Source organism: Neofelis nebulosa, chromosome 11 (assembly GCF_028018385.1).
Source record: "Neofelis nebulosa isolate mNeoNeb1 chromosome 11, mNeoNeb1.pri, whole genome shotgun sequence".
NCBI classification, from domain to species: domain Eukaryota; kingdom Metazoa; phylum Chordata; class Mammalia; order Carnivora; family Felidae; genus Neofelis; species Neofelis nebulosa.
In genome coordinates, this window is record NC_080792.1 from 63,036,942 (window position 1) to 64,190,374 (window position 1,153,433).

General features: G+C 40.2%; 7 protein-coding genes and 3 long non-coding RNA genes across 36 annotated transcripts; 5 read left to right on the forward strand and 5 right to left on the reverse strand.

Moving 5' to 3' along the window:
* Positions 1–20,503: 20,503 nt before the first annotated feature.
* On the forward strand, positions 20,504–473,147 carry LDLRAD4 (low density lipoprotein receptor class A domain containing 4). 17 transcript variants are annotated; one of them, XM_058692803.1, is made up of 7 exons: positions 20,504–20,521; positions 78,481–78,570; positions 214,144–214,615; positions 271,713–271,853; positions 443,950–444,104; positions 464,251–464,304; positions 465,805–473,147. In XM_058692803.1, the coding sequence occupies exons 3-7, from the start codon at positions 214,576–214,578 to the stop codon at positions 466,333–466,335; spliced, it is 921 nt and encodes a 306-aa protein (XP_058548786.1). In that variant the 5' UTR covers positions 20,504–20,521; positions 78,481–78,570; positions 214,144–214,575; the 3' UTR covers positions 466,336–473,147. The 17 variants fall into 17 exon arrangements, with proteins under 17 accessions (XP_058548786.1, XP_058548781.1, XP_058548793.1 ...); XM_058692798.1 differs by lacking the exon at positions 20,504–20,521 and adding an exon at positions 20,894–21,178; XM_058692810.1 differs by lacking the exon at positions 20,504–20,521 and adding an exon at positions 20,894–21,178 and having other exon boundaries at positions 214,144–214,261.
* On the reverse strand, positions 327,327–332,433 carry LOC131490444 (uncharacterized). The gene is made up of 3 exons (XR_009251099.1): positions 332,330–332,433; positions 330,399–330,584; positions 327,327–328,988 (listed from the first exon to the last, which is right to left on the reverse strand). It is a non-coding gene; the product is annotated as an uncharacterized LOC131490444 (long non-coding RNA).
* Positions 430,183–432,510, reverse strand: LOC131490446 (uncharacterized). The gene is made up of 3 exons (XR_009251100.1): positions 432,481–432,510; positions 431,379–431,441; positions 430,183–430,424 (listed from the first exon to the last, which is right to left on the reverse strand). It is a non-coding gene; the product is annotated as an uncharacterized LOC131490446 (long non-coding RNA).
* An 11,737-nt stretch (positions 473,148–484,884) lies between the features above and the next one.
* Positions 484,885–514,103, reverse strand: FAM210A (family with sequence similarity 210 member A). Of its 6 annotated transcripts, XM_058692821.1 has the most exons (6): positions 513,839–514,029; positions 511,622–511,781; positions 509,860–509,935; positions 496,596–497,082; positions 491,128–491,239; positions 484,885–487,105 (listed from the first exon to the last, which is right to left on the reverse strand). In XM_058692821.1, the coding sequence occupies exons 4-6, from the start codon at positions 497,048–497,050 to the stop codon at positions 486,872–486,874; spliced, it is 801 nt and encodes a 266-aa protein (XP_058548804.1). In that variant the 5' UTR covers positions 497,051–497,082; positions 509,860–509,935; positions 511,622–511,781; positions 513,839–514,029; the 3' UTR covers positions 484,885–486,871. The 6 variants fall into 6 exon arrangements, with proteins under 6 accessions (XP_058548804.1, XP_058548805.1, XP_058548803.1 ...); XM_058692822.1 differs by lacking the exon at positions 511,622–511,781; XM_058692820.1 differs by lacking the exon at positions 509,860–509,935.
* Positions 514,104–514,156: 53 nt separating this feature from the next.
* Positions 514,157–560,783, forward strand: RNMT (RNA guanine-7 methyltransferase). 3 transcript variants are annotated; one of them, XM_058692816.1, is made up of 11 exons: positions 514,157–514,252; positions 516,826–517,280; positions 518,919–519,054; positions 522,048–522,173; positions 524,940–525,055; positions 526,990–527,171; positions 527,724–527,888; positions 531,026–531,143; positions 540,472–540,573; positions 541,939–541,972; positions 560,573–560,782. In XM_058692816.1, exons 2-11 carry the CDS (start codon positions 516,864–516,866, stop codon positions 560,653–560,655), a joined length of 1,479 nt encoding a protein of 492 aa, XP_058548799.1. In that variant the 5' UTR covers positions 514,157–514,252; positions 516,826–516,863; the 3' UTR covers positions 560,656–560,782. The 3 variants fall into 3 exon arrangements, with proteins under 3 accessions (XP_058548799.1, XP_058548801.1, XP_058548800.1); XM_058692818.1 differs by lacking the exon at positions 560,573–560,782 and adding an exon at positions 545,586–550,188 and having other exon boundaries at positions 514,159–514,252; XM_058692817.1 differs by lacking the exon at positions 514,157–514,252 and adding an exon at positions 514,293–514,846 and having other exon boundaries at positions 560,573–560,783.
* A 10,690-nt stretch (positions 560,784–571,473) lies between these two features.
* On the forward strand, positions 571,474–611,037 carry MC5R (melanocortin 5 receptor). Of its 4 annotated transcripts, XR_009251102.1 has the most exons (4): positions 571,474–572,492; positions 578,452–578,549; positions 609,899–610,245; positions 610,770–611,037. XR_009251102.1 is itself a non-coding variant. In XM_058692825.1 (3 exons), the coding sequence occupies exon 3, from the start codon at positions 598,091–598,093 to the stop codon at positions 599,066–599,068; it is 978 nt and encodes a 325-aa protein (XP_058548808.1). In that variant the 5' UTR covers positions 571,474–572,492; positions 578,452–578,549; positions 598,065–598,090; the 3' UTR covers positions 599,069–601,035. The 4 variants fall into 4 exon arrangements, 2 of the variants coding, with proteins under 2 accessions (XP_058548808.1, XP_058548809.1); XM_058692825.1 differs by lacking the exons at positions 609,899–610,245; positions 610,770–611,037 and adding an exon at positions 598,065–601,035; XR_009251101.1 differs by lacking the exons at positions 578,452–578,549; positions 609,899–610,245; positions 610,770–611,037 and adding an exon at positions 573,312–574,304.
* Positions 611,038–680,004: 68,967 nt separating this feature from the next.
* On the reverse strand, positions 680,005–681,057 carry MC2R (melanocortin 2 receptor). Its single transcript, XM_058691710.1, has one exon. It carries the CDS (start codon positions 681,037–681,039, stop codon positions 680,146–680,148), a length of 894 nt encoding a protein of 297 aa, XP_058547693.1. The 5' UTR covers positions 681,040–681,057; the 3' UTR covers positions 680,005–680,145.
* A 321,770-nt stretch (positions 681,058–1,002,827) lies between these two features.
* On the forward strand, positions 1,002,828–1,019,997 carry LOC131489605 (ankyrin repeat domain-containing protein 26-like). The gene is made up of 6 exons (XM_058691614.1): positions 1,002,828–1,002,968; positions 1,003,303–1,003,731; positions 1,015,566–1,015,754; positions 1,016,288–1,016,505; positions 1,017,990–1,018,218; positions 1,019,778–1,019,997. Exons 1-6 carry the CDS (start codon positions 1,002,828–1,002,830, stop codon positions 1,019,784–1,019,786), a joined length of 1,215 nt encoding a protein of 404 aa, XP_058547597.1. The 3' UTR covers positions 1,019,787–1,019,997.
* A 75,816-nt stretch (positions 1,019,998–1,095,813) lies between these two features.
* On the reverse strand, positions 1,095,814–1,134,464 carry LOC131489606 (patched domain-containing protein 3-like). The gene is given in 7 exon segments (XM_058691615.1): positions 1,095,814–1,097,052; positions 1,099,878–1,100,023; positions 1,113,533–1,113,654; positions 1,114,543–1,114,592; positions 1,114,595–1,114,788; positions 1,114,790–1,115,304; positions 1,134,345–1,134,464. Coding segments are annotated over 7 exon segments (2,361 nt in total). The 3' UTR covers positions 1,095,814–1,095,838.
* Positions 1,117,047–1,133,047, forward strand: LOC131490454 (uncharacterized). Its single transcript, XR_009251104.1, has 2 exons — positions 1,117,047–1,120,805; positions 1,132,515–1,133,047. It is a non-coding gene; the product is annotated as an uncharacterized LOC131490454 (long non-coding RNA).
* Positions 1,134,465–1,153,433: the final 18,969 nt, after the last annotated feature.

Sequence of the window (1,153,433 nt, forward strand, 5' to 3'; positions counted from 1 at the left end):
AGGCCTACGCCAGCCAACTCCATCTTGTTCTGTGTCCTTCATACTCCCCTTGAGTAACCTCCCGCTCACCCGTTCAGACTTCCCGATCAAAACACGCCCTGGCCACCTGCGTAACAGGACTCCGACCCTTCCCCAGCCAATCGGCTGAGGCCATGGCCATTACCTCACCAACTGCCCCTAGACCCCAATAAAACCTTTGTGCTTTTGAAAGTCGCTCTCTCTCCCCGGTATCTCACCACTGTGTTGGTGCAGGTAGGGGATTGAGCTCGAGCTAGCTCAAATAAAGGCTCTTTGCTTTTGCATCAGACTTGGCTCCCTGGTGGTCTTTGGGGATCACGAATTCTGGGCATAACAGGTGTTGTACATTCTGTGGGCTTTTACAAATGTATAATGACATGTATCAACCATTACAATGTCTATTCACATAGAATAGTTTCACTGCCCTAAAAATCCCCCATACTCTACCTATCCATCCCTCTCTCCCCAGAGCACTGACTTTTTTACTTTTTTTGCTTTTTCCAGAATGTCAGATAGTTGGAATCATATCGTATATAGCCTTTTCAGATTTGCTTCTTTTAGTTAACAATATGCATTTGGGGTTCTTCCATGTCTTTTCATGACTTGGTAGGTCTTTTTATTAATTATTAAATAATGTTCCATTGTTTGGATGTACCATAGTTCATTTATTTATTCACCTACTGAGGGACATCTTGGTTTCTTCCAAGTTTGGGCACTTATAAATAAAGCTGCTATAAATATGTATGTGTACTGGGTAAATACAAAAGAGCATAATTACTAGAGTTCAGTTTTCAAAATTGTTTATAAAAGTTTCATTTAGATACCATTTTGTATACTTGTGCTTGCCTTCGTTTTTGGATAACTGCATCCCTACATTGCCAACATGTAATTAATTCAGTTTACCTTAAGATTAAGAAAGGACATAAACAATGGTTATTTTTTTTTCCAACGTTTTTTTTTTTTTTTTAATTTATTTTTGGGACAGAGAGAGACAGAGCATGAACGGGGGAGGGGCAGAGAGAGAGGGAGACACAGAATCGGAAACAGGCTCCAGGCTCCGAGCCATCAGCCCAGAGCCCGACGCGGGGCTCGAACTCACGGACCGCGAGATCGTGACCTGGCTGAAGTCGGACGCTTAACCGACTGCGCCACCCAGGCGCCCCAACAATGGTTATTTTTTAAGTTTACTGTAATCATACCTTTATATTCTTTAAACTATTTTTTAAGCTTATTTATTTACTTTGAGAGAGAGAGAGAGAGTGATCAAGGGAGGGGCAGAGAGAAAGAGGGAGAGAGAGAATTGCAAGCAGGCTCCACAACAGCATGAAGCCCAAGGTGGGGCTCAAACTCATGAACTGCGAGATCATGACCTGAGCTGAAACCAAGAATCAGATCCTTAACCAACTGAGCCACCCAGGCACCCTATATTCTTTCTTAAAAAAGGAATCTCTACCCCCAACATGGGGCTTGAATCCATGACCCTGAGATCAAGGGTTGCATGCTCTATGGACTGAGCTGCCCAGGTGCCCCTATATTCTTGAATATGATTTAAGATTGCCAACTTAGGTGATCAGAATTTGAGTATATGTCTCACACAAATCTCATGGCTTTTCACAGCCTTAACATGCTTCAGTTAACTATAATGGGTACTTTCTTTTTGAAAAAGCAATGCAGTATGGTCAGTGTGGGTTCTTTGTTTTATTTAGCAATATCTCAAAACAGTTTAGAAAACATTCTCTGGCAAGTGTCTTGGGCCCATCTTGATTTTTGCCACGCTTAACACAAATTTAATGATCTTTCAAGGATTTTTGAGCCTTATTTGTGGGGAAGGTAATACAGACAAAGATGTAGGCCTTGGGGCTTATAGGCTGTAAACTGCGATTACGCCCTGGGGGGTGGGGCTGCCCAGTTACACTGTTAGTGATAGAATTAGAATCCCTTTAAAATACATGAGTTCTCAGTTTTTAACAGTCTCTTATGCTTTGGCTCTCTCCCACTCTAACCTCTTTTTTTTTTTTTTCCCTTCCCCTCCCCCATGGGTTTCTGTTACGTTTCTCAGGATCCACATAAGAGTGAAACCATATGTTATCTGTCTTTCTCTGTATGGCTTATTTCACTTAGCATCACACTCTCCAGTTCCATCCACGTTGCTACAAAAGGCCATATTTCATTTTTTCTCATTGCCACGTAGTATTCCATTGTGTATATAAACCACAATTTCTTTATCCATTCATCAGTTGATGGACATTTAGGCTCTTTCCATAATTTGGCTATTGTTGAGAGTGCTGCTATAAACATTGGGGTACAAGTGCCCCTATGCATCAGTACTCCTGTATCCCTTGGATAAATTCCTAGCAGTGCTATTGCTGGGTCATAGGTTAGGTCTATTTTTAATTTTCTGAGGAACCTCCACACTGCTTTCCAGAGCGGCTGCACCAATTTGCATTCCCACCAACAGTGCAAGAGGGTTCCCGTCTCTCCACATCCTCTCCAGCATCTATAGTCTCCTGATTTCTTCATTTTGGCCACTCTGACTGGCGTGAGAACAAACTGAGGGTTGATGGGGGGTGGGAGGGAGGGCAGGGTGGGTGATGGGTATTGAGGAGGGCACCTTTTGGGATGAGCACTGGGTGTTGTATGGAAACCAATTTGACAGTAAATTTCATATATTAAAAAATAAATAAATAAATAAATAAATAAAAATAAATAAAATAAAAAACATGAGTTCATGCTGATGTTTCTCATTCAACTCTAACTTTCCCAAGCCAGTCTTTATTTTGTTCTAATGTTAAGATATTTTTAAATTAAATTTTCTCTTTTTCAAACATACACAGATTTTTTTTTTAATTGCCTCCACCAAAATAAATTTAGAGGAGCTTCGTGTCAGTTAAATATCTTTTAGCACCTCTTAGAAGGTGCCTTTTTCCAAGCTAGCATCCATTTCCAAGACCTTCACCCCTCAAAGTCAATTTTTAAAGCTCAATTAATTACAACACATTTACACAAATCACACAGCTTTAAGTCACAGCTCATTGGCAGAAAGTACTCTTGTCTGAAAAAGCAGAGGTTTTAACTCACACATACTAAAACAGAATTACTCATAGTCAATAGTGATAATATTCAAACAGAGTGCCCATTAAAACAAAATTTTCCTGTAATTGGTCTCCCTTTTGTGGTCTATGGGAAGGATTTAATCTCTGAAAATATGAAGCTTTTTTCTTCTTCTCTTTCTCTCTCCTCCTCCTTAATTGAGGAGGACTCTCTCAGTTATTTTATACTGTAAACAAGTCCTTAGTTACCAGAATCCTGGCTTCACTGGTGGTGGTGGGGCGGGGGGGGGAGGTAATTTGCCTGTACCTGTGGCGCCTTCTGTGTTTAATCTTTCATGGTAGCCATGTGTCTGGACTCTAGCCGTTTACTTCACTCCCAAGCCTGCTTTGTGAGCCAATGCTTTACTTTCATTTTTAATCTCTTTCTATATCTAGGGCAACAAATCCTCAGGACTGTGTGAAAGAATATCCTTCTAGTTCCACTGTGCTAAATTTTCTAGAAGGCCCTAGAATTCCCATGCAGCCAGATATCAACGTCTCCATTAGGCTGTCCTGACAGCTGGGAGGCTTCATTCTCCCTGCTTTTATACCACTTTCCAAATCCCGTAATGCTGCCCCTGCCATTAAGCTGCAGTGGTCATATAAAGGTTTTGAACTGATTTCTGTCAAAAAAAAGTGATGCCCTCAGATTTTAAAGAAAGCCAGTCTTCACTTTATTAAAGGACACCGTTGTATCGATGAGTCAGTCAGTTGCTTCTTGGAGCCCTCTTGTCCTACCCTGAGTTCAACAGCCTGTAGGTAGTAGGGTTACTAGGTGTGGAGAGTCCCTTTGGTTAGTGTTCCTCATCTTTTGCTGCCAGGTGCTGCTTGATACAGAAAAAAGAGGCTACCAGCCCAAATCCAGAGCATCTAACTCCTCTGTTAGCAATGGATTCTCATGTCCTTTGTACTAAACAGATAGATCTCAGAGCAACTGTAGAAAGTCCATCTTCTGGCATCTTTATATCTTGTACTTCCCACACAATGTCTGATGTCTAAATGCAAATTCACAGCCTTCCCTCCAGCCTGATAGCTCCTGGTGACTCTTCTGGATGAATGCAACCGTCTTCCATGTGGCTGTCCAAATCAGAGGACTGGAGGGCATTCTGAGGCCCATTACCACTGTTGTCCTGGAGAGCTTCCAGATAGTGCTTCTTGTTCCATGTCCACCACACTACCTTGGCCACATCCCCATGATCTTGCCTTTAGCCTCACAAGACAGCCCTGCTGTGGACCATTTCTCAGCCACTCTCTCCACAGCAGTTGCCGTGCACACCCATGTGCTGTGTCTGTGTTGGGTTCTGTGGCACAGCAGTAGACTCTTAGTGCAGATTTTGCCAAGGGCAGAGACTGATATCAAACAGACATTCTGTTAGTAATGTGTGAAGAATGAAACAGAACAGAGAGGTGGAGCAATGGTGAAGGACAGGAGTGATATGGGATCCTGTTCAATCTCAGTTGGCAGGGGAATGAAGCAACAGAAGCAGACAGCCAGGGTTGGGAAGTTGTCGGGCAGCTGAACTCTAGGACAAGAAGATAGCAAGACTGGAACAGTGCATGCAAAGGTGAATGGTAGGAGGAGAGCATTTGGCTTGCTGGAAAGCTACAGGGAGGCCAGAATGTGCCAGGAGCACAGGAGAAGGTGAGAGGAGAGGCCAGAGAGGTGAGCAGAGGCTATGTAGACTCTGGGAAAGACTTTGGGTTGGATTCCAAGTTAGATGGGAGCCATTGGAGGTTTTGAGTACATTCTCATCAGGTACCATTCAGGTTGCCTGTGAGAAGAGACCACAGAACAGGGAAGTTAGGGGGCTGTTATAATTGTCTAGGTGGGAGAGATTGGTGGCTTATACTAAGAAGGTGGTGGGGTGCCGAGAAGCAATCAGATTCTGGGTGCATCCACCTGAGTGTCTATCCAAACTAAGTCCATCATCCAGCCAGGGTAAACTTTTTAAAATTGAATTATGCCATATCACTCCCCCTTCAAATCTGAGCAGGAGAGTGAGTGAGGACGCCTGCCCACACCACCCACAAGATACTGCTGTCAACTCCAGGTTACCTGGTGGGGATGCAGGGCTGAAGAGCTAGGCCTTCTCATTTTCCAGGAGAGGCAGAAATGTAAATTTTTTTGTGTGAAATCCTCCAAATCATACCTTTTAAAGTAATGAAGTTCAAATGAGACATGTCATTGAAGTTTTGACTTCAATTCATAGGAGGTAGTTGCCAAGTTTGCTGGATGGAAAAAGTGATAGAATGAGTGGGCATTAAAAATATGAAACATTTATACAGTTTAGGCACTTTTTAAAAAGGTTTATTTATTTTTGAGGCGGTGGGGGGGGGGCAGAGAGAAGGGGACAGAGGATCCGAAGCAGGCTCTGTGCTGACAGTAGTGAGTCAGGTGTGGGGCTTGAATTCATGAACCGTGAGATCATGACCTGAGCCAAAGTCAGACCTTAACCAACTGAGCCACCCAAGTGCCCCAAGTTTAGGTATTTTTTTTTATTTAAAAAAAACATTTTTAAAAAATCTTTACCCATTGTTGAGAGAGAGACAGTGTGAGCAGGGGAGGAGCAGAGAGAGAGGGAGACACAGAATCCAAAGCAGGCTCCAGGCACTGAGCTGTCAGCACAGAGCCCAATGCAGGGCCCGAACTCACTGACTGTGAGATCATGACCTGAGCCGAAGTCGGGCGCTCAACCAACTGAGCCACCCAGGCGCCCCCAAGTGTAGGTACTTTTTTTTTTTAATTTTTTTAAACATTTATTTATTTTTGAGACAGAGAGAGACAGAGCATGAAGAGGGGAGGGTCAGAGAGAGGGAGACACAGAATCTGAAACAGGCTCCAGGCTCTGAGCTGTCAGCACAGAGCCCGACGCAGGGCTCGAACTCACGGACCATGAGATCATGACCTGAGCCGAAGTCGGACGCTTAACCGACCGAGCCACCCAGGCGCCCCAAGTGTAGGTATTTTTAATATCACTGTTAGTCTTCAAACTTTTCCCCTGACACAGCTGAGGAAAAGTGTGAAACAGTGGTAGCGATTGTGACAGGAGGGGGGTAAGGGGAAGAAGGTGGAGGGCAAGCTTCCAGGGAAAGTAGGATATGTCAGGCTTTCTGAAAGGGGTGGGATTGAAGGAAGCCTAATGACAGCAACGTCCTCACATGGTTATGATCACCAGGCACTGTCCATGTCCACCACTAGGTATAAGGACAAAGACAGGGAGGGCAAATAACTCTAAAAGAGGACTGGATTTGCAGCCTTAACTTCACATGATGTTGTTCAGAGGAAGATGCTCTTGTTGCCATCAATGATCAAGAGTTAGACACTTTACTCATTATGAATGACCAATATTAAAGCATCTATAGTGGTTTCATTATAATTTCACTACAGTGGTTTCATTAATTTAAAGCAATTTTATTAGCTTCAACTATTTTTTTCATTTAATAACGTTATACTACATTAGTAGGAGGACATGTGTGTTCTCATGTGATATTTTAATGTTAGAGAGGCCAGGACAGGTAACCACTGTGGGCAGCCAATTTCAAGATGTGGAGATGTGGCAGGAAGATGTGGGCCTGGGATTCAGATGCTGGATGCAGTGGTTGTATGATGTGCGCACATCATTTAATATACGTGAGACCGAAGGTTTACTTTTAAGGATGAAATAAATATGTAACTTCTTAGCATGGTGCCTGTGTGCTCATATGTGCTCAATAAACAGTAACTGGCACAGAATTATTTTAACATAATTGGTCTATTTCTTCCTCTGGTACAACAAAGATTATTATCAGAATTTCTAATGCTTAATGTCCTGTCGATACTTTGATATACTATACATAATACACTGTTGGGCATTGACACATCACCCACTCAGCCTACAATTCACTGGGTCCTTGAGCATATATAAGACTAAGATGAGTTTTTTTTTAAATTTTTTCTTAACATTTATTTGTTATTGAGAGACAGAGAGAGATAGAGCATGAGCAGGGGAGAGGCAGAGAGAGGAGGAGACACAGAATCCGAAGCAGGCTTCAGGCTCTGAGCTGTCAGCACAGAGCCCAATGCGGGGCTCGAACTCACAAACCGTGAGATCATGACCTTAGCCTAAGTCAGACGCCCAAACGACTGAGCCACCCAGGCACCCCCAGGACTAAGATGAGTTTTAAGACTGGTTTGGAAAGGCAGCTGCTTACTCTGTGTGATTACAGGGACATAAGGAGGTTTATCCAAGAATATTTCCAATCAGCTTACTGATGTCTGAAAGGTCATAATGAGGAATTAATTTATTTAACTTCATTTCATGTTAATTAGTCTCCCTGGATTAAACCTTACAGCCATTTAGTGTGAATGATGTTGTTAGTGCTTTTTCTAGAAAGGGCATGGATGGGGAAATGGGTGAGGCATGTAGGGAGAGTGACACAGGGGACAAGACTGTGATGCTGGGGTGGCTGATGCAAACTTTGCCAACTACAAGAAATCCCTGAGAAATTCAAGAAATCCCCAGCTCACGGCCCCCCAGATTTAATCTGGACATGGCTAGCCACTTTCTTCAGGCATATAATTTACAGAAAGTTTCAGTCTCTGAGCTAACCAAGACCTTATTTATACATTGTGGTTTGTTTTCAGGTTAAAGTTACCACTTACTACTGTCCCCATATGTATATAAATTGGTATAATCTTTCTGGAAAACAATTTGGTAATATGCATCAAGAATAACTTTGAAATACTCTTTGACACATTTATTCAATTTCTAAGAACACCTTCTAGAGAAATAATCAGGAATTATGAAAAAAGGTGTAAAAAATGTTCATATTGGTGTATATTATTTATAGGCACACACACACAAAGAAAGAAAGAAACATGATTCTCTAACAATAGAGGAATAGTTAGACAAATTATGGTACATCCATGAAATAGTAACCAGTGTCTTAAAATATGTCATAAAGAAGTCTTAATAACTTGAGGAAATGCTTACACTATAATGTTAAGTGAAACAAAGAAGGTTACAAAACAGCATACAGTATCACCTATGTTGAGAGGGCTGTTACTGCTCTGCACAGGCACTGAGCTTGGTGCTGATTCCATGCCTGGGACAGGTGCGGGGTGGGGGGCAAGGTTTGAATGTGGCTGACATGGCTAGAGTGAATGTTTACTGGCTTTTTTTGAGAGAGAGAGAGAGACAGAGTGCATGAGCAAGTGGGGAAGGGGCAGAGAGAGGGAGAGAGAATCCTAAGCAGGCTCCACGCCCAGCGCAGAGCCCAACTTGGGGCTTGATCTCACAGACTGTGAGAACATGACCTGAGCCAATAACAAGAGTCAGACGCTTAACCTACTGAGCCACCCAGGCTATTTATTGTTCTTGACTAAGCAGTGCTCCTTCTGTCTTCATTTGGTCTTAGAAACACTCTTTTCTCTGTGGAGCCCATTACACAAGGGTGAATACAAAACTTAGCCCTGACCAATTAGTGCACCCCATTTTCCTGCTTTGGTAATTTGATCTTGGGTGAACATGTGGTCAGCCAGGCTAGAGTTCTCCTAGGATCTTGGGATAGATGTAGTTTTTCACTGGGGCTGTGAAACTGCTGACAGGATGGTATGCTGCAGCAACTGGGGGCCACTGCTACACTATGGGGAGGCTTTAACTGAGAATCAGACCCAACTGAAGCAGTAGAAAGGGAGTGTGGCATGGAGAGAGACAGACGGAACCATGACATTTTCCTTGAAGACCTGGCTTCAGACCTGCCTAAAACTTCATCTGACACTTGAAATTCACAGATAAAGTGAGCCCAAAATTCCATTTTCAGTGTCACTTTCCTTTTTCAAATGTCTTATCATTTGCCATCAAAAGAACCCTGTTGAAAAAGAACTTTGAGGTTTTAGATGCTTAGTTGTAGGCTATTTTCAATTGGTGGCTAAAATGAATTCACGGATATCAGTTTGCACTAACCAGACTACCATATCCAAGAAGGTGACCAACCTGACCTAACTGGTGAAAGCCAGACATGACATTGGGCTGGGTTTTGGGCACCAGACTGCAGGAGGGAGCTGATCAGCCAGGAATGTCTGGAGAAGAGTGGCCAGGGTGATGAGGAAACCCAAGGCCACAGCACACAAGAGATGATTGGAAGAACCACTGCTGCCTGGAGAAGGAAAGCATGGCAGGCAGGAAAGAGAGGATGTCCTCTTGCTTGGGCACAAAGAGCCAGGGAAATGGGAAGAAGCCTGCTTGGACCCTGATCTCAGCTCAATGCAAGACCCAGCTTTCCAAAGCTCAGCATGGGCCACAGGGTTGCCCAAGAAAGCAGTGAGTTTGAGGACAGTTTGAAAACCACTTGGCAAGAATGTAGTTGAGAGATTTCTGAGACTGGTTTACCTTCAGGGCACTTCCCCAGGGATTTTAACATTTTATAAAAATGTCAAGCTATTGGCTCCTTCTTTAATTGAGATTAGTTGGCAGCTAGCTGAGAACAAGTTGCCTGCTTAACGTTTTTGGCCTAATCAAGGGTTGGCCTTGATTCTAAATGTTTTTTAATCACTCCTTCAGTGGCCAAGTGAACTGAAGGGAGGTTCTTGCCCAAAACAGCTGAAACAGAATGAGTTGAGTTTCTACCATTCCTCACAGTCCTTGCTTTTCCAAATCACACTTACCCATTTTGGCTTTCCAGTGTTTTTGGTGGATGAAGCCACCATGGCCGTGGTGGGGTGGGCCTGACCTGAGATTTCACCTGGAAAAGACAGGATGAAGATAGTGAGAGCTGGAGCAGCCTAAAACACCCAGGTTTTTTTTTTTTTGTTTGTTTTGTTTTGTTTTTTTAAATAGGAGCTCTCTTTTTCCTGAGCTGTCAAATACTCCTATGGGAAATTTGAGTCCAGTGAATGGACTTCGATTCATAGCTGCAGTCCCAGTGCCTGGCTCAGGGCCTGGCACATAGGAGGACCTCAACCAATATTTGTTGAATGAAAGCGTGAAAGGTCTTAAGGGACCTCTGAGATCATCTAGTCTGAGTCTCTCATTTTCTAAAAGAAGCATTGTAGCTTAGAGAGGTAAAGTAACTTGCTCACATCTGCACAGCTAGCCAATGGCAGAGCTGGGTTTCCTGATGATGTTTTCTCCTTTTTATAAGGGTCTTAAATGGAATGATGAGATTTTTTTTTCTTTTTTAAATTTACATCCAGTTAGCATATAGTGCAACAATGATTTCAGGAGTAGATTCCTTAATGCCTCTTACCCATTTGGCTCATCCCCCCTCCCACAACCCCTCCAGTAACCCTCTGTTTGTTCTTCATATTTAAGAGTCTCTTATGTTTTGTCCCCCTCCCTGTTTTTATATTATTTTTGCTTCCCTTCCCTTATGTTCTCTGTTTTGTCTCTTAAAGTCCTCATACGAGTGAAGTCATATGATACTTGTCTTTCTCTGACTAATTTCACTTAGCATAATACCCTCCAGTTCCATCCACGTAGTTGCAAATGGCAAGATTTCATTCTTTTTGATTCTGAGTAATACTCCATTGTATATATATACCACATCTTTTCCATTCATCCATTGATGGACATTTGGGCTCTTTCCATACTTCGGCTATAGTTGATAGTGCTGCTATAAACGTTGGGGTGCATGTGTCCCTTTAAAACAGCATACCTGTATCCCTTGGATAAATACCTAGTAGTGCAATTGCTGGGTCAGAGGGTAGTTCTATTTTTAGTTTTTTGAGGAACCTCCATACTGTTTTCCAGAGTGGCTGCACCAGTTTGCATGGAATGATGATATTTTTATTTATTTTTCATTTCTTCTAACATTTTAAAAATAATGTTTATTTAATTATTTGGTGGGGGGGGTGAGGGGCAGAGAGCAAAGGAGAGAGAGAGAATTCCAAGCAGGCTCTGCTGCACTGTCAGTGCAGAGCCCAACTTGGTGCTCGATCTCATGAACCACAAGATCATGACCTGAGCCGAAATCAAAAGTCGGTCACTTAACTGACTAAACCACCACTGTGCCCCCATTTTTGCTTTATTTAAGTAAGCTCTATGCCCAATGTAGGGCTTGAACTTATGACCCTGAGATCAAGAGTCCAATGCTCTACCAACAGAGCCAGCCAGGTACCCCTGAAATGGTGAGATTTTATTTTATTCATGTATTTATTATTAAAATTTTTTTCTGTTTATTTATTTTTGAGAGAGAGCAAGAGACAGAGCATGAGTGGGGAGGGGCAGAGAGAGAGGAAGACACAGAATCCGAAGCAGGCTCCAGGCTCCAAGCTGTTGGCACAGAGCCCGATGTGGGACTCAAACTCCCGAACTGTGAGTTCATTACGTGAGCCGAAGTCGGACACTTAACTGACTGAGCTATCCAGGTGCCCTGAAATGGTGAGATTTTAAAATATTGCTTTCTGCATCAGTCCTTGGCTTGTCCTTACATCTGAATCTGGCTCTGATTTCTGACCCAGAAATGTATTGGGTCTTTGGGAGTTAGCCAGAGCTGTTCCAGAAGCTCGTTTAGTGTCCATAAGAGCTTGGTGTCTGGTAGCTACATACTCAGCCCCTTCAACCATCCTTCTTTTCCATTTGAGAAATGATTGTTAACAGGGGGTAGGACCACGCAGGACAAAACACATTTGATTGGACAATGTTTTTGTATTTTAACTTACTATATTAGTTTTAAGTTGCCAAGTAACAAATTAACCACAAATTTAGTGACTTAAAACAATACCCACTGATAAGCTTGCGGGTCAGAATTCCAGACCCGGTGCAGCTGGTTTTCCACTCAGGGTCTCATCTGAGGCAATTAAGGTATTAGCTGGGTGGGGTTCTTATCTGAGACTTGAGAACCTCTTCCACGCTCACATGATTAAGGCAGAATTCCCTTCCTGTGGCTGTAGGATCCATATCCTGGCTGGCTATCAGCAGGGGCTTCACTCAGTTCCCAGAGGTCTCCCACACCCCTTACCATGTGGCCCCCTCCATCTTCAAAGGTGGCACTGGAGATGCTTCTCACTTGGAATAGCTCGCAATGCTTTTTTTTTTTGAATGTTTATTTATTTTGAGAGAGAGAGAGAGAGAGAGAGAGAGAGTACGCACACATGAATGGGCGAGAGGCAGAGGGAGAGGGAGAGAGAGAATCCCAAGCAGGCTCTGTGCTGCGAGTGCAGAGTTTGATGTGGGGCTCCATCCCATGAATACTGAGATCATGACTGGAGCCCAAGTCAAGAGTTGGCTGCTTAACCACTTGAGCCATCCAGGCGAGCCATGGAATAGCTCTCAATGCTTTGAATCTCTGCCTTCCTTTTCTGCCTCCAGCCAGAGGAAGCTGTTTTTCAAGGGCTCATGTGATTAGGTTGGGTACCCCTGGACAACTTCCCTATCTGAAAGTATAAAGTAACCCAATACCAAAGGCATCACATCTTTCTATTCAAAGGTTCCACCAAGGCACAGAGGAACATTGTGTGTGTGTGGGGGGGAGGGTTGTTCTGTCCCCCACACCTTTAATAAACATGTTCCCCTATTTTCTTCTTTCCTTTCTCCTCCATTCAAGCAAGTAACTTGCCTTGTACTTCAATGGATTAGCAAGACAGGTGGTAGGTTGAAAACGGAATAGCCTGGGTTTTCCTGGCTTCTGATTTTCAAAAATCCTAGGCTTCTAGTAGAGTTCAGGGGATGCCTAGGGAGGTAAAAAGGAGAAGGATTTGTGGATGAAGACAAAGTGCTTCTAGGATCAAATCAAAGAACTTCTAGAAGCAAATGGAATTGTAGGCAGGAGCAAGAAAGCTGTCTGTGTCCAAGGGACAGGAGTGGTAAGCTGCTGCATCTCAGGTGGCCACACAAATGGCAACAATGGATGGCACAATGGAAATATTTGTGCCCCCCGCCCCCAGTCCCACCATTCCCAAATACCCAAGCGTGGTGCCAAAATTCGGAGAGAGGGTGGCTCCAAGGACTGGGGTTAAGTTTCCCACCAGCTCTGTAGAATGGACTCTTAGGGTCAGAAATTATATGGAGTAGTAGAAAATAAAATTACATTGTTGCACATCTGGGTTTGTGGACTGGGATTCGTACTTCATACATAAGAAAAAAGATGGGATGGCACTTCAGGAAAAATGTGCTAAAGAGAGTATATAGACGTGTAGATTCAGAATGTGTGTATGTATGTGTGTTATGGATATGGATGCAATAATAGCAATATTTATATACACATGCACATATATCAGAATGTAAATGCACATATATACCAGCTGTGTTGACATATATCCACATATATATATATTTTTATGTAGCACTTTATTTTTTTTACTTTTAATATTTCATGAAATCATTGCTATGTAACGGACAGCCAATTTATGATTTAAGCTGAAATTAAATGGAATGCCTAGTTCTTGAATCTGATGGATTGAATTGGTTGGAGCAGAGAACCCCCTGAGAATGGGGTCCATAATCCAGACCTCAAGTCCTGTGATATGTTCCCAACTCTCCAGGTAGAACAGGTTATAAAAGAACATTATAGAAGCTTCCATGGGGCATTGCCTTATTGATGGAAACATGCTATCAGATACAGGCTCTTGCCTTCATGCCCATGTTAACATGTCTTATGGGTGAATGAGCCTCATGTTTTCTTCAGCACCAGCTAGACATTCAGTCAGGAGAAATGAGTCGAGACCTTCTGTATGGCAGGGGGAAGGTCTGTGAGGTGTTTGTGGGGATAGTAGAGTGGGTATAGTTCCTCTCTGATGCTCCCCCATCTGAGAAAGGTGGTCTTGCTACTGAGTCACCCACCTGACAAAAGGCCTCCTACATCCAATAAATCCCCCCTTTTCAAAACTTTCCATTATAGTGCATAACACATATATAAAATACACTGATTTTAACTGCACAGCTAATGAATTTTTATACATGCATACACCCTTGCAACCATACCCAGATCTACCCCTCACCCTCCAGAAGGTTCTATTTTGGATCTTCCCACTTAATACCACCCACAGGTAACCACTATCCTAACTTCTATCACTGTCATTTAGCTTCTCCTGTTTGGGAGCTTCACATAAATAAAATCATACATTAGCATTCTTTTGTACTTACCTTCTGTCACTCAAATAAGTTTCTGTGACACTCATCCATGTTGTGTGCCAGCAGGTTAAAATTTTTGAAACTGCTGTGTGATCTCCCATTATATGAGCGTACCACAATTCATTTATTCTTTATACACTGATGGACATTTGGATTGTTTCGAGTTCTTTTCTTTTTAATATTAATGAATAAACTGGTATGAATATTCTTGTACTTACCTTTTGGTGGACATCCACACACATTTTTGCTGTGCTCTTCAGGGAGTGGAATTGTGGGCTATGTAAGCGAGTTCTAGTTGTGCTATGTCCTTGCAAACTTTTAAAATTGTCAATCTTTTTAATTTTTGCCATTCCAGGGGGTGTGCTATTTCATTATGGTTTTAATTAATATTTCCCTAATGAGTTGAGTACATCGTTACAGGTTTATTGGTTATTTAGTATCTTTTTTGATAAAATATCTTCTCAAGTGGTTTGCCTGTTGGGGGGGGGAACATCTTTCCTTAAAAAAAGCTAAATAGAGGAGGTTATGTTCTTTGCAAACAACCGAATACTAGCTAAGATAGGGAGATACATAGGTGTCTGATTCTTAGTCAGGTTAGATCATAAGACTCTTTGTAAGTGATACAGAATCAGGGCTTCCATGAGAAGCACATGGAAGGCCATTGAATCTGGGGCTGGCAGGCCTGGCAGGTAAGCAGGAAAGCCGACCATGAAGTGGGCAAGAGGAACTGACTGGTACATACAGGGACAACCTGAAGCCCATGAAGGCGAACAAATCATGTCTGTCTTTTGTCCCTTCAACTTCAACATCACAGGCAACCTGTAGAAGAGGCTACCAAAGGGCTATGCACACTGCCATCTGACACAGGACCAGGGTAAGGGGACAAAGAGAGAGCAGGTCAGGGATATGAATGGGCTTCACAGTGCGTTATGCCCCATGCTACCCTGTTGCGTGGGTGCAAGGGTGTATGCATGTATAAAAATTCATTAGCTGTGCAGCTGGGCAGGGGTACCAGCCACTGCTTCACTTCCTCTGACAGCATCCCTAACCTGTATTTTAAAAAAAGATAAAAGAAGACAATCTAGATGGTACAAATAAACTTCAACATTTCATGAAATGGACAGTTTCCTTTTGAAGAACTGCAAAATGGGGCAAAGGCAAGAAGCTTTTATAGGATTAATTATAAAGAAAAAAGAAGAGACAAATGGGAAATATTGATGGGCTTGTTTGGGATGAGAAGGCCCAGTGTTGGCTTGGCATTTGGGGACTGGCTGACTGGACATACTGCATTTTGGATCAAATGCTGCATTTACAGGGACACGAAAGTTATTTAAGCTTTTCGTTTGCTGATGAGGCACCCAAAGCAGGAGTGGCTCCATCTTGGGCCTGGAAATTTATTTCAACACCTAGAACCCCATAGGAGGGGAATTCTGGGAAGTATGGTTCCAGCATGGCTAAATTGTCAGGGTATAAAGTCACCAGAGAGCCTGTCTTTGCTGGCAAGAAAAAGGACTAAAGGAAGCTAATATTTATGGAGTACATTTTGGGCCAGGTACTGTGCTAAGCGTTGAACTTGACAATGAAGACCCTAGTAGAGAGCTGCCTAGACCATATGTCAGGAAAGCAATGGAATAGGGTGGGGCCACAGTGGCCACTTTACACCCAGCTTTTGATCATACATCACATCCTGAAGGCTGTTGAGATGCCCTGCCCTGGTGTGGGTTACTTGAGACAACCTGGGCACCAGAAGAGGCAGAAGCTGCGAACTGCTATAGCCTTTTCATACTAAGGAGATTTTACTATACTTTAATCATTGTAAGTGGTTTGAAAATACACATGTCATTGCCCAGGAATTGTTCCATCATTTTTTAAAAAAGATTTTATTTTATTTTTTTAAGTACTCTCTACATGCAGTGTTGGGCTCGAATTTAACAACTCCAAGATCAAGAGTCACATACTCCACTGACTGAGCCAACCAGGTGCCCCATTTTCCCATTATTTTTGTTAACTGATGTATAGATACCATACATGAACATGTCTGGATGGAGCATCTGTGAAGTAATCATTTACATTTTTTTCCCTTGCTGTATTTTTCCTTTTCCTCTACCTACCCCCCTCTCTTCAAGGAGAAAGGACAGATACTGTTTTTGTTTTTCCCAGGAAGAGTATTGCAGCAAGGCTGAAAGCAGAAGTTGTCTGCAAAACGTTTTCCTTTCTGTCTTTTGTGATTTTAAACAGAAGGGGAGTAGAATATACTACCCCAAGATATGCTTCTTTGGCATAAAGAATTATTTTAGACTGATTATTTTTTTAAGGCAACAGACAAGAGAGAGGCTCTGAAAACCAGGCAGTTACCCTTTTGTAAGAGACATTTACATGTATAAGGCAAATCTCTATTTGTTAGGGTGTCTCCTCTCTGTACTAGGAAGAGAAGGGTGACTCTGAATCTCTAGAAACTGTTCTCAATGGAGATGGCAAGGACTTAAATATACATAACAATCCTACATTTGTTTACTCTGCTTTTCCAAGTCTCATCCCATAACTGGTCTCCCCCTACCAACATCTTTTGTCTTTAGCTGGAGATGTTATTTAAGGTCAGGGCTTGGGCTTTTAGAGAGTTACTCAGTTTTCCTGGGTCTCTCCCATGTATGGGGTCGGGGCAGGGGGTTTGGTACGTTACTAAATTTTTTTTTTCCTCCGGTTAATCGGTCTTTTTATTACAGAAGTATCTTAGCCAAGAGCCTAGAAGGGTAGAGGGAAAATAATTTTTCCTCCTCCATAAAACCTCCACCCATAGAAGAGTAATATTTGTAGGTCCGGAAGCAGTGGGGACAGCAGGATCCCAAAGAGAATAATATGTATGTACATAGGGATGTAGCCAACCTCACAACAGACCCTATGAGGTAGGACTTACTATCTCTGGTTTACAGACTGAACTCTGACACAGTTTGATGGTGCAGAGTAGTAACATGATGAAACGTGCCTATGCCATCATTGAGAAGTATGAGACTAATCCTTGTCTCCTGGAGCTGAGCTCATCCACAGATTTTGGGTCTAAGTATTTAGCTAGACTGGGACTCTCACTTCCCTAGAAGAACCTGCAATGCAAGCTTCTCTTTCTCACTTCCTCCTCTCCATTTCTTATTTAAATTAAAAAGTACAAAGAGAAGGAAGGAGGGGCGCCTGGGTGGCGCAGTCGGTTAAGCATCCGACTTCAGCCAGGTCACGATCTCGCGGTCCGTGAGTTCGAGCCCCGCGTCGGGCTCTGGGCTGATGGCTCGGAGCCTGGAGCTCTGGGCTGATGGCTCGGAGCCTGGAGCCTGGAGCCTGTTTCCGATTCTGTGTCTCCCTCTCTCTGCCCCTCCCCCATTCATGCTCTGTCTGTCTCTCTCTGTCCCAAAAATAAATTAAAAAACGTTGAAAAAAAAAAATTAAAAAAAAAAAAAAAGAGAAGGAAGGATCATTTTGAATAGTTTAAGTTTCATCTAAATGTTATGCATGAGATCCAAATAACAAAATTATATTCTCTGATTCATATGTATTTTGTGGTCAGTTGGGGCCCTCAGAATCTCTTTTTTCAACATTTGCTCATTGTGGTGTCTAAATGTGGTGTCTCTCCTGATCCGATGGGGTCCCCGATTGGGTGGAAAGAATTCACCTGAGGCAAAACAAAGCAGATAGAAATTTATTGAATACACTGCAAGGGAAGGAGTGTGGGGGAACTGGACTGCAGAGGAGAGGCTGTATGCAAGGAGGCAGTGGGTGGAGGGTTGTTTTAAAAGGGGGAAGATGAGGAGGTATGGCGATGTATGGAATTTTCCCTTTTTTGGTAACTGTGCCTGGTTGTATGTACCCCATTGGTTAGTTAGGGCTTATGAATATTTTGCGGTGGGTCCCTGATGGACCTGTCTGTATGCAGTCAGGTGGTCGGTGTGGGCCCTTTCTATATCCCATGGCTCTTTGCCTAAAAGTGGCCTCTACACTCATGTTTGCCCTTTCTATCTTTGTCTCCTTAGATAATTGACCTTCTATGGAATAAATATTGTTGGTATATAATCGACACCAGGTAAACTGTAATGGATTTATACTGAGAAAGAATTTTTCTCACATCCCATTACTTGAAACCAATTTCAGTTGATTTCTGCCCAAGTAAAAAGTGATATTTTACTTCAATATTATTTACTTTTTTATCCCAATACTAGGCTCCATTCATTCCCCAAATAGCTCTTGAATCCTTAGTGAGGGTCAGGCATAGTTCTGTGTGTTGGGAATACACAAAATCCACTATTCTGAGCAAAACAAAGTCCTGGTATCCTGTGCTTCAGTCTGGGTCCTTGGAGGGAATGTGATGGATTATTAATGGGCAGGGTAAAGCTAACATAATTGTGTTGAATTTTACAGAGAGCAAACATATATCTAAAGGCCTCTAACTCTCTCATTGCCATAATGTGTGTGAGTGTGTGTGTGTGTGTGTGTGTGTGTGTGTGCGCGCGTATGTGTGTATGTGTGTAGGGGTATGAGAAGGAACAGCTGAAATGGAAAACAAATACAGGGAGGACTGAGTGGAAAATGCAGGGACAGTTTCCTGTCATGGCTATTTTCTAGAAATAGAAATAGAGCCCTGCAGTTTCTAGTTATAAATTAAAGAAGACAAGAAAAGGCAATGCAAGATGAGCTAAGATTCATCATAAATGATAAAACTGAGGTTAAGATTTTAAAACTCAGCTCTCAATTTAAAAAGGTTAAATTATACACAAGGAAATCATGCACAAGTGAAATAGAAGAACAAATTGTTCATGGTCTTAGAAAAAAACATTTTCTTCTTCATTGTCCCTGGGCAGTTTCTCATTTAGAAGGAAAAAGTTATTTTTCTTTCTACTCCAGGAGGGCAAGAATAGTTTCTCCAACACCACAGCCTCTGAGCTGCTATGAGTGTGGTATGCATTCATGTACATGAAATATAAACTAATAAGTATATACTTGCCAGATTTGGATAACCTGTATTAAATATTTAGTTCACTGCTCATTTAATGAAAGTTTACCCTAGCAGCCAGATTTAAAGTTGTCCTTGTAGTCTAAATGCTCCTCTGTCAGCCTAGGACCTGGGCATTCTCTACAGGCGCCAGCACAGTTCCTGGCCTAGAATAGATCCTGTCCCTTGTGGCTGGGCTGAGCTTAACTGAACTGGATGTCAAAGCTACTGTAGGTAGGTGGCAGTATGGTTCAACTCCCGGCTTTTTGTGTAACCAGCCAGTTAGGAATTTTAAACCCATCTCTTTGTGGTCCAGGAACAAGTGACCGAAATCTTTTATAGCCTCAACTTTCTTGTCTGCAAAATGGGAAAGTATTGGCTGTCTCAGTTATTGTGAATACTAAATAAGACAATCTACTTAGTGTGGGACTTGGTACAATTAATGGTAGCTACTATATTACATATGAGGAATGACCAAATTCTACATAGCAATTACTGTTAGTTGAGGAGAGCAGAGGGCTCTTTAAAGAAAGCTGAATTAAGCTCCTGCTTCACTAACCAAAATATTACTGACAAATTATTCATAGTTTTCAAAAGATTCTCTTCTCTGACATTACAGGAAATTGAAAATTAATTTAATTAGCTGCACCTCTATTAGATCCTGCCTGAAATCCCAGGTTAGTATATTTTGGTATGTCTGCAGGGGTTTAATTTGGGCAGAGGGGAATTATCTAATTTTGGCGACTCTAATAAAATTGGGTTAAAATGCCCTATGCTAAGGCAGTACCCAAACTGCTTGGCTGTCAATTCTACTACTGCTGGAGGACAAAATACATTTTGTATGCACTCAGGTAGAGTTCAAGTCCTGAACGGCTTTCAGAGGAGGAGAGCTGTAGGTCCTTTAAGGAGAAAGGGTCGTAGCAGGAAGAATCCGGATGACCTTCCATTTTGGAGCTATTGCCCTTTATAAAGGGTGGAGAATCCTTAAGAGGGTGACTACGTGGGGTCAGGAGGAGCCCGGGCCGGGCTGGCTCAGCTAGGATTCATCGGTTTCACTACGTGTCCTGCAGCCCTACTGTATGTCTCGGGACTGGTGTCCAAAGACCCGCTGCCTATGGGGCACTGATAGCCCGCGAGGTAACTGGCGCAGGGAACAAGTCGGCCTGCTCTTCCCAGACCGTCCTTAGCCCGCCCCGGCGAGCCGGCTCCTCCTGGTGCGCCAGCCAGCCTTCTCTCTGCACTTGGAGTTCCCCGGCCGGCCGGCGGTGGGCGCGCGCCCCACGAGGCCCAAGCCCGCTGCCGTGTGTTCTGCCTGCCGGCCCGGCTGAGCCTTGGGGTCCCGCGGCCTCGGCGCCCACACGCCCCCAGCTCCTTGCACGCAGCCTGCAGAGGTTGGTGCGGCCCGTGAGCGCGGGGTCGAAGCCGGCCCACCAGCCGCCAGCACCGGGGCCCCCGCCACCCCCGCGGCCTGGCCGCACGCCGGGTCCCCGCCGCGGAGGGGGATGGGGAGGGAGGAGAGACTGGAGGAGTTGGAGACAGACACAGCCTCGGCGAGCACAGTTACGGCTGGAGACAGACGGCGGCGGGAGGCGGAACACTTCCCTCCCTCCGGCGACGGGAAGCGGGACACCTCCCTCGGCGGCCGCAGCACGGTCTCCCTCTCCTCCCCCCTCCCAGAGGCTGCGGGCCAGGCCCGGCGGGACAGGCAGGCGAGTGCGGCTGGCCCTGCCTGCCCCGCGCGCCGCCGCAGCCGGCCGGGGATCCCCTGCGAGTCGGGGAGGAGCCGCCGCCGCAGCCGCCGCCAGACAGGCTGCGAGTCCCTGGGAAAGTGAAAGGGGGGCGGGGAGCGCGGGGGAGGCCCGGGGGTAAGGTCCCTGGCTCTTAAAGAGACCTGGCGCACCGCGCCGCGCTCCCCGCCGGCCGGCTGCGCGTCCCCCGCCGCGGCGGCCCCGCATCCCGCGCCCCTCCCCCGCGGCCCGCAGGGCCGGTGGCCGGGCGAGCCGCACTGCAGGCGGTCCCCCGCCACGGCTCCGGAGGGGCGGCCGCAGGTGAGTGCAGACCCGAGGTGGCTGCTGTGGTCTCGGCGTCTGGCCCAAGTTCAGCGCGGCGCGGAGGCGGGGTGGTGGTAATGTTGGTTGGGGAGGGCAGGGGGCGGAGGACGCGGGGACAGGACGCTCAGGGAACGGGACGTCCGCGAGCCTGCGCCGTCGACGGGGGCCAGAGGGAGCTGCCCAGCCCCGCGGGTCCTCCCCACCCGGACGAGTCCCACAGAGACGAGTGCGCGAGGTCTGAGGCAGTGTAGCCGGTGGGCACAGCGGCGTCCCGGCGCGCTCGCCCGGGCCGGGTGTGGGGAGGGCAACCTCGCACTCCCGAACGGAGGCCGGACCGCCTCTGCTTGTGTGCTCCGTTGGAGGAACGTTGCCGACCTAAATCTCAGTGCCCGGCGCGGGGTGTCCTGCGGTTGCATGATTTAATTCTGCACCCCCGGGAGGCTGGGGTCAGCGCCGAGGTAACTGCCCAAACTAGGGTCTCGGTTCCCTTGGGCCTGTCAGCGAACCACTGCAGGCGGGGGGACTGGAGGTCGGCGGGAAGCGGGAAGATTGTGCAGGACCTTCCTGGGGAGTTTGCGGGAAGAAAAAGGGGCGGGAGCGGGCCTTACCCTGAACCCTGCATCCCGCTGCCGGACACCCAGCAGCCCGCGGCTCCGTGCCCCAGCACCCCGCATCTCGCGCCCCGCGCCCCTGGGGCCCGCCTCACCCGGCGTCTGCTCGGGTCCCCCCGCGCACGTTGACGTCGGTCGCGGGGCCGCCCGGAGCTCCCGGCATTGGCTGGGAAGTCGATTGTCTGGGGCGGCTGCTATTACACTTAGGCTGGGTCTCCGAGCCCTGGAGGAAGCAGGCGTGTGTTGAATTTCTCTTTGACCCTCACGGTGGAATAAACAGGAAGCGACGAGCACCCAGCCCGGGCTCGGCACTTGCCTTTGTTGTGGGGTCCGCTTTGCTCAGTAGCGAGGAGGCTTCCCCGCGACCCCTACCGGGTGCGCCGCCCGGGGTGGCGTTGGGGGCGCGCCCCGTAAGTACGCGACTGGAAGACAGTGGGTTCTGTTCAGGTTAATTCAGTGTGGTGACGGAGAGGGCATTTGCTTGTTTCAAAACTTTTTTTTTTTTTTTTAACTGGAGAAGGAAGAGGCTTCCCTTTGAGGCAGAGATTTTCGGGAGGACGACGTGGACGCGTGGTGGGTGGGTGGCACCTGGAGAAGGCGCGCCAGTGCCCTGGTTCTGGGTTTAGCTGGCGGGGCACTGTGTCGCCGGTCAGAACAGCGAGGAACTCTTTAAAGTAAGCAGGGCTTCCTTGCTCCTAACCGGGCATAGGAATGATTGCTGAGTGGCATTGGCCACGTAAGCTAGCTTAATTTTTGTTTTCCCCAAAGAGTCTTTTAATTAGCTAGAACTGGATAATTTTGATTTGCTTCTTTTCTTTTTCTCTATGTCCCAACTATTCTCTTGCCTTTCTCGCTTTGCAATTACTTTGGCAACTTATCCCCAGACCCCACTTATGATTCAGTGCTGCTTTCTAAATGTTAATTAAGATTATGGTGGGTATTCATTGATGACCTACTATGTGCTAGGCATTGTGGGCTGTGAGGTGAGATGAGCTGTTACAGAATGTTGATTCCGAGAGCTACTATTAGTAAGTTTCTTGCAGTGGAGGTGGGTAGAGATGATGAGCAGCCTTGGTCCTTAAAAATATGTGGGTCCTGTGGCTGATGTGGAGGTTGGTGCCTTCCCTCATGGCTACTACTAGGACACTTCCCTTTAAAATGGCCCTTTCCACTTGTTTGGCTAGCCAAGAAAGCTTTTCTTCCATTTGTATCTCTCCTAGAGCTTCTGGATTGAGCTCGGAATTAACAGGGAAGGTTCTGTAGAGTCTGCTCTGAGAAACTGCCATTGCATCAAGATATGTTCTGCATTTTGTATAAAACTATTTAGTCCTTTCTAATATTTATATTGAGTTTATGGTCATCTGTACGTCTGCCTTTGTACTCTACACAGTTTTCTCTTGCAACATATTCTTTATGTTCAGTGAAGAATCATAATGTCAAACTTGAGTCATTATGGAGACAAATGAGATCTGAATATTACCCATGCACATATATTCAGTTATAATATTTGGTTTCCTATCGACCTTGGAATGCCATTTGATGGCCCTTGCAAAGCAGTGCTTTTTAAAACATAGGGGTAAATTCCTCATGATCTTTGGAAGCTTAATTCTTTTAAGAGCTTCATTTTGCTGTTGACATTGAACACACTGTTAGGAATTAGGGCCAAGACTGTAAATGCTGGTAAGGATTTGCTGTAATGGAGTTAGTTGTAGCTACCTTCCTCCCTTGTTTTGAAAGACCCTTCTAATTTCTTAATGTTCTTTTATTGCCCCGGGAAGAGTTTGTTGTCACTGGCCATGGTTCTAGTTCATGTAGGTTTGTATTTACTATGGAGAAGACCTTTCCCAGCAGGGTTTTAGGGCTGTCTCTTGGATCCTTCTGGTTTGCATGACCACGGTCCTGCAGAGGAACCCAGCCAGTGCCACCTGCTTATTAAGGGATTTTGTGCCAATTTGTTGGCACATAATTTGAGAATCAAAGTCCCTCCCCCGCCTTGTCCCCCGCCAGAGTATATACATACATAGACAGATATTTCCCCCTAACTGCTGACGGTGTTCTAAGAATAGTTTTCTTGCCTGGCGCTCTGAGAGCAAGGACCCATCTGCAGAGGTGTTTACAATTTGGGACTGTGCTGTAGTCTTGGTTGACTTAGCAGCCTGGCAGAACAGCCTTGTAGCTCATGGGACACTGCCTGTTTTTCATCTGGGCTGCTGGAGGGGCAATTCCCAGCTGGACAGGGGAACATAGGTGAGAATGACTTTTGCTCTATGAGGGTAGTTTCTGTCCTGATGTCAAGTGGAGACCCCTAGGCTCTGTCTAGATCCCTTCACTGTAGCCTAGCTAGCAGTCACCCTGTGGTCTAGGCTTGAGATGACTGCTCTATGTCATCATGTAAAACCCAAGTACTCTCAGGGCTGGGGCAGTGACACGTGCTGTTGTGGCTGGTCAGATCTTTCTGGTAGTCCTTGCCATATTTCTTTTCACCTTTCATCATCTAGGCTTGTGGAGTTTCTATGATGTGTCTGTCCTTTTGGGTAAGAGTTAGTAGAGAAGAAAGAAAACTCAAGGAGCAATAGCTGTAAGAAAGATCATTCCATATTAACCTGGAAAGTTTTTAGAAACATTAAACATACTTGATGTAGACACATGGGTATTAAATGTAAACAGAAGCAAAATCTCTATGTAGTCCCATCTTGCCCTTTTCTCCCTTCTTCCTTCTCCCCTTCTTCCTCATTCTATCCTTGCTCCCTTCTTCCCTTCCTGCCTTCCTGTCTCAGAAAACTCTTCTGGAAGCCATTATTTTTTGGTGTCAAAGTGACTTTCTGCCTACATGGGATTTGTTAGTCTAGAATTACACCTTGACCTATATTATGGGTGTGCATGGAATGTAAATCTTAAGTTTTAAAATAGGAATGTAAAGCTTCTTCCTACTATTTGGAAATTTAGGCCACAAGACCTGCCTACATTTTAGGGAGATTTTTTTGTGTGTGGCATTATTCACTTTACTGTTATGCAACTAAAGCAAACAGTCCCAAGCACCTGTACTATTAATTGCTACAGAAATATTGGATTCATATTCCCAGTGACTATTGTTTTTTTCCCTCTATCATAGGAGGAATTGAAATTAGTGTTTGTGTTGTCTCTTATCCATGTGATTTAAGTATGGATTGTTTTTCTCTGAATTTCCACTAAAAATGGCACTTTGGCCTTTTAAGCTGTTTTTGTGAGGACTTTTCTTTCCACCAGGCTTGTTTTCCAGATAGGTCTTGGAAATTACGAAGAACATAGCTATAATTTCTCTCTTGATTGGCAGCTGAGAGCTTTCCCGGACAAAAATAAGGCTACACTGTGCCAAATGGTTGACTTTTCTAGAATAAAAACTCTAAAGGGTATGCAAAAAGTCCTCTGGTTAATATATTGGCATTCCCAGAACCCACTAAAACTCCGGCAGCCTTCCAGACACCACTTAATGAGGATGCAGAATGTCTGGCTCAAATCCCCATGAGCAGAAGGGGGTGGGGAGCTGATGTCCACACCCTTTATTAATTTTTAATGACTGTACTTTTGTTTTGCAGATTTTGCTCCGTACCCCCCTCATGACTGACCCCCACCATGCCACCCCCCTCCCCCATCCATTTATTTACTCATTTACTTGGCATTGGAAAAATGTTGAGACTTTCAAGGTTAAGAATCCTGCTGAGGGATCATTTCTGTTTGCATAGGTTCTTTTGTTGTTGCTTTTCTTTTTCTCCCCTCCTCCCTCTTTTTTAGAAGAGGAAGAGAGAAAAGGAACAGAAAAAGAGATGACAACTTTTTTTTTTATGATGCTTTATTGTCTGCTGGAGGAGAACCATTTACGAAACTTTAAGTTTGTCAGACAGTTTATATGACAGTGCAAGTTGGTGCTTGCCAAGCTCCAGACAGATTGCTAATGTTACATGACAGGGATAAATAAATTACCGCTGTCTGCAACACGCTTGCACTGCAAACGCACTCTGCAGCCGGCGGTCGGGCGCTGCGCACCCAGGGAGCCTGTTGGATGTGCAGCTGGGAGGAAGGCCTCTGCCTATTGCCTAGAATTCTGTGACTTGGTTCGGAAATGAAAAGGGTGTGTCTCTCGCTTTTATTTTTGGCAGTGCTGCAGGGCAGCAGAATGCACGTAGCAGCTGTGTGTCCTTCGTTTTGCTAGGCAGCTCTGCCCCCTTGCCTTGCCCTTCCCCTTCCTCCTCTCACCCCAGCACATTCTTCCATGTGCACCACGGGGCATGGCACCTAGTCTTCCTCCCAGGGACCTGCTGTGGAAGTAACTAAACTTTGTTCTCAGCTGCTTAGGCCCTATGTTTTCTCAATGCCAAGTTTCAAGCTGTTTACGGTTGCGTTCTTTCTGCAGGTGCAGACACTGAGAACAAATTGTCTGAGATAAGTGTATGTGTGCTGCCCTGGGAGGGGGCTGGGTGGCACTCCTTGGGCATAATGTACTTTCATCTCTGGCAATTTGGATAGTCAGCTGGCAGAGTGACAGGTGTAATGAACTTAATGGTCTTGCTCTAGTTGTTAGCGGACACACTGCTCATATTACAAAGCCACCTCCTAAGTTGGGCCCCTGCCAAATGACTTACTCTTCCCTTTGCAGACAAGATTCAGGGCTTGGACTACTCCAGCGACGTTAAGGTCAGGAATTGGGTAGGTGTGAGCAACATCTGTGTGTCCTCATCCACATGGTCCCTTTCTCTGCAAAGTAGAGCCATTGCATCCATTTTGCAAAAAGAATCCATCCCCTCTGCCCCTGGCTAGTCATCTCTCCTTGAGAGGTGTGGCAAGCATCCTCTGTGTAGGTGTGTGGACTTCTTGCCCCTGGCATTCACAGAATGGCAGGTTTCCTGCTGTGCCTAGTCAGTTCCTGTGCACAGCCACAATTCTGCAGAAGTGGGCTTGGGCCTATGGCTGGTGGAGGCTCAACCAGGCATTGTTTTCATTGTCTGTGGCCCCACAGGCCTGCAACATCTGCATAGAGTTGGGGAGGGGATTTCCATAGTAAAATCTCGCTGCTTCCGGAAGGAAGGCAAGAGTGGAGAGCCCACGGCAGGAGGCCAGGCTGCTTTTGGAAGGGCTCCTGGACCTCTGGCGGGCCCTCCTCCACCAGGGTACTTGGTCACAGAATAGTAGCAACAGTTCCAAACACTTGCATAGCACTGACTATGTGCCAGGCTGCTCTTAGTGTTGCACACATATGAACTAATTTAGTCCTTAGTGCAGCCCTCCTGTGACATCTGTACTGCTACCATCCCCAGCTTTCAGGAAGGCAATAGGAAGCCCGGAAATTGCCCAGTCACACCTCTTGTAAATAAAGGGTGGAGTCAGTAGGAGGAAGCCCTTGCATTCTCTCTTTTGGGGTCTGGGCTTTGACTCCAGGCTGCCTGAGGCTGGGCCCAAGTCAGAAGTTCATCAGACATCATTCATTTACCAGCTGGGAGGGGGAGGATAGTACCCTTTCTGTCCCTTTCTTCTTCCTTCCTGCCTTCATCTGTAACTGATTATACCCCCCCTCACCTCCAGTCCCCATTCTTATTTCTAGCTTCTGCTTTCTGTGCCTGTCTTGCTCGTGACAAGAGCCTGAGTTTTGAGAATTAGGCCATTGGTGGCTTTGTTTTGTCCACATTGAACCTTGAGTCCCTTGAAAGACAGATGAAGTAAAATCAGCAGCAGTTTTATTGCCTGAGGTATTCTGTGCCATTCCTTAAAAACCTCTTCTGTTTGTCTTGTCTGGGTATAGATTGTGGGAGCATTAGGACCTATTTTCTGGAGGGTGAACTGAGGCCATTGGAGGCCCTCTGTCTGCTGTGAGTCTGGGGATGAGGCTGGATGAGGTCCTACTTAGTTGTTTGTTCACTCAGAAGGATCCAGCTCACCCCAGTTTGTGGAATGCTACGGTTTTAGTTTTGTTCCCCAAATGTGCTTCCCACATTTGGGGGAAAAATGAAAAAATAATCGTATCTTTAAGATTTTCTATTTTGCTCCATGAGGGCATAGATTAATCATCCATGCACATCACTGTGTACTTTTCATGAAATATAGTCCGTCTTGGACAAACCTACCTGAGATTATGGAACCTAAAGTGAGTTCAGTTTGCAGGAGATCCAGATTTACTTGGGTCTGACAGGATAGTTCTTCAGCTCTTTGCAAACCTTCCCATGGCAGTGGGGCAGGGAATGGAACCCATCACAGCCCCTGAATTAAGCCAGGTGACTGGGGTGGTGCTGTCCCCTATATGATATATTATGGTGCCCACACAATGTGAGGTACTTGATCCCAGCAGTCACCTGGATGGGTTTGGACAAGTGCTGTTCTCCTGGGGGTTGAGGCAGTGCAGGCCTCTGGAAGCTCCTGTTCTGGTCTGTGCTCTGTCCCCCCCATCTCCACAGTGTTGAGCAGCCATGTTTTCATGTGGCGTGTCCCAGAGTGCATCATAGTCATCAACCCCCAGGATGCGCCCGTCACTGCCTGTGTGGCAGGTGTGAGCACCACCTGTCAAGGACAGACGTGGAGGCCTGGGTACACTGGCCACCAGTCCAGCTCTGCCCACTCTAGTTGAACCTAGACTTTTTATTCTACAGAGTCTTTTAGGCTTGCTGAACACATCATCATAGATCTAGGCTCTGAAATTCTTTTTTTCCTGATTATATTCTCACTGAAGATAGTTTGGAAAATGAAATGAAGAAAAAAGAAACAAAGAAGAAAATAAAAATGACTAAAATTACCTTTGATTCTACTACCTTTAGAAGACCACTGTTAATAGTTTAGTAAATTCTTTCTAGGCTTATTTACTGATTAAGTATAAAATCATGTATAGAATTTGTATATGTTTTCAGACTTAGCATTTAATCCTGAACGTTTTTTCATGTAATTTAAATATTCTCCAAGAGTACCACTGCTGGTAACTATAACATTCTACTGTATGGTCATATTATTATTTTTTAAAAATTTGTTTTGGGACGCTATTACCAGTTTTCTCTATTATAAATGATACTGCGTTGAACATTTTGATTACATCCTTTGGATAGATTCCTAAAAGGGAAGTTCATGGGTACAAGAACTTTTAGAGGGTCCTCCAAAAGTTATCACCAGCTTGCTTTTCAGAAAGCATGAGGCATTTTGCATTCCCACAGATATGAGGGTGGCTCACCCTTGCCAGTATCAAATATTATTACAAAACTGTGCAAATTTGGCAGTAAATGTTATGATGTTTAAATTTTCCTTTCCATTTTTTGTTACAAGAATCTAGGTCTATATCATCTGGATCACAAGTGAAGAGAGTTCTGCTGTTTGCCAGAGTTTTGTTATGGGCAAGTACGGTGATGTTTGTGGATGATCTCCTCAGGGACGGAGAAGACCTTTGTGCTAGTTTACTTTTATTTTTTATTTTTTTAAAGTTTATTTATTTATTTTGAGAGAGAGTGTGTGTGTCAACACACATAGACACACTTATGCACAAGTGGGGGAGGGGCAGAGAGAGGGAGAGAGAAAGAATATTAGCAGGGTCCACGCCCAGTTCAGAGCCCGAGGTGGGGCTCAATCCCAAGAACCGTGAGATCATGACCTGAGCAGAAACCAAGAGTTGGCTGCTCAACCAGCTGAGCTGCCCGGGCGCCCCAGCCTTTGTGCTATTTTAAATTGGAGATCCATTCTACTTAGGTAGGTTAAGGACACTAAACAATCTACTATATTTTAAAATAAAATTAGAGGATTTTATGGCCAAGAACTGCACCTGGTTTTCCCACCATCTGCACCCTACCCGCTGAGGGTAACTTGGACTCAGAGGGAAGAAGTGGGGACCAGGAGAGAAAGTGGATTCAGTAGCCAGCTGCTGGAAGATGGTGTGCCATCTTGTTCAGTCACTTCTCTCTGTTTGAATGACTACTTTCTGAGACCACACTCTTCCCTAGCTTTGTCCCCTAGGATGCTGACATAAAATTCTCTTAGGTTTTACCTGATGGCTGATGCTCAACACTTGACGTGGGTGCCTCTGCAGAGGGCACTCACTTCCTCCGTTCCATAGATCTGGCAGAGTCTTCTGCTTCCAGCAGAGGTCTGTGCCCTTTCAGAGTCACATGCTACTATTAACAGTGTCTGGCCTCCTAAGCTGATTGCTCCTGAAGCTTGAGAGAAAAGAAAAATCATTTTAGGAGGTTTTTGATTAACTAAAGGCAAATCAGTTTTGTATTCTTTGAAAGGCAGCCTTTTCAGCTGAGAGGCTGGGACGGGCTGGCTGGAGGGGAGCCCATTCACAGGGCTGGTTGGAGGAAGCAAGATGTAATACCCGCATCTTGGGGGCTAGTCCCATTTTGCTTGTTATGTTCACATGCACCTTCATGCATCCATTTGTTCAGCAGCTGTGAGTGCTTACTGTGCTCTGGGGTGCATGCTGGGAGTGTGCCTCATCTGTGGCATGGCCTAGTGAGCAGTGTGCGAGATCCATGGGGCCCAGGTGGGCACTGTCCTCTCCTCTGTGCCGAGGTGAGTTGATCCCTGGCACCACAGGCATGGATGGTGCCAGGCTCTGCGTGGGCATTTGTCTCTTGGCCTGCATCACTCCCTTGCTGGCCATGCCGTCAACCCCATGCTGCATTCTAGGTACAAACCCACTCTTGTCATGGCTGGCAGTGTGGACGGTGCCAAGACCTTGGAGATGGAGTATGCAGAAAACTGCCAGTGGGTGGCAGGGCTGGTTGGTGGCTGCTCTTTAGGGGAGCAGCTTGTGCTGGTCCCTTTCTGCAATTGGGAGGGAGGCTCCCAGACAGTTGCGTGCTAGTGATGTTATTGAATAGTTTGCTGGAACATTTACTCAGGGCATTTTGGGTGACTGAAAAATACACCTTGTGTACTTTCCCCCTGTTTGCTGTTGGCTGGTGTGTGCGGGTCTGACAGACTTTTGTTTAATTTGACCTTCCTGCATTTGGCTTGTTCCTTCAGCAGAATGAGAAAATGCCAGACTGTTTTTTCTAGGAGGGATAGAGGGCCTTTTTGGATGTAATGCATGCGTTATTTTAAAGGTAGAGGTAATGTTTACAGTTGGATGGCTTGGGTGAATGTTTTTCTGCTACTTCAGCTATTAAGATAAATATTGTACCCTTACAGAACTTAGCTTTCATCCTATTCATATTTAAATGTGAGATTCAGAATCTTTATTTCTAAACTAGAGGTAGGTCCTGGGACTTAATTTTTTTTTTTATCTGAAGAGTAATGTAAAAATAATAAATATTATATATATACACACATATATATACAGTCATAACTACATAATTATTAGTAAATTTAATCCAGAAAAATCATATTTGTTTTCTGGTAAATACAGTGGGACATTAAATGGAGTTGGAATTATTTAATGGAACTCTTAGTGCATTACTTCGCAATGTGAATGCATCCTTTTTTTTTAATTTTTTTTTTAACATTTATTTATTTTTGAGACAGAGAGAGACCATGAACGGGGGAGGGTCAGAGAGAGGGAGACACAGAATCTGAAACAGACTCCAGGTTCTGAGCTGTCAGCACAGAGCCTGACGCGGGGCTCGAACTCACAGACTGAGAGATCATGACCTGAGCCGAAGTCGGACGCTTAATCGACTGAGCCACCCAGGCGCCCCTGTGAATGCATCCTTTTATTGTTATAACATGGTTTATATATTGGGTTTTAAAAATTGGGGCACATCTGTGTGCCTAAGGGGATGGCTCCCACTCTGGCATCTGCCATGTAGCAGGTCTTCCACTTGGCCCACCTGAGGAAGCAATGTCAGGGCAAAAACGTGGGCCTGAGCATACTGTCTGCAGCACTCTGCTGTCCACACTCTGCTGTCCAGTGTGTGTGGAAGTATCTGAGTAGATGTGTTATGAGGGGGGTGCTATATCTTCTGAGGTCTCGTCTGACTGAACCCTTGGGAGGCTGCATGACCTTGGGAAGATCAGTTTGCTCTTCTCTAAAACAACTATTTGCCCACCTCTTAGGTTTTGAAGAGGATTAAGTAAGATAATGCTTATGCAAACCAGTTGGGAGAGGCTCAGTGAACTACCATGGTGAGTGCCCAGTAAATGGCAGCTGTCATTAAGTCAGATAAGGATTTGTGAGGCATCTGCCCAGCCTGGTATGGAGACCCAGCTCCTGCCTCTGTAGACTATGTGTACAGGAAGCAGCCAGCAAATAAGAGCAGGCAGTTTATAATCAGGCCTCAAGTTAAGAGTTGGGAAGCCCCAGGGGTGCTTGGGTAACTCAGTTGGTTAAGTGTCCGCCTTCTGCTCAGGTTGTGATCTCACAGTTCGTGGGCTCAAGTCCTGCATTGGGCTCTGTGCTGACAGCTAAGAGCCTGGAGCTTACTTCAGATTCTGTGTCTCCATCGCTCTCTGCCCTTATCCCACTTGCGATCTGTCTCTCTCTGTCTCTCAAAAATGAATAAACATTAAAAAAAAAAAAAGAATTGGGAAACCCCATTTAAGCCCCAAGTCAGGAAAATCTTTGTACATGGAGAGAGTGAGATGGCTGGGTATGAAGGGCAGTAAGCTCTGCCAGCTTGCTTCTGTTACCCCTTGCTCTGCTCTACATTCTTGTGGAGCACTGTGATGCCCAGGCACTGGCTCTATCCCCATACTGCTGGAAGGCAGGTACCCAAATGGTTACTGCACTGGGTGGTGGCCTCGCCAGGGTACTGGCAGCACGAGGAGGTATAAAGATCCCAGAGGAGCAAGGAGGACATCTAGGTCTACTCTGGTCAGTCAAGGAGGACTTCAGGAAGAAGCTGACTTTGGGCTGAGACTTGGTGAAAGAACACAGTTTTGCCAGGTGGACAAGCAGGAAGAGAGTGTTCACTGTCAGTGGCTTCGAGAAAGCTATGTGCACTGGGGTCTGGAAGGCAAATACCAGAGCTTCAAACTTCGGTGTATAAGTGTGTGTGTCAATTTATAGATAAATATACATGACCCATGTGTGTGCTCGTACATTTTTGCTCATAGGAGTATGTTCTTAAAATTGGGGGACTGGGACACCTGGATGGCTTAGTCGGTGGAACATGTGACTCTTGATCTTGGGGTTGTAAGTTCAAGCCCCATGTTGGGTGTGGAGCTTACTTAAAAATAAAAAATCTTTTAAGAAAATTGGGGGACCACTGGTGAGCAGTGGGAACAGGTGTGCAGAACAGGGATGAGAGAGAGTAGCTGTAAGGGTAAGCAAGGGGCTGGTTATTTCACAGGTTAATAGTGATGCATATAGTTCTTGAAATTTAGAACTCTAACTGCACTTACCCCATGAAGGGGTGAGCCTGGTGAAGAAAATCCTAAATTATTTGTTAGTGTTTAAGTGCCACCAGCTTAAAATCCATGTGTCATATTTTGCCACTTTGCTGCCCTCACTTTTGCAGGCACCTTTTCCTGAGTTTATGACTATTGGAGTATGGCGAGGGGTGGGAGTTTGGTGCTCTGGTTTAGGTAATATGAAATGCTAATATAAATGCTTTGTTGACCCAGAGAAATAATTGTCAAGAAATTGAGATTGTTTATTCATGCTCTGAGTGGGGGTAACAGTTTTAGAGGCCACGTGCATCTATGAAAATGGTCAAGTTCAATTAATATGTCAAGGGGGTTGTGGGGGCTGCAAGGGATAAGTAAAGACTGGTTCTTTTCCTGCCTGCCTTCAGAGACTGTACATCATGGCCAGAGTTTTGTGTGTCAGACACACGTTGGTGTTAGTCGGTGAGGCAGCATGCAGGTAGGAGGGAACTCCGTGCTGATGGTGTTGGTGGAAGAGGCTCTCGTCGGGGACGGATGGAAGGGCAAAAGGGCTCAGGACAGATTTTGTGGGGAAAAAAATGGCAGTTGATATGTGCCTCTGAGATGGGCAATGACAGGAAGAAAACAGCTTGCTGGAAGGGTGTGGATCAACGCAGGGGAACACAGAGGGTATTTGGTGAACACCAGTTTGTTGGAAGCTCTGTCCTTATTGGAGCTGATAAACGTTAGCTGTTGTCATCATCATTTTTGTTCTTGTTGTGTCAAGGCGCTGGATTAAGGTAGGCAAGACCAGTTCTGCTGTGGAGTGTTTCATCCCATCTTTGCTGAACACTGAGTCAACAGCCAGTAACGGTGAAGAAAAAACAAGCCTGTTGGGAGACCTACTTTCTATTTATTTCCTTAATCTGTTTGTTTGCACTGGATACTCTGTCTTGACTGTAGTTCTGTAATACTCAATATTTGTTCACATTTCACAGAATGCTTACATTTCATCCTCCATGCAGTTCACACCAGGAAGCCAGGTTTATTCCTTTCATATGGTAATTACAATGCCTTCTATTTGCAAAACATTTGTAACTTTTTAAAGCTTTTCATAGACAATATCTAATTTCAGGTTCCTTGGCTTTAAGGAACATAATTAATGAAATGTACATAGAAGTGTAATTAATGGATTCGTTCCTTACTCTTCTCTAATGTGGCCGTTAGCTGAATGTGGAATTCGGATTGGAGTTTATTTTAATGTGCAAAACGTAACGGGAAAGAGATGTCCTGTCGTTGTCCAAGCCACATAATGAGGTATTTCTGAAGTTGCTGGGACCAAGGCTTTTGCCCCTTGCTTCCTGGGCAGGCACTCAGTCGACATTATTTTAAGAGGTTGGGGTAAAGCACTCAAGATCCAATTCAAAAGTACAGCCGAACACCCATGCAATCCTTCCTCAGGTGGACTGTGCAGACCAGAGACCTCACTGAATTGAAGTGTATGGGCAGCCTGGGTGGATGTGGAAGCTTCCTCTCATTTCTTGTCCTTTGTTAAAGGGAGGCTTACCGGTGAGCTCCTTGTGGCACTTAAAAAGCTATAGAAGGTTCTGGCAAATCTAAGTGTCCAGCCATTGTTAACAGCAGAACAGGCGCACACCCTCTTGTGTGCTGTGGGTCCAGGGCACTTGGGATCTCTGTCCTCAGCCTGCGCTCCTTTTTTTTCAAGGTGGTTTTGGCTTCTGCCATGGTATCAGTTTGTTCAGCTGTGCAGGCAAGTCGCTGTCAGTTCTGTCTCTCTCCTTTTAGCAAAATAGTTTTCATTCCGAGTTGGGGCCCTTTGTCCGGGTTACATAAGACTGTTCTGTGGCCTCAGCCCTTGGCCAGCACCTGGCCACCTCCGCCCAGCTCTTGCCTCTCTCTACCTCTAGCGGCCCCTTTTCTCCGCTCAGCTATTTACTGTTGTGTGTGGCTCTGCTTCTTCCTCTGTGGTTGCCAAGTATTCTGATCCCCTTCTTGTATTCCAAGTGGAAGCCATTCACACCGCCGTTCACACTTGCTTTGCAGTTTTCTGCTCTCTCTCCTCCACAGACCTCAGAAGTGCTGTGTCTAACTCTCGCTCCCTGAGGCCGTGTGTGGAGACTGCCTACCTAGTCCAAGCACTCAAAGCCTGCTTCAGCAGTCCTAGGCCTGTAATAGAGACACAGGCTGGAGTGTCTGCTGGCTTTTCCCAGTTTGGACACCCCCTGACAGTGGTGTAGATATGGTTCAATGGTTTTGGTGGCAAATGAAGTGCTTTCTGGTCTCCTTGGGTATTTAGTTTGTGTGATCAATAAGGACTGAGGCTCAGTTGGTAGCTGCACATGGTGAGTTATGTGGACAGGTTGTAATGAAATAGCCCTACCTCTGCAGAAAATGGGTGCCCTGAAGGGTGGTACTGATGGGATATGCTCTTTCCGTTGCTTAGAAAGTGAACTTGTCTCCTATACCATTTGAATATATTCTCTGCTGTTGGAAAATAGAGTGGTTACGTGATTCATTGGCTTGTTCACTGATTGAGAGAGGATGGCAAGATGTCAGTGGGCTCTCCTGGCTTGCTCTCAGAGTTGACAGGGGTATGGCAGGCAGAACCCAGCAAAGAATAGAAGAGCTGCTCTTGCAAGCTGGCCGAAGAACCGAGTGCCCTCTTGTTTGATATACACCTTTCTGTCACTTATTTGCCACTGTCTCTGGTGCTGTTTTATTGACAGCCTTCTCCAAATGTGTCTGAGCACCTGGTCACCCTACCTCTATGATGAGGCCTGCCAAGCAAAGCTGCTGAGGACGGTCGTTCTCAGAGGTGTTCATTGGTGTCTCTCCCTCATCTGTCAGTGGAGGTTTCCAAACCTAGAACCTTATACCCACATCTGGGAAGCTTAGAGGCAGAATTCTTTTGCCTGTATTGAAATTCATTATGCAGTTTGAACAACATGGGCTTGAACTGCACAGGTCCACTTACACGTGTTTATTTATTTATTTTTATAAATACCATACAGTACTATAAATTAAATATATTTTCTTTGTGATGTTCTTTTTTTTTAAAAAACATATTTGTTTATTTAAGTAATCTCTGCACCCAATGTGAGACTCAAACTCATTACCCCAAGATTGAGAGTCCCACGTTCTACTGACTGAGCCAGCCAGGCGCCCCCTTGTGATTTTCTTTCTTTCTTTTTCTTTAAAGTTTATTTATTTATTTGGAGAGAGAGAGAGAGAGAAAGAGAGAGAGAGAGAATGTGCACATGCATGCAAGGGAGGGGCAGAGAGAGAGAAAATCCCAAGCAGACTCTGCACTGTCAGCACAGAGCTTGATGAGGGGCTTGAACTCATGAACTGTGAGATCATGACCTGATCCAAAATCAAGAGTCAGATGCCAACTGACTGAGCCACCCAGGTGCCCCCCCATTGTGATTTTCTTAATAACATTTTCTTTTCTCTAGCTTAAGTTATTTTAGTAATACAGTGTATTGTACATATGACATACAGAATATGTGTTAATCAGTGGTTTATGTTGGTCAGGCTTCTGGTCACCAGTAGGCTTCTGGTGAACAGTAGTTAAGTTTTGAGGAGTCAACTTACAGGTGGATTTTTGACTGTGCAGGGTTAAGTACCCCTCCCCACTGCCTTGTTCAAGGGTCAACTATATATAGAGGATCTCACCCCTAAACTCTGAAGTGCAAACTCATATCTGTCAGATGTCTCTATTGTCCGATGGGCATCTCTAAAGCCCATGTCTAACAATGATGTCCTGATTCCCAGCACACCCATCCACCTTGTCCCTTTGGTTTCCCCCATCTGCCCTTCACTGTCCCATCTCAGTGACAGTATATTCCAGTCTGCCTAGTGATTCAGGTCACACATCTTGGAGTCCTCCTTGACTTTTTTTTTTTTTTTTCCACAGCTCACCTCAATCCATCAATAGATCGTGTTTGTTCTGTCTTCTAATTCTGCCTCAAACCTGCTCACTTGTCAGCAGCATGGCTGCTAGCAGCTCAGTGTGTCCCTTCCCCACTCAGGTTAGAGTCTCCTGACTGCAACCCCTCCAACTTTGGAGTCTAGTCTCAGCCTAGCAGACTGTGAGCCAGGTGAGTAGCTCCTCTGCTGGGGGCTCTGGGGTCTGGCAGCCTTCCCTCTGCGGTGCCTCCTCACAGGCCTTTGTGGTTGCTCTGCTGAAACTCCCCCTTGGTGGCCATACATCTGTCCCTCGCTTCATTCAGGCCTCAGTCTGGTGACCCTCATCAGGAGGCTGTGCCTTACCTTGGGCCCTGCCCGGACGCTGTTCCAGTTTTCTCTGTCTGTTCACTGGTGCTGGTTGTTACCCCCCACACGGGAAAGTAAGTGCGGGAGGGTGGATGTGTTGCCTTGCTCCTTGTTCTGGGAGGTGCCCAGCAGCAGCCCCGGGACTGCAGTGCATGACCGCAGGTGAACTCAGGCAGGGCACAGGCCAGCAGGGGGACACAGTGCCGCCGGGTGAGTTGTCCACTCCCTCCTGGGTGGGGCAACTTGTGGGTGCTGGGTGTCTCCCCTCGGTTACCATGGGTCAGGTCAGACCTCAGTGCAAACAGAAAGTTCTGCCAGAAGGGCTGAAGTACAGCTGCAGGAGTGAAAGGGGTGCACATGAGGCTGGTACATCCCAGGTGACATCATTGTGGTCACCCCTTCCACCCCTTGTCTCCTATGGTTTTTCTACTCACCTGCATTAACACTTTGTTTTGCTATTTCTCCCTGAAGTCAACTACCTGCTGGAGGCAGGAGAAGCAATTGTTTTCTAGGCAGGCTCTTGCCTTCCTTCTCTCCTTCTCCATTTGACTTGCTAGCTGTATAAATTATGTATGAAGTAGATACTATTTATATGTTTCAAGACAATTGATAAACCTGTAAAAGATCATCAGATTTATTAATTTTAGTAAAATCATTGTAGGTACACATTTTCTCTTCAGACAATGTGTCTCTATTATAAGCTTGGTTCCCCTCAGCTTGGTTCCTTGGTTTTCTTCTGTTCTTGGGATCATGAAGAGTTCAAAATAGAGAAAATTGTGGTCTGTGAATCTTTTTTCCATCTTTTCACAGAAGACTAAGTGGTTGACAGGTACCTGGAAGTCTGACTCATCTTCCAGACATCTGACTGTGCTTTTATTCTGGTATTAGATATGTGTTCTTGAGTTTTATTTTCTTGCTTGGATTCAAAATCAACAAGGATGTGAAAACTAAGTACCTAGTGGAACAAGGCAAAAAACCCAAATAAGACAAATTCCAAATAGTGGTGAGTAGTATAGCATTTTATTTTTGTGTGATATATGGTCACATGCTAGCCTGGCCTGCAGATGAGAAGGGCAGCCATGGACAGGTCAGTCTTTCCTTTGCAGGTTCTCCCATCCCATCCAGACCACACATCTACAGTCCTGCCTGAGCAGTGATGGCACATGTCCGGCCCAAGGTTGGGTGGCTTTTTTTGAGGTCAAGCTTCAGTCTTACCTCCATCAGAAATCTGATTTGAATGACATAGGCACCTCCATCCAGAAAACCAACCAGAAGGAAATGTACCAGAACATTAAAAATAGATACCTTCCAGCATAGTGCTATGCATGATTTTAAAAATTCTGTCTTTTTACCTTTTCCATATTTCCTACAATGAGCATTTATATAACAAGAAAATTCCCAGTGAACTTGATTTACTCAGGGCGTGGAATAAAAAGTCAGTTTCTGAAAAATTGCGGAAAACAATTTGATGTGTGTCTTTTTAAGCATTTTGGAAGCACGGGTGGAGTTGCTATGGGGATGGTAAGGTTTACTCTCTACAGAGAGTGGTTCCATCTGGCACCACATGCTCCCTGAGCCAAGCTGGGCAGTCCTACGCACAGCAGAGTTTCTCATTAGATGTGGAAACAATTACACATAGAATCACGATTCCATCTTCTCCGCACCCCCCCCCCCCATCACCATTTAGCTTTGATCTAATAGCAGGACACAATGCTAAACTGCTTTCCACAGCCTCTGACCTCTGTGCCTGTCGTCACCTCTGAGATGGGTGCATTGCTGACAGTCTGAAGGGGTTCTGTCTTTGCTGGTGGAGCAGGGATGTTTCCTGAACAGGGTATACAGCATCATACCTTTATCACAGTTGGAATTAATTTTCTTTTGCATAAATGCTGACATCTCTTTGAGAGGCATTGTTTTCATTTCCCTTTGCTGTGCCCCTTGAAACCATGGCCTCCTTTCCCTTCCTGCACTTGCTTAGAACCAATATGGTCCCATCTCAGTTAGAGATGAGGTTTTAACATTCTGTACTGGGTCATGGTGGGGACATGATGCATGCAAATAAAGTTCAGTTTTACATTTTATGGAGGATGAAACAAAGTGATTAAGAAAAGTAGTAGGTTTTCTCTTTGTCTTTGGGTCTTCAGTTATCACTGGAGGACTCATGGAGCTAACATAGTGGTGGAGACGCTGGCTTAGGGATGGTTGGCAGCCAGCGGTTGGAATTGGTGGTGTTCTCAGAACTCTGGTAGGGGCCCTGGACTAGATGTCTGGGGACTCCATGTTGTTGCTGCTCTTGGTCTCCTTATAGGGGTGTGCTCTTCGGCCAGTCTAAGTTTTGGTTCCCTCATCTGGAAAATGGCATTGGCGATGCTTATTTTCTCATAAGGTTATTATGATGATCAGATAAGACGGTGCAAGGGTCTGCTTTGAAAAGCAGAGAACTGAATTCTTCAAAGGTGTGTTGCCCCCACAGCCTGACCACTGGCTGAGTCACTGCATGTCCTGTTGTGTCCTGTCCACTTCCTTTGATGATATGATAGGACATGGCTCTATGATGCCATCATGGATGGCCTGTAAGCACCTCAGCTTCTAGCTTAGATGCTTGTGATGATGGACCTGTAGACAATGGCTGGCTAGTGTGCTATTTCATTCTTGCCTTGGAGACAAAGGTGATAATTTCACTCAGCCCCAGGACCAAATGGAACTAGGGTGGTTCTACTTAATGGAAAAAGCAGTTGGAAGACATTCAGGAAACATGGATTCTTGTTCCCAGTTCTGCCCCCAAGCAGCATTGTCTGTGAGCAACTCAGGATCTAGTCTTTCAGTGGTAGGATTGCTTGACTGCCTTGGGTCAGGTACTATGGACACTCAAGACCTATGGCCTCAGTGCCCCCATTGAGAACCCCCTTCATGTCAGCATGGCTGTCTAGCACTTCCTGTGCGTTAATTCATTTGACCCATTTAATTCATTTGTGGGGTTGGGTGGTATTCCAATCATACATGCTGTTAAGATCTTGTCTCCAAATGGTGGCTGGTATGGAGCCTGGTGGCTCTCTGGGCCCCTCGTGGCTCAAGAGTCCAAGGACTCTACTTCCTCAGGAGTCACAACTCTTGGGCTGATTGTGGAGGACATGGACAGTGGCATGGGGCTGTTCCCATTCTGTCCTTACCCATTGAACATGAGCTCTGAAAACCCACCTAAAACCCCAGGAACTACTGGCACACAGATACTTAAAATAACAACACCCAGAATATCTGCCTTTCTTTAGCTGTAGGGGTATTTGCCACCCAAGCACCAAACCAGATCTAGGATTTTTCTTTGTTAGTTTCCAGGGTAGGAACTGGAGGTGGAATTCTAAGGACTGGCCATGATTGATGGTAGAATGAGGTGGAAGCACCTTGTCTTTGCTCTCAAAAACACACTCCTGTCTGTCGTGTGCCCTTCAGGTGTCAACTCCTGTTGGAATTCCTTTGCTCACCTGGAAGGATATTGGAATTGCCTATGCTGTGCAATCTTTTATTATTTTTAAATGTTCTCAAAGCCCTTTGGATGGAACTGAAGCTTTCTTTATTTGGGTTGCTAATTTTCACACCAAAGGAAGACTTCTATATCTTACACTGTATGCTGAGTTTCTGTGATAAGTTGGATTATTTCAGAGAGTTCCTGGTTAGTTGAGGAAAGGATGAGCAAGAGAGATGTGCCAATCAGGGAATTTACATACACAAAACCAAGAGGCAGCCTGGTGCAGGGTGGGGGATGTGGGCTGTGGAGTCCCACCAACGTGGGTTCCAATCTCTGCTGAAATATGTACCAGTCAATGGTGTGTTACTTTTTAGAATCCTGGAGAGACTAAACGAGATGCCTGGGGTGGGGCTTGCACAAGGCAGGTGCTACGGAAGTGGTGGCTGCCTGTGTTTAGAGTGTGGAAATACACATTTATAGAGCCTGGATTCAGGCTGCTTGCGAAGGCCAGTCTTGCCCACAACCCACTGGCCCCAGCCCCTTCTCCAGCAGATCCACATGAGTGGCAGTTTCTGCACAGAGTGTAGAAAGTTCCTGTTTGCTTGTAACCGTGGGTTTGATAGAGTATTTGTGTCCTCGGACCCAGCTTGCTGGTGGGGGTGCCTAGTGGAAGGGGAGAGGGTACTGGAAATGTTAATGCAGCTAATCCAATGAGATTAGCCTCCTGAGCTGAGGGATTTGAGGGAACAAAGGGTATTGAAGGGACCACTTAGAAGTTTAAACAGACTCCGTTCTCCCTTTTCACCTACGTCTTGTATAAGGATTTCAATAGCTCCTAAATGAGCTGGCCTGAATGGCAATAGCGCCCTTTTAAATTCTAATTAGCTGGTGAATTAACTAGTATGAATTTTGATTAGTTAGGATGAATTACAGGTATTAATGATTGTACAGTCTTAGAGCAAATGAAAGTAGCGGTTATCCAAAGGGGGCTTTGGCCAGCCATCCGGCCGGAGGACTTTAAATAGTCTCAGAAAGGCTGTGCTCTCTCTTTTTTTTTTTTTTTTTTTTTACACTGCATTCTTCACCCTTTAAAGCCCAGACTGGAGCAGCGTGGAGTGGGGACAAGATGCAGGTCCTCCCTCTCTCCTTGGTGGCCCTGGAAGGAGCGGAGCCCGCATCCATAGCTGGCGGGCCTCCAGACGCCCTTTGCAGTGTGCCCCGCCACGCGGCTGCACCAGCTTCTTTACTGGAAAGCCCGTGGCTGTAGCGGTTCCCTCCCAGGGCCGGCCTTGACCTGTTCTGGAGCAGCAGTGTTTATATTTGCTTCGGCTGGCGCTGCAAGCCCTCCTTGTGCCAGTGTGGGGTGGGGGGCTGCTCCTGTTTGGCCAAGGAAGGGAATTCGCAAGTGTATTGATCTTTCTTTGGCTTTGCTGTGTTTCAGACAGCCTTGCACATGGAGACTCATTGCTCAGTAGTTAAATAGGCGAGTGTTTAAAAATATCCAACTCAGACCCATTTCAGTGATGGAGACATGTCACACGCATGGTCAATGTGCTCTGGAAAGAGTCACGGGCTCATGTACAAAAGGCCTCGCGTACAAAAGGCATCGCATAGTCTAGATTGCTGAATGACCAGTTCCTGGTCGGCAGGTGCTGTGAGCTGGAGGTTGAGCACCCTCACCCCTGCCCTTCTCCAGGCTCGCACTCCCTGCCCTCTGTCCTTCCTCTGGGTCTTCTGACTGGGAGGCCTGGGAGGCGCTGCTTCACCTTCCCTCTTCCCCTTAGGCACTCTAAGGCCACGTCTGCACCCTGGACTGGCAGTTCCCTTCCCTCCCCTGTGCTTCCTCAGACTTTGGTCATAGTTGTGTGCGCCTATGTTAGTGTGCATATGTGTTTATGCATGTGTATACATTGTGTGTGCGTGGATGTCCATGTGTGCTCACACCATTGTTTCCTAATATACTGTGCTCACGCCTGCCTTCCCCATGGACCGTAAACTCTGAGTCTGTACTGTGTGCTCTTACATTTAAAGGCCCAGCATAGGGCCTAGTGCATGTAGGTCTTCAGTGATCAATGGGAGAATGCGTACATGAGACACAGCAGCTTTGGGGGCTGATGGCAGATTGTGGCCTACTCTCACACTTTTTGTCTAAGAGAGAATTGGCTTTTTTTAAAGCAGACTTGGTGCCCTACTCCTTTGTTTTGTGTCCTGTTGGGCACCTCATATGACACAGTGCTAGCTTATGAGGACCCAAAGACATGTGAAGTTCAACGCTGGATGTAGTGTGATTTCCCATCACTGTTGATTCACGAGTTCGGCCAGAATGTTCTTCAGCGGTGACCCACACACTCTTCAGCAATTCTTACATGCATCATCGCTATGAAAAGCAAAGTTTTGATACTTTGAGAATTGAGATGGTGGAGGTCCCACCTGAAAAGAGTGAGAAAAACCTTGGCTAAATCGATTTTACCATGGTTGGTCTTTGGACATATCTGAGGGACAAACATTTGTGCAGAGGGAGTAGCAGGTGAATTCAGGCCCAAGGTTTTCTTGCCAAAAAGCTGCTGTCTGTGGGCCTTGATGGTCAGCCAGCCTCACAGCTTCTTAACCCTCACTGACCAGCTGGCTGTTGCAGGCATGACACTCCAAACTTTGGTGTTTCCCCGCTGAAGTTGGTGCTGTGCAGTGCTCTTCTTCAAAAGCAAAATATCCATTACTCTCCCTCCGCCCCAGCCCTCCCCCCACCCCAGTTCATCTCATGATGAGGCCTTCTGGAGGTTGGTTTTTGGGACATTCCTAGACACATCCTACATCATAACCACTCCTGCTGGAGGCCAAGGTTGTAAAGATGACTACCCCACTGTCTGCTGTATCTCCATATTTTACTGTAATAAATAAATGACTGAGAGACTCTCATGTACCACAGAGTAGGCTAGATTTCCAGAGAATGGATGAATTACATCCATACCTTCTGCCACCTGCATGAGACAGGATGACCTTGTTAGGCTGTCTGGAATGGTTTGTGTTGCCTATGCTGGCCACCCTCTGCTGTGGGAAGAAGGCTCAGGCCCCAGAGTCTAGTTTTGTCATGATTGAGAGTAACTCAGACTGAGGTCTCCATCAGAGAACAGATCCCGTAGGAGGGTTTGGTATGTGTTCCCCTGCCTGTATTGCTTGCATTCTGTTTATTTCTTTCTGCATGCTCAGCTTTCTTCCAGAACTGATTTAAAGACAGCTTATAAAATACATATAATGTTAAAATAATAATAAAAGATTGAGGGTTTTAGGAAAAAGAAAATGCATGTTTAACAGTTTTATTAAACAAAGAAGTGCTTCAGACATGTTGACTTACTAGAATCCTTTATTTAAAAGTGTCCAGGAAATTCCATCAAAATAATTTTGTTTAGAATTCTGGTATTTCAAGTTGTACCAAAGAGAAGGAAATTTCAAGTGGCCCCAATACCAGTTCACATTTCTTTTACAGATAAGGGGTTAAGGTTTTTAGGACTCGCTCTCTAAATAGGCTGTTTAATTCCTACTGGTGTTTTGGTTTCAGGCCTGGAGCTGTGTTTGGGTGATTAGTGACATCTAATTACGTATGGGAGGGCAGGCAAAAGCTTTATAGCCTTGAGTCAGATATAGAGAACTACCTTCAAGCACTTACTAATGGTTTTTGTCAAGAAATGGATTTTTCAGAACAATAATACAGAGATTGATAATATTTTATGTTGTAAGATATGGTAATCATGGAATATTATGCAGTCTTTGAAGTATGTAGAATAAGAAATAAGAATTAAGTGCTAAAGGTATATTGTTTTATTCACTCTACTAAAAGTAATTTCCAAGTAGTTTATTTTAATATCATCTAACAGTTTTGTGTGCCCTTGCTCTCAGCTCTGACCCCACTTGTCCCAACTTAATTTCAGCTGTTAAACACTTAGAGCCCCCGTTAGGTCCAAATTAGCACTGTCATCTGACTTATCTGGAGCAGCAGTGCTGGCTGCTGGTTTGCCTGCTCTCCATTTTGCTGGGAGCATCTAGTCTGCTTGTCTGTAGAGGCTCAGCAATCCTGGTACTTGCTCCGCCTTTGTGCCTTTGTTCCCGTATTCCTCAGTTCTGCATCCCCTATTTGAGTGTCTCTGAGCTCTTTTATGCTGGAAACACTTGGAGCCTTTGTGTCTGATCCCAGCTGATCTTAATTTCCCAACCAGGACTTGATTTCTTTGAGAGCCACCTTGCCCTGGGCCAGTCTGCTGGAACTGTGCCTCGCCCCTGCCACTTCCGGCTCTTAACCTTGGGCATGTTATGAACTTATGTGAGTGAGCATAACACCTCTCATACTGTGAGGAAGAAAAGTGAGACAAAATATGGGGACAGCACTCAAACTTTACATCAGCACCCCATCCCTCCATCCGCCTAACTTCACTTACCTATCATTTAGTAAACTTAATTGCCAAACATAAATTAAATTAATATTATAGTAAGGGCTCCCAATTTTCTCTATTACCTACCTGTGCCTCTCTTTTTGCTATTAACCTTTGAAATCTTTACAAATTATTTATTGATCTATATCGGGTGTATTGTGGTTAATATAATCATTTAAATCTACGCTTGCAAATGTTGCCATCAAAAGTTTATTTTAATTTTTTAATTTTTTAATTAATTAATTAATTAATTAATTTTTAAATATATGAAATTTACTGCCAACTTACTGTTGGTTTCCATACAACACCCAGTGCTCATCCCAACAGGTGTCCTCCTCAATACCCATCACCCATCCTCCCCTCCCTCCCACCCCCCATCAGCCCTCAGTTTGTTCTCAGTTTTTAAGAGTCTCTTATGCTTTGGCTCTCTCCTACTCTAACCTCTTTTTTTTTTTCCTTCCCCTCCCGCATGGGTTCCTGTTAAGTTTCTCAGGATCCACATAAGAGTGAAAACATATGGTATCTGTCTTTCTCTGTATGGCTTATTTCACTTAGCATCACACTCTCCAGTTCCATCCACGTTGCTACAAAGGGCCAGATTTCATTCTTTCTCATTGCCACATAGTACTCCATTGTGTATATAAACCACAATTTCTTTATCCATTCATCAGTTGATGGACATTTAGGTTCTTTCCATAATTTGGCTATTGTTGAGAGTGCTGCTATAAACATTGGGGTACAAGTGCCCCTATGCATCAGTACTCCTGTATCCCTTGGGTAAATTCCTAGCAGTGCTATTGCTGGGTCATAGGGTAGGTCTATTTTTAATTTTTTGAGGAACCTCCACACTGTTTTCCAGATCGGCTGCACCAGTTTGCATTCCTACCAACAGTGCAAGAGGGTTCCCGTTTCTCCACATCCTCTCCAGCATCTATAGTCTCCTGATTTGTTCATTCTGGCCACTCGGACTGGCGTGAGGTGATATCTGAGTGTGGTTTTGATTTGTATTTCCCTGGCCATCAAAAGTTTAGATCCCTCTTCCTACCTTCCCCTGAAAGACACACATACATAGACTGATGTACACTCATATATGTTCAGATACACACAAAGGTACAGGCACATATATAGACATACATACAGTCTTCTGTACTTTCAGACACACACAAACTCGCTGATACACATTCAGACACGTGCATGCATATGCACACACACTGCACACAACTTACATTTGACTGTTCCTGTGTGCAGTTTGAGCTTCTAGCAGAGCTTATGGATTGACCCTGTGGTTGAGATTTTCTGTGTTTAGGGATAGGTGGGAATACTCATTTTAAAATTAAATTTAATAAATATTTAGAAAGCATGTATTATATGCCTCATTAGCAATTTTGTTAGATGCTCTGGAAGAAACAAAAGCACATGTATTATCTGTGTCCCATGGACACAGATTTTTTGGGGTTGTTACTTTTTTAATCTTCACTTATTTTTGAGAGAGAGAGGGAGAGAGAGAGAGAGAATGAGAGAGAGAGAAAGAGAGAGAGGACAGAGAGAGAGGGAGATACACAATCTGAGGCAGGCTCCAGGCTCTGAGGTGTCAGCGCAGAGCCCAATGCAGGGCTCGAACTCACGAACTGTGAGATCATGACCTGAGCCGAATCAGATGTTTAACCCACCCAGATGCCTCACAGTGGGGTCATTACTTTTTATGCACATGAGATGCTTGGCGAATATTATCATTTGTCTCATTTCGCTGGACCTGCACACACTCCATTTAGTGGAGGTGATGGGTTCCCGAAAGTCGAGCTGTGCCATAGTCAGTGCCATAAGGGGAAATGTCAAAAAATGCTTTCAAGGGTTGAGTGGTTTGCATGAAGTGTATACACAGGAATAACCCTGACTTTTAGGGACCACGTGTCCCTGGATTTGGAAGAACACCATGTGTGTCACCCAGCAGGTTCTGAACCTTGTGGAGGGCTGACTATGGGAGGCATGCTTAATTCCACCCTGGCCCCACTGTTAGTGAGTTCTCATTTAGTACCAGAGATAATGGGGCAGGTGAGACAGGCAGGTGAGGGGAGACTTTTTTATTCATGCATTGGGTTTAAGCAATATCAGTTTGGGGAGCTGCCTAAAGTTTTTGCTGAGTTTATTCTAGCAGGAAATGCTACTACTCCTAATTAATATTCACATAAGCCTTTGCCAAATGCTTACTGTACAGATATTATTGTCATCCTCACTTTCCAAATGTGGAAACTGAGAGGTTGAGTGATGTGCCCAAGTTAATCTGGGTAGGAAGGTGTGGGCTGTGTCCCTTAAACCCACATCTTGGGCCCTGGCTCTCTACTTGTTCCTAAGGACCATGGATAGCAGAGTTTTTCCATGTGGGATGAAAGCAAGCAGCATGATTGTTTCTGCTTCAAGAGGAGCAAGAGAAGTGATATGGTCTCCCAGATCACCTGCACAGACTGCAGCTCCTGGCTCTCAAATGTGAGCATGAGCCTGCTCTTTCCCTCTCTTCTCCTGGGCTTCCACATTTACTTGTCTGCAGCGCAGTAGGATTACTAAGGGAACAAGGCTTGCAGAGGGCGGAGGGTGTGTCTATCATGTAGTGGGGTTCAGGGGCTCAGAACACTGTAGCTGCCATTACTCTTTTCTGCAGAGTGGGTCTCTGCTTGGAATTACAAGGCAGGCACTGACAGATGTATAAGTAGATGCTCAAGAGCAAATTAAAAATGCATTGTTAAAAATGGATTCAATGTGTGAACAAAGATTGGCATGAAGGTTGGGTCCCTGTATTTTTAGAGGCTAATTAAAGTGCATGAACAATGATAAATTCAGATAACCCATATCGTGTAAAATCACCATAAAGCATTCACTAAAGAGCTAATTGCATAGGATGCTGTGCTGGCAGGCTGAGAGGTCCAAGTGCTCTGCGGCCTGCACTGCCATCAAGTTCTGTCTGCTTTGTCTGTATAGAGATCAAACTGTGCCTATCGGTCCTGGCCCTGAGGACCTCAGCTGTCTGGCACCTGGTGATGTGCATTCACTATGTTTCTGCAGCCCTGAGTTTGGGACACGTGTGGAATTTTCCTGGGCCACTTGTCTAAATCACTCACAGAAATCTGTGGTCAGGTTTCTGTAAAGTGCTTCATTGGTGATGGGGAGAGGAGGAGAGAGATTTATTATTGATGCATGTTCACACACCAAGGCTATGTGCAGTTTGCTTCCCTTTGTGTGGCCCCTGCCATAATGTAAAATGTAGATACTGCAGCCCCCTCCCCCACCCCCCGGGTGCCTGGACTGCAGTTTATTGGCTTGAGTGGGCAGGGTTCTGCATGATCCATGGTGATAGAATTCCCCATGTTTATCTGTCTTGGAAAACTGGCCTCCAGAGATGAACTGTAGAGTGAGCTGTGTCAGAGCCTGTCTGCTGCCATTGCAACATTTACCTGGTTTACTTGGAGGGCTTGGTGGTCTGTACTCCTGATGTTCTGTTAGTCACATGTAGAAATAAGAGAACATGTGCACTTAGTAATCTCAGGGTTAAATAGTCTTGCAGGTAGATCACAAGATCTGTAACTCAAGAATTTAAAAAATTAGGTTGATTTTGTTCCCAAAAGTCTGTGATACCTTTTTATCTACAAGCACTTTAAAAAATGTTTCCTAATTTTTATAAGCAAATGTATATTTATCCTACACAGATACAGTAATGGCATGCTAAGGACAAAAAGACCAGGGTAAACTCAAGACCTTTAAACATCATAATTTGGAACACATCCGTTCTCACCAGGCAGTCTGTTAAATTCCAACCTGGCTAGCTTTTAAATGCCAGGAAGTAGTTGGTATTATGGGTTACATTTTCAGGGTGGCTGCAGGATTTTAACATGCATATCCCTCCCCTTTCTATCACTAAGCGATTGCTTTTTTTTTTTTTTAACTTTCCATCAATTACTTTGCAATAATTGTTGATTTATGGAAGAGTTGCAAAGAAGGTGCAGGGAGTTCCTATATACTCTTCACCTAGCTTCCCCTAATATTTACATTTTGCATAACCACTGCATACTTATCACATTAACATTGTGATAATTTGATCATGTATCAAATTAACATTGGTACAGAACTGCTAACTAATACCACAGACTTGATATGGATTTCACTAGCTTTTCTACTAAAGTCCTTTTTCTGTTCTTGGATCCAATCCAATATGCCACATTACATTTAGCCACTGCTCTTTTTTATTCTTTAAACAATTTTTATTTTTAACTTTTTATTATGATAAAATTTCAAACTCTAAAAGTAGAGAACAAGAAAGTGTGTCTGAGTTGGTCATTACCCATTCTCAGCCATGATCAGCATATGGCTAATCACACTCTGTCACCACCAAATCTTATTTCCTGTTAAGTAAGTTGGCCTTAAATGGGTTATTGTGATCCCTGGCAGTGCCCTTCCCACGTGTGTACCCATGACCTGTAGAGTCTTGCCTGGCATGGTCATGTGGTCTCTTCTTAATGTTCTAGAATTGCTACTGCATGCACCTTTAAATGCAGACTTGGCTTGATCTTTTTCCTGCTTTTTCCCACAATTTCCAAGAAGAATGCTTCACATGCAAGGAACATGGGGAAAGAATTGTTGGAAAAATCTCTCTGGAGCCTTTATTTGTCACTTCCAGTTTGTGCTTGTTATTCGTTGTGACCCAGCATGACCTCAAGAAAAGGTCCATTTTTCTTGAGATGTGTGACTAAGAGCCAGGCTAAAGGGCAAGCTCTCACAGGAGAACAATGGCCTTACTTCCATATTACACCTTCCCCAGATGCGCTGGATCCTTACGTCACCCTCTTGGATGCTGATGGGTTGAAGAGTTACATGCTGCAGATGTACTCCTCCTTTCTGCTGGCAGAGCTGTCTTTCTTGTGCTTTCCCCCAGTTATTGGCTGGTCCTGGGCACAGTCATTATCCTCATTAGGTGTTATCTGGTAATTGTTTGTTGAATGAATGAGTGACCACCAGATTACTAATAAATAGGTTTATGGGTTTCACTGCTAAACTACTTCACACCAAGGTGTTAATAGCTGTTAGTGTTTTCAGAATTGACCCTTTGGGATTATTTACATTTTAAGGAGATGATGTCTTGAGGAACAATTGCTTAATCCAAATGTGGCATTCCTGACCTTTGGCCTTCAATGGAGGAGGCTAGGATGCCTTTCTTAACTGGTCTTTAAAACAAGTGTATGGCTTCTATGAAAACTCAACTCTGGTGACTAACTGATGCAAATTGAAAAGAATGTTATGTTTGTGGTTGCATAGAAACAATTATTCCAAGGGAACTTGGGTCTTCCAGTGAGAGACAGTATGTTTTGGAAGTCTCCTCGTATCGGAGACTGTAAATAAAGTTTTAATGAAAGGTGGACATTATTGCTGAAGCTCAAATGCAAATATACGTTCATTCCTTCAACAGTTGTTTACTGTGTGCGTTCTGCCCCATGCAGCCAGATACTGGCGACCCAAGGGGGCCACAGCCCTGATCTGACCTGGTGACTGACCTCAGGTTGTCTTTGATGCACATGAGGCATACTTCCAGTAGTCATTGCTAAGATTATTACAGTTATGAATAGAAAACCAAGACCGATGATGGGGTTGTCACTGTAGTTACTCGATTGGGAGTTGGTGGGTGTCCCGGGCAGTGTTAAGCAAGCACTGAGACTGCTGTAGATGTGGGTGACAGGGTCCAGCTTCTGTACTTAGTCATCTCAAGAATTAGGAATTCATTACACGTAGAGAGTGAAGCATTTTTCATGTACCTGTGACATAAAACTGTGATATTGTGTCTGTGGTGTCACAGTGTCCTCACGTGAATTAGTCCACACTTACCAGAGTGCCATCTCAGAGATGACGTGTGTGGCAGATATCTGAATATATGTGTAAAGGCTGTTGAAAAATGTGGAGAAGCCAGTGTGAGAAACTAGATGCCATTGGCTGATATTACAAGTAAGGCTTACATGAAACATTTAGAAGCAGCCTCGTTTGCCCTTTCCTTTCACATCCACAGTCATGTCTACAGAGGAATATTGGAACCTGGGCCCTGTTCTAGTTTAGTATCCGTATAGCCTTGTTAGGTTTATCTTCTATTTTGTATCTGGGTGTTCTGCTTGTTTTCCAAACCACTGCCTGCACCACAGGGCCTCAGAGAACAGATGGCACGAGACAAACATGTGCTCATGTAGAAATTGGGGCAGCCAGAGGGTCCAGGGTCCATGCCTGCCTACTGCTGGCACACCACCACTCCCACCCCCACTCCCAAGTCTGAGTGATTTCTGGCTGGCCTGGCTCCTGATACAGGATCAGACTGCTGGCTGTCCCAGGGGAGGCCTGAGTGGCCAGTGTTGGTTGCCTTCAGTCTTGATGCATTGTCAGTGCAGAGAGGCGCCACAGGAGAAAAGTGGAGGGAGCTGCTGAGGACATGGGAAATGCGCAGCAGGAGACAGAGCCTCTAGGTGACCAGAGACAGTTGTTGTGAGTGGGGCCCGATGCTTTTTTGTATGCTGCCATTCTTAGCATGAATATGCTGAGGCAGTTTACTGAAGTGTGTTATTTGTTCCGTTTTTTTTTTTTTAGAGAGATGTGAGAATCCAGGAAGAGTAATATTTTGAAAATCCTTTTTTTCTTCTCTTCTCCCCCTGCTATTTGATGACATTTCTAAGCCTGCAGGTAAACTAGCGTTAGATTGGCTAATAAGTCTTTCTAATGACTGATTTAATACCAGCAGGCAAGGTTCCTTTTGGGATTGATTATGGCACATGATGCTAATGGGGGTTAATTTGTAAAGGGAGGTACAGTGTGTGTTACCTTGTGAATTGTGCACATAAGAGAGGGAAAGAAAGAATGAAGGAAGGAATGTATTCAATGGAGACAGAAAAAGCTGGAATTCAGAATAGTCTTTTTTAAGTTCTAATGATCAGGGTCTATGATATTTCATTTCTTCTCTGTGAAAATGGACACAGGCTCTCTTGATTGAGCACAGAGCATGTGACCCTTTACACTCAGGTGTCGCTGATCGTGAGACCTTTGCGTGAATTTCTGACAACCTTTTCACGGACTCAGCGAGTTCAGCCTGATCTCACAGAGCTGCTGGTAAAGTGGGAAGAATGCAGGGATCAAGCAGTCCTGTGGATAGATGTAGACTTGCCTCTGGGAGAGCTAACGAGGGCAAACATAAACACGAGAGAGAAAGAGAGAGAGAGGTTCCCTGGTTTCCAGGGGTGGATGAGGATTTCTGGAGGTGAGAGAAGAGCCAGCCCAGAACATGGGCTTACACCAGAGGCCGGGGAACAGACTCAGCAACTGGGAATGGAAAGTAGCATGGGCAGGGAGTGAGTCAGGCCAGGATAGGGGTTTCCACAGGAGGCCTGAGGGTTTCCTCTACTGAGACTGTGGGATGGTGTAGGCTTTGGGAAGTCAGTGGAGTGCTTGAAGCTGAAGGATGACAGGCTCTAGGTAAACAGGTTGCAGTGTGGAGAGTGGACAGGGGTATGGAGGGTCTCCCCTTGCACTGTCTGGGAAGACTGGGTGCAGACAGAGCAAGGGCTGCTTTGAGGCCGCTCAGCTGATCTGGAGGTATAGCTGGGCCTAAAAATATAAATAAAGTGCTTGCCCTTACACATACATCCAATATTGTATTCCTGTAAAACTCCGCTGTTTACAAAAGTGGGGTTCTGAGTATAGGGGTCCGGGAAGGCTTTAGCAGTTAGGTGACATTTGAGGAGGGACCCAAGGGAGTGGCCCATGTGGGTATTTAGAATGATTTCTAGGCAGAGAGAACTCTGTACAAAGGCCTTGAGCAAGGCCTCAATGTAACTGAAGAGGAGCAAGGGGGGCAGGGGGGAGAGTGAGAGGAGGGAGGCCAGATGTGCATGTGTGTGCATGGTCCTGGAGGGCCCTGGAGGGTTATGGTGAAAGGGTGCCATTCCAGGCGTGGAGCAGAGTAGTTTCTTGGCTTAGGTTCATGAGGATCTCTTCGGAGTGAAGTGGGTGATGGAACAGGAGGCTGTTGCAGTATCAGGTCTCTGGAGATGATGGTTTCCCAGGCCAGGGTGGTCCAGGTGAGAGGATGAATCAGGACTTGGAAGGGTGGAGTTTTGAGGATTTGCTGAGGGCTGAGAAAGACAAGCGTTCATTAGAGCTTTTGGTTGAGCAACTGGAGTTGTATTTTATCAGAACGGGGAAGATTAGGGAAGGAGCTACTTTGTTGTTTTTTATAAGAAGACAATTTTTTTTTTATAATGAAAAGTGATAATAATTACTAGTAGTGGTATTTTGACTTTTATTGCTATGGCTTGTTTTCTTTTTGTTTCTGCTTAATCTTTGTTCTCAACAACCTTTTATTTATTTTTATTTTTTAAACTATTTTATTTTTTTTACAGAGAGAGTGTGTGCGTGTGCACATGAGTGGAGGAGGGGCAGAGAGAGGGAGAGAGAAAATCTTTAAAAAAATTTTTTTTTGAATCTTCATTTATTTTTGAGAAAGAGAGAGATATAGAGCGTGAGCAGGAGAGGAACAGAGAGAGAGAGAAGGAGACACAGAATCCGAAGCAGGCTTCAGGCTCCGAGCTGTCAGCACAGAGCCCAATGTGGGGCTTGAACCCACGAACTGCAAGATCATGACCTGAGCTGGACGCTCAACCGACTGAGCCACCCAGGGGCCCCAGAGAGAAAAAATCTTATGCCCAGATATGTGCTCGATGTCACAACCCTGAGATCATGACTTGAGCCAAAATCACGAGTCAGATGCTGAATTGACTGAGCCACCCAGGTGTTCTTCAATAACCTTTTAGAAAACAGTGTGCTGCTTATTTAGGACATTATGAGTGTTAATCGTTGTCCAGAAATCAAATGGAATTTCTTTGCAAGATTCAATTTAAGGCACTTGGATTCCCCAGGGAAGGGGTGCTGTACACACACAAGGTTTTAATGCTCTATCAATAATCAGAACAGTGATTGTATATGCTGACAGGACTGAGATCCATGAACTGCCCTGAATCAGTTGGTGGGAACTTTGGGTGAATATAAATCAGTTTGCTTCCTTTAAAAACATCCTCCTGTATCTGAGATAGGTCCTAGCTATGTTGGGAGTAGATATCACTCATCTTTTAAGTTAGAGTCACTTTCCTGGCCCTGTTATCTGAGTTACCCCCTGTGATCTTGGTTAGAAATGCAGGCTCTCAGCCCCACCCCTGACCTGCAAATCAGAACCCACCTTTTTACAAGGTCTCTGGGGGGATTCGGGCACCTTACAGTTTGAGAAGCACTGAGTGAGAACAATTGTATGTGTTTCTGAATCCTTCTGGCTTTCGGGGTCAGCATTTCATCCGGTCTGCTGGGTTTCAATCCAGAGCTGGTATGAACAGGGTCGAGTTACAGAACACCCCCAACAGCATTTCCAGCAGTCTGGCGCCGTGTGGATGCTTTCTTAGACTTTTGCAAATGAGCCCCCTGGTAAGCTGGTGTGCGTTCTAGCATGCAATAGAGAGCCTTCTCTTTTCTAGGGAGAGGGTCAAAGTTGGTGGGGTTGAGTGAGTGGAAGGGGGAAGTCCAGGTGTCTGGGCATCCAGTGCTGCAGGTGCACTTGGTGGGGTGAAAGGAAATTCATATTGCTGAAATGAAATAGCTGTTTGCTGCACTTATTTGGAAAACATTGCCCATAGATCTCAGAACTGTTTGTTGCATTTTCCTTAAACATTTCTCTTGTCAGAATGATGAGAAAATTGCCTGTGTGGGAACTCTGAGAAGTGCAAATTTGTTAATACATCCTTTGACAATGGTTTGTATTCAGAGCTGTTTATGAGCTGTCACAAATAATTTCCAGTTAAAAATGTGCTGCCTCGAAATCAAGTAGCGGTGGAAGAGTCTGGGAGGATATATGCACGGCCTCATGGCCCCAGCTCAAGAAGGGCCCAAGCATGTATACTGTGAGTCTGGTTTTTAAATTGGTGAATTGGATTGTAGAGAGTGAAAATGGCCTGGTTCCTGTGGAAAAGCTGTGTTTTGAAAATTGTCTCTGTTTTAATGATCTTCAGAAGCCTAATATTAAGGCATGAGTTTGAGATATAGCCATTGTCTCAATGGGGAGGATACAGAGGTATCCAGTGCCTCAGCTTTTGTTCCTGTATGATAGTGTTTGTCAGACTCAGGGGTGGTGCTGTGCTCCGTGTTCTCATCACTGTTAGGATATGGCATGCAGATGCTTTCCCCCGATTACGGTGCATTTGTCCTGACCTATCTGTCCTACCCCATCCACCTTGTGCTCATGGCAGACATTTGCAAGATGGTTGTCTGGGGTTCAGAGTGTAGCCTGTGGGCTCAAATTGTGAGAAACTAAATGATCTGGTGGGGTATTTTATTGTGGGTCTGGATGCTTTACAGCAGTTCTCAACTGGAGGCAATTTTGTCCAGGGGACATTTGAAATTGTCTGGATACATTTGGTCATCATAACTGGGAGGCAGGAGGTGCTACTGGCATCCAGTGTGTAGAGACAAGAGATCCTGGAAATGTCCTACCATGCACCCAACAGCTCCCCCAACAAAGAATCATCCAGCCCCAGTTGTCAATGGTGCTGAGGTCGAGAAACCCTGCTTTAGAGCGAGTGTTAGTTTTGACAGGTAGAAAATGGTGGGTAAAGATTAGAACATATCTGTTGGCCAGATAGTGGTTGAAAAGATGTCAGATGTCTTATGTCAGCTTCTAATCCTTTTTCATTTGTTTACTTAACATTCAGAAAAGAAATTTCATTGTCATTGTCCCAAATCTATTTTTTCTAACAAGGACAGATGGTTGCAAAATGCTGAGGTCTAGATGGCAGACCCCTTTATCAGAAGTGGCCCTACTTCTCTTCTGTGCTTCCAGAACATTTTGCTTGACAATGAAGAGGCACGTCTCTAAAGACATAGGAAGGGTTTTCTTTTTTAAACTCTGTTTTAATCAGTGAATTCTATGAAATTCTTTCTTGTTAGCATTAAAATGGAATCTGCTAGTAAGATAGCCATTGGGACAATAGTGAAAACACTAGAAATGTGATACATTTTCTTAAAGACTTTATGGTCACTGAATTTGGATATGTACTTAACATTTTGCTTTCATGACTTCACAATTCAAGTCTCTTTAAACAAGTGTGTACAGATGACTAGAGGAAAGTCCAGGGGATGGAATAACCTGTCACCTGTGCACTGAAGGTCTAGTCTCTTTTCATAATTGCCCTTCCTTCTTTTACCAGGTCCCTTAAAAGCTTTTGTGATCTGATTACATCTTATAGAAATTTGCAATTAATAAATATGTTGTTTATTAATTCAGTATTCAGGCCAATAGTATTTCTTTCTAGCTTGTTACTAAGGCCGTGGTTCAGTCTCTCATGGTACAGATTTCCTCTTTCCCTGGCTAGATTACCAGTAATGGTCAAGCGAGGCAGAGAAAGGATTACGCCCTAACAAGTGGACTTTTAACCTCTTTAAAACGAAGTCTTCCCTGAAAATGCTCTCTACTGGGGACTCATAATTTTAATCCAGAATTGACTGGGCTGCTGCCATACATAACTGGATCCAATGCCATGGCACACCAGTGAGTCCTGGGGCAGGTTATAGCTTATCATCTTATGCTCATATCAGGATGACAGCATGTTCCTGAAACAAACTTTGTTTTTAGAGACTGCTGTTTTCTTGTAGCACTTATGCAACTTCACGTGTTTGAAATGAAAGGTTAATTTGCATAGTTTGTGGCTACCTCCTAATTTCTAACTGACTTTTGGGTAGAGTGAGTTTTAAATGCTAAAACATCCCACAGTCGTGGCTCTTGGAGAGGTACTAAAATACTAAATAAACGACAAGCCTAGAATGTTCTGTCATATAGATTGTTAGATGATTTTGATTCATTTTTTTCCAATTGTTTCTTTAGCTTGTTTTCTGAGTTTATCTGACTTTTTGTATTTCTATCATCTATCCCTATATATTTCTATCATCTTTATCAACTGTATCTGTCCACCTACCTGCCTTGTCTATCATATTATTTATCTTTATTATCTGTCTATCCATCCATTTGTCTGTATATCTGTCTGCCTATCTATCATCTACATCTCTTTCTACCTATCATCCCTATATATCAACCATCAATCTATCATGTATATTATTTATCTATCATATCTATCTATCTATCTATCTATCTATCTATCTATCTATCTATCTATCTATGTATCCATGCATGCATGCATGCATCCATCCATCCATCCTGCTAACAAAATTCAAGGAGCATGCATTCTACCTCCCTCTTAAAGAGAAAAGGCTATACTTTATTTTCAAATAATTTCCTAAGAGCACATACTGCCTTTTATCGAAGGTCATTGCTTTGACCTACTGATTTTCATGTACAAGCTCTTGTGCTGCAGCTTTAGAAATACACACTTTGCTGCCTTGAGCTTCTTTCTGGCCAAGACTGCAAACATTCTCTCATAACAGATAGCTCCCTTGACATAGAACCTTCTCTGGCTTTCCAGCAACCCTTTTGGGAGTTCTGAAGCCGTTCTTTGCCTTAGGAACCTAACTGGAGAAGATTGTCTTTTATATAGTGTCATGAACAATTAAAATGTAAGAGGGCATTTTGCAAATCTTTCTCTAATCTGTTTTGACAATAGCTGAGTAGTATTGGTTTTACATGAACTTGGCCAAATTTGTTCATGTTTGGTGTGTGAATGGGGGCATAATACAATTAGTGGGGAATGGTGAGATTCTAAAGTATAGCATTTCTGTGACTCAACCACTTATTTCCTTTTTCATATTGTGTTATTTGTTGTTGCTATTCTTTCTCCCACTATTTCCTTGCCTCCTTGCAGATGTCTTTTTTTTCTAGGACTTTTTTCTAGGACTTGTCTTTTTTGACTTTCTGTCTCATAGACATTATAGTCACCTACACCCATCCAACTTTGAATTCCCTCTGCTATGTTGCTTGATTAAAGGAGCCATCCTTGGTTTGAACCTTTCTGGGGACAGGAAGTTCATCACCACTGAATGCAGCCCATTTTGAGGATGGTACAGCAGCTGGAACACTGCTAGACTGGATTGAAATGTGTCTCCTCCTGGCCTCCTCTGTCCTATGATTCAGAGCAGAGTTTGCCTTTCATCCATGTTGGCAGATATTTGAAGACACTTCTGATGCCGTCTCTGATCTCCCTCTCTTCCAGGTTGGATGGCTTCACTTGCTTTCACCATTCCTTCTCTGGCATACTGACCATCCCTCTGTGTTCTTCCTCTAGGCAAGGGCATGCTCACCAAATGGTGGTAGAGATGCTTTCCAGAGTCCAGCTACAATGCACTGTGTCCTAGTGTGGTAGGCTTGGCGAGGTGAGCAGAGCACTGGCCAGGAGGAGATGCTGGGGGCATCTAGTCCTGGCACCAGTGAATAGCAAAACTCTGTCCCAACATTCCATTTACTGGTAGAAAAACAGACCAGTGGGTTCTTGCTGTTCTGCTTACTAGATGATAGATTTTTCTTTATATTGTTTATCAAGAAAGAATGTGGTTTTGCAGCCAAGGACTTGGATTCCTGGTTCCTGGTGAATGATTGTTAGAGCACTCTGAGTCTCTTCATTTATAGAAAGATAATTTCAAGAAAATGCTCTGCCTGCGACAGGGTAGATTTTAGCAAGTATTTGTAAAAATCCCAGTTCATTTCAAGCTGTGGGCTAAGAATCCTTGCTGTTGGTTTCAACCTCTGACTTTTGGAACTTTTGGGGGTTGTTTTGGCAGCTGTTTCCCAAAGACAATCCTGATAAGGTCCACAGAGCTAGTGAGAAGCCCACCTGGGAAATGAAACTGCGGGTAAGAACTTAGGCAGTGTTGTTAGAAAGTACAGTATTTCTGTCCTACTTTTGAATTTCAGAAACGAGCTTCAAGATTTTTAAAGACCTCATTGGTACTGAAGGCTGACAAGACTTATGGCTTAGTAGGCTAGTGGGATCATTCCAGGCCTAAATGCACAGCCTGTGCTGTCCGTTAGGAAGGGAATGATGGCGGGGGCTGTGGAGGCAGGAGTGCACGTAAAGCCAGGCCTGGGAGTGAGTAAAGCAGAAGTAAGGAAATGGGGGTGACGCCACGGGGATGGTGTGGTTCCCAGTGAGTTTTGTACACGGGAACTGAAGTTTGAACAGTGCCCGTGCTGTGTACTCCTGAGCCCCATGAGCCAGCCTTCCATCTCTGATCTCACGGATCTCACAGCAGCCTGGCAAGGCCAGCAAGGGCACCAGGCGAAGGACTCGGCTCATGGAGGCAGGAGCTGGCCAGGAGACAGGTGGTGACACATGGTGATACCTCACCCCACTTGCCGGTTCAAATCCCAGCTCTGCCCAGTCCTAACTGTGTGATCTTGCATGAGTCAGTCAAACTGCCAGTGCCTCATTTTCCTGTCTATAAGAGGAGGATGTTGGTAATAGCATTACCCACCTCATAGAGTTCTTATAAAGATTTCAAGAGTTAATAATGTAAAGTGCTTAAAACATGCCTGGCCTATCCTAAGTGTTAATGGTTATAAGTGAGGACACAGGTCCACCTGACTGCATTAGCTCTTTTTCTGTCTGAAGGTCATTACTGAGTTGTAGCTAAACTTTAGCTTCTCCAACTCTGGAGTAAGTCTGTAAGGCGGTTGTTGCATGCAGGATACCCCAGCGAGCAGTCTGTAGGGTGCTATGATGGCGTCAGGGAAGGGCATGTGACCTTGTCTCTCCTGCGATAGATCAGACCCTGTTCCTCCCTTTCCAGACTCGCTGCTGTTGCTTGGTTGGATGCCATTTCAAAGAGCAGTGGTGGGAGGCGGACAAATGTGGCTGTCAGTGGCCCTGTACAACCAAGGACATAGGACCTGACAGTCGTGTCAGATGACTGCTTTGTGTTAAGTGGCCAAAGGAAGGCCAGGACCTAGAGATGTAGACTTTGGATAGCTTCCCAGCTCCCTGGAGTCACATCTTCAGAGTGGGCCTTGTTGCTGTTTTAAAAGGAAATATCCAGAACATGAGACACACCCGTATTTAACGATGAGTGTAAAAACATTTTATAAAGCCAAAAATTATTTTTGAAGCATTTGCCATTGTTCAATTACACAGCATCCCTTATGAGTATGGCTAATTAAGAATGGACTTTTTTTCCCCCATAAATATCTTGAGCCTAATAACTTAAGGTAAATAGCATTCTTGGGCAGAGAAGCCTTTACCATGTGTTTTGTATTAGACAATGTTCTGTGTTTTCTTTCTGTTCAAAATCATGAGCATTAAGCAGTGTTTCATACTTTTCTCTGCAAATGGCTGTACTTTGGATTGTGTGAAGTAATTTCTCTATAGCCTTCCCCTTCTTCCAAGACTTTGAATCTGGATTGAGCTTTGTTTATAAAGCTTTCCAAGATGCATTACTGAAAAATATAGTTGAAGAATGTATCTGAAGAAAGCACATGGGTGCATTTCACAACTGTGCTGTTTTATAAAAGCATTTATTTATTTATTTATTTATTTATTTATTTTTAATTTTTTTTCAACGTTTTTTATTTATTTTTGGGACAGAGAGAGACAGAGCATGAACAGGGGAGGTGCAGAGAGAGGGAGACACAGAATCGGAAACAGGCTCCAGGCTCCGAGCCATCAGCCCAGAGCCTGACGCGGGGCTCAAACTCACGGACCGCGAGATCGTGACCTGGCTGAAGTCGGACGCTTAACCGACTGCGCCACCCAGGCGCCCCTATAAAAGCATTTAAATACAATCTTCCTGAATCTGGAAGACTCCAAGCTGGCTTATAAACAGAGGTGAGTGTTTCAAGGTTGAGGCAGACATTGGCACATATATCTGTACAATGATATAAAAGATCTCTTTCACCTGATTTAAAGCTGGTTACCCAGGCCAGAAACCTGGACTTGTTCTGGCTCCCCACATTTCTCTCTGCACATCCAACCTCTGTATCACCAAGTCCTGTGATTTTACTTCTATGTATTTTTTCACATGGCTTTTCCCCTTCCTACATGTAGTTACTGCCTTAGATTCTTCGTGCTTCCTGTGTAGACTTCTGCAGCAGCCTCTGGACAGATTGCTCCACCTTTGACTACTGGTTTTCTCTCCCCTCTTCCTGTGTTCTTCCCTGCGCTTTAGAACAAGGGTCTCAGACGAGGGCTCCTTAAAATGCAGTTTCTGATTGGTAGGAGTGGAGCCTGAGACTTTGCATTTCTCACATGTTCCCAGGGGATGCAGATGCTCCTGATCTGGCACCCCCTCTGAGAATCACCACTGTAGTTAACCTGGCCTGCACAACTGACAAGAGTCACTGCCTTGCTTCCAAGGGCAAAGTGGCCACTGGGTCACAGTGACCTGATCTGGTCTCTGACTCCAGGCGCCTCTCCCACTGCTGCCTGTTTCATCCCATTTCTCTAGACACCTCGTAGACCTTCTTCCTGTCTCCTTTGCCTGGAATGCCGCCTCCTCTGTTATGCAGCATGGATGTCAGCAGGAGAGGTGAACACTTTTTTTGGGCTCCTTTTAATTTGTTAAGATGCAGAACAGGACTGAATTGTTCCGTGACACTCAGAATCAAGGCATGCTACATCTCTATTTTTCTAGAGCAATTAGATCTCATTTGAGCCCTGACTCCCCAAGAAAGGTAAGATGGCTTCTGTCAGTCATTTGGTGGTGGGGTGTGCACCCCAGGACTTGTCACTTAACCACCCCCCCACCCCCCCGCCACCTGCTCCGTTGGTGGTGGGTCCTGTTTGCCTGGCATTCAGGCACATTGAGCCACCCCAGGTAGGGGGTGCCCTGGAGCTGGGCCTGGCAGGCCTGCTCCTCCTGTCTCCATCCCTTCCACCTCTGGTCCCTTAGCCTCCTCTCCTACACACATCAGTTTAATTTGGGTTTAGACCTGTTTTTCAAATGTCGGTATGTTTGAGAATTTGGTGGGGGGTGGGGGGAAATGCATTAAAAATACAGATTCCCGTGGCTCTGTCCCAAGAAATTATGACTCAGAAAGAGAGGTGGTGCCCAGGATTGTGTGTTGTAATAAGAATGTCAGGCCCTTTTGTAGTTGTTCTGAGTGGCAATTGCCCTGGTCCCTCCTGCCTTCCTCCGTTAGATCCAGAAACACAGAAGGCCATTTTACTGCAAATTGTTGGATCAGTTGGCCACCCAGCTTGAGACTCAGTACTGGACTATGGACTCCTTGAGGTCAGGGCAGATGCTGTACTCCTCCTGCACGAAGCCCCCTGCCTCAGACTCCAGGTTGATGTAGACAGGCATAGTCTTGGAGACAAGTACACACCACAGACGGAGGGAGGCACCAAACTCAGGGGTTTGCTTTTTGCTTTTTTTTTTTTTTTTCCTGGTATGATGCTCCCATGTCCAGAGGCGGGAAGGATTCTTAGGGTCTCCAGTGGTTGTCTTCTCCAGTTCTGGGCATGGCTGAGAATGAGTTGCTTTTTAATTGGCAAAATGATCATCTCAGATCAAAGGAAAGCAGCTGAAGTGGCGTTCGTGTTGAGATGGCAGCAGGTGAAAGCTTTTAGTGGAAGGAAGGGAGCTGCTTTAAAGGAAGCCCAGCTCTGAAGTCCTGGCTGGCCTCCTGCTCACATCCCTGGAGCCTTGTCCCCACCCCACCCCTCGGAGTTGCCTTCAGGGTGTTAGCTACAGTTTTCATCACAACCTCAGAGGGTGGTGAGTCACTGATTTGGTGTAGAACTGAAATGAACAACAGAATTCTGAGTAAGAGCAATTCTAAAAGTTGCAATTTTTACATTCCAGAGAGTTTGAAAATCTGTGTTAACTGAACGATAGATCTGTGTTCACATGGAATCTCTTCCCATAATAACATCATTGTCTGAGTTCTGCTCTAGCTCTTGGTTAGATTCAACAGGGGATCTTTGGCAAGGCCTGGGTGAGGAGAGGCTGGTAAAAATATTGTCAGACGGCAATTCTGCATTATGAAGATGTCTGAAGTCACTGTGTACCAGTCTTCAGTTATATGTGTATTTGAAAAATGTACTTTTACTTGGAAGGCCCAAATAATTAACTGAATTAGAAACATTCGCTGCATGTGATAGTGTAGAGTCATGCACTTTTATTTATTTTTTATTTTAATTTTTGTGTAATGTTTATTTTTGAGAGAGAGAGAGAGTGAACCGGGTAGGGGCAGAGAGGGGGAGGGAGACACAGAATGTGAAGCAGGCTCCAGGCTCTGAACTGTCAGCACAGAGCCCGTTGGCTGGGCTCAAACTCACGAACTGTGAGATCATGAACCGAACTGACGTCGGATGCTCAACTGACTGAGCCACCCAGGAGCCACTAGAGTCATGCACTTGAAAATTATCAGAGAGGGGCACCTGGGTGGCGCAGTCGGTTGGGCGTCCGACTTCAGCCAGGTCACGATCTCGCGGTCCGTGGGTTCGAGCCCCGCGTCAGGCTCTGGGTTGATGGCTCAGAGCCTGGAGCCTGTTTCCGATTCTGTGTCTCCCTCTCTCTCTGCCCCTCCCCTGTTCATGCTCTGTCTCTCTCTGTCCCAAAAAAATAAATAAATGTTGAAAAAAAAAAAAATTAAAAAAAAAAAAAAAAAGAAAATTATCAGAGAAATGTTTGGTACTTTTGAAGACTCATACTTGAAGTGACTGTGTGTGTGTGTGTGTGTGTGTGTGTGTGTGTGTGTGTGTTGTTTTTGGTGCGTGTACACAGGCCTGCAACATTAAAAATTACCAGAAGAATGGTCTGTCTTACTTATTTTGAAATCAGCAGCACCAGTTCCACCTGTCACATGTCGTAGTGGGGATCTGAGAAGAATGAGGACAGGACCATGAAGTTTTGCAGGGGAATAGCCTGTGCATGATCATTCACTTTCTAAAGTAACCTGTTCAGAGACCGCATGCTTGAGACAAGCCGTTTTCACTCAGATCCAGCTCCTACACCACACAGCTTGAGATGAATTAGACTTGCTTCAGATGCATTGTGCAGCTCAGCCACTTGTTCATCCTCCCGTTTGCTTCCTTGGGAGTTTGAAGCAGAGGTAGTGGAACCTCACTCAGGTTGGTGGAGGCCAGTGGTGGCCCCCACCCCCGCCCCTGGTAAGCACTGCCCAGCCTTGTCTGGAGGCTTCCCTGGGGCCTGTGGTAGCAGGGAACAGGTTGCCTTGCCAGGAGGACTAATGCAGACTGTGAGTCCTTAACTGTCCTTCCTGAGCTTTGATTTAAGTAGTGTGCAGACCAGTGCATTCCTTCATCAAACTTTAATTCTTATACTTCTCAAGAGGTGCGTGCAGAGAGATTTTTCTAAAGCTAAGACCACAGTGTTGTACTGGCTTCTTTTGTTTTCATACCACATGGCAGAATATTTTGTTATTTCTGTTGATGGGTTGCAGACAGTGCTGACCCTGCCTTTTCTCTGAGTCCCTTCTCTTTCCGGTGCCTCAGTTTCCTCCGTCACCCTCCTCTCCCATTTGGGCCTTTTACTCTAGCTTTCTCCTCTTGACCCTGACCCTTCACCTTTTCCCTCTGCCTCCTGTCTGGCAAGCCATTGTAATTGGGAAGTTGGCCAGTCGCATTGTGTGTTAAGTTCTTGTGGTTGTAATTATTTTCCTTTTCACAAAAATTCCAGTTTTGGATTTCCCAGCTGTTTCGATTCTGGCTAAGTGGGACTTACTTCACCTAAGAATCTGAAAACATGGTGCCAATTGGTCTTTACATGCATACCTGAGTTTGCTGTTCAAGACACCAAGGAAGGGGGAGATATTTTCATAAGTCAGCAGATGCAAAATGGGATGCTTTTGAAATCTGTCTTCTGTCTAGTACTTAGCAGCTAGAGCCTACGGCATGCATTGCATCCTGCCTTTGGCTTGATTTTCCCGTCGTACAACGTTGCTACACCAAAGTTACTTCATGCTTTTTCCTTTTAAGTGTCCCTTTGTCTTTCCTATATCACCAACTTTAGATTATACTGCTTTCTTAAAGGCGGAAGTAGTGCACAGAGTAAAACCCTAACATTTTTAGAAGCTATACAGCATTATATTGTAAACGTGTAAAAATTCTTAACAAAGTTAGTGGTTTGGAAGGATTTCCATGAGAACTCGTTCGGCTAAAAGGTAGTAAATTCCTTAAAATAACTGAACTTTGGCTTATAACAAGGTCATTGTTTGGCAATGTCCACATTTGAAAAACTTTCCAGAGCTAAGAGGAGGAAACGATTCTGAGACAATGTACCGATTTAAAAAATAAAGACAAGAAATTAACGTTTGCATTATTTGCCAATTACTGCTTTCCTTTCTTCCAACTTTTTACCTCAATTCTGAATAAATTGGACCATGTGAAGAATTAGATTAACTTTCCCTTTTTTTTTTTTTTTTTTTTGATTGAAATTGGTTTTGCAGAAGTGGAAATTTGGCAGCAGGTATGGAAAGTAGCAAATCAGTTTACAGTGTTCTGTGCTTCTTAGTTTAATGAAACCCACAAGAATGAGGAAAGGCTGCATGGCTTCAAATAAGAGAAGGCTCTAGGTAAAAAGTGTAGGTTTTGCCTTTTCTGGAATTTTATTTTTACCCTTATTAGTTCAGTAACATGTAGAACAGCATGTCCAGACTTTAGTTGGGTAATAGTGACCTCCAAATGGGTGGAATTTCAATTCCCAATAGTTATTTTTTGATGATTTGATGGAGAAAAGGCTGGGAAATATTTTCTAAGAATTGTGTAAAATGAAGAGGAATATGGTAATTTAAAAACAACAGCAGGGGTGCCTGGCTGGTTTAGTCAGTAGAGCATATGATCCTTGATCTTGGGGTTGTGAGTTTGAGCCCCACACTGGGTGTAGAAATTACTTAAAAATAAAATCTTAAAAAACAAAATAAAAACAACAACTGTGACCTACTGGAATATAAGCAATTGGCTGATGTTCTAAACTTGACCTCTAATGATGTAGTAGAACCATGTATCTAATTTCAGTTAAAAGGACCAATTAACTTGGGAATATCTGGAACATCTGTGTTCCTTTCAAATAAAATATGGTAGGTGGACATTTTTTTTTGAATGATGGTTTTCATCATCAATATATGTTTTTCAGCCAGCTGGAGCTCTAGCAAGCCTGTTAGACATAGCATGGCTAACCTTTAGTGTATCCAAGTTGGTATTATATGGGTTACTTCCAAATAAATGTTATCTTTTCATCTGTGAATCGTCATAGGTTTCTGTAGGTGGCCCGGTCCTGCTTTCCAAGCCGATTTCCTCTCTGTGTTTCTTTAACTCCCTCACTTCATTCTTCCCTGTGGCCCTTTCTATTACCACCATTGATGGGTTGCCATCACCTGAAGCCCACATTAAAATGCTTGTGGATATCACCTAAACATCCACCTTCGCAGCAGGTGCTGTCTGCTGGGGGGGTTTGCTGTATTTGATGTATTTTTAAAAGTATTTTTATTTATTTATTTATTTGTTTTTAATGTTTATTATTCATCTTTGAGAGAGAGAGAGAGAGAGAGAGCGCGAGCGCACACAAGCGGGAGAGGGACAGAAAAAGACAGGGAGACACAGAATCTGAAGCAGGCTCCAGGCTTTGAGCTGTCAGCTCAGAGCCCAACATGGGGCTTGAACTTACAAATCTTGAGATCATGATCTGAGCCAAAGTCAGATGCTTAACTGACTGAGCCACCCAGGCACCTCTGATGTATTTGTTTATTTATCTATTCAGAGAGAGAGAGAGTGAGAGCAGGGAGGGGCAGAGAGGGAGAGAGAATTCCAAATAGGCTGTGCACTGTAAGTGCAGAGCCTGATGCCAGGGCTCCATCTCATGAGCCATGACGTAATGACCTGAACCAAAATCAAGAGTCAAATGCTTAACTGTTGAGCCACCCAAGAGCCCTGTGCTATGTGTTTGAACATATATTATTAGGGGGGCTAAGGAGGGCTACCTAGATCTGTAAATGACCCAGTGCTTTTCAGTGGTATGTTACTGGACCACCGTATTGGCATCCCCTGGGAGCTTGTTGGAAATGAAGAATCTTGGGGCTCACTACAGACCTTCTGAGTCTGAATCTGTCCTACACTGGAATGCAGAGTGGTGCTTATACTGGTCCCATTTGATTTATTAAAAAAAATTTTTAATGTTCATTCATTTTTGAGATACAGAGTGTGAGTGGGGGAGGGGCAGAGAGAGAGGGAGACACAGAATCTGAAGCAGGATTCAGGCTCTGAGCTGTCAGCACAGAGCCCCATGTGGGGCTCGAATTCACTGACTGTGAAATCATGACCTGAGCTGAAGTCAGACGCTTAACCGCCTGAACCACTTAGGCAACCTTATACTGGTCCTATTTTTTTTTTAATTTTTTTTTTTTGAGTTTATTTATTTTTGACAGAGACAGAGTGCCAGCATGAGCTGGGGAGGGGCAGAGAGAGAGGGAGACACAGAATCCGAAGCAGACTCTAGGCTCCAGGCTGTCAGCACAGAGCCTGGCGTGGGGCTCAAACTCACGAACTGTGAGATCATGAGCTGGGCTGAAGTTGGACGCTCAACCAACTGAGCCACCCAGGCGCCCCAATACTGGTCCTATTTTAATGACCATTTACAAGTTTATCAAAGCACTGGAAGCCAAAGAAAAAAATCCTTTAGCAATAGAATGTGTTTTCATTAAGTTATTTCAGAATACTGGAGACTTTATTTGATAAGTTCATGCACATATAGTGCAAATACATTTTCTATTTGCCTCCAGCAGAGAACAGTTAGCTCCTTTCTGCTTTCTGGTTAGTCATGAGTCTTGCAGGACTGTGCTGTGAAGGATCATCCTTTAGGACACTCTAAAGTTTTACTAGTAGACTAGAGTTTGGTCTTCTCTGCAGGTTCTGAGGGTAGGTGGACAAAATAGGGGACAGGTGATGTGACAAATGTGAGGTAATTAATTAATTAATAGTTTTTAATCAGTTCAGTGCCTTAACTACTTAAGTGCTTAGACTAGTGTTTTAGCACCGCAACTCATTGGCAGGTCATGAAATCCTTTCAGTAGGTCACACCAGCATTTGAAAAGTGATGTGCAAAAGAAGAGAAGATAGAATGTAGTTCATGTAATAAGTCTAAGTAGTGGTTTTAGAAACTTAAAAAAAAGTTATACATGTGTTTATATACATTTGTATATAAAGATATTTAATATCACAACTCAGTGTATGTATATACATATATGCATTTTCATATATATGCATGTGTATAGATGTATGTATATATACACAAATAAATGTATTAAAGTGTTTGAAAGTACAAAATGACTAGTATCACAGGTGAGTTACAGAGGAAGTATTAAGAAGATGTAATCTATATAGTTTAATAGAGGAGAAAGACCAAACAGAGGTTTATCATTGGCCTACTTTACCAAAATTACAAATAAATATCTAGCTATCAATGAAGAGTAAACATTCTGCCATTTAGAAATATTGGGAAATATAGGGTGTTATGTTGTTTAAACCATTGTAGATATAGAGCTATCATAATACCACCAATAGATTTAAGTATTTAGAATCTAATGAGGTAAAGTCAAGACTAAAATGATTTTGGACTTCATTTGATCTTCACTGCTGATTTATACAACTTTCAGATCTTCTGTATTTTTGGTGTTCTCATGGTAAATGCTCAGGACCTGTATACGTGTAAAGGATGGAGAGGCATCCTTTGAGCCCACTGAATGCTCATTTCCAGGTTCCAGGCATGTACTCTTGGTTACTTAGTGTACTGAAGAAGACCTTAGCTACCACTGAAGGTTGAGGAGTCTAGTTTTTGCCTCTTCTCAACCTTCTTTCTGTTCCTATGTCTTTAGCATCTGGCACAGGGCTTGGCATGTTTAACATCCGGTAAGTCCTTGTTGAATGAATGCATGACTCACTAGATGTTCATTTTTCTTGAGTAAATGCCAAGTCCTTACAATTGCCTGCAAGCTCTTGTGACCCCCCACTGCCTCTCTGACCTCATCTCCTGATGCTTTTGCCCTCATTCACTCCATCCAGCCATGCTGCTTCTTTGTTCCTGGACCCCTTTCTGAAATGTTGTTTCTCAAACATCCATGTGCCAGACCCCCTTACCCCTTTCTAGCCTTGCTCAGATATCACCTTCTCAGGGAGCATTCTCTGGCACTGTTTTCTTCTGGCTGTACTGGCTGTCCTCTGTTCTGCTCTGCCCTTGCCTTTCTACATGGCCCTTACCATTTCTGAGCAAGTTGCTTAATTTACCTGTTGAGTAGGTTTATCATTCAACTCTCCACCCTTGTTTTGCTCACTGATATGCCCAAGTGCCTGGAATCGTGTCTGGCACTTGGTGGGTGCTCATACAGCCTGCCAGTGGAGTGCACGGTTAATGAGTTTGAGTGTGGAGTTTGACATACTTGGGTCTCTTCTTTCCACCTCACATGACATGGTGACTTCTCTGGTCTCTTCCTGGAATTTAGCATTGCTCCCTCATAGTACTAGGGATTTAGTGCATAAAACAGCTTTCTACAGAGAATTAGGTCTATATTTAATGTTAAATATTAATAGAGGTCAGTAAAATATTGAGAACAATTTTTATCTTTGGCATATGAAACCAGTCTTGACATTTTATGATAACAGCACAGACTTATTTATGTTTGTCCTGTTTTCCATACTAAATTTTAGAATTTCAGAGAAATAACAATGTGGGTCCTTTTTATTTTTTGATGGTATGTGGTAGAAAAGTTGAGACATAATGGGTCTCCAAAAATATTGCTGCCTCACCAGCCTGGGACTGAGTCTGTTGTGGCTCCTGAGAAGTCCTCGCTGTGCCCTCCCATTGTGCCAGTCTTTGGGGTTCAGGACTCTCATCTGCCAGTGTGGTTCCACAGTATTCACATTTGTTTCTGCCTGTGGAGTGTTCACAGGAAGTGACCAAAAGGGTCTGAAAGAAGTGTGCTTATTGGTGAATGACTTGTTGCTGTTTCCAAACAGAATCATAAAGTCTGAGTTTGAAGAGAATATTACAACAAAAATACACCTTAGTTTTCAAAGGAATTCCCAAGAACAAAGCATATTCTTTTTTTGATACCTTATTGTGCTTTATTTCTTACTATAACCATTTGTTTTGATTTCTCTGTGGATCTGCTAGTAGGATGGAATAGGGCTCAACTCCTGGCTTTGCCTCTTGATAGCTGTATGACCCTGGACAAATCACCTAATTCTCTAGACTCTGGTTGTCTCATCTGTCAACTGGAGATACTAATAACATCCATACAGGGTTGCTGTGAGGATTAAATGAGATAACATACATAGCGTGCCACATGGTGGGAGGCACTGAGCAAAGGTTAAATGAATGTTAGCTTTATGGTTATTGTTACTATTATTACCTAGAAATGAATGACCGAGATGCCTAAGTATCTTTATCTGTTTAATTTTTTCTTGTTATAACTAATTAAGTATCCAAACAGGAGGTCAAAAAGGGCAGAGAACAGAACACTTGGGCCAGAACTCAGAATCCTGAGTATGCAGAGCTGTTTCTTGAAGCAGGCCTGCCTTGCTGTCAGGCATGTTGAAGCCTCAGGGCCCAGTGCTGTGTGGTAGGATATGTGGGTCATTTGGACATTTATCTTTATAATGTCAGTGGCAATTTTTCTTTCTTATGAGGTAGGCTCTGTAATAAGCAGATGCCAATGGCATGGTGGGAGAAGCAAGAGGCCCAGGTCTTTGCCCCTGGGACTTGACTGATCTGTGTGACTTGGTCAGCATGCTTCACCTCCTCTGCTCCTTGGTTTCTTTCTCACTCACACAAAGGGACAGGGCTTGAGGCATCAAGTGTGAGAGCTTGTAAGATGTGAAAGGTGGGAGTTTACGTCAAGTCTTCCTCTGAGGCTGCTATTCTGGGGAATGCCAGCTATGGAGATACACGTATGGTTGGGCATTGCACGATGGGTGGGTGGGTTGAGGGGTACAAGGAAGGAAGTGAATTGTATTAAAAACCCAGAAAATGTGAGACTTGTTTTTAAGAGTTGGTATTCTCGTGGAGGAGTCCTGAGTAAACATGAGGAAGGGTATATGCAGACAGCCCAGAACACTGAAAACTGAGTGAGGAGGACTGTGGAGGGTGAGGTAAACCAGGGGGACTTTTGGATAGAGGTACTTCTGTTATGAGTCATATGTATTAGCATCCAGTTTCCTCTGTTCAGAAGCAATGCTGCTCTATCATTTGACTATATTAATACTTATGATCAAATACTAAGGCCCTTACAGTCTCTCTAACACTGTGCCCTGACCTGCAAGGTAGATAACCTTATCTTTATTTGTTAGCTGTTGTGTCTCAGAGATGACGTGATTTGCCCTGGTGTTGCAAGCAGTAAGTGGTGGATCTGGATTTGAACTCAGGGCAGGCTGTGCCTGTGGCTCTTTTACTCTCCCAGTCCACATGCTCATGGAGTTCCTGCGATAGTGACTTGAGTGTTTGATTCCTGTTTTGGCTTGTAACGGATATGGTAACATCTCCATTTGGATGTTCACTAGTATGCTTTAAAGGGTATAATTTGACCCTGAGAACTCCTTCCAGGATGCTTGAGAAATGAGACAGTACTTCATTGCTTAAGAAGCAAAAGAGGATCTTGATGTCTCCCAGTCATTATTGTTAGGGTCAGGCGTAAGGCAGGGTAAAGATAGGAGTCAGAGGCTAACAAATTTTATCAGTCGAAGGCTTTATTTGGGAACTAAGGTCTCAGGCGAGGTCCCGTGACTCAGGGAGGGAGGGAGGGAGGGAGAGAGAGAGAGAGAGAGAAAGAGAGAGAGAGAGAGAGAGAGAGAGAGAGAGAGAGAGAGAGAGAGAAGTCAGGGAAGTCGCCCCCAGGTGTGGTGTGGTGGGGATTTTAAGCTGCCCCGGTTCCGGGTTTAGGTCCGGGTGGGTCTTTTTCGTGTCTGGTCGTGCTGTCGCTCGGTGATTGGTTGACCTCCAATTCATTCTGGCACGCTGCTAGGGGGCTTTTCATTGAGTTGCTCTGGCAAGATGGCCGTCCCCTCTACTGTGGTTCCAAGGACATCCTAACAATTATCAAGTTTTTCATTACTTTAAAGTATTTTGTGATCTTTTGTGGAGGTGTCAGCCTTTGTCTTTTCCCCCTCCAGTTTGGAAATATGTAGGAAACTTCATTGTTGGATTTGAATGTCACTTAAAAGAAATCATCCCCTTTGTTATAGTTTCTTGAAGGGGCTCATGCTAGCGTTGTTAAAAACTTTTTTCACCTTTTGTGCTTTGGAACATTTAGTTCTGCCTTTACGGGTCCTGAAGCATTCCATCTTAAGATTTTCCAAGCGTACTCAGCGCGTGCCTGCGCGCGTGCCTACTACTGTGCGTGCGCGCTCATGTGCATCTGTGCGCGCGTGAATGCGTCGGTCACCTTACCCGGCAGGAGCCTGGGATGCCATGTTGGCTTTGATGCTGTCTTGCTGTGCAGGGTTGCCCAAGGGTGGCTTTGTCCTAGTTTCCTTGTAGGTAGTTCAGGCCTTTATAAAGCTTAGCTGTGGGAGCTTCAGAACTTTTGCAGCCTGAAGAGCTCAAGCCAAAACAGCAGGGAAGATAGGAAAACCTACCTGTTTAGCCATAGGCAGATGGACTGTTTTTGCTTTGATTGAAAGATTTTCCTTGGTTGAAGGGTGAGGCAGGGCAGGGAAGCCTGTGAAGGTCCGTTGGCCACTCCACTGCCCTGTGAGTGCAGCCCTAGAAGTTGTTCCTGTCCTTCGCTGGCTGGGAGGAAGTGTGAGTGTGGGAGCCCCCCCCTGCACTGCCTTACTCCAGTGTTCGCACCCCGTGAGGGTCTTTGGGGGGCAGGTCTTTGAGAAGGCTAGCCACTTCAGCTATACCCCAGGAAAGGTCCCCTTGTACGGTCCTCTGTGCTCCAAAAGATGACTTTTGGGTGTGGCTATCGCCGTGCTTTATTTCTTCCTGGCAAGCAAAGTGGGACTGTTTCTTTGTTGCATCTGCTTTAAAGAGGTCCTTCGTTTCTATTTTGGGAACAGAATCTCTGTTAGAAGTAAGCTAGACAGCCGACAGAAGGCGGCTGGCTTTGGGATCCCTCTCGATAGTCCTGGTCCTGGCTGGCTTCGTTGTTGGCTGGGAGTTGCCCAAAGCCGCCCTCAAGTGCATTCCTGGATTTTGAAAGGCAGGGATGAAATGGTCGGTGATGCTTTGTTAAGATGCAATTTGTCAAACTCTTAGTTCTGGCCCTGAGGCTGGAGCCTGTATTCATTAGCTTTGCATTTCACCCTGGGCTCTGCCGGGAGGCTGCTGGCGGTGCTCCCTGACGGCCTGACCCTTCCCCAGGGCAGAGTCAGCTAGTGAGAGATCCTTGTGCTTGGTACTTGGGCTGCAAAAACATACCTCTGGCCCAGTACTTCTTGGCATCAGTTTATTCTGAACTCAGTCCCCCAGAGAAAGACACCAACTGTATGGCAGTTATGGGTTGAATAAATGCACACGTGCCTTTTATGCCCTCAAGACATGCCTGATAAAAATTTTTATGCATCTGTGGTAGAAGTGTAGTTCCATCCTTAAGGAACGTCTCAACATTTCTGAAAACTGATGTACAGCAAGTACAGTTTTGGGAAGGAGACCTCTGTTTTCTGTTTTTCTTGATCTGTTTCCGTAGCACCAAATAAGTATATTAACTACTACTTTGTGTTTTTTCCTCTCCCAACTTATAATTTACACAAAATGGCTCTCTTGTCTCCAGGCATCATTGTGTTTTAAATGACTCCAGTTCCTAGCTGGAGCCAGACCTGTTTTAGAGAAAGAAAGCATGCAACTAGATTTCTCTCTTAACCTTTGTCTGCAACAAATGTCTTCCTTTATTTTAAAGCGAGTGAGAATGCTGTGAAGGTTAAGAAGAAATGCGCCTCTCTTCCCTTATGATTTTTCAGTCTACTGCCACTTATGTATCTCCTTGGGGCAAGGGAGGTGACCTCCTTGCTTCATATTACTTTCCAGGAATATCTGCAACTCTGCCTCTTGCGCTGCCTCTCACTAGCTCATGGTTTTCAAACTGTGGCCACTCAACCTACAGTACTAGGTAAACTTCTGGAAACGTGTCAGGAACATGGCACTCAGAAGAAGATGGTTTGAGGCTAGTGAGATCATCATCCCCACAGGACCATACTTTATCACTTAGGAATATCACTTAATATTCCTCAAATATTTAGAGCAGCATGGTATGGTACATGTGTGAAGAACTCTTCCAGCATCTTCTCTGAGGGTCTATGTTCATTAATTCTTTTTAGGGTCTTTCTCTTGGGTGACCCATTCTTCTGAAGGCTTAATTTCCTTTGTGGGGGCATAATATTAACGCCCAGTCTTCTTATTTTGAAGCACTGGAGTTTGTGTTGAGCTGTATTTGTGAGATTATGGAAAAGGCATGCACTTATTAGAGCTGAGGGTGGAGGGAACAGGGTGGGGACTATAAACTGGGTCTGTTTCTTTCTTTGCACAGGGAGGGGTCAGCTCAGTGACCCCTTCAGTTCCCTGTAGTGGGTCATTGATTATTTTCACACAGAAGAGTTGGGCCCAAGAGAGTTAAAATTATGCTGAGAAGAAGAGGTGAATTTATTGAAATTCTCTGCCTCCTATGTCATGGAACTGGTGTTTTTCATTTTTCTTGGCTTGAGTGAGAGAAATCTGCTGCCTGAGAGGCTCAGCACCAGGGAGTAAACCCTGGAGATAATGTTAAGGTTTACTGAGTGATTTATGGGGGAGTTGGAATATATAATACAATCATGCATATAGATTTCAGGAGAGTAGTGAATGAAGTTTTTATTTTGTGGTCTTTTAAGTAATTTAACTGATTTGAATGTTTTAAAAATCACTCTTTTATTAAGCTAGTCCTTTCAAAATCTAAAATAAAGCTTTAGTCACAGTCTTCTTTATAATAAAAAAAACAGTAATTTATCTCTTAAGGAGAGCAGAAACAATAGATTTACATATGCAACTTTTATTTTAAACAGGGCTTAAGGGGTACATGGGTGGCTCAATCAGTTAAGTGTCCGACTCTTGGTTTCAGCTTAGGTCATGATCTCAAAGTTCGGTGAGTTTGAGCCCTGCATCAGCCCTGCTCCTGCACTGACAGTGCAGAGCCTGCTTGAGATTCTCTGTCTCCCTGTCTCTGCCCCTCTCCTGCTCACACACTTGCTCTCAAAACAAACAAACAAACAAACAAACAAACAAACAAACACAAACCAAAAAATACCCACTAAAAAAATAAATTGGGCTTAAGTAAAATCTTGCTTAAAAGAATTAAAAAGCATCAGTTTAAAAAAAATCGTGGGGTGCCTGGGTGGCTTAGTTGGTTAAGTGTCCAACTTTGGCTCAGGTTATGATATTGGGGTTCACAGGTTCGAGCCCTGTGTTGGGTTCTGTGCTGACAACGCAGAGCCTGGAGCCTGCTTCAGATTCCGTGTCGCCCTCTCTCTCTGCTCCTCTCCAGCTCACACTCTGTCTATCTCTCAAAACTAATAAAAAAAACCATTAAAAAATTAAAAATAAAAAAATGTTAAAGCCCTTTTGTCAGGAAGTTGGATTAGCATTTTGTTTCATAATTAGAGTTGGGTTTTTTGACTTACACAGGTTTTTCCATTTTGGTTGGGAGTGAATGATTGATATGAATGGAAAACTAAGAGTGAGTCACAAATTCTTACTTTGGAAAATTTCTTAGGGATTTGTTGTTGTGGTTGTTGTTTTTAACCTTTAGCTAAATGCCAGAAAAGTGGCAGCGGTATTTGGCAAAAGTAGTGACTACTGAGAAACATTTGTAAGCATTGACTCAGGTTCACAGGTACAGTGAATTAACCTGTACTGGAGTAATTGTGGATTCATCATTTGGGGATAGAGCATGAGGCTGTGTCTTCCACCTATTTTGTAATTAATTTAGGGGCACCTAGGTGGCTCAGTCGGTTGAGCGTCCGACTTTGGCTCAGGTCATGATCTTGAGGTTTGTGAGTTCAAGCCCTGTGTTGGGCTCTGTGCTGACAGCTCAGAGCCCGGAGTCTGTTTCAGATTCTGTGTTTCCCTCTCTCTCTGCCCCTCCCCAACTTGCGCTCTCTCTCTCTCTCTCTTTCTCTTCCTCTCAAAAATAAATAAAAACATAAAAAAATTAATTTAGAGGCTCTGAGCTCTGCTTTGAAGGATTGTATAAATTCTATTGCTTTGGCTTTATTGCAGTAAACCCAGAGATCGACAAATCATAACTCTTTTAATTTGGTTTATTGAAAAAAAATGTTAAGGCCCTCCCAGGTGTCACATACTCTAAGGGGATGCCAGGATGATGATGATGTGGTTCTTGTCCACCAGGAGCTCATTGTCAAGAAGGAGAAATAAATTTTCACTTATGGCTGGATGAGGCAGGTAGGAAGTGTTGTTCAGTTGTACCAGTTACGGATGCATGTAATATATATGTATTTAAGTATATCCCTATACTTAATTATGAAGTTAAATTCATTTTCTATTGCTGCATAACAAATTGCCATAAAAATGTCTTAAACCAGCACCCATAAATTATCTCATAGTTTCCATGGGTCAGGAGTTTGGGCATGGCTTAAATGGTTCTTTGCTCAGGATCTCAGAAGTCTGCAGTCAAGGTGTGGGCCTCGAGGTATGAGTGGGAAGAATCCACTTCTAAGATCATTTAAATTGTTGACAGAATTCATTTCCTTGTAGCTATCGGACTGATGCTCCTTTTTCTTTGCTGGATATCTCTCTCTCAGCTCCTGGAGGTCTCTGCAGTTCCTTGCCATGTGGCCTTTTCACAGGCCCTGTCACGATATAGCAGCTTCTTCAGAGCTAGAAAGGAAGTCTGTCACTCTTTAGTCTGCTGAGATGGAGTCTTATATAGCATTGCCTGATCAAGGGAATGACATGTCATTACTTTTGCCATATTTTGTTGGTTAGAAGCAAGTCACAGGTTTGCCTGCACTCAAGAGTAATTTTGCCCACCAAGGTACATTTCTGGTTATTTGACCAACTTCTTTTCCCAATTAATCTGAACATTTGAATCCTAGGAAGACTGATGATAGCAGTCCCAGTTGGGGAATAAAAACTACTGTTTGGAAAACCAGAAGTGGATTGTTTCTTCTCTTAGCAGATAGAAAACAGGAGGAGAAAGTAATGTCTGTGGGTTCACAGTATTGATAGTAAGGGGTTACATAAAAACAGCGACCTGTTTGGCTCATGTGTTCAGGATGGACCTCCATAGGAATCTCTCAGGATCCTCTGGCTAGACGTAGTTATTTTTTATCCGGATGTCTTAGCATTGGCTGATCACCCAGGAGTGACATATGGCAGGAACACACTTTGAGGGACAAGTCTCCTGGAGGGTACACTATAGCACACAAACTAGACAGATGGTAGCTTATTCAACCTTGGACAGGAGTGTAATCCTACACATTGGCAGGCTGGGTGCTGAGAGGTGCTTGTGGTATCTGAGGCAGAGCTGACTGAGTTTACCTGAAACTGCTTTGTAAGGCACAAGGCAGTCACCTTATATGACCTGGAGTGTGTGATGTACACAGAGCATACTCATCGAGTTGGGGTGAGGATGATCGTGATAGATTGTGTGAACTGGAACTGGACAAAGTCTAGAGCTCCAGACTGGAGGATGTTCTACCTGCAAGGTGAAGGGCAGGTGGAAAGACAAGTCTTTCAGACAGAACCATGGATGTTCACCCTAGGGTCTTCACTAAGCAGGGGTCAGTGTTGCTTCCGCAAAATTAAACATATTGCATGGGAGGAAAAAGGTGCCACTGGGCCTGCCTCTCTTTACAGTTAAGGATTGTGTGGATCCATGTGCTTACAAGATGATTTGGACTGTTAAGAAAGAAAGTGGGCTTTACAGAGCCATACTTAGTACGTCTATGATTAGAACCCCCCCCCCCCTCCAAATCCAATAAGGACATTGTTCATAATTTGTTCTTGGTCCTTCATTGAAGAAAAGGTCTGTGTGTTTGGAGAATGAATCATATCTCTTTTGTTTGGAAGATAAGAACAGGGGCCCCTTGTGGATGCTAGAGAACTGATAGGGGGATTTTGTCCCTAGCTCAGTCATGTCCCTTATCTGAGATTTTTTTGCTGTAATTCTCTCTTCATTATTTGATGCTTATTTTTGTGTTCTTCTTTTATTCATTTTAGTAATTGTGGCTCAACTGTTTTTTGGAACTTGGGGAAAGGGATAGTCTGTTAAGAGAAACCATGAAATGGCTCACTGAAATTCTTTATTTTTCCTTTTAGCAGTTCAAGCTCTATATTTGTAACATCACACTGCTATCTCCTGATTGGACCATTTTCAAGAACTCACATCTTTTTCATACAGCTTAAAAGGTGAGTAGAACTTAAGACTCTTCTCTTTGATGTTTGTGAAGCAAAGCTTGTCACAGTGCTAACTGTTCTGAGATGGTGTACCTCTTAAGAAAGTTGTGTAATTTCTAGGCACAAAAACTATTTACTAATTTAGTTTTTTCTGGTATGAGGAAAGTTGCATGATATCAGATTGAATGTGGCTTTTCTTTTTTGTTTATAATTCACTTTGGGCTGTGAATGTATATAAAATATGTATTTCTAGATTTACTGAAAAAATAGTCTTACTGTTCAACTTGTATTTGTTGCTGAGCCTGAGCATTTAAAGCCCAGATACTTAAAAACATTTAAGGTCAGTGGGAAATGGGATTCTTTCTTTCTCATTCTAAATTCTTTGTTTTGTTTGATTTCCTACTTCATAAAATGAGGATAACAGTGGGATTGCCATGAGAAATAAATGAGCCATCATACTTAATACAGCATCTGGCATATAGCATACACTAAATAAATACTAGTTCCTTTCTCTTTCTTAGCTATTGTGACATCAGGTGGGTAGGTTTTTCTTTCCCTGTATTGATAGCATGTATGGTTTATACTGTGAAGTGGGGGGGCGGGGGTGACCTAATTTGCTGCATTTGGTCTTACATTTGTGTGCCTGTGTGTTTCTGTTTTGGAGAGTGGGTGAGCATTGGGTTATCTGGAAGCTTAGGTGATCCCTATGTATTTTGGTCATCTCTGGACATCCTCAGATCCAAAGATCAATTCAAAGACTGCCCTTGTTGGGGGAAAGTCAGTGAAGGTGCTGGGAGGGTGCCAGGAGCATCCTACCCTGCCTCAGCTTGCCTGCTCTGAGCTTTTCACTTTAGGTGTACCTCTTTAGCTCTTGGTGCCTCTGTTTTGTCAACTCTTAATTGATTTTACTGATTCTTGTTCTGCCTAATTGCTAGGCTGTAGGGAACATTAAATGAAAAAATACATGAGAGTTTTCAGGAAAGTAAGAAACTCTGTAAAATATAAGGTGCAACTTTTTCCTAAAATGTAATATGCCAGGTATGACTCATTGTTTATTCCAAGTTTCTTACTAGAATGTAAGCTTTAAAAGGGCAAGAATCTCCCTCCTTTCCTTCTACTGCCTAAAGCAGTGCCTGGTACAAAGGAGCTCAGTAAAACTTTTGTCAAATGAAATGAATTGATAAAGACACTCCCCTCCCCCACTGGAGCATATCCAAGCTTTTTTATTTGTGGTTGCATTTGGAAATAGATGAGGCAATCTATTAATGTGCTCCCTTCACTGAGGCACACAGACCCTTGAATTTAAATGGACTTTTCATGGTGTGGACCCTTCCTAAAACTAAGTGCTATGAAGCCCGCGGTATGTAACAACCCACACTCTCTGAGTCCATGTTGGGTGCATTTCCTTTCTGTTGTTGAGTGGGTGCAATTTGTATGTGTTTCTTTCCTGAGTGGATTTTACTATTAAGTATCTGAAATATACTTTACTTTCAGATATTTTATTCAGATACTTTATTTTAAGATATTCTACTATCAGGTATTTCAAGCCCATTTGATATGCTATTCCAGGGTAGGTGGTAAGCTTTCATGGGGAGTATTCCAGCTATGTGCCTTAAAGATATATTCGGTGACTGACGAAATATTTCTTATTCATGTGATTCTTTATTGCCTCATAGGGCAGCATTTTGAGAATCCCTTACCTTCCCTTACTTGGTGAGTGTTGATGAATTGTGCTATTTTTCTTCCATAATTTGGCATACCCACCACCACCTTAAGGTGGGAGGCAGCAACTCAGCTCTACCAGGGCCGAAGAGAGTGCAGGCATAACTTAGTTTCTTTTCCATCATCTCAGATACAGTTCTCTTTAACTTCACTTACCGAAAACTAAAACCATCTTCACTTAGAATTTTACTGGGTAACCAGAGCTACCACTGGACTATGCTCCTAAGGACAGTGCAGCTTTATTTATAAAATTTTGACAAATGTAGACATATACTTGCAAATTACATAAAAACCCGATTTCCCCCCATATATGGAGTTACCTCATTCTGTCAGCTATTTTAAGCAACTTTCAAAATTGGTAATGGAAAACTTTTTCTTGACTACATTCCTCTATATGGATTTTAAATGAAATACAAAGCTTTGTTGCTCCTTATGAACATTAGAATAGTTGAAGAACAGACCCCTGTCTGCAGAACTGCATGTTGCTTTGTGTATCTCGGGTCACTTTCAAGCACATACTTAGATTCTGAGGTGTTGCAAGAACTTTCACACCTCTAAAATAGGTTCTTACAGCTGACTGTCCTGGAATTTATATTTGCTTTGTTACTTGTAAAATTCTGTCTCTCAAAGCTCACAGCTGGACCGTGAGACATTCCTAAGTGCTGATAAGATGGACAGGTGGCATTACCACTGTGCTTCAATTACTTGGCTGGATTTTTGCATTAACTGCAGAATGTGCTTGTCTTACTGAACAGTGGGTTTTTTGGACTTGGTTCTAAAATGGAGTTGGGTCCCCATGTTTAGGTTGTTATTAAATGTATTTCAGAATTTTAACCTCTCCGATAAATTTGAAGACAGATGCCTCTTCGGTGTGTCACATTTGTAAAGTGTAGTTGGAAACACGGCCTTTGGCTCAAATTCTGTCCTTGCCACTTTCATTCACGTTTTTACTCTGACAAGTCCTAAGCCTCTCTGAGTCTGAGCTTTTCTCATCTTTAAATGGAATAATATTTATCTTGTGGGATTTTTGTGAAGATGCCTCATTCGGCATTCATGCATAGTGGGAGTTCAATAAAATGCCAGTTATTTGCCATCCAAATACTAGCTCTTACTCAAGCACCATGTGCTGGCAGGATCAGAGGAGGAGAAGGAGCAGAGGCGCAGACCTCTCTGTCCTCTCTCAGGGTGAAGGAGGTTTGCTGAGGAATTTCCTGAGGCATCTTCTTGCTGGAGCCAGGTGTGGTGGATTGCTGGTGCTGGTGACTTGACTGAGCACAGTGCCTCTGGGATATAGGTGAAGAAATCCCTAATTCAAGCTTTTTGCACCATTTCCTGTCTTTGTCATGAAAGAAGAAATCTCAGACTTAGATCTGGTTGGCTCTCAGCACAGATGAAAAAGGTTCAGATGGGGAAAATCCCACCTCTCTTTTGGTTTCCTTTAAGGTCCTTAAAGGACCTGAAGTAGCTGGTGAGGAATTGGGAGCCTTGTGAAAGTCTTCCTGCATAAGACCTGTGGTCCCAGTGGGGAGATACTCCAGCATTAAAACATCACCTCAGATACCAGCCTGGCATTCCTGACTTCTTGGCTTTGTGTTAAATTTAAACTTTTAAAGTTTAAAAACCAAAGAGGATCAATAGTGCTGGGAGAAGCAACACCTTTGAGTGTAGGTCCCTGCTTTCTACACTGGTAAATAAAGCAATGCCTATTTTCTCCAGATGTTTCCTTGGCATGTACAGTAAAATAGATTAAACTGTGAAAATGTGATCAAACAAAAACATTTGGAGCTGTGGTATAAATGACCATACTGTGCTGGAGGTTCCCTAACTTGAAGGAAAATTTAAACTCTGCTTTACAATTAGGTTAGGATCATTCAAAGGCTGCACTGAAACTTCCTGTCTGTGTGAGAAGCCAGACAGTGGTGGACCGGTGCCTCTCTGGCCTTCTAGTTTGTCATTAGAGAAGTGACACCAAAGTTCCCAGTGGGAGGGGTCCTGGGAGGGATCCCAGGTTGACTAGTTCCGGGTTGCCCCTGGGCTTCTGAAAGAGTTTTTGGGTTCTCGAGGCCTCATTCAGGCCCTCCTGCTTCCCACTTCCTTTCCCTTCTCTCTCCTCTGTGTCAGGGGCCTCAGGTCTGAAGTCCATCTCACTGCTTTCCCCTCATTCTTTAGATTTAAGTTTAAGAGTGGCAAAAGAAAAATCGAAACTCAGCAAGAGCATCAGGGATGCTTTGTGCCATGTTTGAATTAGGAAGAGCCAGCAATGTGAAGAGGAAGTCCAACAAGCAGGAGCACCACTTTTAGAGACAGGGAAGAGAAACTTGTTATCTCGGTCATTTTTGTCTGTGGTCTGGGAACTTGGGGAATTTTCTTTTCCTAATTTGTTGGATTCTGTCCTCCTATTATTGGACTATATTATTTTCTTAAAGTAGACTCATTCAGGGCTGGATCAGAAAAATACCTTTTCATTTTGCTTTAAAATCAAAAGGAGTGTGCTAACAGCTTCGTCAGCCCATGCCTAGCACAGTTGTGTCAAACTGCTAAAAAGCTAGCAAATTTTCCACCTAAAATTTTTGTGGGGGAAGTAAGAGTAGGGGGCGTGGGGAAGAGTATAAAAATAAACCTTTCAGAGATTCTGGGTTGCTTGGTGGCATGTGTATTTTTCCATGGTGAGGGAGGTTAGAAATAGCATTGCTTTTTATGGGAGTCTCAGCAGCAGCTTAGAAGTTTGGCTTTGTGGGCTCAGTCTCTCTGTGTGGGTGAGGCAGCTTCTGCAGCCTGTGGGGTGGGGGGCCATGCCTGGCAGCATGCTCTGGCACTGTCACTGTCACTGTGTGTCTTCCTGCCTCCCCAACCCCCGCTTGGTGTCACCCGGATGAACAGCACTCAAGTGTAAAATGTGCTTACCAAGGTCAGGTTCTTGTGATGACTTGCCTGTGGCAACTGATGCCAATTGTAACAGACTGAGTCTCAGCGGTCCCCACAAAGTCACATTGGTACCTGTGTGAGGGCAGTCACAGGGAGCAGGTATCATAATCTGGGAGGGAGTCATCCTTCAGGGCTGCTGTGTGTCAGACTGGCTGAACCTCTTGAGCTTATGTGATCTCCCTTAGAGTCTTGATATCAGTGGGGTGGATGGGCCACCCTATCAAAAGGAGTCCTTATGGATTTTTGAAATTTGTTAGTTACATAATTCTCACAGATGGAGGTAGGTTGCCAAATGTTTCTCAAACTCAACATAGAATGGAAATGGAAGGAAGCAGCCACTGGGACAGAGGTTTTTAACCTCCAGGGGACCCAGGACATATGTGAATTCCTTGAAATTGTGCCTGTTCCTGCAGAGAAAGCCAAGGCTTTGATGGGATTCTCAGTAAGATTTTGACCTCCAAAAAGGTTAAGAGCATTCGCAGTAGAGCATGAGACGTGAAGTTCATTTAACTCGGAAAAACCATTTTGGAAATGTAATGAGTGTGGGCAGAGAGAGATGTCGACAGGCAGAGGGAGGAGAGGGATCCAGTTATAAATTGTGTAACCTAACAAAAAAGGGGACTATTGGAGGTTTCCACTGGGGTTTTGTTTTGTAGGCTTTCTTCTTGAACTTCATGTAATATTTGTTTTTGTGTTGGAGATGGTTCCTGCTGAAGGCTGCTCGGTTAACTTTGCCAGCTCAAGAAGAGAGGTGTCTGCTGCTTTTAGGATGTCTGGGGTCTGTGTGGATTCAGCCTGACATCTGGGATCTATTGGGATCTTCCTGGGATCTACTTTTCATGGTTCTCCACATTTTCCTACACCTGGAGATTACAGTAGGGAAGTTGGGGGACATACTTGTCTGGAGATGGTGGAGGAAACATCAGGCAAGAAGAGTGCTTCATCTTGGCTTCCACAACTTGCTGTGGGTGTTGGGGATGCTCAGCAGTGCTCTGCTTCAGAACCTTCAGTCTAACTGGGACCATCGTATTTGGGGGACAAGACTGCTGAATAAGGGTACAGGTAATTTACAAATACAAAGCATGACAGCGGCTAAATGATCATGTAGGAGAGAGTGCCTAGGACAGGTCAGCAGTGGTACTTACACCCCCTGGGCTGCATGTTCCACTGAGGAACAGAAGTTGTTCTATTGAGTTCACAGAGCTACAGGATCAGGGGGACCATGGTATTGTTGGGCTTGTGAGTTACAATGGTCACTTCTCTGTCTTCCACAGCAACGCTTTGGAAATGGGGCATTTGGGCAGGGAGTACTCATCCTAAGCACTCTCTGACCTGAGTCTGCATTAATTTTTTAAAAGTTTCTAAGTTGCTACCTGTTATGTAGGTTCTGTTCTGTTCTAAAATTTTTCCTGTGCTGTTACATTCCAAGAATATAATGCTTTGGCTTTTTTACTTCTAGACTTGGGTTGAGCTGCATTTACCCAGTACAGTGACTGGGCAGGGAGTTCTACTTCCTCTGGTGTTTAGTCTGGCAACTGCCGCATGTCCCATTACCACACTCATCGCTGTGTACCCCCAGTGATCTCATAAAAATAAGAAGATGCCATCATTTGAGAAAGAGTTGTTTCTTGGGTCCAAGTAGGTTTGTGAAGTGTTTTTTATTGCTTTGCAAGACATAATGGTACTTTTGAGTTATTATTAAAAGAAATTATTACTATTTAGGTTAGTTATCTGATTTTTGATTTTTTTTTTTTTCCAACGTTTTTTTAAAATTTATTTTTGGGACAGAGAGAGACAGAGCATGAACGGGGGAGGGGCAGAGAGAGAGGGAGACACAGAATCGGAAACAGGCTCCAGGCTCTGAGCCATCAGCCCAGAGCCTGACGCGGGGCTCGAACTCACGGACTGCGAGATCGTGACCTGGCTGAAGTCGGATGCTTAACCGACTGCGCCACCCAGGCGCCCCTCAGTTTTTTGATTTTAATGTTTATTCATTTTTGAGAGACAGAGACAGAGCACAGGTAGGGGAGGGGCAGAGAGAGAGGGAGACAGAATCCACAAAGCAGGCTCCGGGCTGTCAACACAGAACCCAATGTGGGGCTTGAAATCATGAACCATGAGATCATGATCTGAGCCAAAGTTAGACGCTTAACCAACCAACTGAGACACCCAGGCGCCCCTAAAAAAAGAGTATAAATGTTCTGTACTTTTTTTTTTTCAACTTTTTTTTTAATTTATTTATTTTTGGGACAGAGAGAGACAGAGCATGAACGGGGGAGGGGCAGAGAGAGAGGGAGACACAGAATCGGAAACAGGCTCCAGGCTCCGAGCCATCAGCCCAGAGCCTGACGCGGGGCTCGAACTCACGGACTGCGAGATCGTGACCTGGCTGAAGTCGGACGCTTAACCGACTGCGCCACCCAGGCGCCCCAGATTTTTGATCTTTAATTAGTTCCTAAATCTTCTATTCCTCCACATTGTAGCATGTGTCAGCATTTTCTTCCCCTCTTAAGGCTGTTAATATTACATTGTATGGATATACTACATTTTGTTTATCCATTCGTTCATTGTTGGACACTTGGCTTGCTTCTAACTTTTGACTATTGTGAATAATGCTGCTATGAACATGGGTGTCCATATATCTCTTTGAATCCCTGCTTTCAGTTTTTTTGGGTATCCTCATTTAAAAAAAATTAAAACTCCCAAAACTTATTTTTTAAAGCACACTCCCAAGTAGATTCTGTTAGGAATTCAAAAGAAAGGTATATTGAAGTGTGGAGGGAATCTACTTGAAACTACAAGATTTATAAATATAAACTAATTAAGGGGAAATAAAAGAGTAAAGTTGAGAACTGTATTATAGAGGTAATAAATATTATCAGCGGCCAATAAGCCTCTAACACATGTTTCTGAGTGAGGCATTCTTCTTTTTTTTTTATTTTTTTATTTTTTTTTATTTTTTATTTAAAAAAAATTTTTTTTTTTTAACGTTTATTTATTTTTGAGACAGAGAGAGACAGAGCATGAACAGGGGAGGGGCAGAGAGAGAGGGAGACACAGAATCTGAAACAGGCTCCAGGCTCTGAGCTGTCAGCACAGAGCCCAACGTGGGGCTCGAACTCACGGACTGTGAGATCATGACCTGAGCCGAAGTTGGACGCTTAACCGACTGAGCCACCCAGGCGCCCCATTATTCTTTTTTTTAATGTTTATTTATTTTTGAGAGAGAGAGACAGAGTGTGAGCAGGGGAGGGGCAGAGAGAGACAGAGACACAGAATCTGAAGCAGGCTCCAGGCTCTGAGCTGTCAGCACAGAGCCCAACTTGGGGCTAGAATTCACAAACCGTGAGATCATGACCTGAGCTGAAGTCAGATGCTCAACCGACTGAGCCACCCAGGTGCTCTGAGGCATTATTCTTTAGACAGGACTCCAAATAGAGCCAGATGCCAACTTCCAGGAACAACCCACTTAGCCTACAAGTGGCTTTTGTTTTGTCAGGGCTGCTAATAAGGGGCATCGTCAGGAAATGTGAAGAAATACAGAAATGGGAAAATTTCTGGTCAGATTCTTGTATTTCCTGAATATTGGAAAAATAATAAATTGTGACCTTTTCAGGATAATAATACATGATTTTGTAATAAGAATTCCTCATAAGTTTTTACTAGAGCGACTTCTAACAATCATGTAGTAGGAAGGTTTTCATGTTAAGTTTACAGTATCAGTTCATTGCAGTGCCTTCTGTGTGGTACGGCAGCTTGTAAGGCTAGACTCACCCTTAGGAGCCTACCTACTTACTATGCTTCCGTTCTCTGTAGTGTGTGAAATGCCTCCATCAAATTGAGAAATAAAACTAATATGTGAGAAGATAGAGAATCTCGTCTTAATCTGGGCAGACTTTGGCTTTCAAAAGTACATGAAGATGTTTGTAATCACCAAGAAAATAAGTTGTTGGAAGAAGAGCTATGGGAAAATAAGGATCACAAACAGCTGTTTGGATATACTTTATCTTTAACACACATTTATAGAGCTGGTCACTCTGAAAAGAACAAGGGCACAAAGATGAATGGGAAGCAGTTCCTGCCTTACAGTGGGATGCATGATATGATGGAAGAGACCCACAATATGTCCTTAGTTCTAGTCCCTGGTGACGTGTGCTCAGCACGGTGTCCAAGGGGACCCCGGGCAGAGATATATGTGTAGATCTGTCTAGGAAGCTTTGTTGGTTCACTCAAGAGGTGGTGACATTTAAAGTGGGTCTTAAACTGTAAAACTGTAGTTTTCCAGGTGGACAAAAGTAAGGAGAGAGCATTCTGAACACTGGGAAAGTCTCACACAAATGTGTGGGTGTGGGAAAACTAACAGTGTGTTAGAATAGAAATGGGTGGGGTGCTTGAGAAGGAAGACAAGAGATAGAGATAAGGTTGGAAAAGAAAGCTGGGACCAGACCATAAAGTATTTGAATGCTCTGCATAGATTATCCTGTAGTGTGGGGAACACCATTTTGCATTTTTCAGGGGAAATGACATTAGATATGTGTTTAGGGAAGGCGAGTCTGGTGGCCATGGGTAGGAGTACATGGAGGGGAGAGACAGAAGCTAAGCAGACCAGCCAGAAAGAATAACATAGCATGGAGGCTCTTCCAGGGAAGTGGTGAGAAGGCCTGAACTGGGTAGTAGTGACAGAGAAGAGGGCCTGAAACCGAGAGGCTTTGGGTGTGCCCACTAAGCAAATGTGGATTCCAAAATAACTTTTAGGCGTCATCCTTGGGAAAATGAGAAGATGGTATGAGTAGAGACAGGCAACTTAGGAGGTGGAGCTCACCCAGGATGAGATTTCTTGACTGGCATGCCTGTAGGACATCATGGGGAGATGGCTAGAGGTTAAACAGCTTGCGGTCTGAGGCTAGGAGAGATCATGATGACAAGATGGAGATTTGGGGGTCATCAGCATGATCATCACAAAAGTGTAAAACAAATAAGAGAGCGGGACTTCTGAAAAGGCCATGTAGGCCACAAATATATAACTTGTCTTATACATGATGATCATCCATTCTGTTAAGTTTTTGTCTGTCTCTTGAGTTGTCAGAAAACAGTTGTTAAACTTTAACATTTAGTACTGTGTATCCTTTTACCTCATTAGTACAGCCATAGAGATTTTCCTCTTGGTCTACCCATTATCCAAAGCATTTCTTGTCTATGCCTGGATGCCTTGAGGCCTGTTGCAACTCACACTCACTCTTGTTTATATCATCTGAAAAAAAGTAACCCTAAAGCATGCATTATTATAGTTAACCTTCAATTTGGGTGATTTTGTTCAGTGAACTCCTGGTTTCAAAATCCCCTAACCTAATATCTTATCTTCTTCCTATAACTACCTAGAAGTACTTTTAAGAATTTTACCCCTTTTGTCAGTTATACCTCAATAAAGCTGGAAAAAAAGGAATTTCACCCCATCTCTAAATGCGATTGGAAAATTTCCTTGTTGATATTCTGCCATTAGAATTGGGAACACTCAAGAGCTTTGTAATCAGTCTTCTTTCACAAATGCATTTTAATGAATATTAGGTAACCAAAAGTAAGGATAAAATGGATTTTGTGTTCTGTATCTCCTGGGTTGGATCTGAAATAGGGATGTGAGAAATGAGCTCTTGCTTTACTTTGGAAGATGGGTGATGGGGTGGTGACATCTTTTGGATAAATAATCTATTCTTGGCCTGTACATACTCATTTACATTCTTGTCTCACGCCCTGGCTGTGATGATTTGACTCTGTTGAGTGGGCTTATACATTTTCTCCACCATCTGTTCTCACATTATGGAGGGGGTGCCCAAATTCTTATTACTATTACTATTCTGATTTCATGTGGAACTTAGTATGGGTGAGTGGAGAGAGAAACACTTATTATGAGGAATGGACTTAGTCTAAATTAAAATCAGATAATTAAATATTTCAGAGAAAATGGTAGTAACTAATATAAAATTCCTAAAATTATTAATAGAAGATCAATTAAAGAATCACTGATGACATTGGTTCAATACAGAGAAAAATGTTAAAAACTTTATATCAAAGGAGGCAAAGAGATTAAAGCAAAATGTACCTGTAAAGCTAGTTTTAGTATAATTATCTAAGTTTCTAGAGTTTTTAGAAAATCTAATAGAGACCTAGAAACTACCAGATAAATGACCAGAAACTATTATCATTATATCCAAAATGATTACTGTATTCCATGAAGAAGGTGGGATGGGAATAATTTATCAATTTATATTCCTCTCACATTTGGAAGAAAAGAGTTACTTATGTGACAATTTTAATGTGTTCTGTGGGTTTGTTTTTAATTGATAAAACATAGTGGTTTTATTATTCCTTAACTAAATGTAAGTAGACTATAACCCAGAATTATACAACTTTGGCTATTTCATACTAAAATATTGTTAACATAATGCAATTTTAACAAAATAATATTTTATTTAACATAATTTTATTTAATAATTAACAATTAATAAACAGTTAATATTTAATTTAATATTAATTTTATTTTAATTAATTAAATCAATCAGTTTATTAAAATTAATTAATTTAATGTTAATAAATAATTAATGCTTATTTAACATAACAATTTAAACAAAAGGATCCATAAAGTAATTTGCACAATATTGTGACTACAAATGAAAAATGCTTTTGAAACCACTGCTATAAAGTGAATCAAGGGCCATAATAAACAGTTCTTACCAACTTCGGCAATAGACCATACCTCCTGTATTTTGGTGACACTAACAAAGCACTTAAGACTTGCCGATACAATAGCCTACTCAGAATCATTTAAAACACTACCCAGAGGGGCGCCTGGGTGGCTCTGTCGGTTGGGTGTCTGACGCTTGATATCAGCTTGGGTTGGGTCTTATGGTTTGTGGGATCGAGCTCTTTGTGGGGCTCTGCACTGATAGTGCAAAGCCTGTTGGGGATTCTCTCTCTCTCCCTCTCTCTCTGCTCCTCCCCAGAATGCACACATGCTGTCTCTCAGTCTCAAAATAAATAAACTTAAAAAAACAAAACAAAACACTACCTAGAAAAAAATAAGTATGGAGCTTTGACAAAAGAACTAAAACACTGTGGAAGCAGCATTATGCGGGCCTTTGGGCATTTTGGCAGTTGAGGGCTGTTATAAGCACCAGTTGACCTCATAAGGAACTTAGGCTGTGTTCTGCTTTGCAGAAACTGAGAATGCTCCACTGGTATTTTCCACATAACTGTAAGGATCCCAACACTACACCTGTTGTTTTGAATATGCTCTGAGCTTGTATTGTATTATTCTGTTGAGTTCTAATGGATTACTTCTTAGGGACTTAAATCACATTATGGTTTTTTTCTCAGTTGTACCTATCACATAGATGAATAAACTGAGGGAATGAGAAATTACAGGAGGCATATAATAGGATTTCTGATGACTGTTACAATGTCAGAAGGAATTAATAGAGTATTGTAGATTGCAGTACATTGACTGGTTTAAGGATTTATAAATGTGTAAATGTGAGACTTAATACTATTAGATGACTAATTGTCTAATCACTTCAAACCTTCTTGAGAAGTGTCATCTGTCTTTAATGTAAAATTGAATAAAAAACATTGACTCCATCTTTTGGGAACTTTTTAAAAAAATTTATTTATTTTATCTTATTTTTTTAAAGTTTATTTTTGAGAGAGGGAGGGAAAGAGAGATAGTGCATGCATGTGGTAGTGGTGGGGGGTGTGCAGAGAGAGAGAGAGAGACAGAGAATCCCACTGTCAGCACAGAGCCTGATACAGGGCTCAAACTCAGGAACACTGAGATCATGACCTGAGCCAAGATCATGACCTGAGCCGAAATCAAGAGTTGGATGCTTAACTGACTCAGCCACCCAGGTGCCTTTATTTTATTTCTTCAAGTAGACTCCATGCCCACTGTGGGGCTTGAACTCATGACTCTGAGATCAAGAGTTGGACGCTCTACCGACTGAGCTAGCCAGGCACCTTGGGAACTTTAATTTTTAGTGGAGAAAGCATAAATAGGGACTGTGATTAAGAATTGCTAGTTGTCCATTGTAGTACTTTGCAAAGTAAAGATAGATTGGTAAAATCATCTGGGGTCCATCTGTCTCTGTTCTAGAGGGCTCTGCTCACCTGCAGACCCAGCTGTGTCCAGTCCTGAGCTGTGGGGACTGCCATGGAGAGAGAGTTATGAAGAGAAGAGCTGTACTGCAGACCAACAGATGTAAACTCTTATTTGTTGAAGTTTGGTACTTGAACTTGCAGTTTTGGGGGTGAAGAATCAATCATGCTAAAATATAGGCTTCCTCCTACCTAAGGAAGAACCATATTCTATCTTAGTCTTTCATATGAACATTGGGGGATCATATGAGAGGTGCAACAACTTCTGGGGAAATTACTGGAACATTCTGTATTTTTAGTTTGGGACAACAAGACTGATTCTCAGCCCTGGGTATATAACTTTCCCATATCCAGTGTGTGGTTTTTATGCATTGGTAGATGTGGTGGGTTCAGAAACTGGGTGGGGTGATAATCCTGTAGAAGACTTCAGTACTCCTGAGTGTGGCTGAACAGTTGATGCCTCCTGTTTGTTGACGGGAGCATCCATTCCTTCCTCTTTATCATTAGACTGGATGACTTTGTTTCTCCATGATTCTCAGGGATCTTAGTTCCATAATTCTTGAAGAGAAATTGGAGCTGGGGATTCCTTTCTGTTCATGGTTCTTCACAGAAAGGTGTTAGTACTTTGGGTGTCTTAAATGTTTATCTTGTAGTCAGTATGATGGTTAATTCTGTGTGTCAACTTGATTGGGTCAGGGTGCCTAGATTAAACATTTCTGGGTGTGTCTGTGAGGGTGTTGCCAGATGAGGTTAGCATCTGAGTTGGTGGACACAGTAGATTGCCCTCCCCATTGTGGGTAGACACCATCCAATCTGTTGAAGGCCTGCATAGAACAGAAGGTGAAGGAAGGATGAATTTTCCCCTTTTGCTTCCTGCCTGCCTTCTTCAGCTGCAACATTGGTCTTCCCTACCCTTTGACTGGGATTTACACTGTTGGCTTTCTGGTTCTTGGGCTTTTAGACTCAGACTGGAATTATGTTACTGGCTTACGTGTATATGCAATTTGCAGACAGCAGATCCTGGGACTTCTCAGCCTCTCTAATTGTGCGACCTGTTCTTCATAATCAGTTTCCTTTCTTTTTCTCTCTGTCTCTCTCTCTTATGTGCGCATGCACGTGTATTATCCTATTGCTTTTGTTTCTCTGGAGAACCTGTGACTAATACAGTCAGTTTAAGAGTTTGTAGAGCTGCCTCTTCACTGATCTGATTTTGTTTATGTCCTAAGCATTCTCCTACTATTTCAACATTTCCCTTTTTGCATATCTAACTTACTTAGATGAAACAATCCTGAAGTCATGAGAACACTATACAAGTTTTGCTTGGCCAGCTATTAAAGATTCCATTTTTTCAGTTTTCTCTTTTTCTTTATTCATTCCTCAGACATATATTCTTAAAAAAAAAGATTTGAGTTTGTTTTTGGCATCTTTTTGGGCCTTATTTCTGTACTAATATGTGCATAATTTCCTTCTTGATAAGAAGCAGATCAGGGTATCCTGAAAGTTTTGTCATCCATCATCAGTTGTGTGACCTACTCCTTATTGGTGGGTAGCAGTGAAACACTTAGTGAAATATGAAACTAATTAGAGATCAAGCTCTGGGTATATTCTAAGAAGTTAGAGTATACCAGAAAAATGAAAAAGTCTTATTTCTCATTTTAAACCATAGCTGATTTATACCAAACCTTTGCCTCTAGGGTAGGCCTATAAAAATATAAGAGGGTACAGTCTATATAAGGACTGTCATTGCCAGCACCAGGGCACATATCTGGAGACCTTGCTCTGTACCACAGCTTTCTGAGAGAAAGTTAGCCCATGTAGAGGCCAGATCTGGATCTGTTATGACACACGCAGATTTTAATTTCTGGAGGCTAACTAAACTCTAAGTATTTTCTTAGTTTATAAGCAGTAAAAACCTAAATAAAACTAAAATGGACTGTCAAGATTGGGTGGAGTTTGGGCCTCTGAATCACAGCAAAATAGCCCCTGAAGAGAGTCTGAGTAGTGGCATATATATCCACCGCTCCTCCACTTGTCCTGTCAGTCTGTGTTCACTAACATCTTTACATCTTTCTGGCTGAGGCCCAGTCTGTAGTGCTCCAGAAAACAAAATGATAAATGATAATAATGAACATCAAAGCCTTCTTTGCCACATAGAGGGGCATCTGAAAGCAAAATAAGTTGTTAGTTTTTGCATTCATTTTATATATTCACTCATTTAGTAAATAATTACTGAATACTTGTTGATTGAAACCATAAAATATTTGTCCTGTTAAAAACCTTTTCCCAGTTGAATTGTGTAGTTGGAGAAATTAAGGCTCTGACAGCTATAATGATTTGCATGTGGTTACAGAGCATGTAAATGGAGCAGCAAGGTCCTGGCTCAGGCCTCCAGGTCCCTCATGCAACTTTTACCTCCTCACAGGCTCAGCCCTTCTTACTCTCACAGCAAACTCTGCAGACTGGCCTGGTCTGAATTGCAACTGATTTATTGGCAACTAAGATCTTAAGATTCTTTGGAACAGTAGGGTCACATTCAATATAAATGTGATTTATCTTTAAGAACTCCTGAATTTTAACAAAGGAGTGTTTCTGAGGGAAAAAAATGTGCCATCTCACAACCAATGTAGTTTTCTCCTGCATTCTTAAGCTTACAATTCTTTCTTCTTTTTTTTTCCTAAATAGCCAGTGAACCAGACTATCTGCTTGCTTGCTTTTTTTTTTTTTTTTAGTTTTTATTTATTTATTTTGAGAGAGAGAGAGAGAGGGGAAGGGGCAGAGAGAGAAGGAGAGAGAGAGAGAGAGAGAGAGAGAGAGAGAGAGAATATCCTATGAAGGCTCCACACTGACATGGGCCTTGAACTCATGAATGGTAAGATCATGACCCAAGCCAAAATCACTAAGATGCTTAACTGACTGAGCCACCCAGGCACCCCTACAATTCTTTTTTTGAAAATTGTGCTTTTTATACTTAAGATTAGAACTGAGTCGCAAGCAGTGGCAATAGCATAGGAGTTTTGTGTTTACCAGAGGAGTATTGCCCCCAAATATGTTGGGCTAGCTGATTATTAGGTTACTTTTGACCAATCAGGTGAAATTTTGGAAAATGTCCCAGTGAAACAAGATTCTCCCTTCTAGGCTACCAGTAAGAAGTGTTAGATGTTGGGTACTTTTAGTATAGTGAGTCTTCATGCCTTTGTTGTGTGTCATCCAGGGGCTCAGCAGTGACAAGGAAGCGCTATGGGATTCAGAAGTTTCATGTCCTCAAGGAGCTATTTGCTGTTTGGATGGTTGAGTGGATGGAGGTAATGATAAAGCATTTCTGAAGGCCTAATGTTTTTCTGGATTCATTGTCTTAGGTGCTTCAAAAGCATATGGCAAACAGTAACAACAGTGTTGAGTGCCTCTTCATGTGAACATAGATTATCTATAGGTTGGCTTACTGATATCATTCTTAGATGTGTTCAGTGCATATTTGTGATTCTGTGAGCCATGCTCTACTGTGTTGTTTCTCCAGCTAATTCATATGACTGTGTGACTTGAGATGACTAAAGGTCAGGGAAACCTGAATTATAAAATCTCTTTAGCATCTAGAAATATCTCAATATTCTTCACTCTTTACCTTCGCAATATCACATGAAATAAAATATCTCTAGTACATTTTGAGAAAGGAGAGAGGCTCTTGGAGTAGGTTTTCTCATATCCAGTTCTCCAAATTTTATAATGGAAATGTTAAAACTTTTAAAAATCATGCCTCGAGGTGAAGAAAATGAAGCAGAAGAGAGCCACATGATTGGTTGAATATCCTGGAGCATGGAGGGTAGAGAGTTCTTGGTTTCTGCTTTCTCCACCTGATTTAGCAGCACATTATTTTCTGGTTATTATATGGAGGATTTATTTTACAGTAAATGAGGCAGCAATAAGCTGCCTTATACTTTGTGAGAGATCAACAGTCCTGATATAAGTTTTTTTTATTTGCTATCCTTTTTTGTTCCTTGATAATTCTGGAGAACAAAGGCCACTGGAGAGAGATCTGGGATCTTTCCAATCCAGGAGACACTTGGAAATGGGATGATGACCAAGGCAGTGGTTACTCCAGGAGATCAATTCTGGGTGTTGGTAAGGATGCTCCTGAAGCAGGGGGGCTTTGTTTCTGGGGCGTGGCTACCCTGTCAAATGAATACTGTGAGACTGTATTGTTGACCTTTTAACTTTTAAGGTAGACATATGAAATAAATAAACCTGAAGTCAATAGTTTAGGTCTTGACAGGGTTACACATAGTTTGATGACCTTTGAAGCATTGAGCATGGGTTGGCATTCCTTATAATTCAATTTTATATCCTTTCTGTGGCCTCTGTGGAATTAAATCACTTTTCTTTTTTTGGAAAACTGATCTTTCTGTGGACATATTAATTTAGTGGAAGAGACCTTATTTTTAGGTTGCTGCTGTGAAGCTTTTGCCATATAGACTAACTAGCTAATCTCATGTGTTGGTGTGTGTAGAGAAAGTCAGCAGTAGCTGGACTATGGTTATTTTTTGGCTTCTGTTTCCCCTCTACCATCTCTGAACAGATACTGAAATTATTTAATTAAATTTAGATGCATGAAGAGAACACCTACTTGTGTAGAAGTTATGCAAAGGTATGCAAATCATGCACAAATGAGTTGGCTTGGCTGGACTGGGAATATTCATTGCCATCACAGAAGAGGAAATACAGGAAGACAGTTGTCTTATTGTTCACTTTTGGATTGAATCATAACTTCAAGATGCTTTTTTAAAAAAAAGTTTGACTGCCTCATTAAATAGAAGTCTTGGATGAATGTCACCTTCCTTCTTCGTTTTTTTCACAGTGCCTGTGAATTTTTAGGTGTCAGTATTAACTCATTAGTCATTGTCACCTCTTCTGATCACCCTCTGAAGGTACTTTTAAAGTTTACCTTTAAACTTTTTTTTTTTTTTAATATTGCATTGTACCTTGCTTTAAGTTACAGAAAATCGTATGTTAATGGCACTGTCTGAAGCTAGTCCTATCCTCTTTAGGGATCTTTCAGGAGTCAGGCTCACAGACTTGTGGGGGCTGGAGGAGTTCTTTAGTACAAGTTTAGTGGTAGCTATCTCTAAATTTATGGTAAATTATTGGTGAGGTTGGAATGACAGATTTGTCCTAGTGGTTCTCCTATTAACCTCTAGCTATTTAAGTTTAATTCTATAAAGTAAGCTGAGAAATGTACATGTTAAATGCTAGTTACTGCCCATGATGAAAGGGCTGATGATGGTCAAGGTGACTGTCACTTTGAGGCTGTAGGCTGGGAGCATATCAGAAGGACCTGACTAGAAATGGTTTAAATAAGAGATAATTATGATAAATAGCCTTTTCTTAAAAAGGCTTAATCATTCAATCTGAATATATAGCAAGAGATTTTTGTCATCAAAAGGATGAGGTCTGTGGTAGTTCAAAGCTGTTATTAACAAAAGAACAAGTGATATCTTTTTCTTCAGAATTGAAAGGGACCAAAGCTATCAGAGATATTCAAAAACCTCAACTACAAGCTAGGAAATACAAGTCAGAGAGGTTAAATGACATGCCCAAGGTCAGACCCTGAGTAAATGGTGGATTGAGCCTTTACGTGAAAGCCTATGCCCCTTTCAGACCTCATTCTACACTGCAGGGTGTGGATGGAGGGTATTGTAAGCTGAGTTGAAAATGATAATTTTAATGGTTGCTAGGAAAATTCTGGTTGTACACTTTTTACATAGAAATTGATGTTAGTGAAGCTTGCCTACTTGTTTGAATACCAGCCTGTTGTGTAGACTAGTAAAAAATGTTTATCTTTTTCATTTGGTCTTATATGGAATAGCTGAGAGATTGTTAGAAGAGGTGAGAAATTGTGAGTATTCTCAATGGATATAAAAGTGAATTCTCTCAGAATTGTTCACCAGAATTTGTTCATTGGTTATTAGAAAATGCTCAGCAATGAAGAACATATTGGGGAATGGCTAGTCAGATTTTGGGGACATAGGTAAAAAAATTTGTAGTAGTCAAGTACAATGGAAATTAAGCATTTGATTTGTAGATAAACGCTTCTTGCCCTGGAAGAAGTAAATAAGTTGTGGAGTCTTTGTTTGCAACTGAGGAATTAAACCAACAGCTTTTCTAAGAAAAGTTCCTTAAACAAAGATATCAACAGTAGTGAGGGCCCTTGTTGACATCTGGACTTTGTAGAAACTCGAGATATTTACTCTACTCTTTTGCTTGGAATTTCCTGTCATACAATGGCTTGTTCTTGCCATACCAAGATGAATAACCTTGTGTAATGTGCCCAACATTTGGAAAGCTATGATGGACCTGTCATAGGGAAAACCTTGGAAGTTGATTCTTCTGTAGAGTACCTATTACAGAATCATTACCCTATCAAGCCATGCATGTGGAGATCACACAGTGCCTGAACCTGAAGGGAAAACCAGTGGCTCCTACATTTGGAAGCCCAGTGTGGGTACAGGGCTCCCTCAGCATCTCCCCACATGTCAGCCTATGGTTGTGCTGCCACCCAGGACTATTTGGAACATTAAACATAACTTTACATATCCAAATGTCTTGTATACAAGCTTAAACCTGTGGAAGAAGTAGAATGAGTTTTAAAGGGTCATCTGGCACCTTGAAATGTTTAGCATTATTATACTCAGGAGTTACAATGGTCATGGTCTGGTGACTTCCAAGTGGGAAGAGAACCTTTATGATGTTATTTCAGCTAATACATGCTCTTGAATACCTGGAGCAAATGGCATAGCCACTGTTAGTTAAATATGCATATCCTATCAGATGTTAAGACCTTCCCAATAAAGTATCATGTGTATTTTCATGTGTGTGCTTTTAATGATTATACGATTTTTTTATTGTTTGTGTGTGAAAGTTAACACTGTGCATGAATAAAGGCAGAAATCATAAAGTCAGTTTTAGAACTCCAAGTAACTGTAGAGCTCACTGATTCCATTTTTTGTATTATACAAAGAGGAAAACCTGAAGCCTAGAGAGGTGAAGTGGCTTGTGTGGGACCGTGTAGTCAGCCTGCTGTAGACACAGGAGCAAAGCCAGTGCGGCTGCCTACCAGTCTAGAGCTCCTTGTGTTCTGTTAGGCTGTCCCTGCTGCTGTCCCTTCAGTTCAGTCCCACAAGGTGATCTGCGGCATTATGCCAAGGAAAGGAGGCGTGACCTCCTGTATTCCCGTATTGTAGCAGGAATAGAATGTAGTAGATTACATCTACTTAGCAAGAGGCCATTTCAAATGGAAACTTTTGGAATTCTTAAATATAAGCTAGCGTAAAGTAGGGAAAGGGAACTCTGGAAAGTCTTGTTGCAGCAGTTTCAGGATCTAGCCCAGAAATGATCAAGACCAATCACATAGCCCCCCTCTGACCATGCAAGGACAGGGGTCCTTGCCTTTCATGTGCCCTTCAGTGAATAGCACTTGATAACTGACAGGCCCCATTTTGTTTTCTTAAGAAATTGTAATAGAACTAATGGAAAGTACTTGTTCACTGATATACATGCATTTTTGATTTATAACTAGCATTTTATTACTTAATTTAAAACATTTTTAAATAAGGGGCACCTGGATGGCTCAGTTGGTTAAGCGTCTGACTTTGGCTCAGGTCATGATCTCGCTGTTCGTGAGTTTGAGCCCTGCATCAGGCTCTGTGCTGACAGCTTGGAGCTTGAAGCCTGCTTCAGATTCTGTGTACCCCTCTCTGCCCCTGCCCTGTTTGTTCTCTCTCTCTCAAAAATAAATAAAAAACATTAAAAAAATTAAAAATTTTTAAACAATAAAAGCAAGAAAATTTAGAAACAAAGAAAAAGGCAAAAGTCACCCATGGTTTCATGATTTTCATACAACTATTTTTCTTCCTGTGTATTTGTCTTTTAATATTTAAAAAAATATTTCTATTATTTTTTTTGAATTTAGAGAGAGAAAGCATGGGGGAGAGGGGCAGAGAAAGAGAGCATTTCAAGCAGGCTCCACGCTCAGCACAGGGCCTGACGTGGGGTTCAATCCCACGATCCTGAGATCATGACCTCAGTCGGACACTCAACCAGCTGAGCCACACAGGCACCCATGTCTTTTAATATTTACAAAATTTAAAACATTTAAAAAATATGTGCTTTCTACAAGGTGATAGTCATGTGGCTGTGTGAAAAGTTCATGATCTTTGGAGGCAGACAGACCTGGGTTTGATTTCTGGGCCTACCAATTACTAGTTATGTGACCTTGGGCAAGTTCCTTCACTTCTGTGCATTTCAGAAACTTAAGTTCAGTTTCTTAAGAGTTCTTAGTTCAGCTCATTTCTGTAAAATGAGCTAATGCCTTAAACTCACATAGCTTTCTTTTTTTTTTTTTCTTTTTAACGTTTATTTATTTTTGAGACAGAGAGAGACAGAGTGTGAACAGGGGAGGGGCAGAGAGAGGGGGAGACACAGAATCTGAAACAGGCTCCAGGCTCTGAGCTGCCAGCACAGAGCCTGATGCGGGGCTCGAACTCACAGACCGTGAGATCATGACCTGAGCCGAAGTCGGAGGCTTAAGCAACTGAGCCACCCAGGCGCCCCGCACATAGCTTTCTTATAGGGTTGAGGGAGATACTGTACATGAAGTACCTGGCCTTTTGTGGTACACCATTCACTGCTTAATGTTCTCTCCCTGGCATTTGTTTTCATTTTGCTGCATGGTCTGAAAGGAAATTATTGCATTCTTTGATAAGAGAAGTCCCCAGATCCCCATGACTGGCTATGGGAGAATGTTCATAGGAGAGGGCGTTGAGACTGAGTGACTTTGGGGCCCTGAGGATCTCTGCATCTTGGAGGGTACTTTGCTTTGCTGACCTGAGGGTGGAGGGGAAGGGAGAGGAATGGCACTGTGCTCTTTGGTGTTTTCTGGCCCAGTAGAGGTCACACAGCCCTTTTCCTAGTATCCTATAGAGGGCTAAGACAATTCAACCCTCTTTACTGGAGCCTGGTAACATAAGGACCAGACTGAAGGCAAGTACCACTTCTAGTTATTAAAACATCATTTTTTGAATGCCAGAGCCATGATATTGGTGTACAGATTTCAAGTCTAACTTAAAGTCTCTACCAGGCCTGTCTGTTATATCTAAGACAATGGGTAGGGCTTTCTTTGATTGTTTAGACAAGAAGGCATATGGAGTTGGGCTAGGATTTGGACTAAACCTGGAACTAGAGTGGGACCTCTCCTATTTGCAGGAACTGACTAAGAGGGCCCCCTGGAACAGGTGTGTAGGGGGCCATTCAGGGGCACTGCAGTAAGAGAGGCACAGCATAGCCATGGGGGAGCCAGGTGATTATGGAGGAGCAGACTCCCTGCCCCTGTTCAGGGGCAGAGCTCTGGTCCCAAGATGAGATAGTACATGAGTGAGGGGGTGGTTAGCTTTTATTGATTTTAAAGATTTTATTTTTAAGTAATCTCTACACCCAACGTGGGGCTTGAACTCACAACCCTGAGATCAAGCATTGCATGCTCAACCTACTGAGCCAGCCAGGTGCTCCAGTGGTTAGTTTTTAAAGACAGAAGAGCCACCCAGCATTTATCAACAGGAAACTGGAATTCTGTAGAATCCGGTAGAAATTCACTGGCCTGTGGGGCCTGGGGCCAAGGGGTTTGGATAAAAAATGCACTTTCATCAGAACACCTCTAGGGCACAGCTCTTGGGGTTAGGTTGTATCTGGGGTGCAGTATTCTAGTGCTGCTTCAACTTGGGATTGTTCTGAGGTCTGGATAAGTAGGAATATCAGTGGACCTTGTTGTCACATTCTGGGAGAGGAAAAGTCAGTAAGTCATGTGTAGTGTGTAGTTTGAGCATGTAGGCTTGTTCAAAATTACTCCCATTTTTGAAATTTTGGGGGCAACATCCATGGGATGCCTTTCTTCATCAATCCCTCTGAAGTTCAAGGATGGAATGCTTAGAGTGAGGCTTTTATGTAGCATGTAGGTAGCCTTCTTATATGACATTTGTAGTTAATAAAAGAAGGTGTTGATTTCCTTTGAAAAATGAAGGCCATTTACAATGCCCAAGTTAGTATACGAACATTAGAGCAACCTTCACAATCAGCTGTACCTGCTGCTATGGACAGTGCATATGTGTGAGTGGCTATGGAAGATTAATGCTGGGCCAGGCTTTTTCTGGACATTAACAAATTTTAATAGCTGTGGTAGACCTTTTAAAGTTTATGGTGTGCCTATTTGAGATCTCAAAGTAAAAATCTTTCTTTAGAGTTTTGTTTTAGGAAGACCTGCCTCTTCCTCACAAAGTCAAGTGGGTAACACACTCCAACCCCTTCAACCTCCCTCCTTCAGTGGAAGAGAAAAGCCCAAGTAATTGATGACATGGGCCAGAACTGTGTGGAACCAGGACTATAGCACTATTGAGTCAGTCCTGGATTCAAGATTAAAGCCCTCTGTGATGCAACTTAGTTTTTAGTGGGGAGACATGAAAATTACAGGTGAATTTCAGGATGGCAGTTGGTGATGTCTGCATTGGTGGTGAGGTTTTAGGGTCCTCTTGTACGGGGAATGAAACAAGGGGGAGTCCATTGCACCTGGGCTCCTAGAGGATAAATGAGGATGTTGTTCCCCTGAAAATAGGGGGTGGATTGAAAGGTTGCCTATCTGTGTTCACTTGATGCCTGCACAGATCGGTAAAGTTGCTGGCTCTGTCTGGAGAGAAAATGCCTGCATTCAGGAGAATCTACTGGAGATAGGAACAGCTGGTCACAGCCCATCTGGCTCTATCCAGTGCCTGACAAGTTTTGGCTCCTGAGGAATTCCACCCTCCCCAGCTGCAGCTTCTGGTCCTTGCTTGTCTCTGGAGAGGCATGGTTATAAAGCCCAGCCAGTGCTTTCTTACAGGTGGGGCTTGTCCAGGGCACAGAGAAGATTGTGGCTTCTCTTCCCGTGTCCAACTCACCCCCTTGTCTGTCCAACCTCTCAAGGCAGAATGAATGGTTGTGGTGGGAACCCAAACCTTTGTTGGCGGGCTCTGGGAGCAAGAGGGGCACCCTCTGCTCTGATGGTGTTCTGTACTAAGGACATGGCCAAGGGAGGGCCGTATGCAGGGACCAGTGCCTGTACTTGCGCAGTGTGCTGTCTCCAATGGGCAGCTTTACTACTAAGCATGTCATTAAGTGGAGATGCCTAGAACCATGTCAGCTTATTTTTTTGGATGGGTATGTGAAAATTGGCCATGAGATGAAAGCTTGAGTACTCAACAGCAGGATGAGGGTATTTGGTATGTTTATTTCATCTTTATATTATCAGCCACCATACTCAAGAATTCCTTGGGTATATTAACACTAAACAGTATGAAGTGGGCAAAGGGGATGCATAATGTTCTATTTTAATGAAGGATTTAGACTTCTCTATGGAGATCTTCATCTGCTCTTATGTTTCTAAAGCTGAACACCTCTTATGATCAGAGATGGGGTGTGGTAAGGAAGGAAGTGTGGTGAACAGGGAGCTGGCAACTAGTTCAAGTTCTGAAACCGGTTGCTAACTAGCTGCATGACTTTGAGCAGTTCACCTTGCAGAGTTTCCAAATCCTCAGCCATGAGTGCCTGGAGGAGTATGTGTCTTTTCCATGTTTATATCCCTGATATCCAGCATGTGCCTGGCAGGAGTAGGTGCTCAGCAAATGTTTGCCTATCAGTTGGAAGGAGAAGGTGGGCCAGAGGCTAGCCCAGCGTGTCTTCAGGGTAGCTTTAGGAGGTGGGCAAAAGAAAAGATCTTCTAGTCAACTGAATTTATAAATGCTGCCTATTAAATCCCTTTCTTGGAGATTCTTAATGTACCATTGGCTTATTAGACACTGTGAGAAGTCCTGCAATAAAGAAAACCTCAGTGATGTTTAACCCAGCATTTCCTAAACTTATTAGACCCAAGAACACCCTTTGCCTACAGCGTCATGAAGCCTGGAGGAACTTTTGCTGGACCAGATTACCTTGCTGGAACATTCTGGAATTTGAGAGTAGGGGTGGGAGGATGGGACATATTTAGCAGGGTAATAAGGTGATACAAGGTTGAGGGTTGGGGTGGGGGATAGGGTGGGCTCAGTCTTTCAATAGGGCTCAGACTCCAGATTCTGAAAGTAAACATTGTAGGGCATGAATTGGAGCCTTGGACGAGTTATTTATCTCTTAAGATGGTCTCACACAGGCATGGAGAGATGCTCATCTTGTCCTTATCCCTAAGGATAAGTGAACAAAATGACCATGTTTCTCTCATATTCATGCACTTTTTCTTGTTTTTCTTTTTAGCAGATTTTATCTTGAAACCAGGAGGATTCTAATAAAAACTCTGTAAAACTCTCCTGGGCACTGTTGCTGGTCATTCACGTACCGTGGAAAACAAGAGGAAAGTGCTAAAAGACACCGTGTAGACACTTGGTTTCCTCTGTCCCCTTCCTTTCTCTGTAGGGTGTGAGATGGGTGCCACTTAACAAACAGGGCAAGCAAGAAGGTGTTGTGTTTTCCCCTTTTCCTTTGTGTCAGCTACACTGGGTGGGTTTGGTGATGCCGGTGACATGCCCAGTAGCACTGCTGTCTCTGGGGACCCATGCCCCAGCCCCCAGAGTTTCTCTCCATCCACTCCCCCTGCTAGAGAAGTACATATAAATGTGATTATGTTTAGAAGCTGAAGCATTTGAATAAATCAGATGCTTTTGCCCAACCCTAGAATAAAGGCTGTAGTTATTTTAACAACAACAACAACAACAACAACAACAACAACAACAACAACAAAAATCCTGCAGTCTTCAGCTATTTCTGGATGTAGACTGGTAATTAGCATGCCATTTGTAATTCATTGCTGTCTCCGGCTGTTTGTTTCCTTGTTCCAATGCAGTCCAGTTTGGGAGACTGGGGTTTATTTCATTTGGAAATGTGATTTTGTGGAGACCTCTAAAATGCCATCATAAGATTAATGGTTTTCTGTAGCCAAAGTTTGCCAAAGCTGGTGTTTGCAGCTCAATTATTAGTTTTAAGCAGCTCTGTAGAGGGGAGGAACAGCTTGCTATAGTATTTAGTTTCCAAGAAAACTGTTAAAAAGCAACTGCTTCAAGAAGGATTTGATGCTACCTAAGGTAAGTGATACTTAAGGAGAACAGGTAGTTTTGGGATAGGTTAAGGAGGCTTGCATTGTTTTACCTGTTTCAGTGTTACTCATGGGAGATAGTTCACATTTTTAGTTTATGTATTAACTGATGTGCATGAAGGCCAAATGCAGAGGAGTGCCCTTTGGGAATTTATACTGCTGGAATGAAAGGAAAATGTTTGCAATTGTTCCTGTAACTGGGCCGCTGGTGAGAAAGCTCCTGGAGACCCCTGTGGTCTCTCCCTCAGGACTTCATGCTTACTCCCCAGCTGCAGAGGGAAAAGAGGAAAATATGTAGTTACTGTTTCTGTTTTGGAATGCTGGGACCTGCTGCTGGTTGTAAAATGAGAACTTGGCCATGGTCCAAAAGGAAAGCTTTTGGTTCCTTCTTTTTAGAAAGATTTATTGGGGGGTAGTCTTTAATGAATAGACTGATTCTCTAGATTTCTCCAGCAGTGTAAGGCTGTTTGACTCTGGCTGATCAGTTGACCCTATAGTTGCCAACAATAAAGGCAGGAGGTGGGCAGGAGTGTAGCATAAGGAGAGTCATGTGTTAGACTGTACACCGTACGTGGTCTCGATGCCTGGCTGGCCATCTTGGGGTTACCCATGTATCTTCTCATATCCACTAAAGGGGAAATAGATTAACTTTGCCCTCTGATGAATGAAAAAAGGAGTTATTTTATATGTGAGCTAAATCTTTCAAAACTAACTTTCTTGCCCCTCACTGTCCAAGATGATACAAAAAAGGAAGGAAGCTAAAACAAAACAAAACAAAACAAAACAAAGCACTCTTGTGAATTAAAGCACAAGTGTTGTTCTATGGATCTCTTGATAAAAGGTTTAGATAGAGGAGCACTGGGTTCTAATAGAAAAGAATTAATGTGGTCCTAATTGCTCTGTAAGATACAATGATAAGAAAGAACTAGTTTAATTGTACAGAGGCCAAGGAGTCATGCAAAAACTGGCCTAAAGTTTTAGAGAATGCAGTTTGTCACCAGGGAAAATCATTTCTGGAAATTTTTAGGATGTAAAGGTAAACAGCTAGAAAAATTTGAGTATAATTCTGGATCCAGGTACCTCCATCCAAGTGGGTTATCTTGGACTCCAGCACAGTCTTTCATGGCAGGAGCTGTGGGTGGCTTGGAGGCTTCCATGCTCAGATCCAGTTTTGTTTGATGTTGTCGAAGGCATCAAACCTTAGATACATCTGGAGGTGTGGCACAGGGCAGGGTGTGGGTCAGAACACCTGGAAAAGTACTGGGGGAGAGACTAGGGAAGGTGGTTGTCTTTCAGACTCATCCCTGTGCAACAGTATCAGCCAGCTGTCCTCAAACCAAGAGGTTTCAGCTCTTTCAGGTTTGCCGCGTACAGGTTTAGGAAAATGGATTCCATGTGTTTGGTTTCAAACTATGAGATTTAAGAATAATTTCTTTTTTTCTGAAACTCCTTGTGTAGAAACAGATTTGAAGATAGAGGATTGGTAAACTAAGTACTGTGAGTGAATATTAAGGATCCCCTGAGGATGGGGAGGGGTAAACGATGTTGGAGACAAAAGGATCATCTGAGCAAAGTGGATTCATAATCTTCTTACACTTTAGCTTGCTGAGACGGAATCTAGTATGAAAGACAACTGTAATGTCATGTTTAAAAAGCTATTATTATTATTATTTTATTTTTTTAATTAGGTAGTATAATTACATGGTTCAAAAATAAAATAAATTATTAAAAGGTATTCATTGAGAAGTCTACTTCTGTTCACTCTGTCCCTGTCCCTGTTTCTATAGCCACTGTTATTAGTTTCTTATGTATCTTTCTAGGATTTACTTATACATTTATAACTAAATTTGAAAATATATTAATCATCACCACCCTCTGTCTATCCAAAAGGTCTCCTACCCATTTTCCTGCACCTCGCTTTTTATGCTTAACATGTCTTGGAGATCCTTCCACATCAGCATGTAGGAAAAGCTTCCTTCCTCACCTGTCCTCTCCCCCTTCCTCCCCTCCCCTCCAGATGTCTGGTGTCCCATTTATATTTTATTTTATTTTATTTTATTTTATTTTATTTTATTTTATTTTATTTTATTTTATATTTTCTTAAGAGAGAGCAGGGGAAGGGAGAGAGAGAGAGAGAGAGAGAGAGAGAGAGAGAGACAGAGACAGAGACTCCCAAGCAGGTTCCATGCTATCAGCACCAGAACCCAGTGAGGGGCTTGATCTCATGAATTCTGAGATCATGACCTGAGCTGAAATCAGGAGTCGGTCTCTTAACCAACTGAGCCACCCAGGCACTCCCTAAATGTAGTTTTAATGTACCTTTCTATTATTATGAGTGAGGTTGTACATCTTTGATGTGATTATAAGAGCCTTTTCTATATGTGGATTGTGATACTTTTTTTTTCTCATGTCTTTCTAGAAGCATTTTATATATTAGGGAATTAGATTTTGTGATAAAACTTGCAAATATTGTTTCCAAGTTTTTGTCATTTGTATTTTAACTGATTTTTGCCAGACTGGAATTTTTGATGTTTATGTATTTATCATTCTTTTGTGGCTTCTGGATTTTGAGTCATAGTTAGGAAGCAATTTCCAACTTGGCTGTAGAACCACAGGGTTGTTTAAGATCAACTGGTTTTAGAAATTCTGTTGGCTTCTCTTTCTAAAACCTAAAAATAACACAGATTATTCAAATTATGTTTGCTTTTTGTTTACATAATTTGCTTTTGTCCTTTCTTCTTGACTTTATTTTATTAATTTTTTTTTTCATTTTATTTATTTTATAGAGAGAGAATGAGTGGGGGAGGAGGTAGAGAGGTAGAGAAGAAGAAAGAAAGAAAGAAAGAAAGAAAGAAAGAAAGAAAGAAAGAAAGAAAGAAAGAAAGAAGGAAAGAAAGAATGAATCTCAAGCAGGCTCCACACTCAGTGCACAGTCCAACATGAGGCTTGATCCCACGACCCTAGGATCATGACCTGAGCTGAAATCAAGAGTTGGACACCTAGGCGCCCCTATTCTTGATCTACTTAGTACATTTTTCCATTTCCCGTAACTGGAAAGAGATTATAATTGCCACCCCAAATGGAAAATGAAGGACATATTCTCAGTGGGGCAGATTAGATTTATAGAGGGCTATATGTGGCCCTGGGGCCTGTGAGTGATTCTGCCTGGTGGGACCATGCGTTGTCACGGAAGGGAACATTCAGCTTTGCTGGTAAGTAGGGTGTGGCTCTGGATATCAGTCTAGAGTGCCTTAGAATGTTGGTGTAACAGACACCCATCAAGTTGCCTTGGGAATTCTTGAGTTGGACAAGGGTGATTTGGCCAATGAAAAAATAACTACAAATGTGTCATTTTCTATTCATTCTGGTTCCAGTTTCTTTTGCAAGCAATTATTAGATGTGCCAGGCCTGTTACATTTATTACCTACAATTCTATTTTTCTTTGTGTGAATTTACTGAGGATTTGGGGGTTGGTTAATGGGGAGGATTTTGATAAGATATAGAACCCCATTTCCTATAGGCTTGATAGTACTCTTAATAATCATGTGGTAAAGACGTTAAAAAAACAAATTAGGGTCAGTGGGATAACTTAGACCTTTGTGGTGCGATTTATAAGAAATATATTTTTGGTTATTCAGGTGACCAAAATGTATTTCTTATATATATTTGGTCCTTGTTCATAGTTACTGGTTTATAGCTTCTAAAACTCTTGGAATTTTCTAAGCATTGAGAGTGATAAAAGGTGTCATTTGTTATATAGATGAGGAAACTTTTTTTTTTAAGTTTATCTTTTATTTATTTAGAGAGAGAGAGAGCAAGCAAGCAGGGGAGGGACAGAGAGAGAGAGAGACAGAATCCCAAGCAGGCTCTGCACTGTCAGTGTAGAGCCCAGTGTGGGGCTTGGACTCATGGACCATGAGATTATGACCTTAGCTGAAGTCAAGAGTTGGATGCTTAACCCATCAGCCACCCAGGTGCCCACGAGGAAACTTTTGAAAAGCACTGAAGGATGGGGGTGCTGGTTGGCAATGGAGCCAACCCTGTGATTAGAGGGTTGGAACTTTTAGTCCTAAGGGAGGGAGGAGGGCCTGGAAGTTGACACAGTTGCCAATGGTCAATGAATTAATCAATGTGATGTATGTAATGAAGACTCTGTAAAAACTCTGAAGGACAGTGTTTGGAAAGCTTCCAGGTTAGTGAATACCCAGGGATTGGGGAGAGCATAGCACCTGGAGAGAGATTGAAAGCTCTGAGCCGTCTCCACACCTTGCCCCATGCATCTCTTCCATCTGGCTGTTTCTGAGTTACATCCTTTTGTAATGAAACAGTTATCTGATCTGTGAGCCACTGTAGCAAATTAATTGTACCTGAGGAGGAGGTCCTGGGAATCTCTGATTTTATAGTTAGTTGGTCAGAAATAACAGGTAACAACCTGGATTTGTGACCAGCATCTGAAGTCCAAGGAGGAGGTTGTGTGAACCTCTCATGTGTAGCAGGTCAGGAGGACAGGTGACAACCTGGGCCTGCAATTGACCCGTGAAGGAATTGACCTTCCTGCTAAGGAAGAACAGTGTTACAGGACTGAGCCCTTAAACTATGGGATCTTTGTTATCTGTGGGTATATAGTGTCAGAACTGAGTTGAATTCTCCTTAGACACCCTGTTGGTGTCTGAGAATTGCTTGGTTGTTTGTGTGGGGCCCCAACACTGCACCCACGCATTGGAATTGGTCTCAGAACACCAATTTGACCTTGATCACTTAGGATAAGATCTTATATATAATCCATCGTTGTGGAGTAAGCATTTTCTGCGACCTGGAAGATGGGCTGAGAGTGGGATCTGAGGGACACTGGGTGTGATAACAGGAGAGATTGGAGAGAGAGACTTTGGGATGACTATATTTAAGACTGAAAAATACCAGCTAGTATGGTGCCTACCTCTCTGAAAAATGATTTGTTGGGGATTCTGCCTGTCCTTGCTGGAGCTGTTATCAGCTTATACTGGGTATTATATTTGTCAACTGTGGTAAGTCTGTCTTGTTGTACTTGTCTGTTAACAGGCAGCTGTTTTAACTGTATGTCATTTTAAGCAAATGAAGGTGACTTTTCAGCATTAGGCCTTGAATTCCTGCCATTGGACAGCCTCAACTAAATTGTATATACAGTTGAGTCTTGGCTGTGTGGTTGCCAGTTTTATAGGTGTAGTTGAGCAAGCCTGTGGTTTATCCTTGTCTCCTTCCTCCTCTCACTCCCTTCTTCCTATTGTCCTTCATTTAGTATTTCTCCACTGGTAAGCAAATTTAGGTAAAGTCAGTAGGATTCAGGATGGATGATTTTCTGAGGACAGCATGCTGGGCAGTAGCAAATTTTCAGGGCTCAGTGTAGGAAGAGATGCCTGCAAGGGTGTCAGAGATGATCGATGGTCAGAGAGAGACTAGGACATTGGTGTCCTAATAACTGTGGAGGGTAACAGGCAGGTGCTGTCAGAGCATTGGATGCTACTGAGAGGTCATATAAGACGGGGACTGAATGATGCTCATTGAATTTGGAAATTATGAGAACATTGGGAAGTTTTGCCAGAGCACTTTCAGAAGCCTAGCTATGTGATGAAAAGTGAACATCCTGCTTGGTTTCATGAGTTCCTTCCTCACAGACACTCTTGAACAAAAAGGCTGGCCCATGGGAGACCATTGTTCATCAAAGAGCATCTATGCTATATGAACTATTTCATAAATTGTCACAAAATTGGCATTGTTAGAGCTGCTGGTGTGATATAAAATTCCCATGTGACTTAACTTCCAAATTATTGCCAAACATCAAGTTTTTTAAAAAAAGTTTTATTTAAATTCCAGTTTTTTAACAGTGTAATATTAGTTTCAGGTGTATAATACAGTGATTCAACACTTGTATACATCACCAGGTGCTCATCACAACAAGTGCACTCCTTAATTCCCATCACTTATTTAACCCATCTCCCCAACCCACCTCCCCTCTGGCAACCATCAGTTTGTTCTCCATAGTTAAGAGTCTGGTTTCTTGGTTTGCTTCTCCCTGCCCTGGCCTTTGCTTATTTGCTTTGTTTCCTAAATTCCACATATGAGTGGACTCACGGTATTTGTCTTTCTCTGACTTATTTCACTTAGCATAATACTCTCTAGTTCCATTCCTCTTGTCATTGCAAATGGCAAGATTTCATTCTTTTTTGATGGCCAAGTAATATTCCATTGTATTCCATTGTATGTATATATAACATCTTCTTTATCTATTCACCAGTCAATGGATACGTGGGCTGTAGCCATAATGTGGCTATTGCAGATAATGCCGTTATAAACATTGGAGTACAGTCATTCCTTTGAATTAGTATTTTTGTATTCTTTGGGTAAATACCTACTAGTGTGATTGCTGGATTATAGAGTAGTTTTATTTTTAACTTATTGAGGAATCTCCATAGTGTTTTCCACAGAGGCTGCAGGAGTTTGTATATCCACCAGCAGTGCAAGAGGGTCCCCCTATCTCCACATCCTTGCCAACACTCATTGTTTCTTGTGTTGTTGATTTTAGCCGTTCTGACAGGTATGAGGTGATATCACACTGTAGTTTTAACTTGCATTTTCCTGATGATAAGTGATACTGAGAATCTTTTATGGTAGCCATCTGTATGTCTTCTTTGGAAGAATATCTGTTCATGTCTTCTGCCCATTCTTTAACTGGATTATTTATTTTTTGAGTGCTGAGTTTTAGAAATTCTTTATATATTTGCATACTAACCCTTTATCAGATATGGCATTTTGAAATATCTTCTCCCATTCTTTAGGCTGCCTTTTAATTTTGTCGATTGTTTCCTTCACTGTGCAGAAGCTTTTTATTTTGATGTAGTCCAATAGTTTATTTTGCTTTTGTTTCCCTTGTCTCAGGAGACATATTTAGAAAGAAGTTGCTACAGCCGATTTAAAAGAAATTATTGTCCTATGTTCTCTTTTGGCATTTTTGTAGTTTCAGTTCTCACATTTAGGTCTTTAATGCATTATGTATTTATTTTGTGTGTGATGTAAGAAAATGATCCAATTTCATTCTTTTGTGTGTTGCCGTCCAGTTTTCCCAATACCATTTGTTGAAGAGATAGTCTTTTTCCCATTGGATATTCTTTCTTGCTTTGTTGAAGATTAATTGACCATATAATTGTGGGTTAATTTTTGGGTTTTCTATTCTGTTCCATTTATCTATGTCTCTGTTTTTGTGCCAGTACCATACTGGCCAAATATGAAATTAAAAAAATAGTTTCTATTTATGATTTATCAGGATACCCAGAAGTGAATTTGGTGTGTGAGGGGGGAAATTATTGCCTTTCTTTGTGACTTGAATCCACATGGCCTTCAATCCACAGGGTCCACCTTCTCCAAAGAATCCTTTCAGTGAACTTAAACTATTGATAGAATGACAGTGTGATCACTTAACATCACATCAGGACAAATATAGAGCTAGATAAATGGTCAAGATGGTAGTGCTTGTGATTGGCAGATGGCATTACCCACTTCTTTCAAATCAAGACTAAGAGAGGAGATGCTGGTAGGTCTGCTCAGGCTTGCAGTCAGAGGAAAGAAAAGAACAGGACTGTGTTTGCTCTAATAACCAAAAGAAAGCCTTACCCTTTCCATTGCCAGGGAGCATTTCAGGTTTTTTGTTTTTTATTGTCATTATATTTGATTTGCTTACAGAGTTTGCCATTCATTTGTTCATTCATTAATTCAACATTAATCCAACTAACATTTTTGAATCTTTGTGATATGTGCAGTGTGGTGAGAGATGTCAATGGTAGAAAAAATATATATAGGTGGAAGTCACAGTCCTTGTTGTCAGAGATTTTATAGTCTAATGTGATCAGAGAGGCCATCAGCCCTGGAGTGGAATGACCAGTAAATTCCCTCTGAGGGAGGGTTGGAGGAGGCAGCCTCAGCTGGCCCTGAGCCTTTCTGTCACCTAGACTCCTCTTCTATATGCGGTCCTGGCTTGAGTTCCTCTCTCTGGGTCTGAGGTTTGCAGGTTTCTTTTGCTGTTTCCATCTGGAATAACACCTTCCAGATGGGTTTTGATCTTCAGTTGTGTGTTTTGGCATGTTTTGGTTTATGTTATTTACAGTAGACAGTTTGAGAAATACTATTTTTTTAATCCTGAAAATAACATATTTACTTTTGCTTATTGTTTTATTTTACTTGGGAAACTTTGCAGAGTTAAACTTTCCTTAAGAAGGTGATTTGATGTGTTGGAAAGGTACAGGTTTTGCAACCAGAGAGATAGAAGTTCAAATTCCTGTTCTGCCCTTAGCATTAATTACTATGGTCTTAAACTGTTTAACTCACTGAAGCTCTGTTCCCTGTTCTACAAAATGAAGAGAACACTGTCTACCTGGAGGGCTGTTATAAAGATAACAACATATTAAAAGCTTTGACTGTTAAGTGTGGAAGGGAGAAGATCCATATGACTTTCCTATCTTATATTTCAAATTCATTCATTCATTCATTCATTCATTCATTCATCCGCCCATTTTACTGTTGAGTCAGTTTATTGGGTGCTTCCTATATGCCAGGACTTGTGGTAGGTGGGACACAAATACAAATGAGATTCCATCCCACCCTTAAATAGCTACTCAGGGGGCTTACTTTCAGTCTTTTTGGGGGGGGCAGCAGAGGCCACTCAGGGCCTTCTGATATTATGCCTACAGATCCATCCTTATGTGAGAGAGTGCTCATTTTCCTGAGAGCAGTGCTGGGCGGTTATTGCTGATGGTGGTGGTGTAAACAAGAAGCTCTGATGTCCGTCAAGTCTCTTTGATGCCAGCAGCTATCTTCCATCAGACTCTCAGGGACTATTATTCTTCCTGGCCATTGGTAGCACCACTTGCATTGAACAGCAGAGGTGACTTTTACTCCAGTGTCATCCTCAGGGATGCAAACCACAGTGAATGATGTTTTCAGTGGGTTATTACTGTGCACAGGGGAGACTAAAAATAACCTTTATGGAGGTCTTCAGAAACTGAATATGTTAGGGGTGGTGACAGCTGGCAATGTCTTCTGGTTTCCTTGTCATCCTGCTTAGGAAAGATGGTAGATTAGCCTGGAGGTAGAGGAAATGCTCCCAGGTCTGACCAAAAGGAGTCCTACAATTTCAGGTTGCTTTGGAAAAAATCTTCTGAGTCATCCAGGCTGCCCTTGGCTAATTTGGAAAATAAAAATCCAGGGGAAGCTATATACTTTTTTTTTTTTTTTTTTTTTAATTTTTTTTTCAACGTTTTTTATTTATTTTTGGGACAGAGAGAGACAGAGCATGAACGGGGAAGGGGCAGAGAGAGAGGGAGACACACAGAATTGGAAACAGGCTCCAGGCTCCGAGCCATCAGCCCAGAGCCTGACGCGGGGCTCGAACTCACAGACCGCGAGATCGTGACCTGGCTGAAGTCGGATGCTTAACCGACTGCGCCACCCAGGCGCCCCAGGGGAAGCTATATACTTAAAGGAACTATAGGAAAGCACTGTTAAAAAAAATGAGTTCACAGTTAAACTACTGCATAATTTTCCTCTTAAGGTTATATGAATGAGATACCTTAAATAATTACAATGATAAAACCAGTGGGGAAAACTTCCTAAGCCTCAAGTGCATTATATGTCTTATGTTTTTTGGCTGTTTAAGCCTATAGCTTAAAAGAGATGGTAATAAAATAATGTAAAAGGAACACAAGGTTCTATTTGTATGTGGGATTTTCCATTTTTTTTTCTTTACCTTTGAGCTTTTTACTGATTGTTAACAATAGGAGGGGTTGGTCTGCTTTGTGTTCACCTGTGGGGCTTGATCTACATACGTAAGGATTTTTGTTGATGAAATGCTAAAGAGATTCTAGTGCTTCATAGAATTAGGGGTTACTAGAGAGGCTCTGTTATTTTGTCCACCCATCCTCCCACCTGGCCCCATCTCTGTTCTTTGGAAGACAGAACAAGCTTGCAAACCTTTTTGTGTCCTTAATTTCACAGAGACCTGTGTTGATCAGCAGATGATGTATGGCCAACCTGTTTGGGTAAGGATGCTAGCCTCATCCAGCCTCACATTGGAGGCTGGAGTCAGTTATACCCCAGCTGTGTGCCACAAACAGTTAGTTAGTGGGCAGCCCCTTGCCTTAGCAATGTGGTAATAAGGGAGTGGTTATAGGCTGCAAGTACCATTCACATGTGCCCTTGAACATTTTCTTCACATGGCAAAAGTGCAAATTCGGGTTGTTTTTATTCTGTGGTGAACCTGACTTCCTCATGGTAAACAGTTGTTTAAAGGACTGTTCCCCGTCCCCCCCCCCCCCCCAGTCTACCCTGCAATGGGAACACAAAGTTAGTCTCCTTGGCACTCATGTGTGCATTTCATTTGAACAAGAACATTTTGCACCTGTTGATGTACTGCTTTTTAATTGTTCACAGCTGTTTTCTTTCTTTCTTTTTTTTTCTCTTCTAAATTGTAAGGATTTTCAGGACAATGATGGTTTCTGCCTATTTTTGCCTTTGCTATCTTTACCTCATGTTAGTCTGCATGGCCATGTTCTTAAACCAACCCTGTGCAGGGGTGGCCTGATCTTCTCCTCCCCTGACTGATATTTTAGTGCTTGGGTTGAGGACAATAATTTCTTTTTGTAGTTTTTTATGTTTTGGAAGTCAGAAACAGAGGGAAGCAGGAGAAATCATTATTATTTTATTGTGAATTTAGGTGCATCCAAAAAATGTCTTTTCACTGATTTGAGCCCACGATTTAGTAATATCTTCTGAAGAAATTTAGCACAAAGTCCATGTTTTCAAATTGTCAGTATCAGGTGAAGAAGCAATATCTTCATGTCATCCTGGTAATGAATTTGAGAATCAGTGGGGCTCAAGGGGAAATATCTTGGTATGATCTATAGTGGTTTTGGCATATTTCCTAGCAGACTGGGATTTCTCAGTCATCAAGTAGTAGATGAGAAAGGACACTTTAAAAGACTATTTAAAAAAATTTTAAAACTCCAGTATAATTAACATACAGTGTTATTAGTTTTAGGTGTACAATGTAGTGATTCAGCAATTCTATACATCACTCGGTGCTCATCATGATAAGTGTACTCTTAATTCCCTTCACCTGTTTCATCCATCCCCTCAGCCATCTCCTCTCAGACAACCACTAGTTTGTTCTTTGTATTCAAGAGTATGGTTTTTTGTTTGTAAAAGACACTATTTTTCACCTGACTCAGTGTAATATTTTATGAATTAGAGGTAGCAAGAGGTTATGAGCTAAGGGCTCTGGGAAAAAATGGTAATTGTTTTTATATTTTTAAACTATGTCAGATAATTTATTTAGAAAGTGTTCTCTTATTATTTTTTTATTTATGAAATTTATCGTCAAACTGGTTTTTTTTTTAAATGAAATTTATTGTCAAATTGGTTTCCATACAATGCCCAGTGCTCATCCCCCAAAATGCCCTCTTCAATACCCATCACCCACCCTCCCCTCCCTCCCACCCCCCATCAACCCTCAGTTTGTTCTCAGTTTTTAAGAGTCTCTTATGCTTTGGCTGTCTCCCACTCTAACCTCTTTTTTTTCCTTCCCCTCCCCCATGGGTTTCTGTTAAGTTTCTCAGGATCCACATAAGAGTGAACACATATGGTATCTGTCTTTCTCTGTATGGCTTATTTCACTTAGCATCACACTCTCCAGTTCCATCCACGTTGCTACAAAGGGCCAGATTTCATTCTTTCTCATTGCCATGTAGTACTTCATTGTGTATATAAACCACAATTTCTTTATCCATTCATCAGCTGATGGACATTTAGGCTCTTTCCATAATTTGGCTATTGTTAAGAGTGCTTCTATAAACATTGGGGTACAAGTGCCCCTATGCATCAGTACTCCTGTATCCCTTGGGTAAATTCCTAGCAGTGCTACTGCTGGGTCATAGGGTAGGTCTATTTTTAATTTTTTGAGGAACCTCCACACTGTTTTCCAGAGTGGCTGCACCAGTTTGCATTCCCACCAACAGTGCAAGAGGGTTCCCGTTTCTCCACATCCTCTCCAGCATCTATAGTCTCCTGATTTGTTCATTTTGGCCATTCTGACTGGCGTGAGGTGATATCTGAGTGTGGTTTTGATTTGTATTTCCCTGATGAGGGGTGACGTTGAGCATCTTTTCGTGTACCTCTTGGCCATGTGGATGTCTTCTTTAGAAAGGTATCTATTCATGTCTTCTGCCCATTTCTTCACTGGATTATTTGTTTTTTGGGTGTGGGGTTTGGTAAGTTCTTTATAGATTTTGGATACTAGCCCTTTGTCTGATGTGTCATTTGCAAATATCTTTTCCCATTCAGTCGGTTGCCTTTTATTCAGTTTTGTTGATTGTTTCCTTTGCAGTGTAGAAGCTTTTTATCTTGATGTGGTCCCAATAGTTCATTTTTGCTTTTAATTCTCTTGCCTTTGGAGATGTGTCAAGTAAGAAATTGCTGTGGCTGAGGTCAGAGAGGTTTTTTTTTCCCTGCTATCTCCTCTAGGGTTTTGATGGTTTCCTGTCTCACATTCAGGTCCTTTATCCATTTTGAGTTTATTTTTGTGTATGGTGTAAGAAAGTGGTCTAGTTTCATTCTTCTGCATGTTGCTGTCCAGTTCTCCCAGCACCATTTGTTAAAGAGACTGTCTTTTTTCCATTGGATACTCTTTACTGCTTTGTCAAAGATTAGTTGGTCATACATTTGTGGGTCCAATTCTGGGGTTTCTATTCTATTCAATTGGTCTATGTGTCTGTTTTTGTGACAATACCATGATGTCTTGATGATTACAGCTTTGTAGTAGAGGCTAAAGTCTGGGATGGTGATGCCTCCCACTTTGGTTTTCTTCTGGAATATTACTTTGGTTCTTCGGGGTCATTTCTGGTTCCATACAAATTTTAGGATTGCTTGTTCCAGCTTTGAGAAGAGTGCTGGTGCAATTTTGATTGGGATTGCATGGAATGTGTAGATTGCTTTGGGTAGTATTGACATTTTAATAGTATTTTTTCTTCCAATCCATGAGCACAGAATGCTTTACCATTTCTTTGTATCTTCTTCAATTTCCTTCATAAGCTTTCTATAGTTTTCAGGATACAGATCTTTTACATCTATGGTTATGTTTATTCCTAGGTATTTTATGATTCTTGGTACAATTGTGAATGGGATCAGTTTCTTTATTTGTCTTTCTGTTGCTTCATTATTAGTGTATAAGAATGCAACTGATTTCTGTACATTGATTTTGTATCCTGAGACTTTGCTGAATTCATGTGTCATTTCTAGCAGCCTTTTGTTGGAGTCTGTCGGGTTTTCCATGTATAGTATCATGTCATCTGCAAAAAGTGAAAGCTTGACTTCATCTTTGCCAATTTTGATGCCTTTGATTTCCTTTTGTTCTCTGATTGCTGATGCTAGCACTTCCAACACTATGTTAAACAACAGTGGTGAGAGTGGACATCCCTGTCGTGTTCCTGATCTCAAGGGGAAAACTCTCAGTTTTTCCCCATTGAGGATGATACTAGCTGTAGGCTTTTCATAAATGGCTTTTATCATGTTTAAGTATGTTCCTTCTATCCCAACTTTCGCAGGGTTTGTTTTTTTTTTTGACAAAGGATGCTGAATTTTGTCAAATGCTTTTTCTGCATTGATTGACAGGATCATATAGTTCTTATCTTTTCTTTTATTAATGTGATGTATCACATTGATTGATTTGCGAATATTGAACCAGCCCTGCAGCCCAGGAATGAATCACTTGATCATGGTGAATAATTCTTTTTGTATGCTGTTGAATTTGATTTGCTAGTACCTTGTTGAGAATTTGTGCATCCATATTCATCAGGGATATTGGCCTGCAGTTCTCTTTTTTTTGCTGGGTCTATGTCTGGTTTGGGAATCAAAGTAATGCTGGCTTCATAGAATGAGTCTGGAAGTTTTCCTTCCCTTTCTATTTTTTGGAATAGCTTGAGAAGGATAGGTATTATCTCTGCTTTAAATGTCTGGTAGAATTCCCCAGGGAAGCCATCTGGTCCTGGACTCTTATTTGTTGGGAGAATTTTGATAACTGATTCAATTCCTTCACTGGGTATGGGTCTTTTCAAGTTTTCTATTTTTTCCTGTTTGTTTTTGGAAGTGTGTGGGTGTTTAGGAATTTGTCCATTTCTTCCAGGTTGTCCAGTTTCTTGGCATATTATTTTTCATAGTATTCCCTAATAATTGCTTGTATTTCTGAGAGATTGGTTGTAATACTTGCATTTTCATTCATGATTTTATCTATTTGGGTCATCTCCCTTTTCTTTTTGAGCAGCCTGGCTAGAGGTTTATCAATTTTGTTTATTTTTTGAAAAAACCAAGTCTTGGTTTCATTGATCTGCTCTACTGTTTTTTTAGATTCTATGTTGTTTATTTCTGCTCTGATCTTTATTATTTCTCTTCTTCTGCGGGTTTGGGGTTCTGCTTCTATTTCCTTTAGGTGTGCTGTTAGATTTTGTATTTGGGATTTTTCTTGTTTCTTGAGATAGGCCTGGATTGCAATGTATTTTCCTCTCACGACTGACTTCGCTGCATCCCAAAGCGTTTGGATTGATGTATTTTAATTTTCATTTGTTTCCATATTTTTTTACTTTTTTTTCTATTTGCCTGGTTGACCCACTCATTCTTTAGTAGGGTGTTCTTTAACCTCCATGCTTTTGGAAGTTTTCCAGACTTTTTCCTGTGGTTGATTTCAAGTTTCATAGCATTGTGGTCTGAAAGTGTGCATGGTATGATCTCAGTTCTTTTATACTTATGAAGGGCTGTTTTGTGACCCAGTATGTGATCTATCTTGGTGAATGTTCCACGTGCTCTCGAGAAGAACATATATTCTCTTGCTTTGGGATGCAGAGTTCTAAACATACCTTTCAAGTCCATCTGATCCAATATATCATTCAGGGCCCTTGTTTCTTTATTTAGTCTCTCTCTAGATGTTCTATACATTGCTGTGAATGGAGTATTAAAGTCTCCTGCAATTACCATATTCTTATCAATAAGGTTGCTTATGTTTGTGATTCTTTTATATATTTCGGGACTTCCGAATTTGATGCATAGACATATATAATTGTTAGCTCTTCCTGATGGATAGAGCCTGTAGTTATTATATAATGCCCTTCTCCCTCTCATGTTACAGCTTTTAATTTAAAGTCTTTTGTGTGATATGAGTATGGCTACTTCAGCTTTCTTTTGACTTCCAATAGCATGATAGATAGTTCTCCATCCCCTCACTTTCAATCTGAAGGTGTCCTCAAGTCTAAAATGAGTCTCTTGTAGACAGCAAATAGATGGGTCTTATTTTTTATCCATTCTGACACCCTATGTCTTTTGATTGTAGCATTTAGTCCATTTACATTCGGTGTTATTATTGAAAGATATGGGTGTAGAGTCATTGTGATGTCTGTAGGTTTCATGTTGTAGTGGTGTCTCTGGTACTTTGTGGTCCTTGCAACATTTCACTCACAGAGTCCCCCTTAGGATCTCTTGAAGGGCTGGTTTATTGGTAATTAATTCCTTCAGTTTTTGTTTGTTTGGGAAAACCTTTATCTCTCCTTCTATTCTGAATGACAGACTTGCTGGGTAAAGGATTCTTGGCTGCATATTTTTTCTGTTCATCACATTGAAGATTTCATGTCATTCCTTTCTGGCCTGCCAAGTTTCAGTAGATAGGTCTGCTACTACTCATATGGGTCTATCTTTGTATGTTAAAGCCCGTTTATCCCTAGCTGCTTTCAGAATTCTCTCTTTATCCTTGTATTTTGCTAGTTTCACTATGATATGTCCTGCAGAAGATTGATTCAAGTTATGTCTGAAGGGAGTTCTCTGTGCCTTTTGGATTTTAATGCTTGTTTCCTTTCCAGATCAGGGCAGTTCTCAGCTATGATTTGTTCTAGTACACCTTCAGCCCCTTTCTCTCTCTCTTCTTCTGGAATTCCTGTGATACGGATATTGTTCCATTTGATTGCATCACTTAGTTCTCTAATTCTCCCCTCGTACTCCTGGATTTTTTTCATGTCTCTTTTTCTCAGCTTCCTCATTTTCCATAATTTTATCTTCTAATTCACTTATTCTCTCTTCTGCCTCTTCAATCTGTGCTGTGGCCCCCTCCAGTTTATTTTGCACCTCATTTATAGCATTTTTTAACTCATCATGAGTATTTTTTAGTCCCTTGATCTCTGTAGCAATAGATTCTCTGCTGTCTTGTATGCTCTTTTCAAGCCCCACGATTAATTTTATGACTATTATTCTAAATTCTTGTTCCGTTTTATTGCTTAAATCGGTTTTGGTCTATTCATTAGGTGCCGCTACTTCCTGGAATTTCTTTTGAGGAGAATTCTTCCGTTTCATCATTTTGGCTAGTTTTCTGTCCCTTGTGTGTTTTAAAAGCTTGTTGTGTGCTCTCCACCTGCGAGCACGGCTATATTAAAGGAGGGTCATACACTGTCCAGGGCCTGGCCATTCAGGAGGTGTTTTTTCAGGGATTGTTACTTGCTGTCTGTTGTTGTGACTTTGGTTAGTTTGTTACCCTACTCATAGTGATAATTTGGACCCTCCACCAGGTGTGCTTTGATTTGTTCCTTGCAGTAGCCCTGTAAAGGAAAACAGACAAACAGGAGACAAAAACATGCAAACGCACAAACAAATAAATAAAAACAAAAACCTAAGGACCCAAAACAAAAGACCCTAAAACACCTACTACAAGTAAAAAAGAGGGTTGAGGCGGTGCTGTTGGAAGAGCACATACAAAGAGAGAAATGACAAGAGTGGGGGTGGGGGAGGAAAAATAAACATTGATTAGGCAGAAAGACTAAAAGGCTTAATCCAGAGAGAGAGAAAGGAAAATAAAGAAGCAGTTAGGGAAAACAAAACGAAAATAAAGTTACCCAGACAGAGAAACTACATGGCTTGAATATTCCAGAGAGAGAGAGAGAGAAAGAGAAAGGAGTGTAAAGAAGCAAGTGTAAAACGTGTATCAAGACAATGGATTAAGTATGTCTGTTTAGACAGACCAATAACCAGAGTAACCAGCCTAGGGGAGGGAAGAGATAAGGAGGAGAAATGGTGTGTGTGTGGGGGAGTATATCTAAATATCCAGAATTGACCTAGAGTTAATCCAGGCAGTGCTGCATCACTTGTCGGGAGTAGGTGTCTGCAGAGTCCGTGCCACTCAGGTGGATATGCAGTTACCCAGTGCTGAGGGGCGTGGCTTGGCATAATCTGGACCCACCTCCACTATGGACCCCAGGACTGGTCCCTGAGGCAGGCTTGGTGGTGGTGGTGGTGGTGGTGGTGGTGGTGGTGGTGGTGGTGGTAGTGGTGGGGGAATGGTGATTCCCCCAGTCTCTTTGCCACGGAGCCGGACCTGGTGGACTCAGTTTGAGTCGTCCTCACTGTGCCACGGGTGCAGACGGGGTGGTCCTTCTCTCACCGCCAACTCCCCTGACCCTGCCCTTGGTTAGGATTCAAAGTCCCGCTCCGTGCACTCTGGCACTGGGGAAGCACCTCTCAGTGAGGGGATATGTGGTCCCGGCTGGCTTTGTCTGTGTCCCTGCACTTCAGGGAGGTCCGCCTTCTCCTGCGGACTGAGCCATTGCCCTCAGCCGCCGCCAGCCCCCGGGGTGGTGGATGCAGGCAGCGTTTGTCTTTTCCCACAGCACACCAGGGAAACGGCGGCCTTTTTCCTCCTGCAGACTGTGCCCTCGGCCCAACCACTGCACCCGGGGGTGGCAGATGCAGGCAGGTTCTGTACTATTGTGCAGCCCTCTAGGGAGGGAACCACTTTCTCCAACTGTGGACTGAGACCCTGACCTACCACCGCACCCAGGTCTGGCTCCCCTCCCCAGGTGCACCAACAGGGAGTCGACTCCAGTCTGAAGAAAGCCCTGCAGTTAGAGATCGGATCCCCCTCAGTCTCAGTCCGAGGTCTTTCTCTTATCCAGATATGGTCGTGCACTTCCCTAGCGGCGCTTTCTCTTCCCTTTGTCTCTCAGCAGAAGGGGGTCCTTCCCCTCTGTGCCCACGTGGCCCTTTTTTATCTCCCCCAGTTCGCAGTTACCCACCTATCTTTTTAACAGCTTTCCCATTTTCTTCCTAGTAGATTCAGTCTCCTTTCCTCCCAGGCTCTGGTGTTCAAAGTCCTTTGGCTTGTATACTTCTTTGTTTGAGGGACACGGGAAGTATGGATTTCCCCTACTTCTCAACCATGTTAGCCCCTCTCCTGAAAGTGTTCTCTTAATGTTAACACTTTTTGTGATGTGGCCGTTACTATTTTAATAATATGTACCTGTATGAGGAATAAAAATAACTTATGTGTATTTTGGATGGCAGCATTAAAAAGCACACATTTGTTGAAAAAGTGTCATCAACTAGAATTAAATAGTGGTCCCTATTGACCCAGTGCATTTTAAAACTTTCTAGTGATAGTTAAGCATGACACGTGAGTGTTACATGTTTTAGAGGTAACCATGAAACCAGTTGTTTAACTTCCTGTCAGAAGGTTGACCTGTGTATCTAAGCAGGTGTCCATTTCTTGGGTGGTGTATGTAGACTGACTTTGTGTAAACCATCAGAGCGGCTCCCCCTCCCAGGTGTGCTCAGAGGGTCTCAGATCATTGGCTTAAAGGAAGAAAGCTCTACCTATTTTCTCTTGGGTAGTTCCATCAGGCCATAAGAGTTCTTTAAAAAAAATTTTTTTAATGTTTATTTTTGAGAGAGAGAGAGAGAGAGACAGAGCGTGAGCAAGGGAGGGAGGCAGAGAGAGAGAGAGGGAGACATAGAATCTGAAACAGGCTCCAGGCTCTGCGCTGTCAGCACAGAGCCCAACGTGGGGCTCGAACTCAAAAACTGTGAGACCATGACCCAAACTGAAGTTGGATGTGAAACTGATTGAGCCACCCACGTGCCCCTGGCCATAAGAGTTCTTAATGAGGCTTTAAGGCTTCCAAACCCCAGATTGCAGACTCTGCGAATAATGGATGATGGGGTTCTGTGCTCTGAAGTCCATGGGAAGGAAGCTTTGCTTGAAAGGGTGTAAACCAGAAAACCCCACCTCCTTCACCATTTCATATATATGAACCAGGTTGCCTCCATCCGTGAAGTTCTTCTTAGAAAGCCCTGGGTAACCTGGATAACTGACCACTTCAGTGCCCCACTTCTTCCTTCCTGTTCCCTAATTCACACAGTTATGTCTTATATTTACCAGTAAAGAGTGAGCCCATGAAACCCTAACCCCCACCCTCAGACCCTAATAAAGGCAGAGCCCCAGATCTGTGGGCCCTCCATCTCTCTCTACCTTTGACTTTTGCTCTATGGCCCTCAGGCCTGCCATGTACCCTCCAGGTCCTTTGAGTAATAAATCTCATTTCTCAGGGTTCCCAGGACCTTTGAGTAATAAATCTCATTTTTCAGGGTTCCCTGATTGTTTTTTTGCTAAGGTGCATCTTGCAGTCATAATAAGAACCACAAAGCTTTCTTGGCCACATTGACTTTGGGTAAATGTCTGGGTGGGGAGGCTTGCCACAAGTAGTATGTGGTCCAGGTGAGTGTCTCAGGCATTCCTACCCACAGCATTTCTTTTAAGTTTCCTACAGTCATTTCCAAACTGTGTGTGTGTGTGTGTGTGTGTGTGTGTGTGTGTGTGTGTGTGAGTGTGAGAGAGAGAGAGAGAGAGAGAGAGAGAGAGAGAGAGAGAGATTGAGAGAGTATGTACTTACGTATGTGTAGTTGTCGCTAGCAGCAGGGTGTCTGAGAATTCAGCTCAATTTTGACACTATCTACCTGGAGATAGCATCAGATTCCACAGGCTAAGGGTTCAGTCCTACAAGACTGCATCCTTGTCCCCCTTCAGATGCCAGGCTTTTTGTTACCTGTGCTTCTGACCAGCTGGCTACAGATTGGAGGATCCAAGGACCTCCTCCTTAGGTTCAAATAATTTGCTAGGTGGCTTATAGAAAGAACTCAGGGAAACACTTCTGTTTACCAGTTTGTTAAAGGATATAATAAAGGATATAATCAATAGCCAGAAAAAGAGATACAAGGGCAAGGTCCCAAACAAAAGGAGTTTCTATTCTTGTGGAGCTTGAGACTGCTTCAGTGGCATGTGGAAGTGTTCTGGTTTCCCATCCATGGAAGGTCTGTGAAAAAATGACAAAAAGGCTGTCCTCTTGAGTTTTTATGGAAGCTTCATTACATACTCATGATTGACTGAATCATGGCCACTGGCTGACTCAATCTTCAGCCCCTCTCTCTCCCTGGAAGGGAGTCCCTACCCTTGGGTGGGTTTCAGAAGTCACCTTTATTAATAATAAGACATCTTTTTCACCTTCATGACTCTGAAGCATTTTTGGGAACTATGGGTGAAGACCAAATATATCTGAGAAATATATTTTGGTTATGTGAATGATCAAATATTGCTTATAAATCATTGTATTGCATATCACTTCAATAGGCTAAGACCAACACAACAGAGCTTAAATACCTGGTCTTTCTCCCCTGAAAGTGAAGACCTGCTTAATGTCAGAGTTCATAGCTCGGACTTGAGAAAAGGGAGGTGGGTCTCAAAACTTGGAATATAAACATTGGATGGTGCTTGACTTGGGTTGAGAGTATGGGCAGATTTGTTGAGAAAGGTGGAGTTGAGTCTTATGTTTGGGTCTCATTATGTGGTGTAGTGACTAGGAATATGGAGCTTGTGGGTCCAAAAGGAAGACTCTCCCATAAGATAAAATGGGTTGAACCAGATGTAAGTATGTTGGATCATATGTAGAGGAGAACCCAGCACTGAGAGTTGGCAAATGCAAGTTTGTCAACCCCCAGGAAATGGTCAGAGTTGTAACCAGAGCAAGGCAGTGTATGTAGTAGGCCTGGGTAGGGTTCTGATGGATATTTGAAATAATTGGATGCTGCTTATCTAGACTTTTTTTTTTTTAATCAGCAGCGATTTAACTATGGGGCTTTTAGAGCAGCTTCAAAAAGAAGAAAGAAGCATATCTGGATAGGACAGAGCTCCAAAAATTAAAGCAGTAGTTCATTTCTGCTTTTAGTGAAAGTGAAGTAGCTTATAGGTCAACTTTACTACACAGCTATCTAGAAAAGCTGGAGAAAGTACAAAAAAAGTGGGCAGGACTTGAGAGACTAAGGTCCTGAAGAAAAGGGAGGCATACTGATCAAGCTAACATTCTGTGATGCTTTTCTACTTGAGGTATTTGCTGATTCTTAAGGGCCGTGGGGATAGACAAGCAAAGAAATCAAACAGAAAGTGGTTTCCAAGAAGCTGGGAGCATTAATGGATCTGTTAGCAGTCTTATGGTGTTGGGGAGACAAAACTTGGAGTTGAAGCCATGAAGGCTGTGCACACTTAAGAGGTTAGGAGCTAGGGGAGAAGAGAAGAATGTTAAGATGAGCCCAAGAATTTGCACTGCTCTTCTTTTCAAGGCATTTGCAGATGTGTTAACAGCTCACAGGCTAGATAGTGAAGAGAAAGTTATTCTTAAAGGCTGGGAGTCTTAACAGGCAGTGTTAGGGATCTGGGAAAACAAAAATTGGAGTTTAGGACTTGCCAAGGAAAAAGAGACCTGTTAAGTATCCTAGCCTTCCTGCTTGGGCCTGGCCTCATCCAGGAATAAGAGTAAACCTGAGAATAGGACATCCTTCACAAAAGAGTGAAATGTAGCTTTGAACCAGTTTAACTCAGAGTGAGTTACAGTGATCTGTCCCCATTCTAACTGCCTGCCAGAAAGCAAAAATAAATCCTCCCTGAAGGATAACATTAGCCAGAATCTCATATTATTAGTTTTAGATACACAGTGTCTGGCATTCAATGAAAAAGCAACAGGCATGCTGGGATATAGGGCTAAATGATTAAAAGAAAAAAAAAGTAAAAACTGATGATGAAAAGAACAACAGGTGATCCAGCTATTAAAATAATTAGATACAGATTTTAAAAGAGCTGTCATTAATATGTTCAAGAAAGTAGATGAGAATTTCACAAATAAAAGGAACGTATATAAAAAAGGGCTTAAATAGAAATGCCTGGAATGAAAAATACAGTAAAAAATGAGGAATTAAATAGATAAATTTGATAACAGATTGGACATAGGAAATTAGTGAACTCTGCGATTTAGGTCAATAGAAAATACCCAGACTGAAGCATAGAGAGAAAAAAGAGTAGAAAAATAGACCATAAGAACATATGAAATATGGTGAAATGATCCAGCATGTGTGTATGTAAAGCAAAATGCTGAGAGAAGAGACAGATTGGGGTAGAAGCAATGTTTGAAGTGATACTGGCTGAGAATTAATCCAAAACTGTCTAAACATGTTAAGTCAGAGAGTCAAGAAGTTCTATAAGCTCCAAACATGATAGATACAAAGAAAACCACACCTGACATCATAATAAAACCAAAACACAAAAAGAAAGTGTGAAAACGCAGCCAGAGGGCTTTCTAACCAGGGCCCTGCAGAATGGCTCCCACAAAGAAGGGTGACAAGAAGAAAGGGCTGTTCTGCCATCGATGACGTAGTGACCAGAGAATACACCATCAGCATTCACAAGTGCATCCATGGAGTGGGGTTCAAAAAGCTTGTCCCTTGGGTACTCAAAGATTCTGGAAATTTGCCATGAAGAATATGGGAACTCTAGATGTGTGCATTGACAACAGGTTCAACAAAGCTGTCTGGGCCAAAGGAATAAGGAATGTACCATAGTGTATCCATGTGCAGTTGTCTAGAAAACATAATGAAGATTGAAGAGTCACCAAACAAGCTCTATACATTGGTTACCTATGTATCTGTCGCCACTTTCAAAAATCTACAGTTAATGTGGATGAGAACTAACTGCTGATTATCAAATAAAAGTACAAAACTGAAAAAAAAAAGCAGTCAGAGGGGAAAAACACATTATTTTAAAGGGGCTATTGTAGGACTGGGAGCAGGCTTTTCACAAAAATAATTGAAATGAGAAGACAATGAAATGATCTTTTTTTTTTTAAGTTTATTCTCATTTATTTTGAGAGAGAGAGAGAGCAAACAGGGCAGTGCAGAGAGAGGGGGAGAGAGAGAATCCCAAGCAGGCTCTGCACTGTCAGCCCAGAGCCCAACATGGGTCTCGAACCCACAAACTGTGAGATCATGACCTGAGCTGAAATCAAGAGTCGGAGGCTTAACTGAGCCACCCAGGCGCCCAACAATGAAATTATCTTTAAATTGATGAGGAAAGTAACTGTCAATCTAATTCACTTCCCAGCGAAAATATCTTTCAAAAATGAAGGCAACCAAAGGACATTTTCAGACAAAAGCAGAGAGAATTTGTCACCAGAAGACCCATAGTAATAGAAATATTAAAGAAAATTCTTCAGGCAGAAGGAGAAATGATTCCTGATGGAAGCATGGAAGTATAGGAAGAAGTGAAGAGTAACAAAAACAATAACATGTAGATAATTTTACATGAATATGGACTATAGAGTGTCAACAAAATAGTATCTTGCATATACCTCAATTAAAAGTACCTTATTAAAATGCTAACCATTATTTGAGCTTTCAGCTACTCTAAACTTTTTGCTGGTATAGGGTCTTGCTTCGATATTGATGGCTGCTGACTTATCAGGGTGGTGGTTGCTGAAAGTTGGGGTGGCTGTGGCAATTTCTTAAATAACACAGCAATGAAGACTGCCTCACCAATTGACTCTTCCTGTTATGAATGATTTCTCTGCAGCATGGGATTGTGCTTGATAGAATTTTACCCACAATAGAACTTCTTTAAAAATTAGAGTCAGTCTGGGGAACCTGAGTGTCTCAGTTGGTTAAGTGTCTGACTCTTGATTTCAGCTTAGGTCTTAATCTCAGGGTTGTGAGTTTAAGTCCCATGTTGGGCTCTGCACTGCGTGTGAAGCCTACTAAAAAAAAAAAATTAGAGTCAGTCCTCCCAAACCTTGCCACTGCTTTATCAACTAAGTTTATGTACTATTCTAAATCCTTTATGTACTATTCTAAATCATTTCAACAGTCTTCACCAGGAGTAGATTCCATCTCAGGAAACCACTTTCTTTGCTTGTCCATAAGAAGCAACTCCCCATGTGTTCAAGTTTTGTGAGGTTGTAGCAATTCAGTCACCTCTTTAGGCTCCACTTCTAATTCTAGTTTTCTTGTTATTTCTATCATGGCTACAGTTACTTTCTGTACTGAAGTCTTGAACCCCTCAAGGTCATCTGTGAGATTTGGGATCAACTTCTTCCAAACTTGTGTTTATGTTGATATTTTGACCTCTTTTCATGAATCATGAATGTTCTTCATGGCATCTAGAATGTTGAAGCCTTTCCAGAAGGTTTCAATTTACTTTGTCCAGGTCTGTCAGAGTAATCACTATTTATGGCAGCTATAGCCTTATGAAATGTATTTCTTAAATAATAAGATTTGAAAGTTGGATTACTCCTTATTCCTTGAGCTGCAGAATGGATTTTACGTTACAGGAATGAAAACAACATTAATCTCGTTGTGTGTCTCCATTAGAGCTCTTGGGTGACCAGGTGCATTGTCTATGAACAGTCATATTTTGAAAGGAATCTTTTTTTTTTTTCTGAGCAGTGGGTTTCAGCAGAGGGTTTAAAATATTCAGTCAACCATGTTATAAACAGATGTGCTATCATTCTGGCTTTGTTGTTCCATTTATAGAGCCCTGGCGAGTAGACTTAGCATAATTCTGAAGGGCCTTGGGATTTTCAGAATGGTAAGTGAGCATTAGCTTCAACTGACAATCACCAGCTGTATCAGTCCCTAACAGGAGAGTCAGCCTCAACTTTGGAGCTTTGAAGTCAGGCATTGATTTCTCCTCTCTAGCTATGAAGGTTCAAGATAGCTTCTTCTTCTGATACAACGCTGTTTCATCTGCATTGAAAATCTGTTGTTTTGTGTAGCCTCCTTGATGAATTGCCTTAACAAGATCTGGATAACTTGCTGCAGCTTCTACATCAGCCCTTGGTGCTGCACCTTGCCCTTTTATGTTATGGAGATGGTTTCCTTAAACTCATGAACTAACCTCTGCTTGTTTCAAACTTTTCTTCTGCAGCTTTGTCACCTCTATCAGTCTTCATAGAATTGGAGAGTTAGGGCCTTGTTCTGAGTTAGGCTTTGGCTTGAGGGAATCTTGTGGCTGCTTTGATCTTTCTAGATCCTTAAAACTTTCTCCGTATCAGCAATAAGGCTGTTCTGCTTCCTTATTATCTGTGTGTCCACTGGAGTTCCACTTTTAATTTCCTTCAAGAGCTTTTCCTTTGTATTCACAACTTGACTGTGTTTTGTGCAACAGGCCTCGTTTTTGGCCTGTCTTGGCTTTTGACATGTCTTCCTCAGTAAGCCACATCATTTTCATTTTTGATTTACAGTGAGAGACCTGCAACTCTTCCTTTCTCCTGAACACCTAGAGGTCCTTGTAGGGTTATTGATTGGCCTAGATTCAATACTGTTGTGTCCCAGGAAATAAAGAGGCCCAAAGAGGGGGAGAAAATGGGGGGACAGTCAGTCAGAACAGTAAGAAAACACATTTATTAAGTTCACTTTCTTTTTTTTAAATTTTTTTAATTTTTTAAATTTTTTAATTTTAATTTTAATTTTTTTCAATATATGAAATTTATTGTCAAATTGGTTTCCATACAACACCCAGTGCTCATCCCAAAAGGTGCCCTCCTCAATACCCATCACCCACCCTCCCCTCCCTCCCACCCCCCATCAACCCTCAGTTTGTTCTCAGTTTTTAAGAGTCTCTTATGCTTTGGCTGTCTCCCACTCTAACCTCTTTTTTTTTTTTTCCCCTCCCCCATGGGTTTCTGTTAAGTTTCTCAGGATCCACATAAGAGTGAACACATATGGTATCTGTCTTTCTCTGTATGGCTTATTTCACTTAGCATCACACTCTCCAGTTCCATCCACATTGCTACAAAGGGCCAGATTACATTCTTTCTCATTGCCACATAGTACTCCATTGTGTATATAAACCACAATTTCTTCATCCATTCATCAGCTGATGGACATTTAGGCTCTTTCCATAATTTGGCTATTGTTGAGAGTGCTTCTATAAACATTGGGGTACAAGTGCCCCTATGCATCAGTACTCCTGTATCCCTTGGGTAAATTCCTAGCAGTGCTACTGCTGGGTCATAGGGTAGGTCTATTTTTAATTTTTTGAGGAACCTCCACACTGTTTTCCAGAGTGGCTGCACCAATTTGCATTCCCACCAACAGTGCAAGAGGGTTCCCGTTTCTCCACATCCTCTCCAGCATCTATAGTCTCCTGATTTGTTCATTTTGGCCATTCTGACTGGCGAGAGGTGATATCTGAGTGTGGTTTTGATTTGTATTTCCCTGATGAGGGGCGACGTTGAGCATCTTTTCATGTGCCTGTTGGCCATCCGGATGTCTTCTTTAGAGAAGTGTCTATTCATGTTTTCTGCCCATTTCTTCACTGGGTTATTTGTTTTTCGGGTGCAGAGTTTGGTGAGTTCTTTATAGATTTTGGATACTAGCCCTTTGTCCGATATGTCATTTGCAAATATCTTTTCCATTCCGTTGGTTGCCTTTTAGTTTTGTTGGTTGTTTCCCTTGCTGTGCAGAAGCTTTTTATCTTCATAAGGTCCCAGTAGTTCATTTTTGCTTTTAATTCCCTTGTCTTTGGGGATGTGTCAAGTAAGAAATTGCTACGGCTGAGGTCAGAGAGGTCTTTTCCTGCTTTCTCCTCTAGGGTTTTGATGGTTTCCTGTCTCACATTCAGGTCCTTTATCCATTTTGAGTTTGTTTTTGTGAATGGTGTGAGAAAGTGGTCTAGTTTCAATCTTCTGCATGTGGCTGTCCAGTTCTCCCAGCACCATTTGTTAAAGACAAATGTTAAAGAGACTGTCTTTTTTCCATTGGATGTTCTTTCCTGCTTTGTCAAAGATGAGTTGGCCATACGTTTGTGGGTCTAGTTCTGAAGTTTCTATTCTATTCTATTGGTCTATGTGTCTGTTTTTGTGCCAATACTATGCTGTCTTGATGATTACAGCTTTGTAGTAGAGACTAAAGTCTGGGATTGTGATGCCTCCTGCTTTGGTCTTCTTCTTCAAAATGACTTTGGCTATTTGGGGCCTGTTGTGGTTCCATGTGAATTTTAGGATTGCTTGTTCTAGTTTCGAGAAGAATGCTGGTGCGATTTTGATTGGGATTGCATTGAATGTGTAGATAGCTTTGGGTAGTATTGACATTTTGACAATATTCTTCCAATCCATGAGCACGGAATGTTTTTCCATTTCTTTATATCTTCTTCAATTTCCTTCATAAGCTTTCTATAGTTTTCAGCATACAGATCTTGTACATCTTTGGTTAGATTTATTCCTAGGTATTTTATGCTTCTTGGTGCAATTGTGAATGGGATCAGTTTCTTTATTTGTCTTTCTGTTGCTTCATTATTAGTGTATAAGAATGCAACTGATTTCTGTACATTGATTTTGTATCCTGCAACTTTGCTAAATTCATGTATCAGTTCTAGCAGACTTTTGGTGGAGTCGATCGGATTTTCCATGTATAATGTCATGTCATCTGCAAAAAGTGAAAGCTTGACTTCATCTTTGCCAATTTTGATGCCTTTGATTTTCTTTTGTTGTCTGATTGCTGATGCTAGAACTTCCAACACTATGTTAAACAACAGCGGTGAGAGTGGACATCCCTGTCATGTTACTCATCTCAGGGAAAAAAGTCTGAGTTTTTCCCCGTCGAGGATGATGTTAGCTGTGGACTTTTCATAAAGGCTTTTATGATGTTTAAGTATGTTTCTTCTATCCCGACTTTCTTGAGGGTTTTTATTGAGAAAGATGCTGAACTTTGTCAAAGGCCTTTTGTGCATCGATTGAATATTGAATCCCACTTGATCATGGTGAATAATTCTTTTTATATGCTGTTGAATTTGATTTGCTAGTATCTTATTGAGAATTTTTGCATCCATATTCATCAGGGATATTGGCCTGGAGTTCTCTTTTTTTAATGGGTCTATGTCTGGTTTGGGAATCAAAGTAATGCTGGCTTCATAGAATGAGTCTGGAAGTTTTCCTTCCCTTTCTATTTTTTGGAATAGCTTGAGAAGGATAGGTATTATGTCTGCTTTAAACGTCTGGTAGAACTCCCCTGGGAAGCCATCTGGTCCTGGACTCTTAGTTGTTGGGAGATTTTTGATGACTGATTCAATTTCTTCGCTGGTTATGGGTCTGTTCAAGCTTTCTATTTCCTCCTGATTGAGTTTTGGAAGCGTGTGGGTGTTTAGGAATTTGTCCGTTTCTTCCAGGTTGTCCAGTTTGTTGGCATATAATTTTTCATAGTATTCCCTGATAATTGCTTGTATCTCTGAGGGATTGGTTGTAATAATTCCATTTTCATTCATGATTTTATCTATTTGGGTCACCTCCCTTTTCTTTTTGAGCAGCCTGGCTAGAGGTTTGTCAATTTTGTTTATTTTTTCAAAAAACCAACTCTTGGTTTTGTTGATCTGCTCTACAGTTTTTTTTAGATTCTATATTGTTTATTTCTGCTCAGATCTTTATTATTTCTCTTCTTCTGCTGGGTTTAGGCTGTCTTTGCTGTTCTGCTTCTATTTCCTTTAGGTGTGCTGTTAGATTTTGTATTTTGGATTTTTCTTGTTTCTTGAGATAGGCCTGGATTGCAATGTGTTTTCCTCTCAGGACTGCCTTTGCTGCATCCCAAAGCATTTGGATTGTTGTATTTTCATTTTCGTTTGTTTCCATATATTTTTTAATGTCTTCTCTAATTGCCTGGTTGACCCACTCATTCGTTAGTAGGGTGTTCTTTAACCTCCATGCTTTTGGAGGTTTTCCAGACTTTTTCCTGTGGTTGATTTCAAGCTTCATAGCATTGTGGTCTGAAAGTATGTATGGTATGATTTCAATTCTTGTATACTTATGAAGCGCTGTTTTGTGACCCAGTATGTGATCTATCTTGGAGAATGTTACGTGTGCACTCGAGAAGAACGCATATTGTGTTGCTTTGGGATGCAGAGTTCTAAATATATCTGTCAAGTCCATCTGATCCAATGTATCATTCAGGGCCCTTGTTTCTTTATTGACCATGTGTCTAGAGGATCTATCCATTTCTGTAAGTGGAGTGTTAAAGTCCCCTGCAATTACCATATTCTTATCAATAAGGTTGCTTATGTTTGTGAGTAATTGTTTTCTATATTTGGGGGCTCCTGTATTCGGCACATAGACATTTATAATTGTTAGCTCTTTCTGATGGATAGACCTTCTGCATTATTATATAATGCCCTTCATCTCTTGTTACAACCTTTAATTTAACGTCTAGTTTGTCTGATATAAGTATCCCTACTCCAGCTTTCTTTTGACTTCCAATAGCATGATAGATAGTTCTCCATCCCCTCACTGTCAATCTGAAGGTGTCCTGAGGTCTAAAATGAGTCTCTTTTAGACAGCAAATAGATGGGTCTTGTTTTTTAATCCATTTTGATACCCTATGTCTTTTGGTTGGAGCATTTAGTCCATTTACATTCAGAGTTATTATAGAAAGATATGGGTTTAGAGTCATTGTGATGTCCGTAGGTTTCATGCTTGTATCAATGTCTCTGGTACTTTGTCTCACAGGATCCCCCTTAGGATCTCTTGTAGGGCTGGTTTAGTGGTGATGAATTCCTTCAGTTGTTTGTTTGGGAAGACCTTTATCTCTCATTCTATTCTAAATGACAGACTTGCTGAATAAAGGATTCTCGGCTGCATATTTTTTCTGTTCATCATATTGAAGATCTCCTGCCATTCCTTTCTGGCCTGCCAAGTTTTAGTAGAGAGATCGGTCACGAGTCTTATAGGTCTCCCTTTATATGGTAGAGCATGTTTATCCCTCGCTGCTTTCAGAATTTTCTTCTTATCCTTGTATTTTGCCAGTTTCACTATGATATGTTGTGCAGAAGATCGATTCAAGTTACGTCTGAAGGGAGTTCTCTGTGCCTCTTGGATTTCAATGCCTTTTTCCTTCCCCAGATCAGGGAAGTTCTCAGCTATTATTTCTTCAAGTACACCTTCAGCAGCTTTCCCTCTCTCTTCCTCCTCTGGAATCCCAATTTTGCATAGATTAATTCTCTTTTGTGCATCACTTAGTTCTCTAATTTTCCCCTCATACTCCTGGATTTTTTTTATCACTCTTTTTCTCAGCTTCTTCTTTTTCCATAAGTTATCTTCTAGTTCACTTATTCTTTCCTCTGCCTCTTCAATCTGAACTGTGGTTGTCTCCATTTTATTTTGCAGATCATTAATAGCATTTTTTAGCTCCTCCTGGCTGTTCCTTAGTCCCTTGATCTCTGTAGCAAGAGATTCTCTGCTGTCGTTTATACTGTTTTCAAGCCCAGCGATTGATTTTATGACTATTATTCTAAATTCACTTTCTGTTATATTGTTTAAATCGTTTTTGATCAGTTCATTAGCTGTCATTATTTCCGGGACGTTTTTTTGAGGGGAATTCTTCCATTTCGTCATTTTGGATAGTCCCTGTAGTGGTGCGGGACTGTGGGGCACTTCCCCTGTGCTGTCTTGAATAACTTGTGTTGGTGGGCGGGGCCGCAGTCAGACCTGATGTCTGCCCCCAGCCCACGGCTGGGGTCACAGTCAGACTGGTGTGTGCCTTTTCTTTCCCTCTTTTAGGGACGGGATTCACTGTGGGGTGGCGTGGCCCCTCTGGGCTACTTGCACACTGCCAGGCTGGTGCTGCTGGGGATCTGGCGTATTATCTGGGGTGGATCGGCAAGGTGCACAGGGGTGGGAGGGGCATGCTCAGCTTGCTTTTCCTTCGGAGATACGCTTCGGGAGGGAGTCAGACCCGCCGGAGGGATGGATCCACAGAAGCACACCATTCAGTGTTTGGGTGGTGCAAGCAAGTTCCCAGGCAGGAACTGGTTCCCTTTGGGAGTTTGGCTGGGGGATGGGCGAGGGAGATGGCGCTGGCGAGCGCCTTTGTTCCCTGACAAGCTGTGCCCTGTCGTCCGGGGCTCAACAATTCTCCCTCCTGTTGTCCTCCAGCCCTCCCGTTCTCCGAGCAGAGCTGTTAACTTATAACCTGCCAGATGTTAAGTCCCGCTCACTGTCTGAACATGTTCTGTCCGGCCCCTCCGCTTTTGCCAGCCAGACTTGGGGGCTCTGCTTTTCCGGCGGCCTGCCCCTCTGCCCCGGCTCCCTCCCGCCAGTCCGTGTAGCGCGTACCACCTCTCCTCCCTTCCTACCCTCTTCCATGGACCTCTGGTCTATGCTTGCCTCCGGAGAATCCATTCTGGTAGTCTTCTGGCGATTTTCTGGGTTATTTAGGCAGGTGTGGGTGGAATCTAAGGGATCCGCAGGACGCAGTGAGCTCAGCGTCCTCCTACACTGCCATCTTCCCAGAAGCCCCGGTATGTTGAATTTCTAATGGTTGGTACCTCAGAATGTGACCTTGTTTGAAAATAGAGTCTTTGCAGATGTAATTAGTTAAGATGAGGTCATAGTGAAGGATGATTGGTCCTTAATCCAGTATGACTGGTGTCTTTAGAAGAAGTGGAGAACAGACACAAAGACAGAAACACATGGGTGAGGGGCAGCGGGGGAGGTGAGGAGAATAATCCTATAGTGACAGAAGCAGAGATCCAAGTCAAGTTCACTTTCTTATACAGTAATTCAATTACAGTAATAACATCAAAGATTACTGATCATAGGGGTATCTAGATGGCTCAGTTGAGTGTCCAACTCTTGATTTTAGCTCAAGTCATAATTCCAGGGTTGTGGGATCCCGCCTTGCATCGGGCTCTGTGCTGAGCATGGAATCTGCTTAAGATTCTCTCCCTCCCTCCTCTTCCCCTCTCACTCCTCCCCCCTCCTCCTCCTCCCCCCTCCCCTCCTCCTCTCCCTCCCATTCCTCCTCCCACTCCCCTCCCCCTCCTCCTCTCCCTGCCTTTCCTCCTCCCCCTCCCCATCTCCCTCTCCTCCCTCTGCCCTTCTCCCCGACTCGCATGGTTTCTAAAAAAAAGATCACTTAAAAAAATATAATAATGATGAAAAAGTTTGAAATATTGTGAGAATTGCCAAAATGTGACTTCATGAGACTTGAAGTGAGCAAATGCTGTTGGAAAAATAGCACCCATAAATTTCCTTTATGTAAGATTGCCACAAACTTTCAATTTGAAAAAATTTCACAGCATCATAAAATGAAGTATCTCTAAATTTAGAGTGTATGTTATAAACTCTAAAGTGATCATTAAAATAATAATAATGTATAAGTTGTAGGGGATTTAAAAGGGAAATTGAAATGATGAAAAGTATTTGAGTAGTCAAAAAGAAAGTAAGAAAGGGGTGAGAGAAAACAGGTGGGACAAACAGAAAATAAACAGTAACATGGTCAGTTTCTACCTATATATATTATCACATGAAATGCAACTGGGTTAGGTACTTTATTTAACTGACAACAATTACTGCTCAGAGTATTAAAAAAAACCAATTGTGTCTTACAGTAGACATAACTTAAATAAAGGGATAGAGAAAGGTTGAAAGTAAAAGGATGGAAAAAGATAGATCATGCTAACACACCAACTAAGAGAAAGTTGTGTAGCTGTATATAATATTAGATGAGGTAGACTTAGGCAAGGAGCATTGCTAAAGGTAGAGACATTTCATAATGATAAAGTCAATTCCTAAGGAAGATAATTTATTATAAAAGCAGAATCTGTAACCATAAAGTGATAGTCCTTCAATTACCTCCGAGTGTACCCAAAGGTCTCAGGGACCATTTCAGTCAATGAAGAGTGAAGACTCCCAACATCAACTCTACACACCCCCAAGAGCAACTTGGATGGAAGATGCTTGCCTGCTTGGTTACTGAGATTTTTTTTTTTTTTTAAGAAGAAAGAGTGTTTCATGTTTGTCTGGATTCATTTTGGTGGATTTGCAAATATTTTTCACTAGGAGGCATCCCTCATTTAAAAAAAATTAACATTTGAAATTGGTCATTCTCCCATCTTTTTGTCAATTCATAGCAGTGAGGGGCCGGTTGAGTAATTGGTGGTACACCTGTGTATTTTCTGTGATGCCACTAGAAGACCTTACAATACTGTTGAATTGTAGTCATTGAACATGGGATCTGTTAAAGAAAGCAAGTTACAAAACAGTATGTACACTATGATTCTGGTTCACTTAAAAATGTGAATGTTTTGGGGCGCCTGGGTGGCGCAGTCGGTTAAGCGTCCGACTTCAGCCAGGTCACGATCTCACGGTCCGTGAGTTTGAGCCCCGCGTCAGGCTCTGGGCTGATGGCTCAGAGCCTGGAGCCTGTTTCCGATTCTGTGTCTCCCTCTCTCTGCACCTCCCCTGTTCATGCTCTGTCTCTCTCTGTCCCAAAAATAAATAAAAAACGTTGAAAAAAAATTAAAAAAAAAAATAAATAAAAATGTGAATGTTTATATTCATACAGGAAAAATCTGAGAGAATACAACAAAATAGAAATAATATTTCTGTCAATAAAAGGATTATGGGTGATTTTATTTTGTCTGTTTATCTGTACTTTTGTATTTTCTCCAGTGAATACTTATTATTTATATGGTAAAAATAAAAGTTATTTGAAGAAAAAAATTCACCATATGACACCAGTTTACTTGGCCTTTTAAAGCTTGTCCATTAGTAAGTTGATTGTTCCTGTAATGTGTCAATGTTAGGAGTATTCACTGACATAGGAGTTGGACTTCTTAGAGGTGAGGCCATGCCTTACCATTAGTCCCCACTTTATAGCACCACATGATGCTTCCCCTTCTGATTGGCATGGAGCTTGCATTAATGGTGGATCTTTAGTGTGTCCTCAGAAATTACAATAAATGCCTAACAATAGTCTAACATTTCCTGTTTTTTTCCCCCTTCATCTGAGTTTAAAATGACACTGGATGACAATGAGAACTTTAATGCTATAGCTGGTCTGTAGCTGTGGCAAAAACAGAAGAGGGCACTCAAGTGACTGAAGTTTTGGTAACTTTGAATGAAGTGACTTCTAAATGTGTGCATTTTAGGATATTGATTGACTTCTGGCTCTAAAACTTGTAAGTTTAATGCTCAAGTTAGGAGGCATTACTCAGGATCACTATGGTGAATTTTTATTATTTTTTTAAAATAATAATTTTATAATGAAAGAGTTCTTGACTTATATTCCCAAATGTAAGAAGGGGTGAAAAACAAAACCAAACCCAGTGGCTGATTCACATACCATAAAAACATTTTTGTATTGACTTAGGAACAATGTTGTCTACATTGCTGCAGAACCATACTTACTTCTTATGGTATCCTGAGATACCAACTTTCTGATGAGATAATGAACTTTATTGCATATTGCATTAGAAACTCTTCAGTAGCTTTCATTTTCAAGTCTCTTAGCTACATTTCTGAGTCTGCTCATTTTGCTTTCAAGATTGTGGTAATTTAATTAGGCAGAATATGCTATGACTTTTGTTTTTTAATTTTTAAAACTTTTTTATTTGAGAGAGAGAGAGAGAGAGAGAGAGAGAGAGAGAGAGAGAGAGCATGAGCAGAGGAGAGGGGCAGGGAGAGAGAGGGAAAGAGAGAATCCTAAGCAGGCTCCATGCCCAGTATGAAGCCCGACAAGGTTCAATCTCAGGCTTGATCTCATGGCTGTGAGATCATGACCTGAGCTGAAATCAAGAGTGAGACACTCAACTGACTCAGCCACCCAGGTACCCCATAGGAAGTCTTGTGTTGACATAATCCTGTTGCCTCTTCTTTATTTTATTTTGATATTTCATATTTTATTATAATTTATTGTCAAGTTAGCTATACAGTGTATATACAGTGTACTCTTGGTTTTTGGGGTAGATTCCCGTGATTCATCACTACATACAATACCCAGTGCTCATCCCAACGAGTGCCGTCCTCAGTGCCCATCACCCATTTCTCCCCCACCTCCCCCCGCCGCCTATCAACCCTCAGTTCTCTGTATTTAAGAGTCTCTTATGGTTAAGACTGTTCTGTCTCTCAAAAATAAACATTAAAAAAATAAAACAAATAGCCTCTTCTTTATTTTTACTTTTATGCTATATCTATCCTAGGAGGGAACCATTTATTCATTTATTTATTTATTTATTTATAGATTTTGTTTTTAGATTTTTTTTAATGTTTATTTAGTTATTTACTTATTTTTTTTTTTGAGAGAAAGAGAGAGAGAGGGAGAGCAAGCAGGAGCAGAAGAGGGGCAGAGAGAGAGGGAGACACAAGATCCAAAGCAGGTTCCAGGCTCTGAGCTTGAACTCAGGAACAGAACTTGACATCTGAACCTTGACATCATGAGCTTAACTGACTGAGCCACCCAGGCACCCAGGAAGGAACCTTTTAAATTAAAATATTTAAAATGCATCCTCTAGTTTAGGGAAAAGATCTTTTGTTGTTGCTCTTGTTTTTTAAATACATCATGTGAATGTTTCTTTCCTCCTAGAATTGTAGCAGGAACTGTTAGCAGGAACAGTATTGAATCTCTTGGTATAGTTAATTTTCTGCAGTTGAACTCTGACGAGTGGTTACCCTTGACCGTGCTTGAACTCTTTTAGTATCAGAGAATTCACCACCTAAGTAGGGAGCATAATCCTATTTCTGGACAGTTCTAATTTTGGAAACCTCTTCTTTTATGGAGGTGAAAAATCTGTTTTTGTAATTCTCATCTGATGAACAGTCAAGGCTTGAGGAATACTGCTGCCAGGTGGTAACATGGCAGGAAGGGGTAAACTAGGGTGAGAAGTAGGGTAATTCTGAGTTTGAGATGTTTCTTGACTTCAGTGTTTCCTTTGACATAGTGTGAATGCCCACAGCATCAGGTGGACTGTATTCAAATGTAAAGCTCAGCATTATATAGCTCAGTAGGAATGGTTTTGGGTCCTGTCCTGTATTGAATCCTTTAGGACTTGACCCTTCTCTGTTATCGGACCTGTGAAGCCTTGCCTGTGTCTGTGGATAAAATGATTTCTGATAAATTAGTGGGAGCAGGGAAAAGTAAATTGGAGGCAGGAGTAAACACAGTATTTTAGTGAGCCAAAATGAGCTCTGTAAGGAGAGCATAATTTGAGATACTTGATTTCGCAGCTTCTTATCGAAGCAATCTTTTGTCCCCCTTTCTCCCTGCATGTTTATAAAGTCAGCAAGCAGAAGGTAGTTAATTTTCATCCTGAGCTTCCTTTAGGGTTATGAGAGATTTAGCTCCCCATTTGTTACCTGGCCTAACAGGTAGTTCATTGAAGAGCAGGTTTATTTTCTACCCCTGAATCTCTGAGTCTGCGTGCTTAGGAACTGCTTTTCACCACAGAAATCTGTTTATTATTTGGTTCCCTCTTTAGCTTCCTTCTTTGAAAGTTACTACTTGGTGATCTCAGATGTAGTAGCAGACATTTTCAAAACCTGTTTCTATGACTGCATGATTCATAAAAGCCATAGTTTGTCTGGCTTTTAGTGGCTATTTAATTATTCTCTTTTGTACTCTATTAATTGCCCTCAAATTTTAAGTGGTTGTTTATAGCTCTGAATTAGTTTCTTTTGTCTTCTCTTTTCTAGTCTTTTCCATACAATTTTACAGCTGTTGGCTTTGGATAATTATAACAGTGACTTTATTTCCAAAAATACTCTGCGAAAAATTGCATTTTCGTATTTGAATTCTTGTTTTTTAATAAAAGGAATTTATTTCAAACCTGCTTTTGAAAAATGGCTCTTGCTTTTTGTATTTGACATTATACCTTCCAGATTGTTTTTGGATAATGTAAATGTGTGTCATGTAAAAAACAGACATATAGACCAGCGGAATAGAGAACCCAGAATTAGATGGCCAACTAATCTTTGACAAAGCAGGAAAGAAAATCCAATGGAAAAAAGACAGTCTCTTTAACAAATGGTGCTGGGAGAACTGGACAGCAGCATGCAGAAGAATGAAACTAGACCACTTTCTTACACCATTCCCAAAAATAAGCTCAAAATGGATAAAGGACCCGAATGTGAGACAGGAAACCATCAAAACCCTAGAGGAGAAAGCAGGAAAAAACCTCTCTGACCTCAGCCACAGCAATTTCTTACTTGACACATCCCCAAAGGCAAGGGAATTAAAAGCAAAAATGAACTATTGGGACCTCATCAAGATAAAAAGTTTCTGCACTGCAAAGGAGACAATCAACAAAACTAAAAGGCAGCCGACGGAATGGGAAAAGATATTTGCAAATGACATATCAGACAAAGGGCTAGTATCCAAAATCTATAAAGAACTCACCAAACCCCACACCTGAAAAACAAATAATTCAGTGAAGAAATGGGCAGAAGACATGAATAGACACTTTTCTAAAGAAGATATCCATATGGCCAAGAAGTACATGAAAAGATGCTCAATGTCACTCCTCATCAGGGAAATACAAATCAAAACCACACTGAGATATCACCTCACGCCAGAGTGGCTAAAATGAACAAATCAGGACACTATAGATACTTGAGAGGATGTGGAGAAACAGGAACCCTCTTGCACTGTTGGTGGGAATGCAAATTGGTACAGCCACTCTGGAAAACAGTGTGGAGGTTCCTCAAATAATTAAAAATAGATCTATCTTATGACCCAGCAATAGCACTGCTAGGAATTTACCCCAGGGATACAGGAGTGCTGATGCATGGGGGCACTTGTACCCCAATGTTTATAGTAGCACTTTCAACAATAGCCAAATTATGGAAAGAGCATAAATGCCCATCAACTGATGAATGGATAAAGAAACTATGGTTTATATACACAATGGAATACTACGTGGTAATGAGAAAGAATGAAATCTGGCCTTTTGTAGCAACGTGGATGGAACTGGAGAGTGTTATGCTAAGTGAAATAAGTCATACTGAGAAAGACAGATACCATATATTTTCACTCTTATGTGGATCCTGAGAAACTTAACAGAAGACCAGGGGGGAGGGGAAGGAAAAAGAAGTTAGAGAGGGAGGGAGCCAAAGCATAAGAGTCTCTTAAAAACTGAGAACAAACTGAATGTTGATGGGGGGTGGGAGGGAGGAGAAAGTGGATGATGGGCATTGAGGAGGGTACCTGTTGGGATGAGCACTGGGTATTGCATGGAAACCAATTTTACAATAAATTTCATATTAAAAAAAAGAGAGAATGTTTTTTTAAGACATATATCTCTGTGCATTTTTGTTTTTCTGACTACATGTTCTTTGTGTGTTTGCTTCTACTAGTGATGTTCCTTTTTTATTATAAGCTCCTAGAAGTGAGAACTTGTACTGTGTAAAATGGCAGGACCAGCAATTAGGAGAGGGATGGATGTCTTTAAATGGCAATTTAATGCAAAGGTACAAGGGCTATATAAGTAGATCATTTTTGTATCCTAAGCAGGAAATACAATATGTTAGTGCTCTTTGCTCTTTTTTTTCACCCCCTTAAATCATGTATCAACAGCCAGGACTAGAGTCAGGTACCAACTTTAAGAAGGTACCAAAAGTTTATTATTAGTGGTCAAGATAAAGAATATTTTAAAAAATCAAAATTATGACCAAAGCCCATGATGAACAAAATATTAAAATTTTAAATAGACACAAGGTTAGTATTGCTGTTATCCTTTTGCTTCAGGCTCCAATATGGCTTAATAATGAAACAACTTGGGGCCCCTGGGTGGCTCAGTTGGTTAAGCTTCTGACTCTGGATTTCAGTTTAGGTCATGATCTCATGGTTCATGAGATCAAGCCCTGTGTCAGGCTCTGTGCTGACAGCAGGGAACCTGCTTGGGATTCTTTCTCTCCCTCTCTTTCTGCCCCTTCCCTGTTCATGTTCTCGCCCTGTTTCTCAAAATAAGTAAACTTAAAAAACTGCTGAAACACCTTGTTTGTTGTACCAGTTTTGTTAAGCTACCTTAATCTCAATTTTTTTTGTTATTATTTTTTGGTGGATGATTTGTATGTGGATTTTAAAGGATCTGAATTGTATGCCTTTCTTTATATTTAGTTAGGAGAAATAAAAAATTGTGAGGTGCTTTTACCATGTAAGCTTTCTTGGGGTGTTTAAATACATTTCATGAAAATATCTTAATATATCACCATAAACAGAAACTTCTGGCAATGTATTATATTGTTATAAATTGTAGCATTTATACTTTCATGGATATACTGAGATGAATATTTGATTCTACTTTAGTTGTATGATTGGAATTGTTTCTTAATTGTGTATCATCAAAAAAGAGGATTCCATTTCTGATAAGATGTAAAATATTTAGCATATGGGGTCAGATTTCTTGGGAATGATGTTAAATGTATATGGGACATAGGGTTTCCAGTGACTACTTTTGAATATTTTATTAACCTCTTTGTATTGATATTGTTCCTTAGTGTCCATTTATAATAAAGAAGGAAAGACTTAGGTTCAGGTAATGATGTAATCTTTTAAAAGTTGTCAGAGCTCACATGCCATATCTTGAAAAAGAATTGTATACCTTTAGCTCCACTAACCACATTGGGCGCAGTGTATTTTTGAGGGAACAAGGTTTAGAAATGATTTACTTAGTATTTGTTGAGCACCTACAATATATAAAGAACAGTGACAGAAATTGGGGAAGATGGAAAAGGAACAGACTCGTGGGTTTCAGTGCTGGCTTCAGGTTTGAGCATTTTGATTTTGAGGTGAAGGTGGGACAACCAGGCGCATGTTACTAGGCCACTTGGAAGGGCTAGCCTGGAACCCAGCCAATGGTCTCAAACCTTGAGTCCCTATCATGCAAAGTGAGACTTGAAATAACAGGTATGGATATCTGTGGGAGGTTGATGTTAGGTCTTTGAACCAGCAAAGAGGACTGAGAGAAGACGGAGATGGAAGATCTGGAGAGTGCAGTAAGCCTACAAAATACTCTAATCAAAACACCACCCTGAGGCCCCTGGTGGTTCATTAGGTTAAGTGGGTTAAGTTTATGATTATTGATCTCTTCTCAGGTGTTGATCTCAGGGTCATTAGTTCAGGCTCTGCGTTGGCCTTTGCACTGGCCATAAAGCCTACTTAAAAACAAACAAACAAGCAAACACCCCTCCCCCCAAAAAAACCCCAACTCCACCAAACCCAGCTCAACCCAGTGGCACCCCAAATCCCAAACCAATAACTGACACAACCCCTATCCCCCCACCCTGTAGGCCAATTTGTCCTTCTGTTTGTAGTTCACCTCCTTAAAGGATGGTTAGGGCTGTCTTTATTTCCCGCATCTTGTTCACTTTTTAGTGGCTTGCAATTTAGCATCTTCCTGTGCACTTCACTGAAATCGCTTTCATGGTGACCTTCATGTTGGCAGATCATGTTGTATACTTTTTAGGCCTGTTCAGCTGGACTTACTTGTTGCATTCAACTCTGCTGAGTACTCAGTCATCTTGAAACTTCCATGTGCTTTGGAGTAAATCTCAATATCCTCATCTGTATAATGGGGATAGCAATACATACCTCAGGAGGTTATATGTGGTTAAATGAGACAATATATTAAAAAAAGCTTATCATATCTAGCAAGTGCTTCAATAATAATAGTACAGTAGACACTGTATTATCATCATCATTGTCATCATCATTATTACTGTCATTAGTGAACTACTTCTTTGATATGTGATTCTCCCTTTATCAGGGATCCTTCTTTTACCTTAAAAGTTAGCATTTTATTATGGGCCCATTGCTTTTCTGTTTGACTCTCATCTGTGGGCTGAGGACTTAGGTGTAGATCTTCATCTCCCTGAGTCTGATTGGTTATCCTCTTGTCTTCTAAATAAATGATGCTATAAGTATGCTGATAGTAACAATGATGATGGTGATTGAACCACTTTTCTAAACATTTGTGAGTATCAACCCATGAATTGTCACCCTGCTGTATGAGGTTATTGGAACAGTGTCTAGCCCTTAATTGATAACAAGTACTTGTATCAGTGAAGAATATGGTATTGCTGAAATTAAGGAAGGAACTTTTAAGAAGTGGACTGGCAACAGCATCACCATGTAGAAAGATTAAAATTGGATAAGGACTGGCTGAGAACAGGTTGTCCTCATGGCAAGAGGGGCATCATGAAGAGCAAGTTTAGTCAAGTCTTCAAAATGAAAGCCAAATTTTAAGGAAGTTGGAAGAGGAAGATGGAGAAAAAGGTTTCCTGTCTTGTGGTGCTTGCATTTGTTTTGTTTTGTTTTGTTTTGTTTTGTTTTGTTTTGTTTTTTGAGAGAGAGAGAAAGAGCATGAGCAAGAGTGGAGGGAGGGGCAGAGAGAGAGAGAGTGAGGGGGAGAGAGAGAGAGAGAGAGAGAGAGAGAGAGAGAGAGAGAGAGAGAACCCCAAGCAGGTTCCACGTTCAGTGTGGAGCCTGATGCGGGTTTGATGTCACGACCAAGAGTCAGATGCTTAACTGATTGAGCCACCCAGGCATCCTGCATTTCTTTTTTCAATTAAAGATTTTGGTGTCAAATGGAAATAGTACTAGATGGCCTAGTAGGATGAAGGAAAGTTTTTTTTTTTTTTAATAACAGTGACTAACATTGACTGCATGCTTCTTTTTTATTAAAAAAAATTTTTTTTTTTTGAGAGAGAGCGAGCAAGCGTGAGTGGGGGAGAGGCAGAGAGAGATGCAAGAGTTACAGAATCTGAAGCGTGCTCTAGCTCCAACCCAGGACTCGAACTCATGAGCTGTGAGATCGTGACCTGAGCCAAAGTTGGATGCTTAACTGACTGAGTCACCCAGGCACCCCCAGGAAAGTTTGTTTCTAAATATAGGGGGACATGAGCTCATTTTATTTATTTACTTTTTATTAAAAAGATCTTTTTTAATGTTTACTTTTGAGGAAGAAAGAGAGAGAGACACAGAGTGTGAGTGGGGGTAGGGCAGAGAGAGAGGGAGACACAGAATCCCAAAGCAGGCTCCAGGCTCTGAGCTGTTAGCACAGAGCCCAACGTGGGGCTTGAACTCTTGGACCACGAGATCATGACCTGAGCTGAAGTCAGGTCAGCTTTAACTGACTGAGACACCCAGGCACCCTGTCACTTTAATGAGAAGGAAGTGGCTAATGAATTATGAGAAACTGAAGGTGCTGGAAACTGGATCTCTGAAATGGCCCAGAGAGCCGAGGAACACAGGGTTGGAAAAAAAGAAGTGTTTTCCAACTCCTAGGCCTCACTGGGTTTCCATATGGGATGTCCAGAGTCCAACATCATTTCATGGCCCTCTTGCTTTGGTTTTGGGCTTGTCATTACTATGCTTTGTAGTATTATCCTTATCCTGCTAACAGCAGGAGAACTTAACATTTATTGAGCATCTTCTTTGTGTTAGGGACTCGTCTTTCTAATATTTTCACAGCTCTGTGGAATATATTGTGTTCACTTTTAACTTTAATTTTTTGAATATGCCTTGTAGTCAGATGGCTCAGAAGCATACAAAAACATATTTATTGAATAATTTCCTTCCCATCCTTATTCTCCATCCATCAAATTCTCCCACTTCTCAGTATTTAGCCATTTTATTTTCTTGTATACACATCCTAAAATTTTAAGCATATAAATCAAATATACAATATGCTATTATTCACCTTTTATGCCAAATTGTGGATTCTATGCACACCTTGCTTTATTTCACTTAACAGTTTATCTTGAAAATCCTCATATATCAGTTCGCAGAGAGTGGCCTCATTCTTTTTTTTTTTTTAATTAAAAAAAAGTTTTTATTTAAGTAATTTCTACATCCAGCTTGGGGCTTGAACTTAGGACCCTGACACCCAAAGATCAAGAGTTGCATGTTCTTCCAACAGAGCCAGCCACATGCCCCAGCCTCATTCTTTTTTAACAGCTTCATAGTATTGAGTGGATACACCAGAATTTATTTACTCAATGCCATATAAATAGATAAGTGTCTATTTGCATGTCATCATTTAGTATTACTACAAATGATGCTAAAATGAATAATCTTTTTTTTTTTTTTAAATTTTTTAACATTTATTTATTTTTGAGACAGAGAGAGACAGAGCATGAACGGGGGAGGGTCAGAGAGAGAGGGAGACACAGAATCTGAAACAGGCTCCAGGCTCTGAGCGGTCAGCACAGAGCCCGATGCAGGGCTCAAACTCACGGACCACGAGATCATGACCTGAGCCGAAGTCGGACACTCAACCGACTGAGCCACCCAGGCGCCCCATGAATAATCTTATATATACATATTTTCCTACATGTAAATGTACATCTCTAGGGTGTGTTCCCAGAGTGGAACTGGTTAAGATTATATTCACTTATTTTATTTTTAAAAATTTTTTTATTTGGGAGAGACAGAGAAAGAGAGAGAATCCTAAGCAGACTCCGTACTGCCACTGCAGAGCCTGATGTGGGGCTCAAACTCACAAACCATGAGATGATGACCTGAGCCAAAGTCAGACACCTAAATGATTGAGCCACCCAGGTTCCCTGAGTGTATGCATTTTAAATATTGAGTAGTTAGTACTAGTGCTTTTCCTTAGGGTTGTACCAATTTACATCATAATTAGCAATATACTAGAGTCCTGGTCATCTTTCTTAATTGATTTCTAGGGGCTCTTCATATAATAAAAGGGTTAACCTTTTTGCTGTGATATGCATTACAAATTTCCTTCCATTTTTTAATTTGTATTTTACTTTACTTACATTTTTCCCCCCCTTCCATGTGTAAATTTTTGATTTCCTGTGGTCAGATCTGTCCATCAAATCTTTCTTTTGTGACTATTGGCTTTAGAACCATAGTTAGGAGGGTCTTCTGAAGTTACAAAGGAATTTTCTCATGCATTCTTTTAATTTTAAGGCTTAAAAAAATTTATTCTTTCATCCATTTGGATATATCCTGCTGTGGTATAAATTACTGATCCATTTTTTTCCTCCAGATAGTTACCCAATTCTAATACCATTTATTGCACAGTCTACTTGTTACTGATTTGAAATTCTACCTTTATCATATGGTAAATTACCATTTGTATTTGGATCTAGTTTTGGACTTTTTATATAAATTCATTGGTCTATCTCTGTTCATTGTTCTTCATTTAATTAATCTATTAATTATTATGTCTTTATTCATGTGTTAATATCTGATAGTTTCCTAGTCCCCTCCAATTTCCTTGGTTGTATTTTTTTGTTTTTCCATCTTAACTTAAAGTTTTTTTAATGCTTATTTTTGAGAGAGAAAGAGCACAAGCAGGGGAGGGGCAGAGAGAGACACACACACACAGAATCCAAAATAGGCTCCAGGCTCTGAGCTGTCAGCACAGAGCCTGATGTGGGGCTCGAACCCACAAACCATGAGATTACGACCCAAGCCAAAGTCGTACGCTCAACCAACTGAGCCACCTGGGTGCCCCTTCCATCTTAGCTTTAGAATCAAACTTGTGTAGTTGAAAAAAAAGTGGGTATTTTTTATTGGGATCATTATAAAAGTATACATTTTTGAGAACTGACATCTTTATGGAGTTGAGTCTTTTCTAGATCATAGTATATCTTTCCATTTGTTCAGGTCTTATTTTTTGTCCATCAGTTACATTTTAAAGTTTTCTATATATAAATCTTACTGGTGTTTAATTTGGATACATATTTTTTTTTATTGCTACTGATTAAGTAAGATCTGATTATTTGTAGCAGTATTTCCCACCATTTTCTTGAATTTCCAGGTATACAGTCATTTTATTTGCAAATAGCCATTATTTACCTTCTGTTTTCCATTTTTTAACAGGGTCTTCAGTTTCTTTTCTGACAATTGTTAGATCACTTTGGCTAGTACCTCCAGTACAGTGTTAACTAAATGTATTGGTGGTAGGAGGTATCTTTGTGTTATTCCTAGCCTTGTATCTTGTGTTTCTTTATTAAGTGTGACCAATATAATTAATTATAATAATAAATGTATGATATTAAAATATGTTTTTGTTTCCTAAATAAATGACACTTGATCATATTACACTTTTTAGTTGATATTGGATAATGATTTATGATTTTTAAATTGAATGTAGTAAGTGAATAGTATACTTGTTTTGGTATCAAATGTTATATTTGCTTCTTATAAAAAATAGTTTCTATTTTCTGTCTTCTGGAGCAAATAATTGACTACTGTAGTGGAACTGGTTTGGCACTATTTAAGCAGGTAGCTTTTTGACATCTTTCTTTCTCTTTTTTTTTTTTTTATGTGGCAGTCAGTCAATTAATACATCTTTGGTATGAATTTGGTAAATGGTTATATTTTCCTAGAAACTTATTTCATTCAAAATTTCAAATATTTTCAAGGTGAGCAAAACAACCCTTTATGGGTTGAATTTTTTTTAAATAGATTAAAAAAATTTTTTTACATTTATTCATTTTTGAGAGACACAGAGAGAGCACAAGCGGGGGAGGGGCAGAAAGAGAGGGAGACACAGAATCTGAAGCAGGCTCCAGGCTCTGAGCTGTCAGCACAGAGCCTGACGCGGGGCTCGAACTCACAAACTGCGAGATCATGACCTGAGCTGAAGTCGGACGCACAACAGACTGAGCCACCCAGGTGCCCCTTAAATAGATTTTTTTAGAGCAGTTTTAAGTACACAGAAAATTGAGTGAATGTTAGAGATTTCCCATATACTTCCCGTCTCCATATAGCACAGCTCCATTATCAGGATCCCATAGTGGAGTGGAATATTCATTACAATTGATGAACCTACATCGGTGTGTGATTTTCAACAGAACTCCATGGTTTACATTATGGTCCATTTTTGGTTTTATACATTCTATGTGTTTTGACAAATGTGTAATAAAGTGTATCTACCATTATAGTATACATTTTTACTGCCCTAAAAATCCTCTGTGCTCTACCTATTCTTTCCTCCCTTCTTCAACCCTTGGTAAGCACTGATTCTGTTATTGTCTTCATAGTTTTACCTTTTCCAGAATGTCATAAAGTTGGAATCTTATAGTAAGTACCCTCTTCATGTTGGCTTTTTTTTTTTCCATTTAGTAATATGCATTGATAGTTCTTCATGTCTTTTCATGGCTTTAAGAAAATCACATTTTCTTTTAGTGATGACTAATAATCCATTATGTGGATGCACCATAGTTCATTTATATATTCATCTATTGAAGGACATCTTGGTTGCTTCCAAATTTTGGCGATGTTGGATAAAGCTGCTGCAAATATTCATGTGCTGATTTTTGTGTGAATGTAAGATTTCAATTCATTTGGGTTTATACTGAGGAGTGCAGTTGCTGGATTGTAAAGTAAGAGTATGTTTAATTTTGTAAGGACATACTAGACTGTCTTTCAAAGTGGTTATATCATTTTGCATTCATTCCAGGAATAAATGAAAATTCCTATTATTCCATATCTCTACCAATATTTGGTGTTGTCAGTGTTTGGGGCTTTGGCTATTCCAATCATCTGTAGTGATACCTCATTTTAATTTGACTTATGATATGGAGCATTCTTTGCATAGGCTTATTTGCCATCTGTGAATCTTCTTTGGTGAAGTGTCTGCTCAGGTCTTTTGCCCATTTTTTAGTCAGGTTGGTTTGTTTCTTACTGTCAAGTTTTAAGAGTTCTTTGTATATTTTGGATAACAATCCTTTATCAGACATGTCTTTCACAATATTTTCTTCCAGTGTATGACTTGTTTTCTCATCCCTTTGATATTGCCTTTCATAGAGCAGAAGTTTTAAATTTTAACGAAGTCTAGCTTATCAATTATTTCTTTGGTGGATTGTGACTTTGGTGTTATATTCAAAAGTCATCACCATACTCAAGGTCAACTAGATTTTCTCTAAATGTTACCTTCTATGAGTTTTGTAGTTTGGCATTTTACATTTAGGTTTATGGTCCAATTTGAGTTAACTTTTGTGGAAAGTATAAGGTCTATGTCTAGATTTTTTTTTTTTCAAAGTTGATTTTCAGTTTTTCCAGCATCATTTCTTGAAAATACTACTTTTTTGCCAGTGTATTGCCTTTGTTCTTCTGTCAAAGATTAGTTGACTATATTTAAATGGTCTGTCTGGGCTCTTTATTCTGTTCCTTTGATCTGTCTATCCATGCTTTCATCAGTATCATGCTAAGTCTTAAAGTCAGATAGTGTCTGTGCTCTGATTTTGTTCATCTCCTTCAGTATTGTGTTGGCTATTCTGGTTCTTTGGCCTCTCCGTGTAAACTTTAAAATCAGTTTTTTGATTTTCACAAACTAGCTTGTGATTTTAATTGAGATTTCATTGAATCCATAGATCATGTTAGGAAGAACTGACATCTTAAAACATTGAGTATGCCTATCAATGAACATGGAATATTTCTTGATTTACCTACTTCTTTAATTTCATTCACCAGAGTTTTTCTGTTATAGATCTTGTACATATTTTGTTAAATTTATACCTAATTTCATTTTTGGAGGTGTTAGTTTAAATGATACTGTTTTAAATTTCAAATTCCACTTGTTTATTATTGGTAGTAGGGTGGTGATTGACTTTTTTGTATTAACCTTGTATCTTGCAACCTTACTTTAAAGGTTTTTGGGGTTTTTTTAATGTTTATTTATTTTTTTGAGAGAGAGAGAGAGAGAGAGAGAGACAGACAGACGTAGTGCAAGCTGAGGAGGAGCAGAGAGACAGGGAGACACAGAATCCCAAGCAGGCTTCAGGCCCTGAGCTGTCATCACAGAGCCCAATGAGGGGCTCAAACTCATGAACTGTGAGATTATGACTTGAGCCGAAGTTGGATGCTCAACCGACTGAGCCACACAGGCCCCCCCTTACTTTAATCATTTGGTTTAAGAGGTTTTTTTTGTTTGTTTGTTTGTTTATATTTGTTTGGATTTGCTGTAAGGCAATTATGTTATCTGTTAAAAAAAAGGACAGTTTTACGTCTTCTTTCCCAATCATATACCTTCTATTTTATTTTCTTGTCTTACTGCATTATCTAGGACTTCAGTACGATGTTGATGAGAGGGGACATTATTGCCATGTTTCTGATCTTAATAGGAAATTTAGTTTCTCACCATTAAGTAGGATATTAGCTGTAGGTTTCTTGTAGATGTTCTGTGTCAAGTTTAAGAAGTTCCCCTCTATTTCTGTTTTGCTGAGGATGAATTGATTTTTACTTTATGACCTCATCTGAATAAGTTTTATTTGGTGAGTTAATCTTATTTAGTTTGGAGTTTAGCTTGTTGTTGACATGATAGATATGTTTGATATAAATTCTGTTACATTGTATGTTTTCTGTTTTTATAGTTTACTTTAAGTCTTCTTCATTATGTGACCTACTGTTTATGCTTACATGTTTTGTTTGAGTTCTTTCATATTATTTTATGGTTTCTGTTTTCAGAGTTTTGTAAGTCTTATTATGGGGTCTTTTTATACTTTATGTTTTATTTTTGTTATTTATAATTGTTTTTTTCTAGTAGTAATTTTTTTTATTACAGCTTTATGAAATACCTTTACTCCTCTCTTTTGTTTAAGAGAAACTTCTAAAGTGAGCAGTGCTGTTTAGCCTATATCTTTCTTCCTCTCTGACCCCTCTTTCCCTTCTGGTACTTGATATTAGTCAATCATATTGTCTAATAGTGTTTCCCTTTGTATTGTTAGATAAGCTTATACATACTACTTTTTTCATTACACTTGAATGATATCTTTTGTGTTTCAGCCACTAGGCAATCAGTGACATTACATTATATCTCACCATCTTTTACTGCTTCTTCTTTACTGCCCCAATTTTTGCTGGTTGTATCATTTTTACACTGTCATACATTATAAAATATACTTTTGGCTTATCCCTTTAATCTTTATATTTGTTTTAATCTCAGTTCTACAGTTAAATGAATTTGACAGCTCTTTTGCCCAGTTGTCTCTTGGATTCAGTGGGACAATAGTTCCTGAGTTCTGAGGTATACAAAACTATTAGTTTGTGGGCTTTGTACTTGAAGGAATACCTAGCTGGATATGAAATCCTTGGTTCATACTTTATTTGCTTATGCATTTTAAGTATTTGGAAGATTTACTCTCCTGGTTTATGAGATTGGCTATTATTGTAAAGAACTATCAGGCAAGGTTAATGCGTTTACATCTGATAGGTGACTTGGCTTTTTTCTTTTTGTCTAGCTGCCATAAAGATTTTTTTCTTATTTTGGAAGTCCAAATTTGTTATGTCCAGTTTTACTAAGTTATGCCTGATGGTTGACAATTCTGGGTCAGTTTCCTTGTGACATAGGTTGCCTTGTGTGTCCTTTCATTATATCCATTTAAGTATCTTTGTATTCAGGAAAATTTTCTTGAATCATGTCTTTAAGTATTTGTTTCATTCTATTATCTTTTAAAAATATTTTAGAGACATATGTTGAATCTCATTTGCCATTTTTCAGAATCTGCCATTTTTTCTCCCCAATTCTTCTTAAGTCTTTCTTCAGTTCAGTTTTTTTTTTCTTTCTTAAATCCCTACCCTCTGCCCCTTCCTTTATTTTCTGAGGTATCTTTTCTGTTTTGTGCTCATTTCAAATTTATTTTCATTTCTGTGATTTTTTTCTTCCCCTAAAATTTCTTTTCTGATTTCTGCCAGCCATATTTTATTTCCTTCCTCTTGATTCTTACCATATCTATCTTGAATTTTTCCGTTTGTACTTTGTAGTCTTTTTCCTTCCCCTTGGTTTTCATAGAGATGATTTCCTTGTTAAGTTTTAAAAAAATTTTGGAAAATATTTGGATACTATTTTGATCTGTGGCAACATTCTAGGGAGTATTCCTTGTCTGTTGATAAGTTTTATGGTTTTACATTTTTTCTGTAGAATACCTTTTTTATTGCTTCTCCAGTTCTTTTTTTTTTTTTTTTTACTACTCATCACTGAGTACACTGGACTTTCTGAATCCAGGTTTTTTCAAGATGTATTGTGGTATGGGGAAGCTTTCAGTATAGCTTTCCAGGCTTCACAACCCAGAGCCTCCCTCCATCTCTGCTGCAACAGAGATAGGGCTATTTCCAATAAATATGGCTCATTCATGAGATTTTTTTTTCCAGCTGTGAAATGTTTTGAATAGTCTCATCTCTTCTGATTCTTTGAACCTTTGTAAGTCCTGGAGAGCTTCTGCTACCACCTGGCTCCTACCATTTCTTGCACCCATTGTTGCAAATGTAGGATATAGCTTTTGTTCTTCAGGATGTGCTCTTCACATTTTCAAGTATGTTTTCACTTATGATGCTTGGAATCTTCTAACACTGAGTCCTTTGTAATTCTCTGTGCTTCTTTTCTTCACTTCCCCCTGTTTCTTTCTGGCCAGTCTCACCTGCTTGTGGTAGTTATTACAGATATTTTGAAGTCTGTAGATTGCACCTATCTCCTAGTTGCAAGGAAAATAATGTTTGAAAATTCCATGTAACCTTTTTTTTTTCATTGTCTTTTGTGTTTGTTTAATATCCAGAGGAGGAGAAAGTTCTGTTGTTTCCATTATTATGGATAAGGATATGGATAATAGTTTCTTGAAAGTTAAGGAACTTGAAAATTGCCACCCAGCAAAAGGCAGAGTGAGGATTCAAAATTAAGTTTAAAATTTAGCTTATGTTCTGTCACTACAACCTTATGTGTCCTCAGGTTTGGAAGTATACTCACAACAGAGAGTAGTTATATGGTCAAAGAAATCTTACTCTCATTGGATATTTGTCACAGAGGTAGGTGCCTTTAAGTAGCAAGTAATGGTCCTGGAAAATTTTTGAAGCTTAATTTACTGGAACATTAAGAACTTCATGATCTTCTACAGCTTCAAGTTTCCTCCCTCCCTTCCATTCCCCCCCCCCCATCTTTCTGTGGCCCCAAAAGGAGACTATAGATAGATAAGGCTGTCTATTTCTTCTGCTGTCTTTCTTGCAACTTCTTTGAACACGATGATGTCTTATATTACCCATCATTCTTCCTTTCTATTCTACCTTGATTATTCCTTTTTAGAAGTAGACTCACTAATATAATATGTGCTCTCCCTTTGTTTTGTTTAAGGGGACCTCCAGTCAGACATTCTTTGGAGAGAAGGGATGAGTGGGTAAACTATGATTTCTTTTTTAATCTTTCCTAGTTTCACAAGTTTAGGGTGGTTGTACTTTTTGAAACAGATCTAAAAACAGTAATTGCTGCTGTTGACTCTGACAGGATCCTCAGCCCTGAACACTGCTGTGCCCTTCTTGAATATAGCATTTGTGGATTTGTTTGTGAATGCTTCTGAGAGTGTAAAGGTTACTCTCACACATGTGTTTACTTTGTCAAGATAAGGTTCTGGTAAAAATAGAATTGAATTGCCATGTTCTCCATCTTTATATTTCTGTGAAGAACAGTTTAGTTTTCAGAGGTTATTAATGGTTGTTTCTCTCTCTCTCTCCCTCCCCTCTCTATATATGTAGGTAGATATCTATCTATCTATCTATCTATCTATCTATCTATCTATCTATCTATAGATACAGACGATATATATGTCTGTATCTAGATATCTATCTGTAGATATATCTATATATAGATATATGTCTGTATCTATAGATAGATAGATAGATAGATAGATAGATAGATAGATAGATATGCGTGTGTGTGTGTGTGTGTGTGTGTGTGTGTGTGTGTGTATTTGTGTATTTAAATGCTTAATTGCTAACTCTTAAGACATCTTAGGATCAGACTTAGTTGTTTGTGCATATGGGCCCTATACACAATTTCTGCCTTATGTGCTTTTTTTTTTGTTTTTAGCTGGGTAGGTTTGTGGGAGATTGAGGGTGGAGAGTAGACAAGGAAGATTAATTTTTTTAAATATAAGTGTTTATAGCTATAAATTTCTGTCTTAACATTGCTGCATTTCATGTTTTAGTATATTGTGTTTTCAAATGATACTTTCCATTGACTTTGTTTCTTCTGAAGAGGACATTGGTGAGTCTAGGGGATTTTTTTTTTTTTGGTCTGCTTTGGGGTTGGATAAGCAAAAGATATTCTTTCTGAAGAATTCATAAGATAGTTAAAACTTTTGTTTATGCTTAATTTATAATACCTGTGACATAGCAGCATAGTTTGGTAGGAAAGACAGAGGCATTTGATAGTTTTATTTTCCCTATTTCAGGGCCTCCTTCGCATTGCAGCTTAGGAGTATTCTGTATTCTTTTTGATGCTATTGTAAATGGGATTGTTTTGTTAATTTCCTTTTTGTATTGTTCATTCTTAGTGTATAAATTTTTACATGTTGATTTTGTATCCTGCAACTTAACCATATTCACTTATCAGTTCTAACAGGCTTTCTTTATTTGTGTTTGTGAAAAATCTTCAGGATTTTCTACATATAAGATCATTTCATTTGTGAACAGAGATCATTTTATTTTATTTTTTCCAATTTGGATGCCTTGTATTTCTTTTTCCTGCCAAATTGCTCTGGCTAGGACTTACAGTACTATACTGAATAGAAATAGTGACAGTAGGCATCCTTGTCTTGATCCCAGTTTTGGAGGAAAAGCTTTCCGTCTTTCACCATTGAGTATGATATTAGCGGTTTTTCATAAATGGATCTCAATAATGTTACAGGGTTTTCTTTCGGTTCCTAGTTTGTTGAGTGTTTTTATCATGAGCAGTGTTGAATTTTGTCATTCTTTTTTTCTCTATCAATTGAGATGATCATGTGTTTTTCATCCTTCATTTTGTTAACATAGTATATTACCTTGATATCATTTTTGATTATGCAAATAATTCTTACATTCAAGGAATAAATCCTACTGCATTATGTTGTATAATCCTTTTAATATGCTGTTGAACTTGGTTTGCTGGTAATTTGCATCAGTGTTTATAAGGGATATTGGTCTATAGTTTCCTTATAGTGTTTTTGTCTGGTGTTAGTATTAGAGTAATTCTGATCTCATAGAATGAATTAAGAAGTGTTTGCTCATATTCATTATTTTAAAAGAGTTTGAAAGGGATCAGTGTTAATTCTTTAAATGTTTGGTAGAATTCACCAGTGAAGACATCTGGTTCTGGTCTTTATGAGAGGTTTTTTTTTTGATTACTAATTCAGTTGCCTTACTTGTTATAGGTCTTTTCATATTTTTTACATTTTCATGACTCAGTCTTTGTGGGTTATGTATTTCTAGGAATCCATTTAGGTATCCAATTGGATACCATCTAGGTGTCTATTATGTGGCATGTAATTTTATTTCTGTAAAACGAGTAGTGTTTCCACATTCACTTTTGATTTTAGTATCAATCTTTTCTTTTTTTTCTTGGGTAAAGGTGTGAAAATTTGGTTGATCTTTTCAATGAATCCATTCTTGGTTTTGTTAACTTTTCTTTAACGTTTTTCTATTCTCTATTTCATTTATCTCTAATCTTTATTATTTTTTGTTCTCCTAGTTATGAGTTAATTTGTTCTGTTTTTTAGTACCTTAAGGTGTAAAGTTATATTGATGATTTTAGATCTTTCTAAAGTTTATTATTTATTTTGAGAGAGACAGAGACAGCGTGAGTAGGGGAGGGGCAGAGAGAGAGGGCTAGAGAGAGAATTCTAATGAGTCTCTGTGCTGCCAGCACAGCTGCAGGGCTTGATCTTATGAAGCTGTGAGATCATGACCTGAGATGAAACCAAGAGTCAGACACTTAACTGGCTGAGCCACCCAGGTGCTCCTAGATCTTAAAAAAAAAAAAAAATTAAGTTTCTATATTTGAGAGAGAGAGAGAGAGAGAGAGAGAGCGCAAGTGGGGGAGGGGAAGAGAGAGAGAGAGACAGACAGACAAACAGACAGACACAGAATCCAAAGCAGGCTGCAGGCTCCAAGCTGTCAGCACAGAGTCCAACATGGGGCTTGAACTCATGAACCATGAGATCATGACCCAAGCTGAAATCAGATGCTTAACCAACTGAGCCACCCAGGTACCCTGCCCCTAAATTTTTTTAAATATAAGTGTTTATAGCTATAAATTTCTGTCTTAACATTGCTGCATTTCATGTTTTAGGTATGTTGTGTTTTATTTTCATTTGTCTGAAGAACTTTTCTAATTTCTCTTATGATTTTTTCTTTGACCCAAACAAGAGCATATTATTTAGGTTCCTCAAGTTTGTGAATCTAACTTTTCCTTCTGGTATTGATTTCTATTTTTTTTTTCCATTGTGGTTGAAAAGATACTTTATATGATTTCAGTCTTTAAAAATTCATTGACTTCTTCTGTGTTCTAACAAATGTTGTATAATGAAGAATATTCCATGTGCATTTGTAAAAAGTGTATTCTGCTATTGTTGGGTGGAGTGTTTTGTGTATGTCTGCTAAGGGTGCTGTTGGTTGTAATGTTGAGTTTCTTTATTGGTCTTCTTTGTATCCATTATTGAAGGTGGGGTAATGAAATCTATTATTTTAGACCTGTCTAATTTCTCTCTTTAATTCTGTTAATATAGCTTCATGTACTTTTGAGCTTTGATGTTGTTCCATATATGTTTATAATTGTTACATCCTTTTGGTTTGTTTATTTTATCTTCTCTATTTATTGTAACAATTTTTGACTTAGTGTCTTTTTTTTGTCTCATTTGTATACCCACTCTTGCTTTCTTTTCATTAGTATTTACATGGAATATTTTTCAGCTGTGTATGTCCTTAGATCCAAAGTGAGTTTCCTATGGGGGTGCCTGGGTGGCTCAGTTAATTAAGCATCCAACTCTTGATTTCTGCTCAGGTCATGGATCTGACTTTGAGCCCCACATGGGGCTCTGTGCTTACAGTGCAGAGCCTACTTGGGATTCTCTCTCTTCCTCTCTTTCTGTCCCTCCCACATGCACTCTTTTTCTTTCTCTCTCAAAGTAAATAAATAAACTTAAAAACAAACACACACCCACACACACACCCCCCCCCACACACACACACAAAAGTGAGTCTCTTATGGACAGAATATAGTTTGATCTCTTTTTTTTTTTGAAATTCCAAACGCTGACAGTCTATGTCTTTTAATTGAAAAGCTTAATCCATTTGTGATAGGGAAGAACTTTTTATTCTGTTTTGTGTTTGTCTTATAGCATTTTTGCCTATTATTTCCTCCATTACTGTTGTTGGTTGATATTTTTGTAGTGATGTGTTTTACTTTCCTTCTCATTTACTTTTGTAAATAGTCTGTAGATTTTTTTTTGCTGTTGGTACAATGAAGGTTACATATAATATCCTAAAGTTATAACAATCTGTTTTAGGTTAGTACCAATTTAAACTCCATTGTGTATAAATATTCTACTTAAAAAAAACCAACCTCTGTTCCTAGTCTATGTTATTGATGTCATAAATGATACCTTTGTTATGTTGTGTACCTATTAACATAGATTTGTACTTATTCTTTAGACATTTTTTTAAGTCCTATTGATAAATAAAAAGGTTATAAGCCAAAATTACAATATTACTGGTTTTTATTTTTGTCCATGTGTTTACCAGAAAACTGTATATTTTTGTATAGCCATGAGTTATCTGTTGTCCTTTCATTTCTGCTTGATGTACTCCCATTAGTATTTCTTGGGAGTGGGAGGTCTAGTGGTAATGAACTCTATTATCTATTATATTAGCTTTTGTTTATCTAGGAATGTCTTAATTTCCCTTTCATTTTTAAATAACGCAGTTTGCCAGATACTGAATTCTTAATTGACACTTTTTCACCCCTTTCAGCATTTTAAATTTATCATTGCACGGTGTTCTGGCTGGCTAGATTTCTGCTGAGAAATCCACTGATAATCTTATTGAGGATCTGTTTTATGTAATAGGTTGTTTTCTTCTTGCTGCTTTCATGATTCTCTCTCTGGTTTTCTGTGGTTTGATTATAATGTGTCTTGGTGTGAGTGTCTTTGTATTTATTCTGTTTGGAGTTTGTTGAGTTACTTAGAGTTATAGGCCTATGTTTTTTTTCCCCTCAAATTTAGGAAATTTTTGGCCATTTTTCTTCAAATAATGTCTGCCTTTTCTCTCCTTACCTTCTGGGACTCCCATAGTACATATTTTGGTCCATTTGATGGTGTCATTAAGTTCTTTAGGCTCTGTTCACTTTTCTTCAATTTTTTTCTCCTTCTCTGGCTCGATAATTTCAAATGACCTATTTTTGTGTTATCTAATTCTTTCTTCTACCTGTTGGAGTTCACTATTAAATCTCTCTAGGGAATTTTTCAATTCAGTTATTGTGTTTTTCAACTTAAGAATTTCTTTTTGGTTCCATTTTATAGTATCTGGTTTTTTTTTTTTTCCATGTACTGTTTTCTTGATTCTCTTTAGATCTTTGTTCATGGTTTCCTTTGGCTCTTTGAACATATTTAAGGCACTTGTGTTAAATTCTTTATGTAGTATGTGTACTTCTTTTGTTTCTTCAGGAAAGTTTTTACCATTTAATTTTATTCCTTCAAATGAACCATGTTTTCCTGGCTTTTCCCTCTCCAGTTTTATTGAGATATAATTGACAGACATCACTGTGTAAGTTATGCTTTTTTTGCATGCCTTATTTTTATTGCATACAATAAAATAAGTAAAATAGTAAAATAAAATAAATATATATTTATATATATTATATTAATTATATATATAATATATAATATATAATATATATTATATAAATTATATATATAAATATATATTTAAATAAAATAGTAAAATAAAACTATGCATTTGGAAAAAAAAATCCCAGCCACTTCCCCTTGTCTTTTTATAGTGGCTTAATTCCTAGGGAAGACCTTCATTGATTAGTTGGACATGTTATGAATTTGGGATTACTAAGCTGTGAAGGCTTAATGCTTTTTGGGCTTTTTCTGGATATGTGTCTTGCCTGGGCCTGTGTGTATGCTTTCTTGATTTTTCCATATATACTGCTTGTAAATGTCTTTATTCTCTAAGATTCTCACTTTGATTTTTTTCTCTTGACCTTTCATTTTCTATTATATGCCTCTCTATAAATTTCTTGCCACATGCATCTATGCATCCTATAGTCTCCCTGCAGCCTTTACTGCTGCTTTCTATTTCCTAGCAATTTTCCTAGCCTTAGATCCAAGCTGTGTTGGTTTTGTGCTGTGCTGTCTGAGCTTTGAGTTAGGTGACACAGAGACTAATTCATTATTCAGTGCCCAGACAGGTTAGAACTTTGCAAAATAGGTCTCATCTGCTCCTTCTGTTTCAAGAGAGGAAATTGGGAACTGGGTTGCCACCTCTTCCAGATTAAGGCCATGCCAAGCTAGAAGGTTTTGGGACAAGGGTGAATAAAAGTGCCAGGAAATTTCTTACTTTGAATGTGGCTTCTTGATCAGTCTTTTGCTGCTTGATTGCTGTAGACTTTTGTTTTCTACAGCTTCTGTAAAATTAATGTAGCCAGTCTGAAGTTGTGTGTTTCTTGTTTCTGTGGATGAATGAGGGCCTGGAGTCTCTTAGTTTGCTGTGTTGCTGACATCACTTCTCCAGATGTTTGCCCAAGTAATACATCAATGATTTTGCTCAAATGACTATAGACATTTAGAGTTTATTTAACTACTTTTAAAAATGCAATATGAAGTTGTCAAAGTTTTACAATAAAATTTCTCATATCAAAGTTTTCATTTTGCTGATATAAGTGCAATGCCACTTCTTTTTATTCACAAAAATGAAATTTGCTCTTAGTGGTGATATGAATTTTTGTCTGATTTTGGGCAATCAGCCATAATATGGGAATCTTTTCCAACTGCTATTGGGTTTCCAGTCTTTAGTTTTCACATAGGGTACTGTCAATTAGAAATTGCATTTATTTTTGTGATGGAAAGATGTAGAGAACTAGAGGCAGTCTGAACTGATGTATACATAACCTGTTAAAGTGCAAATGGAACTGGGCCTGTGATGACTTAGATACTGTGCTTCTTGAAGGAAGGAGAATCGGTAAATGACCATTTGAGCCTTCTGATTGTGTGATTTGGAGACTATTCATCTGGTGTTCTGAACCCAGAATCTGTTAATAGATCTAAAGCAAACTTTCTTGTAAAATATACTCCAAAATCATTTTGCCGAGGATTTGCTGAAGTCTTCCTCAGTGTACAGTTTGCCTCTCAATACTGATCGAAAGGCAAGGGTGCATGTTGTTAGATACTGATAGATGTACTATAGGCCTTTAGTGAGTTCTTGGCAGTGTAGGGTGTACCTTGTTTCCAGAGGCCATCTCCAATGTCACCAATATCCACTTTTTTTTTTTTAATTTTTGTTTATTTTTGAGAGAGAAAGAGAGAGAGGCAAAACTTGAGCAGGGGAGGGGCAGAGAGAGGGAGACACAGAATCCAAAGCAGGCTCCAGGCTATGAGCTGTCAACACAGAGCCCGACGCGGGGCTTGAACTCACAGACAGTGAGATCATGACCTGAGCTGAAGTCGGACGCTCAACTGACTGAGCCACCCAGGCGCCCCACCAATATCCATCTTTATGGTTGTCTAGTCTGGAACCTGGTGTCAACACAGAGTGACTGAATTGGACCCCTGAAACTAAAATGAATGACAAGAGGTGGCTGTTTCCACCTCACTTCCATGCCTTTTTGACACATTGATAGTAATATGTTCAATATACAGATTAAAGTTGTCATACTGTCACACTGTGGCAAAGAATGTTTGACACAGGGAAACTTTTAGAGGCTGTGAGTGCTCCTCCAATTAGGTCTATGTTGTCAAGTTTTGTTTGTTTGTTTCATTTAATCAGACGTTACCTATTCATTTTATCTAAAATTGGATACTCCTAACAGTGCTTAAAACTTAGGAGCACTTGGAGACTTGATGAATCTGGAGATCTAGTGAGAAGCTGACTTGATCTTTCCATGTGGATAACCTGGATGGTTCTCCGATGCTGTTTAACAGAAGGCTCTGGTAATCAACTCACAAGAGAAATTAAGACCCTTTGCTCTTTGTCTTTCTTAAGGAGTTGATATTAGATGCCAGTTATTAGGGAGTCTTATGAGAGAGTTACTTAATCATCCACATTAAGTAGTGAAAAATGTTGAGACATGCTGATGGCATTTAGTGTTTCTAGAATGACAAAATGCTTACTCATTATGATTTGCTGAGACTTCTCATACCTATCAGTAGTTTACTTCTTTTATGCCAAAGTCACTTTGGTCATTGCATAAGTGGACTTTTCATTTTCAAGTCTTAAGTTGGTTTTCTAGAAGCAGATCCTGAGACAGCAATACAGTTGCAAATGATTTATTGAGAACATATGCTCAGAAACAGGGGGTTAGGGAGAGCAGGATTGGACAATAGGGTGAGGAGCTAAACACATAAGTAGTTTCAGCCAGAATCTACTTCGGCACCATCCTCTGGGGTCTCCTCAGCATGAAGTGCTCTTATTTTGAGGAAGGTGGTAGGGCTTTTGTACTCATTACAGTCACTCTTTGGCTACTGGCTGCCTGAGGGCTGGAAGTGCTGAGGTATGGGGGTGGACCATTGGGCACAACTTCTGAGGGTGGTGGCTCCCATTCAGCCAAGATATCTGTAAACTTTTGGGGTATCTGTAAACTGTTGGGAGACAGCGCCCACAGCCTCAGGATGGGTGCAATGCCAATAAACCAAGCATGCAACGGACTCTGATAATGTAAATGCATTGTTTCAGGCAGTTTAGCATATTTAATTGAAAAAATCCTCTAATTGTCCACTTTTATTATCTGTTTTATCATAAGTCAAGTGGAGAACATGTAGGGTTATAGAAGGAAAAAAGAAGACAGGCATTTTATTTAAAATGAAAAATAATAGTTCTTTTTTTTAATGTTTATTTTTGGGAGAGAGAGGGAGAGCATGCTTGTGAGTTGGGGAGGGGCAGAGAGAGAGGGAGACATAGAATCTGAAGCAGGCTCTGGTCTCTGAGCTGTCAGCACAGAACCCGATGCAGGGCTTGAACTCATGAACAGTGAGATCACGACCTGCGTCAAAGTTGGACGCTTAACTGACTGAGCCACCCAGGTGCACCTAAAAATACTAAAAATAATACTTCTAATTACTAATTTACTGTAAGATAAAACACAGATAAGAGAAACATATGGAACAAATTTTAGATAAGTAAATTATGCTATGGTGAATATACCTGTAACTGTCACTGACAACAAGAATAGAGCTTTGCCACCCACCCAAGAAGTCCCCATATGCACCCCTTTCCTATCTCAGTTTATTTCTCCCTTCTTCCTTCCGAAAGTAACTGCTATCTTGTCTTTTATAATAATGGCTTATTGGCATTTCTTTATGATTTTATCATACAAATTTATAATTAAATCTTTAATACTTAAAAAGAACTGGATAAGTCTTTTAAGTTTCTTTTAATTTATAAGTTCTCCCTTTATACCTTTATTTTCCTTTAAGTTTATTTGTTAAAGACCTGGGCCCTATTGACCTATAGTTTCCTTCACTCTGGATTTTGGTACTTGCATAGTCATCATGCAATTCAGCACGTTTCTCTGTCCTTTATAATTCCTGTAAATTGGTAGCTATATCCGGAAGATTCAGAATTTGGTCGAGAAGATGATTTGTGTTCTTTTATCAGGAGGCATGTAATGTCTGCTTGTCTGCTCTTTTAAGTTTTTTTAAAAATGTATATTTATTTTTGAGAGAGGGAGAGACAGAGGATGAGTCCGGGAGGGGAAGAGAGAGAGGGAGACAACAGAATCTGAAGCAGGCTCCAGGCTCTGAGCTGTTAGCACAGAGCCTGCGGCGGAGCTCGAACTCACAAACTGTGAGATCATGACCTGAACCCAAGTCGGACGCCCAACCGACTGAGCCACCCAGGTGCACCGGAAAGTTGCATTTTAAGAGCATAGTCTGAATACTAGGGATGCTCACTGATACTACGTTCTTGTTTTTAGGCCTTTTCAATGAATAGAGCTAGGCATATATACACAGCATAAGATTAAAAAGGCCTTGTGAATTTATCTTAATATGTTCAATTCAAATTTAGAATTTCAGGATTACTGGGTTTTTACCTAACCTTTTCTGTATTACATTATCTCCTTTCTTCTATACTAAAAATCCTGGTTTTCAAGGATATGAGGAATGATGGAATTAGAATATCTCATGCTTACTCCTTTGATTTATCTCATTTTATGTGTACAGCAGAGCTAGAGGAAAAATACTAACACTATAACCACCAATTATGATTACTAAAAATAGTTGTTTTCGGAGGAAGGAATATTCTTGCCCTGTCCCATTTAGAGTTTTTCAGCAATTAAAGTTTTGAACGATGGTGCTAAGGTCTGAATGTGTCCCCAAACTTCATATGCTGAAATCCTAGCCTCCAAGGTTATAGTGTTAAAAGGTGGGGCCCCTGGGAGGTAATTAGGTATGAGGGCCAAGCCTTCTGAATGGAATTATTGCTCTTAAAATGGAGACACCAGAGAGTTCGCTTGTGCCTTCTGTGTGAGGTTACAGTGAGAACATGGCTGTTTGTGAGGAAGTTCGCTCTCAGCAGACACAACACACTGAATCTGCCAGCACTGTGTTCTTGGACTTCTCAGCCTCCAGAACTGTGAGAAATACATGTTGCTTATAAGTCATCCAATTAATAGGGTTTTTGTTATAGCAGCCTAAGTAGACTAAGACAGATATTTTATATATTTTTAAAATTTTTTAAATTTTTTAAATTTACATCCAAATTAGTTAGCATATAGTGCAACAATGATTTCAGGAGTAGATTGCTTAATGCCCCTTACCCGTTTAGCCCATCCTCCCTCCCACAACCCCTCCAGTAACCCTCTGTTCTCCGTATTTAAGAGTCTCTTATGTTTTGTCCGCCTCCCTGTTTTTATATTATTTTTGCTTTCTATCTGGAAACAGTAAATATATTATAAAAGGGTCATAATTCAGAATGGCATTGATAGGCTAGAAACATTAATTAACACAAATATGATGAAATTTAATATGGGTGAAAATGCAGGTTTGAATTGTATTTTGGTTCAGAAACCGAGTTACATAATTTTAGGATGGGAAAATGAAAAGGACTAGATGGAGAAGGGGTTAGTAGTAAAACAGAACACAGCAAAACTAAAAACTATGATATATATCAAGAATATGAGGCAGCTGAAAATAAACAAAACCCCATGGATTTTCATGCTGCATTCATAGAAGACTAGTGTCTAATCAGTGCCTGTCATTTCCCCATGGAAACCCACATTGGTTAGGCCACATTTGTTTTCAGTTTTAGGTTTCATGCTAAAGTATGGATGATGATACACTAAAAAATTTGGACATGATGTCACACGAGAAGTAAACCGAGGAGCCCAAGGATGGAGAGGACTCCATATTTGTAAGACAGAGGCCTTACATAAATGGAGTGGCTCTTTGGTGAAAGAAGTGGGGTTTTAGCATTGGAATTATCATTCTAGGGCCTGTGAGTACAAGGTATAGGGAAGCAAAATTCTGCTCCATCGTTGGAAGGTTGTTTCTTTGACAGTTGAAGTTGTCCAACAGTGGGATGGACTTGTCAAGTAATGAACTTCCCTGTCTTTTTAATTTTTTTTTAAGATTTTATTTTTAGGTAATCTCTACACCCAATGTGGGGCTCGAACTCACAACCCTGAGATCAAGAGCTGCATGTTCTACTGACTGAGCCAGCCAGGTGTCCTGAGTGTACCTGTCTTTACAACTGTTTAAGTTAGTTTACAAGCAAAGTCATATTGTTACCTGTGAACTTTAATACTCTGCTTTCCATTTACTGTGTAATAATAGCAGGGAAGGCATTTTTTATGGCAGATAAACATGATTGTGAGCTCATTTTTGAGAATTTAATTATCAGAGAGTTGTCTCTCGTGGACAGATACCTAATAAGGAGACACTGCCAGTTGAGTTTGATGTTATAATCACATAGATGATGAATGATAGGAACGTTGGTACTTCATCAGAAATATTATCCCGAGGAAGGAAACTTTCTGGTGACAGCTACATTAAACACATCTTGGTGAAAACTAGACACAACAGCTGCAAAGGGTACACATTCCTCCAACCTGTTCAACCCTCACATGACACTATTCTTGAGATCGGCATGTGTGTTTCAAAGATTTCCTTTCAACCAACAGGCATATAGCTAAGACACAGTTGGAAATTGATTAATTTTTTTCTGACTGTTGTTAGCCTTTGAAATCAATGAGACTAAGGTGTTTGCACTTTCTGATGGAGCATAGAGAATGTGAGCTGTGGGTGGGCCATGGAATCAAAAGACTTAAACTTCACGCTGTAGCCAGTTTTGGAGAATGGTATCTCTCTGGAGTGATGAACAAGGTGTGGCCTCCCAAGCTCTCAGCCAGGTTCTCTTTATCCAAGACCCAGGCTTTCCACTTTCTTGATTTCTCTTGTTATCAGTGGAGAAAAAAATTGCATCTCTGAGCCACTGTGGAAGCAGGTTTATTTTAAGGTCAGACCAAAAATAAATAACCTGTAGAATTTCTCTTTCCAGAAAAGTGTGTTCTCTGCTCTCAGGAAGGTTGTAATTTAATTGAGTAGGTAGCTAGATAAATACAAGTGAAGAGATAAGCAGCATTACAGTGTACTTTGCAAGGACAGTTATCAATATTTCTCAGTGATAATTCTGTGTAGTTTTTGGTCTCCGTGTTATCATGTGTTTTGTCCTGTTAGACTTTGGGCCTCTGTTATAGATATCAGTACTAAAATAAGTAAGTATGACAAAAGATGCCTGCAGTTTTAACTCATGGAATTTTCAAGTCATACTTACAAAAATGACCATGCCTAGCCATGAAAAGAACATAAGTAAATATAATGTGGATTTTCCAATTTCTGTCTTTAAATATACTGGCCATTTAAATTTATTTACAAAGATAATTTGGCTCAAAAAATTCTCTAGTATTATTACTTGAAGGTGAAAAGGCCATTGAAAGGGTAGATGGACACCTTCTCATACAGGGCCTCTCAGGAGTGGAAATGGAGTAAAAATAGAAAGACTGACATGCACTGCTTTTTTCATAATGCAAGTAAGAGGGGATATGAAAGTGTCCGCTCATGGCCTCAGTGAGAATTTCTGATATATATACATATACATATGTATTTTTTTAAGTTTATATATTTTGAGGGAGAGAGAGAGAATGAGAACGCAAGTGGGAGAGGGGCAGAGAGAGAGGGAGAAAGAGAGAATACCAAGCAGGCTCTGTGCTGCCAGCGTGGAGCCAGATGCCAGCTTGAAGGCAAGAATTGCAAGATCATGATCTGAGCTGAAATCAAGAGTCGGTTGCTTAACCGACTGAGCCACCCAGACACCCCTCTGATATTTTTTGTCCCATCTTTTTTCTCCTTTTCTCCCCACTGAATTTGGTCTCTTTTACCCCATGAGGAGAAGGCAGATGGATGGGATATGAATATAACAACTTCACCAAATTTTGTGTTAAGAAATGCCTTTCGTGCCTCGTGACTCAGTCAGTTAAGCATCCAACTTTTGGTTTTGGCTCAGGTCATGACTTCACAGTTTGTGAGTTCGAGCTCCCCATCAGGCCCTGTGCTGACAGCGTGGAATCTGCTTGGGATTCTCTTTCTCTCCCCCTCCCAGCTTGTTCTCTCTTTCTCAAAGCAAATAAGTAAACTTAAAAAAAAAAAAAAAGAATTGCCTTTCAGAAGAAGGAAAAAAAAGGAATTGCGTTTTAGGTTTGCAAAAAATATTTGAATGTTCAGCTTGGGTGCATTGTAGTTATTGGCTTATAGAGAGAGGGAGTAGAGATAGTAGTACATGTTTCAAGTTTTGAGTACCAAGCAACCCCTGTGAAAGGAGCCTAATTGTTCATCAAGGAGATAGTAGATGTGGCCTCAGGACTTCCCTTTTGTTGTTCACTAAACATGGTGGCTCAGTCAGTTAAGGTTAAGCATCAGACTTCTTGATTTCAGCTTGGGTCATGATCTCAAGGTTTGTGAGTTCGAGCCACACATCAGGCTCTGTGCTGACAGTGCAGAGCCTGCTTGGGATTCTCTGGTCCCTCATCCATGCATGCACAATCTCTCTCTCTCCAAAATAAATAAATTAACATTTAATGGGGCTCCTGGGTGGCTCAGTCAGTTAAGCATTTGACTTCGGCTCAGGTCATGATCTCATGGCTCGTGAGTTCGAGCCCCATGTTGGTCTCTGTGCTGACAGCTCAGAGCCTGGAGCCTGCTTCGGATTCTGTGTCTCCCTCTCTCTCCGCACCTCCCCTGCTTATGTGTGCTCTCTCTCTCTCTCAAAAATAAATAAAAACATTTAAAAAGTTAAAAAAATATGCCTCTGAATCTAAGTTCTTATTCTTCTGTCATTTTAGTACACACAGCATGCCAACTCTTCTAGTGATGAATTCTAGTAGGGAAGAGATAGTGGGTTTGAGGAAGAGTGAATACTTCTTTCCTTAAATTCTAAGTGCTTCTTTTTTGCACTTTGCTTAGGGGGGTGATTCCATGGGCTCTAAGCACAATCCCTCAGACAGGAGAGCCAACATCACTATGGCCCTGAGCCAGATTTGTATTGCTTTGTATCACCTTTCTGGGCCTTTCCATGTGGGTTCTTTCATCGGTTCACATGCATGTCATCTCATGGGTTGTCTGGATGACATCATTGTTACCCTCATCCATGTCAGGTATTATCACTATAGTGAAGACTACACTGACAGAGCTGAGAAGGGCCTGTTACAACAGTTTGATGGATGAGAAATAATGAGTTGCATGTTTCTCATTAAGGGCATCTCTCTTCTAGCATGATGTCAGCTACACACTGTGTTGTCCCTCGTGAGGGTTTTGCCTCTGGTCAATGAGCACAGGGTCATGGCAGAGCCAGGCGTGCCTGATCTTATTCCTGTCAGCACCAGGCTTTGACACAGTTGGCACATGTTGACTATACAGTAATGGGTAAGGGGAACATAAACTTGTGATTGTTACCCACAGAGAAGGTGGATGGGCAAAGACATGTACTTGGAATACGGTGTTAGCAGAGGTGTTAAGAGAAAAAAGGCCATTCTTGGAATTTGCATAGTTGCTTTGCCTTGTACACTGACATTTCTGTTGAGGCTAGTTGTGTGCCGTACTAGCTTATGTAGGACTGTCTGGCAGCAGTTGTGATATTCTCACAGCTTGTACTAGAACATTTCTTGTTTTTTCTGCATGTGAGTCACCATTTTACTTTCATGTATTTATGCCAGTATAGTGTTCTGGTGACCTTATCGTTCAGAGTCTTTTGCAGTCCAAATAAACCTTCCACGTGGAACTCTGAAATATACCAATAAAGTCTGTAGGTAGGGGGAGCGGCTATTTAGGAATACCACAGAGTCCACCTGGTTTTGATGTCTGATTCTGAAATACCGCTGTGGCAGGACAGCCCAGGTGACCTTAAGATCTCAATCTACTTGCTTCAGGTATGCACCTGCATGTTTCCAGCTGGACCTGAGTAGAAATATAAACGCCTTTTAGAAGACAAACTGAATAAACCAAGTAGAAAATTCAAAAGGTAAAAGTAGCAGAAAATAGCTTGCTAGATCTAACAGTGTGGAGACCAATTTAATAGAAATGAAAAGGGGAATACAAAGATGATAAACATCATAAATTATTCTTGAGTGAGATTTAGTATTTATTTGTGTTAAGGGCAGGAAGGTTTCTTCTGGCTTCCATTATGAAAATTACATGAGAAGTCTGTGGATCACTGGATATGAGCTTGTTGAATACTTCTATGCCTTCAGAGAAGAGCTTAATTGGAAAACTACGATTTTTTTCTTTCTTTTCTTGAGATAGAGAGCTTGACTCATCTTTTGGGAAAAAACTAATCATGTTTCTAACCAATTCTGTGTGTGTAGTTACCAGGTTAATCACAAAGACGTCACCCAGCAGAAAGGCTTGAGAATAAGAAGAATGGAGAATGGGGGTGGATGGGCAGGCTGTGAGTTGCTTCCCTTAATGAAAGTCTTTAGGATTGACTGCACCAAAGGAAAATGATAGTAGAAATTAAAATGCAGATTTCTCAAGTGTGCCTGTGTGGTTTAATTATTCCAGCACCAAAAAGAGCTTTGTCTAAACAGAACAAAACCTGTTAGGCATTATGTCAGAGAGGCCTAGGAGTCAGCTCTGAGGACAGTTTTGCATTTTTAACTATCATGTTGTCTTTGAGTTAGTGTTGGCTTATGACCTAGGCTATTAGGAAGTGTTTTGACAGCTGACAATGATAATAGTAGTTCTCATTTCCACAATAAAATATGTAGTGTCAGGAACAGTACTGTAATAAAAATAAAATAAATATTGGTTGGGATCTCATAGATACCTTAAGTCTTTATAATTATAATTGAGTCTCATTTTAAAAAATGTGCAACATTTTAATTGCCAGATTAACAGCACTAGAGTGCTCTTTTAGGTGGAATAGTAATATGACTTGACACTTTACTTTTTGTGATGCCTGTCAGCATTAAAAGCCTCTAAATAATTTCATGTACTGTGCATGTTCTTTGCTGCCTCTCTTTTATTTATTTTATTTTAATTTTTTTTAATATTTATTTTTGAGAGGGGAGGGTAGGGGCAGAGAGAGATGGAGACACAGATTCTAAAGCAGGCTCCAGGCTCTGAGCTGTCAGCACAAAGCCCGATGCATGGCTCGAATTCACGAACCTCAAGATTGTGACCTAAGCCTAAGTCGGCGCTCAACTGACTGACCCACCCAGGTGCCCCTGTTGCCCCTCTTTTAGACCTAATCTTGTTATCAGCAAGGAGTGACAATGAGTTTTATTCTGAACTTTAGAAGATTGTCTTCAAATATACCGAAGTCATATAAATGTTCTGTTCCAAAGAATAATTAACATAGAATGAGTTTTAACATATATTAAATGAAAACTTTATATAATAATCTGTGGTATGACACTGTTTTTGTTAAAAAATATATATGCATATTTAACTGATATGAAGGATATACCAAGATATTAATACTGGTTAGCTTTGATGATGGGAGGTTAAGTATTAATTTTTTAAATTACTTACCTGTATTTTCCATTCTTTCCCACAGTGAACATTATTGTTTTTTGTTTTTTAGAAATGTTCTTTAATGACAGGTATTGTTTGATTTTTTTTGTGTAGAGGCATATGTTATACAAATAGCACGTCAATTTAAAAATCTTCAGTGGAGGCACTTTTTTCTCCTTTTCCTGCGTACCTAAAGACAGCGATGCTTTGAATAGTGTCATGTGTGCAAGAGTCTCTCAGTAATTCCTCACTGAATACGGGAAGGAAGGGGGCAAGTAACCCCAAAGGCAGGTAGTATTAAACTGTGTATTTGATAGAGTACCTGCTATATTTGAAGTGTGTGAAATGTTCAGAGGGAGTAGATGGGAGGAATGTAGGGCAATGTCCTTGTACCTTCAGCAGTGTGTAGTCTGATTAGGGAGACAAGGCATACCCTCAAAGCAGTCAGTGGAGGATATAGTATGTGCTGTGCTGCTAAGTTCTACAGTACAAGTAGTTAGAGAAGCTGCTCATGGTGTGTTGCAGACAGTGGGAGTGAAGCACATAGGAAGGGAAAGGTAAATGTAGATAGGAGCCACTGAGGAAACTTTGTCGTATTGTTTTGTGTGTTCTTCCCCCTGGAAGACAGGTGTCTATCCTTGGAAAGGTCTCCTGCATAGTGGTGCCCTCGGTGCGTCAGCATCTGTCCTTTGCTCTTCACCTTGATTGTTGGCTCTACAAGAGTTACTAAAATAGAAAGCTCTCTTAACTAAATCTGGGTGCTGTCTTCTTCTACATACATGGACAATTTTGTTTCCCTCACATGTCTTCATTCATGCCACCTGAGAATGGAAGCCGGGCTGTGGGAAACAAGATAGATAATTCTAGCACAGTCAGGCTGCTTTTTTAATTCTGTAGTCACTGTTACAGAAATGATAATTTTCAATATTTGTAGTACTCTGTAGAGAGTGGCAAAATTCATTAAAACCTTCTCCACTTTTTTTTTTTTTTGCTCATAAGAAAAATTCAACCGTGTTCCTTAGAAGACAGTCTGTGCATTTGAATACTCTTCACTGGCAGTTTCCTTTTCTGATAACACTCAGTTTGTATCTAGACATGGGGAAATGTCATAAGAATAAATTGATTTGATTCTGAAATATACTTCCTGTAAAAACCCATTAGACTGAAGTCATTTCACTCAAAAGGGCTGTCTGTCTCAGATCACAAAGATTCCCTGCAGGTTTTATTTATTTATTTATTTTGACTGTAAGGAAACACTGATTATTTGAAATTCAAAGTAAATATCTGTTCCTATAAGTTCTTTTTTAAAATTTTTTTTGAATGTTTATTTTTTAGAGACAGACAGAATGCAAGCAGAGGAAGGGCAGAGAGAGAGGGAGACACAGAATCTGAAGCAGGCTCCAGGCACTGAGCTGTCAGCACAGAGCCCAATGCAGGGCTTGAACTCATGAACCATGAGATCATGACCTGAGCTGAAGTCAGACACTCAACCGACTGAGCCACCCAGGTGCCCCTGTTCCTATAAGTTCTGAACTCACAGTGAATTGAGTGTTTATCTCAAAGTCTATGAGTGTTCTTCAAGAGACCCTGCTTACTTTTAAATGGAAGGAGAGAATAATCTGGAGCATAGTTTCTTTCTCACACTGTCTCCCTAAAGACAGTTAATGGAATGATTCACAGATTCTTCTGTGGAGAAATCATGCTTGTTGAATGTTCAGCTAAAATTAAATACTTGATTTTTGAACACTGGTATTTCTTTATCCTTGGATTTACCATTTTTATAAGCTCTTAGAGAGCAGGCTCTGTAATATATTTATTTGATATCATAAACTTCAACATGAGAAAAAATCCATCTGAATAAATATGAGGGTTTGATCTTTAGCATGTAAATTCTATCTTTGAAAGAAAAATAAAAAAAAATTTTATCTTTGGTTTAATCCCTCCTAAAACAAATAAACAAATAAAAAAATAAACAATAAACCTTCCTAGCTCATTGCATCTAGTAGCAAGAATGCTTGAGATTCAAGTCCCATTTTTAAGGCAGAGCTGATGAATACTGGCCTTGACTCCTGAAACTTTGTCTATAAATGGCTCCTCTGGGAGTCTGGGTAATGACTGGTCTTTATGGTAGGTATCTGAGAGAATCATTTGTTCTTTTAGGGTATGTCCTTAAGGTCGCTGTTAACAACAGGTCTGTGAGCGAAATTCAACAAGGGTTAACCCATACACAATTACTGTTTTATAAAATCATTCAGAAGTGGAAGGGCATTTCCTGGCTCTCTGATGCAATCCTATCTGATGGATGAATTCCTCTTCAACACCCTTGACATGTGGTCATTCAGCCTTTCTCCAACAGCTGCAGTGATGGGGAGCCTACTGCCTCATAAAGCAGTCCACTTCAGTTTTGCATGGTTCTAAATTACTTAAATTTATTCCCTGTCAATGAGTAGAAGCCAGTTTTTTCACTCAGTGGTCCTAGTTCTGACTATGAGAGTCATGTACAGTAATCCTATTTGCTGTCCATATGAAAGTCCTTTGGATATGTGAGGGGATGCACATTATAACCCACTCGAGCCCCACTGAATCACAGCCTGTGATAGAACTTGGAATCCTAGTTTTAAATAAACTCCCCAGATGGTTTTGATCCATGCAGAGTCTGAGAATCGCTGTGTGGGTGGGAGAGACCAGTGGCCTGTGACAGCGTGAGAAGGCTGTGTGTCAGGTGGTGTGGACAGCTGGTGGGATGTAGTAGGTCTGGCAGAGGAGGGCACATGAAGTTTAAGAAGGACTCCCCCACATACACAGGGACTGGCAGGAAGGGAAGGAATGAAAGAGGTCACAGGCTCAGACTTGGGTGTGTCATTCCTTGGGACAGGAAGGAGCCTGGTGAGTTTAGGGACAGGCAACAGACCCAGTGTGGCTGATTGTAGGACCTGGGTAGAGGACAGGCCAATAGTCTGGAGAGGTCAGACTGTAAAGGACTCTGTCAGTCACACTCAGGAATTACACATCATACCATAAGTATTGGGGAACCGCAGTCAGCTTCCATCTAGGAAAGCCCTGGAGAGAGGGATATAGAAACATAGCCATGCAGTGTGAACAGAGTGGACTGAAGGGGGTTGGTAGGCACATGGGTGGCTGAGAGTGTAAGTCAGGAACATAAAGTTTCTAGGATGACCATACCTTTTGTTTTAAGTCAGGGTGTATAAAACTAGAAGGGACAGGTTTGCTTTGGAGGTAAGGTTTGTTTTTGATGTCTTAAAATTGGGTATGTTTTGGAGATGAGCAAGTGAGACTATCTAGGGAGTGGATTGGATCTCAGGAAAAGTTTTATGAGCTGAAGTTACAGATTTGGGGTTATCAGTGATGGCTATGAAGATAAGTCTCTAGGGGGAGATGAGGGGCCTGACAATGGGACTTTGGGAACACCAACACTTAGGAGATGAGCCGAGGAGTGAGAAGCACCAAAAGAAAGAGAGGAAAAACAGACACACAAAGAGGGGACCAGGAGAGGGTGAAGACCTGGATGTCCGGTGCTACAGTGGGATGGGGAGAGTGCCCATGGCAGTTCTGGCCATCAGAAGTGGGAGTGTTATGGAACCTGGTCTGGATCACCTGACGGAAGAACCAAGTGGCACTCGGAGATCTTAGAAGGCAGGAGGTTTATTTCACACTGATGGGCTCAGAGGAGATCACTCTCCAGAGATCTTGAGTCTGAGCATAAGCAGAGGGAACAATTGATAGTCTGTTATGTCGCATTCTGCATTAGTAGTAATTTGGTGTGCACATGGCAAGCGGGGTAGGAAGAAGAACCCAGAAGGGGAGTCTTCGGCTGGGGACAGGAATTTCCCTGTCAGTCCTGTAGGCCATCTTATAACAGACTTTTCCCTATCAAGAGCTTCCCAGTTGTGGCTACTTTATGTTTAGGGAGCTACAGTTACTAATTGCCTGGCCTACTTCAGAACTTTACAAATCATATCTAAATTGGGCAAATATTAAAAACATAGATATGAAGCAGTTTTTTTCTCATAAAAAACTATGGTTTTTTTCACCTGTCATCTATCTGTTGTCCCTCTGTCCTGTTCATCTGTCTAGGTAGATGAGAGCCTGCTGTGTGCCAGGTGCTCTTCTAGATGCTTCCATGGCACTTACCTGCTTTATTTAATTTATATTATTTCTCTAGATACTTTGTATTTAGGAATGCCCTAAGTTTTAGAAGGTGTTCCTAGCCTAGGACCTGTTTGAACCTTGTAGAAAATATTGGTAAGTGGTTTAATTTGTGCTCTTCACAGATTTCTTCTTTCATACATTTTGGGGTGGAAAGGGACTCTGCTAGAGTTCTAGTTCAATCTTTCCCTTTACTTGTGAGGAACTTGAGATTAGAGACGTTATCCAAGGTCGCAGGGAGGGTGGTGGGACCCCAGGCCTCAGTGAACTAAGTCATCTTTACTCCTTACCAACCAAGCCCTATTTCCTTCCTTCCTCCTTCCTTCCTCCCTCCCTCCCTCCCTCCGTCCTATCCCTTCTTTCCTCCCTCCTATCTATCTATCTATCTATCTATCTATCTATCTATCTACCACCATTTCCCTTTTAAAACCCGAGTGTATTCATTTAACCAAGTGCTAGGGTTTTCTTTTATGGTTCTTTTCTTTCCCATTTATGTTTTTGCCCTATCTGAACTATTTTAATTGGGAAGGGTGGACTAAAAATTGATTGGCTTTCTTTGTTTTATATTATTTCTTGTTTATTATTTATTATTATAGGTGCTGGATCCAGCTGCCCAGCTTCTGGGTACACATGGTTTCATGGAGCATCTCCTAAGGGCAGGAGAGCCCCCCAACCCCCAGGCAGGGGAGGGGGCATTTTACTCTTATTCTTTTGTGGTAGGGATGTCTGAGATTGCTGCGGCCCTGGCACAAAGATGCTGGCTTTCCACTGGGAAGAGCTCCTATTAGCCAGATTTTGTTACAGTCTAACCTTGCAACCTTCAGCAAAGCCTTTGGCCTTTCTGATATTTGTCTTACCTGTCTATAAAGGAGGAATGAGTAGAATTACTTGACTGTGGGGGAAAGACCAGCCTTATAATAGATATGAAACAATATTATAGTATAAATAAATATGTACACATATCAATTTTTATTTTGAAGTATTTGAAATACCCATCAGGATTAAAAGGTGACCCCAGGGTCGTCTGTGAGATGAACTGTTTGATAGCCTGAGGGTCTGTGACTCAGGGAGTCCATGGTGAGGAGTGTTTGGAGGTAGCTGCCTGGAGCTAATCACCATGGAGGAAAGATTGGAAAGGAGTAGAGCTTCTTCCTCGCAAAGAGTGGGAAGTGTTCCCCTTCTTTCTTTTTTACTTTTCTTTTTTCTTTTCTTTATTTTTTATTTTTAACGTAATTTATTGTCAACTGGCTAACATACAGTGTGTAAAGTATGCTCTTGGTTTTGGGGTAGATTCCCGTGGTTCATCACTTACATACAACAGCCAGTCCTCATCCCAATAAGTGCCCTTTTCGATGCCCATCACCCACTTTCCCCTCTCCCCCACCCCCATCAGCCTTCAGTTTGTTCTCTGTATTTAAGAGTCTCTTAGGTTTGCTTCCCTCCCTCTCTGTTTGTAACTAATTTTTCTCCTTTGCTTCCCCCATGGTTTCTCAAGATCTTCATATGAGTGAAAACATGATATCTGTCTTTATCTGACTGACTTACTAACTTACCATAATACCTTCCAGTTCCATCCATGTTGCTGCAAATGACATGATTTCATTCTTTCTCATTGCCACGTAGTATTCCATTGTATATGTAAACCACATCTTTATCCATTCATCAGTTGATGGACATTTAGGTTCTTGCCATAATTTGGCTATTGTTGATAGTGCTGCTATAAACATTGGGTACATGTGCCCCTATGAATCACCACTCTTGTATATTCGGATAGATTCCTAGTAGTACTGTTGATGGGTCGTAGGGCAGTTCTATTTTTAATTTTTTGAGGAACCTCCACACTGGAGTGGCTGCATCAGTTTGCATTCTCACCAACAGTGCAAGAGGGTTCCCATTTCTTCACATCCTCACCAGCCAGTATCTGTTGTTTCCTGGGTTGTTAATTTTAGCCACTCTGACCAGTGTGAGGTGGTATCTCAGTGTGGTTTTGATTTGTATTTCCCTGGTGATAAGTGACATTGAGCATGTTTTCATGTGTCTGTTGGCCATCTGGATGTCTTCTTTGGAAAAGTGTCTATTCATGTCTTCTGCCCATTTATTCACTGGATTATTTGTTTTTTGGGTGTGGATTTTGGTAAGTTCTTTATAGATTTTGGATACTAACCCTTTATCTGATATGTCATTTGCAAATATCTTTTCCCATTCTGTCAGTTGCCTTTCAGTTTTGTTGATTTTTTTCCTTTGCAGTGCAGAAGCTTTTTATCTTGATGAGGTCCCAATAGTTCATTTTTGCTTTTAATTCCCTTGCCTTTGTGGAGATGTGTTGAGCAAGAAATTGCTGCAGCTGAGGTCAAAGAGGTTGTTGCCTGCTTTATCCTCTAGGGTTTTGATGGTTTTCTGTCTCACATTTAGGTCTTTCATCCATTTTGAGTTTATTTTTATGTATGGTGTAACAAAGTGTTCTAATTTCATTCTTCTGCATGTTGCTGTCCAGTTCTCCCAGCACCATTTGTTAAAAAGACTGTCTTTTTTCCATTGGATACTCTTTCCTGCTTTGTAAAAGATTAGTTGGCCATACATTTGTGGGTCCAATTCTGGGTTCTCTATTCTATTCCGTTGGTCTGTGTGTCTGTTTTTGTGTCAATACCATACTGTCTTGATGATTACAGCTTTGTAGTAGAGGCTAAAGTCTGGGATTGTGATGCCTCCCACTTTGGTTTTCTTCTGCATTATTACTTTGACTATTTGGGGTCTTTTGTGGTTCTATACAAATTTTAGGATTGTTTGTTCTAGCTTTGAGTAGAATGCTGGTGCAATTTTGATTGGGATTGCATTGAATGTGTAGATTGCTTTGGGTAGTATTGACATTTTGATAATATTTATTTTTCCAATCCATGAGCACGGAATGTTTTTCCATTTCTTTGTGTCTTCTTCGATTTCCTTCATAAGCTTTCTATAGTTTTCAGGATACAGATCTTTTACATCTTTGGTTAGGCTTATTCCTAGGTATTTCATGGTTCTTGGTGCACTTGTAAATGGGATCAGTTCCTTGATTTCTCTTTCTGTTGCTTCATTATTGGTATATAAAAATGGAACTGATTTCTATAGATTGATTTTGTACCCTGTGACTTTGCTGAATTCGTGTATCAGTTCTAGCAGACTTTTGGTGGAGTCTTTTGGGTTTTCCATGTATAGTATCATGTCATCTGCAAAAAGTGAAAGCTTGACTTCATCTTTGTCAATCTTGATGCCTTTGATTTCATTTTGTTGTCTGATTGCTAATGCTAGCACTTCCAACACTATGTTAAACAACAGTGGTGAGAGTGGACATCCCTGTCATGTTCCTGATCTCAGGGGGATAGCTCTCAGTTTTTCGCTATTGAGGATGATATTAGCTGTGGGCTTTTCATATAAGCTTTTATGATAGTTAGGTATGTTCCTTCTATCCCGACTTTCTTGAGAGTTTTTATTAAGAAAGCATACTGTATTTTGTCAAATGCTTTTTCTGCATCTATTGGCAGAATCACATGGTTCTTATCCTTTGTTTTATTAATGTGCTGTATCACATTGATTGATTTGCAAATATTGAACCAGCCTTGCAGCCCAGGAATGAATACCACTTGATCATGGTGAGTAATTTTTTTTGTATGCTGTTGAATTCGATTTGCTAGTATCTTGTTGAGAATGTTTACATCCATGTTCATTAGGGATATTGGCCTGTAATTCTCCTTTTTTTTGTGTGGGGTCTCTGTCTGGTTTGGGAATCAAGGTAATGCTGGCTTCAAAGAATGAGTCCGGAAGTTTTCCTTCCATTTCCATTTTTTGGAACAGCTTGAGAAGGATAGGTATTAACTCTGCTTTAAATGTCTGGTAGAATTCCCTTAGGAAGCCGCCTGGCCCAGGACTTATTTGTTGGGAGATTTTTGATAACTGATTCAATTTCTTCACTAGTTATGGGTCTGTTCAAATTTTCTATTTCTTCCCGTTTGAGGTTTGATAGTATGTGGGTGCTTAGAAATTTGTCCATTTCTTCCAGGTTGTCCAGTTTGTTGGCATATAATTTTTCATAGTATTTTCTGATCATTGTATTCCTGAGGGATTAGTTGTGTTAAGTCCATTTTTATTCGTGATTTTATCTATTTGGGTCCTCTCTCTTTTCTTTTTGAGAAATCTGACTAGGGGCTTATCAGGTTTGTTTATTTTTTCAAAAACCCAGCTCTTAGTTTCCTTGATCTGTTCTACTGTTTTTTTTGGATTTTATATTGTTTATTTCTGCTGTGATCTTTATTATTTCTCTTCTTCTACTGGGTTTGGGGTCTTTGCTCTAGTTCCTTTAGGTGTGCTGTTAGATTTTGTGTTTGGGGTTTTTCTTGTTTCTTAGATAGGCCCAGGTTGCAATGTATTTTCCTCCTAGGACTGCTTTTGCTGCATCCCAAATGGTTTGGAGTGTCATGTTTTCATTTTCATTTGTTTCCATATATTTTTTAATTTCTTCTTTAATTGCCTGGTTGACCCATTCATACTTTAGTAGGATGTTCTTTAACCTCCATGTTTTTGGAGGTTTTCCAAACTTCTTCCTGTGGTTGATTTCAAGTTTCATAGCACTGTATCTGAAAGTGTGCATGGTATGATCTCATTTCTTTTATATTTATTAAGAGCTGTTTTGTGACCCAGTATGTGATCTATCTTGGAAAATGTTCCATGTGCATTCAAGAAGAATGTGTATTCTGCTGCTTTAGGATGAAAAGCTCTGAATATATCTGTCAAGTCCATCTGGTCCAGTGTATCATTCAGGGCCATTGCTTCTTTATTGATTTCCTGCCTAGGTGATCTGTCCATTGTTGTAAGTGGAGTATTAAATGCTCTGCAATTACCACATTCTTACCATTAAGATTGCTTATGTTGTGATTGTCTTATATATTTAGGTTCTACTGAATTGGGTGCGTAAACATTTATAATTGTTAGCTCTTCTTGATGGATAGACCCTGAAATTATGATATAATGCCCTTCTTCATCTCTTGTTACAACCTTTAGTTTAAAATCTAGTTTGTTTGATATAAGTATGGCTACTCCAGCTTTCTTTTGACATCTAGTAGCATGATAGATGGTTGTTAATCCCCTCACTTTCTTTCTTTTTTTTAACTTGTGAATTGACCCTATTTATTTAATTAATTTATTTATTTTTGTTTATTTTTAAATTTTTGTTTATTTTTTATTTTCTTCAATATATGAAATTTATTGTAAAATTGGTTTCCATACAACACCCAGTGCTCATTCCAAAAGGTGCCCTCCTCAATACCCATCACCCACCCTCCCCGCCCTCCCAGCCCCCATCAACCCTCAGTTTGTTCTCAGTTTTTAAGAGTCTCTTATGCTTTGGCTCTCTCCCACTCTAACCTCTTTTTTTTTTTTCTTCCCCTACCCCATGGGTTTCTGTTACGTTTCTCAGGATCCACATAAGAGTGAAACCATATGGTATCTGTCTTTCTCTGTATGGCTTATTTCACTTAGCATCACACTCTCCAGTTCCATCCACGTTGCTACAAAGGGCCAGATTTCATTCTTTCTCATTGCCACGTAGTACTCCATTGTGTATATAAACCACAATTTCTTTATCCATTCATCAGTTGATGGGCATTTAGGCTCTTTCCATAATTTGGCTATTGTTGAGAGTGCTTCTATAAACATTGGGGTACAAGTGCCCCTATGCATCAGTACTCCTGTATCCCTTGGGTAAATTCCTAGCAGTGCTATTGCTGGGTCATAGGGTAGATCTATTTTTAATTTTTTGAGGAACCTCCACACTGTTTTCCAGAGTGGCTGCACCAATTTGCATTCCCACCAACAGTGCAAGAGGGTTCCCGTTTCTCCACATCCTCTCCAGCATCTATAGTCTCCTGATTTGTTCATTTTGGCCACTCTGACTGGCGTGAGGTGATATCTGAGTGTGGTTTTGATTTGTATTTCCCTAATGAGGAGCGACGTTGAGCATCTTTTCATGTGCCTGTTGGCCATCCGGATGTCTTCTTTAGAGAAGTGTCTATCCATGTTTTCTGCCCATTTCTTCACTGGGTTATTTGTTTTTCGGGTGTGGAGTTTGGTGAGCTCTTTATAGATTTTGGATACTAGCCCTTTGTCCGATATGTCATTTGCAAATATCTTTTCCCATTCCGTTGGTTGCCTTTTAGTTTTGTTGGTTGTTTCCTTTGCTGTGCAGAAGCTTTTTATCTTCATAAGGTCCCAGTAGTTCATTATTGCTTTTAATTCCCTTGCCTTTGGGGATGTGTCAAGTAAGAAATTGCTACGGCTGAGGTCAGAGAGGTCTTTTCCTGCTTTCTCCTCTAGGGTTTTGATGGTTTCCTGTCTCACATTCAGGTCCTTTATCCATTTTGAGTTTGTTTTTGTGAATGGTGTGAGAAAGTGGTCTAGCTTCAATCTTCTGCATTTGGCTGTCCAGTTCTCCCAGCACCATTTGTTGAAGAGACTGTGTTTTTTCCATTGGATGTTCTTTCCTGCTTTGTCAAAGATTAGTTGGCCATATGTTTGTGGGTCTAGTTCTGAAGTTTCTATTCTATTCCATTGGTCTATGTGTCTGTTTTTGTGCCAATACTATGCTGTCTTGATGATTACAGCTTTGTAGTGGAGGCTAAAGTCTGGGATTGTGATGCCTCCTGCTTTGGTCTTCTTCTTCAAAATGACTTTGGCTATTCGGGGCCTGTTGTGGTTCCATGTGAATTTTAGGATTGCTTGTTCTAGTTTCGAGAAGAATGCTGGTGCGATTTTGATTGGGATTGCATTGAATGTGTAGATTGCTTTGGGTAGTATTGACATTTTGACAATATTTATTCTTCCAATCCATGAGCACGGAATGTTTTTCCATTTCTTTATATCTTCTTCAATTTCCTTCATAAGCTTTCTATAGTTTTCAGCATACAGAACTTTTACATCTTTGGTTAGATTTATTCTAGGCATTTTATGCTACTTGGTGCAATTGTGAATGGGATCAGTTTCTTTATTTGTCTTTCTGTTACTTCATTGTTAGTGATAAGAATGCAACTTGGCAGACGAGAGGCCCACGGAAGAGGGTAGGAAGGGCGGCGAGGCGGTGCGCGCTCCACGGACTGGCGGGAGGGAGCCGGGGCGGAGGGGCGGCTCGCCGGCCAAGCAGAGCCCCCGAGTCGGGCTGGCAAAAGCGGAGGGGCCGGACGGACTGTGTTCCGACAGCAAGCGCGACTTAGCGTCTGGGAGGTCAGAAGTTAACAGCTCTGCTCAGAAAGCGGGAAGGCTGGAGGACAAAGGGAGGGAGAGCTGCTGAGCCCCCGGACGGCAGAGCTCAGCTTGGCGGGGAACAAAGGCGCTCGCCAGCGCCATCTCCCCCGCCCATCCCCCAGCCAAAATCCCAAAGAGAACCAGTTCCTGCCAGGGAACTTGCTCGCTCCGCGCAAACACCCAACTCTGTGCTTCTGCGGAGCCAAACCTCCGGCAGCGGATCTGACTCCCTCCCGCTGCCACAGGGCCCCTCCTGAAGTGGATCACCTAAGGAGAAGCGAGCTAAGCCTGCCCCTCCCGCCCCCGTGCACCTTGCCTACCCACCCCAGCTAATACGCCAGCTCCCCAGCACCACAAGCCTGGCAGTGTGCAAGTAGACCAGACGGGCCACACCACCCCACAGTGAATCCCGCCCCTAGGAGAGGGGAAGAGAAGGCACACACCAGTCTGACTGTGGCCCCAGCGGTGGGCTGGGGGCAGACATCAGGTCGGACTGCGGCCCCGCCCACCAACTCCAGTTATACACCACAACACGGGGGAAGTGCCCTGCGGGTCCTCACCACTCCAGGGACTGTCCAAAATGACCAAACGGAAGAATTCCCCTCAGAAGAATCTCCAGGAAATAACAACAGCTAATGAACTGATCAAAAAGGATTTAAATAATATAACAGAAAGTGAATTTAGAATAATAGTCATAAAATTAATCGCTGGGCTTGAAAACAGTATACAGGACAGCAGAGAATCTCTTGCTACAGAGATCAAGGGACTAAGGAACAGTCACGAGGAGCTGAAAAACGCTTTAAACGAAATGCAAAACAAAATGGAAACCACGACGGCTCGGATTGAAGAGGCAGAGGAGAGAATAGGTGAACTAGAAGATAAAGTTATGGAGAAAGAGGAAGCTGAAAGAAAGAGAGATAAAAAAATCCAGGAGTATAAGGGGAAAATTAGAGAACTAAGTGATACACTAAAAAGAAATAATATACGCATAATTGGTATCCCAGAGGAGGAAGAGAGAGGGAAAGGTGCTGAAGGGGTACTTGAAGAAATAATAGCTGAGAACTTCCCTGAACTGGGGAAGGAAAAAGGCATTGAAATCCAAGAGGCACAGAGAACTCCCTTCAGACGTAACTTGAATCGATCTTCTGCACGACATATCATAGTGAAACTGGCAAAATACAAGGATAAAGAGAAAATTCTGAAAGCAGCAAGGGATAAACGTGCCCTCACATATAAAGGGAGACCTATAAGACTCGTGACTGATCTCTCCTTTGAAACTTGGCAGGCCAGAAAGGCTTGGCACGATATCTTCAGTGTGCTAAACAGAAAAAATATGCAGCCGAGAATCCTTTATCCAGCAAGTCTGTCATTTAGAATAGAAGGAGAGATAAAGGTCTTCCCAAACAAACAAAAACTGAAGGAATTTGTCACCACGAAACCAGCCCTACAAGAGATCCTAAGGAGGATCCTGTGAGACAAAGTACCAGAGACATCACTACAAGCATAAAACATACAGACATCACAATGACTCTAAACCCGTATCTTTCTATAATAACACTGAATGTAAATGGATTAAATGCGCCAACCAAAAGACATAGGGTATCAGAATGGATAAAAAAACAAGACCCATCTATTTGCTGTCTACAAGAGACTCATTTTAGATCTGAGGACACCTTTAGATTGAGAGTGAGGGGATGGAGAACTATTTATCATGCTACTGGAAGCCAAAAGAAAGCTGGAGTAGCCATACTTATATCAGACAAACTAGACTTTAAATTAAAGGCTGTAACAAGAGATGAAGAAGGGCATTATATAATAATTACAGGGTTTATCCATCAGGAAGAGCTAACAATTATAAATGTCTATGCGCCAAATACCGGAGCCCCCAGATATATAAAACAGTTACTCATAAACATAAGCAACCTTATTGATAAGAATGTGGTCATTGCAGGGGACTTTAACACCCCACTTACAGAAATGGATAGATCATCTAGACACACAGTCAATAAAGAAACAAGGGCCCTGAATGATACATTGGATCAGATGGACTTGACAGATATATTTAGAACTCTGCATCCCAAAGCAACAGAATATACTTTCTTCTCGAGTGCACATGGAACATTCTCCAAGATAGATCATATACTGGGTCACAAAACAGCCCTTCATAAGTTTACAAGAATTGAAATTATACCATGCATACTTTCAGACCACAATGCTATGAAGCTTGAAATCAACCACAGGAAAAAGTCTGGAAAACCTCCAAAAGCATGGAGGTTAAAGAACACCCTACTAACGAATGAGTGGGTCAACCAGGCAATTAGAGAAGAAATTAAAAAATATATGGAAACAAACGAAAATGAAAATACAACAATCCAAACGCTTTGGGACGCAGCGAAGGCAGTCCTGAGAGGGAAATACATTGCAATCCAGGCCTATCTCAAGAAACAAGAAAAATCCCAAATACAAAATCTAACAGCACACCTAAAGGAAATAGAAGCAGAACAGCAAAGGCAGCCTAAACCCAGCAGAAGAAGAGAAATCATAAAGATCAGAGCAGAAATAAACAATATAGAATCTAAAAAAACTGTAGAGCAGATCAACGAAACCAAGAGTTGGTTTTTTGAAAAAATAAACAAAATTGACAAACCTCTAGCCAGGCTTCTCAAAAAGAAAAGGGAGATGACCCAAATAGATAAAATCATGAATGAAAATGGAATGATTACAACCAATCCCTCAGAGATACAAACAATTATCAGGGAATACTATGAAAAATTATATGCCAACAAATTGGACAACCTGGAAGAAATGGACAAATTCCTAAACACCCACACTCTTCCAAAACTCAATCAGGAGGAAATAGAAAGCTTGAACAGACCCATAACCAGCGAAGAAATTGAATCGGTTATCAAAAATCTCCCAACAAATAAGAGTCCAGGACCAGATGGCTTCCCAGGGGAGTTCTACCAGACGTTTAAAGCAGAGATAATACCTATCCTTCTCAAGCTATTCCAAGAAATAGAAAGGGAAGGAAAACTTCCAGACTCATTCTATGAAGCCAGTATTACTTTGATTCCTAAACCAGACAGAGACCCAGTAAAAAAAGAGAACTCTAGGCCAATATCCCTGATGAATATGGATGCAAAAATTCTCAATAAGATACTAGCAAATCGAATTCAACAGCATATAAAAAGAATTATTCACCATGATCAAGTGGGATTCATTCCTGGGATGCAGGGCTGGTTCAACATTCGCAAATCGATCAACGTGATACATCACATTAACAAAAAAAAAGAGAAGAACCATATGATCCTGTCAATCGATGCAGAAAAGGCCTTTGACAAAATCCAGCACCCTTTCTTAATAAAAACCCTTGAGAAAGTCGGGATAGAAGGAACATACTTAAAGATCATAAAAGCCATTTATGAAAAGCCCACAGCTAACATCATCCTCAATGGGGAAAAACTGAGAGCTTTTTCCCTGAGATCAGGAACACGACAGGGATGCCCACTCTCACCGCTGCTGTTTAATATAGTGCTGGAAGTTCTAGCATCAGCAATCAGACAACAAAAGGAAATCAAAGGCATCCAAATTGGCAAAGATGAAGTCAAGCTTTCGCTTTTTGCAGATGACATGATATTATACATGGAAAATCCGATAGACTCCACCAAAAATCTGCTAGAACTGATACATGAATTCAGCAAAGTTGCAGGATACAAAATCAATGTACAGAAATCAGTTGCATTCTTATACACTAACAATGAAGCAACAGAAAGACAAATAAAGAAACTGATCCCATTCACAATTGCACCAAGAAGCATAAAATACCTAGGAATAAATCTAACCAAAGATGTAAAAGATCTGTATGCTGAAAACTATAGAAAGCTTATGCAGGTAATTGAAGAAGATATAAAGAAATGGAAAGACATTCCCTGCTCATGGATTGGAAGAATAAATATTGTCAAAATGTCAATACTACCCAAAGCTATCTACACATTCAATGCAATCCCAATCAAAATTGCACCAGCATTCTTCTCGAAACTAGAACAAGCAATCCTAAAATTCATATGGAACCACAAAAGGCCCCGAATAGCCAAAGTAATTTTGAAGAAGAAGACCAAAGCAGGAGGCATCACAATCCCAGACTTTAGCCTCTACTACAAAGCTGTCATCATCAAGACAGCATGGTATTGGCATAAAAACAGACACATAGACCAATGGAATCGAATAGAAACCCCAGAACTAGACCCACAAACGTATGGCCAACTCATTTTTGACAAAGCAGGAAAGAACATCCAATGGAAAAAAGACAGTCTCTTTAACAAATGGTGCTGGGAGAACTGGACAGCAACATGCAGAAGGTTGAAACTAGACCACTTTCTCACACCATTCACAAAAATAAACTCAAAATGGATAAAGGACCTGAATGTGAGACAGGAAACCATCAAAACCTTAGAGGAGAAAGCAGGAAAAGACCTCTCTGACCTCAGCCGTAGCAATCTCTTACTCGGCACATCCCCAAAGGCAAGGGAATTAAAAGCAAAAGTGAATTACTGGGACCTTATGAAGATAAAAAGCTTCTGCACAGCAAAGGAAACAACCAACAAAACTAAAAGGCAACCAACGGAATGGGAAAAGATATTTGCAAATGACACATCGGACAAAGGGCTAGTATCCAAAATCTATAAAGAGCTCATCAAACTCTACACCCGAAAAACAAATAACCCAGTGAAGAAATGGGCAGAAAACATGAATAGACACTTCTCTAAAGAAGACATCCGGATGGCCAACAGGCACATGAAAAGATGTTCAACGTCGCTCCTCATCAGGGAAATACAAATCAAAACCACACTCAGATACCACCTCACGCCAGTCAGAGTGGCCAAAATGAACAAATCAGGAGACTATAGATGCTGGAGAGGATGTGGAGAAACGGGAACCCTCTTGCACTGTTGGTGGGAATGCAAATTGGTGCAGCCGCTCTGGAAAGCAGTGTGGAGGTTCCTCAGAAAATTAAAAATAGACCTACCCTATGACCCAGCAATAGCACTGCTAGGAATTTATCCAAGGGATACAGGAGTACTGATGCATAGGGGCACTTGTACCCCAATGTTTATAGCAGCACTCTCAACAATCGCCAAATTATGGAAAGAGCCTAAATGTCCATCAACTGATGAATGGATAAAGAAATTGTGGTTTATATACACAATGGAATACTACGTGGCAATGAGAAAGAATGAAATATGGCCTTTTGTAGCAACGTGGATGGAACTGGAGAGTGTGATGCTAAGTGAAATAAGCCATACAGAGAAAGACAGATACCATATGGTTTCACTCTTATGTGGATCCTGAGAAACGTAACAGAAACCCATGGGGGAGGGGAAGGGAAAAAAAAAAAAAAGAGGTTAGAGTGGGAGAGAGCCAAAGCATAAGAGACTGTTAAAAACTGAGAACAAACTGAGGGTTGATGGGGGGTGGGAGGGAGGGCAGGGTGGGTGATGGGTATTGAGGAGGGCACCTTTTGGGATGAGCACTGGGTGTTGTATGGAAACCAATTTGACAGTAAATTTCATATATTAAAAAAAAAAAAAAAAAAAAAGAATGCAACTGATTTCTGTACATTGATTTTGTATCCTGCAACTTTGCTGAATTCATGTATCAGTTCTAGCAGACTTTTGGTGGAGTCTGTCAGATTTTCCATGTATAATATCATGTCATCTGCAAAAAGCGAAAGCTTGACTTCACCTTTGCCAATTTTGATGCCTTTGATTTTCTTTTGTTGTCTTATTGCTGATGCTAGAACTTCCAACACTATGTTAAACAACAGCGATGAGAGTGGACATCCCTGTCGTGTTCCTGATCTCAGGGACAAAGCTCTCAGTTTTTCATCATTGAGGATGAATTTAGCTGTGGGCTTTTCATAAATGGCTTTTATGATGTTTAAGTATGTTCCTTCTATCCCGACTTCGAAGGTTTTTATTAAGAAAGGTTGCTGAATTTTGTCAAAGGCCTTTTCTGCATCGATTGACAGGATCATATGGTTCTTATCTTTTCTTTTATTAATGTGATGTATCACGTTGATTGATTTGCGAATGTTGAACCAGCCCTGCAGCCCAGGAATGAATCCCACTTGATCAGGGCGAATAATTCTTTTTATATGCTGTCGAATTCGATTTGCTATTATCTTATTGAGAATTTTTGCATCCATATTCATCAGGGATATTGGCCTGGAGTTCTCTTTTTTTACTGGGTCTCTGTCTGGTTTAGGAATCAAAGTAATACTGGCTTCATAGAACGAGTCTGGGAGTTTTTCTTCCCTTTCTATTTTTTGGAATAGCTTGAGAAGGATAGGTATTATCTCTGCTTTAAACGTCTGGTAGAACTCCCCTGGGAAGCCATCTGGTCCTGGACTTTTATTTGTTGGGAGATTTTTGATGACGGATTCAATTTCTTCGCTGGTTATGGGTCTGTTCAAGCTTTCTATTTCCTCCTGATTGAGTTTTGGAAGCGTGTGGCTGTTTAGGAATTTGTCCATTTCTTCCAGGTTGTCCAGTTTGTTGGCATATAATTTTTCATAGTATTCCCTGATAATTGCTTGTATCTCTGAGGGATTGGTTGTAATAATTCCATTTTCATTCATGATTTTATCTATTTGGGTCATCTCCCTTTTCTTTTTGAGCAGCCTGGCTAGAGGTTTGTCAATTTTGTTTATTTTTTCAAAAAACCAACTCTTGGTTTCATTGATCTGCTCTACAGTATTTTTTAGATTCTATATTGTTTATTTCTGCTCAGATCTTTATTATTTCTCTTCTTCTGCTGGGTTTAGGCTGTCTTTGCTGTTCTGCTTCTATTTCCTTTAGGTGTGCTGTTAGATTTTGTATTTTGGATTTTTCTTGTTTCTTGAGATAGGCCTGGATTGCAATGTATTTTCCTCTCAGGACTGCCTTCACTGCATCCCAAAGCGTTTGGATTGTTGTATTTTCATTTTCGTTTGTTTCCATATATTTTTTAATTTCTTGTCTATTTGCCTGGTTGACCCACTCATTCTTTAGTAGGGTGTTCTTTAACCTCCATGTTTTTGGAGGTTGTCCAGAGTTTTTCCTGTGGTTGATTTCAAGCTTCATAGCATTGTGGTCTGAAAGTATGCATGGTATGATTTCAATTCTTGTATACTTATGAAGGGCTGTTTTGTGACCCAGTATGTGATCTATCTTGGAGAATGTTCCTTCTCGTGTGCACTCGAGAAGAACATATATTCTGTTGCTTTGGGATGCAGAGTTCTAAATATATCTGTCAAGTCCATCTGATCCAATGTATCATTCAGGGCCCTTGTTTCTTTATTGACCGTGTGTCTAGATCATCTATCCGTTTCTGTAAGTGGAATGTTAAAGTCCCTGCAGTTACTACATTCTTATCAATAAGGTTGCTTATGTTTGTGAGTAATTGTTTTATATATTTGGGGGCTCTCATATTCGGCGCATAGACATTTATAATTGTTAGCTCTTTCTGATGGATAGACCCTGTAATTATTATATAATGCCCTTCTTCATCTCTTGTTACAGCCTTTAATTTAAAGTCTAGTTTGTCTGATATAAGTATGGCTACTCCAGCTTTCTTTTGGCTTCCAGTAGCATGATAAATAGTTCTCCATCCCCTCACTCTCAATCTAAAGGTGTCCTCAGATCTAAAATGAGTCTCTTGTAGACAGCAAATAGATGGATTTTGTTTTTTTTATCCATTCTGATACCCTATGTCTTTTGGTTGGCGCATTTAATCCATTTACATTCAGTGTTATTATAGAAAGATATGGGTTTAGAGTCATTGTGATGTCTGTATGTTTCATGCTTGTAGCGATGTCTCTGGTACTTTGTCTCACAGGATCCCCCTTAGGGTCTCTTGTAGGGCCGGTTTCGTGGTGACGAATTCCTTCAGTTGTTGTTTGTTTGGGAAGACCTTTATCTCTCCTTCTATTCTAAATGACAGACTTGCTGAATAAAGGATTCTCGGCTGCATATTTTTTTCTGTTCATCACATTGAAGATCTCCTGCCATTCCTTTCTGGCCTACCAAGTTTCAGAAGAGAGAATGGTCATGAGTCTTATAGGTCTCCCTTTATACGGTAGAGCACGTTTATCCCTCGCTGCTTTCAGAATTTTCTCTTTATCCTTGTATTTTGCCAGTTTCACTATGATATGTCATGCAGAAGATCGATTCAAGTTATGTCTGAAGGGAGTTCTCTGTGCCTCTTGGATTTCAATGCCTTTTTCTTTCCCCAGATCAGGGAAGTTCTCAGCTATTATTTCTTCAGGTACACCTTCAGCACCTTTCCCTCTCTCTTCCTCCTCTGGAATCCCAATTATGCGTAGATTATTTTTCTTTAGTGCATCACTTAGTTCTCTAATTTTTCCCTCATTCTCCTGGATTTTTTTATCTCTCTTTTTCTCAGCTTCTTCTTTTTCCATAATTTTATCTTCTAGTTCACCTATTCTCTCCTCTGCCTCTTCAATCCGAGCCATGGACATTTCCATTTTATTAGCAGCTCATTTATCGCATTTTTTAGCTCCTCCTGACTATTCCTTAGTCCCTTGATCTCTGTAGCAATAGATTCTCTGCTGTCCTCTATACTGTTTTCAAGCCCAGTGGTTAATTTTATGACTATTATTCTCAATTCACTTTCTGTTATATTGTTTAAATCCTTTTTGATCAGTTTGTTAGCTGGTGTTATTTCCCGGAGATTCTTTTGAGGGGAATTCTTCCGTTTGGCCATTTTGGATAGTTCCTGGAGTGGTGTGGAACTGCAGGGCACTTTCCCTGTGCTGTCTTGAATAACTTGCGTTGGTGGGTGGGGCCACAGTCAGACCTGATTTCTGCCCCCAGCCCACCGCTGGGGCCATAGTCAGAGTGGTGTGTGTCTTCTCTTTCCCTCTCCTAGGGGCGGGATTCACTGTGTGGTGGTGTGGCCCATCTGGGCTACTTGCACACTGCCAGGCTTGTGGTGCTGGGGATCTGGCATATTATCTGGCGTGGATAGGCAAGGTGCACACGGGCGGGAGGGGCAGGCTCAGCTTACTTCTCCTAAGGTGATCCTCTTCGGGAGGAGCCTTGCAGCACCGGGAGGGAGTCAGACCTGCTGTGCGAGGTGTGGATCCGCAGAAGCACAGCATTAGGTATTTGCGTGGTGCAAGCAAGTTCCCTGGCAGGAACTGTTTCCCTTTGGGATTTTGGCTGGGGGATGGGCGAGGGAGATGGCACTGGCAAGTGCCTTTGTTCCCCGCCAAACTGAGATCTTTTGTCCGGGGGCTCAGCAACTTTCCCTCCCGTTGTCCTCCAGCCTTCCCGCTCTCTGAGCATAGCCATTAACTTATAACCTTCCAGATGTTAGGTCCCGTTCACTGTCTGAACACACTCCGCCTGGCCCCTCTGCTTTTGCAAGCCAGACTCAGGGTCTCTGCTTGGCCGGTGGGCTGTCCCTCTGCCCCGGCTCCCTCCCACCAGCCCTGTAGCGTGCATTGCCTTGCCGCCCTTCCTACCCTCCTCTGTGGGCCTCTTGTCTGTGCTTGGCTCCGGAGACTCTGTTCTGCTAGTCTTCTGGTGGTTTTCTGTGTTATTTAGGCAGGTGTGGGTGGAATCTAAGTGATCAGCAGGACGTGGTGAGCCCAGTGTCCTCCTACGCCGCCATCTTCTCTCCTCTCAATCCATCCCCTCACTTTCAACCTGAAGGTGTCCTCAGGTCTGAAATGGGTCTCTTGTAGACAGCAAAAAGAGGAATCTTGTTTTTTTTTTTTTTTATCCATTCTGATACCCTATGTCTTTAGATTGAAGGATTTATTCCATTTACATTCTTGTCATTATTAAAAGATATGTATTTAGAGTCATTGTGTTTTCTGTAGGTTTCATGCTTGTGATGTCTCTGGTTCTTTGTGGTCTTTGCAAGATTCCACTCACAGAATCCCCCTTTGGACTCTTATAGGGTTGGTTTAGTGGTGATGAACTCCTTCATTTTTTGTTTGTGTGGGGAAACCTTTATAACCCCTTTTATTCTTAATGACAGGCTTGCTGGATAAAGGATTCCTGGCTGCATATTTTTCCTATTCAGTGCATTGAATATGTCCTGTCACTCCCTTCTGGCCTGCCAAGTTTCAGTAGATAGGTCTGCTACTACTCTTATGTGTCTACGCTTGTAGGTGAGGCCCGTTTGTCTCTACCTGCTCTCAGAATTCTCTCTTTATCTTTGTATTTTGCCAGTTTTACTATGCTATGTTGTGCAGAAGATTGATTCAAGTTATGTCTGAAGGGAGTTCTCTGTGCCTCTTAGATTTCAATGTCTGTTTCCTCCACCATATTAGGGAAGTTCTCAGCTATGTTTTGTTCAAGTATACGTTCCACCCCTTTCTCTCCCTTCTTCTTCTGGAACAACTATGATACCGATATTATTATGTTTCATTGAGTCATTTAGTTTTCTAATTCTTCCCTGGTGGTCTAGAATTTTTTTTTAATCTCTTTTTCTCAGCATCATCTTTGTCCATAATTTTATCTTCTATTTCACTTATTCTCCCCTCTGCCTCTTCAGTCCTTGCTGTCACTGCCTCTAGTTTATTTTGCCCTTCATTTACACCATTTTAAAATTCATCATGACTAGTTTTTATTTCCTTGATCTCTGCAGCAATAGATTCTCTGCTGTCTTCTATGCTTCTTTCAAGCACAGCAATTAATCTTATGACTCTTATCCTAAATTCTTGTTCAGTCATATTGTTTATATCTGTTTTGATCAATTATTTAGCTGTCATTTCTTCCTGGAATTTCTTTTGAGGAGAATTCTTCTGTTTCATCATTTGGCTACTTCTCTGTCCCTTATGCGTTTTAAAAGCTTGTTATGTGCTCTGCACCTGTGAGCACTACTATGTTAAAGAGGGGTCATATACTGCCCAGGGCCTGGCCTTTCAAGAGGTATTTTTTGGTGTGTGTTACTTGCTCTCTGTTGTTGTGACTTTGTTTGCTTTATTGCCCTACTTGTAGTGATGGTTTTGACCCTCCATTAGGTGTGCTTTTATTTGTTCATTGAAGTAGCCTACTACTGCTCTCTGTAAGTTTTCCCCTCAGTGAAATTCTCCTCTCAGCTTCTGTTTGTGTTTTTGGCTCATTCACTCATGATTACTTGATATTAGGTGATTTTGGACAAGTTAATTCTCTGCGAATTTCACTATTCTTTTTATCAAATATGGATAATGATAGTAAACACTTCATTTGGGTTCTGCTAGTATCTGTTTATTGTGGTTTGAAGTATGGTTCAGAACCAATGGCTAAGAAAGAATTCTTGACACATCTTTCATGCAAAAAGATCAGTGTTACCCTTCTCTCCTCACACTTCACTTGGAGGTACAGGGGTATGTAGATAGCAAATATGGCAGGAAGCCAAGGGTGCCATGAACAAGAGTGGGTTTGGGGACGGGCATTAAGGTTCAGGTTTGGGGCAGGGTGGAGGCTCTGAGATGCCCTTAGCCCCACTGATCATATTGCTAGTGCTGTGCAAAATGAATAGCCATGTGCCATCTTTGACGGTTCCCTCTTTTCATCTGAAACACTTAGATATTTGAAGCTGGGAGGGTTAATACAGAAAGAAGGAGATAGAATCTCCAAGGACAAATCCACTGTAGCAGTAAGCATTGTTTCCAGGTCCTAACAAGTTTACACTATTGGATTAAAAACACTAATGACTCTTTACCTGTGCCAGGGTTTTGTCAGTAGCAGCAACTAGGGCAACTCCTCTTCCTTCTTGTCTCCTTGGGTAGTAATATCCCCTTTGTACATAAGAAGAAACAGATAGGACTTCCCCTGTGGTTGTGGCCTGAGCTAAAAGGGTGGGCTTGCCCCATATGAGAAGATGAGATTTACTCTTGCTCAAAAGTGGTCCAGTTTGGAAGGCAAGGACAAGGATCCAGGCTTTCCTGTCTTTTCATCACACCCAATCCCTTCTGAAGCAGGCCCACCTTACCTACCTGCCAGTGGCTCATGCAGGTGAGTGACCTGGATTACTCATGAAGTGATGAGTTTCTGTTACCCCAGGTGGGTAGGCTTGAGCAGGCTCAGCAGTGGAGAGAATGCTTTGGGTGCTCAAGCACTGGGTGGAGTCACATTGCATTGTTACAGAGAGCTTACCAGATGCAAATGTTTTGTTTTTGTTTTTGTTTTTTCCCAGTAATGGCTTTGTCATTTGTAGTTGCTGCTGTTTCTAGTGTTTATTATAACTTTACAAGCACAGTCATCTGTTGGGTTTTGGGAGTGAACTTGTCATCTTGTTGAGATGAACCTATTATGTGTGCCTTCCCCCCACCCTGCCCAGTGCCATGTGTTAATCCATCCTAATTGATAGATGTGTTCTGTCTCTCTCCTTATCTCTGTTTCTATGTCTGTCTCCACACACATATCCTCATGTATGTACTGTGTGTAATACGTAATGCACAACATATAACATGTATATAATGTGTATATAACTATATAGTTTTCATATATCATGAAGGTATGTTTACCTGTTACTTGTAACAGTCCTTATCAGCTCAGAGTATTTACCTTGGAAGCTGTCTGTCAGCATTAAGTGTTATCTGTTCCCTTTTGTGGTCAACCTGCTGGTTAGTGTTTTGACTTTATGTCCAGGTGGGGTGGAGGGTCAGTGGAGAAGGAGGAAAATGTTATATGCCATAGTTCTTTCTGCCAGAGGAAGCTGTCAGTTGTGTGTGTCCAGCAGTAAATTGGACATCAAAATCACGAATGGAAAGGCCAAGGATGGCTATAGGACGGTGTACTTTATCCAAATGTTGATGCCAGGCTCATAAAAGTAGGGCATAGGCAAACTGAAGAGCAATGACCACTCACCATCCCTCTAAGAGTAGTTTTGTCTTTTTCCATTCAGTTAAGTATTTATGGAGCACTTCTTACCCCTGGATCCCTGTGTTTGGAGGCAAAGTGATAGGCATTTATTGCCCTCAAGAAGCCATTCAGCCTGAAAGAGACAGAAAACTGAAAAATATGCTGGGATGACAGTTCCTTTTAGAAAGGGCTGCATGTGGCAGGAGCCCCCAGAGGCAAGAAAGAGGCTCAGGTTGGTTGTATGTGTTTATGGGGGAGGTGCTGGTGAGGGCACTGCAGGCACTGGGCTGGCCGTGGCATCTTGTGGAGTTGCTCAGGATGGCTGGAACATGGGATTTGCACAGGAATTGGAGGGAGATGAATTGGGGAAAAGGAGACAGCATCTGGACCACAAAAGGCTCCAGATGCTTCAGAATTTGAACTACATCCTGCAGGCAGTGGGGAGCCACTGAAGAATAATAAGCAGGGAAGCAACCTGATCAGATTGGCATTTCAGAGAGCTACTTCAGGGTTCCCAGATCTTTGGTAAATGCTCTTACTACCTCTTAGTAAATATTGAAAAGGAACTTCATGTTCTATAGATAAATATGCTGTCCTTGAGTGTCTTTTCCTCTGATGACAGGTTTCTTAAAAATTTTTTTAATGTTTATTTACTTTTTTGAGAGAGAGAGAGAGACAGAGCTTGAGAGGGGAAGGGTCAGAGAGAGAGGGAGACACAGAATCTGAAGCAGGCTCCAGGCTCCGAGCTGTTGGAGCTCAGCTCATCAGGCACAGAGCCCAATGCAGGGCTCAAAGTCACGAACTGCAAGATCATGACCTGAGCCGAAGTTGGATGCTTAACCGACTGAGCCACCCAGGCACCCCTCTGATGACAGGTTTCTTTTAAATAAAGAGTGGGATTACACAGTTAGACCGCCTCTCTCATGTCTTCTGCCTCATCTTCAAATCAGGGATAATTGTGAAGATCATCACTTTCAGACCAGCCATGCTGGCTACCCAGAAGCAGGGCTCAGGCTTGGAACTGTGGGGGGTTCTGGGGAGATTTTGAGTTCTTGAGATTTTTTCACTAGAATATGTCTCCATTAGTATGGAGTAGTTAGTGCATGGACATTTTTAGTATTCAGCCAACACAATAATTAAATTCCTGATTACAAGTGGCCTTTCACACAGGGAGCTGTGTTGATGATCTGTGTTAGTAGCATAGTATTCCTCAGTAGGAAGTGAATGTTCCTTGAGGCCTTGTGGCCTCTGCTCATGTAACAGTGGGCACAGAGGGGAAGAGGTGAAGGGTGGATATGGAGAACTAGAATCACTGAGAATCTAGGCTGGGATTGAACATGGTCACCACTGAGCCCCATGTGAACACATTATTTGAAAACTAGTTTTATTGCTTTTATTTACTTGAGTTGACTGTGTTGACTGTCCTTAATGATTCCCATTATGATGGTGCTCAGTATAATAGTAATACTAGTAAGTGCCTGCTCTATGTCAGGCATTTTACATGGACCCTACATAGTTTAGTATTTGTATCACTCCTATAAAGCACAATAGTAAAAATGCGAAAGATGATGCTCTTTCCATTTCCTGTACTGCCAGAGTGGCTGAAAGAAACAGCTGGGGGGTGGGGGGGGAGCGCCTGGGTGGCTCAGTTGGTTGAGCATCAGACTTTGGCTTAGGTCATGATCTCATGGTTCATGGGTTCAAGGCCCGTGTTGGGCTCTGTGCTGACAGCTCAGAGCCTGGAGCCTGCTTCAGGTTCTTTGTCTTCCCCTGTCTCTGCCCCTCCCCTCACACTCTGTAACATTCTCTCTCAAAAATAAATAAACATTAAGGAAGGAAGGAAGGAAGGAAGGAAGGAAGGAAGGAAGGAAGGAAGGAAGGAAAACAGCTTGGAATGGTCCAGGGACCTGGCCATTTTCTGTGACATCAGACCTTACTTTGTTTTTAGATGTAGGTCATGTCTCCTTCATGGTTTTTGATCCTTCTACCTTTTCTTATCAGATTATGTTAACAAGATTTTCGATTGAGCTAGTGTTGTTCTTGAGACAGCAGTGGGAGGTAGAGACGGCTGCAGAAAAGACTCTCCCCTTTGGGATTAAGTGGCCATGGAAATTGCTGCCTGTGTTCATCTTTTTTTTGTTTTGTTTTGTTTTGTTTTGTTTTAAATCATCATCTATTTTTGAGAGAGAGACAGAGTGCAAGCCGGGGAGGAACAGAGAGAGAGGGAGACACAGAATCCGAAGTGGGCTCCAGGCTCTGAGCTGTCAGCACAGAGCCTGTCGCAGGGCTCGAACCATGAGATCATGACCTGAGCCGAAGTCGGACGCTCAACTGACTGAGCCACCCAGGCGCCCCTGCCTGTGTTCATCTTAATTTGATGCTTCATGGGAACAGCATATGGAGAAACTGAGATTGAGGACCCAGGTCTGTGAAACGTTGCTGAGACACGAGATGGTGTCTACTGTGCTCTAAGATTGGGGCTGTCTCCAGAGGCATGGTGTTCCATACCCTGCTCCTCCTGGATCCCAAGCCACAAATGTATATCCTCTCTGCTGTGTCACTTCCGACTGTCATAGTCTCCTGTATGAACACTGTAAGTAGTGACTGGTATGCATTCCACTAGGCAGATTGAGTCTGTGAGAACCCAGATTCAAGGAACTGCTCAATTAGGGAATAAACATCTTTTTACTAATGCATATGCTTTTATTTATGAGGAAGATTTGTTATAGGAATTTCTCTATTGTATCTAAAAGAGCCTGGGATCAATTTTATGCTCTGTTCTAGGCCCAGCTCTGCATAACTTTTGGTGATATCTGAGCCATAATTTCTGTTTATGTGGGACGAGTTGAACTGGATGATATCTAAAAGCATTTCCTATTCCCATATTCCACAGTTTTGTTCAAGTGTAAGAAATTAGCCTGGTTCACCATACAGTTCATCATACTATTGAATTTAGTAGATATTTCCATGTGTAGTGTCTGAGGACACAATTGGGTAAGGCCAGCCCTAGCCCTCAGGAAGTTCTAATGAATATGTTCACTATGTACTTGGTCTTCATAGGGTAGACCTGAAGATCGTCCTCTCTACCAGTCATATTGGTGGTAAACATAAAAGATGGTAGTGTCTTTTTCCCCCTGTTTAGCCATTTTTTACCTCCCCTTGAGAGGTGGGGAGGATTTGTTTGTCAGCAGTATCTTTTGCTGAACATTAAACTAAATTCTGAGGGAAAGTGCAAATTACAAAGTCTTGCCCTTGGGACTATTAGAATCTAGTGAAGGAAACAAGATAAATGCAATAAAGCACAAGACAAGATGCAGAGAACACAGCCACAACAAGTAATTATTGTATGTTAATTACTAGCAGCTGTACAGGGCTAAAATATAAGTGCTGGGAAATGCTAGAACATTTAGGAAGAGTCCAAGGAATTCCTTAGGGGTGACTGAAAAATGGATACAAGACAGATCCTGCAGCCTTTTTTTCTCTTCCCTTACCTAAAGCTATGGAGAGGGTGTTGAATAAGACATTTCCTTCAAACTACGGAGTTTATAGTCTAGTCCGGTGGTTTGTAAATTGTAGCTCAGGGCCACATCCTGGCTAGCACTTGTTTGTGTAAATAAAGTTTTATTGGAACATATCACACTTATTTGTTTATGTGTTTGTGGTGGCTGTTTTCATGCTGTGATGATAGAGGTGAGGAACAGGGACAGAGACTGTATGCCTCGCAAAGCCATTTACCATCTGGCCTTTTGGTGGAAGTTTGTTGGCCCAGCTCCAGTTTCTTCTTCATGTAAACACAAAGTAAACAAACACATGTACACACTAAATACCTACAACTGATTCTCTGGCTAGGGTCTCACAGACTAACAGATTTCAGTGGAGCTGTATTAGCACAACTCTGCATTTATTCCCAATTATTTTTATATTTTTTAATGGAGCATTTAACAGCTCACACCCTTTTGGCATCCTCTACTGCAGCTGTTTAATTTGTTATTTTGTGTGTGTGTGTTTGTTATCTTTGAAGCAAATGCAGAAATCCCTCATTATGACTTTATTTTCTTATCATAGCAGTTGTAGCACTCTGGCTTCATGTGCTTTGGGAACCTAAAAAGCAACTGAGTCTCAAACTAACTCATGGCTTTTTTTAAAGTTTGTGTGTGACATTATATATGCATGTATAAATAAATATATGTATATTTTTGCCTCATTGGAATGAAAATGTGTCACAGACTGTATGTGCGAAGTTTTCTTTGGCTGCCTGCAGGACTTACAGGACTCTGCAAAACGCTGAGCTCTCTTTGTTACGTGTGTGCTGACTAATCAAAGAATTGATCTTTTTCCCCATTTATATTTTTAGAATCAGAAGATTGTTTTTCAAGTAAGCTTGTAACATAATTCAATGATTTATAGTTGAATTCTTTGTTCATATTTTAATTTCCAAAGATTAATGTATGTTATGCTTTTTGAAGAAGGAGATTCAAAATGTATTTAATGAAACAAACTGAAATAGCTCCCTTTTTATACATAGGCAAAATGGAGATTTCTTAAAATAGAAAATCAGTGACTTGCTTTTGAATAACACACTGGCATTTTATGTGGTTTAAAGCTATTTTGTTGTTCAGTATAGAAATCAACATTACTTTTGTATTACTCTTCATACTTTTAGCTGAAATGTGGAGCCTAATTTTACTCTGTACATTTTCTACTAGAATAGGGATTTTAAGGCTAGCTGAGTTATTTCCTTATAATTATAGAGTTTTTCAAAATTATCTCTTATTTCTTTTAAAATAACATGTGGAGTTTCATTCTTCTTTGATAATATATTATAAGTATTTCATACATTTTTCACCACAAATTGATCCTCAGCTATGTAGAATTTGCTTTTTACCTTTAGAGAAATCTGATTCGGAGGAGACAAGCATGGTTCCCCTGAGGACTATACCTAAATTTTGACTATTTTGTTACCATTTTATCCATGTAGGATTGTCCCTGGAGGTAGTGGAAACAGAGGGATGGTAATATAAAGCATGACTCAATTCCTGTTTAGCCCCCAACACCAAGCTGTCTGTCTTAGAGGCCTTGCCTGGGTGTGGACTGATGGCTGAAGATGGGAATAAGGTGCTCCTGTGGGAATGGCTGCAGTCTCTATCTTTGGTCAGTTGAGAAGTTTCTAGAGCCAAACTCACTAGAATCTGGATTCTCACTACTCAGATGTGGTTGAAGTAGTAGAATCATCAGTATCCTCTGGGAGCTAGTTAGAAATGCAGAATCTCAGACCCTTCCCCAGACCTGCTGAATTGGAATCTGCATTTCACCATGGTCCCCACAAGATCCATGAGCACCTTAAACTTTGGGAAGTTCTGGTCTAGGTCATTGGTTTCCCAGAATGGCCAACTATTAGAATCACCTCTGGAACTGATTAAAAACTACATAATCCTGGTCCCAGCTCCTGAGATATTATTTCAGTAGGTCGGGGATGATCCCGCTGCCTAGCCAGACATGGAAACCACTAGTCTGAAATGTATTGCCTCTGGTTGGTGAAGGAATGTTTGAGAAGGTGAATCACCTGCTGAGTGGGTGTCTGGAGGTTTGCAGCTGCTATTGGTGTGAGGTTCCCTTTCTCTAGACTCCATCCCTGAGTGGAAATATCATTCTTGACAAGACCATGGAAGCCTGCAGGCCGTTGGACCAGTGTGCCAACACTGTCTGCATCTCCATCTGATGGGAATGGAGATTTGCAGGCAGTCTAGCTACCCAGCCTCCATTCTCTTCTCTTCCAGTTCCCATGGAAACAGATTGCAAGAAAACTGGGCAGGGTGCTATCTTTACCCTGTTTTTGGCGATCTGAGGTCTGTTTCCATGGGAACCAGTAAGGAAAGGATGGTAGTAGAGTAGCTAGACTGCTTTTAAATTTCAATGGCAGCCTTCGTCCTCACTATAAAACCCTCTTTTGCCCAAGTTTACCTCTAGGCCAGGGGCCCGTGTGTCTCTGAATGTTGCTGTGACTCATCTGTGGGGGGAGGTGGGTGGAGAAGGAGGAGAAAAGATGGAGCTCTTAAAATATCCTTGAAAATGCCTATCATTTCCTTTTCTTCCAAGAAGCCATTTTTAGGTGTTGGTATAAGTTATTTAAATGTCATCTTTAGCTATTATTTCTTGTATGGTTTTATTGAACATAATAACATGTTTTTATCCAAAGGAAGTGAAGAGATGAGTCACTTCAATAGGAGTGATTTCTATGATGTGGGGAATCCCTATGGTTAGTGGGTGTGCAGTAAATATTGACTAGTTCTACATGTTGGGGTAGGAATGAGGGTGTAGTAGGGTGAAGTGGGGCAGATTAATAGGGGTCATGTGAATGTTTGGGTTAGATGGGGGACTTTTCGCCTGTGGTCAGGACAAAGTGAAATGTCCCTGATGTTGACCTATTTAAGTATTCGGAAATGAGAATATTGATTTCTAATCTAACGGGCCCTAGATTTTAACTCTTTGAGAATTCAGCCACGGAGTGGAGCTGAATGGGTCCCACTGAGGCTCTCTATTTTTCTTATCCCCTACCCTGTCCTTTTTTTTTTTTAAACTCTCTTACAGTCTTGTCAACTGACCTCAACTTCGATGCATTTTCTAAGGGTCAGACAACCACAGGTAGTGTCATTCCTGCCCTTCTTCGCTGCTTCCTATTATTGCCTTAACCTTTTTTTTTGAGAGCCTGTTAGATTTTCTGGTGCCATGTACATACATTTCCTATATTTTCTCACTTAGTCATTGCCATTGCCTTACAGTTATATTAATGCCCCATTTGACAGATGAATACACTGAGTCTTACAGAGATTGTATAACTGCCCAAGTAGTGTGTAGCAGGCTACTCAGCAGAATTGTCATTCTAAGCTCCTTCTGTTAGACCCCAAAGCTGTGCTTACTTCTCTGAGCACAGCACGCCCACAGAGTGAGTGGCTGTGTCAGTGCCAAGGGGTATTGTAGAGCTCCTGACTGTAGTAGTTCATCACTTAATGGGAACCTGTCTTAGCACTCAGCCCCACCCTCTCTATCATTTCTTCCAACCAACCAGCCCAGATAAACAGGCAGCTTCATGCTTTTTGATATTAGCCTTGTGTGTTTACATTTGGGTGTTTCCTATTTTAAATTTATTTGTCAATATATTTAGCTTTTAGGTCAAAATGGACAAAATTTAGTTTTGATGATTACATGCCTCCTTTTGAATATTTGGGGGAACAGTGGTCTAGAGAGAATATTTTGGTGAGAAGCAGCAATAGGAGGAACAAAATTAAATCCTCATTCTTGCTGTTTAAAGGAACTCATTTACTCACTAGACCATGGGAAGGTGGGAGTGGGGTGATGTTGTTGTACACTGTGGAAAAGTCTCTTCCTTCCCTCCCATCTTATGTTCTCTTCCTACCTGTGCCTCCCTCCTACCCTCCTTGGGACGTGGAAGCAGGAGGTCTGGGCTTCTGTCTGAAGAAGCTTGCTGAGGGCTCCCAACTGCAGATTAGAGATTAGAATGTGCCCAGAAGGGAAGGGAATAAATAAGGGCTAGATTTCGAGAAGGAACATGGAAGAACTGAAAGAAGATGCTATTTTAAATGCGGAGAAAGTCGCCTGTCAGGCTGGCGAGGTCCATGGTGTACTTAGATCATGAAAAGCCTCACAGACACTGTGTAGCTAACTTTGGCAAGTGATGGGAACATGAATAGTGATTTCAGGTTTTGAATTTGGTAGTTAGAATTTCCTCTTTCTGCCAGAGTTCTGCAGTTTTCTTTGGTGGCAGAATTCTCTTGTCCAGATCTGATGGTGTACATATAAGACAGACAGACTGACTCAGCATCGAGGATGCTGGGTTGAGTACACTATTCAGAATGAGATAGTTTCTTTAGCTGCCAGGAAGTGCTTCTAAAGCTGAGCAAACTCAGCAAACTTGCAAGCACCTGGCCTCAGGTGCTATGGGAGACTGCTTCCTGTCACACTGGGCTTGTGGAGGGACCAGTTCTACACTGCAAGAGGGCAGGTTTCTACTGCCCTCTGGGCTGCTGGGTGGGACATGCACTACCTGTCTGTAGTGCTTTCCCCCATGAATAACACTCGTTTGCTTTTACTGTGTAAGAGCACACGCATAGGCCTTTGTTACCAAGGCAGCGGAAATTGGTCTAATGAACTCTTTCTGCTTGGCTGGAGGCCTCCAGACACACAGGGACAGGGTTTGTGTAGTCCCATTAGTTAAATACCAGGCAGCCTTTCCCCTTCAACAGCTGCTCTTCAGGACAGATGCACTTTCATGGCTCTGCCTCATCCAGCCTTCCAGGAAGACGTGAAACTCTATCAGTGTTTCCCTAATATATGTGGAGTCAGGCACTGCTTGTCAAATGGCTTGGTGTGCTGGGGCCTCTCACAGATGTAGCGTTCATTATTGTGCGTAACTGTATCACCGAGAGCTCGTTTGTCACACTCTCAGACTGGTTGCTGCCGGTGACATCAGCTCCGGGGGCCAACCTCAGACAGTACCATTTTGTGTTATGTCCTTCAGACATCTGCTGAAATGTTCATCTCCTTGAATTTCTGTGATCAGATTAAGTTGTTTCACCAACGCTAACTGACTGGGCTAAATGAGTTCTGTTTCCAGAATTTGGTATGTCTCAAATGACAGCTTTCCAGTTGAATTCCAAGCCATTCTTGAAAGGTTGCTCTCGAGATTATCTTTTCACTCTCATATGACAACATGTGTTTTCTCTAAGGTACTCAGGGAATCTATGATCTTAGTAGGATGGTGTGTGATCCAACACATATCATTTTTCTGGTTTCCTTAAATGATAGAAACAGTACTGTGTTGAGTGGAAGTTTAAGTTCTAAAAGGATATGGGATGGGTCTGTGTCTATGTCTGCTGTGATGACAATAGGAAGGAACTGTCTTCTCTTTCTGGAGGTAAGTGGGATTCCCCTAAATTTTACTGTAGTGGGCGTATTTAGGCCATAAGGAATCTTTCTGCCAGGGCACAAATTGCTCAACAGTTGTATGTGTGTGTGTGTGTGTGTGTGTGTGTGTGTGTGTGTCCATCCCACAGTTGCAACTACATTAAATTGAGCAGTGGAGTCTGCTGGCCACTAGTCAGAGTGTCGCAGTCCCCAGGTGTTGGGGAGATGCCTGTCAGGTGTTCACTATACATCCCTCTTCTCTCCTATCTGTCCCAGATGATATAGACTTTTCTTTGGAAATATCTTAAGAAAAGTATTGTCAAAGTATTTCTATCCAACACAACCCACCTCAAAATGGATATTGAGTTGTAAAAAATTATAAAGCAGAGGGGTGCCTGGCTGGCTCAGTCAGTAAAGAATGTGACTCTTGATCTTGGGGTTGTAAGTTTGAGCCCCATGCTGGGTGTAGAGATTACTTTAAAAAGATAAAATCTTTACAAAAATGATAAAACAGAAAGTTTTCTTTTTTCTAAAGGAATATATTTTTCAGAAAATGAATACAAGCAAATAAGACAAAACTATATAATGAAAGTTTCAGCATTCCCTATGTGTTTTGATTAAAGATGCAAATGTGGAGCTGGCTTGGAGCTTTGTAAACAAGGGATGTTTAGGAAACCTTTGCTAATGCAAGTGACTGAAATTATATAGATCTTTCATTTCTATAGGGAGCATTGGCTCTATTATTGATCAATTTTTATTAGCTTTTAAAGTGTTGGTGTTTCTGTTCCAAAACCTGCTGTTTCATAGAAGAGAGCTGGATTTATCAAGCTGTTGGGAGGGGTTGGTAGGATATCCTCGTGCAGAGTTTAATTCTTGGGCCTTTGGGAAGCTTAAGAAATGAACATTAAGGGCTTAAGAAGTTAGCACTTTACAAAGGGAACAAACCAAATGGGGAAAACGATGGAATAAAGTCAAATTGGAAGATTGGACCCTGCATGATTATTTTCTGGCAAAGAGATGTAAAACATTGGTTAAGTTCATTTATTATTGTCTATTGCTGTTTTTTAAATTTGATGTTCAATATGAAACATGAAAAATATTGAGTATCAAGAGGCTCTTTTTCCTTTTAAAGGCAAGTTTCTTTTTTGTCATTTTTTTCTTCTACTATTCTACCACATTTCATACCAAATATCTCACCCACACATTTTGTCTAATTTTGTATCCTTTCCCCTGATTCTTTCTGTTATTAATTTTAGCTCATATAAAATGATTTTAAGCTTAGATTTTTATCTATTGAGAACTTTAAAAAAATAAATCAAGACAAATCAATTGAGGAACTATGAGATAAAATCCATTTTTTGTCTCATTAGGTCAATTAGAAACTGGAAAAGTGGGGGGGGAATACTCTTTAAAGACATAATTTATCAATCTGCTGAGGGGAGTTATAATCACTGTAGCCACTATTACTTCTTTACCATTTATTAGAGACCAGTATTCTGTGTATGTTTCCTCATTAAATGTACAAGAATTCTATGAGGTAGGTTCCACTGTTACTTTCATTTTACAAATGAGGAAATTGAGGCTCAAAGGGGTTAAGTAACTACTGAAATCACACATAGCCTAGAATGAGGTGAACCCAAGGCAGTCTGACTCAACCTGGACTTTTGTCCTCTGGCCTGTGGGTGTATAAAGCTCTCATTTGAGTGTCTTTTACATAGTGGAGGGATTAGCACTGTCTGGGCTCCAGACTTCTAGTTGGAACTTCTCTCACAGAATGCCCTCTAGGCTTTGAGTGCCCTGTGGCTAGCAGCCTCTTTGTGTACCATGCGTCAGGACTTTGTGCAGCCGATACAGAGCAGAGGTAGTAAGAGTGACAAGGGGGTGATCAAGCTGAAGCTCATATGTGATTCAGTGCAGTATAACCTGTATTTATTGGACACCTGCTGTGTCCTAGGCCCCATGGTCAATGCTGAAGATACAAACATTAGCAAGAAAAAGTTTCCATTAGGAAACAGCTCCATAAACAGCATAGACACCATGGGGACAGGAACTTGGTTTGTTTTGTTCACTCCTGTTTCCCCATCATCTAAAATAATACCTTGCTAGAGTAATATCCACAAAGAGCTATTGAAATACTGAATGAAAGGATGCAGCTTGTACAGTATTCTGTAGGACAGAGAGCAGGGCTTGTCTTAGGCAAGGCCTAGGTGTTGTATGGAAGGCTGCTGTTAGCTGGGGCAGGGAGTGGCTTGGTGTGGGGAGTGCATATGGGCAGGACAAACACTGTTTCATACAGATAGCTCCTCAGTCCTCACTCTCTCCTACTCTTACCAAAGAACCAGAGGACAGCTCCTCCTCCTTATTGCTCACACTTGTTAGCTCCCTGTGGGAGCCCATTTTTCTTTGCCTGTCATGCCCATTGCAAGCTAATTTTATCTAAAGACAATTGGAATGGGGGAGACTGCTAAGTGTGGAGCATCTCAAGCCCAACTCCCTGGTGTGGCCAGTCTGTACCCCTTGTACCAGGCATGGAGGGGTAACCATTTCTCATGCAGCCACCTTCTGCTTGCCTGGCATTCACAGCTGAGGTGACCATGATGTGCTCAGACTGTGTCAGGTGACCTTCAGTGCACATTCTGATTCTGTACCAAGCTCCCGACCCTTCCTTGACTTTTCTTTTTAGCATATTGGTGTTGTGGTGTGGGCCTGGGAAAGTGGAAAACTTCTCAGGATTCCCTGGTCCCCATTGGTAGTGGTATAGGTGTGTACCACATCCCTTTTTCAGCTTCTTCCTTTTGGCCAGTTTGTGTGAACGGGAGAACTTGGGAGCTTGGGCCTAGACTGATACCTGGTTTCATTCCCAGCTCTGCCTTTATCATCACAGTCACTTTCAACACATTCCCTCTCCTCCATGAACCTCAGTCTCCTCCATAAAATGAAGGGGTGGGATAGACGACCTCTTGCTTCCTTTGCTCCTAGATAGCATGAGGAGATAGTTACAGACTTCCTGATTCACTAGGGACAGTATCCTATTTGCTTATTTGGGGGGGGGGGGACTTTCTCCCACCTGGTTTGAGTAGAACCTCAGACTATAGTCCTTCGGATTTATCAGGTGTCGTATTTGTCAAAGTGACATTTTAAAGGATGTTCTAATATAATTACTGCGTTTTCCAGTTTGCAGCTTGTGTGTATATTTGATTTTGCACTTGTTTCCTAAAATGCTGACCTAATTATCTGGAGCCCATCAAGCTTCCCAGAGCTAGGATGTTTTTTGTTTGTTTGTTTGTTTTTAATTTTTAAGTTTACTTATTTAGAGAGAGAGAGCATGTGTGCACACACACGAGCAGGGGAGGGTGAGAGAGAAGGAGAGACAGAATCCCAAGCAGGCTTCACACCGTCAGCACAGAGCTTGATGTGGGGCTCGAACCCATGAGCTGTGAGATCATGACCTGAGCTGAGATCAAGAGTCGGAGGCTCAACCAACTGCGCCACCCAGGTGCCCCTTTATAGCTTTTATAATACAACTTCAAATTGTTTTATAGCCCCGAATCATAGAAATTAAAAGTAGCATGAAGGATCTATAATACCCAACCCGGCCTTCCCTGGTTGCAAGCAGCTCATTTCTCTGACTTATTCTCAGACTTGGGTTTATGTGCAGATTTTCTGTATTTGGTCACTATGTTCTTTTCATACACATTTGTCCTGTCTCCCTTGACCAGAGACAGGGCCACAGCGGAATATTCAAGGGGGACTTATTCAGAAGGGACTTCAAGTTTCATGTCTTCACTTCACAAATGAGAAAGTGTGAGTTTGACAGGCTGAGGGACTTGACCAAGTTCTGTAAGTGGGCCCAGAACCAGGGGAAGGATGTCCTATCTGGTGTTGTCTGCCCCATGGCTGCCTTGAGGGCAGGGGCTGTGTTTTTTCCAAGGACATCCTTTTATGCTATTAGGAAATGTTGAGACATGGAAACTTGCCAAGGTCCAGATTATCTGTTCATGAGGTTGAGGAGCTCATGTGGGTAAGTGTGACATCTCTTTCCCAGGGTGACACCTGATTCAGACTCTGGTTAGAAACAGATCCTCAGGTTTCTTCTGTCTACTTTTTGTCACATCTGTCTCCCTGAAAGTCCATTACCCCTTTAAACTTAAGTGAACCAGCCAGTAGTTGAGTTTTTTTCCCATAAGCAGTGACTCTTCATGTATTAATTTTCATGTGTGTGTGTGTGTGTGTGTGTGTGTGTGTGTGTGTGTGTGTGTGTTGTCAAGGTTAGAGCTGTCTCTTCATTTCTCAGTGGACTTTCTTCCTAGGACTTATTTGGTGATTAGAACAGTGACAGATCATCAGACATAGGCACAGAGCCTCAACTCTCAGAGTCTTTTCGGCCTGGAGCCCATTGGGCTGCTCAGTCTAGCCATCACCTAGGTAACCGACTCTAGGCCAGTGAAGCAGTCTGTCCACAGTGAGAGGAAATAAAAAATGAAGCTGCAGTGTTTATTTCTTATGCACTACAAATTTTTTGAATGTTGCTAGATTTTTAAAAAAGTTTGTTTCGCTTTCTCTTCTGGGTTTTGGCCTTTGTGCCTAGTGTATAACCCTAATGTTTCCTGAATTGCATATGCCTATTTTTGTAGTGTAGTTTTGTGAGAGCTGTGAGCTGTTGAATGCAGTTAAGTTTTCATTCCCCAGTGATTTCTAGGAGGACTGCATTTCATGTAAGTTTTTAGGAATAAGTGGTAAGGCAAAAACATTCTACAACTTATTTGGTTAGGTTTTGTGGGTGTTCATGTTTTAAAAAAATGTCCCTTCCTGTAGGGATGTTTTTCCATTTGGTGTGCTCTATTTCCTTAGTAACTGTTGCTCTGTTGTGGGAGGGACTTAATGACATTTTTCAAGTGCAGTATTGAATTAATTTACTTCCTGGTTAGGCCTGTCCATCTTTCCAGTATAAATAGAATGTGTGTGTGTGTGTGTGTGTGTGTGTGTGTGTGTATAAAAGACAGGATGATGGTAGCCTGCTTTCTGTAGCAAGGGATCTTGAATGTGTGACTCAGGATGATTCTGTGATCTTGCTAGCTGAGCAAGTTGCCTCTCTCTCTTTACTCTTTCTTTCCTTCCTTCTTTCTTTTCTTTTCTTTTCTTTTCTTTTCTTTTCTTTTCTTTTCTTTTCTTTTCTTTTCTTTCTTTCTTTCTTTCTTTCTTTCTTTCTTTCTTTCTTTCTTTCTCTCTCTCTCTCTCTCTCTCTCTCTCTCTCTCTCTCTCTCTTTCTTTTCTTTCTTTCTATTTATTTATTTCCAGTATCCTATCCTCTACTTGATAGGACAGGACATTCTGTGAAGTGAGTAGGAATGATCACTGGTAGTCACTGCCTCATCTTGACTGGTGGGTGGTAGGAAAACCATTTCAGAGAACCCTCCCAGTTCAGAGGCTCTGAGCCAGCCGTGCAGAGTAGTCTCTCAGGAAATGCTGCCTCTGTTCACTGCTTGGGGTGGGTTTGTTTTGTAAGTGTTTGCTGAGCTCTTCTGTGTGTACCCCTCCGAACACCAATGGCCTTCATCCACTCTTCCATTCATTCAGCAGAACAGGCATCAGGCAGTATCTTAGCTGCTGAAGGGAGGTGGAAAGTCAGTCAGTCACTGTCCTTGTCCTCAATGCACTTAGAGTCCAGCAGGAGAGATGGGTGCTAAGTGATCAGGATCCCTGCATGCAGCTGTGACTATGGCAAGTGCTGGGAAGCTGGGTAGATAGGCTGGGAATTTATCCTGGGGGATGATCATGGAGGCCTCTCTGGCCAGGGTCATTTGAGCTGTGATTGGAAGGTGAGAAGGACCATGAGCAAGAGCCATAGGAGAGGGTTAGATGGGGAAAATGGGTGAGACCACCATTTGTTCTGTTTCTCTGCCTTTTTTGCTGATTCTTGGTTGGTTGTTAAGCCGTGAAAGCAGATGTGCTTTGCTTCTCCTAATTCTGGGTTCTAGTCATCCACCTCTGTTCCCCAGCCTGTTGGGTCATCTGACACTTTCTTACTGAGCGTGATTGGGTTCCTTGCCCTGTCCTGGATGCATGGGTCCCTCACTGAACAGAACAGAGTCTTCAGGTCCTGGGCACCCTTGCTACTTTCTTGTATATTTCTACAAAAGGAATATGTGTTAGTGGTTAGGAAGAAAACATTTTATGGAAGTTACAGTTTCATTTTAACTTAAAAATTGTATTTATGGACACTGAGTATATGCAGGAACTTGAAAGTTACTCATTAACGGTATAATACTGTGTTCCTCTGGTCTTTATTAGTTTACACATTGCCCTAAAAGTTCTGACCAATACCATTCCTGAGACCCCCGTTTGAGCTGTTAGACACCTGTCACCATACTTCTCTTTTAGAAGTAAAGTTAAGAATTGGTGAGCGTGGGGGTGCCTGGGTGACTCAGTTGGTTAAGCATCCAACTTCGGTTCAGGTCATGATCTCACAGCTCATGGGTTCAAGCCCCACAGCGGGCTCTGTGCTGACAGCTCAGAGCCTGGAGCCTGCTTCAGATTCTGTGTCTCCTCCTGTCTCTGCCCCTTCCTCGCTTGTACTCTCTCTCAAAAATAAATAGACATTATAAGAATTGGTGAGTATGATGAAGATGGTAAAAGGAAGAAAAGAAAAAAAATTGTTGTTTGTTCCATTTTGGTCCACATCTGCCTCAGTCTTTTCCATAGCCATTTGAAATGTGATATAGGATAGCTTGATTTTGTTTTTAAAAAGTGAGGTAGCGGGGCGCCTGGGTGGCGCAGTCGGTTAAGCGTCCGACTTCAGCCAGGTCACGATCTCGCGGTCCGTGAGTTCGAGCCCCGCGTCAGGCTCTGGGCTGATGGCTCGGAGCCTGGAGCCTGTTTCCGATTCTGTGTCTCCCTCTCTCTCTGCCCCTCCCCCGTTCATGCTCTGTCTCTCTCTGTCCCAAAAATAAATAAAAAATGTTGAAAAAAAAAATTAAAAAAAAAAAAAGTGAGGTAGCATACCTTTTGCAATGAAACAAAATAAAATAAACAGAAAGCCCACGATAAAGTAACAACAAAAACCTCATCACGCTTCGTTTGTCTCTGAGTTTAAAGAAAAAGAACAAATAAAGTCTACTGTTTCTGTGCATTGAAAGCACCATAGCAAAGGGCAAAGAAAATAGAGGTTTTATAGGGGCAGGTGGTTTTGTTTTTTTCTGGCACTTCCATTTCCTCAAATTGATAGGTATAGTGCATGTGGTTAGTTTACTTTAGAAGTTAGTGTAGGCCGTTAGGATGCTCACACTGTGTGTGTTGGTCATTTTACATGGAATGTTTCAATTCAGAGAAAAAATGTTTTGTCACATTTTCAAGCACTTCAGAACTACCATTTGCATAAATTATTTTAATTGGAATAATTTTTTCCACCTATTCATTAAATTTAAGGACTTGTGGTACACTACACCTTATTAACTGTGATTGTTACTGCAGGTACATGAAGGCAATACAGTTGAATTTATTAACATAATTACAGCACTTCATTAATACCTAAGGTCTTCCTTATAGCTAGTCTGCATTAGTGATGTTTCCTTTACTACTTTATATCTATATTTACAACAAGAGGGCTTAACAGAGTGTTCTTTTCTGTTATGTGCCATTTTCTTAAATTATTTTTCTTTCCTCTAGTTTGATGGTGAAAAACAGGAATAAGGTTATATTTTTGAAAGATCGATATGAATTGATTAGAGTGAAGTGCTGATAATGGAAAAAAGATTTTTCTCTAATACTGGAGAGTCCTATTTGGATTCTATTTTAAAAAGTCTCATCTTTGGGCTTCTAATGTTCTTGTTATTAGTGTTGCTTCTTGTATGCTATAACAACACTAAAGTATCTGAGAAATATTTTGTAAAATGCTTTTATATTATATAATGGTATGTAATAGGTAATGTAAAATTTCAGATTAAAGTTGCTTTTCCTTCTTACTCTTTAAAATATTGTTATAGGCCTTTGTTTTCCCCCTTGAGAGTCATTTTTTAAAACTCCTCAACACAAGTCATTCTAGGAGTACTGACAGCAGTGGATAGGAACCTCAGACCTCACTTCTAAGACCTCAGGAACAAGCTTGGGAAATGGGTTTCTTCTTCAGGGTACCTGTGAACTACAAGTAACTGAGGGGAAGACATTTGAATATTGTATGGCCTTTGTAGCCATTCTTAGAGAGGCTCGGAGCAGTGAATACTGTCTTCTTCTGTCTTTTTTTCTGGGGTGCAAGTAAAAGGTACCTCTGCTCCCTGCCCCTTCACAGGCACTCAGGAAAAGGTGGTGCGCCTACCGCCTCCCCAGAGCTCCTCCAGTGCCCATAAGCGTAACCATGAACACTGCTCTGGGTAGCTTTTTCTTTTTCTCCTTTTTTTGGCCTCAATGGGTCTACTAAATTTCATGTTCCTACAGGTCATCAGGAAAGTGATCTCTTTCTTTTTAATTTCAGCAAGGGGAGAGGCGAAGCACAGAGAGCAGCAGATCAGACCATACTGAGCTCCCTTAGAGCGGCTGAGACCGGTGGAGGATGCTGGCTGCCAAGTGGCTGAGGAGGGCCTCACTCTAAGGTGGGAAAGCAGGTCTCAGCGGGACAGCTTCCTCTGCTCCTGGGCTCACCATGGCCTTCACTCTCTGGCTGGACGGCTGACGTGACTGTGTGCCCCAAGTGTGCACGCTGCTGGACTGGGTGCCGTCCCAGGTACCACCTGCTCTCAGGGTCTGGGAGCAGGACAGGTGGGCATCAGATGCTACCAAAAGCCGGACGGGGCAGAGCCATGGACTCCGACAAGCTAAGATGGAAGTGACCTGAGGCCTCGCCCAGGCAGTTTTCTCTTGACAGGATAGCTTAAGAGTTGGAGCACAGGCTTGTCTGGGGACCAGTATGCAGGAAGCTGGTTTTCAGGCCACAAATGCTTTCACAGGTGAGAATTCTCCACGCTTAAAACTTTATTTGAACTTAGTTGGTAGGTAATAAAGTAACAAACAATTCTATAAAATGAGTATGCATTTATGTTTATGAACTGAAGACAATTCAGAGTCAAGGGGCTCAGGCTGCCATGGTGACTGATTTTGACAAAATAATAGTATGTTTTTCTTCTCTCTAAATAGAAATTTGAAAAAGCATTTGACATTATATGATTCTACTTTTGTCGAGTAATATGGCACACACAATATTCTGCAAGTCATTGTTCTCTAAAGGAAATATGTCACTTGCAGAGCAATGCATAGAGGATATGTTTTTCTTCACAGAAGTGGGAAGACTCTCTGAGGGAAGAAAGTTATTGATGATGAGTGACTTCTCCCTCCCCATCTTTAGTTTTCCTTCTCAGATTTATTTGTGTGCAAATGGTGGTGGGGGTGGGAATTCTGCTGAACTAACCACTCAGTTGAGATTCTTCTCATGTAAGTGAGCTTATGGAGAAGCCCCACATCACTATTTGACATTGCTTTGCCCACTGGCTGCCAGTTTGAACATTTTGCAGGGAACCACTCCGTCTGGCTGACGCCCCAGACCCATGGCCTGAAACACAGGGCCTTTTGAATTTGGGTCCTTGTTCCTTGTCAGATTCACTTAACATCCCAGGCTTCTGCCTCCTTATTTATAAAATGGGGGCGGTGAAGTTAAAGAAACTGATGGAATCAAGGAGAAACATTTTTATATAAGAAGATAGTTTTTTGGGCTTTTTTTTTTTTTTTTAAGGAAAGATGGTAGTATAATCACAAGAAATGACCACATTCTCTGGTCCTGTGAGTCTTAAAAGTTTGCAACATTTCAAATTCTGTGGAGACAGCAGGTCAGGTTGTTGTGTGCCTAGAGAGGTTGTGGCTCAGCCTGAGGGCCACACAGAGTTGGATTGGGGCTCTGCCCTCTCCCCTGATGCGAGCTCTGCTCTTGGACAGTCATTGAGCTTTTTTCTGTTTCCCTTTGCTCATTTCTAAATGAAGATGGACACGGACTCAACTGTCCTGCTCTGGGGAAGAAATGAGACTACATATGTGAGTGCTGAGTATGGAGTTCGATCCTTTCCAGACCTTGGCTCTTTCCTGACGTGGAGTTACAGGGTTGAGCCTGGCTGCCCAGTCCAGTCCTTGCGCTCTGTGCTCACACTTTGAGTGAGCTCCTTAGACTGTCACCATCTGCGTCTATAACATGGGAGCCTTCATCTTGGGGGCTCTGCTGGGGACGGTCCTCTTGGGGTGGTAACAGCCCTTTGAAAATGAATGAAACTGTATTTAAGTGTAGATTCAGAAAAGCATACAAAGTTGAGTGCTTTAGACCATCTCAGACTTCCAGTCTGGCTGATTGGAAACCCTGCCCTCCTGTCCTCCCTTAATGGGTCCACTTCAGCCGTTTCAGTCACATGAGCTGCTCCTTCATGGAATGTCACTTTCTCTATTCTGTGTGAAGGGTAGCATACAGGGCATACCTCTGTGAAGTGGCCAGGCCCTTCAAACTCTTCTTCCCCACTCCCTGGAAGACATCTGGGGAGGAGAGGCAACCAGGAGGTGTAAGGAAAGAAGCTCCTAAAGCGATTCTGAGAGGAAGAGGTAACAAAAAGAACTGGAGGAAGAGCAGCACGTGGTTCAAAATGCAGACTAGCCTCGTCTTCACGCTCCTCAGCTGTTTCAATGCCTGCCCAGGAGGTGAAAAGCTCCTGTAGTTGTTGCCTCCCCCTGCATGGCTCTTGAGACTCCTACTTTACTGCCATTGCCTTCTTGGGCAGTCAGCCTTTTAGAGGGGCCTGACCAGGGAGTGGAGGTGAGGGGGGCACCCCATTGGATTCTACACACAGTCTCTCCTGAGCCTGACATTAGTCTGCCATGGTTCACAGTTAACAGAGTTGTGTCCAGTCCTCACCAGTTTCCTCATTTTCTGAGGAAAAATGAAGACATCCCCCATCCTTGTCACGATCCCAGGCCATCTTGAGCCTGGGGCCTTGAGACAGTTGGTTCTGAATAATGGAAACCACTGGGTTCTGCCTGGAAAATCCACAGTAGTTAGGACAGTGCCTGAAACATGAAGGCCCGAGAAAATGGCAGCTGTAATTATGACTGTTACTGCCCTGGTTATGGGCACAGGACCATGGTCACCTCCTCCTACATTTGTTTTTAGCCACCCTCTCAAGGCTCCTCCCCAGTTCATATTTTCTGAACTTCTTTTAAATTATAATTTACCGAAGAACTCTATTTCCTTACAGATTTGACCTCTTCCTAGTTGCATCAGCCTACCTGAATAACAATCATATTGGTAGTAGTAGTAAAATAATATCCATGGCCAATATTTTAGAGAGCTTACCTGTGTGTGTGTGCTGGTATTGTTGATGCAGGGGCACACTCAGAGCCAGCAATTAGACCAGGCTGGTGGCCTTTTGAAATCTCTTAGCCCTGTATGCAAACTTGGCTGCACATGCGGGTCACCTGGAGAGCCTTACCACTGCCTGGGTCTCCCCCTCAGAGAGTGGGGTTTAATTGCATCAACTAGCCCTGCTAAACCAGGACCTATAGTCTAACAAGATCCCCAGGTGCTCGGTGCATTTGAAAGTCTGGGCTGTGAGAGCCAACACTGTACAAAGAGTGGTGGTTAGAGTTTAGAGGAGAGGGTGGGTTGGGAGAGTCAGTACTTGAAAAAAGGAACTGACTTGTCCCATTTCCTCAACACAGGTGATTGAATAATCTGCACATTCTCAAGGAAGCTGTTGATTGTTGGATATTAGTTATAAGAGCCAGGCGCACGAGTACCTGTAGGACAATGGTTTTAGTGCCCCACTTTTCTCTAGGGAAATAACCAGTGATGGAATAAAGGAGATAGAAGTACCCAGCCTTCTCTGGAGTGGTCCCTGTGGAGTGGGCTCATCATTTTTATTTTTTGCCTGCTCTTCTCATCTTTCTTTCCCCACCTGGTTGGTAATAGTTACTTATGATGTAGGATGAAAGGGCCGATCCTCTGTCCCTGCCCAAGCAATGCAGTAAGCTGTAGTCTTAGAGGTGAGTCGGAGGCTGGTGTCCACCCACTTAGTTGGTTTGCCGTTCTTATGTTTCTTGACTTTAGACTTTTCTTATCCCAGGACAACTAAAGGTGCTGATGTCTTAGTTTCTGGAATTGAAGATGCACTGATTTTGTGGATTTTCTAGGCCAGTGGAAAAAAGTCTTGCCTTCGATATTTGAAATGGTGAAGGGGTTAAAGCATTTGTCCTTGGCTTTAAATCTTGTCTTAGAGTGTGACAAAGTCATTATACAGTTAACCATATCTCCACTTAAAAAAATTTGTTAGTTTATATTTTAGGTTTCAATTCCCTTGGTGATGGGAGTCTGGAGGGCTCAGGATTCCTATTAAAGAAGTACTTAGGGGCCGCAGTCTGGCCAGGAGGGAAGCCTGGTGGACCAGTATGAAGCTGTGTTTGCATGGCAAGCCCACTGCTTGTTTTGCAGTGAGTGCAATTACTGTGACGGCTGGTGGGAGCTTGGAAGCCCCTTCGTCCCCATGCCATTGCTGGTTTGCCTGTGTCTTTCAAATCCCCTCTTACATTTTGTTTCCTGTGTGAATATAGGTGTACACACATGGATACATATTGCAAATTCATCCTCCTAATTATGATTTCCTATTCTTGCATATAAGAATTTACACATTATTGTAAGTTTTCTCAGCACATGTAATTTGGAAATGATTTTAATCAGTTAGGTACTATTTTATAACAAAAAAGACTTAATTTTCTCTTTTACAAGTAATACCTATTCATTGTAAGCAAATTTGGAAAGCTCAGACAAATTGCAAGAAAAATATACCCATCCTATAGCCTTGCCATATGAAGCTTTCCACTGTTAACATCTGGCTTACATCTTTTCCATCTTTTTTTCCTGTGTGCATTTCTTCCTATAAACTGTTTTTATAACATGTGTTCACTTTTATAACCTGATCATTCCCCTTTAACATTATGAGCATTTTCTTTAGAAATATGCCTTAAAATTGCTACATCATATTCTTTATGTATGTGTACTTGAATTTTTAAATTGTGCTTTTATTATTGGATATTGAAGATTTTGACAGCTTTTGCCCTTGTAGATAATGCTTTGATGAACACTGTTGTGCAAAAAGCTTTTCTATGTATTGGGCTATTTTCTTAGGTTAAGGTCCCAGAATTAGAATTATGGAGTTCAAAGATGTGAACTTTATTAAGGTTTATGACTGAATTTTTAAAAGATTTTATTGTTTTTAAATAATCTCTACACTCAACGTGGAGCTCAAACCCACAGCCCCGAGATTGAGTCACATGCTCCTCTGACTGAGCCAGCCAGGCACCCCTATGACTGAATTTTCAAAGGGATTGGTTGGTCCTAGCTTCTGAGACTGTGCTGAGCTCCGTTTCTTCCAGGTGCCTGTTCCCAGTTACTGTGGCCTGTCCCTGCCATTCAGCTGTGAGATGGAGCAGCCCTGCTTGCACTGCAGGGTGTCATGAGATTAATGCATGTTTATGGAGCTCTTTGCAGCATGATGCTGTAGAGCCTACCTGAGTGCCATCATTACGACAGTGATGCTAATGTTTCATTTTGGCAGTGAAAACTCAAGCATCCTAAGTTCATTGTTTTTGTTCTTTCAGATAGTCTCTGTCTGGCTTTAGTTCATGGAAGCAATAACGTAGATGAATAGATGCCAGCAAGATAAGACTCTTCTAAGAACACCCTCCCCCCCCCCCCCCCCCCACACACACACCAACCCCGGTGCCTCTGGGCATAGAGAAATGGGAATCCTTTCAGGCTGGGTCAGTCAGCTCTCTGTTGAAGTGTCCTAATAGTGATGGAGATTTCATCTGAGGTTTGCTGTACTTTCTCCTGACTTGGAAAGCATCCTGCCTGGGTTATCACCATTATATCCTAAAGAAGATGCCAGTGTTAGGATTCTGTTCCCTCCCCACCACTAATGACACCCTTAAATACTGTTTTGCATAATTAAATTTCTTGGGCTTCTGGAATCATTTTGTTCAGTGTTAGAAGAAACATATATCCTTGGATGACTAAATAAATGAACCAAATTCCTATAGAATTTACAAGTCTTTCTTGTGAAAAGGATGGTCAGACCTAGTTGTTAAATAAATTAAGGTTATTTCACTCATAAAGGAGAAGAATGAGAGTTGATTTAATAGTCTTCAGATATCTGAAACAGAGCTATTTTATGAATTTAGGTGATTGTGTTTTCTTAGCCACTAAGAACCAAAAAATGGAAAGAATCACTTAAATGGAGTTGCTGGGATGCTTATTTTTCCATGGAAATCTTTCACACTAGCTCGAGTGCTGGGACCCTGTGTGGGATGGACGTGGCCTTACTTGGAGGCTTGACCAGCGCTACACTATTCAAAGGGCTCTGAACAGCCCCGAAGGATCTTGAGCCACCTAGACTTTGAGCTTATTACTCACCCCTTTGAGGCTGTGCCTGTGTGCTGACCATGGATGACCTTAGCCCACACGTTCCATATCTGCCTGAAGGATGCTTGTTTAGTTGATAGTGAGAGCTGTTTACCAATTAAAGGGAGGTGGGGCTGGGGGGGGGGAGCGATTCATGGCCAAATTTTGGAGGAAGAAATTTAATTGGTTTCTTTACTGTAGAACTTTTCAAAGTGTTTAATATGAAACTTGGAATATGAAGGTCCCTAATGGGCGATAAGGGGCAGCATTTCCCAAATGACAAGACATTGAAGGCTTTTTAGAAAGCAAAACACAGAGGGACAACACATGCTGCCAGTCTGTGATGTTGCTTTCCTTCTAGCTGAGGTTTGGGTGTCACTGTCCCACGGCACTAGTGAAGCAGAGCTCTTGCCAGACGTGTGTAATGTGCTGCAGATGAAAAGAAGGTAAGGAGGCAATCTTTCTTCTGCCTCCATTCTCCCCCTTGGCTCATTCTGCCAGCATTCTTTAAAATGCAGCTTTAATTATACCTTCTCTTGTCCTCAAACTTTTCATGGTTTCTTGTTTCCTAAAAAGAGTCTAGACTCCTCAGCCTGGAGTTCAAAGTTCCCTTGTGTTTTCTTCCATCATTCTCTTGCTGTGACTGAAGTTCCAGACAAACTGGACTACTTGCTCATCCTCAAATAGTTTTTACATTTTTAAATACCTCAATGCCTTTACTAACACTTCTTCATCTCCCTTAGACTTTATCTTTCTACAGTTTTTCTGACTTCAGGGTCTGTCTCAGTTCCATGACATCTTTTGTGATGTGCGTGAGAGAAGCCCAGACGATCTTCCTACTTGTAATTTAACAGATATAGAAATGATTGATAATAATAGCTTTTTGTAAAATCTTGCATGCTCTGGCTTGAGGGAAGTTAGATTTACTAAGAGAGCTATCAGAACACACTGTGGTGTGTGTGCTTGTTTTTTACATTGCCCTATTTAGCCTGGCATCTGGTCCTCAGTTCCAAACGTAACCCTTATTTAATAACATTGTTTCTATGTGTAAATTGTTTTCTAATAAGCTCCTAAAGCATCTGCATTTTCTTTCCTGTAAACTATTCTGCACTGTTTCCAGAGTTTTCCTACTGTGACAAAGATGATCATCTTTTTTAGAGGCATTATGGTAGCCTGATGCCTGAGGAGTGTATATACCCATTTTAAATAAGGATAAGAAGTAATCTCAGTATTGCTTGAAACTGTATTTATTTTAAGGTTACTTAAATATGTACAACATAAATATAGTTATAAAATCCTTATGTTTATAGCTTTTAAATAGCTATAACATCAAAACAAATATAGGAATTATAAAGTTGAAATCATTCAAATTGCTGCTTAATCTGACATACTTTTATTTCGCTGAACCTTTCCATTTCCCAGCCTTTTAAATTCTGAGCAGAGCATCCTAAAGGGTGACTCAAAGTGATGATGGGCACTCATTGCTGGATTTTAGGATATACACACAAAAGTCAACAAGGCTGGTTTGAATGATGGTTTTAAGCAATCAGCACTGGTTTAAGATGAATTCCTTGTCCTTGAATATCCAGGGTCAAAAACTACCTACAAATCTCATTAGGGTTCTTCAAAAAATGTTGGCTTTTGACCATCATACTTCTGAAACTTGGATGTTTAAGTTACCCCTATAAAGAATGGTTTAGTTCTGGAGAAATCAAAGACTTGTACAGAAACCAGGTTACTGCTTCAACATGCGACCCCTTGAATTTCTTTCTCAGGTCCTAGATTCTTGCTGTATTGGTGGGCAGAGGGTTTGGAATCCTTTGTTTGGACTATCTTGTGCTTACCACTGCAGGATGAGCCCAGAGGCCAGAAAAGGCCTGGCTTCCAGTAGAAGTAGCCATTCCCGTGTTGAACTTCCCCCAAATTTCTACTCAGTATTGTTGACAAGTTAGCTGACTATTCTGAAGCACACCTTTTACAACACTAAAGTGGAGATAATAATAACTAGTCAGTAGGATTTTAGTAAGGATTAAATGAAGTAACATATGTAAAGTTATCAACTGTAGAGCCTAGCAGATAGATGGTGCTCAGTAAGTGGTTTTCTTCTCCTATCACCATCTTCAAGAGGTTAGCTACATGTAAAGGCCTCAGAAAGCAGGGGTTCATTTAGCAAATGTTTGATGGGAGCTCATGCCATGCCTGTGAGGGGTTCAGAGCAGATTGATATGATCCTTCCCCCTGGACATAAATGTTCAGTGCAGAGCAGATGCATCACTGCTATTGTGGACCTGGGAGCATGGTCTAGAGAGGCTGTCTTTTGCTGAGACCCCCTGGCCTCTCTGCTTATGGAAATCTTCAGCATATGGTTTCCTCTCTCCCTCATTTATATTCCACCCAATATGATTTCTGTCTCTGCACTCAAGTCACTCTACCTGCCTTACTCAGAGATGGCTCTGGGTGATGGTTTGTGGGGCAGCGACCCTGTGCAGTCATCACAGGTCGTGAGTGTGTGCCCTGATGGGTCTAAGTTGGAGTTACAGGTCTGCATGTGTTTATTTCAGGACATTATGTTCAAATGTGAAAACTCTGAAAGGGATGCAGAAATAAACATGTTTGGCATCTGTGTAGATGTTTTATGGTTCTATTTAAAAAATTTTAACCGGCAATAGTGAATATGGTAACATGGACATTTTTTCCCTCTCAGCTGACTTGGGTATTTTAGAGCATTTCCAGAGCAGTGTGAGGAAGACACCTCTTGGTTACAGATGCAGGATGACAGTGCGTGGCCCTGCATACCTGTAGGTAGCGTCTGGGCTCAGGGCTCCTCTGTATCGGTAGTAAGATGGGGAAACTATGCTGTCTTACTATTTAAATTTATTTTCTTTTGTGATAAAATTTCAGAAAATTAAGGATGTTTTCCTTGCCCTTTGGAATTGCTTATCCATGATCTCAGATACGGTATTTCACAGAGCTGACATAAGGAGTGAAGATTAATTGTCTGCTCTGCCAGGTGCTTTCACATATACAGTCTCATTCACTCCTTGGAACAGCCCTAGCAGGTATAAGTATTATGCCAGGTCTATTTGTAAGGGAACAATACAGGCCCAGAGTAAGCCTGCTTGAGGCCACATTGTCTAGCAAGCCTCAGTGCCAGAGTTGAAACACAGGTCTGTCTGTGTTGGAGCTGGATCCCAAGCATGCAGAGAGAAATAGTCCTTCTCCTTTATAAATCAATGCAAAGCAAGAGGGGCATATATATAGAGAAAGAGAGAGATGGGCATTTGAAGCTTGAAACTGAACTCACATAGTAAGTGTTTGTCAGATAGTGTTGTGTGTTTTCTAACTTAGAAAATCTTTTACATGTCTACCTCTTAACCTCACCAGTTTTTATGTCATTCTGCTTTTGGAATATTTAGGAGTGAAAGAAGAATGAACCATGGTGGTGATGGTTGTAAAACAATGTGAATGTACAGAATGCCTTAGGACTGTACACCTAAAAATGGTTAAAATGGCAAATTTTATATATATTTTTACCACAATAAAAATAAACACTTAAGAAAAAAACAAACCCGTTACACGTTCACTGATGGCTTTCTGCTGTCATCCAGGTTTGAGTAAGTATGCCATGAATGTAAGCATTCCTTATCCTTGCTTTGTTGGGGTGAGGGTTATGGAGACTGAGTAAATGATAGTAATTATTACTATGTGCCAGGTAATATTCTAAGCACTTTATACTCTTATTCGAGCCTCAAAACAATTCTACAAAATAGTTGCTGTTGTGAAGCGCTTTTGACAGATGAGGAAAAACAGGCACAGGTTAAGCGAAGGTAACACCTCTGATAAGATGAGTAGCTAAGATTAGAACCTACAACCGCCATAATCAACACAAATGACTGGACTGTGCCATGACTGGACTATGGCCAAGGTCAGCCTTTGTCAGGAAGTGTTTCCCTTCCAGCTTATCAATGTCCACAGAGATCTATGATCCAAATGCTTCTCTTGGAGAGGTGGTTTAGTTTATGGAGAGATGCATATTATAGTTGTATATTTAAGAAAACTTGGCCTATAAGGACATTTTTTTTTTTTACATAGTATGATAGAATCATAGCCTGTGTATAAACTGTGGCTTCTAGTATATGGGCTTATAGCCTTGTTTACATTCCGTAATTCTAGACTCAGACCACACAGGAGTAGGTCTTGTCACTGTGATAGTCTTTTAGGGTGTCTGCAAGTAAGCACGTGCAGAAGCCCTGGAACACCTGTGTTTCCTCTGTGTTTGCAGCCAATGCAGTACATTTAGCATTCAACTGTCTACCTGGTATGTTTTCAATACAAACCTCATTTCTCACAAAGTCTTTTTCTCCTTATGAAAACATTAAATGAACAATAAGAAAAATTCCATTTATTTGGAGATATTGGCTAATATTCTAGAATGGAAGAAAAATCTGCCTGCCTCGTGCTTCTGGTTTGCTCCTGCCCCGTGGTGTTCCATTCAATGCTTAGACATTGGATAACAGTTCAGAGTGTTTGGACCCAGAGCATGGAGAGTCTGGTGAACACCTCTTGTGAGCATATAGCACATCATCCTTCACACACAGGATGGGAGAGAGTATGGGCTTAGGCTCATAAGCTCTGAGGTTTGTTTTTAATGTTTATTTATTTTTGAGAAAGAGAGACACAGAGAGAGGGAGACATAAACTCTGAAGCAAGGCTCTGAGCTGTCAGCACAGAGCCTGATGTGGGGCTTGAACCCACAAACCGCAAGATCATGACCTGAGCCAAAGTCGGATGCTTAATCAACTGAGCTACCCAGGTGCCCCCATCATAAGATCTGAGTTTTGATGTAAGTCCTACCATTTGTTGGGGTGAGATCTGGGTAAGTTACTTAATCTGGAGCCCAGCTTTTTTCCCTCTAAATTAGTAGTTATGATCTCAGCCCATACAACTGATAGCTAAAGAGAGAACCTAAGTGACAGTGCTGGACCAAGCTGCCTGTTTCCTTCCATGGTGTCTATGCCATGATGTAAAGCTCTCCTAGCTGTGCTCTGACATCCCCTGGAGTCTGCTGAGGCCTTGATGTGGAGATAGGCCTGGCCTGCCTCAGAGACAGGTTGTTCGGAATGAGGCTTCTCCAGCTAGACCTAGGTCTCCTCTGTGCCTGCCTGTAATCTTTATTTCATATGTCGGGCACATTCACAGAGGGTGGACGTGAGCAGGGGGGCAAATTACAACTTAGCCATGTGGTCTCATGTGAGTAGTGTGGACACCATTTAGGTGGTTGAGGTGCTGGGCCCTATAGGCCAAAATGGGGCGAGGGGATTATGGATGGATTTGGCAGTTAATTTTGTCCCTATCCTGCCCTTCTGTGGGTTTGTGATGCATGAAGGGACAGTACAGGACCTAATGTGCAGTTGTTATACCTCTATTGTTTCTTCATCTAGTTTTGAGCAACTTTCCTGTTTTGGAGGTGGGGCAGTTATTTGGCCCAAACTATTTTGTAAAAAATTGTTTTAATGTTTGTTTATTTTTGAGAGAGAGAGAAACAGAGCACAAGCAGGGGAAGGGCAGAGAAAGAGGGAGACACAGAATCCGAAGCAGGCTTCAGGCTCTGAGTTGTCAGCACAGAGCCTGATGGCTCGAACTCAAGAACTGGGAGATCATGACCTGAGCTGAAGTTGGACGCTTAATCAACTGAGCCACGCAGGCGCTCCTGGCCCCAAATTTTTTCTAATGGTAAATATTAATATATTGGCCTATGACATTAGACTTAGTCAAGTAAAAACCAACACTGGGAAAACTCACCCTTGTCGTTTGTTCCCTCCCTTGTGGTCCCACAGAGGTGCCCTGATGGGAACCTCTTGTTTGTCTTGCGATGGTGCCCTCTCCCTTTCCTGTCACTTGCCAGTGCTGTTGTCTTTTACCTCCAGAAGATGGCCTCTTGGAAAGTGAGCTGAGTGGTGAGAGCACATCAGGACACACAGGAATGGTAGACATGCAAGCACTGGGTCTGGCTGGCTCTTCCACCTGGCAGCTATGCACCTTCACAGATGTTTTATTTCTCTGAACCCATCCTCATCTGTAGGATGGAAAATGTTTAAAGGCCCACATTCCTAGGTGGGGATACAGGGCCAGATTTTAAAAAGCATATGGAAAGTGCTGTGTAAGTTTTAAAATGTTGCACAAGAGTGAATAATTCAGATAATTATGTTTAGATAACTGAGAGCTCTTCTCATCAGAGGTTTGCTCTAGGTAGGGTAGCCAGGTGTCCCCATGTATGTCTGTTGTGGTGGTGCTTCCTTTCACTCTCAGAAATGTCCTGGTTTGAACGGTTAATTATATATATGAATACTTTACTTATGGCTGATGCCCTGACTAAAAGAGTGACTTTTCTGGCTCTGAATAGTGATGGGAAACCTTACTTGGATGGTCTTCACTCTCTGTACCATCGCTGCAACAGCTGCGTATGGCTTTTGTAGCAGTGGAGGTTTTCTATTGCATGAAATGTTTATAATTGGAAGATAAACTCTGCAGCAGTATGGCACGGTGGAAGAGGTATTAACCCCACAGTTGGATCAGCCCTGTCTCCCCACTGGGGAGCTATGTGGCAATGAGTATGGATGTTTACTTATGTCTCTAAGGGCATGCTACCTCCCTCACGGGGCTGTTGTGAGGGCTTGATGAGGTCTGTTGAAGTTGCCAGCAAACCACATTGCACCAACTCATGTACATGCAAGTAAATGTTTTTTGAAAGTAAAGTTTGTTGTGTTTTATTTTATTTTGTCAAAGGTAACTTTTATTATTTTTTATTACTACAAAACTGTACATGTTTACACTTGTTTGAAGTTGTGGAGTTTGTTCTCCCTTTAGTTGTGGAGTTTGCTCTATCAGTCTTCAAGTTGATTTCTGGGGTATTTAGGATGATTTGAAAGTAATCTAGTTGTGTTCATGGGATGAGATGAATCTAGGGTCCTCCTGTTCCACTGCCATCTTCTCTTCTCACCTGTTGTTTGTTTATTATTTATTATTACTATTTAAAATATTCATTTATTTTTGAGAGAGAGAGAGAGAGAGAGAGCAAGTGCAGGAGACGGGCAGAGAGAGAGGGAGACAGAGAATCCCAAGCAGGCTCTATGCTGTCAGCGCAGAGCCCAATGCAGGGCTCTAATTCACAAACCGTGAGATCATGACCTGAGCTGAAATCAAGAGTTTGGTGGACCCTTAACTGACTGAGCTACTCAAGAGCTCCTTGCCTGTTGTTTTTTTAATTTAAGATGTATAAACAAAAAGAAGTATGATGTTCCTACTGTTGACTGAACTGCTGAATTGGGTGCCCGGCCATGGAGTATAGGGGAGACATGAGGGAAGGGGACACTTCAGAAGTTTTTGTTGATGCATAATAGAAACTCATCAGAGCTTGCTTTTGCTTTTTGTTTATAAATCAGCATAGCGGCCTTGGTCTTCAGTTGCACCACGGATGAATACCTTGTCTTTCTGGCTTCACTGAAGCACCCTTAGTAAGTGTTTCTTGTTTATTTGTTGTCCATCTGTTGTTGCTCACCTACTCTTGGCCTGGAATGGAGGAGCAATGTCAATTAATTTGGTGTCTCTCCCAACCTTGGTGTCCTGTTTTATTTGGAGAGATATGTAGCACATGTGGACAGGACAGCTACCATGTGAAGCAGAAGGTTCAATGCTGAGGAATGCACCAGTGAAACTCTCTGAGAGTTCAGAAGATGCAGGCTCCTGGGGTAGCTTAGGGAATATGAGCTGAGCCCAGAGCCCAGGTAGGGAGATTTCAAGCAGAGGAAGAGGGAAATCGAGGTGGAAGCAGTGCAGACACAAGTGGCTCATGACCAGGAGTGTGAGGAAACACGGACTCAGAATGAAGATTTGGAGTTTATTTGGTACTGGGTGAAGAGCCTTTGAAGGTTCCCAGCTGGGGAGTGACTGTATCAGAGCTGCTCTGGCAGCAGAGTACGGTGTCCCAGAGAGGGTGGACACAAAGGAGGCCGGCAGAAGGAAGTTGGTGCTTGGTCATAAATAATGCTGAGCTGGGGCAGGGTGTGGGGGATGTTTTTAAATTCCCTTTCACCTTCTCCCTTGATGGACTAGACAAGGCTCACTAGCTTTTTTGTCTGTTTATCTCAAAGGCACACACTCTCCTTTTGAACACAAAGAACCTATTCCTTATTGTTCAAAGTCAGAAGTATGGTCGAGAGATTTGTGAACACCTGCCAGCCTTTGAGAGTGGTTAAGACAAAAAAATAAGAAGTTAAGATATGTACATCATAAATGTAGTTTTTACCAAGAGGTAGAATAATCTGCAGACAGCAAGTTGCATAAGTTTAGCTTATGGAATGCTATTTTCTTCTTCAAGATTGCATTGTTTTAAAAGCCATTATGTGCTTTTTTTCTGGCTGTAGAGTTCAGGTGGCTGTACGACCATGGACAACCTTGTGGGATTTGCTCAACTCAGTGTTTTGGAAAAGGTGAACGGAGTGACCAAAACCAAGTTGTGATCGATGGTCACATCTTCCCATCCTCTTCCCTTTCCCCTCTCATTTAAAATTTTTTTTAATGTTTATTTATTTTTGAGAGAGAGAGAGAGAGAGAGAGAGAGAGAGAGAGAGAGAGAGAATATGAGTGGGGTAGGGGAAGAGAGAAAGGGAGACACCGAATCTGAAGCAGGCTCCAGGCTCTGAGCTGTCAGCACAGAGCCCAATGCGGGGCTTGAACTCAACAGGCCATGAGATCATGATCTGAGTTGAAGTCAGACACCTAACCGACTGAGCCACCCAGGCGCATCTTCCCTTTCCCTTTCTTTTCCTTCTTGGCAGACCTTGTGTCTCTTCCTTATAAAGGAAATGTTTGCCAAATGAAGTTATCAAAATACTACAGCTTCTTAGCTGAAGTAGGGATTATATATTGAAGAATTAAGTGGTGTCACCTTGTTTCATCCATGTTAAATACTGCACCTAAAAATGATGGCTATATAGACCTCTGCTGATGAGACTGAGCCACTAAGTGGAAACCAAAGTCATCCATTCCATCTGCAGTAGTTGTTGAGTTTCTAGTGTGTTCTGGGCATGGTAGGAGCTGATCCCCAAGGAGCATAAAGCCTGAGAGAGGACCTGGACAAGGGGCTGAACCATTGTCATCAAGACCCATTTCCATGGCCTACGTAGTATCGTTACCTGCACTACATTATGGTATCAGAGAAAGGCTTTCAATAAGAAATGATTTAGAAACAGAGATCAGAAGTAGGACTTGGCCAAATGAGGGAGTAGAATGGAGTAGGAGGGAGTCCTAGGAAGACTTGGCAGTAGGAGCAACAGCAGCAACAGCCCAGAGATGAGTGGGAAGAGCCTGGGTGGTAGTTCCATCCAGCCAAAGTTAGAGTTTACATGGTGGTAGAGACCGCGTGATGGGTGAGCAGGCCCCAGACAGTGGCAGTGTGAAGTGAGAGACAATTCAGAGGTAAGTTCTGTTGAACAGTGATTGGCTGGGAGTAGGGTATGAGGGAGAGGAAGAGTCAAAACTGATGCTAAGATGTCTTGCTGAAGCCCCTGGAAAATGGGTGGGTGATCTCAGGCAGGTCATGTAGGAGGAGGAGTTGTGGGGAAGCCCTCAAGTGTAGTCTTGGATGTATTGAATTTGAAGTGCTTCGGGACACCATGGTGGAAAAGACAGGCAGACAGTTGGATATGAACATGCATATCCAACCATATCAAGGATGGATGCAGGGATTTGGGAATCATTTGTAGCTTAGAGCACTATGTGCCCTGCAGATACCTGCATCCCTTCCTTGCAGCCGACCTCTGCAGAAAGGAACACATTTCACAACCCTTCCTTCTCTGTGTGCACCGACACTGCCCCTCTGCCACAGCACCTCCATTTTTGTCCTGCTCCACTCTGAGCCTCCCACCCCCTCTGTCTGCCATAGTGAGAACCGCACTGCTGCCCTCCCCTAAAACATTGTGGCGGAGCTGTTCTTGCAGGGACTGAAGCCAGCTCTCCATTGCCATCTGAACCCTGCAATAATACTAACATAAGACTGTGGGTGGCCTGCTTTACCAAAGGCTGCAGATAGCCAGTAGGAGCTACAGTTTAGGGAAAAAACATTTAAAATCAAGTAAGACAATTACATAATTTGAGAGAAAAGCAAAGTTCTTCACAGATGATTTTCTCATGGGGCAGCCTACTCCTACCCTTTCTTTTCTATGGGTCTGCCCCCTCTCTTATCTCTTCAGAATGAGAGCTCCTTCCTCCTTCATGAAGCCCTTCCCTGTAAATCTCCATTTTCCTGTCTTTTAGGGAAACCCCACTTCCTACACTTCCTACCCACATGTGTTGCCCTAGGATTTACCCTCTTCCCTCACAGAGCAGGCCGCAGGACCCATGAACCCTGTATATAACATTGCTGCCTAGTCCATGGTGGATGATGCACCAGAGCATACTTCCTTTGAGGTCTGGGCCAGTGTGAGCTGAAGCTGTATTCCCTGTGTTCTCCCTGAGTCTTCACTTCTCTTGGTGACTGCTGTACAACTGTGCTCACACACAGACATCTCCCAAGGAGCCCACGTTTTATGTCCTGGAGGCAGTAAAGCCTGTCCAGAGACTTGAGTTCTATTGCTGCACTTTATTATATGCTTCCTCTTGTGTTCTGCTTCCAGACCAACCCAGAACCCACTAACATACAAGAGGCAAAGTCCATCACTAGGCCTTTCTGAAAAGGGGCCATCTACTCCATGGATACAGAGGCCTGCAGGAGCTTCAGGATTAGAAGTTGTTCTTCTTTTATCTTGGGTCTCACACAGCTTCACCATATTTCTAGTGGAAATACAGTGGAATACATGGAAGCTCCTGGGTCTACTTTTCATCATTATAACTGGGGATGGGGGGGGGGGTAAAAATTGAGGCCAAGAGACGGAAGGAACACAGTTATGGAGAGGTGGTATATAGCTTGAGAAGAGAGTATCAGGGTAGGACTTTGTGGAATTCAGTATTCAAGGACACTGCAAATGTGGAGGGCACAGCCAGAGTGAGGAGGAAGCCAATCAGGGCAGGGTGTCAGGATGTGGCCTGAGGGGTCAGGGGTGGATGTATGAATGGACAGTGAGGAAGCAGAGACAAGGAGTATAAACAACTTTGTATGAAGAAGTTTAGAGAAAGGAGAAAAGGGCTAAAGGGAGAGGTGGGTCAAGGAGGGTATAAGGAGCAAGCTGACAGAAAAGTATGTGTTAGATTAGAAAAGGTAGAGTAGTGGGAAAATGGATCCCAACTCAGTGAGATGGCTGGGCCAGTGCCACTGCTGTCTTCATGACAGAGCGAGGGGAGGCAGTGAGGCCAATGCTGTGGTCCTGATGCCCAGGAGAGTATTTGGGATCAGATAGTGTCCTCTTCCTTTCCTCCTGGGCCCAGAGGAGGATCCGCAGGGGAGCAAGAGTAACTGTGGAATGGAAATGAAGCCCGTTTCTGGGTCAGAGGGAGAGGAAAGACATGATTTAGACTTGAGAGCAGATTCTGGGAGTAACTAAAGATTCTAGAAATCTAACTGATATTATCCAACATCCAGCTGAAAATCTGGGAGCTCTTTTGGCAGACCGTAGTCAGGGCTAGAACAGAAGGAATTTGGTATGGGTGCCTTATGTATTTTGCCAGCCCAGGCTATCCTTGGCTAGACTTTAGAGTTAGCAGAAGGTTGCCTCGGCAAACTCACAAGTACATGCCTTGTTTCTGGGTCCTCCGTTTAACCTCCACACTTACTGCCTGCTTCCTTGGAGGATTCTCAGGTTCTTTTGGAAAAAGTCCAATATTACCTGGATTTGAGCTCTGAGGACCCCCAAATTCCACTCCTTGGTTTAGAACAGATAAGGAGGTTCCATGTGGCCATGCTTGCTGGAAACAGTCCATCAGCCCATCCAGGTCCAGAGAGAGGAACTGGGCTAGCTCTGCTGCTTTGCTTCTGCCCTCCTCACTGGTTCCCACTCCTCTCAGCTCCCATGGATTCCAGCTTGAAGTTGAAAGGGCCTTGCTAGGGGTGATTGTATTTTAATAGAAGATTTTGTGCTAATTGTCACTAGTGGGAATTCACTACATGGACAACATGGGGTAGGAAGTTCAGGAAGTGTGGGGGTGAGGGGAGTAGTTTGTTATTTGGTGATGTTTCCCAAAATGTTTGCATAATATTTGAAATATTTTCAAATAGTGTTTATAGAAATAAAGGCATGTGTGCATGTTGTACAGCCAGTAATTAGAAGGCAGAGACTTCTCTTGTTTCTGCTTCCTTCCCAGCATCCATGCCTTTGTGGGAGCTGTCCTGCCACTCTACTTGATTCTAGTGATCTGTCAATCATAGGATTCCAGAGATAAGCTAAGCCAAAATGATCAGGCTCTCTCTTCTAGGAGCTTTAATTGTGAGCAGGGACACACAGGACTAGGAGGTAGATAGAATGGACTCATCTGATGGCAGCTCCTAACATAGAGAACGCAGGAGTTCCCCAATATATATCACTTTAGTGCTCAAGTCCCTGGCTTTCCTAGACCTGGTTATTCAGCATGCTGTTCATCAGCCTTACAATAAATTTACCCAGCTTGCATGCTTGCTTTTATGCTTTACTTAGCAAGAGTTTGTTAAAATACTGGTGTATGTATCATCAACTTCTCATGATACATTTTTTCTCCTAATACTTTGAAGTATGTATATAGATCATTTAGTTACAAAGAGGATAATGAACTTGGAGGATGAAAAGGTCTGTGATGAAAAACATTATTGTGTTTTCAAGTATAGAAATGATGGCAAGAGAATGTGGCACAGGGTGGAGTTGTTGTTGTACCAGAAATTGTCTCTGACTTTTCCAGCACCGTCCCCAACTTGAACCTGGTCTTGGTAAAATCTCTCCATCAGTGCAGCATTGTAGATTGTGAAATAAAGGGAATTTAAGGAAGGACAAAAATAGATAAACAGTGAAAGGAATAGTTATAGGAAGAAGGAAGAGAGTAAGAAAGTGAAGGAAAATATGAGTCAGTAATGTCAAGGGTAGACTGTACCCACCTAGAAGTCAAAGTCTATACATAGGGCCAAATTATGACAGTCATAAGGGGACAGCCTCATCTGTTTCTCTTCATCACAAGCCCTTAGTGGGAAATGATATTATACACACACACACACACACACACACACACACACACACACACACAATCATGTATTTTAAATCCCCCTCATCTCTTCCCTCCCCCCACCATATGTAAAATACTTAGGAAGTCAGTTAACATCTCTGAACAATTTATTTATTGTTAAAATGAAGAAGTTGAACTAGGTGGTTTTTTTTCTTTTTATTTAAGCTAAAGAAACCGACCAACAACCAGTTCACCATTTTTCCCACCCCCCGCCCCACCGCTGACAACCACCAGTTTGTTCCTTGCATCTGTGAACTTGGTGGGGTTTTTGTCTGTTTTTGTTTTAAGATTCCACATATAAGAGAGATCATGTAGTATTTGTCTTTGTCTGACTTGTTTTCACTTAGCATAATGCCCTTGAGGTCCATTCATGTTGTTGCAAATGGCAGGATTTTACTCTTTTTTTATGGTTAATATCCCTATGTGTGTGTTACAATTTATTTATTGATTCATCCATCAGTGACACTTACATTGTTTCCATGATCTTGCCTTATAAATAATGCTGCTTTGAACATGATGGGGAGGGGGGTGGGGGAAATCTTTTCAAATTAGTGTTTTTGTTTTCTTCACATAAGTACCCAGGAGTGGAATTGCTGGGTCATAATGGTAGTTCTATTTTTAATTTTTTGAGGGACCTTCATACAATTTCCCGTAGTGACCACACCAGTTTACATTCCCACCAACAATACATAAGGGTCCCCTTTCTTCACATCTTTGCCAACAATTGTTACTTTTTATATTTTTGTTAATAGATAGCTATTCTAACAAGTGTGCGGTGATATCTCATTGGGGCTTTTATTTGCATCTCTTTGGTGATTGATGATGTAGAACATCTTTTTATGTGTGTGTTGGCCATCTGTATGTCTCTGGAGAAATGGTTTTCAGATCTTCTGCCCATTTTTAAAGTGTATTGTTTGTTCTTTTGCTGTTGAGTTGTATGAATTCTTTACATTTTTTTTTGATATTAGTCCCTTAGCAGATACATGGTTTACAAATATATTTTGTCATTCAAAATGTTTATCATGTCAAGGAGTTTTCTGCCTGTGTTTTCTTCTAGTTTTATGGTTTTATGTCATACATTCAAGTCTTTAATCCACTAATTGTAATTAATTTTTGTCTATGGTGTAAGATAGTGGTCCAGGTTCATTCTTTTGCATGCGGATGTCCATTTTCTCAACACCATTTATTATAGAGATTATCTTTGCCCCCATTGCATTTTCTTGGCTCCTTTATTGTATATTAATTGACCATATATGCTTGGGTTTATTTCTGGACTCCCTTTTCTGTCCCATTGATCTATGTGTCTGTTTTTATGCCAATACCATGCTGTATTAATTACTAAGACTTTATAATATAGTTTGAAATCAGGGTGTGTAATGCCTCTAGCTTTGTTCTTTCTCCAGTTTGCTTTCGCTGTTTAGCATTTCATAACTACTTATTAGATTGGTCCTATGAACTGTCATAAGACTAGGATGTAAAGCCCACCAATGGAGATGGCGCTAGATTTGTGACCTCCTTCCAAGGGTTCTCATACCTAGAACTTACTGTCCTCCTATGAAGGAAAGAGCTCTTTTCACTGAATTTCCAATCATAACATATACATATCCCATACATTGACACTTCCCAGAGGTGTCTAAAGCTTTTTTATCCAAATGAGTGATATTGTAAATAGCAGTCATCTTAAGATGCTATATATATTTTGTGGTGGAGATAGATAGAATTGCAGTATGCTTAAGCACATGTGGTCTGTGGTCCAGACTACCTGGGTTCAGATCCTGGCTCTGTTATAGCAGCCTTTATGGCACTGGGTGAGTAACTTAACCACTCTGTGATTCACTTTCCTCATCTATAACATGAGAATAATGGTAATAGAATATACTTAAGAGAGTTGTTGGGAAAATACATGAGTTTATGCAGGTACTACTTTATGGCAACAAGCAATTGTTAGGCATAGATTCACCTCATTTACACAACTTGGTCCCTAGAAGAATTTTTCCTGCCTCTGCAAACCTCAGCCCACCATCAGCAGGTTTATATGAGGCATCATATTTGCCCATGGGTTCTGAGGACATTTCCAGAAGAGCCATTCCAAAGGGTTTTGAATGACTGCAACAGTATTGGAATTAATGGGTTAAACTCATGTCAATATGTGCTTTTCTAGTTCATTTGTCAAACAACAATAAGAAAACAGGCTTCTGAATCTTGGATACCCTTTGTAATTTGAATTTAATATTACCATGTGACTAAGTGTTCCCCATGCATTCACTGAAGATTAATTTCCTACTAGAGTGTGAATCTTTATTACATATTTGTCATTTAAATACAATTCTTTTGCTATATGTTATAATAAGGCAGAAATGTAATTTAAACATACGTGTTGCTAAACAGTTTGAATTCTGTATCTTTTTGTTAATCTTCCTCTTGTTGTCTTGCTAGATATAAAGAACACTCTTGGGGCTGGAGACAATCAGCACTGATTGTCTTATTCACTTTTATTGAATTTTATGCTAGACTCTGGGCTAGGTGCTGGGAATATAAGGATGAAAGGACTTAGCAAACAAAAGAATGGGGTGCCTGGGTAGCTTATTTGGTTAAGCATCTGACTCTTGATTTCAGCTCAGGATGTGATCTCACAGTTGTGAGATTGAGCCTCATGTTGGGCTTTGTGCTGACAGTGTGGAGCCTGCTTGATATTCTCTCACCATCTCTCTCCACTCCTCCCCTGCTCACATGCACTGTCTTAAAATAAATAAATAAACTTAAAAAAAAGAAACAAAAGAGCATTTCATTTAATAAAAGCATGACATAGTTTACTTAGATGGCAGTCTTCGTTAGGGCAGTGTGCTCATATTTGTTTGTAGTTAATATTTAGTGTGGAAAAAAAGGGAAGCAGGCAAGATTTTGAGATTTTATTTTTGCATATCAAAAAAGTACCATAAGGGTGTTTTACATGTCTCCCTGTATCCCTTTAAGATCCTGGGGGCCTTAAGGGATTTCTGTTTCTAGCAGAAATTTGGAGTTGGGTCAAAGTCCAGAGGGGTGAGGGTAGAGCTGCACCCCTTAGGAAGCTCGGGCTTGGTACTTGGTACTCTGTGTGGAGCCCAGACTTGCTGGCACCAGGCTTGTCCCTCTATTTGTGTAGCCCAATTCACAGGTGAGCAGGCAAGACTCTTAAATATGGCAACAGAGAAGGAGACCCTCTAAGATGGTGAAAAGAGTATTTATGATGGGAGTCCATGGTTGGAAATGAACCAGGATAGTAACAAACCCGGCTCTGTTCACATGTATTTTTTATAAGTTGATCAGGATTGAGAGCATGTGTGGGAACAAATCTCTCTTCTCTCTTACATCCTCTAAAAACAGTGACCAGGAGGAGGCCTTACTTTTGCCTTAAGGATGATTGAGGAATGGATGTGGTTTATTTATGAGTCCATGACCTGAGGTCCACTTTTAGATTTATTCACTTAGCACATATTTATTGAGCACTTGCTATATAATAGGAGCCATAGTAGGTACTGGGATTACAGGGGTGAATAAGACAGAGCCCCTGCGTTCAAGGAATTTACAAGTTGGCTGGGAGACAGATAATTAGAAGTAAACAAACACATCATGTGATTTCAGATAGCTGTGAAGTCCTATAGAAAATAAAGGGGGGGGACAAAGATAAGAGAGTGACAGGGAATGCTGTTGCTGATAGGATGATCTGGGAAGGCCTCTCTAAGGAAAAGGAAGGGAGAAAGCATGTGGAGATGGAAAGAGAGTTCTGGGCAGAGGGCCCAGCAAGGACAGAGGCCTTGGGTTCACAACAAAGTTGGTGTTTGAATGGCAAGATGGTTGTTTGGATGGTCACATGCCCTGGAATAGACTGGGCAGATGGGTGATCCTTGGGCTTTTGTTTAATTTGTTTTGATTCTCATGTTCTCTCCAAAGGGGGAGAGAATCTGGGTAAGTATCTATAAATTTTAGGTAGCACTGTTTGCTATATATTTAGCACATTATGTTTTATTTTGAATCACTGCTTTTTAAAAAATTGTCTATCTTCCAAACACTGAGTCCACTAGGACAGTCCTATATTCAAGGTCAGTTCTTAGACTTCAGGTTTTTTATTTCTTGGCACTTTATAAGCACGTTGCTCAGACATTTTGATACAGTGTGAGAGAAACAACTGCAGGTGGTGGTGGAGCAAATTCTCATTGTTAGTGGCTGAGAAATGTGAAACAGAACAGCCAGTCTAGTTGGAGAGAAGATGCTCCACGTAATGAGCTTCTCAAGCCTGGGGAGAGCCTGAGAGCCTGTGCTCTCTAGTGGAGGTCGAGGAACATGAAAGACATGACAGACATTTGCATCTTAGTGCTCACAGTTTTGTCCCTCAGATGCAGGCTATAGTCATTTGGGGCCAGACATGTAGAGAATGTCTTCAGCCCTTGTTCTTTTCTTCCGTACTGGGTTCGCTTCAGCCAAGACGAAGGCTATTTCTCATTATCCATCCTTTCAGAATGCCACCCTCTAGCAGGTAATATCATCACCAGTTCATGTTGGAATTTATTTTTCTTAGATTTCTGGATTTACTTAACAGGCACAATTTCTAAGGTTCGTCCTTAAGCGGGGCAAGTATATAATAAAATAGCAATGGGAATCAGTACCAATGGCACTTTGCCAAATCACTTTTTAATCTTGCCATACTTTGTCTCTTCTCACTTAAAATGAGAACATCTGATGCACTTTTCATGATATTTTCAGCATTAAATACCGCCTTTTAAAAAGATATGCACCAAAAATATCCTTTGTCCTTCTCTTCCAACTCTTCTTTTGAGGCTTTCAGCTCTTGGTTCCTCTTTGCTTGTAACTACATGAGTTTCCTTGTTTGTTTGAAGAAGTCAGGTACAGCCTACTGTCCTTTCTTCAAAACCAAAGCTGTTGCTCTTGTTACAGGACTGTGCTACTGTGACCTGAATTCATACTTTAATTATAAACATCCCATTTTCAGAAACTCATTGCTTAGCAATGATGATAGTTGCCCAATAGCTAAATCTTGAAGTGTGAGATTTTTTTTTTTACCTCCAGTATCTTGAATAATTTTTTATAGTCCAGATAAGTTTCAAAAACATGTTTTTTGTATTGCAGTGATTTTTTTATTAAAAAGAAACTTACAAAAAAATTTAAAGTCTCTTAGATTTAAAAAAAGTGAACAACACTGTAACTTTTGGGATGCCAAATCTAGGTGTATTTTTGTCAAGAAGAGTTATAAAAGTTCTAATTTATATAAGTATTCCTAACACTTTGCAGACATTTTTAGAGCTTCTAGGTCAGTGCTGTTTATAGACAGAAGTAGGTAAACATATATTGAATGAATGAAACACCAAATATTTGTGATGATTGGGGGCTCTCCCATAATTTGAATTCCTTTTTTTTTCTAATTTGAATTCCTAATTGGTGATCCTAAAGAATGTTTATAAATGAATAAGTGTCAACCAGGTGGGAACTGTCTAATGGTTGTATCTCAAGGATTTTGTCAAGGCGATAAAAAGCATGCTTATTAAATTTGGAAATGACAGGGAGCTAGAAGGAATTGCTCAGTCCTTGGCTGACACAGTCAAAATTTAGAAAGATAGCAATATTAAAATATGATGAGGGGTGCCTGAGTGGCTCAGTTGGTTAAAATTCACTGACTTCAGCTCAGGTCAAGCAAGGTATGTGGGAAGGGGTGGAGCACCCATGCTGTCTGGGGGGCGCCACTCTCCCAGAACCTTCTTGTGTTCACCAGCCTGGAAGCTCTCTGAATCCTGTACTTTTGGGTTTTTATGGAGGCTTCATTGCATAGACATGATTGATTAAATCATTGGTCTTTGGTGATTGAATCAATCTTAACCCCCCTCTTCTCCCCAAATATTGAGAGGTAGGGCTGAAAGTTCTACCTCCTTAATCACACAGTTAGTTCCCCTGGCAATCAGTCCCCATTTTAAGGGTTTCCAAAAGTCACCTCATTAACTTATACTCAGGTGTGGTTGAAAGGGGCTTGTTATTAATAACAAAAGACATCTTTATGGTTCTCTTATCACTTAGGAAGTTCCAAGTTTTTTAGGAGCTCTGTGTCAAAAACAGGGACTAAGATCATATAATGTATTTCTTATTATAAATCACAGTATCATGATTCCCACGCCCTACCCTAATGGTAGGAAATGGACTGGGAAATGACTTTTACATCTCCTTTAAAATATATTTTACGGGGCGCCTGGGTGGCGCAGTCGGTTAAGCGTCCGACTTCAACCAGGTCACGATCTCGCGGTCCGTGAGTTCGAGCCCCGCGTCAGGCTCTGGGCTGATGGCTCGGAGCCTGGAGCCTGTTTCCGATTCTGTGTCTCCCTCTCTCTCTGCCCCTCACCCGTTCATGCTCTGTCTCTCTCTGTCCCAAAAATAAATAAAAAACGTTGAAAAAAAAAATTAAAAAAAAAAAATATATTTTACTAAGAGGCCAAATAATGTCATATTCTGCTATTTCTTGATTCACATCTTTTAGGGTTTACAGGTGCCTTGGAGACTGGAATTCTTTCTTGAGCATCTCTGATATGTGGTTTTACATCCTGAACTTGACCCCTCCATTCAGGTGTGTGTGTGCTGTGTCACAAGCCACCCTTTTCTGTGGTGGCTTTGCTGTCACATTGCTCTCTTTTCTCACTGTTTCTAGTGCCCTCTAAGCTGGTGTCCATGTGTGCACATTATACTCCCAAGTCCAGATGTCTGAAGGCAGAAAGTGCAGTGATATGTGACCTGGGCTCTAGGCTTTACCACACAGCCTGAGATTATATTAATCTTTTTGGCAACGTTCCCTCCCTGGCATGATCTACTTCCTGTGAGTATCCTCTGTGCCAGCCATTGTGCTTGTCACAGTGTGAGTTGAGAGACATGCTGAGTTACTGAACATGAAAACTCCTAATTCTTTTCATGGGGAACTGTTGCTAAGCAAGATTTTCTCCCAAAATAATATTTTTGTTGTTATTTTAAATTTGTTTTAGATTTTTAAAAAGTAATTATGCAAACTCAGGACCCATTTTAACATCCATTTCAGTTGTCTGTGATATTTCAGAAATGCATGCAAAGAACAGAAATCAGAAATCTAATATGTAGCTTATATAAGTAATGGAAAAAAATGTAGTGCGAGAGAAACCTAATGAAGATATATTGGTACAGAAGTGGATGTGCCATAGCAGCCTGAAGTGCCCCTCTTTCATGAGGACTATGCCGCTATTCCCTGATGCAGTGAGACCCCCTGGGAAATGGCTTGGTTGTCTTAACTGTAGCTTCACATTTGTTTCTTGATGAACAGATGATAATAATGACTAATGATAATATGAAATACAATATTATTAGCTGCCATTTTATTATATATGAATCATGGATCAAACACTGTGGTAAGCACTTCATGTGTAGCATCTTGTGTAATCTTCATAGCACCTTAAGAAGTAGGTATTAAACCTGTTTTATGCGTGAAAAACTGAGGCTTGAAGAGACAATGCAACACAGCTTATTGATGGCACAGTTGGAATTTGTACCCAGGCCCATTGCCTTAACTAGTATATGTGATCTTCTTAAAATACCATGTTGAGAATGGAGGCTATAAACTACCAAAGTTCGTCACCACCTCCTCAAAGACAACACTATCACAATAATTTGATCTCCACCATAGGTCTTTTTTCCTCATATGTCAGAACCATGGGCATTCATTTTTTAAATGGAAAAAATGTTGAAATGTTGATATGTGGATGTGTGAGCATTTTCGCCATTCAGAGTTTCTACTGTTGACTTGTTTGGGCCTGCGTGGTGCTCTGCCCCTCACTGAGTGGGAGCGTGTGTGATGGTGCTGGGAGTGTGAGCGAGCACCGAGGGGCTCCTGGACCCTTTCCTCTAAAGCAGGTGGTTCCTCCCTAATTTCTTTTCTTTAGACTGAGCAAAGTTTTTGTGAAGATTCTTACTATATACCTTTCAAAACATCAATTTCACAGTCTTTATGGTGACTGATACAGTCATCTCTAGTTTTGCAGCATATTTCATTCTGTGGTCTAACAGAGCTGTACGCCATGACAGCTGCCCCTCATGACAGTGGTATGCTCAGGACTTCTAGACAGATCTGCCCTGGATTCTTACTAACCAACCCTCCTGACTGATGACACCTGGCCAATCTCCAAGCCCAAGTGACCTTGGCAACTTCCAGCTGGTAAGACTCACATGTCTCAATTGGGAAAGTGATGCTGAGGTACTAAGGGCTGGATTTTGTAAGTTAGTTGGCTTCTTGAAAATGACAGTAACCTGTAAACAAGAAGCGGGGATCCATCTTTATTAAGAAGTGACATGAATGATGCTACTTAGGCATTTTTTGTTGTTGTTACAGAGAAGATGAAGGATTTGAGATCATGTAGGACTAAGAGAGGATGATATATTAAGGAGTACACTTTGTTCTCTTTGTCCCATCCACGTCATGGAGCACATGATGACTATGCTTACTGGAGAACATGCTTCCCTGTCATGCTAAACTGGTCTGCTCCAGAATTTCCATTCACGCTTAGCCATTCTTTTTTTTTGAGATAGAATATTTTTTTAAACATTTATTTATTTATTTTGAGAAAGAGGGAGAGAGCATGGTGGTGGGGCAGAGGGAGAGAGAGAGAGAGAGAGAGAGAGAGAGAGAGAGAGATCTTAAGCAGGCTTCACCCTCAGTGTGGAGCCTGACTCAGGGCTCCATCCCACCACCCTGGGATCATGACCCGAGCCAAAATCAAGAGTCAGACACTCAACCCACTGAGCTACCCAGATTCCCCTCATGCTTAATCATTTTGCTTGCCTCTGCAAGGGGAAATTGGAGTGGAGCTAGGGCAGACCCCAGGACCTGATGGAATGTAACACAGAGCCAGCTGTGTAGCGCACTATTTCTTGTGGCACTGGGGCTGACTCACACATAGCACATTGCCCCTGATTGCTTGTGGGACCTCACTATAGCAGTCCTGGCACGTGCTGGGTGAGAGGACACAGAGGGAAATAGATGGCTAGGGGTCTCCGCATGGACACATGGTGAAGTGTATGTCCTCCAGAGGCCTGCTGTCTGTGAGATGAAATACGATTGTCAGAGTGCTAAAGATTGGGTGGTGTGGCAATTGAAGGTGGATTTGAGTCCTTGACCTTTGGAGCCCAGACACTGATTCAGCAATAAAATAAAATGACTGTTTATTAATGGCAATTTAAGTCCAGGACTGTTGGCCTCTGTCCTTTCATATGTCCCATAAATTTAACATGGTCTGACATACTGTGGAACAGAATAATAAACCAGGCACATGGTGGTATGGATTTTAAGATTTTTTTCTGATTGTTTTTTTCTTTGCAGAGTGTTTTGGATAATCTGAGAATAAGTGTGTGAGAGAGAAGAACTTGGTAGATTCTTATGATTAATTTAAATGTATATTATATTGTTCTTTACTCTTTGACATCACCTGCTTAACTTGGGGTGCCTCACTCATAAAGGCAAATCTGTGATTGCACAGCTTCTCAAATTTCATTTCTTATTAGAGACATACAAATAATCTAGCTTATAGGAAAATGCCATTTCCCCCTCATTATAACAGTGCATTAATTGAGAGTGGTGTAATTATCTTGAATAATTTTGCCCTGTATTTATAGAACTACAGTAGTGAGGCATTGCATTAACACTGTGATTAGGTGTGAAGAGGAACAAGAGAAGATGTCTCCCATCCAGTTATTTTTACACATTACCTGACTCTTCCCATCTATCCCCAGATTGCCCGAGGCAGGAACTGTGCCAGTGCTCTGTGTCCAAAAGGTTTTGACCTTTGTTAGTGGAGATGGCTGTTCGGAGCTCAGAGAACTACCCCTGGGCCGAATGATAGGAATGCAGCTGGTCACTGTCCAAAAGGGTACCCTGGGTATTGGCAGGAGTAGGCTGCCTGTCTATGAGGCACACACCCCTTACCATAATTTCTAATGATATATTTATGTGATTGTTTTTACTAGTGTCTGTCTCCCCAAGTCCCTGACGCTTCTAATGTACTAATTAGTCTACTTCCAGCACTTAGCACAAAGTAGGTGCTCAATAAATATTGAGTAAATAAGTGAATGGGTGAACTTTCTTGGAGGTAATTTGGCAGTGTATATATATATCAATATATAGCCATTAAAATGATGGGGAAAGGCATTTTTAATAACATGAGAAGTATTTAAGAAACCCCAAGTAGATAGTCTAGTTGAAGCATGTTACCCCCCCCCCCCCATTGTGATATCTTCCAAACTGGGATACAGTCACATCTGAAAATTGCTTGTGTTTTCTTTTTCTTTCTTATTGACACACAAAATAGGGTCTTACAGTTACTATCCCCTTTGATTCAATTAAATGTAGTGTATTAGACATAAAGTAGGTAAACTGTGAGTCCATTTTTGTAAAAAAGAAAATACCTGCATATTAAAAAATTGTCAATAGAAGGGACACAGCAAGCTTGTTAATAGTGCTTTCTTCTGGTTTGTGAGGTTGGGATGCATTTTTTTTCTTTCTTCCTTTTTTTTTCTTTTCCTTTTTCTTTTTCCTCTTTCTCTTCCTTGTTCTTTTGTTTCTAATTTGTCTAAGTTTTCTAAATTTTGTACTATGAATATGAATTACCTTTTTGAGCAATGGAAATTAGCTTAAAATCACTTTACAGAAAGTGATGATTATTTTTGTTTTAGTGTGCAGAAAGCAAAGATGTGTGAGCACACTGAGTTCAGAGGAGTTGTGAGATTGTGTCTGTGTGTCATAGCCCCACCCTAACCCCCCAAATACGTTTGCCCTTGATGAACTCCATTCTGCTTTTTTCCAGCTTTACGTATGTTACGTGAAATAATTACATCATTTTCTCTCACCAGGGAAGTAACTGGGCCACCTTCATAATGTAGACAAGACATGCCTCCTGGTAGTGAGTGATTGAGTAGAGCCCAGGAAGGGGAAAGTTGTGTGGGGTCCCCTTGGTGATACTGTGTAAAATGCTTTTAATTGCCCTCTAGGGGATCTGTCCTTGGCTATAAGTAATTCTTTTTTTTTTTTAATTTTTTTAATGTTTATTTATTTTTGAGAGAGAGACAGTGCATGAGCAGGGGAGGGTCAGAGAGAGAGGGAGACACAGACTCTGAAGAAGGCTCCAGGCTGTCAGCACAGGGCCTGAGGCGGGGCTTGAACCCACAGACTGCGAGATCATGATCTGAGCTGAAGTCAGACACTTAACCAACTGAGCCATCTAGGCTCCCCAACTATAGGTAATTCTACACTGTACCACTTGTGGTTACCTTGGCTATGGATTATTAAATAACCTTGCATCTTACTTACTACTGGTACACATAGGAACTTGGTAGGTGAAACTATTAACCTATTATATCTTACGTGGGACTTATATTCTTAGAACTCTGTCTGCAACCTATATTTCATCCTTTAGTTCTAGAACATATGGAAGTTTTGCATTACATATTGCAATATGAGTGTCCCCTCGCTTAATTCTTGCATTAGGTGCAGTTCACAAGTATAAAAAGCATTATGCAATGGAAGGGAAGGAACAACTCTCCCTTACAGAAGAATTCCAGTTAATACATGTAGACGAAATGAAGAAAAGAGAAATTCATCATTAGCATACCATAATAATAATTGCTGTACATGAAATTGAAGGAGAAACAGCATATTTGAATAGTCTGAAAGTATCTCCCATAAGGTAAACATTTATTAATTACAAAGAGAAAAATAATAACTCTATGGTTAGAGAAAACAGGCAGACATCAAGTGCTCAAGGTCAGCATCAGCAGTAATAAACATACTCACATTTTATATCCTTGGATAGGATGCTATGAGAGGGGAAGATCACCTCTCACCTGTGGTATTCTTCCCTATATGCATAATCTTAGTCTAATCATGATAGGACACCACACAAACCCAAATCAAAGACATTTTACTGAATTGCCTGACCAATACTTTTTAAAAGTGTGAAGGCTCTGAAGGCAAGGAAAGATTGAGGACATGCCACAGATGGAGGAGACTAAAGAGATGGGACAAGTAAATGAAACCTGGGCTCCTATATTAGGTCCTGGAACATAGAAAGGACATTATTGAGAAAAATTAGTGAAATCTGGAAAATATCTTTAGTTAATGTATTATACCAATGCTAATTTCTTAGTTTTGATAAATGTCCTATAGTTGTCAGATTATAACACTAAAGGAAGTGGGGTTAAAGGTATGCAGGAACTCTGAAGTACTTTTGCATCTTTTCTGTAAGTCTAAAACTATGTCCAAGTAACAAGTTTAAGAAATTCATCATGGATATTTATACCCCTTAAATGAACATATAGCTTTGGTAATGTTGATTAGTCTTGCTTGATCATCTGCACTAAAGGATAGAAGCATAGGCTATAGGAAGTCCAAAATTACAGCTATCGGTTTACATTGGACTTTAAAATACAATGTATATAAATTTTTCCCTTCTTCAGATTTGCCTTGTGATTAACCTAACAGAATATGAGGTGAGATCAAACAGGTTGGATGCCTAGAAAAATTCATAAAACTGATAAGCCCTTTTATGGGTAACTGAAAGTTCTTTTTCTAAAGGGATAGCTTGGTTTTAGTGATGATTTTTTTGCAAGTGGGAAGCAGAGATTCAGGACAAACAAGAGGATGAATTTTGAGCACAGCAGCAGCCCTTTGCAGTTGGAGGTCTGTGAGGCACATGGCTGCCGTAGAAAGTGGCAGTTAGTTTTAAGCAAATCTACATAGATTGCTAATGAGGAGAATCATCTTTTTTAGTCCCTATATTTCATAATTTTGCCACAGTAGGTGCTCAATAAATGTTTGAACAAAATGTTTGCTACAAACTGATATGTAACTACTTTAGTAGTAACCTCCTGTAGATACAATGGCTTCATATAAAAGAATGGGTATTTCAGTTACTGTTTTAGGCCTGTGAGGAATTTTGTTGTTGTTGAAATTGCCATTATAAGACTTAACCCGGTAGTCTACACTGAGTTGGTGTTCACTCAGGGTAGCTCCCTAAGTCCTTCACAGCAATCAGGTCGGTGACACGACTTTGCCTTAGTTACTGCATTGTCTGCCTCTTCCCCGTGCACATCCTTCTGTAGAGCATGGCATGTCCTTTACCACCAGCCTCTGTTTGTTGTTTCCTGACCTTAGAGCGTACTCACCTTTCTTCTCTGTCTGAGAAATTTGTATTCATCTTTGGAACTTAGGTCAGCAAGTGTTTCTTCTGTGAACTCTACCCTGTTTGCAGAAACCCATAGTTCTCTAGTATAACGTTTACTATGGGGTTTCTATTTAAATGAATTAAATTCATTCATTCATTTACCCATTCATGAATCTGATGTTGATTTTCTGTTACAGGCTGGATACTTGAGGAACTAGAGAGATGGCAGTAAAAGGACAGACAGGATTCCTGACTTTATATACTGTTTTAGCAGGGCAGGCAGACTAAGCTAATTATGTTATTTTGGATGTGAGAAGATGATCTAAGTACCAATTTCCACGTCTAGATTATGAGTTCTTTGAGGGCATGGATTTTGTCTCCCTTATATTTATAGGCCTAGTATATAGAATAGCAGTCTGGCAGCTCGTAGGTGCTCAATAAATGTACAAATGAACTGAGCACTTAATGTGCCTATTGGTACATGATTATATGCCTGATCACTTTACTCTCAGCTGCCTTCCAAATTTTTATTTATCATCTATGAAGTGAGCTAATTCCTCTGACTTACTGGAAGGGCTGCTGCCTTCTTCTGGCATATGGTGAGAGTGGCATATGTGATAGTGCACGATGTAAGATAGAGACCAGCAGGATGGGCTCTTCTGGACCTTTCTATCTTGTACCACTAACTCCAGGTCAAGCCCAGGAGGGTGCATTAAATTCTTGAAACCAAGGTCACATGGCTGCACCCTAGCTACAGGTGAGGCTGGAACCGAAGGCTGTATTTGTTTTTGCACTTTCTGTTGTGATAGACCTGCACTTCCCATAAGACATAAAGTAAGGAATTCCCTTAAAAATTGTTTCAGTGCTGTGTAAGAAAAGAGAATTGTAAATGTATACTAGCCACTGAAATGCAGCTGCTTGATTGTTCATAAATTCCAGCTATTTTTTGTTGCTTCTGCAGGAGTTGTATCACAGTATACTGTATCACAGTATATTTTAATATTATAAACTGCATTTTTCCTTTTAACCCTGTCTCTAGTATAATCAAGTCTGTGACCAGGCGTTTGTAATTTTCCCAGAACAGTGTCTTTTACAGAAATCAGCACGGTAGAATGTGACTTGGGGGAAAGAGATAAAGTCTTTGCTTGAGTACAGAAATTACATCTTTAAAAATCAGGGAATTCTAGTCCATCAATTCTAGTCAGTCAAAAAAATTTACTGGATGTCCAGCGTCCACTGAGGTTGCTGCATAATAATTTGCATTACTTAGTAAGTTTTTCTGAGAAATTTCGTATCTTCTTTCTATGACAGAATAAAGTTGGCACATGGAAGCTCATTGGGGAAAAGAATAGTTATATGGGTTAGCATTTCTAGCCAAAAACAAGGTTTCTTTGTTTGTGGTAATTCAATAAATGGGTGATGTTTTATCTGGTGGTATTCTGGACATATAGATGAACTATATGATCAGCTACATTTTGTTCTACAAATACTTATTTGAGGCCTACCTGGTACCTAGTTTCGTGCTTGGCTAAAAAGAAATACAAAGATGAACAAGTTGGAGTGCCTGCCCTTACAAAGCAGTTCTCCTGATTGAAGGGACAAACAGGTGGGCTTTGGAGCTAAGCAGACTTAAGAAACCGTCATTCCTGCCATTTCTTGGAGTCTGTTTCATCCTTTCAGTATGGGGTTATTTATACCTGCCTCATTGGATTCAGCAGAGCAGTGCATGTACAGTGCCTGGCCTAGTTCAGTTCCTTGTACAGTCAACATCACTATTGTCATTATCACTTAGAGGTCAGAGGGCAGGCAGGAATTTGGGTTTTACAGAGGGAAATCATTTTTCAACTTCATAATTATAGGACTAATTGGAGAATATGATAACTTCCCCCATTGACACAATGAACCATTTTTTACTTACTTTTGCATTTCTAGTTGCTGCAGCCTAGCAGGAGGTCCATTAAACCAAAAGACCTCATTATCTTCTTAGGCCAGGGACAGTAAATGGGGAGGCTGGTTTTCAGATGGCCACCTTCTCTCTATTCAGCTTGAAGTGTTGGGGAGCTCAGAGTAGGAGGAAGCCCACACGACCCTAAGCCCTTTGACAGTGTAGCCCTTCTGAGGGGGGCTTCACTATTCACCATGAAGTAAAATCCCCATACACCAGGCTCAGCTTTATGCAAAAAGAGGGTACAAAAATTCTTCGTGAAGCCTGTGTAAGCAGTTCTTTGGGGATCATCCTTACTACTCTTCACCCGTGATCATGGGTAATTGAAATTCACCTATAGTTGAAACTGGAGGTAAGATATTTGATGGCACCCTTGCATGGAGGTCTCTGTACAGTGTAGGGTCCTTAGTCCCAGAAATGCTAATTTACTCCTCAGCTAAGAGGTTGTTCACATTTCTAGAACATATACAATGTCTGATGACCTGAAACACCCTATCATTTTTATTTGTTCATTAAGATGGGTAATAGCCTAGAGGAACAACCTTTCTCCAGATGATTATCCTCCCCCCAGAAGTGGGGTTTGTGTAAGTTCATCCAGCATGTGGTGTGCTTGGGTTGTTGGTAAGAGTGTGACAAAGAGCAGCAGGGGAGGTCCTGATGCTGTTCCACTGAGGATGGGGTATGGGTGCTTTCTTCATTGAGGGAGGTCTGGTTGCATGGCAGATGCCTCTCCTTCATGGTCAAGAGTATCTGAAGGAGCTGGCCATGGTCTCAGGGCTGTGAGGCATATTATGCCTTGTGAGGAAAGGCGACTTGTTTTTGAACAGCTCCTGGAGTTGATATATGAAGTGGGCAACACCCTCAGCTTACGAGAGGGGCAAACCTCACCCTGTAGGACAAGTCTTAGCAACCCGTTGGAATCCATTGTATCATCTTTCCCATGGGATTCCAGTTCTCCAAGACTGTTGTCTGGAGAGAAGGACAGCTAGTTGCCTCATCTGCTGCCCCATCAATCAGCAGGGTGGATAGGCAGGCTGGTCTGCCTAGACCCTAAGTGGGTCCTTCCTGAAGCTGCATTTTAGTTCCAGCAGAAAGCCTTCCAGGATGGAAGGTTGGGTGGCTAGGATTGTGTTTGGCTGCTGGCCTCATCTCCACAGTGCTTTGCCCACTGTGGGGATCTTTTGTTTTGGACTCTGCATCAGCTGTTAGCTGACTTGTAGGTCAGGGGATCAAAGGGGGGATGGTCAATCAGATCTTCAGTAATGACATGGGACTGGTGGGGGGTTTTGAATCTTTGTGATAATAGAAGCTGCTGGGTTGAATGAAAGATAAAAGGATTCAGAGCAGGTGGGCAGCAGCCTGAAAAGCAGGGCCATGAACTAAGACAAGGAATACCATGGTTGTCCAGTAGGACATAATTAGGAATTGATGCTGAGGGTAGTTTAAAGTTAAGTTTAAGGTTAGAAAAGTCATCAAAAATCTTCTTTTTAGGTTCCTCATTTTTTTTCAGGTATGAAAAACTAAGACCCAGAGTTCAAAATCATACAATCACCTTTTAGCAGACCTGATATTAGAAACTGGAGTCCTAATCCCTGAGTGTAAGTCTCTGCTCTGCCACACACTGGTTGTTCTGAACTGTGGCAAATCATCATCCTTGGTTTACCCTTGGGAAAGTGGGCCCAGTTATACCCAGTAATACCTCTTGTGGGTTTGTTGTGAAACTTACATGGGATAATGCCCAGGAAGCCCCTTCCCTAGTTATAAATATGAATGATCTTGAATGATTGCTGTGTTCATCATCCAGAACATGAGGCAGCCCTGGGTCTCTTCAGGTTCTTGCATTTTTTCAAGTTATGTGAATGGGATCATACCAGCACCATCACCTTTTGAAATTCTGGTTTTGTTCCCACTTTTCTTTCCAATAATAACAGTGACTTTGTCTTTAGTCGTTTGCAGTTCCACCTTCATTTATGGGTCCATTATCTTACATGATGTCTTAGGTCAGCATGGTTCATTATCACACCCTGCTGTAGAGATAAATAATGAAAACAGCCCTTATCCAAGGGCCACTGTGTCAATTATATAACAGCTGTGTGAAGTCAGTTTGTACCTCAGATGTCTGTGTTTCTTGGTATGATACTGGTGCCTGTATCTAGTGAAATAGGAATTCATTCATTCACTCACTTATTCAACAAAACTTTATTTTCTATGTGCAAAAAATATAATTGATATAGCAAAAATAGTTATAGTACATGTTATTGGTGAAAAAATGTAAACTGCACAAGATTTATAATAAAGGGTAAAGACCAAATTTATATAATAGAAGGTATCGTTAATAATCATAGCACGCACTTACATGGTGCTATGTATGTGCGTGGCTCTATGCCACACACTATTCTTGGTGCTTTCTATGTATATTACTAGAATTCTCATAGCAACCTTATGAGACAGATACTATTTCTGATTCCTTTTTATAGCTAAGTGAACTGCAGCACAGAGAGATTAAGTGACTTGTCCAAAGTTGCACAGCCAGAAAGTAGTAGAGCCATGCATCAAATCCAGGTACTCTGGCAGCAGTGTCCACTGTTAACCACTTTGCCACACTGACTCTGAAATCAACTGCTACATTAGAAAAACCAAGGTACATAATTGTGAATGAGAAATGGCTCATAGCTTGAGTTTCCATAGTTCACAGCCCAGTGTGGTAGGGAGAGGCCAGGCCAAGATCTGATCAAGATCTGGAGATCAGAAAAGTATTTTCAAGAAATGTATTTGTGAGGTGCCTGGCCGGCTCATTCAGAAGAGTGTGCGACTTTTGATCTCCAGGTTGTGAGCTTGAGCCCCACGTTGGGTGTAGAGATTACTTGAATAAGTAAATAAAAGCTTAAAAAAATAAATGCATTTGCACATAAATTGATTCCTTCTCTCTCAAGTTGACCTGCCATAATTCATAAGCTTTGTACAAAATTTCAGTGCAAAAGTAAGGGGCTAAAGACTACCAATTATTTCTACCTTGGTGTGGTGGCCTGAACACATCTCTATTTGCAAATAGTAATTTGATGGTTTGATATATTTCAAACCACATGAACTCATGCTCCTGTCACAGTGGCCTAGAGTGTGGCCTACAGATGTCAGGATTCCTTTTTGTTCAATTTATTATAGGTAATTTTTTGTGTGTTTCCTTTTATCTACCTCTTTTACTATAGGTTTTACAATATGGCACATCCCAACACCATCGGGCATCTACTGAGGAAGAGAGGCCCTGGGAAATAAAAGCTTTCCCAATTCTGTGGCTTACCTCGTGTTTTAGCATTGACATTGATAGTCTTGGAGGCTTGGCTTCTCAGATGTTCAGGAGTCTTGAGCCTGCACTGAGCCCTTGATCACCTGCTCGTTACCTGAGACCTTCAAGGCCTTGTCCTGTTCTCCCTCTGTAGCCTTTTCCTCAGTTAGTCTCTTTTCTACCTCCCAGCCCAGCCCTGGCCATGGTGGGCATTCACAGTGCTGGGGATAGGCTCCTTCATGCTCCCCCACTCTAGGCACTGAGTCTATGCTGGGACCTCCATGCCTGCTTGGACACTCATCTGGGACCTCCATGCCTACTTGGATACTCACCTTTAGGAGCCAGCTTGATGCCATTTTTATTGGGAGTCTCACCTGGTTCTATCAACTCAGTGTCCCTGTGCTCCTGTCTAACTCGCCACCTGGGACAGGGAAGCTCATGCTATTGGACCTTACCTCTGCCAGGCCTCTTTTAGATCATTCTTCCTGCCTGAGGGGATTTTAAAACCGCATCTCATATTGATGCCCTGAATCATTATATTTTCTTTGTCGTTCATCTCTTAGGGGTTCTGGGTCTTTATGATTCCATTGTGGGCACTTGTGACTATGGACAGCCCACAGGTCTAATATGGTCAGCTCTTGAATAACCTTTACTTTTGTATGTTGAGATACCTAAACTACCTTTGGTATACCAAGTTCAAAGGTTTGAGCAGCAGCTAGTGAACAAACACTTTGAGCTATGGTTGGCTGGCACTATATGCCAGGCAGTAGTTTGGTTCCAGAAACATATATTCGTGGGCCAGGCATTGTGCCAGAGAATGCTGGCTGGTCACTTGTAGCTCCCATCCTTAAGGGATTTCAGCCCAGTCCTGCCACCTTTAGACCCTGATCAGTTGGGTTTCAAAACCAGACAATAGAAATTCTGTATAAATAAAAGCAAAGATTTTTTAATTCTATGGTGGCTTGATTGTATGACATAGAAAAATGCTTTATGTACTTTTGTCACCAACAATAAAAACTTGCAGTAAATGCTTCAGTTGGAATGTATTTTATTAGCTTTATAAATTACCTTAGGGTTATATTTATAGAATCATTAAAAGTCTAAAGGGGTCCCTTAAATTTTTCAGTTATACTTTGCTGCATTTTATTGGGGGAAATTATGTGCCATAACAGTATTTGGAAATTCACATAAGTTTTGGGACAAGGGCCTCTGTGTGTATACATACATAACAGAGATTCATGTTTTTGATGTTCATTCAGTCTTTTTGTCCTTTTACAACATGTTGTACACTCCTAAGTGATGATCCATGTTGGAAAGCAGTTAGCTTGGAAATCATTAAGCCAAAGTTTTGGATCATGGTTTGGTTCAAACTTAGTTTTAGGTACAATATTATCTATCTGGGAGTCTTTTAAGTTCCTTACATGAATTACACAATTTCATCCTTAAAATATTCCCATGAGGTAGATTTGGTGGTTGTCTGTGTTTTACAAGTATGCAAACTGTGACCCAGAGAAGAGGAGTAACTTGCCCGAGATCAGCTAGGTAGTCAATGCTCACATCAGGATCTGAACTCAGGGGGTCTGATTCTAGTTCCACCATGTTATAGCTCCTCCTTTCTTTGGGACTGAAATTTCTCATCTCTAAAATAAAGGATTTGGATTTCACAATTTCTAGTATTCCTTCCAGCTTTAACGTTCTTTGTTCTCAGCTGGTAGAAGACCAGACACACACTCCTGTGCACATGTTCACATACGTGCCACATACAGAGATGTCAGCTGAATGGTCTTGTTGAAATGCCTGCATAAATATTGTGTCTGAGTGCCACGGATGAAGACAGAATCTCTGTGCCAATCTGCATGCACCTTCAGAGGAGGAAAAATTGTTGGTCTCTTGCTAATTGGCTATCACACTTGTGATTTATAATGAAAACAGTGCCACAATATTGAGAACTTTTTTAAAGAGGGAGGTTCTTAGGACACAGCAGAGCACAAAATGTCTTTTCAATATCTTAATTCTTTACAAAAATAAAGAACACGGGTCTTTGTTGAAGATAAATTTCACAAAAGCATACCTGAGCTCTGATATTTATTTTGCTGGGGATATCTGGTGAAATGTTGCTCAGGTTTCAGAGCCCAAGTGTAGAGCTTACTTGCATGGCTTATAGGACATAACAGTCCTCATTCAGCCTAGATTTAACACTTCCTGAACTTTGCAGAGGGTAATGGCTAACTATGGAATACTCCCTTTAGAATGATCTGTTGACATCCTAGAAAATATTAGTTACATTCACTCATGCTGGAAGGCACCTCAATCCTCTGTGTCCCAAATGTACAAGGAACTCAGTGCATGCAGCCTAGCAGATGCTTAATTTGGCAGGATGTTCTCATCTGAGCAAGCCGCTGAGTATGGTGATGGCATAGAGAACCTCCTTTAACTAGCCTTCCTCCACATTATACAGAGAAAAACATACCACGGCCACTGAACAAAGTAATCATTGAATATTAAAAGGAGCAGGGATTATCTTTCTGCATTTAGTACCACAGACTAACTTTTTAAAGTCTCTGTAGGAGGGGATAGCTGTGCAGGATGGAATAGTCAAGTTGCCTTTCAGGTTACTGCTGTGTGTGTGTGTGTGTGTGTGTGTGTGTGTGTGTGTGTGTTGTGGGGAGGTGTTTGTAGGCATGAATCCATGTATGAGGATATGTTTGTATGTCTTGATCATTTCTAGATCAAGGACTGGGAAAGATGGGTGGGGAAGTTATGTGGAATTTAGGAAGCCAGCCTGGGCTCTGCACCCCTCTCCTCCAGTCTGTAGATGCTGCAGCACTGCCCCCATCACTGCAGGAGATCCTCTGCCTGCTCCTCCACCTCTGACCTACGTAGACACCATAGCTCCGTGTGGGTCCCAGGGGCCCAGTGCCCAGAGCAGGAGAAAGTGAACATGCGAAGAATTGTCTTCTGGCTCTTCCCCAGGTAACCATCTACTCAGAGAAGCTTTCTGAGCATCAGCTTCCTCATCTATGATGTGCAAAAGCCCTCTAATACAGGACCTGGCATTCAGTAGTTGCTGACTAAATGCTAAGTGATTGAATAAATAACAGTGGGATGAAGAAAGTAAAAGTTAAGGGCATCTGATATTTGGTGATGGTAAGGTTGGAAAGGCAACTGCTTTAATTGTGGTTAGTCTGAGGCACTCAGGCAGAAGGTGAAGAATAAGGGAAGCTGAAACTTGTCCAAGGCTGTGGAGAAACCAGTAGAGGCCTTCATGTTCAGGGGTTGAGTGCTGCCCATTTGGGAAAGCTGAGGTGTCCGTTCCACCCAGTACAAGCCTCCTACCAATATAGAAGTCTTTAGAGTTCTGTGAGTCTCTGTTAGGCCTCTCGTCACTGAGGGCAGAGCTCTGTCCTTCGTGGAAGAAGGCATGGTACCGGCTGCTGGATGCCCCTCATCTCTGCCTCTGTGTTTTGGTAGATCTTCTGAGAGGCTGTCCCTATTCACCCCAGTCTTGCCCTGATTGCTGCTTATAGAATTAAAAGATACATTGGGCACTCTAGGGAAAGCAGAAATGTAGATCTTCACATGAGCTGGGGCAGCTGCAGGGGAAAGCACATTTTACAGAGCATAGTACAGTAGGTGTGCTCATGGGTGGGGCGGGAGGCTGTGGGCCTGACCAAGCCTGCATGGTACCTGCAGTCTCAGGTTTGTGACACTACCCCATGTTGGTGTCCTCCACACTTGGGAATGGCTTGATCTAGGGCCCAGGCAATAAGGTAACCAAATGGTTCCAACAGAATGGCTTACTTGTAGTTTCAATGCTCATTGTAGACTGAATACGTTTTAATTTCTGGTGTGATGAACAAATTATTCATCTCTAAGTACTACTGAATTAATGGCAACTTTTTGCATATGTGCATTTATATAACCCATTTGATTTTTTTATCATTCCTTTCTTCATCAAACATCCATTATTGCTGAGGAATACTTCTGTGAACTGGTCCTATAAGGCTCATACTATGGAAGATGAGAGGAGAAGAACCACAGTTAGGAAAAGGGCTTCAGCCCTTCAAGTTCCAAGATCCAAAGAAATATTGTCTCTAGCCCTATAGGGCCATATTAATTGCCACTTGCAAATAAAGCGAGACACTGCATACTGCTACAAATGTTTGTTTGTTAAAAACAACAACAAAGATAAAACTATGCTTACTGGTTTGCCTCTAGCAACATGTCTCATTTTTCCTCTTCTCCTGTCTCCTTCATAAACCACGTACCAGAAGAGTATGTTGTTAGATACAACTGTTCAGATATAACACGCCCAAATTTCCCTTTTGATTTACTTGTGCAAGACTGCAGGCTGTAGTTGCAGCTTAATCTTGGTAACGTGAGTTTCGCTGACCAGAATTAAAAGGTGATTCTGGGAAAAGAGTGTGTCTCTGGAGTTAGTAGCAGCATCTGGGGTTGCTGAGTGAGCCCCATGGTTAATCCCAGCAGTTTTCACTGGCTGGGCATAATTTAACCTCCTATTGACGATTGACAAGCAAAGGTCTGTAATATTACTGATGCCCTGGGCCTTAGTTTTATTTCATTAATATTGGTGTAATCATAGTGAGTTACCACTTTTCTTGAACTCTGATAATTTTGGGCCTTTAGGGAAGAAAGTTTCTGATTTTAAGGATACTTAGGAAAAACCCTGTTTACTACCTTTCCCATTGAGCTGTGACTTCAGCTGATTTTGAAACTGGGAGGGCTGAGTCCATGGGTGCTCACACGCATTGTTTCTGCATTTCTCACAGCTAACCCCCTGTCTTCTTTTATCTGCAGAATTCCTTGGGATTATTCCCCGTGTGTGCCCCTGAAGAATTGTAGAAAGTCCTTTTCATGTGGTTCCTTCTCACATGTCCTTTATCTCAAAGGAAACCTGTGATCATTGACATTTTATAATTTTGATCTAGAATTTGTGTATAATTTTCTCTGTGTGAAAAACATATATACTTACATTATCCTTTAGCATTTATTGGCTCTAATTTGGACATGTAGTAGAGGAGGTGAGTACAATAGTTTATATGATTTACACAGCTTTAATAGCTTAAATTAGCAAAGACAAATGGGCTTTTCTGATTCAGTATGAAACCAATGGAGTGAAGTGTCTTCTGCTTCTTTTATGTCTTTCTCTTTAGCTTGTATGTCTGTGTGGATAGTCTGTGGGGAAAGCATAGATTTTAGGTGCAAGTGAAAGAAACAAAACTGAACCCCAAAGTGTACTTCTCTTCACCTCTCCCAGTGCTTTGGATTCAATTTAAGTCCAAACAGTTACTACACTTGCTCTGCTAGATGCTGGGGATGTAAAGATGTGATGTTTTGTGGGCTGGAGAGGTCTCACCATTGGGTGAGGCAGACAAATAGACAAATAATGACAGCAACATGGGAAGCACTGTACTAGAAGGATGTGCTGGTTGCCATGGGAACATAGAGACAGAAATATTTTATTGTAGCAGGAATGTAGAGGTTGGGGAAAGCATCATAGACATGGTGCTTTTCTTTTTTCTCCTGAAAGGTCAGTAAGCATTTGTCAGGTAAGGTGTGGGAAGAACAAGTCATTCTAGGCAGAAGAGATCATGTGCACCAAGGCAAAATGATGGGAAGCCATGGTGTGCTTGAGAACATCTTTGTGTTTTGGTGGGGCTGGCTTCCAGGGTGATGTGTAGGGGAGTTGGGAAGTAAGTTCATAAAAGTGGTCAGGAGCACTTTAGGGGGAAGAGTCTTACACACCTAATTGGTATGGACTAATATTGAAGGTGATGGTATTCTTCTGAAGAATTTAAAATAGAGGAGACACATGATATTTATCATTTAGAAATAACAATTTACTTGATAGAATAAACTTTATTTCATTCAACAAAAAATTATTTTTGAGAACCTATTACATGCCAGATATTTTTCTAAGCCTCAGGGAAATAACATTAAACATTACCTTAAGGGGCATCTGTTTGGCTCTGTTGGTTGAGTGTCTGGTCTCTGTGCTGACAGCATAGAGCCCATTTCAGATCCTCTGTTCCTCTCTCTCTCTCTGCCCCACCCCTGCTTATGCTCTCTCTCTCTCTCTCTCTCTCTCTCTCTCTCTCTCTCTTTCAAAAATAAACATTAAAAAAAACTTTAATAGAGAAAAAAACATTACCTTAAAAATTTCCTACATTCATGCAAACTTAAATTCTAGTGATCAGAGGCCATAAACAAAACCAAAAGTTAATTGTAGGGCTTATTAAAGTGTTAAATGCTTTAGAAAATATAAAGCAAGGAACACAGATAGGCAATTTTGGACATGGGTCAGGAGGGTTACATTTTTAAATGGGTGCTTTGTTTTACTTGAATGTAAAGAAAAATTACTTTGGTTTGTATTTTTTTATGAATTTATTTTTGGTGTAGGTTTGAGGTCTCCGGTTCTGTCACATATTTTATTTCTGTCAATTATTATTGATATTTTATAAATTTGTGTACAGAAATAGTATTGAGAGGGGTGCCTGTGTGGCTCAGTCAGTTAAGCATCTGACTCTTGATTTTGGCTCAGGTCATGATCTCATGGGTTTGTGAGATCGAGCTCCATTTCAGGCTCTGTGCTGACAGTGCAAAGCCTGCTTGGGATTCTCTCTCTCTCTTCTTTCTCTCTGTCTCTCTTCCCCTGCCAAAATAAACAAACAAACAAACAAACAAACATTAAAAAAATTACTATTGAGAAAAATCTCCTATATTGGCTGTGAAATAGCATTAAAACTCCACTCCATGTCCATTTAGTGTATGTCCTCCTCCGGTAATGTGGATAAATATGACAAATTGGGTATTTGGAGATGAGAAAGCCAAAGAGTAACCTCAGAACCCTATTGGAGTGTGTGAATGGTTATTTAAGTGAGAGCATTTACTTCTATCTCCATTAAGGACAGAACAAGATAGAATGGGGGTTAGCTTTAGCAGGAACATTAGAGCTGAAGTGATGACATGTGAGTTTTCCATATTGAAGTGGCTGGCCTAAGGAGCTGGATGAATTGTTCTAATCATGTGCTTCCATACTTATGGAATCATTGATAGTACTGTGGTTATCAGTTCCAACTGATCTGGGCTTCGCAGCAACAACAGTAAACAAATCCATGGAGTAGGTCATAGATGGTGTTTGAGGCCCATTCTGTTTGAGGGGGTGTAGAAGGGTAGCCAGACAAAGGTTGACGGTGATTCTAGCCTATGAAGGGAGACAATTCCACGAAGGTTAGTGTGTGGAGCAGAGCAATCAGTGGGAGGACATTTGAGGACAGTTGACCAAGAGCAGCAGGATGCTCAGAGCTCCTGTGTGTTAGGTCATCAGGCATACCACACAAATGCAGTAAGCTTCCAACTGGGTGTATCTTCAGGGAAGAATTGAGCAGAATGATAGGTTAATTGCTAATTGCAAAAGGTAAGTATTTTATCAACCAGTGTTCCATTGAGGAGGATGGATTTTAAGACCTTGGTCCAGGTTATTATTTTTTTTCTTTAATATTTATTTATTTAGTTTGAGAGAGAGAAAAAGAGGGAGGGAGAGAGGGCAGAGGGGCAGAGAGAGGGGGAGAGAATCCCAAGCAGGCTCCCTGCTGGTAGCCCCGATTCGGGGCTCTATCTCATACAGCATGAGATCATGACTTGTGCTGAAATCAAGAGTCAGTCACTTAACTTACTGAACTACTCAGGTGCCCCAGTCCAGGCTATTAATCAAATTGTTTTGAAGTCTCTTAAGTCTACCAGAAATAGTCTCTTTTTGGTTATTGGGGAGATAGGCAAAGGAATCCAGGAAGTCTTATTTTGCCTATGGTACTATAAAGAAATTCTCTTTCAAAGACATGAAATGAACATGTTCAGGACAAAAAATTTCTTGTCTTTGAGGAACTTAGGATTCTCACTGGCCTCAGTTGTCAGAAGAAGGTCATTTTCTCCAATTAAGCAGTCACCATGGATGCAAGTAGAGTACAGGGCTACAGGCTTCTACATCTCTGCTGTCCAAGGCAGGATTGGCCCTGGATCAGTGGGAGCCTCCTGCTGAGAGCAAAGAGGGACTCACCCGCCCTGGTTTTTCTCCTTCTAAAGTATGGCATTTGAGGGAGGACCAGGCAATCAATGGCTTTTCACCCACATTGATCCCTGCTTTGAATTTGATTAGTTGTGGAAACCAAAGGCCCTTTTTTTAAGTATCTCAAAGATCTTCCTCTAGACATGAAAAGATAGCTCTGTCTACTGACACTGAGCATCTCTAGGACTGTATGTATTGTGAGGGAGCTTTGAGAGTTGGCTGGATATAGCACCATCATGGATAGGAGGCCATCAGTTTATCCTGGAAGACAAGCAGGGCTGAATAAGGCCTACGGTGGGAAGTTTGCTTGAGGGGACAGAGAAGAGCTTCTAAGGAACCAGTAGGGGAAATAAGACAAAACAAAATGTAGCAAACCTTGTTTGATTAGGGCAAGGTACATTCTCCTTACAGTGGAGCATCCTGTTATCCATTAAAGAAAGTATAAATATACCATCTCAAAATTCCAGTGTGGTTTGGCTAAAGGAGGCAGGGAACGCAGGAGTTTATATGGCTGTCTCCCAGCTGCTCCTTGAGGTCAGTGAGGTTGGATTTTGTGGAGGTCTCAGAAGATATAAGTTTTCGGAAGGGAAATTTCATAAAGGGTATGTGACAGTTGGAGGACTCCAGGCAGACACCCTTGTCAGGCTCAAGACAGGAAAGTAAGGCAGTTTTTACCCAAATAGGAAAAAATAACTAGCTGTGATCAACTTGAGGACAAGACTGGGTCAGTAGTACCATGAATTGATAAATACCTGCCTTATTCTCTGGCTCCTATGAGCTTGTTTGTAAATATTAAAAAATAAAACAGGTGGAGAGCTCAGTATCCACACCCAGTTCTCAGGGTGCTGGAAGCTGTCAGGGAAGGAGCTAGCTGTTTCCTGAACAAACAGTCCAGTGCTTTAGTCAGACAATGGGCTTTCTCTCCAAAACACACAGGGCTGCACTGAGAGAGAATATTGTGATTTAGGAATTAGGCCAGATGACTGGGAAGGGACAGATGGAAAAAGCCTAAATATTTATGACATTGAAGACTAGAGAGAGAATAATTCCATAAATGAAGGCCACAGGTAATTAAAAACTATTGTGGCTAATCATTTTAATTCTTTGCCTTAAAATATCTTATATAATTTGCTAGTAATATATTTGAGTTTTATCTCCTCTTTGTCTCTTTTCTACCTCATTTTCTGTATATGTATCCCTAGTGAAGATATTTGCTCAGTTAGAGAAAACTTTCTTCACTCGAATGGATACCAATTGTGTTAATTGTGTTTCCTATAAGAACCTCTGGATGAGCTTTTACTTCTGTTCTTTGATTTATTTAACAAGTATTTATTGAATGCTAATGATATACTGCTCTGTTTCAGACCCAGGGAATTCCTTAGTAAAACCAGGCAGACAGAAATCCCTACTGCCTTCATGCAGTTTGTGTTCTAGTGGAGGGAAAAGATTATGCATATATATAAGTATTACATTAGACAGAAATGAATAGTGGAGATAAAGGAAATAGGAAAGGAGGATGGGAAGGGCCAGAAGTATGGGGAGAGTGTAATGGATAAGAGGTTCCGATCTTAAACAGAGTAGTCAGAGCATACCCCACAGAGGTGTTGACATTTGGGCGAAGGCCTAATGAAAATGAGAGAGTTAGCCAAGCAGATATCCCAGGAAAGTATGTTACAGGCAAAGGAATAGCAAGTGTAGGTGAGTCTTGTGTGTTCAGGAGACAGTGAGGAGGCCACTGTCCCAGAGACAACTAAGGGATGGAGAGGGGAGGTTGGAGTTGGTGGGGGTCCAATTATGGAGGGTTGTGTAGAGTTTCTTATAAGGACTTTGGATTCCCTCTGAGTGAAATAGAAGGTATTTGAGAGTTTTGAGCAGAGAAGAGAGCTGATCTGGCTCCCATTTCAGCAGGAACATTCTGGCTGCTCTCTTGGGACTAGAATATGATGGGAAGGACAGAGAGAAGATAGGATACTAGTCAGGACACTGTTGAAGTAATCTGGTTGAGAGATGTTGGCACCTTAGACCAGGGTGACTATAGTCAGATGGTGAGAAGGGACCAGTTTCCAGATGTGTTTTGAAGTTGAAGCTAATAGAATTTTTTAATTGATTGGAGAAAAAGAAAGAGTCAAAGAGGACTCCAGTGTTTTTGCCTGAGCAATTTGAAGGATGAAGTTTTGAGATGTAGAAGGCTGTGAATGGAGCCAGTTTGCATGGGAAAACGAGGCATCCGGTTTTGGCCCTGGTAAGTTCAGATGTCTGTTACATTCTGCATGGAGATGTTGAGCACGTGATTGGAGGAATTGAGAGTCTAGGGAGAGGTGGGAAGGCCCAGTATAATTGTGGATGTTATTAGTATGGAAATACTAGACTGCTTGAGATATCAAGAGAATGAGCTGAGGGTGAGTCTGGGCACTCCAAAGTGCCCTCCAAATGAGGAGGTTTTGAGAAGGAGTGGTCCTTAAAGTAGGAGGACATGTCCCTGGATCCTTGAAGCAGTTGGTTCCAGGTGGTTGGGATTGATCAGATCTGTCAAAGGCAGTCTGGTAAGATGAGGCCTGAGGTGACCACATTGGAGCAAACAACATGGAGGTCATTGGGGATGTGGACAAGCAGTTTTGGTGCAATGATGGGAGCCAAAGCCTGACTGGAATTTTTTTAGGGGAGAATTTCAGATTAGAGGCAGTAAGTTGTGGGAACAGAGGAGTGGAGAATGGGGACAAAACCATTTTTATTTTAAAGATGGGGAAAGTTCTATCATGTTGGTATAGCTGATGTGAAGAATCCCAAAGAGGTAGTGTTGATAATCAGTATGTACCAAAATTTCCAAAATTCAGAAATTTTAAAGATCACCTGTCATTTGGATAATCAAGAGCAGGCAACAAAAGCAACAAAGGGCTAAAGTGGAATTTCATTCTTTAAAATTTCTTTCTTAAAATTTTACAGAATCATGATTGTAAGAATTGAAAGAACTTTGAGGATCTAAGACATTGGGTGGCTTTCAGAATTTTTAGCTGGGGACCTTTTTCCAGTGAAATCTCAGAGAAAAGTCTAACTGTATGCATATCTTAGTGGAACTGCCAGGATTCCTTTACTAACCCTACTCCCAACCTCATCTCTTGCAGATGATCCTGAGGACTCAAAGGGAAAACGTAGGTTGTTTAGAGGAAAGATTCAAAAGTACTGGTTTAATCCAGGCATCCCATTTACCAGTAAGGAATCTAGAGGTTAAGATTCTTGCCTCTGGGGAAACATAATATTCACTTTAAGAACTGGAGGAGAAGCCAGTTTTCTGAGTTTCAGGCCAGTGGACTGTTTACGTTTATCCTTGGTGCCTGTGGCAAACAGTGCTCCTTGCCCCAAACAGTGCAGGACTCTTGAATGAATGAATGAAGTATTGAAGAGGGAGAAATGACTTAGAGAGAAAGAGCCTGAGGCCCAGAAGTCGCAATATCCAAGGATAAATGCCTCCCTTTCACCTGTTTGGGTCCCCCGTTTGGGGCCTAGGTTTGTGCTGTAAAACACTTGTACATTCATTTATGTTAGTCTTACCAGTTGGGTGTGGTCCTCATAGGCTGTGTACCTCAAATGCATATGGAAAAATCTGTTAGTGGACAACTTAAAACTCTTGTTGAGTTTTATGGTTTATGCTGCTTATATGCGGTTTATTTGCTCAGTGGAGCAAAGTAGTAAGAGAACCATTATGCAAGGTTAGTCTTGATGAGTATATATTAAATGCTCTGTACTATCCAGTTACCATTACATTCAAATACATTTATTTAAAACCTATAGATTGAGAGCCATTAATAGTCCTCAGCAAGGCGTACAAGGTTCTTCATGACTGGATACCTGCTCCCTACCTCCTCTGCCTTATTTTCACATACAGTGACATTCTGTCAAAATGAAAGTTAGAACACCCCAAGGAATCACATTCCCAACCACCCCTTGCTTTTTCTGTTTCTTGATCAGTGCGCTGGTTATATGGATGTTCTTTTTTTCTTTCTCTTTGTATAAACCCATTGACCTGGATCTCTCTCTGTCTCTGTCTCTGTCTCTGTCTCTCTCTCTATCACCCCCACACACTTATACATACTGTACTGCAAGGAAATATTTTTTATAGTGTCAGAGTGTATCAGTCCTTATGCTTGATATTCTTTAATGCCTCAGATCTCATAGTAAAGCAGCTTTCTGTTCAGTGGCTCACAAGCCTCCACAGGCTTGGCTCCACCTCATGCAGACCTGTTTCATTTGCCACTCCCCTCAGGCAGTTACTCAAGCAGGTACTACCAACTGTATCCCTTCTGCTACTACTGTTCCACCCATGGAAGTGGTCAGCATGTACTTCATGAAATGAAATGTAACTGAAGTAGTGTTTATCCTTATGGGGTTGGAGCTGTCTCGATTTCTGTTTGGATGATGCCATGGCCAATTAGGTATTTTATTAGCGCCTTTAAAATTAGGATTGTGTGGCACCTGGGCAGCTCAGTTGGTTGAGCCTCCAACTCTTGATTTTAGCTCAGGTCATGATCTCAGGGTGGTGAGATCAAGTCCCACATTGGGCTCTGCGCTGAGTGTGGAAGCTGCTTGGGATCCTCTCTCTCTCTCTCTCTCTCTCTCTCTCTCTCTCTCTCTCTCTCTCATTCCCCCTCTGCCCCTCCTCTGCTCGTGCTCATGCTCTCTTGCTTTCTCAAAAAAATAAATAAAATTAGGATTGTGATAGATTTAGAATTCTACAAACATTTGGTTCTCACAGAGATTTTCTGCCTTAAAATAGGACTTTATATTTTTCTTGGTTATAAAATAATACTTAAAATTATCAAGGAACTTATAAATTACTAGTGACCCCAGCACCCAGAAGTAGCCACTATTTATATTTTGATCGCATACTTTCAAACTATTTTCTCATGTGCATTGCATATATTGATATGCCTTTTTTGTTCCTCAAAGTATTTTAAGGTAGTTTTTACCTGCTTGCTTTTAGTACTGTGCTAAGAAGTAAGAATACCTCCTCATATTTTATATACAGAAAAACACAGAAACAAATTCACTCATTAATTGGTTTTAAACACAAAAATGTAATAGCGCTGTTTGCCAATTCAAGTCCTAAAGGACTTTTGCTGACTTTTAAAATGCCTTATGGTGTTTTGATGCAAGTTGGGCAGTGTTTAAAGCTGCTCCAAAAGGTAATTGTAGGACTAGAAGTCTAAAGCCTGAAAGTACCTTGGAGTTTTAAGAGCACATTTTTCACTTATGGTTTTCAGATAATTTCAGACACATTAAAGTTATCTTTTCAGCACCATATTGGGAGTGATAAGCCATATCATAAACTGGATTGAGTTAAAAAACCTTTATTGCTATCTTTGATGGGAAGCTCTTCTATGTTAATCTTATTATATGGGCAGATATCCTTTTATCATGCCATATTCATCTTTTTGAAGGACAACTATGGTTTTAGTAGCACCATTTAAGATATGACTTTTATTAAATGCTTGGGGTAACTTAATTCATTATACAGAATATAAACCTTCTAATTAAATTCCCCTTTGTTCCAAATTTATAACCAGGAGAGTCAGCTCTGTCTTTGAGGGAGGGGGGAGAGCATCATTAGTGATACAGTGGTCTTTACATTTGACTTTCGGCATGCTGTGTAAATCACTATATGATATTAGGTGAGGCACATGCAACTTCTGCAGACCTCTTCCCTCAGATTTTGAGAGAGATCAGTGTGCTAATATGTAGATATTAAGTCTCTTACAGGTTACTCAAAATGTGTTCTTTGCATTGAAAAATTTTGTAGGAGAATATGCATATTATCAATCATCCTTATGCCATTCATATACTGTCAAAACCTGACATTTGAGAAGAATAGCCCTAAGGATTAGCTTTTCATTTCTGAAGATTCTCAAAGCCTTATTTTCATAATTTGCTAAATCACTACTTTATGGTGCTGTCATTCTGGCTCCAGTATTCTAACTTCACTGAAGGCTGATAAAAGCAATAACCATACAGGGAGCTCTTTTCTCCTTGTGACAAAACTGGTGTGTAAGATAGCTTCCATACTGTTGTACAGAATTCATACAACAGTATGTTGTAGTATTCCATGCTGTTTAATAAAAACAGTTATGGACGTTTTTAAGTCTTAGAAGCAGGAGAAAGTCTGTTTCTGATTAATTGGAATGCCTACCACTATCAGCTATCGACGGCTTGCCACCATGCCTCTGGTTTCCTTGTCTCTGTGGCAGCTCATTTGCTTGGACTTCATTTTAATGGCTGGTTAGTAAAGCTTTCTTAAGTCACAGAGTTGTTCTCTTTTCCCTTGCATTTTTTCATTTTTTTGGTTTGTTTTTTACTCATTGATTTTCATTTTTATTGGACTTTACCTTGTGGGGGGGTAGGCAATGTGTATACATTAATAAAAATATTGTTGTCATCTCTATACTAGGAAATGTAAAGTTACATAGGTTGTGGTAAAATTGTTTATACTGATTTTAGAAGCCTATTAATTCTTCACCTATAGGTTACTGACAGCTAAGTTTAATCTCTGTTATTCACAGTGTAAGTACATAGAGAAGGCCCCTATTATTGAGAGCAAATTCTAGATTTTAATGTCAGAAATGTTGCAGCCAGAATCACTCTCAGTTTTCCGGTTTGTGAATGATAGAAGTGTGAACTGAATGAGCCGATGTTGCTGTATGAATTTTAACTGAAATAGCTACCATAGACTACTTTGCCAGTTCACAAAAAAGGCTGATTTTACAGCTGTGATGTAATACTGTATATAGGTCCTTATTTTGTGACTGAGATTATATCCGTGAAAACTAAGGCTTTACAAAGAGTGTAGGAAAAATTGAAACCAATGTTTTGTTCCCTGTCCCCCCAGATTTATTGATAATTGACGTATAACATCACATAAGTCTAGGATACAGCGTGTTGATTTGATACACATATATTGCAAAATGATGACTGCTATAGCATGAGCTAACACCTAGGTTAGGTCACCTAATTACTATTTCCTTTGTTGTGGTGAGAACATTTAAGATCTACCCTCTTAGCAACTTTCAAGTACTTTTTATTGTCTTAACTAATAGAATGTTAACTCTACCAAGTCTATTAACTTTGGTCTCTGAGATGCAAGTTTGTTCTCTAGGGAGTAAGGATGGAGCATTTATCTTTGAATCCTGTTCAAGTTTGGGTGTAGAATATAAAATTGTTAAGCTACTGGGAGGAGGCTCCAGGCCCAATGTGGGGCTCAAACTCATGACCCCAAGATTAAGAGGCACATGCTGTACCAACTGAACCAGCCAGGCACCTCCCCAATTTTTTTTAATACAGTGTTTTTTTGTGTGTGTGTGTATAAGTTTGGAACTCACAGAATAATTCTTTTCTGTTTTCCTCTCTAACATAGTATACTCCAACTGGCTGATATTAATTTATACATAATTGGAATGACATTTAGGACAAAAAAGTTTTTCCTTCAATTTGATAGAAATTTTGGGTTTTATGTTCCATTACAGGGAATTCATTTTTTGACTTTGGGTAAGTCAGGAATTCTCTCTAGACTATTTCCTCATCTGTGACATGAGAGGTTGGACCACTGTGTCTCTAGGGCGCTCTTAACATTAGAATTTTATGAATCTATGACAATTCAAAGTCACAGAAGCTCATCAGAAGCTTTATGTAGGAACGTAGAAAAACTAAAGAAGACCCTAAATCTGGATGAAATTCTCTATTACTAAGAGTATATAAAGTGATTATCTAAAATCTGTTGCTAATTCTGGAGTTGTGTTTTTTTTTTTTTTCATAAGAAGTAGAGAGTTATGGCAGAAAGGGATGCCATTTTCTTCATTTAAAAAGTCCCAACTTTAGGGGTGCTTCAGTCGGTTGAGTGTCTGACTTTGGCTCAGGTCATGATCTCACGGTACGTGAGTTCGAGCCCCACATTGGGCTTTGTGCTGACTGCTCAGAGCTTGGAGCCTGCTTCAGATCTGTGTCTCCCTCTCTCTCTGCTCCTTCCCTGCTCACGCTCTGTCTCTGTCTCTCAAAAATAAGTAAATGTTAAAAAAATTTAAAAAGTCCCAACTTTAAAGAAGAGAAATTATTGAAGTATTACAGATTTTTAAATCATATCTATAGGTCCCAAAGGAAAAACTAAGTTACGTAGTTAGTTGTTCTTTCAGTATTACACGTCTGAAATCACCACAAATTTGGTAGCCAAAATATTTCCAATGTTTAAACAATCTTTGATACCCTTCAACTTCTGGCTTGGCAGAAATACTCAAGTTCCACAAAGAATGGATGAAATATAGTAAGAAAACATTTTTTTATTCTTCTTCTTTCTCTCACTTGAGTTTTACTTCATTGAGGACATTTTCTGTCGTTAGTGGGTCAAAATGGAGTTTGGGGTCACAACTGTGGTCACAAAGCTTCTGAAATACCCTATTGGCAGTACAGAGTTGTAGCAACTGGGCCTTATGTCCTGGAGTCATCAAAATACCTGCCTCTTTTAAGAGATACTTTTTTAGTAAATTAGCAAATACCAACTAAACATTCCAATAAAATATTATTAGCTAAAAAAAGGGGGGCTTATTAGGGCTTAATATAAGTAAGTTACCTAATTCTCACTAGGCAGTGGTTCTTCATCCTGGCTGTGCATCTGAATCATTTTAAGGATCTCTAGAAACAACCACTGCCCAGGCTGGACCTTGGGCCATTGAAAGCAGTTAGACTGGGACTCAGGCATCAGAAATGAAAGATGCCCCGGTGATTTCAGTACACAGCTGAGGTTAGAGTCTCTCATCTAGGGTTCTTAGTTTGTTTCACATACCACAATAACCTATTAGAGGACCACTGAACACTGGGATTTTGGATAGCAAAGTGTGGTGGAGATGGCCTTGCAAGGTGAGTCGGGATCAAGTTGAAAGCCTGCCTCTGTTGTCACCAGTTGTGTTACCTTAGACAGATGTTTTACTCTGCAATTTCATTCCAGCTTTAGCATTAATCTTTAACACTTAATAGCATTATAGTAATTTTCTATATGCCATCAAGAAGTCAATAGATTCAAAATTTCATTCCAGTTGTTTTGATTCACATGGCCATGTAATGGAAAGACCTTTAGTTTGATATTTAGCTAATGACTCATCATTGAGGAGATTTAGATTTTATGAATTTGAAATTCTATGGATTGCTGTTGATGTTTGCACTAAGAACTAAGAACTTTCTAAGCACATTACTAGCAAAAGCCTTATTAATGCATCCTGAATTATGTTAAGCCTACTTAAGAAAAGAAACTGTTTTGGGCTCCTGTGTGGCTCAGGGGGTTAAGCATCCGACTTAGGCTCAGGTCATGAGCTCATAGCTTGTGAGTTCAATCCCTGTGTTGGGCTCTGTGCTGACAGCTCAGAGCCTGGGGCCTGCTTCAGATTCTGTGTCTCTCTCTCTGTTCCTCCCCCACTTGCACTTTGTCTCTCTCTCTCTCAAAAATAAATAAAGATTAAAAAAAAAAGAAACTGTTTTGAGAACCTTGTTACATATGTGGACATCCTCATTACAAATGAACCTTACACATTTGTGAAAGCACACTTGGAAACTGAGAGGCAGTTCTGGAGAGAGCCTGCGACCAGAGGTAATGGATTTGGACACACATCTGAATATTGCCATTTATTAGGAGTTTAATTATGGGCAAACCACTTAATCTCTGAGTCTTAATTTCCTCATCTATGAAATGGGAATAATATCTAACTTAATTATTTCACAGGGTTTCTATGAGGCTCAGATTAGATCATTCATTTATTCAACAAATATGTGATTCATTGAGTTGCATTCACTTGTTGGGCAGCACTCTAGATATGAAGGAGATAAAGAAGGAAAATATGTCATTGGAAAGGGTTAGCAAATATATTGGTCACTTCTCATGTGATTAAAAAAATTCATGTTGTGAGCCCTTTGAAGAGGGCTTGCTCTTTCATCTCTGTGTTTCCACGTCTCAATACCTGGCACATAGCAGGGAAGGGGCTAAAGTATTGATTACATAAATGCATGAATCACATAATTCATTTCCTTGAAAACATTTTGTTCTCTGGACTGGGTCTCCCTTGAACAAGTTGAAATAAGTAAAGTGTGGGTGTGGTTTCATGTTCCTGCTGGTTTAAAGTTCCACACAAACTGGGATGTGGTAGTCTAACCTGATATCCTTTCAATCCATAGCAATGGTTAATCTTTTAGATGGAGTTTGATTCAGTTTAGGTTAGTATTCCCTTTATTCCAGTTACCATTTCAACAACATCAGCCTGTTTTTGGCTAATGTCCTTTTCATGTTTGGTATTAATCTCAACTGTAATATTTCTTTTGGAAAGTAAGATAAATTCTTTTCTTGACATCCCTTTTTTCCATTAAGTAAAAAAAAGTCACTTCATAAATGTTATTTCAAACAGCTGGATTTTAATATTTCTACCTTATGGGAAGAGCATTTGGCATCAGCAATGTTCCTACCACATGGCTTGGATCACACTCTGTGCACAAATTTTTTAACCCAGACCCTGTGGCCGCAATGAACTTGTAGATGTGCATTTGGGCTGTGTTCACATGCTGTTCTAAATTAGGTCAGGGGGTGGGCTAGTGTCTTCTATACTCTTTGAGAAAAATGTGAACAAATGGAGAATTGTAATATCCTTTTCATACTGGGCCACAGAAATATTTTGAGGATTTAAGTTCTGTCTCTTTGCAACAGGTAAAAGGGTTATTCTCTTTGCAGCCCCGTTTATTGTTAGCATAACGGGAGGAGGCCTTGGTGTGTTGATGCCCAGTCTTTTATCTGAATAATGGAATTTTAGAGTTGAAAGGACCTAGGAATTGATCCAGACCTGCCAGCAATATTCTAGACAGACAAAATTGAGGAGAAATGAAGAGGCTGTGATAGCATCAGTAGTGATCTGAGACTCTTTTCCTGAAGTTTTTTTTGTACCCAGTGATGTGGACATACTGTGCAAGTTCTGCCAGCTTTTGTGGGTGCTCCTGGGAGAAACCTCACTGTCAGAATGCAAGGTGATATTCAATGTAAGATATACATAGATGTTTATGTGCTCATGTATATATAATTGTGTAATTTCCATTATTCTTAAATGCTTACTTTGATAGTAACGGGTTAAGTTTGCAAATTTATTTTAAAGTCTTGTAAAAGTAAATTCCATTTTCACATACTGATTTGTAGAGATTTCAGGGATCCCGTGTTCAGTGTGGCCTATAGGGATTTGGGCTGGGCTCTATCATATTCCGTAAGTTACTCACATGGCCCTTGGCATTGATGTTTCTTAGCTAGCAGAGAGCACACGTTATTTTCCTATGCTTTATATTATAAAGTCAGTGCTCCCCTTCCTTGCTATTAAAATAGGTTTTACTGAGGCACAAGATAAATGAATACCAGAGAGGTTAAATATTTTGCCCAGAGCTTCACAACATCCAGTGATGAGTTGGAAATAAAATATCTGAGTCTCCTTTTGTTATGCCTGAGCTCCCAAGTTCTTCTGGACTTGTGCTGCTTCTTCTCAGGGTCCGCACATCCTTGGAGGCTTGGGAAACTGCCACAGATGTTTTCAAGCAAAATAAGAGCCTCATATCTATGACTTTTTTTTTTTTTTGCTAGGCAGGTCATGGAAAGAAGGCACCTGTATTACTTATTTTGTGGGTTAGAGACATGGGTGAGTAATGTACAGCAGGCTCCAGAGTGCCCCTGGGACACAGTCTTGTGTATTTCATAAGATCCTTACCAAGATAGCCCTTTCTGAGTTCAGTTTCTTGGGATCTACAGATAGACTGATTTCCCAAACTGTCATGGTGCACAAATGCACAAATGCGGAAAAAAAAAAATCAAGTATTGAATTCACTACTTGTATTGATTACTTTATGCTTTATATTGTACTTTTTCAGAGTGCAAATTCACCTGCACCAGCGGTAAATGCTTGTATCTTGGTTCACTGGTCTGTAATCAACAGAACGACTGTGGGGACAACAGTGATGAAGAAAATTGTCTCCTGGTGACTGAGCATCCACCTCCCGGCATCTTCAACTGTAAGTCCCTCCTACTTACTTTGGTATCATTAAATTGGATATGTTTTTGAAGTAATTAGGAGGTGAGGTCATAGGGAAATAGAAAGGATGTTGATTTTTGGTTAAGAAAAGAAATTTTATATTTTCACAAAGGGAGTGTTTTTTTCTTTCAGGATAGAAAGATGGTGTGTCTAAACTGGGAAATTCATCCTACTTTCAGAAATGGCCAGTGGCATTGTGTTTTAGAATAGGCTTTGGCTACTTACCTTAGAAACACTAACAGGATTGTAAGAAATAACATATTGATTTAATATTCATGCCAGTTTTGTAAAAAGTTTTAGAGTAATTTAAAATAATAATTTGAAAATAATTTAAAATAAGCAAAGAAAGATGTGGAGAGTTCATAATTAACCATTTAATTAAAATAATAGAATAGAAAAATTTATATGGGATGTGAAAAAAAGTTCTGATCATGTATTTTTCTGCTTGGTACTAGATAGAAAACAAATTAAGTGAGGTGTTTACGTGTCTGCATCCCAAGGCTGAGGCTTTGACCATTTCTTGTACTTGAAAAGGTGAAATCAGAGTTTGAAGTTCATTCATTTTTTGATCTCATGGTTTTTATGAAGAGGAAGGAGTAAGAAGGCAGCTTTGACACACTGCTGAACTTCTCTTAGGAAATTTGCCTTACCTTTTCCTGTGTTTTCTTGAGCTGAGTGAAGCATGTCTTTGCAATAGCACATCCAAGGGGGATGTTTGCTCCTCTTCATGGGGTCCTACTGAGATCATTTTATGAAATTCAGCTTCTCTCCCCAGTTTTACTGACATTATCTTGAGAAGTTATATTTGTTTTTATTTACAGATTTAAAATTTCTATTATGGCTATCATACTGCATAAATATTGATACTGTAATGTGAAATGGAGGAGATTTTTTAAAAGAAATGGTTTTCTGTATTCCTGCTGTATTTTTATATTGAAGGCAAGCTCAGAAAATGGCCATGCCTAGTGAGTTTTAAGACCTATTCTTATTTATGCTTGCTAAATTCGGGAGTCTAGTAGTGTAATAATTCTCTTCATGTCAGTTTGCATTTTCTTATACTGAGTGTTCTTAGAGTCCTATCTCTATACTATAAGAAGACAATTTAAGGTTAGGAGGAATGCTTTCCTGATATTTGGTCCTTGTGTCTCCTGTGGAGATTTTTTCAAAGCTTGTGCCACATCTTGGTTGGGGAGAGCAGAGTTCCTTTGACTTACCAGAAGCAATAATTGAGTAGCCCTTGTGGCCATAAGTACTGTAATTTTCATAATGCAGCTTGTTTGGACACAGGGAAGGGATCCCCATAGTGAACTGTCCTGCCTGCTCCGAGTTTGACTTTTGGGTTGGGATCCTGGCCATGGCACTCACCTAACAGTGGGGCAGCTCTTTGACTTTATCTGCACAGTGGGGCATGAGGATGGGTATTGTGAGGATTAAGCGGGATGGTCCACAGAAAGCACTTAGAATCTTGCTAGTCCTAAGCACTTGATGTAGGTCAACTAGACTCAAGCCAGGGGGTCTTAGGAGGAGAAGAACAATGTAAAGGCAATTTCTTATTTTGTTTTCTCTAGACTTGAGTAACAGCAAACATATTACATGATAGACTATGGAGAGAATATTACAACTGTGTGGTATTTTGACTGGTTTAGAGAGTTCTGTGTGAAAAGCAAGCCAACCGAAACTTTGTCCCTCTAAGCTTGGGCACTTCGCAGACTGTTTCTCTGTATCTTGAAGGTGCTTCTCCTTCTCTTTAGGATAATTCAACTGCAGTCCTCTTATTGTATTGAACCCTCTTCCCTCCACTTCCCCCTTCTCCTCCCTTTCCCTTCCCTTCTTCTTTTCCCTTCCCTTCCTCCCACCTCTCTCCCCTTCTTGTTAGCATTCTTTTCTGTTTTTTAAAATGTACTTTTCTTAAAGTTTATTATTTTTGAGAGAGAGAGAGTGAGAGCACAAGCAGGGGAGGGGCAGAGAGAGAAGGAGAGAGAGAATCCCAAGCAATCTCTGTGCTGTCACAATGGAGCCCAAGGATGTGGGACTCTGCTCATAAACTGTGAGATCATCTCCTGAGACAAAACCAAGTGTCAGATGCTTAATTGACTGACACCCAGGTACCCCTCTTTTCTGTTTTTGAAAGCCTGTTTCCAGGTAATTTATTTATTTATTTATTTATTTATTTATTTATTTATTTATTTAGAGAAGGAGAGCATGAGCAGAGGAGGGGCAGAGAAGGAGGGAGAGAGAGAGAGAATCCCAAGCAGGCTCCATGCTATTAGTGTGGAATCTGACATAGAACTTGAACTCACAAACTCTGAGACCATGACCTGAGCCAAAATTAAGAGCAACCAACCAAGAGTAATCAACTTAATCAACTGAGCCATCCAGGCACTCTTTTCATTCATTTTTTAACAATGTGAATACCTTAATTTTGCTTAAAGCAAGGTGAAGGAGTTACAGGTATAAATGTTTCAAAGTTGCCCAGGCAGCTACAAAAGTTTGTCCTAATAAGAATCTTAAGATTCTGTTGACAAGCTGTTGGTCCTTGATGTTCAGATATAACTAACATTTGTTGTGTCCTTGTAGCTAAAATAGGGCATTAAGACAAAAACCAGGAGACATAAGGACACAGAGTGAGACCATGGCTGTGACTTGGGTTCAAGTTTCAGCTCAAGGAAGTGACTAAACCACTTTGACCCTTAGTTTCCCTATCTATAAAACGGGAATTAGTTCTCAGTCATATAAGGGTGCTATGAGAATTTAAGTGAAATAATACACACAAAAAGTATAGTCTACATAATTGCATCATTACTAGCATCATCCCCTCTCATGGTGTGGCCATTTCTTGGAGAGGTGGACCACCATGGCTTTGTATCCTTTGTCTCTAATGTCAGGTTCACTCTTCATATGTTACAAAATTTTTCACGTGTCCAAAGGTTAGTTCATCTTCACAAATTCTAGATGTTTCCTACCTACTCTGTCCCCTCCTCAGCTGAGAGCAGCTTACTCTGATGTGGCCAGCAGCCCTTCTGCACTCTTTTGCCCCAGTTCTTCACAGCCACCAGAGGGAACTCAGCCCACTTGTCACATCAGGACACTTGCTCTGAGTTTGTTGTAGCTGGTGTGTTCTTTGTAGTCAGGAGTCTTTGGGAAAGGTTGTAGCTTCCCTGCTCTTTGTTGATGCTAGAAGAGGATCTAGTATTGAATCAATATATTTTCTTCCCCATACCCTATTGGGCAAGAATATAAACAAAGGATATGTTTCTTTCTGTTAATAGCTGTGTAACGAGGCTTAGAAGCTCTCCGTTTGAAAGTGGGTTTTAATAGATCTCCCAATACATTTCCTATAGCAGATGGACAGTATGCCCTTCACCGAGTACTAACTCTGATGTTGAGGCTCCCCTTCCTCTCTACCTTGAGAACTTGAAGTTTTACAGGAATTCCTGCATATAAAATATCACATTCCAGAAAAACACATAGTGCTTCCTCCTTGTTCCTGTTTAAGAACAAGATCCATTTACTTGATTTGCTTTGTTTCCACCTGTAGGAAACATTTGGTGTTCTGCTATTTGATTGTGCTTATGGTAAAGCAAATTGGAATCTTCTGGATTTCCAGATGAGCTAGAATCAGTTTTATGCCTAGGTTATTGGCTGTGGGTGTGCACCATGGCTCAGATGTCTTGGTAATCTCTGTCTCTCACTTGATATTTGCTAAAATTTACCATGAATTAAGGGTAGTAAGAAAATGTTACTGTCATTTATGAAGTTGGTAATACTGATAATCATGGAGGCCCTTATAAGAGCTGTAAGTAGTTTTTCCTGTCAAAAAATGTTGTTGGAACTTAAACTGAGTGGTTTCACCTGCTTGTCTACTTTGCTAACTATGGTTAGGCTCTCCATTGACTGAGGCTAGTTTATTTTCCTGTTAGCCTCAAAGGATTTTGCACAGATGTGGATGACTGGGCTGGTGTTGATGGCCTTGCGGAAAGAATTTTGTTGGATGCATCTTTTTATAGAGGAGGAAAAATGCTATCAGCCTAAATTGCCAGTTTTTCTTATGTCTTTTCCCTTGGCTGTTACATCAATATATTGTACTCATGGGCACTAAAAATACAAATTATATAAATAAAATGATTTATTGTATAGAAAGAATTACTTTTGTACATATTATTATATTTACAAATAAAATTATTAAGTGCCTTGTTTGATCATTGTACCAGGAATTGTGTGGGATGAAGGAAAACATAGATCCTGTTATCAAGGTGCTGATATTCAAGGAACTGAAAGATAAATAAATATGAACACAGGATAGTGAGAGCTAAGCAATTCTAATATCTTGTGGTTCAATAGTTTAGAGAGAATTATTTTTATTGGACTGGTAGTCATGGTGACTTTGTAGAGGAGACATGCTGGGTGGCATAGGACAGCGTGTCAGAGCCAAGAACAGCATGAACATGGGGAGAATCAGGGGTAGTGGGTAGCCTGAGACAGGGTTGGAAAGGTGAGTTGGGCCCCTAGAGAAAAGCCAGTAAGTCATGCTATACTTTCTGCCCATCTCTAAAAGATGGACTGCCTATGCATCTGCTGTGCATGTGCAGGGGGGAGCTGCACAGCTCACCTGTTGCCCTGAGTGATGTTGGCATTGCAACTCCCAGACATTCAGTGAACTCTTCTCTCCGTACCAGGCTGTTTCCTGTTACACTACATTTTCAAAGCCACTGTGCTTCATCTTGGTTGGGGAGAGGCAGAGTTCCTTTGACTTCCAAGAAGCAATAATTGAGTAGCCTTGGAAAGAGCTGTGTGCTTTGGAAGTGTTGGCAAGAACAGACCTTCCTTAAGCAATCACTGCTAAGGAATTCATGCCACTAGACCTTAAGAGTAAGCCCAAATTTGAAACGAAGCCAGCAGTTTAATCAGAACAACTTTCACTTTCAGCTTCAGTGGAATTTCCAATTAACTGAGGGGATCTGATTCAGGGAAAGTGGGGAGTGTAGGAGCTCCTATCCCTACTGGAGGGGGAAGTTGCTTCTTTCTCCATAGGTGGTCTCATAAAACTGAATCTCAAAATCAAATGAACTAAAGCTAATAAAGCATACCCAATTAAGCCAGGATTTTAACTACAGGACTTTGTAAGGAGGAAATTTTTTTTGGCCCAAGACCATTTAGGGTAATAACAAGCAAATAAGATAAAATTCAACATATTAAAATCTGAGCTGGGTATCTTTCTTCCCAACCAGCTCTTCTCACAGTCCTCTCCCCTCCCCGCCTCCCACCCCCCATCCTGCCAAAGGGACTGGCACCTAGGCTCAAGTCATGTTTAGGCACTGAACTATGCTACCATGTACTTCACCTTTGACTGTTAACTTCCTACTTTCCAAGTATGCTTGCTTGTTTGTTTGTTTGTTTGTTTGTTTGTTCATTCGTTCATTCATTCATTCATTCATTCATTCAGTTTTAAGACATAATTGACATACAGCACTGTGTAAGTTTAAGGTATATAGCATAATACTTGACCTTATGTGTATTGTGAAATGATTACTGCAATAAGTTTAGTTAACACCAAGTATTTTATATTTGGGACCAGACTTATAACCAGGTGGAGAACTTACCACGATCAGTCTTCACAAAGACCAGGCCTTTAATTTTTTCTGTAATTATTTCAGTAAATGTTAACCCTCACTACTGTCATCACATATCCTGTCAGAGTTCATATTTCTTCAATTGTCTTATAAATGTGTATGTTGTTTTGTTTTAAAGTCTGTTTTTAAAAAAAATATTTAAGTTTTAAGGCCCAACATGGGGCTTAAACTCATGATCCCAAGATCAAGAATCTCATGGTCTACCAACTAAGCCAGCCAGGCACCCTTGTTTTGTTCTTTTATAGTTTGTTTGAACCAGGATCCAAAGAGGCTCCAAAAATTGCTCCAAGATGGATTGATATGACCCTGAAGAATTTTTTACTTTCTTACGTCATGTAACTTTTTGGTAGAAGGGTCTGGATTGTTTGTTCTATAGGGTTTCCATACTCAGAATTTTGCTGACTGCTTTCCCATGAAGTCACTAAATGTGCTCCTCTGTGCCTTCTAATTCCTGTAATTTGATAGTTACATCTAGAGTTTGGGGAGATTTAGGTTTGAATGTTGTGTAGGTGAAGTGGCTTCATAGGTGCCATTGTCTTCCATTCTGAGGCCCACCCTGTCTTGTTGTCCCTCTATTGTATGATTATTGTTAGTCATGAGGGGTTGCAAGATAGTCATAACCTAATACTACCCTTTTTTCTTCATTTATTAGTGGGGATACTTGTATAAAGAGAAACTTCTCATCAACTATGTGATTACCATGAAGTAGATATCATGTAGGATCAGTTTTCTTAATAATGAGAAAGTTCCCTATCACCCTTCAGAGGTAACCAATGAGATTTTCTTTATGTGTCATTATGAACTGATATATTAAAACACATCTGATGTATATATGGCACCTTTTGGGAAACCCCCTCTGGTGTACTTGGGTGATCCACTTCCTAGGTCTTATCCAGAATTCTGGATCCCAGTGGCCTGTTTAAACAGGTGAAACTCCAGGAGTGGAGGGTCTGTCCAGTACCCCAATGCCCAGGAGCCTCATGAACTCATTTCCTCATGCCTGTTCTTTCACCTCACCCAGTTGACCCTTCCTTTCCCTCCCTTGCCCTCTGAACTCCCTACAGCCCTGTGCCTCTGAGCCCACCACTCTGTGTTGCATGTACTTTGTAGACCCTGGGATGTAATCTGCTCTCCAGCTCTTCCTTAGAAGGCTTCAGCTGCCAATAGGCACCACACCTTGACTGGACATGGCCTCCACTTGGACAGGGCCCTCAGCATCTGTGAGAATCCTTGCAGTTCCTTAGTTGGAGCCCTCTACTGCTTTTCTCCACACTTGTGCAGAACTTTGCTGCTTGCTTCTACCCTCCATCCATTCCTTGGCTCACCTTAAAGTGCATTTGGAAAACAGCTTGACAGCCCCTGACTGCTTCCTCTGTAACCCCTTTGTACTAACCACCACTCTCTCCTAGCTACTTTTGCTGGCTCACTTACTCATTGCCAAGTCCAGTGAACTTTTTTCCATTTCTGATTTTACTAGTCTTTTCTCTGCAGTTGACAAGGCTGATCATCTATCTCCTTTCTGAAATTCCGTTCCCTTGGGGTCACAGGATCTGCAGCTGACTGGTCTCTGGACACCTCCAGCTGTTCCTTCTCTTTGGCAGCAACTCTGTCCCCCAGGTGCTAGCCTTGGCTTATAGTTCTCATTCCTAGCCCTTGTCTGGGTAATACCAGACAGCACATGGGCATCAAAACCGTGCCCATATTCTTATCTCCAGCCCAGACCAATGTATCCAACTGCTTATTGGGCCTCTTCCAAGCCTCTTAAGCCCTGAGCATCCAAAGCTGAAGCAATGCTTTTTCCCTCCACCCTAGACCAGTTTCTCATTTGGTGGTTTTTTTAGTGTTTTGACCATCTGCCAGTTATATTGAGGTGGTGGTCACCCCTTCTAATCCCCTCCCCAAAGCCAGAGACAATTTCTCCTACTTGGAACTCTACAGCACATTGTGCCCTTCGTAAGGTGCTGTCTGTTCTGCTTGATCATTATATGTGTACAAATATAGTCCCCACTAGATGTTGAGCTCTTTGAAGGCAGGGGCTATGCTTACATCTTTGGGAGCACTGATGCTCCTAACATAGCATAGACTGTACATATATATGGACACTTGAAAAGTATTTATTGAATTAAACTGAAAACCATTTATTCTTCCTCTGCTACTTTTCAGCATCCTATAAGCATGACCTTCAGTGAACAGGGCCTATACGGGTTTCTGCTATAGCCCCTATGCCCACCAGAGTCCATGGCATATATAGCATATGGTGCATGGCATATATTTAGCATATGGTGAGTGGTATATATAGCGTATGGTGCATGGCATATATAGCATACGGTATGTGACATATATAACATATGGTAATATGGCATATATAGCATATAATACGTGGAATATATAGCATGTGGTTCACGGCCCTGTATGTGTTTGCTGAATGAATGGATGAACGTGATTATTTTTGAAAACTCAAGTCTGACCAGAGGATGCAAAAAAATTTCTGTTGGCATGGCCTAGTGCCCTGCTAGTGGAACTGAAGAGTTAAAAATATCTATACAATCCTGGCAGCCCACATGACAACACACAGAAAGAGATGAAGATAAGATCTGCCCTCCCAAATTGTCTGTCATTACAGTATATATTGGGTTACCATAAACACCCAAACTAACCAGAGTATAAGCCTGCTCTAGTGTAGTGTTTATTCTGTGATCAACAGTATGATAGACTTTTACTATGATGTATACGAAAGTATGTAAAAGTAATAGACTTTTAGTGTGATGTGCTTTACTGAGGTCAAGGTTTCCCAATACAGCAACACTTGGGAGATAAATCTTTGGCTTCTGGATACCCACATGCTTTATATGAAGGGCTGGTTCATGCCGAGCCCCGAAGAAATGTAAAACGCTTCCTTCCAGGCCCTAAAGAAGTGTGAGTGTGTGTTCCAGAGTGTGTGTGTGTGTGTGTGTGTGTGTGTGTGTGTGTGTGTGTGTAAGTATGGGAGTGCGTCTCAGTGTGGACATGTTGTGTAGCTTTAGTTACCTGATTAGTCCTATCAGGTCAGGTCCCCGTTTTATGCCAGTGTATCTTTAGCATCCCAGGTTTCTTATTGCTCCTGGAGAACATATTCTCCTGTAGTCCCATAAACTGTGATTGGGCTCCCAGACTAGCCCTACAATTTGCTTAAAATACAAAGTATAGGAGTGCCTGGGTGGCTGAGTCCAACAGCTCAGAGCCTAGAGTGTGCTTCACATTCTCTGTCTTCCTCTCTCTCTGCTCCTCCCCTGTTCCCACTCTCTCTCTCTCTTTCTCTCTCACAGAAATAAATAAACATTAAAAAAATTAAAATACAAAGTATAGTATTAGGTCCTGAGTTCCAATCCTGTAGTCACCACTCACTCACTGTAGCTTTAGGCAAGTTGCTTAACCTCTTCCTATCTTGATTTTCTCATTTATAGATGAAGATGATAATATTGGTATTTCCTTCAAAGGGTTCTTCTGAAGATTTAATAAGATAGTTTAGGTAAAGCAATTACAATAATGCTTTGTACATAGTAAATGCTCAGTAAATATTATTACATTTATACCCTGTTTATTTGCTGTCTTTTAAAATTCACTTTGAAATAATCATTAAACTTAGAATAAAGTTACAAAACTAATTCTTTTTATCATTCTGTCACTCTATATTAACATCTTAATTTTTCTGACCCAGTTTAGAGTAAGTTGCAGACATCATGTCTCTTTACCTCAAAATATTTCAATGTGTATTTCCTAAGAAAAAGAGACGCTTTCATAACCATAACATAGTTACCCAAACCCTGAAAATGTAATGTTGACACAGTTCTGTTTCCAATATACAGTTCACATTAAACTCGTGCCAGTTGCCTCATTTGGGTCCTTCATAGAATATTGTTTGTGTTTCTCAGCAAAGGCTCAGCAGGAGAACTGCTTGTGGGAGGCTGAGCTAGGACACCTGTCAGATCCCTCCCACTCTTAATCTGTTGATCATCTTGAATGTTGAAAAACAGGAGTGCACACCGGGTGCTCACTGACCCTGGTTTTTTACTCATTTCTGGTTCCCGTGTGTTTTGTCACTCTTTATTTAAAGAGGATGTATGGAAACACTGTTCCCTTTCTCTGATGACCAGTGGGTACAAAGAGTTTATCTGAAGGCCTGCAGCTTCAGGGGTAGCGATGAGGTAGGCACAGAGCTGCCATTACTGAGTGTCAGCTGTTTACATGCATCATCTCATTCACCTCAAAACCATCCTAGAAAGTTTTCATACGAAACAGTACTCCGAGAGTTTGGGTAATTTATTCAGGCTCACAGAGCTAGAACATGCTGCATTTAGGTATTGAACTTAGGCTGTGGTTTTGTTTTTGCTTCTAGGTGTTTGAGGTTTTTATAATGATTTTTTTTTGAGCAAGGTTAAGGATCTACTCAGCAGTTTTTAGAGGTTTGTAGGGTTTGGGGCTAAAGATCAGACAGACTGTTATTATGAGCACCCATAGAAGTGCGTGCTCCAAGAGAAGTTGTTTCTATGATAATTTTTAATCAATACATAGATGCTGATAATCTTGGTTTCACCCTGGATTTTAAAATAGATTACAAAAAATTAACCCTGTAGTCCTAGTGTGTCAAGGATTATTGGGTTTCCTCTACTAATTAATTAATTAATTAATTAATCCCTTCTTTAGTTCTGCCCAGGTTGTGTACTATTTAGTGACCCGGGGGAAGTCAGTTCCCCTCTCTGTCTGACTTTCCCCATCAGGAGGGTGAGTGTGATGACAGCTGCCCTGTACACATGAGAGATTGTGTGGCTCACGCTTGGTGGGATCCAGTGAGCAAAGCAAATTTCTGCCATTACCCTCCCCCTTTTACCTGCTGTGAGCACCAAGAGCCCTCCTTGGCCAGATGTGGGCTTGTGGCCCTACACCCCTACTTTCTCTTCAGATCTTGTGTGTGCACTGTGGTCTCTTCAGACCCCTTTCAGCTGTCCCAGTGGAGGGAGGGCACTGCCTATTTCCTGGGTCCTTAAGCAACCCAGTGGATTAGACCTTTGATATTGCTGACTGCAGGGAGGGTGGAACAAGGGTCTTCCAGTGTGTTGTGTTGTCCTAGAGCATGGGGGGTGGGGATTGCTTGTGCTTTGAAGGCTCCACTTGCTGAATTCTGGCTTACCTTGGTCAGGGCCAGCAGTAGAGGCTGCTTGTAGTAAATCAAGCTGTTCTACAGAGCAGTGTGTATGTATTCTTTGACAGGGCTCCCCACCCCGTTTCAATGTTAAAAAAAAAGAAAAAAAAAGAATCCATGACAAAAACCATTATTGACTTGTATGAAAATGATCCAAGATGGTATTTAAAACAAGGTAAGGAGAAGGATGTGCATCTGTTTGGCTGAGCCGGATCAGATTGCGGGTTATCACTGGCAGCATTCCACCTGGATGTGTTTTGTGGGGTGAGCCACAGAGGAGGCACTAGCAGCGTGCTCACCCTCCTTCTTCACTGCCAAAGAGGGGCCTCCTTCCCCTGCCCCCTCCTTTGGTTTTCTGCCTTTGTTTCTCCAAGACAGTTTTCCGATCAATTAAAATCTTGTAGGGTCTTGAAAGGCAATTCTGCCTTTTCAGATAAACAAAGGCAGAGAACAAATGGGAGGGAAAGTTTCAATAAACCTGAGGCATCATTTCCTCCTGCTGTGACACTAAATTTACGTGGATAAAAACAACCTCTTAGATTTACATTTTGATTCTGTTCCTGCTTTCATTTGTGCAGGGCTGTCCCACTTCAGATGAAATTTATCCACTTCTTTAAATATTTAGTAGTCTAGCGTGGATGTTAATGAAAGTCTGGCGGTGCTATTTTGAGAATTGCAACAATGATAGTAATTTTCAGTGTCAGATTCCTGCTTTGCAAAGGGAGAGAGGGATGGGAGGAGGAGGAGGGAAAAATGGTTTCAGTTCTAATAGAGTTTGCCATCCGCTGGGCCGTGCCAGACAGATGGGTCATGAATACTGTCTAGACGCTCTCTGCCTGAGCGAAGCCCTGGTCTCTAAGGACACGCAATGAGACGCCGGCTTAAGTAACCGGGGAAAGTCAGGGCAAGCTCTCCTGTAATCAGATAGAAATCAATGTGGATCCTGCTTCCTGGGGGAGGCCAATGGGTGGAAGGGGAGGTTAGATGTGGCAGGGGTGTTAAGAGAAACTGCCCTCTGTTACTGATCAATTTTAGTGCAAACTTGACTAACACTAGGCATTAGGGAGAACGTGAAAGGAGAGTTGTAGTATGATAACACTATTGATTTCAACTGTACTCTGCCACAGAATGCAGAATGATTTAATTCAGACATGGTCTTTGGAAGGCCGGAGAGCAGAAAAGGAGGATGTCTTCTTGTGTCATTAAAATAAGAACACAGACTGTTGGGTGACCTGCATTAATTGTGTATATTGATGAGCCAGATACCCCACCAGTCAAGGCTGTCCATTCTGACTGTTCATTTTCTAGGGGTTAGCCTCTTAATTAAGAAGGGTTTTAGAAACTCACCTGGCTTGATTTCTTTTCTGATGAATCTCTTGAGAACTTTCCAAAGCTGGATCTAATCACAGGCAGCTCTGCTAATGGGGCTATGGGAAATGAGATAAAAATCTCACAAGTACCCTGCCAGGCTGTGCTCTAGTACATGGCTACTTTTTGATGGTTATTTTACTCTATGTTTCCTCAATGCCAGGAATGGTGTTTACATGATATAAGTAGTGAGTTTCTGTTTATGAAAACTCACAATCTAAATGTGGCGGTGGTGTGGAAGGGGCTGTTTGCTATCAGGATGAAATTATGGGGGAAGGCAAGGGACCACCAATGAGGAGCATGACTCAACTCAAATGGAAAGGGCTTCATTATTGGGCTTGATGTGAGTAGTCATATATTTGCCTTAGAAAACTTACTCAAGGGGAGCCTGGGTGGCTCAGTCAGTTAAGTGTCCAACTTCGGCTCAGGTCGTGATCTCACAGTTTGTGGGTCCAAGCCCCGCGCTGGGCTCTGTGCTGACAGTTCGGAGACTGGAGTTTGCTTTGGATTCTGTGTCATCCTTTCTCTCTGCACCTTCTCTGCTTGTGCTCTGTCTCTTTCTCTCTTTCAAAAATAAATAGTAAAAAAATTTTTTTTAATTTAAATTAAAAAAAAAAGAAAACATTCAAAAGCATCTGTGGTAAAGCTTGAAAGGAACCATCTTTGAGTAATTGTAAAAATACAGCTAAAATACAACCACGATGTGACATGTCCTCTACTGCAGAGCTGGAGTTGACCCCCCTATTCCCCTCCACCCCAAGTGTAAGGCCCCTGAATTCACTATCTGGGCTCATAGCTTTTTTGATCATGTCTCAACAGAGAGGTGAACATAAACTTTTAATTTGGAAAAAAACCCTCCAACGACATAAATTTAGCAATAATAATTTTTTTACTCCTTCATCCATTCTTGTTATGCTCTAAGAGCAGAGGGAAAAGTAGACAGTTTTTGCTTCTTCCTTCCCAGAAAGAAAAGGAAAAACAAAGATGAAAAGTATTCTTAAAGTATATAATTCCTGGAGAGGAAAGAAAGAAATCCTGTGTTCAAGAGCTGCAGCCATAAGCAAGGAACAAGTCAGTCCTTGTTCCAAAATGTCTCTTCCCAGAAATACTGCCAAGGTAGCCTGGAAGATGTGTTGGTATTTCAGAAAGGCATCTTTCCTCCCCCAAATTTTTGCCTGTTGTCCCCATCAGACTCTTACACTTACGGCATAAACTTGCCCGCCCTTTAGATAACCTATAGAGAGTGTCCATTTGTGGCAACAAGGCATGATGTTGCGGGAGTGATGTCAGCTCATACCGGCGGCCTTGGGTGTCTGGAGGGTGAACCACAACACTTGGCAGAACCCCAACACTTTTTGGTTCTGTTCACTTACAGTCAGAGAAACAAAGCATGCATCTGCGTGTTTTAGAGACTCCAGAGATTTTGTGGGGTGACTTGTGGGCTCATGAATGTGCCTTGGCTAGGAGAATATAGTATTGTTCCCCTTCTTTGAGAAAAGGTACCTGCCCTCACGTTGGCACACACCTATAATGGAAAGGGTGCCTAGGTGTGTTGCCTCCTTATCTTTTCTCTTTATTGGGGGTTTGGGGCTTCTGTTACTTCATTTGATTCTAAAAAAGGGAAGAACAAGGAACATGAGCTAAATTTCTGATCCCTTTCTTCTTAGATCTTGGGGGGAAGGCCTAGCTGTTGTTCCTGTAAGGTACACCGGTGGGGTTTGCTCATACAGCCTCTCCCAACCAGTCTAGGTTTGAAGCAGGCAGCTGGTTGAAGTTTGATGGCAACTCTCTCTGTCATGGAGGGAGTGGCTGGGCCAGGCAAGGACAATTATTTACCTTCTGTGACTTGATTTAAATCTGTGTCTATTATTTGATGTAGTTTTCCACAGAAGGGCGACCAAGGAAAATGCACTCCTCAGAGACACCCTCCTCTTTCTGTTAGGTATACTTAGAAGATAGAAATGTCAAGTGTCGTCTGTTCCATGGGGAGAGAGCTTGTCATGACACCAAATTTTTAAATGCTAATCTGATCTTAGGAGATGGAAAGGGTCTTCACTTCCTCAGACCTATCAGTGCATCCTGTTAACCCCCACAAGGCTGTCAGGAGCCAGTAACCACTGCCTCCTCATGCTCTTGTAGTTCCATGTTTGTTCTCATGTTGAGACATTTAATCTGGAAATGATAAGAACTGATGGCCAGGGTAGTTAGCTTCTCCCAAAAAAACCCAGCATACCAGGACTGATTAATTTTTAAAAGTTGAAAGAGAATTAGTTGCTGAAAGATAATATCTGAACAGGAGGTTGGAGAGTGCTCTAGATATATTTAGGGTACTTGCAGAAAATGATATACTAAATAGAAGCAATGTACCCTTTTTTTGGAGGCATGTTTCATGGAGAATATTTTTGGGGGTTGAGTATGTAAGAGGCACAGGGCTGAGTAATAGGGTGGGTGCAGGATGTATGGAGGATGGGATGGGTGCAGGGTTGCAGAATATGATCTCTGTTTTCCAGATGTTTCCATCCAGTGCTAAAAATGATGCACTTGTCGGGGCACCTGGGTGGCTCAGTCGGTTAAGCGTTGACTTTGGCTCAGGTCATGATCTCATGGTTTGTGAGTTCGAGCCCCGCATTGGGCTCTGTGCTGTCAGCTCAGAGCCTGGAACCTGCTTCAGATTCTGTGTCTCCCTCTGTTTCTGCCCTTCCCCCACTTGCACTCTGTCTCTCTCTCTCTCTCTCTCTCTCTCTCTCAAAAATAAATAAAACATTAAAAATTTTTAAAAAAATAATGCACTTGAGAAGATCCATAAAAGCTTGGGGCAGTTTCTCTAGTGCTAGTATGTGGGACAGCAGGGAAAATCTCTTTGAGCTTGGGTGCTCAGGGCAGACCTCATCATGGGGCTGGAGAACTCTCATTTTCTTGAGCAGCAGGAGGGGCTGGAAGCACGGGGGTGGGGGGGGGCAGGGAATGGGTTCCCAGAGATGTCATGTAGGAATTGTCATGATAAACCAGCTTGCTTGGAGGTAAGGGCTGATTTTGAGAAACAATACTACAAAAGGCAGGTTGAGGCCAGATTCTGAAAAGCCTGGGATATCAGTCCAAACAGTTTTTATTCTCTATCTTGAAGGAAGTCATTGAAGGTTTTTGAGTAAGCGAATGAAGCTACGCTATAAAGCAATTATGTACAGGAAGGTCCCGAGAGATCACCTAGTTTAGTGATCCTCTTTATAGACCTGGGAACTTTAAACCCAGGGAGTGTAAATAACTCTCTCAAGGTCACAAAAATAGTCCGTGGCAGATACCCTGATATGAATGCTTTCTATCTCTTAGGCCAGTTCTCTTTCCACTGTATAATGTCAACATACTAACTTGTCCAGTTAGACAGTGACAGGGAAAGACAAAGAATAACGAGGAAGTTGCCTGGGAGAACCCTTCTCCACAGAATAGGTGGACTTCAGGTGATCTTGGTATGCACCCCATAAGGGCAGAGGCACAGAGACATAACTCAGAAGGTTATTAGAGGCAGTAGGCACCCCCCTGCCCACCCGCACATTGGCCACAAGTGGCACCTTTTCAACAGTTTTTGAGGATAGTCCTATTGCTATGATAGTTGTTAAGATCATGTAGAAAAAAGCATTTGGAGGAATCAGTGTGCAAGCCACATCAGGAACTAGATAGATAGGTAGAGTGTGCTCCAGTTTGCAGGTGTCTTAGTTTGGGTGGCCCTAGTGTGGGTCCTGCCTGTGCCTCTGCAGCCTCCCTCATGCTGTAATGTCCACTGTAATGTCTGTCCAGTACCCTCCTAGAGGCTCTGGGAAGGAAGGGGAAGGAGATGGAGGAAGGAAAAAGTCTTTGAGGGAGACAGGATCCAACCTAGTGAAGGGGAGAAGCCACGAGGTGCTGAGGTGGAGCAGCACACTGAGATGCAAATGAGGAAGAAAGATGACCTCATAGGGCAGAACTTCACAGTAATGGGGCCAGTCAGCTGGGGCTCCAGAGTCATAACTGTCAACATCTTGGTTGTGCTTAGCAACTTTCTTTAATTTTTTTTTAATTTCAGCTTTATTGAAGTATAGTTCACAAAAAAAGATTATAAAATATTTAAAGTGTACATCATGGTAATTTGATATATGTATACACTGTGAAAGGATCCCCCCATCTAGTTAATTATGTATCTATCTCACCTCATATTTTATCTTTTTTTTTTTTTGGTGAAAATATTTAAGTTCTCTTTCAGAAAATTTCATTTACACAGTGCAATATTTTCAACTAAAGCCACCTTGCTTTACATTAGATCCTCAGATCTTACTCATATTATAGTTGAAAGTTTCTTCCCCTTTACCAACTTCTCCGTTTTCCCTACTCTCTGGGGTGCATGTGAGTGAGATGTATGTGGGATTTTATTGTGTGCAAATATAACATTTGAATAAGAGCAAGAATTGTGGGGCACCTGGGTGGCTCAGTCAGCTAAGCGGCCGACTTTGGCTCAGGTCATGATCTCACGGTCCGTGAGTTCAAGCCCCGCGTCGGGCTCTGTGCTGACAGCTCAGAGCCTGGAGCCTGTTTCAGATTCTGTGTCTCCCTCTCTCTGACCCTCCCCCGTTCATGCTCTGTCTCTCTCTGTCTCAAAAATAAATAAATGTTAAAAAAAATTTTTTTTTTAAAAAGAGCAAGAATTGTATTTGAAGGAATACAGGTTCGAGCTCTTCTTCCCTTTGAAAGCAGAGGATGATGGACCGTGTTTTGCTTTGCTGCTGATGGGTTTGGTGTATGTTCATGTGTGTGCATTGTGGAGATCAGGAAATCTGTGAATTGTGATAGTGGTAGGTAGAAACTTTGGGTGTAATGTTCTCTGAAGGGCCAGGACCTTTAATGATATTTTTCTTGGAGGACCAGTGCTGAAACTTGTTTTTATCATGGATGGCGGTGGATTTGTGTTTACTTGTGTCACAGGAATGAGTTAGAATATGGAAGCAGCAGCTCTGCTACTCTCTGTAAGGACCTTGTTTCATCAGCACTTTGGGCCTGGGGTTTCTTGGTCTGCTCGCAAGTAAGGTGGTTTTTGATCCTAGAGTCCCATGTCATTCAAAACAGCATGTGAATCAGTGACTTTACTTCTGTTATTAACTTGAATGAGATGTCGGATACAGCATTTATTCAAGGGAGGTGTTTATTTGTACATAATGTAATTATTTTCAGGTTTTTGAGAGAGGTGCTCATCAGGCCAGAATATGTCTACCAGTGTCCGCTCAAATTAGAACCTCCCTCTGTGTGATCAGCACATTCGTTCATTTACAAAGTGCCAGGTGCTCCGTCTGCTTTTCCCACTGTTACCCCTTCTCATTACCTTTCAACCTCCATCCCCAATATTGCTGTGTAATCTGTTCACTGGGGACAGTAATGACGCAATGTGTGAATCCAGTGTCTGGCACCTAGTAGCACCTTGACAGAAATAGAAAGCTGTGATCTCAGCATTAAAATATGCTAACAAGCTGCAGGAACTAATGGGCACTGCTTTTATGCTGCAGATGTTCTTTCAAGTGCGGGTGCCTCTGCTGAGTGCGGGGACAGAACAGAAGGGTGTGCTGCTCATATCCCAGCATTTGGTGGTGGTTTTTGTTTATTGCAGTGTCATTCTCCAAAAGGGACCTCCTGTCTCCTTTGTAAAGTATGCTGCCTTTCTGGGGCTGTGATGATGGAAGAACCCCCCCTTTAGTGAGGACTGTTAGAGAGAGAGCACAAAACAGCAGAGATTATGTGGAAGAGAAATGTTAACAATAATGATAGAATGCAGTAGTTTGATTAAAATAAATTAGATTTTATCCTCTTGGTGGTTGATTGTTTATCTAGACAGAGATTGAGCCCTAGAAAGAGGTTCTAAATGTATTATATAAATGTGTAAAGAATTCTAGCATACCAGATTTAAAGGGATGATTTGAGTGCATTACATTAAAATTTAGCTATATAGAATTTTGAATTTGTCCTGTATTTGCTTCCTGACTCATATTAACAAATGACTCCATTCTGTTCATAATCTTTGCTCTTATTACATCTGAGACACACCCTCAGCTCCCCTCAGCCTTTATTTGTTTGCTCTCACTTTGCAGAAGTCAACTGGGTGAAAAAATGTAGTTAGACTGAGTGGACAAGATAGCCAGATGCTATCCCTGCTGTACAGGGTTGGTGGTATTTGTCCAGACTGAAGGATGACTCTCTCTGTAGGAAGGGTGCCAGGAGGACATGCTTGGCCCACAATGGGAGTTTACCTAAGCTGCAGATCCAGGCAGAGTTGAGGTGGACAGGGTGCCAGGATACTCAGGTCTTGGGCATACACACAGCAGGCCTCATCTGGAAGGTGCTGGGGAGCAGAGAAGCACTGCATTCCTATGACAGATGCTGTTATGTTGGATGTTTTGTGTTGCCTTGGATTATACACTCTGAGTCCATAGATACAGGTCATAATCATTGATATATATTCATCCTTTCATCAAGTGTCCCACTCGGATGTACACTTAGCTGTACATCCTCCAAAGCAGGAACAAGGCATAGAACCTAGTAGGTATTCAATCAGTATTTCTTGAGTGGATTCATACACACCAGCCATTGTACTGGGTAATCCAAATCATGTAAGGCTTGATGGTCCTCACTTGCAAAGGACAAAGAAGACTGATGCTGGGATACCTATATACACATATGAGCTGGGGGTCAGAAAGGAGTGAGAACTGCCAAGAAAGGGCCAGGAGAAGCCTGGCAGGGGAGCATGCATGCTGAAGCACATCCTGGCACTGGGACTGGGATTTCCCCAGTCATTCTACCCAGTGGGCAGGAGCCCAGGGTCTCCAAGCCTTTTGAGGGCCTACACAAATAATGGAAACCTGGAAAAAAAGTGTACTGCCTCTGAGATAGGAAAAGAAGACTGCAAATTGAAATGAATGCATGTAATTAAATGTCAACATAATGTAATAGCACACCAACTAGTCAATTGTGGTTTATTGTTTCATGTGGGATGTGGGTGCACTTTAGTTTAGGTTTAGGGTGCATAGGTGAGTCCCTTGCAGATGCTGATGTGACCCTGGGAAGCCTATGGTGAGAAGAGCCTGGAGCCTGCAGTGATTCCTGCTCCTGATTGGGAAGGTACAGAAATACCAGGAGCTAACTTCTCAGCATTATTCCATAGCCCAGACATCTCATTGAGGGCATGTCTTCCTCACTGTCCCATGTATCCCCACTCTTCATGGAGGAGTTGGGCTTGGTCACTTTGTGTGTGTGCTTAAGTCAGGAGCCAAAGGGCAAGTACAGGGATGTAATCCCCCTGCACCTGGGCAGAACATGTGTTCCTTCCTTTCCCCCTTCTGCATAGCTCCCAGGTAAGCTGCCCAGGAACTTTCCTTACTACCTCCCCTTCACCTGTGTTCAGCCCCACAGCAGGCAGCAGTTGAGGAAGATTGTGAGCACAGGGCACCCCTGAAAATATTAACTGAACAGTAAAAATTTATCAAGAGGGGAGCCTACTATGTGATAGCAGAATGAATAAAGCCAGAGTCCCTGCTCTTCTGGAATTTACAGTTGGGCTTAGGTGGTAAGATGCATCTTAACTGTTAAAGGACAATAGCAAAGGGAGGGTATGGTCACTGCCCATACCTTTACAGACTGCCCCAGCCCCTTAGTTGGGTGATCCCATGCTTCCCCCTCAGTTCCATCTGCACAGGAACGTTTGCTCTTGTCCTAGAATCCAGCCTGTCGGCCTAGCCCAGACACATGCCAAGATTCTCTTCTTGAGGCAGGACCCTCTTCCCACAAGACAGGGGAGAGGGCACCCCTTCACCTGAAGAACATAACAGTAGGGGAATTGCCAAGGGGGAGTTTCAAAGAGAAATGGCTCCCAATAGTCTGGTGGATGGCACTCTGTATGTGTGTGTATATGTATGTGTATATGTATGTGTGTATATATATATATATACACACATACATATACACACACACACCAGGAGCATATTCTTTTGCAATCTCTCTCTCTCTAGTACGGTTCATTGCTAATATGTCCCACCTGCAGTCCGGGTCACTAACATACAGTTGAGGAGACTATATATAAACTGCTTTGCTGTATAGTAGGAAACTCATCATAGATTCTAATTAAAACCACAGTCACCCCTTCTGCAAGCTTTTCTTAATACATTAATATAATAATTTTAGAAGGATATTTTGCTATACCATTTTTTTTTCTGCTTCCCACACAGGAGCTAAGCTTTGAAACATACGTGTTCTCTTCTCTCCCCTCATCTCTTTCCCCTTCCCTCGCTGCACCCTCACCATCTGATTCCCTCCTTCACTTCTCTTACTCTCTTCTTCTTTTTCTTTTTTTCTTAGACTGGATAATGATATCTGCTGTCTGTACTTAGGGTTGTTTCAAATGAAATGTGGAAGGAAGGTTTCAGCACAGGCGTTATGGCTCAGGGAATGAGAATGTATTTCACGGGGAGGCAGAGCTCTCCAGAGAGTGCACAGCTCTATAATGGTAGCTCCTTCACACACTAGAAGTCCACACTGGGAGTCCACCTGCCTGCAGATGTGGCCTCTCTCTTTTTGGGATCTTTTCAGACACTGTAGGCACTTGCTTGCCACACAAGTTTTTGAAGACTTTGAAGTGTACTACTGAAATGAACATGGGCACAAAGTGCAGAGTGACAAAGTATCTCTGTGACATGTGTGTGGGGGGAAGGAGGCTGTACATTTCTATAGTTTACACTTTTTATTATTTAAAAATGGTCTCCTGCCTTTCTAAATTGCAATATTGCAAGATCTCATAGGATCCTGAGATGGCTTTTTCAGGAACCAAGCCTCATTTGTAACATTCCAAGCAACCATCTCTTTCTTCTGGATGCAGCCCTGCATCATTTTGAGCAGAAGTCCCATCTTGAGTAATTCTTCTTGGATACCACTTACCAGACAGCAATGACAGGGAACCAATAGGGTCTTTCCCTCCTTTCTTAAAGACTCAACTCCACTAACCTTATATAAAATGCGCAGTCATTATCCTTGCCGTCAGTAAGAACAGGAGAATGAAACTGCCCTTTCCTACAATGGGAAATACTACCTATTAGAGGAGATGCATTGTCAACTCATTCCCACAGAGTGTAACAGGTGCAAGAAAGAGATCAAAGTAATGAATGACAAGAATTTCATCTCAACATCTCTTTGTTTGTTTGTTTCTTTTCTTCAGTCCTCTGCCTCCTCTGTGGCATAGATTTTCTGCTTGGCAATTCTGTCTTAACAAATTCTTTGTACATAATTCTTGCTTATTAATAAACTGCAGGTTTGCTATCTGTTCTAAGAATGGATATGTTGGATATGGCAAGGTCAGGTTAATGTGGCCATAGAGGAGAAGAGAACAAGGTTTGGAAGGAAGTTTATTATGTTCACAGGTCCCAGAGAGGGAGTCAGTGCATGTCATTCAGAGCCACAGGGGAGAACATCAGAGTGGAGGCAGGCGGTGGAAGTGAGGAGAGTGTGGGCCACAGCCTTTTTTGGGGTTTCTGTGGGAAAGACAAGGTAGGGCAGGGTAAATGGTTTGTTTGGTTAGTCTGAATAATTTTGGCACGCTTTGGGCTACAAGGGTGGTCCCTAGCTGCCTGGTACCTGGCCCTGGGTATGATTGAGACACAGGAATATTGCCTCCTGGGGTATACAGGCCAGAGAGAGTAGGTCTGACTCTGGATAGGTCAATTCGCATATCAAAGGCATGCTCTAGGCTGAACCCTTTGCTAGGTCCAAAAATTGGCTAGTCCTGGGAGGGTCAGTCTCTTCCCAGCTAAAAAGGTTTTTTAAGATGTCAGGGCATCTTTTGGGATGAGCACTGGGTGTTGTATGGAAACTAATTTGACAATAAATTTCGTATATTAAAGATGTCAAAACATAATATACAGAAAATAAATATATATAATACATTATCACTCTATGTAGACACACAAGTGCTGTATCAAACAAGTCACAGCTTTAAAAATATTATTTAGTGTATAAATTTGGGGCAAAATAAGCATATTTGTTAACACAAAGGTATTGATTTATCTGCATTTAAAAAAATTTTTTTAAGTTTATTTATTTTTGAGAGAGAGAGTGCAAATGGGGGAAGGGCAAAGAGAGAGGGAGAGAGAATCCCATGTAGGCTCCAAGCTGCCACTGCTAGAGCCTGATGTGGGGCTCAAACTCACAAAACCACAAGATCATGACCTGAGCCGAAACCAAGAGTCAGATGCTTAACTGATTGAGCCACCTAGACACTTCGATTTATCAGAATTTAATAAAATGCTCTTATTGCATTGATATTGGACATTTACTAATAAAGGACTAGAAAAACCAAAATCCTAATACATACAAGGATGTGTTTTGAAAAATAATTTTATTGTATCTATATAGTAAAAAGTCATTCTCAATTTCTCAAAGTGCAGTTACTGGTCCTCTTGTGAAAACTGCAATGCTTTTGGTGTTATTTTTGGTGACTTAATGTGCAGTTGACAAATATTGGTGTTGCTGAGATGAATGGATGATAATGTTATATATTTTTAAGATTATGAAGAAAGCAAAAATATTTGTGAAATAAGCCTGTTCATTAGTGTACCTTTTGTTCTGATTCCCATCAGGTGACTGTTCCATTATATGCTTCTTTTTATTTCCATGTGTATGTCTGACAGGTCTCCTCACAGGAGAACCAGTTGTCTCACAAGTGCTTTCTGTTGTTAGGAGAAACATGTTCTTGTTTGGCTCCCAGCATATGGGGAAGAATCACATATTTCACTGATGTGGTAAGAAAACATCTTCTAAGCACCAAGTGGCATCTTCTCATGGACTTCTAGGCAGGAGATGGGTCAAAAGTCCAGTATACCCTGTTATCTGGGTTGGGGTCTGAATCAGTAATTACCAAAATGACCAACCATGGTGGGGAAGTGAGAGGCTAGCCTGAGTTTTGCTTGAAAAGGGGAGACTAGATTTTGAAGATGGTAAAAACTTTTATTTCTCTCTGAATATCTTTCTCTGAGCATGCCTTTCCTGTGAGAGATTGCTGCTTCCTTAGCCGGGGTGCACTGCCTGCTTCCTTCACCACTTCCTGTACACCTCAGTCACTCTTTTGGTTAAGGTGTTCCCAGGAAGGGCAATGAAGCAGCTGTCATGGTATCTGAGCCATTTTACATTCTCAGTGAGTTGATGTCCCTTACTTTCTCTTTCTGTTGTGCTCTTTGATCACCCCGAGGAGCCCTCTAAGCCATATCGCTTTGGGTTTTAATTATTGTTTAAATATCCCTCTCTACTAGATTATGAGTAATCCCTCCAGGATACGGTCTATATTTTATGCATTTTTAGATCCTTAGTGCCCAGCACAAAGTCTACCACACTCAGTGCATGTTGATTTTGACATAACACAGACTTTTGCATATAAATGATTATGTATGCATATATTTATTATAATTTTATTTTATTTTTAAATTTTATTTTATTTTATTTTTTGAGGAGGTGGGCAGAAGGCAAGGGAGAGAGAGAATCTTAAGCAGGCTCCAAACCCAGTGCAGAGCCTGACGTGGGGCTTGATCTCACACTGTGAGATCATGACCTGAGCGAAAATCAAGAGTTGGACATTTAACTGAGCCACCCAGGCACCCCTATAACTTTATTTATTAAACCATTTGTATAAACAGAGATAAGAAAACAATATTATATTTGCAAACATAAACCAATTTGTGCTATTAATGTAGGTTTGGACCCCAATTTCAAGCTAAAGAATCTTAATTGTAGTTCAATAGGACTATGCCATGTGCTTTTCCTTAAACACACATAGTTTATTCTGAATTCTGTGGTTTACAGTGTTATCTAAAATTACTTCTGTCACTTCTTTGCCTTTTCTCTCATTTCTAAAAATTCACATCTCACCCTCCTTCATGGTCCCGCGCTATTGCCTCACCCTCCAAGCTGCCTCAGTGCTCTCTGCTGTGAGGAATTGCTCTGTCAGCTCCATTCTGTTAGCACATGAGGCCCTGACTTCTCTTTTGCAGTTTACTTACTTCAGTGCTTACCCTACCAGTCTTCCTGGTCAAAAGTTCCCTAAAGAGGGAACCATACCTTAGAGATCTTTCTGTCCCCCGTAGTACCATGAACATGACTAGTACTTAATAAATGTTAAGTGAACAAAGCCATAAATGTTTGTAGAAAACAATGTGTTATAGCACCATAATGTTGGTCACTGGTACATGTTCCGATGATTTCTTTGCTTTTTCCTAATGGTGAGAGTTGTAAATTCATTCATTTCTTGTTGACAAGTGTAGTTATAGTAAAGACTCCCAAATGGATCAAGAGCACAGCATAAAAGTCCTGGGTGGAGGGAGGGGAAGGGAAATGCTTGGTGGCTGATTCTAAGGCAGGAGCAGTGGAACAAATCTACATAGTTTTATCAACTCTACATGACAAGGGATTCAAAATACCATTCAGGCAAAAAAAAAAAAATTAGCAACTAAGAAGGAAAGCTGCACATTACTTTGAAAGTGCTATTTGTCAGCATGTGCAATGTAAGACTTAACTCTTCTTCTTTGGCTGGGGAAGGAAAATGAGTCTTTTTTTTTAAATGTTAATTTTTGGGAAAGAGGACACAGCATGTGTGTGCATGCATGCGAGTTGGGAAGGGTCAGAGAGAGGGGGACAGAGAATCTGAAGCGGGCTCTTTTCTGACAGCAGAGAGCCTGATGTGGAGCTTGAACTCCCGAACTGTGAAATGACCTGAGCTGAAGTTGGACACTTAACTGACTGAGCCACCTAGGCACCCCAAGAATGAGTCTTTCTTAGGCACATATCATTTATACAAATATCATCCTGGGCTTTCTACATGAGCAGATTTGTGGCCATGCTGGATTGTGCATGCCAGGTGAAAATTAGACCTGTCTCCATGACAGCAGTTATGCACATATGCTGAGACATTCACTGCATTATTTTGTCTTTCTGTTTAATTACAAAGGTGCAGTATATTACATAGGTAGAATCATGTCCCCCCAAAATTGTCCACGTCTTAATCCCCAGAACATGTGAATATATTACCTTCAGTGGCAAAGGGACTTTGAGTCCCTAAGGATCTTGAGTTGCAGGAGTTATCATGGACTATCCAGACAGGCCCAAATACATAGGCCTGAAAAAGGAGAGAGCCTTTCCTAACTGTGGTCAGAGGGAGATGTGACAGTGGAAGAAGGGTCAGAGAGATGTGATTTGAAAAGGAAACGGCCTGCCATCACTCACTTTGAAGATGGAGAAAGAGGCTTTGGGCCAAGGAAGGTGGGCAACTTCTAAAAAATGGAAAAAGCAAGGAAACATTGCTTCTGAGACCCTCTGGGAAAGAACGTGGGCCGGCTGACATTGTGATTTTAGCTCAGTGAGATTCAGTTTAGACTTTTGGCCTCCAGACCTGCAGGATAATAAATTTGTGTTTCAAGTCACTAAGTTTGTGGTAATTTGTTACAGCAGCAATAGGGAACCTAATATACATGGTCTTGCATACATCAAGATACTGTGTAAATAAAAAGAAGAAAAAATATTCCACTTCTACATTTTCTCAGTGTTAATACCCTGTGAGCAATATGGACATTTACATTCACTGCAAGTCAACAAATTTTAGCCCAGCCACTTCATTTTAGTAAGCATTTCCTAAGTTTCTGTCTCAGGTCACTTACACTAGCAGTGACACTAACTTTACTGAAGGACAGTGGAAGGTTCTTATAGGAAAGGAAATTATGCTGAAGAAGGAGTTTGGGGTCAACTGTTCAGTTAGTTAATGTAGTTGAGATTCATTCTACAGAAACTACAGAAAATTTTTGAGCAGTAGGCTGACATAAACCATGACAACAACAACAGCTACAGCAATAGAACACAACTAATGCTTATGTAATCCTTCACCATCCACAAAGTAGACAGATTGTCAACAGTGAACAGATAGGAAATAAGTGTGCCAAGTGTGAGATAGGTCTGAATGGGATAGTGGCAGTAAGACTAGGAAGCAATCAGTCAATGTGAATACTCTTAAAACTTAAGGGAAGGATAATCAAAGGACTATGGAGCTGGTGGGAGAGAAGCCCAGGGGAAGCTTTCAGGCGTCAAGGGAATGAAGGTGTGATTCATCAAACCATGCAGTCAGGGAGGAGGGTGCTTCTCAGGAAAAGATGCCAAGTTTGGTGTAAGATGAGCTGAATTTTAGATAGGACTGTGAGACGTTCAGTGTCCTATAACTAGTCAGATCTTGGAACTGATTTTAATGATTATAAAAAAGAAATCCGGAAGGCATGTAATTGGAATTTGTTCTCTTAATTGATGCCAAAGTCTACTATGCTCAAGCCTTGAAAAGCTCTCCAAGGAAGGGGTGTGTCAGTGCAGCAGGGAGATGGTCCAGAAGAACAGGGCAGGCTCAGTTGTGGTGGCTGTAAGGGGTAGAGCATGGACAGTAAGGACATTGCCCAGAAATGTAAAGACCCCAAGCAAAGCCTGATCCAGGAACTTTTCTATAATGTAGGAGCCAGATGGATCCAACCTTTCGGTGAACAACTTGCTGCCTAGACTGAAAAGGAGGATAATAGTTCTTGTGAAGAAGTGTTCATGTGAGATCTGGACACTTTGGGTGGGGTTGCCATGGGAGTCTTCCCTGGGCTCTTTAGGGACAGCTGATAGGCAAGTCCAGCCCTTCAGCCACAGTAACTAAGATTGGCTTGAAGGGTAGTAGAGTGTTTTTCCTACTTGCTCTTCTTACAGGCCCATGGCTGTAGAATCTTTGTGAAACAATTGGTGGTTCCCACACAGAATGTCTAGATTCTGGCATGATGTGTGTGTGTATGCAGGGGAAGGGCTGCTGTGTGGATGCTGACTTCTTCCTGGATGTGGCCACATCAATGGGCTTTGACAGGTGAGGACAGACTCTCAGGCTCCCTCCTTTTCCCCAACCTTATTTGTGTCTGAAGAGAGCTCCTTGCTCCTCCTCCTCCTTTTTGTTTTTTGTTTTTTGTTTTTTGGAAAGGAATCCTTTCTCCTCCTTTGAAAGGGTACACTGCTTGTCAGGCTCCACCTGCCAGTTGTTGTGCACCCTGTACACCCTAGCCAGGGGGTTGGAAGAGCATAGCCAGTGAGCTACCTGTGGACACATGATTGATGAAGAACAGGACACACTGCCTTTGTTGCCTGTTAGTGTTGTAGCTCTATTCTGTTATTTTAATATTTAAACAGGCTTAAAAACAGTTTCTAACACATAGTCTCATCTCTTAAATTGTCATTTTTTTGAGATAGTGACTGGACCAACATACATTGTGCCTTCTGGAGGCTCTATTTTGCATCATATAGTACACACTCCACCCACACAATTCTGATACTTAGTCCTAATTCTGAGAAATTAATTTCAGGTTACATTTCAGGCATCCCCAAATACTCTCATGGGCACTCTTGTGCGTAGGAAAGATGGCGCTGGCATGGAGACCAGTTGCAGAGCACTGCATTTTCAGACCATCTTGACAACCACCCTTCCATCTTTGGAGGAAATATAGCAGCTAAGAAATCTGTGCTGCAGAGTAAGAGAAGAGGGCCCAAGATTTCTTTTTAAAAATGTGTTTCTTGTTTTCTGGCATAATTTTTACATTTATGGATAGTACTTCTCAGCCTTTCATGAAATTTCTGCCTCTTATATGTGGAAAAAACAGAGGCTATTTTAAATTATAAAGACAGGCTTTAATCTAGTCCAAGAAACTGGGGGAAATAGACTTCTTTTCTCGCTTTCAGCCCCATTTCCTTACCTAATGTTAAATATGGCTATTTCTCTCAATTTAGAGGGTTTTCTTTGTAGAATATGAATGAGCTATTTACTGGGTAACAAAAAGACAAGCCTTTTAAGTACAAATGGAGCTTTGGAGATCTCTCAATTTGAAAGACTAATCTCTGCATAAACACAACTGTTTCTCCATATTGCTGGAACACTCCATCTAGCTGTTTGGCCACATTTTCTATTATGGTTTTTATAAAATGAAACTATGGCTAATAGCTCAGCAGAGAAATATTTGGGCACAGTAGCAATAGGGATGTGTTTACATTGCCTTAAACTATGCTGATGAACAAAGAATAGTAATTTTCTATAGAAGTTGATCTAATCTGGTAAATAAAATTAAACATTGCATATTTTCATCCCCCTACATTTTTCTGAGATCATGGCAACCAGCAATCTCATTTCAGTGTTTTGGGGGTTTTTATGAAATGTCTGATTATACGTGTTACCTCTCAGGCTCAAAATTTTACGGCAAGCCTTCCTTCTTTATGTAAGAGAATGACATAACATCAAGACTGTCTACCATAGAGAATAATTTGGAGGTCACTCTATATCTAGCACCTTCCACCAGGAAGTGCATCTGGGTATGGAAAGATAGAACCATTGCATTCAGAAATACCTTTTGGGGCTGACAGAACCTGACTGTTTCAAGTTTCACATCCCTGTAGATGGGGCTTGGGAAACCCTTCTTCCCTTCTGCCCCACCCCCAGGGTTCTAGGATAAAACTGGATTAGTGAATTCATGGCTTGATAGACTAAAGAGAAAAATGAGGCTCTGTGCTCCATATTCATGTGCATCTGCCCCTCTTGGTGACATGCTAATTGGTTGGCCTGGGCACAAGACTAGGAAGCACAGGTTTCCTGTTGCTCACACAGTGCATCCTGTCTGCTGTGATGGGAGAAAGGCGAGTGAGGTGAACACCCTTAAAGACATCGCTCATCCAACAATTGGCAGTCTCTTGGATATAAAGTCAAATGATTGTTTTCTTGAGGAAGCTCCTTATGAAATCTACATAGCTATTAATAAGTATATTGCTATTTTGTAATTGAAATTAGGTTGTGTTTAACCTGCATAATAACTGGTTTTAAAAACGTGGATATGTTTTATTTCTGTGATTTAGTTAAGTGGCATTCAGTTGTTGCTTCCATGTACACAGTCAGTTTATCAAATAGCATGCCTGCTCTTCATTCTCATGCTGCATTTTTCATTATTTTGAAGGTAGATGAATATGTTCAAGTTATTTTTTTTAATGTTTGTATATGTTGAGAGAGAGAGAGAGCACCAGCAGGGGAGAGGCAGAGAGAGAATCCCAAGCAGGCTCCATGCTGTCAGCACAGAACCCAATGCAGGGCTCGATCTCACCAACCATGAGATCATGACCTGAGCCGAAATCAAGAATCGGCTGCTTAACTGACTGAGCCACCCAGGAGCTCCTAGTTCAAGTTCTATAGCACATTGGAGTAAGCAATGAAAAGACAATGTAATATTTTATAACTTCTTAAAGAATCATACAGTATCGAGAAATTAGCCTACAGGAGTTACAGACAAATGCACAGTCATGAATATTTTCAGCTGTCAAAAAGGAATAAAAGAGATGAAAACTGGAAAGGGTGGGTATATTGAACTATTTGATTTTGGACTATTACTCGTTTATCAGTCGATGAATTCTACAACCTTGTTCTGGTTGAAGAGGCCAATATTTGCTACCATTTATGCCCTCATTGGCTCATAACACCTAAAAAACCATGTTACATTTGGCCACATGGTCAGTAGAGGACATGGAGCCAAAAGGAAATGGTATTTCCTAGTAGGGATTGTGGCTTGGCAGAGGATTTTTGTGGGAGACATTAAGTCTATTTAAACAATTTCTTCCTCTTCATTAAAAGTGTCTTTCTTTATTTCTAAAGCAATGCTCTTATGGACATGTGTGTAAACTGTAATGCTGCAAGTTAGATAGGCCTCTACGTAAAAGAGCTCTTCATATTCTCTGCCCCCTTTGTTGTTTTATTATTTTTTCTTATCACTTGCCACTAATTAACATACTGTATATGTTACTTATTGTCTGTCTGCCATCCCAGAATGTTATTCCAGGAGAGTAGATATGTCTGCTAAGTTCAACGGTGTGATATACCCTCAGTACTTAGAATAATGCCTGGGAGTGCAGTTAATATAAGTTGAAGGAAGTAATGAACTAATCTTTAAAATGCTGCTCAGAGTGTAGTTTTTATATAGTAATACATATTTGTGATTAATTATCTTTTAAAAAATATTGGAATTGTAGTTCAGCATAAGAAAGCCAACCAAAGTAATATACTACATTAATAGAATAAAGGGAAAAAAACCGTGATCACTCAGTAGACACAACTATGGCATTTGACAAAATTCAACATCCTTTCACAATAAAAACACTCACAAAAACAGGAATAGAAGGGACCTTCCTTACCAAAACAAAGGACATTTATGAAAAGCTCACAGCTAACATCTACTCAGTGGTAGGAGACCAAAAGTTTTCCCTGTAAGATCAGGAACAAGACACAAAGCCCTCTTTGACCACTGCTACTCAATATTATACTGGAAATTCTAGTCAGAGCAATTAGACAAGAAAAAGAAATACTAGGTGTCCATATTGCAAAGAAAGAAATAAAACTGTCTCTATTTGCAGATGACATTATCTTATGTATAGAAAATCCCAAAGAATCCACAAACAAGCTACTAGAGATAATTTTTAAAATTCAGCAAAATTGCAGGGAAGATTAACACAGAGAAATCCATTGTGTTTCTATACATGTGCAATGAACAATTTGAAAAGGAAATTAAGAAAGTAGTAACATGTTGGTATCTAAAAGAATAAACTACCTAGAAATTTAACCAAGTAGAAAAGACTTGTACACTGAAAACTATAAAATGTTGCCGAAAGAAATTTAAAGAAGCCCTAGTTAAATGGAAAGATACCATATATTCATGGGTAGGAGGACTTAATATTGCTAAGATGGCAATACTACCCAAAATGATCTGCAGATTCAATGCAGTCCCTATCAAAATGCCAAGAGCCTTGGGGCGCCTGGGTGGCGCAGTCGGTTAAGCGTCCGACTTCAGCCAGGTCACGATCTCGCGGTCCGGTCTGTGAGTTCGAGCCCCGCGTCAGGCTCTGGGCTGATGGCTTGGAGCCTGGAGCCTGTTTCCGATTCTGTGTCTCCCTCTCTCTGCCCCTCCCCCGTTCATGCTCTCTCTGTCCCAAAAATAAAAATAAAAAAAAGTTGAAAAAAAAATTAAAAAAAAAACAAAATGCCAAGAGCCTTTTTTTTTTTTTTTTTACAAAAATGCAAAAGCCAATCCTCAAATCACATGGAATTGTAAGGGATCATACATGGCCAAAATAATCTTGAAAAACAACAGTGTTGGAGAATTCATACTTCCCAATTTTAAAACTTAAAAAGCTACAGTAATCAAAACAGTATAGGATTGGCATAGGAATAGACATATAGACCGATAGAATAAAATTGAGAGTCTAGAAATATACACAGATTAGGAGTTGCCAGCTGCCTGGAGGGAAGAAAGGGAGCTTAGTACTTGTTCATTACAGAGTTTTTGTTTGGAGTGATGCAAAAGATGGAGACACACAGTGATGGTTGTTGCACAACACTGTGAAAGTAATTAATACCACTGAATTGTATATTTAAAATGACAAAATTTGTTATATATTTTATCACACAAAATTAAGATGGAGTTATTGAGAATGAAATTAATGTTGAGTTTTATTTTTCCTTTTCCAGAATTAGTCTTATAGTTCTGGAGATCAGAAGATATTGAATAATAGGCTTTCTGTATAATGACTGTATACGACAAGAAAGTAATATTCAGCAGATCCTTTCCATTCAGAAGGATGCACCTGAAGACTTTTGTAATATGTCTTAACTATGAGGCTGCAGAAATGTTTTAGGGCCTCCTAGCTTTCTCCAGAATCATGTTTTCATAGTGGAATAAGTACTTTCTATATATTTCTTCACCCTGAAGTTTAATGGTCATGCTTCATGAAAAAATGAAGTTTTCTGCATTTAACTGGCTCCCTCACTAGCCTAGTGGTTGGATACAGTGTCACAATCCATGACTCAAATTTGTACAAATTGCAACACAGCAAATGTCCTGGACCACTGGAGCATAAGCTTCATGAGATGTATATGAAATCATCTTGCATCCTACCTAGCATATAGTGTAAACTCGAGAAATATTTGTTGAATCAGTGGATCCATAGGTCACTTTCAAGTAGTTGAAATCACAGACGTAAATCTGTCAGTGGATATGGCTATTCTGTACAGTATTGTTTTTAAAGAATATGTTTTGAAATTTGGGATACTTTCTGAGAAATGGAATGTTTGATCTACAATAATGACACTTCCTCTTTCTCATTCTGAAGTGGGGCTTGCAGCTTGGTTCTCTCATCCTGTGGGCAGGGTTCAGGAAGACTGGGGTGCAAGGAGGTTGTTTTCTCCTTCCCTAGATTGACACCTTCCCTGTTGGCTGCACAAGCACTTAGTGGTGCTCCCTTGTGCCCTGCCCTCAACTTCCATCTCTCCCCGGTATGCTGGGTAACTAGAGCACCCCCACTGAGAGCACTCTGATGACATATGTGGACCATCAGATTTTCTCCCTTCCTCTTGCTTCTGACTGTACAACCACACTCACTTCTCTATGCCCGGACTGACCTAGTTAAAGAAGTGTGTTTGCAGACAGTGTGTTGGAATGCCATTGCTGTGGGTGACATCACACACTTGGAGATATTTTGTGAAGTCCTGTAGGTATCATTAATGATGTCATAATTAGTATGCGACACTTTTCACTATGTCCCAGTGACTGATGGCTGTTCCCTCAATTGCTCTCCATGGACTTTCTTACTGGTTTGTTCCAATGGGCCATATACTTCCCTATTAGGACTGATGTCTGTCTCAGACTGTGGACTTCCTTTTGTAGCCTCAGAGTGGCCCAGCATAAATAGGCATCTGTAAGAATCAGACTCATAACCTTGATCTGATTAAGGAAATTTGCAAATAATAATAGTGAACACCGATCAGGTTCTTTGCTCTAGTAGCCTGTCACTGTCTGCAACATAGGGACAGTGATGGTGGTGAAGAAGTGAAACACTTAGCATATGTCTCAATCATAGTAGGCATCATCATCACCATCAGAAAGGAACAAAGCACTATTTTTTCTTTTTTAATAGGGAGGAGGGAGAAAAATGTTCAGGCAGTGATTGTCCAATTTTCTGTGCATCAGATCACTCTGTCCTCTGAGATTCAGAATTCCTAGGGTGTTCTGAGAGTTTGTGTTTCCTACAAGTTTTCAGATAATGCTGCTGCTGCTGCAGCAGCATTAAAGGGACTGCATTTTGAGAACTACCAGCCTAAGAGCACTAGAGAATGTGGTGGAGTCAGGTCTTGAAGGCAGCTGGAGGAAGAAAGGAAGGCTCAAGGTAGACTCACATACCTCATAGCTGTGCCTGAGACAGCCTCCAGATCCAGAAAAACTGGGTGCCCCCCAATTTCTTGCTAATCAGTCGATGATGCTACATTGTTCTTGAACAACAGGCTTGTTGTTTCAGGCTTTTATGGAGCTTTTGGCACTACAGAAGACATTTACTAAATAATTTGTACCTTATTGTTCTAAGCGTTCTCATAAGGGAAAGTCATGAAGAGAAGGAAACTCAGATCATAAAAATATTGATATTGACTTTCTACTCAGAGAAACGGGATTTGTGGTTTTAGGCAGAGGATTCAGTGGAATTAATTTGTCATGGGCCACTGAAATTAAAGCCTCCCACCTACCACCACCCACTAGGACAGAGGGAGAAAAAGGCATGCCTATTGGATGAGGCCTCACTCTGTTTCATCCAGCCAGCACCACAGCATGGCCAGTCCACAGGCAGTGCTTTTTCCTGCAGCCTGCCATCTTGTGAAGAATGGCCTTCCAAAGGCCTACTAACCAAATCAGTTCTTTGCCCTCTGAGATGCTGTGGAGTTCATTGAAACCTGGAAATGTGACAGCACTGGCCTTCCTTGTTTTCATTCAGGCACTTGAAGGGAATGGCCAGCAAGCTGGGCAGATAAAAGGAGTCGTTTAGGCTTCAGTTTCAGATAAAAGACTTGAGGTTCATGAAATGTTCCGACATAACAGTGTAGCTTCTGTTCTGTGCCGTGAAGCACATTAGAATAAGAACAAAGGAGCAGTACCGTGGAGTCGGCAGGATCTCGACCTTGCCAAGGCTGAGAGCCAAGTCTGAGGATTTGGGCGTCCTCTGAGCTAATGAAAAATCCACCTGACAGGCTCCTTCACCCTATTCATTCTCCTACCCCCATCCTTTCTGTCTCGTTACCTTAACTTGCACCTGCCTGGCTTTAATGTTAGCAGGAAGGTCATGGAGACAAAGTTTAAGGTCAAGTGCAATAAAATGATTTTATTTATGAATCACATAGGTTCCTGGTTAGTGCACTACAGAATTTTGTATTATCTCATGAATAATCTTGCTCCACAAATCTATTCCATAATTTCAGTGGATGAAAAGGAGCAGGTTTCCTAATTCGCAGTGGGCATTTATGAACAAAAATGGATCTCTCTCCTTGGGTAATATGTAGAGAAGATTTTGTGGGTGCTTACATGTCTTTTACAAATTTCCAAAGATCTTGTTAATTTTTAATTTACTCATAGTCTCTGTATGTCACTATCATTCTCTGAACAGCATTTGTTTGTAGTCAACATTAATTAAGCTTCTCAATTGAAATAAAAATACTTTATTGGTATAGAGTGAATGCCACCAGTGCCCCCCTACCTCCAGCACATCAGATGGGCTTAAACACTTGATGGCAGAATGTAGTTCACAGAAGAACTAAACCTAATTATAGCCTAATGATCATATGCCAGGTGAGTTGTGTTTTATTCAAAATGGAGATGTTAAAATTTGTTTTCATCTTCCTCAGACAGCAGTCCTAGACAGGAAAGGAAGAGCGCGCTGCCTGTACCTCTCCTGCCATCTCTAGCTTCTCTAGTTGTTGCAGGCAACCGAGTTATTTTAAAGGCACGATAGCAATATAATCTCATTAGAAGAGATTATTTTCCCACAAGATGAAGAAGCCAAAAGCACCTTATCATGCTTGTTAGAACAAACCTTTAGTTTTTGAAGAACTGTTCTGTTTATAAATCCTGAAAACTATTACATGAGGAACTCCACTCTTTAAGAAAGTAATTCACTCTCATACCTACTGAGCTGGCTCACATCTCCTGTGAGTACATAATGCTTCTGTATGCTTCCATCCCTTTCATACCCTGCATCTGTACTCTCTCAAACATGTCTGATATCAACAGGGAAATGCTCCAGTAAGGCCTCTGCACACTCAGAGTTCTTCCTTCACTGTCTCTTTCCTTCCCTCATGCCCTGGCTGACCCTGAATCCCAGAGAACTAAGTCTGACCATACTGTAACCATAGCCTCCAAAGCTTTGGGAGTAGAGAGTAGAGTTCTCTTCCTTCCCCCAGAGACCTGTGAGTCCAAGTTTCTACTCCTAAATAAAAGGGCAAAGTCAGAGGGAAGAGGTTTAGATCACAGTAGTTAAGACATTTATGAAAAACCTCCCAGAATCTTAGAGATGTAGCAGCGGTTTCAGATGTCAGAGGGCCAGGACTTTGCCTATCTTGGTCAGCCACTGAGACTAGTATTTACAAAACACAGGCCCATATCACCAAGCATTGTTGTAGAAGATCCTTCTCCAGAAGTGTTTTAAAGGCACAGGCAGGTTCCAGGCAAAGGGATATATAACATCAGTGACTCTCAAGCTTTTCTTGCTTGAAAACTTAATGTTCAACTCCAGGTCTAAGAGGGAACCACAATTGTGGCTCTTTTTTAAATGGCTCACTTAATGTATGAGAACTATCATTACACCATCAAAGTCAAGATGTTTCTGAGTGAAGGGGCGCCTGGGTGGCGCAGTCGGTTAAGCGTCCGACTTCAGCCAGGTCACGATCTCGCGGTCCGTGAGTTCGAGCCCCGCGTCAGGCTCTGGGCTGATGGCTCGGAGCCTGGAGCCTGTTTCCGATTCTGTGTCTCCCTCTCTCTCTGCCCCTCCCCCGTTCATGCTCTGTCTCTCTCTGTCCCAAAAATAAATAAAAAATGTTGAAAAAAAAAATTAAAAAAAAAAAAAAAAAAGATGTTTCTGAGTGAATACAATATCCCAGTCAGACACATTCAAACACTTGGTGGGTGTTGGAGTCCTGAGGTCAGGCTGGATATGTTTGGCCCAAAGTTTGCTGGTGGCAGTTATAGAGGACTCAGGACAATGCCTAGGAAATGCCTAGGAATGACCTAGGAAAATGCATAGCCCTAAGATTCCAGGTAATGGGGTTGGTTCAAGATTGCTCCTAGAGTCAGTTCACTGACAAGAGTATAGGTCCTATTTGGTCTGGGGTTAAAGTGACTCATGGAACAGAGACCAGATGCCATGGTCTCCTAGGAATTACAGTTTGGGACCTGAGTTTGCCCTGGGTCTGGCTCTTTCCAGTTTCCAGAAAGCCTCCAAGTAAGGTTTAGCAGCTGAGTACTGATTTGACTCTAAAGGGAAATAGAAATAGAGTAGATGGTGAATTCAATGATGTGAGCATTGGTTTACTGTTTTCAGTTCTGTGCTTTACACTGTTTCTTTTTTTTTTAATTTTATTTTTTATTTTTTAATGTTTATTTTTGAGAGACAGAGAGAGAGAGAGAGAGAGAGAGAAATTGTAAGCAGGGGAGGGGCAGAGAGAGAAAGAGGGGAAATACAGAATCCAAAACAGGCTCCAAGCTGTCCACACAGAGCCTGGTGTGGGGCTTGAACCCACAAAACATGAGATCATGGCCTGAGCCAAAGTTGGTCGCTTAACCAGCTGAGCCACTCAGGCACCCTGCTTTACACTGCTTCTTAACTAGACCTTTTTCATTTAGGCTGGGTAGCTCTTCTCCCTCCCACTGAAGAAATGCCAAGCTAGGAGTGACTGTTCTGTTTTATTTTCATTAATGTAGTGTGTTTCGTGACTGATGTCCAACATGCCTTTATATCTTATGATATGTGTGAGCTCCTGTGACCCTGCTTAAAACATGTGGAATCTTATGAATAGTCAAAAAGACCTTGCTCCTCCTCCCCCACCCCAGCCTAAAATAATGAATACATAGGTGACAGTTGGCTCACAATAACAGCAGTGTATGACTACATGCTAAACTGTAGTGCTGATAATAAAAGATACATTCACCAGAGGCATAGAGGAACGTGGTGTGGAGAGGTAGGCTGTGATTGTACAAGATGAGTGGAAGGGAGAAGAGGGGCTATTATAGGGAAATAACATAAAATAACCTAAGCAAAGGGACAGAGATGGAGATGAAAATGGTATGTTCATGGAGATGCAGGAGATTTTTTCATTAGAAAGGAATGTTTGTAGGGAATATGCAATATAAATTGGATTGATCTGGGGAACCAGACAATGAAGCATCTTTAAACCTGTAAGAGCATTAGCACTTGATATGGAAGCAAGTGGGAGTCTTGATTGTCAACCCATGGACTGTAAGTTCCTTAGGGATAGGAGGTTGCTTTGTATGTGAGAGGTTGTAAATTGGCAGTCCTGGGTCACATCTGGTCCAGACATGTGTTTGATTTGGCATATACACTGTTGTCTTTTAGTGTCTTAGAAATTATGAATAAACTGCTAACATTCAAAAAATGAGGGGACTTCACATTAATCTGGTCAAATTTCTCTTCAAAAAAATGGGAAGGTATAGTAGCAGTTGAGACTGCATTGCTGGTGGTCCTTGGTGGGGATTGAGTACTAGTTGGTTCCCCATGGCCCTTGCTGTCCTTCACACAGAGGCAGAGAGTCTTTTGCGGTGTTGTAACTATTGTCCTCTTCTTTTCCCTCCAGCCCATTTCACTCACTGACATCACCTGCTCAGCAGCTGGCAGTGAGTGCATCTGGCCATATGTTATCATCCCCTGCAAATGTTTGCCTGGCCTAATATCTTTAAACAAGAGAATGAAGTGATGTAGAGAATATTTAAATTAAATCAGGTTATGTCTTATATCAGAAAAAGTTCTCTACTAATATTTTTTTTTGTCTTATCCTTTTTGATGTATTGAGAAAAGTTATTTTTACAAAATGGTTCCAGTTGGTCAAAATAAAATAAGTCCTGGAGATGTACCATGCAGCATGGTGACTGTAGTTAATAATATTCTATGTATATTTGAAAATTTCTAAGAGATTAGATGTTGAAAGATCTCACCACAAGAAAAAATATTTGTAACTATGTGTGGTGATGGATATTAGCTAGACTTATTATGGTGATCATTCACCATACATGCAAAGATTGAGTCATTATGTTGTACACCTGAAACTAATATGTATTATGCCAACTGTATATTGATTTTTAAAAAATGGTTACTTAAATCAGTTCTTACAAACATGTTTGAGTTTGGCCCCACAATGGACTAGGCCTTTTAAGGGACCAAAGTTACATTAATGAATATTTTAATAATTTGGTGGAATTTTTCTGAGGTAAAGAATAAAGGAATGAACAACAGGAGTAAGAAATCCTGATTGTGCCCTGATTTTCCTGAAGTGGGGAACTTCTTTTATATTTTACTTTCCCTCTGGCAAAATGGCTATGGTATTAGATAGACTTCTTTGCTCAGTCTGAATGACCAGAAGAAGTATTTGTTGCTAGGACTCATGGTCAGAGGAACAAGCTGAAAAAGATATCCACTTGCTGGGAAACTCAAACTTGCCTGAGAGAGTAGCCAACTGCAATTCCTCCATGTGCACCCATCAATCTTTATAACCAATGAAGGAAACAGAAACAATGGTGGGAACGTTTCTAGAAAAGTGCTCCCCAATCTGCTTTTATTTTGTGAACTACTTGTATCTTCTTTAAGTAGCTGCTGGAGGCCAAAAGTTGGGGTAAAGCCCAACTCTGTGCAGGTAGAGAGGCTTGGACATAAATCTTTGGGAAGAAAGACGAGAGCTATAGAAGGCTGAGGACGGAGCTCAGGTTATAGGATTATTGGAAGAGGATGATGGGCATTTTTTAGTCCAGTCCCTTCTTTTCATAGCTGAATAAAACCATGACCTAGAAAGTAAGGTGACAGACCCAAGGGATATTCACGTGTGTATGTGACCCCCAATTCATTGCTCCTTTTGATAAGCTATGTTCACATTGAGGAAGGAGAAAGAAGGTGCAGGAGAGACACATACCCATGCTGATGGGCAGTCAAGAAAAACCTTCAAATTAGGGTAGTGGAGGACCAGCACTGTAGTATAAATCCAACAAGCACATCCCATTGGCCAGGAAAAAGTTGGAAGGTTTTCCTTGGTCCCTGGCTCTGATGACCCATCTCAGGTCAACTGTAAGTGCCAAAGATACATGGTCTTCATTCATCTGTCCACTGACCCCTTTATCTCCTTCCCTCCCTGCTCTGGGCCTACTTCTGATAATTAGGTGCAGAGAAACAACAAGAATGACAAGAAAAATGCACTTGCCTCTGGAATCTGTCCTATCCTCACTGACTCTCCCTGAGCCACATTCTCTCTCTCCAAGACCCTGGTGACTCAGAGTCTGAGAACCCACAGCATTTGTATCACCTGGGGCCTTGTTATAAATTCAGAATCCTGGACTCTATCCAGACCTACTGGATTATAGTCTGCACAATTGCTAGGTTATGATTATGCACATCCAAGTTGAGATATACTGCCCTAGACACCCCCTTCCCCCCATCCAAGCATCTGTTCTCCTTCAATCCATTCTGAACATCAGACAGAGTCCTGATGTAAAACAAAATCTAGCTAGCTATGTTGGTTCCTTCCCTAAAATCTTTGCTTGGCTCCCCAGTGCTTAATGGACACAACACCCTTTGCATGCTAGCTCCCACTTGACCACCTGACAACCCTGGTCCCCTCTGTAATACCTTCTCAGTTCTTTGCCTTGAACCTCACTTCTTGAGTGGTCTTCTCCACCTCCTCAGGTGGCTCAACACCCAAGCTTGCTTTAAGGCTTTGCTCAGACTTCCTTCTGTGAAGCATCTTGTTATCTCCAGGCTCATGTGCCCAGTGCTCTGATGGTCCATCTGATGCCTGCTCTCCATGAGGTCATTAGGACATGCTGTGATCCTTACTAGCATGGTGTTGGGCATAAGTAGGTTCTTAGTGTGTATGTGCTGGATGTGAACAGTGGTAGAAGAGGGCACCAGGAGGCCTCAGCTCAATAAGAATCTTATTCTGCAGGTTAACAGGCTGCTTTGATGGTGTAATGATAGTTCTCATACATTAAGTGAGCCATTTAAAAAAGAGCCACAATTGTGGTTCCCTCTTAGACCTGGAGTTGAACATTAAGTTTTCAAGCAAGAAAAGCTTGAGAGTCACTGATGTTATATATCCCTTTGCCTGGAACCTGCCTGTGCCTTTAAAACACTTCTGGAGAAGGATCTTCTACAACAATGCTTGGTGATATGGGCCTGTGTTTTGTAAATACTAGTCTCAGTGGCTGACCAAGATAGGCAAAGTCCTGGCCCTCTGACATCTGAAACCGCTGCTACATCTCTAAGATTCTGGGAGGTTTTTCATAAATGTCTTAACTACTGTGATCTAAACCTCTTCCCTCTGACTTTGCCCTTTTATTTAGGAGTAGAAACTTGGACTCACAGGTCTCTGGGGGAAGGAAGAGAACTCTACTCTCTACTCCCAAAGCTTTGGAGGCTATGGTTACAGTATGGTCAGACTTAGTTCTCTGGGATTCAGGGTCAGCCAGGGCATGAGGGAAGGAAAGAGACAGTGAAGGAAGAACTCTGAGTGTGCAGAGGCCTTACTGGAGCATTTCCCTGTTGATATCAGACATGTTTGAGAGAGTACAGATGCAGGGTATGAAAGGGATGGAAGCATACAGAAGCATTATGTACTCACAGGAGATGTGAGCCAGCTCAGTAGGTATGAGAGTGAATTACTTTCTTAAAGAGTGGAGTTCCTCATGTAATAGTTTTCAGGATTTATAAACAGAACAGTTCTTCAAAAACTAAAGGTTTGTTCTAACAAGCATGATAAGGTGCTTTTGGCTTCTTCATCTTGTGGGAAAATAATCTCTTCTAATGAGATTATATTGCTATCGTGCCTTTAAAATAACTCGGTGAAACGTTGTTAAACCACACAAGCGCTAACTTTACTGTTGTCACTGTGTCTTCTAGGTTCAGTTGTCTTTAGTACAAGAGTGTCAACTCACACAGGGTGTTCTCTGCCAAGTGGCTACACCCGTGCTAGAGTGCCATGTTCCATGTTCTTGCTATGACTATTCATTTCTATCTTAAATGAGTCTGACATAGAACTATGTAATTATAATTTGTGAAGTCAAATTAGGCTTTCTTTTTCTTCTTAGGGAATTATTTGATTACTTTGGCAAAGGAAGGAATCATATAGTAACTTATAGGAAATAAGATAAAATTACTAAAAATATTTGAACTATACTATTGTGTAAAAGTTTAGTGTTTTCAGATTTTTCCTCTTAAAAACATCTTGAAGAGAGCTTCGTAATGTGGAAGAATGCTCTGAAAGTTAGATTTGGGCCAAGATCACATGTGTTAGAAACAAATGGCCTGAAACAGAACATAGAAAAGTCACTCCAGCCACACCTCCACCACATCCCCCACATTCAGGCTGTCCCCAATGTAAGCTGGAGAGGCACGGCCAACACAGTATCTAAGAAAGAACATGTAAGGATCACCTAAGCAAAAAAGTTAGCATTCTGGGAAAGCCGAGTCAGTCTTCCCAGCAGATCTTACCTGGAAGCTGTGAATGTGTGAGTCTTTGGACCACAGACAGACACACCAGTATAAGCTGGAGAGTGGCTTCAGTCCTCGCTGACAGCACATGTAGCCCTCCTGCTGCCTCATGCAGTCATCTGAAGATGGCAGATTCTCTGCTCTTGAGAGTGAACACACCTGCCAGGAGAGGTAGCCTGGCTGAGAAAGTGCCAACGAGGAGAGTATCTTGTTGTAGAGAGTCACCAAGGAGATGCTTCCCTCCCTCCATCCCCTGGAAGCCCTTAATTCCACGACCGCTTTCTGGGCAGACAGGGCAATTCAGGCTCAAACCTGAGGAGGCAAGGTTTCTGCAGATGGCAGCTGATGGTTTGACATTAACCATGCTATAGTAGTGGCTTGATTTCTTAGGGGACATAATATGACAAAGTTGTGCTTGTGTCCCCATCTGCTGGGAAGAGCTCCAGTGGCCCATGAGCTGTCAATTCTATCTAAGGCTTGGCTCCTATTGTCACAGTTCTATCCCACCCCCGCCCTCCCAACCCCAGTCCTGTGCACTTACCCCCACCACTCATACTTCTTCCAGGTACAGTCTTGTTCTATCCCTGGACACCATCACTTATTTATTGGTTCCCTAAATATATATATATATATATATATATATATATATATATATATATACTTATATTTATATTTATATATAAATATTTATATATATATATTTATTTAAGTACCTGACCTATGTTGGATCCTGTGCTGGATGTGTAGATTCTGCAGGGCTCAGGATAGACAAAGTTTCATCTGTCCTGTACAGCCTGCAATCTGTTGGAAGAGGTAGGCAACTAGATAAATAATTATAGGAGGGTCCTGAATAGGGGGCTTCAACTAGAGTGTCAGGAAAGTATCCCTGAGGAAATGACATTTAAGCTGGGATGTGAAAGGTAAGCAGAGTTTGTGGGCAGGAGAATGGCATGTGGAATCCTGCAGGGGAGGAGAAGGAGAGAGAGTAGGCAGAGTCTGGAGGAGGGAGGAACAGAGTGACAGAGGCTAGGCCAAGAAGGCCTGATTCTGAGGGACAAAAAGGAGAGTGAGAGGTGTCTGGGGCTGCAGGTGGAGAAGGGGTGGACATGAGCAAGCTGAGAGCAAGAGATGGGGAGCAGAACCACAGTGAGAGCTGGGGGCCTGCAGAGAAGGGCCAAAGTGGGGCATTTCTGGGAAGAGCCTGTGATGGATGGGTCCAGGCAGCTCTAATGCACCACATTATTGTTTTGTAGGGACACCAGTCTTCCACCATCCCCAAAACAGATTCCTGTTAGGAATGTGATTATAAGTAAGTTCTTTTGCTTGGCACAAACTGCCACTCTTATTGAGCAACTAGATGAGAAACTATTATAAGTACTTAAATATCTTAGCCCTCCCACCTCCCTTCAAAAATAAAAATAGAACTTGAGTAAAAAGTTACACAAAGGGGAAGGAGCACAGGGAGACTGAGTGTGGTGCTAGGCCAGTGGTGTTCTGTAGGATCTGGGGCCTGGGGTCACTGCAAGGCAGTGCCACTCTGAGGCCGGCTGATGAGCACATTGTGGGACACAAAGTGAGTGAGTTCGTGGCTCCTGAAGGTGATTGACAAAGAGGTCCACCGGGAGTTGCTCAGCATCTTGCTGGGCAGTTTGAGGTGATGAAGCGCGGAGGCAGTGATAATTAGCCTGGGTCAGGGATGCTTGTATCGACCCTCGGCTCCCGGTGGAAGTGTCCATCTGTGCCCAGTAAGCCCCAAGGGATGGGTTGCAACTCCAATTCTCAGTGGGATAGAGAGCTGAGCCCAGAAGCCGTGAGGAGTAAATACGTAGCCTAATGAGCTGGGCAATCAATTATGGAAAGAAAGGAAGGAGAGAAAGCTGGAAGACACTGAAGCAGAAATGGAAGAAGTCTCTTGGTCAGTACTTTTAAGGTTATACCAGTCTGAGGTAGTAAGCAGGGATAGAGGGTAAGCGGATATCTTTCTGTCTTCTGTGGGAGGACCTCTAGGCACTGAGATGTTTAAAAGACAGATAACTGGAATGATGGTGAATCGAGGGAAGGAAGAATTGCTTTTTATTTTAGAGGTGTTTGATTCAGAGTTATATTTCAGAAATTTATCTATCCACAAAATGCCAAATCACTTTCCCCAAGTTCTGAAACCATTTAGAGCCCTTCAAAACAATCACAACTGTTATTTCCAGTTTCAGATAAACAAACAGCCCCTCAAATAGTAAGCTTTCTGCCTTTGAAATCACTAACTGGAAATTGGTAGCAAAGTCTGCAGGTCTTCTAGGTACTTTCTGATGGTTCAGATTTTAGTTTCTTTTCATATCAGAAGAATCAGGACACTTGGCATTTCTAATAAACAATGAGTTTTGGATGCCCTTAAGTGATTTTGCATAGTTGGACCAAGCCTCTCTCATATATATTTTTTAAATTAATACATCTTTTTAAAGACTCATAGTAAAGATTAATAGTTCTTTAGTACTACTTCAAAGCTTCTTGTCTGCTTTCTGAAATAGTTGTAGGTATATCCATGTATCACAGAAAATAGTATTTGTCTTGAAAGGGCTCGCGTATTAAAGAGATGCCTCATGAAATGGGTTGATAGAGAGGTTTGGGAATGGAAAGGACCAGAGAGAGGGATGTGAGTTGTCTTTTCCATGGAGAAAGAGCTATAAACAGACTGGTGAAAAGAAAATCAATTAAATATCGGTTTTGTGGTGATGAAAAATTTTGGACTCTAGATTTTCCCCTTGAGTTGAAAGGTGGGACTGCAGAGATATCTGAAAGTTGACGCTTAATAAAATAATATGTGAGCCCTATATGGCAACTTAAGGTGAAAATGTCGTTCATTCGTTCGTCCATTCAACAAATATTGAGCACCTGCTATGTGCCAGGCACCGTGAACAAAACAGACAGTACCTGCCTTCATGGAGCTTACATTTTGGTGCAAGGAAAGAACCAATAAACTAAATCAATTAATTAAATGTATAGTAGGTGATGATTGCTTTGGAGAAAAGTAAAGGAAACAATGGGGATCAGAAAAGTCAGGGGGTTCCAATTTTAAATAGGTGGTCAGGGAAGGTCTCACTGAGGATGTGACATTTGCATGATGACCCAAAAGAGTGGAGGCAGTAAACTATGCAGACCTAGAAGGAAAAGATCGTCCAGTGTCAAGGCCCTGAGGCAGAGCATGTCTGATATAGTGTCTTGAGGGACATCAAGGAAGCAGCTTCATCATGGCTGAGTGAGGGGCCAGATCATATTGAGCTTCATGAACCATTGAAAGAAGGAGTTTCTTACTCTGAAATGAAGAGGCACTAGAGGGTTCTGAACAAAGATGCAGGATGATGTCACCTGTGTTTTAAAAGTTTCATCTGAGAATAGACTGTGTGAGGGCAAGAGTGGGAGAGGGAGATTGAAATAATATAAACAAGAAACAGTGATGGTGGTGTGGACCTACAGGGTGCTACCTGTGAAGGGGTAAAAAGTAGTGGGTATATTTTGAATACTGAGTTCACAGGATTTTCTGTGGACCAGATGGATCGTGTATGGGATATGGGAGTGATGGAAGAGATAGGAGGGCTCCAGGGTTGTTGGCCCGAGCTCATGGAAAGATGCAGTCACCATTGACTGAGATGGGGGGTGGTCTGGATTTGGACATGTTAAGTTTGTGATACCTGATGAACACCAGATAGTGACTGAGATGGACCATTGGATGGAGCACTATGTGTGTCTGGTTCCCACTGCCTGAAAGGTGAAAGGAAGTGAAGAAACTGGGTATGAGGCTGAGGGAAAGCTGGTGAAATTTTCTGCCCAACTCTGGAGTTGTTGATGATTTCTCTTGTAATAACATAAGGAGTTTTAAAGTTGTTCACAGTTTTTATCCAGAATATTCTGATTTTCTTTCATAAACCTCCCATTTGTCTTTATTTCTAGTAATACCCTTGCTTAGTGTAGTCTGGATGGAAAAGCATTTTTCCAGGACCCCAATTCATCTCTGTTCTGGGTTGTTTCCTACCCCTGCCACCCCCAATTGGAGAAGCACATAAGAAATGTCTTCCAGAAGAGAAAGGATAACCTTTTTACTTGCAAAACAGCCTTGCAGCTCTGCTAATGATTTAGCATTTGATTTGCCTACGGCATGCCTTAAACCCTTGTCCTGGGGATAGAGTAAGTCCAGAAAATGCCAGAGGTATGCTGCCTAGCATACCTAAGGAGGGCACAGGCAGAAATTGCATGAGTTACCAAAAGTCAAAATTGATTTGACTTTCTTAGATATCAGTGTTTTAGTCTGTATGTTTAATGACCCACACCCCCATCCCCTCTTTCCCCTTTCCCACCTCCACACAACTTACGCTTTTATCACGTCTGTAGCTGCTCTGCTGGAGAAACTGATCTGGTTGATAAACCTGGGAAGGCTGTTGAGCCCAGGTGGTGATCAAGTGGTTGACTAGAAAGAAATAGTAGAAAGCGAGGTAAGGAAGAGTTTAGATCGGTAACAAATCAGTCCATATCCTGGACAGTTTTTTCCTCTGTAATGTGATAACATAGGGAAGAAGGGGTCTTGGAGGGAACGTGGCCAGTTCCCTCAGTTTAAGTGAGTTTTAAGCTACTTGACCAAGTCCACACAGCTTGTCAGTAGCCCAACCTTGCTGTGATTCTGTTAGCATCTTTCCTCTGCTGCTGTCACAGTAGGTGAAAGCATAAAAGAAGAGGTATGCTGGTAGGAGAGGAAAAGAATTCTTTACATTTAAGTCACAAAGATCTGAGAACTTGGACTGGAAATTTCACCCCTCCCACAGGAGAACGAGCTGCATTTCTTCAGGGCCCATGACCTGAGACTCTCACACCTTGGAAATGCCCAACGGTGCATCAGAGTGGGGGTCTCCTCCTCCCCCTCCCTTTCTAGCTGAGGGCTCTTAAACATTTGCCCATGTTTCCACGTGGGTTCCATCCCTGGACCCAAACCTGGAGGGAATATGTTGAGCCCCAGGCTCCTGGGCTCAGTATCTATCTAACAAGAGCTGCTGTGACTCAGGGCTATAGTTACTGAGTATCTCATGTTATTTTGAAGTTCAGAGCTTTGCCTGGTGTATCAAGAATTGCATTTTCTACCCTTGAAGCTCCTTGTCCTCAAGTCCAGGCTTCCATATTTGCTGCTGAAACCTTTGAAAACACTTATCCTGCTCCTGCCTAGATGGACCCTGGACCTGTCATCACTAAACCATGTGGCTGCCAACCCCTGTGTTGAGAAGGATTCTGAATCTGCATCCACTGGAGTGGAAAGAAGTGCTGATATTGAGTGCACCTGCTATAGTGGGGGCAGAGGGCATGGACCCTGTGCCTCAAGGCCACTTTCCTGGCCCAGTAGTCTTGAAGAGGTAGATGAGGCCTGTTTGTTGACCATTTGCAAAATGCCAGGCACTGTGTCTATTGTGTCATTTAATTTTCCCAGTCTCTGTGAGGGTGGATGTTTTTATCTCCATTTTACTGATAAGGAAATGGGCTGAGACAGGAAGCTAACAGGACTGGTCATTACCTAGGTCTTGCTCTGCCATTTCTGAGGCCCTTCCCCCCAGGTTCTGGGAGGGTCTCTCTGTTCTCACCAGGGGTCTGCCCTATGTAAGGGACCCCAGACTCAGCATGTTTGCTTTGTCTCCTATTGGTTCCACTCTCACCCACAACCTGATCTGATGGGCTTAGATCTGGCCCACTCTGACCAAGCCCTCAGGATCTCCATCTAGGAAAGGAATTCTCAGCAAAAACTCTAAACTGCAGGGGCAGTGGAGTAACACAGGTCTTTGTTTTGATAGCCAAACAGTTTCTTGTTAAATTTTATATTGATTACCGCCCCCCACCCCAAGGGAAAGGGATCTACAGAGGTGTGTATGTGCTCAGCCTGGCCACATCTTTTACTCCCAGCTCAGCAGGCATTTTTTGAGTGGTCCTTCTGTGCCAGGATATCATCCAGGCTGCCCAGGCCCCCACCCAGCCTGGTTAGGGAGAGAAGGACCAGGTTCTAGTCAAATAGGAAAACATTTTGTCTGACAACAATTACAATGTGTCCAGGAGGGGAATCTGACATGTGGTGCCCTTGCCTAGCTTCTCCTTCCCCCTCCTAGTGGGTGTGAGTGGGAGATGCCAGATTCTGCAGGCATCTGAGGGGAACCGGAGATCCAGCAGTTAGGGGGATGAAAGATCAGAGTGGGCAAGATACGTATTTTTGGAGTAGTTTTAATAAGTCTTTTTTTAATGTTCATTTTTTATTTTCAAAGAGAGAGCGTGCACACATGTGAGTGGGGAAGGGGCAGAGAGAGAGACGGAGAGAGAGAGAATCCCAAGCAGTCTCCACGCTCAGCATGGAGCCTGATGTGGGGGCTCAATCTCATGGCCCTGAGATTATGACCTGAACCAAAATCAAGAGTTGGACGCTTAACTGACTGAGCCATCCAGGTTCCCCTGGAGTAGTTTTAGAAAACAGGTTTTAATAAAGCTATGATTTTTATGTTACCTTTAGAAGATACTAAAAACAAAAGATATGTTTATTTCAGGGGTGCCTGACTGGCTTAGTCTGTAGAGCATGTGACTTTTGATCTCAGGGTCATGAGTTCAAACCCCATATTGGATGTGGAGCCTAGTTAAAACAAAGCAAAACAAAAACAAAAACAAAAACAAACAACGTTCTATTTCACTGATGAGAATTCTCCAGAAAATAATTCTCCTTTATCAGACTTAAAAAGATATAAATCTCCCCCCCCCCTTCACCCCCAGAAGGACAGTCCCCAGTACACATACCCAACATAGGTGCCTATACTTATTTGGTTTTTCAAATGAGTATCAGCTAATATGGTACTGATTTGGATGCTTTGCGGTGGATTTAAATATCCTTGGTAGTTGCTTCAGCCTTGGATATAGCAGTATTACTCAGCATTTTAATGCTTATGGTAGAGATTTATTCTAAAAAATTAGAATATAACTTTATTTCTGCAGCTCCTCTGAGAACTTTAGAAAGGCATATTACCTAATGGAAGTGATCTATCATGATCTATGGTGACAGCTTCATATATGGAGGAATATTCTACAGCACATATCTAGACACTATTTACTGAACACCTATTATTTGCTAGGTATTGGGCATCTAAAGATGAAAAGACAAGCCACCATTGAAGGTCATAGGCTGGTAGGAAAAGACATGAGAACAGATAAGAAGTATCACTACAGTGGTGACATGTGCCAGCACAATGAGGCCTCAGATATTGGAATATCTGAATCTGCTTGGGAGATCAAGAGGGCTTCATGGAGGAGTACCACCTGACTGGCCTAGAAGACATCCCTCACCTCCTCCTGAATGGTCAGAACTTGGGCTCTTGTAAGAGCTTTCAGAGCTCATGTGTGTAGATCAAATGACAGACCAGGGTGGCACCTTGGGTTGGGTTTCTACTCTGGGCTTACACAGTGTCCTTTGTCTAGGAACCCCAGGGATTTGCTCACTTCTTGTTTTTCTGGCTGTGAGCACCTGCTCCTTCAGTGTCTCTGGGATCAGGGGAAACACTTTCCCATGTATTGAGAGTGGCTATCAGTGTGCCTACCCTCTCATAGCTGACTAAAACCTCCTGGGTGAGTACTTGCTTTGCTCATCCATGCTGTTCTCTGGGCATCTTGCCTTGGTGTGAGGCAGTGTAGCTCCACAGTAAAAGTATGGATTTGGAAGTCAGGAAGGCCCAAATTTGAATCTTGTCCTAGCGGTCCTGGCCAAAAAAGCTTGGCCACACAACTGACCTAGTTGTGCTTAGAGTACAGACGTGTGTGATAATGGTGGCTGCTCGTATCTGGGTGTTAACCTGGCCCAGCGCATGGCCCCAGCGTTACCTGCCCATGCTCTGGAGTCTCACTGCTGATGTGCTCAGGTGCTTCAGTTTTAATAATTCAATAATTATCCCCATTTGTCAGATAGTACTGAATCCTGCATTATATAATTTTTATATTAAGGCACCAGGATAAATAAGTAATATCACCACAAAAAATAAGAACAGAAAACACCAACTGTGGCTGAAAATACAAAATGATAAAGCCTTATTAGTTGCTTTAAAAGGGGCCTTTTCTCTTTTTTTCTCCTGGTTTATTTAGTAGTAATCTGGAAGCTGCCTCTACTAAAGAAGTGATGGATTATTGACAGTTACCCATGGTTCTGTGATGCATCAAGCACTTGGAAATACCAAGAACTAAGAAACAATCCTGGAAACTGAATTTTAGCTCCATTATCTACTCTCTAAACAGTAATCGGATGGGGCTTCAGAAATCATCTAGGGGTGCCTGGATGGCTCAATAGGTTAAGTGTCTGACTCTTGGTTTCAGCTCAGGTCACGATCTCAACTGTTTGTGAGTTTCAGCCCTGCATTGGGTTCTGCGCTGACAACACAGAGCCTGCTTTGGATTCTCTCTCTCCCTCTCTCTCTGCCCCTCCTCTGCTCATGCTCCCTCTCCCTCTCCCTCTCCCTGCCTCTCTCTCTCTCTCTCTCTCTCTCTCTCTCAAAATAAATAAACTTAAAAAAAAAAAAAGAAACCATCTAATGAGGAAATAGTTACTAAATACACACCATCATTTCTCCAAGGGCCTTGAGTGCTGTTAGCATGGTGAATGCCAAGTATGAAAGTACTTGCATGCTTTAGCCAAAGTTCCCTGGGATATGTGACACTGTACATGATTTTCACAAGCATAATAATTTTGCTACACATTTATTTTTTGGTTATTATTACTTCTTTATGACTTTTCCCCTTACTGAAGAAAACAGTTTCCTTTCTCCAAAGAGCTGGAAATGTATTGGCTTGGCTAATTGTGGAAACAAATAGCAAGGTACAATTTAAAGCCATTTGAAAAGGTTAGTGATGGGTTTTGTCACATGCATAGAAAGCCCATACACCATCCAAGAGAAGGGATCTGATGATATGTAACCAGACTGACCAAAGCTCCTTCTACCAGGTAGAAAGAAGAGACAACAAAGAGATAAAAGATAGCTAAAGAGAAAATGCTGCACACACCTTTCCTCTGTTTACTAAATACATGTTCTTTTAAGAAGTGGAAGGGAGAAAAGAGATCTCACTTTTATTTTGTCATCCATTTTTAAAATATGTATTGAATTAGTATATACATTAGGAAAGGGCATATATCAAAAACTCACTGATCCCATTAGCAATTGCACCAAGAACCATAAAACACCTAGGAATAAACCTAACCAAAGATGTAAAAAATCTGTATGCTGAAACCTATAGAAAGCTTACAAAAGAAATTGAAGAAGACACAAAGAAATGGATAAACATTCCATGCTCATGGATTGGAAGAATAAATATTGTTAAAATGTCAATACTACCCAAAGCAATCTATACATTCAGTGCAATCCCAATAAAAATTGCACCAGCATTCTTCTCAAAGCTGGAACAAGCAATCCTAAAATTTGTATATATTTTTTACACAGTAAACACACTGGTGCTAAATGCCACTGAATTGTTCACTTTAAAATGGTTAATTCTACATTAATATGAATTTCATTAAAAAAAGCAGCAGCAGGAGAATTCAACAAGCCACCTACAGAGCTCCCTTGATCTGCCTTTTTATTAGAAAAATCTGAATGAAATTGCTGGGGCCATGTCTACTCTGACCAGTGACCAGCGGAGTTATGAGAGTTCAGCTTGCTCCATGTACCTCCGCAATACTCGCTATTGTACAGCTTTTTCATACAGTTGTTTTTGGTGGGTGGGTAGTAGTATTTTATTGAAGCTTTAATTTTCATTTCCTAGATGACTAAGTGACCTTTTCATATGTTTATCAGTCATTTTGAATTTTTATAATTATGTGTTAGAGATCCTTTTTTTTTTCGTTAGTAGAATTTCTGTGAAGGTGATCATTTCTCTTTCATTCCCCAAACATAGCCCAGTTCCAGAAACAAGGAATTTGTCTTCCTCCTTTTTCTCCCCTCCCCACTATAGCAAAAGGCACACTGCCCTCAGTAGTGGCCAAGAGCCCTGTATGTCTAGGTTTACCCTTTTCTCCTCTTGTGGGATGTCTGCAGGTTGCATTTGAGCTGAAGGACTTCTCAGGCCCTTGCTGTTTGGTTGGGGATATGCTTAGAAAGAAGTACAAAGACTGGCTGGTTCAGGGAGCCTTCATGACTTCTTGACAGTGCCACATGGCAAGGACAGGGAGAGGGAGGTGGTGGAGGAAGACGGCTGGCTCCCCTGACCTGTGGAGGTGCAGTGCTGCCTGACTTGTACAGAAATGCCAAAACCCGGGCACAGAGGTAATCACAGTGTGAATGTCATTACTTGCTGCTGCTGTTGCTCTGTCTCACTGGCAGGGTTTTTAATGCCCATAAGCTGCCTGCATACATTAATTAATTAATTTGTTAATTTCTTCTTTATTTCACCCAGTAAGTATCATTGACCTCTTGCTACATCTTCAACCTTGGAGATAAAACACCAATAAAGCACCTGCCTTCTAAGAGATTTAAAAAAACAGTAAAAATATAATGCAATATCATGAAATTAGAGATACCCTGGAGAAGAATGAAGTGGGGAGCAGGGAAAGAAGGGACGGGATAGAGAATGGTGGCAGCAGATGGTGGGGGAGGTCTTTGTGAACACAACATTTGAGCAAAGAGCTGAACCAAGTGAGGGAGTATCCATGTGTCCATTTCATGGAAGAGTATCCGGGTACAAGGAACAACAATTCAGAAGCCTGAGCCAGGAATGTGCTTTCCTTGGAGGGACAGCACAGAGGCCAGTGTGGCTGGAGCATCATATGCAAGGGTCACAGAGATCAGAGGCCTGGTTAGGTCCTCATGGTCCTTGGTAAGGAATTTGGATTTTGCTTAAGTGAAAGAGGAAGGCAGTATAGGGCTTTGGGCCAGGAAAAACATGAGCTGGTTAGGGTTTTTAAAGGATAATCCTACTTGCATCATGGAAAAGAAACCATCAGACTCCTTGGCTCTGGCCACACCTGCCCCACTCCAAGCTGACCTTTTCCCCAGACCATCAGGGACTTCAAGAGACAGCTTTGCCCCCTTTGCCCCACTTACTTCTACATCTGCCAGCTTGGCCTTGTGTGTCATTGCTCCTGCTTCAACTTTCTGCTTTTGAGTCTTTGTCCTCTATATCCACGCCCTGGTGGTGGGAGTATCCCAGGGAAGAGCTGGGGGCAGGACCCACTAAAGGAGAGCTGACAACTCCTTCAGCACCCCTCTGTGCCCTCTACATCCTGCTGTCTTGGAGGGAAGAGGAGCAAGATTGAAATATGCGCTCAATGTTGTGGGGGCTTAAAATCCACCTGGTCCTTCTCCCTGCCGCCATTCCAGGTGCATTTCTGAGGTATGTTGTAGGCTGCGTGAAAGCTGCGCTAATGGTGTTTTCTGTTAACCAGCCCAGGACACTCATTGTTGAGTACCTCCTATGGACACACGAGGGGTGTGAGGCCTCTGGAGACACTGGTTTGATGTTTGCTTCTCGGCACCTTTAATTATAACAGAATCCTCCTTATTTTTCAGAACTCGTTGCTATGTTCTTGATCTGGTGTCCTGTGTCTCCTGCTCTATAGATGCACACAGCATACACACACACTCACATGTGAGCACTGACACCCTGTTACATTGATAGCAGATACACAGATGGGAAATATCGGTCAGCATTCATAAGTCAAAGTACTTCAGTTCCAAGAGCAGCAGGGTGGGGATGGAGGCCACCCCCCCCCCCCAGCCTAGCATTCCTGACACAAACAGCTGTAATTGTGTCATAGCAACAGCCTTTCCAACATGTGGGTCAGAGTCACATCTATGCTGCATTAAAATAACCCTGTGGTCTGTCCGCTTCTTTCAACATGAGTGACTTATGGGAACCTGGATTGAAGAGGAAGGTAGGGAAATGTGTGCCAAGCATGAAGGAAAATGGCTAAAAAAATGATTAAAATTATGTATATCTCTTTGCCTTCTATAAATAACTCAGATAAACCTGAATAAAATCCAGCTTCTCCACTTAGAAGAGATATGGCCAAATGAAGTGAATGCTTATCCTAAACCTCCATAAACACTTAGAAAATTGTGATTAGTTCTTCAGAGACCACAAGCCTCCTGTCTTGGATGTGCCGTCTTCCCCTAGCTCACCATTATGGGACATAAAGCTAAGGTACCCAAAGTGACCTGTGACCTGATGTGGTCTAGTGGTTATATTCCCTTCAGCTTTGTTTATAACCTTGTTACCATCCGTTATGAAATGACAGCAAGTGGGTTTCATTGAAACCAAACATTTTTTCACTTCATGTATCCTTCTGTCAGATTTTTATTTCAAAATATTATAGTCTAAGTTAAAACATTTGCATGGGTGTGTTCAGTTGCTGAAAATGTAACTTGTGATATGTGTGCTTTACATTATACCTCAATAAAAAAATTTAAAATTACAGCCCAAATCCCTTTTTTTCTTTATTTTAAAGCCCCTTACCCATTTAGTCCATACCCCCTCCCACAACCCCTCCAGCAACCCTCTGTTTGTTCTCTATATTTAAGAGTCTCTTATGTTTTGTCCCCCTCCCTGTTTTTATATTATTTTTGCTTCCCTTCCCTTATGTTCATCTGTTTTGTATCTTAAAGTCCTCATATGAGTGAAGTCATATGATATTTGTCTTTCTCTGACTAATTTCTGTCAGCATAATACCCTCTAGTTCCATCCACGTAGTTGCAAATGGCAAGATTTCATTCTTTTTTGATTGCCGAATAATACTCCATTGTATGTATACCACATCTTCTTTATCCATTCATCCATCAACGGACATTTGCAGCCCAAATCCCTTTTAAGCTTTATTTCATCTTATGGTTTACAAACTTCACGGGAAGTTTTTAAAATATTTTTTCAAAGTTTATTTATTCTGAGAGAGAGAGAAAGAGCAGGAGAGCATGCATGTATGTGCACAAGCTTGAGGAGGGTCAGAGAGAGAGGGGAGAGAATTCTAAGCAGGCTCCATGCTGTCAGCCCAGAGCTGGAGCTCAGTCTCACAAATCATGAAATCATAACCTGAGCTGAAATTGAGTCAGATGCTTAATCAACTGAGCCACCCAGGCACCCCCAGGGGAAGTTTTTTTAATGTTTTCCAGAAAGGAAAGAAAGAAATATTAAAAGCAAAAAATGACCTTTTCTCCATCCCCCTGACAAGTGTGACTTTGGTCGTGGAGGGCGTTTTGCCATCTGGGCCAGCCAGAGCAGTCAGAGCAGTGAGTGTGGGCAGTGAAGGGACTGCTCCATGCGAGGACCAGTGGGCTGCATGAAACAAGACAGGGACATGAGGTGGGACTGAGGCAGCCTTTTGAGAATTTCTTTTCTGTGATGTCGTGAATGGGAAGTGCTTCCCCTCTTTATTTTTTTTTTTCAACGTTTTTTATTTATTTTTTTTGGGGGACAGAGAGAGACAGAGCATGAACGGGGGAGGGGCAGAGAGAGAGGGAGACACAGAATCGGAAACAGGCTCCAGGCTCCGAGCCACCAGGCCAGAGCCTGACGCGGGGCTCGAACTCACGGACTGTGAGATCGTGACCTGGCTGAAGTCGGACGCTTAACCGACTGCGCCCCCACCCTCTTTAGAACTGAAATAGACTCATCTGGCAGCGCTTTTCTCCTCAGAGGATGTGACGTAGTGGGTTTTGGTTCATTATACAACCAAGGAGTTTACAAGAAGTTGGCTGTGCCAGAGATTGCAGTCTCTTGGCACAGGGCAGGGAGGTGCAGGCTGTAGGCTCCTATACTACCTCTCCCTTCAGATATTCTGCCTCCTCCCTCTAGTGACAGTGTTTTTGTGACTCCGTTGTGAAGCTTTCAGAAAATTGGCAACAGAGTGGATCCCTGGGCTGCAAGAGGGGTTTAGTTGGACATATTGGGTGGCCAGCCAGTCTCTATTCCCTTTCATGAGAAAAAGGCTCACTCTGGGGCCATCTAGACCCATTATGAAAAAGGCATATAGATGTTTGACCTGCTACATACCATGCAGGGTCCTTTGTAGTTAATGAGGAGGGGGTGAGATGTGCTATATTTCTATGGTACCGTTTTGTACATAATTTATTATAAACGTCTACGTGTAAGGCAACTGGGATAATGAAAACATCCCGAGAATTATCTTTTCTGTATGTAGCACATAACCTCTGGGACCTAAGTCTAGTGGCTGGTGGTCACTGGCTCTGTCACTGAGTATATCTACTTGTGTATGTGTGTCCAGCTTAACAGAGACTTTTGGAGAGACGCCCTGAGACAGACACATGTAAAGTTGAATGACAGTAAATTTGACCTACTGCTTTTTAAGATACTTTATATGTTTCAAGTAATTAATAGCTGGTACCATTGAATCCAACTTGTGTCTCTTTCCTTTAAAGATAGGTAGTGTTGGTAAGTGTAATTTAGTAGCCCATAGTCAACAATGCTAACATTTGATTTATAGCAAAAGAAGCACCTGAGTGTAGTAAGGATATTTGTATATAAGCAATAATAAGGTTAATGTCAGGTGGCCCATCACTGGGTTTTATACATACTTTACAGACAAAGCATAAGATCTAGAACTAGAGGCCCAGAAAATAGATCTCTTCTTTTTCCACCTATTACTTTTCCCACTAAGCCACAGTGTGAAGGTCTGTACCTTGTCATGCCCAAGTTTTGCACATGGGTGCTGTCAGATCACTGAATTTGTAGAACTCCACAGAGGCTTGCATTGATCACTAAAGGAGAAGTAAAGGTGTTTCCATCATCAGCTTATGAATGGAGATTAAACTTGCTTCATTATATCTAACACTGTAATGCTGTATTTTATAAATATAATTAACACAGATATAGATTATTTGTGTTGTTTTTATATAGTTTTTGTGCCCCTCCCAACCCAGATTCACTGCTGATCCAGAACAGAGTTGGTATAGGTAGATAGGCATCTAGGCAGGAGTTGAAAATGCTCTAAGACCCATGCCACCATTGGCCAGTCTGGCCAGAAACAGGTCATGTTTATCCCTTGAATGGTTGGGAAGGGCTTGAGACTATGAGGTGATACTCCGAGGGCTTAGAAATACAGAGGTGCACATGCGAGTGACCTGCTTGCTGTCAGGCTTCTCCACAGTCCAGTCATTCAGGAAGGTGAACCTTGGTATTTCTCCTCCATGTTCTGGACTCTTCATGGAATCATTCCTTTCTGAGAGACTTCCCTTTAGTTCCAAGTTGCCTTTGCCTGAGGTGACATCCTTTGGCTGCCTAGGATTTTGCTTATTTCTTTGACTTGCTATAAAGGTAAAAATCATGTGAAATGATTATTTTATTTAGTATAACAAAAGTAGTTATCCCTTCCCTCTGTGTCCTAGTCCCAATTTGCTCTTGTTCATTCACTCTTGTCATCTGTCAAGAAGAAGGAGTTCCTTAGCAAATGCCTCTCTTTAGGCCCAACAGGACAGTCCACCTCCCTGAAGAGGACACAGCCTGGCTAAGGGGCATTGTCTGGCCTTACCTAGCAGTGGGGTCTCCACAGACTGGGGCAGCCTTGGGGAAGGTGTCCCATGCCCTAGATCTTTTCCAGAGAGATCTTGAGTGTGATACACTGAACCTGTTCTGAGCCCCTGTGCACAGAGCCCACCAGAGCTGGGTGTATACCCAGAATCCTCATGCTGAACATGCCCTACAGGGGTCTCACTGCTCCCCCAGAAGACTGAGACTCCCTGGCTGATGCTGATGTACCTGGGCTGTCTGGGTGCCCTGTGGGAGCACCAGGTCAGGCCATAGCCCCACCCAATGCCCCCCGCCCCTGCTGCTGTTTCTGAATGTCTTTTCCCTAGCAAAATGGTATGATAGAGGAGAATCTAAGACATGACCCCTGTCTTCTAAATAGCTTGCCATGTTGCTCACAATCGATACATTCAACTGTTTCCAATAATTTTAGAGCCATTTTCTACAAGCCTACCAATGCTGGAATGTGTATGCCCTTCATTTGGAGGCTCATCCTGACAGTCTGGTCTTTTTAATTATTTGAGTCTTCCTTGTTTTGTTTTGCACAAAAGCGTAGTTCTATGTAAAATATCGTAAGTTCCTTTTTACATTTTTGTTAGACCACAGAATCAGCTTTTAGAGCTAGAAAAAATTTAAAAATTATGAGAGAAATCTGGATCTTGGAAGTATTAGTCATTAAAGATAATTTATGTAAAAACAAATAATATCGTTTTTCCTCCTTTTGCACTGTATGCCCCCTACTGCTTCTGGCTATGGTATCCCTAATGTTCTGAGAAAAAGAGGTATTATTAGTTGGGAATTGCTTTGAATACTTTGGAAATATTTTCCAATATTTGAACAGTATCCTTTCATTAAATCATAGAACACTCTGCCTGGCTCATAATATAAGAGCTTTTCTTCTTTCAGCAAGAAACAGAGGGAGGCCAAGATTCAATGTTTTTCTCTTTGCTGCACCAGGAAATCCCAGCGTAGTGCTCAGAGCAGAATGTAGTTTCTTTACTTTGTCCATCGGTGGGCCCCTCTATTTTAGACAAAAAGAATACACAGAGTAGGCCGAGGGTGGCAGAAGTAAAAGCCTCAGTCGTGCCCACCTATGCCCCTGGCCCCTGCCCCCTGTGGTCCTTAGGAAGAAGAATGCTTGTTAGCTTGGGCCTCTCCTTCAACCCCTGTTGGGCCCTTGCTTCCTCCTTACCCATGTGCTGGAGAATGCGAGAGGTCCCTGCTTCCCAAGAATGTGCTGGCAGTGCCCTGCTGTACAGAGGCAGACATGCTGATGACCCTAGACATAGTAGCTGCCATGCTATTGTCTTCAGATGTGGAGTGGCTACCTGGAGGCCATCTTCCCTGTGTTTGGAGGACAGCTGACTGCAAACTTTACCTAGCAACAAAAAGAGCTGGAGTCAGGCAGGGAGAAGAAGTGGGATGGTTGTTATTAATCATGCTGAGATGATGCATTGTGGTTTAAAAATGGAAAAGGAAGGGACAGATTAAATATTGACATTTACTGTATTCCCACTGTGGTCACTTTTGGTTTGTCTGACACGAAAACATATATTCACTGAAAGGGGAAATAAAATCTTTAACTTCTGCTCCAAGAGGCTTCAGTTAAAAAAAAGAGAAAGAGCTTAATATGATTAATTTCCAGCCTGGCCTCAGTTGAAGAGTTTGGTTATTAAAGTCTGTAAAAGCTTTTTCTTAGTGTGTCCACTGAAACAAATTCTATCTTAAGACTTCTCTCAAGTCAATGTCCGAGTTTTATAAAGCAAGTAAAATAAATCTTCTCTTACACTGCATGTTGACAGTATGCCTATACTATAGAAATATACATTAAATAAATGACATTTATAGTGGAAACTTGAAGAAAATATGTAACCTGTAAGAAGTTTGGGTGTCCCCCTACCACTGCCTCCCAGGATATAGATCTTATCAGTGAATTATTAAGTGATTGTTAAACAAGTCTTGTAAAATGTTAATTTGTAATTCAGTTGTTTTCTCTCTGTACATATTGTCCTTCAAGGCCACTTTTTCCTGTTGTTACAATAGTGAGAATGAACCTAATGGACTAATATTCACTTGGCCCTAGTATCCTTGGCCTCCTGGCACAGTGGTTAGGTGGCTTTTAAGGTCTTATTTGGCATCCATTTTCAAGTTTGCCAAGGTTTCAGTGAGTAAATCATTGTCTGACAAAATGACCTTTGAATGCAAATGTATGGGACTTTTCAGAAGGACTCAAGTGGTGGGATTCTGAGGAAAGACTATTAAATTTCCAATCTACTTCCATAAATACAGAGTTTTGTCATAGAACAGAAATTACAAATTAGAAATCTCATGGCCTCATTCTGTAAATTGGGAAACAGTTCAATTCCAGTGTCAAAATGGTGGGCATAGATGGGGGAAAGGAAATATGGAATTGAGAAAGGAATTGAACCCAAATCTCTTTTGTTCTTAGTTGACAAATCTCAGAGTCTAAAATTCTACTGACGAATGAAATTGTAAATGTGTCTCATCTGTTTCTCTAAGCCTGCCTTCAGTCAACAAATGTTTTCTATTCATCAGCCTAAGAAACAGCTTTGGTGCTGTCACTCTTAGTGAGTCCATTTATTTATCTTTTAGAGAAAATACAAGGGCATATTTTTTTCTCCTTTCCTGAAATATGGGATGGTGTTTTTGAAAGGGGGTTGTAATGTGGCTTAGTAGAAAGGAAAGAAATACATCAAAGATTCTTAAATCTTCCCTTAGCTGCCTCTCAGAATTGGGCCAATAACCTTTAGAGTGGCTGAGATAGGTCAAGAATCGGTTAATAAAATTACAAAATCTAGAACAAGAAAAGACCTCCAAGGTCATCCGGCCTAGCCTGTCTTTAGGTAATTAAGGTGTTAATTTTGTACTGAGATGACAGCTGAAACTCAAAGGGATTATATGCTCCACCTAGATCACATAGTAAAATCATAAGCACTGTTGTTTTATTAGATTAAGTGAGCTCAAAGATCTCCACTCATCTTCTAGCTTAGTGAGCTTGCCTTTGCCTTCACTGCCAGCCTCTTTGTGGAATTATTTTTCCTATTGATTCCCCCCACCCCCACCCCTGCCTTTTAAGGTCCCTCTTTTAATTCTGTAACAAACCTCAGGCTCTCCCAGCTCTTCTGGCCTCTCTGGATTCCCCTGCTTGGCTTGGAGGAGATTGGCTGTGTCTGGAGGGACAGGAAGAGTTATTATGCAGACGACAGGCACCAGCTGTTCTGCATCGGTACCAGTGAGAACACGAGAGGAAATGAGCACCAGTGGCAGCTTGGAAGATTTAGGTTAAACATAAGGAAATGAATCCTGAGTCCTGAAGACTGTCAGGAACTAGAGTAGATTGTTAAGGAAGATTGTGGAATCTGCTTCTCTGGAAAAACAACAAACACACCTTAAAAATAAGGCAGGCTTGCTGCCCAGAATTATGTTAGAGGGGTCTGCTTGAAGTTAGGGGGTAAACCGGATGACCTCCCATCCTCTCTCTTGATTCTATTAAAAGATTTGCAGGGGATGAGGTTTCCACAGTCAGTAGCACAGTCTAATGCTTAACAAGTCTTTTGTTGAAGATATTAATACCATCTTTTCATCTGACCTAAATCTTTCCTGTGGAAGTTAAGCCATGCTCCCAGTGGGGATGAAGAGCAGAGGAGATCAGAATTCAACCTTGAAAGTATCCAGTTAAATTTAGAGTGTTTAGAGTTAGGGAGACTCAAGAATCGGCACTGAACTGGGTCGCATCATTCAGTGGTTTCAGAGACGGTTATCACAGAACCTTGACTCTTGGTTTTGGTATTAGAGTCAAAGGCTCCCATAGTTGAGATTAATAAAAGGATTGGGAGGTGGGAGGAAAGGAGTGTGATTTCAAGGTTTGTGGCAATTACCACCAAACCACTGCATTAATGTAAGCCAAAATTAAAACCACATAGTATAAAATGTCATGCTCACACATTTATTTGCTGTAGCAAATCTGAAAGCGGTCAGCTCTACAACCAGCACCTCAGCGAACTTGAAGATAGACAACCAAGTAGCACAAGGATCAGAACCTCTTCATTAATCTTTCAAAATTGTGTTTTTATTAGCTTAACAAAACATAAAAAATGTGCATGTATTCAGGAAATGCAATAAGATGAATTAATGAGTTTTAAAGCTATAATGTTCAATTAATTAGTAATTTCCATTCAGCCTGTTGCCCGACTCATAATGAACATTCTCCAGTCTAAATAAAATTTAGACTGATTCGCTTTTGGGAATTTTATTTGGCTTCTTTTTATTACAGCTTTAAAAAGGGCCTTTTAGCATTTCTAAAAGGGTGACTACTGCACATTTTCAGCCTTTCTTTATTATTACCATTTTTCAAAAGCAGTTCACTAAGCCCTGTAAGAAGATACAAGTGACTTTCATGTCATAATATCAGGTCAAAGTACATTTGGGGAGCCTTAATTTTCTTGAATGTGACAAAAGTCCCCCGTTTTTGAAGACAGAAGGATGACTTCTGAAAACCAAAGCTACAGTGAGAAGAAATATTTTGTTTAGGGGAGGGAGAACAGGAAACGTCTTTTCAGCTGTCACCGTGGGAAGATGCCCAGGTGAGAATGACATTGAAGAAATCCTTCTGAGCACACACCTTCCCCAGCTGTGGAAAACCTCCATGATCCCCTTTCGTTTTCACCCCCAGTTCTCCTTTCAGTATTACTCTTGGGGCAGGCAGCTCGATGCCCACTCCCATAACAATAGAATACCTTACCACTGTCTCCACTTCCATCTCCAGTTCTCATCTACAATGAATCATCTTCCTGATTAATAGGGAATCTTGGTTTCCCATTTAGAAGCATATATATGTTGTACAAGACTTTGAAATTTGGAAATGTTTAGAATACCTTGAAACTCTTTGCTTATAGAGAGTTGTTTGATCTTTTTTTATAAGTTTATTTATTTTGAGAGAGAGAGAGTGTGCAAGCAGGAGAGGGGCAGAGAGAGGGGAAGAGAGAGAATCCCAATCAGGTTCTGCACTGGTAGTGCAAAGCCTGATGTAGGGCTCCAGCTCATGAACCATGAGATCATGACCTGAGCTGAAACCGACTGAGCCACTCAGGTGCCCTGGGTTGTATGATCTTTAAATAAAAACCATATTATGGGGCACCTGGGTGGCTCAGTTGGTTGGGCGTCTGACTTCAGCTCAGGTCATGATCTCACAGTCCGTGAGTTCAAGTCCCATGTCAGGGTCTGTGCTGTCAGTTCAGAGCCTGGAGCTTGCTTCGGATTCTGTGTCTCCCTCTCTCTCTGCCCCACCCCCACTCACACTCTGTCTCTATCAAAAAATGAATAAACGTTAAAAAAAATAAAAATAAATTTTAAAAAATCCACATTCAACTAACCTCATAGAGTCACTGTGTGTAGATGTTAGCAGTTAACTGGGTTGGGCTGGCTCTAACCAAGCACGGGAATAGCATCCTTCTGTTTATTTTCTCATCTTTGGTACATTTGAGGAGGTGTCTCCTGATTCCATTCTTCAGAGCTCCTCCTTCCCTATAAGACAATGTAGATGATGTCAGAGTGCAGAGGTGCATCTCTCTTTCCTTGCAGGATGATGTTGGGTTTCAGATGTTGTTTTTTGTTATTCACACAAAATACTGCCTTTATGGTGCCTTTTGCAGAAAGACTTTGCCTTGGCATCATGCTTTCTTGCCCCTTATGGGAATAATACCTGGGAGAGGGAAGCATTATTTTCAACTCTTTGATGAGAGGAGATAAGATTGGTGAAAGTTTGACCATCCCTCGTAGGTGGTCCTTCATGAACCCATGTAAAGTTTGACATTCAGTTGCTGACTAACAGAACACAAGTCCTGTCCTTTCAACTGAATCAAGACTGACGTCAGAGGCCTCATCCAGTAACAACAGGGAAAATTTAAATTAAAGAATCCCTGAGCATTTCAGTAAATCCTTCTATAAGATCATATGCTGTGACATAAATGTGTATTGTTGACAGTAACCACCTAGACAGATCATCAAGGGAACAAGTCATGGGACCTGTTCAGTATCAGCACCAGGGTGCCCATAATTTGTGAGGCCATAAGCAGGTCATCAAAATATAGATGGTGTAGCAAATTTGGATTTTTTTATAAGAAAGAAGAAACCATTAGCAATCTACTACATTTCCAAACATTACAATTATTCGGGTAGCTTGAAGTGGGCTTCAAGCTCCACCTACATACCACCCCCACCCTTCTCACAGACAGGATGAAATGGGGGGAAACCTGAGTACGGTTCCAGATTTACAGCCACTGGGAGAGAGAGTTTGTGCAGTCAGAGTGTGTGAAAGGGATTGCAGATCAGTGCTGTGACCATCATTGTTAGGGGAGCGGGGGTGGGGGGTGCTTACTTTATTTCCTCCTATATCTGCCAATGTGATTTCAGCAAAAAACCCTGATTTTCTGTCTTCAATCTTAAACAGGTATGATGGCTAAGTATTAATATTAATGAGCATAATAACAATAATAAAACTGGCAGCAGCATCAAATGAATGTGGTCTCCTGCAGTAGAAATATTTACCCGATGTGTCCTGCCAGTTAGAGAGATTTTGGCATTAAACCTAGACATTACCTCATCCTCCTGGGCAGACAGCCGATTTTGATGCTAAGCAAGTCTGCCGAAGTGAAGAGCTGAGTACCTGCCTAATTAGCTGAGTAGCCTCAGACCCTGGTTGGGAGTGATTTTCTTGAACAGGTCTGTCTGTCTGTCTTGTGTCTTTCTTTCTCTCTGCATAGCTCCATAGGGTTGTCATTGTTTTCAAACTGTGCTGATGTATATTTTTTTAATCTTGAAGGACACACTGTGAAAAGGTCTGCCAGCCAGGTAGGGAGATACACATAGAAATCTGAAAGGTCAGAATTTGGGGGAAAAGTGAAGTGCCTGTGTGTGTATGTGTGTATGTGCACATGTGTGCACACGTGCCCACACACACACACACACACACACATACACCCTTACACTTGCAAGCACTCGTGCTCCTCTGTAACATTCAGTCAGGGACCGGGGGACGAAACCAGTTTTTTTGTTTGTTTTAATTCATGATAAATACAAGGGACATTCCACAATGATGAAGTTTTTATTTCAGGATCTTTCACAACTAAAATAATATTTTGAAACATTGACATTGTACTAAAAATGTGTTTTTGCTACTTTCAACCTTAGAGAACATAACACTTAAAATTCTTTTATTCTATTGGCGTTAAACCACTTTAATTAGTGGTTTGACCACTAGTGGAAATTAGTGGTCCAGGACAGAGGTTCAGGGTGAGCAAAACAGACAAATATGGGGTTAGAAAGTAAAATCTTTGGGTAATATTGAAAATATTGACAAGGCTTGAATTGTCACGAAAGTACCAAATGTTCGCTCTGTAAGTTTTCCAAATAGGATATGGGAAACCACTCCACCTTCTCCCCAGATCAGCTTGCCTTATGTTTGCTTTAGCTCTTGACTCAAAGTTTCATACCATACAGGTTTGGGGTTATTACTACTAAGTGAATTAATTTTATCAATTGGTGTCACATCTTCTAAAATTCCTTCCCAGAGCTAAACAGTTTTTGTGTTGGCCCTAATTTTTAACCAGAACTTAGGACTATATTGAGGTACATTTTGTGATAAGTTTTTTCCTAAAATGCTCTTATTTGAGTTTAAGTTGTACTAATTCCTTTATACACTCACAATTGAATACTAATTATTGGCCTATGCATTACCAATTTTTTTAAGTGTGAACTTCATTCTAGCCACCAAGTCATTTAAAAAATGTAATTCTGTAAGTGCTAAGATCATATGTATACTGTTTTGCTATCTAGTAAATTCTTAGGTATTTGTCAACTCTTTACAGAAAAAATAATGTGTCGAGAAAAAGATAAAGTAGCTTCCTCCTGGTGCAGAATGAGCCAAACTCTGTAACTCTGCTTCCTATGTACTCTCAGCCAGCTTGGGCTATGACTGTCCAGAATCCATAGGGACACTGGAACAGGGACTGCCCACTGGGGAAATTGTTTGGGCCAAGCCCAGGAAGGTGATCTGCCTATGAAACAGGCTTTCTGAGTGCTTCTGCCTGGATTTTGACTTTTCCCCAGTGTCCTCAGAGAGTGCAGCCATCTGGGAATCATCAATGGACCAAGCAGCCCTATGTTTGTAGGCTGAGATCCATTCTCATCAGACAATTCACGATGGGCTATTTGGGGAAGGATTTATTTCCATGTTATAGGTGCTTTGTGTCCAGACAGTTGTAGGTCAGTGGATGCAGCAAATATCTGTGGTAATGGAAGGAATTGGGGGTAAGAAACTTTGGAGAATGAAGGGTGACAGCAGGGTTTGTTGTAGAAATCAGGATTATATATTTGTATTAAAATGAACATAAGGTACTGATGGCATTACATGGAGTTTTAAGTTTTGACTGTGCATGAGTGGTATCTCTTACGGTTTATTTATGGCCACAATCAACTGATGATATGTGATAAAAATGTTTATAATTTATATCCTGAAAGTGGAGATTGATACTAAGAGTATTTTTTTTTCTTTTTTTTTTTTCAACATTTTTTAAATTTATTTTTGGGACAGAGAGAGACAGAGCATGAACGGGGGAGGGGCAGAGAGAGAGGGAGACACAGAATCGGAAACAGGCTCCAGGCTCCGAGCCATCAGCCCAGAGCCTGACGCGGGGCTCGAACTCACGGACCGCGAGATCGTGACCTGGCTGAAGTCGGACGCTTAACCGACTGCGCCACCCAGGCGCCCCTAAGAGTATTTTTTAAAAGTTCTGAAGCTTTGAAATTTTTTTAAGTTTTTATTTTAATTCCAGTTAGTTAACTTAGAATGTTGTGTTAGTTTCACATGTACAATAAAGTGATTCAACACTTCTATACATCACCTTGTGTTCATCAACACAAGGGTAATTTTTTCAATGTTTTTATTTTTGAGGGCGAGAGAGAGGCAAATTACAAGCAGGGGAGGGGCAGAGGGAGAGGGGGACACAGAATCTGAAGCAGGATCTAGGCTCTGAGCTGTCAGCACAGAGCCCAACACGGGGCTCAAACCTATGAACCGCGAGATCCATGACCTGAGCTGAACGAAGTCAGACGCTTATCCAACTGAGCCACCTAGGTGCCCCAAAGGGTATTTTTTTAAAGCTTATTTTACTCTATGCCTTTTTTCCCTCAGTTACATGGAAGATGGCCCTAAATACTATTATCAATGGTATCATTGAAAAATGCAGCTTTTTGTGCTCAAGTAACATTTCTATTCTGTGCAGCCTTTGAAAATCCTTTCCACAGATAGTTGGCAGTCTGCCATTGTTTCCAACAGACAACACGTTTCCTCACCACCAGGTACCAGAACAAGTACTGTGACATGTATGGGGTTCCCTGTCTTAAGTAAAAGTACCCTACATACTTTAAATGGGAATTGGGATTTTTAAAAATCTTCTTTTGCTACTTTAATATCAGATAAGGGAAACAGATAAGAAAAGGAAAGAGGAAAAAGGATCAGAAGGGAACTTCCTCACTATAAAAGAGGTCTGTATATTTTAGCAGCTCAATATAAAATAACCACAGGTATGGGAAGTGCAAGCATAGATGTGCTACAGAAGACCCAGACAAGCAAAGCATGTGTGCATTATGAACAAGGCATGTTCTGAAGTGAATTTTGTTTTATTCTGGAAGGCTGTTGTAAGCTGTACATCAGGCAGAAGTGAGAAAGGAAAGACCAAGACCATGGTTTTAAAGAAGAGTATCTATTGTCTTTAAATGAACAATTGCACACTCAAGGATAAATAAGTAATAAAGAATACAACTTTTCTCCTCTGCAAAAGGCAGGAGTGTGAGTTAAGATTGATCTGGTCATTGGTTAATAGTCCTGTGCCAACCTTCCCACAAAGATAGCCCTGTTACTTGCCATTGCTGTTTATGATGGATTCTGATGTGGGACTATCCCTCCTTTGTAAGAGATACCACCCTTCCCACCAGAGGACCTAGATGGGTTGTGGAGGGGTGGGCAGAGAAGGTGGCTTGGAGTCAGAAGAACTGGCTTGGTTCTGCCATGTGGCTTGGAGAAGTCACTTGATTCCTGTCTCACAGGGTTATCATGATGGCTTATAGTATAATCCCTGGCACACTCTGAGGACTCCCAAGATATGATGGTTGCTTCTGAATATAGAGATGTAATAATGTCTTTCACTTCCCTTAGGTTTTAGGAGCTGGTCACCCATACGCTAAGTCTCAGCTTCTACCAACATTTAAAAGGAGATTTTTTTTTTTTAAGTTAGCTGTACTAATAATCATGGGGAAAATTACAGTGACTTCTTGACCTTTAAGCATTTTTGGTCAAAACATTAAACATTCTCTTATTATCAATTATAAATGTATAAGGAAATGACAAATGGTAGTAAAACTAATATTTATCATATTATAATTTAAAACATTAGAAACATTGAGAATTAAACTGTTCTTTTAAAAAAAAATTTTTTTTTAATGTTTATATTTGAGAGAGAGAGAGAGAGAGAGCAGAGAGATTGGGGTCACAGAATCCAAAGCAGGTTCCAGGCTCTGAGCTGTCAGCACAGAGCACGATGCAGGGCTCGAACTCATGGAGTCACGAGATCATGACCTGAGCCAAAGTCAGATGCTTAACCGACTGAGCCACCCAGGTGCCCCTAAACTATTCTGTTTCTTTGTAAAATGTATTAAGAGTAGTTTGAACAGAGTCTGCTGTCTTCTTTCTGTCCTATAACTTATGATAGGAAACAAGCATTTTTCCTGTGCCCTGATGGATTGTCATACTCCTTTCTTAGTTTGGACCAGCTTCCAACATTTTACCCTTTGTGTTTTCAATGTTGTGAAATATATCTGAGGGTTCTTTTAGTGTAAATTTTTTTGGGTCCCATCATCTCTCCTGGGTCAGCTTTCTCCTTTTTGTCACAACTACTTTCTTCCTTTATATCGATAGGCTTGCCTTCACTGAGTTTTTCTAGCTGCATATAAGTCTAGAGCAGCATTGGAGGATCACTCTTCCCACATCAGCTATTTCTTCTATACCTCCAGTTATGATAGATTCAAATTTCTCAGCAGTATCACTTTGCATTTCTTTTTATCTTTGTTGGCTGCTTCTCTCTTCTGATTACCCATTTTTGTAAAATGGCATGTATGTACCCCTGGGACACAGGATACAACACAACTACAGTCTTTGCTGTTTATGTGTAAATAACAGCTGCGTGGTGACCAATCACTAGCAGATTTTGAAGGAAGTGATGTGATTGGTTACTGATCATGATGCTCACGCTGTTATTTACATAGTGATTTGTGGACTAAAGAGCTAGCTGTAGAGTTGTACTCTATGCAATTACTCATAGTCCGTATACTCTGATAATTGAAATTTGAACTGTGTTGCTTAGGGATGGTGTTATTTAAAGTATGGTAATTGACTTTTTTTTTCACATCTTAACTGTGTATAAAGCAAGGATAGCCTGTACTCACATCTTAAACAGACCTGGTAATATGTTTCATAGGAATAGGAATCGTGACTTATAGTTAAAACTAGAACAGTAAAATCTAGTAATCAGCTGGAAAACTTTTTGCATGGGTCTCAGTTTTCCCTGCTGTAAAAGCCTGGATGACTTTACAATGTCTCTTCCAGCTCTAAAATAATTTGATTGCATAGTATAGGGGCACTTTAGAAAGACTTCAAAACAAAATGATATAAAGATGGTTCAAGGTTGGAAGAGGAGACCTCTGAGGAAAGGTTATGACAACTGGGTTAGCTTTCCTGACATATAGTGACAGGTTGCAGCATCTTGTGAGGTTCGCACCCAGAGCCTGGTGAGTACCTCTCCATCTCCATAACTGAGAGTGGGAGGTGCAGCCTAAAGGATGAGGGAAATACAGCTTGAAGCGATCATAGGATTAATGTGGTCTGTATGAGGAATAAGAGGGAAAAAAACAGGGAAAATGTATAGAGGTAGTGCTGAAGGGGTCATTTCATATACTTGGGAAACAAGATTGAAGTTAGGTCCTCCAAATAAGAGCTAACACACTGAGATTAGGGAAATGGAAATAATTTCTGAGAGGAAAGGTCCTTTGAGCCTGGAATGGGTTACCCATGGAAACTGTCAGTCTTGTGTCGCTTGTGTCTTTACAAAAAGGATCTGTGAGGAATGGCCTGAGTGTAGCCCAAGGAACAAAGAGGAAAAAACTGGATAGGTTCAGAAGGCCTCTTCTCCACTGTGCTTTTTAATCCTGTTCCTGAAAAGAGAAAGCAGAATATTCTCAAAAATAATCATACAGCTAGCAGTTCACTCCAAAATGGGCATGCTTTTCAAAAATTATAGATAAGGAAAATATGTATCATGAATGCTGTGACCTCCTGAGGGGGAAGATTTTCCTAGAGAACTGACTTGGAAATTTTGAGATGGGAAAGTGGGTGACTGGTTTTGACCTGCTGATATGAAAGACTTATAGCATCAGTATAGTTGCCATAACACCATCCAACAGTATTTCTCTCTTTTTAAACATGCTGTATTAGGAAGTGTTGGCTCTCAAGAGTAAAAACACCTAACCTAAAACAAAGAAAAGACCTTAGCCTCCCTTTTATTTGCTTGACTTGACTCCCCCAAATCAGAGTATATTAGGAACTGCCCCAAATAATCTGTTTTTACTGTCATTGGCACTGGGAAAGATGTTCCAGAGACTGCATGATATAAAACATCTGGAGTGTACATTATTGTGACTGCTTATGCATTTAGTTGAAGACATTTCATGGGTGTTGAAGTTAAATTTATAACAAGGAGTACTTTCACTGCTTCTCACTAAAGTTCTTTGGATTCTCTTCTACCAGTCATTGTGTTTATCTAAGATGGTTTGGAAGGCAAACTGTAGTGTTTTGTTTTTAAATGTGATTTGCTTCTGTTTCTTTTGATGATTGTCTCTTACATTGGACTTCTAGGATGAATATAGACTTAATAAAGAAATGTGTCTATATTTTAGCTATACCACTTTTTAAAAGTTTATTTATTTTTGAGAGAGAGAGAGTGCAAGCAAGTGTCTGAGTGGGGGAGGGGCAGAGAGAGAGAGGGAGAGAGAGAATCCCAAGCAGGCTCTGCACAGTCAGCATGGGGCTTGGTCTCACAAACCATGAGATCATGACTTGACCCTAAATGGAAAGTCAGATGCTTAACTGACTGAGCCACCCAAGTATCTCTAACTATATCATTTTTTAACCCCTCAGCTGTACATCTTTTGTGGCATGAACTACCTGACTAAAATAAGGACTGTCCTCTAGAGTCACAATATAGGATTGATCTTTTTAGATCCCTGTGTACTTAATAGTTGCCTAATCATCCATGGCCTTGTTTCCTATGAATAACTTTGTAAGAAAATATTCTGAAACAGGAATGTTCTACATAGGTTTTGTAAGGCACTTACCATGAGCTTCTGGAGTAGGAAAGGTAGGGTGCTCACAATTTTGATGCTGGGTTCCTTTCAAATGTTGATGCTTTTGAATGTGTGTTATGTCCCTAATAGGATTGCTGCTTTTGTCGTTTACATGCTGGATTCATACTTCTTTAGATTCACTGACTAATTTTATGTAGTTCATAGTTACGGTGTTAAAGTGCCTTGATTAATTCTTGCTTGAACAGTCTTAGAAAACTAATGACTACGGCATTTAACTTGAGAAAATTGGAGATTGATTTTTCCTAGTATTCTGCCTCCTTCCACTTCTAGTTAGCCATAACTTCATCTTTAATTTAATTTTAAATTTTCCATCTATTTTTTGAGGGTTAATTAGGTTCAAATACTGTCCTGGGTATTATAAGTCAAATTCTCATTGACTATAATATTTTGGAGTGTCAAATTTTGCTTGAAGATAACTTTGACAACATAGAGTACTTGCCACAAATACTGAAAAATAAAATTCTTTTGACCTACATATTACCCTTGGGAAAATATCCTATCTTCTCTCACTGCATTTGGACCTCAGAGATTGTGCTCTGAGTTATCAGGTGATGAGAGAAGTGGCTCCTATTTGACTATAGACACTAGTTGCCCAGCAGCAATTCTTTAAACTAATGAGGACCTAAACTGCCCAGAGGGTCTCCTTAGCACCAGAAAAGAATCTTGTAGGGTTTGTAGGCTTGATAAATGTTTATGGTTTGATTAACAAATTATCCCAGTCTGCCCTACATTTTGTGGTTTTTCCGTATAGTCTTGCCTTGTGGTCACAGAGGTGGTCTTGAAGGGACTATGATCTCTGTGCCATTCCTGCTACCATGGTTCTATTCAGCCTGGTACTAGTTTCTGGAATGTAATTTGTAATGCTTCAGAAAGCATGTAGACAGCAGAAGAGTCATATTTTCCACATTATTACTATGAGCTAAACACAAGATCTTTTTGTGGGTGGGCAACTTTTTCCTTCATGAACTTTTTTGCAGTACAGAAATAGTTAAGAAATAAATTACATGCCTCTTTCCCTTTTTTCATTACAGAAAATTGAAACTTCAGGAGCTTCAGATGTTCCTTAGGGGCTGTGGGGGCATTGGGCCCACATTAGCTGATAGATAGCTCAGACTTTCACCTCTCAGCTTTCTGACTATCAGTTCATGACATCTCAGTTTTCTGTGAGCTTGAAGAACTTTTGCTGAGGTTTTTTTTTTGTTTTTTTTTGTTGTTTTTTTTTTGCTGAGTTTTCTTAAGGTCAAGGCCTTAAGCCTTGTTAAGCTTTGATTTTGCTAGAGTAGGTTAAAGGATATTTATAGAATACCTGTCAGACCAAGGTAACAGTGAAGGTGTATCCTAACCTGGCACACAATTAGCTTATCCTTTTAAGTTTGCAACATGTAAGAGAGTTTAGAAGTCCAGTTGATGAAGACTCTCAAAGTCAGAACTTGGAGAAATTGTAGACACATTGGGAATTCACACCAGAAAGTAATGAAGGTTTCTTCAGCTATAAGGCTCACAAGGTGTCATTATGGATAAATGCAGGCAGCTGGGTGCTGAAAAGAGGATGATTCACACAGTGTCAGAGTTATGTCTCTTACCTGCACTGGTTTCACCATTTTGTAAATGGGAAGATTGAGAGATTGTAAATTGCTATTGTATTTCATTTATACCATGTTGCATGTATTAACTTTTACATTTACTTCTAGTAAACCGTATGTAGTTATCATTCCGTAATATGGACCCACCTGTTTTCAAAGAGTCCATAATATCTTTGGAGTGCTGAAATCCTGGGTTGAATCTTGATCCCTCCATGACCAAGTATGTGACCTAGAAAGAGTTAACTTACTTTCTTTTAACCTCAGTGTCTGTATCTATACAATAAGCTAATAAATGGATTTCATTGAATTATGTGGGTATTAAATGAATGCAAATAAGTCACTGAGCTCAGTTTCTCATATATAGTAGTCAACAAATATTAATTCCATTTCCTTTCTCCTTCCCTCCCTTTATGAAGTTCAGACTTAAATATCCCATTCTTGTTTAATTAAACAGATATCTCAGTTAAGTGGGCCTAGCTGCCAGAATAACCCAGATTCTGGGGTACAAAATAGAAATGGAACAGGGCCAGTATGGCCATGGTATCCCTAATCAAGGATACATAGAATCTTGACTCCACTTTGAGTTAGTGTGTGTGTCATTATGTAAATTCATTTGAAGAAGCTATGGGTCCACTTAGTACTTTAAATTCTACTTTGAGCAGCAGTGACTCTGAGCCCATTCCAGAATCAAATTTAACCATTGCAGCTTGATGCTCTCAGTGCATGCATCAGCCCAGAGATGAAACCCAGGCCTATGTTGCTGTCACAACCTCTTCCAGTTTCCCAGTGAGCAGGTTAGTTCCAGGTTCAATCTCCCTGTTCGAATCTGCCTCATCTTGCTGTTTATAGAGGAGCGGGATAAAAAGGCTCTTCCAAGCAGCAAAGTATAACATTGCTGTGTGCTGTAATTGGAAGGCATGTTAGCCAAAACCTCGTTTTTTCCTCCCGTTACTACTATGGGCGCAGCACTGACGATGTTTTAGTGGGTGGGCAACTTTTCTTTTCATGGACATTTTTTGTGATGTTTGAATAGTTAGGAAGTGGGGCGCCTGGGTAGCTCAGTCGGTTAAGCATCAGACTTCTGCTCAGATCAGCTCATGAGTTCAAGTCCCACATCCGGCTCTGTGCTGACAGCTCAGAGCCTGGAGCCTGCTTCGGATTCTGTCTCTTGCTCCTCTCTCTGCCCCTCCCCTGCTCTCTCTCTCTCTCTCTCTCTGTCTCTCTGTCTCTGTCTCTCTCTCAAAAATAAATAAACGTTAAAAAAAATTTTAAGGGGCGTCTGGGTGGCTCAGTCGGTTAAGGGTCCGACTTCGGCTCAAGTCATGATCTCGCGGTCCGTGAGTTGGAGCCCCGCATCGGGCTCTGTGCTGACAGCTCAGAGCCTGGAGCCTGTTTCAGATTCTGTGTCTCCCTCTCTCTGACCCTCCCCCGTTCATGCTCTGTCTCTCTCTGTCTCAAAAATAAATAAACGTTAAAAAAAATTTAAAAATAGGAAGTTATTAAGTTACATGAGTGTTAAAAGGTTGACTGTTAGAGACAGAATGCAAATGGTGGAGCACAGTGTAAATAGCCTTCCCTTATGGAGATGGCTCAGAGAGCATACCTGCTTCTTGCACAACATTGGTATGTACACTTCTATTTCACCAGAGCCTGTTTCAAATAAACCCAAATCCATGGTGAGCTGCCTGTGGGTGTGAGGGAAAGCAAGATGAATAGTTCTGACTTTGCTTTTTGTAAAGCTTCCAAATATATAGCAAGGGGCCAGAGACAAACAGGGTTCTGGTCCTAGAAGTGGAGGATTGCTCTAGCATTTCCATTTGAATGTAACTATAAAAGCTAACTTTGTCTTAGAAGCCTTACAGTTATAGGACAGTAGTCTTAAAAAACAACAACAACAACAACAACAACAACAACAAAATGAAAGTATGTAAAATCCAAGATAAAGAAATAAACTTAAAATTGTCAGATAAAGGAAGCCATTGATGAGACATTTAGGCAGATTTTCTGGAAAGTACAGAAGCCTGTATTGCTAATATACAACACTGATGAAGGTCCTCTCATGTTTTACCAATCTCTTGAAGAAATCTCAGTAGATTTGCAAATTCAAATGTTTAATTCCTCTCACTTAACAATGGTTTCTGTTTTACTTTTCTTAGGACCTAAAAAAAAAAAATCAGACAATGATACAAGATCTGTAGGGCCAAAAAACATTTCTAAATTATATTTAGATCACTACTGCTTGAGGTATTTATTTGCATTTTATGGTGAATGTTTCTTAAGCAAGCTGAAATATTTTGATTCTTAAAAGTCTCCATATGTGAGAAAAAAGAATTGTGGGTCTTTGGACCTATATCAAGATTTATTTTGATCTCTTCCTTTTTCCCTGTCCCCCAAACTGAAGGTAGAAATACCGAGGGTGTTGCAAATACATGTTACCATAACAATGTTCTATTAAGATTGAATCTTTATAGCAGCCCCTTTAGCAGTAAAATCATGAATGATCTCTTTTAATTGTGTTCTGAAGATCTCATCTTTTACGGAAAGCTGTAGATCTCAGTGCCACCCTGGGCATTCCCATCTTTGTTCACTCATCACTTCAGTCTCATAAGCTAAAGAGCTACAATGCTGATCCAGTGAGTATGTCTTCTTCCTGTGAAGCTGCAGTTGAGGGTATGATTTGTGTAGCTGTCGAGGGTGTAGACAGAACTCTGTCTCTCTGTGACAGCAAGACTCTTTGCAGACACATGCTCATAAAGTTGGGCTTTTTATTGTTCAGGTAGCATTGTAAATTTCAGTTGTTCCTAAACCAACAAAGCAGTATTTCAAGTTGACACTATTTTTGATTCAGAGATCAGTGTATTTTGATCCTAAAAAATTTTCTAAACTCCGGATGAATTTATGTAAAATGGACTTAGATTTGGTTATTCTGGAATTTGGCAACTCACTGTGAGTAAAAGGCCTTGGTGATGCTTCCTGAATGCTGAATGGTGGATTTTTTTGTTTTTGTTTTTGTTTGTTTGTTTGTTTGTTTTTGAAGGAAAGCAGCTTGGCATCAGCCTGTGCTCCTCAGGCAGTTGGCATCCCTTTTTTAAAAATAGCTTCTTACAAGCACATATTTGTGCTTGTAAGCACAAGCACAAACATCACAGTGAGTGGACACTCATGTTCCCACCACTTGATGTTGAGAAACATCACAGTGGAGTGGACACTCATGTTCCCACCACTTGGTTCAAGCAGAAGAGTGTCACCTGCCTTCCCTATCTTGTGTGTGCCTACTCTGGGCTCACCCATTTCTCTCTCTTCTCAGAAGTCACCACTACTCAGAATTTGTGGTTATCATTTATTTGTTTTTCTTTATAGATTTCCTCATATACATGTGTTCCTAAACAATTTGATTTTTTAAATATGCTTTTAAACTTTATATGATGAATCATAATAGCTGTATTCTTTTCAACTTTATTTTTCAGTATGTTTCTGACATCAGTCCATATTGCTCCATGTGTGGTATTCTCCCATATAAATATGCCACAGAGTGACTATGTACATCCTCCCAGTGGTAGATATGTGATTTGCTGTAAATGTTTTGTTATTGCAAACAATGCTGGTGTAAATTTTCTCGTTCTGGTTTAATGGTGCATGTGTGCAAGGGATTCAGTATATCACTTTTGAATGAAATTGCTAGGTCATGGGATTTGTACACCTTCAATTGTACTGAAAAGCCAAATTGTTTTCCAGAGTTATGAACCAAGGTGTATTCTTCCACCAGCAGTGTCTAAGTGTTGAGTTTCTTCCTGTCTTCACCAACATTTGATATTGTGAGACTCTTCAATTTTTGTTAGGTTTTTCATTGTGTAATAATATCTCATTGGAGCTGTAGTTTTCATCTACTTGGTATGTTTATTGGCTATCCTGATTTTTCTGAGAATTACATCTTCAAGTTTTTTGTCCATTTTCTTTTAGGCTGTTTAAGTCAAGATCTGTGAAGTGTCTGAGGTTCTACCCTAGTTGCGAGCTAACAATTTAGCCTGCCAGTTTTATGGATGCCGGCAGAAGATATGAGACTCCTGGATTAGCAACAAAGGACTCTATTACTTCCAGAATAACAAGCAGCATGAGCATCAGCATATTTGCATCATTTCTCCTTGCCCCACGTCCCACTGGGGTGCCAATGGGCCCAGATGGATGCATATGCAATGGGTTGAATTAGTCCCTGAGTTTAGGGAATGCAAATCTTTTATAATGATGCATTATAAAGGAGGCATGCCCTTCCTTTAGTTTGGAGGGAAATACTCTCTTTTATTTTACTGAAGTAAACAGACTTGCCCTTGGCTCTAGAGGGAGACACTGTCTTTATCTTGCAAGGTTGATTCCTATACAGACATTCTTAAAATGATAATCCAGAACAAAGGACAGTTAGTGCCTCCACTCACCAGATGTACAGAACCACCAGACCCATGGAGAAGTATTTCCCAATAATATCCACCTGTTGTTTCTACACCTACTTGGCTTCTGGGTTTCCCCTAAGTACATCATTCTATTGATCATGACAAAGGCTGGGAACCAAATCCAGTCAATTTGTTTTGTACAGCATTTGATTAAGGTTGTTATCAACAGAACAAGACCAACATGCAGTAATGACCTCAGCTTTGACCCTCAGGATCCCAGTCCCAACAAGCTTGAAGAAATCCCATTAAACCATCAAAGTCTACCTAAGAAAGTCAGGTGACTTTTCCTTACATATCTCTGTTGACCTTTCCATGTGGCCTGAGGCATTTATCTGGGAATGACAGGGTGGATCAGTTCTTGCACAGATTGCTTTGGCCCAAGAAGCCAGGGCAAGTCTGTCAACCATTCCAATCATGCCCAGTGAGTTGAGACTGACCTGAGTGCCTTCCAGAGCCAAGAAACCATTGATCACTAAGTTCAAGGACAGATTTTATTCCACTTTTTCTAATCAGATGACTCCCTTTGTAGGATCCTCATTACCTGCAGGATGCACATAAATAATGAATCAGTTAATCCTCCAAGAGCCCCTCTGTGTAACCAAGGGTAGCTTCATTTTGGAGAGAGATCCACAGTTGCTTGAGGGCTACATGATCTACTGGTAGTATTTCCTTAAACCTTCAAATGATCTCTTATGACCACCACTGAGGTTCAAATCACTGTGTTTTGGGGAAGCTGGTGGGTGAATACCTGTCTTGCTCAGTGTGAAGCCCAACATGGGGCTCCACCCAAGACCCTGGGATCATGACCTGAGCTAAAATCAAGAGTCAGATGCTTAACTGACTGAGCCACCCAGGCACCCCCAGAGTCCTTTTTGTTTTTAGAAAAAGACCTGTTAGCAACTTGTGGAACTTGCATGTTCTGTGATCCCAGTTTGAGGGGAGACATTGTTCTAACTGATGCTCTTGTTTTCCATTTCTCATGCTGCCTGGTATTACAAATTATGAGGATATTCAAGCTTTTAGTTTTTTGGAACATGAGTACTGCAGATGAATTCTAGTGTGGGAAGAAACCTAGAGTGTGGAAGACAGTGTGCCCATCCTGCCTAGGAGCTTTCAGAGGTGCCCACACTTAAGCCAAACTTGAGATAACCACTCTCTGTTCTCCTCTGTCCTCCCCTCCAAGTATCTTTTCTTACCTGACTTCATCTGCTCTTTATAGATCCATGCTCTCCACGCAGAGCTCGGATTCTTTTCCCCATGCTCTGCATTTTAGATCCCAGTGTGTCTGTCTGCTTTACATAGCAAGTGTGTTTTCTCTGAACTTCCTAAATGGAATTGTTCTGTGTCTTAGCTATGAATACTTGTTTAGAAAATTTGGTTGGGAAGATTAATTATCTTCTTGTTAAACAAATTTACATGATTAGACTATTTTGTAATTTGCTACAGGTGTGAAAATCAGCTTGTTGTGGAAAGTATACTGTAGTCATTAAGAGCCCTTGGCTGTTCCTGTCATTAGAGATGGGACACAATAAAACAAACCAGGAGATTTCAAATTGACAGAGTGTCTTTAGTAATATCCTCTGTGAGTACCTGTGTCAGATATACTGCCAATGGCAGGAATTGGGAGGTGGCACAGACACCACAAGATCACACCCTTTGTCACTGCTCTGTTTCATAATGAGTGGTGTGTGGAGGAGCTTTGATTTGGAAATCACCCTTGTACTGGGGTCCATTCTAGTGAACACACCACTGGGAGTCATCTGAGTTTACTTCAGCCCTATTGCTTAATTGCTTTGCGTTTTGTATAAAAATATCATAAATGTGAGAGGTGCTTTAGGACAAGAATGAGAAATATGGAAAAAATTTTATTATAAAATAGTAAGAGTCATTACTGGAAATGCAATTTGAAACTTAATAGCCATCCATGTTTTCTCTAAGGGTGGTGAATAATCAGCTCCAATGGTTGGTTTTGTTTCTGTAGGCAAGTTATTGAACTTGTGTTGTCTACGTCTCCTGTCTTCAGTCTAGATAACAATATTAGTTTTTACTTTCCAGGGTTATGGTGAAGTAACTCACCTAAACTCTTACTTAATTCCTGGCTCCTAAAATGCCCCTCACAAATGTTACTTGTGATTATGTTTGCTTATATCATTTTTCCCCTAAAGGCAGTGTACTGAAACGGGAAAAAATTTCTGATCGGTTCTTTTGTATAAATGCCTCAATATTCCTGTCTAATTTACTTTTCAGCTTTGGCTGCACCAGGCTGAGTTCTTACTCCCTGGATAAGCTGTATAATTCTCTGACCAGATTGTTTAAAGGCCTTGCTGGTATGTAGAACAAAAGAGCCTTTGATCCCACTAGCCAGGCAGCCCCTTGAAATAGAACATTCTCCATAAATGACTTTAGAAAGTCTTCTACAAAGACCGAGTTTTTACATTTGTGTAGAATTATGCTGTATCCTAATCATGTAAATATGCTTAACAACATGACTTTTATATGCTTAGATAGGCCATGTCTGCAGTGGGTGGTCCTGAGGGTTTAATTCTATGTAAAAAATTACTGTGCAAACAAGATGTGTTTTCTGAAATGTGACTGACTTACTAAGCTTCATGTCATGGAACATGGCACCTACCCAAAATATCAGTCTTGATCCACATCATTCAAGTAGAAGCTTGCACACTGAAGAAAGGGACCAAAATGATGTAACATCAGCCACAAAAGTGTATCCTGAATGTTTAGATTTGTCTTTTTTATCTGGGCCGGAGGACTTTTTTATTCCTTTAAATGAGCCCAAATTCTTAAAAACCCAGCAGTGAATCCTAGAGTGATTTTGTATTGTCATTGTTTTTGGAATTTCAGTTAAGAAACTCATGATATGATCAACTTTTTTGTAAATAATATTTTATAGTGTTATCTTAATATGGATACTATATAAAAATGTGTTTAATGTATTTATTAGGTGTTTAAAGTTCAGAAAGCATAAGGAAAAAAACCAGGTGGCCTCTTGGTAAGGTATATAGTATATTTACCTTGGTATAAGGTAAATTCCTTATACAGTTATAAGTCAAGCAAGAGTCAAGGGTTAATTTAAAAACATTTTCATTATTTGTCTCCCACAGGGGTTCTTCACCCTTCCTGGTTAAGTTCAGGCATTTCCCCGACTCTTCACTTTTAGGCAATAAAAAGTACCTTGGTCAACATCACAAATGAGTAGTTAAAGCTGTAACATCCCCTACCACCACCACCTCCACCCAAGCCGGGCCCGTATCTGTAGGTAGGAGTCTAGAGAGCAGATGTGGCCATCTGTCCTTCTCCTGTCACACTTCCACCCTTCCTCCAGCATTCTAACCAAGATAAATCATACAAGGAGAGAGGGTAAGGGAAGTAGGAGTGCTGGCAAGGCCACAGGGTAGTTTGTGTTCTTTGGGTCTCCACACATGTATAGCTATCTGTTTAGAACTTTCATGGTATGTGAGGCAGAATTCTGATATGGTCCCCAATATCCCTGTCTCCAGATATACATGCCCTAGATAATTCCTTCCCCTGAGTGTGGGTGGCAGCTGTGACTGTGATTAGGTAGTCGTTCTCAGGATTATATGGCAAAGGTGAAGGGATTTGGCAGATGTAATTAAGGTCCCCAACCAGTTCATGAAAAGGGAGATTATCCAGCATGGGCCTGATCAAATCAGGTGAATCCTTAAAAGAGATGACAAATAGCAGCAGATGACTTCCTGCTGGCCTTGATGAAGGGAGCTGCCTGGTTTTCAGAGGAGTGGGCTATGCTGAAGGAAATGGGACCCCAGCCCTACAAGAGTAAGGAACTGAATTCTGCCCTCAACTTGGGTGGATGTGGAAGAGGATCCCAAGCTCCACTTGAGAGCACAGCCTCATGAGAACCTGAGCAGAGAACCCAGCCATGGCATGCTGACTTCCAACTGATAGAATTGTGAGCTAATCAGTGGTTGTTTTAAGTCACTGAGTTTGTGATTATTGGTTATGCAGCCATGGAAAACTAGTCCATGTGGGTTCTTTAGAATCACCCACTGGGAACTTTCTCTTGCACTTTCCTTGGTGTGGGTGATGCATTTTCCTCCACTAGCCACTTCCCTTGCTATTTGGATGACGCCCTGTACACAGACCCTTTCTGTTAGGATCGCTTCTTTTTTCCAGTTGGACTGTTTGTGGAAGATTTGAACTGACTTTAGTAGGCTCTCCCTCATGATCCACTTTGTTTTTGGAAGACTCTGGCAAACCCTCAGCCCCCATTCCATGCAGCAGGTGTAGCTGCTTTCCTTTACTGCCATCAGAGCAGGCAGTCTGCATCAGAGCAGGACCATCTCGTTGGTCCCTGGATTTCTTGGGTGAGAGTCAGGCAGCAGTGCACTGAGCCTCTCTGACTTGTTTGAAGCTTTTTGAATGGCCCCATGACCCTCTGTCTTCCCAGACCTGGACGAAGGGGAAAGCACCATTCACCCTGTCGTGACCCTTTTATCTTTGACTGCGAGTAAGCATTGAAGGGTCTTATAAATATCTGGTGCCAATTATTTATTTTTGCTAGGTGCTTTCATATGAAAATACACATTTTGTCCATACCCTTGCTTTGACATATTATATTTATTGCATCTTGACACTTCATTCAAAACTACCAATTTCATATCCTGTCATACCCATTTTTTTCCTAAAGAAAACTAACACATAGTTTCTTTGTGTTTAAAAAAAATGAAGTTTGTTAGATAGAGGCATATCTTTTAACTTGGGGTTTTTAGGGAAAAAAATTAAGCAGAGTGGTTACTTTATTGTCTGGCAATAGATTTTGAGGCAGTCTTATCACTAGAAAGGAAAGTTACTGTCTGTATCAGTTAGCTAGTACCTCAGTTATACTGTGTAACAAACTACTCCAAAAACTCTATGGCTAATAACAGTAACCATTTATTATTTATTGCTCACTAATGAGCTCCCACCTGTCTTTACTCTAAAACCTGCTCATTCTAGCAAAAGTCAGGGCAATCAGATCATGTGGAATGAACTGTATATATTCCAACTCCCACCAAAGCAGATGTTGCTTATTAATGCATGGTCTCTGTGGTTGAAGCTCTGCATTTTTTTTCCCAGGTCAGAACTAAGCCTATGATTTTATTCTCAGCTTCTAAAGCTTTAAGTGTGACTTGATCTTCTTGATCTTAAAAAGAATTAAGATGCCAATTAAGTTGGCTTGTGTCACTATCTATCTCACCCTATTTCTAAATTAAGACTGCCCTAGTTTAAAGGTACTTATCCTCATAGTGCCTAGTGTTAGAAGAGCTTAATTACAATCCCTGTGCTTGATTTGTGAGTATGTGTATGCCCTTGCATGGATGCATGCTTAGAAACAGGCTAGATACACTTGTATTCAGGTACTCTGGTACACTGAACTAGATTTTGGAAAATAGTGTTTGATGATAGAGTAGATTGGGAGTTGGCAGACCTGCATTTTATAAGTCCTGACTTAGTATTTTTGTGACTTTCAGCAGATGACTTAATATCCAAGAGTTTTAGTGTTCACATCTGTAAAATAGAGATACTGATATCAACTTCTTATTTTGCTGTAAGAATGAAGACTGAACAGCATCTGGCATATTCAGTGAGCATTAGTTCCCATGTGATTTGAATCTCTCATTCAGATATTATATTTAAACATTTTAAAGTGTGCCTTTCAGGACATAGAGCCACCTCTAGATCCTGGTAATTCTGGATAGCTGGGGGTACTAACCAGTCAGGATCCCCAGGAAAACATGAATATCCCTGTAAACTTGATTGATTGTACATAAATTTTACCAACACCATTGAGAGTTAACAGGCATGCTTCAGGGGGCAGAGATTCCATCTTGAGTCTACATTGTATCTGGGAAGGTCTTAAAGTCTGGTGGGATGGCCTGCTTACAAGAGACCCATCCTCATTCACCTTGAGGAGCCTCTGAAAGACAAACTTGAGTAGGGGCATTGCAGGTTCGAGGTCATCCTCAGAGAAGGGCATCAGGCATTGGGAACTGGGCCCAGCCATACCACCTGAGCCATTGGAGACCTGAGCACAGGTTGCATACCCAAACTCTACTTTAACAGGGACTGGTTCCCAGGAAGAATGATGCCCTATACATGAAAAACTGAGGGCCTGTTTTACTGAACTATGTAGAATGCTGCTGTGACAATTCTAAAGGAGTGTAACAAAAAGGAGAAACTGCCATTCTCCCTCCCTGCACTTGGGCCACTAGGAGTTTAGGCACTAGGACAGGTTTAGGGCACTGGTGATAGGATAGCAGGGCCCACGTGGCCACCAGGGTTTGGCAGAAATTCTTAAGCAAAGAGTGACTTTGTAGGGACAGGAGGTCCTATATCAGCAAGAAGGGACACAGATCCCTGGAAGTTTCTGTTAATGTGATTTCACTTGACTACTTGGTGCTCTCAGATATTTTGCAGTTCTTCCTGGGGATATTCTCCTTGTGTCCACAAATAAGTTCATTCTGTGCTGCCACTACCCCTTGCTGGGATACCCTGGGTCCTGGCCCCTAAGCTCCACAGCCTTCTACTAGCAGTACCCCCTGCCATGTGCCTGACCCAGAGCCCCACCTGAGGGCCCTCTCCACTCTGGCACTGGGCTACCTCCTATCACCTCCACCTTAATGTGGCTCAGCAAGGGAAGACCAAGATTCTGAGGCAAGATTATAACAACAGTGGTGTTTACTACAGGATCCTATATTAAATGGTGGCTGCCACATCTCACCTGTTCTTTCTCCTTATAGCACTGGTTTTCTAACTGGCAACTTGACTCTCGTGTGTGTGTGTGTGTGTGTGTGTGTGTGTGTGTGTGTTTTCTTGGTGCCTGCAAATTTTGAGCAGCTCTTTACATTTCAGAACATTTTTAAGTATTAAACATGCTTGAAACCTCATGAACTCAATTTCAATCTGGGAATCTTATTTTATTGGGGGGGTGCTCATTTCCTGTGGGATTTTTTTTTATGATACTATTATAAGCAAACACTCCCATTGGAAATGTATAAAGAATGTTCTCTGTGCATGTTCATTTCCCTTCCCAATTTAGATGAACAGTATCTCTGGAGCCTTCAGGATTTCTGTAGGAGCCTGTTAGGCCTCTTCTTGCCAATGAGCCTATAGTGACTCCTTGATCTGCACGTGGCGGGAAAAGCATTCCCAGATAAGCTGTGGCAGATCATAAAGTGTGTGGAAGGGATTTTCATAATATTGGAAAACCTATCATGCACCCTGAATAGGTTTACTTGTGTGAGAAGAGAAAAAGAAATATTCGTAATAGGGAAAATGATGTTAGCTGTAACAAAAGCTGAAAGTATGGAAGAAAAAAATAATCTGGTACATATTTTCTGTATCCTGAGGTCACTTGTACTTGAGCCATACATTTAAAATTACAGAACAAAAGTTTCTCCATTGTCTTGAGCATTAATCACTATATCTTAACTCTTTTGTGTGTGTGTGTGTTATTTCATCTTGGAGCAAAAATAAAATGTCAATTCTATGATGATATATAATGTACAAGTACTTTCCATATATTATTATTTCATCTTTACCAAAGATTTGGAGGTGTTTTCTCCATTTGCATATGAGTGAACTGAGACTCCAGGGAAGAGACTTGCTCAGGGACCTAAGGATAAGAGACACAGCTGGAACTGAACTCCTGAGTCCTGGTCCAAGGTCCCCTCCCTCCCCCTTCTCTTTCCTTCCTTCTTTCCTTCCTTCCTTCCTTTTTTCCTTCCTTCCTTCCCTTTCTCCCTTCTCATGGTCTCTTTCTTTTTTATATTACATTTCACAAGTGTGAAAGATAATCTGGATGAGTGTTTACAGTGCATGTTATTGTTAAGTTTGTGTTGTATAATGAAAGCATCTCTGCTATTTGTAGTGACCATTGGCAAAGAGAGGCAAGTCTGAAGGTGATGCTGATTGGGGTTGGAGTCTTCTATAGAACGCGGAAAATACTAGCCCTTATGACCTGATATGTTCCCTTTGTAAGACACTATTAAGTTTCATGGTGTTGACTTTACTCAGCTCAATGGAGAAAGCTCTGAGGCAGAGAAGCTAATAAATGAATGTAATGGTGCTCAAAAAGTGACAGTTCTACAGACACTTCATGACATCCTTTACAGATCAGCCTTAGAAAGCAGCGCATGGGAGATGTCTTCATATTGCTGACAGGGCTGTCATTTGGCATATTAATTTGTCCTTGAATGAGGCATATACTGTGCCTTTTATAGGCAGGCAGGCCCCCAGGCTGAAGCATGGGTTCATGTGGCCTTTCAAGCTTGCCTTCGGAAAGTTGAGCTGCTCATAGAACTGGGCTATGTGTTGAGAGAGTCTGCTGCTTTGAGAAAGCCCTCTTCTTCTCCCACCTTCTCCCAACCCCATCCAGAAATCTACTTCCAGGTTGACCAAATGTTAGCCACTCTCCAGCCTGAAGTCTCACTCCCAGTGGTCTTTCTGGCTTTTGACCTTATTCTGGCCACTACCCCTCCTAAGGAATTTGTGGTGACCTGACTGCCTGGTTGGCTACAGTGGAAGAAACAGAAGAAAGGGCATAGATGGAGAGAGAAAGAGAGGCAGAGTCACAAGAACACAAAGGACAAGTAGAATAGTGAGCAGCTCTGCTTGGTTTAGACTGGCAGGTCTAATGAGCAAGATAGGCCTCATGGGACCTGACTGAGTCCAGGACAGCACCTGTGATCTTAGAAAGGCACAGTTGGGTCTAGGGCTGGAGCATCCAGTTTCCCACACTCCTTCAGCACAGCCCGTCCCTCCTCTGTGGGCACCAGTGCCCTACAGCTTGCCTTCTGCTTTATTTTGGTTTAACATCTTCAACCAGCTGCCTCTACCCTCTGCTAGCTCGTGAGGCACAGTAGGCGATGACCATCCCTCCCAGCTTCCTTGACTGTCTCTTTTTACTCAAAGGTACAACTTCTGCATCTGGCCTTTTCACTTCATTGCCTAATATGCTGCCTTGGACAACTTACCTGTAGTAACCTGGTAGCAGATGCCTGAGATTGCTCTTTTCCACCCTGTGTCTAAAAGTACATATGGGAAAATACAAATTCATAATAGTAAATGTTTATTGGCTATTATCCACATGCCAGGTGCTGAGCTCGCTACTCTTTACCTATATCACCCAGTTTAATCCTCACAGTACCAGTATGAGTCAGGTACTATTATTAATATCTTTAAAAAAAATCAAAGAGGTTAACATAACTCAACCAAGGTCACATAGCTAGTTTATTCCATATTTAAAAGAACAGTCTGCTCAGAACTGGCTTTTGTTAGTGAATCAGATTGTGCAGTAATACATGAGGCTCCCATTGGATACCCAGCCAGCCCTTGTGTAACAGTGTTTCCCCACCTTCAGTGTACACAAATCTCCAGGGGGGGTTGTGAAGATGCAGATTCTGATTTTGAGGTCAGGGTGAAGCCTGGGATCCTGCCTTTCTAAACAAACTTCCAGGTGGATGTGCCTATTGCTAGTCTATGGACCACACTTTGAGTAGTGAGATTTAGATCCTTGCCTGTAGTTCTAGCTTTGCAGTGCTCTGGATTACAGGAGAGCCAGAGACATAGGACCCACCTGAGGTCAACTGATGGGAAATCAACATAGCATTGGCTACTTGAAACCTTTGCTTGGAAAATAGATTAAAGATGTATAGAGAAAACTGGATCAAAGACTGTACTGTCAAATTCTGAGCATACCAGGACTTGCCCAGCCTCTCCCCTTGGTAGGCAACACTGGCCCTCCAGGTGCCTGGCATGGGCCAAAGGTCTAGCAAACAGCAGTGGTGGCCTTTCAGGAATAACTAGGTGCTGGGGGAGACTTCAAGGCATTTTCTGATTTATTTCTCTCATGTTCCAAATAGTATGGTACCTCAGAAAAGCATTCTGAGGATGACCTTTGATAATACAAATGGGTGGTGATTACTGTAAGCTACCTGAAACATGGCTCCCTTAAAAAGGAAGTCATCCAGGAACTGGAGAGTGTTATGCTAAGTGAAATAAGCCACACAGAGAAAGACAGATACCATATGGTTTCACTCTTATGTGGATCCTGAGAAACCTAACAGAAACCCATGGGGGAGGAGAAGGAAAAAAAAAAAGAGGTTAGAGTGGGAGAGAGCCAAAGCATAAGAGACTCTTAAAAACTGAGAACAAACTGAGGGTTGATGGGGGGAGGGGGGGGAGGGGAGGGGAGGTGATGGGTATTGAAGAGGGCATCTTTTGGGATGAGCACTGGGTGTTGTATGGAAACCAATTTGACAATAAATTTCATATATTGAAAAAAAATAAAGTAATACATATAATTAAATGATTAAAATTATTAAACTTAAGCATATATAAAGAAAAAGGAAGTCATCCAGATGATGATAACATGCATATGGAGACTTTGGCGGCCTTCAAAGACTGTAGCAATGTAAGACTTTTAGAAAGCCCTGTAGGGAGCTGGGATACTGCAGAGTTCAGAGCATGAGGCACAAGTAAATAATACATGCTTTTATGATGATACCTATCAAGTTGCTTTGTGAGGTGTCTTTTTCGTATTCAGAGTGGACATGCCAAGAAACAGGAAGTGAGCTGCCAGCCCTTCCAGTGGGAAAAACATTAAGAAAGAAAGATTAAGCTTCACATCAACAGAGAGCCTTTCTCTGTATATTGGGCAGGGCATTTGAATATATGTGTGCACAAAAGACAGCTTGGTGTTGTGACTAACTTGTATTTTGTCCATAAATATTGTCCACCCAAATTGCATCCTGTTGCATTATGTTGTTATTGTTTGTTAGAGACACACTGTGGCATCATCCCACTGAGATGGAAGAGATTCCAATTTGAAGCTCTGTAATTCTTGGATAGTATTTTCTCTCATGAAAATGATCTGCTTATCACTTTAGTGGGAAGCTTTCTATTTTGAAATATCTCAAGTAATTCAGGGTCACTAAATTTTATTTTAGGGTGAACCTCATCCTCAAATGTGTGCTCTTAGCATCCAAGTTATAGAGAAAAACAATTACCTGATCATAAATTTCACATTTGAGTCAAAAGAATGAAATTTTCCCCTACCTGTGATTCTAGCCATGTATCTCGAAATTCTTTGAAGGATAATTTGTGAAGTCACCAAATTGCTGAAATAATAAAAAAAAACAACATAAAAATCAATATAACTATGTTGAAATGTAGTGTGTAGCTACTGACTATAAAAGTAACAAGAGGAAGAAACACATCTCTGTTTTTCTCCCAGAAGAAAAACAATCTTTGAATCTAAAATATATACTTAAAAATTTTCAACTGTATTCCATAGCCATTTAATGAACAATCTTAAATTATGAAATACCCAGTATGTTTCTAGTTAGGGAAGAACATCGTTCTAGCGGTGTTTGATATTCTTGGGCAGTGTCCTTCTAGCATAATTCCAAAAATGTCTGGCCAAAATGAATGAAATAACTAGCAACATCTACAGTATAAGCAGATTGACCCAAGAATAATTTAAACATGGTCCAGAGGAGAGAGGCAACCAGACTAAGTCTATTGGCTCATGTTTCAGGAAGTACCATAGGCTCTTGAGTTCTGGCTTGAGTCAGAACCCTTATTCCCTTGGTGTGAAAAATATAGGTTCTTAATTACAGTTTGGTAATATGTGTAATGTGCAGGGACTATGCAGATCTCTGAGTGGATCTCCAGAGAAAATTGTAAATCCTGCCCTCTGGAAGCTTATCGTTGAGTTGGGAGGAAGAAGTCAGGGTGTAAGAAATGTTAGCTGGGCACAGTATTTGGTGAGTGGCACAGATTTATAGTCCTGTGGCCTGCGGTGCTCCCAGGCAGTGAATCTTCATTCTGAAGGAACTTTATTGAAAATGCTTCCATACTCAGAGTTGGATTTAAAATAGAATTTGGCTAAAAAAAGAAAAAGAAAAAAAAGGAATAGAATTAGGCTGCCTCTTAACACAGTAATTCTGATTAACTTCATCTGCTGATCACACTGTGCTGCCTTCAGGTCTGGTCCACCAGTTCACTGCTCCTGCACTGTACAGAGCCACATGTTGCTGTTTCTTAACTGCGAGGTCTGCCTTGGGCTCCAGATCAGCCCAATCCTGGAGGCAGCAAAGTGTCTAGGAAGGGATGACACCGGTTATGAGTCGGGATCTGGCCTCATGTTTGATGTTCCTTCAACACAAAGACCATAAGTACGGAGACAGATGTGTGAGTATCCTACTTGTGGAATCTGTCTTATGGCTTAAGAATCACACTTCATGATAACAAGAGAGTGGAGAAACGTCGTATAGTGGGAAGAAAGAGTTACTCTGGCCGGCTATTGTCTGAATTAGAAGGAGGAAGAATGCCTAGTAAAACAGGTCTGTAGTTTGGGTTAGAACCTTGATGCCTCTTTTAGTATGAAAGGTGAAAGGTTTTACTCCCTCTGACCCCGGGTCATAGTCTGAAAATACAGACTGCTCTTGAGAGCAGTCTGGAGGTGTGCTGACAATCAGACAGTGTGAGGGGTTCAGAATAGGTGGAGAAAATGGAGGAACAGTACTTGTGGGGAGGCAGAAGTCATATGCAGAGATTGGCACTGAAGAGGAAGTGTGGCTGATCAAGTCTCTGCTATTGGGGTTGCTTGGAGGACTTTCATATGCTGAGCAGTGATGGTATTACTGACCCCCTCTGTTGCCTCCAATTTAGCTATAGTGCAGTAGTGTATTTTCCAGTGGTGTTGTTTTGGAGAATAAAGAATGAGGACCATGTGTCATACAGGGTGATGGTACTAGAAGGGATCAGGGCAGGGGCTGACTGGTGGAGAGCTCAGTGGAAGCGGTAAATAAGATCTGAGGACATAAATGCCTGGAGATTGTTAAATATTGAGGAGGATATGAACTTCCCACACCATATGGGATGGGAGGGCTCACATTTTTTAATTGAAATATTAAAGAGTGATTTGAGTAGTGGTGGGCACCACAGCTGCAGACTTTCTGGTTATATTATTCCTCCCTCTTTGAGATATTGTAACTTCAAATTTGAGACTGAGGCTTCTGCTGTAGTGTTCTGTCTGGGCTAGATGTGGCATTAAATTGATGACTATAAAATACATCTGTCAGTTACTATAATTTGGTGATCTGAGTTTATTTCCAAATAGGTTGGGCCAAAGTACTACTCCATGAACTGTAGTTAGGAAAAAGGAAATATTGATACAATTAGAGTTCCTGTTTTCTATATTTCTTAAAAAAAATGAAAGGGTATGGGTGGAATGGCATTGGAATAAGGTCATTTGTCTAAGGAATTATAACAATCCAGGCAACCAGTTGACCTTGGTAACTAGTCTAATCTCACCCCTAATCTTGATATTTATCGCCTTGTCTGTGGTTTTATACACATGATGAAGACTCAGCCATCATCAGACTTGGCAGAACAGAGGCATGTTCATCTATGTAATAATGTTAATAGCAGTAGTGCTTGTAAAATACTTGGATTCCTAGCCCCTAGGGCAGAAGCCCTCTTTGCTCCTTGTGCTCCTGCTACATAATGGCACACTCAGCTCTGTGCTCCAGAGGGGCTCTGGGGAACAGGGACCTCATCCTGGGCAGAGGCAGTAGTAGGAACCCTTGGCCAGGAGTTCAGAAACTCAATGTCAAGTCTGCTATCTGAAAGCAAAACAAAATTCACCAAAATAAAAGTGAGCCTTAGTTTTGGTTAATAACAGCTATTCATTCATTGTTTTCCATTAATCCATTCATCATATTTCTGAGCACCTACTGTGTGTGAAGGGTAAGGGATATATATGCCTGTGAATAAAATAGTGTCCTTGCCTCTCATAGCACTCATTGTTAGATTTATAGGCTCAAGTTTAATAGCAAGAGAGGACTCTATCAAAATAAACTTGAGCACATTAATCTGCATAGAGAGCTATTTTTCTTGCTGTATTGATTTTTCAGACTCATAATCCATTCACTTTGATATACTTCTGGTCCCCAACTGTTGTCAAACAATTGACTGTTTAACTCTCCAAACTTGCTTTGAAAGAGTGAGAAAGGGTTGATAAAGAAACTAACATTGAAATTAGTAGATCTTGTGATCGGAGAGTATCTTAAGGAGAAAAGGCTTCATGATGAAGGAAGTAGAAACAAAATTAAAGATTTACTATTAGCCTCTAATCTCAATTTTTCATATTTTTTTTTGCACAAACCAGAGCATTTTCCACTTTGCCTAGCAAGAATTTGATTTTAAATATCTAGGTTTAATTTAAATATTAATTCTATTTATGAATGGTACCCCAGTTGCCCACCATTGGTGTTTTGGAAATGATTATGCTGTGACCCTTACCATAGAGTAGTATTTTATACATCTGATTTTATATAATAAAAGTTTTTTTTTTTAGTATCTATGTCTATAGCTGTAAAGATGAATGGATGGATGGGCAGGCTTTCTTGAATTGAGTTTAATGACTCAACTCAATAGGTGAATAATGTTCTACTTTGGGAAATAAAGGGACTTCTAAGTTTCTCACTTGAATATAATCTGCCTTTCACTGAACTGTAGTCTACAGAAAAGAAACCTGCACGGCTCCTTTGACAAAAGGCAAAATGGAATGATGCTGTGAAAACTGTATGAAATGCACTAATTTAAAATACAATTTTAAAGTGCATTTAATTTGAATGAGCCATGAAGCTGTTGCCTCCCTATTTGTATTTCTGTTAAATTCCCTGGAATAACTTCAGGTGTGTCTCTTGGCTCTTCAAGCTGCCTTCCCTCTTGTGCTTCCTGTGGATTTTTAGAACCAGCCACCTCCTTCTCATTTCTATCACTGAAACTCCTGGTGGGTTTATATTTTGCTGCCTTCTTTAGATTTATAGATTATTATTTCAAGGCAGTTCTTGTCTGCACTTTCCTGTAACTCTCTTTTTCTTTGGTGTAATATCCACATGAATATATCAACACTTTAAAATTAGAGGGTAATTAGCTCACTGCACAGTCTGGGTATGTTTGGTATTTGGACTTCTTGGTGATGGTTCACATGTATCATATTTTATTTTCGAAAGCTAGTTAAACTTTTAATGTGTCCCAGAGTTAAATCTTCTTTCTTTCCTTCCTTCCTTCCTTCCTTCCTTCCTTCCTTCCTTCCTTCCTTCCTTCCTTCCTTCCTTCTTCACTGCCTCCCTCCCCTGCTTTCTTTCTTTTTCATAAAGAGGAATGTTTACATTTTTAACCCAAATAAATAAGGTTTGCTTGTATTCCTTTGTAGTTTGTAGGAACATAACTTGGAACTGGAAAAATTTCAAGAAAGAGGACTAGAAAGCTTTATAATTTCTCTTAAACAATAGCAAAAATAGTCTAGCAGCATCCTCAGATGGTTTAGCCTAGAATCTGATCCCTAGCTCTGCCCAGCTTTACACAGGTCAAAGGAGGAAACAGCCAGGCCCAGGTGTGGCCCCTTGGGATTTTATTTATTTGTTTATTTATTAATAAATATATATATTTTTTATTTTGAGAGAGTATGTGTGAGCAGGGGCTGGGGGGGTGGTGGTGAGGGGGGAGAGGGCAGAGAGAGAGGAGAGAATCCAAAACAGGCCAATGGAACCCAACACAGGGCTCTATCTTAGGAACCTTGAGATCATGACCTGAGCCAAAATCAAGAGTCGTATGCTTAACAGACCAAGCCACCCAGGTGTCTCCGCTTTGGGAATGTTTTTTTTAAAGATATTAGAATTTACTGTCTACTTATTTTTGAGAGAGAGAGACAGAGCTTGAGTGAGGGAGGGGCAGAGAGAGAGGGAGACACAGAATCGGAAGCAGGCTCGAGGCTGTCAGCACAGAGCCCGGAAGCGGCACTCAGACTCATGAACCTTGAGATCATGACCTGAGCTGAAGTCGGACGCTTAACTGACTGAGCCATCCAGGTGCTGCACGGCATTTTAATTTTGAATGTGCTCTCTTAGTGGAGGGGATGTCAGGCCTGCTGGGTTCTCATTACTTTTAGTTATATGTATGTTGACTCTTTATCAGAGAGAATAAGGTAGGTAGAGAGACAGACATAAAGTGAGTGGTGAGTATTCAAGAAGCTAACCTATCCATTGGAACACTCTGGAAGACTACCACAGAGGGTATTTATTTCCTTTGCCATTGGCCATAGAGACTGTATCTAACTGAGCAGACTGGTTTTTAACCACAGCTATCAGTGGGCCAGTCAGAACACACATATTTATGTTTGCCATCTGCCTTTGTATTTAGTTCACTCCCCTGACCTCAGGCCCTAGGCCCAGGGCACTTCTGATCTGCTTTCTGTAATTCTATTTTCCCCTTTTATAGAATATAATATAAATAGAAACATATATAGTTCTTTTTCTTTTGCTTTTTTCTTTTTTCTTTTTTTTTTTTTTTTTTAAATTTTTTTTTTAATGTTTTTTATTTATTTTTGGGACAGAGAGAGACAGAGCATGAACGGGGGAGGGGCAGAGAGAGAGGGAGACACAGAATCAGAAACAGGCTCCAGGCTCCGAGCCATCAGCCCAGAGCCTGACGCGGGGCTCGAACTCACGGACCGCGAGATCGTGACCTGGCTGAAGTCGGACGCTTAACCGACTGCGCCACCCAGGCGCCCCTTCTTTTGCTTTTTTCATTTAGTATAACATTTTTGAGGTTCATCCATGTAGGTAGTATGTATGTCTCTCTCTCTCTCTCCCTTTCTCTCTCTCTCTCTTTTAGAGAGAGAGAGAGAATGCCCAGCATGGAGCCTGATGTGGGCTAGATCTCACAACCCTGAGATCGTGACCTGAGCCAAAATTAATAGTCAGACACTGAACTGTCTGAGCCACCCAGGTGCCCCAAATATTTGTGTTTCTTTAATTCCTGAGTAATGTTGCATGGTGTGACTATACTATAATTTGTTTCAGTGTTCATCACTTAATAGATATTTGAATTGTTTCTAGTTTGGGAACAATGCTGCTGTAAATATTCACATAGAAGTTTTGTGTGGACATATATTTTCATTTCTTTTTTGTAAATACCCAAGAGTTGATTGGCCAGGTCATATGGTAAGTATATATTTAATTTAAGAGATAATGCCATACTGTTTTTCAGAGTGACTATACAGTTTTGCATTACATCAAGCAGTGAATGAGAGTTCCAGTTGCTCCACATTCTCACTCACACTTGATATTGTTAGTCTTTTTACCATTAGTCATTTGGGAAGTTATGTCATACATCTTATTGTTGTTTTAATATGCATTTCCTTGATGACTAGGCATCTGATGTTAAGCAACTCTTTATGTATGTGTTTATCGGTTATCTTTGTATTTACTTTTGTGAAGTGTCTATTAAAATCTTTTGCCCATTTTTTAATTGGATTGTCCTCTTTTTGCTTTATAAGAAACATGTATATATTCTGCATATGAACTTTTGTCAGATATTTCTCCAAGTGTGGCTTGCTTTATGTTTTCTTAGCTGTGTTTTGAAGGGCAAAATTTAATTTTTATGAAAGCCATTTTATAATATTTTCTTACATAGATTATGGTTTGTGCCCCAACGTCACAAAGATTTTCTTCTGTTTTCTTTTATAAGTTTATAAAGGTAATTTTACCTCTTATGTTTTAGTTCTATGATCCCTATCAAGTTAATTTTTGTGTATTGTGTAAGATAAAATTCAAGTTCACTTGAATCTTTAATTTTTGTTTCTACTTCCTTCACCATGAAGCCTTTTCTCCTTAAGATGCTCTCCAATCACAAGATCTACTAATTTCAATGTTAGTTTCTTTATCTACCCTTTCTCACTCTTTCAAAGCACATTTGAAGAGTTAAACAGCCAATTGTTTGACAACATTTGGGGACCAGAGGTATCTCAAAGGGAATGGATTATGAGTTTGAAAAATCTCACACTTTCGTGTATCTTTCAAGAAATTTGTTCATTTTTGTCTGAGTTGGCACAAAATTGTTCATAACATTCTTTTTATTGAGAAGGGGGAGGGACAGAGAGAGAGAGAGAATCTTAAGCAGGCTCCATGCTCAGCATGGAACCTGATGTGGAGATTGATCTCATGACCCTGGAATCATGACCTGAGCCAAAATCAGGAGTGGGATGCTTAACCAACTGAGCCACCCAGGCACCCTGTCCATAACATTCTTTATTATCTTTTTAATATTTATAGGATTTGTAGTGGTATTTTCTCTTTTACTCCTGATATTGGTAATTTGTGTCTTCTCTCTTTTTTTTCTTGACTAGTCTAGCTAGAGGTTTATCAGTTTTCTTGATCTTGTCAAATAACCAGATTTTCTCTTTGTGATTTTCTTCCATTTAGTTTCTTGGGATTGAGTTTGTCCTTTTTCTGACCTGTCAAGTCCATCTGGTCCAGTGTATCATTCAGGGCCATTGTTTCTTTACTGATTTTCTGTCTAGATGATCTGTCTGTTTTGTAAGTGGAGTATTAAAGTCCCCTGCAATTACCACATTCTTACCAATAAGATTGCTTATGTTTGTGATTAATTGTTTTATATATTTGGATGGTTCTGAATTTGGTGCATAGACATTTATAATTGTTAGCTCTTCTTGATGGATAGACCCCACAATTATGATATAATGCCCTTCTTCCTCTCTTGTTACAGCCTTTAATTTAAAGTCTAGTTTGTCTGATATAAGTATGGCTGCTTCAGCTTTCTTTTGACTTCCAGTAGCATGATAGATAGTTCTCCATCCCCTCACTTTCAATCTGAAGGTGTCCTCAGGTCTAAAATGGGTCTCTTGTAGATAGCAAATAAATGGGTCTTGTTTTTTTTTCTATTCTAATACCCTATGCCTTTTCATTGGCGCATTTAGTCCATTTACATTCAGCATTATTATTGAAAGATATAGGTTTAGAGTCATTGTGATATCTGTAGGTTTCATGGCTATAGTGATGTCTCTGATACTTTGTGGTCCTTGCAACATTTCACTCACAGGATCTCCCTTAGGTTCTCTTGTATGGCTGGTTTAGTGGTGATGAGTTCCTTCAGTTTTTGTTTGTTTGGGGAAGTCTTTATCTCTCCTTCTATTCTGAATGACAGACTTGCTGGATAAATATTCTTGGCTACATATTTCCCTGTTCAGCATTTTGAAGATTTCCTGCCATTCCTTTCTGGCCAACTTTCAGTAGATAGGTCTGCAACTACCTTTATGGGTCTATCTTTGTATGTTAAGGCCCTTTTATCCCTAGCTGCTTTCAGAATTCTCTTTATCCTTGTATTTTGCCAGTTTCACTATATGTCCTGCAGAAGATTGATTCAAGTTATGTCTGAAGGAAGTTCTCTGTGCCTCTTGGATTTCAATGCCTGTTTCCTTCCCCAGATCAGGGAAGTTCTCAGTTATGATTTGTTCAAGTACACCTTCAGCCCCTTTCTCTCTCTTCTTCTTCTTCTGGAATTCCTATGATACAGATATTGTTCCGTTTGATTGCATCACTTAGTTCTCTAATTCTCCCCTCGTACTCCTGGATTTTTTTTATCTCTCTTTTTCTCAGCTTCCTCTTTTTCCATAATTTTATCTTCTAATTCACCTATTTTCTCTTATGCTTCTTCAATCCGCACTGTAGCCACCTCCATTTTATTTTGCACCTTATTTATAACATTTTTAAATTCATGATGACTATTTTTTAGTCCCTTGATCTCTGCAGCAATAGATTCTCTGCTGTCTTCTGTGCTTTTTTCAAGCCCAGTGATTAATTTTATGACTATTATTCTAAATTCTTGTTCAGTTATGTTGCTTATATCTGTTTTGATCAATTCTTTAGCTGTCACTTCTTCCTGGAATTCCCTTTGAGGGGAATTCTTCCATTTCATCATTTTGCCTAGTTTTCTGTCTCTTATGAGTCTTAAAAGCTTGTTATGTGCTCTGCACCTGCAAGCACTGCTACATTAAAGGGGGGTTCATACACTGTCCAGGGCCGGGCCCTTCAGGAGGTGTTTTTTGGAGAGTGTTACTTGCTCTCTGTTGTTGTGACTTTGGTTATTTTTGGTGTTTTGGGCCCTCCACCAGGTGTGCTTTGATTTGTTCCTTGAAGTAACCCTGGAAAGGAAAACAAACAAACAAACAAACAAACAGGAAACAAAAATACACAAACACACAACAAATAAAACAAACAACAACAACAACAAAAACAATCCAAAAGCAAAAAACCAGAAATACCAGCTACAAGTAAAGAACAGAATGGAGGTCGTGCTGATGGAAGAGCACATACAAAGAGAAATGACAGGAGCAGGGGAAAAAAAAATAAACATTGACCAGGCAGAGAGGCAAAATGGCTTAATCCAGAGAGAGAGAAAGGAAAATAAAGAAGGAGGTGGGGGCAAAGAAGCAAAGATAAAGTTACCCAGACAGAGATATGGCTTGATTATTCCAGAGAGAGAGAAAGGAAAGTAAAGAAGGACATGTAGAACATGTGTCAAGAGAATGGATTAAATACGTCTGCTTAAACAAACCAACAACCAGAGTAACCAGCCTAGAGGAGGGAAGAGATAAGAAGGAGAAAGGGAAGGAAGAATATATCTAAATAACAAGAATTATCTGGGGTGCCTGGGTGGCTCAGTCTGTTGAGCGTCCGACTTCGGCTCAGGTCACGATCTCACGTTAGTGATCTCGAGGCCTGCGTCGGGCTCTGTGCTGACAGCTCAGGGCCTAGAGCCTGCTTCGGATTCTGTGCCTCCCTCTCTCTCTGCTCCTCCCCTGTTCACATTCTGTCTCTCTCTCAAAAATAAATAAAGATTAAAAAATTTTTTTAAATAACAAGAATTATCCTAGAACTAATCCAGGCAATGCAGCAGTGCTGGTCTGGAGGAGGGGGCCGTCTGGTTCCTCAGTGTCTATCCCACTCCAGTAGATACACAATTACTGTGCACAGAGGGGCATGATTTGGTGTAGGCAGGTCCTGCCCCCACCCTGGGCCCTGAGGACCGATCCCTGAGGCCCTGCCTTGGTTGTGGTAGGGAGAAAAGTGGTGACCACCCCCAGTCTCTTCTCCACGGACCTGGTGTCCCAAATCACTCCGTTCGAGCTGTCCTCACTGTGCCGTGGCACAGATGGGGCAGTCTTATCTCGCTCCGCGGACTCCTGCGCCCCAGCGCTTGGCTGGGATTTAAACTCCCACTCCGTGCACCCTGGCACTGGGGAAGCGCCTCTCTATGTCGCCAGATATGTGGTCCTGGCTGATTTTGCCCTGTGCTGCAGCACTTCAGGGAGGTGACCACTTTCTCCAACTATGGACTGCGCCTGTGACCTACCACGAAACCTGGGGGTGGCTCCCCTCCTCCCCAGGTACACAAACATGGCAGCTGGCCCCAGTCAGAAGAAAGCCCTGCAGTTAGAGACGGAATCACTCTCTGTCCCCATTCAAGGTTTTTTTCTTGTCCAGATAAAGTCCTACACTTCCCCAGATGCTCTCTCTCTTCCCTTTGTCTCTCCACAGAAGGGGATCCCTCCCCTCCATGCCTACGCGGTCTGTTTTATCTCCCCTGGTTTGCAATCACCCATCAGGTGGTCCCGGTGTCTCCCTGTAGACTCAGTCTCTTTTCCTTCCAGACCTTTGGGGTTAAAATTCCCTTGGCTTCAGCCCTTCTTTGAGAGACACGGGAAGTATGGATCCCCCTACTTCTCCACCATGTTGGCCCCTCTGTCCTCTGATATGTTAAAATAGAAACGCAAATCATTGATTTTATATCTTTCTTCTTTTCTAATACAAACATTTAAAGCTATACACATCACTCTAATCACCGCTTTACCTTTATCTCACAAATTTAAAAAATTTTTATTTTTACTCTTTTTTTTTCTTTTTTACTCTTCGCTCATGTTCTCTTCTCTGACCTATGTATTATTTAGAAATGGCTGGTTTCATTTCTAAATATTGGGACTTTCTTAGTTATTTTAACATTGTTAATTTCTAATTTAATTCCATTGTGATCAGTATAATGTGTATGATGATTTCATGATTTAAAATTGATTGGCACTTGTTTTAAGGTCTAGACTTGAAAAGAATGTCTGCTATGGTTAGATATGATACCTTTTATAAGTCTTGGTACTTGATAGTATTTTTCAGGTCTTTCATGTCTTTGTCAGTTTTTAAATAATGTCATTAGTTTAGGGGTCAGCAAACTTCAGTTTGTGGGCTAAATCTATTCTGCCTATTTTTATAAATAAAGTTTTATTGAAACAGAGCTATATTCATTTTTAACATATCATCGCTGACTGCTTTTGTGCTACCAGTTAGAATTCAATAGTTTTAACAGAGACTGTATGCCCCAGAAAGCCTACAATATGTGCTATCTGGCCCTTTATAGAAAAAGTGTTGATCCCCACCGCCACCCCATCACCATGACTATGTTGTTCTAACAATGACTGGGCAGAGGGGATTAAAATATTTATTTGTGATGGTTGGAATTGTCTATTTCTCCCTTTGATTCTATTTTTGCTTTATGTGTTTTGATTCTATTTTCAGGCATATACACATTTGTGATTGTTATGTCCTCCTGATGAGTTGACCCTTCATCATAGTGAAATATCCCTTTTTATCTGTGGTGATACTTTTTGTCATGAAGTCTATTGTATTTAATATTAATGTTGTCATTCTAGACTTCTTATGCTTATTATTTGTATTATGCAGTTGATCCATGAACAACATGGGTTTGAACTGTGGGAATCCACTCATACTCAGATTTTTTTCAACAATTACAGTACAGTTCTATAAATGTGTTTTATTAATAATGTTTTCTTTAACTTTATTGTAAGAATGCAGTATATAATACATATAACAAAAATGTGTTAATCTATTGTTTATGTTATCTGTAAGGTTTCTGGATGAAAGTAGGCTAATTAAGTTTGGGGGAAGTCAAAAGTTATAAGTAGTGTTGACTGCATGGAGGGTTGGTGCCCCTGATCCCTGTTTTGTTGAAGAGCCAACTATAAATTTTTCAGGCAGTTTACCTGAAGCTATTTATTTATTTCTGAAAGTTGGCTAATGCACTGGATAGGGTATAGAGGAAAGTCAAAGTCTGTAATGGAGCCTGAGAAAGTGCCTGGAAACTGAGGAAAGTCCAGGCTGGCAGTTTGGTTGGTTTGCACTTTGTACAAAGTTCATCACTGTGCCTGCTGTACCTGAGTTGCAGCAGGAAACCAGGTCTCTTGATTATTGTAATCCAGGCATGGATGAGTTTAGTTTGCATAACCCTGAGTATGGTATCAAGGATTGATTTCCTCATCAGTAAAATGGGGATAAGAATACATTTGTATTTATCTCATACCAAATTAATGTATGTGGATAGTTCTGCATATGATGAAGCACCATTAAAGAATCATTTTAAAGAGTGGGATAGTATGGTGTAAATGAGAGCAAAAATCAGCTTTCCAGGGCAGCTGGATGGACTAAGTCAGCTGAGTGTCTGACTTTGGCTCAGGTCATGATCTCACGGTTCATGACTTCAAGCCCCTCATCTGGCTCTGTGCTGACAGCTCAGAGCCTGGAGCCTGCTTCAGATTCTGTGTCTCCCTGTCTCTCTGCCCGTTCCCCACTCACACTGTCTCTCTCTCCCTCAAAATAAATAAACATTAAAAAATTTAAAAATCAGCTTTCCATTCGTAGATTTTCTTTTTTTTTTTGGATGTGAAAGGTATCATTTAAACTTTTATTTCTTCTTATGATTCTTTTACTATCACTGTGAAAAGCCTTCTTTAGGGAAGTTTGGCTCTGGTTTATGTTCAAGGGTCTGGGGCTTAGCCACCTAATGAAGGCTTTGAAGGAATGATGACTAATCTTTTTCTTACTTGTCCCTAGGAGGGAAATTGAGGCTAGTATTTTTGTGCCTCTTTGGTTCTAAATGAGAAATTCACTTTCCTTTGGTGTAACTTTTGATTTTGTCTTGAATTCTCCTCTCCTCATTACAAAAAAGGGATAGGGGGAAACACCACAAGTGGTTCCTGTCAGTTCTCTTTTTCTCAGAGTGGAGTGATTGCTCTCACAGACTTTTTTAAGTAGTGAACGCCTGTTGGGGAACCATCTTTATGCCTTACCATCGACACTGTATTCTGAGGCCTCTGGAGAGACTTGGGGTCCAGAAGTGGGTGTGGAACATCTGAGGGATGTGCAGCAGTGACCCATCCTGTGAAGCAGGGTGTGCCTGTTTAAAGACTGACTAGCTGAAGGGAGAATTTTGTAGAGTAATTTTTCAGTCACTAAATGTAGTTCAATTTCATTTTGTCTTATTGGCATAGAAATAGAGCTATTCAAGGGAAGATCCAGAACTTGAGGAAGCTTAAGTTTTGCCAATAGGAAAAACAGATACAAGCTTTTTTTTTTTACTGTGTCCTTCACTATAGAACCTCTTGTGTTTGTGCATTGCAGATAAACAACATAGATTATTTCCATCCATATATGATCTATGCTACCCTACTCCATTTCAGCCGATTTCAGTATTCATCACTGTTATAATGTTTACGTTTTCTTCTTTGCCCAAATGGGAATAACAAATGGATTAGGTATGCATCATGATGGCTGCTTCTTGTCTAGAGGAGTTACATCAGAAATTTATGGGAATAGCATAAGGATTACTTTATGCATATTTGCTCAGTTGCATCCTGGATTAAGTACATGCAACATGTAAAGAATATACTGTCTAAATATAATTCTTATTTCAAAGAGAAAATCTCCAGTGCATAAAAGGGAAGTATTACTAGTATCATAGTGGAGGAGAGGAATAGGTGCTTAGCTGGCAGACAAAAGTCTTGATATGGAGCCAGGTGGCTGTGCCCTGGGCTAGCTGTAGCCAGCCACTGGGCCCTTGAAAACCTTGGCTAGGCCTACTGGGACAGCTCTGGTGGACCTGACATCCCTGGGGGGTATGGACAGACTAAATGGTAGACACCAGTATGCTGAAGCTCCTTTTGGTCCAAGAACAAGAAAAGAAGTAAAACATACAGTTGAAAATCACATGACCAGCTTCCAGTGGAGGTTAGGTAGAACAGGGTTGTTTTTTTGGTTTTGTTTTATTTTTTAGTTTTTGCATCAAATTTTCCCAATCTATCTGTATTTGTCTTTTGACAAAAAGACAAATTAAAAAAAAAAACTGGTAAGAGACATGTGCAAACAAGTTGAGAACTCCCTAATTCTTTGTTTAGTCTCTAAGGCACAATAGATTTGTATCTAAAATTAAATGGACATTAAATAAAGTGATGTTTGCAGATGTCTGCATTTGTTAAAAGTAGAGGTAATGGAAACAGGAGGTTCTGGGACTTGTATTTTTTTTCTGGAAGGAATAGGCATTTCAGATGTGTCCTATAGAGTCCTTTTTTTTTTTCTTCAGATACATTTATAACTAACAGAGTTTCTGAAAGGTATTCAATCCTGGTTGGGAGCTGGAGATGTGTTTATGCTGTGGGTTGTTAAATATATTTACAACCTTTTCAGAGAGTTCAGTGGGGGTTCTACAATGGTTATTTATTAGTCTGCTTCAACAGCTGCTGGCTGGAATTAAAGAAAATAATCTATCCAGTGTGATTCGTAGAAATATTATAAATCACTTCAGATTATAATGAGCAGTAGGAAAGGTAATTTGAAGGAAACTCCACACATGCTGTTAGTTACAGCGTGTCAGGAGAAAGATCTGGTGTGAAATACATAGATAATCAGTGTCTGCTGAGAGCAGTTTTTAAGATGGAAGACTCTCTTGGTGTCTCAACAGCATTTTTTTCGCTACTCTTACTTTTGGGGTTGCCAGGAGTTTTGCCCACTCAGGTCCCATCAAGTCTGTTGACACTTCCACGTGGCCACTAAGAGCCAGTGCCTCACCCCCTTTCTGTGGGCACCGCCAACTCTCTGTGCTGGAAGTTTCATGTGGCCGACATGGCCCGTGTGGTCCCTTCAGAGGGCAAGGAGCTGAGACCTCTTCCCTCAACTTCAAAACCAGCCTGACCCAACAAGGCATTTTTCTACCAGGGTATAAATTGGGCTGCCATTGTTGATGGATTGAAGGAAAATGTAACAAAATATAAAATGTGCATACCTCTCTTTACTCAGCAGTTTAGACCAATGCACAAGATAGATATTGAAGGATGCCTATTGTAACAGCTAAAAATGATTCACTTTAAATTGCTCATTATAATACCAAGAACTCAAATTCACATAAGCAGTGCCAACAATGGGAACTTGGTTTAAGAAATTACAGAAAGAGAATCACCACAAACTACTGATTTGAAAAATAAAGCAGCAAGAGCCTTTTGATCTCTTAGGTAAAAGTGTAAGTGCACACTTGTGTGTGGGTGTGTTTCAGTAGGGTAACTACCGAAACATGAACCGTGACTTTCTTGGGTGGTAGGGCAACAAGGTTCCCTTTTGAGACATGAGTTTGTTGACGCTAGAAGTGGTGTTTCTTACCAAAAGATCGTACAGTGTTCAACAGTCTGTGTATGTCTAGTTAATGCTGAACATTATTAGCAATTAAGATGCCCTAGGACACTATTCCATGGTCACAATGCTTGGAAATGTTCTCCAAATCTGTGAAGTGTAGATTACCTTTGGACTTTGTCTGGTGTGAGAAATTTAGCTCACTGAATAAAATATATGAAAATAATAATTTTGAACTCAAATTCAACTTCTAATGGTAGTTAAAGCTCTATTCACGGAACTAGTGTTGTGTAATTTACATTGGAGATTCAGTTAGTGGTTTAAAAAGTTGTGTCAATTCAGAATATAAGCCAGTATATTTTGTGGAGAAGTTATTTAATATCCACTTTTGGACTAGGCCTTGCCGAGTCAGTAAATATTTGGCAATTGCATAATCCTGAAGCACGCGATCACCATCTGGCATCATTTCTCTTCCTACCTCATGTCTGATCGCTTCCTGCACACTATTTCCCAGGACTACTGGCTCTTTCATATCTGCACACCTGTTCTCACACTGTTTCTTCTACCCTGATGTATCTTTTCTATCCAAATCAGATTGGCGTTCCTGCCTTGATGAAGCAAGACCCCCTGACCCCCCAGACAGAATCTGCTAGTTGCTCCTTGCATCTCTGCACTGGCTCTGTGACAATCCTGCACACACTGCACACACTGTGTCACCCTTCTTGTTTAAGTGTCAATCTCCCCAGCCCTTCTGTTGGCTCTTGGAGGGAGGGTGGGCTTGCAGTCCTCTTCGTAGCAGCCCTTGGGAATAGTGGGACGGGAAGGGAGGTGCTGTTTCAGAAACACGGAACTTCCCCCTTCTTTTTATGTTGCTTTTTTAAGTCCCTGGTGTTTTAAAACAAATCCTCTCCCAGCCTCAGAGGCTAATTTGAGCACAGATCTGCTGACTCTCCGGGTTTATAAGGAAAAAGGCCTCTTGTGTGTCCAAGCTCCAGGGAACAGAAGGTGCTTCCCATTTGTATCTCCTCGGAGTCCTTCCTGATGTTTTCCTTTTCCATCTCCTTTTTGCCTGGTTGCCCAGGTGTTAAGGAAGAATACGATCTCTGGATAAACAAGGAAGGTGTGGTCTGCAGTTGCTGCCTTTTACAGGCAGTTCCTGGGTGTGGTTGGGCAGTGAAAGAACGGCCCTCTTCCATTCGAGGAGTGCCCCTGCTGTGTTAGCTGGATGCTTCCGGAAAGGCAATTTAGGGGTCACCCATTTCCATTTCTTAAGGATTTATTGAACATGGTTTTGCTGATTCAGTCGTGCCATTAAATCAAATCCCCACCCTCCCTTGGAAGCTTGCTTGTCAGGTGTGGGTAACAAGTTCACATGAGTCGTCAGCTTCTCATGTCCTTGTGCCTTCCTTCCTCGGATGAGCACAGTCTCTGAGTTGGGCCAGCTGAAGGTCTTAAGCTTCTGCTCCTAAATTTATCTCCATCCCATCTCTGCAGCCTTCTCCTGCCAGAATGCTCCCAGCAGCTGTGAGCCTCTTGGGTGTGGAGTGTGGAGCCATTTGAATTTTGAGACCATCTGGCTCTTTCTTGTACAGCTTTGTCCATTGTGCTCCTGAGCCCATGGAATGTTTGCGGCAGTGCTTTTGTTTACTGAATGGTGTGCTGGTGGGGGACAAGGGACATGGATTGTGTAGTTTAGGGGTCTGAAAGGTCTAAGATTCCCTGAAGGAGGTTTAACAAACTGAATTGAAGAAGACTTTTTTCAATTGGAGAAAATTCACACTGTTGCATTATTGTTAAAATTAGCATCCCATTGCTTGATAAGCATGTACAAATTATCTTTGTATGTTGACCCTCTTGATCTGTCATACATGAGGTCTCAGAGCTAAATTGGTGGAGTCACCTGGAGTTTGTTAGTGAGTGAGAGGCAGCCTATGGGGTCAGCCAGGCCTTGGTTAAAATCCAAATTCTGCCCTTTATCTGCTTTGTGCCTTTGGGGAAGTCCATTAACCTTTCTGAATCACAGTTTCTTCAGTAAGGACCTAATATTTACCCCGAACAGGGTTGCTGGGAGGGTGAATTAAGGAGATGTACATGAGGGGAACCAGCACAGGCACTAATATGGAGTGGGTGTCCAGGGACACCTAGACAAGGCCCACCCTGAACATGCACACCGCACATGTGCACACGCACACGCAGTGTGAGTCACTCACGGAACTGCACCTAGCATTTGCCAACACTTAGTCCTGACACTGTTGTCTAAATTGCTGGGCCTGCTAGGGAACCATGCTGCTTTTCAAAAATAACATTCAGGAGAGGATTGAGAAACGTTAGTGAAAATGAGATTATTGCCCTAGGCACTGCTCTGCCTCAGGGCTGTTTTCCTGGAGTGTGATTTCCTAATCAGGGTGCTGCAGTGGGCCAGGACATTTTTAGGGTGCCATGGAGTCACAACTGTTGATTTTGTTAATAGGGTAAACAAACCTTCTTGGTCACCATAAATAGTAGAAGCTATGCTTTCCTTCCCACCTCCTAAGCAGGGAAGGTATTTGAAGCTGGAAAGAATTGAGCCCTGAGCTTAATACAGTTACAGATCTGAAAAGAAAACTATGTATAAAGATGTGTTTTCAGGAGACAGAAAATTATGAAATCAGCCCAGCAGTAGGCCCAGAAATTGATTTACCTTGAGTGGCTTCTGGAAATAATTGATTGTTGTTGATAGCAGCCTGCATGAAAATGGAGTTTGTGTTTATTTGCAAAGCACCTACTGGAATCATATTGTTTTCCCATAAGGAGACAAGAAGGGATGACAGTTAGCTTACAAGTAGACCTAACCAGGGACTTTCTGATATTTAAAATAAAGTCTGAGCACACCAGCAAATTTTCAGAGGACAGAGAGAAGCCACCTTTATAATAATGATTTTTCATAGGCCAAGAGAGGTTTAGTTCACATTCCAGATGCCATCTAGGACAAAGGGTTCAACTCCCTGAAACATGTCAGTGTGTTGGAAGTAATGGGGGTGACATTTCATGTGTCTCTTCTTTACATGCTTGTCTGTATATTTCAAATTTTCTAAAATGAGCAGGTATTACTTTGGTAATTGAGGGTATTATTAGATAAAGCATAAATTAAACTTTCTTAGAATGTAAACATCCATTGTATGAAGTTAACCCTGAGTTTTTGATGGTCAGACCATTCAGGCTTATCCATCAGTGTTCCTTGGAAGGTTCTGATCTGGGAGAAGAGGGCAGAGTTAGCATTTTCTTCTTGATGGTCCTAATTATCTAGGCAGCATGGATCTTGTGGACATTGCAGACAGAGTATAGGGAAGATGGTTCTAGAACTCCAGTAGTCTGTGTGTTTCTCACCGTGCTCCTAACATTCATTGCCTATTGAGCTACCCACTGGTCCTGTATATTTAGATCAGAGGCCTGGAATCCAAGACCTCTAGTTTATAAACAGGGAAGAGAAGGGGACTCTTTGGGGCTTTGCTCCATAATATCCAAATTATATATAAGCGAATCCTTTTGGCAGAACGAAAATTCAGGCTGAACCTTTAGTTGAGGTATGGGAAAATATAAATTTAATCAAGTGTAAACTTATGCAGATTAAGACCTATTCAGGGATGCTGTCACATCCCAGTGCCCAAAAAGAGTGGTTCTGTATAATGTCACCTTGTTCCTGTTGGGATTCAGTAATGGCTTTCTCTTTTATAGAGTGATGTGTTTAGTACCAGAAGTAACCTTGGTTGTTCCTTGATGTGGTTTCCAGCAGAAGTCCACCATAAGTAATTGTATTTTTCAGCGGCAAATATGTCACAGGGGCAGGGGGGTGGGGGCTGATAAAACTGAAAGCGCAGGAAAGAGATGGGAGATGTTATGGAGGGAAGAAAGCTAATTTATTACACCAAAGCATTTAGTTAGTTGCCTGCTGTGTTCAGGTCATCGTGGGGTTGAATCATTAAGAGATGATACCCGTTAATGTTTCTTGAAAGGGGGGGAAAGCCAAACCGAACAAGACTGGGATTATGAAGAACCCAGTTGGTGACAGAGCCATTTGCTTCATTTGGGGTCATAGTACAAGAATTACTTTAAGCCCAAAGCTGAGATGGAATTATTTAGTAGCAGTATGGGAGGATGGGTTTCTGGTACAGTCACTGTAACTGTGGGATCACAAGCCCATCGCTTCCACTTTCTGGGCCTCAGTTCTCCCACCTGAGTAATAAGCAACTGTGTCAGTGCCAAGAGGCCTTTTGGGATTAGGGCTCATCGGTTGGCCTCTTCCATTCTGTGGGGGGGCCAGCTAGGAGTGGGCTTGAAAGCCAACAGCAATTGTGGCAGAGAAACAGATTTACCTACACAAATGGAGAGGGGGGTCCAGTCTTTATCTGATGATGTTCGTAGCTTTTCAGGTGGAAAACTGTGGGTTGAGGGAAAGGAAGTCCGCAAGGAAAGCTCTGCAGAGGAATATTACAGACTTTTCTCCTGCCGCTTAATTACCATGTGCTGCCTGAGAGTGATTTGTCTAATGGTAAAACAGCCCAGGAGTAAATGGCTGAAGGTGGTGTGTGTTTTTTAATACCACAAACCCCACTGCAGTTGGATGTAACTAAATAATATAAGTGGGTTTACTCAGCATCCTGGAGGAAAAGTGACAAACTGTTGTCACACCTGAAGAGGCGTTTGTTCACAGTGGTTTGTAGGTCACTTAATATGAACTAATTAGGCATGATGTTGTGGAAGGGCACCCGGTCCCCACCACACTGCTCACCTGGCTTAGCAAAAGTGCAGATGAGAGAGTGTGGCTCCTGCCTGCAGATGGGCTCACCTCAAGGGTTATGAATCAGCAGGAAAGGTTATGAAATCTCTAGGGAACAGTGAGCTCACTTAGAGGGATGGCATTACTACATTCTCTTGGTGGAGGCATCCCATTCTCTTGAATTTTTTCCAGTTAAAGAGATAACATTTAAAGTTCTGGTGGGTGAGGTAAAGCTGTGAGCTGTTGTAAATTTTTTTTTTTTTTGCCATCTTGAAATTTATGGATGCTAGATAAGATTACAACAGGCCCAGATGTTGGCATTTACATTCTCATGCCTGTGAGAATTATGCCTCTCCCTTTGTTACTCTCCTTTCTGTTACTGACTTTATTTCAGTTAAATTGTCTTGAGATAAAAAGGAAGGAAATATGTAGCATTTCCTCATTTACTGGAGTAGCATCCATTCAGAGTGCATGGTTCTTTATACTAGAAGTTGGGATTGCAGATTCTGGGCTTCTTTGAAAGCTAGAAGTATTTGAAAAATTAACTTCCCTGCACAAGCTGCTTAAGAGTAAGAACAAGGTCTTAAACTTATTGGAAAAAATTGATAATGTCTAACAATGTGGGTCCACTTTATTAAGTATTTAATAAGTATTAGATGGCATAATATAATGAATACTGATTGCTTCCATTTTACCTTCTTAAGGTGGGACTCTTAATTATTTCATGAGTTCTAGGGCAACTTCTTGAATTTCCAGCTCCCCAAAAGCAAGCAGCTATTTAACTGAATTTCACTTTTGTCATGAAATAATGCTGGTATGCACCTTACAAGCACACAATCAAATGGGGCAGAGAGGTGGGGGTGCCTGGTTGGATGTCACTATGATGTTTCAGAAAAGCTGTATAAAGATGAGAAATATTTGCATCTAGGCACAGAGGGAGGTACCATGCAAGCATCTAATTTGCTAAGCTCCCTGCTGGTAGTTTTTAACGCCCTGTTGATTTTATTAAACATTCTTAATAAGAAGTTGGAGTTTTGTTTAGGCTAAAACTATAATGAAAACAGCTGTCTTCATTTCTCAGAAACCATGACAGTCACACGGTTGAGGAATCAACACTGAGCGGGGGCACTGGTCCAGGTCACAGGCTGAGGTGCGGCTTCTAAAAGGTGCTGGGGGTACATCTGGTCAGGGAGCTCAAGGCCATGGTATTTTTATGTGTAAGGTTCAAAAAGACCAAATGGTTCTGTTAAATGTATTTTACTTACAGAGGCATTTACAATGAAGAACAGATACATAATTGTGTTTTTACATGTCTAAAGAAAGGGAACTGAACCTAAATATTTGAGCATGGGAGTGAAACATTTAAAAGGCTGTGGCTACTGAAAGAAGAGGATTTGGAACTCTGGTAGAAGACCTAAAAGAAGAAACTCCATAAGAATAAAGAGTTTTAAAAAAAGAAGAGAGAGTTAAAATTCGTCCCTGATCCTATTGTGCTCCAGACAAACAAGGCCTGGGGGCAGATAGGACTCTTGTTGAATTTAACAGCTTCCAGCTTTTGTAGCTGCAGCTTTCGTAGCTTTTCTCCTGAAGTGGACAGTAGAGTGGTCAAGAGGACAATTTTACTTTTTTAAGCAAAACTTGAAAGTTCAGACTTAGACATTATCACTTTAGTAGCCCAGGGAACTTGTTTGGTCCCTGGGGAACTGAAGTTGCTTTATTTTTCTGAACTGCATTTGTTCTATAAAATGGAGATGATATTACCTGCCTCATGGGTCATTCTGAACTACTGCTGTCATCCAACTAGCATATTTTTATTCAGCAGGACTTTTTTTTTTTTTTTTAAATGTTGGCCATGTCTGCAAAGAGACATCAGCCACAGCTGCTGTCTTCAGTGGGCTTATTATCTACTTAAGACTTGAAAACAGATTATTATAAATTAGAACAGGAGAAGCACCATTAAAAAAGGTTCCAACAAAATGTTGTAGTAGCTCTGAAGAGAGAATAAGGAATGGCTTCAAGAGGAATATAAAAAATGCAGAACCCTGAGCAGAAACTCACTTCAAATGTAACAGGAAAATGGTTTCATTCATGGCATTATTTAATTTCTGAAATTAAGAGAAAGCTAACATAAGAAAAATCTTTACCTGATTGGTGTTAGGCACATTGTGATTGATGAAAACAAAATTCTAGAACCCATAGTGAATTTGTGGAGAGACTTCATACTGGGAACTGCAAAGGGCTTAGAGTAAACTAAAGCTCACTGGTGTAGAACATGGCTGGGTTCAGTTGTGTTATGAAAGCACACTATGGTCACATGAAAGGGTATGTCCCTGATAACAGTGATAAGGAAGGTGCTGGTTGTGGTGGATTAGACTGGCTATATTGAGGCACTTGTAAAGATGGAGTACTACTGTAATAGACTAAAACCTTAGTTTGGGAGCATCATTCGTTCCGGAAACATGCTTGTCAACCAAACCACTTGTATATCAAAGCAGATTTCCCCATAAGAAATAATGGAAACTCAGGTGATTCGTTCTACAACCCAAATCTAGGGATGTTCCAGAGAATCTCATGAAGGGCAAGAACCTGGGTCACATTGAAAGTGGTGTCCAGAGTCTGTCTCCTGACCCTTGTGTCAAGTATGAGCCCTTTCCTCAGTGTCCAGCCATTGCTGATTTCCTTTTAGGCATGTCCCATTCTTTGCCTCCTTTGAGCCCTCTCTGATATGCACAGATCCTGTCACCCTGGTTTGGGACCCTCTGGCACACTACCACCATCTGCACCTTCCCTGCAGCAGTGTGCTGTATGAATACTTGTTCCTCATCCACTCCCAGAGACTTGACTCTAAATCACCAAGTAACAGAGCAGTCAGTGCTTCTTATCTTCTGGGTGCCCTGCCAGTTGATTTCTGTGTATCTCTGAATGTCACAACGACCACCAATACTACTTTCGAAAATTCTTAGGAGTACCCAGTTTTCGACTTCACTTCTAGTGGTCATGAACAAAGCAGGGTCTTTCATCACCCTGTAAGCAGTGGTGGAGCCTGTCTGATGGAATAACAGTAGGCGTCCCACATAGTCCTGGGACATAGGCACAGACCTTTCCTTCAGGGTCATCTTATAAAGATGAAGTGTTCCTGTTGGATTTCTTTCTACAAAGAAGCCATTTTATGTTCTGTCTGTGTACAGACTCATTTGTGTTATGCTTCTGGACCAGAATTACGTATTCTGGGAAACAGTGAGTCCTTCAAGGTGGCTGAAGCCTCAGCTGTCATAGAGCATATGTGATAGAGCTGAGAGCAAGGAGGTGACCCTAATACTCTGTTTGCAGGGGCAGTCCGAGTGAACCATGAAAGACAGAAGAAAGTATCTGAAACTTGGTACAGTTGGGGGAAGTGATGTTAGATGAGTGGGCAGGATAATATCACAGAGCACCTGAGAAGGGAGGGGACAGTCAAGGGCCCCTAGCCAAAGGGGAAAGCAGGGAGAATGGGAAAGAGACCACTTGCAGAATTAGGCTAAGAAGCCCCTAACCTGCAATGCATTTGGATTTGTGAAGTGGGCAGATCAACCAAGGGAGGCACAGAGACGAAGCGAGCATCCCAGTCCTGCAGCACCCAGTGATGAGATAGGGCAAGAACCCATATCTCTTCAGTTGTCTACTAGCTTTTTTCCATGACACCTCTGCTTCTTCCTTGCTGTTGGAGTGCTGGTGGATAGCTGCTGATGTAATGGAATCCCAGTGCTCTGGGGAAGGCATGTGGAAAGATGTTGCTCACATTTTGTGCACTCACTCTACACCTTGTTTTTCGCACCTTTGAAAATATCTTCAAGATTCTTTTAGTTCCTGGTTCCTTTAGGCCCTGACAAATCATGATGCTGCCCAGCCTCAGCATGTTTCCTTGATTCTGCCTCTCTCCATGGTTCTTTGCACAGTTTGGTTTGGGCCTTTGGTGGGTGGCCAGGTACTCTTTTTTCTCCCACTATTTCCTAATGATTGGGGGCTAATTTTCCCCATGGCTTCTAGGGGAGTTTTTCTCTCTACTCCCTTTCCCTATTATGTCCCAATTTTGGAAAGTGATACTCTCCTGGAAGGTATGGGGAAGGTGACAAAACCTACATTTGGCCAGTTTCCCTCTTCATTGGCTATCCTAGTAGAGAATGTGCGTGCAGTTATTTACTAAGTTTCAGTTTGGGATTACCTATAGATTTTCTTTACCTGGCTTTATTTCTCTCTTGTTAAGAAAAATTGAGGGTTGCTGTGCAAAAAGGGACCTAGAATTTAGGTTGAAATTAACTATGATCATTTTATTTGATTTGGATTTATTTATTTTCCTTATTATTTGATTAGTTAAGACTTCACCCATCCTTGATATATTCTTTTTTTTTTTTAACGTTTATTTATTTTTGAGACAGAGAGAGACAGAGCATGAACGGGGAGGGGCAGAGAGAGAGGGAGACACAGAACCGGAAGCAGGCTCCAGGCTCCGAGCTATCAGCCCAGAGCCCGATGCGGGGTTCGAACTCACAGACCGCAAGATCGTGACCTGAGCTGAAGTCGGCGCTTAACCGACTGAGCCACCCAGGCGCCCCCATCCTTGATATATTCTTAAGGAAGCATTTGAAAAATGATAATTCGTTAGTATTTAGTTATTATATATTTTTAGTAAATGTGACATTCTAGTAGAGTCTAAATATATGTAGACCTGGCACAACGTTAAAGTTGTTTATGAGTGGGAAATGGATGGAAATAAATAAAAAAGACTTATAGTTGGTGATTTGTTCAGTATCACTTAGCAACATCAATATTTTTATCCACAAATAAAGGTCTCCTGTTTGGTGCATGTTGAAAATATTTGTACACTTACGTGTTTGTGACCTTGTGTACACATTATCTAAGGCACAAGGATCGTTTTGGATGTTGCTGGGTTTACAGTACTTAATTTGGGTGTCTAGACACTGGTTATAATGACAGAAAAGCATCTGAAGATGTGACACAAGATTTTAAAGAATGGTGCTCTCAAAGTATGTCTGAAAACTGTCTCTTAACACAGAAATAAATTACAGAGTTAGCAAAATCCTAAATTAAAAAGATTTGTTTCCTCAAAAATAATTATTTGCATGATTTGAACATCAGTTTTTCCTTTTTAGAAGTTGAAACATTATGTTCCCTGAGCTGTGCCAAGAACAGGGGGTGATTCCCATTAATAACCATGGAACTTAATTAATCTTTAGTTTTTTGATACCTTTTTTATTTAAATGTTAACAACTCAGATACATCAGCAAATCTCCATTTCTACTGTTGATAATAGTGTCTGTCCTTTATATAAAAACAATAGCATTGGCCCACCACCATGTGTTGTGGTGTGTGTTTTAGTGTGTTTCCTCCTTTGGTGTTAATACAGGATGAGGAGACCAATCCTGATGGGTTTCATGAGTGTAGTTTCTGACCTGGGAGCAAGTCAGGTTGCCATTTGTACAGTGAATTATTTTTTTTAATGTTTATTTATTTTTGTGAGAGAGAGAGAGAGAGAGTGAGCGGGGGAGAGGCAAAGAGAGAGGGAGACAAAGAATGTGAAGCAGGCTCCAGGCTCTGAGCTGTCAGCACAGTGCCCAACACGGGGTGTGAACTCACGAACTGCAAGATCATGACCTGAGCTGAAGTCAGACGCTTAACCAACTGAGCCACCCAAGCACGCCTGTACAGTGAATTATTAAGTCTCATGATCCAAGGCTCTGTCTATCTAGGTGTCCACTTTAACTCTTAGTATCTTTTATTTCTTCTAATCATTCTAGTCATATAGCTTGGATTTAATCCCATTATCCCATTTGTCGTCTTTCTTGTGCCTGAAATACATAATATAATTATCTTATTTTTTTCTGCTTCCCTGATACCTGGCACACAGTAGGCATTCTACACATAAATGGCATTGAAACAATAGACTAATGAGTCATATGCAGTGCAAGCATTATTATAAATGTTTTATATTTCAGTTGTTTGAACAAAAAAACATAATTCCCCTATAAAAATATTGCAAATTATGGCCAAAATCCAAATTTAGCTGAGAGCAGTATATATAACTGAGAATGTAAAAGATAAGTTGTTTTTTAATTTTTTCCTAAGTCAGCAAGTCCATATATGTTAGGTGAAATTGTTGTATATTTTGGTAGTACTATTTTAAGCATTTAATATAACTTATGGCTTTAGAAAGGATCTTTTCTGTTAATATTTCACCTTTATATGATCAAGTCTAATGTAGGAAGGGTAACATATAGGTAGAGTGTGTAGACACCAAATCTGCACATGAATGTCTAGACTAAACTAGACAACTAAAGACTCAGGGTCCAAAGTTACTTTCAAATAGGTCTACTTAATATTTTGCTACAATGAACTATTGCCCTTTAATATTATTATTTCCTTTAGGGAAAACTGATGTTTAGGATCATAATAACAGAATTTAAATTTTAGTACCTTGACCATTAAAAATAATATTTTAGGGGTGCCTGGGTTAAGTGTCTGACTCTTGATATCAGCTCAGGTCGTGATTAAGCCCTTTGTTGGGCTCTGCACTGAGCATGGAGCCTGCTCCTTCTCTCTCTCTGCCCCCCGCCCCTCCACACACTCCCTCAAAATAAATAAATAGAAACTTTAAAAATAATTTTGGGTTAGTAATTTCCACTTGTGCATATTTTCAAAAGGTAATCAGTAATTATATACATATGTCACCCCCATAGAGGGGGAGCATAACTCCTTATTCCTTAGGTGTGGGCTGTGCATCATGACTGCCCTCGAATATATAATATAAAAAGGAGTGGAGAAAGAGTAACTTCACAGTAGAGAAACCTGATAAACACTACCAGAGCCAGGTGGTCAAGGTTAACATCCACAGTCGAGTCACATTGATAGTATGTACTCTAGTGATATGATGTAACAAAATGACACTTTGCCTTTATGGTTTTTCTCCCTCAAATCCATAACTTTAATCACGAGGGGGAAAAAATCAGACAAATCCCGTTAAGGGACATTCTATAAAATATCTGACCAGTATTCCTCAGAACTGTCATGGTCATCAAAAACAAGTGAAGTATGAGAAACAGTCACAGCTAAGAGGAGCCTAAGGAATCATAGTGACTACATGTAATGTGGTATCCTGGATGGGGTCCTGGTCAGAAAAAGGACGTTAGGTTAAAATAAATAAGGAAATATTAATAAACTATGAACTTAAGTTAATTTTTCTTTTAATTGTAACCCATAAAAGGAAAGAATAACATAGAGTCCTGTTACTTGAATGCTACCTTTCTCAGTTAATTTGGTGTACAAAATTTTAAGTTCAACTGTAGGAAGACAGCAGTAAAATTGGTCACAACTTGCCTTCTCCCTCTTTCTCATCTATCTCTTCTCTTTCTGTTTTTAGAAATTAGCTAGATTACTTCTGATGAAACCTCTTGATGTTCTCTTACTGAAAATAATCTGCATTTGAAATGGGCTAGAAGATAGCAAACTCTAAGTATCTAAATTTTGTTTTGTAGCTCTATCACATATACAGCAGATGTTACCTTAGGGTACAAAGAAAAGTAGATCAGTTGGTTTTAGAGAAGAGTTACATGGTCTATCCTAATATGTAAGCCAGGTGTGCCTCAAAGAGACTCACTGTAATTAGAGAAAGACACAGAATTATAAGTTGAAAGAAGTTTATACTGTATATAATCAAATTATTTTGTAAATGGAGTGAAACTGGGGCTTAGATGATTACTTAAAGCTTGGAAATTGTTTGGGATTTGTATTATTTTCTAAAAAGGTGGTAGGTAGTTTTGTGTGTGTGTGTGTGAATCTTTCTCTCCCATTCTGTTTTAATAGCTTTGTCAGTGTCTTCCTTGTGACTTCATGGTTATAGAGAGAATTGCAAGTCCATGTTAATCTAGGTAGATTAGATTTATTATCTACCTAGCATGAAGCAAATGATAGTTTTGGAATGCATTTCTGCCCTATCTAGCCAGTTGCTGAGATCTATAATTTGCATATTCATAAATTGAGTAAATAAAACTCATCTTCTTTAGCATTAGTGATATTGTTTTGTAGAATTCATCATGTCTGGAAACTTGATTGAAGTGTAAGTTATTTATCATCACTTTGAATTTCTGAGACTATTGTTTATTATATACAGGCAATCAGAGAACATTTTCAGTGAACAGAGCTTACCTTCTTGTGATAGGTCATGTCATTTCTACATGTTATTAGGAGGCCACAGGGCCTCACTGGAATGAGTAAGCTTGAGTTGACAGAAATTAGATAGGTATAGACTCTGCTTTTAAGAATCTTAAAATCCAATGAAGACACATGATTACCTGCAATGTATATGCCTCTTTAATCATATGAAATACACAGATGAGGGTTGAAGTAGATGCATGGTGCTTGGCACTACCTGAACCCAGAAAGCCTTTTTATAAAAAGAGGAATTATGAGTCTAGATCAAATAGCCACACAGACAAATTTGAAAGTAATCACTTCTGACTTAGAGAGCAAGGACAACTTCATGGAACAGGTAGCACATAAGCCCAGTCTTATTTGTTTTATTTTGTTATTTTTTTAAATGTTTATTTATTTTTGAGAGAGAGGGTGTGTGTGAGTGGAGTAGGAGCAGAGAGAGAGGGGGACAGAGGATCCAAAGGAGCTCTTTGCTGACAGCAGAGAGCCCAGTGTGGGGCTTGAACTCACGACTGAGAGATCATGACCTGAGCCAAAGTTGGACGCTTAACCAACCGAGCCACCCAAGTGCCCCAAGACTAGTTTTATTTCAAGTGTAAGTAGGTTTCCAGAGGTAGGGGATGGATTTGAGGAAAAAGGACTTTTACCTGGTAAAGAAAGACATACCAATGGGAGAAGTTGGAATATATTGGGAAAATTCCATGATAAGCGATTGGTTGTTGCTGATTACCTCCTAGTCTTTGTACATCTGATCTAGGGTACATATGGCCAAGACAATTTATGACTGCTGATTGGCCTTGATCACTTGGCTGAGGTAGTGTTTGTCAGGTGTCTCACTGTAAAGTGATCCTTTCCCCCCTTGTCTAAAGGGAACTCCTCTTGGAACTGAGTGGCTCAGTCAGTTGAGCGTCCAGCTTCAGCTGACGTCATGATTTCATGGTTCATGAGTTCGAGCCCCGCATTGGGCTCTGTACTGACAGCTCAGAGCCTAGAGCCTGCTTTGGATTCTGTGTCTCCATCTCTCTCTACCCCTCCCTCACTCATGCTCTGTCTCTGTCTCTCAAAAAAGAAACATTAAAAATTTAAAAAAAGATTAAGGGAACCACCCTTTAAAAGGTGGTTAATGCTGTATAAATATAGATAATTATCAGTGTATTGTTTTGTTTTGAAAATCAACCCATGAAAATCATGGATGTTCCAGACCATTCATCAGGTTTAAGAAAATAATAAGCAAATGTTAGACTTTGTCTATACTTTGAAAAAGATCCTAATCTAAATTTGATCTTCTCAAAAACTAGTACCTAAAGGTGGTTTCCTTTAGACAAAGTTTTTTATAAAGAGATCAGAAGCTGGTAAGAAATGAGTTAAGAAATGACTACCTTAGCATCTGGCATATAGAAACCACTATATAAGTTGTATATATAAGTTTTAGCCATCATTTTTGACAATGACAACATCATCATCATCATCAATCACTTTCATTGAATAGCTGAGGCACCCCGATACTAGATGCCAGTATACCCAAATTCTTAATAACCAGTCTCATTATTTTTGCTTTGAATTTGAATTAGAAATTTTTTAAAACAAAATTAAAATCTGATCATTTTCCAGGGCATAAGGAAATTTTACATATTGAAATATAATGAATGGTTTTTGCAGATTTGATTGGCACTTCAAAAGGTGTTGGAGTAGGGTGCTCTGGGAAACTGCCTATTGATTGTACTGTTGTCAGTTCCTAAGCAACCATTGCCAAATTTATCTTCACATCACACAACTTGTGTGTTTACCCAAGCTGGTTGAAATTCTTACCCTTGTACAAAAATAGACCAGGGAGAATGTTGAGTAGGACTAGAACACTGGAATGGACTGCATTTCTACATACTTTCCAGTAGGTGTCACTCTGGCAGAAGAAAATGAAATCGTGAGTTCAGAAGAGTAGGAAGACACTATTGAGAGACCAGCCCAGGGAGGGATGGGGTGGGGTATACAAAGGCCCCTGTTCTGGCCTTAGTTCTTTCATTTTCACATGAGTTTTTCTGACCAGCAGGGGCAGGTTGTCAAGGGAATGTGAAGAGGAACAATTGTGGAAGACATTTCTGAACCCAACACTTTGGCCACAGCTAACTCAGCCTACTCATAAAGCATTAAAGCAGCAATATAAAGAAAAGCTATAATTTTTGTAGGCAAAACCTGAATTATGTGCAGCACTTGATGTAGCATGGGGAGCAAATTTTTATTTCTAGTAGGGTACATACATAGAGGGCCTCCATAGTAAATGCTTATTGGCTAACCAAAAGACCCATAGGGATTTCGTATGTTTCTGGGTAATCTTTCATATTAGTGTTTGCTCAGAAATGCAAAATAATTTTGGGGCATCTGGGTGGCTCAGTCAGTTAAGTGTCTGACTCTTAATTTCAGCTCAGGTCATGATCTCCAGGTTCATGAGATAGAGCTCTGCCTCGGGCTCTGCACTGACAGTGTGGAGCCTGCTTGGGATTCTCTTTCTCCCTCTCTCACTGTCTGTCTGTCTGTCTATCTGTCTCTCTCTCTCTGAATAACTAATCTTAAAAGAAGAAATGCAAAATAATTTTGATAGGAGTTAAATACATTATAACTATGAAAAATATATAATAGCATAATACACGAATTACTAAAGAATATTTATGCCAGTGTTACTTTCTGTTAACAGGTATAGTTAAGAATAAATGTTATGGTGTAATTTGACTTAATGTAATAAATGTATACCTCTAATTCTTCCAAGAGTAACTCCTCCCATCCCTAACATGCTCGAGAGAAATCATCAATTAACCATCTCATGAGCTTGAGCAATCATGGGATTGTGAAGCACATCAGCTACCCAGTTGATACCTTTGATACCTTTCTTCTCAGAAATGCCTTGCCAATTTTCAGGAACTTATATGTTATATGGCACCCAGTGCTCATCCCAACAGGTGTCCTCCTCAGTGCCCATCACCTACTCAGTGCGTATTTGTTCTCAGTATTTAAGAGTCTCTTATGCTTTGCCTCTTTCCCTCTCTGTAACTTTCCCCCCCCGGTCTTCTGTTGAGTTTCTCAGGATCCACATATGAGTGAAAACATGTGGTGTCTGTCTTTCTCTGCCTGACTTATTTCACTTAGCATAACACTCTCCAGTCCCATCCATGTTGCTACAAATGACCAGATTTCATTCTTTTTCATTGCCAAGTAGTATTCCATTGTGTATATAAACCACATCTTCTTTATCCATTTGTCAGTTGATGGACATTTAGGCTCTTTCCATAATTTGGCTATTGTTGAAAGTGCTGCTATAAACATTGGGGTACAAGTGCCCCTATGCATCAGCACTCCTGTATCCCTTGGGTAAATTCCTGGCAGTGCTATTGCTGTGTCATAGGATAGATCTATTTTTAATTTTTTGAGGAACTTCCACATTGTTTTCCAGAGTGGCTGCATCAGTTTGTATTCCCACCAACAGTGCAAGAGGGTTCCCGTGTAAACATCTCTTTAAGGAAAGAGAAAATCCCTACTTCCATTTTCCTTAGTAAATAATTATTGACTAATAGCTAAGGAGTGCTTAAGTACTTAGCAGGTGATTAGAACAACATCTACATTGCTGCTTCATCACTGGGGTCTCTGAAGTGCTACAACTACTTCTATTACTCATTCCTCTAGCAAATGAATGGCAGAGACCTGGAAAGGTGGTACCTACCCTGAAATAGCATTCATGGAAAATGTCTAGATATGTAAGCCAAGTTGATTTTATAATTTGCTAATTACATTTACAGGCCAATCAGCTAAAAAATTATAATAGATTATTAGCCTCTATTTGTCTAGAATTAGAATTAATAAATGTATGTGTTTGTGGATATATATGTGAATATGTATGTGTACATATAATGTATTTATTATTTCCTCAAAGACTGGAGACCAAGATCACACTTCTTGAGAGTCAAGAAACTGGGTTTTGATAGCACCTCCATGAATTACTTTTTCATTGACCTTGGCTAAGTCATTTCTCTTCTCCTGGCCTCAACTTACCCATCACAGGAGTTGGCTAGAGATCTGTGAGGCCTCTTCTCCCTCAAATATTGTGTGGTTTACAAGATTGCTACAAGTGTCTGGGAAGTGCCTTAACACCCTCTAACCAGGAGACATGAGTCTTCTGTCTGTGAATTGCTGTCTGCCATTTCACAGTCTACCAGGCGGAGTGTTGAAACCCAGCAATAAAGAATCTCCTAGTTCAGTCCTTTGGTTTGATAGTTTTCAAGTATACTGGGGACTTTTTAGCTTTTAGGTTAACTATTAGCAGAAAAAGTGGAACTCCTCAGTTCCTGTTTTGCTTTTATATTTTCTTTCTAAATTTATGGGTTCAAAACAAATAGGGGAACGAGGGAATTACTTTTAGGGAGTTGAAGCCATCAGTAGTAGGTGAAGTGATTATAAGAGTGTCCCTTTGCTTTTGTGTCTATTGGCATGAGCTAGCTATACCCTGAAAATATTATAGGTGAGACTACTGAAGGAAGTTGTATGAAAACCCAAGTCACTAAGCATCTGTCTGATTGCTGAGTTTTTCTCTGTGGCTCTGAACAAATGTTGGAAAGTGATAGGTAACTTGGCACAATCTCAGAACTCTAAGGAATTCTGGTTTCCTACTTCCCAGGCTGGGACTACTGACTTTGGCCAGCTTTAGAAGAGATCTGCATCTGAAGTATCAGTCTCCATGTTTCTGGAAAGAAGTGGGGCTGACACATCATCCAAAAGGTCCCAGGGGACTTGGATTTCAGCTATGACTCAGTAGGATTCTGAGGGACTCCCTTAAAGATCTCTGGGTTACTTAGTGACAAGATTTTGAAAAACAGAAAAATTCTCCTTATCCCTATTTTTGAATTTAATTTTTTCCCACAAGAAATCAGAGTTCATCTTGTTGGTTTGTCTGTGAAAGGGTCCTAATGAGATTAAGCTTCCTCTTTAAACCTCAACCTTTTATGTTGAGAATAGTAATTAAAGAAGACTCCAATTTCAAGCGTTTTGAGTGTTCAAGAAGCAGTAGCTCTTGTTGGTGTGGCTGATAAGAATATAGGAAATAGGATGCAGAGCTATGGGGTGCCTGGGTGGCTCAATTGGTTAAGCATCTGACTCTTGGTTTTGTCTCAGGTCATGATCTCACTGTTGGTGGGTTCGAACCCTGAGTTAGGCTCTGCACCATCAGTGCAGCTTGGGGTTTCTCTCTCTCTCTGCCCCTCCCCTGCTTACATTTTCTCTCTCTCTCTCAAAATAAGTAAAACTTTAAAAGTAAAAAACAATGCAGAGCTGTGGTTGAAATTACCCATTGAAGATTCTGCAGGTGATCTGTGAGCCAGTTGGTACGCACGACTATGGCTCTCTCAACAAAAACACTTCAAGTCTGTGTGAAATAAAGGAAAACAGTGAGCCTAGTCCTGAGTTTTCTACATACACCTGTGGGACCTTGTGAAAGCATCCTAAGAGTTTTGATTTTGTCTTCTCACTTCTACAATGGCTATGATTATGTCATATAAGGGGGATATAAAACTTCTCAGTTTCCAGACCTTACTGTCTCTGGGAATATCCCAAGTATATATTAGGGACCTTCCACTGTAGCTATTCTTCAGGTTCTGTGTTTAAAACGTTTTCAGATTTTTTATCTGAAATGAACAGGTAAAATTATTTTGGGAGACAACGTGTTAATGATTAGTTTTGTTTGACCCTTTTTAAGATGGGCTTCTGTTAATGTATCATATTGTCCTTTACCCTTTTCTTTTGAGCATTACCCAGTAATTTTTCCTCAGGTCATACAATTTAGGATTTTGAATATTTCTAAATAATAAATAGATGCATGCTTTACAATTCCTTAAGATTTTGTACTTGTAATTAAATTTTTGAGTACCATTTTTACATTGGAGTAAATGAGATAATTAAGAGATTTTTCAAGAAGGAGAAATATATGAGAAAATAAATGGTTTCTGCCATGTGATTAAACACTGCAGCTGAGATACTTGATGAGCAGAGGAGTCATTTCATTTGTTGGAAGTATACTTCATCATCATGAGTGGTGTCCTGATTATAGTTCAAGAAACATGTTCAAAAAATCAGGAATGTGGGGACACCCATTCGCAAACACATACACTGCAACTTGCCTTTATTTGATGAGGGACTTACGCTGATGTTTCTTGGAACTTGAGAGGGATCAGGCATTAAAATATACATTTGTTTACCTTAGTGATACGGCACAAGGAGGATGCACTATGAATCTGAAATTAATTTTGGAAAAGCTGAACCTAAAAGCTTTTCTGATTATCAAATCCCCCTATAATCATAAATAATTGTTGTACTATTATGCTAGAGAAAACTTAAAAATCCAAAGATATTTATCTTCACCTAAGAAAGGAAAAAGGGAAAGTCCAAAATATCCAATAGGAAATATAAAGCTCCTCAGTTTTACTTACCCATCTGGCATCAAAGACTTTCTTTATCTCTGGGATTGTAGAGTGATTGAGAACTTTGGGGTTAAGTGGATTCAGGCCCCCAAATCATGGTTTCGTCACTTTTAAAGAGATGTGTTCTTGGGGAAGTTGCTAATGTCTCTAAACTTCCATTTCTGCATCTGTAAAAAAGGTGATAATCATACCTACTTTATAGGTGGATATAGGCTGTTAGGAGAGTAAATGACAACATACACTGTATTTGGTAGAGGGATTATCAGGGACATCATCATCCTTGACCCCCAAGACCCAGATTGACCACCTTGAAAATTTGTAACTCTCAGCCAGCTCTGCTGACCTAAATCAGTTAAACCTGATCTTGTCCCATTTTTCCACCCACTTAACAGGATCCATTTTTTTTTTCAGATTCATTTTCAGTGAATTTCAATTTAAAAAAATCAGGAAAGGCTATTGATAGGATATTGATGAACTTATGACACATAGGAGTTCTGAGTTGTCACCAGCCTTCCTCCCACCCCAGGAATCTCTGTACTTTTCAGACTGTGCCCTCATATGTGATCTGAAGTAGGGAAGTGACATGCTAACTTTTGGAAACATTCAGCTGCCAAGTTTCCTCTGCTGCAGACTTAAAATAGATCAGACTGAGAAAGGAAGGTAGAACTTGAACCAACTGTTACCCTCTATATTGAGACTGTTTTGCTTGATCTAGTGTATCTAATACAGTTCTTTGTTAGGAAAGGAAGAAACTTAACCCTCCATTTCCCATTTATGACTATTTGGGGACAGACCCTATGGTTTACCATCGGTATACTCCAGGTTTACGATTTCCCGTCACTTTATTTTTTTTAATAAAACTACTTTTATCATTGAGGATGACAGATATCTTTCAAAGGTTTTAGGGATAACTAATGATATTTTTTTTGATAACATGAGCATGTTCACAGCACCTAATTAATCTGTAAACCAAAATCCACAAAGCATTTTTTAGGTTGATAATTATATCCAGTTTAATTTTGAATGGGTGGTGGAATTAAAGAGATGCCTTCCAGGCACCCCAGATGAAAATCTTTCCAGCCATGCTTGTGGATGCCAGCAGGAAGAGGGGTTTGGGTTCTGGATGGTTGGACTATATCCCAACTTAAAGAGTTGCTGGTGAGTGAATATTGAGTGTCCTGACTCCCAAAATCTGTTCACAAAAGAATGGTTTTCTAGATATATGGCATAAGGGAAGAAGTAAAGGGGGATAGCTATTTCTCATTTAAGAATAGGTAAGTCTATACAAAGGACATTTTCTGTGGCTTTTCCATGTTACTCCTTTCAGCTCAACCAAAGAAATATAGGGGACAGAGCTTCCTTATAGAAGGCCTCGACAGTATTGACATGAGCAGGTCAACAGGAATAGATGGTTATAGCTTCTGGGGCTGATAAACAGAAGAACCCATAGTTCTCATACATCAAGAAGTACTTAAGTGTTTATCAAATGCCATGGGAAATAGAAAAGCCACAAAACAGATCCCTGTTCTCAAGGATCTTTAAACGGATGGCCTTTCAAGACCCCTCAATAATTGTCTGAGCTGTGGTTTAAATCCTCATAGCCAGGTCATAGATAGACTGTTTTCAAACCACCATATTTCTCCCCCTTACTATGCTTTTTGTTGGTAGTTATTAGGAATTTTATTTTCGTTTTTCCCCCTAAATGGAATAGTGTTCTAGATCAGAAAATGGCTGTTATTTCAAGAAGTCCTCTTTTGAAACAAGTGTAAGTTGTTATGTCTGAGGGTAAATCGCACATCTCTGGCTATTTTCACTCCTGTTTGTAAACCAAGGCCAGCACCGTGCTGCCCACCTCTGCTGAGTAAGCCAGTCCCTGAGGGTTGGGGTTGCTTGTCTGGTAAGACCTGCATGATCAGTGCTCTAAGAACCTTTTCCTCACCTATTCTCCTTGGTTTTTGTGTTTCTGAGAATGTAAACAGTTTATTCATGTGTTCCCATTTTCTTCAAAAAACACATACTAAAACCCAAACCTAAAACCTTCATGGGAACTAAGTCAGTATTTACCCATAGCAAGTAAAGGACACTGAGGAACCCCAGCGACCTTTCTTCTGCTCCTGCTATCTCTTCCCTCTCCTCACCACCTCCCATTTCTCCTGATTTGGCAGTTTGCCTGAAACCATTTTTCTTTCATTACTGTGGCAGCCATCCAGTCTTCCCTTGTTAACTTCCCTGTAGCTTGTGGGGTCATTAAAAAGTCCAGGTGTATATTATTCTTTAGGCTTGGCACAACTTAGGTTTAAATCTCCTCAATTATCTGAAGAAACCTTGTTTTCTGTGCCTCTGCCAACACTGTTCCCCTTTCCCCAACAAAAAGAAAAAGAAAAAGGAAAAAAAAAAGAAGAAAGGAAATGGAGACACATTAAAAGTGATGCTAAGCCAGTGGGAATTTGTAGTGAAACTTGCTCCTTGCATGTTAGTTATGCCTACAGTACTGCTTTGGAACTCTGAGTATTTCATCCAGTATACACTTGTCTGAAAAGCAAAGACAATTAAATCTCATGATTTGAACTCAAAGTATTAATGTATCTTATCATGATTTGAACTCAAAGTATTAACATAAAACAAAGCCATAGCACCAAAGAAATAGGCTTCCTGTGACTGCAGTTCCCCATAAAGTATCCCTAACTCCCAGTTAGTTATGTCCTGGAGGGCTTTTGTAATGCATTGTCTTTTAGGCCTACCAGTTGTCTATGAGAAAGAGGAAGGCAAAGGATGCCCAGGGGTTGGGCCAGAGCTGCCTTAGCTGAAGAAGTGTCTTCCGTGGTCTCTGATGGCTGCCTCTGCTGTGGCAGGGGGCCTGAGGAGCAGAAGGGAACAGAGCTATCTCCAACAACAAGCTGGAGTCAGGGCTCACCAGTGCCATTCTGAGAACAGCTGGGCAGCCCTCCAGGGTGCTGGACAGAGGGGGACTACAGATCCCCAGCCACACAGCCAGGGCCTGCTGTCTCCCAGCAGTGGGAAATAACAGTCTCTTGTAGTAATGGGGTTGTGACATTGGCATGAGCTGCCCCTCACAGCTGGGCTGTCCTGGCACCTGGTCTTGGGCCTATGGAGGGAGCCAGCCCAGCTGTACTGAAATACTCATTCTTTGCTCCCCTCTCACACTCCTACATCAACAGGAAAACAAACACAAGGGATGATATTGTGGTTCATGCAGTGAAGAGAACCTTTCTCAGTCCAGGGAAAGAAATGGTTGCACTCACTGATGGCAGAATCCAGTACCTATACCTTATTTTTGGGTGAGGAGAGGAAAATTCAGTATTTTCTATTTTCATAGCTCCTAGGACAGAGCTCATCTTTACTTGTTGGGTCACACATTTCAAGTGGAGCCTTAAAGGATTTGTGTTTGTAGCAGCGGGAAAAATTCCATCAGTGTTGATTGGATGTGGCCCTGAAAAATAGGATGACGTTATATGTAGCATTTAAAAAGCAGCCCTGGGTCTGCACTCCGACCTGTCAGTTGTCATTTCATTCATTCAGCAGATCTGACTTGTGAATATTCTCTATACAGGCACTGTCTGATCATAGGGATACAGAAATATACCTCTACGATCCCTGCTCCCAGGAGTGTGGCATCTGTAGGAAGGAGCAGGTGTCCTAGACATGGAGCTTTAATAGTCACACCCATTTGGGGAATAAGACTGAAGAACCTCAGGCAGGGACCTCCAGTCAGTGTAGAAGCAATCATAGGGAATGCCATTGAGAAAGGTGAAAAAAGGTGTTCTGTGGCTACTTTCTTCCCTGTCTCTTGGAAGGAAGTGCAGTACTAGAGTGGAACCCAACATTTGTCTCCTGCTTGGCATGATGGGCTTGAGTTGTCTTTTATTTTCGATAGTATAGTGTGCCTGGTCTGGCATGCTTGTTAGGTGTTAAATGACGACAGGTGTGTCTTGGCCCTGTGAAAATAACTGATGTAGTTTTATACTATGGTTTTATATATACTATCCTTGACACATGAGTCTCTCCCACCAAAAAAAGAAGGGAGGATTTAAAAAAATATATATATATATATAGTTTGTTTTGCTTTGTTTTATTTATAATCATCTGCCCAAAAGGTATGAAAGTGTCATGGAAAGTGAAAAGTACTTAGATTCACTGAACATTTGCTGTGTGCTAAGTACTGTGCTGGGAATTTAATCAATTCAGTATCCCTCTGAAGAATGTTACTGTATTCACTGAACTGAAGAGAGCACTGAAGCCCAGCATGGTTAAGTACCTTGCCCAAAGTCCCATGGCTAATGTGAAGGAAGTAGGCAAAATCCAAGCCCAAGCCTGGTCCATATTCCATGAGGGAAAGAACACTGCTAACACTTCTTAGGATTATTCCTAATTTGGATTCACTGACCTTTTCTTCATCTTATGTTGTTATGGTTTTTTTTGGTCAATAGTAAGCATTTTCCTCCATCATGCAGCCTCACTGTTTTAGCTGTGACATGCACTTTTGTGAGTATAGTAAGCCTTCATGGGTGCAGCTGAGATGAATACACTTAAGGAAGAAAAGTATATATCTCATATATTCCTAATTCAGAGGTATCTGAATTGCTTGAAATTCCTGGAGATAGACTAAAAGTGGAAATGAGGCCTTTTAACCTGTGGGGGCTTATTGGCTTAGAAGCCCTGGTAGCTAATTTTGCTCAACTTCCTAGTTACTCAGGAGTGGAAGAACAACGTGTGTGGCTGGCCCTACAGGGCCTGCTTGCAGAGACACTGTCTTCATCTGGCATCACAGGAGCCCTAAGGAATTTAAGCTTTTGCAAAAGATCCAACTGCGTACATAAAAATAAAAAAACTCTTGAATTGTTTACAGATTTTAAAAACCTTTTTCTCAGCATTGAAATTCTCTGAATATTTGAGACTATTAACACCAAACCAACAGTTTTATCTGGGCTCCTTTTTTCTCTTTCTCCTCAATGCAGATCAATTTTCTCTGTTGGTTTTTATTCATCTTACTGGTCATAATTGTTATGTTGGTAGAATAAAGAAAGTTCTCCCTTTAAAATAGAACTATGAGAACTTTTTTGGCCAAAAATATTAGAATATTGCTTATTTTAAAATGAGATTAACAAAATGGTAACTGCTACTTTTGAACTCTAGCTTGAAAATGTCTTGGTTTCTTGAAGATATGTAGCTATTTAATACAATTATAACACTATGGATTTGCTATTATATTGTATATAGCTATCAGGAATTGTGAGTAACAGACTGTAGTGCCTTAAAACCACAAGCATTTTTTCCCTCACATTAAAAACAATTCTGGATGAAGGTAGTAGCATGGGGCCGGTAGAGTGGTAGAGTAGCTCCACTAAGTCCTTCAGGACCCAGGATCTTTCTTTTGGCTCCACCCCCTCTGCACTTAGCTTCCAACTTTAAGATTGCTTCATGGTCTAGGATTGCTGCTGAAACACCACCCATGACATCCACATTGTGGGCTGGACCACGGAGGAAGAGCAGAAGTCTAAAATGATACCTCTTTCCTTTAAAAATCCTCTCTAGAAGCCCTATAAAACACATCTGCAAATATCTCATGACGAGGAGGTCATCATATAACCCTGACCAGAGAGGCTAGGCAGTGCACCCATCTTGCCAAAGAAGGAAGAGGAGGGAAGAATTAAAGCCAGAGAAGTTCATGCCACATCAGGACCTATGACCTTAATTACAATTATGGGTTCACAGGTTGTAGTAGACAGAGCATGTGTTTGGAGGCCAGTGAGGTCTGATTTATCTTAGTCAAGTTATTTAAATTTATGGCTTGGGTAACTTATCTATCCAATGAGCATAAGCATCCCTAGTCTGCACAGTTGTCATGAAAGGACACATGGAAAGGCTCTTGTACCCCACCTTGGTAAGTACCTCAGTCTTAAGAGATGTTAGCTCCACTCACCCTACACCCTCTGCTCAATTCTCTTCATGGGCACTCAGTTCATAAACATTTTATGAATGGATTGATTTCAGCAGATTAACAGGAGCAAATGCATAATTTGAAAAAAAAATGATCATAGGAAAGTAAGAGAAGTTGTGACAGTAATTCATTGTTAGAGGCTTTATTCCCTTGAGATGCTCATGTTAGGTAAGGTCTTTATTTAAGAAGCCTGGCACGTCATAGAAGCCAAAGTATCCTCTTCCCTCCTTGCCACTGAAATGTTCAGCTCATGCTCCTCAGCCCCAGAAGCTTCTTTCCCTGACCTCTGCCCTCTATTGGCCACCCTCTCCTCCTACAGGCACAGGGTCTCAGACTTGTGACTGAAATATTAGCTTAGCAACAGAACTAACCTTTTAAAGGAATAATTCATTGTACTCTTGTTTCCACAGAAAAAAAAATGCTTATCAGTTGCAGGATAAGTCAATTATAATTGAGTTTTGGGAACCAATCTAATCCATAAGTTGGACTCTGCTTATGTTCACCTTGTTTTAAAAGGAATCTCTTTTATGTCTTTCGAGGAAGAAATATTTTTTAAATGATTAGCAATACTTTGAGTTAATTTCTCTTTTGATGATAACTGATAATTGTGCCAAAATTTGGTTGAATTGTATTAAATTCTCCTGGAAGAATAATGTAGTATTTATTTTTATTTATTTGTTTTCTTTGTTATGCATAAATGAGTCAAGACAGCTGATCTCCATCACAGTTAAGCTGCAGGGCTTCAGAGATGCATGTTGATGGAAGTGGTGGTTGTTATTTTATTTTGCAGGTGTTTTTTTTTTCTTCTTTTCTAAAAGATCATTAGGCCCTTGAAGGGCATTTTCAGTCTAACTGAAGCAAAGATAAAAGGCTGTGATAGAAGATGACATTTTAGTTTGCTCAGCAAACTGACCCTCATAATACTTTATGTCGTACAACAAAGAATTACAGACACATGACCAAGAGGGTCTGAACAATAGGAAGTGGAAATTTGGCTCTGTGTGTGTTTGTGTCAGCCCTACCCTAAGCATTGGGTCTTGTAAAAATGCCGCTACATGGTCTAGGATATAATGACCTTGTCCTGCAGCTCATTGCTTAGACTGCTGCCAGATGGGAACCCAGACATCAGCTATCGTGGGAGCCAGGGAGAGGCAAAGACTCCAGTGAGGATGGGAGAGCTCACAGCACCCTCAGGGCTCTGCCAGGTGCCTTCCTGCCTACTGAGTGGTGGAGAATGGCAGGAATCTGGCAGCAAGGAAGTGGCGTGGCTTTGGCCAAGCAACTTCTTAACTGGGAACTTAATGAGTGAAGACATGCCACTGATCAGCATAGCTCTAGGTACATTTAAAGGGCATTTTCCTGATTTTGTACTTGGAGAGGTAAACGGGGTCTGGCAGGTCTCCTGTGCCCAGGACTGCTTTGAGGTGGGCACTACCCTGGTGACCATAAGGTACAGTCTTGGGCTGCCTTTTTGAAGTGTGGAGTTAGTAAGCATGTCTTCTCTTTCCTTCAGAAAGCTGTCAAAAGCCGAGAAGCACTAAATTGAAACAGAGCTTCCATTTCCCTGAAGCTCACAGCACTGCCAAGGACCCTATATAAAGCACATGAAGCTGAACATGACCCCATAAAGCAAGTATTATTTCTGCCACCTTCACCCGCAGTTCCCTGTGTGGGGGGATTACCAAGAAGCCATGCCTCTTCCATGCCCACTCTATGCCTACTGCTGTCTCTGGTAGCCAATGAGATGAGCACCTGAGCATAATCTTCACCAGAATCAGAGAAAATGTGTTCTTCTAAAATGATAGGTGATCATTTTGGGTAGTTCAAGGTTGCCTGACACTGCTCACATGTCAGTGTTGCTCAGAATTCTGAAAAGAGTTGAACAATGATTCATAAACTAGAATGAATTCATTAATCATTGTTAAGATGGGTGAAGAATATACAGGATTCATTCTTTAGGCTCAGCCATCATTTTAACTGTTTGGGAGTATAGTGAAATAGGCTTAAAGTTACAGTTTTTTATGATGGATTTCAAATATCAGAAGATATCAGTCCCCCATCACATCCTCCCTCTGGCTACCATCTATGCCGGCTGTCATTCTGTAGTTGTTGAAGGTTAGTTGTGAATTCCCTCAGCTCCTGCACTCTGAATGGTGATCTGAATGTAGATGACAGTGCTTGCAGACCTGGGCTTGGAACAGAAGGAGATTCTGAGAACCCTTCAGCCTTTATACTCATTTTGTGTTTGCCTTAGAAGATTTAGGTATCCTTCAGTCTTTGTCAAGAGGCTCTCTAAATCTTTTGTTGTGTTTCAGTGCACATAGAGTAAGAGACCCCAGAGGAAGGCAGAGAAGGGAACAGTCAGTGGGAGCAAAGTTGATGTGCTTGGAGTTGTTTTATGATTTCTAAGTCATGCCTCTTGCTAATGTTTCTCAATGCCCAGAGTTTACTATCTTTTACCTAAATTAGGGCCACTGAATCCTGGTAATCGGCAGGTGGTGTTTTGGGGTAGCTTGTTATTCATCCAGAAGTGATCATTTTTACATGAACTCTCATAATGGGGAGTTTTTCACTAATACCAGCTGTGAGTGTTCTATCTGAAGGCCTTGCATTTCCCTGTCCTAACAGTAGGAGAACAGAGGGTGCAACATAGCCCAAATAAAATTTGCAAATTCCCAGTGAAGTCTGGGATGCTTGTGTGATAGCTCTATGGATGGAGCTCTTCCTTCCTGTACAGGGTGCTTGTTACAGGACACTGGGAAGGGCACTGTTCAATTGTGAAGGAATTGTTGTTTTGCAAATTTTGCTCCACAGTGCTTCTCCTGTAAAGTTTTTCTCAGTTTTTTCTTGGAAATCTTAGGAATATGCTGGGCTACAGTGAGAGGTCACAAGAGTGGATGTATGTTGCTTACATACACTGTAAGCAAATGAACATTGGATTGGAATTCATTTTTTTGTTAGATTGGGGAGGAATAGTTTTTGGTGGAAGGAATACAGTCAGAGAAGCCAACTCATGGTGGAAAGACTGATGGCAGATTCAATTTCACGTGTTTAGAACTTTCTCAGGTAATGAAGGTGAGACCGCAGGTTTAGATTTCCTGGAGGGAAGAGAAGCCAGATATGTTATAGTTGACATGCTCCATGTCATATCCTCATCTCATTATTTTCTGGTCAGGAACTTCATGAAAGAGAAGCTGCATCTTTTCCAGGCCAACATCTATAACCACTTTGAGGTCTGTGGGCTTCATGTGTAGTCTGGGATGGAGACTCTTTGGCCTGTTGATGAAGACATCGAAGTAAGCTTAATTTCTTTTTTTAAATTTTTTTTTAATGTTTATTTATTTTTGAGACAGAGAGAGACAGAGCATGAGCAGGGGAGGGGCAGAGAGAGAGGGAGACACAGAATCTGAAACAGGCCCCGGGCTCCGAGCTGTCAGCACGGAGCCCGACGCGGGGCTCGAACTCACGGACCGTGAGATCATGACCTGAGCCGAAGTCGGACGCTTAACCGACTGAGCCACCCAGGCGCCCCTAATTTCTTGATCACCTAGTAGAAGTCTGTATCTTTCAGTCATTTGTAATGCTCACTTCTTGGACAATTGAGAAGGCTTTAATATGACCAGATTTGCAAAAGTCCAACTATTATCAAGTTTAATAATGGCTATTCTATCATCTTTTATGTTTACCTGTTACATGATTATTTTTGTATTATTAATAAGTATTGTAGGAAAAAAGCAGAATGTGGCTGGACTACAACTCTTGGGTGGAGCCAGCCAAGGCAGCACTTCTCCCATGTTGTCTCCAACCCCAGGTAGAGTGGCTCCTCTCCCCACTGTCCACAGTGTGCTGTTTAGAGTCTTGTCACATTGCAACCCATCCACCTGGACATCTTCCTTACCACAGCACTAGCTCCTTTGGGGAAGGAGTGACATTCTGTTCATCTTTGTTCCCCAACCCACACCTGATATCTAAGCCCTCCATAAATGTTTCCTGTACAAGGTGTTGCAGAGCTGCAGAGTATTGTGGCTCTCACTCACACTTTGCTATCTCAGGGTTCACTGTCCTTACTGCCTGAGAGTCCTGGGCATTGATGCTGATGGAGCTCTGGTACTAGGTGCAAGCACTTCCCAGATCACTGCTCTGGGTTGGCCTTCTGAAATTCCAGAACTTAGAAGGGGGTCCCAGTGTGGCAAGTGTTCTCAGAACCTCCTCACAGATTATTGTGAAGTTTTAGAAACAAAGACCTTCCCGCTTCTTTTGAATCAGATTCTACTGGATTCTGACAGTAGCTGAAAGGTAAGAATCCAGAGCTTGTGTCTTTGTTGGGAATATTTATGTTAGAGACCTCTCCCTTTTTGTTTCTTGTCCCCATACAACATCTCCTTAGAGCACAGAGCTTTTTCAGAAGAAACAGATATGATATATCATCCCATTTGTCTCTTTCCCAGCTGAGTCACTGATTATACTTTAAAATGAGAAAAACTCCCAGAAATACAAAGGAAACATTGAAAGGGAGGGCTACTATGAAGAAAGTCTCTGGAGAGGATATTTTGTCTCCTAGAAGTTATTGCAGGTGTCAAGAGAGTAGATTCCTTGCCCAATTTCTTGCCCTAGTTTATAAGCCCATCATTTAATGTTTGCCATGTCACATGTCACATTTTAATATTCTGATGTTAAACCTTTCTGATTGAAATTAAAAATTGTTTTAACTAAGCTTATAAGTTGGATGACAAATGCTGTCTAGAGTTAGGCAAATCAAATCCTCATCCTCTTTTCACTAAACAGACTAGATTATCTGCTGTATCTGTGGCACTCTCCTCGGCCCTTTGTCAGAGCTCTACAGTTTGTTGGGTGAGAGAACAAACACACATGATGAGTTAAATCATTATCCAAGGCAGAAGCAGGGGAAAATCTGGTGGCAGTGAAAGGTGGAGTGTTAAGTGAGCGATATCCACAGTGTGGTGTTGGGGTCTCAGGAGGGAGGCCTAGAGGAAGGCCATAAGCACTGCTTAGGGACACCTGCCTCCTTGCTTTCAGCAAGGACATGGTTTTGGAGGAAGAATTGACAACACTAAGCAAAACAATATGTTGTTTCCTGTGGAAAGGAATCCTTAGTATACATTTTTAAAATACTATTGGATGTCTTGACCTGACATTTAACAAATCCTGGTGGCATTTTTGTTTTGCTTTGTGGTTTAGCCTTCTTTTAAGTGTCTGAATTTACATGAGACTGGATTCCTATTTCTGCAAGTTTCAACCCGTGCAATTTGAGGCAGATGTGATAGTAAACACAAACAGGATTCTTAACAGGAAAGTAAACTCTTGGGCATGCTGTTCCATGCCTGCATTGACTGGAAAGAAATTTGATTACTTTGGGAAATGAGACTAATATTTCAGTGGTTGTGTAATGGACAAAGAAAGGCATGATCACCAGCCTTTGAGAATTGAGAGTTAGCTACTCTGCAGTTGCAGTACTGAGTCTCGGAGTGGCTTGCATTGAAATTGGTTTGCTGGCTGTGGGGGAACACCTAGAGATGTCAGTGACAAGGCTTTGCTCAGCTGAGTCCAGTCTTTTTAATGTGGTAAGTTAGAAATATGAACAGAGTGAGTTATGATTCTGTTGACTGTAATTTTAAAAAAAGAGCAATTTTTGAGAAGAATCCTAAGAGAAAACATAAGAAATGAAGATGTTCTTATTCTCTAAAATCTAAAATGTGAATTCATTCTTAATGATAGTGAAGGAAAGAGAAAAAGTGAAGGAAGAAGAAAGCTTTCGTATATAATATCTCTAGCATTATACAAATTCTCTTTAATGAGAAAATGGAACTTTAATACAGAAAACTACCGGCTGCATTATCAGTTGCAAATTGATTTGCTGTAGGCTAATTCTAATATAGTTTGACTATGTGAGGCATACCTCTTAAGGGAACAAAATCAGGTCACCTGAAAATGGACTCTTACTTTCTAGGTGAAAAAACCAGTAATGACATAGCATAGTTTTATCCTGAGATTTCTACTTACTCCTAAATCATGGATGGGCTCTTCTATTGTTATCTCTAAAGTTGAGCTACCATTTTTATCTTTAAGTAGATACTCTGCATACCTTCCACACCCAAATGAGGCTGGAATGAGAATGAGGAGGGGAAGGTCAGTGCTTTTCTGCTCCTTATTGGTGGGGCAGGAGATTGAGTGGAGGGAATCCATCTCTGATATCCAGTGGTTCTTAACCTTTGAGAATGTGACACAGGCCAACCACTCTCAATGCAGAAAAATGCAAATATACCAAGTTTCATATATAGTTATGAGGTCTGCATACTTCTAAAGCCCATCCATGGATTCTCAGTTTAAAGCACCTGCTGTATACTCATTTAGGTGCCATTTTTTAAATAAAGCAATTGGTTGTATCATCTTTTTGAGAAATGATTACCTTGCTATTATTATATTTTCTAATTTTCATACCTGTTTCTATTCCTATGGAACACCTTGAAAATGTGCCCCAAAGTAGGTAACCTAATCTGAGACCCTGCTTTTCCCAGGAGATGAGAATGACTTCCTACTCTTATCTTGTGACCTTCCAGACAGCGTATCAACACCTCCACCACCACCACCATCACCACTACCTTCTTCTTCACTGCCCTTCTCCAGATAGTGTTTTGTGTGTGTGGGTCTAGATACCAGAGAATGAACTGGAGCAGGGATGGAGGGGGTTGCTATATAGGAAAGAAGAAACACACATAAGTATTAACCTTCAAAGGAAGAGGATACAGTCCCCCCTTGGGAGAAGTGATAACGATACATAGTGTTTATGGATATGTATTGCAGACCATGAAAGCAGCTGAATAAGATGCAGATGCTGACTTATTAACTAACTGTAATCTATTTAGCTTGGAGCAACTTTTGGTTTCTAATGGGATGAAACACAAGCTGAAATTCAGTGAGGATAAATACAAGAGATCAAAATAAAACTCATGAAAATACAATGACCAGTTTAAAAGTTGTCCAAGCCTTTTTTTGAGCCGAGGATCACAGTGGACCATAAGTTGCTGTGAGTTGGTGATGTAATACTGTGTGCTTAAAATGATAGTGGTGAGTTATGAATGTGAGAAATATACAGAAAATGCATACAAAAGAAGGAATTATTAAGTTATAGTCATTTGATTTTATGTATAGTCTTCTGATTGTGTATGGAAAGTGTTTAAGTGGGCCAGTTCCTTTTTAACAGGAAATCACTTCTTCCCCACTCACTGAGCCCAGAGTGTTCCAGTCTCTCCCAGCCTGGGGGGACCTCTTGCTTCATGAATGACTGGCATGGCTGAAAGGAAGAGAATTCCTTATCTCCACATGGTGGCTGAAGGGCATTCTCTTGGCTGGTGATTGCTGTGGCTGGCAGATGCCAATATAGTTCAGCTATTCCTGGGGCATCCTGAATTTGAAGTTTAAGCTGATGGAGACATGATAACATTAGATTTGGCTTCACAGGCAAAGTCATCAAAAATTCTATGTATAATAGCGCTGAAATGCCACCTTTGCCTTTAGCATGTATTTCAGTTACATATGGATCATAGAGACTTTTGTGACATATCCTGGACACCACTCCACTGTTTGTGATATATTTTTTTCTACAGAGAAATTAGTTCCCATTTCCACATAACTTTTGTGTGTATTTTTGAATTGCAGTCTGTCTGTACATCATCTGGGGGCCATATGTACTTGGCAAGAGTTAGACTTTCCTCTCTGTGCAGAGCTGGTGCTGGACACTGTGAGCTGCAAAGTCCCATCAAGTGTTCCTTCTTAAAGCCTCTTATGACTCTCCCTTCCCTTCCTCTGGTTCACCACATGTTAGCTATAAATGAATCTAGGTTATTAATGCTGTGCCTTTCACATATTCTTTGCTTATAAATTTCTTGTTTCTACTGACACCTTTCCTCAGGATGACTTCAGGGGCCTCCTGACCAGCCTCCTTTTTCTAGCCTCTGCTGCATATGCCCCAGCCCCTGCTCCAAAACTGTCAGCATCTTTTCACTGCTGATAGGATAGAGTTCCAACTCCTGGTCCTGAGGTGCTCCACACCAGACCCCAGGCCCCTGAGCTCCCTGCTATTCCAGGAAGGCAGCCTGGCCCCCAGCATGGCTGTGTGCATAACCGCCTCCATTCCTTTGCTCAGTCTCCTTCAACTTTCCCACCCTTTCCAGCCTCTGCAGTCATCCCCGGTCCCTTAGGCTGTCCATGCCTGGGGGTGTAATAGGACCATCTCTCCAGCTGGTTGGTGGGTGAGTCCTCCAGCTCAGAGATGTGTCTCCATCTGCCGAATTCTCCAGCATCCCCCCCCAACACAACATAAGAGGGTGCTCAGTGAGTGTTGGCTGCTGCTGACAAAGATGCTCTTGGAATAAGCTTAAATGATGACAGGAACATTACTTCAGCTATTGGGAGGACTCTTCTGGAACCTGCAGATGATTAGTGCTGGAGCGGCTGCTTAACAGAGGCACAAGATGACTTTCCCCTCCCTTGATCTCTCCTGGGACTGACCACCCTTCATCTCTTCTCCTGGTTGACTGGATCATGGCCTTGTAGAGAGTCAGGGCTCTGGACCTAATAATGGTCACCAAGGATTTTATATTTTCCTGGCTTATGAAACCATTAAAATGTCTTTAACTATAGTTCTGTTTTTAAGGAAACCCTTGGCAAAGAGAAAAGCAGCATCACTCAATTATTACAAGTTCACCGTTGTTGTTGTTTTTTTTAATATAGCACATAACTTTTAGTTCTGAAATTGGTTAACTACAGGGTTACCAAGTGGTTAATACCTGGATTTGTGCTCTGTGTAATATGTTTCTGCTGATTTGTTTTTCTTGTAGTGCAGTTTTTACAGGGGCTTGTCTCTCATTTTCTGTCTCCCTAGTAAACTGTCTGGAGACAGTCTAGCATATTTCAAACAGCTGAGCTACTTGCATTCTGTCTTCTTTGGATAGACTCTTCTAAATTCTTTGGAGCCTTCTCTCTGGGAACATGAAAAAGGGACTCGTGCAGTTATAAAAAGAAACTAGAGATCATCCAGCTATAAAATTGCATCTTAGCATTAGCTTCTGTTTTGTCTACCATTCATTTTCTATTCATCCTTTTCTAAAGTTTGTCCAGCAATTTGAACCTGGTAGTTTTAGTTCTGTGGTTTCTATTGGCTCCCAAACACTTAACCGGTGTTTAAAAATAAAAATTGCAAAGCCATACTGGTGAGTGTGTGAGTAGGCAGAGGCTGAGGACTCACTGCACTACTGGCATCTGAGCACTCTGAGCCTGGCTGCCATGCTTACTAGGTCTGGTGTGCACGGGTGTGTGTGTATGCTTGTGTGCGTGTGTGTGCAAGCGTATGCATGTGTGTGAGTATGTGTGTAAAGGGCAGGTCACAGCATTTGACAGTTTAGAGCTTTTCTTAAAATGCATGTATCTTTTCATGATTTACTCCACACTGAAATGATCATGGCCTTTGAGGGTTGGAGTCACTGAGTCGCTGGCACTTGCTAGTTATGCATCTTTAGTCAGGTAACATACTGCTCAGCCTCAATATCTTCCTCTCTCGAAGTGTGCATAGTGAATCCTGGCAAAAGTAAGAGAAAAGAAAAACCAAAAAGGCATAAAGTGGTTGGCACAGTATGTGGCACAGAAGCACCTAGCAACCAGCAACCACCCTTTACCTTCGAGCTGCCTGAAGGGCGTGAAGCTACTGGGGAGAGAAGGAGAAGGGATGAGTATGTGTCCCTATCTCTTCTGTGCTGGGTACTGTGTTGAGCCCTGTGTGGGTGTTCTGAGCAGCATACTGGTAGTTGCACAATCACAGAATTACATCTAAACCTCCCTTTGAATGTGAATTAACTCAAGAGGAGCATGCTATTGCAGAGCGAATGTAATTCTTTCTCAGGTGTCCGTCCTAAGACCAGCAGTCAGGCCTAGAGGAGAGTAGCTTATATGCAGCTCTTCTACTTTGTCCACTTGGTTCCTGTGAGTGGGTGTGATGAGGCATTTGACAACATGTGGGCTTCAATACCCTGTACCCCCTGGGCTGAATGCCTGAGACAACATGGTGGGCAACAGCCATCAGCCTGGGCCCATGTTCTCACCAGCTCACCCCTGGGCTCTATCCCTAAATGGCCCACCTCTCATGTGGCCTCACTTCATTTCAACATGTGTCTAAATCAAACCTTGATACACTTACTGCTTGGGAGCTCTCTTATTTGTACTGTTATTTTTAATTACTTTACCTATACTGTAAGACTGTGAGTTGTAGTGTAGTTCATATTCTAAGGTTTAATACTACTCAGAGTGGGCTATTTGCTATCCCAAAACTAGTTTCTCTAGCTGTAATATCATCGAATCCTATAAATATATATAACTTAAGATTTCAAAGTACTTCCTTTGTATGATCTCATTTTTTCTAAAACAGCTCTGAAATAGGTAGAGGAAATGTCATTTGCCTACATTTGCTGAGGACAGTGTTAGGTACAGAAAGGATGGCAAACTCACCGAAGGACTCCCAGTTCCTGGGGCCATGGCAAGAACTGCTCTCCTGATTCCCATGTGTTTGGTGAGTGCCCTTGGATGCTGAACTGTCTGAGAAGGATGTGGCTCAGGCACTGCCTTTCAGATGCTTAGAATCTAGTTAATAGTCGTAGAAAACTGGCTTGGGAACCTAAGTAAGTTGGGAAAATGGTAAGTTTTATTAGAGTTCTAAAAAAAGAAAGCGGCTTGGCCCCTAAGGTATTTGGGGGGACATTTTATCTTTACCACCTTCAACTGAGAAATGAGATTTTAAGAGACATTGTTATTTATCCAAAGACACACAGAGTAAGAGACTAGGTGGCTTGACCACTGATGTGGTTTCTCACTCATTGACTCTCTTAACAAGTAGTTGTATGTGCCCACCATGTGCCAGGGGTGCTTGAGTCATTGTGGGTGGGCCATCTCTGCCATCACAGATGTCTGCCAGGGGTCATGCCCCGGTACAGGGTTCTGCTGCCCCATGACCTTGCTGCCAAAGTTTCATCATGGTTTTCTGGCTTTGCCTGTGGTTTTCTTTGGGGCTCCTCTCAGTTCCACAGTTTTGGTGTGTCCCTGGGTTTAATAAATATTATGCTGAGAGAGAAGAGAATTGAATTGGTAACCACTTTATGCCACACTCTGACAACCAGGAGTCCTTTTTGACACCTGCTTCTTCCTCTCCCGCCAAGTCCTATCTTCATACTTCTGTGTATTTCCATGACCACCTGCCCTCTCTTCCCACTCTACCATGGCTGATGGCTTCATCTCCTCTTCCCTGGAGTACCACTAGGCTTGTTAACCCATCACCCTGTCCTCCTCTCATCCACTTCCCACACAGCACATTCTCCACAGAACTCAGTTGACCTGAAGCCCAAACTGGATCACATAACCCCACCCTCTTCAATAGCTCCCCCACCTATAGGATCTGGAGTCTGCATCCACCTTGTTTAGCCTCTTGGTCGTAATGCCCTGGCCATGTCACATTGCTTAGAGTTGCCCCAGAAAGATCGTGCTCTTTGCCATCTCAAAGCCTTTGTTTCACGGTAGTCATTCTCTGTTGGAATCTGATCCTTTTCTCCCCTCCCTCTTTCATCTGACTAATTGTTTCTTATTTCTTAATACTCAGATTAATGGCCACCTCCTCCAGGAATCCTCCCAGCTCTCTCTTCCTCCTACCGGCTAGGTACTTCCTATCTGTTCGTACTCTGGGCTGTAATATCTGCATACACCTAGATTCTAACAATCATTTTATGCCCCCCCTGTCCCCAGCAACTCCAGGCTTCTCTAAGAACAGGAACTTGTCCATCTTATGCTCATCAGTGACTAACATCGTGCCTGGTACTCATGAGGCTTTAAGAAACGGATGGACCATTGGGTGGCTAGGAGGAGGGATGCCTGCAAAAGTGATCTCTCCTCATACCTGTTCTTTGTTAACTCTGGACCAGTGGTTACATATCTCTACTTCTTTTAGTTATGTTTAATTTAGGATAAATTGAATTTAAAAGCATGTAGTGGGGAACAAAGTGAAGAATATATCTGAGAATCATGTTGCAGCAAGTGACTTAAAATCTGTCTCCTGATTCATTATATAACCAGGATAAATCATAATTGTCCAAATCCCTCAGAGCTTTCCTTCCAAATGAAGTGATTAACTTCTGCTATAAACTTCCTCTGGTCCGGGCTTCAGGCTTTGTGCTGGGCTTGACAGCACTCAAGCTTTCCTGCCTACGTGGGCATTTAGATTGTCCTTATCCTTTGGTTCTACCGCCTGGTGAAATATTCGATAACTAGGACAGAGCTTATCTTACACACGGCTGAGCTGACAAATATGGCAGTCTTTCAGGGAAAAGGCGAATGCAGACGAGACCCCTTCCCTGGCTGGAATAAGAATGAGCCTCATGCTTGTCTGGCCCCATTGCCGATGGTCAAATGCACTCGACACGATTTCCATAGCATCCAGACAGCCTGAGTACCTAATATCTACCTGTCTAGTCGATACATCAGCTTTGCTGGAGAGAGAGCAGGAGTTTGTCACAGGGTCTCATTTCTAATGCATCAGGAGCAAATCTGTTACCAGCTTTCTTTATTCTGGCATAAATGCTGTAAGCTGCATTAATTTATTATCTTCGGTGGTAAATAACAGTGCCTTCTGGGTTTTGTTTTAAAGGGGGTCTTTTTAAAGCTTTTAATGTCAAGGTGAAGAGAAGGGAGAAGAAACGGATTGTGTCTGACCACAGGGATTAGCAGCTCACTCCAGGTGAAGGGTGTCCACACGTATTAATGCACTAATGAGCAAGAAGGTTCATTTTGATGATTAGTAATTTTGGCAACATAACTTCTGTCCCAGATTTGATTAAGCCTCTGTACAGACTTCCTCTTCCAGGAGATTATCTTTCAAATGCACATTTGGTTTCCCTCCCCCTTTAAAGCCCATTAGGAAAATTAAAACATTTAATTTTGGTGATGAATTTTACTGATGCAGACAACTGCTCTTCCAGATTCTCTCCAAATGTAAGCACAATTGCTACATCAACTAAAATATCTGTTACTTAACACAGACTGGTGTTAAATTGTGTGGAGATTGCAGATTCCTGGTAATATATTACAGAATAATAAACCCTGTGTTAGAAGAAAATATCTCAACATTGAACCAAGCCATTGCGACAGATCAACTAGAGGAGCTAAAAGTTAGCTAATACCTGTAAACTTACTTTCTGCTAAATGGAGGTTTGGTTTGATTTACCTCAGATTTACCCTGCTTCTTCCCTTAAAAAAACTTATCATAAATACTTCATACTGCACAAAGTAGCTAATACCTGAATAACTGATGAATTAAAGTGAATGAACAAGCTGATAGTGTGGCAAAATCCTTGAGGCTAAAGTTGCTGTCATTTAGGCGTTGAAAAAAGTACCTAGTAAAGAATAGAAGCCAAGAAAGGTTCTGAGTCACAGTATTTTGTCTTTTCTCTACTAGCCAAGTGAGTCAGATCATGATAGCAGTTGTCCCATTGTAAGGAAAGCCTCAGAGCCCTGAAATACACACACACACACAATCTCTCCTCCCCTCCCCTCTCCGCTTCCCTCTCCTTTTCTCCTTCCCTACCTAAATATTAAGTAGTATCTTATTCCTTGTGTTTGTTTGATTTCTTTCGTTCTTTCTTTTTTTTAAAGAGAATCACTTGAGCTCAGACAAAACAGCCAGTGCAAAGTAAAAAGAAAGGAAATAATATCATCTAAGGATAATTATTTTTCAAATTTACAATGTAGAGAAAATGCTTCTGTGTTTGATTTGAATGTTCTAAACCTAAAGATTTCAAGTAGGAAGTTTGCAGAAATGACTTCTAATAAGAAAAGTTTAATTTTTCAGAATGTTCTCAGTTGCATATTATGTATTTGTCTGCATGAGGTGGAAGCAGGGCAGGGAGTTTGTGTTATTTATCTGCTAGGGCTTAATAGATGGATGCTTTTTATATCCTTCAGATGTGACAGAATAAAGAACTATGTAACAGACACAGTCTCATGAAAATATTATGAAATGTATTAGAAAAATTACTGAAGATGAACTGGCAAGTTGCTTTAACTAAAATGCAAGTAGGAGAATTAAAGTAGAAAGCTACTTCTGTACTTCCAATGCATTATTTATCATTACCTCCTCTAGCACCTAAATGCCCTCCTGACCTTAGTTTTTCTGTGACATTTATTGTGGTTTTGAAATGATGGAAGGAACTACTTGATTCTCTTAGCCAGAGTAACATAGAGTGGGGGAGTGTGGGGGAGGGATGCAGTATGATCATAAGTAGAGTTTTCTTTTGATCATTAAGATATATTGACTCAATAGCCTCTTTGTAAATTCATTTTAATGAACATGGCTGTTAGTACTATATTCTCCATTGCAGATGAAAATGAATGCTGAGTTAAAATGGAAATTAAAGAAACTCAAAATATAGAATGGTCCACAAGTTTATCTTTGTCTCTGGAATTCTTTTTTTTTTTATGTTTAATTTTATTTTATTTAAAGAGGGGGAAAGGCAGAGGTGGGGGAGAGAGAGAATCCCAAGCAGGCTCTACCCTCAGCATGAGGCCTGATGCAGGGCTCAATCTCGTGACTGTGAGATCATGTCCTGAGCCGAAATCAAGAGTCTGATGCTTAACCGACTGAGCCACCCAGGTACCCCATCTCTGGAATTCTTGAAAAAATTAGACCTTCATATGAAATGAGCAGAAATTAGAAATGTTAGAGAGAGAACCAATTGATTCAGTCACAGTATTAATTTAAAATAGTGGATTGCTAAAAAACATTAAGTAAAACTACATAAAAAGAGGCCCTACTTAGGAAAATAGGGGAAGGCTGTCTTATGTAGGCAAGGGCTTCCCTGAGGCTGTCTGTTCCCAGACAGCAATAATTTTCTCTGTAGTCTCATTGGAAGTCAGAGAGCACATGACGAGATTGTTAATTTTACAAGAGTCCCTTTCAGGAAATTGTTTCTCATCATACAGTTTTTCAGAATAGGTCAGTTGAAGATACTGTACACTTTCTGATTCTATATTTATTTACAACACATCGACACACTCATACACACACGTCTGCTCACAAACACACTAAAATACTCAAGGATCTAACTTTCAAACAGTTCAATCTGAAACAGTCTGGGTGCCTAAAAAATTAGGGTGGATCTGTACGTGTATGTGTCCCTGAAACATTACACTGTATTTAATCAAAAAGACAAAAGGGGTTGCCAGTTGAGTTATAGTAAATGAAAGACTTAGGGAAATCTAACTGCCTAGGAAGGTGGCAATATTAAAACATTGTATCTGTTTTCATTTTCTTAGAGATTTTCTGTCTTGAAATGTCATGCCTCCCCTAGGTCAGTAGCTCCCGAACTCTAGCATGCATTACAGTCTCCTGGAGGGGTCCATAAAACTCAGATTGCTGGCCCCATGCCCAGAAATTCTGATTCAGTAAATTTGAGGTGGGCCTGAAAATTTGCATTTCTAACAAGTTCCCAGTAATGCTAATGCTAATGCTGCTGGTCCAGGAACCACACTTTTGAGAACCACTGTCCTAGGTATCCCATTCCAGAATTCTGTCTGTGGTGTCATGCTTATATATTTTGCATATATTTATTGAGCACTCACCAGGTTCCAGGCACTGTGCTAGATGCATGGAATATGAGAAACACACTGTCCTGGCCTTTGTTGAGAGCAGACAACTGTTCATCATCCTTCACAGGAAAACCCACATTCACCCTCAGCCCACCCTTCAATTACCAAGTTGAAGACCTGGTAATTCCTGGGTCCACACTTAGGTTAAGGTGGTGGAATGGTTCAAGACACAGAAGGGTAAACAATTCCAATTACTATTTCCTTTCCTTATAAAACCCTCCTTCCCATCTCCAGTAGACATGTGATGTTAGGTTTTGCAGAGTAACTTCTCTCAGATAGCTGGATCTTTGTACAGATTTGTAGGTCCTTGGATTTTTTTCTAGGGCCACTGCCCAGGTCAGGTACATAGTGGGGTTCCAATACTCAAGAACCGTTGTTTATGATCAAGCCTTTACCATTCATAATCCTGTTTACTCATATCAAATCCTTTGTCTGTTTTTTTTTTTTTAGCTTATATAGTGTCTACAAAAAAAGAACAAGGTCACTTTCAGCCTTAAACATTTAGCCCCCAGATAACTTTTGAATAATTATAGCTGACCTTGGATCTGTTTCATGTAAATTGGATGGCTGTCCTTTAAGTTACCAGTAATTTCTTTATTTTAGATTCAAGGAACACCTCATATCTGGAATTGAGAAAGCTTTTTTTGTAAGTTGCATCATTTTCTGGGTTCCTGAGGAGGACACAGTCCAACATCATTCGTCTATGAAATAATATTTTCACAAGAATAATTTACTTGTCCTCTTATCTCACTGACACTTTGAGGAACTTTATGAAAATACTGTGAAAAGACAGACTCATTCCTGCCTGAGGTTGAAACCCCTGTGACATTTACACTAGAGGTGGTGTCACTATGTTTGGGATTGCACCTGTGCCTTCTCTCTCATCCCTGGCAGATGCTTCCTTTTTATTACCCATTTGAATATCATTTTGAGTTTCTTTGAGTGAACCAGTTCGAGCTGAACATTTTTACACAGGGATTCTATAGATAAAATAATAATTTATGGGGGCTAGGAAACAAATCTGTATATTGATTTCTTTATTTTCTGAAGATTTTTGGATTATTATCACTTTTTTAAGCAGAGTATTAAATTCACAAATGGGGTTTCAATAAGGGATATATTTTCAAATATATCATCAAAATTATGCAGTATTTTTAAAATTTCAGTTACATCCCTTGCTTTAGAAGTTTTTTTAGAAAAGTATAATATATCTGGTTGTTTTACCATATCAGGTAAGGAAACAAAAGGCACGTTGTATCCCCATGGTTTAGTTTGCAACAGACTCACCTGGTGTTTTCCATAAGCAGCTCCAGTTTTAGAAGACATATTTTAGGCCTACTTCCTCTGTACTCTTAGGACTGAATTGTTCTTGTGCTATCAACATAATCCCCTCACAAAGAATCATATGATCACCACTGGTTCCTTGGAAATATCCTGACCCTATTTCAGAGGAACTGCTCCCTTAATCCCAGAGTCCAGCAACATTGATTTTATGTATTATGGTGCCCTCATTCAGCTGTTTGTGCACTCAGGAAGCTCAGCTAAATCATCCATCCCTCTGTCTTTTTTTCTTTTTTTCTTTTATTGTTAGTACCTGCCTCCAGAATGTTTTCATCTTTTTAAAATAACCTGTGGTAGGAGAAAGACAGTGAAATGATAGTTTGATGCCACCGCAGGTTGCCTTCCTCAGCTTGGGTTTTTGTCTGTGTGTGGTGGCTCATGAGATGTAGAAAAGGAGCTCAGGCCTCCGCAACACACTCAGCTTCATCCAGAGAGACTGAAGGTATTTGTTTTTGTTGGCACATTCTTGGTGGAGACCCAGAGAGAGTTTGCAGGAACTATATTTCTTCTATTTGAATCAAAGTTTTTGCTGCTCTTCCCACGGACTCTTCTGACAGCCTAGCTTGTTTTGATGTTTTTTTTGGGGGATGGATTATGGCAGCACAGCTGTGCTCACTCACATATACCCCAGAAGTCAAGAAAGAGTTGAGTCAAGGTAGCTGCAGAGGGAAGATGTCTGTCTCTGACTCCATCTCTAACAGAACCCATAGTTATGTTCCTGAGACTCTTTCATCTGCTCTAGCACTCCTTGGTCTATCTTTCCCCTGGGGTGGGGGTGGGGGGATCATTACATCCAGGGTTGCCATGACCATAAGCATCTAGCACTCCTTGGTCTATCTTTTCCCCGGGAGGGCGGGGGGGCGGGGGGGAGGTCATTACATCCAGGGTTGCCATGAGCATAAAGGACTTAGATTGCAGGGATTGATCAGACTTCACATAGTGAAAGTTAGAAAGAAATAAAAAGTCAAAAGGGAGAGTGAAATCTAAGCGATCAGCAGGACGAGGTGAGCCCAGCATCCTCCTACGCCAAAGCATAAGAGACTCTTAAAAACTGAGAATAAACTGAGGGTTGATGGGGGGTGGGAGGGAGGGGAGGGTGGGTGATGGGCATTGAGGAGGGCACCTGTTGGGATGAGCACTGGGTGTTGTATGGAAACCAATTTGACAATAAATTTCATATTAAAAAAATAATAAAATGAAAAAAAGTCAAAAGGGAGAGAAGAAGCTCAGAGGAGAAAGAGGGGTTTTGGAGAAAAGGAAAGGTGCCTTAAGAATTAAGGCCATCTTAGGTGAGGTAAATGAGGTAAAGGTGTGGTGGAAGGGAGTAAACTTAGCAAAAGGAGTGAAATCAAGTCTTGTCCACTGTTTACTCACTGTAGAATTCCATTTCTTTTCTCTTGTAACAATTTTAAAATAATGCCATATAAGTAAGAAAAAACTCTTTGGAGATTTCCTTGAGAATGTCCAAGTCAATAATTTGTCTAGATTAAAGATTTTATTATATAAATTGGTTTGGTGTCAAAGATTTTGAGTTTCACCTTTAACATTACTAGGTAAATTAGAATAGGAATGAAGAGGTTTAAGTAAATCAGCCTTAGTTTTTTGTTTCTTTCTGAAGTCAGCTGCAATATGAAGGAATGATTCCAAAAGGATGTGTGTGTGTGTGTGTGTGTGTGTGTGTGTGTGTGTGTGTGTATACATGAGTGCCTGCCAGCCTGAATATATAGAAAGAGGAAGACAGCAGACTGAATTTTTAAAATAAGGAAAATATAGCAGTAATCCAGTCTAGGACAGTATTTCTTAACCCTGGCTGCTAAAATCACCTGGGGGGCCTTAAAAATTACAGATGCCTAAGCCCACCTCTGGGGCTTCGATTTAGTCAGTTTGAGATGAGGCTTAGGTATTGGTATTTGTAAAATACCGAGGTGATAAAATCTGTAGCCAGTTAAGAGCAACTACTCTACAGAGTCCGTGCAGAGTTGAATTCAAGGATAGTGAACAATGGAGCCAATATTGAACTCAGCTATCACTTGTAAATGAGGCCAATGAGAACTCATGTGTGCTTTATAATTATATGCCACTTACATACTGCTTTATTTTTATCACACTCTTAGGGCATTTAGGGGTGAGGATGACCATTTTATAGATAAGGAAACTGAGGCTAAGGAAGGTTATATGACTAATCCAGAATTACACACAATTTGCAGGTAGTGGGTCAGATTCTAGCCCAGTGTGCACGTGTTAGTCTTCTGAATTACAACCACAAACCTCAAAAAGACCTTCAATAGTGTTTTGTTAGTATGTTCTTGATGAAGAATGGAATTTTGAGAGAGATGATTTACCCTGTTTAATTGGGGAGAAATGAAATATTTGAATAGTCAGTTACTTTTCACCCAGTGCCTTTCAAAGTTTTCAACCCTGACCTACAGTGAGAAATACATCTTCTATCAAAACCCAATGCAAACACAGGTACATACATTCAGAGCCCAAACACACCTTCTCATCATGCTTATCCTTATTATAGATAAACAAACCGTCTCACAGTGCTTACTTACCCTTGCTATGTGCACTCTGATATTTTCCATTCTATCCTATTTCTTTAAATGCTGGTTGCAGTCTACCGCCCTGACTGCCCTAATGGACTGTGACCCATGGCCTGAAAAACAGTAAATCTTCCCTTCTCTCTGATGCCAGAAAAAGGGTAACACCATTATTAGAAAAGTGAATGACCTGTCTTATACAGCTTTTATGGAAAGATCTGCTGTAGGCCAAAGAATGAATATTATTTGGTAGAGTGTATAGGAAATATTGTTACTTGCAAGCTTGGTCTCTTGATGCTATGTGGTCAACCAGGCTTTTAACCCTTTTAAGGAAATATCTTACACAATGAAGAGTGTAGGTATGATTTTTCCAAGGCAGAATTATGAGTGTTGTTATCCCTTCAGTTTTTAATGTTGCCTTTAACTCTTGGAAGTCTGAGATGAGAAATGGGGGTGTAAAAAAGTAAAACATATAATCTACAAGTATTTTAGAAGGAATTTGTAGTTTCTTGTAGAAGTCATGGTTCCTAGTTGGGGTGTAGAAGGAAGCAAAATCTTGGTGAAGTGATTCAGGTTCTAGCAATTTCTTATGAATTTGTTATCTGACTCACATTTGAAAACCTTATTAAGTGACAGTCTGCATGTAGAAGTCTTTTTAAATATATGAAATACTATTTGCAAAATAATAGTATTTAAAATTTTCTAATTGCCTTTCTGTTGTTGCTGTTGTTATTGTTGTTTTCCAGTCTTGTGTTCCCAGCAAGATTGTGAGGTTTTTGCGAGCTGACCTAGGCATGGATTTCTCTTCTTCCTCACAGGGCTTTTGCCAGAGATGGTTACATATGAGACGCTCTGTGATCATTTGCCACAGGAAGGCTCAGCCTGCATCTAGGTGTCTGGCCTGTGGCCCAAGAATAGAGGAGTATGGGGATGGGAACATTGGGCAGCCTTTTAAAATGTTTCTTTTCTTCCCAAACATTCTTATATCCTGATTTTCCATCAACATCCTCATTTAGCATTTGCATATATTCATATGTGCACACCTGTATCTCCCCTCTTCACACAAGGCTATATGCCCATGAGCTCTCCTGGTGGGAATAGAACTTAAAGGAGGTGGCTCCTGGCTCAGTCCCTCTAGAGGCCCGTCTGCCACTCAGCTAACACTGCCAGCCACCATGGTGATTCCAGTTGATACTTATTCCAGTTAATACTGTTTAACTTCTACCCACCATGAACCACTGGCTAACAAAGAAAACACTAATGTTGAAATACTAGTGAGGAGATTAAAAAATTATATTCACTCTGAAAATTTATCTCAATGTCTTGCTTAGATCTATATGGCTCATTATCCTGATAGATGTTTCTGGTTTTTTCAAAATTTAATGTTAAAGAAGAAAAATATACTGATAATTATATTTTGGTTAGGTTTATATTCATTGAGAATAAGCATCATTCACACCTAGAAAGGTGCTTACAAACAATGACACAATACAAAAATTACAAAAGCAAGCTCATTGATTATTAAAGCTGAAAATACAAAAATCATAAACTTTATGTAGTTACATTAATGATAAAACAATTTCATTTCATAGTTTTTTTTATTATTGAGATATAATTCACATACCATGTAATCCCCCCCCCACACTTAAAGTGACATTTAAGTATTTTTTAGTATATTCATAGAGTTGTGCAGTCATCACTACAATCAATGCTTTTTTGTCATTCCAGAAAGAAACCTCATACCCATCAATGGTCATCCCCATTTTCTCCCAAGCACCCAGCTCTAGACCACCGCTAATCTACTTTTTGTCTCCATACATTTGCCAATTTTAGACATTTCATATAAATGGAATGATATAATATGTGGTCTTTTGTGGCAGGCTTATTTCACTTAGCATTATGCTTTCAAGGTTCATCCATGTGGTATAGCATGTATCAGGGCTTCATTTCTTTGTATAGTTAAATATCTGTGCTGACAGCTCAGAGCCTGGAGCCTGCTTCGGATTCTGTGCCTCCCTCTCTCTCTGCCCCTCCCCTGCTCATGCTCTGTCTCTCTCTGTCCCAAAAATAAATAAAACATTAAAAAACATGTTTTTAAATATCCACACTTTGTTTAGCCATTCATTTGTTGATGAACATTTGAGTTGTTTCTACTTTTTGGCTATTATGAGTGTTACTGCTGTGAACATTTGTATAGAAGTTTTTGTGTGGACATATATTTTCATTTCTCTTGTTTATGTACCTAGAGTAGAATTGCTGGGTCATATAGTAAATGCATGATTAATGTTGAGGAACTGCCTGACTCTTGCCCACAGCAGCTACACCTTTTAACTTTCTCATCAACAATGTTTAAGGGTTTCCATTTCTCCATGTTCTCACCAATACTTGTTATTATCAATCTTTTGATTAGAGTCATCCTAGTGGGTGGGAAGTAGAATCTCACTGTGGTATTGATTTGCATTTCCCTGATGGCTAATGATGCTGAACATCTTTTTATGTGCTTGTTAGTCATTGTATATCTTTTTGGAAAATTGTCTGTATAGATCCTTTGTTCATTTTTTAATCAGATTGTCTTTTTATTATTGAGTTACAAAAATTCTTTATATACTTTAGATATATAACCAGACACATGATTTGTAAACATTTTCTCTCATTTTGTGGATTGTCTTTTCACTTTTTCTTAATGCACAAATTTTTATTTTTGTTAAAATACTTACTAGGTATCTACTTTTATTGTTTCTGCTTTTGGTGAGATAACTAAGAAGGCTTTGCCTAATTAAAGATCACAAAGATTTACTCCTATGGTTTTTTCTAAGAATTTTTTAATAGTTTTAGCTCTTAGATTTAGATCTTTCCAGGTGTATGATTACCATTTGTTGGAAAGACTCTTCTTCCCCAGCGATTGGTCATGGCACTTTTGTCAAAAATGAACTGACTATAAATGTGAGGGTTTATTTCTGGACTCTCTATTCCATTGGTAATACTTAGCCTTATGCCAGTACCACATTGTTTGATTACCACATTGTTTGCATCTTTTGAGATGATCATATGGTTTTGTCCTTTATTTCATTGATATGGTGTATTACTTTAATTGATTTTTGGATGTTAAAATAACCCTGCAGTCCTGGAATAAATCCCAGTTCAGCATATATATTGCTGGAGTTTGGTTTGATGATATCTTGTTGAGGATTTTTGCATCTGATTTTATAAGAGAAGTTTCTGTTTTTGTAATGTCTTTGTGTGATTTTGTTATCAGGGTAATATTTACCTCTTGGGATGAGTTGGGAAGGGTTCTCTGTCTTTCTGTTCTTTAGAAGAACTTGTGAAGAGTATTAATTCTTTAAATGTCTGGTAAAATTCAACAATAATGTCATTTGGGCCTGGGCTTTTCTTTGTGAGAATTTATAAAATTACTAATTCAATGTCTTTACTTGTTATAAGTACATTCAGACTTTCTATTTCTTGTTGAATCAATTTTGGTAGTAGGGGCCTTTCTAGGAATTCTTCCATTATATCTAAGTTATCTAATTTGTTGACATACAGTTGTTCATGTTATTTCAATATAATACTTTTTATGTTTGCAAGATGGGTACACTGACATTGCCTCTTTTGTTCCTAATATTAGTAATTTGAGTCTTTTTTCCCCCCTTTTTTCTTTGTCAGTTTATTAAAGGTTTGTCAATTTTGTTGATCTTTTCAATGAACCAAATTTTGGTTTTGTTGATTTTCTCTATTCTTTTTATATTTCATTATTTTCTGCTCTAATCTTTCTTATTCCCCTCCTTCTTCTTGCTTTAGGCTTAATTTGCTCCTAAATATTTCTTAATTTGTTGTATGCCCTTTGGATAGTTTTCAGAGACTTTAAATAGTTAATTTTAAATAATCTTTGTTAGTTGCTTTCCTGGGGAGTGAGAACATGGATCTCCTTACTCCCCTATTTTAGAAGTGGCTTTTCCATAGTATGTTTTAAATATGTTCAGTTTCAAACACATTATAATATATATGTGGATAAAGCATGTTTTCCTTATGTAATTGACTAAAACTAAATTTTATGGCAAACATTTCTTTTTATTTTTTATTTTTTTATTTTTTAATTTTTTAAATATTTATTTATTTTTGGGAGACAGACAGAGCGCAAGCAGGGGAGGGGCAGAGAGAGAGGGAGACACAGAATCCAAAGCAGGCTCCAGGCTCCGAGCTGTCAGCACAGAGTCTGATGCAGGGCTTGAACCGACGAAACGTGGGATCATAACCTGGGCTGAAGTTGGATGCCTAACTGACTGAGCCACTCAGGCACCCCTACAAACATTTCTTTCAAAAAAAATTTTTTTTAACATTTATTTATTGTTGAGAGACAGAGAGAAACAGAGCATGAGCATGGGAGGGGCAGAGAGAGAGGGAGACATAGAATCTGAAGCAGGCAGCAGTCTCTCAGCTGTCAGCACAGAGCCTGATGCGGGGCTCAAACTCACAAACAACGAGATCATAACCTTAGCCAAAGTCAGATGCTTAACCCACTGAGCTACCCAGGTGTCCCAAAACATTTCTTTTTAAATGGGCAATAGTAAGAAATTTTTCTTTATATTTTATAAATACTATTAAAAGATTTTATTCAAATATATGTTTACTGTAAATTTTTAATAATATACTTCACAAAAAAATCCCTAGCATATCATACGAGTGATTTCATAAGTGTTATTACTTAGAAGAGCTTAAGATTTTTTCAAATGAATTAAAGTCCAGTTAAAAGTTGCTATTAAGTAAATTATAGTACAGGTGAAATGCAGATATTTTAAGAACCCTAAAGGTGGGCCTTGAAGGACTGAAGTGTGCAGAACACTGGAATTTGATCCCAGCAGTGAAGTGAGAGAACATCTGAGGACTGAGCCTTGATATGACTTACTAATGGCAGTCTCAGGCAACAGTAGAGGTAGCACTAGAAACTGGTCTCCTGACCAGCATTAGACCCTACCAGGAGGAGCTAAGGCTGAAGTGTTCTGAGGGCAGAATGACAGCAGAGATAACCTACAGCCTAAGAGTTAGGAGCCATTTATCTGAAATCTGATCAAGGTTCTCTATATGCTATTTGTTTGAACTAAGACTCCCCAACAAGAGTATGTGTGACCAGATTGTACCCTGCAGCCAGCCTTGGCCAGGATTTCTGTCTTTAAGAGGAATAAATGGTAAATAGACAGTTTGGAAAGTTTTTCTGTTAGGCACATTACAGGGAAAAAATTGTAAAGGCATCTGCAATATTACCATTTCTGGCCCTTTAAATTGAAAAAAAATTCTGTTTTATTTGTATAACCAAGATTGAGTCTCTGCCAGAAAACCATTCATCCTGTTTGAAAATTCCAAACATTTTTATTATTGCTACTCTATTTTATTGTATTCTATTGGTTTACTAATTTTGAGTGTTTATTATTGGGAATAACAGATTTGGTTAAGGTCACTTTTTGTAAAAACAGGACCACATTTCCCCTTATCCACATAAAAGGCACTCTTGAGTGCCTACTCTCCTGACGATTTGGGTTTCTGTTTGTTTCATGGTGGTAAGATGTCCTCAAAGCCTGGTTGATCTTCATTATCTCTAGCTAATCAGAGGCCTCAAGCCCATTTCCTTGTGGTGATTTCATTGCCTTTGGAGAAAGATCCCTCATTTAAAAAAATTTTTTTTAATGTTTATTTATTTTTGAGAGAGACAGAGACAGAATGCGAGTGGGTTAGGGTCAGAGAGAGAGAGGGAGACACAGGATCGGAAGCAGGCTCCAGGCTCCAAGCTGTCAGCACAGAGCCTGACACCGGGCTCAAACTCAAGAGCCGTCAGATCATGACCTGAGCTGAAGTCAGACGCTCAACTGACTGAGCCACCCAGGCACCCCAACATCCCTCATTTTAAACAAAGAAATTTGACTGACATTATAGTGGGCTTAAAAATTGTCTTTTAGTTTCAGTAATTTTCAATTCACAAATGAATAAGATATTAAGCTGAACAATTCCTTCAGGCACATTACTATTTTCAGTATTAGAATGGGTTCCAATATGAATCTCTAAATGAAGACGACATTTTAAATTAGAAGAGAAAGGGTTATGGACATAATAAACTAGAGATAGAAAAAAAAAAGGATGGGATGCTATTTTCCTGGAAAACTCTGATTTTTATCAATACTTACATTTATTTTTATTTACCTTTTTATACTACCAGTATAGAACCAGCCACTTCATCATTTCAGAGCCCAAGAAAAGGAAAGGGATAAAAGACAATAGCCTTAACTTACCAGAGAACTGGTTTAGTTTAACCTAAAGGAATAATTACCCAAGGGTGCAATTAAGTTTGCTTCCAACAGTGTCTTCCTTGAGATGTGAAGACTTCCTTCTCAAATGGTAGAGTTAAATGGTCTCTGTGTTCTGTCAGCCCTTCCAAGAGCCTTGGTCTCAGAGAATTAATTCATTCCTCGAATCATTTAAATGGGGCTTATTGATCAAGTTCCTTCTAAAAAATAGGATTTGGCTGAGGAGTCTTCCTTGAACCAGTCACAGTTTGGGTTCTGATTAGTAGATAAAAGTAGATTCTGGAGTGAGACTTTCTGATCTAAGTCCTGGCACTGCCACTTATTAGCTGTGTGACGTTGGGCACAATGTTGGGCATGACCTCTCTGTGACTCAGTTCTCTCATCTGTAAAACTGGGATAAAAATCAGTACTCATTTCATATGGCACCTGTAAGGATTAAATGGCTTAATTAAACGAGTAAAATACTTTGGAATACTTCCTGGCACATAGTAAGTGCTATGTAAGTAGTAACTATTGTTATTACTTAGGTTAAAAACTCTTCCTTTTATAGGACCCTCATTTGTTCGTTCATTCATTCATTCATTCACCTGCTCCTTGCTGAGCACTCTGCCAGTCTCAGCACTTCACTAGCTTTTGCTCAGGATGAACTAGGGATGTCATGGACAGGACAGTTCCTGGCTTCCTTTGTATCCTGTCTCTTCACAGTGACTGGTATATAATGAGTGCTCTGCTCTGACAGAAATGAGGATTGACCTCATGTTTTCAAAGTTGATCTGATACCAGAGAGCAGTGGTTCTTGTTTTTAAAGCATATGTGTGCTAGGCTTGTCTTAAAGTGCCAAGGATGAGAACTGAGTATAGTTATATAGATCTGATGTGATTTTGGATTAACTTGGATTTTAGCCTGTGGTTTTTCTAGTGTTTGCCTTAGCATATGCTTTAAAACAGTAACTAAAACCCCAAAATGTGCTTTGACTTTTTCCCAACCTTTGGATAAATTAATGCTTTCACAAAAGCCAGGAACCTAAAGGTCTCAGAACTACCCAAACACATCCTAGAACTTATAAGCAAGACAAAGAGAAGCACCAGAGACGACAACGTGCACCTCACCTCCACATTCAGATTGTCTAAGAAATGCTTGTGATTGCACAGGGACTTCTGCCTTCGAATCTTCAAGAATAATGATCATAGCATTGTTCAGTAATTTAGCAATGACACACAGCAAGTATAGATGCCATGTACTGTGCCATATACTGTATAAGAATGCACAATGTTTGCCTGGAGTAGAGTGCTAATGAAAGTGGTATTTCCATCTCCAAGGGGCAATTAAAGTTTTTATGGGGTTAAGAACTGGGAATAGAATCGTAGTATCTAGGATCTGAGTTGTAAACATCTTGAGCTTTTTTTTTTATGGTCTTCTCAGAAATAGGATGTGTTGTGAAGGTTATTCAGCCTTCTAGCTTTTGGAAGAAATTGAGAAAAATATTTGAAAAGCAAAATTAAATATTTTTCTAAATAACCATATTGAATATTTTAAATTTTAAAATATTTGGTGTGTTTGTATATAGAATATATGCATATTTTTTGAAATGTGAAGAGGCTAGAGTAGATCATTTCTACCACACCTTTAATGGGTAACCCCCCTTGATGATGATGTGGCAGTTTTATGAAGGCACCATCAACAGGTCTTGTTGATAGGAAAACAGTTTGGGAGATGTCAGCAGGTGACCGCTGAAAGAATGCATGCAACACAGGTGGAAAGCCGGTGGGGTATGTAGGTGGCTCAGGTAGTTAAGTGTCTGACTCTTGATTTTGGCTCAGATCATATCTCACTGTTTCTTGGGTTCGAGGCCTATGTCAGGCTTTGCACTGACAACGTGGAGCTTGCTTGGGATTCTCTCTCTCCCACTCTCTGTACCCCTCCCCAACTCAGGCTCACTTGCTCTCTCTGCCCACCCCCCTTCTCTCAAAATAATAAACTTTTAAAAAATCACTAAAAAAAAAGTGGAAAGCTGTTTCTGGAACCCAAGTGCCAGGACTCTACTTTCCTGGTATCTGGCTCTCTCAGGGAACAGAGAGGCCCAGGAGGACATGAGAGTCAGGCCAAGTTCATAGGAGTGGACTGACAGCATCTTCATAATTCTGCCTTTAAGAAGAGTCTGCTCATGGCACTTGAGTTTTCCCAGAAAGCAAAATCACAATTCTTTCTTAATATATATCCAGAAGTCCTCGGGGACTGCTGAAGTTTTTATGAGGCATGCCAAATATCCTAGAAATTGTATTCCAACACCAGAGACTGTTACCATAAGCTAGTTGGCTTCACCATTATTGTGACCCCTGACAACACAGTCCACCTCTCCTGCTTTTTTCTAAGAGGTGTGGGTGGATCAGTAACAGCCCATTAGTACAGTGGGGAAGACAGCAACAAACACCTGCCCTGTGGTGCTGGGCCTTGCCTTTAGCCCAGGAGGGCAGCATCATGATTTTACACAGATGTGCATACAAATCCATGCATGTTGAGTACCATTGTTTAAAATCATTGTTGAGTAGCAATCGCTTGGGCTCTAAACGGGAGACCTAGATTCTACTCTCATTTCCTTTGTGTGGTGTGCACAAGTTATATATTCTTCAAGCCCCTGTTTGCTCATTTAATCTGAATGAGGAGTTTGAATTTGACCAAAGTTTCAGAAGAAACTTTGATGTACAGATGAATCACCTAGGGATATGGTTCAAATGCAGACTCTGGTTCAGTAAAGTCCAGGGCAGGATCCAAGATGCTGTATTTGTAACCAGCTCCCAGGTGATGCCGATGCTGCTGTTCCTTGGATGAATTTGGGGGTAAGCATTTAGATATGTCTTCTTATTCTGTCCACCTTCTACCCTATGATACAGGTATTCTTGGCCTCACTTTACAGATGAGGAAACAGGGGCTTAGCTCAAGCTGACATGGTCAGATGGCAGGACTGGATCCCAAACTTGGGTCTAACTGGTCCCAGAAGTTAGCCACCATGAAAACTTTATATTGCCTTTCTTATTTTTTTTTCCTGGGGCTTGGAAGAGTAACTGCAATTTTCAAAGGTATGTAACCTACTTGGTAGGGAGTAGTTTAGCCATTATGAAAATCTATATCACCATAAACACAAAATAATATATAATTCTTTTTTTCATTAGAAGAAAAAATATTATGGTGGCATAGATAAACTCCAAAGTCTTTTAATATAGGGAGTATTGTTGCATATTAGGAAGCTATTTTAAGGCTATTTAATTTAGACTAATTATTTAATAAGCTTTTAATCCACCTTGTCAGCTTGCTAGCTCTATTATCATGTTGCATATTTTTATATTTGCTGACATTTCTACCAGATGATGGGGGTATCAAGCACTGTGGTTGGAACATATGCAGAGCATTCATATTTCTACATAAAAACCTATGTGTTGCAATTTTTTAAACACTAAGAATACATTAGTAAATTATTCCATGCTATAGGCTAGTGTCCACAAATTTCAAACTATTACTATGTTTTGAGTCTACAGGAGTCAGCGTTATTTTAAAATCCTCATTCATGACTTTAAGTGTAGCAAACTTACTTAAAATGAACTGTTTTGTTTTCTAAAGGCCAAATTCCAGGGCTTAATTTTTATGTGGAAAACTTCACCTCAGAGCAGAATTTTACAGCATAGTCATAAACCTCAAAGAATAGGAATTTGTAATGGACAGAACCATTGATTCTTAACAGGAGTCACATTAACAGATATACAAGTCACATAAAATGGTTCCAAGAGCCTCTGGCAACATTGAGATACAGAATCTTTAACATGGATTTGCAAGTTAGTGCCTTGAAGGAATCAAGCAGTCAGGCTTTAAAAATCCGAGTATTGATCTGCTTGACATACTTTGGTTAGTTCAGGGGACTTTAGTTTGGATAATTCTAGGTTCACTGCCCATTAAGCAGAATGATAGATAGAGTGGGTAGGAGCTTCTGAGTCAAGCTTCCCAGGGTTCCGACCTGCAGCTTGCCTCTTAGCAGCCATTTGACCTTGGACAAAGTATTCACCCTCTCTGAACCTCAGCTTCTTCCCCTATAAAGTGGGAATAAGAAAACATGACATGAAGGTAAAAGATATACGGTGCCTGAAAGTGCCCAGAACGTAACAGTAGATCTTTAGAATGTTTATAAATGCTAATTTTCTGCTATATAATCATTATAAAATATTCCTAACTCTCCAAATGATATTTATCTGTGAAAATTTCTGTTGTGAGTGGGATACCCTTTGAGGGTGGGAATATGGTGACAAGAGACATCAGGGCATGACCAAGAAGCCCATGGTGATTAAATGCAAGGATTGGACCAGGCAAGATGCTAACCCAAGTTATATGTGATAGAGAAAGATTCTGGTATAGCAGAGCACCCCTTTACCACCTAGAGGTATTTTGTGAAGCTAATGACCCCCTAGTAGCCCCTGAGCTAAAACCCCTGCCCTGTGCTGCCTCTTTTGGCCACTGAGGTTGCAGATGCTCCTAGTCGCTTCAGCTTGTCACATTCGGACCTGGCTGGAAGCCAGTCCTTAGAGCTTGGTTGTTCAATTTCTTAAATAAGTAACTACCTACATACACATAGCACCTAAGACAAGTTCAGCCCTACAGTAAATGCTTGTCTGTCAGATTGCATTGAAGGTCCAGTATATTTCCTCCTAGGGTCTGTAATCACTTAGTAAATATTTGTCAGATGAATTAATGAAATGAAGAGCTTTATAGAGGAAACCTGAAGATGTTGATAGAGTGGGCTTGTGGAGACAGCAGCTCTTCAAGTCCTTGTTGCTATCAACAGACCCTGTGAAAATGTCTATCTTAGGCAAGACTTCCAAGGTCTCTGCTGTACTCAGGGAAACCACATACAGCTTTGGGACATTTTTTTTAACTGCTAGTAAAAGCAGTTAGCCCATCAGAGTACTCATTTTAGAGATCCATATTTAAAGACCAGGAGGGAAGAAAGAATTCCTGAATGCAAATGGCTTTTACACTTTCCTACTTACGTGTTTTTATTCAGCAGACTAGTCTCTTCCTACACCCTTCTGCTGTGTGTACTGCCATTTTCTCTGAATTAAGGGAAGAGAAATATTGGCACTCATCAGTTAAAAGGCCCCAGCACAGCAATCCACATCCCATCAGCTAGAATTAGGTGTTTATCAGGACATAAACCCCTGGCTTCTGGGAACCCCTGGTCTAACCTCTGTGTTTTCTTCCTGAAGCACCCTCCCAGGCCAGTGCTTAAAAGAAAATAGAACAAAATCAAGACCACCACCTGGTGATTTAGCCTTGACAACCCTGTAGTGCATGCTGACGGGTGGTGACACACTGGTGTTAATCAGGCAGCATGGCCAGCACACGTCAAACACAGCCCAGAGCGACTCTGGTAAACACCCACCTCAGCCAGCAGTGTGCCTGCTGTGCGGTTTGGGCACTGTTTTGAAAACAAACTCATCCATAAAGTCAAAAGCTTTTAAAGTGATTTTTAAATAGATTAAACATTGGGAACAATTGAACAGAATGAACAAGGAGCTTAATTAAGATTGACTCCCATGGCTCAAATGCCCAGTGATAAGGAAGCCAGCCAAACAAAGTAAGTGTGTTAAGGCTGAGTGGAATACAATACAGCCATTAAAGGTGAAAAATATGCTGGGTTTTGGGTTTTTTTTTTTTTTTTTTTTTGATACATGAAATACGCATCTCAACTAATGTTAAACCCCAAAGTGGACTATTCACAGTCATTTCAAAATGTAGGTATGTCCATTAACAAACGACAGAGCCAACTTTTATAACGTTGACCAATATTTTCATAATATTGACTAACTCCTTGATTTTCAAAAACAGACTTGCATGACAGTCATATGCAATCTTATGAATATTCCCTTTTAAGGACTTGATTTCGAGTGATCACTCGTACCGAACTGACTAGAAAGTGCCATCCCCAGATGGCAAGGACCTGAGGTTGTAGTGACAAGGGAATGTCAAAGACCAGCAGAGCTAGTCTGAAGCCATAGTGTCTAAAGCTTGATGCTTTCTGATGCTGACTCTTCTCTGAGGAGGGTCCCCTGCCCTGGTGACCACACCCCAGCCCAGTTTCCTGAGCGTCACCCTCTTCATTCACCCAGCCACGTGACTCTGAAAAAAAATTAGGGAAAAGCAGAACAAGAAAGGAGAGTTATGTTTTAAATTTGGAAATTGCTCGAGAAAAATCAGGCTGTCTTGATTGGCACATGCAAATGTACGCAACTGTTAATTTTCCTGCTGAAATTCCCATTTCTTTTATCCACAAGAAATCTCTGAAAAATCTTCTTGATGGTTCTTTTGTTCCTTTCCTGCCTCCACCACCAGTAATTAAAACATGAAATAGTGGTGTCTTCTGGCCAACCTAAGGACGTGGTGGTGACATCAAGCCCAGAACACTGCTGTTAGCCCCAGGTGACATGCTGGGGCTGACAGCAGGGACGGGCTGCTGACGTAACTGTCTTCGTTTCTAATGCTGGTAGTAACCAACAGCGTTTAGTTTTGCTTTGACAACTCCTCCTACAGCCAAAACTATTGTTATGGCCCACATGTCATTGCTATTTATCCTAAATAAGGAAAAACAAAGGCTATTCTGGGCGCAGAGCAGTGCTTGTGGCTGGGGTTATTTGCAGTATTACTATGGCACTCTGCCCTTTTCACTGTGGCCACACTGATTTTTTATGAAAAGTGCTACAGCAGACACAGGGCCTTCCCTTAAGTCTCTTCACACAGCCCCAGGGCATCAGAATGCACCGGAGATGTCTTAACGCACATATGAAAAACCGTGTAGACCTCAGGGGAGACAGAGACCGTGCTTGCACAAAATGAACCAGGAAAAAGCTCCCTCCTGAGAGATGTCTCTGCTTTACCATTTGGACTCTTTAATTTCTGAACGTTGTAAACTCAAACTGCCTAGTAGTTAAGAATGAGAGTCCTGACTTTACAGCATTCTCTGTGGTATATTTTTGCTACCATGCATTGAGAAATAGAGGGGAGAGAAGTGAAGGGCTGACAGGGAAGCGAGAGTGGGAGGGGGAGAAACTGAGTGTTTCCTGCTGTGGTTATGACTTTGCCAGTTGCTAGTGCACAGCTTAGCTGCAAGAGCCATGCGGACTGCTCCCATCAGTTAGAGAGAGACTCTGGGGAGAGGGGGACCCCAAGGATGGCCTGCAGCCTAGCTCCTGGCATGAGGGACGCTGTGGGCACTTCAAGCCAGGACGTGCTCTTAAAGCCGGATCCAGAGCAGAGAAGCTTGAGTGGGTAAGAGTCCGTGCCTGTTTGCACGCGCTGCCTCGGTAAGCTCTCTCTCCATTTCTTCAACCTTGAAAGCTTCTAGCTGAGACCAAGGGAAGAAATATTGTGTTGAGATTTGTAGATCTCCCCCTTTCTGCCTTGTCTGGTTTGATATTTGCCTGTTAAAAAGATTATTGAATGCAGTGGAACAAGATGATCTGTTTAGCTGCATTCTGCCCGTCCGTATGTGTAACATGTCCCATGTGAGGCCAAACATGAGAAATGCAGACTAATCATTGATGTATGTTGCTGAATACAACACTGGGTGTTCAGCTGCTGTCAGGATTTGAGACCCTGGACTTGTTATCTGCTCTGTGACACCACCAGCTTCCTACCACAGAGCTTCTGATTTCTGTGGATGGCAGTTGATAATTGGTAGCCACAGTCTGCGGTCAGAGCCACAGCATTTGAGTCTAGCACCTGGGCTGGGCCCTGCTGATACAGTAGAGAGAGAGAGAGAGACAGACAGAAGCGCACACACACGCACACACACACACACACACACACTCACACACACACACTCACACCCCACGCTGGCTATAACTGCAGCTCTGAGCTGCCTAAAGAGGAGATTGCCTGAAGCTGAAGGGATGCTTTGAACTGGGGGCGGGGAGGGGGGGACTGCGTCACGGTTGGACTCACCCTGGCAGAGGACTCGAGTATGTCCAGTGACCACCTGAACAACAGCACACTGAAGGAGGCCCCGTTTAAAGACCTGTTTTTGAAAAAAGGTACACTTTCAGAGGCCAGCTGTGGATGATGCCTGCTCTCTGGGGTTTGTGGTGGTTGTTCCTGAAGTTTGGTCTGAGGACAGAGTTGAGAAGAGTAGAAACTCTTTCTCAAGAAGTTTGTATCTCCTTAAGAAGGGTCTATTAGCTCTGAGAACGCTTCAGGGCTTGACTCTGTAGGAAGATGTGTTTTAGGCTTTTTCATCTTCTTTCTCTTCTGTGATCAGTTTGTTCCTGTTGGAGATGCTATACATAAATACACAGGTTTGTTGCTTTGGAGTTTTATTTTTTAAAATGTTCTGTACATGAGACTAACTCCCCCCCACCCCACCCCCAGAAATGCTATTACTTATCACTAGACTCATGGGTACTTTTTTTCACCCTGAGTCATTGAAAACAGCATTTGACAGAAAAGATGTATTTCTCAAGATGTGGGTGGTTTACTGGGTTGTTTCTCGGGTCACCAGTCTACTAACAGTAGACCTTAGGAAAGCAAACTGTGACTCTGAGAGGGAGACTGTGAGAGACAGACAGACTGCTAGCTAGGGAGCATTCAGGAGTCACTGCTCTAAAATGTGAAGAAATGGTTACTTGTGCAGCTGTATATTTTTTCTGATACATTTTCCTAAATTAATAATGTGGCGATGGGGTGGGGGTGGATTTTAAATGAATCCTATAGAGAGAATTATGGGTTTATGTATGTATTTTTTTCCATTTATAACATAGCAGAGGGATAGACTTCTAAAGGGTTTGTAATTGCTCTTACTCCTCTGCTATGTTTTCAGAAAATCCTGTCAATCATCTATGATTGGAACATAGTTAGCTAGATTTCTTTCTGAAGAGATCGTGAGACTCTAGATTCTAAAATGCATGATGAAAAGTTGTATCGGATGAATGCTTGGACCTTAGTGGATTAAAAAGATGTTATTCTAGCAGCTGGATGGGCTCGCAGTGTCTGCATTCTAGGGATTTGGTAGTCAGTCTAATGATTGCTCACTGATACTTGCCTGCCAGTGTCATCAAAGGCACCTGGCTGCGGACTAGAGTCAGGCAGATGTGGGCCACACCTTGCCCTCAGAGCGCCCCATGCCATTTGACTATACTGTGCTTTCACCTCTCCTCCTACAGAACATAGGTATCATTTCCTACATTTATATCCTGCAAAACATTTTATGTAAATATATTAATATAAATAGGATTCTTTAAACAGGTAACTTAATAGCAACCATGAGGTTCTTTTTCCGGTGACTGTTTACACTGCCTAGAATCGTTATAATTGGATAATTTTTATGAGATATGAAAACCTTTGGTAAAACTTCATCACTGAAGTCATTAGTGTTTGGTGGAATTCTGTGCTAGACATTGTTAAAAGCAGAGTAGCCAATTGGGACCCTTCCTTCCAGGGATTTCTTTAGCATTTTATCTAAAATGAACACTGACTTTGTGCCAGTCATATGATGTGCTACCTACTAAAGATACTAGAAAAGATCAAGATACTATCTCAGAGCTTACTCGAGAAAATGGGCTCTGTAAGTGATAAGTGCTATGACAGAGTGCAGCTGCATGCTAGGGAGCCCCCCCAAGGGTAGTAAGCCTGTCATCAAGTGGTCAGGAAAGAGCTTCTTAAGGAAGATAAAGCTGGGGGGGGGGGTGACAGACACCAATTTGGGGTATTTCTATGGGGTTGTTCTTCTCCCTTTCTTTTGTTCGACTTGTTATGGGATAGACTGGAGTAGCCAACCCACCCAGGGAAAAGAAAATTCAAAATATATAAGATAATAATCATTACGATTATAGCTCTTACTGTTTTACCTTCTGAACTTCAAGCTGTGAAGTTATTCATCTAACACAGGCTGAATTTCCCCCCCCCTTCGACCATGGTGTTTAATGAGTGTGAATTTTCATTCAGCCATTAAAGTCTCCAAGAGTATTTTTAAACTAACAGTTCACAAACTTGAGGCAGTTATGGTCCATGTAGATTCCAATTTCTGCCCCCACCTGTCTTCCTGCCCCCACGTCCCTGTCTCTGTAGGATTGGGGAAAGAATTTACCAGCCTTTAGGAACATTCAGCACTTTAAAAGTGTCACAGAGCCGTAAATAAAGAGCAAGGCACCCCCCACCGGGGCTGTCATCTCACCACACCCACTCTGCCCTGGAAAAGCAGATACTTGGTCGCTGTGCCTGAGCCATGGTGGGGACCTAGGAAAGCTCACTGGGAGAGAGGGGCTGCCCGGACTAAGTCTCTGTGGCAGCTAGCCAGGGTCTCAGTGCTGCCAATAGGTTGTAGCACTTGGGGGAACGAAGTGGAGTGCTGCCATTGGTTAGGTGGCAGAGGAGCCATTTGTGGTGGCGTGCAGGGATTTGTGGAAAGCATTCAGCCCTTACAGTGATGTCACAATATTCTGCATGGCACCCAAGGTATTTCCTTAGTGGGGTGAAAGGAGGGGGTTGATGAGAGGCACAGACTTTGCCCCCAACCCCCCATTTATAGGGTCTGTAAGGCATAAATCACACATCTGGAGCTTTAAACATTTAGAAAATAGGACTTCTGTGAAGTTGATATGTTAATCAAGGAAAGACTACATGGAAGATGGTGTTAGCCATCCCACAAATAGAAATAAGTGTTATATTAGGAACCTAAGGTGGTAGAACCACGCTTTCCCAGAGTTCTTTAAAAATAGTACAGACGCTCATGCTTCTAGTATGAGTCAGTTCAGCTCCTCGTTGAACCAGAGAATAGACCCACAGGCCTCACACAATTTTCTCTGTTCCTATAATTCTCCACTGCAGAGCTTGGAGTTTCTTAGGGATGTAATCATCACCATCATCACTGTCGCTGTTACAGTAATAAAGTAAGGTGCTGTGATGCCTTCCTGTAAGTTGTAGGCTGAATGTATTATAACATTTCTTGTGTTTGGATTGCAATGACTCATCCATTATAACCTTATGAACTAGAACCCCCATGAAAGGAGGGGGGAGTGTAAAAATTTGACTTTGGCCTAAAATTCTTTCCTTGCATGTATTGCTTTTTGGCATTGCTCTGTTGATGTCAGTATCTATTGGAATCAAGAAAAACTGACCAAGTGGGCTGTGTTCAGAGTCCATATTGGGCACATGAAATTTTAGAAACCCTAAAGTATCCTATTATTTTCTCAGGACTCTACTATTTCTATAGTTTTTTTTTAAATCTTTCTGTTTTTAATAGTTCTTCCAGAATTCATTCTCTCCTTAGCCTCTCCTTCCCACCCTATTCCCAAAACCAAAATCACAAGCATTTTTCCTTTCTTTGTACCCCAAGTTCTGTGCACCAATGCACATTGCCTCTCCCCCACCACAAGAAAACAGACAACATCTTGTAAGGCCAGATGTGGGCAGACCAGGGTGAGGGAGGGTGAGGCAGCAAGGCCCCAGTGTAGTATAAGGTCTCAGCTGGCATCTGCCTCACTTCTATGCACAGACTGTTGTTCCTAGGCACAGGGCTGGATACCACCTTGATTCAGAAAGCAGTAATGTGCATGCATCTGTCTGAAGAATATGCCTCTCAGGGCCTGTTTAAATTGTCTCCTATGGGGTGGGTAGTAGGCCTCACCATACCTTCTGCTGCTCTGTATCTATACCCTTTGCACCCTGGGTCTCCCAAGCTTGGAGCACGTTGAGGAGGAATCAGTGATGTGTAAGGCAGGAGGGGGTGTGTGTGCACTTGTGTATGTGCGCATGCATATGTGGGAACACGTGGCCAGGAACTGCTACCTTGAAGGGATGGTGGTTTCAGCAGGAAGTGAAGAGTGCTCAGCCTGCCTGAGCCCTGACTGTGCAGTACAGGAAATTGCTGGGTAAGGTCCCCAGAAGTCCCAAAAAGGTCTGTGGTTGAGATCTGGAGTGCAGATATCTTGAAAATGGACACCTTGAAGAACAGGTGTGCTGAATTTCACCCGATACTTGCATTCAGAAGTGAGAGGTTTTGTTTTGTTTTATTTTGTTAATATAAAGCTTCTTTTACTTGTCCTGTGAGTTATTTTCTTGAGGAGGTGTAATATCAGGCCCTTGGCAACAGAGCCACATCTGGGTACTGCAAAATACTGTGCGGGCCCAGCTGCCTCTGAGCAATCTCCATGCAGGAGTGAAGGGTTCAGGAGTGGCAAAGGAAGAGACAGGAATCACCTATCACTGTTATTACACAATGTATGCAGAGAGAGGAGGGGGACTGGGTTTCCCATCTACCATCCAAGCTGTGATATCCTATAGTGGTGTGATCTTTACTTAATTTGCCTTTTATGATGCATTTTTAGTAGAATTTTTCCTGTTTAAAGTAGAAGAGGGTGTGGGAGGACAAGTATCAGGCAAAGGTGCTCACATACCCCCTTGTGAGCTTGAAGGGGGAGTCTTGAAGGGAGAAGTTATCAGTAGCAGAGATCTCTGGAATCTGGATGTCATCATCATACTTGTCCCCAAGAACATTCTCTCTGTTCACTCTAATTTTCATTCTGAGAATTCTCTGGACCCTTTTAGCCCTTTATACTTTCTAGTTGTTAGTGTTTGAGAAAGCAGTCTTTTTTCATTGATGCATTTTGCCCAGAGTTCAAAGTGAAGGTCAGCTGCACATTTGACTGGGGCTGTGCCACTCTGCTGAGGCTCCATCCCCAGGAGCTCCACATGGCTCTCTGACTTCAGGGTTTCAAGAAACATGACAGGTGACCCTGGACTGCAAGCAGGGCCAAATCGCTGCTGCTGTGCTTACTATTGCTCCTGTGTCTGATTAGGACTTGGTTGTTAGGATGGTGGCCTTTGGGACCTGGGCCAATCTCTGCAGGAAGAGCTGCCTCTCATGCTGGCCCAGGTGCTGTAGTAGCTGAAGCTCTGATTGGGCTTCTGTCACCCAGATTGGCCACTGGACTACACTGCTGGGCTGCTTGCCTTAGTGAGTGGCACCCAGGGTGTGCCAGCCTGTGCTCTTGCCCCAGGTGAGTTCTGCATTATTCGGATGCCTGTGAACCCCTAGGGTCTCTGTGTGTACTTTGCTCCATAGACGCACCTGCTGTGGCTGTACTTGTGCATGAAAACTCAGGAGAGTGGCCCAGGAGCTGTTCTGACCACATCTCAAATCCTAGCATCAGGAGTATCTCCAAGAAATCCAGGCCGTTAGTGTTTGTACTAGAGTGCCTGCTGTCAAATCAGTCTAGACCGCCAGTTCTCCACGTGTGGCTCAAGAATCTCTGGGGATCCCTGAGACCCCAGTCCCCAGTGGTCAGTAAGACCACGTCTCCTTCATATACCTCAACCAGAACCAACATATCCCAACAGATTGAAGGTGAAGCAGGGAGAAGAATCCAGCTATCTTCTATTAAGACATATAAGAGGGGAGTCTAAGTGGCTTAGTCGGTTAAGTGTCCAACTTCAGCTCAGGTCATGATCCCACGGTTCATGGGTTCGAGCCCCACATCGGACTCTGTGCTAACAGCCCAGAGCCTGGAGCCTGCTTCAGATTCTGTGTCTCCCTCTTTCTCTCTGCCTCTCCCCAGCTTGTGCTTGTGCTTGTGCTTACTCACTCACTCTCTCTCTCTCTCTCTCCCTCCTTCTCTCTAAAATAAATAAACATTAAAAGAAATTTGAAAAAGTCATATAAGAGATGTGCAGAAGTGTAAAGAAATGCCACCCTTATAAATAAATTTGTTTTGAAAATAGCATATATAGTTGTTATATATTTTAATATATAATTTTTCTTTTTTAATAAATAAATATTTAAAATTTTCAGTATTGAATGTAAATATGGCAAACATCAATAGATGTCATCCATACAAATAAAGCTCTTTGGGGTGTAACCAGTAGCTTTTAAGAGTGTAGAGGGGTCCTGAGATGAAAGCACTGGAGAACTGTTGGTATTAAGCAAAGCAGGATCGTGGGAGGAAGTGCAGCAAGTTTGGACATTTGGTGGGGCGGGAGAAGGGGGGCGGTGCTTTCCAGCTGTTGGCACCTTAGCAGGGCCAGGGGAGGGCCCACTATACATAGCATGTTGACAAGAAAGCTGATGAAACACAACCTTAGAGCAGGTAGTCCCCTGTAAAAGAAAGATTCCATACACTTTCCACAACTAAGATCTTTCTTATTCATGCTTACGATGAACTCTTTAATGTGCTGTTAGATCAGAAGATCCATGTCCTTCAGAAGATATAAAATGTTCCATGTGCTGTCTCAGACCAAAAGAAATCAAGTCCAGAGTGAACACACATCTAAACATAAAAATGCAATCTATAAAAATCTTAGAAAAAAATATTTTTAGAATACTGGAGAAGGCCTTCTTAATCAAACAGGAAGCTTGGAAGCCATAAAAGAAAAAGTATTTCATGACATAAACATTTATATCTTTTATAGAGAAGCTCACAGCAAAGTTAGTGACAGACTAGGAGAAAATACTTGCAGCACATGTAACAAAGATTTGTAGTCATAATATGTAAAGACTGCTTACCAGTAAACAAGAAAATTACAAATAAACTGATATGAACTAACATGATTATGAAAAAGAAATTGCCAATCAGGGAAAGACCTAAAATTACTAGTAAAACAGATTAAAACAAGATATATGTTTTTGTCCATCAGATTCATGCAGATGAGAAGGGTGAGTATTCAGTGTTGATGAGCATGTGGGGCAAGAGCCTTCTCATAAGGCAGGGTCTCAGTAGCTATCAGCATTTAAAAGGATATGTCCTTGACCCAGAAATTTCAGTTTTAGGAATCTTTCCTGTAGGGATACTTAAAATGTGGGTCAACACTCACATTCACACACATACATACACATGCACATACAATCTTTTGGTCACAATAGAAAAAAAGGGGGGGGGACACCTAAATATCTATCACTTGGAAAATATAAATTCCAGTATATCAGTGTTCTGGAATAGATAGCCACCATAAAGAATGAGGTTGGCTTTTATATATTCTTGTTTTAAAATGCCATGATACATTGGGTGGAAAAAAGCCAGCAATGTGTTTGTACAATGATTCCACTCATTAAAAGAAGAAAGCCCTTATTTATTAAGCAAATGCACAGATATACACAATGGGTGAACTGTGTGAACCCCAGGATGGCATGGGGTTCGGTGGGGTCAGGGAATCCTGCAGGCCTACAAAGGACTGTTACATTGTACACTATTTCCTTCTATATTATTTAATTTAAATTGTTTAAATAAGTCTTCATTATTTTTATAATAAAAATCCTTTTAAAAATCATAGATACACCCCAAATGCCCATAGAATTATGGAAAATATAATTTGATTGCATTGCTACAGATGGTTATCTACATAGCTTTCTATATTCAGGAAAACATAACCTAGAAAGACGTCCTTCAGGTGAAGAATTAACCCATGAAGACTTTGTACAGGACCCCTCACTGTAATCATCACTTTTCCTATTTTTCCATGTCCATAAAGCAATGAAGCTTTTTTGAGAAAAGAAAACATTTGTCAATTTCAGGGCATGATTTAACCTGATGATCAGCCATTAGGCCTTGGGGTGTGTCCAGAACAATGACAGCAATGCAAGGTGGGGGTGAGGTGGAGAGCGCAGCACCTGGGCCTCACCGACAGCCAGGCTTCTCTGTCAGCCATGCCCATGAGATCCACCCTTTCACTGCCCACTAGGGCTGTACTCAGCAAGCCCACCCGGCCACAGCCACTTAGCACACTGGCATGGCAGTTCGGTTCCCCCATACTCAGCTCTCCATTCTCCAGGGTGCATATTTGGGCCAACCCCACGGTAGGTGCAGGTGTAGTCCAGCCAGGTCCAGCAAGCATGTATGTACATCTTTGTCCCTCGGGTATTTAGAGGCCGAAGGCAGGAGTGGAGGGGTAGTGTCACAGGACAGGACATGGTGGGATCCAGGAACACCCTCCATTTACTCCCATGCCAGTTCCAGCCCTTCTGTTTCCAGAGTATGGATGGTGGGGGCACATAGGTGAGATTTGGTGGGGAGGGTGTTACCCCAGTCCTTTCCTGCATCATCCCAAATGTGAGCCCATACAGTGAGAGATAACACCTCCCCACTGGCTATCAGCCTGGGTCCTGCAGCAAGAGCATGTGTGTGTGTGTGTGTGTGTGTGTGTGTGTGTGTGTGTGTATGCATATGCACGCATGTGCATATGCATGCTCTGTATGTATGTATATCCACATCTGTGTGTATTCAAACACATGCATACATGTGTGTATATGTGTACATGAATGCAACATGCCCATGTGTGTACATGTGTGTTGCTGTGCTCATGTGTATACATGCATGTGTGTATGTGTAGGGTGTATGCATGTGTGTGTTACTGGTTCCAGGCAGTAACACAATTGACAGAGCTCTCCCCTTTTTCTTGCTCTTCATTAAACCCCACATTTCCCCACCTCACAGCAAAGTTGTGTGCTGTCTTCCTCACGATCTTCAGAGCCTCTCACTCTTTAAGTTGACACCCCTACACAATCACTTCCTTTGATTGTGTGGGGAGACTCAGGAAGACAGGTGGGCAACACACAGCAAGGCAGTGCTAGAAAGCAGGAAATGTGTGTTCTAGGGTTGACCTTGAGCAATGGGACTCTGCTTCCTCCCTGCAAAACTGAAGGACTTGAATTGCCCATCTTTAATTGCCAACTCATTGCGCTGTTTTGCTAGAAGTAATTCCATAGCACTGTACTAGAATGTGAAGCGTGTGCTAATGGCAGTTAGAAAAGCCTTTGTAATGGCAGTGTCAGGAACCTGGTTTCCGACTGCTCATAAAATATGGTGTCTGCAGGATTAGAGACAGTGGAGATGTGTTTTCTAAATTACCTCCAAAGGCAAAGTAAAGGAGGCAAAGGAGTAAAGGAGGTTGGAGCTTTTTATCAATATATTATCCCTTCAGTATAATGTGTAGATTCTGTGTGGATGTGCTTTGGGAAATGTGACTCAACCATAAAGATGGGGTTAACTTTCCTGGAGAGATTACACTGGGAGGAGCAGCTTCAGTTTTGTGAGACTTTCTTACCTCCCCTGGGTGGCAGGGCCATCTGGCAGGACCAGCAATCAGATGTTGGAGAGGTGACTGCACTCCTGGACCCGCCTGCCCAGGGCAAAGGGGCAGCGTGCAGCGGCCAGCTGGTGGTCTGCACACTGGGCTAGATATTCGAGTTCCATGTGTGAATGGGGTCAGTTACAACACAGCCCCTCTAGAGGTCTTGTAGAGCCAACAGAATACGTTTTCCTAAGGCCCTACTCATTATAAAATTTGCAAAGACAAGGTTTGTCTGAGCACCATGCTTGGGCTGAACACCAGAAGCCTACTGGAAGGAGCCTCATGCCTGGGTCTCTCTTTCTTCAAATGTTATTCAACTGTTTGTGCTTGTGTGTGTGTGTGTGTGTGTCTGACAATGGTCTTGGGCAGCAGGCCTGGGGAAAAATAGTTTGTCTCTGGGAGGACCAGGTGCTTGCAAGAAGCACTTGGTGACTGGTGGGTGTGTTGTTTAGGGAACTGGGTGACTGCACAGGGGATATGTCGCTAATATGCCTTCCCTTTCCATCGCAGCGGAGCTGGAGTTTGCCCAGATCATCATCATCGTCGTGGTGGTCACGGTGATGGTTGTGGTCATTGTCTGCCTACTGAATCACTACAAAGTCTCCACACGGTCCTTCATCAACCGTCCACATCCAAGCAGGAGGCAGGAGGACGGGTCACAACCGGTAAGTGTGGCCTGAGCCTCTCGGTGCTGCCTAGGCCTCTGTTTCGGGCTCCAAATAGGCTGGGTGCCAGTAAGAGCCCCAAAGCGGGACGGCCTCTTGAACCCACCTGCTATGGTCCAAAGCATTGAAAACTCTATGGAAGGTTCTGATACTTCAAGAAAAGCATGTGCGTCATGAGAATTCTGCTCAGTGAGTCCTCACAAACTAAAGACACCTGTGTAACCACTAAGAAAAGAGATAGGACCAGCCCCCAGGAACACACTCTGGCCGTACTCCTAGGCCTGCCCCCCACAAGGTCACAACTACCTGCACAGCTGTCTGCACAGATTAGTTTTACCTGCTTCTAAACAATATGTTTAACAATAGAATCATACAGTAGGTGTTCTTTTGTGTTTGGCTTCTTTCACTAAATCACCCATGCTGTTACATGGAGACCTGTTTTGAAAACTGGCCCTGGAGGTGTCCGGTGATCCTTAATGCATTTGTGCAGCACTACCTGCATCTGTAAGACGTCACTTGTCTGAGATCAGCAGCATGGCAGGTGTGGGCAAGCTAGAAGTGGCAGGACAGCAGGGCCTCAGGGCCTCCTCAAGTGGATCAGGCTGGGCCGGGCTATGTAAGGGACTCACAGAACAGCCCACAGTAAGGCTCTACAGGTTGTTCTTTTTACAGTTTCTGGCTACTTCTTGCCCTGAGTCACTCCTCTGGAAAATAAAATACATATTCAGTTAAACCGATCTGTGCTCTGCGCTTACGAGGCAAAAGGCCACTGGCACTTTTTATTCTGAGCTGCTTTTACAATCTGTGATTTTCGTGGCCTCCAGTGAAAGGCTTGGGAATGTGAGTTTAGACAATTACAAGTTCTTGGTTTTCTGGTGGGCAAAAATGATACTGGATACTCAGCCCCTCAGGGCATGTGTCAGGACCAGGGAGGTCTGGTAACTGGCCTAGGGAGGCCATCACGGGTTCTGGCAGGTATAGGAGAGTGGCTACTGGGCTCAGGGCCCCTGGACCCCTCAGGAGGGCAGGGTCACAGTTCATCAGGGCTGCAGAGTTGCTCAGTGACCCATCTGCTCTGCTGTCCTCATGGGAGGAACTGAGGTTTGCTGGGCATTCTGTGTCTGTGGCAGGCAGGGAGAGAGGGAAGGGATGGGACTGCTGTGCACCACCCGTCAGACTCACAGAGATGAGACAGGATGCCATGGGGCTATGGGGAGCAGTCCTGAGAAAGAACCCCTTTCTCCCTCTTGCTTTCCCTTGTCCTCTGCTGTCCCCTTCCTTTGTCTCTCTGGGTCCCCAGTTGGGCCCACTAGCCTCCTCCGGCCCTATTAACATGGCTTTCCTCACAGCATGACAGTTTCCCTGTGGTCCCGGGCCCTTTGTCATCCCAGCAGTCTGGTAACTGAGGGGTCCAGACTCACTGAACGCTGGTGTCCTGATGCCTATAGATTCCCCACTGTTGTATAAGGACAGTTCAGTTACCTAAAGGAGAGAACTAACTCTTCTGAAGTTCTGAGCACAGAATATACACAACTCCCCTGAGTTTAAAGGGAGAGGACAGAGAGAAAATCATACTCACAGCAACAGTTTCAGAACTGCAAAAGGATGAGCCATCACTGCTTTGCCTAAGCCTTAATGCAAAGACTGGAAATGCTGACTCCAGCCTTGGGGGAAAGAGGAAAACTATCCATATTCATTGTCATCAATAGATAGCTCTCAAGTTTCTATGATGTACCTGCCATGAATTTACCCAAGTTCCCTGCCTTAGGCTTTCTGTTCCAATGCCTGAGGTATTTGGAGTCACTGCACACAGGGAACTCAGAATGCTTTTCTTATGCCTATCCTGGGTCCCCACCCACCTCTGTCCTCCCCACATATTTGCTTTGGGGATCATCTTGCTTCTACCTGATTCACCTTGCTTGGTGAAGTGGCTCCTTCTTCCACTCCTCAGTACATATATGGCCATTCCTGCTGTCACTGCCCCCATCCATGTATCCTCAAATTGCCCATGGGTCTGCTCCTCAGACTGGGAGCTCCATGACCCAGTCATGTGATGGGACAGGTACACACACAATTATACCCTTACCAGCAAAGAGGTTGCAGCAGGATGACAATTTTACAAAGGCAGGAAAGTGAAATTTTAAGTTTGTTTTAATCAGAACATGTCTTCTGTTTCATTTGGGAATGGCTTTGAGTGGGGCGCCTGGGTGGCTCAGTTGGGCATCCAACCCTTGATTTCGGCTCACGTCATGATCGTCATGGTTCATGGGATCAAGCCTTGCATTGGGGGTCTATGCTGGCAGCATGGAGCCTGCTTGGGATTCTTTCTGTCTCTCCTTCTCTCTGCCTCTCTTCCACACTCATGTGCGTGTGCACTCTCTCTTTCAAAATAAATAAACTTTTTTTTTTTTTAAAAAGGGAATGGGTTTGTGTCAAGGCCTCTTCCTGGGGCAGTGGCTTACCTGTGTCCACCCTGTTCCAGGACTTCTTGGGCAACATTGCCTCCATTTCTTGACATTGAAAAGATAATTAAGTGATTTTTAGATGCCCCTTCAGGGCTATACAGCAAGTGAAGATAATCAGTATCTAGTGATTGTGTCTGCAGAGGTCTTTATCACGCTCTGTGCCTAATTTTGTTAATAACGTCTGAAAGTTTTACCCCTGAGAGCTGGACCCTCGTTCTGAAATGCAGGCTGCACACAGCTTAGGGTTCAACTTCTTGTTGCTACTATACTATTTTTTCTTTTCTTTGAGTGGCCCAGCACTGACTGGCTGCTGTTGCTTCTCAAAGCTTGGATTTTCCTCCTCAATAAAATGAGAATATGGATATTGCAAAACTTAGCAATGCACTGTGTTCACCATTTCAAAAAAAATTTTTTTAACGTTTATTTATTTTTGAGACAGAGAGAGACAGAGCATGAATGTGTTCACCATTTCAAACTCAAGATGTGTTTTAACACAGTGACCAGAGACCATTCAGGCCCAGTCTGTAGCTCCATATCATGACTAGGACTATTGGCCTAATGTATAGTCCAAAGAGAGAGGAGAGAGAGTGAGAAAAAAAACCTTACTTTTCTTCTGAACACAAATACAAATGTAGACAGCACTGTGGGCCACTTACACTCTTTCTCTCTACCCAGGAATGTGCCGCCAACCAGGCTTCTTGCCTCCTACTTGTCTACCTCTCCTCCCTAATGCCTTTATAAGGCATAAGGAAGAAATGCTGCTTCCCTTAGTACAGTACTGGGAGAGCAGTTGATTAATATACACTCATGGTTCCCAATTGGAGTGATTATGCCCCCTAGGGGACATTTGACAACATTGAGAGCCATTTTTGGTTGTCATAATTAGGGGATGCTACAGGGATGCTCTAAACATCCTGGAATGCACAGGGTAGCCCCCGCAACAAGGAACTATCTGACCCTAAATGTCAGTAGTGCCGAAGTAGAGAACCTCTAATCTCACTAGTGTTGAATGCCATCCTTCCTAGAGGTGCTTTGCTGTTCAAAGAGGTTGCCTATTAACATAAGTGGATCTCTCATGGCTGGCTCTGAGGTTTCAACAGAGAGAAGAGTACACTTCCCAGAGGCTTGGCAGAAAGTGTTGGGGGTCCCTTGCATGATCAGAGGGTCCTGGTTGGAGACTCTGCCTTGGGAATAGTTTCCCCTACCCATTTCTACTTTCCTTTGTTCATTCAGTCATTCACTGGACATGAACCAGACATTGAGCAAAATAATGAAGGAACAATGTGAGGTTTCCTTGCCCCTGACCCTCCCTGCTACCATCAGCAGCATCCAGATGGCTAATTCTACTTGGCATTTTCTCAATCTTAATTGGGAGAGGCTAGGGATCTCCAGTGGCCATTTGTATATATCAAGTGGCTGTTGGCTATAGGAGGAGTCTGGGATGGGGCGTGAGGACTCAGCATGAGAAAGGAAGGCTCTGCTCTTACTGACAGAGCTCATCGCTGACAGCCTCCTGGGTTCCCAGTGGCATTGTGCATATTTGTACTCCTTGGGGGAAAGGTGACTGGTGAAGATGGATGCCTTTGTGGTTACTGCTGTCTGTGTGGTTTCATGCCTGTCACTAGAACACCTGAGGGCTACTGAAACACCTTTCCCGATGTCAGCATCTAAATCCCACTTTCCCTGGAGCCTGAATGGTGGGGCTGCAGTACCCTCTAGTTGGCAGCTTGTGGCTGTGGAATGCCCCTTCCAGCCTCACCTGGGTGAGCATCTCATGGTCTGAGCCTGTCATTGCTGACATCCCCTCACTTCTGGGAGCCTTTTAGCCCCATTTGTTCTAAAACCATGTGAGGTCTCCATGAGCATGTTAGTAAAAGGTGTATTTATTTATTTATTTATTTATTTATTTATTTATTTTTAAATATTTATTTATTTTTGGGAGAGAGAGACAGAGAGAGAGAGCAAGCTTGTGCAGGCGAGAGCAGGGAGAGACAAAGAGAGAGGAAAGAGAGAATCCCAAGCAGGTTCTGCGACATCAGCACAGAGCCCTGCGACATCAGCACAGAGCCCAATGTGGGGCTTGATCTCACAAATTGCAAGATCATGACCTGAGCCGAAATCAAGAGTCAGATGCTTAACTGACTAAATCACCCAGGTGCCCAAAAGGTATATTTATTTTAAACTTGTGAGAAGGGCTGTGCATCTAATTTATCAACTTCTATGTGATTTGGTTTAACACTTTGTTAAGTTTATTTTTATATATTTCTTCCAGAAGACTTGCTAGTCAAGATTAAAAAATAAAGGACAATAGTTGGATTTTGTTTTCAAGGAAGAGGTTGTACATGTAGATGTTCTGATTTGACTGAGGAAATTTCACTGCCAAGATGTGTGCTGCCCCTCTGCTCACTGATGATTTGCACTTCAACCAAAGGGAAAAGCAGAACTGAGGTTAATAAGATAGAATCTTAGCTGTGAATATTCCTAGTTCTCAGGGAGATTCTTCTGGAAAATGGTTGGTTGGAACAGTTCCCCCCTTGGGCCAAATGCCAGGCTCACCCTGATTCTGGGAGGTTTGCTTTGTAAAGTCAAAGACACTTTCATCCCTGACTCCACCACACACACCTTCTTCCTCATGTGACACCCCCTCTCAGGGTCTCCTCTGCCAGTTCCAAGTGTCTTTTGGAAGCACACACTTTCTGTACCAGGTCCCTCTGGCCAAGGAAGGAATGGATGGGAATCTGTATTGGCCCAGGCCAATCAGCCTTCATCACCATGGTGTCTCTGACACACCGTGCCAGGGGAGCCCAGGGACAGGACAATACTGGCCATGAATTTGTTGGTAACAGTCATTTCTGGATAAAATTGAAAAATAGCAACCTAGGCTTAAATCAAGAAAAGTAAATGTTTATCTAATGGCAAAGAGCAGTGAATGGCTTTGTAACATAAATCTCTATGTATTCTTTCTGAGGTAGCCTCAGCTTATTTTTTAGAGCCTGGGTTTATGTGATTTCAGAGCTTTGATACTGTCTAGATCTCTTTTCATTACTTTAGACTGCCAAGTAATAGGAAGACAATAAGGGGGCATAAATATTCCAGACACAGCCCTGAAAGGTATTTGCTTACATCACTGGAGCCTCTCTTACCAGAGCTGGGTGGGCGTGGGGGCATGAGCAGCCTTTTCTGACAGCCTGTAGCCCCACCCAGCAGGGCCACCTGAACCCACCTGGACAGCCCAGGGTGCAGTGGGAAGTGGGCGAGGTCAGAGTGGCCAGCCACTTACTGAGGAGCAGCAGAGGGACAGAACCTTTTTACTTAGCTGTATGAACTGTATGAAATTGTAGCGCTTCAGCCATTGGACCTATAAAAGCAGCAATTTCAATTAAAAAATTCATGGAAGGAGTCATGTCAAGCATTTCTTCCTTAGGAACCGCTACAGGGATTAAATCAGGAAAATACAGGTGCCTCAGCCTCCCTGTGGAGACAGAGCAGCGCCAAGCCAGCACTCAGCACAGTCTGTGCTGCACCAGCTCCAGGGGGAGATGCAGGTGGGATGCTGGGAAGGAGGCCGCTTGTTTTGTCCCCTGGTGTTTGGAAGGAGGACATGACTGCAGTGACCAGTACAGAAGCTGGAGTTCTTCTGATCCAAAGTGTCCCAGTATAGGGGAAGTCCACACCCAGAGACTCTCCTTACAGCTGTTGCAGACTCGGCTTAAGATGTGGCCAGTGTGTATGGTTTGCCCCACAGGGTGTTTTGACAAAACTTGATTGACAGTAACTATTGGGAGATTTCACATAAAAACTGGAGTTTACATTTTCTCTTGAAAAGTCTGCATATCAGGCCTCTATTCCTGCCTCTGGCACTCTCTAAGATGGGACCACAAAGCAGTTGCCAGGCTGAATGGGTTGGTGCTCACCTTTTGACTACGGTTCCATCTCTCTTGGGGGAACCCCCAGTTGTGGGTGCAGTGCCATTGCTACCTATTGCTTTGCACAGTGGTGGTTGTTTTTTAGAGAAAATATATCCTACACTTATGTCTTTATCACAAGGGTGAAAACAAAGATAGACTAAGAGGCCCACTGGTTTCCAGAGAAATGGGAGGGAACTTCTTTGTGGAAGTAAAGATCATTCCTGAAAGATTAGACATTCAACCAAGTATGTCTGGGCCAGCAGAGTCCAGTGTCTCCTTTGCCCAAATGGATGTGTTTGTTCTGGACCCTGCAGTTCAGTCCAGGCCCCAGAGCAAGGCAGTCTTCTCTGTGGCTGGTGTCTGTGGCCAAGAGAGTAGAGGTGACTGTGGGCTCCTCTTGTTGGCCTTGGGAGCAGGGGTGGCTTGAGAATGGGCAGTTCTGGACACCCCTAGAAGCAGCTCAGGAATCCACTGCAGTGGCTCAGAAGTCACCATGCTTGAAAAGCCCACAGGCTGTGTCCTGGGCCCAATGAAGGGTTCAGGGAGTCAGGGGAGTCACCACACACACAGTTCATTCCCACAATGACTAAAGAGCTAGACTGCTGTGTACCTGCCTTTTCTCATTTCTACTTAGGTTTAGAAAAGCATTTAGAAAAACATTTCTAAAATGATAGAAATGAACTATTTTCAGTAAGGTGCGAAAAAAAAAAAGAACTAAAGGGCTTGATGAGGCAGTTATAATAGGCATGTCTCTGACACTCCAGACTACAGAAAAGAGAGCCCCTCTGGCTTTATTTAGCATCAGATTGAGATGAAAGATGGCAGGGGATAGTTTCTCTGTGGGTGAGGGAGATTCTTGCTGCACTGTGAGACCGGGGGTATTTGTTGTCAACTTTGTCCCATAACAATTCTCCATTATTTCATGAGCCACTGAAACTACATTTCCTGATGTCACAGGGACTGCAAGAGGTAGGTGAGCACCTACTGTAAACTCCAAGCACAGATTTCCTCTTGGCAGTCAAGCCGTTTTCTCCCTGAATAAGTGAGGATGCAGTCAAGCCACCAGACTGGTCATTTAAAAGGCTTTACCCTTTGGTGTATCTGATTGAAGCATTGGAAGATAGATAATTTTAACAGCTTCAGAGTGAGAATGTCTCCCTTCAAGTAAGAGAAACAGGAGGCCAAGTTGCTAGCAAAAATTGGATCAGGTTGCTGGGCCACAGCTGTTAATATAGCAGATTCTCATCTGAACAAAAGTAGAAAGACCTTTTCAATGGCCAAGATTTGTCTTTGTAGCAATGCGAGTAGCACAGATTGTCCCTCCACTGTTGTTGCCAGTGCTCGGAACAGTTTTGGAATTACCCTCAGAGCTTGCAGGTCATTTTTGGAAATTTTTCAAAGGAAAAATATTTTTTAGTGTCTTGATGGCAAATCTTCCTTTTTCTTATTTGTTCACTGAGGATGGATTTGATTTTTGGTATCAGCCAAACTCCATTTGGAGTTAAGTCTTACAAATGATGAGACTGATCAGACTAACTGATACAATTTTGGTGCAAAACCAAGTGTGGCTCAATTAGTAAGACTGATGTTTTCTGAGCTACAAACTGATGCTGTAGAGAAAGGTCAGGAAGGACCCACAGAAAACGAATGGCTTCCTCTGGAGAGGATCTGGGATTGCAGGAGGTGGGCAAAGAGAGCCTGGTTTGTGTGTTAAAAGTTTTGTGGTTAGGGGGCTCCTGGGTGGCTCAGTTGGTTAAGCTTCTGACTTTGGCTCAGGTCATGATTTCGTGATTTGTCAGTTCAAGCCCTGCTTCGGGCTCTGTGCTGATAGCTGGGAGCCTGCTTCTGTGTCTCCCTCTGTCTATGCCCCTCCCCCGTTCATGTTCTGTCTCTCTATTTAAAAAAAATAAAATAAAATAAAAACTTTTATGGTAAGGATGTATTTGTGTATTACATTTGGAATTAAAAAAACATTCTCTGCTCACATAAACTGATGCTGAAGACAACTGCAATAATGTTCTGAGCATCTATAGACTATTAAGGTAACTGATTTGAGCTGGTTTGTGCTGTGACAAAAAGCATGCTAAAATCAGATTTTTAAGTAAAATTGATGAAAATTTTAAGAGACAAATTTTAGTCATGTTTTAGATAGACAATATAGCTTAATAATCTAATGATAAAGGTTATTTGTTTATACTTAGTCCTTAGAAATTGGTGCAAATTGTTCTGGGGAAAGAAGAGTTCTCTAAATCATTCTAATTCTGTGGCCTTTGTTGAGGATGCTCCCCGGAACTGTCAAAAGACACCAAGGGAAGTAGCTGGGTTCTGGCTCTGTATCAATCCCCTACCAGCTCTATGACCTTGGGAAAAGCATTTGCCCTGTTTCTAGTCTTACTCTCACAAAAGAGGAGGTGATTTAGCCGATGCTGAATAGCATGTAGTTCCACACTTCTCTGTTGCCCTGGGTTTTCTAATTCCCAGGCTGGTTTCTCTCCAGGTCTAATTGCTCATTCTCCCCCAGCACCAAGCCCAGGACAGGGACCTGTGTGGCTCCTTTTCTGCTTGCTCAGGACTATAGATCTCCCTGATCCATTGTATTGTTCTGGAAATATAAAGGATTCCCTTTTCTTCCCAGCAGATCTTCCTGGATGAATTGTGTTTCTCTTAAGGGATGTGCCCTAGATTGAGCAGTTGGGAAGGACATTTTAAGTCTTGAAAATAAGTCTGATGGTGGATTCCCAAGGAGGAATAGTGGGGGAAGTCCTGGGGAGAATAGTTATTGATACCCAGAGGTATCACCTTTGCATCTAAGTTGTTACTGCCATCTAGAGTGGAAAGACAGTAATACTAAATACTAAAGTATTTGGATGGTGGAGAGGCTGTGTGAGGAAAAGGAAGAAATGAGAGAAAATGTATTTTTCCAGATGGTAAAGGTGTTGCTGAATATCCAAAGATGAGTTTTACCTATGCTTTGAAGTTCTCACCCTGGGACAAGGAGAAAATATATTTCCAAATATTTGAGGGCATACAATACTTTTCATTCACTGAGCCCTTTGGTACAAGACAATATCCAGCAATGGCCTTGCTTTACCACAAACTGGCTGTCACCTCCAGTGAACAGTATAAATCTAAATCATATCTAAAATGAGGGATGACTGGCTTAGATCAGAGGCCTTCAGATGGTTTGTAACCCTGAAGAACAATAAGAAACACATTTTATATCATAATCCACGATACACAACTAAGGCAGAAATTTTGCAAAACAATACTTACAATGTACTCAGGCATTATCTATTCTGTTTCAGTTTTTTGGAATACTGGTTGTGACCCACTTAAATTGATTTTCCAGTTCTCTAAGAGGCTGCAACTCACGGTTTGAAAAACACTTTTTAAAAGGTATTTCCAGTTTCACAGAGAGCTTATTGTTTCCAGTCCCTAAATCTGATTCCTGTTGTCCTCTGTATGTGGTAAGGAAAGTTTAGCTGAAAGCATAAAACTAAGAAGGTTCATAAGGTCATAGGAGTGGCCTTACACATGGATGCAAGGCAGCAGGCTTTAGCTGCAGCTCACAGCAGAAGCCCCAGTAAGTCATGGTCACATCTGTCTCTTTTAATGCTATAAATGTTGTATCTTTTGGATGGAAAAAGATCCAAAAGATAAAGAAATGAAAAAGATTATAAAAGAGTACTATGAATAAGTTGAAATGGACAGATTCCTAGAAACATACCCTACTAAGATTGACTCATGAAGAAATAGAAAATCTGAATAGATCTGTAACTAGTAAGGAGGTTGAATCAATATTCAAAACCTCACAACAAAGAAAATAACCTGGAACAGATGCCTTCATTGTTAATTCTACCACACATTTAAAGAAGAATTAATCCAATCTTTCTCAAACTCTTCCAAAAAATTTGAATAGGAGAGAACGCTTTCTCACTGACTCTGTGAAGCCAGCATTTCCCTCAAGCCAAAGACCCAACAGTAAGAGAAAACCATAAACCTATATCCTTTATGAATATTGATACAAAAATCTTCAACAAAATACTAACAAACTGAATTCGGTAGAATACTAAAAGGATTATACACTATGACCAAATGGGGTTTATTTCTCTAATGCGAGGATGGTTCCACATATGAAAATCAATCAATCTACTGTTCATTAATAGAATGAAGGGGAAAAACTACATGATCATCCCATTGATGCAGAGAAAGTCTTTAAAAGTATTCAACACTTTTTCATGATTACAAACACTCAACAAACTAGAACACAAGGAAACTATTTCAACATAATAAATGCCATTTTTTTGAAAAGCCCACAGCTAACATACTTAATGGTAAAGGAACAAAAACTTTTCCTCTAAGATCAGTAACAAGACAAAATGCATGCTCTCACCGTTTCTATTTCAATATTGTATTTATTGGAAGTTTTAGCCAGAGAAACTCAACAGAAGAAGAGATAAAAGACACTCCAGTTAGAAAGGAAAAATTAAAATTGTCTCTGTTCAGAGATATCATGATTTTATATATAGAAAAACATAAAGATTCCAACAAACAAAAACCTGCTAGAACTAATAAACAAATTGAGCAAAGTTGCAGGATACAAAAATCAATATGGAAAAATCAGTTGCTACTTGACACTAACAATGAACAATCTGGAAAGGAAATTAAGAAATCAATTCCATTAAAAGCATCAAAAAGAATAACATACTTAGGAATAAACCTAACTAAGGAGGTGAAAGATTTGTACACTGAAAACTATACAACGTTGCTGAAAGAATTTAGACACAAATGGAAGACATCTTGTGTTCATGGATTGGAAGACTTGATATTTTTTAAATGTCAGTACTACCCAAAGCAATCTACAGATTCAGTGCAGTTCCTATCAATAATGTTTTTTTGCAGAAAAAAAAAAGTCCATCCTAAAATTCATATTCTATCTCAGGGGAGGTAGCTACACCACCCCCCCCCCCCCAACCATAGCCAAAATGATATTGAGAAAGAATAACAAAGTTGGAAGTCTCACACTTCTTGGTTTCAAAACTTATTACACAGCTAGAGTAAAAAAACAAAAACAAAAACAAACAAACAAAAAAAAACAATGTGGTACTGGCATAAAGACAGATTTATAGACCAATGGAATAGAATAGAGAGCCCAGAAATAAACTCTCCCATATATGGTCAAATGATTTTTGACAAGGGTGCCAAGACCATATTCAAGGAAAAAGGACAGTCTTTTAAAAAATGGTGTTGGAATGGGCACCTGAGTGGCTCAGTTGGTTGAGCGTCTGACTTCGGCTCAGGTGATCTTGCAGTCAGTGAGTTTGAGCCCCACATCAGGCTCTGTGCTGACAGCTCAGAGCCTGGAGCCTGCTTTGAATTCTGTGTCTCCCTCTCTCTCTGCCCCTCCCCCATTTGTGCTCTGTCTCTCTCTGTCTCTCAAAAATAAATAATTGTAAAAAAAATTTTTTTTTAATGGTGCTGGAAAAACTGGGTGTCCACATTCAAAATAATGACATTGAATACTTACCATCTTATACCATATACAAAAAAATCATCTCAGAATGTTCCAAAAACCTAAATGTAAGAGCTAAAGCCATGAAACTCTTAAAGAAAACAAGAGAAGAGGTTCCTGGGTGGCTCAGTCGGTTAAGCATCCGACTTCAGCTCAGGTCATGATCTCACAGCTTGTGGGTTTGAGCACTGCGTTGGGCTTTATGCTGACAGCTCAGAGCCTGGAGCCTGCTTTGGATTGTGTCTCCCTTTCTCTCTCTGCCCCTCCCCTGCTCACTTGCTCTCTCTCTCTCTCTCTCTCTCTCAAAAATAACAAATAAACTGGGGCGCCTGGGTGGCTCAGTCGGTTAAGCGTCCGACTTCAGCTCAGGTCACGATCTCACGGTCCGTGAGTTCGAGCCCCGCGTCGGGCTCTGGGCTGATGGCTCAGAGCCTGGAGCCTGTTTCGGATTCTGTGTCTCCCTCTCTCTCTGCCCTTCCCCCGTTCATGCTCTGTCTCTCTCTGTCTCAAAAATAAATAAACGTTAAAAAAAAATTAAAAAAAAATAACAAATAAATGTTTAAAAAAAAGAAAACAAGGGAAAATTTTCATAAAACTGGGCTTGGCAATGATTTCTTGGATATGACACCAAAAACACAGGCAACAACAAAAAAAATAGATAAATTAGAATTCAAAAATTCAGAAGTTGTTCATCAAAGGAAGTTGTTCACTGCCCAGAGAGGGAAAGGCAAGTCACAGAATGAGAAAAAATATTTGCAAATCATATAGTATCAAGAATATATAGGGGCACCTGGGTGGCTCAGTCAGTTGAGTGTCTGACTTCGGCTCAGGTCATGACCTCACAGTTTGTGAGTTCAAGCCCCGGATCAGGCCCTGTGCTGACAGCTCAAAGCCTGGAGCCTGCTTCCAATTCTGTGTCTGCCCCTCCTCTGCTCATGCTCTCAAAAATAAATAAACATTAAAAAAATTAAAAAAAAAAGAATATATAAAGAACTCCTACAATTCAACAAGAAAATAATAGACAACCCAATTTAAAAATAGGCAAAGGACTTGAATAGACATTTCTTCAGCGAAGATATCCAACAAGCACACTGAGAAGAGCTCAATATCACTAATTGTGATGATAATTTTATGTGTTGACTTGACTGGGCTAAGCAATGCCAAAATAACTAATAGAACATTACGTTTGGATGTGTCTGTGAGAGTAATTCTGGAAGAGATGAACATTTGACTCAGTTGACTGAGAAAAGAAAATCTGTCCTCCCCAGTGTGAGCAGGCATCATCCAATCCCTGGTGGGCTCGAATAGAACAAAAAGGTGGAGGAAGGGTAATTTTTCTCTCTTATTGAGCTGGGGGTTACATCTTCTGCCCTTAGACATCAGAGCTCCTGGTTCTTGGGCCTTTGGACTCTAAAACTTAACACTTGTGGCCCCCTGGCTTCTCAGAGCACCAGACTCAGACCAAACTATACTACCAGCTTTCCTTGTTCTCCATCTTGCACATGGAAGATTGTGGGGCTTCTCTGTCTCTAAAACCACATAAACCAATTCCTATAATAAATATCCTCCTTTATGTGTATATATTTATAATGATGTTTCCTACTGGTTTTGTTTCTCTGGAAAGCCTCAAGTTAATACAATAATTATACACAAATCAAAACCAAAAGAAGGCACTACATCATACCCATTGGGAAGGCTGTTATCAAAAACAACCCAGAAAATAACAAGTGTTGGTGAAGATGTGAAGAAATCGGAACGCTGTACATTGCTGCTGAGAAAGTAAAATGGTACTGCTGCTAGTAAAACAGTATGGTGGTTCTTCAAAAAATTAACCTTAGAATTACCATGTGATCCAGCAATTCCACTTGTGGTTAAACACCCAAAATAATTAAAAGCAAAGATTCAAAGAGATATTTGTACACCCCTGTTTATAGCAGCATTATTGACAATAGTCAAAAGGTAGAAACAGCCAAAATATCCATCAGTGGATGAATGGAGAAACAAAATATGACACATATCAACAATGGAAATTAGTTAGGTTTAAAAAGGAATGAAATGTGGACACATGCTACTACATAGATGAACCTTAAAGATATTATGCTAAGTGAAAATATTGTATCTGTCCACAAAAGAACAAAAGCAGGATTCCAGTTATGTGAGGTACTGAGAATAGTCAACTTCATAGAGACAGAGAGTAGAATGGTGGTTGCCAGGGGGTCAGGGAGAAAGGAATGGGAAGCTGGTGTTTAATGAGGACAGCATTTCAGTTTGAGAAGATGAATAATTTCTGGAGCTGGATGGTTGTGATAGTTGCACAACAATGAGAATGTACTTCATGCCATAGAACTGCACACTTTTAAATTATGAAGGAAGTAAATTTTATGTTATATATAAAAGAAGACAAGTTGGTCTTGATTTCTGACTCACCACCCATCCCCTAAAATATATCAAATGGTCAGATTTAAAGGGAAAAAATACAGTCGTTGTGTTCCAGATCTGCAAATAACACATCTTGATCTTTTGCATCATAAAGACAATCTTTGGAAGATAGGTGATTATTTTTTATCTTTAACGCAGATGTTTTAGTGTCAAGCAGATTCAACTTAACAGGAAATTTTTCTGTCAGTATGGCTATTCATTCACCAGTGGGAAGGAGGAAAACACAAAGCAAACTTCTCAAGTATAAAGGAGTCTAAGGGGTGCCTGGGTGACTCAGTTGGTTGAGAGTCTGCCCCTTGATCTCAGCTCAGGTCTTGATCTCAGGGTCATGAGTTCAAGCCCTGCGTTGAGCTCCATACTGAGCATGGAACCTACTTACAGAAAATAATAATAAAATAAAAGAGTCTGAAAATACATGTCTTCAAGCCTGCAAGATTTAGGGCTGTCCTATGTCCCTTTTCCATACAGTGTATATTCAGAAGCCCCCCCACTAATGACCAGCTAGTCACCCAGGGTGGTCCAGGGGGTTCAGGTTACTTTTTGTGGATCTAGGCTGAGGGGCACTGTCATGAGTGGAAGCCTCTCCCTTGGCATGTTTCTGCCATCCAAGCTCTGCCCACAGCCTTGCAGATGCAGAACAAAAATGTCACCCTACTCAGAGATGATCAAACATGAGTGAGTGCAACAAATAGCAAAGTACTCATTCACAGTAAAGATTCATTATAGCAAATAAAAGAAGATCCAAGAGAAAATAAGAGCTTATGACCAACTCTCATTCTTTCTGTGTACTGCCTCCCTGCCTTCACCTCATGACACCAGAAGGAGCAGTGTGCAGCAGAGGCAGCCTCTGCTGACGGCTGTACTCATGGTGGTTCCCTCAGAGGGCAGCAGATGCCAGCTGACCTAACGATTGAAGAGCACAGAGAGTCATCGTGCAGCTGTGGGCCTTTGTTCTGTGCAGCGCCTGGGGTTTTGCTGAAACCCAGTGGTGGGAAGTTGTGAGGAAGAACTTTCTGTGAGGGGTCTCATGGGTGATGCTGCTTTTAGGAATCAGCTTCTGACCTTATGAGAAATGTTCTGAAGAAATGTGAGATAAATGCAATTTTGCCTAAGCCTGTCTCATGTGTCCAGCCTTTCCATTCCAAATGCCACCTTTGGTGACAGAGGGTAGCTACGCCTGTGGTGAGCAGAGCCTAATGTACAGAGATGTTGATGTACACGAGATGTACATACCCCTATGCTGTATACCTGAAACTAATGTGACATTGTGTGACAGCTATGATCAAAAAATTATTTTTGAAAAATACAAAATGCCACCTTTGGAATAATCTTGTTAATAAACAAATATGGAAATTTCAATGAACTCATTATTTTAAAAGAGATAACTGAAAATTATCCTCACTTCAGTTGTATATAACAGCAAGTAGCCAATACCTGTGATGTTAAGAGCTACCATTTACTGAAAACTTACATGCAAGGCATAGAACTAAAGAATTTACATATATTGTTATATTTGAGCCTCACAACAACCTCCTTTTACAAATTGGAGACACTAAATAAGCTTACCTGAAGTCACATATTGAAGAGGGGCAGGGCCAGGATTCTGGCCTAGGGCTTTCCCAGCTCAGAGTTCACTTGCTTTTACAGGTCCATATCTCTGTTGATAGCTATGTCATCCATCTGGGTAATATTAAGTTGTCATCAGATAATCGGTCATTACCTTTCTTGTTACAGTGCCTTTGTTCTAGGAAGATAACTAGATGTAACATACATGCAACACACCACACACACACACACTGAGGGACCCAAGGCTCACTTCCTTCACCCCCAAGACTGGATGCCCTTCTTGTAAGCTTCCTGGAGCAAGTGTGACAGTCTCCCATGTGTTGTCCTGCTCAGTTTTAATGTGTGTTACAACTGGTACTGATAATAGATGCAACATGAGTGATTTGAGGGTAATATACCTTAAAAAAAATTAACTAGAATTGATTCAAAGTGATCCTTGAATATCACATTAGGTCACATTCCAGAATGCTTTCTTGAGTGGAACAAAGGGGTGAGAGTGACAGCTTAACCTCGGGTATTGTACAGACAAAACAGGTTGGGGAAACAATCCCCAACATCCATACCATGGGGAAGTGTGGCATAGTGCCTGTTGGGTTATGCACATCATCTCATGTGTTGGGAACAAGACCCCTTGTCAGGAAGTATTTGGTAGATGTATGAGGAAGTAATGAATAAATACTTCCCTTCCTTTTGGTGGGTATTCTAACAAGGAAACAGCTGTAATGGAAGGAATGTGTTTAAGCCTGTATAAAAATATTAGCAAAATTTTATTCCTATTGCTCAAATTTCTATGAACTATTTTAAGAATTATCTTATTTGACAGCTTATTCCAAGTATAGCACCATGTAAAGATACAAGCATTGGCCAAGAACATTAGAGCCTTCATTGTTGAGATAAACATTGGTTCCATAATGAAGATCCAGAAATACTGCCATTTGAGGAGATGCCAACTGTATGATGAGCCCCTTCTCCCTGAAAATGTCACCACTAGTGTTTTGGAGATGAAGAAACAGAGCAGTCCAACCAAGAGGGCCCACATCTTTGAGTTCAATTGGCCATAGCTATCTGAAAAGATAGTACAGGGCCCTTGGAAGACACTGGTCTGGGATCAGATCATAGTCCAAGAACTTCACCTCACCCTCGGGGCAAGAATCAGCAAGGCCAACAGTGTGAGAGTTAGTGCTACTGAGGACAGTCTGGCAATGGCCAGCATGAGACAGCCCGGAGGGGAGTGGCCAGAGCAACTTATGGCATGAGGCCCGAGTGAGGCAAGTTGCTAACCATCAGGTCGGCTGAGATCCAGTGGGATCCAGTCTTTCTAGAATCCTGGCCATCTTCTGGGTCTGGATTCTCCAGGTACCAGCACAGAACTGGAATGACAGCTTTCTGGGCTGTTGATCCTAACCATTTCTACCATAATAGCATCTTGTAGATCTCATAGTTTTAGTGATCTCCTGTATACCATGTGGGTCAAAGGCCTGAAAAATATGTGTCCCGTAAAAGTGAATAATCGTGGGGGCAGGGAATTGTTAGTGAATAGTTAAATAAGTCGTGTCATTATTAAAATATTAATGATGGCAACGAGGGGGGTGGACTGGGGGCCAGGGGCACGGTAAGTGCTGATAACCTCCTCAGCAGAGGAATGTGAGGTTTGGGGAGGAGCTTATGAACTCCACTTCAGACAGATCAGTGCTGGCATTCTGTGGGTATCCAGGAGACGCCCACAGTGGGGCTGGGGAGGGAGGGAGTGGCCCAGAGAGACTGCTAGAGGAGAGGGGCCCCAGACGGGGCTCTGAGGAACTCCCAACATTTTACCAAATGCAGAACTGGAGGCACCCCCAGGGATCAAGCAGTGTGGCCATAGAGGTCAGGTGCCGCAGGAAGGGAGGATGTCCCTGAAGTTAGCAAGAGAGGCCCCAGTGCTGCTAGGAGGCCCGGGGACAGGAAACCACAAAGCGCCAAGTCAAATTGATGACAAGGAGGTAGGTGTGAATTTGGTGAACAGAAGTTTGAGTGTGCACAAGGTTTGGTCTCTTCTGGACAGTTTCCCAGTTTTGCTCATTTTTAGGCAAATGAAGCCATTGAGGGTGGTTATTTCCATTTTCAGAAAATGTTCAAGCCCCTACTTCTGGATCATGTGCCTCCCGTTTCACATGGTGCCGTGGTTCTGGCCCTTATGCTGCGCACTGTGCTCTAATCTGCTGCTTTCGCTGTCGCGTGGTGCCAGTTCTCAGGATCGGGGCGGGGACCAGTGCACAGGAGCAGGACTGGCACTGAGCTCATCTAAAGGACAGGAAGAGGAGCTAGGGCAGAATTACGAGTTGTAGAAATTATCTCCGAGGATTACTTTTTATGCTGGTTTCAATATGAGAGTGACCACAACCACCCAAAGCCATACTGATTGTTTTGCTTTGATCCAGAGGAACCTGTGCTCTGAAGTGCAGTGCAAGCTGCCTGCGCCTGGTGCAGGGCCGCCTCTGGGTGTGGCTCAGCTACGTTATTAGATTCGACTTGGGGTTGTCACCTGTCGTCATGCCAGAGCCATAATGGTCCATTACATAATTTTATCGTCAGACCCTAAGCCCCAACTTCCTCTAAACACAGCTGGGCCTGATCATATTTTTGCCACTGATTCCATGATGTCCTTCGGGTATCTTAGGAACAGGTTGTATGTACTGGACAAACACACATTTAGCTGCGAAGGGAGTGTTTGAATTAGAATTCAGGCCTACAGGGGCGCCTGGGTGGCGCAGTCGGTTAAGCGTCCGACTTCAGCCAGGTCACGATCTCGCGGTCCGTGAGTTCGAGCCCCGCGTCAGGCTCTGGGCTGATGGCTCGGAGCCTGGAGCCTGTTTCCGATTCTGTGTCTCCCTCTCTCTCTGCCCCTCCCCCGTTCATGCTCTGTCTCTCTCTGTCCCAAAAATAAATAAAAAATGTTGAAAAAAAAAAAATTTAAAAAAAAAAAAAAAAAAAAAAAAAAAAGAATTCAGGCCTACAAAAGGGAGTTAGAGAGGGTTGGCCTTTGCATCTGAAGACTTAGAGATGTTTTACCTCACAGGTCTACATGTGGGCATTTTTAAGACTTCAGGAGGCTCAGTGATGGCACAGGGTCTTAAATGCATATTCCTAGGAATCCAGAAGTATAGGCATCTCCCTCCTCCACCCTCACTGCCAAGCCAAGTGTTCTTATTCTCTTTATTACAGTAATAGACCTTAAGCTAATAAATAGCCCAGGAGACACTTGCTAATAGCCAACAATTTGGGTTCAAAAGGGATAATATATCAAAATGCCTTCTAAACAAGTCTGTGGTGTTAGAAATAACCCTTAATAATATCTGTTTGCTTGTCACCTTGTCAGTCTGATCAAACATTTTTGAAAAAGATACTAAACAACTAGATGTCAAGTTAAATCTGCCTGTGTGAACATATGGGCTACAGAATAAATTCACCAGAAGACACTTGAAGGGCATTTGGGCTTTGGAAACTCAGTTTTCAGTGTGAAAGCCAACCCAGTGTGTGACTGGGTAGTGCTTTTCTTCTACTCCTGCTGCTGCTTAGGTCAAAGCTGGTTGCAGTTTTGCAACCACATGCCTTGCAGTTTCACAAGGGCATGGTCTGGTGCTTGGACCAAAGCAGTTAGTGCACATCTGCATGGGGGGTTGGCCTCCAAATAAGAGCTTAGATTCACCCAGACCCTACACAGATCCAAGTGGTGATTGAATGTGACCGTGAGGACATTTTGAATGTATTGCAAAAATACAGCTGTATAGTTTGGCACATATTTGACTTCAGAACTATTTTATTATTATTATTTGAATTTTTTGTTAATGTTTATTTATTTTTGAGAGAGAAAGACAGAGCATGAGCAGGGGAGTGGCAGAGGGAGAGGGAGACACAGAATCCAAGCAGATTCCAGGCTCTGAGCTGTCAGCACAGACCCACAAACTGTGGGCATCATGACTTGGGCCGAAGTTGGACACTTAACCAACTGAGCCACCCAGGCACCCTGACTTCAGATCTGTTTTAAAATCTATTGTGGCTAAGACCAAACCTTCTAACTTTTCCTTGTGGTCACAATTCTCTGTTTTAGATGTTAGGTGTGAAAAAGGACCAGTTCTTTAAGGGTCATTCCATATTCTAAACAGGTGTGCTGCTATCAAAAGAGGAATGTGATCCCTTGATTTTGAGTGCTGTTGTATGAAACTAATGATTTTCTTGTGATGTTTCTTGCCCACCCCCACCCCCACCCCTGCCAGGAAGGGCGCCTGTGGCCTTCAGACAGCTCCGGGCCTCGGCCAGGGGCATCAGAGGTAAGGATTTGGGGAAGGGTTGGGGGCAGGCAACAGGAGGTGGCTGCTGCACCCGTGTGTGCAGAGGGGAGGGGAGGGGAGGACAGGAATTAACCATTGCAACAAAATTGGTGGAAGGGCTAAGTGTATTACAGCACAGATTAAGAAAGAACACATTTCACTGAAGGCATATGCTGGAACCTTGGTTAAAAAGGTGGGGAGGAGTTTTTCCCTAGAATGTCCTAGGGATTATCTTTGCTCCTTATAGAAACCAAGTTGAGAATCACTGATCTTTACATGATCCCATAAGCTGCTAATAATGAGGCTTGGCAGATGTGGGTATAGTTTATAAATACATCTCCCAATTTAATAATACGACTTTTAGAGGTACCTGGCTGGCTCAGTCAGTTAAGCGTCCCGACTTCACCCCAGGTCATGATCTCGCGGTTTGTGAGTTTGAGCTCCGGGTCGGGCTTGCTACTGTCAGCACAGAGCCTGCTTTGGATCCTCTGTCTTCCCCGTCTCTGCCCTTCTCCTGCTTGCACACTCTCTCTCTCTCTCAAAAAAAATAAATAAATACACATTAGAAAAACGAATATGATTTTTAAAATAACATATTTTTTTGCCTATAAGTTAAAAATATGGTGTGAGAGAAATCAGTGGAGACATATATCTGTGTCTTTCCTCTAGAAGAAATTTGGATGGTGGAAGAAGCGTGAGGATTATGAAAGAAGTCTAGTACCTGGCTTCATTTTGGGAAAACAAATCTGTAATCATATTTACTTTGGAGTACAGAATATTTTTCATGTCAATTACTAAAAATATCAGGAAACTTTTATTCGGAATGAAACAACTAGAAAAGCCTAGAAATCAGAAAGAAAAAGAAGTCATGTGTTCTGTATTTTCTTAAGTAATTGATAGAGTAACATGCTCTATAGTATTTCATACATAGACCCAATGCCTTATACCTGCTGCAAGTACCATTGTGTGCAATTGAACTTATGCCCCACTCTTCTGAGCCACAGGTGAGAGCACGGGCGGCCCAGTCCCCCCACTCCAGGTGAAGGGGAAGGGCCTGGACCCAGTCACCTGGTGGGCAGTCCTGGAGCGCCTCCCCCCCCCCCCCCGCCCCCAACAGCGCTTTCCACTCTGTTACTGTTTACTGCACTCTGGAAATTGCTGTCATATTCTAAAGGAACCATCAGAAAATGTATACACAGCATACACAGCAACTCCCACTAAACCCAAATTCTCAGTTAACCACAGTTCTCCACAGTTAAACCATGCTAGATAAACCATAGTTTGCCCAGGTGATGTTGTAGGTCACGAGGAATAAGAAAATTACTTTTTTTTTTCCTGAAATAGTCTTTTCCTGTTGTTTCCTGTTTTGAGGACTGTTTGGAAAGTCTTCAAACTGCTGAGAACATAGATCAAGATCAAGCATGACTTTCCTTGATACCATCCCATTCGTGATCACTATTGTGTCACGAATGTCTTCAACCCTTTCCTCTTCCCTTGCAGATCATGTATGCCCCGCGGTCCAGGGACAGGTTTACTGCCCCATCCTTCATCCAGAGGGACCGGTTCAGCCGCTTCCAGCCCACCTACCCCTACGTGCAGCACGAGATCGACCTTCCTCCCACCATCTCCCTATCCGATGGGGAGGAGCCGCCTCCTTACCAGGGGCCCTGCGCCCTGCAGCTCAGGGACCCTGAACAGCAGAGGGAACTCAACCGAGAATCTGTGAGGGCCCCGCCCAACCGAACCATATTCGACAGCGATTTGATAGACATTTCTGTGTACAGTGGGGGCCCGTGTCCGCCGAGTAGCAACTCGGGCATAAGTGCCAGCACCTGCAGCAGTAACGGGAGGATGGAGGGGCCGCCCCCGACCTACAGTGAGGTGATGGGCCACTACCCTGGCGCCTCTTTCTTCCATCACCAGCACAGCAGCGCACACAGGGGGAGCAGACTGCCATTTCAGCAGGACAGCTCAGGGGGCACGGTGCTGCCCATCCAGGGCAAGGACAGGAAGCCTGGGAACCTCGTCTGACCCTCTGACGTGCACTGGAGGAGGCAGAAGCTAAGGAGGGATGAGGGCCTCATTGCCTCCGCTCCCAGGCACAGTGTTGTTCTGTTTCACGTGCTACAACGAAGTAAAACCAAATGTGCAAACGTGGTCTTTGTTTCTGATTCCTTTCAGGGGAATTGCATGCAGACTAGACTGAAATAATACAAACTTCCATCCGGTCTGACCGCAAACAGTGTTTATTTGGGGACAGGCATCAGGACGGGGGCTGGTTTTGGCAAAGGGCGGGCATGGGAACACAGAGAAAGGGATGCTTTGAAGATATCATGAAATAAAACCCACAGAGGTATTCGATTTATTTAATTATGAAAGGAGACTTTGCAGAGAAAGAGGCCAGAATGGCCTGGTTTATAATCAATTGATAAAGAAGGATGCATTATTATATATTACGGGGAAGTATTGGCCAGTTAGCTTTTTCTCCCAAGGTGTGGAACTTTTATTTTGTTTTAAAAATATGATTCAGAATTCCCGTTTTGTGTGCCAAGGTATAACATGAAGAAGTTAGATGAGTGCAAGGAGCTAATTTGTGTTGTGATGATGTGTTTTTGAAAGTTGCACTATCTAAATGTTTATATACGAGGGAACTGTTCTGTGTGGAGTTCTGTATGTTGTCTTCTCGCCTGTGGATTCTTATTAGGCCCAAGGAGCACCTGGAGTGTTCCCCATACTCACGTGAGAAAAGATGTTTGGGGTTGTAGCCTAACACATGCCAGCTTACAGAAACCAAGGCAGTGTGACAAGAGTCTGCATCATGTAGCAGTGCGTCACCGAAGCGTTTGGAGACTTTTGGATGGAAGAGAGGAAATACTAAATCCCAGCATTTCTGACGTGTTGTGTTACTCTGCTAGTCTTAGGCTGCATATTTTATTACATTTGAACCTGACACTTGCATTTATGTACCCAGTATCATGCAGTGCTGCCCCTGTCCTCCAGCAGTTTCTTCAGTAATTTAGAGGGTTTTTTTCACTGTAGCATGAAATATACTCAGACACATACATTATTTTATGCAATAAATTGTTTAAAGTGCAAGGTGGTTATTCTTAATACTGTTGAAATACGTGACTTCTCAGTGTACTCCCGTTGTCTCTCTCCTTTTCTAGATAGCAGATAGTTCAGTTCAAGCCCAGACAGCTGGTCAGTGCTCGAGAGGCAGTGGTCCCCGCGTGGCCTGCCCAGCCTCGGTGTGCCAGGGATGCCACCAGTGGCTTCTCCGTGCACAGGAAGCCCTTGGAGAGTGAATGAGAGAACACCATGGTGCAGAGCACAATAACAAGCTGTTGCATGTCACTCTCGAAGGAGCGCAGTGTTCAGGACCCACCCCAGCTCCCAGGGGAGTTTCCTTTCCCTGGGCGGTGGTGGCCAGAACTGGACAGTTACCAGATAGTGCAGGGCGGGGTCGGGGGGAGGCATGACCATAAGAGCACAGGATAAAAAGCACAACATGCAGTTAAAATGCAACTAGAAAGCTAATTTTAAATATTGTTAGTCTTAGCTTTAAAATCCTTGATATTTACAAACATTCGCTCTCATGTGGAATGGATAACTTCCTTCTGTGGAAGCTGCCATCTGGCCTGTCAGCCATAGCCTGAGAGTTGGGCCGCGCCATGCCTCAGGAGGGCTTGTCCACCGCTGCTGACCCTGGGCTGGCCAGGCCCCTTTGGCCTATGCATGTAGAACAATGAATGGACTGGAATGATGGCTTGGTGACTCTGATCTCTGCAGTTTTAATGCTGAGGCGGCACACGTGTGTTTGTGTCTGTTTGTGGGTCTCCAAGGTGGTTTCTCAGGGAGGTGACTTTGTGCTGTGGGCTGGGGGCTGGAGAATGTTCTGAACTAAAAGTCCTGTTGGCTGCTCCTTTCTGTTGCTTCTCTTGGTCAGTAAGTGGCTGGTTTTTGTTTTGTTTCCAGGATTGGAATCTCTATTAGATTCCTCCATTTCCCACAGTTAAGATCCACAGAACTAGTCAAACTCTTAAAAGGAGAGTGAGAGAAAATGTGAGCAGCAGTTGCAACTCAGGCATCAGACCTTATTTGAAAGTGTGCGTGCCGGGCGTTGCTGCAGGGATTCTGAGATCGGGCAGATCGCTGGGAGCCTGGACTTGGACCTGAAGGCTGCCTCTCCCATGCTGCATGTGCTCTCCCGCAGTTCAGCTCACTGCCTGGGTCACAGGCCTGCACTTAAGGCAGCTGGGCATCCCCTTGGCATGAAGCCTTGACTCACCCTGTAGAGGGATGGCAGCACCTATGGGGGCTCAGGGTAAATTATGGATCAGGTGTCCTGTCAGATGCAAGAGGAGGTTGGTCACCATTCTAAGCCTCACCTGCAATTTTGATAAAGGGTGAACCCCCCACCCCTATAGCTCTAGCTCAAAATGGTTTCACAATCCTTATTGTTCTACCTGCTACAAGAAATGAACTATGGTCAGAAACCGGTAAATTCCTTAGTCACTTTGCAAGTATATGAATGTTTTGCAGATGTCCACAGTATTGGCGAAGCAATTATTTAATTCAAATAACTTTAATCATCTTTCAGAAGAGGTTCTTCCCATTCTTCCACCCTGGAGAATTGCCCTTTGAGTTAAAGACACAGCCCTATCAAACCATGACTTAATGGTCCTTGAGGCTGGACCTCTGTAATGAATTAATTTAAAAGCCAAGGTCGTGAATTGAATTAATAGTCAATTTCCTTTGCCACGGGGAGAAGGTGATCCATAGCTTCTTGGAAAGTGACCGCCCTGTTTGCACAGCATTGCCCCTCACTGGCTCTGTGCAGGTCAAGGGGTGCCGTGCGGAGGCAGCTTGTACGGGGGTTAGGTTCAAGAAGATCATGTGCTTGGGGGACACACGGGTCTGGCTTGGGAACGAGATTTAGGCAATCTGTGGTAGGTTTATTTCAGTAGGGTGTTAAAAATAAAGAATTGTATCGTTCAAAGGAGCAGTGGGTGGGAAGGGGTGCTCCCGGGCATCCTGCTGTGACGTTCCCATCCATTGTCTTGGGACTTCCAGGAGCATGAAACCCAAGGCATGTTGAATCCCATTTCTAGGAACACAGTTTTCAGGAGGATATTTGCTTTTGCAGAAAGTCTACTGTTCTTGAGTCACCAAAGCAGTCCTTAGTACAAGAGATTGTGCTAAACAAATTATGTACTTAAGTAAAAGTTGCTCCATTCTTTGTGTACCTGACGAAAATTTAGTGTTAAAGGAGCTTGGCAAGCATGCCCTCTGATCTTCACCACCATATATGCATATGGACACCCAGCCCACAAGAAATTTCAAGATAGCCGAAGAGCATAGCTAATGAAACTTTACGAAGACTTGTCATGAGGACTACATTTGTATCCACTGATTGTAGCTCAAACTCTTGGGAGAGCACAGGGGCAGATGGCAGGCCTTCAGAAGCACCCACATAGGAATGTGGCACACAGATGACGGCGTCCGTCTTGGGCTTCTGAATATCTTCATTGATCTTCTTTGCCTGTACTTTGTAAGAATGGGACAGGCTCACATGCATGCGCTGCTAGAGAGCTGTTCTGACCCACAATCCGGTCAAATGGCAGCCTTCCCCTTGGAAGCAGAGTTGCCCCTGGACAAGGCTCACTTTCCATCCAGTTGCTTTTCTAAGGATTGCCTGTAGGAGGTTCCTGGGGTCGGGGCCTTGGAGGCAGGGCTGGGGGCTGTTGCCCAGCACGCTCCAGCTGTGTTTGCTGGGCTGGGGCCCCTGCTTTAGGCTTGCTGCTTAGAGCGGCAACATTAACTGCATGTCGTTTGGTATCCCTTTCATTTTTCTTCAGAGTCCCAAAGCTCAGCAGTGTGCAAAGGAAAAAAAAAAAAAAAACAACTGGGAAGGACACTTGGTTTTTGTTAACTTTTTGATTTTTGTGTGACTAAAGCAAGACATATGCCCATGCTTGGCACCAGGCAACCCCTCCCCCTCCAAGCCCACCTCCTCGCTCTGCCAGCGCTCCCAATCATCGCTGAATGGCCGTGACACAGGCTTCGTTCTGCTGACATTCACCCAGATCACCTTGGCCTTGGTGAACCTAAATAAAATGACACGACTGGGGGACGGGCTGGTGGGTGTCCCCTCCTTAGTGTGAGCAACACTGTAGGTACCAGTTGCCCATCCAAGTCACAGATGAAGAAAGTGCTTTCACCCCAGATCACAAAAGTTAGTCTCAGCAGCTTTGCTGCTCCCCTGATGCCAGCTGCCAGAGCCTGGCCAGAGGTCAGTGACGGACTGTGCGAAATACCTGCCTCACCATAGCCTACAGTTTTCAGGAACCAAGATTTCAGCTGAGGTTAGTTTACTACCCAAAGTACTGCATCTTTTGCATAGTTTAAGTTTGTAATTTACTGCCAGGGTTAGACAGTTGTTTGCTGCTGTTGCTGCTGCTGCTTCCCAGGCCGGCTGCGTCAGGAAGCTGGTGTGTGTGAGCCGAATGCCTTGCCAAGAAAGCGCTGCCTTCCTCTCATCCTCTTTCCTTCCTCTGCGTGTGCTTGTCTGTGTGCAGTGTGGTGGGGGTCCCGACGCACTACTCGCATGTCATGTCACCCATGGTGTTCCAAAGAGCTCTGCATGCCAGTCGCTTTGAAGCCCCCACGGGGTCTTGTGCTGACATCAACAGACCCAGGAACTGAACCCCCACTGCCGCACTCTGCTCCCACCTTTGTTGTGCCTCACTTACAATGGTGCTTTTTCAGTTGTCTGTCTTCTGTTTTTATTTGTAAGGTGCTGTATATAACTTGAATATATTATGCATATATCCTACCCAATGGGTAGAACAAAAAAATTGTTAATACTGTAATATAATGTATAGATACCGATTTTAACAGAAATGGCATAGAATTTGTGAATGCCTATGTGCTTTGTCCTCTTTTGTAAGGAAATTTGCAAATGGATGCATACAGATAAAAGTCTATGTAGTTTATTTTCCTATTAAATATCAATATTATAACACAAGGGAAAGAAGTCTGAACAAGCAAGCCACTGTTTATGACCAGCATATGTATAGCAATTGAGAGTTGCACCTTTGCTGTGAAAACCCTTAAAAAAAAAATCCTACAGCTTTTTGGTTGCCATTAAATGCTTCTCATTTTAATCTCTTCAGTGATGCTCAGTTGGACCAGTGTAACAGAAAAATTTTTGCAACTTGTTTTATGAAAAGATACTATGTTGTAGAATAATGAAGATGTCAAACCCCAGAGAAAAGTGCACATGTCGTTAAAATTGCAAAACTTATGTCCCGGTTAAGTAAATCAGGCTGCAGAAGAGGACTTTGTTCAGTACAGAGGCCTTGTTGGCCATCTGTGTCCCTAGTCTCTCTGTGCCTTTTTCTTTGACAAACCGAAGCTATGGAGCCAATGAACCAATGGGTTTGTAGGGAAAAAGTATCTCAGGAAAAACAAAAACACTTAGAAGACCCCACTGTTAGAAAAACTTGTTTTCTTTTGGGTTATCATTAGCAGAGAATTAGCTATCAGCCAGCCAAGTGTAGAATCTTCTATCCATTCCTGTTGGCATCTCGTGGTGATCTTGACAAACTAGGTTTTGCCAGCGGTTAGGGATTATGTTTTCAGTTGCATGTTCTGTCACACCTCTTACGCAGCATCTATCCTTCCAGCTCAGTGTTAGCCTCTGTTAGGACCTCTGCATTTATTTTCAAATATCCTGATACTAAAGAAAGAAAAAGAAAAGCCTAGCACATTTTTGCTAAAACCACTGAACCATGGGTGTGCACATCCTTTCTGGTGTTGTCCGTAAAGGCAGTCAGTGAAGTTTTGCCCATCTGATCCACAGTTCCACTCTATTCTGTCACCATAATAAATTTCATGTTTTTTATTTGCTCTGTGGTGTATGTTCTGATTTTGAAAACACAAGAGAATCATGCCCTTATCCTCCAGAAAGCAAATTATTACCGATTATCCTTAAACTGAAAACACCTCTACAATGCAACTCTTGATGCTGAAGGACTAAAGACCAGCCCTTCTCTCACTGTTCTGAAAGGGCATGACAAGATAGTTAACCTCGTGGGTGCTCTGTCCTGTCCAGCCCCCACCGTCTGCGCCCCTTGTGTGTCCTGCAGGGGCCCCTCGTGCTTCTGGTTCAGCATCAGGAGACAAGGCTCACTGCTGTCAGGAGCAACACTTCCACCCTTCCAGGTTCCATCTCTTGGGAGAACTGTTGAGCATGAGTGTCATCAGAGAATGTTCTAGACTCAGAGGTACTAGAGTGTGTTACCGCACCATTGCTTCCTTTCTACAGAACTGAGGCTTAAACTTTACTGTTAATGATACTGGTTTAATGTGTTTGTTAGTATATTGCTATTTTTCATTTCATGGCTTTCAAAAATCACATTTTCTAATTGTATTTGTCTAGTTTAAAGCTATTTTAAAACGTGTACAACACTATTCACAGCATTTAGTTCATTTAATTTTTATTATAAAGCAGCCTACTAAAAAAGTACAAACTGTATATGAACTTTTCAGTAGTTCATGTGAGCTCTGATAATCAGAAGTCATTAAAGTGTTTAACAGCTATTTGTGCTTACTTTCAGAATAATTTCCAGTTATACACAGAGAAATATTTCCAACTGTTGTGTATCTGCCTCTTTTAACTGAGCAATGGTGATGTAGTTCTTAGGCCTAAGGTCTGTAATTGCAATACTTTTAAAGATGTTGCTCTAAGTGCTGTTAGTTATGAAATCAGCTTTTTCTGCTTGTTCTTAGTGCTGTGGTCAAACCATAGCATAAAATCATTAAAAATAATCAGTGATATACATGTGTCTCCTATTTTTCTTTCTTGTAATCTTTCAAAAACAAAGCATATTATGTGGGGGGAGAAAACTACACGTGTTTTAAAACCCGGTCTCAGAGAAACATTCAGGGATTGTCCTCAAGTCTCATCATGGGAGAAGCCATTGAGAACTGCTTCACTGGAGCCCAGGTGCCTGAGGAGGGGACAGATGCCTCAGAGGTTTAGGTTCTTGGCATTGGAAGTTTTCAGTCTGTGATCATGTAGCAAAAGGACTCTAAAATTTCCTTCATTGAGAGATTATAAACTTTCCTCACGGACAAGGACAATTTCTGCACAGGAAGGAGGGGGTTGGGAGCTTGAGATGCCTACTTGATCCTGTTCACTAAACCCTGGAGTGTGCCTGTCACAGCAGAGAAACAGCTCCCTCCAACTCTCCCTCTGCCACAAGGAGTCTATACCAAGAGTCAAGTGGTAGCTGTCTCTGTGTAGGGTTCCCTGAAAGCAAAAGCTGAGCTGAGGATCTCCGTGAGGGTAACTTGAAGGGTACCCTTGTCTGGGAGCTGTTCCCAGAGGATGAAGCAGGTAATGAGAGACAAGGGAGACAAAGTGTTCATGCCCATTTCCACTGTAGGCAATTGGGGCTCAGGATGGTGCCAAGAAGCAGGGGAGGTAGGGAGACGGACCATTCTCCACTATTGAGGGTTGCCCTTTGGGGTTATCTTCCCAGCCAGTCGCCCTGGGTGAGAACAAACTGAAGACTTCTGAAGAAGCCCTAAGGCAGAAAAATCCAGACACCTGTGGTCTGGAAGCTGCCAGCAAGCACAGAAGCTGTCCCTCCTGGCTGGAGCTGTAATGACAATGGCCACAGAGCACTGGAGTGGAGTTCTCATGCCTCTGCCACAGTCACACCACATTCAAGTGGGTCCTTGGAAGAGCCAGGCACTGCTGGCTGGGGAGAGAAACACCCAGTTCTGGACCCACAGTTTTCCCAGCTAGGCCTATACTTAGCACAGGACATGAACAGAACCTAACACCTCCTCTCCATGATGATGTCTCCTTCTGCCTCAACTTCCTTGTGTCCCACCCTGGGGACCTGGGGAGTTATCTGCTGTTCTTCAGTGCTGCCAGCACGTGCCTGCCTTGGACCCCAAACCTCTCCAATCTCCCGCTTCCTTTGACCAACTTAATTCTGTACATCAGCTTGTTTGTGAAACAGTAGAGCTGCTGGCTGCTAAGCAGAGCACTGGATAATCACACTCCTCAGGCTGCCCTCTCCCTGCCCCCTTAAGGGAACATTTGGAAACACAGGGTATCCTCTTCCAGAGATCCACTCATAGTGAGCCCTGGAATAAAACACCGCATTTCTGACTCTCCATGATGATACTTGCACATAACAGTCTATAATGAGTCTGTTACTTAGAACATCATAATTAGATTGCTCATTATGCTGTTTTGCTTTGAATGGATTCTAATTTAAATGTTCATTTTAAAATAGCAGCCAAAAAGTAAAAATTTAGCATTTGCGAAGTTCTTTGTTTTAACATCATGTTTCTGTTCAGACTGTAGCTTTTACAAACCTCATTCGCCCTATTTCACATACTCTTCTAAAAAATCAGAAGTGTCAATGCTACGGCTGTAGTCACTTGAACACAGCACAGTGTGACTGAAATGCAGACTTTCAAAATGCCTTACCAGGATGTATGTATATATATTTATAGACAATTGTATACAGGAGCTCCTGTATAACTTACCTGTTTACAAAGCCATTTGCATTTAGAGTTGTGCTGTGGCTACTGTTACCATGCATCTGTAAGCATGCTTTGAAGCCGGAGTACAAAGGTCAGTCTCTAGGCTGTGGTGGGCCAGGTGACCCCAACCCCTCCTCGTCTGCTCTCTGCCCTGAGCTGCTGCAGAGTGAGGGCACTATTTGTCACTCCCATCTTTGGCATGGGCTCTATGACGATTTGGCATCTGTCCCTCCTCTGAGATTTCCTACTTACAATTAAAGGGAAACACAGGCTTTGGAGCCTACAGACCTGTAGGTTCAAATATTAGCCTTATCTCAAATTAATGTCCCTGATGGGCAGTTGCTTTTAAATGTTACCTGTCCAACAGAAATGCCCATGGGAAGCCGGGAGGATGGAGTGTGCTTGCCACGCGGGGCTCTCGATGAAAGGAGCTGCTATTATTACAACATCCATATTCTAGATTTAACTTAAAAACATTTTGCCCAATTACTATAGACCTGTAGACAGCACTTTGCCTTGGAATGCTGTCTACACCAACCACTGCAGCTTAAAATGCCAGTGAAAGAAACAAGCACCAGAGGAAATTAAAGGAGAAATTTAAAATTTTTTTGAGGGACGCCTGGGTGGCTCAGTCAAGCATCCAACTCTTGGTTTCAGCTCAGGTCATGATCTCATGGTTTGTGAGTTCAAGCCATGTGTCAGGCTCCATGCTGCTCGTGTGAGGCCTGCTTGAGATTCTCTCCCTCCCTCTCTCTCTGCCCCTCCCCTTTCTCTTGCTTTGCATTCTTACTCTCTCTCTCTCTCTCTCTCTCTCAAAGTACACTTTTTTTTAAAATAAAAGTTTCTTGAGACAATCAAAAATGGAGACAAAAAATATCAGAATCTACAGGATGCTGCAAAAGCAGTTCTAAGGACATTCATAGCAATAAACACCTACCTTAACAAGCAAGAAAGATACCAAATAAACAACTTATACCTCTAGTCTTAAGGAACTAGAAAAAGAACAAAGTGAGCCCAAAGTTAGCTGAAAGAAGGAAATAAAAATCAGAGCAGAAATAGTGAAAGAGAATAGAAAAACAACAGAAAAGCTTAACCAAACTAAGAGTTGGCTCTTAGAAGAGATAAACAAAATTGACAAACCAAGAAAAAAAAGAACAAATCAACAAAGTTACAAAATTATAAGTGAAAAGGGAAACTGATACCACAGAAATTCAATCATAACACGCTACTCTGAGCAACCATATGCCAACAACTTAGACCACCTAGAAGAAAGGAAAAATTCTTAGAAACATACAACCCACTAAGACTGAATCAGGAAGAAACAGAAAATCTGAACAGACTACTAGTAAGGAGATTGAATCAGTAATAAAAAAATGTCCCAACAAAGAAAAGCCCAGGGCCAGATGGCTTCACTGGTAAATTTTACCAAACATTGAAAGAAGTAACCCCATTCTTCTCAAACTCTTCCAAAAAACTGAAGAGGAGAGAATACTCCCAAACTCATTTTATAAGGCCAACATTACCCTGATACCAAAGCCAGATAAGGACACTAGTAGAAAATAAAACTACAAGCCAATATCCCTGATGAAGAGAGATGCAAAAATGCTCAACAAGATATTAGCAAACCAATTCAGCAGCACTAAAATGATCATTCACCGTAATCAAGTGGGATTCATCCCTGTGATGTAAGGATAACTCAACAGAGGCAAATTAACCAATGTGACACATCACATTAATAGAAGGAAAGAAAATAGTATCATCTCAGGAGATGCAGAAAAGGGATTTGACAAAATTCAAAATCTGTTCATGGGGTGCCTGGGTGGCTCAGTTGGTTAAGCATCCGACTTCGGCTCAGGTCATAATCTTGCAGTTCGTGAGTTCCAGCCCCGTGTCCGGCTCTGTGCTGACAGCTCAGCTTCGGATTCTGTGTCTCCCTCTCTCTCTGCCCCTCCCCCACTCACGCTCTGTCTCTCCCTCTCTCAAAAATAAACATCAAAAACATGTATGTAAAACAAATCTGTTCATGATAAAAACACTTAAATTAGGCACAGAAGGAACACACCTTATAATAAAGGGCATATGTGACAAGCACACAGCTAACATCATACTCAATGGTAAAAGGTTGAAAGCTTTTTGTCTGAGATTGGGAATAAGACAAAGTTGCCACTCTCACCACTCCTATTCAACACAGTACTGGGAAGTCCTAGTTAGAGCAGTCAGGCAAGAAAAAGAAAAGTTATCAGAATTGAAAAGGAAGAAATAAAATTGTCTCTATTTGCAGATGCCCTGATTTTATATACAGAAAATCCTAAAGTCACAACCAAAAAATTGTTAGAAGCAATCAACAAATTCAGTGAAGTTACAGGATATAAAATTAACACACAAAATCAGTAACATTTCTATATACTAACAATGATTTTTTTTTTCTTTTAGTTTATTTATTTTGAGAGAGAGAGACAGAGTGAGCAGGGGAGGGGCAGAGAAAGACTTTGAGGGACAAAGAGAATCCCAAGTAGGCTCCATGCTGTCAGTGCAGAGCTGGATGCAGGGCTTGAACTCAAAAACTGTGAGATCATGACCTGAGCTAAAACCAAGAGTCAGATGCTTAACCAACTGAGCCACCCAGGTGCCCCTAACGATGAACTTTCTGCTACCAATAATGAACTTTCTGAAAAAACAATGAAGAAACTGATACCATTTATAATAGCATCAAAAACAATAAAATACTTAGGAATAAATTTAACCAAGTAGGTAAAAGATCTCTACTCTGAAAACTACAAGACACTGGTAAATTTAAGAAGACACAAATAAATGGAATAGCATCCCATGTTCATGGACTGGAAGAATTATTATTAGTAAAATGTCAATACTACCAAAAGCCATCTATAGATTTAATGCAACCTTTATAAAATTTCCAATGGCATTTTTTATAGAAATAGAAAAAAACCCTCCTAAAATCTAGATGGAACCACAAAAACAAAAACAAAAACAAAAACCCAAATACCCAAAAGAAATCCTGGGAAAGAAAGAACAAAGCAGGAGGCACCACATCTCCTGATTTCAAGCCACACCATAAAGTTATAGCCATTAAAACAGTATGGTGCTGACATAAAAACAGACCAATACACCAATGGAAAAGAATCAAGAGCCCAGAAATAAACCCAAGCATATATGGTCAACTAATATTTGACAAGGGAGTCAAAGACACACAATGGAGAAAAGATAGTCTTTTCAGTAAATGGTGCTGGGAAAACTGGATATTCACATGTGAAAGGATAAAACTTGACCTCTATCTTATACCACTCACAAAAATTAATTCTAAATAGATTAAAGGCTTACAATCTAAAACCATGAAATTCTTAGAAGACACAAGATAAAAGCTCATTGGCAGAGGACTTTGTAATGATTTTTTGGAAGTCACACCTAAAATGTAAGCAACAACATAAGATACAAACAAGTGAAACTAAATCAAACCAAAAAGCTTCTGCACAGCAAAAGAAAACCATCAACAAAATGAAAAGCCAACCTACTGAATGGGAGAAAATATTTACAAACCATATAGCCGGTAAGAGGTTAATATCCAAAATATATAAAGAACTCCTACAACTCCATAACAAAACAACCCAATTAGAAAATGGGCAAAGAACTCCAACATTTCTCCAAAGAAGATATATGAAAGCTCAACAGGTACATGAAAAAATGCTCAATATCACTAGTCATTAGGGAAATGCAAATTAAAATCACAATGAGATATCATGTCACACCTGTTAGAATGGCCATCATCAAAAGGACAAGAGACAATTAGTACTGGCAAGGATGTGGAGAAAAGGGAACCCTCATGCACTGCTGGTGGAACTGTGAATTGGAACAAGCCACTATGGAAAACTGTATGGAGGATCCTCAAAAAATTTTTATTTAAAAAAATTTTTTTTAACATTTATTCATTATTGAGAGATAGAGAGAGACTGAGCATGAGCAGGGGAGGGGCACAGAGAGGGGGAGACACAGAATCCAAAGTAGGCTCCAGGCTCCGAGCTGTTAGCACAGAGCCCGATGCGGGGCTCGAACTCAAACCGTGAGATCATGACCTGAGCTGAAGTCGGACGCCCAGCCGACTGAGCCACCCAGGCACCCCTGGATCCTCAAAAAATTAAAAATAGAACTAGCATATGATCTAGTAATCCCACTTCTGGGAATATATCCAAAGGAATATATGAAAACACTAACTCAAAGATATATGCACCCCTATGATCCCAGCAGAATTATTTACAATAGGCAAGACATGGAAACGACCTAAGTGTCCATCAATGGATGAATGAATAAAGATGGTGGGGTGGTGGTGGTGCTAATGTATGCATGCACACACAGTGAATATTATTCAGCCATTAAAAAAAAAAAAAAGGAAATCCTATCACATGCAACAACATGGATGGATCTTGAAGGTATTTTGCTAATTGAAATAGGTCATAGAAAAACAAACTATATGATCTTACTTATATGTGGAATGTTAAAAAGCAACCAACCAAAAAAACCCTACCAAAGTGATAGAAAAAGAGATCAGGTTTATAGGTTACTGGTGGAGGGGGGGAGGGTAGGGTATAGGGAGGGGAATTAGAAGAAGCTCGTTCAAAAGGTACAAACTTACAGTTATTAGATAAATTAGGCACTAGGATGTACTACACAACCTGATGACTGCAGCTAACCCCGCCCTATGATAAGTTTTTAAGAGTGTTGTCTCTCATCACTTTGTTTTTTCTTTTTATTCTGTCCATATGAGATGATGAATGTTAACTAAACCTATTGTGGGGAGCATTTCACAATATATACAAATCAAACCATCATGCAGTACACCTTATAGAGTGATGCATATCAATTATTTCTCAATAAAACTGGAGAAAAATAGTCACTGATTTTAATGCTCTGGCAACTAGTACAATGTAGGTTTGAAGTATCCAATGTCAAGATAAAAACTAAATCACCAGCCCTAAAATTTCCTTCCCATAGGTTTTATGTAAAACACATGTTTCTCCCTACATTATTATAGACATATACAGATTTTCTGGTTAATGAACCACATTGCGGGGCAGGGAACAGGGTGTGTGTGTCTCTTATAGTCTTAGAAACAAAATGTGGAAACCCCAGGAGAGAATAGTTTGGTGCTCTCCATTTCTCACTCTGATGTTTCTTTCTCCATGGGCTAGTCTCTGCCTGCCAGTGTTTCAGCCAAACACAGCAACAGAGGCAGTGAGGCCAGATGTGGCAAACTGCCCAGTGCTCTGCATTCTGACAGAGGGGCTGCTGCCCATGAACAAGAGCATATCTGGTTCTCACCACCTTTGCTGTTCAGCTGTGAAGGATGCACGTGTGCTATGTGAGTGACGGAAGGACACAAGGCAAATACAGCACAGCAAGTTTTAGACTATCAGGTCCACTAATGTCTGAACACGTCTCTCTGCACAGAAAGTATATAACAAGACAACACTATGAAGAATACAGCTTTTCTCTTCAACACCATACTGCATAACCGCTCACTGGTGTATGATGTGCCAGGGTTTATATTTGGTCATTTTCCTGGGACTCAGTAAAGCCAACCTCTGTCCTTTGGTGAAACCTGTTCTTAATGAGGGATATACTGAACTTATCAGTGCTAAAAATTTCCACAAATGCCAGCTTATGATCGCTTCAGATATTCCAGTGATAGGCCCCCAAGTAAATGGAAAATTCCAATCTGAGCTGGCTCTAAGTATGCAACAGATACAGGCTCAGACATCATGACCACTAACGCAACCCTCCACACAGGAACAAAAGGAAAAAGCAAACTCCCTTTTACCAAGGGGATAATGTGGGATTTCCTAAGGTCAAATCCTCTTTGGATATATGAAATATTAAATGTGCAGATGTATAAAGACTAGATCTAATTACCAAAGTTTTGATTACTTGCTCTCCAGTATGGATTTAGGTGTTTGAAATTAGCTACTAACTGCTTTGCCAAAGTCAACCTGGATAGCAATAAGATGCCAGCATTGCCTGGCCCTGGGCAAATCTTCCTGTGTCACATGATGAGGGAAATGAAACTGGAGCACAAGAAAAGAAGCAATGTTTCTTTTCTGTAACCAAATATGAAATAATGGAATAGCTACTCTTTCCCCTTACTGCCACTTTAGAGAAGGATGAAAATAGTAGACTGAAAGAATTAAAGAAAAATTATAAAGTTAAAAGCCAAAAGAAGATGGAAGGCATCAGCAGAAGAGAGGGTAAATAATGCTAATAAATGAGCTTTAGCTTCAAAAATACAAAAAATTTCAAAAGACCCAAAGCATGGACTTGCTTTATTTTCATGCCTGGCACAAAACTAAATAAACTGAAAGTTGGGATCTGAATTCCAGACCCAGCTCCCCTGTGCCTTTCTTCAATTAAAAAATACTGGTTTCAGGGTGCCTGGGTGGCTCAGTTGGTTGGGCGGCTAACTTTGGCTCAGGTCATGATCTGACGGTCCGTGAGTCCATGGGTTTGAGCCCTGCATCGGGCTCTGTGCTGACAGCTGAGAGCCTGGAGCCTGCTTTGAGTCCTGTGTCTCCGTCTCTCTCTGCACCTCCCCCACTCGCTCTCTCTCTCAAAAATTAACATTAAAAAACTAAAAAAATACTGTTTTCAGTTCTAAAATGACCCACTAAAAGCAAAATTCTAATAAACTTCGCTGCAAGCCTTGGTTACATGACTCGAAAAACTCCTATTAATCTAAAATGCTTCCAAAATAGTGCAGTTACTTAATGATCTAGATTTCTCAATGAAAGCTGTATTAGGTTTTGTGGACAAAAGTGTTTGATGATATTTCAACTTTTTTGGGACACTATTAAACTTGTCCCTTATTTCTGAACCAAAAGAAGTAATAACTTTAATTATGACACACCATATCCTGCATCCTCTTTAACGGCCGAATAAAAAGTGCGTGTTGATGGAACACCATGGCAACCAAGCCCTGTAATTCTATCTCCAGAGGTAACTGAAGGGCAGTCAGAGCCACGGGTATTTGAAGACTTCACAGACCTCGCTTTTAGCACCCTTTGCATAAGGGAGAACAAAAGCAGCCACTATTCTTAGAAAAGTAAAAGCAATGATGACAATTAAGTCACCACATTAAGCATCCAAAGAAAATACTGACTCATATTCAATAAAACGCAAATTAAGTAAAACATGCTTCAATCAATCATTATAGAATTTCAAATCTACTACTTAGAGGTTCATAAAAAGTAATAGCTAAAATATTTGTGTACATTGAGAAAATGCTATATGATTCTTTAAAAAATGTAATTTAAGGAGCTAAAACATCTAATTGGCAAAAGGGAAGATAGAGATTTGCCATAATTTCCTATGTCACATGCTTAGAGTAACATTTAAGGAATTATCAAAATAGAGTAAAAGGCTTTCACCATGTATTTGATTAAAAAGTCAGGGAACTGGAAGTTTACTGTCCCACTCTTCCTGAAACCTGGGCCATGTGGACCTGCCCACTAGAGACAGACAGGGAAAACTGGCCTTCACCACATGGAAAATCAGGCAAGGTCATGTGCACACTCGCTGTTTCCTTTTTCACTTCAAAGAGAGTTTTCTAACATTTAAACTGATCAAAACTCAAAACATAAAAAGCTGGACAGAGGGAGAGGGAAGGAAAGAAGAAAGAAAGCTCTACGCAATCCGCACTTTCAGGAAGAATGAAGATACATTCTGGCAGCATGTGGAACATCTTTCAACAGTCCTGTAACTTCTGCTCTCATAGACCATGCTGTTCCAGAGAAAACACAATGTGAAAAGCGCTCTTTCGTCTTATTCTCCGTGAGTACTCCCATCTGTGAAGAGAAACTACATGCTCTGAGAATGACTCTTTGGCTGCCTGTGCACTTCCCCATCATGGCTGTTCAATCAGGCCATCAGAATAAAGATCAGGCTCAACATTATATTCTGCCCTGAAGGTTTCTGAAATCAAGATGCATTCTTTCTACTAAGAAGATCATACTTATCAAAATAGCCAGATAATTGCCACAAGATAATTATGATCTGTAATTATTATTGTTGGTGATTGTCAATGATGCATAGGGAAGAATACAGCTTGATTTTCAAAGCCTAACCCTGAAGAAGCATGACAATCAAAAACTTGTTTTGACTAGTTAAAATGAACCAACGTGACACAGAAGTCACAAAAGAAAAATCTCACAGAGGGAAAAATATATCCAATTGGCCTGACTCAGCTTTTCTCAAATATAAGTTACAAGTTCAAACTGTAGGAGGATCTTTCAAGAATCAAAAGGCTAGGCCAAAACTCATGGCTGAAGATAGGTTCTGGAAAGGAGTGGGACCCCTAGGCCATTCAAGTCTCTAAGGGAGAAGGATGAAGTCTGGACTCTGCTGTACCTTTAGGTACATGCGGCAGAATCTTGTGGAATCTCATTGAATGCTATCTTGATACTACATGACATACAGATGGACAATAGAGACTGGACAAAGGTCATATTTGCAGTGAATAATTAAAAGTACCCACCTCCAGTTCTATAGATTTCTGGTTCAAGTTGTTCAATTCCAAGGCAGCAGAGAGGCTCATACTCTATTTGAAAGCTCCCGTGCTACTTCAGCGCTAGGCCAATATGATTTGATGCATTTTGACTGTGACATGGATAAAGTCAATGTAGTAAGCTTTTAATACAGCAAAATATTTCAAACTAACTTTGGTAACATTTGATTAAATGTTTTACCTTAGGCCCTGTAGAGACCCAATTTTGAAAATCTCAAATAAATGAAGATTCCCATTTCAAAAGATGAACTGTAGCCAACAGAAGAAATGTGTCTACATTACCATGAAAAAAAGTATTTTTCAGAAATGTATATCTCACAAATACATTTTACAAAAATGAGATTTCAAAAATATCAGGAAAGATGCACTCGCTTTTTCTGCCTTATTTGTTAAAATCACTTCCTGTCCATTTCATCATCATCTCCATATTCTACCATACAGTGGCCTTGTTTATAATGCCTGAATGGATTAAGAAATCTTGAATCCACTGGCCTGAACCCAGTGGGAAGAAGACAGGATAAAGCTAGATGTGTCTAATACTTGCTTCTTTCCTCCCAAGACACCTTCAGCCCAAACTATTAAGATCTTTCAAATTCCTGCAATTACCTTCTAAGATCACTGAAGTAGGACAGCCTATAGTTCCATTTCATCCTGGAGCATAAAGACTACAGTGGGGTCTTTTATTTGTAAATAAATGGGGGTATATTCTGTAACAAAAAAATAAACCAAAGATTACATTTGAAGGCATAATTTTATTACATTCACTACTGGGAGAAAGGTAATCTCAATGTATGCATTCTTTCTCTACTTCGTTGAAATCTAAATAGTACACTGTTGTATGCAAAAGGTTGTTTCAGTAAAAGATATTTTTGGTACTTTAAAAGGCTGGTTTTGCTATTATTCTTGAAAAAACTAAGTCTCTTGCCTGGCCTATTTTTCATGTCCTTTGTTAATTTGCTGAGCAAACCCTTTTCATCCACTTTATATATAAAGTATGTAAGTTAAATCTCAGTCATAGCTCCCTCTTTATCCTGTCAACATTTCTTAAAGACAGATATGCATATCAGACTTGGGGTGCTGCTCTGCCTCACTGCTCACAGAAAGTAGGGGCAAATTAATCCAAAGTACAAAGTTGACTGTAAATGAAATGGAGTTTACTATATATAGCAAACTGTATACATTTACTGTGTATGTACACACACACATACACATATATATGTGTGTGTGTGTGTATATATATATATACCGGTATATATATATTGGTAATTTATTTAACTTGATGCACGTTACTATATTCTGTTAGCGTGCTATTAATATTCAAAACATTTACAAGTATCTCCTTTTAAGCTATTTGTAGCTTCCCTTAAAGACTAGGTTAGCAATATGGTAGCAACAGCATTTGATAGGATACAAATATTCCTGATGATAAATAATGACAAAAAAACTCATATTTCATATAATATTTTACTAAACAATTTCAAAGTACTCATCAGTATCTCACTTTCTATAACTGGATAAACACAATAATGAAACTGGAGGGCAACAAAAGTCAAATGGATTGAACAAAAAGTGGATAGTCAGGAAAAGCAAATCTTAGTCTCAGGATTATTGACTTCTAAGAATCCCAAATTTACCCCTATTGGAAAATATGCCCTGTGCAATGTGAAAAATAAAAGTAATTTGTTTTAGAAAAGTTTCATATAAGATTTTAAAACAAGGCATAGTCTCAAGTGGTTAAAAAAAAATAAGAAATTTGTTAATAGCATTTAATATCTTCAAAATATGATTAATTAGCAAGCTAAAACATGTAAACTGTGTTTAGATTTGAATATGTGCTGTCAATCTGAAATCATGGGTTCCATTGTGTATCAGGAGACCAAACTGTTCTGCCTGAATAAAAGTGTGTGTGGTAGCGCAACAGTGGCCCCCTCGCTGCTCCACCCTGCCTCCCCCACAAAAAAGGAAAGATTCTAAACACAGCATATTAACTTACAAAATGTTCCAATACAATGATTAGATGTATCATATGTAAGCCTTTTTTCCTTTAACTTATTCTCCAAATTTGACCAAACTAAATATTTAATACATAAATCCTGCCCCATAGCAGTGATCCGCACAGGATTGTTTCTTGTAATCCCTTTGATATTCTCTTGCCTTATCATATCACTCAAAACAATGATGGTCTAGAAAGAGGTTCTGAATATCAACTCAAGGGTTAGAGTTTAAGTAAAAGCAGTTAGAGCAAAAGGAAACAGACACACACATCCTCAAATGCACTCAATCAGGGCAACTCTCCTGACAATGGCTGAATTTCATTCCAAACAGATTAATTTAATGATAGCTTTGCTATTAAAACAATTTTCAAGTAAAATGCTCAAGCATATTTCAATATAAGGAAAAAAGGATATTTCACTAAAAGGGAAAAAGCAGTTTAAAAGCAATTTAAAAATTTACTCCACAATGAAATGAACATGAACTCTGAAACAAAGACACAGAGAGAGTGTTGGCCTGTGGAGACAAAGGCCTGCCACGTGGCAGGGGGAGTGACTCAGCTCTGGGACAACCTAATGGCACTTTCCTTCCTCCCACACCTGTATCTGCTTGAGAACCACAAACTTGAGTCATGGCTTAAGAATATTTGATTTCAACAATAAACTTAAGGTAGTATTATTTTCACTTTTCCTCTGAAAGATTAGTTGAGAGAGAACACAAATGACTCACAGTAGAGATTTATGCTCTAGGTATGTATATGGCCATATATATTTGTTTTAAAAATTTTGATTATGACAAGCTTCAGGTAAAAATCATTTTCAAAGGTTCAATTTTTCATTTACATATAACCAATACATCCTATTTACACATGTATGACTCCATTTTTATTCAACTTCTTTCATATAAAGTGTATATTTTAACTGGTGTGTAACTGTTATATACTGATTTTACAGAAACACTAAACATCCTCTTATTCACTAGCAGTTTTGATAATAGTTTTGTCTCCACATTGAGAAATGAATATAGTTAAAAGCTCAATGTATAACATAAAGATGAAAACCCAGTGTTAACATCCTGTCTAGGGCCACATCAGGTATTCAAGGAGTCAACTGCCCCAATTGCATATATTATAGTTGCAACAAAACACAAAGCAAATATGATTCTTAAGACCCTGAAAAAGAGATCTGACTTATGAGATATTAACCACTGCTTAATGGTATTGATGTTCATTCTAACCTGGGTTCATTTTTTTTTTTTCCCAAAAGAACACTGATTTTTCTAGTAATATTTAACCTTAAAAAGGTATCTTAGGTCTTTAACCCTCAGAGAACTGGTATATTTTGGTAGCTAATCAAAAAAATAATCAGGAACATGTATCTTTGCGCAGTCTCCAAAGGGTTAAAGTGCAGAAATTGTCTGTCACTTGTTATATAAGGCACCCTATTCCACTTTTTTCTTAAAAGAAACTTTTTCTTTGGTTTCCTGTAATTTTTCAGTGAGTCTATCCTTTGTTTCTTCCATTTTCTCTGTGAGAAGCTCCTTGGTCTCTTCCATCCTGTCCTGCAGATACTCCTTAACAGGAGGTGGTGTTGACATGTAGCCCCGACTACGCAAATACTTCACAGTAAAGGAGGTTCCTCCCAAAGTCACGGTATATCGGGCAGGTGTTGCGATCTGAGGAGAAAACACAGGCAGATCAACAGCCAATCATGATTATCGTCTTAAGCAAAAACAATTTGAAATTAAAATTCTTACTAATAGCCAAACAGCATAAATTACTTTATTGCTACAGCCCACATGGTTTACCCTCCTAACAAGGGATGCTTCTTCTGTAAATGCATTTCACAAATATCTGTCACTTAGGCACTGACCCAAAGATTACAGAATATTTTTTTTAATGTTTATTTTTTTAATTTTTGATAGAGTATGAGCAGGTAAGGGGCAGAGAGGGAGGGAAACACAGAATCTGAAGCAGGCTCCAGGCTCTGAGCTGTCAGCACAGAGCCTGACACAAGGCTCAAGCCCACGAACCACAAGACCATGACCTGAGTCAAAGTCAGACACTTAACCAACTGAGCCACCCAGGCGCCCCAAGGATTACAGAGTATTTACAATAGAAGCACTGGGGCCTATAACCATGTGCTAGTGAACATGGGGACATGCTCATTGGGACATGAGGAAGATGGCTCAGGATCACTACGAACAACAAACATGCAAATGCTTCTGTTCCTTAAAAACCCTGCCAATCTATAGACTGTGTATCTAGAACTAAACCAGAACCAAACTACTTCAAATGGGCGAGAGGCAAACATGAGCCAAATGTTTATTCTTTACTGAATTTAGTTTAGTTTCACTTCCAAATCCCTTTGACTTTTCCAGGCCTTATGCTACTTTCTCATTACAACCCACCCTGGGTCTGGAATCCCAACTGGGAACTTCCAGGAAGCCAAAAAAAGTAGTTGGTACATATGTTGCAGACACACACAGGTTTAACTCTGACCAGAGATTTAAGGACTAAAGCTAAAAAGCAGACAAACTGGTCAAAGAGCAACACAAAAGTGGAGAGAGTCTATATCACATTCTGAGGCTTCCGTGTCAAAATTCAGTACCAAAACTCTTTGAAGGAGCCACCTCTGTTCTCTACCTCCAACTTCCCTCTTCATTCTCTCTTGAACTTACTCTAACCGAGCGTTCACCCTCCACCTCTCATCATAGTCACTGTAGAGGCCTGTGAACCATTAGAGGCAATGGAGATAGCCCCCTGCCCCCATCTACTCCTTGGAGCATGCCCTCACCTGGCTGCCACGCCCTCACTTCCCTGGTTTCCTTCAGCTTCAGAGGCTGCCACTTTCCAGTCCTACCTGTCCATTCCTCTTCCCGTTGCCTACCTCTGAGCACTATCGGGCAGCATTCAGTCCCTGCACTCCTTTTCTCTGCCTCGCTCACTCCCTTGGCAGTCTTTTCCAGTTTCATGTCTGTAGTGCCATCTATACATTAATGATTCTTAGATTTCCAGACCGAGCCTTTTCCCTAAATTCCAGTATATACAACCTCCTACTCATTTCTGCCTGCACGTCTAATAGGATCTCAAAATATCATTTATTCAAAACTGATCTCATGATGTTCAATGGTCCCACCCCAAACCTGCTCCTCTTAAAGCTGTCTGCATCTCAGGAAATGGCAACTCTATTCTTAAGTTGCTCAAGCCAAACATCTATAAGACAGTTTCGACTCCTTTCTCTTGCATAATTTACATTCAACCATTAAAAAATTCCATCAGCTCCACCTTCAAAACATATCTAGAATCCACCTACTACTTAGTGCCTCTCCTGCTACCACCTGGGTCCTAGCCTCTATCAGCTCTTACACACACCACTGCAATAAACCCTCCTTTGCTAGGTCTCTGGGCTTCTGCACTTGCCCTGCTATATATACAGACAATACAGCAGCCAAAATGATTTTGTTAAAACACAAGTCAGATGCTCAAAATTGCCCAGTGACTTTCCATCTCCTCTGAGTAAAAGCCAGAGTGGCCTGTAAGGCCTCTGTTGCCTCTCTACTGTTCACTCATCCCAACCACACTGGCTTCCTCCCTGTTCCCTCAAATACGCAAGGTATCCTTTGCACTTGGCTTTCTCCTCCTTGAATGCTCTTCTCCCATACAGCTGCCTGATTACTCCCTCACCTTCTGGCAACCATCCCTCTGAAAAAAACAAAAACAAAACCAAAAACCAGAAACAAACCCCGAAAACAAACACATCCTCTCTTGCTGGTTTGTTCTCTCTTCTGAGCATTTACCATCATCTAAACACTGTGTGTGTGTGTGTGTTTGTGTGTGTGTGTGTGTGTGTGTGTGTGTGTGTGTGTGTGTGTGTGAACTTTACTTTCTTTGCTTAACTGCCTCCCACTATTAGAATGTAAGTTCAATGAAGGCATGTACTTTGTGCCATTTTATCGAATTAGTTATTCCCAGTACCTAGAATGGCACTTGGCACACAGTAGGGGCTCAACAAATTTTTGTCAATTCAAACAAAGGTGCATTTTCAGGACAGTGCTAGCAGGCTGAGGAGTGTGTCACAGTCAGTACCAGAAGGTCACACACAGGTTGTTTTTCTCCTCTTTGCCACACCTCTTTTTGGGGCTTTGCTTTATTGAAGCAATAAATCTCAGTCTTTGTTACTCCACCTGAGAAACTGTGGGTTACAGAAAATACCCAGGAGAATCCCCTGCACATTTCCCACCTCAGAGGGACAGTGAGAGGGAAGAAACACTGCTGATACCTAACTACACGTACAAGTTCATGTTTCAAATCCCAACCTACAAACATTTACTGAGCACTAATGTGCCGACAAAGCACAATACCAGGCATAGCGAAAACAAAGAGAAAGAAGAAATGACTCTGAATTCCCATTTTAGGCTCTTAAAATCAAATAGAGAAACCAAACATTAAAAAAACAAAAACAAAAAAACCCTAACACTAGACCAGGATATGAACACACATAATATGGGAGCACAGGATAAGGAGCTATTATAATTAAGGAAATGATAATCATACCCATTATAACTAGAAACTTGATAATTTATGAATTTAATAAGTTTCAATGTTGAAAAACTCAGCAATTAAATGTTAAACCTCTGGTCAAAATTACAAGAAAAAAGGAAATCTCCCAAGATTTCAGAGGATTTTAATGAAGATGACAGAACAAAACAATGATACTTATACTACTATAAAACCATAATTCTAAGCATTTTTATACAACAGAATTAAAGTAACATCTAGCTTCCAAATGTTTTCTACTTGTTTTCTTTCTTAGAATGAAGACATACAGAACTTCTTAACTGTCAACTGAGAAAAATTAGATTAATATGGCTAATTTCCACAATTCACAATGAATCTCCTTTTCTAAAATAAAGACCAATAGATATAGAAACTCTGTTTATAAAGATGTCATTGTCTCAAATCCAGAGAACAGGTATTAAAAACTGTAAACTTCTAAAATTAAATATATGTAATGCTACTAAGTCTAAGGTTTATCCCATAAAACAATTTGAACTAAACTTTATTATTTTACTTATTAAGAAGAACTATTATAAACTGTAAAAATAAATGCTAAATATCACTAAAAGTCAGGTGGCATGTGGATCTCTGAATAAGGAAAATTAATATACTGTAAGTGGGAGAAATGTCAAAAAGATGACTTCTGGAAATTTGTTTCACATTTGTGTGATCACAACAGGTTAGGAATGATCTACCTATTTTCAAGGCACTTCTTCCTAAACCATCATTTTATTTATACTTAAAATTTTTATTTTTAATTAAAAAAAATTTTTTTTAATCTTTATTTATTTTTGAGAGAGACAGACAGCATGTGAGCAGGAGAAGAGCAGAGAGAGAGGTAGACACAGAATCGGAAGCAGGCTCCAGACTCTGAGCTGGCAGCACAGAGCCTGACGCAGGGCTTGAACTCGTGAACTGTGAGATCATGACCTGAGCCGGTCAGACACTCAACTGACTGAGCCACCCAGGCGCCCCATACTTAAAATTTTGAAACTTAAAAAACATTTTAAACTGTAGCCATTAGACATACATGAAATTTGGTATTTTAAGTTACAAAAGAACTAATATGGAGTTTTATGAGGAACTGAGCAGGTCATTGGTTAAGTGTGAAGAGCAACTGATTTACAGCTGTACTTACCTTAAACAAGGCATATGCTGTTAGGGCATTTCCACTCTGGGAATTTTTCAGAATGTTTACTACACTGTCAGGTAACCCAATGAGTTCTAGAAAAGGAACGACATTCACTCCTCTAAGAAAGAAACAAAGTAATTTAGATATATGTACACACAAACTTAACGGGATAAATATTTTCAAAAAATTTTCTGAAAACACCAAAACCAAATTTTGTTTAAAAGTCACTTCTGCATTATCAAGCACTGTGATTTCACTCTATAAGAACATGTACAGAACATTGGTGTTGTACCGTATCTGTTTGCGGCTTCTGCTTTGCTTCTGCACATGGTCATCCCTAATTACCACATTAAAAAAAAAAATAGAAGGATCTAGCTGAGTTAAATTAATTGCTTTATGTGATCTAAAAGGAAATAAAGGACCAGAATTATTTACCTGGTCTTAGTTTCCTCAATCAAATACCACTTTCTCAGAAAGCTCCAATTCAAACTTCAAGACCTAAGCTTTTCACCTCTAAAATTTTATGTCAGGTTATACTATTATTGTAAAAGCAATACTACAGTATCACTTGTGTTATTATGCAAAGAAGAAATAATTCTATGGGTATTCTAAAAGGATGCCTCTATTCTATTAGCAGGCTTAAAAGGCAGGTGAAGAAGCAATTACCATAAATTGCAACACATTTTTGGAGGGAGGGACAGAAGGCAAAGTCTCTAATATGAACTGTTAAGCTCTAATTTATTTTTAGTTTCCCTGATTACCAACATTTCGCATACTGGTGTGTGCTCTTTCACATTCTTGCTCTATCACTGTGTGTTGTTTTACAGACATTGTGACCCTTGACTCCTAAATCAGAACAAGGTTCTTGTTCTGTGCTTTCCTACGTGCACATAATTATCACATTCAGGAAATGTAACATATAACATGAGTATATAATGATACACAATATATTATTTAATATTAAAATTTCCTGAATTGTCCCAGCATATCCTTTAAATCACTATCTTGTCATTTCTCTCTGGTCTCCTTTTCTCTAGAAGTACTCCCCAGAACTTTTTGTTGAAGAGGGCAGGATAGTTTTTGACACTGAGATTTTTGAAGCATCCAGGCCTGTTGCATGGGAGAATATCCCTCAATTTGGATTTGTCTGATTTTTTCCTCTTGATCAGGTTCAGGTTAAACATTTTTCAACAGGAAAACTGCACAGTTAATTCTGTCTGTCTCAGTGCATCATAACAGAAGCCACATGATGTCACTTTGTCCCATATCGCTGGTATTGTGACTCTTGGTTAAGGTAGGCTCCACAGTGTGTTCCACTGTATAGATATTCTTTCTTTTTGTAATTAAGAAAGGGAATTGCCTAGATCCATTATTATCATGGATAGCTGTATCCTGTATAATATATAATAGCTAGCAAAATCCTAATTTATTCTTAATATTAAAAAAATAATTTGGGGGCACCTGGATGGCTCAGTCGGTTAAGTGTCCAACTTCAGCTCAGGTCATGATCTCATGGTTTGTGGGTTTGAGCCCCGCATCGGGCTCTGTGCTGACAGCTCAGAGCCCGGAGCCTGCTTTGGATTCTGTGTCTTCCTCTCTCTCTCTGTTCCTCCCCTGCTCTCATTCTGTCTCTCTGGCTCTCAAAAATGAATAAACGTTAAAACAAATTTTTTTTAAATAATAATAATTTGGGGCGTCTGGGTGGTTCAGTTGGTTAAGCATCCAACTTTGGCTCAGGTCATGATCTTGAAGTTCATGAGTTTGAGGCCCACATCAGGCTGTCTGCTGTCCACACAGAGCCCGCTTCAGATCTTCTGTCTCCCACTTTCTCTGCCCCTTTGTTTGCACTCTCTCTCAAAAATAAATATTTAAAAAGATTAATTAATTGGGGGAAAGTTGTTATCCCTCTATGACTTCACTATAATACTACAAAATCAGGGACTACTCTCAAGAACATATGGCTGACCATCAAGGAAAATTACCTATCATGTATAAGAGGAAAGCAGATAACTGAAGGAATCTTTAAAAAGTTTTATGAAGTCGACTCTAAGTCCAATCTGGTTTCTTCTTTCTCCACCATCAGTTCCTTTTCAAATCTCTTTCTTAGATAATGACAGAATCCCATTTAAAGCAAGACTTAGTACTACAAGGACTTAGCTATTCTGTGGATCGAATCAAGTCACAATGCACCAGAATATGCTAATTATATATTCTAGAACCAATACAATTATAAAATTATTTAATCATTTCCTAGCCCAGTATGTAAAATCTCCCTATTTAATAGCAACCATGAAGGGGGAAAAAAGACAAACATTTGGCCAAAAATCAGACAAAATTGAGTGATGGAAAAAAAAAACCTATCATAGAGATCAAACAATAATTACCTCAGACACCTTGCACAAGTATCTTTTATAAAATTAAGAAGTAAATACTTGGTTCTATTTAATTCTAAAATATTGATTTGATGGTTTCATTATTTTAAGAATAAAAATAACTCTTTCTTTGGAACTGCTGTATACGAAATACTAATGAGGGACTGATTTAAACAATAATATTTACTTGTCACTTTTTACTTGGAAGTTTCCATGGTCTGACAGAAATCTGTGCTTCACAAACTGCCAGCTTTATGGATGTTTCAATTGATGAAGAAATACGCAAGAGCATAAACACATTCACAGTACAGATAAAATGCAGTAAAAATTAGGCAGGATTTTGCCTCAGAATGGATCTGTAACTTTAGAGACTTAAGGCCTAAAACACGAGGCATCTCACTATGATGCCCTACGGACAAAACCATCCTCACAAAGCTACATTTGATCAGAGAGCATTTCTGGTTGGAAGATGTAAGATCTCTGCAAGGTTTGCCAGATAGAACAGACAACAAAGCTTAAAGTAAAATCTATTAACATATACAATTTAGATCTCCCTGAAATAAAATGTTTCAGAAGTCTAAGATCTTTATCACTGAGTTAACTAAATACAGAATGGCATTTCGTTCTCTGATGTCTAGAAAAGTGGTAATAATTCTAGTTGTCAGAGTGACTAAAACAAACACTGGTCAGTAACACAGTGTGATGTCAAATGCCCATCTTCCAAGTTACAAACTATTTTTTCCCTTTCTTTTACTAGTTAAGTAGGTAATAAGCAAGTAACAGAGAATTTGCCCAGCTACAACAACAAAAAAAAATAAAGCCAATCTCTTGTCAGTTGAATTGAAAACCTATATTTAATACAATCAACTTCAATCTAGCAATAAAACCACATCGCAGTGAAAGATGCACTGCCATTAGAACATATTCTCAATCCTTATTTTGTAAGTATTACCTGTGATAAGATCGTTACTTAGAAGAAATCAACTTTCTGAAGGCATAGGATTTAATAAAAACATTAGGAACTGTTCTGGGAAGCAACACATCCTACAAAATTGAAATTAACTGTGTGATGGTAGAACAGAACTGGACCAGTGCAGTGGTGTTGGGTCTGGCAACCACAGTCCCATGCTGACAAAGAGCCAAAAGGCAAATTGTGATGGATAAAGGGACAGGACTTTAAAGTGGATATTCTTACCACCACGTTTATATACAAACCATTCTGCAGAAAAAGAGGGAGAAGGATAATGCACACACAGGGAACAACAGAATGTTACCACAACCACCTGAGTGCCAGACAACATTGAAAAAGTCTTAAGCATAATTATTCATATCACTAGGTTACTTGGGGTCTGCTTTTTCATTTATAGAACTCTTTTACTTAAGAAGGTAAGGAAAAGTAAAAGGAACAAAAGTGCTCCTTTTAACAGTCCAAATGAGACCTCATATTCAATTAATTAAAAACATAAATTGCTCCCTCCAAGGCCACCTGGCCAAATGCTTATAAAGGGCAACCTAAGGTAGACAGAACTATCACTCATATCATTTTCCAGAGCACTGCATCAGGAAACCCTCAATGGCTCAAAAAAGAACATTTGATATGTACACATTAATTGAATACAGCTAAATCCTATAATAATTTTTATTCAAAATGGTACATGATTTAAACCAAGGGCAGTTTTGAAGACTTCCATAAATATTACACATGTTCATAAAAATGTCATTAATGAGAAAGATAATTCCATTAAGTGTACATATAAGTATCTTCTATAAAGGATAATAATACATGATAAAGAAGGATATAATTGAATATTCGGAAGATAATGGAGAGAAAGATGTAAAGAGAATCAGAACAGCATCAACTACACAAGGTAAAAAACCCTTTTAGAACTTTTGTAAAGAAACACCTCTAATCCTGTGTTTTCCAAAAGTAGTCATTATCTTTTAGTTTGTAAAAAATAACTTTGTCCCCAAAATGACATATTTTATTAATACCTTAATATCAAACCATTAAATAAAACCAAATATTGAATATCAGTGGACTTTTAGAAAGAATAAAGTAATTCTAGAGCCATAGGAGATTTTACTAAAATGTCAAAGTAGTGTACAACATCGGGCCATTTCATTGCCCTCAGGATGGTGAGCTCCTTCAGCTCTTATAGCCCAGGCCACTACAAGAAAAGCCCACACAGTACGTTCAAAGAACAGGCACACACGCATCAAAACACTTTGGTTACTAGTGTTAAAAACAAACTGGAAATCATTGAGATCTGTTTCAATGTGTGCTCTTGCTCCTAAAACACCATAAATAACTTACCTTAAAAGAAAGGAAGAATATTTATATTTAACAAGAAAAGCACATTTAGAAATTTTGTGTTTTACAATACCTACAGGCTAGGCCCACCAAATTAACTGTTTTTAAAAGTTTATTTTAGTGGTGGTAAGAACACCTAACACAAGATCTACACTCTTAGTTTTAAGTATACAACAAATTAACTTCTGATTAAAACAAAAGACCTTACCTTGACATTTATCAGATGTGGGTAACACTAAAACATAAGTCTGCAATTTGTTTATTTTTGTATCTGCAACAGGTATTAGCCAGGTTTTGGCAAAAATATCATATTAACTTCCCACCAAAATCATACATAAGGCAAAATAATAGGTAATTTTTTATATTCATGAAAACTTCAAGAAATACAGAAGTATAGAACTCATGGTGCTGCCAAATTTCTGAACTCTCTTACATTGACAGATGAGCATAAGAGCACGGGCTCTGAAATAAGCCACCAAAATATTTTGGGAAAAGCTAAGTTATTTTGACTTACTATTGCTTAATTTCATTAATAAAATGGGAATAATTACACTACCTGCTTCATATAGTTATGAGAATTAAATGAGATGATACCGTTTAAAATGTTAGTATAATGCCTGTTATACACACAAAGCAAATTTAGCTATGAAAATATCAAAAACAGCTATGACAAACAGTCATCAGTTAAAGACATTAAAGCATTAAAACTATTTAAGGCTTTCATTAGTACAATTAGGAAGACTGACATTCTGATAAAACAGGGAAAGGTGCTCAACCAAGCAAAAACTTACTTTATGGCTGCATAATAAAATGTTCCAAACCAAACACCAGAAGTTATTAGATGTACTGGAATCAAAACTTTTCCATATTGTCTAAATGTTTTCTTAAATCGCTGATAAAGACTAATAGATTTGTCTTGTAAAGGATCAGGCTCTTCCTTTCTTTCCGAAGGAGTTCCTGGGGATGTGGCATTGGATGATATAACCCTCTTGGATAAAATATCTTGCTCCCACTGTCTATGGTGAAGGACCCCCGGTTGGGGTGGATGAGCAGTAAATGGCTTCTTTTCCTTTGCAACACATTGGACAGGTGATAAGTGCAGCCATTGTTTTTGAGGGCCCTGTACCAAAACTACTCTGGATTCAGCTTTATACAAAAGTAATTGTCCCTTTATGTTTTGACAGTGTGGTTCCATGCATGTCCTATGTGCCAGTCGGAATATAGACCTTGATACATTCCATTGCATTTTGAAGAACGGTGATTAGTGGATTTCGGCTTCTACAGAGACCAGATAAAAAAAAAAATTAAGACTATACATAGATTTCAATTTTAAACTAATCCACTTAAAAACAAATTAACTATTAGGAAATAAAGGACAGACACTGCTACCAAATCCACAGAAATTAATGTTAAGGTATGTAGTTCTAACATATCACAATTTTAAAACATTACTAAAATACATCATTTAAATAGGATATAGTAAACTAGTCTAGCAGACATCACAGAGGATAATGTTTTGAGGTTATCTTATTGCTACAAAAGGGATGTTTGTAGGACTTCTGTTTTTCTACAAAGAAGCTGTGTAGTATAATGGAAAAATCATAAGATCTAGAAACAAAAATCTGGGCCCTCATGTTGTGGGGACATAATTCTATACAATCGCCTTTGACATTTTAAGTCTAAATTCACTAGTAAAATGAGGATTACTTCACAGGGTTGTTATAGAAATTACATGAAATTTCTGATGTAAAACTGCTTTTGTAAGTGAACAAGCATCATGTAAGTTATTACAACTGTTAAGGTCTGATAAATAGTTGATACAAGTACCATCTATTCTATAATCCCTTTGGACTAAATTAATTGCTTTCGCCGGTGAGGAGACAGTTTCCAGATATCTAAAACTTTTTGTCAGAAAGACAGTATAATGTAATTTTAGAAGAATATAGACTTTGGAATACGATAGACACAACTGAGTTAACAGTGTTATTATTTTGAGCAAATTACTTAGCTTCTCTAGACATAGGTTCTCCCACTGGTTAAACAGAATTACAATATGCATTACTATATAGCAAATTAGTTCCCTTCCCTTAATATCAGGGAGTGTCACCTGACCACTAATCTCCACCCTGACCCCACACCAGCAATCTTACTACTTCTACTACATTGTGAATAACTGATCTTATTTTTTAAACTGTACACTAAATAAGTCAACAGTATTTGAGTTAGCACTCCAATAAATACAGATACTCCATTTCACATGAGTATCTGTTATCTGGGGTACAAAGCTGTCTATCATTATATAAAAATATCCACTAATGAATTGTCCCCATATAATCTCCTGACTCATCCCTAATTAAAAATTAACATCAGCTTCTATTAGGCTCTCGCTGATAATCCAACAACACAATGTAAATAAATTATGAAATGAAACTGCATTATCTGAAAATAGGCTCCCAGGAAACCTTTAAAGGGGATACTGAAGATTACTGCAATGAAAAGCAAAGTCAATGACAAGTAACAATCTGAAGAATCAGACCAGTTAACAACAAAAAACTACAGGGATGAAAATAGGTGCTTCAAATAATGACTTAAATATTAAATGACTAAGAAAGACCATAGAGAAAAATGATTAAGTCCTTAATTACTTTTATGAAATTGACTTGTTATTTGTTGTGAAAGTCAAGCATTAAGTAAAGGATGTTTTATTGTGCTTTCTTACAGTCCATGTCCTAAGTTGTTTTGTTTTCTATAAATCTATGCTATGCCTATTCCAAAGGTGAAAAGCATCAACTGATCATTTAGTCTAAGAATTAGCTCAGGTGGAATTATAACCTAAAATTTGTCAAATATATATATGGCTTCATTTTTCACACACAAAAAAATTCCTTTTGAATATTTTACTATGTTTTTTTGGTCTTTATTTTTGTTGGATTTGAGGATTTTCTCCAGCACCATTATCTTTGAATTATTCCTGTCTGTGGCTTTAGTGGTGTTTTCTGAACTCAAAGACTTTCTGTTTTGCTTTTAAATCTACTTCCTTTACAAGGCTGTTTTCCAGGAGTTCAAGTTCCCAGACTAACTTTCAGATAATCAGATTATTGTGTGTTTGTGAATAAAAGAAAAAAAAGATTAAAAAAAATTTTTTATAAAGTAGTTTTATTTTGTAAGTTTTATTTTATTTTATTTGAGAGAGACAGAGACAGAGTGGAGGAAGGGCAGAGAATCTCAAGCAGGCTCCATGCTGCCAGCACAGAGCCCAGTGCAGGGCTTGAACTCACGAAACCATGAGATCATGACCTGAGCCGAAACCAAGAGCCAGATGCTTAACCGACTGAGCCACTCAGGTACCCCTAAATTTTTTTTAGTGTTTATTTATTTTTGAAAGAGAGAGAGAGAGAGAGAGAGAGAGAGAGAGAGGCACGAGTGGGGGAGGAGGAGCAGAGAGAGAGGGAGACACAGAATTCGACAGGCTCCAGGCTCTGGGCTGATGGCATGGGCTGTCAGCACAGAGCCCAACGCAGGACTGGACCTACAAACTGCAAGATCATGACCTGAGACAAACTCAATGCTTAACCGACTGAGCCACCCAGGAGCCCCAAAGAAAAAAAAGATTTTTAAAAAGCCTCTTTCCAAGCTTCCAGTTTGTACCCTTTTCCCTGGTTTCCCCAACTACTCCCTCCTAAAGAAAATATTTTTTTCCCATCCCACTTTTTATTGCCCATTAAAAAAAACCACACATCTTTATTGAGATACAATTCTCATGCTCATTTAAGGTGTAGAATTCAAGAAATTTTAGTATATTCACAATTGTGAAACCATCCTCACAATCTCAGTTTAGAACATTTTCATCACCCCAAAAAGAAACCCCATACCCACGAACAGTCACTCACCATTTCCTCCCCATCCCAGCCCCTGCAACTATTAATCTATTTTCTCTCTATATTTGTGTATTCTGGAAATTTCATATAAATGGAATTATATTATGTGGTCTCTTGTGACTGGCTTCTTTCACTTAGCATCACATTTTTAAGAGTCACCCCTGTATTATTTGTTCCCTTAGAAGCCAACCTTTGGGCTAGTGGTTTCTAAAACTGGCTACATATTAGAATCATGGCAGGGTGGGGATACTGAAGGAAAGGAGAGATAATCTGAAAAAACCAGATTCCTGGTCTCCATCTAGACCTAACAAATCAGAATCTCCTACTGCCAGGTCACACCTGACAGTATGAATTTGGGGATCATTTCTCTAGGCCCAGCAAATGGCTTCAGTGACAGAGGCAACATGGTGGCAAAGGTATCATCCATTATTGTTGCCGTCATCATCATCATCATCATCATCATCATCATCATCATCATCATCAAGATATTTTTGAGCCCCTAATATGTGGTAGGAGTTTTATAAACACTTTACATGTATTAACTCAGATTATCCTCATAACAATCCTATGAAGGAGGGACTATTGTCATCTTTTCATATTTGAGGACACTAAAGCACAGAGGAAATATCATTCAACTGGTGAGTGGAGGAGCTGGGATTCAAACTTAGTCACTAAGCTATATGGCCACTTCCAGAAGAAAGAAACAGTGCCAATTTTCAGTAAACTAAGACATGTAAGACACATGATAAAAGTGCCCTAAGGAAATATAGGGCCCAAGAAATTAACCTTTTTTAAAAAGTTTACTTATTTTTGAGAGAGAGCAGGGGAGGGGCAGAGAGACAAGGGAAGAGGGAGAGAATCCCAAGTAGGGTCCTCACTGCCAGTGCAGAGCCCAAAGTGGGGCTCAAAACCACAAACTGCAAGACTAGGATCTGAACCTAAATCAAGAGTCAGACACCTAACTGACTAGGCCACCCAGGTGCCCCCCAAGAAGTTAACTTTTACCTTAAAATTAACTTTTAAATTAAAAACAAAAATTAAAATTAATTTAAATTAAATGGCAACATATGGGTAATAGCTACCATATTTGACAGTACAGCTCTATACTTCCAAAGTGATCACAATACTGACGACATACACAGTAAGACTCATTAGATTTCAAGGAACAAACCTACTTCAGATGAATGCAAGTAAAAGTAGAGGGCAAGTACAGACTGAGTAGTATCATACATATCCTGGAATGAACAGGCTTCAGGAACAATAAAACCAAAGCAAGGTAGGAGTTATCTTGTCTCACAGCAAGCACCTGTGTATAATGGCCTCAGCCCACTGGCAGTTTCCATTTCTGGATTTTATTAGTCTGTTCATCTTTTCAATTAAAGATAAAAGTTTTTGGTTATCGGTCAATGATGGAAGTGCTACTCCTCATAAACACTACTCAGATCAAATCAGTTATATCTGGACAAGTGGATGAGTGGCCTGAAGAAGCTGTGAACTAACAGGACTCTATTTCAGATACAAATGCAGAACCTGGAGTGATGAACAACTTAAATTTGAATTTCTTCCAATGAAATACAGTAATTTCAGTAATATATTTTTTAAATCATGAGACTTAGCATATAACAAAAGCTGCCTGTTATTTCCTACCCCTAGATATGAAATTCTCATATCTATAGATGAGAAAGTGTTCTAAACTGCTTATGCTTCAGTTATAGAAATAAATGATGAAATGTATTACAGGACCCAAGAAAAGTGACATGATTACACTGCTTGTTATGACTATCCTTTTCCACTTTAGAATTATGTCATAAAAGCTGTTAACACTACAAGTGAATGGCATATGATTACTGGTGCCTAATTCTCAGTATACAATCCTACCCTGTATGGTAGGGATACTGATTCTGTCATGACTTAATTTTCGTGAGCAAGCAGTAGAGTTTAACAACTGAGAGTATCCAAGAGGTCAGACTGCCCAAGTTCACATCCTGAAAACACTATAACTATAAACTATCTACTAATAAACAAGTTAATTAGCCCCCTTGTGCCCTGGTTTCCAATTTGTAACATGGGGTTAATAATAGCACCTTCTTCATAAGGTTACCAGATGAAAATAAATGTAAAAATGTTCAGAAAATGACTAGCATGTAGCAAGTGCTCATAAAATGTTACAAGTTATTATTGTAAGTAAACAAGATAGTCTGTTGCCCTTATTCACAGTGAAAACAGCCTAAGGATCAGTGCCTGAGCTGAACAGGGATTATACAGGATAAACGAAAACAGTTGCCTAGGATGGCTCTGGCACAAAACTTGAAAAACTATATGAAACTGTACTAATCAAACCAATAATATCCAGTCTCTTAGGCATAGGCCCAAGACCAGGCATGAAGCAGCAGTAATATACATGTCTGAAAGTCCAGTCTCTCATGTAGCAATTCTGAGGCAAAGAGAAGATGAAGACATAGTGGTAAAGAGTAAAGGTATAAAGCTTCCAGTTTCAGGATGAATAAATCATGGGAATAAAAGACACAGCATAAGGAATACAGTCAATGATACATTAATAGCGTTGTACGGTGACAGATGGTAGCTACACTTACGGGAGCCTAGCATATAGAATTGTCAAATCACTACCTTGTATACCTGAAACTAATGTGACATTGTATGTCAACCATACTCAAGAAAAAAAGAAAGAAAGAAAGAAAAAGAAAGAAAGAAAGAAAGAAAGAAAGAAAGAAAGAAAGAGAAAGGAGTAAAAGTATAAGGAAGCAGTGGGAACCAAAAAAAGAGAAGCCAAGTTAAAGGAATGATAGAGAAGAAAGAATGGATTGGAACAAATGCCTTTGAGAAAGCACAAATGTTAGAATGCTGTTGAAATTCTAGAGAAGCTATATCCTCAAATTCCAGTTCCATGAGGCAAATGAATTAGTTCATGAGATTCCTTTACTCCCTCTGTATCCTAACCAAACCCACACTGCTTAAGATTATATGAACATGTTTCTGTTCCTCACAACCTGGAACACTAAAACATTCAAACAGCACTAGAAATACAACTGAGTGCAAAAGGAATTAAGTATATTCCATTTTTATATACCAAATAACACGCTAACTAAAAAGACAATTGAAAAAAATTCCAATAGCAAGATTTAGTTTTCTATTGTGTGAATTCAAAAAACTCTTGTCAAACAAAATCTTACTTGGAAGTTCAATAAAAATAAATAAATCAAAGCAAAGTTGCTCAGGTTAAAGCAGGAGTGGGAGGAATAGTCTTCTGGCTTGTTTCAAGTCCTCCAGCCCACAAGGCACTGTCACAGATGCCTTATGCAAACAAAATCACAAAGTAGACAAATCCTCTATAAAGAATGGTTCTACTTTGGGGCACGTGGGTGGCTCAGTCAGTTAGGCATCCAACTTCAGCTCAGGTCATGATCTCATGGTTCACTGGTTCGAGCCCCGTATCGGGCTCTGTGCTGACAGCTGAGCCTGGATCCTGCTTTGGATTCTGTGTGTCTCTCTCTCTGCCCCTCCCCTGCTCACACTCTGTCTCTCTCTCAAAAATAAATAAACATTAAAAAAAATGGTTTACTTCTTCTAACTACCATTTTCCTGCAAGTCACAGCACAGCACTAATTCCTTCTGAAGTCCCTGAACCCCACAAACTACACAGAAAATTGCACTGAAAATGTAGATACTGGAATCTTCTTTTTCTCTGTGGACTTTAAGTTCCTGGAGACTGAGGAGTTTGTCTTGATTCCCAGTAGTGACAGGGACTAGTGCAAAACCTGGCATCCAGTGGGTGTTCAACTAATTCAATTCCATGAATGTCAACAATCTGTCAGTTTTTAAAAGACTCGATTTATCTCTAATAAATGACTTCTAAATTCAGTGTAGCATCTTCAATTTGGACAGTTTTGAGCAGTTAATAACTATAATATGTTAAGAGCTTGAATGGGAAAAGTAAACAACATACAATGTAAGCAAAGTGGAAATTCAAAGCATCAAAAGGAAATGTTACAAAACAAATACACTGTAACAGAAATGAAGAATGCCTTTAATGAATTCCTGGTGGATTTATAATCCACATACCCAAGGAAAGAATCAGTGAACCTGAAGGGATGTCAATAGAAACTTGCTAAACTGAAATGCAAAGAGGAAAAAAAAAAAAAAAATGCACCCTTTTCCCCATACCAAGACACATACAAAAATACCAGAACAAAACATCCAAGCATATGGGACAACTTCAGAAGTTGTAACATACACATGGTAGGAATGCCAGAAGAACAAAGAAAGAAGTAAAAGAAATATCTGAAGTAATAATACATGAGAATTGTCCAAAATTACTAACAAACACCAAACCACAGGTCCAGGAAGCTCTGAGAATCAAGTAGGATAAATATCTAAAATCCCTATCTGGGCATATCATATTCCAGTTGCAGAAAATCAAAGACAAAGAGAAAATCTTGAAAGAATCAGGGGTGGGGGGTGGACCTTACCTAGAGGGGAGCAGGAATAAAGTTAGAGCCAACGTCTCATCAGAAACCAGGCACAAAAGAAAGTGAATATTTAAAGTGCATTCAGAAAAATTATCAAAGTAGAATTCTGTATGCAGCAAAATTATCCATCAAAATGGAAAAGAAATAAATTATTTTATCAAATAAAAAAAAAACGGAGGGAATTCATCGCCAATACACTTGACCTTCAAAAAGGAAACAACATGGAAATTTGGATCTACATAAAAAAAAGAAAGATTGACAGAGAAGGAATCAACAAAGGCAAAATCTTTTTTATTATTAATTGATGTAGAAGATAACTGTTTAAAGTCATACTAGTAATACGTTAGGTGATTAATAGCACATAAGTGAAATGAAAGATAGCGTTGTCACAAGGAATTGAGAATACCCTATGATAACACTCCACAGTAAGGCACATGTAACTACACATGAAGTATTATAGTATCATTTGAATATGGACTTAGATGAGATAAAAATGTATTATGAACTCTAGAGGAAGAAAAATACTATGTGATCTCACTTATGTGTAGAATCTTAAAAGAAAAAAGAAGAAATCTGAACTCATATAGAGAACAAATTAGTGGTTGCCAGAGCCTGGGAAGGAAGACATATATGGCAATGGATGTTAAACAGACTTACTGTGGTGTTCATTTTGCAATATATACAAATATTGAGTCATTAAGTTGTACAACTGAAATTAATATCTTATATGCCAATTGTATGCCAATTAAAAAATAGATGTTCAACATCATTTGTCACTAGGAAGTTGCAAATTAAAACAGTAATGAGATACTACTACACACCTATTAGAATAACTAGTATTCAAAACACTAACAAACACCAAATGTTTGTGAGAATGTGGAGGGAATGTGCTGGTGGGAATGCAAAATGGCATAGGCAATTTGGAAAACAGTTTGGCAGCTTCAAAGAAAGCTAAACATAGGCTTACTGTATGATCCAGCAATAGCACTCCTAGGTACTTACCCAAATAAGTTGAGAAGTTATGTCTACAGAAAAACCTCCCACACAAACATTAATAGCAGCTTTATCAGTAATTGCCCCAAACTGGAAACAACCAAGAAGTCTTTGATTAGGTGAATGGATAAGCATGCTGAGTACCTCGAAACAACAGACTAGTATTTACTGATAAAAAGAAATGAGCTATGAAGCTGTGAAGCCATTAAACGACACGGAGGAATCATGTTGCCTAGTGAAAGAAGTCAGTCTGAAAGGCTATATACTATATGATTCCAACTCTAACACATTCTGGAAAAGACAAAACTACAGAGACAGTAAGAACAGCAGTGGTTTCAGGGGCGCCTGGGTGGCTCAGTTGGTTGAGTCCGACTCTTGGTTTCGGCTCAGGTCGAAACCCGTGTTTCGGTGCTGACAGCACAGAGCTTGCTTGGGATTCTCTCTCTCCCTCTCTCTGCCCCTCCCCCAATCACTCTCTCTGTCTCTCTCTCAAAAATAAATAAATAAAACTTAAAAGAAAATTAAACAAAAAAAGAACAGCAGTGGTTTCAGAGGCTGCACAGTGAGAGAGGAAAAAGATAATTAGGTGGAGCACAGGGCCCTTTTAGGCAGCAAAATATTCTATATGATCCCGTAGTGGTGGATAAATGTCATTATACATTTGTCAAAACTTACATTAATAATTGTACAAGACAAAGAATGAACCCTAACGCAAACTGTGGACTTCAGTTAGTACTTCAATTCTAACAAATGTGCCACACTACTACAAGATATAGGGGAAACTGTGGGGGTAGGGTTAGATAATATGGGAATTCTCTGTTATTATCTGTGTTCCATGTTTCTATAAACCTAAACTTCTCTAAAAAATAAAACCCATTAACTTTTTTTTTTTTAAAGTACACTATGTGGCCTTGCCAGATACAACTCATATTTAGTACAGCTTTAACCTGAAGAATAGGTATGAGGAAGGGATCAATTGTAGAACTCATCAAGCTGAAACATAACAAAAGGGATAGGAAAAGAATTGCCTCTAGTTATACAAACCCTCTCAATTACTATCAAACAGGAGGACACTCAAATTTGCTTCTTTCAATAGATTAATATTCTAATTTGTTCATTTCAATCTCTTGTCTTAATCACACCTTGACTGATGCTTAGAAAAAGTAAAAGCATGCAAGTTTATTTGTAGTATTTTCTGGGCTGTTACTCTCCTCCTCCTTAATGCATTTGATGCCTTCAATTTAATTTATATTATAAAATCCACCTCCTTCAACCTATTCTGCTTTTGAGCTTTCTAATACAAGAACTGAGCGACATATACAAGCTGTGGTAATGATGGAGCCATTGTTAAATTCTTAACCTTCAAGAAAAGTTAAATCATGCTGCCTAGTGAATTCCTAAAGAATTTCATTAATAATTGATTTCCAGAGCAGTCTTAAATGTGAAATGTATCATTTGTATAGAAAATCAGTGATTTTTCCAAAATTACCATGTAAATATATTCATTTACATAAAATGTTTATATCTTTATGTCTTTACAGAGGGTCTAAATTTCACAAGGCAAACCATGGTGATCTGTAATCCTAACATTGGTCCAGAATCCACATGGTTCCACTTCTACTCCCTTCTTTTCTGGGCTGGCAGGTGTTATCCCATTGCAATGGGAAAAAAGTAGGCTTTGCAATCAGAAAGATCTGAGTTCCAACTTTTCTGGCATTACTTTACTTAATTTTTTTCCTTATCCCTAAAATGGGGTTAATTACACTTTTATCATATGGTATTTATGACAATGAAATGAGATACAGTGTTAAGCATCTAGCATTTAGCATGCTGTAACAATAATTAGTTCTAGTTTTCCTTCTTTACCTTCTCATCTGTCAACCCAGCCAAATCAAGTTTGTATTCTTCCTTCATCTAAACTTTTACCATTACTCCATTTGGATGACCCATGCAAAATCCCAACTTCTTTAGCAATGCATTCCACCTTGAAATTATCTGATATTGCCCCACAACTGAAATCCTGAAACTACACTATCCCACTCTCTGCAGCCTCTACTTTGAGCCTTCACTCCCTTACCTTCTGGATTCTAGTTCCAAGGCCTTACCCCACCCTACCTCCTTTTTTCTTTCAAATGTAACAGCTCCTCCAGGTTTCACTCAGAAGTCTTTATCCAGCTTCAATTCTATAGTGCATTACTTGAATTACTACTCTGTCAATCTGTAATACCAGCCCACAAAATCTAATCTGGAACTAGTCCAACTATCTGTTCTTCCTACAACTACATTTCAATAGCTGAGCACTAACATAAATCACACAACTGAGTAGATTAGTACCAGCATACACTGAGGGTAAATTACCTGATCTCAGAGAAAGGCTCTGAATGTTATGTGACAATCCACAATGGTTCCTGATCCAATCAGCTTCCCTTTCCCTTTCCTCTCAGTGACCATTCCACACCTTTCCCAATTTCTTCAAGCCTCTTATACTTTATTTTCAGCCTCATAACATAGAAAAGATACAATCATCTCTCCTATTAAATTAAAATTCTACAATTTCTCTTACAATAAGGGCATAAGTACTTTTGCCTCACATAATCTCCTTCCTTTCCCTCTCTGAATGCATCACCCACTCTGTCTTCTCACCCTGCTCCAGCCACGATGGCCACCCTTACAGCTCTTCCAAAAAGTTAAAGAGTATTGTAGGAATTTTGCATTAGCTGTTCTTTCTGCTTGGAATAGTCTTTCTCCAGATGTCTGCATGGCTAATTCCTTCACTTCCTACAAGTCATTCTTTCTTTTTTTAACGTTTACTTATTTTTGAGAGACAAAACCTGCTTGCACACAAGCAGGGAGGGGCAAAGGGGGAGAGAGAGAGAGAGAGAGAGAGAGAGAGAGAGAGAGAATCCCAAGCAGGATCCACACTGTCAGTGCAGAGCCAGGTGCTTAAATTCACAAACTGTGAGATGATGACCTGAGTCAGATGCTTAAACAACTGGGCCACCCAGGCGCGCCAGTACAAGACTCTCTTCAAATGGTATCCACTTAATGAAGTCTAACCATCCTATTTAAAATTGCAACACCACTTCCAATCTTCCCCTCCTTCCCAACGTCCCAATCTTCCTTATCTTGCTGTTTCTTTTCTCACAGCACTTACCTTCTAACATCCTATATAATTTACTTATTTATTGTATTTACTACCTAATGGTCCCACAATAAAGACAAAACTATCCCACCTTCCCTTTAAAAACAAGCCAAAGTTATTAGGAATGAATTTTCTCAACTTCAGCCTTGCCCCTTTTAAAGTTAACTACATCAACACCCAACTCAGAATCCATTAACTTCCTCAGAAAAGGAACTATCTCAGCTCTCCACCATGTTCCAAATCTAACCTCTTCCTGTCTTTTCCAGGACTCCACTCAACCACATTTTCTTTATATTTTTTTACTGCTATTCTCCTTCCTATGTACTTCAACCGCCCTCTCCTCTGGCTTCTTTCCTTCAACATATAGATATGCCATTAAGAAAATAGGTCTCTTGGGGCGCCTGGGTGGCGCAGTCGGTTAAGCGTCCGACTTCAGCCAGGTCACGATCTCGCGGTCCGTGAGTTTGAGCCCCGCGTCAGGCTCTGGGCTGATGGCTCGGAGCCTGGAGCCTGTTTCCGATTCTGTGTCTCCTTCTCTCTCTGCCCCTCCCCCGTTCATGCTCTGTCTCTCTCTGTCCCAAAAATAAATGAAAAACGTTGAAAAAAAAAATTTAAAAAAAAAAGAAAATAGGTCTCTCAGGGCACCTGGGTGGCTCAGTCAGTTGAGCGTCCGACTTCGGCTCACGTCATGATCTCACGGTGAGTTCGAGCCCCACGTCCGGCTCTGTGCTGACAGCTCGGAGCCTGGAGCCTGGAGCCTGCTTTGGATTCTGGTCTCCCTCTCTCTCTGCCCCTCCCCTGTTCGCACGTGCGTTCTCGCTCTCTCTCAAAAATAAACATTAAAAAAAATTTAAAAGAAAGAAAATAGGTCTCTCTGTAATATCTGCCCAATTTCCAATTATCCTCACTGTATTTAAGGATCCCTAGTTCATTGGCAGCAGTTTCTGCTAGAACTCTTGACCCACAGAGAAGAGCAATCCCATAGTTCTTCATGGATGCTGGGGTTCTCCTCACCAATTTATTTCTCACTTTCATGGTGAAAGGTATCTCCTCTAGACCCTCCCAGAGCGGGTGAGTTGTTCTTACATGATTAAGACACCTTACCATTCCAATCTCCCTAGGTCTCTGGATCCATTTCTCTGTAATATAGCAAGGCAGGTCTGGTATTTTAACTTCATTTGGGGGGGGAGGGGGTCACCTTTGTCCATGCTTCAGCCAACCAACCAAACCCCTAAGGCTACAACAGTGAATCCAGAATCTTTGCTTAGTGGTCCCTATTATCAATAAATTTGGCCTTGTCCAACTTTATGTTCCTTCCACCATTATCCCCCACCTTTAATATCCATTCCCACAAAAAATCCCCCAGATTTCTACATGTATAAGTCAAAATAAATCATGTGGTTTTTAGAGTGCAGTACACCTCGTTCTGGAACACACTTTGTAGCTTCCCCTTGAGGGCCTGCGGGGACTTGGGAGTCTACTTATAGGTCTAGAAACAAAGAAGGGTGGTAGGGGTAGTTCCTGAGGAGAATCAGTTGTCTTGCAAGGCAATTACCTCAGGGAAGGTACCATTACAGGGACTTCCCACAAAGCAAGGTTAAATTCTTCAAAGAGGAGTGGAAGGACTGCTTCTACGGGCAAAGACAATGGATTAAAATTTAGGCGTTCAGTACCCCATTCCAAATTTAAGGATTACATTCCTTCTCAATCAATGCCCTCATTTTAATAGCAGATACTCTGCTATACATTGTAATTCAGCCACTTTGCAGGATGAGACTTTGGGTTTGGTTTTCAGCAATCTCAGCTCTGCAATTACAGGAGATAAGTTTCTTTAAGGCAGATATAAAAAAATTTCAGGTTATTTATGTAGAGTTTGAGCTGAGAATCTGAAGACCTGAGTTCATCCTTTTCTTTTCCCTTTCCCCAGCACAGTTAGTAGCCAGCAGTCAGCAACCAGTCTCATTATACTTGTTAATTTGACAAAAATGTTTTAAGTCATCAAATATGTGATCATCCCATCCTTATCTTGTATAAATACTTGCAAAGGATGGTGATGTTCTGGGTTTTGCATATTTCTGTTGTCACATCACACTATGGGCTATCAGTGACCTTTTCACTTATTAGTGCCTTTAAATCTAATTAGATTAGAAAGGTAATTCCAGGAACATCATAACCAATTCAGAAAACTCATCTTCAAGAATCTGCTTCTCTAGAACCACTCTCAGCACCAAAATTTGAATCAGGCAAGTTTCTCCAGAGATACAGAACCAAGAGAAAAAATTTATACATACATCTCTAGCTATCTATCTGTAGATTTATCTGTATTTAGATAGACATTTCTATTAGAAATCTATTATTATTTATCTAAATACATAAATATTTATTTTAAGATTGGCTCACAAAATTGTGGGGGCTAGCAACTCTAAAATGTGTTGGGTAGATCGGCAGGTTGGAAATTGGCAGAAATCAATGCTGTAGTCTTGAGGAAGAATTTTTTCTTCTTGAGACACTTCAGTTTAAAATTCAGGTCTTCGGGGCGCCTCGGTGGCTCAGTCGGTTAAGTGTCCGACTTCAGCTCAGGTCATGATCTCATGGTTTGTGGGTTCAGGCACCGCGTCAGGCTCTGTGCTGATAGCTTAGAGCCTGCAGCCTGCTTCAGATTCTGTGTCTCCCTCTCTCTCTGCCCCTCCCCCACTCATTTTCCCTCTCTCTCTCGCTCTCTTTCTTCTCTCAAAAATAAATAAACGTTAAAAAAAAAAGTCAGGTCTTCAATTGATTGGATGAGGCCCATCCACATTATTGAGGGTAATCTCCTTTAAAGTAAATTGATTGCAGATGTTAACCAGATCTTTAAAATGCCATCATAATAACACACAGATTAGTGCTTGATTAAATAACTAGGTGGTATAGCCTAGTTGACATAAAAAATTAACATCACACATAATAAACTTACATTTTTCAACCAAATCTTACTTTCAACTATACCAAAAATCTTTTGAACAAGAATATCTTATGTGCTCCAAAAATGCAGTAAAATTTCAACAGGAACACTTTGGCAAGTGTACTGGAGGAACAGTCCTTCCTCCAAGACTGGAGAAACAAAACTTCCATAAACAATTCTCTCCCACCTCAAAGAATACCATCATCTTTAGGAAGCTATAAGATTGTATCAACATTTACAATTTTTTTATGTTTCAAAAATGTGATCTTCAACTACACAACAGAAATCACACTTTAAAATTATACTTCTGAGAGCTGTCATTTTGGAAACTAATGACTTAAAAAGAGGGATGGTATCTACTGAATCTGTTGCTTACCTTTACTTTGACCAAAAAACTTGCAAGTTACTAGTCCGTTTCCTTTCACTGACAAAAGTATAATCCAAACCAGGAAGCAGGCTGGATGACTAATGAGCCAAATAATCAAAACAGTGCATAAAGAAATCTTATAAATGAATTGAAATAAATCTTGTATGTCCTTTAAAAAAAAAAGGATTTTTACAAAACTTTTCTTGGTAATTCACTCATTCAATCATCACCCAAGTATGCCAGGCACTGTTCAAGGCACTTAGGTTAAATCACTGAACAAAATGATGATCCTTGCCTTGTTGGGAGCTCACATTTTAGCAAGTAATGTCTTTATCGAGTTATTTTCTCTCTGAATATAATAACCCAAGCACTGGGAACAATCAAGAAATTTTCTGAAAATCCATTATGTGCCAGCCAACTTCTAGTTCTGAGCCTGGCCTTCTAGCAGGCAGGGTTTCATTGTTAGCACAGCTTCTGGTCTCTGGAACCAGCTTGCCTGGGTCCAAATCCTAGTTTATTACTTCCTAGCTTCATGACCTTGGCCAAGTTACTTAACCCTCATCTATAAATAAATAAATAAATAAATAAATCACAGCAACTACCCCACTGGATTATGTAAGAATTAAATGAGTTCAAATATGTAAGGCACTTACTCTGGCACACAGAAAATACCAAAATATTTGCTATTATTAATTCAAATTTCAGAAAATCAGACATTACTCAGGCAATAATGGGGGAAAATAACAACAATAGTAACTTTTAAAACATTTTTGTCTGGGCCATTCACTCCTTCCACTACAACTACATTCAAGCGTTCTTCCTCTATTCTCAATTTACTGACTTTCAGTTAAGTTTTATAAAATTTACAAAATGTGATCTCTATATATCTCATGCATGACATCAATTCATGGTGGAGTTTGCATGCACACATATTTAAGAGGTTTTTAATCTAATGAAAAAATTTCTTAAAAAGTCAAAATTAGATTCATTTTCCCTAAAATTACAACAGCAATTATCTCAAGAAATTTTAGCATCAGAACCAGTAAATATGGCCATATGATCGCCTAGTTTTAATGCATGGATATGTACATAGTACATTCAATCCCTAGGACCTATACCTTTGCAGTTCTCAACATTCAGGAACTGAAGTTAATTCTCAAAACAGCTCACTCCATACAATTAAAAACACAAGCACAGTCATCTGAAATTGAAGGCTCATTCTCATTTGTTAAAAATAGGCCTCATTCTTGGTCCAAAGTTTATAGAGGGTCAACAACCTCAAAAAAGGTTAATGCCCACAATTTAGAAGTGACTGGATTGGAAAGTACATGCTGCAAATGTTGCCACCCCCAATGCAAAGTCTCAATGTAACTACCTACTGACAAGGCAGGCCAGTAAAATACGTTTTCAAAGTTGCTTTTAAAGGGATCAATTTTGGTAAAGAATTCAAGATGAACTGTAAATCTAATCACGTTTTTATACCCGTAAAATGGGGGTGCTGAGGCACAACAACTAAAATGTGCACGCCATCAGTAACTTTAGTTCACAGATACAGTTTTGACCCTAAGTCCCTGGTTGAAAGACCTGAACTATGGAAATCCCAAGTTTCAGTACAGTGGGTGCCATGGGCTCTCCAGTGGAAGCGTGAGGGGATGGCCAAAGTGAGTTTTCTCCCCCAACTATCCCATACCAAAGTCCAACCAACACAGAATAATACCACAATGTTTCTCAAGAATAGGGATGGGCTGCCCCCACTCCAGAATCTGACAGATGAGAATGGCCTCCTCAGCGGGAGGTATGGCAGGTCTTCCCAAATACAGCGGTAGGGAACGACCTACCAGTCCCTAAGACGTTGCTCATTTTTAAAGTAACTCCAAGAGCGGCGGCTCCCAGGCCCCTCCCTCAGCCGTCTTCTGACGAAGGGAAGAACAGAGGGCAAAGGGTTAACAAAGCACAAAGCTGAAAAACTATCCCCAAACCGGATTTGCAGAGCCAGGGGCCTTACAGAGAAGGGCGGGGGTGATCTCTTTCGGCCGCCAGGGCTTGTGGGCAGGATAGTGTGCAGGACCCCGGCCCTGCAGGCGGTTTCCCGGCACGGCCCGAGGAGCGGTGGTCGCCGGGCTGGTGTTGGGGTCACGCCCCAGGTATTTTCCCTAACATGCACCGAATTGAAGGTGCCCTCTCGACCCCTCCCGCAGTTCCTTTCAGGTCTTGGGCCCGGGCTACCTCTTAGGACGTTGAGGCCACCGCGTTTCCCGCCGCACAGGCCGAAAGACAGCTCCTCTGACGCCACGGAGGTGTCACTCAGGAGAGTGACCTGACCAAACGTGGGTCAAGATGCCGGAACCCACCCGGGTCAGGCAGACTCTCGCCGCTCCCGCCCCGCCGCGCCCCCCCGGGGCCCGCCAGCCGCGCCCACTAACAACGTGCTCGCCACTGCCCGAGCCGCTCCGCGCGTCCCACAGCTGACCCCCGCGCGCTGCACGACGGGACTCGTAGTTCCGGCGCAAAGGTCGTACGACGCTCCACTCTCCGCGGAGAGCGACGTCACGTGATCCGTCCACTCCCCGGAAATGGCGTAGCAACAACGCGTGGCGCCGACGGTCGCTTCCGCAAACAGAATCGTGGATGGATGTGTAGGTGAGTGTGGCGGCTGGGACGTTGGCTCTTCTTTGAGTTTAGGCCCTCTGCTGCCTTCGCTATTGAAGGAGGACTCCAACTCTTGACACGCGCTCGCTTCGCGTTAGCCCTGTTCTTTCAGTACCAGTAGCGAGGGATTTATTGTGCACTCAGCCAGGAGCTAAGTGGGCAGTACTTGTAGGAGTTGGCGGGCTCTGTTGCTTCTCCAGACCGAGCGAGCCGGGATCTGGAGAAGCCAGAATTGGAGCCTCAGGCCGCACCGCAGTGGTGCCGAGAAGGCGGGTTGGGGAGGGGTTGTCAGATCCTAAGAAGCGTCTGTAATGAGCGGCGGTTTGGAAATATGGACCCGAGGTTTAGTAAGAGCTAGGCCGCGCCAATGACGGAAGAGGGTGAACTTGTCTGAAGATTTCCCTTCTCGCCTCTGTTGCGTCTTCCTAGGCCCCCGAGTTGACCCCCATCTAGCTGGCGGGTCGGGGCGGAACACTTACCTGCTTGAGGTTAAGCCGGGTGGCCCTGGCGCCCTACTTGGTCGTTCTTTGGGAAACTGAAATGACGAAGACATGGCCTGCCTCAGAGGTGTGACTGGAAAGCCAGGTCGAAATGCCTATTTGGATATTTAATAAACTTCCATCTCTATGTCAGTTTACTCAGTACCTTAAGCTCCTTCCTTGAGGATTCTGAGGGGCAGCTTTCTTTAGTTTGGAGTTTATTCATGATTGCACTTTGATGCTCAGTTTCTACTCTTACCCACCTCTGCGGTTCTTTGAAATTTTATGTTGTTTATTCTGACCTATTCGATTTTTTTTTTTTTGACATCCCTTTCGTGGTAATAGAGTTGCCTATAAAATACAATCCACTCTTACTCCTAATACTAATTTTAGGCGCTGATTGCAGCCAGCGATGTTAAATCACATTGGTTTATTGGAATTTAAACCAATTTTTGTTTCCTTAATAGGAAATAAGTGGCAGGGTGGAAAAGATAGGCATTTGATAATTTTGTGGCCAGTATTGCTACATAATGATTTTAAGTGGTTATTCTGAAAATTACATTTCTGGGTGATTTTTTTTTTTCTTTGATTCAGTTCTTCCTAGTTTGGCACGTCTTGGTATTTTGTTACCTACCCCTTGGTTATTGAAAGCTAATATCCCTTGAAACTTTTCCTGGTTTATAGTGACTTGTTTTTACTTATTCCCTTAAGCAACCTCATTTCTTACTCTATTTCTTTACTCAAAAGACCTTTTCCCCCTTCTTCATAATTTTCAGGTTCTGAATTTGCTGAATTTCATGGATTTTTTGACTGTTGCTCTCCCTTATCCATTTGGTTTGAATAATACAGCCTGACATTTTAAAAGTGGTATTTAGGCTGTAAGCTTCTTGAAGACTAACCAAATAGTGCCTTATTGAGATCCTTGTAGTAGGAGTATAGTGAAATTGTCAAATGACTTAATAAATTTCTGTTCCAGGGCGCCTGGGTGGCTCAGTCGTTAAGTGTCTGACTTTGGCTCAGGTCATGATCTCACTGCTCATGGGTTTCAGCCCCGAGTGTGGCTCTGTGCTAACAACTCAGAGCCTGGAGCCTGCTTTAGATTCTGTGTCTCTGTCTCTCTCTGCCCCTCCCCTGGTCACACTCTGTCTCTCTCTCTCTCAAAAATAAATAAACATTAAAAAAACCCTCAAAAAAATATTTCTGTCCTATAGTTCACTTATTTCTGTCCCCCTTCCATTTTACACATAGGTCTGTGAACATTTGAAACGGACTTAATAGTCATTAAGTTGCAGGCTGGGTCATGAAACTTCTTGTCCAAAGCTATTTATACTGTCTTTCCTTTCCAATTCTGACACCGATTATGAAATAAGGATTTCAGAAGTTAACTGTAGGTTCCCAGACTTTTCCTGTTCTTGGTGCCCTTAATATCTCTTGATTATTTTTCTTAGTTAACCATGAAGGATTACTAATGGGATGTATACACCTGTTAGGTACTCTCAAGTTTTGAAGTCAGATTTGACATTGCCAACTTCATTTCCTGATTCACATTGATTTCCTGTGGTACCACCACAACCTCAGCTTCACAAAGTTCTGATGTCATTGAAAGGAATGTAGTGCAGTCTATTCATTTGAAACCTCTATTTGAAGCTGTATTTGTGATATCTTCTAGATGTCAGATATCATGGTTTCCCTTAAAATTTTAAAATACCCTGCTGTACCTGTACAAGTTTGCTATAGTGTCCAGCTCACAATTTGGGAACCAAGGCTATAAAGTAAAGATCAGAGTAGAAATGAAACTAGTGCTTGTATAATACCCCCACTTCATCTGTCAGTTTCAATGGCAGTAATGACTTTTATGGATAAGATTGTATAAAGTGTTTGGGGATTATAGTTAGTACTTGCATATTAGCATATTCAGAGATTCATTTGTAATATATACTAGTTAATATTTTCAATATTCTCTCCATAATGAGATTTTTTAACTCGTAGTTGATAACTGAGATTAAATGGCTAGCTTCTGGTTAAAATTGTTTTAAAGTTTCAGCCTTGATGTTTACAAGTAATATCAAACTTTTGCCATTCCAGTGTTAGTTCATGAAGTTTTACCATCTAAGTAATCAAAAATGGAAAATTCTGTAAAAGCAGAGTGTGAAAAGATCTCTCTTGAAGAGGCAAAAGCATCAACAGATTCGGAAACAGAGTCTTCATTCAGTATTAATGAAAACACAACCACTCCTGGGACTGGGCCCTCTGAAAAGTCTCCTATCTGTGGACACGTAGACACACCAAAAAAGAGAAAAATGGAATTTGAAGATGATATTGTAAAGGAAAGTTCTAGTTGTGGGGAAGACACTCCAACCAAGAAAAGAAAACTTGATGCTGAAATTGTTCCAGAGGAAAAAGGTTCTGGTGATGATGAAGGCATTTCAAGGAAAAGAAGAATGGAAACTGATGATTTTCCAAAAGATGAACCTTCTACTGGAGATGGCACACAGAAAAAGAGAAAAATAGAACTTGAGGATGTTCCTGAAAAGCAAAAAGTATGTTGAATGTGTTTTCTTTTACTCATAATGGAATATGTCACATTGGAATGTGGAGCAGCTGTGAGAGAATACTGTTTTTTACATAATCTTAAACCTTAAGAATATAAGTTTGTAATTATTTTTTATCTATTTGTAATAGATAATGTCTTAAAAGATAGAGTAGGTTTTTAACTCTGTAATTTAGTTGCTTTTATTTAGATGAAACTTCTAATTGAGATAATTTTTGTTATTTAAGAACTCTTATTTGACTAGAAACTTGAAAACCAGTTTTTATAGTTTGCTTTTTCTCAGTGTTTTAAAAAACCAGTTGATACATTTTTTTTCCTTTTTTGTTAGGTATTCATCACTTTCTTGTGTCCTAAATAGTAGAGATTATGACTTAAGATGATAAATTTCAGTATTACACCCAGCTTTACATTCCTTTCTTTAAAAACATTTCTTTTTAATGTTTTTATTTATTTTTGAGATAGAGAGAGACAGAGCATGAGCAGGGGAGGGGGCAGAGAGAGAGGGAGACACAGAATCCGAGCAGGCTCCAGGCTCTGAGCTGTCAGCACAGAGCCCAACGCGGGGCTTGAACCCACGGATTGTGAGATCATGACCTGAGCTGAAGTTGGACGCTCAACCGACTGAGCCACCCAGGCACCCCTACATTCCTTTCTTAATGTGATTCTTTAAATGATATTGTTTCTAACTTCTCATTGGTGTAGTACATGCAATTTTAAGGCTGATATTTAGCATGGATATTCTAGAACAAGGAACAGCAAGTTATTTTCATCTGGGAATACCATATTATGAAGGAATCTGAGGCAGAATCTAGATTTGAATAGAAAGAGTACTTCAGTGAATGAGTAAAAATTCTGCCATCAGTCTTGAAAAGTAAGGTGTCAGATAGGCCAGGCATTTGTCGTTGGTGGAGTGTGAGTTCTTGTTAACAGAGGGGAGCTTGTATTATAACCACAGTTTTCAAACTTTATTAGCAGCAGAACCTTTTTTTCAAGTGGAAATCTTAAACCTGATATGTAAGATAGGTAAAAGATGAAGCACTTTGGTTGAACGGGGAAATGTGGGAATTTGAAGCCCTTTACCTACCATAGCATTTTTACAAAATGCTTAGTATCAGGTAAGGAGCACAAACTGAAACTTTGGAGTTAGATGAAGAGAAAAACAAACAAAAAAAAAAGCCACAAAAACAGAACCATTGACATGAATACAGCTTATTGAGTTCTAATTCCTTTATTATTTAATGCTTATGTGAGTTTTAGGATAATATAACTTATTCCTATTTTATTCTCTTATAGGAACCCCATCCACTGATGGACATTTATTGAATTGAATAAATCAGAACTCTGGAAGAGTACTGGTTTTATTAAGACATTGACATTGACACCAAAATTATATAGATGAAAGATCAAGATGAAAATTTTAAACCAAGAGATGTTTTTAAATACAGGAAACAGGGGAGAACAAATCTTACGTATGATTATAATTAGTAGGATTATGTGGTCAATGTCACTGCTTTTTGAAGTTTACCAATTTTATTAGTATTTTATCCTTATGTAGGTCAGATGCTCTTTTAAGGCTTATTTTTGCCATGTTCTGATCCTTAATTTTATTCCATTCTCTTATTTTCAGAACTTAGAAGAGGGACACAGTTCAGCAGTGGCTGCCCACTACAATGAACTTCAGGAAGTTGGTTTGGAGAAGCGTAGCCAAAGTCGTATTTTTTACCTCAGAAACTTTAATAATTGGATGAAAAGCGTCCTCATTGGTATATATGATTGATTTTTTATTTATAGTTTGGAATTTTTTATTTTAGCTTATGTCTTTTTTTTTTTTTTTTTTCTTTTCAAATGGTTATACATTAAACTACTTGGTCTTTCATTCCTATTCATTTAATTATCCAACCTTGACTTGGTAAAATTAGAGCAAAAATGAAAACTAGGCCTTTAAGATACATTTTTTTCATATTTACTTTTGGAGTAAATAAGATATTGCTGAGTGTTTAATTGATATTAAGTTCATAAGTTAACCAGGCTTTCAAAAGGCAGTATGCTCCTTTTATACTAAGAATTAAGGTTACCTAGTGCTATTAAGTAATTATTCTATGTTACTCTAATAGTTTTGGAGCAATGACTCATTGTTGGATTAAGCATTTAGCTTCTATTAAGTCAAGAAAATGGGCATTGTCATGATTTTTCATCTCTAGGCCTTTAATGAGTTGGTAAAGACGGTGGTATCACCACATATGTGGTAATTTTTTATTGAACTTGTACAGTGTTTGGGGAAAAGTAAAGTTTACTTTGAGGCTTGATAAAGACATCCAACTTTTTGGAGCCAGCCAGCATTTTATTTATGGAAACTCATCTTTAAAATTAGAATGTGGGGTGCCTGGGTGGCTCAGTCGGTTAAGTGTCCGACTCTTGATTTTGGCTGAGGTCGTAATCTCGAAGTTCATGGGATCCAGCTCTACACCTGCTTGGGATTCTCTCTCTCTGTCTTTCTGCCCCTCCCCTGCTCACGTGCATGCTCTCTCAAAATAAAAAAAAACATTAAAAAAAATTAAAATGCAAATCAGTGGAGAAATATGATTCAGAATATATTTATTGCTCTATATATTTAACATATTAAGTAGATTCTTAGGTGAGTTTAGAGAATTTTTAAAAGCCAGTGTGTTTTGAAGTTTTTCACAGTAAGATTTTGGTATTTTTTTTTTAATTTATTTAAAAGCCAGCCTCAGGAAAAGTGAGAATGCTTTTGTGATGACACTGGAAAGAATGAAGTGCTAATTGTGGAGACTTTTTAGTAGTTTTGATGATAATTTACTAATTTTTATTTTACTTATTTTAAAGATTTTATTGTTTTAGTAATCTCTAAATCCAATGTGGGGCTTGAACTCACACCCTTACGTCAAAAGTCACATGCTTTACTGACCGAGTCAGCAAGGCTTCCTAGTAATTTACTAATTTTTAAAGATACCTTATTCATTCTGAATAGTTATTAGGAGTGGGAACTAGGCTCATTATTTCAAACACATATTAATATTTTCTATCTCACTTTTGTTTTTCATACTCATTTTATTACAGAACTATGACTTATTTGTCTCTGCTAGTTTTCAGCTAGGGTAATTAAATGTTGCCTCCCAATTCCTACCCGCCCCACCCCCCTTTTTAAGGTTAGTATTATGGCATTTTTAGTCTATACTTCTAAGGTAATCTTTGAACCCTAATTCTCATTTCTTTTCAGTTTTTCTTTTCCATTCCTCATCATCATCAGTAACATAGATAACTTCTTCGGTATTTTTTCTGATGTGTCATTTGTTCTTGTATTTATTCATTGAATAAATATTTTTAAGTTCATCTGTATTTTTTACATCATTGTATTATTTTTATAATCAGGGAAACAGGTCATTTTCAAAAAGTCATAAGTCAGATTTAACAAATTTTTTCTCCCTGCATATTCATGCTATTCTTTCTTCCTTCAGCAACTCTCTCATTGGGTGCTTTGCTGTCTGCACCTGTCTTTCTGATTCTTTTGCCACAGTGTGGTCTGTGCCAAGTTCTGTCTTTGGCTTTTTCCTTTCTCTTTTTAAACATCCATTCTTTGTCATTCATTTATTATGCTATTTAAGTTTTCTAGGGGAAAATTAAATATAGAACACTGTGCTTCTGTCAAAGTTACTTTAACATCCTATGGACAGTGAAAGGCAGAAATATTTACACAGAGTATTTTAGCAGTCACAGTAGTACACACATGAAATAGGAACTGTTAAACTCAGAATAATAAGGACAAGAAGAGTAGATCTAGGATTCAGCATTGTATCAGGTTTTTGAATTGCTGAATACTTCAGTTTTTTAAGAATATTAATAGGCCTTTAACTGATATTTGAACCATTTGGCTATTGATACATTGGACCATACTGATACTATTTGTTGGTTATTAATGTGATTTGGTAGATTGGGATGAAAGATTTTTTAGAGTGGTTAAAAATTCTGATGATACTGGGGCACCGGGGTGGCTCAGTTGGTTAAGTGTCCGACTTCAGCTCAGGTCATCACCTCACAGTTCGTGAGTTCGAGCCCTGTGTTGGGCTCTGTGCTGACAGCTTGAAGCCTGGAGCCTGCTTCAGATTCTGTGTCTCCCTCTGTCTCTCCTCCGCTTGCACCCTGTCTCTCTCTTTCTCTCTCAAAAGTAAATTAAAACGTTTAAAAAAAATTTAAAAAAAAGAACTCTGATAGTAAAGTTAAGAGGTATGTATAGTTTTGGGACTTATATTTGTTTCTTATATTTGTTTTGGTGGTAAGCCTGACACCTTTTTTGAAAATCAAGCACTCTATGACCCCATAATTACTTTGATTTACGTAGGTATATTATAAGCTAAACATTTAGCTTTCGGAAAGAGAAAACTATAAAAATTACGAGTAGGTTTTTTCCTTATCATGAGCAAGTGTTGGATTTTCTTGTATTAATTAGAATTTAAAATGTCTGCTATTCAGTGTTGAATCAGATTCTAAGAGTAACCTTCAAAAACCTGTCTTAACTTTCTAAAATACCAGGCACATACTCTTTTATCTTTAATGCTAGAGGATGAACTTAACTCTTAGTCATATTTTGAAATGTTTACCAAAAGTTATAAATTACATAAATGAATGTTTAATAGTTTATAGTAAATGTCAGGCAGAAGTTAGTAGGTTTTTAGGGGTTGCAGTTGATGCTGTGGTAAAAATGGAGGAAAGATCATTTCTTATGACTTATTTCTTTTAGGGGAATTTTTAGAAAAGGTACGACAGAAAAAAAAACGTGATATCACTGTTTTGGACCTGGGATGTGGCAAAGGTGGAGATTTGCTCAAGTGGAAAAAGGGAAGAATTAATAAGCTAGTTTGTACAGGTAAGGTAAATAATGGTGTGGGGAAGAATAATTCGTGATCAGTCAGGTAAATGGAAAATAAGCAGGATCTCATTATCACATGATACTAAAAGATCTTATAAGAAGATATCTGAGGCTGTGTGTGAGATGGGTGTTTTTTAAAAATGAATTATGAGACTTTACTGATGGTATTATGCAGTATAGTTAATGAGCCTGGTATAACTTGTCCTCCCTAAAAGGAAGGAAGTAATCAAAGATAGAGTCATGTCTAAAACACAAACATGAAAAGACTTCCACTGGCCAAAGATAGGACAATTTCATCATCAAAAAGAATAGTGATTACAGTAGATTGAAACATCAAATAAAGGGGAACCCCCCCCCCCCCCCCCGCCGCAAACCCTCAGTATTCACCCTTCGAGGTTGCTATAGGAAACTTACTCATCATTCTGAAATCCATAAATTAAGGGGTGGGGGCTGAGTATGTATCTTCCTTACCTTATGTGAACTGTATTTCAAAGTAACCAAATGGTTGACAAAGAAAATTCCTCTTAACTAAAAACTCCTAATGAATAAATGCAGGAGGAATGATGAAAATCACTATTTTCCACCCTCAATGAAATAATAGATCTAAGCAACAATCATAGAAGTTGCTAAATCTATTAGGTGAAAAGTTGATAGGAATTTAATAACTGAATGAATCAAGCTCCTGAACCCACTGGTCAGTCTTAACACTGAAGTAGGACAAGCAGATGTTATGTTCTTCCAGTGCAATGAAGTGTACAGCACCATCTATATAAAGTTACCTATTTTGACACTTCCCAAATTTTTGGTTTTACGAGTGCCATACACCTTTATTTTTAAGATTGAGGATGAGAAAACTTTTGTGTATGTGCCTATATCTATTGATTATAGAAATTAAAACTGAGAATTTAAAGAATATTTTTCATCAATAAAAAATAAAGTTTAGTGACAAGACTAAAAATATTTTAGTCTTTAAAAATATTTTTCCAGATCCCTTTAGAATATAGAAAAATAGGAGACAACTAGATTTTCATACCTGTTTCTGCATTCAGTGTGTTTTGATGTGTTATTTTATTTGATGAATAGTTGTAGTGAAGGAGTATTTTAACACTTTTCAGATAATTGAGCATATTCATCTTTGATATTATATCAAAACTCAACAGATAGGGGCGCCTGGGTGGCTCAGCCGGTTAAGCGTCCGACTTCAGCTCAGGTCATGATCTTGCAGTCCGTGAGTTCGAGCCCTGCGTCGGGCTCTGTGCTGACAGCTCAGAGCCTGGAGCCTGTTTCAGATTCTGTGTCTCCCTCTCTCTGACCCTCCCCTGTTCATGCTCTGTCTCTCTCTGTCTCAAAAATAAATAAAAACGTTAAAAAAAAAAAATTAAAAAAAAAAACTCGAGATAGTAGTTCCTTACAGATAGTTATAATGTGGCATCTGAATCTGTATCAATGAACTTTTTATATTCTGTTACATTTAAATCCATTGGTCTGTCTTGCACTTTGAATGGATCTTTTCCCTGTAAGATTTTGTAATATTTGGAAAATAATGTTCACTGAAGTTATGCAGACCTTCTAAATGTTGACATCAAGAAATCACATTTTTTTTAATGTTACCATCAATCAGAAAAGTTTAAGTGTTGGGGGGCGCCTGGGTGGCGCAGTCGGTTAAGCGTCCGACTTCAGCCAGGTCACGATCTCGCGGTCCGTGGGTTCGAGCCCCGCGTCAGCCTCTGGGCTGATGGCTCGGAGCCTGGAGCCTGTTTCCGATTCTGTGTCTCTCTCTCTCTCTGCCCCTCCCCCGTTCATGCTCTGTCTCTCTCTGTCCCAAAAATAAATAAAAAACGTTGAAAAAAAAAAAAAAAGAAAAGTTTAAGTGTTGGGAAGATGCCCAGCCTGTGGTGGTAGATAGAAGTGTTTCAGATTGTAATTTTTCACTTGAAATCTCAAGTTTTATCATGGGTAACAAATACTGTCCTTTGTTTTCCTTGAAGTGGAGGTTCACTTTGTTCATTTTCAAAAAATGTCTGCCAAATCACCAAGTCTAAATAACCGGTTTATCTGTCACTGGTTCTTTCAAGTGAAAACAATTTTCTATGAAAAAAGTGTCCAGTACAGCTCACAACACAGTCACACTGGTCCTGTTCAAACTTTGTTAGGTAGCACAGATACTCTGTTACTTTCCATTTCATCACACAGAATATTGAAAAAGAGCTGAGCTTTATCAAGAGCATTCTTAAATGAAATTAGGTTTTGGGGTTTTTTTGTCCATGCTAGTTTGTAGTGGTGAAGAAGATATTAAGTATTACGTGTACCATTTGGTGCTGCTACCTTGTATTCATGATAAGGTGCCAGCATTTTACTTTTCATTGCTTTTGCACCATCAGTGCAAATCTCAACATGGAAAAAGCAAATAACATTCTATTAAAAAAAGCAAACGATATTTTCTGAGCTGGGCACGTAGTTTAGGTTTTAGAATTCAAATTGGAGTCTAAATTTTCTACTTTTAACTTGGAATAAGCATTTAAAAATAATGACGGGACGTTTCTGTTGTCAGTATCTATTGAGAAAGCTTTTAATCCTTTTAAAAAGTAATAGGATATTTGCATTTGAACAGAGACTTTCTTTTGTTTTGAAGAAAATAGAACCTCCTTGCTTTTACTAAGGATCAGTTTGGATTAATGTGTAGATTTGTTCCATCTTTGCATTTACATTTTATTTCTGTAGGTCTTTGCCAGTTACTAATGTCTGTCCCTTTCTGCCTTGCAGATATCGCTGATGTTTCTGTCAAACAGTGTCAGCAGCGGTATGAGGACATGAAAAATCGTTGTCGTGACAATGAATATATTTTCAACGCAGAATTTATAACTGCTGATTGTTCAAAGGTACAGAATTTTTTAAATTTGTCTATTTATGTATTTATTTAATTTATTTATTTATTTTTAGAGGTGGGGGTAGTGGCAGAGGTGGAGAGAGAGAAAGAAAGAAAGGGAAAGGAAGGAAAGAAAGAGAGAGAAGGAAAGAAAGAGAGAAAGAAAAAAAGAAAGAAAGAAAGAAAGTCAGTCCCAAGCAGGCTGCATGCTGTCAGCACAAGGCCCAGTGCAGGGCTCCATCCCGCGACCTTGTGATTATGACCTGAGCCAAAATCAAGAGTCAGATGCTCAACTAGGTACCCTTGTCAATTTATGTTTTATATTTTTCCTTTGGATAAATGATGTGTTTTAAAAATCAGTTCATTCTTTTAAAATGTGCTTTGAAACATTAAAAATCTCAAGACATGCATTTTCAGTTTCAACTGGAAATTCTATTAATGATAAATTTTCTTAAATGACCCACTGAGTATTTCTGGGAACTTTTTGCTTTTAATAATTTGAACTCTTGAAATCACTTGTTGCTTTTTCATTCAGGCAAGATTTATTTTCCGGTATTTTGAAAAAGAACTGAACTTATGTTTTGTTTACAGTATAATTTATTAGGGTAGTTTCCCAGCATATCAGAGTTTGGTGCTTTCCACCTTCCACCTGTTTCTGAATTTCTTAACAACTATGAAGTTTAAGAACTACAGTGGCACTTGAATAGTGAAAGTCTCACCTTGACCTTTAATGCTTTGTCTGACTCATTTGCTCATTAAACTATTATAGCTATCTTTAATCCTATACATTTTGTTTGCAGTTGTGAAAGTGAAATGGAAATGTGGTAGTATACTGCTAGAATGTCAGAAACCTTTAAAAACACTTCTGCATGTTTATAAAGTATCCCAAAGGCCAGCTTTATGTTTTGTTTTGTTTTTTTTCAACGTTTTTTATTTATTTTTGGGACAGAGAGAGACAGAGTATGAACGGGGGAGGGGCAGAGAGAGAGGGAGACACAGAATCCGAAACAGGCTCCAGGCTCCGAGCCATCAGCCCAGAGCCTGACGCGGGGCTCGAACTCACAGACCGCGAGATCGTGACCTGGCTGAAGTCGGACGCTTAACCGACTGCGCCACCCAGGCGCCCCTAGCTTTATGTTTTTTAAACATACTGTTAAAGTTACTGTTCAACATCATTTTACTTTAGCTTTTAAGTAAACCAGATAAAAGCATCAACTCTTTTAAATGTCATACTTGGTTGATAAGTTTTTAAACATGATTTCAGAATCCCTAGTTTTTAATTACTTTATTGAAGGAAAAGATCATTTTATTGTGGGCCTTATTATACATAATGAGAGAAAAGATAGGTGGTTGAGAGGGGCATGTCTACTTTTGTTTTAAGGACCCTAATTCTGGGATGCCAGGGTGGCTCAGTCGTTAAGCGACCAACTTCACCTCGGGTCATGATCTCATGGTTGGTGAGTTCGAGCCCCACATTGGGCTCTGGGCTGGCAGCTCAGAGCCTGGAGCCTGTTTCGGATTCTGTGTCTCCCTTCTCTCTCTGCCCCTCCCCTGCTCATGCTCTGTTTCTGTCTCAAAAATAAAAAATAAACATTAAAAAAATTAAAAAAAAAAAGGACCCCAATTCTACAAATTATGTTACTAAAAATTTTTTATGTTGCAGTTAGCTTCAAAATCTTGACCCATTGTATTTTATTTTTTAATATATATTTTTTAATGTTTATTCACTTTTTGAGAGACAGAAACAGAGTGTGAGCAGGGTAGGGGCAGGGAGAGAGAGACATAGAATCCAAAGCAGGCTCTAGGCTCTGAGCTGTCAGCACAGAGCCCAACACGGGGCTTGAACTCATGAACTGTAAGATCATGACCTGAGACGAAGTCAGATGCTTAGCCAATTGAGCCACCCAGGTGCCCTGTTGACCCGTTTTAATTTTTAATTTGTTTCAGGAACTTCTAATTGACAAATTTCGTGACCCAGAAATGTGCTTTGATATCTGCAGTTGTCAGTTTGTCTGTCACTACTCATTTGAGTCCTATGAGCAGGCTGACATGATGCTCAGAAATGCTTGTGAGAGACTGAACCCTGGAGGCTATTTTATTGGTACCACTCCCAATAGCTTTGAACTGATGTAAGTACTTTTGATCATGGCTTATAAGCTACTCAGAGTCAAGTTTTTTTTTTTTCCTTAAGTTTATTTTGAGAGAGGGGGAGAGAGAGAGAGAGAGAATGTGTGCACAAACGGGGAGGGGCAGAGAGAGAGAAGGAGAGCCCTACCAGGGGTCAATCTCATGAACTGTGATAAGGGCTGAGCACTTTGGTAATGTATTTGAGTAGATACTCAACATTTAAGGTCAAAAAATAGATATACAGATGGATCTTTAAAACATTTTTATGTATAAATTGGAGACCGATGCTATATCCAGCCAGTGGTTATAGTGCTAGACAAACTCCGGATCAGATACACAAAGACTTACCCAGGAGTCATGAGTGGTGAAACCAATTTCTAGCCTAATTTTATGAGTGTAATTGTTCATTATCTTTTACTTTATTGCTTCTTAAAAGTAGCTGAAATCCAATTAAAAATCCGGTAGTTTTTTCATATGCATAATCTGATCAAAGTAAGTCTAAGCTAATAACAACTTTAATCTTTTTATTTTGTTTTGGGGATAACCTTTAACAGAAGACGCCTTGAAGTTTCAGAAACAGAATCATTTGGAAATGAGATATATACTGTGAAATTTCAGAAGAAAGGAGATTATCCTTTATTTGGCTGCAAATATGACTTCAACTTGGAAGGTGTTGTGGATGTCCCTGAATTCTTGGTCTATTTTCCATTGCTAAATGAGTAAGAATGTCATTAATCTGTTATTCTTCTCTTTTTGCCTTAAGAGTGAAAAAAAGGGGGAAAAATCAGTCTTTCCATTCATTCCTTATTTTACATAGAACCCAAAGAAAAAGTATAGCCTTGTAAAGAAAAAGAAAAAAAAAAAAATAACGTCATATCCAGTTTTGTGCCATAGGTCTCTAATAGCCTTGCTTATTTAGTTTTCTTTCATCCTTAGAATTACTTTATCCTGTAGGTAAGAAAGGAACCTGTTGCCTTCAACTTGTGGCAGAAAATACCTTACATTGCAAATAGAGAAAGATTTTTTAAAAAAACTATTAGTAACTTTGGTAATATAAAATGATCCTCTTTTGACAAGGATAGGTATTAAAAGTTGTTTTACATTTCACTATAGCTTTGAAATTGCCTGTGTCTCACAGGCAGTGTTAATAATAATATCCTGATTCAGGAATGTATTCACTCGTGCACCTGGACCTAAGAGTCTTGGCAAACTACAGACATAGGGAAACTTGGGCTATCCAGGCTTCAAGGACTTATGAGACCCCTGGGCCTTGGAGGTTTCCCTGAGACGGAAAGTGGAAAAGTCAAATCTAAGGCCGTGTCACAGTTGACCAAACCTAAGTTGATTTCGTACTTTTAAAGACAAAAGTCTTTTATTGAAGAAAAAGCTTTATTTGCTACTTATTTTGAGTTGGTGATTACTTGAGTTGTGCCTCAGTCAGCTTATAAAACTATAGATACAAGATTTTTAGGATTCTACAATATATAAAAGTTTTATACAATAGTATGAGAAAATCAAATAGCATGGGACTGAACATGAGAAAAATGTTATGTACAATTTATATAAGCTGTAAAATTTAAAACTTTAAATCACTTTTTCCCCCCTTAACATTAGTAAACTCTTGTGAAATGTTTCTGCTCTTTCTAAAAGAAGAAATTAAATTTTTTTAGTATGTCATTTCGTATGTTTAGTATGTTAGCTTGGTGTTTTTGGTTAACAAAGTTGGTGATTTGAGTAGAACCAAAAAGATAAAGGCTATAATGAAACTTTTTTTAAATGCTAAGGAAGCACTAGCAGTCTTTTGTACTTAAATTGCTTAATGGTGATGCATGTGTAAAGTGTCAAGTCATCTCTATAATATCTAAAGTTTTAAAAAATTAATTACTAAAACAGCTATACATTCAGTGGGACAGTCTGAAAATGCACAGGATTTTGAGATGCCCTTCTGCCATTTTGTTAAGAAACTGATCAAAAATATAATTAGCTTTTTATATGGCAAACCCATTCAAATTGGTCAAACTGAGTCTCAGTTCTTTGTAATTATGGTATTTCTCAGGCATTAAGCTTGGTTTTATTTCTAAAGCCTTATTTTGTAGATTTATGAGTTTCATGAACTGCCAAAAATAGAAGAGACTCTTTTCTTTACTCATGTTGTCTTTCCAAGGAAGGCTAATTCAAATTATGGGGAGGCCTTACAGATGCCTCTTACATACAAATCCAGTGGCTCTCAAATGTTTCCATTCTCTCTGTTCCCTCAACTGTCATCTCGCAAGTCTTCTCGTGGACTCTTTCAGAATTATTTTCCCTTCATCTCCTTTATCTGCTGCCTGAGATCATATATGAATTTTGATATATATATATATATATATATATATATATATATATATATATATTTTAACAAATGCAGTGAGGAAAAAAACGAGTATAACAGGGAGACCTAATGTAATTGAGGATTTTGGAGTCCACCTGGGAAGAAGTGATGTTTAAGTCAACATCTAAAGGATGAATAGAAGTTGGCCAGTTGAAGACTGGAAGGGAGAATGTTCCAGGTATAAGTGACAATATGTATGAAGGCCCTGAAATGGGAAAGGGCTTGGCTCTTTCTAGGAGCTAAAGGAAGGCCATTGTGTGGTCATAAGGAATGAGGGCCCAAGTGGCTCAAGATAAGGAACATTTTCCTTTTTTTTTAAAGTAAGCTCTACACTCAGTATGGGGCTCGAGCTCACAACACCAAGATCAAGAGTTGTATGCTGTACCAACTGGGCCAGCCAGATGCCCTAAAGCAGCATTCCTTTATAGATGAGTGCCTTAAAGGCCATGCTGAAGCCTTTTGAATTGTGTGCTGGAGATCCAGTGAAGGGCGTAAAGGGGGAAAGTGACATGTGTGTATTTTTGAAAGCTCAATCTGGTTGCAGTTGAAATATTCATTGAGGGAGAGTAAGAATAGAAGCATGGAACCTAGCGAAGTAGTACAGCTGAGTGGTGGTGGTGGTGGTGGTTAAAGCAAGATGGTGGCCAATGAAGGGGTAAGAAGACCTATTTGAAGTATATTTTATAGGTAAACAGAGGATGTGTGTGTTGAACACAGCGGGCATTGGAGAGAAGAGGCATGGAGAACTCTGAAGTTTCTGGCATGAATCATTAGATGGATTTACTGAAATAAAGATTGGCAGAATGGTCTAGTGGGATTCAGCCTTGGATTTGGAAAGTTAGAGAATTCCTGTGATACATCCTGGATGTCTCAGTGGAGATTTCTAGGAAGCAGTGGAATAAATGAGTGACGAGAGAGCTGAACTACAGATAGCTGTTGGCATGCTGTGTAAAGTCAGGAAAGAGAAAATGAGTAAGGTTCTGGGCCAAACTCTTCAGAACATTAAAATTTACAAGTTGGGTAAAAGGCATTTGTAAAACAAACTGTGAAGAAGCAGCTACAGGTGTATTATAAAAATTAATAGTGTCTTTTGCTAGAGAATCCAAGAGATGAAAGAATATTTTAAAAAGGAATAGCAGCTGTTTTCAATGCCACTGTAAGGGATTAAGTTAAATAAATGAAATTTATAGAAAAATGTTCCTTACAGCTTTCATCCCTGTCTCACAGCCTTTCCTTTTACTTTCATGACACATTTATTACAGTAATAGAGTCACCTGTGGCCCATTGAGATTGAGAATACATGTTTTCTTAGAGATGTAATTATTGGTATGTTGCTCTTCACTCATTTTGTATCATCCTATTGTGAATTTATAATAATAGTTTTTTTAGTGATGCCCAGAAGTTGTCACTGTTGTGTGAAAGTAAACTATTGAGGAATTATAAATAATGTGGAAGTGTTTTAATTAAGTAATCTATTTTGGACAGAATGGCAAAGAAGTACAATATGAAACTAGTCTACAAAAAAACATTTCTGGAATTCTATGAAGAAAAGGTTAAGAACAGTGAAAATAAAATGCTGTTAAAACGAATGCAGGCCCTGGAGGTAAGTATTTAGAAATTCTAGGTCATGATAAACTTGTTTGACTGTTTCTGAGATTCCTTTCAAGACCATATAGATGCTCAATATTTATATAAATCACACAGATTATTCTTAACTGCTCTAGACCCTTCAGCACCCAGGACAGAGCTCATTACAGGAACTTTCCTTCATGGCTGCTCAAGAAATACTGGAATGAATAAATGAATGGCACTGTCATCAAATTCTGTTTTCTACATAGACTGTTTTAATATAGGATTTCTTAACCTCAGGATTGTTGGCATTTTGGACTGGGTAATTTCTTTGTTGTGAAGGGCTGTTCTAGTCACAGGATATTGAACATCATCTCTGGCATCTATGCACTAGATGTCAGTAGTACCCCTGCCCCCAGTTGTGAGCCAAAAATGACTCCAGATGTTACCAAATATCCCCTGGGGTGCAAGATTACATTACTTCTTCACAATAATGCCCATTGGTTACATTAGTAATTTAAAATCTTCCTGACCAGGATCTAAGATGAGCTCATACCATGCCTAGTTTTGTTCTTTGGTGACTATCTAGCAAGATTCTGGTCTTTTAGACTATATTGTTGCTGAGACCTGTTTTAACTCCTGGATTCTTCTCTGCTTTCCCAAATTGCAGCAATGGCAGCTTCTATACAAGCGTTAAATACAGTGTATAGCCATTGACTAGTTAGTTTTCATTATGTCCTTTTTCAGTATTTAATGAGATCTGAAATAGTGAACATTTTTGTTATTATCAACAGGATCATATTAATCAAATGGTTATTAAACTTCTTTAGAGAGTTCGTTTAATTTAGAATATTTTTTAAAGTACTGCAAGCATACTCACTTATTTTGCTAATTACCCCCATGAAGTAGGCAAAACAGTCCCCTTCCACAGTTTAAAATGGGCCATCTTAGGTTCAGAGAGGATACATGAGTTTTTCAAGGCCACAAAGTTGTAAACCTAAGATATTCTTTAGTTTTTATAGGTGGTTTTCAAACAAATCTCCTGCTGCAATTGCATCCATACAGCTTTCCCAATTTTGAGTGGAAAGATCCTCTTTAAATCCTAAGTTATCTTTTGAAACTACTAACCACTAAAATGGTACATTCTTCATTGGTTATATTTTCTGTATTTTAGAATTAAGAATATTTGTATTTGCTTTATGTTAGCAGGAGAGGTTTGTTTTTGTTTTGAGAGAGAAAAGAAAACTAGAAAAAGTGTGTGTACACAAATCACACACACATGCCTGTAGTTTGTCGTCCTTAACTTGGTGGTGCTTTGCATGTATGATGATCAGTTATTTATATTTTTCTCTTAGCATGTATGTAATGACTTGATATGTGTAATTTTTTCGAAATTGTATGTGGAGAGTGGGATATGGGATAGCAGGGTCCCCTTTCTTCAAGGATCTTATGGTATGTTGAGGAGATAAACATTCAAGCCAGTTATTCAGTACAATATGAGAATTGCAGTAATGAAATACTCAAAGTGCAGTGCTTATCCGAAAGGGTCTTTTGTGAAAATAGTAAACTAAGAGTGAAGGCAGAGAAGCATGAAAGAGTAGGGGATGTTTGAAGAAGTATGAAAAACTTTTCTTTAGCAAAGTGGTTCTCCAGTCTTCCTTTTCCCCCAGTGTTGCCTTTGAGGATATGACTTATCCCTCTGGGAACATACATGAATGTAATAGCATGTAATTTGAAAAAGTTCTTTGGTTTTTCCTACTTCTTCACCAAGTTACTTCTGCAAGTCTATAAAGGACTTTGAGCAGGAGACAACATGTCCCACGAGTGGGAACATGACTCAGATGGTAGTATAGAGGATGGTTTGGAGGGGTGTGAAGACCAGAGACACAGTCAGAATGCTAATTGTTTTAGTCTGTGTTAGAGTTTTAAATGGATCTGTTTTCTGATGTTTGCTATTAAAAAAAAATCTTTTCCTAAAGCCGCCAGCCTTGAGCTGACCCAGAGGTTCAGCAATAGAACCAATAACTTTGCTCTCCTAGAGCACTGTAGCAGAGGGAAGGAAGAATGAAAAGACTCAAGGCACTATGGTTATAAAATCCTGACACCTGTTTCTTTTCTTTCACCTGCTTTCAACATTTTTTTTTTTTTTTTTTTTTTAATTTATTTTTGGGACAGAGAGAGACAGAGCATGAACGGGGGAGGGGCAGAGAGAGAGGGAGACACAGAATCGGAAACAGGCTCCAGGCTCCGAGCCATCAGCCCAGAGCCTGACGCGGGGCTCGAACTCACGGACCGCGAGATCGTGACCTGGCTGAAGTCGGACGCTTAACCGACTGCGCCACCCAGGCGCCCCTCTTTCACCTGCTTTCAAAAGAATAATCAGTTTTGCAGCTTTATAGTCATATGTTGTTTGGTCTTTTAAAGTGATTGAGAGGGGAGAGAGATGTCTAGTGAGAGGCAGATAATCACATGGAGGAATCTTATACTGATACTTTGAAGAGCATATTTACAACAGAATAGTTTGCAGTCATTCACATTAAAGTTTTGAAGCTTTATAATAGGATGAAACCACAAGATGTGGGATTAAAGTTTCAAAAACACTTAAAAGTGGTGTTTCTTATATCCCTTGTATTAAGATACCATAAAAGGTAAAGTGGCTGATTATAGCAATATGGGACTCCAAAAAGCTAAGTACTTTTTAAATAGTAAACAACCAAATTTCTGATGTCTGAGCTTACTGTGGGATACATTTAAAGAAGGGAAAAAGGAAGATAGCAAAGTAGACATTCCTGGATCATTTTTTCTTTCTTTCTTTCTTTCTTTCTTTCTTTCTTCCTTCCTTCCTTCCTTCCTTCCTTCCTTCCTTCCTTCCTTCCTTCCTTTCTTTCTTTCTTTCTTTCTCTTTCTTTCTTTCTTTCTTTCTTTTTTAGTGTTTATTTAGTTTTGAGAGGGAGAGAGAGCTCATGCATGCCTTAACTGGGGAGGGGCAGAGAGAGAGAGAGACAGAGGATCTGAAGCAGGCTCTGTGCTGACGGCAGAGAGCCAGATGTGGCATTCGAATTCATGAACCTTGAGATCATGACCTGAGCCAAAGTCAGATGCTTAACTAACTGAGCCATCCAGGTGCCCCTGAAACATTTTCTTAAAAATTTACTAGGAAGATCTAGGTCTGAAGTGATTCTTTGCTGGCTGGTTTGTTGTAAAAAGACAAAGAAATTGGGGCGCCTGGGTGGCGCAGTCGGTTAAGCGTCCGACTTCAGCCAGGTCACGATCTCGCGGTCCGCGAGTTTGAGCCCCGCGTCGGGCTCTGGGCTGATGGCTCGGAGCCTGGAGCCTGTTTCCGATTCTGTGTCTCCCTCTCTCTGCCCCTCCCCCGTTCATGCTCTGTCTCTCTCTGTCCCAAAAATAAATTAAAAAAAAAAAAAAAAAAAAAAAAAACGTTGAAAAAAAAAAAAATTAAAAAAAAAAAAAGACAAAGAAATTAGAATATATAACCTTTGTAGAGTAGATGGTTGTTAAGTATTCTATGTAGTTCATTATGGTTTCATTTACATGTATTACAAAGCAGTACACTTCATAGTATAAAGGGATGTTACTTGAGATGGATTAAAAATAGCACTTGAAGTAATTTGAATAAACATTTGGCCAGCATAGCCTTAAAACAGCATTTTTGTGTATGTGTAGCCCTTCAAATTCTTAGAGAAATATGGAGACTGCCTGTATTTTGGAAGCTGGATTATTTTCCTTACCTTCTTGAACTCACAGGGCTCTCTGTTGATTCATTTTTCATATGTATTTTTAATTTTTTATTTTAATTACCTGGTGCTCATCAGGACAAGTGGACTCCTTAATCCCCATACCCTATTTCACCCATCTCACCCCCCCTCCCCCACTACCAACTGCCCTCTGGTAACCATCAGTTTGTTCCCTGTATTCAGTCTTTTTCTTGTTTTACTTCTTCCTTACCAATTTGGATGCCTTTTATTTCTTTCTGTTGTCTGATTGCTTTGGGTAGGACTTCTAGTACTATGCTTATGCTGAATAAAAATGATGAGAGTGGACATCCTATCTTGTTCCTTGGTTTTTAGGGGAAAGGCTTTCAGTTTTCCCCATTAAGAATGATGTTAACTGGGTTTTTCATATATGGCTTTTACTATGTTGAGGTATGTTCCCTCTAAACCTACTTTGTTGAGGGTTTTTATCATGCATGGATGTTATACTTTGTCAAATACTTTTCTGTGTCTGTTGAAATGATCATATGGTTTTTATCCTTTCTCTTATTGATGTGGTATATCACAATTGATTCATGAATATTGAACCACCCTTGCAACCCATTAATAAATCCTACTTGATTCTGGTGAATGATATTTTTATATGTACTGTTGGACTTGGTTTACTAGTTATTTTGTTGAGGATTTTTGCATCTATGTTCATCAGAGATATTGGCCTATAGTTCTCTTCTTTTGTGATGTCTTTATCTGATGTTGGTATCAGGGCAGTGTTGGCCTCACAGAATGAATTTCGAAGTTTTCTTTTCCATTTTTTTTTTTTTTTGGAATAGTTTGAAAAGAATAGATTTTAACTCTAAATGTCCTGCACTTTGGTTTTTTGGGAGTTTTTTGATTACTGATTCAATTTCTTTGCAGATTATCAGTCTGTTCACATATTCTGTTTCTTCCTGTTTCAGTTTTTGTAATTTATATGTTTCTGGAAATTTATCCATTTCTTCTAGGTTGTCACAATTTGTTTGCCTATAGTTTTCCATAAGATTCTCTTATATTTTATGTTTGTACTTCTGTGGTGTTGGTTGTTATTTCTCCTCTCTCATTTGTGTTTCTATTTATTTGGGTCCTTTCCCTTTTTTTCTTGTTGAGTCTGGCTAGAGATTTATCAATTTCAGTTATCAATTTTTTTCAAAGAACCAGCTCCTGGTTTAATTGATGTATTGTTTATTTTTTGTTTTTTGTTTTTTGGATTTTTTTAGTTTCTATATCATTTATTTCTGCTCTAATCTTTATTATTTCCTTCCTTCTGTTGATTTTAGGTTTCATTTGTTGTTCTTTTCCTAGGTCCTTTAGATGTAAGTTTAAGTTGTGTATTTGAGATTTTTCTTCCTTCTTGAGGTAGGCCTGTATTGCTATAAACTTCCCTGTTAGAACTGCCTTATTGCATCCCAGAAGTTTTGGATTGTTGTGTGTTAATTTTTATTTGTTTCCATGTACTGTTTAAATTTATTCTTTTATTTACTGGTTGACCCATTCATTGTTTAGTAGCATATTGTTTAACCTCCGTGTATTCATGGTCTTTCCAGATTTTTTCTTGTGTTTGACTTCTGGTTTCATAGTGTTGTGTTCAGAAAAGGTACATGGTGTGATTTCTATCTTTTTGAATTTGTTAAGCTTTGTTTTGTGGCCTAATTGTGATCTATTTTAAAAGAATATTCCATGTGTACCTGAAAAGAATGTGCATTCTGCTGTTTTAGGATGGAATGTCCTGAATATATCTGTTAAATCCATCTGGTCCAGTGTGTCATTCAAAGCCATTGTTTTCTTGTTGATTTTCTGTTTAGATGATCTGTCCATTGATGTAGGTGGGATGTTAAAGTCCCCGACTATTATTGTATTATCATCAGTTCCTTTATATTTCTTATTGTTTTATATTATTGTTTATATTTCTTACTGCTTATATTTCTTATATTTCTTATTAATATTCTTAATATTCTTATTGTTTCTTATTGTTTATATATTCTTATTGTTTTACCCAAGTACTTGGGTGCTTTCATATTGGGGCCATAAATATTTACAATCATTCTGTCTTCTTGATGGATTGTCCCTTTTATGATCTAGTGTCCTTCTTGGCCTTTTGTCACAGTTTTTGTTTTAAAGTATATTTTGTGTGTTGTAAGTATTGCTACCCAGCAGTCTTTTGACATCTATTTGCATGATGAATGTTTCTCCATCCCCTCGCTCTCAATCTTAGGTCTAAAATGAGTCTCTTATTGTTGTTTATTTTAGAGAGCACGAGCAGGGTAGGGGCAAAGGGTGAGAGAGTATCTCAAGCAGGCTCTCCACTCAGCATGGAGCCTGATGGTGAGGCTCAATCCCGTGACTTTGGGATCATGACTTGAAACAAAATCAGGAGTTGGACACTCAACTGCCTGAGCCACCCAGGCGCTCTGGGTCTTGTTTTTTATCCATTCTCTCACCCTGTGTCTTTTGATTAGAGTGTTTAGTCCATTTACAAATGGAGTGTTTAGTCCATTTACATTCAAAGTAATTATTGATAGGTATATATTTATTACCATTTTATTATTTGTTTTGTGGTTGTTTCTGGAGATTTTCCCTGATCTTTTCTTGTCTTTCTCTCTTTCATGGTTTACTGGTTTCCTTTAGTGATATATTTGGATTTCTTTGTCTTCATTCTTTGCTTATTTATTAGTGGTTTTGGATTTGTGGTTACCATTAGGTTTTTATAGAACATCTTCTGTATACAGCAGTCTGTATTAACTTGATGGTCATTTGAGTTTGAACCCATTCTTTATTCTTCTCCTCTCCACGTTTTAGGTATATAGCTTTACATCTTTTTATTTTGTGAATTCTTTGAGTTTTTATAGAAATACTCATTTTTACTGCTTTTGTGTTTCCTACCTTCATACTGTCATTTTTGGTCTTTCCACTTAGGACAGTCCTCTTCAATATCTCTTGCATAGCCAGTTTAGTGGTCACAGACTCCTTTAGTTTTTGTTTGTCTGGGACACTTTTTATCTCTCCTTCTATTCTGAATGATAGCTTTGCTGGATAGAGTATTCTTGGCTGCGTATTTTTCCCATTCAGCACTTTCACTATGTCATTCTACTCCCTTCTGGCTTGCACAGTTTCTTTTGAAAAATCTCTTGCTAGCCTTATGGGTTTTCCCTTGTAAGTTAATGACTTCTTTTGCCTTGCTGCCTTTAGTGTTTTTTCTTTATCACTATATTTTGCCATTTTAATAACAGCATGTTTTGATGTGGATCTGCTTTTGTTGATTTTCATGGGGGTTCTCTGCTTCCTGGATCTGGATATTCACTTTCTTCCTCAGAGTAGGGAAGCTTTCAGCTAATATTTCTTCAAATAAATTATCTGCCCCTTTTTCTCTTTCTTCTTCTGGGACTCCTGTAATATGAATGTTACTGCATTTGATGGAGTCACTGAGTTCCCTAAGTTTATTCTCATTTTGCATAATTCTTTTTTCTCTCTTTTGTTCAGCTTGATTACTTTCCATTACTCTGTTTTCCAGGTCATTAATTTGTTCCTCTGCTTCTTCCACCCTGCCGCTGTTCATTCCATTGGGTGTGTTTCTCATTTCATTTATTGAGCCCTTTATCTCTGCTGTGTTATTCCTTATCTGCATTAATGGCCTCACTGATGATGTCCTTCATTTTTTCCTCAAGTCCAGTGAGTATCTGTATGATCATTGCTCTAAATTCTCCATCAGGCATATACTTCTATGTATTTCACTTAGGTCTCTGATCGTGGCCTTGTAGTGTTCTTCATTTGGGACAAATTCCTCTGTCTTCTCATTTTGTCTAAGTCTCTGTGTATTAGGAAAGTCAACTATATTTCCTGTTCTTGAGCATAATGGCTTTATGAAGAACAAGTCCCATAGTACTGCGCTGTGTAGTGTTCCCTGGCCCCCAGGGCCTGGCACTTCCAGGTGTATCTCCGTTGTGTGCTGTGTATGCTCTGCTAATGTGTCCTGGTCTTTTTATCCTTCACGCCAGTCGTTTGTAGAGGTTTTTGGGTTTTTTTTGCCTGTTGTGAGCAGGGTTTGTTCCCTAACCTGAATGTGGGACATTTTACCTAGGTGTGCTGTGGTCTGCTTGTGAAATGGGACCTCTTGCCACTGCCCCTGGAACCAAGGCCCTGCAAAACACCGGCTAGGGAGATGAATTGTGGGCAGGGGGTTGGGCTGGTCTTCTGCTAAAGGGGGCCCATCTCGTTGGGACTAAGGCAAGCATGACTGGGAAGGGCGGTTCCACTAGAGTATAGGCAGGGCAAGGCTTGGTGTAAGAAGTTAGGTAGTGAGTGTTGGAGTGCATTGGTTCCTGCACATGGCTCTATGTTTATGCTGAGGGGTGGGGGAAGGAAATGGTGCCAGCCAGTTCCCTTGTTCCCTTAAGGGTCTCTTTGTGAACATAGTCTCTCTGGGACACATTTAACCTCCCTGCTGTGTGGTCCAGGCAATTTTCAGATGACTGTTTCCACACTGTATGTCTGCAGGCTGTTTGCCCTGCCTTTTCTTCAATAGTAGGTTCAATGCTCTCTGAGCTCTCCCAGAGCCAAGCATGCTGACCTTTAAAACTCCAGGCTTTAAGCCCCACTGGTTGCAGGAACTCATAAAATTCAGGCCTTCTCTATTTCCAGGCCAATGGCTATGGGGATTTGTTCTCCCTGTGCATTCCCTTATGTGTTGGTCTGTCTCTTGCCCTTTTCTGTGACTGCAGCTTTCTCCCCACCAGAGTGGCCACTATTGGTTTCTGTCCCAAACCATGTCTCTGCTCTTCTTACCTTCACTGTGACCCTTTCTCTACTTTTAAGTTGTGGAGTTTGTTTTGCCAGTCTTCAGATCAATTTCTGGAGTATTTAGGATGATTTGATACTTAGTTGTATTCATGGGACAAGGCAAGCCTAGGGGCCTATCTCCCCACCAGCATATTCCTCTCGGCATTTCAAGTTTTTCATCTGTATTCTAGTTTCTGTTCATGCTTCTGATGGCTATTATATCACCATAATGTTTAAATTAATATTTAGCTCTTTTTTTTTTTTTTTAATTTTTTTAATGTTTTTATTTATCTTTGAGACAGAGAGATAGAGCATGAGCAGGGGAGGGGCAGAGAGAGAGGGAGACACAGAATCTGAATTAGGCTCCAGGCTCTGAGCTGGCAGCACAGAGCCTGACGCGGGGCTCGAACTCATGGACCTTGAGATCATGACCCGAGCTGAAGTCGGACTATTAACCGACTGAGCCACCCAGGCGCCCCAATATTTAGCTCTTTTGATAATAACTTCCTTCAGTTTTGTGTTATAACAGAAAAACTTTCACTGGGAGTCAGGGAGATGCAAATGTTTGCTGCTAAGTGGACCAGTTTTGTCCAACTGTAAATATCCTATGATTATCATCAAAGTTGACCATAACAACTGCTTTGTTAGGAGAGGATTCTCTTCACCCATTTTTTTCACATTTCAAAAGTATGTGTAGTTTGTATTCCTGAAATAATACTTAAGGATTTTCTTAAGTATTTTATTTTTGTGATTTAGTATTTTTAATTCCGAATTGTAAGTTTCATTTAATTGCCTAACTAGGAATTTCCCTGGTTTCCCTAGCCATATCCTGCAAACGAGAATTCCAAACTTGCTTCTGAGAAGGTGGATGACTATGAACATGCAGCAGATTACATGAAAAACAGTCAAGTAAGGTTACCTTTGGTAAGTTTTCATTTGTAGCATGTTTTATAGAAAATGAAAAAAAAAAAGCATATAGTATATGGAGACTTATGAAATTATTTCACTGGTTTACAAATCAAATACCTGTTAGTCTGTTTCCCCTTTTTATAGGCATAGAATATAAAATAAAATGTATTTCAGTACTAAGAACTGAGTCCTATTTCTGAGGCAGTAAGGATGGGGAGAAAGTTGTAAGCTTGGTTGGAGAGTTCCTTGCTATATCATTGTATCTTAACCTGGGCACTGCTGACTCACTGTGTTCCGGAGGTAAAATTCAGGGGCTCATGAACTTTGATGGAGAAAAATTACATCTCCATTTTCAATGACTTCTGCATGCAAGCTCACATTTCTTTAATTAAGAATGTAACAGTACCACAGTGGTATTAGATATAGCTGTGATTGTCATCAATAGAAATTACAGATATTTTCATAACACATTTCTGCTGAAATCTTAGACTATTGTTTACATTTATCACTTCTTCAAAATCACATTAATTACTGGAATGGCTACTCTATCTTGTTAGTCTAAGGACATGGACAAAGTAGCACATATAGTACTATATCAATGTGTTTTTTAGTATTTTAGTAACTTTAAAATATAATTTATTTCTTTTGTATGATATGTATGTTGTGATTCCTTTGTAAAAACACAAAAATCTTATTTCTTCCTACAATGCTATTGGATGTTCAAGAGAGGCTTTTTAATGTTTTCATTTTCCACGTTAAAAATATAAAATTGATGCTTTTTCCAATTATACACACACACGAATACCCTCTTTACACAGATTCACCCTTTGGTTGAGAATCGGCAGTTTAGAGAATTAGGCAGGAGAGCACAATTGAGAGGATAACATTAAAGTCTCATTGACTTTTTTGATATATTTAGATCACAGTAATATTAAAAGTAAATTATGTATACAGTTGACCCTTGAACAATGTGAGGGTTGGGTTGCTGACTCCCCATGCAGTCAGAAGTAAGCCTATAACTTTTGATTCCCCAAAATGTAACTAACGATAGCCAACTGTTGACCATAAGCCTTACCAGTAACATGATCAGTTAATACGTATTTTGTATATGTATTGTATACTATATTCTTATAGTAATGTAAGCTAGAGAAAAAATGTTATTTAAAAATCATAAGGAAAACATGTTTACAGTATGGCATTTATTGAAAAAGTCCACATATAAGTATATCTGCACAGTTCAAGCTTGTGTCGTTCAAGGGTCAACTTATATTTATAGCGAACTAGGGTTGTTTGGGCACTTCTGTCCATTGTTGAAAAATACATGTTTATGTACTTCCATATTCAATCTAAAATGTTCTTTTTTTTTTTTTTTAATTTTAGGGAACCTTAAGTAAGTCAGAGTGGGAAGCCACAAGTGAGTATATCATCAGTGTAGATTTACAAAGATTGTTTCAGAGTGATTGTTAAAATTTGAAAACTTTGGAATTTTTTGATATACGTTAGTATGTGTGTGTGTTTTATGTTTACACAGAATCCCTATATGTGTCTAACTCACTTTTTCTTGCATAGCTATTTAGTGCCAAGAGAAAATATATGCAGGGCATTCCTTAACATAAACTTTCATGAGCATTCTTTTTTTTTTTAAAGTTTATTTTATTTATTATGAGAGAGACAGCATGAGTGAGGAAGGGGCAGAGAAAGAGGAGAGAGAGAATCCCAATCAGGCTGTGTGCTGAAAGCCTGGTGCAGGGCTCCAACCTGCAAAGCCATGAGATCATGACCTGACCTAAAACCAAGAGTCAGTCGCTTAACCAACTGACCACCCAGGCACCCTTAACATTCTTAAACATTTTCATTACCTAATTGTTACTACATAGGCATCTGTATTTGCTGTTTTTACCTTAGATTTCTTTGGAAATTTTGGCTTATGGAACACTTCCATGTATTTTGTTTCTAGCCACTCTGATGTTGACTACAAAGGCATAATTAATAAGTACTAGAACATTTAGTGAAGTAGCAGTGAGCAGGATATTTTAGAGGGATGTGTGATTGGGAAGGGCCTGGTACAAAGACATTCTGAAGTGAGATACCTGTCTTTGGAAGAGAAGTCAGAGGCCTGGCAAATCTGTGAAGTCCGTGGTTCTTCAGCAAATGGATGCTGAGAAAGCATCACCCAGGGCCTCCGTGTTAAGATGATAATACCCTAATGTAGCTGTCCTGAGGACATAAAAGGTAGTTCCCACTGTTCATTTAAGTATTTGTTGATTATGTTGAAGGCATAAGTGGTAATCAGAGACAACCTATTTGATAAATGTTGAGTATTAACTTACATAAAGTTCTGTGAAAGGGCTTTGGGGGATAAACAAAGTAAACAGTTGCAGTCTCTACTTCCCAGATGTTTACAATCTAATGAAAGAAACAGACACAAATAAATGCAGTGCTAGGCAAACTGTTTTAAGTGCTGAAGTTTCTATAATAGGGAAAATAGCTGTAGGAGAGCCTAAGGAAAAGTAGTAAAATCTGGGAAGTAATAATAGTTGGTATAATTGAATATTTAACATGTGCTCAGGCATGACTGGAGCCTTTTCATATGTTGTAACTTATTTAATCCTCACAACTTTAAGGGTAAACTAGTCTCACTAATATCTCCTTTTCACAGATAAGAAAGCACTTAAATAACTTACCTGAGGTCACAGAGCTAACCCAGCTGATTCATACTTGTACCCATGGCCTCATGGAAGCCTGTGTGAAGGGATTTTTCTTAGGACTTGCTGAATTGGAGAGAGAGGAAAAGAAGAAATACAAATAGAGCCAACATGTTGAGCCTGTTTGTCTCAGAATATTGGTGCCCTTAGTGGAAATGGGATTATAGGACCATCAGACTGAGAAATGTGTGCCTAAACCTGTACATTTCATTACTTTTCCCAAAGTGGAGACTTAGGTATCTTAGACATCCTGCCAGTCCTAAAGTATGATGTAAGGAAAACTTTGGTCAAATGCGATGGTGGTACTAGGTATAGTTTAGAACTGTGTTTCTGTACCTCAGTGTGGACTTTAGTGATAGCTTGCAGATGAAGAATTAGATGCCCCCAGACAGTGGAGGGAGAGATAGGTTAGAGATGTGAAAAGCAGTAGGAAAGGAGCAGTGGCCACATTGCAGCCAAACTCTAGCATGTCAGGATCAGTGTGGTCTTTCATGAATTACACTATTCTAAACTGGAGGATTTGTGGGCTGGAGTCACAGTCTGATAAGTAGAAGCTGTACTTCAAACTCCTCCTCATCTAATTAAACTCCTATTACAAGAACCTGTTGCTCCTCTAGAAGATTCTTTAAATGTGAAAATAAAGTAGAGAATTGTTGCTTAATTGCTTTTATAAGTGGTTCAGGATTTATTTCTTTAAATTCCAAGTGAAATGCCTACACAGAAGGCATTTTAGAGAGGAAAGAAAGTTATTAATTGTCGATCTGAAGTCAGACACTGCATCTGAGTGATTTTAAATGACCTTAGATTTAGGGAAGGTCAGGATTGCTGGATTGTCTGCCATAGGTACCAGTGTGTTTGGGGTGGGTAGGACTGGAGACAGATCACTTGGAGTGTGAGACAAGCTAAATAACACTGCCTGCTCCTAAGTCCTGTGATACACTTATAGATATCTTAGACTGCTTTGCTTCCTTGTCTTCTGGAGGAATCTGATGTGTTGCTATGACCCTGACTATTCTCTGTCTATCTTTATACTGTGTTGCTAGCAGTATTTAATTTCTTTCTAAGTTTATTTATTTTGAAAGAGAGAATGAGCAGAGGAGGGGCAGAGGGCAGGAGACAGAGGATCCAAAGTGGGCTCTGTGTTGATAGCCGATGTGGGGCTTGAATTCATAAGCCGTGAGATGATGACCTGCGCTGAAGTCAGATGCTTAACTGACTGAGCCACCCAGGTGCCCCAATATTTCATTTCTCCTAAAAGAAATTAGGAACTAGTAGATAAGAAACAGAGAATAGTATTGCCAAAGTAGCACGTGGAAGGACTGGTGTGGTACTCCTGGACAGCTTGAGTAAAAAGCTAGAGGATCAGGAGGTTTTTACATGGTCTGTAGTCATTCATCTGTACCCTGTTCAGAAGTTAACTCATGAAGGGAGGACACCAAGGTACATGGCCTACTTTCTTGACTTGCTGGCTGAGTGTCCTAGTGTATGCCCTGAGCATCCTTGTGATGTTTTGAGGATTTTTCTTTTTTTAGATGTTTGCTCACCATAAAATCTACTGGTATCTTAGAAGATATAACAGATTTGAACTTCACTGTGATCCAGAATGAGGAACCGTAGATGCGCTTAGGTGTCTTTGAGTAAACACGTGCCAAAGCAGGAAACCATATTTAGAGGAGAGTATTCTTGGGGCTGGAATATCACTGTTGGGCCAGATAAATATCTCTAAGCATCAGTTATCAATATCTTAATTATCAGTTATGTAGCAAAAGCTACATAGCTTTTGGCTCACTTTCCTTATCAGGCCCTACAACACAATAATTGGGTAGGTGGATGAATTTTAACATGCACGCCATGTATGTTCCTTATAGTATGTTCCTTATAATTCTTACTAGTGTTTTTTTGAATAGAAAACCTAGAGAGTCACTGCCAGAAGTCCTCGAGGTAGTGCAGCTATCCTACCCATCTCATTCCAGATAGAAAGAATTAAGTTATAAGATTTTTTAATTTTAATTTTCTTGGTTTTATACTTTTAATTTTTCTTATCTCAAACTGTTTTTAGAGGTGTTTAGAACTGTTGAATTGGTTTTCTCAAGAGCTGTAATGTCACTATTATAGTAAGTGGATATATGTTTTCAGGTAAACAGATGTAATCCCATAGCTACTTACATATGACTCAAAATAATTGAGGACCCTTAGAAATAATGGGATTTTTCCCTTCAGAAGCTTGAGAATTTTCCCCAAATTATGAACAGGACTAAAATTGTACTGTTTAGCATGACGATATGAGAAACCAAACTCAAATTTCTATTACTTTCTTTTTAGGTATTTACTTGGTCTTTGCATTTGAGAAGCAGCAGTGAGCACATATACAGTAGCCCCAGGACAGCTGTGGCCTGTCTTGTACAGATTTGCGTGATCCATCCTAGATTTGACAACTTCCTGTTTGTTTGTTTTAATTAGTCTAAATGTGCAGGATGCTGCCGGAAACTCCAGTGTATAAATTCAACATTTGCTGTCTGTGACAGATGAACTTTTGTGTGTGTATATAAGAATGAGTTGGGACGTTTGTCTTTAAAAGTCTATTTTTAAGTAATGTTCTAAGAATTCCATTTGCCTCTCTACTCTCTTAGCGCATAAAAATTATAATATGACTTGTTAAAGCTGCTGGACCCTTTCCACAGTGCTCTGATTTGTTTAATGTTTGTTTATAGTATTAAATTTATTGTAGTTGTAGAATTGATGAGGGAGCATACTGGTTTGCCGGGAGTGTGTGCTCATTTCTGTTTTGATAAATAGTGTTTTTCAAGATTAAATGGATTGTGTTCTGTACAACTGAATATGTTCAGTATACATCGCTAAAGTTACAAGTTTAAAACAAAATTGTAGATGGTCATAAAGTTATTTACCTAGAATTGTAGCCAGTTAATTACATTTCACTGTAAATACTAACTGTTTGCTAATACGATCTAATTCTGGAACTGGTTGGAACGTTTTAGATGCCAGCATAAAATTGTTTTGGACTTTAGGGGCTTTATCTTAAGAATTTCTTTCCATAACAATTAATGCTTCTTGTTATCAAGAATGTATTTAGACACATTTCCCTTTCTTCATTTAACAAAAATGCCGTAGCTGTTTTTCTCAAAATTTAATGAACCTGTCCCATGTGAACCTGTTGCACATTTTCCTCAGACTTAAGTATGAAACTGCAATAGGAGGATGTGACTAAATGGAACGGACAAGCAGACTTCAGATTAATTCTCCCTGATGTCAGAGAGGATACTGGCACTGTGTGCTGTATAGATTTGTTACTCCCCTTCAGCCCAGAGAGAAGCAGTACTGGTTCTTCTATTACAACGTTGTACTTTGCACAGTAGGGTCCAGCATCTCATCATCATTCAGAATTTGCATTTGCCGTTTCAGAACTGTTACTATTTTCAGCCCTGGCTTCTTGCTTGACTCCTCTTCCAACAGACACCTAGGTGAACTGTTGTCTTTACTTTACATCACTGTTTAAAAAACTTGCCAGTGTTTAGATGTAGTGAAAAACTTACAGAGAACAAAGCAGAGCAATTATTGCGTATTCTTTTAAAAATCATTTGTTTAATGCATAGGTCTAAAGACATTACTTTCTATAACTATCCAGAGTACTTGTTTAAAAGGTAAAGTTTCTTAATTTGTTTATATATGTAGATTATTCATGGTGTTGGAGTAACAGACCTTTTAACAAGAGAACACGGGTTACCTAATTTCTGTTCCTTGTGCAATCTGTCAACCTCCAAACTGTTACCGGTTTACAAAAATGAAGTCTTTTTGCCTTATGTGGTGGTTTGCCATAAGTTATTTGGAGAAATAAATAATAGTACTTCTGACTGTGGTGGCTGCCATTAACTAACAAAGTTTTTGTAATGGTGCTGGGGAGGTAGGGATGGTGAGCTCTTAGTGTACATATCCAGGTTCATTTTAATTCTGGGGCAGGTACCAGAAAATGTTTTGATAGTTCGATAGAGGATGTAAAGCTTCTTTATCATTTCCTATCATCATTTTCATTTAATGGTCTTAGTTAATTCTAAGCAAGTAATAAGACGTTTTTAGCCTCCTGCTCTTTAGGATCCCACTGAAGGATGGAGTGTTTGGTGGTGATACAAAGCAGAAAAGGAAGGTGGAGTCCCTGGAGCCTTCACTGAAGGGGTAGAAAGGAGCAAAGAAAACACGAGTGTATTGAGCAGATCTCTTCAGTCTGAGCAAGTAAGCTGTTGTGTGTGCAGGAGGCTTGCAGAGCCATACCAGGAGGATGCAGAGTTCTAGTGTTTCCCTTGCCCCTGAGCTTTGTTGGTCTCATGGCTGCCTCTGCTCTTCCCCCCATTCCCTGATGCGTTCCTGCTGCAGCTAAGTGTCTGGGCAGTGACTCAGGGATAACTGTTAAGAAAAGGTGGATCCTGCCCATCATCTCCCATCACCAAGGTAAAAGCTGGGAGGACTTAGCACTGCCCCCCCCCCCCCCCCCCCATACCCACAGTCTGAAAGTTTGGGGATTTTCCATTCAAGACTTGTAACTTATGAAGAGGACATGGCTCTTCACTGTCAGGTCAGTGATGTGTGAGTAGTTGTGGGAGTGACTACAGGCACTCCAATTTGTCCTCCAAGGATGAAAGAAATGATCAAACCAGCCATTTGTGAGAGGACACAACCTAAGGATTGGGAGGATTGGTCAGGGAACATGGCTGGATTTTGGCATAACAAGAATATTCAGGTTGAAGTCTTCGGGCCTAGAATACACTAAAGGAGAGGTACTGTGTAGCCACAGTGTTCAGGGAGACAAACTGACCATTTCCAGCTGCATCCAACGCGAAGGGGTCCTAACCTGTACACTATAGCCATTTGCGGGTAATGATTGCTCTTCCAGTTCCCACCAAGCCTCTGGTTCCAGTGTTACTCCCCAAAGAAATTTGACTTCTGTTAAGTAGTATGCATGATGAGTCTGAAAGGTAGATTACCAGTACAGAGTTTCCTAGCCTCCCTGGTCCCCAAACTTGGAAATTGAGGAAATGTGATTGCTATTTAAATTATGATAGCACTGATAGGCATCAGAGCAGAGGTGTACCAAGTGACGGGCTATGAGACAGGGTGCAATGTTGGTCAGCAGTGGAGATGCAGAAAAAGCATTGTCCACTATTGGAGGTCCAGATTTCCAGTCTCATTAGTTCTTCTGGGGATGTGTTCTTTGGCCTGTTTATTGCAACTAAGTTATTTTTTGGTAGATCTTCAAGTATCCTTCTACTGAAGATTTGGCTTCTTCTGTAGGTCTGCCTAAGAGGAAATGCCAGTGTGAATATTCTACCTACTGATTATTATTTTGCATTGTGATAAACTGACTTTTTGTTGTCTACCTCAGGCTTTGTATGTATTGTGAGCCAGTCACTGCCAACGCTTCTGCATCTTCAAAGTAAAGGCCAGATCCAGAACCCAGGGCCCTAAATAAAAGTTGTACTAAAATGCCTGTGGTGTTTACTGGCCCTTTAGTCAAATAGGAAGCATAGGTATATGGAATCACCACCTCCCTAGATGCTGTTGTGTCAGAACTACACACCTCATTTCTCACCCTCTGACAGAGCAACATTCCTGATTCCTTGAAGGCAGTCAGTGCAGAAGCTCCTACACTTATTTATTTATAGATATACGTGACTAGCCTGGGGGGACAGCCAGCTCTTCACGTTCTCAATTTCTCCTCTGCTCCCATGTAGCCCTGAAGCATGGGTGCCTGCTCCTCACTGCAGTACTAAGCAAGTGTGGGATGCCCAAGGAATGCCCTCCTCAGTTTGGGGAGATTTTTGGGTTAACCCCAAAGCCCTCAGCTCTAGATTCATCCCAAGCCATGCTTGGGGACAGCATACCTTGGCTAAAGCCAAGTTGACAACTAACATTTATTGGGTCAGTTATTTTTCTAAATCTTTTATATGTGTTAATTCATTTTGATTCTAATAATGATTTGAAGTAAGCGCTAATCCCTATTTTAATAATGAAACTGAGGCACAGAGAAGGTACAAATTTGCCCAAGGCAGAGCCAAGATTTGAACACCCATATTCCTCAAGTCCAGCCTGCACCCCAATCTCCAGGGGTGTTACAAAGACCCAGATGACTTCTCACCCGTGCACTACCCACAACTTGAAATGTTAACTGGTTGGTGCTCCAACATTTTGGTTCAAACCTTTGATATTTAAATGTTCCCTGAGAGGAGCATTTATCCTGAGTAAGAGGATTTGGGGCAGAGAGAGCAGAAGAGCATTTGAGTGTCCTAGGGGAGGAGGGTAAAAAGTGAATAATCAACAGGCAGGAGGGCAAAGATCAACTTGGACTTCATATTTTGGTAGACTTGCTCCTTTAGCAACCAGCCCTGTAGCAAATCTAGTTTAGTCTGCATGTTAGGGAATGGGGGATGGTTCTTTTCCCACTCTCATCATTTGGAAGTGGCAGGAGGTGGTAGCATAAGTGTGAGAGTGTAGCCAAAGGGAGAGGTCAAGAGAAGGAATCACTTCTTCAGTCTGAGTTGATTAAGCAGAGGCAAATCATTTTGTTTTAAAATTTTTAAATGAAATGTAGCATATACTAGTCGATTTTTCACAAATGGAACACAAATACAGTCATCACTTAAATCAACAAACTGTTACCACCAACCCAGATGGCCCCTCATGTTCCCTTCCAGGTACTACCTCCCCAAGCATAACCACTATCTGACTTCTAAGAACATAGAGTAGATTCGTCTGTTTTTGGACATCATATAAATGGAATCAAATAGTATGTATTCTCTTATATCTGGCTTATTTGCTCTACATTATGTTTGTAAGATTTCTGTTGCATGTATTTATATGTGGTTCCTTCTGTCTGTAATAGTACTCCATTGTGTAAATAAACCACATATTTATCCAATGGATGTTTGGTTCATTCCCAGGTTCGGAACTATTATTGATAGTACTGCCTCAAATATTCTAGTACATGAATTTTGGTACACATAGGTACTCATTTCTGCCTAGCATTGTAATTACAGGGTCCCATTATGTACATTATATTCAGTTTACTGGATACTGCCAAACAGTTTTCAAAAGTTCCAATTGCCCCACGCTTGGTAGTGTCAATCTTTGTCATTTTATTCTGACAGGCATGTGGTGGTATCTTACTGTGGCTTTAGTTTTCACTGATTATTAATCAGATTTCATTTCACTTTTCATATAATTCTTGCCTTTTGATTATCCTCTTTTTAAATATCTGTTCAGGTTCTTGCCCACTTTTCTGTTCGATGGACTATCTTTTGTATTGTCTTGTGGTTTTCAAAAATATATCAATCTCGGATACATGTCATTTGTGGAATGTATTATGTTGTGAGACTATATGAAATATACATATAATACATATGAAAATAAGCTGTTAATTTTAATACAGTATACCAGTGTTCTCTTTCATAGTTGGCATATTTTGCTTAAGAAATATTTGTCTATTCTGAGATCATGAATGTGTCCTATGTTTTCTTCAAAATCTTTTTTGTTTTACCTTTTACTTTTAAATCTGAATCATACTGATTTTTTTGTTAATAATGTGAGCTAGGGTTTAAGGTAGAAGTTTTCCTTTATGGATTTTTAGCTCTCCCAGCACCACTTCTTGATAAAAACCATCTTGTTTCCCCTATACCACTGTTTTTTTACCTTTTTGATGTATAAGGTGATCATACATGTGTGGGTTTGTTTCTGAACTCTGTTCTGTTCCATAGGTCAGCTTATTTATCCATGCACCAATACCACACTATCTTAATTATGTCTTTGTAATAGGTCTTGATATCAATAAAAGGATACAAAGGTAGTTTTAGCTTGTTAATTAAGTTGAGCAAAGTGAAGAGTGTTACATGATGAATGCATAGAGATAGGCAAGGGTGGAAAGAAACCTAGATATTCTAAAATCAGTGGAAAGCCACAAGAGGATTATATCAGCGTGACAATCTTTTAAAAGATAGCCCTGATCAATAAAGATAGAAAAGATTTAAACAACCTTATCAATGTCATCTATATTATATTATTATATATTATATTAATATAAATTAATATATATATTAATATAAATGTCATATATAAATGTCATCTATAGAACACTTAATAACAATAGACATTATTTTTAGGCATAAATGAAATATTATTCAGGGTAGACCATGGAACAAATGTCCATAAAATTAAAAGGATTAAAATCATACAAAACATTTTTCCTACCACAATAGAATTAGAAATCAAAGGCAGAAGGAAATTTGAGAAATCTACAAATACTTGGAATTAAACCAAAGGACTTTCTAAATAGCCCATGGGTCAAAAAAGAAATGACAAGGGAAATCAAAATATTTTGAGCTAAGTGAAAATAAAAACACATCAGGATGTGTGGGATGAAGCGAAAGCAGTACTTAGAGGGAAATGTATAGCTATAAAAACCTATATTGGGAAAGAAAAAATAAAAAGGAGATCTCTAGTCAATAACCTAAGATTCCACTTAAGAAACTAGAGGGGCATAGGCACTGGGGAAGAATAAGCATATTAAACCCAAAGCAAAAAGAAAGAAGGAAATAAGAATGAAAAAGAAATAGAAGACAGAAACAATAGAGAAAATCAAAATAAAAAATTGATTCTTTGAAAAGATCAACAAAATTGACCAACTGTTAGCTAGATGATGAAAAAAAGATAACTTAGCAAAATGAAGAATGAAAGACAAACTCACTATCCAAAAAAAAAAAAAAAAAAGGATTGTAAAGTAATAATACGAACAATTTTATGTTAAGGAACAATTTGTATTCAGACAAAAAGGACCCAAAATACTGAAACTGACTTAAAAAAATAGGGAATCTGAATAGTAAAAAAAAAAAAAAATCGAATAAGTACTTAAAAATCTGTCCACAAAGAAAAACTCAGGCCCAGATGGCTTTACTGGTGATTTCTGTGAAAAATATTTAAGGAAGAAACAATACCAATCCTTCATAAACTCTTCTACAAAGTAGAGAAGGAGGGAGTATTTCCCATCTCCTTCTATGAGGCTCTGATACCAAAGCCAGGAAAAGACATCACAAGTAAAGAAAACCAGTATCTCATGAATATAATTCCAAAAATCTCCAACAAAACACTAGCCAACGGAATCCAGCAGCGTATAAAAAAGATTATATACCACAATTAGGTAGGATTTATTCCAGTAATGCAAAGGTGGTTTAACATCTGAAAATAAAATTAATATCACTCACCATATTAATAAAAGGAAAAACCACATGATCACTGCAATAGACAAAGTGTTTTATAAAAATCTGACATCTCTCATGATAAAATTCAACAAACCTGAAATAGAAGGGAACCTCTTCAGCCTGATCAAAGGCATCTGCAAAAACCAACAGCTAACATCATACTTAATGAAGACAGATAAAATAAGGTATAAGACAAAGATATTCACTCTCACCACTTCTATTTAATGTTATACTGGAGGTTGTAACCAGTGTAATCAAGCAAGAAAAAGAAGCGAAAGACACCCACATTGAAAAAGAATGAGTGAGGGGCGCCTGGGTGGCGCAGTCGGTTAAGCGTCCGACTTCAGCCAGGTCACGATCTCGCGGTCCGTGGGTTCGAGCCCCGCGTCAGGCTCTGGGCTGATGGCTCGGAGCCTGGAGCCTGTTTCCGATTCTGTGTCTCCCTCTCTCTCTGCCCCTCCCCCGTTCATGCTCTGTCTCTCTCTGTCCCAAAAATAAAATAAAAAATGTTGAAAAAAAATTAAAAAAAAAAAAAAAAAAAAAAAAAAAAAAAAAAAGAAAAAGAATGAGTGAAACAGTCTTTTATTTGCAGACAACTATATATAGAAAATTCTAAAATATTCACACCCATAAAAAATTGTAAGTTCAGCAGTTACATGATACAAGATCAATATACAAAAAGTAGGTTGTCTTCCTATGTACTATCAATGAACAATTCAAAAATGGGATTAAGAAAAAATTCAGTTCACAAATAAAAAACTTAGGAATAAGTTTAGCAAACAAAAACCCTAAGGTTTGTACATTGAAAACTTCAAGATATTGCTGAGAAAAATTAAAGACCTAAGGAAAGAGGCATTTCAAGTTCATATATTGAGATACTCAATATTGTTAGGATCACAACTTACCCCCAAATGGTCTATAGATTCAATGCAATCCCCATAGAAATTTCAGTAAGCTTTCTTCGCAGAAATTGACAAACTGATCCTAAAATTTATATATTACTGCAAAGGACCCAGCAGCAAATTTTTAAAAGAACAGAGTGAGAGGACTTAACACTTCTTGATTTCAAAATTTGCTATAAATATATAGTAATTAAGACAGTGTGGCATGAGCATAGACATACAGATCAACGGGAGAGAATGTAGAGTACAAAAATAAACTCATATTTAAGTCCATTGATTTTCAAGAGAGATGCCACAATATATAGGGAAAGGATAGTCTTCTTGACAAATGGTGATGGTGCAATTTTGACCCTTATCTTACACCATATGCAAAAATTAACTCAAAATGGATTCAAGACCTAATTTAAGAACTGAAACTATAACACTTTTAGAAGAAAACCTAGGGAAAAGTCCTCATGACCCTGGGTTAGTCAAAGATTTCTTAGATATGATACCAAACTCATTCATCCATTAAAATATGATTGATAAATTGGACTTTATCAAAATTTAAAATTTTGTGCATTAAAAGACACTGGTTAAAGAAATTAATAGCCTATAGAATGGGAAAAATATTTGCAAATCATATTTGTGGCGAATGACTTGTATCCAGAATATACAAAGAACTCTTAAAACTCAATGAGGCAAACAATCCAGTTTACAAATCGGCAAAATATTTGAACAGAGGTTTACAAAAGAAGACATACAAATGGCTAAAAAGCACAGGAAAAAAATCATCATCATTAGTCATTTGGAAATCCAGTTTAAAACCATAACACAGTACCACTTTCCATCCACTAGAATGGCATAACCAAAATGAACAGACAAGTGTTGGGGAGGACATGGTGAAGAGGGAGCCCTCATATGTTGCTCCTGAGAATGCAAAACAGCATAGCCACTTTGGAAAGCAGCTTGACATTTTCTTAAAATGTTAGACATAAATTTACCATATGACCCATAAAATCTACTCCTAGGGGTCTACCCAAGAGAAATGAAAACATATGTCCACACGTAAGACTTGTATGTCAGTGTTCACAGCATTATTCATAGCAGCTCAAATGTGGAAGCAATCCACATATCTATCAACTGTGAACAGATAAACAAAATGTGGTGTATCCTTACAATGGAATATTCAGCAATAAAAAGGAATGAACTTCTTATACATGATACAATATAAATGAACCTCAAAAACTGTATGCTGAATAAAAGAGGTCAGATTCAGAAGAGTATATATTGTGTGATTCCATGCATATGAAATGGCCTTTGAAAAGGCAAGTGCATGGACAGAGGTCAGCAAAAATTTTCTGTAAAGGGCAATGCAGTAAATATTTTAGGCTTTGTCAGCCATACAGTCTCTCTTTTAACGAAGCTCTGCAGTTGTTGGGAGAAAGCTGTGGTATACTGTAATGTAAATGAATGGGCACGGTTTGTGTTTCCAAGAAGCTATTTACAAAAACAGGCCACAGGCTAGATCTGGCCCATGATAGTAGTTTGTAGACCCCTACTATGGAGGCAGGAAGTAGATTAATGTTTGTTTGGGGCTGGGAGATGAAATCTGTGAGTAACTGAAAAGGGGCAAGAGGGGTATTTGGGATAAGATAGGGATCTGCAAACTACTGTTAAAAATTTTTAAAGGAATATGCAGCACAGACCGTATGGGCCCATAAAGCCTAAAATATTTACAACAGCCTGGACAATGTGGAGTGATTGGTTGTATGACTAGATTACTCTGGAAGTAAAAGACTTGGTTCCTGTTAATAAGAAGTTTATTATGTGTACTAGAAAATGTAAAAAAAAATATGAAGGTAAAATTTCCGGAAATCTAGAAGTATACCTCTAACCACAGAGATTTGAGTGGATAAGGTTGTATATTGTTCTGACATCAAACCTAGAAGATGACCAACAAAGTCATTTTTGTGAGAGTTCTTTGCAAACACTGCTAGAACAGAAAGCACTCCTTCTCTGCCTCACCTTTACTCCAACTGCTCTATGAAAACAATCCACACAAAACTGAAGTTGCTCTTCCTGCTTGTGAGATTGAGGAAAATAAAAGTACATTTTAATGACTTTTAACAGTGATTTCCTACCACAGATTGTTGCAATTTATTTAATTATCCAGGGCTAAACTGGCATGCTAACAGGAGATATTTCCTATAACATTTACCTTTGTGTTATTAATGCAACAAATGGTCTTCGTTAGCAATTGTCTGAAGCTTTAAATTTCCTTATATTTCATCCATAAACGTTGGCAGTGAATCCCCACACTTAAAATGAACAGAAGCATTAGCAAGAGACGGAAACCCCTGCTCTTTGGGTTTCTAGTGGCTGAGATTCCTCAGCTGGGAATTCCTTCCAATTCTCCAGCAGGGTATAATCCAGACTTCTCTACACCCTATGGGTGCCCAGTAAGTAATATAGACATGTAAACTTATTGTATCCTGTGTCAGCCTTTTCCTGCGCTTCCTCCTCATCCTGCACTCCATTTACTTGTCTTCCTTCCAACAAAAAACTACTTTTGGGACATCCCTTTCAAGGAGATACAGAGAAAAATTTTGTGGTTCAGCGGATAACTATGCATTGTCTATATAGCACACTCTTCTAGGTTATTAGATCCTAACTCCATTCATTGTAACTCTATAAATGATGGTAACTGAAGGATATGCACGTTATGCCTTGTTTGGTGAAGACCACCTTTCTGCCCCTTTTCCCCCCACCTCACACATACAGTGTAAAAACCATTTTTGGTCCCTACCTGCAGATTGGATTGGATCCTGTCACCTTGTCCAAACTGTTAATCATTATCCAGTTTTTAATTCTTCCAGTTTCTGCCAGTATCTGGCTACAACCCTCCAAACAAATCATTGGTTCCAATTTTCCTCCTTCCCTCCTGACTCTGACTGCCCAGCTCCTAGGCCACCTCACAATCCTTATGCCAGGATCTGGGAGCTCCTGTGAGTTTAAGGAATGCAAAATTCTGTGACAATAGGCAGCTGAGATGAGAGGCAACAGTGAGAAGTAAACCCTGAAAGGCTGAACATACAATGGACAGCAGACCATAGATGACCACAGAACTCTGACCCACACCCTCTGCAGTAGCCAGCCCTTTAAGCCATGACCTCTACAGCCATGGCTCAGAACAGCCAGGACTTGGTCAGTGACTCTCAGCTTCCCTATCTTTGTTCCCGCCTCCATTTATGACCAACCAGAGAAAGCCAAATATGCTCCCCCAACAAATCATGATTGGCCTGCTTCCAACAGGCTGCTCCAGCTTCCCAATACCACCAACTTCCAAACTGGATTATCCTTTTTTTTTAAACTTTCTCCTTCCTCTGGCTGCTCATGAGTGTGTCCAAGGCCCGTAGTGGTGCCGACTCCCTTGCTCCAGCAAGTTCTGAGTAGATAGCTTCTACTTATTCTTGTGACGGGGGCTTTCATTTATTTCCATAGATCCCAGAGAACAACTATGAACTGGAAGGGAAGTTACTAACTTCACACATTATTTGAGATGTCTCTTGAACCATACTTGTTCAAAGGCTGAAGAAAAGATTTCAGCTCCAACGTGTGAAGAGCGTGGACCTTCCTGCTTTCCTCTTTAAGAACTTTTGTGATTATATAGAGCCCACTGGATAATAAGGATAACCTTCCCACCTCCAGATCCTTAATCACATCTGCCAAGCACCTTGCCACAGGTTCTGGAGATGAGGATGTAGACATCTTTGGGGGCAGGTGGCATTAGTTATTCTGTCCACCAGAGACATGTGACCCAATGCTGGTTGATGAAATACAGGGGAGTCTATTTAGGGGTTTCTGAGAAAGGTTTAGTCCCTGATAAAAAGTCATAAGACTGTCCCTTGTCTCTGACATTTTGGAACAAACTGATGTGATACCCATCTTGCAACCATAAGGGAACAAGCCTAAGCACAAAAACAGAAGACAAAAGGAGCCTGGATCCATGGAAACAATTTTGAGTAGCTCAGTTAACCTTGACTGGAACCAGCTACCACAGGACATCTTGTTTTATGAGTTTTCTTATGGGATGGAGACAAGATTGAAATTTTATATAGGAGTAGACACTATTAATATATATTGAGTCTTAATATACATGGAGTCAAGATATATCCCTCTTTAAATATAAAAAAGGGCAGTGAGAAAGTTTTTAAATTTGGTGTGAGGTATGAGTCAGTGAAAGAGCCTAAAATTAAGAGAGATTAAGACCCAGGGCAAGATAGAGACCTATTGAGAGGTCCATTTGCCAGACTGGATTTACAAAGGAGTTGTTCAAGAACACCAGTATGTCTCCTAATTTAACTCATGATCTGGGACCTATTAGGAACATGAAAGTTCTAGTGAAGGCTTTTTCAAAGAGCACAGCATTGTTTTTGAGAAGTGAAATGTGTGTCTTGGTTACTATTAGTAATGTCTGTAACTGAAAGGAATAAGGAGTGTCCTGGCAAAGCTTAGTATTGTGGCCTTAGTACATGTAAAGACATATGCCATTTTTATTTATAATTTTGTGTATCTGTGAGGTAAGAGATTCCCAGGGTTCTTTACCCTGAAGGGGACAACTCTTAGGTAATGATCCAGCAGTTTATAATAAATGTGAAGATGGGGACACTTGTTGGCTGGGGCATCTGGTACTAAGATGACTGCCTGAAGTTTGGTCTAGTGTGTTGTTTTGGAGTCCTGTCCTTATTATGGACATCCTGGCTGAGGGGAACGTAGCACATTCTGCTGGTGGTTAACACTGTCACTTGTATGGTTCATGAACTCCCATTGTTGTTCACTCAGTTAATCCCAAGGGATGCCCTAGGTAGCTGAGGAGTCTGGGGAATGGGTGACTCCTCTAGAAAGACACTGAGGACAGGGAAGATCACCCCTTCCTGCACATGGAATATGCCAGAGGGCCCATGTTTAGCTCCATCCTATCTTAAGGAGACCTCAGTTGCTGTGCTGTTTCCATGACCCAAAGCACAATGGGCAACAGAAAATGGAGAGTCACAGGCTCAGGGTCTATGAGAGTCCCTATTTTCAGGAAAGTCCAGTATGTAGATATTTGTAGTTTTAAGGGTAGAACATGAGGTCAAGAGGGGCAGTTTCTTGAATTAAATGCCCTTGGACAATTTTGGCCATAATAAGTGAACTTGAGACTCCAGGAGACTGGAAAAGAAGTTGCCAGAGCCTCAAGAGTGAAGGGTTTTGAGGGCACTAATAGGAGTGTCTGTTGATTTTAATTTGAAGTAAAATTTGTAAATGAGGAAGTGTTGCCACCAGAACCCCAAAGAATGAATGAATATTAGAGTTGTGCAACTGTAATGAGTGTGTCAAATGGTCTTGGAGGAGGAAGTCCTCAATGTAATGTCATACCTGTGCTCCTGGAGAAAGGCGCATGCAATGAATACCTTGTCTGCGAAGGTTGTGTGTGTGCAGTGGTGGAGACACTAAGGTGTCCCATGGGTAGAGAAAGGTGTATTGTATCCCTTCAGAGACAAAGACAAATTGCAGCTAAGAGGCTGTTGAAACAGGTATTGAACACAATATATTAACCAAATCCATAAGAGCAAAATATTGATAGGTTGTTGATTGGACAGAATCAGTAATTTTAATAATATTGGCTATTGGGAATGGGGCTTTAAGAACTGGGAACCACAGCATTCAGGTTGTAGTTGTCCCATGAAACACAATTTATTTTTTCTGTGTTTAACAATAGGCACAGGGTGCCTGGGTGGCTCAGTCAGTTAAGCCTTCAACTTTTGATTTCCACACAGGTCACGATCTCACATGATTGTGAGAAAGAGCCCTCATTGGGCTTTGTGCTGACAGCTCAGAGACTGCTTGGGTTCTCTTCCTGTCTCTATGCCCCTCCCCTTCTCATGCTTTCTCTCTCAAAATGAATAAATGAACATTTAAAACAAACCAAAAGGAAAAAAAAAAAACAACAGGCACAATTGGGCTGTCACACAGAGAAGTGGTGGAGATGATCACCCCTTTATTAATGATTAAGGATCAAGGATTAAATGTTAATATTTGAAGGCCTTGTTTTCTCAAACAATTCCTTTATGTTGGGTCATATTAACTATTTTAACTTAAGGGGAGCAGTAATCCATTCTATAAATGTGGGAAATTTAGGCAAGGCTGTTAAGTGAGGTATACCTATTTTTTCTCTATTTTGCAATGGCTACTTTCCTAAGATTATATGTGATACAAAATTTAAATTTTGTGGGATTCACAGGTGTAATTTGAGCCCCAGGATTGATTGAGTTTGTGAGGTTACGTCAACTGGTGCGCTGTAGCAAATGCTAAATTTAATTTAGAACTTATGTTGTAGAGGCACAATCAGTGCCTTTTAATCTTTTGTGTAAATTATTTTAGTATACAAATTCTAGATTTCAGTTGAGTCAAATTATGCATCTTTGTTTTAATCATTTTATTGTATTTGTATTTATATATAATTTATTTAATTCGCTCTTCCCTGCCATATTTAGGATTTGTGTGTGTGTGCGTGTGTGTGTGTTTTAGGATGTTAGCCACCTGAAGCCTCAGGTTCTGTCTGTCTCTGGCTGTCGCTAGCTGATAGGAAGAAAAGGGGTTGTCTCTAGGCAGCAGGCTCTCCCCAGGAGAGAGAGGTCCCTGTCTTAGAATAATTATTTCATTCTCTTTAGCCCTTCTCCTTCCTTCTAATCAAATCTTTTAGAATGGTTTATTCTAAGTGGTAAAAATTTTCCTTTTCTTCCCTTTATTTTTTGCCTCCTGTCTGTCCCTAAACATTTCATCTCCTTTTCTTCCTTTTTGGTGTTTATAGGATGAGCTCCTGGTGGTCCCAAGTGACCTCTTTTGTGAGCAGCAACTTCCATTTTTAGGGCATCTCACTCAACCTGGGCTTTATCCAAGACAGCAGTGGTGGTGTAAGCTTTAGCATTCAAATATTTTGTTTTGAACATGAGACCATTTGCTATTGATAAGCAGCAGCTCTCAAGAGAGCCCATTACACTGATTGAGGTGTTTTGCAATCTTTTATTAATTGGACCACCTCTCCAGGGGCTTTTTGGAGAGCTGGATCCTGATACTCTTTTCCCTTCCCCTTTCTCATTAAACATTGAGCCACTGGTCTTCACAGGTGAGACCTCTTGTATCCCACTGGATCAGGGAAGAAATCTCCATGGCAGCAGGCAAACAATAGCAGAGAAGTTTGTGACCTGAACAAACATTTGTAGGGCGTCATGAGGAGGCCTCACACTGACCCCATGGGTGTCTAAGACACATGAATGAGCATTCAGGTGAGCACTCTCCCACTATTCTGCAAATAGGTCAAATTTATGGCTCAGCAAACTCAGAGGGAAAGATGGAAGTGGTTTATTGAGTGCCCCTAGATATGTCAACATAAAATGTCTTGGATACTAGAGAGTCTCATCTGAATGACTCAGATGCCTCACTGCTCATCAGTGCCCTGTCAGCAGATCAGACTTGTCCCGTGGCACTAGGGGAGTAGTTACTCTTCATCCCCTTTAGACAAACCTATTTCAGAAATAGATGTTGCCAATTACCTTATACACACCAGATGGACCCTGAGTGCTCTACCAACATGGAGAAAAATGGAGAAATGTGTTGAGTGACCCCTCAGTACTCAGTCCCAGATACCTGACACTCCAGCTTGTGTGACAGCTAGAGGAGGATTCAACTTTTGGAACTCCTCAATTTAGGATCAGGAATTTATGGCAAATCTGAAAATAAACCCCAGTACAATGCAGTGGGTGTTTTTTCAGGTACATGAATGTTTATGAGTGTTTGTGCATGTTTTTTAACACTGGTTTTAACAAATTTGTGACGTTTTCTTGTTTCTTGTTCTTGGAGTTCATTGAGCCTCTTGTGTGTGTGAGTTTATTATCTTACCAAATTTAGAAAGCTTTCATCTATTATTTCTTCAAAAGGTTTTTCAGTCTCCCCAGTCTCATCCCCTTTGGAGGCTCAAAATATACATATGACCTGATATTGTCCTATATTTCACTGAAGTTCTGTTCATTGATTTTCACTCTTTTCTTTTTCTGCATTCCACTTTGGATAGTTTCTATAGCTATATCTTCAAGTTTACTAATTTCTATTCTGTAATGTCTAATTTGCCATTAATTTCATCTAGTACATACTTCAGCGATTCTGTGGGTTCAGATCCAGACTACTGCAATAAATAAATAGTGAATATCACAATGAAATGAGTCAAATGAATTATTTGGTTTCCCTGTATTTAAAAAATTATACATACATTGTACACTATAGTATAGTATAGTAAGTGTACGGTAGCATTATTTCTAGAAAAACAATATACATACCCCAATTAAAAAATACTTTATTGATAAAAGTGCTAACCATCATGTGAGCTTTCAGCAAGCCTAACCCTTTTGCTGCTGGAGGGTCTTGCCTCAATGTTGATGGTGGCTGACTTATCAGGGTGATGGTTGCTGAAGGTCAGGGTTGCTGTGGCAATTTCTTAAGACAACCAAGAAGATTGCCTCGTTGAGCAACTCCTTTCACAGCTGATTTCTCTGTAGCATGTAATGCTGTATGATAGCATTTTACCCACAGTAGAACTTTTTTCCAAATTGAAGTCAGTTTTCTCAAATCCCATCTATACCTTATCAACTAAGCTTATGGAATATTCTAAATCCTTTGCTGTTGTTCCAACAATCTTCACCAGGAATAGATTCCATCTCAAAAAACCACTTTGTTTGCTCATCCATAAGAAGCAACTCCTCATCTGTTCAAGTTTGATCATGGGATCACAGCAATTCAGTCATATCTTAGTCTACTTTCCTTTCCATATAAATCTGGGACCTCTTTTTCACATACTGCTATGCCACATCTCTGAGGCCTGGCCAGAATACTGATAGATACAATATTGTGACTGGGTTTTTCCCTTCCACCTGTCTCATGATGGGGTCCTGACCCACTTACCCACGGAGCTGCACATGGTTCAGAGATTTTTTTGAGAACCAAGCTGCTAGCTATTTCAGACTCATGTCTTACAAACTGATGAAATACCGTTAATACACATTTTCAAAACATGTCTTCTATTTGCTTTTCCTACAATCTAGTCTTTGGTCTTCTAGCAAAGAGCTCATGGCTCCCTCCCTCCCTCACTGGATACTCTAGCCTGAACCTGAAATGTCTTTCTTTCTTTTTTATTTTTTTTAAAGTTTGATGCTATTATATTTTAAGTTTATTTATTTATTTAGAGAGAGAGATGCTGAGAGAGGGGGAAAAGAGAGAATCTCAAGAAGGCTCTGCACCATCAGTGCAGAGCCCAATGTGGGGCTTGAACTCAACTGAGTCGTGAGATCAATACCTAAGCTGAAACCAAGAGTCAGACGCTTAATGGACTGAGCAACCCAGGAGCCCCTGAAAAGTATTTCTTAAGTGGGAAGACTTGAAAGTCAAAATTACTCCTTGATCCATGAGCTGCAGAATGGATGTGTGTTTGCAGGCATAGAAATGACATTAATCTTGTTCATCTCCATCAGAGCTCTTGAATGACCAGGTGCATTGTCAATGAGCAGTAATATTTTGAAATAAATCTTTTTTTTTTCGTGAACAGTAGGTCGCAGTAGTGGGCTCAAAATATTCAGTCAACCATGTTGTAAACAAATGTGCTGTCATTTCAGCTTTGTTTTTCCATTTATAGAGCACAGGCAGAGTAGATTTAGCATAATTCTTAAGGGCCCTAGGATTTTCAGAATGGCAAATGAGCACTGGCTTCAATTTAAAATCACCAACTGTATCAGTTCTAACATGGAAAGTCAGCCTAAACTTTGAAGTTTTGAAGTCAGGCATTGACTTCTCTCTAGCTCTGAAAGTCCAAAATGACATCTTCATCCAATAAAAGGCTCTCCTTTCATCTATACTGAAAATCTGTTGTTTTGTACAGCCATCTTCATGAATTATCTTAACTAGATTTTCTGGATAAATTGCTGCAGCATCCACATCAGCACTTGCTCCTTCACCTTTTACTTTTACGTTATGAAGATGGCTTCTTTCCTTAAACCTCACAAACCAGCCTCCGCTTATTTCAAACTTGTTTTCTGCAGCTTCTTCACCTCTCTCAGCTTCATAAAATTGAAGCGAGTAAGGGCTTTGCTCTGGATTAGATTCAGTTTGCTAATATTTTGTTTAGGATTTTTGCATCTTTGTTCATGCATGGGATTGATTTGTAATTTTCCTTTCTTATGACACCTCTCAGGTTTGGTATCAAGGTTATACTGGCCTTAAAAAGCTCACAGAGAAGTTTTCTTTCTCTTTATATTTGGTAGAAGGTTTTGTGAGAGATTGGCATTATATCTTCTTTAAATGTGTGACAGAATTTGCTGGAAGCCATCTAGGCTTGGGATGTGTGTGCGTGTGTGTGTGTGCGTGCATGCATGTGTGTGCATCTGTGTGTGTGCATGTGTGCCTGCATGTGTAAGTACATGCACATTTTGAATTGTTATATATTTTCCATGAATTGAAAATTTATAAAATAAATAACTCTAGTAATAATTTTTGCCTTAAATTATTCTTTGTTTGAAATGAAATATAGACAAGCTCTTTTAGTTTGTGTTTACATGGTATAATTTGTTTCTTTCTTTACTTTCAGCCTTCCTGTGTCCTTACATTTAGGATATGTCTCTTCTAAGCACTATATCATATTTTTAAAATCTTGTCTGACAATCTTAGCTTTTAACTGGAACATTTGCTCTATTTACATTTAACATATTTCCTGTGTAAGTCTATGTCTGATAACTCCACTACTGGATCCCATCTGACTGTGTCTATTATGTGCTGATTATTTGTGATTGAGTGCTGGACATTTTGTATGAAAATTATAGAGATAATTCAAGGCACCTGCCGATGTTACCTTCCTCCAAAGGGGATTTATTTTTACTTCTGGTAGTCGGTTTCACTAGAGGCAGTAAGTATTCAAAATCATCCTTATTTGATTAGGATTTGAGATAATTCAGGTCTGAGTTTAAGATCCTGTTGGTCTATTTCTTTCTAGTTTACCCTTATTCCTAGGATATACCTCTTCAGGATCCTAATACAAGTGGAGAGTAATTGGTTGCCTAACCCTCATTTTTGGCTAGCCCTAAACTCCAGTTTCCTCCAAGCCCTGTGACACTTTGAAAGTTCTACTCACATTTACAGCCTCTCAGTAGCCTATTCCAGAATCACCAAGTGCTCTGGGGTAAAAGCTATTCCAAATGCAGGGTTTACTTCTCAGAGTTTTCTTCTTCTCTCAGGTTTTGGGCCCATAACTTTCCTATGACTTCATAAAAAATATTTTGTCTAGCTTTTCTAGTTCTCTGTAGGCAAATTGTTCTGAATCTCAGTCTAGCATGGTATACATAGAACTCTTCCCATACATTTTATGTGAGATAACAAATCCCTTATTGTTTATATTTCTTTGGCTTGTCTGTTACTTGCTACCAAACACATCCCAGTAAGTACCAATGCCCTGTGAAGAAAGTATTTTCAGTCTAGTAAGTCTGAAAAACACCATGTAGTAAATTCTCCACTTAGAAATTCATAATATACATTACATTAAATATCAATGAAATATTACATAAAGAAAGTTTGTTTAATCTTCTGCCTAAAGACATTACATGAAGAAACAATCCTTTTAAATAAAATCACCTATTAAACCCTATGGAATTAGGATTGTCTTCTGTTGGCTTGTCAACTACCTTTTTTTTTTTTTTTCTGAGCATGAAAATTAACTCTTCTTGGGGAATTAATCTGACTTCCCATTCAGAGACTAAACTCCATCTTAGTACTCCTGAAACTACATATAATTTTTTGTGTTTGTGTTTGTGTTTTGTGTTTGTTTGTTTACTTGTTTGTCTTTCTCATTAGATTGTGTGCCCTTGAGGTAGTTGGTGGGGTGCACCTTTATTTAGTGTGACTCCAGTACCTGGCATTTTAATTTGACACTTAATAATTCTTTTTTTTTTAAGTTTATTTATTTCTTTTTAATGTTTATTTATTTTTGAGAGAGAGACAGAGTGTGAGTGGATGAGGGGCAGAGAGAGAGGGGGACAGAGGAACCAAAGCAGGGCTTTGGGGCTCAAACTCATGAACCATGAGATCATGATCTGAGCTGAAGTTGAACACTCAACCAACTGAGCCACCCAGACACTCCTAAGTCTCTTTCTTTCTTTATTTTGAGAGAGAGAGAGAGAGAGAGAGAGAGAGAGAGAGAGAGGAAGAGAGAGCACTAGAAAGGGAGGGGTAGAGAGAGAGGAAGAGAGAGAATTCAAAGCAAGCTCCATGCTTAGCATGAAGCCCCAGACAGGGCTCAATCCCACAAACTGTGGGATCATGACCTGAGCCAAAATCAAGAGTCAGGCACTTCACTGACTGAGCCACCCATAACTATTCTTATTCAATCATTTGTCAAGAATTATTAAATGTTAGAGTGCCTGGGTGGCTTAGTCAGTTAAGCACCAACTCTTGATTTTGGCTTAAGTCATGATCCCACAATTCATGGAATCGAGTCCTGCCTCAGGCTCTGCACTGACAGTTTGGGATTCTCTCTCTCTCTCTGTCCCTCCCCCCATCTCTGTCTCAAAATAAGTAAATAAACATTAAAAAAAAAAGAACAGTTATGGAACACAATAGCTCTTTGGACAGATGAACTACGAGGAAATGTTTGGGGTCAATACAAAAGAGAGGTTCTTTTTTTAAACCAGAAACAAATTTTTATTACCCAAGTGTTATCATGTAATTGAATATTTCTCTACTTTGTACACAATTATTGTTATTTTCCACAGAAAGGCTGTTTCTTAGCTTCTCATCTGATGATGGCAAGTATTAAAATCCTGATTTTAACAGAATAGTTAAATGTGGTAAAAATGCCTCAGTGATTTAAGCTGAAAGCAGTACATTGGAACACAGCTCTTGTACTCAGTTATCAGGAATGTACAAATGTCTTTTTATTTAAAAACGTGAAATAAATTATTTGTCAGCATGGACAATGACAGCCGTAGGCCATTATTTACTGTCAATTGAAACCATTAACTCATGATTATAGTGATTTTCTTAAACATCAGCCATCTTTCTCTTTAGTCATTTCCTTCAATTGACTTCTCTGAAGTTATTGTTGAGGAGCACTATCTTGAGCTTCACTACTTCATTACTAATGGCAAAGCACTATTCTAGGAATTAGAACATTCCACCTGCCATTCCACCCATTCTGCCTATTACAGAATCCTTCTCTTCAAAAGAGAGTTTCTTAACCTGTGAATCCATGGAGAAGCTTCCCCATAGTCTGTGAGCCTCCTCAAATTGCAAGCAGAATTTCTTGTGAATAGGCTAATTGGTCTGCAGGACTCTTACTCTTCCACATGGCTTTTCCTTACTTTTTTCATTCAGACTTCTATAAAGTGGAACCTACCTCCACTCTCCAGCCCCATTATCCTGCTCCTGCTTCAGCTTTTTTTCTGAGATTTATCACCATATGGCATTGATAATGGTCTTCTCACCAGCATGAGAGTTTCACAGGGATGGAAACTCCTATTTATTTTACTGCTATGCCTATAACAATGTCCTGAATGTTCTAGTGCTTAGAACAATACCTATGTGGTCAACACATTTGATGTGTATAATCATACGCTATTTTCTCCCCAAAGGAGAGGCCTGCCTGGATCTGACCTTATGCTGAATTTACTATGCAGACCTGAACAGATAGTAGAAATGAATTAGTCTGGAAAATGACAGGTGGGTGTGGGGAGAGAAGTGTGCTTTTCTATGTCAAATTTTTAACCAATTCTATGGAGACTTTTAAGCTGTATAAGTCTATTTATTTCCATTTTGAATGTAAAAAGATGTTTAGAATGTTTGAACAGAGAAGACTTGCTACACACATGTTTTTAAAGGACTTTTGGAAATTTCTGCCTACAACAGAAGAGATAAGTATTTTATATGTAGTTAAATGAAAAATAAATATGAACTATCCAGGTGTCTCTTTCCTGCCCAAGTTCTCTCTGACCTTCACGGAATACTCTAGTCAGCATGCAGCTTATTGAGTCTTTGGAGGGCAGGAAATACTCTACATATTTAAGCCATTACACATGTCCAAAAGGAGGGGAATGGGGGAATATTTACATCAGTTACTTGGATACAGTCCAATTAACTAGCAGAAACTGCATTTTGAAGCACTATTCCCTTGAAGCTGCATAAATGTGTTTTTAATAATATAGAGAGGCAAGCAGATAGTATCAGAGTTGCAGATAGGAGAATTTTAGTCTTTTTGCAGTGATTTATTTTGAAAGAGTCAGGGGACCACAAAGGACAGGGAAGATATTTCCCCACACAGGAAAGGGGGTTCTATCAGCACACAGACAATGGCCAGAGATGAGGAACCTGTCCTTTTCCAATCACAAAACACACATACTCTTATGGAAGCAGAGCTATAGTCTGGGGCCAATGAAGCAGGGGGAAAAGTGTGAGTGATACAAACCCAGGATTCTTGAGTCCACAGGGGATTCACCAAGGAGCTCTGGAAATAGACAGGCACAGCAAGGGGTCACAAAAGTATTTAGCTAAAAATGCTCTGAGAGCATTGCATCCATAAGGGGGCTCTTTGGTGGCAAAAGGTGTTTTATTCATTGGTAGCATGATTCATCTTATTTTCAGGAAGAAGAAAGTCATTTACACCAGGCTGGTAGAATACCCACCTAGCATTTTTTATTTTTCCAAATAGGTTTTAGTAGGTAAGGGTGTCAACCTTAATTCCTCAAGTCTCCTCCACCCCAAAACAATGAGCCCAAACAGACAATCTCTTGTCACTGTGCCCTCACTGCAGCAATTCATCTAGGCCACACATATCTACCTTGCTCCTACTCAGTTGCTTTCCTTTATCACCAAGGTTGTTGGATAGACCTATGCTGCATGAATAAAATAAGGGTTCTGATAATAAAGAAGAAACAAAAAGCAAGTGTGGAATTTGGCCACTTTCAGGGTCTGCCATACTTCTGTCCACTTCTCAGCCACAGCAATATGGCTTCCACCACACATGACACAGAAACTTCTCTGTCAAACCTACCAGTGCTTTCTTTGTTGCATCTCGCTTAACTTTTTTTGGGCACTGATCTATTGAGCCTTCCCTCCTCCATGGCACCTCCTTTTCCCTTGGCTATTGTGGGGCCACTTTCTCCTAATTTCTCTTTTCTGTTTCCTCCACACACACAGTAAATTTCAGCACTCCTGAGGTGCTGGCCTAAGGTTTCTGCTCTTCCTCTGGATACCTCTTCCAAGTTACTTCATCCAAGCCTTTGGCTTTAAGGGCCACCTCCTGCTGATACTCTCCCTCCATCCTTCATCTCTTTGTTCAGACCTCTATGCCCAGTGCCCTTCTGGACATCCCCACAGTAATGGCTCACAAGCACCGCAGACTTAACACATACAGAACAAGTTCCTCACTTTTTATGGTAAGCTTGCAATTCCATCTATGGTTCTTCTTTGAGAAATGGATCCATCATCTCACACATTTCCCAGGTAGGAAACCAGGGCACCATTCCTTTCACTTAACCTCACATCCACTGTAAGAGATGCTATTATGCCCACACTATGGGCCTGGCACACCTGTTAATCAGCTGCTTGCTACAGAGATTGATTGCTGGTGATCCCCACACTTTCACTCTTTTCTGGAGGACAACTCTTGGCTGAGCTGTCAACTGTAAGGTTCCTAGGGGATTACATTTCCTCACCCCTGCATGGCCTGAAGCCAATACTGACTGAGGTAGAAGGTATGGCAGCCCAGCCCTCTCACCCCTGGACAGGACAACCTCTGGTGCAACTTAACTCCACATCTACCCTGAGAGCAGGCTGAAACCAGACTTACCATGAAACCACATTTGTGCCCAGGTTCTTCTGCCCTCACTTGCTTTCCTCACTTCTGCATGGATTGTTCTGAGACTCTCCCATAAATTGATTGTGTAAGGATCCCCATCTCAGGTTCTGCCTGAGGTACCCTGGCCAAAGGTCTCAGATTCCATTTCCAGGTTCCCTACATCTGTGCACCTGTCATCTGTCTGCCACTATCTTAGTCATACTGCACTGGTTTCCACCTAGCCCAATGCCACCAATAGAAACAGAAAGCGAGCCAATGCAGCATTTAACTTTTTCTAGCAACCACATTAAAAAAGCCAGAAGAGTGGGGTGAATTTAATTTTGGAAATATATTTTATTGAAACCAGTATACCCAAATTAGTATCATTTTAACATGTAATCAATGTAAACATTAAATAAAAATTATTAATGAGGTAGTTCAAACTCTTTTATTTATCGAAGTTTTCAAAATCTAGCATGTGTTTTAGTCTTACAAGCACAATTCATATGCTAAATTTTCAAAGAAAATACTTAATCTTTAGATTTAATAAAATTCAGCTGGAAAAAGATTCACATACCCAAATTGTTTTCAAGCATATATCAGTCTTCCAATCACTGAGTTGTGTATCAATTTTAAAAACTTAAGTTAATTAAGATGACATGATATTAAGAATTCAAGTGCTAAGTAGCCAGTGGCTACTGTATGGGGCAGCACAGGCCTGGACTGTCAAACCTGCATTCCTTAACTTCCTTGCTCTGGATACCAATCTGTCTTCTACAGTCTCTGTGCTATTTTAACTATGCATCTTACAAAGGAAAGATCAGTAGCACTTATCCTGCCTTTATTCAAATATTGATAATTTATTCATGGTGTACTTTTGGCATTAATTTTGATTTTTTAAAATAGTGCATTACCATATTAAGTTATCTTGATTACAAGGGTTTGGCACTCAAATTTTGTGTCTGAGTGAATGCCTCATTTGCCTCTCTCTAGTCCTGGCCTTGCATAATGTGATTCCTGCTTATGTCCTTTCAAAGTCTCCCCATGGAGACTTTCAGGATCAAGCCCATGATGGACAAAATATCTCCTGTGGGGGCCTTCCTTCCTGCTCCCTTACAGACACTTTTCACTAATGGTGGGTGAAAACTGAACTGGAGCATGTCACCTTCCTACCTTCATTCACCCTGTTTACTTTGCTCAGAGACTCACTTTTCTGTTTTCTTTATCTAATTCCTACTCAGTCTTCAAACCTCCTCCCTGGGAGCAGGTTGGGGACTGTGTTGCAGTAAATTCCCCCACAGTCTCCACCATCTAGGCTGCACTGGGTAGTCTACACATGCCTGCCCTCACAGATCCCTCTTCCTGGAGGGACTCCTGGGAAGGAGCTGGCAGGAGTTGAGATGGGAAGAGAGAGTGGCTGCCTGGATCCCAGCTCTCTCCCTGGGTTCTGACAGAGACCACACCCAGCCCCAGCTCCTGCTGGCCTGGGTGCTTGCCTCTCCCTGGGCTCAGATCACCCTCCCCTGCCCCACAGACCCTCATGGCCTCCCCCCTGTAAGTGGTCCCTCCTGACTGTCACCCACCCTAGTCTAACCATCTTCACAGAACTCCAGATTCTGCTGGGATTTTGCTAGGACCTTAGACACATGCCTGTTTCCCCCCACCCCTCAACTCCTATAATTGTTAGTTCTTCTGATTCTCCCTGTCTTCCTCCTTTTTTTTCCCCTCCTCCTCCTTTTCCTCTCCTTCTCCTTCTTTCTTCCTTTCTTTCTTCTTCTCCTTTCTCCTTCTCGTTCTCCTCCTTCTCCTTCTTCTTTCTTCCTCCTTCTGCCTTCCCCCTTTTTCCTTCTTCCCTCTCCTTTTTTCTTCCTTCTTACATCCTGGGTTATATAATCATCACTCCAGACTTATCTCTTTCTGCTTCACTTGAGTATAACCTCCCTGAGCATGAAATGGGACTTCCTGATCCTGATGTCCCTCATGAAACCCAGCACTGAGCCATTTGGCAGGGGCTCTGGCCTTCGTGAAGAAAGGGCAAACATTGAGTTGTTTAATTCATAGATGTTTGTATTTTTAAATAGATCATCCATGAGACCAATACTCAAATTATTCTCAAAGGGGTTTTAATACGAGACAATGCTTTCTGAATATTACTTCTTTTTTCTTTTGTCTGGAAATAGCCTCTTCTTGATATATATTTTCTGAAAATAGAAATTCATGTCAAGATACTACATTACTCAACTGATCTATCATTTCATTCCACAAAAGCCTTGTAACTTCAATTGGAGATGGGCATGCCATTTGAACTCCTGTCCACATGGATTAGAACCTATTTATACATGGATATGGCTGCTGTTGCTTCTTAGAGTCATACAGTGTTTCATTTAAAAACAGATTGTTCCAGGTAACATAAAATGTAAAAATGAATGGTGAAAAGGAAAGTGTTTTTAGAGTTCCAACTCATCCCTTTTAATTTTTCTTTATTAGAAATTTGTTTTTACATAAGCCACATTGGAGTTAGACTTGTAAAATCCTAGTGCCACCACTTTCTAACTGTGTGGCCTTGAGCATATTAATCATATTGAACTTCAGCTTCAGTATCTGTAAAATGAGGATAACCCCTTCTTTGTATATGTACAAATGTATGTATATGATGCATATGCCATATACCATATACACAATATACAGTTATTCTCAAATTTTACTGTGTCTAAAATAAGGAGCTAATTAAAGCCACAGAATCCTAAGCAAGTCTCCCAGAGTTTCTGATTCAGAGGCCTGAAAGATCCTCTGAAATCTGTATTTGTAATAAGCTTCTCAGGTAAATCTAATGCAGATGGTTCATGGTCTGCACTTTAAGAAATGCTGCCATAGATCCTAAATTCCTTGGATTATAAACATATTTCTAGGAGTTTTGTACTTCCCATGACCTGCTCATGACATGTGTGCTGTAATACAGCCTTGTGACATCAAAGGTCATGCTCATCCTTTCCATGCTGCTTTGTGATCTAGCTATCTTGACATTCATGCCTCTCTGGGCTGTACAAGCATGGTTGGCAGCTGAACACTAGGACTCCAGGTCCATGTATACTCCAGTCAGATTCAAAGCCCTAGAGAGAGAATCCATTGGCCATCTTATGTCATGAGCTGACCTCCATGAAGAGAAGGAAGGTCTGGATTGCAGGTGGGAATTTCTTCTCTTTTCACTCATATAAATTTGCTTATTCTTCACATTCTCCTTTATGAAAATAAAACCTTGGGCAGTAGAGCACCAATTCCGGGAATTGGAAGGAAGGGTAGAGCCCGTGTCTCACAGGTAATGGAAACCTTAGAAAATACATTCTCAACACCTTATGTTTGGCATATTGTTACTCTCCAAATCTCCAACCCCTTTTCTTCCTTAGTTGGCCAACTTTTCTGCCCACTTCCTTCACCACATCGTATTTCTGAGGATTATTTCTTTATATATAATGTTTTTTTTTTCCATTTCCCTTCCTATACCCTAAACTAGATTTCTTTGAGTTTAGAAAGGGGTAAAAAGAAATGTCAGGGTGGTGTCTCCAGTATTTAGATTATAAAGAAGAGGAAGATTTGACTTATTGCAATTGGCAGTTGAAATTGGATACAGTTATGCCTGGTTTTCTCAAACTCTTGAGTTTTCTGAGAAAGGATTTACAGTATGGCTAAAATTTCTATGAATCATTTAAAAAATTCATTTTTTTAATGTGTGACTGAGCTGGAATATGGAGTACCCATGGCCTAGAGGGTCTCAATTGCTCAGGTACTTTCATCTAACTGCTCATCTCATACCCAAACACACATATAGAAAGAGAGAGAAAATCTTGATTATTTCTCTTCTCCCTACCAAGTGACCAGTAGGTAAGTCAATTTTGGAAAGAATGTTTTGATAGTTGTCTCTGAGGTATTGGCAACCAGGAAAGATAGTCAATTGTTAATAGACTCTTAACAAGACTTTTCTTTCTCCTCCCCGCCCCCCCCCAAGATTACACAGAATGGAATATTGAAAGAACTGACTTTGGTTTCCAGTTCAACATGCAAAACTTTAGAAGTTGTCAGTCTCGTCCTTACAACAAGAAAAAAGCTGAATAACACCAATTCATGATAAAAACTATCAGAAAACTAGGAATAGACCATGTTATGCTATCTGTTAGCTAATTAAAATTTAAATAAAAATTGAAAAAAGAGAAAACTAGGAATAGAGGGCAACTTCCTCATTTTGATAAAGAACATCTACAAAAAATTTACTGCTTATATTATATATAATGGTGAGAGACTGGATAGTTTTCTGTTAAGATTGGGAGAAAGACAAGGATATTCCTTCTCATCACTCTTATTAAACAACATACTGAAAGTCGTAGCTGATGAAATAAGACAGAAAAGGAAATATACGGTATAGAGATTGGGAAGGAAGAAATAAAACTATCCTTTTCCTCAAGTGACATGATTGTCTGTGTAGAAGATCCCAAAGATTTGACAAAAATACTCCTGGAACTGATAAACAATTGTAGTAAAATAATGTGAGGTTAATATACAAAAATAAATCACTTTCCTATATACTAGCAATGAACAACTGGAATTTGAAATGAGAAACACAACGCCATTTACATTAGCACCAGGGAAAAGCACAAATCTAACAAAATATGTATACTATGAATTGAGTTATATCTTCCCAAAATTCATGTTGAAGCCCTACCCCCTCAATGTGACTGTATTTGGAGATAGGTCTTCAGGAGCTAATTAAGGTTAAAAAAGATCATAAAGATGGGGCTCTAATGCACAAAGGATAGGACTGTGGCCTTGAAGAAGAGGAAGAGAGAAATATCTGTGTCTCACCACTGTGTAAGGACACAGCAAAAAGGTAGCTGTCTACAAGGCAAGAAGAGGATTCTCACCAGAAACTAAATCAGCCAGAACCTTGACCTTGGACTTCTAGCCTTCAGAACTTTAAGAAATAAATTTTGTGTTGTCTAAGCCACTCAGAGTATCATATTTTGTTATTGCAAACTGAGCAGACTAGGACAATGTACAAGATCTATATGAGGAAAACTACAGAACTTTGATGATGGAAGTCAAAGATGATTTAAATAAGTTAGAGAGATGTTCTATTTTCATTAATATTGTTTAGATGCCAGGTCTAACCAATTTGATCTATAGATTTAACACAATTCCAATCAACATCTTAACAACTTATTTTGTAGATCTCACCAAATTGATTCTAAAGTCTTTACAGAAAGGTAATATGCCCAGAATAGCCAAGACACTACTGAAGAAGAACAAAGTCAGAAGACTGATTTTACCTGACCTCAAAACTTAACTTTATAGTTAAGTGATCACATTGTGGTGTTGGTGAAAGAATACATGTATTTGTCAGGGTTCTCCAAAGAAACAGAACCAAGAAATAAACCTACAAAAAATATACTCAACTGATCTTTGACAACAGAGGAAAGGCAGGTCAATGGAGAAAGGATCATCTTTTCTTTAAAAAAATTTTTTTTAATGTTTTATTTATTTTTGAGACAGAGACAGAGCATGAGCAGGGGACGGTCAGAGAGAGAGGGAGACACAGGCTCCAGGCTCTGAGCTGTCAGCACAGAGCCCAATGTGGGGCTTAACTCACGAACTGTGAGATCATGACCTGAGCTGAAGTCAGATGCTTAACCGACTGAGCCACCCAGGCGCCCCAGGATCATCTTTGCAACTTTTCAAAGGATAGTGCTGGAGCAACTGGATATCCATATGCAAACAAATGAATCAAGTTTTATATATATATACATATATATATATAACTATATATATAGTTAATTATATCATATATATAGATGGTTATGTGTATATATATACAGTTATGTATTTATAATATACATAATATATATATATATATATATATATATATATATATATATGGTTTTGTTTATACAGATATAGATATTATGGAGGATGAGAAATCCCATGATCTACCATTTTCAAAGAGGTGGCTCAGGGAAGCCAGGGTGCAGTTGCAGTCCAAACCCAAGAACATGAGAACCAGGGGAGCCAAGATGTAAATCCCAAATGAGTCTGAAGGCCCAAGAACTAAGAGTGTTGATGTTCAAGGGTAGGAGGAAATTGATGTTCCAATTCATAGAAAGCAAATACACACTTCCTCTGCATTTTTTGTTCTGTTCAGGCCCTCAGTGAATGGATGATGCCCACCAGCATTGGTGAGAGCGGATTTTCTTTACTTAGTCTAGGATTCAATGCTAATCTCTTACACATCCAGAAATAGTTATACCAGCTATCTTGGCATCCCTTAAATTGACACATAAAATTAATCATCACAGTAGACAAATAGATCAATGTATTCAATGTATTCAACCACCACAGAGAAAAGGGGCCAGAAATAAACCCACACAATATATACTCAACTGATCTTTGACAACAGAGGAAAGACAATTCAATGTAGAAAGGATCATCTTTTCAACTTTTCAAAGGACATCCATATGCAAAAAAAAAAAAAAATCAAGATATTGAGTCTACACCTTTCAAAAATCAACTCTAAAAGTATAGGTCCAAAGGTAAAATGATACAACTTGTAGGAGATAATATAGGAGATGATCTAGATGACTTGGGGTTAGCAATAAGTTTATAGATATATACCAAAAGCATGACCCATGAAGGAAAAAAATTGATAAGCTTATCTTCATTAAAATTAAAAACTTCTGCTCTGCAAATGACACTGTTAAAGAATAAAAAGACAAGCCACAGGCTGGTAGGAAATATTTGCAAAACTTGTATCTGATAAAGGACTTGTATCCGAAGTATCTGAAATATACAAAGAACTTTGCATAAAAAATATACAAAGAACTCTCAAATTTCAACAGTAAAACAAACATCCCAACTACACAATGGGCAAAATGTCTGAACAGACATTTTACCAAAGAAGATATACAGATATCAAAGTATATAAAAAAGATGCTCAACATCGTATTTTATGACATATGCAATTAGGGAATTACAAATTAAAACAACAATAAGATGCTACTACATACCTATTAGAGTGACTAAAATCCAAAATACCAACAACAAATGCTGATGAGGATGCGAAGCAACAGGAGCTCTCATTTATTTCTGGTGGGAATGCAAAATAGTGCAGCCACTTTAGAAGACAGTTTGATGGTTTCTTACAAAATTAAGCATATTCTTACAATAGAATCCAGCGATAACACTCCTAGGTGTTTACCCAAATGAATGGAAAACTTATTTCCACACAAAAACCTGCACAAACCACACAAAAACAAATGGCATTTTTTATTTTTAAGTTTTTATTTAAATTCTAGTTAACATACCATGTAATATTAGTTTCAGGTGTACAATATAGTGATTCAACACTTCCATACAACACCAGATGCTCATCACAACAACGCACACAAATGTTTATAACAGCTTTATTCAGAGTTGACAAAATCTGGAAGCAACCAAGATGTCCTGCAATAGGTGAATGTATAAACAATTGTGGCATATCTATACAATGAAATATTATTTAGTGATAAAAAAGAAATGAGCTATTAAGCCATGAAGAGACATGGAGGAAACAAATGCATATTCCTAAGTGAAAGGAGCCAATCTGAAAACGCTCTGTACTGTATGATTACAACTCTATGACATTCTGGAAAAAGCAAAAGTATAGAGATAATAAAAAGATCAGTAGTTACTAGAGGTGTAGGAGTGGGGAATGAGGAATACATGGAACACAGGACATTTATAAGGCAGTAAAACTATTCTGTATGGTACTGTAATGGAGGGTAAATGGCATCTTACATTTGTCAAAACTCACGGAATGTACAACATCAAGAGTTAGGCAGTGGTGGGAGACCAATAAGTTCTCTGTTCCTCTAGTGGGCCCCTTTTAAGGCATTGACAACAAATAAGTAAATGAATTTCTGCTAGTTTTAGAGGGTGCACATCCATAATTCTGTGCTTCAAAGACACGCTTGGATGAGCAAGTCATTGACACATGAACTATCTGCCACCTGGGATTTGGATCACATAGGCCTTGGGACTTCAATTGCAATAGCAGGAACCTATCTAGGTTCAGTTCCATAATACTTAATAATGACATTTTTTTGGTCACAAACGATTAAGCGGCAGGTGTTATTAGACCAGTGTCTAGAATTTGTTAATGTGTGTTGGACATTCAATCAAAAAATGTCTGATGAGTAATATGTAGAAACAATATCTATTTGTACTTGGCACATAAAACTTGGTTCTGTCCCAACCTGAGCTCTTCTAAAAGAAATAAACTTTTTCCAATTCCTCCAATAAAAAGAACCCAAAGAAGCTCTATCTGGTACCATGTTCCTCCATTCACCAAATTGCCAGTCCCTTTATCAATTTGGTATCCCATCCATTTTCTAGCCAGGAGGACCTAAGGTCAATTGTTGGACTTTTCCTGGATTCCTGGTGTTTGAATCCTTATGCTAAATATTCAATTACTTGACATACTTTAGACAATTTCTTGTAACAAAAAGCAGCTTATCAGAGAGCATCTATGACAAACATTACACTGCACAAGGACCCAGTCAAGAAAGTAGATGGGAGTTGAAGTCAGTCTGCTTCTTAGGCTGTCCATCAGTGTTGGTAGGGGTGAGGGGCTATCTTCCTGGAAGGAGGGATGGCTTTTTCTGATTTCCACAAAGCCATTGTTCAATAACCAAGCTATGTGTCAGTGTGGCTGTCTGCCCAGAGGAGACCCCTTTTCCTAATTTGTATCACACCATCATATAAACTAGCTATGATTTAGTGACATATTTAAGGATGGGAAATTTGACATGGCACCCTGTTCAATATATTACAAAATTCTGACTCAGTATATATCTTTATTGGGTTGCACTATCTTTTCAGCTTTTGTTTGAAAATATCAGGCTATGAAGGTGCTAGCTCAGGGAAGTAAGTCTTCCCCCAAGTTCTTCAATGTGATGAAAGAGAAAGAAAACCATTATTAGAAGCTGCAATGGTTAATCTCTGAACTGAAAATGACTGACATAGATGTAGTTCTAGTAGGATTGGACCCAGGAGTGTTGTTAAGCCGTATACTAAACAGTGTACTCAGAAATTTATCCCTCTGAAGCAGTCTTGTATTTCAGAGACTTCAGAAGATTCCAGAAGTTGGAGCAGTTTCCTGAGATTTTTAATGGCTCCCACCACAGATATCTGCAGAGGGTGCTTTTTCCTAGCTTTATAGGTAAGTGCAAACTTTGAAGCACTGAACAAAAGTAACAGCCTATGGGTGCTGTGGATGCTGACTAAGATAGTGGGAATCAGCTCTTCCCAGGGGCTTTTTTGCATGGCAGCTTTTTTGTGAATGATTGTCTTTGCTCATTCACAACATAGTCATGCACTGTCACAATGGTAAAAACCATGCACATCTTGAAGAACACAGGAACATTAGCAACTTGGGAAGAGAACTATGCCATTTACAATGAATTCCACTGCAAGCCAAAGGAACCTTGGCTCAGGCTAGCTTAAGAACAAGAAATTAATGATCTCCTATACAAGTTGTCCAGTAGTGGAATGGGTTTAGAGTTGGTTGACTCAGAGGCTAATCAAATTCCCAGGTTGTTTCTGTCTCTCTCTTCTACCATACACAACGAAGACCTCACCTTCATGCTTACTAGAAGTTGCTTCAGCAGTCCCAGAGTTTCATGCACACTTGATGCTGCCTCCCAAAGAAAGAAGAACCCTGTTTTGTTTTGTTGCTGTTGTTGTTTTGTAGCTCTCTTAGAAGCCCTTCAGCGATTCTTCTCCTATTTTATTGACTAGAATTAGCAAAACCATGAGGCCCACTCCTGGGACTGGGTATGGTAGGAAGACAGCTTCCTCTGAGGAATGTGGTAGGCAGTGGGTGGGGGGAATGGATCCCTGAACACAGTCCAGAATCTATAGGGAAGGATAAAGGATGAAAACCCCCAAACTCCTAAGCAAGAAAATTTAAGTGCTGCTGTGGAAGATTCCTATACCAAAGCTAATGCATCAGTGGATTTGATTTCCATCTCATTCTCTAGTCTTTAAGAACCACACTGGAAAAGACTGGACGAAATAGTGCCTGTGAGAGCTTAAGATCTCCTAGTGTCACACATTCAGAGTTTTAAAAATAGTTCCTGAGCTTTACTTTCAGTAGAATCTGTACTTAACATTCTTACATCTGCAGATAGACTTCAAGTATTTAGATTTCAGGGTTAGGACAGAGACTATGAAATCCATATCTGATTCAATTTGTGAAATTTAACTCTTAGAACAATTATTGGGTCCTGAAAGTTGCACTTCCACTAATCCCTAAAGTTCTGAATGTACCAGTCTTAGGTGAAATAGTGATGAATAATAATTTTATTAGGGAAAATTAGACTCCCAACTTGCCAGGAATGCAACATGCTTTTTGTTCAGCTACTTTGTTACCTCCTTTGTTTAAGATAGAATAGAAGGTTCTCAGAAAATGAATGCTAGAACTCTTCTTCCTAACTTCCAGGTTTTGTCTGAATATTTGGGAGATTTAGACTTTCGTGGGGCTGCCTAAGTAGTGCCATCTGTGATCAGGAGAGGGCAGCAAAGAGTCATCTGAGTCACGCCTCTGAGGGCCAGTCTGCCAGTCTGCCCAGGAATCAATTAAGGAACCAAGGGAAAATCCCAGCCTCAGTTGATACCAGCAGAAATCAGGGAAGATTTAGAGCTAAAGCAGAGTCCAAAGCATGTGTATTGCAACAGGGTTGAGGTTAAATGGTGCTAGAATCCAGGAGGAATAATCGCATCAGGAAAGGCTTATATTTCCAAAACAAAAACTGGTGTTAGCAAAGTGAAAACTGGCAAATTTGAGTCAGATAGAAGTCAGGCCAGAGGGATTGGGTTGGATCAGAGAGTTATAAAAGGTTAATTATATTGATGGTTTGAGGTGAGATGCAACATTTTTATTTTAAAAATACTGGGGTGCCTGGATGACTCAGTGGGTTAAGGGCCTGACTCTTAAATTTGGCTCAGGTCTTGATCCCAGGGTTGTGGTTCCCAGCTCCACGTTGGGCTCTGCATTGAGCATGGAGACTGCTTAAGATTCTCTCTCTCCTCCCCTCTGCCCCATTCCCCTGCTCACACACTCACTCTCTCTCTAAAATAAAAAAATAAATAAAAATAACATTTGTAGTTTATAATTACAAATATAAAATACCTTCACTATAGAAAATCTGGAAACTAGAGAAAAAGACACAGAAGAAAATAAAACTCATTTGGAATTGTTAACTCATCAGAGGTAACAGTGCTGGTATATATTCAATCAGTTAATCATGTATTTGCCCAAATAAAATTGAGATCATGCATTTAACCATATACTATCAACATTTCTCTTTGCTATTAAATATTTTTCCAAATCATTTTAAAAACTGTCTTCATAACATTCCACCATATGGATGTGTCACGAAGCGTTTAGTATGTGCTGTCTAGTCCTCTGGAGGTCATCCTGGAACTGCTTTGCACTGATTGATGTTAAACCTCATCAGATGCTCCAGATCAGGCATGATAAAATAAATACATTCAAAGCTTGGGAAATTAAGAAAAAAAACAAATCATTGCTGAGCCCAGTACCCTAGCCCATTTTTATTTTTGTATATTTCCTCCTAGTCTTTGTCCAAATGCATAAATATTTTAACATGATTACAATCATTATGTACCTTTGAATCTTATTATATTATAAACATTTTAAAGCTGATTAATGATTTTCCAAATTTTTAATGACAGGGTAATATTTCTGTCAGTAGACACACAATGATTCAATTAGTCATTATCCTATTGCTTCTTTTTGGTATTATGAATAATTTTTCAATGAACATCTTTATGATATTGCCCTTATCTTTTATTATTTGGAACATATCCTTAAGCAAAGTCTTTCAAGGGGGTGATAGAGTCTGCTTAAACTCTAGTAGTAATGTAAAATTTCTTGACTTACACATTGAGAGTGGATCAAAAAAGGTTTCTGACAGTGGATTTGGATTGATTTTGTTACTCAATTATTTTTTAAATTGATTTCATTTTTATTCCTAGAAAACATGTCAATTGGATAGAGGCACAATTTAGAAAAGAAAAAAGCTGATTTTAAGTGAGATGAGACAGTAATTGATTTTTACAGAGGTATTTTTGAGTATATGCTCTTTTCCTTCCATATGCAGCCATAGAGACTTGAGAGGACTAAGACACACTCATAAAAAATAACTAAAAATATACTTGGCAAAGTCTTTTCACATTAGATTTTCCTTATGTGTAAATTTTTATTTTTATTTATTTTTACTTTTTAATGTTTATTTATTTTTGAGAGAGAGAGGGAGGGAGACAGAGAGAGTGGGGGAGGGCCAGAGAGAGAGACAGAGACACAGAATCCCAAGCAGGCTTCAGTCTCTGAGCTGTCAGCACAGAGCCCCACATGGGGCCTGAACCCATGAGCCGTGAGATCATGACCTGAACCAAAGTCGGACGCTTAACTGACTGAGCCACCCAGGCGCCCCTCCCTTATGTGTAAATTTTTTAATTTATGTGTAAGTTTTTTAAAGGCCAAGACCAGTTTTATGTATGTACTAGATTATGTGTGATAAATAAGGAAATTCAAGAAGTAAATGGAAAACTATGAAAACTCTTCCTTAGTTTTATATATCTCTCCTTGGACTAATTTATGTTCAGTACAGTATTTAGTAAATGATGTTTGATAGGATGGGTCCAAAAGCTAAGATCCTAACAAACCTTTTTCCATAAGAATTCCCACAAAAATGGAAAGCACAAGCCACAGAATGGATCCAGAATGCTTTTGGCTCATTGTCATTGCTCACATTATCTATTGCAATAGCAATTGTAAGAGAGTTCATGGCTAAAACATCAAATTAATAAACATAGTTTCTAAAAACTTATAAAATATATAACAACAAAAACCAACAGGTAAAATATATATATTTTTAATTTTAATTTATTTTGAGAGAGAGCATATGTGAATGGAGGAGTGGCAGAGGGAGAGGGAGAGAAAGAATCCCAAGCAGACTCCATGCCCAGTATGGAGCCCTATGTGAGATAATGACCTTAGCTGAAATCAAGAGTTTGATACCTAATTGGTTGAGCCACCCAGGTGCCCCACCAAGAAGTAAAATCTTAATAACAATGACCACCTTGCTGTAAAAACTGAGGAAAGATATTCTTAGCATCACATCCTGATTTTTCTCTCTCTTATCACTTACCTCCTCTTCACATCTTTCCATGCTCAGAGGAGGAAAGCTGATGTTAAATTTGTCCTATATTTTTAGATTTATATTAATTTTCTGTTATTTATTCCTGAAACCATTGATTTCTTAGAAATTAAACATATTTTCAAACATTATAATTCTTTCAACTGTTCTCCAGGTTACAGCCAAAGTAGTACTGCCACACGCACTGAAACTTCAATGTGTGGCTTTCAAAGGTCAAAACCTTTCCCTCCTTTTCAGATGTGACCAAAAGTGTGAATGAAACACTTCATGGCCATTGCTTAGAGTATATCCTCTTTCTGAGTACTGCATGCCCCCTCCAGTCCTAGTGGGAAGGTGTGGGGTCCTACTGCCAAGCTTGTATCAAGGGAAGACCTACCTGGCCAAGGCTGATTGGCCCATAGCTAGATCAATGATCTATGTGCTGGGCCAATCTGATAAGGTTTTGAATTTGAGTACAGAGACTTGTTATGACATTCTACATCACTGTTCAGCAAATATTTACTCCATTTCTCTTTCCCCTACATTCTGATGCTGAGCGTGACCATGCAATTTGCTTTGGCAAATGGAATATTAGCAGATGGGTTACAATCATAGGCATTAATTATGTTTGCATGTCTTGACTTGTTAATGTTTGCATGTTTTGACTTGTTTCTTACACTCTCTGGTGGTAGGAGGCCATGCCCAGGTCACCACTGTGCCTTTATCTTGACCTCAGGATGAAGTAGGGAGATACTCATGGTAGCCAGTGGAGCAAGGACTGAGCAGAACTGAAAAACCCTCTAGTCTGAAGTCTTGGAGCCTGATGTCTGGTGTAGCCTGGTGGGGCTGCAATTGAAGTGAGCATGAAAATAGGTTATTTTTATTTTAAGCCTCTGTATTTTAGTGTGCTTTATTATGTAGCACTATTGAGACAATAACTGACTCATAAACTAGGAATTATTTTATTGTGTTTCTTGGAGATGACATGTCATTCAGCCTGGGCTTGAAGTGGCCATTTTGGGACACTGTAAGCTAGTGAACAAGTAGAGAGAACTGCAGCTATCTCTTGTTCCTTTCCCCATTGGAATGTATTCCTTGTTTCTTGAGGACTGATTTTTAAGTGGTAGAGAAATAGAACTGACTCTTAGTCAAATGTATGATGTGTATTTTTCCCCAATGTCTTCTAGACATTATTTTTCCATTAGACTAGAATTTTGTAATGCAGGAGACCAGTATCTTGAGTACACTTTGTTGGTAAATGTAGGGAAGGACTATATAGTGATTTAATGGAAAGTGGCACTGGATTTAAATGTTCATAATAAATTCAAATTGGTTTCCTTTCAAAGTAGTCACAATGTAAAATGAGAACAAAGTGAAAGCTATTCAACTTGAAAGCTGTTGAAGTTGTTAAATACTCAGAGAATATTGTAAAAAATGCACTTTCCTGCTTGCAGATGTACAAAAGGACTTTCTGGAGATTCATGAAAACATAACAGTCTACATTGATCAGTGGGCTTATTGGTTAGTTGAAAACATAGTCAATGAGCTAGATGGAATCCCAGTCTTCTTGATGTGAGAAAAAGATTTTTTTCCATAAATGAGTTTGTATCGCTGTATTTATGAAACTATCAATGTACTTATACCTTTTATAAAATGTCAAAACAGAAAAATCCTTGAGTTGCTATGTAAGAATTCAGATGTTCTGTGCTACTGTAGGATAGTCAAGACAAAAGAGAGTGTGCAATAGAATTTTAAGGATGGTAGGATCCTTTTAGTTGCAAATGTAAGAAAGCCAAATCAAATTTATCTAAATAATGAAGATAATGTATTAACTCATGTAACTGAAAGTCCTGAAAATGTTGGTCTTGAAGAAGGGCTGGACCTGATCAATCAACATCAATCAGATCCTGTTTTGGCTCCTACCGTTAGGCTCAGTCCTAAGGCTGGCTGTCCTTGGGTTGGCTGTCCTATTATTTAACTATTAATAGGACTACATAGGGCTTTAAATCATACTTAGCAGGGGAGATAGAGTGCACCTTTTGTGGTAGCTACCACCAATAGAAAATAAAATTCCTTCTCAGAAGTCCCTGAGAAATGTCTGCTTTCCTCTTGTTTTCCTGAATTGGGTCGCATGGTTAGTCTCCAACGAATCCTGTGGCTAATGGTTAATCAAGGCCACACTGAGTTCACCTGAATGGGAAGAAGAAAGGGAAATGTCAGGCTAATGCTGATTATGGGGCCACGGAGGAGAGTCCTGCAACCAGGAAGTCTATAATCTACTAGGGAAGATGTCAGACAGATAATTATAATACAGGGAGATCAGAAGGGGGCAGCCACTTGCATTGTAAGGATATCTTTGCAAAGACTCTCAGCAGGAGGTACTGGCCTGGATCTAAAAGAATGAATAAGAATTTAGTGGACAAAGGAGGAGAGAAAGAAAGAATTTTGGGTAGAGGGAGCATCATGTTATAAAACAAAACAAAACAAAACAGTTTTATTGGGAAGCCTGAAGTATAGAAGAAACTTCTTGAATAAAAATTGGCAAGGTAGCCATAAGAACAGTAAGAAAAGATTTAAAAAGTGGCAGAGGCTTTCCTCTCAGATCTTGTGGCTAACTTCCTAATGATTATCTGAATGTTGACCTAAGAAATCTCTATATGCCCCTCCAGTGAGCAATACAGTATCTTACACACACATTGAGTTGTTTGTTCATTAGGATTTATATGCTTCTAAAAGGGGAGAACTTTCTCTATTCAGTTTTTTCTCTAAGATCCTTAGCTTTATACCAAATACAAAGATGGTTATTAAATCTGGTTTAAAGTTGAGACATACATAGGATTTTAAAACTTACCCTCCTCAAGGACTTACAGAGTCTTGACTTACATAGCTTGATGTGACATGGCATTACAGAGACCATGTCTTTCTGGTGGTCAGAAAAAAACAAACTTGAAAACAGTAAAAACAAACAAATAAAATTTAAAAGCCCCAAACTCCACACCAAACCCCAAACTCCATGTCCTCCCTTTCTTACCTGAGAAGGAACGTGGTAGTGTTGGTGTGATGATACGCATTGTACTGTCCAGTGTCTCTTTGTTCAGGGCCATCTTTGGTTTTCAGTCTTGGTGTGCAGGTGGGTCTACAGGATGACTTTATAATTTTGCTGCTACTGCAAAGAGTTTGGTCCAAGCAGAATCAGCCCAATCACAGGATACTGGGTGGATATAGAGACACAGCCCAGGGACCTATCTGTCTTATTGTGAGGTATTGCCACTGACTTGCAACCTTCTTCACTCTTGAGCTCCTCTGGTTCCATCTTATGACTGTATTGATCTGCTTAGGACCTTGCAAGGCTTCCTGTTGCTCTTAGAATGAGGTCCTAAGCTTTCACCACAACCTACAAAATAAGGCATGGTCTGGTTCTGCTTCCTCCCCAGCACCTCAGGCTCCAGTCACCTGGAATTCCCCCCAATCCTCAAAGAAATCAACTCCTCCAATCTCAGTGCATTCATGCCCCCTGAAGTGCTTCCTTGAACACTATGCTCCCACCTATGGCTGTCCTTACCTACCTACCTCTGCCCATTTGCCTCTAACCCACTTTGCTCAAGTCCTCCCTCTTCTCTTCTCTGGCTGGCTTCTGGAGTCCTGAATTTCCTACTCTAGCATGTGACTAAGTCACAAGATTGAAGACACTAGACTGTGTGTTAAGCATAGTTGTGGTTAAAAACTGGATTCAGGTCCTGATTTTATCATCAGTTGGAGTCAGTCACACAACTGCTCTGAGCTTCAGTTTCCTCATCTGTAAGATGGTGCTAAGTATATTGACTCCCAGGTTTCTGGGAAAATTTGCTGAGAATCTGGACATGCAGAACATGGTAGGCTTTCAATAAATGTTTCAATAAATGTAGGAAATCTTGTACATATTTAGGACTCCACTGTCTATTGTTCATACATGAACAGGGGAATGTGTGTATATGCAGGCATGAGCTTGGGAGCAAGAAGACCTGGCCTCAACAGCTGGTACCACCACTTATTAACCATGTGATGTCAGAAAATTCATTTAGCTTTTCTGAACCCCAAAGTCCCTAACTATGAAAATGGCAATAACATTAATAACTCCCAGGGTTGCTATGAGGATCAAGTGAGTTAATACAGGAAAATGTTTTATAAACCTTGAAGTTAAAAATACTGTAATCTACATTTATGCAATTATTCTTTGTTCTATCAGTGTTTAATCAGGTAAGTTTTGTCTCTGTAGCAGGACTCTAAGTCCCATTGGCTGGACCCATGATGGCATTTAACATGGACCTCAGCACAGCAATCATATACAATAAGAGTTTGCTGAAAATCTAACCCACAATGAGATATCATCTCATGCCTGTTAGGATGACTATTGCCAAAAAGACAAGAGGTAGTAAGTGTCAGCAAGGATGTGGAGAAAACGGACCCCTTGTGCACTGTTGGTGGGAATGTAAATTGGTGCAGCCCCTCTGGAAAACAGTGGGAAAAACTGTCTCCTAGTTTATTTAACAAAGCCAAGGTAACTTAAATAGCAAAATCTGATAAAGACAGGGAAAAGACAAAAAAAAAAAAACCTGCAAAGCAAATCCAATAGCATTTTAAAAGATTAAGCCTGGAGAGGGGCCAACATGGCGGAGAAGTAGGGGGATCCATACTTCTAGTGTCTCTCAAACAAAGAAGGGCTGAAGCCAAAGGACTTTGAATCTCAAGAGTCTGGGAGGAAAAGAGACAGAGTCTACCAGGGAGAAACTGGGACAACCTGATGGGCCAGAGGTGGGTGATTGTGAACTGGGGGGTGGGGGGGGGGAGAAAATGGACTGCATAGGCACAGAGGAGAGGGATCCCCTTCTGCGGAGAGACAAAGGGAAGAAAAGAGTGGCTGGGGAAGCGTAGGACCATAGCTGGACAAGAGAAAAAACCTCAGACTGGGACAGAGAGGGATCCCATCTCTTACTGCAGGGCTTTCTTTGGACTGAGGCCAGCTGCCCTATTCACACACCTGGGGATGAGGGGAGCCACCTCTGGGTTTGGTGGTAGGTCAGTGGTGCAGTCCACAGCAGAAGAAACAAGTCTCCTCCCCTGAAGTGTTTTGGCACAGAACAAAACCAGCTAGGACCACATATCCAACAGCATCAAGAGGCACTTCCCCAGTACTGGGGCGCACAGAGCAGGAGTTTAAGTCCCAGCCAACGCTGGGGCACAGGAGTCTCGTCTGCTCCCGAGGCACAGTGATGATGGCTCCAAAGGAGTGATTTGGGACACTGGGTTGTGGAGAAGAGACTGGGGGGTTGCCATTTTTCTCCCCATCACCACCAAGGCGGGGCCTCAGAGATCAGTCCGATGGACCCACAATGGAGGCGGGACCAGCCTGCATCAAACCACACCCCTCCATGCCAGTGTATCTACTGGAACAGGATAGACGCTGTGGAACCAGATGGACCCCTTCTCCAGACCAGCGCTGCTGCATTTCTGGATCAATTCTAGAACAATTCTTCTTATATAGATATATTCTCCTTTTCATTTCTCCTTCTTATCTCTTTCCTCCTCTAGGCTGGGTACTCTGGTTATTGGTTTGTTTAAACAGACACATTTAATCCATTCTCTTGATACATGTTCCACTCCTCCTTCTTTACTTTCCTTTCTCTCTCTGGAGTAATCAAGCCATACATTTTGTCTTCGTTCTTTATCTTCGTTCCCCCCTCCCCCGCCTCCTTCCTTATTTTCCTTTCTCTCTCTCTGAATTAACCCTTTTAGTCTCTCTGCCTGGTTAATGTTTATTTTTTCTTTTTCCCTGCCCCTGTCATTTCTCTCTTTGTATGTGCTCTTCCATCAGCACCACCTCCACCCTGTTCTTGTAGCTGTTGTTTCTGGTTTTTTGCTTTTGTTTTTAGTTTTTTAGTTTTTGTTTATTTGTTTGTGTGTTTGTTTGTTTATTTGTAGTGTGTTTTTGTTTCCTGTTTGTCTGTCTGTTTGTTTTCCTTTCCAGGGCTACTTCAAGGAACAAATCAAAGCATACCTTGTGAAGGGTCCAAAGCATCACTACGAGCAGGGAAATAAAAAACTAAAGTCACAACAACAGAGAGCAAGTAACACTCTCCAAAAAACACCTCCTGAAGGGCTAGGCCCTGGACAGTGTATGAACACCCTTTAATATGGCAGTACTTGCAAGTGAAGAACACATAACAAGCTTTTAAAACTCATAAGGGACAGAAAACTAGCCAAAATGATGAAACAGAAGAATTCTCCTTAAAAGAAATTCAAGGAAGAAGTGACGGCTAAAGAATTGATCAAAACAGGTATAAACAACATAACTTAACAAGAATTTAGAATAATAGCCATAAAATTAATGGCTGGGTGTTGTAGACTCTAAGTCTAAAGTTCTCTTTTGGCAGCAAAAGAGTGGACATAGGATTAAAGCAAGACATGGCTAATGTCTGGGAAAAGACAAGAGTCCCGAATAAGAGTCCTTTGCCCATATTTATTAAGATCAGAAGGCTTACAAATGTGATGAGTGTGTACAAAGAGACAAAGAAACTGGGAACATTAACTTGGGGACATGAAGGAAAAGGGGAGTTTTGAAGATGTACAGTGTTTGGGGTTTGGGTCAATGTGAAACAAAATCCTGGTGCTGGGCAGATGGGCAGATGGCTATTAATGGCAGACAGGAGGCGCTGTGTCTATTTAACTTAGCTAGCTAGGGGATGAGGCAGATAGGGGGAATAAACTTAGGGTTAACAAGACACCTTTTCTTTTGTTAACCATTTCTGCTCTGGGCTGCTTCACATCCAGCGCAGTGGTCTATAGTCCAATTCACCAGTTTATGTAACTTGGCACTTTCCTCCTGTGAGAGCAGATTTTCTGTTATAGTACTAAATTGGGGGGCGTTTTCGCCCTGCATGCCTGATCTTGCTTACCTCAATATATCCTTGTATTGGGAGCCTTTGCTCCCATTCCTATTTTGGGCCTTTGCCACTCCCTTTCTATCCTGGGGTCTCTGCAACCCCTTTATATGTTGGAGTGCCAATCAGGTTTACCCAAACTTGGGTGTAAGCATTCTATGGCTTTGTATTTCTTTATGCCTTGTTAAGCCATTGTTTTATGCCCAGGGGATTACTAAGCTTATCACCAACAGCTGGGCTTGAAAAAAGGCCTAGAAGATAGCAGAGAATCTATTGTTGTAGAGATAAAGGGACTAAAAAATCATCAAGATGAATTTAAAAATGCTATAAATGAGGTGCAAAATAAAATGGAGGCAGCAACAGCGCAGATTGAAGAGGCAGAAGGAAGAATAGGTGAATTAGAAGATAAAATTATGGAAAAACATGAAGCTGAGAAAAATAGAGATAAAAAAAATCCAGGATCACGAGGGGAGAATTAGAGAACTAAGTGATTCAATCAAACAGAACAATATCCGTATCATAGGAATTCCAGAAGAAGAAGAAGAAAAAGGGGGGTGAAGGTATACTTCATAGCTGAGAACTCCAATCTGGGAGGAAACAGACATTGAAATCCAAGAGGCACAGAGAACTCCCTTCAGACATAACTTGAATCCATCTTCTGCAAGACATATCATAGTGAAACTGGCAAAATACAAAGATAAAGAGGAAAATCTGAAAGCAGCTAGGGATAAACAGGCTCTAACTTACAAAGGTAGACACATAAGAGTAGCAGCAGACCTATCTACTGAAACTTGGCAGCCCAGAAAGGAATGACAGGAAATCTTCAATGTGATGAACAGAAAAAAAAAAATATACAGCCAAGAATCCTTTATCCAGCAAACCTGTCATTAAGAATAGAAGGAGAGATAAAGGTTTTCCCAAACAGACAAAAACTGAAGGAATTCATCACCACTAAACCAGCCCTACAAGAGATCCTAAGGGGGACCCTGTGAGTGAAATGTTTCAAGGACCACAAAGTACCAGAGACATCACTACAAGCATGAAACCTATAGATAACACAATAACTCTAAACCCGTATCTTTCCATAATAACACTGAATGTAAATGGACTAAATGCTCCAATCAAAAGACATACGGTATCAGAATGGATAAAAAAAAGAGACCCATCTATTTGCTGTCTATAAGAGATCCATTTTAGACCTGAGGACCCCTTCAGATTGAAAGGAGGGGATGGAGAAATACCTACCATGCTACTGGAAATCAAAAGAAAGCTGCAGTAGCCATACTCATATCAGACAAACTAGACTTTAAATTAAAGGCTGTAACAAGGGATGAAGAAGGGCATTATATAATAATTACAGGGTCTATGCATCAGGAAGAGCTAACATAAATGTCTATGCGCCAGATACAGGAGCCCCCAAATATATAAAACAATTAATTGCAAATATAAGCAATCTTATTGGTAAGAATGTGGTAATTGCAGGGGACTTTTATACTCCACTTACAACAATGGAAAGATCATCTAGACAGAAAATCAGTAAAGAAACAATGGCCCTGAAGGATACACTGGACCAGATGGGCTTGACAGATATTTAGAACTCTACACCCCAAAGCAGCAGAATACACTTTCTTCTCGAGTGCACATGAAACATTCTCCAAGATAGATCACATACTGGGTCACAAAACAGCCCTCAATAAATATAAAAGAATTGGGATCATACCATGCACATTTTCAGATCACAATGCTATGAAACTTGTAATTAACCACAGGAAAAATTCTGGAAAACCTCCAAAAGCATGGGGGTTAAAGAACATCCTAAAGAATGAATGGGTAAACCAAGCAATTAGAGAAGAAATTTTAAAAAAAATATGGAAACAAATGAAAATGAAAATACACTGCAATCAAGGCCTAACTCAAGAAACAAGAAAAATACCAAAAACAAAATCTAACAGCACACCTAAAGGAACTAGAAGCAGAATAGCAAAGAAACCGCAAACCCAGCAGAAGAAGAGAAATAATAAAGATCAGAGCAGAAATAAACAACACATAATCCAAACAAACAAACAAACACTAGCACAGATCAATGAAACCAAGAGTTGGTTTTTTGAAAACATAACCAAAATGTAGAAACCTCTAGCCAGGCTTCTCAAAAAGAAAAGAGAGAGGACCAAAGTAGATAAAATCATGAATGTAAATGGATTTATTACAACCAATCCCTCAGAAATATAAGCAAGGAGTAATTATCAGAATTATCAGAAATATTATCAAGGAGTACTATGAAAAATTGTATTCCAACAAACTGGATAACCTGGACGAAATGGACAAATTCCTAAACACCCACACACTACCAAAACTCAAATGGGAAGAAATAGAAAATATGAACATTCCCATAACTAATGGAGAAATTGAATCAGTTATCAAAAATCTCCCAACAATAAGAGTCCAGGACCAGATGGCTCCCCTGGGGAATTCTACCAGACACTTAAAGCAGAGTTAATGCCTATCCTTCTCAAGATGTTCCAAAAAATAGAAAGGGGAGGAAAACTTCTGGACTCATTCTATGAAGCCAGCATTACTTTGATTCCCAAACCAGACAGAGACCCAGAAAAAAAAAAAAGGGAACTACAGGCCAATATCCCTGATGAATATGGACGCAAAAATTCTCAATAAGATACTAGCGAATTGAATTCAACAGCACATAAAAGAATTATTCACCATGATCAAGTGGGATTCATTCCTGGACTGCAGGGTTGGTTCAATGTTTGCAAATCAATCAATGTGATAGATCACATTAAAAAAAGAAAAGATGAGAACCTTATAATCCTGTCAATAGATGCAGAAAAATACAACATTGACAAAATACAGCATCCTTTCTTAATAAAAACCCTCAAGAAAGTCGCGATAGAAGGAACATACTTAAACATCATAAAATCCATTTATGAAAAGCCCACAGCTAATATCATCCTCAATAGGGAAAACCTGAGAGCTTTCCTCCTGAGATCAGGAACACGACAGGGATGTCCACTCTCACCACTGTTGTTAAACATAGTGTTGGGAGTCCTAGCATCAGCAATCAGACAACAAAATGAAATAAAAGACATCAAAATTAGCAAAGATAAAGTCACACTTTCACTTTTCGCAGAGGACAGGATACTCTACATGGGAAAACTGAAAGACTCCACTGAAAGGCTGCTAGAACTGATACATGAATTCAGCAAAGTTGCAGGGTATAAAATCAATGTACAGAAATCGGGTGCATTCCTATAGACCAATAATGAAGCAACAGAAAGGGAAATGAAGAAACTGATCCTATTCACAATTGCACTAAGAACCATAAAATACTTAAGAATAAACTTAACCAAATATATAAAAGATCGGTATGCTGAAAACTATAGAAAGCTTATGAAGGAAATTGAAGAAGACACAATGAAAGGGAAAAACATCCCATGCCTATGGATTGGAAGAATAAATATTGTTAAAATGTCAATACTACCCAAAGCAATCTACACATTTAATGCAACCCAATCAAAATTGCACCAGCATTCTTCTCAAAGCTAGAATAAACAATCCTGAAATTTTTATGGAACCACAGAAAACCCAAATAGGCAAAGTAATATTGAAGATAAAAATCAAAGCAGGAGGCATCACAATCCCAGACTTTAGCCTCTACTACAAACTGTAATCATCAAGGCAGTATGGTACTGGCACAAAGACAGACACATAGACCGATGGAATAGAATAGAGACCCCAGAATTGGACCCACAAATGTATGGCCAACTAATCTTTGACAAAGCAGGAAAGAGTATCCAATGGAAAAAAAGTCTCTTTAACAAATGGTGCTGGGAGAACTGGACAGCAACATGCAGAAGAATGAAACTAGACCACTTTCTTACACCATACACAAAAATAAACTCAAAATGGATGAAGGACCTGAAGGACCTGAAGGACCTGAATATGAGACAGGAAACCATCAAAACCCTAGAGGAGAAAGCAGGCCTCAGCCACAGCAATTTCTTAGTTGACACACCTCCAAAAGCAAGGGAATTAAAAGCAAAAATGAACTATTGGGACCTCATCAAGATACAAAGCTTCTGCACTGTAAAGGAAACAATCAACAAAACTAAAAGGCAATCGACAGAATGGGGAAAGATATTTGCAAGTGACATATTGGATAAAGGACTAGTATCCAAAAATCTATAAAGAACCCACCGAACTCCACACCAGAAAAACAAATAATCCAGTGAAGAAATGGGCGGAAGACATGAATAGACACTTTTCCAAAGAAGACATCCAGATGGCCAATAGGCACATGAAAATATGCTCAGCGTCACTCATCATCAGGGAAATACAAATCAAAACCACACTCAGATACCATCTAACGCTGGTCAGAGTGGGTAACAGAATAAATCAGGAAACTATAGAGGCTGGCAAGGATGTGAAGAAACGGGAACCCTCTTGCACTGCTGGTGGGAATGCAAACTCGTGTAACCACTCTGGAAAACAGTGTGGAGTTTCCTCGAAAAATTAAAAATAGAACTACCCTATGACCCAGCAATAACACTGCTGGGAATTTACCCAAGGGATACAGGAGTGCTGATACATAGGGGCACTTGTACCCCAATGTTTATAGCAGCACTTCCAACAATGGCCAAATTATGGAAAAAGCCTAACTTTCCATCAACTGACGAATGGATAAAGAAGATGTGGTTTATACATAAATGGAATACTACTTGGTAATGAAAAAGAATGAAATCTGGCCATTTGCAGCAATGTGGATGGAAGTGGATGGTATTATGCTAATGGAAATAAGCCAGGCAGAGAAAGACAGATACCATATGTTTTCACTCACATGTGGATCTTGAGAAACTTAACAGAAGACCATGAGGGAGGGAAAGGGGGAAAAAAAGTTATAGGGAGGGAAGGTGGCAAACCATAAGAGACTCTTAAATACTCAGGACAAACTGAGGATTGGTTGGGGGTGAGGGAGAGGGGAAAGTGAATGATGGGCATGGAGGAGGGCTCTTGTTGGGATGAGCACTGGGTGTTGTATGGAAACCAATTTGACAATAAATTATATTTCAAAAAATAAAAAAATATAAAGAATAGTAGTTGAACAACACACAGAAAAACTTGTTTATAATAAAAAGTTTTTTCCACAAAAAAATAAATAAATAAAAATAAGAGATTAAGTCTGGTAATAACCGGGGTTCCTTGCACTGGGCATCAAGCTGGGGAATTGCTTGGACTCTGGACTCAGACTGCCAGGGTTCTTGCCTAACTGTGCTTCCTGCCAGTGTCAGGAACTTGAGTTTGCCATGTCACCTCTCTATGCATTGTGGAACAAGATTGGTAATAGGACCGACTTCCTGGTAAGGATTAAGGTAATTCATGTACTGAGTATCTGCGCATAGGCTTAGAGATAACATATGACCATCATCAAAGACAGCCATGCCATGTAGTCCAGACAATTATCTTTAATAGAAACCTCTAGTTTTACTATTTTGTTGGGAAACCAGGATCTTTTGAACAGCCTTCTGTGATCTAGAATATGAGGGACAAATAGAGAATGCTTGAATCTTATGTTTTGTCAGCCATTCCCTTTGTGGAAACAAGCACTACTATTCTCAGCGAAAGAAATCTCTTCACAAAATCCCATCCTATGGCTCTCAAAATGGCACTAAGACACTAGTGTCACTGGACCACTTAGTTTGTGGCCTTGTATTCCCAGTTGGAAAGGTTGTCTGATCAAGTGTGAAGCTCTAGTCACATTTCTGGTAGTAAAGCAGCCCTGAACATTTCAGCCCTGGGCTTGTCCTGGCAGTACTTGTGCATCTTTCTCTTGGGTTGTGTGATAAAGATCCTTTTGAGAGAAGAGGTCAGTGTTTTAGGTAGCAGAGGTCTTGAAACCATTGCCAAAAGCCAGGATATTTGGCCAGAGGAATGTATATTTTCTTCTTTTTCTAGTGGCAGACAGTCTTGAGCCAACAAAGGGGTGTGTAATCAGAGTCACAATTGAGGGCTTCCTAGACTCTGGTTTCTCAGTGATAAGGGAGCCTCAGGTTGGCTGAGGACAAAGTGCAAGCTAGGGCAGCCTCCTCCCACCCCCTGCTGCTAGGTGAGATGTCTGTGATATTCCTCAGGCACTCTTGGTTGCCCAAGGCCAAAGAAAGGAAAGAAAACAAATGGCAAACTGACAGAGATCACAGTCATACAGGACATGGGTCTCCATCAATTTACAAATATCTTAGTAAATTACAAGAAAAAGGCAATCTTATCAATAGCTTAATCTCCAGAGACCTATAAACTCAGTTTCCTGGAGTCCCAACATCACCCCTCCATGATATGGGGAACAAAGGCAAGAAGGAAATGACAGGTAAAATTAAGTTTCCTCATAACCTGCAGCCCATTGGTAGATACTTGAGGCTGGCAGAGTAAAAAGTTTCTCCAGGAACTCCCTACTGTCTTAATTTAATGTTTTGCTACAGGGAAAAACAACCTTAGCTTGACAATAGCTAGGACTCCAGTATCTTGTGAATCTTCCTTAGCATATGAAAATCCCATTGAAAACTTCCCCTTGACTTTACCTCCCCCAACTCCCAAATATATAACCACAGGGTCCGATGCAGCTCTTTCTGCCTGCAGGTCCTGTCCCATGCCTTAATAAAATACATTTTTGCACCAAAGATGTCTTCAAGTATTCTTTCTTGGTCCATTGGCTCCTGATCCCCCACTATCACTGCAAAAATCTCATCACCTGGGACTGGCTGTCCTGGATAGAAGGACTTAACAGGGATCGGAGAAGCTGAGCTGTCACACTTTCTGACAGCATTTGCATCAGTGCATAAGAGAAAAAGAAAAAGAAGCAATGTCAAAAAGAACAACTAGCTAGAAAATACATCCGAATGCACTTTTGGGGAAAGATTATCCACAAATAGGAGAACACCGTTCTATGCAAGTCACCAGAGCTCCAAAGGCCAATGGCCAGAGCTACCAGGAGGGGCATGCTCTGTCTCTGACCACTAGGTGGTAGCTCAGCCCCTGACTGAGAAGAGAGAAGGCACAGACTCCCATCTAGAGGCGGCGACAGAGAGGCGGGCCTGCTAGGCGGCATAAAGGCAAGGGAACTGTGACTGAGGCTCAAGCTGCCTTAGCACTTTGTTCAGAAGATCCTATCCTAGGGTGATGGCATTTAGCCTGTGGATGCCAGGTACCCAGGCTGAGCTAGCGTCTCCAGTGAAGAGCCCAAGGGCTGCTGTGCAAGAGAAGAAGCACGAGGGAGCACTGGTAAATAGCCAAACTTTCTATTAAAATTGCCTTGAAAGGAATGCAAAATCATGTCTAACCTACATGTAGGAGGCAGGTAACTGGTTATTTAAACAATCTGATATGATGTTTAACATAATAATACAATTGGTCATTATCTCTGAGATAGAATTAGACATAAATAACAAATGATTACTGTTCAATGCCTACTTTGTATCGATGATGAGAAGAGAATGCTGACAGAAATTCTCTCTCCCTAGATGTGGTCTGAGTTCGGAGGACAAAGGCATTTGTGAATATAAATCATGGGAGAGAAACTGAGCAATAAAAGAGTGAAGTATCTTGCTCTAGGATTTGGCAAATTTAAATCCCTTGTTTCTTTGTACTGTGCTTCTGGGAATTTTAAATCTGTTAATCACACTTTGTGGAATTTCAAATGCAGAAGTCAGGGAAAATATTTATAAAGTTAAAAACAGCATTCTGTGAGCTCCAATTTTAACACATGTGCAATCTAAATTTACGTATTGAAGACAGTAACTTTTTATATGTAATTATGCTCAGATTAACAGATCACAGTAGTTAGTCCTAGTTACAACTAGGGAGACTGAGTCCTACCAGGTTTTAGAAGTGTGTGAGGACAAACGTTGACAAGACACCTGTCTTTTCTCTCTTAAGAGAATGTGGGCCTGTATATCATTTAGAAATCTGTGCTCGCTTGAGAAAAATGCAGTCCATAGCCTCAGAAATGTAAAAATCAGACTGGAAGGGACTTTGTAGGTTATGAGTTTGGTACACTTTTAAGAGCAAACTTGGGTGCCAGGACAACAAGCATAAAAAGTGAAACCATTCTGGGCACACTGAGATGTCTGGTCATTCCAGTAAGAGGTATGTGAAAGAATGGAAACTCAAAGGCAGAGGAGGATGGTGAAAATTCTAAGCCTGTGTGCATGTTGGAGAGACACTATTCCAGGGTTCCAGGCAGACTGGGACACACTAGCCTCATGCTAATGTGTTGAGCCTATTCAACCTTATTCTTAGGTTGTGCTAGCTTTTGGCATGCTGTTGTACTTCTTTGGTGGACTGTTGACCTCTCAGAATCATGGACTAAAACCCGTTTTACAGGGGCACCTGTGGCTCAGTCGGTTAAGTGTCCGACTTCAGCTCAGGTCATGATCTCACAGTGAGTTGGAGCCCTGAGTCAGGCTCTGTACTGACAGTTCAGAGCCTGGAGCCTGCTTGATTCTGTGTCTCCCTCTCTGCCCCTCCCCCACTTACTCTCTGTCTCTCAAAAATGAATAAATGTTAAAAAATTAAAAAAAACCTGTTTTACAGTAAATTTGTTGCCAAGAAGAGGAGCAATGAATTCCTCATTTCACGTGCTTTTCTTGGATCTCAACCTGAATGCCACAGAAGGCAACTTTTCAGGACCAAATGTCAAGAACAAATCTTCCCCATGTGAAGAGATGGGCATCGCTGTGGAAGTGTTTCTGACTCTGGGTCTCATCAGCCTCTTGGAGAACATCTTGGTCATAGGTGCCATAGTGAAGAACAAGAACTTGCACTCCCCCATGTATTTCTTTGTGTGCAGTTTAGCAGTAGCTGACATGCTGGTGAGCATGTCTAACACCTGGGAGACCATTACCATATATTTAATAAATAATAAGCACCTGGTGATAGCAGATGCCTTTGTGCGTCACATTGACAATGTGTTTGACTCCATGATCTGCATTTCTGTGGTGGCCTCCATGTGCAGTTTGCTGGCCATTGCAGTGGATAGGTATGTCACCATCTTCTATGCTCTGCGCTACCACCACATCATGACAGTGAAGCGTTCTGGGGTAATTATTGCATGTATCTGGACCTTTTGCACAGGCTGTGGCATTGTTTTCATCATTTACTATGAATCCACTTATGTCATCATTTGCCTCATCTCCATGTTCTTTACCATGTTGTTCCTCATGGCGTCTCTATATATACACATGTTCCTCCTGGCAAGGGCTCATGTCAAGCGGATAGCAGCTCTCCGTGGATACAGCTCCGTGCAGCAAATGACCAGCATGAAAGGAGCTGTCACCCTGACCATGCTGCTGGGCATTTTTATCGTGTGCTGGGCTCCGTTCTTTCTCCATCTTATTTTGATGATTTCTTGCCCCCAGAACCTCTACTGTTCTTGCTTTATGTCTTACTTTAATATGTACCTTATACTCATCATGTGTAATTCTGTGATTGATCCTCTGATATATGCCTTCCGCAGCCAGGAGATGAGGAAGTCCTTTAAAGAGATTATTTGTTGCCATACCTTCAGAATACCCTGTAGGTTCCTTGGCAGGTATTAAACAAAAAGTTTTTCTCCCTGTGGCTCTCTTTTATCCTTCATTTACTTTATGACAAAATCAGTTGGTACAGCCAAGGAGTAAGCCAGAAAACTAGAAATCAAAAATGTGTAGAACTGTTTCTCTTTTTTTCTGTTGAATTTGTGCTTCACTTTTTCCCCCTGTGGCAGTTGTTAGGTCAGACATGCATATGTTGCTTTTAAAATTTGGGAATGGGGTGTGACAATTTTTTACTGTCCTGTTTTCCTCTTACTTTTTCTTCTGCTCCCACCCATTTCTGGTAGTCCAATCTATCCTCCATCTAGTAAGTGTGTGCTCAGGGAAGATAAAACATCCTTGGTGCAGGTCTCAGTGTGAGGAATAGCTATAACTGAAACTATAATTATAACTGAAAGAAAGGCTGTGTGATTGCTTTCTTTCCATGGAAGCAGTTTCATAATTTTGCTTGATGCTTGTGGGAGTCATGCATGCTTTTCAAGGCAGAATTTAGTGGTCAAATTCTTTGCATTTGAAATTTCCGTTTCCATTTCATTTGTTATAGGATGACTCTACAGCTCTCTTTTTCTGAACTTTTGATTTTATGGCTTATGTTCATAATTGTCCAAGAATGTAATTTCCTTACCTACACTCTGTCAATCATGTTTTTGCACTTACCTGGACATAAACCTTCATGCTACAAACCTTGCTTCATGTAATGTGGAAGTCTCTGTGACCCTTTCTTAATTGTCTTAGTCTGATTCACTCCAGGGTTTCCAAATGAGTGTTTTGGGGTCATGTCAGGGACTCTAGGTGCCCCCATCCTGCATGTAGCACATGCCCATAGCCAAGTTATCTTTGAACTTCTCAGAATCTGTCATGGAGTCTGAAACCCCCTCACCATATTCTTTCCACATTGCAATCTAACTCCAGCAGCCGGAGTTCAGGTGCCTATCTTTAACACAGGGAGTCTTGTTTTTTCCAATGTAGAATGGAGGGAGAAAATTTGAGTTCAGGTCTTAACTTTGCCACCAACCGACAATGTTACCATAATCATCTCATTTCAGATTCTACATCTGTGCTGACCTCATAGGATGGTCATGAGAACTGTATGGAAAAAATGTGAGAACACTTTGAAAACTTGTGAAGCACCATAAAGATTGATTATTTATTTTAAAGAAATGTTGCACATAGAATAAATACTAGGGAAAGATGCACCAGTCAGTGGTTGGAGGAATGGCCCAGAAACCAGGAGGCCTGCTTTGCCATAGAGCAGTTCTGTTATGTTGGGCAAGTCTCTGACCACTGGGTCGCAATGTTCTTATCTGAAGTGAAGAGCTTGGTCCTTACAGCTCTCATATTTTTGGTATTAATATCTTCTCTTTTGTTTTGGATATCCATGTCTAGACTGTTCCCAATAAAGGAAATAGTATAAATAAAGCTATGGTCCATTAGGGTCACATAATGATGAGCTGTCAACAGCTCAGGGGCAGAGGAACTTCTTGGGTATGGCTCACATAAATAACTTATAGACATGATCCCCACCCTTGACAGCTCAGAGTCTAGGAAAACAGAACAAAACAAAACAAAACAAAACAAACAGTGCTGGTACAAGCAGGAAAGTTCATAAAACATCCAATGCTTAGGAAAATGGCAAATTAGCAGGTTGTTGACAACTGAGGTGTGAAGGGACAGCTAGCTCTTCAAATGTTTCTGGTCCTTTTAACTGAACAATCTTGTGTGTATCCATTAATGTAAGTGATCAGTATGCAATTATGATGGGAAACCACAGTCCATGTTTTACATGGGACATCTCAGGAACCTAGGTTCTGTGAAAGCTGGCTCCTCAGCCTATATGCTCATCTCTGTGGTCCTGTTGTCTGCAGCAGTTTCTGGTACAGAGTAGGCACTCAGGTGATGTTTGTTATTGTTGCTAAACAAATGTGTACTTAATCTGCTGCTCAATAGCAGATTGCCTGGTAGCATTCACTGAGTGCTAACTAGGTCTCTGATCCTTGGGTATAGTCAAACTTTGGCTCTAGAGGTTTACATTGACTTCACCTGGGAACCCAGTTACTTGTTAGGCTCACTCTCTGCTCTGGTGCTTCATGGTTTCAAACAAGGTCTGACCTTTTCTATAAGGAAATGCTTTAAGGAAATGCTCAAATGTCTTAATATCTATATGAATGAGACAGAAATAACCAGTATTGAGATGTGTCTTCAGTTGGAAGGAATACATGTATATAGTGACATGGTAAATATCTGTAAACAAGCCAATCCTTAGAATCCCAACACAAAGTCCCACTGCCCCCTCCCCCCCGTCCAAAATAATCTGTGTAACTGTTGTATGGTATTATATATTAACTTTTGTTGCTTATGCAGGGACTTTATATGATGTAAAAATATGTGTTCAAAGAAATGGTTAATAAAATGGAAGGACCAGACCACTCATTTTAACTGGTCATTCTGATGTGTGATATTCAGAGTATTTTTGGTCTTCCTGCCAAATTGTCAGTAACTGCTGCAAAATGAGAAGGTACATTCATTGGTGATGAAGTGTACTTGACAGTATTTATCATCTGTAGGATGGCCAATTTCTCAGTTCCAAATGATTTAACTCCTGAAAATAAAACAAAATTGTAAACTTGACATTATATACTGTCCCCAAATCTGTTTTTTTACTAAACAAATAAGCATTTTTGGGGATATCAACTATTAGTACTCAGTATGGGGCTAAAACCAGTGGCCATTAGATAATGTCCACCTCTGCTTATGAGGCATAAATTATTTCAAAGTGTGAATATTTCAAGATACATAGAAACATTGTCCATAATTCAAGATGCTGCACATAAGTGTGAATTTATGAGGCCTTGTCTCTTCTAGGTTGTAATGGCAATTTTTGTTGGTGGAATGTGGGGTGCATATCAGAGTTTTGGGGTGCAGGAATAACTTTGAAAAGGTAAAAAGTGTCTCTGCATCAGGTCCAGATGTGGCTCCTCTTGATCTGGAGACCAATAAACCAAAAGGACAATTTATGTGATACCTTCCCTCAAGCCAGTGAATAATGGTGGAATAGGGGACCACACAGACATTCTCATTCAAGAATGAGAAGAATAGGAAACAGGCATTATACTTTCAGGGCTCACCAGCACCCTGTGGCTACTGCCACCATATTGGACAGTTCAGATCTAGACCTATTTCTTAGGTTTGTTGTATATTTCTCCTTTTGCCTCATGACTTTTTCTTTCTTTCTTTCTTTCTTTCTTTCTTTCTTTCTTTCTTTCTTTATTCTTTTTATTCATGTATTCTTTGAGTCTAACAGGCTTTGGGGGAGACTCATGCATTTAGTTTATTTTCCTTAGACATTTTGTCCAGCTAAAGTCCCTGACTCTGGATTTTCTTGAATCCTTTCTTTTTCTTTTTTCTTTTTTTTTACGTTTGTTTCTTTGTTTGTTTTTTGAGAGAGAGAGAGAGAGACAGAGACAGAGACAGAGAGAGATGAACAAGGGAGGGGCAGAGAGAGAGAGAGAATCTCCAGCATGGAGCCTGAGGTGGGGCTCGAACTCATGACCGTGAAATCATGACCTGAGTGGAAACTACCAGTTGGACACTCAACCAAGTGAGCCACCCTGGTGCTCCAAATCCTTTTTTTCCTTAATGATGGGTTCAAATGTGTCACTAAAGAATCTTATTTATTTCTAACTTTGTGATAAAATACATATAACATAAAATTTGCCATTTTAATTTTTAAGTCTACAGTTCAGTGGCATTAGTGCATTCACATTGTTGTGTTGTCTTTTTGAATCCTTTTTATTCGTGCTTGTATTCAGTCACTTCTTTCTGTAGCTCATCTCTTTCTTGTAGTATAGCATTAAATCCAGCCAACAGTAACTAGCACACACACACTACTGATGTCCTGTTTTCCAATCTTTCCCTGTATAATTATATGTTTTCCATCAGTCAAGCTCTCCTTTTTTTCCACCACATAGCATGCACTGCCATCTTTCCTTGCACTCTGTGTACCATTTTAAGTTTTGATTCAGCCACTTTTAAGTTACAATTTCTGTACTTGTCAAGATAGTCTAGGCCAGTTTTTCTCAAACTTCAATAACCATATGAAACATGAGGAAAGCTTTTTAGAATCAAATACAGATCTAGTGGGTCTTAGGTAGGAAATGAGATTTTCCATTTTGAACAAGCTCCCAGGTGCTGTTTGTCCAAAGGCCACACTTTGGGAAGCAAGGATATCCTGTAGAAACAAACAGATCCCAAGTGTCAGTGACTTAACACAGCAAAAGTTTATATTTCCATCATGTTACATGCTTAGTGCAAATTAGCAGGGAGTCTCATTGTAGTTACTCAGGGACCCAGGATGATGGAAGCCCCACCCTGACATATGAGTTTCTATTTCCACTCACATTTCCATTGTTAAAATAAGTTCCATGATCTAACATCCAAGTGAGCTGGATAAATCAATCCTACTCTGTACCTGGAAAGTACATAGACATTGGTGAATAGCACCTATCATATGCTTAGCCATAATGCCAGGAGTGTGGCCATTCAGTGTTTTTGTCCTCAAGTATCAAACAGGCCAAGGCCAATTACAATAGGCATATGTATATGAAAGTACATTCCAAGTAATTAAAAATGAACTAGTATGGCATAGTGTGATATTGTGATGTATAATAAAAGTATATATATTTGGTCTGTATCCCTATTCCTGGTACAGAGCTCCTCAAACCTTTGGAATTTCCTAAGCAATGAGAGCAATAAAGTTGTTTTTTGTTATGTCAATAATGTGGCTTTTAGAATGCCCCTAAAGGATTTGTAATCACCTAGAGCTGTCATCAGAGGAACTGACCATGTGATTAGAAGGTCAGAATATTCAGTCCCACCCCCACTATCACCCCACTCCCTGATCTCCAGGAAGTGGGGGTTGCTGGATATTGAGTTCAATTGCCACTGGTCAATGATTTTATCAGTCAGGCTTATGTAATGAAGCCTCTATAAATACCCAAAAGGATAAGCTTTGGAGAATTTCCAGGTTAATGAACATAGGGAGATTTGGGGAAAGCAGTTTGCCAAAAAAGCATGGAGGCTCCACACCCCTTTCTCTGTATGTTGTCCTGTGCATCTCTTCCAACAGGCTGTTCCTGATTTTTTATAATAAACCAATAATCTAGTAAGTAAAATGTTTTTCTGAGTTCTGTGAGCCTTTCTAGCAAATCAATCAAACTGAAGGAGGAAGTTGTGGCAATCTCTTATCTATAGCCAGTGGGTCAGAAGCACAGGTGATAACTGGACTTGCCATTGGTGTCTGAAGTGAGGTGGAGGCCGTCTTGTAGGAACTCAGCTCTTGCCTTGTACGACCTGATGCTAAGTCCAGGTTGGCAGTGTCAAAATTGAGTTGAATTGTGGGACACCCTGCTGGTGTCAGAGAATTGCTTGGAGATGTGTGAAAATATATACACATTGTAACTGGTGTCAGAATCAGAATAGTATATAACTTATTTATAGCAATGAGGAATGAGGGATATGGTGCATTCTCATATCAGTAGCACTAAAACTCACAGGTGATTGTGGGCACACAGCAGAGTTTGGGGATGGGAGTAGGGGGATAAGTTTGGAAAAGGCCCTAAGGTGATTAGAATATATTTGGCTCTTTCCTTCTTCACCAGGGAATATCACTATGTAAAATTTGAGAGAGGAAATATTAGATTTAAAATTAGTAAAATCAAGGGAGATTAATACATGAGTATGTTTATAAATCTTTGAAGGGTGGAGGAAAAGGGAACATAAGATGCAAGAAAACAACAGCTTTTACTTGAGTACTCATTAGTGGCAAAATAGTCTGACTACAGCCAAGAGCATATGTTGAGGTAAGAGTGGAAAATCCCTGATACATATTGGGAGTGATAGAAAGCCAAGGAGAAGAATCTATTTCACTTTTTTTCTTTTTCTTTTTTTAGTGGAAACTAGGGGAGCCATTGAAAATTTCTTTTTCTTTTTTTTTCTTTTAATAAACATGGCCATGATCCAGTAAAATATGTGCTTGTAAATTAGCTTGATGGAAAATGTGCATTTATGTTGGGAGAAATGGGAGAGAGGCTGTCACAATCAGGCAGGATGCAGGCCTGAGGCTTGGATCAGGTGTGCAATTGAATGTAGAGAACAGAAGTCATCTACAGGAAGGATCCCTCTGCTCAATGTCCAATTAACTACCAAGTTTTACAAAAATGTACTCAGATTCTAGTTTGCCAATTATTGCTACTGTCTTCTGACATTATGTTGGCTCCTCTCTCAGTATCCAATGAAATTATGTTTAGAGTTTTTGACCTCTATATTGAGGGTTAACTCTTATTGTCCTTTTCCTGATATCTTTCAGATCACAATTTGCTCTGTGTCTGTCCCATCCCTCTTTCTTCAACCCCCTTCCTGTTTTTTTTGTTTTTTGTTTTTTGCTTGTTTGTTTGGCATCACTACCCTTACTTGAAGAACAAATACACTTTTAAGTCAAGTTAAAAAAAAAAAAAAGACTTGACTACATGTTTTCCACATATTGGCTTTGTCCTTACCCATGATATGCATTTTAGGTAGAGAATGACATTCTTATGTGTTGATTGACGTATAAAGAAGAGAGGCTTGACCCTTCTTTGCATTACACTAGAGCATGCCTCAATCATATCAGCAGAATTGAAAGCAGGAACCTATAAAAAGACCCTTAGAAATCTCCCAACAGAAACGTGATAACTTAAGCTAGTTCTCTATTTTTGTCCTCTGCTTTTACCACTAAACTACTTTTCGTTTCTTTTTTCTTTTCTTTTTCTTTTTTAAATCTTGGGCTATTTTTTAAAATTCTTTTCTTTTTTTAAGTTTAGTTATTTATTTTGAGAGAGAGAGGGAGGGAGAGAAGGAGTGAGAGAGAATCGCAAGCAAGCTGCCTGCATGGAGCCTGATGCCGGGCTTGAACTCATGAACTGTGAGATCCTGACCTGAGCCAAAATCAAGACTGAGCCACCCAGACACCCCAGTCTACTTTTCCTTTCTATCTGAGGACTGCAGGGCCTGACAGTGTGTTGTCGGCTCACAGCACCCTGCTGAAGTACTGCTCATCAATTTCAAACACCTTTCTCAGTCTCTACCCTCTTTACCTCTTTTGCAACCTTTAAAACTATCTTCTGCTTCTTAAAGCTTCCTTCATTAGCCTCCCTAATAAATGCTCCCTGTCCTGTTCTGGGCCACTTCTTTGTGCCAGTGTCCTTACATTCTTTCTGATCTCTTCCATTTTCCACAGTTAGCCCTGCCTTAAGATTGTATCTTTAGAATTTTTTCTCCTTTTAACTTATATGTTTTTTAAGTGGTCTCATCAACTTCTGTGGTTTTGATTTTTATCTCTGAGGATATGGCCTCCAAATCCTTTATCTCTAGCCTTAACTTCTCTTCTAAATTTCTGCAAGTTTGGGGGGAAATGCACACTAGGCATCTCTACATCTGCCTCATAAGCTCCTCTTTCCACCTCTCCTCCATATTGGCAAAACCATTTCCCTGGTCCCTAAGTCCAGAGACCTTGGCATCATCTTTGGCTCCTTTCTCTCCCTTGACCTCTCTATATAGTCATTTGGAAAATCCTGTAGAATCTACTGACAAAACATCAATGCCTTAATTCCTTCTTTCCATCCCCACTGCCATAAAAAGGGGCCTATGATTTTACCTTTAAGTTTGGATTTTTGTATTAACACCTAAATTACCTCTAGTCTCTTCCTGTGCTGACCTCTCCTAAAGTGCTGTTCTGTTAGTATAATTCTTTCTATTCAGAAACCTTCAAAAACCCAATACTTACCTAATTAAGTACTCAATCCTCACCTTAACCTTCATTTAACTCCAAAATATTATCTAATCTTCCTATCATCTTACATGTTAATAAATTGAGACTACTCTGAATATGACTTGTGGCTTTCTGCTTCCAGATTTTGTTAAGGCTGCTCAATATGCTTGGAAAACCCTCTCTACATCTATGTGAGCTTTATTTAATGTGCATCTCAAATGCCTCTTCTTCAATGGATCCATTTTGATCACATACTATGGCACACATTCTGCCAGGAACTTCAGAGAGTAGGCAGGATTTATGTCCTTTACCAGAACATAAGAATCTCTGTGGGAAGGGACTTGGATCAGTTAGGGCAGCACTATCCAACAGAACTTTCCACAATGAAGGAAATGTTTTATATCTCCTCTGTCCTCTACAGTAGCCACTAGCTACATGTGGCAATTGAACATTTAAAATGTGACTGGTGTGACTGAGGACCTTAATTTTTCATTTAATTTATATTTACATTTAAAAACCACATGTGGTTAGTGACTACCATATTGGACAGTACAGAATTTAAATTTGGTTCATTGCATACAACAGAACATCTGCAAACACCAGGGACCTAGTTAAGATGAAACTTTATTTCTCCTTTACAGAAAAAAAGCCTGAGGTAAGCATTTCAAATCTACACTGGAACTCTAGGGGGCCATAAAGAATCAAGTCTGTATCATTCTCAAGGTAGATCCATGGTCTGAGATGACTGTTGGAGCTTTAGTTATCATGTTCAATTAGACATGAAGGAAAGATAATCAGGAAAGTCAGATTTCCATTACAAATGTTTTTATTCAACTCTGAGAAATTATCTTCTATTATTTCTAATTATTTTTTGTCTTTTCCTTATTTCTCTGTAACTCTTTTTGTAGCTCTTATTAGTCAGATGCTGGTCTATCTGGATTAATCCTCTATGTATCTTAATCTTTCTTTTCATATTGTCTTCCTCCTTTTGTCTTTTTGTTATGTATTCTGGAAGACTTCTTCAACTTTTTCTTTTTTCCTCCATGTCTTCTATTGAATTTTTAATTTGGCAATTGTATATTTTATTTCAATGACTTCTTATTTATCTTTTCATTGGCTTGCTTTCACAGCAAACTGTTTTTGAAGTCACGGATCCATACCTTGTCTAATCTTTATAAAGATAAATTCAATTAAAAAAATCTGTCCTCTTACTTGAATCACTTGTTTTTTTTCAGAAGTTAATGATTCTATTGATCTTGCTCCTTTCCATTTGTATGGCTCATTCCTCTCCAATGCTTTGTGAACCTACATTTTCCATTCATACATATAAGTGAAGGAGTGGGTGTGATTGGTTTAGTTCTTGGATAGGATTCCTTGATGTTTTCCTAAATGAAAAAGAGTCATTGGGTGGCTCTCTGTGTGTGGGTGGGGCACATAAATTGTCAGAAGTTACTTGAAGGGTGTGAGAGGGCAAACAGCTATGGCACATCTCCCACCCGGCTGAGCTAAAATGGGAGAGGATTGTTCTGGAATTCTGATCCCCAGTCTGAGAAACTAACTCCTCCTGGGTGACCTCCTGGATGCTTTAAGGAGTATTACTTTACATTCACTTTGAAGGCACTCTCAGTGGTGCAATTTGTATGCCATGCCATTGATCTACAGATAATTCTTATATGGATCACCTCAATTTCTTCCTTTCTCCCATCCTACCTTCCATCCTGCTGACCCTGGTGGACTCCTCTGTGGAAAAACTGGTGGGCTCCATTCCAGGTTTCTCTCCTGTGTGTCTTGGGTTATGGTACTCCTTAGTCTATCTGTCAATATGACCCATCCACCTTCCAGCTCCCTGAATTCATCACAAGTTTTAGTCCTCTGACATCTCCCATCCTGTTCTCAGTGCTCTTATGACTTCATTCCCTTTTATACTTTTTTTTTTTACTGTCATTTCTGTGGATTTGGGGGAAGAAGTAGTGATAGATACTTGAATGAGCAATTTATTTGGGCTACACTTCAGGGATAGCAGGATCTGACTTCTATGCAAAATAGAAAAGCAAGAGGTCGCCCAGAATCCAGCATCAGGTTCCAACTGTGGTTCTACTTACAAGGACATGGCCACACCAAGGACAAGAGCCTTTGCAACATTAAGGAGGCATGGGAGTCTTACCTCATGCTGGCACCTTGATCATTGTTTTATCATCTTCATTATCTTCACTCTTAATTAGAGAGTGCAAAGCAATTTGTCAAAGACCATAACCCAAGTCACAGGAGATGAGCAGAGTCCCTGAGGCATCCATTCATCTATTCAGCATTTAGTGGCCTTTCAAAGTTAATGGTCAAACTTTTTTTTCTGCCAGTAGGTGGCAGTGAACATATCTCAAATTTTTTTCTGTCTTCTATCTAACTCTCTGACTAGTCAGTTAATGAGTTAAAGTAACCCCAGGTCAGAATTCTTCCCCAAGCTTAAAAACTACTCATTTTTGAGTGTATATATATATATATATATATATATATATATATTGCAAACTGCAATGTTCTATGTATTTGGAAAGGAGTATCTCATTTACTCCTCTAACCACCATAACAAATAAATATTACCATTCTCAATTTAACCTCATTAATTTTGAGACTGAAGCTCAAAAAATTATGTTGTCTAAGATTGTACACCTAATAGGTAATTGTCTCTCAATTCAAAGTTAGAGGCTTCCAAAAAAATTACTGCATTTTTTTGTTGTAAGTCCTGGAATGTCTTTGCTTGCTTTGGGTTCCTCCTGCACTTCACATGGGCCCAGTTTGGCTCCATGCTCCTTCATGGGACTCTGCATTCCTGCACCATGCCACCCTCTGTGTGTGGGAGACAGGGTGGAACGGGGATGGGAGGTGGATAAGAGTGACTGGTAAGTTCAGATGCTGGAGGTAGCTGTAAAATTTTGGTTTAGACCCATGGTTCTGATATGGAATCAGTCAGCTCAGTTTTACATTCAAAATGGCACCTTGTGGCTAACTGTTGGGCATTGCTATGTTATGTGTTGTAGCCTAGAAGCAGCAGCATCTTATCAGCAGGGTCATATGGGAGAGTGGCACTCGGCCTACTCCAAACCCTCTTTCTGTGAGCACAGTGGCACAGGCTCCTCAAGCCCTTCACTGCCCAGATATACATAATAGGAAGACGACCCTTTGTGAACTTGTGGGGCCACTCTATCCTCCATCATGTCAAGGGTGGCTGCTGGATGCACTAGTGGCTTAAAAAGAGCACCTCTTTCAAGACTTCCTTTATAAGCCTGTGTGAAGTACACTTGAAGACTGCTAGCATCTCATCCAAATATCCTCCCAGTGTTCTTTTGGAGTGCTGGAGTTCCTGCATTAATGTCACTTCTTTTGGGTAAGTCATTGTTTCCTAAGACCCCACATTCATTCATTTATGGACTAAACAATTATCAAGCTCCCAACACTGGGAACACAATAATGAATAAGTGGCAGTTCTTTCCCTAAAGGGTCTCATGGTCTATTATGACTCTAGCAATAAATGGAATTGGGAGAGTCAAAGCCAAAAGGGAAAGGGCCAGCATGCAGGACACATCTGTCATGGCCTGAGCTCCCACCAGCCTGAACCAGATGCTGGCTGGACGGGACTGGGGAGAGCCAATAACTGGGATACCAGGACAAAAGGGGGATGGAAGGGTTTATGGTTCTGCCTAACAAACATTTTATTCTTGCTCATAAGTGTTTCTGTCTCTTCTTTATTCTCTTCCTTCTTAGAATTCGAAGCTGAGAAGGTTTATGTTTGAGTGTGTGAGAGGGCTTCAGTTGCCAAGGGTATATTGTTGTGGTCCCTCCAGAGGTACTTGGCTAGATGGTGCTTTGGGAAATTCACAACTGCCCTCTGACTTGATTTTCTCTTGTCAGACTGTGGTGTGCTGTCCTGAGATCCCAGAACCACTGAGGAGCAGGAGGAGAGTTTGGAGGCATTCTGGGATTAGACCCAGCAGACAGAGCATCTAATGTCTAATGAGAACTATGATTCTTCACCATATCCATTTGTTTCTGCCTTTCCACTAATAATGGAAGCCAGCTCCATCTCCAGTAAATTTTGCCTTCATGTCTTCAAACCACTCACTCTTGTGGCCACATACCAGCCAATTCCAAAAACCTAGTAAAGTCTGTCCAAACCTCAGCATTCCATAAATGACTGGCAATGTTCTTCACAACTTGGTTTTTGCTTATCTCTTCACCGTCATGTCTTTCCACTCTTCCCTGTGCTTTGTGTTTTTGTCACATGGCCCCACTTTTTTCTCTCAGTTGGAACTGTGTTCTCAGTTTCTTCCTTCCAGACCTTTGCCTGTCTAGAACATCTTGTGTTCCTTTTTCCTTCTCCCCTTGGCTGATTCCTGCACACCCTCAACACAATTCCCTGCAGGAGACAAGTCCCTTTGTCCAACCTCTGAGCTCCCTTATCTTGGTATTTTCCACTCAGCATTGGCACTGCTTGTTTAATTATCTTTATTGAGCAGTAGACTCTAAGCTGCATGAAGAGGAAGAGAAGTGTCCTCATTGATTTTTTTGTTCAATAAATCTTTTGAGTGGCTACAAAGCACCAGATATGGTATTAGGCACTGGGGGTACATTCATAAATATACCTATGACTTTCAAGGATGTGCCTTCATTTTGTGGCTCTGGCTTGGAACAGTTTGCAGGTAATAGATATTTGTGGATTGAATGAATCAATTTTCCCAAATGTATTTAGACCTACTTCTGATGCTTTAATGAAAAAGACAGTTCTCTATTTATCATTTATGAATTGTAACACAAGCCAAGACTTGTCAATCTTTTGCCAAGTCACAGTATCCAGCACACCCCTCAGCAAATGCATCTCACAGGTGCCAAGTGTAATGAGTCCTGGGAATATATTTTAACCAATAAGCTGACTGCAGTTCGCAATCATGGTGTAGTCTCCTGAGAAAATAGGTGCACATGTAAAAACTCACAGAAGCCTTCTCTTTAGTAACTGTCCCACCTTGGGTTCTAGGGCTGGGAAGATTATACTGTTGGGGTGTCTCTAATTCCAGTACACACACTTGTACATATGTGCATGCGTACACACACACATACACACACACACACACACAAACTCCTGACTAAAGTCACTATCAGTGGAATTATTTAAGGGTCAGGAGGCTAAGATGTCATACAAAGGCCTCAAAAGTATGAGTGCCAGGGAAAAGCAGAAGGGGCCCAGATTCTGGTCAGTGCTGCTCATGTGTATGAGTGCATCCCTCCATCATCCATAGCTATAACACATAATGACTAGAACATTTGCTGTACTCTCTGGGCTATTCAATCTAATCATATAGTTTAAAGTTTTAATTCAACTCAGTTCAACTCATTTGTAGTTATTAATACTTATACGATGGTCTCTTTCTGATTTTAATGCTAAGTTATATTTCCCCTTTTTTAAAAAATTGAAGGCACAGGTTAGCACAATACAAAATCTGTATCCCACTGGACAACCAACAATTAAGAAGCACATCTCCAGGTTGTGCAAACAGGTAACACAAATATAGTAGTACCTAAAAAAAATCCATGTGAGGTCTTGGACAGGCAAGTAGGAAAGATGTTTGGTAGTGGCTGGTTTAAAACAACTTCTGAAGGAATTTTCTCCACCCTGATCTGCTACTCTTTCCATTAGAACTAGCAGTTCTATCAAATCCACCTGCCAGAGCTGTGGGGCATATTTTATAGGCAGTAGACAGCAAAGTGTGTTCACATTCTAATGCACTGATAGGAAGTCATGATGGAAAGAAGCAGTTCACCAATGTTAGGCCTTGTGCATTCGCTGTTAAGAACAAAAACAACCAAAGCTGGTATATTGTGCATTTGAGTATAAATGTTCTGTACTTCATTTTTTTTTTCAACTTTTTTTTAAAAATTTATTTATTTTTGGGACAGAGAGAGACAGAGCATGAACGGGGGAGGGGCAGAGAGAGAGGGAGACACAGAATCGGAAACAGGCTCCAGGCTCCGAGCCATCAGCCCAGAGCCTGACGTGGGGCTGGAACTCACGGACAGCGAGATCGTGACCTGGCTGAAGTTGGACGCTTAACCGACTGCGCCACCCAGGCGCCCCATGTTCTGTACTTCAAATATAGAACTCTGCTTATTAAGAGACTGAGAACTCCAAGGCTCAATATGAGAGTGACCAGAATGGGGTAGAACACATCATAGACTAACATGAATTATTCTTAAAGATTAGAAGATGTATGATTACCTGTGATTATTCATAGCTCAGAAAACAGCACAGTATAATTGAAAAGGAGGAACCAGCAACTACCCAAATACTTTTTTATCCCAGGCACTCCTAAGGGCATCAAACCTAGGAAGCAGGATTGAGTGGTTAACACCAGGCTTGAACCATAATTTAACTACATATTATTTCTAAGTTATGTGCATGCAAACATTTATTGTGCATTTATAATTACTCCTGCCTCCAGCCATGTTCCCTAAAGGAAGACTTACTAAGACTCTTACCATGTACAAGGTACTATTCTAAGCCCCTGTCATGTAGAAACCCATTTAACCATTGTAAGAACCCTAGGAGGCAGGTACCATCATTGTCTCCATTGTAAGGATGAGAACATGGAGGCAGAGAGAAGAAAAGTAACTTGTCTGACTCACTTATCCGCTAAGTGGCAGACATGGGATTTGTGCTTCGACAGTCTAACTACAGAGTCTATGTCCCCCATTACTGTATATATATATATATATATATATAGCCTCTATGTGTCAAAATATTAATTGGCTCGGTAGAGTCCATTGAATTTTGTAGGATTATTTTCTTTTAACCTAATCTTCTTGTAGACTTCATAAAATTCGGAGTCAGGTGTCTGTCACTTCCTCTGATCCTTCATATCCTTGTAGGTGCCCATGCCTAGGGTAAGGAGGTGGAAAGAAAAGAACAAGTCAGACCCAAGAGTTCCTTCCTCTGGGGTAGACTAGGTGTTGGTAGCACTGGGCTGGTGATTCCTGCAGAAAGAAGCAGTGGGATGGGAGGTGGTGTCGCTTCCAAGCTTCAGTCTCAGAGGGCAGGTGACTGCAGTGGCACTCAGCGGATGTCACTGGTGTGTGAACATCATGGAAACTAGCAGCAGAACTCCCAGTGGCAGGGCCTAGAGTCAAGGAACCTGAGGCAGCAGGCAGGTTTGGGCAAATGTCAATGCCCACACCAGGCATGCAGGACCCTGGGACTCTAGGCAAGGCCTGCTGCCTCTCAGAGTGGCAGTTGGGTGTAAGCAGGCTGGTGTTCTCAACAGAGCCTGGCAAGAGCCAGAGAAGTACTATTTTCTGGTTATTTATGGTGATTTAAAAACTTCAGGATTCGTTTGACCTGGAAAGCACAGTTTATATGTTTGGTCACTCTCAGCTTTCAACAGTCTTGGATGAACCAGGTGGGAATTTTCTACTCTTTTGGATAAATTAAATTACAAAGTCACTATTCTGTGACTCGAGCTACCTCTGCAAGTGTTTGTTTTTCCTCTGCTCCCTTAAATTTCTTGTTTTTTTAATGATCTCTACTAGGGTTGAAAATAGAGAGGAGTTTCAAAATACTGATTTTTAAGGCAGCTCTTTGTTATTGGTTCACTGTTAGACTTTGGAATAAAAGAATTAGAAAACATTGATCAAAAAGGTTTTGAATCACCTGTCATTTTCCCTTATTTATACTATCCATGACTTTTTTTTCCCCTTAAAATAATGGAAACTTCTTCTCATACGAAATATGTGGGAAGTTGATAAATAAATCAAGTAGGGGCGCCTGGGTGGCGCAGTCGGTTAAGCGTCCAACTTCAGCCAGGTCACGATCTCGCGGTCCGTGAGTTTGAGCCCCGCGTCAGGCTCTGGGCTGATGGCTCGGAGCCTGGAGCCTGTTTCCGATTCTGTGTCTCCCTCTCTCTCTGCCCCTCCCCCGTTCATGCTCTGTCTCTCTCTGTCCAAAAATAAATAAAAAACGTTGAAAAAAAAATAAATAAATCAAGTAAAAGAGTAGTATTCATATTGAAATGGGGTAGAGCCCTGAGCACACTGAGTGGCCTCTTCTGATCTTCTCTTACTTTCCAGGGTAACTGAAACCATTTCTAAAACATGACATAGGAGGTCAAAGACTGAGGGGTTCCTGGCTGGCTCAGTCAGTAGAACATGTGACTCTTGATCTCAGGGTTATAAATTCAAGCCCCATGTTTGGTATAGAAATCACTTGAAAAAAATTTTTTAAAAAACAAGAAGGTCAAGGACTGAATATGTTCCGAAAAAAAATTAAAGCAATAATACAAAACGATCAAGGGAAAACTGGTCTCCCTGAGGTCCAAATGCTGCAGTGGGGAAACCATGGCCAGATAGTTCAAATCCCCATCCTGATGCTTGCCAGCCCTGAGACCTCAAACATGTGGCAAAATTCTCTGAGTTTGAGTTTCTCATCTAAGGTAAATTCAGGTTTCTTATACTGTTAAATATTGTTTCATCTGTCATTGTAGGTGTTAGGTATAATAAAATATGGAAGAACTTGACACAGAAAACTCTCAATTAATAGCTATTATAGCAAGGATTCATACATAATTATTCATCAGAAAACAAGCTGATCATGTCCAGGCACTTCAAATTTTTGCATTCAGGGTGCTGCAGGCATGAACAGACATGATGTGTGTTCAACTGAGAGCTGGGTAGTTTAGTTTCTCTGTTGTAAGTGATCCATTAAGATTCTGTCCAGATGATTCTCTCTCTGTGGATTCAAAGTGATGAGAAGATGGAGATGAGCTAGATGCTCATGATTGGCCTGTTTCCCACCAAGGATCAGAGCAACCTGGGGGATGGAGGGAACTGACCTGTGGTGGGCCTTATAGAGGCCAAGAATAAATCCAGCATTTGTCCTGATGAGTCACTAGAGTGGCAAAGCCATCTAAGACAAAAGGTACTGAAAACGGCATGCTCATTCCATAGCTTTTACTATACATGTCAGCTAGAAAATTATATCGAATTGAGAATGGTGGTAATAATAGCATTTTGAAGGAATGCCAAGAGATTTCATCACCAGATTTGGCTTGCCTTTTCTGGTAACAACACTTTTAAGTATGAATGGAAGTCCTTGAGACCAAGAGAAAGGTGGAGTCAAGAAGTGGGGTAGCTGGTTCACTGTGGGTATGGGAAGGTATAGCCTGGCACGTGCAGCCTGATGATTTCAGGAAAGGTGAGCACTTCCATAGGTTCCTAATGGATAAGGGAGCATATGATCATCTTCTAAGATCACTCTGTGGGGACATTATGGGAGATTACTGCTGATTTTCTCAGTGAAAGCAAAATATGTTGCAAGAAACTGAGTGGGAAACAAAATCATACATATGCATCCTGCACCCTGACAACTGAAGTCATAGTGGGAACAATGGGGACAGAGGTAATGATCAAAGATCAGAGGGACCAGAGATGTCAGTAGGTGCCAGCTAAGAGCTGTGGACAGACATTCCTTTGTCATCAGTCCCTTGACATCTTCTGGCCTTTAGATGCCACTCTGAGAGGGAATGGTGATAAGGGTGAGGTGGGGCTGAGCCATTAATCCTCAGAGTGTAAGTCTGAAATGGTGGAGAAAACAGTGAATTGATCGAATCTATCTGCAATTAACCAGATTAAATTGTTGCATCAGACATAGTAAGTATGCAATTAGAAAGTAAATTTAGTCAAAAGACAATAAAATTACAATTTTGTACACCTGAGTGGTGTGAAATGTAATTATAAAATATTGGGTCCATTAGACCGCCCATGAATTATTGGGTTCAACAAAGTGAGGAAATTATTTTTTTTTAAATTAATTTATTTTTAAGTTAGTTAACACACAGTGTAGTCTCGGCTTCAGGAGTAGAACCCAGTGATTCATCTCTTACATATGACACCCAGTGGTCATCCTGAAAAGTGCCCTCCTTAATGCCTGTCACCCATTTAACCCCATTCCTACCCCCTCCTCCAGCACTCCAGTTTGTTCTCTGTATTTAAGAGTCTCTTATGGTTTGCCTCCTCTCTGTTTTTATCTTATTTTTCCTTCCCTTCCCCTACGTTCATTTGTTGAGTTTCTCAAATTCCACATATGAGTGAAATCATATGATATCTGTCTTTCTCTGACTGACTTATTTTGTTTAACATAATACCCCCCAGTTGCATCCACACTGTTGCAAGTGGCAAGATTTCATTCTTTTTCATCGCTGAGTAGTATTTCATTGTATACATATACCACATCTTCTTTATCCATTTATCAGTTGATGGACATTTGGGCTCTTTCCATGATTTGGCTTTTGTTGATATTGTTGCTATAAACATTGAGGTGCCTGTGCCCCTTTGAATTGGCATTTTTTTATCATTTGAATAAATTTCTAGCAGTATAATTGCTGGGTCATAGGGTAGTTCCACTTTTAATTTCCGGAGGAATCTCCATACTGTTTTCCAGAGTGATTGCATCAGTTTGCATTACCACCAACAGCACAAAAACGGTTCCTCTTTCTCCACATTCTCACCAGCATCTGTGGTTTCTTGAGTTGTTAAATTTAGCCATTCTGACTTGTGTGAGGTGGTATCTCATTGTGGTTTTGATTTGTACTTCCCTGATGATGGATGATGTTGAGCATCTTTTCATATGTCTGTTAGCCATCTGGATGTCTTCTTTAGGAAAGTTTCTATTCATGTCTTCTGCCCATTTCTTCACTGGATTGTTTTTGTGTGTTGAGTTCGATAAGTTCTTTATAGATTTTTGATACTAACCTTTTATTCTGTATGTAATTTACAAGTATCTTCTCCCATTCATAGGCTGCTTTTTAGTTTTGTTGATTGTTTCCTTTGCTGTGCAGAAGCTTTTTATCTTGATGAGGTCCCAATAGTTCATTTTTGCTTTTGCTTCCCTTGCCTCCTGATACATGTCAAGTATGAAGTTGCTGCAGCCAAGGTCAAAGGGGTTGTTGCCTGTTTTCTCCAGTAGGATTTTGATGGTTTCCTGTCACACATTTAGGTTTTATATCCATTTTGAATTTATTTTTGTGTATGGTGTAATAAAGTGGTCCAGGTTCATTCTTCTGCATGTTGCTGTCCCATTCTCCCAGCATCATTTGCTAGAGACTGTTTTTCCATTAGATATTCTTTCCCACTTTGTAGAAGATTAGATGGCCATATATTTATGAGTCTATTTCTGGGTTCTCTGCTCTGTTCCACTGATCTGTCTGTCTTTGTGCCAATACCACACTGTCTTGATGGTTATAGCTTTGTAATGCAGGTTAAAGTCTGGGATTATGATGCCTCCAGCTTTGGATTTCTTTTTCAACATTACTTCTGTTATTTGGGGTCTTTTGTGGTTCCATACAAATTTTGTATTGTTTGTTCTAGCTCTGTGAAGAATGCTGGTGTTATTTTGATTAGGATTACATTGAATGTGTAGATTGCTTTCTGTAGTATTGATATTTTAACACCGATCCATGAGCATGGAATGTTTTTCCATCTCTTTGTGTCTTTTTCAATTTCTTTCATAAGCTTTCTATAGTTTTCAGTGTACAGACCTTTTATATTTTTGGTTAGGTTTATTCCTAGGTATTTTATGGCTTTTGGTGCAATTGTAAATGGGATTGATTCCTTGGTATCTCTTTCTATTGCTTCATTATTGGCATATAGAAATACAACCAATTTCTGACATTGATTTTATATCCTGCGACTTTGCTGAATTCATGTATCAGCTCTAGCAGTTTTTTGATGGAGTCTTTCAGGTTTTCCATGTAAAGTATCATGTCACTGCAAAGAGTGAAAGTTTGACTTCTTTGCCAATTTGGATGCCTTTTATTTCATTTTTGCTGTCTGATTGTTGAGACTAAGACTTCCAACACTATGTTGAACAGTGATGAGAGTGGACATCTCTGTTGCACTCTTGATATTAGGGGGATAGCTCTCAGGTTTTCCCCATTGAGGATGATATTAGCTGTGGGCCTTTCATATATGGCTTTTATGATATTAAGGTATGTTCCTTCCAGCACAACTTTCTTGAGGGTTTTTATCAAGAAATGATGCTGTATCTTGTCAAATGATTTTTCTGCATTTATTGACAAGATCATATGGTTCTTTTTTCTATTAATGTGGTGTGTCATGATGATTGATTTGCAAATATTGAGCCAGACTGGCAGCCCAGGAATGAATCCCACTTGATCATGATGAATAATTCTTTTAATGTACTGTGAATTCAATTTGCTGGTGTCTTGGTGAGAATTTTTACATCTGGGTTCATCATAGATATTTGCCTATAATTTTCCTTGTTAGTGGGGTCTTGGTCTGGTTTTGGAATCAAGGTAATGCTGATTTCACAGAATGAGTTTGGAAGCTTTCCTTGCATTTCTATTTTTTGGAACAGTTTTAGAAGAATAGGTATTAACTCTTATTTAAATGTCTAATAGAATTCCCCTGGGAAGTCATCTGGCCCAGGACTTTTATTTCTTGGGAGATTTTTGCTAACGAATTCAATTTCTTAGCTGGTTATGGTCTGTTAAAATTTTCTGTTTCTTCCTGTTTGAGTTTTGGTAGTGTGTGAATGTCTAGGAATTTTTCCATTTCTTCCAGATTGTCCATACTGGTGGCATATAATTTTTTTTATAGTATTCTCATAATTCTATGTATTTCTTTGGTGTTGGTTGTGATCTCTCCTCTTTCATTCATGATTTTATCTATTTGGGTCCTCTTTCTTTTTGAGAAGTCCAGCTAGGGGTTTATCAACTTTGTTTATTCTTTCAAAAAGCCACCTCTTAGTTTCATTGATCTCTTCTACTGCTGTTTGGATTCTATATTATTTATTTCTGCTCTCTTCTTTATTATTTCCTTCTACTGACTTTGTGCTTTATTTGCTGCTCCTGTTCTAGCTCCTTTAGGTGTAAGGTTAGGTTGTGGACTTGGGACCTTTCCTGCTTCTTGAGATAGACCTAAATTGCAGTATATTTTTCCTCTTAGGACTGCCTTTGCTGCATCCTAAAGGGTTTGGACTGTCACGTCTTCATTTTCATATGCTTCCATGTGTTTTTTTTTTTAATTTTTTTTAACGTTTATTTATTTTTGAGACAGAGAGAGACAGAGCATGAACAGGAGAGGGACAAAGAGAGAGGGAAACACAGAATCTGAAACAGGCTCCAGGCTCTGAGCGGTCAGCACAGAGCCCGATGCGGGGCTCGAACTCATGGACCTCGAGATCGTGACCTGAGCCGAAGTCGGCCGCTTAACCGGCTGAGCCACCCAGGCGCCCTTTTCCATGTGTTTTTAAATTTCTTCTTTAATTTCCTGTTTAAACCATTTATTCTTTAGTAGGATGTTCTTTAACCTCCATGTATTTGGGGTTTTCCAAATCTTTTCCTGTAGTGGATCTCAATTTTCACAATGTTGTGATCTGAATATATGCATGGTATGATCTCAATCTTTTTGTACCTGTTGAGGGCTGTTTTCTGATCCAAAATTTGATGTGTTTCAGAGAATGCTCCTTGTGTCTTCAAGAAGAATGTATATTCTGTTGCTTTAGGATGAAATATTCTGAATATATCTGTTAAGTCTATGTGGTCCATTGTGTCATTCAGAGCCATTGTTTCCTTACTGATTTTCTGCTTAGATGATCTGTCCATTGTTGTAAGTGGAATGTTAAAGTCTCCTACAATTACACTATTATTGTCCAAAAGTTTGCTTATATTTGTGATTAATTGATTTATATATGTGGGTTTTCCACATTGGGGGCATAAATATTTATAATTGTTAGCCCTTCTTGATGGATAGACCCCTTAATTATGGGATAATGACTTTCTTCATCTCTTGTTACAGTCTTTGTTTTAAAACCTAGTCTTTGTTTTAAAATCTGCATCTTTGTCTGATATAAGTATGTCTACTCTGGCTTTCTTTTGATGTCCATTAGCATGATAGATGGCTCTCCATCCACTCATTTTCAATCTTCAGGTGTCCTCTGGTCTAAAATGAGTCTCTTGTAGGCAGCATATAGATGTATTTTTTTTTTAAATCAATTCTGATACCCTATATGTTTTGATTGGGGCAGTTAGTCCATTTACATTCAGAGTGATTATTGAAAGGTATGAGTTTAGTGTCATTGTGTTTTCATTGTAGATTTAATGTTTCTTGTGATGTCTCTGGTCCTTTGTAGTCTATGCTGCTTTCCCCTCACAGAAACCCCCTTAGGATCTCTTGCAGGGCTGGTTTAGTGGTCATGAACTCCTTGAGTTTTTGTTTATCTGGGAAAGCCTTTACTTCTCCTTCTATTCTGAATGACAGTCTTGCTGGATAAAGGATTCCTGGATGCATATTTTTCCTATTCAGCACATTGACTATTTCCTGCCACTCCCTTCTGGCCTGCCAAGTTTCAGGGAACAGGTCTGCTACCAACCTTATATATCTACTCCTGTAGGTTAAAGACCACTTGCCCCTGGCTGCTTTCAGAATTTCTCTTTATCTTTGTATTTTGCAAGTTTCACTATGACATATCATGATGTTGACTTGTTTTTGTTTATTTTAAAAGGAGTTCTTGGTGCCTCTTGGACTTGGATGCCTGTTTCCTTCCCCAGCTTAGGGAAGTTCTCAGCTATAATTTGTTCCAGTAAACCTTCTCCCCTTTCTCTTGCTCTTCTTCTTTTGGAACTCCTGATACGGATATTGTTTCATTTCATGCAATCAGTTAGTTCTCCAGTTCTCCTCTTCCAATCAAGTAATTTAATTTCTCTTTTTTCAGCATCATTATTTTCCATAATTTTATCCTCTATTTCATCTCTTCTCTCCTCTGCTTCTTCCACCCTCACTGTCACTGGGTGACATTTTTTAAAATTCATTATGACTAGCTCTTAGGGCTTCAATCTCTGCAGCAAGAGATTCTCTGGTGTCTTCTATGCTGTTTTCAAGCACAGCTATATTGTTTATATTTGTTTTGAGCAATTCTCTGGCTGTGATTCCTTCCTGAATTTTCTTTTGGGGAGAATTCCTCTGTTTTATAATTTTGTCTAAGTTTCTGTGTTTTGCATGTTTTACAAGCTTGTTATGTGTCCTGCATCTGTGAATACTACTATATTAAAAAGGGGTCATACACTGTCTAGGGCCTGGCCCTTCAGGAAGTGTTTTTGGAGTATATTGTGTGCACTCTGTTGTTGAGGTTTGGCTGCTCTATCCCACTGGTCAGTCCTCTGCAAAGTTCCTCCTTGCTTGTAGTGGTGGCATGTTTGGACCTTTCACCAGGTGTGCTTTGATTTTTTTGTTGAGTAATTCTGGGGAAAAAAAAAAGGAAAGGAGGTGGACCTGATCCCATAAAAAGAGAAAAATGAAAGGGGAGAAAAAACCAAGCAGAGAATCACAAAACTCTAAAGCTAAATCCAGAGGAAGAGAAAGGGAAATAGAGAATAAATAAAAAAGGTGTAAAAGGAATACAATAAAAATGCTTGATCAAACAACAAGAATTACACACACACACACACACGAATTGACCAAAAACAAATCAGAAACTGTGAGCCTGATTCAAGAAGAAAAGAAAAAAAAAACCCAGCTGTCTGTTGGTGCCTGGGCCCAGTGGCTGTGCTGGTCTGGAGGAGAGGCTAGTTGTATTGAGCCAGTCAGTCTTGCTTCAGTAGGTAAACAGTTGCCAGGCCTAGAGGAGCAGGGTTGAGTGTAAGTGTGTCTCACCTCCACTGGAGGTGGCTATGCTGCTCTCTTGATCCTGACAAGCTGTCTCCCTCCAATGGTGGAGATCCTTCTGTCACTCCACAGATTGATTGCCTGGGTGTTCCAAGTGATCTGACCTTTATTAAAGTCAGCTATGTTTGAGGGACAAGGAAATTCCCAGTCCCCCTACTTCTCCACCATCTTAACTCCACCCCTATGAAGAAATTATCTTGAAAAGCCCAAAACAGTGTCATGAAGGGCAAGATAACTTGAGTGAGGAGAGACAAGAACAAATTTCCAGCCTAGAGTCACTGCATACTGAAGTGGGAGACTTTGGTTGTGTAGTGATGGATGAAGTTCTCGAGGATGCTCATGGATTAAACCCAGGCATGGGTTAGAGTGAGCTTCTTGTCATTGAACAAAATCTCATCAGTTTTGATTCCTGTTTAGAATTCCGTGGTCTGGTCAGTTGTGGCATCTTCCCAGAACAATGCTTAAATCTGAAGGGGTTCAGAACAAGTCCCAAAATGTGTCACTTTGGCATGTGGACTATTTCAAGCTGAAGGCAATCAAGATCCAGCAGATCCAGGAGAAAATTTTACCTCTCCCTTCAGCTATCTGAAGGAATTGAGATAGGGGACCTGGTGCAGAAAGAGTACTATAAGTACTAAAAGATAACTTTTTTATGTGAATGACCTATTTGTACAGCAGGACAAACATCTGATTCCCAAACACCTACTCTTCTTATCCTGTGAATCACCTGCCTCCCTTTTGCAACCCCAGCTCCTTTCCCATTCCTTAGCTCAAAATGTCATACAAGCCTCAATTGCCAGGCTTGCTTTGGATCTCATATTATCAGACGGCCCCATGCATTGGTAATTAAATTAATTATTCTCCTGTTAATCTGTTTTATGTTAATTTGATTATTAGACCAGTCAAAGAACCAATCAAAGTAGAAATATTTTTCCTTCCTAACAAATCTAAGCCTAGTATAGCAACAAAATGTTTCAAACCTGTTTTCTAAGAGGGCTTTAGAAAGTGAAGGGGCTTTCAAGATGAAGGGAGAAGGCTCTGCATGGTGTCTCCTTTTGCCCCCTCATCTAAAAAAAAAAGGACGATTATAATTAGCTCATAAGGTTGTTGAGAGTATCAAATTAAAACAAATGATATAGCATAAGAGAAAATGCCTGGCTTACAGCACATGGTTGACAATTGTTTTAAAAATCTAAATATTTCTGCTAGACAGATGAAAGTAGAGATAAGCTGATTGTTCATCTTAAATCTTCATTTTAAACTGCCTTTTGCTGTGAGCTGTATCTTTATATCATATGTTATATATTGTATGATGATTCTTGATGAGAACAGCATAATGTAAAAGTCCCTTCTAGAATGTAACATTGTTCCCAATGTTACAGTTGTTGGGAATCAGTTGTTGCCTGAGGATGGTCCCCCTTGCCCTGCTCCTTCCTCCCTTTCTTTGTTACCTGTTCACTCTCCATATTTGCTCTCTTTGCTCTGAAAGGGTTTGTTTTTCTTTGGGTGAGGTGCCTTGCATTTGTTTTCAAGGCTGCTCTTTCTTCACTGTCACCTGTCTCTGAAATGTTGTTTCCAGCCAACTAGGTTACTGAACAGGCTTCCTAAATTCAGAGCACAGGATTCACATCTTTTCCTTCCTTGTATTATGCTAGATATCTTGGACAGTGGGCAGTGAACACATTAGCTCCGTATTGAATTTCTAAAAATTGAGTTTATCAGGCAGCTGCAAGGCCCGTTGATTTACCTCTAAGTTTGTGTATATAAAGAAGAGTCCCTTGTGCAGATAGCCCTTGTCAGGGGGAGAAAACAAGACAATCTAATACGTGACTTCTTACTCCTTCACCTTGAGCCTTTCATTCTTTACTAGCTGTGGGGCAGGAAGCAAAATATCTGCTGTGAAGCTCCTGCCATGAAAGTATCTTTCAGCCCATCCTTTAATTCTTTAACATTTTCTTGATCTGCATATGAGCTATCCAGTCATTTACCAACATGAGGTAGTTATTCTCAGAGTAAAAATATTTCCAGAAAAAGTATTACATTACATTTTATTTATAATCTTGGGTTATAATCATTTTTGCTTAGTTTATTATGTGGCTTAGTCTTTGGTCTATTATTTCCTCTTTATTTGCACAGCTGTGAAGAGATACTTAAGGACATTCTTTTCCTCCCCAGGGATTCTTTTTTTGGGAAACCAATCTCAACTGTTCTATTCTGCATTTTTACCTTAAAGCCCCATTATTCATATGAATCAACACTCTACTTGTTCTACCAAATTTCCTGAAGTTTCAAAAATGATAGTCTAATAATTCCCTGCAACAAGATGTAATTCACTCATAAACTTATTTGAAAGCAAGTTTTTTGGTGTTTGCATAATGTTTGTGATACTTAAAATTAGTATTGAAAGTAAGTTAACAGGAAATTAATTTTTCTATGTATTTATTGTGCGACCTAACATTCAATAATGAAATCCAAAGAACAAATGGAGTGAGAAGACCACAATGCTGGAATAAAATAGATAAAATATAAAAGATATAATTGCTTCTCTTTGCAAAAACCTTCACATTTCCTAAACCAGTCTGAAGTGAATCATAGAGTTATAAGGTTTCAAATACAAAATTTGAAGGTCCTTAGGCTGAGCACTTCCTCACCTCTCATTATCATGACCTTTGATTGTTGAGCTTATTTTTGAATGTTTCTTAAAGGATGGATGAGGAAGTATCATACTTAGAGTGTAAAAGTGAGACAAATGTCATCTGTTTTCAAAATTAAGAATGCTGGTTTTCTCTGTCAAATAGCTCTCAAATTTCATCTCTTTTGACCTTTACTAATCATGATGCTCTAGGATTCATATTAATGGCAAATCAAAATCTTCAGGTTTATATAATCATAGAACCTCTATGAGATTATTTAGGAAAATGTTCTTAGTTTACAAGTAAGGAAACCTTTCATAAGCTACCAAGGTCTGCACAATGTGTAATTTAAATATGGATAATTTCCTTGTGTGATATTGTGACTTATAAGAAACATATATTTGGTCATTCAGATGACTTTGGTCATTCAGATGACTAAATATATATGACATATATCATACATATTCAATCTTAGTCCATTGTTCCTGACTCGTAGCATCCAAAATCCTTGGAGTTTCCTGAGAATAAGATCAATGAAAGCATCTTTTTTCTTTTCTTTTTTTTTTTTTAACATTTATTTATTTATTTTGAGAGAGAGAGAGAGTGCTTGAATGAGGTGGGGAGGGGCAGAGAGAGAGGGAGAGAGAGTATCTCAAGCAGGCTCTACACTGATAGTGCAACACGGGGCTTGATTTCAGGAATGGTGAGATCATGACCTGAACCAAAACCAGGATTCGGACACTTAACTGACTGAGCCACCCAGGTGCCCTAGGAGCATATTTTGTTACAACATTTGCCCTCTTGAACCATCAAGGTGAGATGGGTGTCTTGTTATTCATAATAAGCCCCTTTGCATCACAACTGCTTATGTTAATAAAATGACTTTTGGAAAGCACCTATGGGGGGGGGGCTGGTCACTAAGAAGCCAATCATGAGTAAAGGGTTGGAACTTTCAGTCCCACCCCTTGACTTCTGTGGAGGGGAGAGGGGCTGGAGATTGAATCAGTCACCAATGATTCAATGGTCAGTGATTTAATCAATAATGCCTTTGTAATGAAGTCTTCCACAAAAAAAAAAAAAAAAAAAGAAGCTTGGAAAGTTTCCAGATAGGGCAACAGAATGCTTCCACAAGCAACCATACCATACCACAGGTCCAAACTCCATGGGGACAGAAGCTTCTTTGTTCAAGACCTTGCCCTGTGTATCTTGTCATCTGGCTATTGATTCAAATATTTTTATATCCTTTGTAATATAATTCTTTTTTTAAAAAAGTTTTAATGTTTATTTTTGAGAGAGAGAGAGACAAGTGTGCAAGCAGGGGAGGGGCAGGGAGAGAGGGAAACACAGAATCTGAACCAGGCTCCAGGCTCTGAGCTGTCAGCACAGAGCCCAAAACAGGGCTTGAACTCATGAATTGTGATATCATGACCTGAGTCAAAGTCAGTTGCTCAACTGACTGAGACACCCAGCTCCCCTAAACTTCTTTTCTATATGAGTTAACATGACTAACATGCCAGATCTAAATGAAATAATGGGGGTAATTATTTAGCACAGTACCTGGTACATGGTGGTAATCAATTGATCATTATTGTTTGTAATATTTTCAAATAAACATAAAAGTATTGATTTAAAGATCTGTACAAAAGCATGCTATATTTCTTTTTGTTTATAGCATTCTGACATAGACTACAAAAATGTCTCATGAATCATTTCGGCTAGTCACATTAAACAATCATTGTAGGCATTATATTTAGAAATATTATGAGTTCCATTTACTTTGACTTTGGAAAATTAAAAAATATATTTTTGGTTTATGAACAACAGATATTTATTTCCAACAGTTCTGGGGGTTTGATGTCCAAGATCACTGTTCCAGGATGATCAGGTAAGGGTCCTCTTCTGGTTTGCAGATTTCTTGTTGTGTACTCATATGGTGTAAGAGGCAAGGGAAATCTCTTGGGACTCTTTTACAAGAACCACTAAAAGTTTTATAGACTGTAAAATATCTATATCAAATGTCAGTGATAGAAAGCTTTCATTTGAGTCTTCTTTTAGATAACATGACGGGGCGCCTGGGTGGCGCAGTCGGTTAAGCGTCCGACTTCAGCCAGGTCACGATCTCGCGGTCCGTGAGTTCGAGCCCCGCGTCAGGCTCTGGGCTGATGGCTCGGAGCCTGGAGCCTGTTTCCAATTCTGTGTCTCCCTCTCTCTCTGCCCCTCCCCCGTTCATGCTCTGTCTCTGTCTGTCCCAAAAATAAATAAAAAACATTAAAAAAAAAAACTATATAGATAACATGATATTTAATTAATTCCTCAAACATGCCTTTATCATCATTTATTTAGTCATTAAACAATTACCAAGTACCTGCAATTTATCAGCTGCCCAGATAAGTGCTGGGGACTCTAAAATAAAAAAGACAAGTTCTTGTCCTGGAGAAGTTTGTGGTCAAATGGGGGATACAGAGCTATTGGCAGGGATTCACAGGGATACAGAAGCATCAAAGAAAGGACAATGACCCTAATTGGATAGGGCTGATGATTACAGAAATCTTCCTGGAGAAGAAGATGTTTGAATGAAATATTTAAGAAAGAGCATGTGATAATGGAGGGAAGGACATTCCAGGCAGGAGTGACACATGAACAAATAGAATGAGATGAGAATCATGAAGTGGCACAAGGCAAAAGACAAACAATTTAGTAATCTGGAATGTAAACTGAAAACCAGGGAGTGCTGAGAACTGGGACAATGAGAAAGAAAAGTCTTAGAGGCCATTGTGAATCAGGATAAGGAACTTGTATATTCATTATATTAGCATGGCAAATTTTCAGGGGTTTAAAACAGAAAAATGATATGACCAGATATGCAACTATGGAAAGCACATCTCTGGCTACTTCGGGCAGAGAAGGTGCAGAGATAAGAGAGAGTTGTGTGAAAACTAATATACCAAGAACGAGGCTGCCACTGCGCTCTAATTGAAAGATGATCATGGCTGAGACAAGAGGTGGTAGTGAATATGGAGAGAAGTGACATTGAAGAGGCAAAGTCAATAGGAATTGGTGACTGATGGGTTATGGTAGGGGAGAGAGTGGTGAAGATAAGAAGAGTCTAAGATAACAAGAAGATGGTGCAAGAAGAATATTTTCACAGATAGGAGCAGAGGAGGAGAAAACTTAGGGGATTCTGGATTTGGCTTGAGGCTGAATGTGTTCATGGGACTTCAGTAAGGATGCCCATTAGGCATGTGGTTATTCAAGAATGAAACCAGTGGAGGGGCGCCTGGGTGGCTCAGTCGGTTAAGCGTCTGACTTCAGCTCAGGTCACGATCTCACGGTCCGCGAGTTCGAGCCCTGCATCAGGCTCTGGGCTGATGGCTCGGAGCCTGGAGCCTGCTTCCGATTCTGTGTCTCCCTCTCTCTCTGCCCCTCCCCCGTTCATGCTGTGTCTCTCTCTGTCTCAAAAATAAATAAACATTAAAAAAATTTAAAAAAAAAGAATGAAACCAGTGGAGGGGTGCCTGGGTGGCTTAGTTGGTTGAGTTTTCAACTCTTGATTTCAGCTCAGATTATGATCCCAGGGTCATGAGATCAAGCCCCATGTTGGGCTCCATGCTGAGCATGGAACCTGCTTGGGATTCTCTCTCTTTCTCTCTCTCTCCCTCCACCCTTTTCCCCTTGAGCTCTCTCTCTCTCAAAGGAAGAAAAAGAATAAAGCCAGTGGAAAAGTTTGGGTTGAAGATATGTAGTTGTGTGTCTCCAGCCTAAAGGTACAAATGAAATCAAAGTCTATCATGTTGCAGAAGCAAAGACAGCAGAGTTTTACAGGAAGAAGAGGGTGATTGACAATAACAAATATAACAAAAGTCATTTTATTAACATAAACAGTTGTGATGGAACGGGGCTTATTATGAATAACAAGACACCCATCTCACCTTGATGGTTCAAGAGGACAAATGTTGTAACAAAACATGCTCCTAGGGCGCCTGGATGGCTCAGTCAGTTAAGTGTCCGAATCCTGGTTTTGGCTCAGGTCATGATCTCACCATTCCTGAAATCAAGCCCTGTGTTGCACTATCAGTGCAGAGCCTGCTTAAGATACTCTGTCTCTGTCCCTCCCCAGCTCATGCACACACACACACACACACACACTCACACACACTCTTTCAAAATAAATAAATATTTTAAAAAGACACTCTTGGGGCAACTGGGTGGCTCAGTCAGTTAAGTGTCTGACTCTTGGTTTTGGCTCAGGTCATGATCTAATGGTTTCATGAGTTCAAGCCCCACATAAGGCTCTGTGCTGGCAATGTGGAGTCTGCTTGGGATTCTCTGTCTCCCTCTCCTTCTGCCTCTCCCCCATTTGCACTTTCTCTATCTCTCTCAAAAATAAATAAACTTAAAAAAATCCTTTCATTGCTCTTATTGTCAGGAAATTCCAAGGATTGGGGCTTTTGGCAGGTCATAGGTAAACAGGTAACTATATTGAGACCTCTTTTGCCCGAATGGGAGGGAGCCAGGTCATAGTGGGCTGACGAGTGACTCTGAAAAGTGGGAGCAATGCTTATAGATTTTAAAAACCTTTTTTGTTTTGGAAACATTTACATCTATAAAAGTAGACAGAACAGAGTAATGAAACTTTGTTCCCAACATCTTGCTTCAACAATAATCAACTCATGGCCATCTTGTTTCATCTGTACCTCCTTCTACTTGACCTTATTCTTTATTATTTTAAAGTAAATTTCAGACATCATATTATCTCATTCTTTAATATTTCATCAGGTCTCTAAATGTTAAGGACTCTTTAAAGCTATCATAACCACAATACCATTGTTCTAATCTATTCCCTCAACAATTTTAAATAAGGAGAAAACAGAAATCAGACAGTAGTTAGAAATGTGAAGTCAAGGGAAAATTCTTAGGATAAGTGAAATTTAACATGTTTATAGAGTGAGGAATAAAATTACTAAAGAAAAGGAGATTTATGTGTTATTAGAGAAAGAAAAACTAAATGACAAAATTGAGTCCCAGAGAAGCATGAAAATGTGGGGCCAAGAGACCAGATGGGCTTTCCAAGCCATGAAGAAGAGAAATCTTCTGCATTAGAGGGAAGAGAGGCAGTGTTAGAGTGTTTTGTAAGCAGAAGGTAAAAGAGTATGTCAGTGGTAGGAGGTTAAGATTGAACGAGGTATTGACAGAGGATAGCATAAGGTTACAAATAGATTCTTTGGGGAAAGAAGAAAAGATGAAGAATAACATGAGGCAAGAGACTACAAGGGCTTAGGGCCATAGCAGGCACAGGTGTGTTTCTCCAGTGGCACTTGGAGGTCTGACACATGAGGAAAGTGGATGGGTCTTATGGAGTGTGGAGCATCTGTACTTGAGGATGAGGTGTATGGGATGGGCTTCAGGGTGTGGTTTTCCTGAGTAACAATAGGGAAGGGGAGGGGAGAAAGGAAACAGTGTGTTTTGGTGAGCCTGTATCTTATATAATCAATGACAGTGCACTGGGTAGGCAGAAAGGAGAGACGGTAGATAGAAGAAGCAACTGAAATTCATTTTAGATTAAAGTTCTTTCTGAGATTGAAAAGCAGAAAGTGTGAGAATGAGGATGTAGAAAGTGCCTCAGTGGTTCTCAACTTTGGCTGTTCTTTAGAATCAACACAGGAGCTTAAAATATAAAATAATGTCTTTGGAAAAATGTCTATTCATGTCTTCCTCCCATCTTTTTACTTGGGTTATTTGTCTTTTGGTGTTGAGTTTTATACGTTCTTTATAGATTTTGAATACTAACCCTTTATTAGATATGTCATTTGTAAATATCTTCTATTTCATAGATTGTTTTTTAGTTTTGTTGATCGTTTCCTTCACTGTGCAGAAGCTTTTTATTTTGATAAAGTCCCAATAGTTTATTTTTGCTTTTGTTTCCCTTGCCTTGGGAGACATTCCTAGAAAGTTGTAAGAGCTGATGTCAAAGAGATTACTCCTTGTGTTCTCTAGGATTTTAATGGCTTCCTGTCTCGCATTTAGGCCATTATTCTATTTGAATTTATTTTTGTGTATGGTGTAACAAAGTGATCCAGTTTCTTTCTATTGCATGTTGCTGTCCAGTTTTCCCAACACCAGTTGTTGAAGAAACTCTTTTTCCCCTTGTATATTCTTTCCTGCTTTGTCAAATATTAATTGATCATAATTGTGGGTTCATTTCTGGGTTTTTCTATTCCATTCTATTGATCTATGTGTCTCTTTTTGTGCCAGTACCACACTGTTTTGATCACTATAGTTTGTAATATAAGTTGAAGTCTGGGATTGTGATGCCTCCAGCTTTGCTTTTGTTACTCAGTGTTGCTTTGGCCATTTAGGGTCTATTGTGGTTCCATACAAATTGTGGGATTGTTTGTTCTAGCTCTGTGAAAAATGCTGGTGGTATTTTGATAAGGATTGCATTAAATGTGTATATTACTTTGGGTAGTATAGACATTTTAACCATATTTGTTCTTCTAATTCATGATTATGGAATGTTTTTCCTTTTCTTTGTGTCATCTTCAATTTCTTTCATTAGTGTTTTATAGTTTTTAGAGTACAGGTCTTCCACTTCTTTGGTTAGGTTTATTTCTAGGTATCTTATGTTTTTTTGGGGCAATTGTAAATAGAATTGATTCCCTATTTTCTCTTTCTGGTGCTTCATCATTGGTGTATAGAACAGATGGCCAATAGACACATGAAAAGATGCTCGGGACACCTGAGTGGCTCAGATGGTTAAGCGTCTGACTCTTGGTTTCAGCTCAGGTCATGACCTCGGATATCTGTGGGATTGAGCCCCTCATCAGGCTCTGTGCTGGCAGTGGTTCTCTCTCTCTACCCCTCTCCTGCTTGTGTTTTTTTTCTCTCTTTCAATAAGTAAATAAACATTTAGAGAAAAGATGCTCAACATCACTCATCATCAGGGAAATGTAAATCAAACAATGAGATATCACCTCACACCTGTCAGAAAGACAAAACCAACTACACAAGAAACAACAGGTGTTGGCAAGGTTTTGGAGAAAGCGAAACTTTACTGCACTGCTGGTGGAAATGCAAATGGGTGCAGCCACTCTGGAAAACAGTATGGAAGTTCCTCAAAAAGTTAAAAATAGAACTACCTTAATATCCGGCAATTGCATTACTAGGTATTTACCCAAAGAATACAAAAATACTAATCCATAGGGCTACATGTACTCTAATGTTTATAGTAGCATTATCTACAATAGCCGAATTATGGAAAAAACCCAAATGGCCATGGACTAATGAATGGGATAAAGCAGATGTGATGTATATATACAGTGGAATATTAGCCATAAAAAAGAATGAAATCTTGCCATTTGCAATGATGTGGATGGAGCTAGAGAATATTGTGCTAAGTGAAATAAGTTAGAGAAAGACAAATACCATATGATTTCACTCATATGTGGAATTTAAGAAACAAACAAACAAAAGGGAAAAAAAGAGATAGGCAAATAAGAAAGAGACTCTTAACTATAGATAACAAACTGATGATTACCAGAGGGGAGATAGGTGGGGGAATGGGTTAAATAGGTGATCAGGATTAAGGAGTGCACTTGTGATGAGTACTGGCTGTTGTATGGGGATGTTGAATCACTAAATTCTACATCTGAAACTAATATTACACTGTATGTTAACTAACTGGAATTTAAATAAAAGCTTAAAAATAATATCTATTTCTGGACTCCACCCTCAGTGACTGCTCTATTTGATCTGAGTGGGTCCCAGGCATTGGTATTTGTTTTGTTTTGCTTGGTTTAGCCTGCCTAGTCTTTTTTTTAAAATATGAAATTTATTGTCAAGTTGGTTTCCACACAACACCCAGTGTTCATTCCAGAAGGTGCCCTCCTCAATACCCATCACCCACCCTCCCCTCCATCCCACCCCCATCAACCCTCAGTTTGTTTTTACTTTTTAAGAGTCTCTTATGTCTTGGTTCCCTCCCTCTCTAACCTTTTTTTTTCCTTCCCCTCCCTCATGGTCTTCTATTAAGTTTCTCAGAATCCACATATGAGTGAAAACATATGGTATCTGTCTTTCTCTCTATGACTTATTACACTTAGCATAACACTCTCCAGTTCCAACCACGTTGCTACAAAAGGCCATATTTCATTCTTTCTCATTGCCAAGTAGTATTCCATTGTGTATATAAATCACAATTTCTTTATCCATTCATCAGTTGATGGACATTTAGGCTCTTTCCATAATTTGGCTATTGTTAAAAGTGCTGCTATAAACATTGTGGTACAAGTGCCCCTATGTATCAGCACTCCTGTATCCCTTGGGTAAATTCCTAGCAGTGCTATTGCTGGGTCATAGGGTAGATCTATTTTTAATTTTTTGAGGAACCTCTACACTGTTTTCAAGAGAGGCTACACCAGTTTGCACCAACAATGCAAGAGGGTTCCCATTTCTCCACATCCTCGCCAGCACCTATAGTCTTCTGATTTGTTCATTTTAGCCACTCTGACTGGCGTGAGGTGATATCTGAGTGTGGTTTTGATTTGTATTTTCCTGATGAGGAGCGACGTTGAGCATTTTATCATGTGCCTGTTGGTCATCTGGATGTCTGCTTTAGAAAAGTGTCTATTCATGTTTTCTGCCCATTTCTTCACTGGATTATTTGTTTTTTGGGTGTGGAGTTTGGTGAGCTCTTTATAGATTTTAGATACTAGCCCTTTGTCTGATACGTCATTTGCAAATATCTTTCCCCATTCTGTCGGTTGCCTTTTAGTTTTGTTGATTGTTTCCTTTGCAGTGCAGAAGGTTTTTATCTTCACGAGGTCCCAATAGTTCATTTTTGCTTTTAATTCCCTTTCCTTTGGGGATGTGTCAAGTAAGAAATTGCTGCAGCTGAGGTCAGAGAGGTTTTTTCCTGCTTTCTCCTCTAGGGTTTTGATGGTATCCTGTCTCACATTCAGGTCCTTTATCCATTTTGAGTTTGTTTTTGTGAATGGTATAAGAAAATGGTCTAGTTTCATCCTTCTGCATGTTGCTGTCCAGTTCTCCCAGCACCATTTGTTAAAGAGACTGTCCTTTTTCCATTGGATGTTCTTTCCTGCTTTGTCAAAGATTAGTTGGCCATACGTTTGTGGGTCTAGTTCTGGGGTTTCTATTCTATTCCATTGGCCTATGTGTCTTTGTGCCAATACCATGCTGTCTTGATGATGACAGCTTTGTAGTAGAGGCTAAAGTTTGGGATTGTGATGTCTCCTGCTTTGGTCTTCTTCAAAATTACTTTGGCTATTCGGGGTCTTTTTGGTTCCATACAAATTTTAGGATTGCTTGTTCTAGCTTTGAGAAGAATGCTGGTGCAATTTTGATTGGGATTGCATTGAATGTGTAGATAGCTTTGGGTAGTATTGACATTTTGACAATATTTATTCTTCCAATTCATGAGCACGGAATGTTTTTCCATTTTTTTTAATCTCTTCTTCAATTACCTTCATAATCTTTCTATAGTTTTCAGCATACAGATCTTTTACATCCTTGGTTAGGTTTATTCCTAGGTATTTTATGCTTCTTGGTGCAATTGTTAATGGGATCAGTTTCTTTATTTGTCTTTCTGTTGCTTCCTTATTAGTGTATAAGAATGCAACTGATTTCTGTACATTGATTTTGTATCCTGCAACTTTGCTGTATTCATGTCTCAGTTCTAGCAGACTTTTGGTGGAGTCTGTTGGGCTTTCCATGTATAATATCATGTCATCTGCAAAAGGTGAAAGCTTGACATCATCATTGCCAATTTTGATGTCTTTGATTTCCTTTTGTTGTCTGATTGCTGATGCTAGCACTTCCAAACTATGTTAAACAACAGGGGTGAGAGTAGACATCCCTGTCGGGTTCCTGATCTCAGGGAGAAAGCTCTGTTTTTTCCCCATTGAGGATAATATTAGCTGTGGGTTTTTCATAAATGGCTTTTATGATGTTTAAGTATGTTCCTTCTATCCCAACTTTCTTGAGGATTTTTATTAAGAAAGGATGCTGAATTTTGTCAAATCCTTTTTCTGCATCGATAGAAAGGACCATATGGTTCTTTTCTTTTCTTAATATGATGTATCACATTGATTGATTTGTGAATGTTGAACCAGCCCTACATCCCAGGAATGAATCCCACTTGATCATGGTGTATAATTATTTTTATATGCTGTTGAATTTGATTTGCTAGTATCTTATTGAGAATTTTTGCATCCATATTCATCATGGATATTGGCCTATAGTTTTCTTTTTTTGCTGGGTCTCTGTCTGGTTTGGGAATCAAAGTAATGCTGGCTTCATAGAATGAGTCTGGAGGTTTTCTTTCCCTTTCTATTTTTTGGAACAGCTTGAGAAGGATACGTATTATCTTTGCTTTAAATGTCTGGTAGAATTCCCCTGGGAAGCCATCTGGTCCTGGACTCTTATTTGGAGATTTTTGAAAACTGATTCAATTTCTTCACTGGTTATGGGTCTCTTCAAGTTTTCTATTTCTTCCTGTTTGAGTTTTGGAAGTGCTTGGGTGCTTAGGAATTTGTCCATTTCTTCCAGGTTGTCCAGTTTGTTTGCATATAATTTTTCATCGTATTCCCTGATAATTGCTTGTATCTGAGGGATTTGTTGTAATAATTCCATTTTCATTCATGATTTTATCTGGGTCATCTCCCTTTTCTTATTGAAAAGCCTGGCTAGAGGTTTCTCAATTTTGTTTATTTTTTGAAAAAACCAACTCTTGGTTTCATTGATCTGCTCTACAGTTTTTTTAGATTCTATATTGTTTATTTCTGCTCTCATCTTTATTTTTTCTCTTCTTCTGCTGGGTTTGGGGTGTCTTTGCTGTTCTGCTTCTATTTCCTTTAGGTGTGCTGTTAGATTTTGTATTTGGGGTTTTTTTTGTTTCTAGAGATAGGCCTGGATTGCAATGTGTTTTCCTCTCAGGACTGCCTTTGCTGCATCCCAAAGCGTTTGGATTGTTGTATTTTCATTTTCATTTGTTTCCATGTATTTTTAAATTTCTTCTCTAATTGCCTGGTTGACCCACTCATTCTTTAGTAGGGTGTTCTTTAACCTCCATGCCTTTGGAGGTTTTCCAGACTTTTTCCTGTGGTGGATTTCAAGCTTCACATAGCATTGTGGTCTGAAAGTATGCATGGTATGATCTCAATTCTTGTATATTATGAAGGGCGGTTTTGTGACCCAGTATGTGATCTATTTTGGAGAATATTCCATGTGCACTCGAGAAGAAAGTATATTCTGTTGCTTTGGGATGCAGAGTTCTAAATATATCTGTCAAGTCCATCTGGTTCAATGTATCATTCAGGGTCCTTGTTTCTTTATTGATCCTGTGTCTAGATGATCTATCCATTGTTGTAAATGGAGTGTTAAAGTCCCCTGCAATTACCACATTCTTATCAATAAGGTTGCTTATGTTTGTGATTAATTGTTTTATATATTTGGGGGCTCCCGTATTTGGTGCATAGACATTTATAATTGTTAGTTCTTCCTGATGGATAGAGCCTGTAATTATTATATAATGCCCTTCTTCATCTCTTGTTACAACCTTTAATTTAAAGTCAGTTTGTTTGATAGAAGTATGGCTACTCCAGCTTTCTTTTGACTTCCAGTCAAAAGACTGGAAGATAGCATGGTAGATAGTCCTCCATCCCCTCACTTTCAATCTGAAGGTGTCCTCAGGTGTAAAATGAGTCTCTTGTAGATAGCAATAGATGGGTCTTGTTTTTTTTCTTTTCTTTTTTCCATTCTGATACTCTATGTCTTTTGGTTGGAGCATTTAGTCCATTTACATTCAGTGTTATTATAGAAAGATATGGGTTTACAGTCATTGTGATGTCTGTAGGTTTCATGGTCATAGTGATGTCTCTGGTACTTTGTGGTCCTTGCAACATTTCACTCACAGAATCCCCCTTAGGATCTCTTGTAGGGCTGGTTTAGTGGTGATTAATTCCTTCAGTTTTTGTTTGGGAAGACCTTTATCTCTCCTTCCATTCTGGATGGCAGACTTGCTGGATAGAGGATTCTCGGCTGCATATTTTTTCTGTTCATCACATTGAAGATTTCCTGCCATTCCTCTGGCCTGCCAAGTTTCAGTAGATAAATCTGTCACTAGTCTTATCAGTCTCCCTTTATATGTTGGAGCGTGTTTATCCTTAGCTGCTTTCAGGATTTTCTCTTTATCCTTGTATTTTGACAGTTTCACTATGATATGTCATGCAGAAGATCAATTCAAGTTATGTCTAAAGGGAGTTCTCTGTGCCTCTTGGATTTCAATGCCTGTCTCCTTCCCAAGATCAGGGAAGTTCTCAACTATGATTTCTTCTAGTGCACCTTCAGCCCCTTTCTCTCTCTTCTTCTTCTTCTGGAATCCTTATTATACAGATATTGTTGTGCTTGATTGCATCACTTAGTTCTCTAATTGTCCCTTCATACTCCTGGATTTTTTTTATCTCTCTTTTTCTCAGCTTCGTCTTTTTACATAATTTTATCTTCTAATTCAACTATTCTCTCCTCTGCCTCTTTAATCGGTGCTATGGCCACCTCCATTTTATTTTGCACCTCATTTATAGCATTTTTTCTTTCTTCATGACTATTTCTTAGTCCCTTGATCTCTGTAGTAATAGATTCTCTGCTGTCCTCTATGCTTTTTTCAAGCCCAGCGATTAATTTTATGACTATTATTCTAAATTCATGGTCTGTTATTTTGCTTAAATCATTTTTGATCAATTCATTAGATGTTTCTACTTCCTGGAGTTTCTTTTGAGGAGAGTTCTTCCATTTCGTCATTTTGGATAGTCCCTGGAGTGGCACTGAACTGTGGGGCACTTCCCCTGTGCTGTCTGGAGTAACTTGGGTTGGTGGGTGGAGCTGCAGTCAGACCTGATGTCTGTCCCCAACCCATAGCTGAGGCCACAATCAGACTGGTGTGTACCTTATCTTCCCCTTTCCCAGGGGTAGGACTCACTGCGGAGTGGTGTGGCCCCTGTCTGGGCTACTTGCACACTGACAGACTTGTCGTGCTGTTTTGATGGGATTTGGTGTATTAGCCAGGGTGGATCATCAGGGTGCACAGGGGCGGGAGGGGCAGGCTTAATTAGCTTTGCCGTAGGTGGTCCCCTGTGGGAGCGGCCCTGCAGCACCAGGAGGGAGGCAGAGCCAACAGAGGGATGGATACACAGATGCACAGCATTGGGTGTTTGCGCAGTGCAAGCAAGTTCGGTGACTGATTCCCTTTGGGATTTCAGCTGGGGGATGGGATAGGGAGATGGCGCTGGCTAGTGCTTTTGTTCCCCAATGAGCTGAGCTCTGTCTTGCAGGGCTCAACAACTCTCCCTCCCAGTGTCCTCTCACCCTCCCGCTCTCTGAGCAGAGCTGCTGACTTTTAACATTCCAGATGTTATGTCCCACTGGCTGTCAGAACTCATGCAGTCCGGCCCCTCTGCTTTTGCAAGTCAGACTTGGGGGCTCTGCCTTGCTTGGCGGGCTGCCCCTCCACCGCCCCAGGTCCCTCCTGCCAGTCCGTGTAGTGCGCACTGCCTCTCTGCCCTTTCTACCCTCTTCCGTGGGCCTCTTGTCTATGCTTGGCTCTGGAGAATCCATTCTGCTAGTCTTCTGGTGGTTTTTTTGGGTTATTTAGGCAGATGTAGGTGGAATCTAAGTGACCAGCAGGACGCGGTGAGCCCAGCATCCTCCTATGCCACCATCTTCTCCCCCTGCCTAGTCTTTTAATTTTTTTTTTTTTTTTAGATTTTACTTTTTGGAGCAGTTTTAGGTTCACAGCAAAAATTGGGTGAAAGTATAGATTTCCCATATGCCTACTCATCCACTGCCCAGCCTCCCCTTTTAGGGAAAAATCTGTTATATCATGTCCAACAGGACTGATAAGGGACTTTCAGTCCCTGCCTGAAGACTTCCTTCCAGATTCCTGTTCCCCACCCTGCTTGCCTCAGGTGCTAAATTACTACTGTTGGGAAAATAAGTAAAGTTCTGCACCATAAGATGGCTGATAGGACTAAAACAAGCTCTAGTTCCCAGGTTAGAGACTCCTCTTCTGGGTTCTTCCTGCCCTGTTTGCTGTGCACGCAAAAGCCACCACGAATGCAGAATGCAGAATGTAGAAGATGATGCTATAAGTTACCCTTCCCACCAGCATTCGGCACTCAGATCTCTGGAGAATGTTCTCCTCTGAGCCCACTGATGTAAAATAAACCTCCTTCCTTCCAAGATCTCTTAGTGCCACTTGGTTCTTCTGCCGGGTGATCCAGAACAGTTTCCAAAACACCTCCACTATCAACACCTGCACCAGATTGGTTCATTTGTTACAATTGTAAAGGAGGAAAACCCTTTTTACTTTATCCTTTTAAGTTCAGTCCTTGAGGACCTGCAAATCAAACTGATAAAGGATTAACAGGAGGAGAAAAAAACCCTGCAGAGTTTATTTATGTGTATAATGCACACACATGGGAGACCTCAGTGATGAGTAACTCAGAGTGGAATGTGGATTTTTAGATGCCATCTTAACAAAGAGACAAATTGTAGAGAAGTGACAAGACACAAGAAAAGGGGTTTGGGGTTCTAGGGGCAGCAAATTGTGGGGAGGTAAATATATGGGGAAACTAATGAAAGAAGATAAAGGTCATTTTCATTAGGATTGTTATCCAGACCTGAATCTTACTCAGCCTGCAGTGTGATAAGAGCATCTCTGGTGATTAGGAGTAATTCTCCTCTTCCTGATAAAAGATGCAGGAGGGGGAACATCTTCACACCTTCACAAAGGGAAATTTATACTCTGCCTTTATGCAGAGATGTGGGAGATAGATAACTTTTCCTCTGTTTCTCAACTGACGTCAGCTCAAAATAATCTTTATGCGACAATGGCATATTTGCTACCTTTCACATCTATGGGCATATATGGAACCTATACATCATTATTACCCAAAGTCCATAGTTTGCGTTAAGGGTCACTCTTGGTGTTGTACATTATATGGGTTTTGACAAAAATGTAATGATATTTATCCACATCATAACATCATACAAAATTATTTCACTGCCCTAAAAATTCTTGTGCTTTGCTTATTTATCCCTCTCCACAACCCCTGACACCTACTAATCTTTCTATAGCCTCCACAGTTGTGTTTTTTCCAGAATGGCATGTAATTGGAATCATACAGTATGTAGACTTTCCATATTGGTTTCTTTCACTTAGTGATATGCATTTAAGTTTCCTCCATGTTTTTACATGGCTTGGTAACTTATTTCTTGTTATTGCTGAATAATATTCCATTGTATGGATGTACCATTTGAGAGCTCATAGCCTGGAGCCTGCTTCAGATTCTGTGTCTCCCTCTCTTTCTCTGTTCCTCCCCTGCTTGATCGCTTGCATGCTTTCTCTCTCTCTCTCTCTCTCAAAAATAAATAAACATTTAAAAAAATTTTTTAAAAAGCATCTAGGTGATAATATGTAGTCACATTTGAGAACCCCTGAAGAAGGAAAGGAAGCTGTGTTCTGTGTTTATCTGGGAATCGAGTAGTTTTTGGGTTGGATCAGATGTGGTGTAGCTTGGGAGTATCAAACCATTGAGAAGTGGTAATAGCCATTCCAGGTTTTATTCAATTTTTAACGTTTATAGTTTAACATGTGAAGTTTAGTAAATGTTAAGTGACTTGTTTAGGTCATCTAGCAAGTCAATGACAATACAGAACATACCACAGTCTTGTTTTTTAAACAAGATATAGAAATTAAATGATCTCTTTATTTGCTTCCCTTCAGTTACCTTTCCTTCCTGTAACTTTATCCACCCTCCAAAAAAATTACCTTGAAGAAGAAACTTTAATAAAAATGTAGATATATAAAACAGGGGAAATACCAAGGTTCATGCCATGACATGTGAATGTTAGCTTCATCATGTGTGTTTGTAGTGAGGACTAACTCTAATGGTATAACTTGTACAGAAATCAGGGGGATTTCACTTATTCAGTTAAAATTTTTTTAATGTTTATTTTTGAGAGAGAGAGAGAGAGAGAGAGAGAGAGAGAGAAAGAAGACAGACAGAAGGCAAGCAGGGGAGGGGCAGAGCAGAGAGAGAGGGAGACACAGAATCTGAATCAGGCTTCAGGCTCTGAGCTTTCCAGCACAGAGCCTGATGCAGGGCTCCAGCTCATGAACAGCTATATCATGACCTGAGCTGATGTTAGACACTTAACCAACTGAGCCACTCAGGCACCCCCATGTCACTTATTCAGTTTTACACTTGCTACTGACTCCTGAAATAAAGAGAAGATATGGGAATGTTATTTAAATATGACAATATCAAATATAGCATCAGGGAAAAAAAATAAAACCCATGATACATTTCTGTATCTGCTTAAGGAAATATAATTCTGAAAACAACTATTTAACAAGCACTAATAAAGGCTTAATATGTGCCCAGAATTAAGAACATTATTTTAATCCTCCTGACAAATTCATGAATACAGATACTATCCTGACTTTACAGAGAAGAAAAAACAGGGGAAGTGAAGTCACTTGCTCAAGGTCCCAGGAGAGTAAGTCCTATGCAGAGCTGGGATCTGAATCCAGATGATCTCATAGTTTGTATGCCATGCTGAAGCAGCATAGGTCTGGAAAAGGGGTGGGGTTCTACCTTTAGACAAAAATACAGACAAAACCCTCTGTGTATACTCTGAAATGTACAAAACACATTAACAACAACAGCAGCAGCGGCAACAACAGCAACAACAAACCAAGCTGGAGATTAAGACATGGAAATTTTGGCAAAGTAAGTGTAAATTAAATAGATTGCTATGCAACCCTCATATTTGTATGTTTTCCTTAGTGGAATAGATTAGATGACATTTAGATGGAGCTTTAATGAAATATGCATAAAAGTTTTATAAAACTGATCATTTGTTACATTTATCTATTATAGAACAATGGACTTTTAGATATCAAAGGGACTTTTGATGTTATATAGTTAGACAATTTCATTTTATAGATGAAGTATCGGGGCTTAGTTTATGTGACTTTTAAAATGCAATATAGCTTCTTGAAAGTCAGATGGGAACTAGCAGAAGTTAAAGTTTCTTCATTAAACCAGTTTCTCATATAGTTGATTTACGCATGATTCTTATATTTTTTGTAATGCTGTTGTGAAATTTAATAATTTATCCCATTTTTAATACACTTATTGTTAAGCCAGAAGTTTTGGGATTTTATAAAATCTCCACAACTTGCACACAACAATGATAGTCAATATAATCATTTAAATTTATTTCTTTTTCATGAATTTTTGAGTGATGATAACCCTGTGTTTACATTTATGCATTTCTACTTTTGAGTTTTACCTCACCTATAAAGTACAGATTGTTACTTATCAAATCTTTTTTTAATTATATATTGAGGGTTAGCAGTTGCCCATAGTCAATGATATTATTAAAGAAATTATTACATAAGAAATATAACATATAATATCTTGTACCATTTTTATCTCCAACATACAGATTTAGGATAAAATAAGCAGAACCTAAACTTGATCACTGTCAGGATTTTCCCACTACTCTTGAGGTGAATGAATTAATCATGGAGAATAAAATCTTTAGAAGCTTTTTTTCTTGATGAGATCTCAAAAGTTCATTTTTTGCTTTTGATTCCCTTGCCTCAAGCAACATGTCTAGTAAGGACTCACTTCAGCCAAGGCCAAAGAGGTTGTTGCCTGTGTTCTACTCCAGGATTTTGATGGTTTCCTGTCTCACATTTAGATCTTTCATCCATTTTGAATTTATTTTTGTGTATGGTATTAGAAAGTGGTCCAGTTTCATTCTTCTGCATGTAACTCTCCAGTTTTCCCAATACCATTTGTTGAAGAGACTTTTTTCCATTGGATATTCTCTCTTGCTTTGTTGAAGATGAATTGATCATTTAGTTGTGGGTCCATTTCTGTGTCTTTGTTCTGTATAAAATTTGTGTGACTTGTCATGTATTCTACCCAGAAAGCACAAACACAATCATTGGGGACTTAGTTGGCTTGTGCTCCATATCTGGTCTTAGAATCAGAATTGGCCCTTCTGTTTCTGATACCAAGAGGGATTGAGCTTCACATTCCTTTTGGACCCAGACCAGGCTACCCTCCTGGGATGGACCCAGGAGGGAAGAGGAATAAACAAATGCCAGTATCCTAAGATTGTGAGATATGATAAGAGAAACAGAAGAGGAAAAAAAAATCTCGCTCAGGACTGCATTTAGGTAAACGTAATAACTAACCATAAATCACACACGGATGGTATATCTGTTGCCCTCGTGAGAATAGTTAGTTGGAAGCCTCACCTGAGGACTGAAACTCTGTCCAGGACCATCAGTTGGGACTCCAACTGGGCTGTTCACTGTGGGGCTTCAGTAGCCAGAGGTTGGATGTTGAGTACCTGATTTGATGTATGAACGCTTCTTTGTTCTTCTCTATACTTCTCTCCCTCTTTATGTTTACTATAATTGTTTAATTCCATATATTCCCTTTCCCTTATAATTAATAAAGCTTTCCTCCAGGAAACAGAAAGTACGGTGATTATGAATTACTATTATTCAGAACAGTCCGAAATTCTGTTCCACTGATCTATGTGTCTGTTTTTGTGTCTGTACCATACTGTTTTGATGATTAAAGCATTGTAATACAGCTAGATGTCCAGAATTGTGATGGCTATTGCTATGCTTCTCTTTTTCAACAATATGTTGGCTACTTGGAGTCCTTTCATGTTCCATACAAATTTTATTTTCTTTTATTATTAAAGTTTATTTGTTGAGAGAGAGAAGGGTGGAGGGGCAGAGAGAGAGGGATAGAGGGAGAGAGAGAATCCCAGTCAAGAGTCAGATGCTTAACTGACTGTGCCAGCCAGGAGCCCCTGGTTCCATACAAATTTTAAAATTGTTTGTTCTAGCTCTGTGAAAAGTGCTGGTGTTATTTTGATAGGGATTACATTGAATGTGTAGACTGCTTTGGGTAGTATAGACATTTTAACAATATTTGTTCTTCAAATCCATGAGCATGGAATGTTTTTCCTTTTTTTTTATGTTTTCTTCAATTTCTTTCTAAGTGTCCTATAATTTTCAGAGCACAGAACTTTTACCACTTTGGTTAGATATATTCCTAGGTATCTTACAGTTTTTGATGGAATTATAAATTGGATTGATTCTTTGATTTCTTTTTCTGCTGCTTCATTATTGTGGTATAGAAATGCAACAGATTTCTCTGTGTTGATTTTATATCCTGTGAGTTTGTTGAATGCATGTATCAGTTCCAGCAATTTTTTAGTGGAGTCTTTTTGGTTTCCATGTAGAGTATCATGTCATCTGGGAATAGTGAAAGTTTGATTTCTTTCTTGCTGATTTAGATGCTTTTTATTTCTTTTTGTTGTCTGATTGCTAAGGCCAAGACTTCCAGTACTATGTTGAATAGTAATGGTGAGAGTGAGTATGCTTGTCTTGTTCCTGACCATAGGGAAAGGCTCTCAGTTTTTGCATGAAAACATGCATTGGTGTGATCTAAATCTTTTTGTAATTGTTGAGGGCTGATGTGTGACCCAGTATTTGGTCTATAGTGGAGAATGTTTTGTGTACACTTGAAAAGAATGTGTATTCTGGAGGAGTTAAGGTGGCAGAGAAGGGGACCCTGGGTTTTCCTTGTCTCTTAATCACATCTGTATTGAGGTCACGTCACTTAGAACACCCAGGAAATCTATCTGCAGACTGGCACAAGGATCTCCATGGTGTGCTCCTGCGTGGCAAGAGCAAGGTGTGTAGAAGTGAATTGGGGGTGAGAAAAATGGTGGTGCTGTGGGGGAAGGGAACCATTCCACAGAGAGACAAAAGGAGAGAAGGAGAGAGACGTTGAGAGAATGCAGCATCGGGTTTGCACAAGAGGAGAATCTCTCTGGACCATGAACTGGGGAGAGAGAAGTACTGAGTGTTGTGGGGTTTTTTTGGGTTTGTTTTCTTTTTTTCAAAGTGTGGGACTCAAGCACTGAGGTTTGGAAATGTGTGACTTTCTCTGGAGCAGATATGTGGCACTTGTTCCTGGGGAGGAGGGAGATGACACCAGAGTGCATAGCATGTTGTAGGGATCTCTGGGGGCAAATTGGGAGAGAACATTCCTCCTCCTGGAGTACTTTTGGAAGAGGATATATTGCCTCTACAAGGAAAAAAGACCCTGTAGGTGCCAGCAAAACACCTTTAAGTGGCAGGAGACAGAGACATGCCCAGGGGGCATATAACCTTTTTGCTGCTTTTAGTGGTGTTACACCATAGATTCTATGCTCTGTACAGGGGTGAGACTCTTTTCTGGGGCAAAGAACATCAGACACAGCATAAAGAGGTTCTACTCCCTAGGAGAGGGGCAGGTTTATGCAGTTCCAGGTCCTTTAAGATTTCAAGTTTAGAATTCCAGGCATGTGCCAAAGGAAAAAAATAACAAAGGAGAGGTGTGGTACAGAGAGCGCTGACTGCCTTTGCTATTCTGTGAGACCTCCCTGAATAGTGGGGAGTGTTAGATTCCCCTGTTCAGGGACAGGAGATTGGGGTGGAACCATTTCCCCCCCCAACTCCAACACAGTAGGACTTCAGATGGCAACATAGTGGCCCCTAGTGTAGGTAGGACCCGCTTACACCAAACCTCACTCCCTGTTCCTGGTCACTGCTTAAACTAGAGTGAGACTGACTCTTAACCAATGCAGTGGGCTTCTCCTCCAGACGACAAGCATAGGCAGCACACCACATGCACTATTGTACTGAAAATCAAGCACTTCAAAATGACACCTGCATTTCTGGTGGAAATAGGACCAGACTTACTTTTTTCTTTTTTTCCTTTTTTCATCTTTTGGAATCAAGCTTATAGTTTTTTGTTTGTTTTTTCATTTGCTTTTCTCTGTATCTTTTTGGGGGGGGCAGTCTTCTTTTTTTCTTTTTTCCTTTTTTCTCTTTCTTTTTCTTTGGAATCAGCCTTATAATTTTAGATTGTCTATTTTTTGGGTTTTTTTTTGGTTTTTTTTCCCTTTCCTTTTTTGGGGGGGATCAGACTTCCCCCTCTTTTTTTTGTCCAGGCTTATTTTAACAAACAAATTAAATCACACCTAGATAAATGTCCAACATTCTCCACTACAAGGAAGAAGGAGCTCTGCAGAGAACTGACCAGTGGGAAAGAGCAGCCAAAACACAACAGCAGAATGCACACACCATACATCAGAAACACTTCCTGAGGTGCCCGGTTCTGGAGAGTGCACAACCTTTTTAAATATAACATTACTCTAAGATGTAGGAAACATTAAAGCATTCAAAACACACAAAAGACAGAAATTTAGCTCAAATGACAAGATGGGGTAATTCACCCCAAAAGAAAGGTAAAGAAGAAATCAGAGCCTGGGATATGCTCAAAATAGATATAAACAATATATATGAACAAGAATTTAGAACAACAGTGATAAGACTACTAGCTGGGCTTGATAAAAGCATTGAAGACACCAGAGTAACCCTGGCTTCAGAGATCAAAGACCTAAACACTAGTCAGGCTGAAATAAAAAATGCTATAACTGAGATGCAAAGCCGACTGGATGCAGTCACAACAAAGACTGAAGAAGCAGAGGAGATAATAGATGATATAGAATATAAAATTATGAAAAATAATTTATTAAAATAAAGAGGGAAAGAAAAGTATAAGATCACAAGGGGAGGCTTGGGGAATGCAGTTATTCCCTAAAACAAAACAATATTTGTATCATAAGAGTCCCAGAAGAAGAAGAGTGGGAAAATCGGGAAGAAGGTTTATTTGAACAAATTTTAGCTGAGAACTTCCCTAATCTGAGGAAGGAAACAGGCATTCAAGTCCAAGAGACACAGAGAACTCCTGTCAAAATCAATAAAAACAGGTCAACACCATGATATATCATGGTGAAATTTGCAAAATACAAAGATAGAAAATTCTGATGCACCTGGGACAAAAGGTCCTTAATATACAAGGGTAAACACATAAGGTTAGCAGCAGACCTGTCCACTGAAACTTGGCAGGCCAGAAAGAAGTGGCAGAAAATATTCAGTTTTCTGAATGGGAAAAGTATCCAGCAAGACTGTCATTCAGAATAGAAGGAGATATAAAGAGTTTCCCAGACAAACAAAAACTAAAGGAGTTCCTGACTGCTAAAACAGCCCTACACAAAATTTTAAGGGGGACTGAGTGGGTAGAAAAAAAAAAAGACCAAAACATCAAAGACTAGAAAGGACCAGAGAAGATCATCAGAAAATCCAACTCTAGAGAGGTTACAAAATGGCACTAAATTCATATCTTTGAATAATCAGTCTGAATGTAAATATACTAAATGATCAAATCAAAAGACATAGTGTATCAGAATGGATACAAAACCAATATTGATCTGTATGATGCCGACAAGAGACTCATTTTAGATATAAAGACACCTGCAGATTAATTGTGAGGGCATGGATGGATCATCTGTCATCCTAATGGCTGTCAAAGGAAAGCAGATTAGTTATACCTATATCAGACAAACTAGATTTTAAAACAAAGACTGTAACAAGAGATAAAGAAGGGCATTATATCATAATTAAGGTATTTTATCTATCAAGAAGATCTAACAATTGTTAATATTTATGTCTCCAAGCTGGAACACCCAGATGTATATATCAGTTAATAACAAACATACAGAAACTCATTGATAATTAATACAATAACACTAAGGGACTTCAACACCCCACTTACAACAATGAACAAGTCATCTAAGCAGAAAATCATCAGAGAAACAATGGCTTTAAATGACACACTGGACCAGATGGACTTAACAGATATATTCAGAACATTTCATCCTAAAGCAGCAGAACACATTCTCTAGTGCACATGGAGCATTCTCCAGAATATATCACATACTCTGTCACAAATCAGCCCTCAACAAGTACAAAAAGATCACGATCATTCCATGCATATTTTCAGATCAAATCTCTCTAAAACTTGAAGTTAACTACAAGATAAAATTTGGGAAGCCCACAAAGACATGAAAGTTAAAGAATATCTTACTAAAAAATGAATGGGTTAACCAGGAAATTAAAGAAGAAATTAAAAAATATATGAAAACAAATGAAAATGAAAACACAACCATCCAAACCTTTTAGGATGCAGCAAAGGCAGTCATAAGAAGAAAGCATCTTACAATTCAGGCCTATCTCAAGAAACAAAAATGGTTCCAAATACACAATGTAACCTCACACCCAAAGGAGCTAGGAACAGAACAGCAAATAAAGCCTAAAGCTACCAGAAGAAGGAAAAGAAGGAAAATAATAAATATCTGAACAAAAATAAATGATACAGAAACAAAAAACTCAGTGAAACATTTCAACAAACCTAAGAGCTGATTCTTTGAAAGAATAAACAAACAAACTTGGAAAACACCAGCCAAACTTACCAAAAATAAAAGAGAAAGGACCCAAATACAGAAAATCATGAATGAAAGAGGAGAGATCACAACCAACACCACAGAAATAGAAACAATTATAAGAGAATATTATGAAAAATTATATGCCAACAAACTGGGCAATCTGGAGGAAATGGACAAATTCCTAGATATATACAAACTACCAAAACTGAAACACGAAGACATAAAAAATTTTGAACAGACTCATAACCAGAAAAGAAAAAGAAAAAGAAAAGAAAAGAAAAGAAAAAAAGAATCAGTAATCAAAAATCTCCCAACAAACAAAAGTCCCAGGCCAGATGGCTTGCCAGGGGAATTCTACCAGACATTTAAAGATGAGTTACTATCTATTCTTCTCAAGCTGTTCCAAAAAATAGAAATGGTAGGAAAACTTCCAAACTCATTCTATGAGGGAAATATTACCTTGACTCCAAGCCCAGACAAAGACCCCACTGAAAAGGAGAATTACAGGCCAATATCCTTGATGACCTCGATGCAAAAATTTTCAACAAGGCTAGCAAATCAAATTCAACAGTACATTAAAGAATTATTCATCACAGCCAAGTGGGATTTATTCCCGGGCTGCAAGGCTGGTTCACTATTTTCAAATCAATAAGTATAATACACTATATTAATAAAAGAAAGGATAAGAACCATATGATCTTGTCAATAGATGCAGAAAAAAATTTTTTGACAAAATACAGCATCACTGTTGTTTAAAAAAATCCTCAACAAAGTAGGGATAGATAAAAAAAAATACTTCAACATAATAAAGACATATACGAAGGACCCACAGCTAATATAATCTTCAATGGGGAAAAGCTGAGAGCCTTTACCCTAACGTCAGGAGCACAACAAGGATGCCCACTCTCACTATTACCAGTACTGGAAGTCTTAGCCTCAGCAATCAGACAACATGAAGAAATAAAGGGCATATGAATTAGCAAGGATGAAGTAAAACTTACACTATTTGCAGATGACATTGTACTCTATGTAAGAAAACCTGAGAGACTTCACCAAAAAGTGCCAGAACTAATACGTGAATTCAGCAATATCACAGAATATAAAATCAATGTGCAGAAATCTGTTGCATTTCTATACACCAATAATGAAGCAGCAGAAACAGAAATCAATGAATCAATCCAATTTACAACTCTAGCCAAAACCATAAGATATCTAGAAATAAATCTAACCAAAGAGGTAAAAGACCTGTATTCTGAAAACTAAGAAGATTTACGAAAGAAATTGAAGAGGATACAAAGAAATGGAAAGCATTCAATGCTCAGGGATTGAAGAACAAACTTGTTAAAATGTCTATACTACCCAAAGAAATCTACACATATAATGCAATCCCTATGAAAATAACACTAGCATTCTTCACAGAGCTAGAAAAAACAATCCTAAAATTTGTATGGAACCACAAATGACTTCGAATAGCCAGAGCAATCCTGGAAAAGAAACAAAACTGGAGGCATCATGACTTTGGATTTCAAGCTATATTGCAAAGCTGTAGTCCTCAAGACAGTATGGTACTGGCACAAAAACAGGTACCTAGATTAATGGAAACCAGAATCAACTCACAACTCTATGGTCAACTAATCTTTGACAAAGCAGGAAAAAATATCAAATGAAAAAAGATAGTCTCTTCAACAAATTGTGTTGGGAAAACTGAATAGTAACATGCAGAAGAATGAAACTGGATGACTTTCTTACACCATACACAAAAATAAATTCAAAATGGATGAAAGACCTAAATGTGAGACAAGAAACAACAAAAATCCTAGAGGAGAGCACAGGCAGTAAAGTCTTTGATCTCAGCCATAGCAACCTCTTACTAGAACCTTCATTGAAGGCAAGGGAGACAATACCATAAATGTGCTATTAGGACTTAACCAATATAAAATTTTTTGCACAGCAAAGGAAACAATCAGCAAAACTAAAATGCAACTTATGGAATGGTAGAAGATATTGGCAAATGACATATCTGATAAAAAATTAGTATCCAAATCTATAAAGAACTTTCAAAATCAACACCCAAAAAACAAACAACCCAGTTAAGAAATGGGAAGAAGACATGAATAGACACTTTCCCAAAGAAGACATCCAGATGCCTAACAGACACATGAAAAGATGCTCAACATCACTTATCATCAGTGAGATACAAATCAAAACCATGATGAGATTCCTCCTCACAACTGTCAGAATGTCTAAAATTAACAACACAAGAAATAACAGGTGTTGGGGGGATGTGGAGAAAGGGGAACCCTCTTGCACTGCTTGTGGCCAGGAAAACTGGTGCAGCCACTCTTGAGAACAGTATGGAGATTCCTCAAAAAACTAAAAATAGAACTACCTATGATCCAGCAATTGCATTATTATGCATTTATACAAAGGACATAAAAATACAGATTCAAGGAGGTACATGCACCCCAATGTTTATAGCAGCATTACCAACAATAGTCAATCTATGTATAGAGCCCAAATGTCCATTGACTGTTGAATGGACAAAGAAGAGGTGGTATGTATCTACAATGGGAAATAACTCAGCGATAAAAAGAATGAAATCTTGTCATATGCAATGACATGGATGAAGCTAAAATGTATTATGCTAAGTAAAATATATCAATCAGAGAAAGACAAATTCTGTATGATTTCACTCATATGTGGAATTTAAGAAAGAGTGAAACAAATCACAGGAGACTCTTAATGATAGAGAACAAACTGAGGGTTGATGAAGGGAGCTGAGTGGTAAATGGGCTAGATGAGTGATGAATAGGAAGGCACTTGAGATGAGTACTGTGTGTTGTATGTAAGAGATATATCACTGAATTCTGCTTCAAAACCAATATTTCACTGCATATTAAAACTAAATAAAATATAAATAAAAAAGAAAGTATAAAATTAAAAAAACGAAAATGTGTATTCTGCTTTATGATAGAGTGTTATAAATATATCTGTTAAGTCCATCTGGTCCAATATGTCATTCAAAGCCATTTTTTTCCCTGTTGATCATCTGCTTAGATTATCTGTGCATTGTTGTAAGTAGCATGTTAAGGTTCCTTACTCATATTTTATTATTATTAATGACTTTGTGTTTGTTATTAATTGATTTATATATTTGGGTGCTTTCCAGTTGAGGCATACATATTTATAATTGTTAGATCCTCTTGATGGGTAGACCCCTTAGTTATGATATAATTCCCTTCTTTATCTCTTGTTACAGTCTTTGTTTTAAAATCTGGTTAGTCTGTTATAAGTATGGCTACTCCAGCTGTTTTGACATCCATTAGCATAGTAGTTGGCTCTCCATCTCCTCACTTTCAATCTGCAGGTGATGTTATGTCTAAAATGAGTCTCCTGGAAGCAGCATATACGTAGGTCTTGTGTTCTTTCTTATTAATCCTTTCTGATATCCTATGTCTTTTGTTTGGAGCTTTTAGCTCATTTACATTCAGAGTGATTATTGAAAGATATGAGTTTAGTGTCATTGTGTTACCTGTAAAGTTGGTGTTTCTGATGATGTTCTCTGTTCCTTTCTAGTCATTGATGCTTTTGGATTTTTTTCCCCCTCACTCCAAGAATCCCTCTTAATATTTCTTGCAGGGCTGGTTTAGTGCTCACAAACTCCTTAATTTTTGTCTGGGAAACAAAAGACTCCTTGTATTCTGAATGGCAGTCTTGCTGGATAAAGTAGTCTCAGTTTCATATTTTTCCCATTCAGCACAATGAATATATTATGCTATTCCCTGCTGGCCTACCATATTCCTCTGGAGAGATCTGCTGCAAACCTTATTATTCTTCCTTTGTAGGTTAAGCACTTTGTATTCCTTGCACATTCAGGATTCTTTCCTTACTTATGTATTTTGCAAATTTTACTACAATGTTTCTTGGTGTTGGCTGGCTTTTGTTTATTTTAATGGGAGTTGTCTTTGCCTTTTGGATTTAAATGTCTGTTTCATTCCTGAGATTATTATAGGAGGACATTTTCTCCTATAATTTTCTCAGATTAACCTCGTGCCTCTTTTTCCCTGTCTTACTCTTCTGAAACTCCTATCATATGAATTTATTAAACTTTATGGAGTCATTGAGCTCCCCATGTCTACATTTGTGATCCATTATTTTTCTTTCCTTCTTTTCAGCTTCATTATTTTCTGTAATCTTATCTTCTATATTACTGATCCATTTCTGTGCTTCTTTCATCCTCATTGTCAATACATCAAGTTGGTTTTGGATCTCGGTTATAGCATTTTAAATTTTGGTTTGACTAGCTTTTAGTTCTTTTATCTCTGCAGAAAGGGTCTCCCTAGTGTCTTCTATGCTTTTCTCAAGCCCAGATATTATCCTTATGGTTGTTGTTTTAAATTCTGGTTCAGGAATATTACTTATATCTGTTTTAATTATATCCCTGGCAATGACTTGTTCTTTCTTTTGGGATGAATTCCTCTGTCTTGGAATTTTGCCTGGATCTATGCCTTCTGTGCATTAGGAAAAACTGTTTCCTTCTCCTGAAGATAATGGCTATGTTAAGAAGAGGTCATATACTTGTTGACAGCCTGGTGCTTCAGGACTTTTTTTGGTGTATGCTGTGTGCACTTTGCTGTTGTGTTTTGGCTGCTCTTTCCTCAGATCAGTCCTCTACAGAATTTCTCCTTGCCTGCAGTGTTGAATGTTTGGACCTTGTCCAGTTTGTGGTGAGTTTTAACTAGGTGTGTTTTCATCTGCTTGTTGGAAAAGGCTAGATTCTATTTACCCTAGAGGTGAATGATCAGTAGACTTGGTGCACATGATGGGGGTGGTGTTGCGCTGGTCATTTGTGGGAGGGACCTACTGTGTTGTTTCTCAGGCCGACTTGCCCTAGTAAAGATGTTCATATAGGGTGTCATGGCCCTGGGCTTGGTGTAAGCAGCTCTAGTATCCGTTGGGGGTGCTGAGTTACTCACTAAAATGTCTGTGCTGATCAGGGGAAAATAGTGTCACCCCACTCTCTTGTCCCTAGAGAGGAGAGTTTGCACCTCTGCTGTTCAGGAAGTCCTTGTAGAAGAGTGAACAATCTCCCCTCTTGTGTTCCAGGCTTTTGTCAGATCCAGACACTGTCTATGTCTGGGCTGTGTGCCTGCCTTGCACTGCAGTATTCCTGTGTTTTATCTCAGATGCATGGCTGGGTTTCAGAACTCCAAATTTTAGGGACCTGGTGCACACAGACCCATGCTGATCCTCTGGGGTAAGATCTTGTCGCACCGTGGCTGGTGCCGATTTGTTCCAGAAAGCAGTTGAACGACCACGGAGGGGCTTGCAGTGTATGGTAAAATGCAGCCAAAAGCTGGCTTACACGCTAGATGCCTTCAGGAGGTGCTTTTGCTGCTATGCTAATTAGTGGTGCAGCTCAATGTTGCCTTTTTTTTGTCCCCTGAGAGGCAATGCCACCTCTCCTAAATGTGCTCCAAGAAGGGGAACTGTCTCCTGGTGTGACAAAGGGGATCCTCAGACCAAGCTGTGTTATCCTTTTGCCCTCCTTCCCACAAGAGCATCACTAAACCTGCCAGGCTTGACCCTGGTGTTGGTGCAGACTACCAAAACTTGAGCTCTGCTGCCTGTAAAAACTTGTGATAATCAGCCCCTCTCTTTTTCCCAGTAATGGTTTTGGGGAAGTGTTTTTCTTGTGGAATCCCCTTCAGTCTGCTCTCTCTCTCTCTCTCTCTCTCTCTCTCTTCATGATCAGGGCTCCCTTACCATCTCCATGATCAGGGCTCCCTTACCATCTATAGCACGTGCAATTCTTTTCTCCCCCAAATCAACTCTCCACAACTCCTACCTTCCACAATGTGGCAGTTTTTCTCCTTCCAGATATGCAGTTTGTTCTCTCTGTCCTGATTGATTTCTTGGGCATTCAGAATAACTTGGTATTTATCTGGCTGTGTTCAAGGGACAAGGCAAGAATTGGGTCCCCCTACCACTCTACCATCTTAACTCCTCCCCTTCAATCATTATTTCTTTAAATAATTTTTCTGCCTCTTTATCCATCTCTTCTCCTTTTGGGAACCTAATAATTCACAGATTATTTTTCTTAATTGTATCCCAAATGTTGTTCTACAGGGTTTCTCCATTCTTTTTCTTTTTTCATCATCCAAATAGATAATTTTGTTTTCTTTTTTCTTTTTTTTAAGTTTATTTTTTAAAGAGAGAGGACACAGGCAGGGGAGAGGCAGAGACAGAGGGAGACACAGAATCTGATGCAGGCTCCAGGTTCTGAGCTGTCCTTGCAGAGCCTGACATGGGGCTTAAACCCACAAGCTGTGAGATCATGACCTGAGCTGAAGTCGGGCACTTAACTGAGACACCCAGGTATCCCTGAATGGATAATTTTAAATGATCTGTTTTCAAGGTCATTGATTCTTTCTTTTCCTTGGTACAGTCTCCTGTTGAAGCTCTATTATTGAATTCCTTGCTTCAGTCATTGTATTCTTTAGCTCTGACATTTGCTTATTTTTTTTTAAAAAATCTTATCTCTTTGTTGAACTTCTTATTTTGTTCTTGTAGTTTTCTTGATTTCATTAAATGCTCTATCTTAGTTCTTTTGTAGCTCTCTGAGCATCTTTAAAAAATTTAATTATTTGTCAGCAATTCAAATATGTCTACTTCTTTGAGGTCGGTTACTGAAAGTTTACTGTGTTCCTTTGGTGATGTCATGTTTCCCTGATTTTTCATGATCCCTGCAGGCTTGTGTAGTTGTATGTGCATTTGAAGAACCTCTTCCCACATTATGGGCTGACTTTGACAAGAAAAGTCCTTCTTCTATGGGTAGTGGCATGCTAGGGCATGCTGTGACCCTGAGTCTACTGGTACTACCAAATGTACTGCATGTGGCAGCTCCTATTCCAGGAGGGTGTGTGATGCTTTGTTAGCTTAAGTTTCAGGGGCTTGCAAGATCTATAATTGTGTGATTCTTGGTGAGATCTGTGTTGGAGGAAGGACAGTTAGAGATGTCACTGGTATTACCAGGTCCATTGGCTACAAGGAACATTCATGTACTTACAGCAACAAGGTTCATGACCAACTGTTGGTGCATTGGCAGCTACAGCTCCTGGTTGTCAGTGATGACTCATGCAGCTGCAGTCTTCCCATAAGTGCATGCACAGAAGTGAAGGCTACTGACAGGAGTCAGGCTGCAGGTGCACAGTTGCAGCGGTTAGCTACAGGTGAGCCCAGCAGTACAATCCAATGAAAGGAGATGGCAATGAATCTAGGCCCACAAACAGCTGTGGGGACCTTGGCTGTCAGCATGCATTACTGTGATTTCCATTTGCTTTTGTGTAAAGCTTAGGTGGAGGAAAGTAAGTACATGAATGTGACTATTTTTTTTTTCTGACAAACAAATATGTTAGGCTCATTAGATAAGGTGTGTGATTTGCCTCATTGGACAATACCACTCAGCTAGAAATTGTGTTTACAGTCATGTATTAATTGTGTGCATGCTGATCTGTGATCTGCAGACTAAGTAGACTTTTGGTTTTCCTGCTGACCTATAATCTGCCCATATTCTGTTGGCTTCTCTGCCAGGGCCACCATAGGACAGGGAAAAGAGTCACAACCAAACCTCTCAAATTTTCAAGTCAGTGGCTTTAGGTTATTGCTGAAGCTTATATATTTCTACTGACTCTTTTTCAGGCTATCAGGCCACCCTGGTTTGCCCAGATTACTCTGGTTTTAGCATAAACATTCCATCATCCTGGGAAATCCCTCAGTCCTAGGCAAAGCTGGACAACTGCTCACCCATCTTTTATATTCCATTGCTATTGATAATGGAAGGTGGTCTATAAATTTGATTCCTGGAGGTGAATTTTGGCCTCACCTGAGTTATATACATGCTACATTCCTGACTCTTCCTCATATTCTACACTTTATATGCCATATTTTGTTTTTACACAATACCGACATATTACTTACCTGTGTTTTTAATCTTGGTAGCTGTTTATATTTCTTTAAGTGTTCACTTGTATGATTCTTTTTATTCTTATTTTTAATTTTTTTTTTTTTTTTTTTACAAATTAGGGACAGTCTGCTCTCTTATTTTTTATAGTACCACATTTGGATTGATTAATTCTTTTAGAGGAAAATTTTATGAAATATAGTTTTTTTTGTATTATTTAGGCAAAAGTTTCCTTTTGGTACTAAAATTCATCCTGGTGATATGAAGACATAGAGTTGAGAAGGACTTAAAAAGTCACTTAGACCATGAAAAACTTGTTTCTCAAGGCAAACAGATGAATGAGATAAAAAAAAACTCACTGAAATGTTATTGAACAACTGCCTCAACTTTGTATCCTTTTATTTATTTTTTAAAAATATAATTTATTTTCAAATTAGTTTCTATGCAACACCCAGTGCTTATCCCAACAAGTGCCTTCCTCCATGCCCATCACCCACTTTCCTCTCTCCCCCACATCCTACCAATCCTCAGTTTGTTCTCAGTCCTTAAGACTCTCTTATGGTTTGCCTCCCTCCCTCTCTGTAACTCCCCCCCCCCCCCCCACTATGGTCTTCTGTTAAGTTTCTCAAGATCCACATATGAGTGAAAACATATGGTGTCTGTCTTTCTCTGTATGACTTATTTCACTTAGCATAATACCCTCCAGTTGTATCCATGTTGCTACAAATGGCCAGATTTCATTCTTTTTCATTGCCAAGTAGTATTCCATTGTATATATAAACCACAACCACATCTTCTTTATCCATTCATCAGTTGATGGACATTTAGGCTTTTTCCATAATTTGGCCATTGTTGAAAGTTCTGCTATAAACACTGGGGTGCAAGTGTCCCTATGCATCAGCACTCCTGTATCCCTTGGGTAAATTCCTAGCAGTGCTATTGCTGGGTCATATGATAGTTCTATTTTTAATTTTTTTGAGGAACCTCCACACTGTTTTCCAGAGTGGCTACACCAGTTTGCATTCCCACCAGCAGTGCAAGAGGGTTCCCATTTCTCCACATCTTTGCCACCATCTATAGTCTCCTGAGTTCTTCTGTTAGCCAATCTGACCAGCATGAGGTGCTATCTCAGTGTGGTTTTGATTTGTATTTCCCTGATGATGAGTGATGTTGAGCATATTTTCATGTGTCTGTTGGCCATCTGGATGTCTTCTTTGGAAATGTGTCTATTCATGTCTTCTGCCCATTTCTTCACTGGATTTTGTGTGTGTGTGTGTGTGTGTGTGTGTGGAGTTTGGTAAGTTCTTTATAGATTTTAGATACTGGTCCTTTATCTGACATGTCATTTGCAAATATTTTTTCCCATTCTGTCAGTTCCTTTTAGTTTTGTTGATTGTTTTTTTTTTTGCAGTGCAGAAGCTTTGTATCTTGATGAGTTCCCAATAGTTCATTTTTGCTTTTAATTCCCTCGTCTTTGGAGGGATGCGTGTCAACTAAGAAATTGCTGTGGCTGATGTCAAAGAGGTTGTTGCCTGCTTTCTCCTCTAGGGTTTTGATGGTTTACTGTCTCACATTCAGGTCCTTCATCCATTTTGAGTTTATTTTTGTGTATGGTGTAAGAAAGTGGCCTGGTTTCATTTTTCTGCATGTTGCTGTCCAGTTCTCCCAGCAGCACTTGTTAAAGAGACTACCTTTTTTCCATTGGATACTTTTTTCTGCTTTGTCAAAGATGAGTTGGCCATACATTTGCAGGTCCAATCCTGAGGTCTCTATTCTATTCCATTGGTCTATGTGTCTGTTTTTGTGCCAATACCGTACTGTCTTGATGATTACAGCTTTGTAGTAGAGGCTAAAGTCTGGGATTGTGATGCCTGCTTTGGTTTTCTTCAATGTTACTTTGGCTATTCGGGGTCTTTTGTCGTTCCATACAAATTTTAGGATTGCTTGTTCTAGCTTTGAGAAGAATGTTTGTAACCTCTTTTTAAGGAAATAATTATCCTATGGTAAAGGCATGCAATGGGTGAAGAAGGTAGGTGGAGGTATATTTGGGGACAAAATTTCACTTGTTACTAGAATTTATTATGACCATCTGAAATTTTCTAATATCCTTAAATGTTCTAATATGCTTAAATAAAACTAATCACTCTTTCAAGTGTAGGTGCTCTGATATTGGTAAGTGGCAGACAGGGTGGGGCTTGAAAGTGATAGCTGACATAACACAACTGAGTGGAAATTCAGGTAAACTAGGAGTTCACAATAAAATGCCATATTTCAGCCCACTCATCTCAACAAATATTCAGACTAGTTTTGCCATGTTAATTGGTCACAAATCCTGGATCACTGGCTGATTCATTGATTAGTCAGATCTGAGTGAGTTGAGAAGCACTAGTTCACTGCCAATTCTCTCTTGGTTGATCTGAGTCAGAAAGTTTTGTGACTGTTTCTTGTTCTCTTATGTAAGGTATATAATGCTGAAGGCCTCCAAAAGGATGCTCTGATGCAGCTGTAGTGAGGCACCTAAGATGTTTTGTTAAAGGCAGTGCAGAGGAATGGCAGAAACCAAAATAAGGAGCAAAGGGCTGGAGAAGTGGGGACACTAGGAATGGAGCTGTTCATAACTCCTGTCTTCTCCCAAAGGGAAATTTGGAATCAGGAAAGCAGGATGTAGTCTGCACAAATTTGGGGAGCAGTGAGTGTTTGTTCTTTTTTTCAATGTTTATTTTTGAGGGGAGGGGAAGGGAGAGAGAGAGACAGAGAGAGAGAAAGAGAGAGAGAGAGAGAATCTGAAGCAGGCTCCAGGCTCTGAGCTGTCAGAGCTTAAACCCACAAACTGTGGGATCATGACCTGAGCTGAAGTCCGGTGCTTAACTGACTGAGCCATCGAGGCACCTGAGAGTGTTTGTTCTTATGGACATATTGGAATTAAAGTAGGTGGTGGTAAAGAAAGGAAGAGAGATGAATAAATAGGTTTTACTTTGCTTTTATAACCTTGTATTAAATTCTCTCTAGAATAAGGAGATGGGGAAACAATAGCCCACTCTAAATTAATGAATAACAAAACTTGTCCTTACACTAAAACAGGAGAAAAGACAAAGTTGTTATATAATATTCCAATCAATGTATGTGTGTTACATATATTTTCTAGAGAGTGTATAACTAAGGAATAAAATATTTTATTATTTAGCTGGAACCCAGAAGTAAGCCTTCTGAAAAATCATTACTGGTGGCTTGACTCTACCGGCTAATTGGTTTTAGTATTTTTCAGAAATAATGAAAAAATATTAGGACAGTAAACTAAACAATGAGGACAATAAGAAAAAATATATACATTATCCTCCAGCATTCACTTCTTTCCTTCTTGATCTGTCTAGATAAGTTTATTTCTTATTTTGCTAGAGGGAAAAAGGCTACTTGAAATAAATTCCTTTGATTTCCTTCTTTTCTTTCTCAAAATATTTTTAAATTATTTACTCATCCTTTTCTCATTTTTTCTTCTCAGAGGAAGAAGTGTCTTCTCTCCTTTTTATGACCCATCTGTCTTGTACTTTCCACTATCTTCTGCTTCCACACCCCATATGCCCACTTAACTTTTTACCATCAACTTCTACCCAACTTTCTAAATAGAAACTATTTACCTCTGTCTATAAATAATCTATCTTGACTTCTGCCTCTGGTTACAGTCCCCACTTCCTACTTTCCATTATACCTCAAAATCTTGCAGTATGTTTTTCCTACAGCAGACACTAAGGGGCATTTTTACTTTGCAAAATCCCTATTTGTCACTCTCTTTGGCCTCTGTTCAGTGTTCATTGCTAAGAATTCTTATTTATTGTGTCCCTGGCTTCCATGACACAAGCTCTTGGCAATCCTTCTTCAGTGCCTTTTTTTGATATCTCCCTTTTTCACTCTTATTCCTGTTATTATGGTAGCATAAGAAATTATTTCTAAACTGAGGTGCCTGGTGGCTCAGTCAGTTGAGCATCTGACTCTTGTTTTCAGCCCAGATCATGATCTCACAGTTTGTGAGATTGAGCCTCACATCGGGCTCTGCACTGAGAGTGTGGAGTCTGCTTGGAATTCTCTCTTTCCCTCTCTCTCTGCCCCTTCCTTGCTTTCTCTATCTCTCTCTCACAATAAATAAATCAACTTAAAATTAAGAAATTATCTTCAAAATTAGTAGTGTAAAACTACCATTTATTATGTTCGTGGATTCTGTGGGTCAGGAATTCAGATGAGAAATAGCAAGATTGGCTTGCCTCTGCTCAGCGATGTCTGGGCAGGCACGTAGGCTGAGCTGGAATTATCTGAAGGTTGGTTTGCCCCCATGTCTGGTGCTTTATGCTGGATTTTGGCTGAGGGCCTCATTTCCTCTTCATGTAGGCCTTCTATGTGGACTTTCAACATGGGCTAGTTGGGACTTCCTCACAGCACTGAGGCCTGGTTCCAGTGGGTTTTATCCCCATAAAGAGTAGGCCAGACAGGAGCTATTTCTTTGAAGGATTTGTCTTAGAAATGATATAGCATCATTTCTGCCATATTCTATTGGTAAGGAGTAGTCACAAGCCCAGATTCACTGGAAACATTCTTCAGTGAAAACACTGAGTACAAAAGATTGAATTTCTTTCTCCAAATTAAAGAGAATTTTATTGATTTATTTCTTTAGAAGAGTAAAATTTTGGTACTCTTTAAGCACATACAATATGAGTCTGCTGGTCAGCAGCTTTTTCACTGATTACATGCATAAAAATGTTTAAGAAGAACACAGGTCCCAATCAAAATTGCACCAGCATTCTTCTTGAAACTAGAACAAGCCATCCTAAAATTCATATGGAACCACAAAAGGCCCTGAATAGCCAAAGTAATTTTGAAGAAGAAGACCAAAGCAGGAGGCATCACAATCCCAGACTTTAGCCTCTACTACAAAGCTGTCATCATCAAGACAGCATGGTATTGGCACAAAAACAGACACATAGACCAATGGAATAGAATAGAAACCCCAGAACTAGACCCACAAACGTATGGCCAACTAATCTTTGACAAAGCAGGAAAGAACATCCAATGGAAAAAAGTCTCTTTAACAAATGGTGCTAGGAGAACTGGACAGCAACATGCAGAAGATTGAAACTAGACCACTTTCTCGCACCATTCACAAAAATAAACTCAAAATGGATAAAGGACCTGAATGTGAGACAGGAAACCATCCAAACCCTAGAGGAGAAAGCAGGAAAAGACCTCTCTGACCTCAGCCGTAGCAATCTCTTACTCGACACATCCCCAAAGGCAAGGGAATTAAAAGCAAAAATGAACTGCTGGGACCTTATGAAGATAAAAAGCTTCTGCACAGCAAAGGAAACAACCAACAAAACTAAAAGGCAACCAACGGAATGGGAAAATATATTTGCAAATGACATATCGGACAAAGGGCTAGTATCCAAAATCTATAAAGAGCTCACCAAACTCCACACCTGAAAAACAAATAACCCAGTGAAGAAATGGGCAGAAAACATGAATAGACACTTCTCTAAAGAAGACATCCGGATGGCCAACAGGCACATGAAAAGATGTTCAACGTCGCTCCTTATCAGGGAAATACAAATCAAAACCACACTCAGATACCACCTCACGCCAGTCAGAGTGGCCAAAATGAACAAATCAGGAGACCATAGATGCTGGAGAGGATGTGGAGAAACGGGAACCCTCTTGCACTGTTGGTGGGAATGCAAATTGGTGCAGCCGCTCTGGAAAGCAGTGTGGAGGTTCCTCAGAAAATTAAAAATAGACCTACCCTATGACCCAGCAATAGCACTGCTAGGAATTTACCCAAGGGATACAGGAGTACTGATGCATAGGGGCACTTGTACCCCAATGTTTATAGCAGCACTCTCAACAATAGCCAAATTATGGAAAGAGCCTAAATGTCCATCAACTGATGAATGGATAAAGAAATTGTGGTTTATATACACAATGGAATACTACGTGGCAATGAGAAAGAATGAAATATGGCTTTTTGTAGCAACGTGGATGGAACTGGAGAGTGTGATGCTAAGTGAAATAAGCCATACAGAGAAAGACAGATACCATATGGTTTCACTCTTATGTGGATCCTGAGAAACTTAACAGAAGCCCATGGGGGAGGGGAAGAAAAAAAAAAGAGGTTAGAGTAGGAGAGAGCCAAAGCATAGGAGACTGTGAAAACTGAGAACAGACTGAAGGTTGATGGGGGGTGGAAGGGAGGGGAGGGTGGGTGATGGGTATTGAGGAGGGCACCTTTTGGGATGAGCACTGGGTGTTGTATGGAAACCAATTTGACAATAAATTTCATATATTGAAAAAAAAGAAAATAAATCGAATTAGAGATGGCCAAAAAAAAAAAAAGAACACAGGTACAACTACACATTCTGCAACCTAAAATTTTCTATAAGTTAACTTCAGAAAATATTCTTATATTTATTGTCAATTGTTTAAGACGAACTCATTTCTTCTATTGAGTCACTGGGTAATTTTAAGAAAATTGATTTTCCTTTTGTTTTCCCTGAAATGAATTCTCAAAAGACAATTTTAAATTGCTCAAATTTGTTGATGATGTGGCTGAAACCCCAATTAAGGAAAATTACCAAATTTTAGAACCTTTGATCTTTAGCCAACCATTTGCTGGAAGAAATTGACTTTGGGTGATGAAAGTACATTACATTTATAACCAAAGTTGTTGCAAGGATAAATTCTGAGACTGGTCCAGAGAACCAAATACCGTCATTGCTCCAAAATGGATTATGATTGAAAACTCATCCAGATGTCCGTATGTACTTAGAAGAGTCTAGTTGATGATCTCCCTAGAGCTAAGTAACCTGGAGGCAGGTTGTGAAGCATTAAAATATTAAAGTTTAAAGTCCATTAATAGGTCAGAAAGGGAAATGAAAAGACAGAAACGAGGAAAAAGTACGGTGATACTTTCATTGTAAAGTTAAATGGCAGAAGGTCAGGAATGATGATTTTGTTTACATTATTAACTATTTTATTATTTTTTAAAAGTTTATTTATTTATCTAAGAGAGAGCAAGAGAGAGTGCGTAAGTGGTGGAGGAGTAGAGAGAGGGAGGAGAGAGAGAGAGAATCCCAAGCAGGGTCCACATCACAGAGCTTGATGCAGGGCTTGTTCCCACAACCCTGGATCATGACCTGAGCCAAAATTAAGAGTCAGATGCTTAACCGACTGAGCCATCCAGGCACCCCTGAACTACTTTATCATTTATAATACTTTGCATTCACAGGACTATGCCTACAAAGTAAGGATTTCAGTGTGCTTTGTAGATGAATACTATAATTCTTATGAGAGATCTTAGGGGAAAAAAACTATATTTGTATAAAATTGGCAAAATAAATTACAAGTCAAAGCCCTCTTAGAATTATTCACCTTATTAGTTAACAGTTGACTGTGGTTTCTGAATTCTGGGTTTCTTATTCCAGATCAAAATTCAAAACATAGAGCATGAAAGTCTCTCCAGAAAGTTCATGATTGAGAACGTTTTCCTTATATATTCTTACTTTTATTGTACCATGAGGAATTTAGTTTAAAAAACGTAGCAACCATGGTTGAGTTTTCCTGAGATGTTTCTTTTCCAAGTCTTGGTGAAAAGTAAATATAATATATTTGTATGTAGCTGGGGTTAGAAGACTATGATTGGTGACTGGTTTGAAGACCATTGGGGGATTCTGGTCAATAACCATTAGTATCTTAGTGGTCAGGGTTGAGAAGCAGATATTTGATTTTGAAAATTCAATAGAAATAAAGTTTTCTACCACAGGCTCTTTCTACATAGATCACATGAAATTGAAAATTGGGAAAAGCCCACGACTAAAACCATCATTTATATTTTTAAAGCAAAAAAAAAAAAAAGTATTTTGGTTTTGCAACTATTATATTTTTTCCAGTAGGAATTTATGTTCTCATAAACTGTGCTTTTAATTTCTCCAGCTTTGGGGGATCTTTCTTCTCTCAGAATTTAATAAGACAGCACTGATTTCCCATTCCATATCCTGTTGTAAGTCCAACACATCAAAAACTCTCAGGCTTTTCAGAGAATTTGCGAACACTTGGTGGCTACCCCTTCTGAGCTCTGGCTCTTGTGGACTTCTCAATCCTTCCTCACTAGTAGAGCTTTTCTGGATTATTTGGGCTGAGAAGTTTTACCACATGCTATAGAATAAGAAACTACTTGAAATTGTATATTAGTGATCTCTGCTTTTAAAGGCCTTGACCATCTTTGTTATAAAAGGAAATTTCTTACTGACCCCCTTTCTCCTAAGAACTTGTCTGCTATGATTTGTCAAGTTCCACTCTTACCCTCCTAATCCTGAACTTTTCCCCTTAACTACCTTTGCCCTGAACTGATCACCTCTTCCTTGGGCAGCTGCTGGAAAAATCAAAATAGTTGCTAACTTTGTTGTGAAGATCTTATTAGCTCTCTTTTGCTCAATCTTCTTCCTGCCCGAGTTTTTTTTAAAGTTAAAACAAAATTACCAACAAACAATAAAATAGACCATTATAATGATCTTCTAAGTAAATTTACTTTCTATCTGAATCTAATTATTAACCATACAGAACCAGCAGAAGCTTTGAAAGTACAGTTTTTGTTTAACACGTCCAGTTAGAGTTGCCTCAGGAGGGCTCATCTTCTAGAATAGGGGTCTCAGTGAGTGTAAGGGAAGATATAAAGTTGTTTTTCTCCTATTTTTTAAGGGTAAATTTTCCTAGTTCATATGTTGATCTATTTTGGACATGATCCTAGAAATTGTGAATATTATGTTGTAGAGACTTTGATTTTTATTATATTCTTCTAAAGGATTCTTATGGTTTTGTTTAGCATGCAGTAAACTCAGACTTAAACTGAAAATGCTTTATCACCTGTAGTGTTGGCAGTTCAAATTCCTGTTTAGTTCTTTAAACCTTATATGCAATCTGTACAGTCTTTTCTCTATATGCTTGGTTCAGGGGTCAGACCGAGGCTTGGGCAGGATTCATACTTAAAATTTAGAGGTCCGTCTTTTCTGATTTATCTCCTCTATGACACCTCCCTTCACTGGTTCCTTAGGCCAGAAAGATGGTAGACTTTACATAAGAATTTGAATCATCCTCCACTACACTGAGACTGATGTCCTTCAGATCAAAACCAAAGAAATGGGGACTCATTCATGTCAGTGTCCTCCTCCAAGGTAAAATTCCTCTCCAAAACATGCCTGCTTTTTGTTCAATTTTCATGGTCTTTAATGTATTTAAACATTGTATCCAGAGTTTATAGCGATCTGCTAGAGAGCTTGTTTTTAGGAGCCTGTTCCACTATACCTGAACTTTCTTTTAAATATTTTTTTATGATGCTTCCAGAATGTCCTCTGTAATAAATTTGGTCACAGCCCAAGATTAAGAATTAATAGCTTAACCTCAGTCTCTGTTTAATTATATGAAATGTTAGAAATAATAATAAATAACCATACTGTCATTTGTTAACTATGTACTAGTCAACATATGTGTTGTATTTTATGCTAAGTGCTTTAAAGACATTACCTCATCAAATCCTCATTATATCACTATGTAGCCATATCAAGAGGGAGTATTAACTCAGTTTTATAGATGAAAGAAATGAAGCTTCAAAGAACTTAAATAATTTTCTCAGGCTTCCCCAGATAAGAATCTAGCTCTCTCTGACACCAGAATCTGAACTTTTAAGCACTAATCAATGTGCCTGTTTGGATTGTTTTTAGGAGTAGAAACTAGTGAAACTCATAATAACATAATCTATAAATCTAGAGCTGTAGTTAAGACCTGCCATGGCAATATTTAGAAGCATGCAAGTAGTTTTCAGTAAAGCACTCAAAATTTTTAGAACTGGGTTTTTCTTTGCCAAGGTCATGCAGAAGTGGTTTTGCCATTATGCTGAAACCATGGTTTTTTAGACTTAAATTCTTGCTTATTGTTAGAATGAGTGTAGAGATGGGCTTTTAAATTAGAAGTACTTTTACATATTTGGAGTTAGAGTTTAAAAGCATGGGGAAGGTGAGCAAAGAAAAGGCTGTATATAGTGAGAGTATCAGACAAGGAAACATTAAGCTAAGCAGAGCATTTTTATGCTGTGGTTAAAAAGTTTTATCAGTAGCACCAGGTGGCTCAGTTGGTTGAGCACCTGACTCTTGATTTCAGCTCAGTTCATGGTCCCAGGGTCATGGGATTGAGCCCCACATCAGGCTCTGTGCTGAGCGTGGAGCCTGCTTAAGACACTCTCTCTGTCTGTCTCTCTCTCTCTCTCTCTCTCTCCCTATGCCCCTCTCCCCTGCTTGTGCTCTCTCTCTTAGAGACATAATTAATTAATTAATTAATTAATTAAAAAGCTTTACCTACTTGTCTCACACTGGAGGAGGAAGGAAAATAACAACAACAAAAACAACAACAACAATAATAGCAATTAACACTTATTAAGTATTTCCCATGTTGCAAGCATTGTGCTGAGCGCTGTCTTATTTATTTCTCACAAAAATCCTCTGAGGTAGGTAACATTACTGTCCCTATATAACTGGTGGAATTATGAAATCTAATTAACGTAAATATCTTGTCCAAGGTTATATAAATAGTAAACATGGATCTGGATTTGAACCCAGTAGTGTGAATTCTGAATCACTCTATCACTTGTCATGACAGTATTTTCCTATTTGAAAAAGGAAGTTCTTACCACTTCTAGGTATATTCTATGAAGTTATTGGATCAACATTTTAGCTTTATTGGTATTGGGACAGTTTTCCATGTGCCCCAGCTCTTTTCAGTTGAGTATCATCAAAGAGGCAGGCTGTTATAAATAAGCAGGGGGAAAGTTTTAGCATTCTTCAGCAAGGGCTGGGAGAGGCCATGATTAGTCCATATAATGTTCCATCCTCATTCAACAACCCCCAGATGGCTAGGCTGCTAGAAAATTGGGAAGGATAAATTAGGAACAGATAAAACAAAGAGTCTTAACATGTTATGAGCTCTTAGAATTTGTCATCTCACATGTGGCATACATTCTACCAACATAGAACTTTCTTAAAGAATTAAAATAGGTAAATTTATTAATAATCCCCCCAAATCAAGAGAAATGTACTGTTCTTGAGGGTGTACTTAGTCTTTTGTGGGTCTCCTGCCCTCTGTAATCCCTATTTTGGGCAAAGTTCTGGGAACATGGTTAAAGTCTGACCTTTAGACATTAGGAAATGTGAAGAAAGCTATACTTTCACTGCATGAGTGTACATACATATTTAAGGGCTCCTAAACACTTAATATACAACCAAAAATTTCAATTATAACACAAACTACACTTATGTCAATAAGGGAGCATGTATGTAGATTTGCAGAGAAGAATAATGATTACTTTCTCAGCAATACTTTCTGAAGAATAGTTAGATTTTAAATACGCAACACATATTGGCAAAATAAATAACAGTTGCTTGCTATTTCTTTAATGACCATATAGTAATATCCACAAGAGATTGATATCACAAATCTAGCTTCTAGCTTCACAAATCTCTTCTAGCTTCAAACTGCTTCATGTGTAGCAAACATGGATCTGCACAAAATAGATTAAAAACCATCACTAAATGTATGTAAAGAAGTAGCCAGCTAATTATTACATGTAGAATTTCTTCTTTTTCCTTCTTTTCCGTTATTTTAATGGGAATATTTATGGAAGCCACATATATTGAATTTTGGCTTGTTGGTACTGCTCCCATTTCTCACAAAATTTGTTAAAGTTTGTTCATGCAATATATATTAAATTATATCATTATAAATAATTTTGAATATATAAGTCTAATTCAAGAATAAGTCTTTGGTCAAACAACATATTTTGACTTTATAAATATGGCCATAATTGATATAATGCATGTCAAAGTTTGAAAATATAACTCAGTATTAAGCAATATATTAATGTAATATACCACATTAATAAATTAAAGGAGGAAAAATGATTATGTGATAGATGTTGAAAAAATATTATGTAAGATTCAACATTCATTAATGATAAAGATACTGTTAGGAAACCAGGCAAAAGAAGAATATCTTCAATTTGATAAAAGGTTATTTTTGAAAAATAAATATATTGGTGACATTTTAAAAAGCATTCCTAGTAAAGTTAAGAAAATATAAGTAATTGCTCAATCTTTGCTTCTTTTCACCAATTTACTGGAGGTCCTAGCCAGAGAAATAAGAGGAGAAAAGAATAAGAGCTGTATTTGCAAATTTTATCGGTGTCTACATAGAAAAATCCCAAAGAACCCAAGACAAACCAATAAAATGAGTAAGTGTCATCAGTAAGATTTCATGAAACACAAATGGTTAACAAACATGAAAATCTACTCCACCTTATTAGTCATCAGGATAGACATTTGATACCAGTCAAACTGATGAAAGTCTGAAGATACCATGAATTGATGAAGATACAGGCAAACAGGAATTTTCATACATTGCTGGTGGAATTAGAACTTGACACAATCATTTTGGAAAATAAATTTGCATTTTCCAGTTAATTTAAAGTGAGCCCACCCTGTGTGCTCCAGAAGAACTCTTACATGTTCACAAGCAGACTTACACAGCAATATTTATAGGAGCATTACTCATAATAGCGAACAATTTGAGGCAACCTAAATATAAAGCAATAGGATAATAGACAAACTATGTTTTATTCATACAATGGAATAAAATACAGCAGTGAAGTGAATGATCTATACCTACTAGTATTAATACAAGCAAAAAAAGTTACTGAAAAATATGTTTACTATGTTACTATTGATATAACATTTGTAAAAAGTGAAACAATACAAAAATATTAATGGAATAAAAGTCTGCACTGTCTTGCACAACTTCAAGAAGCACCATTCACATGACTTCATTTGCAGTGGAACTCCCATTCAATGTAACAGGAATGGTGCTCCTTGGAGTCTTGCAATGCAGAACCCCTGGTAGTTGGCTCTGGGAGAGCAGAAAAGGGCAGGGAGGAGTGAAGTGGACCCCAGCGTATCTGTAATGTTGATTAACTCCCATGTTCAGAAAGATTTGATTCTATCTCTTTTGCATTTCTGCCTCTCCCCATATCACTTGTAGAAAAAGAATTTCAAAATAGACACACCCAGAGAGAGATGTTAACTGAATTTGAATAAATATGTATAAGGGTAAGAAGATAAAAGGCTTTCTTATGGTCAAAGTGTGAAAATTAATTTAATATTAGCTTTAGTACCAAATTAGTTAAGGCAGCAGCTAGGTTATTGTTGGGATAAAATTGCACAACATATTTCAAATCAAATATGGGTGCTATTTTGAATTATCCATGTCATTGCATTTTCCCTTTGAGGTACTGGTATGAAACCATTAAATCTCAAAATACTATCTTGTCATAGGTTTCAGACATTCATAGAAGGAAGGCACTCAGTAGGAGCATTTGGCAGAATTCATCTCCTTTGAAAGGGAATTAATCACTAGCATTTTAGAAAATATTTATTTGGCAAAAAGATTAGAAGTAATTTGAGCAGTAGATATATTAGAAATTTGCTCAGTTGGGGTAGTGGTCTTTGAATTTTAAAAACTGTACTTTGAGCAGATGCAAACAGAGAGGAGCCAAAATCTCTGTGCATAAAATATCTGTTGAGATGTAAAGGAGTGACATGTCTGATGTGTCCCATTGTGGGAGGTCTGAATGGACCAGAAGAGCACCAGGTACAGAAAGAAAGGTGAGGGTGTGGACAGAGCAATGAAATGTCAGATAATCCTAATATTTCACCACTATCCTGAAGATGGGTTAATGAATAATTACAAAAATCTTACTAGAAATGCATCCAAATATTATTTGTAATGTGCCATATCTGTTATATTAAGAATGTTAGATATTAACAAATGTTGATGAAGAAATGGATGAAGAGCGCAGTGTCTGAACAAGGTGGTTTCACTAAATGCCAGTGCCTCAACTGAATGGGTAAGGTAAGAATACTTTTTACAAAATGATGCTCAAACAGGTCCATTTTGTTTGAGATATTCCATAATATTTATACAGTTTTATTTTATACATGTTTTCTTACATCTGCATGCTTACAAACACTGTTAGTAAATTAATACAAGCATCCTTCCAAGCATCCTTCCAAGATCTTAAAATTAGCTTCACCACATTCAGAATATTTTTGTGGAGCAATAAGCTAGGATGTTCTTGAATGAATTTATTAGCTAGACCATGTCAGTTACATCCCTCTGAGTCTCAGCTCAGAGACTGAGACTCAGAGACAGTGTGCTGTATTTCTTACCAAGGAATATTTAATATGCAGAAATTGGTGGTATGGGTGGTAATTTTAACCCAAAGGAATAAAATAAAAATTACTTGCTTCTGAAATTGTGACTTTCAGCTGTCTTTTCTTTTTAATAAAAGTCAGAATTAGACATGTTCTCAATGAAATTCACCTAGCTTGTCTACTGGACCAGTGTCTAGCTTATTAAATCCAGTTGGCTTGAGCCTTGTGCCAGGACACAAAATTTGTAAGTGTTTTCTCTCCAAGAGCAGTAGAGCTTTGGCTGCCTTTGTGATACAGGCCCCTAGAAAATCATGCACGATATATACAGGCATACCCTTTGGCTCCTGGGACAGCATCGTTATTTTTTAACATGAAGGGCAGCATGAAACATCGAAAGAAATGAATGAGCACATAAAAGGTATTTCCTCTACATAACCTGAGTATCTGAAAGCCTTGCTGTGCACCTGCACTGCCATGTGGAAAACTGCTGGCTGAGTCCACAGGCATGGGCACTGCCTGCAGCTCACAGCTGGGCTGCTTTGCCTTCATTTTCGCTGCTGCAGGCACTTTTTCCTCCATGAACCTCCACGAACATTTCCTTTGGTAAAGGCCTGTGCAATTTTTCTCATGTTAACTTGATACTGGAGGATTGGGAACTGTCAGGCAAAGTCTTTCTTGTGATATTACCATTTCCAAGAGCCATTAAAATATCCCTGTTTCCTGTCTATGTATGTAGACTCTGAGTTCAGCAAAGGAGCAAAATATAAGGGGTAAATGGTACTAAAGCCTAACTGCACTTGGGAAGCTTTGATTTTTCTGTCTGCTGGCTTCTAATGTCACTGTCAAGATGTATTGGATTTCTCTCTTTCTCAATATCTCATAATAAAAATCATGGTAATTATACCTAAGAATATTAAGAAAAGATTAATCAAGACCTCAAGAACTAGAGGTATCTCATATCATTCTGAATAGCAGGGATGATGAGTCTGGGTCCCTCCTGCTCAGAGCCTTGTCACTCCCTGGTCCCTGAGGGCTTGCAGAACTCCACCTGAATTTTGAAAAACCTCATAAACTCTCATTAACTGGCCTCATAAACTCTCTCATTACAGCAAGTGCAGGTAAATGAAGGAATTACCAAAAGGTATGTAGTTGCTAACTTACTATAACTAGGGCAAGAATCTAGATCTCCTGCTTCAGCCAAAGTGTATTTCCTACTGCACCACAATGTATCCTATAAAATGTAAAAGGTTTAATTTGTTGTGTTGTTGTTGTCATGGAAGAAAATGGTACTCAGTGCTCCTGTGCCTCATGAGGTTATGGGGTGGCAGTGGTGAAGCAGTGTAGTGTGCTGTATTTCTTACCAAGGAATATTTAATATGCAGAAAGCAGCATATCAGAGCTGAACCCAGAATTGGGCCTTCTATGGGGTAGGTGGGTCAGGGGATTCCTGAGAATATGGTATTTTCATTACTTTATATTCTTAAGGGCTTCTCTTTTGGTTTAAAAGAGAAGGAGGAATTTTTTTTTTCATAGGAATCTAAAAGAGGAAACTGAGGTGAGCAAAGGAAATGGAATGACACCAGCCATCCTCTCCAGCGCTGGTGGTGGGTTCTCATGGAGAGAACATGAAAGAACAGTTTGCACAACCAACCTTGTGAGACTCTGAGCATAAGAAGTAAGAGGCAGATCCCAGGAGAGGGAATCTGCTCACTCAGCAGAGACAGAAGCCTCATCAGCAGCCCTAAACACAGGCAGCTTTGGAAGCCTTTCCCTGGATCTAGCAGTTTTCCAAGTTTGGTTCCCACACCTGGCTCTCTGTATACTCCCCCCTCAATGTGCCATTCACTCACATGGCTTCCATTATCACCTACTCTGCTATTGACTCCCAAGTTAATCTTGCTTAGGCCTCCCTGTGTTCCTCACTCAAAATGCCAACTCCCTAATTGAAATCTATGCTGTTTCCTGGGCACCTCACAACACACTTCTCGTCTTCCATTCTCCATCTCTGTCTGTAATGTCCTCTCTACAGCCCAATCAAACCCAGAGCCATCTCAAGTTCCTTTATACCCCTTTCCACATCTAAGCTTTGGGCATGTCTGTCCAATCTACCTCAAGACTGAATTCCTGCACCTCCTACTCTCCATTAGTGATCCAGACCACCATCATCTCTTGCCCAAAGAACAAAAACTGTATTTAGATGATCCCTGCTTTGCGTTGTTTAATTCATGATCCACACAAGTGCCAGAGATGTTTCTAAAATGAAAACTTTTGTCATGCTACTCACTCCCTGGTTAAAATGTCTTCAGTTAGAAAATCTTTTATAATCAGTCACTCCTCGCAACCCCAGTGCAACATGGGGTCCTGTCCCCATGCTTTAATAAAATCAACTTTTTGCACCAAAGATGTCTCAAGAACTCTTTCTTAGCTGTTGGTTCTGAACCTCAACACTTCAAACCACATCACTGCTATATAGTATATTTGAAAGTTACTAAAAGAGTAAAAGAGTAAGTCCTAAAAGTTCTCATTACAAGTAAAGCAATTTTTTTTTGTAATTATATGAGGTGATGGTTGTTAACAAAACTTATTGTGGTGATCATGTTACAATATATATGTCAAATCATTCTGTTGTACCTCTTGAACTTATACAGTGTTGCACATCAACCAAATGTCAATAAAACTGAAAAAAGATGCCATATGTTTTCTTACAGAAATTTAGTTGCTTCTTTCTTTATTAAACACTTTTCTGGTTGCTGTGTTTGGTTAGATTCTAGAGTTCAGAAAATTTTATGTAGTCAGTTTTTGCTTCAGTGAAAAGACCAAATCTTGGAGCTCACTACTCCATTATTTCTGTGGTCTCACTTCTGCGTTCTCTTTAAATCGTCCAGTTGTTGCACTTTAATCTCTATAATTTGCATTTAAAAAATAATTTATATCTTTTTATTGATAGTCTGTTTTTGAAGTGACATTGCCATCATACTTTCTCTTCTTTAATCATAGTTTTCTTTAATTTTTTGAACATGTTTATAATAACTACTTTGGCATCTTTATTAGACATCTGGTTGCTCTCACAGGCAGTTTCTATTGCCAGCTTTTCTCCCCCTGGCATATGGATCACACTTTCCTGTGTTTTTTGCATGTCTTGTAATTTTTTACTGGGAACTAGACATTTTAGGTAATATAATGGAACAACTCTGGGTCCTGGTTCCCTTTCCCCCTTCTAGGGCTTGTTATTTTTAGTTGCCTATTTATTTGTTTAGTGACTGGCTGAATTATTTCACCCTGCAGTATGATGCAGTATTATGCCTCTGACATTCCCCTTGATGCGGTTTTGGAGTGGTGGTGAGAGTCCAGAACTGACGACCAAAAAAGAATTCTTGAGATGTCATTGGTGCAAAAAGGTGTTTTTATTAAAGCATCAGGACAGGTCCTGTAGATAGAAAGCGCTACACTGGGGTTGTGAGGAATGACTGATTATAGAATATGGAGTTACAGGAGGTAAAGGCAATAGGGAAGTTTCCAAAAGAACTTTCATATTCTAAAGAGGACTCATAAGATACTGGAGGCCTTGTTATTGTCAAGCTAAGGTTGGTTTTCCCTCTAGCAAAGCATTAACATTAAGACAGTAGGGAGTTCTGGAGAAATGTCAACTCTGCCTGCTTCACGTATTTGTCAATGTGCTGCAGTTTATAAAGAAATTTAATTTTATTTACATTTTCTTCTTGCCTTTGTCCCCCACATCACTATGGAAGAGGGGGGTGATATTAGGGCTCCAGGAAACTGAATCTATAGTTTTCTGGAGATTGCCTTTTTTCTTATAAATCATTAACATAGTTGCAAAGGGATGAAGACTCATTTCCTGCATGACTGTGATCTCTATAGGTTAACCATTTGTTTTTCCCTTTCCTTTGTTCTTTGACAGTCTGGAGTGCCTTAGGAATATCATACATATCCCACCCAAGGGGGGATTTGTGGGGTGTCAGCTTGCCTTATGCTCCCTCATCACCCTCAGGAGATACAGTTTTGGGTTTGCCTTGGAATGATGATGGTTTGGACAGGGCTATTTGATGGCTCTTTCCCTGGCCATATACAGCTGATAATCACCACTAATTGCTGACTCTGTTGTTTTCCACAATGTCCTGATGCATAAATTGCTCCAAAAACTAATCTAACTAAATTTGGGATCGCTTATAGGGAAAGTTCTCAAGGTCAGTGATTGAGATTTGTTCTGACCCTAAAAGGGCTCCCACTGCTGCCCCACTTCTTTCAGGAAACTTCCCAGCATATATACTCACCTATACCTTCAATGTATCTATTGTTCTCACAATTAATTTTTGCCAAACCTCTACTGTTTTCAAGAGTATGGGAACTTATCCACACTATTGAAAATGAAGTCTGCTACTTTGAAAAGATATTAGGAGCTATTTGTTTTGGAGCCTACTTCTCCCCTCAGGCAAAATCCCTGAGCCAGTATCTCTGGAGGTGGGTGGGAACAATGGGGTCCTTCTTTCTGAGTGACATCCTCACTTTAGTGTTTAAGTGCTCAGTGAGGTGGAGCAGTAAGCTCAGGTGCTCCCACCTTGCCTGTCTTGGTGTAGAATGAGACAAAGTGAACAGTCACTATGCCATGATATGGCCATTTGTTTGTGTGTGAGGCATCATAATTACAGAGCTCTGGGGCAAGTGGCAGCCTGGAAGTTGACTTTTGACTCTGCCATGCACTGTTTTGATTTGGGTAAGTATATTCATTTTCCATAGCTGCATAACAAATTGCCACAAAATTAGTTTAAAACAACACACATTTGTTATCTCCCAGTTTCCATGCCTCGTAAAACTGTACATGGCTTGGCTGGAAACTCTGCTCTGTATCTCACAAGGCTAAAATCAAGGCCTGAGCTGTGCTGCATTCTCATCTGATGCTGAAGGGCTGGTTCCAGACTCATGTGGCTGTCAGCAGCATTCAGGACTCAGAACTTCTGGTTTTTTGCCCAGCTCCCAGAGACTGCCTGTAATTCCTTACTACCTGAGGTTTTCCAAATGTCTGTTTACTCAAGCCAGCCTGTAGCAAGATGATGTTTTATATAATGTAATATAATCATGAGAGTGATGTCCCATCACATTTGCCACATTCTATGAGTTAGAAGCGAATCACAGTCCCAACTATACTCAAGGGACAGGGGTTATATGATGTGAAACACCAGGAGGCAAGGATCATGAAGATTACTTCAGAGTCTGCTGAATCAGAAGGTACTTAATATCTCAGAACCTCCGCTTATTCACGAGGAAGAAGAAGAAGAAGAAGAAGAAGAAGAAGAAGAAGAAGAAAGTGAAGGTATAATAGTACCTATTCTTAGGATTGTTGTGAGGACTAAGGCATGCAAAGCTTTTAGAATAATACCTGGTTTATTGTAATTGTTCAGTAGTACATAGGTACTGTTGTCACTGCTTTTAATTCCTAGATCTCCACACAGCCCAGGAAACATCAACTCTGACAATTGTTCATGATTTATTGATTTGACAGCTCTTAAACAGATGATCTGGGGGTGCTCTTTGGCTGCTCTCAGTCCCTTTCCATCCTCAGCCCAGTAAATGTATGGATGAAAGAATGGGGTGTTTATTGAACTATCTACTCATATCTGTCCATGACTAAATGGGTGTCTTAGTCTTTGCAGGCTGCTATAACAAAATGTCATAGGCTGTGTAGCTTATGAACAACAGAAGTTTATTGCTCACAGTTCTGGAGGCTGGAAGTCTAAGATCAGGATGCCAGCATGGTCAGACTGGTTCACAGCTGATGACTTCTCTTGCTGTGTTCTCATGTGGTGGAAAGGATGAAGGATTTCTCTGGGGTCTCTTTTATAAGGACACTAATCCCATTCATGAAGGCTTTACCTTCATGACCTAATCACTTTCCAAAGGCCCCACATCCAAATACCACCACCTTTGGGGTTTAGGTTTCAACTCTGAATTTTGAGGGAAAACAAACATTCAGACCATAACATAGTAATGGGAAAGTGAGGGAGAGGAAGAGGAAACTTCCCTCCTTTTTTAATATGTTATGGAACCAGGCTGGAACGCTGGTGGAGAAACCAAGTGGCACTTGGAGATCTTGGTGGATTGGAGATTTATTTAACACCGGCGGGCTCAGAGGAGACTGTTTCTCCAAAGTCTGAGCCTGGACTGTAAGTGGGGAGGGTAATTTATAGCTGACAGCCTCCATATCTGTGGGGGGTTTTGCACACACAACAAACAAAGGAAGAAGAAACTGGAGGAGGGGTCTCTAAGCTAGACACCAGAGTTTGTTTTAGTCCAACCAGCCATCTTTGGTGTACTTTATCCAGTTCTCCAACAACTAGAGAGGGCTCAAAAGTACTATAGGAACTTAGAGAGTAAGTAAGTGAAACAAGTCAGAAAAAGAAAGACAAATACCATATGATTTCACTTATTTGTGGAATCTAAAACAAGAAAACAAATGAACAAATAAACAAAAAACTAAACAGACTCTTAAATACAGAGAACAAACTGGTGGTTGTCAGAGGAGAGGTGGGAGGGTGAATGGACAAAATAGATAAAATAGCTTAAGAAGTCCAAACTTCCAGTTTTAAAATAAATATAAGCCACAGAGATGAAAAGTATACCATAGGGGATAGAGTCAATAATATTTTAGTAAGGTTGTATGGTGACATATGATGACCACATTTATCTTAGTGAGTGCTGAATAATGTATAGAATTGTCAAATCACTATATTGTACACCTGAAAATAATATAACATTTTATGTCAATTATACTTCTATATAAAAAACCTAAAAAATAAAAAATAACACGAACAACAAAAAGAAAGGCAAAGAGATGAAAAAAAAAAGAGGACATCAAGTCTGCTATAGTACTTCATCCTTTATCTAATCTTAGCTGTCTGGTCCAAGGCTAGATTATCAATAAAACTGTACACATGCTTATGGCATCAGCAAAACAGTTTTAAAATGTGCTATTTTGATAAAAAAAAATTGAAGTGATCATCATGGGAAAAATCTGAGCCTTGTTGATCTTCATTAACTCAGATGTGTGAGGCTTAATACTGCTTTTGTTTGAATTACATATGAAGGTACAGGTAGGGAACCACACTTTTTTCAGTAATTATTAGTATTAAAGACTTTGAACTGATTTGAATATAGCTAAGGACCTAGAATTGGAAATGTCTTTGACTTGGCACTCAGTCTTTATTTTTGCTTTATACACTATTAGAATAACTTTCTTGATTTTGTTCCTCAGATTAAATGCAACAAATGAAAGACAGTGAGAGGTGGAATTTCTAGATGATTTCCTCTGACAACAGATGTGACAACTGACAGCTTGGGAGTGATAAGGGGATGGAAACAAATACAGATTTCAACAAGCATGGCAGTTTGGGACCTTTTATGACAGGTGTTAAGTTACACTACTCACCCCTACAGCATCATAGAATAGCACAGCATCAAAGAAAGTTTACATTTTATTGAGAATACTCAATTTAATCACAGAAAAGATGTTTATACATTATTCTTCGGTGGAAATAACATTTAAAATCATTTATAAGCTGTGCTTTAGATTTTATGAAAAATAAACTTACATGTACTTAAAAACTTAAATCCATGTTAGCGTCCATTAGAATAATATTGTGCATTTGGTGAGAAGTAACCAAGGAAGGAACACAGAACACAGAAGGCAAGACATACTTTGGGTTCCATCTTCAATCTGTGATGTACACCGTGCCAGCTGCCATCTTCCCTTTAACTATGTACTTCCTGCTTTGCTTCTTAAGTTCATGTGCTTACCCCCATCTGATGTCAAACCCACTACCAGACCAGCAGTCCTGTTTGTGGCTGGCTTCTTCTCTTGGCAGCTCAAGGAAAATTCCCTTGAGGGTCAAGTATTTCCTCTTCCAGAAGACATAACCACTCTCATTGTGTTCCAAGCAGCCCTGCTCTGTGGATTAAAGACCTTACTTCTTTCCTCTCATCATTCATCCCTTTAAGTTACTCTCCAACTTAGTGAGGATTTATGGTCAGAATTTGCTTCTTTTTTAAGCTTTATCTTTAACTATTAATAATGGATGAACTTACCAATTTTTTTCTATATTGTCACTGGGGTGCCACTTTTCAATATCTAGCATCTTTCCTGTGGCTGATGGTAGGATGAAGTTTTCTAGTGACTGGATCTGCCTCTTAGACTTATCTGTGGCAGGAGGTAAAATGTTTTTCATCAGTCTCTGGCTTGGGTCTCAATAATAGGGCTGTTCTTGAAGAGGTGTTTTGTTTTTGTTTCCCCCATAGTTCCAAAGAATAGTGAACACCCACACATGCACACACACACACACACACACACACACACTCCAAAATATATATTGGGGCTTGGGGTCTCTTTTCCTTTACCCCTAATGTTCCAACAAATACACAAAGACTGGTTATACTTTCTTCAAATAGTCACAATTTTCTTCTGGCCTTTTTTTCCATATAGGAAACAAGTGGATTAAATTTTTATTTCTTCCTCTGAAATTTATGCTTCTAAAGCATGAGGAGTTTTAACGAGGAAAGGACTTTAAGGCCAGTGGTATACTACATGAGGAAAGAAGACTAACAGAGAAGGTTCCTTTATTATTGAAGACTCAAAGTTGCTTATTTGACTTCTATAATTTATACCATGCCTGTTTCCAAAAAATTTGAGATGGCATACAGTAAAGCAGGCAGGCAGGAGGGAGGGAGGGAGAAAGGGAGAGCAGGGATTCTGTGTGGTAGTGCATGATAGGCAAATTCAACTGCAGTAATTTATTGGCATCTTTGACTTACAAAGATATTGCAGCTTGTGCCCTGAGTATTTGTCCTTGTACTTTAACTTCTAGAAATTGATTACAATGGTCTCCAGGCCGGAAAGGCCACCCCAGAAACAGACTTGATAGATAGCTATAGAAGAACAAGTTTTTGCCTTAGTGCAAAGCTCTCAAATTTGTACTACTGTCTGTGCTTTGTATTCTGTACCTCTTTTTAATACATTATTTTATCTCCTTAGTTATAAAAGTTGTACTTACAAGACTTCACATAGGGTTAAGCTATTATAAACACTAGTCTGTGGGATAATCCTCATGCACATTAGGGAAGGAAAGGACAGTTGGGAAGCATTAGCATTTGTTGGTATGTCATGTTATTCTGTCCCTTGACAATATTATCTCCATGGCTCCTAAAATCAGGGACCAATAATTCTACCAGCACTTGCTACAGAGGATCATCTTTTTAAATGCATCCCTGAGCTCTTGGCTCCGGAAGGCATATATAAAGGGGTCAATGACTGCATTGCACATGATCAACATGCCATTCACCTGGAAGAGAGACATGTAGCAGGCACAGTAAGGGTTATTTGGGCAAAACGTCATTAACAGGATGTGAAGGACAAAGGGGGCCCAACAGAAGATGAATACCCCAAGTAGGATGGTCAGTGTGATGGCCCCTTTCATGTTGGCTCTGGGAAGGGTCAAGATCTTCCTGGCATGGGACCGAGCAAGCAAAAACATGTGCACATAGAGGCACAGGATAAAGACCAACATCAGAGGAAATAGCGATGTGAAGGTGATCACTGTGGGGATGTGATGGGAGAAGATCACCATGGTAATGGCGCTGCCTGTGCAGCTCACCCAGATGACCATCAGGACGACAATGGCACGGCGCATGGTCACAATGCTGTGGTACTGTAGAGCATGGAAGATTGTGAGGTAGCGGTCAACAGCTATCACAGACAGGCTGAAAATGGAGCCAAGGAGGGAGAGGATGAACAGGGAGTCGATGATGTCATCTGCTGTGGTTTCAAAATTACCACGAGGCTTGAGATAACCCATGTTTCTGAACATGATCAGGATATTTTCCAGGATCTTATATAGGCTGCCTAACATATCAGAAATGGCCAAGCTGCAAATGAAAAAGTACATGGGTGACTGGAGATTCTTATTCTTCATCACAGCCAGAAGGACCATCAGATTTTCCAAAACTCCGATGATGGATATTGTGAAAAATATCTCTTCTGGCAAAACCACATGAGGGCAGTCTGAATTATTTCTTGTTGTATCATTGGTGTTTTCATATAGATTGATAATATGCTTCATTTCTCCTGCTAGTGGTTAAGACAGGGGTGTTACTTGGACTAGACAGAAAACTTGACTGATTCTTCAGAATCTTTTCTTCTTTGTAGTACTTGTTGGAGGTACAAGGTAAAACCACCTGACCACCTAAAGAATATACAGCAACATTAGTTGCAAAATACTCTACAAGGTAAAAACTGAGTCACATTTTCTTTCAGAAAGCTCTATTGTTTCAACGAAATACGATGGTGTAGTAATTTTAAAAAAGCAATTTACTGGACCTTCATATTAACTTCTCTATGAAAAAAATCTTTAGTGGAATTTTAAACCCAGAGATAAAAATAATCATCCTTTGTCATCTGTCCTTTCCATTCCCCACCTTTCTCATGAGTCCAACTGTGTGTGAGAAAAATTAAAATAAGAAAATAAGTAAAAAAAAATGAAAGCCATGTGTAGAAACAGGAAAGCACATAACTACCCTTCTTTGATTTGGAGGTAGTGGCTGGATTCAATGAACTAATGAGATGTTTAGGTTCTTTCTATTCCACTGTTTGTCTTTCTGGGTCACTGCCTGACCCTACAACTTATGGGGTAATGGCAAGAGTATTGATGTGTCATCCCCAAAACTGACTATGAAATATGTGTTATTACTTCCGTTTCAAAGGTAGAACTCACAGGAGTGGTAGTTCTAGAGACTCCCAATATTTTCAAGGTGTTGGAATTGAATTATGACAGCAGAAGGGTTCAATTTCCCTTAATTAGAAAGGGCTGAGTAGATAGATGATAGTTGAATGATTTTGAGAAGTCTGCTTCTGGTGAGAGCTTGTGGAATTTTTACTAATTTAGTTTTCAGATAGTTGGACACAGGTAGTTTTATGAAATGTATAAAATTTGCCTTCACCGAGATGATGGTTTTAAAGGTCACAGATTCTTTATACTTTTCCCCTCAAGAAGTGGAGCTTAATTCCCCTTCACTTGAGTGTGTGGGAAGCCACCTGCCATATTGTAAGGTTGTCCTGGGGAGAGTAAATCTAGGAGTGTAGCATTTGATCAAAAATCTGCAAGGCACACATTACTATATTACAGAAGATTTCTCCTGGAAAGGAATTAATTTCCTTACAACGGACTGAAGTCATAGGTCATGTATTAAGGTGGAAGTTTATGAATTAGGTAAGTCAATGTTAAGAAAGATGTGGAGCGGCAGTTGGTAGCAACTGATAGGATTCTGCCTAGGCTGATCAATTTGTCTCTGTTTGCCTAGGGCTGAGAGGCAAGTATCAGGCTTCTCCCTTAGCCCCAGGCAAACCAACATGATTAGTCACTCTAGTTCCACCTACTTAGGTCCAGGGAAGTCTGTAAGTTGTCAGTGTGCACTCATGTGTCCACACGTGTTCAGGAGGATGGGGCGAATAATGGTTAATTTTATGTGTCAACTTGACTGGGCCCTATATTAGGTCAAACATTATTCTTGGTGTGTCTGTGAAGGTGTTTTGGGGTGAGATTTAACACTTCAATCAGTATATTGATTAAAGCAAGTTGCCTTCTCCACCAGGCCTAATTCAATCTGTTGAAGGGCTGAGTAGAATAAAAAGCCTCCAATGAGTAAGGGGGAGCTCCTTCTACCTGCTGCTGAGATGGGCATTGGTCTTTTCCCACCTCTGGACACAAACAGGAACATCAGCTCTTGGGTCTTGAGGCTGCAGCCTTCCTGATGGAATTATACCATTGGCTTTCCTGGGCCTTCAGTGTGTGGACTGAAGATCTTGAAACTTCTCAGCATTGATAATAGTGTGAGCCTATTTCTTATAACTTATCCCTTCATATCATCTATCTATCTATCTATCATCCACCTATTGTCTATCTATCTATCTCTCTATCATCTACCTATTATCTATCTAGCTATCATCATCATCATTATTATCTATTATGTATTATCTATCTATCTATCTATCTATCTATCATCTTCTGTTGGTTCTGGTTCTCTGGAGAACCAAATAATACAGGGCTCAAGACTGTCCAGCATGAACCACCTATGGAGATGCTGTCTGGAAACAGATTCCTGTCTTCTACTTGAGTTAATTAAATGTGATCAGACTTGGTGTGTGTGTGTGTGTGTGTGTGTGTGTGTATGTATTAAAGTGTTGTTGATATACAATATTATATTAGTCCCAGATGTACAACATAGTGATTCAACATTTAGATACATTCAGAGCAATTACCACAATAAATCTAGCTATTGTACAAGGTTGTTACGTATTACTGAGTATATTCCCTATGCTGTACATTGTATCCTCATGTTTTGTTTATTTTATGATTGAAAGTTTGTACCTTTTAGTCTCTTTTCCCTATTTTACCCATCTTCCTCTTCTCCTCTGTCAACCACCAAATTATTCTCTGTATCTGTTTTGTCTGTTTTTTAGATTCTACATATAAGTGAAATCATACAGCATTTGTCTTCCTTGTCTTGTTTAGCATAATGCCCTCTATGTCCATCCATTTTGTCACAGATATCAAGATTTCATTCTTTTTTATGGCTGAGCAATATTCATGTGTGTTTGTGTGTGTGCATGTGTGTGCACATGCACCACATTTTTATCCATTGATCTATTGATGGACACTTAGATTGCTTTCATATCTTGGCCATTGTAAATAATGCTGCAATGAACATATGAACGTAGGGATGCATGAATCTTTTCAAATTACTGTTTTCATTTTCTTCATATAAATACTGAGAGTGGAATTGCTTGATCATATGGTAATACTATTTTTAATTTTTTGAGGAAACTCCATAATGTTTTCCATAGTGGCTGCACCATTTTGTATTCCCATCCACAGTTCAGGAGGGTTCCTTTTTCTTCACATCCTTGCTAACATTTGTTGTTTCTTGTCTTTTTGATACGGCCATTCTGTGAGATGTGAAATGATATTTCATTGTGGTTTTGATTTGCATTTTTCTGATGATTAGTGATGTTGAACACCTTTTCATGTGTCTGTTGACCACCTGTATGTCTTCTTTGGAAAAATGTCTATTCAGGTCCTGTGCCTACTTTTTAATTGGATTGTTTGCTTTTTCATATTGAGTTATGTGAATTCTTTATACATTTTGGATACTAATGCTTTATTGGTTATATCATTTGCAAATATCTTGCAAATGGGTTGCAAATAGGTTGCCTTTTCATTTTGTTGATGATTTCCCTTGCTGTGCAAAAGCCTTTTAGTTTGATGTAGTTCCATTTATTTATTGTTGCTTTTTTGCCCTAACCTGAGGAGACAGATCCAAAAAAATATTGTTCAGACCAATATCCAAGAGCTCACTGCCTATATTTTCTTCTGATAGTTTTATGGTTTCTAGTGTTACACATAAGTCTTTAAATTATTTTTTATTTTTGTAAATGGTATAAAAAAGTGGTCTAGTTTCATTCTTTTACATGTAGCTGTCGAGTGTTCCTAACACCATTTATTAAAGAGACTATAATTTTCCCATTATATATTCTTGCCTCCTTTGTCAAAGATTAATTGACCATGTAAGTCTGTGTTTATTTCTGGACTCTGTTCTGTGTTCCATTGATCTGTGTGTCTGCTTCTGTGTCAGTACCATAGCGTTTTGATTACTATAACTTTGTAATATAGTGAAATCAGAAAGCAGGATGCTTTCAGCTTTGTTCTTTCTCCATGTTGCTTTGGCTATGTGGGGTCTTTCATATTTCCTTACAGATTTTAGGATTCTTTGTTCCAGTTCTGTGAAAACTGCCATTGGTATTTTGATAGGGATTTTATTGAGCTTGTAAATTGCTTTAAATAATATAGACATTTTCACAATATTAATTCTTCTAATCCATGAGCATGGTATATTTGGTATATTCTTTCATCAACTTTTCAAAGTTTTCAGAATATGTTTTTTATCTCCTTGGTTAAATTTATTCCTAGGTATTTTTTGATGCAATTGTGAATGATATTGTTTTCTTAATGTCTCTTTCAGATAGTTTATAAGTGTATAGAAATGCCACCGATTTATGTATACTAATTTTATACCCTGAAACATTACTGAATTAATTTATTCTATTTTTTTTTTGTGTGGAGACTTTAGTGTTTGTCATCTGCAAATATTGAAAGTTTTAGTAATTTTTTTTTCAGTTTGGATGTCTTTTATTTCTATTCTTCTCTCATTGCTGTAACTGGACTTCTCAATACTATGTTCAATAAAAGTGGCATAACTGGGCATTCTTGTCTTTTGATATCTGATCTTAGAGGAGAAACTTTCAGCTTTTTGCCGTTGAATATCACATCCACTGTGGGTTTCTCATATATGGCCTTTAATATGTTGAGGTGCATTTTCTCTCTCCTTTGTTGAGAGTTTTATCATAAATGAATATTGAATTTGATAAGATGTTTTTTATGCATCTATTGAGACGATCATACAATTTTTATCTTTCTTTTTGCTAATATGGTATATCATGTTGGCTGATTCGTGGATGTTGAGCCATCCTTGAATCCTTGGAATAAATCCCATTTGTTCATGGTGTATGATCCTTTTAATGTATAGTTTAAGTTGGTTTGCAAATATTTTGTTGAGGATTTCTGAATCAATTTCATCAGAGATATTGGCCTGTAATTTTCTTTCTTTGTGATATCTTTGGTTTTGTTATCAGGATAATTCTGGTTCTATAGAATGAGTTTGGAAGCATTCTTTCCTCTTCAATTATTTGGAATAGTTTGAGAAGAATACGTATTAATTCTACTTTAAATGTTTGGTAGAATTCATCTGTGTAAACTGTTTTGTTTTTTGGGAGGATATTTTTTTAATTACTGATTCTATTTCATCACTAGTAATCATTCTGTTCATTTTTCTATTTCTTCTTGATTCAGTTTTGGAAGACTGTATGTTTCTAGGCATATGTCCATTTCTTCTAGGTTATCTCATTTGTTGGCATATAACTATTCATAGTAGTCTCTTATGATCCTTAGCATTTTTGTGCTATCAGTTGTAATGTCTCCTTTTTTGTTTCTGGTTTTGAGTCCTCTATTTTTCCTTTATGAGTATGGCTAAAATTTATCAATTGTGTTTGTCTTTTCAAAGAACCAGAACTTAGTTTTATTATTTCCTTCCTTCTACTAACTTTGGGTTTTATTTTATTTTATTTTTCTAGTTTCCTTAGGTGTAGGGTTAGACTATTTATTTCGTATTTTTCTTGTTTCCTTTTTTAATGTTTTTATTTATTTGAGAGAGAGAGAGCAAGCAAGCAGGAGAGGGGCAGAGAGACAAGAGAGAGAGAGAGGGAGACACAGAATCTGAAGCAGACTCCAGTCTCTGAGCTGTCAACACAGGGCTTGATGTGGGGCTTGAACCCACAAGCCATGAGATCATTACCTGAGCTGAAGTCAGATGCTCAACCGACTGAGCCACCCAGGCGCCCCTTCTTGTTTCTTGATGTAGGCCTGTATTACTATAAACTTCCTTTTGCTGTATCTCCTACATTTTGGACTGCTGTGTTTCCATTTTCAACTGCCTCAAGGTATTTTTTGATTTCCTCTTTGAAATTTTCATTGACCCATTGGTTATTTAGTAGTGTGTTGTTTAGCCTCCATGTGTTTGTTTTCTTCTTGTAATTGATTTCTAGTTTCATACCATTTTGGTAAAAAACTATGCTTTATATGATTTCAAACTTCTTAAATTTACTGGGACCTGTTTTGTGGCCTAACATGTGGTCTATTCTGGAAAATGTCCTATGTGCACTTGAAAAAAAAATGTGTATTCTGCTACTTTTAGATGGAATGCTGTGTGTATATTAAGTCCACCTGGTCTAACGGGTTGTTTAAAGCCAATGTTTCCTTATTGATTTTCTGCCTGGATTATTTACCTCTTGATGTAAGCAGGGTGTTAAAGTCACCTATTATTGTATTGCTGTCAGTTTCTCCCTTTATGTCTGTTAATATTTGCTTTATTTATTTAGGTGTGCCTATGCTGAGTACATAGATATTTACAAGTATTATATCCACTTGTTGGATTGATCCCTTTATGTAAAGCCTTTCTTTGTCTCTGGTTAGAGTCTTTGGTTTAAAGTCTATTTTATCTGATATATGTACTGCTACCACAGCTTGCTTTCTGTTTCAATTTGCATAGATGTTTTCCATCCCTTCACTTTCAATCTCTGTGTGTCTTTAGATCTGGAGTGACTCTCCTGTAGGCAGTATACATAGATATTGTTTTGTTTATCCATTCAGTCACCCTATGTTTTCTGATTGGAGCATTTAGTCCATTTACATTTAAAGTAAGTATTGATAGATGTGTACTTTTTACAATATGTTGGTTGTTTCCAGGTTGTTTGTAGTTCTTCTCTGTTCTTTTCTTCTGCTCTCTTCTGTCGTGATTTGGTGACTCTCCTTAGTGTTGTTTGTATTCCTTTCTCTTTGCTTTTTATGTATCTATTATAGATATTCAGTTTGTGGTTCCCATGAGGTTCATATATAATATCCTATCTATTATCTATCTATCTATCTATCTATCTATCATATATCTATAGCAGTCTATTTTAAGTTGATGGTTGCTTAAGTTCAAGTGCATTCTAAAAGCACTACATTTTAATCCCTCCTCATTTTATGTTTTTGATGTCATATTTTACATCTTATTATTTTTCTATGCCTGACTAATTATTGTAGATCTAGATGATCGTACTACTTTTCTCCTTTAACCTACACACCAGCTATGTAGGTGGCTGATCTGCTACACTTCCTTTATGTTTACTTTTACCTGTGAAATTTTTTTCTTTTATAATTTTATTATTTCTAGTTATGGCCTTTTCTGTTTAAAAAAGTCAATTTAACATTTTTTATAAGGCTGGTTTGGTGGTGATAAAATTCTTTAGCCTTTTCTTGTCTGGAAAACTATTTATCTTTCAATTCTGAGTGATAACTTTTGTTGTAGAGTATTCTTTGTTGTAAATCTTTTCATTTCACCACTTAGAATGTATCATGTTACTTCATTCTGGTCTGCAAACTTTCTGCCTAAAAGTCAACTTATAGTCTTATGGGGACTACTTTGTATGTAACTAGGTGTTTTTCTCTTGCTGCTTTTAAGATTCTCTCTTTAACTGTTGACATTTTGATTATAATGTGTCTTCGTGTAGTTTCCTTTGGGTTCATTTTCCTTAGGAATTTCTGTCATTCCTGCACTTTGATGTCTGTTTCCATCATCAGTTTCCTTTACTTCTTTTTCTGAGGTTTTGTCTTTCCTTTCATTTGGAACATATTCCTTTCTTTCCTTATTTTGCCTAATTCTTTGTTCATTTCTATGTATCAGGTAGATCAGTTATGACTGATCAGTTATGATTCCTGGTCTTAAAGGAGTAAACTTATGCAGAAGGTGCCTTGTGGAGCTCAGTAATTCAAATCCCTCTGGTTATTTGAGCCAGTTGCTCTATAACTAACCCTTGTGTGGTCTGTGTGTACCCTCTTAATGTGGCTGGGTCACAATTGGTGCACACTCACTGGTGTGTGGGGCTGTCCCCTGGCATGGCTGCCTGCAATGTCTGGGTGTGGTTGCTACAAGCATGCTTGTAAACAGGGATGGCCTTTGGCTCTTCTGGTTTGAATGCTGTGGGTGCACTGGTGGGTCGGATAGACATCTGGTGTAGCTTGCTATGAAATGTGACTGAGACTTTTCTAGGCATTCTGGTGTTCAGTGTTTGCTTCCTTGGTTGGGGGTGCTTGAAGGAGCTCAGTTGTTCACTGAAGGTACTTGCTGGACTGGTAGGGCAGGGAACTGCTTGGAAGAAGCTCTGATGTTGTCTGAGGGCATCTGCCAAGTATGGTGGGGTTGTGAACCACGTGGAATGGGCTCTGGTGCAGGCTGAGGCTGTCTGCCAAGAGTGGCTGGGCAGTGAACCATTTGGCAGGGGCCTAGACCCAGCAGATCGGTTAGACAGGGCAAATCCACAGGGGAATTCTGGGTCAAGATGAGCAGAGCTAGTACAGCAGATGTCAGTGGTAGGGCAGCTAGAAAAAAATGAATGCCCGCCAGTGCTTCTGTCCCTGGGGAATGTTATAACAGATCCTCACTCCTGTGGCACAAGCCCTAAAATTAGTCAGTGGATCTCCATGTATGATCCAGGTGTTTTTCAAACTGCTGTCTCTGTGCTGGGTCTCAGAGCAAGTGAGATCATGGGCATGCCACTTAATAGTGAGATCTGGATATCCTACTGCTTTCTGGGTTTCTAAGAGATAAGCCCCATGTTTTCAAAGCCAGATGTTATGGAGGCTCACCTTCCCAGTTCAAGTCCCCTAAACTGTGGAGCCCAATGTGGAGTCCCAACTCCTTGCTCTTCAAGCAAAGCCTCTACAGTTCTGATATCCTTCCTGCTTGCAGACCACCATGCTGGGTGTGTGGATACTGACTGAACCATATATCTGCTCCTCCTAGCAACCTCAATGTGGCTTTTTCTTTATATCCTTAGTTGTGTATGATCTGTTCTGCTAGTCTTCAGTTTGTTCTCAGAGATAGTTGTTCTCTATATAGATTAGATTTTGGTGTGTCTGTGGGAGGAGGTGAGCACAAGATCTTCCTACTTCCCCATCTTGATCCCGCCCTCAGAGACTATTTAATCAGATTTAGTATACATTTTCAATATGGAATGAATTTGATGGTAGAACTGATAAAGAAAAAAAAAGAAATGTTGAAAGAGATTCTGGCACTTCTTAGGAAGAGGTGGTTCTGAAACTCAGCTTCAATCAATATGCTGCTGCCAATCTTATATCTGAGAAGAGTACTGAATTTGAATAGAAACCTGACTTTGAAATAGTGTAGTCCAGGGAGCCACCTTGAACAGGCCATGAATCAGCCACTGTTCCTGTGAATTCATGAATTGCTGCCAATCTGGTTGGTAGGGTCTACAAGTGGTGTGCAACCCTATTTTTTTAAAAAAAAATATTTAAATTCCAGTTAGTTCACATACAGTGTAATATTAGTTTCAGGTGTACAATATAGTGATTCAACCATTCCATACATCACCAGGATCAAATTGGCTTCCATACAACACCCAGTGTTCATCCCAACAAGTGCCCTTCTCAATGCCCATCACCCATTTTCCCCTCCACCCCACACACATCAATACTCAGTTTGTTCTCTGTATTTAAGTCTCTTATGATTTGCCTCACTCCCTTTCTGTTTGTAACTTTTTTCCCATTTCCCCTCCCCCATGGTCTTCTGTTGAGTTTTTCAAAATCCACATAAAAGTGAAAACATATGGTATCTGTCTTTCTCTGACTAACTTATTTCACTTAGCATAATACCCTCCAGTTCCATTCACATTGCTGCAAATGGCCAGATTTAATTCTTTCTCATTGCCAAGTAGTATTCCATTGTATATATAAACCACATCTTTCTTTATCCATTCGTCAGTTGATAGACATTTAGGCTCTTTACATAATTTTACTATTATTGAAAGTGCTGCTATAAACATTGGGGTACAAGTGCCCTATACGTCAGCACTCCTGTATCCCTTGGTTAAATTCCTAGCAGTGCTGTTACTAGGTCATAGGATAGTTTTATTTTTAATTTTTTGAGGAATCTCCACACTGTTTTTCAGAGCGGCTACACCAGTTTGCATTCCCACCAGCAGTACAAGAGGGCTCCTGTTTCTCCACATCTTCACCAGCATCTATAGTCTCTTGATTTCTTCTATTAACCACTGCAACTAGTGTGAGGTGCTATCTCAGCGTGGTTTTGATTTGTATTTCCCTGATGATGAGTGACATTGAACATCTTTTCATGTGTCTGTTGGCCACCTGGATGTCTTCTTTGGGAATGTGTCTATTCATGTCTTCTGCCCATTTATTCATTGGATTATTTGTTTTTCGAATGTGGATTTTGGTGAGTTCTTTATGGATTTTGGATACTAGCCCTTTATCTGATATGTGATTTGCAAATATCTTTTCCCATTCCGTTGGGTGCCTTTTAGTTTTGTTGACTGTTTTCTTTGCAGTGCAGAAGCTTTGTATCTTGATGAGTTCCCAATAGTTCATTTTTGCTTTTAATTCCCTTGCCTTTGGAGTTGTGTCGAGTAAGAAATTGCTGCAGCTGAGGTCAAAGAGGTGTTGCCTGCTTTCTCCTCTAGGGTTCTGATGCTTTCCCACCTCACATTTAGGTTTTTCATCCATTTTGAGTTTATTTTTGTGTATGGTATAAGAACGTGGTCTAGTTTCATTCTTCTGCATGTTGTTGTCTAGTTCTCCCACCACCATGTGCCAAAGAGACTGTCTTTTTTCCAGTGGATACTCTTTCCTGCTTTGTCAAAGATTAGTTGGCCATACATTTTTGGATCCAATTCTAGGTTCTCTATTCTATTCCATTAGTCTATGTGTCTGTTTTTGTGTCAATACCATACTGCCTTGATGATTACAGCTTTGTGGTAGAGGCTAAAGTCTGGGATGGTGATGCCTCCCACTTTGGTTTTATTCTGCAATATTACTTTGACTATTCAGGGTCTTTTGTGGTTCCATACAAATTTTGGGATTGCTTGTTCTAGCTTCAAGAAGAATTCTGGTGCAATTTTGATTGGGATTGCACTGAATGTGTAGATTGCTTTGGGTAGTATTGACATTTTAATAATATTTATTCTTCCAATCCATGAGCATGGAATGTTTTTCCATTTCTTTGTGTCTTCTTCAATTTCCTTCATAAGCTTTCTATAGTTTTCAGCATACATATCTTTTACATCTTTGGCTAGGTTTATTCCTAGGTATTTTATGATTCTTGGTGCAATTGTAAATGGGATCAGTTTATTGATTTCTCTTTCTGTTGCTTCATTATTGGTGTATAAAATACAACCGATTCCTGTGCATTGATTTTGTAGCCTGCGACTTTGCTGAATTCATGTATCAGTTCTAGCAATCTTTTGGTGGAGTCTTTCAGGTTTTCCATGTAGAGTATCATGTCGTCTGTGAAAAGTGAAAGTTTGACTTCTTCTTTGCCAATTTTGATGCCTTTGATTTCCTTTTGTTGTCTGATTGCTGATGCTAGGACTTCCAACACTATGTTAAACAACAATGATGCAAGTGGACATCCCTGTCGTGTTCCTGATTTCAGGAGAAAAGCTCTCAGTTTTTCCCCATTGAGGATGACATTCGCTGTGGGCTTTTCATAAATGGCTTTTATGATGTTTAAGTATGTCCCTTCTATCCCAACTTTCTTGAGCGTTTTTATTAAGAAATGATGCTGTATTTTGTCAAATGCTTTTTCTGCATCTATTGACAGGATCATATCCTTTCTTTTATTAATGTGCTGTATCACATTGATTGATTTGCAAATACTGAACCATCTCTGCAGCACAGGAATGAATCCCACTTGATCATGGTGAATAATTCTTTTTATATGTTGTTGAATTTGATTTCCTAGTATCTTGTTGAAAATTTTTGCATCCATTCATCAGGGATATTGGCCTGCAGTTTTCTTCTTTTTTTTTCTTCTTTTTTCTTTCTTTTTTTTTTTTTCTGGGTCTTTGTCTGCTTTGGGAATCAAAGTAACACTGGCTTCATAGAATGAGTCCAGAGTTTTCTTTCCATTTCTATTTTTTGGAACAGCTTGAGAAGGATAGGTATTAACTCTGCTTTAAATGCCTGGTAGAATTCCCCAGGGAGACCATCTGGTCCAGGACTCTTATTTATTGGGAAATGTTTGATAACTGATTCAATTTCTTCACTGGTTATGGGTCTGTTCAAGTTTTCTATTTCTTCCCGTTTGAGTTTTGGTAGTGTGTGGGTGTTTAGGAGTTTGTCCATTTCTTCCAGGTTGTCCAATTTGTTGGAATACATTTTTTTCATAGTATTTCTTAATAATTGCTTATATTTCTGAGGGATTGGTTGTAATAAATCCATTTTTTTTGTGATTTTATCTATTTGGGTTCTCTCTCTTTTCTTTTTGAGAAGCCTGGCTAGAGGTTTATGAATTTTGTTTATTTAAAAAAAAAAAAAACTAACCCTTAGTTTCATTTATCTGTTCTACTATTTTTCTTGGTTTCTATATTGTTTATTTCTGCTCTGATCTTTATTATTTCTCTTCTTCTGCTGTTTTTTTTTTTCTGTGCTGCTTCTATTTCCTTTAGGTGTGCTGTTAGATTTTGTGTTTGTGATTTTTCTTGTTTCTTGAGATAGGCCTGGATTGCAATGTATTTTCTTCTTAAGACTGCCTTTGCAGCATCCTAAAGGGTTTGGAGTGTTGTGTTTTAATTTTCATTTGTTTCCATATATTTTTTAATTTCTTATTTAATTGTCTTGTTGACCCATTCATTCTTTAGTACGATGTTCTTAACTTCCATGATTTGGAGGCTTTCCAAACTTTTTCCTGAGGTTGATTTCAAGTTTCATAGCATTGTGAAATGAAAGTGTGCATGGTATGATCCCAATTCTTTTATAGTTATAGAGGGCTGTTTTGTGACCTGGTATGTGATTTATCTTGGAGAATGTTCCATGTGCACTCGAAAAGAAAGTATATTCTGTTGCTTTAGTATGTAAAATTCTAAATCTACTTGTCAAGTGAATCTGGACTAGTGTATCCTTCAGGGACATTGTTTCTTTACTGATTTTCTGTCTAGATGATCTGTCCATTTCTGTAAATGGAATATTAAAGTCCCCTGAAATTACCACATTCTTACCCATAAGATTGCTTATGTCTGTGATTAATTGTTTTATATATTTGGATGTTTCTGAATTTGGCACATAGACATTTATAATTGTTAGCTCTTCCTGATGGATAGACCCTGTAATTATCATATAATGCCCTTCTTCATTTCTTGTTACAGCCTTTAACTTAAAGTCTAGTTTGTCTTATATGAGTATGGCTACTCCAACTTTCTTTTGACTTCTAGTAGCATGATAAATAGTTCTCCATCCCCTCATTTTCAATCTGAAGGTGTGTCAGTTCTGAAATGAGTCTCTTGTAGACAGCAGACAGATGGATCTTGTTTTTTATCCATTCTTATACCCCATGTCTTTTAGTTGGAGCATCTAGCCCATTTACATTCAGTGTTATTATGGAAAGATATGGGTTTAGAGTCATTGTGATGTCTGTAGGTTTCATGGCTGTAGTGATGTCTGATACTTTGTGGTCCTTGCAACATTTCACTCACAAGGTCCCCCTTAGGATCTCTTGTAGGGCTGATTTAGTGGTGATGAATTCCTTCAGTTGTTGTTTGTTTGGGAAGACCTTTATCTCTCCTTCCATTCTGAATGACAGGCTTGCTGGATAAAGGATTCTTGGCTGCATATTTTTTTCTGTTCATCACATTGAAGATTTCTTGCCACTCCTTTCTGGAATGCCAAGTTTCAGTAGATAGGTCTGCTACTGCCTGTATGCGTCTACCTTTGTATGTTAAGGCCTGTTTATCCCTAGCTGCTTTGATAATTCTCTCTTTATAGTTTCACTATGATATGTCGTGCAGAAGATTGGTTCAAGTTAGGTCTGAAAGGATTTCTCTGTGCCTCTTGGATTTCAATGTCTGTTTCCTTCCCCAGACTGGAGAAGTTCTCAGCTATGATTTGTTCAAGTACACCATCAGCCCCTTTCTCTCTCTCTTCTTCTTCTGGAATTCCTATGATATGGATATTGTTCTGTTCGATTGCATCACTTTGTTCTTTAATTATCCCCTTGTGATCCTTGATTTTTTAATATCTCTTTTTCTCAGCTTCATTTTTTTCCATATTTGTAACTTCTGATTCACCTATTCTCTCCTCTGCCTCTTCAATCTGCTCTGGCTGCCTCCATTTTATTTTGCACCTCATTTATAGCATTTTTTAATTAACTGTGACTATTTTTTAGTTCCTTGATCTCTGCAGCAATAGATTCTCTGGGCTCTTCTATGCATTTTTTTTCAAGCCCAGCGATTAATCTTATTACTATATTTTTAAATTCTTGTTCAGTTATATTGCTTATATCTGTTTTGATCCATTCTTTAGCTGTCACTTCTTCCTTCAATTTCTTTTGAGGGTAATTCTTCTGTTTCATCATTTTGGCTAGTTTTCTGTCCCTTATGAGTTTTAAAAGCTTGTTATGTGTGCTGTACCTGTGAGCACTGCTATATTAGAGTGGGATCATACACTGTCCAGGGCCTGGCACTTCAGGAGGTGTTTTTTGGAGAGTGTTACTTGCTCTCTGTTGTTGTGACTTTGGTTATTTTATTTCCCTACTCATAGTGATGTTTTGGACCCTCCATGAGGTGTGCTTTGATTTGTTCCTTGAAGTAGCCTTAGAAAGGAAAACAAACAGACATACAAACAGGAGACGAAAACATGCAAACACACAAACAAATATACCAAGAAACAAACAAAAAACAATCCAAAAGTAAAAAAAAAAAAATCAGAAACATCAGCTACAAGTAAAGAAATGGGTGGAGGTGGTGCTTATGGAAGAGAAGATACAAAGAAAGAAATGACAAGGGTGGGGTAAAAGAGAAAATAAACATTGACCAGGCAGAGAGACTAAAAGGCTTAATCCAGAGAGAGAGAAAGAAAAATAAAGAAGGAGGCTGGCAAAAAAGAAATGACAATAAAGTTACCCAGACAGAGAAAGTATAAAGCTTCATTATTCCAGAGAGAGAGAAAGGAAAGTATAGAAGGAGGTGTAGAACATGTATCAAGAGAATGGATTAAATATGTCTGCTTAAACAAACCAGCAACCAGAGGAACCAACCTAGAGGAGGTAAGAAATGATGAGAAAAGGAAGAAAGAATATATCTAAATAACAAGAATTGTCCTAGAATTAATCCAGGGAATGCAGCAGTGCTGATCTGGAGGAGGGGGCCATCTGATTCTTCAGCTCCAGTAGATACAGTTACCCAGCCTGGAGGGTCCTGGTTTGGTGTAGCTGGGTCCCACCTCCACTGTGGACCCCGAGAACCAATCCCTGAGGCTCCTCTTGGTGATGGTGGGGAGAAAAATGGCCACCCCCAGGCTCTTCTCCATGGACCGGGTGTCCCAAATCACTCTGTTCAAGCCGTCCTCACTGTGCTGTGGTCGCAGACAAGACAATCTGTTTCTCTCCGCCAACTAGTGTGCTCTGGTGCTTGGCTGAGATTCAAACTCCCAATCTGTGCACCCTGGTACTGGGAAGGCATCTCTCCATGCTGCTCAATATGTGGTCCCGGCTGTTTTTCTCCTGTCACGCAACACTCCAGGGAGAGGATCGCTTTCTCCTACTGTACGCTGTGCACCTGACCTAGCCACTGAGCCCAGGGCTGGCTCCCCTACTCCCCAGGTTAATGAACAGGGCAGCCGGCCCCAGTCCAGAGAAAGTCCCACAGTTAAGGATTGGATCCTTCCCAGTCCGAGGTTTTTCTCTTGTCCAGATACAGTTCTACACTTCCCCAGCCTCTCTTTCTCTTTCCTTTGTCTCTCTGCAGAAGGGGATCCCTCCCCTCCGTGTCTACATGGCCCATTTTATCTCCCCCAGTTTGCAATCACCCATCTATGTCCATCAGGTGGTCTTGGTGTCTCCCTGGTAGTGACTCGGTCTCTTTTCCTCCAAAACTCTTGGGATTCAAAGTCCTTTGGCTTCAGCCCTTCTTTGTTTGAGAGACATAGGAAGTTCGGATCCCCCTACTTATCTGCCATGTTGGCCCCTCCCAAGTGCACTTCTTAATAGCCATCACTTATTTAACACATCCCCCAATCCATATCCATTCTGGTAAGCATCTGTTTTCTATAGTTAAGAGTCTGTTGTTTGGTTTGCCTCTCTCTTTACTTCACTTTGCTCCTTTGTTTTCTTAAATTCCACATATGAGTGAAATCATATGGTATTTGTCTTTCTCTGACTAACTTATTTCACTTAGCATTACACTCTCTAGCTTCATCCATGTCACTGCAAATGGCAAGATTTCATTCTTTTTTATGACTAATATTACATTGTGTATATAGAACATATCTTCTTTATCCATTCACTATTCAATGGACATTTATATTGTTTCCATAATTTGACTATTGTAAATAATGCTGCCTTCAACATAGGAGTGCATGTATCCCTTTGAATTAGTGTTCTTGCATTATTTGGGTAAATACCCAGTAGTTCAATCCTGGATTGTAGGGTCGGTCTATTTTTAGTTTTTTGAAGAACCTACATACTGTTTTCCAGAGTGGTTACATCACTTTGCATTCCCACCAAGAGTGGAAGAGGGTTCTCATTTCTCCACATCCTCCTATCACCTGTTGTTTCTTATGTGGTTGGTTTTAGCCATTCTGACAGGTATGAGGTGTTGTCTTATTGAAGGTTTGGTTTATAATTCCCTGATGATAAGTGATTTTTGAGCATCTTTTCATATGTCTATTGGCCATCTATAGTCTTCTTTGGAAAAATGTTTATTCATGTTTTCTGCCCATTTTTTAAGTGTATTAGTTATGTTTTGGGTATTGAGTTTTATAAGCTCTTTACATATTTTGGGTACCAATCCTGTATTGGATATGTCATTTGCAGATATCTTCTCCCATTCCATAGGTTGCCTTTTAGTCTTGTTGATTGTTTCCTTCCCTGTGCAGAAGGTTTTTATTTTGGTAGGTTCCAATAGTTCATTTTTTATTTGTTTCCCTTTCCTCAGGAGACATATCTAAAAAGAAGTTTCTATGGACAATGTCAAAGAAGTTATTGCCTGTGTTCTCCTCTAGGGTTTTAATGATTTCCTGTCTCACATTTAGGTCATTATTCCATTTTGACTTTATTTTTGTGTAGCATGTAAGTGGTCCAGTTTCATTCTTTTGCATGTTGCTGTTCTGTTTTCCCAACACCATTTGTTGAAGAGACTGTCTTTTTACCATTGGGCATTCTTTCATGCTTTGTTGAAGCTTAGTTGACTATATAGTTGTGGGTCCATTTCTGGGTTTTCTATTCTGTTCCATTGACGTATGTGTCTCTTTTTGTGTCAGTATCATACTGTTTTGATTACTACAACTTTGCAATAGAAACGAAGTCTGTGATCTCTCCGGATTTGCTTTTCATTTTCAAGATTGATTTGGCTATTCAGAGTCCTTGTGATTCCAAACAAGTTTTAAGATTTTGTGTTCTAGTTCTATGAAAAATGTTGTTGGTATTCTCTTAATGTTATTTTGAGAGAAAGAGAGAGTGGGAGAGGGGCAGAGAAAGAGAGACAGAGAGAGAGAGAGAGAGAGAGAGAGAATCCTAACTTGCACTTTGCAGCACAGAGCCTGATGTGGGGTTTGATCCCACCAACCATGAGATTATGACATGAGCTGAAATCAAGAGCTGGATGCTTAACTGACTGAGCCACTCAGGGTCCCCAAGTTGGTATTTTGATAAGGATTGCATTAAATGTGTATATTGCTTTGGGTGGTATAAACATTTTAATAATATTTATTCTTCCAATCCATGAGCATGGAATATTTTTCCCTTTATCTGTGTCATCTTCAGTTTTTTCATTACTGTTTTATAGTTTCCAGAGTAGAGGTTTTTCATGTCTTTGGATAGATTTATTCCTAGGTATCTTATTTTTTTTTGGAGAAATGTAAATGGGATCGATTCCTTGATTTCTCTTTGTGCTGCTTCATTATTGGTGTATAGGACTTCAATGGATTTTTGCACATTGATTTTGTATCCTGTGACTTTACTGAATTTGTTCATCAGTTATAGCAGTTTGTTGGTAGTCTTTAGGATTTTCTCTATGTAACATCATGTCATCTGCAAATAGTGAAAATTTTACTTATTCCTTGCTAATTTGTATGCCTTTTATTTCTTAATGTTGTCTGATTGCTGTGACTAGGACTTCCAGTACTATGTTGAATAAAAGTGGTAAGAGTGGACATCCTTGTCTTATTCCTGATCATAGAGGAAAAGCTCTTAGGTTTTACCCATTGAGAATGATATCAGCTGTGGGTTTTTCATAGATGGCCTTTATTATTATGAGGTATGTTTCCTCTCAAACTCCTTTGTTGAGGACTTTTATCATGAATAGATGCTATAATTTGTCAAATGTTTTTTTTCTTTCTGCATCTATTGAAGTGATTGTATAGTTTTTATTTTTTCTTTAATTAATGTGGTGTATCACATTCATTGATTTGTGAATATTGTATCATGCTTGCAACCCAGGAATAAATCCCACTATATTGTGGTGAATGAATTTTTAAATGTATTATTGGATTTGAGTTGCTAGTATTTTGATGAGGATTTTTGCATCTGTGTTCATCATGGATATTAGCCTATGGTTCTTTTTCAGTGTGTCATTACCTGGTTTCAGTATCAGAGTAGTGCTGGCCTCATCGAATGAATTTGGAAGTTTTTCTTCCTTTTCTATATTTTGGGATAGTTTGAGAAGAATAGGTAAAATTTGCCTGTAAAGCCATCTGGTACTAGATTTTTGTTTGTTGGGAATTTTTGTTTACTGAGTCAATTTTTTTTGCCAGTAATTGCTATTCACATTTTCTTTTTTCCAATTTCAGCTTTGGTAGGTTATATATTTCTAGGAATTTATCCATTTATTCTAGGTTGTCCAATTTGTTGGTATATAGTTTTTCATAATATTCTCTTATAATTGCTGTATTTCTGTGGTGTTAGTTGTTATTTCTTCTCTCTAATTCGTGATTTTATTTATTTGGGTCCTTTATCTTTTCTTTTTGATAATTTTGGCTTTATCAATTTTATTGATTTTTTTCAAAGAACCCCTGGTTTCATTGATCTGTTGTATTGCTTGTTTTTAGTTTATTTATCATTTATTTCTACTGTAATATTTATTTCCTACCTTCTGTTGGCTTTAGTGTTTGTTCATTGTTCTTTTTCTAGCTCCTTGAGGTGTAAGGTTAGATTGTTTATTTGAGATTTTTCTTTCTTCTTGAATTAGGTCTGTATTGCAATACACTTCCCTCTTAGGGTGACTTTTGCTGCATTACAAATATTTTGGACCATTTTATTTTTATTTTCATTTGTTTCCATGTAATTTTTTACTTCTTTTTTTGATTTCCTGTTTGACTCATTAATTGTTTAGTAGCATATTATTTAACCTCCTTGTATTTGTATTTGTGTATTTTGAAAAGTTTAAGATTTTTTTCTTGTGGTTGATTTCTAGTTTCATAGGATGTTGGTCAGAAAAGATGCATGGTATGACTTCAATCTTCTTGAATTGTTGAGGTTTGTTTTATAGGCTAATATAATCTATTCTGGAGAAGGTACCATGTGCACTTGAAAATAATATGTATTCTGCTATTTTTGGATAGAGTGTTCTGAATATATCCGTTAAGTCCATCTGGTCCAGTGTCACTCAAAGTCATTGTTTCCTTGTTGATTTTCTGTTTAGATGATCTGTCTGTTGATGTAAGTGGGTGTTAAAGTTCCCTAATATTATTGTATTATTATCGATTAGTTCCTTTATATTTGTTATTGTTTTATGTATTTAGGTGCTCTCATTTTGGGTGAATAAATATTTATGATTGTTATATCTTCCTCCTGGCATGAATTTGTGTTGGTTTCTGGGGGAGGGTCCCACCACACTGGGATTGAGGTAAGCATAACTGAGGACAATTTCATCAGTGTGCAGGGATGTGGGGTTTAGTGTGAACAAGTTAAGCAGCCAATTTTGGCACTGCACTGCTTCCTGACGGTGGCTCTGTATTTATGCTAAGGGTCAGGGGAGGGAAATGGCTCCATCCAGATCCTTTGTTCTCAGGGAAGGGTTTCCTTGAATGCTGCCTCTCAGGGACATGGTCCAAGAAGAGCAAATATTCTTTCCACTGTGTGCCCCAGGCACTTTTCAGATCGCTGTTTCCATGCTGTCTGTCCCTCAGTTTTTTCCCTGTCTTCTTTCCAAGACCAGCACTTTGGCCCCTGGGCTCTATCATAGCCAAGACTGCTGACCTTTACACTCCAGGCTTTAAGCCTTGCTGGTTGCAAGAACTAATAAAATTCAGCCCATCTCATTTTATATGCCAGTGGTTATGGGGAAATGTTCTCCTTGTGCATTCCCCTGTGTGATCCTCTCTCTCTCTCTCTCACACACACACACACACACACACACACACACACATTCTCTGTGACCATGGCTCCTTTCCATGCACAGCAGCCAAGATCCATTTCTCCTCTAAACCAGGTCTCTATATTTCCTACCTTCTTCTATGTGGCCTCTTCTCTCCCTTTAGTTGTGGAGTTTCTTCTGTCAGTCTTCAGGTCAGTTTCTCAGCTATTTAGGATGATTTGATAGTTTTCTAGTTGTATTCATGGGAAGAGGTGGGCTTAGGGTCCTCCTATTCTGTTGCCATCTTCCTGTCTCTGGTGTGCACCCTTATTCTTGGTTGGAGGATGTGATGACACTAATAGGTATTGATGAATGCTTACTGTGTACTGGCATCATTCTAAGCATTTCACACACACTAACTCATTTAACTCTTCAACATCCCTGTAGGTAGGTGTTGTTATTATACCTACTAAAATTGAGGTAACCATCCTGAAAGTTTAAGTAACTGCCCAATGCCACACTCTGGGCAGGTGTGCACTACAGCTACCTCTTAATTGCCATGCCTGCCCTTTCTCAAATAGCAAGGCTAACAATATATGCAAGAAGCCAGACAAATAACTCCCTCACCCCAACTTAAATTTCAAAAAAACTGATATGTATTATTTGCTTATTGTTTCATTGCCCTTCTCAGAGCTCTGTAGTGGTCTTAAGTTATACTATATCCCTATTCCCCTGTTGTTCTGACTTAGGTATTGCTTGTAGAAAATATTAAGTGACAGAAGAAACAAAACCATTTCATTAAAACTTCACAGTGACCCTCTGTTAACTGACCTCAGTGATCCAAATATTTCAGGTGAAAGTATTCTTTGGCTTAAAGATTGCAGATAATACCTACTTGTGTCATCTGGCTTTCTTTAATTCAGAACCCTCTGCTGCTTCTCTCTCATCTATTATTTTGTGTCTTGATTTCTTTAAGCAACATAGTTTTAGACTATTTTTACTTCTGTCTTGAGCTTGCAGTTTGCTGAGCAGTAAGTGTCTACCTTGCAAATCCATACTGCCTCTCTGCAACCAAAATTCTGTTGAAACTTGCTTCTGGCTAAACAAAATGAGTCAGGATTCCAGCCTCTGCTATACCCCTCATCTATTCCACTATGATCTCTTTGGGCACAGAATGTTGCATTAACACAACCAACACTCATGAATTTATAACCATATTCTATATTTCAGGTTAAATAAATTATATTTTACTTGGGAACACTGTGTTTATTATTTTGTTTTATTTTAATTTGGCAGAGCCATAGACTACTAAGGAGTCTCCAAACCGCCCCAGTTTAATATTCTTTCAATATAAAAGACTTAGGTAAATTATTCATCAAAGTTGGAGAATCAAGTGTGTGTTTATTAGTTTTGACTATTTCATTTTGAAAATCAATGTGTTCAGTAAGTATGAAAAGCAAAACAACTTATTCATAGGATATTTATTAGAAAATGAAAAAGATCCTATTTGTGCTCCTTCCTACTTGACAAAATGTTATTAGTTCTAGTGTCTATGTACCAAATGTAAGGTTCTTTTACAAATTAATGAAACACATTCCTTGAAGTCATGGTTTTCTTTGCAAACACTCCTTGTTTTTTATACTTGTATGTGCAACTGCCTTTTATATCAGTGGGGATCTGGACTTCAGTATGTACTAAATAACAACTTTCTATATTACACTGCTAGATAGGACAGTTTGATAGTGTTCCACAGAATGCTTACAGTCCGTTGGAACAATTGCTAAAATGACGACTAAATAAAACATCTTAGAAAATAACACTAAGAATTATTGTCCCACAATAAATAGAGTATCAATTTATACTTAAACTGGCAGGTGTTCTGTTTTTGTTTTTGTTTTTGCTTCCTGCTGACTCTGGCCTTATCCACACAAATGAAGCATTTGATTCCCTGGCCTCAGTAGGAAGAAGAGGTTACTGATTGGCCAACTATTTGTGCACACCCTCTAAGGGAGGTCAGATTCAACTTGACTAATCCAATCTAGCTGGATTAGTCTGGATCTTGGTTTACAGAGCAATCTTTAAATTTCAGTCATTCTTACATTGTTGTTCACCTCTGAGGTTAATTCTTTGCTTCTCCAACTTGAGCTTCAGAAACCAATATCTTAGAAGGCTCCACCTCTGTGGTGTTGCCCTGGGAGTCAGAGACAAGAGGGTGAATTATGGAGAAGTGAGGGAGGTCTTTTATAGTTGTGGAATCTGTACCCAGAAACAACCTTTGCTGACTCCTTTTCCCTGAAGGGTGAGGTTAAGGTGTAAAGTCAAGAACTGGGGACATTTAAAACCATATAAGGACTATAGGGAAAAACAACACCAAATTTGTTTTGGCTGGATCTATGAATACATGAATTATCAAAGATATTGGCATCATGGGACAAATATGACTCAAAATACTGTTATGTGGCTCAACTTGACAGATGCTTCTTGCAAAAAAAAAAAAAAAGAAGAAGCATGGGCAACAGTAAAATGAGATTTTTATATTGATTATTACCTTTGACCAGAAAGTATAAACATATAATTTTTATATTTTCAAAGAACTGAAAGAAAAAAGAGAAAGATCTATTAGTTGCTAAATTCCTGTTATGTGCCAACTGGTACTATGCCATGTGCTAAACGTGGCATATATCATTTTAATCCTCTTGACAACTATATGAGGTAGTTGTAGTCTCCTTAATTTGCATCTGAGGAATTGAGGTGGATAGGCCAAACTACTTGTCTGAAATTCCATAGGCTTTAAGTTGCAGTGTTGAGATTTATTTTTATTTATTTATTTATTTTTAATATATGAAATTTATTGTCAAATTGGCTTCCATACAACACCCAGTGCTCATCCCAAAAGGTGCCCTCCTCAATACCCATCACCCACCCTCCCCTCCCTCCCACCCCCCATCAACCCTCAGTTTGTTCTCAGTTTTTAACAGTCTCTTATGCTTTGGCTCTCTCCCACTCTAACCTTTTTTTTTTCCTTCCCCTCCCCCATGGGTTTCTGTTAAGTTTCTCAGGATCCACATAAGAGTGAAACCATATGGTATCTGTCTTTCTCTGTATGGCTTATTTCACTTAGCATCACACTCTCCAGTTCCATCCACGTTGCTACAAAAGGCCATATTTCATTCTTCCTCATTGCCACGTAGTATTCCATTGTGTATATAAACCACAATTTCTTTATCCATTCATCAGTTGATGGACATTTAGGCTCTTTCCATAATTTGGCTATTGTTGAGAGTGCTGCTATAAACATTGGGGTACAAGTGCCCCTATGCATCAGTACTCCTGTATCCCTTGGATAAATTCCTAGCAGTGCTATTGCTGGGTCATAGGGTAGGTCTATTTTTAATTTTCTGAGGAACCTCCTGCAGTGTTGAGATTTAAATCAAGATCTGTTTGGCTCCAAAAATGAGAATCTTTTACAAAAAAATCTCAGTGCTTTTATAAATATTCATCTGATAGGGAAATTTTATTGACTTTAGTAGAAAATAAAAATAAAATAACTTAAAAAACCTTAAACCTGAGTATATTTGACCAATTCAGAATGTTTTTCTCAACTCTCTCTTTGAAAAGTTATTGAGGAAATTCAAAGAATAGAAAAGCCTCACAATCCCCACTTTAGGTTGAGAAAGGACATTGATGCTATGTGAGGCCTTGAGTAGAAAGGCTGTAGGCATCCTGGAAATGGTAGGCTGTGTTTTGGGAGCTCCCCTGAACCTTTCTGAAGATAAGTTAGCAACACAATGCCAGCACATTCTCTGTGCTGTTGGAGGTTTTTTGTATTGTTCTCAAGGAGAACAGCTGAGAAGGATAACATGATATATTTTTTCTACTGGGCAGATGAGTGATTTTTATTATAGGGCCTTAAGCCTTTTCCAGCAGGGAGAGTCTAATAATGTAGGCCTTGTGGAGAGCCAGCATAGTATTTGAGCCCTGGGCCTGAGGTGGTCTCTGTGAGCTGTCAGATGTGGTTGAGACTGAGCTGGGTGGATGTGTATACTTGGGGTGAAGTTCTGGATTACTACTGAGTGAATTGAGAGCTTCCAATTCCAATGTGGGAGCAATTGTCAGACATCAGCTGAATGTCCTACAATTCAACTCAATTTTGACACTATCTGAATAGCATCAGATCTCACAGGTTAAGGGCTCAGTCCTTTAAGACTGCTTTTCCCCAACATCAGATGCCTGTCACAAGTCCAGTTGTCACCTATGTTTCTGACATGACTGACTATAGATCAGAGGTGATTGATTCAACCTCAGAAGGGCTTTGGAGGCACCCAAGCTCATCTGGTGTGCTGCTAAGAATTTTTCACTATGGGATTTTTGTTTATTTGTTTGTATCTCCCACCAAACTGAAAAAGAAAGACTTTATATTAATTACATGGCTCTTTCTCCCTTCAAAGTAATGGTAATCTCAACCAGTCTCAACTGTTACTTGTGCTATCCTTAGCATTTTTATTTACTTTGGGGTTTGATATAAATGTGTGGTCTCACAGGCTAGGGAAGCCTCAATTGAATTTACTAACAAAATAGGAGATTTTGAGTCTTATACAGACCACTAAGTGGATGCCAATTTTTCTCAAATTACATTATGTAATACAAATGAAGATTGAAAAAAGTCAATCACTGAAGTGGAAACGCTGAGTCTGTAAGAAATTTAGGTCTGCTGTCTTGTTTAACTATATTCCAGAGAAATGGTGCACTTTTCTGGGAAAAGAACTGGATATGTCCATAAGAATACAGTTGACAATGCACGTGAGAGGGATTACCTAAAATACACTAAATATGATCCCTAAACACCTCATCATGATGAGATATTTGGCCTCTAGAGGACTTAATATTTTTAGTGATGATATATCGTTGCATCTCTGCTTACTTATCATTCTTTCTCTTTAAAACAATTTCTAAGATTCCTGGAAATTTTCCAATATTCCTGGAAAGGAAATCCACAGGAACAATGACTGATTGATGGCCTGTTCAACTTTGGCCAATGAGAGTTCTTTTAGTTGGCACTAGTGTCCATTGAACATACCCTCATAATTGTGGTTTTCTCAAACCATTTACTTTCTGATACTAAGAGATGTTCCAGGCTCATCTTGTTAATTTATGCCATCATCATGGAGTCAGCCATTGTTCCAAGGTCCTGATTCCTTTAATTTTAGAGAATGGTATTAGAAACCAAGATCTGAGTGCTATTGTGGTGCCATAGCTTCTAGGCCTTTTTAGGTAACAGAGTGGAAATATATATGTGTGTGCACTAAGCAATGTGTATATACAAATCTATAAATTTTTCTCTATCCATCTCTACCTACATTAAGCTAAACATGAGCTCATACTAATGTCTCCATCTCCAATCCATTACCACATGGATCCTTCTCACCTCTCCTTGTTTATTTATAACCTCCTGTTTCAACACTGAGATACATGGCTTCTGCCCTTTGCCATGCACTACTTAATTGTACAATTTTAGTATATATTTATAGTAACTTCAGAATTGTTAATCAATATCACTGTGGTTAACTTTATCAACTAGAGAACAGTGTTTTTGCCTTTGTCTTACAATCTCCATTAATTTTCAGTTACTTTAATCAGCACCTTCCTTCCCCCCATTCATTGAGATTATCTCATATCTTTATAATATAATCAGATTTTTTTGTTGCTTTTCATCCTGAGATCCGTTAACCTTGTAAATTACTTGTTAAAAATTTGCACACATAAGATTCACTCTTTATGCCATAAATTTATATAGGTTTTAACAAATGTATAGTGTCATATATTCATTATTACAGTATCACATGGAATGGTTTTACTACTCTAAAAATTCCCTCGCACTTCATCTATTCAACCCTCAATATCTCCCCAAACCACTGGTAACAGCTTATCTGTTTATAAATATGGTTTTGCCATTCCCAGAATGTCACGTAATGGAAATCATATACTACATAGCCTTTTCAGACTGGCTTGTGTCACCTAAGTGACATAATATTCATTTAAGTTTCACCTGTATCCTTTTTAGGCTCGAGTGCTAAAGGGTAATTGAAGGACATCTTGGATGCTTCCAAGTTTTGGCAATTATGAAACAGGCTGCCAAAGACATCCATGTGCAGGTTTTTGTGTGGACATTAGTTTTCAACTTATTTAGGTAAATATCAAGGAACATTTCTATTGGATCATATGGCAAGAGTCTGCTTAGTTTTTTTTTTTTTTTAATTTTTTTTTTCAACGTTTTTTATTTATTTTTGGGACAGAGAGAGACAGAGCATGAACAGGGGAGGGGCAGAGAGAGAGAGGGAGACACAGAATCGGAAACAGGCTCCAGGCTCCGAGCCATCAGCCCAGAGCCTGACGCGGGGCTCGAACTCACGGACCGCGAGATCGTGACCTGGCTGAAGTCGGACGCTTAACCGACTGCGCCACCCAGGCGCCCCTAGAGTCTGCTTAGTTTTTTAAGAAACTGCCAAAGGGACTTCCAAAGTGTCTGTACCATTTTGCATTCCCACCAGCAATGTATGAGAGTTCCTGCTGCTCTACATTTTCACCAGTATCTGGTATTGTCAGTGTTTTGGATTTTAGCCATACTAATAAATGTGTAGTGATATCTCATTTTTTTGAATATTTATTTTTGAAGAAGAGACAGAGCATGAGCAGGGGAGGGGCAGAGAGAAAGGGAGACACAGAATCCAAAGTGGGCTCCAAGCTCTGAGCTTTCAGCACAGAGCCCAATGCGGGGCTCGAATTCACAAACTGAGATCATGACCTGATCTGAAGTCAGAAGCTTAACTGACTGAGCCACTCAGGTGCCTCTCATTGTTGCTTTAATTTTCACTTCTCTAATAATGAATTATGGTTGAGTATCATTTTATATGTTTATTTACCATCTCTAAGTCTTCTTTGGTGATATGTCTATTCAGATCTTTTGTCCATTTTTAAATTTTTAAAATGTTTTGTTTTATTTATTTTTGAGAGGGAGAGACAGAGAGAGACAGAGACAGAGAGACAGAGAGAGAATGAGCGGGGGAGGGGCAGAGAAAGAGGAAGACACAGAATCCTAAGCAGGCTCCAGGCTCTGAGCTGTCAGCACAGAGTTGACGCAGGGCTCCAACTCACTAACCGTGAGATCATGACCTGAGCTGAAGTCGGATGCTTAACCGACTGAGCCACCCAGGCACCCCTCATTTTTAAATTTTATTTTTTTTTAGTTTAATAGTTCTTTGAATATTTTGGAAAAAAGTCACATTCCACTATTTGAATATTTATTTTTGAATAAATTTTGAATTTGCAAGTACTTTCTCCCAGTCTGTGGCTTGTCCTTTCATTATCTTAATGTCTATCAGAGAGCAGAAGTTTTAAATTTTAATAAAGTCAATTTATTTAGTTTTTCTTTCATTGATGATACTTTTGGTGTTATATTAAAAGCTCATCACCAAATCCAATATTATGTAGATTTTCTCCTGTTTACTTCTAGAAGTTGTATAGTTTTGTACTTTACATATGTGTTAATTTTTTTGTGAGATTTATGTCTGGATTCTTCTTTTCTGCATATAAATAATTGTTCCAGTGTTATTTGTTTAAAAGCTTATCATGTTTCCAAGGAATTGCTTTGGCACCATTGTTCAAATCAATTGGGTTTGTTTCTGGGCTCTCTATTCTGTTCTACTGATCTATATATTCTTTTGTTAATACCATATTGTCTTGATTTCTGTAGCTTTACAATAAGTCTTGAAGTTGGCTCATGTCAATCTTCTGGCCTTGTTATTTGATATTGTGATAGCTATTCTAAGCCTTTTGCTTTTTCATATAAATTCTAGGATAAGTTTATCAAAATCTATAAAACAACTTGTTGGGATTTTGATTGGGACTGTGTTGAGTCTATAGATTAAATGGTAAAGTATTTTTTTGAATGTTTGCTTTTTGTTTTCCAAGTTTTCTGAATTTGGTACTTAAAACATATTCTGCAAAATGCATGAAGGGAGCTTTGGACAGTTTGCCCTCAGCCTCCACTGAAGTAGAGTAACCTATAGCCACTGGGTGGATCTTCTTACCACTTTTCAGCACTGTGGTTTGCTTCCATGAACCAAGAGTATGCCTTAGAGTCCTTTACAAACCATCTCTGCTTCTCATCATAAGAATGGTTGCCTCAGGTCATCTCAGCCATAGCATGGGGAGATTTCTGGATAGTCCCAGATGCCCCCAACTATCTTGCATTAAACTGATGCCAGTCTGCCACTCCCATCCTGGTGCTTTTCTTTGGGTGAAAGTATCATCTCCAGAAAATGCTTTTACAGTCTTTTTTTTTTTTAATAATTTATACCTGAGGTTGACACAAGCTCACTTAATCCTATTATATGCTTTATATAAAGTGGTCAGATATCTCAGAAAGGAATATAGGCAGGTATAGTTGACTTTGATGAGAGTGTGAAGTAAGAAGACGCCAGAATTGTGTCACTGCTAGGGAAAAGAGGACTGCCACAGTATGCGGGACCAAGAATGCATGCAAATAATGGGAGCTGAGGGCCTCAGGCAGAGGTGGGGTATATCAGGGATCAACCTTAGTGACATGCAATCTCTCCTGGAACTTCACTTTTATCAAATGAAAAAAAATCCATCAAACCCTTGTTATAAGTCCCCTTAATGTGGCACCTGGGTGGCTCAGTTGGTTAAGTGTCCAGCTTCGGCTCAGGTCATAATCTCATGGTTTGTGAGTTCAAGCCCTGCATCAGGCTCTGTGCTGACAGCTCAGAACTTGGAGCCTGTTTCATATTATATGTCCTTTTTCTCTGCCCCTACCCCAATCATGCTCTTTCTCTCTCTCAAAATATAAACATTAAAAAAATAAGTTCTAGGTTTCTCACTGCACAGTTTCTTTTCTATTCCCCTTCCTGAAATAGCTCAAAATTTCTCCTCCTTTAAAAAAGAATGAAATGGTTTCTGATTCAGTCAGCTAAACATAGGCCACTAAATAAAAAAATATTAAACAATTGCTTTCCTCTTGAAGAATTTTAAACTCTCTTCATATCTTTGGATGGATTCCCTGAAGCCTTCTTTGCCTCACCTGGCTCCTCTTATCACTACCTTTAGGAAGTGGGCCGACCCCAGCCTAAGTGCACCCCAAGGTGCCATGAGAACAAGGAGCAGCTTTGGTCTTTGCATCTTGCTCTGGAGTTTTGAGAAACTAGTGGTCACTGCTTTATATTTTGTGCACTCCATAGTGTGTCTTAGTCCCAGAGGATGAGGGGGTGTTAATTGGAGGCAGTTGCTATCCAAGGGGAGTAACAAGAGTGGGTGCATGGGAGAGTAAGGAGAGAGGATAGTTTTAGGATATTTTGGCTTTAATCCAAGTAGCAAAATAAAGAATTGACATTTGTGAGTAACTTCTAGGACCCAATTTTGCGTTATATATGTTTGGGAATAAAAAAGGTAGGAAACACCATGCTTCTCAACAAAATCTAGCTGGGAAGTTGTGTCATGCAAACTTGAGAAAACAAGTAACGCTATATTGACTTGCTAATCTGAATCATGGCTTCCACATGGTGTACATGATTTGAAAGAGGATTGGCTTTACCTACAAGTGCTGTAGGTAATTCATTGTCTACTGTGTACGGCTCAAATGTGTGTTTAGCAATTTTAATTAATACTCTGATAACCACACAAACTTCCCAATACATTGGCACATTGTTAAAATTCTGTACTTTAAGGATGATTTGATGTTGCATGGCTTCTCTTACAATGGTCTCCATGTTAAAAGTCACAAACAGCGGACAGTACAAGGTATTCTTTAATGCTCCAATTAAACACAAGAGGTACTATTCTTATTCTCTGCTCTCCCACCCATTTCATAGATAAGAAAACAAGCTCAGACAGCTTAAATAACTTGCTCAAGGTCAGCCAACTACTAAATCTGCCTTGCTCCAAGGCCTATGCTCTCTCTTTTATTCTTAACAGCCTCTGGAGACTGAGCATAAATGGAAGCAGCAGAGTTCCAGACCACATGGAAGCAGCAGAGTTCCAGACCACATGGCTAGTCTGGGTAATTATCCTACTTCCTCCAAGCATTTAGGAGGTTTGTAAGTTTGGGCCTGGAGTGAGTGGTAGGAGGAGCTGGAGACTGACCCTCCTACTCTAAGGTTATTTGGGTGCTAAATAGGATAGGATAGGATAGGATAGGATAGGATAGGAGAATGGAATGGAATGGAATGGAATGGAATGGAATGGAATAGGATAGAATAGAATAGCATCATAAAAAGATTTGTGGCTGTTATTAATCAGCACTCTGTTGAAAAAAAAGGGAAGAACTCCAATGATAGATTAATTTTTAATTCACTTACTAATCCTAGGCTGTTCCACAGCCTTTGCTGGCATCAAATCACAATTATCAGGTAATGTTAACTTTCTTGATCTGACTGAATAGAAACATCCCTCACTCTAAACATTGACTATTCACATGACAGTCCTCATTAATGATAAACAATGGTTCATCTGAATCCAGTGCACTTTCTTCTTTGAAACCCATTTAGGATCAATTATAAGAGGCCATACAGTGACCTTGTATATTGGGGTATGAGGCAGCCTCATTCTTTTATTTCCCAATGCACTGTATAGGCTGGAGCACTGTCAGTGTAAGCACCCAGGTAATGGTGCCTATAGGTGGCCAGTGTATAGATATTACATTTTGCAGACCTCTGCTCTTATAGTCTGATGTCTTATTTGATATTCACAAAGAGACTGGAATTAGGCAGGAATGAAAATGCTACCACATTTTAGGACAAGGACATGAAGGTCCCAAGAAATGAAGTTTTGCCCAAGTTTACATAACTGGGGAAGGTCCCTCCATGCATAGGGTATCTCCACTCCTTTTTTTCTCCCTCTACCCTTGACCTTACACTGACTCCAGTGCTCCCCTTTTGAAGTTCTACTCCAGTGATATGTATTCCTCCAAGACCCTTCCTGCATGTCTTCATGTTGACCTTTCCCTGAAGTCGGTTGTTGTAGCCACTTCAGAAATGCTTGCTGACTTTATACTTTGACACTTGAACATGCGCTAGGTCATTTAGTCTCTATTGTTTGCATATGTTTTGTTTTCCAACCAAGTAAGCATCCATATAAGTCTTACATGTGTTGCTGGCATAGTGCATATTTTATGCATATTTTAAGTTGAGCTCTTTAAAAAGCCACCTTGTAAATTTCAATACCATGACTCCTTATAGCTACAGAAAAAAGCACAAACTTAAGATTTACACGATCTCCATATATTCTTTCTTGTCTCTCACCTTTCTGAGCCCCAAGTCCACCTGAACTCCATGTACACTAGGGCATCAGTCTCAGCTCATATATTCACATCAAGCCTATGCATATGGTATAATTTCCATGTTGTGCCCCTTCCTCATTTTTTTCATTGCCTTTTCATTTTCAACAAATTCAATTCTTTTCTCTGTGCATACTTTCCTATACTGTCTCCTGTCTCAAAGGAGGATGAAAGAGCTTACCATCCATGGTCTTATAGACCATATGTCCCAATTTTTTCAATGACATTACTCTCATTAAAACACACGGTATTTTTTTTTATCACAACCAATCCTTCAGAAATACAAGCAATTATCAGAGAATACTATGAAAAATTATACGCCAACAAACTGGAGACCCTGCAAGAAATGGACAAATTCCTAGACACACATACACTACCAAAACTCAAACAGGAAGAAACAGAAAATTTGAACAGACCCATAAGTAGGAATAAATTGAATCAGTTGTCAAAAATATACCAGCAAATAAGAGTCCTGGACCAGATGGCTTCCCAGGGGAATTCTACGAGACATTTAAAGCAGAATTAATACCTATAGTTCTCAAGGTGTTCTAAAAAATAGAAATGGAAGGAAAGTTTCTGGACTCTTTCTATGAAACCAGAATTACCTTGATTCCCAAGCCGGACAGAGACTTCACAAAAAAAAGAGAATTACAAGCCCATATCCTTGATGAACATGGATGCAAAAATTTTCAACAAGATACTAGGAAACTAAATTCAACAGTATATAAAAAGAATTACTCACTATGATCAAGTGGGATTCATTCGTGGGCTGCAAGGCTGGTTCAATATTCACAAATCAATCAATGCGATACATCACATTAATAAAAGAAAGGATAAGAACCATGTGATCCTGTCAATAAACACAGAAAAAGCATTTGACAAAGTATAGCATCCATCCTTAATAAAAACACTCAAGAAAGTCAGGTGGAAGGAGCATACTTAAACATCATAAAAGCCATTTATGAAAAGCCCACAGCTAATATCATCCTTGATGGGGAAAAACTGAGAGCTTTCTCCCTGAAATCAGGAACACGACAGGGATGTCCACTCTCACCACTGTTGCTTAACATAGTATTGGAAATTCTGGTATCAGCAGTCAGATAACAAAATGAAATAAAAAGCATCAAAATTGGCAAAGAAGAAGTCAAACTTTCACTTTTCACAGACGACATGATACTCTACATGGAAAACCTGAAAGACTCTGCCAAAAGGCTGCTAGAACTGATACATGAATTCAGCAAAGTTGCAGTGTATAAAAGCAATGTACAGAAATTAGTTGCTTTCTTATAGACCAATAATGAAGCAACAGAAAGAGAAATCAAGAAACTGATCCCATTTACAATTGTACAAAAACCATAAAATACCTAGGAATAAACCTAACTGAAGGTGTAAAAGATCTGTATGCTGAAAACTATAGAAAGCTTATGAAGGAAATTGAAGAAGATATAAAGAAATGGAAAAACATTCCATGCCCATGGATTGGAAAAATAAATATAATTAAAATGTCAATACTACCCAACGCAATCTACACGTTCAATGCAATCCCAATGAAAATTGCACCAGCATTCTTCTCAAAGCTAGAATAAACAATCCCAAAATTTGCATGGAACCACAAAAGACCTTGAATAGTCAAGGCAATATTGCAGAAGAAAACCAAAGCAGGAGGCATCACCATCCCAGACTTTAGACTCTACTACAAAGCTGTAATCATCAAGGCAGTATGGTATTGACACAAAAACCAATATGTTTCACATAGACCAATGGAACAGAATAGAGAACCCAGAATTAGACCCACAAATGTATGGCCAACTAATCTTTGACAAAGCAGAAAAGAGTATCCAATGGAAAAAAAAGACAGTCTCTTTAGCAAATGGTGCTGGAAAAACTGAACAGCAACTTGCAGAAGAATGACACTATACCACTTTCTTAAACCATACACACAAATAAATTTAAAATGGATAAAAGACCTAAATGTGAGACAAGAAATCGTCATAACCCTAGAGGGGAAGGCAGGCAACAACCTCTTTGACCTCAGCAGGAGCAATTTCTTACTTGACACATCTCCAAAGGTGAGGGAATTAAAAGCAAAAATGAACTATCGAGACCTCATCAAGATACAAAGCTTCTGCACTGCAAAGGAAACAATCAACAAAACTAAAAGGCACCTGAAAGAATGGGAAAAGATATTTGCAAATGACATAACACATAAAGGGCTAGTATCCAAAATCTATAAGGAACTCACCAAACTCCACACCTGAAAAACAAATAATCCAGTGAAGAAATGGGCAGAAGACATGAATAGACATTTTCCAAAGAAGACATCCAGATGGCCAACAGACACATGAAAAGGTGCTCAACGTCACTCTTCATCAGGGAAATACAAATCGAAACCACACAGAGATAGCACCTCACGCCGGTCAGAGTGGCTAAAATGAACAACTCAGGAAACTACAGATACCTGGCGAGGATGTAGGAATCCTCTTGCACTGTTGGTGGATATGCAAACTGGTGTAGCTGCTCTGGAAAACAGTGTGGAGATTCCTCAAAAAATTAAAAATAGCACTACTAGGAATTTATCCAAAGGATACATTTATCCAAAGGATACATCAGGAGTGCTGATTCATAGGGGCACATGTACCCCAATGTTTATAGCAGCACTTTCAACAATAGCTAAATTATGGGAAGAGCCTAAATGTCTATCAACTGTCCAATGGATAAAGAAGATGTGGTTTATATATACAATGGTATACTACCTGGCAATGAGAAAGAATGAAATCATGCCATTTGCAGCAATGTGGATGGAACTGGAGGGCATTATGCTAAGTGAAATAAGTCAGTCAGAGAAAGACACATGTTTTCACTCATATGTGGATCTTGAGAAACTTAATAGAAGGCCATGAGGGAAGGGAAGGGGGAAAAAAACAGTTACAAACAGAGAGGGAGGCAAACAATTAAAGACTCTTAAATACAGAGAAGAAACTGAGAGTTGATGGAGGTGTGGGGGAGAGGAGAAAATGGGTGATGGGCACTGAGGAGGGCACTTGTTGGGATGTGCACTGGGTGTTGTATGTAAGTGATGAACCATGGGAATGTACCCCAAAAAGAAAAGCACACTTTACACATTGTATGTCAGCCAATTTGACAATAAATTATATTAAAAAAATAAAATAAATAAAACATGCAGTCTTCCCTAATAAATGTATTCTGAGTTTTTTTAGGATAAGAACTTTCTTCACCATCTCTGTACACCAGCACCCAGCAGAGAACTTGGCCATAGCAATATTTGTACAATGAATGCAAGCTGGATTCTGTTTACACTGAGCAGAAGGATATCATTAAAGGTTAATTAGCCATTAAGTATTCAGATGGGAAACATACCTGGAAAAATTAAGAAGGTAAAGAATAGGATGACTTAATTGTGGGTTTTTTGTTTTTGTTTTTGTTTTTGTTTTTTTTCACTGAACTTCTTTATGTTGCTCTGAGGCAGTGTGAGGGTAATTGCTGCTGGAGCAAATCTCTCCCTCTGCCACAAGAGAAGCAGGGTCCCCTGAAAAGTGAAGATTGTTGCAGAGCTCTCCACTGAATACCCCAATAGGGACCTTCCTTCCCCCTCTATCCTGGGTTGGAGTTCCCAAAAGGCAGAGTTAGGCTTCCTTCTCTGTGCTCTCCTAGCTGTGTGTGTTCTTAGGTAGGAGGTAGTGTGAGGTACTGTCTAATACCTGTGTCTTTGGCCCCTAGAGTTCCTGGAGGCTCGCAGTAGGCATTCTGACTGTGGTTTGCAGCAAGGCCTGGCACCTAAGTATTAGAGGACATTTTTAATCAATACATGAATGAGTGAGCACAGCTTGTAACCATCTCTTCCATACTCCTGCTCAGGGTGCACTGAAGAGAGATCTCTGTTTCCCAGTCTTGCTCAATGCCTTACTCTTAGCACTCCTCTTTTTTTTTAAAGTGAGGTGTAGATATTTTTTTAAATGTTTATTTATTTTTGAGAGAGAGAGAGACAGAGTGCAAGCGGGGGAGGAGCAGAGAGAGGGAGACACAGAATCTGAAACAGGCTCCAGGCTCTGAGCTGTCAGCACAGAGTCCGATGCAGGGTTTGAACCCACAATTTGCTAGATCATGACCTGAGCCAAAGTCGAATGCTTAACCTACTGAGCCACCCAGGTGTCCCTTAGCACTCCTTTTGTCCCATTACTATTTCTACCCCTCTTGGACTTTGCATGTGTGTATATGTGTATGCATGTGTATGTGTATGTAAATATGTGTGTATGTGTGTACATGCATGTGTTTGTAGAGGATGAGTGGTAGAGTTATCTCATGGTAGTCTAAAGAAACAAAAACACAAAGAAAAGCTGTTTTTATAAAAAGACTGGAACCTCCACTATGGAGAGTGAATGTCCCCCATGACCAAGCCTACCAGGCAAAGAGGGAGTGTCTCAAGTCTGCAGTGACGGCTTAACTTTCCAAGTGAGAACCACTTTGGAGGAGGATGTGATAATGAATGTGTTTTAAATTCTTGTTTGTACTACATCCTGTATTGCTGCCTAGGAAGTCAGAGGACTACTAAACTTAAAGGCAGAGAGAGTGTACATTGCTTCAGAACCACAAATAATCCATATACACATGTTGATGACAGAGTTGCTTAACCACTCATGCCAGAGGCACACGTAGCCAACCACATGCCAGCATCCCTAATCATCATGGCAGCAAAACTCTTGTGCTCATAAAAACAGAAAAGCTAATCAAGTAAAAAGTGACTCTCATGAAGGAGCAAAAGAAACATGATAAACCTGGTCGTAGTCCTTGTATAGAGCTCGATGATATTTTAAACACTACAAATATAGAAAAGCTAATGAATTCATTAATAGGGAAGTCTGCTTTAGACAAACAAATAATAAATTTTATCGTGATAGTTTAATTAGAAAGATAATATACTCTCTCATGAAGTTGGAAAAACCATAATTAAAAGGATGAGCTATAAGGAGAAATTCTGAATTTAACCTTTCCCCAGATTTGTTCCTAAGTGCTCTATTTATGATCCAAAAGCACTTAAGAACCCAAGAAATAGAAAATGTACTTACCTTCAGTTCTGAAGCAGGAAGTTTCTGGCTGAGGTGACTGAGAATGAGGGAGGTTTGAAAGAAAAGCAAGCAAGTGGGCCTTGGACCAGAAGCACCGGAACATATGCATCACTTCGAGAGACAGTTAGTTTGTTATCATAACCTTGAATAAATGTCATATGAAGTGAACTGCATATTCTGGTAATGTGAAGTTAAAGAAATGGAAAGAAACAATTAGATTAGGACATAATTTCCATGTCCTCAGCAAGACAAGGTCACTTCCAATGTTTATGACCAGGTTTATGGCGGATTACAGAATTGAGATCTTTCTCTTTTTAAACACCATTTTAGAACTGCATTTATTGAGCTAAGGAATTCCATAAACTGGGGTTTTGAGGAAATTCTTTTGGAAGAATTTTTTTTTTTAATTTCCAGCAAACTTCTCATGACATCTTGCGAATATGTGCCTCATTCATCTCATTAAGCAGAAGGAAATAACCCCATTGTCTATATTTCACAATCCAAACAGTGAGACAGGGGAATTGTGTGTTCAAGGGCACCTCCTGGAGCATGAGCCAAGACAGGGAAAAAACCCTCATGTTCTGCCAATTCTTCTCTGTCATAAAACTGCACAAAAACCATCATCAATTGTTCCATCATTCAAAGCAAAATTGTTTAGTTCTAGTACAATATTATTGGTTTTCTGTTTGAAAATGCTTGCAGGCACATCAACCTGCATGTTTAAATTTGGCCTGGTGTCAAGTTTGAGATGGACCTGGGTCTTTAGGGTGGAGTCCAAACCAGTGGCCATTTCTGAAAATGTCAGTTCCAGCCCCAAGTTGAAAGTTGTTCACATGTGGGTGGCCTACAAAGGGCCAAGGGCAGAGGTCTGACTTTGATTTCCCAGGCAGGGAAATACATTTTATAAAGTGACTTTTCTCTGGCCTGTCCCTGAAGCAAAGCATGTTCAAAGTCATTCCAGGCTTAGGCTTGTTTGTAAGTAGTTGTATACCCCAGCAACATGCCCTGGGGCTCAACTGAGAGTATTTTACAGGGTTCTTTTCCACACCAGAACCACATAGTTGAGACAGGATATAAAAGCTAGGCATTGTCTCCAGAAAGCCACTGTTTGTGTTACCTGGAAAAGATGAGACACCATGTCCTCAACCCTTAGACTTACAGCATTATAGAACTTTTGTCAAAGATCTGAAAATGTGATTAGCTAGTTGGGAAAACTGGTGGCAGGATCCAGGGTGTGGGCCTCAGGCAGGCTGGCACATGGAGGAGTTGTTGAAGCATGGGGAGCTCTTGGAAGAAGGCAAGCCTCAGCAGCTGCCCTCTGTGTGCAGTCCTGGGCAGTTCAGTTAGGAGAGATGAAAGAAATTTCAAGGAGGGGCAAGGTGGCCTGAGGGTTTGGCTAAGCCCTAGGAAAGAGATTAGGTTTTGCTATTTTAGTTCTTTTTTTGCGAGGGCGGAAGGGCTCATCTCTCTCTGATTATGCAAGAAAATAGGGCAAAAATTTCGTAGGAGGAGAAGAGTAGAAATGACATGGGATTTACAGCTAGAAGTCATGGGTTAGGATTCTGACTTTGCTGGGTCTCCGGGTCTCCAGTTTCCTGATGTTAAATGGGTTGTTGCAGATATTAAATGACATTAGGTCTGTGAAACTGCTTACACAACTGTGAAAACATCCACCAATGCCTGTGGTTCTTCTTATAGCCAGATCCAAAATATGATTGAAAGAGTGATCGTTTTTTTAAGAGCTACCTTAGCTGGAGGGAAATTCATTCAGTTGGTGAACAATTACAAGCAAACTTGTGAGCTGAGATCTAGCTTAACAACTGCAATTATGTGTGCTGCAAGTGCACTCTGTGCCACACCAGCCCACAACTCTTCCTCCAAGAAGATGGAAAAGGGGATTGTAGGGAGCATGCACAGAGATCTCTCTCTTCTTGTACAACTCAGCAGCTCACTTTTCTTCTGATCTTCACAGCTTCATCCTCCTCCTCAGTGTTATGCTGCCTTTGTAGAAAAGGAAGACAGAGAGGGAGAAAGAGAGAAAGATAGAGACAGAGAGAGAGAGAGAGAGAGAGGGAGGGAGAGGGAGAAGGGATGGTGGTTAAGTCAAGAGACAGAGCCCTGGGAGGAAGATGGAATGGGGAACAAGAAGAGACAGGGACGGGGGTCTTCCCTTCACATATATGAGGCCATGCCATTTGCACAACACATAAAATGCTGCAGGTTGGAAAGTCTATAAAGAAACACACGCTCTACCTGTGTTTTGCCTTTATTCACATGCTCGCAATACTTCCAATGCCAATACTTCCAATGTGTGGGTGTTTTTCCACACATTAAGCAATTATCTGACACCAGCTGGTATCCTAAAATTCAGTTTTGACGCTATCTATCTGGAGAGAGCATTAAGTCCTATAGGATAAGGGCTCAGCTCTCATAAAGCTGCTCCCTGATGTTATTTGCAAGTCTCCGGTTGTCACTTGTGCTTCTGAACTTATAAATCTAGGTTCTTACGACCCTCTCCTTGGGTTGGGTAATTTGACAGAATGGCTCACACAACTCAGAGAAACACTTAAGTTTAGTGGTTTATTACAAAGAATATTATATTTAAAAAGCATAATATAAAGGATACAAATGAATAGCCAAATGAAAAAGTACATAGGCCAAGGTCTGGGAGATTCCTGAGTGCAAGAACTTCTGTCCCTGTGGAGTATGGGTGTACTACCTTACCAGCATGTAGATGCGTTCAAGAACTCAGAAACTTTCCAAACTCTGTACTTTTGGGGTATGTATGTAGGCTTAATCACATAGACATGATTTTAGAGTTGACTCATTAGAACAAAAGATACCCCTATTGACCAGGATGACTCAAAGGATTTAGGAACTCTGTGTCAGGAACCAAGGTCAAAGACCAAATATTAGAGCAAAAGAGGCCCCTAGTGCACTTATCACTTAGGAAGGTACAAGAATTTTATTTTTTATTTTTTTATTTTAATTTTTTTAAACATAATTTATTGTCAAATTGGTTTCCATTCAATATCCAGTGCTCATCCCAACAAGTGCCCTCCTCAATGCCCATCATCCATTTTCTCCTGCTCCCTACCCCCTATCAACCATCAGTTTGTTCTCAGTATGCAAGAGTCTCTTAATGGTTTGCCTCCCTCCCTCTCTGTAACTTTTTCTTTTTCCCCTTCCCCTCCCCCATGGTGTTCTGTTAAGTTTCTCAAGATCCACATAAAAGTGAAAACATAAAACATAAAAGTCTGTCTTTCTCTGACTGACTTATTTCACTTAGCATAATACCCTCCAGTTCCATCCACGTTGCTGCAAATGGCATGATTTCATTCTTTCTCATTGCCAGGTAGTATTCCATTGTATATATAAACCACATCTTCTTTATCCGTTGGACAGTTGCTAGACATTCAGGCTCTTTCCATAATTTAGCTATTGTTGAAAGTGCTGCTATAAACATTGGGGTACATGTGCCCCTATGCATCAACACTCCTGGAAATTACAAGGATTTTAGCCGCTCTGTGCCAGGAACTGGGGACAGAGGTCAATATATATTTATCCTATTGTTTCACAAACTCACAAACATCTTTGCTGAAATATGCCATCAAAGCAATAATAATAATTTACATAGCATTTCCTATGTGCCAGCCACTGTTATTCTAAAGTCTTACAAATGTTGACATTTGATCTTCACAACAAATGTGGGAGGTGGGCTTATTGACTCCATTTACACAGGAGGTTCAGAGAAGTGCTGTCACTAGCTAGAGGCATGATACATATTTAAGATTCTATTCTGAGAATGATGAGAAGCCACTGGGTTTTTAGACAGGAGAGTGGTATGTCATGGTTCCGTTTTAAAAGGACCCCTCTGAAAAAGTTACAGAGAGGGAAGGAGGGAAACCTTAAGAAACTCTTAAATACTGAGAATAAACTGAGGGTTGATGGGGGGGAGGGGAAAGTGGGTGACAGGCATTGAGGAGGGCACCTGTTGGGATGAGCACTGGGTGTTGTATGGAAATTAATTTGACAATAAATTTCATATAAAAATTAATATAAAAGGACCCCTCTGGCTTCTTCATGGAGAATGGATTGCAGGGGCATGAAGCGAAATGGGGAGTAGCTGTACAGATGGTGACCTATACCTAGTTGGAGTTGCTGGAGGGGGTAATGGAAAGTGAAAAAGTGAGAACAGCAAGAATGAAGTACTTTCAGAAGTTTTTATGCTAGAGGGTGCAGAGGAGGAGCCAACATGGGGTAAGGGGGGCATTCTTTTCAGGAAAGGGTCTCCTGGGCATTTGTTTGTATTGAAGGGAACATCCAGTTGGGAAGAGGCCATGGGGAGGCAGGTGACCAGAGAGACTGTGGGAAACAATCTGAGAAGGCAGGAGAGGACCATCGACAGAAGTGAGGACACTTCAGCCAGAATGACAAGATGACCTGTTGGAGGCAATGGCCTGGCTGTGGAAAGATGAGGTCTTGCTTGCTTAGTTGTTTATGTTCTCACAGAAATATGAAGCAATGTTATTTTAGTCTTATCTAACATTTGGGTGATTTCTGAGCTACCTAGTGAATTAGGGGCATGTATTTGACATATATGTATGACCAAAAGGGCTCACCAAAGTCATGCCACGCCAAATAAAGAGGGTCAACGACAGACACAAATTTAGCTTCTGCCCTTAAAACTAAAAAAAGAAACTTTCTTACAGGTTTAGATTTCCTATTCTGACCCCACTTCCATTAGTAAAGAGAACATATTGAAATCCATTTGCAGAACACCTCTACCTGCACAAAAATCCTAGCAATAACAATTGGCATAGATTTTTGTTCCATCTCCTCTCAGCCCCTTCTGTTTGTTAGCACTATCACCTACATTTTACCCTTGGATCTTCAAAACAACAGCACATACAACAAGGCAAAGATCTATCCATTCATTTGCTCATTTATGCAGCACTTCTTTAACTGTGTGCACCTCGTGCCTGGCCCCCTGTTGGGTGACAGATGTGTACAACAGTCTCTGACCTAGCAGAGATCATCTATTTGGGAAGAAGGATCACACAGGAATAAATGTGCAACACACAAAGGTTTTATGTGAAAAGTGCTATATCCTAAGTGTTTATACAATACTTGAAGAATACAGATGTCAGAATGCCTATCTCCATCAGACAAGCGTGAGGACATTTTCTCATATTGCTGAAGTTGCACTGTGAAGAGTTAATAAGATTTTCCTAAGCAGACACAGTTGGGAAGAGTGTTTCAGTTGTAAAAACGATGACAAACACATATTTTTGGGTAGGAAGGGGTATAGAGGGAATAGGAAAGGATGTGGCAAGGAGGTAGCCTATCACAGCAGTTAATATGGATTGGACCATGTAGCCAAACTGTCTGAGTATGGATCTGGATTTGCAACCTGTGTGAGCTTGAACGTGTTACATAACCTTTCCAAGGCTTTGTTTTTTAGTTTCCGTCTCTCTGAAAAGGATACTAAAATTTCCTACTTGTGGCAGGGACACTGGGCCCACCAAGCCCCATGTGTGCTCTCTCCAGTTTCTCTTAAAGTTTGGTTGGGACTGACCAGGTGTCTAGTTCTTGTCAGCAGGCTGTGTGTGAGGTGATGGATGTCAGTTCCACACTGAGACAGTGAATGTCAGTGAGCCTCCCCACTTGCTTCTTTTTTACTTCTGCAGGGTCCTCAGAGGCCATGCGTTCTATACAGTAAACCACAGGTGCCTGAGTCTCTTGAGTGGCAATGTGGAGCAGAGCCCTCTCTGACCCACCCTGTACAAATAATGAGCAACAAATCTTTGTGTGTTAAGCCACTGGTGTTTTGGGTTAATTTGTTACTACAATTTAGCTTGCCCTATATTAGCAGTTAGTGTTGTTATAAGAATCAAATGAATCAACACTTGTATGTCACTTAGAATGACACCTGACAGACAGTAGATGATATGTAAGAGTTTGCTAAACTAAATACATGGTTAGACAGTGAGAAATGGTGAGGACATTGGGGTAAGTAAAGCCAGCATGATTTAGACCATGAAAACCCTTGTATGCATATAAAAATGTGATTTTTAATTATAGGAGTATATTAAAGTAAGAATTTTGAGAGTGTGGGTAGAAAGAATAAAAAGGCAGTGACTTGCACATAGTAAATGTTTAATGATGACTGACCTTTGTATGTCATGTTATGTTCTTTGGTGGGTAGAGGAAGTTGAAGACTGTTAGAAAGATTGCATTGATTGATTTGGGGAGGAGGACATGGTGGTGGTGGCTATTTCTGTAATAAGGATTTGTACCTTATCCTCCTTGCATGCTAGGCATCACCCTTATGGCCATGGGAGGTCACAAAATAAGGAAAGTATAAGGGTAGGTCACAGAGTGGACATGATGAGAACCCATTCAGAGCTAAAAGGTACAGAAGAGTCTCTTTATCTTTGTCCAGCTCTCTTAGTTTCACAGAGGAAGAAAGTGACACCAGAAAGGCTGTCTTGCCCAAGGTCAAGTAGCTATTCTGTGCCAGATAAAAGTTGAGTCTGCATTTCCTCACCCTTGCCCACTGTTCATGTTCTCTAGGATGCCATGGTAGTGAAGACTTTCTCTTGGCTTTCTCTTCTTCAAGTAAACTTCAGTCAACCTGCATTCTTCATTTCATCCCAATGACCACTTATTTTTTCTCTTTCTGAATTTTTTTTTTTAGTATTCCCATATCCTTCCCAGATTAAGGATCTTTGTTTAAACAGTCAGGGTTCTGGAATGGATGGTCCACTGAAACTGGATTATTTGGGAAGAGTAAAAAAAAAAGGAACTATTTACAAAAATGTAGGCAGAGTATAGTTAAACCATGGGGAGAGCACAGATCCTTGGGACAGTCATGCCTGTTCTCCTGTTTGTAGTTCTGGGTCTGAGGGGAAAGCAGAGTGTGGTGACTGCACTTGAGAGGGTATATGCCTGTGGTGGCCCCACAGGGAGGAGCTGGAAGGGCATTCCATCGTTCCTCCTTATTCACTAATCTGCTGCTTAGCCTCATGGGTTTAATCCAAACAGGAGCCAGAGGGCAAGAATCTATATTGGTACGTCCCTACTGCTTAGCCTCTCAGGGCACAGAGCTGGAAGGCAGAGGGAGGGTGGAGAGCAAATGGAAGATTTTCTGCACAGATACACAAGTTCAGCAAAAGTTGACTTGGAAGGAGTTTGCAGAGGTCATCATATGTTTACCACTGGGCACATAGTCTGAGCCTCCTAGCACCACACTTGGTGTCTTAGCCCAGGTCCTAGTCACTGCCTTGTGTTATCTCTGTGCCCTTATGTGCCCGCTCCCATACTGCTCCTATTTTGCTTAGTAGTGCTGGGTTTGCATCTTGGCTTTCATTATGCAGCAAAAGAATAGTTCTGTAACAAGAATACTCTGCAACTCATAAGGCTTAAAATCATGGATAATGCCTGAGTCCTCTGTAGCTGGAGAGATGGTGTTTTATTCTCTTGAAAGACTTGTGTAGAGTTCCCATGCTTAAATTACACAATATCCAGAATGCTCCTTTTGCACTTGGTCAAATTGTCTAAAATTCTTCAAGATCTTAGTACTCTTTCTCTTCACCAGGGAGAGATGGAAATCTCCCAGAAAGCATAGACTATCTGTGCTAAGTTAAATGAAAAAAAAAATAAGGTTCCAAAAACTTGAGAATGTAAGGAACTGTTAGTAAATATTCTATTTTGAGCATGGGCATTCTGTCTATCACTTTTGATTTTGGAGTTTCTCTCAAAAAGGAAAAAGAAGGCCTTTGGCTTTGTTTCAGAGCGAGTATATGCACAGGGACAATCACTATTGCTTTTAATGAAAAACCTCTAGCAAATCCCATACTCTCAGAATTGGAAAGGCAGCCACAGGTCCTTTGATTTAAAAAGTTTGGGGCATGTGGGTGGCTCAGTTGGTTGAGCAACCAACTCTTGATTTCAGCTCAGGTCATGATCTCACAGTTTGTGAGATTGAGCTCCACATCAGGCTCTGTGCTGACAGGACATATCCTGCTTGGGATTCTCTCTCTCTCTCTCTCTCTCTCTCTCTCTCCACCCCTCTCCTGCTCACACTCATACACTCTGTCTCAAAATAAATAAATAAATAAATAAACTTAAAAAACAAAAAAATTTGATTTGCAGGTAAGGAAACTGATGCCCAGGAAGGTGAAAGGACTCAATGTTATCTTGTAAGGCTAAGTAACTGTTTTTCATACCTAACACCTGTTTCATTGGAGGCTCAAATTTTGCTTGTCTTCACTTTGTTTTTGTTTTTTGTTTTAACAATTGAATGTTTTAATTTGTTTAAAGTTTTAATTTAAATTCCAGTTAGTCAACTTACATATTAATTTTGGGTGTACAATTTAGTGATTCAACACTTCCATACACACAAGCACTCGTCATAAGTGCACTCCTCAATTCCTGTTACCTCCCACCAACCTCCCCTCTGGTAACCATCAGTTTGTTCTCTATAGTTAAGAGTCCATTTCTTGGTTTGCCTCTCTCTCTTTTTTCCCCCTTTGCCCATTTGTTTTGTTTCTTAAATTCCACATATGAGTGAAATCATATGGTATTTGTCTTTTTCTGATGGGCTTTATTTAGCCTAACATAATACTCTCTAGCTTCATCCCATGTCATTGAAAATGGCAAGATTTCCTTCTTTCTTATGTTCTTGCCTTTTCTTTGATATAAAAATTAAATTACTTGAGCTGCCATCCTGTGATACTGGAAGTCTGGCTCCCTCTCCTAATTCTTGCTGCAATTTTGTAAACAGCATATCCTTGATTGCTGCTAGCCTCAGCTTGCTCTGAGCTGCTGCCCCTGGCATCTCACAGTTGCTTTGGCCCATCTGTCATGGCCCAGGCTGGCCTTTACCACACTACTCCAAACAAGCAGAGGCTTCTTACTCTCCTACCATTAGGCTCCATTGCAGGACAGAAGACATGGTAAAGCAATATCATATATCAGAGCCTCAGCTTGTCAGCCAGACTACACTATTTGTTCACTCAAGATTTGCTGAAAGTTTACTGTGCCTGACAATGTTTTGTGTGCTGGCAATTTGGCAATTAACAAAACAGGTCATCTCCCTCATGGAGCTTTATGTTAGGGCTAGTCCACTTTATCAAAAAGGCCCTTTTCTTTCTTCTTTCCCCTGCCTGACACCACCTTGATAGGGGTCTGGTCCCTTAAAGTAGAATCTTTTATATTACAATCTTTACAGCTTCAATCCTTGACCTCCACAAATTCCCTCTATTTTCAGTGGGCCAGAAGAAAACTGAAAATCTCTTTAAACAATTTTAAAAATCTTCCCTGAAACAATGCTTCTTTACTTGATTTTGTTGAGCAGTAGTTTTTAAAGTGTGACCTTCAGATGAGCAGCCTGAATATTACCTGGAAACATGTCAGGAACTCAGCAAACCTGCTGGGTCAGAATCCTGGGGTGGAGGTGGGGGAAACCTGGCCACCTGTATCTTAAACTCTCCAGGTGATCCTGATGCCCTGAAGGTTTGAGAACCACAGTTGCAGAGCAATTTAACTCCTGTTTGTCTTCTTTCTAGGCCTGGGGCTTTTCTTTACATAACCAAGGATTCCAATAAAGTACTTTCCCAAAGAAAAGAAAGTTACTCTCAGTAAGTTTAAAGGAAAAAAATAATAGAAAAATTTTGACTTTTAGGAACACATTGTGTATTTTTGAAAATGGATAATAGGTAGATATCAAATTGTATAATATTAAATTCCCCTGGATATAATAACTGATATAATAGTTTTAAATGTCAATATTTACCATATGACAGGAATGATATCTTTTGCAGTTGCTTAAGCTTATGACAAAAAATGTTTGAAGTCCCATAAGAAATGCACATGGGAGTTCTTTATAGATTTTGGATACTAGCCCTTTATGTGATATGTCATTTGCAAATATCTTTTCCCATTCCGTTGGATGCCTTTTAGTTTTGTTGATTGTTTCCTTTGCAGTGCAGAAGCATTTTATCTTCATGAGGTCCCAATAATTCATTTTTGCTTTTAATTCCCTCACCTTTGGAGATGTGTCAAGTAAGAAATTGCTGTGGCTGAGGTCAGAGAGGTTTTTTCCTGCTTTCTCCTCTAGGGTTTCCTGTCTCACATTCAAGTCCTTCATCCATTTTGAGTTTATTTTTGTGAATGGTGTAAGAAAATGGTCTAGTTCCATTCTTCTACATGTTGATGTTCAGTTCTCCCAGCACCATTTGTTAAAGAGACTGCCTTTTCTCCATTGGATATTCTTTCCTGCTTTGTCAAAGATTAGTTGGCCATACATTGGTGGGTCCAATTCTGAAGTCTCTATTGCATTCCGTTGGTCTATGTGTCTCTTTTTTGTGCCAATACCATACTATCTTGATGATTACAGCTTTGTGGTAGAGGCTAAAGTCTGGGATTGTGATGCTTTGGTTTTCTTCTTCAATATTACTTTGGTTATTTGTGTCTTTTGTGGTTCCATACAAATTTTAGGATTGCTTGTTCTAGCTTTGAGAAGAATGCCGGTGCAATTTTGATTGGGATTGCATTGAATGTGTAGATAGCTTTGAGTAGTATTGAAATTGTAACAATATTTATTCTTCCAATCCATGAGCATGGAATATTTTTCCATTTCTTTCTATCTTCTTCAATTTCCTTCATAAGCTTTCTATAGTTTTCAGGATACACATCTTTTACATCTTTGGTTATGTTTATTCCTAGGTATTTTATGGTTTTTGTTGCAATTGTGAATGGGATCAGTTTCTTGATTTCTCTTTCTGTTGCTTCATTATTGGTGTATAAAAATGCAACTGATTTCTGTGCATTGCTTTTATACACTGTGACTTTGCTGAATTCATGTATCCGTTCTAGTAGACTTTTGGTGGAGTCTTTCGGGTTTTCCATGTATGGTATCATGTCATCTGCAAAAAGTGACGGTTGATGGAGGGTGGGGGAGAGGGGAAAGTGGGTGATGGACATTGAGGAGGGCACTTGTTGGGATGAGCACTGGGTGTTGTATGGAAACCAATTTGACAATAAATTGTCAAATTTATATATATTTAAATTGTCAAATTCATATATATATATGAATGAAATACACATGAGAGATGTAGTCTTTCCAGATCCTTTTAATGGGAACTGGAGCAAAATATTTGAAAGAAACTGATCTATAATATCAAAGCTACACTTCTTAATGTAAACACTCTTTGTGATATGGCTTCTGCTTATCTCTCCTATTTCTTGGAGGCTGGGGCTGGCACATTCACCCTATCTCCATCCACCTTGAAAAACTTGCAAAAGGGAGTTCTCCTACTGTTTACCCTTAAAAAAATGTGGCTTTGGGTCTGAGTGGTGAGCAGAAGCCTGAAGGTTCCCAAGAAAGAAAGAAAGAAAGAAAGAGAAAAAATTAGTGAGGGTTTAAAGGACAGTGAGAAAATTTTATAAGACTGAGGAAAGGGGACCCGTGTTATATGGTGGTGAAACATTTGGTGAAATCACAGGCTTCATCAGTGTGGAAGTTAGATGGATATGTACACTTGATCTTAGCCTAAAGGCCAAGAAGTGATTGAAGTTAGATGGATACCTAACGAACTCATGGTCTGACTGAGGAGATCTCAAAGCAGAATTTTGTAAAGAACAACTGGCTACTTTCGGCTGACTATAATAAAGTATAGGAGAAGCTAGATGATTTGGAGAGAAACTATCTAATTTCAAGCAGAATTTAGAAGAAATAAAAAGGAGCCAGACTTTACTGTGTTGGGGGGAAAAAAAAAGCAGTTTATCATTCTCAGCCTCTCCAGATAGCAAGGTATTTTGAAAGTAATAAATGGCCTTAAGGGAAAAGATAAAATCCAGAGCACTTTCAGCCTAACCCTTAGAGTAAGTTATCGTTAGCTCAGACAAGAAATATTTAAGGTGGTGTCTCTAAGCTATAATTTTTTTTCTAATAATATCAAGGATGTGCCTTTTACACCTGTTAACTAGACATTTGGGCTTCTAAGACTCTTAAGAATATTCTCCCATATCAGTCTCACATGGAGCTCAAGGAAGAGAAATGCCTATCTTAGAAAAAAAATGTGGTATATCTTCTGTCTAATGGAGTATGATGTGGCTTTGGTCTAATTTTATACATGAGAAATTCATAAAGGTTTTTTATTTATATTGTTTCATCTTAACTTTTTTTTTACATTTTATTTAAATCCAAGTTAGTTAACATATAGTGTAATACTGGTTTCAGGAGTATAACTTAGTGATTCATCACTTACATATAACACCCAGTGCTCATTCCAACAAGTGCCCTCCTTAATGCCCATCACCCATTTTGACCATCCTCCCACCCAACACCTTCCAGCAACCCTCAGTTTGTTCTTTGTATTTAAGAGTCTCTTATGGTTTGCTTCCCCCTCTGTTTTTATCTTATTTTTCCTTCCCTTCTCCTATGTTCATCTGTTGTGTTTCTTAAATACTACATATGAGTGAAATCATGTGATTTTTATTTTTCTCTGACTGACTTATTTTGCTTAGCATAAAATATTCTAGTTCCATATATATACACATACCACATCTTCTTTATACGTTCATCAGTCAATGGACATTTGGGCTTTTCCCATAATTTGGCTTTTGTTGATAGTGCTGCTATAAACATTAGGGTGCATGTGCCCCTTCAAATCAGCGTTCTTGTGTCCTTTGGGTAAATATCTAGTAGAGCAATTGCTGGATTGTAAGGTAGTTCTGTTTTTTAATTTTTTTGAGGAACCTCCATACTTGTTCCGAGTGGCTGTACCAGCTTTCATTTGAACCAGCAGCACAGGAAGGTTTCCCTTTCTGTACATGCTTGCCAAATGCTGTTTCCCGAGTTGTTAATATGAGCCATTCTTACAAGTGTGAGGTGTTATCTCATTGTGGTTTTGATTTGTATTTCCCTGATGATGAGTGATGTTGAGCATCTTTTCATGTGTCTGTTAGCCATCTGGATGTCTTCTCTGGAAAATGTATGTTCATGTCTTCTGCCCATTTATTCATTGGATTATTTGTTTTTTGGGGTGTTGAGTTTGATAAGTTTTTCATAAATCTTAGACACTAACCCTTTATCTGATGTGTCATTTGCAAATATCTTTTCCCATTCCATGAGCTGCCTTTTAGTTTTGCTGATTGTTTCCTTCACTGTGTAGACTCTTTATATTGATGAGGTCACAATAGTTCATTTTTGCTTTTGTTTCCCTTGCCTCCAGAGACAAGTCTAGTAAGAAACTGCTGCAGCTGAGGTCAAAGAATTTGTTGCCTGTTTTCTTCTCTAGGATTTTAAAGATTTCTGGTCTAATGTCCATCTTGGAAACTCGTAAATGTTTTGAACGAATTGTATCATATTAGACTGGAAGTCAATTTATAATAAAAAGAAGACTCTAGGCCTTCAAACTCCTATGGGGAGGAAGAAAGCTGAGAATCTTTTTAGCTACAACATAAGCCATTTCTTGTGGGAAAAGAAAAATTATTTTTTTAATTTTATTTAAAAAATTTAAATCTTTATTTATTTTTGAGAGAGAGACAGCATGTGAGCAGGTGTGGAACAGAGGGAGAGGGAGACACAATCCGAAGCAGTCTCCAGGCTCCAAGATATCAGTACAGAGCCTGACATGAGGCTCAAACTCATGAACTGTGAAATCGTGACCTGAGCTGAAGTTGTCTGCTTAACTGACTGAGCCACCCAGACGCCCCAAAAAAGAAAGATTATTCAGAGGATGAAGTCAAGAATCACAGAGAGCCACTCCCAGGTAACAGCAGTGGGCCTTAATCAACTGGTGCTTTGGGTTCAGCTGGATTTCACAATTGCTCTGAACCAGTGATGGTGTGCTTCCTCCCTCGCCCTCCCTTTGGAATGAGAGGAAAAACCTCTGCCTGTTTTACAATGGTTGTATATGAAGCTGAGAATTTGTCTCCATAGTTCATGAGTCTTCAAACTTACATAAACAACCCAAGAAGCTGCAACCAAGGAAACATAATGGAAGAAATGTATCTTGTGATTTGGATCACAAGGTCCTGAAATTTGATGTTCAAATTTGATGTTCAATTCAATCCTGAGTTGATGTTTTTATGAAAGCGGTATTTTGGGGATCTTGAGGGGGCTAGTGTTTTTGTTTGCATGTGTAGGACATGGACTGTTGTAGCTAGATGGCAGAATGAGGGAACTAACATCCAAGAATAACCTTAAAAATTCCATTTCTCCATGTATTTACACAATTCTTCTCTTATCAAGAGCTTATGTTTCTCCCCTTTGATTCTGGAGTGGGTCTATGACTGGTTTGACCAATAAAAATATGGAAGAAGTGAGTTTTAGACTTTTGAGTGAATACTTAAAGAATACCTGCAGCTTCAGCATCTTCCCTTTTGAAAAAGCTGTTATGGTGGGAGTTAGCATTATGCTAGCAGTTTTATGAAGAGGCTGACAGGAATGAAAAGTTTAGCCAAAGTTTCCACTGAACTCCCTTACATTCAACACTAATCTGCCAGCTATGTAAGTGAGCCACCTTGGAAGTGATCACCACAGCCCCCGTTGAGAAACTCTAACTGATATCAGAAGTGCAAAAAGTAAAAGTTAGTCCCCACCAAACCTGTCTATAATCCTCGAGCAAGTAAATGACTTTTTTTTAGGCCACTAATTTATAAAAAAAAAAATAGATAATCTACAGCAGAAATAATTTTCTACTCTGAGAATTTTATTTATTGCCAAAAATTCTCAACGGTGAATTTAAATGGAAAACTTGATGACTAAGAAGGGATTACAAAAAGAATCAGATTTAAAAACAACTAGAGAATGGAAGTAAGTCAAGGGTTCCTTGAGTATGTTTTTGGAAAAGAATGTTACATGCTTCGGAACTGTTAAATTTTTAATATGGAATCATAAATTCTGAATTGGATCAATTTAAGACTTCTGATCCATTTTAAAGTAAAAAATTTGGAAAAAGTGGAAAGTAATATTATTTGGGTAGGGGGCCAAGATGGTGGAACAGCATAGAGGATTTGTTTCCTCTCTCATCCCTGAAATGCAGCTAGAGCAATACCAAACCATCTCGCACACCTAGAAAACTGATATGAAGATTAACACAACAATCTGCAAACTTGAACCACAGAATTTGGCAGGTATGCACACGGACAGGTGAATTGGGGGAGAGAGAAGCTGTAGAGGGCAGGGAACTGGTTTTGCTTGTGGAGAAGGATGGAGATGGGGGGGGGAGCAAAGGTAAAGCACTCCCGCTCCCCCCTGAAAACAGCTGGAGAGAGAGAGTGGAAATAGCCACAAGGCACTGAACAAAAAAAGGAGAAAGGAGAAAGGAAAGGGTTTAAATTCCATTAGGACTCTATAAACAGGGGAATGCAGAATCTGAAACTCCACAGCTTGATACCTGGCAGAGCTCTGATGGGAAGGGAGAATCACCAGGAGCAGATAGAGACGTCTGAGAGATCCTCTGGCTACATGGGGAGAGATGATTCCCCTTCTGGGAGGACATTCAGTAGTGGATGTGCAGCTTCCCCACAGGCAAAGGTCCTAGTGGACCCCAGAGAACAGCCACATTCACTGGTGTTGGAACAAGGACATTAAGGGTGAAGCCTGGCACCAGATGTGTGTTGTGATTTACCATAATCCCTGAAACACTGCTGCTACACGATTGTGCAAACTTTTTCTGTGGCAGGCTGGCACCTGGCCAGAGTCTGTGGGCATCTGCAGCAGCATGGTCACATGAATGTTCCTAGAGGTGGGCTGGCACTTGGCCATTGCTCAGCAAGACCCTCCTGCAGAGGCTCTGAATGGGTCAAAGTCGCAGGGCCCTCAGAAGTGAGGGGTTTGGAAACATGTCACCCTCTGAGATAAAACTTGGAGGGAGGTGCTACCTAGTAGGCTGATGCCTTGGTCACAGACAGTGTAGAAGCAGGGAATGGATGGAAGCTGGAGACAAAGGAGGGGTGCTTGATTGCCGGTCAGGAAAAGCACAGAGTTCTGATACTAGAGACCGGGTAGCTGGGTGATGTCATTTTCATTCCTCCTGGCATGCACATACATGCCTACATGCACCACTGCAGTCCACCCCAGTAAGCTAAACAGAGCCATATAGTGAAGGACAGAGTCATATACCAAGCCCCGCCCACCAGGGACACCACAAATCTCTCTGCCGCCTTAGTTTACAGACTATAAAGTTCTTCATAGTTTGACTTCTAGGGGAAACTGGATGTAATTTCAATTGTATTTCATTCTGTTCACTGGTCCATCTATTCAATTTTTCCTTTTTCTTTTCTTATTCTTGAATACAGAAAGAGAAAAAAATTATTTTACATTTTTATAAAAGAGATTTTTCTTTAATTTTTTCTACTATATTTTTTACTTTTCTAAATTTTTAAAATTCTATTTCACTTTCATCATTTCATTTTATTCTCTTTTATTGTATTCACTTATTAAATTTTCAAGTATTTTCCTTTTTCCTTTTCTTTTCTTTCCCTTTTTTCTCTATTCTTTCAAGCTCTTTAAAAAATCAGACCAAAACACACCTAAGAATCTAGCAACCTTTATTTCATTTTTTGTGTTGTTTTTAATTTTTTAATCTTAATTTTTAATTTTATTAATTCTTTTTCTTCCTTCAAAATGACAAAATGAAGGAATTCAATCCCCAAAGAAATAACAGGAAGAAATGACAGCCAGGGACTTGTTCAACACAGATATAAGCAAGATGTCTGAACCAGAATTTAGAATAATGATAATAAGAATACTAGCTGAGGTTAAAAAAAAAACATAGAATCCCTTTCTGCAGAGATAAAAGAAGTAAAAATCTAGTCAGCAGAAATTAAAAATGCTATAACTGAGATGCAATTTCGAATAGATGTCATGGCAGTAAGGATGGATGAAGCAGAGCAGTGAATCAGCAATATAGAGGACAAACTTAAGGAGAATAATGAAGCAGAAAAGAGTGGGAAAGTAAGGCAGAAGAGCACGATATAAGAATTAGAGAACTCAATGACTCATTAAAAAGGAATAACTTTCTGAATCATAGGGGTTCCAGAAGATGAAGAGAGAGAAAAATGGGTAGAAGGTTTATGTGAGCAAATCATAGCAGAAAACTTTCCTAACCTAGGGAAAAACACAGTATCAAAATCCAGGAAACACAGAAAACTCTCACTAGATTTAACAAAAACTGACTATCAACAAAGCTTACAGTCAAAATCAAAAATATTTAGGCAAGGAGTTATCAAAGAAGCAAGGGGGAAAAAAAATCCTTAACCTACAAGGGAAAACAGATCAGATTTGCAGCAGACCTATCCACAGAAACTTGGCAGGTCAGAAAGGAGTGGCAGGATATAGTCAATGTACTGAGTCAGAAAAATATAAGTCAAGATTTTCTTTATCCAGCAAGGCTGTCATTCAAAATAGAAGGAGAGATAAAAATTTCCCAAACAAAAACTAAAGGAGTTTGTGACCACTAAACCATCCCTGCAAGAAATTTAAAGGAGACTCTCATAGGGGAGAAAAGACCAAACAAAACCAAAAAGACCAAAAGCAACGAAGGCTAGAAAGGACCAGAGAACACCTCCAGAAATTCCAACTCTACAGACAACATAATGGCAATAAATTCATATCTTTCAGTACTGACTCTAAATGTCAATGAACTAAATGCTCCATTTGAAAGACATACGGTAACAGAATGAATAAGAAAACAAGATACATCTATGTGCTGTTTACAAGAGACCCATTTTAGACCAAAAGACACCTTCAGATTGAAAGTAAGGGGATGGAGAACCATTTATCATGCTAATGGTCGCCAAGAAAAAGCAGGAGTATCCATACTTATATCAGGCACTCTAGATTTTAAAATAAAGACTGTAACAAGAGATGAAGAAGGGCATTACATCATAATTAAGGGGTCTATCCACCAAGATCTAACAATTGTAAACATTTATGCTCCAAACATGAAAGAACCCAAATATATAAATCAGTTAATCACAAACATAAAGAAACTCATTGATAATAATACCATAATAGTAGGGAACTTCAACACCCCACTTATAGCAATGGACAAATCATCTAAACAGAAAATCAGCAAGGAAACAATGGCTCTAAATGACACACTGGGCCGATGTACTTAACAGGTATATTCAGAACATTTCATCCTAAAACAGCAAAATATACATTCTTCTTGAGTGCACATGGAGCATTCTCCAGAATATATTACATACTGGGACACAAGTCAACTCTCAACAAGTACAAAAAAATCAAGATCATACCATGTGTATTTTCAGACAACAACACTATGAAATACAAAATCAACCACAAGAAAAAAATTTGGAAAGGCAACAAATACTTGGAGACTAAAGAACATCTTACTAATGAATGAATGGGTTAACCAAGAAGTTAAAGAGGAAATTAAAAAGTACATGAAAGCCAATGAAAATGATAACGTCACAGCCCCAAACCTCTGGAATGCAGCAAAGGCAGTAATAAGAGGAAGTATATATCAATCCAGGCCTTTCTAAGGAAGGAAGAAAGGTCTCATATACACAACCTAACCTTACACCTTAAAGAGCTGGAAAAAGAACAGCAAATAAAACTCCAAACCAGCAAAAGATGGGAAATAATAAAGATTAAAGCAGAAATCAAAACTATTGAAACAAAACAAAAAACAAAAAACAACCCCCCCCCAAAAAAAAACAGTAGAACAAATAAATGAAACCAGGAGCTGGTTCTTTGAAAGAATTAACAAAATTGATGACTTCCTAGCCAATTTGATCAAAAAGGAAAAGGAAAGGACCCAAATAAATAAAATGAAGGATGAAAGAGGAGAGATAACAACCACACTGCAGAAATACAAACAATAATAAGAGAATGTTATGAGCAATTATATGCCAATAAATTGCACAATCTGGAAAAATTGGGCAAATTCTTAGAAACATATAAACCACCAAAACTGAAACAAGAAGAAATAGAAAATTTGAAGAGACCCATAACCAGTAAAGAAATCGAATTAGTAATAAAATATCTCCCCCAAAAAAGAGTCCAGGGCCAGATGGCTTTCCAGGGGAATTCTACCAAACATTTAAAAAAGAGTTAGTACGTTATTTTGCAGCTGTTCCAAAAAAAAAAAAAATAGAAATGGAAGAAAAACTTTCAAACTCATTCTATAAAGCCAACATTACCTTGATTCCAAAACCAAAGACCCCACTAAAAGGGAAAACTACAGATCAATTTCCCTGATGAACATGTATGCAAAAAGCCTCAACAAGATATTAGGCAACCGGATCCAACAATACATTTAAAAAATTATTCACCAGGACCAAGTAGGACTTATACCTGGGATGCAGGGATGGTTCAATATCCACAAAATAATCAATGTGATACATCACATCAACAAAAGAAAGGACAAGAACCACATGATTCTCTCAATAGATGCAGAGAAAGCATTTGACAAAATACAGCACCCTTTCTTAATAAAAAAAAAACCCTCAAGAAAGTAGGGATAGAAGGATAATACCTCAAGCTCATAAAAGATCATATATGAAAGACCCACTGCTAATATCATCCTCAATGGGAAAAAACTGAGAGTTTTTCCCCTAAGGTCAGGAACATGACAATGATGCCCACTCTCACCATTGTTATTTAACATAGTACTGGAAGTCCTAGCCTCAACAATCAGACAACACAAAGAAATAAAAGGCATCCAAATAGGCAAGGAGGAAGTAAAACTTTCACTCTTCTCAGACGACATGATATTCTCTGTGGGAAACCCAAAAAAAACTCCATCAAAAAACTGCTGGAACTGATATATGATACATGATACAGGATATAAAATCAATGCACAGAAATTGGTTGCATTCCTGTCACCAATAATGAAGCAACAGAAATAAAGATCAAGGAATTGATCCCATTTACAATTGCACCAAAACCCATAAGATACCTAGGAATCAAACTAAGCAAAGAGGTGAAAAATCTATACACTGAAAACTATAGAAAGCTTATTTAAGAAATTGAAGAAGACACACACACAAAAAGGAAAAATATTCCATGCACTTGGATTGGAAGAACATATACTGTTAAAATGTCAATACTACCCAAAGCAATCTATATATTCAATGCAATCCCTATCTAAATAACACTAACATTCTTCACAGAGCTAGAACAAACTACCCTAAAATTTGTATGGAACCAGAAAAGACCCCGAATAGCCAAAGCAATCCTGAAAATAAAAACCAAAGCTGCAGACATCACAATCCTGGACTTCAAGATGTATTACAAAGCTGTAATCATCAAAACAGTATGGTATTGGCAGAAAAACCAACACTGAGATCAATGGAACAGAATAGAGAACCCAGAAGTGGACCCACAAACATGTGGCCAACTAATCTTTGACAAAGAAGGAAAGAATATTCAATGGAATAAAGACAGTCTTTTCAGCAAGTGGTGCTGGGAAAACTGAACAGCGACATGCAGAAAAATGAATCTGGACCACTTTCTTACACCACAGACAAAAATAAACTCAAAATGGATGAAAGACCTAAACATAAGACAGGAAGTCATCAAAATCCTAGAGGAGAAAGCAGGAAAAAACCTCTTTGACCATGGTCACAGCAAATTCTTATTCAACATGTCACTGTAGGGAAGGGGAACAAAAGCAAAATAAACTATTGGGACCTCATCAAAATAAAACCTTCTGCACAGTAAAGGAAACAATCAGCAAAACTAGAAGGCAACCGATGAAATGGGAGAAGGTATTTGCAAATGACATATCAGATAAAGGGTTAGTGTCCAAAATCTGTAAATAACTTATCAAATTCAAAACTCAAAAAAACAATGAATCCAGTGAAGAAATGGGCAAAAGGCATGAATAGACACTTTTACAAAGAAGACATTCAGATGGCTAACAGACACACGAAAATGCTCAACATCACTCATCATGAGGGAAATACAAATTAAAACCACAATGGGATACCACTTCACATCAGTCAGAATGGCTAACATTAACAACTCAGGCAACAACAGATATTGGTGAGGATGTGTAGAAAGAGGATCTCTTTTGCACTGCTGGTGGGAATGCAAACTGGTGCAGCCACTCTGGAAAACAGTATGGAGGTTCTTCAAAAAATTAAAAATATAAGTACCTTACCACCCAGCAACTGCACTACGAGGTATTTATCCAAGGGATACAGGCTGTTTTGAAGGGGCCCATGCACCCCAATGTTTATAGTAGCACTTTCAACAATAGCCAAATTATGGAAAGAACCTAAATGTCCAAAAACTGATGAATTGATAAAGAATATGTGGAATGTATATACAATGGAGTATTACTTGGCAATCAGAAAGAATGAAATCTTGCCATTTGCAACTATGTGGATGGAACTAGAGGGTATTATGCTAAGTGAAATTAGTCAAAGAAAGATAAATATCATATGACTTCACTCATCTGAGGACTTTAAGATACAAAAAAGATGAACATAAGGGAAGTGAAGCAAAAATAATATAAAAACAAGGAGGGGGACAAAACATAAGAGATTCTTAAATACAGAGAACAAACTGAGGGTTACTGGAGGGATTGTGGGTGGAGAGATGAGCTAAATGGGAAGGGGCATTAAGGAAGACACTTGTTGGGATGATCACTGGTTGTTACACGTAGGGTATGAATCAGTGGAATCTATTCCTGAAATCATTATTGCACTATATGCTAACTAAATTGGATGTAAATTTAAATAAATAAATAAGCAAATAAATAAATAAATGAAAATAATATTATTTGAAATAAAACACATACAAAATATAATATCCTTTTTGAGAATAAATCACAAATCCAGAGAATGTAAGAGACTGGCAAAGTTAGATTCAGAACTAAGCCTCTGGTTCTTAGCATTGAAAAAGAGCATTTGTTTTTATTTTTTTATTTTACTTTTTTTAAGTAAGCTCTGCCCTCAATGTGGGTCTTGAATTCATGACCTTGAGATCAAGTGTTGCATCCTCTACTGACTGAGCCAGCCAGATGCCCTGAAAAAGAGCATTTTTCTTATTTCAATTGCAAACAGTCTGTGCTATTTGAAAATTGCACCTTAGTGAAAAAACAGATGTTCATTTTGGTTATTTTCATAATTGATTCTGAAGCTAGCCTGAATCAATTAAGTGCTGAACTGCAGGGAAGAAAGGATCTCTACCGGTTTTACACATATACATATGACTAAAAGTTAAAAACCAACATCCCCACTAGATATGAACTGAGATTTTTGGGGATTAATTTCATCACTTCTTCACCCAGGCCAGCACCAGAAAGATATGAACATTTTCGCAGAAAACTAACATACTCATATCATTGGAGATAAGAGTGTTTTAACTTAGCAACTGGTGCCACTCCACTCTCTGCATACCTTCATAACTTCATTATAAAACACTTATTCTTGCTTTGTGAAATGAAGTTCTCCAGATGAAACTCTTAAAATAACTATAGAATAACTTTCAGAATTACCAGTTTCCTTCTTCATCTTATTCCTCCCAAATCCTGTAACTTCCTTCAGGCAATGGAAAATAATTTAGTTTCATAATTATCCCAATTTTGTGTAATTTAGAATCTTTGGAACCATTGCCTTGTGTGGATCTGATCTTTGTCCTTGATTTCACAAGCAGGTCTTCTGCCAAGTTAGAGAGGGGAGGTGGCTGGGGCTGCTGGTTCAATAGTTTGTGGGTGGACATGCACTTTCATACAGTAGCAAATTTATCTGTTTTCACTCACCTGAAATGACCTGCATCAAATGTTCTGATTAAACCTTGTCTTCCCTCCGTGGAACTGTAGTGAGGATTTAGAATGTTCATTTTGGCAGGAACAGTGCCTATTTACATATTATGTGGGCTCACAGTCATTAAATTCTCATTTTTTTAAGCAAAAGAAAGAATGAGGAATGAATATGGAATCTTTATACCTCTTAAACATCAACTGCAACCAAATGTAGGGATCATTAGCCAAAAGTTAGGGGAACTCTGGCTTCAGCTCTGGACTGATGGCAGTATCGATGAAAATTTGATAAATTATTTTTGTAAGTGGGGATGTTCCCAGGCAAGCTGAGAGTCTGGAGTCCCTGAATATGGCAACAAGAAGAGTACAACAAGTGTTATATTATGCACAGTCTTCATGGTGTCAGGTGAAAAGCATTGTTAAAGAATTATTAATTCAACAAATATTGCTATGCTTGGTTCCAAGGTACAATATTTGTCCTCAAAGGGTTCATTGTCTGGTGAGTTATAAGTACATAATTTTCTCCCAATATGCAGTAAGGATGATGTTTAAAGATATACAATACCTTTGTTTTATTTGATAAAATGAAACAAAGGCCAAGAACAAAAAAAAATTATCTGGATATTGTTTTTAGAGCTTAAGGACTGGTTATCCCATTGTTCATTAATCATCTTTTTTTCAATTTATCTCTCTCCAGCCATGTATAACAATGACTTTCTACTGAAACTTTCCATTTTCCTTGTCTCCTCTACTTATGTTATAAAATAATAGACATTCCCAAAGGTATAGCCTACATGCTTATGGGGTGACTTGGGAGGATGGTATAGAGAGAGCAGTAGCACAACATGGTGGTAAATTTTTGGAGTCTAGAGTCATAATATTTGGTTAAAAGTGTATTTGTGAAACTTGATGGTCATTATTATTTGAGCAACTTACATAGTTCTGTAAGCCTGTTTCCTCACTTGTAAATAGAAATGGTAATGACAGTACTGATCTAATGATGGTGTAAGAACCAAAGGAAATGGGCTGTATGAGGGGCCTGGAACAGCACCTGGAAACTTGTAAGAATCCAATAGATGCTTGCCTTTTTTATTTGTAAAAGAAAAACACAGAAGGCAACAGAGAGGACTTTTGGGATATAAGAAGGTTTTGGTGGAAAATTGAAATATATTTTAAAATTTATTTTTATTATTTTATTGAACTATAATTGACATACCATATCCTATTAGTTCCAGGTATACATCATAGGAATTCAATATTTTTGTACATTGCGAAGTGATTCCCACAATAAGTCTAGTTATCATCTGTCATCATACTAAGTTATTACAATATTATGGACTATATTCCCTATGCTGTACATTATATCCTCATTACTTATTTGTTGTATAACTGGAATTTTGTACGTTTTAATACCCTTCAGCTATTTCACCCTTCCCCTTCTGGTAACCAGTAATTTGTTTCATGTATCTGTAAGTCTGTTTCTGTTTGTGTTGTTTGTTCGTTTTTTAGATTCCACATATAAGAAAAATGATAACATATTTGTCTTTATCCGTCTGACTTATCTCATTTAGCACAGTACCCTCCAGGTCCATCCATGTTGTCACAAATAGCAAGATTTCATTCTTTTCATGGATGAGTAATATTTGATTGTATTTATATACTACACTTCTTTTAAATTTTTTTTTCAACATTTTTTATTTATTTTTGGGACAGAGAGAGACAGAGCATGAACGGGGGAGGGGCAGAGAGAGAGGGAGACACAGAATGGGAAACAGGCTCCAGGCTCCGAGCCATCAGCCCAGAGCCTGACGCGGGGCTCGAACTCACGGACTGCGAGATCGTGACCTGGCTGAAGTCGGACGCTTAACCGACTGCGCCACCCAGGCGCCCCTATATACTACACTTCTTTAGCCATTCATTTATCAAAGGACATATATGTTGCCTCCATATCTTGGCTATTGTAAATAACACTGCAATTAACATAGGAGTATATTTATATCTTTGAATTGATGTTTTTGTTTTCTTTGGATAAGTACCCAGAATGGAATTGCTGGGCTATCTGGTAGTTCTATTTTTAATTTTTTGAGAAACCTCTATACTATTTTGCATCATGCCTGCATCAATTTACATTCCCACCAACAGTGCACAAGCGTTCTCTTTTTCTACATCCTCGCCAACCCTTGTGATTTTTTTTTGTCTTTTTGATAATAGCCAATCTGACAAATATGAAATGATATCTCATTGTGGTTTTGATCTGTATCTCCCTGATGATAGAGATTGTTAAGCATCTTTTCATGTGCCTGATGGCCGTCTTTATGTCTTCTTTGGAAAAATGTCTATTTGAATTCTTTTAAATTGGGTTTTTAATTGGGTTAGTTTTTTATATTAAGTTGTGTAAACTTTATTTATTTATTTATAATGTTTATTTATTTTTGAGAGAGAGACAGAGTGTGAGTGGGGAGAGGCAGAGAGAGACACAGAATCCGAAAGAGGCTTCAGGCTCTGAGCTGTCAACACAGAGCCTGATGCGGGGTTTGAACCCATGAACTGTGAGATCATGACCTGAGCTGAAGTTGTATGCTTAACCAACTGAGCCACCCAGGCGCCCCAAAATTGTGTAAGTTTTAAAATATATTTTGAGTATTAACCCCTTACTGGATGTATGATATGCTAATATCTTCTTCCATTCAGGTGGTTGCCTTTTTGTTTTTTGATGTTTTCCTTTGCTGTACAAAAGCCTTTTAGTTTGATACAATTTCATTTGTCTGTTTTAGCTTTTGTTGCTGATGCCTAAGGAGACATATCCCCCGAAAATAGTGCTAAGACCAATGTCAAAGAGCAACTATGTTTTCTTTTAGGCACTGTATGACTTCAGGTCTTACATTCAAGTCTCTAAGCCATTTTGAATTAATTTTTGTATATGATGTAAAAAAGTGGTACATTTTTATTCTTTTGCACATAGCTGTCCAGTTTTGCCAACACCATTAATTGAAGAGACTGTTGTTTAATCTTCACATGTTTGTGGGTTTTCCCCCCTAGTTTTCTTCTTGAAATTTCTAGTTTCATATAGATGTTGTCAAAAAAATGCTTGATGTTATTTCAATCTTCTTGAATTTATTGAGGCTTGTCCTATGGTATAACAAGTGATCTATCTTGGAGAATGTTCCATGTACACTTGAGAAGAATGTGCATTCTGCTGTTTTGGATAAAATGTTCTGTATATGGTGGGCCTTTACACAATGCAGGGGTTGGAGCACCAAACCCGATGCAGTCAAAAATCCATGTGTAATTTTGACTCCCCTCAAACTTAACTACTAGTAACCTATTATTGACCAATAACACAAAGACACAATCAATTAAATAACACAGTCAATTAAAACATATTTTGTATATTATATATATTATATACTGTATTCTTACAATAAAATAATCTAGAGAAAAGATAATTTTATTAAGAAAATAAGGAAGAAAAATACATTTACAGCACTGTACTGTATTCTTAAAAACCTGTATATAACTAGACCTGTGAAGTTCAAACGCATGTTGTTCACAAGACAACTGTGTACATATTAAGTCCATCTCATCTGGTGTGTTATTTAAGGACAATGCTTACTTACTGATTTTCTGCCTGGATGATCTACCAATTGATGTAAGTGGGATATTAAAGTCCCTTACTATTATAATATTACTGTCAGTTTTTCCCATTATGTCTGTTCGGCAGACACAGGTAGGCTTTGTCTTTTCCCCACAGCAGTCCAGGGAGGGGGGCCGCTTTCTCCTACTGCGAACTGCGCCCTCGACACAGACGCTGAGCCTGGGGGTGGTGGACACAGGCAGGCTTTGCCCTATCATGCAGTCCTCCAGGGAGGGGACTGCTTTCTCCTAGTGTGGACTGTGCCCCTGATCTACCACCAAACCCAGGACGACTCCCCTCCTCCCCATGTGCACTAACAGGGAGCCGGCCCCAGTCTAAAGAAAGCCTCATAGTTAGAGATAGGATCCCTCTCAGTCCCAGTGTGAGGTTTTTCTCTGGTCCAGATATAGTCCTACACTTCCCCAGCCACTCTTTCTCTTCCCTTTGTCTCTCCACAGAAGGGGATCCCTCCCCTCCATACCTGTTTGGCCTGTTTTATCTCCCCCATTTCGCACTCAACCACCTATCGTTTCCCAAGTTGTCCCACTTTCTTCCTGGTAGATTCAGTCTCTTTTCCTCCCAGACTCTTAGGGTTTAAAGTCCTTTGGCTTCAGCAATTCTTTGAGAGACCCTTCAGAACTTCTTTGTTTGAGAGCACTTCTTTGTTTGAGTACAGATCCCCCTACTTCTCTGCCATGTTCGCATTCTCACCAATTTAATTATTATATGTCTTGGTGTGGTTCTCTTTGGGTTTACCTTGTTTAGAACTCTTTGTGCCTGTCAGAACTGGATGTCTCCAGGTTAGAGCAGTTTACAGACATTATTTCTTAAGTTCTGACCCTTTCTCTCTTCTCCTTCTGGAACCCCATAATGTGAATATTAGTATGCCTGATGTTGTCTCAGAAGTTTCTTAAACTATCTTCACTTTTAAAATTCTTTTTTCTTTTTGCTGTTTTGTGGGTGTTTTTCACTATTCTGTTTTCCAGTTTGCTGATTTGTTCTACATGATATGCTGTTGATTCCTTCTACTATATTTTTATTTCAGTTATTATATTCTTTGTCACCTATTGGTTCTTTCTTATATTTTCTAAATCTTAAAGTTCTCACTTTCTTCCTCCTCCCATTTTTATCCCAAGTTCAGTGATCATATTTATGGCCATTACTTCTGAATGCTTTATGAGTTAAATTACTCATGCCCATTTCATTAGGGATTTTTTTCGTAGTGTTTTATCTTGTCCTTTCATTTGAAACATATTTCTCTGTCTCCTCATTTTGTTTAACTTTCTGTGTTTGTTTCTGTGAATCAGGAGGAATATTTACCACTCCTAGTCTTAAAGGAGTGGACTCACGTAAGAATATCCCTTAGGTAGACTGCATGTACTGGCTGAAGCTAGAGTACAGCCTCAGCATGGCCTGAGGAGGTGATGGGACACACTGCATCAATGCCACCTTGGCAGAATAGTTGGAGCTGGATCAGGCATAAACTGGAGGGTCTCAGGGCATGTAATGCCAAGGCTATGTTTGTGGTATGGCTGGAGCTGGAACATGTGATAGACTTTTGCTGGGGCTGCCTTGGCAGGATGGCTCAAAGTGGAGTAGCTGTGAGTGGTGAACTTCTGGGACTTGTTTGTAGGGTCCACCTTGGCAGGACAGTAAGAAATAGTGTGGGGACACTTTTGGGGGGGTCCATGGGCACATCACCCCAGTGTTGATTTGGTTGGACAGTTTACATTAGAATGAGCATGGACCAGAGGGTTCTGAAGAACTCTGCACTGGGGCCACCCTGATAGAACAACTGGAGCTAGAGCAAGCATGGGCTGTGGGGTTTTAAACACATGTGTTGGGATTGCCCTGGTGGGATGTTTGGAACTGTAGTAGATGTGAGCCAGGGTGTCCTGAGGTTCTTACTGCTGGGGCCAATCTGGCAGAACAGCTGTATATGGACTGGGCATAGGCTGAGGGGGTCCCGGTGTGCTCTGCACTGAGGCGATTCTAATGGGATGGCTAGAGCTGGAGCAAATGCAATGAGGGTCTTGGAGTGTGCCATGTAGGACTGCCCCAGGGAGGTGCCTAGAGCAGGAGCAAGTGTAGGACAGGGGGTCCCAGGGTTTGCCATGCCAAGGATACCCTGGAGGAAGAGCTAAAGCATGATTAAGGGAAACTGAGGCATGCTGCATTGAGGCAGCCTTGAGGGGATGGCAGAACTGATGTGGGCCAAGGTCCTGGGGTACACTGATGTAGCCCTAGCAGGCCAGCTAGGGTGACTTGATTTTATCCTACCCACCAGTTGAAAAAAGAATAAAAAAATGGTGCTTGCTGCCACCTCCAACCCCAGAGAGTGTTCCAGCAGTTTCTCACTCATTTGGTGAAGGCTCTAGGGTTAGAAAATGAATTTACTTCACTTAGAGTCTAGTTACCCCTTAAACCATTATTTTTTTCACTGTGTTCCATGGCAGGTGAGTCTGCATACAAGCCCTACAATGATATTCCACTCTAATGGAGGTGGCTGCTTCAGGGGTGGAGTTCTCACCATTACTGTGTTTCTGTCTCTTCTACCCTTCTCTATGTGATTTCTCTATCATTTGCTGTGCAGAAGCAGTTCAGTAAATCCTATGTTATTCAGGATGAATTGCTCTATATAAAGATTCAATGTGTCTATGGTAGGAGGTAAGTTTAGGGTTTTCTTATGCTACCATCTTGGACCTCCTTAAAAGATAATTCAGAATAGAGATTTAGATATAGAAACTATAGAGTATTAGAACAGAACATGTCCCTAAAAATGTTAAAATTCCGTCATTTTGTTTATAAGCTTCAAAGAACTTAACGTGACAAAGCCAAGGTCATACAGCTAGATGAGGACAGAACTAGAATTATAACTCAGGTAGCTCCAAGACTATAACAAATAATATAGATATCTACCAAAATTTAGGCTGACTTTTAGGAAGCATTATCAGAGTAAAATTGTTTCCATTGGTGATTCTGTTTCCTGGAGAGCCTCAATACTATAGCAATAAGAAAACCTTGTACTTATGTAAGCAGCTCTGGTAATTATATCTCAAAAGCCCAGAAACTGGGGAATACAATATTATGAATATGATTATGTAGATACATTGGCTTACAGAACATTACCATATAATATAACCCTGTGATAATACTTAGGGGATTAAAATTCAGTGAAAGATAAACTGTGTATCGGCTATTGATTCATAACAAATCACCCCACAATTTAGTGTCTTAAAACAATAACCATTTGTTGATAAGTACTTCTCTTGATCTTGATCTTGGCTAGGCTCTATCATGAAATTGAAGTCAAGTATGGGTCAGATAGGTGGATCTGCAGATCTTGGCTGGACTCTTTTGTAAGTTGAGTGTTTGCTGGCTTTAGGCTGATCCAGGATTGCTTCAGCTGGCCTCAGCATGACTCTCCTTCACAATGTCTTTAATCTTCCAGCAGGCTAACCCAAGCTTGTTCACATGACAATAACATTGTTCTGAGATGAAGCAAAAGTATACAGGGTTTTTTAGACATAAGCTTGATGTTGGCACTTATCAGTTGCCCCACATTCTATTAACCAAAGCAAGTATTTAGACCATCCAAATTTAAGGAGTTAAGGAAAAACTCTACCTTGTGATGGGCATAGAAGAATTGCCACCATTTTTACAATAAATATATCCTAGTTTGTGTAGTGAAAACAACATATATTTTGGAGTCAGATCTATGTTTTATCACCAATTATCTGCTTACTAAGTTTATCACCTTAGATAAGTTGACCATAATTAAATCTACCTTATAAATAGCACATGCTTAATGTTAATTTTCTCCCCATAGATAGTATATACAGAATGGATCATAACATTCTTAGAATCATAATGTATAATGAACTGAACTAATTTATACATTGAAGCTCTAACCTCCAATGTAATGGAATTTGAAGATAGGGTATTTAGGGAGGTAATTCAAAAAATAACGAGGTTATAAGGATGGGGCACTACTCCTCTAGGACTGGAGTCCTTATGAAAAGAGGACACCAGAAATCTCTCTTTCCCCCCACCCACACATACAAAATATGAAGGTACTAGCTAGGAAAAGAGCTCTTACTAGAAACCAATCCTGATGGCACCTTAATCTTTGGTTTCTAGCCTCCAGACTGTAAGAAAATAAATTTTTTTGTTTGAGCAACTCAGTCTGTGATATTTTGTTATGACTTCATGAGTAGACTAATATATAATGGATATAATACATTAAAATATAAGAGAGAGAGAAGATGGCAGCAGAGTAGGAGGACCCTAGGCCCACCTTATCCCACAAATACAACTAGATAACTATCAAATTATCCTAACTACCCCAGAAATCAACCTGAAGACTGACAGAACAAACTTCACAACTAAAGGTAGAGAGAGGCCACATTGAAGAAGGTGGGAAGTTTAAAGATGGGGTTTGGGAGAGAAACAGATCATGGCCACTGTGGTGGGGAAGGAGGTGTAGTCACAGAGAAGGGTGAGAAACAGACTAGCATACAGAGAAGTGCATGGGGAAAACAAATCCCCATAGCAATTGGCTTAGAAAGTGAGATGGGTCAATTTCATGACTTCTTGCAACCAGTGGGGCTTAAAGCCTGGAGTTTTAAAGGTCAGAAGGCTTGCCTCAGATAGAGCCTGGAGGGCACCTGGGGCTGTTTTTAGAGAGAAGGCAGGGAAAATATCCCAAAGACATACAGCATGGATATAGCTATCTGAAGAGTGCCTGGGGAATATTTGCTCATTTCAGAGTATGTCCCAGAGAGATAAGGTTCACAGAGAGACCCTTCTGGGGACAAAGGAACTGGAAGGTGTAATTCCTCTTCCCTGCCCTTCAGCTTAAGTACTGGGCCACCTGCAGGAACCAGCATAGAGCAGACACTTGCTACCTAACTCACTTACACTGAACTCCAGTCTCCCACATATACTCTGATGGAACCACCCTTCCCAGTCATTTTTGCTTCAGTCCCAGCATTAAGGCCCCCATAAGAAAGCCATTCCAAAGCCCTGCCCACACCTCATCTCCCAACCCACGAGATTTGAAGGGCCTCTGTTGCAGTAGTGTTGATGACAGGTCTCATTTCACAAGACCAGAGCACCAGAGCAAATTTTAACTAGAAATTTTCCATATTCAGACCAGGGACCAACCAGGTAAAGAGAACCTTTTCAGGCTGGCCTGAAGGATAAAGAGGTGAGGACACAACAGCAGAGTGCACACAGCAAAATTTGGAGACACTGCTAGAAACACTAGGCCTTGGGGAACATGGGACACTACACAGCAGGGCACTACAGGACCTCCTCTTCATAAGGCCATTAACCTCAAAAACAGGTAAGGTAGCTAACTTTCCTAACACACAAAAGCAGGCACAGAAACTTAGACAAAATGAGAAGACAGAGGAATTTGTTCCAAATGAAAGAACATAATAAGGCCATGGTCAGAGACCTAAGTGAAACAGATATAATTAATATGTCTTATGGAGAATTTAAAGTAATGATCATAATGATACTCACTGGACTTGAGAAAAGAGTGAAAGGCATCAGTGAGATCCTTAACATATATATAAGGAATAATGGCAGAGATGAAGCGCACAATATATGAAATGAGAAACATGCTTGATGGAATGAACAGCAGGCTGGAAAAAACAAAGTAATGAATTAATGATCTAGGAGAAAGTGTAATGGCAAGTAATCAAGCTGAACAAAAGAGAGATAAAAGAATTATGCAAAACAGATTAGACTTAGGGAACTCAGTGACTCCATCAAACATTATCACATTCATATTATAGGTGTCTCAGAGGAAAAGAGAGAAAGGAGGCAGAGAATTTATTTGAAAAAATAATAGCTGAAAACTTCCCCACTCTGGGGAAGGAAACATATATCCATATCTAAGAGAGAATCTCCAACAAAATCAACAAAAGCAAATCCACACCAAGACATATTCTAATAAAATTGGCAAAATAAAGTGATAAAGAAAAAAAATTAAAACAGCAAGACAAAAGAATACCATAACGTACAAGGGAAATCCCATAAGGTGGTCAGCAGACGTTTCAACAGAAACACTGGAAGCATGAAGGAAGTGGCAAGATATATTCAGAGTGCTGAATGAGTAAAATCTGCAGCCAAGTGTACTTTATCAAGCAAGGTTATCATTCAGAACAGAAGGAGAGATAAAGAGTTCCCAGACAAACAAAAACTAAAGGAGTTTGTGACCCTGCAAGAAATATTTTTTTAAGTTATTTATTTAAATTCCAGTTAGTTAACATACAGTGTAATATTAGTTTCAGGTGTACAATATAGTAATTCAACACTTCTATACAATATCCAGTGTTCATTACAACAAGTGCACTTCTTAATCCCCATTACCTATTTAGTCTGTCCCCTTAACCACCTCCCATCTGGTAACCATCAGTTTGTTCTCTATAGTTAAGAGGCTGTTTTTGGGTTTGCCTATATTTCTCCCCATGTTCATTTGTTTTGTTTCTTAAATTTCACATATGAGTGAAATCATATGGTGCTTCTTTCTCTCTAACTCCATCCAAGTCATTGTATATGGCAAGACGTCATTCTTTTTTATTACTGAGTAATATTCCATTGTGTATATATACCACATCTTCTCTATCCATTCATTAGTTGATGGACACTTGGGCTCTCTCAATAATTTGGTTATTGTAGATAATGCTTCTATACACATCAAGGTGTGTGTATCCCTTCAAATCTGTATTTTTGTATCCTTTGGGTAAATATCTAGTACTGCACTTAATGGATTGTAGGGTAGTGGTATTTTTAACTTTTTGAGGAACCTCCATACTGTATTCCAGAGTGGCTGCACGAGTTTGCATTCCCACCAACAGTCTAGAAAGTGTTCCCTTTCTCTACATCCTTGCCAACATCCGCTCTTTTTTGTGCTGTTAATTTTAGTCATTCTGACTGGTGTGAGGTGATAATCATTGTAGTTTTTATTTGTATTGCCCTGATGATGAGTGATGTTGAACATCTTTTCATGTGACCATTGGCCACCTGTTGGATTCCCTTTTTACAAAAGTGTCTATTCATGTCATCTGCCCATTTCCTCACTGGATTATTTGTTTTTTGGGTATTGAATTTGATAAATTCTTTATCTATTTTGGATACTAACCCTTTACCCAATATGTCCTTTGCAAATATTTTCTCCCATTCTGGACGTTGCCTTTTAGTTTTATTGATTGTTTCTTTCGATGTGCAAAAGATTTTTAGTTTGAAGAAGTCCCAATAGTTTATTTTTTATTTTGTCTCCCTTGCCTTGGGAGATATATATAGTAAGAAGTGGCTATGGGAGATGTCAAAAAGGTTACTACTTGTGTTTTCCTCCAGGATTTTAAAGGTGTCTTGTTTCACATTTATGACTTTAGTCCATTTTGAATTTATTTTTATGTATGGTGTAAGAATGTGGTCTGGTTTCATTCTTTTGCATGTTGCTATCCAGTTTTCCAACAACTTTTCTTGAAGAGATGGTCTTTTCCCCATTGGATATTCCTTGCTACTTTGTCAGTTTTAGTTGACCATATAGTCGTGGGTCCATTTCTGTTTTTGTTGTTGTTGTTGTTGTTCTGTTCCATTGATCTATGTGTCTGTTTTTGTGCCAGTACCATAATCTCTTGATCACTACAGCTTTGTCATATAACTTGAAGTCCAGAATTGTGATATCTCCAGCTTTGCTTTCATTTTTCAGGATTGGTTTGTCTATTTGTGGTCTTTTGTGTTCCACACAAATTTTGGATTATTTGCTCTAGCTCTCTGAAAATTGCTATTGGTATTTTCATAAGGAGAGCACTAAATGTTTATTTTGCTTTGTAATATAGATATTTTAACAATATTCATTCTTCCAATTCATGACCATAGAATGTTTTTCTATTTCTTTGTGTCATCTTCAACTTCTTTACCAGTATTTTATAGTTTTTAGAGTACAGGTTTTATTACACTTCTTTGGCTAGGTTTATTCCTAGGCATCTTATTGGTTTGGGTAAAATTATAAATGGGATTGATTCCTTGATTTCTCTTTCTGTCACTTCATTATTGGTGTATGAAAATGCAACAGATTTCTGTACACTGGTTTTCTATACAGCCCCATAAGAAATATTAAAGGGGTCTCTTTGAGTGGAAAGGAAAGACCAAAAGTGACAGTGTGAAGATAGGAAACATAAAAGACGTAAAAATCGATATTTCCATTAAAAGTCAGTCATGGATCTCACAAAATAAAAGGATGTAAAATAAGATACCATATACCTAAAACATGTGAAGGAGAGGAATAAAGAACGGGTTCAAATTTAAATGACCTCCATCTTAATATAGACTTCTATATGCAGAAGAGGTTATATACAAACATAATGGTAACCACAAATCAAAGAGAAAGAAATCCAGACATATCACTAAAGAAAATCAGTAAAACATAAAAGAGAGATAGGCAAGAAAGGATAAAAGAAAATTATCAGAAACAATCAAAAAAGAAGCAATAATTTGGCAATAAACATACCTATCAATACTTACTTTCAATATAAATAGACTAAATACTCCAAACAAAAGATATAGGGTAAGAGAATGGATTAAAAAACGAGGCCCATATATATGTTGCCTACAAGAGACTCAATTTAGAAAAAATACACCTGCAGATTGAAAGTGAGGATAAAGACAGATGACTAACGGACACATTTAAAGATGTTGAACATCACTCTTAATCGGAAATACAAATCAAAACCATGATGAGATACCACCTCACACTTATCAGAATGGCTAAAATTAACAACACAAGAAAGAACAGTATAAGGTTTCTCAAAAAACTAAAAATAGAGCTACCCTATGATCCACCACTTGCACTTAGGTATTTACCCAAAAGATACAAAAATATAGGTTAAAAGGGGCACATGCACCCTGATGTTTATAGTAGCATCGTCAACAATAGACAAACTATGGAGAGACCCCAAATATCCATTGATTGATGAACAGATAAAGAAGATGTTGTATCTCTCTACAATGGAATATTACTCAGTCATCAAAAAGAATGAAATCTTGCCATTTACAATGATGTGGATGAAGCTATAATGTATTATGTTAAGTGAAATAAGTCAATCAGAGAGAAACAAATATGATATGATTTTACTGAGATGTGAATTTAAGAAACAAAAGAGATGAACATATGAGAAGGGGAAATAAAAAGGAAAAACATAAAAACTGCAAGACTCTTAATGAATGATACAGAACAAAGTGAAGGTTGATGGAGGGAGATGGGTAGGGGATGGGATAGATTGTTGATGGATATTAAAGAGGGCACTTGTTATGATGAACACTGGGTGTTGTATGTAAGTAATAAGTCATTGAATTCTATTCCTGAAACCAAAATTGCACTGCATGTTAACTAACTAAAATTTAAATAAAAAGTAAAAAAAAAGTGAGGGGTGAAGAAACATGTATTATGCAAATGAATGTCAAAATAAAGATGGAGTAGCAATACTTATATCAGAAAAGATTGACTTTATTTATTTATTTTTTTAATGTTTATTTATTTTTAAGAAAGAGAGAGACAGAATGCAAGTGGGTTAGGGGCAGAGAGAGGGAAACACAGAATCCGAAGCAGGCTCCATGCTCTGAGCTGTCAGCACAGAGCCTGACACGGGGCTTGAACTCACAAGCTGTGAGATCATGACCTGAGCTGAAGTCGGATGCTCAACCGACTGAGCCACCCAGGCGCCCCAGGAAAGATTGACTTTAAAACAAAGACTGTAATAAGAGACAAAGAAGGACACTATATAATAATAAAGGGGACAATCCAACAAGTATAACAATTGTAAATATTTATGCATTCAACATGGAAGCACACAAATACATTAAACGGTTAATAACAAACGTAAAGGAACTAATTGATAATAATACAGTAATGGTAGGAGATATTAACACCCCACTTTCTTCAATGGACAAATTATCTAAAGAGAAAATCAATTAGGGAAAAATGACTTTGAATGATATATTCAGGACATTCCATTTTAAAGCAACAGAATATAGATTCTTTGCAAGTTCGCATGGAACATTCTCCAGAATAGATCACATATTGGTCCACAAAAACAAGCCTCGAAAATTTAAAAAATATTTGAATCATACCATGCATCTTTTCTAATCACAACACTATTGAAACTAAAAATCAACCACAAGAAAAAACTTTGAAAGACCACAAATACATGGAAGTTAAATAACATGTTGCTAATCAATAGATGGGTCAACCAGGAAAGCAAAGAAGAAATTTTAAAAAAGTACATGGAAACAAATGAAATTGAAAACACAACAGTCTAAAACCTGTTGGCTGCAGCAAAAGTGGTTGTAAGAAAAAGCTTATAGCAATACAGGCCTACCTCAAGAAACAAGAAAAATCTCAAACAAGCAATATAACTTACACCTAAAGAGCTAGAAAAAGAACAACAAACAAAACCTAAAACTAGAAGAGGGAAAGAAATAATAAACATTAGAGCAGAAATAAGTGATATAGAAACAAACAAAAAAAGAAGACATCAATAAAACCAGGACCTGGTTCTTTGAAAAAAATCAATAAAATAAATAAACCCCTAGTCAGACTGTTTAAGAAGAAAAGAGAAAGGCCTCAAATAAATAAAATCACAAATGAGATAAAAGAAATAACGACGAACACCACAAAAATAAAATTATAATATTTTGAAAAAATATATGTGGACAAATTGGACAAACTAGAAAAATGAATAAATTCCTAGGAACATATAAATTACCAAAACTGAAACAAGAAGAAAAAGAAAATTTGAACAGATTGATAACCAACAATGAAATTGAATCAGTAATCAAAAAAACTCCCAATGAACAAAAGCCCAGGACAGATGGCTTCACAGACAAATGCTACCATTTAAAGAAGAGTTAATAACCATTATTCTTAAACTATTCCAAAAAATAGAAGGGGAAGAAAAACTTCCAAATTCATTCTATGAGACCAACATTATCCTGATACCAAAACCAGATAAAAAGATGCTGAAAAAGAGAGCTATAGGCCAATATCTCTGATGAACATAGATGCAAAAATTCTTAACAAAATACTAGCAAACTGATTCCAAAATAAATTTAAAAAATCATTCACCATGATCAAGTGGGATTTATTTCTGGACTGCAAGAGTAGTTCAATTCAATACTCACAAATTACTTGTGACACATCACATCAATATGAGAAAAGAAAAGAACCATATGATCATTTCTTTTTTTATAGTTCCTGAAATATCTACTTTTTTAAATTTTATTTTTTATTTTTTAAAATTTACATCCAAATTAGGTAGCATATAGTGCAACAATGATTTCAGGAGTAGATTCCTTACTGCCCCTTACCCATTTAGCCCAACCCCCCTCCCACAATCCCTCCAGTAACCCTCAGTTTGCTCTCCATATTTTTTTTAAATGTTTATTGATTTTTGACAGAGAGAAACAGAGCATGAGCAGGGGAGGGGCAGAGAGAGAGGGAGACACAGGATCTGAAGCAGGCTGCAGGCTCTGAGCCATCAGCACAGAGCCCAATGCGGGGCTCGAACTCACAGACCGCGAGATCGTGACCTGGGCCGAAGCCGGATGCTCAACCGACTGAGCCACCCAGGCGCCCCTGGTCTCCATATTTATGAGTCTCTTCTGTTTTGTCCCCTTCCCTGTTTTTATATTATTTTTGTTTCCCTTCCCTTATGTCCACCTGTTTTTTCTCTTAAACTCCTCATATGAGTGAAGTCATATGATTTTTGTCTTTCTCTAATTTCACTTAGCATAATACCTTCCAGTTCCATCCACGTAGTTGCAAATGGCAAGATTTCATTCTTTTTGATTGCTAAGTAATACTCCATTGTATACACACACCACATCTTCTTTATCCCTTCATCCATTGATGGACATTTGGGCTCTTTCCATACTTTGGCTATTGTTGATAGCACTTCTATAAACATGGGGGTGCATGTGTCCCTTTGAAACAGCACACCAGTATCCCGTGGATAAATGCATAGTAGTGCTGGGTCATAGGGTAGTTCTATTTTTAGTTTTTTGAGGGACCTCCATACTGTTTTCCAGAGTGGCTGCACAAGCTTTCATTCCCATCAACAATGAAAATGAGATCCTCTTTCTCTGCATCCTCTCCAACATCTGTTGTTGCCTGAGTTGTTAATATTAGCCATTCTGACAGGTGTAAGGTGGTATCTGATTGTGGTTTTGATTTGTATTTCCCTGATGACAAGTGATGTTGAGCATTTTTTAATGTTTTGGTTGGCCATCTGGATGTCTTCTTTGGAGAAGTGTCTATTCATGTCTTTTGCCCATTTCTTCACTGGATTATTTGTTTTTTGGGTGTTGAGTTTGAGACGTTCTTTGTAGATTTTGGATACTAACCCTTTATCTGATATGTCATTTGCAAATATCTTCTCCCATTCTGTTGGTTGCCTTTTAGTTTTGCTGATTGTTTTCTTCGCTGTTCAGAAGCTTTTTATTTTGGTGAGGTCCCAGTAGTTCATTTTTGCTTTTGTTTCCCTTGTGTTCGGAGACATGTTGAGTAAGAAGTTGCAGCCAAGATCAAAGAGGTTTTTGCCTGCCCTCCTCAAGGATTTTGAGGAGAAAAATCTGTCTTACATTTAGGTCTTTCATCCATTTTGAGTTTATTTTTGTGTATGGTGTAAGAAAGTGGTCCAGGTTCATTCTTCTGCAAGTCGTTGTCCAGTTTTCCCAGCACCACTTGCTGAAGAGACTGTCTTTATTCCATTGAATATTCTTTCCTGCTTTGTCAAAGATTAGTTGGCCATACATTTGTGGGTCCATGTCTGGGTTCTCTATTCTGTTCCATTGATCTGAGTGTCTGTTTTTGTGCCAGTACCATACTGTCTTGATGATTACAACTTTGTAGTATAGCTTGAAGTCTAGGATTGTGATGCCTTCTACTTTGGTTTTCTTTTTCAAGATCACTTTGGCTATTTGGAGTCTTTTCTGGTTCCATACAAATTTAGGATTATTTGTTCTAGCTCTGTGAATAATGGTGTTACTTTGATAGGGATTGCATTGAATATGCAGATTGCTTTGGGTAGTATCGTCATTTTAACAATATTTGTTCTTCCTATCCAGGAGCATGGAATCTTTTTCCATTTTTTTGTGTCTTCGTCAAATTCTTTCATAAGCTTTCTATAGTTTTCAGTGTATAGGTTTTTCACCTCTTTGGTTAGATTTATTCCTAGATATTTTATGGTTTTTGGTGCAACTGTAAATAAGATCAATTTCTTGATTTCTCTTTCTGTCGCTTCATTGTTGGTGTATAGGAATGCAACCAATTACTGTGTGTTAATTTTATATCCTGAAACTTTGCTGAATTCATGAATCAATTCTAGCAGTTTTTTGGTGGAATCTTTTGGGGTTTTCATATAGAGTATCATGTCATCTGCGAAGAGTTAAAGTTTGACCTCCTCCTGGCCAATTTGGATGCCTTTTATTTCTTTGTGTTGTCTGATTGCAGAGGCTAAGACTTCCAATACTATGTTGAATAACAGTGGTGAGAGTGGACACCCCTGTCTTGTTCCTGACCTTAGGGGGAAATATCTCAGTTTTACCCCATTGAGGATGATATTAGCGTCGGGTCATTCATATATGGCTTTTATGATCTCGAGGTGTGCTCCTTCTATCCCTACTTTCCTGAGGGTTTTTACCAAGAAATGATGCTGTATTTTGTCAAATGCTTTCTTTGCATCTACTAAGAGGATAATATGGTACTTGTCCTTTTACTGATGTGATGAAGTACGTTAATTGTTTTGTGTTTATTGAACCAGCTCTGCATCCCAGGTGTAAATCCCGCTTGGTCGTGGTGAATAATTTTTTTAATGTATTGTTTCATCTGGTTGGCTAATACCTTGTTGAGGATTTTTCATCCATGTTCATCATGGAAATTGGTCTATAGTTCTCCTTTTAGTGTGGTCTCTGTCTGGTTTTGGAAACAAGGTAATGCTGGCTTCATACAAAGAGCTTGGAAGTTTTCCTTCCATTTCTATTTTTTGGAACAGTTTCAAGAGGTTTTAACTCTGCCTTAAATGTTTGGTAGAATTCCCCTGGAAAGCCATTTGGCCCTGGACTCTTGTTTTTTTGGAAATTTTTGATTACTAATTCGATTTCCTTACTGGTTATGGGCGTGTTCAAATTTTCCATTTCTTTCTGTTTCAGTTTTGGTAGTGTATATGTTTCTAGGAATTTGTCCATTTCTTCCAGATTGCCCATTTTATTGGCATATAATTGCTCATAATATTCTCTTCTTATTGTTTTTATTTCTGCTGTGTTGGTTGTGATCTCTCCTCTTTCATTCAAGACTGTATTTTTTGAGGTCCTTTACTTTTTCTTTTTGATCAAACTGGCTAGTGGTTTATCAATTTTGTTAATTCTTTCAAAGAACCAGCTTCTGATTTCATTGATCTGTTCTACTGTTTTGTTTTTTGTTTTTGGGTTTGTTTTTTTTTTTTTTTGGTTTTGATAGCATTTCTTCTATAATCTTTATTATTTCCTGTCTTCTGCTGGTTTTGGGTTCTATTTGCTGTTGTTTTTCCAACTCTTTAAGGTGTAAGGTTAGGTTGTGTATCTGAGATCTTTCGTCCTTCTTTAGGAAGGCCTGGATTGCTATATACTTTCCTCTTATGACCGCCTTTGCTGCCTCCTAGAGGTTTGGGTTTGTGGTGTTATCATTTTCATTGACTTCCATATACTTTTTAATTTCTTCTTTAACTGCTTGGTTAGCCCAATCATTCTTTAATAAGATGTTCTTCAGTCTCCAAGTATTTGTTACTTTTCCAAATTTTTTCTTGTGGTTGATTTCGAGTTTCATAGTGTTGTGGTCTGAAAATATGCATGGTATGATCTTGATCTTTTTGTACTTAGGGCTGATTTGTGTCCCAGTATATGGTCTATTCTGGAGAACATTCCATGTGCACTGGAGAAGAATGTATATTCTGCTGCTTTAGGATGAAATGTTCTGAATAAATCTGTTAAGTCCATCTGGCCCAGTGTATCATTCAAAGCCATTGTTTCCTTGTTGATTTTTTGATTAGATGATCTGTCCATTGGTGTGAGTGGGGTGTTGAAGTCTCCTACTATTATGGTATTACTATCGATGAGTTTCTTTATGTTTGTGATTAATTGATTTATACATTTGGGTGCTTGCACATTTGGACCATAAATGTTTAAAATTGTTAGGTCTTCTTGGTTAGAAGAACCAAGAAGAACCAAGCCGGCTACTCCGGCTTTCTTTTGTTGACCATTAGCATGATAAATCGTTCTCCATCCCCTTGTTTTCAATCTGAAGGTGTCTTTAGGTCTAAAGTGGGTCTCTTGTAAACAGCATATGGATGGATCTTGTTTTCTTATCCATTCTGTGACCCTATGTCTTTTGACTGAGCATTGAGTCCATTGACATTTAGAGTGAGTACTGAAAGATATGAATTTATTGCCATTATGATGCTTATAGAGTTGGAGTTTCTGGTGGTGTTTTCTGGTCCTTTCTAATCTTTGTTGCTTTGTTGCCATATATATATATATATATTTTTTCATCTTTTCCCCCTTCAGAGAGTCCCCCTTAAAATTTCTTGCAGGGATGATTTAGTGGTCACAAACTCCTTTAATTTTTGTTTGTCTGGGAAACTTTTTATCTCTCCTTCTATTTTGAATGACAACCTTGCTGGATAAAGAATCTTGGCTGCATATTTTTCTGATCCAGCACATTGAATATATCCTGCCACTCCTTTCTGGCCTGCCAAGTTTCTGTGGATAGGTTTGCTGCAAACCTTATCTGTCTTCCCTTGTATGTTAGGGACTTTTTTTTCTCTTGCTGCTTTCACGATTCTTTCCTTGCCTGAGTATTTTGTAAATTTGACTACGATATGTCTTGCTGATGGTTGGTTTTTGTTTAATCTAATGGGGGCCCTCTGTGCTTCATGGATTTTGATGTCTGTGTCTTTCCCATGTTAGGAAAGTTTTCCACTATGATTTGCTCACATACCCCTTCTACCCCTATTTCTCTCTCTTCTTCTTCTGGGACCCCTATGATTCTGATGTCGTTACTTTTTAATGAGTCACTGATTTCTCTAATTCTTAAAACTTATTCTTTTGCCTTAATCTCCCTGTTTTTTTTCTGCTTCATTATTCTTTGTAAGTTTGTCCTCTATATCGCTGATTTTCTGTTCTGCCTCATCCATCCTTGCCGCTGCTGCATCCATCCATGATTGCAGCTCAGTTATACCATGCTGACAATTTTTTACTTCTTTTATCTCTGCAGAAAGGGATTCTAATCCATTTTCGACTCCAGCTAATATTCTTATCATGATTCTAAATTCTGGTTCAGACATCTTGCTTGTATCTGTGGGTTAAATCCTTGGCTGTCATTTTTTCGTACTCTTTCTTCTAGGGTGAATTCCTTCTTTTTGTCATTTTGAAGGGAGAAAAGGAATTAATGAGGTAGAAAATTTGAAATTAAAAAAATTAAAATTAAAAAATATTAACATTAAAAATTAAAGCCATACATACACACAAAAATCGAATAGATGATGCTAGATCCTAGGTGTGTTTTGGTCTGGGTGTTGAAAGTGGTTTGATGGATTAGAGGAAAAAAAGGAAATAGTTTGATCATTTGAAAAAATGAATACACTGAAGTAGACTAAGATGAGATTATGGGGGTAAAATAGAATTTGAAAAAATATACATAAAAGTAAAGGATGTTGTAGAAAAAAATTAAGAATATTTTCAATAAAAATTAAAAATAAATATGAATTTTTCTTTTTCTGTATTTAAGAAAACAGAAAACAAACAAAAAAGAGAAAAAAGATAATAAAAAAAGAAAAAAACAAAAGAAAGTGTTTGAAAATTTGAAAAAGTGAATACATTGTAATAGACTAAAATAAAATGATGGGAGAGGGAAGATGGCAGTGTAGGAGGACGCTGGGCTCATCGCGTCCTGCTGACCACTTAGCTTCCACCCACATCTGCCTAAATAACACAGAAAACCTCCAGAAGACTAGCAGAATGGACTCTCTGTAGCCAAGCATAGATGAGAGGCCCACGGAAAAGGGTAGGAAGGGTGGAGAGGTGCTGTGCGCTACACGGACTGGCGGGAGGGAGCAGGGGCAGTTGAGGGGCAGCCATCCCACCCAGCAATGCAGAGCCTCTGACTCTGGCTTGCAAAAGTGGAGGGGCCAGACAGAGTGTGTTCTGAAAGCCAGTGGCACTTACCATCTGGAATGTTATGTCAACAGCTCTTCTCTGAGAATGGGAGAGCTAGAGGACAGCGGGAGGGAGAGTTGTTGAGCCCCGGATGACAGAGCTCAGCTTGGCGGGGAACAAAGGCACTCTCCAGCGCCATCTCCCTTGCCCATCCCCCAGCCAAAATCCCAAGGGAACCAGTTCCCATCACGGAAGTTGCTTGTACCGTGCAAACACCCAATGCTGTGCTTCTGTAGATCCATCCCTCTGACCGGTCTGTCTCCCTCCTGGTGCTGCAGGGCCCTTCCTGAACTGGACCACCAAAAGCAAAGCTAGCTGAGTCTGCTCCTCTCACTCCTGTGCACCTTGCGGATCCACCCTGGCTAATACGCCAGATCCCATAGAAGCAGCACCACAAGCCTGGCAGTGGGCAAGTAGCTCAGACAGGGGCCATACCACTCCACAGTGAGTCCTGCCCCTGGGAGAGGGAAAGATAAGGTACACACCAGTTTGACTATGGCCCCAGCGGTGGGCTGGGGGCAGACATCAGGTCTGACTGCAGTCCCGCCCACTAACACAAGTTACTCCAGACAGTACAGGGGAAGAGCCCTGTAGTTCTGCGCCACTCCAGGGACTATCCAAAAGGATGAAACGGAAGAATTCTCCTCAAAAGAAACTCCAGGAAGTAGCGACAGCTAACGAACTGATCAAAAACGATTTAAGCAATGTAACACAACATGAATTTAAAATAATAGTCATAAAATTAATCGCTGGGCTTGAAAAAATATAGAAACAGCAGAGAATGTATTACTACAGAGATCAAGGGACTAAGAAACAGTCAGGAGGAGCTAAAAAAAAAAAAGCTATAAATGAGCTGCAAAATAAAATGGGGGTGACCACAGCTCGGATTGAAGAGGCAGAGGAGAGAATAGGTGAATTAGAAGATAAAATTATGGAAAAAGAGGAAGCTGAGAAAAAGAGAGATAAAAAATCCAGGAGTATGAGGGGAGAATTAGGGAACTAAGTGACACAATTAAACACGATAATATACGCCTAATTGGGATTCCAGAGGAGAAAGAGAGGGAAAGGTGCTGAAGGTGTACTACATGAAAACATAGCTGAGAATTTCTCCAATCTGGGGAAAGAAAAAGGCATTGAAATCCAAGAGGCACAAAGAACTCCCTTCAGACATAACTTGAATTGATCTTCTGCAAGACATATCATAGTGAAACTGGAAAAATACAAGGATAAAGAGAAAATTCTGAAAGCAGCCAGGGAAAAACAGGATCTAACTTACAAAGGTAGACACATAAGAATAGTAGCAGACCTCTCTACTGAAACTTGGCAGGCCAGAAAGGAATGGCAGGAAATCTTCAATGTGATGAACAGAAAAAAATATGCAGCCGAGAATCTACTATCCAGCAAGTCTGTCATGCAGAATAGAAGGAGAGATAGAGGTTTTCTCAAACAAACAAAAACTGAAGGAATTCATCACCAATAAACCAGACCTACAAGAGATCCTAAGGGGGATTCTGTGAGTGAAATGTTGCAAGGACCACAAAGTACTAAGGCGTCACTACAAGCATGAAACATACAGATGTCACAATGACTCTAAGCCCATATCTTTCTATAATAACACTGAATGTAAATGGACTAAATGCTCCAACCAAAAGATATAGGGTATCAGAATGGATAAAAAACAAGACCCATCTATTTGCTGTCTCCAAGGGACTCATTTTAGACCTGAGGACACCTTCAGATTGGAAGTGAGGGGATGGAGAACTATTTACCATGCTACTGGAAGTCAAAAGAAAGCTGGAGTAGCCATACTTCTATCAGACAAACTAGACTTTAAATTAAAGGCTATAACAAGAGATGAAGAAGGGCATTATATAATAATTACAGGATCTATCCACCAGGAAGAGCTAACAATTATAAATGTCTTTGTGCCAAATATGGGAGCCTCCAAATATATAAAGCAATTAATCACAAACATAAGCAACCTTATTGATAAGAATGTGATAATTGCAGGGGAATTTAATACTCCACTTACAACAATGGATAGATCATCTAGGCACATGGTCAATAAAGAAACAATGAATGATAGATTGGGTCAGATGGACTTGACAGATATATTTAGAACTCTGCATCCCAAAGTGACAGAATATACTTTCTTCTCGAGTGCACATGGAACATTCCCCAAGATAGATCATATACTGGGTCACAAAACCGCCCTTCATAAGTATACAAGAATTGAGATCATACCATGCATACTTTCAGACCACAATGCTATGAAGCTTGAAATCAACCACAGGAAAAAGTCTGGAAAACCTCCAAAGGCATGGAGGTTAAAGAACACCCTACTAAAGAATGAATGTGTCAACCAGGCAATTAGAGAAGATATTAAAAAATATATGGAAACAAACGAAAATGAAAATACAACAATCCAAATGCTTTGGGATGCAGCGAAGGCAGTCCTGAGAGGAAAATACATTGCAATCCAGGCCTATCTCAAGAAACAAGAAAAATCCCAAATACAAAACCTAACAGCACACCTAAAGGAAAGAGAAGCAGAACAGCAAAGACACCACAAACTCAGCAGAAGAAGAGAAATAATAAAGATCAGAGCAGAAATAAACAATATAGAATCTAAAAAAACTATAGAGCAGATCAATGAAACCAAGAGTTGGTTTTCTGAGAAAATAAACAAAATTGAGAAACCTCTAGCCAGGCTTCTTAAAAACAAAATGGAGATGACCCAAACAGATAAATTCATGAATGAAAATGGAATTATTACAACCAATCCCTCAGAAGTACAAGCAATTATTAGGGAATACTATGAACAATTATATGCCAACAAACTGGACAACCTGGAAGAAATGGACAAAATCCTAAACACTCACACACTTCCAAAACTCAAACAGGAAGTAATAGAAAGCTTGAACAGACCCATAACCAGCAAAGAAATTGAACCAGTTATCAAAAATCTCCCAACAAATAAGAGTCCAGGACCAGATGGTTTCCCTGGGGAATTCTAACACACATTTAAAGCAGAAATAATACCTGTCCTTCTCAAGCTATTCCAAAGAACAGAAAGGGAAGAAAAACTTCCAGACTCATTCTATGAGTCATTGATTCCTAAACCAGACAGAGACCCAGCAAGAAAAAGAGAACTACAGGCCAACATCCCTGATGGATATGGATGAAAAAATTCTCAGTAAGATACTAGCAAATCGAATTCAACAGCATATAAAAAGAATTATTCCCCGTGATCAAGTAGGATTCATTCCTGGGTTGTAGGACTGGTTCAACATTCACAAATCAAACAGTGTGATACATCACATTAATAAAAGGAAAGATAAGAACCATATGATCCTGTCAATTGAATGAGAAAAAGTATTTGACAAAATTCAGCATCCTTTCTTAATAAAAACCCTTCAGTAACTAGGGATAGAAGGAACATACTTAAACATCATAAAAACCATTTATGAAAATCCCACAGCTAATAACATTCTCAATGGGGAAAAACTGAGAGCTTTCTCCCTGAGATGAGGAACACAACAGGGATGTCAACTATCACTGCTGTTGTTTAACATAGTGTTGGAAGTTCTAGCATCAGCAATCAGACAACAAAAGGAAATCAAAGGCATCAAAATTGGCAAAGATGAAGTCAAGCTTTCACTTTTTGCAGATAACATGATATTATACGTGGAAAATCCGATAGACTCCACCAAAAGTCTGCTAGAACTGATACATGAATTCCACAAAGTTGCAGGATACAAAATCAATGTACAGAAATAAGTTGCATTCTTATACACTAATAAGGAAGCAACAGAAAGACAAATAAAGAAACTGATCCCATTCACAATTGCACCAAGAAGCATAAAATACGTAGGAATAAATCTAACCAAAGATGTAGAAGATCTGTAGGCTGAAAACTATAGAAAGCTTATGAAGGTAATTGAAGAAGATATAAAGAAATGGAAAAACATTCCGTGCTCATGAATTGGAAGAATAAATATTGTTAAAATGTCAATACTACCCAAAGCTATCTACACATTCAATGCAATCCCAATCAAAATTGCACCAGCATTCTTCTCAAAGCTAGAACAAGCAATCCTAAAATTTGTATGGAAACACAAAAGACCCTGAATAGCCAAAGTAATATTGAAGAAGGGGACCCAAGCAGGAGGCATCACAATCCCAGAGTTTAGCCTCTACTACAAAGCTGTAATCATCAAGACAGCATGGTACTGGCACAAAAACAGACACATAGACCAATGGAATAGAATAGAAACCCCAGAACTAGACCCACAAAAGCATGTCCAATTCATCTTTGACAAAGCAGGAAAGAATATCCAATGGAAAAAAGACAGTCTCTTTAACAAATGGTGCTGGAAGAACTGGACAGCAACATGCAGAAGGTTGAAACTAGACCACTTTCTTACACCATTCACAAAAACAAACTCAAAATGGATAAAGGACCTGAACGTGAGACAGGAAACCATCAAATCCCTAGAGGAGAAGGAAGGAAAAAACCTTTCTGACCTCAGCCGCAGCAAGTTCTTACTTGACACATCCCCAAAGGCAAGGGAATTAAAAGCAAAAGTGAACTATTGGGACCTCATGAAGATAAAAAGACTTCTGCACAGCAAAGGAAACAATAAAAGTAAAAGGCAACCAACGGAATGGGAAAAGCTATTTGCAAATGACATATTGGATGAAGGGCTAGTATCCAAAATATATGAAGAGCTCACCAAACTCCACACCCGAAAAATATATAATCCAGTGAAGAAATGAGCAGAAAACGTGACTAGACACTTCTCTAAAGAAGACATCCGGATGGCCAACAGGCACACGAAAAGATGCTCAAAGTCACTCTTCATCAGGGAAATACAAATCAAAACCACACTCAGATATCACCTCACGCCAGTCAGAGTGGCTAAAATGAACAAATCAGGAGACTATAGATGCTGGAGAGGATGTGGAGAAACGGGAACCCTCTTGCACTGTTGGTGGGAATGCAAACTGGTGCAGCCGCTCTGGAAAACAGTGTGGAGTTTCCTCAAAAAAATAAAAATAGACCTACCCTATGACCCAGCAATAGCACTGCTAGGAATTTACCCAAGGGATACAGGAGTGTTGATGCATAGGGGCACTTGTTCCCCAATGGTTATAGCAGCACTCTCAATAACCAAATTATGGAAAGAACCTCAATGTCCATCAACTGACGAATGGATAAAGAAATTGTGGTTTATATACACAATGGAATACTACGTGGCAATGAGAAAGAATGAAATATGGCCTTTTTTAGCAATGTGGATGGAACTGGAGAGTGTTATGCTAAGTGAAATAAGTCATACAGAGAAAGACAGATACCATATGTTTTCACTCTTATGTAGATCCTGAGAAACTTAACAGAAACCCATGGGGGAGGGGAAGGGGAAGAATAAAGAGGTTAGAGTGGGAGAGAGACAAAACATAAGAGACTCTTAAAAACTGAGAACAAACTGAGGGCTGATAGGGGGTGGGAGGGAGGAGAGGGTGGGTGATGGGTAGTGAGGAGGGCACCTTTTGGGATGAGCACTGGGTGTTGTATGGAAACCAATTTGACAATAAATTTCATATTAAAAAAAATAAAGTCATATGAGTGAAGTCATATGAAAAAAAAATGTTAATGCAGTATATATGTCTGTAAATCCAAGAACAAAGTCATTCTATAAAAAATGGAAAGTTATTTTATAACTTAGCAAGGTAAGACAATGAATGACTTTTTAATTTAATTTCTTCTTATAAAAATATTTTAAGGTTCATTTATAGAGAGAAACATTTATTGAGCAAATACTGTGCAGCAAATTGGAAATAAAACAGTGGAAAAAGAAAAAAAATAAAATAAAATGATAGAAGTAAAACAGAATTTGAAAAAATTTACATTGAAGCAAAAAATATAGTTAAAAATTTATATAAAAATATTTTAATAGAAATTGAAAGTAAAAATGAAGTTTTTGTCTTCCTGCATTCAAGAAAAAGAAAAGAAAAAAAAAGAGAAAAGAAGAAAAAGAAAGAAAAAAAGGAAATTGTTTGAAAATTTGAAAAGGTGAATACCATGAAGTAGACTAAAAGAAAATGATGGAAGTAAAATAGGATTTGGAAAAAATTACACAAAAGTAAAAAATATAGTAATAAAAATAGAAAAAATAGTTTTAATAAAAATTGAAAATAAAAATGAATTTTTTCTCTTTCTGTATTCAAGGAAAAGAAAAGAAGTGTAAAAGAGAAAAAGAAAAAAAAGAAAATTAAGTAGATCAGCCTACTAACAGATTGAAGTAGGGCTGAAATTATCTTCGTTTTCCCCTAGAAGTCAGTCCATGTAGTGCTTTATAGTCCATAAACTAAGCAGGTGGTGAGACTTGTTCTTGAAGAGTAAAGTTGGCCCAGTTGGGTGGGGCTTTGTATAACTGCTCCACTCTCCACTAGATGGAGCTGATAGCCTACTGGGGTGGATTTTTGTGGCGCCCATAGGTGCATATGAGCATGTGCAGGAGCGGTGAAAATGGCACCTCCCAGCTATCCAGTCTGTTCTCCCGGATCAGCAATTGCGCACCCATCCTCTGTCTTCAGCTTCCATCCACTCCCCACTTCTTCACTGCCCGTGACCAAGCCCCAAGCACTACTTCTCTCCCAAGTTTTGTCTCAGATGCAGCTGTTTTCCCTGGCCTCTTACGTCCAAAGGACTGCAGCTTTGACCTGTGCTGCCCCTCTGCGGGAGGGTCTCACCAAGTAATGGCTGAATGAGCAATGGCTGAATGTCGGCTGCACCCAGGAACACTTGCTGGACCCTGCTGCTGCTGGTGCCCAGAGACTGTGGCCAGATGCCAGCCCGCCCCAGAAAACGTTTGGGAGATAGTGTAGCAGCAGCGTTTCAGGGACTATGGAAAATCACAACATACATCTGGCACCAGACTTCACCCTTAAGGACCTTGCCCCAGCACCAGCAAATGTGGCTGCCTTCCAGGGTCTGCTGGGACCAGGTGGCTTCAACAGTCTCTACCAAATGTCCTTCCAGCAGTGAAACTGCTTTTCCCCATGTGGCCTGAGAACCTCCTGGACCCCACTCTGTTCCTGAGGATTAGCCCTTTCCACCAGAGCGTCACCAGATATTGAGCTGCAGAGTTGCAGCCTTTGTGCTCCCCTTGTTTACAGTCTTAATGGAATTTAAGCCCTCTCCTTTCTCCTTTCTCCCTTTTTAGTTTAGTCCCTGTGGCTGTTTCCAATTTTCCACTTTCTCTCCAGCTGCTTTTGGGGAGGGGTGCTTTTCCTGTATTCTCTGCCCCCTCCCCAGTCTCTATCCTCTCTCCTCCCACAAAAGCAGTTCCCTACCCTCTGTGGCTTCTTGCTCCCCAAATTCATCTCTCCACGCCGCATACCTGCTGAATTCTGTGGTTCAGGTTTTGCAGATTGTTGTGTTAATCCTCCAATCAGTTTTCTAGGTGTGTAGGATGGTTTAGTGTTTGTCTGGCTGTATTTCATGGACATGAGACACACAAAAAACTTCCATGCTGTTCCGCCATCTTGGCTCCTCCCTCATGATCATTTCAATAGAGACAAAAAAAGCACTTGACAAAGTACAAGATCCATCCATGACAAAAGACATGACAAAATTGGTTCCAGAAGAAGACACATGAACATAGTAAAGGCCTTATATAAAAAATGCACAGTTAATATAATTCTAAATGGGGGAAAATTGGGAGTGGTTTCTTTTTTTTAATTTTTATTTTTGTATTTTTTTTCAATGTTTATTTCTGAGAGACAGAGAGTGAGCAGGGGAAGGGCAGAGAGAGAGGGAGACACAGAATCCAAATCAGGTTCTAGGCTCTGAGCTGTCAGCATGGGGGCTCGAACTCACAGTCTGTGAGATCATGACCTGAGCTGAAGTTGGACATTTAACTGACTGAGCCACCCAGGCGCCCCTGGGAGCTTTATCTTTACAGTGAGGAACGAGACAGAGATGTCAATTTCACCACATAGTGAGGAATAAACCTACAAACCATAGATGGGTAGGCATGCAATAAGTAGATGATATCATTATAGTCTGATCTGCTGAATTACTACCCATATAAGTCTGACTTTTTTTTTTCATTTATTTTCCTCTGTTTTACACGTGTACTTAGCAAGCTTTACTCTCCTCCTCTAGTTAATGAATATAAACAGCTATTTTTTGATGGTACCACATATTGTAAGTTCTCGCTAAAATTCACCCTCTAAAATTCTCACACCTTTATTCTCTAACCCCTTCCATCTTAAGACCAGAATTCTAGTTACCATCATTCCTCAGATGCTGACTAGAACTACCTTTATATTTTCTGTCTCCAAACCACCTAGTTGCCCTCAGTTCCTAAATTCCTCAGCTTAAGGACAAGCTAAGGTTTTGTGACAGTTGGACTTCTTACTTAAGTAGTCTTCTTCCATCTAAATTTCCATAGCCATTGTTTGCACCATTCTATGAAACTTATCCCTCCTGGGGTTTGAGACCACCCTAGAGTGGTGATTGCTGCCCAATAAAAACATGAGACCATCCTAGCTGTCTACATACTTATATCCTTGGATGGAATCAATTTCAGGCTCTTCATTATACTACCCTGCATCTCTTGAGCCATGTAGTGAGGTGACATCCTTGTGCAAGAGTTCAATTTCCCAGCACTACTGCATATGTGGGTTACATGAGATAATGTGTCTAAACAATCACATCATAATATTGTGTTCTTAGCATTGACCTAAATGCTTTGCATGCCTTATGTCATTTGATACTCAAAACAACTATGTGAGGTAGTTATTATTAATATCTTTAATGTACAGATAGGAAAACTGAAGCTTTAACATGCCAAGTAAGTTCCCCAAAGTCACACAACTAGAAAGTCATAGAAATGAGATTCAGTGGGGCACCTGGGTGGCTCAATCAGTTCAACGTCCTACGTTGGCTCAGGCCATGATCTTGTGGTTTGTGAGTTTGAGCCCTGGGTCAGGCTCAGCGCTGACAGCTCAGTGTTGACAGCTGGGAACCTGGAGCCTCCTTCAGATCCTGTGTCTCCCTCTCTCTGCCCCTCCCCTGCTCACGTTCTGTCTGTCTCTCTCAAAAATAAACATTAAAAAAAATTTTAATTAAAAAAAAGAAATGAGATTCAAATTCACACCTGTCTTATTCCAGAAGTCCTAACTCTCAATCTATCTCTTTATGTATCTCTTGCAGAGTGCTGAGCATGTTGCTAAAACTCACTAAACTTTCCAGAGATGAATAGTTCTTATTTTTACCTTTCCTTCACCCCAGCCTCATGCATGTAGAAGACTGCGGCTCCTAACAAATGTATGTGATAAATCTCCTGATCCCCAACAGAATGAGGCTTGTGGGAATAAAATAACAATAATTTCAAATTTCTCAAATTTTACTTTCCTTGTTTCCAGGGAAACATTCCTGCCTTCTACCTACTGAAAAACAATGATAATGTATTCATTTTCATTTTTCTGATGTTTACCCCCCATGGTCAGATGCTAATTCCTTAACAGTGAGGAATTAGTCCCAGTGCTTGACACCTTCCCTTCCTTCTGTATTTGGATTTACATTCCTTTGGCTCATAAGGCTTCCTTCTTTCTTCATGATTTTATGCACCCTAGGTAATTATTTCCTCTCTTCTTGTCAGATATTTATATCATTAGGACTACTTGGATTTTATATTTTGATTACTTATTAAGGAAACATTTCCCTTCTTTAAAGCATTGTTATCGACTTCTTGGCATTTCACATTTTGCATTGTTTTTAATTAGCAACATTTCAGAATCTACAAACTCTGAAAGGGCCATAACTGCCACTTTTAATTCAGTTTGGGCTCCAGATATAGGTAATGTGACTAAAAGCAAATATCTGTATGCCTCAGTTTTTGCATCAGTATATGGTATATAATATACCATACACAGACAGGAAAAAGTACAAGAAAAAAGGATATGTTTCTGTTAAATTTAGTGCTTGTCTCTTTTATTTTAAAGAGGTGTGATTCTCTACTTTTTTTTTCCTCAATTTTCCTCCCAAGGGATATTTTTGTGAAATGTTCCAAGAACATCTTCCCACAGTAATCAAAGCTTAGGGCCATGTTTTACAGTACATGTGAAATGTTGGTTTAAAAAGGTGATTTTACAGGAGGCAAGCTACTTTAAGAAAGTTTACTGGTTGGAAAAGGATATAAAAAGACCAACGTCTACAAGTTAAAACTGGGGGATTAAGCCAAATAACATCGACAGATTACAAAACTGAGAACCTATTTTATGCATAGCTAGTGGTCTGGATACAGTACTAAGTCTTGGACAAGGAAAGCAAGGAGTTCGTTTGTTTGTTGTTGTTGTTGCAATTGTTCTATTTTTTACCTTTTTTTAAATTTAAATTTTAGTTAACTTACAGTGCAATATTGGTTTCAGGAGTAGAATTCAGTGATTCATAACTTACATACAACACCCATTGCTCAAGACAACATATGCCCTCCTTAGTACCCACTACCCATTTAGCCCATCTCCCACTTACCTCCTTCCATCAACCCATAGTTTGCTCTCTATCATTAAGAGTCTCTTTTGGGGCACCTGGGCAACTCAGTTGGTTAAGTGTCTGACTTCAGTTCAGGTCATGATCTCCTGGTTCATGAGTTCCAACCCTGCATTGGGCTCTGTGCTGACAACTCAGAGCCTGGAGACTGCTTTGGATTCTGTATCTCCCTCTCTCTCTGCCCCTCCCCCACTCGTGCTCTGTCTCTATCTCTCTCTCAAAAATAAACATTTAAAAAATAATAAAAAAGAGTTTTTTGTGGGTTTTTTACCTCTCTTCTCTTCCCCCCTCTGCACTCCTCTGTTTTGTTTCTTAAATTCTGCATATGAGTGACATCATATGGTATTTGTCTTTCTCTGATTATTTCTAGCTCTATCCACATCATTCCAAAAGACAAGATTACATTCTTTTTGATGGCTGAGTAATATTCCAGTGTGAGTGTGTGTGTGTGTGTGTGTGTGTGTGTGTGTGTAACACATCTTCTTTATCCATTCATCAGTCAGTGGACATTTAGGTTCTCTCTAAAGTTTGGCTATTATTGACAATGTTGCAGTAAACATTGAGGTACATGTACCGCTTTCGAATCTTTATTTTTGTATTCCTGATAATGCAATTGCTGGATCATAGGATAGTTCCAGTTTTAGTTTCTTGAGGAATATCCATACTATTCTCTAGAGTAGTTGTACCAGTTTGCATCCCCACCAACAGTGCAAGAGGGTTCCCCTTTCTCCACTTCCTCACGAATATCTGTTGTTTCTTGTTAATTTCAGCCATTATGACAAGTGTGAAGTGGTATCTCATTGTGGTTTTGATTTGTATTTCCCTGATGATAAGTAATGTTGAGCATCTTTTCATGTGTCTGTTAGCCATCTGCATGTCTTCTTTGGAAAAGTGTCTATTCTCTTGTCTTCTGACCATTTCTTAATGGGATTATTTGATTTTGGGTTTTTGAATTAGATAAGTTCTTTATAGATTTTGGATACTGTTTATCAGATATGTCATTTGCAAATCTCTTCTCCCATTCATAGGCTGCCTTTTAGTTTTGTTGTTTCCTTCACTATGCAAAAGCTTTTTATCTTGATGAAGCCTCAATAGTTCATGTTTGCTTTTGCTTCTCTTGCCTTCAGTGATGTGTCTAGTAAGAAGTGGCTATGGGTGATGTCAAAGAGGTTACTGCCTGTGTTCTTCTCTAGGATTTTGATAATTTCCTGTCTCACACTTAGGTCTTTCATCCATTTTGAATTTATTTTTGTGTATGGTATAAGAAAGTGGTCCAGTTTCATTCTTCTGCATGTTGCCATAGAGTTCTTCCAACACCATATGTTGAATAAACTCTTTTTTTCCATTGGATATTCTTTACTGCTTTGCCAGAGATTAGTTGACCATATAGTTGTGGGTCCAAAGGAATTCTTATGATAGTCCTAGAGCCACATGTATTGTGCAGTTAAAGGATTTTGAGGAGGGGCAGATCAATTCAGCATGGGGTTGTTAGGAAGGCTTGGAGAAAGGTTGGGGATAGATATGGCTTTGTTTGAAGGGTGGAAAAGAGAGAGGAGAGCATTGGAGATCTATGGAAATGTTTGGCCAAAAATACTGGGAAAAAATGTAATCAATGAATCCTCCAGGATAGAGATTTCTTACTGGTTCCCTGCGTTCTCTGTAATGGCCCCACATGGCTTTTGAGGGCTTCATGAACTATGGGAAATTGTTTGAGAAGTAGTGTACGTGTGTGTGTGTGTGTGTGTGTGTGTGTGTGTTTTCCTGAGAGAGGGTCCATAGTTTTCACCAGATTATTTGGGGATCTTTCTGTGATTCAAAAATGTTAAGAAATATTATTATAAATCTATCTGGTAATGTTCATATTGGGCAATAATACAGCTCTAATATTTATCAAGACTACTCCAGAAAGGAGTAAAAAATAAAGTTTGTTACACCCTCTTCTTTATCCTTTTGCTTTTCCTTTCCTTCTTCCTGCCCTTCTCAGCTATTATTTCCTAAAGTTTCATTTTTACTGTTCAGTTCATCTTTTTCCTGGTTCAAGGCTTCAATGATTACCTCTGTCTTGATAATTTCATACTATGTGTCTCCAGCTCCCACTCATTTCTGAGATAAAGTTGGGTGTGATGGCACTTAATAGATAATATATCCTAAACTGGAGTTAATGAGATAGTGTACTCTATGACAATATCCTTACTGATGGCAATACCATTCTTCCAATAATCACAGTGGTACATTTAGTTTTTCATAATTTTCACTCCTCTATGCAATAAATGACTGAGTTTCATCAGTTCTTCCTTCAGAATTTTGGTGTGTTTTTTTTTTACATCTGAAATGCTCATTCTGCTACTAGCAGCAGTGCTCTTAAGTTTGGATCACCGAGGTCAAAAGACACAACAGTTTTCCTCACCATCAGGCTGACTTAGCTTCAAGATAGATTACAAGACAGAAAGCATCTCAGCTCCTACCAGACCTACAGAGAAGAAGTCACAAGGCACAATTTTACACATCAGACACACTGCACATGGGATGAATGTGGCCAGGAGAGATGAGGTACAGCACATGCATGCAACCTAAGTCAGGAGGACATCACTTCTTGAGCAATTTTACCTTTACATCTGCCATGGCAAATAGTTCCCACAGGTACATGTGACTAGCTCTCATTCTTGGAGGCAGCTGCATTTCACCAATACTCACAAATTAAAAGCAATTTGACAATGAAATGCAAGTATTTGCTGTTGCAAATCATGGACAGCTCGGTTCGCAGTCAACAGCTGGGTTCTCACTTATCAAGCTTCTAACAATTTCTTGAGTTAATGTTGCAGGAGAATAGACAACTGCTCAAATCCTTAGATGTCCCTGAAGCTAACTAGTGTAATGATCTCAGAACCGGCTACACTAGTCCCCTCATATCTTTTGTTTCACTTTCCACATTTTCAGTTACCCTCAGTGAACTGCAGTCTGGAAGCAGATGATCCTCTTTCTGACGTACTGTCAGAAAATCAATAGTAGCCCAATGCTACATCACATGCTTACATCATTGACCTCACTTGATCTCATCACATAAGCATTTTATCATCTCTCAGCATTGCTAGAAGAGTGAGCATACTAATAAGATATTTTGAGAGACAGAAAATTCATATAGCTTTTATTACAGTATATTGTTTTAATTGTTCTATATAATTGTTCTATACAAGGGAGTACTCTTGGAAATAAAATTTTAAATTCAATTTTGCTCAACTTTCTCAACTGTTTTTTGCAGCTTCTGTGACAGTTTTTTTTTCCTTCATAGAATTTGAACAAGTATGAAGTGTCATGCTGAGAGAATTCTTATAAAAATTTGAAGAAAGATGACATCTTGAAATATTAACATCTTAAAAAATGTTTTTGTTGATCTTTCCCTTTCTTGGTAAGTCAGAAGCATGTCTGTCCATCTCCTTGGGGAAAATTAGAACTGTTATGGAAGGAATGTAAAGAAAAGGAAAGAGTTGAGGCACAGGTGTTTTAACCTGCATAATAGGTTGTTAAGAATCAGAAGGAAAAGCTCAGGGATAGACAGGGAAAGCATAATAGATTCAGAAGGTAACACAAGAAGAGGCAGATAACCACTCCCTGGGTCATTTCCACTCCCAGGTGACAGGATCAGACCTGGGAGAACATGTGGGGGGGCGGTCAACACAAAAAGATCTACCCTTTTTGCCTGGTGTCCCAACTGGCCAACACCGGGCAGCTTTGTGGAGTTTGAGTCAATGCTCTAAACCACCTCTACTCTTTCCATGAGCAGTGCAGTTGTCTTTGCTGAGAGTACATCTGTTTTTCAAGATTCTGTTGGCTGAGGACTCACACTTGACCTGAATCACTTTCAGAAGTTTCCTTACACCCTCATTTCTACCTATACATGAAAGTAATTTTAGACCAAGAAGGTCCTTAGGGTTGCCAAGTGGATTTTATCTTCTGTGTTGGCTCCGGCTGGTTGGTCGTGGGTACATGGTGTGTGGTGGAGAGGATTGTAAGGCCTTGTACTGGTTCTGTGGGAAACAGTATGGGAACTCTTATGTGTAGCTGTGCCTTCCCTGAGATCAAGAGCACTGAGTAGAAGTGCCATGAACTCCAAATATTTCTTGACTTAATTTGCTTATTACATGAGAATTCTATCTCATTTAGAGATAATGAGAATCTCTCATAATAATAATCTTCATAATAATAACAAGTGAAAAACTTGTTCCAAGTCACCTGGCTAGTTAGTGGCATAGCCATGATTAAAATGTCTGTCTTCAGATGCCTGTGCTGGTATCATTCTTCTCTCTTACTCCAGTTCAGAGCCAAAGTGCTTCCTTGGAACCAAGGACACGATGCCCCACCAAGGACACCATTCCAGTCCTCTCTGCATCTGCCATTTAGAGTGAGTAAGCTCTGGCATTCTTAGAAAATTGGAAATCTATTCTTTATTTTATAGAATAAATCTATATCTTTATTCTAAGATAACTAAAAAGAGCAGGTGTGTTTCACTGGCCTGTTTCCCATCAGAAAACTTCCATTCAGAGTAGTTCAGTCCTTCAGGTAGACTTCGTGTGCCTTCATATTTATTTATACTTGTACCCTCACCTACACCATTCTTCCCTTCAATTTGGCCAGTCAGAGTCCTGGACATCCTCTGAAAGCTAGCTCTGTCTTACATCCTCAATTATATCCATTCAGACCATAGTGATCTCTCCTTTTTCTGAATTTCTTTTTAACAAGCTACCATTTAACATAAATTGCCTTGCTGTTAAAAGACAGGAAGGAGAGATTCTGAGGGGAAGATGGCGGCGTAGGAGGACGCTGCGCTCACTGCGTCCTGCTGATCACTTAGATTCCACCTACGCCTACTTAAATAACCCAGAAAACCACCAGAAGACTAGCAGAACGGAGTCTCTGGAGCCAAGCACAGAGGAGAGGCCCACAGAGAGCTGGTGCGCACTACACGGACTGGCGGGAGTGAGCCGGGGTGGAAGGGCAGCCCGCCGGCAAAGCAGAGACCCCGAGTCTGGCTGGCAAAGCTGAGTGGCCAGACGGAGTGTGTTCAGGAAGCAAGCGGGACTTAACATCTGGACGGTTATAAGTTAACAGCTCTGCTCAGAGAGCAGGAAGGCTGGAGGACAACAGGAGGGAGAGTTGCTGAGCCCCGGGATGACAGAGCTCAGTTTGGTGGGGAGCAAAGGCGCTGGCCAGTGCCATCTCCCTCGCCCATTCCCCAGCCAAAATCCCAAAGGGAACCAGTTCCTGCCAGAGAACCTTCTTGTACCATGCAAACACCGAACACTGCTTCTGTGGATCCATTCCTCCGGCGGCAGGTCTGACCCCCTCCCGCTGCCACAGGGCCCATCCCGAAGCAGATCACTGAAGGAGAAGTGAGCTGAGCTTGCCCCTCCCACCCCCGTGCACCTTGCCTAACCATCCCAGCTAATACACCAGATTCTCAGCACCACATGCCTGGCAGTGTGCAAGTAGTCCAGATGGGCCATGCCACCCCACAGTGAATCCTGCCCCTAGGAGAGGGGAAGAGAAGGTACACACCAGTCTGACTGTGGCCCCAGTGGTGGGCTGGAGGCAGACATCAGGTCTGACTGTGGCCCCACCCACCAACGGAAGTTATTCAAGACAACACAGGGGAAAGCCCTGCAGGTCCGCACCACTCCAGGGACTATCCAAAATGACCAAACGGAAGAATTCCCCTCAAAAGAATCTCCAGGAAATAACAGCTAACGAACTGATCAAAAAGGATTTAAACAATATAACACAAAGTGAATTTAGAAAAATAGTCATAAAATTAATCACTGGGCTTGAAAACAGTATAGAGGACAGCAGAGAATCTATTGCTACAGAGATCAAGGGACTAAGGAATAGTCAGGAGGAGCTAAAAAATGCGATAAACGAGCTACAAAATAAAGGAAACGACCACGGCTCAGATTGAAGAGACAGAGGAGAGAATAGGTGAAGTAGGAGATAAAATTATGGAAAAAGAGGAAGCTGAGAAAAAGAGAGATAAAAAAAATCCAGGAGTATGAGGGGAAAATTAGAGAACTAAGTTATGCATGAAAGAGAAATAATCTACGAATAATTGGGATTCCAGAGGAGGAAGAGAGAGGGAAAGGTGCTGAAGGTGTACTTGAAGAAATAATAGCTGAGAACTTCCCTGATCTGAGAAAGGAAAAAGGCACTGAAATCCAAGAGGCACAGAGAACTCCCTTCAGACATAACTTAAATCCATCTTCTGCAAGACATATCATAGTGAAACTGGCAAAATACAAGGATAAAGAGAAAATTCTGAAGGCAGCTAGAATAAACGTGCTGTAACATATAAAGAGAGACCTATAAGACTCATGACAGATCTCTCTTCTGAAACTTGGCAGGCCAGAAAGGAATGGCAGGAAATCTTCAATGTGATGAACAGAAAAACTATGCAGCCGAGAATCCTTTGTCCAGCAAGTCTGTCATTTAGAATAGAAGATGAGATAAAGGTCTTCCCAAACAAACAAAAACTGAAGGAATTCGTAACCACTAAACCAGCCCTACAAGAAATCCTATGGGGGATCCTGAGAGACAAAGTCCCAGAGCGATCGCTACAAGCATAAAACATACAGACATCACAATGACTCTAAACCCATATCTTTCTATAATAACACTGAATCTAAATGGACTAAATGAGCCAACAAAAAGACATAGGGTATCAGAATGGATAAAAAAAACAAGACCCATCTATTTGCTGTCTACAAGAGACTCATTTTAGACCTGAGGACACCTTCAGATTGAGAGTGAGGGGATGGAGAACTAGTTATCATGCTACTGGACGTCAAAAGAAAGCTGGAATAGCCATAGTTATATCAGACAAACTGGACTTTAAATTAAAGACTGTAACAAGAGATGAAGAAGGGCATTATATAATAATTACAGGGTCTATCCATCAAGAAGAGCTAACAATTATAAATGTCCATGCACCGAATATGGAAGCCCCCGAATATATAAAACAATTACTCACAAACATAAGCAACCTTATTGATAAGAATGTGGTAATTGCAGGGGACTTTAACACTCCACTTACAACAATGGATAGATCATCTAGACACACGGTCAATAAAGAAACAAGGGCCCTGAATGATACATTGGATCAGATGGACTTGACAGATATATTTAGAACTCTGCATCCCAAAGCGACAGAATATACTTTCTTCTCGAGTGCACATAGAACATTCCCCAAGATAGATCACATACTGGGTCACAAAACCGCCCTTCATAAGTATACAAGAATTGAGATCATACCATGCATACTTTCAGACCACAATGCTATGAAGCTTGAAATCAACCACAGGAAAAAGTCTGGAAAACCTCCAAAGGCATGGAGGTTAAAGAACACCCTACTAAAGAATGAATGTGTCAACCAGGCAATTAGAGAAGATATTAAAAAATATATGGAAACAAACGAAAATGAAAATACAACAATCCAAATGCTTTGGGATGCAGCAAAGGCAGTCCTGAGAGGAAAATACATTGCAATCCAGGCCTATCTCAAGAAACAAGAAAAATCCCAAATACAAAACCTAACAGCACACCTAAAGGAAAGAGAAGCAGACAGCAAAGACCACACAACCTCAGCAGAAGAAAAGAAACAATAAAGATCAGAGCAGAAGTAAACAATACAGAATCTGAAAAAAAAAAAAAAAACTGTAGAGCAGATCAACGAAACCAAGAGTTGGTTTTTTGAAAAAATGAACAAAATTGATACACCTCTATCCAGGCTTCTCAAAAAGAAAAGGGAGATGACCCAAATAGATGAAATCACGAATGAAAATGGAATTATTACAACAATCCCTCAGAGATACAAGCAATTATCAGGGAATACTATGAAAAATTATATGCCAACAAACTGGACAACCTGGAAGAAATGGACAAATTCCTAAACACCCACACACTTCCAAAACTACATCAGGAGGAAATAGAAAGCTTGAACAGACCCATAACCAGTGAAGAAATTGAATCAGTTATCAAAAATCTTCCAGCAAATAAGAGTCCAGGACCAGATGGCTTCCCAGGGGAGTTCTACCAGACGTTTAAAGCAGAGATAATACCTATCCTTCTCAAGCTATTCCAAAAAATAGAAAGGGAAGGAAAACTTCCAGACTCATTCCATGAAGCCAGTATTACTTTGATTCCTAAACCAGATAGAGACCCAGTAAAAAAAGAGAACTATGGGCCAATATCCCTGATGAATATGGATGCAAAAATTCTCACTAAGATACCAGCAAATCGAATTCAACAGCATATAAAAAGAACTATTCACCATGATCAAGTGGGATTCATTCCTTGGATGCAGGGCTGGTTCAACACTCGCAAATCAATCAATGTGATACACCACATTAATAAATGAAAAGATAAGAACTATATGATCCTCTCAATTGATGCAGAAAAGGCATTTGACAAAGTTCAGCAATTTCTTAATAAAAACCCTCAAGAAAGTCGGGATAGAAGCAACATACTTAAACACCATAAAAGCCATTTATGAAAAGCCCACAGCTAACATCATCTTCGATGGGGAGAAACTGAGAGCTTTTTCCCTGAGATCAGGAACACGACAGGGATGTCCACTCTCATCGCTGTTGTTTAACATAGTGTTGGAAGTTCTAGCATCAGCAATCAGACAACAAAAGGAAATCAAAGGCATCAAAATTGGCAAAGATGAAGTCAAGCTTTCACTTTTTGCAGATGACATGATATTATACGTGGAAAATCCGATAGACTCCACCAAAAGTCTGCTAGAACTGATACATGAATTTAGCAAAGTTGCAGGATACAAAATCAATGTACAGAAATAAGTTGCATTCTTATACACTAATAAGGAAGCAACAGAAAGACAAATAAAGAAACTGATCCCATTCACAATTGCACCAAGAAGCATAAAATACCTAAGGATAAATCTAGTCAAAGATGTAAAAGATCTGTATGCTGAAAACTATAGAAAGCTTGTGAAGGAAATTGAAGAAGATATAAAGAAATGGAAAAACATTCCATGCTCATGGATTGGAAGAATAAATATTGTCAAAATGTCAATACTACCCAAAGCTATCTACACATTCAATGCAATCCCAATCAAAATTGCACCAGCATTCTTCTCGAAACTAGAACAAGCAATCCTAAAACTCATACGGAACCACAAAAGGCCCGAATTGCCAAAGTAATTTTGAAGAAGACCAAAGCAGGAGGCATCACAATCCCAGACTTTAGCCTCCACTACAAAGCTGTAACCATCAAGACAGCATGGTATTGGCACAAAAACAGACACATAGACCAATGGAATAGAATAGAAACCCCAGAACTAGACCCGCAAACATATGGCCAACTCATCTTTGACAAGCAGGAAAGAACATCCAATGGAAAAAAGACAGTCTCTTTAACAAATGGTGCTGGGAGAATTGGACAGCAACATGCAGAAGATTGAAACTAGACCACTTTCTCACACCATTCACAAAAATAAGCTCAAAATGGATAAAGGACCTGAATGTGAGACAGGAAACCATCAAAACCCTAGAGAACAAAGCTGGAAAAGACCTCTCTGACCTCAGCCTTAGCAATCTCTTACTTGACACATCCCCAAAGGCAAGGGAATTAAAAGCAAAAATGAACTACTGGGACCTTATGAAGATAAAAAGCTTCTGCACAGCAAAGGAAACAACCAACAAAACTAAAAGGCAACCAACGGAATGAGAAAAGATATTTGCAAATGACATATCAGACAAAGGGCTAGTATCCAAAATCTATAAAGAGCTCACCAAACTCCACACCCGAAAAACAAATAACCCAGTGAAGAAATGGGCAGAAAACATGACTAGACACTTCTCTAAAGAAGACATCCGGATGGCCAACAGGCACATGAAAAGATGCTCAATGTCGTTCCTCATCAGGGAAATACAAATCAAAACCACACTCAGATATCACCTCACACCAGTCAGAGTGGCCAAAATGAACCAATCAGGAGACTATAGATGCTGGAGAGGATGTGGAGAAACGGGAACCCTCTTGCACTGTTGGTGGGAATGCAAATTGGTGCAGCCACTCTGGGAAACAGTGTGGAGATTCCTCAAAAAATTAAAAATAGACCTACCCTATGACCCAACAATAGCCCTGCTAGGAATTTACCCAAGGGATACAGGAGTACTGATGCATAGGGGCACTTGTACCCCAATGTTTATAGCAGCACTCTCAACAATAGCCAAATTATGGAAAGAGCCTAAATGTCTATCAACTGATGAATGGATAAAGAAATTGTGGTTTATATACACAATGGAGGACTACGTGGCAATGAGAAAGAATGAAATCTGGCCCTTTGTAGCAACGTGGATGGAACTGGAGAGTGTGATGCTAAGTGAAATAAGCCATACAGAGAAAGACAGATACCATATGTTTTCACTCTTATGTGGATTCTGAGAAACTTGACAGAAACCCATGGGGGAGGGGAAGGAAAAAAAAAAGAGGTTAGAGTGGGAGAGAGCCAAAGCATAAGAGACTGTTAAAAACTGAGAACAAACTGAGGGTTGATGGGGGGTGGGAGGGAGGGCAGGGTGGGTGATGGGTATTGAGGAGGGCACCTTTTGGGATGAGCACTGGGTGTTGTATGGAAACCAATTTGACAGTAAATTTCATATATTAAAAAATAAATAAATTAATTAATTAATTAAAAAAAAAACTGAGAACAAACTGAGTGTTGATGGGGGCTGGGATGGAGGGGAGGGTGGGTGATTGGTATTGGGGAGGGCACCTTTTGGGATGAGCACTGGGTGTTGTATGGAAACCAATTTGACAATAAATTTCATATATTGAAAATAAAGGACAGGAAGGAAGTGAGGGGTACAGAAAAAGAGAGAGGGAAAGACAGAGACAGAGATATTTGGCATAGACAATGGTATTTGGAAATGAAATCAGACTATTTTTTTAATGTTTATTTATTTTTGAGACAGAGACAGAGCATGAATGGGGGAGGGGCAGAGAGAGAGGGAGACACGGTATTGGAAGCAGGCTCCAGAGCCTTCAGCCCAGAACCCAACGGGGGCCCGAACCCGCGGACCGCGTGATCGTGACCTGAGCTGAAGTCGGACGCTTAACCGACTGAGCCACCCAGGCGCCCCAATCATAGACTATTAATGAAGGGATCTTAGTGTTAATTTAGTCTAATCCCTTCTTTATGGGTGAGGAAATGGGCTAAGGTTCTGCATGCATGGCAGCTTCCATGAATATACACTCAAACCATTGTGGCATTGAGTGTCTACACAGCAATAGAAAAGCAGAGATTACAGTTTTTTGGTTAATTTGATTAGTGTAAAAGCCACATAGAAAACTTTCTGGACAGAAGCTTCCTGAAAACACAGTGACCAGTAGGGTGCCCAGTGACCTTGTCTGTGTGTGTCTATACTGAGACTATTACTGGGGGTAAAATTTTGGCAGCAGGGTCTAAGGTTAATGCTCTTTGAGTGCTCACCATGTGGAAGATACTATACTAAACACTTTTCATAAATATACTGATGCTTCCTTAGTCATGTACATCTGTAAACTTAATGAATTAATCCACTATATGATACTTAAGAGATCCAGGGTGTAGAAAGCCAAGTAGAAGTGCCCAACATTTTTATTGGTGTCCCCTAGAGTGGTGGCTCTCAACCTTGGATTCTGATTAGAATCACAAGGGGAATTATTTTTTAAAAATCCCAAACTACCCTTCCCCCCACTCCAATCCTCCAGAGACTGAGTCAAAATCCCTGGGAGTATCCCCTAGGAATTTGTTTGTTTGTTTAAACATTTTTTTAATGTTTGTTTATTTTTGAGAGAGAGGGAGAGAGACAGAGAGTGAGCTAGCAGGGGAGTTATATATACAGAGGGAGACACAGAATCTGAAGCAGGCTCCAGGCTCTCAGCTGTCAACACAGAGCCCAACACAGGGCTCGACCCCACAAACTGTGAGATCATGACCTGAGCTGAAGTCAGATGCTTAACTGATTGAGCTATCCAGGTGCCCCTATTTGTTTGTTTTTAAAGTTCCCCATGTGATTGTGAGGTTGAAGACTTCTGTCCTAGAGGGAAAGCAGGTGGATGGATACAATTATTTCTGAATCTTCTATCTCTTTACTGGTTCTTTCACCTCTTCTAGTTGATATAGGTCTGGGCTGGTGGTTCAGGACCATTCTAGATTTCCTATTTGAAGAGTTCTGTGGATATATCTATGAAGTCAGATGTGTTTGGTTTGGGGTCCTGGTTGAACATCTATAACTCTGAAATAAAATTAACCATTCTACTTAAATACAGACTTATCTCACACTTGCTCTTATTAGCTACCTTCATTCTGGTTTCCAATTTTCTAAGAATGCCAGAGCTTACTCACTCCAAATGGCAGGTGTAGAGATGATTGAAAATACTGAATAGTGCTCACTGCCATTTCTATACCTTCCTCACCTCTGGTGTTGCTGCTGTAGGTGAGTCCTACACAACTACCTGGAAGCATGTCCACTCAGCAGTGGTACTATTCTTGGACCATACTTTGCACTGGCTTCAGTGATACCCCACACCGCTTATCAAGGGCTCAGGTCTTTCATTTATTTATTTATTTTAAAGTTGACTTATTTATTTTGAAAGAGAGAGAGAGCAAGGGAGGCGAAGAGACAGGGGGGAGAGAGAATCCCAAGCAGACTCTGCACCATCAGCTCAGAGCCTAATGTGGGGCTCAGACTCACAAACTGTGAGATTATGAGCTGAGCTGAAATCAGGAGTCATATGCCTAACCAACTGAGACACTCAGGTGCCCCAAGGACTCAGCTCTTAATTCACAGTACATGCTAAGCCATTCTCCCTCCAGGGAAGCCACCATGTCATGCAAGCTGAGTTCCCTCAGCACCCCCATCAGACATACACTCACTACCCGACCAGCAGTCCTTACTCCCCTGAGCCCCTGATGATGAGTTCAGGTAAACAACCCTGCTGCCTCTTTCATCATTTTGAGCTCTTGGTCAGTCCACTCTGTCAAGTTTCCATGACTCTGGATCTCAAGGCCAGTGACTGGGTTTGATCCCTTCTCTCTCAAAAGACCCTCAGCCCCTTTAGTCAATTGGTTCATCCCCTTCCCAGAGCTCTTTATACCCACAAGAGAGGGAGCTTTCTCAGCTGCACACATGTGGTCCTGTTACATTCTCACACTGGGACAATAGATGCTTATAGGCTATATGTTTTAAAACACAGCAACTATGAACCAACCATATTACTTTATCATGTTGTGATAGGCAGCCTCCAAGATGGCTCCCAGTGATCTCAGCCTGATGGTATAATATTCTATGTAACTATCTCCTTTTGAGTGTAAGCAAGACATGGTGACTCACTTCTGATAGATGGAACATGGTAAGATTTATGGGATATCACTTCTAAAGTTAGGTTACAATGACCTGTTGGCTTCCATCATGGAGTCTCACTCTCTCACTCACTTGGTCTGAAATAAGGCAGCTGCTATATTGTGAGTAGCTATGGGAAGAAGCCCATGTTTAAAATAACCAATGACTTTAGACAGCAGCCTGCCAACAGTTGCATGACTCAACATGAAACTGGATTTTCCTCCAGTTGAAACTTGATAGGACCACAACTTCAGCTAACACTTTGAATGCAGCCTGTGAGAGACCTTGAGTCAGAGTTACTCAGATAGGCTGTGCCCAGGTTACTAACTTATAGAAACTATAAGATGATAAATGTGTTTTAATCTGCTATCTTTTGGAGTAATTTGTCATGTAGCAATAGATAACTAATACACTATTACTGTAGGTGTACTGGGTACTTGGAGAAGCAGCTAACAGCTTATCTTTACCCTGCCCCTACCTACTCAATTAAAGTCTGCATATCAGACATTGCTCTCAGTGTTAATAAACACCCCATTAGAACTATGTGATTGTACACAAGACACTTCTTCATCTATAAAAGCACATTTAGCACATTGGAGATCTTAAGTAAAAGGTTCTCCTTCTTTCCTCCTTCTTCTTAGTATAAGTTATGATTATGACAAATCATAGATTCTCCAGAGAATTAATTATTAACCAACCAACACATATTTCTCAAGTGTTTAACAGACTGGATGCTGAATAACTTATATATATTAAATTGAACTATATGAAATTGCCATTTTTTGTTGGTCAAATGTATTCACTGTTGTCTTCCTAGATTCTGTTACAATGCATTGCACATAGAAGGAAAGTAATTGAGTGTCTTCTTTGTATTAGATTATAAATATTAACTGTCTACTGGACATCTCATGGATATTATTCAAGATACAGTCCAAATATTGTAACTGTGAAGATTCTTTAACTGTGCATCTGTTCTCCCTTCTACTTCGTGATACTCTTCATCCATTTATCACATTGTTGCTATATGTATCAGCCTCCTTGACTGTCTTCAGTCACTCTTTTAAGACATTACCTGTTAGCTAAATTTCAGAACAATGAAAAATCTTGTCATACCCTCCTACCTCTCCCTCCATCTTCCTAGTGAGGTTGGATGACATTTTCTGGTTACTTTCATATTCAGTGTTTGCATTATAATGAATGAGTTGAATATTCGCTACTGAACCACAACGTATGCTATTATTACAGTTCCTTTCTTTTCACCATGTCTTGTTTTTCAGGAATTAATAAATCTTTCTTTTTAAAATTTGCTTTGGATTTTCAGATTCTACATTCAAATGTTCCCACAACCATCAAGGTTTTTGTAACATGTATGGCTACTGTCAATCTTATGTGCTCTGTGTTCCAGGTTGCAGGATGGGTGCTCTCCTGGGACTTCTTTCACTTACATCTGTGTAGTTCCTTTTCAGGTTGGAGCCCCTCACTACTAGATCCCATTATTCCTCTTCCACAGTGTATTCCCTTGTTTTGGTGGAGCATATCCTCCAGTAATTTTCTGAGAAAGTGTGAGGAGTAATTTTTCAAATTTTTCATATCTGGAAATATCTTTATTGTTCTCTCATACTTGGCCTATATTTATTGGGTAGAAAATTCTGGGTTAAAAAAATAATTTTCTCTCATAAATGGAAGGCATTGCTCTGCTTTCCTCTACAATTAATTGTTGCTGTTGAGAAGTCTGATCTCTTTTGATTCTTATAACTTATATGTCAAATTTTCTTTAATGTATTGTACAGTATACTTAATGAATCCTTTCTCACTAGAGATTCATTCTATAGTAATTTGGAAAATTTATTTGTTATTTGTTTGAGAACTTCCTCCTCTTGGCTTCCTCTCTTCTATCTGTGAAGCTGCTATAAGATTGATATTGAACATAGGATTCATCCTAAAGTTTGTTTTTTCACCTTCTTGAAGGTAAGACTGTAGACTTGAGGAAAGCCCTTATAGTAGTCCCACAATTGTCAATACATGATACCACATTTTCTTACCAAGAAAACTGCTTTTCAACTCTTGCCAGAAAAAAAGATATGAGTGAGGGAGCCCAAACTGGTTTGTGGGTAAATATTTGTGGACAGCAAATATTTTTATATACTGCTTGATATTTTTTCCACCATGACTAGGCTGGCAAGATCTTGAATTCAGAGTTGAGAGACTGGAACATGGATAGAGGAACAGTGATCTCTCCAGAGAGGCCTGCAAATATGTGAGATGAAATGGGAGAACTGAGGCACCTGTTTGGGGAAAGAAACGAAACAATTCCCTTTGGCTTCATACATCGTTCCCTGGTAAAAATACCTTCCCCCCTTAACCTAAGCAAAGTTTTCTTGTTTCTTTATATCATTTCTGTATGGATAAACCATGCTGAGTTTTCATGAATTATCAAGTATTTGCATATCGTATAAATCATTTCCTGAGGATGATGCATCTTGAAGATAACATGAAAGTATGGTACTCCTTAAATATATGTAATGATTTATTTTTCAATTGGCTTGAAACAAGTGATATACTCTAAGTTAAGAAACTAGATAAAGCTTTTCTCTTTGGTACATGACAACAATCTATTTCCCAATAGATAAAATATGTTCCTCAGTTGTGCCAGAGCAGGGAAAAAAGTTATGGTTACCTGGAAGGTTTAAAAGGCTCTGATTATTATCATAAATGTTTGGATTGCAATAACCCTCATGAAATTAAAAAAAAACTATTTGAGCTTTAAGCATGTGTATTAATGATAAATTAATGCTTAATTTTTATTTTTTAAAATTATAACCACATTCTCAATAGCTTTTCAGCCTTTTGACTAAGATCAAGTGTATTATAACTACATTCTCTACAGACAACCAATATTTAAAATGGAACAGAAGATTGCTAAATAATTTAACTACTGTCAATACTTAAGAATCCATGGCACTTGGGGGCGCCTGGGTGGCTTGGTCGGTTAAGCGTCCGACTTCGGCTCAGGTCATGATCTCACAGGCCTTGAGTTCAAGCCCCGCGTCGGGCTCTGTGCTGACAGCTCAGAGCCTGGAGCCTGTTTCAGATTCTGTGTCTCCCTCTCTCTCTGCCCCTCCCCTGTTCATGCTCTGTCTCTCTCTGTCTCAAAAATAAATAAACGTTTAAAAAAAAAAAAAAGAATCCATGGCACTTGAGAAGAGATGGACTCCAGGATGATACAAAATTGCAAAATGCTATTTTTTGCTGTTTTAACTTCCCTTTCCCAGCATGAACTTCTGGAAACTTACAGGTGAAAGTTTCCACCTTCGTTTTGTGATTGTTGAGGCGCATATGATTTAATCATCATTTCCCTTTATCCTTCTTTACATGGTTGCCTTTCTTTAATTTGATACAATTCAACTTAACATAGTGGTGTGGGCAAAGGGTAATGATTTAGAATGACATGAATAAGAAAGAGGAAAAGTAGCAACTTTCTAGATATGAGGAAAGGTTGATAAACAGAAGATCTTTTTTTTTAATTTTATTTTTTATTTTTTAAAATTTACATCCAAATTAGCATATAGTACAACAATGATTTCAGGAGTAGATTCCTTAAGTACTCTTTACCCATTTAGCCCATCCCCCTTCCCACAATCCCTCCAGTAACCCTCAGTTTGTTCTCCAAATTTATGAGTCTCTTCTGTTTTGTCCCCCTCCCTGTTTTTATATCATTTTTGTTTCCCTTTCCTTATGTTCATCTGTTTTGTCTCTTAAAGTCTTCATATGAGTGAAGTCATATGATTTTTGTCTTTCTCTGACTAATTTCACTTAGCATAATACCCTCCAGTTCCATCCACATAGTTGCAAATGGCAGATTTCATTCTTTTTGATTGCTGAGTAATACTCCATTGTGTATATATATGTATATATATATATATATATATATATATATATATACACACACATATACATATATATGCCACATCTTCTTTATCCATTCACCCATTGATGGACATTTGGGCTCTTTCCATACTTTGGCTATTGTTGATAGTGCTGCTATAAACATGGGGGTGCGTGTGTCCCTTTGAAACAACACACCTGTATCCCATGGATAAATGCCTAGTAGTGCAATTGCTGGGTTATAAGGGTAGTTCTATTTTTAGTTTTTTAGGAACCTCCATACTGTTTCCCAGAGTGGCTGCACCTTCTTGCACTCCCAACAGATCTTTTCATTGACATTTCACTGTCTTCAGGATTTGCGTCTCTCCAATTGGTGAAAGAGGAGAAGCTTAAATATAATATGTTTTTAATAGTTTGTACAAGATCTACCAATTTAGTATCATTGTATAGCATAGATATTTGATACAATTGCTGATTTGTGAACTTTCTGACCTTAAGGGAACTTTAATTCAGGTTTTCATTTTCATTCTAGAATCATAAAATTTTGGCACAAGAAGGGACTGTGATCATGATTGAGTCCCACCTTCCTTTTACCAACAGGTCACCTAGGTGTGGAGAGATGAAATTACTTGCTTAACATTATGCATCAAACCTGTGCAGAATCAGGCTTGGTGCCCACCTCCTCCAACTTCCAGTCCAGAACTTTCTCACTGTGTTCTGCTGCTTCCTAGAGTCATGGATTCCTGGCTGGGTGCCCAATGTAAACTTTGCTGGGGAAAGTAAATCTACTTATTATATGAGTTTATTTCATGATGTTCCATCCAAAATAGTTGGGTATATGTATGTATGATCTTTGAGTTTGATGTCTGTTGTTATAATTTTCTTTTGATGTTTTAAGTTGTTCTAAAACTTAAAAATATATGCAGATTCTCAGGTGGATTTGTCCTAATGGAGATGTACCTGGAGAGCACAGGGAAGTGGGGCTTGGTGTAACAGATCTGTTCTTCACTTGGTGATGCTGTTTAGCTCATAGAGGTCTATCACTGCTGGTAGGCTAAGGGTAAAAATGGCTTTTTCCTGCTCTCTAATCTCTGAATTCCTTTCAAATAAAATGAAGATAATAATAGGTAAAAGTAAAGGTAAGAGGCAGACAAAGAACAAGTATAAGGGAGGCAGTTGTTCTTATGTGGTGCATTCTACTTTTCTCCTCACTTCAACCATTGAGTCTCACATAGAAGCCGAACTCATTGTCATAGTCCCAGCTGGGCATATGCATAGGAAAGAAGTCAATCCCCATGAGGCATAGGTTGATATGTGCAGGAAGTGATTCTCCCAGGGAGATAAGCATAGTGCTCTCGGATGACTGCTGGAGCTAAAAGGTGATTTCACAACTCTTGCTCATTATCTATATATAGTGCTTTAGCTATTTAAAAGTTTCCATAGGCATGGGATGTTCACTGGGAAACACCTCAGCCTCTAACTTTTGGCACACTTATTCTTTTGTTCTTTTTATTTATTTTTTTATTTTATGTTTTTAGTTTATTTATTTATTTTGAGAGAGAGAAAGAGCATGACCAGGGGAGGGGCAGAGACAAAGGGAGAGAGAGAATTCCAAGCAGGCTCTGTGCTGTGAGCACAGAACCTGACGTGGTTCATGAGATCAAGATGTGAGCTGAAATCAAGAGTCAAATGCTTAACATACTGAGCCATCCAGGCGCCCCTTTCTTTTGTTCTTTAGCCAAATTAAATCTTGTGTTATCTGCTGTAGTGGTACCAATGGGGACAATCAGCTGATTTTAGTCCTTTGGTGGTCTGATTTGTCTTAATGAAGCAAATGTGATTCATTAATATTAACAACTGCGAGGAAAAGCAAAGAATCCCAAAGAAAGAACAGAGAGTATTCAGAAACATGAACAGCAAATTAGGTGATAATTGGTGAGCTTTATTCTCATAAGCTTTATTATTTTTTGTGCTTTTTTTTTTATTGAAGTATAGTTGAAACACAATGCTACACTAGTTCCAGATGTACAAAATAGTCATTTGGCAACTCTATATGTTATGTTATGATCACCAGAAGTGACTACCATCTGTCACCAGACAGCACTATTATAATGCTATTCACTATTTTTTTTATTGAGATACAATTGACATATAACATTGTGAGTTTAAACTGTATAATATGTTGATTTCATTCACTTTATTTATGATGAAAGAAAGAAATATTAAATCTATACTGAGAAAACAAATTTTTGCCTCTAAGATTGGCAAGATTTGATAACACTCTTTGCAATGCTCTGGTGAAAGAGATGCTGTCATACATTGCTGGTGAGGGCATTGATCAGTACAATTATCTGGAAGGCAATTTGGCTATAACCATAAAAATTAAGATTTATGGTGTCCCCAAAACTGATGTGGCAAATATCACATACATCAACCCTGTTCCCCACACTCAGAGCTTAAGAGCTATTTTACTCGTTGTTGCTCACGAGCTTGGTAGTTGGTAACCTGCCTGTTTTTCATTCCACTTCTGATAAGAAATACATAGAAAAGTAAGACTAATAGAGACAATGTCCTTGTCAGCAGCAAGAAGTGCCGGCTGACTGGCAAATGGTAACCTATAAAAAGTACGTTTACATAGAGTAGTTATTTAATGTTACTGATGAGTGAATGAATGAGAAAACTTTCAAAATTTATCACACAATTGATTTAAAAGCAGTTTTTGTGAAAAGCATAGGATGTTTAGTTACCTGTGTGCAGAACATGAGTCAAGAATTAGTGTTATATTAGGTTGAATAAACTGTTTTATTCATTGATGGTTTAATGATTGTAAAGGACAGATTTAACCTTATCAATCTTTGAAGAGAGTAGGTATGTATGCATAAAAAATGTATGGACACATTGGACTACTGATTCCATTTGTAGGAACTTGTCTCTGATATACTTTTACAAAATGTGTGAAATGAATTGTGTTCAAGACTTTTGTTGCAGCATTGATTGGAACAGCAAATCACTGGAAACAACTCAAGTGCCCTGCAGTAGACACACATACCTTTCTTGACCTATGATGGGGTTATAAACTGACCAAGTCATAATAATTTGAAAATATCCCAAGTTGAAAATGCATTTAATACACCTAACCTACTGAAGATAATAGCTTAGCCTAGCCTTCCTTAAACATGCTCAAAACACTTACATCAACCTACAGTTGGGCAAAACCATCTGACACCAAGCTTATGCTATATTAAAGCATTGACTATCTCATGTAATGGATTGGTAACTGCACTAAAAGTAAAATCAGAATGGTTGTGTGCGTGCAGAATGGTTGTAAGTGTACTGATTGTTTACCCTTGTGATTGTGTGGCTGACTGGGAGTTGTGGCTACTGCCACTGCCCAGCATCATAAGAGAGTATCATATTGTATATTGTTAGCCTGGAAAAATAACAAAATTCAGAGTTCAAAGTGAGGTTTTTATTACATTTGTACAGCTTTCACACCATCATAAAGCCAAAAAATTATAAGTTGAACCATCATAAATTGGGGACTGTCTGTCTGTACTTTAATAAGTTAGGTGCATCCCAGCAATGAAAGTTGTAAGAAGGAGTGAAAACAATTGTGGAAAGATCTGTAAGACAAAGATCTATATGTAAATAAAATCAAAATGTAGAAGATTATGTAAAAAATGCTACTTTTTGTATTTAAGGGGGAAATAGTAATTTAATTTTATAAAATACATACTTGCATGAAGAAAATCTCAGAAAATGTGTAAGATAAAAGTTGTCACTGTGGAAGAGGACTGGGAAGATGAGGTCAAGGTGAAATTACACTTTATTATTTCTTTTTGAAGCATGGGAATATAACTAAATTAATAAATTTTAAGAAAGATTTAAGGACTTAGGCCTTAGAAGTGATCTTAAAAGATGGGGAAATAGAGCTATAGGAAGCTTAAGTGATTTGCCAAAGGTTATTTTATTTAACAGAGAATAAGTGAATAAATTGAGACTAGGATTCAGATCTTCTGACTTTGTGTTTTTTATCCCACATGGACAATTTACTATTATTTTACATCTTGCTCTCCTGGACACTAAATAGTCATTTAACTTAGTAGATAATATTATTGATTATCTTTAGAAGTAAACAAGATCAATTTACTCCCAGAGGAATGTGATCAAATCTCTCTGATGATTTCTTATTGAAAATAACAAAACCTAAATTCTTAACCATGGTGTGTCACTCTTTTCCCTTCTCACTGGCCGTCTTTCCATACCTTGAATTGTCAATCTCAATCTTGCCTCAGGACCTTTGTACTTGCCATCCCATTTTCCTGAAACACACTTCCCTCTGATCTTTATGTGGCTGGCTCCTTATCATTCATGTCTTAGCTTCAGTGCCAACCCAAAGGCAGTTTCACTGACAACCTACATAAAAGAACCATCCTAACCTGTAACTAACTCACTTTCTTTACTCTGCTTAATTTCTTCATAACACTTATTTTGTTGAATAGATTAATAAATTGGTTTTTAACAGCTACACTTCCTTTACAAGTGATCATTTTATCTTGTGGATCTAGTCCTGTTTCAAGTAGTCTCACTAACGGCATAGTGCTGGCACCAATTCTTAATGAAAAATGCCATATCTGGGACTGTGGTTAAATTCTGGCCTAGGGTCTTAAGAATCTGTTCATAAATTACCTTACAATCTTGATAACAAGGATAAAACCAGAATAAAAGTGACCTTTGTTCACAATGATCTGATTGAACAGAATTATTTTGCCATACCCTTCCCGGAAACAATATTGTTACCTTTTCAGAGCAACTAGTGTTCTGTATGTAACTTTTATAAAAATAAAGTATTTAAATATAGTGAAAATTGTTGGAATCAGGGAAAATATTTATTTCCTTTCAGCAGTAATATTTAAATTTTAACATGCTTCAGAGTCACATGGACATCTCATTAAACATTGCTGGGCCCCATACACACAGTTTCTGACTTAGTTCATCCGTGCATTTCTAACAAATGCTCAGGTTATGGGGTTGACATTACAGAGAATTGTTGTCTGAGAGCATTCTCACAGCACTTGGTGATCAACTGCTTTGTAGTTTAAGGTGGAGACATTTCTCAAATGACATGAGTCACTGTAGAAACAAAACTAAACTAAAGCCAAAATATACTGCCAAATAAGAAGGGATGAAAATAAACATAAGCATTTTCACCTTTGGTTATAGATGGGCAAAAGAAGTTAACATATAAGAATAACCTCATTTGGTTTGCTAGCTAGGTGATAGAAAGATAATTCTTTAAAGCAAGGATTTTTATTAAAGAGAGAGAACTGAAAAATATATTCCTAGTTGGTAGTGGGAAATGGTGGAACACATTGATTATACTTTAATCAAAGTATATATTTTTCTGTTGATTCCTGCATACATACATCAAGCCAATCCATTTCAGATCATCTATACACATAAATTCTTTTTGCTAAAAATCTTTATTAAAATGTTTCCTCCACAGAATACATACTGGTGCAACCACTGTGGAAAACAGTATGGAGTTTCCAGAAAAGTTAAAAATAGAACTACCCTATGATTCAACAATTGCACTACTAGGTATTTACCCAAACAATACAAAAATACTATTTCAAAGGGATACATGCACCCCAACATCTATAGCAGCTTTATGTATAATAGCCAAATGGAAACAGCCTGTGTCCATTGACTGATGAATGGTTATATATACACCCAAAGGAATATTACTCAGCCATCAAAAAGAATGAAATCTTGGAGGTAAGATGGCAGAAACCCTAAGCTTGTCTCATCCCTTGAATACAGCTAGATATCAAATCATCCTGAGCACCAAATAAATCAACTGGAATGAACAAAAACTGCAATGCTACATATAGAAAAAGGGACCACCATTTGGAAGGTAGGAGGTACAGAGAATTTCCTGGGGGAGATATAGCTCTGGGTCTGGCCATGGTGTGGGAACCTGCTTAAGAAGGCTACCTTAAAGTAGTATAAGCAGCAGAGCACAAAATCTGAACTTTTAGCAGTCTACTAATGTAAGGGAAGTGCCTGGCTTGAAGGTGCTCAAGTGATGAAGCGGGGTAGAATCCCAAGAGTAACAGTGTGGTCTGAGGATCCCTTGGGTCACAAAAAAGATGGGTTGCACCCATCTGCTGTTCTGTTTCCAAGCATAAGAGAGATGACTCCCACTAGCTGAGGGCTGCAAGCAGAGGTGCTGGCTTTCTGCTGTTTTGACATAAACTCTAAACAGCAGTTCAGTTGTGCCACTACTTTTATTGCACAGGACAGCAAAAGCCTGGTGAAGAGGTCCCCTAGAGGAGTAGTGTGGGTCCACACCATGGGAATCCCTAATATTTGGAGTTTTGAACCTCAGTCATATGTCTGAAATAAAAAAGCTTGGACACAGGCTAGGTGAACATGGGGTTCTGACAGAAACATGGGACACAAGAGGGGCAATTAATTGCTCTTCTGTGAGGTTTCCTGGAAGAGTGGGGGGGGCGGGGGCGGGGTGGTGCAAATATTCAGCTCCAGAGCTATAGAGCAGGACTCTGCCATTTGCATTCTGCCTTCAGAGCTGAAAGCCTCAAGGGAGCAAAACAGCACCACCTAGTGGAGTCTAGAGCCTCTTACACCAAGCCCCACTCACCTGCAACCTGGATGCCTATTTCCACTGAAACAAGTCAGCCTGAGAATCAGTGAGGCAGGCCCCTCTCCCAGAAGACCAGCACAAGCAACTCCTTTGGATGAAGTCTACCCAGTATAATGCTGCAAAGCTTCAGGTCTAGTGGAAATAGGACCTAACTTCCATTTTACTTTTATTCTTATTATTTTTTCATTATTTTCTTATTTTTTAATTCCTTATTTACTTTTTACTGTTATTACTTATTTTATTTATATATACATTTTTAAATATACGATTTTTAGTATTTTATTTCATTTTTTCCTCTAAATCCTTTTAATAAGCAGACCAAACACACCCATGATCTAGTATTTTTTGTTTCTTTGTGTGTGTGGTTTCTCTTTTCTTTTCTTTTCTTTTCTTCTTTTCACTTTTATTCTTTATTTCTTTATTATTGTTTTCATTTATTTTCTTATATTTTTTTATTTCCTTTTTTATTTTTTACTATTTTTTTCTTGAACAACTTTTTACTTATTTTTTTCATTTTCCTGAAATTCATTGTCAAATTGGTTTCCATACAACACCCAGTGCTCATCCCAAAAGGTGCCCTCACCCACTTTTACCTCCCTCCCCCCACTCTATCAACCCTTAGTTTATTCTCAGTTTCTAAGAGTCTCTTATGTTTTGGCTCCCTCCATCTCTAACTTTTTTTTTCCCTTCCCCTCTTCATGGTCTTCTGTTAAGTTTCTCAGGATCCACATAAGAGTGAAAATATATGGTATCTGTCTTTCTCTGTATGACTTATTTCACTTAGCGTAACACTCTCCAGTTCCATCCACGTTGCTACAAAAGGCCATATTTCATTCTTTCTCATTGCCACATAGTATTCCATTGTGTATATAAACTATAATTTCTTTATCTATTTGTCAGTTGATGGACATTTAGGCTTTTTCCAAAATTTGGCTATTGTTGACAGTGCTGCTATAAACATTGGGGTACAAGTGCTCCTATGCATCAGCACTCCTGTATCCCTTGAGTAAATTCCTAGCAGTGCTATTGCTGGGTGATAGGGTAGATATATTTTTGATTATTTGAGGAAACTCCACACTGTTTTCCAGATGTGGTTTTGAATTGTATTTCCCTAATGAGGAGTGGTGTCAAGCAACTTTTCATGTGCCTGTTGGCCATCTGGATGTCTTCTTTAGAGAAGTGTTTATGTATGTTTTCTGCCCATTTCTTCACTGGATTATTTGTTTTTCAGGTGTGGAGTTTAGTGAGTTCCTTATAGATTTTTGATACTAGCCTTTTGTCTGATATGTCATTTGCAAATATCTTTCCCCATTCCGAGTTTTGTTGATTGTTTACTTTGCAGTGCAGAAGCTTTTTGTCTTCATGAGGTCCCAATAGTTCATTATTGCTTTTAATTCCCTTGTCTTTGGAGATGTGTCAAGTAAAATATTGCTGTGGCTGAGGTCAGAGAGGTTTTTTCCTGCTTTCTCCTCTAGGGTTTTGATGGTTTCCTGTCTCACATTCAGGTCCTTTATCCATTTTGAGTTTATTTTTGTGGATAGTGTAAGAAAGTAATCTAGTTTCATCCTTCTGCATGTTGCTGTCCAGTTCTCCCAGCACCATTTGCTAAAGAAACTGTCTTTTTTCCCATTGAATACTCTTTCCTGCTTTGTCAAAGATTAGTTGGCCATAGATTTGTGGGTCTAATTCTGGGTTCTCTATTCTATTCCATTGGTCTATGTGTCTATTTTTGTGTCAATACCGTACTGTCCTGATGATTACAGTTTGTAGCAGAGGCTAAAGTCCTGCTTTGGTCTTCTTCAATATTTCGTTGGTTATTCGGGGCCTTTTGTGGTTCCATACAAATTTTAGGATTGCTTGTTCTAGCTTTGAGAAGAATACTGGTGCAATTTTGATTGGGATTGCATTGAATGTGTAGATAGCTTTGGGTAGTATTGACATTTTAACAATATTTATTCTTCCAATCCATGAACATGGAATGTTTTTCCATTTCTTTGTATCTTCTTCAATTTCCTTCATAAGGCTTCTATAGTTTTCAGCTTATAGATCTTTTATATCTTTGGTTAGTTTATTCCTAGGTATTTTATGCTTCTTGGTGCAATTGTGAATGGGATCAGTTTCTTTATTTGTCTTTCTGTTGCTTCATTATTAGTGTATAGAATGCAACTGATGTCTGTACATTGATTTTGTATCCTGCGACTTTGCGGAATTCATGTATTAGTTCTAGCAGACTTTTGGTGGAGTCTATCGGATTTTCCACATATAATATGTCATCTGCAAAAAGTGAAAGCTTGACTTCATCTTTGCCAATTTTGATTCCTTTGATTTCCTTTTGTTGTCTGATTGCTGATGCTAGAACTTCCAACACGATGTTAAACAACAGCGGTGAGAGTGGACATCCCTGTCGTGTTCCTGATCTCAGGGAAAAAGCTCTCAGTTCTTCCCCATTGAGGATGATGTTAGCTGTGGGTTTTCATAAATGGCTTTTATGGTGTTTAAGTATATTCCTTCTATCCCGACTTTCTGAAGGGTTTTTATTAAGGAAGGGTGCTGAATTTTGTGAATGTTTTTTCTGCATCGATTGGCAGGATCATATGGTTCTTATCTTTTCTTTTATTAATGTGGTGTATCACATTGATTGATTTGTGAATGTTGAAGCAGCCCTGCATCCCAGGAATGAATCCCACTTGATCATGGTGAATAATTCTTTTTATATGCTGTTGAATTCGATTTGCTGGTATCTTAATGAGAATTTTTGCATCCATATTCATCAGGGATATTGGCCCGTAGTTCTCTTTTTTTACTGGGTCTCTGTCTGGTTTAGGAATCAAAGTAATACTGGCTTCATGGAATGAGTCTGGAAGTTTTCCTTCCCTTTCTATTTTTTGGAATAGCTTGAGAAGGATAGGTATTATCTCTGCTTTAAACGTCTGGTAGAACTCCCCTGGGAAGCCATCTGGTCCTGGACTCTTATTTGCTGGAAGATTTTTGATAACTGATTCAATTTCTTCACTGGTTATGGGTCTGTTCAAGCTTTCTATTTCCTCCTGATGTAGTTTTGGAAGTGTGTGGGTGTTTAGGAATTTGTCCATTTCTTCCAGGTTGTCCAGTTTGTTGGCATATAATTTTTCATAGTATTCCCTGATAATTGCTTGTATCTCTGAGGGATTGTTGTAATAATTCCATTTTCATTCGTGATTTCATCTATTTGGGTCATCTCCCTTTTCTTTTTGAGAAACCTGGATAGAGGTGTATCAATTTTGTTCATTTTTTCAAAAAACCAACTCTTGGTTTCGTTGATCTGCTCTACAGTTTTTTTTTTTTTCAGATTCTGTATTGTTTACTTCTGCTCTGATCTTTATTGTTTCTCTTCTTCTGCTGAGGTTGTGTGGTCTTTGCTGTCTGCTTCTCTTTCCTTTAGGTGTGCTGTTAGGTTTTGTATTTGGGATTTTTCTTGTTTCTTGAGATAGGCCTGGATTGCAATGTATTTTCCTCTCAGGACTGCCTTTGCTGCATCCCAAAGCATTTGGATTGTTGTATTTTCATTTTCGTTTGTTTCCATATATTTTTTAATATCTTCTCTAATTGCCTGGTTGACACATTCATTCTTTAGTAGGGTGTTCTTTAACCTCCATGCCTTTGGAGGTTTTCCAGACTTTTTCCTGTGGTTGATTTCAAGCTTCATAGCATTGTGGTCTGAAGGTATTCATGATATGATCTCAATTCTTGTATACTTATGAAGGGCGGTTTTGTGACCCAGTATGTGATCTATCTTGGGGAATGTTCTATGTGCACTCGAGAAGAAAGTATATTCTGTCGCTTTGGGATGCAGAGTTCTAAATATATCTGTCAAGTCCATCTGATCCAATGTATCATTCAGGGCCCTTGTTTCTTTATTGACCGCGTATCTAGATGATCTATCCATTGTTGTAAGTGGAGTGTTAAAGTCCCCTGTCTTGCAGAAGATGGATTTAAGTTATGTCTGAAGGGAGTTCTCTGTGCCTCTTGGATTTCAATGCCTTTTTCCTTTCCCAGATCAGGGAAGTTCTCAGCTATTATTTCTTCAAGTACACCTTCAGCACCTTTCCCTCTCTCTTCCTCCTCTGGAATCCCAATTATGCGTAGATTATTTCTCTTTCATGCATCACTTAGTTCTCTAATTTTCCCCTCATACTCCTGGATTTTTTTATCTCTCTTTTTCTCAGCTTCCTCTTTTTCCATAATTTTATCTCCTAGTTCACCTATTCTCTCCTCTGCCTCTTCAATCCTACCTGTGGTCATTTCCATTTTATTTTGCAGCTCGTTTATAGAATTTTTTAGCTTCTCCTGACTATTCCTTAGTCCCTTGATCTCTGTAGCAATAGATTCTCTGCTGTCCGCGCCTTTGTTCCCCGCCAAACTGAGCTCTGTCATCCCGGGGCTCAGCAACTCTCCCTCCCATTGTCCTCCAGCCTTCCCGCTCTCCCAGCAGAGCTGTTAACTTATAACCTTCCAGATGTTAAGTCCCGCTTGCTGTGCGAACACATTCCGTGCGGCCCCTCTGCTTTTGAAAGCCAGACTCAGGGTCTCTGCTTGGCCGGCGGGCTGTCCCTCCACCTCCATTCCCTCCCGCCAGTCTGTGTAGCGCGCACTGCCTCACTGCTCTTCCTACCCTCTTCCGTGGGCCTCTCCTCTGCGCTTGGCTCCAGAGACTCTGTTCTGTTAGTATTCTGGTCATTTTCTGGGTTATTTAGGCAGCTGTGGGTGGAATCTAAGTGATCAGCAGGACGCGGTGAGCCCAGCATCCTCCTACTCTGCTGTCTTCAACCTCTGGACCGCTTAAATCGTTTTTGATCAATTTTTTAGCTGTCACTACTTCCTGGAGTTTCCTTTGAGGAAAATTCTTCTGTTTCATCATTTTGGGTAGTCCCTGTGGTAGCTCCAAACTGTAGGACACTTCCCCTTTGCTGTCAAGATTATCTTGTGTTTGTGGGCGGGGCCGCAGTCAGACCTGATGTCTGCCCCCAGCCCACCCCTGGGGCCACATTCAGACTGGTGTGTACCTTATCTTCCCCTCTCCCAGAGGCAGGACTCACTGTGGAGTGGTGTGGTCCCTGTCTGGGCTACTTGCACAGTGCCAGGCTTGTGGTGCTGCTTTGGTGGGATCTGGCTAAGGGCATATTAGCTGGGGTGGATCTGCATGTGCACAGGGTGGGAGGGGCAGGCTTATGTTGCTTTGCCACCAATGGTCCCCTGCTTTGGGGCCCTTCAACACCAGGAGGGAGGCAGGCCCATCGTCAGATGGATGGTTCCACAGAAGCACAGTGTTGGGCATTTGCATAGTGCAAGCATGTTTGGTGACAGGAACTGGTTCCCTTTGGAATTTGGCTGGGGGGTTGGGAGGGAAATGGCACTGGCCTTTGGTCCCCCACTGAGCTGAGCTCCATCTTCTGGGGCTCAACAGCTCTCCTTCCCAGCATCCTCTTGCCCTACTGGCTCTCTGAGAGCAGAGCTGTTGACTTTTAACATTCCAGATGTTAAGTCCCGCTGGCTGTCAGAACTCATGGCATTCAGCCCCTCTGCTTTTGCAAGCCAGACTTTAGGGGCTCTGCTTTGCTGGGTGGGCTGCCCCTCCACCACCCAGGCTCCTTCCCGCCAGTCTGTGTAGCATGCACTGCCTCTCTGCCCTTCCTACCCTCTTCTAGGGACCTCTTGTCTATGCTTGGCTCTGGAGAGTCTGTTCTGCTAGTCTTTTGGTGGTTTTCTGGGTTGTTTAGGCAGATGTGGGTAGAATCTAAGTGATCAGCAGGATGAGGTGAGCCCAGAGTCCTATGCCACCATCTTCCATTCCCTTTGAACGACTGTACTTTTTACTATTATGATTTATTTTATTTTTATATATACATTTTAAATATACAATTTTTAGTATTTTATTTTATTTTTTGATCTAAATCCTTTTAATAAGCAGACCAAACACACTCATGATCTATTTTTTTTTTTTTGCTTTTTTGTTTGTGTGTATGGTTTCTTTTCTTTTCTTTCTTTACTCTTTTCTTTTCTTGACAAAAGGACGACATGGAAAAACTCACTGTGAAAGCAAGAACAGGCAATAGAACTCGTAGCCAGAGATTTCACCAACACAGATATAAGTAAGATATCTGAACTGGAATTTTAAAGCACAATTATAAAAATACTAGCTGGAGTCGAAAAAAGCATAAAGGACACCAGAGAATCTCTTTCTGTTTATATAAGAAAATTAAAATCTAGTCAGGCCAAAAATAAAAATGTTATGACTGAGATGCAATCCCAAATCGATGCCATGATGGCAAGGATGGATGAAGAGAGAAGTGAATCAGTGATATACAAGATAAAATTATGGAAAATAGTGAAACGGAAAAGAAGAGGGCTACAAAGGCCAAAGATCACAAGACTTAGAGAACTAGCAACTTATTAAAGATGAATAACATTCATATCATAGGAGTCCCAAAAGATGAAAAGAGAGAAAAGAAGGCAGAAGGTTTATGTTAGCAAATTATAGATGAACACTTCCATAACCTAGGAAAGGGCCAGACATCAAAATCCAAGAAGCACAGAAAACTCCCATTAAATTTAACAGAAGCTGACCATCACCAAGTCATATCATAGTCAAATTCACAAAATACCCAGACAAGGAAAGAATCCTGGAAGCAGCAAGGGAAAAAAGTTCTTAATTTATAAGGGAAGACATATCAGGTTCACAGTAGATATGTTCCCAGAATCTTTGCAGGCCAGAAAGGAGAGGCAGGATATATTTAACATGCTGAATGGGGGAAATATGCAGCCAAGAATCTTTTATCCAACAAGGCTGTCATTAAGAATGGAAGGAGAGATAAAGACATCCCCAGACAAACAAATGCTAAAGGAGTTCATTACCACTTAACCAGACCCACAGGAAATTTTAAGGGAGACTCTTTGAGTGGAGGAAAAAAAAAAGAACCAAAGCAACAGCCTAGAAAGGACCAGAGAACATCCCCCAGAAACTCCAACTCCACAGGCAACACAATGGAAATAAAGTCATATCTTTCAGTAATCATTCTGAATGTAAATTGACTAAAGGCTCCAATCAAAAGATATATGGAATCGGAGTTGAGAAAAAAAAAAAAAAGAAAGAAATCCAAGATCAATCTATATGTTGGCTACAAGAGATTCATTTTAGGTCTAAACTCACTTGCATATTGAAAATGAAGAGTTGGAGAACCATCTATCATGCTAATGGATGTCAAAAGAAAGCCAGAGTAGCCATACTTATATCAGAAAAACTAGACTTTAAAAAAGGACTGTAACAAAAGATGAAGAAGGGCATTATACCATAAGGGGTTTATCCACTGAGAAAATATAACAATTGTAAATATGCCCCCAACTGGGAGTACCCAGATATATAAATCAATTAATAATAAACATAAGGAATCTCACTGATAATAATAAAATAATAGTAGGGGACTTTATCACCACACCTTCAGCAATGGAAAGATCATCTAAGCAGAAAATCAACAACAAGGAAAAAAAATGGTTTGAATGACACACTGAACCAGATGGATGTAACAAATATATTCAGAACATTTCACCCTTAAAGCAGCAGAATGCACATTACTTTTGAGTGCACATGGAACATTCTCCAGAATAGATCACATACTGGGTCACAAATCAGCCCTCAACTAGTACAAAAAGATAGAGAGCATACCATGTATATTTTCAGATCACAATGCTATGAAACTTGAAGTCAACCACAAGGAAAAAATTGGAAAGCCCTCAAATACATGGGGTTTGAAAAACATCGTACTGAAGAATAAATGGGTTAACCAGGATATTAAAGAAAAATAAAAACATACATGGAAGCAAATAAAAATGAAAACATGGCACTCCAAACCCTTTGGGATGCAGCAAAGGCAGTCCTAAGAGGGAGCTATTGCAATTCAGGACTATCTCAAGAAGCAAGAGAGGTCCCAAATACACAACTTAATAAAGGAGCTAGAAAGGAACAGCAGATAAAGCCTAAAGACAGCAGAGGAAGGGAAATAACAAATATTAGAGAAGAAATAAGTCATATAGAAACAACAACTAAGAACTGATTCTTTGAAAAAATAAACAAAATTGACAAACCACTAACCAATTTATCAAAAAGAAAAGAGAAAGGACCAAAATGAGAAAAGCACAAATGAAAGAGGAGAGATCACAACCAACACCACAGAAATACAAATAATTATAAGAGAATACTATGAAAAATTATATGCCAACAAACAAGGAAATCTGGGAGAAATTGACAAAGTCCTAGAAATACACAAGCTGCCAAAATTAAAACAGTAATAAATAGAAAATTTGAACAGATCCATAACCAGCAAATAAATGGAATCAGTAATCAAAAATCTCCCAACAAACAAGAGTTGTGGGCCAGATGGATTCTCAGAATTCTATCAGACATTTAAAGAACAATTAACAGCTATTCTTCTCAAACTGTTCCATAAAGTGGAAATGAAAAGAAAACTTTCAAATTCATTCTATGAAGCCAGCATTATCTTGATTCTAAAACGACTGAAAAGGAGAATTATAGGCCAATATCCCTAATGAACTTGGATGCAAAAATTCTCAGCAAGACACTAGCAAATCAAATTCAACAGTGCGTTAAAATAATTATTCACCATAATCAAGTGGGATTTATTCCTGGGCTACAGGGCTGATTCAATATTCACAAATCAATCAATGTGATACACCAGATTAAAAATGAAAGAATAAGAACCACATGATTCTCTCAACAGATGCAGACAAAGCATTTGACAAAATACAACATTTCTTGATAAATCCCCTTAAGAAAGTAGGGAGAGAAGGAACAAACCTCAATGTCATAAAGGCCATATATGAAAGATCCACAGCTAATACCATACTCAATGGGGAAAAACTGAAAGCCTTTCCCCTAAGGTCAGGAACAAGACAAGAATGGCCACTCTAATAATTACTATTTAACATAGTATGGGAACTCTTAGCCACAGCAATCAGACAACTAAATAAAGGACATCCAAATTGGCAAGGAAGAAGTCAAACTTTCACTATATCCACATGACATGATACTCTATGTAGAAAACCTGAAAGACTCCACCAAAAAACTGCTAAAACTAATACATGAATCCATCAAATTCACAGGATATAAAATCGATGTGCACAAATCCTTTGCACTTCTGTACACCAATAATGAAGAAGCAGAAAAGAAATCAAGGAATCAATCCCATTGGCAGTTGTACCAAAAACAAGAAAGCTAGGAATAAACTTAACTAAAGAGGTACAATATCTGTACTCTGAAAATTATAGAACACTTATGAAAAATATTGAAGAGAACACAAAGAAATGGAAAAGCATTACATGCTTATGGATTGGAAGAACAAACATTGTTAAAATATCTATACTACCCAAAGCAATCTACACATTTAATGCCATCCTTATTAAAACACCACCAACTTTTTTCACAGAACTATAACAATCATAAAATTTTTAGGGAACCACAGAAAATCTAAAAGGGCCAAAGCAATCCTGCAAAAGAAACAGAAAACTGGAGGCATTACAATTCTGGATTTCAAACTGTATTGCAAAGCTGTAGTCCTCAAGACAGTATGGTACTGGCACAAAAACAGACACATTGATCAATGGAACAGAATAAAAAACCCAGAAACCAACCCACAACTCTATGGTCAACTAATCTTCGACAAAGCAGGAAAGAGTATCCAATGGAAAAAAGATAGGCTTTTCAACAAATGGTGTTGGGAAAATCGGATGACAACATGCAGAAGAATAAGCCTGGACCATTTTCTTATATCATACACAAAAGTAAATTCAAAATGGATGAAAGGCCCAAATGTGAGACAGGAAACCATCAAAACCCTAGGAGAACACAGGCAGCAACCTCCTTGACCTAAACCAGAGCATCTTCTTACTAGACACATCACCAAAGACAAGGGAAACTAAAGCAAACATGAACTATTGGACTTCATCAAGATAACTTTTGCACAGAGAAAGGAACAATTAAAAAAAAACCTAAACAGCAGCCTACAGAGTGGGAGAAGATTTTGCAAATGACATATCTGAAAAAGGGTTAGTATCCAAAATCTATAAAGAAATTATCAAATTCAACACCCAAAAAACAAACATGAAAAGACAATTTTCCAAAGAAGACATCCAGATGCCTAATAGACACATGAAAAGATGGTCAACATCACTTATCATCAGCGAGATACAAATCAAAACCATGATGAGATTCCTCCTCACAACTGTCAGAATGGTTAAAATTAACAACACAAAAAACAATAGGTTTTGGCGAGGATGCAGAGAAAGGGGAGCCCTCTTGTACTGTTGGCGGGACTGCAAACTGGTACAGCCACTCTGGTGAAGAGTATGGAGGAACAGGGAGTTTCCTCAAAAAACTAAAAATAGAACTACTAAGATCCAGCAATTGCACTACTAAGTATTTACCCAAAGGATACAAAAATACAGATTCAAAGGGGTAAATTACCCCAATGTTTATAGTAGCATTATCAACAATAGCCAAACTATGGAGAGAGCACAAATGTCCATTGACTGATGAATGGATACAGAAGAGGTGGTATATATCTATAATGGAATATTACTCAGCCATCAAAAATAATGAAATCTTGCCATTTGCAATGATGTGTATAGAGCTAGAATGTATTATGCTAAGTGAAATAAGTCAATTAGGGAAAGACAAATACCATATGATTCACTAATATGTGGAATTTAAGAAGCAAGACAGGTGACACATGGGAATGGGGGAAAAGAAGAGAGAGGGAAACAAACCACAAGAGACTCTAAATGATAGATAGAAAACTGAGTGTTAATGGAGGGAGTGGGTGAGGGATGAGCTAGATAGGTGATGGGTATTAAAGAGGGCACTTGTCATGAGCACTGAGTGTTGTATGCAAGTGATGAATCACTGAATTATGTTCCTGAAATCAATATTGCACTATATGTTAATTAAAATTTAAATTAAAAAAGAATTAAATCTGTCATTTGCAACAACCTAAATGGAGAGTATTATACTAAGCAAAATAAGTCAGTCAGAGAAAGACAAATACCATATAGTATCACACATAGGTGGAATTTAAGAAACAAAACAATCATATAGGAGAAATATAGAGAAAGGCAAACCAAGAAATAGACTCTTCACTATAGAAAACAAACTATTGGCTACAACAGGGCAGGTGAGTGAGGGGGTGGAATAAATAGATGATGGGGACTAAGGAGTGCACTTGTTCTGATGAGCACTGAGTGTTGTATGGAAGTGTTGAATCACTATATTGTACACCTGAAACCAATATTACGCTGTATGTTAACTAACTGGAAATTAAATAAAAATTTATAAATAAAAAAATGTCCCCTACAGTATAAAATCTAGATTCTATATTGTTTTTATTATCTTTACATGCTAATATTTTTTCCAATTACTTTTCTACACAAACTATTTTATTCCAAAAATTAACACAATTCTTTGCCTTCCTAAAATGTTCTCCTTTTTCATCAGTTCTCTAAGTTCTATTCATTCTTCAGGACTAGCTTAATCCACCACTTTCATGAAAAGTGTTTTGACAAATACAAAAAGTCTTGTGTTCACAAACAGAGTACCAAAAAGAATAATTCTATCACCCCAGATAATTTTCACATACTGCCCCTTTGTATTAAACCCCTTTTTCTTAGAAAAAAAGACCTCTGGAAATAAATACTGTTTGCTGTTTTTGTACTTTTGCCACTTTCCAAATGTCACATGTATGAAATTATATATATGGGTCAGATTTCTTTCACTTAGTATAATACATTTTCATCCATATTATGTAAATCAAAAGTTTATTCTTTTTTATTGCTGACCAGTAATCTATCAAATAAATATAATGCAATCTGTTTATTCAGTTAGCTATTGAAAGCCATTTGGGCTATTTCAGTTTTTGACAAATATGAATAAAGCTACAGAGTTTTGTGAAAACATAAGTTTTCATTTCAGTTGGGAAAATATCTAGGAGTAGGGATTGCTGGGTAGAATGGAAAGTGTATGTTTAACTTTATGGGAAACTGCCAACAGTTTTTTTTTTTTTTAATTTGAGCATAGTTGACACACAATGTTGCACTAGTTTCAGGGGTTTTCCATAGTGATAAAACAAGTTTAGACATTATGCTATGCTCACCATGATTGTAGCTACCACCTGTCACCGTACAACACTATTACAATATCTTGACTATATTCCTTATTCTGTGACTTTTTCTCCTGTGACTTACTCCTTTCAAAATGGAAGCCCCCCTTCACCCATTTAGCCCATCCCTCCAACCCCTTTCTTTTTGGCAACCCTCTATTTGTTCTCTTTATTTATAGGTCCGGTCCTATTTTTTGTTTCTTTATTCATTTTTTAAACTCCACTTATGAGTGAAATCATATGGTATTTGTATTTCTCAGCCTGATTTATTTCAATTATGGAGATTCTTCAAAAAATTTTTAAAAATACCATATGATCCAATAATTCCACTATTAGGTATTTACCCAAAGAAAACAAAAACACTAATTTGAAAAGATACATGCACCCCTATGTTTATTGCAGGATTATTTACAATAGCCAAGATGTGGAAGCAGCCTGTGTCCATCAATAGATAAATGGATATGGAAGATGTAGTATACACATACTGGACTATTACAAATCCATAAAAAAGGATGAGATCATGAAATTTTGAGATAATATCAATGATCCTAGAGGAAATTGCCACCAGTTTTCCCAAGTGCCTGTATGAGCATTCCTGCTGCCCCATATCCTAGTCAACACTTAGTAATTTCACTTTTCATGATTTTAGCCATTAAAGTAGGAGTGTAGTAGTATCTCATTGGTTTGAATTTATACCTCCCTAGTGAGTAGATAATGATGAATAATAATGTTGAGTATCGTTCTATATGCATCTTCAGTGAACTGTATGTTAAGATCCTTTGATTATTTAAAACAATTGAGTTGTTTGTTTTCTTAGTATGAGTTTTGGGAGTTATTTACATATTTTAGATACAAATACTTTAATACATATTGGATTTGCAAATACTTTCTTCCAGTGTTTGGCTTTTCTTTTCATTTGCCACAGTCAATTTTCCCTTGATGGATTATGTTTTTGGTGTCCTATCTCAATGTCTTTGCCAAACCCAAGTCACTCAGATTTTCTTCTATGTTTTATTTCAGAAACATTGTGATTTTATACTTGGATCTTTGATTAATTTTGAGTTAATTTTTGTATAAGTTGTGAAGTATATGTGAAGATGATGATGATGATGATGATGATGATTTTGCATGCAGATAACTACTTTTTCAGCACTGTGTGTTAAAGACTATTCATTCTCTGTTGAGTTGCTCTGGCATTTTCATGAAGAATTAGTTCATTATATCTGGACTCTATATGCTCCATTGATCCATATGTTTAATCCTTTGCCAATAACACACTGTCTTGATTATTGTAGCTTTATAGTGAGCCTTGAAATTGAGTAATGTGATTCTTCAATTTATTTTGTTTTGTTTCAAAATTGTTTTGGTTGTGGTAGGTCTTTTGCCCTCCCATACACATTTTATTTTTTTAATGTTTATTTATTTTGAGAGAGAGTGAGCACACATGTACGCATTTATGAGCAGGGGAGGAGCAGAGAGAGTGGGAAAGAGAGAATCCCAAGTAGGCTCCCACTGTCAGCACAAGCCTGATGTGGGGCTTGAACTCACAAACTGTGAGATCATGATCTGAACCAAAATCAAGAGTCTGATGCTTAGCCAACTGAGCCACCCAGGCACACCTCCATACACATTTTTAAATCAACTTGTAGGTATTTTTAAAATGTATGATTTTTGATTGGGATTGTATGGAATCTACAAGTAAAATTGTACAGAATTAACTAATATCTTAACAATATTGAGTTTTCCTCAATACTGTATCTCTTCATTTACTTAAATTTTCTGTGATTTTTCTCACCAGTGTTTTATCATTTTCAGTATACATATCCTGCATACATTTTTTTGTTTTGCTAGATTCATACCTAAGTATTTTATTTTTGGGTGCTATTTAAAAGGGTATTGTTTAAGAATTTTAAATTCAAATGAGGTGGTTGAGCAGTTTGGTGGTGGCAGCTTTGCTGAGGCAGAGCTTTCTGAAGACCCTGATGGGCAAAACCATCACCCTCAAGGTTGAGCCCAGTGACACCATTGAGAATGTCAAAGCCAAAATCCAAGACGAGGAGGGCATCCTCCCTGACCAGCAGCATCTGATTTTTGTGGACAAAACAGCTGGAGGATGGCTGAATTCTCTCAGACTACCATATCCAGAAAGAGTCCACCCTGCACTTGATACTTTGCCTGCAAGATGGCATCATCCAGCCTTCCCTCTGCCAGCTGGCCCAGAAATACAACTGCAACAAGATTATCTTCTGTAAGTGTTAGGCTCTCCTGTACCCATGGAGCTATCTACCCCACTGTCTACCTCTGCAAGATGTGCTGGCACTACAACAACCTGCCCCAAGAAAAAGGTCAGATAAAGCCCCTCCACCAGCTCTTCCTTTGCTGGCAGTTTGGTCTCCTGCCAGAACCTCAAAGCCCTGGGACCTCAATAAAATTTCCCTTTCAGTGACTTGGGGAATTTTTTTTTAATTCCAATTGTTTACTTGATGTTATGGAGAAATTCAATTGAGTTTTCTATATTAAGCTTGTGTCCTTAAAACTCGCTGAACTCACTAGTTCTAGTTTTTTGTATATTCTTTGGACTTTCTACAAAAATAATTAAGCCATATTTAAAACTATCTATTTTCACTATGACATTTATATATGTATGTATGTTCTTTTGCCTTGATAGAAATTCCAGTATAATGAATAGGAAAAGTGGGAGTAGAGACATTCCCTTTTCTTGATGCTAGTTGTGGGTGATGTACCCCCTTTATTAGCTTAAGAAACTTTCCTTTGATTGGTATTCAAACGTTGGAGCAGCCTTACCGTGGAATAAACCTCAGATGATCATAATCCATTATTCTTTTTATTTGTCTTTAACTTTTTTCCTCATAATATATGATGCTGGTATCATAAAATTAGTAAGGAAGTGTTCCCTTTTATGTTCTGGAAAAGATTGGCAGAATTAAGATTATTTATTGAATGTTTTGTAGAATTTACATGCAGCAGCATTTTCTTTGTTGGAAGATTCTCAACTATGAATTTAAACTCTAATAAATATAAGACTATTCAGTTTACTTATTTTTCTTTTAATTTTTCTTTATGTATTTCAAAGAACAGATCCACATCATGCAAGTTTTTCAACTTATGAGTATATAGTTGTTTGTATTGTATCATTATAATCTTTTTAATGTGTAAAGGTACCATAGTAATAACCGTCTATCCTTCTTGGTATTGGTAATTTGTGTCTTCCTTTTTTTGTCACTCTGGCTATGAGGTTATTAATTTTTTTTAATTTTTTTCTTTCAAAGAACCAGCTATACATTATATTGAATTTATCTATTATTTCTCTGTCTTCAATTTGGTTTCTAATCTCATCTTTATTGCGTTCTTCCATCTGCTTATTTTGTATTCAACTTCTCTTCTTTGGTTTCTTTTTTTTTTTTAATTTTTTTTTAACGTTTATTTATTTTTGAGACAGAGAGAGAGACACAGCATGAATGGGGGAGGGACAGATAGAGAGGGAGACACAGAATCGGAAGCAGGCTCCAGGCTCTGAGCCATCAGCCCAGAGCCCGATGCGGGGCTCGAACTTGTGGACCGAGAGATCGTGACCTGAGCTGAAGTCGGACGCTTAACCGACTGAGCCACCCAGGCGCCCCTCTTCTTTGGTTTCTTAAGGGGAAGCTCAGTCTACTGATTTTAATCTTTTAAAATAAGTATTTCCCTTAATAAATCTTCCTTCAAGCACTGCTTTAACTGCATCCCATCATTCGCTTCAAGATACTTTCTATTTATGTTGGAATTTCATCTTGGACTTATGTATTATTTACAAGTGTGCTGTATTACCAGTATGTTAATTACCAATATTTGGGGGAATATTTCAGCTTTGTGTTATTAATTTCTAATTTAATTTCATAATGCTTTGAAAACTTACCTTATATGAACTCTAGTCTTTTGAATTTGTTAAGATTTGTGTTTTGGCTTAGAATATGGTCTACCTAGGTAAATGTTTTTTATGCATTTGAAGTGAGTGTGTATCCTGATGTTTCTGTCTACTTGTTCTTTCAAGTATGGAGAAATTAGTGTTAAAATCTCCAAATATACTACTTATTTTGTTTATCTCTCTTTTCTGTTTTTTTTTTCAGTTTTTGTTTCATGCACTTTGTTTCAATTAAATTTTTATTTTAACTCCAGTTAGTTAACATACAGTGTTACTTTAGTTTCAGGTGTACAATATAGTGATTCAATAGTCCCATACGTCACCCTGCACTTATCATAACAAGTGCACTCCTTAATCCCCATCACCAGTTTAACCCATCGCTGCCGGAGGTTTGGCTCCGCAGAAGCACAGAGTTGGGTGTTTGCACGGAGCGAGCAAGTTCCCTGGCAGGAACTGGTTCTCTTTGGGATTTTGGCTGGGGGATGGGCAGGGGAGATGGCGCTGGCGAGCGCCTTTGTTCCCCACCAAACTGAGCTCTGTTGTCCGGGGGCTCAGCAGCTCTCCCTCCCTTTGTCCTCCAGCCTTCCCGCTTTCTGAGCAGAGCTGTTAACTTATGACCTCCCAGACGCTAAGTCGCGCTTGCTGTCGGAACACAGTCCATCAGGCCCCTCCGCTTTTGCCAGCCAGACTCGGGGGCTCTGCTTGGCCGGCAGGCTTCCCCTCCGCCCCGGCTCCCTCCCGCCAGTCCGTGGAGGGTGCACCGCCTCGCCGCCCTTCCTACCCTCTTCCGTGGGCCTCTCGTCTGTGCTTGGCTCCGGAGACTCCGTTCTGCTAATCCTCTGGCGGTTTTCTGGGTTCTTTAGGCAGGTGTAGGTGAAATCTAAGTGATCAGCAGGACGCGCGGTGAGCCCAGCGTCCTCCTACGCCACCATCTTCCCTCTCGACTTCTTCTGGCCATTTCTAAACTGGGTTGTTTGCTTTTTGGGTATTAAGTTTGATAAGTTCTTTATAGATTTGCAAAATAACCCTTTATCAGATATGTTATTTGCAAATATTTTCTCCCATTCAGTAGGTTACATTTTGGTTCTGATTATTGTTGCCTTTGGTATGCAGAAGTTTTTTATCTTGATGAAGCCTCAATAGTTTATTTGCTTGTTTCCCCTCCATCTGGCAACATGTCTAATAAGAAGTTGCTCTGACGATGGTTAAATAGGTTGCTGCCTGTGTTGTCCTCTAGGATTTTGACAGTTTCCTGTTTCATATTTAGGTCTTCCATCCATTTTGAATTTATTTTTGTGGATGTTATAAGAAAGTGGTCCAGTTTCATTCTTCTGCATGTTATTGTCCAATTTTCCCAACACCATTTGTTGAAGAGACTATCTTTTTTCCATTCAACATTTTTCCTGCTTTGTCAAAGATTAGTTGATCATTGACTTGTGGGTTGAATTCTGGGTTTTCTATTCTGTTCCACTGATCTGTTTATCTGTTTTTATGCCAGTATTATACTGTCTTGAGGACTACAGCTTTGCAGTATAGCTTGAAATCCAGAATCATGATACCTCCAGTTTTCTTTCTTTTTCTTTCTTTCTTTCTTTCTTTCTTTCTTTCCTTTCTTTTCCTTTCTTTTCTTTTTTTCCTTTTTTTCTTTTTTTTTGTTTTCAGGATTTCTTTGGTTATTGGGGATTTTTTGTGGCTCCATACAAATTTTAGGATTGTTTGTTCTAGCTCTGTGAAAAATGTTGGTGGTGTTTTAATAAGGATTGCATTAAATGTGTAGATTGCTTTGGGTAGTATAGACATTTTAACAATGTATGTTCTTCTCATCCATGAGCATGTAATTATTTTCCATTTCTTTGTGTGCTTTTCAATATCTTTCATAAGTCTTCTACAATTTTCAGAGTACAGATCTTTTACCTCTTTAGTTAGGATTATTCGGTATCTTATTGCTTTTGGTACAATTGCCAATGGGATTAATTCCCTGGTTTCTTTTTCTGCTACTTTGTTAGTGGTGTATAAAAATACAACTGATTTCTGTAACGTTTGTTTTATATTCTGTGACTTTTCTGGATTCATGTATTAGTTCTAAGAATTTTTTGATGGAGTTTTTCAGGTTTTCTCCATGTCATGTGAATATAGTGAAAGTCTGACCTCTTTAATTTCTTCTTGTTGGTTGATTGCTGAAGCTAAAGCTTCCCATACTATGTTAAATAGTAATGGTGAGAGTGGACATCCTTGTCTTATTCCTGACCATAGGGGAAAGGTTTTCTGTTTTTCCTCCATTTGGATGCATATTAGCTGTGGGTTTTTTGTACATGGCCTTTATAATGTTCAGATATGCTCCATCTATCCCCACTTTGTGGAGATTTTTTAAAATCAAGAATGGATATTGTATTTCGTCAAATGCCCTTTCTGCAGCTATTGATAGGATCGTATGGTTCTTATCCTTCTTTTAAATTTATGTTATATAACACATTGATTGATTGGTGAATACCAAACCAGCTCTGTAGCCCAGGAATAATTCCCACTTGATCATGGTGAATAATTATTTTAATGTACTGTTATATCCGACTTGCTAATATCTTGTTGAGAATTTTTTGCATCCAGGTTTATTAGGGATATTGGCTCTTAATTCTCCTTGTAGTAGGGTCTTGTTTGAAAGTTTTTCTTTCATTTCTATTTTATGGAGCAATTTCAGAAGAATAGATATTAACTCTTTAAATGTCTGATAGAATTTCCCTGGGAAGCCATGTTTGTTAGAAGATTTTTGATTACTGATTCAGTTTCTTTGCTGGCTATGGGTCTGTTCTAATTTTCTATTTTTTCTTGTTTTAGTTTTGGTAGTTTGTGTGTTTCTAGAACTTTGTCCATTTCTTCCAGATTGTCTAGTTTGTTGGCATATAATTTTCCATAGTATTCTCTTATAATTGTTTATGTTTCTGTAGTGTTGGTTATGATCTCTCCTCTATTACTTGTGCTTTTCTCATTTTGGTCCTTTCTTCTTTTTGATAAGTCTGGTTAGGAGTTTATTAATTTTGTTATTTCTTTCAAAAAACCATCTCTTTGGTTGATCTGTTCTACTCTGCTGTTGTTGTTTTTATATCATTTATTTCTACTATAATTTTTATTATTTCCCTTTTCCTGCTGGCTTTATTTGCTGTTCTTTTACTAGCTCCTTTAGGTTATGTATTAAAGACATTTCTTGGGGTGCCTGGGTGGCTCAGTCGGTTAAGCATCCGACTTCGGCTCAGGTCATGATCTCACGGTCCATGAGTTCGAGCCCCGCATCGGGCTCTGGGCTGATGGCCCAGAGCCTGGAGTCTGCTTCCGATTCTGTGTCTCCCTCTCTCTCTGCCCCTCCCCCGTTCATGCTCTGTCTCTCTCTCTCTCAAAAATAAATAAACATTAAAAAAATTTTTTTAAAAAAGGACATTTCTTGTCTCTTCAAATAGTCCTGAATTGCAAAATGCTCCCTCTTAGGACTGCCTTTGCTGCATCCCAAAGTCTTTGGACTGTAGTGTTTTGATTTTTATGTTTGTTATTAACTGATTTATATATTTTTTATGTTTGTTATTAACTGATTTATATATTTGGGTCTTCAAAGTTGGAGTCATAAATATTTATAATTGTTAGATCTTCCTGATGAATAAACCCCTTAATTATGATATAATGCCCAATATCATCTCTTGTTATAGTTTTTGTTTTAAAATCTAGTTTTTCTGTGGATGCCTGGGTGGCTCATTCATTTAAGCATCTAACTCCTGATTTCAGTTCAGGTCATGATCTCATGGTTCATGGGTTTGAGCCCCATGTCAGGCTCTGCACTGACAGCATGGATCCTGCTTAGGATTCTCTCTCTCCCTCTTTCTCTCTGTCCCTCCCCAAATGGTGGTCTCTCTCTCTATCTCTCTCAAAATAAATAAATGAACATTTAAAAATAAAATAAAATAAAATAAAATAAAATAAAATAAAATCTAGTTTGTCTGATATAAGTGCTATCCCAGATTTCTTTTGATGTCCCTTACCATTAAAGATGGTTCTCCATCCCCTCACTCTCAATGTAGAAGTATCTTTAGGTCTAAAATAAGTCTCTTATAGACAGCATATAGATGGATCTTGTTTTTTATGATTCTGATACCTTATGTCTTTTGATTGGTGCATTTAGTCCATTCTCATTCAAAGTGACTATTAAAAGACATGAATTTAGTGCCATTTTGTTACCTGTAGAGTTGGTGTTTCTGGTGATGTTCTCTGGTCCTTTCTAGCCTGTTGCTTTTGGTCTTTTTTTTCTTTTTGATATTTATTTATTTATTTTATTTTCATAGAGAGATGGAGAGCATGAGTTGGGGAAGGGCAGATAGGGAGAGAGAGAATTCCAAGCAGGCTCTGCACTGTCAGCACAGCACCCAACACAGAGCTTGAACCATGTACTGTGAAAGCATGACCTGAGCCAAAATCAAAAGTCAAATGCTTAACCGACTGAGTCACCCAAGTGCCCCACTTTTGGTCTTTTTCCCTCCACTCAAAGAGTCCCACTTAAAATTTCTTGTAGGGCTGTTTTATTGGTCATGAACTCATTTAGTATCTGTTTGTCGGGGAAATTTTTTTTATCTCTCCTTCCATTCTGAATTACAGCATTGCTGAGTAAAGAATTCTTGGATGCATATTTTCCCCATTCAGCATGTTGACTTGCCATTCCTTTCTGACTTGCAATGTTTCTGTGGACAGATCTGTTGTAAACCTGACCTGTCTTCTCTTCTAGGTTAAGGACCTTTTTTCTCTTGCTGTTTTCAGGATTCTTTCCGTGTCTAAGTACTTTGTAAATTTGACTATGATATGCTTTGGTGATAGCTTTTGTTTAATTTAATGAGAGTTCTCTGTGGTTTTTTTTGAATTTTTATGTCTGTGTCCTTCCCCAGATTAGGGAGCTTTTCAACTATAATTTATTCAAATAAACCTGCTTCCCATTTTCTCTCTCTTCTTCTCAGACTCCAATGATACAAATGTTATTGCATATTAAAAAGTCACCAAAATCCCTAAGTTTACCATCATGTTCCATTACCTTTATTTTCCCCTTTTTTGTACCTTCATTACTTTCCATTATTTTCTCTTCTATATCACTAATTCACTCCACTGCTTCATCCATCCTCTTTTTTTATGGCTTCCATTTGAGTTTGCATCTCAGTTATAGCATTGTTAATTTCAGTGTGATTATATCTTAGTTCTTTTATCTTTACAGAAAGGGATTCCTGGTGTCTTCTATGCATTTTTCAAGTCTTGCTAGTGTTTTAAATTCTAGTTTAGACACAATACTTATATCTGTATTGATTAAATCCCTGACCATGAGTTCCTCTTCCTGTTCTTTCTTTTGGGATCAATTTCTCAATCTTGTCATTTTGTCCAGAAAAGAGTAGAAGAAAGAACAACAGCAACAAAACAAAAACAAAAACAAAAAAACAAGGTAAAACCAACACTCTCCCCACCCCCCGACTCACACCAAAACTAGATACTGGGTGTGATTTGGTCTGCTTCTTAAAAGAACCTAGATCCTAAAATAAAATAAAATAAAATAATAAAATAAAATAAACAAAAAATATAAAATATATAAATAAATAATAATAATAGTTAATTTAAAAGGAATTAAAAATAAGAAAATAAATGAAAAATTAATAATAAAAAAGTAAAGAATAAAAGTAAAAAATAATCTTCATCCTATTTCTCCTATAGCTGAAGTTTTATAGCACTTTTTGATCAGTAACTTGGTATGAGCAGGTTATTTGGGCTGGTCTTCTCAGGGGGCACGGATTCTCAGGTTAACTTGTTTCCATGGAGATGGGCCTCCAGGGCCCTGTGTAGGGGCAGGGGTCAGTGTATGTGGCTCCAGCCTCTTCTGGTTATGCTCTTTTCTCTGTGAAGGCTCTCAGCACTGTTGCACAGGATGAATATGGCCATGCCCTGCTCTCTAGCCCCAGAGTGGAAAGACTGCACCCCCCATTCTTCAAGAAACCTTCATGGAAGAGTAATCAATCCCCCCTCTTGTGTCCTGGTTTCCATCAGAATCCTACATTCACCCTGACTGTGTCCTAGCTTTTTTATCTCAGGTGCAACTGAGTTTCAAAACCCCAAATTTTAGGGACTCCCATGATGCAGACCTGCTCGAGGAAAGTGGTCAGATAACTGATCATCAGTTCAGTTTGTGGCAAAACAGAGCAGAAAGTCAATACCCAGCTCATACCCCTCAGTTCGAGTCCCCAATCCTATGTCTGGGAATAGTGAAACACATCGGTTCCATCCTTCCTTCTTCCCACCCAGAGAATCCTCAGACCATGCAGTCACTCCTAGAATTCTGCCCCACTTTGCTACCTGAGCACGTTTATGTTTTTAATTTTACATTTATATATGTATGTATGTATGTATTTAGAGTGAGCCTGTGTGTGAATGGGGGAGGGGCAGAGAAAGAAGGAGAGAGAATGAATCCCAAGGAGGCTCTACACTGTCAGTTTGAAGCCTGGTGCAGGGCTCAAACTCATAAACTGTGAGATCATGACCTGAGCTGAAATCAAGAGTTGGGCACTTAACCTACTGAACCATCCATGTGCTCCCTGAGCACCTTTAAACCAGGCATACCCTCCATGGTGGTGGACTTCTAAAGGTTCAGATTTTGTGCTTCACTTCTTATAATACTTTGCTGTAGGCTCCATAAGGATATTGGCCTGTAATTCTCTTTTGGTAGAGTCTTTACCAGGTTTTGGTATCAGGGTGATACTTCCCTCATAGAATGAATTTGGAAGTTTTCCTTCTTCTACTTTTTGGAGTAGTTTGAGAAGAATAGTTATTAGCTATTTTGGTTTGGTGGGATTCACCTGTGAAGCCATCTGGTTGTGGATTTTTGTTTACTGGGAAATTTTTTGTTAGTGATTTAATTTCTTTGCTGTTTATTCACCTTTTCAAGTTTTCTATTTCTTCTGTTTCAGTTTTGGTGGTTTACATGTTTCTCCATCCTCTCAGTTTCAGTCTGAAGATGTTTTTAGGTCTAAAGTGGGTCTCATGTAGGCAGCATGTAAATGGGTCCTGTTGTTGCTGTTGCTGTTTTTAATCCATTCTGTCACCCTATATCTTTTGATTGTAGCATTTAGTCCATTTACATTCAAAGTAATTACTGACAGATATGTATTTTTTTAAGTTTTTTAAAGTTTATTTATATTTTGAGAGAGAGAAAGTCTGAGTGGGGGGGTGACAAAGACAGAGGGAGAGAGAAAGAATCCCAAGCAGGCTCTGAGCTATCAGCACAGAGCCTGATGCAGGGCTAAAACTCATGAACCTGAGTCAAAATAAAGAGGTGGATACTTAACTGACTGAGACAGCCAGGTGCCCCTGACAGATATGGTTTTGTGATTGTGTCTGGAGATTTTCTCTGATCCTTACTTCTTGCACTCTTCCACGGTTTGCTGATTTTTTTTAGTGCTATCCCTGCATTTCTCTTTATTCTTTGCATAATTAGTGGATTTTGAAATTTGGTTACCATTAAATTTGTATATAATCTCTTTTGCATGTAGCAGTCTATATTAACTTGATGGTCATTTAAATTTGAACCCATTATTTTGTCCCCACATTTTAGGTATATGTTTTTTTATTTTATATTTTTTGTGTGTGTCAGTTCCTTGATTGACTTCATATAGAAAAATTCATTTTTCCTGCTTTTGGGTTTTCCACCTCTATACTGTCATGTTTTCTTCCTCTTTTCTACTCAAATAATGCCTTTTATGATTTATTGCAGATCTAGTTTCATGATAACAAATTCTTTTAGTGTCTGTTTGTCTGGGAAACTCTTCATCTCCCCTTCAATTCTGCATGATAGCCTTGTTGGATAGACTATTTGCTGCTGATGTTTCCTATTTAGCACTTTGAAAATATTATGCCACTCCCTTCTGGCTTGCAATGTTTCTGTTGAAAAATTTCCTGGTATCCCTATGTGTTTTTCCTTAAGTAAGTGACTTATTTTAACTTTCTTTCTTTATCACTATATTTTGCAAAATTAAGTACAATATGTCTTGGTGTCCATCTACTTTTTTTTTTTTTTTATTATTCTGTTAGGAGCTCTCTGTGTCTCCTGGATCAGGATATCTGTTTACTTCCCCAGATTAGTGACGTTTTCATATATGATTTCTTCAAATACATTTTCTGCCCCACTTTCCCTATCTCCTTCTTTTGGGACTCCTATAATAAGAATATTATTAAGTTTGATGGAGACACTGAGTTCCCTAAGTCTATTCTCATGTTACATAATTTTTTCTCTATTTTGCTTACCTTGGTTACTTTTCATTACTCTGTCTTCTAGGTCATTAATACATTTCTCTGCTTTTCCATCCTGCTGTTTAATCCATCAAGCATGTTTATAATTTCATTTATTGTACCCTTTAACTCTGCTATGTTATTTTTTATCTCTGTGCTGTGTCTCATTCATGTCTTCCACACCTTTCTCAGGTCCAGTGAGTATTATTATAATCATTGCTTTAATTCCTCTATCAGGCATGTTACTGTCTCACTTAGATCTCTGGCTGTGGCCTTTCCTGTTCTTTCTTTTGGGATAAATTTTTCTGTCACCTCTCTGTGTCTGTTTCTCTATGTTAAGAAAGTCATCTTTGTCTTTTGCTCTTGAATGTAGTGATTTTATGAAGAGGTTCTGGAGTGCCCTGCAGTGCAGTGCCCCCTGTTCACCAGAACCTGGCATTTCAGAAGAATATCCTATGTGTGTTGCTTATGCCTTGCTGTTTTGTCTGAGTCAGTTTTCCTTTCAGTGCAGTCATCTGCATTGACTCTGTCTGTTATGGGCTGTGCTTGCTCTCCATGGTTATTAGTGGGAAACAGGCTGGCCAGCTCTAGGAGAGCATGCCCAATGGGGAACTTGAGAGCAGGGCAGTGGTGTTAGCAAAATTTATGCTTGGCCACTAGTCATGTGCCAGATCCCCTGAAGTGCTTTGGTGGCTGGGGTTTGTGCACTGAGATGGCTGGGGACACAAGGGTGGGCATGGTGCACAACAGTGCCTATGGGTGCCAGGCTGGGCAGGCTCACAATGACATCTGTGGTGTGTGGCTGAAATGTGGCATGCAACAGCAGCCAGAGGCGCACAGCTGGGTACAGCATGGTGGATGTGTAAGGTGCACGTTGGCAGCTGTGCACCTGGAAGTTTGGTGGGGCACAAGCATAGCTTTAAAAATTTTTGTCCTGAGCCCCAGGTTGAGGTCGGAAGTCTCAGAGTGAGCAAATCCTCAGGAAAACTTGTGGTTGTGTTGCACTGCTAGTGTGTTAGGTAGCAAGTATCTGTGCAGCTCCACCTCCCACAAGTGGCTCCATATTTTTGCTTAGTGGTGTGTGTGTGGGGTGGGGGGAAATGGCGACTTCTGGCTCCCTTTTTTTCAAAGTCTCACAACACACTCTAAAATCAGTATGAACAGATATACCTCCTGCTTGCACTTGGCATTGTGTAAACTGCTGTTTTTATGTTGCCTCCTCATTCAAGTTGTTGTCTCTTTAAGGGTGGTGATCCAGCCATCACTGGCCCTCTCTGGTCACCCAGTGCTGAGTTAGCTGGCTTGTAAAGCTGCAGGTTCCAAGTCCCACTGGTTATACAAACTCACAGGATTAAGCCCTTCTGGCTTTAAAGCCAAACTTCATCAGGATTAGTCTTCCCCTTGTGAGCTCCCTGGTGTAAGAGCCCATTTCTCTGACTTCTCTGTGCACACAGCTCCCTTCCTTGAGTGGGTCAGTCTCACTCTGTCTTTCTCACTTTACTTTTAATTAATTCCTTTTGAATTACTATCTGTTGTATTAGTTATCTATGCTACATAAAAAATTACCGGCATAAAACAATATCCGTTTATTAGCTCACATTTCTGTAGATCAGAAGTCTGTGCTGAAATCAAGGTGTTGTCTGGGCTGCATTCTCATTTGGATGACTTCGGGAAGAATCTCTTTCCAAGGCCATTCAGGTTGTGGGCTGAAGTTTGCTCTTTGCAGTTGTAGAAATAAGGTCACTATTTGCTTTCTGCCTGCCAGCTGAAGGCAGCTCTTTCTTTGCTCCAAGAGGCTTCCTGACTTCCTTGCCACATGTCCTCTTTTACCTTTAAAGCCACCAATAGAGAATCACCTTCATGTCAAATCTCTCTCATCCTAAGAATCTTTTCCACCAAAAAGAGGTCCATACTGTCAACCAAGGATTTCATATCCAAAAAAATTATCCTTCAGAAAAAGGGGGTAAGAGTGACAAAATAAAGGCATTTTCAATTAAACAAAATCTAAAAGAAATTGTTAAATGGAAATTTTTAACATTAAGACTTATGAACTACAGTTAAAGATTGATGTAACAAGATATGTATTAGTAAGACGTAAAGATATAAGGAGCAGATAGTACACCTAAGGCTGAGATAGATTACCCAAGGAAGAGACTCCTTCCCAACCAGAGCTGAAATCCAGCTTTCTTGTTATCTGTTGTGTCTAGCTACTTTCACTTAGTATAATGTTTTTGGAGGTTTGTTTTCCATGTCCTCCCTTTTAATGGCTAAATCACATTCTATCGTATGTATACATCACAATTAGTTTAGCCATTCAACCATTGATGGGAATTTGGGCTATTTGTCCCTTTGGCCATTGTGACTAGTGATGTTATGAACATGTATGTACATGTATTTATCTATTTTCAATTCTTTTGGGTATATACTTAGGATCTTTCACTTTTGATAGGTAATTTTACTAGGTATAGAATTCTAAGTTTGTGGGATTTTCTTCTTTCAACCTTTAAATATATCACTCCATTCTCTTCTTGCTTGCATAATTTATGATTAAAAGTCCACTGCAGGGGTGCCTGGGTGGCTCAGTCGGTTAAGCGGCCAACTTCAGCTCAGGTCATGATCTTGCGGTCCCTGAGTTCGAGCCCCACGTCGGGCTCTGGGCTGACAGCTCAGAGCCTGGAGCCTGTTTCAGATTCTGTGTCTCCCTCTGTCTGACCCTCCCCCATTCATGCTCTGTCTCTCTCTGTCTCAAAAATAAATAAACGTTAAAAAAAATTTTTTTAAAAAGTCCACTGTAGTTATTATGCTTGTTTCTCTATAGGTAAAGTTGTTTCCTTTCTCTGCCTTCTTTCAAGATTTTCCTTTTGTCTTTGGTTTTTGCAGTTTGAACATGATATCTAAATGCAGTGTTTTGAAGTAGATATAATTTTTGGTGTTTTCCTGCTTGCTGTTGTCTGAAATTGTTGTTTGTTGTTAATTTTAGAAAGTTCTTTATCATTATTTAATATTTTCAAACATATTCATTCAAATATTTCTGCTTCATGCCATTCTTCTGGTATTCTGTTATACCTTTTGAAATGAGTGTATGTTTTGTTGTTGTTGTTTATGTTTCATTTGGGGAGTTTCTACTAAAATATCTTCAAGTTCACTGATTCATTCCTCAGCTGAGTACAGTCTGCTAATGAATTAATCAAATCTGGTAAAGTGTTAGTATCCAAAAATCTATAAAGAACTTATCAAACTCAACACCTTAAAAATAAATAATTCAGTTAAGAAATGGGCAGAAGATATGAAAGGACATTCTTCATTTCTGTTCGAGCATTTTGATTTCTAGGATTTTCTTTTGATTCTTTTTTAGATTTTCCACCTCTATGTTTACATTACCCATCTGTTTTTATATAGTGTCTTGTTTTTGTCCCAGAAATATCACTGACTTTCAGTTTGTTTGGATTTTGTATTTTTCTTGTGTTGAGATGGAAATGATGACTTCTAAGGTCTTTTTGTGTTGAAACTAAATATGGAAGCCCAATTATAGATAATTTTAAAGACCTGACCACATACTTAGTAGAGTGTATTGATATCAGTATTGAAATGTCTGTCCTGTCACAATCTATGGCTTAACACTTATACCCTTATGTTCTATAAGCAAAATGGGATAAGGAAGCAATTAGTCATATACTTCATTGTTGAAAAGTGTAGTTCACTGAGTTTGATGAATGATTTAATTTTCTACACTGGAAAGAATCAACTCATTATCTACTTCTCTCATTCACAAACTAAAGATATAATTGCTGAAAGATTTCAAAAAATACAAAATAATTCATAGACATTAATATATTTTTCATTGGAGGCAGTAGAGTTTTTGTTTTTAAATGAATATCTTTTAAGACATTGAAATTTTATGGGCAAAGAATTTTAAATGGAATATTTATGAAAGAGTCAAACTCATGAATTGAAAAGAATGTGATTAGAAAAATAGTTCTAAAAAAACTTACATAATAACTACCACTCATTTGAATTTTTAAAATACTTTTTTAGCTTTATAATTCTAATGACTTCATAGTGATTTTTATTTTTATATTCTAAGAATCTCATATCAATAATTATTAGTTAATTCAGCTCTATTTTAGGTATTCAGAATACTTTTTTAAATGTTAACATTTCCTGGGATGCCTGGGGTGGCTCAGTTGGTTATGCAGGTCATGATCTCACAAACTGTGAGTTTGCACAAACAGTGCAGAGCCTGCTTAGGATTCTCTCTCTCCCTTTCTCTCTGCCTCTCTCCTGCTTGTTCTCTATATGTCTCTCTCTGAAAATAAATAAACATTCTTTAAAAAAGTCAATATTTCCTTTTATTACCATCATATAACAGGTCAATCAAATATAACCTTTGGAAAACTACATAGTAAACATGACATTTACTTCTGCGGCTAAAAATACAACATTTCAGGTAATAAAAATCAGTCAGATGCCTATTTGAGTTTGACCAAAATATCCTCCTGTCATGAAAAAAAATATCTGGATTGACAAAAATATCTATGGTTTAAAAATGATATATGACCACAGTAAAAAATTTTTAGAAGTTGGCTCTTGTAAGTCCAAGGTGGTGTACAGGATGGAAATCCTGAGCTTGTCTGGTCCCTGAATTGCAGCCATATCATCACCAAACAATTTTTAACACTTAGGAAACTGACCTGAAGATTAACACAACAATCTGCATAACTTGAGCCACAGAATTCATCAGGTATATGGTATAGAGAAAAGACACAGAGGGTAAGGAGCTGTTTTTGCAGAGAGAGGACAGAGAAAGGGAAAGAGACAGAGTGCAGCACGCCAGGATCATGCAAGAAAAGCACTCCCTCCCAAAAGTAGGTGGAGAGAAAGAGAGACAAAGAGTGAAAACATTTGCAGGGGACTGAACAAGAAAGCTATTCTCCAAAACCATTGATGGCAGGAAAGGAGAGGGTTTCAGTACCACCAGGATTCTATAAACAGTGAGGTACAGAGTCTGAAGTTTCAGAGGCAGTGGGGTCTGAGGGGTCCATGTACCACAGGGGGAGAAGCAGCTCCCCTGCTTGGAGTGCATTTGGTAAAGACCATAGAGCCTCTCCACAAGAAAGGTCCTGGCAGACCCCAGAGAGCAGCCATGTTTGCTGGTATGGGGACAAAGACATCATAGTACAGTGAAGCCTGGCGCTGGCTATGTATTGTGGTTTGCCATAATCACTAAATCTCTGCCACTGTATGATCACATGGATGTTTTCTGGGGCAAGCTAGCATTTTGCCATTGCTCATTGAGACCCTTACCCAGAAGTCAGTGTGGGTACAGGCTGCAGGGGTCTCTAAAGAGTGGGGTTTTGAAATACCACCCCATCTGAGATAAAACTCTGGAGGGAGGTGCCACTTGTCAGGTGGAAAGCTTGGACACAGACAGGATAGAGGTGGGGAGTGGATGGAGGTCTGACACAAAGGAGGAGTGCTTGATCATGGGTTGGTGACAGTGGGAAGTTCCTGTGCCAGAGACTAGGGAGCTGAGTGAAGCCATTTCCACCTCTCCCACACACCCACATGCACATGCACATGCATGCATGTCACAATGATCCACCACAGTAAGCTAAGTAGCACCACCTAGCGGAGAATGGAGCTGAAACACCAAGTCCTGGCCAACTACACACTCAAACACATCCCTTAGGAAACAAGCACAGGTCACTCCACCTGCTTAGTGTACGGACTATAGAAGCCTTCATAGCTTCACTTCTAGGGGAAACTACATGTAGCTTCTTTCAGGTTTCATTCCAGTTGCTGGTTAATTTATTTGTTCATTTTCTTTGCTTCTGTATTTACTTAAATTGCTTCCTTCTTTTCTATTTTTGTTTCTTTTCTTCCTCATTCTTGAATACAAGAAAGAAAAAATTATTTTTCTTTTTTTACTTTATTTTTTTTTAATTTTTTATTCATTTCATTTTCTTTATTTCATTTTATTCTATTTTATCATCTATATTTCTTTAATTGTTACAATTTTTAACTTTTTTCCTTTCCTTTTTTTTCTTTCCCTTTCAATCTATTCTGTCAAGGTTCTTTCAAGAAGCATGCCAAAACACACCTATGATCTTGCTTCCTTTATTTGATTTTTTTTTGTTTTGTTCTTATTTTTTAATTTAAATTTTTTACTTAATTGCTTTTTTTAAATTCCAAAATGACAAAACAAAGGAATTCACCCAAAAAGAAAGAAGAAGAAATGACTGTCAAGGGCTTAATCAACACAGATTTAAGCAAGATGCTTGAACTAGACTTTAAAACCATGATAATAAGAATAAAACGGGTTGAAAAAAGCATAGAATCCCTTTCTGTGGAGATAAAAGAAATAAAATCTAGTCAGGATGAAATTATGAATGCTATAAGCAACCTGCAATCTTGAACAGATGCAACAATGGCAAGGATGGATGAACCAGAGGAGCAAATCAATGAATTAGAAAACAAAATTATGGAGAATAATGAAGCATAATAAAAAGAGGGAAACAAAAGAAATAGAGCATGATACAAGATTTAGAGAACTCAGTGACTTATTAAAAAGGGATAACATCTGAATCATAGGAGTCACAGAAGATGAAGAGAGAGAAAAAGTGGCAGAAGGCTTATGTGAGCAAATTATAGCAGAAAATTTTCTTTATCTGGGGAAGGACACTGACATCAAAATCCAAGAAGCATAGAGAACTCCCATTAGATTCAACAAAAAACGACCATCACCAAGGCATATCATAGTCAAATGCACAAAATAAACAGATGAGGAAAGAATTATAAAAACAGAAAGGGAAAGAAAGTCCTTAACCTATAAGGGAAGACAGATCAGGTTTGCAGCAGACCTACCACAGAAACTTGGCAGGCCAGAAAGGAGTGGCAGGATATATTGTGTTGAATCAGAAAAATAAGCAGCCAAGAATTCCTTATCCAGCAAGGCTGTCATTCAAAATAGAAGGGGAAGTCAAAGAGTTTCCCAGGCAAACAAAAACTAAAGGAGTTCATGACCACTAAACCAGCCCTGCAAGAAATATTAAGTAGGACTCCGGGTGGAGAGAAAACAAAACAAAACAAAAAGATCAAATGCAACAAAGACTGGAAAAGACCAGAGAACATCACCAAAAACAACAACTCTACAAGTAAGACAATGGCACTAAATTCACACTTTTCAATAATCTCTCTAAATGTAAATGGATTAAATGCTCCAATCAAAAGACATAGGGTATTAGAATGGATAAGAAAATAAGACCCATGTATAGGCTGCTTACAAGAGACTCATTTTCAACCTAAAGACACCTTCAGTTTGAAAGTAAGGGGATGGTGAACAATCTATCATGCTGATGGTCATCAGTAGAAAGCTGGAGTAGCCATACTTAGACAAACTAGATTTTAAAATAAAGACTGTGAGAAGAGATGAAGAAAGGCATTATATGATAATCAAGGGGTCTATCCAAAAAGATCTAGCAATTGTAAATATTTATGCTCTCAACATGGAGCACCCAAATATATGTCAATTAATCACAAACATAAACTCATTGATAATAATACCATAATAGTAGGGGACCTCAACCCTGCAATTACAACATTGGACAGATCATCTAAGCAAAACAAAACAAAACAAAAACAAAAATAAAAATAAAAACAATAGGGAAAAAATTGCTTTGTATGACACACTGTACCAGATGGACTTAACAGATATATTCAGAACACTTCATCCTAAAGCAGCAGAATACACATTCTTCTCGAGTGCACATGGAACATTCTCCAGAACAGATTACATACTGAGTCACAAATCAGCCCACAACAAGTACAAAAAGATTGAGATCTACCTTGCATATTTTCAGATCACAACACTTTGAAACTCATAATAAACCACAAGAAAAAAATTGGAAAGACCATGAATACTTGGAGATTAAAGAACATCCTACTAAAGAATGAATGGGTTAACCAAGAAATTAAAGAAGTAATTAAAAAGCCCATGAAAGCAAATGAAAATTAAAACATGACAACCCAAAACCTCAAATGCAGCAAAGACAGTCATAGGAGAGAAGTATATAGCAATCCAGGCCTTCTTAAAAAAGGAAGAAAGGTATCAAATACACAACCTAACCTCACACCTAACAGAGCTGGAAAGGAGAAGCAAATAAAGCCCAAAACCAGTGGAATGAAGGGAAATAATAACAATTACAGCAGAAATCAATGATATTGAAATGAAAAACACAGAACAGATCAATGGAACCAGGAGCTTGTTCTTTGAAAGAATTAGCAAAATTGATAAACCCCTACCCAGATTGATGAAAAGGAAAAAGGAAAGGACCCATATAAATATAATTGCGAATGAGAGATCACAACCAACACTGCAGAAATATAAACAATAATAAGAGAATATTATGAGCAATTATATGCCAATAAAATTGGGCAATCTGGAAGAAATGGATAAATTCTTAGAAACATATACACTACCAATACTGAAACAGGAAGAAATAGAAAATTTGAACAGACCCAGTAAATGCATTGAACCAGTAATCAAAAATCTCCCAACCAACGTGTCCAGGGCCAGATGGCTTTCCAGGGGAATTCTACCAAATATTTAAATAAGAGTTAAAACCTATTCTTTTGAATCTATTCCAAAAAATAAAAATGGGAAACTCATTCTACTAGGCCAGCATTATCTTCATTCCAAAACCAGACAAAGACCCCACTAAAAAGGAGAACTACAGGCCAATTTCCCAGATGAACCTAGTTGCAAAAATTCTCAACAAGATACTAGCCAACCAGATCCAGAAATACATTAAAAGAATTATTCACCACGATAAAGTGGGATTTTTTTCTTAGGATGCAGGGCTTGTTCAATATCTGCAAGTCAATCAAAGTGAGACATCACCTTAATAAAAGAAAGAGTAAGAACTACATGATCCTCTCAATAGATGCAGAGAAAGCATTTGACAAAATATACCATCCTTTCTTGTTAAAAAAACCCTCAAGAAAGAAGGGATAGAAGGATCATACCTCAAGATCATAAGGCCATATATGGAAGACTTACCACTAATATTATCCTGAAGGGAGAAAAACTGAGATCTTTCCCCCTAAGGATGTCCACCTTCACCACTGTTTTTCAACATAGTGTTGTAAGTCTTAGCCTCAGCAATCAGACAACACAAAGAAATAAAAGGCATCCAAATTGGCAAGGAGGAAGTCAAACTTTCACTCTTCACAGATGACATGATACTCTATGTGGAAAATCCAAATGACTCCACCAAAAAAACTGCTAAAACTGATGCATGAATTCAGCAAAGTGACAGGATATAAAATCAATATACAGAAATTGGTTGCATTTCTATTCACCAATAATGAAGCAGCAGAGAGAGAAATCAAGGAATTGATCCCTTTTACAATTGCAAAAAAACCCATAAAATACCTAGGAACAAACCTAACCAAAGAAGTGAAAAATCTATACACTGAATGTTATAGAAAGATTATGAAATAAATCAAAGAAACACACACAAAAAAATGGAAAAATATTCCATGCTCATGGATTGGAAGAACAAATATTGTTAAGTTGTTGATACTACCCAAAGCAATCTACATATTCAATGCAATCCCTATCAAAATAACACCAGCATTATTCATAGAGCTAGAATAAACAATCCTAAAATTTCTATGGAACTAGAAAAGACCCCTAATAGCCAAAGCAATCCTGAAAAAGGAAACCAAAGTTGGAGGCATCACAATTCCAGACTTCAAGCATATTACAAAGCTGTAATCATCAAGACCATATGGTACTGGCACAAAAACAGACTTATAAATCAATGGAACAGAATAGAAAACCAAGAAATGTCCCACAAATGTATGGTCAAATAATCTTTGACAAAGAAGGAAAGAATATCCATTGAAAAAAAGACAATCTATTCAGCAAATGGTGTTGGGAAAACAGTGACATGCAGAAGACTGAACCTGGAACACTTTCTTACACCATACACAAAAATAAACTCAAAATGGATAAAAGACCTAAACATAATACAGGAAACCATCAAAGTCCTAGAGGAGAAAGCAGGCAACAACCTCTTTGACCTTGGCCACAGCAACTTCTTACTTGACATGTCTCCAGAGGCAAGGGAGACAAAAGCAAAAGTAAACTATTGGAACCTCATCAAGATAAAAAGCTTCTGCACAGTGAAGGAAATAATAAGTGAAACTAAAAGGCAACTGATGGAATGGGAGAAGATATTTGCAAATGACATACCAGGTAAAGGATTAGTACCCAAAATCAGTAAAGAATTTATCAAACTTAACCCTCCCCCCCCCCCAAAAAATAATCCAGTGAAGAAATGGGCAGAAGATATTAATAGAAACTTTTCCAAAGAAGACATCCAGATGGCTAACAGACACATGAAAAAATGCTCAACAGTATTGATTCACTGACATCCTTATGTTATCATCCTCAACAGTATTGATTAAATCCCTGTCTGTGACTTATCCTATTTTCCTTTTGAAGTGAATGCTTCCATTTTTTCGTTTTGTCCAGAAAAGAAAAAAGAAGAAGAAGAAGAAGAAGATACTTTGTGGGTTTCGCTTTGCTTGTTAAAAGAAGCTAGATCCAAAAAATTAAAAATTAAAAAATTTTTAAAAATACATCTAAAAAAAGAAAGAAAGCTAGATCCTAGGTTTCTTTTGGTCTGCATGTGAAAAGAAGTTAGATCTAAAAAATAAAAATAAATCAAAATTAATAAAAATTAAAAAAAACATTTAAAAATAAAACAAATTTAATTAAGAAATAAAAATAAATAGGAAGCTAGATCCTATTTCCCCTAGAGTTGAAGCTTTACAGTGTTGTATGATCAGTAGACTTGGTGCCTGTGAGAGGTTTTTCCTTGTCTTCTGGAGGAGGAGCTTCCAGAACCTTGTACTGGTTCTCAAGCCAACTTGTCCTTAGTGGAGATGTGACTGCCTGGTGCAGGTAGATGGGGCTTGGTGTAAGTGGCTCCAGTTTCCACTATGTTGCACTGTTTTGCTCCCTGAAGTTGGTCAGTGCTGATGGGCAGGGTGAAAATGGCGTCACTCTGCTCTCTAGTCATGGAGCTGAGAGCTTGTGCCTGCCATCCTTCAGGAAGCCCTCACAGAAGAGCCAATAATCATCTCTCCTGTGTCATCGGCCTCTGTCATATCCCTGCCTTCACCCTGCCTGTGTCTGAGCTCTCTGCTTGTCAGGTGACATAACACCGCTGTGCTTTATTTCAGGCCCCTGGAAGGGTTCCCAAGCCCCAAATTTTAGAGATCCACCCAGCAAGGTCTCAAGCTGATACCCTGGGGGAGGATTTCACTGCATTGGTGCTGTCTGTGGGTTTGTCTCAGAAATAAGCTGAGTGGCTACACAACAGCTCTGAGTTTATGGCAAAGCAGAGCAGAAAGCTGGCACCAAGGCTCGCTGCCCTGAGCTATCACCCCCATTCCTATGCTAGCAAATGGAGCCTGCTGGATTTCTCACCCCTGGAGAGGTTGCACCCCCTCTCCCAACGGTACTCAAAGCAGGGGAACTGCTTCTCCCTGGAGACTCAGGGGATCCTCAGACCACACTGTCCACTCCTGGCTGTCCACCCTCCTTCTCTACCAGTGCATTGCTCAGCCTTCCAGGTTCACCCTGGAGAGGCCATGAACCTCAAAACTTCAGACTCTGCATTCAGCTCTTTATAAAAACTTGGGGGTAGTCCGCCCGTTTTCTTTTCCCAGTTGATGGTTTGGGGAAGAGTTTTGTGCAGTTCCCCACCTGCACTTCCACTCTTTCTCTCTGTTTAAAGAAACAGATTGCTCCTTTCTGCAACCAGGTCTCTTTCCCCGTCACACTGCCTAGAACTCTTCTCTTCCCCAAATCCACTCCCCACAGTTCCTACCTTCCAAGATGTGTTGTTTTGTTTTGTTTTGCTTTTGTTGTTGTTGTTGTTGTTGTTGTTTTTCAGCTCTAGTTGTGCATTTTCAGTCCACAGATTGATTTCTTGGGGTTCAAAATGATTTGATATTTATCTAACTCTTTTGAAGAAGAAGCAAGCCTAAGGTCTCCCTACTCCACCATATTAACTCCTCCCCTGTCATTATTTCTTTTAAAATTATTCTTATTTATTGTGGTAGTTGCATGTAAACTTTTATTTGATCAAATGATGTGAATAGATTCTCCTTTTCTCTCTTCCTACTTTACCTGTGACCTCTATGGAAGTTTGCATAGAATCTGGAAGTTGATCAATTGTATTCTACACTATTTCTAAAAATAATGAAACTATTTAGCTTAGTCTTTGTTTCTATATTTACAAAATTATTAAGACTGGGGACAAGGATGGGGCTATACAGTAAGCATTTGGGTTTCACTAATGACAATTAAAATGTTTTAGTTTTATTTCATTTCCCATAAAAAGAGTTTTACTCATGACAGAATGAAGTGGGTCATAATAAAACAATTATGTTAATAGAAAGAATCAGTCTCATAAATGGGCACCCTCAAACTTTTCTACTTTTCTCAATAGAATGCTATTTTTTTCTCATGAAAGGTAATATCTGGCTAATTGCATTTTTTAAAATTTCAAAACCAGTTATAAAATTCTAAAACTCCATGTATGTTTTTGCAAATGGAAAGATTTTTTTATTATTTTTTTACGCTTGAGTTGTATTCTATTGTATATGTAGACCACATCTCCTTTATCCAGTCATCAATCAATTGTCCATTGGACTGTTTCCATAATTTGGCTCTTGTAGTAATGCTGTTATAAACAATGGGGTGCATGTATCCTTTTGAATTAGTATTTTTTATCCTTTGGTAAATACCCAGGAGTGCAGTTTCTGAATTATAGGGTAGACATATTTTTAATTTTTTGAGGAACATCTATACTATTTTCCAGAGTGGCTGCAACAATTTGTGTTTCTACCAATAGTGCAAAAGGGTTCCCCTTTCTTCACATCCTTGCCAACACATGTTGCTTCTTGTTTTGTTGATTTTAGCCATTCAGACAGGTGTGAGGTGATTTCTTATTATAGTGTTAATTTGTATTTCCCTGATGATAAGTGATGATGGGTATCTTTTCATGTGTTCACTGATCATCTGTATGTCTTCTTTTGAAAAATATTTATTCGTGTCTTCTGCCCATTTTTTAATTGGATTATTTATTTTTTGGTGTTGAGTTATATCAATTGTTTTGCTTATTTCAAGTTTTAATTTAAATCCTAATTAGATAAAATATAGGATAATATTGATTTCAGGAGTAGAATTTAGTGATTCATCACTTACATATAACACTCAGTGCTCATCACAACAAGTGCCTCCTTAATACCCATTACCTATTTAGCCCATCCCCTATCCACCTCCCTCCATCAACCCTCAGTTTGTTCTCTATAGTTAAGTATCTCTTATGGTTTGTTTCCCTCTCTCTCTTTTTTATCCCTAACCCTAATCTGGGGAAGAAAACAAACATCCAGATCCAGGAGGCACAGAGATTCTCTCAAAAAATCATCCCAATGAGGTACACACCAAAACACATAGTAATTAAAATAACAAAAAGTAGTGACCAAAAAAATCTTAAAAGGAGCAAGAGAAAAGAAAACAGTTACATAAAAAAGAAATTCTATAAGGCTGTCAGCAGTCTTTTTAGAAGAAACATGGAAGGACAGAAGGGAGTGCTATGATATAGTCAAAGTGCTGAAAGGGAAAAACCAGCAGCCAAGAATTCTCTATCCAGCAAGATTACCATTCAGAATATAAGGAGAGATAGTTTCTCAGATGAACAAAAACTAGAGGAGACTATGATCACTAATGCAGCTCTACAAGACATATTAAAGGGGCTCTTTGAGTGGAAAGGAAAAACCATAAAGTGAGAATATGAAAAGTAAAAAAAAAAAAAACCCACAAAAGCAGGAAAAATCAGTCAAGGGATTCATAAAATAAAAGGATGTATAAAATATGACACCATATACTTAAACTGTGGTGGAGGAGGAGTAAGGAATGGGTTCAAACTTAAGCGACCATCAACTTAATATAGACTGATACATGCAGAAGATTTTATACACAAACCTACTGTTAACTACAAAAACCAGCAATAAATATGCTGGTTTTTTTACAAATCAAAAAACCAGCAATAAATATGCAAAGAATAAAGAGAAAGTAATCCAAATATATCACTAAAGAAAGCCAACAAACTATCAAACTATGAAAGAGAGCAAGAGAAGAATCAGAGAAAAACTGCAAAAACAACCACAAGACAAGTAATGAAATGGCAAGAAATACATATCAATAATTATTTTGAATGTAAACGCACTAAGCACTCCAGTCAAAAGATATAGGATGATAGAGTGGGTGAAAAAATAAGACTTATCTTTTGTGGCCTACAAGAGACTCATTTCAGACATAAAGACACCTGCAGATTGAAAGTGAGGAGATGGAGAAATATTTCTCATGCAAATGGATGTCAAGCAAAGCCTGGGTAACAATACTTATATTGCACAAAATACACTTTATTTTTTTAATGTTTATTTATTTTGGGAGAGAAAGAACATGAGAAAGCAGGGGAGGAGCAGAGAGGGAGAGAGAGAATCTCAAGCTGACACTGCAGAGCCTGACACAGGGCTCAATTTCACGAACTGTGAGATCATAACCTGAGTCAAAATCAAGAGTCGAATGCTTAACTGATTGAGCCACCCAGAAGGCCCAGTCACACAAAATACACTTTAAAACAAAGACTCTGGGGGACTTGCGTGGCTCAGTCAGTTAAGTGTCTGACTTCTGCTCAGGTCGTGATCTTGTGGTGCATGAGTTCAAGCCCTGCATCAGGGCTGACAGCTCAGAGCCTAGACCCTGCTTTGGATTCTGTGTCTCCCAATCTCTGCCCCTCCCGCATTCATGCCCTGTCTCTCTGTCTCTGAAAAATAAATATTAAAATTTTTTTCTAAAATAAACATAAAACATTTTTTAATTAAAAAAATAAATAAAACAAAGACAGTAACAACAGACAAAGAAGGACACTATAATAATATAGGAGAAATTCCTACAATAAGATATAACAATTGTAAGTATTTATGCACCCAAGATAGAAGCACCCAGATACATAAAACAATTAATAATAAACATAAAGAAATTAATTTATAATCATACAGTAATAGTAGGGGACTTTAACATCCCACTTACATCAATGGACAAATCATCTAAACAGAAAATCAACAAGGAAACAATGGCTTTGAATGACACACTGGACCAGATGGACATAACATATATTCAGAACATTCTCATCCTAAAACAGCAGAATACCATTCTGTTCAAGTAAACATGGAAAATTCTACACAACAGATCACATATGAGACCACAAAACAAGCCTCAACAAATTCAAAAACATAGAAATCATACCTTGAATTTTTTCCTGAACACAATGCTATGAAATAGAAAAAAACACACACACAAAAAAATATGGAAACCTTACAAATACTTGGAGGTTACATAACATGCTACAAAACAATGGATCAACCAAGAAATCAAAGAATGAAAAAAAAATTACATGGAAACAAATGAAAATGAAAACATAACAGTCCAAAATCTTTGAGATGCAGCAAAAGTGTTCTAAGAAAAAGTTTACAGCAATACAGGCCTACATCAAAAAGCAAGAAAATTCTCAAATAAATAACATAATGTTGGACTGGGAGGAAGATAGCAGTGTAGGAGGACGCTGGGTTCACTGCATCCTGCTGATCACTTAGATTCCACCCACACTTGCCTAAATAACCCAGAAAACCACAAGAAGACTAGCAGAACGGATTCTCTGGAGCCAAGCATAGACGAGAGGCCCAGGAAGAGGGTAGGAAGGGTGGAGAGGCACTACACGGACTGGCAGGAAGGAGCCAGGGCAGAGGGGCAGCCCACCGGCAAAGCACAGCCCCCAAGTCTGGCTTGCAAAAACGGATGGAGTGTGTTCCGACAGCAAGCAGGACTTAACATCTGGAAGGTTATAAGCCAACAGCTCTGTTCAAAAATGGGAGGGCTGGAGGACAACAGGAGGGAGAGCTATTGAGCCCTGGATGACAGAGCTCAGCTTGGCAGGGGAACAAAGGCACTCGCCAGCGCCATCTCCCTCACCCATCCCCCAGCCAAAATCCCAAAGGGAACCAGTTCCTGTCAGGGAACTTGTTTGCACCACGCAAACACCCAATGCTGTGCTTCTGCAGATCCATCCCTCTGGTGGCAGGTCTGACTCCTTTCTGATGCTGTAGGGCCCCTCCTGAAGCAGATCACTGAAGGAAAAGTGAGCTGAGCCTGCCCCTCCCGCCCCGTACACCTTGTTGATCCACCCAGCTAATATGCCAGATCCCCAGCATCACAAGCCTGGCAGTGTACAAGTAGCCCAGACAGGGCCCAGGCCACCCCACAGTGAATCCCGCCCTTAGGAGAGGGGAAGAGAAGGTACACACCAGTCTGACTGTGACCCCAGCGGTGGCCTGGGGGCAGACAACAGGTCTGACTGCGGGCCCGCCCACCAACGCAAGTTATTTAAGACAGCATAGGGGAAGTGTCCTGCAGTTCCGCACCACTCCAGGGACTATCCAAAATGACCAAACGGAAGAATGCCCCTCAAAAGAATCTCCAGGAAATAGCAACAGCTAACAAATTGATCAAAAAGGATTTAAACAATATAACACAAAGTGAATTTAGAATAATTGTCATAAAATTAATCGCTGGGTTTGAAAACAGTATAGAGGACAGCAGAGAATCTATTGCTACAGAGATCAAGGGACTAAGGAACAGCCAGGAGGAGTTAAAAAATATTATAAATGAGCTGAAAAATTAAATGGAGACAAGCATAGCTTGGATTAAAGAGTCTGAGGAGAGAATAGGTGAACTAGAAGATAAAATTATGGAAAAAGAGAAAGCTGAGAAAAAGAAAGATAAAAAAATCCAGAAGTATGAGGGGAAAATTAGAGAACTAAGTGATGCATGAAAGAGAAATAATCTATGCATAATTGGGATTCCAGAGGAGGAAGAGAGAGGGAAAGGTGCTGAAGGTGTACTTGAAGAAATAATAGCTGAGAACATCCCTGATCTGGGGAAGGAAAAAGCCATTGAAATCCAAGAGGCACACAGAACTCCCTTCAGACATAACTTGAATCGATCTTCTGCATGACATATCAGTGAAACTGGCAAAATACAAGGATAAAAAGAAAATTCTGAAGGCAGCTAGGGATAAACGTGCTCTAACATATAAAGGGAGAGTGATAAGACTCATGACGGATCTCTCTACTGAAACTTGGCAGGCCAGAAAGGAATGGCAGGAACTCTTCAACGTGATGAACAGAAAAACTATGCAGCCGAGAATCCTTTATCCAGCAAGTCTGTCATTTAGAATAGAAGACGAGATAAAGGTCTTCCCAAGAAAACAAAAACTGAAGGAATTCATCACGATTAAACCAACCCTACAAGAGATCCTAAGGGGGATCCTGTGAGACAAAGTAACAGAGACATCGCTACAAGCTTGAAACCTACAGACATCACAATGACTCTAAACACATATCTTTCAATAATAATGCTGAATGTAAATGGACTAAATGCTCCAATGAAAAGGCATAGGGTATTAGAATGGATAAAAAAACAAGACCTATCTATTTGCTGTCTACAAGAGACTCATTTTAGACCTGAGGACACCTTCAGATTGAAAGTGAGGGGATGGAGAACTATTATCATGCTACTGGAAGTCAAAAGAGAGCTGGAGTAGCCATACTTCTATCAAACTTTAAATTATAAACTATACTTTAAATTAAAGGCTGTAACAAGAGATGAAGAAGGGCATTATATAATAATTACAGGGTCTATCCATCAGGAAGAGCTAACAATTATAAATGTCTATGCGCCGAATACAGGAGCCCCCAAATATATAAGACAATTACTCACAAACATAAGCTACTTTATTGATAAGAATGTGGTAATTTCAGGGGACTTTAACACCCCACTTACAACAATGGATAGATCATCTAGACACACAGTCAATAAAGAAACAAGGGACCTGAATGATACATTGGATCAGATGGACTTGACAGATATATTTAGAACTCTGCAACCCAAAGCAACAGAATATACTTTCTTCTCGAGTGCACATGGAACATTCTCCAAGATAGATCATATACTGGGTCACAAAACAGCCTTTCATAAGTATACAAGAATTGAGATCATACCATGCATACTTTCAGACCACAATGCTATGAAGCTTGAAATCAACCACAGGAAAAAGTCTGGAAAACCCCCAAAAGCATGGAGGTTAAAGAACACCCTACTAACGAATGAGTGCGTCAGCCAGGCAATTAGAGAAGAAATTAAAAAATATATGGAAACAAATGAAAATGAAAATACAACAATCCAAATGCTTTGGGATGCAGCAAAGGCAGTCCTGAGAGGACTGAAAACACATTGCAATCCAGGCCTATCTCAAGAAACAAGAAAAATCCCAAATACAAAATCTAACAACACACCTAAAGGAAATAGAAACAGAACAGCAACGAGAGCCTAAACCCAGCAGAAGAAGAGAAACAATAAAGATCAGAGCAGAAATAAACAATATAGAATCTAAAAAAACTGTAGAGCAGATCAACGAAACCAAGAGTTGGTTTTTTGAAAAAATAAACCAAATTGATAAACCTCTAGCCAGGCTTCTCAAAAAGAAAAGGGAGATGACCCAAATAGATAAAATCACGAATGAAAATGGAATTATTACAACAATCCCTCAGAGATACAAGCAACTATCAGGGAATACTATGAAAAATTATATGCCAACAAACTGGACAACCTGGAAGAAATGGACAAATTCCTAAACACCCACACACTTCCAAACTCAATCAGGAGGAAATAGAAAGCTTGAACAGACCCATAACCAGTGAAGAAATTGAATCAGTTATCAAAAATCTTCCAGCAAATAAGAGTCCAGGACCAGATGGCTTCCCAGGGGAGTTCTACCAGACGTTTAAAGCAGACATAATACCTATCCTTCTCAAGCTATTCCAAAAAATAGAAAGGGAAGGAAAACTTCTCGACTCATTCTATGATTCCAACATTATTTTGATTCCTAAACCAGACAGAGACCCAGTAAAAAAAGAGAACTACAGGCCAATATCCCTGATGAATATGGATGCAAAAATTCTCACTAAGATACCAGCAAATCGAATTCAACAGCATATAAAAAGAATTATTCACCATGATCAAGTGGGATTCATTCCTGGGATGCAGGGCTGGTTCAACATTTGCAAATCAATCAACGTGATACATCACATTAATAAAAGAAAAGATAAGAACCATACGATTCTCTCAATCGATGCAGAAAAGGCATTTGACAAAGTTCAGCAACGTTTCTTAATAAAAACCCTCGAGAAAGTTGGGATAGAAGGAACACACTTAAAGATCATAAAAGCCATTTATGAAAAGCCCACAGCTAACTTCATCCTCAATGGGAAAAAACTGAGCGCTTTTTCCCTGAGATCAGAAACACGACAGGGATGTCCATTCTCACCGCTGTGGTTTAACATAGTGTTGGAAGTTCTAGCATCAGCAATCAGACAACAAAAGGAAATCAAAGGCATCAAAATTGGCAAAACTGAAGTTAAGCTTTCACTTTTTTCAGATGACATGATATTATACATTGAAAATCTGATAGACTCCACCAAAAGTCTGCTAGAACCGATACATGAATTCAGCAAAGTCACAGGATACAAAATCAATATACAGAAATAAGTTGCATTCTTATACACTAATAATGAAGCAACATAAAGACAAATAAAGAAACTGATCCCATTCACAATTGCACCGAGAAGCATAAAATACCTAGGAAGAAATCTAACCAAAGATGTAAAAGATCTGTATGCTGAAAACTATAGAAAGCTTGTGAAGGAAATTGAAGAAGATATAAAGAAATGGAAATACATTCCATGCTCATGGGTTGGAAGAATAAATATTGTCAGAATGTCAATACTACCCAAAGCTATCTACACATTCAATGCAATCCCAATCAAAATTGCACCAGCATTCTTCTCCAAGCTAGAACAAGCAATCCTAAAGTTCATATGGAACCACAAAAGGCCCGAATAGCCAAAGTCATTTTTTTTTATTTATTTTTGGGACAGAGAGAGACAGAGCATGAACGGGGGAGGGGCAGAGAGAGAGGGAGACACAGAGTCGGAAACAGGCTCCAGGCTCCGAGCCGTCAGCCCAGAGCCCGACGCGGGGCTCGAACTCACGGACCGCGAGATCGTGACCTGGCTGAAGTCGGACGCTTAACCGACTGCGCCACCCAGGCGCCCCTGGCCAAAGTCATTTTGAAGAAGAAGACCAAAGCAGGAGGCATCACAATCCCAGACTTTAGCCTCTACTACAAAGCTGTAATCATCAAGACAGCATGGTATTGACACAAAAACAGACACAAAGACCAATGGAATAGAATAGAAACCCCAGAACTAGACCCACAAATATATGGCCAACTAATCTTTGACAAGCAGGAAAGAACATCCAATGGAAAAAAGACAGTCTCTTTAACAAATGGTGCTGGGAGAATTGGACAGCAACATGGAGAAGGTTGAAACTAGACCACTTTCTCACACCATTCACAAAAATAAACTCAAAATGGATAAAGGACCTGAATGTGAGACAGGAAACCATCAAGACGCTAGAGGAGAAAGCAGGAAAAGACCTCTCTGACCTCAGCCTTAGCAATCTCTTACTTGACACATCCCCAAAGGCAAGGGAATTAAAAGCAAAAATGAACTACTCGGACCTCATGAAGATAAAAAGCTTCTACACAGCAAAGGAAACAATCAACAAAACTAAAAGGCAACCAACAGAATGGGAAAAGCTATTTGCAAATGACATAGCGAACAAAGGGCTAGTATCCAAAATCTATAAAGAGCTCACCCAACTCCACACCCGAAAAACAAATAACCCAGTAAAGAAATGGACAAAAACATGAATAGACACTTCTCTAAAGAAGACATCCGGATGGCCAACAGGCACATGAAAAGATGCTCAATGTCGCTCCTCATCAGGGAAAAACAAATCAAAACCACACTCAGATATCACCTCACGCCAGTCAGAGTGGCCAAAATGAACAAATCAGGAGACTATAGATGCTGGAGAGGATGTGGGGAAATGGTAACCCTCTTGCACTGTTGGTGGGAATGCAAACTGGTGCAGCCACTCTGGAAAACAGTGTGGAGGTTCCTCAAAAAATTAAAAATAGATCTACCCTGTGACCCAGCAATAACACTGCTAGGAATTTACCCAAGGGATACAGGAGTACTGCTGCATAGGGGCACTTGTACCCCAATGTTTATAGCAGCACTCTCAACAATAGCCAAATTATGGAAAGAGCCTAAATGTCCATCAACTGATGAATGGATAAAGAAATTGTGGTTTATATACACAATGGAGTACTACGTGGCAATGAGAAAGAATGAAATATGGCCCTTTGTAGCAATGTGGACGGAACTGGAGAGTGTTATGCTAAGTGAAATAAGCTATACAGAGAAAGACAGATACCATATGTTTTCACTCTTATGTGGATTCTGAGAAACTTAACAGGAACCCATGGGGGAGCAGAAGGAAAAAAAAAAGAGAGAAGTTAGAGTGAGAGAGTGCCAAAGCATAAAAGACTTTTAAAAACTGAGAACAAACTGAGGGCTGATGGGGGGTGGGAGGGAGGAGAGGGTGGGTGATGGGTATTGAAGAGGGCATCTTTTGGGATGAGCCCTGGGTGTTGTATGGAAACCAATTTGACAATAAATTTCATATATTTAAAAAATAAGCAAATAAATAAATAAATAAATAAATAAATAACATAGTCTTACACCTAATGAAGCTACAAAAAGAACAATGCTCCAAACCAGCAGAAAAAAGAAAGTGATAAAGTTTAGAACAGAAATAAATGATATAGAACCTAAAACACAGCAATAGATCATTAAAACGAGGAACTGCCTCTTTGAAAAGATCGACAAAATTGACAACCTCTAACCAGACTCATCAAGAGAGAGAGATGGAGACAGAAGGAGAGGGAGAGGGACAGAGATAGAAAGAGAGAGAGAGGACCCAGATAAAATCATAAATGAAAGAGGAGAAATAACAAACAACTATAATATTTTAAGAGAATATTAAGAAAAAAATTTTACTAAAAAATGGAACAACCAGAAGGAATGGATAAATTCCTAGAAACATATAACCTACCAAAACTGAAGTAGGAAGAGACAGAAAATTTGAAAAGACAGATTACCAACAATTATATTGATTCAGTAATGCAAAAACTCCCAACAAACAAAAGTCCAGGATCAGATGGCTTCTCAGTTGAATTCTATCAAACATTCTAAAGAAGAGTTAAAACCTATTCTTCTCAAAATATTCAAAAAAAAAAAATAGAAGAGGAAGGAAAACTTCCAAATTCATTCTACATGGTCATTATTATCCTGATACCAAAAGCAGAAAAAGACACCACAAAGAGAGAGAGAATGAGAAAGACAAAATTAGAGAGAGAGAGAGAGAGAGAGAAACTTCAGGCCAATACCTCTAATGAAGATAGATGCAAAGATTCTCAAGAAAATACTAGCAAACCGAATCTAACTTACATTTAAAAAAATTATGTACCGTTATCAAGTATTTTTTTTATTCCTGGGATGCAAGTGTTTTACAGTACTCTCAAATCAGTCAACATGATATATCACATCAATAAAAGAAAGGATAAAACCATATGATTACTTCAAAAGATGCAGAAAAAGCATTTGACAAACTATAAATCCATTCATGATAAAAACCAACAGAGTAGGATTAAAGGGAACATACCTCAACACAGTAAAGGCCATCTATTAAAAACCCACAGCTAACACCATCCTCAATGTAGAAAACCTGAGAACTTTTCCCTTAAGGTCAGAAACAAGACAACGATGTCCACTCTCTCCACTTTTATTCAACATAGTACTGGAAGTCCTAGCTCCAGCAATTAGACAACAAAAAGAAATAAAAGGCATTCAAAATAGTAAGGAAGAAATAAAACTTTCACTACTTACAGGTCATGTCAAAAACCCCAAATAATACCAAAAAAAATTGCAAGAACTGATGAACGAATTCAATAAAGTTACAGGATACAAAATCAATGTACAGAAATCTGTTTCAGTCCTATACACCAATAATAAGGCAGGAGAAAGAGAAATCAGGGAATCTATGCCATTTACAATTGCACCAAAAAGCACCTAGGAATAAATAACTAAAGACCTGAAAACCAAAGACCTGTACTTTATAAAACATTGATGATACAAATTCAAGAAGATACAAAGAAATGGAAAGACTTCCATGTTCATGAGTTGGAAGAACAAATATTATTACAATGTTTATAGTACCCAAAGCAATGTACACATTTCATGTAATCCCTATCAAAATGCCAGCATCACTTTTCACAGAACTAAAACAAACTATCTCAAAATTTGTATGGAACCACAAAAGAACTCAAATAACCAAAGTTATGTCAAAAAACAAATGGGATGGGGCACCTGGGTGGCTCCGTCGGTTGAGCGTCTGACTTCAGTTCAGGTCATGATTTCACGGTCCGTGAGTTCGAGCCCCTCGTCGGGCTCTGTGCTGACAGTTCAGAGCCTGGATCCTGCTTCACATTCTGTGTCTCCCTCTCTCTCTGCACCTCCCCCCTTCATGCTCTGTCTCTCTCTGTCTCAAAAATAAATAAACATTTAAAAAAAAACAAATGGAACAAAGTTAGAGGTACCACAATTACAAACTTCAAGTTATATTACAAAGGTGTAGGAATTAAAACAGTATTGTACTGACACAAAAAGAGACACAGAGATCAATAGAACAGAATAGAAAACTCAGAAATAAACCCACTATTATATGGTCAATTAATCTTCAACAAAGGAGAAAAAAATATTCAATGAGGAAAAAGACAGTCTCTTGAACAAATGATGTTGGAAAAACTGGACAACAATGTGCAGGATAATGAAACTGGACTACTTTCTTTCACCATACACAAAAATAAACTCAAAATGGAATAAGACGTAAATGTGAGAGCTGAAACCATAAAAGTCCTGTAAGAGAACACAAGCAGTAAATTCTTTGATGCTAGCAGTAGCAACTTTTTTTCTGGATTTATCTCCTGATGCAAGGGAAATAAAAGCAAACAAACAATTGGGACTACATAAAAATAAAAAGCTTCTGCATAACAGAAGTTCATTATTTAATGAACAAATGAAAAGGCAAGCTACAGAACAGAAAATGATATTTGCAAATGACATATCCTTTAAAGTGTTAGTATCCAAAATATATAGAGAACTGATGCAGCTCCACACCAAAAAAAAAAAAAAAGTCCAATTAAAAATGGGCAGAAGACATGAAAAGACATTTCTCAAAGGAAGACACACAGGTGACCAACAGACACATGAAAAGATGCTCAACATCATTCATCATGAGGGAAATGCAAATCAAAACTACAATGAGATATTACTTCACACCTGTCAGGATAGCTAAAATCAAAAATGTAGGAAACAACAGGTGTTGGCAAGGACCTGGAGAAAGGGGAACCCTCTTCCACTGTTCGTGGGAATATAAACTAGCGCAATCACTCTGAAAAACAGGATGGGGAGTCCTCAAAAAGTTAAAAATAGAATTACTAGAATTACCCTATGATTCAGTAATTGTACTACTGGGTATTTTCCCAAAGAATAAAAAAACACTAATTCAAAGGGTTACATGCATCCCTATGTTTGTAGCAGCATTATTTACAATAGCAAAATTATGGAAGCAACCCAAGTGTCCATTGACTAATGAGTGGATAAAGATGTGGTATATATACATAACGAAATATCACTCAGCCATCAAAAGAATGAAATCTTGCCATTCACAACCACACAGATGGAGCTGGAGAGCATAATGCGAAGTGAAATAAGTCAGTCAAAGAAAGGTATATACCATATAATTTCACCCATATGTGGAATTGAAGAAACAAAACAAATGAACAAAAGGAAAAAAAGACAAACCAAGAAACAGATTCTTAACTATAGAGAACAAAGAGATGGTTACTAGAGGGGAGATGGGTGGGGAATGGGTCAAATAGGCAAAATGGATTAAGAGTACACTTAACATAATGAGCACTGAGAAATATATAGAATTGTTGAATCACTATATTATACACCTGAAACTAATATAACAGTGTATGTTAACTGCACTGGAATTAAAATAAAAAATAATAAAGTTAACATCCCCTTCCACACATTGCCCCAAAGCTACATAGACTCCCCTCAATTTAGATACAACTCAAAAATAAGACCAAAGTCTAAAGGGACAGTTAAGTTATTTACTACAAAAGAAAAAAGAGAAGTGTGTTCTTGAGCACCTTGAATCCATGGTTGGTATTTGTACAAGTTATTTTTTATTTACATCTGTATTGCTGTCATCTGTCCTTCTTTATCAATATCTGCAATATTTTGCAAAAAATGAAGAGAGAAAGGAAAAGGAAACTCACAGTAACACAAGCAAATAATAAACAGTATCAAAGTCGCGAATCTCATTTCCATATTTAATGTAAAGGAGGGCACTTGCTGTGATGAGCACTGGGTGCTGTATGTGAGTGATGAACCACTACTCCTGAAACCAGTATTGCCACTCTATGTTAACTAAGATTTAAATAAAAATTTGAGGGGCACCTGGGTGTCTCAGTTAAGCGTCTAACTCTTGATTTCAGCTCAGGTCATGATCTCACGGTTTTAAAGTCTGAGCCATGCATCAGGCTTATTTGGGATTCTCTCTCTCCCTGTCTTTCTGCCCTCCCCCATGCTGTCTCAAAAAATATAAAAATAAACATAAATAAATATTTGAAAAGAAGAAAATGTCAATTTTTTGAAGACTATCTTAAAATTTTTTATTAAGAAAAATTCCAAATATACACAAATTTAGAGAGACTAGAATATAAAACCCCTACATCATGGCTCCACTTAGTCATTAATATTTTTCTAATATTGTTTCATTCTTCTATTTCCACCTCATGGCACTTTCTAGATGGGGACAGATTGGGGTATGTTAAGGCAAATCTCAAATAATATATCATTTCTCTTGTAAATACTTCAGTCTATATGGCTAACTGATAAGGGCATTTTTTATTCTATATAACCACTATTCCATTATCAAGTCTAACAAAACTAATGATATTTCTTTAATAGCATCTAGTTCATATTCAATTTCCCTGATTGCCTCAAAAATGCCTTTTTAGAGTTCATTTTTTCAAATAATCTCCAAACTAGGTTCACAAATTGCATCGTCATGTATTTTAAATTTCTTTCTTTTTTTCCATGTCATTGATTTCTCGGAGAAATTGGATCATGGTATTATGATTTAAAACAAGAAATATATATTTGGTCTTTAACCTGTTACAGACATAGAGCTCCTAAAACCCTTGGAATTTCCTAAGTGTGGGAGCATTAGTGTGTCTTTTGTTATGTTAACAAGTGACTTTCAGAAAGTGCCTAAGGATAGGGGCTGGTAATCAGTAGACTCAACCGTGTGCTTAGAGTTGTAACTTTCTTTTTTTAAAATACAATTTACTGTCAAGTTAGCTAACAACAGTGTATACAGTGTGCTCTTGGCTTCGGGAGTAGATTCCCATGATTCATCACTTATATACAACACCCAGTGCTCATCCCAACAAGTGCCCTCCTCAATGACCATCACCCATTTTCCCCTCTGCCCACCCCCATCAACCCTCAGTTTGTTCTCTGTACTTAAGAGTCTCTTATGGTTTGCCTCCCTTTCTGTTTGAAACTATTTTTTCCCCTTTGCTTCCCCCCATGGTCTTCTGTTAAGTTTCTCAGATTCCATATATGAGTGAAAACATACGATACCTTTCTCTGACTTATTTCACTTAGCATAATGCCCTCCAGTTCCATCCATGTTGTTGGAAATCCAATCTTTTTTATCCATTCATCAGTTGATGAACATTTGGGCTGTTTCCATAATTTGGCTATTGTTGAAAGTGCTGCTATAAACATTGGGGTACATATGCCCCTGTGCATCGGAACTCCTGAATCCTTTGGATAAGTTCCTAGTAGTGTTAATTCTGGGTCATAGGGTAATTCTATTTTTAATTTTTTTGAGGAACCTCCACACTGTTTTCCAGAGTGGCTGCACCAGTTTGCATTCCCACCAACAGTACAAGAGGGCTCCCCTTTCTCCACATCCTCGCCAACATCTGTTGTTTTCTGAGTTGTTAATTTTAGCCATTCTAACCAGTATGAGGTGATATCTCAATGTGGTTTTGATTTGTATTTCCCTGATGATGAACGATGTTGAGCATCTTTTCATGTGTCTGTTGGCTGTCTGGATGTCTTCTTTGGAAAAATATCTATCGTGTCTTCTGCCCATTTCTTCACTGGGTTATTTGTTTTTTTGGGTGTTGAGTTTGACAAGTTCTTTATAGATTTTGGATACTAACCCTTTATCTGATATGTCATTTGCAAATACAGAGTTGGAACTTTCAGTCCCACTCCCCGAGCTCCAGGGAGAGGAGAAGGGCTGGAGATTGAGTTCAATCACTAATGGTCAATGATTTAATCAATCGTGTCTATGTAATGAAGCCTGCACAAAAACCCAAAAGGAATGGAATTCAAAGAGCTTTTGGGTTAGTGAACACATGGAGATGAGAGGAAAATGGTGAGTTCAAACAGGGTATGGAAACTTGTTTCCCTTCTCATATACCTTGACCTGTGTATCCCTTCCATCTGGCTGTTCCTGAGTTATATCCTTTTATTGGTAATTTAGTAATTTAGCAAATTGGTAATTTAGTAAGTAAAATGTTTCTCTGAGTTCTGTGAGCCACTCTAGAAAATTAATGGAAATAAGGAGGTTGTCATGGTAACCTCTGATCTATAGTTGGTTCGTCAAAAGCACAAGTGAAAACCTGGACTTGGAATTAGCATTTGAAGGAGGGCAGGCAGTCTTATAGGACTGAGCCCTTCACCTGCAGGATCTCCAGGCAGATAGTGTAAAGATTGAGTTGAATTATAGGATACTCAGCTGGCATGACAGAATTGCTTGGATATGTAGGGGGAGAAAACCCTAGAAATGGGGAAAAGGATCATACCTGCACTTTAGCTTCAAGATTTAGCTGTTTGTACCCCTCTGGTGTCTTTTTGAAAAATTTTCCATCTGTCCCCCATATTTTCTGTAACCTGATAGTTTGAGTATAGTAATAGTAATGAAGGCTTGATTAGGTTCTGGTATTTTGGTTTTGTTTTGTTTTGTTTTAAGAATTACATAGGTAGTGCCATGTAGTTTCCACTGTATCATAGCAAGAGGCACAGGATGTGCCTTGCTGGCAGCCTCATCTTTAGAGATGCTGAAATTTATCTGTGACTTTAAAAAATGTCATCGCAACCACTCTATTATGGCATCTTGTACCTACTTTTCACTAATGATTTAACACACATTCTTGACCATTGCCATGAAGCCATTATTTCTTTGGGGTTGCAAAATGGTTATTTTTTTAATTCTATTATTTCTTTTGTATTTATTAGCTGTATATAAAGAAGAACTTACACTTTTCCATTACCTCTCTACCCTGAATGCTAACCTTTAAAGTAAATGACATTCCCCTAGTAGGTACAATACTTGGTATTGGTAAATGAATTTCTATTTTGTCCTTCAATCTTACCCCAAAGATGGAGCATCGTTGTAAGGTTGGATAGTAAGAAGATGATGTCACTTACCAGGGATGGGTAGTCTCTGGATACTCATGAGGCTCTGAAATAACTGGGGCTCCATAGGAGAGTCTGTCTTCCATCTCTATGTCTTTCGATTGAAGCACTTTTTTTTCCATTGACATTTAGAGTCAGTACTGAAATATATTAATTTATTGCCATTGTGATGCCTGTAGAGTTGGAATTTCTGGTGTTGTTCTCTGGTCCTTTCTAGTCTTTTTTGCTTTTGGTCTTTTTGTTTTGTTTTGTCTTTTCTCCCCTCAGAGAATCTTCCTTAAAATTTCTTGCAGGGCTGCTTTAGAGGTCATAAACTCCTTTAGGTTTTGTTTGTCTGGGAAAATTTTTATCTCTCCATTTTGTTTATTTTATTGATTGATTGATTGATTGATTGATTTAAAAATTATTGTCAAATTGGTTTCCATACAACAGCCAGTGCTTATCCCAATAGGTGCCTTCCTCAAATCCCATCACCCACCCATCCCTCCCTCCCACCCCCCATCAACCTTCAGTTTGTTCTCAGTTCTTAAGAGTCTCTATGTTTTAGGGGCGCCTGGGTGGCGCAGTCGGTTAAGCGTCCGACTTCAGCCAGGTCACGATCTCACGGTCCGTGAGTTCGAGCCCCGCGTCGGGCTCTGGGCTGATGGCTCAGAGCCTGGAGCCTGTTTCCGATTCTGTGTCTCCCTCTCTCTCTGCCCCTCCCCCGTTCATGCTCTGTCTCTCTCTGTCCCCAAAATAAATAAGAGTCTCTATGTTTTGGCTCCCTCCCTCTCTAACCTTTTTTTTCTTTCCTTCCCCTCCCCCATGGTCTTCTGTTAAGTTTCTCAGGATCCACATAAGAGTGAAACCACACGGTATCTGTCTTTCTCTGTATGGCTTATTTCACTTAGCATAACACTCTCCAGTTCCAACCACATTGCTACAAAAGGCCATATTTCATTCTTTCTCATTGCCACGTAGTATTCCATTGTGTATATAAACCACAATTTCTTATCCATTCATCAGTTGATGGACATTAAGGCTCTTTCCATAATTTGGCTATTGTTGAGAGTGCTGCTATAAACATTGGGGTACAAGTGCCCCTATGCATCAGTACTCCCATATCCCATAGGTAAATTCCTAGCAGTGTTATTGCTGGGTCACAGGGTAGATCTATTTTTAATTTTTTGAGGAACCTCCACACTGTTTTCCAGAGTGGCTGCACCAGTTTGCATACCCACCAACAGTGCAAGAGGGTTCCCGTTTTTCCACATCCTCTCCAGCATCTATAGTCTCCTGATTTGTTCATTTTGGCCACTCTGACTGGAATGAGGTGGTATCTGAGTGTGGTTTTGATTTGTTTTTCCCTGATGAGGAGCGACATTGAGCATCTTTTCATGTGCCTGTTGGCCATCCGGATGTCTTCTTTAGAGATGTGTCTATTCATGTTTTCTGTCCATTTCTTCACTGGGTTATTTGTTTTTTGGGTGTTTTTCAGATTATTTGTTTTGTTTGTGGAGTTTGGTGAGTTCTTATAGATTTTGGATACTACCCTTTGTTCGCTATGTCATTTCCAAATAGTTTTTCCCATTCCGTTGGTTGCCTTTTAGTTTTGTTGATTGTTTCCTTTGCAGTACAGAAGATTTTTATCTTCATGAGGTCCCAATAGTTCATTTTGGCTTTAAATTCCCTTGCCTTTGGGGATGTGTCAAGTAACAAATTGCTGCAGCTGAGGTCAAAGAGGTTTTTTCCTGCTTTTCTCTCTAAGGTTTTGATGGTTTCCTGTCTCACATTCAGGTCCTTTATCCATTTTGAGGTTTTTTTGTGAATGGTGTGAGAAAGTGGTCTAGTTTTATCCTCCTGCATGTTCTTTTCCAGTTCTCCCAGCACCATTTGTTAAAGAGACTGTCTTTTTTCCATTGGATATTCTTTCCTGCTTTGTCAAAGATGAGTTGGCCATAATTTTGTGGGTCGAATTCTGGGGTTTCTATTCTATTCCATTGGTCTATGTGTCTGTTTTTGTGCCAATACCATACTGTCTGGATGATTACAGTCTGTAGTAGAGGTTAAAGTCTGGGATTGTGATGCCTCCTGCTTTGGTCTTCTTCTTCAATATTACTGTGGCTATTCAGGGTCTTCTGTGGTTCCATACAAATTTTAGGATTGCTTATTCTAGCTTCGAGAAGAATGCTGGTGCAATTTTGATTGGGATTGCATTGAATGTGTAGATAGCTTTGGGTAGTATTGACATTCTGACAATATTTATTCTTCCAACCCATGAGCATGGAATGTTTTTCCATTTCTTTGTATCTTCTTCAATTTTCTTCATAAGCTTCTTCAATTTCCTTCATAAGCTTCATAAAGATCAGCCTACAGATTTTTAACATCTTTTCTTAGGTTTATTCCTAGGTATTTTATGATTCTTGGTGCAAATGTCAATGGGATCAGTTTCTTATTTGTCTTTCTGTTGCTTTATTATTAGTGTATAGAATGCAAGAGATTTCTGTACACTGATTTTGTATCCTGCAACTTTGCTGAATTCATGTATCCGTTCTAGCAGACTTTTGGTGGAGTCTGTTGGGTTTTCCATGTATAATATCATGTCATTTGCAAAAAAGTGAAAGCTTGACTACATCATTGACAATTTTGATGCCTTTGATTTCCTTTGTTGTCTGATTGCTGATGCTAGAACTTCCAACACTAAAACATCGGTGAGAGTGGACATCCCTATTGTGTTCCTGATCAGGGGGAAAGCTCTCAGTTTTTCCCCATTGAGGATGATATTATCTGTGATCTTTTCACACATGGCTTTTATGATGTTTAAGTATGTTCCTTCTATCCCGACTTTCTTGAGGGTTTTAATTAAGAAAGGAAGCTGAATTTTGTCAAATGCTTCTTCTGCATCAATTGACAGGATCATATGGTTCTTATCTTTTCTTTTATTAATGTGAAGTATCACACTGAGGGATTTGCGAATGTTGAGCCAGCCCTGCAGCCCAGGAATGAATCCCACATGATCATGGTGAATAATTCTTTTTATATGCTGTTGAATTCGATTTGCTAGTATCTTTTTGAGAATTTTTGCATCCATAATCATCAGGGATATTGGCCTATAGTTCTCTTTTTTTGCTGGGTCTCTGTCTTGTCTGTGAATCAAAGTAATGCTGGCTTCCTAGAATGAGTCTGGAAGTTTTCCTTCATTTTCTATTTTTTGGAAAAACTTGAGAAGGATAGGTATTATCTCTGCTTTAAATGTCTGGTAGAATTCCCCTGGGAAGCCATCTGGTCCTGGATTCTTATTTGTTGGGAGAATTTTGATAACTGATTCAATTTCTTTGCTGGTTATGTGTCTGTTCAAGTTTTCTATTTCTTCCTGTTTGAGTTTTGCAAGTGCGTGGGTGCTTAGGAATTTGTTCATTTCTTCCAGGTTGTCCAGTTTGTTGGCATATAATTTTTCATAGTATTCCCTAATAATTGATTGTATTTCTGAGGATTGGTTGTAATAATTCCATTTTCATTCATTATTTTATCTATTTGGGTCATCTCCCTTTTCTTTTTGAGAAGCCTGGCTAGAGGTTTATCAATTTTGTTTATTTAAAAAAAAAACCCAACTCTTGGTTTCATTGATCTGCTCTACAGTTTTGGGGTTTTTTTAGATTCTATATTGTTTATTTCTGCTCTGATCTTTATTCATTCTCTTCTTCTGCTGGGTTTAGGCTGTCGTTGCTGTTCTGCTTCTATTTCTTTTACGTTTGTGTGTTGTTAGATTTTGTATTTGGGATTTTTCTTGTTTCTTGAGATAGGCCTGGATTGCAACGTATTTTCCTCTCAGGACTGCCTTCGCTGCATCCCAAGGCATTTGGATTGTTGTATTTTCATTTTCATTTGTTTCCATATATATTTTTTAATTCCTTCTCTAATTGCCTGGTTGACCCACTCATTCTTTAGTAGGGTGTTCTTTAACCTCCATGCTTTTGAAGGTTTTCCAGACTTTTTCCTGTGGTTGATTTTAAGCTTCATAGCATTGTGGTCTGAAAGTGTGCATGGTATGATCTCAATTCTTGTATACTTATGAAGGGCTGTTTTGTGACCCAGTATGTGATCTATCTTGGAGAATGTTCCATGTGCACTCTAGAAGAAAGTATATTCTGTTGCTTTGGGTTGCAGAGTTCTAAATATATCTGTCAAGTCTGTCTGATCCAATGTATCATTCAGGTCCCTTGTTTCTGTATTGATCCTGTGTCTAGATGATCTATCCATTGTTGCAAATGGGGTATTAAAGTCCCCTGCAGTTACCACATTCTTATCAATAAGGTTGCTTGTTTGTGAGTAATTGTCTTATATATTTGGGGGCTCCTGTATTCGGCGCATAGACATTTATAATTGTTAGCTCTTCCTGATGGATAGACCCTGTAATTACTATATAATGCCCTTCTTCATCTCTTGTTTCAACCTTTAATTTAAAGTCTAGTTTGTCTGATAGAAGTATGGCTACTCCAGCTCTCTTTTGACTTCCTGTAGCATGATAGATAGTTCTCCATCCCCTCACTTTCAATCTGAAGATGTCCTCAGGTCTAAAATGAGTCTCTTGTAGATAACAAATAGATGGGTCTTGTTTGTTTGTTGTTGTTGTTTTTTATCCATTCTGATACCCTATGTCTTTTGGTTGCAGCATTTAGTCCATTTACATTCAGTAATACTGAAAGATATGTGTTTAGAGTCATTGTGATGTCTGTAGGTTTCATGCTTGTAGCGATGTCTCTGGTACTTTGTCTCACAGGATCACCCTTAGGATCTCTTGTAGGGCTGGTTTAGTGCTGACGAATTCCTTCAGTTGTTGTTTGTTTGGGAAGACCTTTATCTCTCCTTCTATTCCAAATGACAGACTTGCTGGGTAAAGGATTCTCAGCTGCATATTTTTTCTGTTCATCACATTGAAGTTTTCCTGCCATTCCTTTCTGGCCTGCCAATTTTCAGTAGAGAGGTCTGCCACTAGTCTTATGGGTCTCCCTTTATAAGTTAGATCCTGTTTATCCCTAGCTGCTTTCAGTATTTCCTCTTTATCCTTGTATGTTGCCAGTTTCACTATGATATGTCATGCAGAAGATCGATTCAAGTTACGTCTGAAGGGTATTTCTGTGCCTGTAGGATTTCAATGCCTTTCTCCTCCCCCAGATCAGTGAAGTTCTCAGCTATGATTTGTACATGTACACGTTTAGCCCCTTTCTCTCTCTCTTCATCTTCTAGAATTCTTATGATACAAATATTATTCCATTTGATTGCATCACTTAGTTCTCTAATTCTCCCCTCATACTCCAGGATTTTTTTAATCTCTCTTTTTCTCAGCTTCCTCTTTTTCCATAGTTTTATCTTCTAATTCACCTATTCTCTCCTCTGCCTTTTCAATCCATGCTATGGTTGCCTCCATTTTATTTTGCACCTCATTTATAGCTTTTTTTTAGCTCCTCATGACTATTTCTTAGTTCCTTGATCTCTGTAGCAATAGATTATCTGCTGTCCTCTAATGCTTCTTTCAAGCCCAGCGATTAATTTTATGACTATTATTCTAAATTCTTATTCCATTATATGACTTAAATCGTTTTTGATAAAGTCGTTAGCTGTCACTACTTCCTGGAGTTTCTTTTGAGGAGAGTTCTTCTGTTTCATCATTTTGGGTAGTCCCTGGGGTGGCTCCAAACTGCAGGGTACTTCCCCTGTGCTGTCAGGAGTAACTTGTATTAGTGGGAGGGACCACAGTCAGACCTGATGTCTGTCCCCATCCCACCACTGGGGCCACAGTCAGACTGGTGTGTACCTTATCTTCCCCTCTCCCAGGGGCAGGACTCACTGTGGAGTGGTGTTGCCCCTGTCTGGGCTACTTGCACACTGCCAGGCTTCGGTGCTGCTTTGATGGGATCTGGCAAGGGCGTATTTGCTGGAGTGGATCGCAGCCTGCACAGTGGTGGGAGGGGCAGGCTTAGCTCACTTTCCAGTGGGTGGTCCCCTGCAGGAGGGAGCCTGCAGTACAATAAGGGAGGCAGACAGGTCACAGGGATGGATCCACAGAAGCACAACATTGGGTGTTTGTGTGGTGCAAGCAAGTTCGGTGATGGGACCTGGGTCCTTTGGGATTTTGACTGGGGGATGGGAGAGAGGGAGATGGTGTTTGCCAGCGCCTTTGTTCCCCGCCGAGCTGAGCTCTGTCTTCCAGGGCTCAACAACTCTCCCTCCTGGTGTCCTCTCACCCTCTTGCTCTCTGAGAGCAAAACTTTTGACTTTTAACATTCCAGATGTTAAGTCAGCTGGCTGTTGGAACTCATGGAGTTGGCCCCTCTGCTTTTGCAAGCCAGACTTCAGGGGCTCTGCCTTGCTGAGCAGGCTGCCCCTCCACCACCCTGGCTTCTTCCTGCCAGTCCATGTAGTGCGTACAGCCTCTCTGCCCTTCCTACCCTCTTCCATGGGCCTCTTGTCTACACTTGGCTCTGGAGAGTCCATTGTGCTAGTCTTATGGCAGTTTTCTGGGTTACTTAGGCAGATGTGGGTGGAATCTAAGTGATCGGCAGGGCGAGGTGAGCCCAGCGTCCTCATCTGCTGCCATCTTCTGTGTTCCTGGCTGTGCTTGTGGAAGCATTTTACAGACATTATGAGCTTTTGCTGTATCTCCTGGTTATATTAAAGTGTCAGCCTGAGAATCAAGCATCTAATTTAACACACACATCCAGTAGCCTCTTGGAACGCTCCCCAGGATGGAGACTGGTGGGCAACATCTTCACACTCCTCCTTTGCTGTCCTTCAGAGCATCAGTGTCCCTTTTCTTATGATGATGTGAGATGGTAAAATACCTATGTGATGAGATCAAACAAAAAAATGACGCAGGCACTGTGACTCAGCTCTAGGCGGTTTATCTCTCCATTTTGAATGACAGCCTCTCTGGATAAAGACAATCTTGACTGCATATTTTTCCAATTCTGCACATTCAATATATGCTGTCACTCCTTTCCAGCCTGCCAAGTTTCTGTGGATAGGTCTGCTGCAAAACTGATCTGTCTTCCTTTGTAGGTTAAGAACTTTTTTCCCCTGCTGCTCTCATAATTCTTTCCCTGTCTGTGTATTTTTTGAATTTGACTATGATATGCCTTGTTGACAGTCGGTTTTTATTGAAACTAATGGGAGTTGCCTGTGATTCCTGGATTTTGATATCTGTGTCTTTCCCCAGGTAAGGAAACTTTTCTGCTGTGATTTGATCACATAAACCTTTTACCTATTTTTCTCTCTCTTCATCTACCGGGACCCCTATAATTCAGAAAGTTATTCCTTTTTAATGAGTCACTGAATTCTTTATTTCTTATATCATGCTCTTCTGCCTTAATTTCCCTCCTTTTTTCTGCTTCATTATTCTCCATAAATTTGTCCTCTATATCGCTGATTTGTTGCTCTGATTCATCCATCCTTGCTGCCATGGCATCTATTCGAGATTGCATCTCAGTTACGTTTTTAATTTCATCCCAATAAGATTTTACTTCTTTTATCTCTGCTTTTTTCACCCATAAAATACCATTTTTTAAATGTTTTACTTTTATTTTTGAGAGAGAGAGAGACAAAGTGTGAGCGGGGGAGGGGAAGAGAGAGAGGGAGACACTGAATCTGAGGCAGGCCCCCGGCTCTGAGCTGTTTGCACAGAGCCCAATGCAGGGCTCAAACTTATGGACTGTGAGATCATGACCTGAGCTGAAGTTGAATGCTCAACCGACTGAGCCATCCAGGTGCCCCACAACCATAAAATACAAATTGGGTTCATCTTGTTATGTTAGTTATCTCTTGCTGCACAATAAATTACTACAAAATTTGGCAGCTTAGAACAACAGTTTCTTAGGGTCAGCAATGCAGGAGTGCTTAGCTGGGTGTGGTTTTTTTTTTTTTTTTTGGAGTCTCTCATAAAGTCACAATCCAACTCTCACCTTGGATGGCAGTCATTTCAAGGCTCAACTGGGACTGAAGCATCTGTTCCCAAACTCACTCACATGATTGCTGGCAGGCTTGACCGTTCCTCATATAAATCTCTCCATGGGGTGTTCATAACATGGCAGCTTGCCTCATGAATAGCAAGAGATCCAAGAGAAATACAAGGGTGTGAGAGAACACTCAAGACAGAAGGCATAGTATTTTATAGTATAATCTCCAAAGTGACATTCTCAATTCTGCCTTATGCTATTAGTCACTTAGACCAACATTGACACAGTGTGAAAGGAGACTACACAAGAATGCAGGTGCCATGAGGTGGGAACTGTTGGGGCCATCTTGGAAGCTACCTACCACAATTGATAAATATTTTCAAATTTAAAATAAACTCACACCAATGTTTATAGCAGCATTATCTATAATATCAAATTATGAAAACAGCCCAAGTATTCATCGACTAATAAGTGCATAGTGAATATGTGGTATATACATAAAAGGAATATTACTCAGCCATAAAAAAGAATGAAATCCTGCCATTTGGAACAGACATGGATGGAGCTAGAGAGTATTATGCTAAGTGAAATAAGTCAGACAAAGAAAGACAAATACCATATGATTTCACTCATATGTGGAATTAAAAAAAAAATGAGCAAAGAGAAAAAAAAGAGAAGCAAACCAATAAACAGACACTTAACTATAGAGAACAAACTGATGGTTACCAGAGGAGAGGTGGGAGGGGGAATGGGTTAAATAGGTGATGGGGATCAAGGAGTGCACTTGTGATGACCACTGGGTGTTATTATGTAACTGTTCAATCACTAAATTGTACACCTGAAACTAATATTAAACTGTATGTTAGCTAACTGTAATTTAAATACAAACTTTAAAAAATTGAATATATAAAAATACTTAAAATAAAAAATAAAATATATAAAAATATACTTAAATTTTTTAAAATAATCTTTTCCTTTTTAGATTACATACTACCTCTGAATAAACACCTTTGAGTGAACATTTTGTCTAATTTGTGATATCCATATTTATTCTGTGTAAAATCCCCAGGTTATTTTTTAGAAAAAAATCATATCTGATCTTTATGTTTGGCCCCTTCTATTCTTCCCCTCCTCTGTCATTAACATTATTTCTTATAACATTCAAAACATGGTGGTGGAAACCTGCTATGGGTTAAATTGTATACCAAAGTGACTGTATTTGAAGATAGCATCTTTAAAAAGATAATTAAGGAAAAAATGAGTTCACATGGGTAGACCCTAATCCAATATGACTGGTGTTCTTATAAGCAGAGAGTATTAGAACACAAACAACAGAGACTGAGAATGATTATGTGATGACACAGCAAGAAGATAGCCATCTGAGGCCAAGAAGAGAGGCCTCAAGAGAAACCAAACCTGTCAACACCTTCATCTTGCACTTTCAGCCTCCAGAACTGTGACACAATAAATTTCTGTTGTTTAAGCCACCCAGGCTGTAAAACTTTGTTATGACAGCCCTAGCAAATAAAAATAAAATCTTACTATAGTTTCTATCAGTGAAAATAATTAACATAAAGCAATGATGCTCAATGGTTGCTAGTCCTCCACCCATTTTTCCATGTTACAAAATGCTTGATCTTGTGTAAAGTATCAGACAGCTCAGGTGAAGGAAAATGTAAGCATCTTTTCATTTGAGATCACTTTTCTCTGCAGCACAACTTCTGGATGCTTTCTCTGAAATTCTGTTATTATACTATTGCTTCTTTGATGGTTTCTTGCACTTATGGTCTCTGAAAACATTTGCAAAGTCAGACGTGGCTTTATTGGACAAGAACTAACATTTTGAAAATAAACAGTGGGACCGAGGTTTCAAAAACCAAAACATTCAAAGACAAGAAAATGCATTGTTTTATGCCCTTTTATTCTATGCCCCAAACAAAAAATAACACCATTCATATACTGCTATTGTTTTATCTCTCTGCCTAGTGACATTTCTTCCACTCCTCCTCCTTCTCATCATCAGATCTTGGACAAGAAATCAATATCCCCTTTCCATTTGGAGGAGTAGATACAGAAGTTTTACCTGAAACAGACATCTGTAAAAATAATGATAAATAAAAATAAGTTGTTTGACCATTTTTATAATCTCCCTTCGGACAGAAATGTTGGCTGTAGTGACTTATAACTGTACACAACCTTACATCATTATGTTTCATAATAGCATCATCAAACAGAAAACAAGCACAGTTCTAGGATACAGCCAGGTTTCTTATGGGAACTTGGTAAGAATTACATGTCCATTGAATACAACACATGGAACTTGTCCTTGGAAAAGGCTTAACAGCTACCACACACAATTTTCTAGTTCTACTTGTTTTTAATTCTCTAAAGGAGAAAAATATTAATCATATGATGAATAGTAAAGTACTTCAAGCCTACAAAGGGAAATTTGACCAAAGGTGCTCCTAAAAGCCCATTTTTAAGAGAGTATCCATAGTCTCCTCTGGAGTTCTCCTCTCTCCATCTGCACTGCATGTGAAGTCCAGCAGGATTTCTTCTGCCACTTACTATGATGCTATAATGGGGTTTATGGAATTTCTGATTTGCATATTCTTTAGTTTATTCTAGACTTCAAGTACTTCTGTTGTCATGTCAAATATTCTACTCACACCTGGAAATTGAAAGAAGTCAAGTGATGATTAATCCAGGGTCTCAGCCTAAAGTTTAGCATATATTCTTCAATTTTATCTAGCCAGGGAGATATGAAGTGGACCTTCTGGCAATGAAGAGAACTATTTGCCACACTCTGTGGTATACCTTGTAGAGAACTTAGGAATATTAGGTTGCAATCTGATTTTAGTGTCTTGTTGAAGGCAAAGGGCTTATTGCTGGCTTTATGGGTGGAGAGGATATGGGGGACTTTTCTAATCAGGCAAACATGCTCAGAGGAAGACCTCAGGCATATCCTTAAGTTTAAATATAAGAGAACTCTATTGTTCTCATCTGTTCTGAACTTGCAGGAACTTATACATGCTTGAAGACCTTCTGGTGGTAAGGATTACAAACAACATTGGACAGAGTGAGGCAGATCTTGAGAAAGGCCACAAGCATCATTTTAAGAGCCTCCAGGATAAAGATAAGTGAATAGAACCTAAGTATTTCATTGCCAATAAATTCAGGTGTTTGCCTTTTCCTTTCTGGGCCTTAGTAGTCTTTTTCAAAGTCTCAAACTGGTTTCAGCTGTGTTATGAAGGTCACGCAAAGAATTGTATGTGCATTCTTGGGCTGAAGTGTTAACAGGGGAGAAGTAATTCCTTCCCTTTTAATCAGGAGATCTCCAAGTGTCTGGTGTGTACTTTGGAGTAGCTGTTAGGACCTCCTTACATAAATATTTTTTCTCTGTTGCTAAATGGAGCAAGGCTGGCAAATGTCCTTATGCTTCCTGGTTGAGTAAATATAAATCGCTGATTTATAAATAATTGTGAGTATCTACTACATTTTAGCTATTTGGGGGAATGTAAAGAAGCAGAAAACATATTGGTTTGTCCTCAGTTAAAACAAAGTCTAATTGGAGAAATAAAAATTAATTTTATTTACTAATAGTAGAGCAATGCTAACACAGAAGTCAAACAGATATAACTGCTCCTGATAACTTTTTTTGGTGACTAGTTCTAAATAACACTGAAATGGTACACATTTCACTTCCTACTTCCAAATGGATATTTTAAATAGAAGGTTTGGATTCTTTTCTGATCTGATTCATCAAGAAAACCAACAACATCCTTGGTACTTGAAGCTGAGCAACACTTTCTCTAGGTCATTGTCCCCTTGTGGTCCTATTGTTCCACATATGAGACCCAGGCACTTGAACTCCACAGGTACTGCTTCCTCACCACTTAACACAACAGAAATGAGAATGAGAGCAGAGATTTGGGTGGTGATAAGAAAAGTGTTATCCTGAAATGGCATTTTGTTTCACTGAAGGAATAAAATGATAACTTTGTGGGTTTTTCTCTGAAAAGTTATTTGTTTCTCCTTATAAGTCATATCTTCATGAAAGTGTTTTCATGTAAATTGCTTTGATAATTTGTTTGACATTGTGCACAATCTTGTATTTTAAAAAAGTGGCCAGTAGAAAAAAAAATTTAAGTGACCAGTGACACCACCAAGATGGCAAGAGAAAGGCCGGCAGAACCAATAGTTTGTAGAACAAAGCCAGTGGACCTGTTTGGCCAGGGAACTTGACATGAGGGTTGGCTTACATTAAGACAACAAACAGCAAAATGGGTGGCCTCACCTGACCAGGGAATTCAATGCCTCACCTGATTCAGATTCCCAATGAGCCATACTGTCACTGGGTCCCCTTCTTCAAGGTCCCATTCTTGCAAGGGCAAGGAAGCTAACTCTTAGCTCCATATACTACTGAATATAGTACCCAGTATTAGCCACCAGATAATCCAGGCAACTGTGGAGCTTATGATACAGTCTCACTTGGGTAGAGAACCAAGCCAGTAGTCCACAGTTCTCAGTCAATGGCATACCTCCCCATCCCAGATCTCAGAGCCTGTACAGATGCCTTGCTCCAAAATAGACCATAATAGTAGACCCCATCTGCCCAAGGATATTACCAGCAGATGTGCCCAGAAACCCCAAATGACCTTACTGGTAAAGATTTGTCTCTGCCAAGCAAACCTATAAAGTCTGAAAGAGAAACTTGATTACTCAAATGCATAGATACCAACATAAGCAACCAGGGACCATGAAAAACCAGATAAATATGACACCATCAAGTGTGAGTAAAAAGCTCTATTGACCTCAAAGAAATGGAGATCTATGAACTCTTAGACAAAGAATTCCAAATAATCCTCTTAAGGAAGTTTAGTGAACTATGAGAACCACAGATAAACAACTAAACAAAATTAGGAAAACAATGCATGAACAAAATAAAAAGTTTGGGAAAGCAATAGAAACCATAAACACACACACACACACACACACACAGAAATCCTAGAGTTGAAAAAAGCAATAATTGAACTGAATAATTCAATAGACAGTTTCAAAAGGGGACTTGACTATGTAGACAAAAAAAATCAGTGACCTGCAAGATAGGACATTTGAAATTATTCAATTAGAGAATCGAAAAGAAAAAAGAATGGAATATAATAAAGAAAGCCCATTAGACTTCTATGACACAATGCAAAGGAAAAATATTCACATTATGGAATTCCAAAAGGAGAAAAGAAAGAGAAATGAAATATACAGGATGCATTTTTAAGGCAATAATGCCTGAAAACCTCCTGAACGGGGAGAGAAATGGACATCCATATGCACAAGGCCCAAAGGATCCCAAATAGGGATTATACCTAAATTATTAAATTACCAAAAGTCAAAGATGAAGAAATAATTTTAAGAGCAGTAAGAAAAAAAAAGAACATACATAACATAACCCCATAAGACTATCAATAGATTTTTCAACAGAAACATTTTAGGGCAGGAGAGAACGGGATTACATAATCAAACTATTCACAGACCAAAAAAAAAAAAAAAATCTTCTCCCTGGTGGAGAAGAGGGCAGTGCTGTCCTCTCAGATTACCGTCTATGTAAACACCATTCTGTTCTCTTAGACCCCAAAATTCGTCGTCCACAATATTTGAACCCAAATATTAATATGAAAAACTATTGAAAGTTGGAGAAACTTCTATTAGTTCTATGCAAATCAGAAGAGTGCCTTTGGAAATAATAATCTTTGAGCAATATCTGCAGTGTATACAGTGGGGATCAGGTCTTGCCAAAATCCAGCTTACATGAACTTCAGAATTTCCACAGGAAATAGAAAAGGAGGTACTAACTCATATATTTCACATTAAAATGTATTAAGACTACGAATGAGGCTATTGGAAGTTTGAGAATCCAGTGTTACTGTTTTTAAAATGTTGATATAAAATAATAGATATCCTTATCAAATGTTCTTGGAAATACTGACAAATTAATTTTTAAATTAAAAGCAAAACCCACAGATCTCCTAAGGAGCACCCACTTTACAGGCTCATTATCAACACAAGATATTCAGAAATAGAAAAATAGAGGTGAAATTACAGAAATGTGAAATTTCGATATATTTAGAAATGAATGACACATACTATCCACATTTGTTTCAAAGCTATTTGGATTTAGAAATCATCTCAAGAAGTGTGAAATAATAAAACTTAAATGTAAAAGAGAAAGAAGTTTATACCTACACAAACAGAAAACTTTAATGTTTAAACAATTCCTCAGACCTCCACCCTCATGTGGTCCTGGACACGTGAAGTCCCTGGGACTGAACCCAGGGCAGTGTCTCTGCCTCCCAGGTGAACAGGGAAGAGGAATGGATAATAGGGTCTGATGGACTTGACACACGACAGTTTGGCGGTTCTCAAAATGGTTTCCATCGCCAGCACTCCGTCATCGATTAGGTAAATACCCTCTTATAATGACACTGGGGTCGAAGAGGGCACAACCCCACCACCGCCCACCGCACCACCCAGGCAGGGCCTGTACGGAGGGGTCGCGGGGCCACGCTTTCCAGATACACTTCCGGCCTTTTGACGTAACATGTTTCAACTAGTTAAGAAAACAGTTCGGCATTCAAGGTAAGCAGCCCTTACACCCTAGGCTTTTACCTTGAAGTGTCCAAAACCTTTAACTCAAAGTGGGGGGTAAGAGTCCTGCAAGGAGGGAACCAAACCACGCCTAGTAGCCTGCAGGTGGGGTGGAAGGAGGGGCTGACCCCAGCCTGCGGAGAGGGACGGGCGCTCAGGACCCGCCCCCAGAGACCTCTCCCAACCAAGCGATCAGTTTCTGGCCTATTCCCAGGCCATTGCAGGAGTAGAGGCTCTGTGTCAGAGGAATTTTCCTTTGCAGTTCAGACCTGTGCCTCTGGCCCCGCCTCCTCGCGGCCCGCTTCTAGCCAACACCCTGGGTCGCATGTCCCTGGGGACTTTGCAGTCCCCGCCCAGCCCTCCCACAGGGAGCTGGGCGCCGCCCTGAGGCCCTCCAAGCGCGTCACTCCGCTGCTGGGTTTCACGTCAGTCACCTTTTGTGGGTCTAATCGACCCAAACGGGCCCCGCCGGCCTTTCTTTGGAGCACGTGGGCATCAATGCCCTCCTCGTTTCCATGCTTAAAGCCCTTGAGCGTCTCCTCTCCCTTACCCTGCTCCTCGGAAGCCCCCATTCAGGAGGTGGCTCCTCATCCTGTGACCCTCCAGCCTCGCCCCTGGGAAGCGCTCCGGTGCTGGGTGCTTCCATGGCCCTGGGATTCTGCAGACCCCTCTCGGCTCTGTCTCTTAACTCCCTATCATCCTCCTGGGGCAGCCCTGCTGCTCTTCAGGCTTCCTTTCTTGGTCACCTCAGGAAGGCCCCTGAGCCCTAGGATGCAAAGATGACCTGCCCTTGGCTTGTGACATTCCCTGTCCCTTGGTCCCAAGTCGTATCCCACTGGCTGTCCCTGGCAGGGTGCATTTATTTTTCCCATGCCCCACAGGAAAGTGCTCTTCCTGAGCAGGGGCATTTCTGTTCCATTCCTGTGAATATGGAGATAAGGTGAGGGGATGAGGAGAAAAGAGACTGAGAGAAAGAGGGCAGAAACTGAGCAGGTAAGGGAGAGTTGGGGAGACAGGAGGCAGAATAGAGGATGGGTGATGGGGTGGGTGCAAGGGACTTAGAAATGCAGAATAAGATTGTATAGGTTCACATCCCACTAGGAACTTTACTAGGTGTAATCTGAAACCAGCCTCCTTATGCAGAGGGTGGGGAGAGAGTGGAAAAAAGAGGCAGGCCACTCTAGGTAGGCAGTGATTAGGGAAACAAAGACAAGGGAAATGTAGCTTAAATTAAATCTTTTTACAGATTGCAGCCCACTGACACCTAAAACATGCAGAGCATGATCTTCCTCAAGGAACTCATGGCTGCATTACTGCCTTAATGTTTGTTTTATTAAAGACTAAAAGTAACCTTAATTAACAGCAGCTAATCCCTCAAGGTCCTGAAAGCCTTGCTTCCAAATTCTGTAGAAACTTTATCTCTTTATAAAGAGGGATCTTTGCCCCCTTCCCTCCACAAACTTAAAAGTATATAATCAGTCACTCCTCACAATCCCACTGCAGCTCTTTCTGCACAAAGGTCCTGTCCCCATGCTATAATGAAATCACCTTTTTTTTTTTTTTTGCACCAAAAATGTCTCAAGAATTCTTTCTTAGCTCTTTGCTCACAAACCCAAAACTTCCAAATTTCATCATTTTGGTCTTTTCAGCTAGACTCTTAGCTTTAGTGAAAACTTGGTGAGTAATTAATTTCTCTTCCCTTACTCTCATTTCATTGGCTTTTCAAGGAGTATGGTCTTATTGGACCACTTTCTTGTCTATTGGTATGTCTACAATCCTCTAGCCTGTGGCTACTCTATGGGCAGGAGAAAGCCTGCCTTTTGGCTGGAAGTTAGTAACCTGGGCAGGAATGGTAACAAGACCCAAAAACTCCATGCCCTGTCTTTATTCTTATTCTTATGCAGAGTTGTCTGTCTTTGGCATGAGGCAGCCACCTAAGTCATTAGGACAGCTGCTAATCTTTAAACTCCTTTGTAAGGTTTCCTCCTCATGGGTCTAATGTGATCCCCTCTACACTTCTAATCACTTCTGGCCCCAAAACCTTTGCTCAAAGCTGGCTAAAACCAGTACCCAATTGAATTAAAACCCAACCAGGGACCATTTCTTAGGGAAGTTAGCTTTAAGTGATTTGGAAAACAAAAGCGAATGAAAATTTAAATTTCCTTACTGCCTACAGCAAGTTGACAAGTCCTTGAAGCAGGCAGAGTGGCATTCCTTTAGGATCTCAGCTGCCTCAATGATGACATTTTGCTAAGGGCAAAAGGCAATCTTAGCTTAACATTATCCTAATGCCCAGGATCCTGTAAGTATACTTTAACATATAAAAATTACTTTGGAACCTTCCTTTATCTCCACCCCCAAATATATATGTTGGCAATCATACTCCAAGCATACACCCACTGATATACATCTGAAGGGTCTCATGCCTGAGGGTTTACTAAACAGAAATAAATAACATTTTCCTAATAATAGCTAGGCCCCTGGTAAGTCTTCCTCAGGACAGGGACTTTAAGGAATATTCCCAACCAGCTGCATAGACGACTTTTGTTTCAGGGAAGTTCCCTGTCTTCTCTGGCCTGACTTAACTGCCCATTTCCACTTGGTGAAAAAAAAATCCACATCTGCTCATCTGTATAACCTGAAAGCCTTTAGGACTAGGAGAGCTCTTTTTCTACCCTCTGGGTTTTTATCTGCCTCTAGCATTCCTGGCAGCACCTCACTTCTTCTACCTTCTTCTCTCCCTCCTCCTGTTTCCATACCACCTTGGATACAACCTGCATAACTGGCTCCTATAGCATCCATTGTGCCTCCAGCACCATGGGCTCCTCCTCCTACCCTTGCTGCCAAAGAGTGAAGAGCACTCCCTTGGACTTACACCACCCACTGCAGATTTCATCACCAATGTCCCAGATAAATATTGACAATGGGGAACAAATTGATGGACTTTTAGGTGGACATAGGTGGAACATACTCAGTATTTAAACTAGTTTAGGTTTGTTGGTTTAATTAAAATAGACATGTCTTTAGAGTTATCAGCATTAAATATGAACCTTTTTATTCTACCTACATTTTCGGAAGATCAGATAAGCTAGTATTATCTCTGTTGCAATTTGTTACTGAAGGGATGACTTAAAATGATTGTTAATTTTGTCTGTCTCATAAAATTCTCATGGGTAATTGTTAAGATAACTATCAAAATCTTGGTAACCTGAAACTTTGAAGTTTTGCTAAGTTACATGATAAATTGGGTTGAATTCATTGGATATCTAAGCCTTTTCCAAATAAGATAAAATACTGGAGGCACCTGGGTGGCTCAGTCGGTTAAGCGTCTGAATTCAGCTTGGGTCATGATCTCATGGTTTGTGAGTTCAAGCCCCGCGTCTGTGCTGGCAACTCAGAGCCTGAGCCTGCTTCAGATCCTGTGTCCCTCTCTTTCTCTGCCTCTCCCCACTTGTACTCTGTCTCTCTCTATCTCTCAAAGATAAATAAATATTAAAAAAATTGTTTAAGATAAAATACTGAAACATTAATTACTAAACAGGATTATCTGCCTTTGACTTCTTATTGCAGAAAAGCTGAGGATACTTAGGTCTGTTGGTAAATACGCTATGTGGTTTACTAAAAGACTTTTTAAAACTACTATGAAGAACATGTTTTTTAAATTATAAAGTGTATTTATTAATCTTAGGTCTAAAAGAATTCTGGTGTAACAGACAGCTCACAATTGCCTATTATTTAGTATTCACTGGAGACTAAGGTTTCTAAGAGTTAAAATTCTGCTCAATGTAATTAAGACTGATTTAAGGGGGGGAGGGGGAGGGTGGGCCTTACATCAAATTCTGAATGCAAAAGAAAGTTATACAAGGTTTGTGAAGGTAAAGCTTTAGAAAAGAATTTTGTGTGTGGTCAAGACTAAGATTGAAATGGATGTATTTTAAAAGTACACTGGTATAAGATTAAAATACTGCTTTATTCTCTGTTAAAAAGACAAAGTTTTCTTGGATTGTTCCTCTGCTCTTGATAAAAAAAAAATGTAAATAAAGATTTTTTTTTCCTCTTGTGTCTGCCCAGAAAATGAAAGTTTCTATGTTTGGTCTTTATCAGGTCTTTAGTTACTTGAAAAAGGTTAGGGCCCCTGGGTAGCTCAGTCAGTTAAGCATCCAACTCTTGGTGTGGGCTCAGGTCTAGATCTCACAGTTTTGTGGCTTTGGGGCCTGCAATGGGCTCTAAGCTGGGATCATGGAGCCTGCTTGGGAGTCTCTCTCTCTTTCTCTCTCTCCCTTTCTCGCTGCCCCTTCCCCACTCGTGCTGTCTCTGTCTCTCTCAAAATAAATAAACTTAAAAATATTTTAAAAAGGTTAAAACTTTTAATATTGAAGGAGCTGAGTTTTGCTAACAAGTATATAACCCTACATATATGACTTTGAAATGTCTTATTGCCACCTTGGTTAAATAAATAATTAAGTTTTAAGTTTTGTTATGACCTGTAATCCTATTCAGGAATGTGTTTTATAAGTTTCTGAGGTTTTTTTTTTTAAACAAATTTCCCAAGATTCAAATTCTAAATGAAATCTTTTTGACTAATTGAGCTTGTTTACTTGGTATGTTAAATTACACTGTCAAAGGGGCGCCTGGGTGGCGCAGTCGGTTAAGCGTCCGACTTCAGCCAGGTCACGATCTCGCGGTCCGTGAGTTCGAGCCCCGCGTCAGGCTCTGGGCTGATGGCTCAGAGCCTGGAGCCTGTTTCCGATTCTGTGTCTCCCTCTCTCTCTGGCCCTCCCCCGTTCATGCTCTGTCTCTCTCTGTCCCAAAAAAAAAAAAAAAAAAAAAAAAAAAAAAAAAATTACACTGTCAAAGAAATTATGATAAACATCTGGGTTATATTGTACAGTAAATGCTATTTTACAAATAATGTGAGATGCCCGAAGTTTTAATATATCATGGTATAAGGTCATCACTTGAATGACTGAAATGTTATTTGTCACAGAAATAACCACATTTCCTTGTCAGCTGCATTATAATGAGTTCTCATCAGATCTTTAACCATGGCCATTTTTGAGTCTTTTGTCATTTATACTTATTGTTTTGATGTCCTTGCAAAATATCTTTTGTCTTCAAGGAGATTCATAAAAAAAAAAAAAAAGACCTTTTTTTTTTTTTTAACAAATACAGGTCTTTGATATCTTTAAAATTATAAAACTGAAATGGGTAAAAATTTCTAAAACTAGCTAAACGGCTACATTCAAGCTGAAAAAGAATTAGTAACATGGAATTAAATAAACTGAAGAAGATGATTATAGTTTTTATGACTCTTGTTTGAAAACATTGCTGTTATCTGATGTTTATTCTTCCAGAAGGAAACTGTCTTTTAAAATATCTATGACTTACAGATATGTGATAAATTTGTGAACGAATGAGGCATTTAACTTTTCTCCCTACCTGAGACCTCCAGAATTCAGAAGTTTTCAGTGAATATTCTTCCTTTCATGGCATTTATAATCATTTGCATAAGTTCAATAAGAATCTGTTCTCCTTGCTTGCAACAGGACACCACTGGGAAGGTTGGTTACTCTGCCAAAGCTTTGACTGGAATGTCATATTTGAGAGGGACATGAGTAGACTCAGGTATGCCCAGACAGCTTTAAGGGACCAAGGCTGACTTTATAGAGCCAATAAAGCCCCTTGAATACGTTGGCCTAATACCTTGCTTACAGGGTTCCCAGCAGCCTTACCAGGTGAGTAAAGAATGTCACTTCCTGGCAGACGCAGGAACCTCAAGATAGTTTGGGAACCTCGAGAAGAGTAATTTATCCAGGTCTACAGGTATTGCTGGCATGTCTAATGGCAGGTGTTTGGCTTGGCTTCTGGCCTAGACACCTACTAAAAGCTCAATGGAAATTCTTATATAAAGTTTTGGTAAAACAGATTTTAAAAGGCTTATATGAAAATCACTATTCTTGCTGAGCTTATGTAAATAACTAGGCCGAGTTTGTTAAAATTGGACTTGTTTCACAAATGAATTACTCTTGATTTGGCTATCTCTTATTAAAATGAGGGTGGTAATAGAAAGTGTTTCAATAGCATATCTTTGTAAATATTAGGTTTTAGTACTATTTTCTCAATGCTTCTGTTTTTCCTCAAATATCTGGCTATGGCTCCAAACTAAGGTTTCCAATCTTCTTCCATTCCCTTGACTTACAGTCACTAAAAGCTAAAACTGCCATTTTTCCTAAAGCCCTAAAAACCAGTGCTGGACAACTTAAGGTCAGCTTCAAAAAAATTGCCACAAAACTCATGTACAGACATCTTTGTGCCTGTTGCTCTATGAGCCATTCAAAATGATCACGAGAGGCATTTGAATTACAAATCAGAAAAACCCATCTGATTCCTGTTGCCTGTTCCCACTCCACCTGAGGATGCTTCAAGCCTGACATCTAAACATCTTCTCACTAGCAACATGCAAGACTCAGACACTGGGTTTATAATTTGCTCTAACCATTAACCTATATATTTTTTCTTTTGTTTCCATAAAAGCACCTCTTATTAATTACCCAATTGCTTAGTAAGCAAAACAGAGCCCATATGATGGCTAACACAGCCTGCTACACAATTAAGGCCTTAAATGACTCTCAAAATAGCATCATATTATTCAACACCAGAATAACTCAAATGCATAAAACAGTTCTATAAAATAGAATGGCATTAAATGTTTTAACAACTGCACAAGGTGGAACTTCTGCTATCATAAAAGCAAAATGCTGTGCATACATTCCAGAATACCACAAAAATATTTCTCAGTTTCTAACTGACACAAATACTCAAATTGGTGCTCTAAATGATCCCTCTCTTCCCTTTTATAATTGGTTAAACTCCTGGACTAAAGGAGGGTTGTTTTCAACTATCAAAAGAGTCTTATTTGGGCTTCTTTTTCTTTTTGTTATTCCAATCATGTTTTGCTCTTTTCTCCCATGTCTCTCCACCTGGTGCCAAGACTCCTTCACTGCCATAACTTCAAATGGACAGACGATCCTTTCTGCTCAAAGAGACTCCCATATGTTATCAATCCTAGATACAACTGCCTTAGCCTTTCCTAACTCCTAATTAAATTCTCAACCGACCAATCTTGACCCATAGGTAGGGACAGCTCTATATCCCTATTCAGCAGGAAGGAGCCACAGAAGATGAGACCTTCTGCCTTCAACAACCTTAAAGACTTAAGGGTCAAGTTGTTCAGGGGGTGAAATGATGAGAGAAACAAAGACAAGAGAAATGTAGCTTCAATTATATCTTTTTACAGCTTGCAGCCCACTGACAGATACCTGAAACATGCAGAACATGACCTTCCTCAAGGAACTCACGGCTGCCTTAATGCATGAATGGTTATGTTTTATTAAAGACTAAAAGTAGCCTTACCCTAATAGCAGCTAGCCCTTCAAGGTCCTTAAAGCCTTGCTTCCAAATTCCTTAGAAACCTTCTTTATCTCTATCCCCCTCTCCCTCCACAAACTTAACACTATATAGTCAGTCACTTCTCACAATCCCGGTGTAGTTCATTCTGCCCACAGGGTCCTGTGCCATGCTCTAATAAAATCACCTTTTTGCACCAAAAAATGACTCAAGAATTCTGTCTTGGCCATTTGGTCATGAACCCCACTTCAAATTTCATCAGTATGACTGTCATCAGGAAAAGTAGTAATTACTTGTAAGAAAGTCGGGGTGTGATTGTGAACTCTGTTCTGGACATGGAACATGAGTGAATTTGGTGGGCTAGAATATGGTGGTAGAATTTTGAGGCTTGGTATTCAGATGGTCCATTCCTCTGAAGGCTGAATTTGTCCACGCAGAGGAAGATCAGCTGTGTAGTCCTCAGGGAATGGGGCAGTTGGTAGACAACAGTGAAAACAGAAAGGAGGACAAAAATTCCCATATTAAGTTCTAATGTCCCCCAGGGTTTCAGAATCAAAGCCAGGCTTCTAGTGTTCAATCATTTTAACATTTTATTCTATTTTATTGGTATTCCCAGCCATTCTACATCGCATCTATATTAATTAATAACACAGAGATTACGGTAAGTTGGAAAGGTATTTGTCAAAATAACAGTGTCCACTGTTATCAATTTAACCTGTGGTTACTAAAATGAAATAAAAAACGGCATCATAATTGGCACGCCATGGTCAATATAGGAAATAATGAAGGCCAATTACCATAAAATAACATAGTATACACTTCTTTTTTTCCTGTCTGCCATGTTCCTCTCTCAGTTACCATTGGGAGCAGGACAGAAAGCACACTGAGTGCTACTTACTTGAAGGGCACAGTACGGTCCATATTAGGGAACAGCACTTTTGATCAATGACATTTTGATCATTGCAAATCTAGAATTAAAACGCATCCACTCAAAAACAAAAACCAACACATCCGCTCTATTGATAGAAGGAAAAAAAAAGAACCAACAAAGAAGTGAAACAGAAGAAAAAGAAAGAGGTGATTTTTGATAACAAATCTTACACCCAACTTCCTGCAGCTTTACCATAAACAATATGAAATCATTTTCCTTATTTATGACCAAAGTTTGTTTCTGTGACAATTTCACTAGCCAGACTACAAGTTCTGGCTTTCACTGCCCACTTGCTTGTACTCACTAACTTTTGTCTTACATTTCCCCCTAAGCTCTTCTTTCCTGCTTTCCTCTTGACTCAGGGAAATAAAACCAAAAGCCAGACCCCAGGTGATAGTGACTGCCTTGACAAGACCTCCCACCAGCCCAGACCACCAATACCTGTTGAGCTAATCCTGACTGGAGCCTACACCACTAGACCAGGGAGTGACTTCTGAATAACTTACAATTACCTTTACTCATTATAATGTGAAAATCTCCACCCAATGGGGAAGCTCAGCCTCATTTACATAACACAAAATACATGCATATATGTTTCTTTAAGGGGCATTTATAACCTTTTGCTCACCTCTACCCTCTCTAAGGTAGAGTCACAGCTTTGGAAGCCATTCCCCATGATCTCTTTATTTGCTGCAAATAAAAGTTTTCTTTGTCAGAGAACTCAAACTGGGACAGTTTCTGATTCACCAAGGAGTGAATTAATGTTGGTTTGATTACAAGAATATTAAAATAGAAACTTTCAATTCAACTGTGACTGCTACCACCATGAGTATACTTATCTTTGTCTGAATTTCAATTCCAAGAACAACACATCAGTTCAGAGGGGCCAAAATCCACAAAGTAGACAAAGCAAAGGGAGTTGAAAGAGAAATGAAGGGCAGAAATGAAAAGAAGTAGCAAAAGTCATTAGGCAAAAATTATAAGGATAGAATTTCCAGTAAATAAAATACTATTGTATTCATGAAACATAATAAAAAAAAAAACCCTTGCAAAAGCAAGAGTAGGAACAATAGGCTGGCCCATAAAAACACATACAAGCACACACATAGCACAGGATGAATCAGGTTTTCAAAGTTAGCTAGCAAAAAATGGTCTTGTAAGAAGTATGCTTTTCCAGAATAGCATGAATTCATCCAAGAAGGAAAAGAGGGGAGGAAATGCAGTCACTTTGCACATAAATGACACATTTGCATTTTGCTTTTTATGAACCCTAGACTAATTTGACCAGTTGAACTTCTAATGCTAAACAACACTGGTTCTTTCCTCCTGATGTGGAAATGTTGGGGTTCCAAGCAAATGGTCAAGAAAGAATTCTTGAGACTTCTTCAGTGAAAAAAAAGAAAAGGTGGTTTTATTAAAACAGGGGGATAGGACCCATTGGCAGAAAGAGCTACACTGGGGTTGTGACTGGTGACTGATTACATACTTTCAAGTTGGTAGGGAGTTAGGGACAGCACAAGCCTACAAGAATTTTGGAAACAAGGTTTCCAGGACCCTGAAGGGGCTAGCTATTGTTAGGAAAATGTCATTTGTAACTGTTGAGTAAATTGTCAGGCATGAGACCCTTCAGATGTATTTCAGTGGGCCTTAAGCTTGGAGGATGATTGCTAACATATATCTTGGGAGGTAGAGTTAAAGAAGTTTCTGAAGGAATTTTTGTATGTTTAAAGTAGATTCACAGGATCCTGGGGAGTCAGGATAATGTTAGGTTAAGATCGTGTTTTGCCCTGAGCAAAGTGTGGACTTCAGGGCAGCTGAACTCCAAAAGGAAGGTCACTCTGCCTGTTTCAAGAATTTGTCAGTGGGCTGTAAGTAGTAAGGAAATTTAATTTTTCTTTTGCTTTTCTTTCCCACCTCACTCTCACCTATGGATAATGAATTACATAAATCAATTAAGACACATAATTTCATCTCCCACTACTTTCCCAATTTACTCTGTCTTGGGAGCAGCAGTCAGGCTCCACCCAGACATCAGGGGCCTGAGGGCTGGAGCAGCAAAGAAAAATCTCCTACACCCTCTGCCCCAGGCTCTGCACCAGTACCAGTCCAGAACCCAAAGAAGGGAAAGGCTCTGCCCTCACTGGGTTTCCAGGTCTGTGGGTTCCATTTCTGTACTGCTTCCCTTGAGCATCCCATCTGGGCCACTCCTTCAGCCACCCCCATTGTGGGTAGATTCCCTTCATGCTGATGAGGAAACAAAAGGCAAGCTAAAGACAAAGCACCAGATAACACTCAGCAAACCCCTCCCCCAAGGGTGGAATATGTGTGACATTCCTCAGGCACTCCTGGCTGCCCAAGAAAAAAGGAAGGGGAAAACAAATGGTCAACTAATAGAGATCACAATCATACAAGACATAAATCTCCATCAGTTTGCAACTTAATGATTTACAAAAAAAAAAGCAATCTCCAGAAACATATACACTCAATTTCCTGGCACCCAAATATCACCCTCCCCTACATCAGATAGAAAGTCTTATATAATTAGTCACTCCTCACAACCCCAGTGCAGCTCCTGTCTTCGTGCTATAATAAAAAAACACCCTTTTTGCACTGAAAACATCTCAAGAATTCTTTCTTGGCCATTGGCTCCTGAACCCCACTTCAAACCACATCAATGCCATGGTTGGTCCTCCTGGCTGCCATACTGCTTCACCGCTGTGGTGGCACTGCTTCCAAAGGGTCTGCTCCAGTTATGTCGCCAGCCTGTTCAATACAGGCTACGGAAGAGCATATGTGACTGCCCACTCCCAAGACAGGCCTTCCTGCTCAATTCCCTGCAGGGAGCAAAAAAAGAGGACATTTTAATAGCAGACACTAAAATTGAGACATAATGTGTCTTTAGGACATAGAGATAGCAAACATTAATTATGAAGCAGAGACAGCTATCCGCCAAGGCTTTTCTGGCCAAGATACTTATTTTCTTAAAACAAAACAAAACAAAACATAATTTGGTATAGATGAATAAATACAGGATCTCATCTAATTAATAAAGCTACATTTTGACAATTATTTAATAATACATTGAACTATGCAAGTAATGCTTACATGATGAGTTATTACCTGATGAAGTTAGATTGATTTTTCAAATTATTAATTAATCTTATATTTCAACCTATGTTTGGTTATGGGCAAGAATAAATATAAATCAGGGAGTTGTGTTTCATCACTACAAAATATTTCATTAACTATGTTATCCTGTGTAAGTCTATTTACTCCAAAGTATTAAAGATGCACTGGGGAAATAAAGCAAATACAACAATTAAGACTAATCTCTTAAATTAATCTCTTTGCTACCTGAGATAAATATTTGAATTTGATGCTGGTGAAAGATAATGATAATGTTGATAATGATTTTAATACATAAATCATACATACAGTGTTAATTGATGTAAAACAAAGCATCATATGCTCCTATATGTTTAAAACTTCAGAAATATGATTGCAGTTCTAATAAGTAAAAATTGAATTGGGGATGCATGGGTGGCTCAGCCAGTTAAGTGTCTGGCTTTTGCTTAGGTCGTGATCTCACAGTTTCTGGGGTCAATAAAGTAAAAAACATTTACAAAATATTTTTTAATTGATTTGTCACAAACCGAAGAAACATACCTAGTTCAATATAAATGCTAGTGGCTGTAAATGAGGAGAATCCTTCTGTTTAATGGCTCCATATCATATAAGTAAAGGTGTATTGATAATGATGAGTATTCACCGTCATCACTGGGACGCTTCTCAAAAATATTCGATTGAAATTGAAAGAAGGAATACCATTTGATTAAAATGCTGAGTCATTGGATTTTGCAAAGCTATTTACCTTGCTACAAGTGATATTTTCTTAAGATTTGCAAAACTTGGACAGTAAGACCTGCTTTATTTGGACACAAGGTTCAATATGACATTTCCCCCCTACTGTCATATTAAGTCTTTTGTTTTAGTGGATATCTATTTGTTTCTAATTAAAAAAAATAATGTTTATTTTTGAGAGAGAGAGGGCGTGAGCGGGAGAGGGGCAGAGAGAGAGGAAGATACAGAATCAGAAGCAGACTCCAGGCTCTGAGCTGTCAGCACAGAACTTGACAGGGGGCTCAAACCCATTAAATGTGAGATCATGACCTGAGCTGAAGTCCGACACATAACCAACTGAGCCACCCAAGCTCCCCATGTTGTCTTAAACCTTATGAAGAGATTTTGTGATGGCAGTGTCGTTATCAAGTAGGGAAAATAGCAAATCTTTTTGAAGAAAATTGGTTGTTTTCTTTTTCTAGTAAGTTGTATTGGGGGAAGTTATAGGTGTGAAATGTTCATGACCGGCACAGCTCCTGTCTACTGTTGCTGTTTACATGGACTCTTCCCTTCCTGCCTTTGATTGGGATTCATCCTCCATAAATCCATCTCCATTTTCCCACCATCTGCCATGTTACCCAGCTAGCTTGCATGGCCCACACACTCTTGTAATTAAGTGCTTTTGCTATATATCTCTGTTGATGTATTTTTCTCCTCTCATCAGATTATAAATAAACATATTGAGATCTGGGTCTCACTTTGAAACCTCAAAATTTTTTTCTGACTTTACTTGTTAATTTTCTTTCTGTGCTTTATTTTATTTAATCAAACCCAAAGGTGATTTTGTAATAAAATTTTTTTCATAAAAAATGAATCAAAGTAAGTATAAAGAATGTTTATCTTATTTTAAACATAGTAATTGACAGTAGCTTTAGATATAATGAAAAGCATGTAGCATATTATGTTTTTCAAATGCAAAGAAATCTGAGATTAAAAACATCATTACATAGGATCTCTTCCTAGCAAGTCTGGTGATAACTCATTAAGTGAGCAATGGGAAAAGACTACTGTTCTTGGGTTCATTAAAGGCTTTCCACATTTTTTGCAAAGTCTAATAAACCCCAGACAGTGCACATCAGCTTATTGTGGGAAGGTCACAGCCTACTATGTTTTTAGGGAAGCCCCTGGAGTTTGTAGTCCTGTAATGGTTACTCATAAGTGACAAGCATGCATACTGAGAATCAGAGTTGAATAACTAAACCACAGAGAGGGAGTCCCTCCCCAAAGTTGTGTAAAACAAAGGTACTAGTTCAGTTGAAAGAGATGGCACCTATGCTGCCCTTTGGTTTCTGCAAGTGATTCATCTCTGACATATTCTTACTTCATAGTGGCTAAAACAAGCCATCTGCATGCAAACATTTTTAAAAACTCTGCTGGCTAAGATTTTTGTCCACCGCTTCAGATGCCATCTTACATTTGAAAATATGGAAATTTAAAACTTTGCATGCTGCTTTCAAGGGTAAGTTTTAGTAGACACTACCTAACTGGTATTATGAGGTCAGCAAAGAAAGAAGGAAAGAGAAGAAAGAAAGAAAGAAAGAAGAAAGAAAGAAGAAAGAAAGAAGAAAGAAAGAAAGAAAGAACAAATTAAGTAACTTATTTTTCAAAATTGAAAGAAAAAGAAAGAAAAAATATTTGTTCCAAAGCTATAGTAATAAGGACAATGTGGGAATGTTCAGGTACCAAGAAATACAGACCACTAGAGCAGAAACAGGAACAGAAGTTGCCTTGTATGAAAATGTGATGTGTCACAGGGCAAGTGTTGCAGTCCATAGGGAAAAGGTTGACTTTTCAAAAAATAGTTATTGTTTTTAAGCAGTTCATTTTCCATATTTTAAAAATCAATGTGTTTTCTTACTTCACCCAATGCATAAACAATTCCAGGTACACTGAAGATTAGAGGCAAAAGAAAAAATTATGAAATCTTAAAAGCACACAGAGTTCCTATGATATCAAGGGAATGAAGATCTTTTTAAAAAGACTCACAAAGTGGGGCTCCTGGATGGTTCAATCAGTTGAGCATCTGACTCTTGATTTTGGCTCAGGTCATGATCCCATGATCATCAGATCGAGCCCCATGTTGGGTTCTGTGCTGAGCATGGAGCCTGTTTAAGATTATCTCTCTCCCTTTCCCTCTGCTCCTCTGCTCCTCTGCTCCTCTGCCCCCTCCCCAATTCACACGTTTCCTCTCTCTCTCTCAAATAAATAAATACATAAATAGATAAATAAATAAACACACTTTAAAAATAAAATAAAATAAAATAAAATAAAATAAAATTGTAATAATAATGGCACACAAAGTAAGATTTCTTCCTGGGTGATATTCCATTGTATATATATATATATATATATATATATATACCTCATCATCTTTATTCTATTCATCTATCAGTGGATATCTGGGCTGCTTCCATATCTTGGCTATTGTAAATAATGCTGTTACAAATATAGGGGTGCATGTATCCCTTTGAATTAGTGTTTTTGTATTTTTGAGGTAAATACCCCATAGTGTGATTACTGGTTCTATTTGTAACTTTTTGAGGAACCTCCACACTGTTTTCCACAATGGCTGCATCAGTTTGAATTCCCACCAATATTGCAAGAGGGTTGTTTTTCTCCACATCCTAGCCACCACTTGCTGTTTCTTGAGTTTTGGATTTAGCCATTCTGAAAGGTGTAAGGTGATATATCTATCTCGTTGTAGTTTTGATTTACATTTCCCTGATGACGAGTGATGTTGATCATCTTTTCATGTGTATATGCGCCATCTGTTTTGTCTTTTTTGGAGAGATGTCTGTTCATATCTTCTGACCATTGTAATGCCTGAAGTTCCAAAACCTCCCACAAAAGACCACCAGAGTCGTAAGTCAAAGCCAAGCGGCAAGGGTCGTTTATTGCAGGTTCGAACCTGGTCCTCTGTGCACTCGTCGCCGGTGACACAAGAGGCCACGATTAGGGTTGGTATAGCGTTTTTATAGACAGAGACAAATAACACAGGGGAGGTTTTTACTTGTGGTGGGAGGAAGAAAGGGGGAAGGGGGTAGGTGAGGAATGTGCTAAGCAAGCAGGTTTACAGAAGTGAGAAATGCCGGTTAGTGTGTATACAATCACTCATTCCATTACATATCAGACTACATTTAGGAAGTTTTACAGCCCATTCTACAGCGGGTTACAATCAGGAAAGGTCTCACAATGCTCATAGCAAACAGCAAGCAAAACAGACTTCTCAGCAATTGTATTTCTTATCAAAGATCCATAATAAGCAGAAAAGAGAACCTAGCTTTAAACTAAGGCAGGGCTGTCATTTGGATTCAAAGCTGTTCCTTTCAACAATTTTAATTGGATTATTTGTGGTCTTTTGGGGGAGGGGTTGAGTTGAATAAGTTCTTTATATATTTTGAAATCTTGCCATTTGCAATGACATGGATGAAGGTAGAGGGTATAATGCTAAGTGAATTAAGTCAGAGAAAGACAGATACCATATGATTTCACTCAAATGTGAAATATAAGAAACAAAACAAGAACAAAGGAATAAGAGAGAGAGAAAGAAACCAACATGCAGACTCTTAACTATAGAGAACAATCTGATGGTTACCAGAGGGAGGTGGCGGGGGGGGGGGATGTTAAATAAGTAATGAAGATTAAGACATGTACTTGCTGTGATGAACACTAGGTGATATATGGAATTGTTGAATCATTATATTATACACCTGAAACTAATAACACTGTATGTTAACTATACTGGAATTAAAGCAAAAACTTAATAAATAAGAAAAGTCACACAAAGTAGAAATTATAGAGAAAAAGATTGATAAATATGATCTAATTAAAATTAAAAACTCCTACTCATCAAAAGACATCATAAAAATAAGGAAAAGAAAATCTACAAAGTAGAGTGATATGTACAAGTATAAACTTTTACAAATATTTTTTAAAAAATAGAAGATGGCAAAAAGATTTAAATAAGCATTTCATGAAAGATAAAATATAGATGTATAATGAGCATTTTAAAAGGTGCTCAATCTCATTAATAAATGAAATACAAATTAATTTCACAATGAAACACCATTTCACACCTCACAGTTGGGCAAACATTTAAGAATGGCAATAAAAAGATTAGCTCAGGAGCCATCATCCCTGATAATGGCAATATCAACTGTTTGTCATTACATTATACAGCTTGACAAGCATATACCCTAGTGTTCATTAATTCCTATCTAATTCTGTATTTCATACAGCAGATACGTGAACCATTTCCATAATACCAAAGGGCTGGAAACACTTAAATGGGTAGATTTTGGTATATTTAAAACATGGGCTATTAAAAAGCAATAAATAAATAAATAAATAAATAAATAAATAAATAAATAAAATAAACTGCATGCATCAACATGGATAAATCTCGGAAATCAATATTGAACACAAAATAAAAATCACATTACAAAGAAATAATCAATATGTGATTCTTTTTATATAAAGAGCTAAAAGGGGAAAAAACCAATGTGTGGTTTAGTAATATATATGCATGTGGAAAACTCTAATGAAAGCAAAAAGATATTCTAGTGTTGATATACACGGAGGAATTATAATATTCTATTTCTGAAGCTGGGTAGTAAGAACATGGGTATTTGTTTTACTATTGTTTTTTTAAGCTATATATTTGTATTATATATGCACTTTTCTACATATTTTTCAGTAAAAACCATGCTGCACATCAAAATAAATTCTAAATGGAATTTAAGTATGAAATTTGATACCAGAAGCTTCAAGAAGGAATATAAATATTTATATGATCTTGAGATAGGGAAGGCCTTTATAAACTATGATAGGCTGAATTGTGCCCCCCCACCCCCCAAATTCATATGTTGAAGTCCTGATCCCCAGTGTCTCAAAATATGACTGAGTATATTTGGAAACAGGGCCTTAAAGAGTTAATTAAGTTAAAATTGAATGCTTTGGGTGGGACCTAACCCAATCTGACTGGGTTCTTATAATAAGAGGAAATTTGGATATGCAAAGAGAAATCAGGGTTGCATGCACACAGAGGAAAGACTGTGTGAGGACACAAAGAAGGCTGTCAGCTAAGGAGAGAGGTCTCAGGAGAAACCAAATCTGATGACATCTTGATCTCAGACTTCTAGCTTCCAAATCTGTGAGGAAGTAAATTTCTGTTGTTAGAACCATCCAGTCTATGGTGGTTATGCAGCCCTAGGAAATGAACATGTAAACATTATTTTAAATACCAAACTACATAGAAAAACTTTAATGTATTTTACTATGCAACATCATTAAATACTTATCTGTCAAAAAATAAAAGGAGAACCACAAACTCAGAATACTATTTGTAATATATTTAACAGAAGTTTGATATTCTTAAAAAATAACTCCCACAAATATATAATAAAATCAACATCTTTGCAGAAAAATTGGCAAGATTCATAAGCTGGAAAATTTTATGTGAAGAAATAAAAATAATTGTTAGAAAATAAGAAAAAATCAATATCTCTTTACAAATTAAGACTAAGATATTATTTTTAATTCTATTTAGAGATAAAAATACTATCATAGTATCATACACAGTGACAAAGACTGTTAACTTCCATCCATTGCAGATCTATGTAATCTAAAATTCTGCCTGCATAGCTCTATCATGGCACAGATCAAAGAGCTTTAAAAATGGCTTCTGTTTGACCTAGAATTTTCAATTCTCATTTCAGGGATTTTACCTTTAATAAATAATCAGGTGCTAGAAATAATCATTCTTTAACTGTAAGACTGTTTATTTTAGAATGAGAAATAACCTTAACTGTTTAACAATAAATATTTGGTTAAACCAAGCACAGTACCTTTTTTTTTTAATATAAAGTATTTTAATTTTTTTTTTAGTTGATCACTAACACACAATGTTACATTACTTTCAGGTGTACAACATAATGACTCAACAAGTCTGTACATTATGCCATGCTTATAAGTGTAGCTACCATCTGTCACCATATAACACTATTACAATACAGTGGACTATATGTATGCTGTGTCTTTTATCCCCATGATATATATTCCATAACTAGAAGCCTGTATCTCTCGTTCCCTTTCATCCATTTTGCCCATCACACTCCACCACTCTCCCCTCTGGCAACCATCAGTTTGTTCTGTTTTTCATTTGTTATTCATGTTTTAATTTTTAGATTCCATATATAAGTGAAATCAGATGGTATTTGTCTTTATCTTTTTTCACTTAGCATAATACTTTTTAGGTCCTTTCATGTTGTCACAAATAGCGAGATCTCATTCTTTTTTATGGCTGGGTAATATTCCAGTGTGTGTGTTTGCATTTGTTTGTGTGTGTGTGTGTGTGTGTGTGTGTGTATCACTGCTTCCTTATCCACTCATCTATTGATGGACACTTGGGCTGCTTCTGTACCTTGGCTGTTGTAAATAATGCTGCCATAAATATAGGAGAGCATATCTTTTTGAATTAATGTTTTGTTTTCTTGGGGCAAATAGCCAGTAGTGGAATTACTGAATTACTGAATCACATGGCAGTTCTATTTTAATTTATTGAGCAACATCTATTCTGTTTTCCACAGTGGCAGCACTAATTTACATCCCTACCAGCAGTGCGTGAAGGTTAATTTTTCTCTACATCCTTGCCAACACTTATTTATTTTTTAAAATCATTTTATTTATTTTTCTCATCATGGTAAGTGTATTCTTTAATTCCCATCCCCTATTTCACCCATCCCCAAACTCACCTTCACTCTGTTCTCTATAGTTAGGAGTCTGTTTCTTTATGTGACTCTCTCTTTCTTTTTCTCATTTGCTTTTTTTTTGTTTCTTAAATTCCAATATAAGTTAAATCATATGGTATTTGTCTTTCTCTGCTTCATTTATTTTGCTTAATTTTATACTCTCGAGTTCTATCCATGCTGCTGCTAATGGCAAGATTTTATTCTTTTTTTATGGCTGAATAATGTTCCATTATATATAATGGAATTATATATACATTATATATGTTTAATATATAATATATAACATATTCAATATATATTAAATGTACAATATATGATATATTTATATATATTGTATAGGCACACACACCACATCTTTTTTTTTAGCTAGAATTTTTTTATTGAGTTGGCCAGATTTTGAAATTTATACATGAAATACATAATGTTAAAACTACTAGCACACTGAATCCCTTAGAAATGTCCATTTATGTTATAAAGTTTTTTTCAATTTAATTTTTTTATTTTTTAAAATTTACATCCAAATTAGCATATAGTGAAGCAATGATTTCAGGAGTAAATTCCTTAGTGCCCCTTACCCATTTAGCCTATCCCCCCTCCCACAACTCCTCCAGTAACACCCAGTTTGTTCTCCATATTTATGAGTCTCTTATGTTTTGTCTCCCTTCCCTGTTTTTATATTATTTTTGTTTCCCTTCCCTGATGTTCATCTGTTTTGTCTCTTAAAGTCCTCATATGAGTGAAGTCATATGATTTTTGTCTTTCTCTGACTAATTTCACTCAGCATCATAACCTCCAGTTCCATCCATGTAGTTGCAAATGGCAAGATTTCATTCTTTTGATTGCCCAGTAATACTCCATTGTATATATATATACCACATCTTCTTTATCCATTCATCCACCGATGGACATTTGGGCTCTTTCCATACTTTGGCTATTGTTAATAGTGTTGCTATAAACATGGTGGTGCATGTATCCCTTCAAAACAGCACACCTGTATCCCGTGGATAAATGCCTAGTAGTGCAACTGCTGGGTGGTAGGGGAGTTCTATTTTTAGTTTTTTGAGGAACCTCCATACTGTTTTCCAGAGTGGCTGCACCAGCTTACATTCCCTTTTATATAATGAAAATATTTAAAACAGAAAAAAAAATTATTGGGTTTTTATTTTAACTCCAGTATAACATACAATGCTATATTAGTTTCAGGTGTACAATATAGTGATTCAACAATTCTATACATTACTCAGTGCTCATCATGATAAGTATACTCTTAATCCCCTTCATATATTTCACCCATCCTTCTACACACCTCCCTTCAGGCAACCATCAGTTTGTTTTCTATAGTTGAGTCTGTTTCTTGGTTTGTCTCTCTCTTTCTCTCTCTTTTTTCCCCTTTTTCATTTGTTTCATTTCTTAAATTTCATGTATGTTAAATCATACGATATCTGTCTTTCTCTGACTTCTTTTGCTTAGCATTATACCCTCTAGCTCCATCCATGTCATTGCAAATGGCAACACTTTATTCTTTTTATAGCTGAATAATATTCCATTGTGTGTATATACCATATTTCTTTTTCCATTAATCTATTGATGGGCACTTGGGCTACTTCCATATCTTGGTTATTGTAAATAATACTGCAATAAACCAGGGGTGCATATATCCCTTTGAATTAGTGTTAAAACAAAAAAATATTAGAAAGGATAATCTTTAGCCCTTTCATAAAAATGGCACCAAAGACAAAGAAGGAAGCTCTTTACCCTTCCAAAGCCAAAGCCAAAGCCAAAGCAAAGGCTTTGAAGGCCAATAAAGGGGCACTGAAAGACATCCATAGTCACACACACAAAAAGAAGATCTGAACACCATCTACATTCTGATGGCCCAAGATACTGTGTCTCCAAAGGCAGGCCAAACCTCCTTGAAAGAGCACCCTCAGGAGAAATGAGGTAGACCACTATGCCATCATCAAGTTCCCCCTGACTACAGAGTCAGCTATGAAGAAAACAGAAAGCAACACACGTGTTCACTGTGGATGTCAAGGCCAAAAAGCACCAGATCAAACAGGTTCTATGTCATTGACATAGCCAAGGTTAACACCTTGATAAGGCCCAATGGAGAGAAGAAGGCATGTGTTGACTGGCTCCTGACTATGATGTTTTGGATGTTGCCAATAAAATTAGTATCATCTAAACTAAGTTAAGCTGGCTAAATCTAAATATAAATTTTTTCATGAAAAAGAAGGAGAAGAAGAAGAAGAAGAAGAAGAAATTGTTTTAATAGATAGACTTTCTGTGTTGAGGCATTACAGGCAGATTTTGATTTCTTCTTTCCTGCTTATCAGTATTTCAAAGTTTGCTATAATAAATATATTTTGGTAATAAGGAAAATTACTTTAAAATAAACATGAATGCAATGGCTGAGTTGAGTGGAGCAAGCAACAGAGAACTTGCTGCAGGCATGAAGGCCCAGGAATCAGACTTACCTAGGTTTAGATCTTGGTTAGTCACTCATTCTGTGATCTTGGCTAAGTTACTAGGAGCACCGTCTCAGTTTTGTCATCTGAAAAACAAAGAGATGATAGCGTTGCCTCACAGCCTTCCTACAAGGATTAAATAAAATCATGAAGGTAAAAGACTCAGGGAAGGTATACAGAGCCTACCTCCTGCCCACCTCCAACCACATAGAATGAAAAGTAGAATTTCAACTGGAAGTGATAAGGTAAGTTTGGATCAAATGGAATGTAACAGTAGATAGGGGCCACAAGAAATGAACCCAAAGTAAGACCCAAAAGACACTAAGAGCAATGACCTCGTGTCCATTTAGATAATTAACTAACAAATATAACTAATCATCCATTGGGATTATCGGGGACTGCTCTTTGACCCTATATGTGTGCTAATACATGCACTGTCTCATGTAATTCTCTATTCAACTCTGATATGTTAGTATTGTCATCTCTGTTTTAAAAGTAAGGAAACCAGGAGGGCCAACATGGCAGAGAAGTAGGGGGATCCAAACTTCCCTCTTTTCTCAAAGAAGTGTTGAAGCCAAAGGATTTTGCATCCTAAGAGTCCAGAAGGAAAAGAGACACTCCCATTTCCAAGGACCCACCAGGACAACCTGATGGGTCATAGGTGCATGATTGTGAACTGGGAGAGATAAAATTAATGCAGGGGAGGGATCCAGTTCTGCAGAGAGACAGAAGAGAGTGGCTGGGGGAGCATAGGACTGTATCTGGACAAGAGAAAAACCTCGCACTGGGATGGAGAAAGATCCAATCCTAACTGTGAGGCTTTCTCCAGACTGGGGCTGGCTGCCTGGATCTCACACCTGGGGAGAAGGGGAGCCAGGTCCAGGCTCAGTGGCTAGGTCAGGGTCTCAGTCTGCAGTAGGAGAAAGTGATTCCCTCCCTGGAGTGTTGTGGCTGTGTCTGCCAGCTGGGTACCACATATTGGGTGGTGTGGAGTGACACTTCCCCAGCACCAGGGTGCAGGAGCAAGAGTTTGAATTCCAGCCAGGGCACAGAAGTCAGTGGAGTGAGACAAACCACCTCGTTTGTGCCCATGGCACAGTGAGGATGGTTCTAACAGATTGCTTTGGGAGACCAGGTCTGTGTAGGAGAGACTAGGGAGTCACCATTTTTCTCCCCAACACCACCAAGGTGGGGCCTCAGGGATCGAACAGTGGGGCCCAGAGTGGAGGTGAGACCCACCTACACCAAACCATGCCCCTCTGTTTCTGGTAACTGCGTATCTACTGGAGCAGGGTAGACACTGAGGAACCAGACAGCCCCCTCCTCCAGACCTGTGCTGCTGCATTACCCAGATTAATTCTAGGACAATTCTTGTTATTTAGATATATTCTTCCTTCCTTTTCTCCTTCTTACCTCTTCCCTCCTTGGCTGGTTCCTCTAGTTGTTGGTTTGTTTAAGCAGACATATTTAATGCATTCTTTTGATACATGTTCCACACCTCCTTTTCTATTCTCCATTCTCTTTCTCTGGATTAAGCCATATAGTTTCTCTCTCTGGATAACTTTATCTTCTTTTCTTTTTCCCTGCCTCCTTCTTAATTTTCCTTTTTCTCTCTCTGAATTAAGCTGTATAGTTTCTCTGTCTCGTCAATTTTTATTTTTTCTTTTCCCCCTGCCCTTGTCATTTCTTTCTGTATATGGAATAAGTCTTCTTCCATCAGTACCACTTCCACCTTGTTGCTTACTTGTAGCTGGTGTTATGGTTTTTTGCTTTTTTTTTCTTTTTGGTTTATTTGTGTGTTTGCATGCTCTTGTTTTCTGTTTGTTTGTTTGTTTTCCTTTCCAAGGCTACTTCAAGTAACAAATCAAAGCACACCTAGTGAAGAGTTCAAAACATCACTATGAGTAGGGAGATAAATTAACCAAAGTCATAATGAGAGAGCAAGTAACACTCTCCAAAAACATCTCCTGAAGGGCAGGCCCTGGACAGCATATGACCTCCCTTTAATATACCAGTGCTCACAGGTGCAGGGCACATAACAAGCTTTTAAAACACATAAGGGACAGAAAACTAGTGAAAATGATGAAATGGAAGAATTTGCCTCAAAAGAAATTCCAAGAAAAAATGACAGCTAAAGAATTGATCAAAACAGATATAAACAATATAACTGAAGAAGACGTTGGAATAATAGTCATAAGATTAGTCTCTGGGCTTGAAAAAAGCATGGAAGACAGCAGAGAATCAATCTATTGCTGCAGAGATTGAGGAACTGAAAAATAGTAATAATGAATTAAAAATGCTATAAATGAGGGGGAAAATAAAATAGAGGCAGTCACAGTGAGGACTGAAGAGGTAGAGAAGAGAATAAGTGAACTAAAAGATAAAATTATGGAAAAAGAGGAAGCTGAGAAAAAGAGAGATTAAAAAACAATCCAGGATCAAGAGGGGAGAATTAGAGAACTAAGTGATTCAATGAAATGGAACAATATCCGTATCATAGGAGTTCCAGAAGAAGAAGAGTGAGAAAAAGGGACCAAAGGTGTACTTGAACAAATCATAACTGAGAACTTCCCCAATCTGGGTAACGAATCAAACATTGAAATCCAAGAGGCACAGAGAACTCTCTTCAGATGTAACTTGAGTCAATCTTCTGCACTACATCATAGTGAAAATGCCAAAATACAAAGATAAAGAGAGAATTCTGAAAGTATGTAGGGATAAATGGGCCTTAACATACAAGGGTAGATTCATAAGGGCAGTAGCAGACTTATCTACTTGGAAAGAAAGGAAGGAGTGGCAGGAAATCTTCAATGTGATGAACAGAAAAAAAAATACACAGCTGAGAATCCGTTATCCAGCAATTCTGTCATTCAAAATAGAAGGAGAGATAAAGGTTTTCCCAAACAAACAAAAACTGAAGGAATTCATCATCACCAAACCAGCTCTATAAGAGATCCTAAGGGGGACACTGTGAATGAAATGTTGCAAGGACCACAAAGTACCAGAGACATCACTACAAGCATGAAACCTACAGATAACAGAATGACTCTAAACCCATATCTTTCAATAATAACATTGAATGTAAATGGACTACTGCTCCATTCAAAAGACATAAGGTATCAGAATGGATAAAAAAACAAGACCCATCTATTTGCTATCTACAAGAGACCAATTTTAGACCTGAGGACACCTTCAGATTGAAAGTGAAGGGATGGAGAATTATCTATCATGCTCTGGAGGTCAAAAGAAAGCTGGAGTAGCCATACTCATATCAAACAAAATAGACTTTAAATTAAAGGCTGTTACAAGAGATGGAGATGGGCATTATATATTAATTACAGGGTCTATCCATCAAGAAGAGCTAACAATTATAAATGTCTAAGTACTGAATTCAGCAGCACCCAAATATTTAAAATAATTAATCACAAACATAAGCAATTTTATTGATAAGAATGTGATAATTGCAGGGGGCTTTAATATTCCAGTTACAGCAATGGACAGATCATCTAGACAGAAAATCAATAAAGAAACAATGGCCCTGTATGATACACTGGACCAGATGCACTTGACTGATATATTTAGAACTTTTCATCCTAAAGCAGCAGAATATACATTCTGCTAAAGTACACTTGGAATATTCTCCAAGATAGATCACATACTGGGTCACAAACAGCCTTCAATAAATATAAAAGAATTGAGATCATACCATGCATTTTCATACATTTCAGATCACACATTTTCAGACCACAATGCTATGAAACTTGAAACCAACCACAGGAAAAAGGTTGGAAGACCTCCAAATTCATGGAAGTTAAAGAACACCCTATTAAAGAATGAATGGGTCAACCAGGCAATTCAATAAGAAATTTAAAAAATATATGGCAACAAATGAAATTGAACACAACAATCCAAACCCTCTGGGATGCTGCAAAGGGAGTCCTAAGAGGAAAATACATTGCAATCCAGGCCTATCTCAAGAAACAAGAAAAATCCCAAATACAAAATCTAACAGCACATCTAAAGGAACTAGAAACAGCACAGAAAAGAAACCCCAAACCCAGAAGAAAAGAGAAATAATAAAGATCAGAGCAGAAAAAACAATATAGAATCCAAAAAAAGAATAGAACAGATTAATGAAACCAAGAGTTGGTTTTTTGAAAAAAATAAACAAAATTGATAAAACTCTAGCCAGACTTCTCAAAAAGAAAAGAGAGAGGACCCAAAAAGATAAAATCATGAATGAAAATGGATTTATTACAACCAATCCCTCAGGAATATAAGCAATTATCAGGGAATACTACGAAAAATTATATGCCAACATACTGGACAACCTGGAAGAAAAGAACAAATTCCTAGACACCCACACCCTACCAAAACTCTAACAGAAAGAAACAGAAAATTTGAACAGACCCATAATTGGTGAAGAAATTGAATCAGTTATCAAAAATCTCCCAACAAATAAGTCCTGGACCTGATGGCTTCTCTGGGGAATTCTACCAGACATTTAAAGCAGAGTTAATACATATTCTTCTTCTTCTTAGGCATTTCCAAAAAATAGAACTGGAAGGAAAACTTCTGTACCTATTCTACAAGCCAACATTACTTTGATTCCCAAACCAGACAGAGACCCAGAAAAAAAAGAGAACTACAGGCCAATATCCCTCATGAATATGGATGCAAAATTCTCAGCAAGATACTAGAAAATTGAATTCAAAAATATATAAAAATAATTATTTACCATGATCAAGTGAGATTCATTCCTGGGCTGCAGGCTGGTTCAATATTCACAAATCAATCAATGTGATACATCACATTAATAAAAGAAAGGATAATAACCATATGATCCTGTCAATAGATGAAGAAAAAGCATTTTATAAAATACAACATCATTTCTTAATAAAAACCCTTCAGAAAGTCAGGATAAAAGGAGCATACTTAAACATCATAAAAGCCATATATGAAAACCCCACAGCTAATATCATCCTCAATGGGGAAACACTGAGAGCTTTGCTCCTGAGATCAAGAACACGACAGAGATGTCCACTTTCACCACTGTTGTTTAACATAGGGTTGGAGGTCCTAGCAATCAGACAACAAAATGAAATAAAAGCATCAAAATTTGCAAAGAAGAAGTCAAACTTTCACTCTCCACAGACGACATGATACTCTACATGGAAAACCTGTAAGTGTCTCCACCAAAAGACTGCTAGAACTGATACATGAATACAGCAAAGTTTCAGAGTACAAGATCAATGTACAGAAATCAGTTGCATTTTTATACACCAATAATTCACCAATAATGAAACAACAGAAAGAGAAATAAAGAAACTGATCCCAATTACAATTGCACCAGGAACCATAAAACACCTAAGAATAAACCTAACAAAAGATGTAAAAGATCTGTATGCTGAAAACTATAGAAAGCTTATGAAGGAAGATGAAAAAGACAAAGAAATGGAAAAACATTCTGTGCTCATGGATTGGAAGAATAAATATTGTTAAAATGTCAATACTACCCAAGGCAATCTACACATTCAATGCAATCCCAATCAAAATTGCACCAGCATTCTTCTCAAAGCTAGAGCAAGCAATCCTAAAATTTGTATGGAGCCACAAAAGACTCCGAATAGCCAAAGTAATATTGAAGAAGACCAAAGCAGGAGACATCACAATCCCAGACTTTAGCCTCTACTGCAAAGCTGTAATCATCAAGACAGCATGGTATTGGCACAAAACAGACACATAGACCAATGGAGTAGAATAGAGATCCCAGAATTGGACCCACAAATGTATGGCCAACTAATCTTTGACAAGCAGGAAAGAACATCCAATGGAAAAAAGACAGTCTCTTTAACAAATGGTGCTGGGAGAATTGGACAGCAACATGCAGAAGGTTGAAACTAGACCACTTTCTCACACCATTCACAAAAATAAACTCAAAATGGATAAAGGACCTGAATGTGAGACAGGAAACCATCAAGACCCTAGAAGAGAAAGAAGGAAAAGACCTCTCTGACCTCAGCCTCAGAAATTTCTTACTGACATGACTCCAAAGGCCAGAGAATTAAAAGTGAAAATGAACTATAGGGACCTCATCAAGACAAAAAGTGTTTGCACTGCAAAGGAAACAACCAACAAAACTAAAAGGCAACCAATGGAGTAGGAAAAGATATTTACAAATGACGTATCAGATAAAGGGCTAGTATCCAAAATCTATAAAAACTCACCAAACTCCACACCTGAAAAACAAATAATCAATCCTGTGAAGAAATGGACAAAAGACATAAATAGACACTTTTCCAAAGAAGACATCCAGATGGCCAACAGACATATGAAAAGATGATCAATGTCACTCCTCATCAGGGAAATACAAATCAAAGCCACACTGAGATACCATCTCATGCTGATTAGAGTGGCTACAATGAACGAATCAGGAAACTATAGATGCTGGCCTGGATGTGGAGAAATAGGAACCCTCTTGCACTACTGGCAGGAATGCAAACTGGTATAGCCATTCTGGAAAACAGTGTGGAGGTTCCTCAAAAAATTAAAAATAGAACTACCTTATGACCCAGTAATAGCATTGCTAGGAATTTACCCAAGGGATACAGGAGTGCTGATGCATACAGGCACATGTACCACAATGTTTATAGCAGCATTTTCAACAATAGCCAAATTATGGAGTCTAAATTTCCATTAACTGCTGAATAGATAAAGAAGACGTGGTTTATATACACAATGGAATACTACTTGGCAATGCGAAGGAATAAAATCATGCCATTTGCAGCAACATGGATGGAACTGGAGGTTATTATGCTAAGTGAAATAAGTCAGTCAGAGAAAGACAGATATCATATGTTTTCATTCATATGTGGATCTTGAGAAAATTAACAGAAGACCATGGGGGAAGGGATGGAGAAAAAATAGTTACAAACAGAGATGGAGGGAGGCAAACCATAAGAGACCCTTAAATATAGAGAACAAACTGAGGGTTGATGGGGGGGAAGAGGGAAAAGAGGGTGATTGGCATTGAGGGCACTTGTTGGGATGAGCACTGGGTGTTATATGGAAACCAATTTGACAATAAATTATATTAAAATAAATAAATAAAATAAAAAATGGAATACATAAAAACAAACATAAATAAATAAATAAAAATAAAAAAATGGAATACACAAAAACAAACATAAATAAATAAATAAAAATAAAAATAAATAAATAAATAAATAAAAGTAAGGAAACCAAAGGTCAGAGAGACCAGGTGACCTGTCTAACATCACAGAAATAAGAAGTTGGGAGGCTAGGATTTTTGTTTAATTCAAAGCCAGCTTTTGTGTTTCCCATAGGCATCCCCATTCCTAAATGAATAGCCATGTCTAACACAAGCACAGTTTAATTCAGTTTGAGTAACTGGAAAATAGCAATCTATAGCATGAAGATCATGTTTTAAAATTTTTACAATAGAAATACTATATACTTTAAAAATTCCACTACTAGGTATTAGCCCAAAGAAAATGAAATCATTAATTTGAAAAGATAGATATACTGCTATGTTTATGGCTGCATTATTTACAATAGCCAAGATATGGGAGTAATCTAAGTGTCCAATGTTTGACAAATGGATAAGAAAGAAGTGAATGGAATATCACAATGGAATATTACATGGCCATTAAAAGGATGAGATCCTGCCATGTGTGACAATGTGGGTGGACTAAGAAGGTATTGTGCTAAATGAAATAAGTCAAAGAAATAAAAAAAAAAAAACATATGATTTCACTCATATATGGAATCTAGGAAACAAAACAAATGAATACACAAACAGAAAAACCAGACCCATAAATATAGAGAACAAACTGATATTTGCCAGAAGGGAGCTAGGGGTTTGAGAAAAATGGGTGAAGGGCAGTGGGAATCACTGGCTTCCAGTTATGGAATGAATAAGTTACAGCACAGAGAATATATACACATACACATATACACACATATATATATAATTACCACAAATTTATTCTCTTACAGTTCTGGAGTTAAGAAGTCCAAGATGGGTCTCATCATGCTAACATCAAAGTGTCAGCAAGGGTGTATTCCTTCTGGAGTCTTAGGGGAGAATCTGTTCCTTGCCTTTGCAGCTTCTAGAGACCACCCACATTTCTTGCCTCTTGGCTGCTCTTTCTTCTGCTTCCATTCTCCTGTCTCCTTCTCTGACTCTGGCCCTCCTGTCTCTCTCTCTCTCAAGTCTAAGGGCCCTTCTGATTACACTAACTCACATAAAAAATCCAGAAGAGTGTCCCATGTCAAGACCCTTAACTCAATCATATCTTCAAAATTCCTCTTGCCATGTGAAGTAACATATTCACAGGCTCTGAGGATTAGGATGTGGACAATATTAGGGGCCATTTTTCTGCAAACACTACCTTTCCTGTGAAACTTGAAAGAAAATTCTTTTATACTTATTAAAAAGTTTCTTCACAACAGTACAGATTGTAATTAACTACTAAACTATGAATTACAGATAATAAAACAATGGGGGCAACCAGTGTGGCTTATGATAGATTGATAGAACAATGCTTTCCTAATTTTTCACCAGCAAGAGACAAAGAGAGACCTCTACTTGGGTGTAACCCTGATAAAGCAGTTCATGGAAGAGCAGATGGGGAAGGACAGGTGGGTCTGCATAACCTGGGATGAAGCAGGAGAGGACCCAAGTGAACACAATTACAGTGTCAAGGAGAAAGACTTGCTCCAGGGTTTATGCAGGAAGAGAGTAGTACATCAGGACCAATGGGCCTGGATTAGTAGTATGTAACAAGTATACTGTATACTTATGTCTACTGTATATTAGGAATGGTAGCCTGCTATTGATTATCCACCCATAAGGCACCAATTCAGTAGTATTCAGTAGATCATTACCTACTCTCTATTTTAAAACGCACACACATGTATACACAAATGTTAATACTCCACTAGGAAGGTAACTACAAATAAGTTCAGGTCATGACAAAATGAGACCCAGGCTTGTTGAAGAGACCATGAATTTGCTAGACTTGGGAAGAAACAACATGTCTTCAGATTAGTGAGAGTGGTCAGATCACATCTCCATAAAGATCTGGGAAGCCATTCTCAAACTGCCCATGCCCTCCAGCCAAATGCCACCAAGAAGACACCTATCACCAAATAAAGTAGGGCTGTTAGTCCTTTTCATTCCAGGATTGGCCACACACCAAGGAAATAACAGGGCATCTCAGAGAGGGTAGGTGTTTGGATGTGTTGTGACTGGGTTTGGGTTTTGCTAGGTGATTGGGGGGAGGGGGTGACAAGATGATTGTGGGTACTCCCACAAAGTGGGGTCAATTCTATAAGCGGCATCTGAATAACTTTCATTAAGAAGGGGGAGAAGCAAGGGTGTCTGGGTGACTCAGTTGGTTGAGCATTCAACTCTTGATTTTGTTATGATTGTGAGTTTGAACCCTGCATCAGGCTCTGTGCTGAGAGAGTGGAGCCTGCTTGGGATTCTCTCTCTCCCTGTCTCTCTGCCCCTCCTTTGTTTGCTCTTTCTCTCTCAAAATAAATAAATAAACTTTTTAAAAAGTGGGAGAAGCAGAGTGGGGCTACAGTTGTTAAGTGGTAAAGAGGAACCAGTTGTCCCACAGCTGGGTGAGGAGGATGTTTGAAAGAATTTATGATTTGCATGTTTTCATTCTTGTCCAGATGTGATTAGGTAGTGATCTTATTTTTTATTCACTTTATCATGGCCACCTAGTGACCTTGTCTGATTTTGATGTTCTGGGAAATTATGTTCAACAGAACATCATGGCCTAACCCTTTTAACCAAGTCAGTCCCTGAATGTCACCAATCAGGGAGTTTTCTCTGTCTCAGGATATGGAATTGGAGTCCTGTGCTGGAATGTGGCAACATGGGGAGACCAGGCCTCTGGCCTATCTTGTCTCCCAAGCTCCAGCTCCATCTTGCACTGTGAGTGGTCTCATATGCATTCAGGGAACACCCCAGCTTGCACGTCTAAACTCCATCTGCACCTCCTGCTTTTATATGTCTTTTGGCCAAAAGAACAGTCCCTGCTCAGAATGACAAAGCAAGAGAACTGGCTCAAAGGCTCATGCAGGCTCTGACCACATATGTTTCAACCAACATTATTTTCTGTAACAAACATACATCATCTTCAGATGGACTTGAGGATCATGGGTTTGAAAGCAGAAAGATCTGCTCCTCATCCTGGCTTGTCCATTTTTCAAATATTAAGCAAGTTACTTAGCCTCTCTTATAAGCCTCAGCTTCTTCACATATGAGCATTTTTAGTGATGGGTTGTTCCATGAATTAAATGAAAACACACATATAAATCATTTTGTATATTTTCTAGTGTAAACTGTTTACACAATAAATAGAATTGCTATTATTTTCACTAAATGTTCTAAAAAGCATTCTAGTGACTGGTGGTGATTTTCAGAGGCCCCCAATCCAATTTAGATGTGAAAACACCCCTTTTAAGCATATGTGTTTTTCTTTTCTTCTGCTATTAAAAGAGAGTTCATTTTCCCACGTGAAAAACAATCTTCTGTTATTGTTTAGGAACATAGTTTCTGTGGCTAACAGTTGCAGCAATTCTACAAACGTTAAGTGCTGTGTAGAATTAGCAAAGGAGGATATGCAAAGATGCATATAACTCAAGGAATTTAAACTATACAGACTGGTATAATAAAAAGATACTTTTTGAGCACAAGAGGCAATCAAGGAGTGGAGGACAGAAAGGATGCATGCCAGCCAAAGGGCAGAGTTGGTAGCTACTGCTTATATCCCCTTCCCTGAGAAGCAGGTTTCTCTCCACACCAGGGATTATCTTTCTGCCACTGTCTCATCCTGTTTTTGTGGCCAAGAGACACCATTCCTTGATCCATCAGGACAGGGTGGCAGTGTATTGCTCCAGTTTTCTTTTTCTCAGTCTCTCATCCCTGGTTGTCTTACACTACTTGTTAGTATAGAATAGTGGGGGCTTGGGGAGTAGAAATAGTGACAGAAAAGGCTAACAGCTGGATGATAGAATTCTAGTCAGGTGCTGGCCCTCAACCCACGAGTAGGTTCCCAGCTCTCACACATGCTGCAGGGAATCCCAGCTCTCAGGAGGGCGCCACAGCAGCGCTGGTCAGATCTGGGATCTCTCACAGGGCTGACATCATAGCAAACTTCCAACTGTTTCATGGAGATCAGAGACTCCAAGTTCTGCTCAGCACATCACTTCTCAACTCTCAGTTCCCATTCCTGAACTTGATTTTTGCATGCCAAAATCCCACACAGCCCTGCCTTTTGCTGGTGTGCCACAGCAATACTGTATTCCCAGCAGATCAGCCCACAGGAATAGCAGGAAGTTCTCACTGTGAGCCTCTGTGTCAACTCTGTGGGCTGACCTAAACAGCAAGGACAATGGCAACAGCTAATACATTAAAGCTCAGCAGACATGGATGAAGCTCTTTTCAGCATGAGTTATTTTATCTAATATTCACAATTGTAGTTTGAAAATGGTAAACCAAGTGTTGAAAACCAAGATTCAAAGAGGTTATGTGGTTTGGCCAAGTCACACAACTGAGTCTTTAACCCAGGTCTTTGACTTCAAATCCTGCACCCATTTCCAGGAAGAATATATGTGGTTTGTGTCTGGTTTGTGGTTCCCAACAACTATTCCTTCCCCCAAAGTCTTCAGGATTATTTTATTATGAGAGGGTTGAGAAAATAAAGATTACAAAATATCCAGCCTTTCAGTATTACTGAATTAGAGCTAGCAACATAGAGGGGTGAAACACTGCCCTCTGATCAAGTCCTACCCAATCACCAGGTTAGGTCCCACCTACAAACCATGAAAGAAACTCTAGGGAGAAACAGACATTTACATCATTTTATCCTGAGCTATTCCAAATGACTTCCAAAAGTTGTTTAAGTATTGGGTTCTAAAAATAAGAATCTATCTTGTAGTTAAACATCTTCAATGAAATGCTTGTTAAAGCACATAATTCTTTCTCAAATGCTTTCCTTTCAGCATGTCAGGGCAGCCTGTTTTCTGACTTACAGAGGTTTCATCATTTTGATGTTTTTCCTTGAACACCCTTAGGGTTTCTTCTCAGAAATATGGTTGTTAGCTTTTTCAACTGAAATTTGCTCTTCATTTCAAAGGGAATCCAGCATTTGCAACATTTGTTTCCAATAAAACAGAACATTATTTTAAAGACCAGGGCTCTGCTGCTATAATTCAACTGGGAGTTATTTTCTCTCTAAAAAATGGCAAACTTTAATAGGTTTTCCATTTTAGTAACCACTCAAAGCTCCTTTTTACTCTGAAAAAAAGAGGCAAAGTTCTTCAGAGGTTCTGACCGTATACCCCAACAGACACAAACAATTCAGAAGACCATTGAGCCATCCTCCCTAAGATTTTGCCATTCTATTTTAACATGCATGTGATGTTCTAAGAGGAGCTTACCTTGTTGGATAAGACTAGGAATTCTACTTGTTTCCATTCTTTATAAGATAATATATTATGCATGCAATGCTGGATGCCAGAACAGTAGGAAAATCAGCTCTTTAGAGAATTTTCATTAATTGACTCTGATGATTCTATCATGGGACACTAGGTGGGAAAATGAAGTCACAGAAAATTAAGGATGCTCAAACTTTCCTTCCAAAATACAATGGAGGAATTTTCCCACTGCCTCATGGAAGTTTATAAGGAATGTGGTTTTTTTTTTTAACTTTTAGTAACAGTTATTTTAAATTCTCTAGTAAAAAGAAATCACTTTTTACATGCAAAAGTAAAGTTACTCAAGGGAGAAAATAATGGTGGAAGAAGAAAATGGATTTCCAAGACTTTGTAGTCATATTTATTTAGCATTTTTTACAAGAAACAAATAGTGGTCTTTCAATATTCTTCTGAGTGGTTTTAATTTTATTTTTCATTTTATTTTTTAAATATTTTTGTAATGTTTATTTAGAGAGTGTGTGTGTGTGTATTTGTGAATAGGGGAGGGGCAGAGAGTAAGGGAGAGACAGAGCATCCCAAGCAGTCTCCATGCTGTCAACATGGAACCTGACTTGGGGCTCGATCTCATGAACCATGAGATCATGACCTGAGCTGAAATCAAGAGTTGGAGCCTTAACTGACTGAACCACCCAGGTGCCCCTGAGTTCTTTGAATTTTAAACATTGTACGCTTCTCATAAGCTGAATAGCTTTATTAGAGCACTTTCTACTCCCATGGGAAAAATTATCTGCTTTTACTTGAACAGATCTGGATGTGCTAACTCTTATAAAATGAGAGACAGAATAACTATTCATTTGAATATCAGGGCTGAAAAGCCATTTCTAAAACTTATTTGTTGTCAATCTGTACATGACCCTAGATATCTGAGGCACACAACACATACATTCCTGTCACATTGTTGAAAAACATACCACTAGAAATGGGGTCCCTTCTTTTCTAAGCTAGTTGCATTTCCAACCAGCCACAAGGTGTAGGCAGTCTAGCATGGAAGGCCCAGAGCCACAGAGCCCAAGCAAGGAGAAAGGGTATCTGTGCAGCCCAGTGCTAAGTGTCAAAGCCAAGTGGAAGGCATGCACTTCAGAATTTAATGTTGACAGTAGCCCAGAGCCATGTATCAGAACCCCAGCAAGGTGTAGAGAGCACTCACGTAGGAAGCAGAAACTTGAATTGGGATGCTGAAGCCCAGATTGGGTGAGGGAGCATCTGTGAGGCAGAATGCACAGTGTCATAGCTCAAGTGTGGCAAAAAAGGTGTCCACAGGGCAATAGGAGCAATGACCACCGAAACAATGAGCACACCTAACACCCAAGTATTAGTTTTTATATATCACTTTCCACCAATTGCAACTAGGCTCCTTGGAGGAAATAGCTGGTTCTGATGCTGGGGCAAGGGATTCAAGTTAAGTCTAGAACATTGTGTAGTATAAGAAACTAAATGTGAAAGAGAAGAAAGAAAGAAAGAAAGAAAGAAAGAAAGAAAGAAAGAAAGAAAAGGAAAGAAGAGAGAGAAAGGAAGGAAGGAAAAGAAAGAAAGAAAGAGAAGGAAAGAAAGAGAAAGAAAATTATGGTGTGATGGGAACAAGTCAAAAGAACATAAAAGTCAGGTTGAAGGGGGTCCCACTATCCAAATCTGGGAATTTGAGTTTTGAACTAAATAATGATAGTAATAGATTATTACTCACTGAATAAAACAGGATTCCAAGGAGCCTATAATGTTATAAGTAAATAAGTGAATAAACAGAGGCAGACAGAATAAAGTTTTTCTTTTCAGTAGAATGCTAACAAAGGTCAAAGGAATGATGGATTAGAAAAATCACCCATTTTATAATCCAAGAAATATCAAAGAATGCTAAAACTAGTGGATGAAATTTGCTGAGGAATGACATAGTTACAGCATCCTATTATACCTCTCTGCCCTTCCTATCCATATGCATTGATTACAAAGGGGAAAAGAAAAACAAAGTGGAGTAGCCTTGCAGACACTGTCTTATTAAAGTGATCAAATGGGACAAGTCACAATTATATGCCTCCTGCTAGGATGAGGTACAAAGGATACATCACCTCTACTGTGAGATTCTCACTAAAAATGCATAGTTAAATTTAATTTTGAGGACACTTCAGACAAATCCAAATTAAGAATACTCTTCCAAATATCTGTCTGGAACTTCAAAAGTGACAAGGTCACAATTGTCAAGAGAAGGCCAACCAGGCAGGGAATTCTGTCTTGCTGTTAGCAACCTCAACTCCCAAAGCCTTCTCTTCCTTTGAGTGTTTCATTATTTCCGATCAATATGCCTGTGTCTGTTCTTTGGATTCTTTTTTTGACTGGTATATCTGTTGGTTCCCTCATAAGCTAAATAAAATATTTTAACATGGGTTCAGACATTTTTTTTAGCATGAGGGAGCAAGAGAAAGCACAGATACGAGTGGGAAAAGGGCAGAGAAAGAGGGAGAGAGAATCCCAAGTAGGCTCCACACTGTCAGTGCAGAGCCCAATGTGGGGCTCAATCTCATGAACTGTACGATTATGACCTGAGCCGAGATCAAGAGTCAGACACCTCACTGACTGAGTCATCCAGACGCCCCTACTGCCTTTTTAAAAAACTATTTTTTAACCATTTCTGAGGTCACATTGATATAAATCACATCTACCAGGACCAGGAAATTTTCCATGAAACAAAAGTGAACTACATGTGCTTAAAGCCTGAGTATGTCTTTTCATGGCTTTTCTAGGTAAATCCAAAGCACCAATAGAAATTTGTTGACCCTCATTTTTTTTTTTTATCAGCTTTCCTCTGTGCTAATTTAGAGTTTTGGCTACATTTATAGCTGATAAATCTCCATTATGCACAACAGTCATTTTGGAGTTTGTTCTTTGTTTTCTTAAATTATTTTAACTGAAATAAAATTCACCAGTTTTTGTAAATTGACATGTTGTACAATCATAATTGCTATCAAATCACTATCCAGGATACCTCCACCACTCTGAAAAGAAACCCCACACTTATCAGGTAGTGACTTCCCATTTTCCCATCTCCTGGTTTCTGGCAACCACTAATCCAGTTTCTTTCTCTACAGATTTGCCTATTGTGTCATTTTGTATAAACAAAATGACCTCTTATGTCCAGCGTTTTTCATTGGGCAATGTTTTTAAAGTTTATCCATGTTACAGCATATATCAGTACTTTATTCTTTTTCTGGCTGAAGAATATTCTATCATATGAGTATACCACATTTTGTTTCATTATCTATTGATGGACATTTGAGTTGTATCCACTTTTTGGCTATAATGAATACTGCTATGAACATTCAAATACAAATTTTTGTGTGATATATATGTTCATTTCTTTTGGGTGGAATTGCTTAGGAGCAATTAGGAATGGAATTTTTGGGCCATATAGTAAATCTATGCCAACCTTTAGAATAATTGCCAAAATGTTTTCCAAAATGTCTGCTCCATTTTACAATCCCAATACTGCCCACACTTGTTATCATTTGCCTTCTTTTTTTAAAATTTTTAAATGTTTACTCATTTTTGAGAGAGAGAGAGAGTGCAAATGGGGGAGGAGCAGAGAGAGGAAGACACAGAATCCTAAGCAGGCTCCAGGCTCTGAGCTGTCAGCACACAGACTGAGGTGGGGCTCAAACTCACAAACCATGAGATCATGACCTGAGCCAAAGATGGACACTTAACTGACTGAGCTACTCAGGCATCCCTCATTAGTCTTCTTGAATATAGCCATCCCAGGTGTGGAGGAATACATTGTTGTGTTTTTTATTTGTATTTCCTTAATGGTAAATATGTTGATTATCTTTTCATGTACTTGTTGGTTGTTTGCTAATTTGTTCCTATATCCTGATGTCTTGTAATCATTAGTAATTGAAATATTCTTTGATAGTTTTTCCAAATTAATTAATTTATTTTAAAAATTAGAGGTATGTTTTATTCAATATGATTACCTCATTTAACTTTTAATATGTTATATCATATGAGTTGAATTTTTTTATTGGCATATCCTCTAGTTTTGAAATAAGCCTTTCTCAGTCATTTTGTATGCTATATACTAATTTTCTATCCAAATTCATAACTTTTAGTGGTTTAACCTTAAAGTTTTGGTATAATGTATATAATAGCCACAAAAAATCTTTCCATGGTTTTTCTTTTTTCCCTATGATCTATAAAACATACTTGGAAGAGGAATTCCTGAACCTTAAAAATATTGGGAAAATGTCATTAAAACTGTCAGAACTTTTGATGAATGTGTCCAAAGTATTTAAAATTTATTTCTGCTTTTCTGTTTTCTAATTCTTCCTAATTCAACTTTTGTATTCTGTATTTGACAAAAATCACCGTTTCCTCCCAGTTTTCTAATTCATTAGTATAAAATCACTTATATTAATCTCTGATCTAAATTTCATTACTTACATTATATTTATTGATGAGGGAAACAAAGACAAGGGAATTGTGGCTTAAATTAAATCTCTTTACAGCTTGCATCCCACTAACAGTTACCTGGAATATGCAGAACGTGACCTTCCTCAAGGAACTTATGACAGCCTTCATGCCTTAATGTTCATGTTTCATTAAAGACTAAAAGTCAACTTGTCTTTATAGCAGCTAGCCCTCAAGGTCCTGAGAGACTTGCTTCCAAATTACTTAGAGACTTACACTATTTCTAACCTCCATTAATTAAAAGTATATAATCAGTATCTTCTCATAATCCCAGTGCAGCTTTTTCTGCCCATGTGTCCTGTCCCCTTGCTATAATAAAATCACTTTATTGCATCAAAAGCATCTCAAAAAATTTAGCTGTTCACTCATGAACCCCAAATCCCATAATTTCATCACATTATTATACAGTATACATTACTTGCATTTATCCTATATTTCTTTTTGTAAATTCTAGAGTTTGACATTTAGGATACACATTATCAGCCATCTTCTGTTCTAGTCTGAGAATTTTCAGCTATCTCATTTCCTGTAACTACTTTTGAATAAATCACAATGTACAAAATTGATATGGAGCATTTTCATTGTCTTTTAGTCTAAAAAATTCTAATTATTCATTTAGAAATATTGCTCAGGGTTTTATTTTAAAAAAACTTTTTAATTCCTTATTGTACTGTCTAAAAGATATTGTTACTTAATGGGTCACAAAATCAATTTCTTTTATTAAAATATTTTATATTTGTTAAACTTTGAGATAAAATCATTTCAATTGTTTCCTATGTGCTAAAAAATGTGACATAGAGTCTAGGTTTAATATATCCATTAGGTTAAGCTTGCTCATTGTATTATTCAAATATTTGAATCCTTAATAAATTTTATCTACTCCATCTAACAATGACCACAAAGGGTCTGTTAAAATTTTTCACTACAGTCAAAGAACTGCTCAATTTATTTTGATTCTGTAAAAATTGCTCCCTTGAATATTTCAAAGTATCAGTGCCCTCCTTAAAAACAAACAAACAAAAAAACAATAGAACTACAACACTGACACCTTGTCCTCTGAGCCTCCAGTGGATGGGCAATGGCACTTTAGATTCATCTCTCAAAATTCAGAATACAGGGTCCACTCTGATACTTCTTTCTTCTGAACAGGCTGATTGTGATCATGGCTTACTACAGAATATTCTACCTTCAAAGTGTTTCAAAAGCCAGATGGTTTTCTTTATGATTCTCTATGTATTAGCAACAAAGTGATTTCTAACTATAAATCTCTTAATATATTCATTTTGTCTCACTCACTTGCATTCTATTTCTATCTGAAAAATTTTGAAATATACCACTCTCCTATCCCAGAAAACATCACATATTTCAAATGACTAACTTCTTTCTTGAGATGTAAAGGTAAAATGGCAAAATCTGGGCATGACCCTACAGTATTTGATGCACTGTTTCGCCTCCAACTCCATCCCAGGTCACCTGCCTTCTTTCTTGATTGACCTTCACTCAGGAACTCTTCTTATACTTCTGTGCCTAGTTAAATTCTGGAGCAATTTTGATTAATTGAGTTAAAGCTACATACTTGTATTAGCTTTCCATTGTTTCCAAATCATCAGAAACCTTTCTTTTAAATGAATTCACTACTGAATAAAATGTAAGTTATGAAAGCATTTTACAAAACATTTCATTCTGCACCTGCCATTCCCAACATGATATCCATCTTATGAGGACAGAAATTTTGTGAGTTGTTCACACTCTGTATGTGACTTCTTGCAATACTCAAACCTCTACCAGGACAGAAGAAAAAAATGATAGTATTTGTTAAAAAAAAAAAAAGACAAAACCACATTAAATATAGAGGTTTCTTACAAGCTTAGGGAACTGTATATTCCTCACATAGCAGACAGAGGCAAGCACAGATATCCTGGGCTCATGAGAAAAAAGGAGCTGCCTATAAGAAAGCAGGCAGTGACTAGTACAGACCTGGTGGCCAACCACCAACTAGGATATTAAAAAGGGACAAAAGTTTGAGAACAGAGTAAAAAGTGACTTAAAGTTGTTCACTGAAACAAGAGTGCTTCCAGGGACTCTGGATTCAGGGGAGGATGTGGGGAGAGGTTGGTCCTATGAATGTGCTGTATTTTGTTGTGACTTTATTAAATTAACACTTGTTAAGTAGAGCTCTGGCAGGGTGGGGGGGAAGGGTGGATGGTGAGCCTCCCATCAACAAAAGACCACAAAGGGATTGAAATAGAGGTTTATAATTCACAAGTATCAGAGGAGGTACACAGTATGCCTTCAGAGACCACATAGGAAGGTCAAGGCAGGGAACAGCCAGACAGAGGGGTAAGACGTGTGGCACACCCCTTTATTAGGGCTCAAGGGTGGAGTACTTTGGGATTCCTGGGATAAGATCAAATTGGCCAATTTAAACCAAAAAACACTTGTGGTTTTGGTCAGTTCTATGGGGCTCTTATTTAAGGGGAACACAGGAGAAATGCCCTGGGAGCCAGGGGAGACTTGCTCAAAAGTCTGCTGGGGACATCACTATCAGGGGCTTACATTTTTGTTTGTGACTATGTGGGCTGTTATCTAGGCATGTGCTCATGGGAGGGGCTAGTGTGAGTTCAAGGCCACTGCAGGGAAGCTTGGCCACCCATGATGAATGCCAAAGCAGTAATATCATGAAGTTGCCTAGGTAAACTCTTAACATGCTGGACTAGCTATTTGTACCTACATAAGATAAAAACCCAGATCATGGGTCCCAAATACAAAACATAATAGGATGATGATGATGTTGTGTGTAGAGATCACATAGTTATGTAGTTATCACAGAAAAGTCTCCCCAGTCCTCTTTCTCTGTGATGCCTTTGCTGTTTCACTTGTCAGTCACCTACAAAGGAAAAATGGCATTTACCAGCATGTTCAGGATGGTGGGGGTCCCGCTATATTGAGGAGTTTGTAGTGTTAACTCTGACACCTGGAGCTCATAAAGCAGATTGTGGTGACCTGGACAATACATAAGAAGAGGTAATGCCAATTCACCTGTCCTTGCCCACCCTGTGAACATAGAAAAGGAGTTTGCATCCAATATTGCTGAGGAAATATTCCAATCCCAAAGCGGCTGTTGTCTGTGGGACTCCTTAACAGAGGATGACCAAGGAGCTGGCTACAGTCAGAGGCTTGAGAATCAAACCTATGGACCTTAATGTGAATCTGGTGAATAAAGGAAGCTATAATGGCAAAGAAGAAATAAATCCCCCAGGAATTCAACTGTGGTCTGAGATAAGATCATCCCTCTCACTAAATCCCTGGAGGTTGTCATTTTCCAGTGGCTCTACTCCCATTCAGAGAGGATCCTGAAGGAAACATGCATGAGGTCTGTTTTATCATGGCAGCTGAAATCCCCTATTTTCCATTTATCACAATTTCCAGCCCATATATTTTTTATTAAAACCCATTTTCCTTTCCCTAAGATTTTGTTATAAAAAGAAAAACATATCCCCACTATGAATACTATTATTAATGTTTATACATAGCTTGTATAACAATCTATGACATAAGTGCTTTATTTTTACCATTTTATAAGTGAAGAGACCTGACATCTATCCAGGAAGGCTAAATGACCTCCTCAAGTCACCTCCTTATGAAAGACAGTGTCAAAAGTTGACATTGTTAATCACTATGCTGTCTCATAATAGTTAGGTTTTTCTAAACCTCAAATGTGTTCATTTTTTTCATATCTTGTAATTTTTAAAAAGAATGGTTGTACTTTTTAAAAGAAAATTGTGATTGCAGCAATTTTTCATTTTAATCTAATTCCTTATTTTATAGCAAATATCATCTACAATGATTTGGAGATCCGAATAGAATGTAGATGCCCTGATTTGGTATAATCCTAAAAGGATAATCATATAAGATTAAGTGTAACTTACTGAATGCATGTATGGTGGATTCCATGTTGGAATTAAAAAAAGACTCGGAGTGCCTGGGTTGGTAAGTTGGTTAAGCATCAGACTCTTGATTTCAGCTCAGGTCATGATCTCACGGTTTGTGAGATTGAGCCCAGCATCTGGCTCCTTGCAGACAGCATGGAGCCTTCTTGGGATTCTCTTTCTCACCTCCTCTCTTTGCCCTCCCTCTCTAAAATAAATAAATAAACTTTAAATTTAAAAATGCATTAATAAAAAGACTTCTATCTTTTTTTTTTTTAAATTTTTTTTTTCAACGTTTTTTATTTATTTTTGGGACAGAGAGAGACAGAGCATGAACGGGGGAGGGGCAGAGAGAGAGGGAGACACAGAATCGGAAACAGGCTCCAGGCTCCGAGCCATCAGCCCAGAGCCCAACGCGGGGCTCGAACTCATGGACCACGAGATCGTGACCTGGCTGAAGTCGGACGCTTAACCGACTGCGCCACCCAGGCGCCCCAAGACTTCTATCTTAATCAAGGAATACACAATGGAATGACTACATGCTAAGACTTCTATCTTAATCAAGGAATACACAATGGAATGACTACATGCTAAGCAAGGGAAACATTAACAGGAGATAAAATAATGCAGAGGAGAAATTAAATTATCATCAATTATGGAGCATATAATTGTGTATTAATGTGGAAATATCAAATGATATTATTTCTTTTTTTAAAATTTTTTTTTCAACGTTTTTTATTTATTTTTGGGACAGAGAGAGACAGAGCATGAACGGGGGAGGGGCAGAGAGAGAGGGAGACACAGAATCGGAAGCAGGCTCCAGGCTCCGAGCCATCGGCCCAGAGCCTGACGCGGGGCTCGAACTCACGGACTGCGAGATCGTGACCTGGCTGAAGTCGGACGCTTAACCGACTGCGCCACCCAGGCGCCCCTCAAATGATATTATTTCAATGTCATAATGTTAAAGATATTAAAATACAAGTCCATCAAGCAAAAGTGAAACTAGAGGTATGTCAACTTGTTCTCTGAATACATTTTAAATAGTCCTAAGATGAGTATTGAGACTGGAAATGGCATTAGAGCATTTTTTTTCAAACTAAAGAAAATATCACAAAATAATTTGGTTCTGAAAACTACTGAAGTCCATGACATTTTCTCTAATGTAAAAACCTGAGGTTATTGAGTTACCTTTCCTTGAATGCTCTTTTAACCATGATCGATAAGGATTGCATTCAATTAAATTAGGAGCAGTTAGGGATTGGTTTGTTGTCTTAGACCTCCATTTGTTCTCCACAAGTTCAGTAATTATTCCTCCTTCCGGTGTGGCTTTGACACTAGATCAGTTTCTATCCCAGAGAATCTTACTTACTCTATCTTCTGATACACTTCATTCCCTTATAGACTCTGCATCCCAAACCTAAATATAAAATCTCACCAGACTCCTTCCTGCTTCTAGGGTGATGGGCTCGGAGTGATGATCATGATAGTCAATGAAATGTGGAAGGGAGGTGGCCAGACCTGGGATATGAGTTTGTGATCCTATGACTTCATCTCCCCACAGGACTATCTTTATCATCTCACCTACAGATGAAACAATCAAACACACCTTTGTGGAGTTGAGAATACTTTTGAAACATTTTGTCCCAGTTACCAACTACCAGGAACAATCATAACTTTCTGGGGAACATCTCCAGTGATGCTGAGTGTTTGGGGAGGCTCTTCTTTCCATGATCCCTGGAAGTAGACAAGGGCTTACATGGAAGGAACATGGAATGCTGAGGTCTGAGACATGAGGTACTAACAGTAAAACATGCATATCTTACTGGATACTGTGCTTCCCTGAGATAATGTTTGGCTGAAAATCTACTTTTCTGTTAACCTCCAAATTTTTGAGCTAATCAAACATTTAATTATGAATGAAGAAATAAGATCACACAAAGAGTTTAAGATTCCTCAACAGGTTAGAGTGCATGGAAGAAGTGAAAGTCAAATTTTGATATTAAAAATAGAAACACATTTGTGCAATTCAACACAAATTGATGTGCAAATGTGGATGATATGTCTTTTAGGAATGTATATTTTATCAACATTTACCCCAGTAGAGATAGAGATTCTAAGCTGAAACAATATACATGGAAGAAATAGACATTTTTTAGAGTTCTTTCATTTGCAAAAAAAAAAAACACCAAGTTCCTATAGTTTAAGAGGGAAATTCTACTAAGGAACTAATTGATAAACCAAGGCTACTTAAACTATTCAATCTTCCCAGTGTTTTTTTGACAGGTATAGAAGGGTGATTCATATAAGAATTCTGCCTAGATAGAGGCATATAGAAAATTACAGATAAATATGACATATAAAAATAAATGTAAAAATATTAAATATTATAAGCCACTGAGTCAACACATTAAATTTTATATTATGATCAAACACTACATCAGGAATGCAAATGTGATTGAGCATTAGGGAATCCATTAATACAGTAAGTCATGTTAATAGAATTAATGAAATGTCATGTGATTATGTTCAGAGATGCAAAAAAGATATTGTCAGAGTTCTACAGAAAATTATGATTAAAAAATCAATCAATAGGGAATTAGTGTAAAATATATCTGAAAAACATGAAAATAGATGTGTTCATATGAAAAATAATGACTCTACAGCTGTTACCGAGAAGTTAATGATCCTTTAATCGATGTATAAATTGAATTTTGCCAATATAGATACCATCTGATTGTGTTCTGGGGATAAACATTTTATTGGAAAGAAGAATAAACAAAAACACTCATAAGAAGCATGAAAATAAAAAGAGAGTGAATTCCCCTACAACATATTATTAAGCCTCAGAAATTAAACTAATGTAGTATTGATTTATGAGTAGACAGAGAGACCAGTGGAATACAAAATTCAAAAACAGAGTACAGTATATATGGACATTTAATATGCAATAAAGGCAAGAGTGATGAAAAAGAAAATATGACTTTGGGATGATTTACTGGAGATTGTGCCCATAAAAATGTAGCTGAACTTTTCTCTCCCCATTTGTTTGTTCTCTGCAGGGCTGGTGTTCCCACATGTGCAGGGGGTACATTTAACATTTGAGCTAGTACAGATTTGACTATTCCTGACAGATGAGATTCAGATGGTTCAAGACACATTGTATGTAACCTCTGCTATCAGTAAAGTTGTATCATCTGCCATTGACCCCCGTTCTGTTTGGGAATCTTGAAAACAATTACACATTGTTCCAGTAATCCCATAAATTGATGATTTGCCTTGTGTTGGACTATTTGGAGGACTCCTGCACACACCCCAGTCCCCAGGACCTCACGTGGTAAAAGTCTGTGGACAGTCCAGGAGGGACAAACTACATGGGGACAGGGGGCAGGCACTCCCAAGGTGGGATACTCAACCTACACCCCAAACTAGAACAGGCAGGCAGAAGACACCAAACTATTTTGGAAGAAAAAATCCTATTTAGAAAGAATAAACTCTGTTTACAAGCAACAGTTCATCTTCAGAAGGTATGCTAGAATGAAAACGAATAGGTGTTCTCTGCCTGGACTGAAACTTTTTCTTTGTGAGAAAATTTCCTTCCTGGAAAGGATAAAGAACTTTCTAGCTATTGTCAAGAGGCACACACCCAAGGGCTGAGGAAGTCGAGAGTACCAGTGTCCTTGGAAGCAGGTTTTGGCTGGGGTGACAAGTGCCCTAAGGGGAATGGAAGGGGAATGCTTCAGACACAGTTTGTGATCCTTGAATTTTACATATTCCCTGAGATGTGTGTCTCTTTCTCTGACTCTTCTATGATAAGAAATTTCTGTCCCAGTGCTGGCTTGCTGGATGCATGCAGTGGCACTCATCCCTGCCTTTACTCAAGTACCTGGGAGTCCTATAGTCCCAGAAGTGCTTATCTCTGGGCCTCTGGGCCTCAAACTCTTCCTTGGCCTTTCTCCTTTACTAGGTGTGCAGTCCATGCCTCAGCCTCATTTTCTTCTCTAAGACTGGGCCAGTGACTGCCATGTTACCTTCAGTTCCCCAATGTCTACTGTGAATAAAGATAACTCCATTTTAGGTCAGACTGAACTCTATCAGAGAGTGACACTGACTTTGGGTTTTACAAGAGACTTTCCAATTATTTTTCCCCATGGGACTGAGGAATTTTGGGGGGTGATGGTGGGGTTTGGAGCCAATGGCTAAGGAAGAATTCTTGAAGACTGAAAGAGCAGACCTAAGCCGGCCGACTCCATTTTGTTCTGTGTCCTCCATCTTGTTCTGTATCCTCCATCTTCAGTGACTATGTCCCCGACATGGCTGCAGAAAGAAATTCCTGCTCAAACCTCAGACCACGCCTCCTCCCCTTGAATAACTTCCCACTCACCCGTTCAAACTTCCCATTCAAACTACGCCCGGTGACCTGCATAACGGGACTCTGACCCAATCAGCTAAGGCCACGACCATTACCCCACCCACAGCCCCTGGATCCCTATAAAACCTTTGTGCTTTTGAAACTGGCTCTCTCTCTCCCGCATCTCACCACTGCATCGGTGCAGGTAGGGGATTGAGCTCGAGCTAGCTCAAATAAAGGCTCTTTGCTCTTGCATCCGACTCAGCTCTCTGGTGGTCTTTGGGGGGATCACGAATTCTGGGATCACGAATTCTGGGCATAACAAAGACATCTTTGGTGCAGGAAATGTGATTTTATTAAAGCACAGGAACAGACCCATGGGCAGAAAGAGGTGCACTGGGGTTGTGAAGAATGACTGATTATATACCCTCATGTTGGGAGGGGGTTAGGGATAGTGTAAGTCTCCTAGGAATTTTGGAAGCAAAGTTTCCAGGATCTTGAGGGACTAGCTGTTGTTAGAAAAAGGTCATTTATTACTGTCTAGTAAAACCTCAGTCATGAGACCCTTTAGATGTATATTAAGGGATCATAAGCCTGGAGTATGAGTGCCAACATATATCTTGGGGCTTAAAGATACAGATGGTTTGCAAAGGAATTTTTATATGTTAAAGTAGACTCATAGGATCCTGGAGTTTGGGATAATATTAAGCTAAGATTGCCTTTTGTCCCTAGCAAAGTGTCATCATTGAGGCAGCTGAGATCCTAGAGTAAGGTCACTGTCTATTTCAAGGACTTATCATTGGGCTGTAAGCAGTAAGGGAATTTAATTTTTCATTTGCCTTTGTTTCCCACATCACCATGGCAAGCACTTAAACCCCTTTACATCTTGAAGAGGGTGATATTAGGGCTCCAGGAAACAGAGTGTGTAGGTTTCTGGAGATTAGGCTATGGATAAGATTGCCTTTTTCTTGCAGTTTACTAAGTTATCCATAAACCGAAGGAGACTCTTGTCCTGTGTGACTGTGATCTCTATCAGTCAGTCCTTTGCTTTCTTTCCTTTCCCCTGTTCTTGGGCAGCCAGGAGTGTCCAAGGAATATCACACATATCCCAGCTGTAGGGGGTGGGGGGTGCTGTTAGCCCATACTTTGCCCTCAGCTTGCTTCATGCCCTCCCATCAGAATGAAACCATTGAACTTCTGCTTCACCCTCTTTCTGAATTTACCTTGTGAAGGGGCCTGCCTCTTTGGTAGCAGAAACTGGGTCCTCTTGCTCACAAGGCTTTCTGCTAATCCTCTTTCTAGAGCAAGTTGGCATCTGGGAAGTGTGGGAGGACCCCATTCCCACATCTATTCAATGCTTTCCCAATTTTGATCTCCTAGCAATGAAGTTGAAGTGGTAGAGTTGGGAGCTGAGGGCCAAGAAGGAATTCTTGAGACATCTTTTGTGCAAAAGGGTGGTTTTATTAAAGCACAGCGACAGGACCCATGGCCAAAAAGAGCTGAATTATTAAGTATGAGGAGTGACTGATTATATACCTGGGAGTGAGGGGAGGTAAGGACAAGGGAGGTTCCCAAAAGGACTTTCATATGCTAAAGAAGACCCACAAGATACTAGAGGGCTTGCTTCTATCAAGCTAAATTTGTTTTTCTCTCTAGCAAAGCATTAACATTAAGAAAAGACAGTTGGGAATTTTCTCTGGGGGTTAGGCTATTGATAAGATTGTCTTCTTCTTGTAAATCACTAAGATATTTGTAAACTGATGAAGACTCCTGTCTTGCATAACTGTGGTCTTCACTTTTTCCTTCTCTTAGCTGTAGGACAGCCGGGAATGCCTCAGGAATGTCACACATGCCCCAACCAAGGGGGGAAGGGGCTTGTGGGGTGTCAGCTTACCTTATGCTCCCTCATCACTAAGATTTTCACATTCACTCTCTCTCTTTGCAGTTGGGCTATGTCCTTTTCCTGGATATTTGGGACTTGAATCTTTAGGTCCTATGGCTCCAGCAACTGATAGCTGTTCCTCCCAGCCCTCATGTGGGACTCCAAATCTTTTTCCTTTGTGATGTTCTTGTTGCTTCAATTACCAGTCACATATATAGGAGAAATGTGTATTTTAAGCTCTAAGTTCCTGGGGCTGACTGTGGTACTAGAAGATACTTAAGGATGCAGATAGTACAAATAGATACACCTCTGCCCATTCTGACAATAAGTTTGTATACAAAAATTACTAAGGAAATGTTTTACCCCCAAAGCTTCCTTTGTCTGGGAGATTCCTTTGGAGAAGATGACCAGGGGCTGGCTCACATTGGGTGAATAAAATCTGTAGGCCTTAATGTGTATCCAGGGAAATAAAGATATGCTAGTCAAAAAGAAAGAAATTCTCCAGGATTCCAGCTATGATCTGAGGTAAAAATGGCTTTTTTATTCCTAAATCTCTGGAGGCCATTCTGTTAGTTCCCAGAGACTGGTATTTAAGTTCACAATCAGAGAATCCTTCATAGAAACTCGAACCTTGGGCTATACTTATCATGTCCACTGATAATAACCCACTATTCTCTACCTATCATTGTGTTCCACTTTAAAATACTTAGGGTTTTTTTTTTCTTTAAAAGTCTTTTAAGTGTTTGAATTCCTAATTTTTTAAAGTTTATTTATTTATTTTGAATAATATATTTGAAAAAGAGAGAGAAAGAGTGAGCAGGGGAGGAGCAGAAAGAGAGAGAGAATCCCAAGCAGGCTCCTTGCTGTCTGCACAGAGCCCCATGTAAACTCCATTTCACTAACTGTGAGATCATGACCTGAGCCAAAATCAGGAGTCTGATGCTTAACCAAGTGAGTCACCCAGGTGCCCCTGAATGTGTAACTTTTAAAGAGTACTTAAAATGCAAAATCAGTGATTATAAGGGAGTGTGGGGCAAGCTGAGGGCAAAGTGCAGGTTAAAACCACCCCTCCCCTAGGTAGGACATATATGATATTCCTTGGCTACCCCAAAACAGGAAAGGACAAAGCAGCAACAACAAAAAAGAACAAAAAACAAAAACAAAACAAAACAAAAGCACACCAGTTTACTAGAAAAAGGTAATCCCATCATAGCCTAAAGTCCAGGAACTCCCTACTGTCTTAATGTTAATGCTTTGCTAGAGGGAAAAACAACCTTAGCTTGAAAATAGCTAGGTATTCAATAAGTCTTTAGCATGTGAAAGTCTCTTTGGAACTTCCTCTTGACTTTATCTCCCCTGACTTCATAAAACAGTCACCCCCCACACTTGCAGTGAAGCTCTTCCTGCCCATGGGTCCTGTCCCCATGCCTTGATAAAAACCTTTTTGTGTTACAGCAAATACGTGGCACCCAGGAAGAGACAAGTGACATGCACTCAGGGAATCAGAAAAGACTATTTATTCTTCACCAGTGCCAGCCCAGCACAATCATCCCCAAAGGCTGAACCCTGAGCTCTGGCCCTGGCCTACTCTTATGCCTGGCCAGCCTCCAGGTACTTGGAAACTTTCTATTGGCTGCACAAGTGGGCAGGATTGCAGGGGTTCAAGGAAATAAGAGGGAGGAATACTTATTTGTTGTGCTATACAGGCAGTCAGCTGATGCAAGAGGCAACCAAGATTACAGAAGCCAAGAGCATGCAAGGGGAGTATCCAGTCTTAGACATCTGGCTGGCCCTTTTTATCTGCTTTTACCAGCTTTCCTTCTCATTTTCCCCATCTTGATTCTCAAGCTGCTATAGCAGACTTTGACAAAATCACTTTGGAGCCAGAGGACCCTTTTATGCCATGGGAGGAAGGGCAAAGACCATTCTGGCTTCTTCCTACTGGACAGGTACATCAAAGGGAGGAATGTGACAGCTAGAGTTCTTTGACAACCAAAGGAGAGTAGCAACAGTTACAATGTCCAACTGGAGCATCATCTGGAGTTTTATAGTTTCTAGGCCAGAGGAAACAAATCTGGTTAGCATATTAAAAATACAAGGACCAAATAGGAGGGCTATGAAAAGCATTAGGAGAGGACCAGCTAAAGGGAGGGGCCAGGATGCTGAATTCTCTAAGTTGTTCCAAGAGTTCCATGAGTCTGCTAATTTCTGCCTCCATTTGTTGATTTATTCCCTAACCCAGTGGTGTAAGATGGTTAGCATAGAGTCTAGGGCCCGCATGTGTTGCCTTAGGGTTAGATTGCCTATTTTTATTTAGATTCCCCCCTTATGCCTTTGATAATGGGGAGAGAGCACCCCTAAAGGATTTTATAAGAAGAGAACCCCATCTTCTTTAGGTTCCCATTTGCAGCTGCAGTCTGCCTTCCTGAAGGTCCTTTATCTCTCCCTGCGTAATGTTAACCCTTTCCGTTTTTATTCCTCCCCCTGGAATAGGGCCTGTGACTGCTGTTAGGGAATAGGGACAATGACCTTTCTGGCTTTTTCAAGCTGATAAGTGATTATGTGGGGATACAGCAGAGTCTAGCCAAGGGTCAGTCAAGTGGCCCACGGTATGGTTCTACAGGAAGGCTGGCAGATATGAGACAGCATAAACACTAGCAGACACAAAGAGAAAAGCATAAACTAAAGATTATATTGACCAAAAAGATGGCATCTTAAGATAATGTCCTCAGTTCCCAAACCAGCCAAACAATCCAGGAGAGACCCTGACTTTGTCCAACTATGCCTGAATGTCATCTATCATCTAAGACTCTGTGAGAATTATTGATTATATTGAAACAACATATGTCAGGGAAACTCCCATAACCCAGGTGATGGAGGAGCAGTAAGTAATCAATGGTGGCTCTATTCTCCAAGAGTTTGGCCCTAACTTTATTTAATTTTTTTTAAAGCATCTAATGCTTGTGGGGTGTTACAGTTTTGCTGAGTATAAGCAGTTTGTTTTATTTCGAGGTGTAAACTTTTCTAAGAGCTGGGAGTCCTATTAGAGAAAGAGTCAAGGCAGTCATTTACCATATCTTACAGGCTGATACTATTTGCTGAACTGTCTTTGACAAACTTTTTCAGTAAACATCCTTTGGGCCATTTGATAAGTTTTATCCCTCCTGAAATGAAGGGCCTGATGCAGTGCTTTAATGATATTTTAGCTCTGTGAGCTCCATAATAGTAATTCCCCCCCGCTCTGTTTGTAACCATCCCAAGGGCTGAAGTCAGTGTCCATTAGTTGACCCATTTATTTCCTTGGGAGAGTGGGTGGGATTGAGTATCCTTTAATAATTGACATAGTAGGTGAGTTATATTCTGAACGCTGGTATCCACAGCTTACAATATCCAATAATTCCCCAAAACTCACATGATAGTTTATCTGTCCTGGAGTTAGTAACGCTAATGTCTTTTTCTAGCAATGGAGTAAGGCTCTCTGGCATTATCAGGAAAGAATGAGAAAACATTAGGTTTCCCCATATACATCCCAGGGGCTGAGAGAAAAATTCAGTTATAAGTTTTCCAGCGATGCCTCTCGTCATGTTGGTGTTTGAATAGTTGGCTTGGAGTGGAAAGGAGACAAAAAGGTGGCTCTGGCAGGAAGTGAACTGGTATTTTAGTTACCTGAATTTTCCAGAGTTACTTGAGGCTCTGGGCTTCCACTATACAATTGGTTCCAGGGAATCACCCCAAAGAGCCCCAGGCACCATCAATCCCTTCCAGGGACACTGGTTATCTGAGTCCTCACAGATATAGGTCCCCCAGGGCATTCAGCCTTCTAGTGATTGTTTCCACACAACAGCCTGGCTTACAGGGCTTTGACTTCTGTTTTCTCTTCTGAGGGCAGTCTTGTTTCTAGTTCCCTGAATGGCCATATAAGTGGCAATTGGTGCCAGGACCTCAGGAAGTCTATTCTGACATAGTACAAGGCCACAACTAAGGCCTCAGATTTTTTTAAGTCTCCTTCCTGTTTTTTGTTTTGTTTTGTTTTGTTTTGTTTTGTTGTTTTTATCTTGGTTGTAATATACTCAATTGGCAGCTTGTAAGAACCCCTCCGGGGTCCCTTCTAGGCCAATAGCCAATTTTTGCATTTCCTCGAATATCTAGGGTTGATTGAGTGACTAATTTATCCTTTAAAGTCATCTCAGCCTTAGGGGTGTCAGGGGAGATAGCCATATATTTAATGAGAGCCTCCCTCAACCTCTCCATGAAGGCCATTGGGCTCTTATTTTGTGCTTGTAAAATAGTGGCTAATTTAGCATAATTTAAGAGCCTAATTTTAGATTTCCTTAATTTGTCCAAAACATAAGCTTAGAAGTGGCAGCAGTACCATTCATTCCCCAATGGAATGATCATAGTCCTAATTAGGATCTTGGGGTAGAACTGCCTGAGCTCCAGTAAAGATCAGGAAGTTCCCTATAGAATCTCCAGTCCCATGGTAATTAATGAAGTGCTCATCCCCATATCTCTTAGCTGCTGCCTGAACCCCACATTTTTGTCTCATTATGTGTCTGATTTAACAAAAGCATTATATCTTTCCAGGTCAACTCAAAAACATATGCAATGTTCTGAAAAGCCTCTATATACTTATTTGATCAGAAAATTTACCTAGATCTCCTTTTATGTGTCTTAAACTTGTAATGTAAATGTTTCTCCTTCTGGCATTCTAGCTTTTTATAAGGGAAATATGTCTGTTACATTACAGGGAAGGCCTAGAAAAGGTGGGCAGCAGGGAGAAGAATTGTATTTTTTAAAATATAGATTGAGGACCCAAGGAGGAGGAGATTGAGGTGGATGACTTCTCTTCCTCCTTCTTTAGATCTGCTTTGGATACAGGTAAGTGGAGCTTAATTGTTTCCCCTCCTGATTGCTTTGACTTCAGAAAGGGTTGCCATTAAATCAGGATCTACCTTGCATTGCTTACGTATATCTTGATTTTTTTCTTAAGGCCCAAAAACAATGAACATAGTGGACTTCTCTCCACTTCCCTTCACGTTTGTAAAACTAGCCCAATTGTGTTGTAGTATTATAATAGATATTCCCTCTGGTAGCTAGGTCTACTCCTATGATTTGTATTGGGGCCAAGACTTTGTGCAAAAGAAAATGAGTCATAATGCATTCCAAAGGAGTAATGACCTTTTTGGGGGAATTACCCACCTATAGGAAAAAGAAAGAAAGCCATCCCTTATCTCAATTTGCTATAGCTGGCCGGGAGAAACCTCATCTCCTGGCCTTGCGTTTGGGCTGGCTATGCAACTGGCAACTAAAGGGTCTGCCAGTCTCATGAGGGCTGGGAGTAGTTGCTCTCACCTAGGTTTGACCCTACCTCTGAGAAGTGTCCTGGTCTTCCACAATTTCTCCTACACCTCCGTTTCCCACCTACAGGACCTTGGGAGTATGGACTGTGACCAAGCAAGACTTCCCCGGTTGTTGTATGATGCACTAATTTTATTTTCGCCCAACAGTAACTTACATATTGATTACTGGCTGATGATGGGGAGGGAGGTTAAGAGCCAAAGTCAAGGTCTATTTCCCTGCCTTTTTCAACAATACCCACATAAATGTGTTCCAGCCATTTTGATATCCATTTTTTGGATACATTGGGCTAAGTTTAGTAAAATGGCTCTCATGTATCTCAGTAAAAGCTCTTCATATATCATCCATCCCTCATATGCCATAAGCATCCATTACAATGCTAAACATGAAAAACACAAATGTAGAGGATTTGGAGGCTGGAACCAAGGGTATTGCCATCATTTTCCCAGCCTTTGAATCAAGGGATGAAGAATTTTAATCTCAAACCAGCGTACTTTTAAAATCCGTTCATTTTAACCTTAGTCCTTCCTGACTACATATAAAATTTCTTTCAAAAATCTTTCCCTTCATGAACCTTCTACAAGTTTCCTTTGCATTCAGATTTTGTTCCAAGCCATTTGTCTCCAAATAACCAGCCTCATTTAGGACAAAATTACTTTCTTTTACTTTCAACAAAAATGTGTTTCCATTCCTTATATCTTTTTTACATATCTACTTTTCTACATACAGAATTGCTTTCCTTATTTCCATCAGTTTTAACTACATTTAGCAGAATTTTAACTCTTAGAAACCTTAGTCTCCAGTGAAAACTAAGTAGTAACTAACTGTGAACTCTAGGTTACATCAGAATTTTTTTAGGTGGCAAACTTATGAATCCATTAAGCATAAAGAATGTTTTCCCACAGATCCAAATATCTTAGTTTCTCTGCAATAAGTCAGAAGCACAAACATACATCTAGTAATTAGTGCTTTAGCCTGTTATCTCATTAGATATCTAACGAATTCAATCTCAATTTATCATGCAAGCAAAACTTTAACGTTTTAGGTTACCAAAGACTTTGAAAGCTTTCTTAACAATTACCTATGAAAACTGAGACAACGTTAACCATTACTTTAAGTCATCCTTTTGCTAACAAATTGGAACAGAGGATAGCATGAGCTTTTTTTGACCTTCAGCAGATCTAGGTGGAATAATTTTCTTTAACTTAATGTTGATAAACACGTATATCTCAAACCAACAAACTTAAATTAGCTTAAACACTGAATAGTTTTTACTTGGGTCCACTTAAGACAATTTGTTCCCCATGGTTAACTTTTACCTGGAACACTGGTGGGGAAATCTGAAGTGGGTGGTCTTCACCCCTCAATGTCTAGGGTGGGAGGAGGAGCTGATGGTGCCTGAGGCATTGAGATTATGCAGTTATGAAGGCTTCACTCTGGTGCAGAAACAGGAGGGTGGGGGAAGGAAAGACAAGGCGCTAGCAGAAAGCAGAGAAAGAGAATTCCCAGTTTTAAGTCTTGTCAGCTCAGATAGAGGAGCAGACTCTATGTTTTTGTTTTGTTTTGTTTTGTTTTGTTTTGTTTTCCAGTAGTGGAATTAGTCAGTCTATGTCAGTCTGGAGAAGACAGGGAATTTCCCCAAAGCAAAGGGAGTTTCGGCAGCTGCTTGGAAATATTCCTTAAAGTCCCCATTCTGAAAAATTATTTTTTTTAACGTTTATTTATTTTTGAGACAGAGAGAGACAGAGCATGAATGGGGGAGGGGCAGAGAGAGAGGGAGACACAGAATGAGAAGCAGGCTCCAGGCTCTGAGCCATCAGCCCAGAGCCGGATGCAGGGCCCGAACTCATGGACCGTGAGATTGTGACCTGAGCTGAAGTCGGATGCTTAACCGACTGAGCCACCCAGGCGCTAAAGTCCCCATTCTGAGGTAGACTGACCAGAGACAGTTGGCTCCAACAGTTGGTTTTGAGGAATTTTCCCCATCCTGGTATCCTAGATGGGTCCCTCCCAATGTACAGGAGGACAAACATGAGGGCAAACATGAGGGAAGAGGTTGTTTGGTCTGCCTGGTCATTCCCTTTGTGGGGATTTAGACACCTCAGCATTGGCAGGTCATTATAAACCCCTGACTTGGATCAGGCCTCTGTGGATGTGATTCTGCCTTGAGCCATATGAGGTCATCACAGAACCACAGGGTAGGATCCACTTAGGCTCCATAGCCAAAACCGTGGAGTACAGGCACTCATACACATATTCAGACAGATTGCAGACTTCCACTCAGGACTTCCCAGTCCTATTTGGTGACTATGTTGCCCAGGAAGTGATTAAGCTCCCCTCCCACCTCTAGGGTGGGCCTGAATTAGGTCCTGGGTCCCCAGGGACACTCACCTGATCTGGTGTCCAGTCCTGGCAGAATTTTCTGATTCCCCCGCAGGGTCCAATTAGAATTTCTGGTTCCCCGCAGGGTCCAGCAGAGCTGGACCAGGATCAGCCAGGATCAGGCCAGCCAGGATCAGGGTTCAGTGAAACCGCTGGTGGTGCACCTTCTTTCCCATTGTGGGGGCCCAAAATGGCGGTGCTCCTGCTGGTTCTTGACGACAGTAGTACAGGAGCCAACATGGCTACCAGCTTCCTGGCCAATGCACTGAAAATGTTACAGCAAATACTCAGTGCCCAGGAAGAGACAAGCAACATGTACTCAGGGAATCAGAAAATACTTTATTCTGCACCGGTGCTGGCCCAGCAGAGTCATCTCCAAAGGATGAGCCCCTAGCCCTGGCGCTGGCCTACTTTTATGCCTGGTCACCTTCCAGGTACTTGGAAACTCTATCAGCTGCACAAGTGGGTGGGATTGCAGGGGCTCAAGAAATAAAAAGCGGGGGCACTTATCAGTTGTGCTACTCAGTCGCCTGATGCAAAGAGGCAAGCAAGATTACAGAAGCAAAAAGTATACAAGGGGAGTATCCATCTGGCTGATCCTTTTTATCTGCCTTTACCAGCTTTCCTTCTCATTTGCACCAAAGATGTCTTCAATAATTCTTTCTTAGTTGTTGGCTCCAGACCCCACAAACCCCACCATCACCCCAAAACTTCATCAAGTGATATGAAGGCATGTGTTAAGTCATTTATTCTTCACAAACTTATGAGTCAAGCACTGATTTACTGTCATTGTAAAGACAAACTTTAGGCTCAGAGAGGTTGTCTAAATTCACACTCTGATTTGGAGCAGGGTATGGACCTGACCCTGGCTGGGCTAATAGTAAAGGCAGGGCACTACTGACTATAAATCAAGTGTTAGTATACTAACACTTCTAGTTAGCTGTGTTCTTCAAAAACCTATATCTATATTTAAATTATTTTATACCTTATCATTTTATTTTAGATTGGAGTATTTTATACTATAATTTTGGTTGTGACATTTTTCCATTCATGTATAAAGATTTACTCTGTAGGCCAATATCAATTGTTGATCCAACAAAATTTTAAGGGTTTTGATCACAGTTCTGATGTGGTTTTGGAGTGATAGGTGGGAGTTCAGAGCTGATGGCCAAGAAAGAATTCTCGAGATGTCTTTGGTGCAAAAAGGTGATTTTATTAAAGCACAAAGACAGGACCTGTGGATGGGAAGAGCTTCACTGGAGTTGTGAGGAGTGACTGATTATATACTATGGAGTTGGAAAGGTAAAGGTAAAAGGGAGGCTTCCAAAAGGACTTTCAAAGGAACTAGAGACCTCGTTCTTGTCCAGCTAAGGTTGCTTTCCCTCTAGCAAGGCATTGACATTAAGACAAGACAGTTGGGAGTTTATTGGGGGATGTTCTACTCTGCCTATATCAAATATTTGTCAACAGGCTGCACGCTATAAATAAATTTAATTTTATTTATGTTTCATCTTGCCTTTGTTCCCCACATCACCACTGGGGGAAGGTGGTATTAGGACTCCAAGAAATTGAGTCCTTGGGTTTCTGGAGGTTAGGCTATTGATAAGATTGTCTTTTTCTTGTAATATACTAACAGGTGCAAACTGATGGAGACTGCTGTCCTGTGTGACTATGATCTCAATCAGTTAACCATTGTTTTTGCTCTCTTTCCTTTGTTCTTGGGCAGCCAGGTGAGCCTGTGGAATGTCACACATATCCCACCTGGAGGGTGGAAGGGGTTGCTAGCTTGTGCTTTGCCCTCAGCTTGCCTTATGCTCCCTCATCAGTTCTGATATATGTGTGGTAGTGGTGGGGAGGAGGGGTTTCTTACATCACCAAGCAATTCTGCAACACCAGATGGGTTCCTACAGTCCAACTCAATTCTGACACTATCTACCTGGAGATAGTATCGGATCCCACATGTTAAAGGGTTCAGTCCCACCAGATCACCCTCAACTTCAGATACTAATCACAAGTCAAAGTTGTTACCATACTTCTGACTGACTGACTCACTGACTATAAATCAAAGGTTCACATGACCCCCTCATTGAGTTTGATCAATTTGTGAAAGCAGCTCACAGAACTCAGGAAACCCATTAACTCACTAGATTACTGATTAATTAGAAAGGATATTAAAGGAAACACATCAACAACTGAGGTGAAGGGATGCATAGGGTGAAGTCTCAAACAAAGGAAATTGTGAAGTTGGGGGCCCTGCACTGTGGAAAGTGGGTGCATTCTGGTTCCCCAACCAGGAGGCTCTCCAACCCCCTCCTTTTGAGTTTTTATGAAAGCTTCGATTTAGGTACGATTTATTAAATAATTGGCTGCTGGTGATTGATTCAACTTCCAGTCCCTCTCCTCTTCCTAAAGGTCTGAGGTAAGGGGTGGGGAATTAGGGGGGTGGGACTGGAAGTTATACCTCTCTATTCATGGTTGGCTCCCTGGTAACTGAGGTGGGAAACAAAGGCAGAATGAAATGGCAGAAAAAATAAAATCTCCTTATAACCTGCAGCCCCTCAACAACTACTTAAGGCTGGCAGAGTAAAATGCTTCTCCAGGAACTCCCTACTGTCTTAATGCTAATACTCTGATGGATGAAAAAAACAACCTTAGCTTGACAATAGCTAGGCCTCCAGTATCCTATGGATCTTATTTAGTATATGAAAATCTCATTGGAAACTTCCCCTTGACTTTACCTCCCCCAACTGCCAAGTATATAACCAGTCCCTCCACAGGATCCAGGGAAGCTCTTCCTGCCCACAGGTCCTATCCCTATGCTTTAATAAGATCACCTTTTTGTACCAAAGATGTCTTCAAGAATTTTTTCTTGGCTGTTGGCTCCAGGCCCCACAAACCCCCATTACCCCCAAAAAACTTCATCAGTAACAAGCCCCCATCCTTAGGTGCTTTCCAAAACTCACCTTATTAAAATAAACCCAGTTGTGATGAAAGAGTTGGTTATAAATTATAAGACATTCATTTCATGGGGCACCTGGGTAGCTCAGTAGGTTAAGCATCTGACTTTGGTTTAGGTCAGGATCTCATGGTTCATGAGTTCAAGCCCCACATCAGGCTTTGTGCTGTCAGCATAGAGGCTGCTTGGGATACTCTGTCTCCCTCTCTCTGCCCCTTCCCCACTCATGTTTGCTTTCTCTCTCTCTAAAAAATTAAACATTAAAAAAAGACACTCATTTATCTTTATAACTCTCTAAAAAAATAAACATTAAAAAAAAGACTCATTTTACCTTTCAGGAACTGAGGACCAGAGAGCAAATATAAAGATGCTCTCCCATTACTCTAATCACTCAAGAAACACCAAGGGTTTGGGAGATATAAGCCAGGAACCATGGATGAAAACCAAGCATATATTTCTTATAATCACAATATCATGGATTGTAATATGATGTTCCAGGAAACTACTTTATGGAAAATTTGAATTTAATGTATGCTGAAATGGCCTAAGATTAGGATGGCCCTAAAAAAAAAGAAAAAGAAAAACTCATTTTTATCTTCACAATCTTTCTTTATTCCTGGCTGCTGCAGCCAAAAAGTTCAAGCTTTGCAGTTTCAGTGGGTACAAGATTTACCCTGGACATGGGAGATACTACACCAGGACTAACAGGAAGGTTTTCCAATTTCTTAATGCAAAATGCAAGTCAACATTCCTTTTTAAGAGGAATTATCAGCAGATAAACTGGACTGTCCTCTACAGAAGAAAGCACAAAAAGGGACAGTTGGAATAAATTCAAAAGAAAAGAGCCCACCATATTCCAGAGGGCCATCACTGGTGTATCTATTGCTGATATAATGGCCAAGAGGAATCAGAAAACTGAAATTAGGAACCTTTAATGTTTTCTAATTTACAGATTTATTTTCATAGAGCTCTAACTGAATTTATATAAACTAAAATAATTATTGAGTCTTTAATTTAGACATTAATATTATATACATATTCCCCAAAATGGAGAGAATGGGATTTGTGTGGAGATGAAAGGGGAGAGAAGCCTGGGGGAATGTGAGCAAATGTGATAGACAGGATACTTGGAAATGGAAAATCAATAAGTTCTATAAAGTTCATTTCAAGAAAGACAGATAAAACAATAAACCAAGAATATGACTCTTACCTGGGAAAAAGCCATTTCTGTCTTCTCTTTCTTTTCTCAGGTAAGATCAGTATAAAACCCAACATACCTTCTTCCTAGGCCACAGTCTCCTGAACGTGGGGCAATTCAACACATTGAGAAGATCATAATCCTGTGGTAGCCACTGGGACAGGAGGAATTTAGGGACAGGGAACTCTGGCATGGAAGCCATTGGATGAGTATCTGCCCTTTCTTCAGAAGCCCTTCCCATCCTAGTGGAACCCACAGCTTACCTGGCAGCAGTAGGTCTGTGGGCTGGACTGATCCTTGCCTTCAAGTCACAGAGCCCAAATTTCTGCCAATAGCTGCTGGGAAAAAAAAATGGGCAGACCTTTTCCTTTCTCCTGGTGGTATTCCCATTCCTGGACCATTAACTTCCACAGGCATTCCATTTCCTTCTCCAAGCTCACTTCCTAGAGCCAAGTGTTTCCTCCTTGTTGGGGAGATACTTTTCTTATGAGTGTAGTTTAAAAGTTCTTGCTCTCCCCTATCCAGTAGCCCTGGGACTGTGCACTTGTACTGGGATAGGCAAGGAGGTGAGTGAAAGAGGCCAGTAGAGAATAAACAGCACTGGTTTAAGATTCCACACCATATCTCATGCTCTTGAGCAAGAGAGACTACTCTCAGTTTTAATCACATTGTTTCAAACATTTAATGCTTCTTTTCTAGAAAATCACATTAATCAAAAATATAAAATTGAGAAGACCTGATTATTGGCACTGGAAAATGTGAGTGACTTATTCATCATGAACACATGGTCTTTGTCAGAATAAAGTTCCATCTTTCAGCATCTGCAGAGAAATGACAAAGGGAACTTGAAGTGAATACATACGTAGTTGGAGACTTCAGCTCATAACCCACTATATTAACTGATCACATGAGGAAGAAGCTGTTGAATATTAGATTAACTGATTAAACTAGATTTTGAATACACACACACACACACACACACACACACACATTCAAACAAGAATATATCTAAGTGCACATTGGAATAATGTATAGTGGTTTACTAAGCACCAAAGAATATTTTCAATATATAAAATAAGACTGGAAAAGCATTGAGATCTCAATGTGAATCTGACACAACAAATTTAAAAGGGAAAGCAATTTGGAAATTTAAAAAGTATCTATACCCAAAGAGTTGAAAACTTATATTCACAAAAAAATCCGCACATGGATATTTATGGCAGCTTTATTCATCATTGCCAACTTGGAAGCAACCAAGATATCCGTCAGTAGGTGAATGCAAAAATAAACTGTGGTACATCCATACCACCAAACGTCATTCAGAACTAGAAAGAAATGAGTTATCTAGTCATAAAAAAATGGAGTAATTTCAAATGCACGTTACTAAGTAAAATAAGCCAAACTGAAAAGGCTGTATATAATATGATTCCAACTATAAGACATTCTGGAAAAGGCAAAACCAGGGTGACAATAAAAAGATAAGTGGTTGCCAAGAGTTAGAGAGAAGAGAGAAATAAATGGAGAAAAGAGGATTTTTAGGCAGTAAATCTATTCTATATGATAATATATGATACTACTATGGAAGATTCATGTCATTATATATTTGACAAATCCCACAGAAGTACTAGAGCAGGAGTGAGCCCCAATGTACATTATGGACTTAGGGTGATTGTTGTAGACTCTGCTCTAGCAAAAGAGCAGGATGTAGGATTGAAAGCAAGAGATGGCTAATGTCCGGGAAAAGACAAGAGCCCTGGATAAGGGTCTTTGCCCCATATTTATTCAGATCAGAAGGCTTACAAATGTGATGGGCGTGCACAAATAGACAAAGAAACTGTGAACGTTAACTTGGGGACGTGAGGGAAAAGGGGGGATTGGAAGATATACAGTGTTTGGGGTTTGGGCAAATATAAACCAAAATCCAGATGCCAGGCAGTTGGGAGGACACTCGTTTACAGAGGACATGAGGCAGCACCTCTGTTTATCTTAGCTAGCCTAGGGGATGAGACAGATAAGGGAAATAACCTCAGGGTTAACAAGGCACCATTTCTTTTGTTAACCTTCTCAGCTGTGGGCTGCTTTGCCTGCAGCACAGTGGTCCATAGTCCACCAATTTACTTAACCTGGCCCTATCCTCCTGTGAAAGCAGCTTTTCTGCTACAGTACTAAATTGGGGGTGCTTCCACACTGAATTTATAATCTTGTTCATTTCATATTCCTATGTATTAGGCATCTTTGTGCCCATTCCTATTTTAGGACTTTGTCTCTCCCTCTTGATTCTGGGGGCTCTGCACCCCCTCTCTATTTTGGGGTGTCTTTTCACCTCTCTATTCCTGGCACCTTTGTGCCTCCCTATTCTTGGGGTGCCAATCTGGTTTACCCAAACTCAGGTGTGAGCATTTTATGGCTTTGTATTTCTTTATGCCATGTTAACCCATTGGTGTAAACCTGGGGGATTCCTAAGCTTATCCCCCACAGGTGATAATGCTGTGTCAATGTAGGGTCATTGTAGCAAGTGTAAAACTATGGCTCAGGATGTTGTAGCAAGTGTAAAACTATGGCTCAGAGGCTATGCCTCTGTAGGAGAGGGGGCATATGGCAACACATTGCACTTTCCCCTCAATTTTGCTATTAATCTAAAACTGCTGTAAAAAACATAAAATCTATTTTTAAGAAATCATCTAATGAATTTGAGATTATTGCTCAAGGCCTGACTCCTCCTCTACTCGGTTTTCCTCCATCCCTCAGCTAATCCTTTCTGGCTCTATCACTTCCCTGTTTCGTTTCTGGGTCATTCTCTCCCCCGCCCCCTCTCTCTCTTGGAATATGATCAAAAGATATGACCATCAATTGACCCATGAGCTGGACCCAGGCAATTGGATGTTGTACGCCCCTTCCCCTGTCCTTGAAATGTGGTTCCACTTGCATTTTCAGTTTTGAGAGGCTGCGCCAAAAGCATAGCCTTCAGAGGGTGATGTGATGTTAAAAATGCCTGCACCATATAGGTGACTGAACACAGCTAGGGCCTCTTTATAAGCTTTAGAGATTTGGAGTGCAGATAAGGAGATCCATTCTTCTGGCTGCCACCCAGAACAAGCATTATATGTAAATTCCCTTTGCTATTATTAGAACTGCCAACTACGTGATGAAATTTGGAAGTTTTGGGTTTGTGAGCAGATGGCCAAGACAGAATTCTTGAGTCATTTTTTGGTGCAAAAAGGTGATTTTATTAGAGCATGGCACAGGACCCTGTGGGCAGAATGAACTACACCGGGATTGTGAGAAGTGACTGACTATATAGTGTTAAGTTTGTGGAGGGAGAGGGGGATAGAGATAAAGAAGGTTTCTAAGGAATTTGGAAGCAAGGCTTTAAGGACCTTGAAGGGCTAGCTGCTATTAGGGTAAGGCTACTTTTAGTCTTTAATAAAACATAACCATTCATGCATTAAGGCAGCCGCGAGTTCCTTGAGGAAGGTCATGTTCTGCATGTTTCAGGTATCTGTCAGTGGGCTGCAAGCTGTAAAAAGATATAATTGAAGCTACATTTCTCTTGTCTTTGTTTCTCTCATCATTTCACCCCCTGAACAACTTGACCCTTAAGTCTTTAAGGTTGTTGAAGGCAGAAGGTCTCATCTTCTGTGGCTCCTTCCTGCTGAATAGGGATATAGAGCTGTCCCTACCTATGGGTCAAGATTGGTCGGTTGAGAATTTAATTAGGAGTTAGGAAAGGCTAAGGCAGTTGTATCTAGGATTGATAACATATGGGAGTCTCTTTGAGCAGAAAGGATCGTCTGTCCATTTGAAGTTATGGCAGTGAAGGAGTCTTGGCACCAGGTGGAGAGACATGGGAGAAAAGAGCAAAACATGATTGGAATAACAAAAAGAAAAAGAAGCCCAAATAAGACTCTTTTGATAGTTGAAAACAACCCTCCTTTAGTCCAGGAGTTTAACCAATTATAAAAGGGAAGAGAGGGATCATTTAGAGCACCAATTTGAGTATTTGTGTCAGTTAGAAACTGAGAAATATTTTTGTGGTATTCTGGAATGTATGCACAGCATTTTGCTTTTATGATAGCAGAAGTTCCACCTTGTGCAGTTGTTAAAACATTTAATGCCATTCTATTTTATAGAACTGTTTTATGCATTTGAGTTATTCTGGTGTTGAATAATATGATGCTATTTTGAGAGTCATTTAAGGCCTTAATTGTGTAGCAGGCTGTGTTAGCCATCATATGGGCTCTGTTTTGCTTACTAAGCAATTGGGTAATTAATAAGAGGTGCTTTTATGGAAACAAAAGAAAAAATATATAGGTTAATGGTTAGAGCAAATTATAAACCCAGTGTCTGAGTCTTGCATGTTGCTAGTGAGAAGATGTTTAGATGTCAGGCTTGAAGCATCCTCAGGTGGAGTGGGAACAGGCAACAGGAATCAGATGGGTTTTTCTGATTTGTAATTCAAATGCCTCTCGTGATCATTTTGAATGGCTCATAGAGCAACAGGCACAAAGATGTCTGTACATGAGTTTTGTGGCAATTTTTTTGAAGCTGACCTTAAGTTGTCCAGCACTGGTTTTTAGGGCTTTAGGAAAAATGGCAGTTTTAGCTTTTAGTGACTATAAGTCAAGGGAATGGAAGAAGATTGGAAACCTTAGTTTGGAGCCATAGCCAGATATTTGAGGAAAAACAGAAGCATTGAGAAAATAGTACTAAAACCTAATATTTACAAAGATATGCTATTGAAACACTTTCTATTACCACCCTCATTTTAATAAGAGATAGCCAAATCAAGAGTAATTCATTTGTGAAACAAGTCCAATTTTAACAAACTCGGCCTAGTTATTTACATAAGCTCAGCAAGAATAGTGATTTTCATATAAGCCTTTTAAAATCTGTTTTACCAAAACTTTATATAAGAATTTCCATTGAGCTTTTAGTAGGTGTCTAGGCCAGAAGCCAAGCCAAACACCTGCCATTAGACATGCCAGCAATACCTGTAGACCTGGATAAATTACTCTTCTCGAGGTTCCCAAACTATCTTGAGGTTCCTGCGTCTGCCAGGAAGTGACATTCTTTACTCACCTGGTAAGGCTGCTGGGAACCCTGTAAGCAAGGTATTAGGCCAACGTATTCAAGGGGCTTTATTGGCTCTATAAAGTCAGCCTTGGTCCCTTAAAGCTGTCTGGGCACACCTGAGTCTACTCATGTCCCTCTCAAATATGACATTCCAGTCAAAGCTTTGGCAGAGTAACCAACCTTCCCAGTGGTGTCCTGTTGCAAGCAAGGAGAACAGATTCTTATTGCACTTATGCAAATGATTATAAATGCCGTGAAAGGAAGAATATTCACTGAAAACTTCTGAATTCTGGAGGTCTCAGGTAGGGAGAAAAGTTAAATGCCTCATTCGTTCACAAATTTATCACATATCTGTAAGTCATAGATATTTTAAAAGAAAGTTTCCTTCTGGAAGAATAAACATCAGATAACAGCAATGTTTTCAAACAAGAGTCATAAAAACTATAATCATCTTCTTCAGTTTATTTAATTCCATGTTACTAATTCTTTTTCAGCTTGAATGTAGCCGTTTAGCTAGTTTTAGAAATTTTTACCCATTTCAGTTTTATAATTTTAAAGATATCAAAGACCTGTATTTGTTATAAAAAAAAAGGTCTTTTTTTTTTATGAATCTCCTTGAAGACAAAAGATATTTTGCAAGGACATCAAAACAATAAGTATAAATGACAAAAGACTCAAAAATGGCCATGGTTAAAGATCTGATGAGAACTCATTATAATGCAGCTGACAAGGAAATGTGGTTATTTCTGTGACAAATAACATTTCAGTAATTCAAGTGATGACCTTATACCAGGATATATTAAAACTTCGGGTATCTCACATTATTTGTAAAATAGCATTTACCGTACAATATAACCCAGATGTTTATCATAATTTCTTTGACAGTGTAATTTAACATACCAAGTAAACAAGCTCAATTAGTCAAAAAGATTTCACTTAGAATTTGAATCTTGGGAAATTTGTTTAAAAAAAAAACCTCAGAAACTTATAAAACACATTCCTGAATAGGATTACAGGTCATAACAAAACTTAAAACTTAATTATTTATTTAACCAAGGTGGCAATAAGACATTTCAAAGTCATATATGTAGGGTTATATACTTGTTAGCAAAACTCAGCTCCTTCAATATTAAAAGTTTTAACCTTTTTAAAATATTTTTAAGTTTATTTATTTTGAGAGAGACAGAGACAACACGAGTGGGGAAGGGGCAGCGAGAAATGGAGAGAGAGAGAGAGAGAAAGAGAGAGAGACTCCCAACCAGGCTCCATGATCCTAGCTTAGAGCCCATTGCAGGCCCCAAAGCCACAAAACTGTGAGATCTTGACCTGAGCCCACACCAAGAGTTGGATGCTTAACTGACTGAGCCACCCAGGGGCCCTAACTTTTTTTAAGTAACCAAAGACCTGATAAAGACCAAACATAGAAACTTTCATTTTCTGGGCAGACACAAGAGAGAAAAAAAAATCTTTATTTACATTTTTTTTTTTATCAAGAGCAGAGGAACAATCCAAGAAAACTTTGTCTTTTTAACAGAGAATAAGGCATAATTTTAATCTTATACCAGTGTGCTTTTAAAATAAATCCATTTCAATGTTAGTCTTGACCACACATAAGATTCTTTTCTAAAGCTTTACCTTCACAAACCTTCTATAACTTTCTTTTGCATTCAGATTTTGATGTAAGCCCCCCCCCCCGTCAATCTTAATTACACTGAGCAGAATTTTAACTCTTAGAAACCTTAGTCTCCAGTGAATACTAAATAATAGGCAATTGTGAGCTGTCTGTTACACCAGAATTCTTTTAGACCTAAGATTAATAAATACACTTTATAATTTAAAAAACATGTTCTTCATAGTACTTTTAATAAGTCTTTTAGTAAAGCACATAGCGTATTTACCAACAGACCTAAGTATCCTCAGCTTTTCTGCAATAAGAAGTCAAAGGCAGATAATCCTGTTTAGTAATTAATGTTTCAGTAGTTTTTCTTATTGGAAACGGCTTAGATACCCAATGAATTCATCCCAATTTATCATGTAACTTAGCAAAACTTCAAAGTTTCAGGTTACCAAGGATTTTGATAGTTATCTTAACCATTACCCATGAGAACTTTATGAGACAGACAAAATTAACAATCATCTTAAGTCATCCCTTCAGTATGAGCCTAAAGACCTTGTAGGAGGAATGCTAGCATCCCCTGTTTTCCCATCACATTATAGACTGCAAAATTGGTGCTGGCATATGGGCTGAGATACCTTGCCATGCCTTGCCTTGCAGTTCTTAACCCATGGAAAATACTAAAGACATTTAACAAGAGGAAATTATCCAATTTTGTAACTGTCGTAGTCAATAGGAGGCACTGATAAAAATCAGTAAAGATAGAAACCCATCATGGTCTAAGTGACATTCCAACACATGTAGTCTTTTACAGTCAACTTCCCTGGGAAATAGTCCCTGGTTGGGTTTTAATTCAGTCTGATACTGATTTGGGTTGGTTCCCAGTGGAAGTGACTAGGCCAGAAGTGGCTAGAATAGAGGTGTGGAGGGATTCACATTAGACCAATGAGGAAGAAATCTTACCTGGGAGTCTTTGAGATTGACAGCTGTCCTAGTGACTTACATGGCTGTCCCATGACAAAGACTCTGTATAAGAATAGGTACAATTAGAGAGCATCATTTCTTGGTCTTATTACCATTCTGACCAGGGTACTCACCTCCAGCCAAAATGCAGGCTTGCTCCTCCCCATAGAGTAGCCACAGGTTAGAGGACTGCAGCCTGAGCAACTGGCAAGAAAGTGTTCCAATAAAACCATATTCCTTGAAAAGCCCCTGGAATAAAAGTAAAGGAAGAGAACAGAAGTTACTCATGAAGTTCATAACAAGACTCAGAGGTCAGATGAAAAGACTCAAAGCTCGATTTAAGGGTGCCAAAATGATGAAATTTGAAGTGGGGTTCATGAGCAAACAGCTAACAAAGAACTCCTGAGATGTTTTTGGTTCAAAAAAGTGATTTTATTATAGCAAGGGACAGGACCTCTGGGCAGAAAGAGCTACACTGGGATTGTGAGGAGTGACTGATTATATACTTTTAAATTTGTGGAGGGAGGGGAGATAAAGATACTTTAGTTTCTAAGGAATTTCTGTACACTAAAAGCAGGCTCTTACAGGACTCTGAAGATTTAGCTATAGTCAAGATAAGGTTGCTTTTAGTTTTTTATTTCAATGTAAATATTAAGGCATTAAGGCAGCCATAAAGTCCTTGAGGAATGTTATGCATTGCAGGTCTCTGGGCTGCAAGCTGTAAGGGGATTTAACTTAAACTACATTTTTCTTGGGGCACCTTGGTGGCTCTGTTGGTTAAGTTTTTGACTTCAGCTGAAGTCATGATCTCATGGTTCATAGGTTTGGGCCCCGCTTCAGGGTCTGTGCTGACAGTTGAGAGCCTGGAGGCTGCTTTGGATTCTGTGTCTCCATCTCTCTCTGCCCCTCCCCTGCTCACATGCTGTCTTTGTCTGTCTCTCAGCTACATTTTTCTTGCTTTCATATCCCTCATCAGTACCTCCTTCTGAATCTTTTATATTGACTACACTTACTATTCAATCACAGCTCAACATTTAGCCCTCTGCTGCTCCACTTTCTCCCATTGCTCCTTCTAGATTTTTTCTTCTTTCCTTCCCTCTCCATTCAGAGAGTTCAAGATGCTTCACTGAAAAGGGAACTCTCATGCACTACTGATCAGAGTGTAAATTGATGCAGCCGCTATAGAAAACAGTATGGAGATTCTTCAAAAAATTAAAAATAGAACTACAATGTGATCGAGTAATCTCACTTTTGGTGTTTATCCAAAGGAAATGAAATCACTTTCCCCTAGAGATATCTGTATCTCCATGTTTATAGCAGAATTATTTATAATAGCCAAGACATGGAAACAACCTAAGTGTCTACTGATGGATGAGTGGATAAAGAAAATGTGACACACTAATGCACAGCATTGTGACTAGTTAAAAACACAATATTAAATACTTAGAAGTTGCTAAAAGGATAAGAGTAGATCTTAAATATTCTTACCACAATAACCTAAAAATGGTAATTATGTGAGGTAAAGGATGTATTAACTAACCTTATTGTGGTAATTATTTCACAATATATACATGTATCAAATCATATTGTGCATCTTAAACTTAGAGTGTTTTGTGTCAATTATATCACAATATAGTTGGGGGAAAAAGATGCTTTACCTAATCCACTATATTTCTAGCATCTTCAACCTTCATATTTAATTTTTCTTCTCTGCCTCTTCCTCCTCAATTCTCCCCATGGAAGAAGGGAGTCTTCTTTGCATTTCTGATATGACAGCTATAGACTTAGTTTCATCTGAGGACTTGTTTTCTGTTTCCCTCTTGTCTTTCAAGAAAGCAACTCCTCTTCCAGCAAAGCCAGTGGGAGGATGAGGTCACATCATCTTCTCCTTCACCCTTCATCCACAGCCCCTTCACCCACAGTTCCTACTTGGGCTTAAGATCCCATCCCTGGAGGCTGTAGGAACCACACAAAAAAGTAGTAGGACAACGGAGCAGAGAAATATGGGGGCTGCTACTTTCAATGGGTGGTGGTGGAAGCTGTCTCTAAGAATGAGGGCATTTGAATAGAGTTTGTGAAGACAATGAAGGAATGAGACACATAAAACTGGTGAAGCATATTTCAGGGAAGCCACAGAGAGAATGGAAATGCTGTGGCAGGAAGGCATTCAGAGACTTCAAAGGATGGCAAGTAGGCCAATGTGGTTGGAGGACAAGCAAGAGGAGGAGAGGGGTGTCCAGCTTATTTTCACAAGTCCCTCCCCTCTATATTAGCCTATATAACCCTGCCTGCTTGGAAAATATCTCCTTATATTATATTATATTATATCATATTATATTAATTATACATTATAATTTATTTTATTTTATTTTATTTTATTTATTTTTAATTTAAATCCAAGTTTGTTAACATATAGTGTTGTAATGATTTCAGAAATAGGATTTAGAGATTCATCACTTGTTTATAACACCCAGTGGTCATACCAACAAGTGTCCTACTTCATACCCCTTTTGCACTTAGTTCGTCCCCCCACCCAACACCCCACCAGCAATCCTCAGTTTGTTCTCTGTACTTAAACTCTTATGGTTTGTCTCCCTCTCTGTTTTTTACATTATTTTTGATTCCCTTTTCTTATGTTCACCTGTTTTGTATATTAATTCCAGAATGAGTGAAGTCATATGATCTTTGTCTTTCTCTGACTTATTTTGCCTAGTATAATACACTCTAGTTCCATCCACGTTAATGCAAATGGAAAGATTTCATTCTTTTTGATTTTCTGAGTCATATTCCATTGTATACATATGCCATATATTCTTTATCCATTCATCAGTCGATGGACATTTATTGTTGATAATGTTGCTATAAACATTGGGGTACATGTGCCCCTTCACAACAGCACTCCTCTATCCTTTGGATAAATACCTAGTAGTGCAATTGCTGGGTTATAAGGTAGTTCTATTTTTAATATTTTTAAAGAATTTTTGAATGTTTTTATTTATTTTTGACACAGAGACAGAGCATTAGCAGGGGATGGGAAGAGAGAGAGGGAGACACAGAATCTTAAGCAGGCTCCAGGCTCTGAGCTGTCAGTGCAGAGCCCAATGTGGGGTTCGAACTCACGGACTGTGAGATCATGACCTGAGCTGAAGTCGGATGCTTAACTGACTGAGCTATCCAGGTGCCCCTCTATTTTTAATTTCTTGAGGAACCTCCATACTGTTTTCCAGAGTGGTTGCATCAGTTTGCATTCCTACCAGCAGTGCAAAAGAGATCCTCTTTCTCTGCATCCTTGCCAATATATCTTGTTGCCTTAGTTGTTAATATTAGCCATTCTGACTGATGTGAAGTGGTATCCCAATGTGGTTTTAATTTGTATTTCCCTGATGATGAGTGATGTTGAGCATTTTCATGTGTCTGTTAGCCATCTGAATGTCTTCTTTGGAAAAGTGTCTGTTCGTGCCTTTTGCCCATTTCTTCACTGAATTAATCGGTTTTTGGGGTTTTGAGTTTGATAAGTTCTTTGTAGATTTTGGATACTAACCCTTTATCTGATATGTCATTTGCAAATACCTTCTCCCATTTCACTGGTTGCCTTTTAGTTTTGCTGATTGTTTCCTTTACTGTGCAGAAGCTTTTTATTTTAATGAGGTCCCAATAGTTCATTTTGCTTTTGTCCTCCCTCCCTACAGAGACATGTTGAATAAGAAGTTGCTGTGGCCATGGTCAAGAGGTTTTTTGCCTGTTTTCTCCTCTAGGGCTTTTATGGCTTCCTGTCTTATGTTTAGGTCTTTTATCCATTTTGAGTTTATTTTTGTGTATGGTGTAAGAAAGTTGTGCAGGCTCATTCTCCTGCATGTTGCTGTCTGTCCAGTTTTACCAACACCATTTGCTGAAGAGACTTTTTTCCATTGGATATTCTTTCCTGCTTTGTCAAAGATTAGCTGGCAATACATTTGCAGGTCAATTTCTGGGCTTTTTATTCTGTTCCATTGATATATTTGTCTGTTTTTGTGCTAGTACCATACTGTCTTAATGATTACAGTTTTGTAATACAGCTTGAAGTCCGGTATTGTGATGCCTCCTGCTTTGGCTTTATTTTTCAGGATTGCTTTGGCTATTAGCGATCTTTTCTGGTTCCATACAAATTTTAGGATTGTTTGTTCTAGCTCTATGAATAATGATGGTGCTATTTTGATAGGGATTGAATTGAATATGTAGATTGCTTTGTATATTAGAGACATTTTAACAATATTTGTTCTTACAATCCATGAGCGTGGAATGTTTTTCCATTTGTGTGTGTGTGTTTGTCTTCTTCAATTTCTTTCGTAAGCTTACTATAGTTTTCAGTATATAGATTTTTCACCTCTTTGGTTAGGTTGATTCCCAGGTAATTTATGGTTTTTGATGCAAGTGTAAATGGGATCAATTCCTTGATTTCTCTTTCTGATTCTTCATTATTGGTGTATAGAAATGCAACAGATTTCTGTACATTGATTTTATATCATGCAATTTTGCTGAATTCATGTATCAGTTCCAGCAGTTTTTTGATGGAGTTTTTTGGGGGGTTTTCCACAGAGAATATCATATAGTCTGGGAAGAGTGAGAGTTTGACTTCCTCTTTGCCAGTTTGGATGACTTTTATTTCTTTGCGTTGTCTGATTGTTCAGCTAGGACTTCCAACACTATGTGAAATAACAGTGGTGTGAGAGGCCATTCTTGTCATGTTCTTGACCTTCGGGGAAAGCTCTGTTTTTTCCTCATTGAGGATGATGTTGGCAATGGGTCTTTCATTTATGCTTTTATGATCTTGAGGTATGATCCCTCTATCCCTACTTACTTGAGGGTTTTTATCAAGAAAGCATTCTGCATTTTGTCAAATGTTTTCTCTGCATCTATTGAGAGGATCATGTAGTTCTTACCCTTTCTTTTTTAATGTGATGTATCACATTGATTGATTTGTGGATATTCAGCCAGCCCTGGATCCTGGAATAAATCCCACTTGATCATGGTGAATAATTCTTTTAATATATTATTTGATTTGATTTGCTAGTATTTTGCTGAGAATTTTTGCATCCATGTTCATCAGGGAAATTAGTCTTTAGTTCTTTTTCTTAGTGGGGTCTTTGGTTTTGGAATCCATGTAATGCTGGCCTCATAAAATGAATTTGGAAGTTTCCTTCCATTTCTATTTTTTGAAATGCTTCAAAAGAATAGGTGTGAACACTTCTTTAAATGTTTGGTAGTATTCCCCTGGAAATCCATCTGGCCCTGGACTCTTGTTTGCTGGAATATTTTTGATTACTGATTCAATTTCTTTACTGGTTATGGGTCTATTCAAATTTTCTATTTCTTCCTGTTTCAATTTTGGTAGTTCATATGTTTTTAGGAATTTGTCCATTCCTTCCAGATTGCCCAATTTTTTGGCATATAAATGCTCTTTTTATTGTTTGTATTTCTGCAGTGTTGGTTGCTGATCTCTCCTCTTTCATTCATGATTTTATTTTTTTTTGGGGGGGGTCTTTCCTGTTTCTTTTTGGCCAGTCTGACCAGGAGTTTTTCAAGAATGAGATCCTAGTTTCATTGATCTGTTCTACTGTTTTTATTTTTTAATTTCAATATCATTGGTTTCTGCTCTTATCTTTATTATTTCTCCCCTTCTGCTGTTTTTGATATCTGTGTGCTGTTTCCCCCCCCCCCCCCGATCTTTTACGTGTAAGGTTAGGTTGTGTATTTGAGGCCTTTCTTCCTTCTTTAAGAAGGCCTGGATTGCTATATGCTTCTTTCTTATAACTGCCTTTGCTGTATCCCAAAGCTTTTGGGCTGTTGTGTTTTCATTTTCATTGGTTTCCATGTACTTTTCAATTTCCTCTTTAATTTCTTGGTTAACCCATTCATTATTTAGTAGGATATTCTTTAATCTCCAAGTAGTCATGGTGTTTCCATAATTTATCTTGTTGATTTTGAGTTTCATAGCATTGTGGTCTGAAAATATGCAAGGTATGATCCTAATCATTTGTACTTGTTGAGGGCTGATTTGTGATACTTATGTGATCTATTCTGGAGAATGTTCCATGTGCACTCGATAAGAATCTGTATTTTGCTGCTTTAGGATGAAATGCTCTGAACATACCTGTTAAGTCCATCTGGTCCAAGGTGTCATTCAGAGCCATTGGTTCCTTGTTGATTTTCTACTTAGATGATCTACACATTGTTGTAAGTGGGTTGTTGAAGTGCCTTATCATTATGGCATTCTTTTCAATGATTTTCTTTTTGTTTGTGACTAATGGATTTATATATTTGGGTCTTCTACATTGGGGGCATGAATATTTACAATTGTTAGATCTTCTTGGTGAATGGACCCCTTAATTATGGTATAATGCCCTTATTCATCTCTTGTTGGTCTTGATTTTAAAATCTAGTTTGTCTGATATAAGTATGACTACTATAGCTTTATTTTGTCAACCATTTTGCCTGTAGAGTTGGTGTTTCTGGTGATGTTCTCTGATCCTTTATAGTCTGTTTCTTTTGGTCTCTTGTTTTGTTTCCTATTTTCTCCACTAAAGAGTCTTTCTTAAATTTTCTTGCAGGGCTAGTTTAGTGGCCATGAACTGCTTTAGTTTTTGTCTGTCTGGTAACCTCTTTATTTCTCCTTCTATTTTGAATGAAAGTCTTGCTGGATAAAGAATTCTTGGCTTCATGGTTTTCTAATTCAACATGTTGAATATATCCTGCCACTCTTTTCTGGCCTGTCAAGTTTCTGTGGATAGGTCTGCTGCAAACCTGATCTGTATTTTCTTATTGGTTAAGGACTTTTTTTCCCTTGCTGCTTTCATGATTCTTTCCTTGTCTGTGTATTTTGTGAATTTGACTATGATATACCTTGGTGATGGCCATTTTTGTTGAATCTAATGGGAACTCTTTGTGCTTCTTGGTTTTTTATGTCTGTGTCTTTCCCCAGACTAGGAAAGTTTTCTGCTATAATTTGCTCACATAAACCTTCTGCTCCTCTTACTCTCTCTTCATCTTCTAGGACTCATATGATTTGGGTGTTATTCCTTTTTCATAAACCACTGAGTTCTCTAAGTCTTATATCGTGCTCTTTTGCTTTTGTTTCTCTCTTTTTTTCTGCCTCATTATTGTCCATAATTTTGTCTTCTATATCACTGATTTGCTGCTCTTCTGGTCCATCCTTGCTGTCATAACATCCATTTGACATTGCATCTCAGTGATAGCATTTTTAATTTTGTCCTGACTAGATTTTACTTCTTTTATCTTTGCAGAAAGGGATTCTGTGCTCTTTTCAACCCCAGCTAATATTCTTATTATCGTGGTTCTAAATTCTATTTCAGACAGCTTACTTATATCTGTGTTAATTTTTTCTCCTGGCTGTCATTTCTTCCAGTTCTTTTTTTTTGGGGGGGGTGTTAATTCCTTTGTTTTGTCACTTTGGAGGAAGAAAACAATTGATAAAGTAAAAAATAAAAATTAAAAAATTAAAAACAAAACAAAAATTGAATAAAGGAAGCTAGATCCTAGGTTTTGGTTTGTTCTGCTTCTTGAAAGAAGCTTGATAGTGTCACCTGGGTCACTCAGTCAGTTAAGCATCTGACTTCAGCCCAGGTTATGATCTCACAGTTTGTAAGTTTGAGCCCTTCATCAGGCTCTGTGCTGACAGCTTGGAGCCTGGATCCTACTTCAAATTCTGTGTCTTCCTCTCTCTGCTCTTCTCCTTCTCACACTCTGTCTCTGTTCTTCAAAAATAAATAAACATTAAAAAATTTTTAAAAATTAAAGAAGCTTGATAGAATATAGAAAAGGGGGAATAATAAAGAGAATTAAAAGACAGAAAAGAAAGATGTGAGATAAGAAGAAATTTAAAAATTAAAAAATCATATAATAAAATAGAATAAAATGAAATAAAGAAAATGAAATAGAATAAGAATTTAAAAATGAAAAGTATAGCAAAAATAATTTTTAAAAATTATAAAAAAGTTTTAAAGAATATAAAAATAATGTTTTCTCTTTCTGTATACAAGAAAAAGAAAAGAAAGGAAAGAAAACTATTTAAACAAAGACAGAAGCAAAAAAAAATACAGACTAATAAATGAGTCAACAAACAGAATGGACCTGAATGAAGTTACATCCAGTTTTCTCTAGAAGTGAAACAGTGAAGCCCTCTATAGTCCATACACAAAGCAGGTGGAGGGACTTGGGCTGTTCTTCTAGGGTATGTGTTTGGAAGGCACAGTTGGGTAGAGCTTGGTGTAAAAGCTCCAGTCTACAGTAGGTGGCACTGCTTAGCTTACTGGGGAGTATCAGTGTGGCATGTGCACATGTGCATGTGCATGTGGGTATGCAGGAGAGGTAGAAACAGCTTCACTCAGCTCCCTAGTGTTTGGCACAGGAACTTTGCCCTCTCACTGACCTGCAATCAAGCACTCCTTTGTCTCAGGCTTCTGTCAACTCCCCATCTCTGTCCTGTGCCCAAGTTTTCCACCTGACAGGTGGCACCTCCCTCCAGAGTTTTATCCCAAATAGGGTTGCGTTTAAAAACTCCACACTTCAGAGACTCCTGTGGCTTTGACCCAAGTTGATTTTCTGGGAGAGGGTCTTGCTGAGCAATGGCCAAGTGTCATCTTGCCCCAGAAAACATTTATGCCAATTGTGCAGCAGCAGAGGCTCAGCGATTGTGGCAAATAACAACACACAGTCAGCGCCAGGTTTTGCCACACTCTGGTGTCTTTGTTCCAATAGCAGCAAACATGGCTGCTCTCCAGGGTCCTCTGAGACCTTTGCCTGTAGGGAGGCAGTATGGTCTCTACCAAATGCACTCCAAGCAGGGGAATTGTTTCTTGCCATGTGGCACATGGACCCCTCATACCTCAATGCCTACTCCTGGGTATTTTCCCAAATAAAGAAATACCTCACCAGAGCACCACCAGGCTCTGAGCTCCAGAGCTTCAGACTCTGTACTCCACTGTTTATAGAATCCTAAAGATATTGAAACCAACTTCTTTCAGTGGCTTGGAAGAACATATTTCTTGTTCAGTCTCCTGTGAGAGTTTTCACTCTTTCTCTTTCTCTCCAGCTACTTTCAGGGGAGTGTTTTTCCTGCAATCTCTCAATGCACTGCACTCTCTCCCTTTCTCTGTCCTCTCTTCTCAAAAACAACTCCCTACTTGCCGTGGCATTTCTCTCTTCCAGTTCACCTCTCTGCACCATGTACCTGCCAAGTTCTATGGCTAAAGTTATACATATTGTTGTGTTGATCCTCAGATCAATTTTCTAACTGTGCAAAATGGTTTGGTGCTGATCTAGCTGCATTTTAGGGAAGAGACAAACTGAGGATCTCCATGCTGTTCCACAATTTCCCCCTCTCCTCACTTTTAAATAAGCAACTCCCATGTCCCTCCACCTGTGAAAACTGTAGAGACTTCCTTGGACTTCCTCTGATCTTTTTTTTTTTTTTTTAATTTTTTTTTTTCAACGGTTTTTATTTATTTTTTTTTGGGACAGAGAGAGACAGAGCATGAACGGGGAAGGGGCAGAGAGAGAGGGAGACACACAGAATTGGAAACAGGCTCCAAGCTCCGAGCCATCAGCCCAGAGCCTGACGCGGGGCTCGAACTCACAGACCGCGAGATCGTGACCTGGCTGAAGTCGGACGCTTAACCGACTGCGCCACCCAGGCGCCCCGGACTTCCTCTGATCTTAATTTCTGTTTCACTTTTAGACCATGAGTTTCTTAAAGAGACGGATTTTTTTTTCATTTTCTTATCTCAAGTGATCAGAATTGTCACTGCTCAATAAATATTGAATGAATGAACAAATAAATGGAGGAAATGAGTGATTGTGACATTTTCTTCTCCCTTTGCCTTGCGTCAGTGGGAACGAGGTATATTAGGAGCCCAGGGCCCCTGGTAAACAGAATCTAGAAATGATGAGTTCTGCCTTTTACCAGGTTGGAGGGTCTTAGGAATGAACCTCAGGCCACAGCTTCCTGCTGGCTCCTACAGTGAGAAGTGATTACTGGCCACCCCTCCTTCTGTCTATGCTGAGGCCAACGGGTTGACCTCTCATCTGACTTGGTGCTGTTTCTCCTTGGCTGTGTAAGAGGTTGCCTACCTGCTACAGGGAACTAAAGATCTGAAGTTACTATCTGCCTTGGGTTGGAATCCCGAGATATTGCTGATTGGTTTGTTTGCCTTATGCAAAATAAGTGTCAGCCTATTTGTATCTGTGAACAAAGGGGCTGCCTGGCTGCCCTGTTCAGCTTTGCCTCTCACACAAATTTTTTGTCATTTCAGCCTTTACTCTGCCTCATTCAGATTTCTTTCATGTCATAGACACTGTTCTTTTCCCTGACTTCAGGAAGTAGGTAACTTCTTGACACTGAGAATGCCCAAGGCAGTGAGTTATCAGGCCAGCCCTGTGTTGTGCAGGAGACTGGCCAGTACTGCTATGCAGGCAGGGTGGGCAGAGTGGGCAAAGATACTTGTGACTGGAGAAGTCATACACAGTAGGACCAGAGAACTCAGATTTCTGACAGCAGATCTTACCCAGGAGAAGGCAGAGTTTTCAAAGCAGATGGAGATGGAAGCATGAAAACTGGGTCTTGAATGTGAACAATGCAGTGAAGGCAACACAAGAAGAAAGTGAGTTAAGTGAAGAGAAGTAACACACAGAAGGGGCACAATACAAAGAATGTTGGCGTGTGTATTGAAGGAGTCATATCAGAAAAAGACTAGAAGTGGGGGGGACTAAAGTGAGAGGATCCAGAAAGCAGAGACCATGCCAGGTTCCAGTAGAGGACCTGAGAGCTTTATCCAAGGCAGCCCCAGGGTGAGGAGGGTAAGTTAGTTGTGTAGCAAGGCAGCATATAATTTATTACTCATAATTTTAATACTAAATCAACTATTCTCAAGTAATTCCCTTGTTTCTGAAAATCCCATATAAGGACTTACATTCAGTTACATGCTTTTTGTATAGAGACTTGAACATTGGCCTATGTCCCATCTGGCAATGAAATTAGAATTAAAGGCAGACCTAGGTTTGAATATCAGCTCTGCCTCATATTAGCTATGACTTATGACATGCCTCTTACCCCACCAAACCTAAACTTCCTTATTTGTAAAAGGGGGTATGGATAATAACTGACTTGAAGATTTAATAAGAAATTACCTGTGAAATTGCCTGGGGCATGGCTGGAACGTGCTGTTATCATACGTATTACCAACCTTACATTTTCAGTGTGAAGCAAACTTTTTATAAAGGGCATCCTGGTAACTAGACCGGGCTGGATGGGTTTTCTTCATCTCACTAAGATGACTCCCCAGCACCAAGCAGCTCACTTAACTTTGTTCTTCCCCATTTTGGCTGGCATTCTTGTTCCTGTCTCAATCCTCCTCCTTCCTTCTTTCCTGCCTCTGAAGTTGTCAGTGTTTTCCTCTCTGCCATGTTGAGTTCTGTCCCCAGTTATGGCCAATGGGAGATGCTCAGTGCCCATCAGTGCGCATACTTGATGAAGGTGAACCATAGTGATGCCTAGCTCTCTTATAAAAGGAAATCATTTCAGAGATCATTTCAGTGCTACTTATTCTGACTGCTGCTTGTAGTCCTGTCATCTTTCCCCGGGAGGCGTGAATTCACACTCCATTTCTTCCCAGAACCTGTGCTAAGCCTTTATTCATGTAAAAACTGAGAGCCCTCCAGCAGATCAATTTACCATTTAGCCATTTTACAGGTCTTATCTCAGATGGACTTGTGTAACTTGATGCTGTATTGCTTGGCAAAGGATTTGAATGTCTTTGTAAGGTGGATAAGCAGAAGATACAGTTATTAACTTGCAAAGAATATTATTTAGATTTTAAGCATTTAAATCTGGTGACTCAATGGCAGGATGAATAATTGAACCAAAGTTTTTTACCTTATAATTTTCTTCTGGAAGATCTCAAAATTTTTCCTTGTTGACCTTTAAGCCACGTTGTTGCCACCCTCTCTCACATAAGTGCAGAAGACCCTCCTTCTATCCATAAACTCTCTACCCATTCAACTGAGTGAGTGACATGTTTAGGTTTAACCCAGACTTACACAATAGCAGATGTTTGGCAGAATAAATCATACCCTTTCAGCCTAGATCAGAATAAAAAACTTATCTTTTTACTGCTGGTAAAGCCCTTGAGAATCTTGAACAAAGCCAGTATTGGCTATATTTCTGACTATTTCTGATCCACTTGGTGGTTCAAAGTGTTTTCTTTTGTGACTAAGTGACTATTAAATGCTTTATCAAATTTAATCTACCAAGTGCAGGATTCCCACTTTGCTTTTCTTACTATGATCAACTAATGAAAAGTTAAAACAAGTCTGCTTAATTTATTAGAGATTAATTCTGTCAGTATTTTTTCACTAAATTAAAACCATGTAACTAAAAGCAAACAAGATTCAAAATAAAACCATAGCTATTGCATCACTATTCTATTTCTATAATTTTAAAATAAATCTTGTGAACAGAGCCCCTTTTCAGCACGTGCCATAATTTGAATGTTTGTTGCCATGATGATGGGCTTTTATGACTGTTTATACCATAAGGGAAACAATTGGAGGCTAGTCTTGTAGAACACATTAAGAAACATCCAGGCTCTAAATGTCTATCAACTGATGAATGGATAAAGAAATTGTGGCTTATATACACAATAGAGTACTACGTGTCAATGAGAAAGAATGAAATATGGCCCTTTGTAGCAACGTGGATGGAACTGGAGAGTGTTATGCTAAGTGAAATAAGTCATACAGAGAAAGACAGATACCGTATGTTTTCACTCTTATGTGGATCCTGAGAAACTTAACAGAAACCCATGGGGGAGGGGTAGGAAAAAAAAAAAGGGTAGAGTGGGAGAGAGCCAAAGCATAAGAGACTCTTAAAAACTGAGAACAAACTGAGGGTTGATGGGGGATGGGAGGGAGGGGAGGGTGAGTGATGGGTATTGAGGAAGGCACCTTTTGGGATGAGCACTGGGTGTTGTATGGAAACCAATTTGACAAAAAATTTCATATATTGAAAAAAAAAAAAAAAGAAATATCCAGGCTCAAAAGAAACACCGGTTATCCTACAGGAATATTTCATCTGTTGCTGGAAATATCTAATCTCCCTTGCTGACTGGTTTTATATACCAGATGTATGGGTTTAATTTAATGTCTGCCTTCTATCAATAAATAGACTCATTTCTGTGGGCTGTAAAATTAGGTTGTTCTAAGTGTGTAGGACCATCAATCCCATGATCAATTCCAGAAGTAAATGGATACCACCTATAAGTCCACTTGGACCACAGATTGCTATGCCTGATATTTTTGGTTGAGAGTATTTGACCTTAACATGGAAAATAATGCATTATTGGAGTGATGGTCTTTAGAAAGCAACTTTGTAATTGGGGGGAATTTTAGAATATGGCAGATGTTGCATACATGAATAATGGAAGGTTGACTGCATCTAAAGCCACAAAGTTAGAAAGATGGAAACTGGGTCAAACATCATATGGCTGACAGAAGGTGGAGAAATTTCATTCATCACTCATTTCTTAATTACCATGTTTATCAGAAGTGGTTAGTAAGAGGTATGTGTTTCCTTGAAAAGAATTAAGTCATTATCACAAGAATGCAAAGAGAAGGAAATAGCCTGGTGTTCTGCTTTTCTATATTCTCAAAATAGGCTCTTTAACTCCATATCTGAAATAGTAGTTTTGAAAAGCAGTGTTTTTGCTTTGAAAAAGATGAAATGAAGAGAAGGACCTTGAAAGTAAAAATTAAAAGACCTTGGAAGAGGAGGAGCACATTGGAAGAACTTGCCCCAGCAATAAGAGGAAAGGGTAGAGAAAGACAAGGGCCACACTATTTTAGGAGAAGGAAGAAGGCTTATTCTGGCTGAAAGAGGGCTGGTCTTAGAGGGTTTGTGGGTTCAGAGATGAAGGGACAAGGCCTGGGTTTCCTGATGGGGACCAGATTCCTCATGGAGAGACAGCACCTTGCCAACAATGTGAGAGCCTCAGAAAGCCCATCCTAGGCTTTCAGACCCTTTGCTGCCAGATGAATGACCACTGCTTACCAGAGCTCCACTCCACTCTGTTCTACTTTCCATGGTTTATGGAGGTCTTGTTTAACTGCTGCCCTCATGTCTCCATTGACTGTTCAACAGAAGCAATGCCATTTTTTTTTCTCTGAGCCTCTTAGAATTCTAATTAGAAATTCCCCCTTTCAATAGCCTGGAATGTTGAAGGCATTCCAAGTCCTTTGCAGAGTCAGATACAAAATAGAAGAACGAAACAAAAAGGAATGGAAAGTTACTTTAAAGGCTCTTCTGTACTCAATGTTTTAAAAATAACTGAATCCAGTTTTAAAAGGGAAAGTCTAGAGGTGCAAATGAAGGCACAATGGTGGCTTGGGACTTATCTGAAGAACTACTCGGAAGGAGGTCCTAAGCTGCATAGTAAGGCTGGGACCTATGAATGGCAACAGGAAACAAAAGCTAGAATTGAGAGTTGCTGGGGATAGACTGGGGCTGTGCTCATGTTCTAGGCAACCATTTCCCATTTCAGTCAGCTGATGCTCAAGACTGGATAATGACTCTTGAAAGAGAGTTTGGGATTCCCACCAACAGTGCAAAAGTGTTCCCCTTTCTCCACATCCTTGCCACCATCTGTTGTTTCATGAGTTATTAATTTTAGCCATTCTGACGGATGTGAGGTGGTATATCATTGTGGTTTTGATTTGTATTTAACTGATGATTTGGGATGTTGAGCATATTTTCATGTGTCTGTTGGCCATCTGGATATCTTCTTTGGAAAAGTGTCTGTTCATGTCTTCAGCCCATTTCTTCACTGAATTATTTGTTTTTTGTGGTGTTGAGTTTGATAAGTTCCTTATAGATTTTGGATACTAACCTGTTATCTGATATATAATTTGCAAATATTTTCTCCCATTCTGTAGGTTGCCATCTGTTTTTCTTGATTGCTACCTTTGTTATGCACAGCTTCTTATCTTTTTAAAAATATTTTTTAATGTTTATTTATTTTTGAGAGAGACAGAGTACAAGCAGGGGAGTGGCAGAGAGAGAAGGAGACACAGAATCCAAAGCAGTCTCCAGGCTCTGAGCTGTCAGCACAGAGCCTGATGCAGGTCTTGAACCCACGGACTGCCAGATCATGACCTGAGATGAAGTCAGATGCTTAACTGACTGAGTCACCTAGGCACTCCATGGAGGAGTCTTCCAGGTTTTCCACATGAGTATCATGTCATCTGTGAAGAGCAAAAGTTTGAATTCTTCCTTGCTGATTTGGATGCCTTTTTGTTGTTGTGTCTGATTGCTGAGGCTAAGACTTCCAGTACTATTTTGAACAACAGTAGTGAGAAGGGTCATCCCTGTCGTGTTCCTGACCTTAGGGGTGAAACTCTTAGTTTTTCCCCACTGAGGGTGATGTTAGCTGTGAGTCTTTCATTTATGGCCTATATGATGTTGAGGTATGTTCCTTTTATCCCTACTTTGTTGATAGTTCTTATCAAGAAAGGATGGTGTATTTTGTCAAATGCTTTATCTGCATCTATTGAGAGGATCATGTGGTTCTTTTACTTTCTTTTATTAATATGATGTAGCACGTTGATTGATTTGCAAATATTGAACCAGCCCTGCATCCCAGGAATAAATCCCACTTGATTGTGGTGAATAATTCTTTTAATGTATTGTTGGATTCAATTTTCTAGTACATTGTTGAGAATTTTTGCATCCATGTTTATCAGGGAATCTGGTCTGTAATTCTCCTTTTTAGTGGGGTCATTGTGTGGTTTTGCAATCAAGGTAATTCTGGCCTTCTAGAATGAGTTTGGAAGTTTTCCTTCCACTCCTCCTCCTCCTCCTCCTCCTCTTTCTTTTCTTCTTCTTTCTTCTTCTTCTTCTTCTTCTTCTTCTTCTTCTTCTTCTTCTTCTTCTTTCCTCTTCTCCTTCTTCTGGAACAGTTTCAAAAGAATAGGTGTTAGCTCTTCTTTAAATGTCTGGTAGAATTCCCCTCAGAGGTCAACTGGCTCTGGACTTTAGTTTGTTGAGATATTTTTGATTACTGATTCAATTTCTTTACTGGTTATGGGTATGTTCAAATTTTCTATTTCTCTCTGTTTCAGTTTTGATTGTTCATATATTTCTAGAAATTGTCCATTTCTTCCAGACTGTCCAATTTGTTGGCATATAATTACTCATAATATTCTTTTTTTATTTTTTGTATTTCTGCAGTGTTGGTTGTGATCTTTCCTCTTTCATTTGTGATTTTATTTTTTGGGGTCCTTTCCTTTTTCTTTTTGGTCAGTCTGACTAGGCGTTTATTGATTCTGTTAATTCTTTCAAAGAACCAGCTCCTAGCTCCATTGATCTGTTCTGCTGGGTTTTTTTATATTGATATCACTTATTTCTGCTGTAATCTTTATTATTTCCCTTCTTCTGCTGTTTTTGGGATTTATTTGCTGTTTTTTTTTTCCAGCTCCTTTGGATGTAAGGTTAGGTTGTATATTTGAGATCTTTATTCTTCTCCAAGAAGGTCTGGATTGCTATATACTTCCCTCTATGACAGTCTTTGCTGCATCCCAAAGATTTTGGGCTATCATATTTTCATTTTCATTGACTTCGATAAACTTTTTTTTTATTTCTTCTTTAATTTCTTGGTTACTCCATTCATTCTATAGTAGGATGTTCCTTAATTTACAAGTATTTGTGGTCTTTCCAGAGTTTTTCAAGTTTCCTATAGTTGTGGTCTGAAAATATGCATGGTATGGTATCAAAATTTTTGTCCTTGTTGAGGGCTGATTTCTAACCCAGTATGTGATCTATTCTGGAGAATGTTCCATGTGCACTTGAGAAGAATGTGTATTCTTCTGCTTTAGGGTGAAATGTTCTGAATATATCTGTTAAGTCTATCTGGTCCAGTGTGTTATTCAAAGCCATTGTTTCTTTATTTTCTGCTTAGATGACCTTTCCATTACTGTAAGTGGGGTTAAAGTTTCCAGATGTTATGGTAGTATTATCAATCCGTTTTTTAATGTATGTGAGTAATTGATTTATATATTTGGGTGTTCCAAAATGGGGGCATGAATATTTACAATTGTTAGATCGTCTTGGTGAATGAATAGACCCCTTAATTATGATAGAACACCCTTCTTCATCTCTTTATACAGTCTGTTTTAAAATCTAGTTTGTCTGATATAAGTATGGCTACTCCAGCTTTCCTTTGATGGCCATTAGAATGATAGATAGTTCTCCATTCCCTTACTTTCAATCTACAGGTGTCTTTAGGTCTAAAATGAGTCTCTTGTAAGCAGCATATAGATGGGTCTTGTTTTCTTATACATTCTGATATCCAATGTCTTTTGATTGGGGCATTTAGTCCATTTACATGTAGAGTGATTATTGAAATCAGTTTAGTGCCATTGTGTTACCTGTAGAGTTGGTGTTTTGGTGATGTTCACTGGTCCTTTCTAATCTTTGTTGCATTTGATCTTTTTTGTTTTGTTTTGTTTTTCTTTCCACGCAGAGTCCTCCTTAAAATTTCTTGCAGGGCTGGTTTAATGGTCATTAACTCCTTTAGTTTTTGTTTGTTTGGGAACCTCTTTATCTCTCCTATTTTGAATAACAGGTTTGCTGTATAAAAAACTCTCAGCTGCATATTTTTTCCACTTCAGCACATTGAATATATCCTGCTGCTCCTTTTGGGCATGCCAAGTTTCTGTGGAGAGATCTGCACAGATCTGATCTGTCTTCCCTTGTAGGTTAAGGATTTTTTCCCCCTTGCTGCTTTAATGATTCTTTCCTTTTCTGTGTATTTTGTGAATATGACTATGATATGCCTTGGTGATAGTCGTTTTTTGTTGAATCTAATGGGAGTTATCTGTGCTTCTTAGCTTTTGATGTCTGTGTCCTTCCCCAGTTAAAGTTTTCTGCTATAATTTGCTTAAATTAACCTTCTGACCCTGTTTCTCTATCTTCATCTTCTGGGACTCCTATAATATGAATTTTATTCCTCTTTAATAAGTCACTGAGTTCTCTGTCTTTTATTGTGATCTTTGTTTTTCTCTTTTTTTGTTTTGCTTATTTTCCATAATTTTATCTTCTATATCACTGATATGCTGCACTGCTTCATCCATCCTTGCTATCATGGCAGGCGTTCAAGATGACATCTTGGTAATAGCATTTTTAAATTTGGCCTGACTAGATTTTAATGTATTCTTTTTATTTATTTTAACATTTGTTTATTATTGAGAGACAGAGAGACACAGAGCATGAGCAGGGGAGGGGTAGAGAGAGGGGGAGACACAGAATCTGAAGTAGGCTCCAGGCTCTGAGCTGTCAGCACAGAGCCCGACACAGGACTCAAACTCACAAACTGTGAGATCATGACCTGAGCTGTAGTCGGTCACTTAACCAACTACGGAGCCACCCAGGCGCCCCCGGCCTGACTAGATTTTAGATCTTTTATCTCTGAAGAATGGTGTCTCCTATGCTTTTCTTAAACCCCAGCTAGTATTCTTATCATCGTGGTTTTAAACTCTAGTTCAGATTCTTACTTATATCTGTTGTTTAAATCCCTGGCTGTCATTTCTTCCTGTTATTTCTTTTGGGATGAATTCCTTCTATTCTTCATTTTGGATGAAGAGAAATAATTAATAAAATAAAAAAATAAACTAAAAAATTTTAAACAAAACAAAACAAAATCAAATGAAGGGAGCTAAACCCTAGGTGTTTTTGGGTTGCTTGTTGATAGAAACTTGATAGAAAAGAGAGAAAAAGAGAAAGGGAAAAAAGTTTAAAAAATTCATTAAAAAGTTTAATAAAATAGAGTAAAGCAAAATAAATAGAATAGAAAAAAGAAATAAAAAATTGTTCTTTCTGTATCCAAGAAAGAAAAAGAAAAGAAAAAAGAAAACAACAAAAACAAAAATAGAAGCAAAGAAAACAAATGAACAAGCAAACTGAATGCAAACAGAATAAAGTTACATCCAGTTTTCCCTAGAACTGAAACTTTGCATCACACTATAGTCAGTAATTTTAACAGGTGAAAGGGATTTCTGCTTGTCTTCTAGGGAAAGTGCCAGGAGAGCACAAGTGGACCAGACTTGGTGTAAGGGCTCTGTTCTCCACCTGGTAGCGCTGCTTTTCTCACTGAGATCCATCCACGTGTGCACACTAGAGGTGAAAATGGCTTCACCAGGACCTCTAGTCTTTGGGGCTGGAATTTCGTGCCCTCACACACACAGGTATGATAAAGTACTCTTCCTTTGTCTCAGGTTTCTGTCTGTTCCCTGTCTCTGTCTGCTCCCTGCCTCCACCCTGTGTCCAAACTGTCTGCCTGCCTGGTGGTGATTCTTTCCAGAGTTTTATCTCATATGGGTCTGTGTCTCAAAATCCCACACTTCAGAGGTCTCCACAGCTTGGACCCAGTTCTCTGGGAGGATCTCACTGAACAATGGACAGATGCTGGCTTGTCCCAGAAAACATTCATACAATCGTGCAATAGCAGAGGTTCAGAGTTTATGGCAAATCACAACACACAGCTGGTACCAGGTTTCACCATACTCTGGTGTCTTTGTCCCAATAGCAGCAAATGTGGCCTCTCTCTGGGGTCCATGGGGACCTTGCCTGCAGGGAGGCCATATGACCTTTACCAAATGCACTCCAATCAGGGGAATCGCTTTTCTCCATGTGCTACATGGACTCCTCAGACTATGCTGCTTGCTCCTGGAGATACACCCTATTTCCTCACCAGAGCACTACCAAGCACTGAGCCCAAAACTTCAGACTCTGTGCTCCACAGTTTATAGAATCCTGGTGCTATTTCCTTTCTCCCCATCAATGGTTTTGGGGAACAAATTTCTTGTTCAGGCCCCTGCAAGGGTTTTCACTCTTTCTCTCTCTCTTTCTCTCCAGCTACTTTCAGGAAGAGTACTTTTCTTGCACAATGCTAATGCACTACCCTCTCCCCCTTCTCTTTCCTCTCTACATGAAAATGGATCCCTACTTTCATGGTTTTGTGGCTTTTCTCTCCCCCAATTCACCTCTCTGCACCACATACCTGCCAAGTTCTCTGGCTCAAATTATGCATATTATTGTGTTAATCCTCAGATCAATTACCTAGGTGTTCAAAATGGCTTGATGCTGATCTAGCTGCATTTCAGGGATGAGACAAGCTCAGGTTCCCAGAACTACTCTGCCATCTTAACTATTTGTCATCCTTTTATTTTCTGATCTTGGTGACAACTGGAGCTTACTTCTGCTGAGAAGTGTTTCTTTAAAAATCGAATATTGGTAGAGGGACCAGCAAAAAGATGGGATTGAGTGGAGGAAAGTTCAATCCAGCTCCGTGGCCTCAGGGGAGCCTGGCTTGTTTCCTTAACTTTGTTTCTGTGCACTTTTTACTTCAAAGCACCAGGACACATAGAAAGAAATATTTAGGATGGATTTAATGGAAAGATCAGAAAGATGTTTATTTTGGCCTTTCTTGCAGATCTTAAGGTGGAGAGAAAAAAAGGAGCCTTGTAGCTTGTTTTGCCTGGTTAAGTAGATTATTCCACTTAGACAAGTAGACAATGTTCCACAAGTAGACATTTCCTTGGAATGTGTGGTGACAACCAGTGTTTGATTCATAGACTTAAAAATTTGAGGGCCTGCCTCTTTTGAATACTGATTATTTTGTTGGAAGTAAGAGAACATGAAAAATCACTTTACACATGGTTATTGTACAGAGCTGAAGGCCAAAACATATAACTGGGCCTAATAAATGATTGAAACAAAAAACTAAACTCTTTTTATTAATCATGATTACCCTCTCCATTTCTCTGCCATAATTTCTCTGATTCAGTATTCTCTCCTGGCAGGAGCAGTAATGTAATATAACTGACTTAGTTTTACACACATGCATTTCTGTGCTATAGCAAACACCACTCATGTTTTAATTTATTCATAATCAAATTTGTTCCAAAGGGAAATTAACATGTGTCAGTTTTGTGTTTTCTTCTGTCAGAGAGCTCTTTTGACTTTGCAGTGAGGGTCAAGTATGTGACTCATGTCTCTAGTACACTGAAAGCTCTCTGAGGCCACATCAATAGTTTTGGCTTTGTATCTTCTACCATATCTGTATTAGGAGTTGACACTATGGACAAATAGGAAGATGAGGCATTTCTAGAGCCAGTTCAGTGAAGAGTTCTAAAAAATGTACCAAGTTAGGACACCTGGGTGGCTCATTCCGTTGTGTCCGACTTCGGCTCAGGTCATGATCTCGCAGTTTGTGACTTCAAGCCCTGCATCAGGCCCAGAGCCTGAAGCCTGCTTCAGAATCTGTGTCTCTCTTTTTATTCCTCCCCCACTTGTTCACTGTCTCTTCTCTTTCTCTCAAAAATAAACATTAAAAAAATTAAAAAAAATACTAAGTCAAGAGGATTAAAAAAAAAAAAAGGCACCTACAGTAGAGCTGCAGTTAAGAGCCAAGAAATTCTAGGCCATATGTCAACCTCAATCCCCAGGATTGGAGTAAATGGGGGGTGAAGATGGCATGGGAGTAGAGAAAGAGGATCAGGAGAATCAAGGTAAGAACAGTAGGGTCAGCAAGCTAAATCTCATTCCTTGGCAATCTTCATACACTTCTAGGGCAAATGGTCTGCTGAAAGGTGCCACAAGGGACCACAGTCAGTGCTGGTGAGTTCCTGACTCCTAACAAGTGATTGCCAGATGGGTAAGCTGGAAAAAGAATATTCATAATCTATACAGGACATTTTTGATAAACAGAGCCGAGGTGTCCGGGGTTTACCAGAGCAGAGTTATAAGGTATATAAATTTACTCTATTTTCTGAGCTGTTTTTAATTTACCTATACTGCTTATGATATAATCATAGCAGCTATCCAGGTTATTATTCTGTGGTAGACTACTTGATCTAATCTCAGTTCTGATTCTTTCTTGCTCTGTGATACAGGACACATTAATTTAATCTCTCAAAGTCTTGATTTCTTCAACTGTAAAATGATGATGCTATGACCTAACCCATAGGGATATAGAGAAGATCAAAGAAAATAATGGATATGAGGTATTTATCATAATGCCTGGAACATTAATTTCTCAATACATATTAACTATTATTATTGTAAATACATCTTTAGGAAAGTGTGATAGTTAATTTTTGTTTCAACTTGAGTGGACTAATGAATACCCAAATAGCTGGCAAAATATCATTTCTGGGTGTATTAGCAAGGGTGTTTATAGACAAGATTAGCATTTGACACAGCAGACTGAATAAAAAAGATTCTCCTTCACCAATGTGGGTGGGCATCATCCAATATGTTGAGAGGTCCAAATAGAACAAAAAGGCAGAGGAAGGGCAAATTCTCTCAATTCTTGAGCTGTGATATCCACCTCTCCTGCCCTAAGACACTGGAGCTCCTGCTTTTCAGGCCTTGAGATCCTGGGGCTTATACTGGAACATCGTCCACCTGGTTCTCAGGCTTTCAGCTTCGTACTGGGGGTTATAAAATGGTTCTGGTTCCCAGGCCTTGAGACTCAGACTAAATTATACCATTGTTCTTCCTGTTTCTCCAGCTTGCAGACAGCACATCATGTGACATTTAAGCTTTCATGATCCCATATGCCAATTCCCGTAAGTCTGTTTATATCTCTCTCTATATATTTTATTGGTTCTGTTTCTCTGAAGAGCCCTGACTAATTCAGGAGGTACAAAAGAGGAAATTTTGGAGACAGCCCTATGTCTTGGTTGTAAGACCACAGACAATTCCTATGAATTCCACCTTCAAATGTATGTTGTGCAGTATGTGTTGGTTTCCATCTGCTACTGGCATTCAGAATTCCCTTTCCCTGATGGTTGTCACAGCGTCTTTTTTAGATGTTCCAAATACTAATGTCCAATTCTTAATTCAATGCATGTGCAAGTATCCCCACTTATCCTCAACTTCCTATTGTTCTCCCCTACCCAGGTATTGACAATAGCTTCTGTTTTCAATTGCAGAACTTTATATACAACTACTTAATATGCATGCTGAAAAGTTTGGTTTTAATTGTCTAGGAAAGAATCTGACCATTACTTATTTGAAAGAAAGGTAGTAAGATATCTTAAATTTCTGATAATTATTGGTACTACAAAAACATAATTGTTATAATGAAGAAATTACATCTTGAAGATTTTATGTATGATAATGAGCATCTACCATAAACATGATGAGGCACAACTAGTCCCTTGACCAGTATCTATCCCCCTGTGACTCCAGACATCCAGCAATGTTTTCTTATTGTAGTTTTTCTTTCTTATTTTTATTCATTGTTTCTTTTTAAAGATTATATAATTATATATATTCATGGTAGACAATTTGCAACATATAAAATGTGTAAAGGGAAAAATAGAAGTCTTTCAATAAATATAGCCATTGTTAACACGTTAGGATTTTTCTTAGTCTTTTAAAAGAACATATGCATATGTGTACATAATATTTTTATAAAATTGTTACACAGTTTTAATTTTTACATTTTTGTATTTCATCTACCCTTTTCAACCACCACAGCAGCCAGTATCAGACTGCTTCTCCTCCATGAGGAACTCTGCCTCTTAAGGGGAAATGTGCTCAAACATGTTTGAAATAAGAAATGAGATAGGTTATCTCACGTCCTTGAAAAGGCCAAGAAAGACATTGCTACCAGTTTGAATGCCCTCTCTCAGAGAGATTTATACAGGATCTCAAGTAGCATTTCCTAATTGAACAACCATGATACTTATTGATGAGGTTTAGATACCACAACTTTTTAAGAGAGATGAACTGAAGTGAAAAACAACTGGACCACTAAAAGTCTGAGTACTTATGATTTTTCTTTGCTTTTTTTTTTTGGCAGAAAGCACAAGAAAGAATTCTGCACTGTTTATATATTTGAAAAACACATCCCTCAGCTGCTATCTTCACACTGAAATATAAAGACTTTGAAGACAATATACTCATGGAGTTGGCATCTGAAAAACAAACCACCCTTCAGTGAAAATTCTCTGTAGTTTCTGGGTCCATTTTCATTGGAGTATCCACTACAATCTGCTACAACCATAAAATATTTTATGATACTTCTGATTATCTATAGCTTGAATTGAGACTTTACAATTTGTAAGAAATAAAGAATGAGGAAAAAATCAGCTGAATTTAGAATCTGATTATTTACCTTTATATAAATGTCTTGATGAAATATTAAAATTTTACAATTTTTATGCTGAAATGGTTTATTTGAGGGTTTATTTGAGAAGTTTATTTGAGGGTTTATTTGAGAAGAAGATTAAAGAGAGAAAAGTAAACAAATTTCATGATTTTATCTAACTTAAAATTCAGAGTTTAATACGGTCTTGTGTGAAATTTCATGGCTGAAATCTGTTAAGTGGGATAAGAGGAACCAGGATGGTGAGCACAAAAAGAGAGTGAAGGTATAATGAGGGTGAAATAAAACATGAATAACATGGAAATGTGCAACAATGGTTACTTTGTCATGAGCTAACTAAAAGCTATAAATGATTATATGAGATAAAAATTTACCAGTTATTCTGCTAAAGATCATGGTGAAAAGATAATTTGTTTAATTTCTATTCTTAAACTTATTTTCTGAAATTTAAGATTATGCTAAGAAATTTGGAATATTTTGGAAATACATATCTTGCTTTTTATTACATTCCTCATCATTTTGAACTTAGATAAATCTACTTGAACTTAACTCAGTAATGTAAATATATCTCCAGTTAGCAACTTTGTCTTTGGTGTCCAAATATGCTTAAAGCAGATCTTGGGGAGTATTTGCAGCTAAACATTTTAAAATGATATTTGATCTAATAAAGAGGAAGAACATTCCCTTGTGGGTTTGCCGTGCCTTCTCTAACTGATTCATTTGGTGTTTAAAGATGTGTTTCCCATTTATTTCAGTTATATAATGGATGTAATAGGAATGCCAAGCTTTTTTTTCTTTATTACCATGAACATGGTTCTCTGGCTCTGACTCATACTATAAAATTTCTGAGAATCCCTGAAATTTTGGGTGTGCAACCATGCTGACCACTCAGCAGTATGAACACCTATCTCTTGGCATTCCAGATTGCCTGAACTTAGGAGATATCTTTCCTCTTTCCTGTCTGCCTTCCTCAAAAACTGCAATTCCTGCTAGGTATAAAGAACTCACTTGATGATGGGGATTAAGTGGCACACAGACATACACTATTTATAAATAACTGTAGGATTATAATATTGTGATTTATAAAAAGAAAAAATATATATATTTAGTATTCACCCCCAGTTCCTGACACAGAGCTCCTAAAACCCTTGCAAATTCCCAAGTGATAAGAGCACTACTATTTTGTTTTCTAATGAGGAGACTCTGGGTGGGCTCCTAGATACCTCCTGGATAGAGGATGGTCACCAGAAAACCAAGACATAATTTGAAGCTTGGAACGTTTAGTTCCATTCTCCAACCTCCAGAGAGAGGAGAGGGGCTGGAAATGGAGTTAGTAATTGATCATGCTTATGTGAGGAAGCCTCCATCAAATCTCAATAGTATGGGGTTCAGAAAGCTTCCAGGTTGGTGAATACACCCAGATACCAGGAGGGTGATGCACTCACAAGTCCGTGGGGACAGAAGCTCTTGTGCTCAGGGGGCTCTTAGACTTCGCCCTACATTTTAACTAAAAGCTATAAATGATGTTAGTTAAATCTAAAATTTCTGGCTGTTTGTTTTCTTTGTCATATCCATTATTATATAGTAAATTTTTAAACATAAGTGTTTCCACGAGTTCTGTAAGCTGCTCTGGCAAATAATGGAAACCAAGATGGGAGTAGTGGGGTTCTCTGATTTGCAGCCAAGTGGGCAGAAGTTGTGGGTAACCTGGGGACCTACTACTTTCAGTTGGCATCTGAAGTGGAGAGCAGTCTCATGAGACTGAACCCTTAACCTGTGGGATCTAAAGCTGTCTCCTGGCTGATGATTGAGTTAAATTATGAAACACCCAGCTAGTGTCACAGAGAATTGCTTGGTGGGGAAAAGTCACACACATATGGTGTTATGAGTGTTGTGAGTGTGGAGGTAGGTGAGTGGAAAAGAGACAGGGATGAGAAGGAGGAATGACTGAAGCTTTTCCCTCTTTATAAATATTTCATGAAAAAAATGTTTAAAAAAACTATGAATTTTCAGAGCACACAGAGACAGTTCCTCTGACATATTTGTTCATTTTGGTGTTAAAAAATAAGTATTTGGAAATTATCTCTAAGGTGCTCAACTTCACTCAATATAGAAACTGGCAATAAGAGTCTAATTTTAGCCCTTTCAGACATATTCACAAGGTAACTCCATTCCTCTTTTAATGGTTGCAAAAATCCCACACTTTGTAGGAAAACTCAGAACAGAAACTTCCATTACCTCTCTGTTGCATTTTTGTAACCAAATGTAAGGATAAATGTATCTAAAACATAATGTGTTCTAGATTAGGATGGCCACCTTCAGCTTGTGTGGACTCACCCTGCATGAGCCATTTTGCCTTCCAAGCACTGCCTTCCAAGCACTGCCTCAATATTAGTGAAAAAGAAGTTTTATTGGGTGTTTCAAATAGCAACAGAAAATTCATCTCCTTAGCAAGTGTGTTTCTTTGAAATATATCTTGTAAAAAATTCTACTTTCAATATTTTCTGCTGAAACAGTAAGTCATAATAAGATTTTCATAGCAATTTATACTTTTCTAGCTATGACTAATAGTTTTATAATAATAAAAATAGCTGAGATATGTCAAATATCATTTTTCTTATATGTCTATCATCCAAAAATGGGGAAAAGTGAAATAAGAAAAAACAGAAGAAAAGCCATAAATTTATCACTCAGATATAAACACTAAAACTATCTTTCCATTTATTCTATTTTCATATAAGACTACATTTACATGTTTATTAAAATAAAAATGGAACAATATATACTGTCTTAAATGCGTATTTATTATTTACAATATTGAGAACCTATTCTTCTGCAACACCATTCTAATGCATGCTATATTTTAGCATTTATTAACCAATCCCTTTGTTGTTGTTGACATGCTTTGTTTCTCATTATTCACTAGTAATATAACCACTGAGTCAATTGCAAAAGAAACTTTGTACTATTGTGGCTTTTTGTGAAAGAAAAAGATGGACTAAAAAGTTTCATGGCACAAAAGAAGTAGATTCAGTTTTAATTGGATAAATTAAATGAATGAATAAAACAAAAATTTCAGCCATTTGTCAACAGCTCTGGTGACAGTAAATAACATGCGGTTTTAATTTTGGTGCAAAAGCCTGGGATATTGTCATAATTGATTTAAGTGCTAGAGAAAATAGTTTAGGATAATAGTAGCATCATATCATTTAGTGGCATGTACTGCATGAATCACATACTATCTAATATGCATACTAATGTAATAGGTATTAATGAATATTATTTCTATAAAACCTTTTTGTATTGACAATAACCTTTATTGAAGTATAATTAACATCCAATGTTATATTAGTTTCAAGTGTACAACAGAGTGATTCAACAATTCCATACTGTTCAGTGCTCACCATAAGTGTAGTCACCATCTGTCACCATGCAATGTTATTGTAATATTATTGACTATATTTCCAATACTATCCTTTTCATCTCTGTGACTTATTTTATAACTGGATGACTGTATCTCTTATTCCCCTTTATCTATTTCACCCATCCCCCTCCACCTTCCCTCTGTCAACCACCAGTTTCTTTTTTTTTTTTTCTGTATTTGAGTTTGTAATTTTGTTGTTGTTTTGTTTGTCTCTTTGTTCATTTAGATTTTAGATTCCACATAGAGGTGAAATCACATGGTATTTGTCTTTCTCTGTGTATTGACAATCTCTGTGTTCTTCAGAATATAATATTTATGATCCTCAGAATCTAAATCTTTTAGATTAAGTCCTAAAAGATACAAACACAAAAAAGAGACATTTACTGAGCATCTACTGTGTATCAAACACACACTTGGTAGCTGATTTCCTGGAGAACTTACTATATGCCTAAATTTTACTTTGTAATGTAAATTATTATATCAAACTCCCAATGGTATCTATTTTAAAATAACACTTTTGGATGATTAAATAATTTTATTACCACAAATCAATGAAGGCAAACAAATCTATCACTATTCTATGTGAGAAGAAACAAAACATTAGCTTCTTAACTTTCCCTAGATAAGATAAAAGCATTTTGACAAATGCCAACACCAGTCACACAAACCCTTGAGCTACAGAATATATAGCAAAAGCAAGACAGGAAAGATCAAAACCTAAGGGGATAAACATAAAACAGAGTTTTCTCAAATGTTTTTTCAAAGAATGTTATTGTGCAGATGTTTTCCATAATTATTGGAGACATTTTCTTCTCTAAATGTTTAGCAATAAACTTATTTCTAATGTGGTTTCATAGTTTTATATTAACAAATCCATCATATATGCTAATAATTTCCCTAATGAGGACTTATTTGACAACTGGGATGTGAAGCATTAAGTAATGATGAAATATGTCCCTTCTTGATTATGTTTGTGTTTCAGAGTGACATGCTGAGATTCCCAGTTCCTTAATCCTACTTGGTTGAGATGAATGGTTGAAAAGAATGGCCACAATCAGGCGTTTTCTAACATTTACTGACTGTGTAACTGTCATGCTTTACTATCAGAGAAATGCTAGTTCTAATACAGGAGTGTAATCATACATTTTTGGAAATACTTTTACAGTTCAAAAAAAGCCAATTACACATATGTGAAGATGCCTGATATAATTTTATGGTCACAGAAGACAAAAACTTTGCCTTATATCTTTACAAATCTGTTTATGTAAAAATATATAAAATGGAAATCATTTTTATTTAAAAAAGCACTGAAAATGAATTCAACTAAAATAGTGCAGCATCTATTTAATGGCTTGTTTTTTAACCCATCTCCCTAGTAGCAAATGGGGACTTGACTGGAAACCTTATTTGGTACATATTTGGATGCCACAAAGAGCAAGAAGCTTAGTAAAGTTGCTTTAGGCATATTGGGAATTCTGAAAAGTGGAGGAAATGGGTTAATTCCAAACAGAGGGAATGTAGTACTGGATTTGAATTTTCAGATTCCAACTTCCCTTCTTGGGCAAAACGTAGTTCTGCTACAATAAAAAGGCAGCCAGAACTGCATCGGCCCTGTTTGGAGGTTTCAACCTCCTGATTGGGCAAGACAGCTTTTATACTCTTGATACTGTCACACATACTTTTGGCAATGGTTTCTGAAGATGGGAATGAGGAAAGGATAAAGGAATAAGTGAAAATAGCTTAGAAGATTTAGCGCTGATTCTTAACATCTTCTGGCATGAACAATCTATTGAATGATCTTTCTGTTTTCTTTGTTCTTGCTGTTTTCTTTGTCCTTTCTGTTTTCTTTGATCTTTCTGTTTTCTTTGTTCTTGCTTTCCAAAGTTTCCTTACGCTTCTTTGAATAGTCTAGAGATATGATAGTTTCAGAATTGGTTAATTCATCAGATCCACAATCTACCCTGAATGCAGGTCTTCCAAGCCCTCCTCTAGAGTGTCTACCTTCTTTGGGTGCATGTCCACAGGGCCACAGACTGCTGCTCATTCCCAACACTCCCGCCAGTGATGACAATGTCCAGAGAAAGATGAGGGGCTGTTGTTCCAAAGTCTACTTCTTAGGAACACAGACACTTTTTCAGAAGCCCCCAGCAGACTGCCACATCCCATTGATCAGAACTGGACAACCTGACCTCTATTGACTCAGATAAATTAGATTCCATCCCTGAGCTGGAAATTGAGTTTTTCCCTGAAAAGTGTTATCTCCTTGAACAAATAAGGATTCTCATAGCAAGTAAATCATTGAACAGTCAAGAGTGACCACTACAGGATGGAATTATTGGTGAAATGACACTACTCGTAAAGGTGAGGGCTGACAGAAATTGTTTGGTTAAAAAAACTTCACTGATTTGTTCTTCTCTGTCCAGTGGAGGGAAGACTTCTAAAAAATATTTCTGACTAAACCCCATTCTCTAGCGATTCTGATTCAGCATATCTGGGCTATGCTTGGAACATCACTTTTTTTTTAACAACTGTTCAGTGATCAGTGTGGTCAACGCTGAGAATCACTGTAGTAAGCTCAGGACCTTCTGCCATAGAACAAGAAGTGGCACAAATGAGACTTGCTTCTTGTTATTCAGAAAGTTACTCAAGACATGGAAAATTAAAAATTGTGGGGATGGCAAGGATTTCATGAAATACACAACTGACCACAAAACAGGGATCCTCCCTGTATCCTAAGGGTATGGATTTGGGAAAATATATCTGCTGACAGCTATGCTTCTCCTAAGACTCCTATGAACTGGGGTGCAGGTGGGAAAGTGGAGCTGCAAAAATCCAGGGCAGCTGCTGGGGCTTGGGGCTGAGATGTTTGGTATCTTGGAGAAATCAAGAAAGGAGCCCCAGAGGGAGGGCTTACTAAGAGACATGTCTTTTAATGCGGTCAACACTGAGGTGGACAGCTGTGATCTAAACACAGTTCCACAGTCAGCAGATGGTGATGGTGATGTGGGGCTCAGAGGAAGTATAAAAGACAAGGATACAGTACACATGATGCGCAGGCACCAAAGGTAGAACAGGGTGACAGGAGGGCCAGCAGAGCACATATCTAAATTTTAAAGGAAAACTGCAAAGTTTCAGATGTCATCCTCAAGAACAGTGCAGCCTTTTGATGGGAGATGCTTTCCACTGAAGTTAAGTGCAGGGTAATGGGTCTTGGGCATCTGGTATTCTGATACAGTGAACACAGAACAATTTAAAAAATTACAGTAAAAGTACTCTTTTGTCCTTTCCCATTTACTCCCTCCCTCCATGACTGATTGTTGACAATGGTTACCTTGTGAGAAACGGATTAAAAGATAGCCATGGAAACAAAAATTGGGGAATGGGGAGTAGGAGGTATATTATAAACTGTGGTATTAGGGAATTTCTTGCACCTCTTAAATTTTGTGACAGTGAAGCTGATGTCCCTTTTGAGTTGGCTGAGGTAGAAAACAAAATATCGTTGGGGCTGGTTTAATTCAATTTTAGAATTCAAGTCGCAGTTTCTGTGAAAGAATTTAGGCTGATCCTGCTGGAGGATACTCAGAACAAGAGCTCAAATGGGATGAGTACAAAATGGGATAAATATAAAATCATCATCATCATCATCATTAACATTTTTTAAATTTTATTTTACTTTGAGATATTCTGGATGTTAATCTCTCATTTTCTTAGATTTTTAATTAGCAATCTCTCTTTAATTAATTAATTAATTTTGCATATGGCAACATTATGAAAATTTTCATTATTGGGATTTTACTAGCTATATTTAATTACTTTGTGAAAACTGAATAATGGGAGGGGTTCTCTCTGGGGAGTAAGTAAATGTACTGGGAATAATTTCAAAGGAGAAGCAGAACAGGGCAAGTGGTGATAGAATTATCTTAAATAATGGCTTCCCTTGACCCATTTCTGAAGCTCCTGCAGTCCACCTATGTGATCCTGGCTAGCTCCTTGGGAGTGGTGCCATGGGTGACAAAAGCAGCAGTTCACATGTAGGGCCAGGCCTTTCCTGATCATCAGTACCTTCCCTGAAGACAGCAGGAGTGGAGCACAGTGGAGACAGTGAGCACAGACTTGACTGAGAAGCTTGCTTGGTTGACAGAATTCAAGAGAGGATATAAGCTTGTAACAGAAGGCATGTCCTTGAACTCCTTTCTCCTCTCTCTTATTTTTTATCCTTCATCTGCAAGAAGACAGTGTACTAACTTGATTGGTCTCATGCTAGGGCACTGATTTTGAGATGCTTATGGCAAGAGTTTAAGGGTGCACCTGCATCTTTCTGAGGCTCTCTTCTTTTGTTCCCTTCCTCCAGCTACACACAGAGGCTCGCGTTTTGTGGCTTCTGCATTCTGCATTTGTGTGTTCTCAGCTTTTCACTTAATGATTGGATAGAGGTGTGTTTGTGTATGGTGGGTGTGAGGTGAGGATTCCTTTAAAGCTTGGATTTAAACTATGAGCTTTAGTCTGATCATTAGAGTTCTCTGAACTGAGGTTTTAGTCATGAGGTTGGTGATACAGTGATACTAATTTTCCATTACTCCCATATCCTTATATCTCACCCAGAAACTCCCTGGGGCAAGGACAGCACCACAATGGAATGGGCACTTCTTGATCTTCTATTTAAATACCACATAGCCTTACCCTCACCCCACCCCCACATTTCCTACCTTGCACCTAATACCACCTTGCTAATTCATTCCCTCTGAATGTGCCCTCATGTGACCTATGGTTTTCTTATACTTTCCATATTTTGGAGTCTACTCAACCCCTCCTAATTTCTCATGCTTTTTTCCCCCAAGATGAAACCACTAACCTTAAAATAAAACTGATAGTTATTTTATCAACAAAATGGATTTATTCAGAAAGAAAATTGCAATTTGAGACAAGCAAGTTATGACAAAACCATAGGAAAGTCTGGAGAACAAAGTGAAGGAACACTCTTTTCTACAGGGAAAGGGGGACTTTGAAGGGGCTGTTTTAAACAAAAAGCCTACTGGAGTAAACTGGGAATTTGAAGTGTAGTGGCTTTTCATTGGCCCAGTTCTGAGTCTCTCGTTGGCTAAGCTCTTGCCAGGCAAAGAGAACGTCCTTTTTTTTTTTAATTTTTAAATGTTTATTTATTTTTGAGAGAGAGACAGAGACAGAGACAAAGACAGAGCACAAGTGGAGGAGAGGCAGAGAGGGAGGGAGACACAATCCAAAGCAGGCTCCAGGCACCAAGCTGTCAGCATACAGCCTGATGTGGGGCTTGAACCCACCAACTGTGAGATCATGACCTGAGCCAAAGTCAGATGCTCAACTGACTGAGTCACCCAGGGGCTCCAAAGAGAAAATCCTTTGTTCCCCATGCAGGGGTAGTGAAGTATAGGCTTCTTCCTGTGACAGTGCAAGGTGCATCTCTATGAATTCTGCAAAGAGCTGCAAGGAGTAGTATGGTGTGAGGGCTCCCCCTTCTGGTCTCCTAGCACCATTTTAAATGAGGTTTTATTCGGTTTCACAAAACTCATGATCAATTTTAACTGCAGTTTCATAAGCATTATATAATCCACCCCACCTCTATTTGCCTTCTGCTACATTTGTCTTACCAGTCCATTTATACACTAAAACCACGGAAAGGGGGAGAGATAGTCCTGCTGGACTGAACTGCAATAAGCCAATAACCTCAAATTCAGTGTCAACAACAGGTGTTTGTCTTTTTCATTTGTGACTTATGCCTCATTCCTTTCCTGAGATGCACTAAGCTTTACTGGGAATGGCCAACTCCTCATTAAATTGTCTACAAATTTGTGTTTTCTAGGTTCTTTAGATGGGCAGCTCAAATGTTTTTTGGAAATCTTTATGTTCCCCCTAGTGGACTGACTCCAGGGCCATGATAATCTCCACATACCTTCAGATTGCTTAATATTAGGAAATGTTTAATTTTATCATATATCATGGGGACAATGACAATTGTTATAACAAATGCAATCTAATTTAGCATCCACAGTAACATGTTTCATGAAAAAAAGGAAGAGAATTAAGTATAGTTGATTATTTCAAGGTAGTTATGTATTTTGCTTCTTCTATTTATTACCTTCTCACATGTGCCAGTGGGAAAGTAGTAGCAGACACCAAAGGTTTTACTTATTGGAGAAACCTTGGAGTCCCAAAAGTTGTGATTAACAGATGGGTGTTTTTCCACATATTATGAAGAGGCCACCATTTTTTTTTTTTTTTAGTTTTAGCAGATAAATATTTGATTCATCCCACAGAGCACTAACATTCCAAGACAACATCATCTGAGAAGAATTCTTCTGCACTGATCCTATAAAGCTGCTCCATACGTTTCTCCTGCTATCCAGGTTCCTCATCTTACACACACTCTCTCATTATCAACCTTACCTTATCAATGAGAAAATAAAGGCCAGGCTTGAATTCCTTCAACTCTGGATCCCAATTTTCATGTTTATCTATTTTTTTAATTATGTTAAATAATTAAAATACATATTGCCACATTGTCAAATGTGTTTCTCCCACTGACAGAGGTAATTGGACTCCCAAATTTTTGTTAGGCATGTATGTATCCACCCAAGATATAGGCTTTATTTTCAGCTTCCCTGACAACTGGGAGTGACCAGGTGACTAAATTCTGACCAGGAAGTTTAAGTGGAAGTGATGCATGCAACCCCTAGGAAGTTATCAGAATGAGAAGGGATTGTCTTTCACTCCATTTTTCTTCCTGTTGTCTAGAATGTAGCTATAATGGCTGGAGTGGAAGATGACATCTGGGACCATGAGGTGAAATTCAGAGTAGAGAGTATGTATGATGGAGCAACAAGATTAAAGGAATCTGATATCCCATGCCACTGAGTTCATAACAGATCTGGACTGCCTATCTAGAATGTTACATGAGAGAAAAACAAACTTTTCTGTTATTTAAGCTGCAGTCTTTTGCATTTTCTCCCTTGCATCTGAATGGTATTTCAACTACCTTCCCGCATTCAATCTTGACCTTCACATTTGGTCCCATTCTCAGAGGTAAAACTGTCAACAGTTTGGTTTGCATCTTCCTACTTCTTTCTATGAATTAGCCTCATATATGTATATATACACATATACATGATTGGGGTAATTTTTTTCTAAAATTAGTTCACATATTGTGCTCTTTTACTTTCACTTATCAAGAATGAGTTTCTCTTCTATTTCCAAGTGTGAGTCTTTCACCTGCCTGTACCCCTTCCTTTCCTAAGCCCTCTGCATTGCCTATAGCAATAGCACTTCTCCCTGGTTGGCTGAACTTTGAGTCACCTATGAATATTAGAAAATATACATTTCTGGTCTCTGCCAAGTTACATATGACTTAGAATCAGACTACATAAGTTAGGTGGAGCCAGGATGGTGGAACAGCATGGAAGTTTTTTTTGAATCTCACGTCCATGAAGTATAGCCAGATCAACACTAAACTATCCTGCACACCTAGAAAACTGATTTGAGGATTAACACAACAATCTGCACAAACTGAACCACAGAACTCAGCAGGTACGTGGTGTGGAGAGGTGAACTGGGGAAGAGAGAAGCCATGGAGATCAGGGAGTTGTTTATACTTGTGGAGAGAGGGTGGAGATGGGGGGAGAGTTTGGACAGAGAAAAGCAGCTGGACAGAGAGTGGAAAAGTGGAAATAACCACAGGGACAGAACTGAAAAGGGAGAAAGGAGAAAGGAGAGGGTTTAAATCCCATTAAGACTCTATAAAAAGGGGGAGCCAGAGTCTGAAACTCCATAGTTCAATACCTGGCAGTGCTCTGGTGGGAAGGGCAAATCCCCAGGAGCAGAGTCGGGTCCAGGAGGTTCTCAGGCCACATGCGGAGAAGCAGTTCCACTGCTGGAAGGACATTTGGTAGAGGCTTTGTGGCCACCCAGTCCCAGCAGACCCCAGAGAACAACCACATTCACTGGTGCTGGAAGAAGGTCATTAAGGGTGAAGCCTGGTGCCAAATGTGTGTTGTGATTTTCCATAATCCCCGAAACGCTGCTACTACATGATCACATGAACTTTTTCTGGGGGTGGGATGGTGCCTAGCTTCAGTCTCTGGGCATTGGCAGCAACACAGTCCCATGAACGTTCTGGGCATGGCCGGCACCCAGCCATTACTGGGTGAGACCCTGCCCCAAAGGATCTGAGCTGGTCAAAGCCGCAGTCCCTCAGAAGTGAGGGATCGGGAAACACAGTCACATTTGAGACAAAACTCAGGAGGGGGGTGCCTTCTGGCAACCTGACAGCTTGGTCACAGACAGTGTAAAGGTGGGAAGTTGGCAGAAGTGGGAGATAAAGGGCGAGTGTCCAATTATTGGTTGGGGAGAGCACAGAGTTCCGATACTAGAGACTGGGTAGAGGGTGATGCCATTTTCACCCCTCCTGCACATGCACATACACACTACAAAAGCCACAACCATCCACCCCAGTAAGCTAAGCAACGCCATCTAGTGGAGAATGGAGCCATTACACTAAGCCCCGCCCAACTGGGCCAACGTCCCTCTTCAGGAACACCACAAATCTCTCCACATGCTTAGTTTATGGACTATAACGTGCTTCATACTTTGACTTCTAGAGGAAACCGATGTAATTTTAATCGTATTTCAGTCTGTTCACTGGTCCATCTATTCAATTTTCTTTTTCATTTCTTTTCTTTTTTCTTGAATAAAGAAAGAAAAAATTATTTCTATTTTCAATTTTTAATAAAGATATTCTTTATTTTTTCTACTATATTTTTTACTTTTTTGTAAAGTTTTCAAATTGTATTTTACTTCTATCATTTCATTTTATTCTATTTCATTGTATTCATTTTCTCAAATTTTCAAATATTTTCCTCCCCCCTTTTCTCTATTAAGCTTCTTTCAATAACCAGTCCAAAACACACTTAGAATCTAGCATAATTTATTGGATTTTTATGTGTGTGTGTTGTTTTTTAATTTTAATTTTTTTACCTTATCAATTCCTTTTCTCCCTTCAAAATGACAAAACAAAGGAATTCACCCCAAAAGAAAGAAAAGCAAGAAATGACAGCCAGGGACTTAATCAACACAGATACAAGCAAGATGTCAGAACCAGAATCTAGAATCACAATAAAAGAATACTAGCTGGGGCTGAAAATAGATTAGAATCCCTCTCTGCAGAGATAAAAGAAGTAAAAACTAGTCAGGATGAAATCAAAAAATGTTATAACTGAACTGCAACCTCGAATGGATGCCATGGCGTCAAGTATGGATGAAGCAGAATAGTGAATCAGTGATATAGAGGACAAACTTGAGAATAATGAAGCAGAAAAAAGGACGGAGAGTAAGGCAAAAGAGCATGATTTAAGAATTAAAGAAATCACTCTAACCTCTTTTTTTTTTCTTCCCCTCCCCCATGGGTTTCTGTTAAGTTTCTCAGGATCCACATAAGAGTGAAACCATATGGTATCTGTCTTTCTCTGTATGGCTTATTTCACTTAGCATAACACTCTCCAGTTCCATCCACGTTGCTACAAAGGGCCACATTTCATTCTTTCTCATTGCCACGTAGTACTCCATTGTGTATATAAACCACAATTTCTTTATCCATTCATCAGTTAATGGACATTTAGGCTCTTTTCATAATTTGGTTATTGTTGAGAGTGCTGCTATGAACATTGGGGTACAAGTGCCCCTATGCATCAGTACTCCTGTATCCCTTGGAGAGCCAAAGCATAAGAGACTCTTAAAAACTGAGAACAAACTGAGGGTTGATGGGGGGGTGGGAGGGAAGGGAGGGTGGGTGATGGGTATTGAGGAGGGCACCTTTTGGGATGAACACTGGGTGTTGTATGGAAACCAATTTGACAATAAACTTCATATATTGAAAAAAAAAGAAATCAATGACTCATTAAAAAGGAACATCAGAATCATAGGGGTCCCACAAGATGAAGAGAGAGAAAAAGAGGTAGAAGGGTTATGTGAGCAAATCATAGTGGAAAACTTTCCTAACTAGGGGAAAAACACAGACATCAAAATCCAGGAAGCACAAAGGACTCCCAGTAGATTCAACAATAATTTACCATCAGCAAGTCATATCATAGTCAAATTCACAAAATATTCAGGCAAAGAAAGAATCATGAAAGCAGAAAGGGAAAAAAGTCCTTAACCTACAAGGGAAGACAGATCAGGTTTGCAGCAGACTTATCCACAGCAACTTGGCAAGCCAGAAAGGAGTGGCAGGATATATTCAATGTGCTGGATCAGAAAAAATATGCAGCCAAGATTCTTTATCCAGCAAGGCTGTCATTCAAAATATAGGGAGATATTAAAAGTTTCCCACACAAACAAAAATTAAAGGAGTTTGTGACCACCACTAAACCAGCCCTGCAAGAAATTTTAAGGGGAACACTCTGAGGGGAGAAAAGACGGAAAAAAAAATAAATAATATCTATATCTCTATCTATCTATATATATATCTCAAAATCAACACAGGTTAGAAAGGATCAGAGAACACCACCAGAAACTCCAACTCTACAAACATCATAATGGCAATAAATTCATATCTTTCAGTACTCACTCTAAATGTCAATGGACTCAATGCTCCAATCAAAAGACATAGGGTCACAGAATGGATAAGAAAACAAGATCCATCTATATGCTGTTTACAAGAGACCCACTTTAGACCTAAAGACACCTTCAGATTGAAAACAAGGGGATGGAGAACCATTTATCATGCTAATGGTCAACAAAAGAAAGCCAGAGTAGCCATACTTAGACAATCTAGACTTTAAAATAAAGACTGTATCAGGAGATGCAGAAGGGCATTATATCATAATCAAGGGGTCTATCCACCAAGAAAACCTAACAATTGTAAACATTTATGCTCCAAATGTGTAAGCACCCAAATATATAAATCAATTAATCACAAACATAAAGAAGCTCATTGATAATAATACCATAACAGTAGGGGACTTTGACACCCCACTTACAACAATGGACAGATCATCTAAACAGAAAATCAACAAGGAAACAATGGCTTTGAATGACACACTGGACCAGGTGGACTTAACAGATATATTCAGAACACTTCATCCTAGAGCAGCAGAATACACATTCTTCTCCAGTACACATGGAACGTTCCCCAGAATACACCACATACTGGGACACAAATCAGCCCCCAAAATGTACAAAAAGATAGAGAGTACATATTTCAGAACACAATGCTATGAAACTCGAAACCAACCACAAGAAAAAATTTGGAAAAGTAACAAATACTTGGAGACTAAAGAACATCCTACTAAAGAATGAATGTGCTAACCAAGAAGTTAAAGAGAAAATTCAAAAGTACATAGAAGCCAATGAAAATGATAACACTACAACCCAAAACCTCTGGGACGCAGCAAAGGCTGTCATACGAGGAAAGTATATAGCAATCTAGGCCTTCCTTAAGAAGGAAGAAAGATCTCAGATACACAACCTAACCTTACACCTTAAAGATTTGGAAAAAGATCAGCAAATAAAACCCCAAACCAGCAGAAGAAAAAAAAAATAATAAAGATTAGAGCAAAAATCAATGCTATTAAAACAAACAAACAAAAAAAAACCAAAACAAAAAAAACCCAAAACAACCCCCCCCCCAAGAAAACAGTAAAACAGATCAATGAAACCAGAAGCTGGTTCTTTGAAATAATTAACAAAATTGATAAACCACCATCCAGGTTGATCAAAAAGAAAAAGGAAAGGACCCAAATAAAATCAAGAATAAAAAAGGAGAGATCACAACCAACACAGCAAAAATAAAAACAATAATAAGAGAATATTATGAGCAATTATACACCAATAAAATAGGCAATCTGGAAGAAATGGACAAATTTCTAGAAACATATACACTACCAAAACTGAAGCAAGAAGGATAGAAATAGAAAATTTGAACAGACCCATAACCAGTAAATAAATCAAACTAGCAATCAGACAATTCTGATTGCTAACAACAACAAAACAAGAGTCCAGGGCCAGATGGCTTTCCAGGGGAATTCTACCAAACATTTAAGGCAGAGTTAACACCTATTCTCTTGAGGCTGTCCAAAAAATAGAAATGGGAGGAAAACTTTCAAACTGTCTCTACGAAGCCAGCATTACCTTGATTCCAAAACCAGACAAAGACCCCACTAAAAAGGAGAACTATAGACCAATTTCCCTGATGAACATGGATGCAAAAATCCTCAACAAAATATTAGCCAACTGGATCCAACAATGCATTAAAAAAATTACTCACCATGACCAAGTGAGATTTGTACCTGGGATGGAGGGCTGGTTCAATATCCACAAAACAATGTGATTCATCACATCAATAAAAGAAAGGACAAGAACCACACCATCCTCTCAATAGATGCAGAGAAAGCATTTGACAAAATACAGCATCTTTATCGATAAAAACCCTTGAGAAAGTAGGGATTGAAGGATCATACCTCAAGATCATAAAAAACAGATACAAAAGACTCAACGCTAATATCATCCTCAAGGGGTAAAAACTGACAGATTTCCCCCTAAGGTCAGGAACAAGACAGGGATGTCCACTCTCACCACTGTTGTTTAACATAGTGTTGGAAGCCTTAGCCTCAGCAATCAGACAACACAAAGAAATAAAAGGCATCCAAATCAGCCAGAAGGTCAAATTTTCATTCTTCACAGATGACATGATACTCTATAAGGAAAACCCAAAAGATTCTACCAAAAAAAACTGCTAGAACTGATTCATGAATTTAGCAAAGTGGCAGGATATAAAATGAATGCATAGAAATTGGTTGCATTCCTATCCACCAACAATGAAGCAACAGAAAGAGTAATCAAGGAATTGATCCCATTTACAATTGCACCAAAACCCATAAAATACCTAGGAATATATCTAACCAAAGAGGTGAAAAATCTATACCCTGAAAACTATAGAAAGCTTATGAAAGAAATTGAAGAAGACACAAAAAAATGGAAAAATATTCCATGCTCCTGGATAGGAAGAACAAATATTGTTAAAATGTCAATACTACCCAAAGCAATCTACATATTCAATGCAATACCTATCAAAATAACACCAGCACTCTTCACAGAAGAACAAAAAAATTATTTCTAAGAAATAAAAATTGCTACAGATGAAAAATCTCACTGCCCTGCAGATTGTAATTGATACTGTTATTTTTAAAAATATCTTTGCAATCTAGGGGCGCCTGGGTGGCTCAGCTGGTTAAGCGGCCGACTTCGGCTCAGGTCATGATCTCACGGTCCGTGAGTTCGAGCCCCGCGTCGGGCTCTGTGCTGACAGCTCAGAGCCTGGAGCCTGTTTCAGATTCTGTGTCTCCCTCTCTCTCTGACCCTCCCCCGTTCATGCTCTGTCTCTCTCTGTCTCAAAAATAAATAAACGTTAAAAAAAATTAAAAAAAAAAATATCTTTGCAATCCCATATCAGTTGGTTATAGACTCTCACTTGACATTCTCCCCACCAAGTAAATTGTATATACCAACAGCAATATATGTGCTAAGATTGTAATATACAATTCTATTGGGAAAAAAATAAAGTAATATTTTGACCTCAGACACAAAAAGATGAGCTGGCCTTAGGGAAAGATGGGGCCTCATCCTCTCTGCTATCCCTTGCAGGTTCTTCCAATCAAGCTAGCAAGGGACATTGGTAGATACACAGAAACTGTGAATACACTGGTGGGGATGCCCAGGAATCACTCAGGGATCATTGCTTGATGTAGATATGGGCAAAAGTATATGGATGTGGGCGTCTAGTAATTCCATAATTGAGCTGCTGTGGGGCCATCCTCCTTGGTGGATGAAGGAAGGCAGAGGAGAGGAGCAGGGGGAAAATGAGAAAAAAGAGCCTCTGGCTTTGTAGCAAAAAGGAACTAAATGATGTGAAAGAGTCAGCCTAAAAAAATGGTTTAAAAAAAGAGTAAATACTAAAATGTATGCTATGTTGTAATGAGAGTCCTGCCTTTTTTTTTTTTCAACATTTTTTATTTATTTTTGGGACAGAGAGAGACAGAGCATGAACGGGGGAGGGGCAGAGAGAGAGGGAGACACAGAATCGGAAACAGGCTCCAGGCTCCGAGCCATCAGCCCAGAGCCTGACGCGGGGCTCGAACTCACGGACCGCGAGATCGTGACCTGGCTGAAGTCGGACGCTTAACCGACTGCGCCACCCAGGCGCCCCGAGTCCTGCCTTTTTGAAGTTCTGCACAATTTCTGCTATGTTCTTGACCTCTTCCAAGACCATTTCTTTCTCCAGTATCCACATGTACTGCTACTGCATTCATCATCTTCTCTATAAGATTTTGTACTTGATTAAAGGCAAACATACAGATATTTTATTCAATCTTAGTAAAATATTATATTTATTTAACAATCATTTGACATAAAGAAAATCAAATATAGAAGATTTGAAAATAGTGACATCCTACCATTTAACAATAGTCACGATCAATTATGTGATATTTGCCTTCCTGTCTTCTTTTCCTATGTAATTTTCATGTGTCCACTGTGTCTGTGGCCATCCCAGAAGCCATCCAACAAGTGGGATAGTTCATTACAGAGAAAAGGCATGCAACTCTCTAACCCAGGTTTGCAGGGGATTTTGTTCCAAGGGGGTTGGGTATGAAGCTAATACCTATGTTGTACTCTGAGTTCTTATTTGCACTATCTCTTGAATGTGTGGTTACAGATTTGATCATTTCTAAAGCTTATGGTAATGTTATCAATACATTAAGTATCTTTTGTTATCTACTTTTGTCCATGTATAAGAAATGATTCCTGACAGTGCAATATGGGTTTCAGGAGCGGAATTAAGTGATTTCTCACTTATATACAATACCCAGTGCTCATCACAAGTACCCTCTTTAATAACCATCACCCATCTGTATTATCTCCCACCCAGCTCCCACCATCAACCCACAATTTGTTCTCTATCATTGAGTATCTGATGGTTTTCCTCCTCTTCCCATGTGTTCATGTTTTGTTTCTTATATTCCACATATGAGTGAAATCATATGGTATTTGTCTTTCACTGATTGACTTATTCACTTAGCATAATACATTCTAGCTCCATCCTTGTTTGTTGCAAATGGCAAGATTTCATTTTTTTGATGACTGAGTAATATTCCATTGTGTATATATACCACATCTTCCTTATCCATTCATCAGTCAATGGATATTTGGGCTCCCTCCAGTTTGGCTATTGTTGATAATGCTGCTATAAACATTGGGGTGCATGTACTCTGTGAATCTGTATTTTTGTATCTTTTGGGTTAATACCAAATATGGCAATTTCTGGATTGTAGGGTGGTTCTACTTTTAGTTTATGTGGAACCTTGAAACTGTTATCAAGAGTGGAGCCTCATTCATGGAGGTTAGACAGGCCCAGGAGGTCTTTTAAAGGCTTGGAACAGATGGGAACACACCTGCTCCCCCCTGAAACACAGCCTGGCTTCCACTATTACACACTTGGCATGATCCAGGGCAAAATCTCACGAGATCTTGGGTGCCCTCTGGTGGGCGCCTGGCAAGAGGTGGAACTCCCGCACCCAGCCTTGTTAATGGTGACAAAACAGTCCAGGAAGCACATTTCCAGACTCGGGACAGGTGGTGACACACCTGCTCCCCCTGAAACAGAGCCTGGCTTCCACTATTACACACCTTGCATGACCCAGGGCCAAATATCGTGATGTCTATCTAAGGCCAAATCTCATGCAACCTGAGGCTCCAACTGGTGGGCACCCAGCAAGAGCTGGAACTCCCAAGCCGAGCCTTGTTCATGGCAGCAAGAGGAGCCCAGGGGCTCTTTTCTGGACTTGGGACAGGTGGGAATAGACCTGCTCCCCCTGACACACAGCCCGGATTCCACTGTTACACACTTTGCATGACTGGGGGCCATATCTTGCAAGATCTAAGAACAAAACTCTGAGATACTGGGCACCATCAGCCAGGTGCACCACAAGAGCTGGAACAGCCCAGCCGAGCCTCACTTATGGTAGTGAGACAGGCCAGGAAAGCCTTTTTGGAAAGCAGGACAGGTGGGAATACAATTGCTCCCATGAAACAGCCTGGCTTCCACTATTACACACCACCATGACTGGGGTCCAACTCTCATGAAACCTGATGCTACATCTTACAAGATCTCAGGTGCCATATCATGGGCACATGTCAAGAACCAGAAGTTCCAACCTGAACCATGTTCATGGAGGTGATACAGGCCTGGAAGGCCTTTTCCAAACTCAAGACCAAACCGCTCCCCAGGAGACACAGCCAGCCTTACCTTTTTACACACTTCATCTGACCCAGAATGAAACTTCAGTTGATCTAAGGCCAAATCTTGCAAAATATTGGGTGCCATCTTATAGGCACCCCACAAGAGCTGAAACTCCCAAGCAGAGCCTCGTTCATGGAGGTGAGACAGGCCCTGAATTCATTTTCGGAACTCTAGACAGTGGGAACACACCTCCCACCCCTGAAACACAGCCTGGTTTCCACTCTTGCAGACCTTGCATGACCTGGGGCCTATCTTGAGAGATCTAAGGCCAAATCTCATGAGATCTCAGGCAACACCTTGTGGGTGCCAGCAGAGAGCCGGAAAACTCCAGCCCACCCTCAGTCATGAGGGCAACAGACTTGGAAGGCATTTTCACACTGGAGACAGGTGGGAACACACCTGCTCCCCCTGAAACACAGCCTGGCTTCCACTATTACACACCTTTCATGAATCGGGGTCAAATCTCTGTTAGATCTCCAGCTCCATCTCACAGGTGCCCGGCAAGAGCCAGAACTCCAGAGTCTGAGACTCTTTTATGGCAGTGGGCCAGGCTTGGATTGCCTTATCTGGACTCACACAAGTGGGAACATACATGCTCCCCCTGAAAAGTAGGCCGGCTTCCACTATTACACACCTCCCATGACCTGGAGCCAGATCTTGTGAGATCTAAGGCCAAATCTCACAAAATCTCAGGCAACATCTCGTGGGCACCCAGCAAGAAGAGTTGAGCCAGGTTCATGGAAGTGAGACAGGCCCAGGAGGCATTTTTCCGGGATCGGAACCAGTATGAACACAACTGCTCCACCTGAAAAGCAGGCCGGCTTGCCTTTTGACACACTTCGCATGACCTGGGGCCAGATCCAGTGAGATCTAAGGTGAAATCTTGAGAGAATTCAGCTGGCATCTCAGGGGTGCATGGCAGGAGTCAGAACCCCAGGACCCAGCCTCGTTCATGGAGGATACACAGGCCCAGAATTCATCCAGACTCTGGGTAAGTGGGAAAACATAGATAACTACTTAAATGGAGTTCAGATTCCATTTTGACACAACTCACCTGACCAGAGTCAAATCTCATGATGTCTAAGGCCAAATCTCGTGAGATATCGGGCACCAACTCCCCAGGTGCACAGTAAGAGCTGGAAATCCTGAGCCAATCCTCCTTCATGGCAATGACAGGTTTTGAAGGCCTAACCAGTTTGGGACAGGTGGCAACACAAGTTCATCCCCTGGAAAGCAGCCTGGCTTCCATTTTGACACCTTGAATGATCTGGGGTCAAATCTTGTGTGATCTAAAGCCAAATCTCGTGAGATTTCGGGTGCCATCTTGCCAGGCGCTCAGTGAGAGCCCAAAATCTTGAGCCAAGCCTCCTTAATGGCTGTGACAGATTAAAAAAAAAATTTTTTTTAATCTTTATTTTGGAGAGAGAGAGAGAGAGACAGAGTGCGAGCAGGGGAGGAACAGAGAGAGTGGGAGACACAGAATTCGCAGCAGGCTCCAGGCTCTGAGCTGTCAGCACAGAGCCCAACGGACGGCTCAAGCTCATGACCCGTGAGATCATGACCTGAGCTGAAGTCCGACGCTCAACCGACTGAGCCACCCAGGTGCCCCTATGGTGGTGACAGATTTTAAAAGCCTTTATGGGACTTGGGACAGGTGTCAACATAAGTTCATCCCCCAAAACGCAAGCCTGGTTTCCATTTTGACACACCTTGAGTAACCACAGGCAAATCTCGTGGGATCTGAGGCCAAATATAGTGAGATCATCAGTCACCATCTCGCTGGGTGCACAGTAAGGGCCAGAAATCCTGAGCTGATCCTCCTTCATGGTGGTGACAGGTTTCAAAGGCCTAACTAGTGCAGGACAGGTGAAAACACAAGTTCAGTCCCAGAAACACAGCCTGGCTTCCATTTTGACACCACTGAGGTCTGGGGCCAAATCTCATGATATCTAAGGCCAAATACTCACAAGATACTCGGTGCCATCTCCGTGGGCACTCAGGAAGAGCTGGAAATCTTGATCCAAGCCTTCTTCATGGTGGTGACAGGTTTAGAAAGCCTTTTTTTTTTCAATATATGAAATTTATTGTCAAATTGGTTTCCATACAACACCCAGTGCTCATCCCAAAAGGTGCCCTCCTCAATACCCATCACCCACCCTCCCCTCCCTACCACCCCCCATCAGCCCTCAGTTTGTTCTCAATTTTTAAGAGTCTCTTATGCTTTGGCTCTCTTCCACTCTAACCTCTTTTTTTTTTCCTTCCCCTCCCCCATGGGTTTCTGTTAAGTTTCTCCGGATCCACATAAGAGTGAAACCATATGGTATCTGTCTCTCTCTGTATGGCTAATGAAAGCCTTTGCAGGACTCAGGACAGGTGGCAACACAAGTTCATTCACAGAAACGCAGCTTGGCTTCCATTTTGAAACACCCCACGAGACTGGGGGCAAATGTTGCCAGGTCTAAGGCCAAATCTCATAAGATATCAGGTGCCATCTCAATGGGCACTCAGTAAGAGCCGAAAATCCTGAGCAGAACCTCCTTCATACTGGGACAGGTTTTGAAGGCCTAACCAGACTTGGGACAGTTGGCAACACAAATTCGTCCCCCAAAACACAGCCTGGCTTCCATTTGGACACCACCCATGATCTGGGGCCAACTGTCAGGCGAACTAAGGCCAAGCCTCACGAGATAGCAGGTGCCATCTCACCAGGCGCACATTAAGAACTGGAAATCCTGAGGCCAGCCTCCTTCATGGCTGTGACAGGATTTGAAGGCCTTTATTGGCCTCAGGACAGGTGGCAACATAAGTTCATCCCAGGAAACACAGCCTGCCTTCAATTTTGATACACCACACTTGACCAGGATCATATTTCATGAGATCTAAGGCCAAATCTCTTGAGATATCAGGTGCCATGTCACCAGGAGCTGAGTACAAGCAAAAACTCCTTAGCCCAGTCTCCTTCATGGCAGTGACAGGATTTGAAGGCCTTTACCAGCATCGGGACTGCTGGCAAAACAAGTTCATTCTGGGAAGCAGAGTGTGGCTTCCATTTTGTCACAACTCACATGACCAGGGGCAAATCTCATGTGATAAAATGCCAAATCTCACAAGATACCGGGTTCCATCTCACCAGGTGCTCAGTAAGAGCCAAAAATCCTGAGCCAAGCCTCCTTCACAGCAGTGACAGATTTTAAAGGCTTTTCCCAGACTCGGGACAGGGCGCAACACAAGTTCATTCCAGAAACACAGTGTGGCTTCTATTTTGACACACCTCACGAGCCCAGGGTCAAGTCTCATGAGATTGAAGGCCAAATCTCATGAGATATCAGGTGCCATCTCCCTGGGCTCTCAGTAAGAGCCAGAACTCCTGAGCCCAGCCTCCTTTAATGGCTGTGACAGGATTTTGAAGGCCTTTACCAGACTCCAGACAGGTGGCCACCCAAATTCATTCCAGAAAGCGCAGCCTGGCTTCCATCGGGGTCAAATTTTGTGAATGCCAAAGACACATCTCACCAGATATTGGGTGCCATCTCACTGGGTGTTCAGGAAGAGCTGGAACTACTAACCCAAGCTTCTTTCATGGTAGTAACAGGTTTTGAAGGAATTAACCAGACTCTGGAGAGGGGGCAACACAAGTTTATTCCTGAGACACGCAGCCTGGCTTCCATTTGGACACACCTCGCTTGGTGTGGGGACAGATCCTGTGAGATCCTAAAGCAAAATCTTGAGAGATTTCAGGTGCCATCTGAGGGGCGTCCAGCAGAAGCCAGAGCCCCAGACTCAATCCTCATTCATGGAAGATATACAGGGCCAGAATTCATTTTCCAGAATCTGGATCAGTGGGGAAACATGGGTACCCACCACAACTCAGTCTGGCTTCAATTTTGACATATCTCACGTGACTGGGGAGCAAATCTCACGAGATATCAGGTCCCATCTCTCCAGGCACTCAGTAACAGCCAGAATTCCTGAGCCAAGCCTCCTTCATCATGGTAACAGGATTTGAAGGTCTGTACCAGACTCCGGATAGGTGGCAACACAAGTTAATTCCTGGAGATGCAGCCTGCCTTCCATTTTGACATACCTCATGAGACTGGGGGAAAATCTCGTGAGACTGTAGGCCAAATCTCCTGAGATATTGGGTGCCATCTAGCCAGGCACCCAGTAGGAGCCAGAACTCCTGAGCTGGGGGTCCTACATGGCAGTGACAGGTTTTGGAAGCCTTTACTGGACTCAGGACAGGTGGCAACACAGGTTCACCACTGGAAATGCAGTCTGGATTCCATTTTGACACACAACACGTTACCTAGGGCCAGATCCTGTGAGATGTAAGGCGAAATCTCAAGAACATTTGGGTGCCATCTCAATGGCACCTGTCAAGAGCTGGAACGCCCTGGGCTGAGCCTCATTCAAGGAGGAGACACAGGTCCAAAATTCATGCTCCAGAATCTGGATCATGGGGAAACCTTCACACCCACTGAAACACACCGTTTTCCATTCTGACAATCTCACAAGAACAGGGTCGAATCTCGTGAGATTGAAGGCTGAACCTCAGAGATACCTGGTGCCATCTCTCCAGGTACTCAGTAAGAGCCAGAACTCCTGAGCCCAGCCTCCTTCATGGCCGTGACAGGATTTGAAGGCCTTTACTGGCTTCGGGACTGCTGGCAAAATAAGTTCATCCCGGGAAATGAAGCCTGTCCTCCATTTTGACACACCTCACGTGACTGTGGGCAAATCTCATGAGATCTAAGGCCAATCTCGTGAGATAATGGGTCCCATCATGCCTGGTGCTCAGTAAGTGCCAGAACTCCAGATCTGAGGCTCTTTCATGGCAGTGACAGGTTTTGAAGGCCTTTGCCGGATTCAGGACAGGTGGCCACCCAAGTTCATCCCAGAAATGCAGCCTGGCTTCCATTTTGACACACCTCACATGATCTGGGGCCCAATCTGGTGAGTTCCAAGACCAAGTACAGGGAGATATCAGGTGCCATCTCCACACATGCTCAGTAAAGAGTTGGGATTCCTGAGCCGAGCCTCCTACATGGTGGTAACAGGTTTTGAAGGCCTTCATCAGACTCAGGACAGGTAGCAACACAAGTTCATCCCCAGAAATGCAACCTGGGCTCCATTTTGACATACCTCCCTTGATACGGAGACAGATCCCATTCAATCTAAGGCATAATCTGTAGTGAATTCAGGCACCATCTCAGCTCAGCCCCCCCCCCCCCCCCCCGCCCAGGAGCCATTACATAACCTCTGGGTCTGATCCTCATACATGGAGGATAGGGATAGACAGAGCCAGAGTTTGCTCTCCAGAATCTGGATCAGTGGGGAAACACGGGTACTCACTGAAACACAGCCTGGCTTCAATTTTGACACAACTCACATGACCAGGGGGCAAGTCTCATGAGATATCAGGCCAAACTTGGGAGATGTCGGGTGCCATCTTGCGGATTGCTCAGTAAGAACTTGATCTTCTGAGCCTAGCCTCCTTCATGGTGGGGACAGGTTTTGAGGACTTTTACCAGACCTGAAACAGGTGGCAACTCTAGTTCATCCCCAGAAATGAAGCCTGACTTTCATTTTGACACACCTAAGGTGATTGGGGGCAAATCTCATGAGATCTGATGCCAAATCTCATGAGATAACAGGTGTCATGTCGCTGGGCACTCAGTAAGAGCCAGAAATCCTGAGACAAGCCTAGTTAATTGTGAAAGGTTTTGAAGGCCTTTACCAGACTTGGGACAGGTGACCACCCACGTTCATCCCCAGAAACACAGCCTGGCTTCCATTTAGACACACCTCGGGGACTCTAGGCCAGATCCCATGAGATCTAAGGAGCTATCTTGAGAGAATTTGGGCGCCATCTCAAGAGTGTCCAGCAGGAGCTGGAACCCTTGGGTCCAAGCCGCATTCATGGAGGATAGACATGCCCATAATTAATTTCCAGAATTTGGATCTTTGGGAAAACATGGGTGGGTACCCCCTGAAACACAGCCAGGCTTTCATTTTGACACACCTCTTGTGACTCTGGGGAAATTCTCATGAGATCAAAAGCCAAATATCATGAGATATCAGGAGGGAGTCATCTTGCTGAGCATTCATTAAAAGCCTGAACTCCTGATCCAGGTCTCCTTTGTGCTGGTGACAGGTTTTGAGGGTGTTTGCCATATTCAGGACAGGTGGCAATACAATTTCATTCTTTGAAATGCAGCCTGGCTTCCACTATTACACCCTTGCATGACCCAGGTCCAAATCTTGGGACATCTCTGGCTGCATCTCACCAGTGGTCAGTAAGAGCCAGAACTCCTTAGCCACCTCTCATTGCTGGCTGTGAGTCAATCTTCATTGCCTTTTCCAGATTCTGGATATTTGGGAACACATCCTCTCTCCCTGAAATGCATCCTGTTTCCGCTGTTACACACCTCATGTGAGGAGGAAAGAAATATCATGAGTATAAGGCCAAATTTCATGAGATCTCAGGCCCCACCATGTGGGTGCCAAGCAAGAGCAGGAACTCCTGATCTGAGCCTCCTTCATGGCAACAGGTTTCCAAGGCTTACACCAGACTTAGGACACGTAGGAACACACTTGCTCCCCCTGAAATACAGTTGGCTTTCACTATTAGAAAATTTTCCTCACTCCTGAATAAAATCTCATGAGATCTAAGGCCAATTCTCAGGAGATATCAAATGCCATCTCACAGGCACCCATTAAGTGTTGCCAATCCAAGTCTCTTTCCTGGGGGTGAGACAGGCCTGGAAGACCTTTTTTGGACTCTGAACGGGTGGGAACACACCTGCTTCCCCTGAAATGCAGGGGTGTTTCACGGGGAGCACTATTATACACATTGCATGATCCAGCACCCTATCTGGGGAGTTCTAATGCCAAATTTCTTAATATTTTGGACATCTGCTAGGCGCCATGGCAGAGCCAATACTCGAGGCTCATTCATTTGTGTCAGACAGACCATGATGTTTTTTTCTGGATTCAGGACAGGTGGAAACACGCATGCTCCCCCTGAAACAGAACCTGGATTCCATTATTATATACCTCCCATTCCCAGAGACAAACATATCGAGACCTGAGGCCAAAACTCATGAGGTCTCTGCTGTGATATCACGGGTGCCAGACAAGAGCAGAACTACCTAACTGAGCTACTGTCATGCTGTTGATAGACCTGGAAGGCCTACCTGTAACTCAGGACTTCTGGGAACACACTTGTTCCACCTGAAACACAGACTGTTAATCTTTCAGTGGGAATAGTTGTGTTCCCACCTTTTGTGAATCAGGAAAAGGCCTTACAGGCCTGTCTCACCTACATCAATGAGGCTTGGCTCAGGAGTTCTGGGTCTTGCCAGGCCCCGTGAGATGGCTCCTGAGAACTCACAAAACTTGGCCTTACATGTGGCAATACATGGTCCCTGGTCATGTGAATTGTGTAAAAATGGAAGCCAGACTGTATTTCATGTGGAGCAGGTGTGTTCCCACTTATCCTGAGTCTGGTAAAGTCTTTCCAATCCTGTCACTGTTATGTACACGGCTCTTCCCAGGAGTTCAGCTCTTGCCAGTTGTCCAGGAGGTGGTTTCCAAGATCCCCAGGTCAAAAAAGGTTTGTAAAAATACAAGATAGGCTGCGTTTCAGGGAGAACAGGTGTATTCCTACCTGTCATGTGCCCAGAAAAGGCCTTCCAGGCCTGTCTAACCTCCATGAAGGAGGCTAACCTCCAGAGTTCTGCATCATACCAGGCACCTACAAGAATGTGACTGAGATTCTTGTGAGATTTTGCCTGTGATTTCAAGTGATCTGGCCCAGGTGTCATACAAGTTCTCTAATAGTGGAAGCCAGGCTGTGTTTCAGGCAGAACAGGTGGGTTCCCACCTATCTTGAGTCTGGAAAATGAATCATGGCACTGTCTCACCTCCATGAATGAGGCTTGACGTGGGAATTTCAGCTCCTGACAGGCACCCCAGAGATGGTGCTTGAGATCTCACAAGATTTGTCCTTACATCTTGCGGGATCTGGCCCTGGGTCATGCAAGGAGCGTAATATTGGAAAACAGGGGGTGTTTCACGGGGAGCAGTTGTGTTCCCACCTGTACTGAGTACAGAAAATTACTTCCAAGCTCGTCGCCACCATGAACAAGGCTCTGCTCAGGACTTTCAGCTCTTGCCCAGCACCAGTGAGATGGAGTCCAATATATCATAAGATTTGGCAATATATATCATGAGTTTTGGCCCCTGTGTCCTGTGAGATGTGTTAAATTGGAAGCCAGCCTCTGTTTCTGGAATAGCAGTTGTGTTCCCACCTGTCCTGAACTGGAAAAGGTGATCCAAGCATTTCTCACTGCCATGAACGAGGCTTGGCTTGGGAGTTCAGGCTCTTGCTGGGCACCCTGGGGTATGCACCGGAGATCTCCTGAGACTGTCTTAGATCTCACTTGATTTGACCCCAAGTCATGGGAGGTGTGTAATAATGGAAGCCAGGCTGTATTTCTGGGGGATCAGGTTTTCCCACCTATCTCGATTCTGGATAAGGGATCCCAGGTCTGTCTTGAGGCCATGAAGGAGGCTCAGCTCAGGAGTTCCGGCTCTTGCCTGGAAGCAGCAAAACACCACTTGACATGTCCCAAGATTTGGCCTTAGATCTTGTGATATTTGGCCCTAGGTCACACAAGGTGTGTAACACTGAAAGCCAGGCTGTGTTTCAGGGGGAGTAGGTGTGTTCCCTCTTAAGTCCGGAAAGGGCCTTCTTGGGCCTGTCTCACTTCTATGAATGTGGATCAGCTCAGGAATTCTGGCTCCTGCCATGTGCCAGTGAGATGGCACCCAGGACCTCATGAGATTTGGCCTTAGATCTCAAGAGATCTGGCCCCAGGTCAGGGGGTGTGTAATAATGGAAGGCAGTCTATGTTTCAGGGACAGCAGGTGTTTTGCTACCCATTCCAAGTCCAGGAAAGGCCTTACAAGCCAGTTACTGCCATGAATGAGGCTTGGTTTGGGAGTTCCAGCTCTTGTCAGGCACCTTCGAGATGGCGCCCAAGATCTCACGATATTTGGCCTTAGATCCTGAAGGATTTGTCCCTGGATCAGGCGAGGTTAGTAAAAATGGAAGTCAGGCAATGTTTCCAGGGGATCAGGTGTGTTCCCTCTTGTCCTGAGTCTGGATAAGACCTTCAAGCTTGTCACTGCCTTGAGCCACGCTCAGCTCAGGAGTTCCGGCTCTTGCCAGGCCTCTGTGAAATCACTCCTGAGATTTCATGAGATTAGGACTTAGGTCTTGAGACATCTGGTCCAGCATCATGTGAGATGTGTAATAGTGGAAGCCAGGCTGTGTTTTTAGGAGAAGCAGGTGTGTTCCCACCTATCCTGAGTCCGGAAAAGGCCTTCCAAACCTTTAACAGCCATGAATGAGGCTTGGCTCAGGAGTTCCCACTCTCGCCAAGCGCCAGCGTGATGCCTCCCAAGATCTCTGGAGATTTGGCCCCGGGTCATGAGAGTTGTATATTAGTGGAAGCCAGGCTGTGTTTCAGGGAGAGCAGGTGTGCTCCCACCTGTCCTGATTCCAGAGAAGGCCTTTCAAGCCTGTCGCTGAAGGATGCTCTTCCCAGGAGTTCCAGCTCTTCCCAGGGGCCCATGTAATAGCCCCTGGGATCTCCTGGGATTTGGCCTTAGATCTTGCAATATTTGTCCCCAGTCACAGTAGGTGTGCTATAGTGGAAGCCAAACTATGTCAGGGAGAGCAGGTGTGTTCCCATCTGTCCCAAGTTCGGAAAAAGGTAATCCAAGGCTGTCTCCCTGCCATGAAGGAGGCTCGACCTGGGAATTCTGGCTCCTGCCTGGTGCCTTCAAGATTGCAGCCTTAGATCTCAGGAGATTTGGCCTTAGATCTTGTGAGATTTGCCATGGGGTCACTTGAGGTGTGTACAAATGGAAAACAGTCTTGTGTTTTAGGGGGAACAAGTGTGTTCCCACCTATCACAAACCCAGAAAAGGGATTCTGGACCTGACTTGCCTCCATGAATGTGGCTTGGCTCCGAAGTTCTGGCTCCATCTGAGTGCCCTCGAGTTGGCATCAGGTATGTGAGATTTGGCCTAAGGTATTGCATTCTGTGGTCCCGGGTCCCACAAGGTGTGTAATCATGGAAGCCAAACTGCATTTCAGGGGTAACAGGTGTGTTCCCACTATTGCAACTCTGGAAACGGCAATCCAACTCTGTCTCACTGCCATGAAGGAAGGAGGCTCAGCTTGGGAGTTCTGGCTCCTGCCCAGTGCCCACAAGATAGCGTCTCAGATCTTGTGAGATTTGGCCTTAGATCTCCCAAGATTTGACCCCAGGTCACTGGAGGTGTGTAATAGTGGAAGCCAGGCTGTGTTTCAGTAGAAGGAGGTGTGTTCCCACCCATCCCAACTCTGGAAAAGGGATTCCAGGCCTCTCCTGCCACCATGAATGAGGCTGACTGATGAATTCTGGCTCTTGCCTGGCATCTGTGAAACAGTGCCTGAGATCTCGTGACATTTGGCTTCGGTCTTGGTCTTGTGAGAATTAGATCCAGGTTATGTGAGGTGTGCAATAGTGGAAGGCAGGCTGTGTTTCAAGGCGAGTAGGTTTGTCCTCATTTGTCCTGAGTCCGGAAAATGGCTTCCAGGCCTGTGTTGCAGCCATGAAAGAGACTCAGTTTGGGAGTCCCAGCTCTGCTGGGGGACGGCCACATGATGCCATATATCTCATGAGATGTGGCCTAGATCTAGTGAGATTTGGTCCCAGGTCACTTGAGGTGTGTAATATAGGAAAGCAGGCTGCGTGTCAGGGGAAGCATGTGCAATCTTACCTGTCCCTAGTCTGGAAAAGGGACCCTTGGCTTGTCTTGCCAACGTGACAATGCTTGGGAGTTCTGACTCTTGTCTAGGCCAGCAAAATGGTGCCTGAGGCCTCAAAAGGTTTGGCCCCAGGTCACACTGTGTCAGTCAGAAGAGCACGCCATGCTTGCACTATTGATCATAGTCAGTGTTGTGAGTTCAAGCCCCATGTTGACTGTATAGAGTATGAAAAATGAATGGATGGGTGGTGACAGTTGTGTTCTGGTGTGTGTGTTTGCATTCATCAGGTGTAGAGGAGGAAGAGTGTTCCCTCTACTCCCTTTCTGAGTGGTTGGCTGAGATTCTGGTCCCAAAAAGACAGTTCAAGGAGAGAGAAACAGTTGATTGACATGTGCAGTGCAGTGCACCTCAGGTGGAAGAAACCCGAACCAGAAGAAACTGAGAACCTCAGCCTTGAATTCCCATTTCTAGTGAATATTCCACAAAGAATGATCATGTTTGTGGAGAAATGATAGGAGAAAGCAAAGAAGTTTTGGGCTTCTGAGCTCAGCCAACTGTGGGAAGGTCAATTGATGGGAGGAAACTAACAGAGTAAGGTTTTGTTTGCAGGTTCCTCTGGTGCCCACTCTGGATGGATGATGATGTCTTCTTTTCCTCCTACTCCCTGGGGAGGAAGCATGGCTTTCCTAGGGAATTTTAGTTCTTATTTTCAGGTCAGGAAGAAAAGGGAGAGACAGTGTCCTACTTAGGGCTCCTGCTTCTTCAGTACCTTGCATTCAAAATAATCCATGTGCAGAAGTGGTATATTTGGAGTCTACAAAACCTGGTCTTTCCCTAGTCTGCAAAAAGCTCAGGGGCTTCTGGCTGATTCAGTCCATAAAGCACATGCCTCTTGAGCTCAGAGTTGTGAGTGCAAGCTCCATATTGGGTGTAGAGATTACTTAAAAATGAATATATTGGGGTGGGGAACAAAAACAAAAGACCCCCAAAATACCATGGCCCCTGGCAGTATGCTTCTGTAACTCAGATCCCATGAAAAGTACTTTCTATGGTGGCAGAAGGACAGGTACAAGACCCCAACCCCAACCTCAACTCCATAGCCAGTGTCTTTGTTGACCAAAGGACCAAATGACCTGCATCTGACCTGCATCCAGAAGCAGTTTTGAAACATTCTCAGTCAAGGAATGACTTTGGTCTGCTGGTTGGGAAAAAAAAAAAGTGCCTTGCTGTTTATTTCACTCCTAGGTGAGCCGATGAATAGTAAGCAGTAGCTCTCCTCAGGGGAGGGGTCACCACAAGATCCAAGACACACAAGAGCTCTGCTGAGCATGAGATCTGTAAGGCCTGAGGGATACAGGCTGTCCTGTGACTTCTTTCCCAAGGAAAAAAGTGGCAACGCTAGCAGTTTTTGTTGGCAGATGAGGCCAAGTGTTTTTCCATGGCATCTGCTGATGATGCTGGGACTTCTGTCATCAGAGAGGGTACTCTTTTACCACCAGTTAAGCTTTTAATAAGGGAGGAAGGGGACTTAGTAGTATGTGAAAACTCATTTGATCGGTCCATTCGTCTTAATGGCTTATGGTGGGAAACAAGGGTGCCCTACAAAGGAGTAGAGCACTGATCCATGCAAATAAATGAGTGATCCCTGAAAACATGAGGCTAAGTGAAAGGAGCCAGACATCCAAAGTAACATAATACCTTGTGATTCCATGGAGAGGAAAAGGCCAGCCAGAAGAGTCCAATCTTAGTGCAAGCAGATCAGTGGGTGGGGGAAGAGAAGTAGAGAGAGAGCCAGGGTGAGGTGGGGGACTGACCGGGAAAGGGGGGAGGGGTGTTTCTTTCTTTTTGATGTGATGGAAATATTTTGGAATGAGTGGTGAGGGTTGCAAAACTTTGCGAGTAGACTGAAAAGCCCACTGAATTGTATACTTTTACATTTATTTATTTATTTATTTATTTATTTATTTAGTTTATTTTGAGAAAGAGAGAGAAGGGAAGGGGCAGAGAGAGAGAAAGAGAGAGAGGATCACAAGCAGGCCCCACACTGTTAGCACAGAGCCCAACATGGGGCTCAAACTCAAGAACACTGAGATCATGACCTGAGCTGAAACCAAGAGTTGGACACTTCAGCGAACTGAGCAACCCAGGTGCCCCCAAACTGTACACTTTTAAAAGGATGGCAATTTTGGCATTTTAATTGTATCTCCACCTTAAATATGTGTGACCAAAAAATATAGTAGATGAAGGTAGGTAGGTAGGCAAGCAGGCAGGGAGTTGACCTATTTTCCTTCCTCCATCCCTCTCTTCTTCTCTTCCTTCCTCCCTCCCTTCCTTCCTCTCTCCATCCCTCCTTCCTTCCCTTCCCTTCCCTTCAACTTTAAAGGGAAAGGAAGGGAGGGGGAGAGGGAGAGAGAGGGAGTTCATGACACTGGGCATGGGTATTATTCTGAGTGCTTTTAGTGGATCCCCAAACTAATAACCTCTGTGGAGATAAAGATTACCCCACATGAGAACAGGAATTACTTATTGACAGCAAGAAAGTGGGCGGCTACTACCACCTGAGTCTGGCAGAGCCTCAAATCAAAGGCAGGCAGAAGAGTGGGAAAGCTCCATGGTGGCAAAAGGGGAAGATACAAGGAGTGATTGTTGGGGTGGGGGAGGAGAACTGGAGCTGACTAGAAGAGGGCTGTCCTACCTAATCGGTGAGGGAGGAGCATAGCTGCCTTCCCCTCTTGGTCCCAGGTTAGGCACAAGGAATGAGGGAAGCTGTCCTTCCAGTCCTAACCCTTTCTGTTTGGGTCCCTTGACTGCAGAGATTGTGTTTTGAATTGTCCTTCTTTTGTCCTCTTTTCACCACCTTTCTCAAAAAGAGAAACATGATTTCGGTCTGTGGGTCCACCCATCTAGTTCTCTGTATCTAGCTAGATGAAGAAAAATAGCGACGAGTTTACATGTTTCCATTTGTATCCCCGTGTTAACATTCTCAAAGTTATGTGACCCACAGTTTTAGGTTTGTTGAATTTGTTTAAGGTGCTTAGAGAATAACACAGGTTAATATTTCCAAATGATCCTAAAAGATCATTCTCTCTCTCTCTCTCTCACGAAAAAAAATACTTCTAACTACAGCTATTCCTACATCCATCCACTTCTGAACTGCCTCCTCAAACTCATTCTCACCACCCCACTTCCATCCATGAAGGCCAACTCCCAACCCCTCCTTGTCCCCTCCCTGCCCCGGCTTCCCCGCCTTAGTCCTGCTCCTGCCCTGCCCCATCCTGTCTCCAGGGTCCCTCTCAGCCATCTCCCATGCACCGCTCCTACTGTCACCTCCCTCCGATTCCCAACTCTCCCTAACAATGGCTTGATCCAGCCTACCCGCCACTGGGTCAACCTCGTTGGGTGTTATAAAGTCGACCACCGGGCAAGGGACATTCGATCAAGCCGCTGTATTGTGGTTGCGTGAGGGTGTCGGTGTGTGACTAATACGCGATCACAGTGCGGCTTGTCTTTCCATCGTACCTCCTCATCCGCATGGTCAGTAGCGTTTCTGTGCTCGGGGCGGCGGAAGGCGCGCAGTCAGCCAAAGTCCTTGGGGATCTTTCTCCTACCCTCCCTGGAACAGGGACATCTGCAAAGCTAGGGGACTGGCTCCTCCTGCACATGCCTTCAGACCCAGGCTGCGCCCATTCCAGGCCCAGGCAGGGCCGACTTTGACATTTCATTGGAGGCACCCTGACACCACCAACCCCAAAGGCCCAGGACACGGAATGGTGGGAGCAGTTCCCGGTCAGATTTGGAAGTGTCCGCCGATGGAGACCCCGATCTTCCTGTGTCCTCTTCATTCAACTAGACACTGTTTGGGGATGGTCAGTGTTTTGCCACCATGCAACTTCCACCGCCACTGCTACAACAAAGAAGCATGAGTCAAGAATAGTAATAAAAACAACCAGAATGATAAAATTAGAATTGTTCACATCTTTGTTTTTTCTATAGGCACGTTCGTTTTGGATGTTGTAGGATTTGTACAGAAATCGAAGCAACCCACGAGGCCATGTTCTGTGACCCAGAAGAACACGACTCAGGGCAAGACGATGCGTGGCAAAGAGCAATAGTCAGTTGGACAAGGGATGGCCGGGGTCGGCTTGGGGATCAAGTCCTCCATCCTCAGAGGCTCGGACAGGGCTGCTGCATGATGAGGGGACCAAAACGGACTGGGGCAGAAGGGGTGGGAGGTGACTCGGTCCATGGAAGCAATGACAGGACTTGAGGAGGGAGAAGACCACGGGAACAAAGGACAGATGTGAGTTCGGGGGGGGGGGGTGTCACACCAGGGCACAGGTCACAGCTCAACATCAGACCCCAGGACTTGGGCAGCCGACCATGCCGAGGTCCAGCCTGCAGGTCGACCTCAGGCTCTTCGGGACTTAAGTGGTCAGTCGCACTGGGGTCCTGGGCAGCTGGTCATCCACAGACTCCCAGGACTTTGGGCAGCCGGTTGCCTCAGGCCCCGGGAAACCCCGTTCGCTCCTCAGCCAAGCACATACATCAAATGTCTGAACCTCCAGTTTCTCTGGTACTGAACAGGATTACCCTGGCAACAACACATCATCAGTAGGGTAAAACTAACCTGTCTCACCAGGATCTAAACCTAGCTCACGTTCCCTATTAGCAGGCAAACAATCCAAGGCTTGGTGAATTCTGCTTCACGGTGATAGGGAGAGCCTAAATCAAAGGATCAAAAAGCGAGTTGCTATAAACACTTGGCTGCCACAAGCCAATTATCCCTGTGGTAACTTTTCCGACACCTCCTGCTTAAAACCCAAAGCGTCAGAAGGATCATGAGGCTGTGCTTTCATGGTCTTTATGCGTAAAAATCAAGATCAAGTGAGCTTTTGCCCTTCTGCTCCATGGGAGGTTTCTGTCCTCCCTGAATTCCCCTTAGGACACCTGCATTACTGTTTGACAGGTGTACCACCCCAAACTCCCCACCTCATACTGTGCCCAGAGCTTGTCTTACCCAGCCATTGCGGCCAGGTACTTGGCACCAGAAGTGAGAGCCCCTTGGGGATTCCCCCCCCCCCCACCTCACCTGGTCAGTGAAAAAAATGATAAAAGTAGTGGTATTTCACCAGCAGTCCGCAAAGCTGGTGGATCCTGCCTCCCTCAAGGGGACAGGGGAATGCCAAGGGCCTCCTACTTATTCTACACCTCTCATGTCTCTTCACACAGACAGACTAGAGTCAAGCTCAACAGGGTCTTCTTTCTCCACTGATTCCACCAAGCTGGTTCCCTTGGCTGTGGTTTTACTGGAAAGTGGGTAGGGACAGTAGGAATCTTGTTCATCCATTCATGTACATCACTAATTAAATGAGGAGGCATCTGGCTACCTTAAGAGAGTCCTAGTTACTCCTTTCCTTTACCCACGCGTCATTGAATTTCTTCACTTTGATGTTCAAAGCATTGGGCAGAAATCACATTGCCTTAACACCCACCAAGGGCCTTCTCGATGCTTTCTTTTAATTAAACAGTTGGATTCCCCTGGTATCTGCCAGTTCTAAGTCTGCTGCTAGGCCGGAGGTTCAATGAGGCAGCCACACAGAACTGAGGCACAGGGGCAACAGGCAGGGTGGGCAGGCCTTGAACCCCGGGAAGAGAGGGGAGTCAGTCCCCGCCCATGCCAGGCTTCCCAGGTGAGGCAGTGGCAGTCCCTGCAGCTGGGGCGCTGGCCCCCTAGGGGCCCAGATCCATGGGCCCACTGGCACCAAGGGGAGCCCCACCCTCACCTCCACACTCCACCTGCAGAAGGGAGGGGGGAGAGAAGAGCAGAGGCAGTAATGGGCATGGGGTGGAGGAGGGTCCTGGCGGGGGTGTCCCTGATGTGTGTGGGGGTGACATTGTCTTGTCTAGCCATGCGCCTGACCAGCCCTGCTTCACACCCCAGCCCAAAAAGACCCAGCCCTTATTCCAAAGTTAAGGATCCAACTTTCCAACTTTCCAACTTCCCTTACCTACATTGTTCCAGTATGACAGAGGTTGTTCACCTTTGGGACCTGCTGCAGATATGGGTGCAGCCTGGCTTGAGATTTTACACCCTCTCCCCCAGATTTTCAAGGGCCAGTGATAGCTTATCCATGCCAGCCAGAACCGTGATGCTTTCCAAGGTCCAGGTCCTTCTGTCCAGGGAAACCCATTCCAGAGCACCCTGCACTTCACAAAGAAAAAAGAGCTCTCCCCAGGGCTCCTGCTGGCTTCTCCTGGATGGGTTGTATTACTGCACTGGTCACCTCATGACGCCCTTCTCCACCACTCTGGATTGGGGGAATCTGAACTGGACTCCGACTCCCTTTCCACTGGCTGAGGGCAAGGGATGTCATCAGCCATCGCTTCTGAATGGCACTTGCACATCTCTCAGGACCGATTGACCTACGTTCAAACTGCTGTTCACATGGAACCCTTCTCCACTTCAGCTTTCAATGTTCTCCTTTGAATATTTGCTACTATCACCAAGATCTGCACTTGTGGTGGCTCCACCTGGGGCTCCACTGGAGCTCCCTAGGCTTCAAGGCTCACCACAGCAGCCCTCCTACTTGTTGTAGCATAGCGTCCTTGGGGTGGGGGGTGGGGGAGGCATTGGCCCCCCCAAAAGGGAAACCACCACACACACACACACTGCTCCCATCCCTCTCGCATTACTGACTGCCAGCAATGGCCGGGTATGGGCCCGAGCTTCAGTGCCATTCACTTTCAAGGTTAGTTGATTGGCAGGTGAGTTGTTACACACTCCTTAGAGAATTCAGACTTCCATGGCCACTGTCCTGCTGTCTATATCAACCAACCCCTTTTCTGGGGTCTGATGCACTTCGGCACCAGTGCCTTAACCCTGAGTTTGGTTCATCCCACAGCACCAGTTCTGCTTACCAAAAGTATTCCTAGGCATTCACATTCCCTGCCCAGCTCTGCGCCAGTGAGCCAGGTTTCTTATCCATTTAATGTTTGAGAATAGGTTGAGATCCTTTCAGCCCCAAGACCTCTAATCATTCACTTTACCAGATAAAACTGTGTGGGTTCAAGTGCAAGAGTGCCAGCTATCCTGAGGGAAACTTCAGAGGGAACCAGCTACTAGATGGTTTGGTTAGTCTTTCCCCTCTATACCCAGGTTGGACAACCAATTTGCATGTCAGGACCTCTAGGGACCTCCACCAGAGTGTCCTCTGCCTTCAACCTCCCCAAGCATAGTTCATCATCTTTCAGGTACTAACACGTGCACTCTTGCTCCACCTCCTAGGCGCCACAGGTGAGATGGGCAGTGGTGTGCCTTCCACCAACAGAAAGGCCTCCAGATTCCACCTTGGCCTACAAGCAGTGCCTGCCTTCACCTTCATTTGCCAGGACAACTTTCCTATGAGCCCTTGACTTGTGCACGAGCCCCTGATTCTTGAACTCTCTTCAAAGCTCTTTGCAACTTTCTTTTGTGGTACTTGTTGACTCAGTCTCCAGCCTTAGATGCCATTTACCACCCACTTTTGGCTGCATTCCCAAGCAGTGACTCCAAGAAGACCTGGCCAGTGTGTGCCCCAGTGCTCCAGGGCCACTACCAGGCCACCTTCAGAAGAACTTGGGCCCACCACAAGCAGCAACCAAGAATGGGTCTTCAATACACATTTCCTGTCCCACCATGTGGGAATTTGGTGCTGAGTTCTTCCCTGTTCACTCCTGATTGCTGAAGGAATCCTAGTTAGTTTCTTTTCATCCCCTGACTAATACTTTTTTTGAATATTTATTTATTTACTTTTGAGAGACAGAGACAGAGTATGAGCAGGGGAGGGGCAGAGAGAGAGGGAGACACAGAATTCCAAGCAGGATCCAGGCTCCGAGCTGTCAGCACAGAGCCCCGCAAAGGGCTCGAACTCACAAACCTGGAGATCATGACCTGAGCTGAAGTTAGATGCTTAACTGACTGAGCCACCCAGGCGTCCCCCCCCAACCCCTCCACTAATATTCTTAAATTCAGCAGTCCTCACTTTTGATCTGAAGTTGTCTACTGCGTGGGAGGAGCCTGGTGAGGCGGAGAGAGACACGTGGTCTGGCAGGACCTCCAGCATGGAAAAAGGCCTTGGTGGACACACCCCAGATCTCAGCCCCCACCCAACCACCCCCACCGGAGGGAGGGAAGGGCACTTGGTAGGGAGGAAGGCAGCAGGAGGTCTGGATCAGGGGCTAGAGGCACAGGTGGGGGTGGGGGGCGGTGGGAATCAGCACACGGTGGAGGAGGAGGTGGCCACCATTGTCTGCACTTAGGAGGACTGGGGGCTTGACAGCCAAGATGACCCTCCCGGCCTGCGGAGGACCCAAGAAGGAACCCACCGCTAGGGCGGACAGCCAGTGGGCAGGGCGGGACGGGGCTCACACGCGTGGGCAGGCACCTGCAGGATGAGCCCTTTGGGGGAAGCCCCCAGCCAGGAGGGTTGAACCATTTCCATAATAGCAAAAGTTGGAAATATTCAAATATCCATTAAATTTATTGGATAAATTTGGTTATATTTAAATTACGAACTAATGAATAGTAAAAGTAAATCAATTAATATTAAGAAAGGGTGCTGGATTTTGCCAAAGGCCTTTTCTGCATCTATTGACAGGATCATATGGTTCTTATCTTTTCTTTTATTAATGTGGTGTATCACATTGATTGATTTGCGAATGTTGAACCAGCCCTGCATCCCAAGAATGAATCCCACTTGATCATGGTGAATAATTCTTTTTATATGTTGTTGAATTCCATTTGCTAGTATCTTATTGAGAATTTTTGCATCCATATTCATCAGGGATATTGGCCTGGAGTTCTCGTTTTTTACTGGGTCTCTGGTTTAGGAATCAAAGTAATACTGGCTTCATAGAATGAGTCTGGAAGTTTTCCTTCCCTTTCTATTTCTTGGAATAGCTTGAGAAGGATAGGTATTATCTCTGCTTTAAACATCTGATAGAACTCCCCTGGGAAGACATCTGGTCCTGGACTCTTATTTGTTGGGAGATTTTTGATAACCGATTCAATTTCTTCGCTGGTTATGGGTCTGTTCAAGCTTTCTATTTCCTCCTGAGTTTTGGAAGAGTGTGGGTGTTTAGGAATTTGTCCATTTCTTCCAGGTTGTCCAATTTGTTGGCATATAATTTTTCATGGTATTCCCTGATAATTGTTTATATCTCCGAGGGATTGGTTGTAATAATTCCATTTTCATTCATGATTTTATCTATTTGGGTCATCTCCCTATTCTTTTTGAGAAGCCTGGCTAGAGGTTTATCAATTTTGTTTATTTTTTCAAAAAACCAATTCTTGGTTTCGTTGATCTGCTCTACAGTTTTTTTAGATTCTATATTGTTTATTTCTGCTCTGATCTTTATTATTTCTCTTCGTAAATCAATTAATATATCAACATGGATGAATCTTTGAAACCAGTTTCTAACACAGAATAAAAATTACATCACAAAAGGGTAATTATTATATGATGCTACTTACATAAAAGGTCAAAAAAGAAAAAGCCAATATATTATTTAGGAACATGCATACATATAGAAATCTCTAATGAAAGTAAGGGAATATCATCGGATTAAGGTACACAGAAGAATTACAACGTTCTATTTATGAAATTGTGTGATGAGGACATGAATACTTGTTTTACCATTATTCTTTAAACTACTTATATAATCTAGGAACCTTTCTTTATGTAAATATTTCTCAATAAGGATGGTTCCATATATCAAAATAAATTTCAAATGACATTTAAATATAAAATTTGATGTCAAATACCTCAAAAACAAAATCTAAATATTTTCATATGATCCTGAGATGGAGAAAACGTTTATAAACTGTTATGAACTGAATTGTCCCCTCCCATTTATGTTAAATACCTGGCCCCCAATACCTCAGAATGTGACTCTATTTGCAGATAGGCCTTTAAAGAGGTGAACAAGTTAAAACGAGGCTGTTCAACTGTGTCCTAAATCCAACATGACCTATGTCTTTATAAGCAGAGGAAATTTGGACACAAAAGAAACACCAGGGATGTGTATACAGAGAAAAGAACATGTGAGGACACAGTGAGAAGGTGGCTACCTGCAGGCCAAGGAGAGAGGCCTCAGGAAAAACCAACCTGACACCCTGATCTTGGACTTCCAGCCTCTAGAACTGTGAGAAAATAAATTTTTGCTAAGCCCTCCATTCTGTGGTATTTTATTATGGCAGCTCTAGTAAAATATATAGATAGGTATTATCCTGAACACTGAAGTACATAGAGAAAGTTTAATGGATTTTACTATGCATGTTTTAAAACACTTTTTTTTTTTTTTGGAATATATGAAGTTTATTGTCAAATTGGTTTCCATACAACACCCAGTGCTCATCCCAACAGGTGCCCTCCTCAATACCCACCACCCACCCTCCCCTCCATCCCAGCCCCCATCAACCCTCAGTTTGTTCTCAGTTTTTAAGAGTCTCTTATGCTTTGGCTCTCTTCCACTCTAACCTCTTTTTTTTTTTTCCTTCCCCTCTCCCATGGGTTTCTGTTAAGTTTCTCAGGATCCACATAAGAGTGAAACCACACGGTATCTGTCTTTCTCTGTATGGCTTATTTCCCTTAGCATAACACTCTCCAGTTCCATCCATGTTGCTACAAAGGGCCATATTTCATTCTTTCTCATTGCCACGTAGTACTCCATTGTGTATATAAACTACAATTTCTTTATCCATTCATCAGTTGATGGACATTTAGGCTCTTTCCATAATTTGGCTATTGTTGAGAGTGCTGCTATGAACACTGGGGTACAAGTGCCCCTATGCATCAGCACTCCTGTATCCCCTTGGGTAAATTCCTAGCAGTGCTATTGCTGGGTCATAGGGTAGGTCTATTTTTAATTTTTTGAGGAACCTCCACACTGCTTTCCAGAGCGGCTGCACCAGTTTGCATTCCCACCAACAGTGCAAGAGGGTTCCCGTTTCTCCACATCCTCTCCAGCATCTATAGTCTCCTGATTTCTTCATTTTGGCCACTCTGACTGGCGTGAGGTGGTATCTGAGTGTGGTTTTGATTTGTATTTCCCTCATGAGGAGCGACGTTGAGCATCTTTTCATGTGCCTGTTGGCCATCCGGATGTCTTCTTTAGAGAAGTGTCTATTCATGTTTTCTGCCCATTTCTTCACTGGGTTATTTGTTTTTCAGGTGTGGAGTTTGATGAGCTCTTTATAGATTTTGGATACTAGCCCTTTGTCCGATATGTCATTTGCAAATATCTTTTCCCATTCCGTTGGTTGCCTTTTAGTTTTGTTGGTTGTTTCCTTTGCTGTGCAGAAGCTTTTTATCTTCATAAGGTCCCAGTAATTCATTTTTGCTTTTAATTCCCTTGTCTTTGGGGATGCGTCAAGTAAAAAATTGCTGCGGCTAAGGTCAGAGAGGTCTTTTCCTGCTTTCTCCTTTAGGGTTTTGATGGTTTCCTGTCTTACATTCAGGTCCTTTATCCATTTTGAGTTTATTTTTGTGAATGGTGTGAGAAAGTGGTCTAGTTTCAATCTTCTGCATGTTGCTGTCCAGTTCTCCCAGCACCATTTGTTAAAGAGACTGTCTTTTTTCCATTGGATGTTCTTTCCTGCTTTGTCAAAGATGAGTTGGCCATACGTTTGTGGGTCTAATTCTGGGGTTTCTATTCTATTCCATTGGTCTATGTGTCTGTTTTTGTGCCAATACCATGCTGTCTTGATGATGACAGCTTTGTAGTAGAGGCTAAAGTCTGGGATTGTGATGCCTCCTGCTTTGGTCTTCTTCAAAATTACTTTGGCTATTCGGGGCCTTTTGTGGTTCCATATGAATTTTAGGATTGCTTGTTCTAGTTTCGAGAAGAATGCTGGTGCAATTTTGATTGGGATCGCATTGAATGTGTAGATAGCTTTGGGTAGTATTGACATTTTGACAATATTTATTCTTCCAATTCATGAGCAGGGAATGTCTTTCCATTTCTTTATATCTTCTTCAATTACCTTCATAAGCTTTCTATAGTTTTCAGCATACAGATTTTTTACATCTTTGGTTAGATTTATTCCTAGGTATTTTATGCTTCTTGGTGCAATTGTGAATGGGATCAGTTTCTTTATTTGACTTTCTGTTGCTTCATTGTTAGTGTATAAGAATGCAACTGATTTCTGTACATTGATTTTGTATCCTGCAACTTTGCTAAATTCATGTATCAGTTCTAGCAGACTTCTGGTGGAGTCTGTTGGATTTTCCATGTATAATATCATGTCATCTGCAAAAAGTGAAAGCTTGACTTCATCTTTGCCAATTTTGATGCCTTTGATTTCCTTTTGTTGTCTGGCTGCTGATGCTAGAACTTCCAACACTATGTTAAACCACAGCGGTGAGAGTGGACATCCCTGTCGTGTTCCTGATCTCAGGGAAAAGCTCTCAGCTTTTCCCCATTGAGGATGATGTTAGCTGTGGACTTTTCATAAATGGCTTTTATGATCTTTAAGTATGTTCCTTCTATCCCGACTTTCTTGAGGGCTTTTATTAGGAAACGTTGCTGAATTTTGTCAAATGCCTTTTCTGCATCAATTGACAGGATCATATGGTTCTTATCTTTTCTTTTATTAATGTGATGTATCATGCTGATTGATTTGCGAATGTTGAACCAGCCCTGCATCCTAGGAATGAATCCCACTTGATCATGGTGAATAATTCTTATATGCTGTTGAATTCGATTTGCTAGTATCTTATTGAGAATTTTTGCATCCATATTCATCAGGGATATTGGCCTAGAGTTCTCGTTTTTAATTGGGTCTCTGTCTGGCTTAGGAATCAAAGTAATACTGGCTTCATAGAATGAGTCTGGAAGTTTTCCTTCCCTTTCTATTTTTCGGAATAGCTTGAGAAGGATAGGTATTATCTCTGCTTTAAACGTCTGGTAGAACTCCCTGGGAAGCCATCTGGTCTTGGACTCTTATTTGTTGGGAGATTTTTGATGACTGATTCAATTTCTTCACTGTTTATGTGTCTGTTCAAGCTTTCTATTTCCTCCTGATTGAGTTTTGGAAGCGTGTGGGTGTTTAGGAATTTGTCCATTTGTTCCAGGTTGTCCAGTTTGTTAGCATGTAATTTTTCATAGTATTCCCTGATAATTGCTTGTATCTCTGAGGGATTGGTTGTAATAATTCCATTTTCATTCATGATTTTATCTATTTGTACACTTTTATGTACAAAAATAAAAGAAGAACTAAAACATCAGAGTGAAAGAAATATTATATTCCTAATAAATAAGTCTTACAAATATATAATAAAATAAACATTCCAGCATAAAAATTGGCAAGTTACATAAGCTGGAAAGCTCATATAAAGAAACAAATAGTTGTAAGAAAAATGGAAAAAAAAATGCTTTGTGAGATCAAGCCCTACACAAGGCTCCTAGCTGTCAGCTCCAAGCCTGCTTCAGATCCTCTGCCACCTTTGTTCTTCCCCTCTCTGCTTATCCTCTTTCTCTCTCTCTCTCAAAAATAAACATTTTAAAAAATGAAAGATTCCTGTTACTTCATAGAAGAGAAATAATATCACAGTCTTCATTTGTACAAGCAGGTTGGTTTTTTTAATGTTTGTTTATTTATTTATTTATTTATTTATGAGAGAGAGAGAGAGAGGCAGAGCACAAGGTCTATCCATCAGAAAGAGCTAACAATTATAAATGTCTATGCGCCGAATATGAGAGCCCCCAAATATATAAAACAATTACAAACATAAGCAACCTTATTGATAAGAATGTAGTAACTGCAGGGACTTTAACACTCCACTTACAGAAATGGATAGATCATCTAGACACACGGTCAATAAAGAAACAAGGGTCCTGAATGATACATTGGATCAGATGGACTTGACAGATATATTTAGAACTCTGCATCCCAAAGCAACAGAATATGCTCATCATGATAAGTATCCTTTTATTTTTTTATTTATTTATTTATTTTTTTTGGGACAGAGAGAGACAGAGCATGAACGGGGGAGGGGCAGAGAGAGAGGGAGACACAGAATCGGAAACAGGCTCCAGGCTCCGAGCCATCAGCCCAGAGCCTGACGCGGGGCTCGAACTCATGGACCGCGAGATCGTGACCTGGCTGAAGTCGGACGCTTAACCGACTGCGCCACCCAGGCGCCCCGATAAGTATCCTTTTAATACTATTCATCTATTTCACCCATCCCTCTCCCCACTTCCCCTCTGGCAACTACTAGTTTGTCTTTGTAATTTAAGAGTCATTTTTTAAAAACATTAATTTGTTTATTTATTATTATTTTTAATGTTTATTTGTTTTTGAGACAGAGAAAGACAGAGACAGAGTGTGAGAGGTGGAGGGACAGAGAGAGACACACACAGAATCTGAAGCAGGGTCCGGGTTCCCAGCTGTCAGATCCAGACGTGGAGCTCGAACTCATAAATGATGAGATCATGACCTAAGCCAAAGTCAGATGCCCAACCAAATGAGCCACCCAAGTGCCCCTATTTATTCTTTTTAGTTTATTTATTTAATTTTGGAGAGACAGAAAGAGCATGAGCAGGCGAGGGGCAGAGAGAGAGGGAGAGAGGGAGAATCCCAAGCAGGCTCCACATGGGTCAGTGTGCAGAGCCCAACCCGGGACTCCTCAATCTCACCAATCATGAGATCATGACCTGAGCTGAGACGAAGAGTTGAATGCTCAACTCACTGAACCACCCAGGCATCCCAATAGTCTATTTTTTATGTCTCTTTTTTCTTTGTTCATTTCTTTTGTTTCTTAAATTCCACATATTAATAAAATCATGTGGTATGTGTTTTTATTTATCTTAATCTTACTTTGTGTAAAAAAAATTATAAAAGTTTAAGCATACTGGTATTGTATGGAAGTGTGGAATCACTGTATTGTATACCTGGAACTAATATAACACTGTATGTTAACTATATTGGCATTTAAAAAAGTTTAAGCATTAAATAAAATATTGCTGTCACTTTATCCTAGTATAATATGGAAGAGAAAGAGACAAAACTGAGTTGAATAAAACATATTAGTCACCATGGTTAACTTTTTTCTTCTACCAATAAGACATCATCCCTGCTCAGCTGCTGGTGAAGATAAAGATGCAAAGCCCTCAGGAAGCCCTCTAGGCATGTCCTTGTCCCAGCTGTAGATGCCCCTGGAAGCTCTTCAACAAGGTCCTGCACACACAGCTCCTTCCTGTGTTGTCCCCTGAGGCTCCTCTGCTCACAGTCCCAGCCTGTCTTCAGGGATGGGTCCTTAGCATCTGCCCATAGTTCCCCTTCTCTTCTGAGAGGAGTGGCTCAGAATTGATTTTCAGAGAAAATACATTATCAGAGTCACCCTTTTTCATTCTAATTCCTTGATACAAGGAAGTTTCACTTACCAATATTATACTAAATCTCTGCTTCAGAAAAAATGCATCTCACTACCTACATCAGTTTCCTATTGCTGATGTAACAAATTAACACATTATTTATACTCTTACAGTCCTAGAAATCAGAAGTTCCAAATGGGTGTCACCATCCTAGTATCAAAATTTTGGCAGGGCTGGGCTCCTTCTGGAAGTTCTAGTGGGAGAATCTGTTCCATGCTTTAACCAGCTTCCAGAGGCCATTGACATTCCTTGACTCATTGCCCCTTGCAGCTCTCATCTCACTCCTGCCTCTGTTTCTTTTTCTGTCCCGACATTTCCTTCTCTGACTGTGGCCCTCTGAGGACCCTTGTGATTACATTGCACCCACATAAATAATTCATGGGGAATGTTTCTCTATATCAGGATCATTAATTTAATCACATCCTTACAGTCTTTTTTTTTTCCATGTGAGATAGCATATTCACAGGTCTGAAGATTAGGAAGTAGGACTACTCTGTGGGAGTCATTATTCTGCTGAGCACACCACCCTTTCTACACAACTTGAAAATTATTTTATATGGTTAAAAAGTTTGTTTACATAAGTCCAGAATATAATCAAGAACTAAAATACAAGTTACAGATAATAAATCAATAGGGATGATGAGAGTGGATCACAATAAACGGGGCTAGTACAATGCTTTCCTAATTTTTCACCAGCAGGAAATACGGAGAGGACTCTGGTGGATAATACCTGCCCTGGCAGGAGAAAATACATTGGAAAAGGAGGTAGGGAAGGGCAGGTGGGATCTGCATAGCTTGGGAGGAGCAAGGAGAGGACCAAGTGGACACAGGTGCATTAAAGGACACCCAGTCCTGCACCAGAGTTTATTCAGGATGAAACGAAGACATTGGAATCAATGGGCCTGGTTGCTGGTATGCAGCTATGGATGTGGATTTTTCTGAGAGGCTAAGACTCCTCATTTCAGCGATTTGTACAAGTACCCTGCTCTCCTCAACATCTGCTGTCACCTTGATTTCCTGATCTAGAGTGGATTCAAAACAAAAACAAAAGGCAGCAGCAAGATGAGGACCACAGAGGGATATCCCTACCACTAGAATAAAGGAAAAGACACCAAAGGCAAGGCCTTGAGGTGAGAACTGTAAAGACTGCTTCTATTTCCAGACATGGACGCTGGGACTATGGAAGGGGAAGGGCTCTGGCCAGGGGTGAATGGCCTCTGGCAGCTGGCAGCCTGGCTGCCACCATTCTGCCACCCTCCTGCCCCAAACTGAAAACGCCTACCCTGCATCACTGAACCTGCCACTTCATCTCCCAGATTTTGGAAGTGCCACAGGCCAGCGCTTGCGTCTGGTCAGGTCTGGGATGGGGGCCCAGCGCCCAGAGTCGGGGAAGAAAGGAAGAGAAGGAAACAGGGACTCAACACTCAGGGCCCCCTCTTGCTTCCTAGCCGCAGGAGGAGCCAGGGCCAGAGGAGTTCAGTCTCCAGGGGAATCTTGGCTAGGGCTGTGCTACCTGAACTAGTCTGGGCCAGGAAGGTGACACGGAGACCCTGGAGGCTCCGCTAAGTTTGAAAGCCCCACATCCTGAGTCCTGCGGAGACTCTCCTGCGCGCGCGCGCGCACACACACACACACACACACACTCACAACCGCATGCTAGGAGCTGCCCGCCCTGTCCTCTAAAGGAGGGTGGTGAGGTCGGTGTTGGCACCACGCCCCAGCCCAGACGCTCATTTCGGGACAGACTTCTGGAGGGACAGGAGTCCCTGCCGCCGCTCACTTCAAGGCCGCGCTGCCCACCAACCTTAGCGTGCAGGCCGCCAGGTCCCAACAGCAGAGGCAGAGACCCAGCCAAATGCTCAGAAGCCGGGCAGTTCCCGGAGGCGCTGGCGGCGGAGCCTCCAAGGCGGGAAGCCTTGCAGCGAGGCCAAGAGCGGCAGGGGCAGCCCACCCTGTTCCTGGCCTCCGATGCCCCCCCTCCCCGTCCCCCTCCCCGCTCCCTCTCTCCGTGCTGCCTCTGGTGCTCCAGCCAGGATTCCAGCCCTTCCGCTGAGCTGTTACAGAGGCAGCGATGTGCCCAGGGCTCCTGTTCCCTGGGCGTCTTGAAGCTCAGAGTGAGGGGTTCCAGCCAAGTACTTGGCAGCCGGGGCCCAGGGCCCCGGCGGTGCTTACCACATGCAATTAGGGCGGTCTGTCCAGGACAGGTGGACGCAGCAACAGCCAGAGCTGCTGGGGTTCTCTGCTGGGTTGGGGGGTGTGGAGGAGCTTTCTCCTGTTTTCTTCAGGCCTGAAGCCCAAGGAAGGGAAGGCGGGGGTCGGGGGGGGGCACATTATCTACTGCACCATTGTGTTCTAGCTGTGCCCAGGACGTTTGCTGGGAAAACAAACTGGGCCACTCCCACACTAAACCCAGAGTGCCCTTTCTTTGATCCTCTGTCTCTGATGGGAAAGGGCCCAAATATCCCATACTGAGCAAAAAACATTCTTTAAACATGTTTTCTAGAAGGTAGTCTATCCTCTGCCAAATAAGATGTTCAGTAAATTTGAAGCGTCAGAGTCAACCATTCACCTTGGCTGTGATCCCCATGGGCCTGTCACAGCCCCCAACTCACTTGTATGAAGAGCACAAATCAGCTGCTACCTCCACTGGGCCATGAGCAACCAGAGAAGCTGGACTCTGTCTTGGACTACAAGCCCAGCAGGTGAGGGACAGAAAGGCAGCTTTCTGTCCCTCTGGGAACCACAGTAGGTAGCAGCGACTTGATGGATGAGAAAACCTTGCTCAGCAAGTAAATGCTGCTCAGAACTAGATGGGACAGCCTGAATGCTGCAGGACTGTGTGCACCTGGTCTGGATGCTTTCATTCGCTCCTGGTGGCTGGGAATGCCAAGGGGAGGTGGCCATGCATCAGCAGGGCAGGTAGACATCCTGGGTGAGGACCTGATCTCTCACACTTTAGTCAGCCCTTGCTAATTTGTCTTTTATTTTTCAGTATTCTTATTTTTGGGCACATGGCTAGTACAATCAATCTGTTTTGGAATAGTAGTCTCTAAGGAGGCCTGGTTTTGCTGTTGCTCTAGGGCCAAATTCTTCCTGTAGCCTGTTCTGATAGGACCTGCAAGCTAAGAATGATGTTTTATTTTAAAATGGTTGGGAAAAAATTATAAAACACTATTTTGCCACACATGAGAATTATGCTTAAATTTCAGTGTTCATGAATAAAGTTTTATTTGAATACAGCTATACTCCGACTTTTACCTTTTATCTGTGGCTACTTTCATGTTATAATAGTAGAGTGGAATGGATACAATAGAGGTCATAGGGCAAAGTGAAAGTTATTATCAGGCCATTTCTAAAAAATTTTCAATCGCGGTTCTAGACAAGTAGTATTTTTTAACACTATGTGCTGTTATACCTAATAAATAGTTAAACTTTTAGTGAATTTTGCCACTTGAAACAAACTTCTTTTCAATAAAGGTAACAGTGTTTATATTCTTCTAAGGAATTTTGGTTAAAATAAACACTAAGAATCTAAATGTGCAATTATTGCTGCACTAGGAAGGGGCATCCACTTACTTCCCTCTTTCATCTAAGAAATAATTACAAATCAGTGTAACTGAAATACAGCATGAATCTGAATTAACATCAGCTACAAAAACACAGATTTCTTGCCTCAAAGTACAGTGTCTGAAAGTATAAAATTGTTTATTTGAACTTTGTTTTGGAGGCATCCCTTTTGACTCTGGCAGTGTATTTCCCAAGTTAATTGATCATGGTTAAGTTTTATTTAATTTATTTATTTTTAATGCTAATTTAAAAAATATTTATTGAGAGAATACTATAAAGAATTAACTAGTTATAACTTATATTTTGAAGAAAGCAGACTATAAAAATGGTCATATCTATATAATAACAAATACTTAATTCACATAAGTTTACAAAACGTTTATAACAATGAAAATAACCAATAATTAGAATTATATAGTTTTTCTGTTACTAAATTCAAAAGGAATCAAGCATTTTCATGCAACTTCCAGGTATTCTTGTACCTACTATACCGTTTCTTTCTTAAAAGTGCATTATTATTATAATTTCATAATAACAAAACTTAAATACATTTTATATTTTTTTCTTATGCACTTATAAATACATTTAGTTCAACATTATCCATAGTGTATATATAGCTCATAACACAGTTTGGAAAATGCTGGCTTAAATGATAATAATGTGTTGTTTTAGTTTGCCTTGGATTATTTAATTTTTTTAATGTTTATTTTATTTTGGGGAGAGAGACAGAGTGCAAGTGGGGGAGGGGCAAAGAGAGAGGGAGACAAAGAATCTGAAGCAGGCTCCAGACTCCCAGCTGTCTGCACAGAGCCCAGTGCGGGACTTGAACTCATGAGCCATGAGATCATGAGCTGAGCTGAAGTCAGACGCTTATCCAACTAAGCCACCCAGGTGCCCCTGCTTTGGATTACTTAAAATTAACAAACTCCACAAGAACAAACTCCACAACAAAAGGGAGAGAAGAGGCCACATCAAAGAAGGTCCTTGATGCAGAAATGTCATCTAGAAGAGAAACAGATCCTGGCTGCTGCAGAGGGGAGGGAGTCGAGGCTGTGGATAAAGGTGAGAGAGAGGAACGCACAGGGAAATGCACAAAAAGAACATTTCCCCATACCCGCTGGCTTGGAAAACAAGAGGGGCTGCATTGCATGAGTTCTTGCAACCAGTAGTGCTTAAAGTCTGGAGTTTTAAAGGGCATCCGGTTTAGCTGGGTTACAGCCCTGAGGTACTACACTGCTCTTGGACAGAGGGCAAGCAAACAACGTGGAAGCATACAGCATGGATACCGTGGTCTGAAGAGTGCCTGGGGCACACAGTGGAGAAATTATTTGCTCTTCTCAGAGCACGTCCCTCAGAGGCAAAGTTCAGAGAGACCTGTCTGTAAGAACAAAGCCGCTGGCTGGCACCATCTCCTTCTCCTGCCCCTCACCACAAACATAAAGCCACCTGCAGGAAGCAATGCATTGTTATCACTGGCTACCTAACTTGCTTACACCAAGCACCACCCCCTTGCACTCTGGTGGAACTACCTTTCTCAATCACTCTTGCTTGAGTTCCAGCACAGCAGACCCCTCCCCCAGAAGACTAGGACAAATGCCTGCCCAGACACATCTCCCAACCAGAGAGTGTCTCTTGGCCTCAGTTCCAGTAGAGGTGGTGACAGGTCTCATTTCATAAGCAGACCAGAGCACACCTGGTTAAAACTCGCTACATTCAGGCCAGGGACCAAACACACACCAGACCAGGCAAGGAGAGCCTCTGCAGATGACTGGCCTGAAGGATAGCATAGCCAGAACACAACAGCAGGACACATGAAGCACACACTGGTGACACTCCCTGAAGTGCTAGACCCTGGGCATTACATGATGTCTTTTCCCTAAGTCCATTACTTTTCGGGAGCAGGTGACATAACTGGCTTCTCTAATACACAGAAGCTGGCAGATACTTAGACAAAATGAAAAACAGAGGCATTTATCCCAAATGAAAGAACAGGATAAAGCCATGGCCAGAGACCTAAATGGGACAGGTGTAAATAACATGCCTAATGGAGAATTTAAAACCATGATCATAAGCATATTCACTGGACTTGAGAAAAGAATGGGAGACATCAGAGAGACCCTTACCACAGACATAAAAGAGTTCAAGAATCAGAGATGAAGAGTGCAGTAAAAATGAATAGCAAGCTGGAAGAAGCAGAGGAACAAATTAATGACCTAGAAGACAAAGTAATGGAAAGCAGTGAAGCTGAAGAAGACAAAGAAGAATTATCCAATGCAAGAATAGACTTAGGGAACACGGTGACTCCGTCAAATGTAAAAACATTCATATGATAGGAGTCCCAGAAGAAGAAGACAGAGAAAAGGGGACAGATAATTGATTTGAAGACAAAATAACTGAAAAATTCCCTAATGTGGAGAAGAAAACAGACATTGAGATCTAGGAGACACAGAGAACTTCCATCAAAATCAACACCCAAGACATGTAATTAAAGGTGCAAAACATATTGCTAACATCTTTTTTTTTTTAGTGTTTTGTTTTTTTTTGTTTTTTTTTGTTTTTTTTTTCTGTGACAACTTGTGTCTGACAACGCAGACACAAGCAGGGGAGGGGCAGAAAGAGAGAGAGAGAGAGAGAGAGAGAGAGAGAGAGAGAGAGTATCCCAAGCATTCTCTGTGCTGTCAGTGCAGAGCCCACTGGAGGGCTTAAACCCATGAACTGCGAGGTCACGATTTGAACTAAGATCAAGTCATGCTTAACCGACTGAGCCACGCAGGCGCCCCACTGCTACAAATCTTAAAAGCAGCAAAACAAGTCATTAACTTCCAAGGAGAAACCCACAAGGCTAGCAGGAGATTTTTCAACAGAAACTTTGCAAGGCAGAACGAAATGGCATGATATATTCAAAGTGCTGAATGAGAAAAATCTGCAGCCAAATATACTGTATCCAGTAAGGTTATCATTCATAATAGAAGGAGAGATAAAGAATTTCTCAGACAAACAAAAATGGAAGGAGTTTGTGACCACTAAATCAGCCTGTAAGAAATATTATCGGGGACTCTGAGTGGAAAGGAGAGATCAAAAGTGACAGTATAAAGGCAGGAAATGTAAAAGCAGTAAAAATGTATATTTCTGTAAAAAAATCAGTCAAGGAATGCCCCAAAAAAGGATATACAATATAATAGCTTATCTAAACCATGGAGAGGAGAAAAAAAACTGAGCTCTAACTTAAGTGACCATCAACTTAATATAGACTGCTACACGCAGAAGAGGTGATATACAAATTAATGCTTATCATATACCAAAACCCACTAATAAACATGCAAAGAATAAAGAGAAAGAAATCCAAATATATCATTAAAGCAAATTAGAAAGACATCAAAGAGAGAAAAACAATAAAGGATTTGAGAAAATCTCCAGAAACAACAAAAAACAAGTAGTAAAATGGCAATAAATACATACCTGTCAATAATTACTTTGTATATAAATGGAATAAACACTCCAACCAAAAGACCTAGGGTGACAGGATGGATTAAAAAACAAGACCTATCTGTATGCTGCCTATAAAAACCTCATTTTAGACATAAAGACACCTGCAGATTGAAAGTGAGGGGATGCTTGCACTGTTGGTGGTAATGCAAACTGGTGCAGCCGCTCTGGAAAACAGTGCAGAGGTTCCTCCAAACAATTGAAAATAGTACTACCCTATGACCCCTCAATAGCACTACTGGGAATTTATGCAAAGGATACAGGAGTGCTGATTCATAGGGGCACATGTACTCCAATGTCTATAGCAGTGCTTTCAACAATAGCCAAATTGTGGAAAGAGCCTAAATGCCCATCAACTGATGAATGGATAAAGAGATGTGATTTATATATACACTGGAATACTACCTGGCAAGGAGAAAGAGTGAAATCGTGCTATCTGTTGCAATGTGGATGGAACTGGAAGGTATTATGCTACATGAAATAAGTCACAGAAAGACAAATATCATATGTTTTTGCTCATATGTGGAACTTGAGAAACTTAACAGAAGACCGTGGGGGAAGGGAAGGGGAAAAATAGTTACAAACTGAGAGGGAGAGGGGCAAACCATAGGAGACTCTTGAATGCAGAGAACAAATAGAGGGTTGATGGGGGAGGGGGGCGGTGGGTGAGAAGGGAAATTGGGTGGTGGGCATTGAGGAGGGCACTTGTTGGGATGAGCCCTGGGTGTTGTCTATAAGTGATGAACCACGGGAATCTACCCCCAAAACCAAGAGCACACTGTACGCGCTGTATGTTAGCCAAGTTTACAATAAATTCTATTAAAAAAAAAACGAAAACGAGGGGATGGAGAAAAATTTATCACGTTAAAAGAAAAAGTAGCGATACTTTTGTTAGACAAAAGAGTCCTTAAAACAAACACTGTGGGGCACCTGGGTGCCTCAGCCATTTGAGCGACCGACTAGGTCTTGGCTCAGGTCATGATCTTATGGCTGGTTGCTTTGAGCACCATGTTGGGCTCCAGGCTGACAGCATGGAGGCTGCTTGAAATTTTCTCTCTCCCTTTCTATGTCCCTCCCCAACTCTGTCTCTCTCAAAATAAATAAACTTAACCAAAAACAAAGACTGTAGCAAGAGCCAAAGTATGCTACTATACCATAGTAAAGGGTACAATCCAATAGGAAGATCTAACAATTGTAAATATTTATGCACCCACCATGAGAGCACTCAAGTACATAAAACAATAACCAAAATAAAGGAACTAATTGATAATAATACAGTAATAGGGTACTTTAACACCCCATTTACATCAATAGATCTTAACAAAAAAAATCACGAAAAAAATACATCTTAACAGAAAATCACCAAAGAAATAGTGGCTTTGAGCCATACAGAGAAAGACAGATAACATAGGTGTTCACTCTTATGTGGATCCTGAGAAACTTAACAGGAACCCATGGGGGAGGGGAAGGAAAAAAAAAAGAGGTTAGAGTGGGAGAGAGCCAAAGCATAAGACACTCTTAAAAACTGAGAATAAACTGAGGGCTGATGGGGGGTGGGAGGGAGCGGAGGGTGGGTGATGGGATTGAGGAGGGCACCTGTTGGGATGAGCACTGGGTGTTGTATGGAAACCAATTTGACAATAAATTTCATATATTTAAAAAAAGAAAAAAGAAACAATGGCTTTGAATGACAGAGCGGACCAGATTGGACTTAAGAGATTTTTTCAGAACGTTCCATCCTAAAACAGAATACATGTTGTTTTCAAGTGTACATGGAATATTCTCAAGAATGGATCACAAACAAAAAACAGGCCTTAATTATTAAAAACAATACATGCAGGTTAAATAACGTGCTACTACACTGGAATAGGTTAAGCAGGAAATACAAGAAGAAATTTAAAAAAATACGTGTATACAAATGGAAATGAAAAAACAATGGTCTGAAACCTTTGAGATGCTGCAAAAGTGGTCCTAAGAGGGAAGTACATAGCAATATAAGCCTACTTCAAGAAGCAAGAAAAATTTCAAACAACCTAACCTTACACCTAAGGGAGCTAGAAAAAGAACAACAAATGAAGCCTGAAGCCAGAAGAAGAAAGCAAGTAATAATGATCAGAGCAGGGGGCCCTTGGGTGGCTTAACTGCTTAAGTGTCTGACTCTCGATTTTGGCTCAGGTCATGATCTCACAGTTGTGAGATCGAGCCCCGTGTTAGGCTCTCTGCTGGCAGTATGGAACCTGTCTGGGATTCTCTTTCTCCCTCTCTCTCTCTCTCTCTCTCTGCCCATCCCCCACTCATGTGTGGTCTCTCTCAAAATAAAATTTAAAAAAAAGAGATTAAAGCAGAAATGAATGATAGAGAAACAAAAAACAGATAAAACTAGAACAGATCAATGAAACCTAGAGCTGGTTCTTTGTAAAAATTAATAAAACTGATAAGGCGTTAGCCAGAGTAATCAACAAGAAAATAGAAAAGACCGAAATAAATAGAACCACAAATGTGAGAGTAGAAATAAGAACCAACACCACAGAAATACAAACATTTATGAGAGAATATTGTGAAAAAATGTATGCCAACAAGTTGGACAACTTAGAAGAAATGAATAAATTCCTAGAAACATATAACTTACCAAACTAAAACAAGAAGAAATACAAAATTGGAAAAAAATCAATAGCCAGCAAGGAAACTGAATCAGGAATCAAAAAACTCTCAACAAACACAAGTCTAGGACCAGATGACTTCAGACATAAATTTTAACATGTAAAGAGCTAATACAAAAAAAAGAAAAAAAAAGAAAAAGTTTAACCTGTCCTTTTCAAATTGTTCCAGAAAAACATAACAGGAGGCAAACTTCCAAATTCATTCTATGCCAGCTTTACCCTGATACCAAAACCAGATAAAGACACCACAAAGAGAATTACAGGCCAGCATCTCTGATGAACATGCAAAAATATTCAACAAAACAAGCAAACTGAATCCAACAATACATTAAAAAATCATTCACCAGGGGCAGGGGCAGTTGGGTGACTTAGGTAAGCATCCAACTTCAGCTCAGGTTATGATCTCATGGTCCGTCAGTTTGAGCCCAGTGTCAGGCTCTGTTGACAGCTTGGACCCTGGAGCCTATTTCAGATTCTGTGTTTCCTCTCTCTCTGTCCCTCCCCTGCTTGTGCTCTTTCTCAAAAATAAACATTAAAAAAAATCATTCACTATAACCAAATGGGATTTATTCCTGGTTTGCAGGGGTGGTTCAATATTTGCAAATCAATGAATGTGATACCTCATATTAATTTTCAAAAAAGCATAAAATCATATCATTGCAATAGATGCAGAAAAAGAATTTGACAAACTATAACATCCATTCATGATACAAACCTCAACAAAGTAGGCTTAGAGGAACCATACCTCAACATAATAACGGCCATATATGGGAAATGAGCAGCTAATATGATCTTAACTGGGGAAAAACAGAGAAAAACGTCTTAGATCTTGCTTCTAGTTATCTGCTTCTTCTCATTAGCACTATTGGTTGTTAATAAATTAATCTTAACATTTATTACATCCTACTTTAATGGAGACCAACTTCTCCTATACAAGTTTATGTGTCTTATCTCTTTTTTTTTCATCCACTTTTCAATTTATCATTTTTGGTTTTTTCTTAACAAACTCCCCAAAGGTTAGATTTCTTTTGTTCACAAATATGTTAGGAAAAGTGTGGCCAGGACAGCTAGTCTCTGCCCCGCTCAGCTTCAGGTGGGGCAACTGAAAGGTTTGGGGCTAGATCCATTTGAAGATTTGTTCACTAACATCTGGTTGTTGATGCTGGCTGTTGCCTGGGACTTCAGTTCAGGAGGCAGCAGAAACACTTAAACTGACACACCTAGACCCTCTTTGTGGCCTAGACTTCCTCACTAGATGGGGAGCTAGATTCCAAGTAAGCAGCCTGAGATACAGAGCAAGGCAGAAGCTGTATCACCTTTTGTCACCTAGGCTTGGAATACACACAGGATCATAGTCACACATTCTGTTCATTAGGAGCAAGTCAGTAAGGTTGTTCCATAGTCTTTTTTTTAATTGAATTAATATTTGAAACCTATGGACACCTTTAAAAAGCAGTATAATTTACCCACTGGCCACAAATGTTTGTATTCCTCCCACCTGAAACATGCATTCACTCCCCTCCCCCTCCAATACCTCCTGCAAGTCTCAGTTATCATGGCATCAGGTTCAGGGCTTGAGTCCAAGATCTTACCATCTTAATCAGGTGCAGTGGGGATAAGCTGCCTGGGTTATGGTATCTAAAGTATAGCCCCTTGAGTGCAAGTGTTCTCAATATGAGGACTTGAGAACGAAAGAGACAGTTATTTACCACTCACAAATGCAACATTCTAGTCAACTGCTGAAGACTCTCCCATTCAGAAAAAGAAGATGGGAAGCACCCTAGTCCATAAGAGTTTTGAAATATGGCCTGATGCATGCTGTCAGTTCTTAAGTTAAGACTTAGTCCTAACCACGGGAATACTTTCTCCATGTCTCTTCCCTTTCTTTACTCTTTGAGCTCTTGGTTCCTTCCTTTTCATAAGGAATGACCTGTATTTGCAGCTGTTTTTTCATCCTGCTTCCTCCCTGTGGGACTTCTAAGACCCAAAGGCCTCTTTTCATTTTGCGCTATTTGGTCTCTTTTAGTCCAAGGTAGCAAATAGTATGTTTGCTACTATAAATCTCTTACCTTTTTTTTAGTTTCCTGTAAATATTACTGGATTTCATGCTGTGTTTTAGCAAAGCAACCCTCCCAAGTCCTTTTGAGATAAGCTTTTTGCTTCAGGTTTCCTGTGAAGCTCTTATATGACGATGCCTTTAAAATTCGTCTACTCTTGGGGCTCCTGGCTGGCTCAGTTGGTAGAGCATGTGACACTTGATCTCTGGGTGCTGAGTTTAAGCCCCATGTCGGGTGTCTAACCTACTTTAAAAAAATCTTATACTCTTAAGATCCCTAAAGAAATTGGAGGCATACCTTAAATCTTTCTGTTTTGATTTTCTTTTAACCCAAAAGCCATTTCTTTATTTTAGCATTATTTGACAGTTACACATGTAGAGAGGCTGTAAATGAGAAACAGATACTTGAACCCAGTAAGTCCTGGTTCCTTTCAGTTGCATAGTCTTTCTTTAGTTTCTCTTTCCTATCCGTTTTACTTTCAGGTATTTTGTAGCATGACTTCCCTTTCCTCCAGTGTCATTTCCTTCACTTGCTTAGAAACCCTTGCTGTCAGCCTCTTCACAGGCCATCAGGTTTTCACTAAGAGTCTCGTGGAGGCCCTTTTTGGGTCTCAGTCTTATGCTTTTCTACATCTTTCCAGGTTCCACATACCTCCTGGTTCAAAGGAAGTTTAGTTTTAGGTTTTTTTGAATAGCAGCACACCATTTTTAGTATTAGTATCTGTGGTAGTAATTTACTGCTGCATAATAAGCCACCTCAAAACCTAGTAGTTCAAAACAGCATTTACCTTGTTCACCAATCTTTAGTTTAGGCAAAGCAGTGTAGGACAACTCATTTCTTCGTCATTTGGCATCAGCTGGCATAACTGGAAGCTGGAGACTAGAATCATCTAAAGGCTTGTTCATGCACGTGTTTGGCTGTTGAGGCTGGCCTTTGTCTAGGATGTTGGCTAGTCTCAGCTGGAGTATCTACATGAAGACTCACTAGGTAGCCTGGGATTCCTCACAACGTGGTGACTGGGTTCTAAGGGTGAGCTTTCCTAGAGAAAGAAAGTCAGATGGAAGCTGTATCACATTTTCTAACCTGGCCATAAAAATCACAGCAGTACTGCATATTCTGTTCACTAGGAACCAGTTACTGAAGCCAGCATACATTTAAGGGGAGGGATTTTCACAGAAGTATCAATGAATTTATAAAACCACCACATCCACTCACCTTGTCTTACCAATCATATATAATGGATCGAAGTCCTTCCCAATTCAGCATCACTGAACTCCAGCCAGTTTTGTTGTTGTTGTTGTTGTTGTTGTTGTTGTTTAGTATGATCTCTTATTTTCTAGAAAGTAACAAAGGATTACAAGATAACAGTATTGAATTAAAAATTTGTTTTGCCTCAAAAAAATATGTGGATCATCCAATTAAAGTTTTATACTGGGAGATGTGATTTCTTAACACATCCCAAAGAATCATTTCTCCTGGGAATGCAGTTCAAATTAGCATAAAACATTTGCAGTTCATAAAAAAGCCGTGGCATTAGAGTCATTACTTATAGATTCATGAATTAGAGTCTTATTTTCAGAGTTTTATCTTGGGACGTATTTTTGGACTCGGGCATACATAAGTCAATATGATTTTGCTAAATCTTCTTTAAAAACTATGGAGTGTTAAGATGGGGGAATGGCTAAGAGACTTTCTCCTAAGGGGGGACTTATTTTATGAAAGAAAGATATGAAAAAATCATAGAAAAATAAAGGCATAGTATCAGGTGCAAATATTGTGTAGTAAAGACAACGATAGCAAAGATCTATTTCAGTAACACCTGATGGCTTTAACTTTGCTCTTGATTTTCTGAGTTGTTTAAGGTTCCACATTCTAAGACAGGTAACATTTTATTGCAAATGAGTTTATTTAAAAATTTGAGTGCCTGGCTGGCTCAGTTACTCTTGATCCTGAGATTGTGAGTTCAAGCCTCACACTGGGCTGAGAGATTACTTAAAATCTGAAAAAAAATTTTGATAGTAGTTTTGAGTTAGACTCTTTTCACTCCACTTCCAAACTATAGTGTTTTATTCTTGCAGGCTGATGTCCTTACAACAGAACTGGAAACTACATCTTCAAAATGTCTACACCTGGATGCAAAAAATCAAGTTCTTCAACAAGAGTTATTATCAATGAAAGCTTTCGGAAGAAGAACATGAAAAACTAGAGAGCAATAACAAGAAGTTACAAGAAGTAGTAAAATTGAAACAATTTATGGAAATGAATATGGTAGAACGCAGTCAAGTGGAACAGTATAAATGGGAGATTGAAGAAAGAGCACGACTGGACATAGTACAAAAATTACACGAAGTCAAACTGTTTTTACAGGTTAATTGATTGATCTGTAATGTGCTTTCATTCATTTCACTGCAAATTACATTTTGGATAGATGTATTGTATGGGTTTCCTCTATTTGCTTTATGGTAATTTGTAGATTTCTGGAGGCATTTGTTCCTCCCCTTAAAGATTTCAGTTTTCATCATTATTATCACTAAATCGAGAGGATAAGAAAAAAAGATGATTTAAACACCTAGTCTCACTATTAAGAGGAAAAGAAAAATTATGATTTAAAAATTGCACTGTACTTGGATTATTCTTAAGTTTATTGTTGACTTTTAAAATTTTGTCATTGATTCTATTATTTGAATTATCAGATTGCGTGAATACTAATACAAGAATGATTGAACTTTAATTTTATAAATCATATTTAATTCAGTTGACATTGATGATAAATAATTTACACTTGAGCTTTTTTTTCATTTAAAATTGCTCTGAATCATTGACTCAGAACTAAAGGAAACAGGTACAATTAATTATTCAGATTATAGCTATTTTAAACCTATCCCGTTAATTTGCTTTAGGCACAAGCAGCAGCTCAAGAAAACTTGGACCAGTTAAGAGAAAATGCTCATGCTTCAACGAGAAGTCAAATGGAACTTAGAATTAAAGATCTGGAATCTCAGGTCTCTACAATGAAGACGTCTCAAGAAGATTCTACTAAAACAGAGTTGGAAACCTACAGGCAACTCTACCTAGAAGAATTAAAAGTTAGAAAGTCCTTGAGAAATAAGCTGAACAGGTAAGCCAAAACAGAATCATAGACAAGAAATTTAGCTTATTAATTTACCTCTAAAGCATAATTTCTGTGGAGCCAAGTTCATGAGATGAGTAGGAAATGAAAGCCAACTAGATCCTGTAATTTTGGAAAATGATGTTTCTAAATGAACTTACCTTTGAAATGTTAGTCCAGGACAGTTTGCATCCCTCCTCTTTTTTTTTTGGTTTTACAGGACCTCTTCTCCCACCCACCCCTGCACCCCCTGCCCTGTATATTTTCCAATGATCGGATCTGCTAGTCTTTAAGTGCATTGTTTGAAGCTTTCTCATTTAGAAGCATATTATTATAAAATTGCTTGTCAGAAGTACACTAAATAGAAATGTCAATGAGTTTGTTTTTGGAAGATGACATCTTTAACCTAAAAGGTCAAGTACTACTACTACTCATCCTGGCAGCTTGGTACATTTATTCTCTTGATTGTGAACTTTGGTATTATTACTAGAGTGGGCCTTGAGACAAACTATCCTTTATGGTTTTTCTACTTTACATAATGGCATACATGTGAAATATAGAAAGACTCACACAGGGCTGAAGGGGAGTATAGTTCCCAAAGTGGCTAAAAAGAGCACCGTGGTGGGAGGGAGGTATGTGGAAGACTGAAGACAGAAAGGGCAGATTCTGCCTCCAATGCCTTGGTAACTGTTATAAGTTAATTGCCTCTGTAGCTGTTTTAATTCTTTCTGATCACACGTCTGCCATCTACTATCTCCCCTAGAGATTGTTGGTCTCACTGATTCCTCGGTGTCAAATGCTCAGTTTCTTTGAGATAGTAAGTGAAATGTACAAGAGTGGTGAAAGCAAACGCTTGAAAATGTCTTTGAGGGATGGCTTATTTTTATATCTGTAAACAGGCTTACTAAATATAAGTATGTATATATACTGGCATCCTGAAGGATCCTGTCAGTACAGCCATTCCAGAAGACAGCAAGTATTATTCGTTAAGCCATGTACATCACTGATAGCCACTTCTCTCCCTTCCCTAATTTCAATTGTTAGTTAGGGATCCCCCTGGAAACATAAGTATTTCTTTAGAACAATTTAAAAAGTATAATTTTAGATAGTAGGTGTGCTCTGTCACATGTTCAGTGTTAAAACACTGTTTAATGGCAAATGCTATTTACTATTATGGAAACTTAAAAAGATGTAAGTCATTTAGGAATGATTTAGGGAAAAAGAAAATGTATTTGTGTTTTTTAATCTTTTTTTTTTAACATTCTTTTTTTTTTAACGTTTTTATTTATTTTTGAGACAGAGAGAGACAGAGCATGAACGGGGGAGGGGCAGAGAGAGAGGGAGATACAGAATCAGAAGCAGGCTCCAGGCCATCAGCCCAGAGCCCGACGCGGGGCTCGAACTCACGGACCGCGAGATCGTGACCTGAGCTGAAGTCGGACGCTTAACCAACTGCGCCACCCAGGCGCCCCTGTGTTTTTTAATCTTCACAGGACTAATGAGAGACTGTCAGAGAGCAATACAAAACTTCTTGTGGAGAGACAGCAGCATCAAACTTTACTCAGGACTCTTACTATGAGCCCAGGCCTGGAAACACCTTATTGTGGACATTTTGAAAATAATTCAGTGCTCAATGGAAACCTTACTCCAAGAGGAAACTTAGTGATTCCTACCTTATCCCCACGGCCGTCATATGCCTACTGGGAGACTTCCTTGTGGAAGGTTAGTTATATTATCTGTTTTACTTTGGGTTTCAGATATCTGATATAATTGTTGCTTTTAATTTGGTGAAATTCTGAGTTGTTTAAGTAACTAATACATACAAAGTAAAAGTCATAATTATATGTGCTAAGAAAGAACTGAGGTAAATTATATATATATATATATATATATATATATATATATATATCTGTATGTGTATATATCTGTATGTGTATATATATGTGTGTGTGTATATATATATATATATATATATATATATATATTAGTCCCTTGATCTCTCATTTCCAAGAGATACTTATTTTTATTTTATTTTAGCAAGAGAATGAGTGAGTGCATGCAGGGGAGGGGCAAAAGGAGAGGGAGAAAGAGAATCCCAAGCAGGTTTCATGCTCAGCACAGAGCCCAATGTGGGGCTCAGTCTCAAAACCATGAGATCATGACCTGAATCAACATCAAGATTTGGACACTGAAAACAACTGAGCCACCCAGGTGCGCCACAAGAGACACCCAGTATTAACTGTATTCAATAAATATAACTAAACTGACCCATGTTAAATTTCTTGAAAAGCTTTCATTTACATTTGATTTTAGAAAGTAAATGTTATTGCCTGCTGACCACAGGTACACTTAGATGCTTGAACTTATTTTCAGTTGGCAGTGGTTCATAAACATTTGAAGGTTTTGCTATCATCCAGTTTTTGCACCCCTTGTATGTCAGTGAATGATCGTCCTCCAAACACTTAACGACATATGAATGTTTACTATTTAAAAGAATCCCAGGGGGTGCCTGGGTGGCTCAGTCATTTCAGCGTCTAACTCTTGATCTCAGCTCAGGTTTTGATCTCAGGGTCATGAGTTCAAGTCCTGCATTGGGCTCTACACTGAGCATGGAGGCTACTTTAAAAAAAAAAAAAAGAATCCACAGTAAGTCCTTTTTATGAATTAAATCAACTTGTAACACTAAAAAGGTTAATTTCTCTTTTAAATTAAATTTTTGCTATTTTCTTACATGAGAATGCATCTTTAATTGCTTTCTTACTTATGGCACTTTTTTTCCTTTTTTTTTTTGACTTATAGCACCTTTGTTTCAATTTTTATAAAATATCTTGCTGAGCAATTGTAGAGCATTTTATAAATAGCTAAATCAAGCAAATATTTGAATTTTTAACGTTTTTTTTTTTTTTTTAATTTTTATTTTTGGGACAGAGAGAGACAGAGGATGAACGGGGGAGGGGCAGAGAGAGAGGGAGACACAGAATCGGAAACAGGCTCCAGGCTCCGAGCCATCAGCCCAGAGCCTGACGCGGGGCTCGAACTCACGGACCGCGAGATCGTGACCTGGCTGAAGTCGGACGCTTAACCGACTGCGCCACCCAGGCGCCCCACAAATATTTGAATTTTTAAAATGAAGCTTTTATTTCTTCAAATGAGTTCTTTGCCCCTTTCTCTTTTCTTTTTCTGGAACCCCTTGAATGCAAGTATTATTACACTGAATATTGTCCGACAGGTCCCTTAACCTAGCCTCATTTTTAAAGTTCTTTTTTCTTTTTGTTTTTCAGCTTGGATGATTTCTACTACCCTGTCTTGCAAATTGTTGATCTGTTCTTCTGCATCTTTGTACCTGCTGTTGATTCCCTCTAGTGTATTTGTCATTTCTGTTATTTTATCCTTCAGCTCTGATTGGTTCTTTTTTATATTTTCTATCTCTTTGTTGATGTTATCACTGGATCCATTCATTCTCCTCCCAAGTTCACTGAGCATCTTTATGACCTTTACCTTGAACTCTTTATGAGGTACATAACTTATCTCTGTTTCACTTAGGTTTTTTTTCATAGGTTTTGTCATGTTCTTTCATTTGGAAGGTATTCCTCTGTGTCCTCAGTTTGTCTGACTTTCTATGTTTGTTTCTAAAATGGTTTCTTTCAACTTTTTCTCTCTTTTGAGTGGGCGTTGCTTTTGAACAATGTACATTAGTTATGAAGTCAAGGAAGAAGAGAATGTTTCTGTAAGTGTTGTCTAGTCATTTTTCTTGGTGGAGCTGTGACAGGTGACACTGGGTAGGTGACAAGTAACACTGCTCTTCTCTTTCTAAATTCAGAACACAGGAGACAGGGAGATGGAGAGAAACTTAGTAGCTTTATTACTAATACACACTAACAAATTGGAGGATATGATTTAGGTTATGTTAGCCACATTGGGCTTCCTCCCAAACTGGGCACTTCCCCACACAACTGTGTTGTAAATTGAGGAAACAAATGCTTGACACCCACCCTGGGGGCAGGGTGCTTACCACAGAGCTGAGAGCAGACCCAAATTCATGTTACTGTGGGCAGGCACATCTTTTCAAAGAGGAGATTCAGAAACACATAAGCACTGCTTAGCTCCTTCTCCCAAATTCACCCGTTAGGTAAGTCTCCCTTCCTGTCGGGAGGGAGAGAGAGATAAGTCCACATGTGAGAAGTGAAGGTTCACCTATTATTTCTGACTGGCTTTAAATTATAAATAAAGCGAATTGTGTCTTTTGTACATACCAACTAATGATGAGAGGTTAGACAGAAGCATGCTAGATGGGAAAGAGAAATCTGTGTTGGGTTTTAAATTTTGCTATAAATAACCACACCATGGGTTCACTCATTTGTTGATTGATTTTGATAAACCAAATTTTCTTTGGAAGAAATACATCATTCTTTCAGGAAGAATTTCCTCAGTTTCAGCTTGCTTGCTTCACCTAAAGATTTTCTCTCTCAAGTTCTCTGTCCTGTGGTTTAAAAAAGTTGTGCTTAAAAATTGACTGCTACTAAAAGGAGTTAACATAATTTCTGTTCCTCTATTTTATTTATTTATTTATTTATTTATTTATTTATTTTTTAATATATGAAATTTACTGTCAAATTGGTTTCCATACAACACCCAGTGCTCATCCCAAAAGGTGCCCTCCTCAATACCCATCACCCACCCTGCCCTCCCTCCCACCCCCCATCAACCCTCAGTTTGTTCTCAGTTTTTAACAGTCTCTTATGCTTTGGCTCTCTCCCACTCTAACCTCTTTTTTTTTTTTTTTTCCCTTCCCCTCCCCCATGGGTTTCTGTTATGTTTCTCAGGATCCACATAAGAGTGAAACCATATGGTATCTGTCTTTCTCTGTATGGCTTATTTCACTTAGCATCACACTCTCCAGTTCCATCCACGTTGCTACAAAAGGCCATATTTCATTCTTTCTCATTGCCACGTAGTATTCCATTGTGTAAAAAAACCACAATTTCTTTATCCATTCATTAGTTGATGGACATTTAGGCTCTTTCCATAATTTGGCGATTGTTGAGAGTGCTGCTATAAACATTGGGGTACAAGTGCCCCTATGCATCAGTACTCCTGTATCCCTTGGATAAATTCCTAGCAGTGCTATTGCTGGGTCATAGGGTAGGTCTATTTTTAATTTTCTGAGGAACCTCCACACTGCTTTCCAGAGCGGCTGCACCAATTTGCATTCCCACCAACAGTGCAAGAGGGTTCCCGTCTCTCCACATCCTCTCCAGCATCTATAGTCTCCTGATTTCTTCATTTTGGCCACTCTGACTGGTGTGAGGTGGTATCTGAGTGTGGTTTTGATTTGTATTTCCCTGATGAGGAGCGACGTTGAACATCTTTTCATGTGCCTGTTGGCCATCCGGATGTCTTCTTTAGAGAAGTGTCTATTCATGTTTTCTGCCCATTTCTTCACTGGGTTATTTGTTTTTCGGGTGTGGAGTTTGATGAGCTCTTTATAGATTTTGGATACTAGCCCTTTGTCCGATGTGTCATTTGCAAATATCTTTTCCCATTCCGTTGGTTGCCTTTTCGTTTTGTTGGTTGTTTCCTTTGCTGTGCAGAAGCTTTTTATCTTCATAAGGTCCCAGTAATTCACTTTTGCTTTTAATTCCCTTGCCTTTGGGGATGTGCCGAGTAAGAGATTGCTACGGCTGAGATCAGAGAGGTCTTTTCCTGCTTTCTCCTCTAAGGTTTTGATGGTTTCCTGTCTCACATTCAGGTCCTTTATCCATTTTGAGTTTATTTTTGTGAATGGTGTGAGAAAGTGGTCTAGTTTCAACCTTCTGCATGTTGCTGTCCAGTTCTCCCAGCACCATTTGTTAAAGAGACTGTCTTTTTTCCATTGGATGTTCTTTCCTGCTTTGTCAAAGATGAGTTGGCCATACGTTTGTGGGTCTAGTTCTGGGGTGTCTGTTTTGTCTTTGTGTCTGTTTTTGTGCCAATACCATGCTGTCTTGATGATGACAGCTTTGTAGTAGAGGCTAAAGTCTGGGATTGTGATGCCTCCTGCTTTGGTCTTCTTCTTCAAAATTACTTTGGCTATTCGGGGCCTTTTGTGGTTCCATATGAATTTTAGGATTGCTTGTTCTAGTTTCGAGAAGAATGCTGGTGCAATTTTGATTGGGATTGCATTGAATGTGTAGATAGCTTTGGGTAGTATTGACATTTTGACAATATTTATTCTTCCAATTCATGAGCAGGGAATGTCTTTCCATTTCTTTATATCTTCTTCAATTACCTGCATAAGCTTTCTATAGTTTTCAGCATACAGATCTTTTACATCTTTGGTTAGATTTATTCCTAGGTATTTTATGCTTCTTGGTGCAATTGTGAATGGGATCAGTTTCTTTATTTGACTTTCTGTTGCTTCATTGTTAGTGTATAAGAATGCAACTGATTTCTGTACATTGATTTTGTATCCTGAAACTTTGCTGAATTCATGTAGCAGTTCTAGCAGACTTTTGGTGGAGTCTGTCGGATTTTCCATGTATAATATCATGTCATCTGCAAAAAGTGAAAGCTTGACTTCATCTTTGCCAATTTTGATGCCTTTGATTTCCTTTTGTTGTCTGATTGCTGATGCTAGAACTTCCAGCACTATGTTAAACAACAGCGGTGAGAGTGGGCATCCCTGTCGTGTTCCTCATCTCAGGGAAAAAGTTCTCAGTTTTTCCCCGTTGAGGATGATGTTAGCTGTGGGCTTTTCATAAATGGCTTTTATGATCTTTAAGTATGTTCCTTCTATCCCGACTTTCTCCAGGGTTTTTATTAAGAAAGGGTGCTGGATTTTGTCAAAGGCCTTTTCTGCATTGATTGGCAGGATCATATGGTTCTTCTCTTTTTTTTTGTTAATGTGATGTATCACGTTGATTGATTTGCGAATGTTGAACCAGCCCTGCATCCCAGGAATGAATCCCACTTGATCATGGTGAATAATTCTTTTTATATGCTGTTGAATTAGATTTGCTAGTATCTCATTGGAATTTTTGCATCCATATTCATCAGGGATATTGGCCTGTAGTTCTCTTTTTTTACTGGGTCTCTGTCTGGTTTAGGAATCAAAGTAATACTGGCTTCATAGAATGAGTCTGGAAGTTTTCCTTCCCTTTCTATTTCTTGGAATAGCTTGAGAAGGATAGGTATTATCTCTGCTTTAAACGTCTGGTAGAACTCCCCTGGGAAGCCATCTGGTCCTGGACTCTTATTTGTTGGGAGATTTTTGATAACCGATTCAATTTCTTCGCTGGTTATGGGTCTGTTCAAGCTTTCTATTTCCTCCTGATTGAGTTTTGGAAGAGTGTGGGTGTTTAGGAATTTGTCCATTTCTTCCAGGTTGTCCAATTTGTTGGCATATAATTTTTCATAGTATTCCCTGATAATTGTTTGTATTCTGCGGGATTGGTTGTAATAATTCCATTTTCATTCATGATTTTATCTATTTGGGTCATCTCCCTTTTCTTTTTGAGAAGCCTGGCTAGAGGTTTGTCAATTTTGTTTAGTTTTTCAAAAAACCAACTCTTGGTTTCGTTGATCTGCTCTACAGTTTTTTTAGATTCTATATTGTTTATTTCTGCTCTGATCTTTATGATTTCTCTTCTTCTGCTGGGTTTAGGCTGCCTTTGCTGTTCTGCTTCTATTTCCTTTAGGTGTGCTGTTAGATTTTGTATTTGGGATTTTTCTTGTTTCTTGAGATAGGCCTGGATTGCAATGTATTTTCCTCTCAGGACTGCCTTCGCTGCGTCCCAAAGCGTTTGGATTGTTATATTTTCATTTTCGTTTGTTTCCATATATTTTTTAATTTCTTCTCTAATTGCCTGGTTGACCCACTCATTCGTTAGTAGGGTGTTCTTTAACCTCCATGCTTTTGGAGGTTTTCCAGACTTTTTCCTGTGGTTGATTTCAAGCTTCATAGCATTGTGGTCTGAAAGTATGCATGGTATAATTTCAATTCTTGTAAACTTATGAAGGGCTGTTTTGTGACCCAGTATATGATCTATCTTGGAGAATGTTCCATGTGCACTCGAGAAGAAAGTATATTCTGTTGCTTTGGGATGCAGAGTTCTAAATATATCTGTCAAGTCCATCTGATCCAATGTATCATTCAGGGCCCTTGTTTCTTTATTGACTGTGTGTCTAGATGATCTATCCATTTCTGTAAGTGGGGTGTTAAAGTCCCCTGCAATGACCACATTCTTACCAATAAGGTTGCTTATGTTTATGAGTAATTGTTTTATATATCCGGGGGCTCCGGTATTCGGCGCATAGACATTTATAATTGTTAGCTCTTCCTGATGGATAGACCCTGTAATTATTATATAATGCCCTTCTTCATCTCTTGTTACAGCCTTTAATTCAAAGTCTAGTTTGTCTGATATAAGTATGGCTACTCCAGCTTTCTTTTGGCTTCCAGTAGCATGATAAATAGTTCTCCATCCCCTCACTCTCAATCTAAAGGTGTCCTCAGATCTAAAATGAGTCTCTTGTAGACAGAAAATAGATGGGTCTTGTTTTTTTATCCATTCTGATACCTTATGTCTTTTGGTTGGCGCATTTAATCCATTTACATTCAGTGTTATTATAGAAAGATACGGGTTTAGAGTCATTGTGATGTCTGTATGTTTTATGCTTGTAGTGATGTCTCTGGTACTTTGTCTCACAGGATCCCCCTTAGGATCTCTTGTAGGGCTGGTTTCGTGGTGACGAATTCCTTCAGTTTTTGTTTGTTTGGGAAGACCTTTATCTCTCCTTCTATTCTAAATGACAGACTTGCTGGATAAAGGATTCTCAGCTGCATATTTTTCCTGTTTAGCACACTGAAGATATCGTGCCAAGCCTTTCTGGCCTGCCAAGTTTCAAAGGAGAGATCAGTCACGAGTCTTATAGGTCTCCCTTTATATGTGAGGGCACGTTTATCCCTTGCTGCTTTCAGAATTTTCTCTTTATCCTTGTATTTTGCCAGTTTCACTATATGTCGTGCAGAAGATCGATTCAAGTTACGTCTGAAGGGAGTTCTCTGTGCCTCTTGGATTTCAATGCCTTTTTCCTTCCCCAGTTCAGGGAAGTTCTCAGCTATAATTTCTTCAAGTACCCCTTCAGCACCTTTCCCTCTCTCTTCCTCCTCTGGGATACCAATTATGCATATATTATTTCTTTTTAGTGTATCACTTAGTTCTCTAATTTTCCCCTCATACTCCTGGATTTTTTTATCTCTCTTTCTTTCAGCTTCCTCTTTCTCCATAACTTTATCTTCTAGTTCACCTATTCTCTCCTCTGCCTCTTCAATCCGAGCCGTCGTGGTTTCCATTTTGTTTTGCATTTCGTTTAAAGCGTTTTTCAGCTCCCCATGACTGTTCCTTAGTCCCTTGATCTCTGTGGCAAGAGATTCTCTGCTGTCCTGTATACTGTTTTCAAGCCCAGCATTAATTTTATGACTATTATTCTAAATTCACTTTCTGTTATATTATTTAAATCCTTTTTGATCAGTTCATTAGCTGTTGTTATTTCCTGGAGATTCTTCTGAGGGGAATTCTTCCTTTTGGTCATTTTGGATAGTCCCTGGAGTGGTGAGGACCTGCAGGGGACTTCCCCTGTGCTGTGGTGTATAACTGGAGTTGGTGGGCGGGGCCGCAGTCCAACCTGATGTCTGCCCCCAGCCCACCGCTGGGGCCACAGTCAGACTGGTGTGTGCCTTCTCTTCCCCTCTCCTAGGGGCGGGATTCACTGTGGGGTGGCGTGGCCCATCTGGGCTACTTGCACACTGCCAGGCTTGTGGTGCTGGGGATCTGGCGTATTAGCTGGGGTGGGTAGGCAAGGTGCACGGGGGCAGGAGGGGCAGGCTTAGCTCGCTTCTCCTTAGGTGATCCACTTCAGGAGGGGCCCTGTGGCAGCGGGAGGGAGTCAGATCCGCTGCCGGAGGTTTGGCTCCGCAGAAGCACAGAGTTGGGTGTTTGCACGGAGCGAGCAAGTTCCCTGGCGTGAACTGGTTCTCTTTGGGATTTTGGCTGGGGGATGGGCGGGGGAGATGGCGCTGGTGAGCGCCTTTGTTCCCCGCCAAGCTGAGCTCTGCCGTCCGGGGGCTCAGCAGCTCTCCCTCCCTTTGTCCTCCAGCCTTCCCGCTTTCTGAGCAGAGCTGTTAACTTATGACCTCCCAGACGCTAAGTCGCGCTTGCTGTCGGAACACAGTCCGTCCGGCCCCTCCGCTTTTGCCAGCCCGACTCGGGGGCTCTGCTTGGCCGGCGAGCCGCCCCTCCGCCCCGGCTCCCTCCCGCCAGTCTCCGTGGAGCACGCACCGCCTCACCGCCCTTCCTACCCTCTTCTGTGGGCCTCTCGTCTGCGCTTGGCTCCGGAGACTCCGTTCTGCTAATCCTCTGGCGGTTTTCTGGGTTCTTTAGGCAGGTGTAGTTGGAATCTAAGTGATTGGCAGGACGCGCGGTGAGCCCAGCGTCCTCCTACGCCGCCATCTTCCCTCCCGCCTAGTTCTCTATGGGCCATATTTGAATGCTAACAGTTAATGAGAAAATCCTTCTAATTAAAAATTCTTTAAAAATGTTCTTTGAATTAAAATTTTCTGGTACATAGTTTTTCTGTGTATAATTTTCTCACCCTCTTATATTTCTGATAAATGGAAAGGTATACATAAAAGTACACATGTGTTCTTATTCATGGACTTGAAAGCTATTTTCACCAACGAAACACAGTTTTTACCTAGAAATAAACATAAAGGTCGCAGAGGTAAATATACAGGTAACGGGTTTCAATCTTCACTCATTGACTTTGTCATTGCTTTTGCCCTTGGGTAAAACTTCAAATTCCTTAGCATGGAATGAAAACACCCAAATCAGTTTGCTTCTTGCCAGATTATTCAGCCTTGTCTCACTATTTGCCCTACTCTGCTGCTTTGCTCTAGCACCTTGTCAAACTAAACTACTCATAATTGCACAAGTGTTCTTCCTCACATCTAGCTCTTTGTATGTGCTTCTTCCCTCTACCTAGCATACTATTTCCTTGTCCTTCAGGTGTCAGCTTACATATCACCTTCTCCAAAAAGCAGATAATATTGACGGAAAATTGGGATGTCCCTTCTGTATGTTCCAGTAGTGCTGTGTTTTATAACTGTCACTTACATTTGTATATCAAGGAAGGTCCTGTTCAGAAATGTTTGGAAATGCTTGTTTTATTTTTCAGTTTATAGTTTATGACTGTTCAGGGTGGACTGTGTCCCCATCTTGTAATTTCACCTTGTAATGAAAAAACCAGAAACTCTGATATTTATCCACAATAGCAATTAATTCAGTGTGCAACCCTGAGCAAAATATATTTAATACTAATCTTGGGTTTCATATTGCCGTTGTACATAGTTATTTTTCATTTTTCTTAACACCTTTTCATAAAGGCCCCAACTTTCTCTTTTTCTTTTTCTTTTCTTTTCTTTTTTCTTTTCTTCTTTAAGGACTTGTAGTGAAAAATATTTTGGGGGCGCCTGGGTGGCGCAGTCGGTTAAGCGTCCGACTTCAGCCAGGTCACGATCTCGCGGTCCGTGAGTTCGAGCCCCGCGTCGGGCTCTGGGCTGATGGCTCGGAGCCTGGAGCCTGTTTCCGATTCTGTGTCTCCCTCTCTCTCTGCCCCTCCCCCGTTCATGCTCTGTCTCTCTCTGTCCCAAAAACTAAATAAAAAAAAAAACGTTGAAGAAAAAAAAAATTAAAAAAAAAATATTTTGGAGAAAGAAGATAATTCTTTCTTTTCCTTTTCAGCTGCTACCGAATTTGAACGAGGATCCTGTAGAACTCCTGTAGTATCTACTGATGATTCAATTCTAAATCAAGATCCAGTATGGAAAGCGTCACGAGAATATGTACAGATTTTGAACAAAAATTATATGATTTGAAAAATAAATAGAAAAAATTTGCTGGATGCTTACAAAACATTGTCATTGTTTGCCAATTGAACACACTATATGGCAAAATCTTCATTAAAATAAAATGTTTTTGTGTCATATGTGTGTAATGAAAATCTGTATAATATTTTAAACTATGTTTCTTGACATCTCATTAACTTTTAAGCACATTTTGTACGTGGAAACCAGCACTAGAGGGTTTGACATACATCAGACTGTTCCACTCCCTGCTGTTTGAACAGCACCCAAACAACGAAGTTGTCATTAATACTTCAGTAGTGTTCATGGATGGCTTTTTTGTATTTTCCAATTTTTATCACTATATGTGGGCCTAAAGATTTAGACGTTAGTTTGATGTATTCCTGCTATGGCTATTGCCAATGTTTGTACATATTACAATTTTTTATAGTGCCATAAAACCTATTTATAATTTTAATTGTAAACACTGATTCATAGCTCTTTCCACATGGAGAAATAAGATTTGCCTAAGGCTTTTCACCTTTTCTATTTATTTATTTATCTATTTATTTATTTATTTTTGATTTGCTTTTTGGAAACAAAGTTAGAGAAAAGAAAAAATAGAGAAAAAAAAGAACTCCTCCCCCCGCCCGAGAGCCATTCGCAGGTAAATTGCTAATGGGATGCCTGATTCCTGTATCATTTAAATCCTACAAGTCAGTACATTCCACATAACTACCATACAACCTTCACAATCAGAACATTAATACACTCAATGCTTGAACAATGGGGTTAAGGGCTCTGACCCCTGCCCCCCACAGTCAAAAAGCCATGAAAAACTTTTGAGCCCCAAAGACTTAACCACTACTACTACCAATAATCTTTTGTATATGATCTGTATCGTACCATATTCTTAAAATAGAGTAAGCTACAGAAAAAAATACCATGAAGAAAATTATAAAGTACATTTCCAGTACTGAAAAAAAAATCTGTGTGTTGTCAGTGCACCCATTAAAACTCTTTTGTTCAAGGGTTCAGTATAATTCTATCATTTATTCCTCATAATTCTTTTTAAGTTTGCTCACTTATCTGTAGTATACTTAATACCAAGGAAGATCCTGTTCAGAGCCATGTATTGAATTCAGTTGTGTGTCTTAGTCTCTTTCACTCTAGAACAGTTCCTTTGTCTTTCCTTGACTTTCATGACTTTTAACCTTTTGACGAGTAAATTCCAGTAATGTGGAATGCTTTGAATGTCGATTTTTCTTAGGTTTCCTTATGGTAAAATTCAGATCATACATTTTTAGCAAGAGTATCACTACAACCTACTCTTTTCATTGCATCTTATCGTGTGACCTACAATTTTGATTTGTCCCAATACTGGTGATGTTAATGTTGGCCACCAGAGGTAGTATCTGCCAGGTTTCTCGCCTGGAATGTTAACTTTCTGCTTTCCAATTATTTAGTATTTTGTGGGGAGGTACTTTTAGACATGTACATATCTCCTTTCTCAGACACCCTGTGCCAAGCCACCTCTTCTGCAGATGACATGCCCCCCTGCAGGTTCTGAAAACCCACGCTGGGCTATTCTTCCCCTGTGCAGATGCCTCCCCACCCTGTCCAGTCTGTGATACTTCATTATTCTATATCATTCACTTTTCAGGCATGCTCTCACTTGAGCTCCAACACTGTGCAGGGTGACTGTCCCACACGTAATGCCTTCCCCATTCTGTCTAAGCTCCAGCACCTCATTCGGGACCCCCACAACTCCATGCCTCTGTTTCTAGGACTGGGAACTAAACTGTTGGGGATGAGAAAGAAGAAAGGAAGGAAGTGCTCCACAGGTCTTCTTTAATCAACTTGGCAAGCTCTCCAAAGCTGTTTCTCATTGGAATTGCATTGAATCTGCCAATAGTTGTAAGGAAAGACATTTCTTATACTGATTTTTCCAAACAACTAGTCTTTTAATTGTCTAAGCTTATTCCCCACAATATAGTGTTTCTTACTCGAGTGTTTTACCTGCAGATTCCTTTGGATTTGAGGCATGCAGCGACATACAGTCTATAAATAGTGGCATTTTCATTTTTTTCCAATTCCTAGAGCTTTCATTTTTTTTTCTTTCCTACTACAAGAATGACGTTGAGTAAATGTGAGGATAGTGAGTGTTCATGTCTTCTTGAAATTCCAACACGTAAAGTAGTTTTCTAGAACTATGTACATAGTGGGTTTTTTTTTAAGTGTATATCTTTTATCAGTCTCTTAGTTTGCTCTTGCCGTTTACAACAGAGCACCATCAACACAGTGTCTTACAGCCACACACATGTATCTCACATTTTTATGGGTCAGAAGCTGAGCAATGGCTTAGCTGGGTCCTTTGTTCAGGTTCTCACAAGGCTGTTCCCAAGGTGTCCGCTAGACGGCGCTTCCCCATTTGGGTGCTTCCATGGGAAAGAATCTGCTTCCAAGCCCATTGCGTTTGTTTTTAAGAGAATTTCCTTGTGACTGTATGACTGGACTCATTTCCACAGCTCTTTGCTAGTTGTCGGCTAGTTGGAGGCTTAGGTCCTAAGCGTTCCCAGGCACTTGTCTTAGTCCTTTTGGGCTGCTCTAAGAAAATGCCATAGGCTTATGAAAAAAAGTTTTATTTTTCACAGTTCTGGAGCCTGGGGAGTCCAAAATGAAGGCACTGGCAGATTCAGTGTCCAGCGACGGCCTGCTTCCTGGTTCATGGACGCTGGTCTTCCTGCTTGGCGCAGGGCCAAGGGAGCTCTCCCAGCCCTCCTTTATAAGGGCACTAATCCCATTCATGAGGGCTCCACTTTCATGACTTAATCACTTCCCAAATCCCCCACTTCTAAATACTATCACGTTGAACATTAAGATTTAACACATGAGTTTCGGTGAGTGGGGACACAATATTCAGCCTAGAGCAAGGCTGTTCCTTGTTCGTGGCCACGTAGACTTCCTCGATGTGGCCGCTTCATTTAGGAGGCCAGCAAGGAGAATGTCACTTCAGAGAAGGCTCAGTCCTCCTTGAAGTGTGTTCATGTGATCAGATCAGGTTTGCCTAGCATAATCCTCCTTTGGGTTGACTCTGAATTAACTGAATTAATTATGTCTGCAACATTCCTTTACATTTGCCATATTCTAATAGCTAGAGTCAAGTCACAGATCTTAAGAGAAAAGAATTATAAACAAAAGGTGACAACACTAAAGGGCAGATATTATGGAGTCACTTAGGGTCTTTCTGCTACAAGTATATTGAGGAAGTTCCCTCATAATACTAATTTTCTAAGTTCTGTCATGAATGAATATTGAATGTTAACAGATGTTTATTTCACGTCTATTGAGATAGGTTTTTTAACTGTTTATTTTTGAGAGAGACCAAGCAAGCCAGCAGGGGAGGGGCAGAGAGAGAGGGAGACAAGATCTGAAGCCAGCTCTGCGCTGACAGTGGCGAGCTAAATGCGAGCCCCACGTGGGGCTGAAACTCACACACTGTGAGATCATGACCTGAGCCTAAGTTGGATGCTTAACTGACGGAGCTACCCAGGCACCCTGAGATAAGTTTTTAAAATATTTGTGAATGGGGGGAGGGGCCAAGATGGTGGAACAGCATGGAAGTTTTGTGTGTGTCTCCCATCCATGAAATACAGCCAGGCCAACACGAAACCATCCTACACACCTAGAACACTGATTGGAGGACTAACACAACAATCTGCACAACCTGAACCACAGAATTCAGCAGGAATTTACCCCAAAAGAAAGAGCATGAAGAAACGACAGCCAGGGATTTAACCCACACAGATAGAAGCAAGATGTCTGACCCAGAATTTAGAATCACGATAATAAGAATATTAGCTGGGGTCCAAAATAGATTAGAATCCCTTTCTGCAGAGACAAAAGATGTAAAAAATAGCCAGAATGAAATTAAAAATACTATAACTGAGCTGCAATCACGGATGGATGTAGTGGCGGCAAGGATGGACAAGGCAGAACAGAGAATCCGCGATATAGAGGACAAACTTATAGGGAATAACGAAGCAGAAAAAAAGAGGGAGATTAAGGCAAAAGAGCCCAATTTAAGCTAGAGAAACCAGTGACTCATTAGAAAGGAACAACATCAGAATCATAGGGGTCCCAGAAGCGGAAGAGAGAGAAATAGGGGTATTAGGGTAATGTGAGCAAATCATAGTGGAAAACATGTACGAAACCTGGGGAAAGACACAGACGTCAAAATCCAGGACGCACATTGGACCCCCATTAGATTCAACAAAAACCGACCATCAACAAGGCATATCATAGTCAAATTCACAAAATACTCAAGGAGAGAATCATGAAAGCAGCCAGGGGAAAAAAAAAAGTTCCCTAACCTAAAGGGGAAGACAGATCAGGTTTGCAGCAGACCTACCCACAAGAACTTGGCAGGCCAGAAAGCAGTGGCGGGATATATTCAGTGTGCTGAAGCAGAAAAATGTGCGGGGGCGCCTGGGTGGCTCAGTCGGTTAGGCGTCCAATTTCAGCTCTGGTCGTGATCTCATGGTCTGTGAGTTCGAGCTCCCTGTCGGGCTCTGTGCTGACAGCTCAGAGCCTGGAGCCTGCTTCGGATTCTGTGTCTCCCTGTCTCTCTGCCCCTCCTCTGCTCATGCTCTGTCTCTCTCTCTCTCTCTCTGTCAAAAATAAACATTAAACAAATAAAATAAAAAATAAATGCAACCAAGAATTCTTTATCCAGCAAGGCTGTCACTCAAAATAGGAGAGAGAAAAAGTTTCCCAGACAAACCAAAATTAAGGGAATTTGTGACCACTAAACCAGCCCTGCAAGAAATTTTAAGGGGGACTTTCTGAGGGAAGAAAAGATGAAAAAAAATTACATATACATACATACAATATGTATACATATACATATATATACATGTATGTATACATATACATATATATATATATACATATATATATACACACATATATATATGTATATATGTGTGTATATATATATATCAAAAGCAACAAAGATCAGAAAGGACCAGAGAACACCACCAGAAACTCCACGTCTACAAGCATCATAATGGCAATAAATTCATATCTTTCAGTACTGACTCTAAATGTCAATGGACTCAATGCTCCAATCAAAAGGCATAGGGTAACAGAATGGATAAGAAAACAAGGTCCATCTATATGCTGTTTACAGGAGACCCAGTTTAGACCTAAAGACACTTTCAGATTGAAAATAAGGGGATGGAGAACCATCTATCATGCTAATGGTCAACAAAAGAAAGCTAGAGTAGCCACACTTATATCAGACAATCTAGACTTTAAAATAAAGACTGTATCAAGAGATGCAGAAGGGCATTATGGCATAATCAAGGGGTCTATCCACCAAGAAGACCTAACATTTGTAAACATTTATGCGCCACATGTGACAGCACCCAAATATGTAAATCCATTAATCACAAACATAAGGAAACTCATCGATAGTAATACCATAATAGTAGGAGACATCAACACCCCACTCACAGCAATGGACAGATCATCTAATCAAAACAATCAACAAGGAAACAATGGCTTTGAATGACACACTGGACCAGATGGGCTTAACAGATATATTCAGAGCATTTCATCCTAAACCAGCAGAATATACATTCTTCTCCAGTGCACACGGAACGTTCTCAAGAATAGACCATATACTGGCACATAAATCAGCCCTAAGTAAGTACAAAAAGATCGAGACCATACCGTGCATATTTTCAGACCACAACACTATGAAACTCGAAGTCAACCACAAGAAACAATTGGGGAAGGTAACACATACTTGTAGACTGAAGAACATCCTACTAAAGAACGAATGGGCCAACCAAGCAGTTAAAGGGGAAATTGAAAAGTATATGGAAGTCAATGAAAGGGATAACACCACAACCCAAAACCTCTGGGATGCAACAAAGGTGGTTATAAGAAGAAAATAGATAGCAATCCAGGCCTTCCTAAAGAAGGAAGAGAGATCTCAGATACACCACCTAACCTTATGCCTTAAGGAGCTGGAAAAAGAACAGCAAATAAAACCCCAAACCAGCAGAAGACAGGAAATAATAAGGATTACAGCAGAAATTAATGCTATCGAAACAAACAAACAAACAAAAAACCCCACAAAAATACCAGTTGAACAGATCAATCAAGCCAGAATCTGGTGCCTTGGAAGAATTAACAAAATTGATAAACCACTAGTCAGTCTGGTCAAAAAAGAAAAAAAGGAAAGGACCGAAATAAATAAAATCAAGAATGAAAGAGGAGAGATCACAACCAACACAGCAGAAATAAAAACAACAATAAGAGAATGGTATGAGCAATTATATGCCAATCAAATGGGTAATCTGAAAGAAATGGACAAATTCCTAGAAACATATACACTACCAACACTGAAACAGGAAGAAATAGAACATTTGAACAGACCCATAACCAGTCAGGAAATCGAATTAGTAATCAAAACTCTGCCACAAAACAAGAGTCCAGGGCCAGATGGCTTTCCAGGGGGGATTCTCCCAAACATTTAAGGAAGAGTTAGCACCTATTCCCTTGAAACTGTTCCAAAACATAGAAATGGAAGGAAAACTTGCAAACTCTTTCTATGAAGCCAGCATTACCTTGATTCCAAAACCAGGCAGAGACCCCACTAAAAAGGAGAACTATAGACCACTTTCCCTGAGGAACGTGGATGCAAAAATTCTCAACAAGATATTAGCCAACCGGATCCAACAATACATGAAAAGTATTACTCACCACGACCAAGCGGGATTTATACCTGGGATGCGGGGCTGGTTCAATATCCGCCAAACAATTAACGTGATTCATCACATCAAGAAAAGAAAGGGCAAGAACCGTAGGACCCTCTCAATAGATGCAGAGAAAGCATTTGACAAAACACAGCATCCTTTCTTGATAAAAACCCTCAAGAAAGTAGGGAGAGAAGGAGCATACCTCGAGATCCTAAAAGCCATATATGAACAACCCGATGCTAATATCATCCTCAGTGGGGAAGAATGGGAGAGTTTCCCCCCTAAGGTCAGGAACAAGACAGGGATGTCCACTCTCACCACTGTTACTCAACATAGCATTGGAAGTCTTAGCCTCTGCAATCAGACAACACAAAGAAATAAAAGGCATCCACATCAGCCAGGAGGAGGTCAAACTTTCCCTCTTCGCAGATGACATGATACTCTATATGGAAAACCCCAAAGAGGCCACCACAAAACGGCTCGAATGGATTCATGAATTCGGCAAAGTTGCAGGATATAAAATCAATGCACAGAAATCGGTTGCATTCCTATATGCCAACAACGAGGCAACAGAAAGAGAAATCAAGGAATCGATCCCATTTACACAAAAAGCCACAAAATACGTAGGAATAAATCTAACCAAAGAGGTGGAAAATGTATATACTGAAAACTATAGAAAGCTTATGAAAGAAATGGAAGAAGACACAAAAAAATGGAAAAAGAGTCCATGCTCCTGGATAGGAAGAACAAATATTGTTAAAAGGTCGATACTACCCAAAGCAATCTACATGTTCAATGCAATCCCTATCAAAGTAACACCAGCATTCTTCACAGAGCTAGAACCTATAATCCTAAAATGTGTATGGAACCAGAAAAGGCCCCAAAGAGCCAAAGCAATCTTGAAAAAGAAAACCAAAGCAGGAGGCATCACAATCCCAGACTTCAAGCTATACTACAAAGCTGTAATCATCAAGACGGTATGGTACTGGCACTAGAACAGACACTCAGATCAATGGAACAGAATACAGAACCCAGACATGGACCCACAAACGTATGGCCAACTGATCTTTCACACAGCAGGAAAGAATATCCAATGGCGTAAAGACAGTCTCTCCAGCAAGCGGTGCTGGGAAAACTGGACAGCGACATGCAGAAGAATGAACCTGGACCACTTTCTTACACCATACACAAAAATAAACTCAAAATGGATGGAAGACCTCAATGCAAGACAGGAAGCCATCAAAATCCTCGAGTTGAAAGCAGGCAAAACCCTCTTTGATCTTGGCTGCAGCAACTTCTTATTCAACACGTCTCTGGAGGCAAGGGAAACAAAAGCAAAAATGGACTACTGGGACCTCATCAGACTAAAAGGCTTCTGCACAGCGAAGGAAACAATCAGCAAAACGAAAAGGCAACTGACAGAAGGGGAGAAGGTATTTGCAAATGACATATCAGATAAAGGATTAGTATCCAAAATCTACAAAGAACGTCTCAAACTCAACACCAAACAACAAATAATCCAGTGAAGAAATGGGCAAAAGACATGAATAGACACTTCTCCAAGGAAGACATCCAGATGGCCAACCGACACATGAAAAAATGCTCCACATCACTCATCATCAAGGAAATACAAATCAAAACCACACTGAGCTACCACCTTACGCCTGTCAGAATGGCTCACATTAACAACTCAGGCAACAACAGATGTTGGCGAGGATGTGGAGAAGGCGGATCTCTTTTGCATTGTTGGTGGCAATGCAAGGTGGTGCAGCCACTCTGGAAAACAGTATGGAGTTTCCTCAAAACACGAAAAATAGAACTACCCAACGACCCAGCAATTGCACTACTAGGCATTTATCCACGAGATACAGGTGTGCTGTTTCGAAGGGACACATGCACCCCATGTCTATAGCAGCACTATCAACAATAGCCAAAGTATGCAAAGGAGCCCAAATGTCCGTGGATGGATGAATGGATACAGAAGATGTGGTATCTAGATACAATGGAGTATTCCTTGGCAATCAAAAAGAATGAAATCTTGCCATTTGCAACTACATGGATGGAACTGGAGGGTATTGTGCTAAGTGAAATTAGTCAGTCAGAGAAAGACAAAAATCATATGACTTCACTCGTATGAGGACTGTAAGAGACAAAACAGATGAACATAAGGGAAGGGAAACAAACATAATATAAAAACAGGGAGGGGGACAAAACAGAAGAAACTCACCAATATGGAGAACAAACTGAGGGTTGCTGGAGGGGTAGTGGGAGGGGGGATGGGCTAAATGGGCAAGGGGCACTAAGGAATCTACTCCTGAAATCATTGTTTCACTCTGTGCTAACTAATTTGCATGTAAATTCTAAAAAATAAAAAAGTAAAAAAGTAAAAATAAAAAAAATAAAATAAAGTATTTGTTACTGTGGGGAATTACATTATTTGCTCATGTTAAACCAACTTTGCATTTCTCAGAGTAAGTGAACATAGTTGTGATTTCATTCGTTTTTTTTTCTTTTCATTATCTTATTTTATTTTTTTATGTTTATTTTTGAGAGAGAGAGAGAGACCGAGCGTGAGCAGGGGAGGGGCAGAGAGAGAGAGGGAAACGCGGAATCTGAAGCAGGCTCCAGGCTCTGAGCTGTCAGCACAGAGCCCGACGCAGAGCTCAAACTCACGAACTTCGATATCATGACCTGAGCAGAAGTGGTCAGCCAAGTGAGCCACCCTGGTGCCCCTATTTTATTTTATTTGGGAGAGAGAGAGAGAGAGAGAGAGAGAGCACACAAGAGTGGGGGAGGGGGGCAGAGGGAGAGAGAGAGAAAATCTTAAGCAAGCTCCGGGCTCCATGCAGAGCCAGATGCAGGGCTCAATCCCATAACCCTGGACTCCTGACCTGAGCAGAAATCAAGAGTCGCATGCTTAACCCATTGAGACACCCAGGCGCCCCTCGGGGCCTACATTTTCATTTGGCACTGGGCCCCACAAATTCTGTCACTGCAAAGTCCCCACCAGGCCACGTCCCCCCTACCCTCGACCCCACCTGCACACTAGTCTCCCTCAGAATGAAATGCAAACTCCTCTCTGGGCCCACAGACCCCGCCAAGCTGGTCCTTGAATCTTTGCTGCCCTCGCCGCCCTCGTCCACTCGGGTCCAGTCACAGTCCCCACCTTTCCATCGCAGGGTCCTCCCACTGGCTGCTCCTAGGCCTGGAATGTGGCTGCCTGCTCAGAGGGGCCCTCCTGGCCCTCCAGCTACAGCGGCTGTCCCCCGCCCGGGGCCTTCTGCTCCCCGGCACTCACAGCGGAAGCTAGCTGGCTCCTTGTTTACCTGTTCGTGGTCTGTCTCCCCCACCCACACCCTGGTGCTCAGAATGTCAACAGGAGAGCAGGGTCATCTTAAGCCTGTAAGCCTCAGTCACCGGTCACAGGTCGCGGTGGCGCCCCAGCCCCTACCCTCTAGGACAAAGCCTGGCCCGGAGCAGCGCTCCCTAAACAACTGTGGCCTGACGAAGCACCTGGCCTGAGAAGTGATGACAGACTCTGAGTGACAAGTACCCTCTAGTGTGGGGCAGCAGGCCCGGCCAGTGCGAGCCCAACCTGGCAGGGTGTTCTCCCCTGATCCCAAGCCCAGAGAACCCACACCCCCCCCCGCACCCCCCCGCACTCCCCACCTGGATCCTCAGTGCCGCTGAGATCAGCACAGGGTGTCGGGCAGTGCCAGCCCCTCCCACCAGGCTCCCCCCTCCCCCAGGGGGACAATGTACAAAGGGCCACTTCAGCACGGAGCTTCAGCTCCATCTCTAGCCCACAGGCCTGAGGTGGGGGAGGGGAGGGGAGGGTGTGCCCCAGCAGTCCTCTGTCCTCATGGAGCCTGCTCTAGCACAGGGCCAGGAGGGTGACAGATTCAAGCTGTAGTGCGGAGAGGCTTTGTTCCAGGAGCTGCGCCTTGAGGCGTGGGGGAGATGCCCTTGCACAGTGAGGGGATGAGACACATCAAAGCACAGGGTCGGGTGCCGGGGCAGAGGGCGGTCCCCATGGACCCAGGCAGCGGGAGTGGAATGGCTCTCCCCCATGTGGACAGGGCACAGTTGCGAGGTGCAGCCGTGGCACTCAAGAGGTAAGGTGCCTGCAGGGTTAAGGGAGAGAGAGGAACAGACCCGGCGGGGTCTAGGCCAAGCTGGAGGGCAAAGGCCTGGGCTCAGAGTCCGCTCCCATCCTGCCTGGGACCCTCTGCTGCAAAACCAGCCACAAAGAACTCGCTCAAATAGTGCTTCCCGAAACCTGAGCTGATAACCCGAGATGTGACCATCCACCCAGTCTCCCAGGCCAGGAGCCCTGCAGTCATCCTGAATCTGGTTTCTCGCTGACCTCGCGCTCCCCATCGCCAGGCACATCTCTTCCATGCCCAGGTACTTGTCGTCCCACCCGGCCCCCTGTGCCACTGGCCCACGCTGCCTGCGCCAGCATCCACGCTCACCTGGACAACAGCAGCAGCCTTGCCAGGGAAGGGGCTCCTAGCTTGAGCCCCACGAGCCAAGCAAAAGCCACATCTGATGCTGCCCTTCTCAACTTGGAACACCTGCTCCCAGGATAAAGTCCAAATCCTCTAGGAGGCTCCAAGTTTCTGTGTAATCTTTCACTCCCTGCCCAGGGAGGCTCAGCTGAACTGCACTTCCCCCAGGCTGAGGAAGGACTGAGCTGCCTCACCCCTGGCTTGCCCCCCAGGGCTCCTCACCCCACACTGGGTGGTGCTGCCCAACTCTCCTGGGCCCCAGCACAGAGCCTGATGCATAGGAGGCGCTGACCTTGGCCTGTTGAATGAATAAATGACACCCCCCCCGCTCTGCCCCCAAATCCACACACCTGCACCTGCAGTCAGTGCTGCTGGGCTCTCAGAACTGGTCTGGGGTTCGAAAAAGTCTAGTCCTGCCTGGGCAAGGCACACCCCGATGAGGTGGCTCATGTACAGGAACTCGACGGGTCCCCCACAATGGGAGGGAAGTGGTGGAGAGCGGAGACACGGGGAAGGACTCCAGCCCTCCAAGCGCTCTGAGCAGGATGGCTGATGGTCCGGAGGAGACCCGGCAAGGAAGGAGGGGAAACAGGAAGGGATCTCGGTTCCCCTCTGGGTGCTCAGTGCCTGGCACCATGCCAGGCTGCTGCTGCCTCAAAGGATGGGCTGGAACCCTGGCTCTGCCCCCCGCCCCCAACTCTGGAATCCTGCTCTCTTGGAGGCAGAAAAGTGGGGGCTGGTAGCGCGGCCTCACAGGGATCTGGGGAAGTGACCAGGCTGCTCCTGGCCCAGATCCTACAGCTCCAGCTCTCTGGGAGCCCGAGCAAGGTCATCCACCTCCTTCAGGAGAGGTGGCCTGGAGCAGGTGCACCTGGGGAGCCTCCGTGGAGCTGGAACAATGAGTCCTTTCTCTTTTCCCTTCCCAATCCACCTCTGCCCACCCCTGCCTTCGAGGGTCCGCGGCACCCTCGGCTCAGGACCCGACCGTCTCCACCGGGGGACACTCAAGAAGCCCTCACCAAATGGCACAGGGCACCATGCAGGGCTGTAGGCACCCGGCCCCTGCTCCTTCCTATGGAGCCACCGGTCTGTTCTTGCTCCTCTGATTAGTCTTTTCCCTCTGCTAGATCCCGAGAGCATTCTGGAAAAGGGCCGCAAGTGCCCAAATGTCCCACTGAGTGTGAGAAAGAAGAGAAAGGAACAGCAGTGACCAGACCATCACCACAAGGGGACAGAGTCATTCAGGAGTCAGGTGGCCAGGGTCCAGGCCTTAGCCATGCCACTAGCTTGCCAGGAGAGCCTGAGCACCAGGTGAAGTGCTCCATCTTGTCTCACCGTCACGTGACCATTTCACAGAGGGGCAACCTGAGGTTTGGAGAGGGGACAGGACTTGCCCGAGGTCAGGCAGCAGCGAGCTGTGGGGAGGTCCTGGCTCAGCAGAGACCACGTGCGTGCCACTGCAGCTCACCAATGCTCAAGGCCTCCCCGTTCCTGCCGGACCTCCACCTTCCCCGCACTGACCACCGGGGGCACAGACTGATTCTTCCAGCTTCCGGCCGACTTGAGTGTTCCAGGTTCTAGAAGGCCCACATTCTAGGTCTGCTGCTCCATCTTCCTCCTCTAAGTTCCATGATCCCGCTTCTCTGGTCCGGATCACGGGGTTCTACTTTCCAGGTGCTGTGTTCTGGTGCCTGGTCCCCAAGTTCGCCTCTCAGAAAGGTCTGCAGCCCAGGCAGGTTCTCCAGCCAACATGCTTCATTTTCATTCCCTGTATTCTCTCCCAGCCCCCAGCAGTCGGGGCCCATGGGTCACCACCTGGAGCTCCGGTTCCGTCGGCCCTCGGGGCTGCTTTAGGGCATGAAAATGGCTGGGGAGGCCTGTCCTAGGCCCCAGATCACTGGGCTGAAGGGGATACTGGAGATCATCCTCACAGCTGGGCAGGAACACCCTTCCCCACTCTTCCCTGTGTCTCCAGGACCACGTTTCTGACCACCCCCAGCCCTGCCGGCCTCTGCCCCCACCAGTCCGCACTGCGACAGCCCCCAAGACGGCACTTCCCGAGGACAGAGACCTTGGGTCATTTTTCTTTGGGGTCAGAGCCTGGTACTTCCTTAGTGGGTCTGTTAAACACTTGCAGAATGAATTAACCAGGTGTGCCCAGAGTCCCGGCAGGATTACACACTGTCACAGCCTCAAAGACCAGAGTTCACATATGACAGAGATGCTCACACTGTGTGTGCGTGCAGGTGATGCGCACAAAACACGTGCTCAAAAACACAGACATGTCACACCCTCAAGTCAGCAGATCTGTGCCCCTGGCACCTAGCCTGGGCCCTGGCACTTGGCTGAATAACAGCTGACCGAATGAATGCGTGCTCTGTACTAGGTACATGGGGGAGACGGAGATCGGATCCTCACCCAGGATCAAGGCTCAGCTGTGATTCCAAAGACCATTTGCACGAGGTCGAACTTGACTACATTGTAGGAGGACCCCCTGGAAAGGCACTTCGGGGCCGGAGTTGGTAAGGAAGGCAGTCAACAGTGCTACGCACCCACCTGGGCACCCGGATGGAGGTGAAGCAAATAGCCCTAGGGCCACCTCTGGCTGGGAGGGGCAGAGGGCAGCCTGGGGTGGGGTGGGGTGGGGTGGCTTTCCAGGTGGAGGTGGGAAGGCGAGGGCCCTGAGGCCTAACCCACATGACAGGAAGGACAGCAGAGGTTTGAATGGCATTCTGGCTGTGCTACATCCCAGTAGCCCCAGGTCTGGACTCTCACTGACCCAAATTCCGAGAAAGAGAGACACACGGGCTAAGCTGTCTGCCCCAGGCGCGCCTGTTCTGGGGGATGGTCCCGGGGCCAGGGTCCCTCAGGGTCTCACGAATGGGTTGCTGGCTGTTTTCAGGGCACCTTTTCTTAGACCTCTCACCTTTCCATGGTAACTTCATTTTTCTGGTTATAAAGGTTTCACCTACAACCTAGGAAATGTGAAAATCACAGTGAAAGAAGGCTAATATCGCCCACCATCCCCGGGGCTAACATTTTGGCCTAAGTTCTCACAGGCTTCCCCCCCCCCCCACCGCCGTGCACCTTCTTGCTGGAATGATCTATCGATGTGCATTTCCTGCCAGCTTTAGGACAGCAAGCATTTTCTCTAAAGAGCTTTGTCCTCCACATGGGAAGACGGAGTGCAGACCTGAGCCCTGGGGACTTTGCTCTCCTGGGCTTCTTCCCATCGCCCCCCAGACCTGACCTGGATCCTGCAGACAAATGCTCCAGCTGGGGACCGGAGTGGGGGAGGGGTACAGCCACATAGCCTCCTTTTACAAGCCACAAAGGGACTACCAACCACTCCCCAGGGTGCTCTAGGTCAGTCCCAAGCACCTCAGGCCTTCCACGTTCCCTCCGTGAAATGGGCATGTTTGGCCAGCTATCTGGCCTCAAGGCTCCCCAGCCTGGTCTCCTCTGTGGGCTGCAGCGACAGTCGCCTGAACTGGGCTGCACCTTACAGCTGCTTTCCCTGTCCACTCCACTGGCATCTCAGACCAGGCCCTCAAGGTTCTCAGCATCCTGTGGAGCAGCCAGGTGGAAATCCTGGAAGGGCAGATCAGCCTGGCCCTTGGGGTGGGAGTCAGGCAGGGCTTCCTGGAGGGGTCTTAAAGGATGAGCCAGCACCTGCCAGGAGAGGAGGGGAAGGCCACTGCAGACAGAGGGATAGCATCTGCAAAGGCCCGGCGGCCGGGCGGAGCGGGGTGAGGGAGGTGTGTGTGGGGGAAGCCAGCACCTGGATTTCTAGTCTGGGTGGGGTGCTGGTACATTTCGCCCTCCCCACATGCCAGTGCCTGGAGGCAGACCACAGAGTCTGTTACATCCCCCACTGGTGGCTGCAGGATCACTGCCCCTACTCAGGTATGGCCCCGAACTTCTGTGACAGCAATAACACGCCAGGCCCCACAGCAGTCCTGGACACCCCCGAGAGGGGTTTGCCTGGGGACCCTTTGGGGCCAGGCTCTGTGGTTTATTGGCTCTGACAGAGGTCATCCCGCACAGACAGAATCCCCCTGACCCATTCCCTGGACCTCTCGGCCGTGGTGGAGGAGCCTCACACCCTCTGTTCTAGTCCTTATGGCAGGTATGACCTTGGACCCGTCACCCACACACTGTGGGCCTTGGCTCAAAGACTGAAGACTGATCTGGGCTGTTCCAAGGTCCAGATGGGACCAGAGCTGGCTCTGCCTGAACTGACCACAGGGGTCCCCAAACACCTACTATGTGCCAGAGCCCCCAACACTGCCTCTTTGTTTCTCTCTCCTGCCAGCGCGGAGGCGGGATCTCTTCCCACCAGCGCCCCTTACAGACACAGAAGGCCCCTGGATGCAGGTTTTCTGACCCTGGGATGTGGGCATAGGTGAAAACGTAGAGCCACACCTCCAAGCCACAGCTGGAATCAACTGAGATAATGTGTTACTGCTTCATAAACTGTAGAGTGCAGACTCATTGATTTTTTTTTCACACAACGGGCAAGGCTCCATTCTGCAGGACCCCCTCCCAGCTGTGTGACCCTACTAAGTCACCTGTCTAGGGCTCAGTTTCTGTTGAACAAAATAAGGATTACATCAGCACCCCCTCCCAGGACTCCTGAGATACTGAAATGAAATCAAGCAAGAAAGCACCAGCCCCTCACTCCCATCCGAGCCATAAATGAGTTCGGACCATTAATATTCATGGTCCTCAGAGATGGCCCGGAAGGCACCTTCTCCATCTTTTGCCTGAACCGGCCAATCTGCACTGCTTCCGAAAGTGGCTCTCACCTGTCACACGACCCATCACCATTCATTAAGCAGTTAAGAAACAGTCATCAATTGCCTTTTGCATGCTAGGCAAGGTGCCAGCCCCCAGAGAGTGCCTGTGGGCCCAGCCTAGAAGCCCCACCTGTCATGGGCAGCCCTCCCTTGTTCCGCCTTCCCCGGCCACCATCGCTCACCCACCACGATTCCCCCAGGCTGTGTGCCAGGCCCTGGCTAGCAAGAGTGGGGCCGCGATCGACCAGTCCAGAGTATTACACAAGCTCTGTGGGGTCTGTGGCCAGCTGGGACCTGTTTCCAGAAGGAAACAGCGGCAGCAGGTACCTGGATAAAGGCAAATTGGGGCGTGGGGGGTCAGTGTGGTGTGGTGTGTGCAGAGCTGCGTTAGGGTAGCAGGGGGCAGAGGCTGAGAACACAAGTGGGGGCAGGGTCATAGGGATCTGGGTTAAGGGCAAGGGAGTCTCTTAAAGCAGCCTGAACTCCACTGGGCCGGGCAGTGGTTCTGGGAGTCCACAGGCCTCTGTATCCCCAGGACAACATTTTAAAATCTGCATTTCCAGCCCCCTCTCCCACAGTGGAATTCTGACTCAGCAGGGTGTGGCAGGGCCTGGGAAATCTGTATTTTCCCCAAGCCGCCCAGGTGAGGCTACATGGGGCTTCCAGAGGCAGAGCCCCAGGAGTATGGGGAAGAAGGGAGTGGCAGTCAGGGCCACAAGGAGGGTGGCCAGGAGGCCGGGACACTAGTGACGTGGTTGTCTCGGGCGTCCAGGCTTCAGAGACCATTCCCTTTTGAGTGGCTGAGGGGCCTATCCGAGGGGTCCCTTCGGGCTCTGGGGGTCCTACAGGCTGGGCACAATCCCAGCCCCACCACTTTCCGGCCCTGAGCCCCGGCCCCCAGGCACCCTCAAACTGCCAAATGGGGAGAATAATAGTACCTGCTTTAAGGGAAGTTAGCAGGCATAGCTGGGATGATGCAGACAAAGTGCTTGGCCCAGCGCCCAGCACATAGTAAGTGCTCGATAAATAGCAGCAAATTATTATGACTCAGAGGTCCAGGTGGGGTAGAACAGCCTGGGAAGTCATCCATTATGGGTCTCGGTAAACCAGAATCCTGGAGACTGCCTCTGGCCACCCTCCCTCGCTCAGACCCCCATCTGGGCTGCTGCTTCTGGGAAGTTCCTAGCCTGCTAGGAGAGGGCAAGTGGAGGGCAGACCCCGAGGAGGCCCCAGTGACAGCGCAGACTCTGGCCACCTGCCTTGGCCCTCACCCTGCCCCTCCCAGGGGATTCCTCCTTCAGCAGAAGCCAAAGTCTAGAGCCAAACCGGCTCTAAATTCAGAAAGCAACGGAGTAATTAGGGTGTGGGAATGATTATTTCCAACTTTGTTTCTCTAGATAAAATGAAAATAAGTGGGCCAACAGGGGAATTTCCACTTGGGGCGGTGCAAGAAAAAGTATTTTGGGACCTCGTTAACTTCCTGGGTTACAGGCAGGGCTGTGGGCCCATGTCTGCCCCGCTCTAGGCCACAGGAGGGTGGTCCACTACCCTTCTACCATGCCTGCTTTCGGCCCTGCCCAAAGCCTCACTTCCCCTTCCCTTCTGGCAGGTGTGGCCAAGCAGGGTCCCTGTGACCATCCCTCCATGGTGTGAGGCTACCCTCTGGAGGGTCAGTCTCCTCCCACAGGGATGGAAAGGGAGGAGGAATGGGTAAAAGAACAGGGATGCTCCCTGGGGCTGAAAGTCAGTCACTCACTCATTCATTTTCATCCATTCATTCATTCATTCATTTGAGCTCCTATAGGATAGGGAACTCACGGCCTAGTGGAACACGCCACAGCAAACACACTGAAGAAAGAGAAGTGGGGCTCTGCCCAGCCCACAGCAAGGAGCCTCCCTGCACAACGAACGGATGCTCAAGCCGAGAGGCAAAGGATGGGTGGTCTTTAACAAGACAGAGCCTCCATTCCCCCATCTACAAAAGGGATTATCACAGTACCTCTATCACAGGTTGCTGTACAGATGCAATGTTAGCTACTAATATTTTTATGGGCAGGCAGGGTGCACACGAGAGGGGCTGTAAGGCCAGAGAAACAGCAGAAGGGGAGAAGGGTCTGTGGAATTTGGGGTGGAGGAGGCTTTTGAAGGGTGACAGAGTTTCAGGGCACATAGGAAGAGGTGGGTGGAACAGACATTCAGGCAGAGGGAACAGCATAAGCAAGGGAATAGAATCTGACGTTTGAGACCCGTCTGGACCATTTCTCAGAGCTCTGTCAGGTTAATGCTTGGGATCCAGCTAGGTCATTCTGTGCAGACAGACAGCCCAAACCAGGCCAAGGTCAAGAGGATCCAGAGCAGAAGTGACACAGGGTCAGAGGTGCAGAGGTTCCCAGGAAGGGAGGACATCGGTCCTCCTTCCCCTCTGCCCTCCATCTCACCACGGGTTACTTATTCAGAGTGGTCTCTTGTCCTGGCCTCAGCCTGTCTGATGCCTCCCTCTCTCAGCTACAGTATGGTCTGGCAGCTCTCCAATCTTTGGGGCCTTCTCTCCTTATTCAACCATCATTTATTAAGCACCTGCTGAATGCCTGGGTGTTAAAGCTGGCATGGACCAGCTCCCACTGCCAGATGGTGAAGCTGTTGGTAGCCTCAAATGGGCCTTGTTGGAAGATTTGCACCATGGAAACCTGCCAACGCTGTTGATCAGGTACCTTTTTCTCCCAGAGGGCCTGTTGCCAGCACACCATTGCCCCCTGCCCAAGCAACGGACACAGAAAGGCAGGCCCCCGCCTATAGGGACTCACACACGAAAGGAAGACGATAGCCTACTGGAGCAGGCTGTGTAGTCTTCCAGGAGGCAGGGGTGAACTGGGAGACCCATTCTGGAAAAGGGGGTGTAAATGCCCACTAGAAACTGAACCAAGCTGTTCAAATAGCACTAGTGTGCCTCGTTCCCATTCTAGAGGCAAGGAAACAGAGGCACAGAGAGGCGGAGTCACCAGTGCACGTTCACACAGTGAGAAGTGGCAGAGTTGAGATTTGAACCTGGGCCACTGGAACTGGAGTCCTTGCTTTTCACTTCTGCCCTTGACTGTCCCATGGTGCAATTATTGCAACTCCCAACCCCCTACCCCTCTACCCCCGCCCCCCCCCCCCCACACACCCCTAAGCAGCCAGCACAGGGCTTACGCAAGACCACGGAGACACGACTGGTTTTGCTGCCCAACTACATTCCATTCTCCTGGGGCTAAGGTCTGTGTCCTCTCCACCCGGCTGCCCATGACAGTGCCCCTCACAGGAAGATATTGTGTTTGTTGGTCTCAGTGTCTGAAGACCCTTCTGGAAGGGAGCCCTGGTCCCCCATGTGCAGGGCTAGGGCTGACTAGGAGGAAGGGGTGCATCGTGCAGCATGAAGAACAAAGAGGCTTTGGCCTTGGGGAACACAGCAGGGTCCGTTGAATGCCATGGCTAAGGTGCCCATAGGGGCACAAGGAGGACCACCCCGCCCCGGCCACTGCCCACTGCTTCTCTCTTCTTCCAGAATAGCATGAGCACACGGACTTGCAGTGCCCCCCAGCCCCTGGCTTCCCCGGCTCACATCCAGCCCTCACGGGATCCTCATCGTCACCGGGTAAAGTGAGCCTGGCCCACCAGCTGACATCAACGCCCCCATTTTCCAGGTACACAAACTGGCACAGCGGCCAAGGATTTCCCGAGGCCTTCTCAGGTGCTGGGCTCCCTACACTCATCACCTTATGCAGACCTCCCCACAACCCTGTGGAGGAGTCCCCCCATTTGACAGATGTGGACACTGAGACTCAGAAAGCGGACTTGCTTGGGGTGGTCCAGCCACCGGCAGATGTGGGCCAAGCAGTCCTGACCACAGCAGGGACCCTGGGCAGACTCCAGAGGGCCTGTTGAGCCAGATGCCAGCACTGCCTGCCCCATCAGCGCCTCGCTGTCCTTGGGAGCTTGCTTGTGCCAGCTCACTGGGATGGCCTGACACCTCACCTCCACCCGGCCCTCCTTCCCTTAGTTCACGTGGGTCACTCCCGTGCCTGACCAGCCCCCCCCACCTTCCACAACTCTCCACCCCCACCAGGCGCTCACATCTCACAGCCTCTGCTCCAGCCATTCCCTCTACCTAGAGTGCCCTTCCCTTCAGTGCTGAGCAAGCCAACTCTTCCAGCCACTTCTCTCTCCTCCCTGGGCTGCCAGAACCTGTTCCAAACTTTCCCAAGACCCTGTGCCTATCTCCTCAGCACCCGGAGGCCTGCATCTTCAGTACCTGTCCTGCCCGGGGAGGTGACCCGCCAGTATCCACAGCTCCCATCAAGGCAGGTCAGGACTGGTGTCCCAGGAGTGGCAAGGAGTGCTATGGGGATGGGGCAGTGCCAGTTCTGGGGGGCCATGGAGGGGTCTCTCTGGGGTAGCATTCCTGCCCACAGGCCTTCTAGGGAGTCTTCCAGAGCCAGGAGAGTCACCTGACCTCCCGCTACCAGGGCTGGCTGAGACCCACCTCTGCTTCTCGTGGCACCCCAGCTCAGGCGCCACGGTTCCCACTTACACCCAAACACCCCTCCCCACCCCAGCTTCCAGAACTCACTATTTGCAGATATTGATAGCTCCTTCCCCCAGCCAGGTTCCCTTCCCCACCCTGGGCAGTGCAGTAAAAAGTGCCTGAGCCTTGAGGCGCCACCCCCCCCTCGCCCCAACCCCAATGGAAGGACTAAGGGTGTTCTCCCCATGCCCCTCCGCCTGGTCCCCACAAGCAGCCACATTCCCAGCCTCCGCACCCGTCCTGTTCTGGAACCGCGCCTGAGGCTTGGGTGGTGGGGGGCACAGCGCACAAAGCGCCTTTTGAACCCAGCGCCTTGGGGACGCCCCCTGCCCAGGCCGAGGGAGGGGATCCAAGGCATGAGGCTTTGCCCTCTGGGGCCTGGGAAAGGTCCTGGGGGCAACCGGGCTGGGGGAGAGCGCAGTCGGAGCCCAGTAGTCTCCCTGGCATCCCGCCCCCCTCCCTGTCTGGACGTCCCCAAACCCCCGGCCCGGAACTCCCGTCCCCGCCTCTATGGTCAAGCTCAGGGACGGAGGGGGCTGTGCGAGCGGTGACGGCGTGGTGGGGGGGCGGTTGGTGCGCCGCGAGCCCGGAGATGGAGGCGGAGGGCCAGGAGTGAGGGGATGCAGGGGCTGCGGCGCGGGCTCCCCAGGATGCCAGGGTCAACTCACCCATCTCCCACCGCGTCTCAGCAGCGGGGGGCAGCAGCGGCGGCGGCTGGGGCGGCTGGGGCGGCTGGGGCGGCTGGGGCGGCGGCTCCGCGGCCCCCGGCGGTGAGATGCTGGCGTCCGCCGCAGCCTCTCGCCCCATCTCGGGGTCCGGCGGCGGCTTCGGCGGGCTCCCGGCAACGCGGGCGGCGCGGCCCGGCCCGGCCCCTACCTCCGCCCCACACCCCCACCTCCACCCCGTCCCGCGGTTCAGGCAAGGCCGCCTGGCTGCACCCCGGGACCGCGGCGGGGGGCCGGCGAGCGGAGGGGCGCGGGGTAGGGGCCCCCCGGGAGGCGCGCGTGGGGGGAAAGGGGTGCCGAGGTGAGGCCCGAGCGCGGCGAGCAGAGGTGCAGGCTCCCGCTGGGCTTGGCGTCTCAGGCCCCTGCCCCATCCCCCACCGGATCCCCCTCCCCTCCTTTCGCCGCGTTGCGCAGGTCCGGGGGGCGCCTCTGGCCGCAGTCTCTGGCCACAGCTCCGCGCCTCCCGCGTGTGCGATCAAGTGTGTGTGTGTGTGTGTGTGGCGTGTGCCAGGGTCCGTGTGTCTGGTTCTGGTGTGTGCGTGGATGTGTGCGCCCCTGTTCTGCTGTGTGCATGGGACTGTGTGACCTACAGCTCCCGGGAGTGCATGGGCGTGTACATCTGTGGTATGGTGTGTGCCCGGTCTTGGAGGCCCTTCCTGCGTGTACCTGAGCCGGGATTGTGTGCACATGTACGTGACCGCGTGGAGAGGCCTCTGGGGCCTGTATGCGTGCGTGGCTCTGGGCAGCTGTGCTTACGTGTACACCCATCCATGATCGTGTGCAGAGGCCTGGGCTTCTATTGTGGTGCGTGCATGGCGCTAGGCCTTTTACCGAGTCTACACACGTCTGTGCAGGTGGCCAGAGTATACCGCCACTGGTCCACGGGCTTTGTCCACCTGTATCCTTCTGACTCCCTCCATCGCTGTATATGCCCAGAGTCATCGTGGCCCCGTGACTCCTGGCCCTGGAAGTCCAGGGCGTAAACCTCCCCCTCCCTCGCCCCCCTCAGCGGGCACTAAAACTCCCATGGTCGTCGCTCTACCCACCTCTTGAGTCTCCTCTCCTGCCATCTGGCCACCAGCGGTTCTCCAAGCGCCCACCACTTCACACTCTGGCCCCTCACGATCTTGCTTCGGCCTCCCAGGCGGCCTCCCAGGAGGCCCCCACGCGCTTCCCGCCCTTCTGGAAGTTCCTTCCGCCTCATTCGTTGATTTTATACATTGCTACTCTCCATATGCTAATATCTTGGTGAGGATTTTCTTGTCTCTATTTATGGATAATAATAATGCAAGGAATTTTGAACACTTTAACTTGACTTAACATCGCTCTGCACTTATGTGTGTTGTTGCTTTGTTTTAAATCTGTCTTGGGTCTTTAAAAAATACTCAACATTTTTGTAACTGATATGATACGTCCAATGTTCATTTCAACTTACCTATATATTTAATTATTTTTTTCCTCTCCTTGCATCTTAGAATTTCTATCTGGGACCATTTTTCCTCTGTTGGTTTATGTACATACTTCAGAATTTTCATGAGTGAGAATGGCCTGGTAATGAATCTCTGTTTAAGAAATGTTTTTATTTCTTCTTACTGTCTATTCATTTTCACTGAATAGACAGTTCTAGGTGGGTAGTTATTTTCTTTGATCATATAGGAAGGGTCATTCCACTGTCCTTTGTCTTTCTCATGCTGTTGAGAAAGTAGCTGTCTACCTGTTTCTCCTTTGAACATAATTTATTCCCCACCATGCCCCTTTCCTGCACAATCTTCGGTTACTTTTAGGATTTTAGTTTTGTTTTTTTTTGTGTGTGTTTACATATTTTTGACAGAGAGAGTGAGAGAGAGAGAGAGAGAGAGCGCGAGCGCGCGCGCACACAAGTGGGGGAGGGGCAGAGAGAGAGGGAGACACAGAATCTGAAGCAGGCTCCAGGTCCAAGCTGTCAGCGCACAGCCCCGACGTGGGACTCAAACTCACGGATCGCGAGATCATGACCTGAGCCGAAGTCGGATGCTCAACTGACTGAGCCACACTTGTTTTGGGTTTACTGCAGTTATGTTATGTGTCTAGGTTTTGATGTCTTATCATTTATCTTAATAAACAATGAATATTTTGTAATTTGAATCCATTTGGCGTTTTGAATCTGTGATTTGGTGTCTCAGATTAAATATATTTAGGCTTTCTTATCTAGCTGCCCTGTTACTTAACGTCTCTCGTGTATCCATGGTTGTTTTTTTTTTTTTTTTTTTTTTGGTCTCTTTCTTATATTCTCCATTATTTCTTCTATTTTCCTTGTTAATTGTCATTTATGCTGTATCCAATCTACTGTCTATGGAAATTTTGGTTGTTGCATCTTTAAAACAGTTTTCTTTGGGTCTTTTTATTTTTTGTATTTTTTTTATTTTTTAATATATGAAATTTACTGTCAAATTGGTTTCCATACAACACCCAGTGCTCATCCCAAAAGGTGCCCTCCTCAATACCCATCACCCACCCTGCCCTCCCTCCCACCCCCCATCAACCCTCAGTTTGTTCTCAGTTTTTAACAGTCTCTTATGCTTTGGCTCTCTCCCACTCTAACCTCTTTTTTTTTTTTTTAAACACATCTAAAGGGGTGCCTGGGTGGCTCACTCAGTTAGGCATCCAACTCTTGATTCCAGCTCAGGTCATGATCTCAGAGTTTGTGGGTTTGAGCCCTGGGTGGGACTCTGGGCTGACTGCATGGAGCCTGCTTGGGATTCTTTTTTTTTTTTTTTAAATTTTTTTTTCAACGTTTTTAATTTATTTTTGGGACAGAGAGAGACAGAGCATGAACGGGGGAGGGGCAGAGAGAGAGGGAGACACAGAATCGGAAACAGGCTCCAGGCTCCGAGCCTGCATCAGCCCAGAGCCTGACGCGGGGCTCGAACCCACGGACCGCGAGATCGTGACCTGGCTGAAGTCGGACGCTTAACCGACTGCGCCACCCAGGCGCCCCGGGATTCTTTTTCTCACTCTCTTTCTGCCTCTCCCCTGCTCATGCTCCCTCTCTCAAAATAAATAAGTAAACTTTATTTAAAAATCTATTAAAATAATATAGTTTTTTACTCTGTGAAGAATATATCTTTTATATCATTTACTGAGGACGTGCTTTTAACAAGATGTAAAGGATAAGGGTAGGGATCACAAGTCAGAAAATGGGAATGACTACACTTTAGCTCCTTTTTTTGTTTTTCAGTGTTAAAGTGTACAATGTGATGAATTGATATATGTATACATTCTGAAAGGATTTCCATGAGCTGAGCAATTAATATATTCAATCCATATATATATGTATATATATACATATATATGTATATATATATTGGTGAAAACACTTAAGTTTTAGTTTGCTAGCAAATTTCAATTATAGGACACAGAATTATCAAGTATAGCCCCCATGGCATACATTAGATCTTCAAACCTTGTTCATGTTATAACAAAAGCTTATCTGCTTCTATCAACCTCTACCCATTTTCCCCACTCTCTAATCCGTGGCAACCAGGGATGTGCATATATATACACACTGTGTGTGTGTGTGTGTGTGTGTGTGTGTGTGTGTAACATTTACTTTATCCCTCAGTCCATCAATGGAAGCAGGTTTTTTTCCCATACCTTGGCTATTGCAAATAGTGCTGTTGTGAACATGGGAGTGCAGATATCTCTTTGAAATAATAATTTAATTTCTTTTGGATAAATATACTCAGAAATGGGGCTGATGGGTCATATAGTAGTTCTATATTTTTTTATGAGAGAGAGAGAGGGAGAGAGAGACAGAGAGAGAGAGAGGAGGGGCAGAAGGGGAGAAAGAGAATCTTTAAGCAGGCTCAATGCAAGGCTAGATCCCATGACCCTGAGATCATGTCCTGAGCTGAAATCAACAGTCGGGTGCTCAAATGACTGAGCCACCCAGGCGCCCCAAGGTGGTTCTATTTTTAATTTCTTGAGGAACCTCCATAGTGTTTTTAGTGGTAGCAGGACCACTTTACATTCCCACCAACAGCATATGAGTGTTTCCTTCTCTCCTCTTGTTTTTTGGATAATAGACATCCTAACAAGTATAAAGTTGTGTCTCATTCTCTGTTAATCAGCGATGTTGAATACATTTTCCTGTATGTGCTGGCCATTTTTATGTCTTGGAAAAAGGTCTATTCAGGTCTTTTGACCATCTTTCAATTGAGTTTTCTAGCTAGCGATTGCATTGTATGAGTTCCGTATATGTTTTTAGGTATTAACCCCTTATTGGTTATGGTTTGGAAATATTTTCTCCCCATTTCATAAGTTGCCTTTTGAAAAACGTTTTTTTTTTTTTTTGGGCTCAGTTGGTTGGGCATCCAACTTTGGCTCAGGTCATGGTCTCAAGGGTTCGTGGGTTTGAGCCCTGCACTGGGCTCTGCTGACAGCTCAGAGCCTGGAGTCTGCTTCAGATTCTGTCTCCTTCTCTCTCGGCCCCTCTCCTCTCCTGCTTGTGCTCTGCCTCTCTCTCTCTCTTCAAAAATAAACATTAAAAATAAAATAAAAAGTTTTTATTTTAATGAGCCAGAGTTCACCATAACAAGCGCCTTCCTTAATCCCCATCACCTATTTCACCAATCCCCTCCACCCACCTCTCTTCGGGTAACCATCAGCTCTCTGTAGTTAAGAGTCTGTTTCTTGGTGTCTCTCTCTTTTTTTCCCTTTGCTTATTTGCTTCGTTTCTTAAATTCCAAATATGAGTAAAATCAGAGTATTTGTCTTTCTCTCTTTTACTTAGCATTATAGTCTCTAGCTTCATCCATGTAATGGCAAGATTTTGCTCTTTTTTGAATGTTTACTTCCCTTGCTCTAGGAGATACATCTCAACAAATGTTGATATGACTGATGTTAGAGAAATTACTGCCTATGTGGTCTTTTATGATTTTGATGGTTTCAGGTCTCACATTGGGCTCTTTAATCTATTTTGAGTTCATTTTTGTGTATAGTTTCAGTAAGTGGCTCAGTTTTATTGTTTTACAATTGGCTGTCCTGTTTTCCCATCAGCATGTATTGAAGAGACTATCTTTTCCCCCATTTTATATTCTTGCCTCCTTTGTCATAGATGAGTTGACCTAATAAGTGTATACTTACTTCTGAGCTCTCCTCTGTTCCATTGATCTATTTTTCTTTTTTGTGCCGGCACCATACTGTTGTGTTTATTTCTTTTACTTTTTATATTCTCATTGTTATTTCTTTTTCTTCCTTTTAACTTTAGAGTCTGTCTGCTTTTATTTTTTTTTTTCTTTTTTAGGACCATCTTGTTTTGATCACTACAGCTTTGTAGTATATCTTGAAATCTGGAATGGTGACACCTCCAGCTTTGTTTTTCTTTCTCAAGATTGCTTTAGTTATTTCAGATCCATTGTGATCAAGAAAAAAAGAGAAAGACCCAAATAAATAAAATCAGAAATCGAATAGGACAAGTCACAAAAGACACCACAGTAATACAAAGTAGTATAAGAGAATACCATGAACAATGATATGCCAACAAATTGGACAACCTTCAAGAAATGGATAAATCCCTAGAAACATGTAATCTTCCAGAACTGAATCAGGAAGAAATAGAAACTCATTTCTGATTTTGTTTGTTTGAGTCTTCTTTTGTTTTCTTTTCAGTGCAAAGTTTCCTCAACCCTTTCTTTTAAAAACCAGCTTTTAGTTTTGCTCATCTTTTCTATTGCTTTTCTGGCTTCTCTTTCTTTCTTTCTTTTTTTGTTTGCTGTTTATCTATCTAATCTATTGATCTATCTACCTACCTACCTACCTATCTATCTATCTAAGTATCTAGGCTGAGAGAGAGGGAGAGAATCCCAAGTAGGCATCGCACTGTCAGAGCCCGACATAGGGCTCAGTCTCACGAACCACGAGGACATGATCTGAGATGACATCAAGAGTCAGATGCTTAACCAACTGATCCACCCAGGTGCCCCATCTGCTGTCTTTATTTCTGCTTTGATCTTTATTATTTCCCTTCTTTTCCAGTATTTACTCATTGATTTTATGTCTGGATGACCTATCCTCTGTGGAAAGTAGGGTATTAAAGTCTTCCATTATTGTATTGTTTGTTTTTCTCTTCAGGTCTATTAGTATTTGTTTAATATATGTAGGTGTTCTTCATGTTGGGTGTGTATATATTTGAGTGTTATATCTTCTTAATCAATTGACTCTTGTATCATTGTATAATGACCTTCTTTGCCCTTGTTACTATTTTTGGCTTAAAGTCTATTTTGTCTCATGTAAGTATAGCTACCCCTGCCTGCTTTCTTTTGGTTTCTGCTTGCGTGGAATGTCTTTTTCTATCCCTTCCCTTTTAGACTATGTACATTAAAGCTGAAGTAAATCTCCTGTAGGAAGCATACTTTGGGTCTTATATATACTTATCCATTCAGTCACTCTATGTCTTTTCATGGGAGAAGTTAATGCATTTCTTAAACAAGTTTTATTTGAGATGGGGGGAGAGGGGTAGAGGGAGAAAGAGAGAGACTCTCAAACAGGCTCCATGGCGAGCATGGAGCCCCTGACGTGGGGCTCAATCTCATGGCCCTGGGATCGTGAGCTGAGAGGAAATCAAGAGTTGGGCATTTAGCCAACGGAGCCACCCAGGAATCCTTTCAATACATTTTCGCTTAGAGTACTTACTGATACGTAAGGACTTGCTTAAGCCATCTTATTGTTTCCTGGTTGTTTTGTGGTTCCCTTCTACCTTTCTTCCTCTTTTGCTGCCTTCCTTTCTGAACTGATGTTTTTCTTCAGTGCTCTTCTGTTTATTGTGAACCTATTGTAGGTTTTTGCTTTCTGGTTACCATGAGACTTGCACGAAGCATCTTACATATATAACAGTCTATTTCATACTGATGACAATTAAATTTCAATCACATACAGAAACCCTACCCTTTTGCCTCCTCCTTTTATATTCTTGATGTCAAAGTTTACTTCTTTTTATGTTGTATATTCATTAATAAATTATTGTACCTATAGCTGTTTTTTTAAACACTTTGTCCTTTCACCTTTAAACTAGAATTAAGTAGTTAACACACCATCATATTGGAGTAGGAGTATTCTGAATCAGAGTATGTTTGTCTTTACCAGTGTGTTTTATATTTTCATGTGTTTTAATGTTAGTAATAAGCATCTTTTCATTCCAGCGTGAAGGACTCCTCTCAGCATTTCTTACAAGACAGGTCTAGCGGTGGTGAGCTCCCTCAGCTTTTCTTTGTGAGGGAAAGTCTTTATTCTGCCTTCATTTCTGAAGACAACCCTGCCAGTTAAGTCTCCTTGGTTGGCAGTTTCTTTCCTGTAGTACTTTGACTATATCACTGCATTCTCTCCTGGCCTGCAAGCTCTCTGCTCAGAAATCTGCTTTAGCTTTATGGGGTTTACCTGGTATGGGAGTTTTGTTTTGTTTTCTCTCCCATTGCTTTTTAACTTATTTCTTTGACTTTGATTTATTCAGTTTTATTATAATGTGTCTTGGAGAGGATTATTGTGAGTTGAAACTTCGTGGTGATTTATTAGCTTCATAAACTTGGACGTCCAAATCTCTCCCCTGGTTTGGAAAGTTCTTAGCCATTATTTCTCTGAATAAGCTTTTTTTATCCCTTTTTCTCTCCTCCTTCTGGGACTCCAATGATACTTACATTGTTTGTTTGTTTGTTTTGTTTTTTTTTTGGTGGGGCCTTAAGTTTCATAGGTTTTCCTTATTCTTTGCCATTCTTTTTTCCTTTTACTCTCCTTATTTGGATAATTTATCAAAAAAAAATTTAATGTTTATATATTACAGAGTGAGACAGGGCACAAGCAGGAGAGGGGCAGGGACAGAGGGAGGCACAGAATCCAAAGCAGGCTCCAGGCTCTGAGTCGTCAGCACAGAGCCCGATGGGGGATCTCACAAACTGCGAGATCATGACCTGAGCCGAAGTGGGACATTTAACTGACTGAGCCGCCCAGGCGTACGACGACCGGGTGCGGCTGCGGCGACGGCGGCGTGCGGCGGCGGTGGCTTGCAGCGTCGAGCGGCGGCAGCGTGCGACGGAGGCGTGCTGCGGCGAAGGTGTGCGGCTGCGGTGTACGGCGGCGTTCGGCGGCGGCGTTTGGCGGCGGTGGCGACGGCTGGCCAGAGGGGCGGGGTGGCTGCGCGTGGCGGCTGCGTGGCGGGGGTCTGATGTCACCGGGCGCTCGCCCCGGCCCCCCGCGGCTGCGGCTGCGGAGCCGGAGAGCGGGCACCAACGCAGTCTGGGCTGAGAAGGCAGCCCGCGCGGCCATGGCCTCTGGCGCCTCGGCTAAGCCGGCGCAGGGCGCGGGAGCGGCGGCCGGGCAGCTCCAAGCCCCCGCCCCCAGCGCTTGGCTGCCCGGCTGCCCCCTCCTCTCGTCCCACAGAGGCGGACACTCCACAGAGGCTGCTGCGCACCGTCCAGAAGGAGGTGGGTGCCGGAGGCGGGGGCGGGGTCTCGATCCTGGGGGAGGGGGCTTTCAAGCCCCCGGGGAAGGGTCTCCGAAGGAGAGGTGGCCGGTGGCGGCGGCGGGGACGGCCATTGCCGGTTTGGGGCTCACCTAGCTGGGTATTTACCTCCCGCGGAACTGGAGGCGGGTGAGTTTGGGGGTTGGAGTATAGGGGGACTCTGGATGTTTTTATGCTGTGTGCAGGGGCGGGTGCAGCGGGAGGGCCCCCCCGGGTGTGGGGCACCCCTGGATATGTCTGGGTCGGACCTCCTCTTGTGGAGGAGCCGGTGGTTGGATCTCAGTAAGGTGAGGCAAGCGCCTGGCGCTGCTGACTGGGCGTATTGGGTGGTGGGGTCTGAATGGAGCTGCAGAAGGAAGACCAAACTTCGGAGGGGAAAGGTTCACTGTGGAAAAATGCCCCTCATCCCAGATCTCCCCTTTCCCGCAAATTCTCAGTGCTTGGAGCCACCCCCAGGAGCCAAGAGACTCCCCCCGCCCCCCATCCCTGAAAGCCCCTGGCAAGTGGATTACTCCATTTGTGGGCTTGTCCCCTGCTGTTTTGGAGGTGGGTTACACATTCTCTCTCGTGATCTCATGGTTCGTGGTTTTGAGTCCCACATCAGGCTCTGCCCTGACAGCACAGAGCCTGCTTGGGATTCTGTCTCTCCCAATTTCTCTGTCCCTCCTCTGCCTCATACACATTCTCTCTCTCTCTCTCTCTCTGTCTCTGTCTCTGTCTCTCTCAATATTAAAATAACTATAAAAATATGTAAAAGGATCTAGTGATTAAAAATTGGGCAATGCATAAATACATGGGCAATATCCACAGAGAGCAGGAAATTATAAGAAACAAATAGAATTGTTAGAAATAAAAACATAACAGATATGAGACTCAGCAGACTTGACACAGCAGAGGAAAAGAAACCAGTGAGCTTGTAGTCAAGTCAATTGAAATTATTAAAGTTAAACTAAACGGAGGTGAGGAGGGGTGGAAGGGGGTTAAAAACAAGAGAGAATCTGAGTTCTGTGGGGCAATAACAATAATGACTAAATGTTGTGCATGTAACTGAGTCCCAGAGGGAGAAAAGAGAGTAGAATTTGGGAAAAATCTGAAGAAATAATGGTTGAGAAATTTCTTGGATTGATGATACCAACCCACAGATCCAAGAATCTCAGGGGACTCCAAGCAGGATAAACACAAAGAAAATTGCTCCTGGACATATCAGAGTCAAACTGTTAAAAAACAAAGACGAGAGCAGATGTTATGAGTGTTCATGGGGTGGGGGGGGGGGAAGTTTACTGCTATTATTCATTGAAGTAAATTTTCTGCCCCCTTTTCTCTCTCTTCTGCTGGGAATCCTATAATATGAATGTTATGACTTTTGATGGAGTCACTGAATTTCCTAAGTCTGTTGTTGTGTTGCATATTCCTCTTTCTTTGTTTTGTTCAGCATCATTTTTGCCCATTCTTTTATCTTCTTGGCCACTAATTCATTCTTCTGCTTTTTCCAGTCTGCTGTTCATTACATCAAGCTTGTTCCCAGTCTCATTTACTGCATTCTACATCTCTGATTGATTCTTTTTTCTTAAAGGTTATTTTTGAGACAGATAGAGACAGCACAAGTTGAGGAGGGGTAGAGAGAGAGGGAGACAGAGAATCCTAAGCAGGCTCCATGCCATCAGCACAGATGGGGCCTGAAATCATGAAACTGTAAGATCATGACCTGAGCTGAAACCAAGAGTTGGACGCTTAACTGACTGAGCCAACAAGGCACCCCAATCTGATTGATTCTTTTTTAACTCTTTTATCTCTGTTGTAAGGGTCTCACTGATGTCTTCCGTTCTTTTCTTAGGTTCAGTGAGTATCTTATGGTTGTTGCCTTACATTCTCCATTAGACATGTTAGTTATATGTTTTGCTTAGATCTCTGTCCATGTCCTTTATCTTGTTCTTTCATTTGGGATATATTCCTCTGTCTTGGCATTTTGGCTAACTCTCTACCTTTTTCTCTGGGTTAGCAGCCTTCCATTTTACTTTCTGATGAAATAATGGAAGCCATAACAATCATCACAGTTAATAAAGGTCTGTAGAGAGAAACGTATGAATATCATATACATTCAATACTGTTAGACTCTTTCTTAGGAATGACAGTTGTCATGGCCACAAGAGAGAAATGTTGGAGGAAAACTGGTGTTTCATCAAAGATAGACAAATTGACAGTTTTCAAAAATCTGGAAGGGGAAATGAATACATACATAAAGGTCACCGAATGTAAAGAAAACTATTTGGAAGGGTGTGGGTTCTTTATGGACAAATATGGTTACGTTTTAGCAAAACTAGAAGAGATGGGATTCAATGTATAGTAAACAAAACACAATTTAATGATACTTTTCTTCTAGAAGCCATTGGAAACACGTATCGCACACTGAGATGCATGGGGCTGGTGAAGTGCTTCTATTACGAATTCTAGTTGACATATTTGCAATAGCTCAAGAGCTTACAAAATATTTGCCTTATGATTCTGAGTATGTTAGGTTTCAGGAACGGGAAGCAAGCCAAGATTCTGAGATGAGAGTAGGTGATAAGATAAAGACTGAAATAAAAGACTGTATCATCTGTATTCATGTGAGGAATTAACTAAGCGAAGAAATCCCAGGTATACGTCTTCAGTACCCACCAATGTGCTGTGAGGCATTTCAGCAACTTATTTTGGCCATAAAAGACCAAAGTGCTGATTATTTTGTGATAGTAATCTATTCTTATAAAACAATGAGAAATGTGGATGACATTATTCCAGGATTTGTCCTCTCTAGCCTGACAAGTGTCTCTTTGATTGAAGAATCACATTTCAGATGATACATATTGATGATACAAGCCCATAGGACATGGCAAGTATAGCAGAAGCTGTTATTAAATGTAAGGGGAAGGATTATCCAGAACTCTCTATTGATCAGAGTAGATTATTCACTCCTGAATCCAGGTGTACTCTCCTTGGAAAGGCTTATGATAGCAAACCTCACAAAGGCAAACAGAACTCAGATGTCTAGTCGCTACACCTTGGATCCCTACAGTGTAGTAGAGGTGACAGCTGAGACAGAAAGGCACACATTGCTCAATGATCCATTGTGGAAGCTGAGACTGATAAAATATGTGTCCACTCAGAAGATTATTTTCCTGTCAGCACCTCCAGCTAATATTTCAGCAATACTTTATATGGGGCTGATGACACGATGGAGAAACATAAATTACTGGTGCTGAACTTTAGTGGTACAGTTACAGCCATAAGCCAGGATGTTAGAGAAGTGAAGATTGGTGATCATATTGCCACCTCTTTTCCTGTTGTGGCATCATCAAAGGTCTTAATTCCTGACATCATGTGTTTTCACAGCAAAAAAGTTTCCAGTTAGAAATGTACCATGTACATCATACTTTATAGTAGCTGGGAAAATTCTCACCCAGATATTACCAAATGCCAACTGTCTCTCCATACTTGAGGTTATGTCCCCACAGCCAGGGTCAGTACTAGCTGATGTGCTGACCTTGGCTGCTAGGGAAGTAGGTTGGAGGTGGGGCGCTCTTCTCTCCCTCTTTGCTCTTCTATGGCAAAAGGTAGAATGCTACCAAGCACTTATTTTTCAGTCACCTCTAGAGAAACTCTAGAGTGTTTCTTCAAAGAAACACTCACTGGCCTTCCATGCTTCTAGATGCTGTCTTCCTATGTGACCAATACCAGTCTGCATTCTACAGCAATTACTGCATAATGGTAACAATCATGCCCAGATCCACATTCTAAATCTTAGCCATCATGCTAAATAGGCTGCCCTGATAAAAGTCTGCCTGCAAGGATTTCATAAGAACTGAAAGAAAAATCCATGAAGGTCTTCAAGGATTCCATCAGAAACACACAAAAAGTGGCCTGCAATTCTGGACAGTCGTACTGGGAACAATTAGATTATAATATCCATGATTATAGGTTTTGGCAAAGCCAGGCTGGCCATATGGTAGTACCAGATAAATGTAAATGGCTATTTGCTAAGATTTTCCATTAGATAACCCATCATGGTAGGGACAAATTGGCTGTGATACAAAATAAACATTGATGGGGACACTTTTTTTGGTAACATTTATTTATTTTTGAGAGAGAGAGAGAGAGAGAGAGAGAGAGAGAGAGAGACATAGAATCTGACACAGGCTCCAGACTCTGAGCTGTCAGCACACAGCCAGATGCAGGGCTCAGACCCATGAACCATGAGATCAAAGCCTGAGCCGAAGTTGGACACGACTGACTGAGCCACCAAGGTGCCCCATGATGGGGACACTTTGTAAGGAGGATAGAGGATATGGACCACTCATGTCACACCTGTAAACCGATACAATTCTGGAAAAGCAGAGAATTGTGAGTCATGGACTCGAACCATGTCTAAGAGACCCCTTGAGCATCTCCAAATGAATTTCCTACAATTTCCTCCTTTTATAGGTGTTGAATATCTGTTAGTAATGCAATATATATTTGGGGGTGGGGAGGAATGTATTGAAACATTCCCCTGTAAAAAGGCCACAGTACTCTCCAAGGGTAAAAAGTATCATATTTTATGTCCCTTATCTTACATGGGTAATTCTGACTTATCTATCCATTGATAGGAACACATTTTACTGGGATAGTTATTTGCGAATTGTGCAAGGTTTTGCCTCTTACTTAGAAACTTCATTGGCCTTATCATCACTGATTGATTAGAAAAACAAAAGGAATAAATGGAATATTAAAGCCAAACTACCTAAACTATCATTCACATTTAGCCTCCTCCCCTCAGCAAGTCATGGATTGTTTCCCTATGAGACTGATAATAGTTCTATCCATACTTGGTTTCAATCCTTCACAAGCTGATCTAGGTAAGTATTGTAAAGGACTATACACTCAGTCCTTTCATCAACAGTGACAGATTTATTTTCCTTGCCAGTTATTTGATACATTGTGCATAACCTAAGACAGAGTGATTGGATGTTCTGCAAAAGACACCTGAGAAACACTTTCTATGAAACTTGCTGGAATGATTTCCAGGTACTCTTGGCTTCCATTACAGAAACTAAATCACAATCAATCGATCCTTGGAAACATATTTCTCAACTAAAACAACATCACTGGTCATCTTCAAATGCAATAATTGGAGAGTTATAGCCATTATGGATCCTAAACTTAGGTTCTTAAAAGCACCTCCAGAAGCACACAGTCCTTGGAAGTCAACTACTGACTGAAATATTCTTGGAAGCATATACCTTCCATTCAAGATCATTGCGAACAAGATTCTCCTAGATGAATGGAACCACTGATGGTCACACTCTCCTTGGCATACATTTGCTCTTGATTTTCTTGGCCACAATTTTCCTTTCAATAAGTGTATGATTATCCAAGTCTGAATTAGTTTATTTTTTCTGTTGCCAGTAACTAATTACTTACTTAAGTCTAGGCTTTATTAGAGATACCCTCCAACATAATCCGATCATTTGGCTCTCCCAAGCTATTGCTAGCACAGCACATTTGAAGAATTATTGGATATATCTCCCATGCCAAGTTTTGGAAAACCCAAACAATGGTCAAATCTGCTACTAAAATGATTTTCAATAACAATAACGTATAATCTTAAGAAACGATGGACTTGTATCTTTTGATAACATTAAAGACAGAGTTGCTACAATGATCTTAATGTAGAGACCATGGCTCAAATTGATAAAGACTGGCTTAACCATTGTTGGCGGTTTTCTTGGTAGCAGTACTATAAATCAGACATTTGAGACCATGAGTCATTCAAACTAGATGAACAAAAGTTAAAAATATTCATTCCTAGAACTAACTGAGCATAGTATGAAGGTATATTACATCAAAATGACCAACACATAAGTGAAGAAAAATATTCTCACATTAGAAGAAATAGATATAAATATCCTTGTAATGTAACAATGACTTTGTCACAACACTGACACAAAAGATCAACTCCCTAGTGTGCTTCTAGGTTCTCTTTCCTGTGAGAAACCAGACTTGTCAGTGCTAATCCAGGGCCAAAACTAGTTGTTCTATATGGAGCTAATAGTTAGACCATTCCAAGTGCATGGCTCCCAACCTCTTGGGAGGACTATCTCTCCTTACAAAGGATGTAAAGGGACAAAATCTTCCCTGGAGGTATAGGCGATAAAAGGAAAAACAGACTCCTGAGCACACTGATTCCATCCATGTAGCTGGGCAACTGGAGAAGTCATCAAATATTTGTCCTTCACGTCAGCAGATCTAATAGACAGTGCAGCTCATGCTCAGAGGCACACCGAATCCAGCTGTCGTCTTTCGCTAAAGATATTATAGATCCTAGTATCAGCTTTAGCGTTCTTTTAAACTGGAAGGTGTCTTTGCCATTGCCAGCACACTTTATCGTACCTGGGTTAACACCACCAGCAAGATGGAACAAGCCACATTTTAAGAAAAAAGAAAGAAAAAGGCAACTTGATACTAAGATAGACTCAGGTAAGTGTGGGATTTGTTTTATTGGCCAGTGCTGGAAAATATTGGGTCAAGGTTCTGGAGTATCTTTCAGGTACTTTTTTTTAATACCTTTTTTTTTTTTTTTTTCAAATAAAGGAGGCTCCAAGCCCCGCCCGGAGCTCAACGTTGGGCTTGAACTCAGATCAAGAACTGAGCTGAGATCAAGAGTTGGACACTTCACCTACTGAGCCACCCAGGTGCCCCAATACTTTTTTCTTTAATAACACTTTTATATGTCTCATAATCAATATCTGCTGTCCAGAATCTTAAATGTTCATGCACAGACACTATTCTGCCAATGGATCAACAGATGATACGAAGACAAAACAGGATAAAATCATGCTGATTGATTCTCGAACTGAGAACCAGCCCTCTACAAGCAAAACCTCACTTCAAGGGGAATCAACAATAGTGATGCAATGTGGACAATTCCTGCAGCTTTGGCTGAGAGGATGTGGATAGGGGATACTAAGGATGAGTGGTTCTTATTCTTTGTTTTCAGCTACGGCAGGAACTAACCACCAGAACTGGTTTGAAACCTGTCTCACTCGATTAATGACAACGTTACATCAATAAACACATATCTGAGAACTAGCCAATCAGTGGCAGCCCCAGGCTTCTGGAAGCCAGTAAACCCAAATAGATGCACTCCAGTAACTACACTATCACAGATAAAGACCAGCCAATCTCTAAATGCTCTCTCTACAGTCAGTAGATCTTTACACATCCAAAATCCCATTGAAGATCAGCTTTCTGCTTTGCTAAAAGAGACCATTCCTAACTAGGACAGCTCTTTCCCTTGCTTTGCAAGGGATAAATTCAGTTTTTTGTTTATTCCTTTGACAGAGTGTTGGATGCAATGGGAGTGAACCTCTAGCCAAAGTATCTTCAACCTTAATGCCACTGCCTTGAAGAGTTGATGCCTATTATGAGAGATGAAAATACAATGATTAACAGCCTTCTTTGTCTTCCTCTTCTTTGTTCTCCTTTTCTTCCTTTAAAATTTTCTTCATAAGTTTTTTATGTTGATTTATTTTTGAGAGAGAGAGAGAGAGCATGAGGGGGGGAAAGGAAGAGAGAGAGAGAGAGAGAGAGAGAGAGAGAGACAGAATCTGAAACAGGCCCCAGGCTATGAGCTGTCAGCACAGAGCCCTACGTGGGGTTAGAACCCATGAACCACACGATGGTGACCTGAGCCAAAGTCAGATGCTTAACTGACCGAGCCACCCCAAACACCCCTAAAATTTTCTTGTATGTAAAAATTATACCTGCTATTACAAAAAATAAGTTGAGGAATGGAAAGAAGGAAATGAAGGTCAATTGCAAATCACATGCTCATAAAGAACTACTGTCAGTGTTTTGACATCCTTTTACTCTTTTGTATGCAACTGTCTTTATATATATATATATATATACATATATATATATATAATTTATATTTATATAATGTATAAATATTGAATGTATATGATATATATTTTTCTAGCTTTATTGAGGTATAACAGAACAATTATCTACTTAGATTTTTATTGTGAACTTATTTTTTATTATAAATAACTTGTGATGTTTTATGGATGTGTATTAATTTCATTTAACAAATATGTATTGACAATTGGCTTTGTGACTTGTTATGTGAGGTATTGGAAACAGAGGCATGAAGAAGATCAACACGATAAAGTACCTCATGGGTAGAGAGTCTGGCAGGGTTGATATACAATACGTGAGGCACAGGCAACAGGATGATTGCGGATTATAATATCCACTGTGACAAATAAGAAAACAATGTAATGCAACAGAGTAATTAAGGTATGTATACATGCTACTTTCACTGGGAACAACCTGAAGGATGAGAAGAAGACAGCCAGCCTGAGAAAGGGCCAAAGAGCCTGAGAAGTAGTTTTTGAAGTAAATGGAGAAAGTGCAGAGATCTGAGGTAAGAAAGAAGCAGGAAAAAAAAAAATCAGGGGCGGAGCCCAATGTGGAGTTCGAAATCAGGAATCATGAGATCATGACCTGAGTCGAAACCAAGAGTTGGATGCTTAACCTACTGAACCACCCAGGTGCCCACTTTTTTTTTTTTAACCCATACATCGAGAATCATTGCCAAGTGTTGGTTCCAGGGATGGGGGCTGTGTACTTGCATACACAGGCATGTTTTTCATCATGCTAGCAGTTGATTTAGTTTGGCCATGTGTTCTTTTTACTTTAAAATGTATCTTTACAGACTTTACCATTGCAGCTGTTTAATGCCTGCTTCAGATTTCTTCTCTTTGTACCACTAATGTTTTACATTGAAAATCATCACAACCCTACCTTGTGGACTTGTTTAGCTAGTGAAGGTGCAACCAGGGCGTGTTCTTTATTCTCTTAAGACTGTCTCTGGAAGACAGTCAAGGCTTTCCTGAACTTCCTGCCTATCTGGTACTTGGAGATAAAAACCAAATAATTGGCCACTTTGCTTTATTTTTGTTTTGCTTATAATTTCAGGGATTCTATGTTAAACTCCATAATTTTATGGGACAAATAGAGGCTGCTAGGCTAGCAGTGATACAGCTGTGAGATCCAGACTCATTCCAATATCTGGAGGCTGCATTTTCTAGACACTTTCTAGAACGTGTCAGAATTATAACCATCTCTTTGCTTCTGGAGGTGAGAGCAGGAAGTGTGTCTCTCCCTTGACTTTATAAAGGCAGTTAGTCAGTTTTCTGATTGTGTAAATAATTACAATTTTTATAGAAAAGTTTTGGAGGTTAAAAAGAAAATAAAAATCATTCATCATGCAATCACTTACAGACAGGTGTTATCACCATTTTTGTATATTCTGTTTTGGATTGTAGGGTTTCGATGCATATTTTTAAAGCCATTGGGATCATTGTATATAGACAGCTTTGTGTTTAGTTAAGGTTTGAGGGCTTTGGGTTACATAGGAAGTTACAGATATTTCATCCATTTCTGTTTGTGTATCAGGAAGAAAATAATATTCAGACTTGGCTTTTGTAGAGCCAGGCATGAGGATTCATGTCTTTAGAAGTTTGCAGTGGCCTATTGTGTGCGATGTGATTGTGATAATTTTTTTTTCTTCTAACTTCTCATGACCCCTGGCAAACACTTAAAGTCTTGGGCAATGTGAGATTTTGACGCTGGTGAGTCACTGTAATTATGGCCACTTTGACCACAGGGAAGTGGCTATTTATATAGCCCGTGTTACAGATGTTGGTCTTAAGCTAATAGTGGTTGGTAGCAGAGATTGGCTTTAGAATTTGGATTACTACAGTTTTATTCTGAATGATGCTGGTGTTTAATAGCCTTACAGGGTCTCTGCAGACGGTGGGCCATTGGCGTCTCAGTAACAAGTGCTTCTGAAGCAAGGGATTCATTCAAAAGGACAAGAGCATCTTGACTGGGGATAATTATTTACTGTTTTTACAAGTTGACTTTCAACCAGGTCTCAAGGCCAAGAATTTAGCGCAACTAAGTTATGTGTGTGAGCCTAAGAACTAACATGTAAGTAAACTTTTTTTTTTTATTTTTGAGAGAGGGAGGGAGGGAGGGAGGGAGGGAGAGAGAGAGAGAGAGATGGATGGGGAGGGGCAGAGAGAGAGAGGGAGAGAGAATCCCAAGCAAGCTCCATCCTGTCCGTTGTTAGTTCAGAGCCCAATGTAGGACTTGAACCCAACCCCCAAAACTTGAGATCCTGACCTCCGCTGACACCAAGAGCCAGATGCTTACCACCCAGGTGCCCTGAGTCTGCTGCTATTTCTATTTTCACTGTTCCCATCAATAATTGTACCAGGCAAGTAGTGCAAATTTGTATATTTACTTCCTAGTCCTATAAAGTACAAATGTCTTTCCTATTGAAGTATATTATTAAATTTAAGCATAACTATTTAAATTACTATATCAACTTAGACTAGGAGGTCCTTTATGCTAGCACAAATGCATATCACCCAAATATTATCACTTATGAGGAGATTCCTTTAGAGTCTTCATGGACTGATGTGCCCATGGATGTACCAGATTGCATTTATAATGTGGAGGAAGGTCTGCTTCTGCTTCTCCTGGCACCATTTTGTATTCAAAGTAAGGATGCATATGAGTCAGCTCTTGGCATTTTCCTTCAGTCTGGTATATAAGATGTGGGGCATTTGGGATATTTTGGCTCATGCTCATCTTATCTCTTTGGTCAATCCAAATATTTCTGGGAAGAAGTATTTTAACGCTTCTTACGGCACTGTGTTTTCTGAAGTCAACCTGTACTTTCATGGACTCTTAAAAATCAAATCACATGCTGTTTCTGGTGTTTGGAAGCATCTCTCAAAGACATTTGCTGATTACCATGTTAATGCCTAAAAACTGTTTTAGAGCTTTTTTCTATGAGTGCATTACCTTAGCATTTGGGATTTAGATCTGTCTCCAATTCAAAGATCAAAGTATAATCATGGGAACTATTTTTTCAGGAAATTAGATTTTCCTGGCTGAGATAGCAATGAATCTGATTGTCAAGGAAAATTCTACACATTAACAATATTCTAAAGGAGGAATCAAGAGTCTTTATCTGGGTATTTCAGAACACTGAGGGAAATAATTGTTTAAGGTGGGCCTGATTTTGGCAATGATTGTCTAAAATATTGAAAAAAGGAAGATAAAATTTTTATTTTTACTCCTTTATAACCACAAGATGGCACCATTTTCCCATTTTTTTTAAAGTTTGACACTGCTGTTTTTCATTTTTTACATTTTTTTCTAAGATTACAAGCTGTTGGGTGATGTTTGGTTATAACTTTCCCTCAAATATGGGCTCATAGATTATAAGACTTAGAGTTCCTGCATTAAATAAGAATTTGTAGGTAGAATAAGATTTGTAATTTTCATTGCTTGCAACAAAGCTTCAATGTGGAGGGAGTGACTAATGAATAAGGTGGAACACTGCAGTAATTTTGCTCACAAATGTTAAATTACAGAGTAAGTTTCAAACTTAAAGCCTCATATTGGCAATTTTATTAGCATTTTCTCATACAAACTCATATCTATGACTACACACCAGCTACTAAAAAGCAATAAATACTAGAAATATATTTACATGCTTCAGGATCTGGCTATATGTCTTGTCTTTGTTACCATAATTCTAATGCATTTAAGAGTTTGGATGGCCAAGACCAATAATCAAAGTATATTGCATCTAATTGCTTCCTGCTAGCTTTTGTAGATTATCCAATAAATAAAATTGGGATTTCTCAAAACACCTACAAAATAGATTTGGGCTAAACACTCCACAATCACATTTTCTATGATGTTGCTTTTAAAGCAACTTGAAGTTGTGACATCCTTGTTAGACTCTAAACCCTGGCGACCTTGGATAGGGCCCAGAAGATGGTGAAAAGGCATTGACAAAGCAGGTATGTTATAATTGTTTTCCACATTAGTTTACAAGTGTTAGAACTGTTCCAAAGGACATAAAGCAGAAATGAAATTTTCTCATTCAACTGAAAAGTCCACAGATAACCTGGCTTCCAGGACAGTTGGATTCTGGGCTCAATATCATTAGGGCTTGACATCCAGCCCCTCCATGCCTCTTCTCTGCCTTGCACTGGGCTGGCTTTATATGCGAGCTTCCCCGTCATGGCCACTGGGACTTAGAGTCTCCCTCTTCATGGAAAAATGACTACATCAGTTCTAGACTCAGATGAGTTCAAGATTTAAGCCTAGTGGGAACACAAGACCCTTTACTGAGAGATCTGGGAATCACACATATGCCCACCCAAGAACCAAGCTCCATGGGTAGGGGAATGTGGATCTGAGACATATGGTCCACCAGTGGAGCAGTGGTAGAACCCACCCAGAGTACGTGGACTAGATTGAGGGAGGAGTAATCCCCAGACTGAAATAGGGGGCTGTTATGAAAATGGGTGCGGTGACAGGATCTTACTCTCGAACCGTCTTACACGGCCCTGAGCCTAAGGTAAAGCAGTACTGGATGCAGAGGAGATCTCTATGCTTCTGAATATATTTTGTGGAGGTATCAGTTACCTAGACTTCTGCATACCTGTGTGTCCCCAAACTTGCTTACTTCCTGCCAAAAAAAAACCCCTCACCTTTCCAGAATACCATTCTGTGTTTGGTATAATTTAAGTGCTAGATATTACCTCCTGGACTTTTAATGCTTTAATTCAAAAAATGACCGATAATATTGAGTACTTCTGTGCATGCCTGTATGACTTATTATGTTGTAAACTTATGTGGAATGTGTTTTATCCATCTCTGTGACTGATGTTAGCTCTCAATATATGTCGGTAAAATGAATGAAGGAATAATAAAGATTTAAAACTTAAGGGAGATGGGACCAGCAATTTGTGCTTTTCAGAGCTTGGAAACATCTGCCTCTTCTGACAAAGAATCCCTAATCTTCCTGCCTAATTATAGATCTTCAAATATTATAGCGTGTGGTGGTTAAGGCCAATACTGTAGCCCATATGTAAAAGTCACTACTGAAGTATTGTTTTGGTGCTTGTCAAATTGTATTTCCTTATCTGGGCCATGTTAATCCTTCTTAGTTATTTTGTTCATTCTTTAGAGGTAGTTGAGGACCATATTAGCTATTTACTACACTCTCAAAATAATTTGGGGCAGAACAGTATGTGTTCTCTGAGTTTTCTCTTTTTTTCTGGATCAGAGGATGAACTAATAGCTTGTGCCAGAGAAAGAGAAAGGGCTGCATAGGTGAAATGTGACTACGTGCGATTACTGTCAATTGTGGGTATTGAATGGTCCAGTCCTGGTAAAGAGAGGAGAGGGAGTGAAGTGTGGTTGGTTCCATTTAAGTAAGGTTAGATTAGTGAGAAAGTGTCCGAACGTATCTAATTGAGAATAATAAATAATATCAGATATGGTCTATAATTTACTCAAAAGGTTTAGAGAGGAGATAATGTTGCCCAAATATATACAAGGGCCATGTCATTTTTAAATTATATTTTCCTTAGTATACAAATGCTGTGATCCACTTAAGTGTGTGCATAATGAGAATTCACAAATGCTGTCAAGGCAAATGCTACGATGGTGTATGGAAGCCTCTTTGGTTATAGGGGTGGAATATACATGGCTAGAATTGCAGTGGGAGGGAAAGGAGTGTCTCTGGGCGTTTTGCAAGTGAACGGGCATTGAGTAACCTAATTTGGGTTATGTGAGGAGAAGTCAGATACAAAGTGATTTTGGCCAGGGTTCCCTGTCTGGCTCAAGGGTACGAGTTGGCTGAGAATACAGGCAGGATGAGAAAGACGGTAAGAATGTCAGCTGTGCTTAGAGTTAAGCTCTTCTAGCAATGCTATTTGTAAGTGAGAGGCATACTGAAGGTGTTTGAGGAAGGAGAAGGAAGAGATCTCAGCTCCGACCTGACTCTGTTAACATATTCTGGTTTAGCATATCATCCTGGGCCTACAGAAGACAAAGGAAGGGATCCCAGTGGGGAACCAGCTATCTTCCCATTCTAAATGCTGTTGTAAAGTTGTTGTCTAGCTCTAGTTCTGGGAACTTCCTCTCCTCTCCCTCCCTTTACCACGTGTTTTCCTCCTCTTCGTCAGTCTGATCCCTTTTTGTTGTAAGTAATAGAAGCCCAGTGCAAACTATCTTAAGCAAAAGTGAATGTTATCAACTCATGAGACTTAAAAGTTCAGGACTTGAATGACTTCAAACAGTTCCATATAGATGCTCCACTGTTGGCTTTGTTTTTCTTTGTATTGTCCTCATCCTCCTCCACATCTGTCCATGTTCCAGGAAAGCTTGCCCCAGCAGCACTAGATTTTCATGATATTCACAGCCCTCAAACCAGAAGCCATTAGTCTCTCTCCTGGTATTCCTATAAAGGACCCTCATTGATTGATCTGGGTTATGTGTCCACTTGACTGGCAGCTGTGTAAGAATTATATGGACCATATAAGGTGCAATTACCAACAGAAAAGGTTTATGGGCAGATTTTAAATGTAACCCGTGTCCACTAGATCTTCCTAGGAAAGTATCAAGACTATAGCATGGCCCCAGGCCAATGTTCCCAATGCAGTAGGAACTACATTACTAAATGCAGTGAAAATGCACAGCTTATAATTATGGTTGAGGACTAGATCTAAGTCTGGAGATCTTTATCTTAGGAGGAAAGTCTCATGGAGAGAATTACATACGTGACCTGTTGTTACTCTCCAGTATTTCCTGTTCCTTTTAGCCGTTTACCTCTATGGGTGAGCCTAATGGTGGGCAGGTTGAATTCAGAAAAATTTCTGGACTCAGAGCCTCCTAACCTAAAATCGATAGCTCTCCCTCTCCTTCTCCCTTTCTCTGTCTCTCCCTCCATACCTCTTCCACCCAGTCACCAAATGTGACTGGATTTCCTTTGACCCACTGTATATGGTACTTGCTCAGAAGCCTGGAATGGAGGCATTCAACAGAAATCTTCAGTCTAAAATCTTTGTGCTCAAAGTGGGGCCTGGGGATGCTGCCTTGGACTGACGTGTGGTCATACAATAGTGCTGATAACAAGAGCTCTAGATATAGCTACTAGTGTTGACTTCCATTAAGTTCCATCTCACAAAGTATAATGAGTATTCTGTAGTGAGTGCCTGGGAGGATGGCTCTCACCAAATCTGGAGATGAATACGTGAAGAGGAGAGTTCTTCTGGGTAGAAGATTCCTGGTGCCAGGTGTGGGAAGCTTCTGTAGAGCTCAACAGCATAATGCAAAGATTAATTATATACTCGTATATTTTAGGCTTTCCAAGTCTACTTTATAAAAGCTCAACCCACTATATTAACATAATGACTGTGCTTTTCTTGTGGAAATCTTGGAAACAGACTAATACATTTTTCCACCTACTATGAACACTAGGTCGCTTTAGTTCTGAGAGAATCGAATCTGGGTTATTGCAAGTCTCACACTGACATTTTCTATGCTATTTTGGACAGCATCCTCAGAATATTTAACATCTACTTTGACAGCAAAACGGTGGAAAGAAAGGTTCCGATTGATTGGTTATGAACCAAAAAGCAGAAGAAGAAGCCTGGCTTTTAAACACAATTTTTTAGCCTGTAAATCCCCTTATGGGTCTTAAGGAAATGAGACAGAGTGTATTCCATTAACCTCACCTCCAGAGTCAGAAGGGATGGCATTTTACCCTCTGACCACAACCGCCCATTATTCCAGATCACATGGTCATCACTTTCCAGCACTTTGAACTTCACTGGCTGTGACAAGTTCCTCACGCTCTATTCCTCCCAGTGCACCAGCCTCTCCTTTTACCATTCCAAACTTCGATTTCTCTCTTGTCAGCGGCCAGTCCCCCACTTGTATTTTGGATTCCATCTTCCTGTTTTTTTCTCCAGTTCTTTATGGTATTGATAACTCCTTCTCTATCTTGTAACGTCAGTCTCTACTCACTGAATCCTCCTGGTAGCATTTAAATATGTTAAAGACTCCCTCATTAAAATAACTATATTTGGTTCTCATACACCATTCGAGCTATCCTTTTGTATCTCTCTCCTCCACACTCAAACTCCTTCAGAGATGATTTGAAGTCACGGCATCCATTTTCTCACCTTCCACGTACTGCCCAATCCATTCCCATTTAGCCTCTGCCTCAACAGAAGTATTCTCAACACTTGTTGCTGAAGTCACCAGTTTTTAGATTCCACATATAAGTGAGATCATGCAGTATTTGTCTTTCTCTGACTTATTTCACTTAGCATAGTGCCCTCAAGTCTCATCCATCATGGCAGAGGGAAAGGTTTGTTCCTTTTTATGGCTGAATAATTTTCCATTTTATACTTATCCCACATTTTCTTCATCCACTCATCCATTAATGGGTAGTTAGGTTGTTTCCATATCTCAGCTGTTATAAATAATGCTTCAATGAACAAGGGGGTGCATCTATCTTTTCAAATTACTGTTCTTGTTTTCTTCAGATAAATACCCAGAAGTGGAATTACTGGGTCATATGGTAGTTCTATTTTTAATTTTTAATTTTATTTTAATGCGGAATGCCAAATGCATACTGTTTTCCACAGCGACTGCACCAATGTACATTCCCACCAACAGTACACAGGGGTTCCCTTTTCTCCACATCTTCCCCAACATTTGTTATCTCTTGTCTTCTTGTTCATAGCCATTCTAACAGATGTGAGATGATAGGTTTCTCGCTGTGGCTTTGACTTGCATTTCCCTAGTGATGAGTGGTGTTGAACTTCTTTTCATGTACCTGTTGGTCATCTGTATGTCTTCTTTGGAAACATGTCTGTTCAGTGCCTCTGTTCATTTTAAAATCAGATTATTTCTTGTTTTGTTTTATTATTGAGTTATATGAGATGTTTACGTATTTTGGATGTCCCCCCTGACTGCCCCAAGTACTATTTGTACGTTCTCTTTTCACTGACTGGTACCACCGATCATTGAATGTGCTAGCTTATCTCTCATCCTATGTATCACTGAATTCTGAAATTTTTACCTCCTGAAAATCTTTTGAATTCTTCTGTCAGTTTCTACCCTAATCTGAGGGAGTACCATTTTTTTTAATGTGGTGTATTACCTTGACCTTAAAAGTGGCCTTCTTGCATGCCATCTGACCTTTACCCTGGCAGAATAACCCTTTCAAATATAAATCTGATTATACCACTCCTTAGATAAGACATTTCAGAAATTCCCCTACACAACCTCTCTAGCCAGTGTCTCTCTTGACACAGAGCCTTCTCACATGCTGTTCCTTCTTTCTGGGTCACTCTTCTACCCCAACACTGCTTACCAAGGTGGCTTCTCTCTACCCACAATACAGGCTTAAGCTTCACCTCCTTGAGTCTGCCTTCCTGGACCTCACTGCATCTCTCTTTCTTGGCCCTTATCACCAACAATTTGACATTTGTTTTTATTACTGTTGTTAGCCAGTAATGCCTGTCTTCCCTACTGGACTCCAGCTCCACGAGGTCGTGCTTTAGGTCTGTTTTTGCCAATTATTATTACTGTAGTCCCAAACAAGAGAATATAAAAGGAGCTCAGTATTTATTAGATGAAAGATGGCTTATATTACTTTACAACATATTTTTTCTATCTAAAAGAAAGCTGCGTGTCATTATTGTTTAGTTTGGGCTGTTTTGAGTGTCATTGTGAAATGACCAACAGAAATTTTGATGGGCAAACATGAAAGGGAGTGTAGCCAGCTATTGTGAATATTCTTTTAGAGGAGGTTGTGGATATAGTAGCACAATTTCTCAAGTATCGATTGTTCCTTCCACTTTCTTTCCTCTATAGCCAAAGGAAAAAACATACTAAATGGAATAAGTTTATTTAGGACACTTTCAGATGAAGTCTCACACTATTCCTGGGATGGGCTACCATTATGGGATAGTTAACATGATCTAAGATCGGCTATGGATACGAGCAGTTGGTTTTCTTCCCTACACATTAGGAAACATGTTGAAGTTTCAAGGAGTGTTACCGGAAAAAAAATCTTGTTGTTTGCCTACCTAAAAGTCATTCCTACCTTTTCTCTTGATGTAGAGCCTTTATTGCATTGCAGTGTGTGGTCCTAACTCATGTGACTTGAGAAGGATCATACTATCCACGTCCCGGGGAATAAATTCTAATTGATCTAAGCCAGTTCTTGTGATCCAATTTTGTTGGTCAGTTATTGAATCGGATGTGGGCATGCCACTGCATTTGTGCCCAGTGAGATGTGAGAAGTCTTCGGTTCTTGGAGGAAAGGCTCTTCACTCGCTATAAGAGGCACACGGATAAGCAGTCGCTTTCCTTCTCAATGCAGTTGTGTCTGAATGTGTTCCTGAGAAGGCTGCAGCCAGCTTGTGACATGAGAACTAGTCTGCGGACGAGAGGCATACCAAGTATGGCAGAGAGGAAAGATAGAAACACTGGGCCGCAGGCTAGTCCTCCTCACAGGTGTGACTGGGTAGACACACATTTTGCTGGACATGCACACACATACAATCACATGTTTGTATATGTGAAGCACCGAACTTGGTAAAGTAGCTTGTGCTTCAGTTTCCTTCTACTGCTGCTTGCATATATGTACAAACTGTCCCCATCATGGAACAGAATCTAATAGTGCTGGGCTTCGGGAATAAAAGTGAAAATTAACCATTTTCATCAACTTCATTTACAGGTGAAAGAAAAATTGTGGAATGCCAAATGCTGAAACATTTCCCAGCCTGTCATGGTCTCTCCACTTTTAAGAACTTGGAGATGACATTGGTGGGGAGCCTGGGCGGTTCATTCGGTTAAGCATCTGACCCTTGATTGTGGCTCAGGTCATGATCTCACGGTTTTGTGAGATGGAGCTCCACGTCGGGCTCTGCGCTGGCAGTGCAGAGTCTGCTTGGAATTCTCTCTCTGCCTCTCTCTCTCTGTCCCTCCCTGCACCTTAACCCCCTCCCCCGCAGCATGCCCGCTAGCTGTGCGTGCACTCTCTCCCTCACTCTCTCTCAAAGTAAAGAAATAAACTTTAGGAAAAAATGAAGGAAAAAAAGAGAACTTGGAAGTTACATTGGGCCCACTTGGATAATCCAGGTTACTGTCCTTATTTTAAGGTCATCTGATTAGCAATCTTCATTCTATCTGCCACCTTAATTCCCTTTTTGTACATAACATAACAAACATATGGGCAAGTTCTGGGGATTAGGACATAGACCTATTTGGGTGTCACTCACATCCCTGCCATCTTAAAGATTTCTTCCGTTTTGAGTTTATTAAAAAATATATCCATTTGATTAACATTTGAGCACTTGTTATAGAAATGTAAACGAGACAGGGTCCCTGCATTTAAGGAGGTGATCATTTAGTGATTGCTTTCTCAGAAAATGTTATAATTCTTAGCATTGGATTTAATGATAAGAGAGGAATTATTCTAAAAAGTCTGGATGTTCTGTTCCAGATATTCTAGGTGTATGTATGTGTATGTATGGTTTTCATTTTATAGCAAAGTAACTGGAAGTGTACCGAGGTAAAGCTCCTCTTATCCAGGTGCACAGCTGGAGAGAAATGGAGACTGTATGTGAGCTGTGATTTTCTTGCTTGTCCAATGGTTTTTCCTCTATATCAGTGAATGCTTTATGCATGAAGAATCCAGGTCTTGTTTTTGTTTTACAATCACTTACAGGCACGTAAAACAAAATAGGAGTGGGGCTTTTCCTGTTCTCACAGAATTTCAGCTGAGAACAGTAGGTGATTGAATCTTTACTGCATCCATAAAGTTCAGTGGCTGTCATTTCCACAGTCTAAAGAGCATAAAGATTTCTCAAGTCTTCTTTGACATGCCTTGGGAATACGTACATATGAGTGTATATGAGTATGTGAGTGGCCTCTTCTTCTCTTGGTGGAGAGACTAGTGCATGACTTTTGTCTTAAGAATTTCTATAGCAGAAGAAAAAAGAATTCTAAAGGCAGGACTTTTCCAGGAGTTATCTGTTAAAAAGGTAAAGAGGAAGGGCAGCAGAAAAACATACCATTTGGGAAGGAAGGATATACGATTTCATGGATCAGTGGCTATTGCACAGAGGAGCTACCCTTGAGTGTGCTAGACAGGTCCCTCTCTGGAGGGCAGGGGACCTCAGTAGGAGTTTGTGTGGAGTGAACCACAAAAGGGATTTTAAAAGAAGCCAGCTGGAAGAGTATCTGTGTTGGGGGATACAAACACCCCACCAATGAGATCTAAGGGAAAGCTGACAATTAATGTGATTTTGCCCCTTCTTGGAGCCAGCAGCAGGATGGGGGTGGGGGAGGAGCAGAGGAGAGAAGAAAGACCAGACACAACCCTCTACCCCACTGCCTCCCCAATTTCAGTGCCAGCATTTTCTTTTGTCTTCATGACCAACTTTGTGCTAAATGGTCCTCTAAAGGACAACTTTGCATTTTAAATGCATTGTATTTCAAACTCAGGTCTGTGGGTTTCTAAGTCTAAGGCTCAAATTGTACCTTAGAGGTCAGGCTCCTGCCTTAGAAACTTTGTTGTTCACGTGATTCCTCACTTCTTCATGATATTACTTTCAGTATAATAATTTGTATTTAAAAGGCTATATCCATTAGCATTTAAAAAAAACACAAGATGTCACATCCATAGTTTGAAATAAATAACCCTGACTTGGGGAGGCTCGTACCTTGACACGAGTATGTCAAGACCTGTGTCTCATAATTGTGAATAGACATAGCATGATCCTACACTTTGGGTTTTGTCATTTTGCTTTGGGGATTTGTTGCAGAGTCAGGCCCAAAGGTGAGCTGGTCTCTGATCTTTAGGAAATAAAACGAGGTGTCACAGTAGATAAAACAATTTCTTCTCTTAGTGATGGGCACTGTTTCTGTCTACAGTGGCATTGGTCTGTTGAGATCCATGGCTGGAAATGGCCAGGAGAGGGGGTGATAAAGGGAGGAAAGCCCTTACGATCACCCTTATGTAGGATGACTACCTCTGCTCTTTTCAAAAGGCACAGACAGGGCTATCATCTTTGCATTTCTGAACAGGTACATGCAAATCTGGGATCTCTAAACTTCATTTGTAAGAGTAGCTAGGCAACTGCTTTCCCAGCACAACAGATCCCAGAATGAATGTAAAGTAATATACAGTACAACATATCCTAAGTTGAGCTTGGATCTTACATACGCACACTTTTATGCTGCCAACCATCAGTGATTTGAAGATTCTTCCTTTGGTTGGATGAGGATGCCTTGGCCAAACTGAGGCAAGTAGCCATTGTTGATTAGAGACTTTCAAAATCACCTATTCCTTCTAATGAATGGTAATGAGGACAAAGTGAGGAAAACACAGCATGTGATAAGGAGAGATTTACCCCAGAAAACCAATCTGCTGAAAAGTTTTTGGTCTCAAAACGCTATTACAGGAGTGAATCAACTGGAAGCAGAATTCGTATGAAGAAATAATGAAGCCTTTTCTCAGGGAACGGACAAAGTATTTCTCAACATTCCTGAAGTCACCTGAAACTGTCTGCATTTCACCACGTTTCAGCAAGAAAATAAGAAAGAGCTGTGGGGACAGTGGTCTGTTTTGCACATATTTGTGTGAGGATGAGAGAAGCCATCAGTTGTGTGGAAAATCTGTAAATGTTATTACAAAGGGTATTGAAATTATAGATTATATTTATTCATTACTGGTGAAGGAACTGGGTGACGCACTAGCTTTTTATTCATTTTATTACTAACAAATTGTTGGCAAAAGGCATCAATAATGTATTTCCTTTTAAGCACCAGAGAGAGTATTGAAATAAAAGGAAGTTGTTGTTTATTTTTAAAGGTACCAAATTTCCTTTCCAGAAATATTATGAGCTTCATTTGAAATAGTATTGATAATGGAGGAAATGAACTATATTTCTTGGTCAGCAGTCTGAAAAATTCATAAAACCTTGTCCCGTCTTTGACTCTTGAACCCAGCAACAGTAGTGTGCTCACAGAATTTCCATTAGAGTTGATGAAGGATACAAGTGCGCTTTTTAGAGGGAACGATAACTGGTGGCCTGTTATATAAATAACATTGTAAAAGACTGCTTTAGAGATATAAGCAGTATGTGTAGAAGACAAAAACTGAGAAAAAAGTCTGTGTTTGTCTGTGTAGGTGTATATTTGTATGATTTCTTAGTTGTCTAGCTCAGAGATTACCTATTGAGAAAATAATCGTGGGGAAAATAGCTCAATACAAAGAGAAAAATGGAAAGTAAAACCTTAAAGGATTAATATATTTGGGAATCTGGTTTGCAATCCCGTGTGTGTGTGTGTGTGTGTGTGTGTGTGAAAGAGAGAGAGAGAGAGAGAGAGAGAGAGAGAGAGAGAGAAAATAATGCTGCTACCTCTCTTGGTAACATCTATTCAAAAACTACGCATACCTACTAAGGGTGTTTTAGGCTCAACCAGCTCTATGCCAAATATCTGTTTCTTCAATAAATGACCTAAAAAAAAACCCTCCATAGCTCTATCATGGCTTGCAATTGATTCTTGGCTCAAGATTTTGTTGGCTTTAGGTTTTTATTGATGAGTTGTGTGTTTTTCCTATTAACATTTCTTTTATGATTTCCATAGCAGTTTAACACCTGGAATATAGTTTTTATTTTGGAGGAGGAAAACTTATTTATTTCATTTTATTAATTTTTTTCAAGATCTTTTAACATCATGACCTTAATGATTTTCCCCATTATTTTCTTGATGACAGTTATTATTTGAATGAATTGACTGTCATATGGGCTCCGCCGACCTGAAACTTTAAGTGTGTGTTTTATTTTGTTGGACCAACATTAGAACAGAGGATGAAAAAAAATTGTACCATTCTGAACCCCTTAAGAAAGGCTCTGGACATTTGACATGTCTGTACAAAACATAATCTCCTATTTTGCCTGAAAGCATATATCAGTGCTTTTTCGCTATATTTCTGTCTTGCTAGATACTGAATTTTGTATATCTCTGAAGTCAGTCTACCTCCACATGCTTTGTTGTGTCTGATATGCTGATTTTCCACAAAAGTTTAGGGGACAGATATTGCACTGGACTTGAGAAAAATGTACCTTTGTTTGGATTTTGTTGTGTCACATTATGGCATTCCCTTTTCTCTTCTACTTTCAAAAAGGTAGTCCTCCATAAAACAAATGTAACAATTCCTGCATTTACTAGAGTATTCTACACACCAGAGTGTGTTGAAGATCTTGAGGGCTTGGCTGGAGTGTCCAGTGAGTGAAGAATTTTGTTATGGCAAAATAATGAGGTGTGGGCTTTTTATTATGGAGTCCCCCTGGAATGTCAGTTCTATTTGATTGTTTTTCTACTTACTTAAAACCTTAGAGTGAACTCTTAAATCTAATAAATTCTGCTAAAATAAAGTACATACTTTATAATTCAAAATCAGTTTTCTTGTTGATATCCAGAAAGTTGATGCTGATCCCAAGCCATCTTAGAAAAAGGAATAAAACAATAATCATGATTGATACTATGTAGGAGTACTGCACTTACTTTACCTAAATTTACTTTCCAGGTTAATGTATGTTAATATACTTATAAGAATCAGCCTAGTTTGGTCATATACCACTGTGGCAATTTCCTGCCCCGCCCACCAACACATGTGTATGCATGCGTGGACACTAACTTGTGGGTGCAAGTACACACAAGTTCTTCTTTAGTGATGAGGTCTCACGTTATTTTGCTGGACTTCATGGTAATTACTGTGAGGTTTCTCCATGATGATGATCACCTCCTAACTTCCTATCTTGTGTGTTTTCTTCCTCAGCCACTAGTACGTAAATTCCATGGGGCTAGCGACTTCTGTTTATTTCGTACCTTGCTTTACAGTCTGTGCCCAGAGGAGTGTGTGCCACAATGCAAATGCTCAAAAAGTACTTGTGAAGTGAAAGAACTGATGGCACACTTTTAACACCAGAATGGAGGCTTATTATTACTGTTGTCAAAAAGAAAGAAGTGTTAACATCCACCTCTTTTCTATCCTCCCTCTTTTCGTAGGGTAATCTGTGAGACTGTTCTTCCTATCAGGACCAAAATGGCTAACAAGAAATGTGGTTTTAATGGCTCTTCCTGGATTCTGACTCCATTTGCCAATCCGTGCCCTGCCTCTTGAAGAAATTCTGGGCTGAAGGATTGTGTCTCAAGGCATCATCCAGGAAGTGTGAAGATGATGAGACCTACAGTAATTCCAGTGTGTGATTCAGGTCAGATGCCCTCGAGAAAATATTGAACTTTAGAATTCTTAAAGCCTTTTTGTTTTCATAGAACATCATATATTCTTTTCAATTATTTATGCAAAAGAGGAAAAGAATGCTAATATTCTCTATTGATATTAGAAAAACAGTAAAATCATTTTAAACCTACAATTTCCAGGAATATCAGCTCTTCTCTGCACAGCATCAGATAATAAGTATTTTATTACATGGTATTTTCAAGGTATGTGTATATATATATATATATATATACACACACACACACATATAAAACAATAACAGATATCATTTATGAATTTAATATCAAATCAAAATAATTATAAATGCTTATATGTTCTTCATTATAAGTATAGCTGTGTTGTGATTTATTCTCTCTCTTTTTAGATACTCTCAGCTGATACCTAAATTTTTTTTTTAATTTTTTAAATGTTTATTTACTTTTGAGACAGAGAGAAAGAGAGAGAGAGAGTGCATGAGTGGCAGAGGAGCAAAGAGAGAGAGAGAGATACACAGAATCTGAGGCAGGCTCCAGGCTCTGAGCTGTGAGCACAGAGCTCAATGCGGGGCTCAAACCCATGAAATCATGACCTAACCTAAAGTCAAATGCTCAATGAACTGAGCCACCCAGGCGCCCCTATTTTTTTTTTTTTAATTTTTAAGTAACCTCTGCACCCAATTGGGACTTGAACTCACAACCTGAATCAATTGATCATATGCTTTACCAAGCATGGTAAAGTAAAGTGCCAGTCAAGTGCCCCTGTAGTTTTTTTATATGGTCAACAAATTCTTTAACTTTAGGCGGTATGACCATGTACTTTGACAAACACTAACTAACAAAGTTATACTTATATCACCCCCAAGATCTTTCTCCATAAAGAAAAGGAAAAAAGTAGGGTGGGGGAGGCAAGAATAGAGGGTGAGAGTCATACTGTTTTGCAGATTTGCAGCATAAAAGGATATTATTTACAGTGGTGACTTATTCTTTGAAATTTGAAGACAAAAATGTTATATGGAAGAACTTTTCTGAACTTTCCAGGCAATTGGCATAGTATATACATCAGTCTCTCTTGCAATTTCCTTGGAAACCTATTTGTCAAAACAGAGTCCTTCTGTTGCTATTTTAGAAGGTGTAAGAGCCAATCAAGGGGATTATAAGATCTTTTTAAAAATATTACATTGTTACTAATTTATCAAGAGAGAGTAAAGGGATTTCCCAGATATGTTGAAGTCCCATATTACTTCAAAGCTTACTTCAAGGAGACGAACTAGAGTGAGCCCAAACTGGAAACTTCGATAGCAAAATGAATGACATAAATAGGAAAAAGAATAGGAGGCTTCTATTTCCAGCTCCAATGAGATAATTGAGAGAAAGATGGTCTTCTTATTCTAAATGGTGGGACAAAATGTGTTGAGCCACTGTTTTCAGAAATTGGACAACAAACAGTGGAGAACTGTGATCTCTGGAAAAAAAGAACAATGAGGTGAAGCATAGAACCATTCTGACCTTCTTCTTGGAGACATTTCCCAGACTGCAGCTCAGGAAGGAGAAACTAGGCAAAGCACAGCATTTTCTCTAAGCTGAGGAGACCAAGCTGAATTAAGGGGGAATGAGGTGGCCGGAAGATGTGAAGCTGAGTGCCAGAGAGGAGGAAACTATGGAAATAAAGTGCTTCAGAAATGTGCACAGGGTTCCCTTCAGTTTGTCTTTAAATACTCAGTCATAGATTTGGAGGAGGAACTTCCATGCAGTCAGGCAAAGCCTGTCTGGAGTCCTTTATTAAACACTTAATCACACATGCATGGGATAAAACTCCATGGGCAAAATAGAATTAGAGAAATATATGCCAAAAAGTTGCCAGAGCTCATTCAGAGCTGGGAGATGTTTAAGTTTTGACCAGTCAGACTGCAGAGTCCCCACTGACCACTTGGGGCTTTCAGTAGGAATTCCAGAGAGTTTTGCCTAATACTATGGCACAACTAGCCCTGGACTAAAGACTACTCTAGACTTGCCGTAACAAGGCTTAAAAACAAGTCTTGAGGGGCCCCTGGGTGGCGCAGTCGGTTAAGCGTCCGACTTCAGCCAGGTCACGATCTCGCAGTCCGTGAGTTCGAGCCCCGCGTCAGGCTCTGGGCTGATGGCTCGGAGCCTGGAGCCTGTTTCCGATTCTGTGTCTCCCTCTCTCTCTGCCCCTCCCCCGTTCATGCTCTGTCTCTCTCTGTCCCAAAAATAAATTAAAAAACGTTGAAAAAAAAATTTAAAAAAAAAACAAGTCTTGAAAGGATCAACCTGGTATAAATTACTTCCTGTCAGATCAAAGTCCAGTAGTATTTAAAGGAAGCCAAAAAATCTAGTACTCAACTTATATACACTCCCAAGGTCCAGCATCCAATAAAAAATTACTAGGCATGCAAAGAAGGAAAATATGACCCATAGCTATGGTAAAAATCAACAAATAGTAAATAGTAGCCAGAATCAATGATGGCTCTCAAGTATCATCACCTCCTGATATTCACACTCTTTAGTCTCCTTGCACATTGAGTTAGAATTAGTTGTTACGGCCAGTAGGGTGCATTAGAGGTGCTCTTGTGTGACATTCTAAGCTAGCACAATTGGATCCCTTGTTCTGGGAGAAGCCAGATGCTACATCACAAGCAGCCCTGTGATGAGGGCCACATGTAGAGGAACTGAGGCCTCTCCCAAATAGGCAGCCCAACTTGCCAGCCACATGAGTTAGCCACCTTGAATTTCCAGTCAAGCCTTCAGATATACATGTCCCCAGATGACCTCTGACTAAATCTCATGAGAACTGCAAGATAGTATATCTAATCAAAGCCATTCCCCAATTCCTTAACCACAGAAAATATGAAAGACAATAAATGTGATTATGTTTTATGCCACTAAGTTTGGGGGTAATTTGTTAGGGGATAATAGGGGACTAGTATAGACATTGGTACTGCTAGTATAACAGAACCCAAAAAATGTAGAGGTAACTTTGGGACTGAGCAAGTAGGGAAAAACTAGAACATCTTTTTTAAAAAAACTTTCATTAATATTACAAAAAAAATTTTTTTAAGTTTATTTGTTTTGAGAGAGAAAGTGAGCAGGGGAGGGACAGAGAGAGAGAGAGGGAGGGAGAGAGAATCCCAAGCAGGTTCTGCACTGTCACCACAGAGCCCAATGTGGGGCTTTAACCCACAAACCATAAGATCATGACCTAAGCTGAAATCAAGAATTGGACACTTAACCAACTGAGCCACCCAGGCGCCTCATAAGCTAGAACGTGTTAAGGAGACTTTTAGTGAAAGGCAAAAGGCCTTGGAATTGCTATCATCAACCCTGTGGCCCTCAAGGAGGTTGCCACAGAGGCCATAAGGTAAGTGAGAAGAATATTATTGGAGACTGGTGAAAAGAAAATCCCTGCTCTGTGGTGGCAAAAAGTTGAGAGGCACTGTTCCATGGGGTATCATGAAAACTAGAAAAGACACTGACTGGATGATTAAACTAAGAATCTTTTTTTTTTAACTTTTTAAAATGTTTTATTTTTGAGAGAGTGAGTGGGAGTGGGGGAGGGACAGAGAGAGACAGGGACAGAAGATCTGAAGCAGACTCTGTGCTGACAGCAGCAAGCCCATGCAGGGCTTGAGCTCACGAACTGAGAGATCATGACCTGAGCAGAAGTTGGACACTCAACTGACTAAGCCAGCCAGGTGCCCCAAACTAAGAATCCTCTTGAGCAGATTGTTGAAGGTGCGGTGTATTGCACAATGTAAAGTAAAGAGAGAGAGAGAGAGAGAGAGAGAGAGAGAGAGAAGTTGTTAAACACGAGAAACTGTAGGTTTGAAGGTTCTTCAAACAGCATCTTCAAATAGCTAACAATGCTAATATTAAGAAATGGCTCCAGGAAAAGATCAAATCCAAGGAACTGTTATGAAAGCATGGTCTAAAGATGAAACCAGGCATGCAGGGGAGGGATGTCATCAAGATGGCAACACAGATCGTTCCCAATTTCAGTCACCATTTGAAAATCCCACAGCATGGGGGTAGGGTTGAAGCACCCCCCTACAACACAGAGACTGAAAAGGATCACATTAGCAGGGTAAGAGGAGCAGCTATGCTCAGATTGCACAGGCTAGCACAGCACTGCACTGAGAGGCACCTCACCCCAACCCGGACCTACAGTTTTTCCATTGGGGAAAAAAGAACCCAAGCTGAACATCCAGCTCTCCCAGCACCATGGAATGCTTTCTGGGAGGCCCACGTGGGTCTTAATCTCATAAGGATCATAGGGAAAATCTGTGAGGCTTGATCCCTGGGGATCATATTGAGATGGAGGAGTGGGGGTGGGGTTTACAGCAACCAGTGTTCAGAGCTTGGCTGACAGCATTCTTCCCTGGAGGAGCAACCAAGTAGAGATGGTAGCCAGGGGCTCTGACCATCTGCTGAGATGAGCTGGTGGCCCAGTCTGGTTGGGGATTTAGGTCCACAGCAAATAAGCCATACACATCTTGGAGCCTGTTCAATACTCATGCCTTGGCAGGGAATCAGGCTCAAAGCCCTGCCTAATATTCCCACCTGCCGGAACAGGAAGCCTAACCAGATTACCGGGGAAGCTGCACAGACAATCCTACAGCCCCATATATACATAGTAGGAGTTGCACAGAGAGCCCAGCCAGTGGTTTTGCCAACCTACAGAGCTGAGTCACTTGTCTGTCGGGTCAGGGAACTTGGTGGGGAGTGCTTCCTGATTCCAGTACCCATCCAGCCAGTCATACCAGTCTTGGAGAGCCTGTTCTACCACTACACCCAGGCAAGGAAGTTAATTCAAAGCCTGTGTACTGTAGATTATAGCCCAGTCCCACATCACTAGGACACCTAATCAGAGAACCTTGAGAAGCTGTGTAACCCCTCCTACATTGTGCTCCAGGCCAGGAGCCAGCTTAGCAAGGTGGAGAAGAGAAGGATATGTGGTTGGAGAGGCCTGGAAATTTTTTAAATGGTTTATCCTAGTAATTTTAACAGCTTTTTAAAAATGTTTATTTATTTATTTATTTATTTATTTTTAAATGTTTATTTTGAGAGAGAGTGAGCAGGGGAGGGGCAGAGAGAGAGAGAGAGAGGGTGAGAGAGAATCCTGAGCAGGCTTCACATGGAGCCCAACACAGGGCTTGATCCCACAACGGTGAGATCACCTGAACAGAAATCAAGGGTTGGAAGCTTAAACAACTGAGCCACCCAGGCTACCCTGCTGGTTTTATTTTTAAATTACTGCTTAGAATCATCATATTTCCTTTTTGGGTGAACTATCATCTTTTATTTTTTAAAAAAGCATAGGCTTTGTTATTTATTTATTTATTTATTTATTTAATGTTTATTTATTTTTGAGACAGAGAGAGACAGAGCATGAATGGGGGAGGGGCAGAGAGAGAGAGAGACACAGAATCTGAAACAGGCTCCAGGCTCTGAGCTGTCAGCCCAGAGCCCGATGTGGGGCTTGAACTCACGAACCGTGAGATCATGACCTGAGCCGAAGTCGGACGCTCAACCAACTGAGCCACCCAGGCGCCCCTGTTATTTATTTTTTTAAGTTTATTTATTTTGAGAGAGAGAGATAGAGAGCAGGCAGGGGAGGGGCAGAGAGAGAGGGAGACAGAGAATCCCAAGCAGGTTCCAGGCCATGAGCGCACTGGAGCTCACAAACTGTGAGATCATGACCCGAGTCGAAACCAAGAGTTGTAAGGTTAACTGACCGACCCACCTAGGTGCTCCTGGGTGAACTATCACCTTATGTGTTTTTCTGGTTTACCTTTGGGGCTGTTGGGTTTTCTTCTTCATTTATGGGAACCATTCATATATTAAAGAAGTGATCACTTTTACCTGTGGTTTGAGTCATGAGCTCTTCCCTCCACCTACTTACTCCTGCCAACTTGCTGGTTACCTTGGTGTATGTTTCTAGGTGAATTAATTAATGTTTTGGTTTCATGAGTTCTACATTTTGTGTCATAATACAAAGACTTTTCCCTTTGATTATAATTATCTACTTAAAAAATTTTAATAACCATCTGGAATTTGTTTTAGTATAATGTAAGAGGTTAAGAATCAATGACATTGAGTGCTTGCTGTCAACCAAAAATTGTGCTATCTTTCTATGATAAGGAATGGCAGTTGAAACATGGCTGCCCAATTTAACGACTGCATTTTCTAGTCCCTTTGACCTACATGTGTAGACATGTAGTCTGTAATCAACTACAGAATATAAGTGGAGGTGATGTGTGTCACCTACAGGTCAAGACCTTTAAGAGGCTCTCTGTTCCATCTGCCATCTAGACACACAACAGAGGAGTCTATTTAAATTGTGACACCATATGTTGGCAGGAATCTGGGTCCCTGAACCACCATGATCAGGATAGCTACTCACTGATGAGGAACATCCACTGTGACTGGTACATGAGTGACAAATATACTTCCACTGGGATAAGCCACTAAAGTGTTGGAACCTATTATTAAAGTGGTTAGTATGGCTTTACCAATAAGGCATCCAATGAAGAGATAGCTGACCCTGACCGCTCATGTCTGAGCTCACTTTGTTTTATTCAGTGAGTACTCTGCCAACTTCCAGTGAAAGGGAAGTGTTAGTTACACAGCATTTGTAAAGGCTCTGGAAGGGAGGTAGTTTAACTTTCAGAGTTAACCACATGTTAAAGTGAGCATTCTATTTATTGCTCCTGTGTCATCCACATCACTAGACCATACGTGGCAGAATCTGAAAGCAAAAAGCAGAGGTATATCAAACCAATCCAGGCTTATTTTAATTGAACTGTTAGTGTTAATACTTCATTTAAAATAAGACATCCAAATTTAAATTAGGTGGCATACCAAGACAACAGTGGAAAACCAGTTTTTGGCTGCTGGAGATAGAGTTAACAATCACATAGGCAAATTAATAATGACCTATACTCAGCAAAATAGGTTTCATTTGTAAATGTGAATGGATAACCAAAGATTACATCTGAGGAATACATGCAGAAGGAACAAGGTGAGCTGATAAAATATGTAAAGTAAATGAACGACAAATAGTTGGTGATTAAGCTGAGGTTGAATTTAAAAATATTCAAGCATGACAGTATGTACTTTTTCCTCTCAGCTGTCCACCATCAGCCAAATGTTACAAATGTTTGACTCTTTGAAAAACTACTTTGAAAATCAATCTAGCGCCCTACAACGGTGTTGAACTAGTTTGTGAGTGAGTCCACCATTTGTTCTTGTTGCAATTTGTTCAAAATTCGTTGTGAATCTTTAATTAAATGTTCAATAAAGGGAACACCAAAGAAACTTAAAGTTTCGAAGCCTTTAGCAAACTGGAATTATTGGAAACGAAGTGTGTGAATAGGAAGCCATTGAATTTATCACTACAAAAATAAGGAAGGAAAGGAACAAATCAAACAAGGAGAGCTCAGTGTACCTGATTTAATTTTGCAAATTTTATAATTGTGCATTGTAATTTCTTAAGTTGGGAAAAGAATTTTTTTTTTCAACATTTTTTATTTATTTTTGGGACAGAGAGAGACAGAGCATGAACGGGGGAGGGGCAGAGAGAGAGGGAGACACAGAATCGGAAACAGGCTCCAGGCTCCGAGCCATCAGCCCAGAGCCTGACGCGGGGCTCGAACTCACGGACCGCGAGATCGTGACCTGGCTGAAGTCGGACGCTTAACTGACTGCGCCACCCAGGCGCCCCCGGGAAAAGAATTTTTTGATGATCTTCAATTTTGGAGAAAAATTTACATTCTGTAATGAATGGAATTAAATGGATAAGACTTATTATTTTACAACATCTCCAACTGGTTTGCCAAACATTCAAGATAATCAGAAATAGAGACATCTTATTTGATGAATGTTTTGTAATAAAATATTTGTCAAAGAATAGCAATCTCAATGAAATAAAAAAGGACAGTAATGATGAACATATATTGACTGAAATATTCCAATATTTCCATACACAAAGGCATAATCAATAACCTTCACATAGAAGAATTTTTCTGAGCTTACCAGGAATCTCACCATATGTAGAAAGACTATTTTTTCAATACAATATGGGCTACAGAGAAAAGTCTGTTGAAGGTGTCAACAAATTTATTAGTGATGAAGTGCAAACTTGAAGAACATTACGTTATTATGTACCAACTAAAAATAACAAGAACGTATTTGTAATTAGAGTCCCAGAAGGAGAAGGGACAGACAATGTGACAGAGAAACATTTGAAGAAATAAAGGCTAACGTATTTCCAAATATGATGGAAAACATCAAGCTACAGGTCTTAAAAACTCAAGATACCCAAGAAGGCTGAATAGGAAAAACATTACACACAACCACATCATAGTAAAATTGCTGAAAAACAACAATAAAGGAAAAATCTTAAAAACAGCTAGTGAAAAAAGACATATTCCATATGAACAATGTAACAATGGAAGCTGAATTCTAATCAAGAAGACAATACAATGACATTTTTAAAAAATTTTTTTTAACATTTATTTATTTTTGAGACAGAGAGAGACAGAGCATGAACAGGGGAGGGTCAGAAAGAGAGAGAGAGAGACAGAATCTGAAACGGGCTCTGGGCTCTGAGCTGTCAGCACAGAGCCCGACTCGGGGCTCGAACTCACGGACCGCGAGATCATGACCCGAGCCGAAGTCGGACGCTTAACCGACTGAGCCACCCAGGTGCCTCTACAATGACATTTTTAAAGTGCTGAAGAAACCCTGAAATTCTATATCCAGTTAAAGAATTCTTAAAAAAAAAAAAAAAACTAAAGAGAAAGCAAAGGCATTGTTTGTTCCATGACCAAAGAAGAAATCACAAAAGAAATGGAAACTTATCTTGAAAAGAAATGTTGAAAAACACCTATCCTATAAAAATTTGTGCATACAGTTAAAATGGTAGTTACAAAGAAATTTATAGTATTAAATGTTTTCTTAAAATAAATATTTCAAATCAGTGATTTAACTTACTACCTTTAAGAGCTGGAAAATTAAGAGAAAATTAAACTTAAAGTAGAAAACAAGGAGGAACATGGGGCTCCTGGCTGGCTCAGTTGGTAGAGCATGCAACTTTTGATCTTGGGATCAAGAATTCAAGTGCAGCATAGGGCAAGGAGCTTACTTTAAAATAAATAAATAAATAAGGAAACCAGAGGAGAACAAAAAGAAGAAGCCAGTGAAGTAGCAAACAGAAAGATAATAGAGGAAATCAATAAAGCCAAAAGATGGTTCTTGGAAAAATTTAATAAAATTGAGAATCCCTCTATCAAGAAACAGAAGGTGGGGGGCGCCCTGGGTGGCTTAGTTGGTTGAGCATCCTGATTTTGGCTCAGGTCATGATCCTGGGGTCGTGGGATGGAGCCCTACTTTGGGTTCCATGTTGAATGCAGAGTGTGAGGCCTGCTTAGGATTCTCTCTCTCTTTCCCTCTGCTCCTCTCCCCTGCTCACTCTCTCTCTCTCTCTCTCTCTCTAAATAAAAATAATTTAAAAAAAAGAAATAGAAGGGATATAATACAAATTAGCAGTATCAAGAGTTACACAGGGGACATCACTAGAGACATTAAAATGATAATAAGAAAATAATCACTTGGCCACTTAATAAAAAGTGGTCATTAAAACATACCAAAACTGATCCAAGAAGAAAACATCTGAATGCCCTTATATTTGTTAAAGAAAGTAAATTTTATTTTATTTACTTATTAGAAATTTTTTTAATGTTTTATTTATTTTTGAGAGAGAGAAAAAGAGAGAGAGTGTGAGTGGGGGATGGGCAGGGAGAGAGGGAGACACAGAATCTGAAGCAGGCTTCAGGCTCCTAGCTGTCAACACAGAGTCTCACGTGGGGCTCGAACTCACAAACCATGAGATCATGACCTGAGCCGAAGTCAGACCCTTAACCGACTGAGCCACCCAGCCACCCCCAAAAAAGTAAATTTTAAATAAGAAACTTTTCTAGGAAAACTCTGTGCCCAGATGATTTCACTGGTGAATTCTACCAAACGTTTAAGTAAGAAATTGTACCAACCATATGTCATAAATTTCAGAAAATAGAAGAGGAATATTTTCCAGCTCATTTCCTGAAGGCAGCATAACCCTGATATCAAAACCTGAGGAAGACATTACAAGAAAAGGGAATTGTAGACCAATATCCCTCATGATCATAGGAACAAATATCACTGACAACATATGAACAACACAAAGACAGCAACATATGAAAATAATAATATGCCATGACCAAATGTAAGTCAACTTAGGAATGCAAAATGGTGTAATGTTAAAAATTCATTCAACATAAATTGCCACCTTCACAGATTAAAATTAAAAAATGACATGATAATTTCACAGATGGACAAAAATTATTTGACAAAATTCAATACCTATTCATGGTAAAACATCTCAGCAAACTAGGACTAGAAAGGACCTTCCTCAAACTGATAGAAATAACTATGAAATATCTCCAGGTAATCATCATATTTAGTGATGAAATGTTGAACATTTCCTGTAGAGTTGGGAACAAGGCAGTGAGATGTGGCCTTTAGAATGTTTTCCCACCTTTTACTAGATGTTTTAAGCAGTAAGCCAAGTAAGAGAGAAAGATTATATTGGAAGAAATAAAATGGCCTTTCTGTGACCTTTACATAATTGCACAGATAAAAACTACTACAGAAACTACAAAGATCCACACAAACTAATAAATGAACCTAAGGAGGTTACACATATAAGGTACAAAAATCCATTACATACAAAACTCCATTGTATTTTTATGTAGTAGTAAAAGCAAAATGGAAAAGGAATTTATTTACAATGCCATAAAGATAAAAATATTTGGAAGTAAATCTACCTAAATCTGTAAGATATTCCTGAGAGAAATTAAAGAAGACATAAATAAATGGAGAGATAAACCATGTTCACAGATTAGAATATTGCAAATGGCTAAGATACCTGTTTTCCCCAAATTGATCTGTAGATTCACCATAACCCAATCATGAACCCAGAAGGCTTTCTGGTAAATTGACAAGTGATTCTAAAATGAGTATCTAAATGGGAAGAACCTAGAATAGCCAAAGCAATTTGCAAAAGAAAAATGCTGGATAAATTATACAACCTGACTTCAAGAATTAATATAAAACTTCAGTAATCAAGGCACTGTGGCATTGGCTTTAGAACAGAGAAACAGATCAATGCACAGAAACAGAGCCACACACAAATTGTCAATTGATTCTTTGACAGAGGTCCCAAATTAATCCTCTGCTGAAAATGTAGTCTTTTTACTAATGATGCTGGGACAACTGGATGGATAATTATTATGGGAACATAATGAATTTTATCCACACTTCTCAACAAATATAGATCTATGGATCATAGACCCAAATGTAAAATTAAACTATTAGCCTTGAGAAGAAAACATGGATGGATTTTTTTGTGATCTTAGAATAGGCAAAGACTTCTTAGGGAGGACACAGAAAACACTAGCCAAAAAAAATATATAAATTTGATTTCAAAACTTCAAAAACTTCAGTTTGTCAAAATACACCATTAAGAAAAGGCATACAAAGCCCCACACTGGGAGGATTAATAATAAGTTGTACTTTTACATAATAATGATATAGGAAGTATAATGAAATTAATATTCCATTTATATTATAATATATAAAATACTTGAATTCCAGGCATAAACTTCTAACAATGAAACAAAAGGAAAAAATAACTGGAGAGTTATACCTTATGCTTGATTGTATAGACTATAATAAAGATGATAACACTTCCTAATTTAGTGAAGATATTTTATTTATTTATTTTTTAATGTTTATTCATTTTTGAGAGAGAGAGAGAGAGAGACACAGCAGAGACAGAGCATGAGCAGGGGAGGGGCAGAGAGCGAGGGAGACACAGAATCTGAAACAGGCTCCAGGCTCTGAGCTGTCAGCACAGAGCCCGACGCGGGGCTTGAACTCAGGGACCACGAGATCATGATCTGAGCCAAAGTCGGATGCTTAATCGTTTTTTTTTTTCTTTTTTTTTTTTTTTTTTTTTTTTTTTTTTTTTTTAGGTGTAATGGAAATTTTATTTTTTTTTTATTTTATTTTTTTTTTACATTTTTTTAATTTATTTTTTAATATATGAAATTTACTGTCAAATTGGTTTCCATACAACACCCAGTGCTCATCCCAAAAGGTGCCCTCCTCAATACCCATCACCCACCCTGCCCTCCCTCCCACCCCCCATCAACCCTCAGTTTGTTCTCAGTTTTTAACAGTCTCTTATGCTTTGGCTCTCTCCCACTCTAACCTCTTTTTTTTTTTTTTTTCCCTTCCCCTCCCCCATGGGTTTCTGTTACGTTTCTCAGGATCCACATAAGAGTGAAACCATATGGTATCTGTTTTTCTCTGTATGGCTTATTTCACTTAGCATCGGATGCTTAATCGAATGAGCCACCCAGGGGCCCCTAGTAAAGATATTTTAATGTAAGACTAATTAATTTTTCTCAGGATATTTTAAGTAACATTTTTATTTATTTATTTTTATTTTTTTCAATATATGGAGTTTATTGTCAAATTGGTTTCCATACAACACCCAGTGCTCATCCCAAAAGGTGCCCTCCTCAATACCCATCACCCACCCTCCCCTCCCTCCTACCCCCCATCAACCCTCAGTTTTAAGTACCATTTTTAAATGGGATTTCCAAGCCAAGGAAACATGCCTTTGTTTTTAGTTTATTGACTATTTCAAGTAGTGTGTTTTTACCAGATTGGATTGTGGCAAGCAGGAATTCTATAATTGGTCTTTGATTTGTTAGTGGATATTCAAATAAACCTTCAAAAAAAGGTTAAGAATACTGGAATAAAAATTAGGCCATGAGCAGCCCCAAATACCATAACAAGAAACATAATCTTAAAAAATGTCCTGAAGATGTATGCTTTAGCTGAAGATAAAACACCCACCCCTATTACTGTTGAAACTGTACTTTGTAACACTGGGTAGCCTAGCAGACACAATGCCTCAATTATTTTTTGGTTTACTGAGGGCTTAGACCTGGAAAAAAATGCGTAAGAAATGTGTGCAGAAAAATTGAAAGAAAACCCTATACAAATGACAAGATTAATCATGGATATGGAATCAAGATTGACATTCCAGAATACCATGAACCCTATTACTCCCACAATCACAGAAGCAATAGCAAAAGTTACCCACAAGGAACACAGTGGATGAGGAATGAACAATAAGGAAACAACATAGCTGAGGATGCAACAATGACATTTCGAACAGTGTTTTCTTTTTTCTTTTTTTTTTTAATTTTTTAACATTTATTTATTTTTGAGACTGAGAGAGACAGAGCATGAACAGGGGAGGGTCAGAGAGAGGGAGACACAGAATCTGAAACAGGCTCCAGGCTCTGAGCTGTCAGCACAGAGCCCGACGCGGGGCTCGAGCTCACATCCCTCACGGACCACGAGATCATGACCTGAGCTGAAGTCAGCCGCTTAACCGACTGAGCCACCCAGGCGCCCCGAACAGTGTTTTCTAGTATTGCAGTGTAATGATCAAAATATGTGAATGCCGGGCTGTACACCATTAGGGGAATTTCACACTTTTCGGCTATGCTTCGTAACTGGAATAACATCATCTTCTTATTGGTTGAAGAAGAAACGCTGATGGTCTGAATGAAGCCCCGGGAAGCAATGATTTCATGTGAAGATGAAATATTAATATCATACATAAAAAGTGTAAAATTTGTTTAAAAACTGGGCAAACTGTTTATGAAAGTATTCTTATCATTTACATCTTGCCTGCTATTTTCCATATATTGCACATACTCTCGTAACCAAAACTCTGTAACATTTTTATCTACATAGTCACTGTTTTCCAAATCTGCCAGACATTTTTCCAGTTTTTGCCTAGCGTCTTTATCCCAGTAGTCAAGAGTTTCAGTAACAATAACCATAATCCTGGGGCCATAATCCGAAAAATAGTCTTCTTCTACGTTAAAAAATGGTGTGATGTAGGAATCGTCACTTGCCAAATTTTGAAGGTCTAACCCTTCCTGCACTTGGAAACACCCATATATACTACTAATGATGTACAAAATGTATAGAAGCACTACAAAAAACTTGGACTCAGTGCTTGTGAGAAAAGGGCCAAAATAGTCTCTGAAGAACAAATTCATTGGATGGACATCAGTTTCTTGTTCATCTGGGAGAGGATCACATGGGACACAGCAGGACTTTTTAAATGAAGAACACTTTTGGTCAGGGGTTTCTGGCTTTTTCAACCAGCGTGGACAGACTACTTCTCTTTTACCATCCAGGGCCATAAATGCTCCAAAACAGGTGATGTTATAAAAATAACAAAAGAGCAGGGTTGTTCCTGTATAAGTGCAAAAGTATTGTATGGACCCAAAAGAGGTCATAATCCCTGTATAGAAGGCCAGGACGTTGGTGATAGTGGTGGTTGTAATGGACACTGCCACTTTGGAATAGACACTGGACAGCCGCTGTTTGATGTTATCCATGAGGCTGGTCTTCTGCCAGGCAGAAATCATTATAAACATGTCATCAACCCCAACACGTGTTAAAAAAACAAAGAAACAATTTGCATACATATTAATATCTATGAAAAATTAAACACATAAACTCGAACCATCTTCTTTTTCCATCTCTTAGATCTTATTTATCTTGCCTGATCTGTGCTTTGATACTACTACTTTCTCTGTCACTTTTCTCTGGTTGCTTCTGAATCCACAACAGAATCCACCCCTTCCTCTGTAATAACTCTGTGCTTTATTCATACTCTTATTATTTGTACATAGCACAGGATACTCTACTCCTACTCTTCATTTAGGGTGTTGTAATGATGAGTCAGGAAACATGTTGTAGGTGTTAGTCGAAGCAGGATTAGCATTGTATCTTTGATTCTACTGGATGACTTGAAAGACCATTTTCTCTCATAAACCATCTTAATGAATGCACAAACACACGAAGCCAACATTCTGTTGCTTAAAATATAAACTGGACTTATCCTACAGTTAGCATCTAACCAGCAATGTTTGCACCTCTCTCAAGATTTCTACTAGAGTTGACACTACTTTCACTCATGTATACCTTTGTTCCCATGTATATTGATGCAAACTCAATAAAATAAATAAGGAAATAAACTGCAATAAAATGCTGATCTAATTTCAATTTGGGGGGATCTTGTGCATGGGTTACATGGGAGGGTACTGGGAATTGCAACTTTGCCTCTGATGTTTTACAGGTATGATCAAGAAGATAGAAGAATCTCTATTGACACAAGTCTAAACATTCTGTCATAAACTGCATCCTGACATCCCATGGCTTACCAGCTTTGAGGATTTCACTTGGGCTCAGCAGCACAAAAGGGAAGAATCAGAAGTACTAGGGACCAAGAATGAACTCTTGATATGTATTAGGTATTGAAAAACTAGTTTTATGATTTATAGAAACTTATTCAGAAATTTTCCTTGAACATTTCTTGCTTGAGTTGCTTAAATCTCACACACACACACACACACACACACACACACACACACACACACTCCTATGTACACACGGACTATTCAGTGCTGGTTTATATTAAATCAATTATATACACTTTAACTATAGTTGTTTATGGCTGTGGGGAATACTGAGTGGCTAAGTGTGGGTGCGTACTAGGTAGGTGTGTCCTGAAGAGTTAGAGTAAATAAGTTTACATCCAGCAAACAGCTTTTCCACTGTCTCCCCATGGAAACCAAATACTATTCCTTCCAAGTTCCTTATTTTCTAAAATGTAGAATGGATAAAGAATATGTGGTTTATATATACAGTGGAATACTACTTGGCAATGAGAACAAATGAAATCTGGCCATTTGCAGCAACTTGGATGGAACTGGAGGGTATTATGTGAAGTGAAGTAAGTCACGCAGAGAAGGACAGATACCATATGTTTTCACTCATATGTGCATCCTGAGTAACTTCACAGAAGACCATGGGGGAGGGGGGAGGGGAAAAAAGTTACAGAGAGGGAGGGAGGCAAACCATAAGAGACTCTTAAATACTGAGAACAAACTGAAGTTTGATGGGGGGGTGGGGAGAGGGGAAAGCGGGTGATGAGCATTGAGGAGAGCACCTGTTGGAATGAGCACGAGGTGTTGTATGGAAACCAATTTGACAATAAATTATATTTAACAAAAAATAAATAATTCGTATCTCTTCAAATTAAAAAAAATAAAATATAATATAAACACCTTTGTTTTTCATGCTTATTGTCAAATAAATTCTGGAAGTACAAGAAAATGCAGACAAAAAGTGTAAACAACAGTAATTCCACCCTGCATTTTTATGTATATCCATCCAGAATTTGCTCTATACAAATATGCACATATAACTGTATCTCTCTATTTCAAACACCTGGTTTCAATACCAGCATTTTTCATTTAACATTATATATCTACCTCCTTTTGAAGACTGGATATGATTCAAAAGTATTAATATGCCGTGTTTGAGTTGACCAATCCCATGTTGATATGGAATTAGGTTTTCAAAACTTTTCCGTTCTAAATAATGCCGAAGTGAACATACTCGTTCTGCTCTTTGAGTACTTGTCTAATTCTTAAGACAAATTTCTAAAAATGGAATTGCTAAGCCAAAGATATTTGCTGTTTGATGTTTAAATCTTTTGATTTGCTGCAAAATTGGATTTTAAAAAGTGTGTAAGAGGCGCCTGGGTGGCTCAGTTGGTTGAGCACCGGCTTCAGCTCAGGTCACGATCTCATGGTCCGTGAGTTCAAGCCCCGCGTCGGGCTCTGTGCTGACAGCTCAGAGCCTGGAGCCTGTTTCGGATTCTGTGTCTCCCTCTCTCTCTGACCCTCTGCCATTCATGCTCTGTCTCTCTCTGTCTCAAAAATAAATTAACGTTAAAGAAAATTTAATTTAAAAAAAGTGTGTAACAATTTATAATTTTCTCCCAGCAGAATGAGTATTCATTTATATACAACCTTCCTCATATCTTCAATCTTGCTAGTATTTATTAATTTAATAAGAAGACAAGGTATCTCACTTTTGGTTTAATTTGCATCCATTCATTAATTGAGAAGTCAAATTATTTTTTCCCTCTACTTCCAGTGAGGGATGTGTGTGTGTGTGTGTGTTTGTGTGTATGTGTGAACTGCCCGTTCATGTCTCTTGTCTGTGTTTTTCCATTTGGGGTACTAGATTTTTCTGCCTCTAAACACACACACTTCAATTTGATTTTCTTCTCTCCTGTCACCTCATTTTGGATCTGTGGAGCCACCTGAATATAATTATTTTGCTTAATCTAACATAAATTCCTTCCCTTATCTACCCCATACCCCCACATATACAATGTGTAGCTTCACATTTGGTTTTACTCACCTAGAATAAGAAATGGTGAATTTGTAACTATGATCACAAGTGGCACCTCAATGTACAACATCAGGCCAAAGCCTCTCACCACTGCCAAGGCAGCAGAAATCACTCCCAAGGTTGCAGCCCACATTTTGTTTCATACACGGTCACACCTGTACATTTGGAGGGAAAAATCATGGAATTTGTGGTGGTAGCTTCCACATTGAAATTCGATCAGTTTATAACATTCTCTACTTGGACATCTGTTCAGAAAGCTCTTGGGCAATAATTCCCATACCTGTCTGCTGAAGACCTTTAATTCCCAGGCACTGTCCCAGACCAAGTGGGAAAAAGGGCAGAGGGAACAGAAAAGCTGTGAATCAGTACTTTTACCAAACTTCCTGAGCAATTCTTCTGCAGCTGGGCAAGTACAAATTCACTCACCACCAGTTCAGAGCCATAAAGATATACCAAATACTTCAGATGGTTAATTACACCCTGATCTTCAAAGGGTGTAAATGGAATACAACAGCAAAGGGAGGGCAAGCTCTAGCAGAGAAAGTATCCATATTCAGTGCTCTTTTCACCCACCCTTGACTCCAAGTAGCCATAGATGCAATTCTAAACAGCTCTTGTATTTCAAAACCAGTTCAATATGTATTGTGATTAACAAAATGTATGAAAGTCTCCTCCTAAAACGTTTTCAGGATTCTTGTCTACTGGTGAAGAGGGCTCTAGGAAAGTTGCTAGTAATTACAAAAGAATTAGAAATGTAGTCCATTAAAAAAAAAGTTTATTTATGGGGCGCCTGGGTGGCTCAGTCAAACAACTGACTTTGGCTCAGGTCATGATCTCATGGTTTGTGGGTTTGAGCCCCATGTTCAGCTCTGTGCTGATGGTTTGGACCTGGGAGCCTGCTTTGGACTTGTCTCCTTTCTCTGTGCCCCTCCCCTGTTCATATTCTCTCTCTCTCTCTCTCTCTCTCTCTCTCCCTCAAATAAATAAATGTTTAAAAAATGTTGTTTACTTATTTATTTTTGAGAGAGAGCACAAGTGGGGGAGAGGCAGAGAGAGAGAGAGAGAGAGAGAGAGAGACTACCAAGCAGGCTCCACACTACCAGTGCAGAGCCTGATGTGGGGCTTGAACCCACAAACAATGAGATCATAACCTGAGCCAAAGTCAGACGCTTAACATCTGAGCCACCCAGGCGCCCCTCTAGTCCATTTTTAATAACACAGCCTGTGCCTTTTTCTTTGCTGGACCAAGAAAATGGGAATATATAGGCAGCATTTTAAAGTATGGATTCAGCACTTTACCTACCCAATAACCACAATATTACATTTGAAAATATTGACAACCACCTCTGGTTTTATATTTTGCTTTTTTGTTAACTGCTTCAAAACAAATGACTGATACTTGTCTCTAGATATTTTTAGGAGGAGAGAGAAACTAAGTTTGGATTGAAGACTAGGAGAGTCAACTATGGAAATAGAAGCACTGATTCTAATACAGCAACATGACCATGACCTTTAGGCAAGACAACAGTAAAATAGCTAAACTTTCTTATTTTGCAAAAAAATTTCTACACCATGGTTTTATTTATTTTTTTTTCAACACATCAGTGCTATGAGTTAAACTCAGGGCCCCAAACCAACCACATGTGCAAAATTCCAGAGCAAAAGTAAAATTCCTTGTTAGAATAAAATTTGATTATAATGAATACTTTCTTAAAACAACAATGTTGGTTTATAGCAGTTTGAAATAAGAAAGTAACAAAGATGAACTTTGAAATCAGAAAGATGAATGAGTTACATATGACATTCCATCTTTCAAGTTTCTGGATTTTTTGGTATAAAATTTTCAGATGATGTAAGGGAGGGAGTGAAGTATATTATTGCCTATAGTGACTTTATTGACTACGTGCTGAGTTGACCTTGTCTAAATGATCTTTCCTTTAATGTGCAATAGACAATGGAAGGAAAGATCTTAAGATGGAACACTGTAGGAGTTTGGTGAATACATTTGCAGATATTCCGGTCTCCAAGAAAGTTATTTTTTTTAAGTTCATTTCTCTTGAGGGAGAGAGAGGCTGACAGAGAGAGACAGAGAGAGAGAATGGCAAGCAGGCTCCACACTGTCAGTGCAGAACACGAAGTGGGGCTCAAACCCATGAGCCACGAGATCATGACCTGACCCGAAGCCTAGAGTCAAGATGCTTAGCTGACAGAGCCACCCAGGCACCCCTGAGGAGGATTTTGTTTTAAGCAGTTTATCAGAATGACCTAGGGAAGTCTTAGAACTTTAGATCTCCTGGAACCTGGCTATGCAGATCCTGATTCAGTAGGTTGGTAGGGAAGCTGTAGAATCTTTATGTCTAAAACCTTCCCCATATGACTCCAGTGCAGGCAGCAAGATGGCCAACCTTCTGAATTTTTTATTTACCTGACAGGGAAGGGCTAAATTAGAACTTATTATTCTTAGACAACAATCTATATGTTTGGTAAGAGATCCACATCTTCCTTCAAAGGTAATGATTTTTCTCATAAGTAAACAACAGTTTACAGTGTATTTGAGAAGGGAAAGATTTTCAAGCTTGTTTCAGAAACAGATCTAATATTTGGTGTAAATGTTGTCATGTCCAAAATGTGAGACAATTTTGAAGGAGACAAGAAGATCAATATACCACTACTTGCTGTAGAATGAGGTTCAGGCCAGAGCATATACTTGAAAAAGTTTGTTCATATGACTTCACAATCAGACAATAAATACGGAACCCTAAAATAGGTGCAAATAAGGGTTCTGTGTGAGGTAAATGCATATGTGCAAGGATAACCTTCATATGTAAGTGTAAATGAGTCAGGCAGGATGGGCAATGTCTTAGGGACTGTCTAGGAGGCTGTTGTCCAGACCAGAGATAAGAGATTCTCAGTGATAACAGAGAGGTAGGAGTGGGAGATGTCCTAGGAATTCACAAACACACTCAAAGGAGAATTGGTTTTATTTTAAAGCCTAGAGAAGGCATGTATTGAAGCATCGTGGCAGCAGCTGTGCCTTAAGGATTTCCCTCCTCCCTTTCTTTTTCTCCTTGGACATGCTCCAACTAACTTAGCAAGATGGGAAGCAGGAAGAGAAGGGATAGAAGAGGGCTGGCGAACCAACAGAATGGGGGAAGATATTTGCAAATGACATATAACATAAAGGCTTATTATCCAAAATCTATAAAGAACTTACCAAACTCAACACCTGAAATAATCCAGTGAAGAAATAGCCAGAAGACATGATGAGACCAAAGAAGGCATCCAGATGGCCAACAGACACATGAAAAGATACTCAACGTCACTCATCATCAGGGAAATACAAATCAAAACCACAGCGAGATACCACCTCACACCAGAGTGGCTAAAATTAACAACTCAGGAAACAACAGATGCTGGCAAGGATGTGGAGAAATGGGAACCCTCTTGCACTGTGGTGGGAATGCAAACCCTCTTGCACTGTGGGTGGGAATGCACAATTGGTGCAGCTGCTCTGGAAAACAATGTATCCAAAGGATACGGGAGTGCTGATTCATGGGGGCACATGAACCCCAATGTTTATAGCAGTGCTATCAACAATATCCAAAATACAGAAAGAGCCCAAATGTCCATCAACTGATGAATGGATAAAGAAGATGTGGTTTATGGGGCGCCTGTGTGGCTCAGTCGGTTAAGCGGCCGACTTCGGCTCAGGTCATGATCTCGCAGTCCGTGAGTCCGAGCCCCACGTCAGGCTCTGTGCTGACAGCTCAGAGCCTGCAGCCTGTTTCAGATTCTCTGTCTCCCTCTCTCTGACCCTCCCCCATTCATGCTCTGTCTCTCTCTGTCTCAAAAATAAATAAATAAACGTTAAAAAATTACAAAAAAAACAAGAAGATGTGGTTTATATATACAATGGAACACTACTTCGAAATGAGAAAGAAATATTGCCATTTGCAACTACGTGGATGGAACTAGAGGGTATTATGCTAAGCAAAATTAGTCAGAGAAAGACAAATATCATGTGACTTCACTCATATGAGGACTTTAATATACAAAACAGATGAACATAAGGGAAGGGAAGCAAAAATAATACAAAAACAGGGAAAAGGACAAAACATAAGAGACTCTTAAATATGGAGAACAAACAGAGGGTTACTGTTGTAGGAGGAGTTGTGGGAGGGGGGATGGGCTAAATGGGTAAAAGCATTAAAAAATATACTTCTGAAATCATTGTTGCACTATATACTAACTAACTTGGATGTAAATTTTCAAAAATAAATTTTAAAAATTTAAAAAAGAAGATGTGGTTTATATATACAATGAAATACTACTTGGCAATGAGAAAGAATGAAATCTTGCCATTTGCAACAACGTGGATAGAACTGGAGGGTATTATGCTAAGTGAAATAAGTCAGTCAGAGAAAGACCGATATCATATGTTTTCACTCATATGTCGAATCTGAGAAACTTAACAGACATCCATGAGGGAAGGGAAGGGTAAAAAATCATTTCAAACAGAGAGGGAGGCAAACCATAAGAGACTCTTAAATACAGAGAACTGAGGCTTGATTTGGGGGGGTGAGGTGAGGGGAAAATTGGTAATGGGCATTGAGGAGGGCACTTGTTGGGATGAGCACTGGGTGTTATATGTCAGCGAAGAATCATGGGAATCTACCCTGAAACCAAGAGCACACTGTGTCCACTGTATGTTAGCTAACTTGACAATAAATTATATTCAGGAAAAAAAAAAGAAGAAGAGAACTGGTAAGCTCCTTTATCCCCATTAAGGGCTATCCCATGCAGCATGCTCTAGCAAAGGGTGCCGAAGGGCACCTTAACTTTAAATCAAGTTACCAATTTTGTTTATTACATGGACATGGACATGGACATTTTAACTCTGACTGGAGGATTTTGTCCTACCTGCTAATGACCACAAAAGTCACATAGCCTGTCTGAGCTTTCATGGGGCAGAGGAAGATCTTGCTCTTACCCACAAAACTTAAAGGGAAAAAAGGGAGACAAAAATAAAGTTGCATTATCTTTATACCTCATGAGTCCTATATGTTTCATATGATGGTTACATAAACATAAAGTCTTCAAAGACAAATAAATATAAATAATTTTCTAGGGGTGTCTGGCTGGCTCAGTTGGTTAAGCATCCAACTCTTAGTTTTGGCTCAGGTCACGATCTCCTGGTTTGTGAGTTCAAGCCCTGTGTCGGGCTCTGCTCTGACAGTGCAGAGCCTGCTTGGGATTCTTTCTCTCCCTCTCTCTCTGCCTCTCCTCTGCTCACTGAACCATGCTCTCTCTTTCAAATTAAATATTTAAAAAATCATTTTCTAATTGCCTTCAGTATAAGATTTTCTGTACTACTGTCCATAATTATTAGTAAAGATAAGCAAGAATTGATATAAATGTGTATCTTCAGAACCAACTACCTAGTAGGAAAGTTTTGTCAAGCCAACTGTTGGTACCTTGGAGATTCCACATTAGGTTAACATTATTTTTATACTCTAATGACTTTAACAAGACTGAATTTGGACTTTTTTTCCTTCCCATCCTTCCTCCCCTATTTTCTCCCTCCCTCCCTCTCACCCTTCCTTCTTAGTTTTTTTATTTTGTTTGTTTTCTAGGGAATGTGGTCTTTCTTTCCAAAATAACAAAGTTGCGAGGCAGTTTATTAACTCTAACGAGATACCCATCATGGTTAACTCCCTCTACCTACTGGGGCCTTATGTTTCTCTACCTTAAAATCTAGAGAGTTGAATTATATCATCTGTTCCCAAACCTACCTATACAGGAGAATCAATTAAAGACATTTTTGAAATATAGATTTTCAGACTGAAACCCCAGAGACTTGATTCAGTAGGTGGCTTCAGAATAAGTAGGTGTAGAGTCCTCTCTGGAACTCTGCTGTGAGAATCACTAAATTAATATATTCTATGGGGTTACTTCTACAACTAAATACTGGTGTTTGCTGATATTTTCAATATTTTAGCTTTCTGATTACAAGAGCTCAAACTAATCCTAATGCCTAGATAACAATTTTTAAGTGCTTAACAAGGTAAACCCCACATCCGAACAATGGGGACACCCAAGTCAATTAAATTCGAGATTAATTTTTTATATAGTTAAAAGTACTAGTTCAAATTTATACAGAAATAAGGACTTGTTTAATACTATCAGCATATCTGCTTCCAAATGGAACAATTACTCACAATTGGCACAATATGTAAAGTAAAAAACATATGCCAAATCAAACAAAACTGGCCATAATTTCTTTATTTGTTTTTACTATTCCATCTGATTGCACACTATTGCCAATGGGGGGTGGGGAGAAAAGAAAGTTTAAAAAATAAGAGTTTAGTGCTGGATATCAGCAAAACATGGCGTAGGAATTTCCCAAGTCTCATCCCGACAAAGAAATATAGAAAAACGGGCATATATTTTCAGAATTCTGTGAACTCTGGAAAGCAGTCAAAAGCTTACAGCAACTAAGCAAGCACTAAATGAAAGAAAATCAGGGGAGTACTTCAAAATAGTAGGAATGTTTGTAGTGATTTTACATGCCCTGTCTCCCTCTCCAGTGTGATAGTAGTCTTAAAGTGGCAGTGATCATAATGTGACAGATGTGTTAAAGTGGCCCCAGTCCCAAACTGTCCCTAAGACAGCAGGGATCTTAAAGTGGTAACAGCTCATGTTACCATGATGGAGCCATTTCCCTGTTTTTGGAGGAAGCAGAGCAGAGATTATTCCTAAAATATTTTATATGTCTGTTCTAACCTATTTGGGGGCTACCTGAAGGACTGATGCAAGGCTCTGTTTTGTCTAACTCAAAACTCAGGTTGAGAAAGCTGGAAACACCACAAGTTGAATTAACAAACCTCATGTGCATAGAGCAAAAGATTATAGCTCAAAAATACAAAAGACTGACTATGGAAAAAGATGAGGAGCATTTCTCTGGGAATTTAGGATATTAAAAAGCACTCAGTTATACTGGGGAATTTAGAAAATTACCCAGGGCAAGATGTATGCTCAGAAAAGACCTAAGAAGACCCTAAGCTTTCACCTAAGGCTGATCCCTACAGTGTAAGCCTTGGTAAGTGTTGGAGGTTCCAGGCACAGAACCATTTTGCAAACACTGGGAGAGCTCCTGGTATCCAAGAAAATCTATGTCAAAACACTAGCTAAGGTACAGAAACTTCAGTGACCACAAAAAACAATAATTACAGTCTTTCAATAATAGTTTCGGAAAATCACAAAGAAAATGGACCACTAATCTTAAATAAACACATAGGAAAACAACAGAAAACCCTGGGGAAGGTGGAATCTGATTTCCAGTTAGCCAAATGTCCAGTTTTCTACACAACCACCACCACCACCAATAACAAATCACAAGGTATATAAAGATAGAGGAGAGTGTGGTTCAAAATATGTGTGAAACAAAATAAATAGACAGAAATCATCCTTGAGGAAAGACAGAGCTAGGACTTACTAGACAAAGACTATAAACGCTTTTCTAAATATGCTTACAGAACTAAAGAAGAGCTCTGACAAGGAAATAAGAAAAACAATGTATGAGCAAAATAATATAAAGAGGTAGAAATTTTTTAAAGGAACCAAACAGAAATTCTGGAACTGAAAAATACAATAACTGAAATGACAGAACACAAACCCAAAAACACTAGACGCATTCAACAGCAGGCCTAATAGGCAGAAGAATCAATGAACTGAAAATAGGACAATTGAAATGTATGGAGTCTAAGAGACACAAAGAAAAAAGGATGAAGGGGGCGCCTGGGTGGCGCAGTCGGTTAAGCGTCCGACTTCAGCCAGGTCACGATCTCGCGGTCCGTGAGTTCGAGCCCCGCGTCAGGCTCTGGGCCGATGGCTCGGAGCCTGGAGCCTGTTTCCGATTCTGTGTCTCCCTCTCTCTCTGCCCCTCCCCCGTTCATGCTCTGTCTCTCTCTGTCCCAAAAATAAATAAAAAATGTTGAAAAAAAAAAAAAAAAAAAAAAGAAAAAAGGATGAAGAAAAGTGAGAAGAACCTCAGAGATCTGTGGGTCTACCAGCCAGTAGATCAACATACACATTATGGGAGTTCCAGGAGAGAGAGAAAAGGAGGCAGGAAGAATATTTAAAGAAATAATGGCTGAAAACTTCCCAAATTTGGTAGAAGATATGAAGCTACAAATCCAATAAGCTTAATGAAGTTCAAATAGGATGAACTCAAAAAGACCCAGACTGAGAACATTATAATCAAATCATTGAAAGCCAAAGGCAAAGAGAGTCTTGGAAGCACTGAGAGAGGAGAAACTCACCAAATATAAGGGACCCTTAATAAGTGTAAAAGCTGATTGCTTATTAGAAACCATGGAGGCAAGGAGACAATGGGATATTTATAGTGCTTAAAGAAAAAAAAAATCAACTAAAATTCTGTATTCATCAAAACTGTCATTCAAAAATGAAGGAGAAATTAAGATATTCCAGATAAACAAGAGCTAAGTGGGCTTGTTAATTAGACCTGCCCTATATGAGATGGTAAAAGGAATCCTTCTGGCTGAATAGAAAGAACAATAAAAAGTAATGCTAAGTCATATGAGGAAACATAGGTCTTGGTCAAGTATAACAGCAAGTATTATTATATTTTTGGTTTATAATCCTACATTTTATTACCTACAGAATTTAGAACATAAAAATAATTATAACTCTGTTATTGGGCATAGAGTGTACAAAGACATAATTTGTGACAACAACAACATAAAGAGTGGGGGACAGAGGTGTATAGAAGCAGCACATTTGTGTGTTTTTGAAGTTAAGTTGGTATCAGTTTAATGTAGATTGTTTTAAACTTAGAATTATATGAATCTCCATGGTAACCATAAAGAAAATCTCACAAAATCATTGTAAAAGGAAATGAGAAGAGAATCAAACAACTCATTAGAAAAATAGAAACTAAACATAGAAAAAGGGATAATGGATGAAGTGAGGGACAAAAAAACTGTATGATACACAGAATACAAATAGCAAAATAGCAGAAGTCCTTCCTTGTCAGAAGTTATTTTAAATGTAAATGGATTAAACTCTTGAATAAAAGGGTAGAAATTGACAGAATGGATAAAATAACATGATTCAACTATATGCTGTCTACAAGAGACTCATTATAGATCCAAAGACATAAATAGATTGAAAGCTAAAGGATGGAGAAAGATATTCCATATAAATATAACCAAAGGAGGGCAGGATTGAATATACTTCTATAAGATGAAATAGATTTTATTTTAAAAACTGTTAAAAGAGACAAAGAAGGGCATTTTATATTGATAAAAAGAACAATTCATCAAGAAGATTCATCTACAAACATACATGCACTGCCAATAGAGACCCAAAAATGAAACAAATATTAACAGACTTGTAGACAGAAATAGATGGAGAATTCAATATGCCACTTTCAATAATGTATAAGACATCTAGGCCAATAATCTATAAGGAAACAGAAGAAATGGACAACACTAAATAAATTAGACCTTACAGAGATATATACAACACTCAACCCAATGATAGAAGAATATACATTATTCTCAAGTGAACATGAAACATTCTCTGGAATAGATCATATGTTAGGTCACAAAACAAGTCTGAAAATGTAAAAATATTGAAATTACCCAATGTATCTTTTTAACCAACAATGGAATGAAGCTACAAATCAATAATAGAGGGAAAACTGGATAATTCAAAATGTATGGAAATTAAGCAACTCTATCAAATAACCAATGGGTCAAAGAATAAATCACAAGGGAAATTAGAAAATACTTAGCAACAAATGAAAATAAAGACACAGCAAAGTATAACTTACAGGATATAGCAACACCAGTGCTCATTGGTAAATTTATACTACATTAAAAAAGAAAAAAAAAAGGTCTTCAATCACCTTACGGTACTAGACATATCGCAGAAATAGAAACAAAATAAAACAAAACAAAACCCAAAGCTAACAAGGAAGGAAATGAAAAGATTAGAATAGAGATATATGCAATTGAGACTAGAAAAACAATGGAGAGAACCAACAAAGCCAAAAATCGATTATTTAAAAAGATCAACAAATTGATAAACTCTTATCTAGAGTGACAAAGAAAAAAGAAGACAGATATAACTAAATCAGATATGAAATTGAAGACATTACTACTAACCTTAGAAAAATATGAAGGATTATAAAAGAACACTATACAGTTGTCTGGGTGGCTCAGTTGGTTGAGCTCCGACTTTGTCTCAGGTCATGATCTCACGATTGATGGTTTTGAGCCCTGCATGGGGCTCACTGCTATCAGTGCAGAGCCCACTTTGGACCCTCTGCCCCCACTCCCTGCCACCTCTCTCCCTCTCGTGCACTCTCTCTCAAAAATAAATAAACATTAAAAAAATAAAGAATACTATAAACAACTTATGCCAACAAACTATATGAAATGCACAAATTTCTAGAAACACATAAATGACCTAAACTGACTCAAGATGAAATAGAAAATCTCAACAGACATTGAATAAGTAAAAAGACTGAATCAGTAATCAAAAACCACCCAAAAACAAAAGTCCAAGACCAGATGGCTTCACTGGTAAATTTTACTAAACATGTAAAGAAGAAGTAACACCGATCCTTCTCAAGTCCTTCCAAAAAGTTGAAAAGGAAGAAACACTCTCTAACTCATTCTATGAGACCAACATTACACTGATACCAATCCCAGACAAAGATTACAAGAAGAAAACTATAGATCAATATCTTATGAATGTACATTCAAATGTCCTTAATAATATTCTGCAAACCCAATTCAATAGCACGTTAAAAAGATTATACATCATTACCAACTAGGATTTATCCCAGGAATGCAAGACTGGTTCAACATGGGAAAAATCAATCAAGTGACATATCACACTAATAGAACAAAGGATAAAATCTACATGATCATCTCAATATATGCAAAAAAGGCATTTGACAAAATCCAACACCCAATTATGATTAAAAAAAAAACCTCAAAAACAAGGAATAGAAAGGAACTTCCTCAAAATGATAGGGACCATTATAAGAACTGAATATCTAACAATATAATCCAAAGTGAAAGCTGAAAGATTTCCCTTCAAAATCAGGAACAAGATAAAGATGCCCACTTTCACCAATGACACTTGACATTGAAGTGGAAATGCTTTCCAGAGGAATTAAATAAGAAATGGAAATAAAAGGAATCCAAATTGGAAATGAAGAAGTATAACTATCCCTTTTCACAGATTACATGATTCTATATATGAAAATTCCCACGAAACCACAATAAAACTAATAGAGTTAATAAACAAATTGAGCAAAGCTGCAGGATACAAGATCAACACACAAATACCAGTTGTGTTTCTATATACGTGCAATGAACAATCCAAAAATGAAATGAAAAAAGCAATTCCATTTAGTGTCTAAAAGAATAAAATATTTAGAAATAAATTTAACCAAGGAGGTGAAAGATGGAAAGCTACAAAAATCTAGTGAAAGAAACTAAAGAAGACCTAAGTTAATGGAAATGCAACCTTAGTTCATGGGGAGGAAGACAGTATTGTTAAAATGTTCATCTCACTTAAAACAACCTACAGATTCAACACAATCTTTATCAAAATTTCAATGACCTTCCCCCCACCCCAGAAATGGAAAAGTCAACCCTCAAATTCATATGGAATTGCAAGGAGTCCTAGATATCCAAAATAATCATGAAAAAGACGATAAAAATTGGAGGGCTGAGATTTCCAGATTTCAAAACTCATAACAAAGCCACAGGAATCAAAACATTGTGGTACTGGCACATCAACAGACATGTAGGCTCATGGCATATAATTTAGAGTCCAGAAATAAACCCATACATCTACAACCAATTGATTGTTTACAAGGATGCCAAGTCCAATCAACTGGGAAAGAATAGTCTGTTCATCACATGGGACTTGGAAAACTGGATTTCCAGCAATCAACATGGAAGCATGGATTTCCACATGAATTTCCATGCACAAGAATGAAGTTAAACCCCTACTCACCTACATATAAAGGGCTAAAACCATAAAACTCTTAGAAGGAAACACAGGGCAAATGTGCATGACATTGAACTTGTCAATGGATTCTTAGATATAGGTATAAGTAGCAAAAGAAAAAAATAAGATAAAGTGGATTTCATCAAAATTAAAAACTCTTGTGCATTAAAGACATTATCAAGAAAGTGAAGAGACAATACACAGAGTGGGAGAAAATATTTATAAATCATATATCTGATAAAGGTTTAATATTTAAAACATACAAAATACTGAGGTGTCTGGGTGGTTCAGTCAGTTGACTTCAGCTTCAGCTCAGGTCATGATCTCATGGTTTGTGGGTTCACGCCCCGCATCAGGCTCTGTGCTGGCAGCGTGGAGCCTGATTGGGATTCTCTCTCTCTCCTCTCTTTCTGACCCTCCCCCATTCATACTTCTTCTCTCTCGAAATAAAAAAAAATAAATAAACCTAAAACCAAATATACAAAGTACTCACCAACAATAGGACTCAAAAACAAAAAGACAACCAAATTAAAAAATGGGCAAAGGACTTGCATAGACATTTCTCCAAAGATGTACATATGGCCAATAAACACATGAAAAGATACTTAAGATCATTAGTAATTAGGGAAATGTAAATCAAACCACACTTTGTCACTATTAAGTTGACTATTATCAATAAAACAAAAAACAAGTGTTGGTGAGGATGCGGAGAAATTGGAACCTTTATACGTTGCTGGTAGGATTTGGTGGTTCTTCAAAGAACTGAACATAGAATTATCACTCCACCCACCAATTCCATTCCCAGGTATATACTGAAAATAATTGAAAACGGGAGCTCAAGAAAATATTTGTACATCAATGTTCATTGCAGCAGTATTCACAAAAGCCAAAAAGTGGAAACATTCCAAGTGCCCATCAACAGTTAAGTGTATAAAAAAACAGTGCTGTATGTATACAGTGAAATATCAGTCATAAAAATGAATGAAGTTTTGATACGTGCTAGGATATAGAGGAACCTTGAAAACATTATGCCAAGTGAAATAAGCCAGTCACAAAAGTACAAATATTGTGTGATTCCACTTGTATGAAATCTCTAGAATAAGCAAATTCATAGAGATAGAAAGTAGATGAAGGTTAGCCGGGACTGGGGGGAGGCCATGGAGAGTTACTGCCTAAGGGTTATACAGTTTCTGTTTGGGGAGATGGAAAGATTTAGAAACAGACAGTTGTAGGGCGCCTGGGTGGCTCATTAAGCGTCCAACTTTGGCTCAGGTCATGATCTCCTGGTTTGTGGGTTCGAGCCCCGCGGCAGGCTATGTGCTGACAGCTCAGAGCCTGGAGCCTGCTTCCAATTCTGTCTCCTTCTCTCTCCGCCCCTCCCTCACTTGTGCTCTGTCTCTCTCTCTGTCTATCAAAAATAAATAAACGTAGAAACATAAAAATGAAAAAAAAGATAGTTGTGATGGTTGCACAACAGTGTGAATGTAATTAATGCCACTGAAATATACACTTAAAAATGATTAGAATGGCATATTTTATATCAATTATATGTATTTGGCCACCCAAAAATATCTGTTAAAAAGAGTTAAGAAACAATGAAACCATTTTACCTGTAGCATGATATGATTGCAAATAATATGATTAGAAGGTATGCCAAGTGAAACAAAGGGATCACTGTCATCAAAATTGCTTCAAGTTCCAGTTGTGTAGAAATTGATGTAAAGTAGACCACCTGCCACAAAAGTTTAGTCAAGTAAATAACTTTTCATTCCAATATTTGTGTGAGTTACAAACACTATTGAAACACTACAGCTTACTGATTGAAACATGTTAAGATTTAGTAAAAGATCAAAATATGTGAATCGTGATTTTAGAATAAAGATTAACATAGGTGTGCTTCTTCCCACAAATCTGTGGCACACTTTCCAAAGTTTCTTTCAGAAACCCAAGGTTTAAACCTCCTGAATACACAAAATCTGAGATCTACCTAAGATTGTGAAACAATTCATAATTACAGAAATTGTGGCTTTTTCTAACATTTTAGTAGGTCGTTGTCTTTTACTATTTTAATTTCATCGATATTTCAGAAGGATCTGGTATTTTTCCAATAGTTGTCTCACTTTGACCAGGCTTATTCACAACTATTAGTTACAGAATAGCTAGCATGTGCCTGGCACTAGGCTATATAACTTACTTGGTAAACAGTGAGCTAATTCTCTTTTCAATAATACCATGGAACTTCTTAAAAGTTTGTTGCTTTTATTCAAATGAACCCCAAACACATTTCAGAGGGTTCCCCCGAAGAGCAAAGACTTTAAGAGTAAGGATTTTAAAGTAATTTGACTGGAAAACCTGATGATCAATGTCTGCACTGAGCAGACCTACCTTAAGGATGTAGGATTTGTGTTTTCCACCAGAATATTATTAAGGATTTATGCTATGTGGCATCCTTTGGTGTGTGAGATTAAGGAAGTTGGATTAAGTGCCAAACAGAGTAGAGCACTCCCAGCTGCAAGTCAAGGACTCCAACAAATAATCCAGGAGTGCTACTACTTGGAAAACGTGTTCTTACCCCTCCCACCTTCTCCTGGTCTCCCTATAAAACTCAGCCACCAGATACCTGGATCCTCTTTGAGGCCAGACTCTTTTCAATGTTGCTAAATTGGTTCAGAAATGGGTCAACCATTTCTTACCACGTTCGTTGTCCTCTCCATCCTCAGTTTTCAGGTAGTAGAGCAGCCTCACAGCTTTGGCTTCCAGGAGTAACTGGTTCATTCCCATCCTCTCACCTAAGAAGTTTCCTCCAAAGGTGCCAGCCAGGTAGATGGGCTGACCGGTGTGGTTGTAGATTGGGAAAGTGACATTTCAGGTCGAGGTCCCTGTTCATCTGCCAGGCATACAGGAGTGGGTTGGAAGGCACGCAGAGACCCTGGTGCTTGGCACACACCTGATTGTAGTGGATCTGGGTTCCGTTTTCCCCCCTCGCATACAGATCCTGGATCACGTCATCCACTTTACTAACTTCTGATAAGATTGCTGGTTCTAGCAGGGAGGTGGTGTTGGAGACCGTTAGAATACAAGCGAAATTGACCTCGGTGCTCTTCCTGGAGATGGAGAAGCGGTAAGAGTCGTTGGCGGTGAAGCGTTCCTGCACAAAGCGCCGCTCGGCCTTGGCTGGGCTCCCTATTGGGGTGTACTCCTTGAGGTTTTCTTCTACATCCTTGGGCAGGTAAATCAAACCGGTGCCCAGAGTGGCCGTCAGCTCCATGGGCACCAACAGGAAGATCCAGGGGTGTGAGCCCACTTCGCATCCCAGCCTTCGGAAGAGGCAGGAGAGAGGCGCCTCCAGGCAGTCGGTGTGGCAACGGGGTATCTCGGACACCTAGTTTTCCGACGGTGATGCGGGAAGCGAGGAATCCCCCCTCACTGACACCAGATGTGAATGGGGCGCCCCAGCGGGCTCTGGCAACTGCCCCGAAGCCCAGGTCATCTCGGGTTCCTGTCTTCCACCGAAGAACTGCTCTGACTCGTGCTTAGAGGCCGGGAGCGGCTCTGAAACGGCCCTGCCTTGGGTTGCCCCCTCGCCTCCGACCTGGGCTCCGGCTCCTCCGCTGGGGGTTCCCACTCCGCCGGCGCCTCCGCCTCTGGCCAGGCCTCTGGCGCCACCTTGCAGGGATGAAGGCTCATTTCCGGGAAGGAAAGGCCAGGGTCTCAAACGTGACAGATTAGAAAGCAGCCACTGGACCGAGCGCCTGTCTCCGCCCCACACGACGGTTTCCTGGAGAAATTCTGCGGAAGTCTGTTTGAGTTCTGGCGGCTCGCGCCCGGATCCCGGAGGCTTCCGTTGGGGAGCAGGTGTTTTGACTCATAGCCCATCCAGCCCCAAATTTGTCTGTGGTGTGCCTGATGCTCCCAGGAAGTTAGTACACAAACACTACTTAACGGTAAGATGCGTGCCTCTTCTACAAGACTTACACACACACACACACACACACACACACACACACACACACACACACGTGGTGTCACCTTTCTGGGGAGCATCCAGTAACACAGTTCTCGGGTAAGGTGAACCTCGTACCCCTGGTTTAGTGATTCTTTTTGCTAACTACAAACGTAACATATATTCTTCTTGTAAAAAGTTAGAAGTAAATAAGTGGGCTGAAAAGTGGGTATTTATCTTGGATCTATTCCACCCGCAGTTCCCAGGATGGAGGGACCCCTGTGTTCATGTCACCGTTTTTATTAAAACCTTTACCCACCTTTTAACATGCACGCAACTGAGAGGCAGGTCTTGAGCGGTTCTTAAGAATTATGAAAATTGCTTGCCATGTTTTTCATGGTTGGTAGTCACCTAATATTATTGTGATTGTGTTTTTATGTGGGTAGGTCTAGGGTTTTAATGAAATCTCCAGATTGTAAGCGTACCAAGTCCAAGAGTTTAAGAAAGATATCTTTAACAGTATTTTCAAGAAGAAAGAAATAGGAGATTTTGTTAAGCTGCCCTTAAACAATGACAGAAAGTCATTGTTTAAGACCGACCTTATTAAAATAACCACAAGATGGCACCCGTTTTCTATTTTCAAAGTTATGGTAAAGGAAACTGAAGATTCCTTCTCTCTTTCGTCTGTGTTTCCAAGTCCTAATTATAGCTACATCTTGAGTTCATCGCTGGTGTGCTATAAAGCTAGTGGCTTCTGTATCACATTTAAAGTCTGTAGATAGAGGAACTGACCTGAGAATTCCATTTGTTGAACCATGTCTACATTATGGAGAGAATGGCTCAGCTGTTCTCCTAAACATTTAAGAGGAAATGGTAGGGTGAAGGTGTTCACAAGTACTCTATAATGTACACATCCAAACACAGGGCCTCTTCCTGCCCATCTTTATAAGGTATTTCTCTAGCACAACATCAGTGTGTGTTTTTCACCTCAAAACACAAGTACATTTCTACAATTTCTCCTAAATCAGGCACTGTGAAGTGCGAATAAATTCTATAGTAAAATATGTACCCTGGGATTTGATTTTATCTAGTTTCTTATAGATTATTGATTCCAGATTATTTTATTAATCTTGTTATCTAGATTAGTAATGTTTGTGCGGGTCTAGAATGTCAATCAAAAATACCACTATTAGTTATTTTCCACCAGTTTTCCTGTATCATTTCATAAAAGGAATGTAGCATTTCCTAAATGAGCTCATTGCCTATTTTTGAGTTATAAAAGCCTGAAAGGCTCTGAAAGATTGTTTTCAGAACTGTACATTTCTCCAGGTGAAGCTGTCACATGGCCTAGAAGTGACATGGCTTCTAATTAAGGAAGTCTCTAAAGGCTCTTCCTTTCAATTCAGGAAGACCCTCTGGCCTTCAATTTGAGAATGGTGTCTACTGTGTCAGGATAGGATTCTCCATACTTCAGAAAATGCCTTTTGTATGAGGAGAGGATGGGTATTGGGAATTCAAGAATATAGTTTAGAACTTAAAATTTTATCTAGTCTACTTCTTATCCACCTTCAGTCTAGATAAAATGAAGCAGACAAAGCATTCCTTTTATCTTCTATCACCATGTAGATTCCATTTGCTTCTGTTCCCCAGTCCTTCTCAAGCAGCCCCTGTGCTCCATTTTTTTTCTCTTCTCCTCCCTTCTTTTTTGCTTCCCACCCCTTCTCCTTTTCTAATACCTATTCTCTCACATTAGCCAAACTGAGTTTGATACAAATAAAGGGAATTTTATTTTTTATTAAAAATTTTGCCCATTAATATTTATAAGATGTTTTTGTTTTAACTGTGTATTTTAGTTATATGATAATCTGTTTCCTACACTTGACCATGAGCTCCTCAGAGAAGCTCTGTCTCATTCATCCCTGCCTACTCAGAGGTACTCAGAGGACACTCAAATGTTAGTCATAACTTAGGTGGTCCTGTTTATCTTTCCATAACTCTAGAAATTATCTAATTCAAATATGGCAGACATCATGGCTGAAATGTATTCTGTAGATCCCATAGGGTCTGCTCAGATGCCTGTGTTCTCACTGAGACATGAGGTATCTTTTTGCATCTTTTCCCCTGCCCTATCTTAAGCTTTTTGCCATTTCCTTTTTTCGTTGTTCAAATTAACACAGTATAGCTGTTTCTCCTAACTTGTATAATAATCTGTCACAGAGCATTATGGGGTCACTCAGTTTTCCTTTTCTAAACTGAAATGTAAAGATTTAATAAATTGATTGGTCATTGAGAAGAAGCTCTAAAACTGAAACACGAGTAATTAAGAAAGAAACTGAAGAAAAGGCAGCAGAAAGAACTGACCATGAATGTAGTGTTGCAGACAAAACATATTGTTAAGGTGCATGTACATATTATGGTAGGGTGGTAGGCTCTTATATTGATGGTCTCCAATGAATCATGGCTCCCAGAATTTATGATTTGTCATGGTTCCCTCCCACATTGACTCTGGGTTTGGCTATGTGACTTACTTGGTCCAATGGGACATTAGCAACTGTGACACAGCCGAAGGTCGATAAGTTCTTGTACATTGAAATTGGCTTGGAAGCAAGAGAGCTCAGGTTTTTATGGACTTGGGGTTCATAATGCTGATGGTAAAACTCTTTGAAGTAGTTACTTTATCATTGGCTTTCATTAAGTTTCTAAAAAATTTTTTAATTTTATTTTAGAGAGAAAACTCAGGGGAGGGGGCAGAGGAAGAGAGAGAGGGAGGGAGAGAGAGAGAGAGAGAGAGAGAGAGAGAGAGAGAGAGAGAGAATCTTAAGCAGTCTCTTTGCTCAGTGTGGAGCCTGATGTGGGGCTCAATCCCACGACCCTGGGATCATGACCTGAGCGGAAATCAAGAGTTAGATGCTCACCGGACTGAGCCACTCAGGTGCCCTTAAATTCCTTTTTATATAATAAGATGAATTTCTCCTTTTCTGTAGTATAGCAATACCTAAAAAGATGGCTCAGGAAACAGCAGAAGACAAGTTGGAAAATGCTGGAGAAAAGAAAAATAGAGATTTCCTTAATGGAAGTGTTGGAATTTGGGAGAACACATTAAACAGAAGAGGAAAAAGGAGATCTTGAAGGTCACGCTCAACATATGGAAAGGATAAAATAGCAACAACAACCAGACTGGACAGCTTATGGAGTAGGACTTTAAAAGGAGGGAAATAATTTAGTAACTAATTGGCTGGAGAGAGTGACTAGAGTCTTAAAAAGAATCTAACAGGTGGGGTGCCTGGGTGGCTCAGCTGGTTAAGCATCTGACTTCAGCTCAGGTCATGATAAACATTAAAAAAACGTTAAATAAACAGAAGTAAACATTAAAAGCATTTTTAAAGTCCCATTCAATGGTGAAAATATTTCTAATAATAATAGCCCTTATTGAATTTCACGTGTTTTAAATAATTTCACACATATTAAATAATTTAATCCTAAGAACTCCACGAGCGAAGTACTATCTTCTCCCTTTGACAAGTGGAAAATGTGACTGAGAGAAGCTAAGTAAACTTTCCCAAAATCACACAGGTAGTAAGAGGTAGAGCTGGGATAGGAACCCAGGCACAATGGCCTCAAAGTCCATACTTTTAACTAGCATGCCATAATGCCTTGAAAATTATCCAGTACCGCTGAACTTCCATTGCCTGTGTAGACCATGTACTCCTGGATTGAGTGTGGATTCTGTCTAGTCCTATTTGAGCAGAATCTGTGTAGGCCCTAGAATCTATGTCCTAGGGACGCTTTACCCTGAGGTCCCCACATCCGTTTCAGTTGTAGAATCATCCTCAGCAGATTTCTGAACAGAATCTGTTATTCACACTACTGAAGTATTTACCCCTTGAGCCTAGTGAGGACTAATCCTACTGCCATGTTCTCTCTTGCAAAAAACTAACCCTTTTCAGCTTTTGGATTTTCTATACTCTAAGAACTTACTTCACATGAATGGGATGGAACTCTTTCCTCTGTCACACCGATTTCTGTGGTGGAGATCCATGGCAAAACTACCCACTCTTCCAGGCTACATTTCTTCTACTCTTTTCAGGAAGGTTCCCTTAGTTTTATAAATCCTATCCTGACCCTCACAGTGATTCCTTTCCTTCTCAAAAACCTGCAAGCAGCCCTGTTTGGTGGAACTGGCTGCTCTCTCTTTATTACTTCCCCTTGATTTAGGGCTCAGACATTGGTTTTTTCCCTAACAGATTCTATTTTTGTTTTGGGAAGGCTCCCACAGGCAGAAATATGAAGCCAAGGAGTTATTGAATTATCAAACCACCAACTGTTCACCTAACCTTGCCCACCTTCACCTCCATTGGATGAATTCATTCTCTCCCATTACCCCACATGGACTTAGGGTCAATCACTTTGGTCCTCCCTCATTCATTTTAGTGTTTCTCCTTTTTCTGTGCTTCTCTTCTGAGATTTAACTCTAGAAATTCTTGGTTCCCTAGGGCTCAGGAGATACAAAAATCTTTACCTGGACACTGACTTAATAATACGTGAAGGCATCTATTCTAATTGCCCAAGTTCTTGACTTAAAAGTCTATTCAGTTTTTCTGTAACCACTTTGACTAGCTTTCCTGTCCTTAAAGGGAATATCTCCAAGAGCACCTGCAGTTACTCAGTTATCTCCTGGGCTTGTGCTCCCTCTGGGAACATTACTCTAGTTTCCTCTGTTAGATTTAAAAAAATTTTTTTTTTCATGTTTATTTTTGAGAGAGAGAGAGAGACAGAGCACGAGTGGGTGAGAAGCAGAGGTGGGGTGGGGGGACACAGAATCTGAAGCAGGCTCCAGATTCTGAGCTGTCAGCAAAGAGCCCTATGTGGGGCTTGAACCCACGAGCTGGGAGATCATGACCTGAGCTGAACTTGGACTCTCAACTGACGGAGCCACCCAGGTGCCCCAATGAGTTAAACTTTTTATCAAATCATGTGTGTTAATCTATTGGGAAGATCATGTGGAGTCTCTCCTTCCTTTATGTATGTGGCAAATAGTATTACTATTCTTTAATCCTAAAAAATGCTTTAAAACCCTAAGTTTCAGAATATAATGTGGATTCATAATAGTAAGACTATCAGCACAGACATCATGTTGCCATTCTAATACAATCAGGCTTGAAATAAGAAGCAGTAAAGCATACATACACCAAATACAGAACTTTTTCATCTGAATTCTCTCCTGCTAGAGTGAGTTAGTGAAAGAGGTAATTAGATCTGTGGCAGAAGGTCAGCTTGCCCAAGAAGCCAGAATAAACCTCATTCAGGAAGAATATTGAGAATTTTGCCAAGCAAAGAAAGAGGCCCATACATACTTACAGAAAAAAAGAAGCCTCGCTCTCCTGGATCTTCAAATAATTATGGAATATAAAATACTCTCTTCCTGAAAATGGCTTTGTCTCCTGCGAATATTTTACCTTCTTTTCAACATTAACATCTAATTGTCTATGTCACCCAGTGTTCTAGTTGATGAGGATTGTGTAGATATTTCACATATGTGTAAAATGGTTTCTCATAATTAATTAAAGTTGCATTAAGTAAAGTGTAATTAAGCCACATGGCAAAAAGGTTTTTCAGTAATGAATAGAGAGTGAATGGTTGCTCTGTAAAAAAAAAAAAGAATATAATGTGGATTCAATTAACTAAAGTTTCTATATAGCATGGTTGCATTCATGTTTATAGGTGAGATTGGCCTATAATTTTCTTATATTGTCTGATTTGGATAACAATGTTATACCAGCCTTATAAGGGTAGCTTTCTTTTTCTCTTCTCTGCAAGGGTTTATGTAAGATAGAAATGATCTGTTTCTTTTTTCTCCTTTTCTTTATTTTACTATATTTTCCCATCATGATAAGTGTACTCTTTGATTCCCATCACCCATTCCTGCCATCCCTCATCCAGCCACCTCCCCTTTAGTAACCATTAGTTTGTTCTCTCTAGTTAAGAGTCTGTTTCTTGGTTTCTCTCTCCCTTTTTTTCCTTTGGTGGTTTATTTTGTGTCTAAAATTCCACATATGAATGAAATCATATGGTATTTATCTTTCTCTGACTTACTTATTTTGCTTAGCATTATACTCTCTAGCTTCATCCATGTCATTGCAAATGGCAAGATTTCATTTTTTTATAACTGAATAATATTTCATACACACACACCACATCTTCTTTACCCATTAATCTATTGATGGACACTTGGGCTGCTTCCATAGTTTGGCTATTGTAAATAATGCTACAATAAATATTTGGATGCATGTATCCCTTAGAATTAGTGTTTTATATTTTGGGGGTAAATACCCAGCAGTACAATTACTGGATCATATGGTAGTTCTATTTTTAATTTGTTGAGGAACCTCCATACTATTTTGCACAGTGGCTGCACCAGTTTGCATTCTCACCAGCCATACAAGAGTGTTCCTTTTTCTCCACATCATCACCAACACTTGTTGTTACTTGTGTTTTGGATTTTAGCCATTCTGACAGGTGCGTGGTGATATCTCATTGTAGTTTTGATTTGCATTTCCCTGATAATGAGTGATACTGAGCATCTTTTCCTGTGTCTGTTGGCCATCTGGATGCCTTCTTTGGAGAAATGTCTGTTCATGTCTTCTGTCCATTTTTAAATTGGATTATTCATTTTTGGGGTATTGAGTTGTATCAGTTCCTTATACATTTTGGATACTAACCCTTTATCAGATATGTCATTTGCAAATATCTTCTCTCATTCCATAGGTTGCCTTTTAGTTTTGTTGATTGTTTCCTTCATTGTGCTGAAACTTTTTTATGTTGATGTAGTCCCAATAGTTTATTTTTACTTTTAGTTTCCTTGCCTCAGGAGACATACCTAGAAAAATGTTGCTACAGCCAATGTCAGAGAAGTACTGCCTTTCAGATTTTTCCAAGGATTTTTATGATTTTGGGTCTCACATGTAGGTGAGAATTTATTTATTTATTTATTTATTTATTTATTTATTTATATTTAATTTTGTTTCTAGGTTTAATTTATTAGAACCATTAGAGGTATTTTAAGTATTATGGAAAGCTTTTTTTTTTTTTTAATTTACATCCAGGTTAGTTAGCATATAGTGCAACAATGATTTCAGGAGTAGATTCCTTAATGCCCCTTACCCTTTTAGCACATCCCCCCCCTCCCACAACCCCTCCAGTAACCCTCTATTTGTTCTCCATATTTAAGAGTCTCTTCTGTATTGTCCCCCTCCCTGTTTTTATGTTACTTTGCTTCCCTTCCCTTGTGTTCATCTGTTTTGTCTCTTAAAGTCCTCATATGAGTGAAGTAATATGATTTTTGTCTTTCTCCAACTGACTAATTTCACTTAGCATAATACCCTCTAGTTCCATCCACATTGTTGCAAATGGCAAGATTTCACTCTTTTTGATTGACAAGTAATACTCCGTTGTACATATATATACCACATCTTCTTTATCCACTCATCTGTTGATGGACATTTGGGCTCTTTCCATACTTTGGCTATTGTCGATAGTGCCGCTATAAACATTGGGGTGCATGTGCCCCTTTGAAACAGCATACCTGTATCCCTTGGATAAATACCTAATAGTGCAACTGCTGGGTCATAGGGTAGTTCTATTTTTAATTTTTTTTAATGTTTATTTATTTTTGGGACAGAGAGAGACAGAGCATGAATGGGGGAGGGGCAGAGAGAGAGGGAGACACAGAATCAGAAGCAGGCTCCAGGCTCTGAGCCATCAGCCCAGAGCCCGACACAGGGTTCGAACTCACGGACCGCGAGATTGTGACCTGAGCTGAAGTCGGACGCTTAACCGACTGAGCCACCCAGGCGCCCCTATTTTTAATTTTTTGAGGAACCTCCATACTGTTTTCCAGAGCGGCTGCACCAGTTTGCATTCGTCTGCAGTGCAAAAGAGATCCTCTCTCTCTGCATCCTCGTCAGCCTCTGTTGTTGCCTGAGTTGTTAATGTTAGTCATTCTGACAGGTGTGAGGTAGTATCTCATTGTGGGTTTGGTTTGTATTTCCCTGATAACGAATGATGTTGAGCATTTTTTCATCACATTTAGATCTTTATTCCATTTTGGGTTTATTTTTGTGTATTAAATAGTCCAGTTTCATTTTTTTGTATGTAGGTGTCCAGTTTCCCCAGCACTATTTATTGAAGATACTGTCTTTTCCCCATTATGTAGTCATTCCTCCTTTGTCGAAGATTGACCATATAACTGTGGATTTATTTTTGAATTTTCTACTCTACTCCACTGATCTCCATGTCTCTTTATATGACAGAACCATACTGTTTTAATTACTACCACTTTGGAATATAACTGGAAATCTTGAATTGTGATACCTCTAGTCTTGTTTTTTTTTTTCAAGATTGCTTTGACTATTCAAGGTCTTGTGGTTCCTTACAAATTTTAGGATTGTTTGTTCTAGTTCTGTGAAAAGTGCTGTTGGTATTTTGATAGGGATTGCATTAAATCTGTAGATTTCTTTGGGTAGTTTAGACATTTTAAGAATATTTTTTTCTTCCAACACATAAGCATGGAATGTCTTTCCATTTCTTTGTGTCATCTTGAATTTCTTTCATCAGTGTTTTATAGTTTTCAGAATACAGGCTTTTCACCTGTTTGATTAGGTTTATTCTTAGGTATTATTTTTGGTACAAACGTAAATGGGATTGTTTTTTTTTTAATTTTTTTAATGTTTATTTATTTTTTAGAGAGACAGAGACAGGATGTGAGTGGGTTAGGGGCAGAGAGAGAGGGAGACACAGAGTCTGAAGCAGGCTCCAGGCTCTGAGCTGTCAGCACAGAGCCTGACGTGGGGCTCGAACTCACGGACTGTGAGATCATGACCTGAGCCGAAGTCGGACGCTCAACTGACTGAGCCACCCAGGCGCCCCTGGGATTGTTTCTTAATTTCACTTTCTCCTGCTTCATTATTAGTGTATAGGATTTCTTTACATTGATTTTGAATCCTGCAAATTTACTGAATTCATTTATCAGTTCTAGTAAGTAGTTTTTTTTGTGTAGTCTTTAGGGTTTTTGTATATATATTATCATGTCATCTATAAATAGAGTTTTACTTCTTCCTTACCAGTTGGGATGCCTTTTATTTCTCTGTGTTGTTTAATTGCTATGCTCGAACTTCCAGTACTATTTTGAATAGAAGTAGTGAGAGTGGACTTCCTTGTCTTGTTCCTGACCTTAGGAGAAAAGCTTTCAGTGTTTGACCATTGAGTATGATTTTGGCTGTGGATATTTCAGATCAGGGCTTTATTATGTTGAGGTATGTTCCCTGTAGACTTGCTTTGCAAAAGGTTTTTATCATGAATGGATACTATACTTTTTGAATGGTTTTTCTTCATATATTAAAATGATCATATGGTTTTTATCTTTTCTTTTGCTGATCTGACATACCACATTGATTGTTCTTCCTTTTATCCTGGGAATAAAATCTCCTTGATCATGGTGTATGATTTTTTTTAATGTATTGTTGGATTTGGTTTGCTAATATTTTGTTGAGGGCTTTTACATGCATATTCATGAGAGATATGGCCTGTAGTTCTCTTTTTCTGTAGTGTCTTTATCTTGTTTTGTATCAGAGTGATACTTGCCTCATCAAAATGAATTTGGAAGTTTTCCTTCCTTTTCTATTTTTTGGAATAGTTTGAGAAGAATAGGTATTGACCTTCTTTACATGTTTGATAGAATTCGCCTCTGAAGCTCTCTGGTCCTGGACTTTTGTTTTGGGGGATTTTTTTTTTTATTACTGATTCAGTTTCATTGCTGATAATTGGTCTGTTCAAATTATCTATTTCTTCTTGTTTCAGTTTTAGTAATTTATATGTTTCTAGGAATTTATCCATTTCTTCTAGGTTTTCCAATTTGTTAGCATATAGGTTTTCATAATATTTTGTTACAGTTATTTCTATTTCTGTGGTGTTGGTTGTTATTTCTCCTCTTTCATTAATGATTTTGTTTATTTGGGTCCTCACTTTTTTAAAATTTTATTTTATTCTTTTTTTATGAGTCTGGCTAGAGGTATATCGATTTTGTTGATCTATAAAAAAAAAACAAAAACAGCTCCTGGTTTCATTGATCACTTCTACTCGTTTTTTTTTTGTTTGTTTTGTTTTTTGTTTTTTGTTTTTTTTTAGTTTCTTTGTCATTTATTTCTTAAAAATCTTTTTAAAGGATTTTATATTTTAATTAATCTCTATACCAATCTTGGGGCTTGAACTCACAACCCTGAGATCAAGAGTCACACACTTTTCTGATTCAGCCAGCCAGGCACCACTTTAATATTTATTTCTGCTCTAATCTTTATTATTCCCTTCCTTTACCTGGGTTTGGGTTTTGTTTGTTCTTCTTTTTCTAGCCACTTTAGGTGCAAGGTTAGGGTGTTTATTTGAGTTGTTTCTTGCTTCTTGATATAGACGTATATGGCTGTAAACTTCCCTCTTAGAGCCATTTTTGCTGTATCCCAAAGATATCGGACCATTGCATTTTGATTTTCATTTGTTTCTATGTCATGTTTTATTTTTTCTTTGATTTCTTGGTAGACCCATTTCTTACTTAGTAGCATGTTATTTAACCTCCATGTATTTTTGCTCTTTCCGGATTTTTTCTTGTGGTTAATTTCTAGTTTTGTAGTGTTGTGGTCAGAAAAGATGCCTGATATTTTTGAATTTGTTGAGGCTTGTTTTGTGGCCTAATATGTGTTCTATTCTGGAGAATGTTCTGTGTGCACTTGAAAAGTATGTGTATTCTGCTGTTTTAGGATGTAATGTTCTGAATATATCTGTTAAATCCATCTGGTCCAGTGTGTCATTCAAAGCCACTGTTTCCTTGTTGATTTTCTCTTTTGATTATCCATCCATCGATGTAAGTGGGGGGTGTTAAAATTCCTTACAATTACTGTATTACTATCGATTATTTCCTTTATGTTTTTTATTAGCTGATTTATGTATTTGAATGCATAAATACTTACAATTGTTATATCCTCTTGTTGGATTGTCCCCTTTATTATACAATGTTTTTGTCTCTTGTTACAGTTTTTTTTTTAAGTCAATTTTGTCTGATGTAAGTATTACTACTCCAGGTTTCTTTTGACTTCCATTTGCATGACAAATGTTTCTCCATCCCCTCACTTTGGATCTGCAGATGATTTTGGTCTGAAATGAGTCTTGTAGGCAGCATATAGATGGATCTCTGTCACCCTATGTCATTTGATTGGACCATTTAGTCCATTTACATTCAAAGTAATTATTGATAGATATGTACTGATTGCCATTTTGTTAAGTGTTTTGTGGTTGTTTCCATAGATTTTCTCCGATTTTTTCTTCTCTTGCTCTCTTTCATGGTTTGTTGGCTTTCTTTAGTGATATATTTGGATTCCTACTCTTTATTTGCAGATCTATTACTGGGTTTTGATTCTTGGTTTGTATATAACATCTTCTGTATATAGCAGTCTATATTAAGTTGATGGTCACTTAAGTTTAAACCCATTCTTTTTTTTTTTCCCCAAGGGTAGAATTTAGTGATTCATCACTTACATACAATATCCAGTACTCATCACAAGTGCCCTCCTTAATACCCATCACCCATTTAGCCTATCTGCCACCCACCTCCCTCCATCTTTTTCTCTATAGTTGAGAGTCTCTTATGGTTTGCCTCTTTCTCCACCCCCTTCCCCTATGTTCAGCTTTTTTGTTTCTTAACTTCCACATACGAGTGAAATCATACAATATGTGTTTTTCTCTGATTTGATTTGCTTAGCATAATACACTTTAGCTTCATCCATGTATCCACATTGTTGCATATGGCAAGATTTCATTCTTTTTTAGAATTTTTTATTACATTTTTTTAACTGTTTATTTATGTTTAAATTTTTTTTAAGTTTACTTATTTTTCACAGAGAGAGAGAGAGAGAGAGAGAGCGCGCATGGGTGAGGGAGGGGCAGAGAGAGGGAGATACAGAATCTGAAGCAGGCTCCAGGCTCTGAGCTGTCAACACAGAGCCCAATATGGGGCTTCAACTCACAAACCATGAGATTATGACCTGAGCTGAAGTTAGATGCGTAACTGACTGAACCACCCAGGTCACCCAGATTGTTGACATTTTAATTACTATGTGTCTTGGTGTGGACATCCTTGGGTTGAATTTGTGGGAAGGATCTTTATGCCTTCTGAATCTGGATATCTATTTCCTTACCCAGATTAGGGAAGTTTTCAGCTATTATTTCTTCAAATAAAATTCTGCCCCCTTTTCTTCTTCTGAGAACACGATAATGCAAATGTTTTTATGCTTAATGGAATCGCTGAGTTCCCTAAGACTGTCCTCAATTTGCATAATTTTCTTTCCTCTCCTTCGCTCATTACTTTCCATTACTTCTGCCTTCTAGGTCATTAATTAATTCCTCTGCTTTACCTACCCTGTTATTTATTCTACCAAGTGTATTTTTATTTTCATTTATTGTGTTCTTGCCTTCTGATTGGCTGTTTATCTCTGTGTTAAGGGGTCTTACTGATGTCCTATGCTCTTTTCTCAAGTCCAGGGAGTATCTTTATAATCATTAAATTCTCTATCAGACATATTATTTATATCCAGTTTGCTTAGATATCTTACTGTGGTTTTGTTCTGTCCTTTCATTTGGGAGATATTTATTTGCCTTCTCACTTTTTCCTCTTCATTGTGTCTGTTCTTCCGTGTTAGGAAAATCAGCGACTTCTCTTACTCTTAACAATAATAGCCTTATGAAGAAGACGTACTGAAGTGCCCTGCAGTGCAGTGTCCCTTCTTCCCTAGGGCCTGGGGCTTTAGGGAATGCCTCCTATGTGTGTTGCCTATGTGCTCTTCTGTTGGGTCTTGGCCTCTTTTTTTCTTCAGTCCAGTTGTCTGCAAAGTCTGTCTTTGCCTATTGTGGGCAGTATTTGGTCCCCAGCAGGAGTGGGATGCATTTTAACAAGGTGTGCAGTTGTCTCCTTGCAAAATGAGATGTGCCCCTGCTGCTGCAGGAACCGAGGCCCTGCAAGACCTGTGGGTCCAGAGATGGGGTAGACAGGGTTTGGGCCGATCTTCTAGGGGAGGGGCCCTGCATGACTGGGAAGGGAAGATCTGGAGAGCTGAGGGGTTGGGGGCTTGGTGCAGACAAGTTATGTCGTATAAGCATAGCACTGTTCCCCACAGATGGCCGTTGTTTATGTTGGGGGCAGGGGAGGGAAATGGCATCTGCCTGCTCCTTTGTTCTTGGAGGGGTCTTTCCATGATCCTTGTCTCTCTGGGCCACACTCTGATATAAGCAAATCACTCTGCCTCCTGTCCACACCCTGTGTTTTTCAAACTGCTGGTTCTATGTTATATCTGCATGAGCTGTTGATTGTGCTCTCTCTCCCTGAGCCCAAGGCTGGAGCCTGCTAATTTTTAAAATTACAGGTTTTAAGACCCTCCTGGTTGTAAGAGCTCATGAAATTCGGCCTCTCTCTCTTTCAAAGGCAATGTTATGGGGATTTGTCCCCCTCATCGGTTGGCTCCACAGTGTGAGAGTCTGTTTTACAGACTTGTCTGCACCACCAGCTCCCTCTCCACCAAGTATGACTTTGGTATGTTTTGCTCCTAGACCATGTCTTCACTCTTCCAAACTTCTTCAATGTGGCCTCTTCTCTACCTGTAGTTGTGGAGTTTGTTCCGCTAGTCTTCAGGTCATTATCTGGGTTAGTTGCACTGCTGTGAGTATTGTCTAGTTGTATCCAGAGGGGGAAGCAAGCTTAGGGTCCTCCTACTCCCTCTTCACAACCAACCAGAAATAACCTGTTTCATGAAAGATTGATGAATCTCTCTTGTGACTTATCTGGGTCCTAGTGCCTTTAAGAGATTGAAATGTTTAACAACCAGTTCAATTTTATTGATACTATTGGGTGAATCAGGTTTTAAATTTCTTCTTCAGCCAACTTGAAAATTTTTCTAAAAATATGTTTATATTATTAATTTTTAAAATGTCATAACATTTTCATGTGTTTTTTTTTAATTAAAAAAATCTGTTCTTTATCTGTACTTATGGCCCTTTTCCATTCCTAATATTAATTTGTGCCTACTCTCTTTTTTCCTTAGGAAGGCTTTTAAATTTTTTTTGTTAACGTTTATTTATTTTTGAGACAGAGAGAGACAGAGCATGAACAGGGGAGGGGCAGAGAGAGAGGGAGACACAGAATCTGAAACAGGCTCCAGGCTCTGAGCTGTCAGCTCAGAGCCCAACGCGGGGCTCGAACTCACGGACCGCGAGATCATGACCTGAGCCGAAGTCGGCTGCTTAACCGACTGAGCCACCCAGGCGCCCCTAGGAAGGCTTTTAAAGCTTTTTTCTATTTGCCACTATTTTAAGAGAAGCAGGTTTTGATTTTGCAGCTTAACTCTATTTTAAAATTCTTTGATCATTGTTTATTTAATTTCTCCATTGCCTTTATTTCCTTCTTCCAACTTTTGAAATTCTTTTCTGACTTCTTAAGTCGACTGCTTTTTGTTTTATAATAAATGCATTTCAAACTATGAGTTTTCACTTAAGTACTTGGTTAATGACTCTATAGGTTTTGATAGATAGTGTTCTAAACATAAATTTTCAAAAGTTTACTAATTTCCTTAAAACTTATCCTATTTTATGTCATCTGTTTTTTAAAAATTTTTTATATACATTTATTTTTGATAGAGAGAGACAGAGCACAAGTGGGGGAGGGGCAGAGAGAGAAGGAGACACAGAATCTGAAGCAGGCTCCAGGCTCTGCACTGTCAGCTCAGAGCCCGATGTGGGGCTCCAACCCACAAACCGCGAGATCATGACCTGAACCGAAGTCGGAGGCTTAACTGACTGAGCCACCCAGGTGCCCCTTACGTTATCTGTTTACCAGGCTTTTATCCCCACTTGCTTTTTCTACTTTTATTCTTTGCTCCTTTTGTTTTTCTTAATTCTCATGGTTTCCTTTAAAAGGTGCTCTTAAATTTTTAACATGTAACTTAGTTTTACATTTCTCCATCAAGTTCTAAGGTTAATTATTAATTCTGTTCTCTTCCAAAAGCAACAAAAATATTTACAATTTTTTAAAGTGTAGGGGTGCCTGGGTGGCGCAGTCGGTTAAGCGTCCGACTTCAGCCAGGTCACGATCTCGCGGTCCGGTCCGTGAGTTCGAGCCCCGCGTCAGGCTCTGGGCTGATGGCTCGGAGCCTGGAGCCTGTTTCCGATTCTGTGTCTCCCTCTCTCTCTGCCCCTCCCCCGTTCATGCTCTGACTCTCTCTGTCCCAAAAATAAAAATAAAAAACGTTGAAAAAAAAATTAAAGTGTATTTATTTTGAGAGAGAGAGAGAGAGAGACAGAGACAGAGAGTGCACACGAGTGAGCATGAGTTAGGGAGGGGCAGAGCGGGAGGGAGAGAGAGAATCCCAAGCAGGCTCCTCTCTGTCAACACAGAGCCCAACATGGGGTTGATCTCACAAATTGCAAGATCATGACCTGAGCCAAAACCCAGAGTCAGATGCTTAACAGACTGAGTCAACCAGTTGCCCCAAATAATTTTTTAGGTCAAGTTGAAACACCTTGCCATCAGCTTTCCTCATTATCTAGAATTTTAATTCTGATTTTTCTAAATATATCCATGGAAATTATTGTGGTTATTTTTTTTCACACTCAGTACTTCATTTAGTTTAACTGTGTTTTTCAAATGTGAATTTCCTTCCCTCCTTCTTTGAATCAGTTTTATGGCTGATGTATATTCTTCAGTAGTGACATTTCTTCACAAATGTCAGTGAGGAGTAAACTCTTATTTTTTCAGAATTGAATACATGTTGAATTTTCTTTCTTCTTGAATGATACTTTATTATGTATAGAATTCTAGGTTATGAGTTCTTTAGGTACATAAGAGATATTTTCCCACTACCTTTTGGCATTTATTTTTGCTGATGATATCTCTGCTACTAAGCTGATTGCTGGTTGTTTTTTTTATTTTTTTGGTAGGTAATCTGACATTAAAAAAAAAAAGTAGAGGGGCATCTGGCTGGCTCAGTCAGTGGAGCATGTGACTCGTGATCTCAGGGCTGTAAGTTTGAGCCCAACGTGGGTATAGAGATTGCTTAAAAATAAAATCTTAAAAAAGAAAGAATAGAATTTATTTTTTAGAGTAATTTCGGGTCCACAGAAAAATTAAACAGAAGGTACAGCAATTTCTCATATGCCTCCTGCCCCTATACACATGTGTCTCCCTCATTATTAATACCCCCCCCAAAGAACTATAAAGAGTAAAAAGTGAATCTCCTCTTTTCCCTACACCATTGCCCTTTTCAACTTGCCAGTTTTCACTCTGTTTCATTGTTATCAGTTTGGTGTGCATCCTTCCTGAACTCTCTTTCTACACACACACACACACACACACACACACACACACACACAGTGTAACAGTGCATCTATATAATAATACAAATGTAAATACACATTCATATATATGTGATTGTGATAGTCAGTTCTATGCATTAATTTGGCTAGGCTATATAGTTCCAAGTTATTCCATCAACACTTACCTAGGTGTTGCTTTGAGGGTGTTTTGTAGATGTGATTAAAGTCCATAACCAGTTGATTTTAAGGAAGGAAGATTATCCTAGATAATCTGGGTGGACCTGATTCAGTTATTTAAAAGGTCGTGAGAACAGAAGACCTGCATCTTCCCTGAAAAAGAAATTCTGTCTAGAGGAAGCAGTTTCAGTTTGTGCCTGAGAGTTGCAGACAGTTCCCTTCCTGATGGCCTGCCCTATGATTTTCCGGCTTGCCTAGCCAGCCCTGATAATTGCATAAGCCAAGTCCTTGCAATAAATCTCTTATTATGTATTTCTTACTGATTCTGTTTCTCCAGTTGAGCCATGATTGACATATATATTTCTGTAACTTGCTTTTTCACTAATAAAATGTCTTAGAGACGGCATTATATTTAACTGCTGAATAATAGCATGTAATATGACTATAATGTGTCTCATCTGATCATCCTATTATTGGTGGGTATTTTAGTTGTTTAGATTCAAATTTAAATCAGATTCAAACTTATTTTCATTGGCTACTTTGGAAATTTGCTTTATTGACTTCTTGTATCCAGTATTACTATAATAAAATCTAATACAAATCAGGTTCTGCTCCTTTGCTGATAATTATTTTTCTCCTTTGAAGACTTTTAAGATATTATTCTTTTCCTGTAATATTTCATAAGAACATATTATTGGGGAGGAAAAAAATTTCCTCTTCCCTTCAATATTATTTGGCTGGTCTAATAATTAAATTACCATATGACAGATAAGCAGGAAAAAACAAATTTAATTACATATGTATGAGGAGCACCATGAAAATATGATACTCAGGGGCAAGCTGAGGAGTTGCTGCGTATAGACCATCTTGAGCTAAGGAATGGGATAGGAGCCTGGGGCTTCAGAGGGGAGGAGGTGATTCACAGCACAATAAGGAGAGCAGATTTTTGGTAATTAGGTGTTTGCCCTACCATACAGATATAGCATTCAGATAAAAAAAAAATATCTCTGATAACAGCTGTTTTTCTGGGCCAGATTCCCATCTAAATTCTTTTAGGTAGTCAAAGGAACACTAAAAGCTTTTCCTGAGTTTTCTGGGTCTTGACTGTTTTCAGCTTAAAATTGTTCATGTGACAAAGTGACACTCTGGGGAGACTTGTTTGAACCCTTTTAATATCTATGGTCATTTTTCATCTTGCTTCATTTTTAATAGTTCCTTTAAATCTGGAGACTGACTTCTTTTGATGGTCTGTCATTACGTTTATTGTTTGTGTGCAGCCCTCTTTCTCCATCTTCTCTCCTTGGAACTCCAATTCGATGGATGCAAGACTTTCTGGGACGTTCTTCCAAGCCTTAACTTTTATTTCATATTTTCTACCCATTCATTCTGTTGGACTGCATTTAGGGCCAGGTAATCAGTTTGATCTTCCAGCTCACTAACAGGTTCTTTAGTTGTGTCCATTCTATCATTCAGCTGACATACTTTTTATTTTAATAATAATATATTTATTTTTAAGATCTACAATTGCAGTTTTATAATACCTGTTATCTTTTCATAGTTATGATGTTCTTCCATGGATATTGATTTCATTTTTATTAAAGCCTCAATTTGTTTGCTCTATTAAGCATTTTTCCCCTCCAGTATTAGTTCCATTAATGAAGTTTGGTACATCTCTTTTATGATACTGATTTTCCTCCTATATCTGGCAATTTTTGGTTTGGGTACCGTATTTGTCAAGCTCTGTCTCCAATGATGGGGAGAAGGAACAGGATATGTTACTGGATGAGGAACACTAGGCATTCGTTCCATAACCTTAGAGAGGAACGCTTTGTTCTGCTTGAGTGACACCATTCACACGGGACACTTCCCTGCATTCCCCCACCCTCCACCCCCCAGCTTACCTGTCCACAGTCACTTCTCCAACCTGGAGCAGATGCCTCAGCTGCTTGCTCCTTGACAATGAGTAAGAAGGTCTTTGCAGTAGGAGGAAATGGGTCCATGCATCTAGCATCTGCATCCATCTTCTCTGAGTTTAGAAACTTACAGAGCATCCAGTTGCACAGCAGTTCTTTCCTGTGTGTATTTTTGCCATGGGTTATCCCTCAGTCAGTCATCTCCTTTCTGTCTCTTAGAAATGCCTCAGAAAGTTTTGTTCTCTCTTGCTCTCCAGCACTGTTATAGATTTTGGTTTTTTTCCCTGTCATTTCTAGGGATTTGGGGTAAGAGGGAAGATGGAAGAGTGTAGGGGTGCCTGGGTAGCTCAGTAGGTTAAGCTTTTGACTCTTGATTTCAGGTCGGGTCATGATCTTACAGTTGTGGGATCGAGCCTCGTGTTGGGCTCCACTCTGAATGGGAGATTCTCTCCCTCTCCCTTTGCCGCTCCCCTGCCTTGTAATCTTGATTTTATCTCTTCACTGTATTGCCATTAAATATTTGGGAGGATTTAAGTTAATTTGCCAATTACTTTGGGAAAAACCATACGTTTTAAAAAAAATAATAGTAATTATTTGAGAATTAAAAATAAATGGTTGATTAGTAATCTAGCAATTAATTTTTTTAACAATACCCTATTCCCTTTTGTCAACCAAGTTCGCGCATAGCACCATTAAATTTGCTGAAAGTTACAAAGGAAAGAATATCAGGTGTCTTGTTATGGACAATGTAATAAAAGAAAGCTCTAAGGAAATGGTTAAAAAATTGTAAGATCAGAGGCTAAGGGAAAAGCCAAGGAGGAATAAGATGTGTGTTCATGTATATGTGTTCACACACTTTTATTAGGATGCCTCATTAAGAGAAAGAGTTTCTGGAGAGGTGATTTGGAATGCAAAATCACCATCACAGAAAATGGAGTATAAAATTTCAAAGCATTAATCAATGAGGAAATCTATTTTGGGAGTATGAAAACAGCAGGTATATTTCTGCTGTGATTTCCATTGATAATAGGAGCTATATTTAAAGACTGCGTGTACCCACTGACCTTAAATTCTTAAAAGAAGATGCGTGCTTGTGTTTTCTTGGTCAGGAGAGCCCTAATTCAAATGAGTTTCTACAATAAGGAAAGGTAATTCTTTGGCTGCTTCATCATGAGCCTCAGTTGACTCTTGGCCCAAGATTTAATTGGCTCTGGGTTCGTATTGATGCTCTGCATGTTTTTCCTATCAACCACTTTTGTTTGTGGATTTGATTTCTTCTTTCCCCCCTCTCTTTGTCTTTGCTTTTGGTTTTGGATTAAGACTGATATTTCTACTGTACGTGATCACTGTAATAGTGGCTTGTTTGATTTGCTAGGCATTTGGCTTTGTACCTGAAGCTTTAAATTGTGAGCTTCGTGTTGTTGTGCTAACAGCATAGTAAAGACAAAGAGGTCTTGGATTGTTCATCAGTGTCATTTTGGTACCCTAAGAATGTTTCTGGACATGTGGAATAAGTGTCCAAAACAAGATCATCAATGATGTCTCAGGGATACATCATAAGTATTTCTATGTATAATTCTCTTTTTATGCTGATGTTTAACAAATATTAAATGTATATTCGGGACCAAATATTATAGTCCAGCTTGGAAAAAAAAACCTTTCCTTGTATAGGCTGATGTAAAGTTTCTTTCTTTTTGTCTTCCATCCATTGTTAAGATTAAAGCACACTTACAAAAGCAAGCCCAACAATTACTGGCTACCACAATGGACATCTTTCAACTTACTAGAGTATATTGATAGATTCAGACACTTCAACTGCATAGTGATAATATATAACAAGAATGTGAATTCTATTTTGTTTCTTGCATCTTGAAGGGTGAAATCCTTATATTTGTTAACAGGACAGATTGAATTCTTAACTCTCTGTAACACAAAATTTAATAAAGGCACATTTTGTATGGTTCAAAACCATTTTCCTTATTACACTATAGATGATATGTACTCATTTGCTGCATAAAAGAGAAGAGATATCAGGATTGGGTAAGATTATTATCTTTCTTTGCTGTAACGTGTTTTTATACCAAGGAGAAATATGTGACATGTGAACTTTAGTTTTCTCTAATTGATCACATCTTACATCAGTTCACTCCTTTCTCACATTCCCTGCTCCATTCTGCAACATGGTATCGAGGAGTCAGGACATTTGTAGTTGAATTTCCAAAATACGATATTTGTCAGCAATAAATGCACATTAAGTGCTTTTTATCAAAGACTTCAAGTGATTGCATCATATTATCAATGTACAGTTGACATTTTTAATTCCTGTTGTAACAATGCATTTGAACTCAAATGTAGATGCTAAAGAAGAATAATCTCTAAGATTTCTTTTCCCTTCAGGAATGAGGGAAGGAAAGATTTCTCAGAGACTCTAGCCCACATATTATTAATGAAACAGTTAACACTGTATCAACTTAGCGTTGCTTCTTTTTTTTTAATTTCTTAAATGTTTTATTTTTTTATTTATTTTTTTATTTTATTTTATTTTTTTAATATATGAAATTTACTGTCAAATTGGTTCCCATACAACACCCAGTGCTCATCCCAAAAGGTGCCCTCCTCAATACCCATCACCCACCCTGCCCTCCCTCCCACCCCCCATCAACCCTCAGTTTGTTCTCAGTTTTTAACAGTCTCTTATGCTTTGGCTCTCTCCCACTCTAACCTCTTTTTTTTTTTTCCCTTCCCCTCCCCCATGGGTTTCTGTTACGTTTCTCAGGATCCACATAAGAGTGAAACCATATGGTATCTGTCTTTCTCTGTATGGCTTATTTCACTTAGCATCACACTCTCCAGTTCCATCCACGTTGCTACAAAAGGCCATATTTCATTCTTTCTCATTGCCACGTAGTATTCCATTGTGTATATAAACCACAATTTCTTTATCCATTCATCAGTTGATGGACATTTAGGCTCTTTCCATAATTTGGCGATTGTTGAGAGTGCTGCTATAAACATTGGGGTACAAGTGCCCCTATGCATCAGTACTCCTGTATCCCTTGGATAAATTCCTAGCAGTGCTATTGCTGGGTCATAGGGTAGGTCTATTTTTAATTTTCTGAGGAACCTCCACACTGCTTTCCAGAGCGGCTGCACCAATTTGCATTCCCACCAACAGTGCAAGAGGGTTCCCGTCTCTCCACATCCTCTCCAGCATCTATAGTCTCCTGATTTCTTCATTTTGGCCACTCTGACTGGTGTGAGGTGGTATCTGAGTGTGGTTTTGATTTGCATTTCCCTGATGAGGAGCGACGTTGAACATCTTTTCATGTGCCTGTTGGCCATCCGGATGTCTTCTTTAGAGAAGTGTCTATTCATGTTTTCTGCCCATTTCTTCACTGGGTTATTTGTTTTTCGGGTGTGGAGTTTGATGAGCTCTTTATAGATTTTGGATACTAGCCCTTTGTCCGATGTGTCATTTGCAAATATCTTTTCCCATTCCGTTGGTTGCCTTTTCGTTTTGTTGGTTGTTTCCTTTGCTGTGCAGAAGCTTTTTATCTTCATAAGGTCCCAGTAATTCACTTTTGCTTTTAATTCCCTTGCCTTTGGGGATGTGCCGAGTAAGAGATTGCTACGGCTGAGGTCAGAGAGGTCTTTTCCTGCTTTCTCCTCTAAGGTTTTGATGGTTTCCTGTCTCACATTCAGGTCCTTTATCCATTTTGAGTTTATTTTTGTGAATGGTGTGAGAAAGTGGTCTAGTTTCAACCTTCTGCATGTTGCTGTCCAGTTCTCCCAGCACCATTTGTTAAAGAGACTGTCTTTTTTCCATTGGATGTTCTTTCCTGCTTTGTCAAAGATGAGTTGGCCATACGTTTGTGGGCCTAGTTCTGGGGTTTCTATTCTATTCCGTTGGTCTATGTGTCTGTTTTTATGCCAATACCATGCTGTCTTGATGATGACAGCTTTGTAGTAGAGGCTAAAGTCTGGGATTGTGATGCCTCCTGCTTTGGTCTTCTTCTTCAAAATTACTTTGGCTATTCGGGGCCTTTTGTGGTTCCATATGAATTTTAGGATTGCTTGTTCTAGTTTCGAGAAGAATGCTGGTGCAATTTTGATTGGGATTGCATTGAATGTGTAGATAGCTTTGGGTAGTATTGACATTTTGACAATATTTATTCTTCCAATCCATGAGCAGGGAATGTCTTTCCATTTCTTTATATCTTCTTCAATTACCTGCATAAGCTTTCTATAGTTTTCAGCATACAAATCTTTTACATCTTTGGTTAGATTTATTCCTAGGTATTTTATGCTTCTTGGTGCAATTGTGAATGGGATCAGTTTCTTTATTTGTCTTTCTGTTGCTTCATTGTTCGTGTATAAGAATGCAACTGATTTCTGTACATTGATTTTGTATCCGGCAACTTTGCTGAATTCATGTATCAGTTCTAGCAGACTTTTGGTGGAGTCTATCGGATTTTCCATGTATAATATCATGTCATCTGCAAAAAGCGAAAGCTTGACTTCATCTTTGCCAATTTGGATGCCTTTGATTTCCTTTTGTTGTCTGATTGCTGATGCTAGAACTTCCAGCACTATATTAAACAGCAGCGGTGAGAGTGGGCATCCCTGTCGTGTTCCTGATCTCAGGGAAAAATCTCTCAGTTTTTCCCCATTGAGGATGATGTTAGCTGTGGGCTTTTCATAAATGGCTTTTATGATCTTTAAGTATGTTCCTTCTATCCCGACTTTCTCCAGGGTTTTTATTAAGAAAGGGTGCTGGATTTTGTCAAAGGCCTTTTCTGCATCGATTGACAGGATCATATGGTTCTTCTCTTTTTTTTTGTTAATGTGATGTATCACGTTGATCGATTTGCGAATGTTGAACCAGCCCTGCATCCCAGGAATGAATCCCACTTGATCATGGTGAATAATTCTTTTTATATGCTGTTGAATTCGATTTGCTAGTATCTTATTGAGAATTTTTGCATCCATATTCATCAGGGATATTGGCCTGTAGTTCTCTTTTTTTACTGGGTCTCTGTCTGGTTTAGGAATCAAAGTAATACTGGCTTCATAGAATGAGTCTGGAAGTTTTCCTTCCCTTTCTATTTCTTGGAATAGCTTGAGAAGGATAGGTATTATCTCTGCTTTAAACGTCTGGTAGAACTCCCCTGGGAAGCCATCTGGTCCTGGACTCATTTGTTGGGAGATTTTTGATAACCGATTCAATTTCTTCGCTGGTTATGGGTCTGTTCAAGCTTTCTATTTCTTCCTGATTGAGTTTTGGAAGAGTGTGGGTGTTTAGGAATTTGTCCATTTCTTCAAGGTTGTCCAATTTGTTGGCATATAATTTTTCATAGTATTCCCTGATAATTGTTTGTATCTCTGAGGGATTGGTTGTAATAATTCCATTTTCATTCATGATTTTATCTATTTGGGTCATCTCCCTTTTCTTTTTGAGAAGCCTGGCTAGAGGTTTGTCAATTTTGTTTATTTTTTCAAAAAACCAACTCTTGGTTTCGTTGATCTGCTCTACAGTTTTTTGAGATTCTATATTGTTTATTTCTGCTCTGATCTTTATGATTTCTCTTCTTCTGCTGGGTTTAGGCTGCCTTTGCTGTTCTGCTTCTATTTCCTTTAGGTGTGCTGTTAGATTTTGTATTTGGGATTTTTCTTGTTTCTTGAGATAGGCCTGGATTGCAATGTATTTTCCTCTCAGGACTGCCTTCGCTGCGTCCCAAAGCGTTTGGATTGTTGTATTTTCATTTTCGTTTGTTTCCATGTATTTTTTAATTTCTTCTCTAATTGCCTGGTTGACCCACTCATTCGTTAGTAGGGTGTTCTTTAACCTCCATGCTTTTGGAGGTTTTCCAGACTTTTTCCTGTGGTTGATTTCAAGCTTCATAGCATTGTGGTCTGAAAGTATGCATGGTATAATTTCAATTCTTGTAAACTTATGAAGGGCTGTTTTGTGACCCAGTATATGATCTATCTTGGAGAATGTTCCATGTGCACTCGAGAAGAAAGTATATTCTGTTGCTTTGGGATGCAGAGTTCTAAATATATCTGTCAAGTCCATCTGATCCAATGTATCATTCAGGGCCCTTGTTTCTTTATTGACTGTGTGTCTAGATGATCTATCCATTTCTGTAAGTGGTGTGTTAAAGTCCCCTGCAATGACCACATTCTTATCAATAAGGTTGCTTATGTTTATGAGTAACTGTTTTATATATCTGGGGGCTCCGGTATTTGGCGCATAGACATTTATAATTGTTAGCTCTTCCTGATGGATAGACCCTGTAATTATTATATAATGCCCTTCTTCATCTCTTGTTACAGCCTTTAATTCAAAGTCTAGTTTGTCTGATATAAGTATGGCTACTCCAGCTTTCTTTTGGCTTCCAGTAGCATGATAAATAGTTCTCCATCCCCTCACTCTCAATCTAAAGGTGTCCTCAGATCTAAAATGAGTCTCTTGTAGACAGCAAATAGTTGGGTCTTGTTTTTTTATCCACTCTGATATCCTATGTCTTTTGGTTGGCGCATTTAATCCATTTACATTCAGTGTTATTATAGAAAGATACGGGTTTAGAGTCATTGTGATGTCTGTATGTTTTATGCTTGTAGTGATGTCTCTGGTACTTTGTCTCACAGGATCCCCCTTAGGATCTCTTGTAGGGCTGGTTTCGTGGTGACGAATTCCTTCAGTTTTTGTTTGTTTGGGAAGACCTTTATCTCTCCTTCTATTCTAAATGACAGACTTGCTGGATAAAGGATTCTCAGCTGCATATTTTTCCTGTTTAGCACACTGAAGATATCGTGCCAAGCCTTTCTGGCCTGCCAAGTTTCAAAGGAGAGATCAGTCACGAGTCTTATAGGTCTCCCTTTATATGTGAGGGCACGTTTATCCCTTGCTGCTTTCAGAATTTTCTCTTTATCCTTGTATTTTGCCAGTTTCACTATGATATGTCGTGCAGAAGATCGATTCAAGTTACATCTGAAGGGAGTTCTCTGTGCCTCTTGGATTTCAATGCCTTTTTCCTTCCCCAGTTCAGGGAAGTTCTCAGCTATAATTTCTTCAAGTACCCCTTCAGCACCTTTCCCTCTCTCTTCCTCCTCTGGGATACCAATTATGCGTATATTATTTCTTTTTAGTGTATCACTTAGTTCTCTAATTTTCCCCTCATACTCCTGGATTTTTTTATCTCTCTTTCTTTCAGCTTCGTCTTTCTCCATAACTTTATCTTCTAGTTCACCTATTCTCTCCTCTGCCTCTTCAATCCGAGCCGTCGTGGTTTCCATTTTGTTTTGCATTTCGTTTAAAGCGTTTTTCAGCTCCTCGTGACTGTTCCTTAGTCCCTTGATCTCTGTAGCAAGAGATTCTCTGCTGTCCTGTATACTGTTTTCAAGCCCAGCGATTAATTTTATGACTATTATCCTAAATTCACTTTCTGTTATATTATTTAAATCCTTTTTGATCAGTTCATTAGCTGTTGTTATTTCCTGGAGATTCTTCTGAGGGGAATTCTTCCGTTTGGTCATTTTGGACAGTCCCTGGAGCACTGAGGACCCGCAGGGCACTTCCCCCGTGCTGTGGTGTATAACTGGAGTTGGTGGGCGGGGCCGCAGTCCGACCTGATGTCTGCCCCCAGCCCACCACTGGGGCCACAGTCAGACTGGTGTGTGCCTTCTCTTCCCCTCTCCTAGGGGCGGGATTCACTGTGGGGTGGTGTGGCCCGTCTGGTCTACTTGCACACTGCCAGGCTTGTGGTGCTGGGGAGCTGGCGTATTAGCTGGGGTGGGTAGGCAAGGTGCACGGGGGCGGGAGGGGCAGGCTTAGCTCGCTTCTCCTTAGGTGATCCACTTCAGGAGGGGCCCTGTGGCAGCGGGAGGGAGTCAGATCCGCTGCCGGAGGTTTGGCTCCGCAGAAGCACAGAGTTGGGTGTTTGCGCGGAGCGAGCAAGTTCCCTGGCAGGAACTGGTTCTCTTTGGGATTTTGGCTGGGGGATGGGCGGGGGAGATGGCGCTGGCGAGCGCCTTTGTTCTCCGCCAAGCTGAGCTCTGCAGTCCGGGGGCTCAGCAGCTCTCCCTCCCTTTGTCCTCCAGCCTTCCCGCTTTCTGAGCAGAGCTGTTAACTTCTGACCTCCCAGACGCTAAGTCGCGCTTGCTGTCGGAACACAGTCCGTCCGGCCCTTCCGCTTTTGCCAGCCCGACTCGGGGGCTCTGCTTGGCCGGCGAGCCGCCCCTCCGCCCCGGCTCCCTCCCGCCAGTCCGTGGAGCGCGCACCGCCTCGCCGCCCTTCCTACCCTCTTCCGTGGGCCTCTCGTCTGCGCTTGGCTCCGGAGACTCCGTTCTGCTAATCCTCTGGCGGTTTTCTGGGTTCTTTAGGCAGGTGTAGGTGGAATCTAAGTGATCAGCAGGACGCGCGGTGAGCCCAGCGTCCTCCTACGCCGCCATCTTCCGGAACTCCCTGTTTTATTATTTTTGAGAGAGAGAGAGCGCGCGCACGCACGCGCGCGCGCGCGCACACACACACACACACACACACACAAGCGGGGGAGGGGCAGAGAGAGAGGGCGACACAGGATTAGAAGCAGGTCCAGGCTCCGAGCTGTCAGTGAGGAGCCTGACATGGGGCTCAAACTCATGAAGCGTGAGATCGTGATCCGAGCTGAAGTCAGAGGCTTAACCGACTGAGCTACCCAGGCACCCCAGCGTTGCTTCTTTTAACACAGTTGTATTTTAACGTAGTTGTTCGTTGTAAACCTTACCACAAAAATTTTCAATTTTTCTCTAACTTTGCTTTTGAATAAATTGCAATACCAATTTATTACTTTACCCTGGGAGTTATATAAAGCAGGCAAAGTTTTCTTTTGCGGACTAACCTTCTTCCTTTGTAATAACGTTATGTTGGAAGTCACAGTTTTACATTTTAAGAGATTTCAGTGCAGTGGTTCTTCATGTTTTGGGATGTGAATATCTGATGAAAGCCATGTGACCTCTTCACAGGGAAAATGTGCATGTGCACATATGTTCATGGTTTTGCCTGTTTTTAGGAGCTCATGACTCCCTGGGTTTCATTTTTGACTTAGTAGTTTCAGAGCAGAATAGATTCTTTGATGGTCACTTTGCCAGTACTGCAAATGGGACACCATTGTGATTAAACCCCTATTTTTAAATTTTTTTAATGTTTATTTATTTTTGAGAGAGAGACAGCATGAATGGGCAAGGAACAGAGAGAGAGAGAGGGAGACACAGAATCCAAAGCAGGCTCCAGGCTCTGAGCTGTCAGCACAGAGCCCAATGCAGGGCTTGAAACCACAAACTGTGAGATCATGTCTGAACCTAAGTCAGACACTCCACCAACTAAGCCACCCTGGTGCCCCAAACCCCTATTAAAAAAAATTTACTGTGTGGAATTTGCACATGTAATACTAATTGTGACAAACCAGAGTCTGTAAGCAGTAATGTCAGACTAAAAAAAAAAAATGAGGCTGCTTAGTTCAATCCCTGATAATATAACCTAGGACAAGAAGACAGGAAGTTGTGTTTATGTCGTTGGTAGCAATACATCCAGCCCTTACATTCAGTTACCTGGGGGTAGCATCGTGCACCAGTTAGTGGCATGGGCTCTGTAGTCAGGCGCCTGTGTTCACCTCCCAGCTGGGCGACATCTTGCGTGTGTAACTTTGGGCAAGTTACGTGGGGACCAACCAGAGTCCTTGCTTCTAAGGAGTGTAAAATAGTGCTAGCACCTTGTACAAACTCAATAAATGCACAGTGCACCACAAGATAACTATGCCAGTATTTATAATATATAGAAAGCAATTGTTTTGGTTATGCCTTTCTGATCTCTACTTTTGTGCCAGTTCAGTGAAAAGGACTCATCTAGAAAGAGTTTCTTAGACTTTCCTGTGGTGTCCTGACTGAGCTGTCTGCCTCCAGCACAATCCCTGGGAAAGATGGGGTACAGTAAGGACAGATGGGTCCCCACATGCAGCCATGCTGGCAAGCTCCTAGAACATGGGTAATCTGCGGTGCTTTTCAGGTCTTCAGAGTAAGGGTATGAAGCATTCTGCCTTCCCTTTCTGCAGTTTGTAGTCTGAATTTGAATGTTTGGTGATCTTTATTCTAATTATATATATACACATATTGTACTAATGAAGAAAATATTCATGATAAAGTGAACCACTGGTGTGAAATGAAAAATAGACAAACTTTAAAATGAAAATAAATATGAATTAGATCTTGAGCTGTGTAGCACTTTTATTTTTTTTTTTTAATTTTTTTTTTCAACGTTTGTTTTAAATTTATTTTTGGGACAGAGAGAGACAGAGCATGAACGGGGGAGGGGCAGAGAGAGAGGGAGACACAGAATCGGAAACAGGCTCCAAGCTCTGAGCCATCAGCCCAGAGCCCGACGTGGGGCTCGAACTCACGGACAGCGAGATCGTGACCTGGCTGAAGTCGGACGCCTAACCGACTGCGCCACCCAGGCGCCCCTGTGTAGCACTTTTAAATTAAAAGCCATACAGAAGTGAAATGATAGGGATTTGATTTTGCTTTCTTTCTTGGATCTTTATGCAGTATTTCTATGTATTTTTAGGACCTAAAAAGCATAAACTACAACTTATACTTCACAAATCACATCTGAGAGCTAGTAAGAATCCGTCATTAACACAAATTGGTTAGCTAACCTGTAAAGAATATTTTGAAGCACTTGGTCTGATTTTGCCATTGGAACTAAGTCAGCTAAGACCTCTATTTTTGACAGTTATGTTCAATATGGAAATAATATTTGCAAGACTTTCAAACATTTGTCAATTACCACTGATGTTTTTAACAGAGCTAAAAAATTTTAGAGCTAGTGAAGAGCTAGGGCGTTACCTGGTCTACCTCTTTTATTTTACATAAAATGAGAAGTTATACAAAGGAGAGTTTAAATGGTTTATTCCTACTAATTGGGATCCATTATTCCTACTTTTCTTCTCAATTTTTTTCTTTCTTTTCTTTTCTTTTCTTTTTTTAAGCAAAGGAAGTTCTGAAACTCTGGTGACTTGACCTTTGTTTTTACATCATAACTAAATAGATTATACTTCTTGGTTTGCTAACTGTACTTTTCTTTGACTGTTGAGTAGAAATACTTGTCCTGGGTCTATAACCTATTACATTTTCAGTGGCCATCAAAGAAACAGTCCTCATTACCTCGATTGCTGTTTTGTAACTTTTACAGCACTACCTGTCGATTCATTGACAAAGGAATTACATCTTTGTTAGGTATAAGTGAAAGAAACTTTTTTTTAAAAGTACTTAAAAAATAATTTGTTAAATATATACTGTGGACTCTTACAAAACAACTTAGCTTGTAAGGTGTGGGATGTAGCTTCGCCTTGGGAATATCTGGGACCAAGACTTGAATGCCATCAAAACTCCTGTGGTTTACCTGTTTTTCTGTCTGCCTTGGCTTCCTTCTTCTAATGCAAATGAATTTTTGTTGAAAAATCTACTAGCAGGTCTAAGTTTAAATCTCCACAGATTCCCAATTCCAGTTCTAAGATTCTGGGAAAGGACACTAATTCGCTTAGCCTGAGTCATGTGCCTACTTATAGACTAATTGGCTGAGGTCAGGAAATGAGTGTTCACAGAAACAACGTCTTGGTTCAAGTAACCACTCTTGGCCCAACCAACTATGTCTCAAAATTGGGGTCACAGTGCCTCTCAGTATAACCATGAATTTTAGGAAAAGGGCAGTTCTTGGAAAAGGGTGCCAGATAAACAATTCTCATGGAGGCCACTATGTGACCAAGCGAAATTTGCTCTTCATGGGTTCCTAAATCACCATTCCAATCTCTCCTTTCCCCAGCCATGTTGGAATAGATTAAAAACCTTGAACCAATCTAAAGAACTTGTCTTTAGATTTTACCCACACATCTTTATACTGGTACCAGTATTTTTTATTTTATTTTATTTTATTTTATTTATTTATTTATTTATTTGTTTATTTATTTATTTATTTATTTATTTATTTATTTATTTATTTTAGAGAGAGAATAAGCACACATGTGCCCACTTGCACACACAGGCCAGGAACGGGTAGAGGGAGAAGGAGAAAAAATCCCAAGCAGGCTCCATGCTCAGCGTTGAGCTCCCTGCAGGGCTAATCCTACAACCCTGGGATCATAACTTGAGCCAAAATCAAGAGTTGGGTGCTCAACTGCCTGAGCCACCCAAGTGCCCTGGTACGAGGATTTTTTTTATAGTTTTCGTTGTGCAATGGATGATACATATGAAAAAGCATATGCAACACCAATGTAAATTAAGAAGCACAAAAATAAACACCTATGAATCCATGACTTAAGCTGAGGAAATAGTATGTGACAAACATTACCAAAACCCCTGGTATGCACTCTCTGTAGCACCCCTCCAATATCTTACTTAATCTATTAAATAAAGGTTAATATATATTTCCCCTTTTTTGGCAGAAAGACAACAGAAGGTAGTAATCGACATAGGCTCTGGATTAGAATTCTGCCTCTTCCACATCCTACATGCATAAATAAGCTTAGCAAGTTACTTCATTTCCCTGTGCCTCTCTCCATTCTTCATCTGTTAAAAAAAAAAGAGAAAAGTTCCCATCTCCCAGAATTTGAGGATTATATGAGAAATACAGGATTTTTTGTAATAATGAAAACCTGGAACTGGAAACAATATAATACAAATATTCATTAACAAAAGAAAACCAAATTGGTAGACTCAAACAATTAGGTATAGTGCAATAATTATCATATAGGTATACTATAGCTATAGGTGTAGATATTTCCCTAACAGAAGGCAGGGTTTCTTCTACAACTTATGTGGCTATTTCCCTGGCCCCTCTAATTTGCAGTGGTGGGGCTAGGGCCCAAAACTCAGAGCTTGGAGACTGAGACAGAGGGTCCATGCGTATTACTGAATTTTGCGTTTTTCCTAGGGAAGAAAAATGGGCAAACAGGAAACTGGGGACGTGAAAAGAGAAGACTCAGGGGAGCCTTGATATGCATGGTCATTGGCCTTGCAGAGTCAAGGTGTGAGTGAAGCAGCCAATAAGGAGATCCTGTGGTAGTGGGGAGGGGAGGGGAAGCAGAATGTTAGTAAACTGCAGCCCATAGTCCAAACCCAGCCCACCACCTAGTTTTGTATAGCTCAGGAGCTAAGAATGGTTTTTTACCTAAAAATGGCTGAGAAATACATTTTTAGAAATAATATTTCCTGACATGTGAAGATTACATGAAATTTCAATTTCAGTGTCCACAGATCACATTCTATTGAAACGTGTCATGTCCATTCATTTGCATAGTGCCTATGACTCCTTTCCCTCATGGCAGGGCTGGGTAGTTGTGACAGAGACCATATGGATCCCAAAGCCAAAAATATTCACTATGTAGCCTTTTACTGAAAAAGTTTGCTGATTCCTGACTTATGGTATAAACTGTGGGTTTTAGGAAGAGATGCTAAAATTTAATACATGCTCAGCACTTTTGCCCAGTGTAGCTCACAGCTCTTCACATGTATTTAATATAATCCTGTGAATAACACTAAAGGTAGGTACTGTTATTATCCCCCTTTTACCAATGGGAAATTGAGACACTTAGGTAATTTGCCTCGTGTCATACCATTAGCGAGTAGAAAAGCTAGGATATGAACCTGGGCTGTCTAATCCCAGAGCAATAATGTGCAATATCTAGTTTAGTTTCATTTCCTGACTGTTAAGTAATTCCTGCCAGTTTCCCTTGGAACATCAGTACTGCTCTGTAAATAGTTGCCTCCTGGGTCTCTCAGTCTTACTGTAGATTAAGGACCTTTTGCTCCTAGCTGCTCTCAGAATTCTCTCTTTTTCTTTGTATTTTGCAAGTTTCACTATGATATGTCCTGGTGTTGACCTGTTTTTGTTGAATTCTCCCCAAAAGAAAGGTCAAGAAGAAATCACAGCCGGGGACTTGCTCAAAATATATATAAGCAATATATTGGAACAAGAACTTAGAACAACAGTCATAAGACTACTGGCTGGGCTTGAGAAAAGTATAGAAGACCCTAGAGAAACCCTTGCTGCAGAGATAAAGGACCTAAAATCACTCTTACTATAGAGAATTGAAGGATTGCCTGTGCCTACCTTTGGGGCAAAGGGTCAGTAGGAAAGGACTGTAGCCTCAGGGAATGGTTCCAGTTTAGTCCTGGGTTTTACATTTGATGGCATCATAGAATGAAGGAAGTAATTGTGTGTGTGTGTTTGTGTGTGTGTGTGTGTGTGTAATATACATAGAAAATGTCCAGGATTCACCCCAAACTGCAGATAGTAGTTGCCCTTGAAGAATGAATGGATAATGTAGAATTGGCAAATTTCTACATTTTAATTCTTTGTAGTTTGAAATTTATAAGTGGAGTGTAGTCTGTGTATTGCTATTAAAAAACAAATGAACAAACCCTATAGAATATGGTTGAAAGAACCCTCTGAACTGCTTTTTCCTTTGGTGAGGTAAGTTAGCTTGTCTCCTGAGATTAGATACTGAGAAGAGACAAATTGTTTAAAAATTCATTTCCCCAGGATACAGCCTAGATGGAAGACAGATTATCCAAGGACCAAAAAAATGCCCTGCTCCTCTAATTGGGATATGCCCAATTTAATCAGGAGTTGAGGACACCCTTTCTTCCTTTCAGAGCTACACGATGGCACTGGGCTTCCTATTTTATTTTATTTTAAATTCAGTATAGTTAACATCCAGTGTGACATTAATTTCAGGTATTAAATATAGTGATTCAACAATTCTACACATTACTCAGTGCTCATCGTGATTAAGTGTTAATCTTAATCCCCTTCACCGATTTCACCCATCTACCTACCCACCTGCCTTCTGGTAATGATCAGTTTGTTCTCTACAGTTTAATAGTTTGTTTTTTGGGGGGACACCTGGCTGGCTCAGTCGGTAGAGCACATGACTCTTGATCTTGGGTGTAAAGTTTACTTAATAAAAAAAAAAGGATTAAAGAAAAGAGTCTATTTTTTTGGTTTGTCACTTTTTTTCTCTTTGTTCATTTGTTTTGTTTCTTAGATTCCACATATAAGTGAAATCATGTAGTATTTGTCTTTTTACAACTGACTTATTTCACTTAGTATAATACTCCATCTTCTTCATTGCAAATATCAGGGTTTCATTCTTTTTTTATGGCTGAGTAATATGCCAGTGTGTGTGTGTGTGTGTGTGTGTGTGTGTGTGTGTATGACACATCTTCTTTATTGTTTCATCTGTTGATGGACACTTGGGCTGCTTCTATAGTTTGGCTATTGTAAATAATGCTGCAATAAACATAAAGGTGTATATATCTTTTTGAATTAGTGTTTTCATACTCTTTGGGTAAATACCCAGCGGTGTGATTCCTGGATCATATGGTAGTTCTATTTTTAATTTTTTGAGGAATCTCCATACTGTTTTCCACAGTGGCTGCACCAGTTTGCATTCTCACCATCAGTGCACTAGGATTCCTTTTTCTGCACATCCTTACCAACATTTGTTTTTTTGTGTTCTTGATTTTAGCCATTCTCAGAGGTGTGAAGTGACATTTCATTGTGGTTCTGATTTGCCTTTCCCTGATGATGAGTGATATTAAGCATCTTTCTATGTATGTGTTGGCCATGTGTGTGTCCTCTTTGGAGAAATGTCTGTTCATGTCTTCTATCTGGGCTTTCTCATGACATAAGATATTCACAGCTGTTAGAGGACGAAGCTCCATGCAAACAGCTTTACCTGTTCCACTTTCTGCTGGTGGGAGTAGAAGAGAAAGCTTCTTCCTTGCTGAAGACATTAATGGAAACCAGTACTAGGCTTTGCTCATATGTGATACTTGCTTCCCCTTTAAGATGGTGAGGAGTGTGCTTTTCTTCCTCGATAACTGTGTACTCAGAAGGATTACATCCATTTCTCTTGCCTCCTCCACTCCCCAAAATTCACACCCCTCCTCCCCCAGGACCAAGAGAAAGAATAGTCCTAGCTGTTTGACTACTCAAGGCTTGAAAGATATGACAGAGCCCTCCAACACCCAGTCATCACTCATACCTGGCTCTAAGCCCTAAACTTTGGACAGTGAAGAGTGGGATCTATCTTTTGAGCTCCTCTTTATATCTTGGGAAACAGTCTCAAGCTTAGTAAACTAGTAGTGAGTGTTGCTTCCATTTTAGATACAGCAATAAAAATGAAGTAAACCAAGGACGCCTGGGTGATTCAGTCAGTTAAGCGTCTGACTTCATGGTTTCAGCTCAGGTCATGATCTCATGGTTCGTGGGCTTGAGCTCCAAGTCAGGCTCTGTGCTATCAGCACAGAGCCTGCTTGGGATTCTCTCTCCCTCTCTCTCTCTGCCCCTCCCCTGCTCATGCATGCAATCTTTCTCTCTCTCTCAAAATAAAGAAATAAACTTAAAAAAAAAAAAGTAACCGAACAAGCTGGACATTTCAGTTCTACTTCTCTTGCAATGTTGAATACAGACTCGCATATTAGAAACATTTAAAGGAAAATAATTACATGACACACAATGTAACATCACATTGTTTTTGAATTCAGAGTTAAAAAAAATTAGTAAAAACTCAAACTTTCTTTCTTGGAAAGGACTATCTTTTTCTTTCTGAGATTACCTTCTTTCTGTTTTGGTGGAGGGGAATGCCCTTTTATGAAAGTTTTGAGAAATTTTATGAAATTAATTAAGAGTTCTTATAATTTTCAAGAAACTGTTCTAGGTCTTAAGGTGTTAGCAATGAAGGAAACACAGGAAGTCTCTTAACACAAGAGCGAATTCCAGAAAGCAAACAAATGCATGTTCTGTTGATAGTAATAAGGGCTATGAAGAAAAATGAAGTAGGGTCAGTTTAAGCAGTGGCGCTCAACCTTGGCTCAACACTGGAAACACCTGGCAGCTTTAAAACATGCTGATGCCTTGGTCCCAGCTGAAGGGATTCTATTTTGGTTGCTCTGGAGTGCAGTTTGGTCATCTGGATTTTAAACTCCTCAGGTAGGTCTAATGTACAGCCAGACTTGAGAACCACTAGGTTGGAGAGTGACATAGATGCTACTTTAGGGAGGTGATGAGAGACTGCCTCTCTGACATAGTCATGGGGGAAGAGACCTGAAAACAGACAGATTGTGAGCCAAGAGCATATCCAAAGTGCATTCCAAGTAGATGGACCACACAGGTCAAGTCCTGGAGTGAGTGTGTGCTGGATGTGCTCTCAGGATGGGAAGGTTGTATGTTTGGGTGGAGCCGAGTGAGGCAGGGGAAGAGTGAGCATTAGGCTGGAGGGGTAAGCAGGAGCCAGATCATGTAGAGCCCTGTAGGCCACAGAAGGAACTTGGGGTTAGTCTAATGTGATGGGAAGCCAGAGGAAGATTTGGGGCAGGGAAGTGAAATAGTCGAATTCATTTTTGAAAAGGCTTATTCTGGCAGCTGTGTGGAGAATATCAGGTGCTAAATATCAGGTGCAAGAAGGGAAGTAGGGGACCAGTTAGGAACCTACTGCTGTAGATCAGGCTAGAAATAATGATGGCTTAGCCCCAGAGTGTTAGGAGATGAAGGAGCGAAGAAGTGTTTGGATTGGGGATAATTGGGAAAGGTAGAGTGAAAGGAATTTGCTGATAAATTGGATGTTGGGTATCAGAGAAATTAAAAAAGGAGTCAGGAATAACTTCCAAGCCTTTGACTTAAGCAAACATTTTTGGGTGATTGGTGATGCCATTTGCAAAGCTGTATGACACTGGAGAAACAGATTTTTGTTGGCAGAAAGGGATCAAGAGTTTTGTTTTGGGACATGTTACATTTGAGATGAGATGATGTTGGGGTAATAAATGGTAGGGTTTTACTTGTTAATATTCTCAATTGACCGACAGTTGGTAACATCGGTCCTTGAATTTCAAAAGTTATACTATTCCATCAATATTTTAAGCTAGTGTATTCCTGTTGTAGAGCACGATTAGGAATTGTGTTCCTGTTTATAAATATCTCCTGGTAAAATATGTCTAAAAGAAATTGGAAGACTTCCAGTTTTAAGAAATTAGCAATCTTTTACTAATTAGACTGTTGAAATTCCTCCTGGTTTTATCATTTCTCTGAAGTATCTGCATTATGGCAAAATTAAAGCATTAATCTAGGGGCGCCTGGGTGGCGCAGTCGGTTAAGCGTCCGACTTCAGCCAGGTCACGATCTCGCGGTCCGTGAGTTCGAGCCCCGCGTCAGGATCTGGGCTGATGGCTCGGAGCCTGGAGCCTGTTTCCGATTCTGTGTCTCCCTTTCTCTCTGCCCCTCCCCCGTTCATGCTCTGTCTCTCTCTGTCCCAAAAATAAATTAAAAACGTTGAAAAAAAAATTTAAAAAAAAAAAAAAAAAAGCATTAATCTAATGTTAGATTGGGAGATTTATATAGAAATATATTCACAACAGTGGCTGGACTAAAGCCTTTAAATTTCATGCCCTGTCTGTGCGTAAAAATAAGACACCTGTGCTTTTCTGAGATCTCTGTATACATTGTAGCATCTCAGAAGCTGAAAATCAAGAACTTATGTAAACGAGAAAAAAAAATCTTTCCTTCCAGCACCATGGGTGATACCAGAATAGAATGTGTTATAAATGCTAAGAGATGTTGTTAATATTTAGTAGAGTCATCTTGAATGTCTGACTCTTTTCCCTGCTATTTGGCCAATGGAACAATAAAATAATTCCCTATGATATCAGAGCCACATTATGAATTTGAGTGTTTGTGAGCAGAGTTCCCTTGTGGCTCAGAATGTCTGAATACAAGTCAGCATCCAGAGTGTGAGATGACAACATCTTTCAAATGTGACTAAAATAGAGTCCTTCCGTGTTTCTCTGGCAACGAAAGGGAAAAACTACATTTTTCTTTTAGAAAAAATAAACTATGAAAGAAAAAGCTAAAATTCCCAAGAATCTGAGTATCTTTCAATGTAGTTCATTTCCTAATATCCAGTGATTTTTATCACTAGGTATACAAGCCTCTACATTGAAAATGTACTTGGAAAAATTGATACAAAAAGAATAAAACCATCT

Coding starts and splice junctions, on each gene's coding strand:
- MC5R (XM_058692825.1), top strand. CDS start 598,091: ATGAATTCCTCATTTCACGTGCTTTTCTTGGATCTCAACCTGAATGCC.
- MC2R (XM_058691710.1), bottom strand. CDS start 681,039: ATGAAGCATATTATCAATCTATATGAAAACACCAATGATACAACAAGA.
- RNMT (XM_058692816.1), top strand. CDS start 516,864: ATGGAAAATTCTGTAAAAGCAGAGTGTGAAAAGATCTCTCTTGAAGAG. Junction 522,174..524,939: donor TAATAAGCTAGTTTGTACAG/GTAAGGTAAATA, acceptor TCTGCCTTGCAG/ATATCGCTGATGTTTCTGTC. Junction 541,973..560,572: donor GTCAGAGTGGGAAGCCACAA/GTGAGTATATCA, acceptor TGGTCTTCACAG/GTGAGACCTCTTGTATCCCA.
- LDLRAD4 (XM_058692803.1), top strand. CDS start 214,576: ATGCAGGAAGCTGGTTTTCAGGCCACAAATGCTTTCACAG. Junction 444,105..464,250: donor AGGAGGACGGGTCACAACCG/GTAAGTGTGGCC, acceptor CACCCCTGCCAG/GAAGGGCGCCTGTGGCCTTC. Junction 464,305..465,804: donor CTCGGCCAGGGGCATCAGAG/GTAAGGATTTGG, acceptor CTTCCCTTGCAG/ATCATGTATGCCCCGCGGTC.
- FAM210A (XM_058692823.1), bottom strand. CDS start 497,050: ATGCAATGGAATGTATCAAGGTCTATATTCCGACTGGCACATAGGACA. Junction 491,240..496,595: donor TTTTATTATGCAGCCATAAA/GTAAGTTTTTGC, acceptor TTTCTTTCTTAG/AGGAGTGAATGTCGTTCCTT. Junction 487,106..491,127: donor CAGCATATGCCTTGTTTAAG/GTAAGTACAGCT, acceptor TTTTCTCCTCAG/ATCGCAACACCTGCCCGATA.
- LOC131489605 (XM_058691614.1), top strand. CDS start 1,002,828: ATGGCCTCTGGCAGCTGGCAGCCTGGCTGCCACCATTCTGCCACCCTC. Junction 1,003,732..1,015,565: donor TGGGCGTCTTGAAGCTCAGA/GTGAGGGGTTCC, acceptor TATCAATGAAAG/CTTTCGGAAGAAGAACATGA. Junction 1,016,506..1,017,989: donor TTGAGAAATAAGCTGAACAG/GTAAGCCAAAAC, acceptor TAATCTTCACAG/GACTAATGAGAGACTGTCAG.